At 44.5% G+C, this 1,153,433-nt stretch overlaps 3 protein-coding genes and 2 long non-coding RNA genes across 6 annotated transcripts in view; 2 read left to right on the top strand and 3 right to left on the bottom strand.

Moving 5' to 3' along the window:
* LOC137358407 (serine/threonine-protein kinase A-Raf-like) overlaps nucleotides 1-248,852 on the bottom strand; it is a 478,222-nt gene extending 229,370 nt beyond the window's left edge. Inside the window, exons 1-6 of the mRNA XM_068024352.1 lie at nucleotides 248,741-248,852; nucleotides 227,496-227,599; nucleotides 227,080-227,182; nucleotides 224,571-224,716; nucleotides 224,308-224,400; nucleotides 221,610-221,745 (exon numbers count right to left, since the gene is read on the bottom strand). Coding sequence (XP_067880453.1) covers nucleotides 221,610-221,745; nucleotides 224,308-224,400; nucleotides 224,571-224,716; nucleotides 227,080-227,182; nucleotides 227,496-227,581 — 564 coding nt within the window. The 5' untranslated portion in view covers nucleotides 227,582-227,599; nucleotides 248,741-248,852. The remainder of the gene's footprint in view (nucleotides 1-221,609; nucleotides 221,746-224,307; nucleotides 224,401-224,570; nucleotides 224,717-227,079; nucleotides 227,183-227,495; nucleotides 227,600-248,740) is intronic.
* Nucleotides 248,853-303,275: 54,423 nt separating this feature from the next.
* Nucleotides 303,276-305,118, top strand: LOC137358426 (uncharacterized). The gene is made up of 2 exons (XR_010971215.1): nucleotides 303,276-303,506; nucleotides 304,050-305,118. It is a non-coding gene; the product is annotated as an uncharacterized lncRNA (long non-coding RNA).
* Nucleotides 305,119-338,548: 33,430 nt separating this feature from the next.
* Nucleotides 338,549-1,010,819, bottom strand: LOC137358314 (serine/threonine-protein kinase A-Raf-like). Its single transcript, XM_068024252.1, has 17 exons — nucleotides 1,010,708-1,010,819; nucleotides 990,637-990,878; nucleotides 989,463-989,566; nucleotides 989,047-989,149; nucleotides 986,538-986,683; nucleotides 986,275-986,367; nucleotides 983,577-983,712; nucleotides 369,476-369,500; nucleotides 360,009-360,214; nucleotides 359,403-359,520; nucleotides 355,737-355,821; nucleotides 351,028-351,204; nucleotides 348,326-348,372; nucleotides 347,742-347,860; nucleotides 345,499-345,630; nucleotides 341,453-341,587; nucleotides 338,549-339,459 (listed from the first exon to the last, which is right to left on the bottom strand). Exons 2-17 carry the CDS (start codon nucleotides 990,847-990,849, stop codon nucleotides 339,319-339,321), a joined length of 1,980 nt encoding a protein of 659 aa, XP_067880353.1. The 5' UTR covers nucleotides 990,850-990,878; nucleotides 1,010,708-1,010,819; the 3' UTR covers nucleotides 338,549-339,318.
* A 54,423-nt stretch (nucleotides 1,010,820-1,065,242) lies between these two features.
* Nucleotides 1,065,243-1,067,085, top strand: LOC137358427 (uncharacterized). The gene is made up of 2 exons (XR_010971216.1): nucleotides 1,065,243-1,065,473; nucleotides 1,066,017-1,067,085. It is a non-coding gene; the product is annotated as an uncharacterized lncRNA (long non-coding RNA).
* A 33,433-nt stretch (nucleotides 1,067,086-1,100,518) lies between these two features.
* LOC137358230 (RAF proto-oncogene serine/threonine-protein kinase-like) lies at nucleotides 1,100,519-1,131,484 on the bottom strand. Of its 2 annotated transcripts, none has more exons than XM_068024117.1 (10): nucleotides 1,131,443-1,131,484; nucleotides 1,122,051-1,122,181; nucleotides 1,121,370-1,121,487; nucleotides 1,117,704-1,117,788; nucleotides 1,112,995-1,113,171; nucleotides 1,110,293-1,110,339; nucleotides 1,109,709-1,109,827; nucleotides 1,107,466-1,107,597; nucleotides 1,103,420-1,103,554; nucleotides 1,100,519-1,101,426 (listed from the first exon to the last, which is right to left on the bottom strand). In XM_068024117.1, exons 1-10 carry the CDS (start codon nucleotides 1,131,474-1,131,476, stop codon nucleotides 1,101,286-1,101,288), a joined length of 1,119 nt encoding a protein of 372 aa, XP_067880218.1. In that variant the 5' UTR covers nucleotides 1,131,477-1,131,484; the 3' UTR covers nucleotides 1,100,519-1,101,285. The 2 variants fall into 2 exon arrangements, with proteins under 2 accessions (XP_067880218.1, XP_067880217.1); XM_068024116.1 differs by having other exon boundaries at nucleotides 1,100,521-1,101,426; nucleotides 1,121,976-1,122,181.
* Between the last annotated feature and the right edge of the window lie 21,949 nt (nucleotides 1,131,485-1,153,433).

The raw sequence follows: 1,153,433 nt of genomic DNA, 5'->3' as shown, positions 1-1,153,433 counted from the left end.
AACACCAATACTCAGTAACACAGAGTCTCACTGTCCGATAAACACCAATACTCAGTAACACAGAGTCTCACTGTCCGATAAACACCAATACTCAGTAACACAGAGTCTCACTGTCCTATAAACACCAATACTCAGTAACACAGAGTCTCACTGTCCTATAAACACCAATACTCAGTAACACAGAGTCTCACTGTCCTATAAACACCAATACTCAGTAACACAGAGTCTCACTGTCCTGTAAACACCAATACTCAGGAACACAGAGTCTCACTGTCCTATAAACACCAATACTCAGTAACACAGAGTCTCACTGTCCGAGAAACACCAATACTCAGTAACACAGAGTCTCACTGTCCGATAAACACCAATACTCAGTAACACAGAGTCTCACTGTCCGATAAACACCAATACTCAGTAACACAGAGTCTCACTGTCCGATAAACACCAAGACTCAGTAACACAGAGTCTCACTGTCCTATAAACACCAATACTCAGTAACACAGAGTCTCACTGTCCGATAAACACCAATACTCAGTAACACAGAGTCTCACTGTCCAATAAACACCAATACTCAGTAACACAGAGTCTCACTGTCCTATAAACCCCAATACTCAGTAACACAGAGTCTCACTGTCCTGTAAACACCAATACTCAGTAACACAGAGTCTCACTGTCCGATAAACACCAATACTCAGTAACACAGAGTCTCACTGTCCTGTAAACACCAATACTCAGTAACACAGAGTCTCACTGTCCGATAAACACCAATACTCAGTAACACAGAGTCTCACTGTCCGATAAACACCAATACTCAGTAACACAGAGTCTCACTGTCCAATAAACACCAATACTCAGTAACACAGAGTCTCACTGTCCTATAAACCCCAATACTCAGTAACACAGAGTCTCACTGTCCTGTAAACACCAATACTCAGTAACAGAGAGTCTCACTGTCCTATAAACACCAATACTCAGTAACACAGAGTCTCACTGTCCTGTAAACACCAATACTCAGTAACACAGAGTCTCACTGTCCTATAAACCCCAATACTCAGTAACACAGAGTCTCACTGTCCTGTAAACACCAATACTCAGTAACACAGAGTCTCACTATCCGATAAACACCAATACTCAGTAACACAGAGTCTCACTGTCCTGTAAACACCAATACTCAGTAACAGAGTCTCACTGTCCTATAAACACCAATACTCAGTAACACAGAGTCTCACTGTCCTATAAACACCAATACTCAATAACACAGAGTCTCACTGTCCTATAAACACCAATACTCAGTAACACAGAGTCTCACTGTCCTATAAACACCAATACTCAGTAACACAGAGTCTCACTGTCCTATAAACACCAATACTCAGTAACACAGAGTCTCACTGTCCTGTAAACACCAATACTCAGTAACACAGAGTCTCACTGTCCTATAAACACCAATACTCAGTAACACAGAGTCTCACTGTCCTATAAACACCAATACTCAGTAACACAGAGTCTCACTGTCCTATAAACACCAATACTCAGTAACACAGAGTCTCACTGTCCAATAAACACCAATACTCAATAACACAGACTATCACTGTCCTATAAACACCAATACTCAGTAACACAGAGTCTCACTGTCCTATAAACACCAATACTCAGTAACACAGAGTCTCACTGTCCTATAAACACCAATACTCAGTAACACAGAGTCTCACTGTCCTGTAAACACCAATACTCAGTAACACAGAGTCTCACTGTCCTATAAACACCAATACTCAGTAACACAGAGTCTCACTGTCCGATAAACACCAATACTCAATAACACAGAGTCTCACTGTCCGATAAACACCAATACTCAGTAACACAGAGTCTCACTGTCCTGTAAACACCAATACTCAGTAACACAGAGTCTCACTGTCCTATAAACACCAATACTCAGTAACACAGAGTCTCACTGTCCGATAAACACCAATACTCAATAACACAGAGTCTCACTGTCCTATAAACACCAATACTCAGTAACACAGAGTCTCACTGTCCGATAAACACCAATACTCAGTAACACAGAGTCTCACTGTCCTATAAACCCCAATACTCAGTAACACAGAGTCTCACTGTCCTGTAAACACCAATACTCAGTAACACAGAGTCTCACTGTCCGATAAACACCAATACTCAGTAACACAGAGTCTCACTGTCCTGTAAACACCAATACTCAGTAACACAGAGTCTCACTGTCCGATAAACACCAATACTCAGTAACACAGAGTCTCACTGTCCTGTAAACACCAATACTCAGTAACAGAGTCTCACTGTCCTATAAACACCAATACTCAGTAACACAGAGTCTCACTGTCCTATAAACCCCAATACTCAATAACACAGAGTCTCACTGTCCTATAAACACCAATACTCAGTAACACAGAGTCTCACTGTCCTATAAACACCAATACTCAGTAACACAGAGTCTCACTGTCCTATAAACACCAATACTCAGTAACACAGAGTCTCACTGTCCTATAAACACCAATACTCAGTAACACAGAGTCTCACTGTCCGATAAACACCAATACTCAATAACACAGAGTCTCACTGTCCGATAAACACCAATACTCAGTAACACAGAGTCTCACTGTCCTATAAACACCAATACTCAGTAACACAGAGTCTCACTGTCCGATAAACACCAATACTCAATAACACAGAGTCTCACTGTCCGATAAACACCAATACTCAGTAACACAGAGTCTCACTGTCCTATAAACACCAATACTCAGTAACACAGAGTCTCACTGTCCTATAAACACCAATACTCAGTAACACAGAGTCTCACTGTCCGATAAACACCAATACTCAGTAACACAGAGTCTCACTGTCCTATAAACACCAATACTCAGTAACACAGAGTCTCACTGTCCTATAAACACCAATACTCAGTAACACAGAGTCTCACTGTCCTATAAACACCAATACTCAGTAACACAAAGTCTCACTGTCCTATAAACACCAATACTCAGTAACACAGAGTCTCACTGTCCTATAAACACCAATACTCAGTAACACAGACTCTCACTGTCCGATAAACACCAATACTCAGTAACACAGAGTCTCACTGTCCGATAAACACCAATACTCAGTAACACAGAGTCTCACTGTCCTATAAACACCAATACTCAGTAACACAGAGTCTCACTGTCCTGCAAACACCAATACTCAGTAACACAGAGTCTCACTGTCCTATAAACACCAATACTCAGTAACACAGAGTCTCACTGTCCTAAAAAAACCAATACTCAGTAACACAGAATCTCACTGTCCTTTCAACACCAATACTCAGTAACACAGAGTCTCACTGTCCTATAAACACCAATACTCAGTAACAGAGTCTCACTGTCCTATAAACACCAATACTCAGTAACAGAGTCTCACTGTCCTGTAAACACCAATACTCAGTAACACAGAGTCTCACTGTCCTGTAAACACCAATACTCAGTAACAGAGTCTCACTGTCCTATAAACACCAATACTCAATAACACAGAGTCTCACTGTCCTATAAACACCAATACTCAGTAACAGAGTCTCACTGTCCTGTAAACACCAATACTCAGTAACACAGAGTCTCACTGTCCTGTAAACCCCAATACTCAGTAACACAGAGTCTCACTGTCCTATAAACACCAATACTCAGTCACACAGAGTCTCACTGTCCTATAAACACCAATACTCAGTAACACAGAGTCTCACTGTCCTATAAACACCAATACTCAGTAACACAGAGTCTCACTGTCCAATAAACACCAATACTCAATAACACAGACTATCACTGTCCTATAAACACCAATACTCAGTAACACAGAGTCTCACTGTCCTATAAACACCAATACTCAGTAACACAGAGTCTCACTGTCCTGCAAACACCAATACTCAGTAACACAGAGTCTCACTGTCCTATAAACACCAATACTCAGTAACACAGAGTCTCACTGTCCTAAAAACACCAATACTCAGTAACACAGAATCTCACTGTCCTTTCAACACCAATACTCAGTAACACAGAGTCTCACTGTCCTGTAAACAGCAATACTCAGTAACACAGAGTCTCACTGTCCGATAAACACCAATACTCAGTTACACAGAGTCTCACTGTCCTATAAACACCAATACTCAGTAACACAGAGTCTCACTGTCCTGTAAACACCAATACTCAGTAACACAGAGTCTCACTGTCCGATAAACACCAATACTCAGTAACACAGAGTCTCACTGTCCTGTAAACCCCAATACTCAGTAACACAGAGTCTCACTGTCCGATAAACACCAATACTCAGTAACACAGAGTCTCACTGTCCTATAAACACCAATACTCAGTAACACAGAGTCTCACTGTCCTATAAACACCAATACTCAGTAACACAGAGTCTCACTGTCCGATAAACACCAATACTCAGTAACACAGAGTCTCACTGTCCTGTAAACCCCAATACTCACTAACACAGAGTCTCACTGTCCTGTAAACCCCAATACTCAGTAACACAGAGTCTCACTGTGCGATAAACACCAATACTCAGTAACACAGAGTCTCACTGTCCTGTAAACACCAATACTCAGTAACACAGAGTCTCACTGTCCTATAAACACCAATACTCAGTAACACAGAGTCTCACTGTCCTATAAACACCAATACTCAGTAACACAGAGTCTCACTGTCCTGTAAACACCAATACTCAGTAACACAGAGTCTCACTGTCCTGTAAACACCAATACTCAGTAACACAGAGTCTCACTGTCCTGTAAACACCAATACTCAGTAACACAGAGTCTCACTGTCCTATAAACACCAATACTCAGTAACACAGAGTCTCACTGTCCTATAAACACCAATACTCAGTAACACAGAGTCTCACTGTCCGATAAACACCAATACTCAGTAACACAGAGTCTCACTGTCCTATAAACACCAATACTCAGTAACACAGAGTCTCACTGTGCGATAAACACCAATACTCAGTAACACAGAGTCTCACTGTCCTATAAACACCAATACTCAATAACACAGAGTCTCACTGTCCTGTAAACACCAATACTCAGTAACACAGAGTCTCACTGTCCTATAAACCCCAATACTCAGTAACACAGAGTCTCACTGTCCTGTAAACACCAATACTCAGCAACACAGAGTCTCACTGTCCTATAAACACCAATACTCAGTAACACAGAGTCTCACTGTACTGTAAACACCAATACTCAGTAACACAGAGTCTCACTGTCCTATAAACACCAATACTCAGTAACACAGAGTCTCACTGTCCGATAAACCCCAATACTCAGTAACACAGAGTCTCACTGTCCCATAAACACCAATACTCAGTAACACAGAGTCTCACTGTCCTGTAAACACCAATACTCAGTAACACAGAGTCTCACTGTCCTATAAACACCAATACTCAGTAACACAGAGTCTCACTGTCCCATAAACACCAATACTCAGTAACAGAGAGTCTCACTGTCCTGCAAACACCAATACTCAGTAACACAGAGTCTCACTGTCCTATAAACACCAATACTCAGTAACACAGAGTCTCACTGTCCGATAAACACCAATACTCAGGAACACAGAGTCTCACTGTCCTGTAAACACCAATACTCAGTAACACAGAGTCTCACTGTCCCATAAACACCAATACTCAGGAACACAGAGTCTCACTGTCCTGTAAACACCAATACTCAGTAACACAGAGTCTCACTGTCCCATAAACACCAATACTCAGTAACACAGAGTCTCACTGTCCGATAAACACCAATACTCAGGAACACAGAGTCTCACTGTCCTGTAAACACCAATACTCAGTTACACAGAGTCTCACTGTCCTGTAAACACCAATACTCTGTAACACAGAGTCTCACTGTCCTGTAAACACCAATACTCAGTAACACAGAGTCTCACTGTCCTGTAAACACCAATACTCAGTAACACAGAGTCTCACTGTCCTGTAAACCCCAATACTCAGTAACACAGAGTCTCACTGTCCTGTAAACCCCAATACTCAGTAACACAGAGTCTCACTGTCCTGTAAACCCCAATACTCAGTAACACAGAGTCTCACTGTCCTATAAACACCAATACTCAGTAACACAGAGTCTCACTGTCCTATAAACACCAATACTCAGTAACACAGAGTCTCACTGTCCTATAAACACCAATACTCAATAACACAGAGTCTCACTGTCCTGTAAACACCAATACTCAGTAACACAGAGTCTCACTGTCCTGTAAACACCAATACTCAGTAACACAGAGTCTCACTGTCCTATAAACACCAATACTCAGTAACACAGAGTCTCACTGTCCCATAAACCCCAATACTCAGTAACACAGAGTCTCACTGTCCCATAAACACCAATACTCAGTAACACAGAGTCTCACTGTCCTATAAACACCAATACTCAGTAACACAGAGTCTCACTGTCCAGTAAACACCAATACTCAGTAACACAGAGTCTCACTGTCCGATAAACCCCAATACTCAGTAACACAGAGTCTCACTGTCCCATAAACACCAATACTCAGTAACACAGAGTCTCACTGTCCGATAAACCCCAATACTCAGTAACACAGAGTCTCACTGTCCTATAAACCCCAATACTCAGTAACACAGAGTCTCACTGTCCTGTAAACCCCAATACTCAGTAACACAGAGTCTCACTGTCCTGTAAACACCAATACTCAGTAACACAGAGTCTCACTGTCCTGTAAACACCAATACTCAGTAACACAGAGTCTCACTGTCCTGTAAACACCAATACTCAGTAACACAGAGTCTCACTGTCCTGTAAACACCAATACTCAGTAACACAGAGTCTCACTGTCCTATAAACACCAATACTCAGTAACACAGAGTCTCACTGTCCTATCAACCCCAATACTCAGTAACAGAGTCTCACTGTCCTATAAACCCCAATACTCAGTTACACAGAGTCTCACTGTCCTGCAAACACCAATACTCAGTAACACAGAGTCTCACTGTCCTATAAACACCAATACTCAGTAACACAGAGTCTCACTGTCCTGTAAACACCAATACTCAGTAACACAGAGTCTCACTGTCCTCTAAACACCAATACTCAGTAACAGAGTCTCACTGTCCTATAAACACCAATACTCAGTAACACAGAGTCTCACTGTCCGATAAACACCAATACTCAGTAACACAGAGTCTCACTGTCCTGTAAACCCCAATACTCACTAACACAGAGTCTCACTGTCCTGTAAACCCCAATACTCAGTAACACAGAGTCTCACTGTGCGATAAACACCAATACTCAGTAACACAGAGTCTCACTGTCCTGTAAACACCAATACTCAGTAACACAGAGTCTCACTGTCCTATAAACACCAATACTCAGTAACACAGAGTCTCACTGTCCTATAAACACCAATACTCAGTAACACAGAGTCTCACTGTCCTGTAAACACCAATACTCAGTAACACAGAGTCTCACTGTCCTGTAAACACCAATACTCAGTAACACAGAGTCTCACTGTCCTGTAAACACCAATACTCAGTAACACAGAGTCTCACTGTCCTATAAACACCAATACTCAGTAACACAGAGTCTCACTGTCCTATAAACACCAATACTCAGTAACACAGAGTCTCACTGTCCGATAAACACCAATACTCAGTAACACAGAGTCTCACTGTCCTATAAACACCAATACTCAGTAACACAGAGTCTCACTGTCCTATAAACACCAATACTGAGTAACACAGAGTCTCACTGTACTGTAAACACCAATACTCAGTAACACAGAGTCTCACTGTCCTATAAACACCAATACTCAGTAACACAGAGTCTCACTGTCCGATAAACCCCAATACTCAGTAACACAGAGTCTCACTGTCCCATAAACACCAATACTCAGTAACACAGAGTCTCACTGTCCTGTAAACACCAATACTCAGTAACACAGAGTCTCACTGTCCTATAAACACCAATACTCAGTAACACAGAGTCTCACTGTCCCATAAACACCAATACTCAGTAACAGAGAGTCTCACTGTCCTGCAAACACCAATACTCAGTAACACAGAGTCTCACTGTCCTATAAACACCAATACTCAGTAACACAGAGTCTCACTGTCCGATAAACACCAATACTCAGGAACACAGAGTCTCACTGTCCTGTAAACACCAATACTCAGTAACACAGAGTCTCACTGTCCCATAAACACCAATACTCAGGAACACAGAGTCTCACTGTCCTGTAAACACCAATACTCAGTAACACAGAGTCTCACTGTCCCATAAACACCAATACTCAGTAACACAGAGTCTCACTGTCCGATAAACACCAATACTCAGGAACACAGAGTCTCACTGTCCTGTAAACACCAATACTCAGTTACACAGAGTCTCACTGTCCTGTAAACACCAATACTCAGTAACACAGAGTCTCACTGTCCTGTAAACACCAATACTCAGTAACACAGAGTCTCACTGTCCTGTAAACCCCAATACTCAGTAACACAGAGTCTCACTGTCCTGTAAACACCAATACTCAGTAACACAGAGTCTCACTGTCCTGTAAACACCAATACTCAGTAACACAGAGTCTCACTGTCCTATAAACACCAATACTCAGTAACACAGAGTCTCACTGTCCCATAAACACCAATACTCAGGAACACAGAGTCTCACTGTCCTGTAAACACCAATACTCAGTAACACAGAGTCTCACTGTCCTGTAAACACCAATACTCAGTAACACAGAGTCTCACTGTCCTGTAAACCCCAATACTCAGTAACACAGAGTCTCACTGTCCTGTAAACCCCAATACTCAGTAACACAGAGTCTCACTGTCCTGTAAACCCCAATACTCAGTAACACAGAGTCTCACTGTCCTATAAACACCAATACTCAGTAACACAGAGTCTCACTGTCCTATAAACACCAATACTCAGTAACACAGAGTCTCACTGTCCTATAAACACCAATACTCAATAACACAGAGTCTCACTGTCCCATAAACACCAATACTCAGTAACACAGAGTCTCACTGTCCTGTAAACCCCAATACTCAGTAACACAGAGTCTCACTGTCCTATAAACACCAATACTCAGTAACACAGAGTCTCACTGTCCGATAAACCCCAATACTCAGTAACACAGAGTCTCACTGTCCCATAAACACCAATACTCAGTAACACAGAGTCTCACTGTCCTATAAACACCAATACTCAGTAACACAGAGTCTCACTGTCCAGTAAACACCAATACTCAGTAACACAGAGTCTCACTGTCCGATAAACCCCAATACTCAGTAACACAGAGTCTCACTGTCCCATAAACACCAATACTCAGTAACACAGAGTCTCACTGTCCGATAAACCCCAATACTCAGTAACACAGAGTCTCACTGTCCTATAAACCCCAATACTCAGTAACACAGAGTCTCACTGTCCTATAAACACCAATACTCAGTAACAGAGTCTCACTGTCCTGTAAACACCAATACTCAGTAACACAGAGTCTCACTGTCCTGTAAACACCAATACTCAGTAACACAGAGTCTCACTGTCCTGTAAACACCAATACTCAGTAACACAGAGTCTCACTGTCCTGTAAACACCAATACTCAGTAACACAGAGTCTCACTGTCCCATAAACACCAATACTCAGGAACACAGAGTCTCACTGTCCTGTAAACACCAATACTCAGTAACACAGAGTCTCACTGTCCCATAAACACCAATACTCAGTAACACAGAGTCTCACTGTCCGATAAACACCAATACTCAGGAACACAGAGTCTCACTGTCCTGTAAACCCCAATACTCAGTTACACAGAGTCTCACTGTCCTGTAAACACCAATACTCAGTAACACAGAGTCTCACTGTCCTGTAAACACCAATACTCAGTAACACAGAGTCTCACTGTCCTGTAAACCCCAATACTCAGTAACACAGAGTCTCACTGTCCTGTAAACACCAATACTCAGTAACACAGAGTCTCACTGTCCTGTAAACACCAATACTCAGTAACACAGAGTCTCACTGTCCTATAAACACCAATACTCAGTAACACAGAGTCTCACTGTCCTGTAAACACCAATACTCAGTAACACAGAGTCTCACTGTCCTATAAACACCAATACTCAGTAACACAGAGTCTCACTGTCCTATCAACCCCAATACTCAGTAACAGAGTCTCACTGTCCTATAAACCCCAATACTCAGTTACACAGAGTCTCACTGTCCTGCAAACACCAATACTCAGTAACACAGAGTCTCACTGTCCTATAAACACCAATACTCAGTAACACAGAGTCTCACTGTCCTGTAAACACCAATACTCAGTAACACAGAGTCTCACTGTCCGATAAACCCCAATACTCAGTAACACAGAGTCTCACTGTCCCATAAACACCAATACTCAGTAACACAGAGTCTCACTGTCCTATAAACACCAATACTCAGTAACACAGAGTCTCACTGTCCAGTAAACACCAATACTCAGTAACACAGAGTCTCACTGTCCGATAAACCCCAATACTCAGTAACACAGAGTCTCACTGTCCCATAAACACCAATACTCAGTAACACAGAGTCTCACTGTCCGATAAACCCCAATACTCAGTAACACAGAGTCTCACTGTCCTATAAACCCCAATACTCAGTAACACAGAGTCTCACTGTCCTATAAACACCAATACTCAGTAACACAGAGTCTCACTGTCCTGTAAACACCAATACTCAGTAACACAGAGTCTCACTGTCCTGTAAACACCAATACTCAGTAACACAGAGTCTCACTGTCCTGTAAACACCAATACTCAGTAACACAGAGTCTCACTGTCCTGTAAACACCAATACTCAGTAACACAGAGTCTCACTGTCCCATAAACACCAATACTCAGGAACACAGAGTCTCACTGTCCTGTAAACACCAATACTCAGTAACACAGAGTCTCACTGTCCCATAAACACCAATACTCAGTAACACAGAGTCTCACTGTCCGATAAACACCAATACTCAGGAACACAGAGTCTCACTGTCCTGTAAACACCAATACTCAGTTACACAGAGTCTCACTGTCCTGTAAACACCAATACTCAGTAACACAGAGTCTCACTGTCCTGTAAACACCAATACTCAGTAACACAGAGTCTCACTGTCCTGTAAACCCCAATACTCAGTAACACAGAGTCTCACTGTCCTGTAAACACCAATACTCAGTAACACAGAGTCTCACTGTCCTGTAAACACCAATACTCAGTAACACAGAGTCTCACTGTCCTATAAACACCAATACTCAGTAACACAGAGTCTCACTGTCCTGTAAACACCAATACTCAGTAACACAGAGTCTCACTGTCCTCTAAACACCAATACTCAGTAACACAGAGTCTCACTGTCCTATAAACACCAATACTCAGTAACACAGAGTCTCACTGTCCTGTAAACACCAATACTCAGTAACACAGAGTCTCACTGTCCTGCAAACACCAATACTCAGTAACACAGAGTCTCACTGTCCTGCAAACACCAATACTCAGTAACACAGAGTCTCACTGTCCTATAAACACCAATACTCAGTAACACAGAGTCTCACTGTCCTATAAACACCAATACTCAATAACACAGAGTCTCACTGTCCTGTAAACACCAATACTCAGTAACACAGAGTCTCACTGTCCTATAAACCCCAATACTCAGTAACACAGAGTCTCACTGTCCTGTAAACACCAATACTCAGCAACACAGAGTCTCACTGTCCTATAAACACCAATACTCAGTAACACAGAGTCTCACTGTACTGTAAACACCAATACTCAGTAACACAGAGTCTCACTGTCCTATAAACACCAATACTCAGTAACACAGAGTCTCACTGTCCGATAAACCCCAATACTCAGTAACACAGAGTCTCACTGTCCCATAAACACCAATACTCAGTAACACAGAGTCTCACTGTCCTGTAAACACCAATACTCAGTAACACAGAGTCTCACTGTCCTATAAACACCAATACTCAGTAACACAGAGTCTCACTGTCCCATAAACACCAATACTCAGTAACAGAGAGTCTCACTGTCCTGCAAACACCAATACTCAGTAACACAGAGTCTCACTGTCCTATAAACACCAATACTCAGTAACACAGAGTCTCACTGTCCGATAAACACCAATACTCAGGAACACAGAGTCTCACTGTCCTGTAAACACCAATACTCAGTAACACAGAGTCTCACTGTCCCATAAACACCAATACTCAGGAACACAGAGTCTCACTGTCCTGTAAACACCAATACTCAGTAACACAGAGTCTCACTGTCCCATAAACACCAATACTCAGTAACACAGAGTCTCACTGTCCGATAAACACCAATACTCAGGAACACAGAGTCTCACTGTCCTGTAAACACCAATACTCAGTTACACAGAGTCTCACTGTCCTGTAAACACCAATACTCAGTAACACAGAGTCTCACTGTCCTGTAAACACCAATACTCAGTAACACAGAGTCTCACTGTCCTGTAAACCCCAATACTCAGTAACACAGAGTCTCACTGTCCTGTAAACACCAATACTCAGTAACACAGAGTCTCACTGTCCTGTAAACACCAATACTCAGTAACACAGAGTCTCACTGTCCTATAAACACCAATACTCAGTAACACAGAGTCTCACTGTCCCATAAACACCAATACTCAGTAACACAGAGTCTCACTGTCCGATAAACACCAATACTCAGGAACACAGAGTCTCACTGTCCTGTAAACACCAATACTCAGTAACACAGAGTCTCACTGTCCTGTAAACACCAATACTCAGTAACACAGAGTCTCACTGTCCTGTAAACCCCAATACTCAGTAACACAGAGTCTCACTGTCCAGTAAACCCCAATACTCAGTAACACAGAGTCTCACTGTCCGATAAACACCAATACTCAGGAACACAGAGTCTCACTGTCCTATAAACACCAATACTCAGTAACACAGAGTCTCACTGTCCTATAAACACCAATACTCAGTAACACAGAGTCTCACTGTCCTATAAACACCAATACTCAATAACACAGAGTCTCACTGTCCCATAAACACCAATACTCAGTAACACAGAGTCTCACTGTCCTGTAAACCCCAATACTCAGTAACACAGAGTCTCACTGTCCTATAAACACCAATACTCAGTAACACAGAGTCTCACTGTCCGATAAACCCCAATACTCAGTAACACAGAGTCTCACTGTCCCATAAACACCAATACTCAGTAACACAGAGTCTCACTGTCCTATAAACACCAATACTCAGTAACACAGAGTCTCACTGTCCAGTAAACACCAATACTCAGTAACACAGAGTCTCACTGTCCGATAAACCCCAATACTCAGTAACACAGAGTCTCACTGTCCCATAAACACCAATACTCAGTAACACAGAGTCTCACTGTCCTGTAAACACCAATACTCAGTAACACAGAGTCTCACTGTCCCATAAACACCAATACTCAGTAACACAGAGTCTCACTGTCCCATAAACACCAATACTCAGTAACACAGAGTCTCACTGTCCTATAAACACCAATACTCAGTAACACAGAGTCTCACTATCCAGTAAACACCAATACTCAGTAACACAGAGTCTCACTGTCCGATAAACCCCAATACTCAGTAACACAGAGTCTCACTGTCCCATAAACACCAATACTCAGTAACACAGAGTCTCACTGTCCGATAAACCCCAATACTCAGTAACACAGAGTCTCACTGTCCTATAAACACCAATACTCAGTAACACAGAGTCTCACTGTCCTGTAAACACCAATACTCAGTAACACAGAGTCTCACTGTCCTGTAAACACCAATACTCAGTAACACAGAGTCTCACTGTCCTGTAAACACCAATACTCAGTAACACAGAGTCTCACTGTCCTGTAAACACCAATACTCAGTAACACAGAGTCTCACTGTCCTGTAAACACCAATACTCAGTAACACATAGTCTCACTGTCCTATAAACACCAATACTCAGTAACACAGAGTCTCACTGTCCTATAAACACCAATACTCAGTAACACAGAGTCTCACTGTCCTGTAAACACCAATACTCAGTAACACAGAGTCTCACTGTCCTGTAAACACCAATACTCAGTAACACAGAGTCTCACTGTCCTATAAACACCAATACTCAGGAACACAGAGTCTCACTGTCCTCTAAACTCCAATACTCAGTAACACAGAGTCTCACTGTCCTATAAACACCAATACTCAGTAACACAGAGTCTCACTGTCCTATAAACACCAATACTCAGTAACACAGAGTCTCACTGTCCTATAAACACCAATACTCAGTAACACAGAGTCTCACTGTCCTATAAACACCAATACTCAGTAACACAGAGTCTCACTGTCCTGTAAACACCAATACTCAGTAACACAGAGTCTCACTGTCCTATAAACACCAATACTCAGTAACACAGAGTCTCACTGTCCTATAAACACCAATACTCAGTAACACAGAGTCTCACCGTCCTGTAAACACCAATACTCAGTAACACAGAGTCTCACTGTCCTGCAAACACCAATACTCAGTAACACAGAGTCTCACTGTCCTGCAAACACCAATACTCAGTAACACAGAGTCTCACTGTCCTATAAACCCCAATACTCAGTAACACAGAGTCTCACTGTCCTATAAACCCCAATACTCAGTAACACAGAGTCTCACTGTCCTATAAACACCAATACTCAGTAACACAGAGTCTCACTGTCCTATAAACCCCAATACTCAGTAACACAGAGTCTCACTGTCCTATAAACCCCAATACTCAGTAACACAGAGTCTCACTGTCCTATAAACCCCAATACTCAGTAACACAGAGTCTCACTGTCCGATAAACACCAATACTCAGTAACACAGAGTCTCACTGTCCTGTAAACACCAATACTCAGGAACACAGAGTGTCACTGTCCTATAAACACCAATACTCAGTAACACAGAGTCTCACTGTCCTGTAAACACCAATACTCAGTAACAGAGTCTCACTGTCCTATAAACCCCAATACTCAGTAAAACAGAGTCTCACTGTCCTATAAACCCCAATACTCAGTAACACAGAGTCTCACTGTCCGATAAACACCAATACTCAGTAACACAGAGTCTCACTGTCCTATAAACCCCAATACTCAGTAACACAGAGTCTCACTGTCCTATAAACACCAATACTCAGTAACACAGAGTCTCACTGTCCGGTAAACCCCAATACTCAGTAACACAGAGTCTCACTGTCCTATAAACCCCAATACTCAGTAACACAGAGTCTCACTGTCCTATAAACCCCAATACTCAGTAACACAGAGTCTCACTGTCCGATAAACACCAATACTCAGTAACACAGAGTCTCACTGTCCTGTAAACCCCAATACTCAGTAACAGAGTCTCACTGTCCTATAAACACCAATACTCAGTAACACAGAGTCTCACTGTCCGATAAACACCAATACTCAGTAACACAGAGTCTCACTGTCCTGTAAACCCCAATACTCAGTAACACAGAGTCTCACTGTCCTGTAAACCCCAATACTCAGTAACAGAGTCTCACTGTCCTATAAACACCAATACTCAGTAACACAGAGTCTCACTGTCCTGTAAACCCCAATACTCAGTAACAGAGTCTCACTGTCCTATAAACACCAATACTCAATAACACAGAGTCTCACTGTCCTATAAACACCAATACTCAGTAACACAGAGTCTCACTGTCCGATAAACACCAATACTCAGTAACACAGAGTCTCACTGTCCTGTAAACCCCAATACTCACTAACACAGAGTCTCACTGTCCTGTAAACCCCAATACTCAGTAACACAGAGTCTCACTGTGCGATAAACACCAATACTCAGTAACACAGAGTCTCACTGTCCTGTAAACACCAATACTCAGTAACACAGAGTCTCACTGTCCTGTAAACACCAATACTCAGTAACACAGAGTCTCACTGTCCTATAAACACCAATACTCAGTAACACAGAGTCTCACTGTCCTATAAACACCAATACTCAGTAACACAGAGTCTCACTGTCCTGTAAACACCAATACTCAGTAACACAGAGTCTCACTGTCCTGGAAACACCAATACTCAGTAACACAGAGTCTCACTGTCCTATAAACCCCAATACTCAGTAACACAGAGTCTCACTGTCCTATAAACACCAATACTCAGTAACACAGAGTCTCACTGTCCTATAAACCCCAATACTCAGTAACACAGAGTCTCACTGTCCTATAAACCCCAATACTCAGTAACACAGAGTCTCACTGTCCTATAAACCCCAATACTCAGTAACACAGAGTCTCACTGTCCGATAAACACCAATACTCAGTAACACAGAGTCTCACTGTCCTGTAAACACCAATACTCAGGAACACAGAGTGTCACTGTCCTATAAACACCAATACTCAGTAACACAGAGTCTCACTGTCCTGTAAACACCAATACTCAGTAACAGAGTCTCACTGTCCTATAAACCCCAATACTCAGTAAAACAGAGTCTCACTGTCCTATAAACCCCAATACTCAGTAACACAGAGTCTCACTGTCCGATAAACACCAATACTCAGTAACACAGAGTCTCACTGTCCTATAAACACCAATACTCAGTAACACAGAGTCTCACTGTCCGGTAAACCCCAATACTCAGTAACACAGAGTCTCACTGTCCTATAAACCCCAATACTCAGTAACACAGAGTCTCACTGTCCTATAAACCCCAATACTCAGTAACACAGAGTCTCACTGTCCGATAAACACCAATACTCAGTAACACAGAGTCTCACTGTCCTGTAAACCCCAATACTCAGTAACAGAGTCTCACTGTCCTATAAACACCAATACTCAGTAACACAGAGTCTCACTGTCCTGTAAACCCCAATACTCAGTAACAGAGTCTCACTGTCCTATAAACACCAATACTCAATAACACAGAGTCTCACTGTCCTATAAACACCAATACTCAGTAACACAGAGTCTCACTGTCCTGTAAACACCAATACTCAGTAACAGAGTCTCACTGTCCTATAAACCCCAATACTCAGTAAAACAGAGTCTCACTGTCCTATAAACCCCAATACTCAGTAAAACAGAGTCTCACTGTCCTATAAACCCCAATACTCAGTAAAACAGAGTCTCACTGTCCTATAAACCCCAATACTCAGTAAAACAGAGTCTCACTGTCCTATAAACCCCAATACTCAGTAACACAGAGTCTCACTGTCCGATAAACACCAATACTCAGTAACACAGAGTCTCACTGTCCTATAAACACCAATACTCAGTAACACAGAGTCTCACTGTCCGGTAAACCCCAATACTCAGTAACACAGAGTCTCACTGTCCTATAAACCCCAATACTCAGTAACACAGAGTCTCACTGTCCTATAAACCCCAATACTCAGTAACACAGAGTCTCACTGTCCGATAAACACCAATACTCAGTAACACAGAGTCTCACTGTCCTGTAAACCCCAATACTCAGTAACAGAGTCTCACTGTCCTATAAACACCAATACTCAGTAACACAGAGTCTCACTGTCCTGTAAACCCCAATACTCAGTAACAGAGTCTCACTGTCCTATAAACACCAATACTCAATAACACAGAGTCTCACTGTCTTATAAACACCAATACTCAGTAACACAGAGTCTCACTGTCCGATAAACACCAATACTCAGTAACACAGAGTCTCACTGTCCTGTAAACCCCAATACTCACTAACACAGAGTCTCACTGTCCTGTAAACCCCAATACTCAGTAACACAGAGTCTCACTGTGCGATAAACACCAATACTCAGTAACACAGAGTCTCACTGTCCTGTAAACACCAATACTCAGTAACACAGAGTCTCACTGTCCTGTAAACACCAATACTCAGTAACACAGAGTCTCACTGTCCTATAAACACCAATACTCAGTAACACAGAGTCTCACTGTCCTATAAACACCAATACTCAGTAACACAGAGTCTCACTGTCCTGTAAACACCAATACTCAGTAACACAGAGTCTCACTGTCCTGGAAACACCAATACTCAGTAACACAGAGTCTCACTGTCCTATAAACCCCAATACTCAGTAACACAGAGTCTCACTGTCCTGTAAACACCAATACTCAGCAACACAGAGTCTCACTGTCCTATAAACACCAATACTCAGTAACACAGAGTCTCACTGTCCTGTAAACACCAATACTCAGTAACACAGAGTCTCACTGTCCTATAAACACCAATACTCAGTAACACAGAGTCTCACTGTCCGATAAACCCCAATACTCAGTAACACAGAGTCTCACTGTCCTATAAACACCAATACTCAGTAACACAGAGTCTCACTGTCCTATAAACACCAATACTCAGTAACACAGAGTCTCACTGTCCTATAAACACCAATACTCAGTAACACAGAGTCTCACTGTCCCATAAACACCAATACTCAGTAACACAGAGTCTCACTGTCCTATAAACACCAATACTCAGTAACACAGAGTCTCACTGTCCTGTAAACACCAATACTCAGTAACACAGAGTCTCACTGTCCTATAAACACCAATACTCAGTAACACAGAGTCTCACTGTCCTATCAACCCCAATACTCAGTAACAGAGTCTCACTGTCCTATAAACCCCAATACTCAGTAACACAGAGTCTCACTGTCCTATAAACCCCAATACTCAGTAACACAGAGTCTCACTGTCCTATAAACACCAATACTCAGTAACACAGAGTCTCACTGTCCTATAAACCCCAATACTCAGTAACACAGAGTCTCACTGTCCTATAAACCCCAATACTCAGTAACACAGAGTCTCACTGTCCTATAAACCCCAATACTCAGTAACACAGAGTCTCACTGTCCGATAAACACCAATACTCAGTAACACAGAGTCTCACTGTCCTGTAAACACCAATACTCAGGAACACAGAGTGTCACTGTCCTATAAACACCAATACTCAGTAACACAGAGTCTCACTGTCCTGTAAACACCAATACTCAGTAACAGAGTCTCACTGTCCTATAAACCCCAATACTCAGTAAAACAGAGTCTCACTGTCCTATAAACCCCAATACTCAGTAACACAGAGTCTCACTGTCCGATAAACACCAATACTCAGTAACACAGAGTCTCACTGTCCTATAAACCCCAATACTCAGTAACACAGAGTCTCACTGTCCTATAAACACCAATACTCAGTAACACAGAGTCTCACTGTCCGGTAAACCCCAATACTCAGTAACACAGAGTCTCACTGTCCTATAAACCCCAATACTCAGTAACACAGAGTCTCACTGTCCTATAAACCCCAATACTCAGTAACACAGAGTCTCACTGTCCGATAAACACCAATACTCAGTAACACAGAGTCTCACTGTCCTGTAAACCCCAATACTCAGTAACAGAGTCTCACTGTCCTATAAACACCAATACTCAGTAACACAGAGTCTCACTGTCCTGTAAACCCCAATACTCAGTAACAGAGTCTCACTGTCCTATAAACACCAATACTCAATAACACAGAGTCTCACTGTCCTATAAACACCAATACTCAGTAACACAGAGTCTCACTGTCCGATAAACACCAATACTCAGTAACACAGAGTCTCACTGTCCTGTAAACCCCAATACTCACTAACACAGAGTCTCACTGTCCTGTAAACCCCAATACTCAGTAACACAGAGTCTCACTGTGCGATAAACACCAATACTCAGTAACACAGAGTCTCACTGTCCTGTAAACACCAATACTCAGTAACACAGAGTCTCACTGTCCTGTAAACACCAATACTCAGTAACACAGAGTCTCACTGTCCTATAAACACCAATACTCAGTAACACAGAGTCTCACTGTCCTATAAACACCAATACTCAGTAACACAGAGTCTCACTGTCCTGTAAACACCAATACTCAGTAACACAGAGTCTCACTGTCCTGGAAACACCAATACTCAGTAACACAGAGTCTCACTGTCCTATAAACCCCAATACTCAGTAACACAGAGTCTCACTGTCCTGTAAACACCAATACTCAGCAACACAGAGTCTCACTGTCCTATAAACACCAATACTCAGTAACACAGAGTCTCACTGTCCTGTAAACACCAATACTCAGTAACACAGAGTCTCACTGTCCTATAAACACCAATACTCAGTAACACAGAGTCTCACTGTCCGATAAACCCCAATACTCAGTAACACAGAGTCTCACTGTCCTATAAACACCAATACTCAGTAACACAGAGTCTCACTGTCCTATAAACACCAATACTCAGTAACACAGAGTCTCACTGTCCTATAAACACCAATACTCAGTAACACAGAGTCTCACTGTCCCATAAACACCAATACTCAGTAACACAGAGTCTCACTGTCCTATAAACACCAATACTCAGTAACACAGAGTCTCACTGTCCTGTAAACACCAATACTCAGTAACACAGAGTCTCACTGTCCTATAAACACCAATACTCAGTAACACAGAGTCTCACTGTCCTATCAACCCCAATACTCAGTAACAGAGTCTCACTGTCCTATAAACCCCAATACTCAGTAACACAGAGTCTCACTGTCCGATAAACCCCAATACTCAGTAACACAGAGTCTCACTGTCCTATAAACACCAATACTCAGTAACACAGAGTCTCACTGTCCTGTAAACACCAATACTCAGTAACACAGAGTCTCACTGTCCTATAAACACCAATACTCAGTAACACAGAGTCTCACTGTCCTATAAACACCAATACTCAGTAACACAGAGTCTCACTGTCCTGTAAACACCAATACTCAGTAACACAGAGTCTCACTGTCCTGCAAACACCAATACTCAGTAACACAGAGTCTCACTGTCCTGCAAACACCAATACTCAGTAACACAGAGTCTCACTGTCCTATAAACCCCAATACTCAGTAACACAGAGTCTCACTGTCCTATAAACCCCAATACTCAGTAACACAGAGTCTCACTGTCCTATAAACACCAATACTCAGTAACACAGAGTCTCACTGTCCTATAAACCCCAATACTCAGTAACACAGAGTCTCACTGTCCTATAAACCCCAATACTCAGTAACACAGAGTCTCACTGTCCTATAAACCCCAATACTCAGTAACACAGAGTCTCACTGTCCGATAAACACCAATACTCAGTAACACAGAGTCTCACTGTCCTGTAAACACCAATACTCAGGAACACAGAGTGTCACTGTCCTATAAACACCAATACTCAGTAACACAGAGTCTCACTGTCCTGTAAACACCAATACTCAGTAACAGAGTCTCACTGTCCTATAAACCCCAAGACTCAGTAAAACAGAGTCTCACTGTCCTATAAACCCCAATACTCAGTAACACAGAGTCTCACTGTCCGATAAACACCAATACTCAGTAACACAGAGTCTCACTGTCCTATAAACCCCAATACTCAGTAACACAGAGTCTCACTGTCCTATAAACACCAATACTCAGTAACACAGAGTCTCACTGTCCGGTAAACCCCAATACTCAGTAACACAGAGTCTCACTGTCCTATAAACCCCAATACTCAGTAACACAGAGTCTCACTGTCCTATAAACCCCAATACTCAGTAACACAGAGTCTCACTGTCCGATAAACACCAATACTCAGTAACACAGAGTCTCACTGTCCTGTAAACCCCAATACTCAGTAACAGAGTCTCACTGTCCTATAAACACCAATACTCAGTAACACAGAGTCTCACTGTCCTGTAAACCCCAATACTCAGTAACAGAGTCTCACTGTCCTATAAACACCAATACTCAGTAACACAGAGTCTCACTGTCCTATAAACACCAATACTCAGTAACACAGAGTCTCACTGTCCGATAAACACCAATACTCAGTAACACAGAGTCTCACTGTCCTGTAAACCCCAATACTCAGTAACACAGAGTCTCACTGTCCTGTAAACACCAATACTCAGTAACACAGAGTCTCACTGTCCTATAAACACCAATACTCAGGAACACAGAGTCTCACTGTCCTCTAAACTCCAATACTCAGTAACACAGAGTCTCACTGTCCTATAAACACCAATACTCAGTAACACAGAGTCTCACTGTCCTATAAACACCAATACTCAGTAACACAGAGTCTCACTGTCCTATAAACACCAATACTCAGTAACACAGAGTCTCACTGTCCTGTAAACACCAATACTCAGTAACACAGAGTCTCACTGTCCTGCAAACACCAATACTCAGTAACACAGAGTCTCACTGTCCTATAAACACCAATACTCAGTAACACAGAGTCTCACTGTCCTGTAAACACCAATACTCAGTAACACAGAGTCTCACTGTCCTGTAAACACCAATACTCAGTAACACAGAGTCTCACTGTCCTATAAACACCAATACTCAGTAACAGAGTCTCACTGTCCTGTAAACCCCAATACTCAGTAACAGAGTCTCACTGTCCTATAAACACCAATACTCAGTAACACAGAGTCTCACTGTCCTATAAACACCAATACTCAGTAACACAGAGTCTCACTGTCCGATAAACACCAATACTCAGTAACACAGAGTCTCACTGTCCTGTAAACCCCAATACTCAGTAACAGAGTCTCACTGTCCTATAAACACCAATACTCAGTAACACAGAGTCTCACTGTCCTGTAAACCCCAATACTCAGTAACAGAGTCTCACTGTCCTATAAACACCAATACTCAGTAACACAGAGTCTCACTGTCCTATAAACCCCAATACTCAGTAACACAGAGTCTCACTGTCCTATAAACCCCAATACTCAGTAACACAGTCTCACTGTCCGATAAACACCAATACTCAGTAACACAGAGTCTCACTGTCCTATAAACACCAATACTCAGTAACACAGAGTCTCACTGTCCTATAAACCCCAATACTCAGTAACACAGTCTCACTGTCCGATAAACACCAATACTCAGTAACACAAGTTCTCACTGTCCTGCAAACACCAATACTCAGTAACACAGAGTCTCACTGTCCTATAAACCCCAATACTCAGTAACACAGTCTCACTGTCCGATAAACACCAATACTCAATAACACAGAGTCTCACTGTCCTATAAACACCAATACTCAATAACACAGAGTCTCACTGTCCTATAAACACCAATACTCAATAACACAGAGTCTCACTGTCCGATAAACACCAATACTCAATAACACAGAGTCTCACTGTCCTATAAACACCAATACTCAATAACACAGAGTCTCACTGTCCTATAAACACCAATACTCAATAACACAGAGTCTCACTGTCCTATAAACACCAATACTCAATAACACAGAGTCTCACTGTCCTATAAACACCAATACTCAATAACACAGAGTCTCACTGTCCTATAAACACCAATACTCAGTAACACAGAGTCTCACTGTCCGATAAACACCAATACTCAATAACACAGAGTCTCACTGTCCTATAAACACAAATACTCAATAACACAGAGTCTCACTGTCCTATAAACACCAATACTCAATAACACAGAGTCTCACTGTCCTGTAAACACCAATACTCAATAACACAGAGTCTCACTGTCCTATAAACACCAATACTCAATAACAGAGTCTCACTGTCTTATAAACACCAATACTCAATAACACAGAGTCTCACTGTCCTGTAAACACCAATACTCAATAACACAGAGTCTCACTGTCCTATAAACACCAATACTCAGTAACACAGAGTCTCACTGTCCTATAAACACCAATACTCAGTAACACAGAGTCTCACTGTCCTGTAAACACCAATACTCAGTAACACAGAGTCTCAGTGTCCTATAAACACCAATACTCAGTAACACAGAGTCTCAGTGTCCTATAAACACCAATACTCAGTAACACAGAGTCTCACTGTCCTATAAACACCAATACTCAGTAACTCAGAGTCTCACTGTCCTGTAAACACCAATACTCAGTAACACAGAGTCTCACTGTCCTGTAAACACCAATACTCAGTAACACAGAGTCTCACTGTCCTATAAACACCAATACTCAGTAACACAGAGTCTCACTGTCCTATAAACCCCAATACTCAGTAACTCAGAGTCTCACTGTCCTGTAAACACCAATACTCAGTAACACAGAGTCTCACTGTCCTATAAACACCAATACTCAGTAACACAGAGTCTCACTGTCCTATAAACACCAATACTAAGTAACACAGAGCCTCACTGTCCTAGAAACACCAATACTCAGTAACACAGAGTCTCACTGTCCTATAAACACCAATACTCAGTAACACAGAGTCTCACTGTCCAGAAAACCCCAATACTCAGTAACACAGAGTCTCACTGTCCTATAAACCCCAATACTCAGTAACACAGAGTCTCACTGTCCTATAAACACCAATACTCAGCAACACAGAGTCTCACTGTCCTATAAACACCAATACTAAGTAACACAGAGTCTCACTGTCCGATAAACACCAATACTCAGTAACACAGAGTCTCACTGTCCAATAAACACCAATACTCAGTAACACAGAGTCTCACTGTCCTATAAACACGAATACTCAGTAACACAGAGTCTCACTGTCCGATAAACACCAATACTCAGTAACACAGAGTCTCACTGTCCGGTAAACACCAATACTCAGTAACACAGAGTCTCACTGTCCTGTAAACCCCAATACTCAGTAACACAGAGTCTCACTGTCCTATAAACACCAATACTCAGTAACTCAGAGTCTCACTGTCCAGTAAACACCAATACTCAGTAACACAGAGTCTCACTGTCCTGTAAACCCCAATACTCAGTAACACAGAGTCTCACTGTCCTATAAACACCAATACTCAGTAACTCAGAGTCTCACTGTCCTATAAACACCAATACTCAGTAACACAGAGTCTCACTGTCCTGTAAACACCAATACTCAGTAACACAGAGTCTCACTGTCCTGTAAACACCAATACTCAGTAACACAGAGTCTCACTGTCCTATAAACACCAATACTCAGTAACACAGAGTCTCACTGTCCTATAAACACCAATACTCAGTAACTCAGAGTCTCACTGTCCTGTAAACACCAATACTCAGTAACACAGAGTCTCACTGTCCTATAAACACCAATACTCAGTAACACAGAGTCTCACTGTCCTATAAACACCAATACTCAGTAACTCAGAGTCTCACTGTCCTGTAAACACCAATACTCAGTAACACAGAGTCTCACTGTCCTATAAACCCCAATACTCAGTAACACAGAGTCTCACTGTCCGGTAAACACCAATACTCAGTAACACAGAGTCTCACTGTCCTGTAAACACCAATACTCAGTAACACAGAGTCTCACTGTCCTGTAAACACCAATACTCAGTAACACAGAGTCTCACTGTCCTATAAACACCAATACTCAGTAACTCAGAGTCTCACTGTCCTGTAAACACCAATACTCAGTAACACAGAGTCTCACTGTCCTATAAACCCCAATACTCAGTAACACAGAGTCTCACTGTCCTATAAACACCAATACTCAGTAACACAGAGTCTCACTGTCCTGTAAACACCAATACTCAGTAACACAGAGTCTCACTGTCCTATAAACACCAATACTCAGTAACACAGAGTCTCACTGTCCTGTAAACACCAATACTCAGTAACACAGAGTCTCACTGTCCTATAAACACCAATACTCAGTAACACAGAGTCTCACTGTCCTATAAACACCAATACTAAGTAACACAGAGTCTCACTGTCCTAGAAACACCAATACTCAGTAACACAGAGTCTCACTGTCCTATAAACACCAATACTCAGTAACACAGAGTCTCACTGTCCAGAAAACCCCAATACTCAGTAACACAGAGTCTCACTGTCCAGAAAACCCCAATACTCAGTAACACAGAGTCTCACTGTCCTGTAAACACCAATACTCAGTAACACAGAGTCTCACTGTCCGATAAACACCAATACTCAGTAACACAGAGTCTCACTGTCCAATAAACACCAATACTCAGTAACACAGAGTCTCACTGTCCTATAAACACCAATACTCAGTAACACAGAGTCTCACTGTCCTGTAAACACCAATACTCAGTAACACAGAGTCTCACTGTCCTGTAAACACCAATACTCAGTAACACAGAGTCTCACTGTCCTGTAAACACCAATACTCAGTAACACAGAGTCTCACTGTCCTATAAACACCAATACTCAGTAACACAGAGTCTCACTGTCCTATAAACACCAATACTCAGTAACACAGAGTCTCACTGTCCTATAAACACCAATACTCAGTAACACAGAGTCTCACTGTCCTGTAAACACCAATACTCAGTAACAGAGTCTTACTGTCCTATAAACACCAATACTCAATAACACAGAGTCTCACTGTCCTATAAACACCAATACTCAGTAACACAGAGTCTCACTGTCCGATAAACACCAATACTCAGTAACACAGAGTCTTACTGTCCTATAAACACCAATACTCAATAACATAGAGTCTCACTGTCCTATAAACCCCAATACTCAGTAACACAGAGTCTCACTGTCCTATAAACACCAATACTCAGTAACACAGAGTCTCACTGTCCTATAAACACCAATACTAAGTAACACAGAGTCTCACTGTCCGATAAACACCAATACTCAGTAACACAGAGTCTCACTGTCCAATAAACACCAATACTCAGTAACACAGAGTCTCACTGTCCGATAAACACCAATACTCAGTAACACAGAGTCTCACTGTCCGGTAAACACCAATACTCAGTAACACAGAGTCTCACTGTCCTATAAACACCAATACTCAGTAACACAGAGTCTCACTGTCCGATAAACACCAATACTCAGTAACACAGAGTCTCACTGTCCGGTAAACACCAATACTCAGTAACACAGAGTCTCACTGTCCTATAAACACCAATACTCAGTAACACAGAGTCTCACTGTCCGATAAACACCAATACTCAGTAACACAGAGTCTCACTGTCCGATAAACACCAATACTCAGTAACACAGAGTCTCACTGTCCTATAAACACCAATACTCAGTAACACAGAGTCTCACTGTCCTATAAACACCGATACTCAGTAACACAGAGTCTCACTGTCCGATAAACACCAATACTCAGTAACACAGAGTCTCACTGTCCTATAAACACCAATACTCAGTAACACAGAGTCTCACTGTCCTATAAACACCAATACTCAGTAACACAGAGTCTCACTGTCCTATAAACACCGATACTCAGTAACACAGAGTCTCACTGTCCGATAAACACCAATACTCAGTAACACAGAGTCTCACTGTCCTGTAAACACCAATACTCAGTAACACAGAGTCTCACTGTCCGGTAAACACCAATACTCAGTAACACAGAGTCTCACTGTCCTGTAAACACCAATACTCAGTAACACAGAGTCTCACTGTCCTGTAAACACCAATACTCAGTAACACAGAGTCTCACTGTCCTATAAACACCAATACTCAGGAACACAGAGTCTCACTGTCCTCTAAACTCCAATACTCAGTAACACAGAGTCTCACTGTCCTATAAACACCAATACTCAGTAACACAGAGTCTCACTGTCCTATAAACACCAATACTCAGTAACACAGAGTCTCACTGTCCTATAAACACCAATACTCAGTAACACAGAGTCTCACTGTCCTGTAAACACCAATACTCAGTAACACAGAGTCTCACTGTCCTATAAACACCAATACTCAGTAACACAGAGTCTCACTGTCCTATCAACCCCAATACTCAGTAACAGAGTCTCACTGTCCTATAAACCCCAATACTCAGTAACACAGAGTCTCACTGTCCTGCAAACACCAATACTCAGTAACACAGAGTCTCACTGTCCTATAAACACCAATACTCAGTAACACAGAGTCTCACTGTCCTGTAAACACCAATACTCAGTAACACAGAGTCTCACTGTCCTATAAACACCAATACTCAGTAACACAGAGTCTCACTGTCCTATAAACACCAATACTCAGTAACACAGAGTCTCACTGTCCTGTAAACACCAATACTCAGTAACACAGAGTCTCACTGTCCTGCAAACACCAATACTCAGTAACACAGAGTCTCACTGTCCTGCAAACACCAATACTCAGTAACACAGAGTCTCACTGTCCTATAAACCCCAATACTCAGTAACACAGAGTCTCACTGTCCTATAAACCCCAATACTCAGTAACACAGAGTCTCACTGTCCTATAAACACCAATACTCAGTAACACAGAGTCTCACTGTCCTATAAACCCCAATACTCAGTAACACAGAGTCTCACTGTCCTATAAACCCCAATACTCAGTAACACAGAGTCTCACTGTCCGATAAACACCAATACTCAGTAACACAGAGTCTCACTGTCCTGTAAACACCAATACTCAGGAACACAGAGTGTCACTGTCCTATAAACACCAATACTCAGTAACACAGAGTCTCACTGTCCTGTAAACACCAATACTCAGTAACAGAGTCTCACTGTCCTATAAACCCCAAGACTCAGTAAAACAGAGTCTCACTGTCCTATAAACCCCAATACTCAGTAACACAGAGTCTCACTGTCCGATAAACACCAATACTCAGTAACACAGAGTCTCACTGTCCTATAAACCCCAATACTCAGTAACACAGAGTCTCACTGTCCTATAAACACCAATACTCAGTAACACAGAGTCTCACTGTCCGGTAAACCCCAATACTCAGTAACACAGAGTCTCACTGTCCTATAAACCCCAATACTCAGTAACACAGAGTCTCACTGTCCTATAAACCCCAATACTCAGTAACACAGAGTCTCACTGTCCGATAAACACCAATACTCAGTAACACAGAGTCTCACTGTCCTGTAAACCCCAATACTCAGTAACAGAGTCTCACTGTCCTATAAACACCAATACTCAGTAACAGAGTCTCACTGTCCTGTAAACCCCAATACTCAGTAACAGAGTCTCACTATCCTATAAACACCAATACTCAGTAACACAGAGTCTCACTGTCCTATAAACACCAATACTCAGTAACACAGAGTCTCACTGTCCGATAAACACCAATACTCAGTAACACAGAGTCTCACTGTCCTGTAAACCCCAATACTCAGTAACAGAGTCTCACTGTCCTATAAACACCAATACTGAGTAACACAGAGTCTCACTGTCCTGTAAACCCCAATACTCAGTAACAGAGTCTCACTGTCCTATAAACACCAATACTCAGTAACACAGAGTCTCACTGTCCTATAAACCCCAATACTCAGTAACACAGAGTCTCACTGTCCTATAAACCCCAATACTCAGTAACACAGAGTCTCACTGTCCGATAAACACCAATACTCAGTAACACAGAGTCTCACTGTCCTGCAAACACCAATACTCAGTAACACAGAGTCTCACTGTCCTATAAACCCCAATACTCAGTAACACAGAGTCTCACTGTCCTATAAACACCAATACTCAGTAACACAGAGTCTCACTGTCCTATAAACACCAATACTAAGTAACACAGAGTCTCACTGTCCGATAAACACCAATACTCAGTAACACAGAGTCTCACTGTCCAATAAACACCAATACTCAGTAACACAGAGTCTCACTGTCCTATAAACACGAATACTCAGTAACACAGAGTCTCACTGTCCGATAAACACCAATACTCAGTAACACAGAGTCTCACTGTCCGGTAAACACCAATACTCAGTAACACAGAGTCTCACTGTCCTGTAAACCCCAATACTCAGTAACACAGAGTCTCACTGTCCTATAAACACCAATACTCAGTAACTCAGAGTCTCACTGTCCAGTAAACACCAATACTCAGTAACACAGAGTCTCACTGTCCTGTAAACCCCAATACTCAGTAACACAGAGTCTCACTGTCCTATAAACACCAATACTCAGTAACTCAGAGTCTCACTGTCCTATAAACACCAATACTCAGTAACACAGAGTCTCACTGTCCTGTAAACACCAATACTCAGTAACACAGAGTCTCACTGTCCTGTAAACACCAATACTCAGTAACACAGAGTCTCACTGTCCTATAAACACCAATACTCAGTAACACAGAGTCTCACTGTCCTATAAACACCAATACTCAGTAACTCAGAGTCTCACTGTCCTGTAAACACCAATACTCAGTAACACAGAGTCTCACTGTCCTATAAACACCAATACTCAGTAACACAGAGTCTCACTGTCCTATAAACACCAATACTCAGTAACTCAGAGTCTCACTGTCCTGTAAACACCAATACTCAGTAACACAGAGTCTCACTGTCCTATAAACCCCAATACTCAGTAACACAGAGTCTCACTGTCCGGTAAACACCAATACTCAGTAACACAGAGTCTCACTGTCCTGTAAACACCAATACTCAGTAACACAGAGTCTCACTGTCCTGTAAACACCAATACTCAGTAACACAGAGTCTCACTGTCCTATAAACACCAATACTCAGTAACACAGAGTCTCACTGTCCTATAAACACCAATACTCAGTAACTCAGAGTCTCACTGTCCTATAAACACCAATACTCAGTAACTCAGAGTCTCACTGTCCTGTAAACACCAATACTCAGTAACTCAGAGTCTCACTGTCCTGTAAACACCAATACTCAGTAACTCAGAGTCTCACTGTCCTGTAAACACCAATACTCAGTAACACAGAGTCTCACTGTCCTATAAACACCAATACTCAGTAACACAGAGTCTCACTGTCCTATAAACACCAATACTCAGTAACTCAGAGTCTCACTGTCCTGTAAACACCAATACTCAGTAACACAGAGTCTCACTGTCCTATAAACCCCAATACTCAGTAACACAGAGTCTCACTGTCCTATAAACACCAATACTCAGTAACACAGAGTCTCACTGTCCTGTAAACACCAATACTCAGTAACACAGAGTCTCACTGTCCTATAAACACCAATACTCAGTAACACAGAGTCTCACTGTCCTATAAACACCAATACTAAGTAACACAGAGTCTCACTGTCCTAGAAACACCAATACTCAGTAACACAGAGTCTCACTGTCCTATAAACACCAATACTCAGTAACACAGAGTCTCACTGTCCAGAACACCCCAATACTCAGTAACACAGAGTCTCACTGTCCTATAAACACCAATACTCAGTAACACAGAGTCTCACTGTCCTGTAAACACCAATACTCAGTAACACAGAGTCTCACTGTCCTATAAACACCAATACTCAGTAACACAGAGTCTCACTGTCCTATAAACACCAATACTAAGTAACACAGAGTCTCACTGTCCTAGAAACACCAATACTCAGTAACACAGAGTCTCACTGTCCTATAAACACCAATACTCAGTAACACAGAGTCTCACTGTCCGATAAACACCAATACTCAGTAACAGAGTCTCACTGTCCTGTAAACACCAATACTCAGTAACACAGAGTCTCACTGTCCTATAAACACCAATACTCAGTAACACAGAGTCTCACTGTCCGATAAACACCAATACTCAGTAACACAGAGTCTCACTGTCCGATAAACACCAATACTCAGTAACACAGAGTCTCACTGTCCTATAAACACCAATACTCAGTAACACAGAGTCTCACTGTCCTATAAACACCAATACTCAGTAACACAGAGTCTCACTGTCCGATAAACACCAATACTCAGTAACACAGAGTCTCACTGTCCGATAAACACCAATACTCAGTAACACAGAGTCTCACTGTCCTATAAACACCAAAACTCAGTAACACAGAGGCTCACTGTCCTATAAACACCAATACTCAGTAACACAGAGTCTCACTGTCCTATAAACACCAATACTCAGTAACACAGAGTCTCACTGTCCGATAAACACCAATACTCAGTAACACAGAGTCTCACTGTCCGATAAACACCAATACTCAGTAACACAGAGTCTCACTGTCCTATAAACACCAATACTCAGTAACACAGAGTCTCACTGTCCTATAAACACCGATACTCAGTAACACAGAGTCTCACTGTCCGATAAACACCAATACTCAGTAACACAGAGTCTCACTGTCCTATAAACACCAATACTCAGTAACACAGAGTCTCACTGTCCTATAAACACCAATACTCAGTAACACAGAGTCTCACTGTCCTATAAACACCGATACTCAGTAACACAGAGTCTCACTGTCCGATAAACACCAAAACTCAGTAACACAGAGTCTCACTGTCCTGTAAACACCAATACTCAGTAACACAGAGTCTCACTGTCCGATAAACACCAATACTCAGTAACACAGAGTCTCACTGTCCTATAAACACCAATACTCAGTAACACAGAGTCTCACTGTCCTATAAACACCAATACTCAGTAACACAGAGTCTCACTGTCCGATAAACACCAATACTCAGTAACACAGAGTCTCACTGTCCTATAAACACCAATACTCAGTAACACAGAGTCTCACTGTCCTATAAACACCAATACTCAGTAACACAGAGTCTCACTGTCCGATAAACACCAATACTCAGTAACACAGAGTCTCACTGTCCTATAAACACCAATACTCAGTGACACAGAGTCTCACTGTCCTATAAACACCGATACTCAGTAACACAGAGTCTCACTGTCCTATAAACACCAATACTCAGTAACACAGAGTCTCACTGTCCTATAAACCCCAATACTCAGTAACACAGAGTCTCACTGTCCGGTAAACACCAATACTAAGTAACACAGAGTCTCACTGTCCGATAAACACCAATACTCAGTAACACAGAGTCTCACTGTCCTATAAACACCAATACTCAGTAACACAGAGTCTCACTGTCCGGTAAACACCAATACTAAGTAACACAGAGTCTCACTGTCCGATAAACACCAATACTCAGTAACACAGAGTCTCACTGTCCTATAAACACCAATACTAAGTAACACAGAGTCTCACTGTCCGGTAAACACCAATACTAAGTAACACAGAGTCTCACTGTCCGATAAACACCAATACTCAGTAACACAGAGTCTCACTGTCCAATAAACACCAATACTCAGTAACAGAGTCTCACTGTCCGATAAAAACCAATACTCAGTAACACAGAGTCTCACTGTCCTATAAACACCAATACTAAGTAACACAGAGTCTCACTGTCCGATAAACACCAATACTCAGTAACACAGAGTCTCACTGTCCTATAAACACCAATACTAAGTAACACAGAGTCTCACTGTCCTATAAACACCAATACTAAGTAACACAGAGTCTCACTGTCCTATAAACACCAATACTCAGTAACACAGAGTCTCACTGTCCTATAAACACCAATACTCAGTAACAGAGTCTCACTGTCCTATAAACACCAATACTAAGTAACACAGAGTCTCACTGTCCTATAAACACCAATACTAAGTAACACAGAGTCTCACTGTCCTATAAACACGAATACTCAGTAACACAGAGTCTCACTGTCCAATAAACACCAATACTCAGTAACAGAGTCTCACTGTCCGATAAACACCAATACTCAGTAACACAGAGTCTCACTGTCCTGTAAACACCAATACTCAGTAACACAGAGTCTCACTGTCCTGTAAACACCAATACTCAGTAACACAGAGTCTCACTGTCCTGTAAACACCAATACTCAGTAACACAGAGTCTCACTGTCCTATAAACACCAATACTCAGTAACACAGAGTCTCACTGTCCTATAAACACCAATACTCAGTAACACAGAGTCTCACTGTCCTATAAACACCAATACTCAGTAACACAGAGTCTCACTGTCCTATAAACACCAATACTCAGTAACACAGAGTCTCACTGTCCTATAAACACCAATACTCAGTAACAGAGTCTCACTGTCCGATAAACACCAATACTCAGTAACACAGAGTCTCACTGTCCTATAAACACCAATACTCAGTAACACAGAGTCTCACTGTCCGATAAACACCAATACTCAGTAACACAGAGTCTCACTGTCCTGTAAACACCAATACTCAGTAACACAGAGTCTCACTGTCCAATAAACACCAATACTCAGTAACACAGAGTCTCACTGTCCGATAAACACCAATACTCAGTAACACAGAGTCTCACTGTCCAATAAACACCAATACTCAGTAACACAGAGTCTCACTGTCCAATAAACACCAATACTCAGTAACACAGAGTCTCACTGTCCGATAAACACCAATACTCAGTAACACAGAGTCTCACTGTCCAATAAACACCAATACTCAGTAACAGAGTCTCACTGTCCGATAAACACCAATACTCAGTAACACAGAGTCTCACTGTCCGATAAACACCAATACTCAGTAACACAGAGTCTCACTGTCCTATAAACACCAATACTCAGTAACACAGAGTCTCACTGTCCTATAAACACCAATACTCAGTAACACAGAGTCTCACTGTCCTATAAACACCAATACTCAGTAACACAGAGTCTCACTGTCCTATAAACACCAATACTCAGTAACACAGAGTCTCACTGTCCTGTAAACACCAATACTCAGTAACACAGAGTCTCACTGTCCTGTAAACACCAATACTCAGTAACACAGAGTCTCACTGTCCAATAAACACCAATACTCAGTAACACAGAGTCTCACTGTCCGATAAACACCAATACTCAGTAACACAGAGTCTCACTGTCCAATAAACACCAATACTCAGTAACAGAGTCTCACTGTCCGATAAACACCAATACTCAGTAACACAGAGTCTCACTGTCCAATAAACACCAATACTCAGTAACAGAGTCCCACTGTCCGATAAACACCAATACTCAGTAACACAGAGTCTCACTGTCCGATAAACACCAATACTCAGTAACACAGAGTCTCACTGTCCTATAAACACCAATACTCAGTAACACAGAGTCTCACTGTCCTGTAAACACCAATACTCAGTAACACAGAGTCTCACTGTCCTGTAAACCCCAATACTCAGTAACACAGAGTCTCACTGTCCTGTAAACCCCAATACTCAGTAACACAGAGTCTCACTGTCCTGTAAACACCAATACTCAGTAACACAGAGTCTCACTGTCCTGTAAACACCAATACTCAGTAACACAGAGTCTCACTGTCCAATAAACACCAATACTCAGTAACACAGAGTCTCACTGTCCGATAAACACCAATACTCAGTAACACAGAGTCTCACTGTCCAATAAACACCAATACTCAGTAACAGAGTCTCACTGTCCGATAAACACCAATACTCAGTAACACAGAGTCTCACTGTCCAATAAACACCAATACTCAGTAACAGAGTCCCACTGTCCGATAAACACCAATACTCAGTAACACAGAGTCTCACTGTCCGATAAACACCAATACTCAGTAACACAGAGTCTCACTGTCCTATAAACACCAATACTCAGTAACACAGAGTCTCACTGTCCTGTAAACACCAATACTCAGTAACACAGAGTCTCACTGTCCTGTAAACCCCAATACTCAGTAACACAGAGTCTCACTGTCCGATAAACACCAATACTCAGTAACACAGAGTCTCACTGTCCTATAAACACCAATACTCAGTAACACAGAGTCTCACTGTCCGATAAACACCAATACTCAGTAACACAGAGTCTCACTGTCCTATAAACACCAATACTCAGTAACACAGAGTCTCACTGTCCGATAAACACCAATACTCAGTAACACAGAGTCTCACTGTCCGATAAACACCAATACTCAGTAACCAGAGTCTCACTGTCCTATAAACACCAATACTCAGTAACACAGAGTCTCACTGTCCTATAAACACCAATACTCAATAACACAGAGTCTCACTGTCCTATAAACACCAATACTCAGTAACACAGAGTCTCACTGTCCTATAAACACCAATACTCAGTAACACAGAGTCTCACTGTCCGATAAACACCAATACTCAGTAACAGAGTCTCACTGTCCGATAAACACCAATACTCAGTAACCAGAGTCTCACTGTCCTATAAACACCAATACTCAGTAACACAGAGTCTCACTGTCCTGTAAACCCCAATACTCAGTAACACAGAGTCTCACTGTCCTGTGAACACCAATACTCAGTAACACAGAGTCTCACTGTCCTATAAACACCAATACTCAGTAACACAGAGTCTCACTGTCCTGTAAACACCAATACTCAGTAACACAGAGTCTCACTGTCCTGTAAACCCCAATACTCAGTAACACAGAGTCTCACTGTCCGATAAACACCAATACTCAGTAACACAGAGTCTCACTGTCCTATAAACACCAATACTCAGTAACACAGAGTCTCACTGTCCGATAAACACCAATACTCAGTAACACAGAGTCTCACTGTCCTATAAACACCAATACTCAGTAACACAGAGTCTCACTGTCCGATAAACACCAATACTCAGTAACACAGAGTCTCACTGTCCGATAAACACCAATACTCAGTAACCAGAGTCTCACTGTCCTATAAACACCAATACTCAGTAACACAGAGTCTCACTGTCCTATAAACACCAATACTCAATAACACAGAGTCTCACTGTCCTATAAACACCAATACTCAGTAACACAGAGTCTCACTGTCCTATAAACACCAATACTCAGTAACACAGAGTCTCACTGTCCGATAAACACCAATACTCAGTAACAGAGTCTCACTGTCCGATAAACACCAATACTCAGTAACCAGAGTCTCACTGTCCTATAAACACCAATACTCAGTAACACAGAGTCTCACTGTCCTATAAACACCAATACTCAATAACACAGAGTCTCACTGTCCGATAAACACCAATACTCAATAACACAGAGTCTCACTGTCCTATAAACACCAATACTCAGTAACACAGTCTCACTGTCCTATAAACACCAATACTCAGTAACACAGAGTCTCACTGTCCTGTAAACACCAATACTCAGTAACACAGAGTCTCACTGTCCTGTAAACCCCAATACTCAGTAACACAGAGTCTCACTGTCCGATAAACACCAATACTCAGTAACACAGAGTCTCACTGTCCTATAAACACCAATACTCAGTAACACAGAGTCTCACTGTCCGATAAACACCGATACTCAGTAACACAGAGTCTCACTGTCCTATAAACACCAATACTCAGTAACACAGAGTCTCACTGTCCTGTAAACACCAATACTCAGTAACACAGAGTCTCACTGTCCTATAAACACCAATACTCAGTAACACAGAGTCTCACTGTCCTGTAAACACCAATACTCAGTAACACACAGTCTCACTGTCCTGTAAACACCAATACTCAGTAACACAGAGTCTCACTGTCCGATAAACACCAATACTCAGTAACACAGAGTCTCACTGTCCTGTAAACACCAATACTCAGTAACACAGAGTCTCACTGTCCTATAAACACCAATACTCAGTAACACAGAGTCTCACTGTCCTATAAACACCAATACTCAGTAACACAGAGTCTCACTGTCCTGTAAACACCAATACTCAGTAACACAGAGTCTCACTGTCCTGTAAACACCAATACTCAGTAACACAGAGTCTCACTGTCCTATAAACACCAATACTCAGTAACACAGAGTCTCACTGTCCTATAAACACCAATACTCAGTAACACAGAGTCTCACTGTCCGATAAACACCAATACTCAGTAACACAGAGTCTCACTGTCCAATAAACACCAATACTCAGTAACACAGAGTCTCACTGTCCTATAAACACCAATACTCAGTAACAGAGTCTCACTGTCCGATAAACACCAATACTCAGTAACACAGAGTCTCACTGTCCTATAAACACCAATACTCAGTAACACAGAGTCTCACTGTCCTGTAAACACCAATACTCAGTAACAGAGTCTCACTGTCCTGTAAACACCAATACTCAGTAACACAGAGTCTCACTGTCCTGTAAACACCAATACTCAGTAACACAGAGTCTCACTGTCCTGTAAACCCCAATACTCAGTAACACAGAGTCTCACTGTCCGATAAACACCAATACTCAGTAACACAGAGTCTCACTGTCCTATAAACACCAATACTCAGTAACACAGAGTCTCACTGTCCGATAAACACCGATACTCAGTAACACAGAGTCTCACTGTCCTATAAACACCAATACTCAGTAACACAGAGTCTCACTGTCCTGTAAACACCAATACTCAGTAACACAGAGTCTCACTGTCCTATAAACACCAATACTCAGTAACACAGAGTCTCACTGTCCTGTAAACACCAATACTCAGTAACACACAGTCTCACTGTCCTGTAAACACCAATACTCAGTAACACAGAGTCTCACTGTCCGATAAACACCAATACTCAGTAACACAGAGTCTCACTGTCCTGTAAACACCAATACTCAGTAACACAGAGTCTCACTGTCCTATAAACACCAATACTCAGTAACACAGAGTCTCACTGTCCTATAAACACCAATACTCAGTAACACAGAGTCTCACTGTCCTGTAAACACCAATACTCAGTAACACAGAGTCTCACTGTCCTGTAAACACCAATACTCAGTAACACAGAGTCTCACTGTCCTATAAACACCAATACTCAGTAACACAGAGTCTCACTGTCCTATAAACACCAATACTCAGTAACACAGAGTCTCACTGTCCGATAAACACCAATACTCAGTAACACAGAGTCTCACTGTCCAATAAACACCAATACTCAGTAACACAGAGTCTCACTGTCCTATAAACACCAATACTCAGTAACAGAGTCTCACTGTCCGATAAACACCAATACTCAGTAACACAGAGTCTCACTGTCCTATAAACACCAATACTCAGTAACACAGAGTCTCACTGTCCTGTAAACACCAATACTCAGTAACAGAGTCTCACTGTCCTGTAAACACCAATACTCAGTAACACAGAGTCTCACTGTCCTATGAACACAAATACTCAGTAACAGAGTCTCACTGTCCGATAAACACCAATACTCAGTAACACAGAGTCTCACTGTCCTATAAACACCAATACTCAGTAACACAGAGTCTCACTGTCCTATAAACACCAATACTCAGTAACACAGAGTCTCACTGTCCTATAAACACCAATACTCAGTAACACAGAGTCTCACTGTCCGATAAACACCAATACTCAGTAACACAGAGTCTCACTGTCCGATAAACACCAATACTCAGTAACACAGAGTCTCACTGTCCTATAAACACCAATACTCAGTAACACAGAGTCTCACTGTCCTATAAACACCAATACTCAGTAACACAGAGTCTCACTGTCCTATAAACACCAATACTCAGTAACACAGAGTCTCACTGTCCTATAAACACCAATACTCAGTAACACAGAGTCTCACTGTCCTATAAACACCAATACTCAGTAACACAGAGTCTCACTGTCCAATAAACACCAATACTCAGTAACAGAGTCTCACTGTCCTATAAACACCAATACTCAGTAACACAGAGTCTCACTGTCCTATAAACACCAATACTCAGTAACACAGAGTCTCACTGTCCTATAAACACCAATACTCAGTAACACAGAGTCTCACTGTCCTATAAACACCAATACTCAGTAACAGAGTCTCACTGTCCGATAAACCCCAATACTCAGTAACACAGAGTCTCACTGTCCTGTAAACACCAATACTCAGTAACACAGAGTCTCACTGTCCAATAAACACCAATACTCAGTAACACAGAGTCTCACTGTCCGATAAACACCAATACTCAGTAACACAGAGTCTCACTGTCCTATAAACACCAATACTCAGTAACAGAGTCTCACTGTCCGATAAACACCAATACTCAGTAACACAGAGTCTCACTGTCCTGTAAACACCAATACTCAGTAACACAGAGTCTCACTGTCCGATAAACACCAATACTCAGTAACACAGAGTCTCACTGTCCGATAAACACCAATACTCAGTAACCAGAGTCTCACTGTCCTATAAACACCAATACTCAGTAACACAGAGTCTCACTGTCCTATAAACCCCAATACTCAGTAACACAGAGTCTCACTGTCCAATAAACCCCAATACTCAGTAACACAGAGTCTCACTGTCCTATAAACACCAATACTCAGTAACAGAGTCTCACTGTCCTGTAAACACCAATACACAGTAACACAGAGTCTCACTGTCCTGTAAACCCCAATACTCAGTAACACAGAGTCTCACTGTCCGATAAACACCAATACTCAGTAACACAGAGTCTCACTGTCCTATAAACACCAATACTCAGTAACACAGAGTCTCACTGTCCTGTAAACACCAATACTCAGTAACAGAGTCTCACTGTCCTGTAAACACCAATACTCAGTAACACAGAGTCTCACTGTCCTATAAACACAAATACTCAGTAACAGAGTCTCACTGTCCGATAAACACCAATACTCAGTAACACAGAGTCTCACTGTCCTATAAACACCAATACTCAGTAACACAGAGTCTCACTGTCCTATAAACACCAATACTCAGTAACACAGAGTCTCACTGTCCTATAAACACCAATACTCAGTAACACAGAGTCTCACTGTCCGATAAACACCAATACTCAGTAACACAGAGTCTCACTGTCCGATAAACACCAATACTCAGTAACACAGAGTCTCACTGTCCTATAAACACCAATACTCAGTAACACAGAGTCTCACTGTCCTATAAACACCAATACTCAGTAACACAGAGTCTCACTGTCCTATAAACACCAATACTCAGTAACACAGAGTCTCACTGTCCTATAAACACCAATACTCAGTAACACAGAGTCTCACTGTCCTATAAACACCAATACTCAGTAACACAGAGTCTCACTGTCCAATAAACACCAATACTCAGTAACACAGAGTCTCACTGTCCTATAAACACCAATACTCAGTAACACAGAGTCTCACTGTCCTATAAACACCAATACTCAGTAACACAGAGTCTCACTGTCCTATAAACACCAATACTCAGTAACACAGAGTCTCACTGTCCTATAAACACCAATACTCAGTAACAGAGTCTCACTGTCCGATAAACCCCAATACTCAGTAACACAGAGTCTCACTGTCCTGTAAACACCAATACTCAGTAACACAGAGTCTCACTGTCCAATAAACACCAATACTCAGTAACACAGAGTCTCACTGTCCGATAAACACCAATACTCAGTAACACAGAGTCTCACTGTCCTATAAACACCAATACTCAGTAACAGAGTCTCACTGTCCGATAAACACCAATACTCAGTAACACAGAGTCTCACTGTCCTGTAAACACCAATACTCAGTAACACAGAGTCTCACTGTCCGATAAACACCAATACTCAGTAACACAGAGTCTCACTGTCCGATAAACACCAATACTCAGTAACCAGAGTCTCACTGTCCTATAAACACCAATACTCAGTAACACAGAGTCTCACTGTCCTATAAACCCCAATACTCAGTAACACAGAGTCTCACTGTCCAATAAACCCCAATACTCAGTAACACAGAGTCTCACTGTCCTATAAACACCAATACTCAGTAACAGAGTCTCACTGTCCTGTAAACACCAATACACAGTAACACAGAGTCTCACTGTCCTGTAAACCCCAATACTCAGTAACACAGAGTCTCACTGTCCTATAAACACCAATACTCAGTAACACAGAGCCTCACTGTCCTATAAACCGCAATACTCAGTAACACAGAGTCTCACTGTCCTATAAACCCCAATACTCAGTAACACAGAGTCTCACTGTCCGATAAACACCAATACTCAGTAACACAGAGTCTCACTGTCCTATAAACCCCAATACTCAGTAACACAGAGTCTCACTGTCCGATAAACACCAATACTCAGTAACACAGAGTCTCACTGTCCTATAAACACCAATACTCAGTAACACAGAGTCTCACTGTCCTGTAAACACCAATACTCAGTAACTCTGAGTCTCACTGTCCTGCAAACCCCAATACTCAGTAACACAGAGTCTCACTGTCCTACAAACCCCAATACTCAGTAACACAGAGTCTCACTGTCCTATAAACACCAATACTCAGTAACACAGAGTCTCACTGTCCTGTAAACACCAATACTCAGTAACACAGAGTCTCACTGTCCTATAAACACCAATACTCAGTAACACAGAGTCTCACTGTCCTATAAACACCAATACTCAGTAACACAGAGTCTCACTGTCCTGTAAACACCAATACTCAGTAACACTGAGTCTCACTGTCCTGCAAACCCCAATACTCAGTAACACAGAGTCTCACTGTCCTACAAACCCCAATACTCAGTAACACAGAGTCTCACTGTCCTATAAACCCCAATACTCAGTAACACAGAGTCTCACTGTCCTATAAACCCCAATACTCAGTAACACAGAGTCTCACTGTCCTATAAACCCCAATACTCAGTAACACAGAGTCTCACTGTCCGATAAACACCAATACTCAGTAACACAGAGTCTCACTGTCCGATAAACACCAATACTCAGTAACACAGAGTCTCACTGTCCTGTAAACACCAATACTCAGTAACACAGAGTCTCACTGTCCTATAAACACCAATACTCAGTAACACAGAGTCTCACTGTCCTATAGACACCAATACTCAGTAACACAGAGTCTCACTGTCCTATAAACACCAATACTCAGTAACACAGAGTCTCACTGTCCTATAGACACCAATACTCAGTAACACAGAGTCTCACTGTCCAATAAACCCCAATACTCAGTAACACAGAGTCTCACAGTCCAATAAACCCCAATACTCAGTAACACAGAGTCTCACTGTCCTATAAACACCAATACTCAGTAACACAGAGTCTCACTGTCCTGTAAACACCAATACTCAGTAACACAGAGTCTCACTGTCCTATAAACACCAATACTCAGTAACACAGAGTCTCACTGTCCGATAAACACCAATACTCAGTAACACAGAGTCTCACTGTCCTATAAACCCCAATACTCAGTAACACAGAGTCTCACTGTCCTATAAACCCCAATACTCAGTAACACAGAGTCTCACTGTCCTATAAACCCCAATACTCAGTAACACAGAGTCTCACTGTCCTATAAACCCCAATACTCAGCAACACAGAGTCTCACTGTCCGATAAACACCAATACTCAGTAACACAGAGTCTCACTGTCCTGTAAACACCAATACTCAGTAACACAGAGTCTCACTGTCCGATAAACACCAATACTCAGTAACACAGAGTCTCACTGTCCTGTAAACACCAATACTCAGTAACACAGAGTCTCACTGTCCTATAAACACCAATACTCAGTAACACAGAGTCTCACTGTCCGATAAACACCAATACTCAGTAACACAGAGTCTCACTGTCCTGTAAACACCAATACTCAGTAACACAGAGTCTCACTGTCCTGTAAACACCAATACTCAGTAACACAGAGTCTCACTGTCCTGTAAACACCAATACTCAGTAACACAGAGTCTCACTGTCCTGTAAACACCAATACTCAGTAACACAGAGTCTCACTGTCCGATAAACACCAATACTCAGTAACACAGAGTCTCACTGTCCGATAAACACCAATACTCAGTAACACAGAGTCTCACTGTCCTATAAACCCCAATACTCAGTAACACAGAGTCTCACTGTCCGATAAACACCAATACTCAGTAACACAGAGTCTCACTGTCCTGTAAACACCAATACTCAGTAACACAGAGTCTCACTGTCCTATAAACACCAATACTCAGTAACACAGAGTCTCACTGTCCTATAAACCCCAATACTCAGTAACACAGAGTCTCACTGTCCGATAAACACCAATACTCAGTAACACAGAGTCTCACTGTCCTGTAAACACCAATACTCAGTAACAGAGTCTCACTGTCCTGTAAACACCAATACTCAGTAACACAGAGTCTCACTGTCCTGTAAACACCAATACTCAGTAACACAGAGTCTCACTGTCCTATAAACACCAATACTCAGTAACACAGAGTCTCACTGTCCTATAAACCCCAATACTCAGTAACACAGAGTCTCACTGTCCTATAAACCCCAATACTCAGTAACACAGAGTCTCACTGTCCTATAAACACCAATACTCAGTAACACAGAGTCTCACTGTCCTATAAACACCAATACTCAGTAACACAGAGTCTCACTGTCCTGTAAACACCAATACTCAGTAACACAGAGTCTCACTGTCCTATAAACACCAATACTCAGTAACACAGAGTCTCACTGTCCTATAAACACCAATACTCAGTAACACAGAGTCTCACTGTCCTGTAAACACCAATACTCAGTAACACAGAGTCTCACTGTCCAGTAAACCCCAATACTCAGTAAAACAGAGTCTCACTGTCCTATAAACCCCAATACTCAGTAACTCAGAGTCTCACTGTCCGATAAACACCAATACTCAGTAACACAGAGTCTCACTGTCCGATAAACACCAATACTCAGTAACACAGAGTCTCACTGTCCTATAAACCCCAATACTCAGTAACACAGAGTCTCACTGTCCGATAAACACCAATACTCAGTAACACAGAGTCTCACTGTCCGATAAACACCAATACTCAGTAACACAGAGTCTCACTGTCCTATAAACACCAATACTCAGTAACACAGAGTCTCACTGTCCTATAAACACCAATACTCAGTAACACAGAGTCTCACTGTCCTATAAACACCAATACTCAGTAACACAGAGTCTCACTGTCCTATAAACACCAATACTCAGTAACACAGAGTCTCACTGTCCTATAAACACCAATACTCAGTAACACAGAGTCTCACTGTCCAATAAACACCAATACTCAGTAACACAGAGTCTCACTGTCCTATAAACACCAATACTCAGTAACACAGAGTCTCACTGTCCTATAAACACCAATACTCAGTAACACAGAGTCTCACTGTCCTATAAACACCAATACTCAGTAACACAGAGTCTCACTGTCCTATAAACACCAATACTCAGTAACAGAGTCTCACTGTCCGATAAACCCCAATACTCAGTAACACAGAGTCTCACTGTCCTGTAAACACCAATACTCAGTAACACAGAGTCTCACTGTCCAATAAACACCAATACTCAGTAACACAGAGTCTCACTGTCCGATAAACACCAATACTCAGTAACACAGAGTCTCACTGTCCTATAAACACCAATACTCAGTAACAGAGTCTCACTGTCCGATAAACACCAATACTCAGTAACACAGAGTCTCACTGTCCTGTAAACACCAATACTCAGTAACACAGAGTCTCACTGTCCGATAAACACCAATACTCAGTAACACAGAGTCTCACTGTCCGATAAACACCAATACTCAGTAACCAGAGTCTCACTGTCCTATAAACACCAATACTCAGTAACACAGAGTCTCACTGTCCTATAAACCCCAATACTCAGTAACACAGAGTCTCACTGTCCAATAAACCCCAATACTCAGTAACACAGAGTCTCACTGTCCTATAAACACCAATACTCAGTAACAGAGTCTCACTGTCCTGTAAACACCAATACACAGTAACACAGAGTCTCACTGTCCTGTAAACCCCAATACTCAGTAACACAGAGTCTCACTGTCCTATAAACACCAATACTCAGTAACACAGAGCCTCACTGTCCTATAAACCGCAATACTCAGTAACACAGAGTCTCACTGTCCTATAAACCCCAATACTCAGTAACACAGAGTCTCACTGTCCGATAAACACCAATACTCAGTAACACAGAGTCTCACTGTCCTATAAACCCCAATACTCAGTAACACAGAGTCTCACTGTCCGATAAACACCAATACTCAGTAACACAGAGTCTCACTGTCCTATAAACACCAATACTCAGTAACACAGAGTCTCACTGTCCTGTAAACACCAATACTCAGTAACTCTGAGTCTCACTGTCCTGCAAACCCCAATACTCAGTAACACAGAGTCTCACTGTCCTACAAACCCCAATACTCAGTAACACAGAGTCTCACTGTCCTATAAACACCAATACTCAGTAACACAGAGTCTCACTGTCCTGTAAACACCAATACTCAGTAACACAGAGTCTCACTGTCCTATAAACACCAATACTCAGTAACACAGAGTCTCACTGTCCTATAAACACCAATACTCAGTAACACAGAGTCTCACTGTCCTGTAAACACCAATACTCAGTAACACTGAGTCTCACTGTCCTGCAAACCCCAATACTCAGTAACACAGAGTCTCACTGTCCTACAAACCCCAATACTCAGTAACACAGAGTCTCACTGTCCTATAAACCCCAATACTCAGTAACACAGAGTCTCACTGTCCTATAAACCCCAATACTCAGTAACACAGAGTCTCACTGTCCTATAAACCCCAATACTCAGTAACACAGAGTCTCACTGTCCGATAAACACCAATACTCAGTAACACAGAGTCTCACTGTCCGATAAACACCAATACTCAGTAACACAGAGTCTCACTGTCCTGTAAACACCAATACTCAGTAACACAGAGTCTCACTGTCCTATAAACACCAATACTCAGTAACACAGAGTCTCACTGTCCTATAGACACCAATACTCAGTAACACAGAGTCTCACTGTCCTATAAACACCAATACTCAGTAACACAGAGTCTCACTGTCCTATAGACACCAATACTCAGTAACACAGAGTCTCACTGTCCAATAAACCCCAATACTCAGTAACACAGAGTCTCACAGTCCAATAAACCCCAATACTCAGTAACACAGAGTCTCACTGTCCTATAAACACCAATACTCAGTAACACAGAGTCTCACTGTCCTGTAAACACCAATACTCAGTAACACAGAGTCTCACTGTCCTATAAACACCAATACTCAGTAACACAGAGTCTCACTGTCCGATAAACACCAATACTCAGTAACACAGAGTCTCACTGTCCTATAAACCCCAATACTCAGTAACACAGAGTCTCACTGTCCTATAAACCCCAATACTCAGTAACACAGAGTCTCACTGTCCTATAAACCCCAATACTCAGTAACACAGAGTCTCACTGTCCTATAAACCCCAATACTCAGCAACACAGAGTCTCACTGTCCGATAAACACCAATACTCAGTAACACAGAGTCTCACTGTCCTGTAAACACCAATACTCAGTAACACAGAGTCTCACTGTCCGATAAACACCAATACTCAGTAACACAGAGTCTCACTGTCCTGTAAACACCAATACTCAGTAACACAGAGTCTCACTGTCCTATAAACACCAATACTCAGTAACACAGAGTCTCACTGTCCGATAAACACCAATACTCAGTAACACAGAGTCTCACTGTCCTGTAAACACCAATACTCAGTAACACAGAGTCTCACTGTCCTGTAAACACCAATACTCAGTAACACAGAGTCTCACTGTCCTGTAAACACCAATACTCAGTAACACAGAGTCTCACTGTCCTGTAAACACCAATACTCAGTAACACAGAGTCTCACTGTCCGATAAACACCAATACTCAGTAACACAGAGTCTCACTGTCCGATAAACACCAATACTCAGTAACACAGAGTCTCACTGTCCTATAAACCCCAATACTCAGTAACACAGAGTCTCACTGTCCGATAAACACCAATACTCAGTAACACAGAGTCTCACTGTCCTGTAAACACCAATACTCAGTAACACAGAGTCTCACTGTCCTATAAACACCAATACTCAGTAACACAGAGTCTCACTGTCCTATAAACCCCAATACTCAGTAACACAGAGTCTCACTGTCCGATAAACACCAATACTCAGTAACACAGAGTCTCACTGTCCTGTAAACACCAATACTCAGTAACAGAGTCTCACTGTCCTGTAAACACCAATACTCAGTAACACAGAGTCTCACTGTCCTGTAAACACCAATACTCAGTAACACAGAGTCTCACTGTCCTATAAACACCAATACTCAGTAACACAGAGTCTCACTGTCCTATAAACCCCAATACTCAGTAACACAGAGTCTCACTGTCCTATAAACCCCAATACTCAGTAACACAGAGTCTCACTGTCCTATAAACACCAATACTCAGTAACACAGAGTCTCACTGTCCTATAAACACCAATACTCAGTAACACAGAGTCTCACTGTCCTGTAAACACCAATACTCAGTAACACAGAGTCTCACTGTCCTATAAACACCAATACTCAGTAACACAGAGTCTCACTGTCCTATAAACACCAATACTCAGTAACACAGAGTCTCACTGTCCTGTAAACACCAATACTCAGTAACACAGAGTCTCACTGTCCAGTAAACCCCAATACTCAGTAAAACAGAGTCTCACTGTCCTATAAACCCCAATACTCAGTAACTCAGAGTCTCACTGTCCGATAAACACCAATACTCAGTAACACAGAGTCTCACTGTCCGATAAACACCAATACTCAGTAACACAGAGTCTCACTGTCCTATAAACCCCAATACTCAGTAACACAGAGTCTCACTGTCCTATAAACCCCAATACTCAGCAACACAGAGTCTCACTGTCCGATAAACACCAATACTCAGTAACACAGAGTCTCACTGTCCTATAAACACCAATACTCAGTAACACAGAGTCTCACTGTCCTGTAAACACCAATACTCAGTAACACAGAGTCTCACTGTCCTATAAACACCAATACTCAGTAACACAGAGTCTCACTGTCCGATAAACACCAATACTCAGTAACACAGAGTCTCACTGTCCTGTAAACCACAATACTCAGTAACACAGAGTCTCACTGTCCTGCAAACACCAATACTCAGTAACACAGATCTCACTGTCCTATAAACACCAATACTCAGTAACACAGAGTCTCACTGTCCTATAAACCCCAATACTCAGCAACACAGAGTCTCACTGTCCGATAAACACCAATACTCAGTAACACAGAGTCTCACTGTCCGATAAACACCAATACTCAGTAACACAGAGTCTCACTGTCCTATAAACCCCAATACTCAGTAACACAGAGTCTCACTGTCCTATAAACCCCAATACTCAGTAACACAGAGTCTCACTGTCCTATAAACCCCAATACTCAGTAACACAGAGTCTCACTGTCCTATAAACCCCAATACTCAGCAACACAGAGTCTCACTGTCCTATAAACACCAATACTCAGTAACACAGAGTCTCACTGTCCTGTAAACACCAATACTCAGTAACACAGAGTCTCACTGTCCTGTAAACCCCAATACTCAGTAACACAGATCTCACTGTCCTATAAACACCAATACTCAGTAACACAGAGTCTCACTGTCCTATAAACACCAATACTCAGTAACACAGAGTCTCACTGTCCTATAAACACCAATACTCAGTAACTCAGAGTCTCAGTGTCCTATAAACCCCAATACTCAGTAACACAGAGTCTCACTGTCCTATAAACACCAATACTCAGTAACACAGAGTCTCACTGTCCTATAAACACCAATACTCAGTAACTCAGAGTCTCACTGTCCGATAAACACCAATACTCAATAACACAGAGTCTCACTCTCCTGTAAACACCAATACTCAGTAACACAGAGTCTCACTGTCCTGTAAACACCAATACTCAGTAACACAGAGTCTCACTGTCCTATAAACACCAATACTCAGTAACACAGAGTCTCACTGTCCTGTAAACACCAATACTCAGTAACAGAGTCTCACTGTCCTATAAACACCAATACTCAGTAACACAGAGTCTCACTGTCCTATAAACCCCAATACTCAGTAACACAGAGTCTCACTGTCCTATAAACTCCAATACTCAGTAACACAGAGTCTCACTGTCCTATAAACACCAATACTCAGTAACACAGAGTCTCACTGTCCGATAAACACCAATACTCAGTAACACAGAGTCTCACTGTCCTATAAACTCCAATACTCAGTAACACAGAGTCTCACTGTCCTATAAACTCCAATACTCAGTAACACAGAGTCTCACTGTCCTATAAACACCAATACTCAGTAACACAGAGTCTCACTGTCCTATAAACACCAATACTCAGTAACACAGAGTCTCACTGTCCGATAAACACCAATACTCAGTAACACAGAGTCTCACTGTCCTGTAAACACCAATACTCAGTAACACAGAGTCTCACTGTCCGATAAACACCAATACTCAGTAACACAGAGTCTCACTGTCCTGTAAACACCAATACTCAGTAACACAGAGTCTCACTGTCCTATAAACACCAATACTCAGTAACACAGAGTCTCACTGTCCTATAAACACCAATACTCAGTAACACAGAGTCACACTGTCCGATAAACACCAATACTCAGTAACACAGAGTCTCACTGTCCTATAAACACCAATACTCAGTAACACAGAGTCTCACTGTCCTATAAACACCAATACTCAGTAACACAGAGTCTCACTGTCCGATAAACACCAATACTCAGTAACACAGAGTCTCACTGTCCGATAAACACCAATACTCAGTAACACAGAGTCTCACTGTCCTGTAAACACCAATACTCAGTAACACAGAGTCTCACTGTCCGATAAACACCAATACTCAGTAACACAGAGTCTCACTGTCCTGTAAACACCAATACTCAGTAACACAGAGTCTCACTGTCCTATAAACACCAATACTCAGTAACACAGAGTCTCACTGTCCTATAAACACCAATACTCAGTAACACAGAGTCTCACTGTCCGATAAACACCAATACTCAGTAACACAGAGTCTCACTGTCCAGTAAACACCAATACTCAGTAACACAGAGTCTCACTGTCCTATAAACACCAATACTCAGTAACACAGAGTCTCACTGTCCTGTAAACACCAATACTCAGTAACACAGAGTCTCACTGTCCGATAAACACCAATACTCAGTAACACAGAGTCTCACTGTCCAATAAACACCAATACTCAGTAACACAGAGTCTCACTGTCCAATAAACACCAATACTCAGTAACACAGAGTCTCACTGTCCTATAAACACCAATACTCAGTAACACAGAGTCTCACTGTCCTATAAACACCAATACTCAGTAACACAGAGTCTCACTGTCCTATAAACACCAATACTCAGTAACACAGAGTCTCACTGTCCTGTAAACACCAATACTCAGTAACACAGAGTCTCACTGTCCTATAAACACCAATACTCAGTAACACAGAGTCTCACTGTCCTATAAACACCAATACTCAGTAACACAGAGTCTCACTGTCCTATAAACACCAATACTCAGTAACACAGAGTCTCACTGTCCTATAAACACCAATACTCAGTAACACAGAGTCTCACTGTCCTATAAACACCAATACTCAGTAACACAGAGTCTCACTGTCCTATAAACACCAATACTCAGTAACACAGAGTCTCACTGTCCTATAAACACCAATACTCAGTAACACAGAGTCTCACTGTCCTGTAAACACCAATACTCAGTAACACAGAGTCTCACTGTCCAGTAAACCCCAATACTCAGTAAAACAGAGTCTCACTGTCCTATAAACCCCAATACTCAGTAACTCAGAGTCTCACTGTTCGATAAACACCAATACTCAGTAACACAGAGTCTCACTGTCCGATAAACACCAATACTCAGTAACACAGAGTCTCACTGTCCTATGAACCCCAATACTCAGTAACACAGAGTCTCACTGTCCTATAAACACCAATACTCAGTAACACAGAGTCTCACTGTCCTATAAACACCAATACTCAGTAACACAGAGTCTCACTGTCCAGTAAACCCCAATACTCAGTAAAACAGAGTCTCACTGTCCTATAAACCCCAATACTCAGTAACTCAGAGTCTCACTGTCCGATAAACACCAATACTCAGTAACACAGAGTCTCACTGTCCGATAAACACCAATACTCAGTAACACAGAGTCTCACTGTCCTATAAACCCCAATACTCAGTAACACAGAGTCTCACTGTCCTATAAACCCCAATACTCAGCAACACAGAGTCTCACTGTCCGATAAACACCAATACTCAGTAACACAGAGTCTCACTGTCCTATAAACACCAATACTCAGTAACACAGAGTCTCACTGTCCTGTAAACACCAATACTCAGTAACACAGAGTCTCACTGTCCTATAAACACCAATACTCAGTAACACAGAGTCTCACTGTCCGATAAACACCAATACTCAGTAACACAGAGTCTCACTGTCCGATAAACACCAATACTCAGTAACACAGAGTCTCACTGTCCTATAAACACCAATACTCAGTAACACAGAGTCTCACTGTCCTGTAAACACCAATACTCAGTGACACAGAGTGTCACTGTCCTGTAAACCCCAAAACTCAGTAACACAGAGTCTCACTGTCCTGTAAACACCAATACTCAGTAACACAGAGTCTCACTGTCCTGTAAATCCCAATACTCAGTAACACAGAGTCTCACTGTCCAGTAAACCCCAATACTCAGTAACACAGAGTCTCACTGTCCTGTAAATCCCAATACTCAGTAACACAGAGTCTCACTGTCCAGTAAACCCCAATACTCAGTAACACAGAGTCTCACTGTCCGATAAACACCAATACTCAGTAACACAGAGTCTCACTGTCCTATAAACACCAATACTCAGTAACACAGAGTCTCACTGTCCTGTAAACACCAATACTCAGTGACACAGAGTGCCACTGTCCTGTAAACCCCAATACTCAGTAACACAGAGTCTCACTGTCCTGTAAACACCAATACTCAGTAACACAGAGTCTCACTGTCCTGTAAATCCCAATACTCAGTAACACAGAGTCTCACTGTCCTATAAACACCAATACTCAGTAACACAGAGTCTCACTGTCCTGTAAACACCAATACTCAGTGACACAGAGTGTCACTGTCCTGTAAACCCCAATACTCAGTAACACAGAGTCTCACTGTCCTGTAAACACCAATACTCAGTAACACAGAGTCTCACTGTCCTGTAAATCCCAATACTCAGTAACACAGAGTCTCACTGTCCAGTAAACCCCAATACTCAGTAACACAGAGTCTCACTGTCCTATAAACACCAATACTCAGTAACACAGAGTCTCACTGTCCTGCAAACCCCAATACTCAGTAACACAGAGTATCACTGTCCTAAAAACACCAATACTCAGTAACAAAGAGTCTCACTATCCAGTAAACCCCAATACTCAGTAACACAGAGTCTCACTGTCCGATAAACACCAATACTCAGTAACACAGAGTCTCACTGTCCTATAAACACCAATACTCAGTAACATAGAGTCTCACTGTCCTATAAACACCAATACTCAGTAACACAGAGTCTCACTGTCCTATAAACACCAATACTCAGTAACACAGAGTCTCACTGTCCGATAAACACCAATACTCAGTAACACAGATCTCACTGTCCTGTAAACACCAATACTCAGTAACACAGAGTCTCACTGTCCTCTAAACACCAATACTCAGTAACACAGAGTCTCACTGTCCTATAAACACCAATACTCAGTAACACAGAGTCTCACTGTCCTATAAACACCAATACTCAGTAACACAGAGTCTCACTGTCCTATAAACACCAATACTCAGTAACACAGAGTCTCACTGTCCGATAAACACCAATACTCTGTAACACAGATCTCACTGTCCGATAAACACCAATACTCAGTAACACAGATCTCACTGTCCTGTAAACACCAATACTCAGTAACACAGAGTCTCACTGTCCTCTAAACACCAATACTCAGTAACACAGAGTCTCACTGTCCGATAAACACCAATACTCAGTTACACAGAGTCTCACTGTCCTGTAAACACCAATACTCAGTAACACAGACTCTCACTGTCCTGTAAACCCCAATACTCAGTAACACAGAGTCTCACTGTCCTATAAACACCAATACTCAGTAACACAGAGTCTCACTGTCCTATAAACACCAATACTCAGTAACACAGAGTCTCACTGTCCTATAAACACCAATACTCAGTAACACAGAGTCTCACTGTCCTATAAACACCAATACTCAGTAACAGAGTCTCACTGTCCTATAAACACCAATACTCAGTAACACAGAGTCTCACTGTCCGGTAAACCCCAATACTCAGTAACACAGAGTCTCACTGTCCTATAAACACCAATACTCAGTAACACAGAGTCTCACTGTCCTATAAACACCAATACTCAGTAACACAGAGTCTCACTGTCCTGTAAACACCAATACTCAGTAACACAGAGTCTCACTGTCCTATAAACACCAATACTCAGGAACACAGAGTCTCACTGTCCTATAAACACCAATACTCAGTAACACAGAGTCTCACTGTCCTGTAAACACCAATACTCAGGAACACAGAGTCTCACTGTCCTATAAACACCAATACTCAGTAACACAGAGTCTCACTGTCCTATAAACACCAATACTCAGTAACACAGAGTCTCACTGTCCTATAAACCCCAATACTCAGTAACACAGAGTCTCACTGTCCTGTAAACACCAATACTCAGTAACACAGAGTCTCACTGTCCTCTAAACACCAATACTCAGTAACAGAGTCTCACTGTCCTATAAACACCAATACTCAATAACACAGAGTCTCACTGTCCTATAAACACCAATACTCAGTAACACAGATCTCACTGTCCTGTAAACACCAATACTCAGTAACACAGAGTCTCACTGTCCTATAAACACCAATACTCAGTAACACAGAGTCTCACTGTCCTGTAAACACCAATACTCAGTAACACAGAGTCTCACTGTCCTATAAACACCAATACTCAGTAACACAGAGTCTCACTGTCCTGTGAACACCAATACTCAGTAACACAGAGTCACACAGTCCTGTAAACACCAATACTCAGTAACACAGAGTCTCACTGTCCTATAAACACCAATACTCAGTAACACAGAGTCTCACTGTCCTGTAAACACCAATACTCAGTAACACAGAGTCTCACTGTCCTATAAACACCAATACTCAGTAACACAGAGTCACACAGTCCTATAAACACCAATACTCAGTAACACAGAGTCTCACTGTCCTATAAACCCCAATACTCAGTAACAGAGTCTCACTGTCCTGTAAACCCCAATACTCAGTAACACAGAGTCTCACTGTCCTGTTAACACCAATACTCAGTAACACAGAGTCTCACTGTCCTATAAACCCCAATACTCAGTAACACAGAGTCTCACTGTCCTGTTAACACCAATACTCAATAACACAGAGTCTCACTGTCCTGTAAACACCAATACTCAGTAACACAGAGTCTCACTGTCCTATAAACACCAATACTCAGTAACACAGAGTCTCACTGTCCTATAAACACCAATACTCAGTAACACAGAGTCTCACTGTCCTATAAACCCCAATACTCAGTAACACAGAGTCTCACTGTCCTAAAAACACCAATACTCAGTGACACAGAGTCTCACTGTCCTACAAACACCAATACTCAGTAACACAGAGTCTCACTGTCCTGTAAACACCAATACTCAGTAACAGAGTCTCACTGTCCTAAAAACACCAATACTCAGTGACACAGAGTCTCACTGTCCTACAAACACCAATACTCAGTAACACAGAGTCTCACTGTCCTGTAAACACCAATACTCAGTAACACAGAGTCTCACTGTCCTATAAACCCCAATACTCAGTAACACAGAGTCTCACTGTCCTGTAAACCCCAATACTCAGTAACACAGAGTCTCACTGTCCTGTAAACACCAATACTCAATAACACAGAGTCTCACTGTCCTGTGAACAACAAACTCAGTAACACAGAGTCTCACTGTCCTGTAAACCCCAATACTCAGTAACACAGAGTCTCACTGTCCTGTAAACACCAATACTCAGTAACACAGAGTCTCACTGTCCTGTAAACCCCAATACTCAGTAACACAGAGTCTCACTGTCCTATAAACACCAATACTCAGTAACACAGAGTCTCACTGTCCTGTAAACACCAATACTCAGTAACACAGAGTCTCACTGTCCTGTAAACACCAATACTCAGTAACACAGAGTCTCACTGTCCTGTAAACCCCAATACTCAGTAACACAGAGTCTCACTATCCTGTAAACCCCAATACTCAGTAACACAGAGTCTCACTGTCCTATAAACACCAATACTCAATAACACAGAGTCTCACTGTCCTATAAACACCAATACTCAATAACAGAGTCTCACTGTCCTGTAAACACCAATACTCAGTAACAGAGTCTCACTGTCCTAAAAACACCAATACTCAGTGACACAGAGTCTCACTGTCCTACAAACACCAATACTCAGTAACACAGAGTCTCACTGTCCTGTAAACACCAATACTCAGTAACACAGAGTCTCACTGTCCTATAAACCCCAATACTCAGTAACACAGAGTCTCACTGTCCTGTAAACCCCAATACTCAGTAACACAGAGTCTCACTGTCCTGTAAACACCAATACTCAATAACACAGAGTCTCACTGTCCTGTGAACACCAAACTCAGTAACACAGAGTCTCACTGTCCTGTAAACCCCAATACTCAGTAACACAGAGTCTCACTGTCCTGTAAACACCAATACTCAGTAACACAGAGTCTCACTGTCCTATAAACACCAATACTCAGTAACACAGAGTCTCACTGTCCTGTAAACACCAATACTCAATAACACAGAGTCTCACTGTCCTGTAAACACCAATACTCAGTAACACAGAGTCTCACTGTCCTATAAACCCCAATACTCAATAACACAGAGTCTCACTGTCCTGTAAACACCAATACTCAGTAACACAGAGTCACACTGTCCTGTAAACACCAATACTCAGTAACACAGAGTCTCACTGTCCTATAAACCCCAATACTCAATAACACAGAGTCTCACTGTCCGATAAACACCAATACTCAGTAACACAGAGTCTCACTGTCCTATAAACCCCAATACTCAATAACTCAGAGTCTCACTGTCCTGTAAACCCCAATACTCAGTAACACAGAGTCTCACTGTCCTGTAAACCCCAATACTCAATAACACAGAGTCTCACTGTCCTGTAAACACCAATACTCAGTAACACAGAGTCTCACTGTCCTATAAACCCCAATACTCAATAACACAGAGTCTCACTGTCCTGTAAACCCCAATACTCAGTAACACAGAGTCTCACTGTCCTGTAAACACCAATACTCAATAACACAGAGTCTCACTGTCCTGTGAACACCAATACTCAGTAACACAGAGTCTCACTGTCCTATAAACACCAATACTCAGTAACACAGAGTCTCACTGTCCTATAAACACCAATACTCAGTAACACAGAGTCTCACTGTCCTGTAAACACCAATACTCAATAACACAGAGTCTCACTGTCCTGTAAACACCAATACTCAGTAACACAGAGTCTCACTGCCCTATAAACCCCAATACTCAATAACACAGAGTCTCACTGTCCTGTAAACACCAATACTCAGTAACACAGAGTCTCAATGTCCTGTAAACCCCAATACTCAGTAACACAGAGTCTCACTGTCCTATAAACACCAATACTCAGTAACACAGAGTCTCACTGTCCTATAAACACCAATACTCAGTAACACAGAGTCTCACTGTCCTGTAAACAGCAATACTCAATAACACAGAGTCTCACTGTCCTATAAACATCAATACTCAGTAACACAGAGTCTCAGTGTCCTATAAACACCAATACTCAGTAACACAGAGTCTCACTGTCCTATAAACACCAATACTCAGTAACACAGAGTCTCACTGTCCTATAAACATCAATACTCAGTAACACAGAGTCTCAGTGTCCTATAAACACCAATACTCAGTAACACAGAGTCTCACTGTCCTATAAACCCCAATACTCAGTAACACAGAGTCTCACTGTCCTGTAAACCCCAATACTCAGTAACACAGAGTCTCACTGTCCTGTAAACACCAATACTCAATAACACAGAGTCTCACTGTCCTGTGAACACCAAACTCAGTAACACAGAGTCTCACTGTCCTGTAAACCCCAATACTCAGTAACACAGAGTCTCACTGTCCTGTAAACACCAATACTCAGTAACACAGAGTCTCACTGTCCTATAAACACCAATACTCAGTAACACAGAGTCTCACTGTCCTGTAAACACCAATACTCAATAACACAGAGTCTCACTGTCCTGTAAACACCAATACTCAGTAACACAGAGTCTCACTGTCCTATAAACCCCAATACTCAATAACACAGAGTCTCACTGTCCTGTAAACACCAATACTCAGTAACACAGAGTCACACTGTCCTGTAAACACCAATACTCAGTAACACAGAGTCTCACTGTCCTATAAACCCCAATACTCAATAACACAGAGTCTCACTGTCCGATAAACACCAATACTCAGTAACACAGAGTCTCACTGTCCTATAAACCCCAATACTCAATAACTCAGAGTCTCACTGTCCTGTAAACCCCAATACTCAGTAACACAGAGTCTCACTGTCCTGTAAACCCCAATACTCAATAACACAGAGTCTCACTGTCCTGTAAACACCAATACTCAGTAACACAGAGTCTCACTGTCCTATAAACCCCAATACTCAATAACACAGAGTCTCACTGTCCTGTAAACCCCAATACTCAGTAACACAGAGTCTCACTGTCCTGTAAACACCAATACTCAATAACACAGAGTCTCACTGTCCTGTGAACACCAATACTCAGTAACACAGAGTCTCACTGTCCTATAAACACCAATACTCAGTAACACAGAGTCTCACTGTCCTATAAACACCAATACTCAGTAACACAGAGTCTCACTGTCCTGTAAACACCAATACTCAATAACACAGAGTCTCACTGTCCTGTAAACACCAATACTCAGTAACACAGAGTCTCACTGCCCTATAAACCCCAATACTCAATAACACAGAGTCTCACTGTCCTGTAAACACCAATACTCAGTAACACAGAGTCTCAATGTCCTGTAAACCCCAATACTCAGTAACACAGAGTCTCACTGTCCTATAAACACCAATACTCAGTAACACAGAGTCTCACTGTCCTATAAACACCAATACTCAGTAACACAGAGTCTCACTGTCCTGTAAACAGCAATACTCAATAACACAGAGTCTCACTGTCCTATAAACATCAATACTCAGTAACACAGAGTCTCAGTGTCCTATAAACACCAATACTCAGTAACACAGAGTCTCACTGTCCTATAAACACCAATACTCAGTAACACAGAGTCTCACTGTCCTATAAACATCAATACTCAGTAACACAGAGTCTCAGTGTCCTATAAACACCAATACTCAGTAACACAGAGTCTCACTGTCCTATAAACACCAATACTCAGTAACACAGAGTCTCACTGTCCTATAAACACCAATACTCAGTAACACAGAGTCTCACTGTCCTATGAACATCAATACTCAGTAACACAGAGTCTCAGTGTCCTATAAACACCAATACTCAGTAACACAGAGTCTCACTGTCCTATAAACACCAATACTCAGTAACACAGAGTCTCACTGTCCTATAAACACCAATACTCAGTAACACAGAGTCTCACTGTCCTAAAAACACCAATACTCAGTGACACAGAGTCTCACTGTCCTATAAACACCAATACTCAGTAACACAGAGTCTCACTGTCCGATAAACCCCAATACTCAGTAACACAGAGTCTCACTGTCCTACAAACACCAATACTCAGTAACACAGAGTCTCACTGTCCTGTAAACACCAATACTCAGTAACAGAGTCTCACTGTCCTACAAACACCAATACTCAGTAACACAGAGTCTCACTGTCCTATAAACCCCAATACTCAGTAACACAGAGTCTCACTGTCCTGTGAACATCAATACTCAGTAACACAGAGTCTCACTGTCCTGTAAACCCCAATACTCAGTAACACAGAGTCTCACTGTCCTGTAAACACCAATACTCAATAACACAGAGTCTCACTGTCCTGTAAACACCAATACTCAGTAACACAGAGTCTCACTGTCCTGTAAACCCCAATACTCAGTAACACAGAGTCTCACTGTCCTGTAAACACCAATACTCAGTAACACAGAGTCTCACTGTCCTATAAACACCAATACTCAGTAACACAGAGTCTCACTGTCCTACAAACACCAATACTCAGTGACACAGAGTCTCACTGTCCTACAAACACCAATACTCAGTAACACAGAGTCTCACTGTCCTGTAAACACCAATACTCAGTAACACAGAGTCTCACTGTCCTATAAACCCCAATACTCAGTAACACAGAGTCTCACTGTCCTGTAAACACCAATACTCAGTAACACAGAGTCTCACTGTCCTGTGAACACCAATACTCAGTAACACAGAGTCTCACTGTCCTGTAAACCCCAATACTCAGTAACACAGAGTCTCACTGTCCTGTAAACCCCAATACTCAGTAACACAGAGTCTCACTGTCCTGTAAACACCAATACTCAATAACACAGAGTCTCACTGTCCTGTAAACCCCAATACTCAGTAACACAGAGTCTCACTGTCCTGTAAACACCAATACTCAATAACACAGAGTCTCACTGTCCTATAAACACCAATACTCAGTAACACAGAGTCTCACTGTCCTGTAAACACCAATACTCAATAACAGAGTCTCACTGTCCTATAAACACCAATACTCAATAACACAGAGTCTCACTGTCCTATAAACACCAATACTCAGTAACACAGAGTCTCACTGTCCTGTAAACACCAATACTCAATAACACAGAGTCTCACTGTCCTGTAAACCCCAATACTCAGTAACACAGAGTCTCACTGTCCTGTAAACCCCAATACTCAGTAACACAGAGTCTCACTGTCCTGCAAACCCCAATACTCAGTAACACAGAGTCTCACTGTCCTGTAAACCCCAATACTCAGTAACACAGAGTCTCACTGTCCTGTAAACACCAATACTCAATAACACAGAGTCTCACTGTCCTGTAAACCCCAATACTCAGTAACACAGAGTCTCACTGTCCTGTAAACACCAATACTCAATAACACAGAGTCTCACTGTCCTATAAACACCAATACTCAGTAACACAGAGTCTCACTGTCCTGTGAACACCAATACTCAGTAACACAGAGTCTCACTGTCCTGTAAACCCCAATACTCAGTAACACAGAGTCTCACTGTCCTGTAAACACCAATACTCAATAACACAGAGTCTCACTGTCCTGTAAACCCCAATACTCAGTAACACAGAGTCTCACTGTCCTGTAAACACCAATACTCAGTAACACAGAGTCTCACTGTCCTATAAACACCAATACTCAGTAACACAGAGTCTCACTGTCCTATAAACACCAATACTCAGTAACACAGAGTCTCACTGTCCTATAAACACCAATACTCAGTAACACAGAGTCTCACTGTCCTATAAACACCAATACTCAGTAACACAGAGTCTCACTGTCCTATAAACACCAATACTCAGTAACACAGAGTCTCACTGTCCTATAAACACCAATACTCAGTAACACAGAGTCTCACTGTCCTATAAACACCAATACTCAGTAACACAGAGTCTCACTGTCCTGTAAACACCAATACTCAGTAACACAGAGTCTCACTGTCCTATAAACACCAATACTCAGTAACACAGAGTCTCACTGTCCTTGAAACCCCAATACTCAGTAACAGACACTCACTGTCCTGTAAAACCCAATACTCAGTAACGCAGAGTCTCAGTGTCCTTGAAACCCCAATACTCAGTAACAGAGTCTCACTGTCCTGTAAAACCCAATACTCAGTAACACAGAGTCTCACTGTCCTGTAAACACCAATACTCAGTAACAGAGACTCACTGTCCTGTAAAACCCAATACTCAGTAACACAGAGTCTCACTGTCCTGTAAACCCCAATACTCAGTAACACAGAGTCTCACTGTCCTGTAAAACCCAATACTCAGTAACACAGAGTCTCACTGTCCTGTAAACCACAATACTCAGTAACACAGAGCCTCACTGTCCTGCAAACACCAATACTCAGTAACACAGATCTCACTGTCCTATAAACACCAATACTCAGTAACACAGAGTCTCACTGTCCTGTAAACCCCAATACTCAGTAACACAGAGTCTCACTGTCCTGCAAACCACAATACTCAGTAACACAGAGTCTCACTGTCCTGCAAACCACAATACTTAGTAACACAGAGTCTCACTGTCCTATAAACACCAATACTCAGTAACACAGAGTCTCACTGTCCTATAAACACCAATACTCAGTAACACAGAGTCTCACTGTCCTGTAAACACCAATACTCAGTAACACAGAGTCTCACTGTCCTATAAACACCAATACTCAGGAACACAGAGTCTCACTGTCCTATAAACACCAATACTCAGTAACACAGAGTCTCACTGTCCTGTAAACACCAATACTCAGGAACACAGAGTCTCACTGTCCTATAAACACCAATACTCAGTAACACAGAGTCTCACTGTCCTATAAACACCAATACTCAGTAACACAGAGTCTCACTGTCCTATAAACCCCAATACTCAGTAACACAGAGTCTCACTGTCCTGTAAACACCAATACTCAGTAACACAGAGTCTCACTGTCCTCTAAACACCAATACTCAGTAACAGAGTCTCACTGTCCTATAAACACCAATACTCAATAACACAGAGTCTCACTGTCCTATAAACACCAATACTCAGTAACACAGATCTCACTGTCCTGTAAACACCAATACTCAGTAACACAGAGTCTCACTGTCCTATAAACACCAATACTCAGTAACACAGAGTCTCACTGTCCTGTAAACACCAATACTCAGTAACACAGAGTCTCACTGTCCTATAAACACCAATACTCAGTAACACAGAGTCTCACTGTCCTGTGAACACCAATACTCAGTAACACAGAGTCACACAGTCCTGTAAACACCAATACTCAGTAACACAGAGTCTCACTGTCCTATAAACACCAATACTCAGTAACACAGAGTCTCACTGTCCTGTAAACACCAATACTCAGTAACACAGAGTCTCACTGTCCTATAAACACCAATACTCAGTAACACAGAGTCACACAGTCCTATAAACACCAATACTCAGTAACACAGAGTCTCACTGTCCTATAAACCCCAATACTCAGTAACAGAGTCTCACTGTCCTGTAAACCCCAATACTCAGTAACACAGAGTCTCACTGTCCTGTTAACACCAATACTCAGTAACACAGAGTCTCACTGTCCTATAAACCCCAATACTCAGTAACACAGAGTCTCACTGTCCTGTTAACACCAATACTCAATAACACAGAGTCTCACTGTCCTGTAAACACCAATACTCAGTAACACAGAGTCTCACTGTCCTATAAACACCAATACTCAGTAACACAGAGTCTCACTGTCCTATAAACACCAATACTCAGTAACACAGAGTCTCACTGTCCTGTAAACACCAATACTCAGTAACACAGAGTCTCACTGTCCTATAAACCCCAATACTCAATAACACAGAGTCTCACTGTCCTGTAAACACCAATACTCAGTAACACAGAGTCTCACTGTCCTGTAAACCCCAATACTCAATAACACAGAGTCTCACTGTCCTGTAAACCCCAATACACAGTAACACAGAGTCTCACTGTCCTGTAAACACCAATACTCAATAACACAGAGTCTCACTGTCCTGTGAACACCAATACTCAGTAACACAGAGTCTCACTGTCCTATAAACACCAATACTCAGTAACACAGAGTGTCACTGTCCTATAAACACCAATACTCAGTAACACAGAGTCTCACTGTCCTGTAAACACCAATACTCAATAACACAGAGTCTCACTGTCCTGTAAACACCAATACTCAGTAACACAGAGTCTCACTGTCCTATAAACACCAATACTCAGTAACACAGAGTCTCAATGTCCTGTAAACCCCAATACTCAGTAACACAGAGTCTCACTGTCCTATAAACACCAATACTCAGTAACACAGAGTCTCACTGTCCTATAAACACCAATACTCAGTAACACAGAGTCTCACTGTCCTATAAACACCAATACTCAGTAACACAGAGTCTCACTGTCCTATAAACACCAATACTCAGTAACAGAGTCTCACTGTCCTATAAACACCAATACTCAGTAACACAGAGTCTCACTGTCCGGTAAACCCCAATACTCAGTAACACAGAGTCTCACTGTCCTATAAACACCAATACTCAGTAACACAGAGTCTCACTGTCCTATAAACACCAATACTCAGTAACACAGAGTCTCACTGTCCTGTAAACACCAATACTCAGTAACACAGAGTCTCACTGTCCTATAAACACCAATACTCAGGAACACAGAGTCTCACTGTCCTGTAAACACCAATACTCAGTAACACAGAGTCTCACTGTCCTCTAAACACCAATACTCAGTAACAGAGTCTCACTGTCCTATAAACACCAATACTCAATAACACAGAGTCTCACTGTCCTATAAACACCAATACTCAGTAACACAGATCTCACTGTCCTGTAAACACCAATACTCAGTAACACAGAGTCTCACTGTCCTATAAACACCAATACTCAGTAACACAGAGTCTCACTGTCCTGTAAACACCAATACTCAGTAACACAGAGTCTCACTGTCCTATAAACACCAATACTCAGTAACACAGAGTCTCACTGTCCTGTGAACACCAATACTCAGTAACACAGAGTCACACAGTCCTGTAAACACCAATACTCAGTAACACAGAGTCTCACTGTCCTATAAACACCAATACTCAGTAACACAGAGTCTCACTGTCCTGTAAACACCAATACTCAGTAACACAGAGTCTCACTGTCCTATAAACACCAATACTCAGTAACACAGAGTCACACAGTCCTATAAACACCAATACTCAGTAACACAGAGTCTCACTGTCCTATAAACCCCAATACTCAGTAACAGAGTCTCACTGTCCTGTAAACCCCAATACTCAGTAACACAGAGTCTCACTGTCCTGTTAACACCAATACTCAGTAACACAGAGTCTCACTGTCCTATAAACCCCAATACTCAGTAACACAGAGTCTCACTGTCCTGTTAACACCAATACTCAATAACACAGAGTCTCACTGTCCTGTAAACACCAATACTCAGTAACACAGAGTCTCACTGTCCTATAAACACCAATACTCAGTAACACAGAGTCTCACTGTCCTATAAACACCAATACTCAGTAACACAGAGTCTCACTGTCCTATAAACACCAATACTCAGTAACACAGAGTCTCACTGTCCTATAAACCCCAATACTCAGTAACACAGAGTCTCACTGTCCTGTAAACACCAATACTCAGTAACAGAGTCTCACTGTCCTAAAAACACCAATACTCAGTGACACAGAGTCTCACTGTCCTACAAACACCAATACTCAGTAACACAGAGTCTCACTGTCCTGTAAACACCAATACTCAGTAACAGAGTCTCACTGTCCTAAAAACACCAATACTCAGTGACACAGAGTCTCACTGTCCTACAAACACCAATACTCAGTAACACAGAGTCTCACTGTCCTGTAAACACCAATACTCAGTAACACAGAGTCTCACTGTCCTATAAACCCCAATACTCAGTAACACAGAGTCTCACTGTCCTGTAAACCCCAATACTCAGTAACACAGAGTCTCACTGTCCTGTAAACACCAATACTCAATAACACAGAGTCTCACTGTCCTGTGAACACCAAACTCAGTAACACAGAGTCTCACTGTCCTGTAAACCCCAATACTCAGTAACACAGAGTCTCACTGTCCTGTAAACACCAATACTCAGTAACACAGAGTCTCACTGTCCTGTAAACCCCAATACTCAGTAACACAGAGTCTCACTGTCCTATAAACACCAATACTCAGTAACACAGAGTCTCACTGTCCTGTAAACACCAATACTCAGTAACACAGAGTCTCACTGTCCTGTAAACACCAATACTCAGTAACACAGAGTCTCACTGTCCTGTAAACCCCAATACTCAGTAACACAGAGTCTCACTATCCTGTAAACCCCAATACTCAGTAACACAGAGTCTCACTGTCCTATAAACACCAATACTCAATAACACAGAGTCTCACTGTCCTATAAACACCAATACTCAATAACACAGAGTCTCACTGTCCTGTAAACACCAATACTCAGTAACAGAGTCTCACTGTCCTAAAAACACCAATACTCAGTGACACAGAGTCTCACTGTCCTACAAACACCAATACTCAGTAACACAGAGTCTCACTGTCCTGTAAACACCAATACTCAGTAACACAGAGTCTCACTGTCCTATAAACCCCAATACTCAGTAACACAGAGTCTCACTGTCCTGTAAACCCCAATACTCAGTAACACAGAGTCTCACTGTCCTGTAAACACCAATACTCAATAACACAGAGTCTCACTGTCCTGTGAACACCAAACTCAGTAACACAGAGTCTCACTGTCCTGTAAACCCCAATACTCAGTAACACAGAGTCTCACTGTCCTGTAAACACCAATACTCAGTAACACAGAGTCTCACTGTCCTATAAACACCAATACTCAGTAACACAGAGTCTCACTGTCCTGTAAACACCAATACTCAATAACACAGAGTCTCACTGTCCTGTAAACACCAATACTCAGTAACACAGAGTCTCACTGTCCTATAAACCCCAATACTCAATAACACAGAGTCTCACTGTCCTGTAAACACCAATACTCAGTAACACAGAGTCACACTGTCCTGTAAACACCAATACTCAGTAACACAGAGTCTCACTGTCCTATAAACCCCAATACTCAATAACACAGAGTCTCACTGTCCGATAAACACCAATACTCAGTAACACAGAGTCTCACTGTCCTATAAACCCCAATACTCAATAACTCAGAGTCTCACTGTCCTGTAAACCCCAATACTCAGTAACACAGAGTCTCACTGTCCTGTAAACCCCAATACTCAATAACACAGAGTCTCACTGTCCTGTAAACACCAATACTCAGTAACACAGAGTCTCACTGTCCTATAAACCCCAATACTCAATAACACAGAGTCTCACTGTCCTGTAAACACCAATACTCAGTAACACAGAGTCTCACTGTCCTGTAAACCCCAATACTCAGTAACACAGAGTCTCACTGTCCTATAAACACCAATACTCAGTAACACAGAGTCTCACTGTCCTGTAAACACCAATACTCAGTAACACAGAGTCTCACTGTCCTGTAAACACCAATACTCAGTAACACAGAGTCTCACTGTCCTGTAAACCCCAATACTCAGTAACACAGAGTCTCACTATCCTGTAAACCCCAATACTCAGTAACACAGAGTCTCACTGTCCTATAAACACCAATACTCAATAACACAGAGTCTCACTGTCCTATAAACACCAATACTCAATAACACAGAGTCTCACTGTCCTGTAAACACCAATACTCAGTAACAGAGTCTCACTGTCCTAAAAACACCAATACTCAGTGACACAGAGTCTCACTGTCCTACAAACACCAATACTCAGTAACACAGAGTCTCACTGTCCTGTAAACACCAATACTCAGTAACACAGAGTCTCACTGTCCTATAAACCCCAATACTCAGTAACACAGAGTCTCACTGTCCTGTAAACCCCAATACTCAGTAACACAGAGTCTCACTGTCCTGTAAACACCAATACTCAATAACACAGAGTCTCACTGTCCTGTGAACACCAAACTCAGTAACACAGAGTCTCACTGTCCTGTAAACCCCAATACTCAGTAACACAGAGTCTCACTGTCCTGTAAACACCAATACTCAGTAACACAGAGTCTCACTGTCCTATAAACACCAATACTCAGTAACACAGAGTCTCACTGTCCTGTAAACACCAATACTCAATAACACAGAGTCTCACTGTCCTGTAAACACCAATACTCAGTAACACAGAGTCTCACTGTCCTATAAACCCCAATACTCAATAACACAGAGTCTCACTGTCCTGTAAACACCAATACTCAGTAACACAGAGTCACACTGTCCTGTAAACACCAATACTCAGTAACACAGAGTCTCACTGTCCTATAAACCCCAATACTCAATAACACAGAGTCTCACTGTCCGATAAACACCAATACTCAGTAACACAGAGTCTCACTGTCCTATAAACCCCAATACTCAATAACTCAGAGTCTCACTGTCCTGTAAACCCCAATACTCAGTAACACAGAGTCTCACTGTCCTGTAAACCCCAATACTCAATAACACAGAGTCTCACTGTCCTGTAAACACCAATACTCAGTAACACAGAGTCTCACTGTCCTATAAACCCCAATACTCAATAACACAGAGTCTCACTGTCCTGTAAACCCCAATACTCAGTAACACAGAGTCTCACTGTCCTGTAAACACCAATACTCAATAACACAGAGTCTCACTGTCCTGTGAACACCAATACTCAGTAACACAGAGTCTCACTGTCCTATAAACACCAATACTCAGTAACACAGAGTCTCACTGTCCTATAAACACCAATACTCAGTAACACAGAGTCTCACTGTCCTGTAAACACCAATACTCAATAACACAGAGTCTCACTGTCCTGTAAACACCAATACTCAGTAACACAGAGTCTCACTGCCCTATAAACCCCAATACTCAATAACACAGAGTCTCACTGTCCTGTAAACACCAATACTCAGTAACACAGAGTCTCAATGTCCTGTAAACCCCAATACTCAGTAACACAGAGTCTCACTGTCCTATAAACACCAATACTCAGTAACACAGAGTCTCACTGTCCTATAAACACCAATACTCAGTAACACAGAGTCTCACTGTCCTGTAAACACCAATACTCAATAACACAGAGTCTCACTGTCCTGTAAACACCAATACTCAGTAACACAGAGTCTCACTGTCCTATAAACACCAATACTCAGTAACACAGAGTCTCACTGTCCTATAAACATCAATACTCAGTAACACAGAGTCTCAGTGTCCTATAAACACCAATACTCAGTAACACAGAGTCTCACTGTCCTATAAACACCAATACTCAGTAACACAGAGTCTCACTGTCCTATAAACATCAATACTCAGTAACACAGAGTCTCAGTGTCCTATAAACACCAATACTGAGTAACACAGAGTCTCACTGTCCTATAAACACCAATACTCAGTAACACAGAGTCTCACTGTCCTATAAACACCAATACTCAGTAACACAGAGTCTCACTGTCCTATGAACATCAATACTCAGTAACACAGAGTCTCAGTGTCCTATAAACACCAATACTCAGTAACACAGAGTCTCACTGTCCTATAAACACCAATACTCAGTAACACAGAGTCTCACTGTCCTATAAACACCAATACTCAGTAACACAGAGTCTCACTGTCCTAAAAACACCAATACTCAGTGACACAGAGTCTCACTGTCCTATAAACACCAATACTCAGTAACACAGAGTCTCACTGTCCGATAAACCCCAATACTCAGTAACACAGAGTCTCACTGTCCTACAAACACCAATACTCAGTAACACAGAGTCTCACTGTCCTGTAAACACCAATACTCAGTAACAGAGTCTCACTGTCCTACAAACACCAATACTCAGTAACACAGAGTCTCACTGTCCTATAAACCCCAATACTCAGTAACACAGAGTCTCACTGTCCTGTGAACATCAATACTCAGTAACACAGAGTCTCACTGTCCTGTAAACCCCAATACTCAGTAACACAGAGTCTCACTGTCCTGTAAACACCAATACTCAATAACACAGAGTCTCACTGTCCTGTAAACACCAATACTCAGTAACACAGAGTCTCACTGTCCTGTAAACCCCAATACTCAGTAACACAGAGTCTCACTGTCCTGTAAACACCAATACTCAGTAACACAGAGTCTCACTGTCCTATAAACACCAATACTCAGTAACACAGAGTCTCACTGTCCTACAAACACCAATACTCAGTGACACAGAGTCTCACTGTCCTACAAACACCAATACTCAGTAACACAGAGTCTCACTGTCCTATAAACCCCAATACTCAGTAACACAGAGTCTCACTGTCCTGTAAACACCAATACTCAGTAACACAGAGTCTCACTGTCCTGTGAACACCAGTACTCAGTAACACAGAGTCTCACTGTCCTGTAAACCCCAATACTCAGTAACACAGAGTCTCACTGTCCTGTAAACCCCAATACTCAGTAACACAGAGTCTCACTGTCCTGTAAACACCAATACTCAATAACACAGAGTCTCACTGTCCTGTAAACCCCAATACTCAGTAACACAGAGTCTCACTGTCCTATAAACACCAATACTCAGTAACACAGAGTCTCACTGTCCTATAAACACCAATACTCAGTAACACAGAGTCTCACTGTCCTATAAACACCAATACTCAGTAACACAGAGTCTCACTGTCCTATAAACACCAATACTCAGTAACACAGAGTCTCACTGTCCTATAAACACCAATACTCAGTAACACAGAGTCTCACTGTCCTATAAACACCAATACTCAGTAACACAGAGTCTCACTGTCCTATAAACACCAATACTCAGTCACACAGAGTCTCACTGTCCTATAAACACCAATACTCAGTAACACAGTGTCTCACTGTCCTATAAACACCAATACTCAGTAACACAGAGTCTCACTGTCCTATAAACACCAATACTCAGTAACACAGAGTCTCACTGTCCTATAAACACCAATACTCAGTAACACAGAGTCTCACTGTCCTATAAACACCAATACTCAGTAACACAGAGTCTCACTGTCCTATAAACACCAATACTCAGTAACACAGAGTCTCACTGTCCTATAAACACCAATACTCAGTAACAGAGTCTCACTGTCCTGCAAACACCAATACTCAGTAACACAGAGTCTCACTGTCCTATAAACACCAATACTCAGTAACACAGAGTCTCACTGTCCTATTAACCCCAATACTCAGTAACACAGAGTCTCACTGTCCCATAAACACCAATACTCAGTAACACAGAGTCTCACTGTCCTGTAAACACCAATACTCAGTAACAGAGTCTCACTGTCCTGTAAACCCCAATACTCAGTAACACAGAGTCACACTGTCCAATAAACACCAATACTCAGTAACACAGAGTCTCACTGTCCTATAAACCCCAATACTCAGTAACACAGTCTCACTGTCCTATAAACCCCAATACTCAGTAACACAGAGTCTCACTGTCCTGTAAACACCAATACTCAGTAACACAGAGTCTCACTGTCCTATAAACCCCAATACTCAGTAACACAGAGTCTCACTGTCCAATAAACACCAATACTCAGTAACACAGAGTCTCACTGTCCTATAAACACCAATACTCAGTAACACAGAGTCTCACTGTCCTATAAACACCAATACTCAGTACCACAGTGTCTCACTGTCCAATAAACCCTAATACTCAGTAACACAGAGTCTCACTGTCCAATAAACACCAATACTCAGTAACACAGAGTCTCACTGTCCTGTAAACACCAATACTCAGTAACACAGAGTCTCACAGTCCTATAAACACCAATACTCAGTAACACAGAGTCTCACTGTCCTATAAACACCAATACTCAGTAACACAGAGTCTCACTGTCCTATAAACACCAATACTCAGTAACACAGAGTCTCAGTGTCCTATAAACCCCAATACTCAGTAACACAGAGTCTCACTGTCCTATAAACACCAATACTCAGTAACACAGAGTCTCACTGTCCAGTAAACCCCAATACTCAGTAACACAGAGTCTCACTGTCCTATAAACACCAATACTCAGTAACACAGAGTCTCACTGTCCTATAAACACCAATACTAAGTAACACAGAGTCTCACTGTCCTATAAACACCAATACTCAGTAACACAGAGTCTCACTGTCCTGTAAACACCAATACTCAGTAACACAGAGTCTCACTGTCCTATAAACACCAATACTCAGTAACAGAGTCTCACTGTCCTCTAAACACCAATACTCAGTAACAGAGTCTCACTGTCCTACAAAACCCCAATACTCAGTAACACAGAGTCTCACTGTCCTATAAACCCCAATACTCAGTAACACAGAGTCTCACTGTCCTATAAACACCAATACTCAGTAACACAGAGTCTCACTGTCCGTTAAACACCAATACTCAGTAACACAGAGTCTCACTGTCCTATAAACACCAATACTCAGTAACACAGAGTCACACTGTCCTATAAACACCAATACTCAGTAACAGAGTCTCACTGTCCTCTAAAAACCAATACTCAGTAACACAGAGTCTCACTGTCCTATAAACCCCAATACTCAGTAACACAGAGTCTCACTGTCCTGTAAATCCCAATACTCAGTAACACAGAGTCTCACTGTCCAGTAAACCCCAATACTCAGTAACACAGAGTCTCACTGTCCTATAAACCCCAATACTCAGTAACACAGAGTCTCACTGTCCTGTAAACACCAATACTCAGTAACACAGAGTCTCACTGTCCTGTAAACACCAATACTCAGTAACACAGAGTCTCACTGTCCTGTAAATCCCAATACTCAGTAACACAGAGTCTCACTGTCCAGTAAACCCCAATACTCAGTAACACAGAGTCTCACTGTCCTATAAACCCCAATACCCAGTAGCACAGAGTCTCACTGTCCTATAAACCCCAATACTCAGTAACACAGAGTCTCACTGTCCTGTAAACACCAATACTCAGTAACACAGAGTCTCACTGTGCTATAAACCCCAATACTCAGTAACACAGAGTCTCACTGTCCAATAAACACCAATACTCAGTAACACAGAGTCTCACTGTCCTATAAACACCAATACTCAGTAACACAGAGTCTCACTGTCCTATAAACACCAATACTCAGTACCACAGTGTCTCACTGTCCTGCAAACACCAATACTCAGTAACACAGAGTCTCACTGTCCTATAAACCCCAATACTCAGTAACACAGAGTCTCACTGTCCAATAAACCCTAATACTCAGTAACACAGAGTCTTACTGTCCAATAAACACCAATACTCAGTAACACAGAGTCTCACTGTCCAATAAACCCTAATACTCAGTAACACAGAGTCTCACTGTCCTATAAACCCCAATACTCAGTAACACAGTGTCTCACTGTCCTGTAAACACCAATACTCAGTAATACAGAGTCTCACTGTCCTATAAACACCAATACTCAGTAACACAGAGTCTCACTGTCCTATAAACACCAATACTCAGTAACACAGAGTCTCACTGTCCTGTAAACACCAATACTCAGTAACACAGAGTCTCACAGTCCTATAAACCCCAATACTCAGTAACACAGAGTCTCACTGTCCTATAAACACCAATACTCAGTAACACAGAGTCTCACTGTCCAGTAAACCCCAATACTCAGTAACACAGAGTCTCACTGTCCTATAAACACCAATACTCGGTAACACAGAGTCTCACTGTCCTATAAACACCAATACTCAGTAACACAGAGTCTCACTGTCCGATAAACACCAATACTCAGTTACACAGAGTCTCACTGTCCTATAAACACCAATACTCAGTAACACAGAGTCTCACTGTACGATAAACACCAATACTCAGTGACACAGAGTCTCACTGTCCGATAAACACCAATACTCAGTAACACAGAGTCTCACTGTCCTATAAACACCAATACTCAGTAACACAGAGTCTCACTGTCCGATAAACACCAATACTCAGTAACACAGAGTCTCACTGTCCTGTAAACACCAATACTCAGTAACACAGAGTCTCACTGTCCTGTAAACACCAATACTCAGTAACACAGAGTCTCACTGTCCGATAAACACCAATACTCAGTGACACAGAGTCTCACTGTCCTATAAACACCAATACTCAGTAACACAGAGTCTCACTGTCCTATAAACACCAATACTCAGTAACACAGAGTCTCACTGTCCTGTAAACACCAATACTCAGTAACACAGAGTCTCACTGTCCGATAAACACCAATACTCAGTGACACAGAGTCTCACTGTCCTATAAACACCAATACTCAGTAACACAGAGTCTCACTGTCCTGTAAACACCAATACTCAGTAACACAGAGTCTCACTGTCCTATAAACACCAATACTCAGTAACACAGAGTCTCACTGTCCTGTAAACACCAATACTCAGTAACACAGAGTCTCACTGTCCTATAAACACCAATACTCAGTAACACAGAGTCTCACTGTCCTGTAAACCCCAATACTCAATAACACAGAGTCTCACTGTCCTATAAACACCAATACTCAGTAACACAGAGTCTCACTGTCCTATAAACACCAATACTCAGTAACACAGAGTCTCACTGTCCTGTAAACCCCAATACTCAGTAACACAGAGTCTCACTGTCCTATAAACCCCAATACTCAGTAACACAGAGTCTCACTGTCCTATAAACACCAATACTCAGTAACACAGAGTCTCACTGTCCTATAAACACCAATACTCAGTAACACAGAGTCTCACTGTCCGATAAACCCGAATACTCAGTAACACAGAGTCTCACTGTCCTATAAACACCAATACTCAGTAACACAGAGTCTCACTGTCCTATAAACACCAATACTCAGTAACACAGAGTCTCACTGTCCGATAAACCCCAATACTCAGGAACACAGAGTCTCACTGTCCGATAAACACCAATACTCAGTAACACAGAGTCTCACTGTCCTATAAACACCAATACTCAGTAACACAGAGTCTCACTGTCCTGTAAACACCAATACTCAGTAACACAGAGTCTCACTGTCCTATAAACACCAATACTCAGTAACACAGAGTCTCACTGTCCGATAAACCCCAATACTCAGGAACACAGAGTCTCACTGTCCGATAAACACCAATACTCAGTAACACAGAGTCTCACTGTCCTATAAACACCAATACTCAGTAACACAGAGTCTCACTGTCCTGTAAACACCAATACTCAGTAACACAGAGTCTCACTGTCCTATAAACACCAATACTCAGTAACACAGAGTCTCACTGTCCGATAAACACCAATACTCAGTAACACAGAGTCTCACTGTCCTATAAACACCAATACTCAGTAACACAGAGTCTCACTGTCCTATAAACACCAATACTCAGTAACACAGAGTCTCACTGTCCTATAAACACCAATACTCAGTAACACAGAGTCTCACTGTCCGATAAACCCCAATACTCAGGAACACAGAGTCTCACTGTCCGATAAACACCAATACTCAGTAACACAGAGTCTCACTGTCCTATAAACACCAATACTCAGTAACACAGACTCTCACTGTCCTATAAACCCCAATACTCAGTAACACAGAGTCTCACTGTCCTGTAAACCCCAATACTCAGTAACACAGAGTCTCACTGTCCTATAAACACCAATACTCAGTAACACAGAGTCTCACTGTCCTGTAAACCCCAATACTCAGTAACACAGAGTCTCACTGTCCTGTAAAACCCAATACTCAGGAACACAGAGTCTCACTGTCCTATAAACACCAATACTCAGTAACACAGAGTCTCACTGTCCGATAAACCCCAATACTCAGGAACACAGAGTCTCACTGTCCTATAAACACCAATACTCAGTAACACAGAGTCTCACTGTCCTGTAATCACCAATACTCAGTAACACAGAGTCTCACTGTCCGATAAACCCCAATACTCAGGAACACAGAGTCTCACTGTCCTATAAACACCAATACTCAGTAACACAGAGTCTCACTGTCCTGTAAACCCCAATACTCAGTAACACAGAGTCTCACTGTCCTGCAAACACCAATACTCAGTAACACAGAGTCTCACTGTCCTGTAAACACCAATAGTCAGTAACACAGAGTCTCACTGTCCGATAAACACCAATACTCAGTAACACAGCGTCTCACTGTCCTATAAACACCAATACTCAGTAACACAGAGTCTCACTGTACGATAAACACCAATACTCAGTGACACAGAGTCTCACTGTCCGATAAACACCAATACTCAGTAACACAGAGTCTCACTGTCCTATAAACACCAATACTCAGTAACACAGAGTCTCACTGTCCGATAAACACCAATACTCAGTAACACAGAGTCTCACTGTCCTATAAACACCAATACTCAGTAACACAGAGTCTCACTGTACGATAAACACCAATACTCAGTAACACAGAGTCTCACTGTCCTATAAACACCAATACTCAGTAACACAGAGTCTCACTGTCCGATAAACACCAATACTCAGTAACACAGAGTCTCACTGTCCTATAAACACCAATACTCAGTAACACAGAGTCTCACTGTCCTGTACACACCAATACTCAGTAACACAGAGTCTCACTGTCCGATAAACACCAATACTCAGTGACACAGAGTCTCACAGTCCTATAAACACCAATACTCAGTAACACAGAGTCTCACTGTCCTATAAACACCAATACTCAGTAACACAGAGTCTCACTGTCCTGTAAACACCAATACTCAGTAACACAGAGTCTCACTGTCCTATAAACACCAATACTCAGTAACACAGAGTCTCACTGTCCTGTAAACCCCAATACTCAGTAACACAGAGTCTCACTGTCCGATAAACACCAATACTCAGTGACACAGAGTCTCACTGTCCGATAAACACCAATACTCAGTAACACAGAGTCTCACTGTCCTATAAACACCAATACTCAGTAACACAGAGTCTCACTGTCCTATAAACCCCAATACTCAGTAACACAGAGTCTCACTGTCCGATAAACACCAATACTCAGTAACACAGAGTCTCACTGTCCTATAAACCCCAATACTCAGTAACACAGAGTCTCACTGTCCTGTAAACACCAATACTCAGTAACACAGAGTCTCACTGTCCTGTAAACACCAATACTCAGTAATACAGAGTCTCACTGTACGATAAACACCAATACTCAGTGACACAGAGTCTCACTGTCCGATAAACACCAATACTCAGTAACACAGAGTCTCACTGTCCTATAAACACCAATACTCAGTAACACAGAGTCTCACTGTCCGATAAACACCAATACTCAGTAACACAGAGTCTCACTGTCCTATAAACACCAATACTCAGTAACACAGAGTCTCACTGTCCTGTAAACACCAATACTCAGTAACACAGAGTCTCACTGTCCGATAAACACCAATACTCAGTGACACAGAGTCTCACTGTCCTATAAACACCAATACTCAGTAACACAGAGTCTCACTGTCCTATAAACACCAATACTCAGTAACACAGAGTCTCACTGTCCTGTAAACACCAATACTCAGTAACACAGAGTCTCACTGTCCTATAAACACCAATACTCAGTAACACAGAGTCTCACTGTCCTGTAAACCCCAATACTCAATAACACAGAGTCTCACTGTCCTATAAACACCAATACTCAGTAACACAGAGTCTCACTGTCCGATAAACCCGAATACTCAGTAACACAGAGTCTCACTGTCCTATAAACACCAATACTCAGTAACACAGAGTCTCACTGTCCTATAAACACCAATACTCAGTAACACAGAGTCTCACTGTCCGATAAACCCCAATACTCAGGAACACAGAGTCTCACTGTCCGATAAACACCAATACTCAGTAACACAGAGTCTCACTGTCCTATAAACACCAATACTCAGTAACACAGAGTCTCACTGTCCTGTAAACACCAATACTCAGTAACACAGAGTCTCACTGTCCTATAAACACCAATACTCAGTAACACAGAGTCTCACTGTCCGATAAACCCCAATACTCAGGAACACAGAGTCTCACTGTCCGATAAACACCAATACTCAGTAACACAGAGTCTCACTGTCCTATAAACACCAATACTCAGTAACACAGAGTCTCACTGTCCTGTAAACACCAATACTCAGTAACACAGAGTCTCACTGTCCTATAAACACCAATACTCAGTAACACAGAGTCTCACTGTCCGATAAACACCAATACTCAGTAACACAGAGTCTCACTGTCCTATAAACACCAATACTCAGTAACACAGAGTCTCACTGTCCTATAAACACCAATACTCAGTAACACAGAGTCTCACTGTCCTATAAACACCAATACTCAGTAACACAGAGTCTCACTGTCCGATAAACCCCAATACTCAGGAACACAGAGTCTCACTGTCCGATAAACACCAATACTCAGTAACACAGAGTCTCACTGTCCTATAAACACCAATACTCAGTAACACAGACTCTCACTGTCCTATAAACCCCAATACTCAGTAACACAGAGTCTCACTGTCCTGTAAACCCCAATACTCAGTAACACAGAGTCTCACTGTCCTATAAACACCAATACTCAGTAACACAGAGTCTCACTGTCCTGTAAACCCCAATACTCAGTAACACAGAGTCTCACTGTCCTGTAAAACCCAATACTCAGGAACACAGAGTCTCACTGTCCTATAAACACCAATACTCAGTAACACAGAGTCTCACTGTCCGATAAACCCCAATACTCAGGAACACAGAGTCTCACTGTCCTATAAACACCAATACTCAGTAACACAGAGTCTCACTGTCCTGTAAACACCAATACTCAGTAACACAGAGTCTCACTGTCCTGCAAACACCAATACTCAGTAACACAGAGTCTCACTGTCCTGTAAACACCAATAGTCAGTAACACAGAGTCTCACTGTCCTGTAAACCCCAATACTCAGTAACACAGAGTCTCACTGTCCTGCAAACACCAATACTCAGTAACACAGAGTCTCACTGTCCTGTAAACACCAATAGTCAGTAACACAGAGTCTCACTGTCCGATAAACACCAATACTCAGTAACACAGCGTCTCACTGTCCTATAAACACCAATACTCAGTAACACAGAGTCTCACTGTACGATAAACACCAATACTCAGTGACACAGAGTCTCACTGTCCGATAAACACCAATACTCAGTAACACAGAGTCTCACTGTCCTATAAACACCAATACTCAGTAACACAGAGTCTCACTGTCCGATAAACACCAATACTCAGTAACACAGAGTCTCACTGTCCTATAAACACCAATACTCAGTAACACAGAGTCTCACTGTACGATAAACACCAATACTCAGTGACACAGAGTCTCACTGTCCGATAAACACCAATACTCAGTAACACAGAGTCTCACTGTCCTATAAACACCAATACTCAGTAACACAGAGTCTCACTGTCCGATAAACACCAATACTCAGTAACACAGAGTCTCACTGTCCTATAAACACCAATACTCAGTAACACAGAGTCTCACTGTCCTGTACACACCAATACTCAGTAACACAGAGTCTCACTGTCCGATAAACACCAATACTCAGTGACACAGAGTCTCACTGTCCTATAAACACCAATACTCAGTAACACAGAGTCTCACTGTCCTATAAACACCAATACTCAGTAACACAGAGTCTCACTGTCCTGTAAACACCAATACTCAGTAACACAGAGTCTCACTGTCCTATAAACACCAATACTCAGTAACACAGAGTCTCACTGTCCTGTAAACCCCAATACTCAGTAACACAGAGTCTCACTGTCCTATAAACACCAATACTCAGTGACACAGAGTCTCACTGTCCTATAAACACCAATACTCAATAACACAGAGTCTCACTGTCCTATAAACACCAATACTCAATAACACAGAGTCTCACTGTCCTAAAAACACCAATACTCAGTAACACAGAGTCTCACTGTCCTATAAATCCCAATACTCAGTAACACAGAGTCTCACTGTCCTATAAACCCCAATACTCAGTCACACAGAGTCTCACTGTCCTATAAACACCAATACTCAGTAACACAGAGTCTCACTGTCCGATAAACACCAATACTCAGTAACACAGAGTCTCACTGTCCTATAAACACCAATACTCAGTAACACAGAGTCTCACTGTCCGATAAACACCAATACTCAGTAACACAGAGTCTCACTGTCCGATAAACCCCAATACTCAGGAACACAGAGTCTCACTGTCCTGTAAATCCCAATACTCAGTAACACAGAGTCTCACTGTCCTGCAAACACCAATACTCAGTAACACAGAGTCTCACTGTCCTGCAAACACCAATACTCAGTAACACAGAGTCTCACTGTCCTGTAAACACCAATACTCAGTAACACAGAGTCTCACTGTCCGATAAACACCAATACTCAGTAACACAGAGTCTCACTGTCCTATAAACACCAATACTCAGTAACACAGAGTCTCACTGTACGATAAACACCAATACTCAGTAACACAGAGTCTCACTGTCCTATAAACACCAATACTCAGTAACACAGAGTCTCACTGTCCTGTAAACCCCAATACTCAGTAACACAGAGTCTCACTGTCCGATAAACACCAATACTCAGTAACACAGAGTCACACTGTCCTATAAACACCAATACTCAGTAACACAGAGTCTCACTGTCCTGTAAACCCCAATACTCAGTAACACAGAGTCTCACTGTCCTATAAACACCAATACTCAGTAACACAGAGTCTCACTGTCCTATAAACACCAATACTCAGTAACACAGAGTCTCACTGTCCTGTAAACACCAATACTCAGTAACACAGAGTCTCACTGTCCTGTAAACCCCAATACTCAGTAACACAGAGTCTCACTGTCCTGTAAACACCAATACTCAGTAACACAGAGTCTCACTGTCCGATAAACACCAATACTCATTAACACAGAGTCTCACTGTCCTGTAAATCCCAATACTCAGTAACACAGAGTCTCACTGTCCAGTAAACCCCAATACTCAGTAACACAGAGTCTCACTGTCCTATAAACACCAATACTCAGTAACACAGAGTCTCACTGTCCTATAAACACCAATACTCAGTAACACAGAGTCTCACTGTCCTATAAACACCAATACTCAGTAACACAGAGTCTCACTGTCCTATAAACACCAATACTCAGTAACACAGAGTCTCACTGTCCTCTAAACACCAATACTCAGTAACACAGAGTCTCACTGTCCTATAAACCCCAATACTCAGTAACACAGAGTCTCACTGTCCTATAAACACCAATACTCAGTAACACAGAGTCTCACTGTCCTATAAACACCAATACTCAGTAACACAGAGTCTCACTGTCCTGTAAACACCAATACTCAGTAACACAGAGTCTCACTGTCCTATAAACCCCAATACTCAGTAACACAGAGTCTCACTGTCCTGTAAACACCAATTCTCAGTAACACAGAGTCTCACTGTCCTGTAAACACCAATACTCAGTAACACAGAGTCTCACTGTCCGATAAACACCAATACTCAGTAACACAGAGTCTCACTGTCCTGTAAACACCAATACTCAGTAACACAGAGTCTCACTGTCCTGGAAACACCAATACTCAGTAACACAGAGTCTCACTGTCCGATAAACACCAATACCCAGTAACACAGAGTCTCACTGTCCTGTAAACACCAATACTCAATAACACAGAGTCTCACTGTCCTGTAAACCCCAATACTCAGTAACAGAGTCTCACTGTCCTGGAAACACCAAGACTCAGTAACACAGAGTCTCACTGTCCTAAAAACACCAATACTCAGTAACACAGAGTCTCACTGTCCTATAAATCCCAATACTCAGTAACACAGAGTCTCACTGTCCTATAAACACCAATACTCAGTAACACAGAGTCTCACTGTCCTATAAACACCAATACTCAGTAACACAGAGTCTCACTGTCCTATAAACACCAATACTCAGTAACACAGAGTCTCACTGTCCTATAAACACCAATACTCAGTAACACAGAGTCTCACTGTCCTATAAACCCCAATACTCAGTAACACAGAGTCTCACTGTCCTGTAAACACCAATTCTCAGTAACACAGAGTCTCACTGTCCTGTAAACACCAATACTCAGTAACACAGAGTCTCACTGTCCGATAAACACCAATACTCATTAACACAGAGTCTCACTGTCCTGTAAACACCAATACTCAGTAACACAGAGTCTCACTGTCCTGTAAACACCAATACCCAGGAACACAGAGTCTCACTGTCCTATAAACACCAATACTCAGTAACACAGAGTCTCACTGTCCTATAAACACCAATACTCAGTAACACAGAGTCTCACTGTCCTATAAACACCAATACTCAGTAACACAGAGTCTCACTGTCCGATAAACACCAATACCCAGTAACACAGAGTCTCACTGTCCGATAAACACCAATACTCAGTAACACAGAGTCTCACTGTCCGATAAACACCAAAACCCAGTAACACAGAGTCTCACTGTCCGATAAACACCAATACTCAGTAACACAGAGTCTCACTGTCCTGGAAACACCAATACTCAGTAACACAGAGTCTCACTGTCCTGTAAACACCAATACTCAGTAACACAGAGTCTCACTGTCCGATAAACACCAATACCCAGTAACACAGAGTCTCACTGTCCTATAAACACCAATACTCAGTAACACAGAGTCTCACTGTCCGATAAACACCAATACTCAGTAACACAGAGTCTCACTGTCCTGTAAACCCCAATACTCAGTAACAGAGTCTCACTGTCCTGGAAACACCAAGACTCAGTAACACAGAGTCTCACTGTCCGATAAACACCAATACCCAGTAACACAGAGTCTCACTGTCCTATAAACACCAATACTCAATAACACAGAGTCTCACTGTCCTATAAACACCAATACTCAGTAACACAGAGTCTCACTGTCCTATAAACACCAATACTCAATAACACAGAGTCTCACTGTCCTAAAAACACCAATACTCAGTAACACAGAGTCTCACTGTCCTATAAATCCCAATACTCAGTAACACAGAGTCTCACTGTCCTATAAACACCAATACTCAGTAACACAGAGTCTCACTGTCCTATAAACACCAATACTCAATAACACAGAGTCTCACTGTCCTATAAACACCAATACTCAATAACACAGAGTCTCACTGTCCTATAAACACCAATACTCAGTAACACAGAGTCTCACTGTCCTATAAACACCAATACTCAGTAACACAGAGTCTCACTGTCCTGTAAACACCAATACTCAATAACACAGAGTCTCACTGTCCTGTAAACCCCAATACTCAGTAACAGAGTCTCACTGTCCTGGAAACACCAAGACTCAGTAACACAGAGTCTCACTGTCCGATAAACACCAATACCCAGTAACACAGAGTCTCACTGTCCTATAAACACCAATACTCAATAACACAGAGTCTCACTGTCCTATAAACACCAATACTCAGTAACACAGAGTCTCACTGTCCTATAAACACCAATACTCAATAACACAGAGTCTCACTGTCCTAAAAACACCAATACTCAGTAACACAGAGTCTCACTGTCCTATAAATCCCAATACTCAGTAACACAGAGTCTCACTGTCCTATAAACACCAATACTCAGTAACACAGAGTCTCACTGTCCTATAAACACCAATACTCAATAACACAGAGTCTCACTGTCCTATAAACACCAATACTCAGTAACACAGAGTCTCACTGTCCTATAAACACCAATACTCAGTAACACAGAGTCTCACTGTCCTATAAACACCAATACTCAGTAACACAGAGTCTCACTGTCCTATAAATCCCAATACTCAGTAACACAGAGTCTCACTGTCCTATAAACACCAATACTCAGTAACTCAGAGTCTCACTGTCCTATAAACACCAATACTCAATAACACAGAGTCTCACTGTCCTATAAACACCAATACTCAATAACACAGAGTCCAACTGTCCTATAAACACCAATACTCAGTAACACAGAGTCTCACTGTCCTATAAACACCAATACTCAATAACACAGAGTCTCACTGTCCTATAAACACCAATACTCAGTAACACAGAGTCTCACTGTCCGATAAACACCAATACTCAGTAACACAGAGTCACACTGTCCTATAAACACCAATACTCAATAACACAGAGTCTCACTGTCCTATAAACACCAATACTCAGTAACACAGAGTCTCACTGTCCTATAAACACCAATACTCAGTAACACAGAGTCTCACTGTCCTATAAACACCAATACTCAGTAACACAGAGTCTCACTGTCCTATAAACACCAATACTCAGTAACACAGAGTCTCACTGTCCTCTAAACACCAATACTCAGTAACACAGAGTCTCACTGTCCTATAAACCCCAATACTCAGTAACACAGAGTCTCACTGTCCTATAAACACCAATACTCAGTAACACAGAGTCTCACTGTCCTATAAACACCAATACTCAGTAACACAGAGTCTCACTGTCCTGTAAACACCAATACTCAGTAACACAGAGTCTCACTGTCCTATAAACCCCAATACTCAGTAACACAGAGTCTCACTGTCCTGTAAACACCAATTCTCAGTAACACAGAGTCTCACTGTCCTGTAAACACCAATACTCAGTAACACAGAGTCTCACTGTCCGATAAACACCAATACTCAGTAACACAGAGTCTCACTGTCCGATAAACACCAATACTCAGTAACACAGAGTCTCACTGTCCTGTAAACACCAATACTCAGTAACACAGAGTCTCACTGTCCTGGAAACACCAATACTCAGTAACACAGAGTCTCACTGTCCTGTAAACACCAATACTCAGTAACACAGAGTCTCACTGTCCGATAAACACCAATACCCAGTAACACAGAGTCTCACTGTCCTGTAAACACCAATACTCAATAACACAGAGTCTCACTGTCCTGTAAACCCCAATACTCAGTAACAGAGTCTCACTGTCCTGGAAACACCAAGACTCAGTAACACAGAGTCTCACTGTCCTAAAAACACCAATACTCAGTAACACAGAGTCTCACTGTCCTATAAATCCCAATACTCAGTAACACAGAGTCTCACTGTCCTATAAACACCAATACTCAGTAACACAGAGTCTCACTGTCCTATAAACACCAATACTCAGTAACACAGAGTCTCACTGTCCTATAAACACCAATACTCAGTAACACAGAGTCTCACTGTCCTATAAACACCAATACTCAGTAACACAGAGTCTCACTGTCCTATAAACCCCAATACTCAGTAACACAGAGTCTCACTGTCCTGTAAACACCAATTCTCAGTAACACAGAGTCTCACTGTCCTGTAAACACCAATACTCAGTAACACAGAGTCTCACTGTCCGATAAACACCAATACTCAGGAACACAGAGTCTCACTGTCCTGTAAACACCAATACTCAGTAACACAGAGTCTCACTGTCCTGTAAACACCAATACTCAGGAACACAGAGTCTCACTGTCCTGGAAACACCAATACTCAGTAACACAGAGTCTCACTGTCCTGTAAACACCAATACTCAATAACACAGAGTCTCACTGTCCTGTAAACCCCAATACTCAGTAACAGAGTCTCACTGTCCTGGAAACACCAAGACTCAGTAACACAGAGTCTCACTGTCCGATAAACACCAATACCCAGTAACACAGAGTCTCACTGTCCTATAAACACCAATACTCAGTGACACAGAGTCTCACTGTCCTATAAACACCAATACTCAATAACACAGAGTCTCACTGTCCTATAAACACCAATACTCAATAACACAGAGTCTCACTGTCCTATAAACACCAATACTCAGTAACACAGAGTCTCACTGTCCTATAAACACCAATACTCAATAACACAGAGTCTCACTGTCCTAAAAACACCAATACTCAGTAACACAGAGTCTCACTGTCCTATAAATCCCAATACTCAGTAACACAGAGTCTCACTGTCCTATAAACACCAATACTCAGTAACACAGAGTCTCACTGTCCAATAAACACCAATACTCAATAACACAGAGTCTCACTGTCCTATAAACACCAATACTCAGTAACACAGAGTCTCACTGTCCTATAAACACCAATACTCAGTAACACAGAGTCTCACTGTCCTATAAACACCAATACTCAGTAACACAGAGTCTCACTGTCCTATAAATCCCAATACTCAGTAACAGAGTCTCACTGTCCTATAAACACCAATACTCAGTAACACAGAGTCTCACTGTCCTATAAACACCAATACTCAATAACACAGAGTCTCACTGTCCTATAAACACCAATACTCAATAACACAGAGTCTCACTGTCCTATAAACACCAATACTCAGTAACACAGAGTCTCACTGTCCTATAAACACCAATACTCAATAACACAGAGTCTCACTGTCCTATAAACACCAATACTCAGTAACACAGAGTCTCACTGTCCTATAAACACCAATACTCAATAACACAGAGTCTCACTGTCCTATAAACACCAATACTCAGTAACACAGAGTCTCACTGTCCTATAAACACCAATACTCAATAACACAGAGTCTCACTGTCCTATAAACACCAATACTCAGTAACAGAGTCTCACTGTCCTATAAACACCAATACTCAGTAACACAGAGTCTCACTGTCCTATAAACACCAATACTCAATAACACAGAGTCTCACTGTCCTATAAACACCAATACTCAGTAACACAGAGTCTCACTGTCCTATAAACACCAATACTCAATAACACAGAGTCTCACTGTCCTATAAACACCAATACTCAGTAACACAGAGTCTCACTGTCCTATAAACACCAATACTCAATAACACAGAGTCTCACTGTCCTATAAACACCAATACTCAGTAACACAGAGTCTCACTGTCCTATAAACACCAATACTCAATAACACAGAGTCTCACTGTCCTATAAACACCAATACTCAGTAAAACAGAGTCTCACTGTCCTATAAACACCAATACTCAGTAACACAGAGTCTCACTGTCCTATAAACACCAATACTCAATAACACAGAGTCTCACTGTCCTATAAACACCAATACTCAATAACACAGAGTCTCACTGTCCGATAAACACCAATACTCAGTAACACAGAGTCTCACTGTCCTATAAACACCAATACTCAGTAACACAGAGTCTCACTGTCCTATAAACACCAATACTCAATAACACAGAGTCTCACTGTCCTATAAACACCAATACTCAGTAACACAGAGTCTCACTGTCCTATAAACACCAATACTCAGTAACATAGAGTCTCACTGTCCTATAAACACCAATACTCAATAACACAGAGTCTCACTGTCCTATAAACACCAATACTCAGTAACACAGAGTCTCACTGTCCTATAAACACCAATACTCAATAACACAGAGTCTCACTGTCCTATAAACACCAATACTCAGTAACACAGAGTCTCACTGTCCTATAAACACCAATACTCAATAACACAGAGTCTCACTGTCCTATAAACACCAATACTCAGTAACACAGAGTCTCACTGTCCTATAAACACCAATACTCAATAACACAGAGTCTCACTGTCCTATAAACACCAATACTCAGTAAAACAGAGTCTCACTGTCCTATAAACACCAATACTCAGTAACACAGAGTCTCACTGTCCTATAAACACCAATACTCAATAACACAGAGTCTCACTGTCCTATAAACACCAATACTCAATAACACAGAGTCTCACTGTCCTATAAACACCAATACTCAGTAACACAGAGTCTCACTGTCCTATAAACACCAATACTCAATAACACAGAGTCTCACTGTCCTATAAACACCAATACTCAATAACACAGAGTCTCACTGTCCTATAAACACCAATACTCAGTAACACAGAGTCTCACTGTCCTATAAACACCAATACTCAGTAACACAGAGTCTCACTGTCCTATAAACACCAATACTCAATAACACAGAGTCTCACTGTCCTATAAACACCAATACTCAGTAACACAGAGTCTCACTGTCCTATAAACACCAATACTCAATAACACAGAGTCTCACTGTCCTATAAACACCAATACTCAGTAACACAGAGTCTCACTGTCCTATAAATCCCAATACTCAGTAACACAGAGTCTCACTGTCCTATAAACACCAATACTCAGTGACACAGAGTCTCACTGTCCTAAAAACACCAATACTCAGTAACACAGAGTCTCACTGTCCTATAAACACCAATACTCAGTAACACAGAGTCTCACTGTCCTATAAACACCAATACTCAGTAACACAGAGTCTCACTGTCCTATAAACACCAATACTCAATAACACAGAGTCTCACTGTCCTATAAACACCAATACTCAGTAACACAGAGTCTCACTGTCCTATAAACACCAATACTCAATAACACAGAGTCTCACTGTCCTATAAACACCAATACTCAGTAACACAGAGTCTCACTGTCCTATAAACACCAATACTCAATAACACAGAGTCTCACTGTCCTATAAACACCAATACTCAGTAACACAGAGTCTCACTGTCCTATAAACACCAATACTCAATAACACAGAGTCTCACTGTCCTATAAACACCAATACTCAGTAACACAGAGTCTCACTGTCCTATAAACACCAATACTCAATAACACAGAGTCTCACTGTCCGATAAACACCAATACTCAGTAACACAGAGTCTCACTGTCCTATAAACACCAATACTCAGTAACACAGAGTCTCACTGTCCTATAAACACCAATACTCAATAACACAGAGTCTCACTGTCCTATAAACACCAATACTCAGTAACAGAGTCTCACTGTCCTATAAACACCAATACTCAGTAACACAGAGTCTCACTGTCCTATAAACACCAATACTCAATAACACAGAGTCTCACTGTCCTATAAACACCAATACTCAGTAACACAGAGTCTCACTATCCTATAAACACCAATACTCAATAACACAGAGTCTCACTGTCCTATAAACACCAATACTCAGTAACACAGAGTCTCACTGTCCTATAAATCCCAATACTCAGTAACACAGAGTCTCACTGTCCTATAAACACCAATACTCAGTGACACAGAGTCTCACTGTCTATAAACACCAATACTCAGTAACACAGAGTCTCAATGTCCTATAAATCCCAATACTCAGTAACACAGAGTCTCACTGTCCTATAAACACCAATACTCAGTAACACAGAGTCTCACTGTCCTATAAACACCAATACTCAGTAACACAGAGTCTCACTGTCCTATAAACACCAATACTCAATAACACAGAGTCTCACTGTCCTAAAAACACCAATACTCAGTAACACAGAGTCTCACTGTCCTATAAATCCCAATACTCAGTAACACAGAGTCTCACTGTCCTATAAACCCCAATACTCAGTCACACAGAGTCTCACTGTCCTATAAATCATAATACTCAGTAACACAGAGTCTCACTGTCCTATAAACCCCAATACTCAATAACACAGAGTCTCACTGTCCTATAAACACCAATACTCAGTAACAGAGTCTCACTGTCCTATAAACACCAATACTCAATAACACAGAGTCTCACTGTCCTATAAACACCAATACTCAGTAACACAGAGTCTCACTGTCCTATAAACACCAATACTCAATAACAGAGAGTCTCACTGTCCTATAAACACCAATACTCAGTAACACAGAGTCTCACTGTCCTATAAACACCAATACTCAATAACACAGAGTCTCACTGTCCTATAAACACCAATACTCAGTAAAACAGAGTCTCACTGTCCTATAAACACCAATACTCAGTAACACAGAGTCTCACTGTCCTATAAACACCAATACTCAGTAACACAGAGTCTCACTGTCCTATAAACACCAATACTCAGTAACACAGAGTCTCACTGTCCTATAAACACCAATACTCAGTAACACAGAGTCTCACTGTCCTATAAACACCAATACTCAATAACACAGAGTCTCACTGTCCTATAAACACCAATACTCAGTAACACAGAGTCTCACTGTCCTATAAACACCAATACTCAATAACACAGAGTCTCACTGTCCTATAAACACCAATACTCAATAACACAGAGTCTCACTGTCCTATAAACACCAATACTCAGTAACACAGAGTCTCACTGTCCTATAAACACCAATACTCAGTAACACAGAGTCTCACTGTCCTATAAACACCAATACTCAATAACACAGAGTCTCACTGTCCTATAAACACCAATACTCAGTAACACAGAGTCTCACTGTCCTATAAACACCAATACTCAATAACACAGAGTCTCACTGTCCTATAAACACCAATACTCAGTAACACAGAGTCTCACTGTCCTATAAATCCCAATACTAAGTAACACAGAGTCTCACTGTCCTATAAACACCAATATTCAGTGACACAGAGTCTCACTGTCCTAAAAACACCAATACTCAGTAACACAGAGTCTCACTGTCCTATAAATCCCAATACTCAGTAACACAGAGTCTCACTGTCCTATAAACACCAATACTCAGTAACACAGAGTCTCACTGTCCTATAAACACCAATACTCAATAACACAGAGTCTCACTGTCCTATAAACACCAATACTCAGTAACACAGAGGCTCACTGTCCTATAAACACCAATACTCAGTAACTCAGAGTCTCACTGTCCTATAAATCCCAATACTCAGTAACACAGAGTCTCACTGTCCTATAAACACCAATACTCAGTAACACAGAGTCTCACTGTCCTATAAACACCAATACTCAATAACACAGAGTCTCACTGTCCTATAAACACCAATACTCAATAACACAGAGTCTCACTGTCCTATAAACACCAATACTCAGTAACACAGAGTCTCACTGTCCTATAAACACCAATACTCAATAACACAGAGTCTCACTGTCCTATAAACACCAATACTCAGTAACACAGAGTCTCACTGTCCTATAAACACCAATACTCAATAACACAGAGTCTCACTGTCCTATAAACACCAATACTCAGTAACACAGAGTCTCACTGTCCTATAAACACCAATACTCAATAACACAGAGTCTCACTGTCCTATAAACACCAATACTCAGTAACACAGAGTCTCACTGTCCTATAAACACCAATACTCAATAACACAGAGTCTCACTGTCCGATAAACACCAATACTCAGTAACACAGAGTCTCACTGTCCTATAAACACCAATACTCAGTAACACAGAGTCTCACTGTCCTATAAACACCAATACTCAATAACACAGAGTCTCACTGTCCTATAAACACCAATACTCAGTAACACAGAGTCTCACTGTCCTATAAACACCAATACTCAGTAACACAGAGTCTCACTGTCCTATAAACACCAATACTCAATAACACAGAGTCTCACTGTCCTATAAACACCAATACTCAGTAACACAGAGTCTCACTGTCCTATAAACACCAATACTCAATAACACAGAGTCTCACTGTCCTATAAACACCAATACTCAGTAACACAGAGTCTCACTGTCCTATAAATCCCAATACTCAGTAACACAGAGTCTCACTGTCCTATAAACACCAATACTCAGTGACACAGAGTCTCACTGTCTATAAACACCAATACTCAGTAACACAGAGTCTCACTGTCCTATAAATCCCAATACTCAGTAACACAGAGTCTCACTGTCCTATAAACACCAATACTCAGTAACACAGAGTCTCACTGTCCTATAAACACCAATACTCAGTAACACAGAGTCTCACTGTCCTATAAACACCAATACTCAATAACACAGAGTCTCACTGTCCTAAAAACACCAATACTCAGTAACACAGAGTCTCACTGTCCTATAAATCCCAATACTCAGTAACACAGAGTCTCACTGTCCTATAAACCCCAATACTCAGTCACACAGAGTCTCACTGTCCTATAAATCATAATACTCAGTAACACAGAGTCTCACTGTCCTATAAACCCCAATACTCAATAACACAGAGTCTCACTGTCCTATAAACACCAATACTCAGTAACAGAGTCTCACTGTCCTATAAACACCAATACTCAATAACACAGAGTCTCACTGTCCTATAAACACCAATACTCAGTAACACAGAGTCTCACTGTCCTATAAACACCAATACTCAATAACACAGAGTCTCACTGTCCTATAAACACCAATACTCAGTAACAGAGTCTCACTGTCCTATAAACACCAATACTCAATAACACAGAGTCTCACTGTCCTATAAACACCAATACTCAGTAACACAGAGTCTCACTGTCCTATAAACACCAATACTCAGTAACACAGAGTCTCACTGTCCTATAAATCCCAATACTCAGTAACACAGAGTCTCACTGTCCTATAAACACCAATACTCAATAACACAGAGTCTCACTGTCCTATAAACACCAATACTCAGTAACACAGAGGCTCACTGTCCTATAAACACCAATACTCAATAACACAGAGTCTCACTGTCCTATAAACACCAATACTCAGTAACACAGAGTCTCACTGTCCTATAAACACCAATACTCAATAACACAGAGTCTCACTGTCCTATAAACACCAATACTCAGTAACACAGAGTCTCACTGTCCTATAAACCCCAATACTCAATAACACAGAGTCTCACTGTCCTATAAACACCAATACTCAGTAACAGAGTCTCACTGTCCTATAAACACCAATACTCAATAACACAGAGTCTCACTGTCCTATAAACACCAATACTCAGTAACACAGAGTCTCACTGTCCTATAAACACCAATACTCAATAACAGAGAGTCTCACTGTCCTATAAACACCAATACTCAATAACACAGAGTCTCACTGTCCTATAAACACCAATACTCAGTAACACAGAGGCTCACTGTCCTATAAACACCAATACTCAGTAACTCAGAGTCTCACTGTCCTATAAATCCCAATACTCAGTAACACAGAGTCTCACTGTCCTATAAACACCAATACTCAGTAACACAGAGTCTCACTGTCCTATAAACACCAATACTCAATAACACAGAGTCTCACTGTCCTATAAACACCAATACTCAATAACACAGAGTCTCACTGTCCTATAAACACCAATACTCAGTAACACAGAGTCTCACTGTCCTATAAACACCAATACTCAATAACACAGAGTCTCACTGTCCTATAAACACCAATACTCAGTAACACAGAGTCTCACTGTCCTATAAACACCAATACTCAATAACACAGAGTCTCACTGTCCTATAAACACCAATACTCAGTAACACAGAGTCTCACTGTCCTATAAACACCAATACTCAATAACACAGAGTCTCACTGTCCTATAAACACCAATACTCAGTAACACAGAGTCTCACTGTCCTATAAACACCAATACTCAATAACACAGAGTCTCACTGTCCGATAAACACCAATACTCAGTAACACAGAGTCTCACTGTCCTATAAACACCAATACTCAGTAACACAGAGTCTCACTGTCCTATAAACACCAATACTCAATAACACAGAGTCTCACTGTCCTATAAACACCAATACTCAGTAACACAGAGTCTCACTGTCCTATAAACACCAATACTCAGTAACACAGAGTCTCACTGTCCTATAAACACCAATACTCAATAACACAGAGTCTCACTGTCCTATAAACACCAATACTCAGTAACACAGAGTCTCACTGTCCTATAAACACCAATACTCAATAACACAGAGTCTCACTGTCCTATAAACACCAATACTCAGTAACACAGAGTCTCACTGTCCTATAAATCCCAATACTCAGTAACACAGAGTCTCACTGTCCTATAAACACCAATACTCAGTGACACAGAGTCTCACTGTCTATAAACACCAATACTCAGTAACACAGAGTCTCACTGTCCTATAAATCCCAATACTCAGTAACACAGAGTCTCACTGTCCTATAAACACCAATACTCAGTAACACAGAGTCTCACTGTCCTATAAACACCAATACTCAGTAACACAGAGTCTCACTGTCCTATAAACACCAATACTCAATAACACAGAGTCTCACTGTCCTAAAAACACCAATACTCAGTAACACAGAGTCTCACTGTCCTATAAATCCCAATACTCAGTAACACAGAGTCTCACTGTCCTATAAACCCCAATACTCAGTCACACAGAGTCTCACTGTCCTATAAATCATAATACTCAGTAACACAGAGTCTCACTGTCCTATAAACCCCAATACTCAATAACACAGAGTCTCACTGTCCTATAAACACCAATACTCAGTAACAGAGTCTCACTGTCCTATAAACACCAATACTCAATAACACAGAGTCTCACTGTCCTATAAACACCAATACTCAGTAACACAGAGTCTCACTGTCCTATAAACACCAATACTCAATAACAGAGAGTCTCACTGTCCTATAAACACCAATACTCAGTAACACAGAGTCTCACTGTCCTATAAACACCAATACTCAATAACACAGAGTCTCACTGTCCTATAAACACCAATACTCAGTAAAACAGAGTCTCACTGTCCTATAAACACCAATACTCAGTAACACAGAGTCTCACTGTCCTATAAACACCAATACTCAATAACACAGAGTCTCACTGTCCTATAAACACCAATACTCAGTAACACAGAGTCTCACTGTCCTATAAACACCAATACTCAGTAACACAGAGTCTCACTGTCCTATAAACAACAATACTCAATAACACAGAGTCTCACTGTCCTATAAACACCAATACTCAGTAACACAGAGTCTCACTGTCCTATAAACACCAATACTCAATAACACAGAGTCTCACTGTCCTATAAACACCAATACTCAGTAACACAGAGTCTCACTGTCCTATAAATCCCAATACTCAGTAACACAGAGTCTCACTGTCCTATAAACACCAATACTCAGTGACACAGAGTCTCACTGTCCTAAAAACACCAATACTCAGTAACACAGAGTCTCACTGTCCTATAAATCCCAATACTCAGCAACACAGAGTCTCACTGTCCTATAAACACCAATACTCAGTAACACAGAGTCTCACTGTCCTATAAACACCAATACTCAATAACACAGAGTCTCACTGTCCTATAAACACCAATACTCAGTAACACAGAGTCTCACTGTCCTATAAACACCAATACTCAGTAACACAGAGTCTCACTGTCCTATAAATCCCAATACTCAGTAACACAGAGTCTCACTGTCCTATAAACACCAATACTCAGTAACACAGAGTCTCACTGTCCTATAAACACCAATACTCAATAACACAGAGTCTCACTGTCCTATAAACACCAATACTCAATAACACAGTGTCTCACTGTCCTATAAACACCAATACTCAGTAACACAGAGTCTCACTGTCCTATAAATCCCAATACTCAGTAACACAGAGTCTCACTGTCCTATAAATCCCAATACTCAGTAACACAGAGTCTCACTGTCCTATAAACACCAATACTCAGTAACACAGAGTCTCACTGTCCTATAAATCCCAATACTCAGTAACACAGAGTCTCACTGTCCTATAAACACCAATACTCAGTAACACAGAGTCTCACTGTCCTATAAACACCAATACTCAGTAACACAGAGTCTCACTGTCCTATAAACACCAATACTCAATAACACAGAGTCTCACTGTCCTATAAACACCAATACTCAGTAACACAGAGTCTCACTGTCCTATAAACACCAATACTCAGTAACACAGAATCTCACTGTCCTTTAAACACCAATACTCAGTAACAGAGTCTCACTGTCCTATAAACACCAATACTCAATAACACAGAGTCTCACTGTCCTATAAACACCAATACTCAGTAACACAGAGTCTCACTGTCCTATAAACACCAATACTCAATAACACAGAGTCTCACTGTCCTATAAACACCAATACTCAGTAACACAGAGTCTCACTGTCCTATAAACACCAATACTCAATAACACAGAGTCTCACTGTCCTATAAACACCAATACTCAGTAACACAGAGTCTCACTGTCCTATAAACACCAATACTCAATAACACAGAGTCTCACTGTCCTATAAACACCAATACTCAGTAACACAGAGTCTCACTGTCCTATAAACACCTATACTCAGTAACACAGAGTCTCACTGTCCTATAAACACCAATACTCAATAACACAGAGTCTCACTGTCCTATAAACACCAATACTCAGTAACACAGAGTCTCACTGTCCTATAAACACCAATACTCAGTAACACAGAGTCTCACTGTCCTATAAACACCAATACTCAATAACACAGAGTCTCACTGTCCTATAAACACCAATACTCAGTAACACAGAGTCTCACTGTCCTATAAACACCAATACTCAATAACACAGAGTCTCACTGTCCTATAAACACCAATACTCAGTAACACAGAGTCTCACTGTCCTATAAATCCCAATACTCAGTAACACAGAGTCTCACTGTCCTATAAACACCAATACTCAGTGACACAGAGTCTCACTGTCCTATAAACACCAATACTCAGTAACACAGAGTCTCACTGTCCTATAAATCCCAATACTCAGTAACACAGAGTCTCACTGTCCTATAAACACCAATACTCAGTAACACAGAGTCTCACTGTCCTATAAACACCAATACTCAGTAACACAGAGTCTCACTGTCCTATAAACACCAATACTCAGTAACACAGAGTCTCACTGTCCTATAAACACCAATACTCAATAACACAGAGTCTCACTGTCCTAAAAACACCAATACTCAGTAACACAGAGTCTCACTGTCCTATAAATCCCAATACTCAGTAACACAGAGTCTCACTGTCCTATAAACCCCAATACTCAGTCACACAGAGTCTCACTGTCCTATAAATTATAATACTCAGTAACACAGAGTCTCACTGTCCTATAAACACCAATACTCAGTAACACAGAGTCTCACTGTCCTATAAACACCAATACTCAGTGACACAGAGTCTCACTGTCCTAAAAACACCAATACTCAGTAACACAGAGTCTCACTGTCCTATAAATCCCAATACTCAGCAACACAGAGTCTCACTGTCCTATAAACACCAATACTCAGTAACACAGAGTCTCACTGTCCTATAAACACCAATACTCAATAACACAGAGTCTCACTGTCCTATAAACACCAATACTCAGTAACACAGAGTCTCACTGTCCTATAAACACCAATACTCAGTAACACAGAGTCTCACTGTCCTATAAATCCCAATACTCAGTAACACAGAGTCTCACTGTCCTATAAACACCAATACTCAGTAACACAGAGTCTCACTGTCCTATAAACACCAATACTCAATAACACAGAGTCTCACTGTCCTATAAACACCAATACTCAATAACACAGTGTCTCACTGTCCTATAAACACCAATACTCAGTAACACAGAGTCTCACTGTCCTATAAACACCAATACTCAATAACACAGAGTCTCACTGTCCTATAAACACCAATACTCAGTAACACAGAGTCTCACTGTCCTATAAACACCAATACTCAGTAACACAGAATCTCACTGTCCTTTAAACACCAATACTCAGTAACACAGAGTCTCACTGTCCTATAAACACCAATACTCAATAACACAGAGTCTCACTGTCCTATAAACACCAATACTCAGTAACACAGAGTCTCACTGTCCTATAAACACCAATACTCAATAACACAGAGTCTCACTGTCCTATAAACACCAATACTCAGTAACACAGAGTCTCACTGTCCTATAAACACCAATACTCAATAACACAGAGTCTCACTGTCCTATAAACACCAATACTCAGTAACACAGAGTCTCACTGTCCTATAAACACCAATACTCAATAACACAGAGTCTCACTGTCCTATAAACACCAATACTCAGTAACACAGAGTCTCACTGTCCTATAAACACCTATACTCAGTAACACAGAGTCTCACTGTCCTATAAACACCAATACTCAATAACACAGAGTCTCACTGTCCTATAAACACCAATACTCAGTAACACAGAGTCTCACTGTCCTATAAACACCAATACTCAGTAACACAGAGTCTCACTGTCCTATAAACACCAATACTCAATAACACAGAGTCTCACTGTCCTATAAACACCAATACTCAGTAACACAGAGTCTCACTGTCCTATAAACACCAATACTCAATAACACAGAGTCTCACTGTCCTATAAACACCAATACTCAGTAACACAGAGTCTCACTGTCCTATAAATCCCAATACTCAGTAACACAGAGTCTCACTGTCCTATAAACACCAATACTCAGTGACACAGAGTCTCACTGTCCTATAAACACCAATACTCAGTAACACAGAGTCTCACTGTCCTATAAATCCCAATACTCAGTAACACAGAGTCTCACTGTCCTATAAACACCAATACTCAGTAACACAGAGTCTCACTGTCCTATAAACACCAATACTCAGTAACACAGAGTCTCACTGTCCTATAAACACCAATACTCAGTAACACAGAGTCTCACTGTCCTATAAACACCAATACTCAATAACACAGAGTCTCACTGTCCTAAAAACACCAATACTCAGTAACACAGAGTCTCACTGTCCTATAAATCCCAATACTCAGTAACACAGAGTCTCACTGTCCTATAAACCCCAATACTCAGTCACACAGAGTCTCACTGTCCTATAAATTATAATACTCAGTAACACAGAGTCTCACTGTCCTATAAACACCAATACTCAGTGACACAGAGTCTCACTGTCCTATAAACACCAATACTCAGTAACACAGAGTCTCACTGTCCTATAAATCCCAATACTCAGTAACACAGAGTCTCACTGTCCTATAAACACCAATACTCAGTAACACAGAGTCTCACTGTCCTATAAACACCAATACTCAGTAACACAGAGTCTCACTGTCCTATAAATCCCAATACTCAGTAACACAGAGTCTCACTGTCCGATAAACACCAATACTCAATAACACAGAGTCTCACTGTCCTATAAACACCAATACTCAGTAACAGAGTCTCACTGTCCTATAAACACCAATACTCAGTAACACAGAGTCTCACTGTCCTATAAACACCAATACTCAGTAACACAGAGTCTCACTGTCCTATAAACACCAATACTCAATAACACAGAGTCTCACTGTCCTATAAACACCAATACTCAGTAACACAGAGTCTCACTGTCCTATAAACACCAATACTCAGTAACACAGAGTCTCACTGTCCTATAAACACCAATACTCAATAACACAGAGTCTCACTGTCCTATAAACACCAATACTCAGTAACACAGAGTCTCACTGTCCTATAAACACCAATACTCAATAACACAGAGTCTCACTGTCCTATAAACACCAATACTCAGTAAAACAGAGTCTCACTGTCCTATAAACACCAATACTCAATAACACAGAGTCTCACTGTCCTATAAACACCAATACTCAGTAACACAGAGTCTCACTGTCCTATAAACACCTATACTCAGTAACACAGAGTCTCACTGTCCTATAAACACCAATACACAATAACACAGAGTCTCACTGTCCTATAAACACCAATACTCAGTAACACAGAGTCTCACTGTCCTATAAACACCAATACTCAGTAACACAGAGTCTCACTGTCCTATAAACACCAATACTCAATAACACAGAGTCTCACTGTCCTATAAACACCAATACTCAGTAACACAGAGTCTCACTGTCCTATAAACACCAATACTCAATAACACAGAGTCTCACTGTCCTATAAACACCAATACTCAGTAACACAGAGTCTCACTGTCCTATAAATCCCAATACTCAGTAACACAGAGTCTCACTGTCCTATAAACACCAATACTCAGTGACACAGAGTCTCACTGTCCTATAAACACCAATACTCAATAACACAGAGTCTCACTGTCCTATAAACACCAATACTCAGTAACACAGAGTCTCACTGTCCTATAAACACCAATACTCAGTAACACAGAGTCTCACTGTCCTATAAACACCAATACTCAATAACACAGAGTCTCACTGTCCTATAAACACCAATACTCAGTAACACAGAGTCTCACTGTCCTATAAACACCAATACTCAATAACACAGAGTCTCACTGTCCTATAAACACCAATACTCAGTAACACAGAGTCTCACTGTCCTATAAATCCCAATACTAAGTAACACAGAGTCTCACTGTCCTATAAACACCAATACTCAGTGACACAGAGTCTCACTGTCCTAAAAACACCAATACTCAGTAACACAGAGTCTCACTGTCCTATAAATCCCAATACTCAGTAACACAGAGTCTCACTGTCCTATAAACACCAATACTCAGTAACACAGAGTCTCACTGTCCTATAAACACCAATACTCAATAACACAGAGTCTCACTGTCCTATAAACACCAATACTCAGTAACACAGAGGCTCACTGTCCTATAAACACCAATACTCAGTAACTCAGAGTCTCACTGTCCTATAAATCCCAATACTCAGTAACACAGAGTCTCACTGTCCTATAAACACCAATACTCAGTAACACAGAGTCTCACTGTCCTATAAACACCAATACTCAATAACACAGAGTCTCACTGTCCTATAAACACCAATACTCAATAACACAGAGTCTCACTGTCCTATAAACACCAATACTCAGTAACACAGAGTCTCACTGTCCTATAAACACCAATACTCAATAACACAGAGTCTCACTGTCCTATAAACACCAATACTCAGTAACACAGAGTCTCACTGTCCTATAAACACCAATACTCAATAACACAGAGTCTCACTGTCCTATAAACACCAATACTCAGTAACACAGAGTCTCACTGTCCTATAAACACCAATACTCAATAACACAGAGTCTCACTGTCCTATAAACACCAATACTCATAACACAGAGTCTCACTGTCCTATAAACACCAATACTCAATAACACAGAGTCTCACTGTCCGATAAACACCAATACTCAGTAACACAGAGTCTCACTGTCCTATAAACACCAATACTCAGTAACACAGAGTCTCACTGTCCTATAAACACCAATACTCAATAACACAGAGTCTCACTGTCCTATAAACACCAATACTCAGTAACACAGAGTCTCACTGTCCTATAAACACCAATACTCAGTAACACAGAGTCTCACTGTCCTATAAACACCAATACTCAATAACACAGAGTCTCACTGTCCTATAAACACCAATACTCAGTAACACAGAGTCTCACTGTCCTATAAACACCAATACTCAATAACACAGAGTCTCACTGTCCTACAAACACCAATACTCAGTAACACAGAGTCTCACTGTCCTATAAATCCCAATACTCAGTAACACAGAGTCTCACTGTCCTATAAACACCAATACTCAGTGACACAGAGTCTCACTGTCTATAAACACCAATACTCAGTAACACAGAGTCTCACTGTCCTATAAATCCCAATACTCAGTAACACAGAGTCTCACTGTCCTATAAACACCAATACTCAGTAACACAGAGTCTCACTGTCCTATAAACACCAATACTCAGTAACACAGAGTCTCACTGTCCTATAAACACCAATACTCAATAACACAGAGTCTCACTGTCCTAAAAACACCAATACTCAGTAACACAGAGTCTCACTGTCCTATAAATCCCAATACTCAGTAACACAGAGTCTCACTGTCCTATAAACCCCAATACTCAGTCACACAGAGTCTCACTGTCCTATAAATCATAATACTCAGTAACACAGAGTCTCACTGTCCTATAAACCCCAATACTCAATAACACAGAGTCTCACTGTCCTATAAACACCAATACTCAGTAACAGAGTCTCACTGTCCTATAAACACCAATACTCAATAACACAGAGTCTCACTGTCCTATAAACACCAATACTCAGTAACACAGAGTCTCACTGTCCTATAAACACCAATACTCAATAACAGAGAGTCTCACTGTCCTATAAACACCAATACTCAGTAACACAGAGTCTCACTGTCCTATAAACACCAATACTCAATAACACAGAGTCTCACTGTCCTATAAACACCAATTCTCAGTAACACAGAGTCTCACTGTCCTATAAACACCAATACTCAGTAACAGAGTCTCACTGTCCTATAAACACCAATACTCAGTAACACAGAGTCTCACTGTCCTATAAACACCAATACTCAGTAACAGAGTCTCACTGTCCTATAAACACCAATACTCAGTAACACAGAGTCTCACTGTCCTATAAACACCAATACTCAGTAACACAGAGTCTCACTGTCCTCTAAACACCAATACTCAGTAACACAGAGTCTCACTGTCCTATAAACACCAATACTCAGTAACACAGAGTCTCACTGTCCTATAAACACCAATACTCAGTAACACAGAGTCTCACTGTCCTATAAACACCAATACTCAGTAACACAGAGTCTCACTGTCCTATAAACACCAATACTCAGTAACACAGAGTCTCACTGTCCTGTAAACACCAATACTCAGTAACACAGAGTCTCACTGTCCTATAAACCCCAATACTCAGTAACACAGAGTCTCACTGTCCTGTAAACACCAATTCTCAGTAACACAGAGTCTCACTGTCCTGTAAACCCCAATACTCAGTAACAGAGTCTCACTGTCCTATAAACACCAATACTCAGTAACACAGAGTCTCACTGTCCTATAAACACCAATACTCAGTAACAGAGTCTCACTGTCCTATAAACACCAATACTCAGTAACACAGAGTCTCACTGTCCTATAAACACCAATACTCAGTAACACAGAGTCTCACTGTCCTCTAAACACCAATACTCAGTAACACAGAGTCTCACTGTCCTATAAACACCAATACTCAGTAACACAGAGTCTCACTGTCCTATAAACACCAATACTCAGTAACACAGAGTCTCACTGTCCTATAAACACCAATACTCAGTAACACAGAGTCTCACTGTCCTGTAAACACCAATACTCAGTAACAGAGTCTCACTGTCCTATAAACACCAATACTCAGTAACACAGAGTCTCACTGTCATGTAAACACCAATACTCAGTAACACAGAGTCTCACTGTCCTATAAACCCCAATACTCAGTAACACAGAGTCTCACTGTCCTGTAAACACCAATTCTCAGTAACACAGAGTCTCACTGTCCTGTAAACACCAATACTCAGTAACACAGAGTCTCACTGTCCGATAAACACCAATACTCAGTAACACAGAGTCTCACTGTCCTGTAAACACCAATACTCAGTAACACAGAGTCTCACTGTCCGATAAACACCAATACTCAGTAACACAGAGTCTCACTGTCCTGTAAACACCAATACTCAGTAACACAGAGTCTCACTGTCCTGGAAACACCAATACTCAGTAACACAGAGTCTCACTGTCCGATAAACACCAATACCCAGTAACACAGAGTCTCACTGTCCTGTAAACACCAATACTCAGTAACACAGAGTCTCACTGTCCTGTAAACACCAATACTCAGTAACACAGAGTCTCACTGTCCTGTAAACACCAATACTCAGTAACACAGAGTCTCACTGTCCTATAAACACCAATACTCAGTAACACAGAGTCTCACTGTCCGATAAACACCAATACTCAGTAACACAGAGTCTCACTGTCCGATAAACACCAATACTCAGTAACACAGAGTCTCACTGTCCTGTAAACCCCAATACTCAGTAACACAGAGTCTCACTGTCCAATAAACACCAATACTCAGTAACACAGAGTCTCACTGTCCTATAAACCCTAATACTCAGTAACACAGAGTCTCACTGTCCGATAAACACCAATACTCAGTAACACAGAGTCTCACTGTCCTATAAACACCAATACTCAGTAACACAGAGTCTCACTGTACGATAAACACCAATACTCAGTAACACAGAGTCTCACTGTCCTATAAACACCAATACTCAGTAACACAGAGTCTCACTGTCCTGTAAACCCCAATACTCAGTAACACAGAGTCTCACTGTCCGATAAACACCAATACTCAGTAACACAGAGTCACACTGTCCTATAAACACCAATACTCAGTAACACAGAGTCTCACTGTCCTGTAAACACCAATACTCAGTAACACAGAGTCTCACTGTCCTATAAACACCAATACTCAGTAACACAGAGTCTCACTGTCCTATAAACACCAATACTCAGTAACACAGAGTCTCACTGTCCTGTAAACACCAATACTCAGTAACACAGAGTCTCACTGTCCTGTAAACCCCAATACTCAGTAACACAGAGTCTCACTGTCCTGTAAACACCAATACTCAGTAACACAGAGTCTCACTGTCCGATAAACACCAATACTCATTAACACAGAGTCTCACTGTCCTGTAAATCCCAATACTCAGTAACACAGAGTCTCACTGTCCAGTAAACCCCAATACTCAGTAACACAGAGTCTCACTGTCCTATAAACACCAATACTCAGTAACACAGAGTCTCACTGTCCTATAAACCCCAATACTCAGTAACACAGAGTCTCACTGTCCTATAAACACCAATACTCAGTAACACAGAGTCTCACTGTCCTATAAACACCAATACTCAGTAACACAGAGTCTCACTGTCCTGTAAACACCAATACTCAGTAACACAGAGTCTCACTGTCCTATAAACCCCAATACTCAGTAACACAGAGTCTCACTGTCCTGTAAACACCAATTCTCAGTAACACAGAGTCTCACTGTCCTGTAAACACCAATACTCAGTAACACAGAGTCTCACTGTCCGATAAACACCAATACTCAGTAACACAGAGTCTCACTGTCCTGTAAACACCAATACTCAGTAACACAGAGTCTCACTGTCCTGGAAACACCAATACTCAGTAACACAGAGTCTCACTGTCCTGTAAACACCAATACTCAGTAACACAGAGTCTCACTGTCCGATAAACACCAATACCCAGTAACACAGAGTCTCACTGTCCTGTAAACACCAATACTCAATAACACAGAGTCTCACTGTCCTGTAAACCCCAATACTCAGTAACAGAGTCTCACTGTCCTGGAAACACCAAGACTCAGTAACACAGAGTCTCACTGTCCTAAAAACACCAATACTCAGTGACACAGAGTCTCACTGTCCTATAAATCCCAATACTCAGTAACACAGAGTCTCACTGTCCTATAAACACCAATACTCAGTAACACAGAGTCTCACTGTCCTATAAACACCAATACTCAGTAACACAGAGTCTCACTGTCCTATAAACACCAATACTCAGTAACACAGAGTCTCACTGTCCTATAAACACCAATACTCAGTAACACAGAGTCTCACTGTCCTATAAACCCCAATACTCAGTAACACAGAGTCTCACTGTCCTGTAAACACCAATTCTCAGTAACACAGAGTCTCACTGTCCTGTAAACACCAATACTCAGTAACACAGAGTCTCACTGTCCGATAAACACCAATACTCAGTAACACAGAGTCTCACTGTCCTGTAAACACCAATACTCAGTAACACAGAGTCTCACTGTCCTGTAAACACCAATACTCAGGAACACAGAGTCTCACTGTCCTGGAAACACCAATACTCAGTAACACAGAGTCTCACTGTCCTGTAAACACCAATACTCAGTAACACAGAGTCTCACTGTCCGATAAACACCAATACCCAGTAACACAGAGTCTCACTGTCCTGTAAACACCAATACTCAGTAACACAGAGTCTCACTGTCCTATAAACACCAATACTCAGTAACACAGAGTCTCACTGTCCTATAAACACCAATACTCAATAACACAGAGTCTCACTGTCCTATAAACACCAATACTCAATAACACAGAGTCTCACTGTCCTATAAACACCAATACTCAGTAACACAGAGTCTCACTGTCCTATAAACACCAATACTCAATAACACAGAATCTCACTGTCCTATAAACACCAATACTCAGTAACACAGAGTCTCACTGTCCTATAAACACCAATACTCAATAACACAGAGTCTCACTGTCCTATAAACACCAATACTCAGTAACACAGAGTCTCACTGTCCTATAAACACCAATACTCAATAACACAGAGTCTCACTGTCCTATAAACACCAATACTCAGTAACACAGAGTCTCACTGTCCTATAAACACCAATACTCAATAACACAGAGTCTCACTGTCCGATAAACACCAATACTCAGTAACACAGAGTCTCACTGTCCTATAAACACCAATACTCAGTAACACAGAGTCTCACTGTCCTATAAACACCAATACTCAATAACACAGAGTCTCACTGTCCTATAAACACCAATACTCAGTAACACAGAGTCTCACTGTCCTATAAACACCAATACTCAGTAACACAGAGTCTCACTGTCCTATAAACACCAATACTCAATAACACAGAGTCTCACTGTCCTATAAACACCAATACTCAGTAACACAGAGTCTCACTGTCCTATAAACACCAATACTCAATAACACAGAGTCTCACTGTCCTATAAACACCAATACTCAGTAACACAGAGTCTCACTGTCCTATAAATCCCAATACTCAGTAACACAGAGTCTCACTGTCCTATAAACACCAATACTCAGTGACACAGAGTCTCACTGTCTATAAACACCAATACTCAGTAACACAGAGTCTCACTGTCCTATAAATCCCAATACTCAGTAACACAGAGTCTCACTGTCCTATAAACACCAATACTCAGTAACACAGAGTCTCACTGTCCTATAAACACCAATACTCAGTAACACAGAGTCTCACTGTCCTATAAACACCAATACTCAATAACACAGAGTCTCACTGTCCTAAAAACACCAATACTCAGTAACACAGAGTCTCACTGTCCTATAAATCCCAATACTCAGTAACACAGAGTCTCACTGTCCTATAAACCCCAATACTCAGTCACACAGAGTCTCACTGTCCTATAAATCATAATACTCAGTAACACAGAGTCTCACTGTCCTATAAACCCCAATACTCAATAACACAGAGTCTCACTGTCCTATAAACACCAATACTCAGTAACAGAGTCTCACTGTCCTATAAACACCAATACTCAATAACACAGAGTCTCACTGTCCTATAAACACCAATACTCAGTAACACAGAGTCTCACTGTCCTATAAACACCAATACTCAATAACAGAGAGTCTCACTGTCCTATAAACACCAATACTCAGTAACACAGAGTCTCACTGTCCTATAAACACCAATACTCAATAACACAGAGTCTCACTGTCCTATAAACACCAATTCTCAGTAACAGAGTCTCACTGTCCTATAAACACCAATACTCAGTAACAGAGTCTCACTGTCCTATAAACACCAATACTCAGTAACACAGAGTCTCACTGTCCTATAAACACCAATACTCAGTAACAGAGTCTCACTGTCCTATAAACACCAATACTCAGTAACACAGAGTCTCACTGTCCTATAAACACCAATACTCAGTAACACAGAGTCTCACTGTCCTCTAAACACCAATACTCAGTAACACAGAGTCTCACTGTCCTATAAACACCAATACTCAGTAACACAGAGTCTCACTGTCCTATAAACACCAATACTCAGTAACACAGAGTCTCACTGTCCTATAAACACCAATACTCAGTAACACAGAGTCTCACTGTCCTATAAACACCAATACTCAGTAACACAGAGTCTCACTGTCCTGTAAACACCAATACTCAGTAACACAGAGTCTCACTGTCCTATAAACCCCAATACTCAGTAACACAGAGTCTCACTGTCCTGTAAACACCAATTCTCAGTAACACAGAGTCTCACTGTCCTGTAAACACCAATACTCAGTAACACAGAGTCTCACTGTCCTGTAAACCCCAATACTCAGTAACACAGAGTCTCACTGTCCTGTAAACCCCAATACTCACTAACACAGAGTCTCACTGTCCTGTAAACCCCAATACTCAGTAACACAGAGTCTCACTGTCCTGTAAACACCAATACTCAGTCACACAGAGTCTCACTGTCCGATAAACCCCAATACTCACTAACACAGAGTCTCACTGTCCGATAAACACCAATACTCACTAACACAGAGTCTCACTGTCCTGTAAACCCCAATACTCACTAACACAGAGTCTCACTGTCCTGTAAACACCAATACTCAGTAACACAGAGTCTCACTGTCCTATAAACACCAATACTCAGTAACACAGAGTCTCACTGTCCTATAAACACCAATACTCAGTAACACAGAGTCTCACTGTCCTGTAAACCCCAATACTCAGTAACACAGAGTCTCACTGTCCTATAAACACCAATACTCAGTAACACAGAGTCTCACTGTCCTATAAACACCAATACTCAGTAACACAGAGTCTCACTGTCCGATAAACACCAATACTCAGTAACAGAGTCTCACTGTCCGATAAACACCAATACTCAGTAACACAGAGTCTCACTGTCCTATAAACACCAATACTCAGTAACACAGAGTCTCACTGTCCGATAAACACCAATACTCAGTAACACAGAGTCTCACTGTCCTATAAACCCCAATACTCAGGAACACAGAGTCTCACTGTGCGATAAACACCAATACTCAGTAACACAGAGTCTCACTGTCCTATAAACCCCAATACTCAGGAACACAGAGTCTCACTGTGCGATAAACCCCAATACTCAGTAACACAGAGTCTCACTGTCCTATAAACACCAATACTCAGTAACACAGAGTCTCACTGTCCTGTAAACCCCAATACTCAGTAACACAGAGTCTCACTGTCCTGTAAACCCCAATACTCACTAACACAGAGTCTCACTGTCCTGTAAACCCCAATACTCACGAACACAGAGTCTCACTGTCCTGTAAACACCAATACTCAGTAACACAGAGTCTCACTGTCCTGTAAACACCAATACTCAGTAACACAGAGTCTCACTGTCCGATAAACACCAATACTCAGTAACACAGAGTCTCACTGTCCTGTAAACACCAATACTCAGTAACACAGAGTCTCACTGTGCGATAAACACCAATACTCACTAACACAGAGTCTCACTGTCCTGTAAACACCAATACTCAGTAACACAGAGTCTCACTGTCCGATAAACCCCAATACTCACTAACACAGAGTCTCACTGTCCGATAAACACCAATACTCAGTAACACAGACTCTCACTGTCCTGTAAACACCAATACTCAGTAACACAGAGTCTCACTGTCCAGTAAACCCCAATACTCAGTAACACAGACTCTCACTGTCCTGTAAACACCAATACTCAGTAACAGAGTCTCACTGTCCTATAAACACCAATACTCAGTAACACAGAGTCTCACTGTCCTGTAAACACCAATACTCAGTAACACAGAATCTCACTGTCCTGTAAACACCAATACTCAGTAACACAGAGTCTCACTGTCCTATAAACACCAATACTCAGTAACACAGAGTCTCACTGTCCTATAAACACCAATACTCAGTAACACAGAGTCTCACTGTCCTATAAACACCAATACTCATGAACAGAGTCTCACTGTCCTGTAAACACCAATACTCAGTAACACAGAGTCTCACTGTCCGATAAACACCAATACTCAGTAACACAGAGTCTCACTGTCCTATAAACCCCAATACTCAGTAACACAGAGTCTGACTGTCCTGTAAACACCAATACTCAGTAACACAGAGTCTCACTGTCCGATAAACACCAATACTCAGTAACACAGAGTCTCACTGTCCGATAAACCCCAATACTCACTAACACAGAGTCTCACTGTCCGATAAACACCAATACTCACTAACACAGAGTCTCACTGTCCGATAAACACCAATACTCAGTAACACAGAGTCTCACTGTCCTATAAACACCAATACTCAGTAACACAGAGTCTCACTGTCCTATAAACACCAATACTCAGTAACACAGAGTCTCACTGTCCTATAAACACCAATACTCAGTAACACAGAGTCTCACTGTCCTGTAAACCCCAATACTCAGTAACACAGAGTCTCACTGTCCTGTAAACCCCAATACTCACTAACACAGAGTCTCACTGTCCTGTAAACCCCAATACTCAGTAACACAGAGTCTCACTGTCCTGTAAACACCAATACTCAGTAACACAGAGTCTCACTGTCCGATAAACCCCAATACTCACTAACACAGAGTCTCACTGTCCGATAAACACCAATACTCACTAACACAGAGTCTCACTGTCCGATAAACACCAATACTCAGTAACACAGAGTCTCACTGTCCTATAAACACCAATACTCAGTAACACAGAGTCTCACTGTCCTATAAACACCAATACTCAGTAACACAGAGTCTCACTGTCCTATAAACACCAATACTCAGTAACACAGAGTCTCACTGTCCTGTAAACCCCAATACTCAGTAACACAGAGTCTCACTGTCCTGTAAACCCCAATACTCACTAACACAGAGTCTCACTGTCCTGTAAACACCAATACTCAGTAACACAGAGTCTCACTGTGCGATAAACACCAATACTCAGTAACACAGAGTCTCACTGTCCGATAAACACCAATACTCAGTAACACAGAGTCTCACTGTGCGATAAACCCCAATACTCAGTAACACAGAGTCTCACTGTCCTGTAAACACCAATACTCAGTAACACAGAGTCTCACTGTCCTGTAAACACCAATACTCAGTAACACAGAGTCTCACTGTGCGATAAACCCCAATACTCAGTAACACAGAGTCTCACTGTGCGATAAACCCCAATACTCAGTAACACAGAGTCTCACTGTCCTATAAACACCAATACTCAGTAACACAGAGTCTCACTGTCCTGTAAACACCAATACTCAGTAACACAGAGTCTCACTGTCCTATAAACACCAATACTCAGTAACACAGAGTCTCACTGTCCTATAAACACCAATACTCAGTAACACAGAGTCTCACTGTGCGATAAACCCCAATACTCAGTAATACAGAGTCTCACTGTGCGATAAACACCAATACTCAGTAACACAGAGTCTCACTGTCCTGTAAACACCAATACTCAGTAACACAGAGTCTCACTGTCCTGTAAACACCAATACTCAGTAACACAGAGTCTCACTGTCCTATAAACACCAATACTCAGTAACACAGAGTCTCACTGTGCGATAAACCCCAATACTCAGTAACACAGAGTCTCACTGTGCGATAAACACCAATACTCAGTAACACAGAGTCTCACTGTCCTATAAACACCAATACTCAGTAACACAGAGTCTCACTGTCCTGTAAACACCAATACTCAGTAACACAGAGTCTCACTGTCCTGTAAACACCAATACTCAGTAACACAGAGTCTCACTGTCCGATAAACACCAATACTCAGTAACACAGAGTCTCACTGTCCTGTAAACACCAATACTCAGTAACACAGAGTCTCACTGTCCTATAAACACCAATACTCAGTAACACAGAGTCTCACTGTCCTATAAACCCCAATACTCAGTAACACAGAGTCTCACTGTCCTATAAACCCCAATACTCAGTAACACAGAGTCTCACTGTCCGATAAACACCAATACTCAGTAACACAGAGTCTCACTGTCCTGTAAACACCAATACTCAGTAACACAGAGTCTCACTGTCCGATAAACACCAATACTCAGTAACACAGAGTCTCACTGTCCTGTAAACACCAATACTCAGTAACACAGAGTCTCACTGTCCTATAAACACCAATACTCAGTAACACAGAGTCTCACTGTCCTATAAACCCCAATACTCAGTAACACAGAGTCTCACTGTCCTGTAAACACCAATACTCAGTAACACAGAGTCTCACTGTCCGATAAACACCAATACTCAGTAACACAGAGTCTCACTGTCCTGTAAACCCCAATACTCACTAACACAGAGTCTCACTGTCCGATAAACACCAATACTCAGTAACACAGAGTCTCACTGTCCTATAAACACCAATACTCAGTAACACAGAGTCTCACTGTCCTGTAAACACCAATACTCAGTAACACAGAGTCTCACTGTCCTATAAACACCAATACTCAGTAACACAGAGTCTCACTGTCCTGTCAACACCAATACTCAGTAACACAGAGTCTCACTGTCCTGCAAACACCAATACTCAGTAACACAGAGTCTCACTGTCCAATAAACACCAATACTCAGTAACACAGAGTCTCACTGTCCTATAAACACCAATACTCAGTAACACAGAGTCTCACTGTCCTATAAACAACAATACTCAGTAACACAGAGTCTCACTGTCCGATAAACACCAATACTCAGTAACAGAGTCTCACTGTCCAATAAACACCAATACTCAGTAACACAGAGTCTCACTGTCCGATAAACACCAATACTCAGTAACACAGAGTCTCACTGTCCAATAAACACCAATACTCAGTAACACAGAGTCTCACTGTCCTGTAAACCCCAATACTCACTAACACAGAGTCTCACTGTCCTGTAAACACCAATACTCAGTAACACAGAGTCTCACTGTCCTATCAACACCAATACTCAGTAACACAGAGTCTCACTGTCCTGTAAACCCCAATACTCAGTAACACAGAGTCTCACTGTCCTATAAACACCAATACTCAGTAACACAGAGTCTCACTGTCCTGTAAACCCCAATACTCAGTAACACAGAGTCTCACTGTCCGGTAAACACCAATACTCAGTAACACAGAGTCTCACTGTCCTATAAACACCAATACTCAGTAACACAGAGTCTCACTGTCCTGTAAACCCCAATACTCAGTAACACAGAGTCTCACTGTCCTGTAAACCCCAATACTCAGTAACACAGAGTCTCACTGTCCTATAAACACCAATACTCAGTAACACAGAGTCTCACTGTCCGATAAACACCAATACTCAGTAACACAGAGTCTCACTGTCCTGTAAACACCAATACTCAGTAACACAGAGTCTCACTGTCCTGCAAACACCAATACTCAGTAACACAGAGTCTCACTGTCCAATAAACACCAATACTCAGTAACACAGAGTCTCACTGTCCTATAAACACCAATACTCAGTAACACAGAGTCTCACTGTCCTATAAACACCAATACTCAGTAACACAGAGTCTCACTGTCCGATAAACACCAATACTCAGTAACAGAGTCTCACTGTCCGATAAACACCAATACTCAGTAACACAGAGTCCCACTGTCCTATAAACACCAATACTCAGTAACACAGTAACTCACTGTCCTATAAACACCAATACTCAGTAACACAGAGTCTCACTGTCCTATAAACACCAATACTCAGTAACAGAGTCTCACTGTCCTATAAACACCAATACTCAGGAACACAGAGTCTCACTGTCCTATAAACACCAATACTCAGTAACACAGAGTCTCACTGTCCGATAAACACCAATACTCAGTAACACAGAGTCTCACTGTCCTGTAAACACCAATACTCAGTAACAGAGTCTCACTGTCCTATAAACACCAATACTCAGGAACACAGAGTCTCACTGTCCTATAAACACCAATACTCAGTAACACAGAGTCTCACTGTCCGATAAACACCAATACTCAGTAACACAGAGTCTCACTGTCCTGTAAACACCAATACTCAGGAACACAGAGTCTCACTGTCCTGTAAACCCCAATACTCAGGAACACAGAGTCTCACTGTCCTGTAAACCCCAATACTCACTAACACAGAGTCTCACTGTCCTATAAACACCAATACTCAGTAACACAGAGTCTCACTGTCCTATAAACACCAATACTCAGTAACACAGAGTCTCACTGTCCTGTAAACACCAATACTCAGTAACACAGAGTCTCACTGTCCGATAAACACCAATACTCAGTAACACAGAGTCTCACTGTCCTATAAACACCAATACTCAGTAACACAGAGTCTCACTGTCCTATAAACACCAATACTCAGTAACACAGAGTCTCACTGTCCTGTAAACACCAATACTCAGTAACACAGAGTCTCACTGTCCTATAAACACCAATACTCAGTAACACAGAGTCTCACTGTCCTATAAACCCCAATACTCAGTAACACAGAGTCTCACTGTCCTGTAAACACCAATACTCAGTAACACAGAGTCTCACTGTCCGATAAACACCAATACTCAGTAACACAGAGTCTCACTGTCCTGTAAACACCAATACTCAGTAACACAGAGTCTCACTGTCCTATAAACACCAATACTCAGTAACACAGAGTCTCACTGTCCTATAAACCCCAATACTCAGTAACACAGAGTCTCACTGTCCTGTAAACACCAATACTCAGTAACACAGAGTCTCACTGTCCGATAAACACCAATACTCAGTAACACAGAGTCTCACTGTCCTATAAACACCAATACTCAGTAACACAGAGTCTCACTGTCCTGTAAACACCAATATTCAGTAACACAGAGTCTCACTGTCCTATAAACACCAATACTCAGTAACACAGAGTCTCACTGTCCTATAAACCCCAATACTCAGTAACACAGAGTCTCACTGTCCTGTAAACACCAATACTCAGTAACACAGAGTCTCACTGTCCGATAAACACCAATACTCAGTAACACAGAGTCTCACTGTCCTGTAAACACCAATACTCAGTAACACAGAGTCTCACTGTCCTATAAACACCAATACTCAGTAACACAGAGTCTCACTGTCCTATAAACCCCAATACTCAGTAACACAGAGTCTCACTGTCCTGTAAACACCAATACTCAGTAACACAGAGTCTCACTGTCCGATAAACACCAATACTCAGTAACACAGAGTCTCACTGTCCTGTAAACCCCAATACTCACTAACACAGAGTCTCACTGTCCGATAAACACCAATACTCAGTAACACAGAGTCTCACTGTCCGGTAAACACCAATACTCAGTAACACAGAGTCTCACTGTCCTGTAAACACCAATACTCAGTAACACAGTGTCTCACTGTCCTATAAACACCAATACTCAGTAACACAGAGTCTCACTGTCCTGTCAACAACAATACTCAGTAACACAGAGTCTCACTGTCCTGCAAACACCAATACTCAGTAACACAGAGTCTCACTGTCCAATAAACACCAATACTCAGTAACACAGAGTCTCACTGTCCGATAAACACCAATACTCAGTAACACAGAGTCTCACTGTCCTGTAAACACCAATACTCAGTAACACAGAGTCTCACTGTCCTATAAACACCAATACTCAGTAACACAGAGTCTCACTGTCCTATAAACCCCAATACTCAGTAACACAGAGTCTCACTGTCCTGTAAACACCAATACTCAGTAACACAGAGTCTCACTGTCTGATAAACACCAATACTCAGTTACACAGAGTCTCACTGTCCTGTAAACCCCAATACTCACTAACACAGAGTCTCACTGTCCGATAAACACCAATACTCAGTAACACAGAGTCTCACTGTCCTATAAACACCAATACTCAGTAACACAGAGTCTCACTGTCCTGTAAACACCAATACTCAGTAACACAGAGTCTCACTGTCCTATAAACACCAATACTCAGTAACACAGAGTCTCACTGTCCTGTCAACACCAATACTCAGTAACACAGAGTCTCACTGTCCTGCAAACACCAATACTCAGTAACACAGAGTCTCACTGTCCAATAAACACCAATACTCAGTAACACAGAGTCTCACTGTCCTATAAACACCAATACTCAGTAACACAGAGTCTCACTGTCCTATAAACAACAATACTCAGTAACACAGAGTCTCACTGTCCGATAAACACCAATACTCAGTAACAGAGTCTCACTGTCCAATAAACACCAATACTCAGTAACACAGAGTCTCACTGTCCGATAAACACCAATACTCAGTAACACAGAGTCTCACTGTCCAATAAACACCAATACTCAGTAACACAGAGTCTCACTGTCCTGTAAACCCCAATACTCACTAACACAGAGTCTCACTGTCCTGTAAACACCAATACTCAGTAACACAGAGTCTCACTGTCCTATAAACACCAATACTCAGTAACACAGAGTCTCACTGTCCTATAAACACCAATACTCAGTAACACAGAGTCTCACTGTCCTGTAAACCCCAATACTCAGTAACACAGAGTCTCACTGTCCTATAAACACCAATACTCAGTAACACAGAGTCTCACTGTCCTGTAAACCCCAATACTCAGTAACACAGAGTCTCACTGTCCGGTAAACACCAATACTCAGTAACACAGAGTCTCACTGTCCTATAAACACCAATACTCAGTAACACAGAGTCTCACTGTCCTGTAAACACCAATACTCAGTAACACAGAGTCTCACTGTCCTGCAAACACCAATACTCAGTAACACAGAGTCTCACTGTCCAATAAACACCAATACTCAGTAACACAGAGTCTCACTGTCCTATAAACACCAATACTCAGTAACACAGAGTCTCACTGTCCTATAAACACCAATACTCACTAACACAGAGTCTCACTGTGCGATAAACCCCAATACTCAGTAACACAGAGTCTCACTGTGCGATAAACACCAATACTCAGTAACACAGAGTCTCACTGTCCTGTAAACACCAATACTCAGTAACACAGAGTCTCACTGTCCTGTAAACACCAATACTCAGTAACACAGAGTCTCACTGTCCTATAAACACCAATACTCAGTAACACAGAGTCTCACTGTGCGATAAACCCCAATACTCAGTAACACAGAGTCTCACTGTGCGATAAACACCAATACTCAGTAACACAGAGTCTCACTGTCCTGTAAACACCAATACTCAGTAACACAGAGTCTCACTGTCCGATAAACACCAATACTCAGTAACACAGAGTCTCACTGTCCTGTAAACACCAATACTCAGTAACACAGAGTCTCACTGTCCTATAAACACCAATACTCAGTAACACAGAGTCTCACTGTCCTATAAACCCCAATACTCAGTAACACAGAGTCTCACTGTCCTATAAACACCAATACTCAGTAACACAGAGTCTCACTGTCCTGTAAACACCAATACTCAGTAACACAGAGTCTCACTGCCCGATAAACACCAATACTCAGTAACACAGAGTCTCACTGTCCTGTAAACACCAATACTCAGTAACACAGAGTCTCACTGTCCTATAAACACCAATACTCAGTAACACAGAGTCTCACTGTCCTGTCAACACCAATACTCAGTAACACAGAGTCTCACTGTCCTGCAAACACCAATACTCAGTAACACAGAGTCTCACTGTCCGATAAACACCAATACTCAGTAACAGAGTCTCACTGTCCTATAAACACCAATACTCAGTAACACAGTAACTCACTGTCCTATAAACACCAATACTCAGTAACACAGACTCTCACTGTCCTGTAAACACCAATACTCAGTAACAGAGTCTCACTGTCCTATAAACACCAATACTCAGGAACACAGAGTCTCACTGTCCTATAAACACCAATACTCAGTAACACAGAGTCTCACTGTCCGATAAACACCAATACTCAGTAACACAGAGTCTCACTGTGCTGTAAACACCAATACTCAGGAACACAGAGTCTCACTGTCCTGTAAACCCCAATACTCAGGAACACAGAGTCTCACTGTCCTGTAAACCCCAATACTCACTAACACAGAGTCTCACTGTCCTATAAACACCAATACTCAGTAACACAGAGTCTCACTGTCCTATAAACACCAATACTCAGTAACACAGAGTCTCACTGTCCTGTAAACACCAATACTCAGTAACACAGAGTCTCACTGTCCGATAAACACCAATACTCAGTAACACAGAGTCTCACTGTCCTATAAACACCAATACTCAGTAACACAGAGTCTCACTGTCCTATAAACACCAATACTCAGTAACACAGAGTCTCACTGTCCTGTAAACACCAATACTCAGTAACACAGAGTCTCACTGTCCTATAAACACCAATACTCAGTAACACAGAGTCTCACTGTCCTATAAACCCCAATACTCAGTAACACAGAGTCTCACTGTCCTGTAAACACCAATACTCAGTAACACAGAGTCTCACTGTCCGATAAACACCAATACTCAGTAACACAGAGTCTCACTGTCCTGTAAACACCAATACTCAGTAACACAGAGTCTCACTGTCCTATAAACACCAATACTCAGTAACACAGAGTCTCACTGTCCTATAAACCCCAATACTCAGTAACACAGAGTCTCACTGTCCTGTAAACACCAATACTCAGTAACACAGAGTCTCACTGTCCGATAAACACCAATACTCAGTAACACAGAGTCTCACTGTCCTGTAAACCCCAATCCTAACTAACACAGAGTCTCACTGTCCGATAAACACCAATACTCAGTAACACAGAGTCTCACTGTCCTATAAACACCAATACTCAGTAACACAGAGTCTCACTGTCCTGTAAACACCAATACTCAGTAACACAGAGTCTCACTGTCCTATAAACACCAATACTCAGTAACACAGAGTCTCACTGTCCTATAAACCCCAATACTCAGTAACACAGAGTCTCACTGTCCTGTAAACACCAATACTCAGTAACACAGAGTCTCACTGTCCGATAAACACCAATACTCAGTAACACAGAGTCTCACTGTCCTGTAAACACCAATACTCAGTAACACAGAGTCTCACTGTCCTATAAACACCAATACTCAGTAACACAGAGTCTCACTGTCCTATAAACCCCAATACTCAGTAACACAGAGTCTCACTGTCCTGTAAACACCAATACTCAGTAACACAGAGTCTCACTGTCCGATAAACACCAATACTCAGTAACACAGAGTCTCACTGTCCTGTAAACCCCAATACTCACTAACACAGAGTCTCACTGTCCGATAAACACCAATACTCAGTAACACAGAGTCTCACTGTCCGGTAATCACCAATACTCAGTAACACAGAGTCTCACTGTCCTGTAAACACCAATACTCAGTAACACAGTGTCTCACTGTCCTATAAACACCAATACTCAGTAACACAGAGTCTCACTGTCCTGTCAACACCAATACTCAGTAACACAGAGTCTCACTGTCCTGCAAACACCAATACTCAGTAACACAGAGTCTCACTGTCCAATAAACACCAATACTCAGTAACACAGAGTCTCACTGTCCGATAAACACCAATACTCAGTAACACAGAGTCTCACTGTCCTGTAAACACCAATACTCAGTAACACAGAGTCTCACTGTCCTATAAACACCAATACTCAGTAACACAGAGTCTCACTGTCCTATAAACCCCAATACTCAGTAACACAGAGTCTCACTGTCCTGTAAACACCAATACTCAGTAACACAGAGTCTCACTGTCCGATAAACACCAATACTCAGTAACACAGTAACTCACTGTCCTATAAACACCAATACTCAGTAACACAGACTCTCACTGTCCTGTAAACACCAATACTCAGTAACAGAGTCTCACTGTCCGATAAACACCAATACTCAGTAACACAGAGTCCCACTGTCCTATAAACACCAATACTCAGTAACACAGTAACTCACTGTCCTATAAACACCAATACTCAGTAACACAGACTCTCACTGTCCTGTAAACACCAATACTCAGTAACAGAGTCTCACTGTCCTATAAACACCAATACTCAGGAACACAGAGTCTCACTGTCCTATAAACACCAATACTCAGTAACACAGAGTCTCACTGTCCGATAAACACCAATACTCAGTAACACAGAGTCTCACTGTGCTGTAAACACCAATACTCAGGAACACAGAGTCTCACTGTCCTGTAAACCCCAATACTCAGGAACACAGAGTCTCACTGTCCTGTAAACCCCAATACTCACTAACACAGAGTCTCACTGTCCTATAAACACCAATACTCAGTAACACAGAGTCTCACTGTCCTATAAACACCAATACTCAGTAACACAGAGTCTCACTGTCCTGTAAACACCAATACTCAGTAACACAGAGTCTCACTGTCCGATAAACACCAATACTCAGTAACACAGAGTCTCACTGTCCTATAAACACCAATACTCAGTAACACAGAGTCTCACTGTCCTATAAACACCAATACTCAGTAACACAGAGTCTCACTGTCCTGTAAACACCAATACTCAGTAACACAGAGTCTCACTGTCCTATAAACACCAATACTCAGTAACACAGAGTCTCACTGTCCTATAAACCCCAATACTCAGTAACACAGAGTCTCACTGTCCTGTAAACACCAATACTCAGTAACACAGAGTCTCACTGTCCGATAAACACCAATACTCAGTAACACAGAGTCTCACTGTCCTGTAAACACCAATACTCAGTAACACAGAGTCTCACTGTCCTATAAACACCAATACTCAGTAACACAGAGTCTCACTGTCCTATAAACCCCAATACTCAGTAACACAGAGTCTCACTGTCCTGTAAACACCAATACTCAGTAACACAGAGTCTCACTGTCCGATAAACACCAATACTCAGTAACACAGAGTCTCACTGTCCTGTAAACCCCAATCCTAACTAACACAGAGTCTCACTGTCCGATAAACACCAATACTCAGTAACACAGAGTCTCACTGTCCTATAAACACCAATACTCAGTAACACAGAGTCTCACTGTCCTGTAAACACCAATACTCAGTAACACAGAGTCTCACTGTCCTATAAACACCAATACTCAGTAACACAGAGTCTCACTGTCCTATAAACCCCAATACTCAGTAACACAGAGTCTCACTGTCCTGTAAACACCAATACTCAGTAACACAGAGTCTCACTGTCCGATAAACACCAATACTCAGTAACACAGAGTCTCACTGTCCTGTAAACACCAATACTCAGTAACACAGAGTCTCACTGTCCTATAAACACCAATACTCAGTAACACAGAGTCTCACTGTCCTATAAACCCCAATACTCAGTAACACAGAGTCTCACTGTCCTGTAAACACCAATACTCAGTAACACAGAGTCTCACTGTCCGATAAACACCAATACTCAGTAACACAGAGTCTCACTGTCCTGTAAACCCCAATACTCACTAACACAGAGTCTCACTGTCCGATAAACACCAATACTCAGTAACACAGAGTCTCACTGTCCGGTAATCACCAATACTCAGTAACACAGAGTCTCACTGTCCTGTAAACACCAATACTCAGTAACACAGTGTCTCACTGTCCTATAAACACCAATACTCAGTAACACAGAGTCTCACTGTCCTGTCAACACCAATACTCAGTAACACAGAGTCTCACTGTCCTGCAAACACCAATACTCAGTAACACAGAGTCTCACTGTCCAATAAACACCAATACTCAGTAACACAGAGTCTCACTGTCCGATAAACACCAATACTCAGTAACACAGAGTCTCACTGTCCTGTAAACACCAATACTCAGTAACACAGAGTCTCACTGTCCTATAAACACCAATACTCAGTAACACAGAGTCTCACTGTCCTATAAACCCCAATACTCAGTAACACAGAGTCTCACTGTCCTGTAAACACCAATACTCAGTAACACAGAGTCTCACTGTCCGATAAACACCAATACTCAGTAACACAGAGTCTCACTGTCCTATAAACACCAATACTCAGTAACACAGAGTCTCACTGTCCTGTCAACACCAATACTCAGTAACACAGAGTCTCACTGTCCTGCAAACACCAATACTCAGTAACACAGAGTCTCACTGTCCAATAAACACCAATACTCAGTAACACAGAGTCTCACTGTCCTATAAACACCAATACTCAGTAACACAGAGTCTCACTGTCCTATAAACAACAATACTCAGTAACACAGAGTCTCACTGTCCGATAAACACCAATACTCAGTAACAGAGTCTCACTGTCCAATAAACACCAATACTCAGTAACACAGAGTCTCACTGTCCGATAAACACCAATACTCAGTAACACAGAGTCTCACTGTCCAATAAACACCAATACTCAGTAACACAGAGTCTCACTGTCCTGTAAACCCCAATACTCACTAACACAGAGTCTCACTGTCCTGTAAACACCAATACTCAGTAACACAGAGTCTCACTGTCCTATAAACACCAATACTCAGTAACACAGAGTCTCACTGTCCTATAAACACCAATACTCAGTAACACAGAGTCTCACTGTCCTGTAAACCCCAATACTCAGTAACACAGAGTCTCACTGTCCTATAAACACCAATACTCAGTAACACAGAGTCTCACTGTCCTGTAAACCCCAATACTCAGTAACACAGAGTCTCACTGTCCGGTAAACACCAATACTCAGTAACACAGAGTCTCACTGTCCTATAAACACCAATACTCAGTAACACAGAGTCTCACTGTCCTGTAAACCCCAATACTCAGTAACACAGAGTCTCACTGTCCTGTAAACCCCAATACTCAGTAACACAGAGTCTCACTGTCCTATAAACACCAATACTCAGTAACACAGAGTCTCACTGTCCGATAAACACCAATACTCAGTAACACAGAGTCTCACTGTCCTGTAAACACCAATACTCAGTAACACAGAGTCTCACTGTCCTGCAAACACCAATACTCAGTAACACAGAGTCTCACTGTCCAATAAACACCAATACTCAGTAACACAGAGTCTCACTGTCCTATAAACACCAATACTCAGTAACACAGAGTCTCACTGTCCTATAAACACCAATACTCACTAACACAGAGTCTCACTGTCCGATAAACACCAATACTCAGTAACAGAGTCTCACTGTCCGATAAACACCAATACTCAGTAACACAGAGTCCCACTGTCCTATAAACACCAATACTCAGTAACACAGTAACTCACTGTCCTATAAACACCAATACTCAGTAACACAGACTCTCACTGTCCTGTAAACACCAATACTCAGTAACAGAGTCTCACTGTCCTATAAACACGAATACTCAGGAACACAGAGTCTCACTGTCCTATAAACACCAATACTCAGTAACACAGAGTCTCACTGTCCGATAAACACCAATACTCAGTAACACAGAGTCTCACTGTCCTGTAAACACCAATACTCAGGAACACAGAATCTCACTGTCCTGCAAACACCAATACTCATGAACAGAGTCTCACTGTCCTGTAAACACCAATACTCAGTAACACAGAGTCTCACTGTCCGATAAACACCAATACTCAGTAACACAGAGTCTCACTGTCCTATAAACCCCAATACTCAGTAACACAGAGTCTGACTGTCCTGTAAACACCAATACTCAGTAACACAGAGTCTCACTGTCCGATAAACACCAATACTCAGTAACACAGAGTCTCACTGTCCGATAAACCCCAATACTCACTAACACAGAGTCTCACTGTCCGATAAACACCAATACTCACTAACACAGAGTCTCACTGTCCGATAAACACCAATACTCACTAACACAGAGTCTCACTGTCCTATAAACACCAATACTCAGTAACACAGAGTCTCACTGTCCTATAAACACCAATACTCAGTAACACAGAGTCTCACTGTCCTATAAACACCAATACTCAGTAACACAGAGTCTCACTGTCCTATAAACACCAATACTCACTAACACAGAGTCTCACTGTCCGATAAACACCAATACTCAGTAACAGAGTCTCACTGTCCGATAAACACCAATACTCAGTAACACAGAGTCCCACTGTCCTATAAACACCAATACTCAGTAACACAGTAACTCACTGTCCTATAAACACCAATACTCAGTAACACAGACTCTCACTGTCCTGTAAACACCAATACTCAGTAACAGAGTCTCACTGTCCTATAAACACGAATACTCAGGAACACAGAGTCTCACTGTCCTATAAACACCAATACTCAGTAACACAGAGTCTCACTGTCCGATAAACACCAATACTCAGTAACACAGAGTCTCACTGTCCTGTAAACACCAATACTCAGGAACACAGAATCTCACTGTCCTGCAAACACCAATACTCATGAACAGAGTCTCACTGTCCTGTAAACACCAATACTCAGTAACACAGAGTCTCACTGTCCGATAAACACCAATACTCAGTAACACAGAGTCTCACTGTCCTATAAACCCCAATACTCAGTAACACAGAGTCTGACTGTCCTGTAAACACCAATACTCAGTAACACAGAGTCTCACTGTCCGATAAACACCAATACTCAGTAACACAGAGTCTCACTGTCCGATAAACCCCAATACTCACTAACACAGAGTCTCACTGTCCGATAAACACCAATACTCAGTAACACAGAGTCTCACTGTCCTGTAAACACCAATACTCAGTAACACAGAGTCTCACTGTCCTGCAAACACCAATACTCAGTAACACAGAGTCTCACTGTCCAATAAACACCAATACTCAGTAACACAGAGTCTCACTGTCCTATAAACACCAATACTCAGTAACACAGAGTCTCACTGTCCTATAAACACCAATACTCACTAACACAGAGTCTCACTGTCCGATAAACACCAATACTCAGTAACAGAGTCTCACTGTCCGATAAACACCAATACTCAGTAACACAGAGTCCCACTGTCCTATAAACACCAATACTCAGTAACACAGTAACTCACTGTCCTATAAACACCAATACTCAGTAACACAGACTCTCACTGTCCTGTAAACACCAATACTCAGTAACAGAGTCTCACTGTCCTATAAACACGAATACTCAGGAACACAGAGTCTCACTGTCCTATAAACACCAATACTCAGTAACACAGAGTCTCACTGTCCGATAAACACCAATACTCAGTAACACAGAGTCTCACTGTCCTGTAAACACCAATACTCAGGAACACAGAATCTCACTGTCCTGCAAACACCAATACTCATGAACAGAGTCTCACTGTCCTGTAAACACCAATACTCAGTAACACAGAGTCTCACTGTCCGATAAACACCAATACTCAGTAACACAGAGTCTCACTGTCCTATAAACCCCAATACTCAGTAACACAGAGTCTGACTGTCCTGTAAACACCAATACTCAGTAACACAGAGTCTCACTGTCCGATAAACACCAATACTCAGTAACACAGAGTCTCACTGTCCGATAAACCCCAATACTCACTAACACAGAGTCTCACTGTCCGATAAACACCAATACTCACTAACACAGAGTCTCACTGTCCGATAAACACCAATACTCACTAACACAGAGTCTCACTGTCCTATAAACACCAATACTCAGTAACACAGAGTCTCACTGTCCTATAAACACCAATACTCAGTAACACAGAGTCTCACTGTCCTATAAACACCAATACTCAGTAACACAGAGTCTCACTGTCCTGTAAACCCCAATACTCAGTAACACAGAGTCTCACTGTCCTGTAAACCCCAATGCTCACTAACACAGAGTCTCACTGTCCTGTAAACCCCAATACTCAGTAACACAGAGTCTCACTGTCCTGTAAACACCAATACTCAGTAACACAGAGTCTCACTGTCCGATAAACCCCAATACTCACTAACACAGAGTCTCACTGTCCGATAAACACCAATACTCACTAACACAGAGTCTCACTGTCCGATAAACACCAATACTCAGTAACACAGAGTCTCACTGTCCTATAAACACCAATACTCAGTAACACAGAGTCTCACTGTCCTATAAACACCAATACTCAGTAACACAGAGTCTCACTGTCCTATAAACACCAATACTCAGTAACACAGAGTCTCACTGTCCTGTAAACCCCAATACTCAGTAACACAGAGTCTCACTGTCCTGTAAACCCCAATACTCACTAACACAGAGTCTCACTGTCCTGTAAACCCCAATACTCAGTAACACAGAGTCTCACTGTGCGATAAACACCAATACTCAGTAACACAGAGTCTCACTGTCCGATAAACACCAATACTCAGTAACACAGAGTCTCACTGTGCGATAAACCCCAATACTCAGTAACACAGAGTCTCACTGTCCTGTAAACACCAATACTCAGTAACACAGAGTCTCACTGTCCTGTAAACACCAATACTCAGTAACACAGAGTCTCACTGTGCGATAAACCCCAATACTCAGTAACACAGAGTCTCACTGTGCGATAAACCCCAATACTCAGTAACACAGAGTCTCACTGTCCTATAAACACCAATACTCAGTAACACAGAGTCTCACTGTCCTGTAAACACCAATACTCAGTAACACAGAGTCTCACTGTCCTATAAACACCAATACTCAGTAACACAGAGTCTCACTGTCCTATAAACACCAATACTCAGTAACACAGAGTCTCACTGTGCGATAAACCCCAATACTCAGTAACACAGAGTCTCACTGTGCGATAAACACCAATACTCAGTAACACAGAGTCTCACTGTCCTGTAAACACCAATACTCAGTAACACAGAGTCTCACTGTCCTGTAAACACCAATACTCAGTAACACAGAGTCTCACTGTCCTATAAACACCAATACTCAGTAACACAGAGTCTCACTGTGCGATAAACCCCAATACTCAGTAACACAGAGTCTCACTGTGCGATAAACCCCAATACTCAGTAACACAGAGTCTCACTGTCCTATAAACACCAATACTCAGTAACACAGAGTCTCACTGTCCTGTAAACACCAATACTCAGTGACACAGAGTCTCACTGTCCTGTAAACACCAATACTCAGTAACACAGAGTCTCACTGTGCGATAAACACCAATACTCAGTAACACAGAGTCTCACTGTCCGATAAACACCAATACTCAGTAACACAGAGTCTCACTGTCCGATAAACCCCAATACTCAGGAACACAGAGTCTCACTGTCCGATAAACCCCAATACTCAGTAACACAGAGTCTCACTGTCCTATAAACACCAATACTCAGTAACACAGAGTCTCACTGTCCTATAAACACCAATACTCAGTAACACAGAGTCTCACTGTGCGATAAACCCCAATACTCAGTAACACAGAGTCTCACTGTGCGATAAACACCAATACTCAGTAACACAGAGTCTCACTGTCCTATAAACACCAATACTCAGTAACACAGAGTCTCACTGTCCTATAAACACCAATACTCAGTAACTCAGAGTCTCACTGTGCGATAAACCCCAATACTCAGTAACACAGAGTCTCACTGTGCGATAAACCCCAATACTCAGTAACACAGAGTCTCACTGTCCTGTAAACACCAATACTCAGTAACACAGAGTCTCACTGTCCTATAAACACCAATACTCAGTAACACAGAGTCTCACTGTCCGATAAACACCAATACTCAGTAACACAGAGTCTCACTGTGCGATAAACCCCAATACTCAGTAACACAGAGTCTCACTGTGCGATAAACACCAATACTCAGTAACACAGAGTCTCACTGTCCTGTAAACACCAATACTCAGTAACACAGAGTCTCACTGTCCTGTAAACACCAATACTCAGTAACACAGAGTCTCACTGTCCTGTAAACACCAATACTCAGTAACACAGAGTCTCACTGCCCTGTAAACACCAATACTCAGTAACACAGAGTCTCACTGTCCTATAAACACCAATACTCAGTAACACAGAGTCTCACTGTCCTATAAACACCAATACTCAGTAACACAGAGTCTCACTGTCCTGTAAACACCAATACTCAGTAACACAGAGTCTCACTGTCCGATAAACACCAATACTCAGTAACACAGAGTCTCACTGTCCTGTAAACCCCAATACTCAGTAACACAGAGTCTCACTGTCCAATAAACACCAATACTCAGTAACACAGAGTCTCACTGTCCTATAAACCCTAATACTCAGTAACACAGAGTCTAACTGTCCTGTAAACACCAATACTCAGTAACACAGAGTCTCACTGTCCGATAAACACCAATACTCAGTAACACAGAGTCTCACTGTCCTGTAAACACCAATACTCAGTAACACAGAGTCTCACTGTCCTATAAACACCAATACTCAGTAACACAGAATCTCACTGTCCTGTAAACCCCAATACTCAGTAACACAGAGTCTCACTGTCCTATAAACACCAATACTCAGTAACACAGAGTCTCACTGTCCTATAAACACCAATACTCAGTAACACAGAGTCTCACTGTCCTATAAACACCAATACTCAGTAACACAGAGACACACTGTCCTGTAAACACCAATACTCAGTAACACAGAGTCTCACTGTCCTATAAACACCAATACTCAGTAACACAGACTCTCACTGTCCTGTAAACACCAATACTCAGTAACACAGAGTCTCACTGTCCTATAAACACCAATACTCAGTAACACAGAATCTCACTGTCCTATAAACCCCAATACTCAGTAACACAGAGTCTCACTGTCCTATAAACACCAATACTCAGTAACACAGAATCTCACTGTCCTGTAAACCCCAATACTCAGTAACACAGAGTCTCACTGTCCTATAAACACCAATACTCAGGAACACAGAGTCTCACTGTCCTGTAAACCCCAATACTCAGTAACACAGAGTCTCACTGTCCTATAAACACCAATACTCAGTAACACAGAGTCTCACTGTCCTATAAACACCAATACTCAGTAACACAGAGTCTCACTGTCCTGTAAACACCAATACTCAGTAACACAGAGTCTCACTGTGCGATAAACCCCAATACTCAGTAACACAGAGTCTCACTGTGCGATAAACCCCAATACTCAGTAACACAGAGTCTCACTGTCCTATAAACACCAATACTCAGTAACACAGAGTCTCACTGTCCTGTAAACACCAATACTCAGTAACACAGAGTCTCACTGTCCTATAAACACCAATACTCAGTAACACAGAGTCTCACTGTCCTATAAACACCAATACTCAGTAACACAGAGTCTCACTGTGCGATAAACCCCAATACTCAGTAACACAGAGTCTCACTGTGCGATAAACACCAATACTCAGTAACACAGAGTCTCACTGTCCTGTAAACACCAATACTCAGTAACACAGAGTCTCACTGTCCTGTAAACACCAATACTCAGTAACACAGAGTCTCACTGTCCTATAAACACCAATACTCAGTAACACAGAGTCTCACTGTGCGATAAACCCCAATACTCAGTAACACAGAGTCTCACTGTGCGATAAACACCAATACTCAGTAACACAGAGTCTCACTGTCCGATAAACCCCAATACTCAGTAACACAGAGTCTCACTGTCCGATAAACCCCAATACTCAGTAACACAGAGTCTCACTGTCCTATAAACACCAATACTCAGTAACACAGAGTCTCACTGTCCTGTAAACACCAATACTCAGTGACACAGAGTCTCACTGTCCTGTAAACACCAATACTCAGTAACACAGAGTCTCACTGTGCGATAAACACCAATACTCAGTAACACAGAGTCTCACTGTCCGATAAACACCAATACTCAGTAACACAGAGTCTCACTGTCCGATAAACCCCAATACTCAGGAACACAGAGTCTCACTGTCCGATAAACCCCAATACTCAGTAACACAGAGTCTCACTGTCCTATAAACACCAATACTCAGTAACACAGAGTCTCACTGTCCTGTAAACACCAATACTCAGTGACACAGAGTCTCACTGTCCTATAAACACCAATACTCAGTAACACAGAGTCTCACTGTCCTATAAACACCAATACTCAGTAACACAGAGTCTCACTGTGCGATAAACCCCAATACTCAGTAACACAGAGTCTCACTGTGCGATAAACACCAATACTCAGTAACACAGAGTCTCACTGTCCTATAAACACCAATACTCAGTAACACAGAGTCTCACTGTCCTATAAACACCAATACTCAGTAACACAGAGTCTCACTGTCCTGTAAACACCAATACTCAGTAACACAGAGTCTCACTGTCCGATAAACCCCAATACTCAGTAACACAGAGTCTCACTGTCCTGTAAACACCAATACTCAGTAACACAGAGTCTCACTGTCCTATAAACACCAATACTCAGTAACACAGAGTCTCACTGTCCGATAAACACCAATACTCAGTAACACAGAGTCTCACTGTGCGATAAACCCCAATACTCAGTAACACAGAGTCTCACTGTGCGATAAACACCAATACTCAGTAACACAGAGTCTCACTGTCCTGTAAACACCAATACTCAGTAACACAGAGTCTCACTGTCCTGTAAACACCAATACTCAGTAACACAGAGTCTCACTGTCCTGTAAACACCAATACTCAGTAACACAGAGTCTCACTGCCCTGTAAACACCAATACTCAGTAACACAGAGTCTCACTGTCCTATAAACACCAATACTCAGTAACACAGAGTCTCACTGTCCTATAAACACCAATACTCAGTAACACAGAGTCTCACTGTCCTGTAAACACCAATACTCAGTAACACAGAGTCTCACTGTCCGATAAACACCAATACTCAGTAACACAGAGTCTCACTGTCCTGTAAACCCCAATACTCAGTAACACAGAGTCTCACTGTCCAATAAACACCAATACTCAGTAACACAGAGTCTCACTGTCCTATAAACCCTAATACTCAGTAACACAGAGTCTAACTGTCCTGTAAACACCAATACTCAGTAACACAGAGTCTCACTGTCCGATAAACACCAATACTCAGTAACACAGAGTCTCACTGTCCTGTAAACACCAATACTCAGTAACACAGAGTCTCACTGTCCTATAAACACCAATACTCAGTAACACAGAATCTCACTGTCCTGTAAACCCCAATACTCAGTAACACAGAGTCTCACTGTCCTATAAACACCAATACTCAGTAACACAGAGTCTCACTGTCCTATAAACACCAATACTCAGTAACACAGAGTCTCACTGTCCTATAAACACCAATACTCAGTAACACAGAGACACACTGTCCTGTAAACACCAATACTCAGTAACACAGAGTCTCACTGTCCTATAAACACCAATACTCAGTAACACAGACTCTCACTGTCCTGTAAACACCAATACTCAGTAACACAGAGTCTCACTGTCCTATAAACACCAATACTCAGTAACACAGAATCTCACTGTCCTATAAACCCCAATACTCAGTAACACAGAGTCTCACTGTCCTATAAACACCAATACTCAGTAACACAGAATCTCACTGTCCTGTAAACCCCAATACTCAGTAACACAGAGTCTCACTGTCCTATAAACACCAATACTCAGGAACACAGAGTCTCACTGTCCTGTAAACCCCAATACTCAGTAACACAGAGTCTCACTGTCCTATAAACACCAATACTCAGTAACACAGAGTCTCACTGTCCTATAAACACCAATACTCAGTAACACAGAGTCTCACTGTCCTATTAACACCAATACTCAGTAACACAGAGTCTCACTGTCCTATAAACACCAATACTCAGTAACACAGAGTCTCACTGTCCTATAAACACCAATACTCAGTAACACAGAGTCTCACTGTCCTGTAAACACCAATACTCAGTAACACAGAGTCTCACTGTCCTATAAACACCAATACTCAGTAACACAGAGTCTCACTGTCCTGTAAACACCAATACTCAGTAACACAGAGTCTCACTGTCCGAGAAACACCAATACTCAGTAACACAGAGTCTCAATGTCCTGTAAACACCAATACTCAGTAACACAGAGTCTCACTGTCCTATAAACACCAATACTCAGTAACACAGAGTCTCACTGTCCTGCAAACACCAATACTCAGTAACACAGAGTCTCACTGTCCTGTAAACACCAATACTCAGTAACACAGAGTCTCACTGTCCTATAAACACCAATACTCAGTAACACAGAGTCTCAATGTCCTATAAACACCAATACTCAGTAACACAGAGTCTCACTGTCCTGTAAACCCCAATACTCAGTAACACAGAGTCTCACTGTCCTATAAACACCAATACTCAGTAACACAGAGTCTCACTGTCCTATAAACACCAATACTCAGTAACACAGACTCTCACTGTCCTGTAAACACCAATACTCAGTAACACAGAGTCTCACTGTCCTATAAACACCAATACTCAGTAACACAGAATCTCACTGTCCTGTAAACCCCAATACTCAGTAACACAGAGTCTCACTGTCCTATAAACACCAATACTCAGTAACACAGAATCTCACTGTCCTGTAAACCCCAATACTCAGCAACACAGAGTCTCACTGTCCTATAAACACCAATACTCAGGAACACAGAGTCTCACTGTCCTGTAAACCCCAATACTCAGTAACACAGAGTCTCACTGTCCTATAAACACCAATACTCAGTAACACAGAGTCTCACTGTCCTATAAACACCAATACTCAGTAACACAGAGTCTCACTGTCCTATAAACACCAATACTCAGTAACACAGAGTCTCACTGTCCTATAAACACCAATACTCAGTAACACAGAGTCTCACTGTCCTATAAACACCACTACTCAGTAACACAGAGTCTCACTGTCCTATAAACACCAATACTCAGTAACACAGAGTCTCACTGTCCGAGAAACACCAATACTCAGTAACACAGAGTCTCAATGTCCTATAAACACCAATACTCAGTAACACAGAGTCTCAATGTCCTATAAACACCAATACTCAGTAACACAGAGTCTCACTGTCCTGTAAACCCCAATACTCAGTAACACAGAGTCTCACTGTCCTATAAACACCAATACTCAGTAACACAGAGTCTCACTGTCCTATAAACACCAATACTCAGTAACACAGAGTCTCACTGTCCTATAAACACCAATACTCAGTAACACAGAGTCTCACTGTCCTATAAACACCAATACTCAGTAACACAGAGTCTCACTGTCCAGTAAACACCAATACTCAGTAACACAGAGTCTCACTGTCCTATAAACACCAATACTCAGTAACACAGAGTCTCACTGTCCTGTAAACATCAATACTCAGTAACACAGAGTCTCACTGTCCTAGAAATCCCAATACTCAGTAACACAGAGTCTCACTGTCCGATAAACACCAATACTCAGTAACACAGAGTCTCACTGTCCTATAAACACCAATACTCAGTAACACAGAATCTCACTGTCCTGTAAACCCCAATACTCAGTAACACAGAGTCTCACTGTCCTATAAACACCAATACTCAGTAACACAGAATCTCACTGTCCTGTAAACCCCAATACTCAGTAACACAGAGTCTCACTGTCCTATAAACACCAATACTCAGCAACACAGAGTCTCACTGTCCTGTAAACCCCAATACTCAGTAACACAGAGTCTCACTGTCCTATAAACACCAATACTCAGTAACACAGAGTCTCACTGTCCTATAAACACCAATACTCAGTAACACAGAGTCTCACTGTCCTGTAAACACCAATACTCAGTAACACAGAGTCTCACTGTCCTATAAACACCAATACTCAGTAACACAGAGTCTCACTGTCCGAGAAACACCAATACTCAGTAACACAGAGTCTCACTGTCCTGTAAACACCAATACTCAGTAACACAGAGTCTCACTGTCCTATAAACACCAATACTCAGAAACACAGAGTCTCACTGTCCTGCAAACACCAATACTCAGTAACACAGAGTCTCACTGTCCTATAAACACCAATACTCAGTAACACAGAGTCTCAATGTCCTATAAACCCCAATACTCAGTAACACAGAGTCTCACTGTCCTATAAACACCAATACTCAGTAACACAGAGTCTCACTGTCCTGTAAACACCAATACTCAGTAACACAGAGTCTCACTGTCCTATAAACACCAATACTCAGTAACACAGAGTCTCACTGTCCTATAAACACCAATACTCAGTAACACAGAGTCTCACTGTCCTATAAACAAAAATACTCAGTAACACAGAGTCTCACTGTCCTATAAACACCAATACTCAGTAACACAGAGTCTCACTGTCCAGTAAACACCAATACTCAGTAACACAGAGTCTCACTGTCCTATAAACACCAATACTCAGTAACACAGAGTCTCACTGTCCTGTAAACATCAATACTCAGTAACACAGAGTCTCACTGTCCTAGAAATCCCAATACTCAGTAACACAGAGTCTCACTGTCCGATAAACACCAATACTCAGTAACACAGAGTCTCACTGTCCTATAAACACCAATACTCAGTAACACAGAATCTCACTGTCCTGTGAACACCAATACTCAGTAACACAGAGTCTCACTGTCCTATAAACACCAATACTCAGTAACACAGAATCTCACTGTCCTGTAAACACCAATACTCAGTAACACAGAGTCTCACTGTCCTATAAACACCAATACTCAGTAACACAGAGTCTCACTGTCCTATAAACACCAATACTCAGTAACACAGAGTCTCACTGTCCTATAAACACCAATACTCAGTAACACAGAGTCTCACTGTCCTATAAACACCAATACTCAGTAACACAGAGTCTCACTGTCCTATAAACACCAATACTCAGTAACACAGAGTCTCACTGTCCGAGAAACACCAATACTCAGTAACACAGAGTCTCACTGTCCTGTAAACACCAATACTCAGTAACACAGAGTCTCACTGTCCTATAAACACCAATACTCAGAAACACAGAGTCTCACTGTCCTGCAAACACCAATACTCAGTAACACAGAGTCTCACTGTCCTGTAAACACCAATACTCAGTAACACAGAGTCTCACTGTCCTATAAACACCAATACTCAGTAACACAGAGTCTCAATGTCCTATAAACACCAATACTCAGTAACACCGAGTCTCACTGTCCTGTAAACCCCAATACTCAGTAACACAGAGTCTCACTGTCCTATAAACACCAATACTCAGTAACACAGAGTCTCACTGTCCTATAAACACCAATACTCAGTAACACAGAGTCTCACTGTCCTGTAAACACCAATACTCAGTAACACAGAGTCTCACTGTCCTATAAACCCCAATACTCAGTAACAGAGTCTCACTGTCCTATAAACACCAATACTCAGTAACACAGAGTCTCACTGTCCTGTAAACACCAATACTCAGTAACACAGAGTCTCACTGTCCTCTAAACACCAATACTCAGTAACACAGAGTCTCACTGTCCTATAAACCCCAATACTCAGTAACAGAGTCTCACTGTCCTATAAACACCAATACTCAGTAACACAGAGTCTCACTGTCCTATAAACACCAATACTCAGTAACACAGAGTCTCACTGTCCTGTAAACACCAATACTCAGTAACACAGAGTCTCAATGTCCTATAAACCCCAATACTCAGTAACAGAGTCTCACTGTCCTATAAACACCAATACTCAGTAACACAGAGTCTCACTGTCCTATAAACACCAATACTCAGTAACACAGAGTCTCACTGTCCTGTAAACACCAATACTCAGGAACACAGAGTCTCACTGTCCTGTAAACACCAATACTCAGTAACACAGAGTCTCACTGTCCGATAAACACCAATACTCAGTAACACAGAGTCTCACTGTCCTGTAAACACCAATACTCAGTAACACAGAGTCTCACTGTCCTGTAAACACCAATACTCAGTAACACAGAGTCTCACTGTCCTGTAAACACCAATACTCAGTAACACAGAGTCTCACTGTCCTGTAAACACCAATACTCAGTAACACAGAGTCTCACTGTCCGATAAATACCAATACTCAGTAACACAGAGTCTCACTGTCCTGTAAACACCAATACTCAGTAACACAGAGTCTCACTGTCCTATAAACCCTAATACTCAGTAACACAGAGTCTAACTGTCCTATAAACACCAATACTCAGTAACACAGAGTCTCACTGTCCTATAAACACCAATACTCAGTAACACAGAGTCTCACTGTCCTATAAACACCAATACTCAGTAACAGAGTCTCACTGTCCTGTAAACACCAATACTCAGTAACACAGAGTCTCACTGTCCTGTAAACCCTAATACTCAGTAACACAGAGTCTAACTGTCCTATAAACACCAATACTCAGTAACACAGAGTCTCACTGTCCTGTAAACACCAATACTCAGTAACACAGAGTCTCCCTGTCCTGTAAACACCAATACTCAGTAACACAGAGTCTCACTGTCCGATAAACACCAATACTCAGTAACACAGAGTCTCACTGTCCTGTAAACACCAATACTCAGTAACACAGAATCTCACTGTCCTGTAAACCCCAATACTCAGTAACACAGAGTCTCACTGTCCTATAAACACCAATACTCAGTAACACAGAGTCTCACTGTCCTATAAACACCAATACTCAGTAACACAGAGTCTCACTGTACTATAAACACCAATACTCAGTAACACAGAGTCTCACTGTCCTATAAACACCAATACTCAGTAACACAGAGTCTCACTGTCCTATAAACACCAATACTCAGTAACACAGAGTCTCACTGTCCTATAAACACCAATACTCAGTAACACAGAGTCTCACTGTCCTATAAACACCAATACTCAGTAACAGAGTCTCACTGTCCTGTAAACACCAATACTCAGTAACACAGAGTCTCACTGTCCTATAAACACCAATACTCAGTAACACAGACTCTCACTGTCCTGTAAACACCAATACTCAGTAACACAGAGTCTCACTGTCCTATAAACACCAATACTCAGTAACACAGAATCTCACTGTCCTGTAAACCCCAATACTCAGTAACACAGAGTCTCACTGTCCTATAAACACCAATACTCAGTAACACAGAATCTCACTGTCCTGTAAACCCCAATACTCAGGAACACAGAGTCTCACTGTCCTATAAACACCAATACTCAGGAACACAGAGTCTCACTGTCCTGTAAACACCAATACTCAGTAACACAGAGTCTCACTGTCCTATAAACACCAATACTCAGTAACACAGAGTCTCACTGTCCTGTAAACATCAATACTCAGTAACACAGAGTCTCACTGTCCTAGAAATCCCAATACTCAGTAACACAGAGTCTCACTGTCCGATAAACACCAATACTCAGTAACACAGAGTCTCACTTGCCTGTAAACACCAATACTCAGTAACACAGAGTCTCACTGTCCGATAAAACCAATACTCAGTAACACAGAGTCTCACTGTCCTGGAAACACCAATACTCAGTAACACAGAGTCCAACTGTCCGATAAACACCAATACTCAGTAACACAGAGTCTCACTGTCCTGTAATCCCCAATACTCAGTAACACAGAGTCACACTGTCCTATAAAAACCAATACTCAGTAACACAGAGTCACACTGTCCTATAAACACCAATACTCAGTAACACAGAGTCTCACTGTCCTATAAACCCCAATACTCAGTAACACAGAATCTCACTGTCCTGTAAACCCCAATACTCAGTAACACAGAGTCTCACTGTCCTATAAACACCAATACTCAGTAACACAGACTCTCACTGTCCTGTAAACACCAATACTCAGTAACACAGAGTCTCACTGTCCTATAAACACCAATACTCAGTAACACAGAATCTCACTGTCCTGTAAACCCCAATACTCAGTAACACAGAGTCTCACTGTCCTATAAACACCAATACTCAGTAACACAGAATCTCACTGTCCTGTAAACCCCAATACTCAGTAACACAGAGTCTCACTGTCCTATAAACACCAATACTCAGGAACACAGAGTCTCACTGTCCTGTAAACCCCAATACTCAGTAACACAGAGTCTCACTGTCCTATAAACACCAATACTCAGTAACACAGAGTCTCACTGTCCTATAAACACCAATACTCAGTAACACAGAGTCTCACTGTCCTATAAACACCAATACTCAGTAACACAGAGTCTCACTGTCCTATAAACACCAATACTCAGTAACACAGAGTCTCACTGTCCTATAAACACCAATACTCAGTAACACAGAGTCTCACTGTCCGAGAAACACCAATACTCAGTAACACAGAGTCTCACTGTCCTGTAAACACCAATACTCAGTAACACAGTGTCTCACTGTCCTATAAACACCAATACTCAGTAACACAGAGTCTCACTGTCCTGTAAACACCAATACTCAGTAACACAGAGTCTCACTGTCCTCTAAACACCAATACTCAGTAACACAGAGTCTCACTGTCCTATAAACACCAATACTCAGTAACACAGAGTCTCACTGTCCTGTAAACCCCAATACTCAGTAACACAGAGTCTCACTGTCCTATAAACACCAATACTCAGTAACACAGAGTCTCACTGTCCTATAAACACCAATACTCAGTAACACAGAGTCTCACTGTCCTCTAAACACCAATACTCAGTAACACAGAGTCTCACTGTCCTATAAACACCAATACTCAGTAACACAGAGTCTCACTGTCCTGTAAACCCCAATACTCAGTAACACAGAGTCTCACTGTCCTATAAACACCAATACTCAGTAACACAGAGTCTCACTGTCCTATAAACACCAATACTCAGTAACACAGAGTCTCACTGTCCTCTAAACACCAATACTCAGTAACACAGAGTCTCACTGTCCTATAAACCCCAATACTCAGTAACACAGAGTCTCACTGTCCTATAAACACCAATACTCAGTAACACAGAGTCTCACTGTCCTGTAAACACCAATACTCAGTAACACAGAGTCTCACTGTCCTATAAACCCCAATACTCAGTAACACAGAGTCTCACTGTCCTGTAAACACCAATACTCAGTAACACAGAGTCTCACTGTCCTGTAAACACCAATACTCAGTAACACAGAGTCTCACTGTCCGATAAACACCAATACTCAGTAACACAGAGTCTCACTGTCCTGTAAACACCAATACTCAGTAACACAGAGTCTCACTGTCCTGTAAACACCAATACTCAGTAACAGAGTCTCACTGTCCTGTAAACACCAATACTCAGTAACACAGAGTCTCACTGTCCTGTAAACACCAATACTCAGTAACACAGAGTCTCACTGTCCGATAAATACCAATACTCAGTAACACAGAGTCTCACTGTCCTGTAAACACCAATACCCAGTAACACAGAGTCTCACTGTCCTGTAAACACCAATACTCAGTAACACAGAGTCTCACTGTCCTGTAAACACCAATACTCAGTAACACAGAGTCTCACTGTCCTGTAAACACCAATACTCAGTAACACAGAGTCTCACTGTCCTGTAAACCCCAATACTCAGTAACACAGAGTCTCACTGTCCTATAAACACCAATACTCAGTAACACAGAATCTCACTGTCCTGTAAACCCCAATACTCAGGAACACATAGTCTCACTGTCCTATAAACACCAATACTCAGGAACACAGAGTCTCACTGTCCTGTAAACACCAATACTCAGTAACACAGAGTCTCACTGTCCTATAAACACCAATACTCAGTAACACAGAGTCTCACTGTCCTGTAAACATCAATACTCAGTAACACAGAGTCTCACTGTCCTAGAAATCCCAATACTCAGTAACACAGAGTCTCACTGTCCGATAAACACCAATACTCAGTAACACAGAGTCTCACTGTCCTGTAAACACCAATACTCAGTAACACAGAGTCTCACTGTCCGATAAAACCAATACTCAGTAACACAGAGTCTCACTGTCCTGGAAACACCAATACTCAGTAACACAGAGTCTCACTGTCCGATAAACACCAATACTCAGTAACACAGAGTCTCACTGTCCTGTAATCCCCAATACTCAGTAACACAGAGTCACACTGTCCTATAAAAACCAATACTCAGTAACACAGAGTCACACTGTCCTATAAACACCAATACTCAGTAACACAGAGTCTCACTGTCCTATAAACCCCAATACTCAGTAACACAGAATCTCACTGTCCTGTAAACCCCAATACTCAGTAACACAGAGTCTCACTGTCCTATAAACACCAATACTCAGTAACACAGACTCTCACTGTCCTGTAAACACCAATACTCAGTAACACAGAGTCTCACTGTCCTATAAACACCAATACTCAGTAACACAGAATCTCACTGTCCTGTAAACCCCAATACTCAGTAACACAGAGTCTCACTGTCCTATAAACACCAATACTCAGTAACACAGAATCTCACTGTCCTGTAAACCCCAATACTCAGTAACACAGAGTCTCACTGTCCTATAAACACCAATACTCAGGAACACAGAGTCTCACTGTCCTGTAAACCCCAATACTCAGTAACACAGAGTCTCACTGTCCTATAAACACCAATACTCAGTAACACAGAGTCTCACTGTCCTATAAACACCAATACTCAGTAACACAGAGTCTCACTGTCCTATAAACACCAATACTCAGTAACACAGAGTCTCACTGTCCTATAAACACCAATACTCAGTAACACAGAGTCTCACTGTCCTATAAACACCAATACTCAGTAACACAGAGTCTCACTGTCCTATAAACACCAATACTCAGTAACACAGAGTCTCACTGTCCTATAAACACCAATACTCAGTAACACAGAGTCTCACTGTCCTATAAACACCAATACTCAGTAACACAGAGTCTCACTGTCCTATAAACACCAATACTCAGTAACACAGAGTCTCACTGTCCTGTAAACCCCAATACTCAGTAACACAGAGTCTCACTGTCCTATAAACACCAATACTCAGTAACACAGAGTCTCACTGTCCTATAAACACCAATACTCAGTAACACAGAGTCTCACTGTCCTATAAACCCCAATACTCAGTAACACAGAGTCTCACTGTCCTATAAACACCAATACTCAGTAACACAGAGTCTCACTGTCCTGTAAACACCAATACTCAGTAACACAGAGTCTCACTGTCCTATAAACCCCAATACTCAGTAACACAGAGTCTCACTGTCCTGTAAACACCAATACTCAGTAACACAGAGTCTCACTGTCCTGTAAACACCAATACTCAGTAACACAGAGTCTCACTGTCCGATAAACACCAATACTCAGTAACACAGAGTCTCACTGTCCTGTAAACACCAATACTCAGTAACACAGAGTCTCACTGTCCTGTAAACACCAATACTCAGTAACAGAGTCTCACTGTCCTGTAAACACCAATACTCAGTAACACAGAGTCTCACTGTCCTGTAAACACCAATACTCAGTAACACAGAGTCTCACTGTCCGATAAATACCAATACTCAGTAACACAGAGTCTCACTGTCCTGTAAACACCAATACCCAGTAACACAGAGTCTCACTGTCCTGTAAACACCAATACTCAGTAACACAGAGTCTCACTGTCCTGTAAACACCAATACTCAGTAACACAGAGTCTCACTGTCCTGTAAACACCAATACTCAGTAACACAGAGTCTCACTGTCCTGTAAACCCCAATACTCAGTAACACAGAGTCTCACTGTCCTATAAACACCAATACTCAGTAACACAGAATCTCACTGTCCTGTAAACCCCAATACTCAGGAACACAGAGTCTCACTGTCCTATAAACACCAATACTCAGGAACACAGAGTCTCACTGTCCTGTAAACACCAATACTCAGTAACACAGAGTCTCACTGTCCTATAAACACCAATACTCAGTAACACAGAGTCTCACTGTCCTGTAAACATCAATACTCAGTAACACAGAGTCTCACTGTCCTAGAAATCCCAATACTCAGTAACACAGAGTCTCACTGTCCGATAAACACCAATACTCAGTAACACAGAGTCTCACTGTCCTGTAAACACCAATACTCAGTAACACAGAGTCTCACTGTCCTATAAACCCCAATACTCAGTAACACAGAATCTCACTGTCCTGTAAACCCCAATACTCAGTAACACAGAGTCTCACTGTCCTATAAACACCAATACTCAGTAACACAGAGTCTCACTGTCCTGTAAACACCAATACTCAGTAACACAGAGTCTCACTGTCCTATAAACACCAATACTCAGTAACACAGAGTCTCACTGTCCTGTAAACCCCAATACTCAGTAACACAGAGTCTCACTGTCCTATAAACACCAATACTCAGTAACACAGAGTCTCACTGTCCTATAAACCCCAATACTCAGTAACACAGAGTCTCACTGTCCTATAAACACCAATACTCAGTAACACAGAGTCTCACTGTCCGATAAACACCAATACTCAGTAACACAGAGTCTCACTGTCCTGTAAACACCAATACTCAGTAACACAGAGTCTCACTGTCCGATAAAACCAATACTCAGTAACACAGAGTCTCACTGTCCTGGAAACACCAATACTCAGTAACACAGAGTCTCACTGTCCGATAAACACCAATACTCAGTAACACAGAGTCTCACTGTCCTGTAATCCCCAATACTCAGTAACACAGAGTCACACTGTCCTATAAAAACCAATACTCAGTAACACAGAGTCACACTGTCCTATAAACACCAATACTCAGTAACACAGAGTCTCACTGTCCTATAAACCCCAATACTCAGTAACACAGAATCTCACTGTCCTGTAAACCCCAATACTCAGTAACACAGAGTCTCACTGTCCTATAAACACCAATACTCAGTAACACAGACTCTCACTGTCCTGTAAACACCAATACTCAGTAACACAGAGTCTCACTGTCCTATAAACACCAATACTCAGTAACACAGAATCTCACTGTCCTGTAAACCCCAATACTCAGTAACACAGAGTCTCACTGTCCTATAAACACCAATACTCAGTAACACAGAATCTCACTGTCCTGTAAACCCCAATACTCAGTAACACAGAGTCTCACTGTCCTATAAACACCAATACTCAGGAACACAGAGTCTCACTGTCCTGTAAACCCCAATACTCAGTAACACAGAGTCTCACTGTCCTATAAACACCAATACTCAGTAACACAGAGTCTCACTGTCCTATAAACACCAATACTCAGTAACACAGAGTCTCACTGTCCTATAAACACCAATACTCAGTAACACAGAGTCTCACTGTCCTATAAACACCAATACTCAGTAACACAGAGTCTCACTGTCCTATAAACACCAATACTCAGTAACACAGAGTCTCACTGTCCTATAAACACCAATACTCAGTAACACAGAGTCTCACTGTCCTATAAACACCAATACTCAGTAACACAGAGTCTCACTGTCCTATAAACACCAATACTCAGTAACACAGAGTCTCACTGTCCTATAAACACCAATACTCAGTAACACAGAGTCTCACTGTCCTGTAAACCCCAATACTCAGTAACACAGAGTCTCACTGTCCTATAAACACCAATACTCAGTAACACAGAGTCTCACTGTCCTATAAACACCAATACTCAGTAACACAGAGTCTCACTGTCCTATAAACCCCAATACTCAGTAACACAGAGTCTCACTGTCCTATAAACACCAATACTCAGTAACACAGAGTCTCACTGTCCTGTAAACACCAATACTCAGTAACACAGAGTCTCACTGTCCTATAAACCCCAATACTCAGTAACACAGAGTCTCACTGTCCTGTAAACACCAATACTCAGTAACACAGAGTCTCACTGTCCTGTAAACACCAATACTCAGTAACACAGAGTCTCACTGTCCGATAAACACCAATACTCAGTAACACAGAGTCTCACTGTCCTGTAAACACCAATACTCAGTAACACAGAGTCTCACTGTCCTGTAAACACCAATACTCAGTAACAGAGTCTCACTGTCCTGTAAACACCAATACTCAGTAACACAGAGTCTCACTGTCCTGTAAACACCAATACTCAGTAACACAGAGTCTCACTGTCCGATAAATACCAATACTCAGTAACACAGAGTCTCACTGTCCTGTAAACACCAATACCCAGTAACACAGAGTCTCACTGTCCTGTAAACACCAATACTCAGTAACACAGAGTCTCACTGTCCTGTAAACACCAATACTCAGTAACACAGAGTCTCACTGTCCTGTAAACACCAATACTCAGTAACACAGAGTCTCACTGTCCTGTAAACCCCAATACTCAGTAACACAGAGTCTCACTGTCCTATAAACACCAATACTCAGTAACACAGAATCTCACTGTCCTGTAAACCCCAATACTCAGGAACACAGAGTCTCACTGTCCTATAAACACCAATACTCAGGAACACAGAGTCTCACTGTCCTGTAAACACCAATACTCAGTAACACAGAGTCTCACTGTCCTATAAACACCAATACTCAGTAACACAGAGTCTCACTGTCCTGTAAACATCAATACTCAGTAACACAGAGTCTCACTGTCCTAGAAATCCCAATACTCAGTAACACAGAGTCTCACTGTCCGATAAACACCAATACTCAGTAACACAGAGTCTCACTGTCCTGTAAACACCAATACTCAGTAACACAGAGTCTCACTGTCCTATAAACCCCAATACTCAGTAACACAGAATCTCACTGTCCTGTAAACCCCAATACTCAGTAACACAGAGTCTCACTGTCCTATAAACACCAATACTCAGTAACACAGAGTCTCACTGTCCTGTAAACACCAATACTCAGTAACACAGAGTCTCACTGTCCTATAAACACCAATACTCAGTAACACAGAGTCTCACTGTCCTGTAAACCCCAATACTCAGTAACACAGAGTCTCACTGTCCTATAAACACCAATACTCAGTAACACAGAGTCTCACTGTCCTATAAACCCCAATACTCAGTAACACAGAGTCTCACTGTCCTATAAACACCAATACTCAGTAACACAGAGTCTCACTGTCCTATAAACCCCAATACTCAGTAACACAGAGTCTCACTGTCCTATAAACACCAATACTCAGTAACACAGAGTCTCACTGTCCTGTAAACACCAATACTCAGTAACACAGAGTCTCACTGTCCTATAAACCCCAATACTCAGTAACACAGAGTCTCACTGTCCTGTAAACACCAATACTCAGTAACACAGAGTCTCACTGTCCTGTAAACACCAATACTCAGTAACACAGAGTCTCACTGTCCGATAAACACCAATACTCAGTAACACAGAGTCTCACTGTCCTGTAAACACCAATACTCAGTAACACAGAGTCTCACTGTCATGTAAACACCAATACTCAGTAACAGAGTCTCACTGTCCTGTAAACACCAATACTCAGTAACACAGAGTCTCACTGTCCTGTAAACACCAATACTCAGTAACACACAGTCTCACTGTCCGATAAATACCAATACTCAGTAACACAGAGTCTCACTGTCCTGTAAACACCAATACCCAGTAACACAGAGTCTCACTGTCCTGTAAACACCAATACTCAGTAACACAGAGTCTCACTGTCCGATAAACACCAATACTCAGTAACACAGAGTCACACTGTCCTATAAAAACCAATACTCAGTAACACAGAGTCACACTGTCCTATAAACACCAATACTCAGTAACACAGAGTCTCACTGTCCTATAAACCCCAATACTCAGTAACACAGAATCTCACTGTCCTGTAAACCCCAATACTCAGTAACACAGAGTCTCACTGTCCTATAAACACCAATACTCAGTAACACAGAATCTCACTGTCCAGTAAACACCAATACTCAGTAACACAGAGTCTCACTGTCCTGCAAACACCAATACTCAGAAACAGAGTCTCACTGTCCTATAAAAACCAATACTCAGTAACATAGAGTCTCACTGTCCTATTAACCCCAATACTCAGTAACACAGAGTCTCACTGTCCCATAAACACCAATACTCAGTAACACAGAGTCTCACTGTCCTGTAAACACCAATACTCAGTAACACAGAGTCTCACTGTCCTATAAACCCCAATACTCAGTAACACAGAGTCTCACTGTCCAATAAACACCAATACTCAGTAACACAGAGTCTCACTGTCCTATAAACACCAATACTCAGTAACACAGAGTCTCACTGTCCTATAAACACCAATACTCAGTACCACAGTGTCTCACTGTCCTATAAACCCCAATACTCAGTAACACAGAGTCTCACTGTCCAATAAACCCAAATACTCAGTAACACAGAGTCTCACTGTCCAATAAACACCAATACTCAGTAACACAGAGTCTCACTGTCCTATAAACACCAATACTCAGTACCACAGTGTCTCACTGTCCTATAAACACCAATACTCAGTAACACAGAGTCTCACTGTCCTGTAAACACCAATACTCAGTAACACAGAGTCTCACTGTCCTATAAACACCAATACTCAGTAACACAGAGTCTCACTGTCCTATAAACACCAATACTCAGTAACACAGAGTCTCACTGTCCTGTAAACACCAATACTCAGTAACACAGAGTCTCACTGTCCTATAAACACCAATACTCAGTAACACAGAGTCTCACTGTCCTATAAACACCAATACTCAGTAACACAGAGTCTCACTGTCCTATAAACACCAATACTCAGTAACACAGAGTCTCACTGTCCGAGAAACACCAATACTCAGTAACACAGAGTCTCACTGTCCTGTAAACCCCAATACTCAGTAACACAGAGTCTCACTGTCCTATAAACACCAATACTCAGTAACACAGACTCTCACTGTCCTGTAAACACCAATACTCAGTAACACAGAGTCTCACTGTCCTATAAACACCAATACTCAGTAACACAGAATCTCACTGTCCTGTAAACCCCAATACTCAGTAACACAGAGTCTCACTGTCCTATAAACACCAATACTCAGTAACACAGAATCTCACTGTCCTGTAAACCCCAATACTCAGTAACACAGAGTCTCACTGTCCTATAAACACCAATACTCAGGAACACAGAGTCTCACTGTCCTCTAAACCCCAATACTCAGTAACACAGAGTCTCACTGTCCTATAAACACCAATACTCAGTAACACAGAGTCTCACTGTCCTATAAACACCAATACTCAGTAACACAGAGTCTCACTGTCCTATAAACACCAATACTCAGTAACACAGAGTCTCACTGTCCTATAAACACCAATACTCAGTAACACAGAGTCTCACTGTCCTATAAACACCAATACTCAGTAACACAGAGTCTCACTGTCCGAGAAACACCAATACTCAGTAACACAGAGTCTCACTGTCCTGTAAACACCAATACTCAGTAACACAGAGTCTCACTGTCCTATAAACACCAATACTCAGTAACACAGAGTCTCACTGTCCTGTAAACACCAATACTCAGTAACACAGAGTCTCACTGTCCTCTAAACACCAATACTCAGTAACACAGAGTCTCACTGTCCTATAAACACCAATACTCAGTAACACAGAGTCTCACTGTCCTGTAAACCCCAATACTCAGTAACACAGAGTCTCACTGTCCTATAAACACCAATACTCAGTAACACAGAGTCTCACTGTCCTATAAACACCAATACTCAGTAACACAGAGTCTCACTGTCCTCTAAACACCAATACTCAGTAACACAGAGTCTCACTGTCCTATAAACACCAATACTCAGTAACACAGAGTCTCACTGTCCTGTAAACCCCAATACTCAGTAACACAGAGTCTCACTGTCCTATAAACACCAATACTCAGTAACACAGAGTCTCACTGTCCTATAAACACCAATACTCAGTAACACAGAGTCTCACTGTCCTCTAAACACCAATACTCAGTAACACAGAGTCTCACTGTCCTATAAACCCCAATACTCAGTAACACAGAGTCTCACTGTCCTATAAACACCAATACTCAGTAACACAGAGTCTCACTGTCCTGTAAACACCAATACTCAGTAACACAGAGTCTCACTGTCCTATAAACCCCAATACTCAGTAACACAGAGTCTCACTGTCCTGTAAACACCAATACTCAGTAACACAGAGTCTCACTGTCCTGTAAACACCAATACTCAGTAACACAGAGTCTCACTGTCCGATAAACACCAATACTCAGTAACACAGAGTCTCACTGTCCTGTAAACACCAATACTCAGTAACACAGAGTCTCACTGTCCTGTAAACACCAATACTCAGTAACAGAGTCTCACTGTCCTGTAAACACCAATACTCAGTAACAGAGTCTCACTGTCCTGTAAACACCAATACTCAGTAACACAGAGTCTCACTGTCCGATAAATACCAATACTCAGTAACACAGAGTCTCACTGTCCTGTAAACACCAATACCCAGTAACACAGAGTCTCACTGTCCTGTAAACACCAATACCCAGTAACACAGAGTCTCACTGTCCGATAAACACCAATACTCAGTAACACAGAGTCACACTGTCCTATAAAAACCAATACTCAGTAACACAGAGTCACACTGTCCTATAAACACCAATACTCAGTAACACAGAGTCTCACTGTCCTATAAACCCCAATACTCAGTAACACAGAATCTCACTGTCCTGTAAACCCCAATACTCAGTAACACAGAGTCTCACTGTCCTATAAACACCAATACTCAGTAACACAGAATCTCACTGTCCAGTAAACACCAATACTCAGTAACACAGAGTCTCACTGTCCTGCAAACACCAATACTCAGAAACAGAGTCTCACTGTCCTATAAAAACCAATACTCAGTAACATAGAGTCTCACTGTCCTATTAACCCCAATACTCAGTAACACAGAGTCTCACTGTCCCATAAACACCAATACTCAGTAACACAGAGTCTCACTGTCCTGTAAACACCAATACTCAGTAACACAGAGTCTCACTGTCCTATAAACCCCAATACTCAGTAACACAGAGTCTCACTGTCCAATAAACACCAATACTCAGTAACACAGAGTCTCACTGTCCTATAAACACCAATACTCAGTAACACAGAGTCTCACTGTCCTATAAACACCAATACTCAGTACCACAGTGTCTCACTGTCCTATAAACCCCAATACTCAGTAACACAGAGTCTCACTGTCCAATAAACCCAAATACTCAGTAACACAGAGTCTCACTGTCCAATAAACACCAATACTCAGTAACACAGAGTCTCACTGTCCTATAAACACCAATACTCAGTACCACAGTGTCTCACTGTCCTATAAACACCAATACTCAGTAACACAGAGTCTCACTGTCCTGTAAACACCAATACTCAGTAACACAGAGTCTCACTGTCCTATAAACACCAATACTCAGTAACACAGAGTCTCACTGTCCTATAAACACCAATACTCAGTAACACAGAGTCTCACTGTCCTGTAAACACCAATACTCAGTAACACAGAGTCTCACTGTCCTATAAACACCAATACTCAGTAACACAGAGTCTCACTGTCCTATAAACACCAATACTCAGTAACACAGAGTCTCACTGTCCTATAAACACCAATACTCAGTAACACAGAGTCTCACTGTCCGAGAAACACCAATACTCAGTAACACAGAGTCTCACTGTCCTGTAAACACCAATACTCAGTAACACAGAGTCTCACTGTCCTATAAACACCAATACTCAGTAACACAGAGTCTCACTGTCCTGCAAACACCAATACTCAGTAACACAGAGTCTCACTGTCCTGTAAACACCAATACTCAGTAACACAGAGTCTCACTGTCCTATAAACCCCAATACTCAGTAACAGAGTCTCACTGTCCTATAAACACCAATACTCAGTAACACAGAGTCTCACTGTCCTATAAACACCAATACTCAGTAACACAGAGTCTCACTGTCCTGTAAACACCAATACTCAGTAACACAGAGTCTCACTGTCCTATAAACCCCAATACTCAGTAACACAGTCTCACTGTCCTGTAAACACCAATACTCAGTAACACAGAGTCTCACTGTCCTGTAAACACCAATACTCAGTAACACAGAGTCTCACTGTCCTGTAAACACCAATACTCAGTAACACAGAGTCTCACTGTCCTGTAAACACCAATACTCAGTAACACAGAGTCTCACTGTCCTGTAAACACCAATACTCAGTAACACAGAGTCTCACTGTCCTGTAAACACCAATACTCAGTAACACAGAGTCTCACTGTCCTGTAAACACCAATACTCAGTAACACAGAGTCTCACTGTCCGATAAATACCAATACTCAGTAACACAGAGTCTCACTGTCCTGTAAACACCAATACTCAGTAACACAGAGTCTCACTGTCCTGTAAACACCAATACTCAGTAACACAGAGTCTCACTGTCCTGTAAACACCAATACTCAGTAACACAGAGTCTCACTGTCCTGTAAACACCAATACTCAGTAACACAGAGTCTCACTGTCCTGTAAACACCAATACTCAGTAACACAGAGTCTCACTGTCCTGTAAACACCAATACTCAGTAACACAGAGTCTCACTGTCCGATAAACACCAATACCCAGTAACACAGAGTCTCACTGTCCTGTAAACACCAATACTCAGTAACACAGAGTCTCACTGTCCTGTAAACACCAATACTCAGTAACACAGAGTCTCACTGTCCTATAAACACCAATACTCAGTAACACAGAGTCTCACTGTCCGATAAACACCAATACTCAGTAACACAGAGTCTCACTGTCCTATAAACACCAATACTCAGTAACACAGAGTCTCACTGTCCTGTAAACACCAATACTCAGTAACACAGAGTCTCACTGTCCGATAAACACCAATACTCAGTAACACAGAGTCTCACTGTCCTGTAAACCCCAATACTCAGTAACACAGAGTCTCACTGTCCAATAAACACCAATACTCAGTAACACAGAGTCTCACTGTCCTATAAACCCTAATACTCAGTAACACAGAGTCTCACTGTCCGATAAACACCAATACTCAGTAACAGAGTCTCACTGTCCGATAAACACCAATACTCAGTAACACAGAGTCTCACTGTCCTATAAGATCCAATACTCAGTAACACAGAGTCTCACTGTCCTATAAACACCAATACTCAGTAACACAGAGTCTCACTGTCCTATAAACACCAATACTCAGTAACACAGAGTCTCACTGTCCTATAAACACCAATACTCAGTAACACAGAGTCTCACTGTCCTATAAACACCAATACTCAGTAACACAGAGTCTCACTGTCCTATAAACACAAATACTCAGTAACACAGAGTCTCACTGTCCTATAAACACCAATACTCAGTAACACAGAGTCTCACTGTCCTATAAACACCAATACTCAGTAACACAGAGTCTCACTGTCCTATAAACACCAATACTCAGTAACACAGAGTCTCACTGTCCTATAAACACCAATACTCAGTAACACAGAGTCTCACTGTCCTATAAACACCAATACTCAGTAACAGAGAGTCTCACTGTCCTATAAACACCAATACTCAGTAACAGAGAGTCTCACTGTCCTATAAACACCAATACTCAGTAACAGAGTCTCACTGTCCTGTAAACACCAATACTCAGTAACACAGAGTCTCACTGTCCTATAAACACCAATACTCAGTAACACAGACTCTCACTGTCCTATAAACACCAATACTCAGTAACACAGAGTCTCACTGTCCTATAAACACCAATACTCAGTAACACAGAGTCACACTGTCCTATAAACACCAATACTCAGTAACACAGATCTCACTGTCCGATAAACACCAATACTCAGTAACACATAGTCTCACTGTCCTATAAACACCAATACTCAGTAACACAGAATCTCACTGTCCTGTAAACCCCAATACTCAGTAACACAGAGTCTCACTGTCCTATAAACACCAATACTCAGGAACACAGAGTCTCACTGTCCTGTAAACCCCAATACTCAGTAACACAGAGTCTCACTGTCCTATAAACACCAATACTCAGTAACACAGAGTCTCACTGTCCTATAAACACCAATACTCAGTAACACAGAGTCTCACTGTCCTATAAACACCAATACTCAGTAACACAGAGTCTCACTGTCCTATAAACACCAATACTCAGTAACACAGAGTCTCACTGTCCGAGAAACACCAATACTCAGTAACACAGAGTCTCACTGTCCTGTAAACACCAATACTCAGTAACACAGAGTCTCACTGTCCTATAAACACCAATACTCAGTAACACAGAGTCTCACTGTCCTGCAAACACCAATACTCAGTAACACAGAGTCTCACTGTCCTGTAAACACCAATACTCAGTAACACAGAGTCTCACTGTCCTATAAACACCAATACTCAGTAACACAGAGTCTCAATGTCCTATAAACACCAATACTCAGTAACACAGAGTCTCACTGTCCTGTAAACCCCAATACTCAGTAACACAGAGTCTCACTGTCCTATAAACACCAATACTCAGTAACACAGAGTCTCACTGTCCTATAAACACCAATACTCAGTAACACAGAGTCTCACTGTCCTATAAACACCAATACTCAGTAACACAGAGTCTCACTGTCCTATAAACACCAATACTCAGTAACACAGAGTCTCACTGTCCTGTAAACACCAATACTCAGTAACACAGAGTCTCACTGTCCTATAAACACCAATACTCAGTAACACAGAGTCTCACTGTCCTGTAAACATCAATACTCAGTAACACAGAGTCTCACTGTCCTAGAAATCCCAATACTCAGTAACACAGAGTCTCACTGTCCTGTAAACACCAATACTCAGTAACACAGAGTCTCACTGTCCTGTAAACACCAATACTCAGTAACACAGAGTCTCACTGTCCTGTAAACACCAATACTCAGTAACACAGAGTCTCACTGTCCTGTAAACACCAATACTCAGTAACACAGAGTCTCACTGTCCTGTAAACACCAATACTCAGTAACACAGAGTCTCACCGTCCTATAAACACCAATACTCAGTAACACAGAGTCTCACTGTCCTATAAACACCAATACTCAGTAACACAGAGTCTCACTGTCCTATAAACACCAATACTCAGAAACACAGAGTCTCACTGTCCTATAAACACCAATACTCAGTAACACAGAGTCTCACTGTCCTGTAAACACCAATACTCAGTAACACAGAGTCTCACTGTCCTGTAAACACCAATACTCAGTAACACAGAGTCTCACTGTCCTGTAAACACCAATACTCAGTAACACAGAGTCACACTGTCCTGTAATCCCCAATACTCAGTAACACAGAGTCACACTGTCCTATAAAAACCAATACTCAGTAACACAGAGTCACACTGTCCTATAAACACCAATACTCAGTAACACAGAGTCTCACTGTCCTATAAACCCCAATACTCAGTAACACAGAATCTCACTGTCCTGTAAACCCCAATACTCAGTAACACAGAGTCTCACTGTCCTATAAACACCAATACTCAGTAACACAGAATCTCACTGTCCAGTAAACACCAATACTCAGTAACACAGAGTCTCACTGTCCTGCAAACACCAATACTGAGAAACAGAGTCTCACTGTCCTATAAAAACCAATACTCAGTAACATAGAGTCTCACTGTCCTATTAACCCCAATACTCAGTAACACAGAGTCTCACTGTCCCATAAACACCAATACTCAGTAACACAGAGTCTCACTGTCCAATAAACCCTAATACTCAGTAACACAGAGTCTCACTGTCCAATAAACACCAATACTCAGTAACACAGAGTCTCACTGTCCTATAAACCCCAATACTCAGTAACACAGAGTCTCACTGTCCTGTAAACACCAATACTCAGTAACACAGAGTCTCACTGTCCTATAAACACCAATACTCAGTAACACAGAGTCTCACTGTCCTGTAAACACCAATACTCAGTAACACAGAGTCTCACTGTCCTATAAACACCAATACTCAGTAACACAGAGTCTCACTGTCCTATAAACACCAATACTCAGTAACACAGAGTCTCACTGTCCTATAAACCCCAATACTCAGTAACACAGAGTCTCACTGTCCTATAAACACCAATACTCAGTAACACAGAGTCTCACTGTCCTATAAACACCAATACTCAGTAACACAGAGTCTCACTGTCCTGTAAACACCAATACTCAGTAACACAGAGTCTCACTGTCCTATAAACACCAATACTCAGTAACACAGAGTCTCACTGTCCTGTAAACACCAATACTCAGTAACACAGAGTCTCACTGTCCTATAAACACCAATACTCAGTAACACAGAGTCTCACTGTCCTATAAACACCAATACTCAGTAACACAGAGTCTCACTGTCCTATAAACACCAATACTCAGTAACACAGAGTCTCACTGTCCTATAAACCCCAATACTCAGTAACACAGAGTCTCACTGTCCTATAAACACCAATACTCAGTAACACAGAGTCTCACTGTCCTATAAACACCAATACTCAGTAACACAGAGTCTCACTGTCCTGTAAACACCAATACTCAGTAACACAGAGTCTCACTGTCCTGTAAACACCAATACTCAGTAACACAGAGTCTCACTGTCCTATAAACACCAATACTCAGTAACACAGAGTCTCACTGTCCTGTAAACACCAATACTCAGTAACACAGAGTCTCACTGTCCTATAAACACCAATACTCAGTAACACAGAGTCTCACTGTCCTATAAACACCAATACTCAGCAACACAGAGTCTCACTGTCCTATAAACACCAATACTCAGTAACACAGAGTCTCACTGTCCTATAAACACCAATACTCAGCAACACAGAGTCTCACTGTCCTGTAAACCCCAATACTCAGTAACACAGAGTCACACTGTCCTATAAACCCCAATACGCAGTAACACAGAGTCTCACTGTCCTGTAAACACCAATACTCAGTAACACAGAGTCTCACTGTCCTATAAACCCCAATACTCAGTAACACAGAGTCTCACTGTCCAATAAACACCAATACTCAGTAACACAGAGTCTCACTGTCCTATAAACACCAATACTCAGTAACACAGAGTCTCACTGTCCTATAAACACCAATACTCAGTACCACAGTGTCTCACTGTCCTATAAACCCCAATACTCAGTAACACAGAGTCTCACTGTCCAATAAACCCTAATACTCAGTAACACAGAGTCTCACTGTCCAATAAACACCAATACTCAGTAACACAGAGTCTCACTGTCCTATAAACACCAATACTCAGTAACACAGAGTCTCACTGTCCTGTAAACACCAATACTCAGTAACACAGAGTCTCACTGTCCTGTAAACACCAATACTCAGTAACACAGAGTCTCACTGTCCTATAAACACCAATACTCAGTAACACAGAGTCTCACTGTCCTATAAACACCAATACTCAGTAACACAGAGTCTCACTGTCCTGTAAACACCAATACTCAGTAACACAGAGTCTCACTGTCCTATAAACACCAATACTCAGTAACACAGAGTCTCACTGTCCTATAAACACCAATACTCAGTAACACAGAGTCTCACTGTCCTATAAACCCCAATACTCAGTAACACAGAGTCTCACTGTCCTATAAACACCAATACTCAGTAACACAGAGTCTCACTGTCCTATAAACACCAATACTCAGTAACACAGAGTCTCACTGTCCTGTAAACACCAATACTCAGTAACACAGAGTCTCACTGTCCTATAAACACCAATACTCAGTAACACAGAGTCTCACTGTCCTGTAAACACCAATACTCAGTAACACAGAGTCTCACTGTCCTATAAACACCAATACTCAGTAACACAGAGTCTCACTGTCCTATAAACACCAATACTCAGTAACACAGAGTCTCACTGTCCTATAAACACCAATACTCAGTAACACAGAGTCTCACTGTCCTATAAACCCCAATACTCAGTAACACAGAGTCTCACTGTCCTATAAACACCAATACTCAGTAACACAGAGTCTCACTGTCCTATAAACACCAATACTCAGTAACACAGAGTCTCAATGTCCTGTAAACACCAATACTCAGTAACACAGAGTCTCACTGTCCTATAAACACCAATACTCAGTACCACAGTGTCTCACTGTCCTATAAACCCCAATACTCAGTAACACAGAGTCTCACTGTCCAATAAACACCAATACTCAGTAACACAGAGTCTCACTGTCCAATAAACACCAATACTCAGTAACACAGAGTCTCACTGTCCTATAAACCCCAATACTCAGTAACACAGAGTCTCACTGTCCTATAAACACCAATACTCAGTAACACAGAGTCTCACTGTCCTATAAACCCCAATACTCAGTAACACAGAGTCTCACTGTCCTATAAACACCAATACTCAGTAACACACAGTCTCACTGTCCTATAAACACCAATACTCAGTAACACAGAGTCTCACTGTCCTGTAAACACCAATACTCAGTAACACAGAGTCTCACTGTCCTATAAACACCAATACTCAGTAACACAGAGTCTCACTGTCCTGTAAACACCAATACTCAGTAACACAGAGTCTCACTGTCCTATAAACACCAATACTCAGTAACACAGAGTCTCACTGTCCTATAAACACCAATACTCAGTAACACAGAGTCTCACAGTCCTATAAACACCAATACTCAGTAACACAGAGTCTCACTGTCCTATAAACCCCAATACTCAGTAACACAGAGTCTCACTGTCCTATAAACACCAATACTCAGTAACACAGAGTCTCACTGTCCTATAAACACCAATACTCAGTAACACAGAGTCTCACTGTCCTGTAAACACCAATACTCAGTAACACAGAGTCTCACTGTCCTGTAAACACCAATACTCAGTAACACAGAGTCTCACTGTCCTATAAACACCAATACTCAGTAACACAGAGTCTCACTGTCCTGTAAACACCAATACTCAGTAACACAGAGTCTCACTGTCCTATAAACACCAATACTCAGTAACACAGAGTCTCACTGTCCTATAAACACCAATACTCAGCAACACAGAGTCTCACTGTCCTATAAACCCCAATACTCAGTAACACAGAGTCTCACTGTCCTATAAACACCAATACTCAGTAACACAGAGTCTCACTGTCCTATAAACCCCAATACTCAGTAACACAGAGTCTCACTGTCCTATAAACACCAATACTCAGTACCACAGTGTCTCACTGTCCTATAAACCCCAATACTCAGTAACACAGAGTCTCACTGTCCAATAAACCCTAATACTCAGTAACACAGAGTCTCACTGTCCAATAAACACCAATACTCAGTAACACAGAGTCTCACTGTCCTATAAACACCAATACTCAGTAACACAGAGTCTCACTGTCCCATTAACCCCAATACTCATTAACACAGAGTCACACTGTCCTTGAAACCCCAATACTCAGTAACAGAGTCTCACTGTCCTGTAAAAACCAATACTCAGTAACACAGAGTCTCACTGTCCTATAAACACCAATACTCAATAACACAGAGTCTCACTGTCCTATAAACACCAATACTCAGTAACACAGAGTCTCACTGTCCTGTAAACACCAATACTCAGTAACACAGAGTCTCACTGTCCTGTAAACACCAATACTCAGTAACACAGAGTCTCACTGTCCTATAAACACGAATACTCAGTAACACAGAGTCTCACTGTCCTATAAACACCAATACTCAGTAACACAGAGTCTCACTGTCCTATAAACACCAATACTCAGTAACACAGAGTCTCACTGTCCGATAAACACCAATACTCAGTAACACAGAGTCTCACTGTCCTATAAACACGAATACTCAGTAACACAGAGTCTCACTGTCCTATAAACACCAATACTCAGTAACACAGAGTCTCACTGTCCGATAAACACCAATACTCAGTAACACAGAGTCTCACTGTCCTATAAACACGAATACTCAGTAACACAGAGTCTCACTGTCCTATAAACACGAATACTCAGTAACACAGAGTCTCACTGTCCGATAAACACCAATACTCAGTAACACAGAGTCTCACTGTCCTATAAACACGAATACTCAGTAACACAGAGTCTCACTGTCCTATAAACACGAATACTCAGTAACACAGAGTCTCACTGTCCTATAAACACGAATACTCAGTAACACAGAGTCTCACTGTCCGATAAACACCAATACTCAGTAACACAGAGTCTCACTGTCCTATAAACACGAATACTCAGTAACACAGAGTCTCACTGTCCTATAAACACGAATACTCAGTAACACAGAGTCTCACTGTCCGATAAACACCAATACTCAGTAACACAGAGTCTCACTGTCCTATAAACACGAATACTCAGTAACACAGAGTCTCACTGTCCTATAAACACCAATACTCAGTAACACAGAGTCTCACTGTCCGATAAACACCAATACTCAGTAACACAGAGTCTCACTGTCCTATAAACACCAATACTCAGTAACACAGAGTCTCACTGTCCTGTAAACACGAATACTCAGTAACACAGAGTCTCACTGTCCTATAAACACGAATACTCAGTAACACAGAGTCTCACTGTCCTATAAACACCAATACTCAGTAACACAGAGTCTCACTGTCCTGTAAACACCAATACTCAGTAACACAGAGTCTCACTGTCCGATAAACACCAATACTCAGTAACACAGAGTCTCACTGTCCTGTAAACACCAATACTCAGTAACACAGAGTCTCACTGTCCTGTAAACACCAATACTCAGTAACACAGAGTCTCACTGTCCTATAAACACGAATACTCAGTAACACAGAGTCTCACTGTCCTATAAACACGAATACTCAGTAACACAGAGTCTCACTGTCCTATAAACACGAATACTCAGTAACACAGAGTCTCACTGTCCGATAAACACCAATACTCAGTAACACAGAGTCTCACTGTCCTATAAACACGAATACTCAGTAACACAGAGTCTCACTGTCCTATAAACACGAATACTCAGTAACACAGAGTCTCACTGTCCGATAAACACCAATACTCAGTAACACAGAGTCTCACTGTCCTATAAACACGAATACTCAGTAACACAGAGTCTCACTGTCCTATAAACACGAATACTCAGTAACACAGAGTCTCACTGTCCGATAAACACCAATACTCAGTAACACAGAGTCTCACTGTCCGATAAACACCAAAACTCAGTAACACAGAGTCTCACTGTCCTATAAACACCAATACTCAGTAACACAGAGTCTCACTGTCCTATAAACACCAATACTCAGTAACACAGAGTCTCACTGTCCTGTAAACACGAATACTCAGTAACACAGAGTCTCACTGTCCTATAAACCCCAATACTCAGTAACACAGAGTCTCACTGTCCTATAAACACCAATACTCAGTAACAGAGTCTCACTGTCCTATAAACACCAATACTCAGTAACACAGAGTCTCACTGTCCTATAAACCCCAATACTCAGTCACACAGAGTCTCACTGTCCTATAAACACCAATACTCAGTAACACAGAGTCTCACTGTCCTATAAACACCAATACTCAGTAACACAGAGTCTCACTGTCCGATAAACACCAATACTCAGTAACACAGAGTCTCACTGTCCTGTAAACACCAATACTCAGTAACACAGAATCTCACTGTCCTATAAACACCAATACTCAGTAACACAGAGTCTCACTGTCCTGTAAACACCAATACTCAGTAACACAGAGTCTCACTGTCCTATAAACCCCAATACTCAGTCACACAGAGTCTCACTGTCCTATAAACACCAATACTCAGTAACACAGAGTCTCACTGTCCTATAAACACCAATACTCAGTAACACAGAGTCTCACTGTCCGATAAACACCAATACTCAGTAACACAGAGTCTCACTGTCCTATAAACACCAATACTCAGTAACACAGAGTCTCACTGTCCTATAAACCCCAATACTCAGTCACACAGAGTCTCACTGTCCTATAAACACCAATACTCAGTAACACAGAGTCTCACTGTCCTATAAACCCCAATACTCAGTAACACAGAGTCTCACTGTCCTAAAAACACCAATACTCAGTAACACAGAGTCTCACTGTCCTATAAACCCCAATACTCAGTAACACAGAGTCTCACTGTCCTATAAACCCCAATACTCAGTAACACAGAGTCTCACTGTCCTATAAACCCCAATACTCAGTAACACAGAGTCTCACTGTCCTATAAACCCCAATACTCAGTAACACAGAGTCTCACTGTCCTATAAACACCAATACTCAATAACACAGAGTCTCACTGTCCTATAAACACCAATACTCAGCCACACAGAGTCTCACTGTCCTATAAACCCCAATACTCAGTAACACAGAGTCTCACTGTCCTATAAACACCAATACTCAGTAACACAGAGTCTCACTGTCCTATAAACCCCAATACTCAGTAACACAGAGTCTCACTGTCCTATAAACACCAATACTCAGTACCACAGTGTCTCACTGTCCTATAAACCCCAATACTCAGTAACACAGAGTCTCACTGTCCAATAAACCCTAATACTCAGTAACACAGAGTCTCACTGTCCAATAAACACCAATACTCAGTAACACAGAGTCTCACTGTCCTATAAACCCCAATACTCAGTAACACAGAGTCTCACTGTCCAATAAACCCTAATACTCAGTAACACAGAGTCTCACTGTCCGATAAACACCAATACTCAGTAACACAGAGTCTCACTGTCCAATAAACCCTAATACTCAGTAACACAGAGTCTCACTGTCCTATAAACACCAATACTCAGTAACACAGAGTCTCACTGTCCAATAAACCCTAATACTCAGTAACACAGAGTCTCACTGTCCAATAAACCCTAATACTCAGTAACACAGAGTCTCACTGTCCTATAAACCCCAATACTCAGTAACACAGAGTCTCACTGTCCTATAAACCTCAATACTCAGTAACACAGAGTCTCACTGTCCTATAAACACCAATACTCAGTAACACAGAGTCTCACTGTCCTATAAACACCAATACTCAGTAACACAGAGTCTCACTGTCCCATTAACCCCAATACTCAGTAACACAGAGTCACACTGTCCTTGAAACCACAATACTCAGTAACAGAGTCTCACTGTCCTATAAACCCCAATACTCAGTAACACAGAGTCTCACTGTCCTATAAACCCCAATACTCAGTAACAGAGTCTCACTGTCCTATAAACACCAATACTCAGTAACACAGAGTCTCACTGTCCTATAAACCCCAATACTCAATAACACAGAGTCTCACTGTCCTATAAACACCAATACTCAGTAACACAGAGTCTCACTGTCCTATAAACACCAATACTCAGTAACACAGAGTCTCACTGTCCTATAAACCCCAATACTCAGTAACACAGAGTCTCACTGTCCTATAAACACCAATACTCAGTAACACAGAGTCTCACTGTCCTATAAACCCCAATACTCAGTAACACAGAGTCTCACTGTCCTATAAACACCAATACTCAGTAACACAGAGTCTCACTGTCCTATAAACACGAATACTCAGTAACACAGAGTCTCACTGTCCTGTAAACACCAATACTCAGTAACACAGAGTCTCACTGTCCTGTAAACACCAATACTCAGTAACACAGAGTCTCACTGTCCGATAAACACCAATACTCAGTAACACAGAGTCTCACTGTCCTATAAACACAAATACTCAGTAACACAGAGTCTCACTGTCCTATAAACACCAATACTCAGTAACACAGAGTCTCACTGTCCGATAAACACCAATACTCAGTAACACAGAGTCTCACTGTCCTATAAACACGAATACTCAGTAACACAGAGTCTCACTGTCCTATAAACACCAATACTCAGTAACACAGAGTCTCACTGTCCTATAAACACCAATACTCAGTAACACAGAGTCTCACTGTCCTATAAACACCAATACTCAGTAACACAGAGTCTCACTGTCCTATAAACCCCAATACTCAGTCACACAGAGTCTCACTGTCCTATAAACACCAATACTCAGTAACACAGAGTCTCACTGTCCTATAAACACCAATACTCAGTAACACAGAGTCTCACTGTCCTATAAACACCAATACTCAGTAACACAGAGTCTCACTGTCCGATAAACACCAATACTCAGTAACACAGAGTCTCACTGTCCGATAAACACCAATACTCAGTAACACAGAGTCTCACTGTCCTATAAACACGAATACTCAGTAACACAGAGTCTCACTGTCCTATAAACACCAATACTCAGTAACACAGAGTCTCACTGTCCTATAAACACCAATACTCAGTCACACAGAGTCTCACTGTCCTATAAACACCAATACTCAGTAACACAGAGTCTCACTGTCCTATAAACACCAATACTCAGTAACACAGAGTCTCACTGTCCTGTAAACACCAATACTCAGTAACACAGAGTCTCACTGTCCGATAAACACCAATACTCAGTAACACAGAGTCTCACTGTCCTATAAACACGAATACTCAGTAACACAGAGTCTCACTGTCCTATAAACACCAATACTCAGTAACACAGAGTCTCACTGTCCGATAAACACCAATACTCAGTAACACAGAGTCTCACTGTCCTATAAACACGAATACTCAGTAACACAGAGTCTCACTGTCCTATAAACACCAATACTCAGTAACACAGAGTCTCACTGTCCTATAAACACCAATACTCAGTAACACAGAGTCTCACTGTCCTATAAACACCAATACTCAGTAACACAGAGTCTCACTGTCCTATAAACCCCAATACTCAGTCACACAGAGTCTCACTGTCCTATAAACACCAATACTCAGTAACACAGAGTCTCACTGTCCTATAAACACCAATACTCAGTAACACAGAGTCTCACTGTCCTATAAACACCAATACTCAGTAACACAGAGTCTCACTGTCCGATAAACACCAATACTCAGTAACACAGAGTCTCACTGTCCTATAAACACCAATACTCAGTAACACAGAGTCTCACTGTCCTATAAACACCAATACTCAGTAACACAGAGTCTCACTGTCCTATAAACCCCAATACTCAGTAACACAGAGTCTCACTGTCCTATAAACACCAATACTCAATAACACAGAGTCTCACTGTCCTATAAACCCCAATACTCAGTAACACAGAGTCTCACTGTCCTATAAACCCCAATACTCAGTAACACAGAGTCTCACTGTCCTATAAACACCAATACTCAATAACACAGAGTCTCACTGTCCTATAAACCCCAATACTCAGTAACACAGAGTCTCACTGTCCTATAAACACCAATACTCAATAACACAGAGTCTCACTGTCCTGTAAACACCAATACTCAGTAACATAGAGTCTCACTGTCCTATAAACCCCAATACTCAGTAACACAGAGTCTCACTGTCCTATAAACACCAATACTCAATAACACAGAGTCTCACTGTCCTATAAACACCAATACTCAGGAACACAGAGTCTCACTGTCCTATAAACACCAATACTCAATAACACAGAGTCTCACTGTCCTATAAACACCAATACTCAATAACACAGAGTCTCACTGTCCTATAAACCCCAATACTCAGTAACACAGAGTCTCACTGTCCTATAAACCCCAATACTCAGTAACACAGAGTCTCACTGTCCTATAAACCCCAATACTCAGTAACACAGAGTCTCACTGTCCTATAAACACCAATACTCAGTAACACAGAGTCTCACTGTCCGATAAACACCAATACTCAGTAACACAGAGTCTCACTGTCCTATAAACACCAATACTCAGTAACACAGAGTCTCACTGTCCTATAAACCCCAATACTCAGTAACACAGAGTCTCACTGTCCTATAAACCCCAATACTCAGTAACACAGAGTCTCACTGTCCTATAAACACCAATACTCAGTACCACAGTGTCTCACTGTCCTATAAACCCCAATACTCAGTAACACAGAGTCTCACTGTCCAATAAACCCTAATACTCAGTAACACAGAGTCTCACTGTCCAATAAACACCAATACTCAGTAACACAGAGTCTCACTGTCCTATAAACCCCAATACTCAGTAACACAGAGTCTCACTGTCCTATAAACACCAATACTCAGTAACACAGAGTCTCACTGTCCGATAAACACCAATACTCAGTAACACAGAGTCTCACTGTCCTATAAACACCAATACTCAGTAACACAGAGTCTCGCTGTCCTATAAACACCAATACTCAGTAACACAGAGTCTCACTGTCCTATAAACCCCAATACTCAGTAACACAGAGTCTCACTGTCCTATAAACCCCAATACTCAGTAACACAGAGTCTCACTGTCCTATAAACACCAATACTCAATAACACAGAGTCTCACTGTCCTATAAACCCCAATACTCAGTAACACAGAGTCTCACTGTCCTATAAACACCAATACTCATTAACACAGAGTCTCACTGTCCTGTAAACACCAATACTCAGTAACACAGAGTCTCACTGTCCGATAAACACCAATACTCAGTAACACAGAGTCTCACTGTCCTATAAACACGAATACTCAGTAACACAGAGTCTCACTGTCCTATAAACACCAATACTCAGTAACACAGAGTCTCACTGTCCGATAAACACCAATACTCAGTAACACAGAGTCTCACTGTCCTATAAACACGAATACTCAGTAACACAGAGTCTCACTGTCCTATAAACACCAATACTCAGTAACACAGAGTCTCACTGTCCTATAAACACCAATACTCAGTAACACAGAGTCTCACTGTCCTATAAACACCAATACTCAGTAACACAGAGTCTCACTGTCCTATAAACCCCAATACTCAGTCACACAGAGTCTCACTGTCCTATAAACCCCAATACTCAGTAACACAGAGTCTCACTGTCCTATAAACACCAATACTCAATAACACAGAGTCTCACTGTCCTATAAACACCAATACTCAGGAACACAGAGTCTCACTGTCCTATAAACACCAATACTCAATAACACAGAGTCTCACTGTCCTATAAACACCAATACTCAATAACACAGAGTCTCACTGTCCTATAAACCCCAATACTCAGTAACACAGAGTCTCACTGTCCTATAAACCCCAATACTCAGTAACACAGAGTCTCACTGTCCTATAAACCCCAATACTCAGTAACACAGAGTCTCACTGTCCTATAAACCCCAATACTCAGTAACACAGAGTCTCACTGTCCTATAAACACCAATACTCAGTAACACAGAGTCTCACTGTCCTATAAACCCCAATACTCAGTAACACAGAGTCTCACTGTCCTATAAACCCCAATACTCAGTAACACAGAGTCTCACTGTCCTATAAACACCAATACTCAGTACCACAGTGTCTCACTGTCCTATAAACCCCAATACTCAGTAACACAGAGTCTCACTGTCCAATAAACCCTAATACTCAGTAACACAGAGTCTCACTGTCCAATAAACACCAATACTCAGTAACACAGAGTCTCACTGTCCTATAAACCCCAATACTCAGTAACACAGAGTCTCACTGTCCAATAAACCCTAATACTCAGTAACACAGAGTCTCACTGTCCGATAAACACCAATACTCAGTAACACAGAGTCTCACTGTCCAATAAACCCTAATACTCAGTAACACAGAGTCTCACTGTCCTATAAACACCAATACTCAGTAACACAGAGTCTCACTGTCCAATAAACCCTAATACTCAGTAACACAGAGTCTCACTGTCCAATAAACCCTAATACTCAGTAACACAGAGTCTCACTGTCCTATAAACCCCAATACTCAGTAACACAGAGTCTCACTGTCCTGTAAACACCAATACTCAGTAACACAGAGTCTCACTGTCCTATAAACACCAATACTCAGTAACACAGAGTCTCACTGTCCTATAAACACCAATACTCAGTAACACAGAGTCTCACTGTCCTATAAACACCAATACTCAGTAACACAGAGTCTCACTGTCCTATAAACCCCAATACTCAGTAACACAGAGTCTCACTGTCCTATAAACACCAATACTCAGTAACACAGAGTCTCACTGTCCTATAAACACCAATACTCAGTAACACAGAGTCTCACTGTCCCATTAACCCCAATACTCAGTAACACAGAGTCACACTGTCCTTGAAACCCCAATACTCAGTAACAGAGTCTCACTGTCCTATAAACCCCAATACTCAGTAACACAGAGTCTCACTGTCCTATAAACCCCAATACTCAGTAACAGAGTCTCACTGTCCTATAAACACCAATACTCAGTAACACAGAGTCTCACTGTCCTATAAACCCCAATACTCAGTAACACAGAGTCTCACTGTCCTATAAACCCCAATACTCAGTAACACAGAGTCTCACTGTCCTATAAACACCAATACTCAGTAACACAGAGTCTCACTGTCCTGTAAACACCAATACTCAGTAACACAGAGTCTCACTGTCCTATAAACACCAATACTCAGTAACACAGAGTCTCACTGTCCTATAAACACCAATACTCAGTAACACAGAGTCTCACTGTCCTGTAAACACCAATACTCAGTAACACTGAGTCTCACTGTCCTATAAACACCAATACTCAGTAACACAGAGTCTCACTGTCCTATAAACACCAATACTCAGTAACACAGAGTCTCACTGTCCTATAAACCCCAATACTCAATAACACAGAGTCTCACTGTCCTATAAACACCAATACTCAGTAACACAGAGTCTCACTGTCCTATAAACACCAATACTCAGTAACACAGAGTCTCACTGTCCTATAAACCCCAATACTCAGTAACACAGAGTCTCACTGTCCTATAAACACCAATACTCAGTAACACAGAGTCTCACTGTCCTATAAACCCCAATACTCAGTAACACAGAGTCTCACTGTCCTATAAACACCAATACTCAGTAACACAGAGTCTCACTGTCCTATAAACACGAATACTCAGTAACACAGAGTCTCACTGTCCTGTAAACACCAATACTCAGTAACACAGAGTCTCACTGTCCTGTAAACACCAATACTCAGTAACACAGAGTCTCACTGTCCGATAAACACCAATACTCAGTAACACAGAGTCTCACTGTCCTATAAACACAAATACTCAGTAACACAGAGTCTCACTGTCCTATAAACACCAATACTCAGTAACACAGAGTCTCACTGTCCGATAAACACCAATACTCAGTAACACAGAGTCTCACTGTCCTATAAACACGAATACTCAGTAACACAGAGTCTCACTGTCCTATAAACACCAATACTCAGTAACACAGAGTCTCACTGTCCTATAAACACCAATACTCAGTAACACAGAGTCTCACTGTCCTATAAACCCCAATACTCAGTCACACAGAGTCTCACTGTCCTATAAACACCAATACTCAGTAACACAGAGTCTCACTGTCCTATAAACACCAATACTCAGTAACACAGAGTCTCACTGTCCTATAAACACCAATACTCAGTAACACAGAGTCTCACTGTCCGATAAACACCAATACTCAGTAACACAGAGTCTCACTGTCCGATAAACACCAATACTCAGTAACACAGTGTCTCACTGTCCTATAAACACGAATACTCAGTAACACAGAGTCTCACTGTCCTATAAACACCAATACTCAGTAACACAGAGTCTCACTGTCCTATAAACACCAATACTCAGTCACACAGAGTCTCACTGTCCTATAAACACCAATACTCAGTAACACAGAGTCTCACTGTCCTATAAACACCAATACTCAGTAACACAGAGTCTCACTGTCCTGTAAACACCAATACTCAGTAACACAGAGTCTCACTGTCCGATAAACACCAATACTCAGTAACACAGAGTCTCACTGTCCTATAAACACGAATACTCAGGAACACAGAGTCTCACTGTCCTATAAACACCAATACTCAGTAACACAGAGTCTCACTGTCCGATAAACACCAATACTCAGTAACACAGAGTCTCACTGTCCTATAAACACGAATACTCAGTAACACAGAGTCTCACTGTCCTATAAACACCAATACTCAGTAACACAGAGTCTCACTGTCCTATAAACACCAATACTCAGTAACACAGAGTCTCACTGTCCTATAAACACCAATACTCAGTAACACAGAGTCTCACTGTCCTATAAACCCCAATACTCAGTCACACAGAGTCTCACTGTCCTATAAACACCAATACTCAGTAACACAGAGTCTCACTGTCCTATAAACACCAATACTCAGTAACACAGAGTCTCACTGTCCTATAAACACCAATACTCAGTAACACAGAGTCTCACTGTCCGATAAACACCAATACTCAGTAACACAGAGTCTCACTGTCCTATAAACACCAATACTCAGTAACACAGAGTCTCACTGTCCTATAAACACCAATACTCAGTAACACAGAGTCTCACTGTCCTATAAACCCCAATACTCAGTAACACAGAGTCTCACTGTCCTATAAACACCAATACTCAATAACACAGAGTCTCACTGTCCTATAAACCCCAATACTCAGTAACACAGAGTCTCACTGTCCTATAAACCCCAATACTCAGTAACACAGAGTCTCACTGTCCTATAAACACCAATACTCAATAACACAGAGTCTCACTGTCCTATAAACCCCAATACTCAGTAACACAGAGTCTCACTGTCCTATAAACACCAATACTCAATAACACAGAGTCTCACTGTCCTGTAAACACCAATACTCAGTAACACAGAGTCTCACTGTCCTATAAACCCCAATACTCAGTAACACAGAGTCTCACTGTCCTATAAACACCAATACTCAATAACACAGAGTCTCACTGTCCTATAAACACCAATACTCAGGAACACAGAGTCTCACTGTCCTATAAACACCAATACTCAATAACACAGAGTCTCACTGTCCTATAAACACCAATACTCAGTAACACAGAGTCTCACTGTCCTATAAACACGAATACTCAGTAACACAGAGTCTCACTGTCCTGTAAACACCAATACTCAGTAACACAGAGTCTCACTGTCCTGTAAACACCAATACTCAGTAACACAGAGTCTCACTGTCCGATAAACACCAATACTCAGTAACACAGAGTCTCACTGTCCTATAAACACAAATACTCAGTAACACAGAGTCTCACTGTCCTATAAACACCAATACTCAGTAACACAGAGTCTCACTGTCCGATAAACACCAATACTCAGTAACACAGAGTCTCACTGTCCTATAAACACGAATACTCAGTAACACAGAGTCTCACTGTCCTATAAACACCAATACTCAGTAACACAGAGTCTCACTGTCCTATAAACACCAATACTCAGTAACACAGAGTCTCACTGTCCTATAAACCCCAATACTCAGTCACACAGAGTCTCACTGTCCTATAAACACCAATACTCAGTAACACAGAGTCTCACTGTCCTATAAACACCAATACTCAGTAACACAGAGTCTCACTGTCCTATAAACACCAATACTCAGTAACACAGAGTCTCACTGTCCGATAAACACCAATACTCAGTAACACAGAGTCTCACTGTCCGATAAACACCAATACTCAGTAACACAGTGTCTCACTGTCCTATAAACACGAATACTCAGTAACACAGAGTCTCACTGTCCTATAAACACCAATACTCAGTAACACAGAGTCTCACTGTCCTATAAACACCAATACTCAGTCACACAGAGTCTCACTGTCCTATAAACACCAATACTCAGTAACACAGAGTCTCACTGTCCTATAAACACCTATACTCAGTAACACAGAGTCTCACTGTCCTGTAAACACCAATACTCAGTAACACAGAGTCTCACTGTCCGATAAACACCAATACTCAGTAACACAGAGTCTCACTGTCCTATAAACACGAATACTCAGGAACACAGAGTCTCACTGTCCTATAAACACCAATACTCAGTAACACAGAGTCTCACTGTCCGATAAACACCAATACTCAGTAACACAGAGTCTCACTGTCCTATAAACACGAATACTCAGTAACACAGAGTCTCACTGTCCTATAAACACCAATACTCAGTAACACAGAGTCTCACTGTCCTATAAACACCAATACTCAGTAACACAGAGTCTCACTGTCCTATAAACACCAATACTCAGTAACACAGAGTCTCACTGTCCTATAAACCCCAATACTCAGTCACACAGAGTCTCACTGTCCTATAAACACCAATACTCAGTAACACAGAGTCTCACTGTCCTATAAACACCAATACTCAGTAACACAGAGTCTCACTGTCCTATAAACACCAATACTCAGTAACACAGAGTCTCACTGTCCGATAAACACCAATACTCAGTAACACAGAGTCTCACTGTCCTATAAACACCAATACTCAGTAACACAGAGTCTCACTGTCCTATAAACACCAATACTCAGTAACACAGAGTCTCACTGTCCTATAAACCCCAATACTCAGTAACACAGAGTCTCACTGTCCTATAAACACCAATACTCAATAACACAGAGTCTCACTGTCCTATAAACCCCAATACTCAGTAACACAGAGTCTCACTGTCCTATAAACCCCAATACTCAGTAACACAGAGTCTCACTGTCCTATAAACACCAATACTCAATAACACAGAGTCTCACTGTCCTATAAACCCCAATACTCAGTAACACAGAGTCTCACTGTCCTATAAACACCAATACTCAATAACACAGAGTCTCACTGTCCTGTAAACACCAATACTCAGTAACACAGAGTCTCACTGTCCTATAAACCCCAATACTCAGTAACACAGAGTCTCACTGTCCTATAAACACCAATACTCAATAACACAGAGTCTCACTGTCCTATAAACACCAATACTCAGGAACACAGAGTCTCACTGTCCTATAAACACCAATACTCAATAACACAGAGTCTCACTGTCCTATAAACACCAATACTCAATAACACAGAGTCTCACTGTCCTATAAACCCCAATACTCAGTAACACAGAGTCTCACTGTCCTATAAACCCCAATACTCAGTAACACAGAGTCTCACTGTCCTATAAACCCCAATACTCAGTAACACAGAGTCTCACTGTCCTATAAACCCCAATACTCAGTAACACAGAGTCTCACTGTCCTATAAACACCAATACTCAGTAACACAGAGTCTCACTGTCCTATAAACCCCAATACTCAGTAACACAGAGTCTCACTGTCCTATAAACCCCAATACTCAGTAACACAGAGTCTCACTGTCCTATAAACACCAATACTCAATAACACAGAGTCTCACTGTCCTATAAACCCCAATACTCAGTAACACAGAGTCTCACTGTCCTATAAACCCCAATACTCAGTAACACAGAGTCTCACTGTCCTATAAACACCAATACTCAATAACACAGAGTCTCACTGTCCTGTAAACACCAATACTCAGTAACACAGAGTCTCACTGTCCTATAAACCCCAATACTCAGTAACACAGAGTCTCACTGTCCTATAAACACCAATACTCAATAACACAGAGTCTCACTGTCCTATAAACCCCAATACTCAGTAACACAGAGTCTCACTGTCCTATAAACCCCAATACTCAGTAACACAGAGTCTCACTGTCCTATAAACACCAATACTCAATAACACAGAGTCTCACTGTCCTATAAACCCCAATACTCAGTAACACAGAGTCTCACTGTCCTATAAACACCAATACTCAGTAACACAGAGTCTCACTGTCCTATAAACCCCAATACTCAGTAACACAGAGTCTCACTGTCCTATAAACACCAATACTCAGTAACACTGAGTCTCACTGTCCTATAAACACCAATACTCAGTAACACAGAGTCTCACTGTCCTATAAACTCCAATACTCAGTAACACAGAGTCTCACTGTCCTATAAACACCAATACTCAGTAACACAGAGTCTCACTGTCCTATAAACCCCAATACTCAGTAACACAGAGTCTCACTGTCCTATAAACCCCAATACTCAGTAACACAGAGTCTCACTGTCCTATAAACACCAATACTCAGTAACACAGAGTCTCACTGTCCTATAAACACCAATACTCAATAACACAGAGTCTCACTGTCCTATAAACCCCAATACTCAGTAACACAGAGTCTCACTGTCCTATAAACCCCAATACTCAGTAACACAGAGTCTCACTGTCCTATAAACCCCAATACTCAGTAACACAGAGTCTCACTGTCCTATAAACACCAATACTCAATAACACTGAGTCTCACTGTCCTATAAACACCAATACTCAGTAACACAGAGTCTCACTGTCCTATAAACACCAATACTCAATAACACAGAGTCTCACTGTCCTATAAACCCCAATACTCAGTAACACAGAGTCTCACTGTCCTATAAACCCCAATACTCAGTAACACAGAGTCTCACTGTCCTATAAACCCCAATACTCAGTAACAGAGTCTCACTGTCCTATAAACACCAATACTCAATAACAGAGTCTCACTGTCCTATAAACCCCAATACTCAGTAACACAGAGTCTCACTGTCCTATAAACACCAATACTCAGTAACACAGAGTCTCACTGTCCTGTAAACCCCAATACTCAGTAACACAGAGTCTCACTGTCCTATAAACCCCAATACTCAGTAACACAGAGTCTCACTGTCCTATAAACACCAATACTCAATAACACTGAGTCTCACTGTCCTATAAACACCAATACTCAGTAACACAGAGTCTCACTGTCCTATAAACCCCAATACTCAGTAACAGAGTCTCACTGTCCTATAAACCCCAATACTCAGTAACACAGAGTCTCACTGTCCTATAAACACCAATACTCAGTAACACAGAGTCTCACTGTCCTATAAACCCCAATACTCAGTAACAGAGTCTCACTGTCCTATAAACCCCAATACTCAGTAACACAGAGTCTCACTGTCCTATAAACACCAATACTCAGTAACACAGAGTCTCACTGTCCCATAAAGACCAATACTCAATAACACTGAGTCTCACTGTCCTATAAACACCAATACTCAGTAACACAGAGTCTCACTGTCCTATAAACACCAATACTCAGTAACACAGAGTCTCACTGTCCTATAAACCCCAATACTCAGTAACACAGAGTCTCACTGTCCTATAAACCCCAATACTCAATAACACAGAGTCTCACTGTCCTATAAACACCAATACTCAGTAACACAGAGTCTCACTGTCCTATAAACACCAATACTCAGTAACACAGAGTCTCGCTGTCCTATAAACCCCAATACTCAGTAACACAGAGTCTCACTGTCCTATAAACCCCAATACTCAGTAACACAGAGTCTCACTGTCCTATAAACACCAATACTCAATAACACTGAGTCTCACTGTCCTATAAACACCAATACTCAGTAACACAGAGTCTCACTGTCCTATAAACACCAATACTCAGTAACACAGAGTCTCACTGTCCTATAAACCCCAATACTCAGTAACAGAGTCTCACTGTCCTATAAACACCAATACTCAGTAACACAGAGTCTCACTGTCCTATAAACCCCAATACTCAGTAACACAGAGTCTCACTGTCCTATAAACCCCAATACTCAGTAACAGAGTCTCACTGTCCTATAAACACCAATACTCAGTAACACAGAGTCTCACAGTCCTATAAACACCAATACTCAGTAACACAGAGTCTCACTGTCCTATAAACACCAATACTCAATAACACAGAGTCTCACTGTCCTATAAACACCAATACTCAGTAACACAGAGTCTCACTGTCCTATAAACACCAATACTCAGTAACACAGAGTCTCACTGTCCTGTAAACACCAATACTCAGTAACACAGAGTCTCACTGTCCTGTAAACACCAATACTCAGTAACACAGAGTCTCACTGTCCGATAAACACCAATACTCAGTAACACAGAGTCTCACTGTCCTATAAACACGAATACTCAGTAACACAGAGTCTCACTGTCCTATAAACACCAATACTCAGTAACACAGAGTCTCACTGTCCGATAAACACCAATACTCAGTAACACAGAGTCTCACTGTCCTATAAACACGAATACTCAGTAACACAGAGTCTCACTGTCCTATAAACACCAATACTCAGTAACACAGAGTCTCACTGTCCTATAAACACCAATACTCAGTAACACAGAGTCTCACTGTCCTATAAACACCAATACTCAGTAACACAGAGTCTCACTGTCCTATAAACCCCAATACTCAGTCACACAGAGTCTCACTGTCCTATAAACACCAATACTCAGTAACACAGAGTCTCACTGTCCTATAAACACCAATACTCAGTAACACAGAGTCTCACTGTCCGATAAACACCAATACTCAGTAACACAGATTCTCACTGTCCTATAAACCCCAATACTCAGTAACACAGAGTCTCACTGTCCTATAAACACCAATACTCAATAACACAGAGTCTCACTGTCCTATAAACCCCAATACTCAGTAACACAGAGTCTCACTGTCCTATAAACCCCAATACTCAGTAACACAGAGTCTCACTGTCCTATAAACACCAATACTCAATAACACAGAGTCTCACTGTCCTATAAACCCCAATACTCAGTAACACAGTCTCACTGTCCTATAAACACCAATACTCAATAACACAGAGTCTCACTGTCCTGTAAACACCAATACTCAGTAACACAGAGTCTCACTGTCCTATAAACCCCAATACTCAGTAACACAGAGTCTCACTGTCCTATAAACACCAATACTCAATAACACAGAGTCTCACTGTCCTATAAACACCAATACTCAGGAACACAGAGTCTCACTGTCCTATAAACACCAATACTCAATAACACAGAGTCTCACTGTCCTATAAACACCAATACTCAATAACACAGAGTCTCACTGTCCTATAAACCCCAATACTCAGTAACACAGAGTCTCACTGTCCTATAAACCCCAATACTCAGTAACACAGAGTCTCACTGTCCTATAAACCCCAATACTCAGTAACACAGAGTCTCACTGTCCTATAAACCCCAATACTCAGTAACACAGAGTCTCACTGTCCTATAAACACCAATACTCAGTAACACAGAGTCTCACTGTCCTATAAACCCCAATACTCAGTAACACAGAGTCTCACTGTCCTATAAACCCCAATACTCAGTAACACAGAGTCTCACTGTCCTATAAACACCAATACTCAATAACACAGAGTCTCACTGTCCTATAAACCCCAATACTCAGTAACACAGAGTCTCACTGTCCTATAAACCCCAATACTCAGTAACACAGAGTCTCACTGTCCTATAAACACCAATACTCAATAACACAGAGTCTCACTGTCCTGTAAACACCAATACTCAGTAACACAGAGTCTCACTGTCCTATAAACCCCAATACTCAGTAACACAGAGTCTCACTGTCCTATAAACACCAATACTCAATAACACAGAGTCTCACTGTCCTATAAACCCCAATACTCAGTAACACAGAGTCTCACTGTCCTATAAACCCCAATACTCAGTAACACAGAGTCTCACTGTCCTATAAACCCCAATACTCAGTAACACAGAGTCTCACTGTCCTATAAACCCCAATACTCAGTAACACAGAGTCTCACTGTCCTATAAACCCCAATACTCAGTAACACAGAGTCTCACTGTCCTGTAAACACCAATACTCAGTAACACAGAGTCTCACTGTCCTATAAACACCAATACTCAGTAACACAGAGTCTCACTGTCCTGTAAACACCAATACTCAGTAACACAGAGTCTCACTGTCCTATAAACACCAATACTCAGTAACACAGAGTCTCACTGTCCTATAAACACCAATACTCAGTAACACAGAGTCTCACTGTCCTATAAACACCAATACTCAGTAACACAGAGTCTCACTGTCCTATAAACCCCAATACTCAGTAACACAGAGTCTCACTGTCCTATAAACCCCAATACTCAGTAACACAGAGTCTCACTGTCCTATAAACCCCAATACTCAGTAACACAGAGTCTCACTGTCCTATAAACCCCAATACTCAGTAACACAGAGTCTCACTGTCCTATAAACCCCAATACTCAGTAACACAGAGTCTCACTGTCCTATAAACACCAATACTCAATAACACTGAGTCTCACTGTCCTATAAACACCAATACTCAGTAACACAGAGTCTCACTGTCCTATAAACACCAATACTCAATAACACAGAGTCTCACTGTCCTATAAACCCCAATACTCAGTAACACAGAGTCTCACTGTCCTATAAACCCCAATACTCAGTAACAGAGTCTCACTGTCCTATAAACACCAATACTCAATAACACAGAGTCTCACTGTCCTATAAACCCCAATACTCAGTAACACAGAGTCTCACTGTCCTATAAACCCCAATACTCAGTAACAGAGTCTCACTGCCCTATAAACACCAATACTCAATAACACAGAGTCTCACTGTCCTATAAACCCCAATACTCAGTAACACAGAGTCTCACTGCCCTATAAACACCAATACTCAATAACACAGAGTCTCACTGTCCTATAAACCCCAATACTCAGTAACACTGAGTCTCACTGTCCTATAAACACCAATACTCAGTAACACAGAGTCTCACTGTCCTATAAACCCCAATACTCAGTAACACAGAGTCTCACTGTCCTGTAAACACCAATACTCAGTAACACAGAGTCTCACTGTCCTGTAAACACCAATACTCAGTAACACAGAGTCTCACTGTCCTATAAACCCCAATACTCAGTAACACAGAGTCTCACTGTCCTATAAACACCAATACTCAATAACACTGAGTCTCACTGTCCTATAAACACCAATACTCAGTAACACAGAGTCTCACTGTCCTATAAACCCCAATACTCAGTAACACAGAGTCTCACTGTCCTATAAACACCAATACTCAGTCACACAGAGTCTCACTGTCCTATAAACCCCAATACTCAGTAACACAGAGTCTCACTGTCCTATAAACCCCAATACTCAGTAACACAGAGTCTCACTGTCCTATAAACACCAATACTCAGTAACACAGAGTCTCACTGTCCTATAAACCCCAATACTCAGTAACACAGAGTCTCACTGTCCTATAAACCCCAATACTCAGTAACACAGAGTCTCACTGTCCTATAAACCCCAATACTCAGTAACACAGAGTCTCACTGTCCTATAAACACCAATACTCAGTAACACAGAGTCTCACTGTCCTATAAACCCCAATACTCAGTAACACAGAGTCTCACTGTCCTATAAACACCAATACTCAGTAACACTGAGTCTCACTGTCCTATAAACACCAATACTCAGTAACACAGAGTCTCACTGTCCTATAAACTCCAATACTCAGTAACACAGAGTCTCACTGTCCTATAAACACCAATACTCAGTAACACAGAGTCTCACTGTCCTATAAACCCCAATACTCAGTAACACAGAGTCTCACTGTCCTATAAACCCCAATACTCAGTAACACAGAGTCTCACTGTCCTATAAACACCAATACTCAGTAACACAGAGTCTCACTGTCCTATAAACACCAATACTCAATAACACAGAGTCTCACTGTCCTATAAACCCCAATACTCAGTAACACAGAGTCTCACTGTCCTATAAACCCCAATACTCAGTAACACAGAGTCTCACTGTCCTATAAACCCCAATACTCAGTAACACAGAGTCTCACTGTCCTATAAACACCAATACTCAATAACACTGAGTCTCACTGTCCTATAAACACCAATACTCAGTAACACAGAGTCTCACTGTCCTATAAACACCAATACTCAATAACACAGAGTCTCACTGTCCTATAAACCCCAATACTCAGTAACACAGAGTCTCACTGTCCTATAAACCCCAATACTCAGTAACACAGAGTCTCACTGTCCTATAAACCCCAATACTCAGTAACAGAGTCTCACTGTCCTATAAACACCAATACTCAATAACACAGAGTCTCACTGTCCTATAAACCCCAATACTCAGTAACACAGAGTCTCACTGTCCTATAAACCCCAATACTCAGTAACACAGAGTCTCACTGTCCTATAAACACCAATACTCAATAACACTGAGTCTCACTGTCCTATAAACCCCAATACTCAGTAACACAGAGTCTCACTGTCCTATAAACACCAATACTCAGTAACACAGAGTCTCACTGTCCTATAAACCCCAATACTCAGTAACAGAGTCTCACTGTCCTATAAACCCCAATACTCAGTAACACAGAGTCTCACTGTCCTATAAACACCAATACTCAGTAACACAGAGTCTCACTGTCCTATAAACCCCAATACTCAGTAACACAGAGTCTCACTGTCCTATAAACACCAATACTCAGTAACACAGAGTCTCACTGTCCTATAAACACCAATACTCAGTAACACAGAGTCTCACTGTCCTATAAACCCCAATACTCAGTAACACAGAGTCTCACTGTCCTATAAACCCCAATACTCAGTAACAGAGTCTCACTGTCCTATAAACACCAATACTCAGTAACACAGAGTCTCACTGTCCTATAAACACCAATACTCAATAACACAGAGTCTCACTGTCCTATAAACCCCAATACTCAGTAACACAGAGTCTCACTGTCCTATAAACACCAATACTCAGTAACACAGAGTCTCACTGTCCTGTAAACACCAATACTCAGTAACACAGAGTCTCACTGTCCTATAAACACCAATACTCAGTAACACAGAGTCTCACTGTCCTATAAACACCAATACTCAGTAACACAGAGTCTCACTGTCCTGTAAACACCAATACTCAGTAACACAGAGTCTCACTGTCCTATAAACACCAATACTCAGTAACACAGAGTCTCACTGTCCTGTAAACACCAATACTCAGTAACAGAGTCTCACTGTCCTATAAACACCAATACTCAGTAACACAGAGTCTCACTGTCCTATAAACACCAATACTCAGTAACACAGAGTCTCACTGTCCTGTAAACACCAATACTCAGTAACACAGAGTCTCACTGTCCTGTAAACCCCAATACTCAGTAACACAGAGTCTCACTGTCCTATAAACACCAATACTCAGTAACACAGAGTCTCACTGTCCTGTAAACACCAATACTCAGTAACACAGAGTCTCACTGTCCTGTAAACCCCAATACTCAGTAACACAGAGTCTCACTGTCCTGTAAACCCCAATACTCAGTAACACAGAGTCTCACTGTCCTATAAACACCAATACTCAGTAACACAGAGTCTCACTGTCCTGTAAACCCCAATACTCAGTAACACAGAGTCTCACTGTCCTATCAACACCAATACTCAGTAACACAGAGTCTCACTGTCCTATAAACCCCAATACTCAGTAACACAGAGTCTCACTGTCCTATAAACCCCAATACTCAGTAACACAGAGTCTCACTGTCCTGTAAACACCAATACTCAGTAACACAGAGTCTCACTGTCCGATAAACACCAATACTCAGTAACACAGAGTCTCACTGTCCTATAAACCCCAATACTCAGTAACACAGAGTCTCACTGTCCTATAAACCCCAATACTCAGTAACACAGAGTCTCACTGTCCTGTAAACCCCAATACTCAGTAACACAGAGTCTCACTGTCCTGTAAACACCAATACTCAGTAACACAGAGTCTCACTGTCCTGTAAACACCAATACTCAGTAACACAGAGTCTCACTGTCCTATAAACACCAATACTCAGTAACACAGAGTCTCACTGTCCTATAAACCCCAATACTCAGTAACACAGAGTCTCACTGTCCTATAAACCCCAATACTCAGTAACACAGAGTCTCACTGTCCTATAAACCCCAATACTCAATAACACAGAGTCTCACTGTCCTATAAACCCCAATACTCAGTAACACAGAGTCTCACTGTCCTATAAACACCAATACTCAGTAACACAGAGTCTCACTGTCCTGTAAACACCAATACTCAGTAACACAGAGTCTCACTGTCCTATAAACCCCAATACTCAGTAACACAGAGTCTCACTGTCCTAAAAACACCAATACTCAGTAACACAGAGTCTCACTGTCCTATAAACCCCAATACTCAGTAACACAGAGTCTCACTGTCCTATAAACCCCAATACTCAGTAACACAGAGTCTCACTGTCCTATAAACCCCAATACTCAGTAACACAGAGTCTCACTGTCCTATAAACCCCAATACTCAGTAACACAGAGTCTCATTGTCCTATAAACACCAATACTCAATAACACAGAGTCTCACTGTCCTATAAACCCCAATACTCAGTAACACAGAGTCTCACTGTCCTATAAACACCAATACTCAGTAACACAGAGTCTCACTGTCCTATAAACACCAATACTCAGTAACACAGAGTCTCACTGTCCTATAAACCCCAATACTCAGTAACACAGAGTCTCACTGTCCTATAAACCCCAATACTCAGTAACACAGAGTCTCACTGTCCGATAAACACCAATACTCAATAACACAGAGTCTCACTGTCCTATAAACACCAATACTCAGTAACACAGAGTCTCACTGTCCTATAAACCCCAATACTCAGTAACACAGAGTCTCACTGTCCTATAAACCCCAATACTCAGTAACACAGAGTCTCACTGTCCTATAAACCCCAATACTCAGTAACACAGAGTCTCACTGTCCTATAAACACCAATACTCAATAACACAGAGTCTCACTGTCCTATAAACCCCAATACTCAGTAACACAGAGTCTCACTGTCCTATAAACCCCAATACTCAGTAACACAGAGTCTCACTGTCCTATAAACCCCAATACTCAGTAACACAGAGTCTCACTGTCCTATAAACACCAATACTCAGTAACACAGAGTCTCACTGTCCTATAAACACCAATACTCAGTAACACAGAGTCTCACTGTCCTGTAAACACCAATACTCAATAACACAGAGTCTCACTGTCCTATAAACCCCAATACTCAGTAACACAGAGTCTCACTGTCCTATAAACCCCAATACTCAGTAACACAGAGTCTCACTGTCCTATAAACCCCAATACTCAGTAACACAGAGTCTCACTGTCCTATAAACACCAATACTCAATAACACAGAGTCTCACTGTCCTATAAACCCCAATACTCAGTAACACAGAGTCTCACTGTCCTATAAACCTCAATACTCAGTAACACAGAGTCTCACTGTCCTGTAAACACCAATACTCAATAACACAGAGTCTCACTGTCCTATAAACCCCAATACTCAGTAACACAGAGTCTCACTGTCCTGTAAACACCAATACTCAATAACACAGAGTCTCACTGTCCTATAAACCCCAATACTCAGTAACACAGAGTCTCACTGTCCTATAAACCTCAATACTCAGTAACACAGAGTCTCACTGTCCTATAAACACCAATACTCAGTAACACAGAGTCTCACTGTCCAGAAAACCCCAATACTCAGTAACACAGAGTCTCACTGTCCTATAAACACCAATACTCAGTAACACAGAGTCTCACTGTCCAGAAAACCCCAATACTCAATAACACAGAGTCTCACTGTCCTGTAAACACCAATACTCAGTAACACAGAGTCTCACTGTCCTATAAACACCAATACTCAGTAACACAGAGTCTCACTGTCCTGTAAACCCCAATACTCAGTAACACAGAGTCTCACTGTCCTGTAAACACCAATACTCAGTAACACAGAGTCTCACTGTCCTGTAAACACCAATACTCAGTAACACAGAGTCTCACTGTCCAGAAAACCCCAATACTCAATGACACAGAGTCTCACTGTCCTGTAAACACCAATACTCAGTAACACAGAGTCTCACTGTCCTATAAACACCAATACTCAGTAACACAGAGTCTCACTGTCCTGTAAACCCCAATACTCAGTAACACAGAGTCTCACTGTCCTGTAAACACCAATACTCAGTAACACAGAGTCTCACTGTCCTGTAAACACCAATACTCAGTAACACAGAGTCTCACTGTCCGGTAAACCCCAATACTCAGTAACACAGAGTCTCACTGTCCGGTAAACCCCAATACTCAGTAACACAGAGTCTCACTGTCCTGTAAACACCAATACTCAGTAACACAGAGTTTCACTGTCCTGTAAACACCAATACTCAGTAACAGAGTCTTACTGTCCTATAAACACCAATACTCAATAACACAGAGTCTCACTGTCCTGTAAACACCAATACTCAGTAACACAGAGTCTCACTGTCCGGTAAACCCCAATACTCAGTAACACAGAGTCTCACTGTCCTATAAACCCCAATACTCAGTAACACAGAGTCTCACTGTCCTGTAAACACCAATACTCAGTAACACAGAGTCTCACTGTCCTATAAACCCCAATACTCAGTAACACAGAATCTCACTGTCCGGTAAACCCCAATACTCAGTAACACAGAATCTCACTGTCCGGTAAACCCCAATACTCAGTAACACAGAGTCTCACTGTCCTATAAACCCCAATACTCAGTAACACAGAATCTCACTGTCCGGTAAACCCCAATACTCAGTAACACAGAGTCTCACTGTCCTGTAAACACCAATACTCAGTAACACAGAATCTCACTGTCCGGTAAACCCCAATACTCAGTAACACAGAGTCTCACTGTCCTATAAACCCCAATACTCAGTAACACAGAGTCTCACTGTCCTATAAACCCCAATACTCAGTAACACAGAGTCTCACTGTCCTATAAACACCAATACTCAGTAACACAGAGTCTCACTGTCCTATAAACACCAATACTCAGTAACACAGAGTCTCACTGTCCTATAAACACCAATACTCAGTAACACAGAGTCTCACTGTCCTATAAACCCCAATACTCAGTAACACAGAGTCTCACTGTCCTATTAACACCAATACTCAGTAACACAGAGTCTCACTGTCCTATAAACACCAATACTCAGTAACACAGAGTCTCACTGTCCTGTAAACACCAATACTCAGTAACACAGAGTCTCACTGTCCAATAAACACCAATACTCAGTAACACAGAGTCTCACTGTCCTATAAACACGAATACTCAGTAACACAGAGTCTCACTGTCCTATAAACCCCAATACTCAGTACCACAGTGTCTCACTGTCCTGCAAACACCAATACTCAGTAACACAGAGTCTCACTGTCCTATAAACCCCAATACTCAGTAACACAGAGTCTCACTGTCCTATAAACACCTATACTCAGTAACACAGAGTCTCACTGTCCTATAAACCCCAATACTCAGTAACACAGAGTCTCACTGTCCTGTAAACACCAATACTCAGTAACAGAGTCTTACTGTCCTATAAACACCAATACTCAATAACACAGAGTCTCACTGTCCTGTAAACACCAATACTCAGTAACACAGAGTCTCACTGTCCGGTAAACCCCAATACTCAGTAACAGAGTCTCACTGTCCTGTAAACACCAATACTCAGTAACACAGAGTCTCACTGTCCTATAAACCCCAATACTCAGTAACACAGAATCTCACTGTCCTGTAAACCCCAATACACAGTAACACAGAGTCTCACTGTCCTATAAACCCCAATACTCAGTAACACAGAGTCTCACTGTCCTGTAAACACCAATACACAGTAACACAGAGTCTCACTGTCCTATAAACCCCAATACTCAGTAACACAGAATCTCACTGTCCGGTAAACCCCAATACTCAGTAACACAGAATCTCACTGTCCGGTAAACCCCAATACTCAGTAACACAGAGTCTCACTGTCCTATAAACCCCAATACTCAGTAACACAGAATCTCACTGTCCGGTAAACCCCAATACTCAGTAACACAGAGTCTCACTGTCCTGTAAACACCAATACTCAGTAACACAGAATCTCACTGTCCGGTAAACCCCAATACTCAGTAACACAGAGTCTCACTGTCCTATAAACCCCAATACTCAGTAACACAGAGTCTCACTGTCCTATAAACCCCAATACTCAGTAACACAGAGTCTCACTGTCCTATAAACACCAATACTCAGTAACACAGAATCTCACTGTCCTATAAACACCAATACTCAGTATCACAGAGTCTCACTGTCCTGTAAACACCAATACTCAGTAACACAGAGTCTCACTGTCCTATAAACACCAATACTCAGTAACACAGAGTCTCACTGTCCTATAAACACCAATACTCAGTAACACAGAGTCTCACTGTCCTATAAACACCAATACTCAGTAACACAGAGTCTCACTGTCCTATAAACCCCAATACTCAGTAACACAGAGTCTCACTGTCCTATTAACACCAATACTCAGTAACACAGAGTCTCACTGTCCTATAAACACCAATACTCAGTAACACAGAGTCTCACTGTCCAATAAACACCAATACTCAGTAACACAGAGTCTCACTGTCCTATAAACACGAATACTCAGTAACACAGAGTCTCACTGTCCTATAAACCCCAATACTCAGTACCACAGTGTCTCACTGTCCTGCAAACACCAATACTCAGTAACACAGAGTCTCACTGTCCTATAAACCCCAATACTCAGTAACACAGAGTCTCACTGTCCTATAAACACCTATACTCAGTAACACAGAGTCTCACTGTCCTATAAACACCAATACTCAGTAACACAGAGTCTCACTGTCCTATAAACACCAATACTCAGTAACACAGAGTCTCACTGTCCTATAAACACCAATACTCAGTAACACAGAGTCTCACTGTCCTATAAACCCCAATACTCAGTAACACAGAGTCTCACTGTCCTATTAACACCAATACTCAGTAACACAGAGTCTCACTGTCCTATAAACACCAATACTCAGTAACACAGAGTCTCACTGTCCAAGAAACACCAATACTCAGTAACACAGAGTCTCACTGTCCTATAAACACGAATACTCAGTAACACAGAGTCTCACTGTCCTATAAACCCCAATACTCAGTACCACAGTGTCTCACTGTCCTGCAAACACCAATACTCAGTAACAGAGTCTCACTGTCCTATAAACCCCAATACTCAGTAACACAGAGTTTCACTGTCCTGTAAACACCAATACTCAGTAACAGAGTCTTACTGTCCTATCAACACCAATACTCAATAACACAGAGTCTCACTGTCCTGTAAACACCAATACTCAGTAACACAGAGTCTCACTGTCCGGTAAACCCCAATACTCAGTAACACAGAGTCTCACTGTCCTATAAACCCCAATACTCAGTAACACAGAGTCTCACTGTCCTGTAAACACCAATACTCAGTAACACAGAGTCTCACTGTCCTGTAAACACCAATACTCAGTAACACAGAGTCTCACTGTCCTGTAAACACCAATACTCAGGAACACAGAGTCTCACTGTCCTATAAACACCAATACTCAGTAACACAGAGTCTCACTGTCCTATAAACACCAATACTCAGTAACACAGAGTCTCACTGTCCTATAAACACCAATACTCAGTAACACAGAGTCTCACTGTCCTATAAACACCAATACTCAGGAACACAGAGTCTCACTGTCCTATAAACACCAATACTCAGTAACACAGAGTCTCACTGTCCTATAAACACCAATACTCAGTAACACAGAGTCTCACTGTCCAATAAACACCAATACTCAGTAACACAGAGTCTCACTGTCCTATAAACACGAATACTCAGTAACACAGAGTCTCACTGTCCTATAAACCCCAATACTCAGTACCACAGTGTCTCACTGTCCTATAAACCCCAATACTCAGTAACACAGAGTCTCACTGTCCTATAAACACGAATACTCAGTAACACAGAGTCTCACTGTCCTATAAACCCCAATACTCAGTACCACAGTGTCTCACTGTCCGGTAAACCCCAATACTCAGTAACAGAGTCTCACTGTCCTGTAAACACCAATACTCAGTAACACAGAGTTTCACTGTCCTGTAAACACCAATACTCAGTAACAGAGTCTTACTGTCCTATCAACACCAATACTCAATAACACAGAGTCTCACTGTCCGATAAACACCAATACTCAGTAACACAGAGTCTCACTGTCCTATAAACACCAATACTCAGTAACACAGAGTCTCACTGTCCTATAAACACCAATACTCAGTAACACAGAGTCTCACTGTCCTATAAACACCAATACTCAGTAACACAGAGTCTCACTGTCCTGTAAACACCAATACTCAGGAACACAGAGTCTCACTGTCCTATAAACACCAATACTCAGTAACACAGAGTCACACTGTCCTATAAACACCAATACTCAGTAACACAGAGTCTCACTGTCCTGTAAACACCAATACTCAGGAACACAGAGTCTCACTGTCCTATAAACACCAATACTCAGTAACAGAGTCTCACTGTCCTATAAACACCAATACTCAGTAACACAGAGTCTCACTGTCCTATAAACACCAATACTCAGTAACACAGAGTCTCACTGTCCTATAAACACCAATACTCAGGAACACAGAGTCTCACTGTCCTATAAACACCAATACTCAGTAACACAGAGTCTCACTGTCCTATAAACACCAATACTCAGTAACACAGAGTCTCACTGTCCTATAAACACCAATACTCAGTAACAGAGTCTCACTGTCCTGTAAACACCAATACTCAGTAACACAGAGTCTCACTGTCCTATAAACACCAATACTCAGTAACACAGACTCTCACTGTCCTGTGAACACCAATACTCAGTAACACAGAGTCTCACTGTCCTATAAACACGAATACTCAGTAACACAGAATCTCACTGTCCTGTAAACCCCAATACTCAGTAACACAGAGTCTCACTGTCCTATAAACACCAATACTCAGTAACACAGAGTCTCACTGTCCTATAAACACCAATACTCAGTAACACAGAGTCTCACTGTCCTGTAAACCCCAATACTCAGTAACACAGAGTCTCACTGTCCTATAAACCCCAATACTCAGTAACACAGAGTCTCACTGTCCTATAAACCCCAATACTCAGTAACACAGAGTCTCACTGTCCTGTGAACACCAATACTCAGTAACACAGAGTCTCACTGTCCTATAAACACGAATACTCAGTAACACAGAATCTCACTGTCCTGTAAACCCCAATACTCAGTAACACAGAATCTCACTGTCCTGTAAACCCCAATACTCAGTAACACAGAGTCTCACTGTCCTATAAACACCAATACTCAGTAACACAGAGTCTCACTGTCCTGTAAACCCCAATACTCAGTAACACAGAGTCTCACTGTCCTATAAACACCAATACTCAGTAACACAGAGTCTCACTGTCCTGTAAACCCCAATACTCAGTAACACAGCATCTCACTGTCCTATAAACACCAATACTCAGTAACACAGAGTCTCACTGTCCTGTAAACCCCAATACTCAGTAACACAGAGTCTCACTGTCCTATAAACACCAATACTCAGTAACACAGAGTCTCACTGTCCTATAAACCCCAATACTCAGTAACACAGAGTCTCACTGTCCTATAAACACCAATACTCAGTAACACAGAGTCTCACTGTCCTGTAAACACCAATACTCAGTAACACAGAGTCTCACTGTCCTATAAACACCAATACTCAATAACACAGAGTCTCACTGTCCTATAAACCCCAATACTCAGTAACACAGAGTCTCACTGTCCTATAAACCCCAATACTCAGTAACACAGAGTCTCACTGTCCTATAAACACCAATACTCAGTAACACAGCGTCTCACTGTCCTATAAACACCAATACTCAGTAACACAGAGTCTCACTGTCCAATAAACACCAATACTCAGTAACACAGAGTCTCACTGTCCTATAAACACGAATACTCAGTAACACAGAGTCTCACTGTCCTATAAACACCAATACTCAGTACCACAGTGTCTCACTGTCCTGCAAACACCAATACTCAGTAACACAGAGTCTCACTGTCCTGTAAACCCCAATACTCAGTAACACAGAGTCTCACTGTCCTATAAACACCTATACTCAGTAACACAGAGTCTCACTGTCCTATAAACCCTAATACTCAGTAACACAGAGTCTCACTGTCCTATAAACCCCAATACTCAGTAACACAGAGTCTCACTGTCCTGTAAACACCAATACTCAGTAACACAGAGTCTCAGTGTCCTGTAAACACCAATACTCAGTAACACAGAGTCTCACTGTCCCGTAAACACCAATACTCAGTAACACAGAGTCTCACTGTCCGGTAAACCCCAATACTCAGTAACACAGAGTCTCACTGTCCTGTAAACACCAATACTCAGTAACACAGAGTTTCACTGTCCTGTAAACACCAATACTCAGTAACACAGAGTCTCACTGTCCGGTAAACCCCAATACTCAGTAACACAGAGTCTCACTGTCCTGTAAACACCAATACTCAGTAACACAGAGTTTCACTGTCCTGTAAACACCAATACTCAGTAACAGAGTCTTACTGTCCTATAAACACCAATACTCAATAACACAGAGTCTCACTGTCCTGTAAACACCAATACTCAGTAACACAGAGTCTCACTGTCCGGTAAACCCCAATACTCAGTAACACAGAGTCTCACTGTCCTATAAACCCCAATACTCAGTAACACAGAGTCTCACTGTCCTGTAAACACCAATACTCAGTAACACAGAGTCTCACTGTCCTATAAACCCCAATACTCAGTAACACAGAGTCTCACTGTCCGGTAAACCCCAATACTCAGTAACACAGAATCTCACTGTCCGGTAAACCCCAATACTCAGTAACACAGAGTCTCACTGTCCTATAAACCCCAATACTCAGTAACACAGAATCTCACTGTCCGGTAAACCCCAATACTCAGTAACACAGAGTCTCACTGTCCTGTAAACACCAATACTCAGTAACACAGAATCTCACTGTCCGGTAAACCCCAATACTCAGTAACACAGAGTCTCACTGTCCTATAAACCCCAATACTCAGTAACACAGAGTCTCACTGTCCTATAAACCCCAATACTCAGTAACACAGAGTCTCACTGTCCTATAAACACCAATACTCAGTAACACAGAGTCTCACTGTCCTATAAACACCAATACTCAGTATCACAGAGTCTCACTGTCCTATAAACACCAATACTCAGTAACACAGAGTCTCACTGTCCTATAAACACCAATACTCAGTAACACAGAGTCTCACTGTCCTATAAACACCAATACTCAGTAACACAGAGTCTCACTGTCCTATAAACCCCAATACTCAGTAACAGAGTCTCACTGTCCTATTAACACCAATACTCAGTAACACAGAGTCTCACTGTCCTATAAACACCAATACTCAGTAACACAGAGTCTCACTGTCCTGTAAACACCAATACTCAGTAACACAGAGTCTCACTGTCCAATAAACACCAATACTCAGTAACACAGAGTCTCACTGTCCTATAAACACGAATACTCAGTAACACAGAGTCTCACTGTCCTATAAACCCCAATACTCAGTACCACAGTGTCTCACTGTCCTGCAAACACCAATACTCAGTAACACAGAGTCTCACTGTCCTATAAACCCCAATACTCAGTAACACAGAGTCTCACTGTCCTATAAACACCTATACTCAGTAACACAGAGTCTCACTGTCCTATAAACCCCAATACTCAGTAACACAGAGTCTCACTGTCCTGTAAACACCAATACTCAGTAACAGAGTCTTACTGTCCTATAAACACCAATACTCAATAACACAGAGTCTCACTGTCCTGTAAACACCAATACTCAGTAACACAGAGTCTCACTGTCCTATAAACCCCAATACTCAGTAACACAGAATCTCACTGTCCTGTACACCCCAATACTCAGTAACACAGAGTCTCACTGTCCTGTAAACACCAATACACAGTAACACAGAGTCTCACTGTCCTATAAACCCCAATACTCAGTAACACAGAATCTCACTGTCCGGTAAACCCCAATACTCAGTAACACAGAATCTCACTGTCCGGTAAACCCCAATACTCAGTAACACAGAGTCTCACTGTCCTATAAACCCCAATACTCAGTAACACAGAATCTCACTGTCCGGTAAACCCCAATACTCAGTAACACAGAGTCTCACTGTCCTGTAAACACCAATACTCAGTAACACAGAATCTCACTGTCCGGTAAACCCCAATACTCAGTAACACAGAGTCTCACTGTCCTATAAACCCCAATACTCAGTAACACAGAGTCTCACTGTCCTATAAACACCAATACTCAGTAACACAGAGTCTCACTGTCCTATAAACACCAATACTCAGTATCACAGAGTCTCACTGTCCTGTAAACACCAATACTCAGTAACACAGAGTCTCACTGTCCTGTAAACACCAATACTCAGTAACACAGAGTCTCACTGTCCTATAAACACCAATACTCAGTAACACAGAGTCTCACTGTCCTATAAACACCAATACTCAGTAACACAGAGTCTCACTGTCCTATAAACACCAATACTCAGTAACACAGAGTCTCACTGTCCTATAAACCCCAATACTCAGTAACGCAGAGTCTCACTGTCCTATTAACACCAATACTCAGTAACACAGAGTCTCACTGTCCTATAAACACCAATACTCAGTAACACAGAGTCTCACTGTCCAATAAACACCAATACTCAGTAACACAGAGTCTCACTGTCCTATAAACACGAATACTCAGTAACACAGAGTCTCACTGTCCTATAAACCCCAATACTCAGTACCACAGTGTCTCACTGTCCTATAAACACCTATACTCAGTAACACAGAGTCTCACTGTCCTATAAACCCCAATACTCAGTAACACAGAGTCTCACTGTCCTGTAAACACCAATACTCAGTAACAGAGTCTTACTGTCCAATGAACACCAATACTCAATAACACAGAGTCTCACTGTCCTGTAAACACCAATACTCAGTAACACAGAGTCTCACTGTCCGGTAAACCCCAATACTCAGTAACAGAGTCTCACTGTCCTGTAAACACCAATACTCAGGAACACAGAGTCTCACTGTCCTGTAAACACCAATACTCAGTAACAGAGTCTTACTGTCCAATGAACACCAATACTCAATAACACAGAGTCTCACTGTCCTGTAAACACCAATACTCAGTAACACAGAGTCTCACTGTCCGGTAAACCCCAATACTCAGTAACAGAGTCTCACTGTCCTGTAAACACCAATACTCAGTAACACAGAGTTTCACTGTCCTGTAAACACCAATACTCAGTAACAGAGTCTTACTGTCCTATCAACACCAATACTCAATAACACAGAGTCTCACTGTCCTGTAAACACCAATACTCAGTAACACAGAGTCTCACTGTCCGGTAAACCCCAATACTCAGTAACACAGAGTCTCACTGTCCTATAAACCCCAATACTCAGTAACACAGAGTCTCACTGTCCTGTAAACACCAATACTCAGTAACACAGAGTCTCACTGTCCTGTAAACACCAATACTCAGTAACACAGAGTCTCACTGTCCTGTAAACACCAATACTCAGGAACACAGAGTCTCACTGTCCTATAAACACCAATACTCAGTAACACAGAGTCTCACTGTCCTATAAACACCAATACTCAGTAACACAGACTCTCACTGTCCTATAAACACCAATACTCAGTAACACAGAGTCTCACTGTCCTATAAACAGCAATACTCAGGAACACAGAGTCTCACTGTCCTATAAACACCAATACTCAGTAACACAGAGTCTCACTGTCCTATAAACACCAATACTCAGTAACACAGAGTCTCACTGTCCAATAAACACCAATACTCAGTAACACAGAGTCTCACTGTCCTATAAACACGAATACTCAGTAACACAGAGTCTCACTGTCCTATAAACCCCAATACTCAGTACCACAGTGTCTCACTGTCCTATAAACCCCAATACTCAGTAACACAGAGTCTCACTGTCCTATAAACACGAATACTCAGTAACACAGAGTCTCACTGTCCTATAAACCCCAATACTCAGTACCACAGTGTCTCACTGTCCGGTAAACCCCAATACTCAGTAACAGAGTCTCACTGTCCTGTAAACACCAATACTCAGTAACACAGAGTTTCACTGTCCTGTAAACACCAATACTCAGTAACACAGAGTCTCACTGTCCTATAAACACCAATACTCAGTAACACAGAGTCTCACTGTCCTATAAACCCCAATACTCAGTAACAGAGTCTTACTGTCCTATCAACACCAATACTCAATAACACAGAGTCTCACTGTCCGATAAACACCAATACTCAGTAACACAGAGTCTCACTGTCCTATAAACACCAATACTCAGTAACACAGAGTCTCACTGTCCTATAAACACCAATACTCAGTAACACAGAGTCTCACTGTCCTATAAACACCAATACTCAGTAACACAGAGTCTCACTGTCCTGTAAACACCAATACTCAGGAACACAGAGTCTCACTGTCCTATAAACACCAATACTCAGTAACACAGAGTCACACTGTCCTATAAACACCAATACTCAGTAACACAGAGTCTCACTGTCCTGTAAACACCAATACTCAGGAACACAGAGTCTCACTGTCCTATAAACACCAATACTCAGTAACACAGAGTCTCACTGTCCTATAAACACCAATACTCAGTAACACAGAGTCTCACTGTCCTATAAACACCAATACTCAGTAACACAGAGTCTCACTGTCCTATAAACACCAATACTCAGGAACACAGACTCTCACTGTCCTGTGAACACCAATACTCAGTAACACAGAGTCTCACTGTCCTATAAACACCAATACTCAGTAACACAGACTCTCACTGTCCTGTGAGCACCAATACTCAGTAACACAGAGTCTCACTGTCCTATAAACACGAATACTCAGTAACACAGAATCTCACTGTCCTGTAAACCCCAATACTCAGTAACACAGAGTCTCACTGTCCTATAAACACCAATACTCAGTAACACAGAGTCTCACTGTCCTATAAACACCAATACTCAGTAACACAGAGTCTCACTGTCCTGTAAACCCCAATACTCAGTAACACAGAGTCTCACTGTCCTATAAACCCCAATACTCAGTAACACAGAGTCTCACTGTCCTGTAAACACCAATACTCAGTAACACAGAGTCTCACTGTCCGATAAACACCAATACTCAGTAACACAGAGTCTCACTGTCCTATAAACCCCAATACTCAGTAACACAGAGTCTCACTGTCCTGTGAACACCAATACTCAGTAACACAGAGTCTCACTGTCCTATAAACACGAATACTCAGTAACACAGAATCTCACTGTCCTATAAACACCAATACTCAGTAACACAGAGTCTCACTGTCCTATAAACCCCAATACTCAGTAACACAGAGTCTCACTGTCCTGTGAACACCAATACTCAGTAACACAGAGTCTCACTGTCCTATAAACACGAATACTCAGTAACACAGAATCTCACTGTCCTGTAAACCCCAATACTCAGTAACACAGAATCTCACTGTCCTGTAAACCCCAATACTCAGTAACACAGAGTCTCACTGTCCTGTAAACCCCAATACTCAGTAACACAGAGTCTCACTGTCCTATAAACACCAATACTCAGTAACACAGAGTCTCACTGTCCTATAAACACCAATACTCAGTAACACAGAGTCTCACTGTCCTATAAACCCCAATACTCAGTAACACAGAGTCTCACTGTCCTATAAACACCAATACTCAGTAACACAGAGTCTCACTGTCCTGTAAACACCAATACTCAGTAATACAGAGTCTCACTGTCCTATAAACACCAATACTCAATAACACAGAGTCTCACTGTCCTATAAACACCAATACTCAGTAACACAGAGTCTCACTGTCCTATAAACCCCAATACTCAGTAACACAGAGTCTCACTGTCCTATAAACACCAATACTCAGTAACACAGAGTCTCACTGTCCTATAAACACCAATACTCAGTAACACAGAGTCTCACTGTCCAATAAACACCAATACTCAGTAACACAGAGTCTCACTGTCCTATAAACACGAATACTCAGTAACACAGAGTCTCACTGTCCTATAAACACCAATACTCAGTACCACAGTGTCTCACTGTCCTGCAAACACCAATACTCAGTAACAGAGTCTCACTGTCCTGTAAACCCCAATACTCAGTAACACAGAGTCTCACTGTCCTATAAACACCTATACTCAGTAACACAGAGTCTCACTGTCCTATAAACCCTAATACTCAGTAACACAGAGTCTCACTGTCCTATAAACCCCAATACTCAGTAACACAGAGTCTCACTGTCCTGTAAACACCAATACTCAGTAACACAGAGTCTCACTGTCCTGTAAACACCAATACTCAGTAACACAGAGTCTCACTGTCCGGTAAACCCCAATACTCAGTAACACAGAGTCTCACTGTCCTGTAAACACCAATACTCAGTAACACAGAGTTTCACTGTCCTGTAAACACCAATACTCAGTAACACAGAGTCTCACTGTCCGGTAAACCCCAATACTCAGTAACACAGAGTCTCACTGTCCTGTAAACACCAATACTCAGTAACACAGAGTTTCACTGTCCTGTAAACACCAATACTCAGTAACAGAGTCTTACTGTCCTATAAACACCAATACTCAATAACACAGAGTCTCACTGTCCTGTAAACACCAATACTCAGTAACACAGAGTCTCACTGTCCGGTAAACCCCAATACTCAGTAACACAGAGTCTCACTGTCCTATAAACCCCAATACTCAGTAACACAGAGTCTCACTGTCCTGTAAACACCAATACTCAGTAACACAGAGTTTCACTGTCCTGTAAACACCAATACTCAGTAACAGAGTCTTACTGTCCTATAAACACCAATACTCAATAACACAGAGTCTCACTGTCCTGTAAACACCAATACTCAGTAACACAGAGTCTCACTGTCCTATAAACCCCAATACTCAGTAACACAGAATCTCACTGTCCGGTAAACCCCAATACTCAGTAACACAGAATCTCACTGTCCGGTAAACCCCAATACTCAGTAACACAGAGTCTCACTGTCCTATAAACCCCAATACTCAGTAACACAGAATCTCACTGTCCGGTAAACCCCAATACTCAGTAACACAGAGTCTCACTGTCCTGTAAACACCAATACTCAGTAACACAGAATCTCACTGTCCGGTAAACCCCAATACTCAGTAACACAGAGTCTCACTGTCCTATAAACCCCAATGCTCAGTAACACAGAGTCTCACTGTCCTATAAACCCCAATACTCAGTAACACAGAGTCTCACTGTCCTATAAACCCCAATACTCAGTAACACAGAGTCTCACTGTCCTATAAACACCAATACTCAGTAACACAGAGTCTCACTGTCCTATAAACACCAATACTCAGTATCACAGAGTCTCACTGTCCTGTAAACACCAATACTCAGTAACACAGAGTCTCACTGTCCTATAAACACCAATACTCAGTAACACAGAGTCTCACTGTCCTATAAACACCAATACTCAGTAACACAGAGTCTCACTGTCCTATAAACACCAATACTCAGTAACACAGAGTCTCACTGTCCTATAAACACCAATACTCAGTAACACAGAGTCTCACTGTCCTATAAACCCCAATACTCAGTAACACAGAGTCTCACTGTCCTATTAACACCAATACTCAGTAACACAGAGTCTCACTGTCCTATAAACACCAATACTCAGTAACACAGAGTCTCACTGTCCTGTAAACACCAATACTCAGTAACACAGAGTCTCACTGTCCAATAAACACCAATACTCAGTAACACAGAGTCTCACTGTCCTATAAACACGAATACTCAGTAACACAGAGTCTCACTGTCCTATAAACCCCAATACTCAGTACCACAGTGTCTCACTGTCCTGCAAACACCAATACTCAGTAACACAGAGTCTCACTGTCCTATAAACCCCAATACTCAGTAACACAGAGTCTCACTGTCCTATAAACACCTATACTCAGTAACACAGAGTCTCACTGTCCTATAAACCCCAATACTCAGTAACACAGAGTCTCACTGTCCTGTAAACACCAATACTCAGTAACAGAGTCTTACTGTCCTATAAACACCAATACTCAATAACACAGAGTCTCACTGTCCTGTAAACACCAATACTCAGTAACACAGAGTCTCACTGTCCTATAAACCCCAATACTCAGTAACACAGAGTCTCACTGTCCTATAAACACCAATACTCAGTAACACAGAGTCTCACTGTCCTATAAACACCAATACTCAGTATCACAGAGTCTCACTGTCCTGTAAACACCAATACTCAGTAACACAGAGTCTCACTGTCCTATAAACACCAATACTCAGTAACACAGAGTCTCACTGTCCTATAAACACCAATACTCAGTAACACAGAGTCTCACTGTCCTATAAACACCAATACTCAGTAACACAGAGTCTCACTGTCCTATAAACACCAATACTCAGTAACACAGAGTCTCGCTGTCCTATAAACCCCAATACTCAGTAACACAGAGTCTCACTGCCCTATTAACACCAATACTCAGTAACACAGAGTCTCACTGTCCAATAAACACCAATACTCAGTAACACAGAGTCTCACTGTCCTATAAACACGAATACTCAGTAACACAGAGTCTCACTGTCCTATAAACCCCAATACTCAGTACCACAGTGTCTCACTGTCCTGCAAACACCAATACTCAGTAACACAGAGTCTCACTGTCCTATAAACCCCAATACTCAGTAACACAGAGTCTCACTGTCCTATAAACACCTATACTCAGTAACACAGAGTCTCACTGTCCTATAAACCCCAATACTCAGTAACAGAGTCTTACTGTCCTATCAACACCAATACTCAATAACACAGAGTCTCACTGTCCTGTAAACACCAATACTCAGTAACACAGAGTCTCACTGTCCGGTAAACCCCAATACTCAGTAACACAGAGTCTCACTGTCCTATAAACCCCAATACTCAGTAACACAGAGTCTCACTGTCCTGTAAACACCAATACTCAGTAACACAGAGTCTCACTGTCCTGTAAACACCAATACTCAGTAACACAGAGTCTCACTGTCCTGTAAACACCAATACTCAGGAACACAGAGTCTCACTGTCCTATAAACACCAATACTCAGTAACACAGAGTCTCACTGTCCTATAAACACCAATACTCAGTAACACAGAGTCTCACTGTCCTATAAACACCAATACTCAGTAACACAGAGTCTCACTGTCCTATAAACACCAATACTCAGGAACACAGAGTCTCACTGTCCTATAAACACCAATACTCATTAACACAGAGTCTCACTGTCCTATAAACACCAATACTCAGTAACACAGAGTCTCACTGTCCAATAAACACCAATACTCAGTAACACAGAGTCTCACTGTCCTATAAACACGAATACTCAGTAACACAGAGTCTCACTGTCCTATAAACCCCAATACTCAGTACCACAGTGTCTCACTGTCCTATAAACCCCAATACTCAGTAACACAGAGTCTCACTGTCCTATAAACACGAATACTCAGTAACACAGAGTCTCACTGTCCTATAAACCCCAATACTCAGTACCACAGTGTCTCACTGTCCGGTAAACCCCAATACTCAGTAACAGAGTCTCACTGTCCTGTAAACACCAATACTCAGTAACACAGAGTTTCACTGTCCTGTAAACACCAATACTCAGTAACACAGAGTCTCACTGTCCTATAAACACCAATACTCAGTAACACAGAGTCTCACTGTCCTATAAACCCCAATACTCAGTAACAGAGTCTTACTGTCCTATCAACACCAATACTCAATAACACAGAGTCTCACTGTCCGATAAACACCAATACTCAGTAACACAGAGTCTCACTGTCCTATAAACACCAATACTCAGTAACACAGAGTCTCACTGTCCTATAAACACCAATACTCAGTAACACAGAGTCTCACTGTCCTATAAACACCAATACTCAGTAACACAGAGTCTCACTGTCCTGTAAACACCAATACTCAGGAACACAGAGTCTCACTGTCCTATAAACACCAATACTCAGTAACACAGAGTCACACTGTCCTATAAACACCAATACTCAGTAACACAGAGTCTCACTGTCCTGTAAACACCAATACTCAGGAACACAGAGTCTCACTGTCCTATAAACACCAATACTCAGTAACACAGAGTCTCACTGTCCTATAAACACCAATACTCAGTAACACAGAGTCTCACTGTCCTATAAACACCAATACTCAGTAACACAGAGTCTCACTGTCCTATAAACACCAATACTCAGGAACACAGAGTCTCACTGTCCTATAAACACCAATACTCAGTAACACAGAGTCTCACTGTCCTATAAACACCAATACTCAGTAACACAGAGTCTCACTGTCCTATAAACACCAATACTCAGTAACAGAGTCTCACTGTCCTGTAAACACCAATACTCAGTAACACAGAGTCTCACTGTCCTATAAACACCAATTCTCAGTAACACAGACTCTCACTGTCCTGTGAACACCAATACTCAGTAACACAGAGTCTCACTGTCCTATAAACACGAATACTCAGTAACACAGAATCTCACTGTCCTGTAAACCCCAATACTCAGTAACACAGAGTCTCACTGTCCTATAAACACCAATACTCAGTAACACAGAGTCTCACTGTCCTATAAACACCAATACTCAGTAACACAGAGTCTCACTGTCCTGTAAACCCCAATACTCAGTAACACAGAGTCTCACTGTCCTATAAACCCCAATACTCAGTAACACAGAGTCTCACTGTCCTGTAAACACCAATACTCAGTAACACAGAGTCTCACTGTCCGATAAACACCAATACTCAGTAACACAGAGTCTCACTGTCCTATAAACCCCAATACTCAGTAACACAGAGTCTCACTGTCCTGTGAACACCAATACTCAGTAACACAGAGTCTCACTGTCCTATAAACACGAATACTCAGTAACACAGAGTCTCACTGTCCTATAAACACCAATACTCATTAACACAGAGTCTCACTGTCCTATAAACACCAATACTCAGGAACACAGAGTCTCACTGTCCTATAAACACCAATACTCATTAACACAGAGTCTCACTGTCCTATAAACACCAATACTCAGTAACACAGAGTCTCACTGTCCAATAAACACCAATACTCAGTAACACAGAGTCTCACTGTCCTATAAACACGAATACTCAGTAACACAGAGTCTCACTGTCCTATAAACCCCAATACTCAGTACCACAGTGTCTCACTGTCCTATAAACCCCAATACTCAGTAACACAGAGTCTCACTGTCCTATAAACACGAATACTCAGTAACACAGAGTCTCACTGTCCTATAAACCCCAATACTCAGTACCACAGTGTCTCACTGTCCGGTAAACCCCAATACTCAGTAACAGAGTCTCACTGTCCTGTAAACACCAATACTCAGTAACACAGAGTTTCACTGTCCTGTAAACACCAATACTCAGTAACACAGAGTCTCACTGTCCTATAAACACCAATACTCAGTAACACAGAGTCTCACTGTCCTATAAACCCCAATACTCAGTAACAGAGTCTTACTGTCCTATCAACACCAATACTCAATAACACAGAGTCTCACTGTCCGATAAACACCAATACTCAGTAACACAGAGTCTCACTGTCCTATAAACACCAATACTCAGTAACACAGAGTCTCACTGTCCTATAAACACCAATACTCAGTAACACAGAGTCTCACTGTCCTATAAACACCAATACTCAGTAACACAGAGTCTCACTGTCCTGTAAACACCAATACTCAGGAACACAGAGTCTCACTGTCCTATAAACACCAATACTCAGTAACACAGAGTCACACTGTCCTATAAACACCAATACTCAGTAACACAGAGTCTCACTGTCCTGTAAACACCAATACTCAGGAACACAGAGTCTCACTGTCCTATAAACACCAATACTCAGTAACACAGAGTCTCACTGTCCTATAAACACCAATACTCAGTAACACAGAGTCTCACTGTCCTATAAACACCAATACTCAGTAACACAGAGTCTCACTGTCCTATAAACACCAATACTCAGGAACACAGAGTCTCACTGTCCTATAAACACCAATACTCAGTAACACAGAGTCTCACTGTCCTATAAACACCAATACTCAGTAACACAGAGTCTCACTGTCCTATAAACACCAATACTCAGTAACAGAGTCTCACTGTCCTGTAAACACCAATACTCAGTAACACAGAGTCTCACTGTCCTATAAACACCAATACTCAGTAACACAGACTCTCACTGTCCTGTGAACACCAATACTCAGTAACACAGAGTCTCACTGTCCTATAAACACGAATACTCAGTAACACAGAATCTCACTGTCCTGTAAACCCCAATACTCAGTAACACAGAGTCTCACTGTCCTATAAACACCAATACTCAGTAACACAGAGTCTCACTGTCCTATAAACACCAATACTCAGTAACACAGAGTCTCACTGTCCTGTAAACCCCAATACTCAGTAACACAGAGTCTCACTGTCCTATAAACCCCAATACTCAGTAACACAGAGTCTCACTGTCCTGTAAACACCAATACTCAGTAACACAGAGTCTCACTGTCCGATAAACACCAATACTCAGTAACACAGAGTCTCACTGTCCTATAAACCCCAATACTCAGTAACACAGAGTCTCACTGTCCTGTGAACACCAATACTCAGTAACACAGAGTCTCACTGTCCTATAAACACGAATACTCAGTAACACAGAATCTCACTGTCCTATAAACACCAATACTCAGTAACACAGAGTCTCACTGTCCTATAAACCCCAATACTCAGTAACACAGAGTCTCACTGTCCTGTGAACACCAATACTCAGTAACACAGAGTCTCACTGTCCTATAAACACGAATACTCAGTAACACAGAATCTCACTGTCCTGTAAACCCCAATACTCAGTAACACAGAATCTCACTGTCCTGTAAACCCCAATACTCAGTAACACAGAGTCTCACTGTCCTGTAAACCCCAATACTCAGTAACACAGAGTCTCACTGTCCTATAAACACCAATACTCAGTAACACAGAGTCTCACTGTCCTGTAAACCCCAATACTCAGTAACACAGCATCTCACTGTCCTATAAACACCAATACTCAGTAACACAGAGTCTCACTGTCCTGTAAACCCCAATACTCAGTAACACAGAGTCTCACTGTCCTATAAACACCAATACTCAGTAACACAGAGTCTCACTGTCCTATAAACACCAATACTCAGTAACACAGAGTCTCACTGTCCTATAAACCCCAATACTCAGTAACACAGAGTCTCACTGTCCTATAAACACCAATACTCAGTAACACAGAGTCTCACTGTCCTGTAAACACCAATACTCAGTAATACAGAGTCTCACTGTCCTATAAACACCAATACTCAATAACACAGAGTCTCACTGTCCTATAAACACCAATACTCAGTAACACAGAGTCTCACTGTCCTATAAACCCCAATACTCAGTAACACAGAGTCTCACTGTCCTATAAACACCAATACTCAGTAACACAGAGTCTCACTGTCCTATAAACACCAATACTCAGTAACACAGAGTCTCACTGTCCAATAAACACCAATACTCAGTAACACAGAGTCTCACTGTCCTATAAACACGAATACTCAGTAACACAGAGTCTCACTGTCCTATAAACACCAATACTCAGTACCACAGTGTCTCACTGTCCTGCAAACACCAATACTCAGTAACAGAGTCTCACTGTCCTGTAAACCCCAATACTCAGTAACACAGAGTCTCACTGTCCTATAAACACCTATACTCAGTAACACAGAGTCTCACTGTCCTATAAACCCTAATACTCAGTAACACAGAGTCTCACTGTCCTATAAACCCCAATACTCAGTAACACAGAGTCTCACTGTCCTGTAAACACCAATACTCAGTAACACAGAGTCTCACTGTCCTGTAAACACCAATACTCAGTAACACAGAGTCTCACTGTCCGGTAAACCCCAATACTCAGTAACACAGAGTCTCACTGTCCTGTAAACACCAATACTCAGTAACACAGAGTTTCACTGTCCTGTAAACACCAATACTCAGTAACACAGAGTCTCACTGTCCGGTAAACCCCAATACTCAGTAACACAGAGTCTCACTGTCCTGTAAACACCAATACTCAGTAACACAGAGTTTCACTGTCCTGTAAACACCAATACTCAGTAACAGAGTCTTACTGTCCTATAAACACCAATACTCAATAACACAGAGTCTCACTGTCCTGTAAACACCAATACTCAGTAACACAGAGTCTCACTGTCCGGTAAACCCCAATACTCAGTAACACAGAGTCTCACTGTCCTATAAACCCCAATACTCAGTAACACAGAGTCTCACTGTCCTGTAAACACCAATACTCAGTAACACAGAGTCTCACTGTCCTATAAACCCCAATACTCAGTAACACAGAATCTCACTGTCCGGTAAACCCCAATACTCAGTAACACAGAGTCTCACTGTCCTGTAAACACCAATACTCAGTAACACAGAATCTCACTGTCCGGTAAACCCCAATACTCAGTAACACAGAGTCTCACTGTCCTATAAACCCCAATACTCAGTAACACAGAGTCTCACTGTCCTATAAACCCCAATACTCAGTAACACAGAGTCTCACTGTCCTATAAACACCAATACTCAGTAACACAGAGTCTCACTGTCCTATAAACACCAATACTCAGTATCACAGAGTCTCACTGTCCTGTAAACACCAATACTCAGTAACACAGAGTCTCACTGTCCTATAAACACCAATACTCAGTAACACAGAGTCTCACTGTCCTATAAACACCAATACTCAGTAACACAGAGTCTCACTGTCCTATAAACACCAATACTCAGTAACACAGAGTCTCACTGTCCTATAAACACCAATACTCAGTAACACAGAGTCTCACTGTCCTATAAACCCCAATACTCAGTAACACAGAGTCTCACTGTCCTATTAACACCAATACTCAGTAACACAGAGTCTCACTGTCCTATAAACACCAATACTCAGTAACACAGAGTCTCACTGTCCTGTAAACACCAATACTCAGTAACACAGAGTCTCACTGTCCAATAAACACCAATACTCAGTAACACAGAGTCTCACTGTCCTATAAACACGAATACTCAGTAACACAGAGTCTCACTGTCCTATAAACCCCAATACTCAGTACCACAGTGTCTCACTGTCCTGCAAACACCAATACTCAGTAACACAGAGTCTCACTGTCCTATAAACCCCAATACTCAGTAACACAGAGTCTCACTGTCCTATAAACACCTATACTCAGTAACACAGAGTCTCACTGTCCTATAAACCCCAATACTCAGTAACACAGAGTCTCACTGTCCTGTAAACACCAATACTCAGTAACAGAGTCTTACTGTCCTATAAACACCAATACTCAATAACACAGAGTCTCACTGTCCTGTAAACACCAATACTCAGTAACACAGAGTCTCACTGTCCGGTAAACCCCAATACTCAGTAACAGAGTCTCACTGTCCTGTAAACACCAATACTCAGTAACACAGAGTCTCACTGTCCTATAAACCCCAATACTCAGTAACACAGAATCTCACTGTCCTGTAAACCCCAATACTCAGTAACACAGAGTCTCACTGTCCTATAAACCCCAATACTCAGTAACACAGAGTCTCACTGTCCTGTAAACACCAATACACAGTAACACAGAGTCTCACTGTCCTATAAACCCCAATACTCAGTAACACAGAATCTCACTGTCCGGTAAACCCCAATACTCAGTAACACAGAATCTCACTGTCCGGTAAACCCCAATACTCAGTAACACAGAGTCTCACTGTCCTATAAACCCCAATACTCAGTAACACAGAATCTCACTGTCCGGTAAACCCCAATACTCAGTAACACAGAGTCTCACTGTCCTGTAAACACCAATACTCAGTAACACAGAATCTCACTGTCCGGTAAACCCCAATACTCAGTAACACAGAGTCTCACTGTCCTATAAACCCCAATACTCAGTAACACAGAGTCTCACTGTCCTATAAACCCCAATACTCAGTAACACAGAGTCTCACTGTCCTATAAACACCAATACTCAGTAACACAGAGTCTCACTGTCCTATAAACACCAATACTCAGTATCACAGAGTCTCACTGTCCTGTAAACACCAATACTCAGTAACACAGAGTCTCACTGTCCTATAAACACCAATACTCAGTAACACAGAGTCTCACTGTCCTATAAACACCAATACTCAGTAACACAGAGTCTCACTGTCCTATAAACACCAATACTCAGTAACACAGAGTCTCACTGTCCTATAAACACCAATACTCAGTAACACAGAGTCTCACTGTCCTATAAACCCCAATACTCAGTAACACAGAGTCTCACTGTCCTATTAACACCAATACTCAGTAACACAGAGTCTCACTGTCCTATAAACACCAATACTCAGTAACACAGAGTCTCACTGTCCAATAAACACCAATACTCAGTAACACAGAGTCTCACTGTCCTATAAACACGAATACTCAGTAACACAGAGTCTCACTGTCCTATAAACCCCAATACTCAGTACCACAGTGTCTCACTGTCCTGCAAACACCAATACTCAGTAACACAGAGTCTCACTGTCCTATAAACCCCAATACTCAGTAACACAGAGTCTCACTGTCCTATAAACACCTATACTCAGTAACACAGAGTCTCACTGTCCTATAAACCCCAATACTCAGTAACACAGAGTCTCACTGTCCTGTAAACCCCAATACTCAGTAACAGAGTCTTACTGTCCTATAAACACCAATACTCAATAACACAGAGTCTCACTGTCCTGTAAACACCAATACTCAGTAACACAGAGTCTCACTGTCCGGTAAACCCCAATACTCAGTAACAGAGTCTCACTGTCCTGTAAACACCAATACTCAGTAACACAGAGTTTCACTGTCCTGCAAACACCAATACTCAGTAACAGAGTCTTACTGTCCTATCAACACCAATACTCAATAACACAGAGTCTCACTGTCCTGTAAACACCAATACTCAGTAACACAGAGTCTCACTGTCCTGTAAACACCAATACTCAGTAACACAGAGTCTCACTGTCCTGTAAACACCAATACTCAGTAACACAGAGTCTCACTGTCCTGTAAACACCAATACTCAGGAACACAGAGTCTCACTGTCCTATAAACACCAATACTCAGTAACACAGAGTCTCACTGTCCTATAAACACCAATACTCAGTAACACAGAGTCTCACTGTCCTGTAAACACCAATACTCAGTAACACAGAGTCTCACTGTCCTGTAAACACCAATACTCAGGAACACAGAGTCTCACTGTCCTATAAACACCAATACTCAGTAACACAGAGTCTCACTGTCCTATAAACACCAATACTCAGTAACACAGAGTCTCACTGTCCTATAAACACCAATACTCAGTAACACAGAGTCTCACTGTCCTATAAACACCAATACTCAGGAACACAGAGTCTCACTGTCCTATAAACACCAATACTCAGTAACACAGAGTCTCACTGTCCTATAAACACCAATACTCAGTAACACAGAGTCTCACTGTCCAATAAACACCAATACTCAGTAACACAGAGTCTCACTGTCCTATAAACACGAATACTCAGTAACACAGAGTCTCACTGTCCTATAAACCCCAATACTCAGTACCACAGTGTCTCACTGTCCTATAAACCCCAATACTCAGTAACACAGAGTCTCACTGTCCTATAAACACGAATACTCAGTAACACAGAGTCTCACTGTCCTATAAACCCCAATACTCAGTACCACAGTGTCTCACTGTCCGGTAAACCCCAATACTCAGTAACAGAGTCTCACTGTCCTGTAAACACCAATACTCAGTAACACAGAGTTTCACTGTCCTGTAAACACCAATACTCAGTAACACAGAGTCTCACTGTCCTATAAACACCAATACTCAGTAACACAGAGTCTCACTGTCCTGTAAACCCCAATACTCAGTAACACAGTCTTACTGTCCTATCAACACCAATACTCAATAACACAGAGTCTCACTGTCCTGTAAACCCCAATACTCAGTAACACAGTCTTACTGTCCTATCAACACCAATACTCAGTAACACAGAGTCTCACTGTCCGATAAACACCAATACTCAGTAACAGAGTCTCACTGTCCTATAAACACCAATACTCAGTAACACAGAGTCTCACTGTCCTATAAACACCAATACTCAGTAACACAGAGTCTCACTGTCCTATAAACACCAATACTCAGTAACACAGAGTCTCACTGTCCTGTAAACACCAATACTCAGGAACACAGAGTCTCACTGTCCTATAAACACCAATACTCAGTAACACAGAGTCACACTGTCCTATAAACACCAATACTCAGTAACACAGAGTCTCACTGTCCTGTAAACACCAATACTCAGGAACACAGAGTCTCACTGTCCTATAAACACCAATACTCAGTAACACAGAGTCTCACTGTCCTATAAACACCAATACTCAGTAACACAGAGTCTCACTGTCCTATAAACACCAATACTCAGTAACACAGAGTCTCACTGTCCTATAAACACCAATACTCAGGAACACAGAGTCTCACTGTCCTATAAACACCAATACTCAGTAACACAGAGTCTCACTGTCCTATAAACACCAATACTCAGTAACACAGAGTCTCACTGTCCTATAAACACCAATACTCAGTAACAGAGTCTCACTGTCCTGTAAACACCAATACTCAGTAACACAGAGTCTCACTGTCCTATAAACACCAATACTCAGTAACACAGACTCTCACTGTCCTGTGAACACCAATACTCAGTAACACAGAGTCTCACTGTCCTATAAACACGAATACTCAGTAACACAGAATCTCACTGTCCTGTAAACCCCAATACTCAGTAACACAGAGTCTCACTGTCCTATAAACACCAATACTCAGTAACACAGAGTCTCACTGTCCTATAAACACCAATACTCAGTAACACAGAGTCTCACTGTCCTGTAAACCCCAATACTCAGTAACACAGAGTCTCACTGTCCTATAAACCCCAATACTCAGTAACACAGAGTCTCACTGTCCTGTAAACACCAATACTCAGTAACACAGAGTCTCACTGTCCGATAAACACCAATACTCAGTAACACAGAGTCTCACTGTCCTATAAACCCCAATACTCAGTAACACAGAGTCTCACTGTCCTGTGAACACCAATACTCAGTAACACAGAGTCTCACTGTCCTATAAACACGAATACTCAGTAACACAGAATCTCACTGTCCTATAAACACCAATACTCAGTAACACAGAGTCTCACTGTCCTATAAACCCCAATACTCAGTAACACAGAGTCTCACTGTCCTGTGAACACCAATACTCAGTAACACAGAGTCTCACTGTCCTATAAACACGAATACTCAGTAACACAGAATCTCACTGTCCTGTAAACCCCAATACTCAGTAACACAGAGTCTCACTGTCCTATAAACCCCAATACTCAGTACCACAGTGTCTCACTGTCCTATAAACCCCAATACTCAGTAACACAGAGTCTCACTGTCCTATAAACACGAATACTCAGTAACACAGAGTCTCACTGTCCTATAAACCCCAATACTCAGTACCACAGTGTCTCACTGTCCGGTAAACCCCAATACTCAGTAACAGAGTCTCACTGTCCTGTAAACACCAATACTCAGTAACACAGAGTTTCACTGTCCTGTAAACACCAATACTCAGTAACACAGAGTCTCACTGTCCTATAAACACCAATACTCAGTCACACAGAGTCTCACTGTCCTATAAACCCCAATACTCAGTAACAGAGTCTTACTGTCCTATCAACACCAATACTCAATAACACAGAGTCTCACTGTCCGATAAACACCAATACTCAGTAACACAGAGTCTCACTGTCCTATAAACACCAATACTCAGTAACACAGAGTCTCACTGTCCTATAAACACCAATACTCAGTAACACAGAGTCTCACTGTCCTATAAACACCAATACTCAGTAACACAGAGTCTCACTGTCCTGTAAACACCAATACTCAGGAACACAGAGTCACACTGTCCTATAAACACCAATACTCAGTAACACAGAGTCTCACTGTCCTGTAAACACCAATACTCAGGAACACAGAGTCTCACGGTCCTATAAACACCAATACTCAGTAACACAGAGTCTCACTGTCCTATAAACACCAATACTCAGTAACACAGAGTCTCACTGTCCTATAAACACCAATACTCAGTAACACAGAGTCTCACTGTCCTATAAACACCAATACTCAGGAACACAGAGTCTCACTGTCCTATAAACACCAATACTCAGTAACACAGAGTCTCACTGTCCTATAAACACCAATACTCAGTAACACAGAGTCTCACTGTCCTATAAACACCAATACTCAGTAACAGAGTCTCACTGTCCTGTAAACACCAATACTCAGTAACACAGAGTCTCACTGTCCTATAAACACCAATACTCAGTAACACAGACTCTCACTGTCCTGTGAACACCAATACTCAGTAACACAGAGTCTCACTGTCCTATAAACACGAATACTCAGTAACACAGAATCTCACTGTCCTGTAAACCCCAATACTCAGTAACACAGAGTCTCACTGTCCTATAAACACCAATACTCAGTAACACAGAGTCTCACTGTCCTATAAACACCAATACTCAGTAACACAGAGTCTCACTGTCCTGTAAACCCCAATACTCAGTAACACAGAGTCTCACTGTCCTATAAACCCCAATACTCAGTAACACAGAGTCTCACTGTCCTGTAAACACCAATACTCAGTAACACAGAGTCTCACTGTCCGATAAACACCAATACTCAGTAACACAGAGTCTCACTGTCCTATAAACCCCAATACTCAGTAACACAGAGTCTCACTGTCCTGTGAACACCAATACTCAGTAACACAGAGTCTCACTGTCCTATAAACACGAATACTCAGTAACACAGAATCTCACTGTCCTATAAACACCAATACTCAGTAACACAGAGTCTCACTGTCCTATAAACCCCAATACTCAGTAACACAGAGTCTCACTGTCCTGTGAACACCAATACTCAGCAACACAGAGTCTCACTGTCCTATAAACACGAATACTCAGTAACACAGAATCTCACTGTCCTGTAAACCCCAATACTCAGTAACACAGAATCTCACTGTCCTGTAAACCCCAATACTCAGTAACACAGAGTCTCACTGTCCTATAAACACCAATACTCAGTAACACAGAGTCTCACTGTCCTGTAAACCCCAATACTCAGTAACACAGAGTCTCACTGTCCTATAAACACCAATACTCAGTAACACAGAGTCTCACTGTCCTGTAAACCCCAATACTCAGTAACACAGCATCTCACTGTCCTATAAACACCAATACTCAGTAACACAGAGTCTCACTGTCCTGTAAACCCCAATACTCAGTAACACAGAGTCTCACTGTCCTATAAACACCAATACTCAGTAACACAGAGTCTCACTGTCCTATAAACACCAATACTCAGTAACACAGAGTCTCACTGTCCTATAAACCCCAATACTCAGTAACACAGAGTCTCACTGTCCTATAAACACCAATACTCAGTAACACAGAGTCTCACTGTCCTATAAACCCCAATACTCAGTAACACAGAGTCTCACTGTCCTATAAACACCAATACTCAGTAACACAGAGTCTCACTGTCCTATAAACACCAATACTCAGTAACACAGAGTCTCACTGTCCAATAAACACCAATACTCAGTAACACAGAGTCTCACTGTCCTATAAACACAAATACTCAGTAACACAGAGTCTCACTGTCCTATCAACACCAATACTCAGTACCACAGTGTCTCACTGTCCTGCAAACACCAATACTCAGTAACACAGAGTCTCACTGTCCTGTAAACCCCAATACTCAGTAACACAGAGTCTCACTGTCCTATAAACACCTATACTCAGTAACACAGAGTCTCACTGTCCTATAAACCCTAATACTCAGTAACACAGAGTCTCACTGTCCTATAAACCCCAATACTCAGTAACACAGAGTCTCACTGTCCTGTAAACACCAATACTCAGTAACACAGAGTCTCAGTGTCCTGTAAACACCAATACTCAGTAACACAGAGTCTCACTGTCCTATAAACACCAATACTCAGTAACACAGAGTCTCACTGTCCTATAAACACCAATACTCAGTAACACAGAGTCTCACTGTCCTATAAACACCAATACTCAGGAACACAGAGTCTCACTGTCCTATAAACACCAATACTCAGTAACACAGAGTCTCACTGTCCTATAAACACCAATACTCAGTAACACAGAGTCTCACTGTCCTATAAACACCAATACTCAGTAACAGAGTCTCACTGTCCTGTAAACACCAATACTCAGTAACACAGAGTCTCACTGTCCTATAAACACCAATACTCAGTAACACAGACTCTCACTGTCCTGTGAACACCAATACTCAGTAACACAGAGTCTCACTGTCCTATAAACACGAATACTCAGTAACACAGAATCTCACTGTCCTGTAAACCCCAATACTCAGTAACACAGAGTCTCACTGTCCTATAAACACCAATACTCAGTAACACAGAGTCTCACTGTCCTATAAACACCAATACTCAGTAACACAGAGTCTCACTGTCCGGTAAACCCCAATACTCAGTAACACAGAGTCTCACTGTCCTGTAAACACCAATACTCAGTAACACAGAGTCTCACTGTCCGATAAACACCAATACTCAGTAACACAGAGTCTCACTGTCCTATAAACACCAATACTCAGTAACACAGAGTCTCACTGTCCTATAAACCCCAATACTCAGTAACAGAGTCTTACTGTCCTATCAACACCAATACTCAATAACACAGAGTCTCACTGTCCGATAAACACCAATACTCAGTAACACAGAGTCTCACTGTCCTATAAACACCAATACTCAGTAACACAGAGTCTCACTGTCCTATAAACACCAATACTCAGTAACACAGAGTCTCACTGTCCTATAAACACCAATACTCAGTAACACAGAGTCTCACTGTCCTGTAAACACCAATACTCAGGAACACAGAGTCTCACTGTCCTATAAACACCAATACTCAGTAACACAGAGTCACACTGTCCTATAAACACCAATACTCAGTAACACAGAGTCTCACTGTCCTGTAAACACCAATACTCAGGAACACAGAGTCTCACTGTCCTATAAACACCAATACTCAGTAACACAGAGTCTCACTGTCCTATAAACACCAATACTCAGTAACACAGAGTCTCACTGTCCTATAAACACCAATACTCAGTAACACAGAGTCTCACTGTCCTATAAACACCAATACTCAGGAACACAGAGTCTCACTGTCCTATAAACACCAATACTCAGTAACACAGAGTCTCACTGTCCTATAAACACCAATACTCAGTAACACAGAGTCTCACTGTCCTATAAACACCAATACTCAGTAACAGAGTCTCACTGTCCTGTAAACACCAATACTCAGTAACACAGAGTCTCACTGTCCTATAAACACCAATACTCAGTAACACAGACTCTCACTGTCCTGTGAACACCAATACTCAGTAACACAGAGTCTCACTGTCCTATAAACACGAATACTCAGTAACACAGAATCTCACTGTCCTGTAAACCCCAATACTCAGTAACACAGAGTCTCACTGTCCTATAAACACCAATACTCAGTAACACAGAGTCTCACTGTCCTATAAACACCAATACTCAGTAACACAGAGTCTCACTGTCCTGTAAACCCCAATACTCAGTAACACAGAGTCTCACTGTCCTATAAACCCCAATACTCAGTAACACAGAGTCTCACTGTCCTGTAAACACCAATACTCAGTAACATAGAGTCTCACTGTCCGATAAACACCAATACTCAGTAACACAGAGTCTCACTGTCCTATAAACCCCAATACTCAGTAACACAGAGTCTCACTGTCCTGTGAACACCAATACTCAGTAACACAGAGTCTCACTGTCCTATAAACACGAATACTCAGTAACACAGAATCTCACTGTCCTATAAACACCAATACTCAGTAACACAGAGTCTCACTGTCCTATAAACCCCAATACTCAGTAACACAGAGTCTCACTGTCCTGTGAACACCAATACTCAGTAACACAGAGTCTCACTGTCCTATAAACACGAATACTCAGTAACACAGAATCTCACTGTCCTGTAAACCCCAATACTCAGTAACACAGAATCTCACTGTCCTGTAAACCCCAATACTCAGTAACACAGAGTCTCACTGTCCTATAAACACCAATACTCAGTAACACAGAGTCTCACTGTCCTGTAAACCCCAATACTCAGTAACACAGAGTCTCACTGTCCTATAAACACCAATACTCAGTAACACAGAGTCTCACTGTCCTGTAAACCCCAATACTCAGTAACACAGCATCTCACTGTCCTATAAACACCAATACTCAGTAACACAGAGTCTCACTGTCCTGTAAACCCCAATACTCAGTAACACAGAGTCTCACTGTCCTATAAACACCAATACTCAGTAACACAGAGTCTCACTGTCCTATAAACACCAATACTCAGTAACACAGAGTCTCACTGTCCTATAAACCCCAATACTCAGTAACACAGAGTCTCACTGTCCTATAAACACCAATGCTCAGTAACACAGAGTCTCACTGTCCTGTAAACACCAATACTCAGTAATACAGAGTCTCACTGTCCTATAAACACCAATACTCAATAACACAGAGTCTCACTGTCCTATAAACACCAATACTCAGTAACACAGAGTCTCACTGTCCTATAAACCCCAATACTCAGTAACACAGAGTCTCACTGTCCTATAAACACCAATACTCAGTAACACAGAGTCTCACTGTCCTATAAACACCAATACTCAGTAACACAGAGTCTCACTGTCCAATAAACACCAATACTCAGTAACACAGAGTCTCACTGTCCTATAAACACGAATACTCAGTAACACAGAGTCTCACTGTCCTATAAACACCAATACTCAGTACCACAGTGTCTCACTGTCCTGCAAACACCAATACTCAGTAACACAGAGTCTCACTGTCCTGTAAACCCCAATACTCAGTAACACAGAGTCTCACTGTCCTATAAACACCTATACTCAGTAACACAGAGTCTCACTGTCCTATAAACCCTAATACTCAGTAACACAGAGTCTCACTGTCCTATAAACCCCAATACTCAGTAACACAGAGTCTCACTGTCCTGTAAACACCAATACTCAGTAACACAGAGTCTCAGTGTCCTGTAAACACCAATACTCAGTAACACAGAGTCTCACTGTCCTATAAACCCCAATACTCAGTAACACAGAGTCTCACTGTCCGATAAACACCAATCCTCAGTAACACAGAGTCTCACTGTCCTGTAAACCCCAATACTCAGTAACACAGATTCTCACTGTCCTGTAAACACCAATAATCAGTAACACAGAGTCTCACTGTCCTGTAAACACCAATACTCAGTAACACAGAGTCTCAGTGTCCTGTAAACCCCAATACTCAGTAACACAGAGTCTCACTGTCCGATAAACACCAATACTCAGTAACACAGTCTCAATGTCCTGTAAACACCAATACTCAGTAACACAGAGTCTCACTGTCCTATAAACCCCAATACTCAGAAACACAGAGTCTCACTGTCCTGTCAACCCCAATCCAAAGTAACACAGAGTCTCACTGTCCTATAATCACCAATACTCAGTGACACAGAGTCTCACTGTCCTATAAACCCCAATACTCAGTAACACAGAGTCACACTGTCCTTGAAACCCCAATACTCAGTAACAGAGTCTCACTGTCCTATAAACCCCAATACTCAGAAACACAGAGTCTCACTGTCCTGTCAACCCCAATCCAAAGTAACACAGAGTCTCACTGTCCTATAAACACCAATACTCAGTGACACAGAGTCTCACTGTCCTATAAACCCCAATACTCAGTAACACAGAGTCACACTGTCCTTGAAACCCCAATACTCAGTAACAGAGTCTCACTGTCCTGTAAACCCCAATACTCAGTAACACAGATTCTCACTGTCCTGTAAACACCAATACTCAGTAACACAGAGTCTCACTGTCCTGTAAACACCAATACTCAGTAACACAGAGTCTCAGTGTCCTGTAAACCCCAATACTCAGTAACACAGAGTCTCACTGTCCGATAAACACCAATACTCAGTAACACAGTCTCAATGTCCTGTAAACACCAATACTCAGTAACACAGAGTCTCACTGTCCTATAAACACCAATACTCAGTAACACAGAGTCTCACTGTCCTATAAACCCCAATACTCAGAAACACAGAGTCTCACTGTCCTGTCAACCCCAATCCAAAGTAACACAGAGTCTCACTGTCCTATAAACACCAATACTCAGTGACACAGAGTCTCACTGTCCTGTAAACACCAATACTCAGTAACACAGTCTCAATGTCCTGTAAACACCAATACTCAGTAACACAGAGTCTCACTGTCCTATAAACCCCAATACTCAGAAACACAGAGTCTCACTGTCCTGTCAACCCCAATCCAAAGTAACACAGAGTCTCACTGTCCTATAAACACCAATACTCAGTGACACAGAGTCTCACTGTCCTATAAACCCCAATACTCAGTAACACAGAGTCACACTGTCCTTGAAACCCCAATACTCAGTAACAGAGTCTCACTGTCCTGTAAAACCCAATACTCAGTAACGCAGAGTCTCAGTGTCTTTGAAACCCCAATACTCAGTAACAGAGTCTCACTGTCCTGTAAACCCCAATACTCAGTAACACAGAGTCTCACTGTCCTGCAAAACCCAATACTCAGTAACAGAGTCTCACTGTCCTGTAAACCCCAATACTCAGTAACACAGAATCTCACTGTCCTATAAACACCAATACTCAGTAACAGAGTCTCACTGTCCTATAAACACCAATACTCAGTAACAGAGTCTCACTGTCCTGTAAACCCCAATACTCAGTAACACAGAATCTCACTGTCCTATAAACACCAATACTCAGTAACAGAGTCTCACTGTCCTGTAAACCCCAATACTCAGTAACACAGAGTCTCACTGTCCTGCAAAACCCAATACTCAGTAACAGAGTCTCACTGTCCTGTAAACCCCAATACTCAGTAACACAGAATCTCACTGTCCTATAAACACCAATACTCAGTAACACAGAGTCTCACTGTCCTTGAAACCCCAATACTCAGTAACAGAGTCTCACTGTCCTATAAACCCTAATACTCAGTAACACAGAGTCTCACTGTCCTATAAACCCCAATACTCAGTAACACAGAGTCTCACTGTCCTGTAAACACCAATACTCAGTAACACAGAGTCTCAGTGTCCTGTAAACACCAATACTCAGTAACACAGAGTCTCACTGTCCTATAAACACCAATACTCAGTAACACAGAGTCTCACTGTCCTATAAACACCAATACTCAGTAACACAGAGTCTCACTGTCCTATAAACACCAATACTCAGGAACACAGAGTCTCACTGTCCTATAAACACCAATACTCAGTAACACAGAGTCTCACTGTCCTATAAACACCAATACTCAGTAACACAGAGTCTCACTGTCCTATAAACACCAATACTCAGTAACAGAGTCTCACTGTCCTGTAAACACCAATACTCAGTAACACAGAGTCTCACTGTCCTATAAACACCAATACTCAGTAACACAGACTCTCACTGTCCTGTGAACACCAATACTCAGTAACACAGAGTCTCACTGTCCTATAAACACGAATACTCAGTAACACAGAATCTCACTGTCCTGTAAACCCCAATACTCAGTAACACAGAGTCTCACTGTCCTATAAACACCAATACTCAGTAACACAGAGTCTCACTGTCCTATAAACACCAATACTCAGTAACACAGAGTCTCACTGTCCTGTAAACCCCAATACTCAGTAACACAGAGTCTCACTGTCCTATAAACCCCAATACTCAGTAACACAGAGTCTCACTGTCCTGTAAACACCAATACTCAGTAACACAGAGTCTCACTGTCCGATAAACACCAATGCTCAGTAACACAGAGTCTCACTGTCCTATAAACCCCAATACTCAGTAACACAGAGTCTCACTGTCCTGTGAACACCAATACTCAGTAACACAGAGTCTCACTGTCCTATAAACACGAATACTCAGTAACACAGAATCTCACTGTCCTATAAACACCAATACTCAGTAACACAGAGTCTCACTGTCCTATAAACCCCAATACTCAGTAACACAGAGTCTCACTGTCCTGTGAACACCAATACTCAGTAACACAGAGTCTCACTGTCCTATAAACACGAATACTCAGTAACACGGAATCTCACTGTCCTGTAAACCCCAATACTCAGTAACACAGAATCTCACTGTCCTGTAAACCCCAATACTCAGTAACACAGAGTCTCACTGTCCTATAAACCCCAATACTCAGTACCACAGTGTCTCACTGTCCTATAAACCCCAATACTCAGTAACACAGAGTCTCACTGTCCTATAAACACGAATACTCAGTAACACAGAGTCTCACTGTCCTATAAACCCCAATACTCAGTACCACAGTGTCTCACTGTCCGGTAAACCCCAATACTCAGTAACAGAGTCTCACTGTCCTGTAAACACCAATACTCAGTAACACAGAGTTTCACTGTCCTGTAAACACCAATACTCAGTAACACAGAGTCTCACTGTCCTATAAACACCAATACTCAGTAACACAGAGTCTCACTGTCCTATAAACCCCAATACTCAGTAACAGAGTCTTACTGTCCTATCAACACCAATACTCAATAACACAGAGTCTCACTGTCCGATAAACACCAATACTCAGTAACACAGAGTCTCACTGTCCTATAAACACCAATACTCAGTAACACAGAGTCTCACTGTCCTATAAACACCAATACTCAGTAACACAGAGTCTCACTGTCCTATAAACACCAATACTCAGTAACACAGAGTCTCACTGTCCTGTAAACACCAATACTCAGGAACACAGAGTCTCACTGTCCTATAAACACCAATACTCAGTAACACAGAGTCACACTGTCCTATAAACACCAATACTCAGTAACACAGAGTCTCACTGTCCTGTAAACACCAATACTCAGGAACACAGAGTCTCACTGTCCTATAAACACCAATACTCAGTAACACAGAGTCTCACTGTCCTATAAACACCAATACTCAGTAACACAGAGTCTCACTGTCCTATAAACACCAATACTCAGGAACACAGAGTCTCACTGTCCTATAAACACCAATACTCAGTAACACAGAGTCTCACTGTCCTATAAACACCAATACTCAGTAACACAGAGTCTCACTGTCCTATAAACACCAATACTCAGTAACAGAGTCTCACTGTCCTGTAAACACCAATACTCAGTAACACAGAGTCTCACTGTCCTATAAACACCAATACTCAGTAACACAGACTCTCACTGTCCTGTGAACACCAATACTCAGTAACACAGAGTCTCACTGTCCTATAAACACGAATACTCAGTAACACAGAATCTCACTGTCCTGTAAACCCCAATACTCAGTAACACAGAGTCTCACTGTCCTATAAACACCAATACTCAGTAACACAGAGTCTCACTGTCCTATAAACACCAATACTCAGTAACACAGAGTCTCACTGTCCTGTAAACCCCAATACTCAGTAACACAGAGTCTCACTGTCCTATAAACCCCAATACTCAGTAACACAGAGTCTCACTGTCCTGTAAACACCAATACTCAGTAACATAGAGTCTCACTGTCCGATAAACACCAATACTCAGTAACACAGAGTCTCACTGTCCTATAAACCCCAATACTCAGTAACACAGAGTCTCACTGTCCTGTGAACACCAATACTCAGTAACACAGAGTCTCACTGTCCTATAAACACGAATACTCAGTAACACAGAATCTCACTGTCCTATAAACACCAATACTCAGTAACACAGAGTCTCACTGTCCTATAAACCCCAATACTCAGTAACACAGAGTCTCACTGTCCTGTGAACACCAATACTCAGTAACACAGAGTCTCACTGTCCTATAAACACGAATACTCAGTAACACAGAATCTCACTGTCCTGTAAACCCCAATACTCAGTAACACAGAATCTCACTGTCCTGTAAACCCCAATACTCAGTAACACAGAGTCTCACTGTCCTATAAACACCAATACTCAGTAACACAGAGTCTCACTGTCCTGTAAACCCCAATACTCAGTAACACAGAGTCTCACTGTCCTATAAACACCAATACTCAGTAACACAGAGTCTCACTGTCCTGTAAACCCCAATACTCAGTAACACAGCATCTCACTGTCCTATAAACACCAATACTCAGTAACACAGAGTCTCACTGTCCTGTAAACCCCAATACTCAGTAACACAGAGTCTCACTGTCCTATAAACACCAATACTCAGTAACACAGAGTCTCACTGTCCTATAAACACCAATACTCAGTAACACAGAGTCTCACTGTCCTATAAACCCCAATACTCAGTAACACAGAGTCTCACTGTCCTATAAACACCAATACTCAGTAACACAGAGTCTCACTGTCCTGTAAACACCAATACTCAGTAATACAGAGTCTCACTGTCCTATAAACACCAATACTCAATAACACAGAGTCTCACTGTCCTATAAACACCAATACTCAGTAACACAGAGTCTCACTGTCCTATAAACCCCAATACTCAGTAACACAGAGTCTCACTGTCCTATAAACACCAATACTCAGTAACACAGAGTCTCACTGTCCTATAAACACCAATACTCAGTAACACAGAGTCTCACTGTCCAATAAACACCAATACTCAGTAACACAGAGTCTCACTGTCCTATAAACACGAATACTCAGTAACACAGAGTCTCACTGTCCTATAAACACCAATACTCAGTACCACAGTGTCTCACTGTCCTGCAAACACCAATACTCAGTAACACAGAGTCTCACTGTCCTGTAAACCCCAATACTCAGTAACACAGAGTCTCACTGTCCTATAAACACCTATACTCAGTAACACAGAGTCTCACTGTCCTATAAACCCTAATACTCAGTAACACAGAGTCTCACTGTCCTATAAACCCCAATACTCAGTAACACAGAGTCTCACTGTCCTGTAAACACCAATACTCAGTAACACAGAGTCTCAGTGTCCTGTAAACACCAATACTCAGTAACACAGAGTCTCACTGTCCTATAAACCCCAATACTCAGTAACACAGAGTCTCACTGTCCGATAAACACCTATCCTCAGTAACACAGAGTCTCACTGTCCTGTAAACCCCAATACTCAGTAACACAGATTCTCACTGTCCTGTAAACACCAATAATCAGTAACACAGAGTCTCACTGTCCTGTAAACACCAATACTCAGTAACACAGAGTCTCAGTGTCCTGTAAACCCCAATACTCAGTAACACAGAGTCTCACTGTCCGATAAACACCAATACTCAGTAACACAGTCTCAATGTCCTGTAAACACCAATACTCAGTAACACAGTCTCAATGTCCTGTAAACACCAATACTCAGTAACACAGAGTCTCACTGTCCTATAAACCCCAATACTCAGTAACACAGAGTCTCACTGTCCTATAAACCCCAATACTCAGTAACACAGAGTCACACTGTCCTTGAAACCCCAATACTCAGTAACAGAGTCTCACTGTCCTATAAACCCCAATACTCAGAAACACAGAGTCTCACTGTCCTGTCAACCCCAATCCAAAGTAACACAGAGTCTCACTGTCCTATAAACACCAATACTCAGTGACACAGAGTCTCACTGTCCTATAAACCCCAATACTCAGTAACACAGAGTCACACTGTCCTTGAAACCCCAATACTCAGTAACAGAGTCTCACTGTCCTGTAAACCCCAATACTCAGTAACACAGATTCTCACTGTCCTGTAAACACCAATACTCAGTAACACAGAGTCTCACTGTCCTGTAAACACCAATACTCAGTAACACAGAGTCTCAGTGTCCTGTAAACCCCAATACTCAGTAACACAGAGTCTCACTGTCCGATAAACACCAATACTCAGTAACACAGTCTCAATGTCCTGTAAACACCAATACTCAGTAACACAGAGTCTCACTGTCCTATAAACACCAATACTCAGTAACACAGAGTCTCACTGTCCTATAAACCCCAATACTCAGAAACACAGAGTCTCACTGTCCTGTCAACCCCAATCCAAAGTAACACAGAGTCTCACTGTCCTATAAACACCAATACTCAGTGACACAGAGTCTCACTGTCCTGTAAACACCAATACTCAGTAACACAGTCTCAATGTCCTGTAAACACCAATACTCAGTAACACAGAGTCTCACTGTCCTATAAACCCCAATACTCAGAAACACAGAGTCTCACTGTCCTGTCAACCCCAATCCAAAGTAACACAGAGTCTCACTGTCCTATAAACACCAATACTCAGTGACACAGAGTCTCACTGTCCTATAAACCCCAATACTCAGTAACACAGAGTCACACTGTCCTTGAAACCCCAATACTCAGTAACAGAGTCTCACTGTCCTGTAAAACCCAATACTCAGTAACGCAGAGTCTCAGTGTCTTTGAAACCCCAATACTCAGTAACAGAGTCTCACTGTCCTGTAAACCCCAATACTCAGTAACACAGAGTCTCACTGTCCTGCAAAACCCAATACTCAGTAACAGAGTCTCACTGTCCTGTAAACCCCAATACTCAGTAACACAGAATCTCACTGTCCTATAAACACCAATACTCAGTAACAGAGTCTCACTGTCCTATAAACACCAATACTCAGTAACAGAGTCTCACTGTCCTGTAAACCCCAATACTCAGTAACACAGAATCTCACTGTCCTATAAACACCAATACTCAGTAACAGAGTCTCACTGTCCTGTAAACCCCAATACTCAGTAACACAGAGTCTCACTGTCCTGCAAAACCCAATACTCAGTAACAGAGTCTCACTGTCCTGTAAACCCCAATTTTCAGTAACACAGAATCTCACTGTCCTATAAACACCAATACTCAGTAACACAGAGTCTCACTGTCCTTGAAACCCCAATACTCAGTAACAGAGTCTCACTGTCCTGTAAAACCCAATACTCAGTAACACAGAGTCTCAATGTCCTGTAAACCCCAATACTCAGTAACACAGAGTCTCACTGTCCTGTTAACCCCAATACTCAGTAACACAGAGTCTCACTGTCCTGTAAACCCCAATACTCAGTAACACAGTGTCTCACTGTCCTGTGAACCCCAATATTCAGTAACACAGAGTCTCACTGTCCTATAAACACCAATACTCAGTAACACAGAGTCTCACTGTCCTGCAAACACCAATACTCAGCAACACAGAGTCTCACTGTCCTGTAAACCCCAATACTCAGTAACACAGATCTCACTGTCCTATAAACACCAATACTCAGTAACACAGAGTCTCACTGTCCTGCAAACACCAATACTCAGTAACACAGATCTCACTGTCCTATAAACACCAATACTCAGTAACACAGAGTCTCACTGTCCTGTAAACCCCAATACTCAGTAACACAGAGTCTCACTGTCCTATAAACACCAATACTCAGTAACAGAGTCTCACTGTCCTGTAAACCACAATACTCAGTAACACAGAGTCTCACTGTCCTGTAAACACCAATACTCAGTAACACAGAGTCTCACTGTCCTATAAACCCCAATACTCAGTAACACAGAGTCTCACTGTCCTGTAAACCCCAATACTCAGTAACACAGAGTCTCACTGTCCTATAAACACCAATACTCAGTAACACAGAGTCTCACTGTCCTATAAACACCAATACTCATTAACACAGAGTCTCACTGTCCTATAAACACCAATACTCAGTAACACAGAGTCTCACTGTCCTGTAAACACCAATACTCAGCAACACAGAGTGTCACTGTCCTGTAAACCCCAATACTCAGTAACACAGAGTCTCACTGTCCTATAAACCCCAGTACTCAGTAACACAGAGTCTCACTGTCTTCTAAACCCCAATACTCAGTAACACAGAGTCACACTGTCCTATAAACACCAATACTCAGTAATACAGAGTCTCACTGTCCTGTAAACCCCAATACTCAGTAACACAGAGTCACACTGTCCTATAAACACCAATACTCAGTAACACAGAGTCGCACTGTCCTATAAACCCCAGTACTCAGTAACACAGAGTCTCACTGTCTTCTAAACCCCAATACTCAGTAACACAGAGTCACACTGTCCTATAAACACCAATACTCAGTAATACAGAGTCTCACTGTCCTGTAAACCCCAATACTCAGTAACACAGAGTCACACTGTCCTGTAAACCCCAATACTCAGTAACACAGAGTCTCACTGTCCTATAAACACCAATACTCAGTAACACAGAGTCTCACTGTCCAGTAAACACCAATACTCAGTAACACTGACTCTCACTGTCCTATAAACACCAATACTCAGTAACACAGAGCCTCACTGTCCGATAAACACCCATACTCAGTAACACAGAGTCTCACTGTCCTACAAACACCAATACTCAGTAACACAGAGTCTCACTGTCCTATAAACACCAATACTCAGTAACACAGAGTCTCACTGTCCAGTAAACCCCAATACTCAGTAACACAGAGTCTCACTGTCCTGTAAACCCCAATACTCAGTAACACAGGGAGTTGCTGTCATGGAGCTCCCATATTCTATCCTGAGTGGTTGTTGTAAGGCTGTCTGAGGCTGGGCAGTGCCTCCAGCTGATTGGGTCTCTGCACGTAACGTGTGAATCCCTCACCTCTATGACACTCATGTTGACTGGTGCTGTGGTGCTGGACATGTGCACGTTGGGCGTGGAGGTTGAACGTTGGCGCTGGAGCTGCCCTTCGGCAGGTGGGCAGGGACATGGGAAAGTGAAGGCGGGTGGTGTGAGCCTGCAAGGCGAAGGAGAAGCAGGTTAGTGTCAGGCCCGTCGGTGAGAAGGCTGTAATCAATTCCACTGACCTGCAATGCACCCTGTCAGCTGAAGATCCACAGCAACGCCTGCACACCCTCTCTCCCACCTCCACCCATTCCGCCCGCTCTCCCGGTTTCCGCAAATGCTCGCACACAACTTAAGCAAGGAGTCAGGAGGGCTAAAAGGGGTCATGAAAAGTCATTGTCAAACAGGATTAAGGATAATCCCAAGGCTTTTTATACATATATAAAGAGCAAGAGGGTAACCAGGGAAAGGGTTGGCCCACTCAAGGACAGAGATGGGAATCTATGTGTGGAGCCAGAGGAAATGGGCGAGGTACTAAATGAGTACTTTGCATCAGTATTCACCAAAGAGAAGGACTTGGTGGATGATGAGCCTAGGGAAGGGAGTGTAGATAGTCTCAGTCATCTCATTATCAAAAAGGAGGAGGTGTTGGGTGTCTTGCAAAGCATTAAGGTAGATAAGTCCCCAGGGCCTGATGGGATCTACCCTAGAATACTGAGGGAGGCAAGGGAAGAAATTGCTGGGGCCTTGACAGAAATCTTTGCATCCTCATTGGCTACAGGTGAGGTCCCAGAGGACTGGAGAATAGCCAATGTTGTGCCTTTGTTTAAGAAGGGTGGCAAGGATAATCCAGGAAATTATAGGCCGGTGAGCCTTACGTCAGTGGTAGGGAAATTATTAGAGAGGATTATTCGGGACAGGATTTACTCCCATTTGGAAACAAACAAACTTATTAGCGAGAGACGGCATGGTTTTGTGAAGGGGAGGTCGTGTCTCACTAATTTGATTGAGTTTTTTGAGGAAGTGACAAAGATGATTGATGAAGGAAGGGCAGTGGATGTTGTCTATATGGACTTCAGTAAAGCCTTTGACAAGGTCCCTCATGGCAGAATGGTACAAAAGGTGAAGTCACACGGGATCAGAGGTGAGCTGGCAAGATGGATACAGAACTGGCTCTGTCACAGAAGACAGAGGGTAGCAGTGGAAGGGTGCTTTTCTGAATGGAGGGATGTGACTAGTGGTGTTCCGCAGGGATCAGTGCTGGGACCGTTGCTCTTTGTAGTATATATAAATGATTTGGAGGAAAATGTAACTGGTCTGATTATTAAGTTTGAGGACGACACAAAGGTTGGTGGAGTTGCGGATAATGATGAGGATTGTCAGAGGATACAGCAGGATATAGATCGGTTGGAGACTTGGGCGGAGAAATGGCAGATGGAGTTTAATCCGGACAAATGTGAGGTAATGCATTTTGGAAGGTCTAATGCAGGTGGGAAGTATACAGTAAATGGCAGAACCCTTAGGAGTATTGATAGGCAGAGAGATCTGGGCGTACAGGTCCACAGGTCACTGAAAGTGGCAACGCAGGTGGATAAGGTAGTGAAGAAGGCATACGGCATGCTTGCCTTCATCGGTCGGGGCATAGAGTATAAAAATTGGCAGGTTATGCTGCAGCTGTACAGAACCTTAGTTAGGCCACACTTAGAATATTGCGTGCAATTCTGGTCGCCACACTACCAGTAGGACATGGAGGCTTTGGAGAGGGTACAGAAGAGGTTTACCAGGATGTTGCCTGGTCTGGAGGGCATTAGCTATGAGGAGAGGTTGGATAAACTTGGATTGTTTTCACCTGAACGATGGAGGTGGAGGGGTGACATGATAGAGGTTTACAAAGTTATGAGCGGCATGGACAGAGTGGATAGTCAGAAGCTTTTTCCCAGGGTGGAAGAGTCAGTTACTGGGGGACATAGGTTTAAGGTGAGAGGGGCAAAGATTAGGGGGGATGTGCGAGGCAAGTTCTTTACACAGAGGGTGGTGAGTGCCTGGAACCTGCTGCCAGGGGAGGTGGTGGAAGCAGGTACGATAGCGACGTTTAAGAGGCATCTTGACAAATACATGAATAGGATGGGAATAGAGGGATACGTGCCCCGGAAGTGCAGAAGGTTTTAGTTTAGGCAGGCATCAAGATTGGCGCAGGCTTGGAGGGCCGAATGGCCTGTTCCTGTGCTGTTCTTTGTTCACACAGGTTTTTCATGAACCACTCCCCCACCCTCGCGCAGCTCCCTGTCTTCCCGGGCAGCCCCAAGATGGCTGCACGCGTCAGCTGTCGCTCTCTCCGAGCCTGGAGCACATAACCCTCGGCTCGACGCTCCCGGGTCATTATCACGTCGCGGTTCGTGGGAGCTTGCTGTGCACAAATTGGCCGCCATGTCTCCCACGTTCCAACAGAGGCCACGCTTCAAAAAAAAAACTCAGTGACTGACGGGTTTAACATCTCACCCGAAAGACAGTACCTCCGATAGTGCAGCACTCTTGTCGGTCTGGCACCGGGGGGAAAGGAGGAGCCTGGACTATTGAGTTCAAACCCGCGGCCACATGACTCAGAAGAGAGAGGTAGGCAGCTGTGCTCCATGAACTCTTCTCACCATCCAGTGTCGAACTAATCGACTGCGAGTTACAGCAAGGATATCAGACGGTTTCTCTAACAGTAAACAGACATCCAACGCGTTCTCACCTTCCGGATGACTGAGGGGTCAGGAGTTGGTCCATCTGGGCTGTGGGCATCGGTGAGAGCGAGTGCTCCTCGTAGGGACCGGGAGAAGCCGGGCTGCAAACCAACGGTAGAGAATCAGATCACACCAGGGCTAGATCAGTACTCACTATCACCACACACGCTCCCCCCCCCCTCAACCAAAACCACCTCCCTCAACCAGCGTACTCACTATCCCCCAGCCTCCGCCGCTCCACCCCACCCTGGACCCTCCCTTTCGTACTCACTATTTGCCCAGGTCCAAGCACACCGTTGGCACTTTACTGCTGCAGTGCTCGTGGAACTTGTGGCCGCAGGTCTGGCAGCGGAAGCCATGGAACAGGAACTTCAGGCAGAAGTCGCAGAACGCCAGGTTGAAGAACGTCTTCCGGACCTGCAGGAGGAGAGGAATCGCCAGCCAGGTTACTGCGCCATCCGCTTCCCGCCTTGCCGCTTCTCTGCCCGGTCTGGGGGAGGTGACGGGGGGTGTGGGGGGGGGGACACACCAGCTACCCCGCCTGCCCTGGAGCCTCACCCCGAGGTCCTTCACAACACACTGCAAACCAGCCGGGTGTCTTGAGATGAGAGCACCACTGCGTGTACCTACGTACACACACACATGCCCCATATCAGTGTTAAACTTCAGTTGCCACCTGCCAGCCCATCTGATCCAAATGCAGAAATACAAGAAGTCCTATATGCAGCTCAGAAAGTCACCATTCAGTCCCTCATTGAAAGAGTGACCCAATTCGCCCCTCTGCATTCCTGCTCCTTCCCCACTGTCCTCAAAGTAGGTTTTCCCGTTCAAATATATATCCAATTCCTTTGAAGTCTCTCTGTAAATATTTTACCGTTCTCCTTAATTCAACGTCCCCGGCAGATTCGGCCGGTTCACGGCGAGTTACAGTGGAGCAGATCACGGTGCGGGGCAGGGGGCGGGCCTCGACGTTACCGAGGGTCTGGGGCTCAACCCGACACCCTGGGCAGCACAGTGGCGCAGTGGTTAGCACCGCAGCCTCACAGCTCCAGCGACCCGGGTTCGATTCCGGGTACTGCCTGTGCGGAGTTTGCAAGTTCTCCCTGTGTCTGCGTGGGTTTTCTCCGGGTGCTCGGGTTTCCTCCCACAGCCAAAGACCTGCAGGTTGGTCGGTAAATTCGCCGTTGTAAATTGCCCCGAGTATAGGTCGGTGGTCGGGAAATATATAGGGACAGGTGGGGATGTGATGGGAATATGGAATTAGTGTAGGATTAGTATAAATGGGTGGTTGATGGTCGGCACAGACTCAGTGGGCTGAAGGGCCTGTTTCAGTGCTGTATCTCTAAAACTAAACTCTCCCAGTCTGCCTCTACACCATCACTCGTGCTCGCTGCTTTTGACTTTTCAGCCACCTTCTGTTGTCAGTTCCCCCCGCCCGAGTGTGCTCACGCTCAGCGCGTGTCCGGGGTCACACATGCAGCAGGGATTTGCTCGGATGGGTGTCGGGAATGGGGGGGGGGGGCGTGGGGAAGATGTGGAGGACGCGGCCACTGCAGCAATCCAGAGACACACTCCCATTATCCAGGTTCACACTCCAGTACCGGCTCACTGCCACCTCCTCAAAGCCAACTTGTACTGGCCAGGGACACCCACGTCCCATGAATGTGACGAGCCACATGTCGGTCCGAGCTATTTTTTTTTCTTGGCGGGGGGTGGGGGGGGGGGGGGGAGAGGGGTGGCAAGTTTACAATTTTGTACATTTCAATCAGATTCTCCCCTCAGCCTTCTCTGTTCCAAGGAGAACAACCCCAGCCTATCCAATCTTTCCTCACGGCTGCATTTTTCCAGTCCTGGCAACATCCCCGTAAATCTCCTCTGTACCCTCTCTAGTGCAATTACATCCTTTCTGTAATGAAGTGACCAGAACTACACACAGTACTCAAGCTGTGGCCTAACCAATGAGTTATACAGTTCCAGCATAACCTCCCTGCTCTTATATTCCATACCTCGGCTAATAAAGGAAAGGATTCCATATGCCTTCTTAACCACCTTATCGACCTGTCCTGCTACCTTCAGGGATCTGTGGACATTCGCTCCAAGGTCGCTCACTTCCTCGACACCTCTCAGTATTTTCCCATTAATGGTGTATTCCTTTGCCTTGCTTGACCTCCCTGAATGCATCACCTCACACTTCTCCAGGTTGAATTCCATTTGCCACTTTTATGCTCAATCGATATCTTCCTGCAGCCTCCAGCTACCCTCCTCGCTCTCGACCACACGGCCAATCTTTGCGTCGTCTGCAAACGTCTTGATCGTGCCCCCTACATTTACGCCCAAATCGTTCACATGCACCACCAAAAGCAGGGGCACCAGTACTGAGCCCTGCGGAACGCCAGTGGAAACAGCCCTCCAGTCGCTAAAACACCCGTCAACAATTACCCTTCGTTTCCTGCCACTGAGTCAATTCTGTATCCACCTTGCTGCATTTCCCAGGATCCCATGGGCTTTTATTTTTTTTTTTAAACCAGTCTGCCGTGTGGGACCGTGTCAAAAGCCTTGCTCTTGCCTCTGAGTCAGAAGGCTGCGGGTTCAACCTGCAATCCAGAGGCTCGAGCCCCATAATCCAGGCTCAACACTCCCCGGGAGTCAGTTTTGAGGGAGGGCTGCACTCTTGGAGGTTCCACCTTTCAGGAAGAGATGTTGAACCCACTGGGTATTTCGGGAATGGCCGGGTAACGCAACGGGTGGGGGAGCTGGACGCCGATCAGCTCGGGACTTACAAAGTTGTGCATTGACAAGGGGACTTCATCAAGCACCTCCACCATGAGCTCCTCGCCCACCAGGGGCGTGATGTCGGTCGACCAGTCGGTCAGCTTCTTGTGGCTGAAGGGAGAAAGAAGAGAGACAGGCGTCAGTGGTTACAAGGACAACACACGGCCCCCCCCTGCCGATTCGCCTGCCTCGCACTGCACTGTCCCGTTGTACAACCAGCACAGCACAGTCGCCTGCTCATCCATATAGCTCCCCGTGTACGGGACTCTGCAACGCCCCGCGCCGTCTGTGTCGCACTCCGGAGCCACAGTAAGCCCCGTGTACAGCCTGTGTATGCTCCCCGTGTACAGCACTGGTGTGTATAAGCCCCATTTGCCAGCTTCAATACAAACTCAAGACAGAAATGCCGCAGTCAGTAACTCACCCATCAAGGAATCTGTAGACCGCACAGCATTTCTGGGACAAACCTCGGACTTTCAGTGCCTTGTCCAAGCTGTCGTTCACTGTCATCCCCTCACGAACATTTACCTGTGAAAAGCACAGCAGGTAGTTAAGAGGATAGGAGATCAAAGTCAGACACAGTACAACTCTCAAAAACCTGGCAATGTTTAACAGGAAGTGGAGAGGGAGCTTTACTCTGTATCTAACCCCCGTGCTGTACCTGTCCTGGGGAGTGTTTGATGGGGACAGTGTAGAGGGAGCTTTACTCTGTATCTAACCCCCGTGCTGTACCTGTCCTGGGGAGTGTTTGATGGGGACAGTGTAGAGGGAGCTTTACTCTGTATCTAACCCCCGTGCTGTACCTGTCCTGGGAGTGTTTGATGGGGACAGTGTAGAGGGAGCTTTACTCTGTATCTAACCCCCGTACTGTACCTGTCCTGGGGAGTGTTTGATGGGGACAGTGTAGAGGGAGCTTTACTCTGTATCTAACCCCCGTACTGTACCTGTCCTGGGGAGTGTTTGATGGGGGACAGTGTAGAGGGAGCTTTACTCTGTATCTAACCCCCCGTGCTGTACCTGTCCTGGGGAGTGTTTGATGGGGACAGTGTAGAGGGAGCTTTACTCTGTATCTAACCCCCCGTGCTGTACCTGTCCTGGGGAGTGTCTGATGGGGACAGTGTAGAGGGGGCTTTACTCTGTATCTAATCCCCGTGCTGTACCTGTCCTGGGGAGTGTTTGATGGGGACAGTGTAGAGGGAGCTTTACTCTGTATCTAACCCCCCGTGCTGTACCTGTCCTGGGGAGTGTCTGATGGGGACAGTGTAGAGGGGGCTTTACTCTGTATCTAACCCCCGTGCTGTACCTGTCCTGGGAGTGTCTGATGGGGACAGTGTAGAGGGAGCTTTACTCTGTATCTAACCCCCGTGCTGTACCTGTCCTGGGGAGTGTTTGATGGGGGACAGTGTAGAGGGAGCTTTACTCTGTATCTAACCCCCGTGCTGTACCTGTCCTGGGAGTGTTTGATGGGGACAGTGTAGAGGGAGCTTTACTCTGTATCTAACCCCGTGCTGTACCTGTCCTGGGAGTGTTTGATGGGGACAGTGTAGAGGGAGCTTTACTCTGTAACTAACCGACCCGGGCTGGGCAGTATGACTTACCACCGTGCGTTGCTTGTTGGGCAGATAGACGCGGACAGTTCCCGTTGCTCTGGGCATCTCCCCGGGGCTGCCCGCCAGCGAGGGCCGGTGCTGGCCGTGGTGAGGGTGCTGCTCCAGGGAGCCGCCCGGGCTGGACGGCACTCCGCTGATGGTCAGGCTGGGCAGGCTGAACCCATTGCTCAGGGCAGGGGAGGATGCAGAGGCTCGTTTCATTCAGGCAGCAGAGGCTCACCTTGTAATCCCTGTGAATCAACAACAAGGCCCGGTGACTGGTTAAGCAGCAGTATCTCAATCAGCCCGGGAGGCTAACCTACAACATTTCTCATCGAGTTACAAAGCACAGAAACAGGCCCTTCGGCCCATCGTGTCTGTGCCGGCCATCAAGCATCTAACTATTCTAATCCCATTTCCCCACACTTGGCCCGTAGCCTTGTATGCTATAGCCTTTCAAGTGCTCATCTAAATACTTCTTAAATGTTGTGAGGGTTCCTGCCTCCACCACCTCTTCAGGCAGTGTGTTCCAGATTCCAACCACCCTCTGGGTGAAAACATTTTCCCTCAGATCCCCTCTAAACCTCCTGCCCCTTACCTTAAATCTATGCCCCCTAGTTATTGACCCCTCTGCTAAGGGAAAAGGTTTCTTCCTATCTAACCTATCAATGCCCCTCATAATTTTGTACACCTCAATTAAGTCCCCCCTCAGCCTTCTCTGCTCTAAGGAAAACAACCCTAGCCTATCCAGTCTCTCTTCATAGCTGGAGGGGGTTACTGAGATAGGGAGGGTTGTAGGGGCCGGAGGAGGTTACAGAGATAGGGAGGGTTGTAGGGGCCGGAGGAGGTTACAGAGATAGGGAGGGTTGTAGGGGCCGGAGGAGGTTACAGAGATAGGGAGGGTTGTAGGGGCCGGAGGAGGTTACAGAGATAGGGAGGGTTGTAGGGGCTGGGGGAGGTTACAGAGATAGGGAGGGTTGTAGGGGCTGGAGGAGGTTACAGAGATGGACGGTTGTAGGGGCTGGAGGAGGTTACAGAGATAGGGAGGGTTGTAGGGGCTGGAGGAGGTTACAGAGATAGGGAGTGTTGTAGGGGCTGGGGGAGGTTACAGAGATAGGGAGGGTTGTAGGGGCTGGGGGAGGTTACAGAGATAGGGAGGGTAGTAGGGGCTGGAGGAGGTTACAGAGATAGGGAGTGTTGTAAGGGGCTGGAGGAGGTTACAGAGATAGGGAGGGTTGTAGGGGCTGGAGGAGGTTACAGAGATAGGGAGGGTTGTAGGGGCTGGAGGAGGTTACAGAGATAGGGAAGGTTGTAGAGGCTGGAGGAGGTTACAGAGATAGGGACGGTTGTAGGGGCTGGAGGAGGTTACAGAGATAGGGAAGGTTGTAGGGGCTGGAGGAGGTTACAGAGATAGGGAGGGTTGTAGGGGCTGGAGGAGGTTACAGAGAGGGACGGTTGTAGGGGCTGGAGGAGATTACTGAGATAGGGAGGGTTGTAGGGGCTGGAGGAGATTACTGAGATAGGGAGGGTTGTAGGGGCTGGAGGAGGTTACAGAGAGGGATAGTTGTAGGGGCTGGAGGAGGTTACAGAGATAGGGAGGGTTGTAGCGGCCGGAGGAGGTACAGAGATAGGGAGGGTTGTAGGGGCCGGAGGAGGTTACAGAGATAGGGAGGGTTGAAGGGGCTGGAGCAGGTTACAGAGATAGGGAGGGTTGTAGCAACTGGAGGAGGTGACAGAGATACGGAGGGTAGTAGGGGCTGGAGGAGATTACAGAGATAGGGAGGGTTGTAGGAACTAGAGGAGGTTACAGAGATAGGGAGGGTTGTAGGAGCTGGAGGAGGTTACAGAGATAGGGAGGGTTGTAGGGGCTGGGGGAGGTTACAGAGATAGGGAGGGTTGTAGGGGCTGGGGGAGGTTACAGAGATAGGGAGGGTTGTAGGGGCTGGGGGAGGTTACAGAGATAGGGAGGGTTGTAGGGGCTGGAGGAGGTTACAGAGAGGGACGGTTGTAGGGGCTGGAGGAGGTTACAGAGATAGGGAGGGTTGTAGGGGCTGGGGGAGGTTACAGAGATAGGGAGGGTTGTAGGAGCTGAAGGGGGTTACAGAGATAGGGAGGGTTGTAGAGGCTGGGGGAGGTTACAGAGATAGGGAGGGTTGTAGGGGCTGGAGGAGGTTACAGAGATAGGGAGGGTTGTAGGGGCTGGAGGAGGTTACAGAGATAGGGATGGGAATTGAGGCCTTGGGGTTGATTTGAAAACAATGATAAACATTTTAAAATCGAAGCATTGCTCGTCAGGGAAAGAAAGTAGGTCAGTGAGCACAGGGGGACGCTGTCGCCTGTCTCTGCTCTGTCAGCTGAGTGGTCCGTCTGCGCTGTGGTTTCCGTGGGCGGCTCGACTCAGCTGTCAGGTTCTGCCCCCACATCCTCCCCGCACCAGCTCTGTCAGTGACACGTCAGGAACCTTCCTGCAGGGTCCTGTGATCATGCAATCAGCCGTCAGCTATCCAACAGCTCCTGTTGTCATGAGCAGAGCCTCCCGCGGCACAAAGGAGGCAAGGTGCTGCATTCGCCCGGCGCCTTTCACAACCTCAATACATCCCGAAGTGCGGCGCAGTCAGTGCAGTCAGCGCTGCGAACGGGACAACACGGCAGCCGATTGGCACACAGCAAGATCCCACAGTATGGCATAATAATGGCCAAAGATTCTCGGTTGAGTGTTACAAAAGCAAAACGCTGCAGATGTTGGAAATTTGAAATCGAAGCAGAAAATGCTGGAAATCCAGCTGGGTGTTTGTCGAGGGATAGATATCGGCCCCAAGACACTGAGGAGAACTTCCCACCACCCACACCCCCTCGCTGTCCTATTCATCTTCCGATAGCGGCTGTGGACTCTTTTACATCCACCTGAGGGGGCATATGGGGGGCCTCGGGTTTAACGTCTCTTCCTGAAAGACGGTCCCTCCGACAGTGCGGCACTCCCACAGGACTGACCCTCCGACAGTGCGGCGCTCCCTCAGTACTGACCCTCCGACAGTGCGGCGCTCCCTCAGTACTGACCCTCCGACAGTGCGGTGCTCCCTCAGTACTGACCCTCCGACAGGGCGGCACTCCCTCAGTACTGACCCTCCAACAGTGAGGCGCTCCCTCAGTACTGACCCTCCGACAGGGCGGCGCTCCCTCAGTACTGACCCTCCGACAGGGCGGCACTCCCTCAGTACTGACCCTCCGACAGCGCGGCGCTCCCTCAGTACTGACCCTCCGACAGGGCGGCACTCCCTCAGTACTGACCCTCCGACAGTGAGGCACTCCCTCAGTACTGACCCTCCAACAGTGCGGCGCTCCCTCAGTACTGACCCTCCGACAGTGCGGCACTCCCTCAGTACTGACCCTCCGACAGTGCGGCGCTCCCTCAGTACTGACCCTCCGACAGGGCGGCGCTCCCTCAGTACTGACCCTCCGACAGGGCGGCGCTCCCTCAGTACTGACCCTCCGACAGTGCGGCGCTCCCTCAGTACTGACCCTCCGACAGTGCAGTGCTCCCTCAGTACTGACCCTCCGACAGGGCGGCACTCCCTCAGTACTGACCCTCCAACAGTGCAGCGCTCCCTCAGTACTGACCCTCCGACAGTGCGGCGCTCCCTCAGTACTGACCCTCCGACAGGGCGGCACTCACTCAGTACTGACCCTCCGACAGTGCGGCACTCCCTCAGTACTGACCCTCCCACAGCGCGGCGCTCCCTCAGTACTGACCCTCCGACAGGGCGGCGCTCCCTCAGTACTGACCCTCCGACAGGGCGGCGCTCCCTCAGTACTGACCCTCTGACAGGGCGGCGCTCCCTCAGTACTGACCCTCCGACAGTGCGGCACTCCCTCAGTACTGACCCTCCGACAGTGCGGCACTCCCTCAGTACTGACCCTCCGACAGTGCGGCACTCCCTCAGTACTGACCCTCCGACAGTGCGGCGCTCCCTCAGTACTGACCCTCCGACAGTGTGGCGCTCCCTCAGTACTGACCCTCCGACAGTGCGGCGCTTCCTCAGCACTGACCCTCCGGCAGTGCGACACTCCCTCGGTACTGACCCTCCGACAGTGCGGCGCTCCCCCAGTACTGACCCTCCGACAGTGCGGTGCTCCCTCAGTACTGACCCTCCGACAGGGCGGCGCTCCCTCAGTACTGACCCTCCGGCAGTGCGACACTCCCTCGGTACTGACCCTCTGACAGGGCGGTGCTCCCTCAGTACTGACCCTCCAACAGTGCGGCGCTCCCTCAGTACTGACCCTCCGACAGTGCGGCTCTCCCTCAGTACTGACCCTCCGACAGTGCGGCTCTCCCTCAGTACTGACCCTCCGACAGTGCGGCTCTCCCTCAGTACTGACCCTCCGACAGTGCGGCGCTCCCTCAGTACTAACCCTCCGACAGTGCGGCGCTCCCTCAGTACTGACCCTCCGACAGTGCGGCGCTCCCTCAGTACTGACCCTCCGACAGTGCGGCGCTCCCTCAGTACTAACCCTCCGACAGTGCGGCGCTCCCTCAGTACTGACCCTCCGACAGCGCGGCGCTTCCTCAGTACTGACCCTCCGACAGTGCGGCACTCCCTCAGTACTGACCCTCCGACAGCGCGGCGCTTCCTCAGTACTGACCCTCCGACAGTGAGGCGCTCCCCCAGTACTGACCCTCCGACGGCGCGGCGCTCCCTCAGTACTGACCCTCCGACAGTGCGGTGCTCCCTCAGTACTAACCCTCCGACAGGGCGGCGCTCCCTCAGTACTGACCCTCCGACAGTGCGGCACTCCCTCAGTACTGACACTCCGACAGGGCGGCACTCCCTCAGTACTGACCCTCCGACAGTGCAGCGCTCCCTCAGTACTGACCCTCCGACAGTGCGGCGCTCCCTCAGTACTGACCCTCCGACAGTGCGGCACTCCCTCAGTACTGACCTTCCGACAGTGCGGCTCTCCCTCAGTACTGACCCTCCGACAGTGCAGCGCTCCCTCAGTATTGACCTTCCGACAGTGCGGCGCTTCCTCAGTACTGACCCTCCGACAGTGCGGCACTCCCTCAGTACTGACCCTCCGACAGGGCGGCACTCCCTCAGTACTGACCCTCCGACAGTGCGGCACTCCCTCAGTACTGACCCTCCGACAGGGCGGCACTCCCTCAGTACTGACCCTCCGACAGTGCGGCGCTCCCTCAGTACTGACCCTCCGACAGTGCGGCGCTCCCCCAGTACTGACCCTCCGACAGTGCAGCGCTCCCTCAGTATTGACCCTCCGACAGTGCGGCGCTCCCTCAGTACTGACCCTCCGACGGCGCGGCGCTCCCTCAGTACTGACACCAGGGGTCGTGTCAGGCTGGGATTACGGGGCTCAAGTCTCTGGACTGGGGGCTCGAAACCTCGACCAGCGCTCCCCGGAATTTTTTTTTGGAGCGTACGGGTGATTCGTTTAAGTGTGCTGCAGCCCTAAAGGGTATGCGCATCACGTGATCGGTTGAAAGGGCTGACCCGTCCGCAACCTGCGCAGGAACCTTCGGATCGCCACACGGCCGAGAGGCAACGCTGCCCACGAGCCTCTGACTCAGTGTGACACTGCTGGAAAGGTCTGAATGATCTTCTCAGAATCAAATGTGGGATCACTTTCAAAGTCAGCTGAAGAGACTTTTCAGAAACGGACGGGCTGCTGTTTTTTTTTCCTAACTTCTGCTTATTTCTAGGAAATATTCCAAAATACTTTTGCAAGTGAATCATCTTTTTTTGATCTAACTGGTTTGGTTCGTCCACATGCGGCAGGGGACTAATGAGTCAGCACACACTGATGTCAAAGCACGCCTGCAAGACTCAAAAGTGGGCCATCAGGCCGAGCTGTCACATGGTTCACACATAACTTTCTTCATCATCTGAAATGTCTGGACATGACCTTGAGCAATTCAGAGAGCACCAAGTGCCTCCAAAAATAGCCCTGCCACTTATTTTGAAAGTATTTCCAGAAGAATGCCTATCAGATTGGCAAGTGGTACAATCCGACCATTAAAGGCAGACAGGCGATGACAACAGAAATACCAAATCTTCGACAACATACAGGCCAATAACCCCTCGCCTGTACTCGACCCAGCACGATGTACAGTACAATAACCCCTCGCCTGTACTCTACCCAGCACGATGTACAGTACAATAACCCCTCGCCTGTACTCTAATCAGCACCATGTGCAGTACAATAACCACTCGCCTGTAATCTACTCTGCACCATGTACAGTACAATAACCCCTCGCCTGTAATCTACTCAGCACCATGTTCAGTACAATAACCCCTCGCCTGTACTCTAATCAGCACCATGTGCAGTACAATAACCACTCGCCTGTAATCTACTCTGCACCATGTACAGTACAATAACCCCTCGCCTGTACTCTACTCTGCACCATGTACAGTACAATAACCCCTCGCCTGTAATCTACTCTGCACCATGTTCAGTACAATAACCCCTCGCCTGTAATCTACTCTGCACCATGTACAGTACAATAACCCCTCGCCTGTAATCTACTCTGCACCATGTTCAGTACAATAACCCCTCGCCTGTACTCTAATCAGCACCATGTGCAGTACAATAACCACTCGCCTGTACTCTACTCTGCACCATGTACAGTACAATAACCCCTCGCCTGTACTCTAATCAGCACCATGTGCAGTACAATAACCACTCGCCTGTACTCTACTCTGCACCACGTACAGTACAAAAGCCCCTCACCTGAACTCTACTCTGCACCATGTACAGTACAATAACCCCTCACCTGAACTCTACTCAGCACCATGTACAGTACAATAACCCCTGACCTGTACTCTACTCAGCACCATGTACAGTACAATAACCCCTCGCCTGAACTCTACTCAGCACCATGTACAGTACAATAACCCCTGACCTGTACTCTACTCAGCACCATGTACAGTACAATAACCCCTGACCTGTACTCTACTCTGCACCATGTAGACTACAATAACCCCTCGCCTGAACTCTACTCAGCACCATGTACAGTACAATAACCCCTGACCTGTACTCTACTCAGCACCATGTACAGTACAATAACCCCTGACCTGTACTCTACTCAGCACCATGTACAGTACAATAACCCCTCGCCTGAACTCTACTCAGCACCATGTACAGTACAATAACCCCTGACCTGTACTCTATTCTGCACCATGAACAGTACAATAACCCCTCCCTGTACTCGACCCAGCACCATGTACAGTACAATAACCCCTCCCCGTACTCTACCCAGCACCTTGTACAGTACAATAACCCCTCCCTGTACTCTACTCTGCACCATGTACAGTACAATAACCCCTCCCTGTACTCTCCCCAGCACAATGTACAGTACAAAAACCCCTCGCATGTACTCTACTCGGCACCATGTACAGTACAATAACGCCTCGCCTATAATCTACACAGCACAATGTACAGTACAATAACCCCTCACCTGTAATCTACACAGCACAATGTACAGTACAATAACCCCTCGCCTGTAATCTACACAGCACCATGTTCAGTACAATAACCCCTCACCTGAACTCTACTCTGCACCATGTAAACTACAATAACCCCTCGCCTGTACTCTCCTCTGCACCATGTACAGTACAATAACCCCTCCACTGTAATCTACCCAGCACCATGTACAGTACAATAACCCCTCGCCTGTACTCCACCCAGCACCATGTACAGTACAATAACCCCTGACCTGTAATCTACGCTGCACCATGTACAGTACAATAACCCCTCGCCTGTAATCTACTCAGCACCATGAACAGTACAAAAACCCCTCCCCGTACTCTACTCAGCACCATGTACTGTACAATAACCCCTCGCCTGTACTCTCCTCTGCACCATGTACAGTACGATAACCCCTCCCCGTACTCTACTCTGCACCATGTACAGTACAATAACCCCTCGCCTGTACTCTCCTCTGCACCATGCACAGTACAATAACCCCTCCCCGTACTCTACTCAGCACCATGCACAGTACTATATCCCCTCACCTATAATCTACTCAGCACCATGTACAGTACAATAACCCCTCCCCATACTCTACTCAGCACCATGTACAGTACAATAACACCTCAGCTGAACTCTACTCTGCACCATGTACAGTACAATAACCCCTGACCTGTAATCTACTCAGCACCATGTACAGTACAATAACCCCTCCCTGTAATCTACTCAGCACCATGAACAGTACAAAAACCCCTCGCCTGTACTCTACTCTGCACCATGTACAGTACAATAACCCCTCCCTGTAATCTACTCAGCACCATGAACAGTACAAAAACCCCTCGCCTGTACTCTACTCTGCACCTTGTACAGTACAATAACCCCTCGCCTGTAATCTACTCAGCACCATGTACAGTACAATAACCCCTCGCCTGCAATCTACTCAGCACCATGTACAGTACAAAAACCCCTCGCCTGTACTCTACTCAGCACCATGTACAGTACAATAACCCCTCGCCTGTAATCTACTCAGCACCATGTACAGTACAATAACCCCTCGCCTGTAATCTACTCAGCACCACGTACAGTACAATAACCTCTCGCCTGTACTCTACTCAGCACCATGTACAGTACAATAACCCCCCGCCTGTACTCTACTCAGCACCATGTACAGTACAATAACCCCTCGCCTGTACTCTACTCAGCACCATGTACAGTACAATAACCCCTCGCCTGTAATCTACTCAGCACCATGTACAGTACAATAACCCCTCGCCTGTAATCTACTCAGCACCACGTACAGTACAATAACCTCTCGCCTGTACTCTACTCAGCACCATGTACAGTACAATAACCCCCCGCCTGTACTCTACTCAGCACCATGTACAGTACAATAACCACTCGCCTGTACTCTAGCCAGCACCAGGTACAGTACAATAACCCCTCGCCTGTACTCTACCCAGCACCATGTACTGGACAATAACCCCTCCCCGTACACTACTCTGCACCATGTACAGTACAATAACCCCTCGCCTGTACTCTACCCAGCACCATGTACAGTACAATAACCCCTCGCCTGTACTCTACTCAGCACCATGTACAGTACAATAACCCCTCGCCTGCAATCTACTCAGCACCATGTACAGTACAATAACCCCTCGCCTGTACTCTACTCAGCACCATGTACAGTACAATAACCCCTCGCCTGTAATCTACTCAGCACCATGTACAGTACAATAACCCCTCGCCTGTAATCTACTCAGCACCACGTACAGTACAATAACCTCTCGCCTGTACTCTACTCAGCACCATGTACAGTACAATAACCCCCCGCCTGTACTCTACTCAGCACCATGTACAGTACAATAACCCCTCGCCTGTACTCTACTCAGCACCATGTACAGTACAATAACCCCTCGCCTGTAATCTACTCAGCACCATGTACAGTACAATAACCCCTCGCCTGTAATCTACTCAGCACCACGTACAGTACAATAACCTCTCGCCTGTACTCTACTCAGCACCATGTACAGTACAATAACCCCCCGCCTGTACTCTACTCAGCACCATGTACAGTACAATAACCACTCGCCTGTACTCTAGCCAGCACCATGTACTGGACAATAACCACTCGCCTGTATTCAACTCTGCACCATGTACAGTATAATAACCACTCCCCTGGCTCTACCCAGCACCATGGACAGTACAATAACCCCTGGCCTGTACTCTACTCTGCACCATGTACAGTACAATAACCCCTCGCCTGTACTCTACTCTGCACCATGTACAGTACAATAACCCCTCGCCTATACTCTACTCAGCACCATGTGCAGTACAATAACCACTCGCCTGTATTCAACTCTGCACCATGTACAGTATAATAACCACTCCCCTGGCTCTACCCAGCACCATGGACAGTACAATAACCCCTGGCCTGTACTCTACTCTGCACCATGTACAGTACAATAACCCCTCGCCTGTACTCTACGCTGCACCATGTACAGTACAATAACCCCTCCCCGTACTCTACCCAACACCATGTACAGTACAATAACCCCTCCCCGTACTCTACCCAACACCATGTACAGTACAATAACCCCTCCCCGTACTCTACCCAGCACCATGCACAGTACAATAACCCCTCTCCTATAATCTACTCAGCACCATGTACAGTAGAATAACCGCTCGCCTATAATCTACCCAGCACCATGCACAGTACAATAACCCCTCTCCTATAATCTACTCAGCACCATATACAGTACAATAACCCCTCCCCGTACTCTACCCAGCACCATGTACAGTACAATAACCCCTCCCTGTACTCTACGCTGCACCATGTACAGTACAATAACCCCTCCCCGTACTCTACTCTGCACCATGTACAGTACAATAACCCCTCCCCGTACTCTACCCAGCACCATGTACAGTACAATAACCCCTCCCTGTACTCTACGCTGCACCACGTACAGTACAATAACCCCTCGCCTATACTCTACTCAGCACCATGTACAGTACAATAACCCCTCACCTGTAATCTACCCAGCACCATGTACAGTACAATAACCCCTCCCTGTACTCTACGCTGCACCACGTACAGTACAATAACCCCTCGCCTATACTCTACCCAGCACCATGTACAGTACAATAACCCCTCCCTGTACTCTACGCTGCACCACGTACAGTACAATAACCCCTCGCCTATACTCTACTCAGCACCATGTACAGTACAATAACCCCTCACCTGTAATCTACTCCGCACCATGTACAGTACAATAACCCCTCGCCTGTAATCTACTCAGCACCATGTACAGTACAAAAACCCCTCGCCTGTACTCTACTCAGCACCATGTACAGTACAAAAACCCCTCGCCTGTACTCTACTCAGTACCATGTACAGTACAATAACCCCTCGCCTGTACTCTACTCAGCACCATGTACAGTACAACAACCCCTCGCCTGTAATCTACTCTGCACCATGTACAGTACAAAAACCCCTCGCCTGTACTCTACTCAGTACCATGTACAGTACAATAACCCCTCCCCGTACTCTACCCAGCACCATGTACAGTACAATAACCCCTCCCCGTACTCTCCCCAGCACCATGTACAGTACAAAAACCCCTCGCATGTACTCTACTCTGCACCATGTACAGTACAAAAACCCCTCGCATGTACTCTACTCTGCACCATGTACAGTACAAAAACCCCTCGCATGTACTCTACTCGGCACCATGTACAGTACAATAACCCCTCCACTGTAATCTACTCAGCACCATGTGCAATAGAATAACTCCTCACCTGTACTCTACCCAGCACCATGTACAGTACAATAACCCCTCAGCTGCAATCTACTCAGCACCATGTACAGTATAATAACCCCTCACCTGTAATCTACTCAGCACCATGTACAGTACAATAACCCCTGGCCTGTACTCTACTCTGCACCATGTACAGTACAATAACCCCTCGCCTGTACTCTACTCAGCACCATGAACAGTACAAAAACCCCTCGCCTGTACTCTACTCAGCACCATGTACAGTACAATAACCCCTCGCCTGTAATCTACTCAGCACCATGTACAGTACAATAACCCCTGGCCTGTACTCTACTCTGCACCATGTACAGTACAATAACCCCTTGCCTGTACTCTACTCAGCACCATGTACAGTATAATAACCCCTCACCTGTAATCTACTCTGCACCAGATACAGTAGAATAACCCCTCGCCTGTACTCTACTCAGCACCATGAACAGTACAAAAACCCCTCGCCTGTACTCTACTCTGCACCATGTACAGTACAATAACCCCTTGCCTGTACTCTACTCAGCACCATGTACAGTATAATAACCCCTCACCTGTAATCTACTCTGCACCAGATACAGTAGAATAACCCCTCGCCTGTACTCTACTCAGCACCATGAACAGTACAAAAACCCCTCGCCTGTACTCTACTCAGCACCATGTACAGTACAATAACCCCTTGCCTGTACTCTACTCAGCACCATGTACAGTATAATAACCCCTCACCTGTAATCTACTCTGCACCAGATACAGTAGAATAACCCCTCGCCTGTACTCTACTCAGCACCATGTACAGTACAATAACCCCTCGCCTGTAATCTACTCAGCACCATGTACAGTACAATAACCCCTCGCCTGTACTCTAATCAGCACCATGTGCAGTACAATAACCACTCGCCTGTACTCTACTCTGCACCATGTACAGTACAATAACCCCTCCCCGTACTCTACTCTGCACCATGTACAGTACAATAACCCCTCCCTGTACTCTACGCTGCACCACGTACAGTACAATAACCCCTCCCCGTACTCTACTCTGCACCACGTACAGTACAATAACCCCTCCCTGTACTCTACTCTGCACCATGTACAGTACAATAACCCCTCCCCGTACTCTACTCTGCACCATGTACAGTACAATAACCCCTCCCTGTACTCTACTCTGCACCATGTACAGGACAATAACCCCTCCCCGTACTCTACCCAGCACCATGTACAGTACAATAACCCCTCCCTGTACTCTACGCTGCACCACGTACAGTACAATAACCCCTCGCCTATACTCTACTCAGCACCATGTACAGTACAATAACCCCTCACCTGTACTCTTCTCAGCACCATGTATATTACAATAACCCCTCCCCGTACTCTACTCAGCACCATGTACAGTACAATAACCCCTCGCCTGTACTCTTCTCAGCTCAATGTGCAGTACAATAACCCCTCGCCTGTCCTCTACTCAGCACCATGTACAGTAGAATAACCCCTCACCTGTACTCTACTCAGAACCATGCACAGTACAAAAATCCCTCACCTGTAATCTACCCTGCACCATATACAGTACAACAACCCCTCGCCTGTAATCTACTCAGCACCATGTACAGTACAACAACCCCTCGCCTGTAATCTACTCAGCACCATGTACAGTACAATAACCCCTCCCCGTACTTTACCCAGCACCATTTACAGTACAATAACCCCTCCCTGTACTCTACGCTGCACCACGTACAGTACAATAACCCCTCCCCGTACTCTACTCTGCACCATGTACAGTACAAAAACCCCTCGCCTGTACTCTACTCAGCACCATGTACAGTACAATAACCCCTCCCCGTACTCTACCCAGCACCATGTACAGTACAATAACCCCTCCCCGTACTCTACCCAGCACCATGTACAGAACAATAACCCCTCCCCGTACTCTCCCCAGCACCATGTACAGTACAAAAACCCCTCGCATGTACTCTACTCGGCACCATGTACAGTACAATAACCCCTCAGCTGCAATCTACTCAGCACCATGTACAGTACAATAACCCCTGGCCTGTACTCTACTCTGCACCATGTAAAGTACAATAACCCCTCGCCTGTACTCTAATCAGCACCATGTGCAGTACAATAACCACTCGCCTGTACTCTACTCTGCACCATGTACAGTACAATAACCCCTCGCCGGTACTCTACCCAACACCATGTGCAGTACAATAACCCCTCCCCGTACTCTACCCAGCACCATGCACAGTACAATAACCCCTCCCTGTACTCTACGCTGCACCACGTACAGTACAATAACCCCTCCCCGTACTCTACTCTGCACCATTTACAGTACAATAACCCCTCCCCGTACTCTACGCTGCACCATGTACAGTACAATAACCCCTTGCCTGTACTCTACTCTGCACCATGTACTGTACAATAACCCCTCGCCTATACTCTACTCAGCACCATGTACAGTACAATAACCCCTCACCGGTAATCTACTCAGCACCATGTACAGTACAATAACCCCTCGCCTGTACTCTACTCCGCACCATGTACAGTGCAATAACACCTCGCCTGGACTCTACTCAGCACCATGTACAGTACAATAATCCCTCACCTGTACTCTACTCCGCACCATGTACAGTGCAATAACACCTCGCCTGGACTCTACTCAGCACCATGTACAGTACAATAATCCCTCACCTGTACTCTACTCCGCACCATGTACAGTGCAATAACACCTCGCCTGGACTCTACTCAGCACCATGTACAGAACAATAACCCCTCACCTGTACTCTTCTCAGCACCATGTACAGTACAATAACCCCTCCCCATACTCTACTCAGCACCATGTACAGTACAATAACCCCTCGCCTGTACTCTAATCAGCACCATGTACAGTACAATAACCCCTCCCCATACTCTACTCAGCACCATGTACAGTACAATAACCCCTCGCCTGTACTCTTCTCAGCACCATGTACAGTACAATAACCCCTCACCTGTACTCTTCTCAGCACCATGTACATTACAATAACCCCTCCCCATACTCTACTCAGCACCATGTACAGTACAATAACCCCTCGCCTGTACTCTTCTCAGCTCAATGTGCAGTACAATAACCCCTCGCCTGTACTCTACTCAGCACCATGTACAGTAGAATAACCCCTCACCTGTACTCTACTCAGAACCATGCACAGTACAAAAATCCCTCACCTGTAATCTACCCTGCACCATATACAGTACAACCCCTCGCCTGTAATCTACTCAGCACCATGTACAGTACAATAACCCCTCCCCGTACTTTACCCAGCACCATGTACAGTACAATAACCCCTCCCCGTACTCTATCCAGCACCATGTCCAGTACAATAACCCCTCGCCTGTAATCTACTCAGCACCATGTACAGTACAATAACCCCTCGCCTGTACTCTACTCTGCACCATGTACAGTACAATAACCCCTCGCCTGTACTCTACTCAGCACCATGTACAGTACAATAACCCCTCACCTGTACTCTTCTCAGCACCATGTACATTAAAATAACCCCTCCCCGTACTCTACTCAGCACCATGTACAGTACAATAACCCCTCGCCTGTACTCTTCTCAGCTCCATGTGCAGTACAATAACCCCTCGCCTGTACTCTACTCAGCACCATGTACAGTAGAATAACCCCTCGCCTGTTCTCTACTCAGAACCATGTACAGTACAATAACCCCTCACCCGTACTCTACTCAGCACCATGTACAGTAGAATAACCCCTCGCCTGTACTCTGCGCAGCACCATGTAAAGTACAACAACCCCTCGCCTGTGTCTACCCAGCACCATGTACAGTACAATAACCCCTCCCCATACTCTACTCTGCACCATGTACAGTACAATAACCCCTCACCTGTACTCTACTCTGCACCATGTACAGTACAATAACCCCACGCCTGTACTCTACTCAGCACCACGTACAGAACAATAACCCCTCACCTCTACAACACTCATCACAGTGTACAGTACAATAACCCCTCGCCTGTACAACAATCAGCACGGTGTGCAATACAATAACCCCTCGCCTGTACAACACTCATCACAGTGTACAGTAAAATAACCCCTCGCCTCTACAACATCCAGCACGGTGTGCAGTACAATAACCCCTTGCCTGTACAACATCCAGCACAGTGTACAGTACAATAACCCCTTGCTTGTACAACAGCCAGCACAGTGTACAGTACAATAACCCCTTGCTTGTACAACACTCATCACAGTGTACAGTACAATAACCCCTCGCCTGTACAACATCCAGCACGGTGTGCAGTACAATAACCCCTTGCTTGTACAACATCCAGCACAGTGTACAGTACAATAACCCCTTGCTTGTACAACAGCCAGCACAGTGTACAGTACAATAACCCCTCGCCTGTGCAACACTCTTCACAGTGTACAGTACAATAACCCCTTGCTTGTACAGCATCCAGCACGGTGTACAGTACACTACGAACGTCCAATCTCTCTACACCTCCATCCCCCACCAGGACAGTTTTAGGGATCTCTACTTCTTCCTTGAGCAGAGGCCCAACCAGTCCCCATCCACCACCACCCTCCTCCACTTGGCTGAACTTGTTCTCACATTGAACAACATCTCCTTCAATCTCCACTTACTTCCTCCAAGTAAAAGGTGTTGCTATGGGTACCCGCATGGGCCCTAGTTATGCCTGTCTTTTTGTTGGATATGTCAAACATTCTTTGTTCCAGTCCTACTCAGGACCCTCCCCCAACTCTTTTTCCGGTACATTGATGACTGTATCGGTGTCGTTTCCTGCTCCCGCCCCAAACTGGAAAACTTTATCAACTTTGCTTCTAATTTCCACCCTTCTCTCACCTTTACATGGTCCATCTCCGAAACTTCCCTTCCCTTCCTTGACTACTGTCTCTATCTCTGGTGATAGGCTGTCTACTAATATCCATTATAAACCCACTGACTCCCACAGCTTCCTTGACTACACTTCTTCACACCCTACCTCCTGTAAGGACTCCATTCCATTATCCCAGTTTCTCCATCTCCGACACATCTGCTCTGATGATGCTACCTTCCACAACAGCTCTTCTGATATGTCTTCCTTTTTCCTCAACCGAGGATTCCCCCCCACGGTGGTTGACAGGGCCCTCAACCGTGTCCGCCCATTTCCTGCACCACTACCCTCACCCCTTCCCCTCCCTCCCAGAACCGCAACAGGGTTTCCCTTGTCCTCGCTTTCCACCCCATCAGCCTCCATATCCAAAGGATCATCCTCCGCCATTTCCGCCACCTCCAGCGTGATGCCACTACCAAACACATCTTCCCCTCCCTTCCCCATGTCAGCATTCCGAAGGGATCGGTCCCTCCGCGACACCCTGGTCCACTCCTCCATTACCCCCACCACCTCGTCCCCGTCCCAGGGCACCTTCCCCTGCAATCGCAGGAGGTGTAATACCTGCCCATTTACCTCCTCTCTGTCCTCACTATCCCAGGCCCCAAACACTCCTTTCAGGTGAAGCAGCGATTTACTTGTACTTCTTTCAATGTAGTATACTGTATCCGCTGCTCACAATGTGGTCTCCTCAACATTGGGGAGACCAAACGCAGACTGGGTGACCGTTTTGCGGAACACCTCCGCTCAGTCCGCAAGCAGGACCCCAAGGTTCCGGTTGCTTGCCATTTCAACACTCCCCCCCCTCCCTGCTCTCATGCTCACATCTCTGTCCTGGGATTGCTGCAGTGTTCCAGTGAACATCAACGCAATCTCGAGGAACAGCATCTCATTTACCGATTAGGCACACTACAGCCTGCCAGACTGAACATTGAATTCAATAATTTCAGAGAATGACGGGCCCTGCATTTTACTTTTATTTTTAGTTTTTTTTCTTTTTCCTTTTTTTATATTTTTGTGTGTTTATTTTATTTTATTTCATCTTAGTTTGTTCAGTTTGCTTACTCACTGTTTTTTTTTTCATGTTTGTACTTGCAGCTGTTCAATTTTCAGTCCATTAACACCCTATCTGTACTAATGCTTTGTGTCTTTCAACTCACCATTGACATATTGTTTGCCTTTGCTCCATGACCTTCTGGTCAGCTATTCTGTGACCTTGTCCTATCTACACCTTCTCCTTTGTTATCTCTTGCCCCACCCCCGCTTTACTTGCTTATGCCAAAGACTTGCAGGTTGACAGGTAAATTGGCCATTATAAATTGCCCCTAGTATAGGTAGGTGGTAGGGGAATTGAGGGAAGGTGGGGATGTGGTAGGAATATGAGATTAATGTAGGATTAGTATAAATGGGTGGTTGATGGTCGGCACAGACTTGGTGGGCCGAAGGGCCTGTTTCAGTGCTGTATCTCTAAATAAATAAAAAAATAACCTCTTACATTTCTAAAAATGCCAGTTCTGAAGGGTCACTGACCTGAAACGTTAACTCTGCTTCTCTCTCCACAAATGCTGCCAGATCTGCAGAGTATTTCCAGCATTTTTTATCTTCATTACAGTACAATAACCCCTCGCCTGTAAAACACCCAGCAGGGCGGACAGTACAGTAACCCCTCGTTTGTACAACACTTACAATAACCCATCGCCTGTACAACAGCCAGCACGGTGAAGAGTACAGTAACCCCTCACGGTGCCCTGCTCCTGAGACTCGAGCATAGAAATCAAGCTGACACTTCAAGTCCAGTACAGAGGGAGCGCCGCACTGTCGGAGGGTCAGTACTGAGGGAGCGCCGCACTGTCGGAGGGTCAGTACTGAGGGAGCACCGCACTGTCGGAGGGTCAGTACTGACGGAGCGCGTCACTGTCGGAGGGTCAGTACTGAGGGAGCTCCGCACTGTCGGAGGGTCAGTACTGAGGGAGCTCCGCACTGTCGGAGGGTCAGTACTGAGGGAGCGCCACACTGACGGAGGGTCAGTACTGAGGGAGCGCCGCACTGTCGGAGGGTCAGTACTGAGGGAGCGCCGCACTGTCGGAGGGTCAGTACTGAGGGAGTGCTGCACTGTCGGAGGGTCAATACTGAGGGAGCGCCGCACTGTCGGAGGGTCAGTACTGAGGGAGTGCTGCACTGTCGGAGGGTCAATACTGAGGGAGCGCCGCACTGTCGGAGGGTCAGTACTGAGGGAGCGCCGCACTGTCGGAGGGTCAGTACTGAGGGAGCGCCGCACTGTCGGAGGGTCAGTACTGAGGGAGAGCCGCACTGTCAGAGGGTTAGTACTGAGGGAGCGCCGCACTGTCGGAGGGTCAGTGCTGAGGGAGTGCCGCACTGTGGGAGGGTCAGTACTGAGGGAGCGCCGCACTGACGGAGGGTCAGTACTGAGTGAGCGGCGCACTGTCGGAGGGTCAGTACTGAGGGAGTGCCACACTGTCGGAGGGTCAGTACTGAGGGAGCGCCGCACTGACGGAGGGTCAGTGCTGAGGGAGTGCCGCACTGTGGGAGGGTCAGTACTGAGGAAGCGCCGCACTGTCGGAGGGTCAGTACTGAGGGAGGGCCACACAGTCGGAGGGTCAGTACTGAGGGAGGGCCACACTGTCGGAGGGTCAGTACTGAGGGAGGGCCACACTGTCGGAGGGTCAGTACTGAGGGAGGGCCACACTGTCGGAGGGTCAGTACTGAGGGAGTGCCTCACTGTCGGAGGGTCAGTACTGAGGGAGCGCCGCACTGTCAGAGGGTCAGTACTGAGGGAGCGCCGCACTGTCGGAGGGTCAGTACTGAGGGAGCGCCGCACTGTGGGAGGGTCAGTACTGAGGGAGCGCCGCACTGACGGAGGGTCAGTACTGAGGGAGCGCCGCACTGACGGAGGGTCAGTGCTGAGGGAGCGCCGCACTGTCGGAGGGTCAGTACTGAGGGAGCGCCGCACTGACGGAGGGTCAGTACTGAGGGAGCGCCGCACTGACGGAGGGTCAGTGCTGAGGGAGTGCCGCACTGTGGGAGGGTCAGTACTGAGGGAGCGCCGCACTGACGGAGGGTCAGTACTGAGTGAGCGGCGCACTGTCGGAGGGTCAGTACTGAGGGAGTGCCACACTGTCGGAGGGTCAGTACTGAGGGAGCGCCGCACTGACGGAGGGTCAGTACTGAGGGAGGACCACACTGTCGGAGGGTCAGTACTGAGGGAGCGCCGCACTGTCGGAGGGTCAGTACTGAGGGAGTGCCGCACTGTCGGAGGGTCAGTACTGAGGGAGTGCCGCACTGTCGGAGGGTCAGTACTGAGGGAGTGCTGCACTGACGGAGGGTCAGTACTGAGGGAGGGCCACACTGTCGGAGGGTCAGTACTGAGGGAGCGCCGCGCTGTCGGAGGGTCAGTACTGAGGGAGTGCTGCACTGTCGGAGAGGCATTAATGAGGGAGTGCTGCGAAGTTGGAGGTGCTTCCTTTCGATGAGATATTTAACCCGAGACTCACCGCTCTCTCAAGTGGATGTAAAAGATCGCACAGCCACGACTGGAAGGGGAGGGCGTGAGCAGGTCAGGAGGGCGGTGGGGGAGTTCACTGCTCTGGGGCAATATTTATCTCTCAACTAACATCACTCACAAACAAACAGTCATGTCCTCATTTTTGTTTCTGCAAGCTGGCTGCTGCATCTCCTACATTACAGCAGTGACAACACCTCAAACGGCTTTCGTAGGGTGGGTCGCGCTTCGGGAGGGACATCCTCAGGTTGCGAAAGGCGCTGCAGAAATGCAAGATTCTTTCTCACATAACCATCCGTCAACCACAAGACTGCTCACGCAATGCTCTATTCATTCATACACGTCATTAAGAAACATGGTGGAAAACACATTGTAACAATTAGCGGTGGACCCTTACCTGCAGGAAGTGCGGTGTCAGGCGGAGCGCAGGCTGTTTCGCCGGGAAACGCCACGACTTCTCCCGCTTTTCCTCCTGGACGAGCGACGTCGAACGCACCTCCGGGGGTGGGGGGGGGGGGGGGGTGGGGGGGGGGGGGTGTGTGTGTGGGGGAAAACAGCGCCTTCCTGGAATGAGAAGTGAGCTTCGTTAACTGCAGCCCAACCTGTAAGTCGACACAGGACTGCCCAGCCTTTATTACACCGGAGACCCTGTTCTCTCCCGTGTCCTGGAATCGACATTTATCCCCGGACAATATCACTGCAACTGCTAATCAGGTCATTCAGCACGTGGGAGCTCCCTCTACACTGTCCCCATCAAACACTCCCAGGACAGGTACAGCACGGGGGTTAGATACAGAGTAAAGCTCCCTCTACACTGTCCCCATCAAACACTCCCCAGGACAGGTACAGCACGGGGGTTAGATACAGAGTAAAGCTCCCCTCTACACAGTCCCCATCAAACACTCCCCAGGACAGGTACAGCACGGGGGTTAGATACAGAGTAAAGCTCCCTCTACACTGTCCCCATCAAACACTCCCCAGGACAGGTACAGTACGGGGTTAGATACAGAGTAAAGCTCCCTCTACACTGTCCCCATCAAACACTCCCCAGGACAGGTACAGTACGGGGGTTAGATACAGAGTAAAGCTCCCTCTACACTGTTCTCATCAAACACTCCCCAGGACAGGTACAGTACCGGGGTTAGATACAGAGTAAAGCTCCCTCTACACTGTCCCCCATCAAACACTCCCCAGGACAGGTACAGTACGGGTGTTAGATACAGAGTAAAGCTCCCCTCTACACAGTCCCCATCAAACACTCCCCAGGACAGGTACAGTACGGGTGTTAGATACAGAGTAAAGCTCCCCTCTACACAGTCCCCATCAAACACTCCCCAGGACAGGTACAGCACGGGGGTTAGATACAGAGTAAAGCTCCCTCTACACTGTCCCCCATCAAACACTCCCCAGGACAGGTACAGTACGGGTGTTAGATACAGAGTAAAGCTCCCTCTACACTGTCCCCCATCAAACACTCCCCAGGACAGGTACAGTACGGGTGTTAGATACAGAGTAAAGCTCCCCTCTACACAGTCCCCATCAAACACTCCCCAGGACAGGTACAGTACGGGGTTCGATACAGAGTAAAGCTCCCTCTACACTGTCCCCATCAAACACTCCCCAGGACAGGTACAGTACCGGGGTTAGATACAGAGTAAAGCTCCCTCTACACTGTCCCCCATCAAACACTCCCCAGGACAGGTACAGTACGGGTGTTAGATACAGAGTAAAGCTCCCTCTACACTGTCCCCATCAAACACTCCCCAGGACAGGTACAGTACGGGTGTTAGATACAGAGTAAAGCTCCCCTCTACACAGTCCCCATCAAACACTCCCCAGGACAGGTACAGCACGGGGGTTAGATACAGAGTAAAGCTCCCTCTACACTGTCCCCCATCAAACACTCCCCAGGACAGGTACAGTACGGGTGTTAGATACAGAGTAAAGCTCCCTCTACACTGTCCCCCATCAAACACTCCCCAGGACAGGTACAGTACGGGTGTTAGATACAGAGTAAAGCTCCCCTCTACACAGTCCCCATCAAACACTCCCCAGGACAGGTACAGTACGGGGGTTAGATACAGAGTAAAGCTCCCCTCTACACTGTCCCCATCAAACACTCCCAGGACAGGTACAGTACGGGGTTAGAAAGAAAAAAAAAGAAAAAAAAAACTGGGGATGACTGCTAATTGCGGCAACGAGTCTCAGCTGACAGTTGGAGGTTGCAGAGGTGGAGAGAGGAGCTGCGCTGAGCAAGGGAGAGCAGCTACAACTAAGCAGAGGTGAAACTTCAACAACAATCTCCATTAAAGAGAAGAAAGAGACATTTTTTGGAAACAAGGCTTTGTCTGGAGGTGGGTGCTGAACACCAGTAATTTACTTTGGACTGTTGGGGGAGGAACAAGTGGCTGGAACAACAAGGGGTGGGGCTGCCAATTCAACAGGAGTCTGTGCTGCTGCAAAAGCACACAGGGAAGCTCCCTCCCCACCCCAATTGCCAAGCCTGGGTCAGCTGAAGCTGCCCAGCTAAACAGACGGAAGGGGATAGATAGTGCCTGGGCAGCTTCAGCTGACCCAGGTGAAGACGACTCCCCCAACCACAAGACCAAGTTCAAAGACTGTTTTAAGTGTACTGTGTGCACCACCTCCAGAAAGCAAGTCATCCCTTCCAGCCTGCCTTTGCCTCTCCTCTATTACCTCAGCCTCTCCACTAACCTGTTGTTTGTTTGCTTGTTTTTAATACATATTCAATATTTTCAGTGAATCGCTGATATTTGGTGTACAAGCCCACAATTTGGGGTGGGTTTAGCTCTTAGACCCATGGCAAGCCCTTCATCACCGGTGGCGGGGCCCTCTACTCCCGATGCAGCTGCAGCTTCTGTGGCTGCCCACGTGGCCCCGTCACTCTTTAAATTGCTAACATCCAGCCATGGGGTGAAGAACTATCCCCACCCCAACATGTCTATTGAGGCCTGCGTAAAGGCAATGGCCAAGGTTGTCGGCCCCTCGGCCATTGTTGCGGCCTCAAAGATGTATGGGAAGGCTGTGTTCTTTTTGAAGAACGAGCGGGCGGTGTCCCTGGCCCTGAGTAAAGGGCTCACTGTGGGGGGGACCTTCCTGCCAGTGGACCCTCTGGGGGCCACTGCGCATCGGATAATGTTGTCCAACGTCCCACCCTTCATTCCCAGTGAGCTCCTCCTCCCCCACCTGCACCATCTGTGGGAGGTGAGGTCGGGGATCACCCCAGTCCGGCTTGGTCTGCGGGAACACAGCCTCCAACATGTCTACTCCTTCCGCCGCCAGTTATTTATGCAGCTGGCGCGGGAGGAGGACACGGATGGCCAATTTAATGTGGAGTTCCAGGGGACGGCCTACCGCGTCTTTTGGACCTCGGACGGGGCGCGGTGCCACGTCTGCAAGGGGGTGGGGCATGTTCGTAAGAACTGCCCCAATCTCCCGGCCGCCAGCTCCACCTCAGCTGTTTCGTTCCACAGCACCTCCTCACACTCCCCCCACACATCCAACAGACACCGCTCAGTCGGTTCCGGAGGCTGTGGTTTTCACAGCCTCCAGCGGGGAGGGGAGTGCCCGTCCGAGTGGAAAGAAGACACGGAGGCAAAAGAAACATCAAGAGGCGCGTCCCCTGGACACATTGAAACAACCCGAGTCTGAGCTCAGCCCAAAGCCCGTTCTCATGGAATCCACCTGTCCCAGGGCTGGGCTCAGGCCCAGGGTGACTAAAAAGGAGGGTGCGGAGGCCTCTGATGACATGGAGGTCTCTGAGCCTCTGCGCCCTAGTGGGAGAAAGAGAAGAAGGCACCCCTCCACAGAAATAACACAGGGCCCTGAGGCGCAGGGCCCATCTGTTGGAGGGGAGCTGTCTCCTGTTTCGGGTCCCCAGGTTTCCCCTACCGCCACCACCAAGGCTACAAAGTCCGGGGAGGAGCTCCCTATTCCTCAGGATGGAGGGGAGGGGAAGGCCCCGCTACATGAGGCCCCTACTGAAAGAGTAAGTGGGGTCCTGCTTGTGGTGGGGGAGCCTGAGGACGCCACCCATTCTGCCACTGCTACTGGGTCGGGTGCCCTGAGTGAAGGGGAGGGCGAGGCCCCAGAGGGTCGGCCCTCCCAGCCGGAGTCCACCACCAACCAGGAGACACCCGACCCGGTTATAACAGAGAATGCTGCCCCATCTGCTGGACCTGTGGGTGCTGGCGGAGCGGGAGATGGCCTCCTCTCTCCGCCTCCGGTCTCGGCTCCGGCTGGATTTCCGGAGTCGGGAACTTCTGTCTCCCCTGGACCACTCATTGGCCTGGGGACGGAGGTGGAGGGGGGTCCTGAACTGCTGGCGCCCACAGGCTCCAGTTTCACAGGAAAACCCAGAGAGGACTCCTCCGCCATCGATCCTGGGGGTGGGATCGTGACGGAGGCAGAACCAGCTGGCGCGGCCGGGATGTCCGCCCCACCGTGTGTGGTGGATGTGTCGGCCACTGGCTGTGACGACCCGGAGGAGGATGGGGATTCGGTGCGGGGCACGGAGGATGATCTTGATTCCATCGCCAGTGAGGTGGTGGAGTCCCTCGTGCCTCCCACCGAATCTCCTCTCATCCCCACGGCGGAACTCCGGGATTTCCTCGCGGTTTGCAGGGGCTGCCGCAATAAGGTTCAGCTGGCCCTCGACCGTTGGTCGAATCTGGCGCTGATCATCCAGTCCGTCCGTACTGCCCTTAAGATAGCGGGCAAGCGCGCAGGCGTGAAACTGGTTGAGAGGCGCCGTTTTAATGTGTTCCTCAATGAGTTGCTGGGGGAGTGGAGGGCCAGGTGCACTTCCACTCCCTCCTCACAGTGAGGTGTTGGTGACGGGTTTTAAGTACCTTTGACATGAAGATAACCATAGCCAGCCTCAACATCAACGGCAGCAGGGGGTCTCACCGCAGATTTCACAATTTCTCAGTCCTTAGGGAAGAGAGATACGCGGTGAGCTTTCTGCAGGAAACCCACACCGTTCCGGGAGACGAAGCCACCTGGCTCCTGGAGTGGCAGGGTGGGGTCTACATGAGTCACCTCACCCCTATTTCTAGTGGGGTGGCTATCTTGTTGGCCCCGACTTTTCAACCGGAGATCTTGGGGGTCAAGGAGCTAGTGCCGGGCCGCTTGCTCCACCTCGCCGTTCGCCTGGGTAGCGTGCCGCTCCACTTTGTGAACGTGTACGCGCCCAGGCCCGGCACATTGCAAGCTCACTTCTTTGAAGAAGTGTCTGCTCTCTTGAGCTCCATCGATAGCGGCGAGTGCATCATCCTCAGGGGGGATTTTAACTGCACCCTCGAGGTGGGGGATCGCTCCGGTCCCCAGCGCAGCCAAGCGTCGGTGGAGAAGTTGAGGGGACTGATCAGCTCCCTTAACTTGGTGGACATCTGGCAGAATCTCCATCCCGACTCCAGCGCCTTCACGTGGAGGTCTGGAGGAGGAGGGTCCCGAATCGACCGCCTCTACATTTCGCAGGCGTACATCTCCCGCGTCTCGGCGGCCTCCATGCGGCTGGTGCTGTGCTCGGACCACCTGGTGTGGGCGGAGTTTACTCCGCTCCGCAGGCGGGCGAGGTCCGCGTACTGGCACTTTAACAACCGGCTGCTGGAGGACAAGCGATTTCGGGACTCGTTCTGTCGATTCTGGACCGACTGGAGAAGGAAGCAGGGGGGCTTCCCCTCCTTGAAGCTATGGTGGGATGTGGGCAAGACTCACATCCGCGTCTTCTGTCAGGAGTACACGAAGGGGTCGACCAAGAGGCGGGAAGCCGAGATCGGGCGCCTTGAGAGGGAGGTGCTCGACTTGGAGTCCCGCCTCGGTAATGCCGTCGTGGACCCGGCCCTGTGGCAGGCGTACAAAGAGAAGAAGGGCGCGCTGAGGGACCTGCAGCTCATAGGGTCCCAAGGCGCGTACGTGAGGTCGAGGATCCAGATCCTGGAAGATTTGGACCGCGCCTCACCCTTCTTCTACTCGCTGGAAAAATGGCGGGGGGTCCGTAAGCAGCTCGTCGAGCTGCTGGCCGACGACGGATCCTCCATCACGGATCCGGAGGGAATGGGCCTCCTGGTCCAAACTTATTATAGTGCGTTGTTCTCTCCGGATCCGTCCAGCGAGTATGCGCGCAGAGTTTTGTGGGAGGACCTGCCGCAGGTCAGCCCAGAGGGCGCCGAAGGATTGGAGGCTCCGCTCACGTTGGTGGAGCTGACTGGCGCCCTCCACCAGCTCTCAAGGGGCAAATCCCCAGGGCTGGATGGGTTGACCGTGAAGTTCCTCAGGGCGTTCTGGGATGTCCTGGGGGACGATTACGCACGGGTCCTGGGGGAAAGCCTGGTGACCGGGGAGATGCCCCTCTCGTGGCGCAGGGCGGTCATCGTCCTGCTGCCGAAGAGGGGCGATCTCCGCCTGCTTAAAAACTGGCGTCCGGTCTCCCTCCTCAGCACGGATTATAAGATCTTTGCCCGGGCTATGTCTACCCGCCTGGGCTCCGTGCTGGCCCACATGATCCACCCCGACCAGTCCTACACAGTCCCGGGCCGGTCCATCCAGGACAACATCCACCTGGTCAGGGACCTGATCCATCTTTCCCAGAGGACTGGTCAGTCGGTCGCCTTTCTCTCCCTCGATCAGGAGAAGGCGTTCGACAGGGTGGATCACGAATACCTTTTCGGGACTCTGCGCGCTTTCGGACTCCAGCCGCATTTCGTGGCCCGGGTCCGACTTTTATACGCCGCCCCAGAGTGTCTAGTCAAAGTTAACGGGTCCTTGACGGCACCCCTTCGCTTTGGGAGAGGAGTGCGTCAGGGGTGCCCCATGTCCGGCCAATTGTATACCATCTGCGTGGAGCCCTTCCTGTGCCTGCTTCGCAGGAGGTTGACGGAATTGGCTCTGCGCGAGCCAGCCATGCGGGTCATCCTCTCGGCTTACGCCGACGACGTGCTCGTCGCGATCACAGATCCCGTTGACTTGCGGAGGATGCGCGACTGCCAGCAGACCTTTTCTGCCGCGTCCTCCACGAGGATCAATTGGGAGAAATGTTCCGGACTCCTGGTGGGTCAGTGGCGGGTGGACTCCCTGCCGGAGGAGATGATACCTTTTGCGTGGAGCACCACGCACCTCCTCTATCTGGGAGTCCACCTTAGCCCCGCTGAGGAAGCCTGGCCGGCAAACTGGCAAGAGTTGGAGGCGAAAGTCACCGCTCGGCTGGGGCGCTGGACAGGACTGCTCCGAGTGCTTTCCTACAGGGGCCGAGCGCTGGTCATAAACCAACTGTGGCCTCCATGCTGTGGTACCGGTTGGTCACTTTGGCCCCGCCCCCAGTATTTGCCACCAAGATCCAGAAGAAACTTGTCGATTTCTTCTGGGGCAAGAGGAAACACTGGGTCTCTGCCGCGGTCCTGAGTCTCCCGAAAAGGAGGGCGGCCAGTCGCTGGTGTGCGTCCGCACCCAGGCTGTGACTCTCCGCCTTCGGACCCTGCAGACATACCTGTACGTCGAGCGTCCTCCCAGATGGTGTGCGCTGGCGACGTATTTTTTCCGCCAGTGTCACTGCCTTCAAGACGACACGCAGCTCCCGGTGGAGTCCGTTAGCCGCGCCTCTCTGAGAAAGTTGCCTGTCTTTTACCGAGATCTATTCCGAGTCTGGAACATGGTCGCCTCCAGTCAGGGCGCTCCCCCACCGGCGGAGGAGAGCGCCTCGGCTGTCCGGGCGGCTGACTCCAGGGACAGTCCGGCGGGCGGAGGAGTAGCCAAAACTCCCGGGACGCCCCTCACTGCGGGTGGCGAGGGGGCTCGGGAGTGCGGAGCGAAACCCTCCTCGGGAGCCAGTCCCGCACAACCCGAGCCGCCTCTCGGAAATGCCCTCCGTGCCATTCCAATCGGCGTGGAGGGGTTTCCTGCATGGGCTGCTCCTGCACACTCTTCACTTCCTCGCCCTCGTCAGCCGGCCGGACACGCCCTGGCGGTCCGCGTTGCCATCTGGCGGCGAGGGGAAACCCCGATGGAGGTCTCTCTACGCGGGAGTCTTCCCCCTTTACATCGGGGACCTGGGGTGGAGGGTGCTGCACAGAGCAGTCCCATGCAATAGGCTTTTAAGTAGGTTCACGGACTCCCAGGCCACCTGTACTTTCTGCGGCCTGGACGAGTCCGTGTTCCACGTATATACGGAGTGTGCGAGGTTGCAGCCCCTATTTGAGTATCTGAAGGGGCTGCTCCTCAAATTCTGGCTGCACTTCAGTCCCACGGTCCTGATCTTTGGGCACCCGGTGCGGAGGGGCTTGGGCCGGGAAGAGGATCTCCTCGTCGGTCTGCTCCTGGGCCTGGCCAAGGTGGCAATTCACAGGTCCAGGTTGCGGGCCGTCGGGGGGTCCGTCCTCCCCGTTTGCCTGCCCCTCTTCCGCGGTTACGTTCGCGCCCGGGTGTCCCTGGAGAAGCAGCTTGAGGCCTTCCGCGGCCGGTGGGCACCGCAGGGACTGGAGTGCATCGTCGACGCCGAGAATGGCATTTTGAGTTTTTTGTTTATTTATCTGGTTATAATAAAGTTCTTTTAAAACTGTAAATATGTATGTAAAGGCGGGCCTGAGGAATAAAGGCCCCCTCGACGTGAAAAATATAAAAGGGGCCTGGGGGAAAAAGGCCATCTAAAAAAAAATGGAGTTCTGAGGAAAGATCACAAAGCTGAAACATTAACTGGGTTCCACTCTCCACAGACGCTGAGTATTTTCAGCATGTTCTATTTTTTTTCAGGTGCAGGCTGAATGAGATGCAGAGTAAAGCAACCCGAAAACAGTACGCCAGGCGTGAGAAGTGTGAATATTTTCAGTGGAAACTCTTAGGAGCTCTGTCCTCCCTGGGGACATCAGTAAAGGATGACAACAGAGCGAGGGGATACGTGCAAATACTGAGCGATCGCCCACGAGCACGAACCAATGTCAACTTTACACTACACTGTCGCAACAGACCACTTTACCCCAAAATCAACAGGGGGGGCGGGGGATGGAAACGACTCCTCATGATAACTGGACAGAAATCCAGCACAAATTCAAAAAAGTTGGAAGGTCCTGTGAAGAAAAGAGACCCTACTTTCTAATTATCAGGCAGGGATAGGCAGTCAAACAGCACAGCGGACGGTGAGGGTACACAGGACAGCACCCGTCACTAATGTACGCCAGTGTTATACAGTGACAGACCTGTCCCCACCAGTACTGTACCCCAGTGTTACACAGTGACAGACCTGTCCCCACCAGTACTGTACCCCAGTGTTATACAGTGACAGACCTGTCCCCACCAGTACTGTACCCAGTGTTATACAGTGACAGACCTGTCCCCACCAGTACTGTACCCCAGTGTTATACAGTGACAGACCTGTCCCCACCAGTACTGTACCCCAGTGTTATACAGTGACAGACCTGTCCCCACCAGTACTGTACCCCAGTGTTATACAGTGACAGACCTGTCCCCACCAGTACTGTACCCCAGTGTTATACAGTGACAGACCTGTCCCCACCAGTACTGTACCCCAGTGTTATACAGTGACAGACCTGTCCCCACCAGTACTGTACCCTAGTGTTATACAGTGACAGACCTGTCCCCCCCAGTACTGTACCCCAGTGTTATACAGTGACAGACCTGTCCCCACCAGTACTGTACCCTAGTGTTATACAGTGACAGACCTGTCCCCACCAGTACTGTACGCCAGTGTTATACAGTGACAGACCTGTCCCCACCAGTACTGTACCCCAGTGTTATACAGTGACAGACCTGTCCCCACCAGTACTGTACCCCAGTGTTATACAGTGACAGACCTGTCCCCACCAGTACTGTACCCCAGTGTTACACAGTGACAGACCCGTCCCCACCAGTACTGTACCCTAGTGTTATACAGTGACAGACCTGTCCCCACCAGTACTGTACCCCAGTGTTAAACAGCGACAGACCTGTCCCCACCAGTACTGTACCCTAGTGTTATACAGTGACAGACCTGTCCCCACCAGTACTGTACCCTAGTGTTATACAGTGACAGACCTGTCCCCACCAGTACTGTACCCCAGTGTTATACAGTGACAGACCTGTCCCCACCAGTACTGTACCCTAGTGTTATACAGTGACAGACCTGTCCCCACCAGTACTGTACCCCAGTGTTATACAGTGACAGACCTGTCCCCACCAGTACTGTACCCCAGTGTTACACAGTGACAGACCTGTCCCCACCAGTACTGTACCCCAGTGTTATACAGTGACAGACCTGTCCCCACCAGTACTGTACCCTAGTGTTATACAGTGACAGACCTGTCCCCACCAGTACTGTACCCCAGTGTTATACAGTGACAGACCTGTCCCCACCAGTACTGTACCCCAGTGTTATACAGTGACAGACCTGTCCCCACCAGTACTGTACCCCAGTGTTATACAGTGACAGACCTGTCCCCACCAGTACTGTACCCCCGTGTTATACAGTGACAGACCTGTCCCCACCAGTACTGTACGCCAGTGTTATACAGTGACAGACCTGTCCCCACCAGTACTGTACCCCAGTGTTATACAGTGACAGACCTGTCCCCACCAGTACTGCACCCCAGTGTTATACAGTGACAGACCCGTCCCCACCAATACTGTACCCCAGTGTTATACAGTGACAGACCTGTCCCCACCAGTACTGTACCCCAGTGTTATACAGTGACAGACCTGTCCCCACCAGTGCTGTACCTCTGTGTTATACAGTGACAGACCTGTCCCCACCAGTACTGTACCCCAGTGTTATACAGTGACAGACCTGTCCCCACCAGTACTGTACCCCAGTGTTATACAGTGACAGACCTGTCCCCACCAGTACTGTACCCCAGTGTTACACAGTGACAGACCCGTCCCCACCAGTACTGTACCCCAGTGTTAAACAGCGACAGACCTGTCCCCACCAGTACTGTACCCTAGTGTTATACAGTGACAGACCTGTCCCCACCAGTACTGTACCCTAGTGTTATACAGTGACAGACCTGTCCCCACCAGTACTGTACCCCAGTGTTATACAGTGACAGACCTGTCCCCACCAGTACTGTACCCCAGTGTTACACAGTGACAGACCTGTCCCCACCAGTACTGTACCCCAGTGTTATACAGTGACAGACCTGTCCCCACCAGTACTGTACCCTAGTGTTACACAGTGACAGACCTGTCCCCACCAGTACTGTACCCCAGTGTTATACAGTGACAGACCTGTCCCCACCAGTACTGTACCCCAGTGTTATACAGTGACAGACCTGTCCCCACCAGTACTGTACCCCAGTGTTATACAGTGACAGACCTGTCCCCACCAGTACTGTACCCCCGTGTTATACAGTGACAGACCTGTCCCCACCAGTACTGTACGCCAGTGTTATACAGTGACAGACCTGTCCCCACCAGTACTGTACCCCAGTGTTATACAGTGACAGACCTGTCCCCACCAGTACTGTACCCCAGTGTTATACAGTGACAGACCTGCACCCACCAGTACTGTACCCCAGTGTTATACAGTGACAGACCTGTCCCCACCAGTACTGTACCCTAGTGTTATACAGTGACAGACCCATCCCCACCAGTACTGTACCCTAGTGTTATACAGTGACAGACCTGTCCCCATCAGTACTGTACCCTAGTGTTATACAGTGACAGACCTGTCCCCACCAGTACTGTACCCTAGTGTTATACAGTGACAGACCCATCCCCACCAGTACTGTACCCTAGTGTTATACAGTGACAGACCTGTCCCCATCAGTACTGTACCCTAGTGTTATACAGTGACAGACCTGTCCCCACCAGTACTGTACCCCAGTGTTATACAGTGACAGACCTGTCCCCACCAGTACTGTACCCCAGTGTTATACAGTGACAGACCTGTCCCCACCAGTACTGTACCCTAGTGTTATACAGTGACAGACCTGTCCCCATCAGTACTGTACCCTAGTGTTATACAGTGACAGACCCATCCCCACCAGTACTGTACCCCAGTGTTACACAGTGACAGACCTGTCCCCACCAGTACTGTACCCTAGTGCTATACAGTGACAGACCTGTCCCCACCAGTACTGTACCTCAGTGTTATACAGTGACAGACCTGTCCCCACCAGTACTGTACCCCAGTGTTATACAGTGACAGACCTGTCCCCACCAGTACTGTACCCCAGTGTTATACAGTGACAGACCTGTCCCCACCAGTACTGTACCCCAGTGTTACACAGTGACAGACCTGTCCCCACCAGTACTGTACCCCAGTGTTACACAGTGACAGACCTGTCCCCACCAGTACTGTACCCCAGTGTTATACAGTGACAGACCTGTCTCCACCAGTACTGTACCCCAGTGTTACACAGTGACAGACCTGTCCCCACCAGTACTGTACCCCAGTGTTACACAGTGACAGACCTGTCCCCACCAGTACTGTACCCCAGTGTTATACAGTGACAGACCTGTCCCCACCAGTACTGTACCCCAGTGTTACACAGTGACAGACCTGTCCCCACCAGTACTGTACCCCAGTGTTATACAGTGACAGACCTGTCTCCACCAGTACTGTACCCCAGTGTTACACAGTGACAGACCTGTCCCCACCAGTACTGTACCCCAGTGTTATACAGTGACAGACCTGTCCCCACCAGTACTGTACCCCAGTGTGACACAGTGACAGACCTGTCCCCATCAGTACTGTACCCCAGTGTTATACAGTGACAGACCTGTCCCCACCAGTACTGTACCCCAGTGTTATACAGTGACAGACCTGTCCCCATCAGTACTGTACCCCAGTGTTACACAGTGACAGACCTGTCCCCATCAGTACTGTACCCCAGTGTTATACAGTGACAGACCTGTCCCCACCAGTACTGTACCCTAGTGTTATACAGTGACAGACCTGTCCCCACCAGTACTGTACCCCAGTGTTACACAGTGACAGACCTGTCCCCATCAGTACTGTACCCCAGTGTTATACAGTGACAGACCTGTCCCCACCAGTACTGTACCCCAGTGTTATACAGTGACAGACCTGTCCCCACCAGTACTTTACCCCAGTGTTCTTCAGTGACAGACCTGTCCCCACCAGTACTGTACCCCAGTGTTGCACAGTGACAGACCTGTCCCCACCAGGACTGTACCCCAGTGTTATACAGTGACAGACCTGTCCTCACCAGTACTGTACCCCAGCGTTATACAGTGACAGACCTGCCCCACCAGTACTGTACCACAGTGTTATACAGTGACAGACCTCTCCCCACCAGTACTGTCCCCCAGTGTTATACAGTGACAGACCTGTCCCCACCAGTACTGTACCCCAGTGTTATAGAGTAACAGACCTGTCCCCACCAGTACTGTACCCAAGTGTTACACAGTGACAGACCTGTCCCCACCAGTACGTACCCCAGTGTTCTACAGTGACAGACCTGTCCCCACCAGCACTGTACCCCAGCGTTACACAGTGACAGACCTGCCCCACCAGTACTGTACCACAGTGTTATACAGTGACAGACCTGTCCCCACCAGTACTGTACACCAGTGTTATACAGTGACAGACCTGTCCCTACCAGTCCTGTACCCCAGTGTTATACAGTGACAGACCTGTCCCCACCAGTACTGTACCCCAGTGTGATAGTGACAGACCTGTCCTCACCAGTACTGTACCCCAGTGTTATACAGTGACAGACCTGTCCCCACCAGTACTTTACCCCAGTGTTAGACAGTGACAGACCTGTCCCCACCAGTACTGTATCCCAGTGTTATACAGTGACAGACCTGTCCCCACCAGTACTGTACCCCAGTGTGATAGTGACAGACCTGTCCTCACCAGTACTGTACCCCAGTGTTATACAGTGACAGACCTGTCCCCACCAGTACTTTACCCCAGTGTTAGACAGTGACAGACCTGTCCCCACCAGTACTGTACTCCAGTGTTTTACAGTGACAGACCTGCCCCACCAGTACTGTACCGCAGTGGTATACAGTGACAGACCTGTCCCCACCAGTACTGTTCCCCAGTATTATACAGTGACAGACCTGTCCCCACCAGTACTGTACCCCAGTGTTCTTCAGTGACAGACCTGTCCCCACCAGTACTGTACCCCAGTGTTATACAGTGACAGACCTGTCCCCACCAGTACTGTACCCCAGTGTTACACAGTGACAGACCTGTCCCCACCAGGACTGTACCCCAGTGTTCTACAGTGACAGACCTGTCCTCACCAGTACTGTACCCCAGCGTTATACAGTGACAGACCTGCCCCACCAGTACTGTACCACAGTGTTATACAGTGACAGACCTCTCCCCACCAGTACTGTCCCCCAGTGTTATACAGTGACAGACCTGTCCCCACCAGTACTGTAACCCAGTGTTATACAGTGACAGACCTGTCCCCACCAGTATTGTACCCCAGTGTTATACAGTGACATACCTGTCCCCACCAGTACTGTACCCCAGTGTTGTACAGTGACAGACCTGTACCCACCAGTACTGTACCCCAGTGTTATAAAGTGGCAGACCTGTCCCCACCAGTACTGTACCCCAGTGATACACAGTGACAGACCTGTCCCCACCGGTACTTTACCCCAGTGTTATACAGTGACAGACCTGTAACCACCAGTACTGTACCCCAGTGTTATACAGTGACATACGTGACCCCATCAGTACTGTACCCCAGTGTTATACAATGACAGACTTGTCCCCACCAGTACTGTACGCCAGTGTTATACAGTGACAGACCTGTCCCCACCAGTACTGTACCACAGTGTTATACAGTGACAGACCTGTCCCCACCATTACTGTACCCCAGTGTTATACAGTGACAGACCTGTCCCCACCAGTACTGTATCCCAGTGTTATACAGTGACAGACCTGTCCCCACCAGTACTGTACCACAGTGTGATAGTGACAGACCTGTCCTCACCAGTACTGTACCCCAGTGTTATACAGTGACAGACCTGTCCCCACCAGTACTTTACCCCAGTGTTAGACAGTGACAGACCTGTCCCCACCAGTACTGTACTCCAGTGTTTTACAGTGACAGACCTGCCCCACCAGTACTGTACCGCAGTGGTATACAGTGACAGACCTGTCCCCACCAGTACTGTTCCCCAGTGTTATACAGTGACAGACCTGTCCCCACCAGTACTGTACCCCAGTGTTCTTCAGTGACAGACCTGTCCCCACCAGTACTGTACCCCAGTGTTATACAGTGACAGACCTGTCCCCACCAGTACTGTACCCCAGTGTTACACAGTGACAGACCTGTCCCCACCAGGACTGTACCCCAGTGTTCTACAGTGACAGACCTGTCCTCACCAGTACTGTACCCCAGCGTTATACAGTGACAGACCTGCCCCACCAGTACTGTACCACAGTGTTATACAGTGACAGACCTCTCCCCACCAGTACTGTCCCCCAGTGTTATACAGTGACAGACCTGTCCCCACCAGTACTGTAACCCAGTGTTATACAGTGACAGACCTGTCCCCACCAGTATTGTACCCCAGTGTTATACAGTGACATACCTGTCCCCACCAGTACTGTACCCCAGTGTTGTACAGTGACAGACCTGTACCCACCAGTACTGTACCCCAGTGTTATAAAGTGGCAGACCTGTCCCCACCAGTACTGTACCCCAGTGATACACAGTGACAGACCTGTCCCCACCGGTACTTTACCCCAGTGTTATACAGTGACAGACCTGTAACCACCAGTACTGTACCCCAGTGTTATACAGTGACATACGTGACCCCATCAGTACTGTACCCCAGTGTTATACAATGACAGACTTGTCCCCACCAGTACTGTACGCCAGTGTTATACAGTGACAGACCTGTCCCCACCAGTACTGTACCACAGTGTTATACAGTGACAGACCTGTCCCCACCATTACTGTACCCCAGTGTTATACAGTGACAGACCTGTCCCCACCAGTACTGTATCCCAGAGTTATACAGTGACAGACCTGTCCCCACCAGTACTGTACCACAGTGTGATAGTGACAGACCTGTCCTCACCAGTACTGTACCCCAGTGTTATACAGTGACAGACCTGTCCCCACCAGTACTTTACCCCAGTGTTAGACAGTGACAGACCTGTCCCCACCAGTACTGTACTCCAGTGTTTTACAGTGACAGACCTGCCCCACCAGTACTGTACCGCAGTGGTATACAGTGACAGACCTGTCCCCACCAGTACTGTTCCCCAGTGTTATACAGTGACAGACCTGTCCCCACCAGTACTGTACCCCAGTGTTCTTCAGTGACAGACCTGTCCCCACCAGTACTGTACCCCAGTGTTATACAGTGACAGACCTGTCCCCACCAGTACTGTACCCCAGTGTTACACAGTGACAGACCTGTCCCCACCAGGACTGTACCCCAGTGTTATACAGTGACAGATCTCTCCCCACCAGTACTGTCCCCCAGTGTTATACAGTGACAGACCTGTCCCCACCAGTACTGTAACCCAGTGTTATACAGTGACAGACCTGTCCCCACCAGTACTGTACCCCAGTGTTATAGTGACATACCTGTCCCCACCAGTACTGTACCCCAGTGTTATACAGTGACAGACCTGTCCCCACCAGCACCGTACCCCAGTGTTATATAGAGACAGACCTGTCCCCACCACTACTGTACACAAGTGTTATACAGTGACAGACCTGTACCCACCAGTACTGTACCCCAGTGTTATAAAGTGACAGACCTGTCCCCACCAGTACTGTACCCCAGTGTTACACAGTGACAGACCTGTCCGCACCAGGACTGTACCCCAGTGTTATACAGTGACAGACCTGTCCCCACCAGTACTGTACCCCAGTGTTATACAGTGACAGACATGTCCCCACCAGTACTGTACCCCAGCGTTATACAGTGACAGACCTGTCCTCACCATTACTGTACCCCAGTGTTATACAGTAACGGACCTGTCCCCACCGGTACTGCACTCCAGTGTTTTACAGTGACAGACCTGTCCCCACCAGTCCTGTACCCCAGTGTTTTACAATGACAGACCTGTCCCCACCAGTACTGTACCCAGTGTTTACAGTGACAGCCCCCCCCCCCAGTACTGGACCCCAGTGTTATACAGTGACAGACCTGTCCCCACCAGTACTGTACCCCAGTGTTATACAGTGACAGACCTGTCCCCACCAGTACTGTACCCCAGCGTTATACAGTGACAGACCTGTCCCCACCAGTACTGTACACCAGTGTTATACAGTGACAGACCTGTCCCCACCAGTACAGTACCCCAGTGTTATACAGTGACAGACCTGTCCCCAGCAGTACTGTACCCCAGTGTGATAGTGACAGACCTGTCCTCACCAGTACTGTCCCCCAGTGTTATACAGTGACAGACCAGTCCCCACCAGTACTGTACCCCAGTGTGATAGTGACAGACCTGTCCCCACCAGTACTTTACCCCAGTGTTAGACAGTGACAGACCTGTCCCCACCAGTACTGTACTCCAGTGTTTTACAGTGACAGACCTGCCCCACCAGTACTGTACCGCAGTGGTATACAGTGACAGACCTGTCCCCACCAGTACTGTTCCAAAGTATTATACAGTGACAGACCTGTCCCCACCAGTACTGTACCCCAGTGTTCTTCAGTGACAGACCTGTCCCCACCAGTACTGTACCCCAGTGTTACACAGTGACAGACCTGTCCCCACCAGTACTGTACCCCAGTGTTCTTCAGTGACAGACCTGTCCCCACCAGTAATGTACCCCAGTGTTATACAGTGACAGACCTGTCCCCACCAGTAATGTACCCCAGTGTTGCACAGTGACAGACCTGTCCCCACCAGGACTGTACCCCAGTGTTCTACAGTGACAGACCTGTCCTCACCAGTACTGTACCCCAGCGTTATACAGTGACAGACCTGCCCCACCAGTACTGTACCACAGTGTTATACAGTGACAGACCTCTCCCCACCAGTACTGTCCCCCAGTGTTATACAGTGACAGACCTGTCCCCACCAGTACTGTACCCCAGTGTTATAGAGTAACAGACCTGTCCCCACCAGTACTGTACCCCAGTGTTACACAGTGACAGACCTGTCCCCACCAGTACTGTACCCCAGTGTTATACAGTGACAGACCTGTCCCCACCAGTCCTGTACCCCAGTGTTCTACAGTGACAGACCTGTCCCCACCAGCACTGTACCCCAGCGTTACACAGTGACAGACCTGCCCCACCAGTACTGTACCACAGTGTTATACAGTGACAGACCTCTCCCCACCAGTACTGTCCCCCAGTGTTATACAGTGACAGACCTGTCCCCACCAGTACTGTAACCCAGTGTTCTACAGTGACAGACCTGTCCCCACCAGTACTGTACCCCAGTGTTATACAGTGACAGACCTGTCCCCACCAGCACTGTACCCCAGTGTTATATAGAGACAGACCTGTCCCCACCACTACTGTACACAAGTGTTATACAGTGACAGACCTGTACCCACCAGTGCTGTACCCCAGTGTTACACAGTGACAGACCTGTCCCCACCGGTACTTTACCCCAGTGTTATACAGTGACAGACCTGTAACCACCAGTACTGTACCCCAGTGTTATACAGTGACATACGTGACCCCATCAGTACTGTACCCCAGTGTTATACAGTGACCGACCTGTCCCCACCAGTACTGTACCACAGTGTTATACAGTGACAGACCTGTCCCCACCATTACTGTACCCCAGTGTTATACAGTGACAGACCTGTCCCCACCAGTACTGTATCCCAGTGTTATAGAGTGACAGACCTGTCCCCACCAGTACTGTACTCCAGTGTTTTACAGTGACAGACCTGTTCCCACCAGTACTGTACCCCAGTGCTTTCCAGTGACAGACCTGCCCCACCAGTACTGTACCGCAGTGGTATACAGTGACAGACCTCTCCCCACCAGTACTGTTCCCCAGTGTTATACAGTGACAGACCTGTCCCCACCAGTACTGTACCCCAGTGTTATACAGTGACAAACCTGTCCCCACCAGTACTGTACTCCAGTGTTATACAGTGACAGACCTGTCCCCACCAGTACTGTACCCCAGTGTTATACAGTAACAGACCTGTCCCCACCAGTACTGTACCCCAGTGTTACACAGTGACAGACCTGTCCCCACCAGTACTGTACTCCAGTGTTTTACAGTGACAGACCTGCCCCACCAGTACTGTACTCCAGTGTTATACAGTGACAGACCTGTCCCCACCAGTACTGTACCCCAGTGTTATACAGTGACAGACCTGTCCCCACCAGTACTGTACCCCAGTGTTACACAGTGACAGACCTGTCCCCACCAGGACTGCACCCCAGTGTTACACAGTGACAGACCTGTCCCCACCAGTACTGTACCCCAGTGATACACAGTGACAGACCTGTCCCCACCGGTACTTTACCCCAGTGTTATACAGTGACAGACCTGTAACCACCAGTACTGTACCCCAGTGTTATACAGTGACATACGTGACCCCATCAGTACTGTACCCCAGTGTTATACAATGACAGACTTGTCCCCACCAGTACTGTACGCCAGTGTTATACAGTGACAGACCTGTCCCCACCAGTACTGTACCACAGTGTTATACAGTGACAGACCTGTCCCCACCATTACTGTACCCCAGTGTTATACAGTGACAGACCTGTCCCCACCAGTACTGTACCCCAGTGTTATACAATGACAGACTTGTCCCCACCAGTACTGTACGCCAGTGTTATACAGTGACAGACCTGTCCCCACCAGTACTGTACCACAGTGTTATACAGTGACAGACCTGTCCCCACCATTACTGTACCCCAGTGTTATACAGTGACAGACCTGTCCCCACCAGTACTGTATCCCAGTGTTATACAGTGACAGACCTGTCCCCACCAGTACTGTACCACAGTGTGATAGTGACAGACCTGTCCTCACCAGTACTGTACCCCAGTGTTATACAGTGACAGACCTGTCCCCACCAGTACTTTACCCCAGTGTTAGACAGTGACAGACCTGTCCCCACCAGTACTGTACTCCAGTGTTTTACAGTGACAGACCTGCCCCACCAGTACTGTACCGCAGTGGTATACAGTGACAGACCTGTCCCCACCAGTACTGTTCCCCAGTGTTATACAGTGACAGACCTGTCCCCACCAGTACTGTACCCCAGTGTTCTTCAGTGACAGACCTGTCCCCACCAGTACTGTACCCCAGTGTTATACAGTGACAGACCTGTCCCCACCAGTACTGTACCCCAGTGTTACACAGTGACAGACCTGTCCCCACCAGGACTGTACCCCAGTGTTATACAGTGACAGATCTCTCCCCACCAGTACTGTCCCCCAGTGTTATACAGTGACAGACCTGTCCCCACCAGTACTGTAACCCAGTGTTATACAGTGACAGACCTGTCCCCACCAGTACTGTACCCCAGTGTTATACAGTGACATACCTGTCCCCACCAGTACTGTACCCCAGTGTTATACAGTGACAGACCTGTCCCCACCAGCACCGTACCCCAGTGTTATATAGAGACAGACCTGTCCCCACCACTACTGTACACAAGTGTTATACAGTGACAGACCTGTACCCACCAGTACTGTACCCCAGTGTTATAAAGTGACAGACCTGTCCCCACCAGTACTGTACCCCAGTGTTACACAGTGACAGACCTGTCCGCACCAGGACTGTACCCCAGTGTTATACAGTGACAGACCTGTCCCCACCAGTACTGTACCCCAGTGTTATACAGTGACAGACATGTCCCCACCAGTACTGTACCCCAGCGTTATACAGTGACAGACCTGTCCTCACCATTACTGTACCCCAGTGTTATACAGTAACGGACCTGTCCCCACCGGTACTGCACTCCAGTGTTTTACAGTGACAGACCTGTCCCCACCAGTCCTGTACCCCAGTGTTTTACAATGACAGACCTGTCCCCACCAGTACTGTACCCAGTGTTTACAGTGACAGCCACCCCCCCCCCAGTACTGGACCCCAGTGTTATACAGTGACAGACCTGTCCCCACCAGTACTGTACCCCAGTGTTATACAGTGACAGACCTGTCCCCACCAGTACTGTACCCCAGCGTTATACAGTGACAGACCTGTCCCCACCAGTACTGTACACCAGTGTTATACAGTGACAGACCTGTCCCCACCAGTACAGTACCCCAGTGTTATACAGTGACAGACCTGTCCCCAGCAGTACTGTACCCCAGTGTGATAGTGACAGACCTGTCCTCACCAGTACTGTCCCCCAGTGTTATACAGTGACAGACCAGTCCCCACCAGTACTGTACCCCAGTGTGATAGTGACAGACCTGTCCCCACCAGTACTTTACCCCAGTGTTAGACAGTGACAGACCTGTCCCCACCAGTACTGTACTCCAGTGTTTTACAGTGACAGACCTGCCCCACCAGTACTGTACCGCAGTGGTATACAGTGACAGACCTGTCCCCACCAGTACTGTTCCAAAGTATTATACAGTGACAGACCTGTCCCCACCAGTACTGTACCCCAGTGTTCTTCAGTGACAGACCTGTCCCCACCAGTACTGTACCCCAGTGTTACACAGTGACAGACCTGTCCCCACCAGTACTGTACCCCAGTGTTCTTCAGTGACAGACCTGTCCCCACCAGTAATGTACCCCAGTGTTATACAGTGACAGACCTGTCCCCACCAGTAATGTACCCCAGTGTTGCACAGTGACAGACCTGTCCCCACCAGGACTGTACCCCAGTGTTCTACAGTGACAGACCTGTCCTCACCAGTACTGTACCCCAGCGTTATACAGTGACAGACCTGCCCCACCAGTACTGTACCACAGTGTTATACAGTGACAGACCTCTCCCCACCAGTACTGTCCCCCAGTGTTATACAGTGACAGACCTGTCCCCACCAGTACTGTACCCCAGTGTTATAGAGTAACAGACCTGTCCCCACCAGTACTGTACCCCAGTGTTACACAGTGACAGACCTGTCCCCACCAGTACTGTACCCCAGTGTTATACAGTGACAGACCTGTCCCCACCAGTCCTGTACCCCAGTGTTCTACAGTGACAGACCTGTCCCCACCAGCACTGTACCCCAGCGTTACACAGTGACAGACCTGCCCCACCAGTACTGTACCACAGTGTTATACAGTGACAGACCTCTCCCCACCAGTACTGTCCCCCAGTGTTATACAGTGACAGACCTGTCCCCACCAGTACTGTAACCCAGTGTTCTACAGTGACAGACCTGTCCCCACCAGTACTGTACCCCAGTGTTATACAGTGACAGACCTGTCCCCACCAGCACTGTACCCCAGTGTTATATAGAGACAGACCTGTCCCCACCACTACTGTACACAAGTGTTATACAGTGACAGACCTGTACCCACCAGTGCTGTACCCCAGTGTTACACAGTGACAGACCTGTCCCCACCGGTACTTTACCCCAGTGTTATACAGTGACAGACCTGTAACCACCAGTACTGTACCCCAGTGTTATACAGTGACATACGTGACCCCATCAGTACTGTACCCCAGTGTTATACAGTGACCGACCTGTCCCCACCAGTACTGTACCACAGTGTTATACAGTGACAGACCTGTCCCCACCATTACTGTACCCCAGTGTTATACAGTGACAGACCTGTCCCCACCAGTACTGTATCCCAGTGTTATAGAGTGACAGACCTGTCCCCACCAGTACTGTACTCCAGTGTTTTACAGTGACAGACCTGTTCCCACCAGTACTGTACCCCAGTGCTTTCCAGTGACAGACCTGCCCCACCAGTACTGTACCGCAGTGGTATACAGTGACAGACCTCTCCCCACCAGTACTGTTCCCCAGTGTTATACAGTGACAGACCTGTCCCCACCAGTACTGTACCCCAGTGTTATACAGTGACAAACCTGTCCCCACCAGTACTGTACTCCAGTGTTATACAGTGACAGACCTGTCCCCACCAGTACTGTACCCCAGTGTTATACAGTAACAGACCTGTCCCCACCAGTACTGTACCCCAGTGTTACACAGTGACAGACCTGTCCCCACCAGTACTGTACTCCAGTGTTTTACAGTGACAGACCTGCCCCACCAGTACTGTACTCCAGTGTTATACCGTGACAGACCTGTCCCCACCAGTACTGTACCCCAGTGTTATACAGTGACAGACCTGTCCCCACCAGTACTGTACCCCAGTGTTACACAGTGACAGACCTGTCCCCACCAGGACTGCACCCCAGTGTTACACAGTGACAGACCTGTCCCCACCAGTACTGTACCCCAGTGATACACAGTGACAGACCTGTCCCCACCGGTACTTTACCCCAGTGTTATACAGTGACAGACCTGTAACCACCAGTACTGTACCCCAGTGTTATACAGTGACATACGTGACCCCATCAGTACTGTACCCCAGTGTTATACAATGACAGACTTGTCCCCACCAGTACTGTACGCCAGTGTTATACAGTGACAGACCTGTCCCCACCAGTACTGTACCACAGTGTTATACAGTGACAGACCTGTCCCCACCATTACTGTACCCCAGTGTTATACAGTGACAGACCTGTCCCCACCAGTACTGTATCCCAGTGTTATACAGTGACAGACCTGTCCCCACCAGTACTGTACCACAGTGTGATAGTGACAGACCTGTCCTCACCAGTACTGTACCCCAGTGTTATACAGTGACAGACCTGTCCCCACCAGTACTTTACCCCAGTGTTAGACAGTGACAGACCTGTCCCCACCAGTACTGTACTCCAGTGTTTTACAGTGACAGACCTGCCCCACCAGTACTGTACCGCAGTGGTATACAGTGACAGACCTGTCCCCACCAGTACTGTTCCCCAGTGTTATACAGTGACAGACCTGTCCCCACCAGTACTGTACCCCAGTGTTCTTCAGTGACAGACCTGTCCCCACCAGTACTGTACCCCAGTGTTATACAGTGACAGACCTGTCCCCACCAGTACTGTACCCCAGTGTTACACAGTGACAGACCTGTCCCCACCAGGACTGTACCCCAGTGTTATACAGTGACAGATCTCTCCCCACCAGTACTGTCCCCCAGTGTTATACAGTGACAGACCTGTCCCCACCAGTACTGTAACCCAGTGTTATACAGTGACAGACCTGTCCCCACCAGTACTGTACCCCAGTGTTATACAGTGACATACCTGTCCCCACCAGTACTGTACCCCAGTGTTATACAGTGACAGACCTGTCCCCACCAGCACCGTACCCCAGTGTTATATAGAGACAGACCTGTCCCCACCACTACTGTACACAAGTGTTATACAGTGACAGACCTGTACCCACCAGTACTGTACCCCAGTGTTATAAAGTGACAGACCTGTCCCCACCAGTACTGTACCCCAGTGTTACACAGTGACAGACCTGTCCGCACCAGGACTGTACCCCAGTGTTATACAGTGACAGACCTGTCCCCACCAGTACTGTACCCCAGTGTTATACAGTGACAGACATGTCCCCACCAGTACTGTACCCCAGCGTTATACAGTGACAGACCTGTCCTCACCATTACTGTACCCCAGTGTTATACAGTAACGGACCTGTCCCCACCGGTACTGCACTCCAGTGTTTTACAGTGACAGACCTGTCCCCACCAGTCCTGTACCCCAGTGTTTTACAATGACAGACCTGTCCCCACCAGTACTGTACCCAGTGTTTACAGTGACAGCCCCCCCCCCCAGTACTGGACCCCAGTGTTATACAGTGACAGACCTGTCCCCACCAGTACTGTACCCCAGTGTTATACAGTGACAGACCTGTCCCCACCAGTACTGTACCCCAGCGTTATACAGTGACAGACCTGTCCCCACCAGTACTGTACACCAGTGTTATACAGTGACAGACCTGTCCCCACCAGTACAGTACCCCAGTGTTATACAGTGACAGACCTGTCCCCAGCAGTACTGTACCCCAGTGTGATAGTGACAGACCTGTCCTCACCAGTACTGTCCCCCAGTGTTATACAGTGACAGACCAGTCCCCACCAGTACTGTACCCCAGTGTGATAGTGACAGACCTGTCCCCACCAGTACTTTACCCCAGTGTTAGACAGTGACAGACCTGTCCCCACCAGTACTGTACTCCAGTGTTTTACAGTGACAGACCTGCCCCACCAGTACTGTACCGCAGTGGTATACAGTGACAGACCTGTCCCCACCAGTACTGTTCCAAAGTATTATACAGTGACAGACCTGTCCCCACCAGTACTGTACCCCAGTGTTCTTCAGTGACAGACCTGTCCCCACCAGTACTGTACCCCAGTGTTACACAGTGACAGACCTGTCCCCACCAGTACTGTACCCCAGTGTTCTTCAGTGACAGACCTGTCCCCACCAGTAATGTACCCCAGTGTTATACAGTGACAGACCTGTCCCCACCAGTAATGTACCCCAGTGTTGCACAGTGACAGACCTGTCCCCACCAGGACTGTACCCCAGTGTTCTACAGTGACAGACCTGTCCTCACCAGTACTGTACCCCAGCGTTATACAGTGACAGACCTGCCCCACCAGTACTGTACCACAGTGTTATACAGTGACAGACCTCTCCCCACCAGTACTGTCCCCCAGTGTTATACAGTGACAGACCTGTCCCCACCAGTACTGTACCCCAGTGTTATAGAGTAACAGACCTGTCCCCACCAGTACTGTACCCCAGTGTTACACAGTGACAGACCTGTCCCCACCAGTACTGTACCCCAGTGTTATACAGTGACAGACCTGTCCCCACCAGTCCTGTACCCCAGTGTTCTACAGTGACAGACCTGTCCCCACCAGCACTGTACCCCAGCGTTACACAGTGACAGACCTGCCCCACCAGTACTGTACCACAGTGTTATACAGTGACAGACCTCTCCCCACCAGTACTGTCCCCCAGTGTTATACAGTGACAGACCTGTCCCCACCAGTACTGTAACCCAGTGTTCTACAGTGACAGACCTGTCCCCACCAGTACTGTACCCCAGTGTTATACAGTGACAGACCTGTCCCCACCAGCACTGTACCCCAGTGTTATATAGAGACAGACCTGTCCCCACCACTACTGTACACAAGTGTTATACAGTGACAGACCTGTACCCACCAGTGCTGTACCCCAGTGTTACACAGTGACAGACCTGTCCCCACCGGTACTTTACCCCAGTGTTATACAGTGACAGACCTGTAACCACCAGTACTGTACCCCAGTGTTATACAGTGACATACGTGACCCCATCAGTACTGTACCCCAGTGTTATACAGTGACCGACCTGTCCCCACCAGTACTGTACCACAGTGTTATACAGTGACAGACCTGTCCCCACCATTACTGTACCCCAGTGTTATACAGTGACAGACCTGTCCCCACCAGTACTGTATCCCAGTGTTATAGAGTGACAGACCTGTCCCCACCAGTACTGTACTCCAGTGTTTTACAGTGACAGACCTGTTCCCACCAGTACTGTACCCCAGTGCTTTCCAGTGACAGACCTGCCCCACCAGTACTGTACCGCAGTGGTATACAGTGACAGACCTCTCCCCACCAGTACTGTTCCCCAGTGTTATACAGTGACAGACCTGTCCCCACCAGTACTGTACCCCAGTGTTATACAGTGACAAACCTGTCCCCACCAGTACTGTACTCCAGTGTTATACAGTGACAGACCTGTCCCCACCAGTACTGTACCCCAGTGTTATACAGTAACAGACCTGTCCCCACCAGTACTGTACCCCAGTGTTACACAGTGACAGACCTGTCCCCACCAGTACTGTACTCCAGTGTTTTACAGTGACAGACCTGCCCCACCAGTACTGTACTCCAGTGTTATACAGTGACAGACCTGTCCCCACCAGTACTGTACCCCAGTGTTATACAGTGACAGACCTGTCCCCACCAGTACTGTACCCCAGTGTTACACAGTGACAGACCTGTCCCCACCAGGACTGCACCCCAGTGTTGTACAGTGACAGACCTGTCCCCACCAGTACTGTACCCCAGTGTTCCACAGTGACATTTCTGTCCTCACCAGTACTGTACCCCAGCGTTATACAGTGACAGACCTGCCCCACCAGTACTGTACCACAGTGTTATACAGTGACAGACCTCTCCCCACCAGTACTGTCCCCCAGTGTTATACAGTGACAGACCTGTCCCCACCAGTACTGTAACCCAGTGTTACACAGTGACAGACCTGTCCCCACCAGTACTGTACCCCAGTGTTATAGAGTGACATACCTGTCCCCACCAGTACTGTACCCCAGTGTTATACAGTGACAGACCTGTCCCCACCAGCACTGTACCCCAGTGTTATATAGAGACAGACCTGTCCCCACCACTACTGCACACAAGTGTTATACAGTGACAGACCTGTACCCACCAGTACTGTACCCCAGTGTTAGAAAGTGACAGACCTGTCCCCACCAGTACTGTACCCCAGTGTTACACAGTGACAGACCTGTCCCCACCGGTACTTTACCCCAGTGTTATACAGTGACAGACCTGTCCCCACCAGTCCTGTACCCCAGTGTTTTACAGTGACAGACCTGCCCCACCAGTAATGTACCGCAGTGGTATACAGTGACAGACCTGTCCCCACCAGTACTGTACCCCAGTGTTATACAGTGACAAACCTGTCCCCACCAGTACTGTCCCCCAGTACTACACAGTGACAGACCTGTCCCCACCAGTACTGTACTCCAGTGTTACACAGTGACAGACCTGTCCCCACCAGTACTGTACCCCAGTGTTATACAGTGACAGACCTGTCCCCACCAGTACTGTACCCAGTGTTTACAGTGACAGCCCCCCCCCCCCAGTACTGGACCCCAGTGTTATACAGTGACAGACCTGTCCCCACCAGTACTGTACCCCAGTGTTATACAGTGACAGACCTGCACCCACCAGTACTGTACCCCAGCGTTATACAGTGACAGACCTGTCCCCACCAGTACTGTACACCAGTGTTATACAGTGACAGACCTGTCCCCACCAGTACAGTACCCCAGTGTTATACAGTGACAGACCTGTCCCCAGCAGTACTGTACCCCAGTGTGATAGTGACAGACCTGTCCTCACCAGTACTGTCCCCCAGTGTTATACAGTGACAGACCAGTCCCCACCAGTACTTTACCCCAGTGTTAGACAGTGACAGACCTGTCCCCACCAGTACTGTATCCCAGTGTTATACAGTGACAGACCTGTCCCCACCAGTCCTGTACCCCAGTGTTTTACAGTGACAGACCTGCCCCACCAGTAATGTACCGCAGTGGTATACAGTGACAGAACTGTCCCCACCAGTACTGTACCCCAGTGTGATAGTGACAGACCTGTCCCCACCAGTACTTTACCCCAGTGTTAGACAGTGACAGACCTGTCCCCACCAGTACTGTACTCCAGTGTTTTACAGTGACAGACCTGCCCCACCAGTACTGTACCGCAGTGGTATACAGTGACAGACCTGTCCCCACCAGTACTGTTCCAAAGTATTATACAGTGACAGACCTGTCCCCACCAGTACTGTACCCCAGTGTTCTTCAGTGACAGACCTGTCCCCACCAGTAATGTACCCCAGTGTTATACAGTGACAGACCTGTCCCCACCAGTACTGTACCCCAGTGTTGCACAGTGACAGACCTGTCCCCACCAGGACTGTACCCAAGTGTTCTACAGTGACAGACCTGTCCTCACCAGTACTGTACCCCAGCGTTATACAGTGACAGACCTGCCCCACCAGTACTGTACCACAGTGTTATACAGTGACAGACCTCTCCCCACCAGTACTGTCCCCCAGTGTTATACAGTGACAGACCTGTCCCCACCAGTACTGTACCCCAGTGTTATAGAGTAACAGACCTGTCCCCACCAGTACTGTACCCAAGTGTTACACAGTGACAGACCTGTCCCCACCAGTACGTACCCCAGTGTTCTACAGTGACAGACCTGTCCCCACCAGCACTGTACCCCAGCGTTACACAGTGACAGACCTGCCCCACCAGTACTGTACCACAGTGTTATACAGTGACAGACCTGTCCCCACCAGTACTGTACACCAGTGTTATACAGTGACAGACCTGTCCCTACCAGTCCTGTACCCCAGTGTTATACAGTGACAGACCTGTCCCCACCAGTACTGTACCCCAGTGTTATACAGTGACAGACCTGTCCCCACCAGTACTGTACCCCAGTGTTATACAGTGACAGACCTGTCCCTACCAGTCCTGTACCCCAGTGTTTTACAGTGACAGACCTGTCCTCACCAGTACTGTACCCCACTGTTATACAGTGACAGACCTGTCCCCACCAGTACTTTACCCCAGTGTTAGACAGTGACAGACCTGTCCCCACCAGTACTGTATCCCAGTGTTATACAGTGACAGACCTGTCCCCACCAGTACTGTACCCCAGTGTGATAGTGACAGACCTGTCCTCACCAGTACTGTACCCCAGTGTTATACAGTGACAGACCTGTCCCCACCAGTACTTTACCCCAGTGTTAGACAGTGACAGACCTGTCCCCACCAGTACTGTACTCCAGTGTTTTACAGTGACAGACCTGCCCCACCAGTACTGTACCGCAGTGGTATACAGTGACAGACCTGTCCCCACCAGTACTGTTCCCCAGTATTATACAGTGACAGACCTGTCCCCACCAGTACTGTACCCCAGTGTTCTTCAGTGACAGACCTGTCCCCACCAGTACTGTACCCCAGTGTTATACAGTGACAGACCTGTCCCCACCAGTACTGTACCCCAGTGTTACACAGTGACAGACCTGTCCCCACCAGGACTGTACCCCAGTGTTCTACAGTGACAGACCTGTCCTCACCAGTACTGTACCCCAGCGTTATACAGTGACAGACCTGCCCCACCAGTACTGTACCACAGTGTTATACAGTGACAGACCTCTCCCCACCAGTACTGTCCCCCAGTGTTATACAGTGACAGACCTGTCCCCACCAGTACTGTAACCCAGTGTTATACAGTGACAGACCTGTCCCCACCAGTATTGTACCCCAGTGTTATATAGAGACAGACCTGTCCCCACCACTACTGTACACAAGTGTTATACAGTGACAGACCTGTACCCACCAGTACTGTACCCCAGTGTTATAAAGTGGCAGACCTGTCCCCACCAGTACTGTACCCCAGTGATACACAGTGACAGACCTGTCCCCACCGGTACTTTACCCCAGTGTTATACAGTGACAGACCTGTAACCACCAGTACTGTACCCCAGTGTTATACAGTGACATACGTGACCCCATCAGTACTGTACCCCAGTGTTATACAATGACAGACTTGTCCCCACCAGTACTGTACGCCAGTGTTATACAGTGACAGACCTGTCCCCACCAGTACTGTACCACAGTGTTATACAGTGACAGACCTGTCCCCACCATTACTGTACCCCAGTGTTATACAGTGACAGACCTGTCCCCACCAGTACTGTATCCCAGTGTTATACAGTGACAGACCTGTCCCCACCAGTACTGTACCACAGTGTGATAGTGACAGACCTGTCCTCACCAGTACTGTACCCCAGTGTTATACAGTGACAGACCTGTCCCCACCAGTACTTTACCCCAGTGTTAGACAGTGACAGACCTGTCCCCACCAGTACTGTACTCCAGTGTTTTACAGTGACAGACCTGCCCCACCAGTACTGTACCGCAGTGGTATACAGTGACAGACCTGTCCCCACCAGTACTGTTCCCCAGTGTTATACAGTGACAGACCTGTCCCCACCAGTACTGTACCCCAGTGTTCTTCAGTGACAGACCTGTCCCCACCAGTACTGTACCCCAGTGTTATACAGTGACAGACCTGTCCCCACCAGTACTGTACCCCAGTGTTACACAGTGACAGACCTGTCCCCACCAGGACTGTACCCCAGTGTTATACAGTGACAGATCTCTCCCCACCAGTACTGTCCCCCAGTGTTATACAGTGACAGACCTGTCCCCACCAGTACTGTAACCCAGTGTTATACAGTGACAGACCTGTCCCCACCAGTACTGTACCCCAGTGTTATACAGTGACATACCTGTCCCCACCAGTACTGTACCCCAGTGTTATACAGTGACAGACCTGTCCCCACCAGCACCGTACCCCAGTGTTATATAGAGACAGACCTGTCCCCACCACTACTGTACACAAGTGTTATACAGTGACAGACCTGTACCCACCAGTACTGTACCCCAGTGTTATAAAGTGACAGACCTGTCCCCACCAGTACTGTACCCCAGTGTTACACAGTGACAGACCTGTCCCCACCAGGACTGTACCCCAGTGTTATACAGTGACAGACCTGTCCCCACCAGTACTGTATCCCAGTGTTATACAGTGACAGACATGTCCCCACCAGTACTGTACCCCAGCGTTATACAGTGACAGACCTGTCCTCACCAGTACTGTACCCCAGTGTTATACAGTAACGGACCTGTCCCCACCGGTACTGCACTCCAGTGTTTTACAGTGACAGACCTGTCCCCACCAGTCCTGTACCCCAGTGTTTTACAATGACAGACCTGTCCCCACCAGTACTGTACCCAGTGTTTACAGTGACAGCCCCCCCCCCCAGTACTGGACCCCAGTGTTATACAGTGACAGACCTGTCCCCACCAGTACTGTACCCCAGTGTTATACAGTGACAGACCTGTCCCCACCAGTACTGTACCCCAGCGTTATACAGTGACAGACCTGTCCCCACCAGTACTGTACACCAGTGTTATACAGTGACAGACCTGTCCCCACCAGTACAGTACCCCAGTGTTATACAGTGACAGACCTGTCCCCAGCAGTACTGTACCCCAGTGTGATAGTGACAGACCTGTCCTCACCAGTACTGTCCCCCAGTGTTATACAGTGACAGACCAGTCCCCACCAGTACTGTACCCCAGTGTGATAGTGACAGACCTGTCCCCACCAGTACTTTACCCCAGTGTTAGACAGTGACAGACCTGTCCCCACCAGTACTGTACTCCAGTGTTTTACAGTGACAGACCTGCCCCACCAGTACTGTACCGCAGTGGTATACAGTGACAGACCTGTCCCCACCAGTACTGTTCCAAAGTATTATACAGTGACAGACCTGTCCCCACCAGTACTGTACCCCAGTGTTCTTCAGTGACAGACCTGTCCCCACCAGTACTGTACCCCAGTGTAACACAGTGACAGACCTGTCCCCACCAGTACTGTACCCCAGTGTTCTTCAGTGACAGACCTGTCCCCACCAGTAATGTACCCCAGTGTTATACAGTGACAGACCTGTCCCCACCAGTAATGTACCCCAGTGTTGCACAGTGACAGACCTGTCCCCACCAGGACTGTACCCCAGTGTTCTACAGTGACAGACCTGTCCTCACCAGTACTGTACCCCAGCGTTATACAGTGACAGACCTGCCCCACCAGTACTGTACCACAGTGTTATACAGTGACAGACCTCTCCCCACCAGTACTGTCCCCCAGTGTTATACAGTGACAGACCTGTCCCCACCAGTACTGTACCCCAGTGTTATAGAGTAACAGACCTGTCCCCACCAGTACTGTACCCCAGTGTTACACAGTGACAGACCTGTCCCCACCAGTACTGTACCCCAGTGTTATACAGTGACAGACCTGTCCCCACCAGTCCTGTACCCCAGTGTTCTACAGTGACAGACCTGTCCCCACCAGCACTGTACCCCAGCGTTACACAGTGACAGACCTGCCCCACCAGTACTGTACCACAGTGTTATACAGTGACAGACCTCTCCCCACCAGTACTGTCCCCCAGTGTTATACAGTGACAGACCTGTCCCCACCAGTACTGTAACCCAGTGTTCTACAGTGACAGACCTGTCCCCACCAGTACTGTACCCCAGTGTTATACAGTGACAGACCTGTCCCCACCAGCACTGTACCCCAGTGTTATATAGAGACAGACCTGTCCCCACCACTACTGTACACAAGTGTTATACAGTGACAGACCTGTACCCACCAGTGCTGTACCCCAGTGTTATAAAGTGACAGACCTGTCCCCACCAGTACTGTACCCCAGTGTTACACAGTGACAGACCTGTCCCCACCGGTACTTTACCCCAGTGTTATACAGTGACAGACCTGTAACCACCAGTACTGTACCCCAGTGTTATACAGTGACATACGTGACCCCATCAGTACTGTACCCCAGTGTTATACAATGACAGACTTGTCCCCACCAGTACTGTACGCCAGTGTTATACAGTGACAGACCTGTCCCCACCAGTACTGTACCACAGTGTTATACAGTGACAGACCTGTCCCCACCATTACTGTACCCCAGTGTTATACAGTGACAGACCTGTCCCCACCAGTACTGTATCCCAGTGTTATAGAGTGACAGACCTGTCCCCACCAGTACTGTACTCCAGTGTTTTACAGTGACAGACCTGTTCCCACCAGTACTGTACCCCAGTGCTTTCCAGTGACAGACCTGCCCCACCAGTACTGTACCGCAGTGGTATACAGTGACAGACCTCTCCCCACCAGTACTGTTCCCCAGTGTTATACAGTGACAGACCTGTCCCCACCAGTACTGTACCCCAGTGTTATACAGTGACAAACCTGTCCCCACCAGTACTGTACTCCAGTGTTATACAGTGACAGACCTGTCCCCACCAGTACTGTACCCCAGTGTTATACAGTAACAGACCTGTCCCCACCAGTACTGTACCCCAGTGTTACACAGTGACAGACCTGTCCCCACCAGTACTGTACTCCAGTGTTTTACAGTGACAGACCTGCCCCACCAGTACTGTACTCCAGTGTTATACAGTGACAGACCTGTCCCCACCAGTACTGTACCCCAGTGTTATACAGTGACAGACCTGTCCCCACCAGTACTGTACCCCAGTGTTACACAGTGACAGACCTGTCCCCACCAGGACTGCACCCCAGTGTTGTACAGTGACAGACCTGTCCCCACCAGTACTGTACCCCAGTGTTCCACAGTGACATTTCTGTCCTCACCAGTACTGTACCCCAGCGTTATACAGTGACAGACCTGCCCCACCAGTACTGTACCACAGTGTTATACAGTGACAGACCTCTCCCCACCAGTACTGTCCCCCAGTGTTATACAGTGACAGACCTGTCCCCACCAGTACTGTACCCCAGTGTAATACAGTGACAGACCTGTCCCCACCAGTACTGTACCCCAGCGTTATACAGTGACAGACCTGTCCCCACCAGTACTGTACACCAGTGTTATAGTGACAGACCTGTCCCCACCAGTACAGTACCCCAGTGTTACACAGTGACAGACCTGTCCCCAGCAGTACTGTACCCCAGTGTGATAGTGACAGACCTGTCCTCACCAGTACTGTCCCCCAGTGCTATACAGTGACAGACCAGTCCCCACCAGTACTGTACCCCAGTGTGATAGTGACAGACCTGTCCCCACCAGTACTTTACCCCAGTGTTAGACAGTGACAGACCTGTCCCCACCAGTACTGTACTCCAGTGTTTTACAGTGACAGACCTGCCCCACCAGTACTGTACCGCAGTGGTATACAGTGACAGACCTGTCCCCACCAGTACTGTTCCAAAGTATTATACAGTGACAGACCTGTCCCCACCAGTACTGTACCCCAGTGTTCTTCAGTGACAGACCTGTCCCCACCAGTACTGTACCCCAGTGTTACACAGTGACAGACCTGTCCCCACCAGTACTGTACCCCAGTGTTCTTCAGTGACAGACCTGTCCCCACCAGTAATGTACCCCAGTGTTATACAGTGACAGACCTGTCCCCACCAGTAATGTACCCCAGTGTTGCACAGTGACAGACCTGTCCCCACCAGGACTGTACCCCAGTGTTCTACAGTGACAGACCTGTCCTCACCAGTACTGTACCCCAGCGTTATACAGTGACAGACCTGCCCCACCAGTACTGTACCACAGTGTTATACAGTGACAGACCTCTCCCCACCAGTACTGTCCCCCAGTGTTATACAGTGACAGACCTGTCCCCACCAGGACTGTACCCCTGTGTTATAGAGTAACAGACCTGTCCCCACCAGTACTGTACCCCAGTGTTACACAGTGACAGACCTGTCCCCACCAGTACTGTACCCCAGTGTTATACAGTGACAGACCTGTCCCCACCAGTCCTGTACCCCAGTGTTCTACAGTGACAGACCTGTCCCCACCAGCACTGTACCCCAGCGTTACACAGTGACAGACCTGCCCCACCAGTACTGTCCCACAGTGTTATACAGTGACAGACCTCTCCCCACCAGTACTGTCCCCCAGTGTTATACAGTGACAGACCTGTCCCCACCAGTACTGTAACCCAGTGTTCTACAGTGACAGACCTGTCCCCACCAGTACTGTACCCCAGTGTTATACAGTGACAGACCTGTCCCCACCAGCACTGTACCCCAGTGTTATATAGAGACAGACCTGTCCCCACCACTACTGTACACAAGTGTTATACAGTGACAGACCTGTACCCACCAGTGCTGTACCCCAGTGTTATAAAGTGACAGACCTGTCCCCACCAGTACTGTACCCCAGTGTTACACAGTGACAGACCTGTCCCCACCGGTACTTTACCCCAGTGTTATACAGTGACAGACCTGTAACCACCAGTACTGTACCCCAGTGTTATACAGTGACATACGTGACCCCATCAGTACTGTACCCCAGTGTTATACAATGACAGACTTGTCCCCACCAGTACTGTACGCCAGTGTTATACAGTGACAGACCTGTCCCCACCAGTACTGTACCACAGTGTTATACAGTGACAGACCTGTCCCCACCATTACTGTACCCCAGTGTTATACAGTGACAGACCTGTCCCCACCAGTACTGTATCCCAGTGTTATAGAGTGACAGACCTGTCCCCACCAGTACTGTACTCCAGTGTTTTACAGTGACAGACCTGTTCCCACCAGTACTGTACCCCAGTGCTTTCCAGTGACAGACCTGCCCCACCAGTACTGTACCGCAGTGGTATACAGTGACAGACCTCTCCCCACCAGTACTGTTCCCCAGTGTTATACAGTGACAGACCTGTCCCCACCAGTACTGTACCCCAGTGTTATACAGTGACAAACCTGTCCCCACCAGTACTGTACTCCAGTGTTATACAGTGACAGACCTGTCCCCACCAGTACTGTACCCCAGTGTTATACAGTAACAGACCTGTCCCCACCAGTACTGTACCCCAGTGTTACACAGTGACAGACCTGTCCCCACCAGTACTGTACTCCAGTGTTTTACAGTGACAGACCTGCCCCACCAGTACTGTACTCCAGTGTTATACAGTGACAGACCTGTCCCCACCAGTACTGTACCCCAGTGTTATACAGTGACAGACCTGTCCCCACCAGTACTGTACCCCAGTGTTACACAGTGACAGACCTGTCCCCACCAGGACTGCACCCCAGTGTTGTACAGTGACAGACCTGTCCCCACCAGTACTGTACCCCAGTGTTCCACAGAGACATTTCTGTCCTCACCAGTACTGTACCCCAGCGTTATACAGTGACAGACCTGCCCCACCAGTACTGTACCACAGTGTTATACAGTGACAGACCTCTCCCCACCAGTACTGTCCCCCAGTGTTATACAGTGACAGACCTGTCCCCACCAGCACTGTACCCCAGTGTTATATAGAGACAGACCTGTCCCCACCACTACTGCACACAAGTGTTATACAGTGACAGACCTGTACCCACCAGTACTGTACCCCAGTGTTAGAAAGTGACAGACCTGTCCCCACCAGTACTGTACCCCAGTGTTACACAGTGACAGACCTGTCCCCACCGGTACTTTACCCCAGTGTTATACAGTGACAGACCTGTCCCCACCAGTCCTGTACCCCAGTGTTTTACAGTGACAGACCTGCCCCACCAGTAATGTACCGCAGTGGTATACAGTGACAGACCTGTCCCCACCAGTACTGTACCCCAGTGTTATACAGTGACAAACCTGTCCCCACCAGTACTGTCCCCCAGTACTACACAGTGACAGACCTGTCCCCACCAGTACTGTACTCCAGTGTTATACAGTGACAGACCTGTCCCCACCAATACTGTACCCCAGTGTGACACAGTGACAGACCTGTCCTCAACAGTACTGTACCCCAGTGTTGTACAGTGACAGACCTGTACCCACGAGTCCTGTACCCCAGTGTTATGCAGTAACAGACCTGTCCCCACCGGGACTGTACCCCAGTGTAAGACAGTGACAGACCTGTCACCACCAGTACTGTATCCCAGTGTTATACAGTGACAGACATGTCCCCACCAGTACTGTACCCCAGCGTTATACAGTGACAGACCTGTCCTCACCATTACTGTACCCCAGTGTTATACAGTAACGGACCTGTCCCCACCGGTACTGCACTCCAGTGTTTTACAGTGACAGACCTGTCCCCACCAGTCCTGTACCCCAGTGTTTTACAATGACCGACCTGTCCCGACCAGTACTGTACACCAGTGTAATAAAGTGACAGACCTCTCCCCACGAATACTGTACCCCAGTGTTACACAGTGACAGACCTGTCCCCACCGGTACTTTACCCCAGTGTTATACAGTGACATACGTGTCCCCACCAGTACTGTACGCCAGTGTTATACAGTGACAGACCTGTCCCCACCAGTACTGTACCACAGTGTTATACAGTGACAGACCTGTCCCCACCATTACTGTATCCCAGTGTTATACAGTGACAGACCTGTCCCCACCAGTACTGTATCCCAGTGTTATACAGTGACAGACCTGTCCCCACCAGTACTGTACCCCAGTGTTAAACAGTGACAGACCTGTCCCCACCAGTACTGTACTCCAGTGTTTTACAGTGACAGACCTGTCCCCACCAGTACTGTACCCCAGTGTTATACAGTGACAGACCTGTCCCCACCAGTACTGTACCCCAGTGCTTTACAGTGACAGACCTGCCCCACCAGTACTGTACCGCAGTGGTATACAGTGACAGACCTCTCCCCACCAGTACTGTTCCCCAGTGTTATACAGTGACAGACCTGTCCCCACCAGTACTGTACCCCAGTGTTATACAGTGACAAACCTGTCCCCACCAGTACTGTACTCCAGTGTTTTGCAGTGACAGACCTGTCCCCACCAGTACTGTACCCCAGTGTTATAGAGTAACAGACCTGTCCCCACCAGTACTGTACCCCAGTGTTACACAGTGACAGACCTGTCCCCACCAGTACTGTACCCCAGTGTTCTACAGTGACAGACCTGTCCTCACCAGTACTGTACCCCAGCGTTACACAGTGACAGACCTGCCCCACCAGTACTGTACCACAGTGTTATACAGTGACAGACCTCTCCCCAGTAGTACTGTCCCCCAGTGTTATACAGTGACAGACCTGTCCCCACCAGTACTGTAACCCAGTGTTATACAGTGACAGACCTGTCCCCACCAGTACTGTACCCCAGTGTTATTCAGTGACATACCTGTCCCCACCAGTACTGTACCCCAGTGTTTTTCAGTGACAGACCTGTCCCCACCAGCACTGTACCCCAGTGTTATATAGAGACAGACCTGTCCCCACCACGACTGTACACCAGTGTTATACAGTGACAGACCTGCACCACCAGTACTGTAACCCAGTGTTATACAGTGACAGACCTGACCCACCAGTACTGTACCGCAGTGGTATACAGTGACAGACCTGTCCCCACCCGTACTGTACCCCAGTGTTATACAGTGACAGACCTGTCCCCACCAGTACTGTACCCCAGTGTTATACAGTGACAGACCTGTCCCCACCAGTACTGTACCCCAGTGTTATACAGTGACATACCTGTCCCCACCAGTACTGTACCCCAGTGTTATACAGTGACATACCTGTCCCCACTAGTACTGTACCCCAGTGTTATACAGTGACATACCTGTCCCCACCAGCACTGTACCCCAGTGTTACAGAGACAGACCTGTCCCCACCAGTACTGTACCCCCGTGTTATACAGTGACAGACCTGTACCCACCAGTACTGTACCCCAGTGTTTTCCAGTGACAGACCTGTCCCCACCAGTACTGTACCCCAGTGTTACACAGTGACAGACCTGTCCCCACCGGTACTTTACCCCAGTGTTATACAGTGACAGACCTCTCCCCATCAGTACTGTCCCCCAGTGTTATACTGTGACAGACCTGTCCCCACCAGTACTGTAACCCAGTGTTATACAGTGACAGACCTGTCCCCACCAGTACTGTACCCCAGTGTTATACAGTGACAGACCTGTCCCCACCACTACTGTAACCCAGTGTTATACAGTGACAGACCTGTCCCCACCAGTACTGTACCCCAGTGTTATACAGTGACAGACCTGTCCCCACCACTACTGTACACCAGTGTTATACAGTGACAGACCTGTACCCACCAGTACTGTACCCCAGTGTTATACAGTGACAGACCTGTCCCCACCGGTACTGTACTCCAGCGTGAAACAGTGACAGACCTGCACCACCAGTACTGTAACCCAGTGTTATACAGTGATAGACCTGCCCCACCAGTACTGTACCGCAGTGGTATACAGTGACAGACCTGTCCCCACCAGTACTGTACCCCAGTGTTATACAGTGACAGACCTGTCCCCACCAGTACTGTACCCCAGCGTTATACAGTGACAGACCTGTCCTCAGCATTACTGTACCCCTGTTATACAGTGACAGACCTGTGCCCACCAGTACTGTACCCCAGTGTTATACAGTGACATACCTGTCCCCACCAGTACTGTACTCCAGTGTTATACAGTGACATACCTGTCCCCACCAGTACTGTACCCCAGTGTTATACAGTGACAGGCCTGTCCCCACCAGCACTGTACCCCAGTGTTATATAGAGACAGACCTGTCCCCACCAGTACTGTACCCCCGTGTTATGCAGTGACAGACCTGTCCCCACCAGCACTGTACCCCAGTGTTATACAGTGACAGACCTGTCCCCACAACTACTGTACACCAGTGTTATGCAGTGACAGACCTGTCCTCACCAGAACTGTAACCCAGTGTTATACAGTGACAGACCACTCCCCCACCCCCCCCAGTACTGTACCCCAGGGTTATACAGTGACATACCTGTCCCCACCAGTACTGTACCCCAGTGTTATACAGTGACATACCTGTCCCCACCAGCACTGTACCCCAGTGTTATACAGTGACAGACATGTCCCCACCAGTACTGTACCCCAGTGTTATACAGTGACATACCTGTCCCCACCAGTACTGTACTCCAGTGTTATACAGTGACATACCTGTCCCCACCAGTACTGTACCCCAGTGTTATACAGTGACAGACCTGTCCCCACCAGCACTGTACCCCAGTATTATATAGACAGACCTGTCCCCACCAGTACTGTACCCCCCGTGTTATGCAGTGACAGACCTGTCCCCACCAGCACTGTACCCCCGTGTTATGCAGTGACAGACCTGTCCCCACCAGCACTGTACCCCAGTGTTATATAGAGACAGACCTGTCCCCACCACTACTGTACACCAGTGTTATGCAGTGACAGACCTGTACCCACCAGTACTGTACCCCCGTGTTATGCAGTGACAGACCTGTCCCCACCAGCACTGTACCCCAGTGTTATATAGAGACAGACCTGTCCCCACCACTACTGTACACCAGTGTTATGCAGTGACAGACCTGTACCCACCAGTACTGTACCCCAGTGTTATACAGTGACAGACCTGTCCCCACCGGTTCTTTACCCCAGTGTTATACAGTGACAGACCTGTAACCACCAGTACTGTACCCCAGTGTTATACAGTGACAGACCTGTCCCCATCAGTACTGTACCCCAGTGTTATACAGTGACAGACCTGTCCTCACCAGTACTGTACCCCAGCGTTATACAGTGACAGACCTGTCCCCACCAGTACTGTACTCCAGCGTTATACAGTGACAGGCCTGCACCACCAGTACTGTAACCCAGTGTTATACAGTGACAGACCTGACCCACCAGTACTGTACCGCAGTGGTATACAGTGACAGACCTGTCCCCACCAGTACTGTACCCCAGTGTTATACAGTGACAGACCTGTCCCCACCAGTACTGTACCCCAGTGTTATCCAGTGACAGACCTGTCCCCACCAGTACTGTACCCCAGTGTTATACAGTGACATACCTGTCCCCACCAGTACTGTACCCCAGTGTTATACAGTGACATACCTTTCCCCACTAGTACTGTACCCCAGTGTTATACAGTGACAGACCTGTCCCCACCAGCACTGTACCCCAGTGTTACAGAGACAGACCTGTCCCCACCAGTACTGTACCCCCGTGTTATACAGTGATAGACCTGTACCCACCAGTACTGTACCCCAGTGTTTTCCAGTGACAGACCTGTCCCCACCAGTACTGTACCCCAGTGTTACACAGTGACAGACCTGTCCCCACCGGTACTTTACCCCAGTGTTATACAGTGACAGACCTCTCCCCACCAGTACTGTCCCCCAGTGTTATACAGTGACAGACCTGTCCCCACCAGTACTGTAACCCAGTGTTATACAGTGACAGACCTGTCCCCACCAGTACTGTACCCCAGTGTTATACAGTGACAGACCTGTCCCCACCACTACTGTACACCAGTGTTATACAGTGACAGACCTGTAACCACCAGTACTGTACCCCAGTGTTATATAGAGACAGACCTGTCCCCACCACTACTGTACACCAGTGTTATGCAGTGACAGACCTGTACCCACCAGTACTGTACCCCCGTGTTATGCAGTGACAGACCTGTCCCCACCAGCACTGTACCCCAGTGTTATATAGAGACAGACCTGTCCCCACCACTACTGTACACCAGTGTTATGCAGTGACAGACCTGTACCCACCAGTACTGTACCCCAGTGTTATACAGTGACAGACCTGTCCCCACCGGTTCTTTACCCCAGTGTTATACAGTGACATACCTGTCCCCACCAGTACTGTACTCCAGTGTTATACAGTGACATACCTGTCCCCACCAGTACTGTACCCCAGTGTTATACAGTGACAGACCTGTCCCCACCAGCACTGTACCCCAGTATTATATAGACAGACCTGTCCCCACCAGTACTGTACCCCCGTGTTATGCAGTGACAGACCTGTCCCCACCAGCACTGTACCCCCGTGTTATGCAGTGACAGACCTGTCCCCACCAGCACTGTACCCCAGTGTTATATAGAGACAGACCTGTCCCCACCACTACTGTACACCAGTGTTATGCAGTGACAGACCTGTACCCACCAGTACTGTACCCCCGTGTTATGCAGTGACAGACCTGTCCCCACCAGCACTGTACCCCAGTGTTATATAGAGACAGACCTGTCCCCACCACTACTGTACACCAGTGTTATGCAGTGACAGACCTGTACCCACCAGTACTGTACCCCAGTGTTATACAGTGACAGACCTGTCCCCACCGGTTCTTTACCCCAGTGTTATACAGTGACAGACCTGTAACCACCAGTACTGTACCCCAGTGTTATACAGTGACAGACCTGTCCCCATCAGTACTGTACCCCAGTGTTATACAGTGACAGACCTGTCCTCACCAGTACTGTACCCCAGCGTTATACAGTGACAGACCTGTCCCCACCAGTACTGTACTCCAGCGTTATACAGTGACAGGCCTGCACCACCAGTACTGTAACCCAGTGTTATACAGTGACAGACCTGACCCACCAGTACTGTACCGCAGTGGTATACAGTGACAGACCTGTCCCCACCAGTACTGTACCCTAGTGTTATACAGTGACAGACCTGTCCCCACCAGTACTGTACCCCAGTGTTATCCAGTGACAGACCTGTCCCCACCAGTACTGTACCCCAGTGTTATACAGTGACATACCTGTCCCCACCAGTACTGTACCCCAGTGTTATACAGTGACATACCTTTCCCCACTAGTACTGTACCCCAGTGTTATACAGTGACAGACCTGTCCCCACCAGCACTGTACCCCAGTGTTACAGAGACAGACCTGTCCCCACCAGTACTGTACCCCCGTGTTATACAGTGATAGACCTGTACCCACCAGTACTGTACCCCAGTGTTTTCCAGTGACAGACCTGTCCCCACCAGTACTGTACCCCAGTGTTACACAGTGACAGACCTGTCCCCACCGGTACTTTACCCCAGTGTTATACAGTGACAGACCTCTCCCCACCAGTACTGTCCCCCAGTGTTATACAGTGACAGACCTGTCCCCACCAGTACTGTAACCCAGTGTTATACAGTGACAGACCTGTCCCCACCAGTACTGTACCCCAGTGTTATACAGTGACAGACCTGTCCCCACCACTACTGTACACCAGTGTTATACAGTGACAGACCTGTAACCACCAGTACTGTACCCCAGTGTTATACAGTGACAGACGTGACCACATCAGTACTGTACCCCAGTGTTATACAATGACAGACTTGTCCCCACCAGTACTGTACGCCAGTGTTATACAGTGACAGACCTGTCCCCACCAGTACTGTACCACAGTGTTATAGAGTGACAGACCTGTCCCAACCAGTACTGTACGCCAGTATTATACAGTGACAGACCTGTCCCCACCAGTACTGTACCCCAGTGTTCTTCAGTGACAGACCTGTCCCCACCAGTAATGTACCCCAGTGTTATACAGTGACAGACCTGTCCCCACCAGTACTGTACCCCAGTGTTATACAGTGACAGACCTGTCCCCACCAGTACTGTACCCCAGTGTTATACAGTGACATACCTTTCCCCACTAGTACTGTACCCCAGCGTTATGCAGTAACGGACCTGTCTCCACCAGTACTGTACCCCAGCGTTATACAGTGACAGACCTGCACCACCAGTACTGTACCCCAGTGTTATACAGTGACATACCTTTCCCCACCAGTACTGTACCCCAGTGTTATACAGTGACATACCTTTCCCCACTAGTACTGTACTCCAGCGTTATACAGTGACAGACCTGCACCACCAGTACTGTACCGCAGTGGTATACAGTGACAGACCTGTCCCCACCAGTACTGTAACCCAGTGGTATACAGTGACAGACCTGTCCCCACCAGTATTGTACCCCAGTGTTATACAGTGACATACCTGTCCCCACCAGTACTGTACCCCAGCGTTATAGTGACAGACCTGTCCTCACCATTACTGTACCCCAGTGGTATACAGTGACAGACCTGTCCCCACCAGTACTGTACCCCAGTGTTATACAGTGACATACCTGTCCCCACCAGTACTGTACCCCAGTGTTATACAGTGACAGACCTGTCCCCACCAGTACTGTACCCCAGTGTTATACAGTGACAGACCTGTCCCCACCAGTACTGTACCCCAGTGTTATACAGTGACAGACCTGTCCCCACCAGTACTGTACCCCAGTGTTATACAGTGACAGACCTGTCCCCACCAGTACTGTACCCCAGTGTTATACAGTGACAGACCTGTCCCCACCAGTACTGTAACCCAGTGTTATACAGTGACAGACCTGCCCCACCAGTACTGTACCGCAGTGGTATACAGTGACAGACCTGTCCCCACCAGTACTGTAACCCAGTGGTATACAGTGACAGACCTGTCCCCACCAGTATTGTACCCCAGTGTTATACAGTGACATACCTGTCCCCACCAGTACTGTACCCCAGCGTTATAGTGACAGACCTGTCCTCACCATTACTGTACCCCAGTGGTATACAGTGACAGACCTGTGCCCACCAGTACTGTAACCCAGTGGTATACAGTGACAGACCTGTCCCCACCAGTACTGTACCCCAGTGTTATACAGTGACATACCTGTCCCCACCAGTACTGTACCCCAGTGTTATACAGTGACAGACCTGTCCCCACCAGTACTGTACCCCAGTGTTATACAGTGACAGACCTGTCCCCACCAGTACTGTACCTCAGTGTTATAGTGACAGACCTGTCCCCACCAGTACTGTACCTCAGTGTTATACAGTGACAGACCTGTCCCCACCAGCACTGTACCTCAGTGTTAGACAGTGACAGACCTGTCCCCACCAGTACTGTACCCCAGTGTTATACAGTGACATACCTGTCCCCACCAGTACTGTACTCCAGTGTTATACAGTGACATACCTGTCCCCACCAGTACTGTAGCCCAGTGTTATACAGTGACAGACCTGTCCCCACCAGTACTGTACCCCAGTGTTATACAGTGACATACCTGTCCCCACCAGTACTGTACTCCAGTGTTATACAGTGACATACCTGTCCCCACCAGTACTATACCCCAGTGTTATACAGTGACAGACCTGTCCCCACCAGCACTGTACCCCAGTGTTATATAGAGACAGCCCTGTCCCCACCAGTACTGCACCCCCGTGTTATGCAGTGACAGACCTGTACCCACCAGTACTGTCCCCCAGTGTTTTCCAGTGACAGACCTGTCCCCACCAGTACTGTACCCCAGTGTTACACAGTGACAGACCTGTCCCCACCGGTACTTTACCCCAGTGTTATACAGTGACAGACCGGTCCCCACCAGTATTGTACCCCAGTGTTACACAGTGACAGACCTGTCCCCACTGGTACTTTACCCCAGTGTTATGCAGTGACAGACCTGTCCCCACCAGTACTGTACCCCAGTGTTACACAGTGACAGACCTGTCCCCACCGGTACTTTACCCCAGTGTTATACAGTGACAGACCGGTCCCCACCAGTACTGTACCCCAGTGTTACACAGTGACAGACCTGTCCCCACTGGTACTTTACCCCAGTGTTATGCAGTGACAGACCTGTCCCCACCAGTACTGTACCCCAGTGTTATACAGTGACATACGTGACCCCATCAGTACTGTACCCCAGTGTTATACAGTGACAGACCTGTCCCCACCAGTACTGTACCCCAGTGTTATACAGTGACAGACTTGTCCCCACCAGTACTGTACGCCAGTGTTTTACACTGACAGACCTGTCCCCACCAGTCCTGTAGCCCAGTGTTATACAGTGAGACCTGTCCCCCCCAGTACTGTACCCCAGTGTTGTACAGTGACAGACCTGCCCCACTAGTACTGTACCCCAGTGTTATACAGTGACATACCTGTCCCCACCAGTACTGTACCCCAGTGTTCTTCAGTGACATACCTGTCCCCACCAGTACTGTACCCCAGTGTTCTTCAGTGACAGACCTGTCCCCACCAGTACTGTACCCCAGTGTTATACAGTGACAGACCTGTCCCCACCAGTAATGTCTCCCAGTGTTATCCAGTGACAGACCTCTCCCCACCAGTACTGTACCCCAGTGTTATACAGTGACAGACCTGTCCCCACCAGTACTGTATCCCAGTGTTAAACAGTGACAGACCTGTCCCCACCAGTACTGTATCCCAGTGTTATGCAGTGAATGACCTGTCCCCACCAGTACTGTACCCCAGTGTTATACAGTGACAGACATGTCCCCACCAGTACTGTACCCCAGTGTTATACAGTGACAGACCCGTCCCCACCAGTACTGTACCCCAGTGTTATACAGTGACATACCTGTCCCCACCAGTACTGTACCCCAGTGTTATACAGTGACAGACCTGTCCCCACCAGCACTGTACCCCAGTGTTACAGAGACAGACCTGTCCCCACCAGTGCTGTACCCCCGTGTTATACAGTGACAGACCTGTACCCACCAGTACTGTACCCCAGTGTTTTCCAGTGACAGACCTGTCCCCACCAGTACTGTACCCCAGTGTTACACAGTGACAGACCTGTCCCCACCGGTACTTTACCCCAGTGTTATACAGTGACAGACCTCTCCCCACCAGTACTGTCCCCCAGTGTTATACAGTGACAGACCTGTCCCCACCAGTACTGTAACCCAGTGTTATACAGTGACAGACCTGTCCCCACCAGTTTTGTACCCCAGTATTATACAGTGACAGACCTGTCCCCACCACTACTGTACACCAGTGTTATACAGTGACAGACCTGTACCCACCAGTACTGTACCCCAGTGTTATACAGTGACAGACCTGTCCCCACCACTACTGTACACCAGTGTTATACAGTGACAGACCTGTAACCACCAGTACTGTACCCCAGTGTTATACAGTGACAGACGTGACCACATCAGTACTGTACCCCAGTGTTATACAATGACAGACTTGTCCCCACCAGTACTGTACGCCAGTGTTATACAGTGACAGACCTGTCCCCACCAGTACTGTACCACAGTGTTATAGAGTGACAGACCTGTCCCAACCAGTACTGTACGCCAGTATTATACAGTAATCACACCGTCACACTGAAAATACTGTCCACAGTTCCCGTCTCCCGATCACACCGTCACACTGACAATACTGTCCACAGTTCCCGTCTCTATATCACACCGTCACACTGACAATACTGTCCACAGCTCCGGTCTCCGTATCACACCGTCACACTGACAATACTGTCCACAGTTCCCGTCTCTATATCACACCGTCACACTGACAATACTGTCCACAGTTCCGATCTCTATATCACACCGTCACACTGACAATACTGTCCACAGTTCCGATCTCCGTATCACACCGTCACACTGACAATACTGTCCACAGTTCCGATCTCCGTATCACACCGTCACACTGACAATACTGTCCACAGTTCCGATCTCCCAATCACACCGTCACACTGACAATACTGTCCACAGTTCCGATCTCCGTATCACACCGTCACACTGACAATACTGTCCACAGTTCCCGTCTCTATATCACACCGTCACACTGACAATACTGTCCACAGTTCCGATCTCCCTATCACACCGTCCCACTGACAATACTGTCCACAGTTCCGATCTCCGTATCACACCGTCACACTGACAATACTGTCCACAGTTCCGATCTCCCAATCACACCGTCACACTGACAATACTGTCCACAGTTCCGATCTCCGTATCACACCGTCACACTGACAATACTGTCCACAGTTCCCGTCTCTATATCACACCGTCACACTGACAATACTGTCCACAGTTCCGATCTCTATATCACACCGTCACACTGACAACACTGTCCACAGTTCCGATCTCTATATCACACCGTCACACTGACAATACTGTCCACAGTTCCGATCTCTTTCTCACACCGTCACACTGACAATACTGTCCACAGTTCCGATCTCCCTATCACACCGTCACACTGACAATACTGTCCACAGTTCCGATCTCCCTATCACACCGTCACACTGACAATACTGTCCACAGTTCCGATCTCTATATCACACCGTCACACTGACAACACTGTCCACAGTTCCGATCTCTATATCACACCGTCACACTGACAATACTGTCCACAGTTCCGATCTCTTTCTCACACCGTCACACTGACAATACTGTCCACAGTTCCGATCTCCCTATCACACCGTCACACTGACAATACTGTCCACAGTTCCGATCTCCATATCACACCGTCACACTGACAATACTGTCCACAGTTCCGATCTCCATATCACACCGTCAAACTGACAATACTGTCCACAGTTCTGATCTCCGTATCACACCGTCACACTGACAATACTGTCCACAGTTCCGATCTCCGTATCACACCGTCACACTGACAATACTGTCCACAGTTCCGATCTCTATATCACACCGTCACACTGACAATACTGTCCACAGTTCCCGTCTCCATATCACACCGTCACACTGACAATACTGTCCACAGTTCCGATCTCTTTCTCACACCGTCACACTGACAATACTGTCCACAGTTCCGGTCTATATATCACACCGTCACACTGACAATACTGTCCACAGTTCCCGTCTCTATATCACACCGTCACACTGACAATACTGTCCACAGTTCCGGTCTATATATCACACCGTCACACTGACAATACTGTCCACAGTTCCCGTCTCCATATCACACCGTCACACTGACAATACTGTCCACAGTTCCGGTCTCCATATCACACCGTCACACTGACAATACTGTCCACAGTTCCCGTCTCCATATCACACCGTCACACTGACAATACTGTCCACAGTTCCGGTCTCCATATCACACCGTCACACTGACAATACTGTCCACAGTTCCGATCTCCATATCACACCGTCACACTGACAATACTGTCCACAGTTCCCGTCTCTATATCACACCGTCACACTGACAATACTGTCCACAGTTCCCGTCTCCATATCACACTGTCACACTGACAATACTGTCCACAGTTCCGGTCTCTATATCACACCGTCACACTGACAATACTGTCCACAGTTCCGATCTCCGTATCACACCGTCACACTGACAATACTGTCCACAGTTCCCGTCTCTATATCACACCGTCACACTGACAATACTGTCCACAGTTCCGGTCTATATATCACACCGTCACACTGACAATACTGTCCACAGTTCCGATCTCTATATCACACCGTCACACTGACAATACTGTCCACAGTTCCCGTCTCTATATCACACCGTCACACTGACAATACTGTCCACAGTTCCGATCTCTATATCACACCGTCACACTGACAATACTGTCCACAGTTCCCGTCTCCCGAATTCACCGTCACACTGACAATACTGTCCACAGTTCCCGTCTCCCGATCACACCGTCACACTGACAATACTGTCCACAGTTCCGATCTCTATATCACACCGTCACACTGACAATACTGTCCACAGTTCCGATCTCTATATCACACCGTCACACTGACAATACTGTCCACAGTTCCGATCTCTATATCACACCGTCACACTGACAATACTGTCCACAGTTCCGATCTCCATATCACACCGTCACACTGACAATACTGTCCACAGTTCCCGTCTCCCGATCACACCGTCACACTGACAATACTGTCCACAGTTCCCGTCTCCCGATCACACCGTCACACTGACAATACTGTCCACAGTTCCCGTCTCCCGATCACACCGTCACACTGACAATACTGTCCACAGTTCCGATCTCTATATCACACCGTCACACTGACAATACTGTCCACAGTTCCCGTCTCCCGATCACACCGTCACACTGACAATACTGTCCACAGTTCCCGTCTCCCGATCACACCGTCACACTGACAATACTGTCCACAGTTCCCGTCTCCCGATCACACCGTCACACTGACAATACTGTCCACAGTTCCCGTCTCCCGATCACACCGTCACACTGACAATACTGTCCACAGTTCCCGTCTCCCGATCACACCGTCACACTGACAATACTGTCCACAGTTCCCGTCTCCATATCACACCGTCACACTGACAATACTGTCCACAGTTCCCGTCTCCATATCACACCGTCACACTGACAATACTGTCCACAGTTCCCGTCTCTATATCACACCGTCACACTGACAATACTGTCCACAGTTCCCGTCTCCCGATCACACCGTCACACTGACAATACTGTCCACAGTTCCCGTCTCTATATCACACCATCACACTGACAATACTGTCCACAGTTCCGATCTCCATATCACACCGTCACACTGACAATACCGTCCACAGTTCCGATCTCCATATCACACCGTCACACTGACAATACTGTCCACAGTTCCCGTCTCCCGATCACACCGTCACACTGACAATACTGTCCACAGTTCCGATCTCTATATCACACCGTCACACTGACAATACTGTCCACAGTTCCGGTCTCTATATCACACCGTCACACTGACAATACTGTCCACAGTTCCGATCTCTATATCACACCGTCACACTGACAATACTGTCCACAGTTCCCGTCTCTATATCACACCATCACACTGACAATACTGTCCACAGTTCCCGTCTCCATATCACACCGTCACACTGACAATACTGTCCACAGTTCCGATCTCCATATCACACCGTCACACTGACAATACTGTCCACAGTTCCGATCTCTATATCACACCGTCACACTGACAATACTGTCCACAGTTCCGATCTCTATATCACACCGTCACACTGACAATACTGTCCACAGTTCCCGTCTCTATATCACACCATCACACTGACAATACTGTCCACAGTTCCCGTCTCCATATCACACCGTCACACTGACAATACTGTCCACAGTTCCGATCTCCATATCACACCGTCACACTGACAATACTGTCCACAGTTCTGATCTCTATATCACACCGTCACACTGACAATACTGTCCACAGTTCCGATCTCCATATCACACCGTCACACTGACAATACCGTCCACAGTTCCGATCTCCATATCACACCGTCACACTGACAATACTGTCCACAGTTCCGATCTCTATATCACACCTTCACACTGACAATACTGTCCACAGTTCCGATCTCTATATCACACCTTCACACTGACAATACTGTCCACAGTTCCGATCTCTATATCACACCGTCACACTGACAATACTGTCCACAGTTCCGATCTCTATATCACACCTTCACACTGACAATACTGTCCACAGTTCCGATCTCTATATCACACCGTCACACTGACAATACTGTCCACAGTTCCCGTCTCTATATCACACCGTCACACTGACAATACTGTCCACAGTTCCCGTCTCTATATCACACCGTCGCACTGACAATACTGTCCACAGTTCCGATCTCTATATCACACCGTCACACTGACAATACTGTCCACAGTTCCCGTCTCCATATCACACCGTCACACTGACAATACTGTCCACAGTTCCGATCTCTATATCACACCGTCACACTGACAATACTGTCCACAGTTCCGATCTCTATATCACACCGTCACACTGACAATACTGTCCACAGTTCCGATCTCTATATCACACCGTCACACTGACAATACTGTCCACAGTTCCGATCTCCGTATCACACCGTCACACTGACAATACTGTCCACAGTTCCCGTCTCTATATCACACCGTCACACTGACAATACTGTCCACAGTTCCGATCTCCATATCACACCGTCACACTGACAATACTGTCCACAGTTCCGATCTCCATATCACACCGTCACACTGACAATACTGTCCACAGTTCCGATCTCCATATCACACCGTCACACTGACAATACTGTCCACAGTTCCCGTCTCCATATCACACCGTCACACTGACAATACTGTCCACAGTTCCCGTCTCCATATCACACCGTCACACTGACAATACTGTCCACAGTTCCCGTCTCTATATCACACCGTCACACTGACAATACTGTCCACAGTTCCGGTCTCTATATCACACCGTCACACTGACAATACTGTCCACAGTTCCGATCTCCATATCACACCGTCACACTGACAATACTGTCCACAGTTCCGGTCTCTATATCACACCGTCACACTGACAATACTGTCCACAGTTCCGGTCTCTATATCACACCGTCACACTGACAATACTGTCCACAGTTCCGGTCTCTATATCACACCGTCACACTGACAATACTGTCCACAGTTCCCGTCTCTGGCTGGTCCAGTTCAGTTTCTGGTCAATGGTAACCCCCAGGATGTTGATAGTGGGGGATTCAGTGATGGTGATGCCATTGACTGTCAAGGGGAGATCTCTTGTTGGAGATGTTCATTGCCTGGCACTTGTGTGGCGCAAATGTTACTTGCCACTTATCAGCCCAAGCCTGGATATTGTCCAAGTCTTGCTGCATTTCTACACGGACTTCTTCAGTATCTGAGGAGTCACGAATGGTGCTGAACATTGTGCAATCATCAGTGAACATCCCCACTTCTGACCTTACGATTGAAGGTAGGTCATTGATGAAGCAGCTGAAGATGGTTGGGCCTCGGACACTACTCTGAGGAACTCCTGCAGCGATGTCCTGGAGCTTAGATGATTGACCTCCAACAACCACAACCATCTTCCTTTGTGCTAGGTATGACTCCAGCCAGCAGAGGGTTTTCCCCCGATTCCCATTGACCTCAGTTTTGCTAGGGCTCCTTGATGCCATACTCGGTCAAACACTGCCTTGATGTCAAGGGCAGTCACTCTCACCTCACCTCTTGCATTCAGCTCTTTTGTCCATGTTTGAACTAAGGCTGTAATGAGGTCAGGAGCTGAGTGGCCCTGGCGGAACCCAAACTGAGCGTCACTGAGCAGGTTGTTGCTAAGCAAGTGCTGCTTGATGGCACTGTTGATGACACCTTCCATCACTTTACTGATGATTGAGAGTAGGCTGATGGGGCGGTAATCGGCCGGGTTGGACTTGTCCTGCTTTTTGTGTACAGGACATACCTGGGCAATTTTCCACATTGCAGGGTCGATGCCAGTGTTGTAGCTGTACTGGAACAGCTTGGCTAGGGGCGCGGCAAGTTCTGGAGCACAGGTCTTCAGTACTATTGCCGGAATGTTGTCAGGGCCCATAGCTTTTGCAGTATCCAGTGTCTTCAGTCGTTTCTTGATATCACGTGGAGTGAATCGAATTGGCTGAAGTCTGACATCTGTGATGCTGGGGACTTCAGGAGGAGGCTGAGATGGATCATCAACTCGGCACTTCTGGCTGAAGATTGTTGCAAATGCTTCAGCCTTATCTTTCGCACTGATGTGCTGGGCTCCCCCATCATTGAGGACGGGGATATTTGTGGAGCCACCTCCTCCAGTTAGTTGTTTAATTGTCCACCACCATTCACGACTGGATGTGGCAGGACTGCAGAGCTTAGATCTGATCCGTTGGTTATGGGATTGCTTAGCTCTGTCTATCGCATGCTGCTTACGCAGTTTGGCACGCAGATAGTCCTGTGTTGTAGCTTCATCAGGTTGACACCTCGTTTTGAGGTATGCCTGTTGCTGCTCCTGGCATGCCCTCCTGCACTCTTCATTGAACCTGGGTTGGTCTCCTGTCTTGATGGTAATGGTAGAGTGGGGGATATGCCGGGCCATGAGGTTACAGATTGTGGTTGAGTACAATTCTGCTGCTGCTGATGGCCCACAGCGCCTCATGGATGCCCAGTTTTGCATTGCTAGATCTGTTCGAAATCTATCCCATTTAGCACGGTGATAGTGCCACACAACACGATGGATGGTATCCTCGATGTGAAGGCGGGACTTCGTCTCCACAAGGACTGTGCGGTGGTCACTCCTACCAGTACTGTCATGGACAGAAGCATCTGCGGCAGGCTACCACTCGGAGAAAACAGGCAGGAGGCCATTTAGCCCACTGTGCCTGTGCCGGGTTTTTGAAAGTTTGATTCAATGAATCTCACTTCCCCCCCCACCCTGCTCTATCTTAACATTCCTGTAAATTTCTCCCCTTCCAGTATTTCTCCAATTCCCCCTTTTGAAAGTTACGATTGAATCTGCTTCCACCGCCCTTTCAGGCAGCGCGTTTCAGATCACAACAACTCACTGCGTCAAAAAAACATTCTCCTCCTGACTCCCCAAAGCCTGTCCACCATCTGCAAGGCACAAGTCAGGAGTGTGATGGAATACTCTCCACTAGTCTGGATGGGTGCAGCTCCAACAACACTCAAGAAGCTCGACACCATCCAGGACAAAGCAGCCCGCTTGATTGGCACCCCATCTACAAACATTCACTCCCTCCACCACCGACGCTCAGTGCCAGCAGTGTGTACCATCTACAAGATGCACTGCAGCAATGCACCAAAGCTCCTTCGACAGCACCTTCCAAACCCACGACCCCTACCACCAGGAAGGACAAGGGCAGCAGATACATGGGAACACCACCACCTGCAAGTTCCCCTCCAAGTCACACACCCTCCTGACTTGGAACTATATCGGCCGTTCCTTCACTGTCACTGGGTCAAAATCCTGGAACTCCCTGCCAAACAGCACTGTGGGTGTACCTACCCCACACGGGTTGCAGCGGTTCAAGAAGGCAGCTCATCACCACCTTCTCAAGGGCAATTAGGGAAGGGCCTGGCCAGCGACGCCCACGTCCCATGAATGAATATAAAAAAGGTGAATAGTATCGATGTATTTAAGGGGGAAGCTGGATAAACACACGAGGGAGAGAGGGATAGAAGGATATGGTGATGGGGGGGGGAGGTTGATGAAGTAGGGGGTGGGAGGAGGCTCGTGTGGAGTAGCAACACCAGCACAGAGCAGATGGGCCGAATGGCCTGTCTCTCTGCTGTACAGTCAATATAAGTCTCTGTGTTTGTTTTTTTTTAATGTCTCTCTCGCTCTCTGTCTCAGCCCTGAGGTTCAAGCTCCGTACTCAACAGAGCAGGAGAAAGAGCATCTGTTTGACCTGTATCAGTATTTGCACAGCAGGATTCACAGCTCAGTGCGGCCCCTGAAACTCATCTACCACGTGGCAGAGAAAGAGACTCTCTTAGCCTGGGTAAGTCGAACCCCCTACCCCCCTCCCCAACCCCCCCCACCCCGGCGTTCCCCATCCAGTCCCCTTTTGGAGTCCCAGAAATGCCGCAAACGCGGGTTAGCGGCGATGGTTAGTGCAGGCGTGGATAACCAGGAGGACTCCTCCCACGTTCCGCGTGGTGCTGGTGCGTGTTTCGCCCCCGACCCAGCCTTTGGTCTTCTCGCGGCGAGGGAAACCTCGGTCGAGGATGTGCTGCTCAGCTTTGCCGCAGAACACCTAACCCCCCCGGAATCGCTTTCTTACGCAGGCGGGTTGCCCCTGGTCTCGCTGCGCCTGGGCTTGAGAGGTGGGGGGGCCGGGTCCTGCCCCCCGCCTTGCCGTGCAGACGAGGAAGAGCTGGCTCAGATGTGATGCCCCCTGCAGTCGAGCAGCTCACCGCCGGGGCTGGTTATTTGAGGAGTTGGGGGGGTGGGGCGGATGCGGTCGGCCGTCGATGTGTTGATTTGTTGGACTCAGCCTTGTGTTTCTCTCTCTCTCTCTCTTTTCTGTCTGCCCTCCCGTCAGGTGACCAGCAAGTTTGAGCTGTACACCTGCTTCAGTCCCTTGGTGACCAAGGCAGCCGCCATCAACATCATCACCAAGCTACTGCGCTGGATCAAGAAAGAGGAGGACCAGCTCTTCATCCGCCAGCCCCCCAAGTACTCGACCACTCCGAACCCTGCCCGCGGTTCCAAGGGGGGTAAGGCTGACCGGCTGGACGGTGCTGACAATGGCTTTCTGTCGCTGCTCTAGTGAGTGCCCGCCTGCCGTGTGGAGGGAGGGAGCAGCGTGCGTGACGTCGCCAGGAGTCATGCCGGCCTGGGCCCCGCTGGGTGGCAGTGCGATGGAGAGCGCCTTGCTTGACAGCTCTTGCTATCACCGTGCCTGCCCACCCTGAGGTGGGTGTTGTGCCCGGCTGCCTCTGTGGGTGCCCAGTCATCGACCTGCCAGTTGGATGCCCCTGGCCTCGATTTCCCTCCTCCGTGAGCCCTGCGTGATTTCGGCCAGCTCCGTCTTGCCAGTCCCGGTGCGCTATCGTGCTGCGCCAGCGAGGAACCAGGTCCCTTCGTCTTGCTGCCCCGTGAGCCGGCTGCAGACCAGGTTAACCCAGCTTCACAAAACTGACGCCCCCCCCCCCCCCCCCCCCCACCCTGGCCGGGCCTACGCCGCCCACACCCCTCTGCAAAGCCGAGCACAGCAGCAATCCCACGTCCGTCCCAGCCCTGGGGCAGGGATGGAAAACCGGCTTGGCTGAGTCCAGCTCTCGGCTACTTCCAAACTCTTGTGTCCGCCCTCGCCTGTCTGCAGCGCTACCGGGTGATGGGAGGGGAGCGCGGGGGGAGGTGACCGTTGCCTGCCACAGCGGCGAGGGCATGCGAGGATGGGTATCACCTGCACATTAGTACCTGGTCCCATGTGCCCACCCCCCAACAATCGTACAGAGAGGGCGTTTGACACTCGGGCGGGGGGGGGCCCCCACCTGGAGGCAGAGGAACTTTGATGTTTCAAACACTCCTCCCTGTCTGCTCGTCTCGGCCAGGGGCTTGGATAGTCATGTAATATATAAATATATATAAAACCGATTAAAAAGAAACCTTTGGACTGTTTGTAAAGGAATTTCTGGGAGACTTTGTGAAATAAATTCTGTGTTGGTTGCGGAGCAGTTTCCCTCGAGCCATTTTGAATATTATCTTGACCCCCCCCCTCTTTGCCGCCGCCTCCAGACTCCTACGATCGGGGGCTGAGCTGCTCGTTCCACCGGGCCAAACCGCAGGCGCTCCCAGGACCATCCCGGCCTGGACTGGGCTCGCTGGCGATTTTGGTGGGGGAGGAGGGGAGGTGCCCTAATTGGCCGCGGCACCAACCGAACCGTGTGTCCCCGTCTGCCTCCTCTGGGAACCTCCTGCCTCCACGTCGCGCGATATCTCCGTTCCTTCACGTCTAGACGAGGTGTGAATGCCAGGGTCGTAAAACGGCTGCCGTCCGAGAGCAGGCCCCCCCCCCCCTGCCCTTTCGTGTGCTTCAAACCTGTCTCGTAACTTCTCCCAGTTCAGGTCACGGACCTGAAATGTGAACTGTTTTCCCCTCTCCGCAGACGCTGCCAGACCTGCTGAGCATTTCCAGCATTTTCTGTTTTTTATTTCGGGTTTCCAGAATCCACGGTATTTTGCTTTTGTTTTCGAAGATTAAGGGGGTGATCTAAATCGAGGGGTTTAAGGTGATTAAAGGAGTCGAACAGGTCGATAGAGAAACTATTTCCTGTGGTGGGGGGAGAGTCCAGAACAAGGGGGGCAGAACCTTAAAATCCGAGCCAGGCCGTTCAGGAGGTGATGTGAGGAAGCACTTCTTCACACAAAGGGGAGTGGAAATCTGGAACACTCTCTTTCACCCCCCCCAGAAAGCTTTCGAGGCCGGGGGTCAATTGGAAATTTCAAACCTGAGATTGATAGATTTTAGTTGGGTGAGGGGGTTAAGGGTTAGGGAACCAAGGCGGGGAAATGGAGTTTAAAATATAGATCAACCACGGTCTGGTTGAATTGCGGAACAGGCTGGAGGGGCTGAATGGCCTCCTCCTGTTGTTACAACTGAGCTGGGAGGAGTGCACTGTTTATTCTGGTCATAATATATATTAAAATTTTCCCATTTACTGACAGTCGATGGTAGGCGGTTTTCCCCAGAATAAAACACACTAACCAGGTGTCTTTAATGAAAAACAAAATTATCAGTTTATTAAAAAAAACAAGTCTTAACCAGTAATGACGTAACGCATAAACGCACAGATTGAAACTTTAAAGTACCCTTTTTACCTTAGCCCCTCACACTCTCATATACACCAGTTAACTTGGAAAAATAAAAGGGATTTTTGTTTAGAGCTCTGTTACAGACAAAAAAAATGCTTGGGCTGGCTACGTGCTCAGTCTTGAAGAAAACAGCAGATGAGATATGTTGTATCCTGAAAGTGGGATACATTCTGACCTCTGCGTACACGTAGACGGGTCACTGGGATCCTTTAGAATAGTTCTTTCCAGGCGGCGCTGAGAATTAATTTAGCAGGCTTTTCTACAAAGACAGGAGACAAGATGAGTTGATACAGTGGACTTCTCAGGGTCTTTTAGAGAGGTGCTGGAAAGCTGAGCTGGGTTGTGCTCTTCTCTCTTTCTGCAGGCTTTTTACAGAGATAGAACAGGCTGGGCCGAACTGGGGTTCCGTCCTTCAGTTCTACTTTTTTCAAACTCCGACCAATTCAAAGGTGAAGCTCGCAACCGAAAAATCCACCCTCTGACCTGTCACTTCTCCGCACACGTCTTCCCCCAGTTACCAGGGTTTCTGTTCTATTTTTAACTTGTCGCGTGACAGCCAGTAAATGATGTTGCCACACGAGGCAGAAACGCACGCAGTTACCACGCCTACCGGAGTAACGGACAGGGACACCCGCGGCTAAGCGCGGCTGACTTCCGCTGTCACTATCTCGTGGTCTGCCGATTCAGTTTGGTTCCTCTTTCCATCGCTGCCAGTCCCCCGCCCCGATACCGGCCTTCCATTTATTGTTGGCAGGTTTATAATCCAGACACTGCTGTCACGGGTGTCCTTAGCACGTGCATCAGACAGCTTGAGCAACTGGGGGACTTTCCGGTCACTCTTCCTTATGCCGGAACGCTCTCAGCCGCGCCTTCCTTCCTCCTCCTCCTCCTCCCACCTTGAAAGCGATGCCCCCTCGTGTCCTCCGGTTTGGAAACCTGTACATGCATTGTATATCCCCAGATGAGAGAATGAGGCAGTCGCGGAGAGAGAGTGAGCTTCTGTTTGGGCCTGTGCCTTGGGCATACCCCTTGATCCTTTCTTCTAGACCCCTGAAGATGGCAGAAACCATTTGGGTTCACAGTGTTGTTCATGCAGTCAAACGTGCCAACGGTGTTTCGCAGGAACGTAAATCAAACAGACTTTGAAACTGAGCTACATGAGGTGATCTTCAGACAGGTCGGTTTTTAGGGAGGAGAGGGAGAGGGCCGGGGAGGGAATTCCAGAGCTTAGGAGCCCCAGGCACCTGAAGGCACGGCCGCCAATGGTGGAGCGATGGGAATCGGGGGATGGTCAAGAGGCCGGAATTGAGGGAGGGCAGTGATCTCTGAGGGTTGTCGGGGCTGGAGGAGGTTACAGAGATAGGGAGGGTTGTCGGGGCTGGAGGAGGTTACAGAGAGAGGGAGGGTTGTCGGGGCTGGAGGAGGTTACAGAGATAGGGAGGGTTGTCGGGGCTGGAGGAGGTTACAGAGATAGGGAGAGGTTGTAGGGGCTGGAGGAGGTTACAGAGATAGGGAGTGTTGTAGGGGCTGGAGGAGGTTACAGAGATAGGGAGAGGTTGTAGGGGCTGGAGGAGGTTAGAGATAGGGAGGGTTGTAGGGGCCGGAGGAGGTTACAGAGATAGGGAGGGTTGTCGGGGCTGGAGGAGGTTACAGAGATAGGGAGGGTTGTCGGGGCTGGAGGAGGTTACAGAGATAGGGAGGATTGTAGGGGCTGGAGGAGGTTACAGAGATAGGGAAGGGAGGAGGCCAGGAAGGGATCTGAAGACGAGGGTGAGAATTTCAGTGATCGGGACCCGCTGCTGGTACAAACGGAGGGTGACAACCCACTGACTGTAGCGGTGAGCGGATGGAAATTGCTGCTACTCAGCCCACCCTAGATGGTGGACTGCACTGTCTGGCTGACGGGGAGAGGGGGAAGGGGGTTGGATGGGGAAGCAGGGATGAGAAAGAGCGATGATGGACAATGCAGTAAATCCCGTCAGTGCAGCAATGACAGAGAGTGTGCATGTTGGAATAGAGACTGATATATTGTGTAGAATATTATGGGCCCCCCCTCTCTCCTTTAAAACGAAGCTGTCGGTCGCCTGTTCAATATCTCCTTACGGGGGCTGGGGATCTAATTTACGTTCCTGTAACACCAGTGGTTGTGATGCATCCCACGTTTGACTCTCCGTCGCTGAAGAACAGGCATCTGGTGAAGGGTCACCGTCCCAGGATGTGTGCAGCACAGTGGGAGGAGGAAGGGTGTAGAGGGGAGGGGAGGGGAGGGGGGGGGGGTGGGGGGCGACGATGAAAGACAGGAATTCTCCACAGCCGTACAGAGCTGCTCATTCTCCTGAGCTGTCACAGCATTGCGGCCAGGTCCTCCCGTCCCATCTCGGTCATGTACTCAAACAGCCGTCCGACAGAAGCTTCAGAGAGTTTCGTCTGTGAAATACAAACCTGAGGAGCCGTCCGCACTGGCACAGATCACAACATCGGCAGCAGAGAGGAGAAAAAAAAGAAGAGAGGGAATGTGTGGAACGAGGTGAGTCCGAATGTGCACGGAACTGGAAGGAGAGGTAGAGCGAGTGTGTCTGTGTGCATGGAGCTAAAAGGAGGGGCGTAGAGGGGAACTGGAAGGAGGTACAGAGGGAGTGGGAAAGTGGTTACAGGAAGACGTTGACCCACCACCCTGCTGTAGACTCATTACCTGCCACGTGCTGAGCAGAACCTCGGCTAGATTCTTTGACGTTTGACGCCAGAGATGGAGGTAGTGCTGTTTGGTCCTGAGTTCGGAGCCTAACCATCACCAATCCTTGCCTGCAACACGAAACAGCAGCTGTTCACGGCCAAGGCAGAGATTATTAAACACTCTGTCCAATAAATACACCCACCCATTGGTCCTGAGCTCGGGTTGCCGGTGTGTAGTTAGCGCTGAATCTGTGGGTAGGAGGAGGCGGAAAACAGAAAGGGTCCAGATACCAGATCACCAGTCCGTGGACTCGGCTGGGAAATATACGCCCCACATGGTGGAATAGCCACCCACCAATCGCCATCCAGGAAAGATGCAGGGAGGATAAACCGGAGAAAGCTGTCACTTCAGGAGATGTCGTCCCTATCTCTGTAACCTCCTCCCGTCCCCACAACCCTCCCTATCTCCGTAACCTCCTCCGGTCCCCACAACCCTCCGAGATCTCTGCCCTCCCCCAATTCCGGCCTCTTGACCATCCCCCGATTCCCATCGCTCCACCATTGGCGGCCGTGCCTTCAGCTGCCTGGGGGCCCTAAGCTCTGGAATTCCCTCCCTAAACCTCTCCGCCTCTCTCTCTCCTACTTCAAGGCGCTCCTTAAAACCGACCTCTTTGACCGAGCTTTTGGTCGCCCGTCCCCGATATCTCCTGATGTGGCTTGGGGGTTAAATTGTGTCTGGTGCCTTGGGGACGTTTTAGCAGGTGAAAGATGCTGTATAAATGCAGGTTTTTGGTCGGTGGCGGTGTGCTTACCATCTGGCTGCTCCACATTCAATGCGTTTGTAAACTCGTGTCGAACTGAAAACGTCATGTCTTTAATGTAAAGAGATCGCAGCTGCCGTGGACCTTGAAAACCACAAACAAAAGTCACAGCGGAGGGAGTTCACCAGCTGTAAGACAGGAGCAGGGCTTTGTATTGTCCCTGTACTAATCTCTCACAGTCGCTCGCTCTGTCCCTCCACTCCCTCTCTCTCCCACCTCCAATCTGTCTGTATCTCTCTCCCTCTGTATCTCTCCCTTCTCCCCTCTCTCTCCTCTCTCACCCCTCTGCTCTCTCCATCTCCCTCTCTCTCCCTCTACCCCTTCTCTCTATCTGTCACTCTCCTAACCCTCAGTATTAGTTAAAAAAAAAAATAAATAGTGCTGGGGAAATTAATGGGGTTAAAGGCTGACAAATCCCCAGGGCCTGATAATCTACATCCCAGAGTACTAAAGGAAGTGGCCCTGAAAATAGTGGATGCATTGGTTGGTCATCTTCCAAAATTCTATAGACTCTGGAGCAGTTCCTACAGATTGGAGGATGGCAAATGTAACCCCACTATTTATAAAAAAAAAAGGAGGGAGAGAAAAAACAGGGAATTACAGACCAGTTAGCCTTACATCAGTCGTGGGGAAAATGTCTATCATACAGGATGTGATAGCAGAACACCTGGAAAGCATAAACGGGATTGGGAAAAGTCAGCATGGGTTTACGAAAGGGACTCGTGTTTAATAAAACTGGAGTTTTTTGAGGATGTAACCAGTCGAATAGATAAGGGAGAACCAGTGGATGTGGTGTATTTGGATTTTCAGAAGGATTTTGATAAGGTCCCACAGAAGAGGTTAGTGTGGAAAATTAAAACACGTGGGATTGGGGGTAATATACTGGCGTGGATTGAGAATTGGTTGACAGACAGGAAACAGAGTAGGAATAAACGGGTCTTTTTCCGGGTGGCAGTCAGTGACTAGTGGGGTACTGCAGGGATCAGTGCTTGGGGCCCTAGCTATTCACAATATATATTAAAGACTTGGGTGAGGGAACTAAATGTAACATTTCCAAGTTTGCAGACGACACAAAGCTGGGGGGGGGAAAGTGAGCTGTAAGGAGGATGCAAAGAGGATCCAATGTGATTTGGACAAGTTGAGTGAGTGAGCAAATCATAAGATCATAAGAACTAGGAGCGGGAGTAGGCCGTCCGGCCCCTCGAGCTTGCTCTGCCATTCAATAAGATCATGGCTGATCTTTTCGTGGACTCAGATCCACTTACCCGCGCTCTCACCGTATCCCTTAATTCCTTTTATTGTTCAAAAAGATATCTACCTTAGCTTTAAAAACGTTTACTGAAGAAGCGTCAACTACTTCACTGGGCAAGGAATTCCATAGATTAACAACCCTCTGGGTGAAGAAGTTCCTTCTTAATTCAGTCCTAAATCTGCTCCCTCTAATCTTGAGGCTATGCCCTCTTGTCCTAGCTTCACCTGCCAGTGGAAACATCCTCTCTACTTGTATCTTATCTATTCCCTTCATAATGTTATATGTTTCTATAAGATCCCCCCCTCATTCTTCTGAATTCCAATGAATATAATCCCAATCTACTCAGTCTCTCCTCATAAGCCAACCCCCTCAACTCCGGAATCAACCTGGTGAACCTCCTCTGCACCCTCTCCAGTGCCAGTACATCCTTTCTCAAGTAAGGAGACCAAAACTGCACACAGTACTCCAGGTGCGGCCTCACCAGTACCTTATACAGCTGCAACATAACCTCTCTGCTTTTAAACTCAATCCCTTCAGCAATGAAGGACAAAATTCCATTTGCCTTCCTAATTACTTGCTGTACCTGCAGACCAACCTTCCGCGATTCATGCACAAGGACACCTAGGTCCCTCTGCGTAGCAGCATGCTGCAACTTTTTACCATTCAAGTAATAATCCTTTTTCCTGTTACTCCTACCGAAATGAATGACTTCACATTTACTAACATTGTATTCCATCTGCCAGACCTTTGCCCACTCACTCAATGTATCTATGTTCCTCTGCAAAGTTTCACAGTCATCTGCACACTTTGCTCTGCCACTCATCTTGGTGTCATCTGCAAACTTTGACACCCTACACGTGGTCCCCAACTCCAAATCATCTCTATAAATTGTAAATAATTGCACTCCCAACACCGATCCCTGAGGCACACCACTAGTGACTGATTGCCAACCAGAATAGCACTCATTTATCCCCACTCTCTGCTTCCTGTTAGTCAACCAATCCTCTATCCATGCTAATATTTTACCCCTAACACCATGCATCCTTATCTTGTGCGGCACCTTGTCGAAGGCCTTTTGGAAATCTAGGTACACCACATCCACTGGGTCCCCATTGTCCACCTTGCTCATAATGTCATCATAGAATTCCAAAAGATTTGTCAAGCATGACCTGCCCTTCATGAACCCATGCTGCGTCTGCCCAACGGGACAATTTCTATCGAGATGCCCTGCTATTTCTTCCTCGATAATAGACTCAAGCATCTTCCCCACCACAGAGGTTAAGCTAACCGGTCTATAATTCCCCATCTTTTGTCTACCTCCCTTTTTAAACAGTGGCGTCACATCTGCTGTTTTCCAATCTGCTGGGACTACCCCAGAGTCCAGCGAATTTTGGAAAGTTACCGCCAGTGCACCTGCTATTTCTCCCGCCATCTCTTTTAGTACCCTGGGATGCATTCCATCAAGGCCAGGAGACTTATCAATCCTTAGCTCCATTAGCTTGCCCAACACTACCTCTTCCGTAATAATGATTGTTTCCAGGTCCTCACCTACGTTCGTCTCTTTGTCAATTACTGGCATGTTATTAATGTCCTCCACTGAGAAGACCGATACAAAATACCTGTTCAATGCCTCGGCCATTTCATCATATCCCATAACTAAATTCCCCTTCTCATCCTCCAAAGGACCAACGTTTACTTTAGCCACTCTTTTTCGTTTGATATATTTATAGAAACTTTTGCTATCTGTCTTTATATTCTGTGCTAGTTTTTTCTCATGTTCTATCTTACTTTTCTTTATTGCTCTTTTTGTAGCTTTCTGTTGACCTTTAAAGTTTTCCCAATCTTTTAGTTTCATGCTGCTTTTGGCCACTTTGTATGCTTTCTCTTTCAATTTGATAGCCTCCCTTATTTCCTTAGACACCCATGGCAGATTACCCCTTTTCTTCCAGTCCTTCCTTTTCACTGGAATATACTTTTGTTGAGCACTTTGAAAAATTGCTTTGAAAGTCCTCCACTGCTCGTCAACTGTCCCACCGGAAAATCTTTGTTTCCAGTCCACTTTAGCCAAGTCCTCCCTCATTCTATTGTAGTCCCCCTTGTTCAAGTGCAGGACCCTGGTATTGGATTTTATCTTCACACTCTCCATCTGTATTCTAAATTCAACCATACTGTGATCACTCCTTCCAAGAGGATCCCTAACCATGAGGTCATTAATTATTCCTGTCTCATTACACAGGACTAGATCTAGGATAGCTTGATGCATGGCAGATGCAGTTTAACGTGGATAAATGTGAGGCTATCCACTTTGGTTGTAAAAACAGAAAGGCAGATTATTATCTGAATGGTGATAGATTGGGAAAGGGGGAGGTGCAGCGTGACCTGGGTGTCCTTGTCCACCAGTCGCTGAAAGTAAGCATTCAGGTGCAGCAAGCAGTTAGGAAGGCGAATGGTATGTTGGCCTTCATTGCTAGAGGATTTGAGTACAGGAGCAAGGATGTCTTACTGCAGTTATACAGGGCCTTGGTGAGACCACATCTGGAGTATTGTGTGCAGTTTTGGTCTCCTTATCTGAGGAAGGATGATCTTGCCATGGAGGGAGTGCAAAGAAGATTTACTAGGCTGATTCCTGGGATGGCAGGATTGACGTATGAGGAGAGATTGGGTCGACTAGGCCGATATTCACTGGAGTCTCGAAGAATGAGAGGGGATCTCATAGAAACCTATAAAATTCTAACAGGACTAGAAAGGCTAGATGCAGGGAGGATGTTCCCGATGACTGGGGAGTCCAGAACCAGGGGGTCACAGTCTCAGGATACGGGGAATGCCATTTAGAACCGAGATGAGGAGAAATTTCTTCACTCAGAGGGTGGTGAACCTGTGGAATTCTTTACCGTAGAAGGCAGTGGAGGCCAAATCAGTAAATATATTCAAGAAGGAGATGGATATATTAATACCAAAGGGATATGGGGAGAAAGTGGGAACTGGGGACTGAATTAGACAATCAGCCACGATCTTTTTTGAATGGCGGAGCAGGGCCGAATGGCCTACTCCTGCTCCTATTTTCTATGTTTCTTTCTCCCCTCCCATCTCCCTCTTTCTATCTATCTCCCCCCTGTACACTCTCGCACCCCCCCGCAGTTGCAGCAACTCCTCACCGAGAAACCTCAGCAGCTTCCTCTCCGGGCGCATGGCATCCACGACGTCCTGCCTGCCGAGGGCCTTCAGATCCTCAGCCACCCGCTGCAGACCCTCTCGGGCGCCCTCTGCGGCCTGATAGTCCCACAGGCATCCTCTCGCCGAGCGAGCTGGCACCTGTCGCGACGAGAGCCCCACTGTTACTCGGTCAGATTCTCTCACCCACTCTCCCAGCTCGAATGCACTCAAAAGTGTGCAGGAGTCCAGGAAAACCCCTCGTACTCTCCCCGTTTGGCAGCGAGGGGAACTGGCAATGGAGGATGACCTTACTGGGGCCTGGTCGGCCTCTTGCCTCTGAGACAGAAGGTTGTGGGTTTGAGTGCCCAGAGACTCGAGCCTCGTAGGCCAGACCTGACGCTCCGCCAGGATCGGCACTGAGGGAGCGCCGCGCTGTCGGAGGGCCGGCACTGAGGGAGCGCCGCGCTGTCGGAGGGCCGGCACTGAGGGAGCGCCGCGCTGTCGGAGGGTCAGTACCGAGGCAGGCCTCCCTGCAGCCTGGGTGCTGTGTTACACACGTTGCCCACCATTTCAGTCAGGACGCTGGGTTTAAACCTTTGACTGAAAGGGGGGGGGGGGGGGAAGGGTACAGGGCCCAGGTGGCGTCTGTAGAGGTTTTGATGCCCAGCTCCCCTAATTAAAGGAGGAGGGATTCAGTGCCTCGGGGTGGGGGGGAAACACCGGTGAGTCTGCTTGGTGGGCATCTGCGGCCTGTGCAAAGGTTTCAGGGTCCAATCTGCGGGAAAGAGGAGGGACAGAGAGAATGGAACTGCTGGATGAGGGGTTACATCGTTCACTGAGGGGCAAGAGTCACATCCCAAGGGGTCACTGGTTCAAATGAGGGCGTTGGGCGTGAGAAGGCAGGTATGGGGAGAAGGTGGGTGGATGGGGAGTGAGGGATATGGGGAGAAGGTGGGTGGGTGGGGAGTGAGGGATCTGGGGAGGGGGTGGGTGGGGAGTGAGGGATCTGGGGAGGAGGTGGGGAGTGAGGGACATGGTGGGGTGGGGAGTGAGGGAGACCAGAGGGAGGGACAGAAGAGGTTAGGGTGAGCAGAGTGATGGAAGTGGGGAATTAAGGGAGAGAAGACTGGGGAGAGCAGGGAGAAGGGAGAACCCGTGTAGGAATGGCAGAGGAGGAGGGGACATGGGGAGGGAGCTGGGAAACGATAGGGAACCCTGGAGGTGGGAACTGAGGAGCAGGTGAACTCGGTTACTGTCCTGTCCCTGGGTGATGGAATGCACTAACCGTGCTGTGTCAGGCCTGGCCAGTGAAGGGCGGTGACCTCCTCCTCACTGAAATCCGACAAATCCTGGAACTCCCGCAGGGTATGCTCTGACCACAGCACGACACCTCGCATCAGAGGCTCGGACCTGCACTCACATCCACTGAGACCCCTCTCTCTGTAACCCAGTGTCTCTCTCTCTCTTTCTAACCCAGTGTCTCTCTCTCTCTCTCTGTAACCCAGTGTCTCTCTCTCTCTCTCTCTCTGTAACCCAGTGTCTGTCTCTCTCTCTCTCTTTCCAGCCCAGTGTCTGTCTCTCTCTCTCTCTCTGTAACAGTGTCTCTCTCTCTGTAACCCAGTGTCTCTCTCTCTCTCTCTCTCTGTAACCCAGTGTCTCTCTCTCTCTCTCTTTCCAGCCCAGTGTCTGTCTCTCTCTCTCTCTCTGTAACAGTGTCTCTCTCTCTGTAACCCAGTGTCTCTCTCTCTCTCTCTCTCTGTAACCCAGTGTCTCTCTCTCTCTCTCTTTCCAGCCCAGTGTCTGTCTCTCTCTCTCTCTCTGTAACAGTGTCTCTCTCTCTGTAACCCAGTCTCTCTCTCTCTCTCTCTCTCTTTCTAACCCAGTGTCTCTCTCTCTCTCTCTGTAACCCAGTGTCTCTCTCTCTCTCTCTCTCTCTCTGTAACCCAGTGTCCCTCTCTCTCTCTGTAACCCAGTGTCCCTCTCTCTCTCTCTCTAACCCAGTGTCTCTGTAACAGAGTGTCTGTCTCTCTCTCTCTGTAACCCAGTGTCTCTCTCTCTCTCTCTGTAACCCAGTGTCTCTCTCTCTCTCTCTCTCTGTAACCCAGTGTCTCTCTCTCTCTCTCTTTCTAGCCCAGTGTCTCTCTCTCTCCCTCTCTCTGTAACCCAGTGTCTCTCTCTCCCTCTCTCTGTAACCCAGTGTCTCTCTCTCTCTCTCTGTAACCCAGTGTCTCTCTCTCTCTCTCTCTCTGTAACCCAGTGCCTCTCTCTCTCTCTCTGTAACCCAGTGCCTCTCTCTCTCTCTGTAACCCAGTGCCTCTCTCTCTCTCTCTGTAACCCAGTGCCTCTCTCTCTCTCTCTCTCTCTGTAACCCAGTGTCTCTCTCTCTCTGTAACCCAGTGTCCCTCTCTCTGTGTAACCCTGTCCCTCCCTCTCTCTCTCTGTGTAGCCCAGTCTCTCTCTCTAACCCAGTGTCCCCCTCTCTCTCTCTCTGTAACCCAGTGTCTCTCTCTCTCTCTCTCTCTCTCTGTAACCCAGTGTCCCTCTCTCTCTCTGTAACCCAGTGTCCCTCTCTCTCTCTCTAACCCAGTGTCTCTGTAACAGAGTGTCTGTCTCTCTCTCTCTGTAACCCAGTGTCTCTCTCTCTCTCTCTTTCCAGCCCAGTGTCTGTCTCTTTCCAGCCCAGTGTCTCTCTCTCTCTCTGTAACCCAGTGTCTCTCTCTCTCTCTCTGTAACCCAGTGTCTCTCTCTCTCTCTCTCTCTGTAACCCAGTGTCTCTCTCTCTCTCTCTTTCTAGCCCAGTGTCTCTCTCTCTCCCTCTCTCTGTAACCCAGTGTCTCTCTCTCCCTCTCTCTGTAACCCAGTGTCTCTCTCTCTCTCTCTGTAACCCAGTGTCTCTCTCTCTCTCTCTCTCTGTAACCCAGTGCCTCTCTCTCTCTCTCTGTAACCCAGTGCCTCTCTCTCTCTCTGTAACCCAGTGCCTCTCTCTCTCTCTCTGTAACCCAGTGCCTCTCTCTCTCTCTCTCTCTCTGTAACCCAGTGTCTCTCTCTCTCTGTAACCCAGTGTCCCTCTCTCTGTGTAACCCTGTCCCTCCCTCTCTCTCTCTGTGTAGCCCAGTCTCTCTCTCTAACCCAGTGTCCCCCTCTCTCTCTCTCTGTAACCTAGTGTATGTCTCTTTCTCTGTGTAATCCAGTGTCTCTGTAACCTAGTGTATGTCTCTCTCTCTCTGTGTAACCCAGTGTCAGTCTGTCTCTCTCTGGGTAACACACAGAGAGAGACTGTGTTACCCAGTGTGTGTGTCTCTCTCTCTCTCTCTCTAGCCCAGTGTCTGTGTCTCTCTCTCCCTCTCTGTAACCCAGTGTCTCCCCCACTCTCTCTCTGTGTAATCCATTCTCTCTCTCTCTCTCTCTCTCTCTCTAACCCAGTGTCTCTCTCTCTCTGTGTGTGTAACTGTGTCTTTCTCTCTCTGCAACCCACTTTCTCTCTCTCTCTCTCTCTCTCTCTCTCTCTGTGTAACCCAGTGTCTCTGTCTCTATCTCTCTGTAATCCATTCTCTCTCTCTTTGTGTAACCCATTCTCTCTCTCTCTCTCTTACCCACTCTCTCTCTCTCTCTCTCTGGAACCCAGTGTCTCTCTCTTTGTAACCCAGTGTCTGTCTGTCTGTCTCTCTGGAACCCAGTGTCCCTCTCTTTGTAACCCAGTGTCTGTCTGTCTCTCTCGCTCTGGAACCCAGTCTCTCCCTCTGGAACCAGTGTGTGTCTCTCTCTTTCTAACCCAGTGTCTCTCTCTCTCTCTCTGTAACCCAGTGTGTCTCTCTCTCTGTAACCCAGTGTGTGTGTGTCTCTCTCTCTCTCTCTAACCCAGTGTCTCCCCCTCTCTATCTCTCTCTGTAACCCAGTGTCCCCCTCTTTCTCTCTCTGTGCAATCCAGTGTCTCTCTCTCTCTCTGTAACCCAGTGTCTGTCTCTCTCTCTCTCTCTGTAACCCAGTGTCTGTCTCTCTCTCTCTCTCTGTAACCCAGTGTCTGTCTCTCTCTCTCTCTCTGTAACCCAGTGTCTCTCTCTCTCTCTCTCTCTCTGTAACCCAGTGTCTCTCTCTCTCTCTCTCTGTAACCCAGTGTCTCTCTCTCTCTCTCTCTGTAACCCAGTGTCTCTCTCTCTCTCTCTCTCTCTGTAACCCAGTGTCTCTCTCTCTCTCTCTCTCTCTGTAACCCAGTGTCTCTCTCTCTCTCTCTCTCTCTGTAACCCAGTGTCTCTCTCTCTCTCTCTCTCTCTGTAACCCAGTGTCTCTCTCTCTCTCTCTCTCTCTCTCTGTAACCCAGTGTCTCTCTCTCTCTCTCTCTCTCTCTCTGTAACCCAGTGTCTCTCTCTCTCTCTCTCTCTCTCTCTGTAACCCAGTGTCTCTCTCTCTCTCTGTAACCCAGTGTCTCTCTCTCTCTCTCTCTCTCTGTAACCCAGTGTCTCTCTCTCTCTCTCTCTCTGTAACCCAGTGTCTCTCTCTCTCTCTCTGTAACCCAGTGTGTCTCTCTCTCTCTCTCTGTAACCCAGTGTCTCTCTCTCTGTCTCTGTAACCCAGTGTCTCTCTCTCTCTGTCTCTCTCTCTGTAACCCAGTGTCTCTCTCTCTCTGTAACCCAGTGTCTCTCTCTCTCTGTAACCCAGTGTCTCTCTCTCTCTCTCTCTCTGTAACCCAGTGTCTCTCTCTCTCTCTGTAACCCAGTGTCTCCCTCTCTGTCTCTGTAACCCAGTGTCTCCCTCTCTGTCTCTGTAACCCAGTGTCTCTCTCTCTGTCTCTGTAACCCAGTGCCTCTCTCTCTCTCTGTAACCCAGTGTCTCTCTCTCTCTCTCTCTGTAACCCAGTGTCTCTCTCTCTCTCTAACCCAGTGTCTCTCTCTCTCTGTCTCTCTCTCTCTGTAACCCAGTGTCTCTCTCTCTCTGTAACCCAGTGTCTCTCTGTCTCTCTCTCTCTGTAACCCAGTGTCTTTCTCTCTCTCTCTGTAACCCAGTGTCCCTCTCTGTCTCTGTAACCCAGTGTCTCTCTCTCTGTCTCTGTAACCCAGTGCCTCTCTCTCTCTCTGTAACCCAGTGTCTCTCTCTCTCTCTCTCTCTCTGTAACCCAGTGTCTCTCTCTCTCTGTAACCCAGTGTCCCTCTCTCTGTGTAGCCCAGTCTCTCTCTCTAACCCAGTGTCCCCCTCTCTCTCTCTGTAACCCAGTGTCTCTGTAACCTAGTGTATGTCTCTTTCTCTGTGTAATCCAGTGTCTCTGTAACCTAGTGTATGTCTCTCTCTCTGTGTGTAACCCAGTGTCAGTCTGTCTCTCTCTGGGTAACACACAGAGAGAGACTGTGTTACCCAGTGTGTGTGTCTCTCTCTCTCTCTCTAGCCCAGTGTCTGTGTCTCTCTCTCCCTCTCTGTAACCCAGTGTCTCCCCCACTCTCTCTCTGTGTAATCCATTCTCTCTCTCTCTCTCTCTCTCTCTAACCCAGTGTCTCTCTCTCTCTGTGTGTGTAACTGTGTCTTTCTCTCTCTGCAACCCACTTTCTCTCTCTCTCTCTCTCTCTCTCTCTCTGTGTAACCCAGTGTCTCTGTCTCTATCTCTCTGTAATCCATTCTCTCTCTCTTTGTGTAACCCACTCTCTCTCTCTCTCTCTGGAACCCAGTGTCTCTCTCTTTGTAACCCAGTGTCTGTCTGTCTGTCTCTCTGGAACCCAGTGTCCCTCTCTTTGTAACCCAGTGTCTGTCTGTCTCTCTCGCTCTGGAACCCAGTCTCTCCCTCTGGAACCAGTGTGTGTCTCTCTCTTTCTAACCCAGTGTCTCTCTCTCTCTGTAACCCAGTGTGTCTCTCTCTCTGTAACCCAGTGTGTGTGTGTCTCTCTCTCTCTCTCTAACCCAGTGTCTCCCCCTCTCTATCTCTCTCTGTAACCCAGTGTCCCCCTCTTTCTCTCTCTGTGCAATCCAGTGTCTCTCTCTCTCTCTCTGTAACCCAGTGTCTCTCTCTCTCTCTCTCTGTAACCCAGTGTCTCTCTCTCTCTCTCTCTGTAACCCAGTGTCTCTCTCTCTCTCTCTGTAACCCAGTGTCTCTCTCTCTCTCTCTCTCTCTGTAACCCAGTGTCTCTCTCTCTCTCTCTCTCTCTGTAACCCAGTGTCTCTCTCTCTCTCTCTGTAACCCAGTGTCTCTCTCTCTGTCTCTGTAACCCAGTGTCTCTGTAACCTAGTGTATGTCTCTCTCTCTCTCTGTAACCCAATGTCTGTCTGTCTCTCTCTGGGTAACACAGTCTCTCTCTCTGTGTTACACTGAGAGGGAGCGAGACACTGGGTAACACAGTCACTCTCTCTGTGTTACCCAGTGTGTGTCTCTCTCTCTAGCCTAGTGTCTGTCTGTCTCTCTCTCTCTCCAACCCAGTGTCTCTCTCCCTCTCTCTCTGTGTCACCCAGTCTCTCTCTCTCTCTCTGTGTAACCCAGTCTCTCTCTCTGTGTAACCCAGTCTCTCTCTCTCTCTGTGTAACCCAGTCTCTCTCTCTCTCTGTGTAACCCAGTCTCTCTCTCTCTCTCTGTGTAACCCAGTCTCTCTCTCTCTCTCTGTGTAACCCAGTCTCTCTCTCTCTCTCTCTCTCTCTGTGTAACCCAGTCTCTCTCTCTCTCTGTGTAACCCAGTCTCTCTCTCTCTCTCTCTCTCTCTGTGTAACCCAGTCTCTCTCTCTCTCTGTGTAACCCAGTCTCTCTCTCTCTCTCTGTGTAACCCAGTCTCTCTCTCTCTCTCTGTGTAACCCAGTCTCTCTCTCTCTCTCTCTCTGTGTAACCCAGTCTCTCTCTCTCTCTCTCTCTGTGTAACCCAGTCTCTCTCTCTCTCTCTCTCTCTGTGTAACCCAGTCTCTCTCTCTCTCTCTCTGTGTAACCCAGTCTCTCTCTCTCTCTCTGTGTAACCCAGTCTCTCTCTCTCTCTCTCTCTCTCTCTGTGTAACCCAGTCTCTCTCTCTCTGTGTAACCCAGTCTCTCTCTCTGTGTAACCCAGTCTCTCTCTCTCTCTGTGTAACCCAGTCTCTCTCTCTCTCTCTCTCTGTGTAACCCAGTCTCTCTCTCTCTCTATCTGTGTAACCCAGTCTCTCTCTCTCTCTCTCTCTCTCTGTGTAACCCAGTCTCTCTCTCTCTGTGTAACCCAGTCTCTCTCTCTCTCTCTCTCTGTGTAACCCAGTCTCTCTCTCTCTCTCTCTCTCTGTGTGTAACCCAGTCTCTCTCTCTCTCTCTCTGTGTAACCCAGTCTCTCTCTCTCTCTGTGTGTAACCCAGTCTCTCTCTCTCTCTCTCTCTCTCTGTGTGTAACCCAGTCTCTCTCTCTGTGTAACCCAGTCTCTCTCTCTCTCTCTCTCTCTCTCTGTGTAACCCAGTCTCTCTCTCTCTCTGTGTAACCCAGTCTCTCTCTCTCTCTCTCTCTCTGTGTAACCCAGTCTCTCTCTCTCTCTCTCTCTCTGTGTAACCCAGTCTCTCTCTCTCTCTCTGTAACCCAGTGTCTCTCTCTCTCTCTCTCTGTAACCCAGTGTCTCTCTCTCTCTCTCTCTGTAACCCAGTGTCTCTCTCTCTCTCTCTCTCTCTGTAACCCAGTGTCTCTCTCTCTCTCTCTCTCTCTGTAACCCAGTGTCTCTCTCTCTCTCTCTGTAACCCAGTGTCTCTCTCTCTGTCTCTGTAACCCAGTGTCTCTGTAACCTAGTGTATGTCTCTCTCTCTCTCTGTAACCCAATGTCTGTCTGTCTCTCTCTGGGTAACACAGTCTCTCTCTCTGTGTTACACTGAGAGGGAGCGAGACACTGGGTAACACAGTCACTCTCTCTGTGTTACCCAGTGTGTGTCTCTCTCTCTAGCCTAGTGTCTGTCTGTCTCTCTCTCTCTCCAACCCAGTGTCTCTCTCCCTCTCTCTCTGTGTCACCCAGTCTCTCTCTCTCTCTCTGTGTAACCCAGTCTCTCTCTCTGTGTAACCCAGTCTCTCTCTCTCTCTCTCTCTGTGTAACCCAGTCTCTCTCTCTCTCTGTGTAACCCAGTCTCTCTCTCTCTCTCTGTGTAACCCAGTCTCTCTCTCTCTCTCTCTCTCTGTGTAACCCAGTCTCTCTCTCTCTCTGTGTAACCCAGTCTCTCTCTCTCTCTCTCTCTCTCTGTGTAACCCAGTCTCTCTCTCTCTCTGTGTAACCCAGTCTCTCTCTCTCTCTCTGTGTAACCCAGTCTCTCTCTCTCTCTCTGTGTAACCCAGTCTCTCTCTCTCTCTCTCTCTCTCTCTGTGTAACCCAGTCTCTCTCTCTCTCTCTCTCTGTGTAACCCAGTCTCTCTCTCTCTCTCTCTCTCTCTGTGTAACCCAGTCTCTCTCTCTCTCTCTCTCTCTCTGTGTAACCCAGTCTCTCTCTCTCTCTCTCTGTGTAACCCAGTCTCTCTCTCTCTCTCTCTGTGTAACCCAGTCTCTCTCTCTCTGTGTAACCCAGTCTCTCTCTCTGTGTAACCCAGTCTCTCTCTCTCTCTCTCTCTCTCTGTGTAACCCAGTCTCTCTCTCTCTCTGTGTAACCCAGTCTCTCTCTCTCTCTCTCTCTGTGTAACCCAGTCTCTCTCTCTCTCTATCTGTGTAACCCAGTCTCTCTCTCTCTCTCTCTCTCTGTGTAACCCAGTCTCTCTCTCTCTCTCTCTCTGTGTGTAACCCAGTCTCTCTCTCTCTCTCTCTCTCTCTGTGTAACCCAGTCTCTCTCTCTCTCTGTGTGTAACCCAGTCTCTCTCTCTCTCTCTCTCTCTCTGTGTGTAACCCAGTCTCTCTCTCTCTCTCTCTCTCTGTGTGTAACCCAGTCTCTCTCTCTCTCTCTCTCTCTCTGTGTGTAACCCAGTCTCTCTCTCTCTCTCTCTGTGTAACCCAGTCTCTCTCTCTCTCTCTCTCTCTGTGTGTAACCCAGTCTCTCTCTCTCTCTCTCTCTCTCTGTGTAACCCAGTCTCTCTCTCTCTCTCTCTCTCTGTGTAACCCAGTCTCTCTCTCTCTCTCTCTCTCTGTGTAACCCAGTCTCTCTCTCTCTCTCTCTCTCTGTGTAACCCAGTCTCTCTCTCTCTCTGTGTAACCCAGTCTCTCTCTCTCTCTCTCTCTCTCTCTGTGTAACCCAGTCTCTCTCTCTCTCTCTCTCTCTCTCTGTGATCTGTGTATCAGCATCTGTTGCCCATTCTTAACTGCTCTTGATAACCGAGTGGTTTGCTAGACGACGCTAAAGGGCAGCTCGGAGTCAACCACATGGCTGTGGGTCTGGAGTCACATGTAGGCCAGACCGGGTAAGGACAGCAGATTTCCATCCCGAAAGCACATTCGTGAAGCAGACGGGTTTTTGTGAAGTTCGATGATGCTGAGACTCCCAGATCTTTATGAATTAATTGAATTTAAATCGCCGTGATGGGATTTTGAACCCGTGCCCCCAGGGCACTAGCCCTGGGCCTCTGGATTGCTAGTCCAGTGGTGTTACCACGAGGCCACCGTCTCTCCCCTCCTCTCCACCACCCACCCCCCCCCCCCCCCCCCAACGATGGACTGGTCACCGTCGCACTGGCTGCCCATATATAATAATCTATAAAATGTCTTATTCTGAGTCGTCGGAAGCTCATCTCGGGGTCAAATATGACCGAGAGATTGGGAACGGTCTGGTTCAGCCTCACACAGTTGTCAGGGAGAGGGAAGGTGTCGGGGGCGAGGGAACGGAGTTTGGAGCTGGGACCGAAAACAACGGTTTCAGTCTTCCCGATATTTAACTGGAGGGAATTTCCCCTCGTCCAGTACTGGATGTCGGAGAAGCAGTCTGATAGTGTAGAGAGAGTGGAGGTGTGGGGAGAGGTGGTGGTGAGGTCGAGCTGGGTGTCATCAGTGTGCGTGTGAAAACTAACGGTGTGCTTTCGGATGATGTCACCAAAGGGGCAGTGTGTCCTCGGGTCAGAAGGGCACAGAAATCAGCCATTCGGCCCTTCGAGTCCAGTCAGTCCCATTCCCCCGCTCTATCCCCGTAGCCCTGCAAGTTGATTTCCCTCCAGCGCCCGTCCAATCTCCTTCTGAAATCATTCACCGTCTCCAATTCCACCGCCCGCGGAGGCAGTGAGTTCCAGGTCATTACCACTCGCTGTGTAAACAAGTTCATCCTCACATCACCCACTGTATCTCTTACCCAAAACCTTCAATCTGTGCCCCCTAGTCCTTGTACCATCAGCTAATGGGAACAGCTTCTCTTTATCTACCTTATGTAAACCTGTCAGAATCTTGTAAACCTCCATCAAATCTCCCCTCAATCTCCTTTGCTCTGAGAACAACCCCAGCCTCTCCAACCGAACCTTGTAGCTAAAATCCCCCATCCCTGGACCCATTCTGGTAAATCTCCTCCGCACCCTCTCAAGGACCCTCACATCCTTCTGAAAGTGTGGTGACCAGAACTGGACGCAATACTCCAGTTGGGGCCTAACCAGAGATTGATAAAGGTTCAGCGTAACTTCCCTGCTTTTGTACTGAATACCTCGATTAAGCTTTCGGTACATCCTGCCTCTCAATTTTCACCCCATCCATTACCTCTACCATCTCTGCTTCTACTGATATTTTGTCAGCGTCCTCTTCCTTAGTAAACACCGACACAAAGTACTCATTAAGTATTCTAGCTTTGCTCTGTGCCTCTAAGCATATGTCACCCTCTTTGTCCCTAATAGGCCCCACTCCACCTCTTGCTACCCACTTACTATTTACATGCTGGTAGAAGATTTTTGGGTTTCCTTTTATGTTAACTGCCTTTCTATTCTCAGATTCTCTCTTTGCCAGTCTTATTTTCCTCTTCACTTCCCCTCTCAACTTCTTGTATTTGACCTGGTTCTCATTTGAAGAATTCACTTGACGTGCATCATACACTGTCTTTTTTTGTTTCATCATATTCTCTATCTCCCTCGTCATCCAAGGAGCCCTGGTTTTTGTTCCCTTACCTTTCGCCCTTGTTGGAATGTACCTAACCTGTACCTGAAGCATCTCCTCCTTAAAGATCACCCATTATTACAGTTTTGCCTGACAGTCTTTGGTTCCATTTTACCCTGGCTGGATCCCCTCTCATCCCATTGAAGTTAGCCCTCTTCCAATTTAGAAGTTCTACTTTACATTGTTCCTTGCTCTTCTCCATTGCTAATCCAAACCTTATGATATAATGATCACTCTTCCCCAAGTGCTCCCCCACAGACACTTGGTCCACCTCATTCCCCAGCACCAGATCCAGCAATGCCTCCCTCCTAGTTGGACCAAGAACATACTGATCAAGGAGCTCTCCTGAACACATTTCAGAAATTTCCCTCCACTTGCCCTTTACTCTAACATTATCCTAACCGACATTTGGGTAATTAAAGTCCCCCAATATCACCACTCTATATTTCTACCTCTGTGATTTCCCTGCAGATTTATTCCTCTATCCCTCTCTCACTAATTGGAGGCCTACAGAATACCCCCAGTAGTGTGATCATACCCCTTATGTATCTCAACTCAAATCAAATGGATTCTGTCTTTGCCTCCTCAAGGGCAATCCCTCTTCCCAACACGACAATGTCTTCTCTAGTGTGTATCACAGTCACATAAGATGTCATCTGCGCTTTCGATAACAGCCATTTCTGTACTGTGGCGGGGGGTGGGGGAGGGGAACCTGATTGGAGGGATCCAAACATGGAATTCCGGGATAGATGGGAACGGATTTGGGAGGCGACAACACATTGGAGGAACTTGGAAAGGAAGGGGAGGTTTGGAGATGGGGCAGTAGTTTGCAAAGTCAAAGTGGGGGGTTCAAGGGTTGGCTTTCTGAGGAGAGAGGCGATGATGATGTCCGATCTGAAGGAGAAAAGGAATACCGGAGGGGAGAGAACGATTAACAAGACAAAACAAGAGCTCCTCATAGACAGGACAATGGGGCAAGGAGGATTAGACTGGGCAGATGTCAACCCGACCTCCTCCATATATCCCGCCTTCTCCCTCTATCCCTCACCCATCCTACCTGCATTGGCCGCGGGATCCGTGGACTCCCTTGGCTCGGAGTGTCCGATGATGGGGTCTTGACCAGGTCCTTTCTGACTGACCGCCCCTGACGGTGTAAATCGGGGCTGAGGACGAGGGCTGGCGGAGGTGTTACTGTGAAATTCCATTGAGTCCTCCGATGTTTTCTCAGGGCCTGGAACACGACGGAACAACACAATTGACGTTCTGCCCCTTTTAATTCCGCCCCTCTGTGCCAAGGGTGCTGGGGGTGGGAGGGCGGGCGGTGGAGGTGTGGAAATGGGGTACAGGCTCCATGCCCAGCAGCCGGTCGGGGGGAGTGCCAGGAGCGGGCGCCGGGTGATGAGAAAATCCATGCCTTCTTGTCAGGCTCAATCAGGAACTCCTCGTTTTATCTCCAATGGGCCTCCAATCCCTGTCACTTTCATCCCCCGTCATCTACCACACCCCATCCCCCCCACCCCCCACTCCATTCCATCCCATGTAGGAAACACAACAGCCAATTGGTGCAGAGCAAGATCCCACAACAGCGATGTGATCGTGACCAGGTAATTTTTATCAAGTGATGTTGATGGAGGGGTAGCTGGGGGGGGACAGTGGATTATGGGGGCGCAACTAGTGAAAAATATCCACAAAATGGTCACGGTGATTCACTCAATCCTTCGGGACTGAATATTCTCGAAATGCATTTGTTTAAATGCCTATATAATGTTGATTAGCGGCTCCTGAAGGACTGGATGGGTACGTTCCCAGTGGATGGGAGTTTCTCTGTCTCCCTGTCTGGCTGTTGGGAATGTGTGGACCAAGTCCTGATGTATATTAATGACCGAGACCTTGGTGTACAGGGCACAATTTCAAAGTTTGCAGATGATACGAAACTTGGAAGCATTGTGAACTGTGAGGAGGATAGTGTAGAACTTCAAAAGGACATAGACAAGTTGGTGGAATGGGCAGACAGGTGGCAGATGATGTTTGATGCAGAGAAATGTGAAGTGATTCATTTTGGTAGGAAGAACATGGAGACACAATATAAAATAAAGGGTATAATTCTAAAGGGGATACAGGAGCAGAGGGACCTGGGTGTATATGTGCATAAATCATTGAAGGTGACAGGACAGGTTGAGAGAGAGGTTAATAAAACATACAGTATCCTGGGCTTTATTAACAGGGGCATTGAGTACAAGAGCAAGGAAGTTGTGTTGAACTTGTATAAGACACCAGTTCGGCCTCAGCTGGAGTATTGCGTCCAGTTCTGGGCAGCACACTTGAGGAATTTCAGTTATGAAGATAGATTGGAGAAGCTGGGACTGTTTTCCTTGGAGAAGGCTGAGAGGTGATTTGATAGAAGTATTCAAAATCAAGAGGGGTCTGGACAGAGTAGATGGACAGAAACTGTTTCCACTTGTAAAACATAGAAAATAGGAGGAGTAGGCCATTCGGCCCTTCGAGCCTGCTCCACCATTCATTATGATCATGGTTGATCATCCAACTCAGTAACCTGTTCCCGCTTTCCCCCCATACCCTTTGATCCCTTTAGACCCAAGAGCAATATCTAACTCCTTCCTGAAAACAGACAATGGTTTGGCCTCAACTGCTTTCTGTGGTAGTGAATTCTACAATTTCTCCTCATCTCAGTCCTGAAAGGTTTACCCCGTATCCTTAGACTATGACCCCTGGTTCTGGACTCCCCCACCATCGGGAACATCCTTCCTGCATCTACCCTGTCAAGTCCTGTTAGAATTTTATAGGTTTCTATGAGATCCCCCTCACTCTTCTGAACTCCAGCAAATATAATCCGAACCGACTCAATCTCTCCTCATACGTCAGTCCCGCCATCCCAGGAATCAGTCTGGTAAACCTTCGCTGCACTCTCTCTATAGCAAGAACATCCTTCCTCAGATAAGGAGACCAAAACGGCACACAATATTCCAGGTATGGCCTCACCAAGGCCCTGTATAATTGCAGCAAGACATCTCTGCTCCTGTACTCGAATCCTCTCGCTATGAAGGCCAATATACCATTTGCCTTTTTTACCGCCTGTTGCACCTGCATGCTTACCTTCAGCGACTGGTGTACGAGAACACCCAGGTCTCGCTGAATATTCCCTTCTCTCTCAGTTTAAAGCCATGCAGATAATAATCTACCTTCCTGTTTTTGCTACCAAAGTGGATAACCTCACATTTATCCACATTATACTGCATCTGCCATGCATTTGCCCACTCACTCAACTTGTCCAAATCACCCTGAAGCCTCTCTGCTTCCTCCTCACAACTTACCCTCCCACCCAGTTTTGTGTCATCTGCAAATTTGGAGATATTACATTTAGTTCCCTTATCTAAATCATTAATGTATATTGTGAATAGCTGGGGTCCTAGCACCGATCCCTGTGGTACCCCACTAGTCACTGCCTGCCATTCGGAAAAAGACCCGTTTATTCCCACTCTTTGTTTCCTGTCTGCCAACCAATTTTCTATCCATCGCAATACACTACCCCCAATCCCATGCGCTTTAATTTTACATGCTAATCTCTTATGTGGGACTTTGTCGAAAGCCTTCTGAAAGTCCAAATAAACCACATCCACTGGCTCCCCATCAACTCTACTAGTTACATCCTCGAAAAATTCTAGTAGATTTGTCAAGCATGATTTCCCTTCCGTAAATCCATGCTGACTCTGTCCGATTTTACCACTGTTCTCCAAGTGCTCTGCTATAAAATCTTTGATAATGGACTCTAGAATTCTTCCCACTACCGTGTCAGGCTGACTGGTCTAGAATTCCCTGCTTTCTCTCTACCTCCCTTTTTAAATAGTGGGGTTACATTAGCTACCCTCCAATCTGTAGGAACTGTTCCAGAGTCTATAGAATCTTGGAATGCATCCACTATTTCTAGGGCCACTTCCTTAAGTACTCTGAGATGCATACCATCAGGCCCTGGGGATTTATCAGCCTTCAATCCCATCAATTTCCCCAACACCATTTCTCTACTAATACTGATTTCCTTCAGTTCCTCTCACACTAAACCCTGTGTTCCCCAACATTTCTGGTATGTTATTTGTGTCCTCCTTTGTGAAGACAGAACCAAAGTATGCATTTAGTTGGTCAGCCATTTCTTTGTTCCCCATAATAAATTCCCCTGTTTCTGACTGTAATGGACCTACATTTGTCTTCAGCAATCTTTTTCTCTTCACATACCTATGGAAACTTTTACAGTCAGTTTTTATGTTCCCCGCAAGCTTGCTCTCGTACTCTATTTTCCCCTTCTTAATCAATCCCTTGGTCCTCCTTTGCTGAATTCTAAACTGCTCCCAATCCTCAGGTCTGTTGTTTTTTCTGGTGAATTTATATACCTCTTCCTTGGATCTAATGCTATCTCTAATTTCCCTTGTAAGCCATGGTTTGGCTACCATCCCCGTTTTACTTTTGCGCCAGACAGGAATAAACAATTGTTGTAGTTCATCCATGTGCTCTTTAAATGTTTGCCATTGTCTATCCACCGTCATCCCTTTAAGCGACCTGTTCCAACTCGTCGTGGATAGCATGCAGGGTTTTGGGGGGGGGGGGGAAGGAAAGTTGCTCTTTGGGAGAGCCAGTGCAGGTATGATGGGCTGAATGGCCTCTGTGCTGGGCTGCTCTTACCTCTGCCCTGGGCTGCTCTTACCTCTGCCCCACTGCTGGCCCAGCCTGGCCAGCTGGGGTTTGTCCGTGGAGCTCAGGCACTGCTGGAGTGCTCCCAGGCTGCTCAGCCCTCTCCCCAGCAGCACTGCATTGCTCTCGCACCGGGGTGAATATCAGTGGCACGAACCGGGTCTGGCCAGTGTGGGTCCATCTTACTCCAGTGACACTTCTCCCAGTCCAGTGTGGGTCTTCCCCGGCCCAGCGTGGGTCTATTCCAGTCCAGCGTCGGTCAATCCCAGTCCAATATGTGACCCTCCCAGTCCAGTTTGAGTTTATCCCAGTCCAGTGTGCATCTATCCCAGTCCAGCGTGTGTCCCCACCAGTCCAGTCTGAGTCAATCCCAGTCCAATGTGTGACCCTCCCAGTCCAGTTTTGATCTCTCCCAGTTCAATGTGGGTTTATCCAGGTTCAGTGTGGGTCTCTCCCAGTTCAGTTAGATCACCCCCACACTCGCTGAACATAATCCTGCAATTACAGACCTGTCTGATTTTATCATTTATTCGTCATTGCATCTTATTCAGCCCTGACTGCATTCTACCTGGTTCTGGCTGCACTGTATCTGCAATGACTGCATCCTGTCTAGGCCTGACTACTGTATCTTGTACTGACTGTACACTAGTACAACTACACTATCTAGTCCTGACTACATCGTATCAAGCTCTGACAGCACCGTACCTAGTCTACTTGATCTCTCCTCACAGAACAATCCCCTCATCCTGGAATCAGTCCAGCAAACCTTTGCTGCACTCTCTCTCGGGAAAGCACGTCCTTCCTTAAGTAGGAGACCAGAACTGTACAAGACCTTAGGTGTGGTCTCACCAAGGCTTTATATAATTGCAGTAAGAATTCCTTACTCATACTCCAATCTCTTTGTAATAAAGGCTGGCATGCCATTTACCTCCCTAATTGCTTTCTGTCCCTGCATGTTAACTTTCTGGGATTTGTGTACAAGGACCCCCAGATCACTGTGAAAACCAAGTCCCAGCCTCTCACCATTAAAAAAAAAAAATCTGCTTTTCTATTTTTCCTACCAAAGTCACACTTCTCCACACTATATTCAATCTGCCATGTTCTTGCCCACTCACTTAACCTCTTAACTCAGTCCCCTCATCTAAATCAGGTGCTCCGGTTTCCTCCCACAGCCAAATACTTGCAGGTTGATAGGTAAATTGGCCATTGTAAATTGCCCCTAGTGTAGGTAGGTGGTAGGAGAATGGTGGGGATCTGGTAGGGAATATGGGATTAATGTAGGATTAGTATAAATGGGTGGTTGTTGGTCAACACGGTTGGACCACTTTTCCCATGGAGTTTTTAATTTGTTAAGAGAATGTAGATTCGTTACACTTATGGATTAATTCTTTAAATGTTTGCCGTTGCCTATCTATGTCATACCTTTCAGTCTAGTTTCCCAATCTACCTTAGCCAGCCAGCCCCTCACACCTACACGGTTTTCTTTCTTCAGATTAAAGACTCTAGTTTTGAAATTTAACTAAATCACCGTCAAACTCAATGTAAAATTCTATCATGTTATGATCACTCTTCCCTAGAGGCGCCATTTGCTAAAAGGTTACTAATTAATCCATTTACGTTGCACAATACTCGATCCAAAATACCGTGTTCCCTCTTTGGTTCCTCGATATACTGATCCAGGGAACGATCCACAAACTCGACCTCTGCATTTTAACTGCAAACTAGTCTATATGAAGTCCTCTACGTTTATCGTTATTACCTTTGTGCTCCTCTAATTTACTGATTTATCCTCTGCCCAATACTGCAACTAGTATTGAGGGGCCAATACTCCCACCACCGTTTCTGCCCCTTGGTATTTCTTAGCTTCACCCAAACTTGTTTCTTCTGGGCTAAGATCCTTTCACTGTACTGCCTCTATCCCATCCTTTATTATCAGGACTCCCCCTCCATTAGAGATGCAGGGCAAGGCTAATATACTTAACATACACTCAGTTAGTACTTTGTTTCAGCATTCACTAAGGAAATGGAGGCTGACAAATTGTCAGTAGAAGCAGAGCGAGTACAGGCAGTGGATAGGATAAGAATTGAGAAGGGGGGAGGTACTAACAAGGTTGGCTATGCTTAGGGTTGATAAATCACCTGGTCCGGATGGCTTGCATCCCAGGTCGCGAAAGGAAGCGGGAACGGAGATAGCGGAAGGGCTTGCCACAATCTTCCCTGGATACGGGGGGGGGGGGGAAGTGCCAGAGGATTGGAGAGTGGCCGATGTGACACCCTTATTGAAGAAAGGGTGTATGGACAGTCCTAGCAACTACAGGCCGGTTAGTTTAACATCAGTGGTGGGTAAGGTTTTGGAAACAAGAATCAGGGAAAATATCAATGGATACTTGGAGAGGTTCCAGTTAATTAAGGATAGTCAGCACGGATTTGTAAAAGGTAGATCGTGCTTGACTAAGCTAATTGAATTCTTTGATGAAGCAACAGAGAAGGCTGACGAAGGGAATGCAGTGGATGCCGTTTATGTGGATTTTAAGAAAGCATTTTATAAGGTACCACATGAAAGGCTAGTTAACAAAATTGAGGCTCATGGAAGAGGCGGGTCAGTGTCCAATTCGATTAAAAAAAATGTCTTAAGGATAGAAAACAGCGAGTCGAAGTAACCGGTTGCTTTTCAGACTGGGAGGACTGCAATACTAGGACCACTGCTTTTTTTGCTACATATAAATGACTTGGATCTTGGAATACAGAGTAGAATCTCAAAATTTGCTGACGACACCAAACTTGGAAGCGAGGCCAACAGTGAGGACGATATGAACACTTTTTTTTTAATGCAGTGTGTGGAAGCTACGGGGGATCGAGCGGAGGGGAATGGGACTGACTGCACAGCTCCGTGGAGAAGAGCTGGCATGGACCCGAATGGGCGCCTTCTCGGCCGGAAATGACTCGATGACTGCATTTCCAGTTTGCCAATCCCTTCCAAAAATCACGCATCCTGGAATATTTAACTCCCAACCGAGGTCACTCTGCAACCACATCTCGGTAATGGCAAATAGGTCAAACTCATTTACGTCTTATCTGTGCTATTAATTCATCTATTTGGTTCCTGCACGCAGACATGGCACCTTCAGCTGTAACTTCCTTTTCGTGCTTTTGCCTCATGTCTCCTTTGTCCCTCATGCCTTTGTTAAGTTCTCTGTCCTGTCTCCGGGGCTGTAGTATCCTGGTTTTTCTCTCTCCCAAACTCCTTAAATTCTGAATGAATGGCACAATTCCCTATTTTTATCCTCCCCTTTTACTGTGGAAATAGACACGAAATATTAGTTTACTAAATCCAGCATCTATTAGAGTCTTGTCTGCGTCTGTCCTTAACGGGCTGCACCTCCCATAGCCTTTCTCCTGTCCTTGATGTAGATGCGATTAATTTTTATATTACTGGAAATTTCAGTTCATCGCTTGATTCCAGGCTGGCATTTGGACTCGTCTGACGTCACAGAATCCTGAAGGGATAGATCCTGACATTGACTGCCCGGTGCATCTCGAGGAAGATGGCCAGAGGTTAAGTTGGAGGCTTAACACGTTGTAAATGACCAGATTGTATTGAATTTTCAGTTTGCACAGCTTCCTCACGATGGGATGCCAACTCTCGCCATCATTTCAGCCGCTCAAATGGGCGGGCAGCTCGGAGAATCCAATCCAACAACAACAACAAAAAAAATTGCTTGGGCCGCAAGCGGAAAGGCCAAAAGTGGCCACGGCGGAAGCCCGCTCCGTCCTGAATTGTTGTCTTTAACTTACCGACGGGTTCGTCCTCACCGAGCTGTGCCGTTCACTGCTGCCAGTCGCGACGCAGAGCCGCGGAAAGCAGAGACTGCGCTGTCACTTGATTCCTCCCTGTCGGTGTAGTCACTTGCCTTCAGCCCGAGGACACGACTTACCGCCCTCCGCGATCTCTGTGCTCCTCCAACTCTGGCCACGTGTGCATCCTCGCCCACCCCCACCCCTCCCCCACGCCCTTGGTCCCACCACCGCCGGTGAGGCCTCCAGCCCACGATAAAGCCTGACTCGGGTGTAAAATTAAAACCCGACCCGACAACAGCCAACCCAAACCCGACCCGGGGCCCCACTCTGAAGATCTCCGCCTCTCTCCTCCTTTAAGAATGCGAGCTGGTTAATGGGAATGGTAGCAGGCAGAATGGGGACAGTGTAGAGGGAACTTTGCTCTGCATCTAACCCCTGTGCTGTACCTGCCCTGGGGAGTGTTTGATGGGGACAATGTAGAGGGAACTTTACTCTGTATCTAACCCCCGTGCTGTACCCGACCTGGGAGTGTTTGATGGGACAGTGTAGAGGGAGCTTTACTCTGTATCTAACCCCCGTGCTGTAACTGTCCTGGGAGTGTTTGATGGGGACAGTGTAGAGGGAGCTTTACTCTGTATCTAACCCCCGTACTGTACCTGTCCTGGGAGTGTTTGATGGGGACAGTGTAGAGGGAGCTCTACTCTGTATCTCACCCCCGTTTTTTTTTGAGCTTTACTCTGTATCTAACCCCCGTACTGTACCTGTCCTGGGGGTGTTTGATGGGGACAGTGTAGAGGGAGCTTTACTCCGTATCTAACCCCCGTACTGTACCTGTCCTGGGAGTGTTTGATGGGGACAGTGTAGAGGGAGCTCTACTCTGTATCTCACCCCCGTTTTTTTTTGAGCTTTACTCTGTATCTAACCCCCGTACTGTACCTGTCCTGGGGGTGTTTGATGGGGACAGTGCAGAGGGAGCTTTACTCTGTATCAAACCCCCGTGCTGTACCTGTCCTGGGAGTTAGAATTAGAACATTACAGCGCAGTACAGGCCCTTCGGCCCTCGATGTTGCGCCGACCTGTGAAACCATCTGACCTACACTATTCCATTTTCATCCATATGTCTATCCAATGACCACTTAAATGCCCTTAAAGTTGGCGAGTCTACTACTGTTGCAGGCAGGGCGTTCCACGTCCCTACTACTCTCTGAGTAAAGAAACTACCTCTGACATCTGTCCTATATCTATCACCCCTCAACTTAAAGCTCTGTCCCCTCGTGTTTGCCATCACCATCCGAGAAAAAAGACTCTCACTATCCACCCTATCTAACCCTCTGATTAACTTATATGTCTCTATTAAGTCACCTCGCCTCCTCCTTCTCTCCAACGAAAACAACCTCAAGTCCCTCAGCCTTTCCTCGTAAGACCTTCCCTCCATACCAGGCAACATCCTAGTAAATCTCCTCTGCACCCTTTCCTTAGCTTCCACATCCTTCCTATAATGCGGTGACCAGAACTGCACGCAATACTCCAGGTGCGGTCTCACCAGAGTTTTGTACAGCTGCAGCATGACCTCGTGGCTCCGAAACTCAATCCCCCTACTAATAAAAGCTAACCCACCATATGCCTTCTTAACAGCCCTATTAACCTGGGTAGCAACCTTCAGGGATTTATGCACCTGGACACCAAGATCTCTCTGTTCATCTACACTACCAAGAATCTTCCCATTAGCCCAGTACTCTGCATTCCTGTTACTCCTTCCAAAGTGAATCACCTCGCACTTTTCCGCATTAAACTCCATTTGCCATCTCTCAGCCCAGCTCTGCAGCCTATCTATGTCCCTCTGTACCCTACAACATCCTTCGGCACTATCCACAACTCCACCGACCTTAGTGTCATCCGCAAATTTACTAACCCACCCTTCTACACCCTCTTCCAGGTCATTTATGAAAATGACAAACAGCAGTGGCCCCAAAACAGATCCTTGCGGTCCACCACTAGTAACTAAACTCCAGGATGAACATTTGCCATCAACCACCACCCTCTGTCTTCTTTCAGCTAGCCAATTTCTGATCCAAAGCTCTAAATCACCTTCAACCCCATACCTCCGTATTTTCTGCAATAGCCTACCATGGGGAACCTTATCAAACGCCTTACTGAAATCCATATACACCACATCCACGGCTTTACCCTCATCCACCTGTTTGGTCACCTTCTCGAAAACTCAATAAGGTTTGTGAGGCACGACCTACCTTTCACAAAACCGTGCTGACTATCGCTAATGAACTTATTCTTTTGAGTGTTTGATGGGGACAGTGTAGAGGGAGCTTTACTCTGTATCTAACCCCCGTGCTGTACCTGTCCTGGGGAGTGTTTGATGGGGACAGTGGAGAGGGAGCTTTACTCTGTATCTAACCCCCGTGCTGTACCTGTCCTGGGAGTGTTTGATGGGCACAGTGTAGAGGGAGCTTTACTCTGTATCTAACCCCCGTACTGTACCTGTCCTGGGGAGTGTTTGATGGGGACAGTGTAGAGGGAGCTTTACTCTGTATCTAACCCCCGTGCTGTACCTGTCCTGGGAGTGTTTGATGGGGACAGTGTAGAGGGAGCTTTACTCTGTATCAAACCTCTGTGCTGTACCTGTCCTGGGGAGTGTTTGATGGGGGACAGTGTAGAGGGAGCTTTACTCTGTATCTAACCCCCGTGCTGTCCCTGTCCTGGGAGTGTTTGATGGGGGACAGTGTAGAGGGAGCTTTACTCTGTATCTAACCCCCGTACTGTACCTGTCCTGGGAGTGTTTGATGGGGACAGTGTAGAGGGAGCTTTACTCTGTATCTAACCCCCGTACTGTACCTGTCCTGGGAGTGTTTGATGGGGGACAGTGTAGAGGGAGCTTTACTCTGTATCTAACCCCGTGCTGTACCTGTCCTGGGAGTGTTTGATGGGGACAGTGGAGAGGGAGCTTTACTCTGTATCTAACCCCCGTACTGTACCTGTCCTGGGAGTGTTTGATGGGGACAGTGTAGAGGGAGCTTTACTCTGTATCTAACCCCGTGCTGTACCTGTCCTGGGAGTGTTTGATGGGGACAGTGTAGAGGGAGCTTTACTCTGTATCTAACCCCCGTACTGTACCTGTCCTGGGAGTGTTTGATGGGGACAGTGTAGAGGGAGCTTTACTCTGTATCTAACCCCCGTACTGTACCTGTCCTGGGGAGTGTTTGATGGGGGACAGTGTAGAGGGAGCTTTACTCTGTATCTAACCCCCGTACTGTACCTGTCCTGGGGAGTGTTTGATGGGGGACAGTGTAGAGGGAGCTTTACTCTGTATCTAACCCCCGTACTGTACCTGTCCTGGGAGTGTTTGATGGGGACAGTGTAGAGGGAGCTTTACTCTGTATCTAACCCCCGTGCTGTCCCTGTCCTGGGAGTGTTTGATGGGGGAAAGTGTAGAGGGAGCTTTACTCTGTATCTAACCCCCGTACTGTACCTGTCCTGGGAGTGTTTGATGGGGACAGTGTAGAGGGAGCTTTACTCTGTATCTAACCCCCGTACTGTACCTGTCCTGGGAGTGTTTGATGGGGACAGTGTAGAGGGAGCTTTACTCTGTATCTAACCCCCCGTGCTGTACCTGTCCTGGGTGTGTTTGATGGGGACAGTGTAGAGGGAGCTTTACTCTGTATCTAACCCCCCGTGCTGTACCTGTCCTGGGAGTGTTTGTCACTGACAGCTGATGCTCGAAGTGTGCACTACGCAAGAAAAATAGCGAGAATAAGTGAAAATGAACAGTCAAGCCAGGCAGCTGGATGCCAGCCCTGGGTCCAGCTGCCTGCCTCGAGTCACCCAGCACCTGTTGGTTAGGCTGGTACCAGTGTTTGCTGTGGAATGAGACAGGCCGCAGACATACAGGAACGTTCGTGCTGCTTCAACCATTAACTTTAAAATAGTTTTTTTTTTAATTCCCAACAATCGGGAACGAGAAAATTGTTATCCAAACTGACCCATGATAAAAAATAAACTGCCGGGGCATTTTCAAGCCAAGTCCCCATGTTTGAAGAGACATTACCTGCTGCGCGGGGATAGGGGATAGAGTCCCTGCTTCTGCTGTGGAATCAAGCGCTTTCAACACCAGGCACAGGAGAGCTGCAGAGGGCAGCCCTCAGGAGTACCCCAGGCTCGACAGATCACACCCTGAGATACTGGACCCCTGGTTCAGGAGATCCCGGGTGTACCTGGAGCCCGATGTCAGGAGATCCCGGGTGTACCTGGACCCCTGGTTCAGGAGATCCCGGGTGTACCTGGAGCCCGATGTCAGGAGATCCCGGGTGTACCTGGACCCCGATGTCAGGAGATCCCGGGTGTACCTGGACCCCGATGTCAGGAGATCCCGGGTGTACCTGGACCCCTGGTTCAGGAGATCCCGGGTGAACCTGGACCCCGATGTCAGGAGATCCCGGGTGTACCTGGAACCCTGGTTCAGGAGATCCCGGGTGAACCTGGACCCCGATGTCAGGAGATCCCGGGTGTACCTGGACCCCTGGTTCAGGAGATCCCGGGTGTACCTGGACCCCTGGTTCAGGAGATCCCGGGTGTACCTGGAACCCTATTTCAGGAGATCCCGGGTGTACCTGGACCCCGATTTCAGGAGATCCCGGGTGTGCCTGGACCCCGATGTCAGGAGATCCCGGGTGTACCTGGAGCCCGATTTCAGGAGATCCCGGGTGTGCCTGGACCCCGATTTCAGGAGATCCCGGGTGTGCCTGGACCCCGATGTCAGGAGATCCCGGGTGTACCTGGAGCCCGATTTCAGGAGATCCCGGGTGTGCCTGGACCCCGATGTCAGGAGATCCCGGGTGTACCTGGACCCCTGATTCAGGAGATCCCGGGTGTACCTGGACCCCGATTTCAGGAGATCCCGGGTGTGCCTGGACCCCGATTTCAGGAGATCCCGGGTGTGCCTGGACCCCGATTTCAGGAGATCCCGGGTGTACCTGGAGCCCGATGTCAGGAGATCCCGGGTGTACCTGGACCTGCCAGCCAGTCGATATGCAGGATGACGGGGCATTCCATTTAAGGAAACGCCAGGGCCTAAAGCAAATCCCCAGGCAGGAATTCAGTGAGCCAGAAACTGGCCACAACCACAGGCCAAGTCTCAAAGCCCAGCACACGTGGCCCCAGCGAGCACAGTCCCAGGGCTGAAACACAGCAGTGGTTTAAGAGATCCCCCACCCCACCCCCCCGGCCCCCAGCCACCAACGCCTTCACCCTTCCCACCATATCTCCAGCTACAGGCTAAGAGTTCCCACCCCGTCAAGGTACCTTCCATCGGACAGCTCGGAGGCTGGGTTTCCTCGCGAAAGGATGGCTGCGTCTTTGCCAAATCAAGGAAAATTTAAAGAAATAATTATATATAAAGGCGCTCCTGAAACCGCCTTCAGGGGCAGCGGTCTGACACGCACGCTGATGTCTGGTCCCCACGTCCATCGTCACTGATCAGAAAATTTACACGTGTGAGGTTCTGAGGCGGAAACATTTCTCAAGCGAAAGAAAATATTCTCCGGGTGAGGCTGCGCCGTACGTCGAGAGCAGTCCCCCCCACTGCGCCCCTGCCGAGGAGAGGAGGCGGCGGCAGCGGTGATGAGGCCGGCGGGTCACGGTCTTACGAAGGCATGAGCCGCGACGTGGTCAGCACAAAGGGGTTGACGTCCTCGGCCTGCACGGCCCGGTGCAGCGAGGGCTCGGAGGCACTCCGCTCGATCTTTGGGAGGGCGTGCTGTAGCATCTCGATGGAAGCCAGTATCTGCAGGGTTGGAGGAATTAGGAGGCACTCAAACACGCAGGACGGAAACAAACAAAAAAAAAAGAGAAGCGTCCCCTTTTAAACATTTACGTTAAACGCGCGCACGACCCTGGTTCAGTCTGCCCTAAGCTCTATTAAAATGCTTTGATTTATTGTCTATAGCTAAACAGCAAAACTCATGGCAATCTGGCAACAGCAGAAGCAGAACTGACAGCAGGAGAGGTGCTTTTGCCCAGCACAGGCTGAGGAGCCAGGAATTGCTACAGTGCCACCACTGGCGGGAGGGTGTAATTACAGCGTGACGTGTTTACATAGGCGCTGCCCATTATAAAGGTGGTGTGGCAGAAATCCCACACGCCGAATTGAAAACATTAATTACGTCGTTTGGAACTTTGTCCGAGACGTTTTACTAGACATTATTACAAATAACTTTTAAAGAGCAGCTAGGATGGCCACACACAATTTGCATATGAGGCGCCAAAGGCCGGCTGGGAGTCAGAGGTGATTGCCCAGTCTAACCAGAACAATGGGGGTGCTCTTTGATTCAATTACCGAGAATGGTTTTGTCAATGTTGGTCGTCAAAAGCCATCGACACCCATTGACTTTGCAAGAGCCAACAGCCCGCCACCGACCCCATCCCACCCCATGTGTGTATGAACAGCCTTGAATTTCAAACGACCTCCCAGAAGGTGCTGTTTCAAACAAAGAGGTGGCCACATGACGTGACCACCTGTGTAACTCTGAGAGTTTGTGAATTGTGCCAGAGAAAGGTGACAGTAACTGAACTCCAATAGGAAGCACCTCCCTCTCTCGCCCTCTCCAGCAAAGTCCCAGGGGAGCCTTGGCTGCAGCTATCCCTAAAATCTGCAGATCCTCACGGTCAGCAAAAGAAGATGGATAAAGCCTCTCTTCAGCCTTCCAGAACCAGAGAAGCAAGCCCGAATTGTGCACGTGGCCCAGCGAGGACTTCAAGAGTTCAATTTCAACTAAGGACCACCGGGACTACACTTCTATATATAAATTTCATTGTTATGAAGGACTCTACTCTAACCTCCCAACTCTGTGTTTTCCCCTCTGTATCTATTTGTGTGTGAGAGTGCGTGCCTCTCATATGAATTGGAGCATGAATGCGCTGCGTATTTCAGTAATTTTAACCGGTTTAGAGTGATAAGGTTAATAAATTTACATCTTTCTTGTTTAAACTCAAGAAAACCTGTCTGACTGGTTCATTTACAATTATATATTACAGCAGCAGGAGGAAATGCTCACTGAGGTGGTAAGTTAAATCACTGTGTTTAAAATATAAACCCTGTTGGGGTCGAATCAGAGGAGGAGAAAAAGGGGAGCCTCAGACCCCTTCCTCACCTGGTCACAACAGTGGACATCGGGCTTTATAATGGCAGTGCCCACAGATGTAAGACTTTTAATGTCAAATATGGATATTTACCCCCTGCTTTCCTGATGGTGTACAGGCTCTGCGGGTGCTGCCCTGATCGTATAGCTGATGTGAACCTGCTTTGAGGCGACTGGCTTAAACCGGTGCCCATCATAAAATGCCTGCCCAGGTGGGTAGCAGCTGAGCCTGACCTGGTCCTCACCCGACGTACAGCAACCTACTCAAATTACGTCGAGGCCGCGGCGCAGAAACAGGCCATTCGGCCCAACCGCTCCGTGCTGGCATTTATGCTCTGCCCGAGCCTCCCACCCCTCCTATTCCACCTCACCCTGTGAGCGTAACAGCAGAAACTGCGAGGGACGCACGCTCGCCATCGCCCGACGGGTCAAGAGGACGGGCCTTCGATCCCCGAACCAACGGCAGCTGCTCGGTGTGGGAACCCCCGACGTGGGAGGAGGGGAGGGATCTTTCTGCTCGGTGTGGGGCATATGAATTAGGAGCAGTGTCGGCCATTCGGCCCCTCGAGCCTCCCCACTGCGCAACGCGCGGCCATGTAGACTCCTAAATGCGCGTGAATGAGTCGGGCAAGCATTTACCTGTATAAACAGGGGGCGCTCATCCCGTTTCACTTTTATACAGTCCACAATCAGCCGCTTCATCGCCTTCGGACAGTTGCGGTACACCTTGCTGAGGTCAGGGGTCAGGTACCCACGGCCAACCATGAAGATAATCTGCAAGAGAGGGACTGAGTTTATGCCCCCACTCAACTCTCAGTCCTGCCACTGGCAACCTTTTAGCACCCTCCCCGTTGTCAAGGGCACAGAGGCTCCACTAACTGTGGGCTCTTGCGCCAGGCACCCGGTCCGTCACTGACACCCTCCCCGGTTTCTGGTCCGTCACCTACTCTCCTCCCCAGGATCCTGGCCCATCACTGACTCCTCCTTGGTTCCTGGTCCGTCACCCGCTCTGCTCCCCGGGCATCTGGCCTTTCACGAACGCTCTTCCTGTCATGGATTCCCTTCCCCAGGTTCCTGATCAATCACTGACTCCCTCCACTGGCTCAGGGAGCAGCCCTCTCGCCTCGGAGTCAGAAGACTGTGGGTTCCAGTCCCCACTCCACAGACTCAAGCCCCATAATCCAGGCCGACACGCCCCGTGCCAGTAGTGAGGGAGCGCGGCACTGTCGGAGGGTCAGTACTGAGGGAGAGCCGCACTGTCGGAGGGTCAGTACTGAGGGAGAGCCGCACTGTCGGAGGGTCAGTACTGAGGGAGCGCCGCACTGTCGGAGGGTCAGTACTGAGGGAGAGCCGCACTGTCGGAGGGTCAGTACTGAGGGAGAGCCGCACTGTCGGAGGGTCAGTACTGAGGGAGAGCCGCACTGTCGGAGGGTCAGTACTGAGGGAGAGCCGCACTGTCGGAGGGTCAGTACTGAGGGAGCGCCGCACTGTCGGAGGGTCAGTACTGAGGGAGCGCCGCGCTGTCGGAGGGTCAGTACTGAGGGAGCGCCGCCCTGTCGGAGGGTCAATACTGAGGGAGCTCCGCGCTGTCGGAGGGTCAGTACTGAGGGAGCGCCGCACTGTCGGAGGGTCAGTACTGAGGGAGAGCCGCACTGTCGGAGGGTCAGTACTGAGGGAGAGCCGCACTGTCGGAGGGTCAGTACTGAGGGAGAGCCGCACTGTCGGAGGGTCAGTACTGAGGGAGAGCCGCACTGTCGGAGGGTCAGTACTGAGGGAGCGCCGCACTGTCGGAGGGTCAGTACTGAGGGAGCGCCGCGCTGTCGGAGGGTCAGTACTGAGGGAGCGCCGCCCTGTCGGAGGGTCAATACTGAGGGAGCTCCGCGCTGTCGGAGGGTCAGTACTGAGGGAGCACCGCACTGTCGGAGGGTCAGTACTGAGGGAGCGCCGCAATGTCGGAGGGTCAGTACTGAGGGAGAGCCGCACTGTCGGAGGGTCAGTACTGAGGGAGCACCGCAATGTCGGAGGGTCAGTACTGAGGGAGCTCCGCACTGTCGGAGGGTCAGTACTGAGGGAGAGCCGCACTGTCGGAGGGTCAGTACTGAGGGAGAGCCGCACTGTCGGAGGGTCAGTACTGAGGGAGAGCCGCACTGTCGGAGGGTCAGTACTGAGGGAGAGCCGCACTGTCGGAGGGTCAGTACTGAGGGAGAGCCGCACTGTCGGAGGGTCAGTACTGAGGGAGCGCCGCACTGTCGGAGGGTCAGTACTGAGGGAGCGCCGCGCTGTCGGAGGGTCAGTACTGAGGGAGCGCCGCCCTGTCGGAGGGTCAATACTGAGGGAGCTCCGCGCTGTCGGAGGGTCAGTACTGAGGGAGCACCGCACTGTCGGAGGGTCAGTACTGAGGGAGCGCCGCAATGTCGGAGGGTCAGTACTGAGGGAGAGCCGCACTGTCGGAGGGTCAGTACTGAGGGAGCGCCGCACTGTCGGAGGGTCAGCACTGAGGGAGCGCCGCAATGTCGGAGGGTCAGTACTGAGGGAGCGACGCACTGTCGGAGGGACAGCACTGAGGGAGCGCCGCACTGTCGGAGGGTCAGTACTGAGGGAGCGCCGCACTGTCGGAGGGACAGCACTGAGGGAGCGCCACACTGTCGGAGGGTCAGTACTGAGGGAGCGCCGCACTGTCGGAGAGTCAGTACTGAGGGAGCGCCGCACTGTCGGAGGGACAGTACTGAGGGAGCGCCGCACTGTCGGAGGGTCAGTACTGAGGGAGCGCCGCACTGTCGGAGGGTCAGTACTGAGGGAGAACTGCACTGTCGGAGGGTCAGTACTGAGGGAGCGCCGCACTGTCGGAGGGTCAGTACCAAGGGAGCGCCGCACTGTCGGAGGGTCAGTACTGAGGGAGCTCCGCGCTGTCGGCGGGTCAGTACTGAGGGAGCGCCACACTGTCGGAGGGTCAGTACTGAGGGAGCACCGCACTGTCGGAGGGTCAGTACCGAGGGAGCGCCGCACTGTCGGAGGGTCAGTACCGAGGGAGCTCCGCGCTGTCGGAGGGTCAGTACTGAGGGACTGCCGTACTGTCGGTCAGTACTGAGGGAGCTCAGCGCTGTCGGAGGGTCAGTACTGAGGGAGTGCCGCACTGTCGGTCAGTACTGAGGGAGCTCCGCACTGTCGGAGGGTCAGTACTGAGGGAGCTCCGCGCTGTCGGAGGGTCAGTACTGAGGGAGCGCCGCACTGTCGGAGGGTCAGTACTGAGGGAGTGCCGCACTGTCGGAGGGTCAGTACTGAGGGAGTGCCGCACTGTCGGAGGTTCAGTACTGAGGGAGCGCCACACTGTCGGAGGGTCAGTACTGAGGGACTGCCGCACTGTCGGTCAGTACTGAGGGAGCTCCGCGCTGTCGGAGCGTCAGTACTGAGGGAGCTCCGCGCTGTCGGAGGGTCAGTACTGAGGGAGTGCCGCACTGTCGGAGGGTCAGTACTGAGGGAGCGCCACACTGTCGGAGGGTCAGTACTGAGGGAGTTCCGCACTGTCGGAGGGTCAGTACTGAGGGAGCGCCGCACTGTCGGAGGGTCAGTACTGAGGGAGTGCCGCACTGTCGGAGGGTCAGTGCTGAGGGAGCGCCGCACTGTCGGAGGGTCAGTACTGAGGGAGCTCCGCACTGTCGGAGGGTCAGGTCTGAGGGAGCGCCGCACTGTCGGAGGGTCAGTATTGAGGGAGCGCCGCACTGTCGGAGGGTCAGCACGGAGGGAGCGCCGCACTGTCGGAGGGTCAGCACGGAGGGAGCGCCGCACTGTCGGAGGGTCAGTACTGAGGGAGCGACGCACTGTCGGAGGGTCAGCACTGAGGGAGCGATGCACTGTCGGAGGGACAGCACTGAGGGAGCGCCACACTGTCGGAGGGTCAGTACTGAGGGAGTGCCGCACTGTCGGAGGGTCAGTACTGAGGGAGCGCCGCACTGTCGGAGGGTCAGTACGGAGGGAGCGCTGCACTGTCGGAGGGTCAGTACTGAGGGAGCTCCGCGCTGTCGGAGGGTCAGTACTGAGGGAGTGCCACACTGTCGCAGGGTCAGTACTGAGGGAGTGCTGCAATGTCAGAGGCACTGTCTTTCGGATGAGTTGTTAAACTGAGGCCACCGTCTGCCCTCTCAGGTGGGTGTAAAAGATCCCACGGCCACGAGGGAAAGGGGGGGCGTTGGCAATACTTACCCCTCAATCAACGTGACTGAAAAACAGATGACCACAATGCTGTTTGCGGGATCTTGCTGTGTGTAAGATTGACTGCCATGTTTACTACATTACAACAGTGACAACGGTTCAAAAATATCTTACTGGCTCCTGAGGTAGTGAAAAGGGTCACGCCAGGTCTTTATGGGTCACGCCAGGTCTTTCTGGGTCACGCCAGGTCTTCCTGGGTCACGCCAGGTCCTCGTGCTTCCTGGACCCATCACCAACTCTTTCTGTTCGTCCTTGGATCTTGCCTTTCAGTCCCCGCAGCCACGTTTCCAGTCCGCCACCGACTCTCCCCCGATTGCTGACCCGTCACTGACTGACTAAACCCGTTTCCCAGTCCATCGGTGACTCCTGCCCGGTTACCAGCCCGTCACTCACTGACTGACCCCCACCTCCCTGCGATCCCGAGGTCTGATCAGACTCTCGAGCCGGGCCAGTCGCTGTGTTGGCGCGAACCGTACCTGGTCTCGGTTGTTGATGTATGAGTACGGCAGCGTCCCAGTCATGATCTCATAAAGCACGATTCCATAGGCATAAACGTCTGATTGGAAACTGTACGGGTTGTTGTCCTGCATCCTGATCACTTCTGGAGCCTGCAAAAGGAAAGAATAAAGGGCAATCATTGTGTAAAAAAAAAACAGGGGACAGGCTGGGATCTGTGTGAGAGAGTAACACACATACACAAACAAAGACAAACACACACACAGACACACAAAGACAAACAAATACACACACAAAGACAAACAAATACACACACAAAGACAAACAAATACACACACACACAGACAAACAAATACACACACAAAGACAAACAAATACACACACAAAGACAAACAAATACACACACAAAGACAAACAAATACACACACACACACAGACAAACAAATACACACACACACAGACAAACAAACACACACACACACAGACAAACAAACACACACACACACACAGACAAACAAACACACACAGACACACAAAAACAAACACACACAAAGACAAACACACACACACAAAGACAAACAAACACACACAAAGACAAACAAACACACACACAAACAAACAAACACACAGACAAACAAACACACAGACAAACAAACACACACAGACAAACAAACACACACAGACAAACAAATACACACACACACAAACAAATACACACACACACAGACAAACAAATACACACACACAGACAAACAAACACACACACACAGACAAACAAACACACACACACAGACAAACAAACACACACACACAAACAAACACACAAAGGCAAACAAACACACACACAGACACACAAAAACACACACAAAGACAAACACACACACAGACACACTCACACACAAAGACAAACAAATACACACACAAAGACAAACAAACACACACACAAAGACAAACAAACACACACACAAAGACAAACAAACACACACAGACAAACAAACACACACACAAAGACAAACAAACACACACAGACAAACAAACACACACAGACAAACAAACACACACAGACAAACAAACACACACAGACAAACACACTCACAAAGACAAACAAACACCCACAAAGACACACACACACAGACACACACAAAGACAAACACACACACACACAAAGGCAAACAAACACATACACAAAGGCAAACAAACACACACACAAAGACACACAAAGAAACACACACACAAAGACACACACACACACACACACACACAAAGACAAACACACAAAGACAAACACACACACACACAGGCATACAAATGCACACGCACAAAGACAGACAAAGAAACACACACACAAAGACACACACACACACACACACACACAAACACACACACACACAAAGACAAACACACACACACACAAAGACAAACACACACAAAGACACACACACAAAGACACACAAAGACACACACACACAAAGACACACACACAAAGACAAACAAACACACACACACAAAGACAAACACACAACAAAGACAGACAAAGACAAACACACACACACACACACAAAGACAAACACACACACACAAAGACAAACACACACACACAAAGACAAACACACACACACACACACACAAAGGCGAACAAACACACACACACAAAGGCGAACAAACACACACACACACAAAGGCGAACAAACACACACACACACAAAGGCGAACAAACACACACACACACAAAGGCAAACAAACAAACACACACACAAAGGCAAACAAACACACACACACACAAAGGCAAACAAACACACACACACACAAAGGCAAACAAACACACAGACACACAAAGCCAAACACACACACACAGACACACAAAGACAAAATCACACACACAAAGACAAAATCACACACACACAAAGACAAAATCACACACACACAAAGACAAAATCACACACACACAAAGACAAAATCACACACACACAAAGACAAAATCACACACACACACACAAAGGCAAACAAATACACACTCACAAACACACACACACACACAAAGACAAACACACACACACACAGACAAACAAACACACACACAGACAAACAAACACACACACAGACAAACAAACACACACACAGACAAACACACACAAAGACAAACACACACAAAGACAAACACACACAAAGACAAACACACACACACACACAAAAACACTGTACCAGACACACAGCCTATCATGTGTGATATTCTGAACCAATCCCGGGTACAGACTGTGCTTACCATCCACAGGATAGATCCGCTCGGCTGCTCCACTTGTTGTGAGCCGCTCCATCGGGACTTCACCGTTGCCAGGCCGAAGTCCCCGATTTTCACCGTCAGTCCCTCGTGCAGGAAGATATCTGAAGGTCAGCCGTGAAGGAACTGTTTCAACTGCTTTCCCTCGACAGTAAAGCACAGGGCCGCTGGCAACCAGCAGTCCCCACCGCCCCCAGTGGTGCTGACCCATCACCCTCAACGTCCCCCCAGCCTCCCAGAGCGCTGACCCCTCACCCTCCACTGAACTCACTCCCACAGCGGTCAGCTCCTCCGACTCATGCCCACACCCCGACAACCACCGTCTCTGCCACCGGGGCTGGGGAGGAGGAGGGGGTGGCGGTTGGGGGGCGCGGGGGGGGGGGGGAACGAAGAGAAACTTGGCCCACAACAGCTCAGGGTCTGGGCAGCGGGGTCGAGGGCCCACCCTGGGGTCAGGAGCGGGAGCACTCGCCTCCCCAGGCACAGCAGCCCTAGCTCAGGGTGTTGGGAGCGCGGAGGGGCAGAGGACCCGCTCTGGAGTCAGGGCACGCACATCCCCACAAGGATACTGTTTGATTTCAAGTCTCTGTGGATGATATTTTTTGCGTGAAGATAACTGAAAGAGAAAAGGACAAGATTAAAGGAGGAGTGTCGTAGGGGAACAGGGAGTTCAGACTGCGTTCCCTACCTTGTTTCTCCGTCTTTCCAAAAGGGGTTGAATAGCAGCACCTCTGGCAGAGAGCCAGCTGTGAACTGATGGTGAGGGGGCACCAGTTCCAACGGGCTCCATCTTCCCCACACTGGAAAATCCGGAACCCCTACTTGTACACGCTGATTCCAAACCCCACCCCCCGCTCCACAACCTCCGTCAGTAATCGGTGCCCTCCTCCCTGTCCTGTGTCATCTGTCGATTGGATACTGCCGTCATCACTCAGCTCTTTGCCAATTGGGCATTTACCCCATGCCCTGCACCGACTGGCGAACTGCTGCCTGCTCACTCACTCCACGCTTATGAACTGTTCTACAACCTCGTTCTACAATCCCTCTGGCCCCCTTGTCCCTTCCCTATCTCTGTAACCTCCTCCAGCCCCCTCGTCCCTTCCCCATCTCTGTAACCTCCTCCAGCCCCTACAACCCTCCCTATCTCAGTAACCTCCTCCAGCCTCTACACCCCTCCCTATCTCAGTAACCTCCTTCAGCCTCTACACCCCTCCCTATCTCTGTAACCTCCTCCAGCCTCTACACCCCTCCCCATCTCTGTAACCGCCTCCAGCCTCTATACCACTCCCTATCTCTGTATCCTCCTCCAGCCCCTACAACCCTCCCTATCTCAGTAACCTCCTCCAGCCTCTACACCCCTCCCTATCTCAGTAACCTCCTTCAGCCTCTACACCCCTCCCTATCTCTGTAACCTCCTCCAGCCCCTACAACCCTCCCTATCTCAGTAACCTCCTTCAGCCTCTACACCCCTCCCTATCTCAGTAACCTCCTTCAGCCTCTACACCCCTCCCTATCTCTGTAACCTCCTCCAGCCCCTACAACCCTCCCTATCTCAGTAACCTCCTCCAGCCTCTACACCCCTCCCTATCTCAGTAACCTCCTTCAGCCTCTACACCCCTCCCTTTCTCTGTAACCTCCTCCAGCCCCAACAACCCTCCCTATCTCTGTAACCTCCTCCAGCCCCTACAACCCTCCCTATCTCTGTATCCTCCTCCAGCCCCTACAACCCTCCCTTTCTCTGTAACCTCCTCCAGCCCCTACAACCCTCCCTATCTCTGTAACCTCCTCCAGCCCCTACAAACCCTCCCTATCTCTGTAACCTCCTCCAGCCCCTACAACCCTCCCTATCTCTGTAACCTCCTCCAGCCCCTACAAACCCTCCCTATCTCTGTAACCTGCTCCAGCCCCTACAACCCTCCCTATCTCTGTAACCTCCTCCAGCCCCTACACCCCTCCCTATCTCTGTAACCTCCTCCAGCCCCTACAACCCTCTCTATCTCTGTAACCTCCTCCAGCCCCTACAACTCTCCCTATCTCTGTAACCTCCACCAGCCCCGACAACCCTCCCTCTCTCTGTAACCTCCTCCAGCCCCTACAACCCTCCAAGATCTCTGCGCTCCTCCAATTCCGGCCTCTTGACCATCCCCCGATTACCATCACTCCACCATTGGCGGCTGTGCCTTCAGCTGCCTGGGGCCCTAAGCTCTGGAATTCCCTCCCTAAACCACTCCGCCTCTCTCTCTCCTCCTTAAAACCGACCTCTTTGACCGAGCTTTTGGTCGCCCTGTGCTGATTGGTTACTCACTCCATGCCCTGCGCTGATTGATTACTCACTCCACGCCCTGCGCTGATTGGTTACTCACTCCATGCCCTGCACTGATTGGTTACTCACTCCATGCCCTGCGCTGATTGGTTACTCACTCCACGCCCTGCGCTGATTGGTTACTCACTCCACGCCCTGCGCTGATTGGTTACTCACTCCATGCCCTGTCATGCCATGCCCTGCGCTGATTGGTTACTCACTCCACGCCCTGTGCTGACTGGTTACTCACTCCGTGCCAATTGGTTACTCACTCCATGCCCTGCACTGATTGGTTACTCACTCCACGCCCTGCACTGATTGGTTACTCACTCCACGCCCTGCACTGATTGGTTACTCACTCCATGCCCTGCGCTGATTGGTTACTCACTCTACGCCCTGCGCTGATTGGTTACTCACTCCACGCCCTGCGCTGATTGGTTACTCACTCCACGCCCTGCGCTGATTGGTTACTCACTCCATGCCCTGCGCTGATTGGTTACTCACTCCACGCCCTGCGCTGATTGGTTATTCACTCCACGCCCTGCGCTGATTGGTTACTCACTCCATGCCCTGCGCTGATTGGTTACTCACTCCATGCCCTGTCATGCCATGCCCTGCGCTGATTGGTTACTCACTCCACGCCCTGCGCTGATTGGTTACTCACTCCATGCCCTGCGCTGATTGGTTACTCACTCCACGCCCTGTGCTGATTGGTTACTCACTCCACGCCCTGCGCTGATTGGTTACTCACTCCATGCCCTGCGCTGATTGGTTACTCACTCCATGCCCTGTCATGCCATGCCCTGCGCTGATTGGTTACACACTCCATGCCCTGCGCTGATTGGTTACTCACTCCACGCCCTGCGCTGATTGGTTACTCACTCCACGCCCTGCGCTGATTGGTTACTCACTCCACACCCTGCGCTGATTGGTTACTCACTCCACGCCCTGCGCTGATTGGTTACTCACTCCATGCCCTGTGCAGTTTGCCGAGCGATGTCAATGAGCTGGAAGGTGTCGAATTTGGTCTCAAGGACGTGCAGGTGACGGTAAAGGCTGCTGCTCTCACACCACTGAGTGACGATGGCCATTTGCGGCTTTGTCATAAAGCCCATGAACAGCAGGATATTGACGTGTCTCGTTTTCCTGCAAGGAATGGAAAGGAAAACAGCTTGGCTCATCCTGACAGGAGCAAGAAGGCACAAACCACAGCATACAGCCAACCTCTGCTCCAAGCCTTCCCACACCTTACTGCCACATTCTCTCAGCTTTCCAGTCACTGATTCCAGCCCAAGGCATTTCACAAAGATATAACGCCCCAATGATCTCCATAACGCTCTCCCTCTCAGCCCACTCTCTCTCTCCCTCTCAGCCCACTCTCTCTCTCCCTCTCCCTCCCTGACCCTCTCAGCCCACTCTCTCTCTCCCTCTCAGCCCACTCTCTCTCTCCCTCTCAGCCCACTCTCTCTCTCCCTCTCCCTCCCTGACCCTCTCAGCCCACTCTCTCTCTCCCTCTCCCTCCCTGACCCTCTCAGCCCACTCTCTCTCTCCCTCTCCCTCCCTGACCCTCTCAGCCCACTCTCTCTCTCCCTCTCAGCCCACTCTCTCTCTCCCTCCCTGACCCTCTCAGCCCACTCTCTCTCTCCCTCTCAGCCCACTCTCTCTCTCCCTCTCCCTCCCTGACCCTCTCAGCCCACTCTCTCCCTCCCTGACCCTCTCAGCCCACTCTCTCTCTCCCTCTCAGCCCACTCTCCCTCTCCCTCCCTGACCCTCTCAGCCCACTCTCTCTCTCCCTCTCTGACCCTCTCAGCCCACTCTCTCTCTCTCCCTCTCAGCCCACTCTCTCTCTCCCTCTCCCTCCCTGACCCTCTCAGCCCACTCTCTCTCTCCCTCTCAGCCCACTCTCTCTCTCCCTCTCCCTCCCTGACCCTCTCAGCCCACTCTCTCTCTCCCTCTCCCTCCCTGACCCTCTCAGCCCACTCTCCCTCTCCCTCCCTGACCCTCTCAGCCCACTCTCTCTCTCCCTCTCTGACCCTCTCAGCCCACTCTCTCTCTCCCTCTCAGCCCACTCTCCCTCTCCCTCCCTGACCCTCTCAGCCCACTCTCTCTCTCCCTCTCAGCCCACTCTCCCTCCCTGACCCTCTCAGCCCACTCTCTCTCTCCCTCTCTGACCCTCTCAGCCTACTCGCTCTCTCCCTCTCCCTCCCTGACCCTCTCAGCCCACTCTCTCTCTCCCTCTCAGCCCACTCTGTCTCTCCCGCCCTGACCCTCTCTCCCTCTCAGCCCACTCCCTCTCCCTCCCTGACCCTCCTCCCTCTCAGCCCACTCTCTCTCTCCCTCTCCCTCCCTGACCCTCTCAGCCCACTCTGTCTCTCGCTCTCCGTCCCTCACCCTCTCTCCCTCTGAGCCGACTCTCTCTCACCCTCTCCCTCCCTGACCTTCTCTCCCTCTCTGTCCCTGACCCTCTCTCCCTCTCAGCCGACTCTCTCTCTCCCTCCCTGACCCTCTCAGCCCACTCTGTCTCTCGCTCTCTGACCCTCTCAGCCCACTCTCTCTCTCCCTCTCAGCCCACTCTCTCTCTCCCTCCCTCCCTGACCCTCTCAGCCCACTCTCTCTCTCCCTCTCAGCCCACTCTCTCTCTCCCTCTCCCTCCCTGACCCTCTCAGCCCACTCTCTCTCCCTCTCCCTCCCTGACCCTCTCAGCCCACTCTCCCTCTCCCTCCCTGACCCTCTCAGCCCACTCTCTCTCTCCCTCTCCCTCCCTGACCCTCTCAGCCCACTCTCTCTCTCCCTCTCAGCCCACTCTCCCTCTCCCTCCCTGACCCTCTCAGCCCACTCTCTCTCTCCCTCTCAGCCCACTCTCCCTCTCCCTCCCTGACCCTCTCAGCCCACTCTCTCTCTCCCTCTCAGCCCACTCTCCCTCTCCCTCCCTGACCCTCTCAGCCCACTCTCTCGCTCCCTCTCTGACCCTCTCAGCCCACTCTCTCTCTCCCTCTCCCTCCCTGACCCTCTCAGCCCACTCTCTCTCTCCCTCTCCCTCCCTGACCCTCTCAGCCCACTCTCTCTCTCCCTCTCAGCCCACTCTGTCTCTCCCGCCCTGACCCTCTCTCCCTCAGCCCACTCTCCCTCTCCCTCCCTGACCCTCCTCCCTCTCAGCCCACTCTCTCTCTCCCTCTCCCTCCCTGACCTTCTCTCGCTCTCTGTCCCTGACCCTCTCTCCCTCTGAGCCCACTCTCTCTCTCCCTTTCCCTGACCCTCTCTCCCTCTCAGCCCACTCTGTCTCTCGCTCTCTGTCCCTGACCCTCCCTCCCTCTCAGCCGACTCTCTCTCTCCCTCTACCTCCCTGACCCTGTCAGCCCACTCTCTCGCTCCCTCTCTGACCCTCTCAGCCCACTCTCTCTCTCCCTCTACCTCCCTGACCCTGTCAGCCCACTCTGTCTCTCGATCTCTGTCCCTGACCCTCTCTCCCTCTGAGCCCACTCTCTCTCTCCCCTTCCCTGACCCTCTCTCCCTCTCAGCCCACTCTGTCTCTCGCTCTCTGTCCCTGACCCTCTCTCCCTCTGAGCCCACTCTCTCTCTCCCCTTCCCTGACCCTCTCTCCCTCTGAGCCCACTCTCTCTCTCCCTCCCCGTCCCCGGCCCGCTCTCCCTCCCCGTCCCCGGCCCGCTCTCCCTCCCCGTCCCCGGCCCGCTCTCCCTCCCCGTCCCCGGCCCGCTCTCCCTCCCCGTCCCCGATCCGCTCTCCCTATCCGCCCCCGACCCGCTCTCCCTATCCGCCCCCGACCCGCTCTCCCTATCCGCCCCCGACCCGCTCTCCCTATCCGCCCCCGACCCGCTCTCCCTATCCGCCCCCGACCCGCTCTCCCTATCCGCCCCCGACCCGCTCTCCCTATCCGCCCCCGACCCGCTCTCCCTATCCGCCCCCGACCCGCTCTCCCTATCCGCCCCCGACCCGCTCTCCCTATCCGCCCCCGACCCGCTCTCCCTATCCGCCCCCGACCGGCTCTCCCTATCCGCCCCCGACCGACTCTCCCTATACGCCCCCGACCGACTCTCCCTATACGCCCCCGACCGACTCTCCCTATACGCCCCCGACCGACTCTCCCTCCCCGTCCCCGACCGACTCTCCCTCCCCGTCCCCGACTCTCCCTCCCCGACTCCCCCTCTCCGTCCCTGACCCTCTCTCCCTCCCCGTCCCCGACCCTCTCCCTCCCCGCCCCTGATCCACTCAGTCCTAGTCTCTCTTTCTGTCTGTCCCTGACCCTCCTCTCCCTGTCTGTCCTGACCCTCTCTCCCTATCTGCCCCGATCCTCTTTCCCTGCCTCTCTCTCTCTCTCTCTGTCCCTGACCCTCTCTCCCTCTCTGTCTGTCCCTGACCCTCTCTCCCTATCTCTCTATATGCCCCGATCCTCTTTCCCTGTCTCTCTCTCTCTCTCTGTCCCTGACCCTCCTCTCTCTGTCTGTCCCTGACCCTCTCTCTATATCTCTCTATATGCCCCGATCCTCTTTCCCTGTCTCTCTCTCTCTCTGTCTGTCCCTGACCCTCCTCTCTCTGTCTGTCCCTGACCCTCTCTCTCCATCTCTCTATCTGCCTCGATCCTCTTTCCCTGTCTCTCTCTCTCTCTGTCTGTCCCTGACCCTCCTCTCCCTGTCTGTCCTGACCCTATCTGCCCCGATCCTCTTTCCCTGTCTCTCTCTCTCTCTCTGTCTGTCCCTGACGCTCTCTCCCTGTCTCGCCATCCGTCTCTCTCTCTCAGTCTGTCTGTCTCTCTCTCCCCCTCATCCTCTCTCCCTGTCTCTTAGTCCCTGCCTCTCTCTCTGTGTCTGTCCCTGACACTCTCTCCTCGTCTTTCTCTCTCTATCCCTCATTCTCTCCCCGTCTTAGTCCCTGTCTCTCTCTCTCCCCCCCGACCCTCTCTCCCTTTCTCTCAGTCCGTGTCTCACTTTCTCTCCCTCTCCACCTGTCCCCCACCCCTCCAGTCCGTCTGTCTCTCTCCCTCTCTGTCCCTGACTCACTCTCCTCTCTCTTTGTTCGTCTTGTCTGTCTCTCCTTCTCTCTTTTTGTCCTCTCTTTCCCCCTAACTCTCTCTCTGTCCATCTCTCTCTCTTCCTTTATTCTTTCTCTCTTTCCCTGTGTGTGTCCCTCGCTCTCTGCTTCTGTCCCTTTCCTCACCTCTCCCTCTCCCTCTCACCACTGCCCGCTCCTCGCTCTCTGACACTCGCTTGTGCGCACACACACGCACACTCACACAACAATCCTGCAGTCAGACCTGTACACAAAACATGGACAAACACTCTCTCAACAACAGCACCGACACTGTTCACACGCCACGACAATAAGCCACCACATCCCCCACCCCACAATTACGGGCGAGGCGATGAGGAAGGGTGAACTCTGAAGGAAGCTGGTGAACACCGTGTCGCTGCCGACGTGTCCAGCAACCGTTTCGCCGTGTTGCTGTTGGAAGGTTTCGCACCGGGACTGGGGCAGAATTTTGTTGAGAGCCTCCTTCCAAACGAGTCAAGGAGCTCGTTCTTTGTGGTGGCGAAGACGATGAATGCAGCATGCCGAGCGCGGAGAGACATTACTGAATCTGTCCGCTGGTGGTAGAAACACGTCACGGGGAGGGCAGTGGTTTCGGTTTCACCGACAGCGACACAGCTACACAGAATATTTACCTGAGAACAAGCACTTCATTCTTGAATGCCTGGAGCTGCTCAGGAGTTGGATAGGTCACTTTCAGAATCTTAATAGCAACATCACCTGTAACATAGGGAGAAGTTCACAAATATCAGAGGGACTGTCACGGGGGGACACGGACATGCAGCCAGAAGAGGGAACGGGGGATTATTTACTCCTGGAGGAGATAGGGAGGGAGAGAAGGGAGGAGGGGAGGTAAAGGCGGGCAGGGAGAGAGGGGCGAGAGGAGAACGAGAGGGAAAGAGCGAGGAGAGGGGGAGTGGGAAGGAAAGGGAGAGAAAGTGGGAGCAAGGAAGTGGGGGGTGGGTACAGAATATGAAAGTGATCATAAAGTGAGTCTTATACACTCACTGCAAGAGACAGGCAGACAGTCACAGAACACAGAGACAAACACACAGGAGAGAGAGTGGGGGGAGAGAGAGAGACACACACACACTGGAGATAGAGAGAGTTGGGGGAGAGAGAGAGAGACACACACACACACTGGAGATAGAGAGAGTGGGGAGAGAGAGAGAGACACACACACTGGAGATAGAGAGAGTGGGGAGAGAGAGAGAGACACACACACACACACTGGAGATAGAGAGAGTGGGGAGAGAGAGAGAGACACACACACACTGGAGATAGAGAGAGTGGGGAGAGAGAGAGAGACACACACACACACACTGGAGATAGAGAGAGTGGGGAGAGAGAGAGACACACACACACACTGGAGATAGAGAGAGTGGGGGGAGAGAGAGAGAGACACACACACACACACTGGAGATAGAGAGAGTGGGGAGAGAGAGAGAGACACACACACACACACTGGAGATAGAGAGAGTGGGGAGAGAGAGAGAGACACACACACACACTGGAGATAGAGAGAGTGGGGAGAGAGAGAGAGACACACACACACACTGGAGATAGAGAGAGTGGGGAGAGAGAGAGAGACACACACACACTGGAGATAGAGAGAGTGGGGGGAGAGAGAGAGACACACACACACACACTGGAGATAGAGAGAGTGGGGAGAGAGAGAGAGACACACACACACACTGGAGATAGAGAGAGTGGGGAGAGAGAGACACACACACACACACACACACTGGAGATGGAGAGTGTGGGGCGAGAGAGAGAGAGACACACACACACACTGGAGATAGAGAGAGTGGGGAGAGAGAGAGAGACACACACATACTGGAGATAGAGAGAGTGGGGAGAGAGAGAGACACACACACACACTGGAGATAGAGAGAGTGGGGAGAGAGAGAGAGACACACACACACACTGGAGATAGAGAGAGTGGGGAGAGAGAGAGAGACACACACACACACTGGAGATAGAGAGTGTGGGGGGAGAGAGAGAGAGACACACACACACACTGGAGATAGAGAGAGTGGGGAGAGAGAGAGAGACACACACACACTGGAGATAGAGAGAGTGGGGAGAGAGAGACACACACACACACACACACTGGAGATAGAGAGTGTGGGGCGAGAGAGAGAGAGACACACACACACACTGGAGATAGAGAGAGTGGGGAGAGAGAGAGACACACACACACACACTGGAGATAGAGAGAGTGGGGAGAGAGAGAGACACACACACACACACTGGAGATAGAGAGAGTGGGGAGAGAGAGAGAGACACACACACACACTGGAGATAGAGAGAGTGGCGAGAGAGAGAGACACACACACACACTGGAGATAGAGAGAGTGGGGGGAGAGAGAGAGAGACACACACACACACTGGAGATAGAGAGAGTGGGGGGAGAGAGAGAGAGACACACACACACACTGGAGATAGAGAGAGTGGGGAGAGAGAGAGAGACACACACACACACTGGAGATAGAGAGAGTGGGGAGAGAGAGACACACACACACACACACACTGGAGATAGAGAGTGTGGGGCGAGAGAGAGAGACACACACACACACACTGGAGATAGAGAGAGTGGGGAGAGAGAGAGACACACACACACACTGGAGATAGAGAGAGTGGGGAGAGAGAGAGAGACAGACACACAGGAGATAGAGAGAGTGGGGAGAGAGAGAGAGACACACACACACACACTGGAGATAGAGAGAGTGGGGAGAGAGAGAGAGACACACACACACACACTGGAGATAGAGAGAGTGGGGAGAGAGAGAGACACACACACACACTGGAGATAGAGAGAGTGGGGAGAGAGAGAGAGACAGACACACAGAAGATAGAGAGAGTGGGGAGAGAGAGAGAGACACACACACACACACTGGAGATAGAGAGAGTGGGGAGAGAGAGAGAGACACACACACACACACTGGAGATAGAGAGAGAGTGGGGAGAGAGAGAGACACACACACACAGGAGATAGAGAGAGTGGGGAGAGAGAGAGACACACACACACACACACTGGAGATAGAGAGAGTGGGGAGAGAGAGAGACACACACACACACTGGAGATAGAGAGAGTGGGGAGAGAGAGAGACACACACACACACTGGAGATAGAGAGAGTGGGGAGAGAGAGAGAGACAGACACACAGGAGATAGAGAGAGTGGGGAGAGAGAGAGAGACACACACACACACACTGGAGATAGAGAGAGTGGGGAGAGAGAGAGACACACACACACACACTGGAGATAGAGAGAGTGGGGAGAGAGAGAGACACATACACACACTGGAGATAGAGAGAGTGGGGAGAGAGAGAGACACACACACACACTGGAGATAGAGAGAGTGGGGAGAGAGAGAGAGACAGACACACAGGAGATAGAGAGAGTGGGGAGAGAGAGAGAGACACACACACACACACTGGAGATAGAGAGAGTGGGGAGAGAGAGAGAGACACACACACACACACTGGAGATAGAGAGAGTGGGGAGAGAGAGAGACACACACACACAGGAGATAGAGAGAGTGGGGAGAGAGAGAGACACACACACACACTGGAGATAGAGAGAGTGGGGAGAGAGAGAGAGACACACACACACACTGGAGATAGAGAGAGTGGGGAGAGAGAGAGAGAGACACACACACACGCTGGAGATAGAGAGAGTGGGGAGAGAGAGAGACACACACACACAGGAGATAGAGAGAGTGGGGAGAGAGAGAGACACACACACACACACACACTGGAGATAGAGAGAGTGGGGAGAGAGAGAGACACACACACACTGGAGATAGAGAGAGTGGAGAGACAGGCACACACACAGGAGATAGAGAGTGGAGAGACAGAGAGAGAGATAGAGACAGACACACAGGAGAGAGAGAGAGTGGAGAGAGAGGGAGACAGAGTGGTGAGAGAGACATGCAAGAGACAGGGGAGGGGGTGGGGGGGAGAGGGAGAGTGAGAGAGACAGACATACTGGAGACAGAGAGCGTGGAGAGAGAGAGGGAGAAAGGGTTGGGAGAGAGGCAAGGAGGGGAAGAGGGACAGACAGAGACAAACCAGGCAGACAGCGATGGGGAGAAGGAGCAGGCATTAAACTGAGGAAAGAGACAGCTCGAACCTGGGTGAGAAAGAGGTGCTAATATTAAATTCCCCACTGTCGAATCAGTCATTGCAAGAACCAGGAGAGGAGAGAGGTCAGCATTCTGAAAGGCAAGCAACCACGCTGCCCTGTGCTTAGCGTGCTCCTGTCCTCTCCCTGCCGCGTTCTTGCCCCTGTATTTACCATGCCACTTTGCTTTGTATACAGTCCCGAAAGACCCTGCTCCAATCCTTTTCAGTATGTTTATCTCGCTGCCTTGGATCTCCCAGTAGATGCTGGAATCTCTGTACGGCCGCGCCCTCTGGAAAACAAGCAAGACGGAGTTAATCACACACCGCAGAGTGGGCGGCCCCTCACTCACAGGGTGATCTCTCCGAAAGGACCCCCTCTCCCATAGGGAGACCCTTCACTCAAAGGCCGATTACCACTCCCCCAATTCAGTTCCGACAGACTCAAAACAGTGGTGTGAAGTTAACGGAACACCCACAGACAGCGGCTGCGCTAGCTCATGCTGATACGCCCCGGGTCGTGTTCGCCTTCGTTTTGCACCCCGGGCCGCGTTAGCCTGTGTAATGCACTCCAGCCTGTGTTGTAGCCCGTAGACGTCGGCAATCGGAGCAGGATGAGGGCATACAGCCCCTCTAGCCTGCTCCTGCACTCCCCCACTAACCCCCCCTCCCCGTCCCCTACCCCTACCCTTGCCCGGCTGTTACCCTGTCACTGACTTTCTGCCACGTTACTCTTAGCGGGTCTTAAGGAGCTTCATCTCGAATAAGGTCGCGTGCATACCTGGAGTGCTGGGTACAGTTCTGGGTCCTGGTACCCGTGCCCGCCCGTGACCCGAGCACCCGCCGCTCTGCTCACCACTTTCCTCCTGTCGTCCGACGACGACAGTTTCCTCTCCCGGTTTGGCGTCACCGGCGACTTGGGCTGCGGAGTCGCTGGTCCCTGCGGTGAGGCCGAGTAGGGCGGGCTGGGTGACTGCTTGCAGGACCCTGGGGGGGGGGGGGGGGGGGGAGAGGGAAAATCAGAGGTCACAGCGTCACGCTCCCACGAGAGGTGTCAAACACCCACCCCGCCTCAAGTACCGCCGTACAGCCACCCCGGTGAACTGCACGCCTGCCCCGACCCGCGTGTACTGTCCTTTTCTTCCCCATGTAGTACACACCCACCCATTCCGTAATCTGGGCCCCTGCGTTCTGTACCCCGGGCCCCTGTGTGTGTTATACCCTGAGCCCCTGTGTGTGTTATACCCTGGGCCCCTGTGTGTGTTATACCCTGGGCTCCTGTGTGTGTTATACCCTGAGCCCCTGTGTGTGTTAAACCCTGAGCCCCTGTGTGTGTTATACCCTGGGCCCCTGTGTGTGTTATACCCTGGGCTCCTGTGTGTGTTATACCCTGAGCCCCTGTGTGTGTTATACCCTGGTCCCTGTGTGTGTTATACTCTGGGTCCCTGTGTGTGTTAAACCCTGGGCCCCTGTGTGTGTTAAACCCTGGTCCCTGTGTGTGTTATACTCTGGGTCCCTGTGTGTGTTAAACCCTGGGTCCCTGTGTGTGTTATACTCTGGTCCCTGTGTGTGTTATACTCTGGGTCCCTGTGTGTGTTAAACCCTGGGCCCCTGTGTGTGTTAAACCCTGGTCCCTGTGTGTGTTATACTCTGGGTCCCTGTGTGTGTTAAACCCTGGGTCCCTGTGTGTGTTATACTCTGGTCCCTGTGTGTGTTATACTCTGGGTCCCTGTGTGTGTTAAACCCTGGGTCCCTGTGTGTGTTATACTCTGGTCCCTGTGTGTGTTATACTCTGGTCCCTGTGTGTGTTATACCCTGAGCCCCTGTGTGTGTTATACCCTGGTCCCTGTGTGTGTTATACTCTGGGTCCCTGTGTGTGTTAAACCCTGGGTCCCTGTGTGTGTTATACTCTGGGTCCCTGTGTGTGTTAAACCCTGGGCTCCTGTGTGTGTTATACTCTGGGTCCCTGTGTGTGTTATACTCTGGGTCCCTGTGTGTGTTAAACCCTGGGCTCCTGTGTGTGTTATACTCTGGGTCCCTGTGTGTGTTATACCCTGGGCCCCTGTGTGTGTAATACCCTGGGCCCCTGTGTGTGTAATACCCTGGGCTCCTGTGTGTGTTATACCCTGGGCTCCTGTGTGTGTTATACCCTGGTCCCTGTGTGTGTTAAACCCTGGGCTCCTGTGTGTGTTATACTCTGGGTCCCTGTGTGTGTTATACCCTGGGCACCTGTGTGTGTAATACCCAGGGCCCCTGTGTGTGTAATACCCTGGGCCCCTGTGTGTGTAATACCCTGGGCCCCTGTGTGTGTAATACCCTGGGCTCCTGTGTGTGTTATACCCTGGGCTCCTGTGTGTGTTATACCCTGGGCTCCTGTGTGTGTTATACCCTGGGCCCCTGTGTGTGTTATACCCTGAGCCCCTGTGTGTGTTATACCCTGGACCCCTGTGTGTGTTATACCCTGGGCCCCTGTGTGTGTTATACCCTGGTCCCTGTGTGTGTTAAACCCTGGGCTCCTGTGTGTGTTATACTCTGGGTCCCTGTGTGTGTTATACCCTGGGCACCTGTGTGTGTAATACCCAGGGCCCCTGTGTGTGTAATACCCTGGGCCCCTGTGTGTGTAATACCCTGGGCCCCTGTGTGTGTAATACCCTGGGCTCCTGTGTGTGTAATACCCTGGGCCCCTGTGTGTGTTATACCCTGAGCCCCTGTGTGTGTTATACCCTGGGTCCCTGTGTGTGTAATACCCTGGGTCCCTGTGTGTGTTAAACCCTGGGTCCCTGTGTGTGTTATACCCTGGGCCCCTGTGTGTGTAATACCCTGGGCCCCTGTGTGTGTTATACCCTGAGCCCCTGTGTGTGTTATACCCTGGGTCCCTGTGTGTGTAATACCCTGGGTCCCTGTGTGTGTTAAACCCTGGGTCCCTGTGTGTGTTATACCCTGGGTCCCTGTGTGTGTAATACCCTGGGTCCCTGTGTGTGTAATACCCTGGGCCCCTGTGTGTGTTATACTCTGGGTCCCTGTGTGTGTTATACCCTGGGTCCCTGTGTGTGTAATACCCTGGGCCCCTGTGTGTGTTATACTCTGGGTCCCTGTGTGTGTTAAACCCTGGGCTCCTGTGTGTGTAATACCCTGGGCCCCTGTGTGTGTTATACTCTGGGTCCCTGTGTGTGTTAAACCCTGGGCTCCTGTGTGTGTAATACCCTGGGCCCCTGTGTGTGTAATACCCTGGGTCCCTGTGTGTGTTAAACCCTGGGCTCCTGTGTGTGTTACACCCTGGGTCCCTGTGTGCGTTATACCCTGGGCCCCTGTGTGTGTTATACCCTGGGTCCCCGTGTGTGTTACACCCTGGGTCCCTGTGTGTGTTATACCCTGGGCCCCTGTGTGCGTTATACCCTGGGTCCCTGTGTGTGTTATACCCTGGGCCCCTGTGTGCGTTATACCCTGGGTCCCCGTGTGTGTTACACCCTGGGCCCCTGTGTGTGTTATACCCTGGGTCCCTGTGTGTGTTATACCCTGGGTCCCCGTGTGTGTTATACCCTGGGTCCCCGTGTGTGTTACACCCTGGGTCCCTGTGTGTGTTATACCCTGGGCCCCTGTGTTCTGTACCCTGGGCCCCTGTGTGCGTTATACCCTGGGCCCCCGTGTGTGTTATATCCTGGGTCCCTGTGTGTGTTATACCCTGGGTCCCCGTGTGTGTTATACCCTGGGTCCCTGTGTTCTGTACCCTGGGTCCCTGTGTGTGTTATACCCTGGGCCCCTGTGTGTGTTATACCCTGGGCTCCTGTGTGTGTTATACCCTGGGCTCCTGTGTGTGTTATACCCTGGGCCCCTGTGTGTGTTATACCCTGAGCCCCTGTGTGTGTTATACCCTGGACCCCTGTGTGTGTTATACCCTGGGCCCCTGTGTGTGTTATACCCTGGTCCCTGTGTGTGTTAAACCCTGGGCTCCTGTGTGTGTTATACTCTGGGTCCCTGTGTGTGTTATACCCTGGGCACCTGTGTGTGTAATACCCAGGGCCCCTGTGTGTGTAATACCCTGGGCCCCTGTGTGTGTAATACCCTGGGCCCCTGTGTGTGTAATACCCTGGGCTCCTGTGTGTGTAATACCCTGGGCCCCTGTGTGTGTTATACCCTGAGCCCCTGTGTGTGTTATACCCTGGGTCCCTGTGTGTGTAATACCCTGGGTCCCTGTGTGTGTTAAACCCTGGGTCCCTGTGTGTGTTATACCCTGGGCCCCTGTGTGTGTAATACCCTGGGCCCCTGTGTGTGTTATACCCTGAGCCCCTGTGTGTGTTATACCCTGGGTCCCTGTGTGTGTAATACCCTGGGTCCCTGTGTGTGTTAAACCCTGGGTCCCTGTGTGTGTTATACCCTGGGTCCCTGTGTGTGTAATACCCTGGGTCCCTGTGTGTGTAATACCCTGGGCCCCTGTGTGTGTTATACTCTGGGTCCCTGTGTGTGTTATACCCTGGGTCCCTGTGTGTGTAATACCCTGGGCCCCTGTGTGTGTTATACTCTGGGTCCCTGTGTGTGTTATACTCTGGGTCCCTGTGTGTGTTAAACCCTGGGCTCCTGTGTGTGTAATACCCTGGGCCCCTGTGTGTGTTATACTCTGGGTCCCTGTGTGTGTTAAACCCTGGGCTCCTGTGTGTGTAATACCCTGGGCCCCTGTGTGTGTAATACCCTGGGTCCCTGTGTGTGTTAAACCCTGGGCTCCTGTGTGTGTTACACCCTGGGTCCCTGTGTGCGTTATACCCTGGGCCCCTGTGTGTGTTATACCCTGGGTCCCCGTGTGTGTTACACCCTGGGTCCCTGTGTGTGTTATACCCTGGGCCCCTGTGTGCGTTATACCCTGGGTCCCTGTGTGTGTTATACCCTGGGCCCCTGTGTGCGTTATACCCTGGGTCCCCGTGTGTGTTACACCCTGGGCCCCTGTGTGTGTTATACCCTGGGTCCCTGTGTGTGTTATACCCTGGGTCCCCGTGTGTGTTATACCCTGGGTCCCCGTGTGTGTTACACCCTGGGTCCCTGTGTGTGTTATACCCTGGGCCCCTGTGTTCTGTACCCTGGGCCCCTGTGTGCGTTATACCCTGGGCCCCCGTGTGTGTTATATCCTGGGTCCCTGTGTGTGTTATACCCTGGGTCCCCGTGTGTGTTATACCCTGGGTCCCTGTGTTCTGTACCCTGGGTCCCTGTGTGTGTTATACCCTGGGCCCCTGTGTTCTGTACCCTGGGTCCCCGTGTGTGTTATACCCTGGGCCCCTGTGTTCTGTACCCTGGGCCCTTGTGTGTGTTATACCCTGGGCCCCTGTGTTCTGTACCCTGGGCCCCTGTGTGCGTTATACCCTGGGCCCCCGTGTGTGTTATATCCTGGGTCCCTGTGTGTGTTATACCCTGGGTCCCTGTGTGTGTTATACCCTGGGCCCCTGTGTTCTGTACCCTGGGTCCCCGTGTGTGTTATACCCTGGGCCCCTGTGTTCTGTACCCTGGGCCCTTGTGTGTGTTATACCCTGGGCCCCTGCGTTCTGTACCCCGGGTCCCTGTGTGTGTTATACCCTGGGCCCCTGTGTGTGTTACACCCTGGGCCCCTGTGTTCTGTACCCTGGGTCCCTGTGTGTGTTATACCCTGGGTCCCCGTGTGTGTTATACCCTGGGTCCCCGTGTGTGTTATACCCTGGGCCCCTGTGTTCTGTACCCTGGGCCCTTGTGTGTGTTATACCCTGGGCCCCTGTGTTCTGTACCCTGGGTCCCTGTGTGTGTTATACCCTGGGCCCCTGTGTTCTGTACCCTGGGTCCCTGTGTGTGTTATACCCTGGGTCCCCGTGTGTGTTATACCCTGGGTCCCCGTGTGTGTTATACCCTGGGCCCCTGTGTTCTGTACCCTGGGCCCTTGTGTGTGTTATACCCTGGGCCCCTGCGTTCTGTACCCCGGGTCCCTGTGTGTGTTATACCCTGGGCCCCTGTGTGTGTTACACCCTGGGCCCTTGTGTGTGTTATACCCTGGGCCCCTGCGTTCTGTACCCCGGGTCCCTCTGTGTGTTATACCCTGGGCCCCTGTGTGTGTTATACCCTGGGCCCGTGTGTGTGTTACACCCTGGGCCCCTGTGTTCTGTACCCTGGGTCCCTGTGTGTGTTATACCCTGGGCCCCTGTGTGTGTTATACCCTGGGCCCCTGTGTGTGTTACACCCTGGGCCCTTGTGTGTGTTATACCCTGGGCCCCTGTGTTCTGTACCCTGGGTCCCTGTGTGTGTTATACCCTAGGTCTCTGTGTGTGTTACACCCTGGGTCCCTGTGTGTGTTATACCCTGTGCCCCTGTGTTCTGTACCCTGGGTCCCTGTGTGTGTTATACCCTGGGCCCCTGTGTGTGTTATACCCTGGGCCCTTGTGTGTGTTATACCCTGGGCCCCTGTGTTCTGTACCCTGGGTCCCTGTGTGTGTTATACCCTGGGCCCCTGTGTGTTATACCCTGGGTCCCTGTGTGTGTTATACCCTGGGCCCCTGTGTGTGTTACACCCTGGGTCCCTGTGTGTGTTACACCCTCGGCCCATGTGTGTGTTACACCTTGGGCCCTTGTGTGTGTTATACCCTGGGTCCCTGTGTGTGTTATACCCTGGGCCCCTGTGTGCGTTATACCCTGGGCCCCTGTGTTCTGTACCCTGGGTCCCTGTGTTCTGTACCCTGGGTCCCTGTGTGTGTTATACCCTGGGTCCCTGTGTGTGTTATACCCTGGGCCCCTGTGTGTGTTACACCCTGGGTCCCCGTGTGTGTTATACCCTGGGTCCCCGTGTGTGTTATACCCTGGGTCCCCGTGTGTGTTATACCCTGGGCCCCTGTGTTCTGTACCCTGGGCCCTTGTGTGTGTTATACCCTGGGTCCCCGTGTGTGTTATACCCTGGGCCCCTGTGTTCTGTACCCTGGGTCCCTGTGTGTGTTATACCCTGGGTCCCCGTGTGTGTTATACCCTGGGCCCCTGTGTTCTGTACCCTGGGCCCTTGTGTGTGTTATACCCTGGGTCCCTGTGTGTGTTATACCCTGGGCCCTTGTGTGTGTTATACCCTGGGCCCCTGCGTTCTGTACCCCGGGTCCCTGTGTGTGTTATACCCTAGGTCCATGTGTGTGTTACACCTTGGGCCCCTGTGTGCGTTATACCCTGGGTCCCTGTGTGTGTTATACCCTGGGCCCCTGTGTGTGTTACACCCTGGGCCCTTGTGTGTGTTATACCCTGGGTCCCTGTGTGTGTTATACCCTGGGCCCTTGTGTGTGTTATACCCTGGGCCCCTGCGTTCTGTACCCCGGGTCCCTGTGTGTGTTATACCCTAGGTCCATGTGTGTGTTACACCTTGGGCCCTTGTGTGTGTTATACCCTGGGCCCCTGTGTGTGTTACACCCTGGGCCCTTGTGTGTGTTATACCCTGGGCCCCTGTGTGTGTTATACCCTGGGCCCCTGTGTGTGTTACACCCTGGGCCCTTGTGTGTGTTATACCCTGGGCCCCTGCGTTCTGTACCCCGGGTCCCTGTGTGTGTTATACCCTGGGCCCCTGTGTGTGTTATACCCTGGGCCCCTGTGTTCTGTACCCTGGGTCCCTGTGTGTGTTATACCCTGGGCCCCTGTGTGTGTTATACCCTGTGCCCCTGTGTTCTGTACCCTGGGTCCCTGTGTGTGTTATACCCTGGGCCCCTGTGTGTGTTATACCCTGGGCCCTTGTGTGTGTTATACCCTGGGCCCCTGCGTTCTGTACCCCGGGTCCCTGTGTGTGTTATACCCTGGGCCCCTGTGTGCGTTATACCCTGGGCCCCTGTGTTCTGTACCCTGGGTCCCTGTGTGTGTTATACCCTGGGCCCCTGTGTGTGTTATACCCTGGGCCCCTGTGTGTGTTACACCCTGGGCCCCTGTGTGTGTTACACCCTGGGCTCTTGTGTGTGTTATACCCTGGGCCCCTGCGTTCTGTACCCCAGGTCCCTGTGTGTGTTATACCCTGGGCCCCTGTGTGTGTTACACCCTGGGTCCCTGTGTGCGTTATACCCTGGGCCCCTGTGTTCTGTACCCTGGGTCCCTGTGTGTGTTATACCCTAGGTCCCTGTGTGTGTTACACCCTGGTCCCTGTGTGTGTTATACCCTGTGCCCCTGTGTTCTGTACCATGGGCCCCTGTGTGTGTTATACCCTGGGCCCCTGTGTGTGTTATACCCTGGGCCCCTGTGTTCTGTACCCTGGGTCCCTGTGTGTGTTATACCCTGGGTCCCTGTGTGTGTTATACCCTGGGCCCCTGTGTGTGTTATACCCTGGGCCCCTGTGTGTGTTATACCCTGGGCCCCTGTGTGTGTTACACCCTGGGCCCTTGTGTGTGTTACACCCTGGGCCCTTGTGGGTGTTATACCCTGGGCCCCTGCGTTCTGTACCCCAGGTCCCTGTGTGTGTTATACCCTGGGCCCCTGTGTGTGTTACACCCTGGGTCCCTGTGTGCGTTATACCCTGGGCCCCTGTGTTCTGTACCCTAGGTCCCTGTGTGTGTTACACCCTGGGCCCCTGTGTGTGTTACACCCTCGGCCCCTGTGTGTGTTATACCCTGGGTCCCTGTGTGTGTTATACCCTGGGCCCCTGTGTGTGTTATACCCTGGGTCCCTGTGTGTGTTATACCCTGGGCCCCTGTGTTCTGTACCCTGGGTCCCTGTGTTCTGTACGCTGGGTCCCTGTGTGTGTTATACCCTGGGTCCGTGTGTGTGTTACACCTTGGGCCCCTGTGTGTGTTATTCCCTGGGGCCCTGTGTCTGTTATACCCTGGGGCCCTGTGTGTGTTACACCCTGGGTCCCTGTGTGTGTTACACCCTGGGTCCCTGTGTGTGTTATTCCCTGGGTCCCTGTGTGTGTTACACCCTGGGTCCCTGTGTGTGTTATACCCTGGGCCCCTGTGTTCTGTACCCTGGGTCCCTGTGTGTGTTATACCCTGGGCCATTGTGTTCTGTACCCTGGGTCCCTGTGTGTGTTATACCCTGGGCCCCTGTGTTCTGTACCCTGGGTCCCTGTGTGTGTTACACCCTGGGTCCCTGTGTGTGTTATTCCCTGGGTCCCTGTGTGTGTTACACCCTGGGTCCCTGTGTGTGTTACACCCTGGGCCATTGTGTTCTGTACCCTGGGTCCCTGTGTGTTATACCCTGGGCCCCTGTGTTCTGTACCCTGGGTCCCTGTGTGTGTTACACCCTGGGTCCCTGTGTGTGTTATTCCCTGGGTCCCTGTGTGTGTTACACCCTGGGTCCCTGTGTGTGTTATACCCTGGGCCCCTGTGTTCTGGACCCCGGGTCCCTGTGTGTGTTATTCCCTGGGTCCCTGTGTGTGTTATACCCTGGGTCCCTGTGTGTGTTATACCCTGGGCCCCTGTGTTCTGTACCCTGGGTCCCTGTGTGTGTTATACCCTGGGCCATTGTGTTCTGTACCCTGGGTCCCTGTGTGTGTTATACCCTGGGCCATTGTGTTCTGTACCCTGGGTCCCTGTGTGTGTTATACCCTGGGCCATTGTGTTCTGTACCCTGGGTCCCTGTGTGTGTTATACCCTGGGCCATTGTGTTCTGTACCCTGGGTCCCTGTGTGTGTTATACCCTGGGTCCCTGTGTGTGTTATACCCTGGGCCCCTGTGTTCTGTACCCTGGGTCCCTGTGTGTGTTATACCCTGGGCCCCTGTGTTCTGTACCCTGGGTCCCTGTGTGTATTATACCCTGGGCCCCTGTGTTCTGTACCCTGGGTCCCTGTGTGTATTATACCCTGGGCCCTTGTGTTCTGTACACTGGACCCGGTGTTCTGGAACATATCGAGTTCTCCATCAGCTTCCTCTTGGGACCCGGTCCGGAGGAAACACGGTAAGTTAAACCTAGAAACATAGGCCTATCCACCATTCAAAAAAGATCATGGTTGATGGTCTAATTCAGTACCCTATTCCCGCTTTCACCCCATATCCATTTGGCATGAAGAAATATATCTATCTCCTTGAATATATTTAATGACTTGGCCTCCACTGCCTCCTGCGGTAGAGAATTCCACAGGTTCACCACCCTCTGAGTGAAGAAATTTCTCCTCATCCCGGTTCTAAATGGCATACCCCATATCCTGAAACTGTGACCCCTGGTTCTGGACTCCTCAGCCATCGGGAACATCCTCCCTGCATCGGGTCTGTCTAGTCCTGTTCGAATTTTACAGGTTTCTATCAGATGCCGTCTCAAGAAAGTGAAACAGGAAACAACGAATAAACTTACCAACGACATGAGATTTCAGTGCATCCTGCAACATAGAAACATGAAACCATCAGCCCAAGAGAAACAGCTCAGCAATGAAGAAGAAACTTGAAACAAATGTGTTCAGCACCATGACATCAAACACAGGAAGACAGTAAACACCAATACTCAGTAACACAGAGTCTCACTGTCCTATAAACCCCAATACTCAGTAACACAGAGTCTCACTGTCCTATAAACACCAATACTCAGTAACACAGAGTCTCACTGTCCTATAAACCCCAATACTCAGTAACACAGAGTCTCACTGTCCGATAAACACCAATACTCAGTAACACAGAGTCTCACTGTCCTATAAACACCAATACTCAGTAACACAGAGTCTCACTGTCCTGTAAACCCCAATACTCAGTAACACAGAGTCTCACTGTCCTATAAACCCCAATACTCAGTAACACAGAGTCTCACTGTCCTATAAACCCCAATACTCAGTAACACAGAGTCTCACTGTCCTATAAACCCCAATACTCAGTAACACAGAGTCTCACTGTCCTATAAACCCCAATACTCAGTAACACAGAGTCTCACTGTCCTATAAACCCCAATACTCAGTAACACAGAGTCTCACTGTCCTATAAACCCCAATACTCAGTAACACAGAGTCTCACTGTCCTGTAAACACCAATACTCAGTAACACAGAGTCTCACTGTCCTATAAACCCCAATACTCAGTAACACAGAGTCTCACTGTCCTATAAACCCCAATACTCAGTAACACAGAGTCTCACTGTCCTGTAAACCCCAATACTCAGTAACACAGAGTCTCACTGTCCTATAAACCCCAATACTCAGTAACACAGAGTCTCACTGTCCTATAAACCCCAATACTCAGTAACACAGAGTCTCACTGTCCGATAAACACCAATACTCAGTAACACAGAGTCTCACTGTCCTATAAACCCCAATACTCAGTAACACAGAGTCTCACTGTCCTATAAACCCCAATACTCAGTAACACAGAATCTCACTGTCCTGTAAACCCCAATACTCAGTAACACAGAGTCTCACTGTCCTATAAACACCAATACTCAGTAACACAGAATCTCACTGTCCAGTAAACACCAATACTCAGTAACACAGAGTCTCACTGTCCTGCAAACACCAATACTCAGAAACAGAGTCTCACTGTCCTATAAAAACCAATACTCAGTAACAGAGTCTCACTGTCCTATAAACCCCAATACTCAGTAACACAGAGTCTCACTGTCCTATAAACCCCAATACTCAGTAACACAGAATCTCACTGTCCTGTAAACCCCAATACTCAGTAACACAGAGTCTCACTGTCCTATAAACACCAATACTCAGTAACACAGAATCTCACTGTCCAGTAAACACCAATACTCAGTAACACAGAGTCTCACTGTCCTGTAAACACCAATACTCAGTAACACAGAGTCTCACTGTCCTGTAAACACCAATACTCAGTAACACAGAGTCTCACTGTCCTATAAACACCAATACTCAGTAACACAGAGTCTCACTGTCCGATAAACACCAATACTCAGTAACACAGAGTCTCACTGTCCTGTCAACACCAATACTCAGTAACACAGAGTCTCACTGTCCTATAAACACCAATACTCAGTAACACAGAGTCTCACTGTCCGATAAACACCAATACTCAGTAACACAGAGTCTCACTGTCCTATAAACACCAATACTCAGGAACACAGAGTCTCACTGTCCTATAAACACCAATACTCAGTAACACAGAGTCTCACTGTCCGATAAACACCAATACTCAGTAACACAGAGTCTCACTGTCCTATAAACACCAATACTCAGTAACACAGAGTCTCACTGTCCTATAAACACCAATACTCAGTAACACAGAGTCTCACTGTCCGATAAACACCAATACTCAGTAACACAGAGTCTCACTGTCCTATAAACACCAATACTCAGTAACACAGAGTCTCACTGTCCGATAAACACCAATACTCAGTAACACAGAGTCTCACTGTCCTGTAAACACCAATACTCAGGAACACAGAGTCTCACTGTCCGATAAACACCAATACTCAGTAACACAGAGTCTCACTGTCCTGCAAACACCAATACTCAGTAACACAGAGTCTCACTGTCCTGCAAACACCAATACTCAGTAACACAGAGTCTCACTGTCCTGCAAACACCAATACTCAGTAACACAGAGTCTCACTGTCCTGCAAACACCAATACTCAGTAACACAGAGTCTCACTGTCCTGTAAACACCAATACTCAGTAACACAGAGTCTCACTGTCCGATAAACACCAATACTCAGTAACACAGAGTCTCACTGTACGATAAACACCAATACTCAGTGACACAGAGTCTCACTGTCCGAAAAACACCAATACTCAGTAACACAGAGTCTCACTGTCCTATAAACACCAATACTCAGTAACACAGAGTCTCACTGTCCTATAAACACCAATACTCAGTAACACAGAGTCTCACTGTCCTATAAACACCAATACTCAGTAACACAGAGTCTCACTGTCCTATAAACACCAATACTCAGTAACACAGAGTCTCACTGTCCTATAAACACCAATACTCAGTAACACAGAGTCTCACTGTCCTGTAAACCCCAATACTCAGTAACACAGAGTCTCACTGTCCTATAAACACCAATACTCAGTAACACAGAGTCTCACTGTCCTGTAAACCCCAATACTCAGTAACACAGAGTCTCACTGTCCTATAAACACCAATACTCAGTAACACAGAGTCTCACTGTCCTATAAACACCAATACTCAGTAACACAGAGTCTCACTGTCCTGTAAACACCAATACTCAGTAACACAGAGTCTCACTGTCCTATAAACACCAATACTCAGTAACACAGAGTCTCACTGTCCAATAAACACCAATACTCAGTAACACAGAGTCTCACTGTCCAATAAACACCAATACTCAGTAACACAGAATCTCACTGTCCGATAAACACCAATACTCAGTAACACAGAGTCTCACTGTCCTGTAAACCCCAATACTCAGTAACACAGAGTCTCACTGTCCGATAAACACCAATACTCAGTAACACAGAGTCTCACTGTCCTATAAACACCAATACTCAGTAACACAGAGTCTCACTGTCCTATAAACACCAATACTCAGTAACACAGAGTCTCACTGTCCTCTAAACACCAATACTCAGTAACACAGAGTCTCACTGTCCTGTAAATCCCAATACTCAGTAACACAGAGTCTCACTTTCCTATAAACACCAATACTCAGTAACACAGAGTCTCACTGTCCTATAAACACCAATACTCAGTAACACAGAGTCTCACTGTCCTGTAAACACCAATACTCAGTAACACAGAGTCTCACTGTCCTGTAAATCCCAATACTCAGTAACACAGAGTCTCACTTTCCTATAAACACCAATACTCAGTAACACAGAGTCTCACTGTCCTATAAACACCAATACTCAGTAACACAGAGTCTCACTGTCCTGTAAACACCAATACTCAGTAACACAGAGTCTCACTTTCCTATAAACACCAATACTCAGTAACACAGAGTCTCACTGTCCTATAAACACCAATACTCAGTAACACAGAGTCTCACTGTCCTGTAAATCCCAATACTCAGTAACACAGAGTCTCACTTTCCTATAAACACCAATACTCAGTAACACAGAGTCTCACTGTCCTATAAACACCAATACTCAGTAACACAGAGTCTCACTGTCCTGTAAACACCAATACTCAGTAACACAGAGTCTCACTGTCCTATAAACACCAATACTCAGTAACACAGAGTCTCACTGTCCTGTAAACACCAATACTCAGTAACACAGAGTCTCACTGTCCTATAAACACCAATACTCAGTAACAGAGTCTCACTGTCCGATAAACACCAATACTCAGTAACACAGAGTCTCACTGTCCTATAAACACCAATACTCAGTAACACAGAGTCTCACTGTCCTGTAAATCCCAATACTCAGTAACACAGAGTCTCACTTTCCTATAAACACCAATACTCAGTAACACAGAGTCTCACTGTCCTATAAACACCAATACTCAGTAACACAGAGTCTCACTGTCCTGTAAACACCAATACTCAGTAACACAGAGTCTCACTTTCCTATAAACACCAATACTCAGTAACACAGAGTCTCACTGTCCTATAAACACCAATACTCAGTAACACAGAGTCTCACTGTCCTGTAAACACCAATACTCAGTAACACAGAGTCTCACTGTCCTATAAACACCAATACTCAGTAACACAGAGTCTCACTGTCCTATAAACACCAATACTCAGTAACACAGAGTCTCACTGTCCTGTAAACACCAATACTCAGTAACACAGAGTCTCACTGTCCTGTAAACACCAATACTCAGTAACACAGAGTCTCACTGTCCTATAAACACCAATACTCAGTAACACAGAGTCTCACTGTCCTATAAACACCAATACTCAGTAACACAGAGTCTCACTGTCCTGTAAACACCAATACTCAGTAACACAGAGTCTCACTGTCCTATAAACCCCAATACTCAGTAACACAGAGTCTCACTGTCCTGTAAACACCAATACTCATTAACACAGAGTCTCACTGTCCTGTAAACACCAATACTCAGTAACACAGAGTCTCACTGTCCTGTAAACACCAATACTCAGTAACACAGAGTCTCACTGTCCTCTAAACACCAATACTCAGTAACACAGAGTCTCACTGTCCTATAAACCCCAATACTCAGTAACACAGAGTCTCACTGTCCTATAAACACCAATACTCAGTAACACAGAGTCTCACTGTCCGATAAACACCAATACTCAGTAACACAGAGTCTCACTGTCCTGTAAACACCAATACTCAGTAACACAGAGTCTCACTGTCCTGTAAACACCAATACTCAGTAACACAGAGACTCACTGTCCTGTAAACACCAATACTCAGTAACACAGAGTCTCACTGTCCTGTAAACACCAATACTCAGTAAAACAGAGTCTCACTGTCCGATAAACACCAATACCCAGTAACACAGAGTCTCACTGTCCTGTAAACACCAATACTCAGTAACACAGAGTCTCACTGTCCTGTAAACACCAATACTCAGTAACACAGAGTCTCACTGTCCTATAAACACCAATACTCAGTAACACAGAGTCTCACTGTCCGATAAACACCAATACTCAGTAACACAGAGTCTCACTGTCCTGTAAACCCCAATACTCAGTAACACAGAGTCTCACTGTCCTGTAAACCCCAATACTCAGTAACACAGAGTCTCACTGTCCTATAAACCCCAATACTCAGTAACACAGAATCTCACTGTCCTGTAAACACCAATACTCAGTAACACAGAGTCTCACTGTCCTATAAACACCAATACTCAGTAACACAGAGTCTCACTGTCCGATAAACACCAATACTCAGTAACACAGAGTCTCACTGTCCTATAAACACCAATACTCAGTAACACAGAGTCTCACTGTCCGATAAACACCAATACTCAGTAACACAGAGTCTCACTGTCCTATAAACACCAATACTCAGTAACACAGAGTCTCACTGTCCTGTAAACACCAATACTCAGTAACACAGAGTCTCACTGTCCTGTAAACCCCAATACTCAGTAACACAGAGTCTCACTGTCCAATAAACACCAATACTCAGTAACACAGAGTCTCACTGTCCTATAAACCCTAATACTCAGTAACACAGAGTCTAACTGTCCTGTAAACACCAATACTCAGTAACACAGAGTCTCACTGTCCTGTAAACACCAATACTCAGTAACACAGAGTCTCACTGTCCTATAAACACCAATACTCAGTAACACAGAGTCTCACTGTCCTATAAACCCCAATACTCAGTAACACAGAGTCTCACTGTCTTATAAACACCAATACTCAGTAACACAGAGTCTCACTGTCCTGTAAACACCAATACTCAGTAACACAGAGTCTCACTGTCCTATAAACACCAATACTCAGTAACACAGAGTCTCACTGTCCGATAAACACCAATACTCAGTAACACAGAGTCTCACTGTCCTGTAAACACCAATACTCAGTAACACAGAGTCTCACTGTCCTATAAACACCAATACTCAGTGACACAGAGTCTCACTGTCCTGTAAACACCAATACTCAGTAACACAGAGTCTCACTGTCCTATAAACCCCAATACTCAGTGACACAGAGTCTCACTGTCCTGTAAACACCAATACTCAGTAACACAGAGTCTCACTGTCCTATAAACCCCAATACTCAGTGACACAGAGTCTCACTGTCCTATAAACACCAATACTCAGTAACACAGAGTCTCACTGTCCGATAAACACCAATACTCAGTAACACAGAGTCTCACTGTCCTATAAACACCAATACTCAGTAACACAGAGTCTCACTGTCCTATAAACACCAATACTCAGTAACACAGACTCTCACTGTCCTATAAACACCAATACTCAGTAACACAGACTCTCACTGTCCTGTAAACACCAATACTCAGTAACACAGAATCTCACTGTCCTGTAAACCCCAATACTCAGTAACACAGAGTCTCACTGTCCTATAAACACCAATACTCAGTAACACAGAGTCTCACTGTCCTACAAACACCAATACTCAGTAACACAGAGTCTCACTGTCCTATAAACACCAATACTCAGTAACACAGAGTCTCACTGTCCTATAAACACCAATACTCAGTAACACAGAGTCTCACTGTCCTATAAACACCAATACTCAGTAACACACAGTCTCACTGTCCTATAAACACCAATACTCAGTAACACAGAGTCTCACTGTCCTATAAACACCAATACTCAGTAACAGAGTCTCACTGTCCTGCAAACACCAATACTCAGTAACACAGAGTCTCACTGTCCTATAAACACCAATACTCAGTAACACAGACTCTCACTGTCCTGTAAACACCAATACTCAGTAACACAGAGTCTCACTGTCCTATAAACACCAATACTCAGTAACACAGAATCTCACTGTCCTGTAAACCCCAATACTCAGTAACACAGAGTCTCACTGTCCTATAAACACCAATACTCAGTAACACAGAATCTCACTGTCCTGTAAACCCCAATACTCAGTAACACAGAGTCTCACTGTCCTATAAACACCAATACTCAGGAACACAGAGTCTCACTGTCCTGTAAACCCCAATACTCAGTAACACAGAGTCTCACTGTCCTATAAACACCAATACTCAGTAACACAGAGTCTCACTGTCCTATAAACACCAATACTCAGTAACACAGAGTCTCACTGTCCTATAAACACCAATACTCAGTAACACAGAGTCTCACTGTCCTGTAAACCCCAATACTCAGTAACACAGAGTCTCACTGTCCTATAAACACCAATACTCAGTAACACAGAGTCTCACTGTCCTATAAACACCAATACTCAGTAACACAGAATCTCACTGTCCTGTAAACCCCAATACTCAGTAACACAGAGTCTCACTGTCCTACAAACCCCAATACTCAGTAACACAGAGTCTCACTGTCCTATAAACACCAATACTCAGTAACACAGAGTCTCACTGTCCTATAAACACCAATACTCAGTAACACAGAGTCTCACTGTCCTGTAAACCCCAATACTCAGTAACACAGAGTCTCACTGTCCTATAAACACCAATACTCAGTAACAGAGTCTCACTGTCCTATAAACACCAATACTCAGTAACACAGAGTCTCACTGTCCTATAAACACCAATACTCAGTAACACAGAGTCTCACTGTCCTATAAACACCAATACTCAGTAACACAGAGTCTCACTGTCCTATAAACACCAATACTCAGTAACACAGAGTCTCACTGTCCTGTAAACACCAATACTCAGTGACACAGAGTCTCACTGTCCTATAAACACCAATACTCAGTAACACAGAGTCTCACTGTCCTATAAACACCAATACTCAGTAACACAGAGTCTCACTGTCCTATAAACCCCAATACTCAGTAACACAGAGTCTCACTGTCCTATAAACACCAATACTCAGTAACACAGAGTCTCACTGTCCTGTAAACCCCAATACTCAGTAACACAGAGTCTCACTGTCCGATAAACACCAATACTCAGTAACACAGAGTCTCACTGTCCTATAAACACCAATACTCAGTAACACAGAGTCTCACTGTCCGATAAACACCAATACTCAGTAACACAGAGTCTCACTGTCCTATAAACACCAATACTCAGTAACACAGAGTCTCACTGTCCGATAAACACCAATACTCAGTAACACAGAGTCTCACTGTCCTATAAACACCAATACTCAGTAACACAGAGTCTCACTGTCCTGTCAACACCAATACTCAGTAACACAGAGTCTCACTGTCCTGTCAACACCAATACTCAGTAACACAGAGTCTCACTGTCCTATAAACACCAATACTCAGTAACACAGAGTCTCACTGTCCTGTAAACCCCAATACTCAGTAACACAGAGTCTCACTGTCCTATAAAATCCAATACTCAGTAACACAGAGTCTCACTGTCCTATAAACACCAATACTCAGTAACACAGAGTCTCACTGTCCTATAAACACCAATACTCAGTAACACAGAGTCTCACTGTCCTGTAAACCCCAATACTCAGTAACACAGAGTCTCACTGTCCTATAAACACCAATACTCAGTAACACAGAGTCTCACTGTCCTATAAACACCAATACTCAGTAACACAGAGTCTCACTGTCCTGTAAACCCCAATACTCAGTAACACAGAGTCTCACTGTCCTATAAACACCAATACTCAGTAACACAGAGTCTCACTGTCCTATAAACACCAATACTCAGTAACACAGAGTCTCACTGTCCTGTAAACACCAATACTCAGTAACACAGAGTCTCACTGTCCTATAAACCCCAATACTCAGTAACACAGAGTCTCACTGTCCGATAAACACCAATACTCAGTAACACAGAGTCTCACTGTCCGATAAACACCAATACTCAGTAACACAGAGTCTCACTGTCCGATAAACACCAATACTCAGTAACACAGAGTCTCACTGTCCTATAAACACCAATACTCAGTAACACAGAGTCTCACTGTCCTGTAAACACCAATACTCAGTAACACAGAGTCTCACTGTCCTATAAACACCAATACTCAGTAACACAGAGTCTCACTGTCCTGTAAACACCAATACTCAGTAACACAGAGTCTCACTGTCCTATAAACACCAATACTCAGTAACACAGAGTCTCACTGTCCTATAAACACCAATACTCAGTAACACAGAGTCTCACTGTCCTGTAAACACCAATACTCAGTAACACAGAGTCTCACTGTCCGATAAACACCAATACTCAATAACACAGAGTCTCACTGTCCGATAAACACCAATACTCAGTAACACAGAGTCTCACTGTCCGATAAACACCAATACTCAGTAACACAGAGTCTCACTGTCCGATAAATACCAATACTCAGTAACACAGAGTCTCACTGTCCTGTAAACCCCAATACTCAGTAACACAGAGTCTCACTGTCCTGTAAACCCCAATACTCAGTAACACAGAGTCTCACTGTCCTGTAAACCCCAATACTCAGTAACACAGAGTCTCACTGTCCTGTAAACCCCAATACTCAGTAACACAGAGTCTCACTGTCCTATAAACCCCAATACTCAGTAACACAGAGTCTCACTGTCCTGTAAACCCCAATACTCAGTAACACAGAGTCTCACTGTCCTATAAACACCAATACTCAGTAACACAGAGTCTCACTGTCCTATAAACCCCAATACTCAGTAACACAGAGTCTCACTGTCCTGTAAACCCCAATACTCAGTAACACAGAGTCTCACTGTCCTATAAACACCAATACTCAGTAACACAGAGTCTCACTGTCCTGTAAACCCCAATACTCAGTAACACAGAGTCTCACTGTCCTGTAAACCCCAATACTCAGTAACACAGAGTCTCACTGTCCTGTAAACCCCAATACTCAGTAACACAGAGTCTCACTGTCCTGTAAACCCCAATACTCAGTAACACAGAGTCTCACTGTCCTGTAAACCCCAATACTCAGTAACACAGAGTCTCACTGTCCTATAAACCCCAATACTCAGTAACACAGAGTCTCACTGTCCTGTAAACCCCAATACTCAGTAACACAGAGTCTCACTGTCCTGTAAATCCCAATACTCAGTAACACAGAGTCTCACTGTCCTATAAACCCCAATACTCAGTAACACAGAGTCTCACTGTCCTGTAAACCCCAATACTCAGTAACACAGAGTCTCACTGTCCGATAAACACCAATACTCAGTAACACAGAGTCTCACTGTCCTGTAAAACCCAATACTCAGTAACACAGAGTCTCACTGTCCGATAAACACCAATACTCAGTAACACAGAGTCTCACTGTCCTATAAACACCAATACTCAGTAACACAGAGTCTCACTGTCCTATAAACACCAATACTCAGTAACACAGAGTCTCAGTGTCCTGTAAACACCAATGCTCAGTAACACAGAGTCTCACTGTCCTGTAAACACCAATACTCAGTAACACAGAGTCTCACTGTCCTATAAACACCAATACTCAGTAACACAGAGTCTCACTGTCCTGTAAACACCAATACTCAGTAACACAGAGTCTCACTGTCCTGTAAATCCCAATACTCAGTAACACAGAGTCTCACTGTCCAGTAAACCCCAATACTGAGTAACACAGAGTCTCACTTTCCTATAAACACCAATACTCAGTAACACAGAGTCTCACTGTCCTGTAAACCCCAATACTCAGTAACACAGAGTCTCACTGTCCTATAAACACCAATACTCAGTAACACAGAGTCTCACTGTCCTATAAACACCAATACTCAGTAACACAGAGTCTCACTGTCCTATAAATCCCAATACTCAGTAACACAGAGTCTCACTGTCCTATAAACACCAATACTCAGTAACACAGAGTCTCACTGTCCTATAAACACCAATACTCAGTAACACAGAGTCTCACTGTCCTATAAACACCAATACTCAGTAACACAGAGTCTCACTGTCCTGTAAACCCCAATACTCAGTAACACAGAGTCTCACTGTCCTATAAACACCAATACTCAGTAACACAGAGTCTCACTGTCCTATAAACACCAATACTCAGTAACACAGAGTCTCACTGTCCTATAAACACCAATACTCAGTAACACAGAGTCTCACTGTCCGATAAACACCAATACTCAGTAACACAGAGTCTCACTGTCCGATAAACACCAATACTCAGTAACACAGAGTCTCACTGTCCTGTAAACACCAATACTCAGTAACACAGAGTCTCACTGTCCTATAAACACCAATACTCAGTAACACAGAGTCTCACTGTCCTATAAACACCAATACTCAGTAACACAGAGTCTCACTGTCCTGTAAACACCAATACTCAGTAACACAGAGTCTCACTGTCCTGTAAATCCCAATACTCAGTAACACAGAGTCTCACTGTCCTATAAACCCCAATACTCAGTAACAGAGTCTCACTGTCCTGTAAACCCCAATACTCAGTAACACAGAGTCTCACTGTCCTATAAACACCAATACTCAGTAACACAGAGTCTCACTGTCCTGTAAACACCAATACTCAGTAACACAGAGTCTCACTGTCCTGTAAATCCCAATACTCAGTAACACAGAGTCTCACTGTCCAGTAAACCCCAATACTCAGTAACACAGAGTCTCACTTTCCTATAAACACCAATACTCAGTAACACAGAGTCTCACTGTCCTGTAAACCCCAATACTCAGTAACACAGAGTCTCACTGTCCTATAAACACCAATACTCAGTAACACAGAGTCTCACTGTCCTATAAACACCAATACTCAGTAACACAGAGTCTCACTGTCCTATAAACACCAATACTCAGTAACACAGAGTCTCACTGTCCTATAAACACCAATACTCAGTAACACAGAGTCTCACTGTCCGATAAACACCAATACTCAGTAACACAGAGTCTCACTGTCCTGTAAACACCAATACTCAGTAACACAGAGTCTCACTGTCCCATAAACACCAATACTCAGTAACACAGAGTCTCACTGTCCTATAAACACCAATACTCAATAACACAGAGTCTCACTGTCCTGTAAACCCCAATACTCAGTAACACAGAGTCTCACTGTCCTATAAACACCAATACTCAGTAACACAGAGTCTCACTGTCCTATAAACACCAATACTCAGTAACACAGAGTCTCACTGTCCGATAAACACCAATACTCAGTAACACAGAGTCTCACTGTCCTATAAACACCAATACTCAGTAACACAGAGTCTCACTGTCCTATAAACCCCAATACTCAGTAACACAGAGTCTCACTGTCCTATAAACACCAATACTCAGTAACACAGAGTCTCACTGTCCGATAAACACCAATACTCAGGAACACAGAGTCTCACTGTCCTATAAACACCAATACTCAGTAACACAGAGTCTCACTGTCCTATAAACACCAATACTCAGTAACACAGAGTCTCACTGTCCTATAAACACCAATACTCAATAACACAGAGTCTCACTGTCCTGTAAACCCCAATACTCAGTAACACAGAGTGTCACTGTCCTATAAACACCAATACTCAATAACACAGAGTCTCACTGTCCGATAAACACCAATACTCAGTAACACAGAGTCTCACTGTCCTATAAACACCAATACTCAGTAACACAGAGTCTCACTGTCCGATAAACACCAATACTCAGTAACAGAGTCTCACTGACCTATAAACACCAATACTTAGTAACACAGAGTCTCACTGTCCTATAAACACCAATACTCAGTGACACAGAGTCTCACTGTCCGATAAACACCAATACTCAGTAACACAGAGTCTCACTGTCCTGTAAATCCCAATACTCAGTAACACAGAGTCTCACTGTCCTATAAACACCAATACTCAGTAACACAGAGTCTCACTGTCCTATAAACACCAATACTCAGTAACACAGAGTCTCACTGTCCTATAAACACCAATACTCAGTAATACAGAGTCTCACTGTCCTATAAACACCAATACTCAGTGACACAGAGTCTCACTGTCCGATAAACACCAATACTCAGTAACACAGAGTCTCACTGTCCTGTAAATCCCAATACTCAGTAACACAGAGTCTCACTGTCCTATAAACCCCAATACTCAGTAACACAGAGTCTCACTGTCCTGTAAACCCCAATACTCAGTAACACAGAGTCTCACTGTCCTATAAACACCAATACTCAGTAACACAGAGTCTCACTGTCCTGTAAACCCCAATACTCAGTAACACAGAGTCTCACTGTCCTATAAACACCAATACTCAGTAACACAGAGTCTCACTGTCCTATAAACACCAATACTCAGTAACACAGAGTCTCACTGTCCTATAAACACCAATACTCAGTAACACAGAGTCTCACTGTCCTGTAAACCCCAATACTCAGTAACACAGAGTCTCACTGTCCTATAAACACCAATACTCAGTAACACAGAGTCTCACTGTCCTATAAACACCAATACTCAGTAACACAGAGTCTCACTGTCCTGTAAACACCAATACTCAGTGACACAGAGTCTCACTGTCCGATAAACACCAATACTCAGTAACACAGAGTCTCACTGTCCGATAAACACCAATACTCAGTAACACAGAGTCTCACTGTCCGATAAACACCAATACTCAGTAACACAGAGTCTCACTGTCCTATAAACACCAATACTCAGTAACACAGAGTCTCACTGTCCTGTAAACACCAATACTCAGTGACACAGAGTCTCACTGTCCGATAAACACCAATACTCAGTAACACAGAGTCTCACTGTCCGATAAACACCAATACTCAGTAACACAGAGTCTCACTGTCCGATAAACACCAATACTCAGTAACACAGAGTCTCACTGTCCGATAAACACCAATACTCAGTAACACAGAGTCTCACTGTCCTGTAAACACCAATACTCAGTAACACAGAGTCTCACTGTCCTGTAAACCCCAATACTCAGTAACACAGAGTCTCACTGTCCTGTAAACACCAATACTCAATAACACAGAGTCTCACTGTCCTGTAAACCCCAATACTCAGTAACACAGAGTCTCACTGTCCTGTAAACCCCAATACTCAGTAACACAGAGTCTCACTGTCCGATAAACACCAATACTCAGTAACACAGAGTGTCACTGTCCTGTAAACACCAATACTCAGTAACACAGAGTCTCACTGTCCAAAAAACACCAATACTCAGTAACACAGAGTCTCACTGTCCTGTAAACCCCAATACTCAGTAACACAGAGTCTCACTGTCCTGTAAACCCCAATACTCAGTAACACAGAGTCTCACTGTCCGATAAACACCAATACTCAGTAACACAGAGTGTCACTGTCCTGTAAACACCAATACTCAGTAACACAGAGTCTCACTGTCCTATAAACCCCAATACTCAGTAACACAGAGTCTCACTGTCCTGTAAACCCCAATACTCAGTAACACAGAGTCTCACTGTCCTTTAAACCCCAATACTCAGTAACACAGAGTCTCACTGTCCTGTAAACCCCTATACTCAGTAACACAGAGTCTCACTGTCCTGTAAACCCCAATACTCAGTAACACAGAGTCTCACTGTCCTGTAAACCTCAATACTCAGTAACACAGAGTCTCACTGTCCTATAAACCCCAATACTCAGTAACACAGAGTCTCACTGTCCTGTAAACCCCAATACTCAGTAACACAGAGTCTCACTGTCCTATAAACACCAATACTCAGTAACACAGAGTCTCACTGTCCTGTAAACCCCAATACTCAGTAACACAGAGTCTCACTGTCCTATAAACACCAATACTCAGTAACACAGAGTCTCACTGTCCTGTAAACCCCAATACTCAGTAACACAGAGTCTCACTGTCCTATAAACACCAATACTCAGTAACACAGAGTCTCACTGTCCTGTAAACCCCAATACTCAGTAACACAGAGTCTCACTGTCCTGTAAACCCCAATACTCAGTAACACAGAGTCTCACTGTCCTGTAAACCCCAATACTCAGTAACACAGAGTCTCACTGTCCTGTCAACCCCAATACTCAGTAACACAGAGTCTCACTGTCCTGTAAACCCCAATACTCAGTAACACAGAGTCTCACTGTCCTATAAACCCCAATACTCAGTAACACAGAGTCTCACTGTCCTGTAAACCCCAATACTCAGTAACACAGAGTCTCACTGTCCTGTAAATCCCAATACTCAGTAACACAGAGTCTCACTGTCCTATAAACCCCAATACTCAGTAACACAGAGTCTCACTGTCCTGTAAACCCCAATACTCATTAACACAGAGTCTCACTGTCCGATAAACACCAATACTCAGTAACACAGAGTCTCACTGTCCTGTAAACCCCAATACTCAGTAACACAGAGTCTCACTGTCCGATAAACACCAATACTCAGTAACACAGAGTCTCACTGTCCTGTAAATCCCAATACTCAGTAACACAGAGTCTCACTGTCCAGTAAACCCCAATACTCAGTAACACAGAGTCTCACTTTCCTATAAACACCAATACTCAGTAACACAGAGTCTCACTGTCCTATAAACACCAATACTCAGTAACACAGAGTCTCACTGTCCGATAAACACCAATACTCAATAACACAGAGTCTCACTGTCCGATAAACACCAATACTCAGTAACACAGAGTCTCACTGTCCTGTAAACCCCAATACTCAGTAACACAGAGTCTCACTGTCCGATAAACACCAATACTCAGTAACACAGAGTCTCACTGTCCGATAAACACCAATACTCAGTAACACAGAGTCTCACTGTCCTATAAACACCAATACTCAGTAACACAGAGTCTCACTGTCCGATAAACACCAATACTCAGTAACACAGAGTCTCACTGTCCTGTAAACACCAATACTCAGTAACACAGAGTCTCACTGTCCTGTAAACCCCAATACTCAGTAACACAGAGTCTCACTGTCCTATAAACCCCAATACTCAATAACACAGAGTCTCACTGTCCGATAAACACCAATACTCAGTAACACAGAGTCTCACTGTCCGATAAACACCAATACTCAGTAACACAGAGTCTCACTGTCCTGTAAACACCAATACTCAGTAACACAGAGTCTCACTGTCCTGTAAACCCCAATACTCAGTAACACAGAGTCTCACTGTCCTGTAAACACCAATACTCAATAACACAGAGTCTCACTGTCCTGTAAACCCCAATACTCAGTAACACAGAGTCTCACTGTCCTGTAAACCCCAATACTCAGTAACACAGAGTCTCACTGTCCGATAAACACCAATACTCAGTAACACAGAGTGTCACTGTCCTGTAAACACCAATACTCAGTAACACAGAGTCTCACTGTCCAATAAACACCAATACTCAGTAACACAGAGTCTCACTGTCCTATAAACCCCAATACTCAGTAACACAGAGTCTCACTGTCCTGTAAACCCCAATACTCAGTAACACAGAGTCTCACTGTCCTGTAAACCCCAATACTCAGTAACACAGAGTCTCACTGTCCTGTAAACCCCAATACTCAGTAACACAGAGTCTCACTGTCCTGTAAACCCCAATACTCAGTAACACAGAGTCTCACTGTCCTGTAAACCTCAATACTCAGTAACACAGAGTCTCACTGTCCTATAAACCCCAATACTCAGTAACACAGAGTCTCACTGTCCTGTAAACCCCAATACTCAGTAACACAGAGTCTCACTGTCCTATAAACACCAATACTCAGTAACACAGAGTCTCACTGTCCTGTAAACCCCAATACTCAGTAACACAGAGTCTCACTGTCCTATAAACACCAATACTCAGTAACACAGAGTCTCACTGTCCTGTAAACCCCAATACTCAGTAACACAGAGTCTCACTGTCCTATAAACACCAATACTCAGTAACACAGAGTCTCACTGTCCTGTAAACCCCAATACTCAGTAACACAGAGTCTCACTGTCCTGTAAACCCCAATACTCAGTAACACAGAGTCTCACTGTCCTGTAAACCCCAATACTCAGTAACACAGAGTCTCACTGTCCTGTCAACCCCAATACTCAGTAACACAGAGTCTCACTGTCCTGTAAACCCCAATACTCAGTAACACAGAGTCTCACTGTCCTATAAACCCCAATACTCAGTAACACAGAGTCTCACTGTCCTGTAAACCCCAATACTCAGTAACACAGAGTCTCACTGTCCTGTAAATCCCAATACTCAGTAACACAGAGTCTCACTGTCCTATAAACCCCAATACTCAGTAACAGAGTCTCACTGTCCTGTAAACCCCAATACTCATTAACACAGAGTCTCACTGTCCGATAAACACCAATACTCAGTAACACAGAGTCTCACTGTCCTGTAAACCCCAATACTCAGTAACACAGAGTCTCACTGTCCGATAAACACCAATACTCAGTAACACAGAGTCTCACTGTCCTGTAAACCCCAATACTCAGTAACACAGAGTCTCACTGTCCGATAAACACCAATACTCAGTAACACAGAGTCTCACTGTCCTATAAACACCAATACTCAGTAACACAGAGTCTCACTGTCCTGTAAACCCCAATACTCAGTAACACAGAGTCTCACTGTCCTGTAAACAACAATACTCAGTAACAGAGTCTCACTGTCCTGTAAACACCAATACTCAGTAACACAGAGTCTCACTGTCCAATAAACACCAATACTCAGTAACACAGAGTCTCACTGTCCTATAAACACCAATACTCAGTAACACAGAGTCTCACTGTCCTATAAACCCCAATACTCAGTAACACAGAGTCACACTGTCCTATAAACCCCAATACTCAGTAACACAGAGTCTCACTGTCCTGTAAACCCCAATACTCAGTAACACAGAGTCTCACTGTCCGATAAACACCAATACTCAGTAACACAGAGTCTCACTGTCCTATAAACACCAATACTCAGTAACACAGAGTCTCACTGTCCTGTAAACCCCAATACTCAGTAACACAGAGTCTCACTGTCCTGTAAACCCCAATACTCAGTAACACAGAGTCTCACTGTCCTGTAAACCCCAATACTCAGTAACACAGAGTCTCACTGTCCTATAAACACCAATACTCAGTAACACAGAGTCTCACTGTCCTGTAAACACCAATACTCAGTAACACAGAGTCTCACTGTCCTGTAAATCCCAATACTCAGTAACACAGAGTCTCACTGTCCAGTAAACCCCAATACTCAGTAACACAGAGTCTCACTTTCCTATAAACACCAATACTCAGTAACACAGAGTCTCACTGTCCTGTAAACCCCAATACTCAGTAACACAGAGTCTCACTGTCCTATAAACACCAATACTCAGTAACACAGAGTCTCACTGTCCTATAAACACCAATACTCAGTAACACAGAGTCTCACTGTCCTATAAACACCAATACTCAGTAACACAGAGTCTCACTGTCCTATAAACACCAATACTCAGTAACACAGAGTCTCACTGTCCTATAAACACCAATACTCAGTAACACAGAGTCTCACTGTCCGATAAACACCAATACTCAATAACACAGAGTCTCACTGTCCTGTAAATCCCAATACTCAGTAACACAGAGTCTCACTGTCCTATAAACCCCAATACTCAGTAACACAGAGTCTCACTGTCCTGTAAACCCCAATACTCAGTAACACAGAGTCTCACTGTCCTATAAACACCAATACTCAGTAACACAGAGTCTCACTGTCCTGTAAACACCAATACTCAGTAACACAGAGTCTCACTGTCCTGTAAACACCAATACTCAGTAACACAGAGTCTCACTGTCCTGTAAATCCCAATACTCAGTAACACAGAGTCTCACTGTCCAGTAAACCCCAATACTCAGTAACACAGAGTCTCACTTTCCTATAAACACCAATACTCAGTAACAGAGTCTCACTGTCCTGTAAACCCCAATACTCAGTAACACAGAGTCTCACTGTCCTATAAACACCAATACTCAGTAACACAGAGTCTCACTGTCCTATAAACACCAATACTCAGTAACACAGAGTCTCACTGTCCTATAAACACCAATACTCAGTAACACAGAGTCTCACTGTCCTATAAACACCAATACTCAGTAACACAGAGTCTCACTGTCCTATAAACACCAATACTCAGTAACACAGAGTCTCACTGTCCTATAAACACCAATACTCAGTAACACAGAGTCTCACTGTCCTATAAACACCAATACTCAGTAACACAGAGTCTCACTGTCCTATAAACACCAATACTCAGTAACACAGAGTCTCACTGTCCGATAAACACCAATACTCAGTAACACAGAGTCTCACTGTCCTATAAACACCAATACTCAGTAACACAGAGTCTCACTGTCCTGTAAACACCAATACTCAGTAACAGAGTCTCACTGTCCTATAAACACCAATACTCAGTAACACAGAGTCTCACTGTCCTATAAACACCAATACTCAATAACACAGAGTCTCACTGTCCTGTAAACCCCAATACTCAGTAACACAGAGTCTCACTGTCCTATAAACACCAATACTCAGTAACACAGAGTCTCACTGTCCTATAAACACCAATACTCAGTAACACAGAGTCTCACTGTCCGATAAACACCAATACTCAATAACACAGAGTCTCACTGTCCGATAAACACCAATACTCAGTAACACAGAGTCTCACTGTCCTATAAACACCAATACTCAGTAACACAGAGTCTCACTGTCCTGTAAACCCCAATACTCAGTAACACAGAGTCTCACTGTCCTATAAACACCAATACTCAGTAACACAGAGTCTCACTGTCCTATAAACACCAATACTCAGTAACACAGAGTCTCACTGTCCTATAAACACCAATACTCAGTAACACAGAGTCTCACTGTCCTATAAACACCAATACTCAGTAACACAGAGTCTCACTGTCCTGTAAATCCCAATACTCAGTAACACAGAGTCTCACTGTCCTGTAAATCCCAATACTCAGTAACACAGAGTCTCACTGTCCTGTAAACACCAATACTCAGTAACACAGAGTCTCACTGTCCTGTAAATCCCAATACTCAGTAACACAGAGTCTCACTGTCCAGTAAACCCCAATACTCAGTAACACAGAGTCTCACTTTCCTATAAACACCAATACTCAGTAACACAGAGTCTCACTGTCCTGTAAACCCCAATACTCAGTAACACAGAGTCTCACTGTCCTATAAACACCAATACTCAGTAACACAGAGTCTCACTGTCCTATAAACACCAATACTCAGTAACACAGAGTCTCACTGTCCTATAAACACCAATACTCAGTAACACAGAGTCTCACTGTCCTATAAACACCAATACTCAGTAACACAGAGTCTCACTGTCCTATAAACACCAATACTCAGTAACACAGAGTCTCACTGTCCGATAAACACCAATACTCAGTAACACAGAGTCTCACTGTCCTATAAACACCAATACTCAGTAACACAGAGTCTCACTGTCCTATAAACACCAATACTCAGTAACACAGAGTCTCACTGTCCGATAAACACCAATACTCAGTAACACAGAGTCTCACTGTCCTATAAACACCAATACTCAATAACACAGAGTCTCACTGTCCTGTAAACCCCAATACTCAGTAACACAGAGTCTCACTGTCCTATAAACACCAATACTCAGTAACACAGAGTCTCACTGTCCTATAAACACCAATACTCAGTAACACAGAGTCTCACTGTCCGATAAACACCAATACTCAATAACACAGAGTCTCACTGTCCGATAAACACCAATACTCAGTAACACAGAGTCTCACTGTCCTGTAAACCCCAATACTCAGTAACACAGAGTCTCACTGTCCTGTAAACCCCAATACTCAGTAACACAGAGTCTCACTGTCCTGTAAACCCCAATACTCAGTAACACAGAGTCTCACTGTCCTATAAACACCAATACTCAGTAACACAGAGTCTCACTGTCCTGTAAACACCAATACTCAGTAACACAGAGTCTCACTGTCCTGTAAATCCCAATACTCAGTAACACAGAGTCTCACTGTCCAGTAAACCCCAATACTCAGTAACACAGAGTCTCACTTTCCTATAAACACCAATACTCAGTAACACAGAGTCTCACTGTCCTGTAAACCCCAATACTCAGTAACACAGAGTCTCACTGTCCTATAAACACCAATACTCAGTAACACAGAGTCTCACTGTCCTATAAACACCAATACTCAGTAACACAGAGTCTCACTGTCCTATAAACACCAATACTCAGTAACACAGAGTCTCACTGTCCTATAAACACCAATACTCAGTAACACAGAGTCTCACTGTCCGATAAACACCAATACTCAATAACACAGAGTCTCACTGTCCTATAAACACCAATACTCAGTAACACAGAGTCTCACTGTCCTGTAAACACCAATACTCAGTAACACAGAGTCTCACTGTCCTGTAAATCCCAATACTCAGTAACACAGAGTCTCACTGTCCAGTAAACCCCAATACTCAGTAACACAGAGTCTCACTTTCCTATAAACACCAATACTCAGTAACACAGAGTCTCACTGTCCTGTAAACCCCAATACTCAGTAACACAGAGTCTCACTGTCCTATAAACACCAATACTCAGTAACACAGAGTCTCACTGTCCTATAAACACCAATACTCAGTAACACAGAGTCTCACTGTCCTATAAACACCAATACTCAGTAACACAGAGTCTCACTGTCCTATAAACACCAATACTCAGTAACACAGAGTCTCACTGTCCTATAAACACCAATACTCAGTAACACAGAGTCTCACTGTCCGATAAACACCAATACTCAGTAACACAGAGTCTCACTGTCCTATAAACACCAATACTCAGTAACACAGAGTCTCACTGTCCTATAAACACCAATACTCAGTAACACAGAGTCTCACTGTCCGATAAACACCAATACTCAGTAACACAGAGTCTCACTGTCCTATAAACACCAATACTCAGTAACACAGAGTCTCACTGTCCTGTAAACACCAATACTCAGTAACACAGAGTCTCACTGTCCTATAAACACCAATACTCAGTAACACAGAGTCTCACTGTCCTATAAACACCAATACTCAATAACACAGAGTCTCACTGTCCTGTAAACCCCAATACTCAGTAACACAGAGTCTCACTGTCCTATAAACACCAATACTCAGTAACACAGAGTCTCACTGTCCTATGAACACCAATACTCAGTAACACAGAGTCTCACTGTCCGATAAACACCAATACTCAATAACACAGAGTCTCACTGTCCGATAAACACCAATACTCAGTAACACAGAGTCTCACTGTCCTATAAACACCAATACTCAGTAACACAGAGTCTCACTGTCCGATAAACACCAATACTCAGTAACACAGAGTCTCACTGTCCTGTAAATCCCAATACTCAGTAACACAGAGTCTCACTGTCCTATAAACCCCAATACTCAGTAACACAGAGTCTCACTGTCCTGTAAACCCCAATACTCAGTAACACAGAGTCTCACTGTCCTATAAACACCAATACTCAGTAACACAGAGTCTCACTGTCCTGTAAACACCAATACTCAGTAACACAGAGTCTCACTGTCCTGTAAATCCCAATACTCAGTAACACAGAGTCTCACTGTCCAGTAAACCCCAATACTCAGTAACACAGAGTCTCACTGTCCAGTAAACACCAATACTCAGTAACACAGAGTCTCACTGTCCTATAAACACCAATACCCAGTAACACAGAGTCTCACTGTCCTGTAAACACCAATACTCAGTAACACAGAGTCTCACTGTCCTGTAAACACCAATACTCAGTAACACAGAGTCTCACTGTCCTGTAAACACCAATACTCAGTAACACAGAGTCTCACTGTCCTGTAAACACCAATACTCAGTAACACAGAGTCTCACTGTCCTGTAAACACCAATACTCAGTAACACAGAGTCTCACTGTCCGATAAACACCAATACTCAGTAACACAGAGTCTCACTGTCCTGTAAACACCAATACTCAGTAACACAGAGTCTCACTGTCCTATAAACACCAATACTCAGTGACACAGAGTCTCACTGTCCTGTAAACACCAATACTCAGTAACACAGAGTCTCACTGTCCTATAAACCCCAATACTCAGTGACACAGAGTCTCACTGTCCTGTAAACACCAATACTCAGTAACACAGAGTCTCACTGTCCTATAAACCCCAATACTCAGTGACACAGAGTCTCACTGTCCTATAAACACCAATACTCAGTAACACAGAGTCTCACTGTCCTATAAACACCAATACTCAGTAACACAGAGTCTCACTGTCCTATAAACACCAATACTCAGTAACACAGAGTCTCACTGTCCTATAAACACCAATACTCAGTAACACAGAGTCTCACTGTCCTATAAACACCAATACTCAGTAACACAGAGTCTCACTGTCCTATAAACAACAATACTCAGTAACAGAGTCTCACTGTCCTGCAAACACCAATACTCAGTAACACAGAGTCTCACTGTCCGATAAACACCAATACTCAATAACACAGAGTCTCACTGTCCGATAAACACCAATACTCAGTAACACAGAGTCTCACTGTCCTGTAAACCCCAATACTCAGTAACACAGAGTCTCACTGTCCTGTAAACCCCAATACTCAGTAACACAGAGTCTCACTGTCCTGTAAACCCCAATACTCAGTAACACAGAGTCTCACTGTCCTGTAAACCCCAATACTCAGTAACACAGAGTCTCACTGTCCTATAAACACCAATACTCAGTAACACAGAGTCTCACTGTCCTGTAAACACCAATACTCAGTAACACAGAGTCTCACTGTCCTGTAAATCCCAATACTCAGTAACACAGAGTCTCACTGTCCAGTAAACCCCAATACTCAGTAACACAGAGTCTCACTTTCCTATAAACACCAATACTCAGTAACACAGAGTCTCACTGTCCTGTAAACCCCAATACTCAGTAACACAGAGTCTCACTGTCCTATAAACACCAATACTCAGTAACACAGAGTCTCACTGTCCTATAAACACCAATACTCAGTAACACAGAGTCTCACTGTCCTATAAACACCAATACTCAGTAAAACAGAGTCTCACTGTCCTATAAACACCAATACTCAGTAACACAGAGTCTCACTGTCCGATAAACACCAATACTCAATAACACAGAGTCTCACTGTCCTGTAAATCCCAATACTCAGTAACACAGAGTCTCACTGTCCTATAAACCCCAATACTCAGTAACACAGAGTCTCACTGTCCTGTAAACACCAATACTCAGTAACACAGAGTCTCACTGTCCTATAAACACCAATACTCAGTAACACAGAGTCTCACTGTCCTATAAACACCAATACTCAGTAACACAGAGTCTCACTGTCCTATAAACACCAATACTCAGTAACACAGAGTCTCACTGTCCGATAAACACCAATACTCAGTAACACAGAGTCTCACTGTCCTATAAACACCAATACTCAGTAACACAGAGTCTCACTGTCCTATAAACACCAATACTCAGTAACACAGAGTCTCACTGTCCGATAAACACCAATACTCAGTAACACAGAGTCTCACTGTCCTATAAACACCAATACTCAGTAACACAGAGTCTCACTGTCCTATAAACACCAATACTCAATAACACAGAGTCTCACTGTCCTATAAACACCAATACTCAATAACACAGAGTCTCACTGTCCTGTAAACCCCAATACTCAGTTACACAGAGTCTCACTGTCCTATAAACACCAATACTCAGTGACAGAGTCTCACTGTCCTATAAACACCAATACTCAGTTACACAGTCTCACTGTCCTGTAAACACCAATACTCAGTAACACAGAGTCTCACTGTACGATAAACACCAATACTCAGTGACAGAGTCTCACTGTCCTATAAACACCAATACTCAGTAACACAGAGTCTCACTGTCCTGTAAACACCAATACTCAGTTACACAGTCTCACTGTCCTGTAAACACCAATACTCAGTTACACAGAGTCTCACTGTCCTATAAACACCAATACTCAGTAACACAGAGTCTCACTGTACGATAAACACCAATACTCAGTAACACAGAGTCTCAGTGTCCTGTAAACACCAATACTCAGTAACACAGAGTCTCACTGTCCTATAAACACCAATACTCAGTAACACAGAGTCTCACTGTCCTGTAAACACCAATACTCAGTAACACAGAGTCTCACTGTCCAGTAAACACCAATACTCAGTAACACAGAGTCTCACTGTGCTGTAAACACCAATACTCAGTAACACAGAGTCTCAGTGTCCTGTAAACACCAATACTCAGTAACACAGAGTCTCAGTGTCCTGTAAACACCAATACTCAGTAACACAGAGTCTCACTGTCCTGTAAACACCAATACTCAGTAACACAGAGTCTCACTGTCCTGTAAACACCAATACTCAGTAACACAGAGTCTCACTGTCCTGTAAACACCAATACTCAGTAACACAGAGTCTCACTGTCCTATAAACACCAATACTCAGTAACACAGAGTCTCACTGTCCTATAAACACCAATACTCAGTAACACAGAGTCTCACTGTCCAGTAAACCCCAATACTCAGTAACACAGAGTCTCACTTTCCTATAAACACCAATACTCAGTAACACAGAGTCTCACTGTCCTATAAACACCAATACTCAGTAACACAGAGTCTCACTGTCCTATAAACACCAATACTCAGTAACACAGAGTCTCACTGTCCTGTAAACACCAATACTCAGTAACACAGAGTCTCACTGTCCTGTAAACACCAATACTCAGTAACACAGAGTCTCACTGTCCTGTAAACACCAATACTCAGTAACACAGAGTCTCACTGTCCTGTAAACACCAATACTCAGTAACACAGAGTCTCACTGTCCTATAAACACCAATACTCAGTAACACAGAGTCTCACTGTCCTATAAACACCAATACTCAGTAACACAGAGTCTCACTGTCCTATAAACACCAATACTCAGTAACACAGAGTCTCACTGTCCTGTAAACACCAATACTCAGTAACACAGAGTCTCACTGTCCTATAAACACCAATACTCAGAAACACAGAGTCACACTGTCCTGTAAACCCCAATACTCAGTAACACAGAGTCTCACTGTCCTATAAACACCAATACTCAGTAACACAGAGTCTCACTGTCCTATAAACACCAATACTCAGTAACACAGAGTCTCACTGTCCTATAAACACCAATACTCAGTAACACAGAGTCTCACTGTCCAGTAAACCACAATACTCAGTAACACAGAGTCTCACTTTCCTATAAACACCAATACTCAGTAACACAGAGTCTCACTGTCCTATAAACACCAATACTCAGTAACACAGAGTCTCACTGTCCTATAAACCCCAATACGCAGTAACAGAGTCTCACTGTCCTATAAACACCAATACTCAGTAACACAGAGTCTCACTGTCCTATAAACACCAATACTCAATAACACAGAGTCTCACTGTCCTATAAACACCAATACTCAGTAACACAGAGTCTCACTGTCCTATAAACACCAATACTCAATAACACAGACTCTCACTGTCCTATAAACACCAATACTCAGTAACACAGAGTCTCACTGTCCTATAAACACCAATACTCAGTAACACAGAGTCTCACTGTCCGATAAACACCAATACTCAGTAACACAGAGTCTCACTGTGCTGTAAACACCAATACTCAGTAACACAGAGTCTCACTGTCCTATAAACACCAATACTCAGTAACACAGAGTCTCACTGTCCGATAAACCCCAATACTCAGGAACACAGAGTCTCACTGTCCGATAAACACCAATACTCAGTAACACAGAGCCTCACTGTCCTATAAACACCAATACTCAGTAACACAGAGTCTCACTGTCCTGTAAACCCCAATACTCAGTAACAGAGTCTCACTGTCCTGCAAACACCAATACTCAGTAACACAGAGTCTCACTGTCCTGTAAACACCAATACTCAGTAACACAGAGTCTCACTGTCCGATAAACACCAATACTCAGTAACACAGAGTCTCACTGTCCTATAAACACCAATACTCAGTGACACAGAGTCTCACTGTCCGATAAACACCAATACTCAGTAACACAGAGTCTCACTGTCCGATAAACACCAATACTCAGTAACACAGAGTCTCACTGTCCTATAAACAGCAATACTCAGTAACACAGAGTCTCACTGTCCGATAAACACCAATACTCAGTAACACAGAGTCTCACTGTCCGATAAACACCAATACTCAGTAACACAGAGTCTCACTGTCCGATAAACACCAATACTCAGTAACACAGAGTCTCACTGTCCTATAAACACCAATACTCAGTAACACAGAGTCTCACTGTCCTATAAACACCAATACTCAGTAACACAGAGTCTCACTGTCCTATAAACACCAATACTCAGTAACACAGAGTCTCACTGTCCTATAAACACCAATACTCAGTAACACAGAGTCTCACTGTCCTATAAACACCAATACTCAGTAACACAGAGTCTCACTGTCCTATAAACACCAATACTCAGTAACACAGAGTCTCACTGTCCTGTAAACCCCAATACTCAGTAACACAGAGTCTCACTGTACGATAAACACCAATACTCAGTGACACAGAGTCTCACTGTCCGATAAACACCAATACTCAGTAACACAGAGTCTCACTGTCCTGTAAACACCAATACTCAGTAACACAGAGTCTCACTGTCCTATAAACACCAATACTCAGTAACACAGAGTCTCACTGTCCTATAAACACCAATACTCAGTAACACAGAGTCTCACTGTCCTGTAAACCCCAATACTCAGTAACACAGAGTCTCACTGTCCTATAAACCCCAATACTCAATAACACAGAGTCTCACTGTCCGATAAACACCAATACTCAGTAACACAGAGTCTCACTGTCCTATAAACACCAATACTCAGTAACACAGAGTCTCACTGTCCTATAAACACCAATACTCAGTAACACAGAGTCTCACTGTCCTGTAAACACCAATACTCAGTAACACAGAGTCTCACTGTCCTGTAAATCCCAATACTCAGTAACACAGAGTCTCACTGTCCTATAAACCCCAATACTCAGTAACAGAGTCTCACTGTCCTGTAAACCCCAATACTCAGTAACACAGAGTCTCACTGTCCTATAAACACCAATACTCAGTAACACAGAGTCTCACTGTCCTGTAAACACCAATACTCAGTAACACAGAGTCTCACTGTCCTGTAAATCCCAATACTCAGTAACACAGAGTCTCACTGTCCAGTAAACCCCAATACTCAGTAACACAGAGTCTCACTTTCCTATAAACACCAATACTCAGTAACACAGAGTCTCACTGTCCTGTAAACACCAATACTCAGTAACACAGAGTCTCACTGTCCGATAAACACCAATACTCAGTAACACAGAGTCTCACTGTCCTATAAACACCAATACTCAATAACACAGAGTCTCACTGTCCTATAAACACCAATACTCAGTAACACAGAGTCTCACTGTCCTATAAACACCAATACTCAGTAACACAGAGTCTCACTGTCCTATAAACACCAATACTCAGTAACACAGAGTCTCACTGTCCTGTAAACACCAATACTCAGTAACACAGAGTCTCACTGTCCTGTAAACACCAATACTCAGTAACACAGAGTCTCACTGTCCTGTAAACACCAATACTCAGTAACACAGAGTCTCACTGTCCTGTAAACACCAATACTCAGTAACACAGAGTCTCACTGTCCTATAAACACCAATACTCAGTAACACAGAGTCTCACTGTCCGATAAACACCAATACTCAGTAACACAGAGTCTCACTGTCCTATAAACACCAATACTCAGTAACACAGAGTCTCACTGTCCTGTAAACACCAATACTCAGTAACACAGAGTCTCACTGTCCGATAAACACCAATACTCAGTAACACAGAGTCTCACTGTCCTATAAACACCAATACTCAATAACACAGAGTCTCACTGTCCTATAAACACCAATACTCAGTAACACAGAGTCTCACTGTCCTATAAACACCAATACTCAGTAACACAGAGTCTCACTGTCCTATAAACACCAATACTCAGTAACACAGAGTCTCACTGTCCTATAAACACCAATACTCAGTAACACAGAGTCTCACTGTCCTGTAAACCCCAATACTCAGTAACACAGAGTCTCACTGTCCTGTGAACACCAATACTCAGTAACACAGAGTCTCACTGTCCTGTAAACCCCAATACTCAGTAACACAGAGTCTCACTGTCCTGTAAACCCCAATACTCAGTAACACAGAGTCTCACTGTCCTGTGAACACCAATACTCAGTAACACAGAGTCTCTCTGTCCTGTGAACACCAATACTCAGTAACACAGAGTCTCACTGTCCTGTAAACCCCAATACTCAGTAACACAGAGTCTCACTGTCCTGTGAACACCAATACTCAGTAACACAGAGTCTCACTGTCCTGTGAACACCAATACTCAGTAACACAGAGTCTCACTGTCCTGCAAACACCAATACTCAGTAACACAGAGTCTCACTGTCCTGTAAACCCCAATACTCAGTAACACAGAGTCTCACTGTCCTGTGAACACCAATACTCAGTAACACAGAGTCTCACTGTCCTATAAACACCAATACTCAGTAACACAGAGTCTCACTGTCCTATAAACACCAATACTCAGTAACACAGAGTCTCACTGTCCTATAAACACCAATACTCAGTAACACAGAGTCTCACTGTCCTGTAAACACCAATACTCAGTAACACAGAGTCTCACTGTCCTATAAACACCAATACTCAGAAACACAGAGTCACACTGTCCTGTAAACCCCAATACTCAGTAACACAGAGTCTCACTGTCCTATAAACACCAATACTCAGTAACACAGAGTCTCACTGTCCTATAAACACCAATACTCAGTAACACAGAGTCTCACTGTCCTATAAACACCAATACTCAGTAACACAGAGTCTCACTGTCCAGTAAACCACAATACTCAGTAACACAGAGTCTCACTTTCCTATAAACACCAATACTCAGTAACACAGAGTCTCACTGTCCTATAAACACCAATACTCAGTAACACAGAGTCTCACTGTCCTATAAACCCCAATACGCAGTAACAGAGTCTCACTGTCCTATAAACACCAATACTCAGTAACACAGAGTCTCACTGTCCTATAAACACCAATACTCAATAACACAGAGTCTCACTGTCCTATAAACACCAATACTCAGTAACACAGAGTCTCACTGTCCTATAAACACCAATACTCAATAACACAGACTCTCACTGTCCTATAAACACCAATACTCAGTAACACAGAGTCTCACTGTCCTATAAACACCAATACTCAGTAACACAGAGTCTCACTGTCCAATAAACACCAATACTCAGTAACACAGAGTCTCACTGTCCTGTAAACACCAATACTCAGTAACACAGAGTCTCACTGTCCTATAAACACCAATACTCAGTAACACAGAGTCTCACTGTCCGATAAACCCCAATACTCAGGAACACAGAGTCTCACTGTCCGATAAACACCAATACTCAGTAACACAGAGCCTCACTGTCCTATAAACACCAATACTCAGTAACACAGAGTCTCACTGTCCTGTAAACCCCAATACTCAGTAACAGAGTCTCACTGTCCTGCAAACACCAATACTCAGTAACACAGAGTCTCACTGTCCTGTAAACACCAATACTCAGTAACACAGAGTCTCACTGTCCGATAAACACCAATACTCAGTAACACAGAGTCTCACTGTCCTATAAACACCAATACTCAGTGACACAGAGTCTCACTGTCCGATAAACACCAATACTCAGTAACACAGAGTCTCACTGTCCGATAAACACCAATACTCAGTAACACAGAGTCTCACTGTCCTATAAACACCAATACTCAGTAACACAGAGTCTCACTGTCCGATAAACACCAATACTCAGTAACACAGAGTCTCACTGTCCGATAAACACCAATACTCAGTAACACAGAGTCTCACTGTCCGATAAACACCAATACTCAGTAACACAGAGTCTCACTGTCCTATAAACACCAATACTCAGTAACACAGAGTCTCACTGTCCTATAAACACCAATACTCAGTAACACAGAGTCTCACTGTCCTATAAACACCAATACTCAGTAACACAGAGTCTCACTGTCCTATAAACACCAATACTCAGTAACACAGAGTCTCACTGTCCTATAAACACCAATACTCAGTAACACAGAGTCTCACTGTCCTATAAACACCAATACTCAGTAACACAGAGTCTCACTGTCCTGTAAACCCCAATACTCAGTAACACAGAGTCTCACTGTACGATAAACACCAATACTCAGTGACACAGAGTCTCACTGTCCGATAAACACCAATACTCAGTAACACAGAGTCTCACTGTCCTGTAAACACCAATACTCAGTAACACAGAGTCTCACTGTCCTATAAACACCAATACTCAGTAACACAGAGTCTCACTGTCCTATAAACACCAATACTCAGTAACACAGAGTCTCACTGTCCTGTAAACCCCAATACTCAGTAACACAGAGTCTCACTGTCCTATAAACCCCAATACTCAATAACACAGAGTCTCACTGTCCGATAAACCCCAATACTCAGTAACACAGAGTCTCACTGTCCTGTGAACACCAATACTCAGTAACACAGAGTCTCACTGTCCGATAAACACCAATACTCAGTAACACAGAGTCTCACTGTCCTATAAACACCAATACTCAGTAACACAGAGTCTCACTGTCCTGTAAACACCAATACTCAGTAACACAGAGTCTCACTGTCCTATAAACCCCAATACTCAGTAACACAGAGTCTCACTGTACGATAAACACCAATACTCAGTAACACAGAGTCTCACTGTCCTGTAAACACCAATACTCAGTAACACAGAGTCTCACTGTCCTGTAAACACCAATACTCAGTAACACAGAGTCTCACTGTCCGATAAACACCAATACTCAGTAACACAGAGTCTCACTGTCCGATAAACACCAATACTCAGTAACACAGAGTCTCACTGTCCGATAAACACCAATACTCAGTAACACAGAGTCTCACTGTCCAGTAAACCCCAATACTCAGTAACAGAGTCTCACAGTCCGATAAACCCCAATACTCAGTAACACAGAGTCTCACTGTCCTATAAACACCAATACTCAGTAACACAGAGTCTCACTGTCCTGTAAACACCAATACTCAGTAACACAGAGTCTCACTGTACGATAAACACCAATACTCAGTAACACAGAGTCTCACTGTACGATAAACACCAATACTCAGTAACACAGAGTCTCAATGTCCTATAAACACCAATACTCAGTAACACAGAGTCTCACTGTCCGATAAACACCAATACTCAGTAACACAGAGTCTCACTGTCCTGTAAACACCAATACTCAGTAACACAGAGTCTCACTGTCCTATAAACACCAATACTCAGTAACACAGAGTCTCACTGTCCTACAAACACCAATACTCAGTAACACAGAGTCTCACTGTCCTATAAACACCAATACTCAGTAACACAGAGTCTCACTGTCCTGTAAACACCAATACTCAGTAACACAGAGTCTCACTGTCCTGTAAACACCAATACTCAGTAACACAGAGTCTCACTGTCCTATAAACACCAATACTCAGTAACACAGAGTCTCACTGTCCTATAAACCCCAATACTCAGTAACAGAGTCTCACTGTCCTGTAAACACCAATACTCAGTAACACAGAGTCTCACTGTCCAGTAAATCCCAATACTCAGTAACACAGAGTCTCACTGTCCAGTAAACCCCAATACTCAGTAACACAGAGTCTCACTGTCCTATAAACACCAATACTCAGTAACACAGAGTCTCACTGTCCTATAAACCCCAATACTCAGTAACACAGAGTCTCACTGTCCTGTAAACACCAATACTCAGTAACACAGAGTCTCACTGTCCTGTAAACACCAATACTCAGTAACACAGAGTCTCACTGTCCGATAAACACCAATACTCAGTAACACAGAGTCTCACTGTCCTATAAACACCAATACTCAGTAACACAGAGTCTCACTGTCCTGTAAACACCAATACTCAGTAACACAGAGTCTCACTGTCCTGTAAACACCAATACTCAGTAACACAGAGTCTCACTGTCCTATAAACACCAATACTCAGTAACACAGAGTCTCACTGTCCTGTAAATCCCAATACTCAGTAACACAGAGTCTCACTTTCCTATAAACACCAATACTCAGTAACACAGAGTCTCACTGTCCTATAAACACCAATACTCAGTAACACAGAGTCTCACTGTCCTGTAAACACCAATACTCAGTAACACAGAGTCTCACTGTCCTATAAACACCAATACTCAGTAACACAGAGTCTCACTGTCCTGTAAACACCAATACTCAGTAACACAGAGTCTCACTGTCCTATAAACACCAATACTCAGTAACAGAGTCTCACTGTCCGATAAACACCAATACTCAGTAACACAGAGTCTCACTGTCCTATAAACACCAATACTCAGTAACACAGAGTCTCACTGTCCTGTAAATCCCAATACTCAGTAACACAGAGTCTCACTTTCCTATAAACACCAATACTCAGTAACACAGAGTCTCACTGTCCTATAAACACCAATACTCAGTAACACAGAGTCTCACTGTCCTGTAAACACCAATACTCAGTAACACAGAGTCTCACTTTCCTATAAACACCAATACTCAGTAACACAGAGTCTCACTGTCCTATAAACACCAATACTCAGTAACACAGAGTCTCACTGTCCTGTAAACACCAATACTCAGTAACACAGAGTCTCACTGTCCTATAAACACCAATACTCAGTAACACAGAGTCTCACTGTCCTATAAACACCAATACTCAGTAACACAGAGTCTCACTGTCCTGTAAACACCAATACTCAGTAACACAGAGTCTCACTGTCCTGTAAACACCAATACTCAGTAACACAGAGTCTCACTGTCCTATAAACACCAATACTCAGTAACACAGAGTCTCACTGTCCTATAAACACCAATACTCAGTAACACAGAGTCTCACTGTCCTGTAAACACCAATACTCAGTAACACAGAGTCTCACTGTCCTATAAACCCCAATACTCAGTAACACAGAGTCTCACTGTCCTGTAAACACCAATACTCAGTAACACAGAGTCTCACTGTCCTGTAAACACCAATACTCAGTAACACAGAGTCTCACTGTCCTGTAAACACCAATACTCAGTAACACAGAGTCTCACTGTCCTCTAAACACCAATACTCAGTAACACAGAGTCTCACTGTCCTATAAACCCCAATACTCAGTAACACAGAGTCTCACTGTCCTATAAACACCAATACTCAGTAACACAGAGTCTCACTGTCCGATAAACACCAATACTCAGTAACACAGAGTCTCACTGTCCTGTAAACACCAATACTCAGTAACACAGAGTCTCACTGTCCTGTAAACACCAATACTCAGTAACACAGAGACTCACTGTCCTGTAAACACCAATACTCAGTAACACAGAGTCTCACTGTCCTGTAAACACCAATACTCAGTAAAACAGAGTCTCACTGTCCGATAAACACCAATACCCAGTAACACAGAGTCTCACTGTCCTGTAAACACCAATACTCAGTAACACAGAGTCTCACTGTCCTGTAAACACCAATACTCAGTAACACAGAGTCTCACTGTCCTATAAACACCAATACTCAGTAACACAGAGTCTCACTGTCCGATAAACACCAATACTCAGTAACACAGAGTCTCACTGTCCTGTAAACCCCAATACTCAGTAACACAGAGTCTCACTGTCCTGTAAACCCCAATACTCAGTAACACAGAGTCTCACTGTCCTATAAACCCCAATACTCAGTAACACAGAATCTCACTGTCCTGTAAACACCAATACTCAGTAACACAGAGTCTCACTGTCCTATAAACACCAATACTCAGTAACACAGAGTCTCACTGTCCGATAAACACCAATACTCAGTAACACAGAGTCTCACTGTCCTATAAACACCAATACTCAGTAACACAGAGTCTCACTGTCCGATAAACACCAATACTCAGTAACACAGAGTCTCACTGTCCTATAAACACCAATACTCAGTAACACAGAGTCTCACTGTCCTGTAAACACCAATACTCAGTAACACAGAGTCTCACTGTCCTGTAAACCCCAATACTCAGTAACACAGAGTCTCACTGTCCAATAAACACCAATACTCAGTAACACAGAGTCTCACTGTCCTATAAACCCTAATACTCAGTAACACAGAGTCTAACTGTCCTGTAAACACCAATACTCAGTAACACAGAGTCTCACTGTCCTGTAAACACCAATACTCAGTAACACAGAGTCTCACTGTCCTATAAACACCAATACTCAGTAACACAGAGTCTCACTGTCCTATAAACCCCAATACTCAGTAACACAGAGTCTCACTGTCTTATAAACACCAATACTCAGTAACACAGAGTCTCACTGTCCTGTAAACACCAATACTCAGTAACACAGAGTCTCACTGTCCTATAAACACCAATACTCAGTAACACAGAGTCTCACTGTCCGATAAACACCAATACTCAGTAACACAGAGTCTCACTGTCCGATAAACACCAATACTCAGGAACACAGAGTCTCACTGTCCTATAAACACCAATACTCAGTAACACAGAGTCTCACTGTCCTATAAACACCAATACTCAGTAACACAGAGTCTCACTGTCCTATAAACACCAATACTCAATAACACAGAGTCACACTGTCCTGTAAACCCCAATACTCAGTAACACAGAGTCTCACTGTCCTATAAACACCAATACTCAGTAACACAGAGTCTCACTGTCCTATAAACACCAATACTCAGTAACACAGAGTCTCACTGTCCTATAAACACCAATACTCAGTAACACAGAGTCTCACTGTCCAGTAAACCACAATACTCAGTAACACAGAGTCTCACTTTCCTATAAACACCAATACTCAGTAACACAGAGTCTCACTGTCCTATAAACACCAATACTCAGTAACACAGAGTCTCACTGTCCTATAAACCCCAATACTCAGTAACACAGAGTCTCACTGTCTTATAAACACCAATACTCAGTAACACAGAGTCTCACTGTCCTGTAAACCCCAATACTCAGTAACACAGAGTCTCACTGTCCTATAAACACCAATACTCAGTAACACAGAGTCTCACTGTCCTATAAACACCAATACTCAGTAACACAGAGTCTCACTGTCCTATAAACACCAATACTCAGTAACACAGAGTCTCACTGTCCTATAAACACCAATACTCAGTAACACAGAGTCTCACTGTCCGATAAACACCAATACTCAGTAACACAGAGTCTCACTGTCCTGTAAACACCAATACTCAGTAACACAGAGTCTCACTGTCCCATAAACACCAATACTCAGTAACACAGAGTCTCACTGTCCTATAAACACCAATACTCAATAACACAGAGTCTCACTGTCCTGTAAACCCCAATACTCAGTAACACAGAGTCTCACTGTCCTATAAACACCAATACTCAGTAACACAGAGTCTCACTGTCCTATAAACACCAATACTCAGTAACACAGAGTCTCACTGTCCGATAAACACCAATACTCAGTAACACAGAGTCTCACTGTCCTATAAACACCAATACTCAGTAACACAGAGTCTCACTGTCCTATAAACCCCAATACTCAGTAACACAGAGTCTCACTGTCCTATAAACACCAATACTCAGTAACACAGAGTCTCACTGTCCGATAAACACCAATACTCAGGAACACAGAGTCTCACTGTCCTATAAACACCAATACTCAGTAACACAGAGTCTCACTGTCCTATAAACACCAATACTCAGTAACACAGAGTCTCACTGTCCTATAAACACCAATACTCAATAACACAGAGTCTCACTGTCCTGTAAACCCCAATACTCAGTAACACAGAGTGTCACTGTCCTATAAACACCAATACTCAATAACACAGAGTCTCACTGTCCGATAAACACCAATACTCAGTAACACAGAGTCTCACTGTCCTATAAACACCAATACTCAGTAACACAGAGTCTCACTGTCCGATAAACACCAATACTCAGTAACAGAGTCTCACTGACCTATAAACACCAATACTTAGTAACACAGAGTCTCACTGTCCTATAAACACCAATACTCAGTGACACAGAGTCTCACTGTCCGATAAACACCAATACTCAGTAACACAGAGTCTCACTGTCCTGTAAATCCCAATACTCAGTAACACAGAGTCTCACTGTCCTATAAACACCAATACTCAGTAACACAGAGTCTCACTGTCCTATAAACACCAATACTCAGTAACACAGAGTCTCACTGTCCTATAAACACCAATACTCAGTAATACAGAGTCTCACTGTCCTATAAACACCAATACTCAGTGACACAGAGTCTCACTGTCCGATAAACACCAATACTCAGTAACACAGAGTCTCACTGTCCTGTAAATCCCAATACTCAGTAACACAGAGTCTCACTGTCCTATAAACCCCAATACTCAGTAACACAGAGTCTCACTGTCCTGTAAACCCCAATACTCAGTAACACAGAGTCTCACTGTCCTATAAACACCAATACTCAGTAACACAGAGTCTCACTGTCCTGTAAACCCCAATACTCAGTAACACAGAGTCTCACTGTCCTATAAACACCAATACTCAGTAACACAGAGTCTCACTGTCCTATAAACACCAATACTCAGTAACACAGAGTCTCACTGTCCTATAAACACCAATACTCAGTAACACAGAGTCTCACTGTCCTGTAAACCCCAATACTCAGTAACACAGAGTCTCACTGTCCTATAAACACCAATACTCAGTAACACAGAGTCTCACTGTCCTATAAACACCAATACTCAGTAACACAGAGTCTCACTGTCCTGTAAACACCAATACTCAGTGACACAGAGTCTCACTGTCCGATAAACACCAATACTCAGTAACACAGAGTCTCACTGTCCGATAAACACCAATACTCAGTAACACAGAGTCTCACTGTCCGATAAACACCAATACTCAGTAACACAGAGTCTCACTGTCCTATAAACACCAATACTCAGTAACACAGAGTCTCACTGTCCTGTAAACACCAATACTCAGTGACACAGAGTCTCACTGTCCGATAAACACCAATACTCAGTAACACAGAGTCTCACTGTCCGATAAACACCAATACTCAGTAACACAGAGTCTCACTGTCCGATAAACACCAATACTCAGTAACACAGAGTCTCACTGTCCGATAAACACCAATACTCAGTAACACAGAGTCTCACTGTCCTGTAAACACCAATACTCAGTAACACAGAGTCTCACTGTCCTGTAAACCCCAATACTCAGTAACACAGAGTCTCACTGTCCTGTAAACACCAATACTCAATAACACAGAGTCTCACTGTCCTGTAAACCCCAATACTCAGTAACACAGAGTCTCACTGTCCTGTAAACCCCAATACTCAGTAACACAGAGTCTCACTGTCCGATAAACACCAATACTCAGTAACACAGAGTGTCACTGTCCTGTAAACACCAATACTCAGTAACACAGAGTCTCACTGTCCAAAAAACACCAATACTCAGTAACACAGAGTCTCACTGTCCTGTAAACCCCAATACTCAGTAACACAGAGTCTCACTGTCCTGTAAACCCCAATACTCAGTAACACAGAGTCTCACTGTCCGATAAACACCAATACTCAGTAACACAGAGTGTCACTGTCCTGTAAACACCAATACTCAGTAACACAGAGTCTCACTGTCCTATAAACCCCAATACTCAGTAACACAGAGTCTCACTGTCCTGTAAACCCCAATACTCAGTAACACAGAGTCTCACTGTCCTTTAAACCCCAATACTCAGTAACACAGAGTCTCACTGTCCTGTAAACCCCTATACTCAGTAACACAGAGTCTCACTGTCCTGTAAACCCCAATACTCAGTAACACAGAGTCTCACTGTCCTGTAAACCTCAATACTCAGTAACACAGAGTCTCACTGTCCTATAAACCCCAATACTCAGTAACACAGAGTCTCACTGTCCTGTAAACCCCAATACTCAGTAACACAGAGTCTCACTGTCCTATAAACACCAATACTCAGTAACACAGAGTCTCACTGTCCTGTAAACCCCAATACTCAGTAACACAGAGTCTCACTGTCCTATAAACACCAATACTCAGTAACACAGAGTCTCACTGTCCTGTAAACCCCAATACTCAGTAACACAGAGTCTCACTGTCCTATAAACACCAATACTCAGTAACACAGAGTCTCACTGTCCTGTAAACCCCAATACTCAGTAACACAGAGTCTCACTGTCCTGTAAACCCCAATACTCAGTAACACAGAGTCTCACTGTCCTGTAAACCCCAATACTCAGTAACACAGAGTCTCACTGTCCTGTCAACCCCAATACTCAGTAACACAGAGTCTCACTGTCCTGTAAACCCCAATACTCAGTAACACAGAGTCTCACTGTCCTATAAACCCCAATACTCAGTAACACAGAGTCTCACTGTCCTGTAAACCCCAATACTCAGTAACACAGAGTCTCACTGTCCTGTAAATCCCAATACTCAGTAACACAGAGTCTCACTGTCCTATAAACCCCAATACTCAGTAACACAGAGTCTCACTGTCCTGTAAACCCCAATACTCATTAACACAGAGTCTCACTGTCCGATAAACACCAATACTCAGTAACACAGAGTCTCACTGTCCTGTAAACCCCAATACTCAGTAACACAGAGTCTCACTGTCCGATAAACACCAATACTCAGTAACACAGAGTCTCACTGTCCTGTAAATCCCAATACTCAGTAACACAGAGTCTCACTGTCCAGTAAACCCCAATACTCAGTAACACAGAGTCTCACTTTCCTATAAACACCAATACTCAGTAACACAGAGTCTCACTGTCCTATAAACACCAATACTCAGTAACACAGAGTCTCACTGTCCGATAAACACCAATACTCAATAACACAGAGTCTCACTGTCCGATAAACACCAATACTCAGTAACACAGAGTCTCACTGTCCTGTAAACCCCAATACTCAGTAACACAGAGTCTCACTGTCCGATAAACACCAATACTCAGTAACACAGAGTCTCACTGTCCGATAAACACCAATACTCAGTAACACAGAGTCTCACTGTCCTATAAACACCAATACTCAGTAACACAGAGTCTCACTGTCCGATAAACACCAATACTCAGTAACACAGAGTCTCACTGTCCTGTAAACACCAATACTCAGTAACACAGAGTCTCACTGTCCTGTAAACCCCAATACTCAGTAACACAGAGTCTCACTGTCCTATAAACCCCAATACTCAATAACACAGAGTCTCACTGTCCGATAAACACCAATACTCAGTAACACAGAGTCTCACTGTCCGATAAACACCAATACTCAGTAACACAGAGTCTCACTGTCCTGTAAACACCAATACTCAGTAACACAGAGTCTCACTGTCCTGTAAACCCCAATACTCAGTAACACAGAGTCTCACTGTCCTGTAAACACCAATACTCAATAACACAGAGTCTCACTGTCCTGTAAACCCCAATACTCAGTAACACAGAGTCTCACTGTCCTGTAAACCCCAATACTCAGTAACACAGAGTCTCACTGTCCGATAAACACCAATACTCAGTAACACAGAGTGTCACTGTCCTGTAAACACCAATACTCAGTAACACAGAGTCTCACTGTCCAATAAACACCAATACTCAGTAACACAGAGTCTCACTGTCCTATAAACCCCAATACTCAGTAACACAGAGTCTCACTGTCCTGTAAACCCCAATACTCAGTAACACAGAGTCTCACTGTCCTGTAAACCCCAATACTCAGTAACACAGAGTCTCACTGTCCTGTAAACCCCAATACTCAGTAACACAGAGTCTCACTGTCCTGTAAACCCCAATACTCAGTAACACAGAGTCTCACTGTCCTGTAAACCTCAATACTCAGTAACACAGAGTCTCACTGTCCTATAAACCCCAATACTCAGTAACACAGAGTCTCACTGTCCTGTAAACCCCAATACTCAGTAACACAGAGTCTCACTGTCCTATAAACACCAATACTCAGTAACACAGAGTCTCACTGTCCTGTAAACCCCAATACTCAGTAACACAGAGTCTCACTGTCCTATAAACACCAATACTCAGTAACACAGAGTCTCACTGTCCTGTAAACCCCAATACTCAGTAACACAGAGTCTCACTGTCCTATAAACACCAATACTCAGTAACACAGAGTCTCACTGTCCTGTAAACCCCAATACTCAGTAACACAGAGTCTCACTGTCCTGTAAACCCCAATACTCAGTAACACAGAGTCTCACTGTCCTGTAAACCCCAATACTCAGTAACACAGAGTCTCACTGTCCTGTCAACCCCAATACTCAGTAACACAGAGTCTCACTGTCCTGTAAACCCCAATACTCAGTAACACAGAGTCTCACTGTCCTATAAACCCCAATACTCAGTAACACAGAGTCTCACTGTCCTGTAAACCCCAATACTCAGTAACACAGAGTCTCACTGTCCTGTAAATCCCAATACTCAGTAACACAGAGTCTCACTGTCCTATAAACCCCAATACTCAGTAACAGAGTCTCACTGTCCTGTAAACCCCAATACTCATTAACACAGAGTCTCACTGTCCGATAAACACCAATACTCAGTAACACAGAGTCTCACTGTCCTGTAAACCCCAATACTCAGTAACACAGAGTCTCACTGTCCGATAAACACCAATACTCAGTAACACAGAGTCTCACTGTCCTGTAAACCCCAATACTCAGTAACACAGAGTCTCACTGTCCGATAAACACCAATACTCAGTAACACAGAGTCTCACTGTCCTATAAACACCAATACTCAGTAACACAGAGTCTCACTGTCCTGTAAACCCCAATACTCAGTAACACAGAGTCTCACTGTCCTGTAAACAACAATACTCAGTAACAGAGTCTCACTGTCCTGTAAACACCAATACTCAGTAACACAGAGTCTCACTGTCCAATAAACACCAATACTCAGTAACACAGAGTCTCACTGTCCTATAAACACCAATACTCAGTAACACAGAGTCTCACTGTCCTATAAACCCCAATACTCAGTAACACAGAGTCACACTGTCCTATAAACCCCAATACTCAGTAACACAGAGTCTCACTGTCCTGTAAACCCCAATACTCAGTAACACAGAGTCTCACTGTCCGATAAACACCAATACTCAGTAACACAGAGTCTCACTGTCCTATAAACACCAATACTCAGTAACACAGAGTCTCACTGTCCTGTAAACCCCAATACTCAGTAACACAGAGTCTCACTGTCCTGTAAACCCCAATACTCAGTAACACAGAGTCTCACTGTCCTGTAAACCCCAATACTCAGTAACACAGAGTCTCACTGTCCTATAAACACCAATACTCAGTAACACAGAGTCTCACTGTCCTGTAAACACCAATACTCAGTAACACAGAGTCTCACTGTCCTGTAAATCCCAATACTCAGTAACACAGAGTCTCACTGTCCAGTAAACCCCAATACTCAGTAACACAGAGTCTCACTTTCCTATAAACACCAATACTCAGTAACACAGAGTCTCACTGTCCTGTAAACCCCAATACTCAGTAACACAGAGTCTCACTGTCCTATAAACACCAATACTCAGTAACACAGAGTCTCACTGTCCTATAAACACCAATACTCAGTAACACAGAGTCTCACTGTCCTATAAACACCAATACTCAGTAACACAGAGTCTCACTGTCCTATAAACACCAATACTCAGTAACACAGAGTCTCACTGTCCTATAAACACCAATACTCAGTAACACAGAGTCTCACTGTCCGATAAACACCAATACTCAATAACACAGAGTCTCACTGTCCTGTAAATCCCAATACTCAGTAACACAGAGTCTCACTGTCCTATAAACCCCAATACTCAGTAACACAGAGTCTCACTGTCCTGTAAACCCCAATACTCAGTAACACAGAGTCTCACTGTCCTATAAACACCAATACTCAGTAACACAGAGTCTCACTGTCCTGTAAACACCAATACTCAGTAACACAGAGTCTCACTGTCCTGTAAACACCAATACTCAGTAACACAGAGTCTCACTGTCCTGTAAATCCCAATACTCAGTAACACAGAGTCTCACTGTCCAGTAAACCCCAATACTCAGTAACACAGAGTCTCACTTTCCTATAAACACCAATACTCAGTAACAGAGTCTCACTGTCCTGTAAACCCCAATACTCAGTAACACAGAGTCTCACTGTCCTATAAACACCAATACTCAGTAACACAGAGTCTCACTGTCCTATAAACACCAATACTCAGTAACACAGAGTCTCACTGTCCTATAAACACCAATACTCAGTAACACAGAGTCTCACTGTCCTATAAACACCAATACTCAGTAACACAGAGTCTCACTGTCCTATAAACACCAATACTCAGTAACACAGAGTCTCACTGTCCTATAAACACCAATACTCAGTAACACAGAGTCTCACTGTCCTATAAACACCAATACTCAGTAACACAGAGTCTCACTGTCCTATAAACACCAATACTCAGTAACACAGAGTCTCACTGTCCGATAAACACCAATACTCAGTAACACAGAGTCTCACTGTCCTATAAACACCAATACTCAGTAACACAGAGTCTCACTGTCCTGTAAACACCAATACTCAGTAACAGAGTCTCACTGTCCTATAAACACCAATACTCAGTAACACAGAGTCTCACTGTCCTATAAACACCAATACTCAATAACACAGAGTCTCACTGTCCTGTAAACCCCAATACTCAGTAACACAGAGTCTCACTGTCCTATAAACACCAATACTCAGTAACACAGAGTCTCACTGTCCTATAAACACCAATACTCAGTAACACAGAGTCTCACTGTCCGATAAACACCAATACTCAATAACACAGAGTCTCACTGTCCGATAAACACCAATACTCAGTAACACAGAGTCTCACTGTCCTATAAACACCAATACTCAGTAACACAGAGTCTCACTGTCCTGTAAACCCCAATACTCAGTAACACAGAGTCTCACTGTCCTATAAACACCAATACTCAGTAACACAGAGTCTCACTGTCCTATAAACACCAATACTCAGTAACACAGAGTCTCACTGTCCTATAAACACCAATACTCAGTAACACAGAGTCTCACTGTCCTATAAACACCAATACTCAGTAACACAGAGTCTCACTGTCCTGTAAATCCCAATACTCAGTAACACAGAGTCTCACTGTCCTGTAAATCCCAATACTCAGTAACACAGAGTCTCACTGTCCTGTAAACACCAATACTCAGTAACACAGAGTCTCACTGTCCTGTAAATCCCAATACTCAGTAACACAGAGTCTCACTGTCCAGTAAACCCCAATACTCAGTAACACAGAGTCTCACTTTCCTATAAACACCAATACTCAGTAACACAGAGTCTCACTGTCCTGTAAACCCCAATACTCAGTAACACAGAGTCTCACTGTCCTATAAACACCAATACTCAGTAACACAGAGTCTCACTGTCCTATAAACACCAATACTCAGTAACACAGAGTCTCACTGTCCTATAAACACCAATACTCAGTAACACAGAGTCTCACTGTCCTATAAACACCAATACTCAGTAACACAGAGTCTCACTGTCCTATAAACACCAATACTCAGTAACACAGAGTCTCACTGTCCGATAAACACCAATACTCAGTAACACAGAGTCTCACTGTCCTATAAACACCAATACTCAGTAACACAGAGTCTCACTGTCCTATAAACACCAATACTCAGTAACACAGAGTCTCACTGTCCGATAAACACCAATACTCAGTAACACAGAGTCTCACTGTCCTATAAACACCAATACTCAATAACACAGAGTCTCACTGTCCTGTAAACCCCAATACTCAGTAACACAGAGTCTCACTGTCCTATAAACACCAATACTCAGTAACACAGAGTCTCACTGTCCTATAAACACCAATACTCAGTAACACAGAGTCTCACTGTCCGATAAACACCAATACTCAATAACACAGAGTCTCACTGTCCGATAAACACCAATACTCAGTAACACAGAGTCTCACTGTCCTGTAAACCCCAATACTCAGTAACACAGAGTCTCACTGTCCTGTAAACCCCAATACTCAGTAACACAGAGTCTCACTGTCCTGTAAACCCCAATACTCAGTAACACAGAGTCTCACTGTCCTATAAACACCAATACTCAGTAACACAGAGTCTCACTGTCCTGTAAACACCAATACTCAGTAACACAGAGTCTCACTGTCCTGTAAATCCCAATACTCAGTAACACAGAGTCTCACTGTCCAGTAAACCCCAATACTCAGTAACACAGAGTCTCACTTTCCTATAAACACCAATACTCAGTAACACAGAGTCTCACTGTCCTGTAAACCCCAATACTCAGTAACACAGAGTCTCACTGTCCTATAAACACCAATACTCAGTAACACAGAGTCTCACTGTCCTATAAACACCAATACTCAGTAACACAGAGTCTCACTGTCCTATAAACACCAATACTCAGTAACACAGAGTCTCACTGTCCTATAAACACCAATACTCAGTAACACAGAGTCTCACTGTCCGATAAACACCAATACTCAATAACACAGAGTCTCACTGTCCTATAAACACCAATACTCAGTAACACAGAGTCTCACTGTCCTGTAAACACCAATACTCAGTAACACAGAGTCTCACTGTCCTGTAAATCCCAATACTCAGTAACACAGAGTCTCACTGTCCAGTAAACCCCAATACTCAGTAACACAGAGTCTCACTTTCCTATAAACACCAATACTCAGTAACACAGAGTCTCACTGTCCTGTAAACCCCAATACTCAGTAACACAGAGTCTCACTGTCCTATAAACACCAATACTCAGTAACACAGAGTCTCACTGTCCTATAAACACCAATACTCAGTAACACAGAGTCTCACTGTCCTATAAACACCAATACTCAGTAACACAGAGTCTCACTGTCCTATAAACACCAATACTCAGTAACACAGAGTCTCACTGTCCTATAAACACCAATACTCAGTAACACAGAGTCTCACTGTCCGATAAACACCAATACTCAGTAACACAGAGTCTCACTGTCCTATAAACACCAATACTCAGTAACACAGAGTCTCACTGTCCTATAAACACCAATACTCAGTAACACAGAGTCTCACTGTCCGATAAACACCAATACTCAGTAACACAGAGTCTCACTGTCCTATAAACACCAATACTCAGTAACACAGAGTCTCACTGTCCTGTAAACACCAATACTCAGTAACACAGAGTCTCACTGTCCTATAAACACCAATACTCAGTAACACAGAGTCTCACTGTCCTATAAACACCAATACTCAATAACACAGAGTCTCACTGTCCTGTAAACCCCAATACTCAGTAACACAGAGTCTCACTGTCCTATAAACACCAATACTCAGTAACACAGAGTCTCACTGTCCTATGAACACCAATACTCAGTAACACAGAGTCTCACTGTCCGATAAACACCAATACTCAATAACACAGAGTCTCACTGTCCGATAAACACCAATACTCAGTAACACAGAGTCTCACTGTCCTATAAACACCAATACTCAGTAACACAGAGTCTCACTGTCCGATAAACACCAATACTCAGTAACACAGAGTCTCACTGTCCTGTAAATCCCAATACTCAGTAACACAGAGTCTCACTGTCCTATAAACCCCAATACTCAGTAACACAGAGTCTCACTGTCCTGTAAACCCCAATACTCAGTAACACAGAGTCTCACTGTCCTATAAACACCAATACTCAGTAACACAGAGTCTCACTGTCCTGTAAACACCAATACTCAGTAACACAGAGTCTCACTGTCCTGTAAATCCCAATACTCAGTAACACAGAGTCTCACTGTCCAGTAAACCCCAATACTCAGTAACACAGAGTCTCACTGTCCAGTAAACACCAATACTCAGTAACACAGAGTCTCACTGTCCTATAAACACCAATACCCAGTAACACAGAGTCTCACTGTCCTGTAAACACCAATACTCAGTAACACAGAGTCTCACTGTCCTGTAAACACCAATACTCAGTAACACAGAGTCTCACTGTCCTGTAAACACCAATACTCAGTAACACAGAGTCTCACTGTCCTGTAAACACCAATACTCAGTAACACAGAGTCTCACTGTCCTGTAAACACCAATACTCAGTAACACAGAGTCTCACTGTCCGATAAACACCAATACTCAGTAACACAGAGTCTCACTGTCCTGTAAACACCAATACTCAGTAACACAGAGTCTCACTGTCCTATAAACACCAATACTCAGTGACACAGAGTCTCACTGTCCTGTAAACACCAATACTCAGTAACACAGAGTCTCACTGTCCTATAAACCCCAATACTCAGTGACACAGAGTCTCACTGTCCTGTAAACACCAATACTCAGTAACACAGAGTCTCACTGTCCTATAAACCCCAATACTCAGTGACACAGAGTCTCACTGTCCTATAAACACCAATACTCAGTAACACAGAGTCTCACTGTCCTATAAACACCAATACTCAGTAACACAGAGTCTCACTGTCCTATAAACACCAATACTCAGTAACACAGAGTCTCACTGTCCTATAAACACCAATACTCAGTAACACAGAGTCTCACTGTCCTATAAACACCAATACTCAGTAACACAGAGTCTCACTGTCCTATAAACACCAATACTCAGTAACAGAGTCTCACTGTCCTGCAAACACCAATACTCAGTAACACAGAGTCTCACTGTCCGATAAACACCAATACTCAATAACACAGAGTCTCACTGTCCGATAAACACCAATACTCAGTAACACAGAGTCTCACTGTCCTGTAAACCCCAATACTCAGTAACACAGAGTCTCACTGTCCTGTAAACCCCAATACTCAGTAACACAGAGTCTCACTGTCCTGTAAACCCCAATACTCAGTAACACAGAGTCTCACTGTCCTGTAAACCCCAATACTCAGTAACACAGAGTCTCACTGTCCTATAAACACCAATACTCAGTAACACAGAGTCTCACTGTCCTGTAAACACCAATACTCAGTAACACAGAGTCTCACTGTCCTGTAAATCCCAATACTCAGTAACACAGAGTCTCACTGTCCAGTAAACCCCAATACTCAGTAACACAGAGTCTCACTTTCCTATAAACACCAATACTCAGTAACACAGAGTCTCACTGTCCTGTAAACCCCAATACTCAGTAACACAGAGTCTCACTGTCCTATAAACACCAATACTCAGTAACACAGAGTCTCACTGTCCTATAAACACCAATACTCAGTAACACAGAGTCTCACTGTCCTATAAACACCAATACTCAGTAAAACAGAGTCTCACTGTCCTATAAACACCAATACTCAGTAACACAGAGTCTCACTGTCCGATAAACACCAATACTCAATAACACAGAGTCTCACTGTCCTGTAAATCCCAATACTCAGTAACACAGAGTCTCACTGTCCTATAAACCCCAATACTCAGTAACACAGAGTCTCACTGTCCTGTAAACACCAATACTCAGTAACACAGAGTCTCACTGTCCTATAAACACCAATACTCAGTAACACAGAGTCTCACTGTCCTATAAACACCAATACTCAGTAACACAGAGTCTCACTGTCCTATAAACACCAATACTCAGTAACACAGAGTCTCACTGTCCGATAAACACCAATACTCAGTAACACAGAGTCTCACTGTCCTATAAACACCAATACTCAGTAACACAGAGTCTCACTGTCCTATAAACACCAATACTCAGTAACACAGAGTCTCACTGTCCGATAAACACCAATACTCAGTAACACAGAGTCTCACTGTCCTATAAACACCAATACTCAGTAACACAGAGTCTCACTGTCCTATAAACACCAATACTCAATAACACAGAGTCTCACTGTCCTATAAACACCAATACTCAATAACACAGAGTCTCACTGTCCTGTAAACCCCAATACTCAGTTACACAGAGTCTCACTGTCCTATAAACACCAATACTCAGTGACAGAGTCTCACTGTCCTATAAACACCAATACTCAGTTACACAGTCTCACTGTCCTGTAAACACCAATACTCAGTAACACAGAGTCTCACTGTACGATAAACACCAATACTCAGTGACAGAGTCTCACTGTCCTATAAACACCAATACTCAGTAACACAGAGTCTCACTGTCCTGTAAACACCAATACTCAGTTACACAGTCTCACTGTCCTGTAAACACCAATACTCAGTTACACAGAGTCTCACTGTCCTATAAACACCAATACTCAGTAACACAGAGTCTCACTGTACGATAAACACCAATACTCAGTAACACAGAGTCTCAGTGTCCTGTAAACACCAATACTCAGTAACACAGAGTCTCACTGTCCTATAAACACCAATACTCAGTAACACAGAGTCTCACTGTCCTGTAAACACCAATACTCAGTAACACAGAGTCTCACTGTCCAGTAAACACCAATACTCAGTAACACAGAGTCTCACTGTGCTGTAAACACCAATACTCAGTAACACAGAGTCTCAGTGTCCTGTAAACACCAATACTCAGTAACACAGAGTCTCAGTGTCCTGTAAACACCAATACTCAGTAACACAGAGTCTCACTGTCCTGTAAACACCAATACTCAGTAACACAGAGTCTCACTGTCCTGTAAACACCAATACTCAGTAACACAGAGTCTCACTGTCCTGTAAACACCAATACTCAGTAACACAGAGTCTCACTGTCCTATAAACACCAATACTCAGTAACACAGAGTCTCACTGTCCTATAAACACCAATACTCAGTAACACAGAGTCTCACTGTCCAGTAAACCCCAATACTCAGTAACACAGAGTCTCACTTTCCTATAAACACCAATACTCAGTAACACAGAGTCTCACTGTCCTATAAACACCAATACTCAGTAACACAGAGTCTCACTGTCCTATAAACACCAATACTCAGTAACACAGAGTCTCACTGTCCTGTAAACACCAATACTCAGTAACACAGAGTCTCACTGTCCTGTAAACACCAATACTCAGTAACACAGAGTCTCACTGTCCTGTAAACACCAATACTCAGTAACACAGAGTCTCACTGTCCTGTAAACACCAATACTCAGTAACACAGAGTCTCACTGTCCTATAAACACCAATACTCAGTAACACAGAGTCTCACTGTCCTATAAACACCAATACTCAGTAACACAGAGTCTCACTGTCCTATAAACACCAATACTCAGTAACACAGAGTCTCACTGTCCTGTAAACACCAATACTCAGTAACACAGAGTCTCACTGTCCTATAAACACCAATACTCAGAAACACAGAGTCACACTGTCCTGTAAACCCCAATACTCAGTAACACAGAGTCTCACTGTCCTATAAACACCAATACTCAGTAACACAGAGTCTCACTGTCCTATAAACACCAATACTCAGTAACACAGAGTCTCACTGTCCTATAAACACCAATACTCAGTAACACAGAGTCTCACTGTCCAGTAAACCACAATACTCAGTAACACAGAGTCTCACTTTCCTATAAACACCAATACTCAGTAACACAGAGTCTCACTGTCCTATAAACACCAATACTCAGTAACACAGAGTCTCACTGTCCTATAAACCCCAATACGCAGTAACAGAGTCTCACTGTCCTATAAACACCAATACTCAGTAACACAGAGTCTCACTGTCCTATAAACACCAATACTCAATAACACAGAGTCTCACTGTCCTATAAACACCAATACTCAGTAACACAGAGTCTCACTGTCCTATAAACACCAATACTCAATAACACAGACTCTCACTGTCCTATAAACACCAATACTCAGTAACACAGAGTCTCACTGTCCTATAAACACCAATACTCAGTAACACAGAGTCTCACTGTCCGATAAACACCAATACTCAGTAACACAGAGTCTCACTGTGCTGTAAACACCAATACTCAGTAACACAGAGTCTCACTGTCCTATAAACACCAATACTCAGTAACACAGAGTCTCACTGTCCGATAAACCCCAATACTCAGGAACACAGAGTCTCACTGTCCGATAAACACCAATACTCAGTAACACAGAGCCTCACTGTCCTATAAACACCAATACTCAGTAACACAGAGTCTCACTGTCCTGTAAACCCCAATACTCAGTAACAGAGTCTCACTGTCCTGCAAACACCAATACTCAGTAACACAGAGTCTCACTGTCCTGTAAACACCAATACTCAGTAACACAGAGTCTCACTGTCCGATAAACACCAATACTCAGTAACACAGAGTCTCACTGTCCTATAAACACCAATACTCAGTGACACAGAGTCTCACTGTCCGATAAACACCAATACTCAGTAACACAGAGTCTCACTGTCCGATAAACACCAATACTCAGTAACACAGAGTCTCACTGTCCTATAAACAGCAATACTCAGTAACACAGAGTCTCACTGTCCGATAAACACCAATACTCAGTAACACAGAGTCTCACTGTCCGATAAACACCAATACTCAGTAACACAGAGTCTCACTGTCCGATAAACACCAATACTCAGTAACACAGAGTCTCACTGTCCTATAAACACCAATACTCAGTAACACAGAGTCTCACTGTCCTATAAACACCAATACTCAGTAACACAGAGTCTCACTGTCCTATAAACACCAATACTCAGTAACACAGAGTCTCACTGTCCTATAAACACCAATACTCAGTAACACAGAGTCTCACTGTCCTATAAACACCAATACTCAGTAACACAGAGTCTCACTGTCCTATAAACACCAATACTCAGTAACACAGAGTCTCACTGTCCTGTAAACCCCAATACTCAGTAACACAGAGTCTCACTGTACGATAAACACCAATACTCAGTGACACAGAGTCTCACTGTCCGATAAACACCAATACTCAGTAACACAGAGTCTCACTGTCCTGTAAACACCAATACTCAGTAACACAGAGTCTCACTGTCCTATAAACACCAATACTCAGTAACACAGAGTCTCACTGTCCTATAAACACCAATACTCAGTAACACAGAGTCTCACTGTCCTGTAAACCCCAATACTCAGTAACACAGAGTCTCACTGTCCTATAAACCCCAATACTCAATAACACAGAGTCTCACTGTCCGATAAACACCAATACTCAGTAACACAGAGTCTCACTGTCCTATAAACACCAATACTCAGTAACACAGAGTCTCACTGTCCGATAAACACCAATACTCAGTAACACAGAGTCTCACTGTCCTATAAACACCAATACTCAGTAACACAGAGTCTCACTGTCCTGTAAACACCAATACTCAGTAACACAGAGTCTCACTGTCCTATAAACCCCAATACTCAGTAACACAGAGTCTCACTGTACGATAAACACCAATACTCAGTAACACAGAGTCTCACTGTCCTGTAAACACCAATACTCAGTAACACAGAGTCTCACTGTCCTGTAAACACCAATACTCAGTAACACAGAGTCTCACTGTCCGATAAACACCAATACTCAGTAACACAGAGTCTCACTGTCCGATAAACACCAATACTCAGTAACACAGAGTCTCACTGTCCGATAAACACCAATACTCAGTAACACAGAGTCTCACTGTCCAGTAAACCCCAATACTCAGTAACAGAGTCTCACAGTCCGATAAACCCCAATACTCAGTAACACAGAGTCTCACTGTCCTATAAACACCAATACTCAGTAACACAGAGTCTCACTGTCCTGTAAACACCAATACTCAGTAACACAGAGTCTCACTGTACGATAAACACCAATACTCAGTAACACAGAGTCTCACTGTACGATAAACACCAATACTCAGTAACACAGAGTCTCAATGTCCTATAAACACCAATACTCAGTAACACAGAGTCTCACTGTCCGATAAACACCAATACTCAGTAACACAGAGTCTCACTGTCCTGTAAACACCAATACTCAGTAACACAGAGTCTCATTGTCCTATAAACACCAATACTCAGTAACACAGAGTCTCACTGTCCTACAAACACCAATACTCAGTAACACAGAGTCTCACTGTCCAGTAAACCCCAATACTCAGTAACACAGAGTCTCACTGTCCTATAAACACCAATACTCAGTAACACAGAGTCTCACTGTCCTATAAACACCAATACTCAGTAACACAGAGTCTCACTGTCCTGTAAACACCAATACTCAGTAACACAGAGTCTCACTGTCCTGTAAACACCAATACTCAGTAACACAGAGTCTCACTGTCCTGTAAATCCCAATACTCAGTAACACAGAGTCTCACTGTCCAGTAAACCCCAATACTCAGTAACACAGAGTCTCACTGTCCTATAAACACCAATACTCAGTAACACAGAGTCTCACTGTCCTATAAACCCCAATACTCAGTAACAGAGTCTCACTGTCCTGTAAACACCAATACTCAGTAACACAGAGTCTCACTGTCCTATAAACACCAATACTCAGTAACACAGAGTCTCACTGTCCTCTAAACACCAATACTCAGTAACACAGAGTCTCACTGTCCTATAAACCCCAATACTCAGTAACACAGAGTCTCACTGTCCTATAAACACCAATACTCAGTAACACAGAGTCTCACTGTCCTATAAACACCAATACTCAGTAACACAGAGTCTCACTGTCCTGTAAAAACCAATACTCAGAAACACAGAGTCTCACTGTCCTATAAACCCCAATACTCAGTAACACAGAGTCTCACTGTCCTGTAAACACCAATACTCAGTAACACAGAGTCTCACTGTCCTGTAAACACCAATACTCAGTAACACAGAGTCTCACTGTCCGATAAACACCAATACTCAGTAACACAGAGTCTCACTGTCCTATAAACACCAATACTCAGTAACACAGAGTCTCACTGTCCTATAAACACCAATACTCAGTAACACAGAGTCTCACTGTCCTATAAACCCCAATACTCAGTAACACAGAGTCTCACTGTCCGATAAACACCAATACTCAGTAACACAGAGTCTCACTGTCCTGTAAACACCAATACTCAGTAACACAGAGTCTCACTGTCCGATAAACACCAATACTCAGTAACACAGAGTCTCACTGTCCTATAAACACCAATACTCAATAACACAGAGTCTCACTGTCCTATAAACACCAATACTCAGTAACACAGAGTCTCACTGTCCTATAAACACCAATACTCAGTAACACAGAGTCTCACTGTCCTATAAACACCAATACTCAGTAACACAGAGTCTCACTGTCCTGTAAACACCAATACTCAGTAACACAGAGTCTCACTGTCCTGTAAACACCAATACTCAGTAACACAGAGTCTCACTGTCCTGTAAACACCAATACTCAGTAACACAGAGTCTCACTGTCCTGTAAACACCAATACTCAGTAACACAGAGTCTCACTGTCCTATAAACACCAATACTCAGTAACACAGAGTCTCACTGTCCGATAAACACCAATACTCAGTAACACAGAGTCTCACTGTCCTATAAACACCAATACTCAGTAACACAGAGTCTCACTGTCCTGTAAACACCAATACTCAGTAACACAGAGTCTCACTGTCCGATAAACACCAATACTCAGTAACACAGAGTCTCACTGTCCTATAAACACCAATACTCAATAACACAGAGTCTCACTGTCCTATAAACACCAATACTCAGTAACACAGAGTCTCACTGTCCTATAAACACCAATACTCAGTAACACAGAGTCTCACTGTCCTATAAACACCAATACTCAGTAACACAGAGTCTCACTGTCCTATAAACACCAATACTCAGTAACACAGAGTCTCACTGTCCTGTAAACCCCAATACTCAGTAACACAGAGTCTCACTGTCCTGTGAACACCAATACTCAGTAACACAGAGTCTCACTGTCCTGTAAACCCCAATACTCAGTAACACAGAGTCTCACTGTCCTGTAAACCCCAATACTCAGTAACACAGAGTCTCACTGTCCTGTGAACACCAATACTCAGTAACACAGAGTCTCTCTGTCCTGTGAACACCAATACTCAGTAACACAGAGTCTCACTGTCCTGTAAACCCCAATACTCAGTAACACAGAGTCTCACTGTCCTGTGAACACCAATACTCAGTAACACAGAGTCTCACTGTCCTGTGAACACCAATACTCAGTAACACAGAGTCTCACTGTCCTGCAAACACCAATACTCAGTAACACAGAGTCTCACTGTCCTGTAAACCCCAATACTCAGTAACACAGAGTCTCACTGTCCTGTGAACACCAATACTCAGTAACACAGAGTCTCACTGTCCTATAAACACCAATACTCAGTAACACAGAGTCTCACTGTCCTATAAACACCAATACTCAGTAACACAGAGTCTCACTGTCCTATAAACACCAATACTCAGTAACACAGAGTCTCACTGTCCTGTAAACACCAATACTCAGTAACACAGAGTCTCACTGTCCTATAAACACCAATACTCAGAAACACAGAGTCACACTGTCCTGTAAACCCCAATACTCAGTAACACAGAGTCTCACTGTCCTATAAACACCAATACTCAGTAACACAGAGTCTCACTGTCCTATAAACACCAATACTCAGTAACACAGAGTCTCACTGTCCTATAAACACCAATACTCAGTAACACAGAGTCTCACTGTCCAGTAAACCACAATACTCAGTAACACAGAGTCTCACTTTCCTATAAACACCAATACTCAGTAACACAGAGTCTCACTGTCCTATAAACACCAATACTCAGTAACACAGAGTCTCACTGTCCTATAAACCCCAATACGCAGTAACAGAGTCTCACTGTCCTATAAACACCAATACTCAGTAACACAGAGTCTCACTGTCCTATAAACACCAATACTCAATAACACAGAGTCTCACTGTCCTATAAACACCAATACTCAGTAACACAGAGTCTCACTGTCCTATAAACACCAATACTCAATAACACAGACTCTCACTGTCCTATAAACACCAATACTCAGTAACACAGAGTCTCACTGTCCTATAAACACCAATACTCAGTAACACAGAGTCTCACTGTCCAATAAACACCAATACTCAGTAACACAGAGTCTCACTGTCCTGTAAACACCAATACTCAGTAACACAGAGTCTCACTGTCCTATAAACACCAATACTCAGTAACACAGAGTCTCACTGTCCGATAAACCCCAATACTCAGGAACACAGAGTCTCACTGTCCGATAAACACCAATACTCAGTAACACAGAGCCTCACTGTCCTATAAACACCAATACTCAGTAACACAGAGTCTCACTGTCCTGTAAACCCCAATACTCAGTAACAGAGTCTCACTGTCCTGCAAACACCAATACTCAGTAACACAGAGTCTCACTGTCCTGTAAACACCAATACTCAGTAACACAGAGTCTCACTGTCCGATAAACACCAATACTCAGTAACACAGAGTCTCACTGTCCTATAAACACCAATACTCAGTGACACAGAGTCTCACTGTCCGATAAACACCAATACTCAGTAACACAGAGTCTCACTGTCCGATAAACACCAATACTCAGTAACACAGAGTCTCACTGTCCTATAAACACCAATACTCAGTAACACAGAGTCTCACTGTCCGATAAACACCAATACTCAGTAACACAGAGTCTCACTGTCCGATAAACACCAATACTCAGTAACACAGAGTCTCACTGTCCGATAAACACCAATACTCAGTAACACAGAGTCTCACTGTCCTATAAACACCAATACTCAGTAACACAGAGTCTCACTGTCCTATAAACACCAATACTCAGTAACACAGAGTCTCACTGTCCTATAAACACCAATACTCAGTAACACAGAGTCTCACTGTCCTATAAACACCAATACTCAGTAACACAGAGTCTCACTGTCCTATAAACACCAATACTCAGTAACACAGAGTCTCACTGTCCTATAAACACCAATACTCAGTAACACAGAGTCTCACTGTCCTGTAAACCCCAATACTCAGTAACACAGAGTCTCACTGTACGATAAACACCAATACTCAGTGACACAGAGTCTCACTGTCCGATAAACACCAATACTCAGTAACACAGAGTCTCACTGTCCTGTAAACACCAATACTCAGTAACACAGAGTCTCACTGTCCTATAAACACCAATACTCAGTAACACAGAGTCTCACTGTCCTATAAACACCAATACTCAGTAACACAGAGTCTCACTGTCCTGTAAACCCCAATACTCAGTAACACAGAGTCTCACTGTCCTATAAACCCCAATACTCAATAACACAGAGTCTCACTGTCCGATAAACCCCAATACTCAGTAACACAGAGTCTCACTGTCCTGTGAACACCAATACTCAGTAACACAGAGTCTCACTGTCCGATAAACACCAATACTCAGTAACACAGAGTCTCACTGTCCTATAAACACCAATACTCAGTAACACAGAGTCTCACTGTCCTGTAAACACCAATACTCAGTAACACAGAGTCTCACTGTCCTATAAACCCCAATACTCAGTAACACAGAGTCTCACTGTACGATAAACACCAATACTCAGTAACACAGAGTCTCACTGTCCTGTAAACACCAATACTCAGTAACACAGAGTCTCACTGTCCTGTAAACACCAATACTCAGTAACACAGAGTCTCACTGTCCGATAAACACCAATACTCAGTAACACAGAGTCTCACTGTCCGATAAACACCAATACTCAGTAACACAGAGTCTCACTGTCCGATAAACACCAATACTCAGTAACACAGAGTCTCACTGTCCAGTAAACCCCAATACTCAGTAACAGAGTCTCACAGTCCGATAAACCCCAATACTCAGTAACACAGAGTCTCACTGTCCTATAAACACCAATACTCAGTAACACAGAGTCTCACTGTCCTGTAAACACCAATACTCAGTAACACAGAGTCTCACTGTACGATAAACACCAATACTCAGTAACACAGAGTCTCACTGTACGATAAACACCAATACTCAGTAACACAGAGTCTCAATGTCCTATAAACACCAATACTCAGTAACACAGAGTCTCACTGTCCGATAAACACCAATACTCAGTAACACAGAGTCTCACTGTCCTGTAAACACCAATACTCAGTAACACAGAGTCTCACTGTCCTATAAACACCAATACTCAGTAACACAGAGTCTCACTGTCCTACAAACACCAATACTCAGTAACACAGAGTCTCACTGTCCTATAAACACCAATACTCAGTAACACAGAGTCTCACTGTCCTGTAAACACCAATACTCAGTAACACAGAGTCTCACTGTCCTGTAAACACCAATACTCAGTAACACAGAGTCTCACTGTCCTATAAACACCAATACTCAGTAACACAGAGTCTCACTGTCCTATAAACCCCAATACTCAGTAACAGAGTCTCACTGTCCTGTAAACACCAATACTCAGTAACACAGAGTCTCACTGTCCAGTAAATCCCAATACTCAGTAACACAGAGTCTCACTGTCCAGTAAACCCCAATACTCAGTAACACAGAGTCTCACTGTCCTATAAACACCAATACTCAGTAACACAGAGTCTCACTGTCCTATAAACCCCAATACTCAGTAACACAGAGTCTCACTGTCCTGTAAACACCAATACTCAGTAACACAGAGTCTCACTGTCCTGTAAACACCAATACTCAGTAACACAGAGTCTCACTGTCCGATAAACACCAATACTCAGTAACACAGAGTCTCACTGTCCTATAAACACCAATACTCAGTAACACAGAGTCTCACTGTCCTGTAAACACCAATACTCAGTAACACAGAGTCTCACTGTCCTGTAAACACCAATACTCAGTAACACAGAGTCTCACTGTCCTGTAAACACCAATACTCAGTAACACAGAGTCTCACTGTCCTGTAAACACCAATACTCAGTAACACAGAGTCTCACTGTCCTGTAAACACCAATACTCAGTAACACAGAGTCTCACTGTCCTACAAACACCAATACTCAGTAACACAGAGTCTCACTGTCCGATAAACACCAATACTCAGTAACACAGAGTCTCACTGTCCTATAAACCCCAATACTCAGTAACACAGAGTCTCACTGTACGATAAACACCAATACTCAGTAACACAGAGTCTCACTGTCCTGTAAACACCAATACTCAGTAACACAGAGTCTCACTGTCCTGTAAACACCAATACTCAGTAACACAGAGTCTCACTGTCCTGTAAACACCAATACTCAGTAACACAGAGTCTCACTGTCCTACAAACACCAATACTCAGTAACACAGAGTCTCACTGTCCGATAAACACCAATACTCAGTAACACAGAGTCTCACTGTCCTATAAACCCCAATACTCAGTAACACAGAGTCTCACTGTACGATAAACACCAATACTCAGTAACACAGAGTCTCACTGTCCTGTAAACCCCAATACTCAGTAACACAGAGTCTCACTGTCCGATAAACACCAATACTCAGTAACACAGAGTCTCACTGTCCTGTAAACACCAATACTCAGTAACACAGAGTCTCACTGTCCGATAAACACCAATACTCAGTAACACAGAGTCTCACTGTACGATAAACACCAATACTCAGTAACACAGAGTCTCACTGTCCTATAAACACCAATACTCAGTAACACAGAGTCTCACTGTCCTGTAAACACCAATACTCAGTAACACAGAGTCTCACTGTCCTGTAAACACCAATACTCAGTAACACAGAGTCTCACTGTACGATAAACACCAATACTCAGTAACACAGAGTCTCACTGTCCTGGAAACACCAATACTCAGTAACACAGAGTCTCACTGTACGATAAACACCAATACTCAGTGACACAGAGTCTCAATGTCCTATAAACACCAATACTCAGTAACACAGAGTCTCACTGTCCTATAAACACCAATACTCAGTAACACAGAGTCTCACTGTCCGATAAACACCAATACTCAGTAACACAGAGTCTCACTGTCCTGTAAACACCAATACTCAGTAACACAGAGTCTCACTGTCCTATAAACACCAATACTCAGTAACACAGAGTCTCACTGTCCTGTAAACACCAATACTCAGTAACACAGAGTCTCACTGTCCTGTAAACACCAATACTCAGTAACACAGAGTCACACTGTCCAATAAACCCTAATACTCAGTAACACAGAGTCTCACTGTCCTATAAACACCAATACTCAGTAACACAGAGTCTCACTGTCCTATAAACCCCAATACTCAGTAACACAGAGTCTCACTGTCCTATAAACCCTAATACTCAGTAACACAGAGTCTCACTGTCCTATAAACACCAATACTCAGTAACACAGAGTCTCACTGTCCTATAAACCCCAATACTCAGTAACACAGAGTCTCACTGTCCTGTAAACACCAATACTCAGTAACACAGAGTCTCACTGTCCTGTAAACACCAATACTCAGTAACACAGAGTCTCACTGTCCTATAAACCCCAATACTCAGTAACACAGAGTCTCACTGTCCTGTAAACACCAATACTCAGTAACACAGAGTCTCACTGTCCTGTAAACACCAATACTCAGTAACACAGAGTCTCACTGTACGATAAACACCAATACTCAGTAACACAGAGTCTCACTGTCCTGGAAACACCAATACTCAGTAACACAGAGTCTCACTGTACGATAAACACCAATACTCAGTGACACAGAGTCTCAATGTCCTATAAACACCAATACTCAGTAACACAGAGTCTCACTGTCCTATAAACACCAATACTCAGTAACACAGAGTCTCACTGTCCGATAAACACCAATACTCAGTAACACAGAGTCTCACTGTCCTGTAAACACCAATACTCAGTAACACAGAGTCTCACTGTCCTATAAACACCAATACTCAGTAACACAGAGTCTCACTGTCCTGTAAACACCAATACTCAGTAACACAGAGTCTCACTGTCCTGTAAACACCAATACTCAGTAACACAGAGTCACACTGTCCAATAAACCCTAATACTCAGTAACACAGAGTCTCACTGTCCTATAAACACCAATACTCAGTAACACAGAGTCTCACTGTCCTATAAACACCAATACTCAGTAACACAGAGTCTCACTGTCCTGTAAACACTAATACTCAGTAACACAGAGTCTCACTGTCCTGTAAACACCAATACTCAGTAACACAGAGTCTCACTGTACGATAAACACCAATACTCAGTAACACAGAGTCTCACTGTCCTATAAACCCCAATACTCAGTAACACAGAGTCTCACTGTCCTATAAACACCAATACTCAGTAACACAGAGTCTCACTGTCCTGTAAACACCAATACTCAGTAACACAGAGTCTCACTGTCCTGTAAACACCAATACTCAGTAACACAGAGTCTCACTGTCCTGTAAACACCAATACTCAGTAACACAGAGTCTCACTGTCCTGTAAACACCAATACTCAGTAACACAGAGTCTCACTGTCCTGTAAACACCAATACTCAGTAACACAGAGTCTCACTGTCCTGTAAACACCAATACTCAGTAACACAGAGTCTCACTGTCCTGTAAACACCAATACTCAGTAACACAGAGTCTCACTGTACGATAAACACCAATACTCAGTAACACAGAGTCTCAATGTCCTATAAACACCAATACTCAGTAACACAGAGTCTCACTGTCCTATAAACACCAATACTCAGTAACACAGAGTCTCACTGTCCAGTAAACCCCAATACTCAGTAACACAGAGTCTCACTGTCCTATAAACACCAATACTCAGTAACACAGAGTCTCACTGTCCTATAAACACCAATACTCAGTAACACAGAGTCTCACTGTCCTGTAAACACCAATACTCAGTAACACAGAGTCTCACTGTCCGATAAACACCAATACTCAGTAACACAGAGTCTCACTGTCCGATAAACACCAATACTCAGTAACACAGAGTCTCACTGTCCAGTAAACCCCAATACTCAGTAACAGAGTCTCACAGTCCGATAAACCCCAATACTCAGTAACACAGAGTCTCACTGTCCTATAAACACCAATACTCAGTAACACAGAGTCTCACTGTACGATAAACACCAATACTCAGTAACACAGAGTCTCACTGTACGATAAACACCAATACTCAGTAACACAGAGTCTCACTGTCCTGTAAACACCAATACTCAGTAACACAGAGTCTCACTGTCCTATAAACACCAATACTCAGTAACACAGAGTCTCACTGTCCGATAAACACCAATACTCAGTAACACAGAGTCTCACTGTCCTGTAAACACCAATACTCAGTAACACAGAGTCTCACTGTCCTATAAACACCAATACTCAGTAACACAGAGTCTCACTGTCCTGTAAACACCAATACTCAGTAACACAGAGTCTCACTGTCCTATAAACACCAATACTCAGTAACACAGAGTCTCACTGTCCGATAAACACCAATACTCAGTAACACAGAGTCACACTGTCCTATAAACACCAATACTCAATAACACAGAGTCTCACTGTCCTATAAACACCAATACTCAGTAACACAGAGTCTCACTGTCCTGTAAACACCAATACTCAGTAACACAGAGTCTCACTGTCCGATAAACACCAATACTCAGTAACACAGAGTCTCACTGTCCTATAAACACCAATACTCAGTAACACAGAGTCTCACTGTCCTATAAACACCAATACTCAGTAACACAGAGTCTCACTGTCCTATAAACACCAATACTCAGTAACACAGAGTCTCACTGTCCTGTAAACCCCAATACTCAGTAACACAGAGTCTCACTGTCCAATAAACACCAATACTCAGTAACACAGAGTCTCACTGTCCTATAAACCCTAATACTCAGTAACACAGAGTCTAACTGTCCTGTGAACACCAATACTCAGTAACACAGAGTCTCACTGTCCTATAAACCCCAATACTCAGTAACACAGAGTCTCACTGTCCTATAAACACCAATACTCAGTAACACAGAGTCTCACTGTCCGATAAACACCAATACTCAGTAACACAGAGTCTCACTGTCCTGTAAACACCAATACTCAGTAACACAGAGTCTCACTGTCCGATAAACACCAATACTCAGTAACACAGAGTCTCACTGTCCTGTAAACCCCAATACTCAGTAACACAGAGTCTCACTGTCCTGTAAACACCAATACTCAGTAACACAGAGTCTCACTGTCCTATAAACACCAATACTCAGTAACACAGAGTCTCACTGTCCAATAAACACCAATACTCAGTAACACAGAGTCTCACTGTCCTATAAACACCAATACTCAGTAACACAGAGTCTCACTGTCCTGTAAACAACAATACTCAGTAACACAGAGTCTCACTGTCCTGTGAACACCAATACTCAGTAACACAGAGTCTCACTGTCCTGTAAACCCCAATACTCAGTAACACAGAGTCTCACTGTCCTGTAAACCCCAATACTCAGTAACACAGAGTCTCACTGTCCTGTGAACACCAATACTCAGTAACACAGAGTCTCACTGTCCTGTGAACACCAATACTCAGTAACACAGAGTCTCACTGTCCTGTAAACCCCAATACTCAGTAACACAGAGTCTCACTGTCCTGTGAACACCAATACTCAGTAACACAGAGTCTCACTGTCCTGTGAACACCAATACTCAGTAACACAGAGTCTCACTGTCCTGCAAACACCAATACTCAGTAACACAGAGTCTCACTGTCCTGTAAACCCCAATACTCAGTAACACAGAGTCTCACTGTCCTGTGAACACCAATACTCAGTAACACAGAGTCTCACTGTCCTATAAACACCAATACTCAGTAACACAGAGTCTCACTGTACGATAAACACCAATACTCAGTAACACAGAGTCTCAATGTCCTATAAACACCAATACTCAGTAACACAGAGTCTCACTGTCCGATAAACACCAATACTCAGTAACACAGAGTCTCACTGTCCTGTAAACACCAATACTCAGTAACACAGAGTCTCACTGTCCTATAAACACCAATACTCAGTAACACAGAGTCTCACTGTCCTATAAACACCAATACTCAGTAACACAGAGTCTCACTGTCCTGTAAACACCAATACTCAGTAACACAGAGTCTCACTGTCCTGTAAACACCAATACTCAGTAACACAGAGTCACACTGTCCAATAAACCCTAATACTCAGTAACACAGAGTCTCACTGTCCTATAAACATCAATACTCAGTAACACAGAGTCTCACTGTCCTATAAACACCAATACTCAGTAACACAGAGTCTCACTGTCCTGTAAACACCAATACTCAGTAACACAGAGTCTCACTGTACGATAAACACCAATACTCAGTAACACAGAGTCTCACTGTCCTATAAACCCCAATACTCAGTAACACAGAGTCTCACTGTCCTATAAACACCAATACTCAGTAACACAGAGTCTCACTGTCCTGTAAACACCAATACTCAGTAACACAGAGTCTCACTGTCCTGTAAACACCAATACTCAGTAACACAGAGTCTCACTGTCCTGTAAACACCAATACTCAGTAACACAGAGTCTCACTGTCCTGTAAACACCAATACTCAGTAACACAGAGTCTCACTGTCCTGTAAACACCAATACTCAGTAACACAGAGTCTCACTGTCCTGTAAACACCAATACTCAGTAACACAGAGTCTCACTGTCCTGTAAACACCAATACTCAGTAACACAGAGTCTCACTGTACGATAAACACCAATACTCAGTAACACAGAGTCTCAATGTCCTATAAACACCAATACTCAGTAACACAGAGTCTCACTGTCCTATAAACACCAATACTCAGTAACACAGAGTCTCACTGTCCAGTAAACCCCAATACTCAGTAACACAGAGTCTCACTGTCCTATAAACACCAATACTCAGTAACACAGAGTCTCACTGTCCTATAAACACCAATACTCAGTAACACAGAGTCTCACTGTCCTGTAAACACCAATACTCAGTAACACAGAGTCTCACTGTCCTGTAAACACCAATACTCAGTAACACAGAGTCTCACTGTCCTATAAACACCAATACTCAGTAACACAGAGTCTCACTGTCCTATAAACCCCAATACTCAGTAACAGAGTCTCACTGTCCTGTAAACACCAATACTCAGTAACACAGAGTCTCACTGTCCTGTAAATCCCAATACTCAGTAACACAGAGTCTCACTGTCCAGTAAACCCCAATACTCAGTAACACAGAGTCTCACTGTCCTATAAACACCAATACTCAGTAACACAGAGTCTCACTGTCCTATAAACCCCAATACTCAGTAACAGAGTCTCACTGTCCTGTAAACACCAATACTCAGTAACACAGAGTCTCACTGTCCTATAAACACCAATACTCAGTAACACAGAGTCTCACTGTCCTCTAAACACCAATACTCAGTAACACAGAGTCTCACTGTCCTATAAACACCAATACTCAGTAACACAGAGTCTCACTGTCCAATAAACCCTAATAATCAGTAACACAGAGTCTCACTGTCCAATAAACACCAATACTCAGTAACACAGAGTCGCACTGTCCAATAAACCCTAATACTCAGTAACACAGAGTCTCACTGTCCTGTAAACCCCAATACTCAGTAACACAGAGTCTCACTGTCCAATAAACACCAATACTCAGTAACACAGAGTCTCACTGTCCTATAAACCCTAATACTCAGTAACACAGAGTCTAACTGTCCTGTGAACACCAATACTCAGTAACACAGAGTCTCACTGTCCTATAAACCCCAATACCCAGTAACACAGAGTCTCACTGTCCTATAAACACCAATACTCAGTAACACAGAGTCTCACTGTCCTATAAACCCCAATACTCAGTAACACAGAGTCTCACTGTCCAGTAAACCCCAATACTCAGTAACACAGAGTCTCACTGTCCTATAAACACCAATACTCAGTAACACAGAGTCTCACTGTCCTATAAACACCAATACTCAGTAACACAGAGTCTCACTGTCCTGTAAACACCAATACTCAGTAACACAGAGTCTCACTGTCCTGTAAACACCAATACTCAGTAACACAGAGTCTCACTGTCCTATAAACACCAATACTCAGTAACACAGAGTCTCACTGTCCTATAAACCCCAATACTCAGTAACACAGAGTCTCACTGTCCTATAAACCCCAATACTCAGTAACACAGAGTCTCACTCTCCTGTAAACACCAATACTCAGTAACACAGAGTCTCACTGTCCTGTAAACACCAATACTCAGTAACACAGAGTCTCACTGTCCGATAAACACCAATACTCAGTAACACAGAGTCTCACTGTCCTATAAACACCAATACTCAGTAACACAGAGTCTCACTGTCCTATAAACACCAATACTCAGTAACACAGAGTCTCACTGTCCTGTAAACACCAATACTCAGTAACACAGAGTCTCACTGTCCTGTAAACACCAATACTCAGTAACACAGAGTCTCACTGTCCTGTAAACACCAATACTCAGTAACACAGAGTCTCACTGTCCTGTAAACACCAATACTCAGTAACACAGAGTCTCACTGTCCTGTAAACACCAATACTCAGTAACACAGAGTCTCACTGTCCTACAAACACCAATACTCAGTAACACAGAGTCTCACTGTCCGATAAACACCAATACTCAGTAACACAGAGTCTCACTGTCCTATAAACCCCAATACTCAGTAACACAGAGTCTCACTGTACGATAAACACCAATACTCAGTAACACAGAGTCTCACTGTCCTGTAAACACCAATACTCAGTAACACAGAGTCTCACTGTCCTGTAAACACCAATACTCAGTAACACAGAGTCTCACTGTCCGATAAACACCAATACTCAGTAACACAGAGTCTCACTGTCCGATAAACACCAATACTCAGTAACACAGAGTCTCACTGTCCGATAAACACCAATACTCAGTAACACAGAGTCTCACTGTCCAGTAAACCCCAATACTCAGTAACCGAGTCTCACAGTCCGATAAACCCCAATACTCAGTAACACAGAGTCTCACTGTCCTATAAACACCAATACTCAGTAACACAGAGTCTCACTGTACGATAAACACCAATACTCAGTAACACAGAGTCTCACTGTACGATAAACACCAATACTCAGTAACACAGAGTCTCACTGTCCTGTAAACACCAATACTCAGTAACACAGAGTCTCACTGTCCTGTAAACACCAATACTCAGTAACACAGAGTCTCACTGTCCTGTAAACACCAATACTCAGTAACACAGAGTCTCACTGTACGATAAACACCAATACTCAGTAACACAGAGTCTCAATGTCCTATAAACACCAATACTCAGTAACACAGAGTCTCACTGTCCGATAAACACCAATACTCAGTAACACAGAGTCTCACTGTCCTGTAAACACCAATACTCAGTAACACAGAGTCTCACTGTCCTATAAACACCAATACTCAGTAACACAGAGTCTCACTGTCCTGTAAACACCAATACTCAGTAACACAGAGTCTCACTGTCCTATAAACACCAATACTCAGTAACACAGAGTCTCACTGTCCGATAAACACCAATACTCAGTAACACAGAGTCACACTGTCCTATAAACACCAATACTCAATAACACAGAGTCTCACTGTCCTATAAACACCAATACTCAGTAACACAGAGTCTCACTGTCCTGTAAACACCAATACTCAGTAACACAGAGTCTCACTGTCCGATAAACACCAATACTCAGTAACACAGAGTCTCACTGTCCTATAAACACCAATACTCAGTAACACAGAGTCTCACTGTCCTATAAACACCAATACTCAGTAACACAGAGTCTCACTGTCCTATAAACACCAATACTCAGTAACACAGAGTCTCACTGTCCTGTAAACCCCAATACTCAGTAACACAGAGTCTCACTGTCCAATAAACACCAATACTCAGTAACACAGAGTCTCACTGTCCTATAAACCCTAATACTCAGTAACACAGAGTCTAACTGTCCTGTGAACACCAATACTCAGTAACACAGAGTCTCACTGTCCTATAAACCCCAATACTCAGTAACACAGAGTCTCACTGTCCTATAAACACCAATACTCAGTAACACAGAGTCTCACTGTCCGATAAACACCAATACTCAGTAACACAGAGTCTCACTGTCCTGTAAACACCAATACTCAGTAACACAGAGTCTCACTGTCCGATAAACACCAATACTCAGTAACACAGAGTCTCACTGTCCTGTAAACCCCAATACTCAGTAACACAGAGTCTCACTGTCCTGTAAACACCAATACTCAGTAACACAGAGTCTCACTGTCCTATAAACACCAATACTCAGTAACACAGAGTCTCACTGTCCAATAAACACCAATACTCAGTAACACAGAGTCTCACTGTCCTATAAACACCAATACTCAGTAACACAGAGTCTCACTGTCCTGTAAACCCCAATACTCAGTAACACAGAGTCTCACTGTCCTGTGAACACCAATACTCAGTAACACAGAGTCTCACTGTCCTGTAAACCCCAATACTCAGTAACACAGAGTCTCACTGTCCTGTAAACCCCAATACTCAGTAACACAGAGTCTCACTGTCCTGTGAACACCAATACTCAGTAACACAGAGTCTCACTGTCCTGTGAACACCAATACTCAGTAACACAGAGTCTCACTGTCCTGTAAACCCCAATACTCAGTAACACAGAGTCTCACTGTCCTGTGAACACCAATACTCAGTAACACAGAGTCTCACTGTCCTGTGAACACCAATACTCAGTAACACAGAGTCTCACTGTCCTGCAAACACCAATACTCAGTAACACAGAGTCTCACTGTCCTGTAAACCCCAATACTCAGTAACACAGAGTCTCACTGTCCTGTGAACACCAATACTCAGTAACACAGAGTCTCACTGTCCTATAAACACCAATACTCAGTAACACAGAGTCTCACTGTACGATAAACACCAATACTCAGTAACACAGAGTCTCAATGTCCTATAAACACCAATACTCAGTAACACAGAGTCTCACTGTCCGATAAACACCAATACTCAGTAACACAGAGTCTCACTGTCCTGTAAACACCAATACTCAGTAACACAGAGTCTCACTGTCCTATAAACACCAATACTCAGTAACACAGAGTCTCACTGTCCTATAAACACCAATACTCAGTAACACAGAGTCTCACTGTCCTGTAAACACCAATACTCAGTAACACAGAGTCTCACTGTCCTGTAAACACCAATACTCAGTAACACAGAGTCACACTGTCCAATAAACCCTAATACTCAGTAACACAGAGTCTCACTGTCCTATAAACATCAATACTCAGTAACACAGAGTCTCACTGTCCTATAAACACCAATACTCAGTAACACAGAGTCTCACTGTCCTGTAAACACCAATACTCAGTAACACAGAGTCTCACTGTACGATAAACACCAATACTCAGTAACACAGAGTCTCACTGTCCTATAAACCCCAATACTCAGGAACACAGAGTCTCACTGTCCTATAAACACCAATACTCAGTAACACAGAGTCTCACTGTCCTGTAAACACCAATACTCAGTAACACAGAGTCTCACTGTCCTGTAAACACCAATACTCAGTAACACAGAGTCTCACTGTCCTGTAAACACCAATACTCAGTAACACAGAGTCTCACTGTCCTGTAAACACCAATACTCAGTAACACAGAGTCTCACTGTCCTGTAAACACCAATACTCAGTAACACAGAGTCTCACTGTCCTGTAAACACCAATACTCAGTAACACAGAGTCTCACTGTCCTGTAAACACCAATACTCAGTAACACAGAGTCTCACTGTACGATAAACACCAATACTCAGTAACACAGAGTCTCAATGTCCTATAAACACCAATACTCAGTAACACAGAGTCTCACTGTCCTATAAACACCAATACTCAGTAACACAGAGTCTCACTGTCCAGTAAACCCCAATACTCAGTAACACAGAGTCTCACTGTCCTATAAACACCAATACTCAGTAACACAGAGTCTCACTGTCCTATAAACACCAATACTCAGTAACACAGAGTCTCACTGTCCTGTAAACACCAATACTCAGTAACACAGAGTCTCACTGTCCTGTAAACACCAATACTCAGTAACACAGAGTCTCACTGTCCTATAAACACCAATACTCAGTAACACAGAGTCTCACTGTCCTATAAACCCCAATACTCAGTAACAGAGTCTCACTGTCCTGTAAACACCAATACTCAGTAACACAGAGTCTCACTGTCCTGTAAATCCCAATACTCAGTAACACAGAGTCTCACTGTCCAGTAAACCCCAATACTCAGTAACACAGAGTCTCACTGTCCTATAAACACCAATACTCAGTAACACAGAGTCTCACTGTCCTATAAACCCCAATACTCAGTAACAGAGTCTCACTGTCCTGTAAACACCAATACTCAGTAACACAGAGTCTCACTGTCCTATAAACACCAATACTCAGTAACACAGAGTCTCACTGTCCTCTAAACACCAATACTCAGTAACACAGAGTCTCACTGTCCTATAAACCCCAATACTCAGTAACACAGAGTCTCACTGTCCTATAAACACCAATACTCAGTAACACAGAGTCTCACTGTCCTATAAACACCAATACTCAGTAACACAGAGTCTCACTGTCCTGTAAACACCAATACTCAGTAACACAGAGTCTCACTGTCCTATAAACCCCAATACTCAGTAACACAGAGTCTCACTGTCCTGTAAACACCAATACTCAGTAACACAGAGTCTCACTGTCCTGTAAACACCAATACTCAGTAACACAGAGTCTCACTGTCCGATAAACACCAATACTCAGTAACACAGAGTCTCACTGTCCTATAAACACCAATACTCAGTAACACAGAGTCTCACTGTCCTATAAACACCAATACTCAGTAACACAGAGTCTCACTGTCCTGTAAACACCAATACTCAGTAACACAGAGTCTCACTGTCCTGTAAACACCAATACTCAGTAACACAGAGTCTCACTGTCCTGTAAACACCAATACTCAGTAACACAGAGTCTCACTGTCCTGTAAACACCAATACTCAGTAACACAGAGTCTCACTGTCCTGTAAACACCAATACTCAGTAACACAGAGTCTCACTGTCCTACAAACACCAATACTCAGTAACACAGAGTCTCACTGTCCGATAAACACCAATACTCAGTAACACAGAGTCTCACTGTCCTGTAAACACCAATACTCAGTAACACAGAGTCTCACTGTCCGATAAACACCAATACTCAGTAACACAGAGTCTCACTGTCCTATAAACACCAATACTCAATAACACAGAGTCTCACTGTCCTATAAACACCAATACTCAGTAACACAGAGTCTCACTGTCCTATAAACACCAATACTCAGTAACACAGAGTCTCACTGTCCTATAAACACCAATACTCAGTAACACAGAGTCTCACTGTCCTGTAAACACCAATACTCAGTAACACAGAGTCTCACTGTCCTGTAAACACCAATACTCAGTAACACAGAGTCTCACTGTCCTGTAAACACCAATACTCAGTAACACAGAGTCTCACTGTCCGATAAACACCAATACTCAGTAACACAGAGTCTCACTGTCCTGTAAACACCAATACTCAGTAACACAGAGTCTCACTGTCCGATAAACACCAATACTCAGTAACACAGAGTCTCACTGTCCTATAAACACCAATACTCAATAACACAGAGTCTCACTGTCCTATAAACACCAATACTCAGTAACACAGAGTCTCACTGTCCTATAAACACCAATACTCAGTAACACAGAGTCTCACTGTCCTATAAACACCAATACTCAGTAACACAGAGTCTCACTGTCCTGTAAACCCCAATACTCAGTAACACAGAGTCTCACTGTCCAATAAACACCAATACTCAGTAACACAGAGTCTCACTGTCCTATAAACCCTAATACTCAGTAACACAGAGTCTAACTGTCCTGTGAACACCAATACTCAGTAACACAGAGTCTCACTGTCCTATAAACCCCAATACTCAGTAACACAGAGTCTCACTGTCCTATAAACACCAATACTCAATAACACAGAGTCTCACTGTCCTATAAACACCAATACTCAGTAACACAGAGTCTCACTGTCCTATAAACACCAATACTCAGTAACACAGAGTCTCACTGTCCTATAAACACCAATACTCAGTAACACAGAGTCTCACTGTCCTGTAAACACCAATACTCAGTAACACAGAGTCTCACTGTCTTGTAAACACCAATACTCAGTAACACAGAGTCTCACTGTCCTATAAACACCAATACTCAGTAACACAGAGTCTCACTGTCCGATAAACACCAATACTCAGTAACACAGAGTCTCACTGTCCTGTAAACACCAATACTCAGTAACACAGAGTCTCACTGTCCGATAAACACCAATACTCAGTAACACAGAGTCTCACTGTCCTATAAACACCAATACTCAGTAACACAGAGTCTCACTGTCCTATAAACACCAATACTCAGTAACACAGAGTCTCACTGTCCTGTAAACCCCAATACTCAGTAACACAGAGTCTCACTGTCCTGTGAACACCAATACTCAGTAACACAGAGTCTCACTGTCCTGTAAACCCCAATACTCAGTAACACAGAGTCTCACTGTCCTGTAAACCCCAATACTCAGTAACACAGAGTCTCACTGTCCTGTGAACACCAATACTCAGTAACACAGAGTCTCACTGTCCTGTGAACACCAATACTCAGTAACACAGAGTCTCACTGTCCTGTAAACACCAATACTCAATAACACAGAGTCTCACTGTCCTATAAACACCAATACTCAGTAACACAGAGTCTCACTGTCCTATAAACACCAATACTCAATAACACAGAGTCTCACTGTCCTATAAACACCAATACTCAGTAACACAGAGTCTCACTGTCCTATAAACACCAATACTCAGTAACACAGAGTCTCACTGTCCTATAAACACCAATACTCAGTAACACAGAGTCTCACTGTCCTGTAAACCCCAATACTCAGTAACACAGAGTCTCACTGTCCAATAAACACCAATACTCAGTAACACAGAGTCTCACTGTCCTATAAACCCTAATACTCAGTAACACAGAGTCTAACTGTCCTGTGAACACCAATACTCAGTAACACAGAGTCTCACTGTCCTATAAACCCCAATACTCAGTAACACAGAGTCTCACTGTCCTATAAACACCAATACTCAATAACACAGAGTCTCACTGTCCTATAAACACCAATACTCAGTAACACAGAGTCTCACTGTCCTATAAACACCAATACTCAGTAACACAGAGTCTCACTGTCCTATAAACACCAATACTCAGTAACACAGAGTCTCACTGTCCTGTAAACACCAATACTCAGTAACACAGAGTCTCACTGTCCTGTAAACACCAATACTCAGTAACACAGAGTCTCACTGTCCTATAAACACCAATACTCAGTAACACAGAGTCTCACTGTCCGATAAACACCAATACTCAGTAACACAGAGTCTCACTGTCCTGTAAACACCAATACTCAGTAACACAGAGTCTCACTGTCCGATAAACACCAATACTCAGTAACACAGAGTCTCACTGTCCTATAAACACCAATACTCAGTAACACAGAGTCTCACTGTCCTATAAACACCAATACTCAGTAACACAGAGTCTCACTGTCCTGTAAACCCCAATACTCAGTAACACAGAGTCTCACTGTCCTGTGAACACCAATACTCAGTAACACAGAGTCTCACTGTCCTGTAAACCCCAATACTCAGTAACACAGAGTCTCACTGTCCTGTAAACCCCAATACTCAGTAACACAGAGTCTCACTGTCCTGTGAACACCAATACTCAGTAACACAGAGTCTCACTGTCCTGTGAACACCAATACTCAGTAACACAGAGTCTCACTGTCCTGTAAACCCCAATACTCAGTAACACAGAGTCTCACTGTCCTGTGAACACCAATACTCAGTAACACAGAGTCTCACTGCCCTGTGAACACCAATACTCAGTAACACAGAGTCTCACTGTCCTATAAACACCAATACTCAGTAACACAGAGTCTCACTGTCCGATAAACACCAATACTCAGTAACACAGAGTCTCACTGTCCTGTAAACACCAATACTCAGTAACACAGAGTCTCACTGTCCGATAAACACCAATACTCAGTAACACAGAGTCTCACTGTCCTGTAAACCCCAATACTCAGTAACACAGAGTCTCACTGTCCTGTAAACACCAATACTCAGTAACACAGAGTCTCACTGTCCTATAAACACCAATACTCAGTAACACAGAGTCTCACTGTCCAATAAACACCAATACTCAGTAACACAGAGTCTCACTGTCCTATAAACACCAATACTCAGTAACACAGAGTCTCACTGTCCTGTAAACCCCAATACTCAGTAACACAGAGTCTCACTGTCCTGTGAACACCAATACTCAGTAACACAGAGTCTCACTGTCCTGTAAACCCCAATACTCAGTAACACAGAGTCTCACTGTCCTGTAAACCCCAATACTCAGTAACACAGAGTCTCACTGTCCTGTGAACACCAATACTCAGTAACACAGAGTCTCACTGTCCTGTGAACACCAATACTCAGTAACACAGAGTCTCACTGTCCTGTAAACCCCAATACTCAGTAACACAGAGTCTCACTGTCCTGTGAACACCAATACTCAGTAACACAGAGTCTCACTGTCCTGTGAACACCAATACTCAGTAACACAGAGTCTCACTGTCCTGCAAACACCAATACTCAGTAACACAGAGTCTCACTGTCCTGTAAACCCCAATACTCAGTAACACAGAGTCTCACTGTCCTGTGAACACCAATACTCAGTAACACAGAGTCTCACTGTCCTATAAACACCAATACTCAGTAACACAGAGTCTCACTGTACGATAAACACCAATACTCAGTAACACAGAGTCTCAATGTCCTATAAACACCAATACTCAGTAGCACAGAGTCTCACTGTCCGATAAACACCAATACTCAGTAACACAGAGTCTCACTGTCCTGTAAACACCAATACTCAGTAACACAGAGTCTCACTGTCCTATAAACACCAATACTCAGTAACACAGAGTCTCACTGTCCTATAAACACCAATACTCAGTAACACAGAGTCTCACTGTCCTGTAAACACCAATACTCAGTAACACAGAGTCTCACTGTCCTGTAAACACCAATACTCAGTAACACAGAGTCACACTGTCCAATAAACCCTAATACTCAGTAACACAGAGTCTCACTGTCCTATAAACATCAATACTCAGTAACACAGAGTCTCACTGTCCTATAAACACCAATACTCAGTAACACAGAGTCTCACTGTCCTGTAAACACCAATACTCAGTAACACAGAGTCTCACTGTACGATAAACACCAATACTCAGTAACACAGAGTCTCACTGTCCTATAAACCCCAATACTCAGTAACACAGAGTCTCACTGTCCTATAAACACCAATACTCAGTAACACAGAGTCTCACTGTCCTGTAAACACCAATACTCAGTAACACAGAGTCTCACTGTCCTGTAAACACCAATACTCAGTAACACAGAGTCTCACTGTCCTGTAAACACCAATACTCAGTAACACAGAGTCTCACTGTCCTGTAAACACCAATACTCAGTAACACAGAGTCTCACTGTCCTGTAAACACCAATACTCAGTAACACAGAGTCTCACTGTCCTGTAAACACCAATACTCAGTAACACAGAGTCTCACTGTCCTGTAAACACCAATACTCAGTAACACAGAGTCTCACTGTACGATAAACACCAATACTCAGTAACACAGAGTCTCAATGTCCTATAAACACCAATACTCAGTAACACAGAGTCTCACTGTCCTATAAACACCAATACTCAGTAACACAGAGTCTCACTGTCCAGTAAACCCCAATACTCAGTAACACAGAGTCTCACTGTCCTATAAACACCAATACTCAGTAACACAGAGTCTCACTGTCCTATAAACACCAATACTCAGTAACACAGAGTCTCACTGTCCTGTAAACACCAATACTCAGTAACACAGAGTCTCACTGTCCTGTAAACACCAATACTCAGTAACACAGAGTCTCACTGTCCTATAAACACCAATACTCAGTAACACAGAGTCTCACTGTCCTATAAACCCCAATACTCAGTAACAGAGTCTCACTGTCCTGTAAACACCAATACTCAGTAACACAGAGTCTCACTGTCCTGTAAATCCCAATACTCAGTAACACAGAGTCTCACTGTCCAGTAAACCCCAATACTCAGTAACACAGAGTCTCACTGTCCTATAAACACCAATACTCAGTAACACAGAGTCTCACTGTCCTATAAACCCCAATACTCAGTAACAGAGTCTCACTGTCCTGTAAACACCAATACTCAGTAACACAGAGTCTCACTGTCCTATAAACACCAATACTCAGTAACACAGAGTCTCACTGTCCTCTAAACACCAATACTCAGTAACACAGAGTCTCACTGTCCTATAAACCCCAATACTCAGTAACACAGAGTCTCACTGTCCTATAAACACCAATACTCAGTAACACAGAGTCTCACTGTCCTATAAACACCAATACTCAGTAACACAGAGTCTCACTGTCCTGTAAACACCAATACTCAGTAACACAGAGTCTCACTGTCCTATAAACCCCAATACTCAGTAACACAGAGTCTCACTGTCCTGTAAACACCAATACTCAGTAACACAGAGTCTCACTGTCCTGTAAACACCAATACTCAGTAACACAGAGTCTCACTGTCCGATAAACACCAATACTCAGTAACACAGAGTCTCACTGTCCTATAAACACCAATACTCAGTAACACAGAGTCTCACTGTCCTATAAACACCAATACTCAGTAACACAGAGTCTCACTGTCCTGTAAACACCAATACTCAGTAACACAGAGTCTCACTGTCCTGTAAACACCAATACTCAGTAACACAGAGTCTCACTGTCCTGTAAACACCAATACTCAGTAACACAGAGTCTCACTGTCCTGTAAACACCAATACTCAGTAACACAGAGTCTCACTGTCCTGTAAACACCAATACTCAGTAACACAGAGTCTCACTGTCCTACAAACACCAATACTCAGTAACACAGAGTCTCACTGTCCGATAAACACCAATACTCAGTAACACAGAGTCTCACTGTCCTGTAAACACCAATACTCAGTAACACAGAGTCTCACTGTCCGATAAACACCAATACTCAGTAACACAGAGTCTCACTGTCCTATAAACACCAATACTCAATAACACAGAGTCTCACTGTCCTATAAACACCAATACTCAGTAACACAGAGTCTCACTGTCCTATAAACACCAATACTCAGTAACACAGAGTCTCACTGTCCTATAAACACCAATACTCAGTAACACAGAGTCTCACTGTCCTGTAAACACCAATACTCAGTAACACAGAGTCTCACTGTCCTGTAAACACCAATACTCAGTAACACAGAGTCTCACTGTCCTGTAAACACCAATACTCAGTAACACAGAGTCTCACTGTCCGATAAACACCAATACTCAGTAACACAGAGTCTCACTGTCCTGTAAACACCAATACTCAGTAACACAGAGTCTCACTGTCCGATAAACACCAATACTCAGTAACACAGAGTCTCACTGTCCTATAAACACCAATACTCAATAACACAGAGTCTCACTGTCCTATAAACACCAATACTCAGTAACACAGAGTCTCACTGTCCTATAAACACCAATACTCAGTAACACAGAGTCTCACTGTCCTATAAACACCAATACTCAGTAACACAGAGTCTCACTGTCCTGTAAACCCCAATACTCAGTAACACAGAGTCTCACTGTCCAATAAACACCAATACTCAGTAACACAGAGTCTCACTGTCCTATAAACCCTAATACTCAGTAACACAGAGTCTAACTGTCCTGTGAACACCAATACTCAGTAACACAGAGTCTCACTGTCCTATAAACCCCAATACTCAGTAACACAGAGTCTCACTGTCCTATAAACACCAATACTCAATAACACAGAGTCTCACTGTCCTATAAACACCAATACTCAGTAACACAGAGTCTCACTGTCCTATAAACACCAATACTCAGTAACACAGAGTCTCACTGTCCTATAAACACCAATACTCAGTAACACAGAGTCTCACTGTCCTGTAAACACCAATACTCAGTAACACAGAGTCTCACTGTCCTGTAAACACCAATACTCAGTAACACAGAGTCTCACTGTCCTATAAACACCAATACTCAGTAACACAGAGTCTCACTGTCCGATAAACACCAATACTCAGTAACACAGAGTCTCACTGTCCTGTAAACACCAATACTCAGTAACACAGAGTCTCACTGTCCGATAAACACCAATACTCAGTAACACAGAGTCTCACTGTCCTATAAACACCAATACTCAGTAACACAGAGTCTCACTGTCCTATAAACACCAATACTCAGTAACACAGAGTCTCACTGTCCTGTAAACCCCAATACTCAGTAACACAGAGTCTCACTGTCCTGTGAACACCAATACTCAGTAACACAGAGTCTCACTGTACGATAAACACCAATACTCAGTAACACAGAGTCTCACTGTCCTGTAAACACCAATACTCAGTAACACAGAGTCTCACTGTCCTGTAAACACCAATACTCAGTAACACAGAGTCTCACTGTCCTGTAAACACCAATACTCAGTAACACAGAGTCTCACTGTACGATAAACACCAATACTCAGTAACACAGAGTCTCAATGTCCTATAAACACCAATACTCAGTAACACAGAGTCTCACTGTCCGATAAACACCAATACTCAGTAACACAGAGTCTCACTGTCCTGTAAACACCAATACTCAGTAACACAGAGTCTCACTGTCCTATAAACACCAATACTCAGTAACACAGAGTCTCACTGTCCTATAAACACCAATACTCAGTAACACAGAGTCTCACTGTCCTGTAAACACCAATACTCAGTAACACAGAGTCTCACTGTCCTGTAAACACCAATACTCAGTAACACAGAGTCACACTGTCCAATAAACCCTAATACTCAGTAACACAGAGTCTCACTGTCCTATAAACACCAATACTCAGTAACACAGAGTCTCACTGTCCTATAAACACCAATACTCAGTAACACAGAGTCTCACTGTCCTGTAAACACTAATACTCAGTAACACAGAGTCTCACTGTCCTGTAAACACCAATACTCAGTAACACAGAGTCTCACTGTACGATAAACACCAATACTCAGTAACACAGAGTCTCACTGTCCTATAAACCCCAATACTCAGTAACACAGAGTCTCACTGTCCTATAAACACCAATACTCAGTAACACAGAGTCTCACTGTCCTGTAAACACCAATACTCAGTAACACAGAGTCTCACTGTCCTGTAAACACCAATACTCCGTAACACAGAGTCTCACTGTCCTGTAAACACCAATACTCAGTAACACAGAGTCTCACAGTCCTATAAACACCAATACTCAGTAACACAGAGTCTCACTGTCCTGTAAACACCAATACTCAGTAACACAGAGTCTCACTGTCCTGTCAACACCAATACTCAGTAACACAGAGTCTCACTGTCCTGTAAACACCAATACTCAGTAACACAGAGTCTCACTGTACGATAAACACCAATACTCAGTAACACAGAGTCTCACTGTCCTGTAAACACCAATACTCAGTAACACAGAGTCTCACTGTCCTATAAACACCAATACTCAGTAACACAGAGTCTCACTGTCCAATAAACACCAATACTCAGTAACACAGAGTCTCACTGTCCTATAAACACCAATACTCAGTAACACAGAGTCTCACTGTCCTGTAAACCCCAATACTCAGTAACACAGAGTCTCACTGTCCTGTGAACACCAATACTCAGTAACACAGAGTCTCACTGTCCTGTAAACCCCAATACTCAGTAACACAGAGTCTCACTGTCCTGTAAACCCCAATACTCAGTAACACAGAGTCTCACTGTCCTGTGAACACCAATACTCAGTAACACAGAGTCTCACTGTCCTGTGAACACCAATACTCAGTAACACAGAGTCTCACTGTCCTGTAAACCCCAATACTCAGTAACACAGAGTCTCACTGTCCTGTGAACACCAATACTCAGTAACACAGAGTCTCACTGTCCTGTGAACACCAATACTCAGTAACACAGAGTCTCACTGTCCTGCAAACACCAATACTCAGTAACACAGAGTCTCACTGTCCTGTAAACCCCAATACTCAGTAACACAGAGTCTCACTGTCCTGTGAACACCAATACTCAGTAACACAGAGTCTCACTGTCCTATAAACACCAATACTCAGTAACACAGAGTCTCACTGTACGATAAACACCAATACTCAGTAACACAGAGTCTCAATGTCCTATAAACACCAATACTCAGTAACACAGAGTCTCACTGTCCGATAAACACCAATACTCAGTAACACAGAGTCTCACTGTCCTGTAAACACCAATACTCAGTAACACAGAGTCTCACTGTCCTATAAACACCAATACTCAGTAACACAGAGTCTCACTGTCCTATAAACACCAATACTCAGTAACACAGAGTCTCACTGTCCTGTAAACACCAATACTCAGTAACACAGAGTCTCACTGTCCTGTAAACACCAATACTCAGTAACACAGAGTCACACTGTCCAATAAACCCTAATACTCAGTAACACAGAGTCTCACTGTCCTATAAACATCAATACTCAGTAACACAGAGTCTCACTGTCCTATAAACACCAATACTCAGTAACACAGAGTCTCACTGTCCTGTAAACACCAATACTCAGTAACACAGAGTCTCACTGTACGATAAACACCAATACTCAGTAACACAGAGTCTCACTGTCCTATAAACCCCAATACTCAGTAACACAGAGTCTCACTGTCCTATAAACACCAATACTCAGTAACACAGAGTCTCACTGTCCTGTAAACACCAATACTCAGTAACACAGAGTCTCACTGTCCTGTAAACACCAATACTCAGTAACACAGAGTCTCACTGTCCTGTAAACACCAATACTCAGTAACACAGAGTCTCACTGTCCTGTAAACACCAATACTCAGTAACACAGAGTCTCACTGTCCTGTAAACACCAATACTCAGTAACACAGAGTCTCACTGTCCTGTAAACACCAATTCTCAGTAACACAGAGTCTCACTGTCCTGTAAACACCAATACTCAGTAACACAGAGTCTCACTGTACGATAAACACCAATACTCAGTAACACAGAGTCTCAATGTCCTATAAACACCAATACTCAGTAACACAGAGTCTCACTGTCCTATAAACACCAATACTCAGTAACACAGAGTCTCACTGTCCAGTAAACCCCAATACTCAGTAACACAGAGTCTCACTGTCCTATAAACACCAATACTCAGTAACACAGAGTCTCACTGTCCTATAAACACCAATACTCAGTAACACAGAGTCTCACTGTCCTGTAAACACCAATACTCAGTAACACAGAGTCTCACTGTCCTGTAAACACCAATACTCAGTAACACAGAGTCTCACTGTCCTATAAACACCAATACTCAGTAACACAGAGTCTCACTGTCCTATAAACCCCAATACTCAGTAACAGAGTCTCACTGTCCTGTAAACACCAATACTCAGTAACACAGAGTCTCACTGTCCTGTAAATCCCAATACTCAGTAACACAGAGTCTCACTGTCCAGTAAACCCCAATACTCAGTAACACAGAGTCTCACTGTCCTATAAACACCAATACTCAGTAACACAGAGTCTCACTGTCCTATAAACCCCAATACTCAGTAACAGAGTCTCACTGTCCTGTAAACACCAATACTCAGTAACACAGAGTCTCACTGTCCTATAAACACCAATACTCAGTAACACAGAGTCTCACTGTCCTCTAAACACCAATACTCAGTAACACAGAGTCTCACTGTCCTATAAACCCCAATACTCAGTAACACAGAGTCTCACTGTCCTATAAACACCAATACTCAGTAACACAGAGTCTCACTGTCCTATAAACACCAATACTCAGTAACAGAGTCTCACTGTCCTGTAAACACCAATACTCAGTAACACAGAGTCTCACTGTCCTATAAACCCCAATACTCAGTAACACAGAGTCTCACTGTCCTGTAAACCCCAATACTCAGTAACACAGAGTCTCACTGTCCTGTAAACACCAATACTCAGTAACACAGAGTCTCACTGTCCTGTAAACACCAATACTCAGTAACACAGAGTCACACTGTCCAATAAACCCCAATACTCAGTAACACAGAGTCTCACTGTCCTATAAACACCAATACTCAGTAACACAGAGTCTCACTGTCCTGTAAACACCAATACTCAGTAACACAGAGTCTCACTGTCCTGTAAACACCAATACTCAGTAACACAGAGTCACACTGTCCAATAAACCCTAATACTCAGTAACACAGAGTCTCACTGTCCGATAAACACCAATACTCAGTAACACAGAGTCTCACTGTCCTGTAAACACCAATACTCAGTAACACAGAGTCTCACTGTACGATAAACACCAATACTCAGTAACACAGAGTCTCACTGTCCTATAAACCCCAATACTCAGTAACACAGAGTCTCACTGTCCTATAAACACCAATACTCAGTAACACAGAGTCTCACTGTCCTGTAAACACCAATACTCAGTAACACAGAGTCTCACTGTCCTGTAAACACCAATACTCAGTAACACAGAGTCTCACTGTCCTGTAAACACCAATACTCAGTAACACAGAGTCTCACTGTACGATAAACACCAATACTCAGTAACACAGAGTCTCAATGTCCTATAAACACCAATACTCAGTAACACAGAGTCTCACTGTCCTATAAACACCAATACTCAGTAACACAGAGTCTCACTGTCCAGTAAACCCCAATACTCAGTAACACAGAGTCTCACTGTCCTATAAACACCAATACTCAGTAACACAGAGTCTCACTGTCCTATAAACACCAATACTCAGTAACACAGAGTCTCACTGTCCTGTAAACACCAATACTCAGTAACACAGAGTCTCACTGTCCTGTAAACACCAATACTCAGTAACACAGAGTCTCACTGTCCTATAAACACCAATACTCAGTAACACAGAGTCTCACTGTCCTATAAACCCCAATACTCAGTAACAGAGTCTCACTGTCCTGTAAACACCAATACTCAGTAACACAGAGTCTCACTGTCCTGTAAATCCCAATACTCAGTAACACAGAGTCTCACTGTCCAGTAAACCCCAATACTCAGTAACACAGAGTCTCACTGTCCTATAAACACCAATACTCAGTAACACAGAGTCTCACTGTCCTATAAACCCCAATACTCAGTAACAGAGTCTCACTGTCCTGTAAACACCAATACTCAGTAACACAGAGTCTCACTGTCCTATAAACACCAATACTCAGTAACACAGAGTCTCACTGTCCTCTAAACACCAATACTCAGTAACACAGAGTCTCACTGTCCTATAAACCCCAATACTCAGTAACACAGAGTCTCACTGTCCTATAAACACCAATACTCAGTAACACAGAATCTCACTGTCCTATAAACACCAATACTCAGTAACACAGAGTCTCACTGTCCTGTAAACACCAATACTCAGTAACACAGAGTCTCACTGTCCTATAAACCCCAATACTCAGTAACACAGAGTCTCACTGTCCTGTAAACCCCAATACTCAGTAACACAGAGTCTCACTGTCCTGTGAACACCAATACTCAGTAACACAGAGTCTCACTGTCCTGTGAACACCAATACTCAGTAACACAGAGTCTCACTGTCCTGCAAACACCAATACTCAGTAACACAGAGTCTCACTGTCCTGTAAACCCCAATACTCAGTAACACAGAGTCTCACTGTCCTGTAAACACCAATACTCAGTAACACAGAGTCTCACTGTCCTGTAAACACCAATACTCAGTAACACAGAGTCACACTGTCCAATAAACCCTAATACTCAGTAACACAGAGTCTCACTGTCCTATAAACATCAATACTCAGTAACACAGAGTCTCACTGTCCTATAAACACCAATACTCAGTAACACAGAGTCTCACTGTCCTGTAAACACCAATACTCAGTAACACAGAGTCTCACTGTACGATAAACACCAATACTCAGTAACACAGAGTCTCACTGTCCTATAAACCTCAATACTCAGAAACACAGAGTCTCACTGTCCTATAAACACCAATACTCAGTAACACAGAGTCTCACTGTCCTGTAAACACCAATACTCAGTAACACAGAGTCTCACTGTCCTGTAAACACCAATACTCAGTAACACAGAGTCTCACTGTCCTGTAAACACCAATACTCAGTAACACAGAGTCTCACTGTCCTGTAAACACCAATACTCAGTAACACAGAGTCTCACTGTACGATAAACACCAATACTCAGTAACACAGAGTCTCAATGTCCTATAAACACCAATACTCAGTAACACAGAGTCTCACTGTCCTATAAACACCAATACTCAGTAACACAGAGTCTCACTGTCCAGTAAACCCCAATACTCAGTAACACAGAGTCTCACTGTCCTATAAACACCAATACTCAGTAACACAGAGTCTCACTGTCCTATAAACACCAATACTCAGTAACACAGAGTCTCACTGTCCTGTAAACACCAATACTCAGTAACACAGAGTCTCACTGTCCTGTAAACACCAATACTCAGTAACACAGAGTCTCACTGTCCTATAAACACCAATACTCAGTAACACAGAGTCTCACTGTCCTATAAACCCCAATACTCAGTAACAGAGTCTCACTGTCCTGTAAACACCAATACTCAGTAACACAGAGTCTCACTGTCCTGTAAATCCCAATACTCAGTAACACAGAGTCTCACTGTCCAGTAAACCCCAATACTCAGTAACACAGAGTCTCACTGTCCTATAAACACCAATACTCAGTAACACAGAGTCTCACTGTCCTATAAACCCCAATACTCAGTAGCACAGAGTCTCACTGTCCTATAAACACCAATACTCAGTAACACAGAGTCTCACTGTCCTATAAACACCAATACTCAGTAACACAGAGTCTCACTGTCCTGTAAACACCAATACTCAGTAACACAGAGTCTCACTGTCCTATAAACCCCAATACTCAGTAACACAGAGTCTCACTGTCCTGTAAACACCAATACTCAGTAACACAGAGTCTCACTGTCCTGTAAACACCAATACTCAGTAACACAGAGTCTCACTGTCCGATAAACACCAATACTCAGTAACACAGAGTCTCACTGTCCTATAAACACCAATACTCAGTAACACAGAGTCTCACTGTCCTATAAACACCAATACTCAGTAACACAGAGTCTCACTGTCCTGTAAACACCAATACTCAGTAACACAGAGTCTCACTGTCCTGTAAACACCAATACTCAGTAACACAGAGTCTCACTGTCCTGTAAACACCAATACTCAGTAACACAGAGTCTCACTGTCCAATAAACACCAATACTCAGTAACACAGAGTCTCACTGTCCTATAAACCCTAATACTCAGTAACACAGAGTCTAACTGTCCTGTGAACACCAATACTCAGTAACACAGAGTCTCACTGTCCTATAAACCCCAATACTCAGTAACACAGAGTCTCACTGTCCTATAAACACCAATACTCAGTAACACAGAGTCTCACTGTCCGATAAACACCAATACTCAGTAACACAGAGTCTCACTGTCCTGTAAACACCAATACTCAGTAACACAGAGTCTCACTGTCCGATAAACACCAATACTCAGTAACACAGAGTCTCACTGTCCTGTAAACCCCAATACTCAGTAACACAGAGTCTCACTGTCCTGTAAACACCAATACTCAGTAACACAGAGTCTCACTGTCCTATAAACACCAATACTCAGTAACACAGAGTCTCACTGTCCAATAAACACCAATACTCAGTAACACAGAGTCTCACTGTCCTATAAACACCAATACTCAGTAACACAGAGTCTCACTGTCCTGTAAACCCCAATACTCAGTAACACAGAGTCTCACTGTCCTGTGAACACCAATACTCAGTAACACAGAGTCTCACTGTCCTGTAAACCCCAATACTCAGTAACACAGAGTCTCACTGTCCTGTAAACCCCAATACTCAGTAACACAGAGTCTCACTGTCCTGTGAACACCAATACTCAGTAACACAGAGTCTCACTGTCCTGTGAACACCAATACTCAGTAACACAGAGTCTCACTGTCCTGTGAACACCAATACTCAGTAACACAGAGTCTCACTGTCCTGTGAACACCAATACTCAGTAACACAGAGTCTCACTGTCCTGTGAACACCAATACTCAGTAACACAGAGTCTCACTGTCCTGCAAACACCAATACTCAGTAACACAGAGTCTCACTGTCCTGTAAACCCCAATACTCAGTAACACAGAGTCTCACTGTCCTGTGAACACCAGTACTCAGTAACACAGAGTCTCACTGTCCTATAAACACCAATACTCAGTAACACAGAGTCTCACTGTCCTATAAACACCAATACTCAGTAACACAGAGTCTCACTGTCCTATAAACACCAATACTCAGTAACACAGAGTCTCACTGTCCTGTAAACACCAATACTCAGTAACACAGAGTCTCACTGTCCTATAAACACCAATACTCAGAAACACAGAGTCACACTGTCCTGTAAACCCCAATACTCAGTAACACAGAGTCTCACTGTCCTATAAACACCAATACTCAGTAACACAGAGTCTCACTGTCCTATAAACACCAATACTCAGTAACACAGAGTCTCACTGTCCGATAAAAACCAATACTCAGTAACACAGAGTCTCACTGTCCGATAAACACCAATACTCAGTAACACAGAGTCTCACTGTCCGATAAACACCAATACTCAGTGACACAGAGTCTCACTGTCCGATAAACACCAATACTCAGTAACACAGAGTCTCACTGTCCTGTAAACACCAATACTCAGTAACACAGAGTCTCACTGTCCGATAAACACCAATACTCAGTAACACAGAGTCTCACTGTCCTATAAACACCAATACTCAGTGACACAGAGTCTCACTGTCCGATAAAAACCAATACTCAGTAACACAGAGTCTCACTGTCCGATAAACAGCAATACTCAGTAACACAGAGTCTCACTGTCCGATAAACACCAATACTCAGTGACACAGAGTCTCACTGTCCGATAAACACCAATACTCAGTAACACAGAGTCTCACTGTCCTGTAAACACCAATACTCAGTAACACAGAGTCTCACTGTCCGATAAACACCAATACTCAGTAACACAGAGTCTCACTGTCCGATAAACACCAATACTCAGTAACACAGAGTCTCACTGTCCGATAAACACCAATACTCAGTGACACAGAGTCTCACTGTCCGATAAACACCAATACTCAGTAACACAGAGTCTCACTGTCCTGTAAACACCAATACTCAGTAACACAGAGTCTCACTGTCCGATAAACACCAATACTCAGTAACACAGAGTCTCACTGTCCGATAAACACCAATACTCAGTAACACAGAGTCTCACTGTCCTATAAACACCAATACTCAGTAACACAGAGTCTCACTGTCCTATAAACACCAATACTCAGTAACACAGAGTCTCACTGTCCTGTAAACACCAATACTCAGTAACACAGAGTCTCACTGTCCGATAAACACCAATACTCAGTAACACAGAGTCTCACTGTCCTATAAACACCAATACTCAGTAACACAGAGTCTCACTGTCCTATAAACACCAATACTCAGTGACACAGAGTCTCACTGTCCGATAAACACCAATACTCAGTAACACAGAGTCTCACTGTCCGATAAACACCAATACTCAGTAACACAGAGTCTCACTGTCCTGTAAACACCAATACTCAGTAACACAGAGTCTCACTGTCCGATAAACACCAATACTCAGTAACACAGAGTCTCACTGTCCTATAAACACCAATACTCAGTGACACAGAGTCTCACTGTCCGATAAACACCAATACTCAGTGACACAGAGTCTCACTGTCCGATAAACACCAATACTCAGTAACACAGAGTCTCACTGTCCTGTAAACACCAATACTCAGTAACACAGAGTCTCACAGTCCTATAAACACCAATACTCAGTAACACAGAGTCTCACTGTCCTATAAACCCCAATACTCAGTAACACAGAGTCTCACTGTCCTATAAACACCAATACTCAGTGACACAGAGTCTCACTGTCCTATAAACACCAATACTCAGTGACACAGAGTCTCACTGTCCGATAAACACCAATACTCAGTAACACAGAGTCTCACTGTCCGATAAACACCAATACTCAGTAACACAGAGTCTCACTGTCCTGTAAACACCAATACTCAGTGACACAGAGTCTCACTGTCCGATAAACACCAATACTCAGTAACACAGAGTCTCACTGTCCGATAAACACCAATACTCAGTAACACAGAGTCTCACTGTCCTGTAAACACCAATACTCAGTAACACAGAGTCTCACTGTCCGATAAACACCAATACTCAGTAACACAGAGTCTCACTGTCCTATAAACACCAATACTCAGTGACACAGAGTCTCACTGTCCGATAAACACCAATACTCAGTGACATAGAGTCTCACTGTCCGATAAACACCAATACTCAGTAACACAGAGTCTCACTGTCCTGTAAACACCAATACTCAGTAACACAGAGTCTCACTGTCCTATAAACACCAATACTCAGTAACACAGAGTCTCACTGTCCTATAAACCCCAATACTCAGTAACACAGAGTCTCACTGTCCTATAAACACCAATACTCAGTAACACAGAGTCTCACTGTCCTGTAAACACCAATACTCAGTAACACAGAGTCTCACAGTCCTATAAACACCAATACTCAGTAACACAGAGTCTCACTGTCCTGTAAACACCAATACTCAGTAACACAGAGTCTCACAGTCCTATAAACACCAATACTCAGTGACACAGAGTCTCACTGTCCGATAAACACCAATACTCAGTGACATAGAGTCTCACTGTCCGATAAACACCAATACTCAGTAACACAGAGTCTCACTGTCCTGTAAACACCAATACTCAGTAACACAGAGTCTCACAGTCCTATAAACACCAATACTCAGTAACACAGAGTCTCACTGTCCTATAAACCCCAATACTCAGTAACACAGAGTCTCACTGTCCTATAAACACCAATACTCAGTGACACAGAGTCTCACTGTCCGATAAACACCAATACTCAGTAACACAGAGTCTCACTGTCCTGTAAACACCAATACTCAGTAACACAGAGTCTCACTGTCCGATAAACACCAATACTCAGTAACACAGAGTCTCACTGTCCTATAAACACCAATACTCAGTGACACAGAGTCTCACTGTCCGATAAACACCAATACTCAGTAACACAGAGTCTCACTGTCCGATAAACACCAATACTCAGTAACACAGAGTCTCACTGTCCGATAAACACCAATACTCAGTAACACAGAGTCTCACAGTCCTATAAACACCAATACTCAGTAACACAGAGTCTCACTGTCCTATAAACCCCAATACTCAGTAACACAGAGTCTCACTGTCCTATAAACACCAATACTCAGTAACACAGAGTCTCACTGTCCAGTAAACACCAATACTCAGTAACAGAGAGTCTCACTGTCCAATAAACACCAATACTCAGTAACAGAGTCTCACTGTCCTATAAACACCAATACTCAGTAACACAGAGTCTCACTGTCCTATAAACACCAATACTCAGTAACACAGAGTCTCACTGTCCTATAAACACCAATACTCAGTAAGACAGAGTCTCACTGTCCTATAAACACCAATACTCAGTAACACAGAGTCTCACTGTCCTATAAACACCAATACTCAGTAACACAGAGTCTCACTGTACGATAAACACCAATACTCAGTGACACAGAGTCTCACTGTCCGATAAACACCAATACTCAGTAACACAGAGTCTCACTGTCCTATAAACACCAATACTCAGTAACACAGAGTCTCACTGTCCTATAAACACCAATACTCAGTAACACAGAGCCTCACTGTCCTGTAAACACCAATACTCAGTAACACAGAGTCTCACTGTCCTGTAAACACCAATACTCAGTAACACAGAGTCTCACTGTCCTATAAACACCAATACTCAGTAACACAGAGTCTCACTGTCCTATAAACACCAATACTCAGTAACACAGAGTCTCACTGTACGATAAACACCAATACTCAGTAACACAGAGTCTCACAGTCCTATAAACACCAATACTCAGTGACACAGAGTCTCACTGTCCTGTAAACACCAATACTCAGTAACACAGAGTCTCACTGTCCTATAAACACCAATACTCAGTAACACAGAGTCTCACTGTCCTATAAACACCAATACTCAGTAACACAGAGTCTCACTGTCCTGTAAACACCAATACTCAGTAACACAGAGTCTCACTGTCCTGTAAACACCAATACTCAGTAACACAGAGTCTCACTGTCCTATAAACCCCAATACTCAATAACACAGAGTCTCACAGTCCTGTAAACACCAATACTCAGTAACACAGAGTCTCACTGTCCAGTAAACCCCAATATTCAGTAACAGAGTCTCACAGTCCGATAAACCCCAATACTCAGTAACACAGAGTCTCACTGTCCTATAAACACCAATACTCAGTAACACAGAGTCTCACTGTCCTATAAACACCAATACTCAGTAACACAGAGTCTCACTGTCCTGTAAACACCAATACTCAGTAACACAGAGTCTCACTGTCCTGTAAACACCAATACTCAGTAACACAGAGTCTCACTGTACGATAAACACCAATACTCAGTAACACAGAGTCTCACGGTCCTGTAAACACCAATACTCAGTAACACAGAGTCTCACTGTCCAGTAAACCCCAATACTCAGTAACAGAGTCTCACAGTCCGATAAACCCCAATACTCAGTAACACAGAGTCTCACTGTCCTATAAACACCAATACTCAGTAACACAGAGTCTCACTGTCCTGTAAACACCAATACACAGTAACACAGAGTCTCACTGTCCTGTAAACACCAATACTCAGTAACACAGAGTCTAACTGTCCTGTAAACACCAATACTCAGTAACACAGAGTCTCACTGTACGATAAACACCAATACTCAGTAACACAGAGTCTCACTGTCCTATAAACACCAATACTCAGTAACACAGAGTCACACTGTCCTATAAACACCAATACTCAGTAACACAGAGTCTCACTGTCCTATAAACCCCAATACTCAGTAACACAGAGTCTCACTGTCCTATAAACACCAATACTCAGTAACACAGAGTCTCACTGTCCTATAAACCCCAATACTCAGTAACACAGAGTCTCACTGTCCTATAAACACCAATACTCAGTAACACAGAGTCTCACTGTCCTATAAACACCAATACTCAGTAACACAGAGTCTCACTGTCCTATAAACACCAATACTCAGTAACACAGAGTCTCACTGTCCTATAAACCCCAATACTCAGTAACACAGAGTCTCAATGTCCTATAAACACCAATACTCAGTAACACAGAGTCTCACTGTCCTATAAACACCAATACTCAGTAACACAGAGTCTCACTGTCCAGTAAACCCCAATACTCAGTAACACAGAGTCTCACTGTCCTATAAACACCAATACTCAGTAACACAGAGTCTCACTGTCCTATAAACACCAATACTCAGTAACACAGAGTCTCACTGTCCTGTAAACACCAATACTCAGTAACACAGAGTCTCACTGTCCTGTAAACACCAATACTCAGTAACACAGAGTCTCACTGTCCTATAAACACCAATACTCAGTAACACAGAGTCTCACTGTCCTATAAACCCCAATACTCAGTAACAGAGTCTCACTGTCCTGTAAACACCAATACTCAGTAACACAGAGTCTCACTGTCCTGTAAATCCCAATACTCAGTAACACAGAGTCTCACTGTCCAGTAAACCCCAATACTCAGTAACACAGAGTCTCACTGTCCTATAAACACCAATACTCAGTAACACAGAGTCTCACTGTCCTATCAACCCCAATACTCAGTAACAGAGTCTCACTGTCCTGTAAACACCAATACTCAGTAACACAGAGTCTCACTGTCCTATAAACACCAATACTCAGTAACACAGAGTCTCACTGTCCTCTAAACACCAATACTCAGTAACACAGAGTCTCACTGTCCTATAAACCCCAATACTCAGTAACACAGAGTCTCACTGTCCTATAAACACCAATACTCAGTAACACAGAGTCTCACTGTCCTATAAACACCAATACTCAGTAACACAGAGTCTCACTGTCCTGTAAACACCAATACTCAGTAACACAGAGTCTCACTGTCCTATAAACCCCAATACTCAGTAACACAGAGTCTCACTGTCCTGTAAACACCAATACTCAGTAACACAGAGTCTCACTGTCCTGTAAACACCAATACTCAGTAACACAGAGTCTCACTGTCCGATAAACACCAATACTCAGTAACACAGAGTCTCACTGTCCTATAAACACCAATACTCAGTAACACAGAGTCTCACTGTCCTGTAAACACCAATACTCAGTAACACAGAGTCTCACTGTCCTGTAAACACCAATACTCAGTAACACAGAGTCTCACTGTCCTGTAAACACCAATACTCAGTAACACAGAGTCTCACTGTCCTGTAAACACCAATACTCAGTAACACAGAGTCTCACTGTCCTGTAAACACCAATACTCAGTAACACAGAGTCTCACTGTCCTATAAACACCAATACTCAGTAACACAGAGTCTCACTGTCCGATAAACAACAATACTCAGTAACACAGAGTCTCACTGTCCGATAAACACCAATACTCAGCAACACAGAGTCTCACTGTCCTATAAACACCAATACTCAATAACACAGAGTCTCACTGTCCTATAAACACAAATACTCAGTAACACAGAGTCTCACTGTCCTATAAACACCAATACTCAGTAACACAGAGTCTCACTGTCCTATAAACACCAATACTCAGTAACACAGAGTCTCACTGTCCTGCAAACCCCAATACTCAGTAACACAGAGTCTCACTGTCCAATAAACACCAATACTCAGTAACACAGAGTCTCACTGTCCTATAAACCCTAATACTCAGTAACACAGAGTCTAACTGTCCTGTGAACACCAATACTCAGTAACACAGAGTCTCACTGTCCGATAAACACCAATACTCAGTAACACAGAGTCTCACTGTCCTGTAAACACCAATACTCAGTAACACAGAGTCTCACTGTCCGATAAACACCAATACTCAGTAACACAGACTCTCACTGTCCTGTAAACACCAATACTCAGTAACACAGAATCTCACTGTCCTGTAAACCCCAATACTCAGTAACACAGAGTCTCACTGTCCTGTGAACACCAATACTCAGTAACACAGAGTCTCACTGTCCTGCAAACACCAATACTCAGTAACACAGAGTCTCACTGTCCTATAAACACCAATACTCAGTAACACAGAGTCTCACTGTCCTGCAAACACCAATACTCAGTAACACAGAGTCTCACTGTCCTATAAACACCAATACTCAGTAACACAGAGTCTCACTGTCCTGTGAACACCAATACTCAGTAACACAGAGTCTCACTGTCCTGCAAACACCAATACTCAGTAACACAGAGTCTCACTGTCCTATAAACACCAATACTCAGTAACACAGAGTCTCACTGTCCTATAAACACCAATACTCAGTAACACAGAGTCTCACTGTCCTATAAACACCAATACTCAGTAACACAGAGTCTCACTGTCCTATAAACACCAATACTCAGTAACACAGAGTCTCACTGTCCGATAAACACCAATACTCAGTAACACAGAGTCTCACTGTCCTATAAACACCAATACTCAGTAACACAGAGTCTCACTGTCCTATAAACACCAATACTCAGTAACACAGAGTCTCACTGTCCTGTAAACCCCAATACTCAGTAACACAGAGTCTCACTGTCCGATAAACACCAATACTCAGTAACACAGAGTCTCACTGTCCTATAAACACCAATACTCAGTAACACAGAGTCTCACTGTCCTATAAACACCAATACTCAGTAACACAGAGTCTCACTGTCCGATAAACACCAATACTCAGTAACACAGAGTCTCACTGTCCTATAAACACCAATACTCAGTAACACAGAGTCTCACTGTCCTGTAAACACCAATACTCAGTAACACAGAGTCTCACTGTCCTGTAAACCCCAATACTCAGGAACACAGAGTCTCACTGTCCGATAAACACCAATACTCAGTAACACAGAGTCTCACTGTCCTATAAACACCAATACTCAGTAACACAGAGTCTCACTGTCCTATAAACACCAATACTCAGTAACACAGAGTCTCACTGTCCTATAAACACCAATACTCAGTAACAGAGTCTCACTGTCCTGTGAACACCAATACTCAGTAACACAGAGTCTCACTGTCCTATAAACACCAATACTCAGTAACACAGAGTCTCACTGTCCTATAAACACCAATACTCAGTAACAGAGTCTCACTGTCCAGCAAACACCAATACTCAGTAACACAGAGTCTCACTGTCCTATAAACACCAATACTCAGTAACACAGACTCTCACTGTCCTGTAAACACCAATACTCAGTAACACAGAGTCTCACTGTCCTATAAACACCAATACTCAGTAACACAGAATCTCACTGTCCTGTAAACCCCAATACTCAGTAACACAGAGTCTCACTGTCCTGTAAACACCAATACTCAGTAACACAGAGTCTCACTGTCCTATAAACACCAATACTCAGTAACACAGAGTCTCACTGTCCGATAAACACCAATACTCAGTAACACAGAGTCTCACTGTCCGATAAACACCAATACTCAGTAACACAGAGTCTCACTGTCCTATAAACACCAATACTCAATAACACAGAGTCTCACTGTCCTATAAACACCAATACTCAGTAACACAGAGTCTCACTGTCCTATAAACACCAATACTCAGTAACACAGAGTCTCACTGTCCTATAAACACCAATACTCAGTAACACAGAGTCTCACTGTCCTGTAAACCCCAATACTCAGTAACACAGAGTCTCACTGTCCAATAAACACCAATACTCAGTAACACAGAGTCTCACTGTCCTATAAACCCTAATACTCAGTAACACAGAGTCTAACTGTCCTGTGAACACCAATACTCAGTAACACAGAGTCTCACTGTCCGATAAACACCAATACTCAGTAACACAGACTCTCACTGTCCTGTAAACACCAATACTCAGTAACACACAGTCTCACTGTCCGATAAACACCAATACTCAGTAACACAGACTCTCACTGTCCTGTAAACACCAATACTCAGTAACACAGAATCTCACTGTCCTGTAAACCCCAATACTCAGTAACACAGAGTCTCACTGTCCTGTGAACACCAATACTCAGTAACACAGAGTCTCACTGTCCTGCAAACACCAAAACTCAGTAACACAGAGTCTCACTGTCCTATAAACACCAATACTCAGTAACACAGAGTCTCACTGTCCTGCAAACACCAATACTCAGTAACACAGAGTCTCACTGTCCTATAAACACCAATACTCAGTAACACAGAGTCTCACTGTCCTGTGAACACCAATACTCAGTAACACAGAGTCTCACTGTCCTGCAAACACCAATACTCAGTAACACAGAGTCTCACTGTCCTATAAACACCAATACTCAGTAACACAGAGTCTCACTGTCCTATAAACACCAATACTCAGTAACACAGAGTCTCACTGTCCTATAAACACCAATACTCAGTAACACAGAGTCTCACTGTCCTATAAACACCAATACTCAGTAACACAGAGTCTCACTGTCCGATAAACACCAATACTCAGTAACACAGAGTCTCACTGTCCTATAAACACCAATACTCAGTAACACAGAGTCTCACTGTCCTGTAAACACCAATACTCAGTAACACAGAGTCTCACTGTCCTGTAAACCCCAATACTCAGTAACACAGAGTCTCACTGTCCGATAAACACCAATACTCAGTAACACAGAGTCTCACTGTCCTATAAACACCAATACTCAGTAACACAGAGTCTCACTGTCCTATAAACACCAATACTCAGTAACACAGAGTCTCACTGTCCTATAAACACCAATACTCAGTAACAGAGTCTCACTGTCCTGTGAACACCAATACTCAGTAACACAGAGTCTCACTGTCCTATAAACACCAATACTCAGTAACACAGAGTCTCACTGTCCTATAAACACCAATACTCAGTAACAGAGTCTCACTGTCCTGTGAACACCAATACTCAGTAACACAGAGTCTCACTGTCCTATAAACACCAATACTCAGTAACACAGAGTCTCACTGTCCTATAAACACCAATACTCAGTAACAGAGTCTCACTGTCCTGCAAACACCAATACTCAGTAACACAGAGTCTCACTGTCCTATAAACACCAATACTCAGTAACACAGACTCTCACTGTCCTGTAAACACCAATACTCAGTAACACAGAATCTCACTGTCCTGTAAACCCCAATACTCAGTAACACAGAGTCTCACTGTCCTATAAACACCAATACTCAGTAACACAGAGTCTCACTGTCCTATAAACACCAATACTCAGTAACAGAGTCTCACTGTCCTGCAAACACCAATACTCAGTAACACAGAGTCTCACTGTCCTATAAACACCAATACTCAGTAACACAGACTCTCACTGTCCTGTAAACACCAATACTCAGTAACACAGAGTCTCACTGTCCTATAAACACCAATACTCAGTAACACAGAATCTCACTGTCCTGTAAACCCCAATACTCAGTAACACAGAGTCTCACTGTCCTATAAACCCCAATACTCAGTAACACAGAATCTCACTGTCCTGTAAACCCCAATACTCAGTAACACAGAGTCTCACTGTCCTATAAACACCAATACTCAGGAACACAGAGTCTCACTGTCCTATAAACCCCAATACTCAGTAACACAGAGTCTCACTGTCCTATAAACACCAATACTCAGTAACACAGAGTCTCACTGTCCTATAAACACCAATACTCAGTAACATAGAGTCTCACTGTCCTATTAACCCCAATACTCAGTAACACAGAGTCTCACTGTCCCATAAACACCAATACTCAGTAACACAGAGTCTCACTGTCCTGTAAACACCAATACTCAGTAACAGAGTCTCACTGTCCTGTAAACCCCAATACTCAGTAACACAGAGTCACACTGTCCAATAAACACCAATACTCAGTAACACAGAGTCTCACTGTCCTATAAACACCAATACTCAGTAACACAGAGTCTCACTGTCCTATAAACCCCAATACTCAGTAACACAGTGTCTCACTGTCCTATAAACCCCAATACTCAGTAACACAGAGTCTCACTGTCCTGTAAACACCAATACTCAGTAACACAGAGTCTCACTGTCCTATAAACCCCAATACTCAGTAACACAGAGTCTCACTGTCCAATAAACACCAATACTCAGTAACACAGAGTCTCACTGTCCTAAAAACACCAATACTCAGTAACACAGAGTCTCACTGTCCTATAAACACCAATACTCAGTACCACAGTGTCTCACTGTCCTGCAAACACCAATACTCAGTAACACAGAGTCTCACTGTCCAATAAACCCTAATACTCAGTAACACAGAGTCTCACTGTCCAATAAACACCAATACTCAGTAACACAGAGTCGCACAGTCCAATAAACCCTAATACTCAGTAACACAGAGTCTCACTGTCCTATAAACCCCAATACTCAGTAACACAGAGTCTCACTGTCCTGTAAACACCAATACTCAGTAACACAGAGTCTCACTGTCCTATAAACACCAATACTCAGTAACACAGAGTCTCACTGTCCTATAAACACCAATACTCAGTAACACAGAGTCTCACTGTCCTATAAACACCAATACTCAGTAACACAGAGTCTCACTGTCCTATAAACACCAATACTCAGTACCACAGTGTCTCACTGTCCTGCAAACACCAATACTCAGTAACACAGAGTCTCACTGTCCTATAAACCCCAATACTCAGTAACACAGAGTCTCACTGTCCAATAAACCCTAATACTCAGTAACACAGAGTCTCACTGTCCAATAAACACCAATACTCAGTAACACAGAGTTGCACTGTCCAATAAACCCTAATACTCAGTAACACAGAGTCTCACTGTCCTATAAACCCCAATACTCAGTAACACAGAGTCTCACTGTCCTGTAAACACCAATACTCAGAAACACAGAGTCTCACTGTCCTATAAACACCAATACTCAGTAACACAGAGTCTCACTGTCCTATAAACACCAATACTCAGTAACACAGAGTCTCACTGTCCTATAAACACCAATACTCAGTAACACAGAGTCTCACTGTCCCATAAACCCCAATACTCAGGAACACAGAGTCTCACTGTCCTATAAACCCCAATACTCAGTAACACAGAGTCTCACTGTCCTATAAACACCAATACTCAGTAACACAGAGTCTCACTGTCCTATAAACACCAATACTCAGTAACACAGAGTCTCACTGTCCTATAAACACCAATACTCAGTAACACAGAGTCTCACTGTCCTATAAACACCAATACTCAGTAACACAGAGTCTCACTGTCCTATAAACACCAATACTCAGTAACACAGAGTCTCACTGTCCTATAAACACCAATACTCAGTAACACAGAGTCTCACTGTCCTATAAACACCAATACTCAGTAACACAGAGTCTCACTGTCCGAGAAACACCAATACTCAGTAACACAGAGTCTCACTGTCCTGTAAACACCAATACTCAGTAACACAGAATCTCACTGTCCTATAAAAACCAATACTCAGTAACACAGAGTCTCACTGTCCTATAAACCCCAATACTCAGTAACACAGAATCTCACTGTCCTGTAAACCCCAATACTCAGTAACACAGAGTCTCACTGTCCTATAAACACCAATACTCAGTAACACAGAATCTCACTGTCCAGTAAACACCAATACTCAGTAACACAGAGTCTCACTGTCCTGCAAACACCAATACTCAGAAACAGAGTCTCACTGTCCTATAAAAACCAATACTCAGTAACATAGAGTCTCACTGTCCTATTAACCCCAATACTCAGTAACACAGAGTCTCACTGTCCCATAAACACCAATACTCAGTAACACAGAGTCTCACTGTCCTGTAAACACCAATACTCAGTAACAGAGTCTCACTGTCCTGTAAACCCCAATACTCAGTAACACAGAGTCACACTGTCCAATAAACACCAATACTCAGTAACACAGAGTCTCACTGTCCTATAAACACCAATACTCAGTAACACAGAGTCTCACTGTCCTATAAACCCCAATACTCAGTAACACAGAGTCTCACTGTCCTATAAACCCCAATACTCAGTAACACAGAGTCTCACTGTCCTGTAAACACCAATACTCAGTAACACAGAGTCTCACTGTCCTATAAACCCCAATACTCAGTAACACAGAGTCTCACTGTCCAATAAACACCAATACTCAGTAACACAGAGTCTCACTGTCCTAAAAACACCAATACTCAGTAACACAGAGTCTCACTGTCCTATAAACACCAATACTCAGTACCACAGTGTCTCACTGTCCTGCAAACACCAATACTCAGTAACACAGAGTCTCACTGTCCAATAAACCCTAATACTCAGTAACACAGAGTCTCACTGTCCAATAAACACCAATACTCAGTAACACAGAGTCGCACTGTCCAATAAACCCTAATACTCAGTAACACAGAGTCTCACTGTCCTATAAACCCCAATACTCAGTAACACAGAGTCTCACTGTCCTGTAAACACCAATACTCAGTAACACAGAGTCTCACTGTCCTATAAACACCAATACTCAGTAACACAGAGTCTCACTGTCCTATAAACACCAATACTCAGTAACACAGAGTCTCACTGTCCTATAAACACCAATACTCAGTAACACAGAGTCTCACTGTCCTATAAACACCAATACTCAGTACCACAGTGTCTCACTGTCCTGCAAACACCAATACTCAGTAACACAGAGTCTCACTGTCCTATAAACCCCAATACTCAGTAACACAGAGTCTCACTGTCCAATAAACCCTAATACTCAGTAACACAGAGTCTCACTGTCCAATAAACACCAATACTCAGTAACACAGAGTCGCACTGTCCAATAAACCCTAATACTCAGTAACACAGAGTCTCACTGTCCTATTAACCCCAATACTCAGTAACACAGAGTCTCACTGTCCTGTAAACACCAATACTCAGTAACACAGAGTCTCACTGTCCTATAAACACCAATACTCAGTAACACAGAGTCTCACTGTCCTATAAACACCAATACTCAGTAACACAGAGTCTCACTGTCCTATAAACACCAATACTCAGTAACACAGAGTCTCACTGTCCTATAAACCCCAATACTCAGTAACACAGAGTCTCACTGTCCTATAAACACCAATACTCAGTAACACAGAGTCTCACTGTCCAGTAAACCCCAATACTCAGTAACACAGAGTCTCACTGTCCTATAAACACCAATACTCAGTAACACAGAGTCTCACTGTCCTATAAACACCAATACTAAGTAACACAGAGTCTCACTGTCCTATAAACACCAATACTCAGTAACACAGAGTCTCACTGTCCTGTAAACACCAATACTCAGTAACACAGAGTCTCACTGTCCTATAAACACCAATACTCAGTAACAGAGTCTCACTGTCCTATAAACACCAATACTCAGTAACACAGAGTCTCACTGTCCTATAAACACCAATACTCAGTAACACAGAGTCTCACTGTCCTCTAAACACCAATACTCAGTAACACAGAGTCTCACTGTCCTATAAACCCCAATACTCAGTAACACAGAGTCTCACTGTCCTGTAAATCCCAATACTCAGTAACACAGAGTCTCACTGTCCAGTAAACCCCAATACTCAGTAATACAGAGTCTCACTGTCCTATAAACACCAATACTCAGTAACACAGAGTCTCACTGTCCTATAAACACCAATACTCAGTAACACAGAGTCTCACTGTCCTGTAAACACCAATACTCAGTAACACAGAGTCTCACTGTCCTATAAACCCCAATACTCAGTAACAGAGTCTCACTGTCCTATAAACACCAATACTCAGTAACACAGAGTCTCACTGTCCTCTAAACACCAATACTCAGTAACACAGAGTCTCACTGTCCTATAAACCCCAATACTCAGTAACACAGAGTCTCACTGTCCTATAAACACCAATACTCAGTAACACAGAGTCTCACTGTCCTCTAAACACCAATACTCAGTAACACAGAGTCTCACTGTCCTATAAACCCCAATACTCAGTAACACAGAGTCTCACTGTCCTATAAACACCAATACTCAGTAACACAGAGTCTCACTGTCCTATAAACACCAATACTCAGTAACACAGAGTCTCACTGTCCTATAAACCCCAATACTCAGTAACACAGAGTCTCACTGTCCTGTAAATCCCAATACTCAGTAACACAGAGTCTCACTGTCCAGTAAACCCCAATACTCAGTAACACAGAGTCTCACTGTCCTGTAAACACCAATACTCTGTAACAGAGTCTCACTGTACAGTAAACACCAATACTCAGTAACACAGAGTCTCACTGTCCTCTAAACACCAATACTCAGTAACACAGAGTCTCACTGTCCTATAAACCCCAATACTCAGTAACACAGAGTCTCACTGTCCTATAAACCCCAATACTCAGTAACACAGAGTCTCACTGTCCTGTAAACACCAATACTCAGTAACACAGAGTCTCACTGTCCTATAAACCCCAATACTCAGTAACACAGAGTCTCACTGTCCAATAAACACCAATACTCAGTAACACAGAGTCTCACTGTCCTATAAACACCAATACTCAGTAACACAGAGTCTCACTGTCCTATAAACACCAATACTCAGTACCACAGTGTCTCACTGTCCTGCAAACACCAATACTCAGTAACACAGAGTCTCACTGTCCTATAAACCCGAATACTCAGTAACACAGAGTCTCACTGTCCAATAAACACCAATACTCAGTAACACAGAGTCTCACTGTCCTATAAACACCAATACTCAGTAACACAGAGTCTCACTGTCCTATAAACACCAATACTCAGTAACACAGAGTCTCACTGTCCTATAAACACCAATACTCAGTAACACAGAGTCTCACTGTCCTATAAACACCAATACTCAGTAACACAGAGTCTCACTGTCCTATAAACACCAATACTCAGTAACACAGAGTCTCACTGTCCTATAAACACCAATACTCAGTAACACAGAGTCTCACTGTCCTATAAACACCAATACTCAGTAACACAGAGTCTCACTGTCCGAGAAACACCAATACTCAGTAACACAGAGTCTCACTGTCCTGTAAACACCAATACTCAGTAACACAGAATCTCACTGTCCTATAAAAACCAATACTCAGTAACACAGAGTCTCACTGTCCTATAAACCCCAATACTCAGTAACACAGAATCTCACTGTCCTGTAAACCCCAATACTCAGTAACACAGAGTCTCACTGTCCTATAAACACCAATACTCAGTAACACAGAATCTCACTGTCCAGTAAACACCAATACTCAGTAACACAGAGTCTCACTGTCCTGCAAACACCAATACTCAGAAACAGAGTCTCACTGTCCTATAAAAACCAATACTCAGTAACATAGAGTCTCACTGTCCTATTAACCCCAATACTCAGTAACACAGAGTCTCACTGTCCCATAAACACCAATACTCAGTAACACAGAGTCTCACTGTCCTGTAAACACCAATACTCAGTAACAGAGTCTCACTGTCCTGTAAACCCCAATACTCAGTAACACAGAGTCACACTGTCCAATAAACACCAATACTCAGTAACACAGAGTCTCACTGTCCTATAAACACCAATACTCAGTAACACAGAGTCTCACTGTCCTATAAACCCCAATACTCAGTAACACAGAGTCTCACTGTCCTATAAACCCCAATACTCAGTAACACAGAGTCTCACTGTCCTGTAAACACCAATACTCAGTAACACAGAGTCTCACTGTCCTATAAACCCCAATACTCAGTAACACAGAGTCTCACTGTCCAATAAACCCTAATACTCAGTAACACAGAGTCTCACTGTCCAATAAACACCAATACTCAGTAACACAGAGTCGCACTGTCCAATAAACCCTAATACTCAGTAACACAGAGTCTCACTGTCCTATAAACCCCAATACTCAGTAACACAGAGTCTCACTGTCCTGTAAACACCAATACTCAGTAACACAGAGTCTCACTGTCCTATAAACACCAATACTCAGTAACACAGAGTCTCACTGTCCTATAAACACCAATACTCAGTAACACAGAGTCTCACTGTCCTATAAACACCAATACTCAGTAACACAGAGTCTCACTGTCCTATAAACACCAATACTCAGTACCACAGTGTCTCACTGTCCTGCAAACACCAATACTCAGTAACACAGAGTCTCACTGTCCTATAAACCCCAATACTCAGTAACACAGAGTCTCACTGTCCAATAAACCCTAATACTCAGTAACACAGAGTCTCACTGTCCAATAAACACCAATACTCAGTAACACAGAGTCGCACTGTCCAATAAACCCTAATACTCAGTAACACAGAGTCTCACTGTCCTATAAACCCCAATACTCAGTAACACAGAGTCTCACTGTCCTGTAAACACCAATACTCAGTAACACAGAGTCTCACTGTCCTATAAACACCAATACTCAGTAACACAGAGTCTCACTGTCCTATAAACACCAATACTCAGTAACACAGAGTCTCACTGTCCTATAAACACCAATACTCAGTAACACAGAGTCTCACTGTCCTATAAACCCCAATACTCAGTAACACAGAGTCTCACTGTCCTATAAACACCAATACTCAGTAACACAGAGTCTCACTGTCCAGTAAACCCCAATACTCAGTAACACAGAGTCTCACTGTCCTATAAACACCAATACTCAGTAACACAGAGTCTCACTGTCCTATAAACACCAATACTAAGTAACACAGAGTCTCACTGTCCTATAAACACCAATACTCAGTAACACAGAGTCTCACTGTCCTGTAAACACCAATACTCAGTAACACAGAGTCTCACTGTCCTATAAACACCAATACTCAGTAACAGAGTCTCACTGTCCTATAAACACCAATACTCAGTAACACAGAGTCTCACTGTCCTATAAACACCAATACTCAGTAACACAGAGTCTCACTGTCCTCTAAACACCAATACTCAGTAACACAGAGTCTCACTGTCCTATAAACCCCAATACTCAGTAACACAGAGTCTCACTGTCCTGTAAATCCCAATACTCAGTAACACAGAGTCTCACTGTCCAGTAAACCCCAATACTCAGTAATACAGAGTCTCACTGTCCTATAAACACCAATACTCAGTAACACAGAGTCTCACTGTCCTATAAACACCAATACTCAGTAACACAGAGTCTCACTGTCCTGTAAACACCAATACTCAGTAACACAGAGTCTCACTGTCCTATAAACCCCAATACTCAGTAACAGAGTCTCACTGTCCTATAAACACCAATACTCAGTAACACAGAGTCTCACTGTCCTCTAAACACCAATACTCAGTAACACAGAGTCTCACTGTCCTATAAACCCCAATACTCAGTAACACAGAGTCTCACTGTCCTATAAACACCAATACTCAGTAACACAGAGTCTCACTGTCCTATAAACACCAATACTCAGTAACACAGAGTCTCACTGTCCTATAAACACCAATACTCAGTAACACAGAGTCTCACTGTCCTATAAACACCAATACTCAGTAACAGAGTCTCACTGTCCTGTGAACACCAATACTCAGTAACACAGAGTCTCACTGTCCTATAAACACCAATACTCAGTAACACAGAGTCTCACTGTCCTATAAACACCAATACTCAGTAACAGAGTCTCACTGTCCTGTGAACACCAATACTCAGTAACACAGAGTCTCACTGTCCTATAAACACCAATACTCAGTAACACAGAGTCTCACTGTCCTATAAACACCAATACTCAGTAACAGAGTCTCACTGTCCTGCAAACACCAATACTCAGTAACACAGAGTCTCACTGTCCTATAAACACCAATACTCAGTAACACAGACTCTCACTGTCCTGTAAACACCAATACTCAGTAACACAGAATCTCACTGTCCTGTAAACCCCAATACTCAGTAACACAGAGTCTCACTGTCCTATAAACACCAATACTCAGTAACACAGAGTCTCACTGTCCTATAAACACCAATACTCAGTAACAGAGTCTCACTGTCCTGCAAACACCAATACTCAGTAACACAGAGTCTCACTGTCCTATAAACACCAATACTCAGTAACACAGACTCTCACTGTCCTGTAAACACCAATACTCAGTAACACAGAGTCTCACTGTCCTATAAACACCAATACTCAGTAACACAGAATCTCACTGTCCTGTAAACCCCAATACTCAGTAACACAGAGTCTCACTGTCCTATAAACACCAATACTCAGTAACACAGAATCTCACTGTCCTGTAAACCCCAATACTCAGTAACACAGAGTCTCACTGTCCTATAAACACCAATACTCAGGAACACAGAGTCTCACTGTCCTATAAACCCCAATACTCAGTAACACAGAGTCTCACTGTCCTATAAACACCAATACTCAGTAACACAGAGTCTCACTGTCCTATAAACACCAATACTCAGTAACACAGAGTCTCACTGTCCTATAAACACCAATACTCAGTAACACAGAGTCTCACTGTCCTATAAACACCAATACTCAGTAACACAGAGTCTCACTGTCCTATAAACACCAATACTCAGTAACACAGAGTCTCACTGTCCTATAAACACCAATACTCAGTAACACAGAGTCTCACTGTCCTATAAACACCAATACTCAGTAACACAGAGTCTCACTGTCCGAGAAACACCAATACTCAGTAACACAGAGTCTCACTGTCCTGTAAACACCAATACTCAGTAACACAGAATCTCACTGTCCTATAAAAACCAATACTCAGTAACACAGAGTCTCACTGTCCTATAAACCCCAATACTCAGTAACACAGAATCTCACTGTCCTGTAAACCCCAATACTCAGTAACACAGAGTCTCACTGTCCTATAAACACCAATACTCAGTAACACAGAATCTCACTGTCCAGTAAACACCAATACTCAGTAACACAGAGTCTCACTGTCCTGCAAACACCAATACTCAGAAACAGAGTCTCACTGTCCTATAAACCCCAATACTCAGTAACACAGAGTCTCACTGTCCTATAAACCCCAATACTCAGTAACACAGAGTCTCACTGTCCTGTAAACACCAATACTCAGTAACACAGAGTCTCACTGTCCTATAAACACCAATACTCAGTAACACAGAGTCTCACTGTCCTCTAAACACCAATACTCAGTAACACAGAGTCTCACTGTCCTATAAACCCCAATACTCAGTAACACAGAGTCTCACTGTCCTGTAAATCCCAATACTCAGTAACACAGAGTCTCACTGTCCAGTAAACCCCAATACTCAGTAATACAGAGTCTCACTGTCCTATAAACACCAATACTCAGTAACACAGAGTCTCACTGTCCTATAAACACCAATACTCAGTAACACAGAGTCTCACTGTCCTGTAAACACCAATACTCAGTAACACAGAGTCTCACTGTCCTATAAACCCCAATACTCAGTAACAGAGTCTCACTGTCCTATAAACACCAATACTCAGTAACACAGAGTCTCACTGTCCTCTAAACACCAATACTCAGTAACACAGAGTCTCACTGTCCTATAAACCCCAATACTCAGTAACACAGAGTCTCACTGTCCTATAAACACCAATACTCAGTAACACAGAGTCTCACTGTCCTATAAACACCAATACTCAGTAACACAGAGTCTCACTGTCCTATAAACACCAATACTCAGTAACACAGAGTCTCACTGTCCTATAAACACCAATACTCAGTAACAGAGTCTCACTGTCCTGTGAACACCAATACTCAGTAACACAGAGTCTCACTGTCCTATAAACACCAATACTCAGTAACACAGAGTCTCACTGTCCTATAAACACCAATACTCAGTAACAGAGTCTCACTGTCCTGTGAACACCAATACTCAGTAACACAGAGTCTCACTGTCCTATAAACACCAATACTCAGTAACACAGAGTCTCACTGTCCTATAAACACCAATACTCAGTAACAGAGTCTCACTGTCCTGCAAACACCAATACTCAGTAACACAGAGTCTCACTGTCCTATAAACACCAATACTCAGTAACACAGACTCTCACTGTCCTGTAAACACCAATACTCAGTAACACAGAATCTCACTGTCCTGTAAACCCCAATACTCAGTAACACAGAGTCTCACTGTCCTATAAACACCAATACTCAGTAACACAGAGTCTCACTGTCCTATAAACACCAATACTCAGTAACAGAGTCTCACTGTCCTGCAAACACCAATACTCAGTAACACAGAGTCTCACTGTCCTATAAACACCAATACTCAGTAACACAGACTCTCACTGTCCTGTAAACACCAATACTCAGTAACACAGAGTCTCACTGTCCTATAAACACCAATACTCAGTAACACAGAATCTCACTGTCCTGTAAACCCCAATACTCAGTAACACAGAGTCTCACTGTCCTATAAACACCAATACTCAGTAACACAGAATCTCACTGTCCTGTAAACCCCAATACTCAGTAACACAGAGTCTCACTGTCCTATAAACACCAATACTCAGGAACACAGAGTCTCACTGTCCTATAAACCCCAATACTCAGTAACACAGAGTCTCACTGTCCTATAAACACCAATACTCAGTAACACAGAGTCTCACTGTCCTATAAACACCAATACTCAGTAACACAGAGTCTCACTGTCCTATAAACACCAATACTCAGTAACACAGAGTCTCACTGTCCTATAAACACCAATACTCAGTAACACAGAGTCTCACTGTCCTATAAACACCAATACTCAGTAACACAGAGTCTCACTGTCCTATAAACACCAATACTCAGTAACACAGAGTCTCACTGTCCTATAAACACCAATACTCAGTAACACAGAGTCTCACTGTCCGAGAAACACCAATACTCAGTAACACAGAGTCTCACTGTCCTGTAAACACCAATACTCAGTAACACAGAATCTCACTGTCCTATAAAAACCAATACTCAGTAACACAGAGTCTCACTGTCCTATAAACCCCAATACTCAGTAACACAGAATCTCACTGTCCTGTAAACCCCAATACTCAGTAACACAGAGTCTCACTGTCCTATAAACACCAATACTCAGTAACACAGAATCTCACTGTCCAGTAAACACCAATACTCAGTAACACAGAGTCTCACTGTCCTGCAAACACCAATACTCAGAAACAGAGTCTCACTGTCCTATAAAAACCAATACTCAGTAACATAGAGTCTCACTGTCCTATTAACCCCAATACTCAGTAACACAGAGTCTCACTGTCCCATAAACACCAATACTCAGTAACACAGAGTCTCACTGTCCTGTAAACACCAATACTCAGTAACAGAGTCTCACTGTCCGGTAAACCCCAATACTCAGTAACACAGAGTCACACTGTCCAATAAACACCAATACTCAGTAACACAGAGTCTCACTGTCCTATAAACACCAATACTCAGTAACACAGAGTCTCACTGTCCTATAAACCCCAATACTCAGTAACACAGAGTCTCACTGTCCTATAAACCCCAATACTCAGTAACACAGAGTCTCACTGTCCTGTAAACACCAATACTCAGTAACACAGAGTCTCACTGTCCTATAAACCCCAATACACAGTAACACAGAGTCTCACTGTCCAATAAACACCAATACTCAGTAACACAGAGTCTCACTGTCCTAAAAACACCAATACTCAGTAACACAGAGTCTCACTGTCCTATAAACACCAATACTCAGTACCACAGTGTCTCACTGTCCTGCAAACACCAATACTCAGTAACACAGAGTCTCACTGTCCAATAAACCCTAATAATCAGTAACACAGAGTCTCACTGTCCAATAAACACCAATACTCAGTAACACAGAGTCGCACTGTCCAATAAACCCTAATACTCAGTAACACAGAGTCTCACTGTCCTATAAACCCCAATACTCAGTAACACAGAGTCTCACTGTCCTGTAAACACCAATACTCAGTAACACAGAGTCTCACTGTCCTATAAACTCCAATACTCAGTAACACAGAGTCTCACTGTCCTATAAACACCAATACTCAGTAACACAGAGTCTCACTGTCCTATAAACCCCAATACTCAGTAACACAGAGTCTCACTGTCCTATAAACACCAATACTCAGTAACACAGAGTCTCACTGTCCTCTAAACACCAATACTCAGTAACACAGAGTCTCACTGTCCTATAAACCCCAATACTCAGTAACACAGAGTCTCACTGTCCTATAAACACCAATACTCAGTAACACAGAGTCTCACTGTCCTATAAACACCAATACTCAGTAACACAGAGTCTCACTGTCCTATAAACCCCAATACTCAGTAACACAGAGTCTCACTGTCCTGTAAATCCCAATACTCAGTAACACAGAGTCTCACTGTCCAGTAAACCCCAATACTCAGTAACACAGAGTCTCACTGTCCTGTAAACACCAATACTCTGTAACACAGAGTCTCACTGTACTGTAAACACCAATACTCAGTAACACAGAGTCTCACTGTCCTCTAAACACCAATACTCAGTAACACAGAGTCTCACTGTCCTATAAACCCCAATACTCAGTAACACAGAGTCTCACTGTCCTATAAACCCCAATACTCAGTAACACAGAGTCTCACTGTCCTGTAAACACCAATACTCAGTAACACAGAGTCTCACTGTCCTATAAACCCCAATACTCAGTAACACAGAGTCTCACTGTCCAATAAACACCAATACTCAGTAACACAGAGTCTCACTGTCCTATAAACACCAATACTCAGTAACACAGAGTCTCACTGTCCTATAAACACCAATACTCAGTACCACAGTGTCTCACTGTCCTGCAAACACCAATACTCAGTAACACAGAGTCTCACTGTCCTATAAACCCGAATACTCAGTAACACAGAGTCTCACTGTCCAATAAACCCCAATACTCAGTAACACAGAGTCTCACTGTCCAATAAACACCAATACTCAGTAACACAGAGTCTCACTGTCCTATAAACACCAATACTCAGTAACACAGAGTCTCACTGTCCTATAAACACCAATACTCAGTAACACAGAGTCTCACTGTCCTATAAACCCCAATACTCAGTAACACAGAGTCTCACTGTCCTATAAACACCAATACTCAGTAACACAGAGTCTCACTGTCCAGTAAACCCCAATACTCAGTAACACAGAGTCTCACTGTCCTATAAACACCAATACTCAGTAACACAGAGTCTCACTGTCCTATAAACACCAATACTAAGTAACACAGAGTCTCACTGTCCTATAAACACCAATACTCAGTAACACAGAGTCTCACTGTCCTGTAAACACCAATACTCAGTAACACAGAGTCTCACTGTCCTATAAACACCAATACTCAGTAACAGAGTCTCACTGTCCTATAAACACCAATACTCAGTAACACAGAGTCTCACTGTCCTATAAACACCAATACTCAGTAACACAGAGTCTCACTGTCCTCTAAACACCAATACTCAGTAACACAGAGTCTCACTGTCCTATAAACCCCAATACTCAGTAACACAGAGTCTCACTGTCCTGTAAATCCCAATACTCAGTAACACAGAGTCTCACTGTCCAGTAAACCCCAATACTCAGTAACACAGAGTCTCACTGTCCTGTAAACACCAATACTCAGTAACACAGAGTCTCACTGTCCGATAAACACCAATACTCAGTAACACAGAGTCTCACTGTCCTGTAAACCCCAATACTCAGTAACACAGAGTCTCACTGTCCGATAAACACCAATACTCAGTAACACAGAGTCTCACTGTCCTATAAACACCAATACTCAGTAACACAGACTGTCACTGTCCTGTAAACACCAATACTCAGTAACACAGAATCTCACTGTCCTGTAAACCCCAATACTCAGTAACACAGAGTCTCACTGTCCGATAAACACCAATACTCAGTAACACAGAATCTCACTGTCCTGTAAACCCCAATACTCAGTAACACAGAGTCTCACTGTCCTATAAACACCAATACTCAGTAACACAGAGTCTCACTGTCCTATAAACACCAATACTCAGTAACACAGAGTCTCACTGTCCTATAAACACCAATACTCAGTAACACAGAGTCTCACTGTCCTATAAACACCAATACTCAGTAACACAGAGTCTCACTGTCCTATAAACACCAATACTCAGTAACAGAGTCTCACTGTCCTATAAACACCAATACTCAGTAACACAGAGTCACACTGTCCTATAAACACCAATACTCAGTAACACAGAGTCTCACTGTCCTATAAACACCAATACTCAGTAACACAGAGTCTCACTGTCCTATAAACACCAATACTCAGTAACAGAGTCTCACTGTCCTATAAACACCAATACTCAGTAACAGAGTCTCACTGTCCTATAAACACCAATACTCAGTAACACAGAGTCTCACTGTCCTGTAAACACCAATACTCAGTAACACAGAGTCTCACTGTCCTATAAACACCAATACTCAGTAACACAGAGTCTCACTGTCCTATAAACACCAATACTCAGTAACACAGAATCTCACTGTCCTGTAAACCCCAATACTCAGTAACACAGAGTCTCACTGTCCTATAAACACCAATACTCAGTAACACAGAGTCTCACTGTCCTGCAAACACCAATACTCAGTAACACAGAGTCTCACTGTCCTGTAAACACCAATACTCAGTAACACAGAGCCTCACTGTCCTATAAACACCAATACTCAGTAACACAGAGTCTCACTGTCCTATAAACACCAATACTCAGTAACACAGAGTCTCACTGTCCTGTAAACATCAATACTCAGTAACACAGAGTCTCACTGTCCTAGAAATCCCAATACTCAGTAACACAGAGTCTCACTGTCCTGTAAACATCAATACTCAGTAACACAGAGTCTCACTGTCCTAGAAATCCCAATACTCAGTAACACAGAGTCTCACAGTCCGATAAACACCAATACTCAGTAACACCGAGTCTCACTGTCCTATAAACACCAATACTCAGTAACACAGAGTCTCACTGTCCTATAAACACCAATACTCAGTAACACAGAGTCTCACTGTCCTGTAAACACCAATACTCAGTAACACAGAGTCTCACTGTCCTATAAACACCAATACTCAGTAACAGAGTCTCACTGTCCTATAAACACCAATACTCAGTAACACAGAGTCTCACTGTCCTGTAAACCCCAATACTCAGTAACACAGAGTCTCACTGTCCGATAAACACCAATACTCAGTAACACAGAATCTCACTGTCCTGTAAACCCCAATACTCAGTAACACAGAGTCTCACTGTCCTATAAACACCAATACTCAGTAACACAGAGTCTCACTGTCCTATAAACACCAATACTCAGTAACACAGAGTCTCACTGTCCTATAAACACCAATACTCAGTGACACAGAGTCTCACTGTCCGATAAACACCAATACTCAGTAACACAGAGTCTCACTGTCCTATAAACACCAATACTCAGTAACACAGAGTCTCACTGTCCTGTAAATCCCAATACTCAGTAACACAGAGTCTCACTGTCCAGTAAACCCCAATACTCAGTAACACAGAGTCTCACTGTCCTATAAACACCAATACTCAGTAACACAGAGTCTCACTGTCCTATAAACACCAATACTCAGTAACACAGAGTCTCACTGTCCTGGAAACACCAATACTCAGTAACACAGAGTCTCACTGTCCTATAAACCCCAATACTCAGTAACAGAGTCTCACTGTCCTATAAACACCAATACTCAGTAACACAGAGTCTCACTGTCCTATAAACACCAATACTCAGTAACACAGAGTCTCACTGTCCTCTAAACACCAATACTCAGTAACAGAGTCTCACTGTCCTGTAAACACCAATACTCAGTAACACAGAGTCTCACTGTCCTATAAACCCCAATACTCAGTAACACAGAGTCTCACTGTCCTGTAAACACCAATACTCAGTAACACAGAGTCTCACTGTCCTATAAACACCAATACTCAGTAACACAGAGTCTCACTGTCCTATAAACACCAATACTAAGTAACACAGAGTCTCACTGTCCTATAAACACCAATACTCAGTAACACAGAGTCTCACTGTCCTGTAAACACCAATACTCAGTAACACAGAGTCTCACTGTCCTATAAACACCAATACTCAGTAACAGAGTCTCACTGTCCTATAAACACCAATACTCAGTAACACAGAGTCTCACTGTCCTATAAACACCAATACTCAGTAACACAGAGTCTCACTGTCCTCTAAACACCAATACTCAGTAACACAGAGTCTCACTGTCCTATAAACCCCAATACTCAGTAACACAGAGTCTCACTGTCCTGTAAATCCCAATACTCAGTAACACAGAGTCTCACTGTCCAGTAAACCCCAATACTCAGTAACACAGAGTCTCACTGTCCTATAAACACCAATACTCAGTAACACAGAGTCTCACTGTCCTATAAACACCAATACTAAGTAACACAGAGTCTCACTGTCCTATAAACACCAATACTCAGTAACACAGAGTCTCACTGTCCTGTAAACACCAATACTCAGTAACACAGAGTCTCACTGTCCTATAAACACCAATACTCAGTAACAGAGTCTCACTGTCCTATAAACACCAATACTCAGTAACACAGAGTCTCACTGTCCTATAAACACCAATACTCAGTAACACAGAGTCTCACTGTCCTCTAAACACCAATACTCAGTAACACAGAGTCTCACTGTCCTATAAACCCCAATACTCAGTAACACAGAGTCTCACTGTCCTGTAAATCCCAATACTCAGTAACACAGAGTCTCACTGTCCAGTAAACCCCAATACTCAGTAACACAGAGTCTCACTGTCCTGTAAACACCAATACTCAGTAACACAGAGTCTCACTGTCCGATAAACACCAATACTCAGTAACACAGAGTCTCACTGTCCTGTAAACCCCAATACTCAGTAACACAGAGTCTCACTGTCCGATAAACACCAATACTCAGTAACACAGAGTCTCACTGTCCTATAAACACCAATACTCAGTAACACAGACTGTCACTGTCCTGTAAACACCAATACTCAGTAACACAGAATCTCACTGTCCTGTAAACCCCAATACTCAGTAACACAGAGTCTCACTGTCCGATAAACACCAATACTCAGTAACACAGAATCTCACTGTCCTGTAAACCCCAATACTCAGTAACACAGAGTCTCACTGTCCTATAAACACCAATACTCAGTAACACAGAGTCTCACTGTCCTATAAACACCAATACTCAGTAACACAGAGTCTCACTGTCCTATAAACACCAATACTCAGTAACACAGAGTCTCACTGTCCTATAAACACCAATACTCAGTAACACAGAGTCTCACTGTCCTATAAACACCAATACTCAGTAACAGAGTCTCACTGTCCTATAAACACCAATACTCAGTAACACAGAGTCACACTGTCCTATAAACACCAATACTCAGTAACACAGAGTCTCACTGTCCTATAAACACCAATACTCAGTAACACAGAGTCTCACTGTCCTATAAACACCAATACTCAGTAACAGAGTCTCACTGTCCTATAAACACCAATACTCAGTAACAGAGTCTCACTGTCCTATAAACACCAATACTCAGTAACACAGAGTCTCACTGTCCTGTAAACACCAATACTCAGTAACACAGAGTCTCACTGTCCTCTAAACACCAATACTCAGTAACACAGAGTCTCACTGTCCTATAAACCCCAATACTCAGTAACACAGAGTCTCACTGTCCTGTAAATCCCAATACTCAGTAACACAGAGTCTCACTGTCCAGTAAACCCCAATACTCAGTAACACAGAGTCTCACTGTCCTGTAAACACCAATACTCAGTAACACAGAGTCTCACTGTCCGATAAACACCAATACTCAGTAACACAGAGTCTCACTGTCCTGTAAACCCCAATACTCAGTAACACAGAGTCTCACTGTCCGATAAACACCAATACTCAGTAACACAGAGTCTCACTGTCCTATAAACACCAATACTCAGTAACACAGACTGTCACTGTCCTGTAAACACCAATACTCAGTAACACAGAATCTCACTGTCCTGTAAACCCCAATACTCAGTAACACAGAGTCTCACTGTCCGATAAACACCAATACTCAGTAACACAGAATCTCACTGTCCTGTAAACCCCAATACTCAGTAACACAGAGTCTCACTGTCCTATAAACACCAATACTCAGTAACACAGAGTCTCACTGTCCTATAAACACCAATACTCAGTAACACAGAGTCTCACTGTCCTATAAACACCAATACTCAGTAACACAGAGTCTCACTGTCCTATAAACACCAATACTCAGTAACACAGAGTCTCACTGTCCTATAAACACCAATACTCAGTAACAGAGTCTCACTGTCCTATAAACACCAATACTCAGTAACACAGAGTCACACTGTCCTATAAACACCAATACTCAGTAACACAGAGTCTCACTGTCCTATAAACACCAATACTCAGTAACACAGAGTCTCACTGTCCTATAAACACCAATACTCAGTAACAGAGTCTCACTGTCCTATAAACACCAATACTCAGTAACAGAGTCTCACTGTCCTATAAACACCAATACTCAGTAACACAGAGTCTCACTGTCCTGTAAACACCAATACTCAGTAACACAGAGTCTCACTGTCCTATAAACACCAATACTCAGTAACACAGAGTCTCACTGTCCTATAAACACCAATACTCAGTAACACAGAATCTCACTGTCCTGTAAACCCCAATACTCAGTAACACAGAGTCTCACTGTCCTATAAACACCAATACTCAGTAACACAGAGTCTCACTGTCCTGCAAACACCAATACTCAGTAACACAGAGTCTCACTGTCCTGTAAACACCAATACTCAGTAACACAGAGCCTCACTGTCCTATAAACACCAATACTCAGTAACACAGAGTCTCACTGTCCTATAAACACCAATACTCAGTAACACAGAGTCTCACTGTCCTGTAAACATCAATACTCAGTAACACAGAGTCTCACTGTCCTAGAAATCCCAATACTCAGTAACACAGAGTCTCACTGTCCTGTAAACATCAATACTCAGTAACACAGAGTCTCACTGTCCTAGAAATCCCAATACTCAGTAACACAGAGTCTCACAGTCCGATAAACACCAATACTCAGTAACACCGAGTCTCACTGTCCTATAAACACCAATACTCAGTAACACAGAGTCTCACTGTCCTATAAACACCAATACTCAGTAACACAGAGTCTCACTGTCCTGTAAACACCAATACTCAGTAACACAGAGTCTCACTGTCCTATAAACACCAATACTCAGTAACAGAGTCTCACTGTCCTATAAACACCAATACTCAGTAACACAGAGTCTCACTGTCCTGTAAACCCCAATACTCAGTAACACAGAGTCTCACTGTCCGATAAACACCAATACTCAGTAACACAGAATCTCACTGTCCTGTAAACCCCAATACTCAGTAACACAGAGTCTCACTGTCCTATAAACACCAATACTCAGTAACACAGAGTCTCACTGTCCTATAAACACCAATACTCAGTAACACAGAGTCTCACTGTCCTATAAACACCAATACTCAGTGACACAGAGTCTCACTGTCCGATAAACACCAATACTCAGTAACACAGAGTCTCACTGTCCTATAAACACCAATACTCAGTAACACAGAGTCTCACTGTCCTGTAAATCCCAATACTCAGTAACACAGAGTCTCACTGTCCAGTAAACCCCAATACTCAGTAACACAGAGTCTCACTGTCCTATAAACACCAATACTCAGTAACACAGAGTCTCACTGTCCTATAAACACCAATACTCAGTAACACAGAGTCTCACTGTCCTGGAAACACCAATACTCAGTAACACAGAGTCTCACTGTCCTATAAACCCCAATACTCAGTAACAGAGTCTCACTGTCCTATAAACACCAATACTCAGTAACACAGAGTCTCACTGTCCTATAAACACCAATACTCAGTAACACAGAGTCTCACTGTCCTCTAAACACCAATACTCAGTAACAGAGTCTCACTGTCCTGTAAACACCAATACTCAGTAACACAGAGTCTCACTGTCCTATAAACCCCAATACTCAGTAACACAGAGTCTCACTGTCCTGTAAACACCAATACTCAGTAACACAGAGTCTCACTGTCCTATAAACACCAATACTCAGTAACACAGAGTCTCACTGTCCTATAAACACCAATACTAAGTAACACAGAGTCTCACTGTCCTATAAACACCAATACTCAGTAACACAGAGTCTCACTGTCCTGTAAACACCAATACTCAGTAACACAGAGTCTCACTGTCCTATAAACACCAATACTCAGTAACAGAGTCTCACTGTCCTATAAACACCAATACTCAGTAACACAGAGTCTCACTGTCCTATAAACACCAATACTCAGTAACACAGAGTCTCACTGTCCTCTAAACACCAATACTCAGTAACACAGAGTCTCACTGTCCTATAAACCCCAATACTCAGTAACACAGAGTCTCACTGTCCTGTAAATCCCAATACTCAGTAACACAGAGTCTCACTGTCCAGTAAACCCCAATACTCAGTAACACAGAGTCTCACTGTCCTATAAACACCAATACTCAGTAACACAGAGTCTCACTGTCCTATAAACACCAATACTAAGTAACACAGAGTCTCACTGTCCTATAAACACCAATACTCAGTAACACAGAGTCTCACTGTCCTGCAAACACCAATACTCAGTAACACAGAGTCTCACTGTCCTATAAACACCAATACTCAGTAACAGAGTCTCACTGTCCTATAAACACCAATACTCAGTAACACAGAGTCTCACTGTCCTATAAACACCAATACTCAGTAACACAGAGTCTCACTGTCCTCTAAACACCAATACTCAGTAACACAGAGTCTCACTGTCCTATAAACCCCAATACTCAGTAACACAGAGTCTCACTGTCCTGTAAATCCCAATACTCAGTAACACAGAGTCTCACTGTCCAGTAAACCCCAATACTCAGTAACACAGAGTCTCACTGTCCTGTAAACACCAATACTCAGTAACACAGAGTCTCACTGTCCGATAAACACCAATACTCAGTAACACAGAGTCTCACTGTCCTGTAAACCCCAATACTCAGTAACACAGAGTCTCACTGTCCGATAAACACCAATACTCAGTAACACAGAGTCTCACTGTCCTATAAACACCAATACTCAGTAACACAGACTGTCACTGTCCTGTAAACACCAATACTCAGTAACACAGAATCTCACTGTCCTGTAAACCCCAATACTCAGTAACACAGAGTCTCACTGTCCGATAAACACCAATACTCAGTAACACAGAATCTCACTGTCCTGTAAACCCCAATACTCAGTAACACAGAGTCTCACTGTCCTATAAACACCAATACTCAGTAACACAGAGTCTCACTGTCCTATAAACACCAATACTCAGTAACACAGAGTCTCACTGTCCTATAAACACCAATACTCAGTAACACAGAGTCTCACTGTCCTATAAACACCAATACTCAGTAACACAGAGTCTCACTGTCCTATAAACACCAATACTCAGTAACAGAGTCTCACTGTCCTATAAACACCAATACTCAGTAACACAGAGTCACACTGTCCTATAAACACCAATACTCAGTAACACAGAGTCTCACTGTCCTATAAACACCAATACTCAGTAACACAGAGTCTCACTGTCCTATAAACACCAATACTCAGTAACAGAGTCTCACTGTCCTATAAACACCAATACTCAGTAACAGAGTCTCACTGTCCTATAAACACCAATACTCAGTAACACAGAGTCTCACTGTCCTGTAAACACCAATACTCAGTAACACAGAGTCTCACTGTCCTATAAACACCAATACTCAGTAACACAGAGTCTCACTGTCCTGCAAACACCAATACTCAGTAACACAGAGTCTCACTGTCCTGTAAACACCAATACTCAGTAACACAGAGCCTCACTGTCCTATAAACACCAATACTCAGTAACACCGAGTCTCACTGTCCTATAAACACCAATACTCAGTAACACAGAGTCTCACTGTCCTATAAACACCAATACTCAGTAACACAGAGTCTCACTGTCCTGTAAACACCAATACTCAGTAACACAGAGTCTCACTGTCCTATAAACACCAATACTCAGTAACAGAGTCTCACTGTCCTATAAACACCAATACTCAGTAACACAGAGTCTCACTGTCCTGTAAACCCCAATACTCAGTAACACAGAGTCTCACTGTCCGATAAACACCAATACTCAGTAACACAGAATCTCACTGTCCTGTAAACCCCAATACTCAGTAACACAGAGTCTCACTGTCCTATAAACACCAATACTCAGTAACACAGAGTCTCACTGTCCTATAAACACCAATACTCAGTAACACAGAGTCTCACTGTCCTATAAACACCAATACTCAGTGACACAGAGTCTCACTGTCCGATAAACACCAATACTCAGTAACACAGAGTCTCACTGTCCTATAAACACCAATACTCAGTAACACAGAGTCTCACTGTCCTGTAAATCCCAATACTCAGTAACACAGAGTCTCACTGTCCAGTAAACCCCAATACTCAGTAACACAGAGTCTCACTGTCCTATAAACACCAATACTCAGTAACACAGAGTCTCACTGTCCTATAAACACCAATACTCAGTAACACAGAGTCTCACTGTCCTGGAAACACCAATACTCAGTAACACAGAGTCTCACTGTCCTATAAACCCCAATACTCAGTAACAGAGTCTCACTGTCCTATAAACACCAATACTCAGTAACACAGAGTCTCACTGTCCTATAAACACCAATACTCAGTAACACAGAGTCTCACTGTCCTCTAAACACCAATACTCAGTAACAGAGTCTCACTGTCCTGTAAACACCAATACTCAGTAACACAGAGTCTCACTGTCCTATAAACCCCAATACTCAGTAACACAGAGTCTCACTGTCCTGTAAACACCAATACTCAGTAACACAGAGTCTCACTGTCCTATAAACACCAATACTCAGTAACACAGAGTCTCACTGTCCTATAAACACCAATACTCAGTAACACAGAGTCTCACTGTCCTATAAACACCAATACTCAGTAACACAGAGTCTCACTGTCCTATAAACACCAATACTCAGTAACACAGAGTCTCACTGTCCTATAAACACCAATACTCAGTAACAGAGTCTCACTGTCCTGTAAACACCAATACTCAGTAACACAGAGTCTCACTGTCCTGTAAACCCCAATACTCAGTAACACAGAGTCTCACTGTCCTGTAAACACCAATACTCAGTAACACAGAGTCTCACTGTCCTGTAAACCCCAATACTCAGTAACACAGAGTCTCACTGTCCGATAAACACCAATACTCAGTAACACAGAGTCTCACTGTCCTGTAAACCCCAATACTCAGTAACACAGAGTCTCACTGTCCTGTAAACACCAATACTCAGTAACACAGAGTCTCACTGTCCTGTAAACACCAATACTCAGTAACACAGAGTCTCACTGTACTGTAAACACCAATACTCAGTAACACAGAGTCTCACTGTCCTATAAACACCAATACTCAGTAACACAGAGTCTCACTGTCCTGTAAACATCAATACTCAGTAACACAGAGTCTCACTGTCCTAGAAATCCCAATACTCAGTAACACAGAGTCTCACTGTCCGATAAACACCAATACTCAGTAACACAGAGTCTCACTGTCCTATAAACACCAATACTCAGTAACACAGAGTCTCACTGTCCTGTAAACACCAATACTCAGTAACACAGAGTCTCACTGTCCTGTAAACACCAATGCTCAGTAACACAGAGTCTCACTGTCCTGTAAACACCAATACTCAGTAACACAGAGTCTCACTGTCCTGTAATCCCCAATACTCAGTAACACAGAGTCACACTGTCCAATAAAAACCAATACTCAGTAACACAGAGTCACACTGTCCTATAAACACCAATACTCAGTAACACAGAGTCTCACTGTCCTATAAACCCCAATACTCAGTAACACAGAATCTCACTGTCCTGTAAACCCCAATACTCAGTAACACAGAGTCTCACTGTCCTCTAAACAGCAATACTCAGTAACACAGAATCTCACTGTCCAGTAAACACCAATACTCAGTAACACAGAGTCTCACTGTCCTGCAAACACCAATACTCAGAAACAGAGTCTCACTGTCCTATAAAAACCAATACTCAGTAACATAGAGTCTCACTGTCCTATTAACCCCAATACTCAGTAACACAGAGTCTCACTGTCCCATAAACACCAATACTCAGTAACACAGAGTCTCACTGTCGTGTAAACACCAATACTCAGTAACAGAGTCTCACTGTCCTGTAAACCCCAATACTCAGTAACACAGAGTCTCACTGTCCTATAAACCCCAATACTCAGTAACACAGAGTCTCACTGTCCTGCAAACACCAATACTCAGAAACAGAGTCTCACTGTCCTATAAAAACCAATACTCAGTAACAGAGTCTCACTGTCCTGTAAACCCCAATACTCAGTAACACAGAGTCTCACTGTCCTATAAACCCCAATACTCAGTAACACAGAGTCTCACTGTCCTGTAAACACCAATACTCAGTAACACAGAGTCTCACTGTCCTATAAACCCCAATACTCAGTAACACAGAGTCTCACTGTCCAATAAACACCAATACTCAGTAACACAGAGTCTCACTGTCCTATAAACACCAATACTCAGTAACACAGAGTCTCACTGTCCTATAAACACCAATACTCAGTACCACAGTGTCTCACTGTCCTGCAAACACCAATACTCAGTAACACAGAGTCTCACTGTCCAATAAACCCTAATACTCAGTAACACAGAGTCTCACTGTCCAATAAACACCAATACTCAGTAACACAGAGTCTCACTGTCCAATAAACCCTAATACTCAGGAACACAGAGTCTCACTGTCCAATAAACCCTAATACTCAGTAACACAGAGTCTCACTGTCCTATAAACACCAATACTCAGTAACACAGAGTCTCACTGTCCCATTAACCCCAATACTCAGTAACACAGAGTCACACTGTCCTTGATACCCCAATACTCAGTAACAGAGTCTCACTGTCCTGTAAAACCCAATACTCAGTAACACAGAGTCTCAGTGTCCTTGAAACCCCAATACTCAGTAACAGAGTCTCACTGTCCTGGAAACACCAATACTCAGTAACACAGAGTCTCACTGTCCGATAAACACCAATACTCAGTAACACAGAGTCTCACTGTCCTATAAACACCAATACTCAGTAACACAGAGTCTCACTGTCCTATAAACACCAATACTCAGTAACACAGAGTCTCACTGTCCCATTAACCCCAATACTCAGTAACACAGAGTCACACTGTCCTTGATACCCCAATACTCAGTAACAGAGTCTCACTGTCCTGTAAAACCCAATACTCAGTAACACAGAGTCTCAGTGTCCTTGAAACCCCAATACTCAGTAAGAGAGTCTCACTGTCCTGGAAACACCAATACTCAGTAACACAGAGTCTCACTGTCCTATAAACACCAATACCCAGTAACACAGAGTCTCACTGTCCTATAAACACCAAAACTCAGTGACACAGAGTCTCACTGTCCTATAAACACCAATACTCAATAACACAGAGTCTCACTGTCCTATAAACACCAATACTCAATAACACAGAGTCTCACTGTCCTATAAACACCAATACTCAGTAACACAGAGTCTCACTGTCCTATAAACACCAATACTCAGTAACACAGAGTCTCACTGTCCTATAAACACCAATACTCAGTAACACAGAGTCTCACTGTCCTATAAACACCAATACTCAGTAACACAGAGTCTCACTGTCCTATAAACACCAATACTCAGTAACACAGAGTCTCACTGTCCTATAAACACCAATACTCAGTAACAGAGTCTCACTGTCCTGTAAACACCAATACTCAGTAACACAGAGTCTCACTGTCCTGTAAACACCAATACTCAATAACACAGAGTCTCAGTGTCCTATAAACACCAATACTCAGTAAGAGTCTCACTGTCCTATAAACACCAATACTCAGTAACACAGAGTCTCACTGTCCTATAAACACCAATACTCAGTAACACAGAGTCTCACTGTCCTGTAAACACCAATACTCAGTAACACAGAGTCTCACTGTCCGATAAACACCAATACTCAGTAACACAGAGTCTCACTGTCCTATAAACACCAATACTCAGTAACACAGAGTCTCACTGTCCTATAAACACCAATACTCAGTAACACAGAGTCTCACTGTCCTATAAACACCAATACTCAGTAACACAGAGTCTCACTGTCCTGTAAACACCAATACTCAGTAACACAGAGTCTCACTGTCCAGTAAACCCCAATACTCAGTAACACAGAGTCTCACTGTCCTGTAAACCCCAATACTCAGTAACACAGAGTCTCACTGTCCAATAAACACCAATACTCAGTAACACAGAGTCTCACTGTCCGATAAACACCAATACTCAGTAACACAGAGTCTCACTGTCCTGTAAACACCAATACTCAGTAACACAGAGTCTCACTGTACTGTAAACACCAATACTCAGTAACACAGAGTCTCACTGTCCGATAAACACCAATACCCAGTAACACAGAGTCTCACTGTCCTGTAAACACCAATACTCAGTAACACAGAGTCTCACTGTCCTGTAAACACCAATACTCAGTAACACAGAGTCTCACTGTCCAGTAAACCCCAATACTCAGTAACACAGAGTCTCACTGTCCTGTAAACCCCAATACTCAGTAACACAGAGTCTCACTGTCCAATAAACACCAATACTCAGTAACACAGAGTCTCACTGTCCTATAAACCCTAATACTCAGTAACACAGAGTCTAACTGTCCTGTAAACACCAATACTCAATAACACAGAGTCTCACTGTCCTGTAAACACCAATACTCAATAACACAGAGTCTCACTGTCCTATAAACACCAATACTCAGTAACACAGAGTCTCACTGTCCTATAAACACCAATACTCAGTAACACAGAGTCTCACTGTCCTATAAACACCAATACTCAGTAACAGAGTCTCACTGTCCTGTAAACACCAAATATCAGTAACACAGAGTCTCACAGTCCTATAAACACCAATACTCAGTAACACAGAGTCTCACTGTCCTGTAAACACCAATACTCAGTAACACAGAGTCTCACTGTCCTATAAACACCAATACTCAGCAACACAGAGTCTCAATGTAGTATAAACACCAATACTCAGTAACACAGAGTCTCACTGTCCTGTAAACCCCAATACTCAGTAACACAGAGTCTCACTGTCCTATAAACACCAATACTCAGTAACACAGAGTCTCACTGTCCTATAAACACCAATACTCAGTAACACAGAGTCTCACTGTCCTATAAACACCAATACTCAGTAACACAGAGTCTCACTGTCCTATAAACACCAATACTCAGTAACACAGAGTCTCACTGTCCTGTAAACACCAATACTCAGTAACACAGAGTCTCACTGTCCTGTAATCCCCAATACTCAGTAACACAGAGTCACACTGTCCAATAAAAACCAATACTCAGTAACACAGAGTCACACTGTCCTATAAACACCAATACTCAGTAACACAGAGTCTCACTGTCCTATAAACCCCAATACTCAGTAACACAGAATCTCACTGTCCTGTAAACCCCAATACTCAGTAACACAGAGTCTCACTGTCCTATAAACAGCAATACTCAGTAACACAGAATCTCACTGTCCAGTAAACACCAATGCTCAGTAACACAGAGTCTCACTGTCCTGCAAACACCAATACTCAGAAACAGAGTCTCACTGTCCTATAAAAACCAATACTCAGTAACATAGAGTCTCACTGTCCTATTAACCCCAATACTCAGTAACACAGAGTCTCACTGTCCCATAAACACCAATACTCAGTAACAGAGTCTCACTGTCCTGTAAACCCCAATACTCAGTAACACAGAGTCTCACTGTCCTATAAACCCCAATACTCAGTAACACAGAGTCTCACTGTCCTGCAAACACCAATACTCAGAAACAGAGTCTCACTGTCCTATAAAAACCAATACTCAGTAACACAGAGTCTCACTGTCCCATAAACACCAATACTCAGTAACACAGAGTCTCACTGTCCTGTAAACACCAATACTCAGTAACAGAGTCTCACTGTCCTGTAAACCCCAATACTCAGTAACACAGAGTCTCACTGTCCTATTAACCCCAATACTCAGTAACACAGAGTCTCACTGTCCCATAAACACCAATACTCAGTAACACAGAGTCTCACTGTCCTGTAAACACCAATACTCAGTAACAGAGTCTCACTGTCCTGTAAACCCCAATACTCAGTAACACAGAGTCTCACTGTCCTATAAACCCCAATACTCAGTAACACAGAGTCTCACTGTCCTGTAAACACCAATACTCAGTAACACAGAGTCTCACTGTCCTATAAACCCCAATACTCAGTAACACAGAGTCTCACTGTCCAATAAACACCAATACTCAGTAACACAGAGTCTCACTGTCCTATAAACACCAATACTCAGTAACACAGAGTCTCACTGTCCTATAAACACCAATACTCAGTACCACAGTGTCTCACTGTCCTGCAAACACCAATACTCAGTAACACAGAGTCTCACTGTCCAATAAACCCTAATACTCAGTAGCACAGAGTCTCACTGCCCAATAAACACCAATACTCAGTAACACAGAGTCTCACTGTCCAATAAACCCTAATACTCAGGAACACAGAGTCTCACTGTCCAATAAACCCTAATACTCAGTAACACAGAGTCTCACTGTCCTATAAACCCCAATACTCAGTAACACAGAGTCTCACTGTCCGATAAACACCAATACTCAGTAACACAGAGTCTCACTGTCCTATAAACACCAATACTCAGTAACACAGAGTCTCACTGTCCTGTAAACACCAATACTCAGTAACACAGAGTCTCACTGTCCTATAAACACCAATACTCAGTAACACAGAGTCTCACTGTCCCATTAACCCCAATACTCAGTAACACAGAGTCACACTGTCCTTGATACCCCAATACTCAGTAACAGAGTCTCACTGTCCTGTAAAACCCAATACTCAGTAACACAGAGTCTCAGTGTCCTTGAAACCCCAATACTCAGTAACAGAGTCTCACTGTCCTGGAAACACCAATACTCAGTAACACAGAGTCTCACTGTCCTATAAACACCAATACCCAGTAACACAGAGTCTCACTGTCCTATAAACACCAAAACTCAGTGACACAGAGTCTCACTGTCCTATAAACACCAATACTCAATAACACAGAGTCTCACTGTCCTATAAACACCAATACTCAATAACACAGAGTCTCACTGTCCTATAAACACCAATACTCAGTAACACAGAGTCTCACTGTCCTATAAACACCAATACTCAATAACACAGAGTCTCACTGTCCTATAAACACCAATACTCAGTAACACAGAGTCTCACTGTCCTAAAAACACCAATACTCAGTAACACAGAGTCTCACTGTCCTATAAACCCCAATACTCAATAACACAGAGTCTCACTGTCCTATAAACACCAATAATCAATAACACAGAGTCTCACTGTCCTAAAAACACCAATACTCAGTAACACAGAGTCTCACTGTCCTATAAATCCCAATACTCAGTAACACAGAGTCTCACTGTCCTATAAACCCCAATACTCAGTCACACAGAGTCTCACTGTCCTATAAACACCAATACTCAGTAACACAGAGTCTCACTGTCCGATAAACACCAATACTCAGTAACACAGAGTCTCACTGTCCGATAAACCCCAATACTCAGGAACACAGAGTCTCACTGTCCGATAAACACCAATACTCAGTAACACAGAGTCTCACTGTCCTATAAACACCAATACTCAGTAACACAGAGTCTCACTGTCCTGTAAACCCCAATACTCAGTAACACAGAGTCTCACTGTCCTGCAAACACCAATACTCAGTAACACAGAGTCTCACTGTCCTGCAAACACCAATACTCAGTAACACAGAGTCTCACTGTCCTGTAAACACCAATACTCAGTAACACAGAGTCTCACTGTCCGATAAACACCAATACTCAGTAACACAGAGTCTCACTGTCCTATAAACACCAATACTCAGTAACACAGAGTCTCACTGTACGATAAACACCAATACTCAGTAACACAGAGTCTCACTGTCCTGTAAACACCAATACTCAGTAACACAGAGTCTCACTGTCCTATAAACACCAATACTCAGTAACACAGAGTCTCACTGTCCTATAAACACCAATACTCAGTAACACAGAGTCACACTGTCCTATAAACACCAATACTCAGTAACACAGAGTCTCACTGTCCTATAAACACCAATACTCAGTAACACAGAGTCACACTGTCCTATAAACACCAATACTCAGTAACACAGAGTCTCACTGTCCTATAAACACCAATACTCAGTAACACAGAGTCTCACTGTCCTGTAAACACCAATACTCAGTAACACAGAGTCTCAGTGTCCTGTAAACCCCAATACTCAGTAACACAGAGTCTCACTGTCCTGTAAACACCAATACTCAGTAACACAGAGTCTCACTGTCCGATAAACACCAATACTCATTAACACAGAGTCTCACTGTCCAGTAAACCCCAATACTCAGTAACACAGAGTCTCACTGTCCTATAAACACCAATACTCAGTAACACAGAGTCTCACTGTCCGATAAACACCAATACTCAGTAACACAGAGTCACACTGTCCTAAAAACACCAATACTCAGTAACAGAGTCTCACTGTCCTGTAAACACCAATACTCAGTAACACAGAGTCTCAGTGTCCTGTAAACCCCAATACTCAGTAACACAGAGTCTCACTGTCCTGTAAACACCAATACTCAGTAACACAGAGTCTCACTGTCCGATAAACACCAATACTCATTAACACAGAGTCTCACTGTCCTGTAAATCCCAATACTCAGTAACACAGAGTCTCACTGTCCTATAAACACCAATACTCAGTAACACAGAGTCTCACTGTCCTATAAACACCAATACTCAGTAACACAGAGTCTCACTGTCCTCTAAACACCAATACTCAGTAACACAGAGTCTCACTGTCCTATAAACCCCAATACTCAGTAACACAGAGTCTCACTGTCCTATAAACACCAATACTCAGTAACACAGAGTCTCACTGTCCTATAAACACCAATACTCAGTAACACAGAGTCTCACTGTCCTGTAAACACCAATACTCAGTAACACAGAGTCTCACTGTCCTATAAACCCCAATACTCAGTAACACAGAGTCTCACTGTCCTGTAAACACCAATACTCAGTAACACAGAGTCTCACTGTCCTGGAAACACCAATACTCAGTAACACAGAGTCTCACTGTCCTGTAAACACCAATACTCAGTAACACAGAGTCTCACTGTCCGATAAACACCAATACCCAGTAACAGAGTCTCACTGTCCTGTAAACACCAATACTCAGTAACACAGAGTCTCACTGTCCTGTAAACACCAATACTCAGTAACACAGAGTCTCACTGTCCTGTAAACACCAATACTCAGTAACACAGAGTCTCACTGTCCTATAAACACCAATACCCAGTAACACAGAGTCTCACTGTCCTATAAACACCAATACTCAATAACACAGAGTCTCACTGTCCTGTAAACACCAATACTCAATAACACAGAGTCTCACTGTCCTGTAAACCCCAATACTCAGTAACAGAGTCTCACTGTCCTGGAAACACCAAGACTCAGTAACACAGAGTCTCACTGTCCGATAAACACCAATACCCAGTAACACAGAGTCTCACTGTCCTATAAACACCAATACTCAGTGACACAGAGTCTCACTGTCCTATAAACACCAATACTCAATAACACAGAGTCTCACTGTCCTATAAACACCAATACTCAATAACACAGAGTCTCACTGTCCTATATACACCAATACTCAGTAACACAGAGTCTCACTGTCCTATAAACACCAATACTCAATAACACAGAGTCTCACTGTCCTAAAAACACCAATACTCAGTAACACAGAGTCTCACTGTCCTATAAATCCCAATACTCAGTAACACAGAGTCTCACTGTCCTATAAACACCAATACTCAGTAACACAGAGTCTCACTGTCCTGTAAACACCAATACTCAGTAACACAGAGTCTCACTGTCCTGTAAACATCAATACTCAGTAACACAGAGTCTCACTGTCCTAGAAATCCCAATACTCAGTAACACAGAGTCTCACTGTCCTGTAAACATCAATACTCAGTAACACAGAGTCTCACTGTCCTAGAAATCCCAATACTCAGTAACACAGAGTCTCACTGTCCGATAAACACCAATACTCAGTAACACAGAGTCTCACTGTCCTATAAACACCAATACTCAGTAACACAGAGTCTCACTGTCCTATAAACACCAATACTCAGTAACACAGAGTCTCACTGTCCTGTAAACACCAATACTCAGTAACACAGAGTCTCACTGTCCTATAAACACCAATACTCAGTAACAGAGTCTCACTGTCCTATAAACACCAATACTCAGTAACACAGAGTCTCACTGTCCTGTAAACCCCAATACTCAGTAACACAGAGTCTCACTGTCCGATAAACACCAATACTCAGTAACACAGAATCTCACTGTCCTGTAAACCCCAATACTCAGTAACACAGAGTCTCACTGTCCTATAAACACCAATACTCAGTAACACAGAGTCTCACTGTCCTATAAACACCAATACTCAGTAACACAGAGTCTCACTGTCCTATAAACACCAATACTCAGTAACACAGAGTCTCACTGTCCTATAAACACCAATACTCAGTAACACAGAGTCTCACTGTCCTATAAACACCAATACTCAGTAACACAGAGTCTCACTGTCCTATAAACACCAATACTCAGTAACACAGAGTCTCACTGTCCTATAAACACCAATACTCAGTAACAGAGTCTCACTGTCCTATAAACACCAATACTCAGTAACACAGACTCTCACTGTCCTGTAAACACCAATACTCAGTAACACAGAGTCTCACTGTCCTATAAACACCAATACTCAGTAACACAGAGTCTCACTGTCCTATAAACACCAATACTCAGTAACACAGAGTCTCACTGTCCTGTAAACCCCAATACTCAGTAACACAGAGTCTCACTGTCCTATAAACACCAATACTCAGTAACACAGAGTCTCACTGTCCTATAAACACCAATACTCAGTAACACAGAGTCTCACTGTCCTATAAACACCAATACTCAGTAACACAGAGTCTCACTGTCCTATAAACACCAATACTCAGTAACACAGAGTCTCACTGTCCTGTAAACCCCAATACTCAGTAACACAGAGTCTCACTGTCCTGTAAACACCAATACTCAGAAACACAGAGTCACACTGTCCTGTAATCCCCAATACTCAGTAACACAGAGTCACACTGTCCTATAAAAACCAATACTCAGTAACACAGAGTCACACTGTCCTATAAACACCAATACTCAGTAACACAGAGTCTCACTGTCCTATAAACCCCAATACTCAGTAACACAGAATCTCACTGTCCTATAAAAACCAATACTCAGTTACACAGAATCTCACTGTCCAGTAAACACCAATACTCAGTAACACAGAGTCTCACTGTCCTGCAAACACCAATACTCAGAAACAGAGTCTCACTGTCCTATAAAAACCAATACTCAGTAACATAGAGTCTCACTGTCCTATTAACCCCAATACTCAGTAACACAGAATCTCACTGTCCAGTAAACACCAATACTCAGTAACACAGAGTCTCACTGTCCTATAAAAACCAATACTCAGTAACATAGAGTCTCACTGTCCCATAAACACCAATACTCAGTAACACAGAGTCTCACTGTCCTATAAACACCAATACTCAGTAACACAGACTCTCACTGTCCCATAAACACCAATACTCAGTAACACAGAGTCTCACTGTCCTGTAAACACCAATACTCAGTAACAGAGTCTCACTGTCCTGTAAACCCCAATACTCAGTAACACAGAGTCTCACTGTCCTATAAACCCCAATACTCAGTAACACAGAGTCTCACTGTCCTGTAAACACCAATACTCAGTAACACAGAGTCTCACTGTCCTATAAACCCCAATACTCAGTAACACAGAGTCTCACTGTCCAATAAACACCAATACTCAGTAACACAGAGTCTCACTGTCCTATAAACACCAATACTCAGTAACACAGAATCTCACTGTCCTATAAACACCAATACTCAGTACCACAGTGTCTCACTGTCCTGCAAACACCAATACTCAGTAACACAGAGTCTCACTGTCCAATAAACACTAATACTCAGTAACACAGAGTCTCACTGTCCAATAAACACCAATACTCAGTAACACAGAGTCTCACTGTCCAATAAACCCTAATACTCAGGAACACAGAGTCTCACTGTCCAATAAACCCTAATACTCAGTAACACAGAGTCTCACTGTCCTATAAACCCCAATACTCAGTAACACAGAGTCTCACTGTCCTGTAAACACCAATACTCAGTAACACAGAGTCTCACTGTCCTATAAACACCAATACTCAGTAACACAGAGTCTCACTGTCCTATAAACACCAATACTCAGTAACACAGAGTCACACTGTCCTATAAACACCAATACTCAGTAACACAGAGTCTCACTGTCCTATAAACACCAATACTCAGTAACACAGAGTCACACTGTCCTATAAACACCAATACTCAGTAACACAGAGTCTCACTGTCCTATAAACACCAATACTCAGTAACACAGAGTCTCACTGTCCTGTAAACACCAATACTCAGTAACACAGAGTCTCAGTGTCCTGTAAACCCCAATACTCAGTAACACAGAGTCTCACTGTCCTGTAAACACCAATACTCAGTAACACAGAGTCTCACTGTCCGATAAACACCAATACTCATTAACACAGAGTCTCACTGTCCAGTAAACCCCAATACTCAGTAACACAGAGTCTCACTGTCCTATAAACACCAATACTCAGTAACACAGAGTCTCACTGTCCGATAAACACCAATACTCAGTAACACAGAGTCACACTGTCCTAAAAACACCAATACTCAGTAACACAGAGTCTCACTGTCCTGTAAACACCAATACTCAGTAACACAGAGTCTCAGTGTCCTGTAAACCCCAATACTCAGTAACACAGAGTCTCACTGTCCTGTAAACACCAATACTCAGTAACACAGAGTCTCACTGTCCGATAAACACCAATACTCATTAACACAGAGTCTCACTGTCCTGTAAATCCCAATACTCAGTAACACAGAGTCTCACTGTCCTATAAACACCAATACTCAGTAACACAGAGTCTCACTGTCCGATAAACACCAATACCCAGTAACAGAGTCTCACTGTCCTGTAAACACCAATACTCAGTAACACAGAGTCTCACTGTCCTGTAAACACCAATACTCAGTAACACAGAGTCTCACTGTCCTGTAAACACCAATACTCAGTAACACAGAGTCTCACTGTCCTATAAACACCAATACCCAGTAACACAGAGTCTCACTGTCCTATAAACACCAATACTCAATAACACAGAGTCTCACTGTCCTGTAAACACCAATACTCAATAACACAGAGTCTCACTGTCCTGTAAACCCCAATACTCAGTAACAGAGTCTCACTGTCCTGGAAACACCAAGACTCAGTAACACAGAGTCTCACTGTCCGATAAACACCAATACCCAGTAACACAGAGTCTCACTGTCCTATAAACACCAATACTCAGTGACACAGAGTCTCACTGTCCTATAAACACCAATACTCAATAACACAGAGTCTCACTGTCCTATAAACACCAATACTCAATAACACAGAGTCTCACTGTCCTATATACACCAATACTCAGTAACACAGAGTCTCACTGTCCTATAAACACCAATACTCAATAACACAGAGTCTCACTGTCCTAAAAACACCAATACTCAGTAACACAGAGTCTCACTGTCCTATAAATCCCAATACTCAGTAACACAGAGTCTCACTGTCCTATAAACACCAATACTCAGTAACACAGAGTCTCACTGTCCTGTAAACACCAATACTCAGTAACACAGAGTCTCACTGTCCTGTAAACATCAATACTCAGTAACACAGAGTCTCACTGTCCTAGAAATCCCAATACTCAGTAACACAGAGTCTCACTGTCCTGTAAACATCAATACTCAGTAACACAGAGTCTCACTGTCCTAGAAATCCCAATACTCAGTAACACAGAGTCTCACTGTCCGATAAACACCAATACTCAGTAACACAGAGTCTCACTGTCCTATAAACACCAATACTCAGTAACACAGAGTCTCACTGTCCTATAAACACCAATACTCAGTAACACAGAGTCTCACTGTCCTGTAAACACCAATACTCAGTAACACAGAGTCTCACTGTCCTATAAACACCAATACTCAGTAACAGAGTCTCACTGTCCTATAAACACCAATACTCAGTAACACAGAGTCTCACTGTCCTGTAAACCCCAATACTCAGTAACACAGAGTCTCACTGTCCGATAAACACCAATACTCAGTAACACAGAATCTCACTGTCCTGTAAACCCCAATACTCAGTAACACAGAGTCTCACTGTCCTATAAACACCAATACTCAGTAACACAGAGTCTCACTGTCCTATAAACACCAATACTCAGTAACACAGAGTCTCACTGTCCTATAAACACCAATACTCAGTAACACAGAGTCTCACTGTCCTATAAACACCAATACTCAGTAACACAGAGTCTCACTGTCCTATAAACACCAATACTCAGTAACACAGAGTCTCACTGTCCTATAAACACCAATACTCAGTAACACAGAGTCTCACTGTCCTATAAACACCAATACTCAGTAACAGAGTCTCACTGTCCTATAAACACCAATACTCAGTAACACAGACTCTCACTGTCCTGTAAACACCAATACTCAGTAACACAGAGTCTCACTGTCCTATAAACACCAATACTCAGTAACACAGAGTCTCACTGTCCTATAAACACCAATACTCAGTAACACAGAGTCTCACTGTCCTGTAAACCCCAATACTCAGTAACACAGAGTCTCACTGTCCTATAAACACCAATACTCAGTAACACAGAGTCTCACTGTCCTATAAACACCAATACTCAGTAACACAGAGTCTCACTGTCCTATAAACACCAATACTCAGTAACACAGAGTCTCACTGTCCTATAAACACCAATACTCAGTAACACAGAGTCTCACTGTCCTGTAAACCCCAATACTCAGTAACACAGAGTCTCACTGTCCTGTAAACACCAATACTCAGAAACACAGAGTCACACTGTCCTGTAATCCCCAATACTCAGTAACACAGAGTCACACTGTCCTATAAAAACCAATACTCAGTAACACAGAGTCACACTGTCCTATAAACACCAATACTCAGTAACACAGAGTCTCACTGTCCTATAAACCCCAATACTCAGTAACACAGAATCTCACTGTCCTATAAAAACCAATACTCAGTTACACAGAATCTCACTGTCCAGTAAACACCAATACTCAGTAACACAGAGTCTCACTGTCCTGCAAACACCAATACTCAGAAACAGAGTCTCACTGTCCTATAAAAACCAATACTCAGTAACATAGAGTCTCACTGTCCTATTAACCCCAATACTCAGTAACACAGAATCTCACTGTCCAGTAAACACCAATACTCAGTAACACAGAGTCTCACTGTCCTATAAAAACCAATACTCAGTAACATAGAGTCTCACTGTCCCATAAACACCAATACTCAGTAACACAGAGTCTCACTGTCCTATAAACACCAATACTCAGTAACACAGACTCTCACTGTCCCATAAACACCAATACTCAGTAACACAGAGTCTCACTGTCCTGTAAACACCAATACTCAGTAACAGAGTCTCACTGTCCTGTAAACCCCAATACTCAGTAACACAGAGTCTCACTGTCCTATAAACCCCAATACTCAGTAACACAGAGTCTCACTGTCCTGTAAACACCAATACTCAGTAACACAGAGTCTCACTGTCCTATAAACCCCAATACTCAGTAACACAGAGTCTCACTGTCCAATAAACACCAATACTCAGTAACACAGAGTCTCACTGTCCTATAAACACCAATACTCAGTAACACAGAGTCTCACTGTCCTATAAACACCAATACTCAGTACCACAGTGTCTCACTGTCCTGCAAACACCAATACTCAGTAACACAGAGTCTCACTGTCCAATAAACACTAATACTCAGTAACACAGAGTCTCACTGTCCAATAAACACCAATACTCAGTAACACAGAGTCTCACTGTCCAATAAACCCTAATACTCAGGAACACAGAGTCTCACTGTCCAATAAACCCTAATACTCAGTAACACAGAGTCTCACTGTCCTATAAACCCCAATACTCAGTAACACAGAGTCTCACTGTCCTGTAAACACCAATACTCAGTAACACAGAGTCTCACTGTCCTATAAACACCAATACTCAGTAACACAGAGTCTCACTGTCCTATAAACACCAATACTCAGTAACACAGAGTCTCACTGTCCTATAAACACCAATACTCAGTAACACAGAGTCTCACTGTCCCATTAACCCCAATACTCAGTAACACAGAGTCACACTGTCCTTGATACCCCAATACTCAGTAACAGAGTCTCACTGTCCTGTAAAACCCAATACTCAGTAACACAGAGTCTCACTGTCCTTGAAACCCCAATACTCAGTAACACAGAGTCTCACTGTCCTATAAACACCAATACCCAGTAACACAGAGTCTCACTGTCCTATAAACACCAAAACTCAGTGACACAGAGTCTCACTGTCCTATAAACACCAATACTCAATAACACAGAGTCTCACTGTCCTATAAACACCAATACTCAGTAACACAGAGTCTCACTGTCCTGTAAACCCCAATACTCAGTAACACAGAGTCTCACTGTCCTGCAAACACCAATACTCAGTAACACAGAGTCTCACTGTCCTGCAAACACCAATACTCAGTAACACAGAGTCTCACTGTCCTGTAAACACCAATACTCAGTAACACAGAGTCTCACTGTCCCATAAACACCAATACTCAGTAACACAGAGTCTCACTGTCCTATAAACACCAATACTCAGTAACACAGAGTCTCACTGTCCTATAAACACCAATACTCAGTAACACAGAGTCTCACTGTCCTGTAAACACCAATACTCAGTAACACAGAGTCTCACTGTCCTGTAAACCCCAATACTCAGTAACACAGAGTCTCACTGTACGATAAACACCAATACTCAGTGACACAGAGTCTCACTGTCCGATAAACACCAATACTCAGTAACACAGAGTCTCACTGTCCTATAAACACCAATACTCAGTAACACAGAGTCTCACTGTCCTGTAAATCCCAATACTCAGTAACACAGAGTCTCACTGTCCAGTAAACCCCAATACTCAGTAACACAGAGTCTCACTGTCCTATAAACACCAATACTCAGTAACACAGAGTCTCACTGTCCTATAAACACCAATACTCAGTAACACAGAGTCTCACTGTCCTATAAACACCAATACTCAGTGACACAGAGTCTCACTGTCCGATAAACACCAATACTCAGTAACACAGAGTCTCACTGTCCTATAAACACCAATACTCAGTAACACAGAGTCTCACTGTCCTGTAAATCCCAATACTCAGTAACACAGAGTCTCACTGTCCAGTAAACCCCAATACTCAGTAACACAGAGTCTCACTGTCCTGTAAACCCCAATACTCAGTAACACAGAGTCTCACTGTCCAATAAACACCAATACTCAGTAACACAGAGTCTCACTGTCCGATAAACACCAATACTCAGTAACACAGAGTCTCACTGTCCTGTAAACACCAATACTCAGTAACACAGAGTCTCACTGTACTGTAAACACCAATACTCAGTAACACAGAGTCTCACTGTCCGATAAACACCAATACCCAGTAACACAGAGTCTCACTGTCCTGTAAACACCAATACTCAGTAACACAGAGTCTCACTGTCCTGTAAACACCAATACTCAATAACACAGAGTCTCACTGTCCTGTAAACACCAATACTCAGTAACACAGAGTCTCACTGTCCAGTAAACCCCAATACTCAGTAACACAGAGTCTCACTGTCCTGTAAACCCCAATACTCAGTAACACAGAGTCTCACTGTCCAATAAACACCAATACTCAGTAACACAGAGTCTCACTGTCCTATAAACCCTAATACTCAGTAACACAGAGTCTAACTGTTCTGTAAACACCAATACTCAGTAACACAGAGTCTCACTGTCCTGTAAACACCAATACTCAGTAACACAGAGTCTCACTGTCCTATAAACCCCAATACTCAGTAACACAGAGTCTCACTGTCCTGTAAACACCAATACTCAATAACACAGAGTCTCACTGTCCTATAAACACCAATACTCAGTAACACAGAGTCTCACTGTCCTATAAACACCAATACTCAGTAACACAGAGTCTCACTGTCCTATAAACACCAATACTCAGTAACAGAGTCTCACTGTCCTGTAAACACCAAATATCAGTAACACAGAGTCTCACAGTCCTATAAACACCAATACTCAGTAACACAGAGTCTCACTGTCCTGTAAACACCAATACTCAGTAACACAGAGTCTCACTGTCCTATAAACACCAATACTCAGTAACACAGAGTCTCAATGTAGTATAAACACCAATACTCAGTAACACAGAGTCTCACTGTCCTGTAAACCCCAATACTCAGTAACACAGAGTCTCACTGTCCTATAAACACCAATAGTCAGTAACACAGAGTCTCACTGTCCTATAAACACCAATACTCAGTAACACAGAGTCTCACTGTCCTATAAACACCAATACTCAGTAACACAGAGTCTCACTGTCCTATAAACACCAATACTCAGTAACACAGAGTCTCACTGTCCTGTAAACACCATTACTCAGTAACACAGAGTCTCACTGTCCTATAAACACCAATACTCAGTAACACAGAGTCTCACTGTCCTGTAAACATCAATACTCAGTAACACAGAGTCTCACTGTCCTAGAAATCCCAATACTCAGTAACAGAGTCTCACTGTCCTGTAAACACCAATACTCAGTAACACAGAGTCTCACTGTCCTGTAAACACCAATGCTCAGTAACACAGAGTCTCACTGTCCTGTAAACACCAATACTCAGTAACACAGAGTCTCACTGTCCTGTAATCCCCAATACTCAGTAACACAGAGTCACACTGTCCAATAAAAACCAATACTCAGTAACACAGAGTCACACTGTCCTATAAACACCAATACTCAGTAACACAGAGTCTCACTGTCCTATAAACCCCAATACTCAGTAACACAGAATCTCACTGTCCTGTAAACCCCAATACTCAGTAACACAGAGTCTCACTGTCCTATAAACAGCAATACTCAGTAACACAGAATCTCACTGTCCAGTAAACACCAATACTCAGTAACACAGAGTCTCACTGTCCTGCAAACACCAATACTCAGAAACAGAGTCTCACTGTCCTATAAAAACCAATACTCAGTAACATAGAGTCTCACTGTCCTATTAACCCCAATACTCAGTAACACAGAGTCTCACTGTCCCATAAACACCAATACTCAGTAACAGAGTCTCACTGTCCTGTAAACCCCAATACTCAGTAACACAGAGTCTCACTGTCCTATAAACCCAATACTCAGTAACACAGAGTCTCACTGTCCTGCAAACACCAATACTCAGAAACAGAGTCTCACTGTCCTATAAAAACCAATACTCAGTAACACAGAGTCTCACTGTCCCATAAACACCAATACTCAGTAACACAGAGTCTCACTGTCCTGTAAACACCAATACTCAGTAACAGAGTCTCACTGTCCTGTAAACCCCAATACTCAGTAACACAGAGTCTCACTGTCCTATTAACCCCAATACTCAGTAACACAGAGTCTCACTGTCCCATAAACACCAATACTCAGTAACACAGAGTCTCACTGTCCTGTAAACACCAATACTCAGTAACAGAGTCTCACTGTCCTGTAAACCCCAATACTCAGTAACACAGAGTCTCACTGTCCTATAAACCCCAATACTCAGTAACACAGAGTCTCACTGTCCTGTAAACACCAATACTCAGTAACACAGAGTCTCACTGTCCTATAAACACCAATACTCAGTAACACAGAGTCTCACTGTCCAATAAACACCAATACTCAGTAACACAGAGTCTCACTGTCCAATAAACCCTAATACTCAGTAACACAGAGTCTCACTGTCCTATAAACCCCAATACTCAGTAACACAGAGTCTCACTGTCCGATAAACACCAATACTCAGTAACACAGAGTCTCACTGTCCTATAAACACCAATACTCAGTAACACAGAGTCTCACTGTCCTGTAAACACCAATACTCAGTCACACAGAGTCTCACTGTCCTATAAACACCAATACTCAGTAACACAGAGTCTCACTGTCCCATTAACCCCAATACTCAGTAACACAGAGTCACACTGTCCTTGATACCCCAATACTCAGTAACAGAGTCTCACTGTCCTGTAAAACCCAATACTCAGTAACACAGAGTCTCACTATCCTATAAACACCAATACCCAGTAACACAGAGTCTCACTGTCCTATGAAGACCAAAACTCAGTGACACAGAGTCTCACTGTCCTATAAACACCAATACTCAATAACACAGAGTCTCACTGTCCTATAAACACCAATACTCAATAACACAGAGTCTCACTGTCCTATAAACACCAATACTCAGTAACACAGAGTCTCACTGTCCTATAAATCCCAATACTCAGTAACACAGAGTCTCACTGTCCTATAAATCCCAATACTCAGTAACACAGAGTCTCACTGTCCTATAAACACCAATACTCAGTAACACAGAGTCTCACTGTCCTATAAACACCAATACTCAGTAACACAGAGTCTCACTGTCCTGTAAACACCAATACTCAGTAACACAGAGTCTCACTGTCCTGCAAACACCAATACTCAGTAACACAGAGTCTCACTGTCCTGTAAACACCAATACTCAGTAACACAGAGTCTCACTGTCCGATAAACACCAATACTCAGTAACACAGAGTCTCACTGTCCTATAAACACCAATACTCAGTAACACAGAGTCTCACTGTACGATAAACACCAATACTCAGTGACACAGAGTCTCACTGTCCGATAAACACCAATACTCAGTAACACAGAGTCTCACTGTCCTATAAACACCAATACTCAGTAACACAGAGTCTCACTGTCCGATAAACACCAATACTCAGTAACACAGAGTCTCACTGTCCGATAAACACCAATACTCAGTAACACAGAGTCTCACTGTCCAGTAAACCCCAATACTCAGTAACTCAGAGTCTCACTGTCCTATAAACACCAATACTCAGTAACACAGAGTCTCACTGTCCTATAAACACCAATACTCAGTAGCACAGAGTCTCACTGTCCTGTAAACACCAATACTCAGTAACACAGAGTCTCACTGTCCTATAAACACCAATACTCAGTAACACAGAGTCTCACTGTCCTGTAAACCCCAATACTCAGTAACACAGAGTCTCACTGTCCTGCAAACACCAATACTCAGTAACACAGAGTCTCACTGTCCTGTAAACACCAATACTCTGTAACACAGAGTCTCACTGTCCTATAAACACCAATACTCAGTAACACAGAGTCTCACTGTCCTGTAAACACCAATACTCAGTAACACAGAGTCTCACTGTCCTATAAACACCAATACTCAGTAACACAGAGTCTCACTGTCCTATAAACACCAATACTCAGTAACACAGAGTCTCACTGTCCTATAAACACCAATACTCAGTAACACAGAGTCTCACTGTCCTATAAACCCCAATACTCAGTAACACAGAGTCTCACTGTCCTGTAAATCCCAATACTCAGGACCACAGAGTCTCACTGTCCAGTAAACCCCAATACTCAGTAACACAGAGTCTCACTGTCCTATAAACACCAATACTCAGTAACACAGAGTCTCACTGTCCTATAAACACCAATACTCAGTAACACAGAGTCTCACTGTCCTGTAAACACCAATACTCAGTAACACAGAGTCTCACTGTCCTATAAACCCCAATACTCAGTAACACAGAGTCTCACTGTCCTATAAACACCAATACTCAGTAACAGAGTCTCACTGTCCTATAAACACCAATACCCAGTAACACAGAGTCTCACTGTCCTATAAACACCAATACTCAATAACACAGAGTCTCACTGTCCTGTAAACACCAATACTCAGTAACAGAGTCTCACTGTCCTGGAAACACCAATACTCAGTAACACAGAGTCTCACTGTCCTATAAACACCAATACCCAGTAACACAGAGTCTCACTGTCCTATAAACACCAATACTCAGTAACACAGAGTCTCACTGTCCTATAAACACCAATACTCAATAACACAGAGTCTCACTGTCCTGTAAACACCAATACTCAATAACACAGAGTCTCACTGTCCTGTAAACCCCAATACTCAGTAACAGAGTCTCACTGTCCTGGAAACACCAAGACTCAGTAACACAGAGTCTCACTGTCCGATAAACACCAATACCCAGTAACACAGAGTCTCACTGTCCTATAAACACCAATACTCAGTAACACAGAGTCTCACTGTCCTATAAACACCAATACTCAGTGACACAGAGTCTCACTGTCCTATAAACACCAATACTCAATAACACAGAGTCTCACTGTCCTATAAACACCAATACTCAATAACACAGAGTCTCACTGTCCTATAAACACCAATACTCAGTAACACAGAGTCTCACTGTCCTATAAACACCAATACTCAATAACACAGAGTCTCACTGTCCTATAAACACCAATACTCAGTAACACAGAGTCTCACTGTCCTATAAATCCCAATACTCAGTAACACAGAGTCTCACTGTCCTATAAACACCAATACTCAGTAACACAGAGTCTCACTGTCCGATAAACACCAATACTCAGTAACACAGAGTCTCACTGTCCTATAAACACCAATACTCAATAACACAGAGTCTCACTGTCCTATAAACACCAATACTCAGTAACACAGAGTCTCACTGTCCTATAAACACCGATACTCAATAACACAGAGTCTCACTGTCCTATAAACACCAATACTCAGTAAAACAGAGTCTCACTGTCCTATAAACACCAATACTCAGTAACACAGAGTCTCACTGTCCTATAAACACCAATACTCAGTGACACAGAGTCTCACTGTCCTATAAACACCAATACTCAATAACACAGAGTCTCACTGTCCTATAAACACCAATACTCAATAACACAGAGTCTCACTGTCCTATAAACACCAATACTCAGTAACACAGAGTCTCACTGTCCTGTAAACACCAATACTCAGTAACACAGAGTCTCACTGTCCTATAAATCCCAATACTCAGTAACACAGAGTCTCACTGTCCTATAAACACCAATACTCAGTAACACAGAGTCTCACTGTCCGATAAACACCAATACTCAGTAACACAGAGTCTCACTGTCCTATAAACACCAATACTCAATAACACAGAGTCTCACTGTCCTATAAACACCAATACTCAGTAACACAGAGTCTCACTGTCCTATAAACACCAATACTCAATAACACAGAGTCTCACTGTCCTATAAACACCAATACTCAGTAAAACAGAGTCTCACTGTCCTATAAACACCAATACTCAGTAACACAGAGTCTCACTGTCCTATAAACACCAATACTCAATAACACAGAGTCTCACTGTCCTATAAACACCAATACTCAATAACACAGAGTCTCACTGTCCTATAAACACCAATACTCAATAACACAGAGTCTCACTGTCCTAAAAACACCAATACTCAGTAACACAGAGTCTCACTGTCCTATAAATCCCAATACTCAGTAACACAGAGTCTCACTGTCCTATAAACCCCAATACTCAGTCACACAGAGTCTCACTGTCCTATAAACACCAATACTCAGTAACACAGAGTCTCACTGTCCGATAAACACCAATACTCAGTAACACAGAGTCTCACTGTCCGATAAACCCCAATACTCAGGAACACAGAGTCTCACTGTCCGATAAACACCAATACTCAGTAACACAGAGTCTCACTGTCCTATAAACACCAATACTCAGTAACAGAGTCTCACTGTCCTGTAAACCCCAATACTCAGTAACACAGAGTCTCACTGTCCTGCAAACACCAATACTCAGTAACACAGAGTCTCACTGTCCTGCAAACACCAATACTCAGTAACACAGAGTCTCACTGTCCTATAAACACCAATACTCAGTAACACAGAGTCTCACTGTCCTCTAAACACCAATACTCAGTAACACAGAGTCTCACTGTCCTATAAACCCCAATACTCAGTAACACAGAGTCTCACTGTCCTATAAACACCAATACTCAGTAACACAGAGTCTCACTGTCCTATAAACACCAATACTCAGTAACACAGAGTCTCACTGTCCTGTAAACACCAATACTCAGTAACACAGAGTCTCACTGTCCTATAAATCCCAATACTCAGTAACACAGAGTCTCACTGTCCTATAAACCCCAATACTCAGTCACACAGAGTCTCACTGTCCTATAAACACCAATACTCAGTAACACAGAGTCTCACTGTCCGATAAACACCAATACTCAGTAACACAGAGTCTCACTGTCCGATAAACCCCAATACTCAGGAACACAGAGTCTCACTGTCCGATAAACACCAATACTCAGTAACACAGAGTCTCACTGTCCTATAAACACCAATACTCAGTAACAGAGTCTCACTGTCCTGTAAACCCCAATACTCAGTAACACAGAGTCTCACTGTCCTGCAAACACCAATACTCAGTAACACAGAGTCTCACTGTCCTGCAAACACCAATACTCAGTAACACAGAGTCTCACTGTCCTATAAACACCAATACTCAGTAACACAGAGTCTCACTGTCCTCTAAACACCAATACTCAGTAACACAGAGTCTCACTGTCCTATAAACCCCAATACTCAGTAACACAGAGTCTCACTGTCCTATAAACACCAATACTCAGTAACACAGAGTCTCACTGTCCTATAAACACCAATACTCAGTAACACAGAGTCTCACTGTCCTGTAAACACCAATACTCAGTAACACAGAGTCTCACTGTCCTATAAACCCCAATACTCAGTAACACAGAGTCTCACTGTCCTGTAAACACCAATACTCAGTAACACAGAGTCTCACTGTCCTGGAAACACCAATACTCAGTAACACAGAGTCTCACTGTCCTGTAAACACCAATACTCAGTAACACAGAGTCTCACTGTCCGATAAACACCAATACCCAGTAACACAGAGTCTCACTGTCCTGTAAACACCAATACTCAGTAACACAGAGTCTCACTGTCCTGTAAACATCAATACTCAGTAACACAGAGTCTCACTGTCCTGTAAACACCAATACTCAGTAACACAGAGTCTCACTGTCCTATAAACACCAATACCCAGTAACACAGAGTCTCACTGTCCTATAAACACCAATACTCAATAACACAGAGTCTCACTGTCCTGTAAACACCAATACTCAATAACACAGAGTCTCACTGTCCTGTAAACCCCAATACTCAGTAACAGAGTCTCACTGTCCTGGAAACACCAAGACTCAGTAACACAGAGTCTCACTGTCCTATAAATCCCAATACTCAGTAACACAGAGTCTCACTGTCCTATAAACACCAATACTCAGTAACACAGAGTCTCACTGTCCTATAAACACCAATACTCAGTAACACAGAGTCTCACTGTCCTATAAATCCCAATACTCAGTAACACAGAGTCTCACTGTCCTATAAACACCAATACTCAGTAACACAGAGTCTCACTGTCCGAAAACACCAATACTCAGTAACACAGAGTCTCACTGTCCTAAAAACACCAATACCCAGTAACACAGAGTCTCACTGTCCTATAAACACCAATACTCAGTAACACAGAGTCTCACTGTCCTATAAATCCCAATACTCAGTAACACAGAGTCTCACTGTCCGAAAACACCAATACTCAGTAACACAGAGTCTCACTGTCCGATAAACACCAATACCCAGTAACACAGAGTCTCACTGTCCTATAAACACCAATACTCAGTAACACAGAGTCTCACTGTCCTATAAATCCCAATACTCAGTAACACAGAGTCTCACTGTCCTATAAACACCAATACTCAGTAACACAGAGTCTCACTGTCCTATAAACACCAATACTCAGTAACACAGAGTCTCACTGTCCTATAAATCCCAATACTCAGTGACACAGAGTCTCACTGTCCTATAAACACCAATACTCAATAACACAGAGTCTCACTGTCCTATAAACACCAATACTCAATAACACAGAGTCTCACTGTCCTATATACACCAATACTCAGTAACACAGAGTCTCACTGTCCTATAAACACCAATACTCAGTAACACAGAGTCTCACTGTCCTATAAACACCAATACTCAGTAACACAGAGTCTCACTGTCCTATAAACACCAATACTCAGTAACACAGAGTCTCACTGTCCTATAAACACCAATACTCAGTAACACAGAGTCTCACTGTCCTATAAATCCCAATACTCAGTGACACAGAGTCTCACTGTCCTATAAACACCAATACTCAATAACACAGAGTCTCACTGTCCTATAAACACCAATACTCAATAACACAGAGTCTCACTGTCCTATATACACCAATACTCAGTAACACAGAGTCTCACTGTCCTATAAACACCAATACTCAGTAACACAGAGTCTCACTGTCCTATAAACACCAATACTCAGTAACACAGAGTCTCACTGTCCTATAAATCCCAATACTCAGTGACACAGAGTCTCACTGTCCTATAAACACCAATACTCAATAACACAGAGTCTCACTGTCCTATAAACACCAATACTCAATAACACAGAGTCTCACTGTCCTATATACACCAATACTCAGTAACACAGAGTCTCACTGTCCTATAAACACCAATACTCAATAACACAGAGTCTCACTGTCCTAAAAACACCAATACTCAGTAACACAGAGTCTCACTGTCCTATAAATCCCAATACTCAGTAACACAGAGTCTCACTGTCCTATAAACACCAATACTCAGTAACACAGAGTCTCACTGTCCTATAAACACCAATACTCAGTAACACAGAGTCTCACTGTCCTGTAAACACCAATACTCAATAACACAGAGTCTCACTGTCCTATAAACACCAATACTCAGTAACACAGAGTCTCACTGTCCTATAAACACCAATACTCAGTAACACAGAGTCTCACTGTCCTGTAAACCCCAATACTCAGTAACAGAGTCTCACTGTCCTGGAAACACCAAGACTCAGTAACACAGAGTCTCACTGTCCGATAAACACCAATACTCAGTAACACAGAGTCTCACTGTCCTATAAATCCCAATACTCAGTAACACAGAGTCTCACTGTCCTATAAACACCAATACTCAGTAACACAGAGTCTCACTGTCCTATAAACACCAATACTCAGTAACACAGAGTCTCACTGTCCTGTAAACACCAATACTCAATAACACAGAGTCTCACTGTCCTATAAACACCAATACTCAGTAACACAGAGTCTCACTGTCCTATAAACACCAATACTCAGTAACACAGAGTCTCACTGTCCTGTAAACCCCAATACTCAGTAACAGAGTCTCACTGTCCTGGAAACACCAAGACTCAGTAACACAGAGTCTCACTGTCCGATAAACACCAATACTCAGTAACACAGAGTCTCACTGTCCTATAAACACCAATACTCAGTGACACAGAGTCTCACTGTCCTATAAACACCAATACTCAATAACACAGAGTCTCACTGTCCTATAAACACCAATACTCAATAACACAGAGTCTCACTGTCCTATAAACACCAATACTCAGTAACACAGAGTCTCACTGTCCTATAAACACCAATACTCAGTAACACAGAGTCTCACTGTCCTATAAACACCAATACTCAGTAACACAGAGTCTCACTGTCCGATAAACACCAATACTCAGTAACACAGAGTCTCACTGTCCGATAAACCCCAATACTCAGGAACACAGAGTCTCACTGTCCGATAAACACCAATACTCAGTAACACAGAGTCTCACTGTCCTATAAACACCAATACTCAGTAACACAGAGTCTCACTGTCCTGTAAACCCCAATACTCAGTAACACAGAGTCTCACTGTCCTGCAAACACCAATACTCAGTAACACAGAGTCTCACTGTCCTATAAACACCAATACTCAGTAACACAGAGTCTCACTGTCCTGTAAACCCCAATACTCAGTAACACAGAGTCTCACTGTCCTGCAAACACCAATACTCAGTAACACAGAGTCTCACTGTCCTGCAAACACCAATACTCAGTAACACAGAGTCTCACTGTCCTGTAAACACCAATACTCAGTAACACAGAGTCTCACTGTCCGATAAACACCAATACTCAGTAACACAGAGTCTCACTGTCCTGTAAACCCCAATACTCAGTAACACAGAGTCTCACTGTCCTGCAAACACCAATACTCAGTAACACAGAGTCTCACTGTCCTGCAAACACCAATACTCAGTAACACAGATTCTCACTGTCCTGTAAACACCAATACTCAGTAACACAGAGTCTCACTGTCCTATAAACCCCAATACTCAGGAACACAGAGTCTCACTGTCCGATAAACACCAATACTCAGTAACACAGAGTCTCACTGTCCTATAAACACCAATACTCAGTAACACAGAGTCTCACTGTCCTGTAAACCCCAATACTCAGTAACACAGAGTCTCACTGTCCTATAAACACCAATACTCAGTAACACAGAGTCTCACTGTCCGATAAACCCCAATACTCAGGAACACAGAGTCTCACTGTCCGATAAACACCAATACTCAGTAACACAGAGTCTCACTGTCCGATAAACACCAATACTCAGTAACACAGAGTCTCACTGTCCTGTAAACCCCAATACTCAGTAACACAGAGTCTCACTGTCCTGCAAACCCCAATACTCAGTAACACAGAGTCTCACTGTCCTGCAAACACCAATACTCAGTAACACAGAGTCTCACTGTCCTGCAAACACCAATACTCAGTAACACAGAGTCTCACTGTCCTGTAAACACCAATACTCAGTAACACAGAGTCTCACTGTCCTATAAACCCCAATACTCAGTAACAGAGTCTCACTGTCCTATAAACACCAATACTCAGTAACACAGAGTCTCACTGTCCTATAAACACCAATACTCAGTAACACAGAGTCTCACTGTCCTCTAAACACCAATACTCAGTAACACAGAGTCTCACTGTCCTATAAACACCAATACTCAGTAACACAGAGTCTCACTGTCCTGTAAACACCAATACTCAGTAACACAGAGTCTCACTGTCCTCTAAACACCAATTCTCAGTAACACAGAGTCTCACTGTCCTATAAACCCCAATACTCAGTAACACAGAGTCTCACTGTCATGTAAACACCAATACCCAGTAACACAGAGTCTCACTGTCCTATAAACACCAATACTCAGTAACACAGACTCTCACTGTCATGTAAACACCAATACTCAGTAACACAGAGTCTCACTGTCCTATAAACACCAATACTCAGTAACAGAGTCTCACTGTACGATAAACACCAATACTCAGTAACACAGAGTCTCACTGTCCTATAAACACCAATACTCAGTAACACAGAGTCTCACTGTCCTATAAACACCAATACTCAGTAACAGAGTCTCACTGTACGATAAACACCAATACTCAGTAACACAGAGTCTCACTGTCCTATAAACACCAATACTCAGTAACACAGAGTCTCACTGTCCTGTAAACACCAATACTCAGTAACATAGAGTCTCACTGTCCTGTAAACACCAATACTCAGTAACACAGAATCTCACTGTCCGATAAACACCAATACTCAGTAACACAGAGTCTCACTGTCCTATAAACACCAATACTCAGTAACACAGACTCTCACTGTCCTGTAAACACCAATACTCAGTAACACAGAGTCTCACTGTCCTATAAACACCAATACTCAGTAACAGAGTCTCACTGTACGATAAACACCAATACTCAGTAACACAGACTCTCACTGTCCTGTAAACACCAATACTCAGTAACACAGACTCTCACTGTCCTATAAACACCAATACTCAGTAACACAGAGTCTCACTGTCCTATAAACACCAATACTCAGTAACAGAGTCTCACTGTACGATAAACACCAATACTCAGTAACACAGAGTCTCACTGTCCTATAAACACCAATACTCAGTAACACAGAGTCTCACTGTCCTATAAACACCAATACTCAGTAACACAGACTCTCACTGTCCTGTAAACACCAATACTCAGTAACACAGAGTCTCACTGTCCTATAAACACCAATACTCAGTAACAGAGTCTCACTGTACGATAAACACCAATACTCAGTAACACAGAGTCTCACTGTCCTATAAACACCAATACTCAGTAACACAGAGTCTCACTGTCCTATAAACACCAATACTCAGTAACACAGAGTCTCACTGTCCTATAAACACCAATACTCAGTAACACAGAGTCTCACTGTCCTGTAAACACCAATACTCAGTAACACAGAGTCTCACTGTCCTATAAACACCAATACTCAGTAACACAGACTCTCACTGTCCTGGAAACACCAATACTCAGTAACACAGAGTCTCACTGTCCTATAAACACCAATACTCAGTAACACAGACTCTCACTGTCCTATAAACCCTAATACTCAGTAACACAGAGTCTAACTGTCCTGTAAACACCAATACTCAGTAACACAGAGTCTCACTGTCCTATAAACACCAATACTCAGTAACACAGACTCTCACTGTCCTGTAAACACCAATACTCAGTAACACAGAGTCTCACTGTCCTATAAACACCAATACTCAGTAACACAGACTCTCACTGTCCTGTAAACACCAATACTCAGTAACACAGAGTCTCACTGTCCTATAAACACCAATACTCAGTAACACAGACTCTCACTGTCCTGTAAACACCAATACTCAGTAACACAGAATCTCACTGTCCTGTAAACCCCAATACTCAGTAACACAGAGTCTCACTGTCCGATAAACACCAATACTCAGTAACACAGAGTCTCAATGTCCGATAAACACCAATACTCAGTAACACAGAGTCTCACTGTCCGATAAACACCAATACTCAGTAACACAGAGTCTCACTGTCCTATAAACACCAATACTCAGTAACACAGAGTCTCACTGTCCGATAAACACCAATACTCAGTAACACAGAGTCTCAATGTCCGATAAACACCAATACTCAGTAACACAGAGTCTCACTGTCCGATAAACACCAATACTCAGTAACACAGAGTCTCAATGTCCTATAAACACCAATACTCAGTAACACAGAGTCACACTGTCCTATAAACACCAATACTCAGTAACACAGAGTCTCACTGTCCTGTAAACACCAATACTCAGTAACACAGAGTCTCACTGTCCTGTAAACCCCAATACTCAGTAACACAGAGTCTCACTGTCCAATAAACACCAATACTCAGTAACACAGAGTCTCACTGTCCTATAAACCCTAATACTCAGTAACACAGAGTCTAACTGTCCTGTAAACACCAATACTCAGTAACACAGAGTCTCACTGTCCGATAAACACCAATACTCAGTAACACAGAGTCTCACTGTCCTATAAACACCAATACTCAGTAACACAGACTCTCAGTGTCCTGTAAACACCAATACTCAGTAACACAGAGTCTCACTGTCCTATAAACACCAATACTCAGTAACAGAGTCTCACTGTATGATAAACACCAATACTCAGTAACACAGAGTCTCACTGTCCTGTAAACACCAATACTCAGTAACACAGAGTCTCACTGTCCTATAAACACCAATACTCAGTAACACAGAGTCTCACTGTCCTATAAACACCAATACTCACTAACAGAGTCTCACTGTACGATAAACACCAATACTCAGTAACACAGAGTCTCACTGTCCTATAAACACCAATACTCAGTAACACAGAGTCTCACTGTCCGATAAACACCAATACTCAGTAACACAGAGTCTCACTGTCCTATAAACACCAATACTCAGTAACACAGACTCTCACTGTCCTGTAAACACCAATACTCAGTAACACAGAGTCTCACTGTCCTATAAACACCAATACTCAGTAACAGAGTCTCACTGTACGATAAACACCAATACTCAGTAACACAGACTCTCACTGTCCTGTAAACACCAATACTCAGTAACACAGACTCTCACTGTCCTATAAACACCAATACTCAGTAACACAGAGTCTCACTGTCCTATAAACACCAATACTCAGTAACAGAGTCTCACTGTACGATAAACACCAATACTCAGTAACACAGAGTCTCACTGTCCTATAAACACCAATACTCAGTAACACAGAGTCTCACTGTCCTATAAACAGCAATACTCAGTAACACAGACTCTCACTGTCCTGTAAACACCAATACTCAGTAACACAGAGTCTCACTGTCCTATAAACACCAATACTCAGTAACAGAGTCTCACTGTACGATAAACACCAATACTCAGTAACACAGAGTCTCACTGTCCTGTAAACCCCAATACTCAGTAACACAGAGTCTCACTGTCCAATAAACACCAATACTCAGTAACACAGAGTCTCACTGTCCTATAAACCCTAATACTCAGTAACACAGAGTCTAACTGTCCTGTAAACACCAATACTCAGTAACACAGAGTCTCACTGTCCTATAAACACCAATACTCAGTAACACAGACTCTCACTGTCCTGTAAACACCAATACTCAGTAACACAGAGTCTCACTGTCCTATAAACACCAATACTCAGTAACACAGACTCTCACTGTCCTGTAAACACCAATACTCAGTAACACAGAGTCTCACTGTCCTATAAACACCAATACTCAGTAACACAGACTCTCACTTTCCTGTAAACACCAATACTCAGTAACACAGAATCTCACTGTCCTGTAAACCCCAATACTCAGTAACACAGAGTCTCACTGTCCGATAAACACCAATACTCAGTAACACAGAATCTCACTGTCCTGTAAACCCCAATACTCAGTAACACAGAGTCTCACTGTCCTATAAACACCAATACTCAGTAACACAGAGTCTCACTGTCCTATAAACACCAATACTCAGTAACACAGAGTCTCACTGTCCTATAAACACCAATACTCAGTAACACAGAGTCTCACTGTCCTATAAACACCAATACTCAGTAACACAGACTCTCACTGTCCTATAAACCCCAATACTCAGTAACACAGAGTCTCACTGTCCTATAAACACCAATACTCAGTAACACAGAGTCTCACTGTCCTATAAACACCAATACTCAGTAACACAGAGTCTCACTGTCCTATAAACACCAATACTCAGTAACACAGAGTCTCACTGTCCTATAAACACCAATACTCAGTAACACAGAGTCTCACTGTCCTATAAACACCAATACTCAGTAACACAGAGTCTCACTGTCCTATAAACACCAATACTCAGTAACAGAGTCTCACTGTCCTGTAAACACCAATACTCAGTAACACAGAGTCTCACTGTCCTATAAACACCAATACTCAGTAACACAGAGTCTCACTGTCCTGTAAACACCAATACTCAGTAACACAGAGTCTCACTGTCCTGTAAACACCAATACTCAGTAACACAGAGTCTCACTGTCCTATAAACACCAATACTCAGTAACAGAGTCTCACTGTCCTATAAACACCAATACTCAGTAACACAGAGTCTCACTGTCCTATAAACACCAATACTCAGTAACACAGAGTCTCACTGTCCTATAAACACCAATACTCAGTAACACAGAGTCTCACTGTCCTATAAACACCAATACTCAGTAACACAGAGTCTCACTGTCCTATAAACACCAATACTCAGTAACAGAGTCTCACTGTCCTGTAAACACCAATACTCAGTAACACAGACTCTCACTGTCCTGTAAACACCAATACTCAGTAACACAGAGTCTCACTGTCCTATAAACACCAATACTCAGTAACACAGAATCTCACTGTCCTGTAAACCCCAATACTCAGTAACACAGAGTCTCACTGTCCTATAAACACCAATACTCAGTAACACAGAATCTCACTGTCCTGTAAACCCCAATACTCAGTAACACAGAGTCTCACTGTCCTATAAACACCAATACGCAGGAACACAGAGTCTCACTGTCCTGTAAACCCCAATACTCAGTAACACAGAGTCTCACTGTCCTATAAACACCAATACTCAGTAACACAGAGTCTCACTGTCCTATAAACACCAATACTCAGTAACACAGAGTCTCACTGTCCTATAAACACCAATACTCAGTAACACAGAGTCTCACTGTCCTATAAACACCAATACTCAGTAACACAGAGTCTCACTGTCCGAGAAACACCAATACTCAGTAACACAGAGTCTCACTGTCCTATAAACACCAATACTCAGTAACACAGAGTCTCACTGTCCTGTAAACACCAATACTCAGTAACACAGAGTCTCACTGTCCTATAAACACCAATACTCAGTAACACAGAGTCTCACTGTCCTATAAACACCAATACTCAGTAACACAGAGTCTCACTGTCCTATAAACACCAATACTCAGTAACACAGAGTCTCACTGTCCTATAAACACCAATACTCAGTAACAGAGTCTCACTGTCCTGTAAACACCAATACTCAGTAACACAGACTCTCACTGTCCTGTAAACACCAATACTCAGTAACACAGAGTCTCACTGTCCTATAAACACCAATACTCAGTAACACAGAATCTCACTGTCCTGTAAACCCCAATACTCAGTAACACAGAGTCTCACTGTCCTATAAACACCAATACTCAGTAACACAGAATCTCACTGTCCTGTAAACCCCAATACTCAGTAACACAGAGTCTCACTGTCCTATAAACACCAATACGCAGGAACACAGAGTCTCACTGTCCTGTAAACCCCAATACTCAGTAACACAGAGTCTCACTGTCCTATAAACACCAATACTCAGTAACACAGAGTCTCACTGTCCTATAAACACCAATACTCAGTAACACAGAGTCTCACTGTCCTATAAACACCAATACTCAGTAACACAGAGTCTCACTGTCCTATAAACACCAATACTCAGTAACACAGAGTCTCACTGTCCGAGAAACACCAATACTCAGTAACACAGAGTCTCACTGTCCTATAAACACCAATACTCAGTAACACAGAGTCTCACTGTCCTGTAAACACCAATACTCAGTAACACAGAGTCTCACTGTCCTATAAACACCAATACTCAGTAACACAGAGTCTCACTGTCCTGCAAACACCAATACTCAGTAACACAGAGTCTCACTGTCCTGCAAACACCAATACTCAGTAACACAGAGTCTCACTGTCCTGCAAACACCAATACTCAGTAACACAGAGTCTCACTGTCCTGTAAACACCAATACTCAGTAACACAGAGTCTCACTGTCCGATAAACACCAATACTCAGTAACACAGAGTCTCACTGTCCTGTAAACCCCAATACTCAGTAACACAGAGTCTCACTGTCCTGCAAACACCAATACTCAGTAACACAGAGTCTCACTGTCCTGCAAACACCAATACTCAGTAACACAGATTCTCACTGTCCTGTAAACACCAATACTCAGTAACACAGAGTCTCACTGTCCTATAAACCCCAATACTCAGGAACACAGAGTCTCACTGTCCGATAAACACCAATACTCAGTAACACAGAGTCTCACTGTCCTATAAACACCAATACTCAGTAACACAGAGTCTCACTGTCCTGTAAACCCCAATACTCAGTAACACAGAGTCTCACTGTCCTATAAACACCAATACTCAGTAACACAGAGTCTCACTGTCCGATAAACCCCAATACTCAGGAACACAGAGTCTCACTGTCCGATAAACACCAATACTCAGTAACACAGAGTCTCACTGTCCGATAAACACCAATACTCAGTAACACAGAGTCTCACTGTCCTGTAAACCCCAATACTCAGTAACACAGAGTCTCACTGTCCTGCAAACCCCAATACTCAGTAACACAGAGTCTCACTGTCCTGCAAACACCAATACTCAGTAACACAGAGTCTCACTGTCCTATAAACACCAATACTCAGTAACACAGAGTCTCACTGTCCTGTAAACACCAATACTCAGTAACACAGAGTCTCACTGTCCTATAAACCCCAATACTCAGTAACAGAGTCTCACTGTCCTATAAACACCAATACTCAGTAACACAGAGTCTCACTGTCCTATAAACACCAATACTCAGTAACACAGAGTCTCACTGTCCTCTAAACACCAATACTCAGTAACACAGAGTCTCACTGTCCTATAAACACCAATACTCAGTAACACAGAGTCTCACTGTCCTGTAAACACCAATACTCAGTAACAGAGTCTCACTGTCCTATAAACACCAATACTCAGTAACACAGAGTCTCACTGTCCTGTAAACACCAATACTCAGTAACACAGAGTCTCACTGTCCTATAAACCCCAATACTCAGTAACACAGAGTCTCACTGTCCTGTAAACACCAATTCTCAGTAACACAGAGTCTCACTGTCCTGTAAACACCAATACTCAGTAACACAGAGTCTCACTGTCCGATAAACACCAATACTCAGTAACACAGAGTCTCACTGTCCTATAAACACCAATACTCAGTAACACAGAGTCTCAATGTCCGATAAACACCAATACTCAGTAACACAGAGTCTCACTGTCCGATAAACACCAATACTCAGTAACACAGAGTCTCAATGTCCTATAAACACCAATACTCAGTAACACAGAGTCTCACTGTCCTATAAACACCAATACTCAGTAACACAGAGTCTCACTGTCCTGTAAACACCAATACTCAGTAACACAGAGTCTCACTGTCCTGTAAACCCCAATACTCAGTAACACAGAGTCTCACTGTCCAATAAACACCAATACTCAGTAACACAGAGTCTCACTGTCCTATAAACCCTAATACTCAGTAACACAGAGTCTAACTGTCCTGTAAACACCAATACTCAGTAACACAGAGTCTCACTGTCCGATAAACACCAATACTCAGTAACACAGAGTCTCACTGTCCTATAAACACCAATACTCAGTAACACAGACTCTCACTGTCATGTAAACACCAATACTCAGTAACACAGAGTCTCACTGTCCTATAAACACCAATACTCAGTAACAGAGTCTCACTGTACGATAAACACCAATACTCAGTAACACAGAGTCTCACTGTCCTATAAACACCAATACTCAGTAACACAGAGTCTCACTGTCCTATAAACACCAATACTCAGTAACAGAGTCTCACTGTACGATAAACACCAATACTCAGTAACACAGAGTCTCACTGTCCTATAAACACCAATACTCAGTAACACAGAGTCTCACTGTCCTGTAAACACCAATACTCAGTAACATAGAGTCTCACTGTCCTGTAAACACCAATACTCAGTAACACAGAATCTCACTGTCCGATAAACACCAATACTCAGTAACACAGAGTCTCACTGTCCTATAAACACCAATACTCAGTAACACAGACTCTCACTGTCCTGTAAACACCAATACTCAGTAACACAGAGTCTCACTGTCCTATAAACACCAATACTCAGTAACAGAGTCTCACTGTACGATAAACACCAATACTCAGTAACACAGACTCTCACTGTCCTGTAAACACCAATACTCAGTAACACAGACTCTCACTGTCCTATAAACACCAATACTCAGTAACACAGAGTCTCACTGTCCTATAAACACCAATACTCAGTAACAGAGTCTCACTGTACGATAAACACCAATACTCAGTAACACAGAGTCTCACTGTCCTATAAACACCAATACTCAGTAACACAGAGTCTCACTGTCCTATAAACACCAATACTCAGTAACACAGACTCTCACTGTCCTGTAAACACCAATACTCAGTAACACAGAGTCTCACTGTCCTATAAACACCAATACTCAGTAACAGAGTCTCACTGTACGATAAACACCAATACTCAGTAACACAGAGTCTCACTGTCCTATAAACACCAATACTCAGTAACACAGAGTCTCACTGTCCTATAAACACCAATACTCAGTAACACAGAGTCTCACTGTCCTATAAACACCAATACTCAGTAACACAGAGTCTCACTGTCCTGTAAACACCAATACTCAGTAACACAGAGTCTCACTGTCCTATAAACACCAATACTCAGTAACACAGACTCTCACTGTCCTGTAAACACCAATACTCAGTAACACAGAGTCTCACTGTCCTATAAACACCAATACTCAGTAACACAGACTCTCACTGTCCTATAAACCCTAATACTCAGTAACACAGAGTCTAACTGTCCTGTAAACACCAATACTCAGTAACACAGAGTCTCACTGTCCTATAAACACCAATACTCAGTAACACAGACTCTCACTGTCCTGTAAACACCAATACTCAGTAACACAGAGTCTCACTGTCCTATAAACACCAATACTCAGTAACACAGACTCTCACTGTCCTGTAAACACCAATACTCAGTAACACAGAGTCTCACTGTCCTATAAACACCAATACTCAGTAACACAGACTCTCACTGTCCTGTAAACACCAATACTCAGTAACACAGAATCTCACTGTCCTGTAAACCCCAATACTCAGTAACACAGAGTCTCACTGTCCGATAAACACCAATACTCAGTAACACAGAGTCTCAATGTCCGATAAACACCAATACTCAGTAACACAGAGTCTCACTGTCCGATAAACACCAATACTCAGTAACACAGAGTCTCACTGTCCTATAAACACCAATACTCAGTAACACAGAGTCTCACTGTCCGATAAACACCAATACTCAGTAACACAGAGTCTCAATGTCCGATAAACACCAATACTCAGTAACACAGAGTCTCACTGTCCGATAAACACCAATACTCAGTAACAGAGTCTCAATGTCCTATAAACACCAATACTCAGTAACACAGAGTCACACTGTCCTATAAACACCAATACTCAGTAACACAGAGTCTCACTGTCCTGTAAACACCAATACTCAGTAACACAGAGTCTCACTGTCCTGTAAACCCCAATACTCAGTAACACAGAGTCTCACTGTCCAATAAACACCAATACTCAGTAACACAGAGTCTCACTGTCCTATAAACCCTAATACTCAGTAACACAGAGTCTAACTGTCCTGTAAACACCAATACTCAGTAACACAGAGTCTCACTGTCCGATAAACACCAATACTCAGTAACACAGAGTCTCACTGTCCTATAAACACCAATACTCAGTAACACAGACTCTCAGTGTCCTGTAAACACCAATACTCAGTAACACAGAGTCTCACTGTCCTATAAACACCAATACTCAGTAACAGAGTCTCACTGTATGATAAACACCAATACTCAGTAACACAGAGTCTCACTGTCCTATAAACACCAATACTCAGTAACACAGAGTCTCACTGTCCTATAAACACCAATACTCACTAACAGAGTCTCACTGTACGATAAACACCAATACTCAGTAACACAGAGTCTCACTGTCCTATAAACACCAATACTCAGTAACACAGAGTCTCACTGTCCGATAAACACCAATACTCAGTAACACAGAGTCTCACTGTCCTATAAACACCAATACTCAGTAACACAGACTCTCACTGTCCTGTAAACACCAATACTCAGTAACACAGAGTCTCACTGTCCTATAAACACCAATACTCAGTAACAGAGTCTCACTGTACGATAAACACCAATACTCAGTAACACAGACTCTCACTGTCCTGTAAACACCAATACTCAGTAACACAGACTCTCACTGTCCTATAAACACCAATACTCAGTAACACAGAGTCTCACTGTCCTATAAACACCAATACTCAGTAACAGAGTCTCACTGTACGATAAACACCAATACTCAGTAACACAGAGTCTCACTGTCCTATAAACACCAATACTCAGTAACACAGAGTCTCACTGTCCTATAAACAGCAATACTCAGTAACACAGACTCTCACTGTCCTGTAAACACCAATACTCAGTAACACAGAGTCTCACTGTCCTATAAACACCAATACTCAGTAACAGAGTCTCACTGTACGATAAACACCAATACTCAGTAACACAGAGTCTCACTGTCCTGTAAACCCCAATACTCAGTAACACAGAGTCTCACTGTCCAATAAACACCAATACTCAGTAACACAGAGTCTCACTGTCCTATAAACCCTAATACTCAGTAACACAGAGTCTAACTGTCCTGTAAACACCAATACTCAGTAACACAGAGTCTCACTGTCCTATAAACACCAATACTCAGTAACACAGACTCTCACTGTCCTGTAAACACCAATACTCAGTAACACAGAGTCTCACTGTCCTATAAACACCAATACTCAGTAACACAGACTCTCACTGTCCTGTAAACACCAATACTCAGTAACACAGAGTCTCACTGTCCTATAAACACCAATACTCAGTAACACAGACTCTCACTTTCCTGTAAACACCAATACTCAGTAACACAGAATCTCACTGTCCTGTAAACCCCAATACTCAGTAACACAGAGTCTCACTGTCCGATAAACACCAATACTCAGTAACACAGAATCTCACTGTCCTGTAAACCCCAATACTCAGTAACACAGAGTCTCACTGTCCTATAAACACCAATACTCAGTAACACAGAGTCTCACTGTCCTATAAACACCAATACTCAGTAACACAGAGTCTCACTGTCCTATAAACACCAATACTCAGTAACACAGAGTCTCACTGTCCTATAAACACCAATACTCAGTAACACAGACTCTCACTGTCCTATAAACCCCAATACTCAGTAACACAGAGTCTCACTGTCCTATAAACACCAATACTCAGTAACACAGAGTCTCACTGTCCTATAAACACCAATACTCAGTAACACAGAGTCTCACTGTCCTATAAACACCAATACTCAGTAACACAGAGTCTCACTGTCCTATAAACACCAATACTCAGTAACACAGAGTCTCACTGTCCTATAAACACCAATACTCAGTAACACAGAGTCTCACTGTCCTATAAACACCAATACTCAGTAACAGAGTCTCACTGTCCTGTAAACACCAATACTCAGTAACACAGAGTCTCACTGTCCTATAAACACCAATACTCAGTAACACAGAGTCTCACTGTCCTGTAAACACCAATACTCAGTAACACAGAGTCTCACTGTCCTGTAAACACCAATACTCAGTAACACAGAGTCTCACTGTCCTATAAACACCAATACTCAGTAACAGAGTCTCACTGTCCTATAAACACCAATACTCAGTAACACAGAGTCTCACTGTCCTATAAACACCAATACTCAGTAACACAGAGTCTCACTGTCCTATAAACACCAATACTCAGTAACACAGAGTCTCACTGTCCTATAAACACCAATACTCAGTAACACAGAGTCTCACTGTCCTATAAACACCAATACTCAGTAACAGAGTCTCACTGTCCTGTAAACACCAATACTCAGTAACACAGACTCTCACTGTCCTGTAAACACCAATACTCAGTAACACAGAGTCTCACTGTCCTATAAACACCAATACTCAGTAACACAGAATCTCACTGTCCTGTAAACCCCAATACTCAGTAACACAGAGTCTCACTGTCCTATAAACACCAATACTCAGTAACACAGAATCTCACTGTCCTGTAAACCCCAATACTCAGTAACACAGAGTCTCACTGTCCTATAAACACCAATACGCAGGAACACAGAGTCTCACTGTCCTGTAAACCCCAATACTCAGTAACACAGAGTCTCACTGTCCTATAAACACCAATACTCAGTAACACAGAGTCTCACTGTCCTATAAACACCAATACTCAGTAACACAGAGTCTCACTGTCCTATAAACACCAATACTCAGTAACACAGAGTCTCACTGTCCTATAAACACCAATACTCAGTAACACAGAGTCTCACTGTCCGAGAAACACCAATACTCAGTAACACAGAGTCTCACTGTCCTATAAACACCAATACTCAGTAACACAGAGTCTCACTGTCCTGTAAACACCAATACTCAGTAACACAGAGTCTCACTGTCCTATAAACACCAATACTCAGTAACACAGAGTCTCACTGTCCTGTAAACATCAATACTCAGTAACACAGAGTCTCACTGTCCTAGAAATCCCAATACTCAGTAACACAGAGTCTCACTGTCCGATAAACACCAATACTCAGTAACACAGAGTCTCACTGTCCTGTAAACCCCAATACTCAGTAACACAGAGTCTCACTGTCCTATAAACACCAATACTCAGTAACACAGAATCTCACTGTCCAGTAAACACCAATACTCAGTAACACAGAGTCTCACTGTCCTGCAAACACCAATACTCAGAAACAGAGTCTCACTGTCCTATAAAAACCAATACTCAGTAACACAGAGTCTCACTGTCCCATAAACACCAATACTCAGTAACACAGAGTCTCACTGTCCCATAAACACCAATACTCAGTAACACAGAGTCTCACTGTCCTGTAAACACCAATACTCAGTAACAGAGTCTCACTGTCCTGTAAACCCCAATACTCAGTAACACAGAGTCTCACTGTCCTATAAACCCCAATACTCAGTAACACAGAGTCTCACTGTCCTGTAAACACCAATACTCAGTAACACAGAGTCTCACTGTCCTATAAACCCCAATACTCAGTAACACAGAGTCTCACTGTCCAATAAACACCAATACTCAGTAACACAGAGTCTCACTGTCCTATAAACACCAATACTCAGTAACACAGAGTCTCACTGTCCTGTAAACACCAATACTCAGTAACACAGAGTCTCACTGTCCTATAAACCCCAATACTCAGTAACACAGAGTCTCACTGTCCAATAAACCCTAATACTCAGTAACACAGAGTCTCACTGTCCAATAAACACCAATACTCAGTAACACAGAGTCTCACTGTCCAATAAACCCTAATACTCAGTAACACAGAGTCTCACTGTCCAATAAACCCTAATACTCAGTAACACAGAGTCTCACTGTCCTATAAACCCCAATACTCAGTAACACAGAGTCTCACTGTCTTATAAATACCAATACTCAGTAACACAGAGTCTCACTGTCCTATAAACACCAATACTCAGTAACACAGAGTCTCACTGTCCTATAAACCCCAATACTCAGTAACACAGAGTCTCACTGTCCTATAAACACCAATACTCAGTAACACAGACTCTCACTGTCCTGTAAACACCAATACTCAGTAACACAGAGTCTCACTGTCCTATAAACACCAATACTCAGTAACAGAGTCTCACTGTACGATAAACACCAATACTCAGTAACACAGAGTCTCACTGTCCTATAAACACCAATACTCAGTAACACAGAGTCTCACTGTCCTATAAACACCAATACTCAGTAACAGAGTCTCACTGTACGATAAACACCAATACTCAGTAACACAGAGTCTCACTGTCCTATAAACACCAATACTCAGTAACACAGAGTCTCACTGTCCGATAAACACCAATACTCAGTAACACAGAGTCTCACTGTCCTATAAACACCAATACTCAGTAACACAGAGTCTCACTGTCCTGTAAACATCAATACTCAGTAACACAGAGTCTCACTGTCCTAGAAATCCCAATACTCAGTAACACAGAGTCTCACTGTCCGATAAACACCAATACTCAGTAACACAGAGTCTCACTGTCCTGTAAACCCCAATACTCAGTAACACAGAGTCTCACTGTCCTATAAACACCAATACTCAGTAACACAGAATCTCACTGTCCAGTAAACACCAATACTCAGTAACACAGAGTCTCACTGTCCTGCAAACACCAATACTCAGAAACAGAGTCTCACTGTCCTATAAAAACCAATACTCAGTAACACAGAGTCTCACTGTCCCATAAACACCAATACTCAGTAACACAGAGTCTCACTGTCCCATAAACACCAATACTCAGTAACACAGAGTCTCACTGTCCTGTAAACACCAATACTCAGTAACAGAGTCTCACTGTCCTGTAAACCCCAATACTCAGTAACACAGAGTCTCACTGTCCTATAAACCCCAATACTCAGTAACACAGAGTCTCACTGTCCTGTAAACACCAATACTCAGTAACACAGAGTCTCACTGTCCTATAAACCCCAATACTCAGTAACACAGAGTCTCACTGTCCAATAAACACCAATACTCAGTAACACAGAGTCTCACTGTCCTATAAACACCAATACTCAGTAACACAGAGTCTCACTGTCCTGTAAACACCAATACTCAGTAACACAGAGTCTCACTGTCCTATAAACCCCAATACTCAGTAACACAGAGTCTCACTGTCCAATAAACCCTAATACTCAGTAACACAGAGTCTCACTGTCCAATAAACACCAATACTCATTAACACAGAGTCTCACTGTCCAATAAACCCTAATACTCAGTAACACAGAGTCTCACTGTCCAATAAACCCTAATACTCAGTAACACAGAGTCTCACTGTCCTATAAACCCCAATACTCAGTAACACAGAGTCTCACTGTCCTATAAATACCAATACTCAGTAACACAGAGTCTCACTGTCCTATAAACACCAATACTCAGTAACACAGAGTCTCACTGTCCTATAAACCCCAATACTCAGTAACACAGAGTCTCACTGTCCTATAAACACCAATACTCAGTAACACAGACTCTCACTGTCCTGTAAACACCAATACTCAGTAACACAGAGTCTCACTGTCCTATAAACACCAATACTCAGTAACAGAGTCTCACTGTACGATAAACACCAATACTCAGTAACACAGAGTCTCACTGTCCTATAAACACCAATACTCAGTAACACAGAGTCTCACTGTCCTATAAACACCAATACTCAGTAACAGAGTCTCACTGTACGATAAACACCAATACTCAGTAACACAGAGTCTCACTGTCCTATAAACACCAATACTCAGTAACACAGAGTCTCACTGTCCGATAAACACCAATACTCAGTAACACAGAGTCTCACTGTCCTATAAACACCAATACTCAGTAACACAGACTCTCACTGTCCTGTAAACACCAATACTCAGTAACACAGAGTCTCACTGTCCTATAAACACCAATACTCAGTAACAGAGTCTCACTGTACGATAAACACCAATACTCAGTAACACAGACTCTCACTGTCCTGTAAACACCAATACTCAGTAACACAGACTCTCACTGTCCTATAAACACCAATACTCAGTAACAGAGTCTCACTGTCCTATAAACACCAATACTCAGTAACAGAGTCTCACTGTACGATAAACACCAATACTCAGTAACACAGAGTCTCACTGTCCTATAAACACCAATACTCAGTAACACAGAGTCTCACTGTCCTATAAACACCAATACTCAGTAACACAGACTCTCACTGTCCTGTAAACACCAATACTCAGTAACACAGAGTCTCACTGTCCTATAAACACCAATACTCAGTAACAGAGTCTCACTGTACGATAAACACCAATACTAAGTAACACAGAGTCTCACTGTCCTGTAAACCCCAATACTCAGTAACACAGAGTCTCACTGTCCAATAAACACCAATACTCAGTAACACAGAGTCTCACTGTCCTATAAACCCTAATACTCTAACACAGAGTCTAACTGTCCTGTAAACACCAATACTCAGTAACACAGAGTCTCACTGTCCGATAAACACCAATACTCAGTAACACAGAGTCTCACTGTCCTATAAACACCAATACTCAGTAACACAGACTCTCACTGTCCTGTAAACACCAATACTCAGTAACACAGACTCTCACTGTCCTATAAACACCAATACTCAGTAACACAGAGTCTCACTGTCCTATAAACACCAATACTCAGTAACACAGAGTCTCACTGTCCTATAAACACCAATACTCAGTAACAGAGTCTCACTGTCCTGTAAACACCAATACTCAGTAACACAGACTCTCACTGTCCTGTAAACACCAATACTCAGTAACACAGAGTCTCACTGTCCTATAAACACCAATACTCAGTAACACAGAATCTCACTGTCCTGTAAACCCCAATACTCAGTAACACAGAATCTCACTGTCCTGTAAACCCCAATACTCAGTAACACAGAGTCTCACTGTCCTATAAACACCAATACGCAGGAACACAGAGTCTCACTGTCCTGTAAACACCAATACTCAGTAACACAGAGTCTCACTGTCCTATAAACACCAATACTCAGTAACACAGAGTCTCACTGTCCTATAAACACCAATACTCAGTAACACAGAGTCTCACTGTCCTATAAACACCAATACTCAGTAACACAGAGTCTCACTGTCCTATAAACACCAATACTCAGTAACACAGAGTCTCACTGTCCTGTAAACACCAATACTCAGTAACACAGAGTCTCACTGTCCTATAAACACCAATACTCAGTAACACAGAGTCTCACTGTCCTGTAAACATCAATACTCAGTAACACAGAGTCTCACTGTCCTAGAAATCCCAATACTCAGTAACACAGAGTCTCACTGTCCGATAAACACCAATACTCAGTAACACAGAGTCTCACTGTCCTGTAAACCCCAATACTCAGTAACAGAGTCTCACTGTCCTATAAACACCAATACTCAGTAACACAGAATCTCACTGTCCAGTAAACACCAATACTCAGTAACACAGAGTCTCACTGTCCTGCAAACACCAATACTCAGAAACAGAGTCTCACTGTCCTATAAAAACCAATACTCAGTAACACAGAGTCTCACTGTCCCATAAACACCAATACTCAGTAACACAGAGTCTCACTGTCCCATAAACACCAATACTCAGTAACACAGAGTCTCACTGTCCTGTAAACACCAATACTCAGTAACAGAGTCTCACTGTCCTGTATACCCCAATACTCAGTAACACAGAGTCTCACTGTCCTATAAACCCCAATACTCAGTAACACAGAGTCTCACTGTCCTGTAAACACCAATACTCAGTAACACAGAGTCTCACTGTCCTATAAACCCCAATACTCAGTAACACAGAGTCTCACTGTCCAATAAACACCAATACTCAGTAACACAGAGTCTCACTGTCCTATAAACACCAATACTCAGTAACACAGAGTCTCACTGTCCTGTAAACACCAATACTCAGTAACACAGAGTCTCACTGTCCTATAAACCCCAATACTCAGTAACACAGAGTCTCACTGTCCAATAAACCCTAATACTCAGTAACACAGAGTCTCACTGTCCAATAAACACCAATACTCAGTAACACAGAGTCTCACTGTCCAATAAACCCTAATACTCAGTAACACAGAGTCTCACTGTCCAATAAACCCTAATACTCAGTAACACAGAGTCTCACTGTCCTGTAAACCCCAATACTCAGTAACACAGAGTCTCACTGTCCTATAAATACCAATACTCAGTAACACAGAGTCTCACTGTCCTATAAACACCAATACTCAGTAACACAGAGTCTCACTGTCCTATAAACCCCAATACTCAGTAACACAGAGTCTCACTGTCCTATAAACACCAATACTCAGTAACACAGAGTCTCACTGTCCTATAAACACCAATACTCAGTAACACAGAGTCTCACTGTCCCATTAACCCCAATACTCAGTAACACAGAGTCACACTGTCCTTGATACCCCAATACTCAGTAACAGAGTCTCACTGTCCTGTAAAACCCAATACTCAGTAACACAGAGTCTCACTGTCCTATAAACACCAATACCCAGTAACACAGAGTCTCACTGTCCTATAAACACCAATACTCAATAACACAGAGTCTCACTGTCCTGTAAACACCAATACTCAATAACACAGAGTCTCACTGTCCTGTAAACACCAATACTCAGTAACAGAGTCTCACTGTCCTGGAAACACCAAGACTCAGTAACACAGAGTCTCACTGTCCTATAAACACCAATACCCAGTAACACAGAGTCTCACTGTCCTATAAACACCAATACTCAGTGACACAGAGTCTCACTGTCCTATAAACACCAATACTCAATAACACAGAGTCTCACTGTCCTATAAACACCAATACTCAGTAACACAGAGTCTCACTGTCCTATAAACACCAATACTCAATAACACAGAGTCTCACTGTCCTATAAACACCAATACTCAGTAACACAGAGTCTCACTGTCCTATAAATCCCAATACTCAGTAACACAGAGTCTCACTGTCCTGTAAACCACAATACTCAGTAACAGAGTCTCACTGTCCTATAAACACCAAGACTCAGTAACACAGAGTCTCACTGTCCTATAAACACCAATACCCAGTAACACAGAGTCTCACTGTCCTATAAACACCAATACTCAGTGACACAGAGTCTCACTGTCCTATAAACACCAATACTCAATAACACAGAGTCTCACTGTCCTATAAACACCAATACTCAGTAACACAGAGTCTCACTGTCCTATAAACACCAATACTCAATAACACAGAGTCTCACTGTCCTATAAACACCAATACTCAGTAACACAGAGTCTCACTGTCCTATAAATCCCAATACTCAGTAACACAGAGTCTCACTGTCCTATAAACACCAATACTCAGTAACACAGAGTCTCACTGTCCTATAAATCCCAATACTCAGTAACACAGAGTCTCAATGTCCTATAAACACCAATACTCAGTAACACAGAGTCTCACTGTCCTATAAACACCAATACTCAGTAACACAGAGTCTCACTGTCCTGTAAACCCCAATACTCAGTAACACAGAGTCTCACTGTCCTGCAAACACCAATACTCAGTAACACAGAGTCTCACTGTCCTGCAAACACCAATACTCAGTAACACAGAGTCTCACTGTCCTGTAAACACCAATACTCAGTAACACAGAGTCTCACTGTCCGATAAACACCAATACTCAGTAACACAGAGTCTCACTGTCCTATAAACACCAATACTCAGTAACACAGAGTCTCACTGTACGATAAACACCAATACTCAGTAACACAGAGTCTCACTGTCCTATAAACACCAATACTCAGTAACACAGAGTCTCACTGTCCGATAAACACCAATACTCAGTAACACAGAGTCTCACTGTACGATAAACACCAATACTCAGTAACACAGAGTCTCACTGTCCTGTAAACACCAATACTCAGTAACACAGAGTCTCACTGTCCGATAAACACCAATACTCAGTAACACAGAGTCTCACTGTCCTGTAAACACCAATACTCAGTAACACAGAGTCTCACTGTCCTGTAAACACCAATACTCAGTAACACAGAGTCTCACTGTCCTGTAAACACCAATACTCAGTAACACAGAGTCTCACTGTCCGATAAACACCAATACTCAGTAACACAGAGTCTCACTGTCCTATAAACACCAATACTCAGTAACACAGAGTCTCACTGTCCGATAAACACCAATACTCAGTAACACAGAGTCTCACTGTCCTATGGACACCAATACTTAGTAACACAGAGTCTCACTGTCCTGTAAACACCAATACTCAGTAACACAGAGTCTCACTGTCCTGTAAACACCAATACTCAGTAACACAGAGTCTCACTGTCCTATAAACACCAATACTCAGTAACACAGAGTCTCACTGTCCTGTAAACCCCAATACTCAGTAACACAGAGTCTCACTGTCCTATAAACACCAATACTCAGTAACACAGAGTCTCACTGTCCTATAAACACCAATACTCAGTAACAGAGTCTCACTGTCCTGTAAACACCAATACTCAGTAACACAGACTCTCACTGTCCTGTAAACCCCAATACTCAGTAACACAGAGTCTCACTGTCCTATAAACACCAATACTCAGTAACACAGACTCTCACTGTCCTGTAAACACCAATACTCAGTAACACAGAGTCTCACTGTCCTATAAACACCAATACTCAGTAACAGAGTCTCACTGTACGATAAACACCAATACTCAGTAACACAGAGTCTCACTGTCCTGTAAACCCCAATACTCAGTAACACAGAGTCTCACTGTCCAATAAACACCAATACTCAGTAACACAGAGTCTCACTGTCCTATAAACCCTAATACTCAGTAACACAGAGTCTAACTGTCCTGTAAACACCAATACTCAGTAACACAGAGTCTCACTGTCCGATAAACACCAATACTCAGTAACACAGAGTCTCACTGTCCTATAAACACCAATACTCAGTAACACAGACTCTCACTGTCCTGTAAACACCAATACTCAGTAACACAGAGTCTCACTGTCCTATAAACACCAATACTCAGTAACACAGACTCTCACTGTCCTGTAAACACCAATACTCAGTAACACAGAATCTCACTGTCCTGTAAACCCCAATACTCAGTAACACAGAGTCTCACTGTCCGATAAACACCAATACTCAGTAACACAGAATCTCACTGTCCTGTAAACCCCAATACTCAGTAACACAGAGTCTCACTGTCCTATAAACACCAATACTCAGTAACACAGAGTCTCACTGTCCTATAAACACCAATACTCAGTAACACAGAGTCTCACTGTCCTATAAACACCAATACTCAGTAACACAGAGTCTCACTGTCCTATAAACACCAATACTCAGTAACACAGACTCTCACTGTCCTATAAACCCCAATACTCAGTAACACAGAGTCTCACTGTCCTATAAACACCAATACTCAGTAACACAGAGTCTCACTGTCCTATAAACACCAATACTCAGTAACACAGAGTCTCACTGTCCTATAAACACCAATACTCAGTAACACAGAGTCTCACTGTCCTATAAACACCAATACTCAGTAACACAGAGTCTCACTGTCCTATAAACACCAATACTCAGTAACACAGAGTCTCACTGTCCTATAAACACCAATACTCAGTAACAGAGTCTCACTGTCCTGTAAACACCAATACTCAGTAACACAGAGTCTCACTGTCCTATAAACACCAATACTCAGTAACACAGAGTCTCACTGTCCTGTAAACACCAATACTCAGTAACACAGTGTCTCACTGTCCTGTAAACACCAATACTCAGTAACACAGAGTCTCACTGTCCTATAAACACCAATACTCAGTAACAGAGTCTCACTGTCCTATAAACACCAATACTCAGTAACACAGAGTCTCACTGTCCTATAAACACCAATACTCAGTAACACAGAGTCTCACTGTCCTATAAACACCAATACTCAGTAACACAGAGTCTCACTGTCCTATAAAAACCAATACGCAGGAACACAGAGTCTCACTGTCCTGTAAACACCAATACTCAGTAACACAGAGTCTCACTGTCCTATAAACACCAATACTCAGTAACACAGAGTCTCACTGTCCTATAAACACCAATACTCAGTAACACAGAGTCTCACTGTCCTATAAACACCAATACTCAGTAACACAGAGTCTCACTGTCCTATAAACACCAATACTCAGTAACACAGAGTCTCACTGTCCGAGAAACACCAATACTCAGTAACACAGAGTCTCACTGTCCTATAAACACCAATACTCAGTAACACAGAGTCTCACTGTCCTGTAAACACCAATACTCAGTAACACAGAGTCTCACTGTCCTATAAACACCAATACTCAGTAACACAGAGTCTCACTGTCCTGTAAACATCAATACTCAGTAACACAGAGTCTCACTGTCCTAGAAATCCCAATACTCAGTAACACAGAGTCTCACTGTCCGATAAACACCAATACTCAGTAACACAGAGTCTCACTGTCCTGTAAACCCCAATACTCAGTAACAGAGTCTCACTGTCCTATAAACACCAATACTCAGTAACACAGAATCTCACTGTCCAGTAAACACCAATACTCAGTAACACAGAGTCTCACTGTCCTGCAAACACCAATACTCAGAAACAGAGTCTCACTGTCCTATAAAAACCAATACTCAGTAACACAGAGTCTCACTGTCCCATAAACACCAATACTCAGTAACACAGAGTCTCACTGTCCCATAAACACCAATACTCAGTAACACAGAGTCTCACTGTCCTGTAAACACCAATACTCAGTAACAGAGTCTCACTGTCCTGTATACCCCAATACTCAGTAACACAGAGTCTCACTGTCCTATAAACCCCAATACTCAGTAACACAGAGTCTCACTGTCCTGTAAACACCAATACTCAGTAACACAGAGTCTCACTGTCCTATAAACCCCAATACTCAGTAACACAGAGTCTCACTGTCCAATAAACACCAATACTCAGTAACACAGAGTCTCACTGTCCTATAAACACCAATACTCAGTAACACAGAGTCTCACTGTCCTGTAAACACCAATACTCAGTAACACAGAGTCTCACTGTCCTATAAACCCCAATACTCAGTAACACAGAGTCTCACTGTCCAATAAACCCTAATACTCAGTAACACAGAGTCTCACTGTCCAATAAACACCAATACTCAGTAACACAGAGTCTCACTGTCCAATAAACCCTAATACTCAGTAACACAGAGTCTCACTGTCCAATAAACCCTAATACTCAGTAACACAGAGTCTCACTGTCCTTTAAACCCCAATACTCAGTAACACAGAGTCTCACTGTCCTATAAATACCAATACTCAGTAACACAGAGTCTCACTGTCCTATAAACACCAATACTCAGTAACACAGAGTCTCACTGTCCTATAAACCCCAATACTCAGTAACACAGAGTCTCACTGTCCTATAAACACCAATACTCAGTAACACAGAGTCTCACTGTCCTATAAACACCAATACTCAGTAACACAGAGTCTCACTGTCCCATTAACCCCAATACTCAGTAACACAGAGTCACACTGTCCTTGATACCCCAATACTCAGTAACAGAGTCTCACTGTCCTGTAAAACCCAATACTCAGTAACACAGAGTCTCACTGTCCTATAAACACCAATACCCAGTAACACAGAGTCTCACTGTCCTATAAACACCAATACTCAATAACACAGAGTCTCACTGTCCTGTAAACACCAATACTCAATAACACAGAGTCTCACTGTCCTGTAAACACCAATACTCAGTAACAGAGTCTCACTGTCCTGGAAACACCAAGACTCAGTAACACAGAGTCTCACTGTCCTATAAACACCAATACCCAGTAACACAGAGTCTCACTGTCCTATAAACACCAATACTCAGTGACACAGAGTCTCACTGTCCTATAAACACCAATACTCAATAACACAGAGTCTCACTGTCCTATAAACACCAATACTCAGTAACACAGAGTCTCACTGTCCTATAAACACCAATACTCAATAACACAGAGTCTCACTGTCCTATAAACACCAATACTCAGTAACACAGAGTCTCACTGTCCTATAAATCCCAATACTCAGTAACACAGAGTCTCACTGTCCTGTAAACCCCAATACTCAGTAACAGAGTCTCACTGTCCTATAAACACCAAGACTCAGTAACACAGAGTCTCACTGTCCTATAAACACCAATACCCAGTAACACAGAGTCTCACTGTCCTATAAACACCAATACTCAGTGACACAGAGTCTCACTGTCCTATAAACACCAATACTCAATAACACAGAGTCTCACTGTCCTATAAACGCCAATACTCAGTAACACAGAGTCTCACTGTCCTATAAACACCAATACTCAATAACACAGAGTCTCACTGTCCTATAAACACCAATACTCAGTAACACAGAGTCTCACTGTCCTATAAACACCAATACTCAGTAACACAGAGTCTCACTGTCCTATAAATCCCAATACTCAGTAACACAGAGTCTCACTGTCCTATAAACACCAATACTCAATAACACAGAGTCTCACTGTCCTATAAATCCCAATACTCAGTAACACAGAGTCTCACTGTCCTATAAACGCCAATACTCAGTAACACAGAGTCTCACTGTCCTATAAACACCAATACTCAATAACACAGAGTCTCACTGTCCTATAAATCCCAATACTCAGTAACACAGAGTCTCACTGTCCTATAAACACCAATACTCAGTAACACAGAGTCTCACTGTCCTATAAATCCCAATACTCAGTAACACAGAGTCTCACTGTCCTATAAACACCAATACTCAATAACACAGAGTCTCACTGTCCTATAAACACCAATACTCAGTAACACAGAGTCTCACTGTCCTATAAATCCCAATACTCAGTAACACAGAGTCTCACTGTCCTATAAACACCAATACTCAGTAACACAGAGTCTCACTGTCCTATAAACCCCAATACTCAGTCACACAGAGTCTCACTGTCCGATAAACACCAATACTCAGTAACACAGAGTCTCACTGTCCTATAAACACCAATACTCAGTAACACAGAGTCTCACTGTCCTGTAAACCCCAATACTCAGTAACACAGAGTCTCACTGTCCTGCAAACACCAATACTCAGTAACACAGAGTCTCACTGTCCTGCAAACACCAATACTCAGTAACACAGAGTCTCACTGTCCTGTAAACACCAATACTCAGTAACACAGAGTCTCACTGTCCGATAAACACCAATACTCAGTAACACAGAGTCTCACTGTCCTATAAACACCAATACTCAGTAACACAGAGTCTCACTGTACGATAAACACCAATACTCAGTAACACAGAGTCTCACTGTCCTATAAACACCAATACTCAGTAACACAGAGTCTCACTGTCCGATAAACACCAATACTCAGTAACACAGAGTCACACTGTCCTATAAACACCAATACTCAGTAACACAGAGTCTCACTGTCCTATAAACACCAATACTCAGTAACACAGAGTCTCACTGTCCTGTAAACACCAATACTCAGTAACAGAGAGTCTCACTGTCCGATAAACACCAATACTCATTAACACAGAGTCTCACTGTCCGTTAAACACCAATACTCATTAACACAGAGTCTCACTGTCCTGTAAATCCCAATACTCAGTAACACAGAGTCTCACTGTCCTGTAAACACCAATTCTCAGTAACACAGAGTCTCACTGTCCTGTAAACACCAATACTCAGTAACACAGAGTCTCACTGTCCGATAAACACCAATACTCAGTAACACAGAGTCTCACTGTCCTGTAAACACCAATACTCAGTAACACAGAGTCTCACTGTCCTGTAAACACCAATACTCAGTAACACAGAGTCTCACTGTCCTGTAAACACCAATACTCAGTAACACAGAGTCTCACTGTCCTGTAAACACCAATACTCAGTAACACAGAGTCTCACTGTCCTATAAACACCAATACTCAGTAACACAGAGTCTCACTGTCCGATAAACACCAATACTCAGTAACACAGAGTCTCACTGTCCTATGGACACCAATACTTAGTAACACAGAGTCTCACTGTCCTGTAAACACCAATACTCAGTAACACAGAGTCTCACTGTCCTGTAAACACCAATACTCAGTAACACAGAGTCTCACTGTCCTATAAACACCAATACTCAGTAACACAGAGTCTCACTGTCCTGTAAACCCCAATACTCAGTAACACAGAGTCTCACTGTCCTATAAACACCAATACTCAGTAACACAGAGTCTCACTGTCCTATAAACACCAATACTCAGTAACAGAGTCTCACTGTCCTGTAAACACCAATACTCAGTAACACAGACTCTCACTGTCCTGTAAACCCCAATACTCAGTAACACAGAGTCTCACTGTCCTATAAACACCAATACTCAGTAACACAGACTCTCACTGTCCTGTAAACACCAATACTCAGTAACACAGAGTCTCACTGTCCTATAAACACCAATACTCAGTAACACAGAATCTCACTGTCCTGTAAACCCCAATACTCAGTAACACAGAGTCTCACTGTCCTATAAACACCAATACTCAGTAACACAGAATCTCACTGTCCTGTAAACCCCAATACTCAGTAACACAGAGTCTCACTGTCCTATAAACACCAATACTCAGGAACACAGAGTCTCACTGTCCTGTAAACCCCAATACTCAGTAACACAGAGTCTCACTGTCCTATAAACACCAATACTCAGTAACACAGAGTCTCACTGTCCTATAAATACCAATACTCAGTAACACAGAGTCTCACTGTCCTATAAACACCAATACTCAGTAACACAGAGTCTCACTGTCCTATAAACCCCAATACTCAGTAACACAGAGTCTCACTGTCCTATAAACACCAATACTCAGTAACACAGAGTCTCACTGTCCTATAAACACCAATACTCAGTAACACAGAGTCTCACTGTCCCATTAACCCCAATACTCAGTAACACAGAGTCACACTGTCCTTGATACCCCAATACTCAGTAACAAAGTCTCACTGTCCTGTAAAACCCAATACTCAGTAACACAGAGTCTCACTGTCCTATAAACACCAATACCCAGTAACACAGAGTCTCACTGTCCTATAAACACCAATACTCAGTGACACAGAGTCTCACTGTCCTATAAACACCAATACTCAGTAACACAGAGTCTCACTGTCCTATAAACACCAATACTCAGTGACACAGAGTCTCACTGTCCTATAAACACCAATACTCAATAACACAGAGTCTCACTGTCCTATAAACACCAATACTCAGTAACACAGAGTCTCACTGTCCTATAAACACCAATACTCAATAACACAGAGTCTCACTGTCCTATAAACACCAATACTCAGTAACACAGAGTCTCACTGTCCTATAAATCCCAATACTCAGTAACACAGAGTCTCACTGTCCTATAAACACCAATACTCAGTAACACAGAGTCTCACTGTCCTATAAATCCCAATACTCAGTAACACAGAGTCTCACTGTCCTATAAACACCAATACTCAATAACACAGAGTCTCACTGTCCTATAAACACCAATACTCAGTAACACAGAGTCTCACTGTCCTATAAATCCCAATACTCAGTAACACAGAGTCTCACTGTCCTATAAACACCAATACTCAGTAACACAGAGTCTCACTGTCCTATAAACCCCAATACTCAGTCACACAGAGTCTCACTGTCCGATAAACACCAATACTCAGTAACACAGAGTCTCACTGTCCTATAAACACCAATACTCAGTAACACAGAGTCTCACTGTCCTGTAAACCCCAATACTCAGTAACACAGAGTCTCACTGTCCTGCAAACACCAATACTCAGTAACACAGAGTCTCACTGTCCTGCAAACACCAATACTCAGTAACACAGAGTCTCACTGTCCTGTAAACACCAATACTCAGTAACACAGAGTCTCACTGTCCGATAAACACCAATACTCAGTAACACAGAGTCTCACTGTCCTATAAACACCAATACTCAGTAACACAGAGTCTCACTGTACGATAAACACCAATACTCAGTAACACAGAGTCTCACTGTCCTATAAACACCAATACTCAGTAACACAGAGTCTCACTGTCCGATAAACACCAATACTCAGTAACACAGAGTCACACTGTCCTATAAACACCAATACTCAGTAACACAGAGTCTCACTGTCCTATAAACACCAATACTCAGTAACACAGAGTCTCACTGTCCTGTAAACACCAATACTCAGTAACAGAGAGTCTCACTGTCCGATAAACACCAATACTCATTAACACAGAGTCTCACTGTCCTGTAAATCCCAATACTCAGTAACACAGAGTCTCACTGTCCTGTAAACACCAATTCTCAGTAACACAGAGTCTCACTGTCCTGTAAACACCAATACTCAGTAACACAGAGTCTCACTGTCCGATAAACACCAATACTCAGTAACACAGAGTCTCACTGTCCTGTAAACACCAATACTCAGTAACACAGAGTCTCACTGTCCTGTAAACACCAATACTCAGTAACACAGAGTCTCACTGTCCTGTAAACACCAATACTCAGTAACACAGAGTCTCACTGTCCTGTAAACACCAATACTCAGTAACACAGAGTCTCACTGTCCTATAAACACCAATACTCAGTAACACAGAGTCTCACTGTCCGATAAACACCAATACTCAGTAACACAGAGTCTCACTGTCCTATGGACACCAATACTTAGTAACACAGAGTCTCACTGTCCTGTAAACACCAATACTCAGTAACACAGAGTCTCACTGTCCTGTAAACACCAATACTCAGTAACACAGAGTCTCACTGTCCTGTAAACACCAATACTCAGTAACACAGAGTCTCACTGACCTGTAAACACCAATACTCAGTAACACAGAGTCTCACTGTCCTATAAACACCAATACTCAGTAACACAGAGTCTCACTGTCCTGTAAACCCCAATACTCAGTAACACAGAGTCTCACTGTCCGATAAACACCAATACTCAGTAACACAGAGTCTCACTGTCCTGTAAACACCAATACTCAGTAACACAGAGTCTCACTGTCCTATAAACACCAATACTCAGTAACACAGAGTCTCACTTTCCAATAAACACCAATACTCAGTAACACAGAGTCTCACTGTCCTATAAACACCAATACTCAGTAACACAGAGTCTCACTGTCCTGTAAACACCAATACTCAGTAACACAGAGTCTCACTGTCCTATAAACACCAATACTCAGTAACACAGACTCTCACTGTCCTGTAAACACCAATACTCAGTAACACAGAATCTCACTGTCCTGTAAACCCCAATACTCAGTAACACAGAGTCTCACTGTCCGATAAACACCAATACTCAGTAACACAGAATCTCACTGTCCTATAAACACCAATACTCAGTAACACAGAGTCTCACTGTCCTATAAACACCAATACTCAGTAACACAGAGTCTCACTGTCCGAGAAACACCAATACTCAGTAACACAGAGTCTCACTGTCCTATAAACACCAATACTCAGTAACACAGAGTCTCACTGTCCTATAAACACCAATACTCAGTAACACAGAGTCTCACTGTCCGAGAAACACCAATACTCAGTAACACAGAGTCTCACTGTCCTATAAACAACAATACTCAGTAACACAGAGTCTCACTGTCCTATAAACACCAATACTCAATAACACAGAGTCTCACTGTCCTATAAACACCAATACTCAGTAACACAGAGTCTCACTGTCCTGTAAACATCAATACTCAGTAACACAGAGTCTCACTGTCCTAGAAATCCCAATACTCAGTAACACAGAGTCTCACTGTCCGATAAACACCAATACTCAGTAACACAGAGTCTCACTGTCCGATAAACACCAATACTCCGTAACACAGAGTCTCACTGTCCTGTAAACACCAATACTCAGTAACACAGAGTCTCACTGTCCTGTAAACACCAATACTCAGTAACACAGAGTCACACTGTCCTGTAATCCCCAATACTCAGTAACACAGAGTCACACTGTCCTATAAAAACCAATACTCAGTAACACAGAGTCACACTGTCCTATAAACACCAATACTCAGTAACACAGAGTCTCACTGTCCTATAAACCCCAATACTCAGTAACACAGAATCTCACTGTCCAATAAACACCAATACTCAGTAACACAGAGTCTCACTGTCCTAGAAACACCAATACTCAGTAACACAGAATCTCACTGTCCAGTAAACACCAATACTCAGTAACACAGAGTCTCACTGTCCTGCAAACACCAATACTCAGAAACAGAGTCTCACTGTCCTATAAAAACCAATACTCAGTAACATAGAGTCTCACTGTCCTATTAACCCCAGTACTCAGTAACACAGAGTCTCACTGTCCCATAAACACCAATACTCAGTAACACAGAGTCTCACTGTCCTGTAAACACCAATACTCAGTAACAGAGTCTCACTGTCCTGTAAACCCCAATACTCAGTAACACAGAGTCTCACTGTCCTATAAACCCCAATACTCAGTAACACAGAGTCTCACTGTCCTGTAAACACCAATACTCAGTAACACAGAGTCTCACTGTCCTATAAACCCCAATACTCAGTAACACAGAGTCTCACTGTCCAATAAACACCAATACTCAGTAACACAGAGTCTCACTGTCCTATAAACACCAATACTCAGTAACACAGAGTCTCACTGTCCTGTAAACACCAATACTCAGTAACACAGAGTCTCACTGTCCTATAAACACCAATACTCAGTAACACAGAGTCTCACTGTCCTGTAAACACCAATACTCAGTAACACAGAGTCTCACTGTCCAATAAACCCTAATACTCAGTAACACAGAGTCTCACTGTCCAATAAACACCAATACTCAGTAACACAGAGTCTCACTGTCCAATAAACCCTAATACTCAGTAACACAGAGTCTCACTGTCCAATAAACACCAATACTCAGTAACACAGAGTCTCACAGTCCGAAAACACCAATACTCAGTAACACAGAGTCTCACTGTCCTATAAACACCAATACTCAGTAACACAGAGTCTCACTGTCCTATAAACCCCAATACTCAGTAACACAGAGTCTCACTGTCCTATAAACACCAATACTCAGTAACACAGAGTCTCACTGTCCCATTAACCCCAATACTCAGTAACACAGAGTCACACTGTCCTTGAAACCCCAATACTCAGTAACAGAGTCTCACTGTCCTGTAAAACCCAATACTCAGTAACACAGAGTCTCAGTGTCCTTGAAACCCCAATACTCAGTAACAGAGTCTCACTGTCCTGGAAACACCAATACTCAGTAACACAGAGTCTCACTGTCCTATAAACCCCAATACTCAGTGACACAGAGTCTCACTGTCCTGTAAACACCAATACTCAATAACACAGAGTCTCACTGTCCTATAAACACCAATACTCAATAACACAGAGTCTCACTGTCCTATAAACACCAATACTCAGTAACACAGAGTCTCACTGTCCTATAAACACCAATACTCAGTAACACAGAGTCTCACTGTCCTATAAACACCAATACTCAATAACACAGAGTCTCACTGTCCTATAAACACCAATACTCAGTAACACAGAGTCTCACTGTCCTATAAATCCCAATACTCAGTAACACAGAGTCTCACTGTCCTATAAACCCCAATACTCAGTAACACAGAGTCTCACTGTCCTATAAACACCAATACTCAGTAACACAGAGTCTCACTGTCCTATAAACACCAATACTCAGTAACACAGAGTCTCACTGTCCTATAAACACCAATACTCAGTAACACAGAGTCTCACTGTCCGAGAAACACCAATACTCAGTAACACAGAGTCTCACTGTCCGAGAAACACCAATACTCAGTAACACAGAGTCTCACTGTCCTATAAACACCAATACTCAGTAACACAGAGTCTCACTGTCCTATAAACCCCAATACTCAGTAACACAGAGTCTCACTGTCCTATAAACACCAATACTCAATAACACAGAGTCTCACTGTCCGATAAACACCAATACTCAGTAACACAGAGTCTCACTGTCCTATAAACACCAATACTCAGTAACACAGAGTCTCACTGTCCGATAAACACCAATACTCAGTAACACAGAGTCTCACTGTCCTGTAAACACCAATACTCAGTAACACAGAGTCTCACTGTCCGGTAAACCCCAATACTCAGTAACACAGAGTCTCACTGTCCTATAAACCCCAATACTCAGTAACACAGAGTCTCACTGTCCGATAAACACCAATACTCAGTAACACAGAGTCTCACTGTCCTATAAACACCAATACTCAGTAACACAGAGTCTCACTGTCCTATAAACACCAATACTCAGTAACACAGAGTCTCACTGTCCTATAAACCCCAATACTCAGTAACACAGAGTCTCACTGTCCTATAAACACCAATACTCAATAACACAGAGTCTCACTGTCCTATAAACCCCAATACTCAGTAACACAGAGTCTCACTGTCCTATAAACCCCAATACTCAGTAACACAGAGTCTCACTGTCCTATAAACACCAATACTCAATAACACAGAGTCTCACTGTCCTATAAACCCCAATACTCAGTAACACAGAGTCTCACTGTCCTATAAACCTCAATACTCAGTAACACAGAGTCTCACTGTCCTATAAACACCAATACTCAATAACACAGAGTCTCACTGTCCTGTAAACACCAATACTCAGTAACACAGAGTCTCACTGTCCTATAAACACCAATACTCAGTAACACAGAGTCTCACTGTCCTATAAACACCAATACTCAGTAACACAGAGTCTCACTGTCCTATAAACACCAATACTCAGTAACACAGAGTCTCACTGTCCCATTAACCCCAATACTCAGTAACACAGAGTCACACTGTCCTTGAAACCCCAATACTCAGTAACAGAGTCTCACTGTCCTGTAAAACCCAATACTCAGTAACAGAGTCTCACTGTCCTGTAAAACCCAATACTCAGTAACACAGAGTCTCAATGTCCTATAAACACCAATACTCAATAACACAGAGTCTCACTGTCCTATAAACACCAATACTCAATAACACAGAGTCTCACTGTCCTATAAACACCAATACTCAGTAACACAGAGTCTCACTGTCCTATAAACACCAATACTCAGTAACACAGAGTCTCACTGTCCTGTAAACACCAATACTCAGTAACACAGAGTCTCACTGTCCTGTAAACACCAATACTCAGTAACACAGAGTCTCACTGTCCGATAAACACCAATACTCAGTAACACAGAGTCTCACTGTCCTGTAAACACCAATACTCAGTAACACAGAGTCTCACTGTCCGATAAACACCAATACTCAGTAACACAGAGTCTCACTGTCCTATAAACACCAATACTCAATAACACAGAGTCTCACTGCCCTATAAACACCAATACTCAGTAACACAGAGTCTCACTGTCCTGTAAACACCAATACTCAGTAACACAGAGTCTCACTGTCCAATAAACCCTAATACTCAGTAACACAGAGTCTCACTGTCCAATAAACACCAATACTCAGTAACACAGAGTCTCACTGTCCTTGAAACCCCAATACTCAGTAACAGAGTCTCACTGTCATGTAAAACCCAATACTCAGTAACACAGAGTCTCAGTGTCCTTGAAACCCCAATACTCAGTAACAGAGTCTCACTGTCCTGGAAACACCAATACTCAGTAACACAGAGTCTCACTGTCCTATAAACACCAATACTCAGTAACACAGAGTCTCACTGTCCTATAAACACCAATACTCAGTAACACAGAATCTCACTGTCCTGTAAACCCCAATACTCAGTAACACAGAGTCTCACTGTCCTATAAACACCAATACTCAGTAACACAGAATCTCACTGTCCTGTAAACCCCAATACTCAGTAACACAGAGTCTCACTGTCCTATAAACACCAATACTCAGGAACACAGAGTCTCACTGTCCTGTAAACCCCAATACTCAGTAACACAGAGTCTCACTGTCCTATAAACACCAATACTCAGTAACACAGAGTCTCACTGTCCTATAAACACCAATACTCAGTAACACAGAGTCTCACTGTCCTATAAACACCAATACTCAGTAACACAGAGTCTCACTGTCCTATAAACACCAATACTCAGTAACACAGAGTCTCACTGTCCTATAAACACCAATACTCAGTAACACAGAGTCTCACTGTCCGAGAAACACCAATACTCAGTAACACAGAGTCTCACTGTCCGAGAAACACCAATACTCAGTAACACAGAGTCTCACTGTCCTATAAACACCAATACTCAGTAACACAGAGTCTCACTGTCCTATAAACACCAATACTCAGTAACACAGAGTCTCACTGTCCGAGAAACACCAATACTCAGTAACACAGAGTCTCACTGTCCGATAAACACCAATACTCAGTAACACAGAGTCTCACTGTCCTGTAAACACCAATACTCAGTAACACAGAGTCTCACTGTCCTGTAAACACCAATACTCAGTAACACAGAGTCACACTGTCCTGTAATCCCCAATACTCAGTAACACAGAGTCACACTGTCCTATAAAAACCAATACTCAGTAACACAGAGTCACACTGTCCTATAAACACCAATACTCAGTAACACAGAGTCTCACTGTCCTATAAACCCCAATACTCAGTAACACAGAATCTCACTGTCCAATAAACACCAATACTCAGTAACACAGAGTCTCACTGTCCTAGAAACACCAATACTCAGTAACACAGAATCTCACTGTCCAGTAAACACCAATACTCAGTAACACAGAGTCTCACTGTCCTGCAAACACCAATACTCAGAAACAGAGTCTCACTGTCCTATAAAAACCAATACTCAGGAACATAGAGTCTCACTGTCCTATTAACCCCAATACTCAGTAACACAGAGTCTCACTGTCCCATAAACACCAATACTCAGTAACACAGAGTCTCACTGTCCTGTAAACACCAATACTCAGTAACAGAGTCTCACTGTCCTGTAAACCCCAATACTCAGTAACACAGAGTCTCACTGTCCTATAAACCCCAATACTCAGTAACACAGAGTCTCACTGTCCTGTAAACACCAATACTCAGTAACACAGAGTCTCACTGTCCTATAAACCCCAATACTCAGTAACACGGAGTCTCACTGTCCAATAAACACCAATACTCAGTAACACAGAGTCTCACTGTCCTATAAACACCAATACTCAGTAACACAGAGTCTCACTGTCCTGTAAACACCAATACTCAGTAACACAGAGTCTCACTGTCCTATAAACACCAATACTCAGTAACACAGAGTCTCACTGTCCTGTAAACACCAATACTCAGTAACACAGAGTCTCACTGTCCTATAAACCCCAATACTCAGTAACACAGAGTCTCACTGTCCAATAAACACCAATACTCAGTAACACAGAGTCTCACTGTCCTATAAACACCAATACTCAGTAACACAGAGTCTCACTGTCCTGTAAACACCAATACTCAGTCACACAGAGTCTCACTGTCCTATAAACCCCAATACTCAGTAACACAGAGTCTCACTGTCCAATAAACCCTAATACTCAGTAACACAGAGTCTCACTGTCCAATAAACCCTAATACTCAGTAACACAGAGTCTCACTGTCCAATAAACACCAATACTCAGTAACACAGAGTCTCACTGTCCAATAAACCCTAATACTCAGTAACACAGAGTCTCACTGTCCAATAAACACCAATACTCAGTAACACAGAGTCTCACTGTCCGAAAACACCAATACTCAGTAACACAGAGTCTCACTGTCCTATAAACACCAATACTCAGTAACACAGAGTCTCACTGTCCTATAAACCCCAATACTCAGTAACACAGAGTCTCACTGTCCTATAAACACCAATACTCAGTAACACAGAGTCTCACTGTCCCATTAACCCCAATACTCAGTAACACAGAGTCACACTGTCCTTGAAACCCCAATACTCAGTAACAGAGTCTCACTGTCCTGTAAAACCCAATACTCAGTAACACAGAGTCTCAGTGTCCTTGAAACCCCAATACTCAGTAACAGAGTCTCACTGTCCTGGAAACACCAATACTCAGTAACACAGAGTCTCACTGTCCTATAAACCCCAATACTCAGTGACACAGAGTCTCACTGTCCTGTAAACACCAATACTCAATAACACAGAGTCTCACTGTCCTATAAACACCAATACTCAATAACACAGAGTCTCACTGTCCTATAAACACCAATACTCAGTAACACAGAGTCTCACTGTCCTATAAACACCAATACTCAGTAACACAGAGTCTCACTGTCCTATAAACACCAATACTCAATAACACAGAGTCTCACTGTCCTATAAACACCAATACTCAGTAACACAGAGTCTCACTGTCCTATAAATCCCAATACTCAGTAACACAGAGTCTCACTGTCCTATAAACCCCAATACTCAGTAACACAGAGTCTCACTGTCCTATAAACACCAATACTCAGTAACACAGATTCTCACTGTCCTATAAACACCAATACTCAGTAACACAGAGTCTCACTGTCCTATAAACACCAATACTCAGTAACACAGAGTCTCACTGTCCGAGAAACACCAATACTCAGTAACACAGAGTCTCACTGTCCGAGAAACACCAATACTCAGTAACACAGAGTCTCACTGTCCTATAAACACCAATACTCAGTAACACAGAGTCTCACTGTCCTATAAACACCAATACTCAGTAACACAGAGTCTCACTGTCCGAGAAACACCAATACTCAGTAACACAGAGTCTCACTGTCCGAGAAACACCAATACTCAGTAACACAGAGTCTCACTGTCCTATAAACACCAATACTCAGTAACACAGAGTCTCACTGTCCTATAAACACCAATACTCAGTAACACAGAGTCTCACTGTCCGAGAAACACCAATACTCAGTAACACAGAGTCTCACTGTCCTATAAACACCAATACTCAGTAACACAGAGTCTCACTGTCCTATAAACACCAATACTCAGTAACACAGAGTCTCACTGTCCGAGAAACACCAATACTCAGTAACACAGAGTCTCACTGTCCGATAAACACCAATACTCAGTAACACAGAGTCTCACTGTCCTGTAAACACCAATACTCAGTAACACAGAGTCTCACTGTCCTGTAAACACCAATACTCAGTAACACAGAGTCACACTGTCCTGTAATCCCCAATACTCAGTAACACAGAGTCACACTGTCCTATAAAAACCAATACTCAGTAACACAGAGTCACACTGTCCTATAAACACCAATACTCAGTAACACAGAGTCTCACTGTCCTATAAACCCCAATACTCAGTAACACAGAATCTCACTGTCCAATAAACACCAATACTCAGTAACACAGAGTCTCACTGTCCTAGAAACACCAATACTCAGTAACACAGAATCTCACTGTCCAGTAAACACCAATACTCAGTAACACAGAGTCTCACTGTCCTGCAAACACCAATACTCAGAAACAGAGTCTCACTGTCCTATAAAAACCAATACTCAGGAACATAGAGTCTCACTGTCCTATTAACCCCAATACTCAGTAACACAGAGTCTCACTGTCCCATAAACACCAATACTCAGTAACACAGAGTCTCACTGTCCTGTAAACACCAATACTCAGTAACAGAGTCTCACTGTCCTGTAAACCCCAATACTCAGTAACACAGAGTCTCACTGTCCTATAAACCCCAATACTCAGTAACACAGAGTCTCACTGTCCTGTAAACACCAATACTCAGTAACACAGAGTCTCACTGTCCTATAAACCCCAATACTCAGTAACACGGAGTCTCACTGTCCAATAAACACCAATACTCAGTAACACAGAGTCTCACTGTCCTATAAACACCAATACTCAGTAACACAGAGTCTCACTGTCCTGTAAACACCAATACTCAGTAACACAGAGTCTCACTGTCCTATAAACACCAATACTCAGTAACACAGAGTCTCACTGTCCTGTAAACACCAATACTCAGTAACACAGAGTCTCACTGTCCTATAAACCCCAATACTCAGTAACACAGAGTCTCACTGTCCAATAAACACCAATACTCAGTAACACAGAGTCTCACTGTCCTATAAACACCAATACTCAGTAACACAGAGTCTCACTGTCCTGTAAACACCAATACTCAGTCACACAGAGTCTCACTGTCCTATAAACCCCAATACTCAGTAACACAGAGTCTCACTGTCCAATAAACCCTAATACTCAGTAACACAGAGTCTCACTGTCCAATAAACCCTAATACTCAGTAACACAGAGTCTCACTGTCCAATAAACACCAATACTCAGTAACACAGAGTCTCACTGTCCAATAAACCCTAATACTCAGTAACACAGAGTCTCACTGTCCAATAAACACCAATACTCAGTAACACAGAGTCTCACTGTCCGAAAACACCAATACTCAGTAACACAGAGTCTCACTGTCCTATAAACACCAATACTCAGTAACACAGAGTCTCACTGTCCTATAAACCCCAATACTCAGTAACACAGAGTCTCACTGTCCTATAAACACCAATACTCAGTAACACAGAGTCTCACTGTCCCATTAACCCCAATACTCAGTAACACAGAGTCACACTGTCCTTGAAACCCCAATACTCAGTAACAGAGTCTCACTGTCCTGTAAAACCCAATACTCAGTAACACAGAGTCTCAGTGTCCTTGAAACCCCAATACTCAGTAACAGAGTCTCACTGTCCTGGAAACACCAATACTCAGTAACACAGAGTCTCACTGTCCTATAAACCCCAATACTCAGTGACACAGAGTCTCACTGTCCTGTAAACACCAATACTCAATAACACAGAGTCTCACTGTCCTATAAACACCAATACTCAATAACACAGAGTCTCACTGTCCTATAAACACCAATACTCAGTAACACAGAGTCTCACTGTCCTATAAACACCAATACTCAGTAACACAGAGTCTCACTGTCCTATAAACACCAATACTCAATAACACAGAGTCTCACTGTCCTATAAACACCAATACTCAGTAACACAGAGTCTCACTGTCCTATAAATCCCAATACTCAGTAACACAGAGTCTCACTGTCCTATAAACCCCAATACTCAGTAACACAGAGTCTCACTGTCCTATAAACACCAATACTCAGTAACACAGATTCTCACTGTCCTATAAACACCAATACTCAGTAACACAGAGTCTCACTGTCCTATAAACACCAATACTCAGTAACACAGAGTCTCACTGTCCGAGAAACACCAATACTCAGTAACACAGAGTCTCACTGTCCGAGAAACACCAATACTCAGTAACACAGAGTCTCACTGTCCTATAAACACCAATACTCAGTAACACAGAGTCTCACTGTCCTATAAACACCAATACTCAGTAACACAGAGTCTCACTGTCCGATAAACACCAATACTCAGTAACACAGAGTCTCACTGTCCTGTAAACACCAATACTCAGTAACACAGAGTCTCACTGTCCGGTAAACCCCAATACTCAGTAACAGAGTCTCACTGTCATGTAAAACCCAATACTCAGTAACACAGAGTCTCAGTGTCCTTGAAACCCCAATACTCAGTAACAGAGTCTCACTGTCCGATAAACACCAATACTCAATAACACAGAGTCTCACTGTCCTATAAACACCAATACTCAATAACACAGAGTCTCACTGTCCTATAAACACCAATACTCAATAACACAGAGTCTCACTGTCCTATAAACACCAATACTCAATAACACAGAGTCTCACTGTCCTATAAACACCAATACTCAGTAACACAGAGTCTCACTGTCCTATAAACACCAATACTCAGTAACACAGAGTCTCACTGTCCTGTAAACACCAATACTCAGTAACACAGAGTCTCACTGTCCTGTAAACACCAATACTCAGTAACACAGAGTCTCACTGTCCGATAAACACCAATACTCAGTAACAGAGTCTCACTGTCCTGTAAAACCCAATACTCAGTAACACAGAGTCTCAATGTCCTATAAACACCAATACTCAGTAACACAGAGTCTCACTGTCCTATAAACACCAATACTCAATAACACAGAGTCTCACTGTCCTATAAACACCAATACTCAGTAACACAGAGTCTCACTGTCCTATAAACACCAATACTCAGTAACACAGAGTCTCACTGTCCTGTAAACACCAATACTCAGTAACACAGAGTCTCACTGTCCTGTAAACACCAATACTCAGTAACACAGAGTCTCACTGTCCTATAAACACCAATACTCAGTAACACAGAGTCTCACTGTCCCATTAACCCCAATACTCAGTAACACAGAGTCACACTGTCCTTGAAACCCCAATACTCAGTAACAGAGTCTCACTGTCCTGTAAAACCCAATACTCAGTAACACAGAGTCTCAGTGTCCTTGAAACCCCAATACTCAGTAACAGAGTCTCACTGTCCTGGAAACACCAATACTCAGTAACACAGAGTCTCACTGTCCTATAAACCCCAATACTCAGTGACACAGAGTCTCACTGTCCTATAAACACCAATACTCAATAACACAGAGTCTCACTGTCCTATAAACACCAATACTCAATAACACAGAGTCTCACTGTCCTATAAACACCAATACTCAGTAACACAGAGTCTCACTGTCCTATAAACACCAATACTCAATAACACAGAGTCTCACTGTCCTATAAACACCAATACTCAGTAACACAGAGTCTCACTGTCCTATAAATCCCAATACTCAGTAACACAGAGTCTCACTGTCCTATAAACCCCAATACTCAGTAACACAGAGTCTCACTGTCCTATAAACACCAATACTCAGTAACACAGAGTCTCACTATCCGATAAACACCAATACTCAGTAACACAGAGTCTCACTGTCCGATAAACACCAATACTCAGTAACACAGAGTCTCACTGTCCTATAAACCCCAATACTCAGTAACACAGAGTCTCACTGTCCTATAAACCCCAATACTCAGTAACACAGAGTCTCACTGTCCTGTAAACACCAATACTCAGTAACACAGAGTCTCACTGTCCTGTAAACACCAATACTCAGTAACACAGAGTCTCACTGTCCTGTAAACACCAATACTCAGTAACACAGAGTCTCACTGTCCTGTAAACACCAATACTCAGTAACACAGAGTCTCACTGTCCTATAAACACCAATACTCAATAACACAGAGTCTCACTGTCCGATAAACACCAATACTCAGTAACACAGAGTCTCACTGTCCTGTAAACACCAATACTCAGTAACACAGAGTCTCACTGTCCGGTAAACCCCAATACTCAGTAACACAGAGTCTCACTGTCCTATAAACCCCAATACTCAGTAACACAGAGTCTCACTGTCCGATAAACACCAATACTCAGTAACACAGAGTCTCACTGTCCTATAAACACCAATACTCAGTAACACAGAGTCTCACTGTCCTGTAAACACCAATACTCAGTAACACAGAGTCTCACTGTCCTATAAACCCCAATACTCAGTAACACAGAGTCTCACTGTCCTATAAACCCCAATACTCAGTAACACAGAGTCTCACTGTCCTATAAACACCAATACTCAATAACACAGAGTCTCACTGTCCTATAAACCCCAATACTCAGTAACACAGAGTCTCACTGTCCTATAAACCCCAATACTCAGTAACACAGAGTCTCACTGTCCTATAAACCTCAATACTCAGTAACACAGAGTCTCACTGTCCTATAAACCCCAATACTCAGTAACACAGAGTCTCACTGTCCTATAAACACCAATACTCAGTAACACAGAGTCTCACTGTCCTATAAACACCAATACTCAGTAACACAGAGTCTCACTGTCCCATTAACCCCAATACTCAGTAACACAGAGTCACACTGTCCTTGAAACCCCAATACTCAGTAACACAGAGTCTCACTGTCCTGGAAAACCCAATACTCAGTAACACAGAGTCTCACTGTCCCGTTAACCCCAATACTCAGTAACACAGAGTCACACTGTCCTTGAAACCCCAATACTCAGTAACAGAGTCTCACTGTCCTGTAAAACCCAATACTCAGTAACAGAGTCTCACTGTCCTGTAAAACCCAATACTCAGTAACACAGAGTCTCAATGTCCTATAAACACCAATACTCAATAACACAGAGTCTCACTGTCCTATAAACACCAATACTCAATAACACAGAGTCTCACTGTCCTATAAACACCAATACTCAGTAACACAGAGTCTCACTGTCCTATAAACACCAATACTCAGTAACACAGAGTCTCACTGTCCTGTAAACACCAATACTCAGTAACACAGAGTCTCACTGTCCTATAAACACCAATACTCAGTAACACAGAGTCTCACTGTCCGATAAACACCAATACTCAGTAACACAGAGTCTCACTGTCCTGTAAACACCAATACTCAGTAACACAGAGTCTCACTGTCCTATAAACACCAATACTCAGTAACACAGAGTCTCACTGTCCTGTAAACACCAATACTCAGTAACACAGAGTCTCACTGTCCTGTAAACACCAATACTCAGTAACACAGAGTCTCACTGTCCAATAAACACCAATACTCAGTAACACAGAGTCTCACTGTCCTGTAAACACCAATACTCAGTAACACAGAGTCTCACTGTCCTATAAACACCAATACTCAATAACACAGAGTCTCACTGTCCGATAAACACCAATACTCAGTAACACAGAGTCTCACTGTCCTGTAAACACCAATACTCAGTAACACAGAGTCTCACTGTCCGGTAAACCCCAATACTCAGTAACACAGAGTCTCACTGTCCTATAAACCCCAATACTCAGTAACACAGAGTCTCACTGTCCGATAAACACCAATACTCAGTAACACAGAGTCTCACTGTCCTATAAACACCAATACTCAGTAACACAGAGTCTCACTGTCCTGTAAACACCAATACTCAGTAACACAGAGTCTCACTGTCCTATAAACCCCAATACTCAGTAACACAGAGTCTCACTGTCCTATAAACCCCAATATTCAGTAACACAGAGTCTCACTGTCCTATAAACACCAATACTCAATAACACAGAGTCTCACTGTCCTATAAACCCCAATACTCAGTAACACAGAGTCTCACTGTCCTATAAACCCCAATACTCAGTAACACAGAGTCTCACTGTCCTATAAACACCAATACTCAATAACACAGAGTCTCACTGTCCTATAAACCCCAATACTCAGTAACACAGAGTCTCACTGTCCTATAAACCTCAATACTCAGTAACACAGAGTCTCACTGTCCTATAAACACCAATACTCAATAACACAGAGTCTCACTGTCCTGTAAACACCAATACTCAGTAACACAGAGTCTCACTGTCCTATAAACACCAATACTCAGTAACACAGAGTCTCACTGTCCTATAAACACCAATACTCAGTAACACAGAGTCTCACTGTCCTATAAACACCAATACTCAGTAACACAGAGTCTCACTGTCCCATTAACCCCAATACTCAGTAACACAGAGTCACACTGTCCTTGAAACCCCAATACTCAGTAACACAGAGTCTCACTGTCCTGTAAAACCCAATACTCAGTAACACAGAGTCTCACTGTCCCATTAACCCCAATACTCAGTAACACAGAGTCACACTGTCCTTGAAACCCCAATACTCAGTAACAGAGTCTCACTGTCCTGTAAAACCCAATACTCAGTAACAGAGTCTCACTGTCCTGTAAAACCCAATACTCAGTAACACAGAGTCTCAATGTCCTATAAACACCAATACTCAATAACACAGAGTCTCACTGTCCTATAAACACCAATACTCAATAACACAGAGTCTCACTGTCCTATAAACACCAATACTCAGTAACACAGAGTCTCACTGTCCTATAAACACCAATACTCAGTAACACAGAGTCTCACTGTCCTGTAAACACCAATACTCAGTAACACAGAGTCTCACTGTCCTGTAAACACCAATACTCAGTAACACAGAGTCTCACTGTCCTATAAACACCAATACTCAGTAACACAGAGTCTCACTGTCCGATAAACACCAATACTCAGTAACACAGAGTCTCACTGTCCTGTAAACACCAATACTCAGTAACACAGAGTCTCACTGTCCTATAAACACCAATACTCAGTAACACAGAGTCTCACTGTCCTATAAACACCAATACTCAGTAACACAGAGTCTCACTGTCCTATAAACACCAATACTCAGTAACACAGAGTCTCAATGTCCTGTAAACACCAATACTCAGTAACACAGAGTCTCACTGTCCTGTAAACACCAATACTCAGTAACACAGAGTCTCACTGTCCTATAAACACCAATACTCAGTAACACAGAGTCTCACTGTCCGATAAACACCAATACTCAGTAACACAGAGTCTCACTGTCCTGTAAACACCAATACTCAGTAACACAGAGTCTCACTGTCCTGTAAACACCAATACTCAGTAACACAGAGTCTCACTGTCCTATAAACACCAATACTCAGTAACACAGAGTCTCACTGTCCGATAAACACCAATACTCAGTAACACAGAGTCTCACTGTCCTATAAACACCAATACTCAATAACACAGAGTCTCACTGTCCTATAAACACCAATACTCAGTAACACAGAGTCTCAGTGTCCTATAAACACCAATACTCAGTAACACAGAGTCTCACTGTCCTATAAACACCAATACTCAGTAACACAGAGTCTCACTGTCCTGTAAACCCCAATACTCAGTAACACAGAGTCTCACTGTCCAATAAACACCAATACTCAGTAACACAGAGTCTCACTGTCCTATAAACACCAATACTCAGTAACACAGAGTCTCACTGTCCTATAAACACCAATACTCAGTAACACAGAGTCTCACTGTCCTGTAAACACCAATACTCAGTAACACAGAGTCTCACTGTCCAATGAACACCAATACTCAGTAACACAGAGTCTCACTGTCCTATAAACACCAATACTCAGTAACACAGAGTCTCACTGTCCAATAAACACCAATACTCAGTAACACAGAGTCTCACTGTCCTATAAACACCAATACTCAGTAACACAGAGTCTCACTGTCCAATAAACACCAATACTCAGTAACACAGAGTCTCACTGTCCTATAAACACCAATACTCAGTAACACAGAATCTCACTGTCCTATAAACACCAATACTCAGTAACACAGAGTCTCACTGTCCTATAAACACCACTACTCAGTAACACAGAGTCTCACTGTCCTATAAACACCAATACTCAGTAACACAGAGTCTCACTGTCCTATAAACACCAATACTCAGTAACACAGAGTCTCACTGTCCTGTAAACACCAATACTCACAAACACAGAATCTCACTGTCCTATAAACACCAATACTCAGTAACACAGAGTCTCACTGTCCTATAAACACCAATACTCAGTAACACAGAGTCTCACTGTCCGATAAACACCAATACTCAGTAACACAGAGTCTCACTGTCCTATAAACACCAATACTCAGTAACACAGAGTCTCACTGTCCTGTAAACACCAATACTCAGTAACACAGAGTCTCACTGTCCTATAAACACCAATACTCAGTAACACAGAGTCTCACTGTCCGATAAACACCAATACTCAGTAACACAGAGTCTCACTGTCCTATAAACACCAATACTCAGTAACACAGAGTCTCACTGTCCTATAAACACCAATACTCAGTAACACAGAGTCTCACTGTCCTATAAACACCAATACTCAGTAACACAGAGTCTCACTGTCCTATAAACACCAATACTCAGTAACACAGAATCTCACTGTCCTGTAAACACCAATACTCAGTAACACAGAGTCTCACTGTCCTATAAACACCAATACTCAGTAACACAGAGTCTCACTGTCCTATAAACCCCAATACTCAGTACCACAGAGTCACACTGTCCTATAAACACCAATACTCAGTAACACAGAGTCTCACTGTCCGATAAACACCAATACTCAGTAACACAGAGTCTCACTGTCCTGTAAACACCAATACTCAGTAACACAGAGTCTCACTGTCCTGTAAACACCAATACTCAGTAACACAGAGTCTCACTGTCCTATAAACACCAATACTCAGTAACAGAGTCTCACTGTCCTATAAACCCCAATACTCAGTAACACAGAGTCTCACTGTCCTATAAACACCAATACTCAGTAACACAGAGTCTCACTGTCCTATAAACACCAATACTCAGTAACACAGAGTCTCACTGTCCTATAAACCCCAATACTCAGTACCACAGAGTCACACTGTCCTATAAACACCAATACTCAGTAACACAGAGTCTCACTGTCCGATAAACACCAATACTCAGTAACACAGAGTCTCACTGTCCTGTAAACACCAATACTCAGTAACACAGAGTCACACTGTCCTATAAACCCCAATACTCAGTAACACAGAGTCACACTGTCCTATAAACACCAATACTCAGTAACACAGAGTCTCACTGTCCTATAAACACCAATACTCAATAACACAGAGTCTCACTGTCCTATAAACACCAATACTCAGTAACACAGAGTCTCACTGTCCGATAAACACCAATACTCAGTAACACAGAGTCTCACTGTCCTGTAAACACCAATACTCAGTAACACAGAGTCTCACTGTCCTGTAAACACCAATACTCAGTAACACAGAGTCTCACTGTCCTATAAACACCAATACTCAGTAACACAGAGTCTCACTGTCCGATAAACACCAATACTCAGTAACACAGAGTCTCACTGTCCTGTAAACACCAATACTCAGTAACACAGAGTCTCACTGTCCTATAAACACCAATACTCAGTAACACAGAGTCTCACTGTCCTATAAACACCAATACTCAGTAACACAGAGTCTCACTGTCCTATAAACACCAATACTCAGTAACACAGAGTCTCACTGTCCTGTAAACACCAATACTCAGTAACACAGAGTCTCACTGTCCTGTAAACACCAATACTCAGTAACACAGAGTCTCACTGTCCTATAAACACCAATACTCAGTAACACAGAGTCTCACTGTCCGATAAACACCAATACTCAGTAACACAGAGTCTCACTGTCCTGTAAACACCAATACTCAGTAACACAGAGTCTCACTGTCCTGTAAACACCAATACTCAGTAACACAGAGTCTCACTGTCCTATAAACACCAATACTCAGTAACACAGAGTCTCACTGTCCGATAAACACCAATACTCAGTAACACAGAGTCTCACTGTCCTATAAACACCAATACTCAATAACACAGAGTCTCACTGTCCTATAAACACCAATACTCAGTAACACAGAGTCTCAATGTCCTATAAACACCAATACTCAGTAACACAGAGTCTCACTGTCCTATAAACACCAATACTCAGTAACACAGAGTCTCACTGTCCTGTAAACCCCAATACTCAGTAACACAGAGTCTCACTGTCCAATAAACACCAATACTCAGTAACACAGAGTCTCACTGTCCTATAAACACCAATACTCAGTAACACAGAGTCTCACTGTCCTATAAACACCAATACTCAGTAACACAGAGTCTCACTGTCCTGTAAACACCAATACTCAGTAACACAGAGTCTCACTGTCCAATGAACACCAATACTCAGTAACACAGAGTCTCACTGTCCTATAAACACCAATACTCAGTAACACAGAGTCTCACTGTCCAATAAACACCAATACTCAGTAACACAGAGTCTCACTGTCCTATAAACACCAATACTCAGTAACACAGAGTCTCACTGTCCAATAAACACCAATACTCAGTAACACAGAGTCTCACTGTCCTATAAACACCAATACTCAGTAACACAGAATCTCACTGTCCTATAAACACCAATACTCAGTAACACAGAGTCTCACTGTCCTATAAACACCACTACTCAGTAACACAGAGTCTCACTGTCCTATAAACACCAATACTCAGTAACACAGAGTCTCACTGTCCTATAAACACCAATACTCAGTAACACAGAGTCTCACTGTCCTGTAAACACCAATACTCACAAACACAGAATCTCACTGTCCTATAAACACCAATACTCAGTAACACAGAGTCTCACTGTCCTATAAACACCAATACTCAGTAACACAGAGTCTCACTGTCCGATAAACACCAATACTCAGTAACACAGAGTCTCACTGTCCTATAAACACCAATACTCAGTAACACAGAGTCTCACTGTCCTGTAAACACCAATACTCAGTAACACAGAGTCTCACTGTCCTATAAACACCAATACTCAGTAACACAGAGTCTCACTGTCCGATAAACACCAATACTCAGTAACACAGAGTCTCACTGTCCTATAAACACCAATACTCAGTAACACAGAGTCTCACTGTCCTATAAACACCAATACTCAGTAACACAGAGTCTCACTGTCCTATAAACACCAATACTCAGTAACACAGAGTCTCACTGTCCTATAAACACCAATACTCAGTAACACAGAATCTCACTGTCCTGTAAACACCAATACTCAGTAACACAGAGTCTCACTGTCCTATAAACACCAATACTCAGTAACACAGAGTCTCACTGTCCTATAAACCCCAATACTCAGTACCACAGAGTCACACTGTCCTATAAACACCAATACTCAGTAACACAGAGTCTCACTGTCCGATAAACACCAATACTCAGTAACACAGAGTCTCACTGTCCTGTAAACACCAATACTCAGTAACACAGAGTCTCACTGTCCTGTAAACACCAATACTCAGTAACACAGAGTCTCACTGTCCTATAAACACCAATACTCAGTAACACAGAGTCTCACTGTCCTATAAACCCCAATACTCAGTAACACAGAGTCTCACTGTCCTATAAACACCAATACTCAGTAACACAGAGTCTCACTGTCCTATAAACACCAATACTCAGTAACACAGAGTCTCACTGTCCTATAAACCCCAATACTCAGTACCACAGAGTCACACTGTCCTATAAACACCAATACTCAGTAACACAGAGTCTCACTGTCCGATAAACACCAATACTCAGTAACACAGAGTCTCACTGTCCTGTAAACACCAATACTCAGTAACACAGAGTCACACTGTCCTATAAACCCCAATACTCAGTAACACAGAGTCACACTGTCCTATAAACACCAATACTCAGTAACACAGAGTCTCACTGTCCTATAAACACCAATACTCAGTAACACAGAGTCTCACTGTCCTATAAACACCAATACTCAGTAACACAGAATCTCACTGTCCTATAAACACCAATACTCAGTAACACAGAGTCTCACTGTCCTATAAACACCAATACTCAGTAACACAGAGTCTCACTGTCCAGTAAACACCAATACTCAGTAACACAGAATCTCACTGTCCTATAAACACCAATACTCAGTAACACAGAGTCTCACTGTCCTGTAAACACCAATACTCAGTAACACAGAATCTCACTGTCCTATAAACACCAATACTCAGTAACACAGAATCTCACTGTCCTATAAACACCAATACTCAGTAACACAGAGTCTCACTGTCCTATAAACACCAATACTCAGTAACACAGAGTCTCACTGTCCTATAAACACCAATACTCAGTAACACAGAGTCTCACTGTCCTAGAAACACCAATACTCAGTAACAAAGAGTCTCACTGTCCTATAAACACCAATACTCAGTAACACAGAGTCTCACTGTCCTATAAACACCAATACTCAGTAACACAGAGTCTCACTGTCCTAGAAACACCAATACTCAGTAACAAAGAGTCTCACTGTCCTATAAACACCAATACTCAGTAACACAGAGTCTCACTGTCCTATAAACAAAAATACTCAGTAACACAGAGTCTCACTGTCCTGTAAACACCAATACTCAGTAACACAGAGTCTCACTGTCCTGTCAACACCAATACTCAGTAACACAGAGTCTCACTGTCCTATAAACACCAATACTCAGTAACACAGAGTCTCACTGTCCTGGAAACACCAATACTCAGTAACACAGAGTCTCACTGTCCTATAAACCCCAATACTCAGGAACACAGAGTCTCACTGTCCGATAAACACCAATACTCAGTAACACAGAGTCTCACTGTCCTGTAAACACCAATACTCAGTCACACAGAGTCTCACTGTCCTATAAACCCCAATACTCAGTAACACAGAGTCTCACTGTCCTGCAAACACCAATACTCAGTAACACAGAGTCTCACTGTCCTGTAAACCCCAATACTCAGTAACACAGAGTCTCACTGTCCTGCAAACACCAATACTCAGTAACACAGAGTCTCACTGTCCGATAAACACTAATACTCAGTAACACAGACTCTCACTGTCCTGTAAACACCAATACTCAGTAACACAGAGTCTCACTGTCCAGTAAACCCCAATACTCAGTAACACAGAGTCTCACTGTCCTGTAAACACCAATACTCAGTAACAGAGTCTCACTGTCCTATAAACACCAATACTCAGGAACACAGAGTCTCACTGTCCTATAAACACCAATACTCAGTAACACAGAGTCTCACTGTCCGATAAACACCAATACTCAGTAACACAGAGTCTCACTGTCCTGTAAACACCAATACTCAGTAACAGAGTCTCACTGTCCTATAAACACCAATACTCAGTAACACAGACTCTCACTGTCCTGTAAACACCAATACTCAGTAACACAGAGTCTCACTGTCCAGTAAACCCCAATACTCAGTAACACAGAGTCTCACTGTCCTGTAAACACCAATACTCAGTAACAGAGTCTCACTCTCCTATAAACACCAATACTCAGGAACACAGAGTCTCACTGTCCTATAAACACCAATACTCAGTAACACAGAGTCTCACTGTCCGATAAACACCAATACTCAGTAACACAGAGTCTCACTGTCCTGTAAACACCAATACTCAGTAACAGAGTCTCACTGTCCGATAAACACCAATACTCAGTAACACAGAGTCTCACTGTCCAGTAAACCCCAATACTCAGTAACACAGAGTCTCACTGTCCTGTAAACACCAATACTCAGTAACAGAGTCTCACTGTCCTATAAACACCAATACTCAGGAACACAGAGTCTCACTGTCCAGTAAACCCCAATACTCAGTAACACAGAGTCTCACTGTCCTATAAACACCAATACTCAGTAACACAGACTCTCACTGTCCTGTAAACACCAATACTCAGTAACAGAGTCTCACTGTCCTATAAACACCAATACTCAGGAACACAGAGTCTCACTGTCCTATAAACACCAATACTCAGTAACACAGAGTCTCACTGTCCGATAAACACCAATACTCAGTAACACAGAGTCTCACTGTCCTGTAAACACCAATACTCAGGAACACAGAGTCTCACTGTCCTGTAAACCCCAATACTCAGGAACACAGAGTCTCACTGTCCTGTAAACCCCAATACTCACTAACACAGAGTCTCACTGTCCGATAAACACCAATACTCAGTAACACAGAGTCTCACTGTCCTATAAACACCAATACTCAGTAACACAGAGTCTCACTGTCCTGTAAACCCCAATACTCAGGAACACAGAGTCTCACTGTCCTGTAAACCCCAATACTCACTAACACAGAGTCTCACTGTCCGATAAACACCAATACTCAGTAACACAGAGTCTCACTGTCCGATAAACACCAATACTCAGTAACACAGAGTCTCACTGTCCGATAAACACCAATACTCAGTAACACAGAGTCACACTGTCCGATAAACACCAATACTCAGTAACACAGAGTCTCACTGTCCTATAAACCCCAATACTCAGTAACACAGAGTCTCACTGTCCTGTAAACACCAATACTCAGTAACACAGAGTCTCACTGTCCTATAAACACCAATACTCAGTAACACAGAGTCTCACTGTCCTATAAACACCAATACTCAGTAACACAGAGTCTCACTGTCCTGTAAACACCAATACTCAGTAACACAGAGTCTCACTGTCCGATAAACACCAATACTCAGTAACACAGAGTCTCACTGTCCTATAAACACCAATACTCAGTAACACAGAGTCTCACTGTCCTATAAACACCAATACTCAGTAACACAGAGTCTCACTGTCCTGTAAACACCAATACTCAGTAACACAGAGTCTCACTGTCCTATAAACACCAATACTCAGTAACACAGAGTCTCACTGTCCTGTAAAACCCAATACTCAGTAACACAGAGTCTCACTGTCCCATTAACCCCAATACTCAGTAACACAGAGTCACACTGTCCTTGAAACCCCAATACTCAGTAACAGAGTCTCACTGTCCTGTAAAACCCAATACTCAGTAACAGAGTCTCACTGTCCTGTAAAAGCCAATACTCAGTAACACAGAGTCTCAATGTCCTATAAACACCAATACTCAATAACACAGAGTCTCACTGTCCTATAAACACCAATACTCAATAACACAGAGTCTCACTGTCCTATAAACACCAATACTCAGTAACACAGAGTCTCACTGTCCTATAAACACCAATACTCAGTAACACAGAGTCTCACTGTCCCATTAACCCCAATACTCAGTAACACAGAGTCTCACTGTCCTATAAACACCAATACTCAGTAACACAGAGTCTCACTGTCCTGTAAAACCCAATACTCAGTAACACAGAGTCTCACTGTCCCATTAACCCCAATACTCAGTAACACAGAGTCACACTGTCCTTGAAACCCCAATACTCAGTAACAGAGTCTCACTGTCCTGTAAAACCCAATACTCAGTAACAGAGTCTCACTGTCCTGTAAAACCCAATACTCAGTAACACAGAGTCTCAATGTCCTATAAACACCAATACTCAATAACACAGAGTCTCACTGTCCTATAAACACCAATACTCAATAACACAGAGTCTCACTGTCCTATAAACACCAATACTCAGTAACACAGAGTCTCACTGTCCTATAAACACCAATACTCAGTAACACAGAGTCTCACTGTCCTGTAAACACCAATACTCAGTAACACAGAGTCTCACTGTCCTGTAAACACCAATACTCAGTAACACAGAGTCTCACTGTCCTATAAACACCAATACTCAGTAACACAGAGTCTCACTGTCCGATAAACACCAATACTCAGTAACACAGAGTCTCACTGTCCTGTAAACACCAATACTCAGTAACACAGAGTCTCACTGTCCTATAAACACCAATACTCAGTAACACAGAGTCTCACTGTCCTATAAACACCAATACTCAGTAACACAGAGTCTCACTGTCCTATAAACACCAATACTCAGTAACACAGAGTCTCACTGTCCTGTAAACACCAATACTCAGTAACACAGAGTCTCACTGTCCTGTAAACACCAATACTCAGTAACACAGAGTCTCACTGTCCTATAAACACCAATACTCAGTAACACAGAGTCTCACTGTCCGATAAACACCAATACTCAGTAACACAGAGTCTCACTGTCCTGTAAACACCAATACTCAGTAACACAGTCTCACTGTCCTGTAAACACCAATACTCAGTAACACAGAGTCTCACTGTCCTATAAACACCAATACTCAGTAACACAGAGTCTCACTGTCCTATAAACACCAATACTCAGTAACACAGAGTCTCACTGTCCTATAAACACCAATACTCAGTAACACAGAGTCTCACTGTCCTGTAAAACCCAATACTCAGTAACACAGAGTCTCACTGTCCCATTAACCCCAATACTCAGTAACACAGAGTCACACTGTCCTTGAAACCCCAATACTCAGTAACAGAGTCTCACTGTCCTGTAAAACCCAATACTCAGTAACAGAGTCTCACTGTCCTGTAAAACCCAATACTCAGTAACACAGAGTCTCACTGTCCTGGAAACCCCAATACTCAGTAACAGAGTCTCACTGTCCTGTAAAACCCAATACTCAGTAACAGAGTCTCACTGTCCTGTAAAACCCAATACTCAGTAACAGAGTCACACTGTCCTTGAAACCCCAATACTCAGTAACAGAGTCTCACTGTCCTGTAAAACCCAATACTCAGTAACACAGAGTCTCACTGTCCTGGAAACCCCAATACTCAGTAACAGAGTCTCACTGTCCTGTAAAACCCAATACTCAGTAACAGAGTCACACTGTCCTTGAAACCCCAATACTCAGTAACAGAGTCTCACTGTCCTGTAAAACCCAATACTCAGTAACAGAGTCTCACTGTCCTGTAAAACCCAATACTCAGTAACACAGAGTCTCACTGTCCTGTAAAACCCAATACTCAGTAACAGAGTCTCACTGTCCTGTAAAACCCAATACTCAGTAACACAGAGTCTCAATGTCCTATAAACACCAATACTCAATAACACAGAGTCTCACTGTCCTATAAACACCAATACTCAGTAACACAGAGTCTCACTGTCCTATAAACACCAATACTCAGTAACACAGAGTCTCACTGTCCTGTAAACACCAATACTCAGTAACACAGAGTCTCACTGTCCTGTAAACACCAATACTCAGTAACACAGAGTCTCACTGTCCTATAAACACCAATACTCAGTAACACAGAGTCTCACTGTCCGATAAACACCAATACTCAGTAACACAGAGTCTCACTGTCCTGTAAACACCAATACTCAGTAACACAGAGTCTCACTGTCCTATAAACACCAATACTCAGTAACACAGAGTCTCACTGTCCTATAAACACCAATACTCAGTAACACAGAGTCTCACTGTCCTATAAACACCAATACTCAGTAACACAGAGTCTCACTGTCCTGTAAACACCAATACTCAGTAACACAGAGTCTCACTGTCCTGTAAACACCAATACTCAGTAACACAGAGTCTCACTGTCCTATAAACACCAATACTCAGTAACACAGAGTCTCACTGTCCGATAAACACCAATACTCAGTAACACAGAGTCTCACTGTCCTGTAAACACCAATACTCAGTAACACAGTCTCACTGTCCTGTAAACACCAATACTCAGTAACACAGAGTCTCACTGTCCTATAAACACCAATACTCAGTAACACAGAGTCTCACTGTCCGATAAACACCAATACTCAGTAACACAGAGTCTCACTGTCCTATAAACACCAATACTCAATAACACAGAGTCTCACTGTCCTATAAACACCAATACTCAGTAACACAGAGTCTCAATGTCCTATAAACACCAATACTCAGTAACACAGAGTCTCACTGTCCTATAAACACCAATACTCAGTAACACAGAGTCTCACTGTCCTGTAAACCCCAATACTCAGTAACACAGAGTCTCACTGTCCAATAAACACCAATACTCAGTAACACAGAGTCTCACTGTCCTATAAACACCAATACTCAGTAACACAGAGTCTCACTGTCCTATAAACACCAATACTCAGTAACACAGAGTCTCACTGTCCTGTAAACACCAATACTCAGTAACAGAGTCTCACTGTCCAATAAACACCAATACTCAGTAACACAGAGTCTCACTGTCCTATAAACACCAATACTCAGTAACACAGAGTCTCACTGTCCTATAAACACCAATACTCAGTAACACAGAGTCTCACTGTCCTATAAACACCAATACTCAGTAACACAGAATCTCACTGTCCTGGAAACACCAATACTCAGTAACACAGAGTCTCACTGTCCTATAAACACCAATACTCAGTAACACAGAGTCTCACTGTCCTATAAACACCAATACTCAGTAACACAGAATCTCACTGTCCTGGAAACACCAATACTCAGTAACACAGAGTCTCACTGTCCTATAAACACCAATACTCAGTAACACAGAGTCTCACTGTCCTATAAACACCAATACTCAGTAACACAGAGTCTCACTGTCCTATAAACACCAATACTCAGTAACACAGAGTCTCACTGTCCTATAAACACCAATACTCAGTAACACAGAGTCTCACTGTCCTGTAAACACCAATACTCAGTAACACAGAGTCTCACTGTCCTATAAACACCAATACTCAGTAACACAGAGTCTCACTGTCCTGTAAAACCCAATACTCAGTAACACAGAGTCTCACTGTCCTGTAAAACCCAATACTCAGTAACACAGAGTCACACTGTCCTTGAAACCCCAATACTCAGTAACAGAGTCTCACTGTCCTGTAAAACCCAATACTCAGTAACAGAGTCTCACTGTCCTGTAAAAGCCAATACTCAGTAACACAGAGTCTCAATGTCCTATAAACACCAATACTCAATAACACAGAGTCTCACTGTCCTATAAACACCAATACTCAATAACACAGAGTCTCACTGTCCTATAAACACCAATACTCAGTAACACAGAGTCTCACTGTCCTATAAACACCAATACTCAGTAACACAGAGTCTCACTGTCCCATTAACCCCAATACTCAGTAACACAGAGTCTCACTGTCCTATAAACACCAATACTCAGTAACACAGAGTCTCACTGTCCTGTAAAACCCAATACTCAGTAACACAGAGTCTCACTGTCCCATTAACCCCAATACTCAGTAACACAGAGTCACACTGTCCTTGAAACCCCAATACTCAGTAACAGAGTCTCACTGTCCTGTAAAACCCAATACTCAGTAACAGAGTCTCACTGTCCTGTAAAACCCAATACTCAGTAACACAGAGTCTCAATGTCCTATAAACACCAATACTCAATAACACAGAGTCTCACTGTCCTATAAACACCAATACTCAATAACACAGAGTCTCACTGTCCTATAAACACCAATACTCAGTAACACAGAGTCTCACTGTCCTATAAACACCAATACTCAGTAACACAGAGTCTCACTGTCCTGTAAACACCAATACTCAGTAACACAGAGTCTCACTGTCCTGTAAACACCAATACTCAGTAACACAGAGTCTCACTGTCCTATAAACACCAATACTCAGTAACACAGAGTCTCACTGTCCGATAAACACCAATACTCAGTAACACAGAGTCTCACTGTCCTGTAAACACCAATACTCAGTAACACAGTCTCACTGTCCTATAAACACCAATACTCAGTAACACAGAGTCTCACTGTCCTGTAAACACCAATACTCAGTAACACAGAGTCTCACTGTCCTGTAAACACCAATACTCAGTAACACAGAGTCTCACTGTCCTATAAACACCAATACTCAGTAACACAGAGTCTCACTGTCCTATAAACACCAATACTCAGTAACACAGAGTCTCACTGTCCGATAAACACCAATACTCAGTAACACAGAGTCTCACTGTCCTATAAACACCAATACTCAATAACAGAGTCTCACTGTCCTATAAACACCAATACTCAGTAACACAGAGTCTCAATGTCCTATAAACACCAATACTCAGTAACACAGAGTCTCACTGTCCTATAAACACCAATACTCAGTAACACAGAGTCTCACTGTCCTGTAAACCCCAATACTCAGTAACACAGAGTCTCACTGTCCAATAAACACCAATACTCAGTAACACAGAGTCTCACTGTCCTATAAACACCAATACTCAGTAACACAGAGTCTCACTGTCCTATAAACACCAATACTCAGTAACACAGAGTCTCACTGTCCTGTAAACACCAATACTCAGTAACACAGAGTCTCACTGTCCAATAAACACCAATACTCAGTAACACAGAGTCTCACTGTCCTATAAACACCAATACTCAGTAACACAGAGTCTCACTGTCCTATAAACACCAATACTCAGTAACACAGAGTCTCACTGTCCTATAAACACCAATACTCAGTAACACAGAATCTCACTGTCCTGGAAACACCAATACTCAGTAACACAGAGTCTCACTGTCCTATAAACACCAATACTCAGTAACACAGAGTCTCACTGTCCTATAAACACCAATACTCAGTAACACAGAATCTCACTGTCCTGGAAACACCAATACTCAGTAACACAGAGTCTCACTGTCCTATAAACACCAATACTCAGTAACACAGAGTCTCACTGTCCTATAAACACCAATACTCAGTAACACAGAGTCTCACTGTCCTATAAACACCAATACTCAGTAACACAGAGTCTCACTGTCCTATAAACACCAATACTCAGTAACACAGAGTCTCACTGTCCTGTAAACACCAATACTCAGTAACACAGAGTCTCACTGTCCTGTAAACACCAATACTCAGTAACACAGAGTCTCACTGTCCTATAAACACCAATACTCAGTAACACAGAGTCTCACTGTCCGATAAACACCAATACTCAGTAACACAGAGTCTCACTGTCCTGTAAACACCAATACTCAGTAACACAGAGTCTCACTGTCCTGTAAACACCAATACTCAGTAACACAGAGTCTCACTGTCCTATAAACACCAATACTCAGTAACACAGAGTCTCACTGTCCGATAAACACCAATACTCAGTAACACAAAGTCTCACTGTCCTATAAACACCAATACTCAATAACACAGAGTCTCACTGTCCTATAAACACCAATACTCAGTAACACAGAGTCTCAATGTCCTATAAACACCAATACTCAGTAACACAGAGTCTCACTGTCCTACAAACACCAATACTCAGTAACACAGAGTCTCACTGTCCTGTAAACCCCAATACTCAGTAACACAGAGTCTCACTGTCCAATAAACACCAATACTCAGTAACACAGAGTCTCACTGTCCTATAAACACCAATACTCAGTAACACAGAGTCTCACTGTCCTATAAACACCAATACTCAGTAACACAGAGTCTCACTGTCCTGTAAACACCAATACTCAGTAACACAGAGTCTCACTGTCCAATAAACACCAATACTCAGTAACACAGAGTCTCACTGTCCTATAAACACCAATACTCAGTAACACAGAGTCTCACTGTCCTATAAACACCAATACTCAGTAACACAGAGTCTCACTGTCCGATAAACACCAATACTCAGTAACACAGAGTCTCACTGTCCTATAAACACCAATACTCAGTAACACAGAGTCTCACTGTCCTGTAAACACCAATACTCAGTAACACAGAGTCTCACTGTCCTATAAACACCAATACTCAGTAACACAGAGTCTCACTGTCCGATAAACACCAATACTCAGTAACACAGAGTCTCACTGTCCTATAAACACCAATACTCAGTAACACAGAGTCTCACTGTCCTATAAACACCAATACTCAGTAACACAGAGTCTCACTGTCCTATAAACACCAATACTCAGTAACACAGAGTCTCACTGTCCTATAAACACCAATACTCAGTAACACAGAATCTCACTGTCCTGGAAACACCAATACTCAGTAACACAGAGTCTCACTGTCCTATAAACACCAATACTCAGTAACACAGAGTCTCACTGTCCTATAAACCCCAATACTCAGTACCACAGAGTCACACTGTCCTATAAACACCAATACTCAGTAACACAGAGTCTCACTGTCCGATAAACACCAATACTCAGTAACACAGAGTCTCACTGTCCTGTAAACACCAATACTCAGTAACACAGAGTCTCACTGTCCTGTAAACACCAATACTCAGTAACACAGAGTCTCACTGTCCTATAAACACCAATACTCAGTAACACAGAGTCTCACTGTCCTATAAACCCCAATACTCAGTAACACAGAGTCTCACTGTCCTATAAACACCAATACTCAGTAACACAGAGTCTCACTGTCCTATAAACACCAATACTCAGTAACACAGAGTCTCACTGTCCTATAAACCCCAATACTCAGTACCACAGAGTCACACTGTCCTATAAACACCAATACTCAGTAACACAGAGTCTCACTGTCCGATAAACACCAATACTCAGTAACACAGAGTCTCACTGTCCTGTAAACACCAATACTCAGTAACACAGAGTCACACTGTCCTATAAACCCCAATACTCAGTAACACAGAGTCACACTGTCCTATAAACACCAATACTCAGTAACACAGAGTCTCACTGTCCTATAAACACCAATACTCAGTAACACAGAGTCTCACTGTCCTATAAACACCAATACTCAGTAACACAGAATCTCACTGTCCTATAAACACCAATACTCAGTAACACAGAGTCTCACTGTCCTATAAACACCAATACTCAGTAACACAGAGTCTCACTGTCCAGTAAACACCAATACTCAGTAACACAGAATCTCACTGTCCAATAACACCAATACTCAGTAACACAGAGTCTCACTGTCCTGTAAACACCAATACTCAGTAACACAGAGTCTCACTGTCCTATAAACACCAATACTCAGTAACAGAGTCTCACTGTCCTGTAAACACCAATACTCAGTAACACAGAATCTCACTGTCCTATAAACACCAATACTCAGTAACACAGAGTCTCACTGTCCTGTAAACACCAATACTCAGTAACACAGAGTCTCACTGTCCTATAAACACCAATACTCAGTAACACAGAGTCTCACTGTCCTGTAAACCCCAATACTCAGTAACACAGAATCTCACTGTCCTATAAACACCAATACTCAGTAACACAGAGTCTCACTGTCCTATAAACACCAATACTCAGTAACACAGAGTCTCACTGTCCTATAAACACCAATACTCAGTAACACAGAGTCTCACTGTCCTATAAACACCAATACTCAGTAACACAGAGTCTCACTGTCCTATAAACACCAATACTCAGTAACACAGAGTCTCACTGTCCTATAAACACCAATACTCAGTAACACAGAGTCTCACTGTCCTATAAACCCCAATACTCAGTAACACAGAGTCTCACTGTCCTATAAACACCAATACTCAGTAACACAGAGTCTCACTGTCCTATAAACACCAATACTCAGTAACACAGAGTCTCACTGTCCTATAAACACCAATACTCAGTAACACAGAGTCTCACTGTCCTATAAACACCAATACTCAGTAACACAGAGTCTCACTGTCCTATAAACACCAATACTCAGTAACACAGAGTCTCACTGTCCTATAAACACCAATACTCAGTAACACAGAGTCTCACTGTCCTATAAACACCAATACTCAGTAACACAGAGTCTCACTGTCCTATAAACACCAATACTCAGTAACACAGAGTCTCACTGTCCTAGGAAACACCAATACTCAGTAACACAGAGTCTCACTGTCCTATAAACACCAATACTCAGTAACACAGAGTCTCACTGTCCTATAAACACCAATACTCAGTAACACAGAGTCTCACTGTCCTATAAACACCAATACTCAGTAACACAGAGTCTCACTGTCCTATAAACACCAATACTCAGTAACACAGAGTCTCACTGTCCTAGTAAACACCAATACTCAGTAACACAGAGTCTCACACTGTCCTAGTAAACACCAATACTCAGTAACACAGAGTCTCACTGTCCTATAAACACCAATACTCAGTAACACAGAGTCTCACTGTCCGATAAACACCAATACTCAGTAACACAGAGTCTCACTGTCCTAGTAAACACCAATACTCAGTAACACAGAGTCTCACTGTCCTGTAAACACCAATACTCAGTAACACAGAGTCTCACTGTCCTATAAACACCAATACTCAGTAACACAGAGTCTCACTGTCCGATAAACACCAATACTCAGTAACACAGAGTCTCACTGTCCTATAAACACCAATACTCAGTAACACAGAGTCTCACTGTCCTATAAACACCAATACTCAGTAACACAGAGTCTCACTGTCCTATAAACACCAATACTCAGTAACACAGAGTCTCACTGTCCTATAAACACCAATACTCAGTAACACAGAGTCTCACTGTCCTGATAAACCCCAATACTCACTCAGTAACACAGAGTCTCACTGTCCAATAAACACCAAGACTCAGTAACAGCAGAGTCTCACTGTCCTATAAACACCAATACTCAGTAACACAGAGTCTCACTGTCCTATAAACACCAATACTCAGTAACACAGAGTCTCACTGTCCTGTAAACACCAATACTCAGTAACACAGAGTCTCACTGTCCTATAAACACCAATACTCAGTAACACAGAGTCTCACTGTCCTATAAACACCAATACTCAGTAACACAGAGTCTCACTGTCCTATAAACACCAATACTCAGTAACACAGAGTCTCACTGTCCGATAAACACCAATACTCAGTAACACAGAGTCTCACTGTCCTATAAACACCAATACTCAGTAACACAGAGTCTCACTGTCCTGTAAACACCAATACTCAGTAACACAGAGTCTCACTGTCCTATAAACACCAATACTCAGTAACACAGAGTCTCACTGTCCGATAAACACCAATACTCAGTAACACAGAGTCTCACTGTCCTATAAACACCAATACTCAGTAACACAGAGTCTCACTGTCCTATAAACACCAATACTCAGTAACACAGAGTCTCACTGTCCTATAAACACCAATACTCAGTAACACAGAGTCTCACTGTCCTATAAACACCAATACTCAGTAACACAGAGTCTCACTGTCCTAGAAACACCAATACTCAGTAACACAGAGTCTCACTGTCCTATAAACACCAATACTCAGTAACACAGAGTCTCACTGTCCTATAAACACCAATACTCAGTACCACAGAGTCTCACTGTCCTATAAACACCAATACTCAGTAACACAGAGTCTCACTGTCCGATAAACACCAATACTCAGTAACACAGAGTCTCACTGTCCTGTAAACACCAATACTCAGTAACACAGAGTCTCACTGTCCTGTAAACACCAATACTCAGTAACACAGAGTCTCACTGTCCTATAAACACCAATACTCAGTAACACAGAGTCTCACTGTCCTATAAACACCAATACTCAGTAACACAGAGTCTCACTGTCCTATAAACACCAATACTCCAGTAACACAGAGTCTCACTGTCCCTATAAACACCAATACTCAGTAACACAGAGTCTCACTGTCCAGTAAAACACCAATACTCAGTAACACAGAGTCTCACTGTCCTAATAACACCAATACTCAGTAACACAGAGTCTCACTGTCCTGTAAACACCAATACTCAGTAACACAGAGTCTCACTGTCCTGTAAACACCAATACTCAGTAACACAGAGTCCTCAATACTCAGTAACACAGAGTCTCACTGTCCTATAAACACCAATACTCAGTAACAGAGTCTCACTGTCCTGTAAACACCAATACTCAGTAACACAGAATCTCACTGTCCTATAAACACCAATACTCAGTAACACAGAGTCTCACTGTCCTGTAAACACCAATACTCAGTAACACAGAGTCTCACTGTCCTATAAACACCAATACTCAGTAACACAGAGTCTCACTGTCCTGTAAACACCAATACTCAGTAACACAGAGTCTCACTGTCCTATAAACACCAATACTCAGTAACAGAGTCTCACTGTCCTGTAAACACCAATACTCAGTAACACAGAATCTCACTGTCCTATAAACACCAATACTCAGTAACACAGAGTCTCACTGTCCTGTAAACACCAATACTCAGTAACACAGAGTCTCACTGTCCTATAAACACCAATACTCAGTAACACAGAGTCTCACTGTCCTGTAAACCCCAATACTCAGTAACACAGAATCTCACTGTCCTATAAACACCAATACTCAGTAACACAGAGTCTCACTGTCCTATAAACACCAATACTCAGTAACACAGAGTCTCACTGTCCTATAAACACCAATACTCAGTAACACAGAGTCTCACTGTCCTATAAACACCAATACTCAGTAACACAGAGTCTCACTGTCCTATAAACACCAATACTCAGTAACACAGAGTCTCACTGTCCTATAAACACCAATACTCAGTAACACAGAGTCTCACTGTCCTATAAACCCCAATACTCAGTAACACAGAGTCTCACTGTCCTATAAACACCAATACTCAGTAACACAGAGTCTCACTGTCCTATAAACACCAATACTCAGTAACACAGAGTCTCACTGTCCTATAAACACCAATACTCAGTAACACAGAGTCTCACTGTCCTATAAACACCAATACTCAGTAACACAGAATCTCACTGTCCTGGAAACACCAATACTCAGTAACACAGAGTCTCACTGTCCTATAAACACCAATACTCAGTAACACAGAGTCTCACTGTCCTATAAACACCAATACTCAGTAACACAGAATCTCACTGCCCTGGAAACACCAATACTCAGTAACACAGAGTCTCACTGTCCTATAAACACCAATACTCAGTAACACAGAGTCTCACTGTCCTATAAACACCAATACTCAGTAACACAGAGTCTCACTGTCCTATAAACACCAATACTCAGTAACACAGAGTCTCACTGTCCTATAAACACCAATACTCAGTAACACAGAGTCTCACTGTCCTGTAAACACCAATACTCAGTAACACAGAGTCTCACTGTCCTGTAAACACCAATACTCAGTAACACAGAGTCTCACTGTCCTATAAACACCAATACTCAGTAACACAGAGTCTCACTGTCCGATAAACACCAATACTCAGTAACACAGTGTCTCACTGTCCTGTAAACACCAATACTCAGTAACACAGAGTCTCACTGTCCTGTAAACACCAATACTCAGTAACACAGAGTCTCACTGTCCTATAAACACCAATACTCAGTAACACAGAGTCTCACTGTCCGATAAACACCAATACTCAGTAACACAGAGTCTCACTGTCCTATAAACACCAATACTCAATAACACAGAGTCTCACTGTCCTATAAACACCAATACTCAGTAACACAGAGTCTCAATGTCCTATAAACACCAATACTCAGTAACACAGAGTCTCACTGTCCTATAAACACCAATACTCAGTAACACAGAGTCTCACTGTCCTGTAAACCCCAATACTCAGTAACACAGAGTCTCACTGTCCAATAAACACCAAGACTCAGTAACAGAGAGTCTCACTGTCCTATAAACACCAATACTCAGTAACACAGAGTCTCACTGTCCTATAAACACCAATACTCAGTAACACAGAGTCTCACTGTCCTGTAAACACCAATACTCAGTAACACAGAGTCTCACTGTCCAATAAACACCAATACTCAGTAACACAGAGTCTCACTGTCCTATAAACACCAATACTCAGTAACACAGAGTCTCACTGTCCTATAAACACCAATACTCAGTAACACAGAGTCTCACTGTCCGATAAACACCAATACTCAGTAACACAGAGTCTCACTGTCCTATAAACACCAATACTCAGTAACACAGAGTCTCACTGTCCTGTAAACACCAATACTCAGTAACACAGAGTCTCACTGTCCTATAAACACCAATACTCAGTAACACAGAGTCTCACTGTCCGATAAACACCAATACTCAGTAACACAGAGTCTCACTGTCCTATAAACACCAATACTCAGTAACACAGAGTCTCACTGTCCTATAAACACCAATACTCAGTAACACAGAGTCTCACTGTCCTATAAACACCAATACTCAGTAACACAGAGTCTCACTGTCCTATAAACACCAATACTCAGTAACACAGAATCTCACTGTCCTGGAAACACCAATACTCAGTAACACAGAGTCTCACTGTCCTATAAACACCAATACTCAGTAACACAGAGTCTCACTGTCCTATAAACCCCAATACTCAGTACCACAGAGTCACACTGTCCTATAAACACCAATACTCAGTAACACAGAGTCTCACTGTCCGATAAACACCAATACTCAGTAACACAGAGTCTCACTGTCCTGTAAACACCAATACTCAGTAACACAGAGTCTCACTGTCCTGTAAACACCAATACTCAGTAACACAGAGTCTCACTGTCCTATAAACACCAATACTCAGTAACACAGAGTCTCACTGTCCTATAAACCCCAATACTCAGTAACACAGAGTCTCACTGTCCTATAAACACCAATACTCAGTAACACAGAGTCTCACTGTCCTATAAACACCAATACTCAGTAACACAGAGTCTCACTGTCCTATAAACCCCAATACTCAGTACCACAGAGTCACACTGTCCTATAAACACCAATACTCAGTAACACAGAGTCTCACTGTCCGATAAACACCAATACTCAGTAACACAGAGTCTCACTGTCCTGTAAACACCAATACTCAGTAACACAGAGTCACACTGTCCTATAAACCCCAATACTCAGTAACACAGAGTCACACTGTCCTATAAACACCAATACTCAGTAACACAGAGTCTCACTGTCCTATAAACACCAATACTCAGTAACACAGAGTCTCACTGTCCTATAAACACCAATACTCAGTAACACAGAGTCTCACTGTCCGATAAACACCAATACTCAGTAACACAGAGTCTCACTGTCCTATAAACACCAATACTCAATAACACAGAGTCTCACTGTCCTATAAACACCAATACTCAGTAACACAGAGTCTCAATGTCCTATAAACACCAATACTCAGTAACACAGAGTCTCACTGTCCTATAAACACCAATACTCAGTAACACAGAGTCTCACTGTCCTGTAAACCCCAATACTCAGTAACACAGAGTCTCACTGTCCATTAAAACCAAGACTCAGTAACAGAGAGTCTCACTGTCCTATAAACACCAATACTCAGTAACACAGAGTCTCACTGTCCTATAAACACCAATACTCAGTAACACAGAGTCTCACTGTCCTGTAAACACCAATACTCAGTAACACAGAGTCTCACTGTCCAATAAACACCAATACTCAGTAACACAGAGTCTCACTGTCCTATAAACACCAATACTCAGTAACACAGAGTCTCACTGTCCTATAAACACCAATACTCAGTAACACAGAGTCTCACTGTCCTATAAACACCAATACTCAGTAACAGAGTCTCACTGTCCTGTAAACACCAATACTCAGTAACAGAGTCTCACTGTCCTATAAACACCAATACTCAGTAACACAGAGTCTCACTGTCCTGTAAACACCAATACTCAGTAACACAGAGTCTCACTGTCCTATACACACCAATACTCAGTAACACAGAGTCTCACTGTCCTGTAAACCCCAATACTCAGTAACACAGAATCTCACTGTCCTATAAACACCAATACTCAGTAACACAGAGTCTCACTGTCCTATAAACACCAATACTCAGTAACACAGAGTCTCACTGTCCTATAAACACCAATACTCAGTAACACAGAGTCTCACTGTCCGATAAACACCAATACTCAGTAACACAGAGTCTCAATGTCCTATAAACACCAATACTCAGTAACACAGAGTCTCACTGTCCTGTAAACACCAATACTCAGTAACACAGAGTCTCACTGTCCTATAAACCCCAATACTCAGTAACACAGAGTCTCACTGTCCTATAAACACCAATACTCAGTAACACAGAGTCTCACTGTCCTATAAACACCAATACTCAGTAACACAGAGTCTCACTGTCCTATAAACCCCAATACTCAGTACCACAGAGTCACACTGTCCTATAAACACCAATACTCAGTAACACAGAGTCTCACTGTCCGATAAACACCAATACTCAGTAACACAGAGTCTCACTGTCCTGTAAACACCAATACTCAGTAACACAGAGTCACACTGTCCTATAAACCCCAATACTCAGTAACACAGAGTCACACTGTCCTATAAACACCAATACTCAGTAACACAGAGTCTCACTGTCCTATAAACACCAATACTCAGTAACACAGAGTCTCACTGTCCTATAAACACCAATACTCAGTAACACAGAATCTCACTGTCCTATAAACACCAATACTCAGTAACACAGAGTCTCACTGTCCTATAAACACCAATACTCAGTAACACAGAGTCTCACTGTCCAGTAAACACCAATACTCAGTAACACAGAGTCTCACTGTCCTGTAAACACCAATACTCAGTAACACAGAGTCTCACTGTCCTATAAACACCAATACTCAGTAACACAGAGTCTCACTGTCCAGTAAACACCAATACTCAGTAACACAGAATCTCACTGTCCAATAACACCAATACTCAGTAACACAGAGTCTCACTGTCCTATAAACCCCAATACTCAGTAACACAGAGTCTCACTGTCCTGTAAACACCAATACTCAGTAACACAGAGTCTCACTGTCCTATAAACACCAATACTCAGTAACACAGAGTCTCACTGTCCAGTAAACACCAATACTCAGTAACACAGAATCTCACTGTCCAATAACACCAATACTCAGTAACACAGAGTCTCACTGTCCTATAAACCCCAATACTCAGTAACACAGAGTCTCACTGTCCTGTAAACACCAATACTCAGTAACACAGAGTCTCACTGTCCTATAAACACCAATACTCAGTAACACAGAGTCTCACTGTCCTGTAAACACCAATACTCAGTAACACAGAATCTCACTGTCCTATAAACACCAATACTCAGTAACACAGAGTCTCACTGTCCTGTAAACACCAATACTCAGTAACACAGAGTCTCACTGTCCTGTAAACACCAATACTCAGTAACACAGAATCTCACTGTCCTATAAACACCAATACTCAGTAACACAGAGTCTCACTGTCCTGTAAACACCAATACTCAGTAACACAGAGTCTCACTGTCCTGTAAACACCAATACTCAGTAACACAGAATCTCACTGTCCTATAAACACCAATACTCAGTAACACAGAGTCTCACTGTCCTGTAAACACCAATACTCAGTAACACAGAGTCTCACTGTCCTATAAACACCAATACTCAGTAACACAGAGTCTCACTGTCCTGTAAACACCAATACTCAGTAACACAGAGTCTCACTGTCCTATAAACACCAATACTCAGTAACACAGAGTCTCACTGTCCTGTAAACCCCAATACTCAGTAACACAGAATCTCACTGTCCTATAAACACCAATACTCAGTAACACAGAGTCTCACTGTCCTATAAACACCAATACTCAGTAACACAGAGTCTCACTGTCCTATAAACACCAATACTCAGTAACACAGAGTCTCACTGTCCTATAAACACCAATACTCAGTAACACAGAGTCTCACTGTCCTATAAACACCAATACTCAGTAACACAGAGTCTCACTGTCCTATAAACCCCAATACTCAGTAACACAGAGTCTCACTGTCCTATAAACCCCAATACTCAGTAACACAGAGTCTCACTGTCCTATAAACACCAATACTCAGTAACACAGAGTCTCACTGTCCTATAAACACCAATACTCAGTAACACAGAGTCTCACTGTCCTATAAACACCAATACTCAGTAACACAGAGTCTCACTGTCCTATAAACACCAATACTCAGTAACACAGAATCTCACTGTCCTGGAAACACCAATACTCAGTAACACAGAGTCTCACTGTCCTATAAACACCAATACTCAGTAACACAGAGTCTCACTGTCCTATAAACACCAATACTCAGTAACACAGAATCTCACTGTCCTGGAAACACCAATACTCAGTAACACAGAGTCTCACTGTCCTATAAACACCAATACTCAGTAACACAGAGTCTCACTGTCCTATAAACACCAATACTCAGTAACACAGAGTCTCACTGTCCTATAAACACCAATACTCAGTAACACAGAGTCTCACTGTCCTATAAACACCAATACTCAGTAACACAGAGTCTCACTGTCCTGTAAACACCAATACTCAGTAACACAGAGTCTCACTGTCCTGTAAACACCAATACTCAGTAACACAGAGTCTCACTGTCCTATAAACACCAATACTCAGTAACACAGAGTCTCACTGTCCGATAAACACCAATACTCAGTAACACAGAGTCTCACTGTCCTGTAAACACCAATACTCAGTAACACAGAGTCTCACTGTCCTGTAAACACCAATACTCAGTAACACAGAGTCTCACTGTCCTATAAACACCAATACTCAGTAACACAGAGTCTCACTGTCCGATAAACACCAATACTCAGTAACACAGAGTCTCACTGTCCTATAAACACCAATACTCAATAACACAGAGTCTCACTGTCCTATAAACACCAATACTCAGTAACACAGAGTCTCAATGTCCTATAAACACCAATACTCAGTAACACAGAGTCTCACTGTCCTATAAACACCAATACTCAGTAACACAGAGTCTCACTGTCCTGTAAACCCCAATACTCAGTAACACAGAGTCTCACTGTCCAATAAACACCAAGACTCAGTAACAGAGAGTCTCACTGTCCTATAAACACCAATACTCAGTAACACAGAGTCTCACTGTCCTATAAACACCAATACTCAGTAACACAGAGTCTCACTGTCCTGTAAACACCAATACTCAGTAACACAGAGTCTCACTGTCCAATAAACACCAATACTCAGTAACACAGAGTCTCACTGTCCTATAAACACCAATACTCAGTAACACAGAGTCTCACTGTCCTATAAACACCAATACTCAGTAACACAGAGTCTCACTGTCCGATAAACACCAATACTCAGTAACACAGAGTCTCACTGTCCTATAAACACCAATACTCAGTAACACAGAGTCTCACTGTCCTGTAAACACCAATACTCAGTAACACAGAGTCTCACTGTCCTATAAACACCAATACTCAGTAACACAGAGTCTCACTGTCCGATAAACACCAATACTCAGTAACACAGAGTCTCACTGTCCTATAAACACCAATACTCAGTAACACAGAGTCTCACTGTCCTATAAACACCAATACTCAGTAACACAGAGTCTCACTGTCCTATAAACACCAATACTCAGTAACACAGAGTCTCACTGTCCTATAAACACCAATACTCAGTAACACAGAATCTCACTGTCCTGGAAACACCAATACTCAGTAACACAGAGTCTCACTGTCCTATAAACACCAATACTCAGTAACACAGAGTCTCACTGTCCTATAAACCCCAATACTCAGTACCACAGAGTCACACTGTCCTATAAACACCAATACTCAGTAACACAGAGTCTCACTGTCCGATAAACACCAATACTCAGTAACACAGAGTCTCACTGTCCTGTAAACACCAATACTCAGTAACACAGAGTCTCACTGTCCTGTAAACACCAATACTCAGTAACACAGAGTCTCACTGTCCTATAAACACCAATACTCAGTAACACAGAGTCTCACTGTCCTATAAACCCCAATACTCAGTAACACAGAGTCTCACTGTCCTATAAACACCAATACTCAGTAACACAGAGTCTCACTGTCCTATAAACCCCAATACTCAGTAACACAGAGTCTCACTGTCCTATAAACACCAATACTCAGTAACACAGAGTCTCACTGTCCTATAAACACCAATACTCAGTAACACAGAGTCTCACTGTCCTATAAACCCCAATACTCAGTACCACAGAGTCACACTGTCCTATAAACACCAATACTCAGTAACACAGAGTCTCACTGTCCGATAAACACCAATACTCAGTAACACAGAGTCTCACTGTCCTGTAAACACCAATACTCAGTAACACAGAGTCACACTGTCCTATAAACCCCAATACTCAGTAACACAGAGTCACACTGTCCTATAAACACCAATACTCAGTAACACAGAGTCTCACTGTCCTATAAACACCAATACTCAGTAACACAGAGTCTCACTGTCCTATAAACACCAATACTCAGTAACACAGAATCTCACTGTCCTATAAACACCAATACTCAGTAACACAGAGTCTCACTGTCCTATAAACCCCAATACTCAGTAACACAGAGTCTCACTGTCCTATAAACCCCAATACTCAGTACCAAAGAGTCACACTGTCCTATAAACACCAATACTCAGTAACACAGAGTCTCACTGTCCGATAAACACCAATACTCAGTAACACAGAGTCTCACTGTCCTGTAAACACCAATACTCAGTAACACAGAGTCTCACTGTCCTGTAAACACCAATACTCAGTAACACAGAGTCTCACTGTCCTATAAACACCAATACTCAGTAACACAGAGTCTCACTGTCCTATAAACCCCAATACTCAGTAACACAGAGTCTCACTGTCCTATAAACACCAATACTCAGTAACACAGAGTCTCACTGTCCTATAAACACCAATACTCAGTAACACAGAGTCTCACTGTCCTATAAACCCCAATACTCAGTACCACAGAGTCACACTGTCCTATAAACACCAATACTCAGTAACACAGAGTCTCACTGTCCGATAAACACCAATACTCAGTAACACAGAGTCTCACTGTCCTGTAAACACCAATACTCAGTAACACAGAGTCACACTGTCCTATAAACCCCAATACTCAGTAACACAGAGTCACACTGTCCTATAAACACCAATACTCAGTAACACAGAGTCTCACTGTCCTATAAACACCAATACTCAGTAACACAGAGTCTCACTGTCCTATAAACACCAATACTCAGTAACACAGAATCTCACTGTCCTATAAACACCAATACTCAGTAACACAGAGTCTCACTGTCCTATAAACACCAATACTCAGTAACACAGAGTCTCACTGTCCAGTAAACACCAATACTCAGTAACACAGAGTCTCACTGTCCTATAAACACCAATACTCAGTAACAGAGTCTCACTGTCCTGTAAACACCAATACTCAGTAACACAGAGTCTCACTGTCCTATAAACACCAATACTCAGTAACAGAGTCTCACTGTCCTATAAACACCAATACTCAGTAACACAGAGTCTCACTGTCCTGTAAACACCAATACTCAGTAACACAGAGTCTCACTGTCCTATACACACCAATACTCAGTAACACAGAGTCTCACTGTCCTGTAAACCCCAATACTCAGTAACACAGAATCTCACTGTCCTATAAACACCAATACTCAGTAACACAGAGTCTCACTGTCCTATAAACACCAATACTCAGTAACACAGAGTCTCACTGTCCTATAAACACCAATACTCAGTAACACAGAGTCTCACTGTCCTATAAACCCCAATACTCAGTAACACAGAGTCTCACTGTCCTATAAACCCCAATACTCAGTAACACAGAGTCTCACTGTCCTATAAACACCAATACTCAGTAACACAGAGTCTCACTGTCCTATAAACACCAATACTCAGTAACACAGAGTCTCACTGTCCTAGAAACACCAATACTCAGTAACAAAGAGTCTCACTGTCCTATAAACACCAATACTCAGTAACAGAGTCTCACTGTCCTATAAACACCAATACTCAGTAACACAGAGTCTCACTGTCCTAGAAACACCAATACTCAGTAACAAAGAGTCTCACTGTCCTATAAACACCAATACTCAGTAACACAGAGTCTCACTGTCCTATAAACAAAAATACTCAGTAACACAGAGTCTCACTGTCCTGTAAACACCAATACTCAGTAACACAGAGTCTCACTGTCCTGTCAACACCAATACTCAGTCACACAGAGTCTCACTGTCCTATAAACACCAATACTCAGTAACACAGAGTCTCACTGTCCTGGAAACACCAATACTCAGTAACACAGAGTCTCACTGTCCTATAAACACCAATACTCAGTAACACAGAGTCTCACTGTCCGATAAACACCAATACTCAGTAACACAGAGTCTCACTGTCCTGTAAACACCAATACTCAGTAACACAGAGTCTCACTGTCCTGTAAACACCAATACTCAGTAACACAGAGTCTCACTGTCCTGTAAACCCCAATACTCAGTAACACAGAGTCTCACTGTCCTATAAACCCCAGTACTCAGTAACACAGAGTCTCACTGTCCTATAAACACCAATACTCAGTAACACAGAGTCTCACTGTCCTATAAACACCAATACTCAGTAACACAGAGTCTCACTGTCCTGTAAACCCCAATACTCAGTAACACAGAGTCTCACTGTCCTATAAACACCAATACTCAGTAACACAGAGTCTCACTGTCCTATAAACACCAATACTCAGTAACACAGAGTCTCACTGTCCTATAAACACCAATACTCAGTAACACAGAGTCTCACTGTCCTATAAACACCAATACTCAGTAACACAGAGTCTCACTGTCCTAGAAACACCAATACTCAGTAACAAAGAGTCTCACTGTCCTATAAACACCAATACTCAGTCACACAGAGTCTCACTGTCCTATAAACAAAAATACTCAGTAACACAGAGTCTCACTGTCCTGTCAACACCAATACTCAGTAACACAGAGTCTCACTGTCCTATAAACACCAATACTCAGTAACACAGAGTCTCACTGTCCTGTAAACACCAATACTCAGTAACACAGAGTCTCACTGTCCTATAAACACCAATACTCAGTAACACAGAGTCTCACTGTCCGATAAACACCAATACTCAGTAACACAGAGTCTCACTGTCCTGTAAACACCAATACTCAGTCACACAGAGTCTCACTGTCCTATAAACACCAATACTCAGTAACACAGAGTCTCACTGTCCTGTAAACCCCAATACTCAGTAACACAGAGTCTCACTGTCCTATAAACCCCAATACTCAGGAACACAGAGTCTCACTGTCCGATAAACACCAATACTCAGTAACACAGAGTCTCACTGTCCTGTAAACACCAATACTCAGTCACACAGAGTCTCACTGTCCTATAAACCCCAATACTCAGTAACACAGAGTCTCACTGTCCTGCAAACACCAATACTCAGTAACACAGAGTCTCACTGTCCTGTAAACCCCAATACTCAGTAACACAGAGTCTCACTGTCCTGCAAACACCAATACTCAGTAACACAGAGTCTCACTGTCCGATAAACACCAATACTCAGTAACACAGACTCTCACTGTCCTGTAAACACCAATACTCAGTAACACAGAGTCTCACTGTCCAGTAAACCCCAATACTCAGTAACACAGAGTCTCACTGTCCTGTAAACACCAATACTCAGTAACAGAGTCTCACTGTCCTATAAACACCAATACTCAGGAACACAGAGTCTCACTGTCCTATAAACACCAATACTCAGTAACACAGAGTCTCACTGTCCGATAAACACCAATACTCAGTAACACAGAGTCTCACTGTCCTGTAAACACCAATACTCAGTAACAGAGTCTCACTGTCCGATAAACACCAATACTCAGTAACACAGAGTCTCACTGTCCAGTAAACCCCAATACTCAGTAACACAGAGTCTCACTGTCCTGTAAACACCAATACTCAGTAACAGAGTCTCACTGTCCTATAAACACCAATACTCAGGAACACAGAGTCTCACTGTCCAGTAAACCCCAATACTCAGTAACACAGAGTCTCACTGTCCTATAAACACCAATACTCAGTAACACAGACTCTCACTGTCCTGTAAACACCAATACTCAGTAACAGAGTCTCACTGTCCTATAAACACCAATACTCAGGAACACAGAGTCTCACTGTCCTATAAACACCAATACTCAGTAACACAGAGTCTCACTGTCCGATAAACACCAATACTCAGTAACACAGAGTCTCACTGTCCTGTAAACACCAATACTCAGGAACACAGAGTCTCACTGTCCTGTAAACCCCAATACTCAGGAACACAGAGTCTCACTGTCCTGTAAACCCCAATACTCACTAACACAGAGTCTCACTGTCCGATAAACACCAATACTCAGTAACACAGAGTCTCACTGTCCTATAAACACCAATACTCAGTAACACAGAGTCTCACTGTCCTGTAAACCCCAATACTCAGGAACACAGAGTCTCACTGTCCTGTAAACCCCAATACTCACTAACACAGAGTCTCACTGTCCGATAAACACCAATACTCAGTAACACAGAGTCTCACTGTCCGATAAACACCAATACTCAGTAACACAGAGTCTCACTGTCCGATAAACACCAATACTCAGTAACACAGAGTCACACTGTCCGATAAACACCAATACTCAGTAACACAGAGTCTCACTGTCCTATAAACCCCAATACTCAGTAACACAGAGTCTCACTGTCCTGTAAACACCAATACTCAGTAACACAGAGTCTCACTGTCCTATAAACACCAATACTCAGTAACACAGAGTCTCACTGTCCGATAAACACCAATACTCAGTAACACAGAGTCTCACTGTCCTATAAACACCAATACTCAGTAACACAGAGTCTCACTGTCCTGTAAACACCAATACTCAGTAACACAGAGTCTCACTGTCCTATAAACACCAATACTCAGTAACACAGAGTCTCACTGTCCGATAAACACCAATACTCAGTAACACAGAGTCTCACTGTCCTATAAACACCAATACTCAATAACACAGAGTCTCACTGTCCTATAAACACCAATGCTCAGTAACACAGAGTCTCAATGTCCTATAAACACCAATACTCAGTAACACAGAGTCTCACTGTCCTATAAACACCAATACTCAGTAACACAGAGTCTCACTGTCCTGTAAACCCCAATACTCAGTAACACAGAGTCTCACTGTCCAATAAACACCAAGACTCAGTAACAGAGAGTCTCACTGTCCTATAAACACCAATACTCAGTAACACAGAGTCTCACTGTCCTATAAACACCAATACTCAGTAACACAGAGTCTCACTGTCCTGTAAACACCAATACTCAGTAACACAGAGTCTCACTGTCCAATAAACACCAATACTCAGTAACACAGAGTCTCACTGTCCTATAAACACCAATACTCAGTAACACAGAGTCTCACTGTCCTATAAACACCAATACTCAGTAACACAGAGTCTCACTGTCCGATAAACACCAATACTCAGTAACACAGAGTCTCACTGTCCTATAAACACCAATACTCAGTAACACAGAGTCTCACTGTCCTGTAAACACCAATACTCAGTAACACAGAGTCTCACTGTCCTATAAACACCAATACTCAGTAACACAGAGTCTCACTGTCCGATAAACACCAATACTCAGTAACACAGAGTCTCACTGTCCTATAAACACCAATACTCAGTAACACAGAGTCTCACTGTCCTATAAACACCAATACTCAGTAACACAGAGTCTCACTGTCCTATAAACACCAATACTCAGTAACACAGAGTCTCACTGTCCTATAAACACCAATACTCAGTAACACAGAATCTCACTGTCCTGGAAACACCAATACTCAGTAACACAGAGTCTCACTGTCCTATAAACACCAATACTCAGTAACACAGAGTCTCACTGTCCTATAAACCCCAATACTCAGTACCACAGAGTCACACTGTCCTATAAACACCAATACTCAGTAACACAGAGTCTCACTGTCCGATAAACACCAATACTCAGTAACACAGAGTCTCACTGTCCTGTAAACACCAATACTCAGTAACACAGAGTCTCACTGTCCTGTAAACACCAATACTCAGTAACACAGAGTCTCACTGTCCTATAAACACCAATACTCAGTAACACAGAGTCTCACTGTCCTATAAACCCCAATACTCAGTAACACAGAGTCTCACTGTCCTATAAACACCAATACTCAGTAACACAGAGTCTCACTGTCCTATAAACCCCAATACTCAGTAACACAGAGTCTCACTGTCCTATAAACACCAATACTCAGTAACACAGAGTCTCACTGTCCTATAAACACCAATACTCAGTAACACAGAGTCTCACTGTCCTATAAACCCCAATACTCAGTACCACAGAGTCACACTGTCCTATAAACACCAATACTCAGTAACACAGAGTCTCACTGTCCGATAAACACCAATACTCAGTAACACAGAGTCTCACTGTCCTGTAAACACCAATACTCAGTAACACAGAGTCACACTGTCCTATAAACCCCAATACTCAGTAACACAGAGTCACACTGTCCTATAAACACCAATACTCAGTAACACAGAGTCTCACTGTCCTATAAACACCAATACTCAGTAACACAGAGTCTCACTGTATTATAAACACCAATACTCAGTAACACAGAATCTCACTGTCCTATAAACACCAATACTCAGTAACACAGAGTCTCACTGTCCTATAAACCCCAATACTCAGTAACACAGAGTCTCACTGTCCTATAAACCCCAATACTCAGTACCACAGAGTCACACTGTCCTATAAACACCAATACTCAGTAACACAGAGTCTCACTGTCCGATAAACACCAATACTCAGTAACACAGAGTCTCACTGTCCTGTAAACACCAATACTCAGTAACACAGAGTCTCACTGTCCTGTAAACACCAATACTCAGTAACACAGAGTCTCACTGTCCTATAAACACCAATACTCAGTAACACAGAGTCTCACTGTCCTATAAACCCCAATACTCAGTAACACAGAGTCTCACTGTCCTATAAACACCAATACTCAGTAACACAGAGTCTCACTGTCCTATAAACACCAATACTCAGTAACACAGAGTCTCACTGTCCTATAAACCCCAATACTCAGTACCACAGAGTCACACTGTCCTATAAACACCAATACTCAGTAACACAGAGTCTCACTGTCCGATAAACACCAATACTCAGTAACACAGAGTCTCACTGTCCTGTAAACACCAATACTCAGTAACACAGAGTCACACTGTCCTATAAACCCCAATACTCAGTAACACAGAGTCACACTGTCCTATAAACACCAATACTCAGTAACACAGAGTCTCACTGTCCTATAAACACCAATACTCAGTAACACAGAGTCTCACTGTCCTATAAACACCAATACTCAGTAACACAGAATCTCACTGTCCTATAAACACCAATACTCAGTAACACAGAGTCTCACTGTCCTATAAACACCAATACTCAGTAACACAGAGTCTCACTGTCCAGTAAACACCAATACTCAGTAACACAGAATCTCACTGTCCAATAACACCAATACTCAGTAACACAGAGTCTCACTGTCCTGTAAACACCAATACTCAGTAACACAGAGTCTCACTGTCCTATAAACACCAATACTCAGTAACACAGAGTCTCACTGTCCTATAAACACCAATACTCAGTAACACAGAGTCTCACTGTCCTATAAACCCCAATACTCAGTAACACAGAGTCTCACTGTCCTATAAACCCCAATACTCAGTAACACAGAGTCTCACTGTCCTATAAACACCAATACTCAGTAACACAGAGTCTCACTGTCCTATAAACACCAATACTCAGTAACACAGAGTCTCACTGTCCTAGAAACACCAATACTCAGTAACAAAGAGTCTCACTGTCCTATAAACACCAATACTCAGTAACAGAGTCTCACTGTCCTATAAACACCAATACTCAGTAACACAGAGTCTCACTGTCCTAGAAACACCAATACTCAGTAACAAAGAGTCTCACTGTCCTATAAACACCAATACTCAGTAACACAGAGTCTCACTGCCCTATAAACAAAAATACTCAGTAACACAGAGTCTCACTGTCCTGTAAACACCAATACTCAGTAACACAGAGTCTCACTGTCCTGTCAACACCAATACTCAGTCACACAGAGTCTCACTGTCCTATAAACACCAATACTCAGTAACACAGAGTCTCACTGTCCTGGAAACACCAATACTCAGTAACACAGAGTCTCACTGTCCTATAAACACCAATACTCAGTAACACAGAGTCTCACTGTCCGATAAACACCAATACTCAGTAACACAGAGTCTCACTGTCCTGTAAACACCAATACTCAGTAACACAGAGTCTCACTGTCCTGTAAACACCAATACTCAGTAACACAGAGTCTCACTGTCCTGTAAACCCCAATACTCAGTAACACAGAGTCTCACTGTCCTGTAAACCCCAGTACTCAGTAACACAGAGTCTCACTGTCCTATAAACACCAATACTCAGTAACACAGAGTCTCACTGTCCTATAAACACCAATACTCAGTAACACAGAGTCTCACTGTCCTGTAAACCCCAATACTCAGTAACACAGAGTCTCACTGTCCTATAAACACCAATACTCAGTAACACAGAGTCTCACTGTCCTATAAACACCAATACTCAGTAACACAGAGTCTCACTGTCCTGCAAACACCAATACTCAGTAACACAGAGTCTCACTGTCCTGTAAACCCCAATACTCAGTAACACAGAGTCTCACTGTCCTGTAAACACCAATACTCAGTCACACAGAGTCTCACTGTCCTATAAACCCCAATACTCAGTAACACAGAGTCTCACTGTCCTGCAAACACCAATACTCAGTAACACAGAGTCTCACTGTCCTGTAAACCCCAATACTCAGTAACACAGAGTCTCACTGTCCTGCAAACACCAATACTCAGTAACACAGAGTCTCACTGTCCGATAAACACCAATACTCAGTAACACAGACTCTCACTGTCCTGTAAACACCAATACTCAGTAACACAGAGTCTCACTGTCCAGTAAACCCCAATACTCAGTAACACAGAGTCTCACTGTCCTGTAAACACCAATACTCAGTAACAGAGTCTCACTGTCCTATAAACACCAATACTCAGGAACACAGAGTCTCACTGTCCTATAAACACCAATACTCAGTAACACAGAGTCTCACTGTCCGATAAACACCAATACTCAGTAACACAGAGTCTCACTGTCCTGTAAACACCAATACTCAGTAACAGAGTCTCACTGTCCGATAAACACCAATACTCAGTAACACAGAGTCTCACTGTCCAGTAAACCCCAATACTCAGTAACACAGAGTCTCACTGTCCTGTAAACACCAATACTCAGTAACAGAGTCTCACTGTCCTATAAACACCAATACTCAGGAACACAGAGTCTCACTGTCCAGTAAACCCCAATACTCAGTAACACAGACTCTCACTGTCCTGTAAACACCAATACTCAGTAACAGAGTCTCACTGTCCTATAAACACCAATACTCAGGAACACAGAGTCTCACTGTCCTATAAACACCAATACTCAGTAACACAGAGTCTCACTGTCCGATAAACACCAATACTCAGTAACACAGAGTCTCACTGTCCTGTAAACACCAATACTCAGGAACACAGAGTCTCACTGTCCTGTAAACCCCAATACTCAGGAACACAGAGTCTCACTGTCCTGTAAACCCCAATACTCACTAACACAGAGTCTCACTGTCCGATAAACACCAATACTCAGTAACACAGAGTCTCACTGTCCTATAAACACCAATACTCAGTAACACAGAGTCTCACTGTCCTGTAAACCCCAATACTCAGGAACACAGAGTCTCACTGTCCTGTAAACCCCAATACTCACTAACACAGAGTCTCACTGTCCGATAAACACCAATACTCAGTAACACAGAGGCTCACTGTCCGATAAACACCAATACTCAGTAACACAGAGTCTCACTGTCCGATAAACACCAATACTCAGTAACACAGAGTCACACTGTCCGATAAACACCAATACTCAGTAACACAGAGTCTCACTGTCCTATAAACCCCAATACTCAGTAACACAGAGTCTCACTGTCCTGTAAACACCAATACTCAGTAACACAGAGTCTCACTGTCCTATAAACACCAATACTCAGTAACACAGAGTCTCACTGTCCTATAAACACCAATACTCAGTAACACAGAGTCTCACTGTCCTGTAAACACCAATACTCAGTAACACAGAGTCTCACTGTCCGATAAACACCAATACTCAGTAACACAGAGTCTCACTGTCCTATAAACACCAATACTCAGTAACACAGAGTCTCATTGTCCTATAAACACCAATACTCAGTAACACAGAGTCTCACTGTCCTGTAAACACCAATACTCAGTAACACAGAGTCTCACTGTCCTATAAACACCAATACTCAGTAACACAGAGTCTCACTGTCCTATAAACCCCAATACTCAGTAACACAGAGTCTCACTGTCCTATAAACACCAATACTCAGTAACACAGAGTCTCACTGTCCGATAAACACCAATACTCAGTAACACAGAGTCTCACTGTCCTGTAAACACCAATACTCAGTAACACAGAGTCTCACTGTCCTATAAACACCAATACTCAGTAACACAGAGTCTCACTGTCCTATAAACCCCAATACTCAGTAACACAGAGTCTCACTGTCCTGTAAACACCAATACTCAGTAACACAGAGTCTCACTGTCCGATAAACACCAATACTCAGTAACACAGAGTCTCACTGTCCTGTAAACCCCAATACTCACTAACACAGAGTCTCACTGTCCGATAAACACCAATACTCAGTAACACAGAGTCTCACTGTCCTATAAACACCAATACTCAGTAACACAGAGTCTCACTGTCCTGTAAACACCAATACTCAGTAACACAGAGTCTCACTGTCCTATAAACACCAATACTCAGTAACACAGAGTCTCACTGTCCTGTCAACACCAATACTCAGTAACACAGAGTCTCACTGTCCTGCAAACACCAATACTCAGTAACACAGAGTCTCACTGTCCAATAAACACCAATACTCAGTAACACAGAGTCTCACTGTCCTATAAACACCAATACTCAGTAACACAGAGTCTCACTGTCCTATAAACAACAATACTCAGTAACACAGAGTCTCACTGTCCGATAAACACCAATACTCAGTAACACAGAGTCTCACTGTCCAATAAACACCAATACTCAGTAACACAGAGTCTCACTGTCCGATAAACACCAATACTCAGTAACATAGAGTCTCACTGTCCAATAAACACCAATACTCAGTAACACAGAGTCTCACTGTCCTGTAAACCCCAATACTCACTAACACAGAGTCTCACTGTCCTGTAAACACCAATACTCAGTAACACAGAGTCTCACTGTCCTATAAACACCAATACTCAGTAACACAGAGTCTCACTGTCCTATAAACACCAATACTCAGTAACACAGAGTCTCACTGTCCTGTAAACCCCAATACTCAGTAACACAGAGTCTCACTGTCCTATAAACACCAATACTCAGTAACACAGAGTCTCACTGTCCTGTAAACCCCAATACTCAGTAACACAGAGTCTCACTGTCCGGTAAACACCAATACTCAGTAACACAGAGTCTCACTGTCCTATAAACACCAATACTCAGTAACACAGAGTCTCACTGTCCTGTAAACCCCAATACTCAGTAACACAGAGTCTCACTGTCCTGTAAACCCCAATACTCAGTAACACAGAGTCTCACTGTCCTATAAACACCAATACTCAGTAACACAGAGTCTCACTGTCCGATAAACACCAATACTCAGTAACACAGAGTCTCACTGTCCTGTAAACACCAATACTCAGTAACACAGAGTCTCACTGTCCTGCAAACACCAATACTCAGTAACACAGAGTCTCACTGTCCAATAAACACCAATACTCAGTAACACAGAGTCTCACTGTCCTATAAACACCAATACTCAGTAACACAGAGTCTCACTGTCCTATAAACACCAATACTCAGTAACACAGAGTCTCACTGTCCGATAAACACCAATACTCAGTAACAGAGTCTCACTGTCCGATAAACACCAATACTCAGTAACACAGAGTCTCACTGTCCTGTAAACACCAATACTCAGTAACACAGAGTCTCACTGTCCTGCAAAAACCAATACTCAGTAACACAGAGTCTCACTGTCCTATAAACACCAATACTCAGTAACACAGAGTCTCACTGTCCGATAAACACCAATACTCAGTAACACAGAGTCTCACTGTCCGATAAACACCAATACTCAGTAACACAGAGTCTCACTGTCCTATAAACACCAATACTCAGTAACACAGAGTCTCACTGTCCGATAAACACCAATACTCAGTAACACAGAGTCTCACTGTCCTATAAACCCCAATACTCAGGAACACAGAGTCTCACTGTGCGATAAACACCAATACTCAGTAACACAGAGTCTCACTGTCCTATAAACCCCAATACTCAGGAACACAGAGTCTCACTGTGCGATAAACCCCAATACTCAGTAACACAGAGTCTCACTGTCCTATAAACACCAATACTCAGTAACACAGAGTCTCACTGTCCTGTAAACCCCAATACTCAGTAACACAGAGTCTCACTGTCCTGTAAACCCCAATACTCACTAACACAGAGTCTCACTGTCCTGTAAACCCCAATACTCACTAACACAGAGTCTCACTGTCCTGTAAACACCAATACTCAGTAACACAGAGTCTCACTGTCCTGTAAACACCAATACTCAGTAACACAGAGTCTCACTGTGCGATAAACACCAATACTCACTAACACAGAGTCTCACTGTCCTGTAAACACCAATACTCAGTAACACAGAGTCTCACTGTCCGATAAACCCCAATACTCACTAACACAGAGTCTCACTGTCCGATAAACACCAATACTCAGTAACACAGAGTCTCACTGTCCTGTAAACACCAATACTCAGTAACACAGACTCTCACTGTCCTGTAAACACCAATACTCAGTAACACAGAGTCTCGCTGTCCAGTAAACCCCAATACTCAGTAACACAGACTCTCACTGTCCTGTAAACACCAATACTCAGTAACAGAGTCTCACTGTCCTATAAACACCAATACTCAGTAACACAGAGTCTCACTGTCCTGTAAACACCAATACTCAGTAACACAGAATCTCACTGTCCTGTAAACCCCAATACTCAGTAACACAGAGTCTCACTGTCCTATAAACACCAATACTCAGTAACACAGAGTCTCACTGTCCTATAAACACCAATACTCAGTAACACAGAGTCTCACTGTCCTATAAACACCAATACTCATGAACAGAGTCTCACTGTCCTGTAAACACCAATACTCAGTAACACAGAGTCTCACTGTCCGATAAACACCAATACTCAGTAACACAGAGTCTCACTGTCCTATAAACCCCAATACTCAGTAACACAGAGTCTGACTGTCCTGTAAACACCAATACTCAGTAACACAGAGTCTCACTGTCCGATAAACACCAATACTCAGTAACACAGAGTCTCACTGTCCGATAAACCCCAATACTCACTAACACAGAGTCTCACTGTCCGATAAACACCAATACTCAGTAACACAGAGTCTCACTGTCCTGTAAACACCAATACTCAGTAACACAGAGTCTCAATGTCCGATAAACCCCAATACTCACTAACACAGAGTCTCACTGTCCGATAAACACCAATACTCACTAACACAGAGTCTCACTGTCCGATAAACACCAATACTCAGTAACACAGAGTCTCACTGTCCTGTAAACCCCAATACTCACTAACACAGAGTCTCACTGTCCTGTAAACCCCAATACTCAGTAACACAGAGTCTCACTGTGCGATAAACACCAATACTCAGTAACACAGAGTCTCACTGTCCGATAAACACCAATACTCAGTAACACAGAGTCTCACTGTCCTATAAACACCAATACTCAGTAACACAGAGTCTCACTGTCCTATAAACACCAATACTCAGTAACACAGAGTCTCACTGTGCGATAAACACCAATACTCAGTAACACAGAGTCTCACTGTCCTGTAAACCCCAATACTCAGTAACACAGAGTCTCACTGTGCGATAAACCCCAATACTCAGTAACACAGAGTCTCACTGTCCTGTAAACACCAATACTCAGTAACAGAGTCTCACTGTCCTGTAAACACCAATACTCAGTAACACAGAGTCTCACTGTGCGATAAACCCCAATACTCAGTAACACAGAGTCTCACTGTCCTATAAACACCAATACTCAGTAACACAGAGTCTCACTGTCCTGTAAACACCAATACTCAGTAACACAGAGTCTCACTGTCCTATAAACACCAATACTCAGTAACACAGAGTCTCACTGTCCTATAAACACCAATACTCAGTAACACAGAGTCTCACTGTGCGATAAACACCAATACTCAGTAACACAGAGTCTCACTGTCCTGTAAACACCAATACTCAGTAACACAGAGTCTCACTGTCCTATAAACACCAATACTCAGTAACACAGAGTCTCACTGTCCTGCAAACACCAATACTCAGTAACACAGAGTCTCACTGTCCGATAAACACCAATACTCAGTAACACAGACTCTCACTGTCCTGTAAACACCAATACTCAGTAACACAGAGTCTCACTGTCCAGTAAACCCCAATACTCAGTAACACAGAGTCTCACTGTCCTGTAAACACCAATACTCAGTAACAGAGTCTCACCGTCCTATAAACACCAATACTCAGGAACACAGAGTCTCACTGTCCTATAAACACCAATACTCAGTAACACAGAGTCTCACTGTCCGATAAACACCAATACTCAGTAACACAGAGTCTCACTGTCCTGTAAACACCAATACTCAGTAACAGAGTCTCACTGTCCGATAAACACCAATACTCAGTAACACAGAGTCTCACTGTCCTGTAAACACCAATACTCAGTAACACAGAGTCTCACTGTCCTGCAAACACCAATACTCAGTAACACAGAGTCTCACTGTCCAATAAACACCAATACTCAGTAACACAGAGTCTCACTGTCCTATAAACACCAATACTCAGTAACACAGAGTCTCACTGTCCTATAAACACCAATACTCAGTAACACAGAGTCTCACTGTCCGATAAACACCAATACTCAGTAACAGAGTCTCACTGTCCGATAAACACCAATACTCAGTAACACAGAGTCTCACTGTCCTGTAAACACCAATACTCAGTAACACAGAGTCTCACTGTCCTGCAAAAACCAATACTCAGTAACACAGAGTCTCACTGTCCTATAAACACCAATACTCAGTAACACAGAGTCTCACTGTCCGATAAACACCAATACTCAGTAACACAGAGTCTCACTGTCCGATAAACACCAATACTCAGTAACACAGAGTCTCACTGTCCTATAAACACCAATACTCAGTAACACAGAGTCTCACTGTCCGATAAACACCAATACTCAGTAACACAGAGTCTCACTGTCCTATAAACCCCAATACTCAGGAACACAGAGTCTCACTGTGCGATAAACACCAATACTCAGTAACACAGAGTCTCACTGTCCTATAAACCCCAATACTCAGGAACACAGAGTCTCACTGTGCGATAAACCCCAATACTCAGTAACACAGAGTCTCACTGTCCTATAAACACCAATACTCAGTAACACAGAGTCTCACTGTCCTGTAAACCCCAATACTCAGTAACACAGAGTCTCACTGTCCTGTAAACCCCAATACTCACTAACACAGAGTCTCACTGTCCTGTAAACCCCAATACTCACTAACACAGAGTCTCACTGTCCTGTAAACACCAATACTCAGTAACACAGAGTCTCACTGTCCTGTAAACACCAATACTCAGTAACACAGAGTCTCACTGTGCGATAAACACCAATACTCACTAACACAGAGTCTCACTGTCCTGTAAACACCAATACTCAGTAACACAGAGTCTCACTGTCCGATAAACCCCAATACTCACTAACACAGAGTCTCACTGTCCGATAAACACCAATACTCAGTAACACAGAGTCTCACTGTCCTGTAAACACCAATACTCAGTAACACAGACTCTCACTGTCCTGTAAACACCAATACTCAGTAACACAGAGTCTCGCTGTCCAGTAAACCCCAATACTCAGTAACACAGACTCTCACTGTCCTGTAAACACCAATACTCAGTAACAGAGTCTCACTGTCCTATAAACACCAATACTCAGTAACACAGAGTCTCACTGTCCTGTAAACACCAATACTCAGTAACACAGAATCTCACTGTCCTGTAAACCCCAATACTCAGTAACACAGAGTCTCACTGTCCTATAAACACCAATACTCAGTAACACAGAGTCTCACTGTCCTATAAACACCAATACTCAGTAACACAGAGTCTCACTGTCCTATAAACACCAATACTCATGAACAGAGTCTCACTGTCCTGTAAACACCAATACTCAGTAACACAGAGTCTCACTGTCCGATAAACACCAATACTCAGTAACACAGAGTCTCACTGTCCGATAAACCCCAATACTCAGTAACACAGAGTCTCACTGTCCTATAAACCCCAATACTCAGTAACACAGAGTCTGACTGTCCTGTAAACACCAATACTCAGTAACACAGAGTCTCACTGTCCGATAAACACCAATACTCAGTAACACAGAGTCTCACTGTCCGATAAACCCCAATACTCACTAACACAGAGTCTCACTGTCCGATAAACACCAATACTCAGTAACACAGAGTCTCACTGTCCTGTAAACACCAATACTCAGTAACACAGAGTCTCAATGTCCGATAAACCCCAATACTCACTAACACAGAGTCTCACTGTCCGATAAACACCAATACTCACTAACACAGAGTCTCACTGTCCGATAAACACCAATACTCAGTAACACAGAGTCTCACTGTCCTGTAAACCCCAATACTCACTAACACAGAGTCTCACTGTCCTGTAAACCCCAATACTCAGTAACACAGAGTCTCACTGTGCGATAAACACCAATACTCAGTAACACAGAGTCTCACTGTCCGATAAACACCAATACTCAGTAACACAGAGTCTCACTGTCCTATAAACACCAATACTCAGTAACACAGAGTCTCACTGTCCTATAAACACCAATACTCAGTAACACAGAGTCTCACTGTGCGATAAACACCAATACTCAGTAACAGAGTCTCACTGTCCTGTAAACCCCAATACTCAGTAACACAGAGTCTCACTGTGCGATAAACCCCAATACTCAGTAACACAGAGTCTCACTGTCCTGTAAACACCAATACTCAGTAACAGAGTCTCACTGTCCTGTAAACACCAATACTCAGTAACACAGAGTCTCACTGTGCGATAAACCCCAATACTCAGTAACACAGAGTCTCACTGTCCTATAAACACCAATACTCAGTAACACAGAGTCTCACTGTCCTGTAAACACCAATACTCAGTAACACAGAGTCTCACTGTCCTATAAACACCAATACTCAGTAACACAGAGTCTCACTGTCCTATAAACACCAATACTCAGTAACACAGAGTCTCACTGTGCGATAAACACCAATACTCAGTAACACAGAGTCTCACTGTCCTGTAAACACCAATACTCAGTAACACAGAGTCTCACTGTCCTATAAACACCAATACTCAGTAACACAGAGTCTCACTGTCCTGCAAACACCAATACTCAGTAACACAGAGTCTCACTGTCCGATAAACACCAATACTCAGTAACACAGACTCTCACTGTCCTGTAAACACCAATACTCAGTAACACAGAGTCTCACTGTCCAGTAAACCCCAATACTCAGTAACACAGAGTCTCACTGTCCTGTAAACACCAATACTCAGTAACAGAGTCTCACCGTCCTATAAACACCAATACTCAGGAACACAGAGTCTCACTGTCCTATAAACACCAATACTCAGTAACACAGAGTCTCACTGTCCGATAAACACCAATACTCAGTAACACAGAGTCTCACTGTCCTGTAAACACCAATACTCAGTAACAGAGTCTCACTGTCCGATAAACACCAATACTCAGTAACACAGAGTCTCACTGTCCAGTAAACCCCAATACTCAGTAACACAGAGTCTCACTGTCCTGTAAACACCAATACTCAGTAACAGAGTCTCACTGTCCTATAAACACCAATACTCAGGAACACAGAGTCTCACTGTCCAGTAAACCCCAATACTCAGTAACACAGAGTCTCACTGTCCTATAAACACCAATACTCAGTAACACAGACTCTCACTGTCCTGTAAACACCAATACTCAGTAACAGAGTCTCACTGTCCTATAAACACCAATACTCAGGAACACAGAGTCTCACTGTCCTATAAACACCAATACTCAGTAACACAGAGTCTCACTGTCCGATAAACACCAATACTCAGTAACACAGAGTCTCACTGTCCTGTAAACACCAATACTCAGGAACACAGAGTCTCACTGTCCTGTAAACCCCAATACTCAGGAACACAGAGTCTCACTGTCCTGTAAACCCCAATACTCACTAACACAGAGTCTCACTGTCCGATAAACACCAATACTCAGTAACACAGAGTCTCACTGTCCTATAAACACCAATACTCAGTAACACAGAGTCTCACTGTCCTGTAAACCCCAATACTCAGGAACACAGAGTCTCACTGTCCTGTAAACCCCAATACTCACTAACACAGAGTCTCACTGTCCGATAAACACCAATACTCAGTAACACAGAGTCTCACTGTCCGATAAACACCAATACTCAGTAACACAGAGTCTCACTGTCCGATAAACACCAATACTCAGTAACACAGAGTCACACTGTCCGATAAACACCAATACTCAGTAACACAGAGTCTCACTGTCCTATAAACCCCAATACTCAGTAACACAGAGTCTCACTGTCCTGTAAACACCAATACTCAGTAACACAGAGTCTCACTGTCCTATAAACACCAATACTCAGTAACACAGAGTCTCACTGTCCTATAAACACCAATACTCAGTAACACAGAGTCTCACTGTCCTGTAAACACCAATACTCAGTAACACAGAGTCTCACTGTCCGATAAACACCAATACTCAGTAACACAGAGTCTCACTGTCCTATAAACACCAATACTCAGTAACACAGAGTCTCATTGTCCTATAAACACCAATACTCAGTAACACAGAGTCTCACTGTCCTGTAAACACCAATACTCAGTAACACAGAGTCTCACTGTCCTATAAACACCAATACTCAGTAACACAGAGTCTCACTGTCCTATAAACCCCAATACTCAGTAACACAGAGTCTCACTGTCCTATAAACACCAATACTCAGTAACACAGAGTCTCACTGTCCGATAAACACCAATACTCAGTAACACAGAGTCTCACTGTCCTGTAAACACCAATACTCAGTAACACAGAGTCTCACTGTCCTATAAACACCAATACTCAGTAACACAGAGTCTCACTGTCCTATAAACCCCAATACTCAGTAACACAGAGTCTCACTGTCCTGTAAACACCAATACTCAGTAACACAGAGTCTCACTGTCCGATAAACACCAATACTCAGTAACACAGAGTCTCACTGTCCTGTAAACCCCAATACTCACTAACACAGAGTCTCACTGTCCGATAAACACCAATACTCAGTAACACAGAGTCTCACTGTCCTATAAACACCAATACTCAGTAACACAGAGTCTCACTGTCCTGTAAACACCAATACTCAGTAACACAGAGTCTCACTGTCCTATAAACACCAATACTCAGTAACACAGAGTCTCACTGTCCTGTCAACACCAATACTCAGTAACACAGAGTCTCACTGTCCTGCAAACACCAATACTCAGTAACACAGAGTCTCACTGTCCAATAAACACCAATACTCAGTAACACAGAGTCTCACTGTCCTATAAACACCAATACTCAGTAACACAGAGTCTCACTGTCCTATAAACAACAATACTCAGTAACACAGAGTCTCACTGTCCGATAAACACCAATACTCAGTAACACAGAGTCTCACTGTCCAATAAACACCAATACTCAGTAACACAGAGTCTCACTGTCCGATAAACACCAATACTCAGTAACACAGAGTCTCACTGTCCAATAAACACCAATACTCAGTAACACAGAGTCTCACTGTCCTGAAAACCCCAATACTCACTAACACAGAGTCTCACTGTCCTGTAAACACCAATACTCAGTAACACAGAGTCTCACTGTCCTATAAACACCAATACTCAGTAACACAGAGTCTCACTGTCCTATAAACACCAATACTCAGTAACACAGAGTCTCACTGTCCTGTAAACCCCAATACTCAGTAACACAGAGTCTCACTGTCCTATAAACACCAATACTCAGTAACACAGAGTCTCACTGTCCTGTAAACCCCAATACTCAGTAACACAGAGTCTCACTGTCCGGTAAACACCAATACTCAGTAACACAGAGTCTCACTGTCCTATAAACACCAATACTCAGTAACACAGAGTCTCACTGTCCTGTAAACCCCAATACTCAGTAACACAGAGTCTCACTGTCCTGTAAACCCCAATACTCAGTAACACAGAGTCTCACTGTCCTATAAACACCAATACTCAGTAACACAGAGTCTCACTGTCCGATAAACACCAATACTCAGTAACACAGAGTCTCACTGTCCTGTAAACACCAATACTCAGTAACACAGAGTCTCACTGTCCTGCAAACACCAATACTCAGTAACACAGAGTCTCACTGTCCAATAAACACCAATACTCAGTAACACAGAGTCTCACTGTCCTATAAACACCAATACTCAGTAACACAGAGTCTCACTGTCCTATAAACACCAATACTCAGTAACACAGAGTCTCACTGTCCGATAAACACCAATACTCAGTAACAGAGTCTCACTGTCCGATAAACACCAATACTCAGTAACACAGAGTCTCACTGTCCTGTAAACACCAATACTCAGTAACACAGAGTCTCACTGTCCTGTAAACACCAATACTCAGTAACACAGAGTCTCACTGTCCTATAAACACCAATACTCAGTAACACAGAGTCTCACTGTCCGATAAACACCAATACTCAGTAACACAGAGTCTCACTGTCCGATAAACACCAATACTCAGTAACACAGAGTCTCACTGTCCTATAAACACCAATACTCAGTAACACAGAGTCTCACTGTCCGATAAACACCAATACTCAGTAACACAGAGTCTCACTGTCCTATAAACCCCAATACTCAGGAACACAGAGTCTCACTGTGCGATAAACACCAATACTCAGTAACACAGAGTCTCACTGTCCTATAAACCCCAATACTCAGGAACACAGAGTCTCACTGTGCGATAAACCCCAATACTCAGTAACACAGAGTCTCACTGTCCTATAAACACCAATACTCAGTAACACAGAGTCTCACTGTCCTGTAAACCCCAATACTCAGTAACACAGAGTCTCACTGTCCTGTAAACCCCAATACTCACTAACACAGAGTCTCACTGTCCTGTAAACCCCAATACTCACTAACACAGAGTCTCACTGTCCTGTAAACACCAATACTCAGTAACACAGAGTCTCACTGTCCTGTAAACACCAATACTCAGTAACACAGAGTCTCACTGTGCGATAAACACCAATACTCACTAACACAGAGTCTCACTGTCCTGTAAACACCAATACTCAGTAACACAGAGTCTCACTGTCCGATAAACCCCAATACTCACTAACACAGAGTCTCACTGTCCGATAAACACCAATACTCAGTAACACAGAGTCTCACTGTCCTGTAAACACCAATACTCAGTAACACAGACTCTCACTGTCCTGTAAACACCAATACTCAGTAACACAGAGTCTCGCTGTCCAGTAAACCCCAATACTCAGTAACACAGACTCTCACTGTCCTGTAAACACCAATACTCAGTAACAGAGTCTCACTGTCCTATAAACACCAATACTCAGTAACACAGAGTCTCACTGTCCTGTAAACACCAATACTCAGTAACACAGAGTCTCACTGTCCTATAAACACCAATACTCAGTAACACAGAGTCTCACTGTCCTATAAACACCAATACTCATGAACAGAGTCTCACTGTCCTGTAAACACCAATACTCAGTAACACAGAGTCTCACTGTCCTATAAACCCCAATACTCAGTAACACAGAGTCTGACTGTCCTGTAAACACCAATACTCAGTAACACAGAGTCTCACTGTCCGATAAACACCAATACTCAGTAACACAGAGTCTCACTGTCCGATAAACCCCAATACTCACTAACACAGAGTCTCACTGTCCGATAAACACCAATACTCAGTAACACAGAGTCTCACTGTCCTGTAAACACCAATACTCAGTAACACAGAGTCTCAATGTCCGATAAACCCCAATACTCACTAACACAGAGTCTCACTGTCCGATAAACACCAATACTCACTAACACAGAGTCTCACTGTCCGATAAACACCAATACTCAGTAACACAGAGTCTCACTGTCCTGTAAACCCCAATACTCACTAACACAGAGTCTCACTGTCCTGTAAACCCCAATACTCAGTAACACAGAGTCTCACTGTGCGATAAACACCAATACTCAGTAACACAGAGTCTCACTGTCCGATAAACACCAATACTCAGTAACACAGAGTCTCACTGTCCTATAAACACCAATACTCAGTAACACAGAGTCTCACTGTCCTATAAACACCAATACTCAGTAACACAGAGTCTCACTGTGCGATAAACACCAATACTCAGTAACACAGAGTCTCACTGTCCTGTAAACCCCAATACTCAGTAACACAGAGTCTCACTGTGCGATAAACCCCAATACTCAGTAACACAGAGTCTCACTGTCCGATCAACACCAATACTCAGTAACACAGAGTCTCACTGTCCTGTAAACACCAATACTCAGTAACACAGAGTCTCACTGTCCTGTAAACACCAATACTCAGTAACACAGAGTCTCACTGTCCTGTAAACACCAATACTCAGTAACACAGAGTCTCACTGTCCTATAAACACCAATACTCAGTAACACAGAGTCTCACTGTGCGATAAACCCCAATACTCAGTAACACAGAGTCTCACTGTCCGATCAACACCAATACTCAGTAACACAGAGTCTCACTGTCCGATAAACCCCAATACTCAGGAACACAGAGTCTCACTGTCCGATAAACCCCAATACTCAGTAACACAGAGTCTCACTGTCCTATAAACACCAATACTCAGTAACACAGAGTCTCACTGTCCTGTAAACACCAATACTCAGTGACACAGAGTCTCACTGTCCTGTAAACACCAATACTCAGTAACACAGAGTCTCACTGTGCGATAAACACCAATACTCAGTAACACAGAGTCTCACTGTCCTGTAAACACCAATACTCAGTAACACAGAGTCTCACTGTGCGATAAACACCAATACTCAGTAACACAGAGTCTCACTGTCCTATAAACACCAATACTCAGTAACACAGAGTCTCACTGTCCTGTAAACACCAATACTCAGTGACACAGAGTCTCACTGTCCTATAAACACCAATACTCAGTAACACAGAGTCTCACTGTGCGATAAACCCCAATACTCAGTAACACAGAGTCTCACTGTGCGATAAACACCAATACTCAGTAACACAGAGTCTCACTGTCCTATAAACACCAATACTCAGTAACACAGAGTCTCACTGTGCGATAAACACCAATACTCACTAACACAGAGTCTCACTGTCCTGTAAACACCAATACTCAGTAACACAGAGTCTCACTGTCCTATAAACACCAATACTCAGTAACACAGAGTCTCACTGTGCGATAAACACCAATACTCAGTAACACAGAGTCTCACTGTCCGATAAACCCCAATACTCAGTAACACAGAGTCTCACTGTCCTATAAACACCAATACTCAGTAACACAGAGTCTCACTGTCCTGTAAACACCAATACTCAGTGACACAGAGTCTCACTGTCCTATAAACACCAATACTCAGTAACACAGAGTCTCACTGTCCTATAAACACCAATACTCAGTAACACAGAGTCTCACTGTCCTATAAACACCAATACTCAGTAACACAGAGTCTCACTGTGCGATAAACCCCAATACTCAGTAACACAGAGTCTCACTGTGCGATAAACACCAATACTCAGTAACACAGAGTCTCACTGTCCTATAAACACCAATACTCAGTAACACAGAGTCTCACTGTGCGATAAACACCAATACTCACTAACACAGAGTCTCACTGTCCTGTAAACACCAATACTCAGTAACACAGAGTCTCACTGTCCTATAAACACCAATACTCAGTAACACAGAGTCTCACTGTGCGATAAACACCAATACTCAGTAACACAGAGTCTCACTGTCCGATAAACCCCAATACTCAGTAACACAGAGTCTCACTGTCCTATAAACACCAATACTCAGTAACACAGAGTCTCACTGTCCTGTAAACACCAATACTCAGTGACACAGAGTCTCACTGTCCTATAAACACCAATACTCAGTAACACAGAGTCTCACTGTGCGATAAACCCCAATACTCAGTAACACAGAGTCTCACTGTCCTATAAACACCAATACTCAGTAACACAGAGTCTCACTGTCCTGTAAACACCAATACTCAGTAACACAGAGTCTCACTGTCCTATAAACACCAATACTCAGTAACACAGAGTCTCACTGTCCTATAAACACCAATACTCAGTAACACAGAGTCTCACTGTGCGATAAACCCCAATACTCAGTAACACAGAGTCTCACTGTGCGATAAACCCCAATACTCAGTAACACAGAGTCTCACTGTGCGATAAACACCAATACTCAGTAACACAGAGTCTCACTGTCCTGTAAACACCAATACTCAGTAACACAGAGTCTCACTGTCCTATAAACACCAATACTCAGTAACACAGAGTCTCACTGTGCGATAAACCCCAATACTCAGTAACACAGAGTCTCACTGTGCGATAAACACCAATACTCAGTAACACAGAGTCTCACTGTCCTGTAAACACCAATACTCAGTAACACAGAGTCTCACTGTCCTGTAAACACCAATACTCAGTAACACAGAGTCTCACTGTCCTGTAAACACCAATACTCAGTAACACAGAGTCTCACTGTCCTGTAAACACCAATACTCAGTAACACAGAGTCTCACTGTCCTGTAAACACCAATACTCAGTAACACAGAGTCTCACTGTCCTGTAAACACCAATACTCAGTAACACAGAGTCTCACTGTCCTGTAAACACCAATACTCAGTAACACAGAGTCTCACTGTCCTATAAACACCAATACTCAGTAACACAGAGTCTCACTGTCCTATAAACACCAATACTCAGTAACACAGAGTCTCACTGTGCGATAAACCCCAATACTCAGTAACACAGAGTCTCACTGTGCGATAAACACCAATACTCAGTAACACAGAGTCTCACTGTGCGATAAACACCAATACTCAGTAACACAGAGTCTCACTGTCCTGTAAACACCAATACTCAGTAACACAGAGTCTCACTGTCCTATAAACACCAATACTCAGTAACACAGAGTCTCACTGTGCGATAAACCCCAATACTCAGTAACACAGAGTCTCACTGTGCGATAAACACCAATACTCAGTAACACAGAGTCTCACTGTCCTGTAAACACCAATACTCAGTAACACAGAGTCTCACTGTCCTGTAAACACCAATACTCAGTAACACAGAGTCTCACTGTCCTGTAAACACCAATACTCAGTAACACAGAGTCTCACTGTCCTGTAAACACCAATACTCAGTAACACAGAGTCTCACTGTCCTGTAAACACCAATACTCAGTAACACAGAGTCTCACTGTCCTGTAAACACCAATACTCAGTAACACAGAGTCTCACTGTCCTGTAAACACCAATACTCAGTAACACAGAGTCTCACTGTCCTGTAAACACCAATACTCAGTAACACAGAGTCTCATTGTCCTATAAACACCAATACTCAGTAACACAGAGTCTCACTGTCCTATAAACACCAATACTCAGTAACACAGAATCTCACTGTCCTGTAAACACCAATACTCAGTAACACAGAGTCTCACTGTCCGATAAACACCAATACTCAGTAACACAGAGTCTCACTGTCCTGTAAACCCCAATACTCAGTAACACAGAGTCTCACTGTCCAATAAACACCAATACTCAGTAACACAGAGTCTCACTGTCCTATAAACCCTAATACTCAGTAACACAGAGTCTAACTGTCCTGTAAACACCAATACTCAGTAACACAGAGTCTCACTGTCCGATAAACACCAATACTCAGTAACACAGAGTCTCACTGTCCTGTAAACACCAATACTCAGTAACACAGAGTCTCACTGTCCTATAAACACCAATACTCAGTAACACAGAATCTCACTGTCCTGTAAACCCCAATACTCAGTAACACAGAGTCTCACTGTCCTATAAACACCAATACTCAGTAACACAGAGTCTCACTGTCCTATAAACACCAATACTCAGTAACACAGAGTCTCACTGTCCTATAAACACCAATACTCAGTAACACAGAGTCTCACTGTCCTGTAAACACCAATACTCAGTAACACAGAGTCTCACTGTCCTATAAACACCAATACTCAGTAACACAGACTCTCACTGTCCTGTAAACACCAATACTCAGTAACACAGAGTCTCACTGTCCTATAAACACCAATACTCAGTAACACAGAGCCTCACTGTCCTATAAACACCAATACTCAGTAACACAGAGTCTCACTGTCCTATAAACACCAATACTCAGTAACACAGAGTCTCACTGTCCTGTAAACCCCAATACTCAGTAACACAGAGTCTCACTGTCCTATAAACACCAATACTCAGTAACACAGAGTCTCACTGTCCTGTAAACCCCAATACTCAGTAACACAGAGTCTCACTGTCCTATAAACACCAATACTCAGTAACACAGAGCCTCACTGTCCTATAAACACCAATACTCAGTAACACAGAGCCTCACTGTCCTAGAAACACCAATACTCAGTAACACAGAGTCTCACTGTCCTATAAACACCAATACTCAGTAACACAGAGTCTCACTGTCCTATAAACACCAATACTCAGTAACACAGAGTCTCACTGTCCTGTAAACACCAATACTCAGTAACACAGAGTCTCACTGTCCTATAAACACCAATACTCAGTAACACAGAGTCTCACTGTCCTGTAAACACCAATACTCAGTAACACAGAGTCTCACTGTCCGAGAAACACCAATACTCAGTAACACAGAGTCTCAATGTCCTGTAAACACCAATACTCAGTAACACAGAGTCTCACTGTCCTATAAACACCAATACTCAGTAACACAGAGTCTCACTGTCCTGCAAACACCAATACTCAGTAACACAGAGTCTCACTGTCCTGTAAACACCAATACTCAGTAACACAGAGTCTCACTGTCCTATAAACACCAATACTCAGTAACACAGAGTCTCACTGTCCTATAAACACCAATACTCAGTAACACAGACTCTCACTGTCCTGTAAACACCAATACTCAGTAACACAGAGTCTCACTGTCCTATAAACACCAATACTCAGTAACACAGAATCTCACTGTCCTGTAAACCCCAATACTCAGTAACACAGAGTCTCACTGTCCTATAAACACCAATACTCAGTAACACAGAATCTCACTGTCCTGTAAACCCCAATACTCAGCAACACAGAGTCTCACTGTCCTATAAACACCAATACTCAGGAACACAGAGTCTCACTGTCCTGTAAACCCCAATACTCAGTAACACAGAGTCTCACTGTCCTATAAACACCAATACTCAGTAACACAGAGTCTCACTGTCCTATAAACACCAATACTCAGTAACACAGAGTCTCACTGTCCTATAAACACCAATACTCAGTAACACAGAGTCTCACTGTCCTATAAACACCAATACTCAGTAACACAGAGTCTCACTGTCCTATAAACACCAATACTCAGTAACACAGAGTCTCACTGTCCTATAAACACCAATACTCAGTAACACAGAGTCTCACTGTCCGAGAAACACCAATACTCAGTAACACAGAGTCTCAATGTCCTGTAAACACCAATACTCAGTAACACAGAGTCTCACTGTCCTATAAACACCAATACTCAGTAACACAGAGTCTCACTGTGCGATAAACCCCAATACTCAGTAACACAGAGTCTCACTGTGCGATAAACACCAATACTCAGTAACACAGAGTCTCACTGTCCTGTAAACACCAATACTCAGTAACACAGAGTCTCACTGTCCTGTAAACACCAATACTCAGTAACACAGAGTCTCACTGTCCTGTAAACACCAATACTCAGTAACACAGAGTCTCACTGTCCTGTAAACACCAATACTCAGTAACACAGAGTCTCACTGTCCTGTAAACACCAATACTCAGTAACACAGAGTCTCACTGTCCTGTAAACACCAATACTCAGTAACACAGAGTCTCACTGTCCTGTAAACACCAATACTCAGTAACACAGAGTCTCACTGTCCTGTAAACACCAATACTCAGTAACACAGAGTCTCATTGTCCTATAAACACCAATACTCAGTAACACAGAGTCTCACTGTCCTATAAACACCAATACTCAGTAACACAGAATCTCACTGTCCTGTAAACACCAATACTCAGTAACACAGAGTCTCACTGTCCGATAAACACCAATACTCAGTAACACAGAGTCTCACTGTCCTGTAAACCCCAATACTCAGTAACACAGAGTCTCACTGTCCAATAAACACCAATACTCAGTAACACAGAGTCTCACTGTCCTATAAACCCTAATACTCAGTAACACAGAGTCTAACTGTCCTGTAAACACCAATACTCAGTAACACAGAGTCTCACTGTCCGATAAACACCAATACTCAGTAACACAGAGTCTCACTGTCCTGTAAACACCAATACTCAGTAACACAGAGTCTCACTGTCCTATAAACACCAATACTCAGTAACACAGAATCTCACTGTCCTGTAAACCCCAATACTCAGTAACACAGACTCTCACTGTCCTATAAACACCAATACTCAGTAACACAGAGTCTCACTGTCCTATAAACACCAATACTCAGTAACACAGAGTCTCACTGTCCTATAAACACCAATACTCAGTAACACAGAGTCTCACTGTCCTGTAAACACCAATACTCAGTAACACAGAGTCTCACTGTCCTATAAACACCAATACTCAGTAACACAAACTCTCACTGTCCTGTAAACACCAATACTCAGTAACACAGAGTCTCACTGTCCTATAAACACCAATACTCAGTAACACAGAATCTCACTGTCCTATAAACCCCAATACTCAGTAACACAGAGTCTCACTGTCCTATAAACACCAATACTCAGTAACACAGAATCTCACTGTCCTGTAAACCCCAATACTCAGTAACACAGAGTCTCACTGTCCTATAAACACCAATACTCAGGAACACAGAGTCTCACTGTCCTGTAAACCCCAATACTCAGTAACACAGAGTCTCACTGTCCTATAAACACCAATACTCAGTAACACAGAGCCTCACTGTCCTATAAACACCAATACTCAGTAACACAGAGTCTCACTGTCCTATAAACACCAATACTCAGTAACACAGAGTCTCACTGTCCTATAAACACCAATACTCAGTAACACAGAGTCTCACTGTCCTGTAAACACCAATACTCAGTAACACAGAGTCTCACTGTCCTATAAACACCAATACTCAGTAACACAGAGTCTCACTGTCCTGTAAACACCAATACTCAGTAACACAGAGTCTCACTGTCCGAGAAACACCAATACTCAGTAACACAGAGTCTCAATGTCCTGTAAACACCAATACTCAGTAACACAGAGTCTCACTGTCCTATAAACACCAATACTCAGTAACACAGAGTCTCACTGTCCTGCAAACACCAATACTCAGTAACAGAGTCTCACTGTCCTGTAAACACCAATACTCAGTAACACAGAGTCTCACTGTCCTATAAACACCAATACTCAGTAACACAGAGTCTCACTGTCCTATAAACACCAATACTCAGTAACACAGAGTCTCACTGTCCTGTAAACCCCAATACTCAGTAACACAGAGTCTCACTGTCCTATAAACACCAATACTCAGTAACACAGAGTCTCACTGTCCTATAAACACCAATACTCAGTAACACAGACTCTCACTGTCCTGTAAACACCAATACTCAGTAACACAGAGTCTCACTGTCCTATAAACACCAATACTCAGTAACACAGAATCTCACTGTCCTGTAAACCCCAATACTCAGTAACACAGAGTCTCACTGTCCTCTAAACACCAATACTCAGTAACACAGAATCTCACTGTCCTGTAAACCCCAATACTCAGCAACACAGAGTCTCACTGTCCTATAAACACCAATACTCAGGAACACAGAGTCTCACTGTCCTGTAAACCCCAATACTCAGTAACACAGAGTCTCACTGTCCTATAAACACCAATACTCAATAACACAGAGTCTCACTGTAATATAAACACCAATACTCAGTAACACAGAGTCTCACTGTCCTATAAACACCAATACTCAGTAACACAGAGTCTCACTGTCCTATAAACACCAATACTCAGTAACACAGAGTCTCACTGTCCTATAAACACCAATACTCAGTAACACAGAGTCTCACTGTCCTATAAACACCAATACTCAGTAACACAGAGTCTCACTGTCCGAGAAACACCAATACTCAGGAACACAGAGTCTCAATGTCCTGTAAACACCAATACTCAGTAACACAGAGTCTCACTGTCCTATAAACACCAATACTCAGTAACACAGAGTCTCACTGTCCTATAAACACCAATACTCAGTAACACAGAGTCTCACTGTCCTGCAAACACCAATACTCAGTAACACAGAGTCTCACTGTCCTGTAAACACCAATACTCAGTAACACAGAGTCTCACTGTCCTATAAACACCAATACTCAGTAACACAGAGTCTCACTGTCCTATAAACACCAATACTCAGTAACACAGAGTCTCACTGTCCTGTAAACCCCAATACTCAGTAACACAGAGTCTCAATGTCCTATAAACACCAATACTCAGTAACACAGAGTCTCACTGTCCTATAAACACCAATACTCAGTAACACAGAGTCTCACTGTCCTATAAACACCAATACTCAGTAACACAGAGTCTCACTGTCCTATAAACACCAATACTCAGTAACACAGAGTCTCACTGTCCAGTAAACACCAATACTCAGTAACACAGAGTCTCACTGTCCTATAAACACCAATACTCAGTAACACAGAGTCTCACTGTCCTATAAACACCAATACTCAGTAACACAGAGTCTCACTGTCCTATAAACACCAATACTCAGTAACACAGAGTCTCACTGTCCTATAAACACCAATACTCAGTAACACAGAGTCTCACTGTCCTATAAACACCAATACTCAGTAACACAGAGTCTCACTGTCCTATAAACACCAATACTCAGTAACACAGAGTCTCACTGTCCTATAAACACCAATACTCAGTAACACAGAGTCTCACTGTCCGAGAAACACCAATACTCAGTAACACAGAGTCTCAATGTCCTGTAAACACCAATACTCAGTAACACAGAGTCTCACTGTCCTATAAACACCAATACTCAGTAACACAGAGTCTCACTGTGCGATAAACCCCAATACTCAGTAACACAGAGTCTCACTGTGCGATAAACACCAATACTCAGTAACACAGAGTCTCACTGTCCTGTAAACACCAATACTCAGTAACACAGAGTCTCACTGTCCTGTAAACACCAATACTCAGTAACACAGAGTCTCACTGTCCTGTAAACACCAATACTCAGTAACACAGAGTCTCACTGTCCTGTAAACACCAATACTCAGTAACACAGAGTCTCACTGTCCTGTAAACACCAATACTCAGTAACACAGAGTCTCACTGTCCTGTAAACACCAATACTCAGTAACACAGAGTCTCACTGTCCTGTAAACACCAATACTCAGTAACACAGAGTCTCACTGTCCTGTAAACACCAATACTCAGTAACACAGAGTCTCATTGTCCTATAAACACCAATACTCAGTAACACAGAGTCTCACTGTCCTATAAACACCAATACTCAGTAACACAGAATCTCACTGTCCTGTAAACACCAATACTCAGTAACACAGAGTCTCACTGTCCGATAAACACCAATACTCAGTAACACAGAGTCTCACTGTCCTGTAAACCCCAATACTCAGTAACACAGAGTCTCACTGTCCAATAAACACCAATACTCAGTAACACACAGTCTCACTGTCCTATAAACCCTAATACTCAGTAACACAGAGTCTAACTGTCCTGTAAACACCAATACTCAGTAACACAGAGTCTCACTGTCCGATAAACACCAATACTCAGTAACACAGAGTCTCACTGTCCTGTAAACACCAATACTCAGTAACACAGAGTCTCACTGTCCTATAAACACCAATACTCAGTAACACAGAATCTCACTGTCCTGTAAACCCCAATACTCAGTAACACAGACTCTCACTGTCCTATAAACACCAATACTCAGTAACACAGAGTCTCACTGTCCTATAAACACCAATACTCAGTAACACAGAGTCTCACTGTCCTATAAACACCAATACTCAGTAACACAGAGTCTCACTGTCCTGTAAACACCAATACTCAGTAACACAGAGTCTCACTGTCCTATAAACACCAATACTCAGTAACACAAACTCTCACTGTCCTGTAAACACCAATACTCAGTAACACAGAGTCTCACTGTCCTATAAACACCAATACTCAGTAACACAGAATCTCACTGTCCTATAAACCCCAATACTCAGTAACACAGAGTCTCACTGTCCTATAAACACCAATACTCAGTAACACAGAATCTCACTGTCCTGTAAACCCCAATACTCAGTAACACAGAGTCTCACTGTCCTATAAACACCAATACTCAGGAACACAGAGTCTCACTGTCCTGTAAACCCCAATACTCAGTAACACAGAGTCTCACTGTCCTATAAACACCAATACTCAGTAACACAGAGCCTCACTGTCCTATAAACACCAATACTCAGTAACACAGAGTCTCACTGTCCTATAAACACCAATACTCAGTAACACAGAGTCTCACTGTCCTATAAACACCAATACTCAGTAACACAGAGTCTCACTGTCCTGTAAACACCAATACTCAGTAACACAGAGTCTCACTGTCCTATAAACACCAATACTCAGTAACACAGAGTCTCACTGTCCTGTAAACACCAATACTCAGTAACACAGAGTCTCACTGTCCGAGAAACACCAATACTCAGTAACACAGAGTCTCAATGTCCTGTAAACACCAATACTCAGTAACACAGAGTCTCACTGTCCTATAAACACCAATACTCAGTAACACAGAGTCTCACTGTCCTGCAAACACCAATACTCAGTAACAGAGTCTCACTGTCCTGTAAACACCAATACTCAGTAACACAGAGTCTCACTGTCCTATAAACACCAATACTCAGTAACACAGAGTCTCACTGTCCTATAAACACCAATACTCAGTAACACAGAGTCTCACTGTCCTGTAAACCCCAATACTCAGTAACACAGAGTCTCACTGTCCTATAAACACCAATACTCAGTAACACAGAGTCTCACTGTCCTATAAACACCAATACTCAGTAACACAGACTCTCACTGTCCTGTAAACACCAATACTCAGTAACACAGAGTCTCACTGTCCTATAAACACCAATACTCAGTAACACAGAATCTCACTGTCCTGTAAACCCCAATACTCAGTAACACAGAGTCTCACTGTCCTCTAAACACCAATACTCAGTAACACAGAATCTCACTGTCCTGTAAACCCCAATACTCAGCAACACAGAGTCTCACTGTCCTATAAACACCAATACTCAGGAACACAGAGTCTCACTGTCCTGTAAACCCCAATACTCAGTAACACAGAGTCTCACTGTCCTATAAACACCAATACTCAATAACACAGAGTCTCACTGTAATATAAACACCAATACTCAGTAACACAGAGTCTCACTGTCCTATAAACACCAATACTCAGTAACACAGAGTCTCACTGTCCTATAAACACCAATACTCAGTAACACAGAGTCTCACTGTCCTATAAACACCAATACTCAGTAACACAGAGTCTCACTGTCCTATAAACACCAATACTCAGTAACACAGAGTCTCACTGTCCGAGAAACACCAATACTCAGGAACACAGAGTCTCAATGTCCTGTAAACACCAATACTCAGTAACACAGAGTCTCACTGTCCTATAAACACCAATACTCAGTAACACAGAGTCTCACTGTCCTATAAACACCAATACTCAGTAACACAGAGTCTCACTGTCCTGCAAACACCAATACTCAGTAACACAGAGTCTCACTGTCCTGTAAACACCAATACTCAGTAACACAGAGTCTCACTGTCCTATAAACACCAATACTCAGTAACACAGAGTCTCAATGTCCTATAAACACCAATACTCAGTAACACAGAGTCTCACTGTCCTGTAAACCCCAATACTCAGTAACACAGAGTCTCAATGTCCTATAAACACCAATACTCAGTAACACAGAGTCTCACTGTCCTATAAACACCAATACTCAGTAACACAGAGTCTCACTGTCCTATAAACACCAATACTCAGTAACACAGAGTCTCACTGTCCTATAAACACCAATACTCAGTAACACAGAGTCTCACTGTCCAGTAAACACCAATACTCAGTAACACAGAGTCTCACTGTCCTATAAACACCAATACTCAGTAACACAGAGTCTCACTGTCCTATAAACACCAATACTCAGTAACACAGAGTCTCACTGTCCTATAAACACCAATACTCAGTAACACAGAGTCTCACTGTCCTATAAACACCAATACTCAGTAACACAGAGTCTCACTGTCCTATAAACACCAATACTCAGTAACACAGAATCTCACTGTCCTGTAAACCCCAATACTCAGTAACACAGAGTCTCACTGTCCTATAAACACCAATACTCAGTAACACAGAATCTCACTGTCCTGTAAACCCCAATACTCAGTAACACAGAGTCTCACTGTCCTATAAACACCAATACTCAGGAACACAGAGTCTCACTGTCCTGTAAACCCCAATACTCAGTAACACAGAGTCTCACTGTCCTATAAACACCAATACTCAGTAACACAGAGTCTCACTGTCCTATAAACACCAATACTCAGTAACACAGAGTCTCACTGTCCTATAAACACCAATACTCAGTAACACAGAGTCTCACTGTCCTATAAACACCAATACTCAGTAACACAGAGTCTCACTGTCCTATAAACACCAATACTCAGTAACACAGAGTCTCACTGTCCTATAAACACCAATACTCAGTAACACAGAATCTCACTGTCCTGTAAACACCAATACTCAGTAACACAGAGTCTCACTGTCCGATAAACACCAATACTCAGTAACACAGAGTCTCACTGTCCTGTAAACCCCAATACTCAGTAACACAGAGTCTCACTGTCCAATAAACACCAATACTCAGTAACACAGAGTCTCACTGTCCTATAAACACCAATACTCAGTAACACAGAGTCTCACTGTCCTGTAAACACCAATACTCAGTAACACAGAGTCTCACTGTCCTATAAACACCAATACTCAGTAACACAGACTCTCACTGTCCTGTAAACACCAATACTCAGTAACACAGAGTCTCACTGTCCTATAAACACCAATACTCAGTAACACAGAATCTCACTGTCCTATAAACCCCAATACTCAGTAACACAGAGTCTCACTGTCCTATAAACACCAATACTCAGTAACACAGAATCTCACTGTCCTGTAAACCCCAATACTCAGTAACACAGAGTCTCACTGTCCTATAAACACCAATACTCAGGAACACAGAGTCTCACTGTCCTGTAAACCCCAATACTCAGTAACACAGAGTCTCACTGTCCTATAAACACCAATACTCAGTAACACAGAGCCTCACTGTCCTATAAACACCAATACTCAGTAACACAGAGTCTCACTGTCCTATAAACACCAATACTCAGTAACACAGAGTCTCACTGTCCTATAAACAGCAATACTCAGTAACACAGAGTCTCACTGTCCTGTAAACACCAATACTCAGTAACACAGAGTCTCACTGTCCTATAAACACCAATACTCAGTAACACAGAGTCTCACTGTCCTGTAAACACCAATACTCAGTAACACAGAGTCTCACTGTCCGAGAAACACCAATACTCAGTAACACAGAGTCTCAATGTCCTGTAAACACCAATACTCAGTAACACAGAGTCTCACTGTCCTATAAACACCAATACTCAGTAACACAGAGTCTCACTGTCCTGCAAACACCAATACTCAGTAACACAGAGTCTCACTGTCCTGTAAACACCAATACTCAGTAACACAGAGTCTCACTGTCCTATAAACACCAATACTCAGTAACACAGAGTCTCAATGTCCTATAAACACCAATACTCAGTAACACAGAGTCTCACTGTCCTGTAAACCCCAATACTCAGTAACACAGAGTCTCACTGTCCTATAAACACCAATACTCAGTAACACAGAGTCTCACTGTCCTATAAACACCAATACTCAGTAACACAGACTCTCACTGTCCTGTAAACACCAATACTCAGTAACACAGAGTCTCACTGTCCTATAAACACCAATACTCAGTAACACAGAATCTCACTGTCCTGTAAACCCCAATACTCAGTAACACAGAGTCTCACTGTCCTATAAACACCAATACTCAGTAACACAGAATCTCACTGTCCTGTAAACCCCAATACTCAGCAACACAGAGTCTCACTGTCCTATAAACACCAATACTCAGGAACACAGAGTCTCACTGTCCTGTAAACCCCAATACTCAGTAACACAGAGTCTCACTGTCCTATAAACACCAATACTCAGTAACACAGAGTCTCACTGTCCTATAAACACCAATACTCAGTAACACAGAGTCTCACTGTCCTATAAACACCAATACTCAGTAACACAGAGTCTCACTGTCCTATAAACACCAATACTCAGTAACACAGAGTCTCACTGTCCTATAAACACCAATACTCAGTAACACAGAGTCTCACTGTCCTATAAACACCAATACTCAGTAACACAGAGTCTCACTGTCCGAGAAACACCAATACTCAGTAACACAGAGTCTCAATGTCCTGTAAACACCAATACTCAGTAACACAGAGTCTCACTGTCCTATAAACACCAATACTCAGTAACACAGAGTCTCACTGTGCGATAAACCCCAATACTCAGTAACACAGAGTCTCACTGTGCGATAAACACCAATACTCAGTAACACAGAGTCTCACTGTCCTGTAAACACCAATACTCAGTAACACAGAGTCTCACTGTCCTGTAAACACCAATACTCAGTAACACAGAGTCTCACTGTCCTGTAAACACCAATACTCAGTAACACAGAGTCTCACTGTCCTGTAAACACCAATACTCAGTAACACAGAGTCTCACTGTCCTGTAAACACCAATACTCAGTAACACAGAGTCTCACTGTCCTGTAAACACCAATACTCAGTAACACAGAGTCTCACTGTCCTGTAAACACCAATACTCAGTAACACAGAGTCTCACTGTCCTGTAAACACCAATACTCAGTAACACAGAGTCTCATTGTCCTATAAACACCAATACTCAGTAACACAGAGTCTCACTGTCCTATAAACACCAATACTCAGTAACACAGAATCTCACTGTCCTGTAAACACCAATACTCAGTAACACAGAGTCTCACTGTCCGATAAACACCAATACTCAGTAACACAGAGTCTCACTGTCCTGTAAACCCCAATACTCAGTAACACAGAGTCTCACTGTCCAATAAACACCAATACTCAGTAACACAGAGTCTCACTGTCCTATAAACCCTAATACTCAGTAACACAGAGTCTAACTGTCCTGTAAACACCAATACTCAGTAACACAGAGTCTCACTGTCCGATAAACACCAATACTCAGTAACACAGAGTCTCACTGTCCTGTAAACACCAATACTCAGTAACACAGAGTCTCACTGTCCTATAAACACCAATACTCAGTAACACAGAATCTCACTGTCCTGTAAACCCCAATACTCAGTAACACAGACTCTCACTGTCCTATAAACACCAATACTCAGTAACACAGAGTCTCACTGTCCTATAAACACCAATACTCAGTAACACAGAGTCTCACTGTCCTATAAACACCAATACTCAGTAACACAGAGTCTCACTGTCCTGTAAACACCAATACTCAGTAACACAGAGTCTCACTGTCCTATAAACACCAATACTCAGTAACACAGACTCTCACTGTCCTGTAAACACCAATACTCAGTAACACAGAGTCTCACTGTCCTATAAACACCAATACTCAGTAACACAGAATCTCACTGTCCTATAAACACCAATACTCAGTAACACAGAGTCTCACTGTCCTATAAACACCAATACTCAGTAACACAGAATCTCACTGTCCTGTAAACCCCAATACTCAGTAACACAGAGTCTCACTGTCCTATAAACACCAATACTCAGGAACACAGAGTCTCACTGTCCTGTAAACCCCAATACTCAGTAACACAGAGTCTCACTGTCCTATAAACACCAATACTCAGTAACACAGAGCCTCACTGTCCTATAAACACCAATACTCAGTAACACAGAGTCTCACTGTCCTATAAACACCAATACTCAGTAACACAGAGTCTCACTGTCCTATAAACACCAATACTCAGTAACACAGAGTCTCACTGTCCTGTAAACACCAATACTCAGTAACACAGAGTCTCACTGTCCTATAAACACCAATACTCAGTAACACAGAGTCTCACTGTCCTGTAAACACCAATACTCAGTAACACAGAGTCTCACTGTCCGAGAAACACCAATACTCAGTAACACAGAGTCTCAATGTCCTGTAAACACCAATACTCAGTAACACAGAGTCTCACTGTCCTATAAACACCAATACTCAGTAACACAGAGTCTCACTGTCCTGCAAACACCAATACTCAGTAACACAGAGTCTCACTGTCCTGTAAACACCAATACTCAGTAACACAGAGTCTCACTGTCCTATAAACACCAATACTCAGTAACACAGAGTCTCAATGTCCTATAAACACCAATACTCAGTAACACAGAGTCTCACTGTCCTGTAAACCCCAATACTCAGTAACACAGAGTCTCACTGTCCTATAAACACCAATACTCAGTAACACAGAGTCTCACTGTCCTATAAACACCAATACTCAGTAACACAGACTCTCACTGTCCTGTAAACACCAATACTCAGTAACACAGAGTCTCACTGTCCTATAAACACCAATACTCAGTAACACAGAATCTCACTGTCCTGTAAACCCCAATACTCAGTAACACAGAGTCTCACTGTCCTATAAACACCAATACTCAGTAACACAGAATCTCACTGTCCTGTAAACCCCAATACTCAGCAACACAGAGTCTCACTGTCCTATAAACACCAATACTCAGGAACACAGAGTCTCACTGTCCTGTAAACCCCAATACTCAGTAACACAGAGTCTCACTGTCCTATAAACACCAATACTCAGTAACACAGAGTCTCACTGTCCTATAAACACCAATACTCAGTAACACAGAGTCTCACTGTCCTATAAACACCAATACTCAGTAACACAGAGTCTCACTGTCCTATAAACACCAATACTCAGTAACACAGAGTCTCACTGTCCTATAAACACCAATACTCAGTAACACAGAGTCTCACTGTCCTATAAACACCAATACTCAGTAACACAGAGTCTCACTGTCCGAGAAACACCAATACTCAGTAACACAGAGTCTCAATGTCCTGTAAACACCAATACTCAGTAACACAGAGTCTCACTGTCCTATAAACACCAATACTCAGTAACACAGAGTCTCACTGTCCTATAAACACCAATACTCAGTAACACAGAGTCTCACTGTCCTGCAAACACCAATACTCAGTAACACAGAGTCTCACTGTCCTGTAAACACCAATACTCAGTAACACAGAGTCTCACTGTCCTATAAACACCAATACTCAGTAACACAGAATCTCACTGTCCTGTAAACACCAATACTCAGTAACACAGAGTCTCACTGTCCGATAAACACCAATACTCAGTAACACAGAGTCTCACTGTCCTGTAAACCCCAATACTCAGTAACACAGAGTCTCACTGTCCAATAAACACCAATACTCAGTAACACAGAGTCTCACTGTCCTATAAACCCTAATACTCAGTAACACAGAGTCTAACTGTCCTGTAAACACCAATACTCAGTAACACAGAGTCTCACTGTCCGATAAACACCAATACTCAGTAACACAGAGTCTCACTGTCCTGTAAACACCAATACTCAGTAACACAGAGTCTCAATGTCCTATAAACACCAATACTCAGTAACACAGAATCTCACTGTCCTGTAAACCCCAATACTCAGTAACACAGAGTCTCACTGTCCTATAAACACCAATACTCAGTAACACAGAGTCTCACTGTCCTATAAACACCAATACTCAGTAACACAGAGTCTCACTGTCCTATAAACACCAATACTCAGTAACACAGAGTCTCACTGTCCTGTAAACACCAATACTCAGTAACACAGAGTCTCACTGTCCTATAAACACCAATACTCAGTAACACAGACTCTCACTGTCCTGTAAACACCAATACTCAGTAACACAGAGTCTCACTGTCCTATAAACACCAATACTCAGTAACACAGAATCTCACTGTCCTATAAACCCCAATACTCAGTAACACAGAGTCTCACTGTCCTATAAACACCAATACTCAGTAACACAGAATCTCACTGTCCTGTAAACCCCAATACTCAGTAACACAGAGTCTCACTGTCCTATAAACACCAATACTCAGGAACACAGAGTCTCACTGTCCTGTAAACCCCAATACTCAGTAACACAGAGTCTCACTGTCCTATAAACACCAATACTCAGTAACACAGAGCCTCACTGTCCTATAAACACCAATACTCAGTAACACAGAGTCTCACTGTCCTATAAACACCAATACTCAGTAACACAGAGTCTCACTGTCCTATAAACACCAATACTCAGTAACACAGAGTCTCACTGTCCTGTAAACACCAATACTCAGTAACACAGAGTCTCACTGTCCTGTAAACACCAATACTCAGTAACACAGAGTCTCACTGTCCGAGAAACACCAATACTCAGTAACACAGAGTCTCAATGTCCTGTAAACACCAATACTCAGTAACACAGAGTCTCACTGTCCTATAAACACCAATACTCAGTAACACAGAGTCTCACTGTCCTGCAAACACCAATACTCAGTAACACAGAGTCTCACTGTCCTGTAAACACCAATACTCAGTAACACAGAGTCTCACTGTCCTATAAACACCAATACTCAGTAACACAGAGTCTCAATGTCCTATAAACACCAATACTCAGTAACACAGAGTCTCACTGTCCTGTAAACCCCAATACTCAGTAACACAGAGTCTCACTGTCCTATAAACACCAATACTCAGTAACACAGAGTCTCACTGTCCTATAAACACCAATACTCAGTAACACAGACTCTCACTGTCCTGTAAACACCAATACTCAGTAACACAGAGTCTCACTGTCCTATAAACACCAATACTCAGTAACACAGAATCTCACTGTCCTGTAAACCCCAATACTCAGTAACACAGAGTCTCACTGTCCTATAAACACCAATACTCAGTAACACAGAATCTCACTGTCCTGTAAACCCCAATACTCAGCAACACAGAGTCTCACTGTCCTATAAACACCAATACTCAGGAACACAGAGTCTCACTGTCCTGTAAACCCCAATACTCAGTAACACAGAGTCTCACTGTCCTGTAAACACCAATACTCAGTAACACAGAGTCTCACTGTCCTATAAACACCAATACTCAGTAACACAGAGTCTCAATGTCCTATAAACACCAATACTCAGTAACACAGAGTCTCACTGTCCTGTAAACCCCAATACTCAGTAACACAGAGTCTCACTGTCCTATAAACACCAATACTCAGTAACACAGAGTCTCACTGTCCTATAAACACCAATACTCAGTAACACAGAGTCTCACTGTCCTATAAACACCAATACTCAGTAACACAGAGTCTCACTGTCCAGTAAACACCAATACTCAGTAACACAGAGTCTCACTGTCCTATAAACACCAATACTCAGTAACACAGAGTCTCACTGTCCTATAAACACCAATACTCAGTAACACAGAGTCTCACTGTCCTATAAACACCAATACTCAGTAACACAGAGTCTCACTGTCCTATAAACACCAATACTCAGTAACACAGAGTCTCACTGTCCTATAAACACCAATACTCAGTAACACAGAATCTCACTGTCCTGTAAACCCCAATACTCAGTAACACAGAGTCTCACTGTCCTATAAACACCAATACTCAGTAACACAGAATCTCACTGTCCTGTAAACCCCAATACTCAGTAACACAGAGTCTCACTGTCCTATAAACACCAATACTCAGGAACACAGAGTCTCACTGTCCTGTAAACCCCAATACTCAGTAACACAGAGTCTCACTGTCCTATAAACACCAATACTCAGTAACACAGAGTCTCACTGTCCTATAAACACCAATACTCAGTAACACAGAGTCTCACTGTCCTATAAACACCAATACTCAGTAACACAGAGTCTCACTGTCCTATAAACACCAATACTCAGTAACACAGAGTCTCACTGTCCTATAAACACCAATACTCAGTAACACAGAGTCTCACTGTCCTATAAACACCAATACTCAGTAACACAGAATCTCACTGTCCTGTAAACACCAATACTCAGTAACACAGAGTCTCACTGTCCGATAAACACCAATACTCAGTAACACAGAGTCTCACTGTCCTGTAAACCCCAATACTCAGTAACACAGAGTCTCACTGTCCAATAAACACCAATACTCAGTAACACAGAGTCTCACTGTCCTATAAACCCTAATACTCAGTAACACAGAGTCTAACTGTCCTGTAAACACCAATACTCAGTAACACAGAGTCTCACTGTCCGATAAACACCAATACTCAGTAACACAGAGTCTCACTGTCCTGTAAACACCAATACTCAGTAACACAGAGTCTCACTGTCCTATAAACACCAATACTCAGTAACACAGAATCTCACTGTCCTGTAAACCCCAATACTCAGTAACACAGAGTCTCACTGTCCTATAAACACCAATACTCAGTAACACAGAGTCTCACTGTCCTATAAACACCAATACTCAGTAACACAGAGTCTCACTGTCCTATAAACAACAATACTCAGTAACACAGAGTCTCACTGTCCTGTAAACACCAATACTCAGTAACACAGAGTCTCACTGTCCTATAAACACCAATACTCAGTAACACAGACTCTCACTGTCCTGTAAACACCAATACTCAGTAACACAGAGTCTCACTGTCCTATAAACACCAATACTCAGTAACACAGAATCTCACTGTCCTATAAACCCCAATACTCAGTAACACAGAGTCTCACTGTCCTATAAACACCAATACTCAGTAACACAGAATCTCACTGTCCTGTAAACCCCAATACTCAGTAACACAGAGTCTCACTGTCCTATAAACACCAATACTCAGGAACACAGAGTCTCACTGTCCTGTAAACCCCAATACTCAGTAACACAGAGTCTCACTGTCCTATAAACACCAATACTCAGTAACACAGAGCCTCACTGTCCTATAAACACCAATACTCAGTAACACAGAGTCTCACTGTCCTATAAACACCAATACTCAGTAACACAGAGTCTCACTGTCCTATAAACACCAATACTCAGTAACACAGAGTCTCACTGTCCTGTAAACACCAATACTCAGTAACACAGAGTCTCACTGTCCTATAAACACCAATACTCAGTAACACAGAGTCTCACTGTCCTGTAAACACCAATACTCAGTAACACAGAGTCTCACTGTCCGAGAAACACCAATACTCAGTAACACAGAGTCTCAATGTCCTGTAAACACCAATACTCAGTAACACAGAGTCTCACTGTCCTATAAACACCAATACTCAGTAACACAGAGTCTCACTGTCCTGCAAACACCAATACTCAGTAACACAGAGTCTCACTGTCCTGTAAACACCAATACTCAGTAACACAGAGTCTCACTGTCCTATAAACACCAATACTCAGTAACACAGAGTCTCAATGTCCTATAAACACCAATACTCAGTAACACAGAGTCTCACTGTCCTGTAAACCCCAATACTCAGTAACACAGAGTCTCACTGTCCTATAAACACCAATACTCAGTAACACAGAGTCTCACTGTCCTATAAACACCAATACTCAGTAACACAGACTCTCACTGTCCTGTAAACACCAATACTCAGTAACACAGAGTCTCACTGTCCTATAAACACCAATACTCAGTAACACAGAATCTCACTGTCCTGTAAACCCCAATACTCAGTAACACAGAGTCTCACTGTCCTATAAACACCAATACTCAGTAACACAGAATCTCACTGTCCTGTAAACCCCAATACTCAGCAACACAGAGTCTCACTGTCCTATAAACACCAATACTCAGGAACACAGAGTCTCACTGTCCTGTAAACCCCAATACTCAGTAACACAGAGTCTCACTGTCCTATAAACACCAATACTCAGTAACACAGAGTCTCACTGTCCTATAAACACCAATACTCAGTAACACAGAGTCTCACTGTCCTATAAACACCAATACTCAGTAACACAGAGTCTCACTGTCCTATAAACACCAATACTCAGTAACACAGAGTCTCACTGTCCTATAAACACCAATACTCAGTAACACAGAGTCTCACTGTCCTATAAACACCAATACTCAGTAACACAGAGTCTCACTGTCCGAGAAACACCAATACTCAGTAACACAGAGTCTCACTGTCCTGTAAACACCAATACTCAGTAACACAGAGTCTCACTGTCCTATAAACCCCAATACTCAGTAACAGAGTCTCACTGTCCTATAAACACCAATACTCAGTAACACAGAGTCTCACTGCCCTATAAACACCAATACTCAGTAACACAGAGTCTCACTGTCCTATAAACCCTAATACTCAGTAACACAGAGTCTAACTGTCCTGTAAACACCAATACTCAGTAACAGAGTCTCACTGTCCGATAAACACCAATACTCAGTAACACAGAGTCTCACTGTCCTGTAAACACCAATACTCAGTAACACAGAATCTCACTGTCCTGTAAACCCCAATACTCAGTAACACAGAGTCTCACTGGCCTATAAACACCAATACTCAGTAACACAGAGTCTCACTGTCCTATAAACACCAATACTCAGTAACACAGAGTCTCACTGTCCTATAAACACCAATACTCAGTAACACAGAGTCTCACTGTCCTATAAACACCAATACTCAGTAACACAGAGTCTCACTGTCCTATAAACACCAATACTCAGTAACACAGAGTCTCACTGTCCTATAAACACCAATACTCAGTAACACAGAGTCTCACTGTCCTATAAACACCAATACTCAGTAACAGAGTCTCACTGTCCTGTAAACACCAATACTCAGTAACACAGAGTCTCACTGTCCTATAAACACCAATACTCAGTAACACAGACTCTCACTGTCCTGTAAACACCAATACTCAGTAACACAGAGTCTCACTGTCCTATAAACACCAATACTCAGTAACACAGAATCTCACTGTCCTGTAAACCCCAATACTCAGTAACACAGAGTCTCACTGTCCTATAAACACCAATACTCAGTAACACAGAATCTCACTGTCCTGTAAACCCCAATACTCAGGAACACAGAGTCTCACTGTCCTATAAACACCAATACTCAGGAACACAGAGTCTCACTGTCCTGTAAACACCAATACTCAGTAACACAGAGTCTCACTGTCCTATAAACACCAATACTCAGTAACACAGAGTCTCACTGTCCTGTAAACATCAATACTCAGTAACACAGAGTCTCACTGTCCTGTAAACATCAATACTCAGTAACACAGAGTCTCACTGTCCTAGAAATCCCAATACTCAGTAACACAGAGTCTCACTGTCCGATAAACACCAATACTCAGTAACACAGAGTCTCACTGTCCTGTAAACACCAATACTCAGTAACACAGAGTCTCACTGTCCGATAAAACCAATACTCAGTAACACAGAGTCTCACTGTCCTGGAAACACCAATACTCAGTAACACAGAGTCTCACTGTCCGATAAACACCAATACTCAGTAACACAGAGTCTCACTGTCCTGTAATCCCCAATACTCAGTAACACAGAGTCACACTGTCCTATAAAAACCAATACTCAGTAACACAGAGTCACACTGTCCTATAAACACCAATACTCAGTAACACAGAGTCTCACTGTCCTATAAACCCCAATACTCAGTAACACAGAATCTCACTGTCCTGTAAACCCCAATACTCAGTAACACAGAGTCTCACTGTCCTATAAACACCAATACTCAGTAACACAGACTCTCTCTGTCCTGTAAACCCCAATACTCAGTAACACAGAGTCTCACTGTCCTATAAACACCAATACTCAGTAACACAGAATCTCACTGTCCTGTAAACCCCAATACTCAGTAACACAGAGTCTCACTGTCCTATAAACACCAATACTCAGTAACACAGAATCTCACTGTCCTGTAAACCCCAATACTCAGTAACACAGAGTCTCACTGTCCTATAAACACCAATACTCAGGAACACAGAGTCTCACTGTCCTGTAAACCCCAATACTCAGTAACAGAGTCTCACTGTCCTATAAACACCAATACTCAGTAACACAGAGTCTCACTGTCCTATAAACACCAATACTCAGTAACACAGAGTCTCACTGTCCTATAAACACCAATACTCAGTAACACAGAGTCTCACTGTCCTATAAACACCAATACTCAGTAACACAGAGTCTCACTGTCCTATAAACACCAATACTCAGTAACACAGAGTCTCACTGTCCGAGAAACACCAATACTCAGTAACACAGAGTCTCACTGTCCTGTAAACACCAATACTCAGTAACACAGAGTCTCACTGTCCTGTAAACACCAATACTCAGTAACACAGAGTCTCACTGTCCTATAAACACCAATACTCAGTAACACAGATTCTCACTGTCCTGTAAACACCAATACTCAGTAACACAGAGTCTCACTGTCCTATAAACCAAAATACTCAGTAACAGAGTCTCACTGTCCTATAAACACCAATACTCAGTAACACAGAGTCTCACTGTCCTATAAACACCAATACTCAGTAACACAGAGTCTCACTGTCCTCTAAACACCAATACTCAGTAACACAGAGTCTCACTGTCCTATAAACCCCAATACTCAGTAACACAGAGTCTCACTGTCCTATAAACACCAATACTCAGTAACACAGAGTCTCACTGTCCTGTAAACACCAATACTCAGTAACACAGAGTCTCACTGTCCTATAAACCCCAATACTCAGTAACACAGAGTCTCACTGTCCTGTAAACACCAATACTCAGTAACACAGAGTCTCACTGTCCTGTAAACACCAATACTCAGTAACACAGAGTCTCACTGTCCGATAAACACCAATACTCAGTAACACAGAGTCTCACTGTCCTGTAAACACCAATACTCAGTAACACAGAGTCTCACTGTCCTGTAAACACCAATACTCAGTAACACAGAGTCTCACTGTCCTGTAAACACCAATACTCAGTAACACAGAGTCTCACTGTCCTGTAAACACCAATACTCAGTAACACAGAGTCTCACTGTCCGATAAATACCAATACTCAGTAACACAGAGTCTCACTGTCCTGTAAACACCAATACTCAGTAACACAGAGTCTCACTGTCCTGTAAACACCAATACTCAGTAACACAGAGTCTCACTGACCTGTAAACACCAATACTCAGTAACACAGAGTCTCACTGTCCTATAAACACCAATACTCAGGAACACAGAGTCTCACTGTCCTGTAAACCCCAATACTCAGTAACAGAGTCTCACTGTCCTATAAACACCAATACTCAGTAACACAGAGTCTCACTGTCCTATAAACACCAATACTCAGTAACACAGAGTCTCACTGTCCTATAAACACCAATACTCAGTAACACAGAGTCTCACTGTCCTATAAACACCAATACTCAGTAACACAGAGTCTCACTGTCCTATAAACACCAATACTCAGTAACACAGAGTCTCACTGTCCGAGAAACACCAATACTCAGTAACACAGAGTCTCACTGTCCTGTAAACACCAATACTCAGTAACACAGAGTCTCACTGTCCTGTAAACACCAATACTCAGTAACACAGAGTCTCACTGTCCTATAAACACCAATACTCAGTAACACAGATTCTCACTGTCCTGTAAACACCAATACTCAGTAACACAGAGTCTCACTGTCCTATAAACCAAAATACTCAGTAACAGAGTCTCACTGTCCTATAAACACCAATACTCAGTAACACAGAGTCTCACTGTCCTATAAACACCAATACTCAGTAACACAGAGTCTCACTGTCCTCTAAACACCAATACTCAGTAACACAGAGTCTCACTGTCCTATAAACCCCAATACTCAGTAACACAGAGTCTCACTGTCCTATAAACACCAATACTCAGTAACACAGAGTCTCACTGTCCTGTAAACACCAATACTCAGTAACACAGAGTCTCACTGTCCTATAAACCCCAATACTCAGTAACACAGAGTCTCACTGTCCTGTAAACACCAATACTCAGTAACACAGAGTCTCACTGTCCTGTAAACACCAATACTCAGTAACACAGAGTCTCACTGTCCGATAAACACCAATACTCAGTAACACAGAGTCTCACTGTCCTGTAAACACCAATACTCAGTAACACAGAGTCTCACTGTCCTGTAAACACCAATACTCAGTAACACAGAGTCTCACTGTCCTGTAAACACCAATACTCAGTAACACAGAGTCTCACTGTCCTGTAAACACCAATACTCAGTAACACAGAGTCTCACTGTCCGATAAATACCAATACTCAGTAACACAGAGTCTCACTGTCCTGTAAACACCAATACTCAGTAACACAGAGTCTCACTGTCCTGTAAACACCAATACTCAGTAACACAGAGTCTCACTGACCTGTAAACACCAATACTCAGTAACACAGAGTCTCACTGTCCTGTAAACACCAATACTCAGTAACACAGAGTCTCACTGTCCTGTAAACACCAATACTCAGTAACACAGAGCCTCACTGTCCTATAAACACCAATACTCAGTAACACAGAGTCTCACTGTCCTATAAACACCAATACTCAGTAACACAGAGTCTCACTGTCCTATAAACACCAATACTCAGTAACACAGAGTCTCAATGTCCTGTAAACACCAATACTCAGTAACACAGAGTCTCACTGTCCTATAAACACCAATACTCAGTAACACAGAGTCTCACTGTCCTGTAAACACCAATACTCAGTAACACAGAGTCTCACTGTCCGAGAAACACCAATACTCAGTAACACAGAGTCTCAATGTCCTGTAAACACCAATACTCAGTAACACAGAGTCTCACTGTCCTATAAACACCAATACTCAGTAACACAGAGTCTCACTGTCCTGCAAACACCAATACTCAGTAACACAGAGTCTCACTGTCCTGTAAACACCAATACTCAGTAACACAGAGTCTCACTGTCCTATAAACACCAATACTCAGTAACACAGAGTCTCAATGTCCTATAAACACCAATACTCAGTAACACAGAGTCTCACTGTCCTGTAAACCCCAATACTCAGTAACACAGAGTCTCACTGTCCTATAAACACCAATACTCAGTAACACAGAGTCTCACTGTCCTATAAACACCAATACTCAGTAACACAGACTCTCACTGTCCTGTAAACACCAATACTCAGTAACACAGAGTCTCACTGTCCTATAAACACCAATACTCAGTAACACAGAATCTCACTGTCCTGTAAACCCCAATACTCAGTAACACAGAGTCTCACTGTCCTATAAACACCAATACTCAGTAACACAGAATCTCACTGTCCTGTAAACCCAAATACTCAGCAACACAGAGTCTCACTGTCCTATAAACACCAATACTCAGGAACACAGAGTCTCACTGTCCTGTAAACCCCAATACTCAGTAACACAGAGTCTCACTGTCCTATAAACACCAATACTCAGTAACACAGAGTCTCACTGTCCTATAAACACCAATACTCAGTAACACAGAGTCTCACTGTCCTATAAACACCAATACTCAGTAACACAGAGTCTCACTGTCCTATAAACACCAATACTCAGTAACACAGAGTCTCACTGTCCTATAAACACCAATACTCAGTAACACAGAGTCTCACTGTCCTATAAACACCAATACTCAGTAACACAGAGTCTCACTGTCCGAGAAACACCAATACTCAGTAACACAGAGTCTCAATGTCCTGTAAACACCAATACTCAGTAACACAGAGTCTCACTGTCCTATAAACACCAATACTCAGTAACACAGAGTCTCACTGTCCTATAAACACCAATACTCAGTAACACAGAGTCTCACTGTCCTGTAAACACCAATACTCAGTAACACAGAGTCTCACTGTCCTATAAACACCAATACTCAGTAACACAGAGTCTCAATGTCCTATAAACACCAATACTCAGTAACACAGAGTCTCACTGTCCTGTAAACCCCAATACTCAGTAACACAGAGTCTCACTGTCCTATAAACACCAATACTCAGTAACACAGAGTCTCACTGTCCTATAAACACCAATACTCAGTAACACAGAGTCTCACTGTCCTATAAACACCAATACTCAGTAACACAGAGTCTCACTGTCCTATAAACACCAATACTCAGTAACACAGAGTCTCACTGTCCAGTAAACACCAATACTCAGTAACACAGAGTCTCACTGTCCTATAAACACCAATACTCAGTAACACAGAGTCTCACTGTCCTGTAAACATCAATACTCAGTAACACAGAGTCTCACTGTCCTAGAAATCCCAATACTCAGTAACACAGAGTCTCACTGTCCGATAAACACCAATACTCAGTAACACAGAGTCTCAATGTCCTATAAACACCAATACTCAGTAACACAGAATCTCACTGTCCTGTAAACCCCAATACTCAGTAACACAGAGTCTCACTGTCCTGTAAACACCAATACTCAGTAACACAGAGTCTCACTGTCCTATAAACCCCAATACTCAGTAACAGAGTCTCACTGTCCTATAAACACCAATACTCAGTAACACAGAGTCTCACTGCCCTATAAACACCAATACTCAGTAACACAGAGTCTCACTGTCCTGTAAACACCAATACTCAGTAACACAGAGTCTCACTGTCCTGTAAACACCAATACTCAGTAACACAGAGTCTCACTGTCCGATAAACACCAATACTCAGTAACACAGAGTCTCACTGTCCTGTAAACACCAATACTCAGTAACACAGAGTCTCACTGTCCTGTAAACACCAATACTCAGTAACACAGAGTCTCACTGTCCTATAAACCCTAATACTCAGTAACACAGAGTCTAACTGTCCTGTAAACACCAATACTCAGTAACAGAGTCTCACTGTCCGATAAACACCAATACTCAGTAACACAGAGTCTCACTGTCCTGTAAACACCAATACTCAGTAACACAGAATCTCACTGTCCTGTAAACCCCAATACTCAGTAACACAGAGTCTCACTGTCCTATAAACACCAATACTCAGTAACACAGAGTCTCACTGTCCTATAAACACCAATACTCAGTAACACAGAGTCTCACTGTCCTATAAACACCAATACTCAGTAACACAGAGTCTCACTGTCCTATAAACACCAATACTCAGTAACACAGAGTCTCACTGTCCTATAAACACCAATACTCAGTAACACAGAGTCTCACTGTCCTATAAACACCAATACTCAGTAACACAGAGTCTCACTGTCCTATAAACACCAATACTCAGTAACAGAGTCTCACTGTCCTGTAAACACCAATACTCAGTAACACAGAGTCTCACTGTCCTATAAACACCAATACTCAGTAACACAGACTCTCACTGTCCTGTAAACACCAATACTCAGTAACACAGAGTCTCACTGTCCTATAAACACCAATACTCAGTAACACAGAATCTCACTGTCCTGTAAACCCCAATACTCAGTAACACAGAGTCTCACTGTCCTATAAACACCAATACTCAGTAACACAGAATCTCACTGTCCTGTAAACCCCAATACTCAGGAACACAGAGTCTCACTGTCCTATAAACACCAATACTCAGGAACACAGAGTCTCACTGTCCTGTAAACACCAATACTCAGTAACACAGAGTCTCACTGTCCTATAAACACCAATACTCAGTAACACAGAGTCTCACTGTCCTGTAAACATCAATACTCAGTAACACAGAGTCTCACTGTCCTGTAAACATCAATACTCAGTAACACAGAGTCTCACTGTCCTAGAAATCCCAATACTCAGTAACACAGAGTCTCACTGTCCGATAAACACCAATACTCAGTAACACAGAGTCTCACTGTCCTGTAAACACCAATACTCAGTAACACAGAGTCTCACTGTCCGATAAAACCAATACTCAGTAACACAGAGTCTCACTGTCCTGGAAACACCAATACTCAGTAACACAGAGTCTCACTGTCCGATAAACACCAATACTCAGTAACACAGAGTCTCACTGTCCTGTAATCCCCAATACTCAGTAACACAGAGTCACACTGTCCTATAAAAACCAATACTCAGTAACACAGAGTCACACTGTCCTATAAACACCAATACTCAGTAACACAGAGTCTCACTGTCCTATAAACCCCAATACTCAGTAACACAGAATCTCACTGTCCTGTAAACCCCAATACTCAGTAACACAGAGTCTCACTGTCCTATAAACACCAATACTCAGGAACACAGAGTCTCACTGTCCTGTAAACCCCAATACTCAGTAACACAGAGTCTCACTGTCCTATAAACCCCAATACTCAGTAACACAGAATCTCACTGTCCTGTAAACCCCAATACTCAGTAACACAGAGTCTCACTGTCCTATAAACACCAATACTCAGGAACACAGAGTCTCACTGTCCTATAAACACCAATACTCAGGAACACAGAGTCTCACTGTCCTATAAACCCCAATACTCAGTAACACAGAATCTCACTGTCCTGTAAACCCCAATACTCAGTAACACAGAGTCTCACTGTCCTATAAACACCAATACTCAGTAACACAGAGTCTCACTGTCCTATAAACACCAATACTCAGGAACACAGAGTCTCACTGTCCTGTAAACCCCAATACTCAGTAACAGAGTCTCACTGTCCTATAAACACCAATACTCAGTAACACAGAGTCTCACTGTCCTATAAACACCAATACTCAGTAACACAGAGTCTCACTGTCCTATAAACACCAATACTCAGTAACACAGAGTCTCACTGTCCTATAAACACCAATACTCAGTAACACAGAGTCTCACTGTCCTATAAACACCAATACTCAGTAACACAGAGTCTCACTGTCCGAGAAACACCAATACTCAGTAACACAGAGTCTCACTGTCCTGTAAACACCAATACTCAGTAACACAGAGTCTCACTGTCCTATAAACCAAAATACTCAGTAACAGAGTCTCACTGTCCTATAAACACCAATACTCAGTAACACAGAGTCTCACTGTCCTATAAACACCAATACTCAGTAACACAGAGTCTCACTGTCCTCTAAACACCAATACTCAGTAACACAGAGTCTCACTGTCCTATAAACCCCAATACTCAGTAACACAGAGTCTCACTGTCCTATAAACACCAATACTCAGTAACACAGAGTCTCACTGTCCTGTAAACACCAATACTCAGTAACACAGAGTCTCACTGTCCTATAAACCCCAATACTCAGTAACACAGAGTCTCACTGTCCTGTAAACACCAATACTCAGTAACACAGAGTCTCACTGTCCTGTAAACACCAATACTCAGTAACACAGAGTCTCACTGTCCGATAAACACCAATACTCAGTAACACAGAGTCTCACTGTCCTGTAAACACCAATACTCAGTAACACAGAGTCCCACTGTCCTGTAAACACCAATACTCAGTAACACAGAGTCTCACTGTCCTGTAAACACCAATACTCAGTAACACAGAGTCTCACTGTCCTGTAAACACCAATACTCAGTAACACAGAGTCTCACTGTCCGATAAATACCAATACTCAGTAACACAGAGTCTCACTGTCCTGTAAACACCAATACTCAGTAACACAGAGTCTCACTGTCCTGTAAACACCAATACTCAGTAACACAGAGTCTCACTGTCCTGTAAACACCAATACTCAGTAACACAGAGTCTCACTGTCCTGTAAACACCAATACTCAGTAACACAGAGTCTCACTGTCCTGTAAACACCAATACTCAGTAACACAGAGTCTCACTGTCCTGTAAACACCAATACTCAGTAACACAGAGTCTCACTGTCCGATAAACACCAATACCCAGTAACACAGAGTCTCACTGTCCTGTAAACACCAATACTCAGTAACACAGAGTCTCACTGTCCTGTAAACACCAATACTCAGTAACACAGAGTCTCACTGTCCTGTAAACACCAATACTCAGTAACACAGAGTCTCACTGTCCTATAAACACCAATACTCAGTAACACAGAGTCTCACTGTCCGATAAACACCAATACTCAGTAACACAGAGTCTCACTGTCCTATAAACACCAATACTCAGTAACACAGAGTCTCACTGTCCTATAAACACCAATACTCAGTAACACAGAGTCTCACTGTCCTGTAAACACCAATACTCAGTAACACAGAGTCTCACTGTCCGATAAACACCAATACTCAGTAACACAGAGTCTCACTGTCCAATAAACACCAATACTCAGTAACACAGAGTCTCACTGTCCTATAAACCCTAATACTCAGTAACACAGAGTCTAACTGTCCTGTAAACACCAATACTCAGTAACACAGAGTCTCACTGTCCGATAAACACCAATACTCAGTAACACAGAGTCTCACTGTCCTGTAAACACCAATACTCAGTAACACAGAATCTCACTGTCCTGTAAACCCCAATACTCAGTAACACAGAGTCTCACTGTCCTATAAACACCAATACTCAGTAACACAGAGTCTCACTGTCCTATAAACACCAATACTCAGTAACACAGAGTCTCACTGTCCTATAAACACCAATACTCAGTAACACAGAGTCTCACTGTCCTATAAACACCAATACTCAGTAACACAGAGTCTCACTGTCCTATAAACACCAATACTCAGTAACACAGAGTCTCACTGTCCTATAAACACCAATACTCAGTAACACAGAGTCTCACTGTCCTATAAACACCAATACTCAGTAACAGAGTCTCACTGTCCTGTAAACACCAATACTCAGTAACACAGAGTCTCACTGTCCTATAAACACCAATACTCAGTAACACAGACTCTCACTGTCCTGTAAACACCAATACTCAGTAACACAGAGTCTCACTGTCCTATAAACACCAATACTCAGTAACACAGAATCTCACTGTCCTGTAAACCCCAATACTCAGTAACACAGAGTCTCACTGTCCTATAAACACCAATACTCAGGAACACAGAGTCTCACTGTCCTGTAAACCCCAATACTCAGTAACACAGAGTCTCACTGTCCTATAAACACCAATACTCAGTAACACAGAGTCTCACTGTCCTATAAACACCAATACTCAGTAACACAGAGTCTCACTGTCCTATAAACACCAATACTCAGTAACACAGAGTCTCACTGTCCTATAAACACCAATACTCAGTAACACAGAGTCTCACTGTCCGATAAACACCAATACTCAGTAACACAGAGTCTCACTGTCCGAGAAACACCAATACTCAGTAACACAGAGTCTCACTGTCCTGTAAACACCAATACTCAGTAACACAGAGTCTCACTGTCCTATAAACACCAATACTCAGTAACACAGAGTCTCACTGTCCTGCAAACACCAATACTCAGTAACACAGAGTCTCACTGTCCTGTAAACACCAATACTCAGTAACAGAGTCTCACTGTCCTATAAACACCAATACTCAGTAACACAGAGTCTCACTGTCCTATAAACACCAATACTCAGTAACACAGAGTCTCACTGTCCTGTAAACACCAATACTCAGTAACACAGAGTCTCACTGTCCTGTAAACACCAATACTCAGTAACACAGAGTCACACTGTCCTGTAATCCCCAATACTCAGTAACACAGAGTCACACTGTCCTATAAAAACCAATACTCAGTAACACAGAGTCACACTGTCCTATAAACACCAATACTCAGTAACACAGAGTCTCACTGTCCTATAAACCCCAATACTCAGTAACACAGAATCTCACTGTCCTGTAAACCCCAATACTCAGTAACACAGAGTCTCACTGTCCTATAAACACCAATACTCAGTAACACAGAATCTCACTGTCCAGTAAACACCAATACTCAGTAACACAGAGTCTCACTGTCCTGCAAACACCAATACTCAGAAACAGAGTCTCACTGTCCTATAAAAACCAATACTCAGTAACATAGAGTCTCACTGTCCTATTAACCCCAATACTCAGTAACACAGAGTCTCACTGTCCCATAAACACCAATACTCAGTAACACAGAGTCTCACTGTCCTGTAAACACCAATACTCAGTAACAGAGTCTCACTGTCCTGTAAACCCCAATACTCAGTAACACAGAGTCTCACTGTCCTATAAACCCCAATACTCAGTAACACAGAGTCTCACTGTCCTGTAAACACCAATACTCAGTAACACAGAGTCTCACTGTCCTATAAACCCCAATACTCAGTAACACAGAGTCTCACTGTCCAATAAACACCAATACTCAGTAACACAGAGTCTCACTGTCCTATAAACACCAATACTCAGTAACACAGAGTCTCACTGTCCTATAAACACCAATACTCAGTACCACAGTGTCTCACTGTCCTATAAACCCCAATACTCAGTAACACAGAGTCTCACTGTCCAATAAACCCAAATACTCAGTAACACAGAGTCTCACTGTCCAATAAACACCAATACTCAGTAACACAGAGTCTCACTGTCCTATAAACACCAATACTCATTACCACAGTGTCTCACTGTCCTATAAACACCAATACTCAGTAACACAGAGTCTCACTGTCCTGTAAACACCAATACTCAGTAACACAGAGTCTCACTGTCCTATAAACACCAATACTCAGTAACACAGAGTCTCACTGTCCTATAAACACCAATACTCAGTAACACAGAGTCTCACTGTCCTGTAAACACCAATACTCAGTAACACAGAGTCTCACTGTCCTATAAACACCAATACTCAGTAACACAGAGTCTCACTGTCCTATAAACACCAATACTCAGTAACACAGAGTCTCACTGTCCTATAAACACCAATACTCAGTAACACAGAGTCTCACTGTCCGAGAAACACCAATACTCAGTAACACAGAGTCTCACTGTCCTGTAAACACCAATACTCAGTAACACAGAGTCTCACTGTCCTATAAACACCAATACTCAGTAACACAGAGTCTCACTGTCCGGTAAACACCAATACTCAGTAACACAGAGTCTCACTGTCCTGTAAACACCAATACTCAGTAACACAGAGTCTCACTGTCCTATAAACACCAATACTCAGTAACACAGAGTCTCAATGTCCTATAAACACCAATACTCAGTAACACAGAGTCTCACTGTCCTGTAAACACCAATACTCAGTAACACAGAGTCTCACTGTCCTATAAACACCAATACTCAGTAACACAGAGTCTCACTGTCCTATAAACACCAATACTCAGTAACACAGAGTCTCACTGTCCTATAAACACCAATACTCAGTAACACAGAGTCTCACTGTCCTGTAAACACCAATACTCAGTAACACAGAGTCTCACTGTCCTATAAACCCCAATACTCAGTAACAGAGTCTCACTGTCCTATAAACACCAATACTCAGTAACACAGAGTCTCACTGTCCTATAAACACCAATACTCAGTAACACAGAGTCTCACTGTCCGATAAACACCAATACTCAGTAACACAGAGTCTCACTGTCCTATAAACACCAATACTCAGTAACACAGAGTCTCACTGTCCTATAAACCCCAATACTCAGTAACAGAGTCTCACTGTCCTATAAACCCCAATACTCAGTAACAGAGTCTCACTGTCCTATAAACACCAATACTCAGTAACACAGAGTCTCACTGTCCTATAAACACCAATACTCAGTAACACAGAGTCTCACTGTCCTATAAACACCAATACTCAGTAACACAGAGTCTCACTGTCCTATAAACACCAATACTCAGTAACACAGAGTCTCACTGTCCTATAAACACCAATACTCAGTAACACAGAGTCTCACTGTCCTATAAACACCAATACTCAGTAACACAGAGTCTCACTGTCCTATAAACACCAATACTCAGTAACACAGAGTCTCACTGTCCTATAAACACCAATACTCAGTAACACAGAGTCTCACTGTCCTATAAACACCAATACTCAGTAACACAGAGTCTCACTGTCCTGTAAACACCAATACTCAGTAACACAGAGTCTCACTGTCCGATAAACACCAATACTCAGTAACACAGAGTCTCACTGTCCGATAAACACCAATACTCAGTAACACAGAGTCTCACTGTCCGATAAACACCAATACTCAGTAACACAGAGTCACACTGTCCGATAAACACCAATACTCAGTAACACAGAGTCTCACTGTCCTATAAACCCCAATACTCAGTAACACAGAGTCTCACTGTCCTGTAAACACCAATACTCAGTAACACAGAGTCTCACTGTCCTATAAACACCAATACTCAGTAACACAGAGTCTCACTGTCCTATAAACACCAATACTCAGTAACACAGAGTCTCACTGTCCTGTAAACACCAATACTCAGTAACACAGAGTCTCACTGTCCGATAAACACCAATACTCAGTAACACAGAGTCTCACTGTCCTGTAAACACCAATACTCAGTAACACAGAGTCTCACTGTCCTATAAACACCAATACTCAGTAACACAGAGTCTCACTGTCCGATAAACACCAATACTCAGTAACACAGAGTCTCACTGTCCGAGAAACACCAATACTCAGTAACACAGAGTCTCACTGTCCTATAAACCCCAATACTCAGTAACACAGAGTCTCACTGTCCTATAAACACCAATACTCAGTAACACAGAGTCTCACTGTCCGATAAACATCAATACTCAGTAACACAGAGTCTCACTGTCCTATAAACCCCAATACTCAGTAACACAGAGTCTCACTGTCCTGTAAACACCAATACTCAGTAACAGAGTCTCACTGTCCGATAAACACCAATACTCAGTAACACAGAGTCTCACTGTCCTGTAAACCCCAATACTCACTAACACAGAGTCTCACTGTCCGATAAACACCAATACTCAGTAACACAGAGTCTCACTGTCCTATAAACACCAATACTCAGTAACACAGAGTCTCACTGTCCTATAAACACCAATACTCAGTAACACAGAGTCTCACTGTCCTATAAACACCAATACTCAGTAACACAGAGTCTCACTGTCCTGTAAACCCCAATACTCAGTAACACAGAGTCTCACTGTCCTATAAACACCAATACTCAGTAACACAGAGTCTCACTGACCTGTAAACCCCAATACTCAGTAACACAGAGTCTCACTGTCCGGTAAACACCAATACTCAGTAACACAGAGTCTCACTGTCCTATAAACACCAATACTCAGTAACACAGAGTCTCACTGTCCTGTAAACCCCAATACTCAGTAACACAGAGTCTCACTGTCCTGTAAACCCCAATACTCAGTAACACAGAGTCTCACTGTCCTATAAACACCAATACTCAGTAACACAGAGTCTCACTGTCCGATAAACACCAATACTCAGTAACACAGAGTCTCACTGTCCTGTAAACACCAATACTCAGTAACACAGAGTCTCACTGTCCTGCAAACACCAATACTCAGTAACACAGAGTCTCACTGTCCAATAAACACCAATACTCAGTAACACAGAGTCTCACTGTCCTATAAACACCAATACTCAGTAACACAGAGTCTCACTGTCCTATAAACACCAATACTCAGTAACACAGAGTCTCACTGTCCGATAAACACCAATACTCAGTAACAGAGTCTCACTGTCCGATAAACACCAATACTCAGTAACACAGAGTCTCACTGTCCTGTAAACACCAATACTCAGTAACACAGAGTCTCACTGTCCTGTAAACACCAATACTCAGTAACACAGAGTCTCACTGTCCTATAAACACCAATACTCAGTAACACAGAGTCTCACTGTCCGATAAACACCAATACACAGTAACACAGAGTCTCACTGTCCGATAAACACCAATACTCAGTAACACAGAGTCTCACTGTCCTATAAACACCAATACTCAGTAACACAGAGTCTCACTGTCCGATAAACACCAATACTCAGTAACACAGAGTCTCACTGTCCTATAAATCCCAATACTCAGGAACACAGAGTCTCACTGTGCGATAAACACCAATACTCAGTAACACAGAGTCTCACTGTCCTATAAACCCCAATACTCAGGAACACAGAGTCTCACTGTGCGATAAACCCCAATACTCAGTAACACAGAGTCTCACTGTCCTATAAACACCAATACTCAGTAACACAGAGTCTCACTGTCCTGTAAACCCCAATACTCAGTAACACAGAGTCTCACTGTCCTGTAAACCCCAATACTCACTAACACAGAGTCTCACTGTCCTGTAAACCCCAATACTCACTAACACAGAGTCTCACTGTGCGATAAACACCAATACTCACTAACACAGAGTCTCACTGTCCTGTAAACACCAATACTCAGTAACACAGAGTCTCACTGTCCGATAAACCCCAATACTCACTAACACAGAGTCTCACTGTCCGATAAACACCAATACTCAGTAACACAGAGTCTCACTGTCCTGTAAACACCAATACTCAGTAACACAGACTCTCACTGTCCTGTAAACACCAATACTCAGTAACACAGAGTCTCACTGTCCAGTAAACCCCAATACTCAGTAACACAGACTCTCACTGTCCTGTAAACACCAATACTCAGTAACAGAGTCTCACTGTCCTATAAACACCAATACTCAGTAACACAGAGTCTCACTGTCCTGTAAACACCAATACTCAGTAACACAGAATCTCACTGTCCTGTAAACCCCAATACTCAGTAACACAGAGTCTCACTGTCCTATAAACACCAATACTCAGTAACACAGAGTCTCACTGTCCTATAAACACCAATACTCAGTAACACAGAGTCTCACTGTCCTATAAACACCAATACTCATGAACAGAGTCTCACTGTCCTGTAAACACCAATACTCAGTAACACAGAGTCTCACTGTCCGATAAACACCAATACTCAGTAACACAGAGTCTCACTGTCCTATAAACCCCAATACTCAGTAACACAGAGTCTGACTGTCCTGTAAACACCAATACTCAGTAACACAGAGTCTCACTGTCCGAGAAACACCAATACTCAGTAACACAGAGTCTCACTGTCCGATAAACCCCAATACTCACTAACACAGAGTCTCACTGTCCGATAAACACCAATACTCAGTAACACAGAGTCTCACTGTCCTGTAAACACCAATACTCAGTAACACAGAGTCTCACTGTCCGATAAACCCCAATACTCACTAACACAGAGTCTCACTGTCCGATAAACACCAATACTCACCAACACAGAGTCTCACTGTCCTATAAACCCCAATACTCAGTAACACAGAGTCTCACTGTCCTGTAAACCCCAATACTCACTAACACAGAGTCTCACTGTCCTGTAAACCCCAATACTCAGTAACACAGAGTCTCACTGTGCGATAAACACCAATACTCAGTAACACAGAGTCTCACTGTGCGATAAACACCAATACTCAGTAACACAGAGTCTCACTGTCCGATAAACACCAATACTCAGTAACACAGAGTCTCACTGTCCGATAAACACCAATACTCAGTAACACAGAGTCTCACTGTCCGATAAACCCCAATACTCAGTAACACAGAGTCTCACTGTCCTATAAACACCAATACTCAGTAACACAGAGTCTCACTGTCCTGTAAACACCAATACTCAGTGACACAGAGTCTCACTGTCCTAGAAACACCAAGACTCAGTAACACAGAGTCTCACTGTCCTATAAACACCAATACTCAGTAACACAGAGTCTCACTGTGCGATAAACCCCAATACTCAGTAACACAGAGTCTCACTGTCCTATAAACCCCAATACTCAGTAACACAGAGTCTCACTGTCCTGTAAACACCAATACTCAGTAACACAGAGTCTCACTGTCCTATAAACACCAATACTCAGTAACACAGAGTCTCACTGTCCTGTAAACACCAATACTCAGTAACACAGAGTCTCACTGTCCTATAAACACCAATACTCAGTAACACAGAGTCTCACTGTGCGATAAACACCAATACTCAGTAACACAGAGTCTCACTGTCCTATAAACACCAATACTCAGTAACACAGAGTCTCACTGTGCGATAAACCCCAATACTCAGTAACACAGAGTCTCACTGTCCTGTAAACACCAATACTCAGTAACACAGAGTCTCACTGTCCTATAAACACCAATACTCAGTAACACAGAGTCTCACTGTCCTATAAACACCAATACTCAGTAACACAGAGTCTCACTGTGCGATAAACCCCAATACTCAGTAACACAGAGTCTCACTGTGCGATAAACCCCAATACTCAGTAACACAGAGTCTCACTGTGCGATAAACACCAATACTCAGTAACACAGAGTCTCACTGTCCTGTAAACACCAATACTCAGTAACACAGAGTCTCACTGTCCTATAAACACCAATACTCAGTAACACAGAGTCTCACTGTGCGATAAACCCCAATACTCAGTAACACAGAGTCTCACTGTCCTATAAACACCAATACTCAGTAACACAGAGTCTCACTGTCCTGTAAACACCAATACTCAGTAACACAGAGTCTCACTGTCCTGTAAACACCAATACTCAGTAACACAGAGTCTCACTGTGCGATAAACACCAATACTCAGTAACACAGAGTCTCACTGTCCTGTAAACACCAATACTCAGTAACACAGAGTCTCACTGTCCTGTAAACACCAATACTCAGTAACACAGAGTCTCACTGTCCTGTAAACACCAATACTCAGTAACACAGAGTCTCACTGTCCTGTAAACACCAATACTCAGTAACACAGAGTCTCACTGTCCTGTAAACACCAATACTCAGTAACACAGAGTCTCACTGTCCTGTAAACACCAATACTCAGTAACACAGAGTCTCACTGTCCTGTAAACACCAATACTCAGTAACACAGAGTCTCACTGTCCTATAAACACCAATACTCAGTAACACAGAGTCTCACTGTCCTATAAACACCAATACTCAGTAACACAGAGTCTCACTGTCCTATAAACACCAATACTCAGTAACACAGAGTCTCACTGTCCGATAAACACCAATACTCAGTAACACAGAGTCTCACTGTCCTGTAAACACCAATACTCAGTAACACAGAGTCTCACTGTCCTGCAAACACCAATACTCAGTAACACAGAGTCTCACTGTCCAATAAACACCAATACTCAGTAACACAGAGTCTCACTGTCCTATAAACACCAATACTCAGTAACACAGAGTCTCACTGTCCTATAAACACCAATACTCAGTAACACAGAGTCTCACTGTCCGATAAACACCAATACTCAGTAACAGAGTCTCACTGTCCGATAAACACCAATACTCAGTAACACAGAGTCTCACTGTCCTGTAAACACCAATACTCAGTAACACAGAGTCTCACTGTCCTGTAAACACCAATACTCAGTAACACAGAGTCTCACTGTCCTATAAACACCAATACTCAGTAACACAGAGTCTCACTGTCCTGTAAACACCAATACTCAGTAACACAGAGTCTCACTGTCCTATAAACACCAATACTCAGTAACACAGAGTCTCACTGTCCTATAAACACCAATACTCAGTAACACAGAGTCTCACTGTCCGATAAACACCAATACACAGTAACACAGAGTCTCACTGTCCGATAAACACCAATACTCAGTAACACAGAGTCTCACTGTCCTATAAACACCAATACTCAGTAACACAGAGTCTCACTGTCCGATAAACACCAATACTCAGTAACACAGAGTCTCACTGTCCTATAAATCCCAATACTCAGGAACACAGAGTCTCACTGTGCGATAAACACCAATACTCAGTAACACAGAGTCTCACTGTCCTATAAACCCCAATACTCAGGAACACAGAGTCTCACTGTGCGATAAACCCCAATACTCAGTAACACAGAGTCTCACTGTCCTATAAACACCAATACTCAGTAACACAGAGTCTCACTGTCCTGTAAACCCCAATACTCAGTAACACAGAGTCTCACTGTCCTGTAAACCCCAATACTCACTAACACAGAGTCTCACTGTCCTGTAAACCCCAATACTCACTAACACAGAGTCTCACTGTGCGATAAACACCAATACTCACTAACACAGAGTCTCACTGTCCTGTAAACACCAATACTCAGTAACACAGAGTCTCACTGTCCGATAAACCCCAATACTCACTAACACAGAGTCTCACTGTCCGATAAACACCAATACTCAGTAACACAGAGTCTCACTGTCCTGTAAACACCAATACTCAGTAACACAGACTCTCACTGTCCTGTAAACACCAATACTCAGTAACACAGAGTCTCACTGTCCAGTAAACCCCAATACTCAGTAACACAGACTCTCACTGTCCTGTAAACACCAATACTCAGTAACAGAGTCTCACTGTCCTATAAACACCAATACTCAGTAACACAGAGTCTCACTGTCCTGTAAACACCAATACTCAGTAACACAGAATCTCACTGTCCTGTAAACCCCAATACTCAGTAACACAGAGTCTCACTGTCCTATAAACACCAATACTCAGTAACACAGAGTCTCACTGTCCTATAAACACCAATACTCAGTAACACAGAGTCTCACTGTCCTATAAACACCAATACTCATGAACAGAGTCTCACTGTCCTGTAAACACCAATACTCAGTAACACAGAGTCTCACTGTCCGATAAACACCAATACTCAGTAACACAGAGTCTCACTGTCCTATAAACACCAATACTCAGTAACACAGAGTCTCACTGTCCGATAAACACCAATACTCAGTAACAGAGTCTCACTGTCCGATAAACACCAATACTCAGTAACACAGAGTCTCACTGTCCTGTAAACACCAATACTCAGTAACACAGAGTCTCACTGTCCTGTAAACACCAATACTCAGTAACACAGAGTCTCACTGTCCTATAAACACCAATACTCAGTAACACAGAGTCTCACTGTCCGATAAACACCAATACACAGTAACACAGAGTCTCACTGTCCGATAAACACCAATACTCAGTAACACAGAGTCTCACTGTCCTATAAACACCAATACTCAGTAACACAGAGTCTCACTGTCCGATAAACACCAATACTCAGTAACACAGAGTCTCACTGTCCTATAAATCCCAATACTCAGGAACACAGAGTCTCACTGTGCGATAAACACCAATACTCAGTAACACAGAGTCTCACTGTCCTATAAACCCCAATACTCAGGAACACAGAGTCTCACTGTGCGATAAACCCCAATACTCAGTAACACAGAGTCTCACTGTCCTATAAACACCAATACTCAGTAACACAGAGTCTCACTGTCCTGTAAACCCCAATACTCAGTAACACAGAGTCTCACTGTCCTGTAAACCCCAATACTCACTAACACAGAGTCTCACTGTCCTGTAAACCCCAATACTCACTAACACAGAGTCTCACTGTGCGATAAACACCAATACTCACTAACACAGAGTCTCACTGTCCTGTAAACACCAATACTCAGTAACACAGAGTCTCACTGTCCGATAAACCCCAATACTCACTAACACAGAGTCTCACTGTCCGATAAACACCAATACTCAGTAACACAGAGTCTCACTGTCCTGTAAACACCAATACTCAGTAACACAGACTCTCACTGTCCTGTAAACACCAATACTCAGTAACACAGAGTCTCACTGTCCAGTAAACCCCAATACTCAGTAACACAGACTCTCACTGTCCTGTAAACACCAATACTCAGTAACAGAGTCTCACTGTCCTATAAACACCAATACTCAGTAACACAGAGTCTCACTGTCCTGTAAACACCAATACTCAGTAACACAGAATCTCACTGTCCTGTAAACCCCAATACTCAGTAACACAGAGTCTCACTGTCCTACAAACACCAATACTCAATAACACAGAGTCTCACTGTCCTATAAACCCCAATACTCAGTAACACAGAGTCTCACTGTCCAATAAACCCTAATACTCAGTAACACAGAGTCTCACTGTCCAATAAACACCAATACTCAGTAACACAGAGTCTCACTGTCCAATAAACCCTAATACTCAGTAACACAGAGTCTCACTGTCCTATAAACACCAATACTCAGTAACACAGAGTCTCACTGTCCAGTAAACACCAATACTCAGTAACACAGAGTCTCACTGTCCTGCAAACACCAATACTCAGAAACAGAGTCTCACTGTCCTATAAAAACCAATACTCAGTAACATAGAGTCTCACTGTCCTATTAACCCCAATACTCAGTAACACAGAGTCTCACTGTCCCATAAACACCAATACTCAGTAACACAGAGTCTCACTGTCCTATAAACACCAATACTCAGTAACACAGAGTCTCACTGTCCTATAAACACCAATACTCAGTAACACAGAGTCTCACTGTCCTATAAACACCAATACTCAGTAACACAGAGTCTCACTGTCCTATAAACCCCAATACTCAGTAACACAGAGTCTCACTGTCCTATAAACACCAATACTCAGTAACACAGAGTCTCACTGTCCTGTAAACACCAATACTCAGTAACACAGAGTCTCACTGTCCTGTAAACACCAATACTCAGTAACACAGAGTCTCACTGTCCTATAAACACCAATACTCAGTAACACAGAGTCTCACTGTCCTGTAAACACCAATACTCAGTAACACAGAGTCTCACTGTCCTATAAACACCAATACTCAGTAACACAGAGTCTCACTGTCCTATAAACACCAATACTCAGCAACACAGAGTCTTACTGTCCTATAAACCCCAATACTCAGTAACACAGAGTCTCACTGTCCAATAAACACCAATACTCAGTAACACAGAGTCTCACTGTCCTGTAAACACCAATACTCAGTAACACAGAGTCTCACTGTCCCATTAACCCCAATACTCAGTAACACAGAGTCACACTGTCCTTGAAACCCCAATACTCAGTAACAGAGTCTCACTGTCCTGTAAAACCCAATACTCAGTAACACAGAGTCTCAGTGTCCTTGAAACCCCAATACTCAGTAACACAGAGTCTCACTGTCCTATAAACACCAATACTCAGTAACACAGAGTCTCACTGTCCTATAAACACCAATACTCAGTAACACAGAGTCTCACTGTCCTATAAACACCAATACTCAGTAACACAGAGTCTCACTGTCCTATAAACCCCAATACTCAGTAACACAGAGTCTCACTGTCCTATAAACACCAATACTCAGTAACACAGAGTCTCACTGTCCTATAAACACCAATACTCAGTAACACAGAGTCTCACTGTCCTGTAAACACCAATTCTCAGTAACACAGAGTCTCACTGTCCTGTAAACACCAATACTCAGTAACACAGAGTCTCACTGTCCTATAAACACCAATACTCAGTAACACAGAGTCTCACTGTCCTGTAAACACCAATACTCAGTAACACAGAGTCTCACTGTCCTATAAACACCAATACTCAGTAACACAGAGTCTCACTGTCCTATAAACACCAATACTCAGCAACACAGAGTCTCACTGTCCTATAAACACCAATACTCAGTAACACAGAGTCTCACTGTCCTATAAACAACAATACTCAGCAACACAGAGTCTCACTGTCCTGTAAACCCCAATACTCAGTAACACAGAGTCACACTGTCCTATAAACCCAAATACTCAGTAACACAGAGTCTCACTGTCCTGTAAACACCAATACTCAGTAACACAGAGTCTCACTGTCCTATAAACCCCAATACTCAGTAACACAGAGTCTCACTGTCCAATAAACACCAATACTCAGTAACACAGAGTCTCACTGTCCTATAAACACCAATACTCAGTAACACAGAGTCTCACTGTCCTATAAACACCAATAGTCAGTACCACAGTGTCTCACTGTCCTATAAACCCCAATACTCAGTAACACAGAGTCTCACTGTCCAATAAACCCTAATACTCAGTAACACAGAGTCTCACTGTCCAATAAACACCAATACTCAGTAACACAGAGTCTCACTGTCCTATAAACACCAATACTCAGTAACACAGAGTCACACTGTCCCATTAACCCCAATACTCAGTAACAGAGTCTCACTGTCCTGTAAAACCCAATACTCAGTAACAGAGTCTCACTGTCCTGTAAAACCCAATACTCAGTAACACAGAGTCTCAGTGTCCTTGAAACCCCAATACTCAGTAACACAGAGTCTCACTGTCCTATAAACACCAATACTCAGTAACACAGAGTCTCACTGTCCTATAAACACCAATACTCAGTAACACAGAGTCTCACTGTCCTATAAACACCAATACTCAGTAACACAGAGTCTCACTGTCCTATAAACCCCAATACTCAGTAACACAGAGTCTCACTGTCCTATAAACACCAATACTCAGTAACACAGAGTCTCACTGTCCTATAAACACCAATACTCAGTAACACAGAGTCTCACTGTCCTGTAAACACCAATACTCAGTAACACAGAGTCTCACTGTCCTGTAAACACCAATACTCAGTAACACAGAGTCTCACTGTCCTATAAACACCAATACTCAGTAACACAGAGTCTCACTGTCCTGTAAACACCAATACTCAGTAACACAGAGTCTCACTGTCCTATAAACACCAATACTCAGTAACACAGAGTCTCACTGTCCTATAAACACCAATACTCAGCAACACAGAGTCTCACTGTCCTATAAACACCAATACTCAGTAACACAGAGTCTCACTGTCCTATAAACACCAATACTCAGCAACACAGAGTCTCACTGTCCTGTAAACCCCAATACTCAGTAACACAGAGTCACACTGTCCTATAAACCCCAATACTCAGTAACACAGAGTCTCACTGTCCTGTAAACACCAATACTCAGTAACACAGAGTCTCACTGTCCTATAAACCCCAATACTCAGTAACACAGAGTCTCACTGTCCAATAAACACCAATACTCAGTAACACAGAGTCTCACTGTCCTATAAACACCAATACTCAGTAACACAGAGTCTCACTGTCCTATAAACACCAATACTCAGTACCACAGTGTCTCACTGTCCTATAAACCCCAATACTCAGTAACACAGAGTCTCACTGTCCAATAAACCCTAATACTCAGTAACACAGAGTCTCACTGTCCAATAAACACCAATACTCAGTAACACAGAGTCTCACTGTCCTATAAACACCAATACTCAGTACCACAGTGTCTCACTGTCCTATAAACACCAATACTCAGTACCACAGTGTCTCACTGTCCTATAAACACCAATACTCAGTAACACAGAGTCTCACTGTCCTATAAACACCAATACTCAGTAACACAGAGTCTCACTGTCCTATAAACACCAATACTCAGTAACACAGAGTCTCACTGTCCTGTAAACACCAATACTCAGTAACACAGAGTCTCACTGTCCTATAAACACCAATACTCAGTAACACAGAGTCTCGCTGTCCTATAAACACCAATACTCAGTAACACAGAGTCTCACTGTCCTATAAACCCCAATACTCAGTAACACAGAGTCTCACTGTCCTATAAACACCAATACTCAGTAACACAGAGTCTCACTGTCCTATAAACACCAATACTCAGTAACACAGAGTCTCACTGTCCTGTAAACACCAATACTCAGTAACACAGAGTCTCACTGTCCTATAAACACCAATACTCAGTAACACAGAGTCTCACTGTCCTGTAAACACCAATACTCAGTAACACAGAGTCTCACTGTCCTATAAACACCAATACTCAGTAACACAGAGTCTCACTGTCCTATAAACACCAATACTCAGTAACACAGAGTCTCACTGTCCTATAAACACCAATACTCAGTAACACAGAGTCTCACTGTCCTATAAACCCCAATACTCAGTAACACAGAGTCTCACTGTCCTATAAACACCAATACTCAGTAACACAGAGTCTCACTGTCCTATAAACACCAATACTCAGTAACACAGAGTCTCACTGTCCTGTAAACACCAATACTCAGTAACACAGAGTCTCACTGTCCTGTAAACACCAATACTCAGTAACACAGAGTCTCACTGTCCTATAAACACCAATACTCAGTAACACAGAGTCTCACTGTCCTGTAAACACCAATACTCAGTAACACAGAGTCTCACTGTCCTATAAACACCAATACTCAGTAACACAGAGTCTCACTGTCCTATAAACACCAATACTCAGCAACACAGAGTCTCACTGTCCTATAAACCCCAATACTCAGTAACACAGAGTCTCACTGTCCTATAAACACCAATACTCAGTAACACAGAGTCTCACTGTCCTATAAACCCCAATACTCAGTAACACAGAGTCTCACTGTCCTATAAACACCAATACTCAGTACCACAGTGTCTCACTGTCCTATAAACCCCAATACTCAGTAACACAGAGTCTCACTGTCCAATAAACCCTAATACTCAGTAACACAGAGTCTCACTGTCCAATAAACACCAATACTCAGTAACACAGAGTCTCACTGTCCTATAAACCCCAATACTCAGTAACACAGAGTCTCACTGTCCAATAAACCCTAATACTCAGTAACACAGAGTCTCACTGTCCAATAAACACCAATACTCAGTAACACAGAGTCTCACTGTCCAATAAACCCTAATACTCAGTAACACAGAGTCTCACTGTCCAGTAAACACCAATACTCAGTAACACAGAGTCTCACTGTCCTGCAAACACCAATACTCAGAAACAGAGTCTCACTGTCCTATAAAAACCAATACTCAGTAACATAGAGTCTCACTGTCCTATTAACCCCAATACTCAGTAACACAGAGTCTCACTGTCCCATAAACACCAATACTCAGTAACACAGAGTCTCACTGTCCTGTAAACACCAATACTCAGTAACAGAGTCTCACTGTCCTGTAAACCCCAATACTCAGTAACACAGAGTCTCACTGTCCTATAAACCCCAATACTCAGTAACACAGAGTCTCACTGTCCTGTAAACACCAATACTCAGTAACACAGAGTCTCACTGTCCTAGAAACACCAATACTCAGTAACACAGAGTCTCACTGTCCGATAAACACCAATACTCAGTAACACAGAGTCTCACTGTCCTATAAACACCAATACTCAGTAACACAGAGTCTCACTGTCCTGTAAACACCAATACTCAGTAACACAGAGTCTCACTGTCCTGTAAACACCAATACTCAGTAACACAGAGTCTCACTGTCCTAGAAACACCAATACTCAGTAACACAGAGTCTCACTGTCCGATAAACACCAATACTCAGTAACACAGAGTCTCACTGTCCTATAAACACCAATACTCAGTAACACAGAGTCTCACTGTCCTGTAAACACCAATACTCAGTAACACAGAGTCTCACTGTCCTAGAAACACCAATACTCAGTAACACAGAGTCTCACTGTCCTATAAACCCCAATACTCAGTAACACAGAGTCTCACTGTCGAATAAACACCAATACTCAGTAACACAGAGTCTCACTGTCCTATAAACACCAATACTCAGTAACACAGAGTCTCACTGTCCTATAAACACCAATACTCAGTACCACAGTGTCTCACTGTCCTATAAACCCCAATACTCAGTAACACAGAGTCTCACTGTCCAATAAACCCTAATACTCAGTAACACAGAGTCTCACTGTCCAATAAACACCAATACTCAGTAACAGAGTCTCACTGTCCTGTAAACACCAATACTCAGTAACACAGAGTCTCACTGTCCTATAAACACCAATACTCAGTAACACAGAGTCTCACTGTCCTATAAACACCAATACTCAGTAACACAGAGTCTCACTGTCCTATAAACACCAATACTCAGTAACACAGAGTCTCACTGTCCTATAAACCCCAATACTCAGTAACACAGAGTCTCACTGTCCAATAAACCCTAATACTCAGTAACACAGAGTCTCACTGTCCAATAAACACCAATACTCAGTAACACAGAGTCTCACTGTCCAATAAACCCTAATACTCAGTAACACAGAGTCTCACTGTCCTATAAACACCAATACTCAGTAACACAGAGTCTCACTGTCCAATAAACCCTAATACTCAGTAACACAGAGTCTCACTGTCCTATAAACCCTAATACTCAGTAACACAGAGTCTCACTGTCCTATAAACCCCAATACTCAGTAACACAGAGTCTCACTGTCCTGTAAACACCAATACTCAGTAACACAGAGTCTCACTGTCCCATTAACCCCAATACTCAGTAACACAGAGTCACACTGTCCTTGAAACCCCAATACTCAGTAACAGAGTCTCACTGTCCTGTAAAACCCAATACTCAGTAACACAGAGTCTCAGTGTCCTTGAAACCCCAATACTCAGTAACAGAGTCTCACTGTCCTGGAAACACCAATACTCAGTAACACAGAGTCTCACTGTCCTATAAACCCCAATACTCAGTGACACAGAGTCTCACTGTCCTATAAACACCAATACTCAATAACACAGAGTCTCACTGTCCTATAAACACCAATACTCAATAACACAGTGTCTCACTGTCCTATCAACACCAATACTCAGTAACACAGAGTCTCACTGTCCTATAAACACCAATACTCAGTAACACAGAGTCTCACTGTCCTATAAACACCAATACTCAATAACACAGAGTCTCACTGTCCTATAAACACCAATACTCAGTAACACAGAGTCTCACTGTCCTATAAATCCCAATACTCAGTAACACAGAGTCTCACTGTCCTATAAACCCCAATACTCAGTCACACAGAGTCTCACTGTCCTATAAACACCAATACTCAGTAACACAGAGTCTCACTATCCGATAAACACCAATACTCAGTAACACAGAGTCTCACTGTCCGATAAACACCAATACTCAGTAACACAGAGTCTCACTGTCCTATAAACCCCAATACTCAGTAACACAGAGTCTCACTGTCCTATAAACACCAATACTCAGTACCACAGAGTCTCACTGTCCTATAAACACCAATACTCAATAACACAGAGTCTCACTGTCCGATAAACACCAATACTCAGTAACACAGAGTCTCACTGTCCGATAAACACCAATACTCAGTAACACAGAGTCTCACTGTCCTATAAACACCAATACTCAGTAACACAGAGTCTCACTGTCCTATAAACACCAATACTCAGTAACACAGAGTCTCACTGTCCTATAAACACCAATACTCAGTAACACAGAGTCTCACTGTCCTATAAACACCAATACTCAGTAACACAGAGTCTCACTGTCCTATAAACACCAATACTCAGTAACACAGAGTCTCACTGTCCTATAAACACCAATACTCAGTAACACAGAGTCTCACTGTCCTATAAACACCAAAACTCAATAACACAGAGTCTCACAGTCCTATAAACACCAATACTCAGTAACACAGAGTCTCACTGTCCTATAAACACCAATACTCAATAACACAGAGTCTCACTGTCCTATAAACACCAATACTCAGTAACACAGAGTCTCACTGTCCTGTAAACACCAATACTCAGTAACACAGAGTCTCACTGTCCTGTAAACACCAATACTCAGTAACACAGAGTCTCACTGTCCGATAAACACCAATACTCAGTAACACAGAGTCTCACTGTCCTATAAACACCAATACTCAGTAACACAGAGTCTCACTGTCCTATAAACACCAATACTCAGTAACACAGAGTCTCACTGTCCTATAAACACCAATACTCAGTAACACAGAGTCTCACTGTCCGATAAACACCAATACTCAGTAACACAGAGTCTCACTGTCCTATAAACACGAATACTCAGTAACACAGAGTCTCACTGTCCTATAAACACGAATACTCAGTAACACAGAGTCTCACTGTCCGATAAACACCAATACTCAGTAACACAGAGTCTCACTGTCCTATAAACACGAATACTCAGTAACACAGAGTCTCACTGTCCTATAAACACGAATACTCAGTAACACAGAGTCTCACTGTCCTATAAACACGAACACTCAGTAACACAGAGTCTCACTGTCCTATAAACACCAATACTCAGTAACACAGAGTCTCACTGTCCTATAAACACCAATACTCAGTAACACAGAGTCTCACTGTCCTATAAACCCCAATACTCAGTAACACAGAGTCTCACTGTCCTATAAACACCAATACTCAGTGACACAGAGTCTCACTGTCCGATAAACACCAATACTCAGTAACACAGAGTCTCACTGTCCTATAAACACCAATACTCAGTAACACAGAGTCTCACTGTCCTATAAACACCAATACTCAGTAACACAGAGTCTCACTGTCCTATAAACACCAATACTCAGTAACACAGAGTCTCACTGTCCTATAAACCCCAATACTCAGTAACACAGAGTCTCACTGTCCTATAAACACCAATACTCAGTAACACAGAGTCTCACTGTCCTATAAACACCAATACTCAGTAACACAGAGTCTCACTGTCCTGTAAACACCAATACTCAGTAACACAGAGTCTCACTGTCCTGTAAACACCAATACTCAGTAACACAGAGTCTCACTGTCCTATAAACACCAATACTCAGTAACACAGAGTCTCACTGTCCTGTAAACACCAATACTCAGTAACACAGAGTCTCACTGTCCTATAAACACCAATACTCAGTAACACAGAGTCTCACTGTCCTATAAACACCAATACTCAGCAACACAGAGTCTCACTGTCCTATAAACCCCAATACTCAGTAACACAGAGTCTCACTGTCCTATAAACACCAATACTCAGTAACACAGAGTCTCACTGTCCTATAAACACCAATACTCAGTAACACAGAGTCTCACTGTCCTATAAACACCAATACTCAGTACCACAGTGTCTCACTGTCCTATAAACCCCAATACTCAGTAACACAGAGTCTCACTGTCCAATAAACCCTAATACTCAGTAACACAGAGTCTCACTGTCCAATAAACACCAATACTCAGTAACACAGAGTCTCACTGTCCTATAAACCCCAATACTCAGTAACACAGAGTCTCACTGTCCAATAAACCCTAATACTCAGTAACACAGAGTCTCACTGTCCAATAAACACCAATACTCAGTAACACAGAGTCTCACTGTCCAATAAACCCCAATACTCAGTAACACAGAGTCTCACTGTCCTATAAACACCAATACTCAGTAACACAGAGTCTCACTGTCCAATAAACCCTAATACTCAGTAACACAGAGTCTCACTGTCCTATAAACCCTAATACTCAGTAACACAGAGTCTCACTGTCCTATAAACCCCAATACTCAGTAACACAGAGTCTCACTGTCCTGTAAACACCAATACTCAGTAACACAGAGTCTCACTGTCCCATTAACCCCAATACTCAGTAACACAGAGTCACACTGTCCTTGAAACCCCAATACTCAGTAACAGAGTCTCACTGTCCTGTAAAACCCAATACTCAGTAACACAGAGTCTCAGTGTCCTTGAAACCCCAATACTCAGTAACAGAGTCTCACTGTCCTGGAAACACCAATACTCAGTAACACAGAGTCTCACTGTCCTATAAACCCCAATACTCAGTGACACAGAGTCTCACTGTCCTATAAACACCAATACTCAATAACACAGAGTCTCACTGTCCTATAAACACCAATACTCAATAACACAGAGTCTCACTGTCCTATAAACCCCAATACTCAGTAACACAGAGTCTCACTGTCCTGTAAACACCAATACTCAGTAACACAGAGTCTCACTGTCCCATTAACCCCAATACTCAGTAACACAGAGTCACACTGTCCTTGAAACCCCAATACTCAGTAACAGAGTCTCACTGTCCTGTAAAACCCAATACTCAGTAACACAGAGTCTCAGTGTCCTTGAAACCCCAATACTCAGTAACAGAGTCTCACTGTCCTGGAAACACCAATACTCAGTAACACAGAGTCTCACTGTCCTATAAACCCCAATACTCAGTGACACAGAGTCTCACTGTCCTATAAACACCAATACTCAATAACACAGAGTCTCACTGTCCTATAAACACCAATACTCAATAACACAGAGTCTCACTGTCCTATCAACACCAATACTCAGTAACACAGAGTCTCACTGTCCTATAAACACCAATACTCAGTAACACAGAGTCTCACTGTCCTATAAACACCAATACTCAATAACACAGAGTCTCACTGTCCTATAAACACCAATACTCAGTAACACAGAGTCTCACTGTCCTATAAATCCCAATACTCAGTAACACAGAGTCTCACTGTCCTATAAACCCCAATACTCAGTACCACAGAGTCTCACTGTCCTATAAACACCAATACTCAATAACACAGAGTCTCACTGTCCGATAAACACCAATACTCAGTAACACAGAGTCTCACTGTCCGATAAACACCAATACTCAGTAACACAGAGTCTCACTGTCCTATAAACACCAATACTCAGTAACACAGAGTCTCACTGTCCTATAAACACCAATACTCAGTAACACAGAGTCTCACTGTCCTATAAACACCAATACTCAGTAACACAGAGTCTCACTGTCCTATAAACACCAATACTCAGTAACACAGAGTCTCACTGTCCTATAAACACCAATACTCAATAACACAGAGTCTCACTGTCCGATAAACACCAATACTCAGTAACACAGAGTCTCACTGTCCGATAAACACCAATACTCAGTAACACAGAGTCTCACTGTCCTATAAACACCAATACTCAGTAACACAGAGTCTCACTGTCCTATAAACACCAATACTCAGTAACACAGAGTCTCACTGTCCTATAAACACCAATACTCAGTAACACAGAGTCTCACTGTCCTATAAACACCAATACTCAGTAACACAGAGTCTCACTGTCCTATAAACACCAATACTCAGTAACACAGAGTCTCACTGTCCTATAAACACCAATACTCAGTAACACAGAGTCTCACTGTCCTATAAACACCAATACTCAGTAACACAGAGTCTCACTGTCCTATAAACACCAATACTCAGTAACACAGAGTCTCACTGTCCGATAAACACCAATACTCAGTAACACAGAGTCTCACTGTCCTATAAACACCAATACTCAGTAACACAGAGTCTCACTGTCCGATAAACACCAATACTCAGTAACACAGAGTCTCACTGTCCTATAAACACCAATACTCAGTAACACAGAGTCTCACTGTCCCATTAACCCCAATACTCATTAACAGAGTCACACTGTCCTTGAAACCCCAATACTCAGTAACAGAGTCTCACTGTCCTGTAAAAACCAATACTCAATAACACAGAGTCTCACTGTCCTATAAACACCAATACTCAATAACACAGAGTCTCACAGTCCTATAAACACCAATACTCAGTAACACAGAGTCTCACTGTCCTATAAACACCAATACTCAATAACACAGAGTCTCACTGTCCTATAAACACGAATACTCAGTAACACAGAGTCTCACTGTCCTATAAACACCAATACTCAGTAACACAGAGTCTCACTGTCCAATAAACACCAATACTCAGTAACACAGAGTCTCACTGTCCAATAAACCCTAATACTCAGTAACACAGAGTCTCACTGTCCTATAAACACCAATACTCAGTAACACAGAGTCTCACTGTCCAATAAACCCTAATACTCAGTAACACAGAGTCTCACTGTCCTATAAACCCTAATACTCAGTAACACAGAGTCTCACTGTCCTATAAACCCCAATACTCAGTAACACAGAGTCTCACTGTCCTGTAAACACCAATACTCAGTAACACAGAGTCTCACTGTCCCATTAACCCCAATACTCAGTAACACAGAGTCACACTGTCCTTGAAACCCCAATACTCAGTAACAGAGTCTCACTGTCCTGTAAAACCCAATACTCAGTAACACAGAGTCTCAGTGTCCTTGAAACCCCAATACTCAGTAACAGAGTCTCACTGTCCTGGAAACACCAATACTCAGTAACACAGAGTCTCACTGTCCTATAAACCCCAATACTCAGTGACACAGAGTCTCACTGTCCTATAAACACCAATACTCAATAACACAGAGTCTCACTGTCCTATAAACACCAATACTCAATAACACAGTGTCTCACTGTCCTATCAACACCAATACTCAGTAACACAGAGTCTCACTGTCCTATAAACACCAATACTCAGTAACACAGAGTCTCACTGTCCTATAAACACCAATACTCAATAACACAGAGTCTCACTGTCCTATAAACACCAATACTCAGTAACACAGAGTCTCACTGTCCTATAAATCCCAATACTCAGTAACACAGAGTCTCACTGTCCTATAAACCCCAATACTCAGTCACACAGAGTCTCACTGTCCTATAAACACCAATACTCAGTAACACAGAGTCTCACTATCCGATAAACACCAATACTCAGTAACACAGAGTCTCACTGTCCGATAAACACCAATACTCAGTAACACAGAGTCTCACTGTCCTATAAACCCCAATACTCAGTAACACAGAGTCTCACTGTCCTATAAACACCAATACTCAGTACCACAGAGTCTCACTGTCCTATAAACACCAATACTCAATAACACAGAGTCTCACTGTCCGATAAACACCAATACTCAGTAACACAGAGTCTCACTGTCCGATAAACACCAATACTCAGTAACACAGAGTCTCACTGTCCTATAAACACCAATACTCAGTAACACAGAGTCTCACTGTCCTATAAACACCAATACTCAGTAACACAGAGTCTCACTGTCCTATAAACACCAATACTCAGTAACACAGAGTCTCACTGTCCTATAAACACCAATACTCAGTAACACAGAGTCTCACTGTCCTATAAACACCAATACTCAGTAACACAGAGTCTCACTGTCCTATAAACACCAAAACTCAATAACACAGAGTCTCACAGTCCTATAAACACCAATACTCAGTAACACAGAGTCTCACTGTCCTATAAACACCAATACTCAATAACACAGAGTCTCACTGTCCTATAAACACCAATACTCAGTAACACAGAGTCTCACTGTCCTGTAAACACCAATACTCAGTAACACAGAGTCTCACTGTCCTGTAAACACCAATACTCAGTAACACAGAGTCTCACTGTCCGATAAACACCAATACTCAGTAACACAGAGTCTCACTGTCCTATAAACACCAATACTCAGTAACACAGAGTCTCACTGTCCTATAAACACCAATACTCAGTAACACAGAGTCTCACTGTCCTATAAACACCAATACTCAGTAACACAGAGTCTCACTGTCCGATAAACACCAATACTCAGTAACACAGAGTCTCACTGTCCTATAAACACGAATACTCAGTAACACAGAGTCTCACTGTCCTATAAACACCAATACTCAGTAACACAGAGTCTCACTGTCCTATAAACCCCAATACTCAGTAACACAGAGTCTCACTGTCCTATAAACACCAATACTCAGTACCACAGAGTCTCACTGTCCTATAAACACCAATACTCAATAACACAGAGTCTCACTGTCCGATAAACACCAATACTCAGTAACACAGAGTCTCACTGTCCGATAAACACCAATACTCAGTAACACAGAGTCTCACTGTCCTATAAACACCAATACTCAGTAACACAGAGTCTCACTGTCCTATAAACACCAATACTCAGTAACACAGAGTCTCACTGTCCTATAAACACCAATACTCAGTAACACAGAGTCTCACTGTCCTATAAACACCAATACTCAGTAACACAGAGTCTCACTGTCCTATAAACACCAATACTCAGTAACACAGAGTCTCACTGTCCTATAAACACCAAAACTCAATAACACAGAGTCTCACAGTCCTATAAACACCAATACTCAGTAACACAGAGTCTCACTGTCCTATAAACACCAATACTCAATAACACAGAGTCTCACTGTCCTATAAACACCAATACTCAGTAACACAGAGTCTCACTGTCCTGTAAACACCAATACTCAGTAACACAGAGTCTCACTGTCCTGTAAACACCAATACTCAGTAACACAGAGTCTCACTGTCCTATAAACACCAATACTCAGTAACACAGAGTCGCACTGTCCTATAAACACCAATACTCAGTAACACAGAGTCTCACTGTCCTATAAACACCAATACTCAGTAACACAGAGTCTCACTGTCCGATAAACACCAATACTCAGTAACACAGAGTCTCACTGTCCTATAAACACGAATACTCAGTAACACAGAGTCTCACTGTCCTATAAACACGAATACTCAGTAACACAGAGTCTCACTGTCCGATAAACACCAATACTCAGTAACACAGAGTCTCACTGTCCTATAAACACGAATACTCAGTAACACAGAGTCTCACTGTCCTATAAACACGAATACTCAGTAACACAGAGTCTCACTGTCCTATAAACACGAATACTCAGTAACACAGAGTCTCACTGTCCTATAAACACCAATACTCAGTAACACAGAGTCTCACTGTCCCATAAACACCAATACTCAGTAACACAGAGTCTCACTGTCCTATAAACCCCAATACTCAGTAACACAGAGTCTCACTGTCCTATAAACACCAATACTCAGTGACACAGAGTCTCACTGTCCGATAAACACCAATACTCAGTAACACAGAGTCTCACTGTCCTATAAACACCAATACTCAGTAACACAGAGTCTCACTGTCCTATAAACACCAATACTCAGTAACACAGAGTCTCACTGTCCTATAAACACCAATACTCAGTAACACAGAGTCTCACTGTCCTATAAACCCCAATACTCAGTAACACAGAGTCTCACTGTCCTATAAACACCAATACTCAGTAACACAGAGTCTCACTGTCCTATAAACACCAATACTCAGTAACACAGAGTCTCACTGTCCTGTAAACACCAATACTCAGTAACACAGAGTCTCACTGTCCTGTAAACACCAATACTCAGTAACACAGAGTCTCACTGTCCTATAAACACCAATACTCAGTAACACAGAGTCTCACTGTCCTGTAAACACCAATACTCAGTAACACAGAGTCTCACTGTCCTATAAACACCAATACTCAGTAACACAGAGTCTCACTGTCCTATAAACACCAATACTCAGCAACACAGAGTCTCACTGTCCTATAAACCCCAATACTCAGTAACACAGAGTCTCACTGTCCTATAAACACCAATACTCAGTAACACAGAGTCTCACTGTCCTATAAACACCAATACTCAGTAACACAGAGTCTCACTGTCCTATAAACACCAATACTCAGTACCACAGTGTCTCACTGTCCTATAAACCCCAATACTCAGTAACACAGAGTCTCACTGTCCAATAAACCCTAATACTCAGTAACACAGAGTCTCACTGTCCAATAAACACCAATACTCAGTAACACAGAGTCTCACTGTCCCATTAACCCCAATACTCAGTAACACAGAGTCACACTGTCCTTGAAACCCCAATACTCAGTAACAGAGTCTCACTGTCCTGTAAAACCCAATACTCAGTAACACAGAGTCTCAGTGTCCTTGAAACCCCAATACTCAGTAACAGAGTCTCACTGTCCTGGAAACACCAATACTCAGTAACACAGAGTCTCACTGTCCTATAAACCCCAATACTCAGTGACACAGAGTCTCACTGTCCTATAAACACCAATACTCAATAACACAGAGTCTCACTGTCCTATAAACACCAATACTCAATAACACAGAGTCTCACTGTCCTATCAACACCAATACTCAGTAACACAGAGTCTCACTGTCCTATAAACACCAATACTCAGTAACACAGAGTCTCACTGTCCTATAAACACCAATACTCAATAACACAGAGTCTCACTGTCCTATAAACACCAATACTCAGTAACACAGAGTCTCACTGTCCTATAAATCCCAATACTCAGTAACACAGAGTCTCACTGTCCTATAAACCCCAATACTCAGTACCACAGAGTCTCACTGTCCTATAAACACCAATACTCAATAACACAGAGTCTCACTGTCCGATAAACACCAATACTCAGTAACACAGAGTCTCACTGTCCGATAAACACCAATACTCAGTAACACAGAGTCTCACTGTCCTATAAACACCAATACTCAGTAACACAGAGTCTCACTGTCCTATAAACACCAATACTCAGTAACACAGAGTCTCACTGTCCTATAAACACCAATACTCAGTAACACAGAGTCTCACTGTCCTATAAACACCAATACTCAGTAACACAGAGTCTCACTGTCCTATAAACACCAATACTCAATAACACAGAGTCTCACTGTCCGATAAACACCAATACTCAGTAACACAGAGTCTCACTGTCCGATAAACACCAATACTCAGTAACACAGAGTCTCACTGTCCTATAAACACCAATACTCAGTAACACAGAGTCTCACTGTCCTATAAACACCAATACTCAGTAACACAGAGTCTCACTGTCCTATAAACACCAATACTCAGTAACACAGAGTCTCACTGTCCTATAAACACCAATACTCAGTAACACAGAGTCTCACTGTCCTATAAACACCAATACTCAGTAACACAGAGTCTCACTGTCCTATAAACACCAATACTCAGTAACACAGAGTCTCACTGTCCTATAAACACCAATACTCAGTAACACAGAGTCTCACTGTCCTATAAACACCAATACTCAGTAACACAGAGTCTCACTGTCCGATAAACACCAATACTCAGTAACACAGAGTCTCACTGTCCTATAAACACCAATACTCAGTAACACAGAGTCTCACTGTCCGATAAACACCAATACTCAGTAACACAGAGTCTCACTGTCCTATAAACACCAATACTCAGTAACACAGAGTCTCACTGTCCCATTAACCCCAATACTCATTAACAGAGTCACACTGTCCTTGAAACCCCAATACTCAGTAACAGAGTCTCACTGTCCTGTAAAAACCAATACTCAGTAACACAGAGTCTCACTGTCCTATAAACACCAATACTCAATAACACAGAGTCTCACTGTCCTATAAACACCAATACTCAATAACACAGAGTCTCACAGTCCTATAAACACCAATACTCAGTAACACAGAGTCTCACTGTCCTATAAACACCAATACTCAATAACACAGAGTCTCACTGTCCTATAAACACCAATACTCAGTAACACAGAGTCTCACTGTCCTGTAAACACCAATACTCAGTAACACAGAGTCTCACTGTCCTGTAAACACCAATACTCAGTAACACAGAGTCTCACTGTCCGATAAACACCAAAACTCAGTAACACAGAGTCTCACTGTCCTATAAACACGAATACTCAGTAACACAGAGTCTCACTGTCCTATAAACACCAATACTCAGTAACACAGAGTCTCACTGTCCTATAAACACGAATACTCAGTAACACAGAGTCTCACTGTCCTATAAACACGAATACTCAGTAACACAGAGTCTCACTGTCCGATAAACACCAATACTCAGTAACACAGAGTCTCACTGTCCTATAAACACGAATACTCAGTAACACAGAGTCTCACTGTCCTATAAACACCAATACTCAGTAACACAGAGTCTCACTGTCCGATAAACACCAATACTCAGTAACACAGAGTCTCACTGTCCTATAAACACGAATACTCAGTAACACAGAGTCTCACTGTCCTATAAACACGAATACTCAGTAACACAGAGTCTCACTGTCCGATAAACACCAATACTCAGTAACACAGAGTCTCACTGTCCTATAAACACGAATACTCAGTAACACAGAGTCTCACTGTCCTATAAACACGAATACTCAGTAACACAGTCTCACTGTCCTATAAACACGAATACTCAGTAACACAGAGTCTCACTGTCCGATAAACACCAATACTCAGTAACACAGAGTCTCACTGTCCTATAAACACGAATACTCAGTAACACAGAGTCTCACTGTCCTATAAACACGAATACTCAGTAACACAGAGTCTCACTGTCCGATAAACACCAATACTCAGTAACACAGAGTCTCACTGTCCTATAAACACGAATACTCAGTAACACAGAGTCTCACTGTCCTATAAACACGAATACTCAGTAACACAGAGTCTCACTGTCCGATAAACACCAATACTCTAACACAGAGTCTCACTGTCCTATAAACACCAATACTCAGTAACACAGAGTCTCACTGTCCTGTAAACACCAATACTCAGTAACACAGAGTCTCACTGTCCGATAAACACCAATACTCAGTAACACAGAGTCTCACTGTCCTATAAACACGAATACTCAGTAACACAGAGTCTCACTGTCCTATAAACACGAATACTCAGTAACACAGAGTCTCACTGTCCTATAAACACGAATACTCAGTAACACAGAGTCTCACTGTCCGATAAACACCAATACTCAGTAACACAGAGTCTCACTGTCCTATAAACACGAATACTCAGTAACACAGAGTCTCACTGTCCTATAAACACGAATACTCAGTAACACAGAGTCTCACTGTCCGATAAACACCAATACTCAGTAACACAGAGTCTCACTGTCCTATAAACACGAATACTCAGTAACAGAGTCTCACTGTCCTATAAACACGAATACTCAGTAACACAGAGTCTCACTGTCCGATAAACACCAATACTCAGTAACACAGAGTCTCACTGTCCGATAAACACCAATACTCAGTAACACAGAGTCTCACTGTCCTATAAACACCAATACTCAGTAACACAGAGTCTCACTGTCCTATAAACACCAATACTCAGTAACACAGAGTCTCACTGTCCTGTAAACACGAATACTCAGTAACACAGAGTCTCACTGTCCTATAAACCCCAATACTCAGTAACACAGAGTCTCACTGTCCTATAAACACCAATACTCAGTAACAGAGTCTCACTGTCCTATAAACACCAATACTCAGTAACACAGAGTCTCACTGTCCTATAAACCCCAATACTCAGTCACACAGAGTCTCACTGTCCTATAAACACCAATACTCAGTAACACAGAGTGTCACTGTCCTATAAACACCAATACTCAGTAACACAGAGTCTCACTGTCCGATAAACACCAATACTCAGTAACACAGAATCTCACTGTCCTATAAACACCAATACTCAGTAACACAGAGTCTCACTGTCCTGTAAACACCAATACTCAGTAACACAGAGTCTCACTGTCCTATAAACCCCAATACTCAGTCACACAGAGTCTCACTGTCCTATAAACACCAATACTCAGTAACACAGAGTCTCACTGTCCTATAAACACCAATACTCAGTAACACAGAGTCTCACTGTCCGATAAACACCAATACTCAGTAACACAGAGTCTCACTGTCCTATAAACACGAATACTCAGTAACACAGAGTCTCACTGTCCTAAAAACACCAATACTCAGTAACACAGAGTCTCACTGTCCTATAAACACCAATACTCAGTAACACAGAGTCTCACTGTCCTATAAACCCCAATACTCAGTAACACAGAGTCTCACTGTCCTATAAACCCCAATACTCAGTAACACAGAGTCTCACTGTCCTATAAACCCCAATACTCAGTAACACAGAGTCTCACTGTCCTATAAACCCCAATACTCAGTAACACAGAGTCTCACTGTCCTATAAACACCAATACTCAGTAACACAGAGTCTCACTGTCCTATAAACACCAATAATCAGTACCACAGTGTCTCACTGTCCTATAAACCCCAATACTCAGTAACACAGAGTCTCACTGTCCAATAAACCCTAATACTCAGTAACACAGAGTCTCACTGTCCAATAAACACCAATACTCAGTAACACAGAGTCTCACTGTCCTATAAACCCCAATACTCAGTAACACAGAGTCTCACTGTCCAATAAACCCTAATACTCAGTAACACAGAGTCTCACTGTCCAATAAACACCAATACTCAGTAACACAGAGTCTCACTGTCCAATAAACCCTAATACTCAGTAACACAGAGTCTCACTGTCCTATAAACACCAATACTCAGTAACACAGAGTCTCACTGTCCAATAAACCCTAATACTCAGTAACACAGAGTCTCACTGTCCAATAAACCCTAATACTCAGTAACACAGAGTCTCACTGTCCTATAAACCCCAATACTCAGTAACACAGAGTCTCACTGTCCTGTAAACACCAATACTCAGTAACACAGAGTCTCACTGTCCTATAAACACCAATACTCAGTAACACAGAGTCTCACTGTCCTATAAACACCAATACTCAGTAACACAGAGTCTCACTGTCCTATAAACACCAATACTCAGTAACACAGAGTCTCACTGTCCTATAAACCCCAATACTCAGTAACACAGAGTCTCACTGTCCCATTAACCCCAATACTCAGTAACACAGAGTCACACTGTCCTTGAAACCCCAATACTCAGTAACAGAGTCTCACTGTCCTGTAAAACCCAATACTCAGTAACACAGAGTCTCAGTGTCCTTGAAACCCCAATACTCAGTAACAGAGTCTCACTGTCCTGGAAACACCAATACTCAGTAACACAGAGTCTCACTGTCCTATAAACCCCAATACTCAGTGACACAGAGTCTCACTGTCCTATAAACACCAATACTCAATAACACAGAGTCTCACTGTCCTATAAACACCTATACTCAATAACACAGAGTCTCACTGTCCTATCAACACCAATACTCAGTAACACAGAGTCTCACTGTCCTATAAACACCAATACTCAGTAACACAGAGTCTCACTGTCCTATAAACACCAATACTCAATAACACAGAGTCTCACTGTCCTATAAACACCAATACTCAGTAACACAGAGTCTCACTGTCCTATAAATCCCAATACTCAGTAACACAGAGTCTCACTGTCCTATAAACCCCAATACTCAGTCACACAGAGTCTCACTGTCCTATAAACACCAATACTCAGTAACACAGAGTCTCACTATCCGATAAACACCAATACTCAGTAACACAGAGTCTCACTGTCCGATAAACACCAATACTCAGTAACACAGAGTCTCACTGTCCTATAAACCCCAATACTCAGTAACACAGAGTCTCACTGTCCTATAAACACCAATACTCAATAACACAGAGTCTCACTGTCCGAAAAACACCAATACTCAGTAACACAGAGTCTCACTGTCCTATAAACACCAATACTCAGTAACACAGAGTCTCACTGTCCTATAAACACCAATACTCAGTAACACAGAGTCTCACTGTCCCATTAACCCCAATACTCAGTAACACAGAGTCACACTGTCCTTGAAACCCCAATACTCAGTAACAGAGTCTCACTGTCCTGTAAAACCCAATACTCAGTAACACAGAGTCTCACTGTCCTATAAACCCCAATACTCAGTAACACAGAGTCTCAGTGTCCTTGAAACCCCAATACTCAGTAACAGAGTCTCACTGTCCTGGAAACACCAATACTCAGTAACACAGAGTCTCACTGTCCTATAAACCCCAATACTCAGTGACACAGAGTCTCACTGTCCTATAAACACCAATACTCAATAACACAGAGTCTCACTGTCCTATAAACACCAATACTCAATAACACAGAGTCTCACAGTCCTATAAACACCAATACTCAGTAACACAGAGTCTCACTGTCCTATAAACACCAATACTCAATAACACAGAGTCTCACTGTCCTATAAACACCAATACTCAGTAACACAGAGTCTCACTGTCCTGTAAACACCAATACTCAGTAACACAGAGTCTCACTGTCCTATAAACACGAATACTCAGTAACACAGAGTCTCACTGTCCTATAAACACCAATACTCAGTAACACAGAGTCTCACTGTCCTATAAACCCCAATACTCAGTAACACAGAGTCTCACTGTCCTATAAACACCAATACTCAGTAACACAGAGTCTCACTGTCCGATAAACACCAATACTCAGTAACACAGAGTCTCACTGTCCTATAAACACGAATACTCAGTAACACAGAGTCTCACTGTCCTATAAACACCAATACTCAGTAACACAGAGTCTCACTGTCCTATAAACACCAATACTCAGTAACACAGAGTCTCACTGTCCTATAAACCCCAATACTCAGTCACACAGAGTCTCACTGTCCTATAAACACCAATACTCAGTAACACAGAGTCTCACTGTCCTATAAACACCAATACTCAGTAACACAGAGTCTCACTGTCCGATAAACACCAATACTCAGTAACACAGAGTCTCACTGTCCTATAAACACCAATACTCAGTAACACAGAGTCTCACTGTCCTATAAACACCAATACTCAATAACACAGAGTCTCACTGTCCGATAAACACCAATACTCAGTAACACAGAGTCTCACTGTCCTGTAAACACGAATACTCAGTAACACAGAGTCTCACTGTCCTATAAACACCAATACTCAGTAACACAGAGTCTCACTGTCCTATAAACACCAATACTCAATAACACAGAGTCTCACTGTCCTATAAACCCCAATACTCAGTAACACAGAGTCTCACTGTCCTATAAACCCCAATACTCAGTAACAGAGTCTCACTGTCCTATAAACACCAATACTCAATAACACAGAGTCTCACTGTCCTATAAACCCCAATACTCAGTAACACAGAGTCTCACTGTCCTATAAACACCAATACTCAATAACACAGAGTCTCACTGTCCTATAAACACCAATACTCAGTAACTCAGAGTCTCACTGTCCTATAAACCCCAATACTCAGTAACACAGAGTCTCACTGTCCTATAAACACCAATACTCAATAACACAGAGTCTCACTGTCCTGTAAACACCAATACTCAGTAACACAGAGTCTCACTGTCCTATAAACACCAATACTCAATAACACAGAGTCTCACTGTCCTATAAACCCCAATACTCAGTAACACAGAGTCTCACTGTCCTATAAACACCAATACTCAATAACACAGAGTCTCACTGTCCTATAAACCCCAATACTCAATAACACAGAGTCTCACTGTCCTATAAACACCAATACTCAGTAACACAGAGTCTCACTGTCCTATAAACACCAATACTCAATAACACAGAGTCTCACTGTCCTATAAACCCCAATACTCAGTAACACAGAGTCTCACTGTCCTATAAACCCCAATACTCAGTAACACAGAGTCTCACTGTCCTATAAACACCAATACTCAATAACACAGAGTCTCACTGTCCTGTAAACACCAATACTCAGTAACACAGAGTCTCACTGTCCTATAAACCCCAATACTCAGTAACACAGAGTCTCACTGTCCTATAAACACCAATACTCAATAACACAGAGTCTCACTGTCCTATAAACACCAATACTCAGGAACACAGAGTCTCACTGTCCTATAAACACCAATACTCAATAACACAGAGTCTCACTGTCCTATAAACACCAATACTCAATAACACAGAGTCTCACTGTCCTATAAACCCCAATACTCAGTAACACAGAGTCTCACTGTCCTATAAACCCCAATACTCAGTAACACAGAGTCTCACTGTCCTATAAACCCCAATACTCAGTAACACAGAGTCTCACTGTCCTATAAACCCCAATACTCAGTAACAGAGTCTCACTGTCCTATAAACACCAATACTCAGTAACACAGAGTCTCACTGTCCTATAAACCCCAATACTCAGTAACACAGAGTCTCACTGTCCTATAAACCCCAATACTCAATAACACAGAGTCTCACTGTCCTATAAACACCAATACTCAATAACACAGAGTCTCACTGTCCTATAAACCCCAATACTCAGTAACACAGAGTCTCACTGTCCTATAAACCCCAATACTCAGTAACACAGAGTCTCACTGTCCTATAAACACCAATACTCAATAACACAGAGTCTCACTGTCCTATAAACCCCAATACTCAGTAACACAGAGTCTCACTGTCCTGTAAACACCAATACTCAGTAACACAGAGTCTCACTGTCCTGTAAACACCAATACTCAGTAACACAGAGTCTCACTGTCCTATAAACCCCAATACTCAGTAACACAGAGTCTCACTGTCCTATAAACCCCAATACTCAGTAACACAGAGTCTCACTGTCCTATAAACACCAATACTCAATAACAGAGTCTCACTGTCCTATAAACCCCAATACTCAGTAACACAGAGTCTCACTGTCCTATAAACCCCAATACTCAGTAACACAGAGTCTCACTGTCCTGTAAACACCAATACTCAATAACACAGAGTCTCACTGTCCTATAAACCCCAATACTCAGTAACACAGAGTCTCACTGTCCTATAAACACCAATACTCAATAACACAGAGTCTCACTGTCCTATAAACCCCAATACTCAGTAACACAGAGTCTCACTGTCCTATAAACCCCAATACTCAGTAACACAGAGTCTCACTGTCCTATAAACACCAATACTCAATAACACTGAGTCTCACTGTCCTATAAACCCCAATACTCAGTAACACAGAGTCTCACTGTCCTATAAACCCCAATACTCAGTAACACAGAGTCTCACTGTCCTGTAAACACCAATACTCAGTAACACAGAGTCTCACTGTCCTATAAACACCAATACTCAGTAACACAGAGTCTCACTGTCCTGTAAACACCAATACTCAGTAACACAGAGTCTCACTGTCCTATAAACACCAATACTCAGTAACACAGAGTCTCACTGTCCTATAAACACCAATACTCAGTAACACAGAGTCTCACTGTCCTATAAACACCAATACTCAGTAACACAGAGTCTCACTGTCCTATAAACCCCAATACTCAGTAACACAGAGTCTCACTGTCCTATAAACCCCAATACTCAGTAACACAGAGTCTCACTGTCCTATAAACCCCAATACTCAGTAACACAGAGTCTCACTGTCCTATAAACCCCAATACTCAGTAACACAGAGTCTCACTGTCCTATAAACCCCAATACTCAGTAACACAGAGTCTCACTGTCCTATAAACACCAATACTCAATAACACTGAGTCTCACTGTCCTATAAACACCAATACTCAGTAACACAGAGTCTCACTGTCCTATAAACACCAATACTCAATAACACAGAGTCTCACTGTCCTATAAACCCCAATACTCAGTAACACAGAGTCTCACTGTCCTATAAACCCCAATACTCAGTAACAGAGTCTCACTGTCCTATAAACACCAATACTCAGTAACACAGAGTCTCACTGTCCTGTAAACACCAATACTCAGTAACACAGAGTCTCACTGTCATGTAAACACCAATACTCAGTAACACAGAGTCTCACTGTCCTATAAACCCCAATACTCAGTAACACAGAGTCTCACTGTCCTATAGACCCCAATACTCAGTAACAGAGTCTCACTGTCCTATAAACACCAATACTCAGTAACACAGAGTCTCACTGTCCTATAAACCCCAATACTCAGTAACACAGAGTCTCACTGTCCTATAAACCCCAATACTCAGTAACAGAGTCTCACTGTCCTATAAACACCAATACTCAATAACACAGAGTCTCACTGTCCTATAAACCCCAATACTCAGTAACACAGAGTCTCACTGTCCTATAGACCCCAATACTCAGTAACAGAGTCTCACTGTCCTATAAACACCAATACTCAGTAACACAGAGTCTCACTGTCCTATAAACCCCAATACTCAGTAACACAGAGTCTCACTGTCCTATAAACCCCAATACTCAGTAACAGAGTCTCACTGTCCTATAAACACCAATACTCAATAACACAGAGTCTCACTGTCCTATAAACCCCAATACTCAGTAACAGAGTCTCACTGTCCTATAAACCCCAATACTCAGTAACAGAGTCTCACTGTCCTATAAACACCAATACTCAATAACACAGAGTCTCACTGTCCTATAAACCCCAATACTCAGTAACACAGAGTCTCACTGTCCTATAAACCCCAATACTCAGTAACAGAGTCTCACTGTCCTATAAACACCAATACTCAGTAACACAGAGTCTCACTGTCCGATAAACACCAATACTCAGTAACACAGAGTCTCACTGTCCTATAAACACGAATACTCAGTAACACAGAGTCTCACTGTCCTGTAAACACCAATACTCAGTAACACAGAGTCTCACTGTCCTGTAAACACCAATACTCAGTAACACAGAGTCTCACTGTCCGATAAACACCAATACTCAGTAACACAGAGTCTCACTGTCCTATAAACACGAATACTCAGTAACACAGAGTCTCACTGTCCTATAAACACCAATACTCAGTAACACAGAGTCTCACTGTCCGATAAACACCAATACTCAGTAACACAGAGTCTCACTGTCCTATAAACCCCAATACACAGTAACACAGAGTCTCACTGTCCTATAAACACCAATACTCAGTAACACAGAGTCTCACTGTCCTATAAACACCAATACTCAGTAACACAGAGTCTCACTGTCCTATAAACACCAATACTCAGTAACACAGAGTCTCACTGTCCTATAAACCCCAATACTCAGTCACACAGAGTCTCACTGTCCTATAAACACCAATACTCAGTAACACAGAGTCTCACTGTCCTATAAACACCAATACTCAGTAACACAGAGTCTCACTGTCCGATAAACACCAATACTCAGTAACACAGAGTCTCACTGTCCTATAAACCCCAATACTCAGTAACACAGAGTCTCACTGTCCTATAAACACCAATACTCAATAACACAGAGTCTCACTGTCCTATAAACCCCAATACTCAGTAACACAGAGTCTCACTGTCCTATAAACCCCAATACTCAGTAACACAGAGTCTCACTGTCCTATAAACACCAATACTCAATAACACAGAGTCTCACTGTCCTGTAAACACCAATACTCAGTAACACAGAGTCTCACTGTCCTATAAACCCCAATACTCAGTAACACAGAGTCTCACTGTCCTATAAACACCAATACTCAATAACACAGAGTCTCACTGTCCTATAAACACCAATACTCAGGAACACAGAGTCTCACTGTCCTATAAACACCAATACTCAATAACACAGAGTCTCACTGTCCTATAAACACCAATACTCAATAACACAGAGTCTCACTGTCCTATAAACCCCAATACTCAGTAACACAGAGTCTCACTGTCCTATAAACCCCAATACTCAGTAACACAGAGTCTCACTGTCCTATAAACCCCAATACTCAGTAACACAGAGTCTCACTGTCCTATAAACCCCAATACTCAGTAACACAGAGTCTCACTGTCCTATAAACACCAATACTCAGTAACACAGAGTCTCACTGTCCTATAAACCCCAATACTCAGTAACACAGAGTCTCACTGTCCTATAAACCCCAATACTCAGTAACACAGAGTCTCACTGTCCTATAAACACCAATACTCAATAACACAGAGTCTCACTGTCCTATAAACCCCAATACTCAGTAACACAGAGTCTCACTGTCCTATAAACCCCAATACTCAGTAACACAGAGTCTCACTGTCCTATCAACACCAATACTCAATAACACAGAGTCTCACTGTCCTGTAAACACCAATACTCAGTAACACAGAGTCTCACTGTCCTATAAACCCCAATACTCAGTAACACAGAGTCTCACTGTCCTATAAACACCAATACTCAATAACACAGAGTCTCACTGTCCTATAAACCCCAATACTCAGTAACACAGAGTCTCACTGTCCTATAAACCCCAATACTCAGTAACACAGAGTCTCACTGTCCTATAAACACCAATACTCAATAACACAGAGTCTCACTGTCCTATAAACCCCAATACTCAGTAACACAGAGTCTCACTGTCCTGTAAACACCAATACTCAGTAACACAGAGTCTCACTGTCCTATAAACCCCAATACTCAGTAACACAGAGTCTCACTGTCCTATAAACCCCAATACTCAGTAACACAGAGTCTCACTGTCCTATAAACACCAATACTCAATAACACAGAGTCTCACTGTCCTATAAACCCCAATACTCAGTAACACAGAGTCTCACTGTCCTATAAACCCCAATACTCAGTAACACAGAGTCTCACTGTCCTATAAACACCAATACTCAATAACACAGAGTCTCACTGTCCTATAAACCCCAATACTCAGTAACACAGAGTCTCACTGTCCTATAAACCCCAATACTCAGTAACACAGAGTCTCACTGTCCTATAAACACCAATACTCAATAACACTGAGTCTCACTGTCCTATAAACCCCAATACTCAGTAACACAGAGTCTCACTGTCCTATAAACCCCAATACTCAGTAACACAGAGTCTCACTGTCCTGTAAACACCAATACTCAGTAACACAGAGTCTCACTGTCCTATAAACACCAATACTCAGTAACACAGAGTCTCACTGTCCTGTAAACACCAATACTCAGTAACACAGAGTCTCACTGTCCTATAAACACCAATACTCAGTAACACAGAGTCTCACTGTCCTATAAACACCAATACTCAGTAACACAGAGTCTCACTGTCCTATAAACACCAATACTCAGTAACACAGAGTCTCACTGTCCTATAAACCCCAATACTCAGTAACACAGAGTCTCACTGTCCTATAAACCCCAATACTCAGTAACACAGAGTCTCACTGTCCTATAAACCCCAATACTCAGTAACACAGAGTCTCACTGTCCTATAAACCCCAATACTCAGTAACACAGAGTCTCACTGTCCTATAAACCCCAATACTCAGTAACACAGAGTCTCACTGTCCTATAAACACCAATACTCAATAACACAGAGTCTCACTGTCCTATAAACACCAATACTCAGTAACACAGAGTCTCACTGTCCTATAAATCCCAATACTCAGTAACACAGAGTCTCACTGTCCTATAAACCCCAATACTCAGTAACACAGAGTCTCACTGTCCTATAAACCCCAATACTCAGTAACACAGAGTCTCACTGTCCTATCAACACCAATACTCAATAACACAGAGTCTCACTGTCCTGTAAACACCAATACTCAGTAACACAGAGTCTCACTGTCCTATAAACCCCAATACTCAGTAACACAGAGTCTCACTGTCCTATAAACACCAATACTCAATAACACAGAGTCTCACTGTCCTATAAACCCCAATACTCAGTAACACAGAGTCTCACTGTCCTATAAACCCCAATACTCAGTAACACAGAGTCTCACTGTCCTGTAAACACCAATACTCAATAACACAGAGTCTCACTGTCCTATAAACCCCAATACTCAGTAACACAGAGTCTCACTGTCCTATAAACCCCAATACTCAGTAACACAGAGTCTCACTGTCCTATAAACCCCAATACTCAGTAACACAGAGTCTCACTGTCCTATAAACACCAATACTCAATAACACAGAGTCTCACTGTCCTATAAACCCCAATACTCAGTAACACAGAGTCTCACTGTCCTATAAACACCAATACTCAGTAACACAGAGTCTCACTGTCCTATAAACACCAATACTCAATAACACAGAGTCTCACTGTCCTATAAACCCCAATACTCAGTAACACAGAGTCTCACTGTCCTATAAACACCAATACTCAATAACACAGAGTCTCACTGTCCTATAAACCCCAATACTCAGTAACACAGAGTCTCACTGTCCTATAAACCCCAATACTCAGTAACACAGAGTCTCACTGTCCTGTAAACACCAATACTCAATAACACAGAGTCTCACTGTCCTATAAACCCCAATACTCAGTAACACAGAGTCTCACTGTCCTATAAACCCCAATACTCAGTAACACAGAGTCTCACTGTCCTATAAACCCCAATACTCAGTAACACAGAGTCTCACTGTCCTATAAACACCAATACTCAATAACACAGAGTCTCACTGTCCTATAAACCCCAATACTCAGTAACACAGAGTCTCACTGTCCTATAAACACCAATACTCAATAACACAGAGTCTCACTGTCCTATAAACACCAATACTCAGTAACACAGAGTCTCACTGTCCTATAAACACCAATACTCAATAACACAGAGTCTCACTGTCCTATAAACCCCAATACTCAGTAACACAGAGTCTCACTGTCCTGTAAACACCAATACTCAGTAACACAGAGTCTCACTGTCCTATAAACCCCAATACTCAGTAACACAGAGTCTCACTGTCCTATAAACCCCAATACTCAGTAACACAGAGTCTCACTGTCCTATAAACACCAATACTCAATAACACAGAGTCTCACTGTCCTATAAACCCCAATACTCAGTAACACAGAGTCTCACTGTCCTATAAACCCCAATACTCAGTAACACAGAGTCTCACTGTCCTATAAACACCAATACTCAATAACACAGAGTCTCACTGTCCTATAAACCCCAATACTCAGTAACACAGAGTCTCACTGTCCTATAAACCCCAATACTCAGTAACACAGAGTCTCACTGTCCTGTAAACACCAATACTCAGTAACACAGAGTCTCACTGTCCTATAAACACCAATACTCAGTAACACAGAGTCTCACTGTCCTGTAAACACCAATACTCAGTAACACAGAGTCTCACTGTCCTATAAACACCAATACTCAGTAACACAGAGTCTCACTGTCCTGTAAACACCAATACTCAGTAACACAGAGTCTCACTGTCCTATAAACACCAATACTCAGTAACACAGAGTCTCACTGTCCTATAAACACCAATACTCAGTAACACAGAGTCTCACTGTCCTATAAACACCAATACTCAGTAACACAGAGTCTCACTGTCCTATAAACCCCAATACTCAGTAACACAGAGTCTCACTGTCCTATAAACCCCAATACTCAGTAACACAGAGTCTCACTGTCCTATAAACCCCAATACTCAGTAACACAGAGTCTCACTGTCCTATAAACCCCAATACTCAGTAACACAGAGTCTCACTGTCCTATAAACACCAATACTCAATAACACTGAGTCTCACTGTCCTTTAAACCCCAATACTCAGTAACACAGAGTCTCACTGTCCTATAAACACCAATACTCAGTAACACAGAGTCTCACTGTCCTATAAACACCAATACTCAATAACACAGAGTCTCACTGTCCTATAAACCCCAATACTCAGTAACACAGAGTCTCACTGTCCTATAAACCCCAATACTCAGTAACACAGAGTCTCACTGTCCTATAAACACCAATACTCAGTAACACAGAGTCTCACTGTCCTATAAACACCAATACTCAATAACACAGAGTCTCACTGTCCTATAAACCCCAATACTCAGTAACACAGAGTCTCACTGTCCTATAAACCCCAATACTCAGTAACACAGAGTCTCACTGTCCTATAAACCCCAATACTCAGTAACACAGAGTCTCACTGTCCTATAAACACCAATACTCAATAACACTGAGTCTCACTGTCCTATAAACACCAATACTCAGTAACACAGAGTCTCACTGTCCTATAAACACCAATACTCAGTAACACAGAGTCTCACTGTCCTATAAACCCCAATACTCAGTAACACAGAGTCTCACTGTCCTATAAACACCAATACTCAATAACACTGAGTCTCACTGTCCTATAAACACCAATACTCAGTAACACAGAGTCTCACTGTCCGATAAACACCAATACTCAGTAACACAGAGTCTCACTGTCCTATAAACCCCAATACTCAGTAACACAGAGTCTCACTGTCCTGTAAACACCAATACTCAGTAACACAGAGTCTCACTGTCCTATAAACACCAATACTCAGTAACACAGAGTCTCACTGTCCTATAAACCCCAATACTCAGTAACACAGAGTCTCACTGTCCTATAAACACCAATACTCAATAACACTGAGTCTCACTGTCCTATAAACACCAATACTCAGTAACACAGAGTCTCACTGTCCTATAAACCCCAATACTCAGTAACAGAGTCTCACTGTCCTATAAACCCCAATACTCAGTAACACAGAGTCTCACTGTCCTATAAACACCAATACTCAGTAACACAGAGTCTCACTGTCCTATAAACCCCAATACTCAGTAACAGAGTCTCACTGTCCTATAAACCCCAATACTCAGTAACACAGAGTCTCACTGTCCTATAAACACCAATACTCAGTAACACAGAGTCTCACTGTCCTATAAACCCCAATACTCAGTAACACAGAGTCTCACTGTCCTATAAACACCAATACTCAGTAACACAGAGTCTCACTGTCCTATAAACACCAATACTCAGTAACACAGAGTCTCACTGTCCTATAAACCCCAATACTCAGTAACACAGAGTCTCACTGTCCTATAAACCCCAATACTCAGTAACAGAGTCTCACTGTCCTATAAACACCAATACTCAGTAACACAGAGTCTCACTGTCCTATAAACACCAATACTCAATAACACAGAGTCTCACTGTCCTATAAACCCCAATACTCAGTAACAGAGTCTCACTGTCCTATAAACACCAATACTCAGTAACACAGAGTCTCACTGTCCTATAAACACCAATACTCAGTAACACAGAGTCTCACTGTCCTGTAAACACCAATACTCAGTAACACAGAGTCTCACTGTCCGATAAACACCAATACTCAGTAACACAGAGTCTCACTGTCCTATAAACACCAATACTCAGTAACACAGAGTCTCACTGTCCTGTAAACCCCAATACTCAGTAACAGAGTCTCACTGTCCTATAAACACCAATACTCAGTAACACAGAGTCTCACTGTCCTGTAAACACCAATACTCAGTAACACAGAGTCTCACTGTCCTGTAAACCCCAATACTCAGTAACACAGAGTCTCACTGTCCTGTAAACCCCAATACTCAGTAACACAGAGTCTCACTGTCCTATAAACACCAATACTCAGTAACACAGAGTCTCACTGTCCTGTAAACCCCAATACTCAGTAACACAGAGTCTCACTGTCCTATCAACACCAATACTCAGTAACACAGAGTCTCACTGTCCTATAAACCCCAATACTCAGTAACACAGAGTCTCACTGTCCTATAAACCCCAATACTCAGTAACAGAGTCTCACTGTCCTATAAACCCCAATACTCAGTAACACAGAGTCTCACTGTCCTATAAACACCAATACTCAATAACACAGAGTCTCACTGTCCTATAAACCCCAATACTCAGTAACACAGAGTCTCACTGTCCTATAAACACCAATACTCAGTAACACAGAGTCTCACTGTCCTGTAAACACCAATACTCAGTAACACAGAGTCTCACTGTCCTATAAACCCCAATACTCAGTAACACAGAGTCTCACTGTCCTAAAAACACCAATACTCAGTAACACAGAGTCTCACTGTCCTATAAACCCCAATACTCAGTAACACAGAGTCTCACTGTCCTATAAACCCCAATACTCAGTAACACAGAGTCTCACTGTCCTATAAACCCCAATACTCAGTAACACAGAGTCTCACTGTCCTATAAACCCCAATACTCAGTAACACAGAGTCTCACTGTCCTAGAAACACCAATACTCAATAACACAGAGTCTCACTGTCCTATAAACCCCAATACTCAGTAACACAGAGTCTCACTGTCCTATAAACACCAATACTCAGTAACACAGAGTCTCACTGTCCTATAAACACCAATACTCAGTAACACAGAGTCTCACTGTCCTATAAACCCCAATACTCAGTAACACAGAGTCTCACTGTCCTATAAACCCCAATACTCAGTAACACAGAGTCTCACTGTCCTATAAACCCCAATACTCAGTAACACAGAGTCTCACTGTCCTATAAACCCCAATACTCAGTAACACAGAGTCTCACTGTCCGATAAACACCAATACTCAGTAACACAGAGTCTCACTGTCCTATAAACACCAATACTCAATAACACAGAGTCTCACTGTCCTATAAACCCCAATACTCAGTAACACAGAGTCTCACTGTCCTATAAACCTCAATACTCAGTAACACAGAGTCTCACTGTCCTATAAACCCCAATACTCAGTAACACAGAGTCTCACTGTCCTATAAACCCCAATACTCAGTAACACAGAGTCTCACTGTCCTATAAACACCAATACTCAGTAACACAGAGTCTCACTGTCCTGTAAACACCAATACTCAATAACACAGAGTCTCACTGTCCTATAAACCCCAATACTCAGTAACACAGAGTCTCACTGTCCTATAAACCCCAATACTCAGTAACACAGAGTCTCACTGTCCTATAAACACCAATACTCAATAACACAGAGTCTCACTGTCCTATAAACCCCAATACTCAGTAACACAGAGTCTCACTGTCCTGTAAACACCAATACTCAATAACACAGAGTCTCACTGTCCTATAAACCCCAATACTCAGTAACACAGAGTCTCACTGTCCTATAAACCTCAATACTCAGTAACACAGAGTCTCACTGTCCTGTAAACACCAATACTCAATAACACAGAGTCTCACTGTCCTATAAACCCCAATACTCAGTAACACAGAGTCTCACTGTCCTATAAACCTCAATACTCAGTAACACAGAGTCTCACTGTCCTGTAAACACCAATACTCAGTAACACAGAGTCTCACTGTCCTATAAACACCAATACTCAGTAACACAGAGTCTCACTGTCCTGTAAACCCCAATACTCAGTAACACAGAGTCTCACTGTCCTGTAAACACCAATACTCAATAACACAGAGTCTCACTGTCCTGTAAACACCAATACTCAGTAACACAGAGTCTCACTGTCCTATAAACACCAATACTCAGTAACACAGAGTCTCACTGTCCTGTAAACCCCAATACTCAGTAACACAGAGTCTCACTGTCCTGTAAACACCAATACTCAGTAACACAGAGTCTCACTGTCCTGTAAACACCAATACTCAGGAACACAGAGTCTCACTGTCCAGAAAACCCCAATACTCAATGACACAGAGTCTCACTGTCCTGTAAACACCAATACTCAGTAACACAGAGTCTCACTGTCCTATAAACACCAATACTCAGTAACACAGAGTCTCACTGTCCTGTAAACCCCAATACTCAGTAACACAGAGTCTCACTGTCCTGTAAACACCAATACTCAGTAACACAGAGTCTCACTGTCCTGTAAACACCAATACTCAGTAACACAGAGTCTCACTGTCCGGTAAACCCCAATACTCAGTAACACAGAGTCTCACTGTCCGGTAAACCCCAATACTCAGTAACACAGAGTCTCACTGTCCTGTAAACACCAATACTCAGTAACACAGAGTTTCACTGTCCTGTAAACACCAATACTCAGTAACAGAGTCTTACTGTCCTATAAACACCAATACTCAATAACACAGAGTCTCACTGTCCTGTAAACACCAATACTCAGTAACACAGAGTCTCACTGTCCGGTAAACCCCAATACTCAGTAACACAGAGTCTCACTGTCCTATAAACCCCAATACTCAGTAACACAGAGTCTCACTGTCCTGTAAACACCAATACTCAGTAACACAGAGTCTCACTGTCCTATAAACCCCAATACTCAGTAACACAGAATCTCACTGTCCGGTAAACCCCAATACTCAGTAACACAGAATCTCACTGTCCGGTAAACCCCAATACTCAGTAACACAGAGTCTCACTGTCCTATAAACCCCAATACTCAGTAACACAGAATCTCACTGTCCGGTAAACCCCAATACTCAGTAACACAGAGTCTCACTGTCCTGTAAACACCAATACTCAGTAACACAGAATCTCACTGTCCGGTAAACCCCAATACTCAGTAACACAGAGTCTCACTGTCCTATAAACCCCAATACTCAGTAACACAGAGTCTCACTGTCCTATAAACCCCAATACTCAGTAACACAGAGTCTCACTGTCCTATAAACACCAATACTCAGTAACACAGAGTCTCACTGTCCTATAAACACCAATACTCAGTATCACAGAGTCTCACTGTCCTGTAAACACCAATACTCAGTAACACAGAGTCTCACTGTCCTATAAACACCAATACTCAGTAACACAGAGTCTCACTGTCCTATAAACACCAATACTCAGTAACACAGAGTCTCACTGTCCTATAAACACCAATACTCAGTAACACAGAGTCTCACTGTCCTATAAACACCAATACTCAGTAACACAGAGTCTCACTGTCCTATAAACCCCAATACTCAGTAACACAGAGTCTCACTGTCCTATTAACACCAATACTCAGTAACACAGAGTCTCACTGTCCTATAAACACCAATACTCAGTAACACAGAGTCTCACTGTCCTGTAAACACCAATACTCAGTAACACAGAGTCTCACTGTCCAATAAACACCAATACTCAGTAACACAGAGTCTCACTGTCCTATAAACACGAATACTCAGTAACACAGAGTCTCACTGTCCTATAAACCCCAATACTCAGTACCACAGTGTCTCACTGTCCTGCAAACACCAATACTCAGTAACACAGAGTCTCACTGTCCTATAAACCCCAATACTCAGTAACACAGAGTCTCACTGTCCTATAAACACCTATACTCAGTAACACAGAGTCTCACTGTCCTATAAACCCCAATACTCAGTAACACAGAGTCTCACTGTCCTGTAAACACCAATACTCAGTAACAGAGTCTTACTGTCCTATAAACACCAATACTCAATAACACAGAGTCTCACTGTCCTGTAAACACCAATACTCAGTAACACAGAGTCTCACTGTCCGGTAAACCCCAATACTCAGTAACAGAGTCTCACTGTCCTGTAAACACCAATACTCAGTAACACAGAGTCTCACTGTCCTATAAACCCCAATACTCAGTAACACAGAATCTCACTGTCCTGTAAACCCCAATACTCAGTAACACAGAGTCTCACTGTCCTATAAACCCCAATACTCAGTAACACAGAGTCTCACTGTCCTGTAAACACCAATACACAGTAACACAGAGTCTCACTGTCCTATAAACCCCAATACTCAGTAACACAGAATCTCACTGTCCGGTAAACCCCAATACTCAGTAACACAGAATCTCACTGTCCGGTAAACCCCAATACTCAGTAACACAGAGTCTCACTGTCCTATAAACCCCAATACTCAGTAACACAGAATCTCACTGTCCGGTAAACCCCAATACTCAGTAACACAGAGTCTCACTGTCCTGTAAACACCAATACTCAGTAACACAGAATCTCACTGTCCGGTAAACCCCAATACTCAGTAACACAGAGTCTCACTGTCCTATAAACCCCAATACTCAGTAACACAGAGTCTCACTGTCCTATAAACCCCAATACTCAGTAACACAGAGTCTCACTGTCCTATAAACACCAATACTCAGTAACACAGAGTCTCACTGTCCTATAAACACCAATACTCAGTATCACAGAGTCTCACTGTCCTGTAAACACCAATACTCAGTAACACAGAGTCTCACTGTCCTATAAACACCAATACTCAGTAACACAGAGTCTCACTGTCCTATAAACACCAATACTCAGTAACACAGAGTCTCACTGTCCTATAAACACCAATACTCAGTAACACAGAGTCTCACTGTCCTATAAACCCCAATACTCAGTAACACAGAGTCTCACTGTCCTATTAACACCAATACTCAGTAACACAGAGTCTCACTGTCCTATAAACACCAATACTCAGTAACACAGAGTCTCACTGTCCAATAAACACCAATACTCAGTAACACAGAGTCTCACTGTCCTATAAACACGAATACTCAGTAACACAGAGTCTCACTGTCCTATAAACCCCAATACTCAGTACCACAGTGTCTCACTGTCCTGCAAACACCAATACTCAGTAACACAGAGTCTCACTGTCCTATAAACCCCAATACTCAGTAACACAGAGTCTCACAGTCCTATAAACACCTATACTCAGTAACACAGAGTCTCACTGTCCTATAAACACCAATACTCAGTAACACAGAGTCTCACTGTCCTGTAAACCCCAATACTCAGTAACACAGAGTCTCACTGTCCTATAAACACCAATACTCAGTAACACAGAGTCTCACTGTCCTATAAACACCAATACTCAGTAACACAGAGTCTCACTGTCCTATAAACCCCAATACTCAGTAACACAGAGTCTCACTGTCCTATTAACACCAATACTCAGTAACACAGAGTCTCACTGTCCTATAAACACCAATACTCAGTAACACAGAGTCTCACTGTCCAATAAACACCAATACTCAGTAACACAGAGTCTCACTGTCCTATAAACACGAATACTCAGTAACACAGAGTCTCACTGTCCTATAAACCCCAATACTCAGTACCACAGTGTCTCACTGTCCTGCAAACACCAATACTCAGTAACACAGAGTCTCACTGTCCTATAAACCCCAATACTCAGTAACACAGAGTCTCACTGTCCTATAAACACCTATACTCAGTAACACAGAGTCTCACTGTCCTATAAACCCCAATACTCAGTAACACAGAGTCTCACTGTCCTGTAAACACCAATACTCAGTAACAGAGTCTTACTGTCCTATAAACACCAATACTCAATAACACAGAGTCTCACTTTCCTGTAAACACCAATACTCAGTAACACAGAGTCTCACTGTCCGGTAAACCCCAATACTCAGTAACAGAGTCTCACTGTCCTGTAAACACCAATACTCAGTAACACAGAGTTTCACTGTCCTGTAAACACCAATACTCAGTAACAGAGTCTTACTGTCCTATCAACACCAATACTCAATAACACAGAGTCTCACTGTCCTGTAAACACCAATACTCAGTAACACAGAGTCTCACTGTCCGGTAAACCCCAATACTCAGTAACACAGAGTCTCACTGTCCTATAAACCCCAATACTCAGTAACACAGAGTCTCACTGTCCTGTAAACACCAATACTCAGTAACACAGAGTCTCACTGTCCTGTAAACACCAATACTCAGTAACACAGAGTCTCACTGTCCTGTAAACACCAATACTCAGGAACACAGAGTCTCAGTGTCCTATAAACACCAATACTCAGTAACAGAGTCTCACTGTCCTATAAACACCAATACTCAGTAACACAGAGTCTCACTGTCCTATAAACACCAATACTCAGTAACACAGAGTCTCACTGTCCTATAAACACCAATACTCAGGAACACAGAGTCTCACTGTCCTATAAACACCAATACTCAGTAACACAGAGTCTCACTGTCCTATAAACACCAATACTCAGTAACACAGAGTCTCACTGTCCAATAAACACCAATACTCAGTAACACAGAGTCTCACTGTCCTATAAACACGAATACTCAGTAACACAGAGTCTCACTGTCCTATAAACCCCAATACTCAGTACCACAGTGTCTCACTGTCCTATAAACCCCAATACTCAGTAACACAGAGTCTCACTGTCCTATAAACACGAATACTCAGTAACACAGAGTCTCACTGTCCTATAAACCCCAATACTCAGTACCACAGTGTCTCACTGTCCGGTAAACCCCAATACTCAGTAACAGAGTCTCACTGTCCTGTAAACACCAATACTCAGTAACACAGAGTTTCACTGTCCTGTAAACACCAATACTCAGTAACAGAGTCTTACTGTCCTATCAACACCAATACTCAATAACACAGAGTCTCACTGTCCGATAAACACCAATACTCAGTAACACAGAGTCTCACTGTCCTATAAACACCAATACTCAGTAACACAGAGTCTCACTGTCCTATAAACACCAATACTCAGTAACACAGAGTCTCACTGTCCTATAAACACCAATACTCAGTAACACAGAGTCTCACTGTCCTGTAAACACCAATACTCAGGAACACAGAGTCTCACTGTCCTATAAACACCAATACTCAGTAACACAGAGTCACACTGTCCTATAAACACCAATACTCAGTAACACAGAGTCTCACTGTCCTGTAAACACCAATACTCAGGAACACAGAGTCTCACTGTCCTATAAACACCAATACTCAGTAACACAGAGTCTCACTGTCCTATAAACACCAATACTCAGTAACACAGAGTCTCACTGTCCTATAAACACCAATACTCAGTAACACAGAGTCTCACTGTCCTATAAACACCAATACTCAGTAACACAGAGTCTCACTGTCCTATAAACACCAATACTCAGTAACAGAGTCTCACTGTCCTGTAAACACCAATACTCAGTAACACAGAGTTTCACTGTCCTGTAAACACCAATACTCAGTAACAGAGTCTTACTGTCCTATCAACACCAATACTCAATAACACAGAGTCTCACTGTCCTGTAAACACCAATACTCAGTAACACAGAGTCTCACTGTCCGGTAAACCCCAATACTCAGTAACACAGAGTCTCACTGTCCTATAAACCCCAATACTCAGTAACACAGAGTCTCACTGTCCTGTAAACACCAATACTCAGTAACACAGAGTCTCACTGTCCTGTAAACACTAATACTCAGTAACACAGAGTCTCACTGTCCTGTAAACACCAATACTCAGGAACACAGAGTCTCAGTGTCCTATAAACACCAATACTCAGTAACACAGAGTCTCACTGTCCTATAAACACCAATACTCAGTAACACAGAGTCTCACTGTCCTATAAACACCAATACTCAGTAACACAGAGTCTCACTGTCCTATAAACACCAATACTCAGGAACACAGAGTCTCACTGTCCTATAAACACATATACTCAGTAACACAGAGTCTCACTGTCCTATAAACACCAATACTCAGTAACACAGAGTCTCACTGTCCTATAAACACGAATACTCAGTAACACAGAGTCTCACTGTCCTATAAACCCCAATACTCAGTACCACAGTGTCTCACTGTCCTATAAACCCCAATACTCAGTAACACAGAGTCTCACTGTCCTATAAACACGAATACTCAGTAACACAGAGTCTCACTGTCCTATAAACCCCAATACTCAGTACCACAGTGTCTCACTGTCCGGTAAACCCCAATACTCAGTAACAGAGTCTCACTGTCCTGTAAACACCAATACTCAGTAACACAGAGTTTCACTGTCCTGTAAACACCAATACTCAGTAACAGAGTCTTACTGTCCTATCAACACCAATACTCAATAACACAGAGTCTCACTGTCCGATAAACACCAATACTCAGTAACACAGAGTCTCACTGTCCTATAAACACCAATACTCAGTAACACAGAGTCTCACTGTCCTATAAACACCAATACTCAGTAACACAGAGTCTCACTGTCCTATAAACACCAATACTCAGTAACACAGAGTCTCACTGTCCTGTAAACACCAATACTCAGGAACACAGAGTCTCACTGTCCTATAAACACCAATACTCAGTAACACAGAGTCACACTGTCCTATAAACACCAATACTCAGTAACACAGAGTCTCACTGTCCTGTAAACACCAATACTCAGGAACACAGAGTCTCACTGTCCTATAAACACCAATACTCAGTAACACAGAGTCTCACTGTCCTATAAACACCAATACTCAGTAACACAGAGTCTCACTGTCCTATAAACACCAATACTCAGTAACACAGAGTCTCACTGTCCTATAAACACCAATACTCAGGAACACAGAGTCTCACTGTCCTATAAACACCAATACTCAGTAACACAGAGTCTCACTGTCCTATAAACACCAATACTCAGTAACACAGAGTCTCACTGTCCTATAAACACCAATACTCAGTAACAGAGTCTCACTGTCCTGTAAACACCAATACTCAGTAACACAGAGTCTCACTGTCCTATAAACACCAATACTCAGTAACACAGACTCTCACTGTCCTGTGAACACCAATACTCAGTAACACAGAGTCTCACTGTCCTATAAACACGAATACTCAGTAACACAGAATCTCACTGTCCTGTAAACCCCAATACTCAGTAACACAGAGTCTCACTGTCCTATAAACACCAATACTCAGTAACACAGAGTCTCACTGTCCTATAAACACCAATACTCAGTAACACAGAGTCTCACTGTCCTGTAAACCCCAATACTCAGTAACACAGAGTCTCACTGTCCTATAAACCCCAATACTCAGTAACACAGAGTCTCACTGTCCTATAAACCCCAATACTCAGTAACACAGAGTCTCACTGTCCTGTGAACACCAATACTCAGTAACACAGAGTCTCACTGTCCTATAAACACGAATACTCAGTAACACAGAATCTCACTGTCCTGTAAACCCCAATACTCAGTAACACAGAATCTCACTGTCCTGTAAACCCCAATACTCAGTAACACAGAGTCTCACTGTCCTATAAACACCAATACTCAGTAACACAGAGTCTCACTGTCCTGTAAACCCCAATACTCAGTAACACAGAGTCTCACTGTCCTATAAACACCTATACTCAGTAACACAGAGTCTCACTGTCCTATAAACCCCAATACTCAGTAACACAGAGTCTCACTGTCCTATAAACACCTATACTCAGTAACACAGAGTCTCACTGTCCTATAAACACCAATACTCAGTAACACAGAGTCTCACTGTCCGGTAAACCCCAATACTCAGTAACAGAGTCTCACTGTCCTATAAACACCAATACTCAGTAACACAGAGTCTCACTGTCCTGTAAACACCAATACTCAGTAACACAGAGTCTCACTGTCCGGTAAACCCCAATACTCAGTAACAGAGTCTCACTGTCCTATAAACACCAATACTCAGTAACACAGAGTCTCACTGTCCTATAAACACCTATACTCAGTAACACAGAGTCTCACTGTCCTATAAACCCCAATACTCAGTAACACAGAGTCTCACTGTCCTGTAAACACCAATACTCAGTAACAGAGTCTTACTGTCCTATAAACACCAATACTCAATAACACAGAGTCTCACTGTCCTGTAAACACCAATACTCAGTAACACAGAGTCTCACTGTCCGGTAAACCCCAATACTCAGTAACAGAGTCTCACTGTCCTATAAACACCAATACTCAATAACACAGAGTCTCACTGTCCTGTAAACACCAATACTCAGTAACACAGAGTCTCACTGTCCGGTAAACCCCAATACTCAGTAACAGAGTCTCACTGTCCTATAAACACCAATACTCAGTAACACAGAGTCTCACTGTCCTATAAACACCTATACTCAGTAACACAGAGTCTCACTGTCCTATAAACCCCAATACTCAGTAACACAGAGTCTCACTGTCCTGTAAACACCAATACTCAGTAACAGAGTCTTACTGTCCTATAAACACCAATACTCAATAACACAGAGTCTCACTGTCCTGTAAACACCAATACTCAGTAACACAGAGTCTCACTGTCCGGTAAACCCCAATACTCAGTAACAGAGTCTCACTGTCCTATAAACACCAATACTCAGTAACACAGAGTCTCACTGTCCTGTAAACACCAATACTCAGTAACACAGAGTCTCACTGTCCTATAAACCCCAATACTCAGTAACACAGAATCTCACTGTCCTGTAAACCCCAATACTCAGTAACACAGAGTCTCACTGTCCTATAAACCCCAATACTCAGTAACACAGAGTCTCACTGTCCTGTAAACACCAATACACAGTAACACAGAGTCTCACTGTCCTATAAACCCCAATACTCAGTAACACAGAATCTCACTGTCCGGTAAACCCCAATACTCAGTAACACAGAATCTCACTGTCCGGTAAACCCCAATACTCAGTAACACAGAGTCTCACTGTCCTATAAACCCCAATACTCAGTAACACAGAATCTCACTGTCCGGTAAACCCCAATACTCAGTAACACAGAGTCTCACTGTCCTGTAAACACCAATACTCAGTAACACAGAATCTCACTGTCCGGTAAACCCCAATACTCAGTAACACAGAGTCTCACTGTCCTATAAACCCCAATACTCAGTAACACAGAGTCTCACTGTCCTATAAACCCCAATACTCAGTAACACAGAGTCTCACTGTCCTATAAACACCAATACTCAGTAACACAGAGTCTCACTGTCCTATAAACACCAATACTCAGTATTACAGAGTCTCACTGTCCTGTAAACACCAATACTCAGTAACACAGAGTCTCACTGTCCTATAAACACCAATACTCAGTAACACAGAGTCTCACTGTCCTATAAACACCAATACTCAGTAACACAGAGTCTCACTGTCCAATAAACACCAATACTCAGTAACACAGAGTCTCACTGTCCTATAAACACGAATACTCAGTAACACAGAGTCTCACTGTCCTATAAACCCCAATACTCAGTACCACAGTGTCTCACTGTCCTGCAAACACCAATACTCAGTAACACAGAGTCTCACTGTCCTATAAACCCCAATACTCAGTAACACAGAGTCTCACTGTCCTGTAAACACCAATACTCAGTAACACAGAGTCTCACTGTCCTATAAACCCCAATACTCAGTTACACAGAGTCTCACTGTCCTGTAAACACCAATACTCAGTAACACAGAGTCTCACTGTACTGTAAACACCAATACTCAGTAACACAGAGTCTCACTGTCCTATAAACACCAATACTCAGTAACACAGAGTCTCACTGTCCTGTAAACACCAATACTCAGTAACACAGAGTCTCACTGTCCTGTAAACCCCAATACTCAGTAACACAGAGTCTCACTGTCCTGTAAACACCAATACTCAGTAACACAGAGTCTCACTGTCCGGTAAACCCCAATACTCAGTAACACAGAGTCTCACTGTCCTATAAACCCCAATACTCAGTAACACAGAGTCTCACTGTCCTGTAAACACCAATATTCAGTAACACAGAGTCTCACTGTCCGATAAACACCAATACTCAGTAACACAGAGTCTCACTGTCCTATAAACCCCAATACTCAGTAACACAGAGTCTCACTGTCCTATAAACACCAATACTCAGTAACACAGAATCTCACTGTCCTGTAAACACCAATATTCAGTAACACAGAGTCTCTCTGTCCTATAAACACCAATACTCAGTAACACAGAGTCTCACTGTCCTATAAACACGAATACTCAGTAACACAGTCTCACTGTCCTATAAACACCAATACTCAGTAACACAGAATCTCACTGTCCTGTAAACACCAATACTCAGTAACACAGAGTCTCACTGTCCTATAAACACCAATACTCAGTAACACAGAGTCTCACTGTCCTATAAACACCAATACTCAGTAACACAGAGTCTCACTGTCCTGTAAACACCAATACTCAGTAACACAGAGTCTCACTGTCCTATGAACACCAATACTCAGTAACACAGAGTCTCACTGTCCTGTAAACACCAATACTCAGTAACACAGAGTCTCACTGTCCTATAAACACCAATACTCAATAACACAGAGTCTCACTGTCCTATAAACACCAATACTCAGTAACACAGAGTCTCACTGTCCTATGAACCCCAATACTCAGTAACACAGAGTCTCACTGTCCTGTAAACACCAATACTCAGTAACACAGAGTCTCACTGTCCTATAAACACCAATACTCAATAACACAGAGTCTCACTGTCCTATAAACACCAATACTCAGTAACACAGAGTCTCACTGTCCTATAAACACCAATACTCAGTAACACAGAGTCTCACTGTCCTATAAACACCAATACTCAGTAACACAGAGTCTCACTGTCCTATAAACACCAATACTCAGTAACACAGAGTCTCACTGTCCTATGAACCCCAATACTCAGTAATACAGAGTCTCACTGTCCTGTAAACACCAATACTCAGTAACACAGAGTCTCACTGTCCTGTAAACACCAATACTCAGTAACAGAGTCTTACTGTCCTATAAACACCAATACTCAATAACACAGAGTCTCACTGTCCTATAAACACCAATACTCAGTAACACAGAGTCTCACTGTCCTATAAACACCAATACTCAGTAACACAGAGTCTCACTGTCCTATAAACACCAATACTCAGTAACACAGAGTCTCACTGTCCTATAAACACCAATACTCAGTAACACAGAGTCTCACTGTCCTGTAAACACCAATACTCAGTAACACAGAGTCTCACTGTCCTTTCAACCCCAATACTCAGTAACACAGAGTCTCACTGTCCTGTAAACACCAATACTCAGTAACACAGAGTCCCACTGTCCTACAAACACCAATACTCAGTAACACAGAGTCTCACTGTCCTGTAAACACCAATACTCAGTAACACAGAGTCTCACTGTCCTATAAACACCAATACTCAGTAACACAGAGTCTCACTGTCCTATAAACACCAATACTCAGTAACACAGAGTCTCACTGTCCTATAAACACCAATACTCAGTAACACAGAGTCTCACTGTCCTATAAACACCAATACTCAGTAACACAGAGTCTCACTGTCCTATAAACCCCAATACTCAGTAACACAGAGTCTCACTGTCCTATAAACACCAATACTCAGTAACACAGAGTCTCACTGTCCTATGAACACCAATACTCAGTAACACAGAGTCTCACTGTCCGGTAAACACCAATACTCAGTAACACAGAGTCTCACTGTCCTCTAAACACCAATACTCAGTAACACAGAGTCTCACTGTCCTATAAACACCAATACTCAGTAACACAGAGTCTCACTGTCCAATAAACACCAATACTCAGTAACACAGAGTCTCACTGTCCTATAAACACGAATACTCAGTAACAGAGTCTCACTGTCCTATAAACACCAATACTCAGTACCACAGTGTCTCACTGTCCTGCAAACACCAACACTCAGTAACACAGAGTCTCACTGTCCTATAAACCCCAATACTCAGTAACACAGAGTCTCACTGTCCTCTAAACACCTATACTCAGTAACACAGAGTCTCACTGTCCTATAAAACCTAATACTCAGTAACACAGAGTCTCACTGTCCGAGAAACCCCAATACTCAGTAACACAGAGTCTCACTGTCCTGTAAACCCCAATACTCAGTAACACAGAGTCACACTGTCCTTGAAACCCCAATACTCAGTAACAGAGACTCACTGTCCTGTAAAACCCAATACTCAGTAACGCAGAGTCTCAGTGTCCTTGAAACCCCAATACTCAGTAACAGAGTCTCACTGTCCTGTAAACCCCAATACTCAGTAACACAGAGTCTCACTGTCCTGCAAAACCCAATACTCAGTAACAGAGTCTCACTGTCCTGTAAACCCCAATAATCAGTAACACAGAATCTCACTGTCCGAAAACAACCAATACTCAGTAACACAGAGTCTCACTGTCCTTGAAACTCCAATACTCAGTAACAGAGTCTCCCGCTCAGTCCGCAAGCAGGACCCTGAGCTTCCGGTTGCTTGCCATTTCAACACTCCCCCCTGCTCTCATGCTCACATCTCTGTCCTGGGATTGCTGCAGTGTTCCAGTGAACATCAACGCAAGCTCGAGGAACAGCATCTCATCTACCGATTAGGCACATTACAGCCTGCCGGTCTGAACATTGAGTTCAATAATTTCAGAGCATGACAGCCCCCCACTTTACTTTCATTTTTAGTTATTTTTTCTTCCCTTTTTTTTTTTTTTTTGGCATTCCTTTTTACATTTTTTACAATCTTTTTTTGTATTTATTTCAGTTCATCTTAGTTTGTTCAGTTTGCTCACCCACTGTTTTTTTCAGGTTGTTTTTCTTCAGGTTTGCACTTGCTGATGTTCAATATTCAGTATATTCACACCTAATCTGTACTAATGCTTTGTCTTTCAACACACCATTAACATATTGTTTGCCTTTGCTCCATGACCTTTTGGTCAGCTATGTGGCCTGGTCCAATCTGCACCTTCTCCTTTGTTATCTCTTGCCCAACCCCCACCTCACTTGTTTATAATCTGTGACTTTTCTAATATTTGTCAGTTCCGAAGAAGGGTCACTGACCCGAAACGTTAACTCTGCTTCTCTTTCCACAGATGCTGCCAGACCTGCTGAGTGAATCCAGCATTTCTTGTTTTTGTAACAGAGTCTCACTGTCCTGTAAACCCCAATACTCAGTAACACAGAGTCTCACTGTCCTGTAAAACCCAATACTCAGTAACACAGAGTCTCACTGTCCTGTAAACCACAATACTCAGTAACATAGAGTCTCAATGTCCTGTAAACCACAATACTCAGTAACACAGAGTCTCACTGTCCTGCAAACACCAATACTCAGTAACACAGATCTCACTGTCCTATAAACACCAATACTCAGTAACACAGAGTCTCACTGTCCTGCAAACCACAATACTCAGTAACACAGAGTCTCACTGTCCTATAAACACCAATACTCAGTAACACAGAGCCTCACTGTCCTGTAAACACCAATACTCAGTAACACAGAGTCTCACTGTCCTATAAACACCAATACTCAGTAACACAGAGTCTCACTGTCCTATAAACACCAATACTCAGTAACACAGAGTCTCACTGTCCTATAAACACCAATACTCAGTAACACAGAGTCTCACTGTCCTATAAACACCAATACTCAGTAACACAGAGTCTCACTGTCCTGTAAACACCAATACTCAGTAACACAGAGTCTCACTGTCCTGTAAACACCAATACTCAGTAACACAGAGTCTCACTGTCCTATAAACACCAATACTCAGTAACACAGAGTCTCACTGTCCTGCAAATCCCAATACTCAGTAACACAGAGTCTCACTGTCCTGTAAACCCCAATACTCAGTAACACAGAGTCTCACTGTCCTATAAACACCAATACTCAGTTACACAGAGTCTCACTGTCCTATAAACACCAATACTCAGTAACACAGAGTCTCACTGTCCTATAAACACCAATACTCAGTTACACAGAGTCTCACTGTCCTATAAACACCAATACTCAGTAACACAGAGTCTCACTGTCCTATAAACACCAATACTCAGTAACACAGAGTCTCACTGTCCTACAAACACCAATACTCAGTAACACAGAGTCTCACTGTCCTATAAACACCAATACTCAGTAACACAGAGTCTCACTGTCCTATAAACCCCAATACTCAGAAACACAGAGTCTCACTGTCCGATAAACACCAATACTCAGTAACACAGAGTCTCACTGTCCTATAAACCCCAATACTCAGTAACACAGAGTCTCACTGTCCTATAAACCCCAATACTCAGAAACACAGAGTCTCACTGTCCGATAAACACCAATACTCAGTAACACAGAGTCTCACTGTCCGATAAACACCAATACTCAGTAACACAGAGTCTCACTGTCCTGTAAACACCAATACTCAGTAACACAGAGTCTCACTGTCCTATAAACACCAATACTCAGTAACACAGAGTCTCACTGTCCTATAAACACCAATACTCAGTAACACAGAGTCTCACTGTCCTATAAACACCAATACTCAGTAACACAGAGTCTCACTGTCCTATAAACACCAATACTCAGTAACACAGAGTCTCACTGTCCTATAAACACCAATACTCAGTAACACAGAGTCTCACTGTCCTATAAACACCAATACTCAGTAACACAGAGTCTCACTGTCCTGTAAACACCAATACTCAGTAACACAGAGTCTCACTGTCCTATAAACACCAATACTCAGTAACACAGAGTCTCAGTGTCCTGTAAACACCAATACTCAGTAACACAGAGTCTCACTGTCCTATAAACACCAATACTCAGTAACACAGAGTCTCACTGTCCGATAAACACCAATACTCAGTAACACAGAGTCTCACTGTCCTGTAAACACCAATACTCAGTAACACAGAGTCTCACTGTCCGATAAACACCAATACTCAGTAACACAGAGTCTCACTGTCCTATAAACACCAATACTCAGTAACACAGAGTCTCACTGTCCTGCAAATCCCAATACTCAGTAACACAGAGTCTCACTGTCCTACAAACACCAATACTCAGTAACACAGAGTCTCACTGTCCTATAAACACCAATACTCAGTAACACAGAGTCTCACTGTCCTGTAAACCCCAACACTCAGTAACACAGAGTCTCACTGTCCTATAAACTCCAATACTCAGTTACACAGAGTCTCACTGTCCTATAAACACCAATACTCAGTAACACAGAGTCTCACTGTCCTGTAAACACCAATCCTCAGTAACAGAGTCTCACTGTCCTGTAAACACCAATACTCAGTAACACAGAGTCTCACTGTCCTGTAAACACCAATACTCAGTAACTCAGAGTCTCACTGTCCTGTAAACACCAATACTCAGTAACACAGAGTCTCACTGTCCTATGAACCCCAATACTCAGTAACACAGAGTCTCACTGTCCTATAAACACCAATACTCAGTAACACAGAGTCTCACTGTCCTGTAAACACCAATACTCAGTAACACAGAGTCTCACTGTCCTATGAACCCCAATACTCAGTAACACAGAGTCTCACTGTCCTATAAACACCAATACTCAGTAACACAGAGTCTCACTGTCCTATGAACCCCAATACTCAGTAACACAGAGTCTCACTGTCCTGTAAACACCAATACTCAGTAACACAGAGTCTCACTGTCCTATAAACACCAATACTCAGTTACACAGAGTCTCACTGTCCTATAAACACCAATACTCAGTAACACAGAGTCTCACTGTCCTGTAAACCCCAATACTCAGTAACACAGAGTCTCACTGTCCTATAAACACCAATACTCAGTAACACAGAGTCTCACTGTCCTGTAAACACCAATACTCAGTAACACAGAGTCTCACTGACCTGTAAACACCAATACTCAGTAACAGAGTCTTACTGTCCTATAAACACCAATACTCAGTAACACAGAGTCTCACTGTCCTGTAAACACCAATACTCAGTAACACAGAGTCTCACTGTCCTATAAACACCAATACTCAGTAACACAGAGTCTCACTGTCCTATAAACACCAATACTCAGTAACACAGAGTCTCACTGTCCAATAAACACCAATACTCAGTAACACAGAGTCTCACTGTCCTATAAACACGAATACTCAGTAACAGAGTCTCACTGTCCTATAAACACCAACACTCAGTAACACAGAGTCTCACTGTCCTATAAACCCCAATACTCAGTAACACAGAGTCTCACTGTCCTCTAAACACCTATACTCAGTAACACAGAGTCTCACTGTCCTATAAAACCTAATACTCAGTAACACAGAGTCTCACTGTCCGAGAAACCCCAATACTCAGTAACACAGAGTCTCACTGTCCTGTAAACCCCAATACTCAGTAACACAGAGTCACACTGTCCTTGAAACCCCAATACTCAGTAACAGAGACTCACTGTCCTGTAAAACCCAATACTCAGTAACGCAGAGTCTCAGTGTCCTTGAAACCCCAATACTCAGTAACAGAGTCTCACTGTCCTGTAAACCCCAATACTCAGTAACACAGAGTCTCACTGTCCTGCAAAACCCAATACTCAGTAACAGAGTCTCACTGTCCTGTAAACCCCAATAATCAGTAACACAGAATCTCACTGTCCGAAAACCACCAATACTCAGTAACACAGAGTCTCACTGTCCTTGAAACTCCAATACTCAGTAACAGAGTCTCACTGTCCTGTAAACCCCAATACTCAGTAACACAGAGTCTCACTGTCCTGTAAAACCCAATACTCAGTAACACAGAGTCTCACTGTCCTGTAAACCACAATACTCAGTAACATAGAGTCTCAATGTCCTGTAAACCACAATACTCAGTAACACAGAGTCTCACTGTCCTGCAAACACCAATACTCAGTAACACAGATCTCACTGTCCTATAAACACCAATACTCAGTAACACAGAGTCTCACTGTCCTGCAAACCACAATACTCAGTAACACAGAGTCTCACTGTCCTATAAACACCAATACTCAGTAACACAGAGCCTCACTGTCCTGTAAACACCAATACTCAGTAACACAGAGTCTCACTGTCCTATAAACACCAATACTCAGTAACACAGAGTCTCACTGTCCTATAAACACCAATACTCAGTAACACAGAGTCTCACTGTCCTATAAACACCAATACTCAGTAACACAGAGTCTCACTGTCCTAAAAACACCAATACTCAGTAACACAGAGTCTCACTGTCCTGTAAACACCAATACTCAGTAACACAGAGTCTCACTGTCCTGTAAACACCAATACTCAGTAACACAGAGTCTCACTGTCCTATAAACACCAATACTCAGTAACACAGAGTCTCACTGTCCTGCAAATCCCAATACTCAGTAACACAGAGTCTCACTGTCCTGTAAACCCCAATACTCAGTAACACAGAGTCTCACTGTCCTATAAACACCAATACTCAGTTACACAGAGTCTCACTGTCCTATAAACACCAATACTCAGTAACACAGAGTCTCACTGTCCTATAAACACCAATACTCAGTTACACAGAGTCTCACTGTCCTATAAACACCAATACTCAGTAACACAGAGTCTCACTGTCCTATAAACACCAATACTCAGTAACACAGAGTCTCACTGTCCTACAAACACCAATACTCAGTAACACAGAGTCTCACTGTCCTATAAACACCAATACTCAGTAACACAGAGTCTCACTGTCCTATAAACCCCAATACTCAGAAACACAGAGTCTCACTGTCCGATAAACACCAATACTCAGTAACACAGAGTCTCACTGTCCTATAAACCCCAATACTCAGTAACACAGAGTCTCACTGTCCTATAAACCCCAATACTCAGAAACACAGAGTCTCACTGTCCGATAAACACCAATACTCAGTAACACAGAGTCTCACTGTCCGATAAACACCAATACTCAGTAACACAGAGTCTCACTGTCCTGTAAACACCAATACTCAGTAACACAGAGTCTCACTGTCCTATAAACACCAATACTCAGTAACACAGAGTCTCACTGTCCTATAAACACCAATACTCAGTAACACAGAGTCTCACTGTCCTATAAACACCAATACTCAGTAACACAGAGTCTCACTGTCCTATAAACACCAATACTCAGTAACACAGAGTCTCACTGTCCTATAAACACCAATACTCAGTAACACAGAGTCTCACTGTCCTATAAACACCAATACTCAGTAACACAGAGTCTCACTGTCCTGTAAACACCAATACTCAGTAACACAGAGTCTCACTGTCCTATAAACACCAATACTCAGTAACACAGAGTCTCAGTGTCCTGTAAACACCAATACTCAGTAACACAGAGTCTCACTGTCCTATAAACACCAATACTCAGTAACACAGAGTCTCACTGTCCGATAAACACCAATACTCAGTAACACAGAGTCTCACTGTCCTGTAAACACCAATACTCAGTAACACAGAGTCTCACTGTCCGATAAACACCAATACTCAGTAACACAGAGTCTCACTGTCCTATAAACACCAATACTCAGTAACACAGAGTCTCACTGTCCTGCAAATCCCAATACTCAGTAACACAGAGTCTCACTGTCCTACAAACACCAATACTCAGTAACACAGAGTCTCACTGTCCTATAAACACCAATACTCAGTAACACAGAGTCTCACTGTCCTGTAAACCCCAACACTCAGTAACACAGAGTCTCACTGTCCTATAAACTCCAATACTCAGTTACACAGAGTCTCACTGTCCTATAAACACCAATACTCAGTAACACAGAGTCTCACTGTCCTGTAAACACCAATCCTCAGTAACAGAGTCTCACTGTCCTGTAAACACCAATACTCAGTAACACAGAGTCTCACTGTCCTGTAAACACCAATACTCAGTAACTCAGAGTCTCACTGTCCTGTAAACACCAATACTCAGTAACACAGAGTCTCACTGTCCTATGAACCCCAATACTCAGTAACACAGAGTCTCACTGTCCTATAAACACCAATACTCAGTAACACAGAGTCTCACTGTCCTGTAAACACCAATACTCAGTAACACAGAGTCTCACTGTCCTATGAACCCCAATACTCAGTAACACAGAGTCTCACTGTCCTATAAACACCAATACTCAGTAACACAGAGTCTCACTGTCCTATGAACCCCAATACTCAGTAACACAGAGTCTCACTGTCCTGTAAACACCAATACTCAGTAACACAGAGTCTCACTGTCCTATAAACACCAATACTCAGTTACACAGAGTCTCACTGTCCTATAAACACCAATACTCAGTAACACAGAGTCTCACTGTCCTGTAAACCCCAATACTCAGTAACACAGAGTCTCACTGTCCTATAAACACCAATACTCAGTAACACAGAGTCTCACTGTCCTGTAAACACCAATACTCAGTAACACAGAGTCTCACTGACCTGTAAACACCAATACTCAGTAACAGAGTCTTACTGTCCTATAAACACCAATACTCAGTAACACAGAGTCTCACTGTCCTATAAACACCAATACTCAGTAACACAGAGTCTCACTTTCCAGTAAACACCAATACTCAGTAACACAGAGTCTCACTGTCCTGTAAACCCCAATACTCAGTAACACAGAGTCTCACTGTCCTATAAACCCCAATACTCAGTTACACAGAGTCTCACTGTCCTATAAACACCAATACTCAGTAACACAGAGTCTCACTGTCCTACAAACACCAATACTCAGTAACACAGAGTCTCACTGTCCTATAAACACCAATACTCAGTAACACAGAGTCTCACTGTCCTATAAACACCAATACTCAGAAACACAGAGTCTCAGTGTCCGATAAACACCAATACTCAGTAACACAGAGTCTCACTGTCCTATAAACCCCAATACTCAGAAACACAGAGTCTCACTGTCCGATAAACACCAATACTCAGTAACACAGAGTCTCACTGTCCTATAAACCCCAATACTCAGTAACACAGAGTCTCCCTGTCCTATAAACACCAATACTCAGTAACACAGAGTCTCACTGTCCTGTAAACCCCAATACTCAGTAACACAGAATCTCACTGTCCTATAAACACCAATACTCAGTAACACAGAGTCTCACTGTCCTATAAACACCAATACTCAGTAACACAGAGTCTCACTGTCCTATAAACACCAATACTCAGTAACACAGAGTCTCACTGTCCTATAAACACCAATACTCAGTAACACAGAGTCTCACTGTCCTATAAACACCAATACTCAGTAACACAGAGTCTCACTGTCCGGTAAACCCCAATACTCAGTAACACAGAGTCTCACTGTCCTATAAACACCAATACTCAATAACACAGAGTCTCACTGTCCTGTAAACACCAATACTCAGTAACACAGAGTCTCACTGTCCTATAAACACCAATACTCAGTAACACAGAGTCTCACTGTCCTATAAACCCCAATACTCAGTAACACAGAGTCTCACTGTCCTATAAACCCCAATACTCAGTAACACAGAGTCTCACTGTCCGGTAAACCCCAATACTCAGTAACACAGAGTCTCACTGTCCTATAAACCCCAATACTCAGTAACACAGAGTCTCACTGTCCGGTAAACCCCAATACTCAGTAACACAGAGTCTCACTGTCCTATAAACACCAATACTCAGTAACACAGAGTCTCACTGTCCAATAAACACCAATACTCAGTAACACAGAGTCTCACTGTCCTGTAAACACCAATACTCAGTAACACAGAGTCTCAGTGTCCTATAAACACCAATACTCAGTAACACAGAGTCTCACTTTCCTATAAACACCAATACTCAGTAACACAGAGTCTCACTGTCCTATAAACCCCAATACTCAGTAACACAGAGTCTCACTGTCCTATAAACCCCAATACTCAGTAACACAGAGTCTCACTGTCCGGTAAACCCCAATACTCAGTAACACAGAGTCTCACTGTCCTATAAACACCAATACTCAGTAACACAGAGTCTCACTGTCCTATAAACACCAATACTCAGTAACACAGAGTCTCACTGTCCTGTAAACCCCAATACTCAGTAACACAGAGTCTCACTGTCCTATAAACCCCAATACTCAGTAACACAGAGTCTCACTGTCCTATAAACCCCAATACTCAGTAACACAGAGTCTCACTGTCCTATAAACCCCAATACTCAGTAACACAGAGTCTCACTGTCCTGTAAACCCCAATACTCAGTAACACAGAGTCTCACTGTCCTATAAACCCCAATACTCAGTAACACAGAGTCTCACTGTCCGGTAAACCCCAATACTCAGTAACACAGAGTCTCACTGTCCTATAAACCCCAATACTCAGTAACACAGAGTCTCACTGTCCGGTAAACCCCAATACTCAGTAACATAGAGTCTCACTGTCCTATAAACACCAATACTCAATAACACAGAGTCTCACTGTCCTGTAAACACCAATACTCAGTAACACAGAGTCTCACTGTCCTATAAACACCAATACTCAGTAACACAGAGTCTCACTGTCCTGTAAACACCAATACTCAGTAACACAGAGTCTCACTGTCCAATAAACACCAATACTCAGTAACACAGAGTCTCACTGTCCTATAAACACCAATACTCAGTAACACAGAGTCTCACTGTCCTGTAAACACCAATACTCAGTAACACAGAGTCTCACTGTCCTATGAACCCCAATACTCAGTAACACAGAGTCTCACTGTCCTGTAAACACCAATACTCAGTAACACAGAGTCTCACTGTCCTGTAAACACCAATACTCAGTAACAGAGTCTTACTGTCCTATAAACACCAATACTCAATAACACAGAGTCTCACTGTCCCATAAACACCAATACTCAGTAACACAGAGTCTCACTGTCCTATAAACACCAATACTCAGTAACACAGAGTCTCACTGTCCTATGAACCCCAATACTCAGTAACACAGAGTCTCACTGTCCTGTAAACACCAATACTCAGTAACAGAGTCTTACTGTCCTATAAACACCAATACTCAATAACACAGAGTCTCACTGTCCTATAAACACCAATACACAGTAACACAGAGTCTCACTGTCCGATAAACACCAATACTCAGTAACACAGAGTCTCACTGTCCTGTAAACACCAATACTCAGTAACAGAGTCTTACTGTCCTATAAACACCAATACTCAGTAACACAGAGTCTCACTGTCCTATAAACACCAATACTCAGTAACACAGAGTCTCACTGTCCTATAAACACCAATACTCAGTAACACAGAGTCTCACTGTCCTGTAAACACCAATACTCAGTAACACAGAGTCTCACTGTCCTATAAACACCAATACTCAGTAACACAGAGTCTCACTGTCCTACAAACACCAATACTCAGTAACACAGAGTCTCACTGTCCTGTAAACCCCAATACTCAGTAACACAGAGTCTCACTGTCCTATAAACACCAATACTCAGTAACACAGAGTCTCACTGTCCTGTAAACACCAATACTCAGTAACACAGAGTCTCACTGACCTGTAAACACCAATACTCAGTAACAGAGTCTTACTGTCCTATAAACACCAATACTCAGTAACACAGAGTCTCACTGTCCTATAAACACCAATACTCAGTAACACAGAGTCTCACTGTCCTGTAAACCCCAATACTCAGTAACACAGAGTCTCACTGTCCTATAAACACCAATACTCAGTAACACAGAGTCTCACTGTCCTATAAACCCCAATACTCAGTAACACAGAGTCTCACTGTCCGGTAAACCCCAATACTCAGTAACACAGAGTCTCACTGTCCTATAAACACCAATACTCAGTAACACAGAGTCTCACTGTCCTATAAACACCAATACTCAGTAACACAGAGTCTCACTGTCCTGTAAACCCCAATACTCAGTAACACAGAGTCTCACTGTCCTATAAACCCCAATACTCAGTAACACAGAGTCTCACTGTCCTGCAAACACCAATACTCAGTAACACAGAGTCTCACTGTCCTGTAAACCCCAATACTCAGTAACACAGAGTCTCACTGTCCTATAAACCCCAATACTCAGTAACACAGAGTCTCACTGTCCGGTAAACCCCAATACTCAGTAACACAGAGTCTCACTGTCCTATAAACCCCAACACTCAGTAACACAGAGTCTCACTGTCCGGTAAACCCCAATACTCAGTAACATAGAGTCTCACTGTCCTATAAACACCAATACTCAATAACACAGAGTCTCACTGTCCTGTAAACACCAATACTCAGTAACACAGAGTCTCACTGTCCTGTAAACACCAATACTCAGTAACACAGAGTCTCACTGTCCTGTAAACACCAATACTCAGTAACACAGAGTCTCACTGTCCTATAAACACCAATACTCAGTAACACAGAGTCTCACTGTCCTGTAAACACCAATACTCAGTAACACAGAGTCTCACTGTCCAATAAACACCAATACTCAGTAACACAGAGTCTCACTGTCCTATAAACACCAATACTCAGTAACACAGAGTCTCACTGTCCTGTAAACACCAATACTCAGTAACACAGAGTCTCACTGTCCAATAAACACCAATACTCAGTAACACAGAGTCTCACTGTCCTATAAACACCAATACTCAGTAACACAGAGTCTCACTGTCCTGTAAACACCAATACTCAGTAACACAGAGTCTCACTGTCCTATGAACCCCAATACTCAGTAACACAGAGTCTCACTGTCCTGTAAACACCAATACTCAGTAACACAGAGTCTCACTGTCCTGTAAACACCAATACTCAGTAACAGAGTCTTACTGTCCTATAAACACCAATACTCAATAACACAGAGTCTCACTGTCCCATAAACACCAATACTCAGTAACACAGAGTCTCACTGTCCTATAAACACCAATACTCAGTAACACAGAGTCTCACTGTCCTATGAACCCCAATACTCAGTAACACAGAGTCTCACTGTCCTGTAAACACCAATACTCAGTAACAGAGTCTTACTGTCCTATAAACACCAATACTCAATAACACAGAGTCTCACTGTCCTATAAACACCAATACTCAGTAACACAGAGTCTCACTGTCCGATAAACACCAATACTCAGTAACACAGAGTCTCACTGTCCTGTAAACACCAATACTCAGTAACAGAGTCTTACTGTCCTATAAACACCAATACTCAATAACACAGAGTCTCACTGTCCTATAAACACCAATACTCAGTAACAGAGTCTCACTGTCCCATAAACACCAATACTCAGTAACACAGAGTCTCACTGTCCTATAAACACCAATACTCAGTAACACAGAGTCTCACTGTCCTGTAAACACCAATACTCAGTAACAGAGTCTTACTGTCCTATAAACACCAATACTCAGTAACACAGAGTCTCACTGTCCTGTAAACACCAATACTCAGTAACAGAGTCTTACTGTCCTATAAACACCAATACTCAATAACACAGAGTCTCACTGTCCCATAAACACCAATACTCAGTAACACAGAGTCTCACTGTCCTATAAACACCAATACTCAGTAACACAGAGTCTCACTGTCCTGTAAACACCAATACTCAGTAACAGAGTCTTACTGTCCTATAAACACCAATACTCAATAACACAGAGTCTCACTGTCCTATAAACACCAATACTCAGTAACAGAGTCTCACTGTCCCATAAACACCAATACTCAGTAACACAGAGTCTCACTGTCCTATAAACACCAATACTCAGTAACACAGAGTCTCACTGTCCTGTAAACACCAATACTCAGTAACAGAGTCTTACTGTCCTATAAACACCAATACTCAGTAACACAGAGTCTCACTGTCCTGTAAACACCAATACTCAGTAACAGAGTCTTACTGTCCTATAAACACCAATACTCAATAACACAGAGTCTCACTGTCCCATAAACACCAATACTCAGTAACACAGAGTCTCACTGTCCTATAAACACCAATACTCAGTAACACAGAGTCTCACTGTCCTGTAAACACCAATACTCAGTAACACAGAGTCTCACTGTCCTATAAACACCAATACTCAGTAACACAGAGTCTCACTGTCCTACAAACACCAATACTCAGTAACACAGAGTCTCACTGTCCTGTAAACCCCAATACTCAGTAACACAGAGTCTCACTGTCCTATAAACACCAATACTCAGTAACACAGAGTCTCACTGTCCTGTAAACACCAATACTCAGTAACACAGAGTCTCACTGACCTGTAAACACCAATACTCAGTAACAGAGTCTTACTGTCCTATAAACACCAATACTCAGTAACACAGAGTCTCACTGTCCTATAAACACCAATACTCAGTAACACAGAGTCTCACTGTCCTGTAAACCCCAATACTCAGTAACACAGAGTCTCACTGTCCTATAAACACCAATACTCAGTAACACAGAGTCTCACTGTCCTGCAAACACCAATACTCAGTAACACAGACTCTCACTGTATATAAACCCCAGTACGCAGTAACACAGAGTCTCACTGTCCTGGAAACACCAATACTCAGAAACACAGAGTCTCACTGTCCTATAAACACCAATACACAGTAACACAGAGTCTCACTGTCCTATAAACACCAATACTCAGTAACACAGAGTCTCACTGTCCTGCAAACCCCAATACTCAGTAACACAGAGTCTCACTGTCCTAGAAACACCAATACTCAGTAACACAGAGTCTCACTGTCCTATAAACACCAATACTCAGTAACACAGAGTCTCACTTTCCAGTAAACACCAATACTCAGTAACACAGAGTCTCACTGTCCTGTAAACCCCAATACTCAGTAACAGAGTCTCACTGTCCTGTAAACACCAATACTCAGTAACACAGAGTCTCACTGTCCTATAAACACCAATACTCAGTAACACAGAGTCTCACTGTCCGATAAACACCAATACTCAGTAACACAGAGTCTCACTGTCCTATAAACACCAATACTCAGTAACACAGAGTCACACTGTCCTGTAAACACCAATACTCAGTAACACAGAGTCTCACTGTCCTATAAACCCCAATACTCAGTAACACAGAGTCTCACTGTCCTATAAACACCAATACTCAGTAACACAGAGTCTCACTGTCCTATAAACACCAATACTCAGTAACACAGAGTCTCACTGTCCTATAAACACCAATACTCAGTAACACAGAGTCTCACTGTCCTATAAACACCAATACTCAGTAACACAGAGTCTCACTGTCCTGTAAACCCCAATACTCAGTAACACAGAGTCTCACTGTCCTATAAACACCAATACTCAGTAACACAGAGTCTCACTGTCCTGCAAACACCAATACTCAGTAACACAGACTCTCACTGTATATAAACCCCAGTACGCAGTAACACAGAGTCTCACTGTCCTGGAAACACCAATACTCAGTAACACAGAGTCTCACTGTCCTATAAACACCAATACACAGTAACACAGAGTCTCACTGTCCTATAAACACCAATACTCAGTAACACAGAGTCTCACTGTCCTGCAAACCCCAAAACTCAGTAACACAGAGTCTCACTGTCCTAGAAACACCAATACTCAGTAACACAGAGTCTCACTGTCCTATAAACACCAATACTCAGTAACACAGAGTCTCACTTTCCAGTAAACACCAATACTCAGTAACACAGAGTCTCACTGTCCTGTAAACCCCAATACTCAGTAACACAGAGTCTCACTGTCCTATAAACCCCAATACTCAGTTACACAGAGTCTCACTGTCCTATAAACACCAATACTCAGTAACACAGAGTCTCACTGTCCTACAAACACCAATACTCAGTAACACAGAGTCTCACTGTCCTATAAACACCAATACTCAGTAACACAGAGTCTCACTGTCCTATAAACACCAATACTCAGAAACACAGAGTCTCAGTGTCCGATAAACACCAATACTCAGTAACACAGAGTCTCACTGTCCTATAAACCCCAATACTCAGAAACACAGAGTCTCACTGTCCGATAAACACCAATACTCAGTAACACAGAGTCTCACTGTCCTATAAACCCCAATACTCAGTAACACAGAGTCTCACTGTCCTATAAACACCAATACTCAGTAACACAGAGTCTCACTGTCCTATAAACACCAATACTCAGTAACACAGAGTCTCACTGTCCTATAAACACCAATACTCAGTAACACAGAGTCTCACTGTCCTATAAACACCAATACTCAGTAACACAGAGTCTCACTGTCCTGTAAACCCCAACACTCAGTAACACAGAGTCTCACTGTCCTATAAACACCAATACTCAGTAACACAGAGTCTCACTGTCCTGTAAACACCAATACTCAGTAACAGAGTCTCACTGTCCTGTAAACACCAATACTCAGTAACACAGAGTCTCACTGTCCTGTAAACACCAATACTCAGTAACACAGAGTCTCACTGTCCTATAAACACCAATACTCAGTAACACAGAGTCTCACTGTCCTATAAACACCAATACTCAGTAACTCAGAGTCTCACTGTCCTGTAAACACCAATACTCAGTAACACAGAGTCTCACTGTCCTATGAACCCCAATACTCAGTAACACAGAGTCTCACTGTCCTATAAACACCAATACTCAGTAACACAGAGTCTCACTGTCCTATAAACACCAATACTCAGTAACACAGAGTCTCACTGTCCTGTAAACCCCAATACTCAGTAACACAGAGTCTCACTGTCCTATAAACACCAATACTCAGTAACACAGAGTCTCACTGTCCTGTAAACACCAATGCTCAGTAACACAGAGTCTCACTGACCTGTAAACACCAATACTCAGTAACAGAGTCTTACTGTCCTATAAACACCAATACTCAATAACACAGAGTCTCACTGTCCTGTAAACACCAATACTCAGTAACACAGAGTCTCACTGTCCTATAAACACCAATACTCAATAACACAGAGTCTCACTGTCCTATAAACCCCAATACTCAGTAACACAGAGTCTCACTGTCCTATAAACACCAATACTCAGTAACACAGAGTCTCACTGTCCTGTAAACACCAATACTCAATAACACAGAGTCTCACTGTCCTGTAAACACCAATACTCAGTAACACAGAGTCACACTGTCCTATAAACACCAATACTCAGTAACACGGAGTCTCACTGTCCTATAAACCCCAATACTCAGTAACACAGAGTCTCACTGTCCTATAAACACCAATACTCAGTAACACAGAGTCTCACTGTCCTATAAACACCAATACTCAGTAACACAGAGTCTCACTGTCCTATAAACCCCAATACTCAGTAACACAGAGTCTCACTGTCCTATAAACCCCAATACTCAGTAACACAGAGTCTCACTGTCCGGTAAACCCCAATACTCAGTAACACAGAGTCTCACTGTCCTATAAACACCAATACTCAATAACACAGAGTCTCACTGTCCTGTAAACACCAATACTCAGTAACACAGAGTCTCACTGTCCTATAAACACCAATACTCAGTAACACAGAGTCTCACTGTCCTATAAACCCCAATACTCAGTAACACAGAGTCTCACTGTCCTATAAACCCCAATACTCAGTAACACAGAGTCTCACTGTCCTGTAAACACCAATACTCAGTAACAGAGTCTTACTGTCCTATAAACACCAATACTCAATAACACAGAGTCTCACTGTCCCATAAACACCAATACTCAGTAACACAGAGTCTCACTGTCCTGCAAACACCAATACTCAGTAACACAGACTCTCACTGCATATAAACCCCAGTACGCAGTAACACAGAGTCTCACTGTCCTGGAAACACCAATACTCAGTAACACAGAGTCTCACTGTCCTATAAACACCAATACACAGTAACACAGAGTCTCACTGTCCTATAAACACCAATACTCAGTAACACAGAGTCTCACTGTCCTGCAAACCCCAATACTCAGTAACACAGAGTCTCACTGTCCGAGAAACACCAATACTCAGTAACACAGAGTCTCACTGTCCTATAAACAACAATACTCAGTAACACAGAGTCTCACTTTCCAGTAAACACCAATACTCAGTAACACAGAGTCTCACTGTCCTGTAAACCCCAATACTCAGTAACACAGAGTCTCACTGTCCTATAAACCCCAATACTCAGTAACACAGAGTCTCACTGTCCTATAAACACCAATACTCAGTAACACAGAGTCTCACTGTCCTACAAACACCAATACTCAGTAACACAGAGTCTCACTGTCCGATAAACACCAATACTCAGTAACACAGAGTCTCACTGTCCTATAAACACCAATACTCAGTAACACAGAGTCACACTGTCCTGTAAACACCAATACTCAGTAACACAGAGTCTCACTGTCCTATAAACCCCAATACTCAGTAACACAGAGTCTCACTGTCCTATAAACACCAATACTCAGTAACACAGAGTCTCACTGTCCTATAAACACCAATACTCAGTAACACAGAGTCTCACTGTCCTATAAACACCAATACTCAGTAACACAGAGTCTCACTGTCCTGCAAACCCCAATACTCAGTAACACAGAGTCTCACTGTCCTAGAAACACCAATACTCAGTAACACAGAGTCTCACTGTCCTATAAACACCAATACTCAGTAACACAGAGTCTCACTTTCCAGTAAACACCAATACTCAGTAACACAGAGTCTCACTGTCCTACAAACACCAATACTCAGTAACACAGAGTCTCACTTTCCAGTAAACACCAATACTCAGTAACACAGAGTCTCACTGTCCTGTAAACCCCAATACTCAGTAACACAGAGTCTCACTGTCCTATAAACCCCAATGCTCAGTTACACAGAGTCTCACTGTCCGATAAACACCAATACTCAGTAACAGAGTCTTCCTGTCCTATAAACACCAATACTCAATAACACAGAGTCTCACTGTCCTATAAACACCAATACTCAGTAACAGAGTCTCACTGTCCCATAAACACCAATACTCAGTAACACAGAGTCTCACTGTCCTGTAAACACCAATACTCAGTAACAGAGTCTTACTGTCCTATAAACACCAATACTCAGTAACACAGAGTCTCACTGTCCTGTAAACACCAATACTCAGTAACAGAGTCTTACTGTCCTATAAACACCAATACTCAATAACACAGAGTCTCACTGTCCCATAAACACCAATACTCAGTAACACAGAGTCTCACTGTCCTATAAACACCAATACTCAGTAACACAGAGTCTCACTGTCCTGTAAACACCAATACTCAGTAACACAGAGTCTCACTGTCCTGGAAACACCAATACTCAGTAACACAGAGTCTCACTGTCCTGTAAACACCAATACTCAGTAACACAGAGTCTCACTGTCCTGTAAACCCCAATACTCAGTAACACAGAGTCTCACTGTCCTATAAACACCAATACTCAGTAACACAGAGTCTCACTGTCCTATAAACCCCAATACTCAGTAACACAGAGTCTCACTGTCCTATAAACACCAATACTCAGTAACACAGAGTCTCACTGTCCTATAAACACCAATACTCAGTAACACAGAGTCTCACTGTCCTGTAAACCCCAATACTCAGTAACACAGAGTCTCACTGTCCTATAAACACCAATACTCAGTAACACAGAGTCTCACTGTCCTGTAAACACCAATACTCAGTAACACAGAGTCTCACTGTCCTGTAAACACCAATACTCAGTAACACAGAGTCTCACTGTCCTGGAAACACCAATACTCAGTAACACAGAGTCTCACTGTCCTGTAAACACCAATACTCAGTAACACAGAGTCTCACTGTCCTGTAAACCCCAATACTCAGTAACACAGAGTCTCACTGTCCTATAAACACCAATACTCAGTAACACAGAGTCTCACTGTCCTATAAACCCCAATACTCAGTAACACAGAGTCTCACTGTCCTATAAACACCAATACTCAGTAACACAGAGTCTCACTGTCCTATAAACACCAATACTCAGTAACACAGAGTCTCACTGTCCTGTAAACCGCAATACTCAGTAACACAGAGTCTCACTGTCCTATAAACACCAATACTCAGTAACACAGAGTCTCACAGTCCTGGAAACACCAATACTCAGTAAGACAGAGTCTCACTGTCCTGTAAACCCCAATACTCAGTAACACAGAGTCTCACTGTCCTATAAACACCAATACTCAGTAACACAGAGTCTCACTGTGCTGGAAACACCAATACTCAGTAACACAGAGTCTCACTGTCCTGTAAACCCCAATACTCAGTAACACAGAGTCTCACTGTCCTATTAACCCCAATACTCAGTAACACAGAGTCTCACTGTCCGGTAAACCCCAATACTCAGTAACACAGAGTCTCACTGTCCTATAAACACCAATACTCAGTAACACAGAGTCTCACTGTCCAATAAACACCAATACTCAGTAACACAGAGTCTCACTGTCCTGTAAACACCAATACTCAGTAACACAGAGTCTCAGTGTCCTATAAACACCAATACTCAGTAACACAGAGTCTCACTTTCCTATAAACACCAATACTCAGTAACACAGAGTCTCACTGTCCTATAAACCCCAATACTCAGTAACACAGAGTCTCACTGTCCTATAAACCCCAATACTCAGTAACACAGAGTCTCACTGTCCGGTAAACCCCAATACTCAGTAACACAGAGTCTCACTGTCCTATAAACCCCAATACTCAGTAACACAGAGTCTCACTGTCCTATAAACACCAATACTCAGTAACACAGAGTCTCACTGTCCTATAAACACCAATACTCAGTAACACAGAGTCTCACTGTCCTGTAAACCCCAATACTCAGTAACACAGAGTCTCACTGTCCTATAAACCCCAATACTCAGTAACACAGAGTCTCACTGTCCTGTAAACCCCAATACTCAGTAACACAGAGTCTCACTGTCCTATAAACCCCAATACTCAGTAACACAGAGTCTCACTGTCCTATAAACCCCAATACTCAGTAACACAGAGTCTCACTGTCCTGTAAACCCCAATACTCAGTAACACAGAGTCTCACTGTCCTATAAACCCCAATACTCAGTAACACAGAGTCTCACTGTCCGGTAAACCCCAATACTCAGTAACACAGAGTCTCACTGTCCTATAAACCCCAATACTCAGTAACACAGAGTCTCACTGCCCGGTAAACCCCAATACTCAGTAACACAGAGTCTCACTGTCCTATAAACACCAATACTCAATAACACAGAGTCTCACTGTCCTGTAAACACCAATACTCAGTAACAGAGTCTCACTGTCCTGTAAACACCAATACTCAGTAACACAGAGTCTCACTGTCCTGTAAACACCAATACTCAGTAACACAGAGTCTCACTGTCCTATAAACACCAATACTCAGTAACACAGAGTCTCACTGTCCTGTAAACACCAATACTCAGTAACACAGAGTCTCACTGTCCAATAAACACCAATACTCAGTAACACAGAGTCTCACTGTCCTATAAACACCAATACTCAGTAACACAGAGTCTCACTGTCCTGTAAACACCAATACTCAGTAACACAGAGTCTCACTGTCCAATAAACACCAATACTCAGTAACACAGAGTCTCACTGTCCTATAAACACCAATACTCAGTAACACAGAGTCTCACTGTCCTATAAACACCAATACTCAGTAACGCAGAGTCTCACTGTCCGATAAACACCAATACTCAGTCACACAGAGTCTCACTGTCCTGTAAACCCCAATACTCAGTAACACAGAGTCTCACTGTCCTATGAACCCCAATACTCAGTAACACAGAGTCTCACTGTCCTGTAAACACCAATACTCAGTAACACAGAGTCTCACTCTCCTGTAAACCCCAATACTAAGTAACACAGAGTCTCACTGTCCTATAAACACCAATACTCAGTAACACAGAGTCTCACTGTCCTGCAAACACCAATACTCAGTAACACAGACTCTCAATGTATATAAACCCCAGTACGCAGTAACACAGAGTCTCACTGTCCTGGAAACACCAATACTCAGTAACACAGAGTCTCACTGTCCTATAAACACCAATACACAGTAACACAGAGTCTCACTGTCCTATAAACACCAATACTCAGTAACACAGAGTCTCACTGTCCTGCAAACCCCAATACTCAGTAACACAGAGTCTCATTGTCCTAGAAACACCAATACTCAGTAACACAGAGTCTCACTGTCCTATAAACACCAATACTCAGTAACACAGAGTCTCACTTTCCAGTAAACACCAATACTCAGTAACACAGAGTCTCACTGTCCTGTAAACCCCAATACTCAGTAACACAGAGTCTCACTGTCCTATAAACCCCAATACTCAGTTACACAGAGTCTCACTGTCCTATAAACACCAATACTCAGTAACACAGAGTCTCACTGTCCTACAAACACCAATACTCAGTAACACAGAGTCTCACTTTCCAGTAAACACCAATACTCAGTAACACAGAGTCTCACTGTCCTGTAAACCCCAATACTCAGTAACACAGAGTCTCACTGTCCTATAAACCCCAATACTCAGTTACACAGAGTCTCACTGTCCGATAAACACCAATACTCAGTAACAGAGTCTTACTGTCCTATAAACACCAATACTCAATAACACAGAGTCTCACTGTCCTATAAACACCAATACTCAGTAACAGAGTCTCACTGTCCCATAAACACCAATACTCAGTAACACAGAGTCTCACTGTCCTGTAAACACCAATACTCAGTAACAGAGTCTTACTGTCCTATAAACACCAATACTCAGTAACACAGAGTCTCACTGTCCTGTAAACACCAATACTCAGTAACAGAGTCTTACTGTCCTATAAACACCAATACTCAATAACACAGAGTCTCACTGTCCCATAAACACCAATACTCAGTAACACAGAGTCTCACTGTCCTATAAACACCAATACTCAGTAACACAGAGTCTCACTGTCCTGTAAACACCAATACTCAGTAACACAGAGTCTCACTGTCCTGGAAACACCAATACTCAGTAACACAGAGTCTCACTGTCCTGTAAACACCAATACTCAGTAACACAGAGTCTCACTCTCCTGTAAACCCCAATACTCAGTAACACAGAGTCTCACTGTCCTATAAACCCCAATACTCAGTAACACAGAGTCTCACTGTCCTATAAACACCAATACTCAGTAACACAGAGTCTCACTGTCCTATAAACACCAATACTCAGTAACACAGAGTCTCACTGTCCTGTAAACCCCAATACTCAGTAACACAGAGTCTCACTGTCCTATAAACACCAATACTCAGTAACACAGAGTCTCACTGTCCTGTAAACACCAATACTCAGTAACACAGAGTCTCACTGTCCTGTAAACACCAATACTCAGTAACACAGAGTCTCACTGTCCTGGAAACACCAATACTCAGTAACACAGAGTCTCACTGTCCTGTAAACACCAATACTCAGTAACACAGAGTCTCACTGTCCTGTAAACCCCAATACTCAGTAACACAGAGTCTCACTGTCCTATAAACACCAATACTCAGTAACACAGAGTCTCACTGTCCTATAAACCCCAATACTCAGTAACACAGAGTCTCACTGTCCTATAAACACCAATACTCAGTAACACAGAGTCTCACTGTCCTATAAACACCAATACTCAGTAACACAGAGTCTCACTGTCCTGTAAACCGCAATACTCAGTAACACAGAGTCTCACTGTCCTATAAACACCAATACTCAGTAACACAGAGTCTCACTGTCCTGGAAACACCAATACTCAGTAAGACAGAGTCTCACTGTCCTGTAAACCCCAATACTCAGTAACACAGAGTCTCACTGTCCTATAAACACCAATACTCAGTAACACAGAGTCTCACTGTCCTGGAAACACCAATACTCAGTAACACAGAGTCTCACTGTCCTGTAAACACCAATACTCAGTAACACAGAGTCTATCTGTCCTATAAACACCAATACTCAGTAACACAGAGTCTCACTGTCCTATAAACACCAATACTCAGTAACACAGTGTCTCACTGTCCTATAAACACCAATACTCAGTAACACAGAGTCTCACTGTCCTATAAACACCAATACTCAGTAACACAGAGTCTCACTGTCCTATAAACACCAATACTCAGTAACACAGAGTCTCACTGTCCTATAAACACCAATACTCAGTAACACAGAGTCTCACTGTCCTGTAAACACCAATACTCAGTAACACAGAGTCTCACTGTCCTGTAAACCCCAATACTCAGTAACACAGAGTCTCACTGTCCTATAAACACCAATACTCAGTAACACAGAGTCTCACTGTCCTATAAACACCAATACTCAGTAACACAGAGTCTCACTGTCCTATAAACACCAATACTCAGTAACACAGAGTCTCACTGTCCTATAAACACCAATACTCAGTAACACAGAGTCTCACTGTCCTGTAAACCCCAATACTCAGTAACACAGAGTCTCACTGTCCTATAAACACCAATACTCAGTAACACAGAGTCTCACTGTCCTATAAACACCAATACTCAGTAACACAGAGTCTCACTGTCCTATAAACACCAATACTCAGTAACACAGAGTCTCACTGTCCTGTAAACCCCAATACTCAGTAACACAGAGTCTCACTGTCCTATAAACACCAATACTCAGTAACACAGAGTCTCACTGTCCTGCAAACACCAATACTCAGTAACACAGACTCTCACTGTATATAAACCCCAGTACGCAGTAACACAGAGTCTCACTGTCCTGGAAACACCAATACTCAGTAACACAGAGTCTCACTGTCCTATAAACACCAATACACAGTAACACAGAGTCTCACTGTCCTATAAACACCAATACTCAGTAACACAGAGTCTCACTGTCCTGCAAACCCCAATACTCAGTAACACAGAGTCTCACTGTCCTAGAAACACCAATACTCAGTAACACAGAGTCTCACTGTCCTATAAACACCAATACTCAGTAACACAGAGTCTGACTTTCCAGTAAACACCAATACTCAGTAACACAGAGTCTCACTGTCCTGTAAACCCCAATACTCAGTAACACAGAGTCTCACTGTCCTATAAACCCCAATACTCAGTAACACAGAGTCTCACTGTCCTATAAACCCCAATACTCAGTAACACAGAGTCTCACTGTCCGATAAACACCAATACTCAGTAATACAGAGTCTCACTGTCCTGTAAACCCCAATACTCAGTAACACAGAATCTCATTGTCCTATAAACACCAATACTCAGTAACACAGAGTCTCACTGTCCTATAAACACCAATACTCAGTAACACAGAGTCTCACTGTCCTATAAACACCAATACTCAGTAACACAGAGTCTCACTGTCCTATAAACACCAATACTCAGTAACACAGAGTCTCACTGTCCTGTAAACACCAATACTCAGTAACACAGAGTCTCACTGTCCTATAAACACCAATACTCAGTAACACATAGTCTCACTGTCCTGTAAACACCAATACTCAGTAACACAGAGTCTCACTGTCCTGGAAACACCAATACTCAGTAACACAGAGTCTCACTGTCCTGTAAACACCAATACTCAGTAACACAGAGTCTCACTGTCCTGTAAACCCCAATACTCAGTAACACAGAGTCTCACTGTCCTATAAACACCAATACTCAGTAACACAGAGTCTCACTGTCCTATAAACCCCAATACTCAGTAACACAGAGTCTCACTGTCCTATAAACACCAATACTCAGTAACACAGAGTCTCACTGTCCTATAAACACCAATACTCAGTAACACAGAGTCTCACTGTCCTGTAAACCCCAATACTCAGTAACACAGAGTCTCACTGTCCTATAAACACCAATACTCAGTAACACAGAGTCTCACTGTCCTGTAAACACCAATACTCAGTAACACAGAGTCTCACTGTCCTGTAAACACCAATACTCAGTAACACAGAGTCTCACTGTCCTGGAAACACCAATACTCAGTAACACAGAGTCTCACTGTCCTGTAAACACCAATACTCAGTAACACAGAGTCTCACTGTCCTGTAAACCCCAATACTCAGTAACACAGAGTCTCACTGTCCTATAAACACCAATACTCAGTAACACAGAGTCTCACTGTCCTATAAACCCCAATACTCAGTAACACAGAGTCTCACTGTCCTATAAACACCAATACTCAGTAACACAGAGTCTCACTGTCCTATAAACACCAATACTCAGTAACACAGAGTCTCACTGTCCTGTAAACCGCAATACTCAGTAACACAGAGTCTCACTGTCCTATAAACACCAATACTCAGTAACACAGAGTCTCACTGTCCTGGAAACACCAATACTCAGTAAGACAGAGTCTCACTGTCCTGTAAACCCCAATACTCAGTAACACAGAGTCTCACTGTCCTATAAACACCAATACTCAGTAACACAGAGTCTCACTGTCCTGGAAACACCAATACTCAGTAACACAGAGTCTCACTGTCCTGTAAACACCAATACTCAGTAACACAGAGTCTCACTGTCCTATAAACACCAATACTCAGTAACACAGAGTCTCACTGTCCTATAAACACCAATACTCAGTAACACAGAGTCTCACTGTCCTATAAACACCAATACTCAGTAACACAGAGTCTCACTGTCCTATAAACACCAATACTCAGTAACACAGAGTCTCACTGTCCTATAAACACCAATACTCAGTAACACAGAGTCTCACTGTCCTATAAACACCAATACTCAGTAACACAGAGTCTCACTGTCCTGTAAACACCAATACTCAGTAACACAGAGTCTCACTGTCCTGTAAACCCCAATACTCAGTAACACAGAGTCTCACTGTCCTATAAACACCAATACTCAGTAACACAGAGTCTCACTGTCCTATAAACACCAATACTCAGTAACACAGAGTCTCACTGTCCTATAAACACCAATACTCAGTAACACAGAGTCTCACTGTCCTATAAACACCAATACTCAGTAACACAGAGTCTCACTGTCCTGTAAACCCCAATACTCAGTAACACAGAGTCTCACTGTCCTATAAACACCAATACTCAGTAACACAGAGTCTCACTGTCCTATAAACACCAATACTCAGTAACACAGAGTCTCACTGTCCTATAAACACCAATACTCAGTAACACAGAGTCTCACTGTCCTATAAACACCAATACTCAGTAACACAGAGTCTCACTGTCCTGCAAACCCCAATACTCAGTAACACAGAGTCTCACTGTCCTGCAAACACCAATACTCAGTAACACAGACTCTCACTGTATATAAACCCCAGTACGCAGTAACACAGAGTCTCACTGTCCTGGAAACACCAATACTCAGTAACACAGAGTCTCACTGTCCTGTAAACCCCAATACTCAGTAACACAGAGTCTCACTGTCCTATAAACCCCAATACTCAGTAACACAGAGTCTCACTGTCCTATAAACCCCAATACTCAGTAACACAGAGTCTCACTGTCCGATAAACACCAATACTCAGTAACACAGAGTCTCACTGTCCTGTAAACCCCAATACTCAGTAACACAGAATCTCATTGTCCTATAAACACCAATACTCAGTAACACAGAGTCTCACTGTCCTATAAACACCAATACTTAGTAACACAGAGTCTCACTGTCCTATAAACACCAATACTCAGTAACACAGAGTCTCACTGTCCTGTAAACACCAATACTCAGTAACACAGAGTCTCACTGTCCTATAAACACCAATACTCAGTAACACAGAGTCTCACTGTCCTGTAAACACCAATACTCAGTAACACAGAGTCTCACTGTCCTATAAACCCCAATACTCAGTAACACAGAGTCTCACTGTCCGGTAAACCCCAATACACAGTAACACAGAGTCTCACTGTCCTATAAACACCAATACTCAGTAACACAGAGTCTCACTGTCCTATAAACCCCAATACTCAGTAACACAGAGTCTCACTGTCCTATAAACCCCAATACTCAGTAACACAGAGTCTCACTGTCCGGTAAACCCCAATACTCAGTAACACAGAGTCTCACTGTCCTATAAACACCAATACTCAGTAACACAGAGTCTCACTGTCCTATAAACACCAATACTCAGTAACACAGAGTCTCACTGTCCTGCAAACACCAATACTCAGTAACACAGACTCTCACTGTATATAAACCCCAGTACGCAGTAACACAGAGTCTCACTGTCCTGGAAACACCAATACTCAGTAACACAGAGTCTCACTGTCCGATAAACACCAATACTCAGTAACACAGAGTCTCACTGTCCTGTAAACCCCAATACTCAGTAACACAGAATCTCACTGTCCTGGAAACACCAATACTCAGTAACACAGAGTCTCACTGTCCTGTAAACACCAATACTCAGTAACACAGAGTCTCACTGTCCTGGAAACACCAATACTCAGTAACACAGAGTCTCACTGTCCTGGAAACACCAATACTCAGTAACACAGAGTCTCACTGTCCTGTAAACACCAATACTCAGTAACACAGAGTCTCACTGTCCTATAAACACCAATACTCAGTAACACAGAGTCTCACTGTCCTATAAACACCAATACTCAGTAACACAGAGTCTCACTGTCCTATAAACACCAATACTCAGTAACACAGAGTCTCACTGTCCTATAAACACCAATACTCAGTAACACAGAGTCTCACTGTCCTATAAACACCAATACTCAGTAACACAGAGTCTCACTGTCCGATAAACACCAATACTCAGGAACACAGAGTCTCACTGTCCTGTAAACACCAATACTCAGTTACACAGAGTCTCACTGTCCTGTAAACACCAATACTCAGTAACACAGAGTCTCACTGTCCTGTAAACACCAATACTCAGTAACACAGAGTCTCACTGTCCTGTAAACCCCAATACTCAGTAACACAGAGTCTCACTGTCCTGTAAACACCAATACTCAGTAACACAGAGTCTCACTGTCCTGTAAACACCAATACTCAGTAACACAGAGTCTCACTGTCCTATAAACACCAATACTCAGTAACACAGAGTCTCACTGTCCCATAAACACCAATACTCAGTAACACAGAGTCTCACTGTCCGATAAACACCAATACTCAGGAACACAGAGTCTCACTGTCCTATAAACACCAATACTCAGTAACACAGAGTCTCACTGTCCTGTAAACACCAATACTCAGTAACACAGAGTCTCACTGTCCTGTAAACACCAATACTCAGTAACACAGAGTCTCACTGTCCTATAAACACCAATACTCAGTAACACAGAGTCTCACTGTCCTATAAACACCAATACTCAGTAACACAGAGTCTCACTGTCCTGTAAACACCAATACTCAGTAACACAGAGTCTCACTGTCCTGTAAACACCAATACTCAGTAACACAGAGTCTCACTGTCCTATAAACACCAATACTCAGTAACACAGAGTCTCACTGTCCTATAAACACCAATACTCAGTAACACAGAGTCTCACTGTCCGATAAACACCAATACTCAGGAACACAGAGTCTCACTGTCCTGTAAACACCAATACTCAGTAACACAGAGTCTCACTGTCCCATAAACACCAATACTCAGGAACACAGAGTCTCACTGTCCTGTAAACACCAATACTCAGTAACACAGAGTCTCACTGTCCCATAAACACCAATACTCAGTAACACAGAGTCTCACTGTCCGATAAACACCAATACTCAGGAACACAGAGTCTCACTGTCCTGTAAACACCAATACTCAGTTACACAGAGTCTCACTGTCCTGTAAACACCAATACTCAGTAACACAGAGTCTCACTGTCCTGTAAACACCAATACTCAGTAACACAGAGTCTCACTGTCCTGTAAACCCCAATACTCAGTAACACAGAGTCTCACTGTCCTGTAAACACCAATACTCAGTAACACAGAGTCTCACTGTCCTGTAAACACCAATACTCAGTAACACAGAGTCTAACTGTCCTATAAACACCAATACTCAGTAACACAGAGTCTCACTGTCCCATAAACACCAATACTCAGTAACACAGAGTCTCACTGTCCGATAAACACCAATACTCAGGAACACAGAGTCTCACTGTCCTGTAAACACCAATACTCAGTAACACAGAGTCTCACTGTCCTGTAAACACCAATACTCAGTAACACAGAGTCACACTGTCCTGTAAACCCCAATACTCAGTAACACAGAGTCTCACTGTCCTGTAAACCCCAATACTCAGTAACACAGAGTCTCACTGTCCGATAAACACCAATACTCAGGAACACAGAGTCTCACTGTCCTGTAAACACCAATACTCAGTAACACAGAGTCTCACTGTCCTATAAACACCAATACTCAGTAACACAGAGTCTCACTGTCCTATAAACACCAATACTCAGTAACACAGAGTCTCACTGTCCCATAAACACCAATACTCAATAACACAGAGTCTCACTGTCCCATAAACACCAATACTCAGTAACACAGAGTCTCACTGTCCTGTAAACCCCAATACTCAGTAACACAGAGTCTCACTGTCCTATAAACACCAATACTCAGTAACACAGAGTCTCACTGTCCGATAAACCCCAATACTCAGTAACACAGAGTCTCACTGTCCCATAAACACCAATACTCAGTAACACAGAGTCTCACTGTCCTATAAACACCAATACTCAGTAACACAGAGTCTCACTGTCCAGTAAACACCAATACTCAGTAACACAGAGTCTCACTGTCCGATAAACCCCAATACTCAGTAACACAGAGTCTCACTGTCCCATAAACACCAATACTCAGTAACACAGAGTCTCACTGTCCGATAAACCCCAATACTCAGTAACACAGAGTCTCACTGTCCTATAAACCCCAATACTCAGTAACACAGAGTCTCACTGTCCTATAAACACCAATACTCAGTAACACAGAGTCTCACTGTCCTGTAAACACCAATACTCAGTAACACAGAGTCTCACTGTCCTGTAAACACCAATACTCAGTAACACAGAGTCTCACTGTCCTGTAAACACCAATACTCAGTAACACAGAGTCTCACTGTCCTGTAAACACCAATACTCAGTAACACAGAGTCTCACTGTCCTGTAAACACCAATACTCAGTAACACAGAGTCTCACTGTCCTGTAAACACCAATACTCAGTAACACAGAGTCTCACTGTCCTATAAACACCAATACTCAGTAACACAGAGTCTCACTGTCCTATAAACACCAATACTCAGTAACACAGAGTCTCACTGTCCTGTAAACACCAATACTCAGTAACACAGAGTCTCACTGTCCTGTAAACACCAATACTCAGTAACACAGAGTCTCACTGTCCTATAAACACCAATACTCAGGAACACAGAGTCTCACTGTCCTCTAAACTCCAATACTCAGTAACACAGAGTCTCACTGTCCGATAAACACCAATACTCAGGAACACAGAGTCTCACTGTCCTGTAAACACCAATACTCAGTAACACAGAGTCTCACTGTCCTGTAAACACCAATACTCAGTAACACAGAGTCTCACTGTCCTGTAAACCCCAATACTCAGTAACAGAGAGTCTCACTGTCCTGTAAACCCCAATACTCAGTAACACAGAGTCTCACTGTCCTGTAAACCCCAATACTCAGTAACACAGAGTCTCACTGTCCTATAAACACCAATACTCAGTAACACAGAGTCTCACTGTCCTATAAACACCAATACTCAGTAACACAGAGTCTCACTGTCCTATAAACACCAATACTCAATAACACAGAGTCTCACTGTCCCATAAACACCAATACTCAGTAACACAGAGTCTCACTGTCCTGTAAACCCCAATACTCAGTAACACAGAGTCTCACTGTCCTATAAACACCAATACTCAGTAACACAGAGTCTCACTGTCCGATAAACACCAATACTCAGTAACACAGAGTCTCACTGTCCCATAAACACCAATACTCAGTAACACAGAGTCTCACTGTCCTATAAACACCAATACTCAGTAACACAGAGTCTCACTGTCCAGTAAACACCAATACTCAGTAACACAGAGTCTCACTGTCCCATAAACCCCAATACTCAGTAACACAGAGTCTCACTGTCCCATAAACACCAATACTCAGTAACACAGAGTCTCACTGTCCTATAAACCCCAATACTCAGTAACACAGAGTCTCACTGTCCTATAAACACCAATACTCAGTAACACAGAGTCTCACTGTCCTGTAAACACCAATACTCAGTAACACAGAGTCTCACTGTCCTATAAACACCAATACTCAGTAACACAGAGTCTCACAGTCCTGTAAACACCAATACTCAGTAACACAGAGTCTCACTGTCCTGTAAACACCAATACTCAGTAACACAGAGTCTCACTGTCCCGTAAACACCAATACTCAGGAACACAGAGTCTCACTGTCCTGTAAACACCAATACTCAGTAACACAGAGTCTCACTGTCCCATAAACACCAATACTCAGTAACACAGAGTCTCACTGTCCGATAAACACCAATACTCAGGAACACAGAGTCTCACTGTCCTGTAAACACCAATACTCAGTTACACAGAGTCTCACTGTCCTGTAAACACCAATACTCAGTAACACAGAGTCTCACTGTCCTGTAAACACCAATACTCAGTAACACAGAGTCTCACTGTCCTGTAAACCCCAATACTCAGTAACACAGAGTCTCACTGTCCTGTAAACACCAATACTCAGTAACACAGAGTCTCACTGTCCTGTAAACACCAATACTCAGTAACACAGAGTCTCACTGTCCTATAAACACCAATACTCAGTAACACAGAGTCTCACTGTCCCATAAACACCAATACTCAGTAACACAGAGTCTCACTGTCCGATAAACACCAATACTCAGGAACACAGAGTCTCACTGTCCTATAAACACCAATACTCAGTAACACAGAGTCTCACTGTCCTGTAAACACCAATACTCAGTAACACAGAGTCTCACTGTCCTGTAAACACCAATACTCAGTAACACAGAGTCTCACTGTCCTATAAACACCAATACTCAGGAACACAGAGTCTCACTGACCTCTAAACTCCAATACTCAGTAACACAGAGTCTCACTGTCCTATAAACACCAATACTCAGTAACACAGAGTCTCACTGTCCTATAAACACCAATACTCAGTAACACAGAGTCTCACTGTCCTATAAACACCAATACTCAGTAACACAGAGTCTCACTGTCCGATAAACCCCAATACTCAGTAACAGAGTCTCACTGTCCCATAAACACCAATACTCAGTAACACAGAGTCTCACTGTCCTGTAAACACCAATACTCAGTAACACAGAGTCTCACTGTCCTATAAACACCAATACTCAGTAACAGAGAGTCTCACTGTCATATAAACACCAATACTCAGTAACAGAGAGTCTCACTGTCCTGCAAACACCAATACTCAGTAACACAGAGTCTCACTGTCCTATAAACACCAATACTCAGTAACACAGAGTCTCACTGTCCGATAAACACCAATACTCAGGAACACAGAGTCTCACTGTCCTGTAAACACCAATACTCAGTAACACAGAGTCTCACTGTCCCATAAACACCAATACTCAGGAACACAGAGTCTCACTGTCCTGTAAACACCAATACTCAGTAACACAGAGTCTCACTGTCCCATAAACACCAATACTCAGTAACACAGAGTCTCACTGTCCGATAAACACCAATACTCAGGAACACAGAGTCTCACTGTCCTGTAAACACCAATACTCAGTTACACAGAGTCTCACTGTCCTGTAAACACCAATACTCAGTAACACAGAGTCTCACTGTCCTGTAAACACCAATACTCAGTAACACAGAGTCTCACTGTCCTGTAAACCCCAATACTCAGTAACACAGAGTCTCACTGTCCTGTAAACACCAATACTCAGTAACACAGAGTCTCACTGTCCTGTAAACACCAATACTCAGTAACACAGAGTCTAACTGTCCTATAAACACCAATACTCAGTAACACAGAGTCTCACTGTCCCATAAACACCAATACTCAGTAACACAGAGTCTCACTGTCCGATAAACACCAATACTCAGGAACACAGAGTCTCACTGTCCTGTAAACACCAATACTCAGTAACACAGAGTCTCACTGTCCTGTAAACACCAATACTCAGTAACACAGAGTCACACTGTCCTGTAAACCCCAATACTCAGTAACACAGAGTCTCACTGTCCTGTAAACCCCAATACTCAGTAACACAGAGTCTCACTGTCCGATAAACACCAATACTCAGGAACACAGAGTCTCACTGTCCTGTAAACACCAATACTCAGTAACACAGAGTCTCACTGTCCTATAAACACCAATACTCAGTAACACAGAGTCTCACTGTCCTATAAACACCAATACTCAGTAACACAGAGTCTCACTGTCCCATAAACACCAATACTCAATAACACAGAGTCTCACTGTCCCATAAACACCAATACTCAGTAACACAGAGTCTCACTGTCCTGTAAACCCCAATACTCAGTAACACAGAGTCTCACTGTCCTATAAACACCAATACTCAGTAACACAGAATCTCACTGTCCGATAAACCCCAATACTCAGTAACACAGAGTCTCACTGTCCCATAAACACCAATACTCAGTAACACAGAGTCTCACTGTCCTATAAACACCAATACTCAGTAACACAGAGTCTCACTGTCCAGTAAACACCAATACTCAGTAACACAGAGTCTCACTGTCCGATAAACCCCAATACTCAGTAACACAGAGTCTCACTGTCCCATAAACACCAATACTCAGTAACACAGAGTCTCACTGTCCGATAAACCCCAATACTCAGTAACACAGAGTCTCACTGTCCTATAAACCCCAATACTCAGTAACACAGAGTCTCAATGTCCTATAAACACCAATACTCAGTAACACAGAGTCTCACTGTCCTGTAAACACCAATACTCAGTAACACAGAGTCTCACTGTCCTGTAAACACCAATACTCAGTAACACAGAGTCTCACTGTCCTGTAAACACCAATACTCAGTAACACAGAGTCTCACTGTCCTGTAAACACCAATACTCAGTAACACAGAGTCTCACTGTCCTGTAAACACCAATACTCAGTAACACAGAGTCTCACTGTCCTATAAACACCAATACTCAGTAACACAGAGTCTCACTGTCCTATAAACACCAATACTCAGTAACACAGAGTCTCACTGTCCTGTAAACACCAATACTCAGTAACACAGAGTCTCACTGTCCTGTAAACACCAATACTCAGTAACACAGAGTCTCACTGTCCTATAAACACCAATACTCAGGAACACAGAGTCTCACTGTCCTCTAAACTCCAATACTCAGTAACACAGAGTCTCACTGTCCTATAAACACCAATACTCAGTAACACAGAGTCTCACTGTCCTATAAACACCAATACTCAGTAACACAGAGTCTCACTGTCCTATAAACACCAATACTCAGTAACACAGAGTCTCACTGTCCTGTAAACACCAATACTCAGTAACACAGAGTCTCACTGTCATATAAACACCAATACTCAGTAACACAGAGTCTCACTGTCCTATCAACCCCAATACTCAGTAACAGAGTCTCACTGTCCTATAAACCCCAATACTCAGTAACACAGAGTCTCACTGTCCTGCAAACACCAATACTCAGTAACACAGAGTCTCACTGTCCTATAAACACCAATACTCAGTAACACAGAGTCTCACTGTCCTGTAAACACCAATACTCAGTAACACAGAGTCTCACTGTCCTATAAACACCAATACTCAGTAACACAGAGTCTCACTGTCCTATAAACACCAATACTCAGTAACACAGAGTCTCACTGTCCTGTAAACCCCAATACTCAGTAACACAGAGTCTCACTGTCCTATAAACACCAATACTCAGTAACACAGAGTCTCACTGTCCGATAAACACCAATACTCAGTAACACAGAGTCTCACTGTCCGATAAACACCAATACTCAGTAACACAGAGTCTCACTGTCCTATAAACACCAATACTCAGTAACACAGAGTCTCACTGTCCGATAAACACCAATACTCAGTAACACAGAGTCTCACTGTCCGATAAACACCAATACTCAGTAACACAGAGTCTCACTGTCCTGTAAACACCAATACTCAGTAACACAGAGTCTCACTGTCCGATAAACACCAATACTCAGTAACACAGAGTCTCACTGTCCGATAAACACCAATACTCAGTAACACAGAGTCTCACTGTCCGAGAAACACCAATACTCAGTAACACAGAGTCTCACTGTCCGATAAACACCAATACTCAGTAACACAGAGTCTCACTGTCCGATAAACACCAATACTCAGTAACACAGAGTCTCACTGTCCTATAAACACCAATACTCAGTAACACAGAGTCTCACTGTCCGATAAACACCAATACTCAGTAACAGAGTCTCACTGTCCGATAAACACCAATACTCAGTAACACAGAGTCTCACTGTCCGATAAACACCAATACTCAGTAACACAGAGTCTCACTGTCCTATAAACACCAATACTCAGTAACACAGAGTCTCACTGTCCGATAAACACCAATACTCAGTAACACAGAGTCTCACTGTCCTATAAACACCAATACTCAGTAACACAGAGTCTCACTGTCCAATAAACACCAATACTCAGTAACACAGAGTCTCACTGTCCTATAAACACCAATACTCAGTAACACAGAGTCTCACTGTCCTGTAAACACCAATACTCAGTAACACAGAGTCTCACTGTCCTGTAAACACCAATACTCAGTAACACAGAGTCTCACTGTCCTATAAACACCAATACTCAGTAACACAGAGTCTCACTGTCCTATAAACATCAATACTCAGTAACAGAGTCTCACTGTCCTATAAACACCAATACTCAGTAACACAGACTCTCACTGTCCTATAAACACCAATACTCAGTAACACAGAGTCTCACTGTCCTATAAACACCAATACTCAGTAACACAGAGTCTCACTGTCCAATAAACACCAATACTCAGTAACACAGAGTCTCACTGTCCTATAAACACCAATACTCAGTAACACAGAGTCTCACTGTCCTGTAAACACCAATACTCAGTAACACAGAGTCTCACTGTCCTGTAAACACCAATACTCAGTAACACAGAGTCTCACTGTCCTGTAAACACCAATACTCAGTAACACAGAGTCTCACTGTCCTGTAAACACCAATACTCAGTAACACAGAGTCTCACTGTCCTATAAACACCAATACTCAGTAACACAGAGTCTCACTGTCCGATAAACACCAATACTCAGTAACAGAGTCTCACTGTCCGATAAACACCAATACTCAGTAACACAGAGTCTCACTGTCCGATAAACACCAATACTCAGTAACAGAGTCTCACTGTCCAATAAACACCAATACTCAGTAACACAGAGTCTCACTGTCCTATAAACACCAATACTCAGTAACACAGAGTCTCACTGTCCGATAAACACCAATACTCAGTAACACAGAGTCTCACTGTCCTATAAACACCAATACTCAGTAACACAGAGTCTCACTGTCCTATAAACACCAATACTCAGTTACACAGTGTCTCACTGTCCTATAAACACCAATACTCAGTAACACAGAGTCACACTGTCCTATAAACACCAATACTCAGTAACACAGAGTCTCACTGTCCTATAAACCCCAATACTCAGTAACACAGAGTCTCACTGTCCTATAAACACCAATACTCAGTAACACAGAGTCTCACTGTCCAATAAACACCAATACTCAGTAATGGAGTCTCACTGTCCAATAAACACCAATACTCAGTAACACAGAGTCTCACTGTCCTATAAACACCAATACTCAGTACCACAGAGTCTCACTGTCCTATAAACACCAATACTCAGTACCACAGAGTCTCACTGTCCAATAAACACCAATACTCAGTAACACAGAGTCTCACTGTCCTATAAACACCAATACTCAGTAACACAGAGTCTCACTGTCCTATAAACACCAATACTCAGTAACACAGAGTCTCACTGTCCGATAAACACCAATACTCAGTAACACAGAGTCTCACTGTCCTATAAACACCAATACTCAGTAACACAGAGTCTCACTGTCCTATAAACACCAATACTCAGTACCACAGTGTCTCACTGTCCTATAAACACCAATACTCAGTAACACAGAGTCTCACTGTCCTATAAACACCAATACTCAGTAACACAGAGTCTCACTGTCCGATAAACACCAATACTCAGTAACAGAGTCTCACTGTCCAATAAACACCAATACTCAGTAACACAGAGTCTCACTGTCCAATAAACACCAATACTCAGTAACACAGAGTCTCACTGTCCTATAAACACCAATACTCAGTAACACAGAGTCTCACTGTCCTGTAAACACCAATACTCAGTAACACAGAGTCTCACTGTCCTGTAAACACCAATACTCAGTAACACAGAGTCTCACTGTCCTATAAACACCAATACTCAGTAACACAGAGTCTCACTGTCCTGTAAACACCAATACTCAGTAACACAGAGTCTCACTGTCCGATAAACACCAATACTCAGTAACACAGAGTCTCACTGTCCGATAAACACCAATACTCAGTAACACAGAGTCTCACTGTCCTATAAACACCAATACTCAGTAACACAGAGTCTCACTGTCCTATAAACACCAATACTCAGTAACACAGAGTCTCACTGTCCTATAAACCCCAATACTCAGTAACACAGAGTCTCACTGTCCTATAAACACCAATACTCAGTAACACAGAGTCTCACTGTCCTATAAACACCAATACTCAGTAACACAGAGTCTCACTGTCCTATAAACACCAATACTCAGTAACACAGAGTCTCACTGTCCGATAAACACCAATACTCAGTAACACAGAGTCTCACTGTCCGATAAACACCAATACTCAGTAACACAGAGTCTCACTGTCCGATAAACACCAATACTCAGTAACACAGAGTCTCACTGTCCTATAAACACCAATACTCAGTAACACAGAGTCTCACTGTCCGATAAACACCAATACTCAGTAACACAGAGTCTCACTGTCCTATAAACACCAATACTCAGTAACACAGAGTCTCACTGTCCTATAAACCCCAATACTCAGTAACACAGAGTCTCACTGTCCTATAAACACCAATACTCAGTAACACAGAGTCTCACTGTCCTATAAACACCAATACTCAGTAACACAGAGTCTCACTGTCCGATAAACACCAATACTCAGTAACACAGAGTCTCACTGTCCTGTAAACACCAATACTCAGTAACACAGAGTCTCACTGTCCGATAAACACCAATACTCAGTAACACAGAGTCTCACTGTCCGATAAACACCAATACTCAGTAACACAGAGTCTCACTGTCCTATAAACACCAATACTCAGTAACACAGAGTCTCACTGTCCTATAAACACCAATACTCAGTAACACAGAGTCTCACTGTCCTATAAACACCAATACTCAGTAACACAGAGTCTCACTGTCCGATAAACACCAATACTCAGTAACACAGAGTCTCACTGTCCTATAAACACCAATACTCAGTAACACAGAGTCTCACTGTCCTATAAACACCAATACTCAGTAACACAGAGTCTCACTGTCCTATAAACACCAATACTCAGTAACAGAGTCTCACTGTCCAATAAACACCAATACTCAGTAACACAAAGTCTCACTGTCCGATAAACACCAATACTCAGTAACACAGAGTCTCACTGTCCGATAAACACCAATACTCAGTAACACAGAGTCTCACTGTCCTATAAACACCAATACTCAGTAACACAGAGTCTCACTGTCCTATAAACACCAATACTCAGTAACACAGAGTCTCACTGTCCTATAAACACCAATACTCAGTAACACAGAGTCTCACTGTCCTATAAACACCAATACTCAGTAACACAGAGTCTCACTGTCCTATAAACACCAATACTCAGTAACACAGAGTCTCACTGTCCGATAAACACCAATACTCAGTAACACAGAGTCTCACTGTCCTATAAACACCAATACTCAGTAACACAGAGTCTCACTGTCCTATAAACACCAATACTCAGTAACACAGAGTCTCACTGTCCTATAAACACCAATACTCAGTAACAGAGTCTCACTGTCCAATAAACACCAATACTCAGTAACACAAAGTCTCACTGTCCGATAAACACCAATACTCAATAACACAGAGTCTCACTGTCCGATAAACACCAATACTCAGTAACACAGAGTCTCACTGTCCTGTAAACACCAATACTCAGTAACACAGAGTCTCACTGTCCGATAAACACCAATACTCAGTAACACAGAGTCTCACTGTCCGATAAACACCAATACTCAGTAACACAGAGTCTCACTGTCCGATAAACACCAATACTCAGTAACACAGAGTCTCACTGTCCGATAAACACCAATACTCAGTAACACAGAGTCTCACTGTCCTATAAACACCAATACTCAGTAACACAGAGTCTCACTGTCCTATAAACACCAATACTCAGTAACACAGAGTCTCACTGTCCGATAAACACCAATACTCAGTAACACAGAGTCTCACTGTCCTATAAACACCAATACTCAGTAACACAGAGTCTCACTGTCCTATAAACACCAATACTCAGTAACACAGAGTCTCACTGTCCTGTAAACACCAATACTCAGTAACACAGAGTCTCACTGTCCTATAAACACCAATACTCAGTAACACAGATCTCACTGTCCGATAAACACCAATACTCAGTAACACAGAGTCTCACTGTCCTATAAACCCCAATACTCAGTAACACAGAGTCTCACTGTCCTGTAAACACCAATACTCTGTAACACAGAGTCTCACTGTCCTATAAACACCAATACTCAGTAACACAGAGTCTCACTGTCCTATAAACACCAATACTCAGTAACACAGAGTCTCACTGTCCGATAAACACCAATACTCAGCAACACAGAGTCTCACTGTCCGATAAACACCAATACTCAGTAACACAGAGTCTCAGTGTCCTATAAACACCAATACTCAGTAACACAGAGTCTCACTGTCCTATAAACACCAATACTCAGTAACACAGAGTCTCACTGTCCTGTAAACACCAATACTCAGTAACACAGAGTCTCACTGTCCTATAAACACCAATAATCAGTAACACAGAGTCTCACTGTCCTATAAACACCAATACTCAGTAACACAGAGTCTCAGTGTCCTATAAACACCAATACTCAGTAACACAGAGTCTCACTGTCCTATAAACACCAATACTCAGTAACACAGAGACTCACTGTCCTATAAACCCCAATACTCAGTAACACAGAGTCTCACTGTCCTATAAACCCCAATACTCAGTAACAGAGTCTCAGTGTCCTATAAACACCAATACTCAGTAACACAGAGTCTCACTGTCCGATAAACACCAATACTCAGTAACACAGAGTCTCAGTGTCCTATAAACACCAATACTCAGTAACACAGAGTCTCACTGTCCTGTAAACACCAATACTCAGTAACACAGAGTCTCACTGTCCGATAAACACCAATACTCAGTAACACAGAGTCTCACTGTCCTATAAACACCAATACTCAGTAACACAGAGTCTCACTGTCCTGTAAACACCAATACTCAGTAACAGAGTCTCACTGTCCGATAAACACCAATACTCAGTAACACAGAGTCTCACTGTCCTATAAACACCAATACTCAGTAACACAGAGTCTCACTGTCCGATAAACACCAATACTCAGTAACACAGAGTCTCACTGTCCGATAAACACCAATACTCAGTAACACAGAGTCTCACTGTCCTATAAACACCAATACTCAGTAACACAGAGTCTCACTGTCCGATAAACACCAATACTCAGTAACACAGAGTCTCACTGTCCGATAAACACCAATACTCAGTAACACAGAGTCTCACTGTCCTGTAAACACCAATACTCAGTAACACAGAGTCTCACTGTCCTATAAACCCCAATACTCAGTAACACAGAGTCTCACTGTCCTATAAACCCCAATACTCAGTAACACAGAGTCTCAGTGTCCTATAAACACCAATACTCAGTAACACAGAGTCTCACTGTCCGATAAACACCAATACTCAGTAACACAGAGTCTCAGTGTCCTATAAACACCAATACTCAGTAACACAGAGTCTCACTGTCCTATAAACACCAATACTCAGTAACACAGAGTCTCACTGTCCTGTAAACACCAATACTCAGTAACACAGAGTCTCACTGTCCTGTAAACACCAATACTCAGTAACACAGAGTCTCACTGTCCTGTAAACACCAATACTCAGTAACACAGAGTCTCACTGTCCTGTAAACACCAATACTCAGTAACACAGAGTCTCACTGTCCTATAAACACCAATACTCAGTAACACAGAGTCTCACTGTCCTATAAACACCAATACTCAGTAACACAGAGTCTCACTGTCCGATAAACACCAATACTCAGTAACACAGAGTCTCACTGTCCTATAAACACCAATACTCAGTAACACAGAGTCTCACTGTCCGATAAACACCAATACTCAGTAACACAGAGTCTCACTGTCCGATAAACACCAATACTCAGTAACAGAGTCTCACTGTCCTATCAACACCAATACTCAGTAACACAGAGTCTCACTGTCCTATAAACCCCAATACTCAGTAACTCAGAGTCTCACTGTCCGATAAACACCAATACTCAGTAACACAGAGTCTCACTGTCCGATAAACACCAATACTCAGTAACACAGAGTCTCACTGTCCTGTAAACACCAATACTCAGTAACACAGAGTCTCACTGTCCGATAAACACCAATACTCAGTAACACAGACTCTCACTGTCCTATAAACACCAATACTCAGTAACACAGAGTCTCACTGTCCTATAAACACCAATACTCAGTAACACAGAGTCTCACTGTCCTATAAACACCAATACTCAGTAACACAGAGTCTCACTGTCCTATAAACACCAATACTCAGTAACACAGAGTCTCACTGTCCTATAAACACCAATACTCAGTAACACAGAGTCTCACTGTCCTATAAACACCAATACTCAGTAACACAGAGTCTCACTGTCCGATAAACACCAATACTCAGTAACACAGAGTCTCACTGTCCGATAAACACCAATACTCAGTAACACAGAGTCTCACTGTCCGATAAACACCAATACTCAGTAACACAGAGTCTCACTGTCCTATAAACACCAATACTCAGTAACACAGAGTCTCACTGTCCTATAAACACCAATACTCAGTAACACAGAGTCTCACTGTCCGATAAACACCAATACTCAGTAACACAGAGTCTCACTGTCCTGTAAACACCAATATTCAGTAACACAGAGTCTCACTGTCCGATAAACACCAATACTCAGTAACGCAGAGTCTCACTGTCCTATAAACACCAATACTCAGTAACACAGAGTCTCACTGTCCTGTAAACACCAATACTCAGTAACACAGAGTCTCACTGTCCTATAAACACCAATACTCAGTAACACAGAGTCTCACTGTCCGATAAACACCAATACTCAGTAACACAGAGTCTCACTGTCCTACAAACACCAATACTCAGTAACACAGAGTCTCACTGTCCTATAAACACCAACACTCAGTAACACAGAGTCTCACTGTCCTATAAACACCAATACTCAGTAACACAGAGTCTCACTGTCCTATAAACACCAATACTCAGTAACACAGAGTCTCACTGTCCTACAAACACCAATACTCAGTAACACAGAGTCTCACTGTCCTGTAAACACCAATACTCAGTAACACAGAGTCTCACTGTCCGATAAACACCAATACTCAGTAACACAGAGTCTCACTGTCCTATAAACACCAATACTCAGTAACACAGAGTCTCACTGTCCTGTAAACACCAATACTCAGTAACACAGAGCCTCACTGTCCGATAAACACCAATACTCAGTACACAGAGTCTCACTGTCCGATAAACACCAATACTCAGTAACACAGAGTCTCACTGTCCTGTAAACACCAATACTCAGTAACACAGAGTCTCACTGTCCTATAAACACCAATACTCAGTAACAGAGTCTCACTGTCCGATAAACACCAATACTCAGTAACACAGAGTCTCACTGTCCTATAAACACCAATACTCAGTAACACAGAGTCTCACTGTCCTGTAAACACCAATACTCAGTAACACAGAGTCTCACTGTCCGATAAACACCAATACTCAGTAACACAGAGTCTCACTGTCCTATAAACACCAATACTCAGTAACACAGAGTCTCACTGTCCTATAAACACCAATACTCAGTAACACAGAGCCTCACTGTCCGATAAACACCAATACTCAGTAACAGAGTCTCACTGTCCGATAAACACCAATACTCAGTAACACAGAGTCTCACTGTCCTGTAAACACCAATACTCAGTAACACAGAGTCTCACTGTCCGATAAACACCAATACTCAGTAACTCAGAGTCTCACTGTCCGATAAACACCAATACTCAGTAACACAGAGTCTCACTGTCCTATAAACACCAATACTCAGTAACACAGAGTCTCACTGTCCGATAAACACCAATACTCAGTAACACAGAGTCTCACTGTCCTATAAACACCAATACTCAGTAACACAGAGTCTCACTGTCCAATAAACACCAATACTCAGTAACACAGAGTCTCACTGTCCAATAAACACCAATACTCAGTAACACAGAGTCTCACTGTCCGATAAACACCAATACTCAGTAACACAGAGTCTCACTGTCCAATAAACACCAATACTCAGTAACACAGAGTCTCACTGTCCGATAAACACCAATACTCAGTAACACAGAGTCTCACTGTCCTATAAACACCAATACTCAGTAACACAGAGTCTCACTGTCCGATAAACACCAATACTCAGTAACAGAGTCTCACTGTCCTATAAACACCAATACTCAGTAACACAGAGTCTCACTGTCCTGTAAACACCAATACTCAGTAACACAGAGTCTCACTGTCCTATAAACACCAATACTCAGTAACACAGAGTCTCACTGTCCGATAAACACCAATACTCAGTAACACAGAGTCTCACTGTCCTGTAAACACCAATACTCAGTAACACAGAGTCTCACTGTCCGATAAACACCAATACTCAGTAACAGAGTCTCACTGTCCTATAAACACCAATACTCAGTAACACAGAGTCTCACTGTCCTGTAAACACCAATACTCAGTAACACAGAGTCTCACTGTCCTATAAACACCAATACTCAGTAACACAGAGTCTCACTGTCCGATAAACACCAATACTCAGTAACACAGAGTCTCACTGTCCTGTAAACACCAATACTCAGTAACACAGAGTCTCACTGTCCTGTAAACACCAATACTCAGTAACACAGAGTCTCACTGTCCTATAAACACCAATACTCAGTAACACAGAGTCTCACTGTCCGATAAACACCAATACTCAGTAACACAGAGTCTCACTGTCCTGTAAACACCAATACTCAGTAACACAGAGTCTCACTGTCCGATAAACCCCAATACTCAGTAACACAGAGTCTCACTGTCCAATAAACACCAATACTCAGTAACACAGAGTCTCACTGTCCGATAAACCCCAATACTCAGTAACACAGAGTCTCACTGTCCAATAAACACCAATACTCAGTAACACAGAGTCTCACTGTCCAATAAACACCAATACTCAGTAACACAGAGTCTCACTGTCCGATAAACACCAATACTCAGTAACACAGAGTCTCACTGTCCGATAAACACCAATACTCAGTAACACAGAGTCTCACTGTCCTGTAAACACCAATACTCAGTAACACAGAGTCTCACTGTCCTATAAACACCAATACTCAGTAACACAGAGTCTCACTGTCCTATAAACACCAATACTCAGTAACACAGAGTCTCACTGTCCGATAAACACCAATACTCAGTAACACAGAGTCTCACTGTCCTATAAACACCAATACTCAGTAACACAGAGTCTCACTGTCCGATAAACACCAATACTCAGTAACACAGAGTCTCACTGTCCGATAAACACCAATACTCAGTAACAGAGTCTCACTGTCCTATCAACACCAATACTCAGTAACACAGAGTCTCACTGTCCTATAAACCCCAATACTCAGTAACTCAGAGTCTCACTGTCCGATAAACACCAATACTCAGTAACACAGAGTCTCACTGTCCGATAAACACCAATACTCAGTAACACAGAGTCTCACTGTCCTGTAAACACCAATACTCAGTAACACAGAGTCTCACTGTCCGATAAACACCAATACTCAGTAACACAGACTCTCACTGTCCTATAAACACCAATACTCAGTAACACAGAGTCTCACTGTCCTATAAACACCAATACTCAGTAACACAGAGTCTCACTGTCCTATAAACACCAATACTCAGTAACACAGAGTCTCACTGTCCTATAAACACCAATACTCAGTAACACAGAGTCTCACTGTCCTATAAACACCAATACTCAGTAACACAGAGTCTCACTGTCCTATAAACACCAATACTCAGTAACACAGAGTCTCACTGTCCGATAAACACCAATACTCAGTAACACAGAGTCTCACTGTCCGATAAACACCAATACTCAGTAACACAGAGTCTCACTGTCCGATAAACACCAATACTCAGTAACACAGAGTCTCACTGTCCTATAAACACCAATACTCAGTAACACAGAGTCTCACTGTCCTATAAACACCAATACTCAGTAACACAGAGTCTCACTGTCCGATAAACACCAATACTCAGTAACACAGAGTCTCACTGTCCTGTAAACACCAATATTCAGTAACACAGAGTCTCACTGTCCGATAAACACCAATACTCAGTAACGCAGAGTCTCACTGTCCTATAAACACCAATACTCAGTAACACAGAGTCTCACTGTCCTGTAAACACCAATACTCAGTAACACAGAGTCTCACTGTCCTATAAACACCAATACTCAGTAACACAGAGTCTCACTGTCCGATAAACACCAATACTCAGTAACACAGAGTCTCACTGTCCTACAAACACCAATACTCAGTAACACAGAGTCTCACTGTCCTATAAACACCAACACTCAGTAACACAGAGTCTCACTGTCCTATAAACACCAATACTCAGTAACACAGAGTCTCACTGTCCTATAAACACCAATACTCAGTAACACAGAGTCTCACTGTCCTACAAACACCAATACTCAGTAACACAGAGTCTCACTGTCCTGTAAACACCAATACTCAGTAACACAGAGTCTCACTGTCCGATAAACACCAATACTCAGTAACACAGAGTCTCACTGTCCTATAAACACCAATACTCAGTAACACAGAGTCTCACTGTCCTGTAAACACCAATACTCAGTAACACAGAGCCTCACTGTCCGATAAACACCAATACTCAGTAACAGAGTCTCACTGTCCGATAAACACCAATACTCAGTAACACAGAGTCTCACTGTCCTGTAAACACCAATACTCAGTAACACAGAGTCTCACTGTCCGATAAACACCAATACTCAGTAACTCAGAGTCTCACTGTCCGATAAACACCAATACTCAGTAACACAGAGTCTCACTGTCCTATAAACACCAATACTCAGTAACACAGAGTCTCACTGTCCGATAAACACCAATACTCAGTAACACAGAGTCTCACTGTCCTATAAACACCAATACTCAGTAACACAGAGTCTCACTGTCCAATAAACACCAATACTCAGTAACACAGAGTCTCACTGTCCAATAAACACCAATACTCAGTAACACAGAGTCTCACTGTCCGATAAACACCAATACTCAGTAACACAGAGTCTCACTGTCCAATAAACACCAATACTCAGTAACACAGAGTCTCACTGTCCGATAAACACCAATACTCAGTAACACAGAGTCTCACTGTCCTATAAACACCAATACTCAGTAACACAGAGTCTCACTGTCCGATAAACACCAATACTCAGTAACAGAGTCTCACTGTCCTATAAACACCAATACTCAGTAACACAGAGTCTCACTGTCCTGTAAACACCAATACTCAGTAACACAGAGTCTCACTGTCCTATAAACACCAATACTCAGTAACACAGAGTCTCACTGTCCGATAAACACCAATACTCAGTAACACAGAGTCTCACTGTCCTGTAAACACCAATACTCAGTAACACAGAGTCTCACTGTCCGATAAACACCAATACTCAGTAACAGAGTCTCACTGTCCTATAAACACCAATACTCAGTAACACAGAGTCTCACTGTCCTGTAAACACCAATACTCAGTAACACAGAGTCTCACTGTCCTATAAACACCAATACTCAGTAACACAGAGTCTCACTGTCCGATAAACACCAATACTCAGTAACACAGAGTCTCACTGTCCTGTAAACACCAATACTCAGTAACACAGAGTCTCACTGTCCTGTAAACACCAATACTCAGTAACACAGAGTCTCACTGTCCTATAAACACCAATACTCAGTAACACAGAGTCTCACTGTCCGATAAACACCAATACTCAGTAACACAGAGTCTCACTGTCCTGTAAACACCAATACTCAGTAACACAGAGTCTCACTGTCCGATAAACCCCAATACTCAGTAACACAGAGTCTCACTGTCCAATAAACACCAATACTCAGTAACACAGCGTCTCACTGTCCGATAAACCCCAATACTCAGTAACACAGAGTCTCACTGTCCAATAAACACCAATACTCAGTAACACAGAGTCTCACTGTCCAATAAACACCAATACTCAGTAACACAGAGTCTCACTGTCCGATAAACACCAATACTCAGTAACACAGAGTCTCACTGTCCGATAAACACCAATACTCAGTAACACAGAGTCTCACTGTCCTGTAAACACCAATACTCAGTAACACAGAGTCTCACTGTCCGATAAACACCAATACTCAGTAACACAGAGTCTCACTGTCCTATAAACACCAATACTCAGTAACACAGAGTCTCACTGTCCTATAAACACCAATACTCAGTAACACAGAGTCTCACTGTCCGATAAACACCAATACTCAGTAACAGAGTCTCACTGTCCGATAAACACCAATACTCAGTAACACAGAGTCTCACTGTCCTGTAAACACCAATACTCAGTAACACAGAGTCTCACTGTCCTATAAACCCCAATACTCAGTAACACAGAGTCTCACTGTCCGATAAACACCAATACTCAGTAACACAGAGTCTCACTGTCCTATAAACACCAATACTCAGTAACACAGAGTCTCACTGTCCTGTAAACACCAATACTCAGTAACACAGAGTCTCACTGTCCTATAAACACCAATACTCAGTAACACAGAGTCTCACTGTCCGATAAACACCAATACTCAGTAACACAGAGTCTCACTGTCCTGTAAACACCAATACTCAGTAACACAGAGTCTCACTGTCCGATAAACACCAATACTCAGTAACAGAGTCTCACTGTCCTATAAACACCAATACTCAGTAACACAGAGTCTCACTGTCCTGTAAACACCAATACTCAGTAACACAGAGTCTCACTGTCCTATAAACACCAATACTCAGTAACACAGAGTCTCACTGTCCGATAAACACCAATACTCAGTAACACAGAGTCTCACTGTCCTGTAAACACCAATACTCAGTAACACAGAGTCTCACTGTCCTGTAAACACCAATACTCAGTAACACAGAGTCTCACTGTCCTATAAACACCAATACTCAGTAACACAGAGTCTCACTGTCCGATAAACACCAATACTCAGTAACACAGAGTCTCACTGTCCTGTAAACACCAATACTCAGTAACACAGAGTCTCACTGTCCGATAAACCCCAATACTCAGTAACACAGAGTCTCACTGTCCAATAAACACCAATACTCAGTAACACAGCGTCTCACTGTCCGATAAACCCCAATACTCAGTAACACAGAGTCTCACTGTCCAATAAACACCAATACTCAGTAACACAGAGTCTCACTGTCCAATAAACACCAATACTCAGTAACACAGAGTCTCACTGTCCGATAAACACCAATACTCAGTAACACAGAGTCTCACTGTCCGATAAACACCAATACTCAGTAACACAGAGTCTCACTGTCCTGTAAACACCAATACTCAGTAACACAGAGTCTCACTGTCCGATAAACACCAATACTCAGTAACACAGAGTCTCACTGTCCTATAAACACCAATACTCAGTAACACAGAGTCTCACTGTCCTATAAACACCAATACTCAGTAACACAGAGTCTCACTGTCCGATAAACACCAATACTCAGTAACAGAGTCTCACTGTCCGATAAACACCAATACTCAGTAACACAGAGTCTCACTGTCCTGTAAACACCAATACTCAGTAACACAGAGTCTCACTGTCCTATAAACCCCAATACTCAGTAACACAGAGTCTCACTGTCCGATAAACACCAATACTCAGTAACACAGAGTCTCACTGTCCTATAAACACCAATACTCAGTAACACAGAGTCTCACTGTCCTATAAACACCAATACTCAGTAACACAGAGTCTCACTGTCCTGTAAACACCAATACTCAGTAACACAGAGTCTCACTGTCCTATAAACACCAATACTCAGTAACACAGAGTCTCACTGTCCTATAAACACCAACACTCAGTAACACAGAGTCTCACTGTCCTGTAAACACCAATACTCAGTAACACAGAGTCTCACTGTCCTGTAAACACCAATACTCAGTAACACAGAGTCTCACTGTCCTATAAACACCAATACTCAGTAACACAGAGTCTCACTGTCCTGTAAACACCAATACTCAGTAACACAGAGTCTCACTGTCCTATAAACACCAATACTCAGTAACACAGAGTCTCACTGTCCGATAAACATCAATACTCAGTAACACAGAGTCTCACTGTCCTACAAACACCAATACTCAGTAACACAGAGTCTCACTGTCCTATAAACACCAACACTCAGTAACACAGAGTCTCACTGTCCTATAAACACCAATACTCAGTAACACAGAGTCTCACTGTCCTATAAACACCAATACTCAGTAACACAGAGTCTCACTGTCCTACAAACACCAATACTCAGTAACACAGAGTCTCACTGTCCTGTAAACACCAATACTCAGTAACACAGAGTCTCACTGTCCGATAAACACCAATACTCAGTAACACAGAGTCTCACTGTCCTATAAACACCAATACTCAGTAACACAGAGTCTCACTGTCCTGTAAACACCAATACTCAGTAACACAGAGTCTCACTGTCCGATAAACACCAATACTCAGTAACAGAGTCTCACTGTCCGATAAACACCAATACTCAGTAACACAGAGTCTCACTGTCCTGTAAACACCAATACTCAGTAACACAGAGTCTCACTGTCCGATAAACACCAATACTCAGTAACAGAGTCTCACTGTCCGATAAACACCAATACTCAGTAACAGAGTCTCACTGTCCTGTAAACACCAATACTCAGTAACACAGAGTCTCACTGTCCGATAAACACCAATACTCAGTAACAGAGTCTCACTGTCCGATAAACACCAATACTCAGTAACACAGAGTCTCACTGTCCTGTAAACACCAATACTCAGTAACACAGAGTCTCACTGTCCGATAAACACCAATACTCAGTAACACAGAGTCTCACTGTCCTATAAACACCAATACTCAGTAACACAGAGTCTCACTGTCCAATAAACACCAATACTCAGTAACACAGAGTCTCACTGTCCAATAAACACCAATACTCAGTAACACAGAGTCTCACTGTCCGATAAACACCAATACTCAGTAACACAGAGTCTCACTGTCCAATAAACACCAATACTCAGTAACACAGAGTCTCACTGTCCGATAAACACCAATACTCAGTAACACAGAGTCTCACTGTCCTGTAAACACCAATACTCAGTAACACAGAGTCTCACTGTCCTATAAACACCAATACTCAGTAACACAGAGTCTCACTGTCCTATAAACACCAATACTCAGTAACACAGAGTCTCACTGTCCTATAAACACCAATACTCAGTAACACAGAGTCTCACTGTCCTATAAACACCAATACTCAGTAACACAGAGTCTCACTGTCCGATAAACACCAATACTCAGTAACAGAGTCTCACTGTCCTATAAACACCAATACTCAGTAACACAGAGTCTCACTGTCCTGTAAACACCAATACTCAGTAACACAGAGTCTCACTGTCCTATAAACACCAATACTCAGTAACACAGAGTCTCACTGTCCGATAAACACCAATACTCAGTAACACAGAGTCTCACTGTCCTGTAAACACCAATACTCAGTAACACAGAGTCTCACTGTCCGATAAACACCAATACTCAGTAACAGAGTCTCACTGTCCTATAAACACCAATACTCAGTAACACAGAGTCTCACTGTCCTGTAAACACCAATACTCAGTAACACAGAGTCTCACTGTCCTATAAACACCAATACTCAGTAACACAGAGTCTCACTGTCCGATAAACACCAATACTCAGTAACACAGAGTCTCACTGTCCTGTAAACACCAATACTCAGTAACACAGAGTCTCACTGTCCTGTAAACACCAATACTCAGTAACACAGAGTCTCACTGTCCTATAAACACCAATACTCAGTAACACAGAGTCTCACTGTCCGATAAACACCAATACTCAGTAACACAGAGTCTCACTGTCCTGTAAACACCAATACTCAGTAACACAGAGTCTCACTGTCCGATAAACCCCAATACTCAGTAACACAGAGTCTCACTGTCCAATAAACACCAATACTCAGTAACACAGAGTCTCACTGTCCGATAAACCCCAATACTCAGTAACACAGAGTCTCACTGTCCAATAAACACCAATACTCGGTAACACAGAGTCTCACTGTCCAATAAACACCAATACTCAGTAACACAGAGTCTCACTGTCCGATAAACACCAATACTCAGTAACACAGAGTCTCACTGTCCGATAAACACCAATACTCAGTAACACAGAGTCTCAGTGTCCTGTAAACACCAATACTCAGTAACACAGAGTCTCACTGTCCGATAAACACCAATACTCAGTAACACAGAGTCTCACTGTCCTATAAACACCAATACTCAGTAACACAGAGTCTCACAGTCCTATAAACACCAATACTCAGTAACACAGAGTCTCACTGTCCGATAAACACCAATACTCAGTAACAGAGTCTCACTGTCCGATAAACACCAATACTCAGTAACACAGAGTCTCACTGTCCTGTAAACACCAATACTCAGTAACACAGAGTCTCACTGTCCTATAAACCCCAATACTCAGTAACACAGAGTCTCACTGTCCGATAAACACCAATACTCAGTAACACAGAGTCTCACTGTCCTATAAACACCAATACTCAGTAACACAGAGTCTCACTGTCCTATAAACACCAATACTCAGTAACACAGAGTCTCACTGTCCTATAAACACCAATACTCAGTAACAGAGTCTCACTGTCCTATAAACACCAATACTCAGTAACACAGAGTCTCACTGTCCTACAAACACCAATACTCAGTAACACAGAGTCTCACTGTCCGATAAACACCAACACTCAGTAACACAGAGTCTCACTGTCCTGTAAACACCAATACTCAGTAACACAGAGTCTCACTGTCCTGTAAACACCAATACTCAGTAACACAGAGTCTCACTGTCCTATAAACACCAATACTCAGTAACACAGAGTCTCACTGTCCTGTAAACACCAATACTCAGTAACACAGAGTCTCACTGTCCTATAAACACCAATACTCAGTAACACAGAGTCTCACTGTCCGATAAACACCAATACTCAGTAACACAGAGTCTCACTGTCCTACAAACACCAATACTCAGTAACACAGAGTCTCACTGTCCTATAAACACCAACACTCAGTAACACAGAGTCTCACTGTCCTATAAACACCAATACTCAGTAACACAGAGTCTCACTGTCCTATAAACACCAATACTCAGTAACACAGAGTCTCACTGTCCTACAAACACCAATACTCAGTAACACAGAGTCTCACTGTCCTGTAAACACCAATACTCAGTAACACAGAGTCTCACTGTCCGATAAACACCAATACTCAGTAACACAGAGTCTCACTGTCCTATAAACACCAATACTCAGTAACACAGAGTCTCACTGTCCGATAAACACCAATACTCAGTAACACAGAGTCTCAGTGTCCGATAAACACCAATACTCAGTAACACAGAGTCTCACTGTCCTATAAACACCAATACTCAGTAACACAGAGTCTCACTGTCCTATAAACACCAATACTCAGTAACACAGAGTCTCACTGTCCGATAAACACCAATACTCAGTAACACAGAGTCTCACTGTCCTATAAACCCCAATACTCAGTAACACAGAGTCTCACTGTCCTACAAACACCAATACTCAGTAACACAGAGTCTCACTGTCCGATAAACACCAATACTCAGTAACAGAGTCTCACTGTCCTATAAACACCAATACTCAGTAACACAGAGTCTCACTGTCCTATAAACCCCAATACTCAGTAACACAGAGTCTCACTGTCCTACAAACACCAATACTCAGTAACACAGAGTCTCACTGTCCTATAAACCCCAATACTCAGTAACACAGAGTCTCACTGTCCTACAAACACCAATACTCAGTAACACAGAGTCTCACTGTCCTATAAACACCAATACTCAGTAACACAGAGTCTCACTGTCCTATAAACCCCAATACTCAGTAACACAGAGTCTCACTGTCCTACAAACACCAATACTCAGTAACACAGAGTCTCACTGTCCTGTAAACACCAATACTCAGTAACACAGAGTCTCACTGTCCGATAAACACCAATACTCAGTAACACAGAGTCTCACTGTCCTATAAACACCAATACTCAGTAACACAGAGTCTCACTGTCCGATAAACACCAATACTCAGTAACACAGAGTCTCACTGTCCTATAAACACCAATACTCAGTAACACAGAGTCTCACTGTCCTGTAAACACCAATACTCAGTAACACAGAGTCTCACTGTCCTATAAACACCAATACTCAGTAACAGAGTCTCACTGTCCTATAAACACCAATACTCAGTAACACAGAGTCTCACTGTCCTATAAACACCAATACTCAGTAACACAGAGTCTCACTGTCCTATAAACACCAATACTCAGTAACACAGAGTCTCACTGTCCGATAAACACCAATACTCAGTAACACAGAGTCTCACTGTCCGATAAACACCAATACTCAGTAACACAGAGTCTCACTGTCCTATAAACACCAATACTCAGTAACACAGAGTCTCACTGTCCTATAAACACCAATACTCAGTAACACAGAGTCTCACTGTCCGATAAACACCAATACTCAGTAACACAGAGTCTCACTGTCCGATAAACACCAATACTCAGTAACACAGAGTCTCACTGTCCGATAAACACCAATACTCAGTAACACAGAGTCTCACTGTCCTATAAACACCAATACTCAGTAACACAGAGTCTCACTGTCCTATAAACACCAATACTCAGTAACACAGAGTCTCACTGTCCTATAAACACCAATACTCAGTAACACAGAGTCACACTGTCCTATAAACACCAATACTCAGTAACACAGAGTCTCACTGTCCTATAAACACCAATACTCAGTAACACAGAGTCTCACTGTCCTATAAACACCAATACTCAGTAACACAGAGTCTCACTGTCCGATAAACACCAATACTCAGTAACACAGAGTCTCACTGTCCGATAAACACCAATACTCAGTAACACAGAGTCTCACTGTCCTATAAACACCAATACTCAGTAACACAGAGTCTCACTGTGCTATAAACACCAATACTCAGTAACACAGAGTCTCACTGTCCGATAAACACCAATACTCAGTAACACAGAGTCTCACTGTCCTACAAACACCAATACTCAGTAACACAGAGTCTCACTGACCGATAAACACCAATACTCAGTAACACAGAGTCTCACTGTCCAATAAACACCAATACTCAGTAACACAGAGTCTCACTGTCCGATAAACACCAATACTCAGTAACACAGAGTCTCACTGTCCGATAAACACCAATACTCAGTAACACAGAGTCTCACTGTCCTATAAACACCAATACTCAGTAACACAGAGTCTCACTGTCCTATAAACACCAATACTCAGTAACACAGAGTCTCACTGTCCTGTAAACACCAATACTCAGTAACACAGAGTCTCACTGTCCTATAAACACCAATACTCAGTAACACAGAGTCTCACTGTCCGAGAAACACCAATACTCAGTAACACAGAGTCTCACTGTCCGATAAACACCAATACTCAGTAACACAGAGTCTCACTGTCCGATAAACACCAATACTCAGTAACACAGAGTCTCACTGTCCGATAAACACCAATACTCAGTAACACAGAGTCTCACTGTCCGATAAACACCAATACTCAGTAACACAGAGTCTCACTGTCCTATAAACACCAATACTCAGTAACACAGAGTCTCACTGTCCGATAAACACCAATACTCAGTAACACAGAGTCTCACTGTCCAATAAACACCAATACTCAGTAACACAGAGTCTCACTGTCCTATAAACCCCAATACTCAGTAACAAAGAGTCTCACTGTCCTGTAAACACCAATACTCAGTAACACAGAGTCTCACTGTCCGATAAACACCAATACTCAGTAACACAGAGTCTCACTGTCCTGTAAACACCAATACTCAGTAACACAGAGTCTCACTGTCCTGTAAACACCAATACTCAGTAACACAGAGTCTCACTGTCCTATAAACCCCAATACTCAGTAACACAGAGTCTCACTGTCCGATAAACACCAATACTCAATAACACAGAGTCTCACTGTCCGATAAACACCAATACTCAGTAACACAGAGTCTCACTGTCCTGTAAACACCAATACTCAGTAACACAGAGTCTCACTGTCCTATAAACACCAATACTCAGTAACACAGAGTCTCACTGTCCTATAAACACCAATACTCAGTAACACAGAGTCTCACTGTCCGATAAACACCAATACTCAATAACACAGAGTCTCACTGTCCGATAAACACCAATACTCAGTAACCCAGAGTCTCACTGTCCTATAAACACCAATACTCAGTAACACAGAGTCTCACTGTCCTATAAACCCCAATACTCAGTAACACAGAGTCTCACTGTCCTGTAAACACCAATACTCAGTAACACAGAGTCTCACTGTCCGATAAACACCAATACTCAGTAACACAGAGTCTCAATGTCCTGTAAACACCAATACTCAGTAACACAGAGTCTCACTGTCCGATAAACACCAATACTCAGTAACACAGAGTCTCACTGTCCTGTAAACACCAATACTCAGTAACACAGAGTCTCACTGTCCTGTAAACACCAATACTCAGTAACAGAGTCTCACTGTCCTATAAACACCAATACTCAGTAACACAGAGTCTCACTGTCCTATAAACACCAATACTCAGTAACACAGAGTCTCACTGTCCTATAAACACCAATACTCAGTAACACAGAGTCTCACTGTCCTATAAACACCAATACTCAGTAACACAGAGTCTCACTGTCCTGTAAACACCAATACTCAGTAACACAGAGTCTCACTGTCCTGTAAACACCAATACTCAGTAACACAGAGTCTCACTGTCCGATAAACACCAATACTCAGTAACACAGAGTCTCACTGTCCTATAAACACCAATACTCAGTAACACAGAGTCTCACTGTCCTGTAAACCCCAATACTCAGTAACACAGAGTCTCACTGTCCTATAAACACCAATACTCAGTAACACAGAGTCTCACTGTCCTATAAACACCAATACTCAGTAACAGAGTCTCACTGTCCTGTAAACCCCAATACTCAGTAACACAGAGTCTCACTGTCCTGTAAACACCAATACTCAGTAACACAGAGTCTCACTGTCCTGTAAACACCAATACTCAGTAACAGAGTCTCACTGTCCGATAAACACCAATACTCAGTAACACAGAGTCTCACTGTCCTATAAACACCAATACTCAGTAACACAGAGTCTCACTGTCCTGTAAACACCAATACTCAGTAACACAGAGTCTCACTGTCCTATAAACACCAATACTCAGTAACACAGAGTCTCACTGTCCTATAAACACCAATACTCAGTAACACAGAGTCTCACTGTCCTGTAAACCCCAATACTCAGTAACACAGAGTCTCACTGTCCTGTAAACCTCAATACTCAGTAACACAGAGTCTCACTGTCCTGTAAATACCAATACTCAGTAACACAGAGTCTCACTGTCCTGTAAACACCAATACTCAGTAACACAGAGTCTCACTGTCCGATAAACACCAATACTCAGTAACACAGAGTCTCACTGTCCTATAAACACCAATACTCAGTAACACAGAGTCTCACTGTCCTATAAACACCAATACTCAGTAACACAGAGTCTCACTGTCCTATAAACCCCAATACTCAGTAACACAGAGTCTCACTGTCCGATAAACACCAATACTCAGTAACACAGAGTCTCACTGTCCTGTAAACACAAATACTCAGTAACACAGAGTCTCACTGTCCGATAAACACCAATACTCAGTAACACAGAGTCTCACTGTCCTATAAACACCAATACTCAGTAACACAGAGTCTCACTGTCCTATAAACACCAATACTCAGTAACACAGAGTCTCACTGTCCTATAAACCCCAATACTCAGTAACACAGAGTCTCACTGTCCGATAAACACCAATACTCAGTAACACAGAGTCTCACTGTCCTATAAACACCAATACTCAGTAACACAGAGTCTCACTGTCCTATAAACACCAATACTCAGTAACACAGAGTCTCACTGTCCTATAAACCCCAATACTCAGTAACACAGAGTCTCACTGTCCTATAAACCCCAATACTCAGTAACACAGAGTCTCACTGTCCTGTAAACACCAATACTCAGTAACAGAGTCTCACTGTCCTATAAACACCAATACTCAGTAACAGAGTCTCACTGTCCTGTAAACACCAATACTCAGTAATTTAGAATCTCACTGTCCTGTAAACCCCAATACTCAGTAACACAGAGTCTCACTGTCCTATAAACACCAATACTCAGTAACACAGACTCTCACTGTCCTATAAACACCAATACTCAGTAACACAGAGTCTCACTGTCCTATAAACACCAATACTCAGTAACACAGAGTCTCACTGTCCTATAAACACCAAAACTCAGTAACACAGAGTCTCACTGTCCTATAAACACCAATACTCAGTAACACAGAGTCTCACTGTCCGATAAACACCAATACTCAGTAACACAGAGTCTCACTGTCCGATAAACACCAATACTCAGTAACACAGAGTCTCACTGTCCGATAAACACCAATACTCAGTAACACAGAGTCTCACTGTCCTATAAACACCAATACTCAGTAACACAGAGTCTCACTGTCCTATAAACACCAATACTCAGTAACACAGAGTCTCACTGTCCTATAAACACCAATACTCAGTAACACAGAGTCACACTGTCCTATAAACACCAATACTCAGTAACACAGAGTCTCACTGTCCTATAAACACCAATACTCAGTAACACAGAGTCTCACTGTCCTATAAACACCAATACTCAGTAACACAGAGTCTCACTGTCCGATAAACACCAATACTCAGTAACACAGAGTCTCACTGTCCGATAAACACCAATACTCAGTAACACAGAGTCTCACTGTCCTATAAACACCAATACTCAGTAACACAGAGTCTCACTGTGCTATAAACACCAATACTCAGTAACACAGAGTCTCACTGTCCGATAAACACCAATACTCAGTAACACAGAGTCTCACTGTCCTACAAACACCAATACTCAGTAACACAGAGTCTCACTGTCCGATAAACACCAATACTCAGTAACACAGAGTCTCACTGTCCAATAAACACCAATACTCAGTAACACAGAGTCTCACTGTCCGATAAACACCAATACTCAGTAACACAGAGTCTCACTGTCCGATAAACACCAATACTCAGTAACACAGAGTCTCACTGTCCTATAAACACCAATACTCAGTAACACAGAGTCTCACTGTCCTATAAACACCAATACTCAGTAACACAGAGTCTCACTGTCCTATAAACACCAATACTCAGTAACACAGAGTCTCACTGTCCTGTAAACACCAATACTCAGGAACACAGAGTCTCACTGTCCTATAAACACCAATACTCAGTAACACAGAGTCTCACTGTCCGAGAAACACCAATACTCAGTAACACAGAGTCTCACTGTCCGATAAACACCAATACTCAGTAACACAGAGTCTCACTGTCCGATAAACACCAATACTCAGTAACACAGAGTCTCACTGTCCGATAAACACCAAGACTCAGTAACACAGAGTCTCACTGTCCTATAAACACCAATACTCAGTAACACAGAGTCTCACTGTCCGATAAACACCAATACTCAGTAACACAGAGTCTCACTGTCCAATAAACACCAATACTCAGTAACACAGAGTCTCACTGTCCTATAAACCCCAATACTCAGTAACACAGAGTCTCACTGTCCTGTAAACACCAATACTCAGTAACACAGAGTCTCACTGTCCGATAAACACCAATACTCAGTAACACAGAGTCTCACTGTCCTGTAAACACCAATACTCAGTAACACAGAGTCTCACTGTCCGATAAACACCAATACTCAGTAACACAGAGTCTCACTGTCCGATAAACACCAATACTCAGTAACACAGAGTCTCACTGTCCAATAAACACCAATACTCAGTAACACAGAGTCTCACTGTCCTATAAACCCCAATACTCAGTAACACAGAGTCTCACTGTCCTGTAAACACCAATACTCAGTAACAGAGAGTCTCACTGTCCTATAAACACCAATACTCAGTAACACAGAGTCTCACTGTCCTGTAAACACCAATACTCAGTAACACAGAGTCTCACTGTCCTATAAACCCCAATACTCAGTAACACAGAGTCTCACTGTCCTGTAAACACCAATACTCAGTAACACAGAGTCTCACTATCCGATAAACACCAATACTCAGTAACACAGAGTCTCACTGTCCTGTAAACACCAATACTCAGTAACAGAGTCTCACTGTCCTATAAACACCAATACTCAGTAACACAGAGTCTCACTGTCCTATAAACACCAATACTCAATAACACAGAGTCTCACTGTCCTATAAACACCAATACTCAGTAACACAGAGTCTCACTGTCCTATAAACACCAATACTCAGTAACACAGAGTCTCACTGTCCTATAAACACCAATACTCAGTAACACAGAGTCTCACTGTCCTGTAAACACCAATACTCAGTAACACAGAGTCTCACTGTCCTATAAACACCAATACTCAGTAACACAGAGTCTCACTGTCCTATAAACACCAATACTCAGTAACACAGAGTCTCACTGTCCTATAAACACCAATACTCAGTAACACAGAGTCTCACTGTCCAATAAACACCAATACTCAATAACACAGACTATCACTGTCCTATAAACACCAATACTCAGTAACACAGAGTCTCACTGTCCTATAAACACCAATACTCAGTAACACAGAGTCTCACTGTCCTATAAACACCAATACTCAGTAACACAGAGTCTCACTGTCCTGTAAACACCAATACTCAGTAACACAGAGTCTCACTGTCCTATAAACACCAATACTCAGTAACACAGAGTCTCACTGTCCGATAAACACCAATACTCAATAACACAGAGTCTCACTGTCCGATAAACACCAATACTCAGTAACACAGAGTCTCACTGTCCTGTAAACACCAATACTCAGTAACACAGAGTCTCACTGTCCTATAAACACCAATACTCAGTAACACAGAGTCTCACTGTCCGATAAACACCAATACTCAATAACACAGAGTCTCACTGTCCTATAAACACCAATACTCAGTAACACAGAGTCTCACTGTCCGATAAACACCAATACTCAGTAACACAGAGTCTCACTGTCCTATAAACCCCAATACTCAGTAACACAGAGTCTCACTGTCCTGTAAACACCAATACTCAGTAACACAGAGTCTCACTGTCCGATAAACACCAATACTCAGTAACACAGAGTCTCACTGTCCTGTAAACACCAATACTCAGTAACACAGAGTCTCACTGTCCGATAAACACCAATACTCAGTAACACAGAGTCTCACTGTCCTGTAAACACCAATACTCAGTAACAGAGTCTCACTGTCCTATAAACACCAATACTCAGTAACACAGAGTCTCACTGTCCTATAAACCCCAATACTCAATAACACAGAGTCTCACTGTCCTATAAACACCAATACTCAGTAACACAGAGTCTCACTGTCCTATAAACACCAATACTCAGTAACACAGAGTCTCACTGTCCTATAAACACCAATACTCAGTAACACAGAGTCTCACTGTCCTATAAACACCAATACTCAGTAACACAGAGTCTCACTGTCCGATAAACACCAATACTCAATAACACAGAGTCTCACTGTCCGATAAACACCAATACTCAGTAACACAGAGTCTCACTGTCCTATAAACACCAATACTCAGTAACACAGAGTCTCACTGTCCGATAAACACCAATACTCAATAACACAGAGTCTCACTGTCCGATAAACACCAATACTCAGTAACACAGAGTCTCACTGTCCTATAAACACCAATACTCAGTAACACAGAGTCTCACTGTCCTATAAACACCAATACTCAGTAACACAGAGTCTCACTGTCCGATAAACACCAATACTCAGTAACACAGAGTCTCACTGTCCTATAAACACCAATACTCAGTAACACAGAGTCTCACTGTCCTATAAACACCAATACTCAGTAACACAGAGTCTCACTGTCCTATAAACACCAATACTCAGTAACACAAAGTCTCACTGTCCTATAAACACCAATACTCAGTAACACAGAGTCTCACTGTCCTATAAACACCAATACTCAGTAACACAGACTCTCACTGTCCGATAAACACCAATACTCAGTAACACAGAGTCTCACTGTCCGATAAACACCAATACTCAGTAACACAGAGTCTCACTGTCCTATAAACACCAATACTCAGTAACACAGAGTCTCACTGTCCTGCAAACACCAATACTCAGTAACACAGAGTCTCACTGTCCTATAAACACCAATACTCAGTAACACAGAGTCTCACTGTCCTAAAAAAACCAATACTCAGTAACACAGAATCTCACTGTCCTTTCAACACCAATACTCAGTAACACAGAGTCTCACTGTCCTATAAACACCAATACTCAGTAACAGAGTCTCACTGTCCTATAAACACCAATACTCAGTAACAGAGTCTCACTGTCCTGTAAACACCAATACTCAGTAACACAGAGTCTCACTGTCCTGTAAACACCAATACTCAGTAACAGAGTCTCACTGTCCTATAAACACCAATACTCAATAACACAGAGTCTCACTGTCCTATAAACACCAATACTCAGTAACAGAGTCTCACTGTCCTGTAAACACCAATACTCAGTAACACAGAGTCTCACTGTCCTGTAAACCCCAATACTCAGTAACACAGAGTCTCACTGTCCTATAAACACCAATACTCAGTCACACAGAGTCTCACTGTCCTATAAACACCAATACTCAGTAACACAGAGTCTCACTGTCCTATAAACACCAATACTCAGTAACACAGAGTCTCACTGTCCAATAAACACCAATACTCAATAACACAGACTATCACTGTCCTATAAACACCAATACTCAGTAACACAGAGTCTCACTGTCCTATAAACACCAATACTCAGTAACACAGAGTCTCACTGTCCTGCAAACACCAATACTCAGTAACACAGAGTCTCACTGTCCTATAAACACCAATACTCAGTAACACAGAGTCTCACTGTCCTAAAAACACCAATACTCAGTAACACAGAATCTCACTGTCCTTTCAACACCAATACTCAGTAACACAGAGTCTCACTGTCCTGTAAACAGCAATACTCAGTAACACAGAGTCTCACTGTCCGATAAACACCAATACTCAGTTACACAGAGTCTCACTGTCCTATAAACACCAATACTCAGTAACACAGAGTCTCACTGTCCTGTAAACACCAATACTCAGTAACACAGAGTCTCACTGTCCGATAAACACCAATACTCAGTAACACAGAGTCTCACTGTCCTGTAAACCCCAATACTCAGTAACACAGAGTCTCACTGTCCGATAAACACCAATACTCAGTAACACAGAGTCTCACTGTCCTATAAACACCAATACTCAGTAACACAGAGTCTCACTGTCCTATAAACACCAATACTCAGTAACACAGAGTCTCACTGTCCGATAAACACCAATACTCAGTAACACAGAGTCTCACTGTCCTGTAAACCCCAATACTCACTAACACAGAGTCTCACTGTCCTGTAAACCCCAATACTCAGTAACACAGAGTCTCACTGTGCGATAAACACCAATACTCAGTAACACAGAGTCTCACTGTCCTGTAAACACCAATACTCAGTAACACAGAGTCTCACTGTCCTATAAACACCAATACTCAGTAACACAGAGTCTCACTGTCCTATAAACACCAATACTCAGTAACACAGAGTCTCACTGTCCTGTAAACACCAATACTCAGTAACACAGAGTCTCACTGTCCTGTAAACACCAATACTCAGTAACACAGAGTCTCACTGTCCTGTAAACACCAATACTCAGTAACACAGAGTCTCACTGTCCTATAAACACCAATACTCAGTAACACAGAGTCTCACTGTCCTATAAACACCAATACTCAGTAACACAGAGTCTCACTGTCCGATAAACACCAATACTCAGTAACACAGAGTCTCACTGTCCTATAAACACCAATACTCAGTAACACAGAGTCTCACTGTGCGATAAACACCAATACTCAGTAACACAGAGTCTCACTGTCCTATAAACACCAATACTCAATAACACAGAGTCTCACTGTCCTGTAAACACCAATACTCAGTAACACAGAGTCTCACTGTCCTATAAACCCCAATACTCAGTAACACAGAGTCTCACTGTCCTGTAAACACCAATACTCAGCAACACAGAGTCTCACTGTCCTATAAACACCAATACTCAGTAACACAGAGTCTCACTGTACTGTAAACACCAATACTCAGTAACACAGAGTCTCACTGTCCTATAAACACCAATACTCAGTAACACAGAGTCTCACTGTCCGATAAACCCCAATACTCAGTAACACAGAGTCTCACTGTCCCATAAACACCAATACTCAGTAACACAGAGTCTCACTGTCCTGTAAACACCAATACTCAGTAACACAGAGTCTCACTGTCCTATAAACACCAATACTCAGTAACACAGAGTCTCACTGTCCCATAAACACCAATACTCAGTAACAGAGAGTCTCACTGTCCTGCAAACACCAATACTCAGTAACACAGAGTCTCACTGTCCTATAAACACCAATACTCAGTAACACAGAGTCTCACTGTCCGATAAACACCAATACTCAGGAACACAGAGTCTCACTGTCCTGTAAACACCAATACTCAGTAACACAGAGTCTCACTGTCCCATAAACACCAATACTCAGGAACACAGAGTCTCACTGTCCTGTAAACACCAATACTCAGTAACACAGAGTCTCACTGTCCCATAAACACCAATACTCAGTAACACAGAGTCTCACTGTCCGATAAACACCAATACTCAGGAACACAGAGTCTCACTGTCCTGTAAACACCAATACTCAGTTACACAGAGTCTCACTGTCCTGTAAACACCAATACTCTGTAACACAGAGTCTCACTGTCCTGTAAACACCAATACTCAGTAACACAGAGTCTCACTGTCCTGTAAACACCAATACTCAGTAACACAGAGTCTCACTGTCCTGTAAACCCCAATACTCAGTAACACAGAGTCTCACTGTCCTGTAAACCCCAATACTCAGTAACACAGAGTCTCACTGTCCTGTAAACCCCAATACTCAGTAACACAGAGTCTCACTGTCCTATAAACACCAATACTCAGTAACACAGAGTCTCACTGTCCTATAAACACCAATACTCAGTAACACAGAGTCTCACTGTCCTATAAACACCAATACTCAATAACACAGAGTCTCACTGTCCTGTAAACACCAATACTCAGTAACACAGAGTCTCACTGTCCTGTAAACACCAATACTCAGTAACACAGAGTCTCACTGTCCTATAAACACCAATACTCAGTAACACAGAGTCTCACTGTCCCATAAACCCCAATACTCAGTAACACAGAGTCTCACTGTCCCATAAACACCAATACTCAGTAACACAGAGTCTCACTGTCCTATAAACACCAATACTCAGTAACACAGAGTCTCACTGTCCAGTAAACACCAATACTCAGTAACACAGAGTCTCACTGTCCGATAAACCCCAATACTCAGTAACACAGAGTCTCACTGTCCCATAAACACCAATACTCAGTAACACAGAGTCTCACTGTCCGATAAACCCCAATACTCAGTAACACAGAGTCTCACTGTCCTATAAACCCCAATACTCAGTAACACAGAGTCTCACTGTCCTGTAAACCCCAATACTCAGTAACACAGAGTCTCACTGTCCTGTAAACACCAATACTCAGTAACACAGAGTCTCACTGTCCTGTAAACACCAATACTCAGTAACACAGAGTCTCACTGTCCTGTAAACACCAATACTCAGTAACACAGAGTCTCACTGTCCTGTAAACACCAATACTCAGTAACACAGAGTCTCACTGTCCTATAAACACCAATACTCAGTAACACAGAGTCTCACTGTCCTATCAACCCCAATACTCAGTAACAGAGTCTCACTGTCCTATAAACCCCAATACTCAGTTACACAGAGTCTCACTGTCCTGCAAACACCAATACTCAGTAACACAGAGTCTCACTGTCCTATAAACACCAATACTCAGTAACACAGAGTCTCACTGTCCTGTAAACACCAATACTCAGTAACACAGAGTCTCACTGTCCTCTAAACACCAATACTCAGTAACAGAGTCTCACTGTCCTATAAACACCAATACTCAGTAACACAGAGTCTCACTGTCCGATAAACACCAATACTCAGTAACACAGAGTCTCACTGTCCTGTAAACCCCAATACTCACTAACACAGAGTCTCACTGTCCTGTAAACCCCAATACTCAGTAACACAGAGTCTCACTGTGCGATAAACACCAATACTCAGTAACACAGAGTCTCACTGTCCTGTAAACACCAATACTCAGTAACACAGAGTCTCACTGTCCTATAAACACCAATACTCAGTAACACAGAGTCTCACTGTCCTATAAACACCAATACTCAGTAACACAGAGTCTCACTGTCCTGTAAACACCAATACTCAGTAACACAGAGTCTCACTGTCCTGTAAACACCAATACTCAGTAACACAGAGTCTCACTGTCCTGTAAACACCAATACTCAGTAACACAGAGTCTCACTGTCCTATAAACACCAATACTCAGTAACACAGAGTCTCACTGTCCTATAAACACCAATACTCAGTAACACAGAGTCTCACTGTCCGATAAACACCAATACTCAGTAACACAGAGTCTCACTGTCCTATAAACACCAATACTCAGTAACACAGAGTCTCACTGTCCTATAAACACCAATACTGAGTAACACAGAGTCTCACTGTACTGTAAACACCAATACTCAGTAACACAGAGTCTCACTGTCCTATAAACACCAATACTCAGTAACACAGAGTCTCACTGTCCGATAAACCCCAATACTCAGTAACACAGAGTCTCACTGTCCCATAAACACCAATACTCAGTAACACAGAGTCTCACTGTCCTGTAAACACCAATACTCAGTAACACAGAGTCTCACTGTCCTATAAACACCAATACTCAGTAACACAGAGTCTCACTGTCCCATAAACACCAATACTCAGTAACAGAGAGTCTCACTGTCCTGCAAACACCAATACTCAGTAACACAGAGTCTCACTGTCCTATAAACACCAATACTCAGTAACACAGAGTCTCACTGTCCGATAAACACCAATACTCAGGAACACAGAGTCTCACTGTCCTGTAAACACCAATACTCAGTAACACAGAGTCTCACTGTCCCATAAACACCAATACTCAGGAACACAGAGTCTCACTGTCCTGTAAACACCAATACTCAGTAACACAGAGTCTCACTGTCCCATAAACACCAATACTCAGTAACACAGAGTCTCACTGTCCGATAAACACCAATACTCAGGAACACAGAGTCTCACTGTCCTGTAAACACCAATACTCAGTTACACAGAGTCTCACTGTCCTGTAAACACCAATACTCAGTAACACAGAGTCTCACTGTCCTGTAAACACCAATACTCAGTAACACAGAGTCTCACTGTCCTGTAAACCCCAATACTCAGTAACACAGAGTCTCACTGTCCTGTAAACACCAATACTCAGTAACACAGAGTCTCACTGTCCTGTAAACACCAATACTCAGTAACACAGAGTCTCACTGTCCTATAAACACCAATACTCAGTAACACAGAGTCTCACTGTCCCATAAACACCAATACTCAGGAACACAGAGTCTCACTGTCCTGTAAACACCAATACTCAGTAACACAGAGTCTCACTGTCCTGTAAACACCAATACTCAGTAACACAGAGTCTCACTGTCCTGTAAACCCCAATACTCAGTAACACAGAGTCTCACTGTCCTGTAAACCCCAATACTCAGTAACACAGAGTCTCACTGTCCTGTAAACCCCAATACTCAGTAACACAGAGTCTCACTGTCCTATAAACACCAATACTCAGTAACACAGAGTCTCACTGTCCTATAAACACCAATACTCAGTAACACAGAGTCTCACTGTCCTATAAACACCAATACTCAATAACACAGAGTCTCACTGTCCCATAAACACCAATACTCAGTAACACAGAGTCTCACTGTCCTGTAAACCCCAATACTCAGTAACACAGAGTCTCACTGTCCTATAAACACCAATACTCAGTAACACAGAGTCTCACTGTCCGATAAACCCCAATACTCAGTAACACAGAGTCTCACTGTCCCATAAACACCAATACTCAGTAACACAGAGTCTCACTGTCCTATAAACACCAATACTCAGTAACACAGAGTCTCACTGTCCAGTAAACACCAATACTCAGTAACACAGAGTCTCACTGTCCGATAAACCCCAATACTCAGTAACACAGAGTCTCACTGTCCCATAAACACCAATACTCAGTAACACAGAGTCTCACTGTCCGATAAACCCCAATACTCAGTAACACAGAGTCTCACTGTCCTATAAACCCCAATACTCAGTAACACAGAGTCTCACTGTCCTATAAACACCAATACTCAGTAACAGAGTCTCACTGTCCTGTAAACACCAATACTCAGTAACACAGAGTCTCACTGTCCTGTAAACACCAATACTCAGTAACACAGAGTCTCACTGTCCTGTAAACACCAATACTCAGTAACACAGAGTCTCACTGTCCTGTAAACACCAATACTCAGTAACACAGAGTCTCACTGTCCCATAAACACCAATACTCAGGAACACAGAGTCTCACTGTCCTGTAAACACCAATACTCAGTAACACAGAGTCTCACTGTCCCATAAACACCAATACTCAGTAACACAGAGTCTCACTGTCCGATAAACACCAATACTCAGGAACACAGAGTCTCACTGTCCTGTAAACCCCAATACTCAGTTACACAGAGTCTCACTGTCCTGTAAACACCAATACTCAGTAACACAGAGTCTCACTGTCCTGTAAACACCAATACTCAGTAACACAGAGTCTCACTGTCCTGTAAACCCCAATACTCAGTAACACAGAGTCTCACTGTCCTGTAAACACCAATACTCAGTAACACAGAGTCTCACTGTCCTGTAAACACCAATACTCAGTAACACAGAGTCTCACTGTCCTATAAACACCAATACTCAGTAACACAGAGTCTCACTGTCCTGTAAACACCAATACTCAGTAACACAGAGTCTCACTGTCCTATAAACACCAATACTCAGTAACACAGAGTCTCACTGTCCTATCAACCCCAATACTCAGTAACAGAGTCTCACTGTCCTATAAACCCCAATACTCAGTTACACAGAGTCTCACTGTCCTGCAAACACCAATACTCAGTAACACAGAGTCTCACTGTCCTATAAACACCAATACTCAGTAACACAGAGTCTCACTGTCCTGTAAACACCAATACTCAGTAACACAGAGTCTCACTGTCCGATAAACCCCAATACTCAGTAACACAGAGTCTCACTGTCCCATAAACACCAATACTCAGTAACACAGAGTCTCACTGTCCTATAAACACCAATACTCAGTAACACAGAGTCTCACTGTCCAGTAAACACCAATACTCAGTAACACAGAGTCTCACTGTCCGATAAACCCCAATACTCAGTAACACAGAGTCTCACTGTCCCATAAACACCAATACTCAGTAACACAGAGTCTCACTGTCCGATAAACCCCAATACTCAGTAACACAGAGTCTCACTGTCCTATAAACCCCAATACTCAGTAACACAGAGTCTCACTGTCCTATAAACACCAATACTCAGTAACACAGAGTCTCACTGTCCTGTAAACACCAATACTCAGTAACACAGAGTCTCACTGTCCTGTAAACACCAATACTCAGTAACACAGAGTCTCACTGTCCTGTAAACACCAATACTCAGTAACACAGAGTCTCACTGTCCTGTAAACACCAATACTCAGTAACACAGAGTCTCACTGTCCCATAAACACCAATACTCAGGAACACAGAGTCTCACTGTCCTGTAAACACCAATACTCAGTAACACAGAGTCTCACTGTCCCATAAACACCAATACTCAGTAACACAGAGTCTCACTGTCCGATAAACACCAATACTCAGGAACACAGAGTCTCACTGTCCTGTAAACACCAATACTCAGTTACACAGAGTCTCACTGTCCTGTAAACACCAATACTCAGTAACACAGAGTCTCACTGTCCTGTAAACACCAATACTCAGTAACACAGAGTCTCACTGTCCTGTAAACCCCAATACTCAGTAACACAGAGTCTCACTGTCCTGTAAACACCAATACTCAGTAACACAGAGTCTCACTGTCCTGTAAACACCAATACTCAGTAACACAGAGTCTCACTGTCCTATAAACACCAATACTCAGTAACACAGAGTCTCACTGTCCTGTAAACACCAATACTCAGTAACACAGAGTCTCACTGTCCTCTAAACACCAATACTCAGTAACACAGAGTCTCACTGTCCTATAAACACCAATACTCAGTAACACAGAGTCTCACTGTCCTGTAAACACCAATACTCAGTAACACAGAGTCTCACTGTCCTGCAAACACCAATACTCAGTAACACAGAGTCTCACTGTCCTGCAAACACCAATACTCAGTAACACAGAGTCTCACTGTCCTATAAACACCAATACTCAGTAACACAGAGTCTCACTGTCCTATAAACACCAATACTCAATAACACAGAGTCTCACTGTCCTGTAAACACCAATACTCAGTAACACAGAGTCTCACTGTCCTATAAACCCCAATACTCAGTAACACAGAGTCTCACTGTCCTGTAAACACCAATACTCAGCAACACAGAGTCTCACTGTCCTATAAACACCAATACTCAGTAACACAGAGTCTCACTGTACTGTAAACACCAATACTCAGTAACACAGAGTCTCACTGTCCTATAAACACCAATACTCAGTAACACAGAGTCTCACTGTCCGATAAACCCCAATACTCAGTAACACAGAGTCTCACTGTCCCATAAACACCAATACTCAGTAACACAGAGTCTCACTGTCCTGTAAACACCAATACTCAGTAACACAGAGTCTCACTGTCCTATAAACACCAATACTCAGTAACACAGAGTCTCACTGTCCCATAAACACCAATACTCAGTAACAGAGAGTCTCACTGTCCTGCAAACACCAATACTCAGTAACACAGAGTCTCACTGTCCTATAAACACCAATACTCAGTAACACAGAGTCTCACTGTCCGATAAACACCAATACTCAGGAACACAGAGTCTCACTGTCCTGTAAACACCAATACTCAGTAACACAGAGTCTCACTGTCCCATAAACACCAATACTCAGGAACACAGAGTCTCACTGTCCTGTAAACACCAATACTCAGTAACACAGAGTCTCACTGTCCCATAAACACCAATACTCAGTAACACAGAGTCTCACTGTCCGATAAACACCAATACTCAGGAACACAGAGTCTCACTGTCCTGTAAACACCAATACTCAGTTACACAGAGTCTCACTGTCCTGTAAACACCAATACTCAGTAACACAGAGTCTCACTGTCCTGTAAACACCAATACTCAGTAACACAGAGTCTCACTGTCCTGTAAACCCCAATACTCAGTAACACAGAGTCTCACTGTCCTGTAAACACCAATACTCAGTAACACAGAGTCTCACTGTCCTGTAAACACCAATACTCAGTAACACAGAGTCTCACTGTCCTATAAACACCAATACTCAGTAACACAGAGTCTCACTGTCCCATAAACACCAATACTCAGTAACACAGAGTCTCACTGTCCGATAAACACCAATACTCAGGAACACAGAGTCTCACTGTCCTGTAAACACCAATACTCAGTAACACAGAGTCTCACTGTCCTGTAAACACCAATACTCAGTAACACAGAGTCTCACTGTCCTGTAAACCCCAATACTCAGTAACACAGAGTCTCACTGTCCAGTAAACCCCAATACTCAGTAACACAGAGTCTCACTGTCCGATAAACACCAATACTCAGGAACACAGAGTCTCACTGTCCTATAAACACCAATACTCAGTAACACAGAGTCTCACTGTCCTATAAACACCAATACTCAGTAACACAGAGTCTCACTGTCCTATAAACACCAATACTCAATAACACAGAGTCTCACTGTCCCATAAACACCAATACTCAGTAACACAGAGTCTCACTGTCCTGTAAACCCCAATACTCAGTAACACAGAGTCTCACTGTCCTATAAACACCAATACTCAGTAACACAGAGTCTCACTGTCCGATAAACCCCAATACTCAGTAACACAGAGTCTCACTGTCCCATAAACACCAATACTCAGTAACACAGAGTCTCACTGTCCTATAAACACCAATACTCAGTAACACAGAGTCTCACTGTCCAGTAAACACCAATACTCAGTAACACAGAGTCTCACTGTCCGATAAACCCCAATACTCAGTAACACAGAGTCTCACTGTCCCATAAACACCAATACTCAGTAACACAGAGTCTCACTGTCCTGTAAACACCAATACTCAGTAACACAGAGTCTCACTGTCCCATAAACACCAATACTCAGTAACACAGAGTCTCACTGTCCCATAAACACCAATACTCAGTAACACAGAGTCTCACTGTCCTATAAACACCAATACTCAGTAACACAGAGTCTCACTATCCAGTAAACACCAATACTCAGTAACACAGAGTCTCACTGTCCGATAAACCCCAATACTCAGTAACACAGAGTCTCACTGTCCCATAAACACCAATACTCAGTAACACAGAGTCTCACTGTCCGATAAACCCCAATACTCAGTAACACAGAGTCTCACTGTCCTATAAACACCAATACTCAGTAACACAGAGTCTCACTGTCCTGTAAACACCAATACTCAGTAACACAGAGTCTCACTGTCCTGTAAACACCAATACTCAGTAACACAGAGTCTCACTGTCCTGTAAACACCAATACTCAGTAACACAGAGTCTCACTGTCCTGTAAACACCAATACTCAGTAACACAGAGTCTCACTGTCCTGTAAACACCAATACTCAGTAACACATAGTCTCACTGTCCTATAAACACCAATACTCAGTAACACAGAGTCTCACTGTCCTATAAACACCAATACTCAGTAACACAGAGTCTCACTGTCCTGTAAACACCAATACTCAGTAACACAGAGTCTCACTGTCCTGTAAACACCAATACTCAGTAACACAGAGTCTCACTGTCCTATAAACACCAATACTCAGGAACACAGAGTCTCACTGTCCTCTAAACTCCAATACTCAGTAACACAGAGTCTCACTGTCCTATAAACACCAATACTCAGTAACACAGAGTCTCACTGTCCTATAAACACCAATACTCAGTAACACAGAGTCTCACTGTCCTATAAACACCAATACTCAGTAACACAGAGTCTCACTGTCCTATAAACACCAATACTCAGTAACACAGAGTCTCACTGTCCTGTAAACACCAATACTCAGTAACACAGAGTCTCACTGTCCTATAAACACCAATACTCAGTAACACAGAGTCTCACTGTCCTATAAACACCAATACTCAGTAACACAGAGTCTCACCGTCCTGTAAACACCAATACTCAGTAACACAGAGTCTCACTGTCCTGCAAACACCAATACTCAGTAACACAGAGTCTCACTGTCCTGCAAACACCAATACTCAGTAACACAGAGTCTCACTGTCCTATAAACCCCAATACTCAGTAACACAGAGTCTCACTGTCCTATAAACCCCAATACTCAGTAACACAGAGTCTCACTGTCCTATAAACACCAATACTCAGTAACACAGAGTCTCACTGTCCTATAAACCCCAATACTCAGTAACACAGAGTCTCACTGTCCTATAAACCCCAATACTCAGTAACACAGAGTCTCACTGTCCTATAAACCCCAATACTCAGTAACACAGAGTCTCACTGTCCGATAAACACCAATACTCAGTAACACAGAGTCTCACTGTCCTGTAAACACCAATACTCAGGAACACAGAGTGTCACTGTCCTATAAACACCAATACTCAGTAACACAGAGTCTCACTGTCCTGTAAACACCAATACTCAGTAACAGAGTCTCACTGTCCTATAAACCCCAATACTCAGTAAAACAGAGTCTCACTGTCCTATAAACCCCAATACTCAGTAACACAGAGTCTCACTGTCCGATAAACACCAATACTCAGTAACACAGAGTCTCACTGTCCTATAAACCCCAATACTCAGTAACACAGAGTCTCACTGTCCTATAAACACCAATACTCAGTAACACAGAGTCTCACTGTCCGGTAAACCCCAATACTCAGTAACACAGAGTCTCACTGTCCTATAAACCCCAATACTCAGTAACACAGAGTCTCACTGTCCTATAAACCCCAATACTCAGTAACACAGAGTCTCACTGTCCGATAAACACCAATACTCAGTAACACAGAGTCTCACTGTCCTGTAAACCCCAATACTCAGTAACAGAGTCTCACTGTCCTATAAACACCAATACTCAGTAACACAGAGTCTCACTGTCCGATAAACACCAATACTCAGTAACACAGAGTCTCACTGTCCTGTAAACCCCAATACTCAGTAACACAGAGTCTCACTGTCCTGTAAACCCCAATACTCAGTAACAGAGTCTCACTGTCCTATAAACACCAATACTCAGTAACACAGAGTCTCACTGTCCTGTAAACCCCAATACTCAGTAACAGAGTCTCACTGTCCTATAAACACCAATACTCAATAACACAGAGTCTCACTGTCCTATAAACACCAATACTCAGTAACACAGAGTCTCACTGTCCGATAAACACCAATACTCAGTAACACAGAGTCTCACTGTCCTGTAAACCCCAATACTCACTAACACAGAGTCTCACTGTCCTGTAAACCCCAATACTCAGTAACACAGAGTCTCACTGTGCGATAAACACCAATACTCAGTAACACAGAGTCTCACTGTCCTGTAAACACCAATACTCAGTAACACAGAGTCTCACTGTCCTGTAAACACCAATACTCAGTAACACAGAGTCTCACTGTCCTATAAACACCAATACTCAGTAACACAGAGTCTCACTGTCCTATAAACACCAATACTCAGTAACACAGAGTCTCACTGTCCTGTAAACACCAATACTCAGTAACACAGAGTCTCACTGTCCTGGAAACACCAATACTCAGTAACACAGAGTCTCACTGTCCTATAAACCCCAATACTCAGTAACACAGAGTCTCACTGTCCTATAAACACCAATACTCAGTAACACAGAGTCTCACTGTCCTATAAACCCCAATACTCAGTAACACAGAGTCTCACTGTCCTATAAACCCCAATACTCAGTAACACAGAGTCTCACTGTCCTATAAACCCCAATACTCAGTAACACAGAGTCTCACTGTCCGATAAACACCAATACTCAGTAACACAGAGTCTCACTGTCCTGTAAACACCAATACTCAGGAACACAGAGTGTCACTGTCCTATAAACACCAATACTCAGTAACACAGAGTCTCACTGTCCTGTAAACACCAATACTCAGTAACAGAGTCTCACTGTCCTATAAACCCCAATACTCAGTAAAACAGAGTCTCACTGTCCTATAAACCCCAATACTCAGTAACACAGAGTCTCACTGTCCGATAAACACCAATACTCAGTAACACAGAGTCTCACTGTCCTATAAACACCAATACTCAGTAACACAGAGTCTCACTGTCCGGTAAACCCCAATACTCAGTAACACAGAGTCTCACTGTCCTATAAACCCCAATACTCAGTAACACAGAGTCTCACTGTCCTATAAACCCCAATACTCAGTAACACAGAGTCTCACTGTCCGATAAACACCAATACTCAGTAACACAGAGTCTCACTGTCCTGTAAACCCCAATACTCAGTAACAGAGTCTCACTGTCCTATAAACACCAATACTCAGTAACACAGAGTCTCACTGTCCTGTAAACCCCAATACTCAGTAACAGAGTCTCACTGTCCTATAAACACCAATACTCAATAACACAGAGTCTCACTGTCCTATAAACACCAATACTCAGTAACACAGAGTCTCACTGTCCTGTAAACACCAATACTCAGTAACAGAGTCTCACTGTCCTATAAACCCCAATACTCAGTAAAACAGAGTCTCACTGTCCTATAAACCCCAATACTCAGTAAAACAGAGTCTCACTGTCCTATAAACCCCAATACTCAGTAAAACAGAGTCTCACTGTCCTATAAACCCCAATACTCAGTAAAACAGAGTCTCACTGTCCTATAAACCCCAATACTCAGTAACACAGAGTCTCACTGTCCGATAAACACCAATACTCAGTAACACAGAGTCTCACTGTCCTATAAACACCAATACTCAGTAACACAGAGTCTCACTGTCCGGTAAACCCCAATACTCAGTAACACAGAGTCTCACTGTCCTATAAACCCCAATACTCAGTAACACAGAGTCTCACTGTCCTATAAACCCCAATACTCAGTAACACAGAGTCTCACTGTCCGATAAACACCAATACTCAGTAACACAGAGTCTCACTGTCCTGTAAACCCCAATACTCAGTAACAGAGTCTCACTGTCCTATAAACACCAATACTCAGTAACACAGAGTCTCACTGTCCTGTAAACCCCAATACTCAGTAACAGAGTCTCACTGTCCTATAAACACCAATACTCAATAACACAGAGTCTCACTGTCTTATAAACACCAATACTCAGTAACACAGAGTCTCACTGTCCGATAAACACCAATACTCAGTAACACAGAGTCTCACTGTCCTGTAAACCCCAATACTCACTAACACAGAGTCTCACTGTCCTGTAAACCCCAATACTCAGTAACACAGAGTCTCACTGTGCGATAAACACCAATACTCAGTAACACAGAGTCTCACTGTCCTGTAAACACCAATACTCAGTAACACAGAGTCTCACTGTCCTGTAAACACCAATACTCAGTAACACAGAGTCTCACTGTCCTATAAACACCAATACTCAGTAACACAGAGTCTCACTGTCCTATAAACACCAATACTCAGTAACACAGAGTCTCACTGTCCTGTAAACACCAATACTCAGTAACACAGAGTCTCACTGTCCTGGAAACACCAATACTCAGTAACACAGAGTCTCACTGTCCTATAAACCCCAATACTCAGTAACACAGAGTCTCACTGTCCTGTAAACACCAATACTCAGCAACACAGAGTCTCACTGTCCTATAAACACCAATACTCAGTAACACAGAGTCTCACTGTCCTGTAAACACCAATACTCAGTAACACAGAGTCTCACTGTCCTATAAACACCAATACTCAGTAACACAGAGTCTCACTGTCCGATAAACCCCAATACTCAGTAACACAGAGTCTCACTGTCCTATAAACACCAATACTCAGTAACACAGAGTCTCACTGTCCTATAAACACCAATACTCAGTAACACAGAGTCTCACTGTCCTATAAACACCAATACTCAGTAACACAGAGTCTCACTGTCCCATAAACACCAATACTCAGTAACACAGAGTCTCACTGTCCTATAAACACCAATACTCAGTAACACAGAGTCTCACTGTCCTGTAAACACCAATACTCAGTAACACAGAGTCTCACTGTCCTATAAACACCAATACTCAGTAACACAGAGTCTCACTGTCCTATCAACCCCAATACTCAGTAACAGAGTCTCACTGTCCTATAAACCCCAATACTCAGTAACACAGAGTCTCACTGTCCTATAAACCCCAATACTCAGTAACACAGAGTCTCACTGTCCTATAAACACCAATACTCAGTAACACAGAGTCTCACTGTCCTATAAACCCCAATACTCAGTAACACAGAGTCTCACTGTCCTATAAACCCCAATACTCAGTAACACAGAGTCTCACTGTCCTATAAACCCCAATACTCAGTAACACAGAGTCTCACTGTCCGATAAACACCAATACTCAGTAACACAGAGTCTCACTGTCCTGTAAACACCAATACTCAGGAACACAGAGTGTCACTGTCCTATAAACACCAATACTCAGTAACACAGAGTCTCACTGTCCTGTAAACACCAATACTCAGTAACAGAGTCTCACTGTCCTATAAACCCCAATACTCAGTAAAACAGAGTCTCACTGTCCTATAAACCCCAATACTCAGTAACACAGAGTCTCACTGTCCGATAAACACCAATACTCAGTAACACAGAGTCTCACTGTCCTATAAACCCCAATACTCAGTAACACAGAGTCTCACTGTCCTATAAACACCAATACTCAGTAACACAGAGTCTCACTGTCCGGTAAACCCCAATACTCAGTAACACAGAGTCTCACTGTCCTATAAACCCCAATACTCAGTAACACAGAGTCTCACTGTCCTATAAACCCCAATACTCAGTAACACAGAGTCTCACTGTCCGATAAACACCAATACTCAGTAACACAGAGTCTCACTGTCCTGTAAACCCCAATACTCAGTAACAGAGTCTCACTGTCCTATAAACACCAATACTCAGTAACACAGAGTCTCACTGTCCTGTAAACCCCAATACTCAGTAACAGAGTCTCACTGTCCTATAAACACCAATACTCAATAACACAGAGTCTCACTGTCCTATAAACACCAATACTCAGTAACACAGAGTCTCACTGTCCGATAAACACCAATACTCAGTAACACAGAGTCTCACTGTCCTGTAAACCCCAATACTCACTAACACAGAGTCTCACTGTCCTGTAAACCCCAATACTCAGTAACACAGAGTCTCACTGTGCGATAAACACCAATACTCAGTAACACAGAGTCTCACTGTCCTGTAAACACCAATACTCAGTAACACAGAGTCTCACTGTCCTGTAAACACCAATACTCAGTAACACAGAGTCTCACTGTCCTATAAACACCAATACTCAGTAACACAGAGTCTCACTGTCCTATAAACACCAATACTCAGTAACACAGAGTCTCACTGTCCTGTAAACACCAATACTCAGTAACACAGAGTCTCACTGTCCTGGAAACACCAATACTCAGTAACACAGAGTCTCACTGTCCTATAAACCCCAATACTCAGTAACACAGAGTCTCACTGTCCTGTAAACACCAATACTCAGCAACACAGAGTCTCACTGTCCTATAAACACCAATACTCAGTAACACAGAGTCTCACTGTCCTGTAAACACCAATACTCAGTAACACAGAGTCTCACTGTCCTATAAACACCAATACTCAGTAACACAGAGTCTCACTGTCCGATAAACCCCAATACTCAGTAACACAGAGTCTCACTGTCCTATAAACACCAATACTCAGTAACACAGAGTCTCACTGTCCTATAAACACCAATACTCAGTAACACAGAGTCTCACTGTCCTATAAACACCAATACTCAGTAACACAGAGTCTCACTGTCCCATAAACACCAATACTCAGTAACACAGAGTCTCACTGTCCTATAAACACCAATACTCAGTAACACAGAGTCTCACTGTCCTGTAAACACCAATACTCAGTAACACAGAGTCTCACTGTCCTATAAACACCAATACTCAGTAACACAGAGTCTCACTGTCCTATCAACCCCAATACTCAGTAACAGAGTCTCACTGTCCTATAAACCCCAATACTCAGTAACACAGAGTCTCACTGTCCGATAAACCCCAATACTCAGTAACACAGAGTCTCACTGTCCTATAAACACCAATACTCAGTAACACAGAGTCTCACTGTCCTGTAAACACCAATACTCAGTAACACAGAGTCTCACTGTCCTATAAACACCAATACTCAGTAACACAGAGTCTCACTGTCCTATAAACACCAATACTCAGTAACACAGAGTCTCACTGTCCTGTAAACACCAATACTCAGTAACACAGAGTCTCACTGTCCTGCAAACACCAATACTCAGTAACACAGAGTCTCACTGTCCTGCAAACACCAATACTCAGTAACACAGAGTCTCACTGTCCTATAAACCCCAATACTCAGTAACACAGAGTCTCACTGTCCTATAAACCCCAATACTCAGTAACACAGAGTCTCACTGTCCTATAAACACCAATACTCAGTAACACAGAGTCTCACTGTCCTATAAACCCCAATACTCAGTAACACAGAGTCTCACTGTCCTATAAACCCCAATACTCAGTAACACAGAGTCTCACTGTCCTATAAACCCCAATACTCAGTAACACAGAGTCTCACTGTCCGATAAACACCAATACTCAGTAACACAGAGTCTCACTGTCCTGTAAACACCAATACTCAGGAACACAGAGTGTCACTGTCCTATAAACACCAATACTCAGTAACACAGAGTCTCACTGTCCTGTAAACACCAATACTCAGTAACAGAGTCTCACTGTCCTATAAACCCCAAGACTCAGTAAAACAGAGTCTCACTGTCCTATAAACCCCAATACTCAGTAACACAGAGTCTCACTGTCCGATAAACACCAATACTCAGTAACACAGAGTCTCACTGTCCTATAAACCCCAATACTCAGTAACACAGAGTCTCACTGTCCTATAAACACCAATACTCAGTAACACAGAGTCTCACTGTCCGGTAAACCCCAATACTCAGTAACACAGAGTCTCACTGTCCTATAAACCCCAATACTCAGTAACACAGAGTCTCACTGTCCTATAAACCCCAATACTCAGTAACACAGAGTCTCACTGTCCGATAAACACCAATACTCAGTAACACAGAGTCTCACTGTCCTGTAAACCCCAATACTCAGTAACAGAGTCTCACTGTCCTATAAACACCAATACTCAGTAACACAGAGTCTCACTGTCCTGTAAACCCCAATACTCAGTAACAGAGTCTCACTGTCCTATAAACACCAATACTCAGTAACACAGAGTCTCACTGTCCTATAAACACCAATACTCAGTAACACAGAGTCTCACTGTCCGATAAACACCAATACTCAGTAACACAGAGTCTCACTGTCCTGTAAACCCCAATACTCAGTAACACAGAGTCTCACTGTCCTGTAAACACCAATACTCAGTAACACAGAGTCTCACTGTCCTATAAACACCAATACTCAGGAACACAGAGTCTCACTGTCCTCTAAACTCCAATACTCAGTAACACAGAGTCTCACTGTCCTATAAACACCAATACTCAGTAACACAGAGTCTCACTGTCCTATAAACACCAATACTCAGTAACACAGAGTCTCACTGTCCTATAAACACCAATACTCAGTAACACAGAGTCTCACTGTCCTGTAAACACCAATACTCAGTAACACAGAGTCTCACTGTCCTGCAAACACCAATACTCAGTAACACAGAGTCTCACTGTCCTATAAACACCAATACTCAGTAACACAGAGTCTCACTGTCCTGTAAACACCAATACTCAGTAACACAGAGTCTCACTGTCCTGTAAACACCAATACTCAGTAACACAGAGTCTCACTGTCCTATAAACACCAATACTCAGTAACAGAGTCTCACTGTCCTGTAAACCCCAATACTCAGTAACAGAGTCTCACTGTCCTATAAACACCAATACTCAGTAACACAGAGTCTCACTGTCCTATAAACACCAATACTCAGTAACACAGAGTCTCACTGTCCGATAAACACCAATACTCAGTAACACAGAGTCTCACTGTCCTGTAAACCCCAATACTCAGTAACAGAGTCTCACTGTCCTATAAACACCAATACTCAGTAACACAGAGTCTCACTGTCCTGTAAACCCCAATACTCAGTAACAGAGTCTCACTGTCCTATAAACACCAATACTCAGTAACACAGAGTCTCACTGTCCTATAAACCCCAATACTCAGTAACACAGAGTCTCACTGTCCTATAAACCCCAATACTCAGTAACACAGTCTCACTGTCCGATAAACACCAATACTCAGTAACACAGAGTCTCACTGTCCTATAAACACCAATACTCAGTAACACAGAGTCTCACTGTCCTATAAACCCCAATACTCAGTAACACAGTCTCACTGTCCGATAAACACCAATACTCAGTAACACAAGTTCTCACTGTCCTGCAAACACCAATACTCAGTAACACAGAGTCTCACTGTCCTATAAACCCCAATACTCAGTAACACAGTCTCACTGTCCGATAAACACCAATACTCAATAACACAGAGTCTCACTGTCCTATAAACACCAATACTCAATAACACAGAGTCTCACTGTCCTATAAACACCAATACTCAATAACACAGAGTCTCACTGTCCGATAAACACCAATACTCAATAACACAGAGTCTCACTGTCCTATAAACACCAATACTCAATAACACAGAGTCTCACTGTCCTATAAACACCAATACTCAATAACACAGAGTCTCACTGTCCTATAAACACCAATACTCAATAACACAGAGTCTCACTGTCCTATAAACACCAATACTCAATAACACAGAGTCTCACTGTCCTATAAACACCAATACTCAGTAACACAGAGTCTCACTGTCCGATAAACACCAATACTCAATAACACAGAGTCTCACTGTCCTATAAACACAAATACTCAATAACACAGAGTCTCACTGTCCTATAAACACCAATACTCAATAACACAGAGTCTCACTGTCCTGTAAACACCAATACTCAATAACACAGAGTCTCACTGTCCTATAAACACCAATACTCAATAACAGAGTCTCACTGTCTTATAAACACCAATACTCAATAACACAGAGTCTCACTGTCCTGTAAACACCAATACTCAATAACACAGAGTCTCACTGTCCTATAAACACCAATACTCAGTAACACAGAGTCTCACTGTCCTATAAACACCAATACTCAGTAACACAGAGTCTCACTGTCCTGTAAACACCAATACTCAGTAACACAGAGTCTCAGTGTCCTATAAACACCAATACTCAGTAACACAGAGTCTCAGTGTCCTATAAACACCAATACTCAGTAACACAGAGTCTCACTGTCCTATAAACACCAATACTCAGTAACTCAGAGTCTCACTGTCCTGTAAACACCAATACTCAGTAACACAGAGTCTCACTGTCCTGTAAACACCAATACTCAGTAACACAGAGTCTCACTGTCCTATAAACACCAATACTCAGTAACACAGAGTCTCACTGTCCTATAAACCCCAATACTCAGTAACTCAGAGTCTCACTGTCCTGTAAACACCAATACTCAGTAACACAGAGTCTCACTGTCCTATAAACACCAATACTCAGTAACACAGAGTCTCACTGTCCTATAAACACCAATACTAAGTAACACAGAGCCTCACTGTCCTAGAAACACCAATACTCAGTAACACAGAGTCTCACTGTCCTATAAACACCAATACTCAGTAACACAGAGTCTCACTGTCCAGAAAACCCCAATACTCAGTAACACAGAGTCTCACTGTCCTATAAACCCCAATACTCAGTAACACAGAGTCTCACTGTCCTATAAACACCAATACTCAGCAACACAGAGTCTCACTGTCCTATAAACACCAATACTAAGTAACACAGAGTCTCACTGTCCGATAAACACCAATACTCAGTAACACAGAGTCTCACTGTCCAATAAACACCAATACTCAGTAACACAGAGTCTCACTGTCCTATAAACACGAATACTCAGTAACACAGAGTCTCACTGTCCGATAAACACCAATACTCAGTAACACAGAGTCTCACTGTCCGGTAAACACCAATACTCAGTAACACAGAGTCTCACTGTCCTGTAAACCCCAATACTCAGTAACACAGAGTCTCACTGTCCTATAAACACCAATACTCAGTAACTCAGAGTCTCACTGTCCAGTAAACACCAATACTCAGTAACACAGAGTCTCACTGTCCTGTAAACCCCAATACTCAGTAACACAGAGTCTCACTGTCCTATAAACACCAATACTCAGTAACTCAGAGTCTCACTGTCCTATAAACACCAATACTCAGTAACACAGAGTCTCACTGTCCTGTAAACACCAATACTCAGTAACACAGAGTCTCACTGTCCTGTAAACACCAATACTCAGTAACACAGAGTCTCACTGTCCTATAAACACCAATACTCAGTAACACAGAGTCTCACTGTCCTATAAACACCAATACTCAGTAACTCAGAGTCTCACTGTCCTGTAAACACCAATACTCAGTAACACAGAGTCTCACTGTCCTATAAACACCAATACTCAGTAACACAGAGTCTCACTGTCCTATAAACACCAATACTCAGTAACTCAGAGTCTCACTGTCCTGTAAACACCAATACTCAGTAACACAGAGTCTCACTGTCCTATAAACCCCAATACTCAGTAACACAGAGTCTCACTGTCCGGTAAACACCAATACTCAGTAACACAGAGTCTCACTGTCCTGTAAACACCAATACTCAGTAACACAGAGTCTCACTGTCCTGTAAACACCAATACTCAGTAACACAGAGTCTCACTGTCCTATAAACACCAATACTCAGTAACTCAGAGTCTCACTGTCCTGTAAACACCAATACTCAGTAACACAGAGTCTCACTGTCCTATAAACCCCAATACTCAGTAACACAGAGTCTCACTGTCCTATAAACACCAATACTCAGTAACACAGAGTCTCACTGTCCTGTAAACACCAATACTCAGTAACACAGAGTCTCACTGTCCTATAAACACCAATACTCAGTAACACAGAGTCTCACTGTCCTGTAAACACCAATACTCAGTAACACAGAGTCTCACTGTCCTATAAACACCAATACTCAGTAACACAGAGTCTCACTGTCCTATAAACACCAATACTAAGTAACACAGAGTCTCACTGTCCTAGAAACACCAATACTCAGTAACACAGAGTCTCACTGTCCTATAAACACCAATACTCAGTAACACAGAGTCTCACTGTCCAGAAAACCCCAATACTCAGTAACACAGAGTCTCACTGTCCAGAAAACCCCAATACTCAGTAACACAGAGTCTCACTGTCCTGTAAACACCAATACTCAGTAACACAGAGTCTCACTGTCCGATAAACACCAATACTCAGTAACACAGAGTCTCACTGTCCAATAAACACCAATACTCAGTAACACAGAGTCTCACTGTCCTATAAACACCAATACTCAGTAACACAGAGTCTCACTGTCCTGTAAACACCAATACTCAGTAACACAGAGTCTCACTGTCCTGTAAACACCAATACTCAGTAACACAGAGTCTCACTGTCCTGTAAACACCAATACTCAGTAACACAGAGTCTCACTGTCCTATAAACACCAATACTCAGTAACACAGAGTCTCACTGTCCTATAAACACCAATACTCAGTAACACAGAGTCTCACTGTCCTATAAACACCAATACTCAGTAACACAGAGTCTCACTGTCCTGTAAACACCAATACTCAGTAACAGAGTCTTACTGTCCTATAAACACCAATACTCAATAACACAGAGTCTCACTGTCCTATAAACACCAATACTCAGTAACACAGAGTCTCACTGTCCGATAAACACCAATACTCAGTAACACAGAGTCTTACTGTCCTATAAACACCAATACTCAATAACATAGAGTCTCACTGTCCTATAAACCCCAATACTCAGTAACACAGAGTCTCACTGTCCTATAAACACCAATACTCAGTAACACAGAGTCTCACTGTCCTATAAACACCAATACTAAGTAACACAGAGTCTCACTGTCCGATAAACACCAATACTCAGTAACACAGAGTCTCACTGTCCAATAAACACCAATACTCAGTAACACAGAGTCTCACTGTCCGATAAACACCAATACTCAGTAACACAGAGTCTCACTGTCCGGTAAACACCAATACTCAGTAACACAGAGTCTCACTGTCCTATAAACACCAATACTCAGTAACACAGAGTCTCACTGTCCGATAAACACCAATACTCAGTAACACAGAGTCTCACTGTCCGGTAAACACCAATACTCAGTAACACAGAGTCTCACTGTCCTATAAACACCAATACTCAGTAACACAGAGTCTCACTGTCCGATAAACACCAATACTCAGTAACACAGAGTCTCACTGTCCGATAAACACCAATACTCAGTAACACAGAGTCTCACTGTCCTATAAACACCAATACTCAGTAACACAGAGTCTCACTGTCCTATAAACACCGATACTCAGTAACACAGAGTCTCACTGTCCGATAAACACCAATACTCAGTAACACAGAGTCTCACTGTCCTATAAACACCAATACTCAGTAACACAGAGTCTCACTGTCCTATAAACACCAATACTCAGTAACACAGAGTCTCACTGTCCTATAAACACCGATACTCAGTAACACAGAGTCTCACTGTCCGATAAACACCAATACTCAGTAACACAGAGTCTCACTGTCCTGTAAACACCAATACTCAGTAACACAGAGTCTCACTGTCCGGTAAACACCAATACTCAGTAACACAGAGTCTCACTGTCCTGTAAACACCAATACTCAGTAACACAGAGTCTCACTGTCCTGTAAACACCAATACTCAGTAACACAGAGTCTCACTGTCCTATAAACACCAATACTCAGGAACACAGAGTCTCACTGTCCTCTAAACTCCAATACTCAGTAACACAGAGTCTCACTGTCCTATAAACACCAATACTCAGTAACACAGAGTCTCACTGTCCTATAAACACCAATACTCAGTAACACAGAGTCTCACTGTCCTATAAACACCAATACTCAGTAACACAGAGTCTCACTGTCCTGTAAACACCAATACTCAGTAACACAGAGTCTCACTGTCCTATAAACACCAATACTCAGTAACACAGAGTCTCACTGTCCTATCAACCCCAATACTCAGTAACAGAGTCTCACTGTCCTATAAACCCCAATACTCAGTAACACAGAGTCTCACTGTCCTGCAAACACCAATACTCAGTAACACAGAGTCTCACTGTCCTATAAACACCAATACTCAGTAACACAGAGTCTCACTGTCCTGTAAACACCAATACTCAGTAACACAGAGTCTCACTGTCCTATAAACACCAATACTCAGTAACACAGAGTCTCACTGTCCTATAAACACCAATACTCAGTAACACAGAGTCTCACTGTCCTGTAAACACCAATACTCAGTAACACAGAGTCTCACTGTCCTGCAAACACCAATACTCAGTAACACAGAGTCTCACTGTCCTGCAAACACCAATACTCAGTAACACAGAGTCTCACTGTCCTATAAACCCCAATACTCAGTAACACAGAGTCTCACTGTCCTATAAACCCCAATACTCAGTAACACAGAGTCTCACTGTCCTATAAACACCAATACTCAGTAACACAGAGTCTCACTGTCCTATAAACCCCAATACTCAGTAACACAGAGTCTCACTGTCCTATAAACCCCAATACTCAGTAACACAGAGTCTCACTGTCCGATAAACACCAATACTCAGTAACACAGAGTCTCACTGTCCTGTAAACACCAATACTCAGGAACACAGAGTGTCACTGTCCTATAAACACCAATACTCAGTAACACAGAGTCTCACTGTCCTGTAAACACCAATACTCAGTAACAGAGTCTCACTGTCCTATAAACCCCAAGACTCAGTAAAACAGAGTCTCACTGTCCTATAAACCCCAATACTCAGTAACACAGAGTCTCACTGTCCGATAAACACCAATACTCAGTAACACAGAGTCTCACTGTCCTATAAACCCCAATACTCAGTAACACAGAGTCTCACTGTCCTATAAACACCAATACTCAGTAACACAGAGTCTCACTGTCCGGTAAACCCCAATACTCAGTAACACAGAGTCTCACTGTCCTATAAACCCCAATACTCAGTAACACAGAGTCTCACTGTCCTATAAACCCCAATACTCAGTAACACAGAGTCTCACTGTCCGATAAACACCAATACTCAGTAACACAGAGTCTCACTGTCCTGTAAACCCCAATACTCAGTAACAGAGTCTCACTGTCCTATAAACACCAATACTCAGTAACAGAGTCTCACTGTCCTGTAAACCCCAATACTCAGTAACAGAGTCTCACTATCCTATAAACACCAATACTCAGTAACACAGAGTCTCACTGTCCTATAAACACCAATACTCAGTAACACAGAGTCTCACTGTCCGATAAACACCAATACTCAGTAACACAGAGTCTCACTGTCCTGTAAACCCCAATACTCAGTAACAGAGTCTCACTGTCCTATAAACACCAATACTGAGTAACACAGAGTCTCACTGTCCTGTAAACCCCAATACTCAGTAACAGAGTCTCACTGTCCTATAAACACCAATACTCAGTAACACAGAGTCTCACTGTCCTATAAACCCCAATACTCAGTAACACAGAGTCTCACTGTCCTATAAACCCCAATACTCAGTAACACAGAGTCTCACTGTCCGATAAACACCAATACTCAGTAACACAGAGTCTCACTGTCCTGCAAACACCAATACTCAGTAACACAGAGTCTCACTGTCCTATAAACCCCAATACTCAGTAACACAGAGTCTCACTGTCCTATAAACACCAATACTCAGTAACACAGAGTCTCACTGTCCTATAAACACCAATACTAAGTAACACAGAGTCTCACTGTCCGATAAACACCAATACTCAGTAACACAGAGTCTCACTGTCCAATAAACACCAATACTCAGTAACACAGAGTCTCACTGTCCTATAAACACGAATACTCAGTAACACAGAGTCTCACTGTCCGATAAACACCAATACTCAGTAACACAGAGTCTCACTGTCCGGTAAACACCAATACTCAGTAACACAGAGTCTCACTGTCCTGTAAACCCCAATACTCAGTAACACAGAGTCTCACTGTCCTATAAACACCAATACTCAGTAACTCAGAGTCTCACTGTCCAGTAAACACCAATACTCAGTAACACAGAGTCTCACTGTCCTGTAAACCCCAATACTCAGTAACACAGAGTCTCACTGTCCTATAAACACCAATACTCAGTAACTCAGAGTCTCACTGTCCTATAAACACCAATACTCAGTAACACAGAGTCTCACTGTCCTGTAAACACCAATACTCAGTAACACAGAGTCTCACTGTCCTGTAAACACCAATACTCAGTAACACAGAGTCTCACTGTCCTATAAACACCAATACTCAGTAACACAGAGTCTCACTGTCCTATAAACACCAATACTCAGTAACTCAGAGTCTCACTGTCCTGTAAACACCAATACTCAGTAACACAGAGTCTCACTGTCCTATAAACACCAATACTCAGTAACACAGAGTCTCACTGTCCTATAAACACCAATACTCAGTAACTCAGAGTCTCACTGTCCTGTAAACACCAATACTCAGTAACACAGAGTCTCACTGTCCTATAAACCCCAATACTCAGTAACACAGAGTCTCACTGTCCGGTAAACACCAATACTCAGTAACACAGAGTCTCACTGTCCTGTAAACACCAATACTCAGTAACACAGAGTCTCACTGTCCTGTAAACACCAATACTCAGTAACACAGAGTCTCACTGTCCTATAAACACCAATACTCAGTAACACAGAGTCTCACTGTCCTATAAACACCAATACTCAGTAACTCAGAGTCTCACTGTCCTATAAACACCAATACTCAGTAACTCAGAGTCTCACTGTCCTGTAAACACCAATACTCAGTAACTCAGAGTCTCACTGTCCTGTAAACACCAATACTCAGTAACTCAGAGTCTCACTGTCCTGTAAACACCAATACTCAGTAACACAGAGTCTCACTGTCCTATAAACACCAATACTCAGTAACACAGAGTCTCACTGTCCTATAAACACCAATACTCAGTAACTCAGAGTCTCACTGTCCTGTAAACACCAATACTCAGTAACACAGAGTCTCACTGTCCTATAAACCCCAATACTCAGTAACACAGAGTCTCACTGTCCTATAAACACCAATACTCAGTAACACAGAGTCTCACTGTCCTGTAAACACCAATACTCAGTAACACAGAGTCTCACTGTCCTATAAACACCAATACTCAGTAACACAGAGTCTCACTGTCCTATAAACACCAATACTAAGTAACACAGAGTCTCACTGTCCTAGAAACACCAATACTCAGTAACACAGAGTCTCACTGTCCTATAAACACCAATACTCAGTAACACAGAGTCTCACTGTCCAGAACACCCCAATACTCAGTAACACAGAGTCTCACTGTCCTATAAACACCAATACTCAGTAACACAGAGTCTCACTGTCCTGTAAACACCAATACTCAGTAACACAGAGTCTCACTGTCCTATAAACACCAATACTCAGTAACACAGAGTCTCACTGTCCTATAAACACCAATACTAAGTAACACAGAGTCTCACTGTCCTAGAAACACCAATACTCAGTAACACAGAGTCTCACTGTCCTATAAACACCAATACTCAGTAACACAGAGTCTCACTGTCCGATAAACACCAATACTCAGTAACAGAGTCTCACTGTCCTGTAAACACCAATACTCAGTAACACAGAGTCTCACTGTCCTATAAACACCAATACTCAGTAACACAGAGTCTCACTGTCCGATAAACACCAATACTCAGTAACACAGAGTCTCACTGTCCGATAAACACCAATACTCAGTAACACAGAGTCTCACTGTCCTATAAACACCAATACTCAGTAACACAGAGTCTCACTGTCCTATAAACACCAATACTCAGTAACACAGAGTCTCACTGTCCGATAAACACCAATACTCAGTAACACAGAGTCTCACTGTCCGATAAACACCAATACTCAGTAACACAGAGTCTCACTGTCCTATAAACACCAAAACTCAGTAACACAGAGGCTCACTGTCCTATAAACACCAATACTCAGTAACACAGAGTCTCACTGTCCTATAAACACCAATACTCAGTAACACAGAGTCTCACTGTCCGATAAACACCAATACTCAGTAACACAGAGTCTCACTGTCCGATAAACACCAATACTCAGTAACACAGAGTCTCACTGTCCTATAAACACCAATACTCAGTAACACAGAGTCTCACTGTCCTATAAACACCGATACTCAGTAACACAGAGTCTCACTGTCCGATAAACACCAATACTCAGTAACACAGAGTCTCACTGTCCTATAAACACCAATACTCAGTAACACAGAGTCTCACTGTCCTATAAACACCAATACTCAGTAACACAGAGTCTCACTGTCCTATAAACACCGATACTCAGTAACACAGAGTCTCACTGTCCGATAAACACCAAAACTCAGTAACACAGAGTCTCACTGTCCTGTAAACACCAATACTCAGTAACACAGAGTCTCACTGTCCGATAAACACCAATACTCAGTAACACAGAGTCTCACTGTCCTATAAACACCAATACTCAGTAACACAGAGTCTCACTGTCCTATAAACACCAATACTCAGTAACACAGAGTCTCACTGTCCGATAAACACCAATACTCAGTAACACAGAGTCTCACTGTCCTATAAACACCAATACTCAGTAACACAGAGTCTCACTGTCCTATAAACACCAATACTCAGTAACACAGAGTCTCACTGTCCGATAAACACCAATACTCAGTAACACAGAGTCTCACTGTCCTATAAACACCAATACTCAGTGACACAGAGTCTCACTGTCCTATAAACACCGATACTCAGTAACACAGAGTCTCACTGTCCTATAAACACCAATACTCAGTAACACAGAGTCTCACTGTCCTATAAACCCCAATACTCAGTAACACAGAGTCTCACTGTCCGGTAAACACCAATACTAAGTAACACAGAGTCTCACTGTCCGATAAACACCAATACTCAGTAACACAGAGTCTCACTGTCCTATAAACACCAATACTCAGTAACACAGAGTCTCACTGTCCGGTAAACACCAATACTAAGTAACACAGAGTCTCACTGTCCGATAAACACCAATACTCAGTAACACAGAGTCTCACTGTCCTATAAACACCAATACTAAGTAACACAGAGTCTCACTGTCCGGTAAACACCAATACTAAGTAACACAGAGTCTCACTGTCCGATAAACACCAATACTCAGTAACACAGAGTCTCACTGTCCAATAAACACCAATACTCAGTAACAGAGTCTCACTGTCCGATAAAAACCAATACTCAGTAACACAGAGTCTCACTGTCCTATAAACACCAATACTAAGTAACACAGAGTCTCACTGTCCGATAAACACCAATACTCAGTAACACAGAGTCTCACTGTCCTATAAACACCAATACTAAGTAACACAGAGTCTCACTGTCCTATAAACACCAATACTAAGTAACACAGAGTCTCACTGTCCTATAAACACCAATACTCAGTAACACAGAGTCTCACTGTCCTATAAACACCAATACTCAGTAACAGAGTCTCACTGTCCTATAAACACCAATACTAAGTAACACAGAGTCTCACTGTCCTATAAACACCAATACTAAGTAACACAGAGTCTCACTGTCCTATAAACACGAATACTCAGTAACACAGAGTCTCACTGTCCAATAAACACCAATACTCAGTAACAGAGTCTCACTGTCCGATAAACACCAATACTCAGTAACACAGAGTCTCACTGTCCTGTAAACACCAATACTCAGTAACACAGAGTCTCACTGTCCTGTAAACACCAATACTCAGTAACACAGAGTCTCACTGTCCTGTAAACACCAATACTCAGTAACACAGAGTCTCACTGTCCTATAAACACCAATACTCAGTAACACAGAGTCTCACTGTCCTATAAACACCAATACTCAGTAACACAGAGTCTCACTGTCCTATAAACACCAATACTCAGTAACACAGAGTCTCACTGTCCTATAAACACCAATACTCAGTAACACAGAGTCTCACTGTCCTATAAACACCAATACTCAGTAACAGAGTCTCACTGTCCGATAAACACCAATACTCAGTAACACAGAGTCTCACTGTCCTATAAACACCAATACTCAGTAACACAGAGTCTCACTGTCCGATAAACACCAATACTCAGTAACACAGAGTCTCACTGTCCTGTAAACACCAATACTCAGTAACACAGAGTCTCACTGTCCAATAAACACCAATACTCAGTAACACAGAGTCTCACTGTCCGATAAACACCAATACTCAGTAACACAGAGTCTCACTGTCCAATAAACACCAATACTCAGTAACACAGAGTCTCACTGTCCAATAAACACCAATACTCAGTAACACAGAGTCTCACTGTCCGATAAACACCAATACTCAGTAACACAGAGTCTCACTGTCCAATAAACACCAATACTCAGTAACAGAGTCTCACTGTCCGATAAACACCAATACTCAGTAACACAGAGTCTCACTGTCCGATAAACACCAATACTCAGTAACACAGAGTCTCACTGTCCTATAAACACCAATACTCAGTAACACAGAGTCTCACTGTCCTATAAACACCAATACTCAGTAACACAGAGTCTCACTGTCCTATAAACACCAATACTCAGTAACACAGAGTCTCACTGTCCTATAAACACCAATACTCAGTAACACAGAGTCTCACTGTCCTGTAAACACCAATACTCAGTAACACAGAGTCTCACTGTCCTGTAAACACCAATACTCAGTAACACAGAGTCTCACTGTCCAATAAACACCAATACTCAGTAACACAGAGTCTCACTGTCCGATAAACACCAATACTCAGTAACACAGAGTCTCACTGTCCAATAAACACCAATACTCAGTAACAGAGTCTCACTGTCCGATAAACACCAATACTCAGTAACACAGAGTCTCACTGTCCAATAAACACCAATACTCAGTAACAGAGTCCCACTGTCCGATAAACACCAATACTCAGTAACACAGAGTCTCACTGTCCGATAAACACCAATACTCAGTAACACAGAGTCTCACTGTCCTATAAACACCAATACTCAGTAACACAGAGTCTCACTGTCCTGTAAACACCAATACTCAGTAACACAGAGTCTCACTGTCCTGTAAACCCCAATACTCAGTAACACAGAGTCTCACTGTCCTGTAAACCCCAATACTCAGTAACACAGAGTCTCACTGTCCTGTAAACACCAATACTCAGTAACACAGAGTCTCACTGTCCTGTAAACACCAATACTCAGTAACACAGAGTCTCACTGTCCAATAAACACCAATACTCAGTAACACAGAGTCTCACTGTCCGATAAACACCAATACTCAGTAACACAGAGTCTCACTGTCCAATAAACACCAATACTCAGTAACAGAGTCTCACTGTCCGATAAACACCAATACTCAGTAACACAGAGTCTCACTGTCCAATAAACACCAATACTCAGTAACAGAGTCCCACTGTCCGATAAACACCAATACTCAGTAACACAGAGTCTCACTGTCCGATAAACACCAATACTCAGTAACACAGAGTCTCACTGTCCTATAAACACCAATACTCAGTAACACAGAGTCTCACTGTCCTGTAAACACCAATACTCAGTAACACAGAGTCTCACTGTCCTGTAAACCCCAATACTCAGTAACACAGAGTCTCACTGTCCGATAAACACCAATACTCAGTAACACAGAGTCTCACTGTCCTATAAACACCAATACTCAGTAACACAGAGTCTCACTGTCCGATAAACACCAATACTCAGTAACACAGAGTCTCACTGTCCTATAAACACCAATACTCAGTAACACAGAGTCTCACTGTCCGATAAACACCAATACTCAGTAACACAGAGTCTCACTGTCCGATAAACACCAATACTCAGTAACCAGAGTCTCACTGTCCTATAAACACCAATACTCAGTAACACAGAGTCTCACTGTCCTATAAACACCAATACTCAATAACACAGAGTCTCACTGTCCTATAAACACCAATACTCAGTAACACAGAGTCTCACTGTCCTATAAACACCAATACTCAGTAACACAGAGTCTCACTGTCCGATAAACACCAATACTCAGTAACAGAGTCTCACTGTCCGATAAACACCAATACTCAGTAACCAGAGTCTCACTGTCCTATAAACACCAATACTCAGTAACACAGAGTCTCACTGTCCTGTAAACCCCAATACTCAGTAACACAGAGTCTCACTGTCCTGTGAACACCAATACTCAGTAACACAGAGTCTCACTGTCCTATAAACACCAATACTCAGTAACACAGAGTCTCACTGTCCTGTAAACACCAATACTCAGTAACACAGAGTCTCACTGTCCTGTAAACCCCAATACTCAGTAACACAGAGTCTCACTGTCCGATAAACACCAATACTCAGTAACACAGAGTCTCACTGTCCTATAAACACCAATACTCAGTAACACAGAGTCTCACTGTCCGATAAACACCAATACTCAGTAACACAGAGTCTCACTGTCCTATAAACACCAATACTCAGTAACACAGAGTCTCACTGTCCGATAAACACCAATACTCAGTAACACAGAGTCTCACTGTCCGATAAACACCAATACTCAGTAACCAGAGTCTCACTGTCCTATAAACACCAATACTCAGTAACACAGAGTCTCACTGTCCTATAAACACCAATACTCAATAACACAGAGTCTCACTGTCCTATAAACACCAATACTCAGTAACACAGAGTCTCACTGTCCTATAAACACCAATACTCAGTAACACAGAGTCTCACTGTCCGATAAACACCAATACTCAGTAACAGAGTCTCACTGTCCGATAAACACCAATACTCAGTAACCAGAGTCTCACTGTCCTATAAACACCAATACTCAGTAACACAGAGTCTCACTGTCCTATAAACACCAATACTCAATAACACAGAGTCTCACTGTCCGATAAACACCAATACTCAATAACACAGAGTCTCACTGTCCTATAAACACCAATACTCAGTAACACAGTCTCACTGTCCTATAAACACCAATACTCAGTAACACAGAGTCTCACTGTCCTGTAAACACCAATACTCAGTAACACAGAGTCTCACTGTCCTGTAAACCCCAATACTCAGTAACACAGAGTCTCACTGTCCGATAAACACCAATACTCAGTAACACAGAGTCTCACTGTCCTATAAACACCAATACTCAGTAACACAGAGTCTCACTGTCCGATAAACACCGATACTCAGTAACACAGAGTCTCACTGTCCTATAAACACCAATACTCAGTAACACAGAGTCTCACTGTCCTGTAAACACCAATACTCAGTAACACAGAGTCTCACTGTCCTATAAACACCAATACTCAGTAACACAGAGTCTCACTGTCCTGTAAACACCAATACTCAGTAACACACAGTCTCACTGTCCTGTAAACACCAATACTCAGTAACACAGAGTCTCACTGTCCGATAAACACCAATACTCAGTAACACAGAGTCTCACTGTCCTGTAAACACCAATACTCAGTAACACAGAGTCTCACTGTCCTATAAACACCAATACTCAGTAACACAGAGTCTCACTGTCCTATAAACACCAATACTCAGTAACACAGAGTCTCACTGTCCTGTAAACACCAATACTCAGTAACACAGAGTCTCACTGTCCTGTAAACACCAATACTCAGTAACACAGAGTCTCACTGTCCTATAAACACCAATACTCAGTAACACAGAGTCTCACTGTCCTATAAACACCAATACTCAGTAACACAGAGTCTCACTGTCCGATAAACACCAATACTCAGTAACACAGAGTCTCACTGTCCAATAAACACCAATACTCAGTAACACAGAGTCTCACTGTCCTATAAACACCAATACTCAGTAACAGAGTCTCACTGTCCGATAAACACCAATACTCAGTAACACAGAGTCTCACTGTCCTATAAACACCAATACTCAGTAACACAGAGTCTCACTGTCCTGTAAACACCAATACTCAGTAACAGAGTCTCACTGTCCTGTAAACACCAATACTCAGTAACACAGAGTCTCACTGTCCTGTAAACACCAATACTCAGTAACACAGAGTCTCACTGTCCTGTAAACCCCAATACTCAGTAACACAGAGTCTCACTGTCCGATAAACACCAATACTCAGTAACACAGAGTCTCACTGTCCTATAAACACCAATACTCAGTAACACAGAGTCTCACTGTCCGATAAACACCGATACTCAGTAACACAGAGTCTCACTGTCCTATAAACACCAATACTCAGTAACACAGAGTCTCACTGTCCTGTAAACACCAATACTCAGTAACACAGAGTCTCACTGTCCTATAAACACCAATACTCAGTAACACAGAGTCTCACTGTCCTGTAAACACCAATACTCAGTAACACACAGTCTCACTGTCCTGTAAACACCAATACTCAGTAACACAGAGTCTCACTGTCCGATAAACACCAATACTCAGTAACACAGAGTCTCACTGTCCTGTAAACACCAATACTCAGTAACACAGAGTCTCACTGTCCTATAAACACCAATACTCAGTAACACAGAGTCTCACTGTCCTATAAACACCAATACTCAGTAACACAGAGTCTCACTGTCCTGTAAACACCAATACTCAGTAACACAGAGTCTCACTGTCCTGTAAACACCAATACTCAGTAACACAGAGTCTCACTGTCCTATAAACACCAATACTCAGTAACACAGAGTCTCACTGTCCTATAAACACCAATACTCAGTAACACAGAGTCTCACTGTCCGATAAACACCAATACTCAGTAACACAGAGTCTCACTGTCCAATAAACACCAATACTCAGTAACACAGAGTCTCACTGTCCTATAAACACCAATACTCAGTAACAGAGTCTCACTGTCCGATAAACACCAATACTCAGTAACACAGAGTCTCACTGTCCTATAAACACCAATACTCAGTAACACAGAGTCTCACTGTCCTGTAAACACCAATACTCAGTAACAGAGTCTCACTGTCCTGTAAACACCAATACTCAGTAACACAGAGTCTCACTGTCCTATGAACACAAATACTCAGTAACAGAGTCTCACTGTCCGATAAACACCAATACTCAGTAACACAGAGTCTCACTGTCCTATAAACACCAATACTCAGTAACACAGAGTCTCACTGTCCTATAAACACCAATACTCAGTAACACAGAGTCTCACTGTCCTATAAACACCAATACTCAGTAACACAGAGTCTCACTGTCCGATAAACACCAATACTCAGTAACACAGAGTCTCACTGTCCGATAAACACCAATACTCAGTAACACAGAGTCTCACTGTCCTATAAACACCAATACTCAGTAACACAGAGTCTCACTGTCCTATAAACACCAATACTCAGTAACACAGAGTCTCACTGTCCTATAAACACCAATACTCAGTAACACAGAGTCTCACTGTCCTATAAACACCAATACTCAGTAACACAGAGTCTCACTGTCCTATAAACACCAATACTCAGTAACACAGAGTCTCACTGTCCAATAAACACCAATACTCAGTAACAGAGTCTCACTGTCCTATAAACACCAATACTCAGTAACACAGAGTCTCACTGTCCTATAAACACCAATACTCAGTAACACAGAGTCTCACTGTCCTATAAACACCAATACTCAGTAACACAGAGTCTCACTGTCCTATAAACACCAATACTCAGTAACAGAGTCTCACTGTCCGATAAACCCCAATACTCAGTAACACAGAGTCTCACTGTCCTGTAAACACCAATACTCAGTAACACAGAGTCTCACTGTCCAATAAACACCAATACTCAGTAACACAGAGTCTCACTGTCCGATAAACACCAATACTCAGTAACACAGAGTCTCACTGTCCTATAAACACCAATACTCAGTAACAGAGTCTCACTGTCCGATAAACACCAATACTCAGTAACACAGAGTCTCACTGTCCTGTAAACACCAATACTCAGTAACACAGAGTCTCACTGTCCGATAAACACCAATACTCAGTAACACAGAGTCTCACTGTCCGATAAACACCAATACTCAGTAACCAGAGTCTCACTGTCCTATAAACACCAATACTCAGTAACACAGAGTCTCACTGTCCTATAAACCCCAATACTCAGTAACACAGAGTCTCACTGTCCAATAAACCCCAATACTCAGTAACACAGAGTCTCACTGTCCTATAAACACCAATACTCAGTAACAGAGTCTCACTGTCCTGTAAACACCAATACACAGTAACACAGAGTCTCACTGTCCTGTAAACCCCAATACTCAGTAACACAGAGTCTCACTGTCCGATAAACACCAATACTCAGTAACACAGAGTCTCACTGTCCTATAAACACCAATACTCAGTAACACAGAGTCTCACTGTCCTGTAAACACCAATACTCAGTAACAGAGTCTCACTGTCCTGTAAACACCAATACTCAGTAACACAGAGTCTCACTGTCCTATAAACACAAATACTCAGTAACAGAGTCTCACTGTCCGATAAACACCAATACTCAGTAACACAGAGTCTCACTGTCCTATAAACACCAATACTCAGTAACACAGAGTCTCACTGTCCTATAAACACCAATACTCAGTAACACAGAGTCTCACTGTCCTATAAACACCAATACTCAGTAACACAGAGTCTCACTGTCCGATAAACACCAATACTCAGTAACACAGAGTCTCACTGTCCGATAAACACCAATACTCAGTAACACAGAGTCTCACTGTCCTATAAACACCAATACTCAGTAACACAGAGTCTCACTGTCCTATAAACACCAATACTCAGTAACACAGAGTCTCACTGTCCTATAAACACCAATACTCAGTAACACAGAGTCTCACTGTCCTATAAACACCAATACTCAGTAACACAGAGTCTCACTGTCCTATAAACACCAATACTCAGTAACACAGAGTCTCACTGTCCAATAAACACCAATACTCAGTAACACAGAGTCTCACTGTCCTATAAACACCAATACTCAGTAACACAGAGTCTCACTGTCCTATAAACACCAATACTCAGTAACACAGAGTCTCACTGTCCTATAAACACCAATACTCAGTAACACAGAGTCTCACTGTCCTATAAACACCAATACTCAGTAACAGAGTCTCACTGTCCGATAAACCCCAATACTCAGTAACACAGAGTCTCACTGTCCTGTAAACACCAATACTCAGTAACACAGAGTCTCACTGTCCAATAAACACCAATACTCAGTAACACAGAGTCTCACTGTCCGATAAACACCAATACTCAGTAACACAGAGTCTCACTGTCCTATAAACACCAATACTCAGTAACAGAGTCTCACTGTCCGATAAACACCAATACTCAGTAACACAGAGTCTCACTGTCCTGTAAACACCAATACTCAGTAACACAGAGTCTCACTGTCCGATAAACACCAATACTCAGTAACACAGAGTCTCACTGTCCGATAAACACCAATACTCAGTAACCAGAGTCTCACTGTCCTATAAACACCAATACTCAGTAACACAGAGTCTCACTGTCCTATAAACCCCAATACTCAGTAACACAGAGTCTCACTGTCCAATAAACCCCAATACTCAGTAACACAGAGTCTCACTGTCCTATAAACACCAATACTCAGTAACAGAGTCTCACTGTCCTGTAAACACCAATACACAGTAACACAGAGTCTCACTGTCCTGTAAACCCCAATACTCAGTAACACAGAGTCTCACTGTCCTATAAACACCAATACTCAGTAACACAGAGCCTCACTGTCCTATAAACCGCAATACTCAGTAACACAGAGTCTCACTGTCCTATAAACCCCAATACTCAGTAACACAGAGTCTCACTGTCCGATAAACACCAATACTCAGTAACACAGAGTCTCACTGTCCTATAAACCCCAATACTCAGTAACACAGAGTCTCACTGTCCGATAAACACCAATACTCAGTAACACAGAGTCTCACTGTCCTATAAACACCAATACTCAGTAACACAGAGTCTCACTGTCCTGTAAACACCAATACTCAGTAACTCTGAGTCTCACTGTCCTGCAAACCCCAATACTCAGTAACACAGAGTCTCACTGTCCTACAAACCCCAATACTCAGTAACACAGAGTCTCACTGTCCTATAAACACCAATACTCAGTAACACAGAGTCTCACTGTCCTGTAAACACCAATACTCAGTAACACAGAGTCTCACTGTCCTATAAACACCAATACTCAGTAACACAGAGTCTCACTGTCCTATAAACACCAATACTCAGTAACACAGAGTCTCACTGTCCTGTAAACACCAATACTCAGTAACACTGAGTCTCACTGTCCTGCAAACCCCAATACTCAGTAACACAGAGTCTCACTGTCCTACAAACCCCAATACTCAGTAACACAGAGTCTCACTGTCCTATAAACCCCAATACTCAGTAACACAGAGTCTCACTGTCCTATAAACCCCAATACTCAGTAACACAGAGTCTCACTGTCCTATAAACCCCAATACTCAGTAACACAGAGTCTCACTGTCCGATAAACACCAATACTCAGTAACACAGAGTCTCACTGTCCGATAAACACCAATACTCAGTAACACAGAGTCTCACTGTCCTGTAAACACCAATACTCAGTAACACAGAGTCTCACTGTCCTATAAACACCAATACTCAGTAACACAGAGTCTCACTGTCCTATAGACACCAATACTCAGTAACACAGAGTCTCACTGTCCTATAAACACCAATACTCAGTAACACAGAGTCTCACTGTCCTATAGACACCAATACTCAGTAACACAGAGTCTCACTGTCCAATAAACCCCAATACTCAGTAACACAGAGTCTCACAGTCCAATAAACCCCAATACTCAGTAACACAGAGTCTCACTGTCCTATAAACACCAATACTCAGTAACACAGAGTCTCACTGTCCTGTAAACACCAATACTCAGTAACACAGAGTCTCACTGTCCTATAAACACCAATACTCAGTAACACAGAGTCTCACTGTCCGATAAACACCAATACTCAGTAACACAGAGTCTCACTGTCCTATAAACCCCAATACTCAGTAACACAGAGTCTCACTGTCCTATAAACCCCAATACTCAGTAACACAGAGTCTCACTGTCCTATAAACCCCAATACTCAGTAACACAGAGTCTCACTGTCCTATAAACCCCAATACTCAGCAACACAGAGTCTCACTGTCCGATAAACACCAATACTCAGTAACACAGAGTCTCACTGTCCTGTAAACACCAATACTCAGTAACACAGAGTCTCACTGTCCGATAAACACCAATACTCAGTAACACAGAGTCTCACTGTCCTGTAAACACCAATACTCAGTAACACAGAGTCTCACTGTCCTATAAACACCAATACTCAGTAACACAGAGTCTCACTGTCCGATAAACACCAATACTCAGTAACACAGAGTCTCACTGTCCTGTAAACACCAATACTCAGTAACACAGAGTCTCACTGTCCTGTAAACACCAATACTCAGTAACACAGAGTCTCACTGTCCTGTAAACACCAATACTCAGTAACACAGAGTCTCACTGTCCTGTAAACACCAATACTCAGTAACACAGAGTCTCACTGTCCGATAAACACCAATACTCAGTAACACAGAGTCTCACTGTCCGATAAACACCAATACTCAGTAACACAGAGTCTCACTGTCCTATAAACCCCAATACTCAGTAACACAGAGTCTCACTGTCCGATAAACACCAATACTCAGTAACACAGAGTCTCACTGTCCTGTAAACACCAATACTCAGTAACACAGAGTCTCACTGTCCTATAAACACCAATACTCAGTAACACAGAGTCTCACTGTCCTATAAACCCCAATACTCAGTAACACAGAGTCTCACTGTCCGATAAACACCAATACTCAGTAACACAGAGTCTCACTGTCCTGTAAACACCAATACTCAGTAACAGAGTCTCACTGTCCTGTAAACACCAATACTCAGTAACACAGAGTCTCACTGTCCTGTAAACACCAATACTCAGTAACACAGAGTCTCACTGTCCTATAAACACCAATACTCAGTAACACAGAGTCTCACTGTCCTATAAACCCCAATACTCAGTAACACAGAGTCTCACTGTCCTATAAACCCCAATACTCAGTAACACAGAGTCTCACTGTCCTATAAACACCAATACTCAGTAACACAGAGTCTCACTGTCCTATAAACACCAATACTCAGTAACACAGAGTCTCACTGTCCTGTAAACACCAATACTCAGTAACACAGAGTCTCACTGTCCTATAAACACCAATACTCAGTAACACAGAGTCTCACTGTCCTATAAACACCAATACTCAGTAACACAGAGTCTCACTGTCCTGTAAACACCAATACTCAGTAACACAGAGTCTCACTGTCCAGTAAACCCCAATACTCAGTAAAACAGAGTCTCACTGTCCTATAAACCCCAATACTCAGTAACTCAGAGTCTCACTGTCCGATAAACACCAATACTCAGTAACACAGAGTCTCACTGTCCGATAAACACCAATACTCAGTAACACAGAGTCTCACTGTCCTATAAACCCCAATACTCAGTAACACAGAGTCTCACTGTCCGATAAACACCAATACTCAGTAACACAGAGTCTCACTGTCCGATAAACACCAATACTCAGTAACACAGAGTCTCACTGTCCTATAAACACCAATACTCAGTAACACAGAGTCTCACTGTCCTATAAACACCAATACTCAGTAACACAGAGTCTCACTGTCCTATAAACACCAATACTCAGTAACACAGAGTCTCACTGTCCTATAAACACCAATACTCAGTAACACAGAGTCTCACTGTCCTATAAACACCAATACTCAGTAACACAGAGTCTCACTGTCCAATAAACACCAATACTCAGTAACACAGAGTCTCACTGTCCTATAAACACCAATACTCAGTAACACAGAGTCTCACTGTCCTATAAACACCAATACTCAGTAACACAGAGTCTCACTGTCCTATAAACACCAATACTCAGTAACACAGAGTCTCACTGTCCTATAAACACCAATACTCAGTAACAGAGTCTCACTGTCCGATAAACCCCAATACTCAGTAACACAGAGTCTCACTGTCCTGTAAACACCAATACTCAGTAACACAGAGTCTCACTGTCCAATAAACACCAATACTCAGTAACACAGAGTCTCACTGTCCGATAAACACCAATACTCAGTAACACAGAGTCTCACTGTCCTATAAACACCAATACTCAGTAACAGAGTCTCACTGTCCGATAAACACCAATACTCAGTAACACAGAGTCTCACTGTCCTGTAAACACCAATACTCAGTAACACAGAGTCTCACTGTCCGATAAACACCAATACTCAGTAACACAGAGTCTCACTGTCCGATAAACACCAATACTCAGTAACCAGAGTCTCACTGTCCTATAAACACCAATACTCAGTAACACAGAGTCTCACTGTCCTATAAACCCCAATACTCAGTAACACAGAGTCTCACTGTCCAATAAACCCCAATACTCAGTAACACAGAGTCTCACTGTCCTATAAACACCAATACTCAGTAACAGAGTCTCACTGTCCTGTAAACACCAATACACAGTAACACAGAGTCTCACTGTCCTGTAAACCCCAATACTCAGTAACACAGAGTCTCACTGTCCTATAAACACCAATACTCAGTAACACAGAGCCTCACTGTCCTATAAACCGCAATACTCAGTAACACAGAGTCTCACTGTCCTATAAACCCCAATACTCAGTAACACAGAGTCTCACTGTCCGATAAACACCAATACTCAGTAACACAGAGTCTCACTGTCCTATAAACCCCAATACTCAGTAACACAGAGTCTCACTGTCCGATAAACACCAATACTCAGTAACACAGAGTCTCACTGTCCTATAAACACCAATACTCAGTAACACAGAGTCTCACTGTCCTGTAAACACCAATACTCAGTAACTCTGAGTCTCACTGTCCTGCAAACCCCAATACTCAGTAACACAGAGTCTCACTGTCCTACAAACCCCAATACTCAGTAACACAGAGTCTCACTGTCCTATAAACACCAATACTCAGTAACACAGAGTCTCACTGTCCTGTAAACACCAATACTCAGTAACACAGAGTCTCACTGTCCTATAAACACCAATACTCAGTAACACAGAGTCTCACTGTCCTATAAACACCAATACTCAGTAACACAGAGTCTCACTGTCCTGTAAACACCAATACTCAGTAACACTGAGTCTCACTGTCCTGCAAACCCCAATACTCAGTAACACAGAGTCTCACTGTCCTACAAACCCCAATACTCAGTAACACAGAGTCTCACTGTCCTATAAACCCCAATACTCAGTAACACAGAGTCTCACTGTCCTATAAACCCCAATACTCAGTAACACAGAGTCTCACTGTCCTATAAACCCCAATACTCAGTAACACAGAGTCTCACTGTCCGATAAACACCAATACTCAGTAACACAGAGTCTCACTGTCCGATAAACACCAATACTCAGTAACACAGAGTCTCACTGTCCTGTAAACACCAATACTCAGTAACACAGAGTCTCACTGTCCTATAAACACCAATACTCAGTAACACAGAGTCTCACTGTCCTATAGACACCAATACTCAGTAACACAGAGTCTCACTGTCCTATAAACACCAATACTCAGTAACACAGAGTCTCACTGTCCTATAGACACCAATACTCAGTAACACAGAGTCTCACTGTCCAATAAACCCCAATACTCAGTAACACAGAGTCTCACAGTCCAATAAACCCCAATACTCAGTAACACAGAGTCTCACTGTCCTATAAACACCAATACTCAGTAACACAGAGTCTCACTGTCCTGTAAACACCAATACTCAGTAACACAGAGTCTCACTGTCCTATAAACACCAATACTCAGTAACACAGAGTCTCACTGTCCGATAAACACCAATACTCAGTAACACAGAGTCTCACTGTCCTATAAACCCCAATACTCAGTAACACAGAGTCTCACTGTCCTATAAACCCCAATACTCAGTAACACAGAGTCTCACTGTCCTATAAACCCCAATACTCAGTAACACAGAGTCTCACTGTCCTATAAACCCCAATACTCAGCAACACAGAGTCTCACTGTCCGATAAACACCAATACTCAGTAACACAGAGTCTCACTGTCCTGTAAACACCAATACTCAGTAACACAGAGTCTCACTGTCCGATAAACACCAATACTCAGTAACACAGAGTCTCACTGTCCTGTAAACACCAATACTCAGTAACACAGAGTCTCACTGTCCTATAAACACCAATACTCAGTAACACAGAGTCTCACTGTCCGATAAACACCAATACTCAGTAACACAGAGTCTCACTGTCCTGTAAACACCAATACTCAGTAACACAGAGTCTCACTGTCCTGTAAACACCAATACTCAGTAACACAGAGTCTCACTGTCCTGTAAACACCAATACTCAGTAACACAGAGTCTCACTGTCCTGTAAACACCAATACTCAGTAACACAGAGTCTCACTGTCCGATAAACACCAATACTCAGTAACACAGAGTCTCACTGTCCGATAAACACCAATACTCAGTAACACAGAGTCTCACTGTCCTATAAACCCCAATACTCAGTAACACAGAGTCTCACTGTCCGATAAACACCAATACTCAGTAACACAGAGTCTCACTGTCCTGTAAACACCAATACTCAGTAACACAGAGTCTCACTGTCCTATAAACACCAATACTCAGTAACACAGAGTCTCACTGTCCTATAAACCCCAATACTCAGTAACACAGAGTCTCACTGTCCGATAAACACCAATACTCAGTAACACAGAGTCTCACTGTCCTGTAAACACCAATACTCAGTAACAGAGTCTCACTGTCCTGTAAACACCAATACTCAGTAACACAGAGTCTCACTGTCCTGTAAACACCAATACTCAGTAACACAGAGTCTCACTGTCCTATAAACACCAATACTCAGTAACACAGAGTCTCACTGTCCTATAAACCCCAATACTCAGTAACACAGAGTCTCACTGTCCTATAAACCCCAATACTCAGTAACACAGAGTCTCACTGTCCTATAAACACCAATACTCAGTAACACAGAGTCTCACTGTCCTATAAACACCAATACTCAGTAACACAGAGTCTCACTGTCCTGTAAACACCAATACTCAGTAACACAGAGTCTCACTGTCCTATAAACACCAATACTCAGTAACACAGAGTCTCACTGTCCTATAAACACCAATACTCAGTAACACAGAGTCTCACTGTCCTGTAAACACCAATACTCAGTAACACAGAGTCTCACTGTCCAGTAAACCCCAATACTCAGTAAAACAGAGTCTCACTGTCCTATAAACCCCAATACTCAGTAACTCAGAGTCTCACTGTCCGATAAACACCAATACTCAGTAACACAGAGTCTCACTGTCCGATAAACACCAATACTCAGTAACACAGAGTCTCACTGTCCTATAAACCCCAATACTCAGTAACACAGAGTCTCACTGTCCTATAAACCCCAATACTCAGCAACACAGAGTCTCACTGTCCGATAAACACCAATACTCAGTAACACAGAGTCTCACTGTCCTATAAACACCAATACTCAGTAACACAGAGTCTCACTGTCCTGTAAACACCAATACTCAGTAACACAGAGTCTCACTGTCCTATAAACACCAATACTCAGTAACACAGAGTCTCACTGTCCGATAAACACCAATACTCAGTAACACAGAGTCTCACTGTCCTGTAAACCACAATACTCAGTAACACAGAGTCTCACTGTCCTGCAAACACCAATACTCAGTAACACAGATCTCACTGTCCTATAAACACCAATACTCAGTAACACAGAGTCTCACTGTCCTATAAACCCCAATACTCAGCAACACAGAGTCTCACTGTCCGATAAACACCAATACTCAGTAACACAGAGTCTCACTGTCCGATAAACACCAATACTCAGTAACACAGAGTCTCACTGTCCTATAAACCCCAATACTCAGTAACACAGAGTCTCACTGTCCTATAAACCCCAATACTCAGTAACACAGAGTCTCACTGTCCTATAAACCCCAATACTCAGTAACACAGAGTCTCACTGTCCTATAAACCCCAATACTCAGCAACACAGAGTCTCACTGTCCTATAAACACCAATACTCAGTAACACAGAGTCTCACTGTCCTGTAAACACCAATACTCAGTAACACAGAGTCTCACTGTCCTGTAAACCCCAATACTCAGTAACACAGATCTCACTGTCCTATAAACACCAATACTCAGTAACACAGAGTCTCACTGTCCTATAAACACCAATACTCAGTAACACAGAGTCTCACTGTCCTATAAACACCAATACTCAGTAACTCAGAGTCTCAGTGTCCTATAAACCCCAATACTCAGTAACACAGAGTCTCACTGTCCTATAAACACCAATACTCAGTAACACAGAGTCTCACTGTCCTATAAACACCAATACTCAGTAACTCAGAGTCTCACTGTCCGATAAACACCAATACTCAATAACACAGAGTCTCACTCTCCTGTAAACACCAATACTCAGTAACACAGAGTCTCACTGTCCTGTAAACACCAATACTCAGTAACACAGAGTCTCACTGTCCTATAAACACCAATACTCAGTAACACAGAGTCTCACTGTCCTGTAAACACCAATACTCAGTAACAGAGTCTCACTGTCCTATAAACACCAATACTCAGTAACACAGAGTCTCACTGTCCTATAAACCCCAATACTCAGTAACACAGAGTCTCACTGTCCTATAAACTCCAATACTCAGTAACACAGAGTCTCACTGTCCTATAAACACCAATACTCAGTAACACAGAGTCTCACTGTCCGATAAACACCAATACTCAGTAACACAGAGTCTCACTGTCCTATAAACTCCAATACTCAGTAACACAGAGTCTCACTGTCCTATAAACTCCAATACTCAGTAACACAGAGTCTCACTGTCCTATAAACACCAATACTCAGTAACACAGAGTCTCACTGTCCTATAAACACCAATACTCAGTAACACAGAGTCTCACTGTCCGATAAACACCAATACTCAGTAACACAGAGTCTCACTGTCCTGTAAACACCAATACTCAGTAACACAGAGTCTCACTGTCCGATAAACACCAATACTCAGTAACACAGAGTCTCACTGTCCTGTAAACACCAATACTCAGTAACACAGAGTCTCACTGTCCTATAAACACCAATACTCAGTAACACAGAGTCTCACTGTCCTATAAACACCAATACTCAGTAACACAGAGTCACACTGTCCGATAAACACCAATACTCAGTAACACAGAGTCTCACTGTCCTATAAACACCAATACTCAGTAACACAGAGTCTCACTGTCCTATAAACACCAATACTCAGTAACACAGAGTCTCACTGTCCGATAAACACCAATACTCAGTAACACAGAGTCTCACTGTCCGATAAACACCAATACTCAGTAACACAGAGTCTCACTGTCCTGTAAACACCAATACTCAGTAACACAGAGTCTCACTGTCCGATAAACACCAATACTCAGTAACACAGAGTCTCACTGTCCTGTAAACACCAATACTCAGTAACACAGAGTCTCACTGTCCTATAAACACCAATACTCAGTAACACAGAGTCTCACTGTCCTATAAACACCAATACTCAGTAACACAGAGTCTCACTGTCCGATAAACACCAATACTCAGTAACACAGAGTCTCACTGTCCAGTAAACACCAATACTCAGTAACACAGAGTCTCACTGTCCTATAAACACCAATACTCAGTAACACAGAGTCTCACTGTCCTGTAAACACCAATACTCAGTAACACAGAGTCTCACTGTCCGATAAACACCAATACTCAGTAACACAGAGTCTCACTGTCCAATAAACACCAATACTCAGTAACACAGAGTCTCACTGTCCAATAAACACCAATACTCAGTAACACAGAGTCTCACTGTCCTATAAACACCAATACTCAGTAACACAGAGTCTCACTGTCCTATAAACACCAATACTCAGTAACACAGAGTCTCACTGTCCTATAAACACCAATACTCAGTAACACAGAGTCTCACTGTCCTGTAAACACCAATACTCAGTAACACAGAGTCTCACTGTCCTATAAACACCAATACTCAGTAACACAGAGTCTCACTGTCCTATAAACACCAATACTCAGTAACACAGAGTCTCACTGTCCTATAAACACCAATACTCAGTAACACAGAGTCTCACTGTCCTATAAACACCAATACTCAGTAACACAGAGTCTCACTGTCCTATAAACACCAATACTCAGTAACACAGAGTCTCACTGTCCTATAAACACCAATACTCAGTAACACAGAGTCTCACTGTCCTATAAACACCAATACTCAGTAACACAGAGTCTCACTGTCCTGTAAACACCAATACTCAGTAACACAGAGTCTCACTGTCCAGTAAACCCCAATACTCAGTAAAACAGAGTCTCACTGTCCTATAAACCCCAATACTCAGTAACTCAGAGTCTCACTGTTCGATAAACACCAATACTCAGTAACACAGAGTCTCACTGTCCGATAAACACCAATACTCAGTAACACAGAGTCTCACTGTCCTATGAACCCCAATACTCAGTAACACAGAGTCTCACTGTCCTATAAACACCAATACTCAGTAACACAGAGTCTCACTGTCCTATAAACACCAATACTCAGTAACACAGAGTCTCACTGTCCAGTAAACCCCAATACTCAGTAAAACAGAGTCTCACTGTCCTATAAACCCCAATACTCAGTAACTCAGAGTCTCACTGTCCGATAAACACCAATACTCAGTAACACAGAGTCTCACTGTCCGATAAACACCAATACTCAGTAACACAGAGTCTCACTGTCCTATAAACCCCAATACTCAGTAACACAGAGTCTCACTGTCCTATAAACCCCAATACTCAGCAACACAGAGTCTCACTGTCCGATAAACACCAATACTCAGTAACACAGAGTCTCACTGTCCTATAAACACCAATACTCAGTAACACAGAGTCTCACTGTCCTGTAAACACCAATACTCAGTAACACAGAGTCTCACTGTCCTATAAACACCAATACTCAGTAACACAGAGTCTCACTGTCCGATAAACACCAATACTCAGTAACACAGAGTCTCACTGTCCGATAAACACCAATACTCAGTAACACAGAGTCTCACTGTCCTATAAACACCAATACTCAGTAACACAGAGTCTCACTGTCCTGTAAACACCAATACTCAGTGACACAGAGTGTCACTGTCCTGTAAACCCCAAAACTCAGTAACACAGAGTCTCACTGTCCTGTAAACACCAATACTCAGTAACACAGAGTCTCACTGTCCTGTAAATCCCAATACTCAGTAACACAGAGTCTCACTGTCCAGTAAACCCCAATACTCAGTAACACAGAGTCTCACTGTCCTGTAAATCCCAATACTCAGTAACACAGAGTCTCACTGTCCAGTAAACCCCAATACTCAGTAACACAGAGTCTCACTGTCCGATAAACACCAATACTCAGTAACACAGAGTCTCACTGTCCTATAAACACCAATACTCAGTAACACAGAGTCTCACTGTCCTGTAAACACCAATACTCAGTGACACAGAGTGCCACTGTCCTGTAAACCCCAATACTCAGTAACACAGAGTCTCACTGTCCTGTAAACACCAATACTCAGTAACACAGAGTCTCACTGTCCTGTAAATCCCAATACTCAGTAACACAGAGTCTCACTGTCCTATAAACACCAATACTCAGTAACACAGAGTCTCACTGTCCTGTAAACACCAATACTCAGTGACACAGAGTGTCACTGTCCTGTAAACCCCAATACTCAGTAACACAGAGTCTCACTGTCCTGTAAACACCAATACTCAGTAACACAGAGTCTCACTGTCCTGTAAATCCCAATACTCAGTAACACAGAGTCTCACTGTCCAGTAAACCCCAATACTCAGTAACACAGAGTCTCACTGTCCTATAAACACCAATACTCAGTAACACAGAGTCTCACTGTCCTGCAAACCCCAATACTCAGTAACACAGAGTATCACTGTCCTAAAAACACCAATACTCAGTAACAAAGAGTCTCACTATCCAGTAAACCCCAATACTCAGTAACACAGAGTCTCACTGTCCGATAAACACCAATACTCAGTAACACAGAGTCTCACTGTCCTATAAACACCAATACTCAGTAACATAGAGTCTCACTGTCCTATAAACACCAATACTCAGTAACACAGAGTCTCACTGTCCTATAAACACCAATACTCAGTAACACAGAGTCTCACTGTCCGATAAACACCAATACTCAGTAACACAGATCTCACTGTCCTGTAAACACCAATACTCAGTAACACAGAGTCTCACTGTCCTCTAAACACCAATACTCAGTAACACAGAGTCTCACTGTCCTATAAACACCAATACTCAGTAACACAGAGTCTCACTGTCCTATAAACACCAATACTCAGTAACACAGAGTCTCACTGTCCTATAAACACCAATACTCAGTAACACAGAGTCTCACTGTCCGATAAACACCAATACTCTGTAACACAGATCTCACTGTCCGATAAACACCAATACTCAGTAACACAGATCTCACTGTCCTGTAAACACCAATACTCAGTAACACAGAGTCTCACTGTCCTCTAAACACCAATACTCAGTAACACAGAGTCTCACTGTCCGATAAACACCAATACTCAGTTACACAGAGTCTCACTGTCCTGTAAACACCAATACTCAGTAACACAGACTCTCACTGTCCTGTAAACCCCAATACTCAGTAACACAGAGTCTCACTGTCCTATAAACACCAATACTCAGTAACACAGAGTCTCACTGTCCTATAAACACCAATACTCAGTAACACAGAGTCTCACTGTCCTATAAACACCAATACTCAGTAACACAGAGTCTCACTGTCCTATAAACACCAATACTCAGTAACAGAGTCTCACTGTCCTATAAACACCAATACTCAGTAACACAGAGTCTCACTGTCCGGTAAACCCCAATACTCAGTAACACAGAGTCTCACTGTCCTATAAACACCAATACTCAGTAACACAGAGTCTCACTGTCCTATAAACACCAATACTCAGTAACACAGAGTCTCACTGTCCTGTAAACACCAATACTCAGTAACACAGAGTCTCACTGTCCTATAAACACCAATACTCAGGAACACAGAGTCTCACTGTCCTATAAACACCAATACTCAGTAACACAGAGTCTCACTGTCCTGTAAACACCAATACTCAGGAACACAGAGTCTCACTGTCCTATAAACACCAATACTCAGTAACACAGAGTCTCACTGTCCTATAAACACCAATACTCAGTAACACAGAGTCTCACTGTCCTATAAACCCCAATACTCAGTAACACAGAGTCTCACTGTCCTGTAAACACCAATACTCAGTAACACAGAGTCTCACTGTCCTCTAAACACCAATACTCAGTAACAGAGTCTCACTGTCCTATAAACACCAATACTCAATAACACAGAGTCTCACTGTCCTATAAACACCAATACTCAGTAACACAGATCTCACTGTCCTGTAAACACCAATACTCAGTAACACAGAGTCTCACTGTCCTATAAACACCAATACTCAGTAACACAGAGTCTCACTGTCCTGTAAACACCAATACTCAGTAACACAGAGTCTCACTGTCCTATAAACACCAATACTCAGTAACACAGAGTCTCACTGTCCTGTGAACACCAATACTCAGTAACACAGAGTCACACAGTCCTGTAAACACCAATACTCAGTAACACAGAGTCTCACTGTCCTATAAACACCAATACTCAGTAACACAGAGTCTCACTGTCCTGTAAACACCAATACTCAGTAACACAGAGTCTCACTGTCCTATAAACACCAATACTCAGTAACACAGAGTCACACAGTCCTATAAACACCAATACTCAGTAACACAGAGTCTCACTGTCCTATAAACCCCAATACTCAGTAACAGAGTCTCACTGTCCTGTAAACCCCAATACTCAGTAACACAGAGTCTCACTGTCCTGTTAACACCAATACTCAGTAACACAGAGTCTCACTGTCCTATAAACCCCAATACTCAGTAACACAGAGTCTCACTGTCCTGTTAACACCAATACTCAATAACACAGAGTCTCACTGTCCTGTAAACACCAATACTCAGTAACACAGAGTCTCACTGTCCTATAAACACCAATACTCAGTAACACAGAGTCTCACTGTCCTATAAACACCAATACTCAGTAACACAGAGTCTCACTGTCCTATAAACCCCAATACTCAGTAACACAGAGTCTCACTGTCCTAAAAACACCAATACTCAGTGACACAGAGTCTCACTGTCCTACAAACACCAATACTCAGTAACACAGAGTCTCACTGTCCTGTAAACACCAATACTCAGTAACAGAGTCTCACTGTCCTAAAAACACCAATACTCAGTGACACAGAGTCTCACTGTCCTACAAACACCAATACTCAGTAACACAGAGTCTCACTGTCCTGTAAACACCAATACTCAGTAACACAGAGTCTCACTGTCCTATAAACCCCAATACTCAGTAACACAGAGTCTCACTGTCCTGTAAACCCCAATACTCAGTAACACAGAGTCTCACTGTCCTGTAAACACCAATACTCAATAACACAGAGTCTCACTGTCCTGTGAACAACAAACTCAGTAACACAGAGTCTCACTGTCCTGTAAACCCCAATACTCAGTAACACAGAGTCTCACTGTCCTGTAAACACCAATACTCAGTAACACAGAGTCTCACTGTCCTGTAAACCCCAATACTCAGTAACACAGAGTCTCACTGTCCTATAAACACCAATACTCAGTAACACAGAGTCTCACTGTCCTGTAAACACCAATACTCAGTAACACAGAGTCTCACTGTCCTGTAAACACCAATACTCAGTAACACAGAGTCTCACTGTCCTGTAAACCCCAATACTCAGTAACACAGAGTCTCACTATCCTGTAAACCCCAATACTCAGTAACACAGAGTCTCACTGTCCTATAAACACCAATACTCAATAACACAGAGTCTCACTGTCCTATAAACACCAATACTCAATAACAGAGTCTCACTGTCCTGTAAACACCAATACTCAGTAACAGAGTCTCACTGTCCTAAAAACACCAATACTCAGTGACACAGAGTCTCACTGTCCTACAAACACCAATACTCAGTAACACAGAGTCTCACTGTCCTGTAAACACCAATACTCAGTAACACAGAGTCTCACTGTCCTATAAACCCCAATACTCAGTAACACAGAGTCTCACTGTCCTGTAAACCCCAATACTCAGTAACACAGAGTCTCACTGTCCTGTAAACACCAATACTCAATAACACAGAGTCTCACTGTCCTGTGAACACCAAACTCAGTAACACAGAGTCTCACTGTCCTGTAAACCCCAATACTCAGTAACACAGAGTCTCACTGTCCTGTAAACACCAATACTCAGTAACACAGAGTCTCACTGTCCTATAAACACCAATACTCAGTAACACAGAGTCTCACTGTCCTGTAAACACCAATACTCAATAACACAGAGTCTCACTGTCCTGTAAACACCAATACTCAGTAACACAGAGTCTCACTGTCCTATAAACCCCAATACTCAATAACACAGAGTCTCACTGTCCTGTAAACACCAATACTCAGTAACACAGAGTCACACTGTCCTGTAAACACCAATACTCAGTAACACAGAGTCTCACTGTCCTATAAACCCCAATACTCAATAACACAGAGTCTCACTGTCCGATAAACACCAATACTCAGTAACACAGAGTCTCACTGTCCTATAAACCCCAATACTCAATAACTCAGAGTCTCACTGTCCTGTAAACCCCAATACTCAGTAACACAGAGTCTCACTGTCCTGTAAACCCCAATACTCAATAACACAGAGTCTCACTGTCCTGTAAACACCAATACTCAGTAACACAGAGTCTCACTGTCCTATAAACCCCAATACTCAATAACACAGAGTCTCACTGTCCTGTAAACCCCAATACTCAGTAACACAGAGTCTCACTGTCCTGTAAACACCAATACTCAATAACACAGAGTCTCACTGTCCTGTGAACACCAATACTCAGTAACACAGAGTCTCACTGTCCTATAAACACCAATACTCAGTAACACAGAGTCTCACTGTCCTATAAACACCAATACTCAGTAACACAGAGTCTCACTGTCCTGTAAACACCAATACTCAATAACACAGAGTCTCACTGTCCTGTAAACACCAATACTCAGTAACACAGAGTCTCACTGCCCTATAAACCCCAATACTCAATAACACAGAGTCTCACTGTCCTGTAAACACCAATACTCAGTAACACAGAGTCTCAATGTCCTGTAAACCCCAATACTCAGTAACACAGAGTCTCACTGTCCTATAAACACCAATACTCAGTAACACAGAGTCTCACTGTCCTATAAACACCAATACTCAGTAACACAGAGTCTCACTGTCCTGTAAACAGCAATACTCAATAACACAGAGTCTCACTGTCCTATAAACATCAATACTCAGTAACACAGAGTCTCAGTGTCCTATAAACACCAATACTCAGTAACACAGAGTCTCACTGTCCTATAAACACCAATACTCAGTAACACAGAGTCTCACTGTCCTATAAACATCAATACTCAGTAACACAGAGTCTCAGTGTCCTATAAACACCAATACTCAGTAACACAGAGTCTCACTGTCCTATAAACCCCAATACTCAGTAACACAGAGTCTCACTGTCCTGTAAACCCCAATACTCAGTAACACAGAGTCTCACTGTCCTGTAAACACCAATACTCAATAACACAGAGTCTCACTGTCCTGTGAACACCAAACTCAGTAACACAGAGTCTCACTGTCCTGTAAACCCCAATACTCAGTAACACAGAGTCTCACTGTCCTGTAAACACCAATACTCAGTAACACAGAGTCTCACTGTCCTATAAACACCAATACTCAGTAACACAGAGTCTCACTGTCCTGTAAACACCAATACTCAATAACACAGAGTCTCACTGTCCTGTAAACACCAATACTCAGTAACACAGAGTCTCACTGTCCTATAAACCCCAATACTCAATAACACAGAGTCTCACTGTCCTGTAAACACCAATACTCAGTAACACAGAGTCACACTGTCCTGTAAACACCAATACTCAGTAACACAGAGTCTCACTGTCCTATAAACCCCAATACTCAATAACACAGAGTCTCACTGTCCGATAAACACCAATACTCAGTAACACAGAGTCTCACTGTCCTATAAACCCCAATACTCAATAACTCAGAGTCTCACTGTCCTGTAAACCCCAATACTCAGTAACACAGAGTCTCACTGTCCTGTAAACCCCAATACTCAATAACACAGAGTCTCACTGTCCTGTAAACACCAATACTCAGTAACACAGAGTCTCACTGTCCTATAAACCCCAATACTCAATAACACAGAGTCTCACTGTCCTGTAAACCCCAATACTCAGTAACACAGAGTCTCACTGTCCTGTAAACACCAATACTCAATAACACAGAGTCTCACTGTCCTGTGAACACCAATACTCAGTAACACAGAGTCTCACTGTCCTATAAACACCAATACTCAGTAACACAGAGTCTCACTGTCCTATAAACACCAATACTCAGTAACACAGAGTCTCACTGTCCTGTAAACACCAATACTCAATAACACAGAGTCTCACTGTCCTGTAAACACCAATACTCAGTAACACAGAGTCTCACTGCCCTATAAACCCCAATACTCAATAACACAGAGTCTCACTGTCCTGTAAACACCAATACTCAGTAACACAGAGTCTCAATGTCCTGTAAACCCCAATACTCAGTAACACAGAGTCTCACTGTCCTATAAACACCAATACTCAGTAACACAGAGTCTCACTGTCCTATAAACACCAATACTCAGTAACACAGAGTCTCACTGTCCTGTAAACAGCAATACTCAATAACACAGAGTCTCACTGTCCTATAAACATCAATACTCAGTAACACAGAGTCTCAGTGTCCTATAAACACCAATACTCAGTAACACAGAGTCTCACTGTCCTATAAACACCAATACTCAGTAACACAGAGTCTCACTGTCCTATAAACATCAATACTCAGTAACACAGAGTCTCAGTGTCCTATAAACACCAATACTCAGTAACACAGAGTCTCACTGTCCTATAAACACCAATACTCAGTAACACAGAGTCTCACTGTCCTATAAACACCAATACTCAGTAACACAGAGTCTCACTGTCCTATGAACATCAATACTCAGTAACACAGAGTCTCAGTGTCCTATAAACACCAATACTCAGTAACACAGAGTCTCACTGTCCTATAAACACCAATACTCAGTAACACAGAGTCTCACTGTCCTATAAACACCAATACTCAGTAACACAGAGTCTCACTGTCCTAAAAACACCAATACTCAGTGACACAGAGTCTCACTGTCCTATAAACACCAATACTCAGTAACACAGAGTCTCACTGTCCGATAAACCCCAATACTCAGTAACACAGAGTCTCACTGTCCTACAAACACCAATACTCAGTAACACAGAGTCTCACTGTCCTGTAAACACCAATACTCAGTAACAGAGTCTCACTGTCCTACAAACACCAATACTCAGTAACACAGAGTCTCACTGTCCTATAAACCCCAATACTCAGTAACACAGAGTCTCACTGTCCTGTGAACATCAATACTCAGTAACACAGAGTCTCACTGTCCTGTAAACCCCAATACTCAGTAACACAGAGTCTCACTGTCCTGTAAACACCAATACTCAATAACACAGAGTCTCACTGTCCTGTAAACACCAATACTCAGTAACACAGAGTCTCACTGTCCTGTAAACCCCAATACTCAGTAACACAGAGTCTCACTGTCCTGTAAACACCAATACTCAGTAACACAGAGTCTCACTGTCCTATAAACACCAATACTCAGTAACACAGAGTCTCACTGTCCTACAAACACCAATACTCAGTGACACAGAGTCTCACTGTCCTACAAACACCAATACTCAGTAACACAGAGTCTCACTGTCCTGTAAACACCAATACTCAGTAACACAGAGTCTCACTGTCCTATAAACCCCAATACTCAGTAACACAGAGTCTCACTGTCCTGTAAACACCAATACTCAGTAACACAGAGTCTCACTGTCCTGTGAACACCAATACTCAGTAACACAGAGTCTCACTGTCCTGTAAACCCCAATACTCAGTAACACAGAGTCTCACTGTCCTGTAAACCCCAATACTCAGTAACACAGAGTCTCACTGTCCTGTAAACACCAATACTCAATAACACAGAGTCTCACTGTCCTGTAAACCCCAATACTCAGTAACACAGAGTCTCACTGTCCTGTAAACACCAATACTCAATAACACAGAGTCTCACTGTCCTATAAACACCAATACTCAGTAACACAGAGTCTCACTGTCCTGTAAACACCAATACTCAATAACAGAGTCTCACTGTCCTATAAACACCAATACTCAATAACACAGAGTCTCACTGTCCTATAAACACCAATACTCAGTAACACAGAGTCTCACTGTCCTGTAAACACCAATACTCAATAACACAGAGTCTCACTGTCCTGTAAACCCCAATACTCAGTAACACAGAGTCTCACTGTCCTGTAAACCCCAATACTCAGTAACACAGAGTCTCACTGTCCTGCAAACCCCAATACTCAGTAACACAGAGTCTCACTGTCCTGTAAACCCCAATACTCAGTAACACAGAGTCTCACTGTCCTGTAAACACCAATACTCAATAACACAGAGTCTCACTGTCCTGTAAACCCCAATACTCAGTAACACAGAGTCTCACTGTCCTGTAAACACCAATACTCAATAACACAGAGTCTCACTGTCCTATAAACACCAATACTCAGTAACACAGAGTCTCACTGTCCTGTGAACACCAATACTCAGTAACACAGAGTCTCACTGTCCTGTAAACCCCAATACTCAGTAACACAGAGTCTCACTGTCCTGTAAACACCAATACTCAATAACACAGAGTCTCACTGTCCTGTAAACCCCAATACTCAGTAACACAGAGTCTCACTGTCCTGTAAACACCAATACTCAGTAACACAGAGTCTCACTGTCCTATAAACACCAATACTCAGTAACACAGAGTCTCACTGTCCTATAAACACCAATACTCAGTAACACAGAGTCTCACTGTCCTATAAACACCAATACTCAGTAACACAGAGTCTCACTGTCCTATAAACACCAATACTCAGTAACACAGAGTCTCACTGTCCTATAAACACCAATACTCAGTAACACAGAGTCTCACTGTCCTATAAACACCAATACTCAGTAACACAGAGTCTCACTGTCCTATAAACACCAATACTCAGTAACACAGAGTCTCACTGTCCTGTAAACACCAATACTCAGTAACACAGAGTCTCACTGTCCTATAAACACCAATACTCAGTAACACAGAGTCTCACTGTCCTTGAAACCCCAATACTCAGTAACAGACACTCACTGTCCTGTAAAACCCAATACTCAGTAACGCAGAGTCTCAGTGTCCTTGAAACCCCAATACTCAGTAACAGAGTCTCACTGTCCTGTAAAACCCAATACTCAGTAACACAGAGTCTCACTGTCCTGTAAACACCAATACTCAGTAACAGAGACTCACTGTCCTGTAAAACCCAATACTCAGTAACACAGAGTCTCACTGTCCTGTAAACCCCAATACTCAGTAACACAGAGTCTCACTGTCCTGTAAAACCCAATACTCAGTAACACAGAGTCTCACTGTCCTGTAAACCACAATACTCAGTAACACAGAGCCTCACTGTCCTGCAAACACCAATACTCAGTAACACAGATCTCACTGTCCTATAAACACCAATACTCAGTAACACAGAGTCTCACTGTCCTGTAAACCCCAATACTCAGTAACACAGAGTCTCACTGTCCTGCAAACCACAATACTCAGTAACACAGAGTCTCACTGTCCTGCAAACCACAATACTTAGTAACACAGAGTCTCACTGTCCTATAAACACCAATACTCAGTAACACAGAGTCTCACTGTCCTATAAACACCAATACTCAGTAACACAGAGTCTCACTGTCCTGTAAACACCAATACTCAGTAACACAGAGTCTCACTGTCCTATAAACACCAATACTCAGGAACACAGAGTCTCACTGTCCTATAAACACCAATACTCAGTAACACAGAGTCTCACTGTCCTGTAAACACCAATACTCAGGAACACAGAGTCTCACTGTCCTATAAACACCAATACTCAGTAACACAGAGTCTCACTGTCCTATAAACACCAATACTCAGTAACACAGAGTCTCACTGTCCTATAAACCCCAATACTCAGTAACACAGAGTCTCACTGTCCTGTAAACACCAATACTCAGTAACACAGAGTCTCACTGTCCTCTAAACACCAATACTCAGTAACAGAGTCTCACTGTCCTATAAACACCAATACTCAATAACACAGAGTCTCACTGTCCTATAAACACCAATACTCAGTAACACAGATCTCACTGTCCTGTAAACACCAATACTCAGTAACACAGAGTCTCACTGTCCTATAAACACCAATACTCAGTAACACAGAGTCTCACTGTCCTGTAAACACCAATACTCAGTAACACAGAGTCTCACTGTCCTATAAACACCAATACTCAGTAACACAGAGTCTCACTGTCCTGTGAACACCAATACTCAGTAACACAGAGTCACACAGTCCTGTAAACACCAATACTCAGTAACACAGAGTCTCACTGTCCTATAAACACCAATACTCAGTAACACAGAGTCTCACTGTCCTGTAAACACCAATACTCAGTAACACAGAGTCTCACTGTCCTATAAACACCAATACTCAGTAACACAGAGTCACACAGTCCTATAAACACCAATACTCAGTAACACAGAGTCTCACTGTCCTATAAACCCCAATACTCAGTAACAGAGTCTCACTGTCCTGTAAACCCCAATACTCAGTAACACAGAGTCTCACTGTCCTGTTAACACCAATACTCAGTAACACAGAGTCTCACTGTCCTATAAACCCCAATACTCAGTAACACAGAGTCTCACTGTCCTGTTAACACCAATACTCAATAACACAGAGTCTCACTGTCCTGTAAACACCAATACTCAGTAACACAGAGTCTCACTGTCCTATAAACACCAATACTCAGTAACACAGAGTCTCACTGTCCTATAAACACCAATACTCAGTAACACAGAGTCTCACTGTCCTGTAAACACCAATACTCAGTAACACAGAGTCTCACTGTCCTATAAACCCCAATACTCAATAACACAGAGTCTCACTGTCCTGTAAACACCAATACTCAGTAACACAGAGTCTCACTGTCCTGTAAACCCCAATACTCAATAACACAGAGTCTCACTGTCCTGTAAACCCCAATACACAGTAACACAGAGTCTCACTGTCCTGTAAACACCAATACTCAATAACACAGAGTCTCACTGTCCTGTGAACACCAATACTCAGTAACACAGAGTCTCACTGTCCTATAAACACCAATACTCAGTAACACAGAGTGTCACTGTCCTATAAACACCAATACTCAGTAACACAGAGTCTCACTGTCCTGTAAACACCAATACTCAATAACACAGAGTCTCACTGTCCTGTAAACACCAATACTCAGTAACACAGAGTCTCACTGTCCTATAAACACCAATACTCAGTAACACAGAGTCTCAATGTCCTGTAAACCCCAATACTCAGTAACACAGAGTCTCACTGTCCTATAAACACCAATACTCAGTAACACAGAGTCTCACTGTCCTATAAACACCAATACTCAGTAACACAGAGTCTCACTGTCCTATAAACACCAATACTCAGTAACACAGAGTCTCACTGTCCTATAAACACCAATACTCAGTAACAGAGTCTCACTGTCCTATAAACACCAATACTCAGTAACACAGAGTCTCACTGTCCGGTAAACCCCAATACTCAGTAACACAGAGTCTCACTGTCCTATAAACACCAATACTCAGTAACACAGAGTCTCACTGTCCTATAAACACCAATACTCAGTAACACAGAGTCTCACTGTCCTGTAAACACCAATACTCAGTAACACAGAGTCTCACTGTCCTATAAACACCAATACTCAGGAACACAGAGTCTCACTGTCCTGTAAACACCAATACTCAGTAACACAGAGTCTCACTGTCCTCTAAACACCAATACTCAGTAACAGAGTCTCACTGTCCTATAAACACCAATACTCAATAACACAGAGTCTCACTGTCCTATAAACACCAATACTCAGTAACACAGATCTCACTGTCCTGTAAACACCAATACTCAGTAACACAGAGTCTCACTGTCCTATAAACACCAATACTCAGTAACACAGAGTCTCACTGTCCTGTAAACACCAATACTCAGTAACACAGAGTCTCACTGTCCTATAAACACCAATACTCAGTAACACAGAGTCTCACTGTCCTGTGAACACCAATACTCAGTAACACAGAGTCACACAGTCCTGTAAACACCAATACTCAGTAACACAGAGTCTCACTGTCCTATAAACACCAATACTCAGTAACACAGAGTCTCACTGTCCTGTAAACACCAATACTCAGTAACACAGAGTCTCACTGTCCTATAAACACCAATACTCAGTAACACAGAGTCACACAGTCCTATAAACACCAATACTCAGTAACACAGAGTCTCACTGTCCTATAAACCCCAATACTCAGTAACAGAGTCTCACTGTCCTGTAAACCCCAATACTCAGTAACACAGAGTCTCACTGTCCTGTTAACACCAATACTCAGTAACACAGAGTCTCACTGTCCTATAAACCCCAATACTCAGTAACACAGAGTCTCACTGTCCTGTTAACACCAATACTCAATAACACAGAGTCTCACTGTCCTGTAAACACCAATACTCAGTAACACAGAGTCTCACTGTCCTATAAACACCAATACTCAGTAACACAGAGTCTCACTGTCCTATAAACACCAATACTCAGTAACACAGAGTCTCACTGTCCTATAAACACCAATACTCAGTAACACAGAGTCTCACTGTCCTATAAACCCCAATACTCAGTAACACAGAGTCTCACTGTCCTGTAAACACCAATACTCAGTAACAGAGTCTCACTGTCCTAAAAACACCAATACTCAGTGACACAGAGTCTCACTGTCCTACAAACACCAATACTCAGTAACACAGAGTCTCACTGTCCTGTAAACACCAATACTCAGTAACAGAGTCTCACTGTCCTAAAAACACCAATACTCAGTGACACAGAGTCTCACTGTCCTACAAACACCAATACTCAGTAACACAGAGTCTCACTGTCCTGTAAACACCAATACTCAGTAACACAGAGTCTCACTGTCCTATAAACCCCAATACTCAGTAACACAGAGTCTCACTGTCCTGTAAACCCCAATACTCAGTAACACAGAGTCTCACTGTCCTGTAAACACCAATACTCAATAACACAGAGTCTCACTGTCCTGTGAACACCAAACTCAGTAACACAGAGTCTCACTGTCCTGTAAACCCCAATACTCAGTAACACAGAGTCTCACTGTCCTGTAAACACCAATACTCAGTAACACAGAGTCTCACTGTCCTGTAAACCCCAATACTCAGTAACACAGAGTCTCACTGTCCTATAAACACCAATACTCAGTAACACAGAGTCTCACTGTCCTGTAAACACCAATACTCAGTAACACAGAGTCTCACTGTCCTGTAAACACCAATACTCAGTAACACAGAGTCTCACTGTCCTGTAAACCCCAATACTCAGTAACACAGAGTCTCACTATCCTGTAAACCCCAATACTCAGTAACACAGAGTCTCACTGTCCTATAAACACCAATACTCAATAACACAGAGTCTCACTGTCCTATAAACACCAATACTCAATAACACAGAGTCTCACTGTCCTGTAAACACCAATACTCAGTAACAGAGTCTCACTGTCCTAAAAACACCAATACTCAGTGACACAGAGTCTCACTGTCCTACAAACACCAATACTCAGTAACACAGAGTCTCACTGTCCTGTAAACACCAATACTCAGTAACACAGAGTCTCACTGTCCTATAAACCCCAATACTCAGTAACACAGAGTCTCACTGTCCTGTAAACCCCAATACTCAGTAACACAGAGTCTCACTGTCCTGTAAACACCAATACTCAATAACACAGAGTCTCACTGTCCTGTGAACACCAAACTCAGTAACACAGAGTCTCACTGTCCTGTAAACCCCAATACTCAGTAACACAGAGTCTCACTGTCCTGTAAACACCAATACTCAGTAACACAGAGTCTCACTGTCCTATAAACACCAATACTCAGTAACACAGAGTCTCACTGTCCTGTAAACACCAATACTCAATAACACAGAGTCTCACTGTCCTGTAAACACCAATACTCAGTAACACAGAGTCTCACTGTCCTATAAACCCCAATACTCAATAACACAGAGTCTCACTGTCCTGTAAACACCAATACTCAGTAACACAGAGTCACACTGTCCTGTAAACACCAATACTCAGTAACACAGAGTCTCACTGTCCTATAAACCCCAATACTCAATAACACAGAGTCTCACTGTCCGATAAACACCAATACTCAGTAACACAGAGTCTCACTGTCCTATAAACCCCAATACTCAATAACTCAGAGTCTCACTGTCCTGTAAACCCCAATACTCAGTAACACAGAGTCTCACTGTCCTGTAAACCCCAATACTCAATAACACAGAGTCTCACTGTCCTGTAAACACCAATACTCAGTAACACAGAGTCTCACTGTCCTATAAACCCCAATACTCAATAACACAGAGTCTCACTGTCCTGTAAACACCAATACTCAGTAACACAGAGTCTCACTGTCCTGTAAACCCCAATACTCAGTAACACAGAGTCTCACTGTCCTATAAACACCAATACTCAGTAACACAGAGTCTCACTGTCCTGTAAACACCAATACTCAGTAACACAGAGTCTCACTGTCCTGTAAACACCAATACTCAGTAACACAGAGTCTCACTGTCCTGTAAACCCCAATACTCAGTAACACAGAGTCTCACTATCCTGTAAACCCCAATACTCAGTAACACAGAGTCTCACTGTCCTATAAACACCAATACTCAATAACACAGAGTCTCACTGTCCTATAAACACCAATACTCAATAACACAGAGTCTCACTGTCCTGTAAACACCAATACTCAGTAACAGAGTCTCACTGTCCTAAAAACACCAATACTCAGTGACACAGAGTCTCACTGTCCTACAAACACCAATACTCAGTAACACAGAGTCTCACTGTCCTGTAAACACCAATACTCAGTAACACAGAGTCTCACTGTCCTATAAACCCCAATACTCAGTAACACAGAGTCTCACTGTCCTGTAAACCCCAATACTCAGTAACACAGAGTCTCACTGTCCTGTAAACACCAATACTCAATAACACAGAGTCTCACTGTCCTGTGAACACCAAACTCAGTAACACAGAGTCTCACTGTCCTGTAAACCCCAATACTCAGTAACACAGAGTCTCACTGTCCTGTAAACACCAATACTCAGTAACACAGAGTCTCACTGTCCTATAAACACCAATACTCAGTAACACAGAGTCTCACTGTCCTGTAAACACCAATACTCAATAACACAGAGTCTCACTGTCCTGTAAACACCAATACTCAGTAACACAGAGTCTCACTGTCCTATAAACCCCAATACTCAATAACACAGAGTCTCACTGTCCTGTAAACACCAATACTCAGTAACACAGAGTCACACTGTCCTGTAAACACCAATACTCAGTAACACAGAGTCTCACTGTCCTATAAACCCCAATACTCAATAACACAGAGTCTCACTGTCCGATAAACACCAATACTCAGTAACACAGAGTCTCACTGTCCTATAAACCCCAATACTCAATAACTCAGAGTCTCACTGTCCTGTAAACCCCAATACTCAGTAACACAGAGTCTCACTGTCCTGTAAACCCCAATACTCAATAACACAGAGTCTCACTGTCCTGTAAACACCAATACTCAGTAACACAGAGTCTCACTGTCCTATAAACCCCAATACTCAATAACACAGAGTCTCACTGTCCTGTAAACCCCAATACTCAGTAACACAGAGTCTCACTGTCCTGTAAACACCAATACTCAATAACACAGAGTCTCACTGTCCTGTGAACACCAATACTCAGTAACACAGAGTCTCACTGTCCTATAAACACCAATACTCAGTAACACAGAGTCTCACTGTCCTATAAACACCAATACTCAGTAACACAGAGTCTCACTGTCCTGTAAACACCAATACTCAATAACACAGAGTCTCACTGTCCTGTAAACACCAATACTCAGTAACACAGAGTCTCACTGCCCTATAAACCCCAATACTCAATAACACAGAGTCTCACTGTCCTGTAAACACCAATACTCAGTAACACAGAGTCTCAATGTCCTGTAAACCCCAATACTCAGTAACACAGAGTCTCACTGTCCTATAAACACCAATACTCAGTAACACAGAGTCTCACTGTCCTATAAACACCAATACTCAGTAACACAGAGTCTCACTGTCCTGTAAACACCAATACTCAATAACACAGAGTCTCACTGTCCTGTAAACACCAATACTCAGTAACACAGAGTCTCACTGTCCTATAAACACCAATACTCAGTAACACAGAGTCTCACTGTCCTATAAACATCAATACTCAGTAACACAGAGTCTCAGTGTCCTATAAACACCAATACTCAGTAACACAGAGTCTCACTGTCCTATAAACACCAATACTCAGTAACACAGAGTCTCACTGTCCTATAAACATCAATACTCAGTAACACAGAGTCTCAGTGTCCTATAAACACCAATACTGAGTAACACAGAGTCTCACTGTCCTATAAACACCAATACTCAGTAACACAGAGTCTCACTGTCCTATAAACACCAATACTCAGTAACACAGAGTCTCACTGTCCTATGAACATCAATACTCAGTAACACAGAGTCTCAGTGTCCTATAAACACCAATACTCAGTAACACAGAGTCTCACTGTCCTATAAACACCAATACTCAGTAACACAGAGTCTCACTGTCCTATAAACACCAATACTCAGTAACACAGAGTCTCACTGTCCTAAAAACACCAATACTCAGTGACACAGAGTCTCACTGTCCTATAAACACCAATACTCAGTAACACAGAGTCTCACTGTCCGATAAACCCCAATACTCAGTAACACAGAGTCTCACTGTCCTACAAACACCAATACTCAGTAACACAGAGTCTCACTGTCCTGTAAACACCAATACTCAGTAACAGAGTCTCACTGTCCTACAAACACCAATACTCAGTAACACAGAGTCTCACTGTCCTATAAACCCCAATACTCAGTAACACAGAGTCTCACTGTCCTGTGAACATCAATACTCAGTAACACAGAGTCTCACTGTCCTGTAAACCCCAATACTCAGTAACACAGAGTCTCACTGTCCTGTAAACACCAATACTCAATAACACAGAGTCTCACTGTCCTGTAAACACCAATACTCAGTAACACAGAGTCTCACTGTCCTGTAAACCCCAATACTCAGTAACACAGAGTCTCACTGTCCTGTAAACACCAATACTCAGTAACACAGAGTCTCACTGTCCTATAAACACCAATACTCAGTAACACAGAGTCTCACTGTCCTACAAACACCAATACTCAGTGACACAGAGTCTCACTGTCCTACAAACACCAATACTCAGTAACACAGAGTCTCACTGTCCTATAAACCCCAATACTCAGTAACACAGAGTCTCACTGTCCTGTAAACACCAATACTCAGTAACACAGAGTCTCACTGTCCTGTGAACACCAGTACTCAGTAACACAGAGTCTCACTGTCCTGTAAACCCCAATACTCAGTAACACAGAGTCTCACTGTCCTGTAAACCCCAATACTCAGTAACACAGAGTCTCACTGTCCTGTAAACACCAATACTCAATAACACAGAGTCTCACTGTCCTGTAAACCCCAATACTCAGTAACACAGAGTCTCACTGTCCTATAAACACCAATACTCAGTAACACAGAGTCTCACTGTCCTATAAACACCAATACTCAGTAACACAGAGTCTCACTGTCCTATAAACACCAATACTCAGTAACACAGAGTCTCACTGTCCTATAAACACCAATACTCAGTAACACAGAGTCTCACTGTCCTATAAACACCAATACTCAGTAACACAGAGTCTCACTGTCCTATAAACACCAATACTCAGTAACACAGAGTCTCACTGTCCTATAAACACCAATACTCAGTCACACAGAGTCTCACTGTCCTATAAACACCAATACTCAGTAACACAGTGTCTCACTGTCCTATAAACACCAATACTCAGTAACACAGAGTCTCACTGTCCTATAAACACCAATACTCAGTAACACAGAGTCTCACTGTCCTATAAACACCAATACTCAGTAACACAGAGTCTCACTGTCCTATAAACACCAATACTCAGTAACACAGAGTCTCACTGTCCTATAAACACCAATACTCAGTAACACAGAGTCTCACTGTCCTATAAACACCAATACTCAGTAACAGAGTCTCACTGTCCTGCAAACACCAATACTCAGTAACACAGAGTCTCACTGTCCTATAAACACCAATACTCAGTAACACAGAGTCTCACTGTCCTATTAACCCCAATACTCAGTAACACAGAGTCTCACTGTCCCATAAACACCAATACTCAGTAACACAGAGTCTCACTGTCCTGTAAACACCAATACTCAGTAACAGAGTCTCACTGTCCTGTAAACCCCAATACTCAGTAACACAGAGTCACACTGTCCAATAAACACCAATACTCAGTAACACAGAGTCTCACTGTCCTATAAACCCCAATACTCAGTAACACAGTCTCACTGTCCTATAAACCCCAATACTCAGTAACACAGAGTCTCACTGTCCTGTAAACACCAATACTCAGTAACACAGAGTCTCACTGTCCTATAAACCCCAATACTCAGTAACACAGAGTCTCACTGTCCAATAAACACCAATACTCAGTAACACAGAGTCTCACTGTCCTATAAACACCAATACTCAGTAACACAGAGTCTCACTGTCCTATAAACACCAATACTCAGTACCACAGTGTCTCACTGTCCAATAAACCCTAATACTCAGTAACACAGAGTCTCACTGTCCAATAAACACCAATACTCAGTAACACAGAGTCTCACTGTCCTGTAAACACCAATACTCAGTAACACAGAGTCTCACAGTCCTATAAACACCAATACTCAGTAACACAGAGTCTCACTGTCCTATAAACACCAATACTCAGTAACACAGAGTCTCACTGTCCTATAAACACCAATACTCAGTAACACAGAGTCTCAGTGTCCTATAAACCCCAATACTCAGTAACACAGAGTCTCACTGTCCTATAAACACCAATACTCAGTAACACAGAGTCTCACTGTCCAGTAAACCCCAATACTCAGTAACACAGAGTCTCACTGTCCTATAAACACCAATACTCAGTAACACAGAGTCTCACTGTCCTATAAACACCAATACTAAGTAACACAGAGTCTCACTGTCCTATAAACACCAATACTCAGTAACACAGAGTCTCACTGTCCTGTAAACACCAATACTCAGTAACACAGAGTCTCACTGTCCTATAAACACCAATACTCAGTAACAGAGTCTCACTGTCCTCTAAACACCAATACTCAGTAACAGAGTCTCACTGTCCTACAAAACCCCAATACTCAGTAACACAGAGTCTCACTGTCCTATAAACCCCAATACTCAGTAACACAGAGTCTCACTGTCCTATAAACACCAATACTCAGTAACACAGAGTCTCACTGTCCGTTAAACACCAATACTCAGTAACACAGAGTCTCACTGTCCTATAAACACCAATACTCAGTAACACAGAGTCACACTGTCCTATAAACACCAATACTCAGTAACAGAGTCTCACTGTCCTCTAAAAACCAATACTCAGTAACACAGAGTCTCACTGTCCTATAAACCCCAATACTCAGTAACACAGAGTCTCACTGTCCTGTAAATCCCAATACTCAGTAACACAGAGTCTCACTGTCCAGTAAACCCCAATACTCAGTAACACAGAGTCTCACTGTCCTATAAACCCCAATACTCAGTAACACAGAGTCTCACTGTCCTGTAAACACCAATACTCAGTAACACAGAGTCTCACTGTCCTGTAAACACCAATACTCAGTAACACAGAGTCTCACTGTCCTGTAAATCCCAATACTCAGTAACACAGAGTCTCACTGTCCAGTAAACCCCAATACTCAGTAACACAGAGTCTCACTGTCCTATAAACCCCAATACCCAGTAGCACAGAGTCTCACTGTCCTATAAACCCCAATACTCAGTAACACAGAGTCTCACTGTCCTGTAAACACCAATACTCAGTAACACAGAGTCTCACTGTGCTATAAACCCCAATACTCAGTAACACAGAGTCTCACTGTCCAATAAACACCAATACTCAGTAACACAGAGTCTCACTGTCCTATAAACACCAATACTCAGTAACACAGAGTCTCACTGTCCTATAAACACCAATACTCAGTACCACAGTGTCTCACTGTCCTGCAAACACCAATACTCAGTAACACAGAGTCTCACTGTCCTATAAACCCCAATACTCAGTAACACAGAGTCTCACTGTCCAATAAACCCTAATACTCAGTAACACAGAGTCTTACTGTCCAATAAACACCAATACTCAGTAACACAGAGTCTCACTGTCCAATAAACCCTAATACTCAGTAACACAGAGTCTCACTGTCCTATAAACCCCAATACTCAGTAACACAGTGTCTCACTGTCCTGTAAACACCAATACTCAGTAATACAGAGTCTCACTGTCCTATAAACACCAATACTCAGTAACACAGAGTCTCACTGTCCTATAAACACCAATACTCAGTAACACAGAGTCTCACTGTCCTGTAAACACCAATACTCAGTAACACAGAGTCTCACAGTCCTATAAACCCCAATACTCAGTAACACAGAGTCTCACTGTCCTATAAACACCAATACTCAGTAACACAGAGTCTCACTGTCCAGTAAACCCCAATACTCAGTAACACAGAGTCTCACTGTCCTATAAACACCAATACTCGGTAACACAGAGTCTCACTGTCCTATAAACACCAATACTCAGTAACACAGAGTCTCACTGTCCGATAAACACCAATACTCAGTTACACAGAGTCTCACTGTCCTATAAACACCAATACTCAGTAACACAGAGTCTCACTGTACGATAAACACCAATACTCAGTGACACAGAGTCTCACTGTCCGATAAACACCAATACTCAGTAACACAGAGTCTCACTGTCCTATAAACACCAATACTCAGTAACACAGAGTCTCACTGTCCGATAAACACCAATACTCAGTAACACAGAGTCTCACTGTCCTGTAAACACCAATACTCAGTAACACAGAGTCTCACTGTCCTGTAAACACCAATACTCAGTAACACAGAGTCTCACTGTCCGATAAACACCAATACTCAGTGACACAGAGTCTCACTGTCCTATAAACACCAATACTCAGTAACACAGAGTCTCACTGTCCTATAAACACCAATACTCAGTAACACAGAGTCTCACTGTCCTGTAAACACCAATACTCAGTAACACAGAGTCTCACTGTCCGATAAACACCAATACTCAGTGACACAGAGTCTCACTGTCCTATAAACACCAATACTCAGTAACACAGAGTCTCACTGTCCTGTAAACACCAATACTCAGTAACACAGAGTCTCACTGTCCTATAAACACCAATACTCAGTAACACAGAGTCTCACTGTCCTGTAAACACCAATACTCAGTAACACAGAGTCTCACTGTCCTATAAACACCAATACTCAGTAACACAGAGTCTCACTGTCCTGTAAACCCCAATACTCAATAACACAGAGTCTCACTGTCCTATAAACACCAATACTCAGTAACACAGAGTCTCACTGTCCTATAAACACCAATACTCAGTAACACAGAGTCTCACTGTCCTGTAAACCCCAATACTCAGTAACACAGAGTCTCACTGTCCTATAAACCCCAATACTCAGTAACACAGAGTCTCACTGTCCTATAAACACCAATACTCAGTAACACAGAGTCTCACTGTCCTATAAACACCAATACTCAGTAACACAGAGTCTCACTGTCCGATAAACCCGAATACTCAGTAACACAGAGTCTCACTGTCCTATAAACACCAATACTCAGTAACACAGAGTCTCACTGTCCTATAAACACCAATACTCAGTAACACAGAGTCTCACTGTCCGATAAACCCCAATACTCAGGAACACAGAGTCTCACTGTCCGATAAACACCAATACTCAGTAACACAGAGTCTCACTGTCCTATAAACACCAATACTCAGTAACACAGAGTCTCACTGTCCTGTAAACACCAATACTCAGTAACACAGAGTCTCACTGTCCTATAAACACCAATACTCAGTAACACAGAGTCTCACTGTCCGATAAACCCCAATACTCAGGAACACAGAGTCTCACTGTCCGATAAACACCAATACTCAGTAACACAGAGTCTCACTGTCCTATAAACACCAATACTCAGTAACACAGAGTCTCACTGTCCTGTAAACACCAATACTCAGTAACACAGAGTCTCACTGTCCTATAAACACCAATACTCAGTAACACAGAGTCTCACTGTCCGATAAACACCAATACTCAGTAACACAGAGTCTCACTGTCCTATAAACACCAATACTCAGTAACACAGAGTCTCACTGTCCTATAAACACCAATACTCAGTAACACAGAGTCTCACTGTCCTATAAACACCAATACTCAGTAACACAGAGTCTCACTGTCCGATAAACCCCAATACTCAGGAACACAGAGTCTCACTGTCCGATAAACACCAATACTCAGTAACACAGAGTCTCACTGTCCTATAAACACCAATACTCAGTAACACAGACTCTCACTGTCCTATAAACCCCAATACTCAGTAACACAGAGTCTCACTGTCCTGTAAACCCCAATACTCAGTAACACAGAGTCTCACTGTCCTATAAACACCAATACTCAGTAACACAGAGTCTCACTGTCCTGTAAACCCCAATACTCAGTAACACAGAGTCTCACTGTCCTGTAAAACCCAATACTCAGGAACACAGAGTCTCACTGTCCTATAAACACCAATACTCAGTAACACAGAGTCTCACTGTCCGATAAACCCCAATACTCAGGAACACAGAGTCTCACTGTCCTATAAACACCAATACTCAGTAACACAGAGTCTCACTGTCCTGTAATCACCAATACTCAGTAACACAGAGTCTCACTGTCCGATAAACCCCAATACTCAGGAACACAGAGTCTCACTGTCCTATAAACACCAATACTCAGTAACACAGAGTCTCACTGTCCTGTAAACCCCAATACTCAGTAACACAGAGTCTCACTGTCCTGCAAACACCAATACTCAGTAACACAGAGTCTCACTGTCCTGTAAACACCAATAGTCAGTAACACAGAGTCTCACTGTCCGATAAACACCAATACTCAGTAACACAGCGTCTCACTGTCCTATAAACACCAATACTCAGTAACACAGAGTCTCACTGTACGATAAACACCAATACTCAGTGACACAGAGTCTCACTGTCCGATAAACACCAATACTCAGTAACACAGAGTCTCACTGTCCTATAAACACCAATACTCAGTAACACAGAGTCTCACTGTCCGATAAACACCAATACTCAGTAACACAGAGTCTCACTGTCCTATAAACACCAATACTCAGTAACACAGAGTCTCACTGTACGATAAACACCAATACTCAGTAACACAGAGTCTCACTGTCCTATAAACACCAATACTCAGTAACACAGAGTCTCACTGTCCGATAAACACCAATACTCAGTAACACAGAGTCTCACTGTCCTATAAACACCAATACTCAGTAACACAGAGTCTCACTGTCCTGTACACACCAATACTCAGTAACACAGAGTCTCACTGTCCGATAAACACCAATACTCAGTGACACAGAGTCTCACAGTCCTATAAACACCAATACTCAGTAACACAGAGTCTCACTGTCCTATAAACACCAATACTCAGTAACACAGAGTCTCACTGTCCTGTAAACACCAATACTCAGTAACACAGAGTCTCACTGTCCTATAAACACCAATACTCAGTAACACAGAGTCTCACTGTCCTGTAAACCCCAATACTCAGTAACACAGAGTCTCACTGTCCGATAAACACCAATACTCAGTGACACAGAGTCTCACTGTCCGATAAACACCAATACTCAGTAACACAGAGTCTCACTGTCCTATAAACACCAATACTCAGTAACACAGAGTCTCACTGTCCTATAAACCCCAATACTCAGTAACACAGAGTCTCACTGTCCGATAAACACCAATACTCAGTAACACAGAGTCTCACTGTCCTATAAACCCCAATACTCAGTAACACAGAGTCTCACTGTCCTGTAAACACCAATACTCAGTAACACAGAGTCTCACTGTCCTGTAAACACCAATACTCAGTAATACAGAGTCTCACTGTACGATAAACACCAATACTCAGTGACACAGAGTCTCACTGTCCGATAAACACCAATACTCAGTAACACAGAGTCTCACTGTCCTATAAACACCAATACTCAGTAACACAGAGTCTCACTGTCCGATAAACACCAATACTCAGTAACACAGAGTCTCACTGTCCTATAAACACCAATACTCAGTAACACAGAGTCTCACTGTCCTGTAAACACCAATACTCAGTAACACAGAGTCTCACTGTCCGATAAACACCAATACTCAGTGACACAGAGTCTCACTGTCCTATAAACACCAATACTCAGTAACACAGAGTCTCACTGTCCTATAAACACCAATACTCAGTAACACAGAGTCTCACTGTCCTGTAAACACCAATACTCAGTAACACAGAGTCTCACTGTCCTATAAACACCAATACTCAGTAACACAGAGTCTCACTGTCCTGTAAACCCCAATACTCAATAACACAGAGTCTCACTGTCCTATAAACACCAATACTCAGTAACACAGAGTCTCACTGTCCGATAAACCCGAATACTCAGTAACACAGAGTCTCACTGTCCTATAAACACCAATACTCAGTAACACAGAGTCTCACTGTCCTATAAACACCAATACTCAGTAACACAGAGTCTCACTGTCCGATAAACCCCAATACTCAGGAACACAGAGTCTCACTGTCCGATAAACACCAATACTCAGTAACACAGAGTCTCACTGTCCTATAAACACCAATACTCAGTAACACAGAGTCTCACTGTCCTGTAAACACCAATACTCAGTAACACAGAGTCTCACTGTCCTATAAACACCAATACTCAGTAACACAGAGTCTCACTGTCCGATAAACCCCAATACTCAGGAACACAGAGTCTCACTGTCCGATAAACACCAATACTCAGTAACACAGAGTCTCACTGTCCTATAAACACCAATACTCAGTAACACAGAGTCTCACTGTCCTGTAAACACCAATACTCAGTAACACAGAGTCTCACTGTCCTATAAACACCAATACTCAGTAACACAGAGTCTCACTGTCCGATAAACACCAATACTCAGTAACACAGAGTCTCACTGTCCTATAAACACCAATACTCAGTAACACAGAGTCTCACTGTCCTATAAACACCAATACTCAGTAACACAGAGTCTCACTGTCCTATAAACACCAATACTCAGTAACACAGAGTCTCACTGTCCGATAAACCCCAATACTCAGGAACACAGAGTCTCACTGTCCGATAAACACCAATACTCAGTAACACAGAGTCTCACTGTCCTATAAACACCAATACTCAGTAACACAGACTCTCACTGTCCTATAAACCCCAATACTCAGTAACACAGAGTCTCACTGTCCTGTAAACCCCAATACTCAGTAACACAGAGTCTCACTGTCCTATAAACACCAATACTCAGTAACACAGAGTCTCACTGTCCTGTAAACCCCAATACTCAGTAACACAGAGTCTCACTGTCCTGTAAAACCCAATACTCAGGAACACAGAGTCTCACTGTCCTATAAACACCAATACTCAGTAACACAGAGTCTCACTGTCCGATAAACCCCAATACTCAGGAACACAGAGTCTCACTGTCCTATAAACACCAATACTCAGTAACACAGAGTCTCACTGTCCTGTAAACACCAATACTCAGTAACACAGAGTCTCACTGTCCTGCAAACACCAATACTCAGTAACACAGAGTCTCACTGTCCTGTAAACACCAATAGTCAGTAACACAGAGTCTCACTGTCCTGTAAACCCCAATACTCAGTAACACAGAGTCTCACTGTCCTGCAAACACCAATACTCAGTAACACAGAGTCTCACTGTCCTGTAAACACCAATAGTCAGTAACACAGAGTCTCACTGTCCGATAAACACCAATACTCAGTAACACAGCGTCTCACTGTCCTATAAACACCAATACTCAGTAACACAGAGTCTCACTGTACGATAAACACCAATACTCAGTGACACAGAGTCTCACTGTCCGATAAACACCAATACTCAGTAACACAGAGTCTCACTGTCCTATAAACACCAATACTCAGTAACACAGAGTCTCACTGTCCGATAAACACCAATACTCAGTAACACAGAGTCTCACTGTCCTATAAACACCAATACTCAGTAACACAGAGTCTCACTGTACGATAAACACCAATACTCAGTGACACAGAGTCTCACTGTCCGATAAACACCAATACTCAGTAACACAGAGTCTCACTGTCCTATAAACACCAATACTCAGTAACACAGAGTCTCACTGTCCGATAAACACCAATACTCAGTAACACAGAGTCTCACTGTCCTATAAACACCAATACTCAGTAACACAGAGTCTCACTGTCCTGTACACACCAATACTCAGTAACACAGAGTCTCACTGTCCGATAAACACCAATACTCAGTGACACAGAGTCTCACTGTCCTATAAACACCAATACTCAGTAACACAGAGTCTCACTGTCCTATAAACACCAATACTCAGTAACACAGAGTCTCACTGTCCTGTAAACACCAATACTCAGTAACACAGAGTCTCACTGTCCTATAAACACCAATACTCAGTAACACAGAGTCTCACTGTCCTGTAAACCCCAATACTCAGTAACACAGAGTCTCACTGTCCTATAAACACCAATACTCAGTGACACAGAGTCTCACTGTCCTATAAACACCAATACTCAATAACACAGAGTCTCACTGTCCTATAAACACCAATACTCAATAACACAGAGTCTCACTGTCCTAAAAACACCAATACTCAGTAACACAGAGTCTCACTGTCCTATAAATCCCAATACTCAGTAACACAGAGTCTCACTGTCCTATAAACCCCAATACTCAGTCACACAGAGTCTCACTGTCCTATAAACACCAATACTCAGTAACACAGAGTCTCACTGTCCGATAAACACCAATACTCAGTAACACAGAGTCTCACTGTCCTATAAACACCAATACTCAGTAACACAGAGTCTCACTGTCCGATAAACACCAATACTCAGTAACACAGAGTCTCACTGTCCGATAAACCCCAATACTCAGGAACACAGAGTCTCACTGTCCTGTAAATCCCAATACTCAGTAACACAGAGTCTCACTGTCCTGCAAACACCAATACTCAGTAACACAGAGTCTCACTGTCCTGCAAACACCAATACTCAGTAACACAGAGTCTCACTGTCCTGTAAACACCAATACTCAGTAACACAGAGTCTCACTGTCCGATAAACACCAATACTCAGTAACACAGAGTCTCACTGTCCTATAAACACCAATACTCAGTAACACAGAGTCTCACTGTACGATAAACACCAATACTCAGTAACACAGAGTCTCACTGTCCTATAAACACCAATACTCAGTAACACAGAGTCTCACTGTCCTGTAAACCCCAATACTCAGTAACACAGAGTCTCACTGTCCGATAAACACCAATACTCAGTAACACAGAGTCACACTGTCCTATAAACACCAATACTCAGTAACACAGAGTCTCACTGTCCTGTAAACCCCAATACTCAGTAACACAGAGTCTCACTGTCCTATAAACACCAATACTCAGTAACACAGAGTCTCACTGTCCTATAAACACCAATACTCAGTAACACAGAGTCTCACTGTCCTGTAAACACCAATACTCAGTAACACAGAGTCTCACTGTCCTGTAAACCCCAATACTCAGTAACACAGAGTCTCACTGTCCTGTAAACACCAATACTCAGTAACACAGAGTCTCACTGTCCGATAAACACCAATACTCATTAACACAGAGTCTCACTGTCCTGTAAATCCCAATACTCAGTAACACAGAGTCTCACTGTCCAGTAAACCCCAATACTCAGTAACACAGAGTCTCACTGTCCTATAAACACCAATACTCAGTAACACAGAGTCTCACTGTCCTATAAACACCAATACTCAGTAACACAGAGTCTCACTGTCCTATAAACACCAATACTCAGTAACACAGAGTCTCACTGTCCTATAAACACCAATACTCAGTAACACAGAGTCTCACTGTCCTCTAAACACCAATACTCAGTAACACAGAGTCTCACTGTCCTATAAACCCCAATACTCAGTAACACAGAGTCTCACTGTCCTATAAACACCAATACTCAGTAACACAGAGTCTCACTGTCCTATAAACACCAATACTCAGTAACACAGAGTCTCACTGTCCTGTAAACACCAATACTCAGTAACACAGAGTCTCACTGTCCTATAAACCCCAATACTCAGTAACACAGAGTCTCACTGTCCTGTAAACACCAATTCTCAGTAACACAGAGTCTCACTGTCCTGTAAACACCAATACTCAGTAACACAGAGTCTCACTGTCCGATAAACACCAATACTCAGTAACACAGAGTCTCACTGTCCTGTAAACACCAATACTCAGTAACACAGAGTCTCACTGTCCTGGAAACACCAATACTCAGTAACACAGAGTCTCACTGTCCGATAAACACCAATACCCAGTAACACAGAGTCTCACTGTCCTGTAAACACCAATACTCAATAACACAGAGTCTCACTGTCCTGTAAACCCCAATACTCAGTAACAGAGTCTCACTGTCCTGGAAACACCAAGACTCAGTAACACAGAGTCTCACTGTCCTAAAAACACCAATACTCAGTAACACAGAGTCTCACTGTCCTATAAATCCCAATACTCAGTAACACAGAGTCTCACTGTCCTATAAACACCAATACTCAGTAACACAGAGTCTCACTGTCCTATAAACACCAATACTCAGTAACACAGAGTCTCACTGTCCTATAAACACCAATACTCAGTAACACAGAGTCTCACTGTCCTATAAACACCAATACTCAGTAACACAGAGTCTCACTGTCCTATAAACCCCAATACTCAGTAACACAGAGTCTCACTGTCCTGTAAACACCAATTCTCAGTAACACAGAGTCTCACTGTCCTGTAAACACCAATACTCAGTAACACAGAGTCTCACTGTCCGATAAACACCAATACTCATTAACACAGAGTCTCACTGTCCTGTAAACACCAATACTCAGTAACACAGAGTCTCACTGTCCTGTAAACACCAATACCCAGGAACACAGAGTCTCACTGTCCTATAAACACCAATACTCAGTAACACAGAGTCTCACTGTCCTATAAACACCAATACTCAGTAACACAGAGTCTCACTGTCCTATAAACACCAATACTCAGTAACACAGAGTCTCACTGTCCGATAAACACCAATACCCAGTAACACAGAGTCTCACTGTCCGATAAACACCAATACTCAGTAACACAGAGTCTCACTGTCCGATAAACACCAAAACCCAGTAACACAGAGTCTCACTGTCCGATAAACACCAATACTCAGTAACACAGAGTCTCACTGTCCTGGAAACACCAATACTCAGTAACACAGAGTCTCACTGTCCTGTAAACACCAATACTCAGTAACACAGAGTCTCACTGTCCGATAAACACCAATACCCAGTAACACAGAGTCTCACTGTCCTATAAACACCAATACTCAGTAACACAGAGTCTCACTGTCCGATAAACACCAATACTCAGTAACACAGAGTCTCACTGTCCTGTAAACCCCAATACTCAGTAACAGAGTCTCACTGTCCTGGAAACACCAAGACTCAGTAACACAGAGTCTCACTGTCCGATAAACACCAATACCCAGTAACACAGAGTCTCACTGTCCTATAAACACCAATACTCAATAACACAGAGTCTCACTGTCCTATAAACACCAATACTCAGTAACACAGAGTCTCACTGTCCTATAAACACCAATACTCAATAACACAGAGTCTCACTGTCCTAAAAACACCAATACTCAGTAACACAGAGTCTCACTGTCCTATAAATCCCAATACTCAGTAACACAGAGTCTCACTGTCCTATAAACACCAATACTCAGTAACACAGAGTCTCACTGTCCTATAAACACCAATACTCAATAACACAGAGTCTCACTGTCCTATAAACACCAATACTCAATAACACAGAGTCTCACTGTCCTATAAACACCAATACTCAGTAACACAGAGTCTCACTGTCCTATAAACACCAATACTCAGTAACACAGAGTCTCACTGTCCTGTAAACACCAATACTCAATAACACAGAGTCTCACTGTCCTGTAAACCCCAATACTCAGTAACAGAGTCTCACTGTCCTGGAAACACCAAGACTCAGTAACACAGAGTCTCACTGTCCGATAAACACCAATACCCAGTAACACAGAGTCTCACTGTCCTATAAACACCAATACTCAATAACACAGAGTCTCACTGTCCTATAAACACCAATACTCAGTAACACAGAGTCTCACTGTCCTATAAACACCAATACTCAATAACACAGAGTCTCACTGTCCTAAAAACACCAATACTCAGTAACACAGAGTCTCACTGTCCTATAAATCCCAATACTCAGTAACACAGAGTCTCACTGTCCTATAAACACCAATACTCAGTAACACAGAGTCTCACTGTCCTATAAACACCAATACTCAATAACACAGAGTCTCACTGTCCTATAAACACCAATACTCAGTAACACAGAGTCTCACTGTCCTATAAACACCAATACTCAGTAACACAGAGTCTCACTGTCCTATAAACACCAATACTCAGTAACACAGAGTCTCACTGTCCTATAAATCCCAATACTCAGTAACACAGAGTCTCACTGTCCTATAAACACCAATACTCAGTAACTCAGAGTCTCACTGTCCTATAAACACCAATACTCAATAACACAGAGTCTCACTGTCCTATAAACACCAATACTCAATAACACAGAGTCCAACTGTCCTATAAACACCAATACTCAGTAACACAGAGTCTCACTGTCCTATAAACACCAATACTCAATAACACAGAGTCTCACTGTCCTATAAACACCAATACTCAGTAACACAGAGTCTCACTGTCCGATAAACACCAATACTCAGTAACACAGAGTCACACTGTCCTATAAACACCAATACTCAATAACACAGAGTCTCACTGTCCTATAAACACCAATACTCAGTAACACAGAGTCTCACTGTCCTATAAACACCAATACTCAGTAACACAGAGTCTCACTGTCCTATAAACACCAATACTCAGTAACACAGAGTCTCACTGTCCTATAAACACCAATACTCAGTAACACAGAGTCTCACTGTCCTCTAAACACCAATACTCAGTAACACAGAGTCTCACTGTCCTATAAACCCCAATACTCAGTAACACAGAGTCTCACTGTCCTATAAACACCAATACTCAGTAACACAGAGTCTCACTGTCCTATAAACACCAATACTCAGTAACACAGAGTCTCACTGTCCTGTAAACACCAATACTCAGTAACACAGAGTCTCACTGTCCTATAAACCCCAATACTCAGTAACACAGAGTCTCACTGTCCTGTAAACACCAATTCTCAGTAACACAGAGTCTCACTGTCCTGTAAACACCAATACTCAGTAACACAGAGTCTCACTGTCCGATAAACACCAATACTCAGTAACACAGAGTCTCACTGTCCGATAAACACCAATACTCAGTAACACAGAGTCTCACTGTCCTGTAAACACCAATACTCAGTAACACAGAGTCTCACTGTCCTGGAAACACCAATACTCAGTAACACAGAGTCTCACTGTCCTGTAAACACCAATACTCAGTAACACAGAGTCTCACTGTCCGATAAACACCAATACCCAGTAACACAGAGTCTCACTGTCCTGTAAACACCAATACTCAATAACACAGAGTCTCACTGTCCTGTAAACCCCAATACTCAGTAACAGAGTCTCACTGTCCTGGAAACACCAAGACTCAGTAACACAGAGTCTCACTGTCCTAAAAACACCAATACTCAGTAACACAGAGTCTCACTGTCCTATAAATCCCAATACTCAGTAACACAGAGTCTCACTGTCCTATAAACACCAATACTCAGTAACACAGAGTCTCACTGTCCTATAAACACCAATACTCAGTAACACAGAGTCTCACTGTCCTATAAACACCAATACTCAGTAACACAGAGTCTCACTGTCCTATAAACACCAATACTCAGTAACACAGAGTCTCACTGTCCTATAAACCCCAATACTCAGTAACACAGAGTCTCACTGTCCTGTAAACACCAATTCTCAGTAACACAGAGTCTCACTGTCCTGTAAACACCAATACTCAGTAACACAGAGTCTCACTGTCCGATAAACACCAATACTCAGGAACACAGAGTCTCACTGTCCTGTAAACACCAATACTCAGTAACACAGAGTCTCACTGTCCTGTAAACACCAATACTCAGGAACACAGAGTCTCACTGTCCTGGAAACACCAATACTCAGTAACACAGAGTCTCACTGTCCTGTAAACACCAATACTCAATAACACAGAGTCTCACTGTCCTGTAAACCCCAATACTCAGTAACAGAGTCTCACTGTCCTGGAAACACCAAGACTCAGTAACACAGAGTCTCACTGTCCGATAAACACCAATACCCAGTAACACAGAGTCTCACTGTCCTATAAACACCAATACTCAGTGACACAGAGTCTCACTGTCCTATAAACACCAATACTCAATAACACAGAGTCTCACTGTCCTATAAACACCAATACTCAATAACACAGAGTCTCACTGTCCTATAAACACCAATACTCAGTAACACAGAGTCTCACTGTCCTATAAACACCAATACTCAATAACACAGAGTCTCACTGTCCTAAAAACACCAATACTCAGTAACACAGAGTCTCACTGTCCTATAAATCCCAATACTCAGTAACACAGAGTCTCACTGTCCTATAAACACCAATACTCAGTAACACAGAGTCTCACTGTCCAATAAACACCAATACTCAATAACACAGAGTCTCACTGTCCTATAAACACCAATACTCAGTAACACAGAGTCTCACTGTCCTATAAACACCAATACTCAGTAACACAGAGTCTCACTGTCCTATAAACACCAATACTCAGTAACACAGAGTCTCACTGTCCTATAAATCCCAATACTCAGTAACAGAGTCTCACTGTCCTATAAACACCAATACTCAGTAACACAGAGTCTCACTGTCCTATAAACACCAATACTCAATAACACAGAGTCTCACTGTCCTATAAACACCAATACTCAATAACACAGAGTCTCACTGTCCTATAAACACCAATACTCAGTAACACAGAGTCTCACTGTCCTATAAACACCAATACTCAATAACACAGAGTCTCACTGTCCTATAAACACCAATACTCAGTAACACAGAGTCTCACTGTCCTATAAACACCAATACTCAATAACACAGAGTCTCACTGTCCTATAAACACCAATACTCAGTAACACAGAGTCTCACTGTCCTATAAACACCAATACTCAATAACACAGAGTCTCACTGTCCTATAAACACCAATACTCAGTAACAGAGTCTCACTGTCCTATAAACACCAATACTCAGTAACACAGAGTCTCACTGTCCTATAAACACCAATACTCAATAACACAGAGTCTCACTGTCCTATAAACACCAATACTCAGTAACACAGAGTCTCACTGTCCTATAAACACCAATACTCAATAACACAGAGTCTCACTGTCCTATAAACACCAATACTCAGTAACACAGAGTCTCACTGTCCTATAAACACCAATACTCAATAACACAGAGTCTCACTGTCCTATAAACACCAATACTCAGTAACACAGAGTCTCACTGTCCTATAAACACCAATACTCAATAACACAGAGTCTCACTGTCCTATAAACACCAATACTCAGTAAAACAGAGTCTCACTGTCCTATAAACACCAATACTCAGTAACACAGAGTCTCACTGTCCTATAAACACCAATACTCAATAACACAGAGTCTCACTGTCCTATAAACACCAATACTCAATAACACAGAGTCTCACTGTCCGATAAACACCAATACTCAGTAACACAGAGTCTCACTGTCCTATAAACACCAATACTCAGTAACACAGAGTCTCACTGTCCTATAAACACCAATACTCAATAACACAGAGTCTCACTGTCCTATAAACACCAATACTCAGTAACACAGAGTCTCACTGTCCTATAAACACCAATACTCAGTAACATAGAGTCTCACTGTCCTATAAACACCAATACTCAATAACACAGAGTCTCACTGTCCTATAAACACCAATACTCAGTAACACAGAGTCTCACTGTCCTATAAACACCAATACTCAATAACACAGAGTCTCACTGTCCTATAAACACCAATACTCAGTAACACAGAGTCTCACTGTCCTATAAACACCAATACTCAATAACACAGAGTCTCACTGTCCTATAAACACCAATACTCAGTAACACAGAGTCTCACTGTCCTATAAACACCAATACTCAATAACACAGAGTCTCACTGTCCTATAAACACCAATACTCAGTAAAACAGAGTCTCACTGTCCTATAAACACCAATACTCAGTAACACAGAGTCTCACTGTCCTATAAACACCAATACTCAATAACACAGAGTCTCACTGTCCTATAAACACCAATACTCAATAACACAGAGTCTCACTGTCCTATAAACACCAATACTCAGTAACACAGAGTCTCACTGTCCTATAAACACCAATACTCAATAACACAGAGTCTCACTGTCCTATAAACACCAATACTCAATAACACAGAGTCTCACTGTCCTATAAACACCAATACTCAGTAACACAGAGTCTCACTGTCCTATAAACACCAATACTCAGTAACACAGAGTCTCACTGTCCTATAAACACCAATACTCAATAACACAGAGTCTCACTGTCCTATAAACACCAATACTCAGTAACACAGAGTCTCACTGTCCTATAAACACCAATACTCAATAACACAGAGTCTCACTGTCCTATAAACACCAATACTCAGTAACACAGAGTCTCACTGTCCTATAAATCCCAATACTCAGTAACACAGAGTCTCACTGTCCTATAAACACCAATACTCAGTGACACAGAGTCTCACTGTCCTAAAAACACCAATACTCAGTAACACAGAGTCTCACTGTCCTATAAACACCAATACTCAGTAACACAGAGTCTCACTGTCCTATAAACACCAATACTCAGTAACACAGAGTCTCACTGTCCTATAAACACCAATACTCAATAACACAGAGTCTCACTGTCCTATAAACACCAATACTCAGTAACACAGAGTCTCACTGTCCTATAAACACCAATACTCAATAACACAGAGTCTCACTGTCCTATAAACACCAATACTCAGTAACACAGAGTCTCACTGTCCTATAAACACCAATACTCAATAACACAGAGTCTCACTGTCCTATAAACACCAATACTCAGTAACACAGAGTCTCACTGTCCTATAAACACCAATACTCAATAACACAGAGTCTCACTGTCCTATAAACACCAATACTCAGTAACACAGAGTCTCACTGTCCTATAAACACCAATACTCAATAACACAGAGTCTCACTGTCCGATAAACACCAATACTCAGTAACACAGAGTCTCACTGTCCTATAAACACCAATACTCAGTAACACAGAGTCTCACTGTCCTATAAACACCAATACTCAATAACACAGAGTCTCACTGTCCTATAAACACCAATACTCAGTAACAGAGTCTCACTGTCCTATAAACACCAATACTCAGTAACACAGAGTCTCACTGTCCTATAAACACCAATACTCAATAACACAGAGTCTCACTGTCCTATAAACACCAATACTCAGTAACACAGAGTCTCACTATCCTATAAACACCAATACTCAATAACACAGAGTCTCACTGTCCTATAAACACCAATACTCAGTAACACAGAGTCTCACTGTCCTATAAATCCCAATACTCAGTAACACAGAGTCTCACTGTCCTATAAACACCAATACTCAGTGACACAGAGTCTCACTGTCTATAAACACCAATACTCAGTAACACAGAGTCTCAATGTCCTATAAATCCCAATACTCAGTAACACAGAGTCTCACTGTCCTATAAACACCAATACTCAGTAACACAGAGTCTCACTGTCCTATAAACACCAATACTCAGTAACACAGAGTCTCACTGTCCTATAAACACCAATACTCAATAACACAGAGTCTCACTGTCCTAAAAACACCAATACTCAGTAACACAGAGTCTCACTGTCCTATAAATCCCAATACTCAGTAACACAGAGTCTCACTGTCCTATAAACCCCAATACTCAGTCACACAGAGTCTCACTGTCCTATAAATCATAATACTCAGTAACACAGAGTCTCACTGTCCTATAAACCCCAATACTCAATAACACAGAGTCTCACTGTCCTATAAACACCAATACTCAGTAACAGAGTCTCACTGTCCTATAAACACCAATACTCAATAACACAGAGTCTCACTGTCCTATAAACACCAATACTCAGTAACACAGAGTCTCACTGTCCTATAAACACCAATACTCAATAACAGAGAGTCTCACTGTCCTATAAACACCAATACTCAGTAACACAGAGTCTCACTGTCCTATAAACACCAATACTCAATAACACAGAGTCTCACTGTCCTATAAACACCAATACTCAGTAAAACAGAGTCTCACTGTCCTATAAACACCAATACTCAGTAACACAGAGTCTCACTGTCCTATAAACACCAATACTCAGTAACACAGAGTCTCACTGTCCTATAAACACCAATACTCAGTAACACAGAGTCTCACTGTCCTATAAACACCAATACTCAGTAACACAGAGTCTCACTGTCCTATAAACACCAATACTCAATAACACAGAGTCTCACTGTCCTATAAACACCAATACTCAGTAACACAGAGTCTCACTGTCCTATAAACACCAATACTCAATAACACAGAGTCTCACTGTCCTATAAACACCAATACTCAATAACACAGAGTCTCACTGTCCTATAAACACCAATACTCAGTAACACAGAGTCTCACTGTCCTATAAACACCAATACTCAGTAACACAGAGTCTCACTGTCCTATAAACACCAATACTCAATAACACAGAGTCTCACTGTCCTATAAACACCAATACTCAGTAACACAGAGTCTCACTGTCCTATAAACACCAATACTCAATAACACAGAGTCTCACTGTCCTATAAACACCAATACTCAGTAACACAGAGTCTCACTGTCCTATAAATCCCAATACTAAGTAACACAGAGTCTCACTGTCCTATAAACACCAATATTCAGTGACACAGAGTCTCACTGTCCTAAAAACACCAATACTCAGTAACACAGAGTCTCACTGTCCTATAAATCCCAATACTCAGTAACACAGAGTCTCACTGTCCTATAAACACCAATACTCAGTAACACAGAGTCTCACTGTCCTATAAACACCAATACTCAATAACACAGAGTCTCACTGTCCTATAAACACCAATACTCAGTAACACAGAGGCTCACTGTCCTATAAACACCAATACTCAGTAACTCAGAGTCTCACTGTCCTATAAATCCCAATACTCAGTAACACAGAGTCTCACTGTCCTATAAACACCAATACTCAGTAACACAGAGTCTCACTGTCCTATAAACACCAATACTCAATAACACAGAGTCTCACTGTCCTATAAACACCAATACTCAATAACACAGAGTCTCACTGTCCTATAAACACCAATACTCAGTAACACAGAGTCTCACTGTCCTATAAACACCAATACTCAATAACACAGAGTCTCACTGTCCTATAAACACCAATACTCAGTAACACAGAGTCTCACTGTCCTATAAACACCAATACTCAATAACACAGAGTCTCACTGTCCTATAAACACCAATACTCAGTAACACAGAGTCTCACTGTCCTATAAACACCAATACTCAATAACACAGAGTCTCACTGTCCTATAAACACCAATACTCAGTAACACAGAGTCTCACTGTCCTATAAACACCAATACTCAATAACACAGAGTCTCACTGTCCGATAAACACCAATACTCAGTAACACAGAGTCTCACTGTCCTATAAACACCAATACTCAGTAACACAGAGTCTCACTGTCCTATAAACACCAATACTCAATAACACAGAGTCTCACTGTCCTATAAACACCAATACTCAGTAACACAGAGTCTCACTGTCCTATAAACACCAATACTCAGTAACACAGAGTCTCACTGTCCTATAAACACCAATACTCAATAACACAGAGTCTCACTGTCCTATAAACACCAATACTCAGTAACACAGAGTCTCACTGTCCTATAAACACCAATACTCAATAACACAGAGTCTCACTGTCCTATAAACACCAATACTCAGTAACACAGAGTCTCACTGTCCTATAAATCCCAATACTCAGTAACACAGAGTCTCACTGTCCTATAAACACCAATACTCAGTGACACAGAGTCTCACTGTCTATAAACACCAATACTCAGTAACACAGAGTCTCACTGTCCTATAAATCCCAATACTCAGTAACACAGAGTCTCACTGTCCTATAAACACCAATACTCAGTAACACAGAGTCTCACTGTCCTATAAACACCAATACTCAGTAACACAGAGTCTCACTGTCCTATAAACACCAATACTCAATAACACAGAGTCTCACTGTCCTAAAAACACCAATACTCAGTAACACAGAGTCTCACTGTCCTATAAATCCCAATACTCAGTAACACAGAGTCTCACTGTCCTATAAACCCCAATACTCAGTCACACAGAGTCTCACTGTCCTATAAATCATAATACTCAGTAACACAGAGTCTCACTGTCCTATAAACCCCAATACTCAATAACACAGAGTCTCACTGTCCTATAAACACCAATACTCAGTAACAGAGTCTCACTGTCCTATAAACACCAATACTCAATAACACAGAGTCTCACTGTCCTATAAACACCAATACTCAGTAACACAGAGTCTCACTGTCCTATAAACACCAATACTCAATAACACAGAGTCTCACTGTCCTATAAACACCAATACTCAGTAACAGAGTCTCACTGTCCTATAAACACCAATACTCAATAACACAGAGTCTCACTGTCCTATAAACACCAATACTCAGTAACACAGAGTCTCACTGTCCTATAAACACCAATACTCAGTAACACAGAGTCTCACTGTCCTATAAATCCCAATACTCAGTAACACAGAGTCTCACTGTCCTATAAACACCAATACTCAATAACACAGAGTCTCACTGTCCTATAAACACCAATACTCAGTAACACAGAGGCTCACTGTCCTATAAACACCAATACTCAATAACACAGAGTCTCACTGTCCTATAAACACCAATACTCAGTAACACAGAGTCTCACTGTCCTATAAACACCAATACTCAATAACACAGAGTCTCACTGTCCTATAAACACCAATACTCAGTAACACAGAGTCTCACTGTCCTATAAACCCCAATACTCAATAACACAGAGTCTCACTGTCCTATAAACACCAATACTCAGTAACAGAGTCTCACTGTCCTATAAACACCAATACTCAATAACACAGAGTCTCACTGTCCTATAAACACCAATACTCAGTAACACAGAGTCTCACTGTCCTATAAACACCAATACTCAATAACAGAGAGTCTCACTGTCCTATAAACACCAATACTCAATAACACAGAGTCTCACTGTCCTATAAACACCAATACTCAGTAACACAGAGGCTCACTGTCCTATAAACACCAATACTCAGTAACTCAGAGTCTCACTGTCCTATAAATCCCAATACTCAGTAACACAGAGTCTCACTGTCCTATAAACACCAATACTCAGTAACACAGAGTCTCACTGTCCTATAAACACCAATACTCAATAACACAGAGTCTCACTGTCCTATAAACACCAATACTCAATAACACAGAGTCTCACTGTCCTATAAACACCAATACTCAGTAACACAGAGTCTCACTGTCCTATAAACACCAATACTCAATAACACAGAGTCTCACTGTCCTATAAACACCAATACTCAGTAACACAGAGTCTCACTGTCCTATAAACACCAATACTCAATAACACAGAGTCTCACTGTCCTATAAACACCAATACTCAGTAACACAGAGTCTCACTGTCCTATAAACACCAATACTCAATAACACAGAGTCTCACTGTCCTATAAACACCAATACTCAGTAACACAGAGTCTCACTGTCCTATAAACACCAATACTCAATAACACAGAGTCTCACTGTCCGATAAACACCAATACTCAGTAACACAGAGTCTCACTGTCCTATAAACACCAATACTCAGTAACACAGAGTCTCACTGTCCTATAAACACCAATACTCAATAACACAGAGTCTCACTGTCCTATAAACACCAATACTCAGTAACACAGAGTCTCACTGTCCTATAAACACCAATACTCAGTAACACAGAGTCTCACTGTCCTATAAACACCAATACTCAATAACACAGAGTCTCACTGTCCTATAAACACCAATACTCAGTAACACAGAGTCTCACTGTCCTATAAACACCAATACTCAATAACACAGAGTCTCACTGTCCTATAAACACCAATACTCAGTAACACAGAGTCTCACTGTCCTATAAATCCCAATACTCAGTAACACAGAGTCTCACTGTCCTATAAACACCAATACTCAGTGACACAGAGTCTCACTGTCTATAAACACCAATACTCAGTAACACAGAGTCTCACTGTCCTATAAATCCCAATACTCAGTAACACAGAGTCTCACTGTCCTATAAACACCAATACTCAGTAACACAGAGTCTCACTGTCCTATAAACACCAATACTCAGTAACACAGAGTCTCACTGTCCTATAAACACCAATACTCAATAACACAGAGTCTCACTGTCCTAAAAACACCAATACTCAGTAACACAGAGTCTCACTGTCCTATAAATCCCAATACTCAGTAACACAGAGTCTCACTGTCCTATAAACCCCAATACTCAGTCACACAGAGTCTCACTGTCCTATAAATCATAATACTCAGTAACACAGAGTCTCACTGTCCTATAAACCCCAATACTCAATAACACAGAGTCTCACTGTCCTATAAACACCAATACTCAGTAACAGAGTCTCACTGTCCTATAAACACCAATACTCAATAACACAGAGTCTCACTGTCCTATAAACACCAATACTCAGTAACACAGAGTCTCACTGTCCTATAAACACCAATACTCAATAACAGAGAGTCTCACTGTCCTATAAACACCAATACTCAGTAACACAGAGTCTCACTGTCCTATAAACACCAATACTCAATAACACAGAGTCTCACTGTCCTATAAACACCAATACTCAGTAAAACAGAGTCTCACTGTCCTATAAACACCAATACTCAGTAACACAGAGTCTCACTGTCCTATAAACACCAATACTCAATAACACAGAGTCTCACTGTCCTATAAACACCAATACTCAGTAACACAGAGTCTCACTGTCCTATAAACACCAATACTCAGTAACACAGAGTCTCACTGTCCTATAAACAACAATACTCAATAACACAGAGTCTCACTGTCCTATAAACACCAATACTCAGTAACACAGAGTCTCACTGTCCTATAAACACCAATACTCAATAACACAGAGTCTCACTGTCCTATAAACACCAATACTCAGTAACACAGAGTCTCACTGTCCTATAAATCCCAATACTCAGTAACACAGAGTCTCACTGTCCTATAAACACCAATACTCAGTGACACAGAGTCTCACTGTCCTAAAAACACCAATACTCAGTAACACAGAGTCTCACTGTCCTATAAATCCCAATACTCAGCAACACAGAGTCTCACTGTCCTATAAACACCAATACTCAGTAACACAGAGTCTCACTGTCCTATAAACACCAATACTCAATAACACAGAGTCTCACTGTCCTATAAACACCAATACTCAGTAACACAGAGTCTCACTGTCCTATAAACACCAATACTCAGTAACACAGAGTCTCACTGTCCTATAAATCCCAATACTCAGTAACACAGAGTCTCACTGTCCTATAAACACCAATACTCAGTAACACAGAGTCTCACTGTCCTATAAACACCAATACTCAATAACACAGAGTCTCACTGTCCTATAAACACCAATACTCAATAACACAGTGTCTCACTGTCCTATAAACACCAATACTCAGTAACACAGAGTCTCACTGTCCTATAAATCCCAATACTCAGTAACACAGAGTCTCACTGTCCTATAAATCCCAATACTCAGTAACACAGAGTCTCACTGTCCTATAAACACCAATACTCAGTAACACAGAGTCTCACTGTCCTATAAATCCCAATACTCAGTAACACAGAGTCTCACTGTCCTATAAACACCAATACTCAGTAACACAGAGTCTCACTGTCCTATAAACACCAATACTCAGTAACACAGAGTCTCACTGTCCTATAAACACCAATACTCAATAACACAGAGTCTCACTGTCCTATAAACACCAATACTCAGTAACACAGAGTCTCACTGTCCTATAAACACCAATACTCAGTAACACAGAATCTCACTGTCCTTTAAACACCAATACTCAGTAACAGAGTCTCACTGTCCTATAAACACCAATACTCAATAACACAGAGTCTCACTGTCCTATAAACACCAATACTCAGTAACACAGAGTCTCACTGTCCTATAAACACCAATACTCAATAACACAGAGTCTCACTGTCCTATAAACACCAATACTCAGTAACACAGAGTCTCACTGTCCTATAAACACCAATACTCAATAACACAGAGTCTCACTGTCCTATAAACACCAATACTCAGTAACACAGAGTCTCACTGTCCTATAAACACCAATACTCAATAACACAGAGTCTCACTGTCCTATAAACACCAATACTCAGTAACACAGAGTCTCACTGTCCTATAAACACCTATACTCAGTAACACAGAGTCTCACTGTCCTATAAACACCAATACTCAATAACACAGAGTCTCACTGTCCTATAAACACCAATACTCAGTAACACAGAGTCTCACTGTCCTATAAACACCAATACTCAGTAACACAGAGTCTCACTGTCCTATAAACACCAATACTCAATAACACAGAGTCTCACTGTCCTATAAACACCAATACTCAGTAACACAGAGTCTCACTGTCCTATAAACACCAATACTCAATAACACAGAGTCTCACTGTCCTATAAACACCAATACTCAGTAACACAGAGTCTCACTGTCCTATAAATCCCAATACTCAGTAACACAGAGTCTCACTGTCCTATAAACACCAATACTCAGTGACACAGAGTCTCACTGTCCTATAAACACCAATACTCAGTAACACAGAGTCTCACTGTCCTATAAATCCCAATACTCAGTAACACAGAGTCTCACTGTCCTATAAACACCAATACTCAGTAACACAGAGTCTCACTGTCCTATAAACACCAATACTCAGTAACACAGAGTCTCACTGTCCTATAAACACCAATACTCAGTAACACAGAGTCTCACTGTCCTATAAACACCAATACTCAATAACACAGAGTCTCACTGTCCTAAAAACACCAATACTCAGTAACACAGAGTCTCACTGTCCTATAAATCCCAATACTCAGTAACACAGAGTCTCACTGTCCTATAAACCCCAATACTCAGTCACACAGAGTCTCACTGTCCTATAAATTATAATACTCAGTAACACAGAGTCTCACTGTCCTATAAACACCAATACTCAGTAACACAGAGTCTCACTGTCCTATAAACACCAATACTCAGTGACACAGAGTCTCACTGTCCTAAAAACACCAATACTCAGTAACACAGAGTCTCACTGTCCTATAAATCCCAATACTCAGCAACACAGAGTCTCACTGTCCTATAAACACCAATACTCAGTAACACAGAGTCTCACTGTCCTATAAACACCAATACTCAATAACACAGAGTCTCACTGTCCTATAAACACCAATACTCAGTAACACAGAGTCTCACTGTCCTATAAACACCAATACTCAGTAACACAGAGTCTCACTGTCCTATAAATCCCAATACTCAGTAACACAGAGTCTCACTGTCCTATAAACACCAATACTCAGTAACACAGAGTCTCACTGTCCTATAAACACCAATACTCAATAACACAGAGTCTCACTGTCCTATAAACACCAATACTCAATAACACAGTGTCTCACTGTCCTATAAACACCAATACTCAGTAACACAGAGTCTCACTGTCCTATAAACACCAATACTCAATAACACAGAGTCTCACTGTCCTATAAACACCAATACTCAGTAACACAGAGTCTCACTGTCCTATAAACACCAATACTCAGTAACACAGAATCTCACTGTCCTTTAAACACCAATACTCAGTAACACAGAGTCTCACTGTCCTATAAACACCAATACTCAATAACACAGAGTCTCACTGTCCTATAAACACCAATACTCAGTAACACAGAGTCTCACTGTCCTATAAACACCAATACTCAATAACACAGAGTCTCACTGTCCTATAAACACCAATACTCAGTAACACAGAGTCTCACTGTCCTATAAACACCAATACTCAATAACACAGAGTCTCACTGTCCTATAAACACCAATACTCAGTAACACAGAGTCTCACTGTCCTATAAACACCAATACTCAATAACACAGAGTCTCACTGTCCTATAAACACCAATACTCAGTAACACAGAGTCTCACTGTCCTATAAACACCTATACTCAGTAACACAGAGTCTCACTGTCCTATAAACACCAATACTCAATAACACAGAGTCTCACTGTCCTATAAACACCAATACTCAGTAACACAGAGTCTCACTGTCCTATAAACACCAATACTCAGTAACACAGAGTCTCACTGTCCTATAAACACCAATACTCAATAACACAGAGTCTCACTGTCCTATAAACACCAATACTCAGTAACACAGAGTCTCACTGTCCTATAAACACCAATACTCAATAACACAGAGTCTCACTGTCCTATAAACACCAATACTCAGTAACACAGAGTCTCACTGTCCTATAAATCCCAATACTCAGTAACACAGAGTCTCACTGTCCTATAAACACCAATACTCAGTGACACAGAGTCTCACTGTCCTATAAACACCAATACTCAGTAACACAGAGTCTCACTGTCCTATAAATCCCAATACTCAGTAACACAGAGTCTCACTGTCCTATAAACACCAATACTCAGTAACACAGAGTCTCACTGTCCTATAAACACCAATACTCAGTAACACAGAGTCTCACTGTCCTATAAACACCAATACTCAGTAACACAGAGTCTCACTGTCCTATAAACACCAATACTCAATAACACAGAGTCTCACTGTCCTAAAAACACCAATACTCAGTAACACAGAGTCTCACTGTCCTATAAATCCCAATACTCAGTAACACAGAGTCTCACTGTCCTATAAACCCCAATACTCAGTCACACAGAGTCTCACTGTCCTATAAATTATAATACTCAGTAACACAGAGTCTCACTGTCCTATAAACACCAATACTCAGTGACACAGAGTCTCACTGTCCTATAAACACCAATACTCAGTAACACAGAGTCTCACTGTCCTATAAATCCCAATACTCAGTAACACAGAGTCTCACTGTCCTATAAACACCAATACTCAGTAACACAGAGTCTCACTGTCCTATAAACACCAATACTCAGTAACACAGAGTCTCACTGTCCTATAAATCCCAATACTCAGTAACACAGAGTCTCACTGTCCGATAAACACCAATACTCAATAACACAGAGTCTCACTGTCCTATAAACACCAATACTCAGTAACAGAGTCTCACTGTCCTATAAACACCAATACTCAGTAACACAGAGTCTCACTGTCCTATAAACACCAATACTCAGTAACACAGAGTCTCACTGTCCTATAAACACCAATACTCAATAACACAGAGTCTCACTGTCCTATAAACACCAATACTCAGTAACACAGAGTCTCACTGTCCTATAAACACCAATACTCAGTAACACAGAGTCTCACTGTCCTATAAACACCAATACTCAATAACACAGAGTCTCACTGTCCTATAAACACCAATACTCAGTAACACAGAGTCTCACTGTCCTATAAACACCAATACTCAATAACACAGAGTCTCACTGTCCTATAAACACCAATACTCAGTAAAACAGAGTCTCACTGTCCTATAAACACCAATACTCAATAACACAGAGTCTCACTGTCCTATAAACACCAATACTCAGTAACACAGAGTCTCACTGTCCTATAAACACCTATACTCAGTAACACAGAGTCTCACTGTCCTATAAACACCAATACACAATAACACAGAGTCTCACTGTCCTATAAACACCAATACTCAGTAACACAGAGTCTCACTGTCCTATAAACACCAATACTCAGTAACACAGAGTCTCACTGTCCTATAAACACCAATACTCAATAACACAGAGTCTCACTGTCCTATAAACACCAATACTCAGTAACACAGAGTCTCACTGTCCTATAAACACCAATACTCAATAACACAGAGTCTCACTGTCCTATAAACACCAATACTCAGTAACACAGAGTCTCACTGTCCTATAAATCCCAATACTCAGTAACACAGAGTCTCACTGTCCTATAAACACCAATACTCAGTGACACAGAGTCTCACTGTCCTATAAACACCAATACTCAATAACACAGAGTCTCACTGTCCTATAAACACCAATACTCAGTAACACAGAGTCTCACTGTCCTATAAACACCAATACTCAGTAACACAGAGTCTCACTGTCCTATAAACACCAATACTCAATAACACAGAGTCTCACTGTCCTATAAACACCAATACTCAGTAACACAGAGTCTCACTGTCCTATAAACACCAATACTCAATAACACAGAGTCTCACTGTCCTATAAACACCAATACTCAGTAACACAGAGTCTCACTGTCCTATAAATCCCAATACTAAGTAACACAGAGTCTCACTGTCCTATAAACACCAATACTCAGTGACACAGAGTCTCACTGTCCTAAAAACACCAATACTCAGTAACACAGAGTCTCACTGTCCTATAAATCCCAATACTCAGTAACACAGAGTCTCACTGTCCTATAAACACCAATACTCAGTAACACAGAGTCTCACTGTCCTATAAACACCAATACTCAATAACACAGAGTCTCACTGTCCTATAAACACCAATACTCAGTAACACAGAGGCTCACTGTCCTATAAACACCAATACTCAGTAACTCAGAGTCTCACTGTCCTATAAATCCCAATACTCAGTAACACAGAGTCTCACTGTCCTATAAACACCAATACTCAGTAACACAGAGTCTCACTGTCCTATAAACACCAATACTCAATAACACAGAGTCTCACTGTCCTATAAACACCAATACTCAATAACACAGAGTCTCACTGTCCTATAAACACCAATACTCAGTAACACAGAGTCTCACTGTCCTATAAACACCAATACTCAATAACACAGAGTCTCACTGTCCTATAAACACCAATACTCAGTAACACAGAGTCTCACTGTCCTATAAACACCAATACTCAATAACACAGAGTCTCACTGTCCTATAAACACCAATACTCAGTAACACAGAGTCTCACTGTCCTATAAACACCAATACTCAATAACACAGAGTCTCACTGTCCTATAAACACCAATACTCATAACACAGAGTCTCACTGTCCTATAAACACCAATACTCAATAACACAGAGTCTCACTGTCCGATAAACACCAATACTCAGTAACACAGAGTCTCACTGTCCTATAAACACCAATACTCAGTAACACAGAGTCTCACTGTCCTATAAACACCAATACTCAATAACACAGAGTCTCACTGTCCTATAAACACCAATACTCAGTAACACAGAGTCTCACTGTCCTATAAACACCAATACTCAGTAACACAGAGTCTCACTGTCCTATAAACACCAATACTCAATAACACAGAGTCTCACTGTCCTATAAACACCAATACTCAGTAACACAGAGTCTCACTGTCCTATAAACACCAATACTCAATAACACAGAGTCTCACTGTCCTACAAACACCAATACTCAGTAACACAGAGTCTCACTGTCCTATAAATCCCAATACTCAGTAACACAGAGTCTCACTGTCCTATAAACACCAATACTCAGTGACACAGAGTCTCACTGTCTATAAACACCAATACTCAGTAACACAGAGTCTCACTGTCCTATAAATCCCAATACTCAGTAACACAGAGTCTCACTGTCCTATAAACACCAATACTCAGTAACACAGAGTCTCACTGTCCTATAAACACCAATACTCAGTAACACAGAGTCTCACTGTCCTATAAACACCAATACTCAATAACACAGAGTCTCACTGTCCTAAAAACACCAATACTCAGTAACACAGAGTCTCACTGTCCTATAAATCCCAATACTCAGTAACACAGAGTCTCACTGTCCTATAAACCCCAATACTCAGTCACACAGAGTCTCACTGTCCTATAAATCATAATACTCAGTAACACAGAGTCTCACTGTCCTATAAACCCCAATACTCAATAACACAGAGTCTCACTGTCCTATAAACACCAATACTCAGTAACAGAGTCTCACTGTCCTATAAACACCAATACTCAATAACACAGAGTCTCACTGTCCTATAAACACCAATACTCAGTAACACAGAGTCTCACTGTCCTATAAACACCAATACTCAATAACAGAGAGTCTCACTGTCCTATAAACACCAATACTCAGTAACACAGAGTCTCACTGTCCTATAAACACCAATACTCAATAACACAGAGTCTCACTGTCCTATAAACACCAATTCTCAGTAACACAGAGTCTCACTGTCCTATAAACACCAATACTCAGTAACAGAGTCTCACTGTCCTATAAACACCAATACTCAGTAACACAGAGTCTCACTGTCCTATAAACACCAATACTCAGTAACAGAGTCTCACTGTCCTATAAACACCAATACTCAGTAACACAGAGTCTCACTGTCCTATAAACACCAATACTCAGTAACACAGAGTCTCACTGTCCTCTAAACACCAATACTCAGTAACACAGAGTCTCACTGTCCTATAAACACCAATACTCAGTAACACAGAGTCTCACTGTCCTATAAACACCAATACTCAGTAACACAGAGTCTCACTGTCCTATAAACACCAATACTCAGTAACACAGAGTCTCACTGTCCTATAAACACCAATACTCAGTAACACAGAGTCTCACTGTCCTGTAAACACCAATACTCAGTAACACAGAGTCTCACTGTCCTATAAACCCCAATACTCAGTAACACAGAGTCTCACTGTCCTGTAAACACCAATTCTCAGTAACACAGAGTCTCACTGTCCTGTAAACCCCAATACTCAGTAACAGAGTCTCACTGTCCTATAAACACCAATACTCAGTAACACAGAGTCTCACTGTCCTATAAACACCAATACTCAGTAACAGAGTCTCACTGTCCTATAAACACCAATACTCAGTAACACAGAGTCTCACTGTCCTATAAACACCAATACTCAGTAACACAGAGTCTCACTGTCCTCTAAACACCAATACTCAGTAACACAGAGTCTCACTGTCCTATAAACACCAATACTCAGTAACACAGAGTCTCACTGTCCTATAAACACCAATACTCAGTAACACAGAGTCTCACTGTCCTATAAACACCAATACTCAGTAACACAGAGTCTCACTGTCCTGTAAACACCAATACTCAGTAACAGAGTCTCACTGTCCTATAAACACCAATACTCAGTAACACAGAGTCTCACTGTCATGTAAACACCAATACTCAGTAACACAGAGTCTCACTGTCCTATAAACCCCAATACTCAGTAACACAGAGTCTCACTGTCCTGTAAACACCAATTCTCAGTAACACAGAGTCTCACTGTCCTGTAAACACCAATACTCAGTAACACAGAGTCTCACTGTCCGATAAACACCAATACTCAGTAACACAGAGTCTCACTGTCCTGTAAACACCAATACTCAGTAACACAGAGTCTCACTGTCCGATAAACACCAATACTCAGTAACACAGAGTCTCACTGTCCTGTAAACACCAATACTCAGTAACACAGAGTCTCACTGTCCTGGAAACACCAATACTCAGTAACACAGAGTCTCACTGTCCGATAAACACCAATACCCAGTAACACAGAGTCTCACTGTCCTGTAAACACCAATACTCAGTAACACAGAGTCTCACTGTCCTGTAAACACCAATACTCAGTAACACAGAGTCTCACTGTCCTGTAAACACCAATACTCAGTAACACAGAGTCTCACTGTCCTATAAACACCAATACTCAGTAACACAGAGTCTCACTGTCCGATAAACACCAATACTCAGTAACACAGAGTCTCACTGTCCGATAAACACCAATACTCAGTAACACAGAGTCTCACTGTCCTGTAAACCCCAATACTCAGTAACACAGAGTCTCACTGTCCAATAAACACCAATACTCAGTAACACAGAGTCTCACTGTCCTATAAACCCTAATACTCAGTAACACAGAGTCTCACTGTCCGATAAACACCAATACTCAGTAACACAGAGTCTCACTGTCCTATAAACACCAATACTCAGTAACACAGAGTCTCACTGTACGATAAACACCAATACTCAGTAACACAGAGTCTCACTGTCCTATAAACACCAATACTCAGTAACACAGAGTCTCACTGTCCTGTAAACCCCAATACTCAGTAACACAGAGTCTCACTGTCCGATAAACACCAATACTCAGTAACACAGAGTCACACTGTCCTATAAACACCAATACTCAGTAACACAGAGTCTCACTGTCCTGTAAACACCAATACTCAGTAACACAGAGTCTCACTGTCCTATAAACACCAATACTCAGTAACACAGAGTCTCACTGTCCTATAAACACCAATACTCAGTAACACAGAGTCTCACTGTCCTGTAAACACCAATACTCAGTAACACAGAGTCTCACTGTCCTGTAAACCCCAATACTCAGTAACACAGAGTCTCACTGTCCTGTAAACACCAATACTCAGTAACACAGAGTCTCACTGTCCGATAAACACCAATACTCATTAACACAGAGTCTCACTGTCCTGTAAATCCCAATACTCAGTAACACAGAGTCTCACTGTCCAGTAAACCCCAATACTCAGTAACACAGAGTCTCACTGTCCTATAAACACCAATACTCAGTAACACAGAGTCTCACTGTCCTATAAACCCCAATACTCAGTAACACAGAGTCTCACTGTCCTATAAACACCAATACTCAGTAACACAGAGTCTCACTGTCCTATAAACACCAATACTCAGTAACACAGAGTCTCACTGTCCTGTAAACACCAATACTCAGTAACACAGAGTCTCACTGTCCTATAAACCCCAATACTCAGTAACACAGAGTCTCACTGTCCTGTAAACACCAATTCTCAGTAACACAGAGTCTCACTGTCCTGTAAACACCAATACTCAGTAACACAGAGTCTCACTGTCCGATAAACACCAATACTCAGTAACACAGAGTCTCACTGTCCTGTAAACACCAATACTCAGTAACACAGAGTCTCACTGTCCTGGAAACACCAATACTCAGTAACACAGAGTCTCACTGTCCTGTAAACACCAATACTCAGTAACACAGAGTCTCACTGTCCGATAAACACCAATACCCAGTAACACAGAGTCTCACTGTCCTGTAAACACCAATACTCAATAACACAGAGTCTCACTGTCCTGTAAACCCCAATACTCAGTAACAGAGTCTCACTGTCCTGGAAACACCAAGACTCAGTAACACAGAGTCTCACTGTCCTAAAAACACCAATACTCAGTGACACAGAGTCTCACTGTCCTATAAATCCCAATACTCAGTAACACAGAGTCTCACTGTCCTATAAACACCAATACTCAGTAACACAGAGTCTCACTGTCCTATAAACACCAATACTCAGTAACACAGAGTCTCACTGTCCTATAAACACCAATACTCAGTAACACAGAGTCTCACTGTCCTATAAACACCAATACTCAGTAACACAGAGTCTCACTGTCCTATAAACCCCAATACTCAGTAACACAGAGTCTCACTGTCCTGTAAACACCAATTCTCAGTAACACAGAGTCTCACTGTCCTGTAAACACCAATACTCAGTAACACAGAGTCTCACTGTCCGATAAACACCAATACTCAGTAACACAGAGTCTCACTGTCCTGTAAACACCAATACTCAGTAACACAGAGTCTCACTGTCCTGTAAACACCAATACTCAGGAACACAGAGTCTCACTGTCCTGGAAACACCAATACTCAGTAACACAGAGTCTCACTGTCCTGTAAACACCAATACTCAGTAACACAGAGTCTCACTGTCCGATAAACACCAATACCCAGTAACACAGAGTCTCACTGTCCTGTAAACACCAATACTCAGTAACACAGAGTCTCACTGTCCTATAAACACCAATACTCAGTAACACAGAGTCTCACTGTCCTATAAACACCAATACTCAATAACACAGAGTCTCACTGTCCTATAAACACCAATACTCAATAACACAGAGTCTCACTGTCCTATAAACACCAATACTCAGTAACACAGAGTCTCACTGTCCTATAAACACCAATACTCAATAACACAGAATCTCACTGTCCTATAAACACCAATACTCAGTAACACAGAGTCTCACTGTCCTATAAACACCAATACTCAATAACACAGAGTCTCACTGTCCTATAAACACCAATACTCAGTAACACAGAGTCTCACTGTCCTATAAACACCAATACTCAATAACACAGAGTCTCACTGTCCTATAAACACCAATACTCAGTAACACAGAGTCTCACTGTCCTATAAACACCAATACTCAATAACACAGAGTCTCACTGTCCGATAAACACCAATACTCAGTAACACAGAGTCTCACTGTCCTATAAACACCAATACTCAGTAACACAGAGTCTCACTGTCCTATAAACACCAATACTCAATAACACAGAGTCTCACTGTCCTATAAACACCAATACTCAGTAACACAGAGTCTCACTGTCCTATAAACACCAATACTCAGTAACACAGAGTCTCACTGTCCTATAAACACCAATACTCAATAACACAGAGTCTCACTGTCCTATAAACACCAATACTCAGTAACACAGAGTCTCACTGTCCTATAAACACCAATACTCAATAACACAGAGTCTCACTGTCCTATAAACACCAATACTCAGTAACACAGAGTCTCACTGTCCTATAAATCCCAATACTCAGTAACACAGAGTCTCACTGTCCTATAAACACCAATACTCAGTGACACAGAGTCTCACTGTCTATAAACACCAATACTCAGTAACACAGAGTCTCACTGTCCTATAAATCCCAATACTCAGTAACACAGAGTCTCACTGTCCTATAAACACCAATACTCAGTAACACAGAGTCTCACTGTCCTATAAACACCAATACTCAGTAACACAGAGTCTCACTGTCCTATAAACACCAATACTCAATAACACAGAGTCTCACTGTCCTAAAAACACCAATACTCAGTAACACAGAGTCTCACTGTCCTATAAATCCCAATACTCAGTAACACAGAGTCTCACTGTCCTATAAACCCCAATACTCAGTCACACAGAGTCTCACTGTCCTATAAATCATAATACTCAGTAACACAGAGTCTCACTGTCCTATAAACCCCAATACTCAATAACACAGAGTCTCACTGTCCTATAAACACCAATACTCAGTAACAGAGTCTCACTGTCCTATAAACACCAATACTCAATAACACAGAGTCTCACTGTCCTATAAACACCAATACTCAGTAACACAGAGTCTCACTGTCCTATAAACACCAATACTCAATAACAGAGAGTCTCACTGTCCTATAAACACCAATACTCAGTAACACAGAGTCTCACTGTCCTATAAACACCAATACTCAATAACACAGAGTCTCACTGTCCTATAAACACCAATTCTCAGTAACAGAGTCTCACTGTCCTATAAACACCAATACTCAGTAACAGAGTCTCACTGTCCTATAAACACCAATACTCAGTAACACAGAGTCTCACTGTCCTATAAACACCAATACTCAGTAACAGAGTCTCACTGTCCTATAAACACCAATACTCAGTAACACAGAGTCTCACTGTCCTATAAACACCAATACTCAGTAACACAGAGTCTCACTGTCCTCTAAACACCAATACTCAGTAACACAGAGTCTCACTGTCCTATAAACACCAATACTCAGTAACACAGAGTCTCACTGTCCTATAAACACCAATACTCAGTAACACAGAGTCTCACTGTCCTATAAACACCAATACTCAGTAACACAGAGTCTCACTGTCCTATAAACACCAATACTCAGTAACACAGAGTCTCACTGTCCTGTAAACACCAATACTCAGTAACACAGAGTCTCACTGTCCTATAAACCCCAATACTCAGTAACACAGAGTCTCACTGTCCTGTAAACACCAATTCTCAGTAACACAGAGTCTCACTGTCCTGTAAACACCAATACTCAGTAACACAGAGTCTCACTGTCCTGTAAACCCCAATACTCAGTAACACAGAGTCTCACTGTCCTGTAAACCCCAATACTCACTAACACAGAGTCTCACTGTCCTGTAAACCCCAATACTCAGTAACACAGAGTCTCACTGTCCTGTAAACACCAATACTCAGTCACACAGAGTCTCACTGTCCGATAAACCCCAATACTCACTAACACAGAGTCTCACTGTCCGATAAACACCAATACTCACTAACACAGAGTCTCACTGTCCTGTAAACCCCAATACTCACTAACACAGAGTCTCACTGTCCTGTAAACACCAATACTCAGTAACACAGAGTCTCACTGTCCTATAAACACCAATACTCAGTAACACAGAGTCTCACTGTCCTATAAACACCAATACTCAGTAACACAGAGTCTCACTGTCCTGTAAACCCCAATACTCAGTAACACAGAGTCTCACTGTCCTATAAACACCAATACTCAGTAACACAGAGTCTCACTGTCCTATAAACACCAATACTCAGTAACACAGAGTCTCACTGTCCGATAAACACCAATACTCAGTAACAGAGTCTCACTGTCCGATAAACACCAATACTCAGTAACACAGAGTCTCACTGTCCTATAAACACCAATACTCAGTAACACAGAGTCTCACTGTCCGATAAACACCAATACTCAGTAACACAGAGTCTCACTGTCCTATAAACCCCAATACTCAGGAACACAGAGTCTCACTGTGCGATAAACACCAATACTCAGTAACACAGAGTCTCACTGTCCTATAAACCCCAATACTCAGGAACACAGAGTCTCACTGTGCGATAAACCCCAATACTCAGTAACACAGAGTCTCACTGTCCTATAAACACCAATACTCAGTAACACAGAGTCTCACTGTCCTGTAAACCCCAATACTCAGTAACACAGAGTCTCACTGTCCTGTAAACCCCAATACTCACTAACACAGAGTCTCACTGTCCTGTAAACCCCAATACTCACGAACACAGAGTCTCACTGTCCTGTAAACACCAATACTCAGTAACACAGAGTCTCACTGTCCTGTAAACACCAATACTCAGTAACACAGAGTCTCACTGTCCGATAAACACCAATACTCAGTAACACAGAGTCTCACTGTCCTGTAAACACCAATACTCAGTAACACAGAGTCTCACTGTGCGATAAACACCAATACTCACTAACACAGAGTCTCACTGTCCTGTAAACACCAATACTCAGTAACACAGAGTCTCACTGTCCGATAAACCCCAATACTCACTAACACAGAGTCTCACTGTCCGATAAACACCAATACTCAGTAACACAGACTCTCACTGTCCTGTAAACACCAATACTCAGTAACACAGAGTCTCACTGTCCAGTAAACCCCAATACTCAGTAACACAGACTCTCACTGTCCTGTAAACACCAATACTCAGTAACAGAGTCTCACTGTCCTATAAACACCAATACTCAGTAACACAGAGTCTCACTGTCCTGTAAACACCAATACTCAGTAACACAGAATCTCACTGTCCTGTAAACACCAATACTCAGTAACACAGAGTCTCACTGTCCTATAAACACCAATACTCAGTAACACAGAGTCTCACTGTCCTATAAACACCAATACTCAGTAACACAGAGTCTCACTGTCCTATAAACACCAATACTCATGAACAGAGTCTCACTGTCCTGTAAACACCAATACTCAGTAACACAGAGTCTCACTGTCCGATAAACACCAATACTCAGTAACACAGAGTCTCACTGTCCTATAAACCCCAATACTCAGTAACACAGAGTCTGACTGTCCTGTAAACACCAATACTCAGTAACACAGAGTCTCACTGTCCGATAAACACCAATACTCAGTAACACAGAGTCTCACTGTCCGATAAACCCCAATACTCACTAACACAGAGTCTCACTGTCCGATAAACACCAATACTCACTAACACAGAGTCTCACTGTCCGATAAACACCAATACTCAGTAACACAGAGTCTCACTGTCCTATAAACACCAATACTCAGTAACACAGAGTCTCACTGTCCTATAAACACCAATACTCAGTAACACAGAGTCTCACTGTCCTATAAACACCAATACTCAGTAACACAGAGTCTCACTGTCCTGTAAACCCCAATACTCAGTAACACAGAGTCTCACTGTCCTGTAAACCCCAATACTCACTAACACAGAGTCTCACTGTCCTGTAAACCCCAATACTCAGTAACACAGAGTCTCACTGTCCTGTAAACACCAATACTCAGTAACACAGAGTCTCACTGTCCGATAAACCCCAATACTCACTAACACAGAGTCTCACTGTCCGATAAACACCAATACTCACTAACACAGAGTCTCACTGTCCGATAAACACCAATACTCAGTAACACAGAGTCTCACTGTCCTATAAACACCAATACTCAGTAACACAGAGTCTCACTGTCCTATAAACACCAATACTCAGTAACACAGAGTCTCACTGTCCTATAAACACCAATACTCAGTAACACAGAGTCTCACTGTCCTGTAAACCCCAATACTCAGTAACACAGAGTCTCACTGTCCTGTAAACCCCAATACTCACTAACACAGAGTCTCACTGTCCTGTAAACACCAATACTCAGTAACACAGAGTCTCACTGTGCGATAAACACCAATACTCAGTAACACAGAGTCTCACTGTCCGATAAACACCAATACTCAGTAACACAGAGTCTCACTGTGCGATAAACCCCAATACTCAGTAACACAGAGTCTCACTGTCCTGTAAACACCAATACTCAGTAACACAGAGTCTCACTGTCCTGTAAACACCAATACTCAGTAACACAGAGTCTCACTGTGCGATAAACCCCAATACTCAGTAACACAGAGTCTCACTGTGCGATAAACCCCAATACTCAGTAACACAGAGTCTCACTGTCCTATAAACACCAATACTCAGTAACACAGAGTCTCACTGTCCTGTAAACACCAATACTCAGTAACACAGAGTCTCACTGTCCTATAAACACCAATACTCAGTAACACAGAGTCTCACTGTCCTATAAACACCAATACTCAGTAACACAGAGTCTCACTGTGCGATAAACCCCAATACTCAGTAATACAGAGTCTCACTGTGCGATAAACACCAATACTCAGTAACACAGAGTCTCACTGTCCTGTAAACACCAATACTCAGTAACACAGAGTCTCACTGTCCTGTAAACACCAATACTCAGTAACACAGAGTCTCACTGTCCTATAAACACCAATACTCAGTAACACAGAGTCTCACTGTGCGATAAACCCCAATACTCAGTAACACAGAGTCTCACTGTGCGATAAACACCAATACTCAGTAACACAGAGTCTCACTGTCCTATAAACACCAATACTCAGTAACACAGAGTCTCACTGTCCTGTAAACACCAATACTCAGTAACACAGAGTCTCACTGTCCTGTAAACACCAATACTCAGTAACACAGAGTCTCACTGTCCGATAAACACCAATACTCAGTAACACAGAGTCTCACTGTCCTGTAAACACCAATACTCAGTAACACAGAGTCTCACTGTCCTATAAACACCAATACTCAGTAACACAGAGTCTCACTGTCCTATAAACCCCAATACTCAGTAACACAGAGTCTCACTGTCCTATAAACCCCAATACTCAGTAACACAGAGTCTCACTGTCCGATAAACACCAATACTCAGTAACACAGAGTCTCACTGTCCTGTAAACACCAATACTCAGTAACACAGAGTCTCACTGTCCGATAAACACCAATACTCAGTAACACAGAGTCTCACTGTCCTGTAAACACCAATACTCAGTAACACAGAGTCTCACTGTCCTATAAACACCAATACTCAGTAACACAGAGTCTCACTGTCCTATAAACCCCAATACTCAGTAACACAGAGTCTCACTGTCCTGTAAACACCAATACTCAGTAACACAGAGTCTCACTGTCCGATAAACACCAATACTCAGTAACACAGAGTCTCACTGTCCTGTAAACCCCAATACTCACTAACACAGAGTCTCACTGTCCGATAAACACCAATACTCAGTAACACAGAGTCTCACTGTCCTATAAACACCAATACTCAGTAACACAGAGTCTCACTGTCCTGTAAACACCAATACTCAGTAACACAGAGTCTCACTGTCCTATAAACACCAATACTCAGTAACACAGAGTCTCACTGTCCTGTCAACACCAATACTCAGTAACACAGAGTCTCACTGTCCTGCAAACACCAATACTCAGTAACACAGAGTCTCACTGTCCAATAAACACCAATACTCAGTAACACAGAGTCTCACTGTCCTATAAACACCAATACTCAGTAACACAGAGTCTCACTGTCCTATAAACAACAATACTCAGTAACACAGAGTCTCACTGTCCGATAAACACCAATACTCAGTAACAGAGTCTCACTGTCCAATAAACACCAATACTCAGTAACACAGAGTCTCACTGTCCGATAAACACCAATACTCAGTAACACAGAGTCTCACTGTCCAATAAACACCAATACTCAGTAACACAGAGTCTCACTGTCCTGTAAACCCCAATACTCACTAACACAGAGTCTCACTGTCCTGTAAACACCAATACTCAGTAACACAGAGTCTCACTGTCCTATCAACACCAATACTCAGTAACACAGAGTCTCACTGTCCTGTAAACCCCAATACTCAGTAACACAGAGTCTCACTGTCCTATAAACACCAATACTCAGTAACACAGAGTCTCACTGTCCTGTAAACCCCAATACTCAGTAACACAGAGTCTCACTGTCCGGTAAACACCAATACTCAGTAACACAGAGTCTCACTGTCCTATAAACACCAATACTCAGTAACACAGAGTCTCACTGTCCTGTAAACCCCAATACTCAGTAACACAGAGTCTCACTGTCCTGTAAACCCCAATACTCAGTAACACAGAGTCTCACTGTCCTATAAACACCAATACTCAGTAACACAGAGTCTCACTGTCCGATAAACACCAATACTCAGTAACACAGAGTCTCACTGTCCTGTAAACACCAATACTCAGTAACACAGAGTCTCACTGTCCTGCAAACACCAATACTCAGTAACACAGAGTCTCACTGTCCAATAAACACCAATACTCAGTAACACAGAGTCTCACTGTCCTATAAACACCAATACTCAGTAACACAGAGTCTCACTGTCCTATAAACACCAATACTCAGTAACACAGAGTCTCACTGTCCGATAAACACCAATACTCAGTAACAGAGTCTCACTGTCCGATAAACACCAATACTCAGTAACACAGAGTCCCACTGTCCTATAAACACCAATACTCAGTAACACAGTAACTCACTGTCCTATAAACACCAATACTCAGTAACACAGAGTCTCACTGTCCTATAAACACCAATACTCAGTAACAGAGTCTCACTGTCCTATAAACACCAATACTCAGGAACACAGAGTCTCACTGTCCTATAAACACCAATACTCAGTAACACAGAGTCTCACTGTCCGATAAACACCAATACTCAGTAACACAGAGTCTCACTGTCCTGTAAACACCAATACTCAGTAACAGAGTCTCACTGTCCTATAAACACCAATACTCAGGAACACAGAGTCTCACTGTCCTATAAACACCAATACTCAGTAACACAGAGTCTCACTGTCCGATAAACACCAATACTCAGTAACACAGAGTCTCACTGTCCTGTAAACACCAATACTCAGGAACACAGAGTCTCACTGTCCTGTAAACCCCAATACTCAGGAACACAGAGTCTCACTGTCCTGTAAACCCCAATACTCACTAACACAGAGTCTCACTGTCCTATAAACACCAATACTCAGTAACACAGAGTCTCACTGTCCTATAAACACCAATACTCAGTAACACAGAGTCTCACTGTCCTGTAAACACCAATACTCAGTAACACAGAGTCTCACTGTCCGATAAACACCAATACTCAGTAACACAGAGTCTCACTGTCCTATAAACACCAATACTCAGTAACACAGAGTCTCACTGTCCTATAAACACCAATACTCAGTAACACAGAGTCTCACTGTCCTGTAAACACCAATACTCAGTAACACAGAGTCTCACTGTCCTATAAACACCAATACTCAGTAACACAGAGTCTCACTGTCCTATAAACCCCAATACTCAGTAACACAGAGTCTCACTGTCCTGTAAACACCAATACTCAGTAACACAGAGTCTCACTGTCCGATAAACACCAATACTCAGTAACACAGAGTCTCACTGTCCTGTAAACACCAATACTCAGTAACACAGAGTCTCACTGTCCTATAAACACCAATACTCAGTAACACAGAGTCTCACTGTCCTATAAACCCCAATACTCAGTAACACAGAGTCTCACTGTCCTGTAAACACCAATACTCAGTAACACAGAGTCTCACTGTCCGATAAACACCAATACTCAGTAACACAGAGTCTCACTGTCCTATAAACACCAATACTCAGTAACACAGAGTCTCACTGTCCTGTAAACACCAATATTCAGTAACACAGAGTCTCACTGTCCTATAAACACCAATACTCAGTAACACAGAGTCTCACTGTCCTATAAACCCCAATACTCAGTAACACAGAGTCTCACTGTCCTGTAAACACCAATACTCAGTAACACAGAGTCTCACTGTCCGATAAACACCAATACTCAGTAACACAGAGTCTCACTGTCCTGTAAACACCAATACTCAGTAACACAGAGTCTCACTGTCCTATAAACACCAATACTCAGTAACACAGAGTCTCACTGTCCTATAAACCCCAATACTCAGTAACACAGAGTCTCACTGTCCTGTAAACACCAATACTCAGTAACACAGAGTCTCACTGTCCGATAAACACCAATACTCAGTAACACAGAGTCTCACTGTCCTGTAAACCCCAATACTCACTAACACAGAGTCTCACTGTCCGATAAACACCAATACTCAGTAACACAGAGTCTCACTGTCCGGTAAACACCAATACTCAGTAACACAGAGTCTCACTGTCCTGTAAACACCAATACTCAGTAACACAGTGTCTCACTGTCCTATAAACACCAATACTCAGTAACACAGAGTCTCACTGTCCTGTCAACAACAATACTCAGTAACACAGAGTCTCACTGTCCTGCAAACACCAATACTCAGTAACACAGAGTCTCACTGTCCAATAAACACCAATACTCAGTAACACAGAGTCTCACTGTCCGATAAACACCAATACTCAGTAACACAGAGTCTCACTGTCCTGTAAACACCAATACTCAGTAACACAGAGTCTCACTGTCCTATAAACACCAATACTCAGTAACACAGAGTCTCACTGTCCTATAAACCCCAATACTCAGTAACACAGAGTCTCACTGTCCTGTAAACACCAATACTCAGTAACACAGAGTCTCACTGTCTGATAAACACCAATACTCAGTTACACAGAGTCTCACTGTCCTGTAAACCCCAATACTCACTAACACAGAGTCTCACTGTCCGATAAACACCAATACTCAGTAACACAGAGTCTCACTGTCCTATAAACACCAATACTCAGTAACACAGAGTCTCACTGTCCTGTAAACACCAATACTCAGTAACACAGAGTCTCACTGTCCTATAAACACCAATACTCAGTAACACAGAGTCTCACTGTCCTGTCAACACCAATACTCAGTAACACAGAGTCTCACTGTCCTGCAAACACCAATACTCAGTAACACAGAGTCTCACTGTCCAATAAACACCAATACTCAGTAACACAGAGTCTCACTGTCCTATAAACACCAATACTCAGTAACACAGAGTCTCACTGTCCTATAAACAACAATACTCAGTAACACAGAGTCTCACTGTCCGATAAACACCAATACTCAGTAACAGAGTCTCACTGTCCAATAAACACCAATACTCAGTAACACAGAGTCTCACTGTCCGATAAACACCAATACTCAGTAACACAGAGTCTCACTGTCCAATAAACACCAATACTCAGTAACACAGAGTCTCACTGTCCTGTAAACCCCAATACTCACTAACACAGAGTCTCACTGTCCTGTAAACACCAATACTCAGTAACACAGAGTCTCACTGTCCTATAAACACCAATACTCAGTAACACAGAGTCTCACTGTCCTATAAACACCAATACTCAGTAACACAGAGTCTCACTGTCCTGTAAACCCCAATACTCAGTAACACAGAGTCTCACTGTCCTATAAACACCAATACTCAGTAACACAGAGTCTCACTGTCCTGTAAACCCCAATACTCAGTAACACAGAGTCTCACTGTCCGGTAAACACCAATACTCAGTAACACAGAGTCTCACTGTCCTATAAACACCAATACTCAGTAACACAGAGTCTCACTGTCCTGTAAACACCAATACTCAGTAACACAGAGTCTCACTGTCCTGCAAACACCAATACTCAGTAACACAGAGTCTCACTGTCCAATAAACACCAATACTCAGTAACACAGAGTCTCACTGTCCTATAAACACCAATACTCAGTAACACAGAGTCTCACTGTCCTATAAACACCAATACTCACTAACACAGAGTCTCACTGTGCGATAAACCCCAATACTCAGTAACACAGAGTCTCACTGTGCGATAAACACCAATACTCAGTAACACAGAGTCTCACTGTCCTGTAAACACCAATACTCAGTAACACAGAGTCTCACTGTCCTGTAAACACCAATACTCAGTAACACAGAGTCTCACTGTCCTATAAACACCAATACTCAGTAACACAGAGTCTCACTGTGCGATAAACCCCAATACTCAGTAACACAGAGTCTCACTGTGCGATAAACACCAATACTCAGTAACACAGAGTCTCACTGTCCTGTAAACACCAATACTCAGTAACACAGAGTCTCACTGTCCGATAAACACCAATACTCAGTAACACAGAGTCTCACTGTCCTGTAAACACCAATACTCAGTAACACAGAGTCTCACTGTCCTATAAACACCAATACTCAGTAACACAGAGTCTCACTGTCCTATAAACCCCAATACTCAGTAACACAGAGTCTCACTGTCCTATAAACACCAATACTCAGTAACACAGAGTCTCACTGTCCTGTAAACACCAATACTCAGTAACACAGAGTCTCACTGCCCGATAAACACCAATACTCAGTAACACAGAGTCTCACTGTCCTGTAAACACCAATACTCAGTAACACAGAGTCTCACTGTCCTATAAACACCAATACTCAGTAACACAGAGTCTCACTGTCCTGTCAACACCAATACTCAGTAACACAGAGTCTCACTGTCCTGCAAACACCAATACTCAGTAACACAGAGTCTCACTGTCCGATAAACACCAATACTCAGTAACAGAGTCTCACTGTCCTATAAACACCAATACTCAGTAACACAGTAACTCACTGTCCTATAAACACCAATACTCAGTAACACAGACTCTCACTGTCCTGTAAACACCAATACTCAGTAACAGAGTCTCACTGTCCTATAAACACCAATACTCAGGAACACAGAGTCTCACTGTCCTATAAACACCAATACTCAGTAACACAGAGTCTCACTGTCCGATAAACACCAATACTCAGTAACACAGAGTCTCACTGTGCTGTAAACACCAATACTCAGGAACACAGAGTCTCACTGTCCTGTAAACCCCAATACTCAGGAACACAGAGTCTCACTGTCCTGTAAACCCCAATACTCACTAACACAGAGTCTCACTGTCCTATAAACACCAATACTCAGTAACACAGAGTCTCACTGTCCTATAAACACCAATACTCAGTAACACAGAGTCTCACTGTCCTGTAAACACCAATACTCAGTAACACAGAGTCTCACTGTCCGATAAACACCAATACTCAGTAACACAGAGTCTCACTGTCCTATAAACACCAATACTCAGTAACACAGAGTCTCACTGTCCTATAAACACCAATACTCAGTAACACAGAGTCTCACTGTCCTGTAAACACCAATACTCAGTAACACAGAGTCTCACTGTCCTATAAACACCAATACTCAGTAACACAGAGTCTCACTGTCCTATAAACCCCAATACTCAGTAACACAGAGTCTCACTGTCCTGTAAACACCAATACTCAGTAACACAGAGTCTCACTGTCCGATAAACACCAATACTCAGTAACACAGAGTCTCACTGTCCTGTAAACACCAATACTCAGTAACACAGAGTCTCACTGTCCTATAAACACCAATACTCAGTAACACAGAGTCTCACTGTCCTATAAACCCCAATACTCAGTAACACAGAGTCTCACTGTCCTGTAAACACCAATACTCAGTAACACAGAGTCTCACTGTCCGATAAACACCAATACTCAGTAACACAGAGTCTCACTGTCCTGTAAACCCCAATCCTAACTAACACAGAGTCTCACTGTCCGATAAACACCAATACTCAGTAACACAGAGTCTCACTGTCCTATAAACACCAATACTCAGTAACACAGAGTCTCACTGTCCTGTAAACACCAATACTCAGTAACACAGAGTCTCACTGTCCTATAAACACCAATACTCAGTAACACAGAGTCTCACTGTCCTATAAACCCCAATACTCAGTAACACAGAGTCTCACTGTCCTGTAAACACCAATACTCAGTAACACAGAGTCTCACTGTCCGATAAACACCAATACTCAGTAACACAGAGTCTCACTGTCCTGTAAACACCAATACTCAGTAACACAGAGTCTCACTGTCCTATAAACACCAATACTCAGTAACACAGAGTCTCACTGTCCTATAAACCCCAATACTCAGTAACACAGAGTCTCACTGTCCTGTAAACACCAATACTCAGTAACACAGAGTCTCACTGTCCGATAAACACCAATACTCAGTAACACAGAGTCTCACTGTCCTGTAAACCCCAATACTCACTAACACAGAGTCTCACTGTCCGATAAACACCAATACTCAGTAACACAGAGTCTCACTGTCCGGTAATCACCAATACTCAGTAACACAGAGTCTCACTGTCCTGTAAACACCAATACTCAGTAACACAGTGTCTCACTGTCCTATAAACACCAATACTCAGTAACACAGAGTCTCACTGTCCTGTCAACACCAATACTCAGTAACACAGAGTCTCACTGTCCTGCAAACACCAATACTCAGTAACACAGAGTCTCACTGTCCAATAAACACCAATACTCAGTAACACAGAGTCTCACTGTCCGATAAACACCAATACTCAGTAACACAGAGTCTCACTGTCCTGTAAACACCAATACTCAGTAACACAGAGTCTCACTGTCCTATAAACACCAATACTCAGTAACACAGAGTCTCACTGTCCTATAAACCCCAATACTCAGTAACACAGAGTCTCACTGTCCTGTAAACACCAATACTCAGTAACACAGAGTCTCACTGTCCGATAAACACCAATACTCAGTAACACAGTAACTCACTGTCCTATAAACACCAATACTCAGTAACACAGACTCTCACTGTCCTGTAAACACCAATACTCAGTAACAGAGTCTCACTGTCCGATAAACACCAATACTCAGTAACACAGAGTCCCACTGTCCTATAAACACCAATACTCAGTAACACAGTAACTCACTGTCCTATAAACACCAATACTCAGTAACACAGACTCTCACTGTCCTGTAAACACCAATACTCAGTAACAGAGTCTCACTGTCCTATAAACACCAATACTCAGGAACACAGAGTCTCACTGTCCTATAAACACCAATACTCAGTAACACAGAGTCTCACTGTCCGATAAACACCAATACTCAGTAACACAGAGTCTCACTGTGCTGTAAACACCAATACTCAGGAACACAGAGTCTCACTGTCCTGTAAACCCCAATACTCAGGAACACAGAGTCTCACTGTCCTGTAAACCCCAATACTCACTAACACAGAGTCTCACTGTCCTATAAACACCAATACTCAGTAACACAGAGTCTCACTGTCCTATAAACACCAATACTCAGTAACACAGAGTCTCACTGTCCTGTAAACACCAATACTCAGTAACACAGAGTCTCACTGTCCGATAAACACCAATACTCAGTAACACAGAGTCTCACTGTCCTATAAACACCAATACTCAGTAACACAGAGTCTCACTGTCCTATAAACACCAATACTCAGTAACACAGAGTCTCACTGTCCTGTAAACACCAATACTCAGTAACACAGAGTCTCACTGTCCTATAAACACCAATACTCAGTAACACAGAGTCTCACTGTCCTATAAACCCCAATACTCAGTAACACAGAGTCTCACTGTCCTGTAAACACCAATACTCAGTAACACAGAGTCTCACTGTCCGATAAACACCAATACTCAGTAACACAGAGTCTCACTGTCCTGTAAACACCAATACTCAGTAACACAGAGTCTCACTGTCCTATAAACACCAATACTCAGTAACACAGAGTCTCACTGTCCTATAAACCCCAATACTCAGTAACACAGAGTCTCACTGTCCTGTAAACACCAATACTCAGTAACACAGAGTCTCACTGTCCGATAAACACCAATACTCAGTAACACAGAGTCTCACTGTCCTGTAAACCCCAATCCTAACTAACACAGAGTCTCACTGTCCGATAAACACCAATACTCAGTAACACAGAGTCTCACTGTCCTATAAACACCAATACTCAGTAACACAGAGTCTCACTGTCCTGTAAACACCAATACTCAGTAACACAGAGTCTCACTGTCCTATAAACACCAATACTCAGTAACACAGAGTCTCACTGTCCTATAAACCCCAATACTCAGTAACACAGAGTCTCACTGTCCTGTAAACACCAATACTCAGTAACACAGAGTCTCACTGTCCGATAAACACCAATACTCAGTAACACAGAGTCTCACTGTCCTGTAAACACCAATACTCAGTAACACAGAGTCTCACTGTCCTATAAACACCAATACTCAGTAACACAGAGTCTCACTGTCCTATAAACCCCAATACTCAGTAACACAGAGTCTCACTGTCCTGTAAACACCAATACTCAGTAACACAGAGTCTCACTGTCCGATAAACACCAATACTCAGTAACACAGAGTCTCACTGTCCTGTAAACCCCAATACTCACTAACACAGAGTCTCACTGTCCGATAAACACCAATACTCAGTAACACAGAGTCTCACTGTCCGGTAATCACCAATACTCAGTAACACAGAGTCTCACTGTCCTGTAAACACCAATACTCAGTAACACAGTGTCTCACTGTCCTATAAACACCAATACTCAGTAACACAGAGTCTCACTGTCCTGTCAACACCAATACTCAGTAACACAGAGTCTCACTGTCCTGCAAACACCAATACTCAGTAACACAGAGTCTCACTGTCCAATAAACACCAATACTCAGTAACACAGAGTCTCACTGTCCGATAAACACCAATACTCAGTAACACAGAGTCTCACTGTCCTGTAAACACCAATACTCAGTAACACAGAGTCTCACTGTCCTATAAACACCAATACTCAGTAACACAGAGTCTCACTGTCCTATAAACCCCAATACTCAGTAACACAGAGTCTCACTGTCCTGTAAACACCAATACTCAGTAACACAGAGTCTCACTGTCCGATAAACACCAATACTCAGTAACACAGAGTCTCACTGTCCTATAAACACCAATACTCAGTAACACAGAGTCTCACTGTCCTGTCAACACCAATACTCAGTAACACAGAGTCTCACTGTCCTGCAAACACCAATACTCAGTAACACAGAGTCTCACTGTCCAATAAACACCAATACTCAGTAACACAGAGTCTCACTGTCCTATAAACACCAATACTCAGTAACACAGAGTCTCACTGTCCTATAAACAACAATACTCAGTAACACAGAGTCTCACTGTCCGATAAACACCAATACTCAGTAACAGAGTCTCACTGTCCAATAAACACCAATACTCAGTAACACAGAGTCTCACTGTCCGATAAACACCAATACTCAGTAACACAGAGTCTCACTGTCCAATAAACACCAATACTCAGTAACACAGAGTCTCACTGTCCTGTAAACCCCAATACTCACTAACACAGAGTCTCACTGTCCTGTAAACACCAATACTCAGTAACACAGAGTCTCACTGTCCTATAAACACCAATACTCAGTAACACAGAGTCTCACTGTCCTATAAACACCAATACTCAGTAACACAGAGTCTCACTGTCCTGTAAACCCCAATACTCAGTAACACAGAGTCTCACTGTCCTATAAACACCAATACTCAGTAACACAGAGTCTCACTGTCCTGTAAACCCCAATACTCAGTAACACAGAGTCTCACTGTCCGGTAAACACCAATACTCAGTAACACAGAGTCTCACTGTCCTATAAACACCAATACTCAGTAACACAGAGTCTCACTGTCCTGTAAACCCCAATACTCAGTAACACAGAGTCTCACTGTCCTGTAAACCCCAATACTCAGTAACACAGAGTCTCACTGTCCTATAAACACCAATACTCAGTAACACAGAGTCTCACTGTCCGATAAACACCAATACTCAGTAACACAGAGTCTCACTGTCCTGTAAACACCAATACTCAGTAACACAGAGTCTCACTGTCCTGCAAACACCAATACTCAGTAACACAGAGTCTCACTGTCCAATAAACACCAATACTCAGTAACACAGAGTCTCACTGTCCTATAAACACCAATACTCAGTAACACAGAGTCTCACTGTCCTATAAACACCAATACTCACTAACACAGAGTCTCACTGTCCGATAAACACCAATACTCAGTAACAGAGTCTCACTGTCCGATAAACACCAATACTCAGTAACACAGAGTCCCACTGTCCTATAAACACCAATACTCAGTAACACAGTAACTCACTGTCCTATAAACACCAATACTCAGTAACACAGACTCTCACTGTCCTGTAAACACCAATACTCAGTAACAGAGTCTCACTGTCCTATAAACACGAATACTCAGGAACACAGAGTCTCACTGTCCTATAAACACCAATACTCAGTAACACAGAGTCTCACTGTCCGATAAACACCAATACTCAGTAACACAGAGTCTCACTGTCCTGTAAACACCAATACTCAGGAACACAGAATCTCACTGTCCTGCAAACACCAATACTCATGAACAGAGTCTCACTGTCCTGTAAACACCAATACTCAGTAACACAGAGTCTCACTGTCCGATAAACACCAATACTCAGTAACACAGAGTCTCACTGTCCTATAAACCCCAATACTCAGTAACACAGAGTCTGACTGTCCTGTAAACACCAATACTCAGTAACACAGAGTCTCACTGTCCGATAAACACCAATACTCAGTAACACAGAGTCTCACTGTCCGATAAACCCCAATACTCACTAACACAGAGTCTCACTGTCCGATAAACACCAATACTCACTAACACAGAGTCTCACTGTCCGATAAACACCAATACTCACTAACACAGAGTCTCACTGTCCTATAAACACCAATACTCAGTAACACAGAGTCTCACTGTCCTATAAACACCAATACTCAGTAACACAGAGTCTCACTGTCCTATAAACACCAATACTCAGTAACACAGAGTCTCACTGTCCTATAAACACCAATACTCACTAACACAGAGTCTCACTGTCCGATAAACACCAATACTCAGTAACAGAGTCTCACTGTCCGATAAACACCAATACTCAGTAACACAGAGTCCCACTGTCCTATAAACACCAATACTCAGTAACACAGTAACTCACTGTCCTATAAACACCAATACTCAGTAACACAGACTCTCACTGTCCTGTAAACACCAATACTCAGTAACAGAGTCTCACTGTCCTATAAACACGAATACTCAGGAACACAGAGTCTCACTGTCCTATAAACACCAATACTCAGTAACACAGAGTCTCACTGTCCGATAAACACCAATACTCAGTAACACAGAGTCTCACTGTCCTGTAAACACCAATACTCAGGAACACAGAATCTCACTGTCCTGCAAACACCAATACTCATGAACAGAGTCTCACTGTCCTGTAAACACCAATACTCAGTAACACAGAGTCTCACTGTCCGATAAACACCAATACTCAGTAACACAGAGTCTCACTGTCCTATAAACCCCAATACTCAGTAACACAGAGTCTGACTGTCCTGTAAACACCAATACTCAGTAACACAGAGTCTCACTGTCCGATAAACACCAATACTCAGTAACACAGAGTCTCACTGTCCGATAAACCCCAATACTCACTAACACAGAGTCTCACTGTCCGATAAACACCAATACTCAGTAACACAGAGTCTCACTGTCCTGTAAACACCAATACTCAGTAACACAGAGTCTCACTGTCCTGCAAACACCAATACTCAGTAACACAGAGTCTCACTGTCCAATAAACACCAATACTCAGTAACACAGAGTCTCACTGTCCTATAAACACCAATACTCAGTAACACAGAGTCTCACTGTCCTATAAACACCAATACTCACTAACACAGAGTCTCACTGTCCGATAAACACCAATACTCAGTAACAGAGTCTCACTGTCCGATAAACACCAATACTCAGTAACACAGAGTCCCACTGTCCTATAAACACCAATACTCAGTAACACAGTAACTCACTGTCCTATAAACACCAATACTCAGTAACACAGACTCTCACTGTCCTGTAAACACCAATACTCAGTAACAGAGTCTCACTGTCCTATAAACACGAATACTCAGGAACACAGAGTCTCACTGTCCTATAAACACCAATACTCAGTAACACAGAGTCTCACTGTCCGATAAACACCAATACTCAGTAACACAGAGTCTCACTGTCCTGTAAACACCAATACTCAGGAACACAGAATCTCACTGTCCTGCAAACACCAATACTCATGAACAGAGTCTCACTGTCCTGTAAACACCAATACTCAGTAACACAGAGTCTCACTGTCCGATAAACACCAATACTCAGTAACACAGAGTCTCACTGTCCTATAAACCCCAATACTCAGTAACACAGAGTCTGACTGTCCTGTAAACACCAATACTCAGTAACACAGAGTCTCACTGTCCGATAAACACCAATACTCAGTAACACAGAGTCTCACTGTCCGATAAACCCCAATACTCACTAACACAGAGTCTCACTGTCCGATAAACACCAATACTCACTAACACAGAGTCTCACTGTCCGATAAACACCAATACTCACTAACACAGAGTCTCACTGTCCTATAAACACCAATACTCAGTAACACAGAGTCTCACTGTCCTATAAACACCAATACTCAGTAACACAGAGTCTCACTGTCCTATAAACACCAATACTCAGTAACACAGAGTCTCACTGTCCTGTAAACCCCAATACTCAGTAACACAGAGTCTCACTGTCCTGTAAACCCCAATGCTCACTAACACAGAGTCTCACTGTCCTGTAAACCCCAATACTCAGTAACACAGAGTCTCACTGTCCTGTAAACACCAATACTCAGTAACACAGAGTCTCACTGTCCGATAAACCCCAATACTCACTAACACAGAGTCTCACTGTCCGATAAACACCAATACTCACTAACACAGAGTCTCACTGTCCGATAAACACCAATACTCAGTAACACAGAGTCTCACTGTCCTATAAACACCAATACTCAGTAACACAGAGTCTCACTGTCCTATAAACACCAATACTCAGTAACACAGAGTCTCACTGTCCTATAAACACCAATACTCAGTAACACAGAGTCTCACTGTCCTGTAAACCCCAATACTCAGTAACACAGAGTCTCACTGTCCTGTAAACCCCAATACTCACTAACACAGAGTCTCACTGTCCTGTAAACCCCAATACTCAGTAACACAGAGTCTCACTGTGCGATAAACACCAATACTCAGTAACACAGAGTCTCACTGTCCGATAAACACCAATACTCAGTAACACAGAGTCTCACTGTGCGATAAACCCCAATACTCAGTAACACAGAGTCTCACTGTCCTGTAAACACCAATACTCAGTAACACAGAGTCTCACTGTCCTGTAAACACCAATACTCAGTAACACAGAGTCTCACTGTGCGATAAACCCCAATACTCAGTAACACAGAGTCTCACTGTGCGATAAACCCCAATACTCAGTAACACAGAGTCTCACTGTCCTATAAACACCAATACTCAGTAACACAGAGTCTCACTGTCCTGTAAACACCAATACTCAGTAACACAGAGTCTCACTGTCCTATAAACACCAATACTCAGTAACACAGAGTCTCACTGTCCTATAAACACCAATACTCAGTAACACAGAGTCTCACTGTGCGATAAACCCCAATACTCAGTAACACAGAGTCTCACTGTGCGATAAACACCAATACTCAGTAACACAGAGTCTCACTGTCCTGTAAACACCAATACTCAGTAACACAGAGTCTCACTGTCCTGTAAACACCAATACTCAGTAACACAGAGTCTCACTGTCCTATAAACACCAATACTCAGTAACACAGAGTCTCACTGTGCGATAAACCCCAATACTCAGTAACACAGAGTCTCACTGTGCGATAAACCCCAATACTCAGTAACACAGAGTCTCACTGTCCTATAAACACCAATACTCAGTAACACAGAGTCTCACTGTCCTGTAAACACCAATACTCAGTGACACAGAGTCTCACTGTCCTGTAAACACCAATACTCAGTAACACAGAGTCTCACTGTGCGATAAACACCAATACTCAGTAACACAGAGTCTCACTGTCCGATAAACACCAATACTCAGTAACACAGAGTCTCACTGTCCGATAAACCCCAATACTCAGGAACACAGAGTCTCACTGTCCGATAAACCCCAATACTCAGTAACACAGAGTCTCACTGTCCTATAAACACCAATACTCAGTAACACAGAGTCTCACTGTCCTATAAACACCAATACTCAGTAACACAGAGTCTCACTGTGCGATAAACCCCAATACTCAGTAACACAGAGTCTCACTGTGCGATAAACACCAATACTCAGTAACACAGAGTCTCACTGTCCTATAAACACCAATACTCAGTAACACAGAGTCTCACTGTCCTATAAACACCAATACTCAGTAACTCAGAGTCTCACTGTGCGATAAACCCCAATACTCAGTAACACAGAGTCTCACTGTGCGATAAACCCCAATACTCAGTAACACAGAGTCTCACTGTCCTGTAAACACCAATACTCAGTAACACAGAGTCTCACTGTCCTATAAACACCAATACTCAGTAACACAGAGTCTCACTGTCCGATAAACACCAATACTCAGTAACACAGAGTCTCACTGTGCGATAAACCCCAATACTCAGTAACACAGAGTCTCACTGTGCGATAAACACCAATACTCAGTAACACAGAGTCTCACTGTCCTGTAAACACCAATACTCAGTAACACAGAGTCTCACTGTCCTGTAAACACCAATACTCAGTAACACAGAGTCTCACTGTCCTGTAAACACCAATACTCAGTAACACAGAGTCTCACTGCCCTGTAAACACCAATACTCAGTAACACAGAGTCTCACTGTCCTATAAACACCAATACTCAGTAACACAGAGTCTCACTGTCCTATAAACACCAATACTCAGTAACACAGAGTCTCACTGTCCTGTAAACACCAATACTCAGTAACACAGAGTCTCACTGTCCGATAAACACCAATACTCAGTAACACAGAGTCTCACTGTCCTGTAAACCCCAATACTCAGTAACACAGAGTCTCACTGTCCAATAAACACCAATACTCAGTAACACAGAGTCTCACTGTCCTATAAACCCTAATACTCAGTAACACAGAGTCTAACTGTCCTGTAAACACCAATACTCAGTAACACAGAGTCTCACTGTCCGATAAACACCAATACTCAGTAACACAGAGTCTCACTGTCCTGTAAACACCAATACTCAGTAACACAGAGTCTCACTGTCCTATAAACACCAATACTCAGTAACACAGAATCTCACTGTCCTGTAAACCCCAATACTCAGTAACACAGAGTCTCACTGTCCTATAAACACCAATACTCAGTAACACAGAGTCTCACTGTCCTATAAACACCAATACTCAGTAACACAGAGTCTCACTGTCCTATAAACACCAATACTCAGTAACACAGAGACACACTGTCCTGTAAACACCAATACTCAGTAACACAGAGTCTCACTGTCCTATAAACACCAATACTCAGTAACACAGACTCTCACTGTCCTGTAAACACCAATACTCAGTAACACAGAGTCTCACTGTCCTATAAACACCAATACTCAGTAACACAGAATCTCACTGTCCTATAAACCCCAATACTCAGTAACACAGAGTCTCACTGTCCTATAAACACCAATACTCAGTAACACAGAATCTCACTGTCCTGTAAACCCCAATACTCAGTAACACAGAGTCTCACTGTCCTATAAACACCAATACTCAGGAACACAGAGTCTCACTGTCCTGTAAACCCCAATACTCAGTAACACAGAGTCTCACTGTCCTATAAACACCAATACTCAGTAACACAGAGTCTCACTGTCCTATAAACACCAATACTCAGTAACACAGAGTCTCACTGTCCTGTAAACACCAATACTCAGTAACACAGAGTCTCACTGTGCGATAAACCCCAATACTCAGTAACACAGAGTCTCACTGTGCGATAAACCCCAATACTCAGTAACACAGAGTCTCACTGTCCTATAAACACCAATACTCAGTAACACAGAGTCTCACTGTCCTGTAAACACCAATACTCAGTAACACAGAGTCTCACTGTCCTATAAACACCAATACTCAGTAACACAGAGTCTCACTGTCCTATAAACACCAATACTCAGTAACACAGAGTCTCACTGTGCGATAAACCCCAATACTCAGTAACACAGAGTCTCACTGTGCGATAAACACCAATACTCAGTAACACAGAGTCTCACTGTCCTGTAAACACCAATACTCAGTAACACAGAGTCTCACTGTCCTGTAAACACCAATACTCAGTAACACAGAGTCTCACTGTCCTATAAACACCAATACTCAGTAACACAGAGTCTCACTGTGCGATAAACCCCAATACTCAGTAACACAGAGTCTCACTGTGCGATAAACACCAATACTCAGTAACACAGAGTCTCACTGTCCGATAAACCCCAATACTCAGTAACACAGAGTCTCACTGTCCGATAAACCCCAATACTCAGTAACACAGAGTCTCACTGTCCTATAAACACCAATACTCAGTAACACAGAGTCTCACTGTCCTGTAAACACCAATACTCAGTGACACAGAGTCTCACTGTCCTGTAAACACCAATACTCAGTAACACAGAGTCTCACTGTGCGATAAACACCAATACTCAGTAACACAGAGTCTCACTGTCCGATAAACACCAATACTCAGTAACACAGAGTCTCACTGTCCGATAAACCCCAATACTCAGGAACACAGAGTCTCACTGTCCGATAAACCCCAATACTCAGTAACACAGAGTCTCACTGTCCTATAAACACCAATACTCAGTAACACAGAGTCTCACTGTCCTGTAAACACCAATACTCAGTGACACAGAGTCTCACTGTCCTATAAACACCAATACTCAGTAACACAGAGTCTCACTGTCCTATAAACACCAATACTCAGTAACACAGAGTCTCACTGTGCGATAAACCCCAATACTCAGTAACACAGAGTCTCACTGTGCGATAAACACCAATACTCAGTAACACAGAGTCTCACTGTCCTATAAACACCAATACTCAGTAACACAGAGTCTCACTGTCCTATAAACACCAATACTCAGTAACACAGAGTCTCACTGTCCTGTAAACACCAATACTCAGTAACACAGAGTCTCACTGTCCGATAAACCCCAATACTCAGTAACACAGAGTCTCACTGTCCTGTAAACACCAATACTCAGTAACACAGAGTCTCACTGTCCTATAAACACCAATACTCAGTAACACAGAGTCTCACTGTCCGATAAACACCAATACTCAGTAACACAGAGTCTCACTGTGCGATAAACCCCAATACTCAGTAACACAGAGTCTCACTGTGCGATAAACACCAATACTCAGTAACACAGAGTCTCACTGTCCTGTAAACACCAATACTCAGTAACACAGAGTCTCACTGTCCTGTAAACACCAATACTCAGTAACACAGAGTCTCACTGTCCTGTAAACACCAATACTCAGTAACACAGAGTCTCACTGCCCTGTAAACACCAATACTCAGTAACACAGAGTCTCACTGTCCTATAAACACCAATACTCAGTAACACAGAGTCTCACTGTCCTATAAACACCAATACTCAGTAACACAGAGTCTCACTGTCCTGTAAACACCAATACTCAGTAACACAGAGTCTCACTGTCCGATAAACACCAATACTCAGTAACACAGAGTCTCACTGTCCTGTAAACCCCAATACTCAGTAACACAGAGTCTCACTGTCCAATAAACACCAATACTCAGTAACACAGAGTCTCACTGTCCTATAAACCCTAATACTCAGTAACACAGAGTCTAACTGTCCTGTAAACACCAATACTCAGTAACACAGAGTCTCACTGTCCGATAAACACCAATACTCAGTAACACAGAGTCTCACTGTCCTGTAAACACCAATACTCAGTAACACAGAGTCTCACTGTCCTATAAACACCAATACTCAGTAACACAGAATCTCACTGTCCTGTAAACCCCAATACTCAGTAACACAGAGTCTCACTGTCCTATAAACACCAATACTCAGTAACACAGAGTCTCACTGTCCTATAAACACCAATACTCAGTAACACAGAGTCTCACTGTCCTATAAACACCAATACTCAGTAACACAGAGACACACTGTCCTGTAAACACCAATACTCAGTAACACAGAGTCTCACTGTCCTATAAACACCAATACTCAGTAACACAGACTCTCACTGTCCTGTAAACACCAATACTCAGTAACACAGAGTCTCACTGTCCTATAAACACCAATACTCAGTAACACAGAATCTCACTGTCCTATAAACCCCAATACTCAGTAACACAGAGTCTCACTGTCCTATAAACACCAATACTCAGTAACACAGAATCTCACTGTCCTGTAAACCCCAATACTCAGTAACACAGAGTCTCACTGTCCTATAAACACCAATACTCAGGAACACAGAGTCTCACTGTCCTGTAAACCCCAATACTCAGTAACACAGAGTCTCACTGTCCTATAAACACCAATACTCAGTAACACAGAGTCTCACTGTCCTATAAACACCAATACTCAGTAACACAGAGTCTCACTGTCCTATTAACACCAATACTCAGTAACACAGAGTCTCACTGTCCTATAAACACCAATACTCAGTAACACAGAGTCTCACTGTCCTATAAACACCAATACTCAGTAACACAGAGTCTCACTGTCCTGTAAACACCAATACTCAGTAACACAGAGTCTCACTGTCCTATAAACACCAATACTCAGTAACACAGAGTCTCACTGTCCTGTAAACACCAATACTCAGTAACACAGAGTCTCACTGTCCGAGAAACACCAATACTCAGTAACACAGAGTCTCAATGTCCTGTAAACACCAATACTCAGTAACACAGAGTCTCACTGTCCTATAAACACCAATACTCAGTAACACAGAGTCTCACTGTCCTGCAAACACCAATACTCAGTAACACAGAGTCTCACTGTCCTGTAAACACCAATACTCAGTAACACAGAGTCTCACTGTCCTATAAACACCAATACTCAGTAACACAGAGTCTCAATGTCCTATAAACACCAATACTCAGTAACACAGAGTCTCACTGTCCTGTAAACCCCAATACTCAGTAACACAGAGTCTCACTGTCCTATAAACACCAATACTCAGTAACACAGAGTCTCACTGTCCTATAAACACCAATACTCAGTAACACAGACTCTCACTGTCCTGTAAACACCAATACTCAGTAACACAGAGTCTCACTGTCCTATAAACACCAATACTCAGTAACACAGAATCTCACTGTCCTGTAAACCCCAATACTCAGTAACACAGAGTCTCACTGTCCTATAAACACCAATACTCAGTAACACAGAATCTCACTGTCCTGTAAACCCCAATACTCAGCAACACAGAGTCTCACTGTCCTATAAACACCAATACTCAGGAACACAGAGTCTCACTGTCCTGTAAACCCCAATACTCAGTAACACAGAGTCTCACTGTCCTATAAACACCAATACTCAGTAACACAGAGTCTCACTGTCCTATAAACACCAATACTCAGTAACACAGAGTCTCACTGTCCTATAAACACCAATACTCAGTAACACAGAGTCTCACTGTCCTATAAACACCAATACTCAGTAACACAGAGTCTCACTGTCCTATAAACACCACTACTCAGTAACACAGAGTCTCACTGTCCTATAAACACCAATACTCAGTAACACAGAGTCTCACTGTCCGAGAAACACCAATACTCAGTAACACAGAGTCTCAATGTCCTATAAACACCAATACTCAGTAACACAGAGTCTCAATGTCCTATAAACACCAATACTCAGTAACACAGAGTCTCACTGTCCTGTAAACCCCAATACTCAGTAACACAGAGTCTCACTGTCCTATAAACACCAATACTCAGTAACACAGAGTCTCACTGTCCTATAAACACCAATACTCAGTAACACAGAGTCTCACTGTCCTATAAACACCAATACTCAGTAACACAGAGTCTCACTGTCCTATAAACACCAATACTCAGTAACACAGAGTCTCACTGTCCAGTAAACACCAATACTCAGTAACACAGAGTCTCACTGTCCTATAAACACCAATACTCAGTAACACAGAGTCTCACTGTCCTGTAAACATCAATACTCAGTAACACAGAGTCTCACTGTCCTAGAAATCCCAATACTCAGTAACACAGAGTCTCACTGTCCGATAAACACCAATACTCAGTAACACAGAGTCTCACTGTCCTATAAACACCAATACTCAGTAACACAGAATCTCACTGTCCTGTAAACCCCAATACTCAGTAACACAGAGTCTCACTGTCCTATAAACACCAATACTCAGTAACACAGAATCTCACTGTCCTGTAAACCCCAATACTCAGTAACACAGAGTCTCACTGTCCTATAAACACCAATACTCAGCAACACAGAGTCTCACTGTCCTGTAAACCCCAATACTCAGTAACACAGAGTCTCACTGTCCTATAAACACCAATACTCAGTAACACAGAGTCTCACTGTCCTATAAACACCAATACTCAGTAACACAGAGTCTCACTGTCCTGTAAACACCAATACTCAGTAACACAGAGTCTCACTGTCCTATAAACACCAATACTCAGTAACACAGAGTCTCACTGTCCGAGAAACACCAATACTCAGTAACACAGAGTCTCACTGTCCTGTAAACACCAATACTCAGTAACACAGAGTCTCACTGTCCTATAAACACCAATACTCAGAAACACAGAGTCTCACTGTCCTGCAAACACCAATACTCAGTAACACAGAGTCTCACTGTCCTATAAACACCAATACTCAGTAACACAGAGTCTCAATGTCCTATAAACCCCAATACTCAGTAACACAGAGTCTCACTGTCCTATAAACACCAATACTCAGTAACACAGAGTCTCACTGTCCTGTAAACACCAATACTCAGTAACACAGAGTCTCACTGTCCTATAAACACCAATACTCAGTAACACAGAGTCTCACTGTCCTATAAACACCAATACTCAGTAACACAGAGTCTCACTGTCCTATAAACAAAAATACTCAGTAACACAGAGTCTCACTGTCCTATAAACACCAATACTCAGTAACACAGAGTCTCACTGTCCAGTAAACACCAATACTCAGTAACACAGAGTCTCACTGTCCTATAAACACCAATACTCAGTAACACAGAGTCTCACTGTCCTGTAAACATCAATACTCAGTAACACAGAGTCTCACTGTCCTAGAAATCCCAATACTCAGTAACACAGAGTCTCACTGTCCGATAAACACCAATACTCAGTAACACAGAGTCTCACTGTCCTATAAACACCAATACTCAGTAACACAGAATCTCACTGTCCTGTGAACACCAATACTCAGTAACACAGAGTCTCACTGTCCTATAAACACCAATACTCAGTAACACAGAATCTCACTGTCCTGTAAACACCAATACTCAGTAACACAGAGTCTCACTGTCCTATAAACACCAATACTCAGTAACACAGAGTCTCACTGTCCTATAAACACCAATACTCAGTAACACAGAGTCTCACTGTCCTATAAACACCAATACTCAGTAACACAGAGTCTCACTGTCCTATAAACACCAATACTCAGTAACACAGAGTCTCACTGTCCTATAAACACCAATACTCAGTAACACAGAGTCTCACTGTCCGAGAAACACCAATACTCAGTAACACAGAGTCTCACTGTCCTGTAAACACCAATACTCAGTAACACAGAGTCTCACTGTCCTATAAACACCAATACTCAGAAACACAGAGTCTCACTGTCCTGCAAACACCAATACTCAGTAACACAGAGTCTCACTGTCCTGTAAACACCAATACTCAGTAACACAGAGTCTCACTGTCCTATAAACACCAATACTCAGTAACACAGAGTCTCAATGTCCTATAAACACCAATACTCAGTAACACCGAGTCTCACTGTCCTGTAAACCCCAATACTCAGTAACACAGAGTCTCACTGTCCTATAAACACCAATACTCAGTAACACAGAGTCTCACTGTCCTATAAACACCAATACTCAGTAACACAGAGTCTCACTGTCCTGTAAACACCAATACTCAGTAACACAGAGTCTCACTGTCCTATAAACCCCAATACTCAGTAACAGAGTCTCACTGTCCTATAAACACCAATACTCAGTAACACAGAGTCTCACTGTCCTGTAAACACCAATACTCAGTAACACAGAGTCTCACTGTCCTCTAAACACCAATACTCAGTAACACAGAGTCTCACTGTCCTATAAACCCCAATACTCAGTAACAGAGTCTCACTGTCCTATAAACACCAATACTCAGTAACACAGAGTCTCACTGTCCTATAAACACCAATACTCAGTAACACAGAGTCTCACTGTCCTGTAAACACCAATACTCAGTAACACAGAGTCTCAATGTCCTATAAACCCCAATACTCAGTAACAGAGTCTCACTGTCCTATAAACACCAATACTCAGTAACACAGAGTCTCACTGTCCTATAAACACCAATACTCAGTAACACAGAGTCTCACTGTCCTGTAAACACCAATACTCAGGAACACAGAGTCTCACTGTCCTGTAAACACCAATACTCAGTAACACAGAGTCTCACTGTCCGATAAACACCAATACTCAGTAACACAGAGTCTCACTGTCCTGTAAACACCAATACTCAGTAACACAGAGTCTCACTGTCCTGTAAACACCAATACTCAGTAACACAGAGTCTCACTGTCCTGTAAACACCAATACTCAGTAACACAGAGTCTCACTGTCCTGTAAACACCAATACTCAGTAACACAGAGTCTCACTGTCCGATAAATACCAATACTCAGTAACACAGAGTCTCACTGTCCTGTAAACACCAATACTCAGTAACACAGAGTCTCACTGTCCTATAAACCCTAATACTCAGTAACACAGAGTCTAACTGTCCTATAAACACCAATACTCAGTAACACAGAGTCTCACTGTCCTATAAACACCAATACTCAGTAACACAGAGTCTCACTGTCCTATAAACACCAATACTCAGTAACAGAGTCTCACTGTCCTGTAAACACCAATACTCAGTAACACAGAGTCTCACTGTCCTGTAAACCCTAATACTCAGTAACACAGAGTCTAACTGTCCTATAAACACCAATACTCAGTAACACAGAGTCTCACTGTCCTGTAAACACCAATACTCAGTAACACAGAGTCTCCCTGTCCTGTAAACACCAATACTCAGTAACACAGAGTCTCACTGTCCGATAAACACCAATACTCAGTAACACAGAGTCTCACTGTCCTGTAAACACCAATACTCAGTAACACAGAATCTCACTGTCCTGTAAACCCCAATACTCAGTAACACAGAGTCTCACTGTCCTATAAACACCAATACTCAGTAACACAGAGTCTCACTGTCCTATAAACACCAATACTCAGTAACACAGAGTCTCACTGTACTATAAACACCAATACTCAGTAACACAGAGTCTCACTGTCCTATAAACACCAATACTCAGTAACACAGAGTCTCACTGTCCTATAAACACCAATACTCAGTAACACAGAGTCTCACTGTCCTATAAACACCAATACTCAGTAACACAGAGTCTCACTGTCCTATAAACACCAATACTCAGTAACAGAGTCTCACTGTCCTGTAAACACCAATACTCAGTAACACAGAGTCTCACTGTCCTATAAACACCAATACTCAGTAACACAGACTCTCACTGTCCTGTAAACACCAATACTCAGTAACACAGAGTCTCACTGTCCTATAAACACCAATACTCAGTAACACAGAATCTCACTGTCCTGTAAACCCCAATACTCAGTAACACAGAGTCTCACTGTCCTATAAACACCAATACTCAGTAACACAGAATCTCACTGTCCTGTAAACCCCAATACTCAGGAACACAGAGTCTCACTGTCCTATAAACACCAATACTCAGGAACACAGAGTCTCACTGTCCTGTAAACACCAATACTCAGTAACACAGAGTCTCACTGTCCTATAAACACCAATACTCAGTAACACAGAGTCTCACTGTCCTGTAAACATCAATACTCAGTAACACAGAGTCTCACTGTCCTAGAAATCCCAATACTCAGTAACACAGAGTCTCACTGTCCGATAAACACCAATACTCAGTAACACAGAGTCTCACTTGCCTGTAAACACCAATACTCAGTAACACAGAGTCTCACTGTCCGATAAAACCAATACTCAGTAACACAGAGTCTCACTGTCCTGGAAACACCAATACTCAGTAACACAGAGTCCAACTGTCCGATAAACACCAATACTCAGTAACACAGAGTCTCACTGTCCTGTAATCCCCAATACTCAGTAACACAGAGTCACACTGTCCTATAAAAACCAATACTCAGTAACACAGAGTCACACTGTCCTATAAACACCAATACTCAGTAACACAGAGTCTCACTGTCCTATAAACCCCAATACTCAGTAACACAGAATCTCACTGTCCTGTAAACCCCAATACTCAGTAACACAGAGTCTCACTGTCCTATAAACACCAATACTCAGTAACACAGACTCTCACTGTCCTGTAAACACCAATACTCAGTAACACAGAGTCTCACTGTCCTATAAACACCAATACTCAGTAACACAGAATCTCACTGTCCTGTAAACCCCAATACTCAGTAACACAGAGTCTCACTGTCCTATAAACACCAATACTCAGTAACACAGAATCTCACTGTCCTGTAAACCCCAATACTCAGTAACACAGAGTCTCACTGTCCTATAAACACCAATACTCAGGAACACAGAGTCTCACTGTCCTGTAAACCCCAATACTCAGTAACACAGAGTCTCACTGTCCTATAAACACCAATACTCAGTAACACAGAGTCTCACTGTCCTATAAACACCAATACTCAGTAACACAGAGTCTCACTGTCCTATAAACACCAATACTCAGTAACACAGAGTCTCACTGTCCTATAAACACCAATACTCAGTAACACAGAGTCTCACTGTCCTATAAACACCAATACTCAGTAACACAGAGTCTCACTGTCCGAGAAACACCAATACTCAGTAACACAGAGTCTCACTGTCCTGTAAACACCAATACTCAGTAACACAGTGTCTCACTGTCCTATAAACACCAATACTCAGTAACACAGAGTCTCACTGTCCTGTAAACACCAATACTCAGTAACACAGAGTCTCACTGTCCTCTAAACACCAATACTCAGTAACACAGAGTCTCACTGTCCTATAAACACCAATACTCAGTAACACAGAGTCTCACTGTCCTGTAAACCCCAATACTCAGTAACACAGAGTCTCACTGTCCTATAAACACCAATACTCAGTAACACAGAGTCTCACTGTCCTATAAACACCAATACTCAGTAACACAGAGTCTCACTGTCCTCTAAACACCAATACTCAGTAACACAGAGTCTCACTGTCCTATAAACACCAATACTCAGTAACACAGAGTCTCACTGTCCTGTAAACCCCAATACTCAGTAACACAGAGTCTCACTGTCCTATAAACACCAATACTCAGTAACACAGAGTCTCACTGTCCTATAAACACCAATACTCAGTAACACAGAGTCTCACTGTCCTCTAAACACCAATACTCAGTAACACAGAGTCTCACTGTCCTATAAACCCCAATACTCAGTAACACAGAGTCTCACTGTCCTATAAACACCAATACTCAGTAACACAGAGTCTCACTGTCCTGTAAACACCAATACTCAGTAACACAGAGTCTCACTGTCCTATAAACCCCAATACTCAGTAACACAGAGTCTCACTGTCCTGTAAACACCAATACTCAGTAACACAGAGTCTCACTGTCCTGTAAACACCAATACTCAGTAACACAGAGTCTCACTGTCCGATAAACACCAATACTCAGTAACACAGAGTCTCACTGTCCTGTAAACACCAATACTCAGTAACACAGAGTCTCACTGTCCTGTAAACACCAATACTCAGTAACAGAGTCTCACTGTCCTGTAAACACCAATACTCAGTAACACAGAGTCTCACTGTCCTGTAAACACCAATACTCAGTAACACAGAGTCTCACTGTCCGATAAATACCAATACTCAGTAACACAGAGTCTCACTGTCCTGTAAACACCAATACCCAGTAACACAGAGTCTCACTGTCCTGTAAACACCAATACTCAGTAACACAGAGTCTCACTGTCCTGTAAACACCAATACTCAGTAACACAGAGTCTCACTGTCCTGTAAACACCAATACTCAGTAACACAGAGTCTCACTGTCCTGTAAACCCCAATACTCAGTAACACAGAGTCTCACTGTCCTATAAACACCAATACTCAGTAACACAGAATCTCACTGTCCTGTAAACCCCAATACTCAGGAACACATAGTCTCACTGTCCTATAAACACCAATACTCAGGAACACAGAGTCTCACTGTCCTGTAAACACCAATACTCAGTAACACAGAGTCTCACTGTCCTATAAACACCAATACTCAGTAACACAGAGTCTCACTGTCCTGTAAACATCAATACTCAGTAACACAGAGTCTCACTGTCCTAGAAATCCCAATACTCAGTAACACAGAGTCTCACTGTCCGATAAACACCAATACTCAGTAACACAGAGTCTCACTGTCCTGTAAACACCAATACTCAGTAACACAGAGTCTCACTGTCCGATAAAACCAATACTCAGTAACACAGAGTCTCACTGTCCTGGAAACACCAATACTCAGTAACACAGAGTCTCACTGTCCGATAAACACCAATACTCAGTAACACAGAGTCTCACTGTCCTGTAATCCCCAATACTCAGTAACACAGAGTCACACTGTCCTATAAAAACCAATACTCAGTAACACAGAGTCACACTGTCCTATAAACACCAATACTCAGTAACACAGAGTCTCACTGTCCTATAAACCCCAATACTCAGTAACACAGAATCTCACTGTCCTGTAAACCCCAATACTCAGTAACACAGAGTCTCACTGTCCTATAAACACCAATACTCAGTAACACAGACTCTCACTGTCCTGTAAACACCAATACTCAGTAACACAGAGTCTCACTGTCCTATAAACACCAATACTCAGTAACACAGAATCTCACTGTCCTGTAAACCCCAATACTCAGTAACACAGAGTCTCACTGTCCTATAAACACCAATACTCAGTAACACAGAATCTCACTGTCCTGTAAACCCCAATACTCAGTAACACAGAGTCTCACTGTCCTATAAACACCAATACTCAGGAACACAGAGTCTCACTGTCCTGTAAACCCCAATACTCAGTAACACAGAGTCTCACTGTCCTATAAACACCAATACTCAGTAACACAGAGTCTCACTGTCCTATAAACACCAATACTCAGTAACACAGAGTCTCACTGTCCTATAAACACCAATACTCAGTAACACAGAGTCTCACTGTCCTATAAACACCAATACTCAGTAACACAGAGTCTCACTGTCCTATAAACACCAATACTCAGTAACACAGAGTCTCACTGTCCTATAAACACCAATACTCAGTAACACAGAGTCTCACTGTCCTATAAACACCAATACTCAGTAACACAGAGTCTCACTGTCCTATAAACACCAATACTCAGTAACACAGAGTCTCACTGTCCTATAAACACCAATACTCAGTAACACAGAGTCTCACTGTCCTGTAAACCCCAATACTCAGTAACACAGAGTCTCACTGTCCTATAAACACCAATACTCAGTAACACAGAGTCTCACTGTCCTATAAACACCAATACTCAGTAACACAGAGTCTCACTGTCCTATAAACCCCAATACTCAGTAACACAGAGTCTCACTGTCCTATAAACACCAATACTCAGTAACACAGAGTCTCACTGTCCTGTAAACACCAATACTCAGTAACACAGAGTCTCACTGTCCTATAAACCCCAATACTCAGTAACACAGAGTCTCACTGTCCTGTAAACACCAATACTCAGTAACACAGAGTCTCACTGTCCTGTAAACACCAATACTCAGTAACACAGAGTCTCACTGTCCGATAAACACCAATACTCAGTAACACAGAGTCTCACTGTCCTGTAAACACCAATACTCAGTAACACAGAGTCTCACTGTCCTGTAAACACCAATACTCAGTAACAGAGTCTCACTGTCCTGTAAACACCAATACTCAGTAACACAGAGTCTCACTGTCCTGTAAACACCAATACTCAGTAACACAGAGTCTCACTGTCCGATAAATACCAATACTCAGTAACACAGAGTCTCACTGTCCTGTAAACACCAATACCCAGTAACACAGAGTCTCACTGTCCTGTAAACACCAATACTCAGTAACACAGAGTCTCACTGTCCTGTAAACACCAATACTCAGTAACACAGAGTCTCACTGTCCTGTAAACACCAATACTCAGTAACACAGAGTCTCACTGTCCTGTAAACCCCAATACTCAGTAACACAGAGTCTCACTGTCCTATAAACACCAATACTCAGTAACACAGAATCTCACTGTCCTGTAAACCCCAATACTCAGGAACACAGAGTCTCACTGTCCTATAAACACCAATACTCAGGAACACAGAGTCTCACTGTCCTGTAAACACCAATACTCAGTAACACAGAGTCTCACTGTCCTATAAACACCAATACTCAGTAACACAGAGTCTCACTGTCCTGTAAACATCAATACTCAGTAACACAGAGTCTCACTGTCCTAGAAATCCCAATACTCAGTAACACAGAGTCTCACTGTCCGATAAACACCAATACTCAGTAACACAGAGTCTCACTGTCCTGTAAACACCAATACTCAGTAACACAGAGTCTCACTGTCCTATAAACCCCAATACTCAGTAACACAGAATCTCACTGTCCTGTAAACCCCAATACTCAGTAACACAGAGTCTCACTGTCCTATAAACACCAATACTCAGTAACACAGAGTCTCACTGTCCTGTAAACACCAATACTCAGTAACACAGAGTCTCACTGTCCTATAAACACCAATACTCAGTAACACAGAGTCTCACTGTCCTGTAAACCCCAATACTCAGTAACACAGAGTCTCACTGTCCTATAAACACCAATACTCAGTAACACAGAGTCTCACTGTCCTATAAACCCCAATACTCAGTAACACAGAGTCTCACTGTCCTATAAACACCAATACTCAGTAACACAGAGTCTCACTGTCCGATAAACACCAATACTCAGTAACACAGAGTCTCACTGTCCTGTAAACACCAATACTCAGTAACACAGAGTCTCACTGTCCGATAAAACCAATACTCAGTAACACAGAGTCTCACTGTCCTGGAAACACCAATACTCAGTAACACAGAGTCTCACTGTCCGATAAACACCAATACTCAGTAACACAGAGTCTCACTGTCCTGTAATCCCCAATACTCAGTAACACAGAGTCACACTGTCCTATAAAAACCAATACTCAGTAACACAGAGTCACACTGTCCTATAAACACCAATACTCAGTAACACAGAGTCTCACTGTCCTATAAACCCCAATACTCAGTAACACAGAATCTCACTGTCCTGTAAACCCCAATACTCAGTAACACAGAGTCTCACTGTCCTATAAACACCAATACTCAGTAACACAGACTCTCACTGTCCTGTAAACACCAATACTCAGTAACACAGAGTCTCACTGTCCTATAAACACCAATACTCAGTAACACAGAATCTCACTGTCCTGTAAACCCCAATACTCAGTAACACAGAGTCTCACTGTCCTATAAACACCAATACTCAGTAACACAGAATCTCACTGTCCTGTAAACCCCAATACTCAGTAACACAGAGTCTCACTGTCCTATAAACACCAATACTCAGGAACACAGAGTCTCACTGTCCTGTAAACCCCAATACTCAGTAACACAGAGTCTCACTGTCCTATAAACACCAATACTCAGTAACACAGAGTCTCACTGTCCTATAAACACCAATACTCAGTAACACAGAGTCTCACTGTCCTATAAACACCAATACTCAGTAACACAGAGTCTCACTGTCCTATAAACACCAATACTCAGTAACACAGAGTCTCACTGTCCTATAAACACCAATACTCAGTAACACAGAGTCTCACTGTCCTATAAACACCAATACTCAGTAACACAGAGTCTCACTGTCCTATAAACACCAATACTCAGTAACACAGAGTCTCACTGTCCTATAAACACCAATACTCAGTAACACAGAGTCTCACTGTCCTATAAACACCAATACTCAGTAACACAGAGTCTCACTGTCCTGTAAACCCCAATACTCAGTAACACAGAGTCTCACTGTCCTATAAACACCAATACTCAGTAACACAGAGTCTCACTGTCCTATAAACACCAATACTCAGTAACACAGAGTCTCACTGTCCTATAAACCCCAATACTCAGTAACACAGAGTCTCACTGTCCTATAAACACCAATACTCAGTAACACAGAGTCTCACTGTCCTGTAAACACCAATACTCAGTAACACAGAGTCTCACTGTCCTATAAACCCCAATACTCAGTAACACAGAGTCTCACTGTCCTGTAAACACCAATACTCAGTAACACAGAGTCTCACTGTCCTGTAAACACCAATACTCAGTAACACAGAGTCTCACTGTCCGATAAACACCAATACTCAGTAACACAGAGTCTCACTGTCCTGTAAACACCAATACTCAGTAACACAGAGTCTCACTGTCCTGTAAACACCAATACTCAGTAACAGAGTCTCACTGTCCTGTAAACACCAATACTCAGTAACACAGAGTCTCACTGTCCTGTAAACACCAATACTCAGTAACACAGAGTCTCACTGTCCGATAAATACCAATACTCAGTAACACAGAGTCTCACTGTCCTGTAAACACCAATACCCAGTAACACAGAGTCTCACTGTCCTGTAAACACCAATACTCAGTAACACAGAGTCTCACTGTCCTGTAAACACCAATACTCAGTAACACAGAGTCTCACTGTCCTGTAAACACCAATACTCAGTAACACAGAGTCTCACTGTCCTGTAAACCCCAATACTCAGTAACACAGAGTCTCACTGTCCTATAAACACCAATACTCAGTAACACAGAATCTCACTGTCCTGTAAACCCCAATACTCAGGAACACAGAGTCTCACTGTCCTATAAACACCAATACTCAGGAACACAGAGTCTCACTGTCCTGTAAACACCAATACTCAGTAACACAGAGTCTCACTGTCCTATAAACACCAATACTCAGTAACACAGAGTCTCACTGTCCTGTAAACATCAATACTCAGTAACACAGAGTCTCACTGTCCTAGAAATCCCAATACTCAGTAACACAGAGTCTCACTGTCCGATAAACACCAATACTCAGTAACACAGAGTCTCACTGTCCTGTAAACACCAATACTCAGTAACACAGAGTCTCACTGTCCTATAAACCCCAATACTCAGTAACACAGAATCTCACTGTCCTGTAAACCCCAATACTCAGTAACACAGAGTCTCACTGTCCTATAAACACCAATACTCAGTAACACAGAGTCTCACTGTCCTGTAAACACCAATACTCAGTAACACAGAGTCTCACTGTCCTATAAACACCAATACTCAGTAACACAGAGTCTCACTGTCCTGTAAACCCCAATACTCAGTAACACAGAGTCTCACTGTCCTATAAACACCAATACTCAGTAACACAGAGTCTCACTGTCCTATAAACCCCAATACTCAGTAACACAGAGTCTCACTGTCCTATAAACACCAATACTCAGTAACACAGAGTCTCACTGTCCTATAAACCCCAATACTCAGTAACACAGAGTCTCACTGTCCTATAAACACCAATACTCAGTAACACAGAGTCTCACTGTCCTGTAAACACCAATACTCAGTAACACAGAGTCTCACTGTCCTATAAACCCCAATACTCAGTAACACAGAGTCTCACTGTCCTGTAAACACCAATACTCAGTAACACAGAGTCTCACTGTCCTGTAAACACCAATACTCAGTAACACAGAGTCTCACTGTCCGATAAACACCAATACTCAGTAACACAGAGTCTCACTGTCCTGTAAACACCAATACTCAGTAACACAGAGTCTCACTGTCATGTAAACACCAATACTCAGTAACAGAGTCTCACTGTCCTGTAAACACCAATACTCAGTAACACAGAGTCTCACTGTCCTGTAAACACCAATACTCAGTAACACACAGTCTCACTGTCCGATAAATACCAATACTCAGTAACACAGAGTCTCACTGTCCTGTAAACACCAATACCCAGTAACACAGAGTCTCACTGTCCTGTAAACACCAATACTCAGTAACACAGAGTCTCACTGTCCGATAAACACCAATACTCAGTAACACAGAGTCACACTGTCCTATAAAAACCAATACTCAGTAACACAGAGTCACACTGTCCTATAAACACCAATACTCAGTAACACAGAGTCTCACTGTCCTATAAACCCCAATACTCAGTAACACAGAATCTCACTGTCCTGTAAACCCCAATACTCAGTAACACAGAGTCTCACTGTCCTATAAACACCAATACTCAGTAACACAGAATCTCACTGTCCAGTAAACACCAATACTCAGTAACACAGAGTCTCACTGTCCTGCAAACACCAATACTCAGAAACAGAGTCTCACTGTCCTATAAAAACCAATACTCAGTAACATAGAGTCTCACTGTCCTATTAACCCCAATACTCAGTAACACAGAGTCTCACTGTCCCATAAACACCAATACTCAGTAACACAGAGTCTCACTGTCCTGTAAACACCAATACTCAGTAACACAGAGTCTCACTGTCCTATAAACCCCAATACTCAGTAACACAGAGTCTCACTGTCCAATAAACACCAATACTCAGTAACACAGAGTCTCACTGTCCTATAAACACCAATACTCAGTAACACAGAGTCTCACTGTCCTATAAACACCAATACTCAGTACCACAGTGTCTCACTGTCCTATAAACCCCAATACTCAGTAACACAGAGTCTCACTGTCCAATAAACCCAAATACTCAGTAACACAGAGTCTCACTGTCCAATAAACACCAATACTCAGTAACACAGAGTCTCACTGTCCTATAAACACCAATACTCAGTACCACAGTGTCTCACTGTCCTATAAACACCAATACTCAGTAACACAGAGTCTCACTGTCCTGTAAACACCAATACTCAGTAACACAGAGTCTCACTGTCCTATAAACACCAATACTCAGTAACACAGAGTCTCACTGTCCTATAAACACCAATACTCAGTAACACAGAGTCTCACTGTCCTGTAAACACCAATACTCAGTAACACAGAGTCTCACTGTCCTATAAACACCAATACTCAGTAACACAGAGTCTCACTGTCCTATAAACACCAATACTCAGTAACACAGAGTCTCACTGTCCTATAAACACCAATACTCAGTAACACAGAGTCTCACTGTCCGAGAAACACCAATACTCAGTAACACAGAGTCTCACTGTCCTGTAAACCCCAATACTCAGTAACACAGAGTCTCACTGTCCTATAAACACCAATACTCAGTAACACAGACTCTCACTGTCCTGTAAACACCAATACTCAGTAACACAGAGTCTCACTGTCCTATAAACACCAATACTCAGTAACACAGAATCTCACTGTCCTGTAAACCCCAATACTCAGTAACACAGAGTCTCACTGTCCTATAAACACCAATACTCAGTAACACAGAATCTCACTGTCCTGTAAACCCCAATACTCAGTAACACAGAGTCTCACTGTCCTATAAACACCAATACTCAGGAACACAGAGTCTCACTGTCCTCTAAACCCCAATACTCAGTAACACAGAGTCTCACTGTCCTATAAACACCAATACTCAGTAACACAGAGTCTCACTGTCCTATAAACACCAATACTCAGTAACACAGAGTCTCACTGTCCTATAAACACCAATACTCAGTAACACAGAGTCTCACTGTCCTATAAACACCAATACTCAGTAACACAGAGTCTCACTGTCCTATAAACACCAATACTCAGTAACACAGAGTCTCACTGTCCGAGAAACACCAATACTCAGTAACACAGAGTCTCACTGTCCTGTAAACACCAATACTCAGTAACACAGAGTCTCACTGTCCTATAAACACCAATACTCAGTAACACAGAGTCTCACTGTCCTGTAAACACCAATACTCAGTAACACAGAGTCTCACTGTCCTCTAAACACCAATACTCAGTAACACAGAGTCTCACTGTCCTATAAACACCAATACTCAGTAACACAGAGTCTCACTGTCCTGTAAACCCCAATACTCAGTAACACAGAGTCTCACTGTCCTATAAACACCAATACTCAGTAACACAGAGTCTCACTGTCCTATAAACACCAATACTCAGTAACACAGAGTCTCACTGTCCTCTAAACACCAATACTCAGTAACACAGAGTCTCACTGTCCTATAAACACCAATACTCAGTAACACAGAGTCTCACTGTCCTGTAAACCCCAATACTCAGTAACACAGAGTCTCACTGTCCTATAAACACCAATACTCAGTAACACAGAGTCTCACTGTCCTATAAACACCAATACTCAGTAACACAGAGTCTCACTGTCCTCTAAACACCAATACTCAGTAACACAGAGTCTCACTGTCCTATAAACCCCAATACTCAGTAACACAGAGTCTCACTGTCCTATAAACACCAATACTCAGTAACACAGAGTCTCACTGTCCTGTAAACACCAATACTCAGTAACACAGAGTCTCACTGTCCTATAAACCCCAATACTCAGTAACACAGAGTCTCACTGTCCTGTAAACACCAATACTCAGTAACACAGAGTCTCACTGTCCTGTAAACACCAATACTCAGTAACACAGAGTCTCACTGTCCGATAAACACCAATACTCAGTAACACAGAGTCTCACTGTCCTGTAAACACCAATACTCAGTAACACAGAGTCTCACTGTCCTGTAAACACCAATACTCAGTAACAGAGTCTCACTGTCCTGTAAACACCAATACTCAGTAACAGAGTCTCACTGTCCTGTAAACACCAATACTCAGTAACACAGAGTCTCACTGTCCGATAAATACCAATACTCAGTAACACAGAGTCTCACTGTCCTGTAAACACCAATACCCAGTAACACAGAGTCTCACTGTCCTGTAAACACCAATACCCAGTAACACAGAGTCTCACTGTCCGATAAACACCAATACTCAGTAACACAGAGTCACACTGTCCTATAAAAACCAATACTCAGTAACACAGAGTCACACTGTCCTATAAACACCAATACTCAGTAACACAGAGTCTCACTGTCCTATAAACCCCAATACTCAGTAACACAGAATCTCACTGTCCTGTAAACCCCAATACTCAGTAACACAGAGTCTCACTGTCCTATAAACACCAATACTCAGTAACACAGAATCTCACTGTCCAGTAAACACCAATACTCAGTAACACAGAGTCTCACTGTCCTGCAAACACCAATACTCAGAAACAGAGTCTCACTGTCCTATAAAAACCAATACTCAGTAACATAGAGTCTCACTGTCCTATTAACCCCAATACTCAGTAACACAGAGTCTCACTGTCCCATAAACACCAATACTCAGTAACACAGAGTCTCACTGTCCTGTAAACACCAATACTCAGTAACACAGAGTCTCACTGTCCTATAAACCCCAATACTCAGTAACACAGAGTCTCACTGTCCAATAAACACCAATACTCAGTAACACAGAGTCTCACTGTCCTATAAACACCAATACTCAGTAACACAGAGTCTCACTGTCCTATAAACACCAATACTCAGTACCACAGTGTCTCACTGTCCTATAAACCCCAATACTCAGTAACACAGAGTCTCACTGTCCAATAAACCCAAATACTCAGTAACACAGAGTCTCACTGTCCAATAAACACCAATACTCAGTAACACAGAGTCTCACTGTCCTATAAACACCAATACTCAGTACCACAGTGTCTCACTGTCCTATAAACACCAATACTCAGTAACACAGAGTCTCACTGTCCTGTAAACACCAATACTCAGTAACACAGAGTCTCACTGTCCTATAAACACCAATACTCAGTAACACAGAGTCTCACTGTCCTATAAACACCAATACTCAGTAACACAGAGTCTCACTGTCCTGTAAACACCAATACTCAGTAACACAGAGTCTCACTGTCCTATAAACACCAATACTCAGTAACACAGAGTCTCACTGTCCTATAAACACCAATACTCAGTAACACAGAGTCTCACTGTCCTATAAACACCAATACTCAGTAACACAGAGTCTCACTGTCCGAGAAACACCAATACTCAGTAACACAGAGTCTCACTGTCCTGTAAACACCAATACTCAGTAACACAGAGTCTCACTGTCCTATAAACACCAATACTCAGTAACACAGAGTCTCACTGTCCTGCAAACACCAATACTCAGTAACACAGAGTCTCACTGTCCTGTAAACACCAATACTCAGTAACACAGAGTCTCACTGTCCTATAAACCCCAATACTCAGTAACAGAGTCTCACTGTCCTATAAACACCAATACTCAGTAACACAGAGTCTCACTGTCCTATAAACACCAATACTCAGTAACACAGAGTCTCACTGTCCTGTAAACACCAATACTCAGTAACACAGAGTCTCACTGTCCTATAAACCCCAATACTCAGTAACACAGTCTCACTGTCCTGTAAACACCAATACTCAGTAACACAGAGTCTCACTGTCCTGTAAACACCAATACTCAGTAACACAGAGTCTCACTGTCCTGTAAACACCAATACTCAGTAACACAGAGTCTCACTGTCCTGTAAACACCAATACTCAGTAACACAGAGTCTCACTGTCCTGTAAACACCAATACTCAGTAACACAGAGTCTCACTGTCCTGTAAACACCAATACTCAGTAACACAGAGTCTCACTGTCCTGTAAACACCAATACTCAGTAACACAGAGTCTCACTGTCCGATAAATACCAATACTCAGTAACACAGAGTCTCACTGTCCTGTAAACACCAATACTCAGTAACACAGAGTCTCACTGTCCTGTAAACACCAATACTCAGTAACACAGAGTCTCACTGTCCTGTAAACACCAATACTCAGTAACACAGAGTCTCACTGTCCTGTAAACACCAATACTCAGTAACACAGAGTCTCACTGTCCTGTAAACACCAATACTCAGTAACACAGAGTCTCACTGTCCTGTAAACACCAATACTCAGTAACACAGAGTCTCACTGTCCGATAAACACCAATACCCAGTAACACAGAGTCTCACTGTCCTGTAAACACCAATACTCAGTAACACAGAGTCTCACTGTCCTGTAAACACCAATACTCAGTAACACAGAGTCTCACTGTCCTATAAACACCAATACTCAGTAACACAGAGTCTCACTGTCCGATAAACACCAATACTCAGTAACACAGAGTCTCACTGTCCTATAAACACCAATACTCAGTAACACAGAGTCTCACTGTCCTGTAAACACCAATACTCAGTAACACAGAGTCTCACTGTCCGATAAACACCAATACTCAGTAACACAGAGTCTCACTGTCCTGTAAACCCCAATACTCAGTAACACAGAGTCTCACTGTCCAATAAACACCAATACTCAGTAACACAGAGTCTCACTGTCCTATAAACCCTAATACTCAGTAACACAGAGTCTCACTGTCCGATAAACACCAATACTCAGTAACAGAGTCTCACTGTCCGATAAACACCAATACTCAGTAACACAGAGTCTCACTGTCCTATAAGATCCAATACTCAGTAACACAGAGTCTCACTGTCCTATAAACACCAATACTCAGTAACACAGAGTCTCACTGTCCTATAAACACCAATACTCAGTAACACAGAGTCTCACTGTCCTATAAACACCAATACTCAGTAACACAGAGTCTCACTGTCCTATAAACACCAATACTCAGTAACACAGAGTCTCACTGTCCTATAAACACAAATACTCAGTAACACAGAGTCTCACTGTCCTATAAACACCAATACTCAGTAACACAGAGTCTCACTGTCCTATAAACACCAATACTCAGTAACACAGAGTCTCACTGTCCTATAAACACCAATACTCAGTAACACAGAGTCTCACTGTCCTATAAACACCAATACTCAGTAACACAGAGTCTCACTGTCCTATAAACACCAATACTCAGTAACAGAGAGTCTCACTGTCCTATAAACACCAATACTCAGTAACAGAGAGTCTCACTGTCCTATAAACACCAATACTCAGTAACAGAGTCTCACTGTCCTGTAAACACCAATACTCAGTAACACAGAGTCTCACTGTCCTATAAACACCAATACTCAGTAACACAGACTCTCACTGTCCTATAAACACCAATACTCAGTAACACAGAGTCTCACTGTCCTATAAACACCAATACTCAGTAACACAGAGTCACACTGTCCTATAAACACCAATACTCAGTAACACAGATCTCACTGTCCGATAAACACCAATACTCAGTAACACATAGTCTCACTGTCCTATAAACACCAATACTCAGTAACACAGAATCTCACTGTCCTGTAAACCCCAATACTCAGTAACACAGAGTCTCACTGTCCTATAAACACCAATACTCAGGAACACAGAGTCTCACTGTCCTGTAAACCCCAATACTCAGTAACACAGAGTCTCACTGTCCTATAAACACCAATACTCAGTAACACAGAGTCTCACTGTCCTATAAACACCAATACTCAGTAACACAGAGTCTCACTGTCCTATAAACACCAATACTCAGTAACACAGAGTCTCACTGTCCTATAAACACCAATACTCAGTAACACAGAGTCTCACTGTCCGAGAAACACCAATACTCAGTAACACAGAGTCTCACTGTCCTGTAAACACCAATACTCAGTAACACAGAGTCTCACTGTCCTATAAACACCAATACTCAGTAACACAGAGTCTCACTGTCCTGCAAACACCAATACTCAGTAACACAGAGTCTCACTGTCCTGTAAACACCAATACTCAGTAACACAGAGTCTCACTGTCCTATAAACACCAATACTCAGTAACACAGAGTCTCAATGTCCTATAAACACCAATACTCAGTAACACAGAGTCTCACTGTCCTGTAAACCCCAATACTCAGTAACACAGAGTCTCACTGTCCTATAAACACCAATACTCAGTAACACAGAGTCTCACTGTCCTATAAACACCAATACTCAGTAACACAGAGTCTCACTGTCCTATAAACACCAATACTCAGTAACACAGAGTCTCACTGTCCTATAAACACCAATACTCAGTAACACAGAGTCTCACTGTCCTGTAAACACCAATACTCAGTAACACAGAGTCTCACTGTCCTATAAACACCAATACTCAGTAACACAGAGTCTCACTGTCCTGTAAACATCAATACTCAGTAACACAGAGTCTCACTGTCCTAGAAATCCCAATACTCAGTAACACAGAGTCTCACTGTCCTGTAAACACCAATACTCAGTAACACAGAGTCTCACTGTCCTGTAAACACCAATACTCAGTAACACAGAGTCTCACTGTCCTGTAAACACCAATACTCAGTAACACAGAGTCTCACTGTCCTGTAAACACCAATACTCAGTAACACAGAGTCTCACTGTCCTGTAAACACCAATACTCAGTAACACAGAGTCTCACCGTCCTATAAACACCAATACTCAGTAACACAGAGTCTCACTGTCCTATAAACACCAATACTCAGTAACACAGAGTCTCACTGTCCTATAAACACCAATACTCAGAAACACAGAGTCTCACTGTCCTATAAACACCAATACTCAGTAACACAGAGTCTCACTGTCCTGTAAACACCAATACTCAGTAACACAGAGTCTCACTGTCCTGTAAACACCAATACTCAGTAACACAGAGTCTCACTGTCCTGTAAACACCAATACTCAGTAACACAGAGTCACACTGTCCTGTAATCCCCAATACTCAGTAACACAGAGTCACACTGTCCTATAAAAACCAATACTCAGTAACACAGAGTCACACTGTCCTATAAACACCAATACTCAGTAACACAGAGTCTCACTGTCCTATAAACCCCAATACTCAGTAACACAGAATCTCACTGTCCTGTAAACCCCAATACTCAGTAACACAGAGTCTCACTGTCCTATAAACACCAATACTCAGTAACACAGAATCTCACTGTCCAGTAAACACCAATACTCAGTAACACAGAGTCTCACTGTCCTGCAAACACCAATACTGAGAAACAGAGTCTCACTGTCCTATAAAAACCAATACTCAGTAACATAGAGTCTCACTGTCCTATTAACCCCAATACTCAGTAACACAGAGTCTCACTGTCCCATAAACACCAATACTCAGTAACACAGAGTCTCACTGTCCAATAAACCCTAATACTCAGTAACACAGAGTCTCACTGTCCAATAAACACCAATACTCAGTAACACAGAGTCTCACTGTCCTATAAACCCCAATACTCAGTAACACAGAGTCTCACTGTCCTGTAAACACCAATACTCAGTAACACAGAGTCTCACTGTCCTATAAACACCAATACTCAGTAACACAGAGTCTCACTGTCCTGTAAACACCAATACTCAGTAACACAGAGTCTCACTGTCCTATAAACACCAATACTCAGTAACACAGAGTCTCACTGTCCTATAAACACCAATACTCAGTAACACAGAGTCTCACTGTCCTATAAACCCCAATACTCAGTAACACAGAGTCTCACTGTCCTATAAACACCAATACTCAGTAACACAGAGTCTCACTGTCCTATAAACACCAATACTCAGTAACACAGAGTCTCACTGTCCTGTAAACACCAATACTCAGTAACACAGAGTCTCACTGTCCTATAAACACCAATACTCAGTAACACAGAGTCTCACTGTCCTGTAAACACCAATACTCAGTAACACAGAGTCTCACTGTCCTATAAACACCAATACTCAGTAACACAGAGTCTCACTGTCCTATAAACACCAATACTCAGTAACACAGAGTCTCACTGTCCTATAAACACCAATACTCAGTAACACAGAGTCTCACTGTCCTATAAACCCCAATACTCAGTAACACAGAGTCTCACTGTCCTATAAACACCAATACTCAGTAACACAGAGTCTCACTGTCCTATAAACACCAATACTCAGTAACACAGAGTCTCACTGTCCTGTAAACACCAATACTCAGTAACACAGAGTCTCACTGTCCTGTAAACACCAATACTCAGTAACACAGAGTCTCACTGTCCTATAAACACCAATACTCAGTAACACAGAGTCTCACTGTCCTGTAAACACCAATACTCAGTAACACAGAGTCTCACTGTCCTATAAACACCAATACTCAGTAACACAGAGTCTCACTGTCCTATAAACACCAATACTCAGCAACACAGAGTCTCACTGTCCTATAAACACCAATACTCAGTAACACAGAGTCTCACTGTCCTATAAACACCAATACTCAGCAACACAGAGTCTCACTGTCCTGTAAACCCCAATACTCAGTAACACAGAGTCACACTGTCCTATAAACCCCAATACGCAGTAACACAGAGTCTCACTGTCCTGTAAACACCAATACTCAGTAACACAGAGTCTCACTGTCCTATAAACCCCAATACTCAGTAACACAGAGTCTCACTGTCCAATAAACACCAATACTCAGTAACACAGAGTCTCACTGTCCTATAAACACCAATACTCAGTAACACAGAGTCTCACTGTCCTATAAACACCAATACTCAGTACCACAGTGTCTCACTGTCCTATAAACCCCAATACTCAGTAACACAGAGTCTCACTGTCCAATAAACCCTAATACTCAGTAACACAGAGTCTCACTGTCCAATAAACACCAATACTCAGTAACACAGAGTCTCACTGTCCTATAAACACCAATACTCAGTAACACAGAGTCTCACTGTCCTGTAAACACCAATACTCAGTAACACAGAGTCTCACTGTCCTGTAAACACCAATACTCAGTAACACAGAGTCTCACTGTCCTATAAACACCAATACTCAGTAACACAGAGTCTCACTGTCCTATAAACACCAATACTCAGTAACACAGAGTCTCACTGTCCTGTAAACACCAATACTCAGTAACACAGAGTCTCACTGTCCTATAAACACCAATACTCAGTAACACAGAGTCTCACTGTCCTATAAACACCAATACTCAGTAACACAGAGTCTCACTGTCCTATAAACCCCAATACTCAGTAACACAGAGTCTCACTGTCCTATAAACACCAATACTCAGTAACACAGAGTCTCACTGTCCTATAAACACCAATACTCAGTAACACAGAGTCTCACTGTCCTGTAAACACCAATACTCAGTAACACAGAGTCTCACTGTCCTATAAACACCAATACTCAGTAACACAGAGTCTCACTGTCCTGTAAACACCAATACTCAGTAACACAGAGTCTCACTGTCCTATAAACACCAATACTCAGTAACACAGAGTCTCACTGTCCTATAAACACCAATACTCAGTAACACAGAGTCTCACTGTCCTATAAACACCAATACTCAGTAACACAGAGTCTCACTGTCCTATAAACCCCAATACTCAGTAACACAGAGTCTCACTGTCCTATAAACACCAATACTCAGTAACACAGAGTCTCACTGTCCTATAAACACCAATACTCAGTAACACAGAGTCTCAATGTCCTGTAAACACCAATACTCAGTAACACAGAGTCTCACTGTCCTATAAACACCAATACTCAGTACCACAGTGTCTCACTGTCCTATAAACCCCAATACTCAGTAACACAGAGTCTCACTGTCCAATAAACACCAATACTCAGTAACACAGAGTCTCACTGTCCAATAAACACCAATACTCAGTAACACAGAGTCTCACTGTCCTATAAACCCCAATACTCAGTAACACAGAGTCTCACTGTCCTATAAACACCAATACTCAGTAACACAGAGTCTCACTGTCCTATAAACCCCAATACTCAGTAACACAGAGTCTCACTGTCCTATAAACACCAATACTCAGTAACACACAGTCTCACTGTCCTATAAACACCAATACTCAGTAACACAGAGTCTCACTGTCCTGTAAACACCAATACTCAGTAACACAGAGTCTCACTGTCCTATAAACACCAATACTCAGTAACACAGAGTCTCACTGTCCTGTAAACACCAATACTCAGTAACACAGAGTCTCACTGTCCTATAAACACCAATACTCAGTAACACAGAGTCTCACTGTCCTATAAACACCAATACTCAGTAACACAGAGTCTCACAGTCCTATAAACACCAATACTCAGTAACACAGAGTCTCACTGTCCTATAAACCCCAATACTCAGTAACACAGAGTCTCACTGTCCTATAAACACCAATACTCAGTAACACAGAGTCTCACTGTCCTATAAACACCAATACTCAGTAACACAGAGTCTCACTGTCCTGTAAACACCAATACTCAGTAACACAGAGTCTCACTGTCCTGTAAACACCAATACTCAGTAACACAGAGTCTCACTGTCCTATAAACACCAATACTCAGTAACACAGAGTCTCACTGTCCTGTAAACACCAATACTCAGTAACACAGAGTCTCACTGTCCTATAAACACCAATACTCAGTAACACAGAGTCTCACTGTCCTATAAACACCAATACTCAGCAACACAGAGTCTCACTGTCCTATAAACCCCAATACTCAGTAACACAGAGTCTCACTGTCCTATAAACACCAATACTCAGTAACACAGAGTCTCACTGTCCTATAAACCCCAATACTCAGTAACACAGAGTCTCACTGTCCTATAAACACCAATACTCAGTACCACAGTGTCTCACTGTCCTATAAACCCCAATACTCAGTAACACAGAGTCTCACTGTCCAATAAACCCTAATACTCAGTAACACAGAGTCTCACTGTCCAATAAACACCAATACTCAGTAACACAGAGTCTCACTGTCCTATAAACACCAATACTCAGTAACACAGAGTCTCACTGTCCCATTAACCCCAATACTCATTAACACAGAGTCACACTGTCCTTGAAACCCCAATACTCAGTAACAGAGTCTCACTGTCCTGTAAAAACCAATACTCAGTAACACAGAGTCTCACTGTCCTATAAACACCAATACTCAATAACACAGAGTCTCACTGTCCTATAAACACCAATACTCAGTAACACAGAGTCTCACTGTCCTGTAAACACCAATACTCAGTAACACAGAGTCTCACTGTCCTGTAAACACCAATACTCAGTAACACAGAGTCTCACTGTCCTATAAACACGAATACTCAGTAACACAGAGTCTCACTGTCCTATAAACACCAATACTCAGTAACACAGAGTCTCACTGTCCTATAAACACCAATACTCAGTAACACAGAGTCTCACTGTCCGATAAACACCAATACTCAGTAACACAGAGTCTCACTGTCCTATAAACACGAATACTCAGTAACACAGAGTCTCACTGTCCTATAAACACCAATACTCAGTAACACAGAGTCTCACTGTCCGATAAACACCAATACTCAGTAACACAGAGTCTCACTGTCCTATAAACACGAATACTCAGTAACACAGAGTCTCACTGTCCTATAAACACGAATACTCAGTAACACAGAGTCTCACTGTCCGATAAACACCAATACTCAGTAACACAGAGTCTCACTGTCCTATAAACACGAATACTCAGTAACACAGAGTCTCACTGTCCTATAAACACGAATACTCAGTAACACAGAGTCTCACTGTCCTATAAACACGAATACTCAGTAACACAGAGTCTCACTGTCCGATAAACACCAATACTCAGTAACACAGAGTCTCACTGTCCTATAAACACGAATACTCAGTAACACAGAGTCTCACTGTCCTATAAACACGAATACTCAGTAACACAGAGTCTCACTGTCCGATAAACACCAATACTCAGTAACACAGAGTCTCACTGTCCTATAAACACGAATACTCAGTAACACAGAGTCTCACTGTCCTATAAACACCAATACTCAGTAACACAGAGTCTCACTGTCCGATAAACACCAATACTCAGTAACACAGAGTCTCACTGTCCTATAAACACCAATACTCAGTAACACAGAGTCTCACTGTCCTGTAAACACGAATACTCAGTAACACAGAGTCTCACTGTCCTATAAACACGAATACTCAGTAACACAGAGTCTCACTGTCCTATAAACACCAATACTCAGTAACACAGAGTCTCACTGTCCTGTAAACACCAATACTCAGTAACACAGAGTCTCACTGTCCGATAAACACCAATACTCAGTAACACAGAGTCTCACTGTCCTGTAAACACCAATACTCAGTAACACAGAGTCTCACTGTCCTGTAAACACCAATACTCAGTAACACAGAGTCTCACTGTCCTATAAACACGAATACTCAGTAACACAGAGTCTCACTGTCCTATAAACACGAATACTCAGTAACACAGAGTCTCACTGTCCTATAAACACGAATACTCAGTAACACAGAGTCTCACTGTCCGATAAACACCAATACTCAGTAACACAGAGTCTCACTGTCCTATAAACACGAATACTCAGTAACACAGAGTCTCACTGTCCTATAAACACGAATACTCAGTAACACAGAGTCTCACTGTCCGATAAACACCAATACTCAGTAACACAGAGTCTCACTGTCCTATAAACACGAATACTCAGTAACACAGAGTCTCACTGTCCTATAAACACGAATACTCAGTAACACAGAGTCTCACTGTCCGATAAACACCAATACTCAGTAACACAGAGTCTCACTGTCCGATAAACACCAAAACTCAGTAACACAGAGTCTCACTGTCCTATAAACACCAATACTCAGTAACACAGAGTCTCACTGTCCTATAAACACCAATACTCAGTAACACAGAGTCTCACTGTCCTGTAAACACGAATACTCAGTAACACAGAGTCTCACTGTCCTATAAACCCCAATACTCAGTAACACAGAGTCTCACTGTCCTATAAACACCAATACTCAGTAACAGAGTCTCACTGTCCTATAAACACCAATACTCAGTAACACAGAGTCTCACTGTCCTATAAACCCCAATACTCAGTCACACAGAGTCTCACTGTCCTATAAACACCAATACTCAGTAACACAGAGTCTCACTGTCCTATAAACACCAATACTCAGTAACACAGAGTCTCACTGTCCGATAAACACCAATACTCAGTAACACAGAGTCTCACTGTCCTGTAAACACCAATACTCAGTAACACAGAATCTCACTGTCCTATAAACACCAATACTCAGTAACACAGAGTCTCACTGTCCTGTAAACACCAATACTCAGTAACACAGAGTCTCACTGTCCTATAAACCCCAATACTCAGTCACACAGAGTCTCACTGTCCTATAAACACCAATACTCAGTAACACAGAGTCTCACTGTCCTATAAACACCAATACTCAGTAACACAGAGTCTCACTGTCCGATAAACACCAATACTCAGTAACACAGAGTCTCACTGTCCTATAAACACCAATACTCAGTAACACAGAGTCTCACTGTCCTATAAACCCCAATACTCAGTCACACAGAGTCTCACTGTCCTATAAACACCAATACTCAGTAACACAGAGTCTCACTGTCCTATAAACCCCAATACTCAGTAACACAGAGTCTCACTGTCCTAAAAACACCAATACTCAGTAACACAGAGTCTCACTGTCCTATAAACCCCAATACTCAGTAACACAGAGTCTCACTGTCCTATAAACCCCAATACTCAGTAACACAGAGTCTCACTGTCCTATAAACCCCAATACTCAGTAACACAGAGTCTCACTGTCCTATAAACCCCAATACTCAGTAACACAGAGTCTCACTGTCCTATAAACACCAATACTCAATAACACAGAGTCTCACTGTCCTATAAACACCAATACTCAGCCACACAGAGTCTCACTGTCCTATAAACCCCAATACTCAGTAACACAGAGTCTCACTGTCCTATAAACACCAATACTCAGTAACACAGAGTCTCACTGTCCTATAAACCCCAATACTCAGTAACACAGAGTCTCACTGTCCTATAAACACCAATACTCAGTACCACAGTGTCTCACTGTCCTATAAACCCCAATACTCAGTAACACAGAGTCTCACTGTCCAATAAACCCTAATACTCAGTAACACAGAGTCTCACTGTCCAATAAACACCAATACTCAGTAACACAGAGTCTCACTGTCCTATAAACCCCAATACTCAGTAACACAGAGTCTCACTGTCCAATAAACCCTAATACTCAGTAACACAGAGTCTCACTGTCCGATAAACACCAATACTCAGTAACACAGAGTCTCACTGTCCAATAAACCCTAATACTCAGTAACACAGAGTCTCACTGTCCTATAAACACCAATACTCAGTAACACAGAGTCTCACTGTCCAATAAACCCTAATACTCAGTAACACAGAGTCTCACTGTCCAATAAACCCTAATACTCAGTAACACAGAGTCTCACTGTCCTATAAACCCCAATACTCAGTAACACAGAGTCTCACTGTCCTATAAACCTCAATACTCAGTAACACAGAGTCTCACTGTCCTATAAACACCAATACTCAGTAACACAGAGTCTCACTGTCCTATAAACACCAATACTCAGTAACACAGAGTCTCACTGTCCCATTAACCCCAATACTCAGTAACACAGAGTCACACTGTCCTTGAAACCACAATACTCAGTAACAGAGTCTCACTGTCCTATAAACCCCAATACTCAGTAACACAGAGTCTCACTGTCCTATAAACCCCAATACTCAGTAACAGAGTCTCACTGTCCTATAAACACCAATACTCAGTAACACAGAGTCTCACTGTCCTATAAACCCCAATACTCAATAACACAGAGTCTCACTGTCCTATAAACACCAATACTCAGTAACACAGAGTCTCACTGTCCTATAAACACCAATACTCAGTAACACAGAGTCTCACTGTCCTATAAACCCCAATACTCAGTAACACAGAGTCTCACTGTCCTATAAACACCAATACTCAGTAACACAGAGTCTCACTGTCCTATAAACCCCAATACTCAGTAACACAGAGTCTCACTGTCCTATAAACACCAATACTCAGTAACACAGAGTCTCACTGTCCTATAAACACGAATACTCAGTAACACAGAGTCTCACTGTCCTGTAAACACCAATACTCAGTAACACAGAGTCTCACTGTCCTGTAAACACCAATACTCAGTAACACAGAGTCTCACTGTCCGATAAACACCAATACTCAGTAACACAGAGTCTCACTGTCCTATAAACACAAATACTCAGTAACACAGAGTCTCACTGTCCTATAAACACCAATACTCAGTAACACAGAGTCTCACTGTCCGATAAACACCAATACTCAGTAACACAGAGTCTCACTGTCCTATAAACACGAATACTCAGTAACACAGAGTCTCACTGTCCTATAAACACCAATACTCAGTAACACAGAGTCTCACTGTCCTATAAACACCAATACTCAGTAACACAGAGTCTCACTGTCCTATAAACACCAATACTCAGTAACACAGAGTCTCACTGTCCTATAAACCCCAATACTCAGTCACACAGAGTCTCACTGTCCTATAAACACCAATACTCAGTAACACAGAGTCTCACTGTCCTATAAACACCAATACTCAGTAACACAGAGTCTCACTGTCCTATAAACACCAATACTCAGTAACACAGAGTCTCACTGTCCGATAAACACCAATACTCAGTAACACAGAGTCTCACTGTCCGATAAACACCAATACTCAGTAACACAGAGTCTCACTGTCCTATAAACACGAATACTCAGTAACACAGAGTCTCACTGTCCTATAAACACCAATACTCAGTAACACAGAGTCTCACTGTCCTATAAACACCAATACTCAGTCACACAGAGTCTCACTGTCCTATAAACACCAATACTCAGTAACACAGAGTCTCACTGTCCTATAAACACCAATACTCAGTAACACAGAGTCTCACTGTCCTGTAAACACCAATACTCAGTAACACAGAGTCTCACTGTCCGATAAACACCAATACTCAGTAACACAGAGTCTCACTGTCCTATAAACACGAATACTCAGTAACACAGAGTCTCACTGTCCTATAAACACCAATACTCAGTAACACAGAGTCTCACTGTCCGATAAACACCAATACTCAGTAACACAGAGTCTCACTGTCCTATAAACACGAATACTCAGTAACACAGAGTCTCACTGTCCTATAAACACCAATACTCAGTAACACAGAGTCTCACTGTCCTATAAACACCAATACTCAGTAACACAGAGTCTCACTGTCCTATAAACACCAATACTCAGTAACACAGAGTCTCACTGTCCTATAAACCCCAATACTCAGTCACACAGAGTCTCACTGTCCTATAAACACCAATACTCAGTAACACAGAGTCTCACTGTCCTATAAACACCAATACTCAGTAACACAGAGTCTCACTGTCCTATAAACACCAATACTCAGTAACACAGAGTCTCACTGTCCGATAAACACCAATACTCAGTAACACAGAGTCTCACTGTCCTATAAACACCAATACTCAGTAACACAGAGTCTCACTGTCCTATAAACACCAATACTCAGTAACACAGAGTCTCACTGTCCTATAAACCCCAATACTCAGTAACACAGAGTCTCACTGTCCTATAAACACCAATACTCAATAACACAGAGTCTCACTGTCCTATAAACCCCAATACTCAGTAACACAGAGTCTCACTGTCCTATAAACCCCAATACTCAGTAACACAGAGTCTCACTGTCCTATAAACACCAATACTCAATAACACAGAGTCTCACTGTCCTATAAACCCCAATACTCAGTAACACAGAGTCTCACTGTCCTATAAACACCAATACTCAATAACACAGAGTCTCACTGTCCTGTAAACACCAATACTCAGTAACATAGAGTCTCACTGTCCTATAAACCCCAATACTCAGTAACACAGAGTCTCACTGTCCTATAAACACCAATACTCAATAACACAGAGTCTCACTGTCCTATAAACACCAATACTCAGGAACACAGAGTCTCACTGTCCTATAAACACCAATACTCAATAACACAGAGTCTCACTGTCCTATAAACACCAATACTCAATAACACAGAGTCTCACTGTCCTATAAACCCCAATACTCAGTAACACAGAGTCTCACTGTCCTATAAACCCCAATACTCAGTAACACAGAGTCTCACTGTCCTATAAACCCCAATACTCAGTAACACAGAGTCTCACTGTCCTATAAACACCAATACTCAGTAACACAGAGTCTCACTGTCCGATAAACACCAATACTCAGTAACACAGAGTCTCACTGTCCTATAAACACCAATACTCAGTAACACAGAGTCTCACTGTCCTATAAACCCCAATACTCAGTAACACAGAGTCTCACTGTCCTATAAACCCCAATACTCAGTAACACAGAGTCTCACTGTCCTATAAACACCAATACTCAGTACCACAGTGTCTCACTGTCCTATAAACCCCAATACTCAGTAACACAGAGTCTCACTGTCCAATAAACCCTAATACTCAGTAACACAGAGTCTCACTGTCCAATAAACACCAATACTCAGTAACACAGAGTCTCACTGTCCTATAAACCCCAATACTCAGTAACACAGAGTCTCACTGTCCTATAAACACCAATACTCAGTAACACAGAGTCTCACTGTCCGATAAACACCAATACTCAGTAACACAGAGTCTCACTGTCCTATAAACACCAATACTCAGTAACACAGAGTCTCGCTGTCCTATAAACACCAATACTCAGTAACACAGAGTCTCACTGTCCTATAAACCCCAATACTCAGTAACACAGAGTCTCACTGTCCTATAAACCCCAATACTCAGTAACACAGAGTCTCACTGTCCTATAAACACCAATACTCAATAACACAGAGTCTCACTGTCCTATAAACCCCAATACTCAGTAACACAGAGTCTCACTGTCCTATAAACACCAATACTCATTAACACAGAGTCTCACTGTCCTGTAAACACCAATACTCAGTAACACAGAGTCTCACTGTCCGATAAACACCAATACTCAGTAACACAGAGTCTCACTGTCCTATAAACACGAATACTCAGTAACACAGAGTCTCACTGTCCTATAAACACCAATACTCAGTAACACAGAGTCTCACTGTCCGATAAACACCAATACTCAGTAACACAGAGTCTCACTGTCCTATAAACACGAATACTCAGTAACACAGAGTCTCACTGTCCTATAAACACCAATACTCAGTAACACAGAGTCTCACTGTCCTATAAACACCAATACTCAGTAACACAGAGTCTCACTGTCCTATAAACACCAATACTCAGTAACACAGAGTCTCACTGTCCTATAAACCCCAATACTCAGTCACACAGAGTCTCACTGTCCTATAAACCCCAATACTCAGTAACACAGAGTCTCACTGTCCTATAAACACCAATACTCAATAACACAGAGTCTCACTGTCCTATAAACACCAATACTCAGGAACACAGAGTCTCACTGTCCTATAAACACCAATACTCAATAACACAGAGTCTCACTGTCCTATAAACACCAATACTCAATAACACAGAGTCTCACTGTCCTATAAACCCCAATACTCAGTAACACAGAGTCTCACTGTCCTATAAACCCCAATACTCAGTAACACAGAGTCTCACTGTCCTATAAACCCCAATACTCAGTAACACAGAGTCTCACTGTCCTATAAACCCCAATACTCAGTAACACAGAGTCTCACTGTCCTATAAACACCAATACTCAGTAACACAGAGTCTCACTGTCCTATAAACCCCAATACTCAGTAACACAGAGTCTCACTGTCCTATAAACCCCAATACTCAGTAACACAGAGTCTCACTGTCCTATAAACACCAATACTCAGTACCACAGTGTCTCACTGTCCTATAAACCCCAATACTCAGTAACACAGAGTCTCACTGTCCAATAAACCCTAATACTCAGTAACACAGAGTCTCACTGTCCAATAAACACCAATACTCAGTAACACAGAGTCTCACTGTCCTATAAACCCCAATACTCAGTAACACAGAGTCTCACTGTCCAATAAACCCTAATACTCAGTAACACAGAGTCTCACTGTCCGATAAACACCAATACTCAGTAACACAGAGTCTCACTGTCCAATAAACCCTAATACTCAGTAACACAGAGTCTCACTGTCCTATAAACACCAATACTCAGTAACACAGAGTCTCACTGTCCAATAAACCCTAATACTCAGTAACACAGAGTCTCACTGTCCAATAAACCCTAATACTCAGTAACACAGAGTCTCACTGTCCTATAAACCCCAATACTCAGTAACACAGAGTCTCACTGTCCTGTAAACACCAATACTCAGTAACACAGAGTCTCACTGTCCTATAAACACCAATACTCAGTAACACAGAGTCTCACTGTCCTATAAACACCAATACTCAGTAACACAGAGTCTCACTGTCCTATAAACACCAATACTCAGTAACACAGAGTCTCACTGTCCTATAAACCCCAATACTCAGTAACACAGAGTCTCACTGTCCTATAAACACCAATACTCAGTAACACAGAGTCTCACTGTCCTATAAACACCAATACTCAGTAACACAGAGTCTCACTGTCCCATTAACCCCAATACTCAGTAACACAGAGTCACACTGTCCTTGAAACCCCAATACTCAGTAACAGAGTCTCACTGTCCTATAAACCCCAATACTCAGTAACACAGAGTCTCACTGTCCTATAAACCCCAATACTCAGTAACAGAGTCTCACTGTCCTATAAACACCAATACTCAGTAACACAGAGTCTCACTGTCCTATAAACCCCAATACTCAGTAACACAGAGTCTCACTGTCCTATAAACCCCAATACTCAGTAACACAGAGTCTCACTGTCCTATAAACACCAATACTCAGTAACACAGAGTCTCACTGTCCTGTAAACACCAATACTCAGTAACACAGAGTCTCACTGTCCTATAAACACCAATACTCAGTAACACAGAGTCTCACTGTCCTATAAACACCAATACTCAGTAACACAGAGTCTCACTGTCCTGTAAACACCAATACTCAGTAACACTGAGTCTCACTGTCCTATAAACACCAATACTCAGTAACACAGAGTCTCACTGTCCTATAAACACCAATACTCAGTAACACAGAGTCTCACTGTCCTATAAACCCCAATACTCAATAACACAGAGTCTCACTGTCCTATAAACACCAATACTCAGTAACACAGAGTCTCACTGTCCTATAAACACCAATACTCAGTAACACAGAGTCTCACTGTCCTATAAACCCCAATACTCAGTAACACAGAGTCTCACTGTCCTATAAACACCAATACTCAGTAACACAGAGTCTCACTGTCCTATAAACCCCAATACTCAGTAACACAGAGTCTCACTGTCCTATAAACACCAATACTCAGTAACACAGAGTCTCACTGTCCTATAAACACGAATACTCAGTAACACAGAGTCTCACTGTCCTGTAAACACCAATACTCAGTAACACAGAGTCTCACTGTCCTGTAAACACCAATACTCAGTAACACAGAGTCTCACTGTCCGATAAACACCAATACTCAGTAACACAGAGTCTCACTGTCCTATAAACACAAATACTCAGTAACACAGAGTCTCACTGTCCTATAAACACCAATACTCAGTAACACAGAGTCTCACTGTCCGATAAACACCAATACTCAGTAACACAGAGTCTCACTGTCCTATAAACACGAATACTCAGTAACACAGAGTCTCACTGTCCTATAAACACCAATACTCAGTAACACAGAGTCTCACTGTCCTATAAACACCAATACTCAGTAACACAGAGTCTCACTGTCCTATAAACCCCAATACTCAGTCACACAGAGTCTCACTGTCCTATAAACACCAATACTCAGTAACACAGAGTCTCACTGTCCTATAAACACCAATACTCAGTAACACAGAGTCTCACTGTCCTATAAACACCAATACTCAGTAACACAGAGTCTCACTGTCCGATAAACACCAATACTCAGTAACACAGAGTCTCACTGTCCGATAAACACCAATACTCAGTAACACAGTGTCTCACTGTCCTATAAACACGAATACTCAGTAACACAGAGTCTCACTGTCCTATAAACACCAATACTCAGTAACACAGAGTCTCACTGTCCTATAAACACCAATACTCAGTCACACAGAGTCTCACTGTCCTATAAACACCAATACTCAGTAACACAGAGTCTCACTGTCCTATAAACACCAATACTCAGTAACACAGAGTCTCACTGTCCTGTAAACACCAATACTCAGTAACACAGAGTCTCACTGTCCGATAAACACCAATACTCAGTAACACAGAGTCTCACTGTCCTATAAACACGAATACTCAGGAACACAGAGTCTCACTGTCCTATAAACACCAATACTCAGTAACACAGAGTCTCACTGTCCGATAAACACCAATACTCAGTAACACAGAGTCTCACTGTCCTATAAACACGAATACTCAGTAACACAGAGTCTCACTGTCCTATAAACACCAATACTCAGTAACACAGAGTCTCACTGTCCTATAAACACCAATACTCAGTAACACAGAGTCTCACTGTCCTATAAACACCAATACTCAGTAACACAGAGTCTCACTGTCCTATAAACCCCAATACTCAGTCACACAGAGTCTCACTGTCCTATAAACACCAATACTCAGTAACACAGAGTCTCACTGTCCTATAAACACCAATACTCAGTAACACAGAGTCTCACTGTCCTATAAACACCAATACTCAGTAACACAGAGTCTCACTGTCCGATAAACACCAATACTCAGTAACACAGAGTCTCACTGTCCTATAAACACCAATACTCAGTAACACAGAGTCTCACTGTCCTATAAACACCAATACTCAGTAACACAGAGTCTCACTGTCCTATAAACCCCAATACTCAGTAACACAGAGTCTCACTGTCCTATAAACACCAATACTCAATAACACAGAGTCTCACTGTCCTATAAACCCCAATACTCAGTAACACAGAGTCTCACTGTCCTATAAACCCCAATACTCAGTAACACAGAGTCTCACTGTCCTATAAACACCAATACTCAATAACACAGAGTCTCACTGTCCTATAAACCCCAATACTCAGTAACACAGAGTCTCACTGTCCTATAAACACCAATACTCAATAACACAGAGTCTCACTGTCCTGTAAACACCAATACTCAGTAACACAGAGTCTCACTGTCCTATAAACCCCAATACTCAGTAACACAGAGTCTCACTGTCCTATAAACACCAATACTCAATAACACAGAGTCTCACTGTCCTATAAACACCAATACTCAGGAACACAGAGTCTCACTGTCCTATAAACACCAATACTCAATAACACAGAGTCTCACTGTCCTATAAACACCAATACTCAGTAACACAGAGTCTCACTGTCCTATAAACACGAATACTCAGTAACACAGAGTCTCACTGTCCTGTAAACACCAATACTCAGTAACACAGAGTCTCACTGTCCTGTAAACACCAATACTCAGTAACACAGAGTCTCACTGTCCGATAAACACCAATACTCAGTAACACAGAGTCTCACTGTCCTATAAACACAAATACTCAGTAACACAGAGTCTCACTGTCCTATAAACACCAATACTCAGTAACACAGAGTCTCACTGTCCGATAAACACCAATACTCAGTAACACAGAGTCTCACTGTCCTATAAACACGAATACTCAGTAACACAGAGTCTCACTGTCCTATAAACACCAATACTCAGTAACACAGAGTCTCACTGTCCTATAAACACCAATACTCAGTAACACAGAGTCTCACTGTCCTATAAACCCCAATACTCAGTCACACAGAGTCTCACTGTCCTATAAACACCAATACTCAGTAACACAGAGTCTCACTGTCCTATAAACACCAATACTCAGTAACACAGAGTCTCACTGTCCTATAAACACCAATACTCAGTAACACAGAGTCTCACTGTCCGATAAACACCAATACTCAGTAACACAGAGTCTCACTGTCCGATAAACACCAATACTCAGTAACACAGTGTCTCACTGTCCTATAAACACGAATACTCAGTAACACAGAGTCTCACTGTCCTATAAACACCAATACTCAGTAACACAGAGTCTCACTGTCCTATAAACACCAATACTCAGTCACACAGAGTCTCACTGTCCTATAAACACCAATACTCAGTAACACAGAGTCTCACTGTCCTATAAACACCTATACTCAGTAACACAGAGTCTCACTGTCCTGTAAACACCAATACTCAGTAACACAGAGTCTCACTGTCCGATAAACACCAATACTCAGTAACACAGAGTCTCACTGTCCTATAAACACGAATACTCAGGAACACAGAGTCTCACTGTCCTATAAACACCAATACTCAGTAACACAGAGTCTCACTGTCCGATAAACACCAATACTCAGTAACACAGAGTCTCACTGTCCTATAAACACGAATACTCAGTAACACAGAGTCTCACTGTCCTATAAACACCAATACTCAGTAACACAGAGTCTCACTGTCCTATAAACACCAATACTCAGTAACACAGAGTCTCACTGTCCTATAAACACCAATACTCAGTAACACAGAGTCTCACTGTCCTATAAACCCCAATACTCAGTCACACAGAGTCTCACTGTCCTATAAACACCAATACTCAGTAACACAGAGTCTCACTGTCCTATAAACACCAATACTCAGTAACACAGAGTCTCACTGTCCTATAAACACCAATACTCAGTAACACAGAGTCTCACTGTCCGATAAACACCAATACTCAGTAACACAGAGTCTCACTGTCCTATAAACACCAATACTCAGTAACACAGAGTCTCACTGTCCTATAAACACCAATACTCAGTAACACAGAGTCTCACTGTCCTATAAACCCCAATACTCAGTAACACAGAGTCTCACTGTCCTATAAACACCAATACTCAATAACACAGAGTCTCACTGTCCTATAAACCCCAATACTCAGTAACACAGAGTCTCACTGTCCTATAAACCCCAATACTCAGTAACACAGAGTCTCACTGTCCTATAAACACCAATACTCAATAACACAGAGTCTCACTGTCCTATAAACCCCAATACTCAGTAACACAGAGTCTCACTGTCCTATAAACACCAATACTCAATAACACAGAGTCTCACTGTCCTGTAAACACCAATACTCAGTAACACAGAGTCTCACTGTCCTATAAACCCCAATACTCAGTAACACAGAGTCTCACTGTCCTATAAACACCAATACTCAATAACACAGAGTCTCACTGTCCTATAAACACCAATACTCAGGAACACAGAGTCTCACTGTCCTATAAACACCAATACTCAATAACACAGAGTCTCACTGTCCTATAAACACCAATACTCAATAACACAGAGTCTCACTGTCCTATAAACCCCAATACTCAGTAACACAGAGTCTCACTGTCCTATAAACCCCAATACTCAGTAACACAGAGTCTCACTGTCCTATAAACCCCAATACTCAGTAACACAGAGTCTCACTGTCCTATAAACCCCAATACTCAGTAACACAGAGTCTCACTGTCCTATAAACACCAATACTCAGTAACACAGAGTCTCACTGTCCTATAAACCCCAATACTCAGTAACACAGAGTCTCACTGTCCTATAAACCCCAATACTCAGTAACACAGAGTCTCACTGTCCTATAAACACCAATACTCAATAACACAGAGTCTCACTGTCCTATAAACCCCAATACTCAGTAACACAGAGTCTCACTGTCCTATAAACCCCAATACTCAGTAACACAGAGTCTCACTGTCCTATAAACACCAATACTCAATAACACAGAGTCTCACTGTCCTGTAAACACCAATACTCAGTAACACAGAGTCTCACTGTCCTATAAACCCCAATACTCAGTAACACAGAGTCTCACTGTCCTATAAACACCAATACTCAATAACACAGAGTCTCACTGTCCTATAAACCCCAATACTCAGTAACACAGAGTCTCACTGTCCTATAAACCCCAATACTCAGTAACACAGAGTCTCACTGTCCTATAAACACCAATACTCAATAACACAGAGTCTCACTGTCCTATAAACCCCAATACTCAGTAACACAGAGTCTCACTGTCCTATAAACACCAATACTCAGTAACACAGAGTCTCACTGTCCTATAAACCCCAATACTCAGTAACACAGAGTCTCACTGTCCTATAAACACCAATACTCAGTAACACTGAGTCTCACTGTCCTATAAACACCAATACTCAGTAACACAGAGTCTCACTGTCCTATAAACTCCAATACTCAGTAACACAGAGTCTCACTGTCCTATAAACACCAATACTCAGTAACACAGAGTCTCACTGTCCTATAAACCCCAATACTCAGTAACACAGAGTCTCACTGTCCTATAAACCCCAATACTCAGTAACACAGAGTCTCACTGTCCTATAAACACCAATACTCAGTAACACAGAGTCTCACTGTCCTATAAACACCAATACTCAATAACACAGAGTCTCACTGTCCTATAAACCCCAATACTCAGTAACACAGAGTCTCACTGTCCTATAAACCCCAATACTCAGTAACACAGAGTCTCACTGTCCTATAAACCCCAATACTCAGTAACACAGAGTCTCACTGTCCTATAAACACCAATACTCAATAACACTGAGTCTCACTGTCCTATAAACACCAATACTCAGTAACACAGAGTCTCACTGTCCTATAAACACCAATACTCAATAACACAGAGTCTCACTGTCCTATAAACCCCAATACTCAGTAACACAGAGTCTCACTGTCCTATAAACCCCAATACTCAGTAACACAGAGTCTCACTGTCCTATAAACCCCAATACTCAGTAACAGAGTCTCACTGTCCTATAAACACCAATACTCAATAACAGAGTCTCACTGTCCTATAAACCCCAATACTCAGTAACACAGAGTCTCACTGTCCTATAAACACCAATACTCAGTAACACAGAGTCTCACTGTCCTGTAAACCCCAATACTCAGTAACACAGAGTCTCACTGTCCTATAAACCCCAATACTCAGTAACACAGAGTCTCACTGTCCTATAAACACCAATACTCAATAACACTGAGTCTCACTGTCCTATAAACACCAATACTCAGTAACACAGAGTCTCACTGTCCTATAAACCCCAATACTCAGTAACAGAGTCTCACTGTCCTATAAACCCCAATACTCAGTAACACAGAGTCTCACTGTCCTATAAACACCAATACTCAGTAACACAGAGTCTCACTGTCCTATAAACCCCAATACTCAGTAACAGAGTCTCACTGTCCTATAAACCCCAATACTCAGTAACACAGAGTCTCACTGTCCTATAAACACCAATACTCAGTAACACAGAGTCTCACTGTCCCATAAAGACCAATACTCAATAACACTGAGTCTCACTGTCCTATAAACACCAATACTCAGTAACACAGAGTCTCACTGTCCTATAAACACCAATACTCAGTAACACAGAGTCTCACTGTCCTATAAACCCCAATACTCAGTAACACAGAGTCTCACTGTCCTATAAACCCCAATACTCAATAACACAGAGTCTCACTGTCCTATAAACACCAATACTCAGTAACACAGAGTCTCACTGTCCTATAAACACCAATACTCAGTAACACAGAGTCTCGCTGTCCTATAAACCCCAATACTCAGTAACACAGAGTCTCACTGTCCTATAAACCCCAATACTCAGTAACACAGAGTCTCACTGTCCTATAAACACCAATACTCAATAACACTGAGTCTCACTGTCCTATAAACACCAATACTCAGTAACACAGAGTCTCACTGTCCTATAAACACCAATACTCAGTAACACAGAGTCTCACTGTCCTATAAACCCCAATACTCAGTAACAGAGTCTCACTGTCCTATAAACACCAATACTCAGTAACACAGAGTCTCACTGTCCTATAAACCCCAATACTCAGTAACACAGAGTCTCACTGTCCTATAAACCCCAATACTCAGTAACAGAGTCTCACTGTCCTATAAACACCAATACTCAGTAACACAGAGTCTCACAGTCCTATAAACACCAATACTCAGTAACACAGAGTCTCACTGTCCTATAAACACCAATACTCAATAACACAGAGTCTCACTGTCCTATAAACACCAATACTCAGTAACACAGAGTCTCACTGTCCTATAAACACCAATACTCAGTAACACAGAGTCTCACTGTCCTGTAAACACCAATACTCAGTAACACAGAGTCTCACTGTCCTGTAAACACCAATACTCAGTAACACAGAGTCTCACTGTCCGATAAACACCAATACTCAGTAACACAGAGTCTCACTGTCCTATAAACACGAATACTCAGTAACACAGAGTCTCACTGTCCTATAAACACCAATACTCAGTAACACAGAGTCTCACTGTCCGATAAACACCAATACTCAGTAACACAGAGTCTCACTGTCCTATAAACACGAATACTCAGTAACACAGAGTCTCACTGTCCTATAAACACCAATACTCAGTAACACAGAGTCTCACTGTCCTATAAACACCAATACTCAGTAACACAGAGTCTCACTGTCCTATAAACACCAATACTCAGTAACACAGAGTCTCACTGTCCTATAAACCCCAATACTCAGTCACACAGAGTCTCACTGTCCTATAAACACCAATACTCAGTAACACAGAGTCTCACTGTCCTATAAACACCAATACTCAGTAACACAGAGTCTCACTGTCCGATAAACACCAATACTCAGTAACACAGATTCTCACTGTCCTATAAACCCCAATACTCAGTAACACAGAGTCTCACTGTCCTATAAACACCAATACTCAATAACACAGAGTCTCACTGTCCTATAAACCCCAATACTCAGTAACACAGAGTCTCACTGTCCTATAAACCCCAATACTCAGTAACACAGAGTCTCACTGTCCTATAAACACCAATACTCAATAACACAGAGTCTCACTGTCCTATAAACCCCAATACTCAGTAACACAGTCTCACTGTCCTATAAACACCAATACTCAATAACACAGAGTCTCACTGTCCTGTAAACACCAATACTCAGTAACACAGAGTCTCACTGTCCTATAAACCCCAATACTCAGTAACACAGAGTCTCACTGTCCTATAAACACCAATACTCAATAACACAGAGTCTCACTGTCCTATAAACACCAATACTCAGGAACACAGAGTCTCACTGTCCTATAAACACCAATACTCAATAACACAGAGTCTCACTGTCCTATAAACACCAATACTCAATAACACAGAGTCTCACTGTCCTATAAACCCCAATACTCAGTAACACAGAGTCTCACTGTCCTATAAACCCCAATACTCAGTAACACAGAGTCTCACTGTCCTATAAACCCCAATACTCAGTAACACAGAGTCTCACTGTCCTATAAACCCCAATACTCAGTAACACAGAGTCTCACTGTCCTATAAACACCAATACTCAGTAACACAGAGTCTCACTGTCCTATAAACCCCAATACTCAGTAACACAGAGTCTCACTGTCCTATAAACCCCAATACTCAGTAACACAGAGTCTCACTGTCCTATAAACACCAATACTCAATAACACAGAGTCTCACTGTCCTATAAACCCCAATACTCAGTAACACAGAGTCTCACTGTCCTATAAACCCCAATACTCAGTAACACAGAGTCTCACTGTCCTATAAACACCAATACTCAATAACACAGAGTCTCACTGTCCTGTAAACACCAATACTCAGTAACACAGAGTCTCACTGTCCTATAAACCCCAATACTCAGTAACACAGAGTCTCACTGTCCTATAAACACCAATACTCAATAACACAGAGTCTCACTGTCCTATAAACCCCAATACTCAGTAACACAGAGTCTCACTGTCCTATAAACCCCAATACTCAGTAACACAGAGTCTCACTGTCCTATAAACCCCAATACTCAGTAACACAGAGTCTCACTGTCCTATAAACCCCAATACTCAGTAACACAGAGTCTCACTGTCCTATAAACCCCAATACTCAGTAACACAGAGTCTCACTGTCCTGTAAACACCAATACTCAGTAACACAGAGTCTCACTGTCCTATAAACACCAATACTCAGTAACACAGAGTCTCACTGTCCTGTAAACACCAATACTCAGTAACACAGAGTCTCACTGTCCTATAAACACCAATACTCAGTAACACAGAGTCTCACTGTCCTATAAACACCAATACTCAGTAACACAGAGTCTCACTGTCCTATAAACACCAATACTCAGTAACACAGAGTCTCACTGTCCTATAAACCCCAATACTCAGTAACACAGAGTCTCACTGTCCTATAAACCCCAATACTCAGTAACACAGAGTCTCACTGTCCTATAAACCCCAATACTCAGTAACACAGAGTCTCACTGTCCTATAAACCCCAATACTCAGTAACACAGAGTCTCACTGTCCTATAAACCCCAATACTCAGTAACACAGAGTCTCACTGTCCTATAAACACCAATACTCAATAACACTGAGTCTCACTGTCCTATAAACACCAATACTCAGTAACACAGAGTCTCACTGTCCTATAAACACCAATACTCAATAACACAGAGTCTCACTGTCCTATAAACCCCAATACTCAGTAACACAGAGTCTCACTGTCCTATAAACCCCAATACTCAGTAACAGAGTCTCACTGTCCTATAAACACCAATACTCAATAACACAGAGTCTCACTGTCCTATAAACCCCAATACTCAGTAACACAGAGTCTCACTGTCCTATAAACCCCAATACTCAGTAACAGAGTCTCACTGCCCTATAAACACCAATACTCAATAACACAGAGTCTCACTGTCCTATAAACCCCAATACTCAGTAACACAGAGTCTCACTGCCCTATAAACACCAATACTCAATAACACAGAGTCTCACTGTCCTATAAACCCCAATACTCAGTAACACTGAGTCTCACTGTCCTATAAACACCAATACTCAGTAACACAGAGTCTCACTGTCCTATAAACCCCAATACTCAGTAACACAGAGTCTCACTGTCCTGTAAACACCAATACTCAGTAACACAGAGTCTCACTGTCCTGTAAACACCAATACTCAGTAACACAGAGTCTCACTGTCCTATAAACCCCAATACTCAGTAACACAGAGTCTCACTGTCCTATAAACACCAATACTCAATAACACTGAGTCTCACTGTCCTATAAACACCAATACTCAGTAACACAGAGTCTCACTGTCCTATAAACCCCAATACTCAGTAACACAGAGTCTCACTGTCCTATAAACACCAATACTCAGTCACACAGAGTCTCACTGTCCTATAAACCCCAATACTCAGTAACACAGAGTCTCACTGTCCTATAAACCCCAATACTCAGTAACACAGAGTCTCACTGTCCTATAAACACCAATACTCAGTAACACAGAGTCTCACTGTCCTATAAACCCCAATACTCAGTAACACAGAGTCTCACTGTCCTATAAACCCCAATACTCAGTAACACAGAGTCTCACTGTCCTATAAACCCCAATACTCAGTAACACAGAGTCTCACTGTCCTATAAACACCAATACTCAGTAACACAGAGTCTCACTGTCCTATAAACCCCAATACTCAGTAACACAGAGTCTCACTGTCCTATAAACACCAATACTCAGTAACACTGAGTCTCACTGTCCTATAAACACCAATACTCAGTAACACAGAGTCTCACTGTCCTATAAACTCCAATACTCAGTAACACAGAGTCTCACTGTCCTATAAACACCAATACTCAGTAACACAGAGTCTCACTGTCCTATAAACCCCAATACTCAGTAACACAGAGTCTCACTGTCCTATAAACCCCAATACTCAGTAACACAGAGTCTCACTGTCCTATAAACACCAATACTCAGTAACACAGAGTCTCACTGTCCTATAAACACCAATACTCAATAACACAGAGTCTCACTGTCCTATAAACCCCAATACTCAGTAACACAGAGTCTCACTGTCCTATAAACCCCAATACTCAGTAACACAGAGTCTCACTGTCCTATAAACCCCAATACTCAGTAACACAGAGTCTCACTGTCCTATAAACACCAATACTCAATAACACTGAGTCTCACTGTCCTATAAACACCAATACTCAGTAACACAGAGTCTCACTGTCCTATAAACACCAATACTCAATAACACAGAGTCTCACTGTCCTATAAACCCCAATACTCAGTAACACAGAGTCTCACTGTCCTATAAACCCCAATACTCAGTAACACAGAGTCTCACTGTCCTATAAACCCCAATACTCAGTAACAGAGTCTCACTGTCCTATAAACACCAATACTCAATAACACAGAGTCTCACTGTCCTATAAACCCCAATACTCAGTAACACAGAGTCTCACTGTCCTATAAACCCCAATACTCAGTAACACAGAGTCTCACTGTCCTATAAACACCAATACTCAATAACACTGAGTCTCACTGTCCTATAAACCCCAATACTCAGTAACACAGAGTCTCACTGTCCTATAAACACCAATACTCAGTAACACAGAGTCTCACTGTCCTATAAACCCCAATACTCAGTAACAGAGTCTCACTGTCCTATAAACCCCAATACTCAGTAACACAGAGTCTCACTGTCCTATAAACACCAATACTCAGTAACACAGAGTCTCACTGTCCTATAAACCCCAATACTCAGTAACACAGAGTCTCACTGTCCTATAAACACCAATACTCAGTAACACAGAGTCTCACTGTCCTATAAACACCAATACTCAGTAACACAGAGTCTCACTGTCCTATAAACCCCAATACTCAGTAACACAGAGTCTCACTGTCCTATAAACCCCAATACTCAGTAACAGAGTCTCACTGTCCTATAAACACCAATACTCAGTAACACAGAGTCTCACTGTCCTATAAACACCAATACTCAATAACACAGAGTCTCACTGTCCTATAAACCCCAATACTCAGTAACACAGAGTCTCACTGTCCTATAAACACCAATACTCAGTAACACAGAGTCTCACTGTCCTGTAAACACCAATACTCAGTAACACAGAGTCTCACTGTCCTATAAACACCAATACTCAGTAACACAGAGTCTCACTGTCCTATAAACACCAATACTCAGTAACACAGAGTCTCACTGTCCTGTAAACACCAATACTCAGTAACACAGAGTCTCACTGTCCTATAAACACCAATACTCAGTAACACAGAGTCTCACTGTCCTGTAAACACCAATACTCAGTAACAGAGTCTCACTGTCCTATAAACACCAATACTCAGTAACACAGAGTCTCACTGTCCTATAAACACCAATACTCAGTAACACAGAGTCTCACTGTCCTGTAAACACCAATACTCAGTAACACAGAGTCTCACTGTCCTGTAAACCCCAATACTCAGTAACACAGAGTCTCACTGTCCTATAAACACCAATACTCAGTAACACAGAGTCTCACTGTCCTGTAAACACCAATACTCAGTAACACAGAGTCTCACTGTCCTGTAAACCCCAATACTCAGTAACACAGAGTCTCACTGTCCTGTAAACCCCAATACTCAGTAACACAGAGTCTCACTGTCCTATAAACACCAATACTCAGTAACACAGAGTCTCACTGTCCTGTAAACCCCAATACTCAGTAACACAGAGTCTCACTGTCCTATCAACACCAATACTCAGTAACACAGAGTCTCACTGTCCTATAAACCCCAATACTCAGTAACACAGAGTCTCACTGTCCTATAAACCCCAATACTCAGTAACACAGAGTCTCACTGTCCTGTAAACACCAATACTCAGTAACACAGAGTCTCACTGTCCGATAAACACCAATACTCAGTAACACAGAGTCTCACTGTCCTATAAACCCCAATACTCAGTAACACAGAGTCTCACTGTCCTATAAACCCCAATACTCAGTAACACAGAGTCTCACTGTCCTGTAAACCCCAATACTCAGTAACACAGAGTCTCACTGTCCTGTAAACACCAATACTCAGTAACACAGAGTCTCACTGTCCTGTAAACACCAATACTCAGTAACACAGAGTCTCACTGTCCTATAAACACCAATACTCAGTAACACAGAGTCTCACTGTCCTATAAACCCCAATACTCAGTAACACAGAGTCTCACTGTCCTATAAACCCCAATACTCAGTAACACAGAGTCTCACTGTCCTATAAACCCCAATACTCAATAACACAGAGTCTCACTGTCCTATAAACCCCAATACTCAGTAACACAGAGTCTCACTGTCCTATAAACACCAATACTCAGTAACACAGAGTCTCACTGTCCTGTAAACACCAATACTCAGTAACACAGAGTCTCACTGTCCTATAAACCCCAATACTCAGTAACACAGAGTCTCACTGTCCTAAAAACACCAATACTCAGTAACACAGAGTCTCACTGTCCTATAAACCCCAATACTCAGTAACACAGAGTCTCACTGTCCTATAAACCCCAATACTCAGTAACACAGAGTCTCACTGTCCTATAAACCCCAATACTCAGTAACACAGAGTCTCACTGTCCTATAAACCCCAATACTCAGTAACACAGAGTCTCATTGTCCTATAAACACCAATACTCAATAACACAGAGTCTCACTGTCCTATAAACCCCAATACTCAGTAACACAGAGTCTCACTGTCCTATAAACACCAATACTCAGTAACACAGAGTCTCACTGTCCTATAAACACCAATACTCAGTAACACAGAGTCTCACTGTCCTATAAACCCCAATACTCAGTAACACAGAGTCTCACTGTCCTATAAACCCCAATACTCAGTAACACAGAGTCTCACTGTCCGATAAACACCAATACTCAATAACACAGAGTCTCACTGTCCTATAAACACCAATACTCAGTAACACAGAGTCTCACTGTCCTATAAACCCCAATACTCAGTAACACAGAGTCTCACTGTCCTATAAACCCCAATACTCAGTAACACAGAGTCTCACTGTCCTATAAACCCCAATACTCAGTAACACAGAGTCTCACTGTCCTATAAACACCAATACTCAATAACACAGAGTCTCACTGTCCTATAAACCCCAATACTCAGTAACACAGAGTCTCACTGTCCTATAAACCCCAATACTCAGTAACACAGAGTCTCACTGTCCTATAAACCCCAATACTCAGTAACACAGAGTCTCACTGTCCTATAAACACCAATACTCAGTAACACAGAGTCTCACTGTCCTATAAACACCAATACTCAGTAACACAGAGTCTCACTGTCCTGTAAACACCAATACTCAATAACACAGAGTCTCACTGTCCTATAAACCCCAATACTCAGTAACACAGAGTCTCACTGTCCTATAAACCCCAATACTCAGTAACACAGAGTCTCACTGTCCTATAAACCCCAATACTCAGTAACACAGAGTCTCACTGTCCTATAAACACCAATACTCAATAACACAGAGTCTCACTGTCCTATAAACCCCAATACTCAGTAACACAGAGTCTCACTGTCCTATAAACCTCAATACTCAGTAACACAGAGTCTCACTGTCCTGTAAACACCAATACTCAATAACACAGAGTCTCACTGTCCTATAAACCCCAATACTCAGTAACACAGAGTCTCACTGTCCTGTAAACACCAATACTCAATAACACAGAGTCTCACTGTCCTATAAACCCCAATACTCAGTAACACAGAGTCTCACTGTCCTATAAACCTCAATACTCAGTAACACAGAGTCTCACTGTCCTATAAACACCAATACTCAGTAACACAGAGTCTCACTGTCCAGAAAACCCCAATACTCAGTAACACAGAGTCTCACTGTCCTATAAACACCAATACTCAGTAACACAGAGTCTCACTGTCCAGAAAACCCCAATACTCAATAACACAGAGTCTCACTGTCCTGTAAACACCAATACTCAGTAACACAGAGTCTCACTGTCCTATAAACACCAATACTCAGTAACACAGAGTCTCACTGTCCTGTAAACCCCAATACTCAGTAACACAGAGTCTCACTGTCCTGTAAACACCAATACTCAGTAACACAGAGTCTCACTGTCCTGTAAACACCAATACTCAGTAACACAGAGTCTCACTGTCCAGAAAACCCCAATACTCAATGACACAGAGTCTCACTGTCCTGTAAACACCAATACTCAGTAACACAGAGTCTCACTGTCCTATAAACACCAATACTCAGTAACACAGAGTCTCACTGTCCTGTAAACCCCAATACTCAGTAACACAGAGTCTCACTGTCCTGTAAACACCAATACTCAGTAACACAGAGTCTCACTGTCCTGTAAACACCAATACTCAGTAACACAGAGTCTCACTGTCCGGTAAACCCCAATACTCAGTAACACAGAGTCTCACTGTCCGGTAAACCCCAATACTCAGTAACACAGAGTCTCACTGTCCTGTAAACACCAATACTCAGTAACACAGAGTTTCACTGTCCTGTAAACACCAATACTCAGTAACAGAGTCTTACTGTCCTATAAACACCAATACTCAATAACACAGAGTCTCACTGTCCTGTAAACACCAATACTCAGTAACACAGAGTCTCACTGTCCGGTAAACCCCAATACTCAGTAACACAGAGTCTCACTGTCCTATAAACCCCAATACTCAGTAACACAGAGTCTCACTGTCCTGTAAACACCAATACTCAGTAACACAGAGTCTCACTGTCCTATAAACCCCAATACTCAGTAACACAGAATCTCACTGTCCGGTAAACCCCAATACTCAGTAACACAGAATCTCACTGTCCGGTAAACCCCAATACTCAGTAACACAGAGTCTCACTGTCCTATAAACCCCAATACTCAGTAACACAGAATCTCACTGTCCGGTAAACCCCAATACTCAGTAACACAGAGTCTCACTGTCCTGTAAACACCAATACTCAGTAACACAGAATCTCACTGTCCGGTAAACCCCAATACTCAGTAACACAGAGTCTCACTGTCCTATAAACCCCAATACTCAGTAACACAGAGTCTCACTGTCCTATAAACCCCAATACTCAGTAACACAGAGTCTCACTGTCCTATAAACACCAATACTCAGTAACACAGAGTCTCACTGTCCTATAAACACCAATACTCAGTAACACAGAGTCTCACTGTCCTATAAACACCAATACTCAGTAACACAGAGTCTCACTGTCCTATAAACCCCAATACTCAGTAACACAGAGTCTCACTGTCCTATTAACACCAATACTCAGTAACACAGAGTCTCACTGTCCTATAAACACCAATACTCAGTAACACAGAGTCTCACTGTCCTGTAAACACCAATACTCAGTAACACAGAGTCTCACTGTCCAATAAACACCAATACTCAGTAACACAGAGTCTCACTGTCCTATAAACACGAATACTCAGTAACACAGAGTCTCACTGTCCTATAAACCCCAATACTCAGTACCACAGTGTCTCACTGTCCTGCAAACACCAATACTCAGTAACACAGAGTCTCACTGTCCTATAAACCCCAATACTCAGTAACACAGAGTCTCACTGTCCTATAAACACCTATACTCAGTAACACAGAGTCTCACTGTCCTATAAACCCCAATACTCAGTAACACAGAGTCTCACTGTCCTGTAAACACCAATACTCAGTAACAGAGTCTTACTGTCCTATAAACACCAATACTCAATAACACAGAGTCTCACTGTCCTGTAAACACCAATACTCAGTAACACAGAGTCTCACTGTCCGGTAAACCCCAATACTCAGTAACAGAGTCTCACTGTCCTGTAAACACCAATACTCAGTAACACAGAGTCTCACTGTCCTATAAACCCCAATACTCAGTAACACAGAATCTCACTGTCCTGTAAACCCCAATACACAGTAACACAGAGTCTCACTGTCCTATAAACCCCAATACTCAGTAACACAGAGTCTCACTGTCCTGTAAACACCAATACACAGTAACACAGAGTCTCACTGTCCTATAAACCCCAATACTCAGTAACACAGAATCTCACTGTCCGGTAAACCCCAATACTCAGTAACACAGAATCTCACTGTCCGGTAAACCCCAATACTCAGTAACACAGAGTCTCACTGTCCTATAAACCCCAATACTCAGTAACACAGAATCTCACTGTCCGGTAAACCCCAATACTCAGTAACACAGAGTCTCACTGTCCTGTAAACACCAATACTCAGTAACACAGAATCTCACTGTCCGGTAAACCCCAATACTCAGTAACACAGAGTCTCACTGTCCTATAAACCCCAATACTCAGTAACACAGAGTCTCACTGTCCTATAAACCCCAATACTCAGTAACACAGAGTCTCACTGTCCTATAAACACCAATACTCAGTAACACAGAATCTCACTGTCCTATAAACACCAATACTCAGTATCACAGAGTCTCACTGTCCTGTAAACACCAATACTCAGTAACACAGAGTCTCACTGTCCTATAAACACCAATACTCAGTAACACAGAGTCTCACTGTCCTATAAACACCAATACTCAGTAACACAGAGTCTCACTGTCCTATAAACACCAATACTCAGTAACACAGAGTCTCACTGTCCTATAAACCCCAATACTCAGTAACACAGAGTCTCACTGTCCTATTAACACCAATACTCAGTAACACAGAGTCTCACTGTCCTATAAACACCAATACTCAGTAACACAGAGTCTCACTGTCCAATAAACACCAATACTCAGTAACACAGAGTCTCACTGTCCTATAAACACGAATACTCAGTAACACAGAGTCTCACTGTCCTATAAACCCCAATACTCAGTACCACAGTGTCTCACTGTCCTGCAAACACCAATACTCAGTAACACAGAGTCTCACTGTCCTATAAACCCCAATACTCAGTAACACAGAGTCTCACTGTCCTATAAACACCTATACTCAGTAACACAGAGTCTCACTGTCCTATAAACACCAATACTCAGTAACACAGAGTCTCACTGTCCTATAAACACCAATACTCAGTAACACAGAGTCTCACTGTCCTATAAACACCAATACTCAGTAACACAGAGTCTCACTGTCCTATAAACCCCAATACTCAGTAACACAGAGTCTCACTGTCCTATTAACACCAATACTCAGTAACACAGAGTCTCACTGTCCTATAAACACCAATACTCAGTAACACAGAGTCTCACTGTCCAAGAAACACCAATACTCAGTAACACAGAGTCTCACTGTCCTATAAACACGAATACTCAGTAACACAGAGTCTCACTGTCCTATAAACCCCAATACTCAGTACCACAGTGTCTCACTGTCCTGCAAACACCAATACTCAGTAACAGAGTCTCACTGTCCTATAAACCCCAATACTCAGTAACACAGAGTTTCACTGTCCTGTAAACACCAATACTCAGTAACAGAGTCTTACTGTCCTATCAACACCAATACTCAATAACACAGAGTCTCACTGTCCTGTAAACACCAATACTCAGTAACACAGAGTCTCACTGTCCGGTAAACCCCAATACTCAGTAACACAGAGTCTCACTGTCCTATAAACCCCAATACTCAGTAACACAGAGTCTCACTGTCCTGTAAACACCAATACTCAGTAACACAGAGTCTCACTGTCCTGTAAACACCAATACTCAGTAACACAGAGTCTCACTGTCCTGTAAACACCAATACTCAGGAACACAGAGTCTCACTGTCCTATAAACACCAATACTCAGTAACACAGAGTCTCACTGTCCTATAAACACCAATACTCAGTAACACAGAGTCTCACTGTCCTATAAACACCAATACTCAGTAACACAGAGTCTCACTGTCCTATAAACACCAATACTCAGGAACACAGAGTCTCACTGTCCTATAAACACCAATACTCAGTAACACAGAGTCTCACTGTCCTATAAACACCAATACTCAGTAACACAGAGTCTCACTGTCCAATAAACACCAATACTCAGTAACACAGAGTCTCACTGTCCTATAAACACGAATACTCAGTAACACAGAGTCTCACTGTCCTATAAACCCCAATACTCAGTACCACAGTGTCTCACTGTCCTATAAACCCCAATACTCAGTAACACAGAGTCTCACTGTCCTATAAACACGAATACTCAGTAACACAGAGTCTCACTGTCCTATAAACCCCAATACTCAGTACCACAGTGTCTCACTGTCCGGTAAACCCCAATACTCAGTAACAGAGTCTCACTGTCCTGTAAACACCAATACTCAGTAACACAGAGTTTCACTGTCCTGTAAACACCAATACTCAGTAACAGAGTCTTACTGTCCTATCAACACCAATACTCAATAACACAGAGTCTCACTGTCCGATAAACACCAATACTCAGTAACACAGAGTCTCACTGTCCTATAAACACCAATACTCAGTAACACAGAGTCTCACTGTCCTATAAACACCAATACTCAGTAACACAGAGTCTCACTGTCCTATAAACACCAATACTCAGTAACACAGAGTCTCACTGTCCTGTAAACACCAATACTCAGGAACACAGAGTCTCACTGTCCTATAAACACCAATACTCAGTAACACAGAGTCACACTGTCCTATAAACACCAATACTCAGTAACACAGAGTCTCACTGTCCTGTAAACACCAATACTCAGGAACACAGAGTCTCACTGTCCTATAAACACCAATACTCAGTAACAGAGTCTCACTGTCCTATAAACACCAATACTCAGTAACACAGAGTCTCACTGTCCTATAAACACCAATACTCAGTAACACAGAGTCTCACTGTCCTATAAACACCAATACTCAGGAACACAGAGTCTCACTGTCCTATAAACACCAATACTCAGTAACACAGAGTCTCACTGTCCTATAAACACCAATACTCAGTAACACAGAGTCTCACTGTCCTATAAACACCAATACTCAGTAACAGAGTCTCACTGTCCTGTAAACACCAATACTCAGTAACACAGAGTCTCACTGTCCTATAAACACCAATACTCAGTAACACAGACTCTCACTGTCCTGTGAACACCAATACTCAGTAACACAGAGTCTCACTGTCCTATAAACACGAATACTCAGTAACACAGAATCTCACTGTCCTGTAAACCCCAATACTCAGTAACACAGAGTCTCACTGTCCTATAAACACCAATACTCAGTAACACAGAGTCTCACTGTCCTATAAACACCAATACTCAGTAACACAGAGTCTCACTGTCCTGTAAACCCCAATACTCAGTAACACAGAGTCTCACTGTCCTATAAACCCCAATACTCAGTAACACAGAGTCTCACTGTCCTATAAACCCCAATACTCAGTAACACAGAGTCTCACTGTCCTGTGAACACCAATACTCAGTAACACAGAGTCTCACTGTCCTATAAACACGAATACTCAGTAACACAGAATCTCACTGTCCTGTAAACCCCAATACTCAGTAACACAGAATCTCACTGTCCTGTAAACCCCAATACTCAGTAACACAGAGTCTCACTGTCCTATAAACACCAATACTCAGTAACACAGAGTCTCACTGTCCTGTAAACCCCAATACTCAGTAACACAGAGTCTCACTGTCCTATAAACACCAATACTCAGTAACACAGAGTCTCACTGTCCTGTAAACCCCAATACTCAGTAACACAGCATCTCACTGTCCTATAAACACCAATACTCAGTAACACAGAGTCTCACTGTCCTGTAAACCCCAATACTCAGTAACACAGAGTCTCACTGTCCTATAAACACCAATACTCAGTAACACAGAGTCTCACTGTCCTATAAACCCCAATACTCAGTAACACAGAGTCTCACTGTCCTATAAACACCAATACTCAGTAACACAGAGTCTCACTGTCCTGTAAACACCAATACTCAGTAACACAGAGTCTCACTGTCCTATAAACACCAATACTCAATAACACAGAGTCTCACTGTCCTATAAACCCCAATACTCAGTAACACAGAGTCTCACTGTCCTATAAACCCCAATACTCAGTAACACAGAGTCTCACTGTCCTATAAACACCAATACTCAGTAACACAGCGTCTCACTGTCCTATAAACACCAATACTCAGTAACACAGAGTCTCACTGTCCAATAAACACCAATACTCAGTAACACAGAGTCTCACTGTCCTATAAACACGAATACTCAGTAACACAGAGTCTCACTGTCCTATAAACACCAATACTCAGTACCACAGTGTCTCACTGTCCTGCAAACACCAATACTCAGTAACACAGAGTCTCACTGTCCTGTAAACCCCAATACTCAGTAACACAGAGTCTCACTGTCCTATAAACACCTATACTCAGTAACACAGAGTCTCACTGTCCTATAAACCCTAATACTCAGTAACACAGAGTCTCACTGTCCTATAAACCCCAATACTCAGTAACACAGAGTCTCACTGTCCTGTAAACACCAATACTCAGTAACACAGAGTCTCAGTGTCCTGTAAACACCAATACTCAGTAACACAGAGTCTCACTGTCCCGTAAACACCAATACTCAGTAACACAGAGTCTCACTGTCCGGTAAACCCCAATACTCAGTAACACAGAGTCTCACTGTCCTGTAAACACCAATACTCAGTAACACAGAGTTTCACTGTCCTGTAAACACCAATACTCAGTAACACAGAGTCTCACTGTCCGGTAAACCCCAATACTCAGTAACACAGAGTCTCACTGTCCTGTAAACACCAATACTCAGTAACACAGAGTTTCACTGTCCTGTAAACACCAATACTCAGTAACAGAGTCTTACTGTCCTATAAACACCAATACTCAATAACACAGAGTCTCACTGTCCTGTAAACACCAATACTCAGTAACACAGAGTCTCACTGTCCGGTAAACCCCAATACTCAGTAACACAGAGTCTCACTGTCCTATAAACCCCAATACTCAGTAACACAGAGTCTCACTGTCCTGTAAACACCAATACTCAGTAACACAGAGTCTCACTGTCCTATAAACCCCAATACTCAGTAACACAGAGTCTCACTGTCCGGTAAACCCCAATACTCAGTAACACAGAATCTCACTGTCCGGTAAACCCCAATACTCAGTAACACAGAGTCTCACTGTCCTATAAACCCCAATACTCAGTAACACAGAATCTCACTGTCCGGTAAACCCCAATACTCAGTAACACAGAGTCTCACTGTCCTGTAAACACCAATACTCAGTAACACAGAATCTCACTGTCCGGTAAACCCCAATACTCAGTAACACAGAGTCTCACTGTCCTATAAACCCCAATACTCAGTAACACAGAGTCTCACTGTCCTATAAACCCCAATACTCAGTAACACAGAGTCTCACTGTCCTATAAACACCAATACTCAGTAACACAGAGTCTCACTGTCCTATAAACACCAATACTCAGTATCACAGAGTCTCACTGTCCTATAAACACCAATACTCAGTAACACAGAGTCTCACTGTCCTATAAACACCAATACTCAGTAACACAGAGTCTCACTGTCCTATAAACACCAATACTCAGTAACACAGAGTCTCACTGTCCTATAAACCCCAATACTCAGTAACAGAGTCTCACTGTCCTATTAACACCAATACTCAGTAACACAGAGTCTCACTGTCCTATAAACACCAATACTCAGTAACACAGAGTCTCACTGTCCTGTAAACACCAATACTCAGTAACACAGAGTCTCACTGTCCAATAAACACCAATACTCAGTAACACAGAGTCTCACTGTCCTATAAACACGAATACTCAGTAACACAGAGTCTCACTGTCCTATAAACCCCAATACTCAGTACCACAGTGTCTCACTGTCCTGCAAACACCAATACTCAGTAACACAGAGTCTCACTGTCCTATAAACCCCAATACTCAGTAACACAGAGTCTCACTGTCCTATAAACACCTATACTCAGTAACACAGAGTCTCACTGTCCTATAAACCCCAATACTCAGTAACACAGAGTCTCACTGTCCTGTAAACACCAATACTCAGTAACAGAGTCTTACTGTCCTATAAACACCAATACTCAATAACACAGAGTCTCACTGTCCTGTAAACACCAATACTCAGTAACACAGAGTCTCACTGTCCTATAAACCCCAATACTCAGTAACACAGAATCTCACTGTCCTGTACACCCCAATACTCAGTAACACAGAGTCTCACTGTCCTGTAAACACCAATACACAGTAACACAGAGTCTCACTGTCCTATAAACCCCAATACTCAGTAACACAGAATCTCACTGTCCGGTAAACCCCAATACTCAGTAACACAGAATCTCACTGTCCGGTAAACCCCAATACTCAGTAACACAGAGTCTCACTGTCCTATAAACCCCAATACTCAGTAACACAGAATCTCACTGTCCGGTAAACCCCAATACTCAGTAACACAGAGTCTCACTGTCCTGTAAACACCAATACTCAGTAACACAGAATCTCACTGTCCGGTAAACCCCAATACTCAGTAACACAGAGTCTCACTGTCCTATAAACCCCAATACTCAGTAACACAGAGTCTCACTGTCCTATAAACACCAATACTCAGTAACACAGAGTCTCACTGTCCTATAAACACCAATACTCAGTATCACAGAGTCTCACTGTCCTGTAAACACCAATACTCAGTAACACAGAGTCTCACTGTCCTGTAAACACCAATACTCAGTAACACAGAGTCTCACTGTCCTATAAACACCAATACTCAGTAACACAGAGTCTCACTGTCCTATAAACACCAATACTCAGTAACACAGAGTCTCACTGTCCTATAAACACCAATACTCAGTAACACAGAGTCTCACTGTCCTATAAACCCCAATACTCAGTAACGCAGAGTCTCACTGTCCTATTAACACCAATACTCAGTAACACAGAGTCTCACTGTCCTATAAACACCAATACTCAGTAACACAGAGTCTCACTGTCCAATAAACACCAATACTCAGTAACACAGAGTCTCACTGTCCTATAAACACGAATACTCAGTAACACAGAGTCTCACTGTCCTATAAACCCCAATACTCAGTACCACAGTGTCTCACTGTCCTATAAACACCTATACTCAGTAACACAGAGTCTCACTGTCCTATAAACCCCAATACTCAGTAACACAGAGTCTCACTGTCCTGTAAACACCAATACTCAGTAACAGAGTCTTACTGTCCAATGAACACCAATACTCAATAACACAGAGTCTCACTGTCCTGTAAACACCAATACTCAGTAACACAGAGTCTCACTGTCCGGTAAACCCCAATACTCAGTAACAGAGTCTCACTGTCCTGTAAACACCAATACTCAGGAACACAGAGTCTCACTGTCCTGTAAACACCAATACTCAGTAACAGAGTCTTACTGTCCAATGAACACCAATACTCAATAACACAGAGTCTCACTGTCCTGTAAACACCAATACTCAGTAACACAGAGTCTCACTGTCCGGTAAACCCCAATACTCAGTAACAGAGTCTCACTGTCCTGTAAACACCAATACTCAGTAACACAGAGTTTCACTGTCCTGTAAACACCAATACTCAGTAACAGAGTCTTACTGTCCTATCAACACCAATACTCAATAACACAGAGTCTCACTGTCCTGTAAACACCAATACTCAGTAACACAGAGTCTCACTGTCCGGTAAACCCCAATACTCAGTAACACAGAGTCTCACTGTCCTATAAACCCCAATACTCAGTAACACAGAGTCTCACTGTCCTGTAAACACCAATACTCAGTAACACAGAGTCTCACTGTCCTGTAAACACCAATACTCAGTAACACAGAGTCTCACTGTCCTGTAAACACCAATACTCAGGAACACAGAGTCTCACTGTCCTATAAACACCAATACTCAGTAACACAGAGTCTCACTGTCCTATAAACACCAATACTCAGTAACACAGACTCTCACTGTCCTATAAACACCAATACTCAGTAACACAGAGTCTCACTGTCCTATAAACAGCAATACTCAGGAACACAGAGTCTCACTGTCCTATAAACACCAATACTCAGTAACACAGAGTCTCACTGTCCTATAAACACCAATACTCAGTAACACAGAGTCTCACTGTCCAATAAACACCAATACTCAGTAACACAGAGTCTCACTGTCCTATAAACACGAATACTCAGTAACACAGAGTCTCACTGTCCTATAAACCCCAATACTCAGTACCACAGTGTCTCACTGTCCTATAAACCCCAATACTCAGTAACACAGAGTCTCACTGTCCTATAAACACGAATACTCAGTAACACAGAGTCTCACTGTCCTATAAACCCCAATACTCAGTACCACAGTGTCTCACTGTCCGGTAAACCCCAATACTCAGTAACAGAGTCTCACTGTCCTGTAAACACCAATACTCAGTAACACAGAGTTTCACTGTCCTGTAAACACCAATACTCAGTAACACAGAGTCTCACTGTCCTATAAACACCAATACTCAGTAACACAGAGTCTCACTGTCCTATAAACCCCAATACTCAGTAACAGAGTCTTACTGTCCTATCAACACCAATACTCAATAACACAGAGTCTCACTGTCCGATAAACACCAATACTCAGTAACACAGAGTCTCACTGTCCTATAAACACCAATACTCAGTAACACAGAGTCTCACTGTCCTATAAACACCAATACTCAGTAACACAGAGTCTCACTGTCCTATAAACACCAATACTCAGTAACACAGAGTCTCACTGTCCTGTAAACACCAATACTCAGGAACACAGAGTCTCACTGTCCTATAAACACCAATACTCAGTAACACAGAGTCACACTGTCCTATAAACACCAATACTCAGTAACACAGAGTCTCACTGTCCTGTAAACACCAATACTCAGGAACACAGAGTCTCACTGTCCTATAAACACCAATACTCAGTAACACAGAGTCTCACTGTCCTATAAACACCAATACTCAGTAACACAGAGTCTCACTGTCCTATAAACACCAATACTCAGTAACACAGAGTCTCACTGTCCTATAAACACCAATACTCAGGAACACAGACTCTCACTGTCCTGTGAACACCAATACTCAGTAACACAGAGTCTCACTGTCCTATAAACACCAATACTCAGTAACACAGACTCTCACTGTCCTGTGAGCACCAATACTCAGTAACACAGAGTCTCACTGTCCTATAAACACGAATACTCAGTAACACAGAATCTCACTGTCCTGTAAACCCCAATACTCAGTAACACAGAGTCTCACTGTCCTATAAACACCAATACTCAGTAACACAGAGTCTCACTGTCCTATAAACACCAATACTCAGTAACACAGAGTCTCACTGTCCTGTAAACCCCAATACTCAGTAACACAGAGTCTCACTGTCCTATAAACCCCAATACTCAGTAACACAGAGTCTCACTGTCCTGTAAACACCAATACTCAGTAACACAGAGTCTCACTGTCCGATAAACACCAATACTCAGTAACACAGAGTCTCACTGTCCTATAAACCCCAATACTCAGTAACACAGAGTCTCACTGTCCTGTGAACACCAATACTCAGTAACACAGAGTCTCACTGTCCTATAAACACGAATACTCAGTAACACAGAATCTCACTGTCCTATAAACACCAATACTCAGTAACACAGAGTCTCACTGTCCTATAAACCCCAATACTCAGTAACACAGAGTCTCACTGTCCTGTGAACACCAATACTCAGTAACACAGAGTCTCACTGTCCTATAAACACGAATACTCAGTAACACAGAATCTCACTGTCCTGTAAACCCCAATACTCAGTAACACAGAATCTCACTGTCCTGTAAACCCCAATACTCAGTAACACAGAGTCTCACTGTCCTGTAAACCCCAATACTCAGTAACACAGAGTCTCACTGTCCTATAAACACCAATACTCAGTAACACAGAGTCTCACTGTCCTATAAACACCAATACTCAGTAACACAGAGTCTCACTGTCCTATAAACCCCAATACTCAGTAACACAGAGTCTCACTGTCCTATAAACACCAATACTCAGTAACACAGAGTCTCACTGTCCTGTAAACACCAATACTCAGTAATACAGAGTCTCACTGTCCTATAAACACCAATACTCAATAACACAGAGTCTCACTGTCCTATAAACACCAATACTCAGTAACACAGAGTCTCACTGTCCTATAAACCCCAATACTCAGTAACACAGAGTCTCACTGTCCTATAAACACCAATACTCAGTAACACAGAGTCTCACTGTCCTATAAACACCAATACTCAGTAACACAGAGTCTCACTGTCCAATAAACACCAATACTCAGTAACACAGAGTCTCACTGTCCTATAAACACGAATACTCAGTAACACAGAGTCTCACTGTCCTATAAACACCAATACTCAGTACCACAGTGTCTCACTGTCCTGCAAACACCAATACTCAGTAACAGAGTCTCACTGTCCTGTAAACCCCAATACTCAGTAACACAGAGTCTCACTGTCCTATAAACACCTATACTCAGTAACACAGAGTCTCACTGTCCTATAAACCCTAATACTCAGTAACACAGAGTCTCACTGTCCTATAAACCCCAATACTCAGTAACACAGAGTCTCACTGTCCTGTAAACACCAATACTCAGTAACACAGAGTCTCACTGTCCTGTAAACACCAATACTCAGTAACACAGAGTCTCACTGTCCGGTAAACCCCAATACTCAGTAACACAGAGTCTCACTGTCCTGTAAACACCAATACTCAGTAACACAGAGTTTCACTGTCCTGTAAACACCAATACTCAGTAACACAGAGTCTCACTGTCCGGTAAACCCCAATACTCAGTAACACAGAGTCTCACTGTCCTGTAAACACCAATACTCAGTAACACAGAGTTTCACTGTCCTGTAAACACCAATACTCAGTAACAGAGTCTTACTGTCCTATAAACACCAATACTCAATAACACAGAGTCTCACTGTCCTGTAAACACCAATACTCAGTAACACAGAGTCTCACTGTCCGGTAAACCCCAATACTCAGTAACACAGAGTCTCACTGTCCTATAAACCCCAATACTCAGTAACACAGAGTCTCACTGTCCTGTAAACACCAATACTCAGTAACACAGAGTTTCACTGTCCTGTAAACACCAATACTCAGTAACAGAGTCTTACTGTCCTATAAACACCAATACTCAATAACACAGAGTCTCACTGTCCTGTAAACACCAATACTCAGTAACACAGAGTCTCACTGTCCTATAAACCCCAATACTCAGTAACACAGAATCTCACTGTCCGGTAAACCCCAATACTCAGTAACACAGAATCTCACTGTCCGGTAAACCCCAATACTCAGTAACACAGAGTCTCACTGTCCTATAAACCCCAATACTCAGTAACACAGAATCTCACTGTCCGGTAAACCCCAATACTCAGTAACACAGAGTCTCACTGTCCTGTAAACACCAATACTCAGTAACACAGAATCTCACTGTCCGGTAAACCCCAATACTCAGTAACACAGAGTCTCACTGTCCTATAAACCCCAATGCTCAGTAACACAGAGTCTCACTGTCCTATAAACCCCAATACTCAGTAACACAGAGTCTCACTGTCCTATAAACCCCAATACTCAGTAACACAGAGTCTCACTGTCCTATAAACACCAATACTCAGTAACACAGAGTCTCACTGTCCTATAAACACCAATACTCAGTATCACAGAGTCTCACTGTCCTGTAAACACCAATACTCAGTAACACAGAGTCTCACTGTCCTATAAACACCAATACTCAGTAACACAGAGTCTCACTGTCCTATAAACACCAATACTCAGTAACACAGAGTCTCACTGTCCTATAAACACCAATACTCAGTAACACAGAGTCTCACTGTCCTATAAACACCAATACTCAGTAACACAGAGTCTCACTGTCCTATAAACCCCAATACTCAGTAACACAGAGTCTCACTGTCCTATTAACACCAATACTCAGTAACACAGAGTCTCACTGTCCTATAAACACCAATACTCAGTAACACAGAGTCTCACTGTCCTGTAAACACCAATACTCAGTAACACAGAGTCTCACTGTCCAATAAACACCAATACTCAGTAACACAGAGTCTCACTGTCCTATAAACACGAATACTCAGTAACACAGAGTCTCACTGTCCTATAAACCCCAATACTCAGTACCACAGTGTCTCACTGTCCTGCAAACACCAATACTCAGTAACACAGAGTCTCACTGTCCTATAAACCCCAATACTCAGTAACACAGAGTCTCACTGTCCTATAAACACCTATACTCAGTAACACAGAGTCTCACTGTCCTATAAACCCCAATACTCAGTAACACAGAGTCTCACTGTCCTGTAAACACCAATACTCAGTAACAGAGTCTTACTGTCCTATAAACACCAATACTCAATAACACAGAGTCTCACTGTCCTGTAAACACCAATACTCAGTAACACAGAGTCTCACTGTCCTATAAACCCCAATACTCAGTAACACAGAGTCTCACTGTCCTATAAACACCAATACTCAGTAACACAGAGTCTCACTGTCCTATAAACACCAATACTCAGTATCACAGAGTCTCACTGTCCTGTAAACACCAATACTCAGTAACACAGAGTCTCACTGTCCTATAAACACCAATACTCAGTAACACAGAGTCTCACTGTCCTATAAACACCAATACTCAGTAACACAGAGTCTCACTGTCCTATAAACACCAATACTCAGTAACACAGAGTCTCACTGTCCTATAAACACCAATACTCAGTAACACAGAGTCTCGCTGTCCTATAAACCCCAATACTCAGTAACACAGAGTCTCACTGCCCTATTAACACCAATACTCAGTAACACAGAGTCTCACTGTCCAATAAACACCAATACTCAGTAACACAGAGTCTCACTGTCCTATAAACACGAATACTCAGTAACACAGAGTCTCACTGTCCTATAAACCCCAATACTCAGTACCACAGTGTCTCACTGTCCTGCAAACACCAATACTCAGTAACACAGAGTCTCACTGTCCTATAAACCCCAATACTCAGTAACACAGAGTCTCACTGTCCTATAAACACCTATACTCAGTAACACAGAGTCTCACTGTCCTATAAACCCCAATACTCAGTAACAGAGTCTTACTGTCCTATCAACACCAATACTCAATAACACAGAGTCTCACTGTCCTGTAAACACCAATACTCAGTAACACAGAGTCTCACTGTCCGGTAAACCCCAATACTCAGTAACACAGAGTCTCACTGTCCTATAAACCCCAATACTCAGTAACACAGAGTCTCACTGTCCTGTAAACACCAATACTCAGTAACACAGAGTCTCACTGTCCTGTAAACACCAATACTCAGTAACACAGAGTCTCACTGTCCTGTAAACACCAATACTCAGGAACACAGAGTCTCACTGTCCTATAAACACCAATACTCAGTAACACAGAGTCTCACTGTCCTATAAACACCAATACTCAGTAACACAGAGTCTCACTGTCCTATAAACACCAATACTCAGTAACACAGAGTCTCACTGTCCTATAAACACCAATACTCAGGAACACAGAGTCTCACTGTCCTATAAACACCAATACTCATTAACACAGAGTCTCACTGTCCTATAAACACCAATACTCAGTAACACAGAGTCTCACTGTCCAATAAACACCAATACTCAGTAACACAGAGTCTCACTGTCCTATAAACACGAATACTCAGTAACACAGAGTCTCACTGTCCTATAAACCCCAATACTCAGTACCACAGTGTCTCACTGTCCTATAAACCCCAATACTCAGTAACACAGAGTCTCACTGTCCTATAAACACGAATACTCAGTAACACAGAGTCTCACTGTCCTATAAACCCCAATACTCAGTACCACAGTGTCTCACTGTCCGGTAAACCCCAATACTCAGTAACAGAGTCTCACTGTCCTGTAAACACCAATACTCAGTAACACAGAGTTTCACTGTCCTGTAAACACCAATACTCAGTAACACAGAGTCTCACTGTCCTATAAACACCAATACTCAGTAACACAGAGTCTCACTGTCCTATAAACCCCAATACTCAGTAACAGAGTCTTACTGTCCTATCAACACCAATACTCAATAACACAGAGTCTCACTGTCCGATAAACACCAATACTCAGTAACACAGAGTCTCACTGTCCTATAAACACCAATACTCAGTAACACAGAGTCTCACTGTCCTATAAACACCAATACTCAGTAACACAGAGTCTCACTGTCCTATAAACACCAATACTCAGTAACACAGAGTCTCACTGTCCTGTAAACACCAATACTCAGGAACACAGAGTCTCACTGTCCTATAAACACCAATACTCAGTAACACAGAGTCACACTGTCCTATAAACACCAATACTCAGTAACACAGAGTCTCACTGTCCTGTAAACACCAATACTCAGGAACACAGAGTCTCACTGTCCTATAAACACCAATACTCAGTAACACAGAGTCTCACTGTCCTATAAACACCAATACTCAGTAACACAGAGTCTCACTGTCCTATAAACACCAATACTCAGTAACACAGAGTCTCACTGTCCTATAAACACCAATACTCAGGAACACAGAGTCTCACTGTCCTATAAACACCAATACTCAGTAACACAGAGTCTCACTGTCCTATAAACACCAATACTCAGTAACACAGAGTCTCACTGTCCTATAAACACCAATACTCAGTAACAGAGTCTCACTGTCCTGTAAACACCAATACTCAGTAACACAGAGTCTCACTGTCCTATAAACACCAATTCTCAGTAACACAGACTCTCACTGTCCTGTGAACACCAATACTCAGTAACACAGAGTCTCACTGTCCTATAAACACGAATACTCAGTAACACAGAATCTCACTGTCCTGTAAACCCCAATACTCAGTAACACAGAGTCTCACTGTCCTATAAACACCAATACTCAGTAACACAGAGTCTCACTGTCCTATAAACACCAATACTCAGTAACACAGAGTCTCACTGTCCTGTAAACCCCAATACTCAGTAACACAGAGTCTCACTGTCCTATAAACCCCAATACTCAGTAACACAGAGTCTCACTGTCCTGTAAACACCAATACTCAGTAACACAGAGTCTCACTGTCCGATAAACACCAATACTCAGTAACACAGAGTCTCACTGTCCTATAAACCCCAATACTCAGTAACACAGAGTCTCACTGTCCTGTGAACACCAATACTCAGTAACACAGAGTCTCACTGTCCTATAAACACGAATACTCAGTAACACAGAGTCTCACTGTCCTATAAACACCAATACTCATTAACACAGAGTCTCACTGTCCTATAAACACCAATACTCAGGAACACAGAGTCTCACTGTCCTATAAACACCAATACTCATTAACACAGAGTCTCACTGTCCTATAAACACCAATACTCAGTAACACAGAGTCTCACTGTCCAATAAACACCAATACTCAGTAACACAGAGTCTCACTGTCCTATAAACACGAATACTCAGTAACACAGAGTCTCACTGTCCTATAAACCCCAATACTCAGTACCACAGTGTCTCACTGTCCTATAAACCCCAATACTCAGTAACACAGAGTCTCACTGTCCTATAAACACGAATACTCAGTAACACAGAGTCTCACTGTCCTATAAACCCCAATACTCAGTACCACAGTGTCTCACTGTCCGGTAAACCCCAATACTCAGTAACAGAGTCTCACTGTCCTGTAAACACCAATACTCAGTAACACAGAGTTTCACTGTCCTGTAAACACCAATACTCAGTAACACAGAGTCTCACTGTCCTATAAACACCAATACTCAGTAACACAGAGTCTCACTGTCCTATAAACCCCAATACTCAGTAACAGAGTCTTACTGTCCTATCAACACCAATACTCAATAACACAGAGTCTCACTGTCCGATAAACACCAATACTCAGTAACACAGAGTCTCACTGTCCTATAAACACCAATACTCAGTAACACAGAGTCTCACTGTCCTATAAACACCAATACTCAGTAACACAGAGTCTCACTGTCCTATAAACACCAATACTCAGTAACACAGAGTCTCACTGTCCTGTAAACACCAATACTCAGGAACACAGAGTCTCACTGTCCTATAAACACCAATACTCAGTAACACAGAGTCACACTGTCCTATAAACACCAATACTCAGTAACACAGAGTCTCACTGTCCTGTAAACACCAATACTCAGGAACACAGAGTCTCACTGTCCTATAAACACCAATACTCAGTAACACAGAGTCTCACTGTCCTATAAACACCAATACTCAGTAACACAGAGTCTCACTGTCCTATAAACACCAATACTCAGTAACACAGAGTCTCACTGTCCTATAAACACCAATACTCAGGAACACAGAGTCTCACTGTCCTATAAACACCAATACTCAGTAACACAGAGTCTCACTGTCCTATAAACACCAATACTCAGTAACACAGAGTCTCACTGTCCTATAAACACCAATACTCAGTAACAGAGTCTCACTGTCCTGTAAACACCAATACTCAGTAACACAGAGTCTCACTGTCCTATAAACACCAATACTCAGTAACACAGACTCTCACTGTCCTGTGAACACCAATACTCAGTAACACAGAGTCTCACTGTCCTATAAACACGAATACTCAGTAACACAGAATCTCACTGTCCTGTAAACCCCAATACTCAGTAACACAGAGTCTCACTGTCCTATAAACACCAATACTCAGTAACACAGAGTCTCACTGTCCTATAAACACCAATACTCAGTAACACAGAGTCTCACTGTCCTGTAAACCCCAATACTCAGTAACACAGAGTCTCACTGTCCTATAAACCCCAATACTCAGTAACACAGAGTCTCACTGTCCTGTAAACACCAATACTCAGTAACACAGAGTCTCACTGTCCGATAAACACCAATACTCAGTAACACAGAGTCTCACTGTCCTATAAACCCCAATACTCAGTAACACAGAGTCTCACTGTCCTGTGAACACCAATACTCAGTAACACAGAGTCTCACTGTCCTATAAACACGAATACTCAGTAACACAGAATCTCACTGTCCTATAAACACCAATACTCAGTAACACAGAGTCTCACTGTCCTATAAACCCCAATACTCAGTAACACAGAGTCTCACTGTCCTGTGAACACCAATACTCAGTAACACAGAGTCTCACTGTCCTATAAACACGAATACTCAGTAACACAGAATCTCACTGTCCTGTAAACCCCAATACTCAGTAACACAGAATCTCACTGTCCTGTAAACCCCAATACTCAGTAACACAGAGTCTCACTGTCCTGTAAACCCCAATACTCAGTAACACAGAGTCTCACTGTCCTATAAACACCAATACTCAGTAACACAGAGTCTCACTGTCCTGTAAACCCCAATACTCAGTAACACAGCATCTCACTGTCCTATAAACACCAATACTCAGTAACACAGAGTCTCACTGTCCTGTAAACCCCAATACTCAGTAACACAGAGTCTCACTGTCCTATAAACACCAATACTCAGTAACACAGAGTCTCACTGTCCTATAAACACCAATACTCAGTAACACAGAGTCTCACTGTCCTATAAACCCCAATACTCAGTAACACAGAGTCTCACTGTCCTATAAACACCAATACTCAGTAACACAGAGTCTCACTGTCCTGTAAACACCAATACTCAGTAATACAGAGTCTCACTGTCCTATAAACACCAATACTCAATAACACAGAGTCTCACTGTCCTATAAACACCAATACTCAGTAACACAGAGTCTCACTGTCCTATAAACCCCAATACTCAGTAACACAGAGTCTCACTGTCCTATAAACACCAATACTCAGTAACACAGAGTCTCACTGTCCTATAAACACCAATACTCAGTAACACAGAGTCTCACTGTCCAATAAACACCAATACTCAGTAACACAGAGTCTCACTGTCCTATAAACACGAATACTCAGTAACACAGAGTCTCACTGTCCTATAAACACCAATACTCAGTACCACAGTGTCTCACTGTCCTGCAAACACCAATACTCAGTAACAGAGTCTCACTGTCCTGTAAACCCCAATACTCAGTAACACAGAGTCTCACTGTCCTATAAACACCTATACTCAGTAACACAGAGTCTCACTGTCCTATAAACCCTAATACTCAGTAACACAGAGTCTCACTGTCCTATAAACCCCAATACTCAGTAACACAGAGTCTCACTGTCCTGTAAACACCAATACTCAGTAACACAGAGTCTCACTGTCCTGTAAACACCAATACTCAGTAACACAGAGTCTCACTGTCCGGTAAACCCCAATACTCAGTAACACAGAGTCTCACTGTCCTGTAAACACCAATACTCAGTAACACAGAGTTTCACTGTCCTGTAAACACCAATACTCAGTAACACAGAGTCTCACTGTCCGGTAAACCCCAATACTCAGTAACACAGAGTCTCACTGTCCTGTAAACACCAATACTCAGTAACACAGAGTTTCACTGTCCTGTAAACACCAATACTCAGTAACAGAGTCTTACTGTCCTATAAACACCAATACTCAATAACACAGAGTCTCACTGTCCTGTAAACACCAATACTCAGTAACACAGAGTCTCACTGTCCGGTAAACCCCAATACTCAGTAACACAGAGTCTCACTGTCCTATAAACCCCAATACTCAGTAACACAGAGTCTCACTGTCCTGTAAACACCAATACTCAGTAACACAGAGTCTCACTGTCCTATAAACCCCAATACTCAGTAACACAGAATCTCACTGTCCGGTAAACCCCAATACTCAGTAACACAGAGTCTCACTGTCCTGTAAACACCAATACTCAGTAACACAGAATCTCACTGTCCGGTAAACCCCAATACTCAGTAACACAGAGTCTCACTGTCCTATAAACCCCAATACTCAGTAACACAGAGTCTCACTGTCCTATAAACCCCAATACTCAGTAACACAGAGTCTCACTGTCCTATAAACACCAATACTCAGTAACACAGAGTCTCACTGTCCTATAAACACCAATACTCAGTATCACAGAGTCTCACTGTCCTGTAAACACCAATACTCAGTAACACAGAGTCTCACTGTCCTATAAACACCAATACTCAGTAACACAGAGTCTCACTGTCCTATAAACACCAATACTCAGTAACACAGAGTCTCACTGTCCTATAAACACCAATACTCAGTAACACAGAGTCTCACTGTCCTATAAACACCAATACTCAGTAACACAGAGTCTCACTGTCCTATAAACCCCAATACTCAGTAACACAGAGTCTCACTGTCCTATTAACACCAATACTCAGTAACACAGAGTCTCACTGTCCTATAAACACCAATACTCAGTAACACAGAGTCTCACTGTCCTGTAAACACCAATACTCAGTAACACAGAGTCTCACTGTCCAATAAACACCAATACTCAGTAACACAGAGTCTCACTGTCCTATAAACACGAATACTCAGTAACACAGAGTCTCACTGTCCTATAAACCCCAATACTCAGTACCACAGTGTCTCACTGTCCTGCAAACACCAATACTCAGTAACACAGAGTCTCACTGTCCTATAAACCCCAATACTCAGTAACACAGAGTCTCACTGTCCTATAAACACCTATACTCAGTAACACAGAGTCTCACTGTCCTATAAACCCCAATACTCAGTAACACAGAGTCTCACTGTCCTGTAAACACCAATACTCAGTAACAGAGTCTTACTGTCCTATAAACACCAATACTCAATAACACAGAGTCTCACTGTCCTGTAAACACCAATACTCAGTAACACAGAGTCTCACTGTCCGGTAAACCCCAATACTCAGTAACAGAGTCTCACTGTCCTGTAAACACCAATACTCAGTAACACAGAGTCTCACTGTCCTATAAACCCCAATACTCAGTAACACAGAATCTCACTGTCCTGTAAACCCCAATACTCAGTAACACAGAGTCTCACTGTCCTATAAACCCCAATACTCAGTAACACAGAGTCTCACTGTCCTGTAAACACCAATACACAGTAACACAGAGTCTCACTGTCCTATAAACCCCAATACTCAGTAACACAGAATCTCACTGTCCGGTAAACCCCAATACTCAGTAACACAGAATCTCACTGTCCGGTAAACCCCAATACTCAGTAACACAGAGTCTCACTGTCCTATAAACCCCAATACTCAGTAACACAGAATCTCACTGTCCGGTAAACCCCAATACTCAGTAACACAGAGTCTCACTGTCCTGTAAACACCAATACTCAGTAACACAGAATCTCACTGTCCGGTAAACCCCAATACTCAGTAACACAGAGTCTCACTGTCCTATAAACCCCAATACTCAGTAACACAGAGTCTCACTGTCCTATAAACCCCAATACTCAGTAACACAGAGTCTCACTGTCCTATAAACACCAATACTCAGTAACACAGAGTCTCACTGTCCTATAAACACCAATACTCAGTATCACAGAGTCTCACTGTCCTGTAAACACCAATACTCAGTAACACAGAGTCTCACTGTCCTATAAACACCAATACTCAGTAACACAGAGTCTCACTGTCCTATAAACACCAATACTCAGTAACACAGAGTCTCACTGTCCTATAAACACCAATACTCAGTAACACAGAGTCTCACTGTCCTATAAACACCAATACTCAGTAACACAGAGTCTCACTGTCCTATAAACCCCAATACTCAGTAACACAGAGTCTCACTGTCCTATTAACACCAATACTCAGTAACACAGAGTCTCACTGTCCTATAAACACCAATACTCAGTAACACAGAGTCTCACTGTCCAATAAACACCAATACTCAGTAACACAGAGTCTCACTGTCCTATAAACACGAATACTCAGTAACACAGAGTCTCACTGTCCTATAAACCCCAATACTCAGTACCACAGTGTCTCACTGTCCTGCAAACACCAATACTCAGTAACACAGAGTCTCACTGTCCTATAAACCCCAATACTCAGTAACACAGAGTCTCACTGTCCTATAAACACCTATACTCAGTAACACAGAGTCTCACTGTCCTATAAACCCCAATACTCAGTAACACAGAGTCTCACTGTCCTGTAAACCCCAATACTCAGTAACAGAGTCTTACTGTCCTATAAACACCAATACTCAATAACACAGAGTCTCACTGTCCTGTAAACACCAATACTCAGTAACACAGAGTCTCACTGTCCGGTAAACCCCAATACTCAGTAACAGAGTCTCACTGTCCTGTAAACACCAATACTCAGTAACACAGAGTTTCACTGTCCTGCAAACACCAATACTCAGTAACAGAGTCTTACTGTCCTATCAACACCAATACTCAATAACACAGAGTCTCACTGTCCTGTAAACACCAATACTCAGTAACACAGAGTCTCACTGTCCTGTAAACACCAATACTCAGTAACACAGAGTCTCACTGTCCTGTAAACACCAATACTCAGTAACACAGAGTCTCACTGTCCTGTAAACACCAATACTCAGGAACACAGAGTCTCACTGTCCTATAAACACCAATACTCAGTAACACAGAGTCTCACTGTCCTATAAACACCAATACTCAGTAACACAGAGTCTCACTGTCCTGTAAACACCAATACTCAGTAACACAGAGTCTCACTGTCCTGTAAACACCAATACTCAGGAACACAGAGTCTCACTGTCCTATAAACACCAATACTCAGTAACACAGAGTCTCACTGTCCTATAAACACCAATACTCAGTAACACAGAGTCTCACTGTCCTATAAACACCAATACTCAGTAACACAGAGTCTCACTGTCCTATAAACACCAATACTCAGGAACACAGAGTCTCACTGTCCTATAAACACCAATACTCAGTAACACAGAGTCTCACTGTCCTATAAACACCAATACTCAGTAACACAGAGTCTCACTGTCCAATAAACACCAATACTCAGTAACACAGAGTCTCACTGTCCTATAAACACGAATACTCAGTAACACAGAGTCTCACTGTCCTATAAACCCCAATACTCAGTACCACAGTGTCTCACTGTCCTATAAACCCCAATACTCAGTAACACAGAGTCTCACTGTCCTATAAACACGAATACTCAGTAACACAGAGTCTCACTGTCCTATAAACCCCAATACTCAGTACCACAGTGTCTCACTGTCCGGTAAACCCCAATACTCAGTAACAGAGTCTCACTGTCCTGTAAACACCAATACTCAGTAACACAGAGTTTCACTGTCCTGTAAACACCAATACTCAGTAACACAGAGTCTCACTGTCCTATAAACACCAATACTCAGTAACACAGAGTCTCACTGTCCTGTAAACCCCAATACTCAGTAACACAGTCTTACTGTCCTATCAACACCAATACTCAATAACACAGAGTCTCACTGTCCTGTAAACCCCAATACTCAGTAACACAGTCTTACTGTCCTATCAACACCAATACTCAGTAACACAGAGTCTCACTGTCCGATAAACACCAATACTCAGTAACAGAGTCTCACTGTCCTATAAACACCAATACTCAGTAACACAGAGTCTCACTGTCCTATAAACACCAATACTCAGTAACACAGAGTCTCACTGTCCTATAAACACCAATACTCAGTAACACAGAGTCTCACTGTCCTGTAAACACCAATACTCAGGAACACAGAGTCTCACTGTCCTATAAACACCAATACTCAGTAACACAGAGTCACACTGTCCTATAAACACCAATACTCAGTAACACAGAGTCTCACTGTCCTGTAAACACCAATACTCAGGAACACAGAGTCTCACTGTCCTATAAACACCAATACTCAGTAACACAGAGTCTCACTGTCCTATAAACACCAATACTCAGTAACACAGAGTCTCACTGTCCTATAAACACCAATACTCAGTAACACAGAGTCTCACTGTCCTATAAACACCAATACTCAGGAACACAGAGTCTCACTGTCCTATAAACACCAATACTCAGTAACACAGAGTCTCACTGTCCTATAAACACCAATACTCAGTAACACAGAGTCTCACTGTCCTATAAACACCAATACTCAGTAACAGAGTCTCACTGTCCTGTAAACACCAATACTCAGTAACACAGAGTCTCACTGTCCTATAAACACCAATACTCAGTAACACAGACTCTCACTGTCCTGTGAACACCAATACTCAGTAACACAGAGTCTCACTGTCCTATAAACACGAATACTCAGTAACACAGAATCTCACTGTCCTGTAAACCCCAATACTCAGTAACACAGAGTCTCACTGTCCTATAAACACCAATACTCAGTAACACAGAGTCTCACTGTCCTATAAACACCAATACTCAGTAACACAGAGTCTCACTGTCCTGTAAACCCCAATACTCAGTAACACAGAGTCTCACTGTCCTATAAACCCCAATACTCAGTAACACAGAGTCTCACTGTCCTGTAAACACCAATACTCAGTAACACAGAGTCTCACTGTCCGATAAACACCAATACTCAGTAACACAGAGTCTCACTGTCCTATAAACCCCAATACTCAGTAACACAGAGTCTCACTGTCCTGTGAACACCAATACTCAGTAACACAGAGTCTCACTGTCCTATAAACACGAATACTCAGTAACACAGAATCTCACTGTCCTATAAACACCAATACTCAGTAACACAGAGTCTCACTGTCCTATAAACCCCAATACTCAGTAACACAGAGTCTCACTGTCCTGTGAACACCAATACTCAGTAACACAGAGTCTCACTGTCCTATAAACACGAATACTCAGTAACACAGAATCTCACTGTCCTGTAAACCCCAATACTCAGTAACACAGAGTCTCACTGTCCTATAAACCCCAATACTCAGTACCACAGTGTCTCACTGTCCTATAAACCCCAATACTCAGTAACACAGAGTCTCACTGTCCTATAAACACGAATACTCAGTAACACAGAGTCTCACTGTCCTATAAACCCCAATACTCAGTACCACAGTGTCTCACTGTCCGGTAAACCCCAATACTCAGTAACAGAGTCTCACTGTCCTGTAAACACCAATACTCAGTAACACAGAGTTTCACTGTCCTGTAAACACCAATACTCAGTAACACAGAGTCTCACTGTCCTATAAACACCAATACTCAGTCACACAGAGTCTCACTGTCCTATAAACCCCAATACTCAGTAACAGAGTCTTACTGTCCTATCAACACCAATACTCAATAACACAGAGTCTCACTGTCCGATAAACACCAATACTCAGTAACACAGAGTCTCACTGTCCTATAAACACCAATACTCAGTAACACAGAGTCTCACTGTCCTATAAACACCAATACTCAGTAACACAGAGTCTCACTGTCCTATAAACACCAATACTCAGTAACACAGAGTCTCACTGTCCTGTAAACACCAATACTCAGGAACACAGAGTCACACTGTCCTATAAACACCAATACTCAGTAACACAGAGTCTCACTGTCCTGTAAACACCAATACTCAGGAACACAGAGTCTCACGGTCCTATAAACACCAATACTCAGTAACACAGAGTCTCACTGTCCTATAAACACCAATACTCAGTAACACAGAGTCTCACTGTCCTATAAACACCAATACTCAGTAACACAGAGTCTCACTGTCCTATAAACACCAATACTCAGGAACACAGAGTCTCACTGTCCTATAAACACCAATACTCAGTAACACAGAGTCTCACTGTCCTATAAACACCAATACTCAGTAACACAGAGTCTCACTGTCCTATAAACACCAATACTCAGTAACAGAGTCTCACTGTCCTGTAAACACCAATACTCAGTAACACAGAGTCTCACTGTCCTATAAACACCAATACTCAGTAACACAGACTCTCACTGTCCTGTGAACACCAATACTCAGTAACACAGAGTCTCACTGTCCTATAAACACGAATACTCAGTAACACAGAATCTCACTGTCCTGTAAACCCCAATACTCAGTAACACAGAGTCTCACTGTCCTATAAACACCAATACTCAGTAACACAGAGTCTCACTGTCCTATAAACACCAATACTCAGTAACACAGAGTCTCACTGTCCTGTAAACCCCAATACTCAGTAACACAGAGTCTCACTGTCCTATAAACCCCAATACTCAGTAACACAGAGTCTCACTGTCCTGTAAACACCAATACTCAGTAACACAGAGTCTCACTGTCCGATAAACACCAATACTCAGTAACACAGAGTCTCACTGTCCTATAAACCCCAATACTCAGTAACACAGAGTCTCACTGTCCTGTGAACACCAATACTCAGTAACACAGAGTCTCACTGTCCTATAAACACGAATACTCAGTAACACAGAATCTCACTGTCCTATAAACACCAATACTCAGTAACACAGAGTCTCACTGTCCTATAAACCCCAATACTCAGTAACACAGAGTCTCACTGTCCTGTGAACACCAATACTCAGCAACACAGAGTCTCACTGTCCTATAAACACGAATACTCAGTAACACAGAATCTCACTGTCCTGTAAACCCCAATACTCAGTAACACAGAATCTCACTGTCCTGTAAACCCCAATACTCAGTAACACAGAGTCTCACTGTCCTATAAACACCAATACTCAGTAACACAGAGTCTCACTGTCCTGTAAACCCCAATACTCAGTAACACAGAGTCTCACTGTCCTATAAACACCAATACTCAGTAACACAGAGTCTCACTGTCCTGTAAACCCCAATACTCAGTAACACAGCATCTCACTGTCCTATAAACACCAATACTCAGTAACACAGAGTCTCACTGTCCTGTAAACCCCAATACTCAGTAACACAGAGTCTCACTGTCCTATAAACACCAATACTCAGTAACACAGAGTCTCACTGTCCTATAAACACCAATACTCAGTAACACAGAGTCTCACTGTCCTATAAACCCCAATACTCAGTAACACAGAGTCTCACTGTCCTATAAACACCAATACTCAGTAACACAGAGTCTCACTGTCCTATAAACCCCAATACTCAGTAACACAGAGTCTCACTGTCCTATAAACACCAATACTCAGTAACACAGAGTCTCACTGTCCTATAAACACCAATACTCAGTAACACAGAGTCTCACTGTCCAATAAACACCAATACTCAGTAACACAGAGTCTCACTGTCCTATAAACACAAATACTCAGTAACACAGAGTCTCACTGTCCTATCAACACCAATACTCAGTACCACAGTGTCTCACTGTCCTGCAAACACCAATACTCAGTAACACAGAGTCTCACTGTCCTGTAAACCCCAATACTCAGTAACACAGAGTCTCACTGTCCTATAAACACCTATACTCAGTAACACAGAGTCTCACTGTCCTATAAACCCTAATACTCAGTAACACAGAGTCTCACTGTCCTATAAACCCCAATACTCAGTAACACAGAGTCTCACTGTCCTGTAAACACCAATACTCAGTAACACAGAGTCTCAGTGTCCTGTAAACACCAATACTCAGTAACACAGAGTCTCACTGTCCTATAAACACCAATACTCAGTAACACAGAGTCTCACTGTCCTATAAACACCAATACTCAGTAACACAGAGTCTCACTGTCCTATAAACACCAATACTCAGGAACACAGAGTCTCACTGTCCTATAAACACCAATACTCAGTAACACAGAGTCTCACTGTCCTATAAACACCAATACTCAGTAACACAGAGTCTCACTGTCCTATAAACACCAATACTCAGTAACAGAGTCTCACTGTCCTGTAAACACCAATACTCAGTAACACAGAGTCTCACTGTCCTATAAACACCAATACTCAGTAACACAGACTCTCACTGTCCTGTGAACACCAATACTCAGTAACACAGAGTCTCACTGTCCTATAAACACGAATACTCAGTAACACAGAATCTCACTGTCCTGTAAACCCCAATACTCAGTAACACAGAGTCTCACTGTCCTATAAACACCAATACTCAGTAACACAGAGTCTCACTGTCCTATAAACACCAATACTCAGTAACACAGAGTCTCACTGTCCGGTAAACCCCAATACTCAGTAACACAGAGTCTCACTGTCCTGTAAACACCAATACTCAGTAACACAGAGTCTCACTGTCCGATAAACACCAATACTCAGTAACACAGAGTCTCACTGTCCTATAAACACCAATACTCAGTAACACAGAGTCTCACTGTCCTATAAACCCCAATACTCAGTAACAGAGTCTTACTGTCCTATCAACACCAATACTCAATAACACAGAGTCTCACTGTCCGATAAACACCAATACTCAGTAACACAGAGTCTCACTGTCCTATAAACACCAATACTCAGTAACACAGAGTCTCACTGTCCTATAAACACCAATACTCAGTAACACAGAGTCTCACTGTCCTATAAACACCAATACTCAGTAACACAGAGTCTCACTGTCCTGTAAACACCAATACTCAGGAACACAGAGTCTCACTGTCCTATAAACACCAATACTCAGTAACACAGAGTCACACTGTCCTATAAACACCAATACTCAGTAACACAGAGTCTCACTGTCCTGTAAACACCAATACTCAGGAACACAGAGTCTCACTGTCCTATAAACACCAATACTCAGTAACACAGAGTCTCACTGTCCTATAAACACCAATACTCAGTAACACAGAGTCTCACTGTCCTATAAACACCAATACTCAGTAACACAGAGTCTCACTGTCCTATAAACACCAATACTCAGGAACACAGAGTCTCACTGTCCTATAAACACCAATACTCAGTAACACAGAGTCTCACTGTCCTATAAACACCAATACTCAGTAACACAGAGTCTCACTGTCCTATAAACACCAATACTCAGTAACAGAGTCTCACTGTCCTGTAAACACCAATACTCAGTAACACAGAGTCTCACTGTCCTATAAACACCAATACTCAGTAACACAGACTCTCACTGTCCTGTGAACACCAATACTCAGTAACACAGAGTCTCACTGTCCTATAAACACGAATACTCAGTAACACAGAATCTCACTGTCCTGTAAACCCCAATACTCAGTAACACAGAGTCTCACTGTCCTATAAACACCAATACTCAGTAACACAGAGTCTCACTGTCCTATAAACACCAATACTCAGTAACACAGAGTCTCACTGTCCTGTAAACCCCAATACTCAGTAACACAGAGTCTCACTGTCCTATAAACCCCAATACTCAGTAACACAGAGTCTCACTGTCCTGTAAACACCAATACTCAGTAACATAGAGTCTCACTGTCCGATAAACACCAATACTCAGTAACACAGAGTCTCACTGTCCTATAAACCCCAATACTCAGTAACACAGAGTCTCACTGTCCTGTGAACACCAATACTCAGTAACACAGAGTCTCACTGTCCTATAAACACGAATACTCAGTAACACAGAATCTCACTGTCCTATAAACACCAATACTCAGTAACACAGAGTCTCACTGTCCTATAAACCCCAATACTCAGTAACACAGAGTCTCACTGTCCTGTGAACACCAATACTCAGTAACACAGAGTCTCACTGTCCTATAAACACGAATACTCAGTAACACAGAATCTCACTGTCCTGTAAACCCCAATACTCAGTAACACAGAATCTCACTGTCCTGTAAACCCCAATACTCAGTAACACAGAGTCTCACTGTCCTATAAACACCAATACTCAGTAACACAGAGTCTCACTGTCCTGTAAACCCCAATACTCAGTAACACAGAGTCTCACTGTCCTATAAACACCAATACTCAGTAACACAGAGTCTCACTGTCCTGTAAACCCCAATACTCAGTAACACAGCATCTCACTGTCCTATAAACACCAATACTCAGTAACACAGAGTCTCACTGTCCTGTAAACCCCAATACTCAGTAACACAGAGTCTCACTGTCCTATAAACACCAATACTCAGTAACACAGAGTCTCACTGTCCTATAAACACCAATACTCAGTAACACAGAGTCTCACTGTCCTATAAACCCCAATACTCAGTAACACAGAGTCTCACTGTCCTATAAACACCAATGCTCAGTAACACAGAGTCTCACTGTCCTGTAAACACCAATACTCAGTAATACAGAGTCTCACTGTCCTATAAACACCAATACTCAATAACACAGAGTCTCACTGTCCTATAAACACCAATACTCAGTAACACAGAGTCTCACTGTCCTATAAACCCCAATACTCAGTAACACAGAGTCTCACTGTCCTATAAACACCAATACTCAGTAACACAGAGTCTCACTGTCCTATAAACACCAATACTCAGTAACACAGAGTCTCACTGTCCAATAAACACCAATACTCAGTAACACAGAGTCTCACTGTCCTATAAACACGAATACTCAGTAACACAGAGTCTCACTGTCCTATAAACACCAATACTCAGTACCACAGTGTCTCACTGTCCTGCAAACACCAATACTCAGTAACACAGAGTCTCACTGTCCTGTAAACCCCAATACTCAGTAACACAGAGTCTCACTGTCCTATAAACACCTATACTCAGTAACACAGAGTCTCACTGTCCTATAAACCCTAATACTCAGTAACACAGAGTCTCACTGTCCTATAAACCCCAATACTCAGTAACACAGAGTCTCACTGTCCTGTAAACACCAATACTCAGTAACACAGAGTCTCAGTGTCCTGTAAACACCAATACTCAGTAACACAGAGTCTCACTGTCCTATAAACCCCAATACTCAGTAACACAGAGTCTCACTGTCCGATAAACACCAATCCTCAGTAACACAGAGTCTCACTGTCCTGTAAACCCCAATACTCAGTAACACAGATTCTCACTGTCCTGTAAACACCAATAATCAGTAACACAGAGTCTCACTGTCCTGTAAACACCAATACTCAGTAACACAGAGTCTCAGTGTCCTGTAAACCCCAATACTCAGTAACACAGAGTCTCACTGTCCGATAAACACCAATACTCAGTAACACAGTCTCAATGTCCTGTAAACACCAATACTCAGTAACACAGAGTCTCACTGTCCTATAAACCCCAATACTCAGAAACACAGAGTCTCACTGTCCTGTCAACCCCAATCCAAAGTAACACAGAGTCTCACTGTCCTATAATCACCAATACTCAGTGACACAGAGTCTCACTGTCCTATAAACCCCAATACTCAGTAACACAGAGTCACACTGTCCTTGAAACCCCAATACTCAGTAACAGAGTCTCACTGTCCTATAAACCCCAATACTCAGAAACACAGAGTCTCACTGTCCTGTCAACCCCAATCCAAAGTAACACAGAGTCTCACTGTCCTATAAACACCAATACTCAGTGACACAGAGTCTCACTGTCCTATAAACCCCAATACTCAGTAACACAGAGTCACACTGTCCTTGAAACCCCAATACTCAGTAACAGAGTCTCACTGTCCTGTAAACCCCAATACTCAGTAACACAGATTCTCACTGTCCTGTAAACACCAATACTCAGTAACACAGAGTCTCACTGTCCTGTAAACACCAATACTCAGTAACACAGAGTCTCAGTGTCCTGTAAACCCCAATACTCAGTAACACAGAGTCTCACTGTCCGATAAACACCAATACTCAGTAACACAGTCTCAATGTCCTGTAAACACCAATACTCAGTAACACAGAGTCTCACTGTCCTATAAACACCAATACTCAGTAACACAGAGTCTCACTGTCCTATAAACCCCAATACTCAGAAACACAGAGTCTCACTGTCCTGTCAACCCCAATCCAAAGTAACACAGAGTCTCACTGTCCTATAAACACCAATACTCAGTGACACAGAGTCTCACTGTCCTGTAAACACCAATACTCAGTAACACAGTCTCAATGTCCTGTAAACACCAATACTCAGTAACACAGAGTCTCACTGTCCTATAAACCCCAATACTCAGAAACACAGAGTCTCACTGTCCTGTCAACCCCAATCCAAAGTAACACAGAGTCTCACTGTCCTATAAACACCAATACTCAGTGACACAGAGTCTCACTGTCCTATAAACCCCAATACTCAGTAACACAGAGTCACACTGTCCTTGAAACCCCAATACTCAGTAACAGAGTCTCACTGTCCTGTAAAACCCAATACTCAGTAACGCAGAGTCTCAGTGTCTTTGAAACCCCAATACTCAGTAACAGAGTCTCACTGTCCTGTAAACCCCAATACTCAGTAACACAGAGTCTCACTGTCCTGCAAAACCCAATACTCAGTAACAGAGTCTCACTGTCCTGTAAACCCCAATACTCAGTAACACAGAATCTCACTGTCCTATAAACACCAATACTCAGTAACAGAGTCTCACTGTCCTATAAACACCAATACTCAGTAACAGAGTCTCACTGTCCTGTAAACCCCAATACTCAGTAACACAGAATCTCACTGTCCTATAAACACCAATACTCAGTAACAGAGTCTCACTGTCCTGTAAACCCCAATACTCAGTAACACAGAGTCTCACTGTCCTGCAAAACCCAATACTCAGTAACAGAGTCTCACTGTCCTGTAAACCCCAATACTCAGTAACACAGAATCTCACTGTCCTATAAACACCAATACTCAGTAACACAGAGTCTCACTGTCCTTGAAACCCCAATACTCAGTAACAGAGTCTCACTGTCCTATAAACCCTAATACTCAGTAACACAGAGTCTCACTGTCCTATAAACCCCAATACTCAGTAACACAGAGTCTCACTGTCCTGTAAACACCAATACTCAGTAACACAGAGTCTCAGTGTCCTGTAAACACCAATACTCAGTAACACAGAGTCTCACTGTCCTATAAACACCAATACTCAGTAACACAGAGTCTCACTGTCCTATAAACACCAATACTCAGTAACACAGAGTCTCACTGTCCTATAAACACCAATACTCAGGAACACAGAGTCTCACTGTCCTATAAACACCAATACTCAGTAACACAGAGTCTCACTGTCCTATAAACACCAATACTCAGTAACACAGAGTCTCACTGTCCTATAAACACCAATACTCAGTAACAGAGTCTCACTGTCCTGTAAACACCAATACTCAGTAACACAGAGTCTCACTGTCCTATAAACACCAATACTCAGTAACACAGACTCTCACTGTCCTGTGAACACCAATACTCAGTAACACAGAGTCTCACTGTCCTATAAACACGAATACTCAGTAACACAGAATCTCACTGTCCTGTAAACCCCAATACTCAGTAACACAGAGTCTCACTGTCCTATAAACACCAATACTCAGTAACACAGAGTCTCACTGTCCTATAAACACCAATACTCAGTAACACAGAGTCTCACTGTCCTGTAAACCCCAATACTCAGTAACACAGAGTCTCACTGTCCTATAAACCCCAATACTCAGTAACACAGAGTCTCACTGTCCTGTAAACACCAATACTCAGTAACACAGAGTCTCACTGTCCGATAAACACCAATGCTCAGTAACACAGAGTCTCACTGTCCTATAAACCCCAATACTCAGTAACACAGAGTCTCACTGTCCTGTGAACACCAATACTCAGTAACACAGAGTCTCACTGTCCTATAAACACGAATACTCAGTAACACAGAATCTCACTGTCCTATAAACACCAATACTCAGTAACACAGAGTCTCACTGTCCTATAAACCCCAATACTCAGTAACACAGAGTCTCACTGTCCTGTGAACACCAATACTCAGTAACACAGAGTCTCACTGTCCTATAAACACGAATACTCAGTAACACGGAATCTCACTGTCCTGTAAACCCCAATACTCAGTAACACAGAATCTCACTGTCCTGTAAACCCCAATACTCAGTAACACAGAGTCTCACTGTCCTATAAACCCCAATACTCAGTACCACAGTGTCTCACTGTCCTATAAACCCCAATACTCAGTAACACAGAGTCTCACTGTCCTATAAACACGAATACTCAGTAACACAGAGTCTCACTGTCCTATAAACCCCAATACTCAGTACCACAGTGTCTCACTGTCCGGTAAACCCCAATACTCAGTAACAGAGTCTCACTGTCCTGTAAACACCAATACTCAGTAACACAGAGTTTCACTGTCCTGTAAACACCAATACTCAGTAACACAGAGTCTCACTGTCCTATAAACACCAATACTCAGTAACACAGAGTCTCACTGTCCTATAAACCCCAATACTCAGTAACAGAGTCTTACTGTCCTATCAACACCAATACTCAATAACACAGAGTCTCACTGTCCGATAAACACCAATACTCAGTAACACAGAGTCTCACTGTCCTATAAACACCAATACTCAGTAACACAGAGTCTCACTGTCCTATAAACACCAATACTCAGTAACACAGAGTCTCACTGTCCTATAAACACCAATACTCAGTAACACAGAGTCTCACTGTCCTGTAAACACCAATACTCAGGAACACAGAGTCTCACTGTCCTATAAACACCAATACTCAGTAACACAGAGTCACACTGTCCTATAAACACCAATACTCAGTAACACAGAGTCTCACTGTCCTGTAAACACCAATACTCAGGAACACAGAGTCTCACTGTCCTATAAACACCAATACTCAGTAACACAGAGTCTCACTGTCCTATAAACACCAATACTCAGTAACACAGAGTCTCACTGTCCTATAAACACCAATACTCAGGAACACAGAGTCTCACTGTCCTATAAACACCAATACTCAGTAACACAGAGTCTCACTGTCCTATAAACACCAATACTCAGTAACACAGAGTCTCACTGTCCTATAAACACCAATACTCAGTAACAGAGTCTCACTGTCCTGTAAACACCAATACTCAGTAACACAGAGTCTCACTGTCCTATAAACACCAATACTCAGTAACACAGACTCTCACTGTCCTGTGAACACCAATACTCAGTAACACAGAGTCTCACTGTCCTATAAACACGAATACTCAGTAACACAGAATCTCACTGTCCTGTAAACCCCAATACTCAGTAACACAGAGTCTCACTGTCCTATAAACACCAATACTCAGTAACACAGAGTCTCACTGTCCTATAAACACCAATACTCAGTAACACAGAGTCTCACTGTCCTGTAAACCCCAATACTCAGTAACACAGAGTCTCACTGTCCTATAAACCCCAATACTCAGTAACACAGAGTCTCACTGTCCTGTAAACACCAATACTCAGTAACATAGAGTCTCACTGTCCGATAAACACCAATACTCAGTAACACAGAGTCTCACTGTCCTATAAACCCCAATACTCAGTAACACAGAGTCTCACTGTCCTGTGAACACCAATACTCAGTAACACAGAGTCTCACTGTCCTATAAACACGAATACTCAGTAACACAGAATCTCACTGTCCTATAAACACCAATACTCAGTAACACAGAGTCTCACTGTCCTATAAACCCCAATACTCAGTAACACAGAGTCTCACTGTCCTGTGAACACCAATACTCAGTAACACAGAGTCTCACTGTCCTATAAACACGAATACTCAGTAACACAGAATCTCACTGTCCTGTAAACCCCAATACTCAGTAACACAGAATCTCACTGTCCTGTAAACCCCAATACTCAGTAACACAGAGTCTCACTGTCCTATAAACACCAATACTCAGTAACACAGAGTCTCACTGTCCTGTAAACCCCAATACTCAGTAACACAGAGTCTCACTGTCCTATAAACACCAATACTCAGTAACACAGAGTCTCACTGTCCTGTAAACCCCAATACTCAGTAACACAGCATCTCACTGTCCTATAAACACCAATACTCAGTAACACAGAGTCTCACTGTCCTGTAAACCCCAATACTCAGTAACACAGAGTCTCACTGTCCTATAAACACCAATACTCAGTAACACAGAGTCTCACTGTCCTATAAACACCAATACTCAGTAACACAGAGTCTCACTGTCCTATAAACCCCAATACTCAGTAACACAGAGTCTCACTGTCCTATAAACACCAATACTCAGTAACACAGAGTCTCACTGTCCTGTAAACACCAATACTCAGTAATACAGAGTCTCACTGTCCTATAAACACCAATACTCAATAACACAGAGTCTCACTGTCCTATAAACACCAATACTCAGTAACACAGAGTCTCACTGTCCTATAAACCCCAATACTCAGTAACACAGAGTCTCACTGTCCTATAAACACCAATACTCAGTAACACAGAGTCTCACTGTCCTATAAACACCAATACTCAGTAACACAGAGTCTCACTGTCCAATAAACACCAATACTCAGTAACACAGAGTCTCACTGTCCTATAAACACGAATACTCAGTAACACAGAGTCTCACTGTCCTATAAACACCAATACTCAGTACCACAGTGTCTCACTGTCCTGCAAACACCAATACTCAGTAACACAGAGTCTCACTGTCCTGTAAACCCCAATACTCAGTAACACAGAGTCTCACTGTCCTATAAACACCTATACTCAGTAACACAGAGTCTCACTGTCCTATAAACCCTAATACTCAGTAACACAGAGTCTCACTGTCCTATAAACCCCAATACTCAGTAACACAGAGTCTCACTGTCCTGTAAACACCAATACTCAGTAACACAGAGTCTCAGTGTCCTGTAAACACCAATACTCAGTAACACAGAGTCTCACTGTCCTATAAACCCCAATACTCAGTAACACAGAGTCTCACTGTCCGATAAACACCTATCCTCAGTAACACAGAGTCTCACTGTCCTGTAAACCCCAATACTCAGTAACACAGATTCTCACTGTCCTGTAAACACCAATAATCAGTAACACAGAGTCTCACTGTCCTGTAAACACCAATACTCAGTAACACAGAGTCTCAGTGTCCTGTAAACCCCAATACTCAGTAACACAGAGTCTCACTGTCCGATAAACACCAATACTCAGTAACACAGTCTCAATGTCCTGTAAACACCAATACTCAGTAACACAGTCTCAATGTCCTGTAAACACCAATACTCAGTAACACAGAGTCTCACTGTCCTATAAACCCCAATACTCAGTAACACAGAGTCTCACTGTCCTATAAACCCCAATACTCAGTAACACAGAGTCACACTGTCCTTGAAACCCCAATACTCAGTAACAGAGTCTCACTGTCCTATAAACCCCAATACTCAGAAACACAGAGTCTCACTGTCCTGTCAACCCCAATCCAAAGTAACACAGAGTCTCACTGTCCTATAAACACCAATACTCAGTGACACAGAGTCTCACTGTCCTATAAACCCCAATACTCAGTAACACAGAGTCACACTGTCCTTGAAACCCCAATACTCAGTAACAGAGTCTCACTGTCCTGTAAACCCCAATACTCAGTAACACAGATTCTCACTGTCCTGTAAACACCAATACTCAGTAACACAGAGTCTCACTGTCCTGTAAACACCAATACTCAGTAACACAGAGTCTCAGTGTCCTGTAAACCCCAATACTCAGTAACACAGAGTCTCACTGTCCGATAAACACCAATACTCAGTAACACAGTCTCAATGTCCTGTAAACACCAATACTCAGTAACACAGAGTCTCACTGTCCTATAAACACCAATACTCAGTAACACAGAGTCTCACTGTCCTATAAACCCCAATACTCAGAAACACAGAGTCTCACTGTCCTGTCAACCCCAATCCAAAGTAACACAGAGTCTCACTGTCCTATAAACACCAATACTCAGTGACACAGAGTCTCACTGTCCTGTAAACACCAATACTCAGTAACACAGTCTCAATGTCCTGTAAACACCAATACTCAGTAACACAGAGTCTCACTGTCCTATAAACCCCAATACTCAGAAACACAGAGTCTCACTGTCCTGTCAACCCCAATCCAAAGTAACACAGAGTCTCACTGTCCTATAAACACCAATACTCAGTGACACAGAGTCTCACTGTCCTATAAACCCCAATACTCAGTAACACAGAGTCACACTGTCCTTGAAACCCCAATACTCAGTAACAGAGTCTCACTGTCCTGTAAAACCCAATACTCAGTAACGCAGAGTCTCAGTGTCTTTGAAACCCCAATACTCAGTAACAGAGTCTCACTGTCCTGTAAACCCCAATACTCAGTAACACAGAGTCTCACTGTCCTGCAAAACCCAATACTCAGTAACAGAGTCTCACTGTCCTGTAAACCCCAATACTCAGTAACACAGAATCTCACTGTCCTATAAACACCAATACTCAGTAACAGAGTCTCACTGTCCTATAAACACCAATACTCAGTAACAGAGTCTCACTGTCCTGTAAACCCCAATACTCAGTAACACAGAATCTCACTGTCCTATAAACACCAATACTCAGTAACAGAGTCTCACTGTCCTGTAAACCCCAATACTCAGTAACACAGAGTCTCACTGTCCTGCAAAACCCAATACTCAGTAACAGAGTCTCACTGTCCTGTAAACCCCAATTTTCAGTAACACAGAATCTCACTGTCCTATAAACACCAATACTCAGTAACACAGAGTCTCACTGTCCTTGAAACCCCAATACTCAGTAACAGAGTCTCACTGTCCTGTAAAACCCAATACTCAGTAACACAGAGTCTCAATGTCCTGTAAACCCCAATACTCAGTAACACAGAGTCTCACTGTCCTGTTAACCCCAATACTCAGTAACACAGAGTCTCACTGTCCTGTAAACCCCAATACTCAGTAACACAGTGTCTCACTGTCCTGTGAACCCCAATATTCAGTAACACAGAGTCTCACTGTCCTATAAACACCAATACTCAGTAACACAGAGTCTCACTGTCCTGCAAACACCAATACTCAGCAACACAGAGTCTCACTGTCCTGTAAACCCCAATACTCAGTAACACAGATCTCACTGTCCTATAAACACCAATACTCAGTAACACAGAGTCTCACTGTCCTGCAAACACCAATACTCAGTAACACAGATCTCACTGTCCTATAAACACCAATACTCAGTAACACAGAGTCTCACTGTCCTGTAAACCCCAATACTCAGTAACACAGAGTCTCACTGTCCTATAAACACCAATACTCAGTAACAGAGTCTCACTGTCCTGTAAACCACAATACTCAGTAACACAGAGTCTCACTGTCCTGTAAACACCAATACTCAGTAACACAGAGTCTCACTGTCCTATAAACCCCAATACTCAGTAACACAGAGTCTCACTGTCCTGTAAACCCCAATACTCAGTAACACAGAGTCTCACTGTCCTATAAACACCAATACTCAGTAACACAGAGTCTCACTGTCCTATAAACACCAATACTCATTAACACAGAGTCTCACTGTCCTATAAACACCAATACTCAGTAACACAGAGTCTCACTGTCCTGTAAACACCAATACTCAGCAACACAGAGTGTCACTGTCCTGTAAACCCCAATACTCAGTAACACAGAGTCTCACTGTCCTATAAACCCCAGTACTCAGTAACACAGAGTCTCACTGTCTTCTAAACCCCAATACTCAGTAACACAGAGTCACACTGTCCTATAAACACCAATACTCAGTAATACAGAGTCTCACTGTCCTGTAAACCCCAATACTCAGTAACACAGAGTCACACTGTCCTATAAACACCAATACTCAGTAACACAGAGTCGCACTGTCCTATAAACCCCAGTACTCAGTAACACAGAGTCTCACTGTCTTCTAAACCCCAATACTCAGTAACACAGAGTCACACTGTCCTATAAACACCAATACTCAGTAATACAGAGTCTCACTGTCCTGTAAACCCCAATACTCAGTAACACAGAGTCACACTGTCCTGTAAACCCCAATACTCAGTAACACAGAGTCTCACTGTCCTATAAACACCAATACTCAGTAACACAGAGTCTCACTGTCCAGTAAACACCAATACTCAGTAACACTGACTCTCACTGTCCTATAAACACCAATACTCAGTAACACAGAGCCTCACTGTCCGATAAACACCCATACTCAGTAACACAGAGTCTCACTGTCCTACAAACACCAATACTCAGTAACACAGAGTCTCACTGTCCTATAAACACCAATACTCAGTAACACAGAGTCTCACTGTCCAGTAAACCCCAATACTCAGTAACACAGAGTCTCACTGTCCTGTAAACCCCAATACTCAGTAACACAGGGAGTTGCTGTCATGGAGCTCCCATATTCTATCCTGAGTGGTTGTTGTAAGGCTGTCTGAGGCTGGGCAGTGCCTCCAGCTGATTGGGTCTCTGCACGTAACGTGTGAATCCCTCACCTCTATGACACTCATGTTGACTGGTGCTGTGGTGCTGGACATGTGCACGTTGGGCGTGGAGGTTGAACGTTGGCGCTGGAGCTGCCCTTCGGCAGGTGGGCAGGGACATGGGAAAGTGAAGGCGGGTGGTGTGAGCCTGCAAGGCGAAGGAGAAGCAGGTTAGTGTCAGGCCCGTCGGTGAGAAGGCTGTAATCAATTCCACTGACCTGCAATGCACCCTGTCAGCTGAAGATCCACAGCAACGCCTGCACACCCTCTCTCCCACCTCCACCCATTCCGCCCGCTCTCCCGGTTTCCGCAAATGCTCGCACACAACTTAAGCAAGGAGTCAGGAGGGCTAAAAGGGGTCATGAAAAGTCATTGTCAAACAGGATTAAGGATAATCCCAAGGCTTTTTATACATATATAAAGAGCAAGAGGGTAACCAGGGAAAGGGTTGGCCCACTCAAGGACAGAGATGGGAATCTATGTGTGGAGCCAGAGGAAATGGGCGAGGTACTAAATGAGTACTTTGCATCAGTATTCACCAAAGAGAAGGACTTGGTGGATGATGAGCCTAGGGAAGGGAGTGTAGATAGTCTCAGTCATCTCATTATCAAAAAGGAGGAGGTGTTGGGTGTCTTGCAAAGCATTAAGGTAGATAAGTCCCCAGGGCCTGATGGGATCTACCCTAGAATACTGAGGGAGGCAAGGGAAGAAATTGCTGGGGCCTTGACAGAAATCTTTGCATCCTCATTGGCTACAGGTGAGGTCCCAGAGGACTGGAGAATAGCCAATGTTGTGCCTTTGTTTAAGAAGGGTGGCAAGGATAATCCAGGAAATTATAGGCCGGTGAGCCTTACGTCAGTGGTAGGGAAATTATTAGAGAGGATTATTCGGGACAGGATTTACTCCCATTTGGAAACAAACAAACTTATTAGCGAGAGACGGCATGGTTTTGTGAAGGGGAGGTCGTGTCTCACTAATTTGATTGAGTTTTTTGAGGAAGTGACAAAGATGATTGATGAAGGAAGGGCAGTGGATGTTGTCTATATGGACTTCAGTAAAGCCTTTGACAAGGTCCCTCATGGCAGAATGGTACAAAAGGTGAAGTCACACGGGATCAGAGGTGAGCTGGCAAGATGGATACAGAACTGGCTCTGTCACAGAAGACAGAGGGTAGCAGTGGAAGGGTGCTTTTCTGAATGGAGGGATGTGACTAGTGGTGTTCCGCAGGGATCAGTGCTGGGACCGTTGCTCTTTGTAGTATATATAAATGATTTGGAGGAAAATGTAACTGGTCTGATTATTAAGTTTGAGGACGACACAAAGGTTGGTGGAGTTGCGGATAATGATGAGGATTGTCAGAGGATACAGCAGGATATAGATCGGTTGGAGACTTGGGCGGAGAAATGGCAGATGGAGTTTAATCCGGACAAATGTGAGGTAATGCATTTTGGAAGGTCTAATGCAGGTGGGAAGTATACAGTAAATGGCAGAACCCTTAGGAGTATTGATAGGCAGAGAGATCTGGGCGTACAGGTCCACAGGTCACTGAAAGTGGCAACGCAGGTGGATAAGGTAGTGAAGAAGGCATACGGCATGCTTGCCTTCATCGGTCGGGGCATAGAGTATAAAAATTGGCAGGTTATGCTGCAGCTGTACAGAACCTTAGTTAGGCCACACTTAGAATATTGCGTGCAATTCTGGTCGCCACACTACCAGTAGGACATGGAGGCTTTGGAGAGGGTACAGAAGAGGTTTACCAGGATGTTGCCTGGTCTGGAGGGCATTAGCTATGAGGAGAGGTTGGATAAACTTGGATTGTTTTCACCTGAACGATGGAGGTGGAGGGGTGACATGATAGAGGTTTACAAAGTTATGAGCGGCATGGACAGAGTGGATAGTCAGAAGCTTTTTCCCAGGGTGGAAGAGTCAGTTACTGGGGGACATAGGTTTAAGGTGAGAGGGGCAAAGATTAGGGGGGATGTGCGAGGCAAGTTCTTTACACAGAGGGTGGTGAGTGCCTGGAACCTGCTGCCAGGGGAGGTGGTGGAAGCAGGTACGATAGCGACGTTTAAGAGGCATCTTGACAAATACATGAATAGGATGGGAATAGAGGGATACGTGCCCCGGAAGTGCAGAAGGTTTTAGTTTAGGCAGGCATCAAGATTGGCGCAGGCTTGGAGGGCCGAATGGCCTGTTCCTGTGCTGTTCTTTGTTCACACAGGTTTTTCATGAACCACTCCCCCACCCTCGCGCAGCTCCCTGTCTTCCCGGGCAGCCCCAAGATGGCTGCACGCGTCAGCTGTCGCTCTCTCCGAGCCTGGAGCACATAACCCTCGGCTCGACGCTCCCGGGTCATTATCACGTCGCGGTTCGTGGGAGCTTGCTGTGCACAAATTGGCCGCCATGTCTCCCACGTTCCAACAGAGGCCACGCTTCAAAAAAAAAACTCAGTGACTGACGGGTTTAACATCTCACCCGAAAGACAGTACCTCCGATAGTGCAGCACTCTTGTCGGTCTGGCACCGGGGGGAAAGGAGGAGCCTGGACTATTGAGTTCAAACCCGCGGCCACATGACTCAGAAGAGAGAGGTAGGCAGCTGTGCTCCATGAACTCTTCTCACCATCCAGTGTCGAACTAATCGACTGCGAGTTACAGCAAGGATATCAGACGGTTTCTCTAACAGTAAACAGACATCCAACGCGTTCTCACCTTCCGGATGACTGAGGGGTCAGGAGTTGGTCCATCTGGGCTGTGGGCATCGGTGAGAGCGAGTGCTCCTCGTAGGGACCGGGAGAAGCCGGGCTGCAAACCAACGGTAGAGAATCAGATCACACCAGGGCTAGATCAGTACTCACTATCACCACACACGCTCCCCCCCCCCTCAACCAAAACCACCTCCCTCAACCAGCGTACTCACTATCCCCCAGCCTCCGCCGCTCCACCCCACCCTGGACCCTCCCTTTCGTACTCACTATTTGCCCAGGTCCAAGCACACCGTTGGCACTTTACTGCTGCAGTGCTCGTGGAACTTGTGGCCGCAGGTCTGGCAGCGGAAGCCATGGAACAGGAACTTCAGGCAGAAGTCGCAGAACGCCAGGTTGAAGAACGTCTTCCGGACCTGCAGGAGGAGAGGAATCGCCAGCCAGGTTACTGCGCCATCCGCTTCCCGCCTTGCCGCTTCTCTGCCCGGTCTGGGGGAGGTGACGGGGGGTGTGGGGGGGGGGACACACCAGCTACCCCGCCTGCCCTGGAGCCTCACCCCGAGGTCCTTCACAACACACTGCAAACCAGCCGGGTGTCTTGAGATGAGAGCACCACTGCGTGTACCTACGTACACACACACATGCCCCATATCAGTGTTAAACTTCAGTTGCCACCTGCCAGCCCATCTGATCCAAATGCAGAAATACAAGAAGTCCTATATGCAGCTCAGAAAGTCACCATTCAGTCCCTCATTGAAAGAGTGACCCAATTCGCCCCTCTGCATTCCTGCTCCTTCCCCACTGTCCTCAAAGTAGGTTTTCCCGTTCAAATATATATCCAATTCCTTTGAAGTCTCTCTGTAAATATTTTACCGTTCTCCTTAATTCAACGTCCCCGGCAGATTCGGCCGGTTCACGGCGAGTTACAGTGGAGCAGATCACGGTGCGGGGCAGGGGGCGGGCCTCGACGTTACCGAGGGTCTGGGGCTCAACCCGACACCCTGGGCAGCACAGTGGCGCAGTGGTTAGCACCGCAGCCTCACAGCTCCAGCGACCCGGGTTCGATTCCGGGTACTGCCTGTGCGGAGTTTGCAAGTTCTCCCTGTGTCTGCGTGGGTTTTCTCCGGGTGCTCGGGTTTCCTCCCACAGCCAAAGACCTGCAGGTTGGTCGGTAAATTCGCCGTTGTAAATTGCCCCGAGTATAGGTCGGTGGTCGGGAAATATATAGGGACAGGTGGGGATGTGATGGGAATATGGAATTAGTGTAGGATTAGTATAAATGGGTGGTTGATGGTCGGCACAGACTCAGTGGGCTGAAGGGCCTGTTTCAGTGCTGTATCTCTAAAACTAAACTCTCCCAGTCTGCCTCTACACCATCACTCGTGCTCGCTGCTTTTGACTTTTCAGCCACCTTCTGTTGTCAGTTCCCCCCGCCCGAGTGTGCTCACGCTCAGCGCGTGTCCGGGGTCACACATGCAGCAGGGATTTGCTCGGATGGGTGTCGGGAATGGGGGGGGGGGGCGTGGGGAAGATGTGGAGGACGCGGCCACTGCAGCAATCCAGAGACACACTCCCATTATCCAGGTTCACACTCCAGTACCGGCTCACTGCCACCTCCTCAAAGCCAACTTGTACTGGCCAGGGACACCCACGTCCCATGAATGTGACGAGCCACATGTCGGTCCGAGCTATTTTTTTTTCTTGGCGGGGGGTGGGGGGGGGGGGGGGAGAGGGGTGGCAAGTTTACAATTTTGTACATTTCAATCAGATTCTCCCCTCAGCCTTCTCTGTTCCAAGGAGAACAACCCCAGCCTATCCAATCTTTCCTCACGGCTGCATTTTTCCAGTCCTGGCAACATCCCCGTAAATCTCCTCTGTACCCTCTCTAGTGCAATTACATCCTTTCTGTAATGAAGTGACCAGAACTACACACAGTACTCAAGCTGTGGCCTAACCAATGAGTTATACAGTTCCAGCATAACCTCCCTGCTCTTATATTCCATACCTCGGCTAATAAAGGAAAGGATTCCATATGCCTTCTTAACCACCTTATCGACCTGTCCTGCTACCTTCAGGGATCTGTGGACATTCGCTCCAAGGTCGCTCACTTCCTCGACACCTCTCAGTATTTTCCCATTAATGGTGTATTCCTTTGCCTTGCTTGACCTCCCTGAATGCATCACCTCACACTTCTCCAGGTTGAATTCCATTTGCCACTTTTATGCTCAATCGATATCTTCCTGCAGCCTCCAGCTACCCTCCTCGCTCTCGACCACACGGCCAATCTTTGCGTCGTCTGCAAACGTCTTGATCGTGCCCCCTACATTTACGCCCAAATCGTTCACATGCACCACCAAAAGCAGGGGCACCAGTACTGAGCCCTGCGGAACGCCAGTGGAAACAGCCCTCCAGTCGCTAAAACACCCGTCAACAATTACCCTTCGTTTCCTGCCACTGAGTCAATTCTGTATCCACCTTGCTGCATTTCCCAGGATCCCATGGGCTTTTATTTTTTTTTTTAAACCAGTCTGCCGTGTGGGACCGTGTCAAAAGCCTTGCTCTTGCCTCTGAGTCAGAAGGCTGCGGGTTCAACCTGCAATCCAGAGGCTCGAGCCCCATAATCCAGGCTCAACACTCCCCGGGAGTCAGTTTTGAGGGAGGGCTGCACTCTTGGAGGTTCCACCTTTCAGGAAGAGATGTTGAACCCACTGGGTATTTCGGGAATGGCCGGGTAACGCAACGGGTGGGGGAGCTGGACGCCGATCAGCTCGGGACTTACAAAGTTGTGCATTGACAAGGGGACTTCATCAAGCACCTCCACCATGAGCTCCTCGCCCACCAGGGGCGTGATGTCGGTCGACCAGTCGGTCAGCTTCTTGTGGCTGAAGGGAGAAAGAAGAGAGACAGGCGTCAGTGGTTACAAGGACAACACACGGCCCCCCCCTGCCGATTCGCCTGCCTCGCACTGCACTGTCCCGTTGTACAACCAGCACAGCACAGTCGCCTGCTCATCCATATAGCTCCCCGTGTACGGGACTCTGCAACGCCCCGCGCCGTCTGTGTCGCACTCCGGAGCCACAGTAAGCCCCGTGTACAGCCTGTGTATGCTCCCCGTGTACAGCACTGGTGTGTATAAGCCCCATTTGCCAGCTTCAATACAAACTCAAGACAGAAATGCCGCAGTCAGTAACTCACCCATCAAGGAATCTGTAGACCGCACAGCATTTCTGGGACAAACCTCGGACTTTCAGTGCCTTGTCCAAGCTGTCGTTCACTGTCATCCCCTCACGAACATTTACCTGTGAAAAGCACAGCAGGTAGTTAAGAGGATAGGAGATCAAAGTCAGACACAGTACAACTCTCAAAAACCTGGCAATGTTTAACAGGAAGTGGAGAGGGAGCTTTACTCTGTATCTAACCCCCGTGCTGTACCTGTCCTGGGGAGTGTTTGATGGGGACAGTGTAGAGGGAGCTTTACTCTGTATCTAACCCCCGTGCTGTACCTGTCCTGGGGAGTGTTTGATGGGGACAGTGTAGAGGGAGCTTTACTCTGTATCTAACCCCCGTGCTGTACCTGTCCTGGGAGTGTTTGATGGGGACAGTGTAGAGGGAGCTTTACTCTGTATCTAACCCCCGTACTGTACCTGTCCTGGGGAGTGTTTGATGGGGACAGTGTAGAGGGAGCTTTACTCTGTATCTAACCCCCGTACTGTACCTGTCCTGGGGAGTGTTTGATGGGGGACAGTGTAGAGGGAGCTTTACTCTGTATCTAACCCCCCGTGCTGTACCTGTCCTGGGGAGTGTTTGATGGGGACAGTGTAGAGGGAGCTTTACTCTGTATCTAACCCCCCGTGCTGTACCTGTCCTGGGGAGTGTCTGATGGGGACAGTGTAGAGGGGGCTTTACTCTGTATCTAATCCCCGTGCTGTACCTGTCCTGGGGAGTGTTTGATGGGGACAGTGTAGAGGGAGCTTTACTCTGTATCTAACCCCCCGTGCTGTACCTGTCCTGGGGAGTGTCTGATGGGGACAGTGTAGAGGGGGCTTTACTCTGTATCTAACCCCCGTGCTGTACCTGTCCTGGGAGTGTCTGATGGGGACAGTGTAGAGGGAGCTTTACTCTGTATCTAACCCCCGTGCTGTACCTGTCCTGGGGAGTGTTTGATGGGGGACAGTGTAGAGGGAGCTTTACTCTGTATCTAACCCCCGTGCTGTACCTGTCCTGGGAGTGTTTGATGGGGACAGTGTAGAGGGAGCTTTACTCTGTATCTAACCCCGTGCTGTACCTGTCCTGGGAGTGTTTGATGGGGACAGTGTAGAGGGAGCTTTACTCTGTAACTAACCGACCCGGGCTGGGCAGTATGACTTACCACCGTGCGTTGCTTGTTGGGCAGATAGACGCGGACAGTTCCCGTTGCTCTGGGCATCTCCCCGGGGCTGCCCGCCAGCGAGGGCCGGTGCTGGCCGTGGTGAGGGTGCTGCTCCAGGGAGCCGCCCGGGCTGGACGGCACTCCGCTGATGGTCAGGCTGGGCAGGCTGAACCCATTGCTCAGGGCAGGGGAGGATGCAGAGGCTCGTTTCATTCAGGCAGCAGAGGCTCACCTTGTAATCCCTGTGAATCAACAACAAGGCCCGGTGACTGGTTAAGCAGCAGTATCTCAATCAGCCCGGGAGGCTAACCTACAACATTTCTCATCGAGTTACAAAGCACAGAAACAGGCCCTTCGGCCCATCGTGTCTGTGCCGGCCATCAAGCATCTAACTATTCTAATCCCATTTCCCCACACTTGGCCCGTAGCCTTGTATGCTATAGCCTTTCAAGTGCTCATCTAAATACTTCTTAAATGTTGTGAGGGTTCCTGCCTCCACCACCTCTTCAGGCAGTGTGTTCCAGATTCCAACCACCCTCTGGGTGAAAACATTTTCCCTCAGATCCCCTCTAAACCTCCTGCCCCTTACCTTAAATCTATGCCCCCTAGTTATTGACCCCTCTGCTAAGGGAAAAGGTTTCTTCCTATCTAACCTATCAATGCCCCTCATAATTTTGTACACCTCAATTAAGTCCCCCCTCAGCCTTCTCTGCTCTAAGGAAAACAACCCTAGCCTATCCAGTCTCTCTTCATAGCTGGAGGGGGTTACTGAGATAGGGAGGGTTGTAGGGGCCGGAGGAGGTTACAGAGATAGGGAGGGTTGTAGGGGCCGGAGGAGGTTACAGAGATAGGGAGGGTTGTAGGGGCCGGAGGAGGTTACAGAGATAGGGAGGGTTGTAGGGGCCGGAGGAGGTTACAGAGATAGGGAGGGTTGTAGGGGCTGGGGGAGGTTACAGAGATAGGGAGGGTTGTAGGGGCTGGAGGAGGTTACAGAGATGGACGGTTGTAGGGGCTGGAGGAGGTTACAGAGATAGGGAGGGTTGTAGGGGCTGGAGGAGGTTACAGAGATAGGGAGTGTTGTAGGGGCTGGGGGAGGTTACAGAGATAGGGAGGGTTGTAGGGGCTGGGGGAGGTTACAGAGATAGGGAGGGTAGTAGGGGCTGGAGGAGGTTACAGAGATAGGGAGTGTTGTAAGGGGCTGGAGGAGGTTACAGAGATAGGGAGGGTTGTAGGGGCTGGAGGAGGTTACAGAGATAGGGAGGGTTGTAGGGGCTGGAGGAGGTTACAGAGATAGGGAAGGTTGTAGAGGCTGGAGGAGGTTACAGAGATAGGGACGGTTGTAGGGGCTGGAGGAGGTTACAGAGATAGGGAAGGTTGTAGGGGCTGGAGGAGGTTACAGAGATAGGGAGGGTTGTAGGGGCTGGAGGAGGTTACAGAGAGGGACGGTTGTAGGGGCTGGAGGAGATTACTGAGATAGGGAGGGTTGTAGGGGCTGGAGGAGATTACTGAGATAGGGAGGGTTGTAGGGGCTGGAGGAGGTTACAGAGAGGGATAGTTGTAGGGGCTGGAGGAGGTTACAGAGATAGGGAGGGTTGTAGCGGCCGGAGGAGGTACAGAGATAGGGAGGGTTGTAGGGGCCGGAGGAGGTTACAGAGATAGGGAGGGTTGAAGGGGCTGGAGCAGGTTACAGAGATAGGGAGGGTTGTAGCAACTGGAGGAGGTGACAGAGATACGGAGGGTAGTAGGGGCTGGAGGAGATTACAGAGATAGGGAGGGTTGTAGGAACTAGAGGAGGTTACAGAGATAGGGAGGGTTGTAGGAGCTGGAGGAGGTTACAGAGATAGGGAGGGTTGTAGGGGCTGGGGGAGGTTACAGAGATAGGGAGGGTTGTAGGGGCTGGGGGAGGTTACAGAGATAGGGAGGGTTGTAGGGGCTGGGGGAGGTTACAGAGATAGGGAGGGTTGTAGGGGCTGGAGGAGGTTACAGAGAGGGACGGTTGTAGGGGCTGGAGGAGGTTACAGAGATAGGGAGGGTTGTAGGGGCTGGGGGAGGTTACAGAGATAGGGAGGGTTGTAGGAGCTGAAGGGGGTTACAGAGATAGGGAGGGTTGTAGAGGCTGGGGGAGGTTACAGAGATAGGGAGGGTTGTAGGGGCTGGAGGAGGTTACAGAGATAGGGAGGGTTGTAGGGGCTGGAGGAGGTTACAGAGATAGGGATGGGAATTGAGGCCTTGGGGTTGATTTGAAAACAATGATAAACATTTTAAAATCGAAGCATTGCTCGTCAGGGAAAGAAAGTAGGTCAGTGAGCACAGGGGGACGCTGTCGCCTGTCTCTGCTCTGTCAGCTGAGTGGTCCGTCTGCGCTGTGGTTTCCGTGGGCGGCTCGACTCAGCTGTCAGGTTCTGCCCCCACATCCTCCCCGCACCAGCTCTGTCAGTGACACGTCAGGAACCTTCCTGCAGGGTCCTGTGATCATGCAATCAGCCGTCAGCTATCCAACAGCTCCTGTTGTCATGAGCAGAGCCTCCCGCGGCACAAAGGAGGCAAGGTGCTGCATTCGCCCGGCGCCTTTCACAACCTCAATACATCCCGAAGTGCGGCGCAGTCAGTGCAGTCAGCGCTGCGAACGGGACAACACGGCAGCCGATTGGCACACAGCAAGATCCCACAGTATGGCATAATAATGGCCAAAGATTCTCGGTTGAGTGTTACAAAAGCAAAACGCTGCAGATGTTGGAAATTTGAAATCGAAGCAGAAAATGCTGGAAATCCAGCTGGGTGTTTGTCGAGGGATAGATATCGGCCCCAAGACACTGAGGAGAACTTCCCACCACCCACACCCCCTCGCTGTCCTATTCATCTTCCGATAGCGGCTGTGGACTCTTTTACATCCACCTGAGGGGGCATATGGGGGGCCTCGGGTTTAACGTCTCTTCCTGAAAGACGGTCCCTCCGACAGTGCGGCACTCCCACAGGACTGACCCTCCGACAGTGCGGCGCTCCCTCAGTACTGACCCTCCGACAGTGCGGCGCTCCCTCAGTACTGACCCTCCGACAGTGCGGTGCTCCCTCAGTACTGACCCTCCGACAGGGCGGCACTCCCTCAGTACTGACCCTCCAACAGTGAGGCGCTCCCTCAGTACTGACCCTCCGACAGGGCGGCGCTCCCTCAGTACTGACCCTCCGACAGGGCGGCACTCCCTCAGTACTGACCCTCCGACAGCGCGGCGCTCCCTCAGTACTGACCCTCCGACAGGGCGGCACTCCCTCAGTACTGACCCTCCGACAGTGAGGCACTCCCTCAGTACTGACCCTCCAACAGTGCGGCGCTCCCTCAGTACTGACCCTCCGACAGTGCGGCACTCCCTCAGTACTGACCCTCCGACAGTGCGGCGCTCCCTCAGTACTGACCCTCCGACAGGGCGGCGCTCCCTCAGTACTGACCCTCCGACAGGGCGGCGCTCCCTCAGTACTGACCCTCCGACAGTGCGGCGCTCCCTCAGTACTGACCCTCCGACAGTGCAGTGCTCCCTCAGTACTGACCCTCCGACAGGGCGGCACTCCCTCAGTACTGACCCTCCAACAGTGCAGCGCTCCCTCAGTACTGACCCTCCGACAGTGCGGCGCTCCCTCAGTACTGACCCTCCGACAGGGCGGCACTCACTCAGTACTGACCCTCCGACAGTGCGGCACTCCCTCAGTACTGACCCTCCCACAGCGCGGCGCTCCCTCAGTACTGACCCTCCGACAGGGCGGCGCTCCCTCAGTACTGACCCTCCGACAGGGCGGCGCTCCCTCAGTACTGACCCTCTGACAGGGCGGCGCTCCCTCAGTACTGACCCTCCGACAGTGCGGCACTCCCTCAGTACTGACCCTCCGACAGTGCGGCACTCCCTCAGTACTGACCCTCCGACAGTGCGGCACTCCCTCAGTACTGACCCTCCGACAGTGCGGCGCTCCCTCAGTACTGACCCTCCGACAGTGTGGCGCTCCCTCAGTACTGACCCTCCGACAGTGCGGCGCTTCCTCAGCACTGACCCTCCGGCAGTGCGACACTCCCTCGGTACTGACCCTCCGACAGTGCGGCGCTCCCCCAGTACTGACCCTCCGACAGTGCGGTGCTCCCTCAGTACTGACCCTCCGACAGGGCGGCGCTCCCTCAGTACTGACCCTCCGGCAGTGCGACACTCCCTCGGTACTGACCCTCTGACAGGGCGGTGCTCCCTCAGTACTGACCCTCCAACAGTGCGGCGCTCCCTCAGTACTGACCCTCCGACAGTGCGGCTCTCCCTCAGTACTGACCCTCCGACAGTGCGGCTCTCCCTCAGTACTGACCCTCCGACAGTGCGGCTCTCCCTCAGTACTGACCCTCCGACAGTGCGGCGCTCCCTCAGTACTAACCCTCCGACAGTGCGGCGCTCCCTCAGTACTGACCCTCCGACAGTGCGGCGCTCCCTCAGTACTGACCCTCCGACAGTGCGGCGCTCCCTCAGTACTAACCCTCCGACAGTGCGGCGCTCCCTCAGTACTGACCCTCCGACAGCGCGGCGCTTCCTCAGTACTGACCCTCCGACAGTGCGGCACTCCCTCAGTACTGACCCTCCGACAGCGCGGCGCTTCCTCAGTACTGACCCTCCGACAGTGAGGCGCTCCCCCAGTACTGACCCTCCGACGGCGCGGCGCTCCCTCAGTACTGACCCTCCGACAGTGCGGTGCTCCCTCAGTACTAACCCTCCGACAGGGCGGCGCTCCCTCAGTACTGACCCTCCGACAGTGCGGCACTCCCTCAGTACTGACACTCCGACAGGGCGGCACTCCCTCAGTACTGACCCTCCGACAGTGCAGCGCTCCCTCAGTACTGACCCTCCGACAGTGCGGCGCTCCCTCAGTACTGACCCTCCGACAGTGCGGCACTCCCTCAGTACTGACCTTCCGACAGTGCGGCTCTCCCTCAGTACTGACCCTCCGACAGTGCAGCGCTCCCTCAGTATTGACCTTCCGACAGTGCGGCGCTTCCTCAGTACTGACCCTCCGACAGTGCGGCACTCCCTCAGTACTGACCCTCCGACAGGGCGGCACTCCCTCAGTACTGACCCTCCGACAGTGCGGCACTCCCTCAGTACTGACCCTCCGACAGGGCGGCACTCCCTCAGTACTGACCCTCCGACAGTGCGGCGCTCCCTCAGTACTGACCCTCCGACAGTGCGGCGCTCCCCCAGTACTGACCCTCCGACAGTGCAGCGCTCCCTCAGTATTGACCCTCCGACAGTGCGGCGCTCCCTCAGTACTGACCCTCCGACGGCGCGGCGCTCCCTCAGTACTGACACCAGGGGTCGTGTCAGGCTGGGATTACGGGGCTCAAGTCTCTGGACTGGGGGCTCGAAACCTCGACCAGCGCTCCCCGGAATTTTTTTTTGGAGCGTACGGGTGATTCGTTTAAGTGTGCTGCAGCCCTAAAGGGTATGCGCATCACGTGATCGGTTGAAAGGGCTGACCCGTCCGCAACCTGCGCAGGAACCTTCGGATCGCCACACGGCCGAGAGGCAACGCTGCCCACGAGCCTCTGACTCAGTGTGACACTGCTGGAAAGGTCTGAATGATCTTCTCAGAATCAAATGTGGGATCACTTTCAAAGTCAGCTGAAGAGACTTTTCAGAAACGGACGGGCTGCTGTTTTTTTTTCCTAACTTCTGCTTATTTCTAGGAAATATTCCAAAATACTTTTGCAAGTGAATCATCTTTTTTTGATCTAACTGGTTTGGTTCGTCCACATGCGGCAGGGGACTAATGAGTCAGCACACACTGATGTCAAAGCACGCCTGCAAGACTCAAAAGTGGGCCATCAGGCCGAGCTGTCACATGGTTCACACATAACTTTCTTCATCATCTGAAATGTCTGGACATGACCTTGAGCAATTCAGAGAGCACCAAGTGCCTCCAAAAATAGCCCTGCCACTTATTTTGAAAGTATTTCCAGAAGAATGCCTATCAGATTGGCAAGTGGTACAATCCGACCATTAAAGGCAGACAGGCGATGACAACAGAAATACCAAATCTTCGACAACATACAGGCCAATAACCCCTCGCCTGTACTCGACCCAGCACGATGTACAGTACAATAACCCCTCGCCTGTACTCTACCCAGCACGATGTACAGTACAATAACCCCTCGCCTGTACTCTAATCAGCACCATGTGCAGTACAATAACCACTCGCCTGTAATCTACTCTGCACCATGTACAGTACAATAACCCCTCGCCTGTAATCTACTCAGCACCATGTTCAGTACAATAACCCCTCGCCTGTACTCTAATCAGCACCATGTGCAGTACAATAACCACTCGCCTGTAATCTACTCTGCACCATGTACAGTACAATAACCCCTCGCCTGTACTCTACTCTGCACCATGTACAGTACAATAACCCCTCGCCTGTAATCTACTCTGCACCATGTTCAGTACAATAACCCCTCGCCTGTAATCTACTCTGCACCATGTACAGTACAATAACCCCTCGCCTGTAATCTACTCTGCACCATGTTCAGTACAATAACCCCTCGCCTGTACTCTAATCAGCACCATGTGCAGTACAATAACCACTCGCCTGTACTCTACTCTGCACCATGTACAGTACAATAACCCCTCGCCTGTACTCTAATCAGCACCATGTGCAGTACAATAACCACTCGCCTGTACTCTACTCTGCACCACGTACAGTACAAAAGCCCCTCACCTGAACTCTACTCTGCACCATGTACAGTACAATAACCCCTCACCTGAACTCTACTCAGCACCATGTACAGTACAATAACCCCTGACCTGTACTCTACTCAGCACCATGTACAGTACAATAACCCCTCGCCTGAACTCTACTCAGCACCATGTACAGTACAATAACCCCTGACCTGTACTCTACTCAGCACCATGTACAGTACAATAACCCCTGACCTGTACTCTACTCTGCACCATGTAGACTACAATAACCCCTCGCCTGAACTCTACTCAGCACCATGTACAGTACAATAACCCCTGACCTGTACTCTACTCAGCACCATGTACAGTACAATAACCCCTGACCTGTACTCTACTCAGCACCATGTACAGTACAATAACCCCTCGCCTGAACTCTACTCAGCACCATGTACAGTACAATAACCCCTGACCTGTACTCTATTCTGCACCATGAACAGTACAATAACCCCTCCCTGTACTCGACCCAGCACCATGTACAGTACAATAACCCCTCCCCGTACTCTACCCAGCACCTTGTACAGTACAATAACCCCTCCCTGTACTCTACTCTGCACCATGTACAGTACAATAACCCCTCCCTGTACTCTCCCCAGCACAATGTACAGTACAAAAACCCCTCGCATGTACTCTACTCGGCACCATGTACAGTACAATAACGCCTCGCCTATAATCTACACAGCACAATGTACAGTACAATAACCCCTCACCTGTAATCTACACAGCACAATGTACAGTACAATAACCCCTCGCCTGTAATCTACACAGCACCATGTTCAGTACAATAACCCCTCACCTGAACTCTACTCTGCACCATGTAAACTACAATAACCCCTCGCCTGTACTCTCCTCTGCACCATGTACAGTACAATAACCCCTCCACTGTAATCTACCCAGCACCATGTACAGTACAATAACCCCTCGCCTGTACTCCACCCAGCACCATGTACAGTACAATAACCCCTGACCTGTAATCTACGCTGCACCATGTACAGTACAATAACCCCTCGCCTGTAATCTACTCAGCACCATGAACAGTACAAAAACCCCTCCCCGTACTCTACTCAGCACCATGTACTGTACAATAACCCCTCGCCTGTACTCTCCTCTGCACCATGTACAGTACGATAACCCCTCCCCGTACTCTACTCTGCACCATGTACAGTACAATAACCCCTCGCCTGTACTCTCCTCTGCACCATGCACAGTACAATAACCCCTCCCCGTACTCTACTCAGCACCATGCACAGTACTATATCCCCTCACCTATAATCTACTCAGCACCATGTACAGTACAATAACCCCTCCCCATACTCTACTCAGCACCATGTACAGTACAATAACACCTCAGCTGAACTCTACTCTGCACCATGTACAGTACAATAACCCCTGACCTGTAATCTACTCAGCACCATGTACAGTACAATAACCCCTCCCTGTAATCTACTCAGCACCATGAACAGTACAAAAACCCCTCGCCTGTACTCTACTCTGCACCATGTACAGTACAATAACCCCTCCCTGTAATCTACTCAGCACCATGAACAGTACAAAAACCCCTCGCCTGTACTCTACTCTGCACCTTGTACAGTACAATAACCCCTCGCCTGTAATCTACTCAGCACCATGTACAGTACAATAACCCCTCGCCTGCAATCTACTCAGCACCATGTACAGTACAAAAACCCCTCGCCTGTACTCTACTCAGCACCATGTACAGTACAATAACCCCTCGCCTGTAATCTACTCAGCACCATGTACAGTACAATAACCCCTCGCCTGTAATCTACTCAGCACCACGTACAGTACAATAACCTCTCGCCTGTACTCTACTCAGCACCATGTACAGTACAATAACCCCCCGCCTGTACTCTACTCAGCACCATGTACAGTACAATAACCCCTCGCCTGTACTCTACTCAGCACCATGTACAGTACAATAACCCCTCGCCTGTAATCTACTCAGCACCATGTACAGTACAATAACCCCTCGCCTGTAATCTACTCAGCACCACGTACAGTACAATAACCTCTCGCCTGTACTCTACTCAGCACCATGTACAGTACAATAACCCCCCGCCTGTACTCTACTCAGCACCATGTACAGTACAATAACCACTCGCCTGTACTCTAGCCAGCACCAGGTACAGTACAATAACCCCTCGCCTGTACTCTACCCAGCACCATGTACTGGACAATAACCCCTCCCCGTACACTACTCTGCACCATGTACAGTACAATAACCCCTCGCCTGTACTCTACCCAGCACCATGTACAGTACAATAACCCCTCGCCTGTACTCTACTCAGCACCATGTACAGTACAATAACCCCTCGCCTGCAATCTACTCAGCACCATGTACAGTACAATAACCCCTCGCCTGTACTCTACTCAGCACCATGTACAGTACAATAACCCCTCGCCTGTAATCTACTCAGCACCATGTACAGTACAATAACCCCTCGCCTGTAATCTACTCAGCACCACGTACAGTACAATAACCTCTCGCCTGTACTCTACTCAGCACCATGTACAGTACAATAACCCCCCGCCTGTACTCTACTCAGCACCATGTACAGTACAATAACCCCTCGCCTGTACTCTACTCAGCACCATGTACAGTACAATAACCCCTCGCCTGTAATCTACTCAGCACCATGTACAGTACAATAACCCCTCGCCTGTAATCTACTCAGCACCACGTACAGTACAATAACCTCTCGCCTGTACTCTACTCAGCACCATGTACAGTACAATAACCCCCCGCCTGTACTCTACTCAGCACCATGTACAGTACAATAACCACTCGCCTGTACTCTAGCCAGCACCATGTACTGGACAATAACCACTCGCCTGTATTCAACTCTGCACCATGTACAGTATAATAACCACTCCCCTGGCTCTACCCAGCACCATGGACAGTACAATAACCCCTGGCCTGTACTCTACTCTGCACCATGTACAGTACAATAACCCCTCGCCTGTACTCTACTCTGCACCATGTACAGTACAATAACCCCTCGCCTATACTCTACTCAGCACCATGTGCAGTACAATAACCACTCGCCTGTATTCAACTCTGCACCATGTACAGTATAATAACCACTCCCCTGGCTCTACCCAGCACCATGGACAGTACAATAACCCCTGGCCTGTACTCTACTCTGCACCATGTACAGTACAATAACCCCTCGCCTGTACTCTACGCTGCACCATGTACAGTACAATAACCCCTCCCCGTACTCTACCCAACACCATGTACAGTACAATAACCCCTCCCCGTACTCTACCCAACACCATGTACAGTACAATAACCCCTCCCCGTACTCTACCCAGCACCATGCACAGTACAATAACCCCTCTCCTATAATCTACTCAGCACCATGTACAGTAGAATAACCGCTCGCCTATAATCTACCCAGCACCATGCACAGTACAATAACCCCTCTCCTATAATCTACTCAGCACCATATACAGTACAATAACCCCTCCCCGTACTCTACCCAGCACCATGTACAGTACAATAACCCCTCCCTGTACTCTACGCTGCACCATGTACAGTACAATAACCCCTCCCCGTACTCTACTCTGCACCATGTACAGTACAATAACCCCTCCCCGTACTCTACCCAGCACCATGTACAGTACAATAACCCCTCCCTGTACTCTACGCTGCACCACGTACAGTACAATAACCCCTCGCCTATACTCTACTCAGCACCATGTACAGTACAATAACCCCTCACCTGTAATCTACCCAGCACCATGTACAGTACAATAACCCCTCCCTGTACTCTACGCTGCACCACGTACAGTACAATAACCCCTCGCCTATACTCTACCCAGCACCATGTACAGTACAATAACCCCTCCCTGTACTCTACGCTGCACCACGTACAGTACAATAACCCCTCGCCTATACTCTACTCAGCACCATGTACAGTACAATAACCCCTCACCTGTAATCTACTCCGCACCATGTACAGTACAATAACCCCTCGCCTGTAATCTACTCAGCACCATGTACAGTACAAAAACCCCTCGCCTGTACTCTACTCAGCACCATGTACAGTACAAAAACCCCTCGCCTGTACTCTACTCAGTACCATGTACAGTACAATAACCCCTCGCCTGTACTCTACTCAGCACCATGTACAGTACAACAACCCCTCGCCTGTAATCTACTCTGCACCATGTACAGTACAAAAACCCCTCGCCTGTACTCTACTCAGTACCATGTACAGTACAATAACCCCTCCCCGTACTCTACCCAGCACCATGTACAGTACAATAACCCCTCCCCGTACTCTCCCCAGCACCATGTACAGTACAAAAACCCCTCGCATGTACTCTACTCTGCACCATGTACAGTACAAAAACCCCTCGCATGTACTCTACTCTGCACCATGTACAGTACAAAAACCCCTCGCATGTACTCTACTCGGCACCATGTACAGTACAATAACCCCTCCACTGTAATCTACTCAGCACCATGTGCAATAGAATAACTCCTCACCTGTACTCTACCCAGCACCATGTACAGTACAATAACCCCTCAGCTGCAATCTACTCAGCACCATGTACAGTATAATAACCCCTCACCTGTAATCTACTCAGCACCATGTACAGTACAATAACCCCTGGCCTGTACTCTACTCTGCACCATGTACAGTACAATAACCCCTCGCCTGTACTCTACTCAGCACCATGAACAGTACAAAAACCCCTCGCCTGTACTCTACTCAGCACCATGTACAGTACAATAACCCCTCGCCTGTAATCTACTCAGCACCATGTACAGTACAATAACCCCTGGCCTGTACTCTACTCTGCACCATGTACAGTACAATAACCCCTTGCCTGTACTCTACTCAGCACCATGTACAGTATAATAACCCCTCACCTGTAATCTACTCTGCACCAGATACAGTAGAATAACCCCTCGCCTGTACTCTACTCAGCACCATGAACAGTACAAAAACCCCTCGCCTGTACTCTACTCTGCACCATGTACAGTACAATAACCCCTTGCCTGTACTCTACTCAGCACCATGTACAGTATAATAACCCCTCACCTGTAATCTACTCTGCACCAGATACAGTAGAATAACCCCTCGCCTGTACTCTACTCAGCACCATGAACAGTACAAAAACCCCTCGCCTGTACTCTACTCAGCACCATGTACAGTACAATAACCCCTTGCCTGTACTCTACTCAGCACCATGTACAGTATAATAACCCCTCACCTGTAATCTACTCTGCACCAGATACAGTAGAATAACCCCTCGCCTGTACTCTACTCAGCACCATGTACAGTACAATAACCCCTCGCCTGTAATCTACTCAGCACCATGTACAGTACAATAACCCCTCGCCTGTACTCTAATCAGCACCATGTGCAGTACAATAACCACTCGCCTGTACTCTACTCTGCACCATGTACAGTACAATAACCCCTCCCCGTACTCTACTCTGCACCATGTACAGTACAATAACCCCTCCCTGTACTCTACGCTGCACCACGTACAGTACAATAACCCCTCCCCGTACTCTACTCTGCACCACGTACAGTACAATAACCCCTCCCTGTACTCTACTCTGCACCATGTACAGTACAATAACCCCTCCCCGTACTCTACTCTGCACCATGTACAGTACAATAACCCCTCCCTGTACTCTACTCTGCACCATGTACAGGACAATAACCCCTCCCCGTACTCTACCCAGCACCATGTACAGTACAATAACCCCTCCCTGTACTCTACGCTGCACCACGTACAGTACAATAACCCCTCGCCTATACTCTACTCAGCACCATGTACAGTACAATAACCCCTCACCTGTACTCTTCTCAGCACCATGTATATTACAATAACCCCTCCCCGTACTCTACTCAGCACCATGTACAGTACAATAACCCCTCGCCTGTACTCTTCTCAGCTCAATGTGCAGTACAATAACCCCTCGCCTGTCCTCTACTCAGCACCATGTACAGTAGAATAACCCCTCACCTGTACTCTACTCAGAACCATGCACAGTACAAAAATCCCTCACCTGTAATCTACCCTGCACCATATACAGTACAACAACCCCTCGCCTGTAATCTACTCAGCACCATGTACAGTACAACAACCCCTCGCCTGTAATCTACTCAGCACCATGTACAGTACAATAACCCCTCCCCGTACTTTACCCAGCACCATTTACAGTACAATAACCCCTCCCTGTACTCTACGCTGCACCACGTACAGTACAATAACCCCTCCCCGTACTCTACTCTGCACCATGTACAGTACAAAAACCCCTCGCCTGTACTCTACTCAGCACCATGTACAGTACAATAACCCCTCCCCGTACTCTACCCAGCACCATGTACAGTACAATAACCCCTCCCCGTACTCTACCCAGCACCATGTACAGAACAATAACCCCTCCCCGTACTCTCCCCAGCACCATGTACAGTACAAAAACCCCTCGCATGTACTCTACTCGGCACCATGTACAGTACAATAACCCCTCAGCTGCAATCTACTCAGCACCATGTACAGTACAATAACCCCTGGCCTGTACTCTACTCTGCACCATGTAAAGTACAATAACCCCTCGCCTGTACTCTAATCAGCACCATGTGCAGTACAATAACCACTCGCCTGTACTCTACTCTGCACCATGTACAGTACAATAACCCCTCGCCGGTACTCTACCCAACACCATGTGCAGTACAATAACCCCTCCCCGTACTCTACCCAGCACCATGCACAGTACAATAACCCCTCCCTGTACTCTACGCTGCACCACGTACAGTACAATAACCCCTCCCCGTACTCTACTCTGCACCATTTACAGTACAATAACCCCTCCCCGTACTCTACGCTGCACCATGTACAGTACAATAACCCCTTGCCTGTACTCTACTCTGCACCATGTACTGTACAATAACCCCTCGCCTATACTCTACTCAGCACCATGTACAGTACAATAACCCCTCACCGGTAATCTACTCAGCACCATGTACAGTACAATAACCCCTCGCCTGTACTCTACTCCGCACCATGTACAGTGCAATAACACCTCGCCTGGACTCTACTCAGCACCATGTACAGTACAATAATCCCTCACCTGTACTCTACTCCGCACCATGTACAGTGCAATAACACCTCGCCTGGACTCTACTCAGCACCATGTACAGTACAATAATCCCTCACCTGTACTCTACTCCGCACCATGTACAGTGCAATAACACCTCGCCTGGACTCTACTCAGCACCATGTACAGAACAATAACCCCTCACCTGTACTCTTCTCAGCACCATGTACAGTACAATAACCCCTCCCCATACTCTACTCAGCACCATGTACAGTACAATAACCCCTCGCCTGTACTCTAATCAGCACCATGTACAGTACAATAACCCCTCCCCATACTCTACTCAGCACCATGTACAGTACAATAACCCCTCGCCTGTACTCTTCTCAGCACCATGTACAGTACAATAACCCCTCACCTGTACTCTTCTCAGCACCATGTACATTACAATAACCCCTCCCCATACTCTACTCAGCACCATGTACAGTACAATAACCCCTCGCCTGTACTCTTCTCAGCTCAATGTGCAGTACAATAACCCCTCGCCTGTACTCTACTCAGCACCATGTACAGTAGAATAACCCCTCACCTGTACTCTACTCAGAACCATGCACAGTACAAAAATCCCTCACCTGTAATCTACCCTGCACCATATACAGTACAACCCCTCGCCTGTAATCTACTCAGCACCATGTACAGTACAATAACCCCTCCCCGTACTTTACCCAGCACCATGTACAGTACAATAACCCCTCCCCGTACTCTATCCAGCACCATGTCCAGTACAATAACCCCTCGCCTGTAATCTACTCAGCACCATGTACAGTACAATAACCCCTCGCCTGTACTCTACTCTGCACCATGTACAGTACAATAACCCCTCGCCTGTACTCTACTCAGCACCATGTACAGTACAATAACCCCTCACCTGTACTCTTCTCAGCACCATGTACATTAAAATAACCCCTCCCCGTACTCTACTCAGCACCATGTACAGTACAATAACCCCTCGCCTGTACTCTTCTCAGCTCCATGTGCAGTACAATAACCCCTCGCCTGTACTCTACTCAGCACCATGTACAGTAGAATAACCCCTCGCCTGTTCTCTACTCAGAACCATGTACAGTACAATAACCCCTCACCCGTACTCTACTCAGCACCATGTACAGTAGAATAACCCCTCGCCTGTACTCTGCGCAGCACCATGTAAAGTACAACAACCCCTCGCCTGTGTCTACCCAGCACCATGTACAGTACAATAACCCCTCCCCATACTCTACTCTGCACCATGTACAGTACAATAACCCCTCACCTGTACTCTACTCTGCACCATGTACAGTACAATAACCCCACGCCTGTACTCTACTCAGCACCACGTACAGAACAATAACCCCTCACCTCTACAACACTCATCACAGTGTACAGTACAATAACCCCTCGCCTGTACAACAATCAGCACGGTGTGCAATACAATAACCCCTCGCCTGTACAACACTCATCACAGTGTACAGTAAAATAACCCCTCGCCTCTACAACATCCAGCACGGTGTGCAGTACAATAACCCCTTGCCTGTACAACATCCAGCACAGTGTACAGTACAATAACCCCTTGCTTGTACAACAGCCAGCACAGTGTACAGTACAATAACCCCTTGCTTGTACAACACTCATCACAGTGTACAGTACAATAACCCCTCGCCTGTACAACATCCAGCACGGTGTGCAGTACAATAACCCCTTGCTTGTACAACATCCAGCACAGTGTACAGTACAATAACCCCTTGCTTGTACAACAGCCAGCACAGTGTACAGTACAATAACCCCTCGCCTGTGCAACACTCTTCACAGTGTACAGTACAATAACCCCTTGCTTGTACAGCATCCAGCACGGTGTACAGTACACTACGAACGTCCAATCTCTCTACACCTCCATCCCCCACCAGGACAGTTTTAGGGATCTCTACTTCTTCCTTGAGCAGAGGCCCAACCAGTCCCCATCCACCACCACCCTCCTCCACTTGGCTGAACTTGTTCTCACATTGAACAACATCTCCTTCAATCTCCACTTACTTCCTCCAAGTAAAAGGTGTTGCTATGGGTACCCGCATGGGCCCTAGTTATGCCTGTCTTTTTGTTGGATATGTCAAACATTCTTTGTTCCAGTCCTACTCAGGACCCTCCCCCAACTCTTTTTCCGGTACATTGATGACTGTATCGGTGTCGTTTCCTGCTCCCGCCCCAAACTGGAAAACTTTATCAACTTTGCTTCTAATTTCCACCCTTCTCTCACCTTTACATGGTCCATCTCCGAAACTTCCCTTCCCTTCCTTGACTACTGTCTCTATCTCTGGTGATAGGCTGTCTACTAATATCCATTATAAACCCACTGACTCCCACAGCTTCCTTGACTACACTTCTTCACACCCTACCTCCTGTAAGGACTCCATTCCATTATCCCAGTTTCTCCATCTCCGACACATCTGCTCTGATGATGCTACCTTCCACAACAGCTCTTCTGATATGTCTTCCTTTTTCCTCAACCGAGGATTCCCCCCCACGGTGGTTGACAGGGCCCTCAACCGTGTCCGCCCATTTCCTGCACCACTACCCTCACCCCTTCCCCTCCCTCCCAGAACCGCAACAGGGTTTCCCTTGTCCTCGCTTTCCACCCCATCAGCCTCCATATCCAAAGGATCATCCTCCGCCATTTCCGCCACCTCCAGCGTGATGCCACTACCAAACACATCTTCCCCTCCCTTCCCCATGTCAGCATTCCGAAGGGATCGGTCCCTCCGCGACACCCTGGTCCACTCCTCCATTACCCCCACCACCTCGTCCCCGTCCCAGGGCACCTTCCCCTGCAATCGCAGGAGGTGTAATACCTGCCCATTTACCTCCTCTCTGTCCTCACTATCCCAGGCCCCAAACACTCCTTTCAGGTGAAGCAGCGATTTACTTGTACTTCTTTCAATGTAGTATACTGTATCCGCTGCTCACAATGTGGTCTCCTCAACATTGGGGAGACCAAACGCAGACTGGGTGACCGTTTTGCGGAACACCTCCGCTCAGTCCGCAAGCAGGACCCCAAGGTTCCGGTTGCTTGCCATTTCAACACTCCCCCCCCTCCCTGCTCTCATGCTCACATCTCTGTCCTGGGATTGCTGCAGTGTTCCAGTGAACATCAACGCAATCTCGAGGAACAGCATCTCATTTACCGATTAGGCACACTACAGCCTGCCAGACTGAACATTGAATTCAATAATTTCAGAGAATGACGGGCCCTGCATTTTACTTTTATTTTTAGTTTTTTTTCTTTTTCCTTTTTTTATATTTTTGTGTGTTTATTTTATTTTATTTCATCTTAGTTTGTTCAGTTTGCTTACTCACTGTTTTTTTTTTCATGTTTGTACTTGCAGCTGTTCAATTTTCAGTCCATTAACACCCTATCTGTACTAATGCTTTGTGTCTTTCAACTCACCATTGACATATTGTTTGCCTTTGCTCCATGACCTTCTGGTCAGCTATTCTGTGACCTTGTCCTATCTACACCTTCTCCTTTGTTATCTCTTGCCCCACCCCCGCTTTACTTGCTTATGCCAAAGACTTGCAGGTTGACAGGTAAATTGGCCATTATAAATTGCCCCTAGTATAGGTAGGTGGTAGGGGAATTGAGGGAAGGTGGGGATGTGGTAGGAATATGAGATTAATGTAGGATTAGTATAAATGGGTGGTTGATGGTCGGCACAGACTTGGTGGGCCGAAGGGCCTGTTTCAGTGCTGTATCTCTAAATAAATAAAAAAATAACCTCTTACATTTCTAAAAATGCCAGTTCTGAAGGGTCACTGACCTGAAACGTTAACTCTGCTTCTCTCTCCACAAATGCTGCCAGATCTGCAGAGTATTTCCAGCATTTTTTATCTTCATTACAGTACAATAACCCCTCGCCTGTAAAACACCCAGCAGGGCGGACAGTACAGTAACCCCTCGTTTGTACAACACTTACAATAACCCATCGCCTGTACAACAGCCAGCACGGTGAAGAGTACAGTAACCCCTCACGGTGCCCTGCTCCTGAGACTCGAGCATAGAAATCAAGCTGACACTTCAAGTCCAGTACAGAGGGAGCGCCGCACTGTCGGAGGGTCAGTACTGAGGGAGCGCCGCACTGTCGGAGGGTCAGTACTGAGGGAGCACCGCACTGTCGGAGGGTCAGTACTGACGGAGCGCGTCACTGTCGGAGGGTCAGTACTGAGGGAGCTCCGCACTGTCGGAGGGTCAGTACTGAGGGAGCTCCGCACTGTCGGAGGGTCAGTACTGAGGGAGCGCCACACTGACGGAGGGTCAGTACTGAGGGAGCGCCGCACTGTCGGAGGGTCAGTACTGAGGGAGCGCCGCACTGTCGGAGGGTCAGTACTGAGGGAGTGCTGCACTGTCGGAGGGTCAATACTGAGGGAGCGCCGCACTGTCGGAGGGTCAGTACTGAGGGAGTGCTGCACTGTCGGAGGGTCAATACTGAGGGAGCGCCGCACTGTCGGAGGGTCAGTACTGAGGGAGCGCCGCACTGTCGGAGGGTCAGTACTGAGGGAGCGCCGCACTGTCGGAGGGTCAGTACTGAGGGAGAGCCGCACTGTCAGAGGGTTAGTACTGAGGGAGCGCCGCACTGTCGGAGGGTCAGTGCTGAGGGAGTGCCGCACTGTGGGAGGGTCAGTACTGAGGGAGCGCCGCACTGACGGAGGGTCAGTACTGAGTGAGCGGCGCACTGTCGGAGGGTCAGTACTGAGGGAGTGCCACACTGTCGGAGGGTCAGTACTGAGGGAGCGCCGCACTGACGGAGGGTCAGTGCTGAGGGAGTGCCGCACTGTGGGAGGGTCAGTACTGAGGAAGCGCCGCACTGTCGGAGGGTCAGTACTGAGGGAGGGCCACACAGTCGGAGGGTCAGTACTGAGGGAGGGCCACACTGTCGGAGGGTCAGTACTGAGGGAGGGCCACACTGTCGGAGGGTCAGTACTGAGGGAGGGCCACACTGTCGGAGGGTCAGTACTGAGGGAGTGCCTCACTGTCGGAGGGTCAGTACTGAGGGAGCGCCGCACTGTCAGAGGGTCAGTACTGAGGGAGCGCCGCACTGTCGGAGGGTCAGTACTGAGGGAGCGCCGCACTGTGGGAGGGTCAGTACTGAGGGAGCGCCGCACTGACGGAGGGTCAGTACTGAGGGAGCGCCGCACTGACGGAGGGTCAGTGCTGAGGGAGCGCCGCACTGTCGGAGGGTCAGTACTGAGGGAGCGCCGCACTGACGGAGGGTCAGTACTGAGGGAGCGCCGCACTGACGGAGGGTCAGTGCTGAGGGAGTGCCGCACTGTGGGAGGGTCAGTACTGAGGGAGCGCCGCACTGACGGAGGGTCAGTACTGAGTGAGCGGCGCACTGTCGGAGGGTCAGTACTGAGGGAGTGCCACACTGTCGGAGGGTCAGTACTGAGGGAGCGCCGCACTGACGGAGGGTCAGTACTGAGGGAGGACCACACTGTCGGAGGGTCAGTACTGAGGGAGCGCCGCACTGTCGGAGGGTCAGTACTGAGGGAGTGCCGCACTGTCGGAGGGTCAGTACTGAGGGAGTGCCGCACTGTCGGAGGGTCAGTACTGAGGGAGTGCTGCACTGACGGAGGGTCAGTACTGAGGGAGGGCCACACTGTCGGAGGGTCAGTACTGAGGGAGCGCCGCGCTGTCGGAGGGTCAGTACTGAGGGAGTGCTGCACTGTCGGAGAGGCATTAATGAGGGAGTGCTGCGAAGTTGGAGGTGCTTCCTTTCGATGAGATATTTAACCCGAGACTCACCGCTCTCTCAAGTGGATGTAAAAGATCGCACAGCCACGACTGGAAGGGGAGGGCGTGAGCAGGTCAGGAGGGCGGTGGGGGAGTTCACTGCTCTGGGGCAATATTTATCTCTCAACTAACATCACTCACAAACAAACAGTCATGTCCTCATTTTTGTTTCTGCAAGCTGGCTGCTGCATCTCCTACATTACAGCAGTGACAACACCTCAAACGGCTTTCGTAGGGTGGGTCGCGCTTCGGGAGGGACATCCTCAGGTTGCGAAAGGCGCTGCAGAAATGCAAGATTCTTTCTCACATAACCATCCGTCAACCACAAGACTGCTCACGCAATGCTCTATTCATTCATACACGTCATTAAGAAACATGGTGGAAAACACATTGTAACAATTAGCGGTGGACCCTTACCTGCAGGAAGTGCGGTGTCAGGCGGAGCGCAGGCTGTTTCGCCGGGAAACGCCACGACTTCTCCCGCTTTTCCTCCTGGACGAGCGACGTCGAACGCACCTCCGGGGGTGGGGGGGGGGGGGGGGTGGGGGGGGGGGGGTGTGTGTGTGGGGGAAAACAGCGCCTTCCTGGAATGAGAAGTGAGCTTCGTTAACTGCAGCCCAACCTGTAAGTCGACACAGGACTGCCCAGCCTTTATTACACCGGAGACCCTGTTCTCTCCCGTGTCCTGGAATCGACATTTATCCCCGGACAATATCACTGCAACTGCTAATCAGGTCATTCAGCACGTGGGAGCTCCCTCTACACTGTCCCCATCAAACACTCCCAGGACAGGTACAGCACGGGGGTTAGATACAGAGTAAAGCTCCCTCTACACTGTCCCCATCAAACACTCCCCAGGACAGGTACAGCACGGGGGTTAGATACAGAGTAAAGCTCCCCTCTACACAGTCCCCATCAAACACTCCCCAGGACAGGTACAGCACGGGGGTTAGATACAGAGTAAAGCTCCCTCTACACTGTCCCCATCAAACACTCCCCAGGACAGGTACAGTACGGGGTTAGATACAGAGTAAAGCTCCCTCTACACTGTCCCCATCAAACACTCCCCAGGACAGGTACAGTACGGGGGTTAGATACAGAGTAAAGCTCCCTCTACACTGTTCTCATCAAACACTCCCCAGGACAGGTACAGTACCGGGGTTAGATACAGAGTAAAGCTCCCTCTACACTGTCCCCCATCAAACACTCCCCAGGACAGGTACAGTACGGGTGTTAGATACAGAGTAAAGCTCCCCTCTACACAGTCCCCATCAAACACTCCCCAGGACAGGTACAGTACGGGTGTTAGATACAGAGTAAAGCTCCCCTCTACACAGTCCCCATCAAACACTCCCCAGGACAGGTACAGCACGGGGGTTAGATACAGAGTAAAGCTCCCTCTACACTGTCCCCCATCAAACACTCCCCAGGACAGGTACAGTACGGGTGTTAGATACAGAGTAAAGCTCCCTCTACACTGTCCCCCATCAAACACTCCCCAGGACAGGTACAGTACGGGTGTTAGATACAGAGTAAAGCTCCCCTCTACACAGTCCCCATCAAACACTCCCCAGGACAGGTACAGTACGGGGTTCGATACAGAGTAAAGCTCCCTCTACACTGTCCCCATCAAACACTCCCCAGGACAGGTACAGTACCGGGGTTAGATACAGAGTAAAGCTCCCTCTACACTGTCCCCCATCAAACACTCCCCAGGACAGGTACAGTACGGGTGTTAGATACAGAGTAAAGCTCCCTCTACACTGTCCCCATCAAACACTCCCCAGGACAGGTACAGTACGGGTGTTAGATACAGAGTAAAGCTCCCCTCTACACAGTCCCCATCAAACACTCCCCAGGACAGGTACAGCACGGGGGTTAGATACAGAGTAAAGCTCCCTCTACACTGTCCCCCATCAAACACTCCCCAGGACAGGTACAGTACGGGTGTTAGATACAGAGTAAAGCTCCCTCTACACTGTCCCCCATCAAACACTCCCCAGGACAGGTACAGTACGGGTGTTAGATACAGAGTAAAGCTCCCCTCTACACAGTCCCCATCAAACACTCCCCAGGACAGGTACAGTACGGGGGTTAGATACAGAGTAAAGCTCCCCTCTACACTGTCCCCATCAAACACTCCCAGGACAGGTACAGTACGGGGTTAGAAAGAAAAAAAAAGAAAAAAAAAACTGGGGATGACTGCTAATTGCGGCAACGAGTCTCAGCTGACAGTTGGAGGTTGCAGAGGTGGAGAGAGGAGCTGCGCTGAGCAAGGGAGAGCAGCTACAACTAAGCAGAGGTGAAACTTCAACAACAATCTCCATTAAAGAGAAGAAAGAGACATTTTTTGGAAACAAGGCTTTGTCTGGAGGTGGGTGCTGAACACCAGTAATTTACTTTGGACTGTTGGGGGAGGAACAAGTGGCTGGAACAACAAGGGGTGGGGCTGCCAATTCAACAGGAGTCTGTGCTGCTGCAAAAGCACACAGGGAAGCTCCCTCCCCACCCCAATTGCCAAGCCTGGGTCAGCTGAAGCTGCCCAGCTAAACAGACGGAAGGGGATAGATAGTGCCTGGGCAGCTTCAGCTGACCCAGGTGAAGACGACTCCCCCAACCACAAGACCAAGTTCAAAGACTGTTTTAAGTGTACTGTGTGCACCACCTCCAGAAAGCAAGTCATCCCTTCCAGCCTGCCTTTGCCTCTCCTCTATTACCTCAGCCTCTCCACTAACCTGTTGTTTGTTTGCTTGTTTTTAATACATATTCAATATTTTCAGTGAATCGCTGATATTTGGTGTACAAGCCCACAATTTGGGGTGGGTTTAGCTCTTAGACCCATGGCAAGCCCTTCATCACCGGTGGCGGGGCCCTCTACTCCCGATGCAGCTGCAGCTTCTGTGGCTGCCCACGTGGCCCCGTCACTCTTTAAATTGCTAACATCCAGCCATGGGGTGAAGAACTATCCCCACCCCAACATGTCTATTGAGGCCTGCGTAAAGGCAATGGCCAAGGTTGTCGGCCCCTCGGCCATTGTTGCGGCCTCAAAGATGTATGGGAAGGCTGTGTTCTTTTTGAAGAACGAGCGGGCGGTGTCCCTGGCCCTGAGTAAAGGGCTCACTGTGGGGGGGACCTTCCTGCCAGTGGACCCTCTGGGGGCCACTGCGCATCGGATAATGTTGTCCAACGTCCCACCCTTCATTCCCAGTGAGCTCCTCCTCCCCCACCTGCACCATCTGTGGGAGGTGAGGTCGGGGATCACCCCAGTCCGGCTTGGTCTGCGGGAACACAGCCTCCAACATGTCTACTCCTTCCGCCGCCAGTTATTTATGCAGCTGGCGCGGGAGGAGGACACGGATGGCCAATTTAATGTGGAGTTCCAGGGGACGGCCTACCGCGTCTTTTGGACCTCGGACGGGGCGCGGTGCCACGTCTGCAAGGGGGTGGGGCATGTTCGTAAGAACTGCCCCAATCTCCCGGCCGCCAGCTCCACCTCAGCTGTTTCGTTCCACAGCACCTCCTCACACTCCCCCCACACATCCAACAGACACCGCTCAGTCGGTTCCGGAGGCTGTGGTTTTCACAGCCTCCAGCGGGGAGGGGAGTGCCCGTCCGAGTGGAAAGAAGACACGGAGGCAAAAGAAACATCAAGAGGCGCGTCCCCTGGACACATTGAAACAACCCGAGTCTGAGCTCAGCCCAAAGCCCGTTCTCATGGAATCCACCTGTCCCAGGGCTGGGCTCAGGCCCAGGGTGACTAAAAAGGAGGGTGCGGAGGCCTCTGATGACATGGAGGTCTCTGAGCCTCTGCGCCCTAGTGGGAGAAAGAGAAGAAGGCACCCCTCCACAGAAATAACACAGGGCCCTGAGGCGCAGGGCCCATCTGTTGGAGGGGAGCTGTCTCCTGTTTCGGGTCCCCAGGTTTCCCCTACCGCCACCACCAAGGCTACAAAGTCCGGGGAGGAGCTCCCTATTCCTCAGGATGGAGGGGAGGGGAAGGCCCCGCTACATGAGGCCCCTACTGAAAGAGTAAGTGGGGTCCTGCTTGTGGTGGGGGAGCCTGAGGACGCCACCCATTCTGCCACTGCTACTGGGTCGGGTGCCCTGAGTGAAGGGGAGGGCGAGGCCCCAGAGGGTCGGCCCTCCCAGCCGGAGTCCACCACCAACCAGGAGACACCCGACCCGGTTATAACAGAGAATGCTGCCCCATCTGCTGGACCTGTGGGTGCTGGCGGAGCGGGAGATGGCCTCCTCTCTCCGCCTCCGGTCTCGGCTCCGGCTGGATTTCCGGAGTCGGGAACTTCTGTCTCCCCTGGACCACTCATTGGCCTGGGGACGGAGGTGGAGGGGGGTCCTGAACTGCTGGCGCCCACAGGCTCCAGTTTCACAGGAAAACCCAGAGAGGACTCCTCCGCCATCGATCCTGGGGGTGGGATCGTGACGGAGGCAGAACCAGCTGGCGCGGCCGGGATGTCCGCCCCACCGTGTGTGGTGGATGTGTCGGCCACTGGCTGTGACGACCCGGAGGAGGATGGGGATTCGGTGCGGGGCACGGAGGATGATCTTGATTCCATCGCCAGTGAGGTGGTGGAGTCCCTCGTGCCTCCCACCGAATCTCCTCTCATCCCCACGGCGGAACTCCGGGATTTCCTCGCGGTTTGCAGGGGCTGCCGCAATAAGGTTCAGCTGGCCCTCGACCGTTGGTCGAATCTGGCGCTGATCATCCAGTCCGTCCGTACTGCCCTTAAGATAGCGGGCAAGCGCGCAGGCGTGAAACTGGTTGAGAGGCGCCGTTTTAATGTGTTCCTCAATGAGTTGCTGGGGGAGTGGAGGGCCAGGTGCACTTCCACTCCCTCCTCACAGTGAGGTGTTGGTGACGGGTTTTAAGTACCTTTGACATGAAGATAACCATAGCCAGCCTCAACATCAACGGCAGCAGGGGGTCTCACCGCAGATTTCACAATTTCTCAGTCCTTAGGGAAGAGAGATACGCGGTGAGCTTTCTGCAGGAAACCCACACCGTTCCGGGAGACGAAGCCACCTGGCTCCTGGAGTGGCAGGGTGGGGTCTACATGAGTCACCTCACCCCTATTTCTAGTGGGGTGGCTATCTTGTTGGCCCCGACTTTTCAACCGGAGATCTTGGGGGTCAAGGAGCTAGTGCCGGGCCGCTTGCTCCACCTCGCCGTTCGCCTGGGTAGCGTGCCGCTCCACTTTGTGAACGTGTACGCGCCCAGGCCCGGCACATTGCAAGCTCACTTCTTTGAAGAAGTGTCTGCTCTCTTGAGCTCCATCGATAGCGGCGAGTGCATCATCCTCAGGGGGGATTTTAACTGCACCCTCGAGGTGGGGGATCGCTCCGGTCCCCAGCGCAGCCAAGCGTCGGTGGAGAAGTTGAGGGGACTGATCAGCTCCCTTAACTTGGTGGACATCTGGCAGAATCTCCATCCCGACTCCAGCGCCTTCACGTGGAGGTCTGGAGGAGGAGGGTCCCGAATCGACCGCCTCTACATTTCGCAGGCGTACATCTCCCGCGTCTCGGCGGCCTCCATGCGGCTGGTGCTGTGCTCGGACCACCTGGTGTGGGCGGAGTTTACTCCGCTCCGCAGGCGGGCGAGGTCCGCGTACTGGCACTTTAACAACCGGCTGCTGGAGGACAAGCGATTTCGGGACTCGTTCTGTCGATTCTGGACCGACTGGAGAAGGAAGCAGGGGGGCTTCCCCTCCTTGAAGCTATGGTGGGATGTGGGCAAGACTCACATCCGCGTCTTCTGTCAGGAGTACACGAAGGGGTCGACCAAGAGGCGGGAAGCCGAGATCGGGCGCCTTGAGAGGGAGGTGCTCGACTTGGAGTCCCGCCTCGGTAATGCCGTCGTGGACCCGGCCCTGTGGCAGGCGTACAAAGAGAAGAAGGGCGCGCTGAGGGACCTGCAGCTCATAGGGTCCCAAGGCGCGTACGTGAGGTCGAGGATCCAGATCCTGGAAGATTTGGACCGCGCCTCACCCTTCTTCTACTCGCTGGAAAAATGGCGGGGGGTCCGTAAGCAGCTCGTCGAGCTGCTGGCCGACGACGGATCCTCCATCACGGATCCGGAGGGAATGGGCCTCCTGGTCCAAACTTATTATAGTGCGTTGTTCTCTCCGGATCCGTCCAGCGAGTATGCGCGCAGAGTTTTGTGGGAGGACCTGCCGCAGGTCAGCCCAGAGGGCGCCGAAGGATTGGAGGCTCCGCTCACGTTGGTGGAGCTGACTGGCGCCCTCCACCAGCTCTCAAGGGGCAAATCCCCAGGGCTGGATGGGTTGACCGTGAAGTTCCTCAGGGCGTTCTGGGATGTCCTGGGGGACGATTACGCACGGGTCCTGGGGGAAAGCCTGGTGACCGGGGAGATGCCCCTCTCGTGGCGCAGGGCGGTCATCGTCCTGCTGCCGAAGAGGGGCGATCTCCGCCTGCTTAAAAACTGGCGTCCGGTCTCCCTCCTCAGCACGGATTATAAGATCTTTGCCCGGGCTATGTCTACCCGCCTGGGCTCCGTGCTGGCCCACATGATCCACCCCGACCAGTCCTACACAGTCCCGGGCCGGTCCATCCAGGACAACATCCACCTGGTCAGGGACCTGATCCATCTTTCCCAGAGGACTGGTCAGTCGGTCGCCTTTCTCTCCCTCGATCAGGAGAAGGCGTTCGACAGGGTGGATCACGAATACCTTTTCGGGACTCTGCGCGCTTTCGGACTCCAGCCGCATTTCGTGGCCCGGGTCCGACTTTTATACGCCGCCCCAGAGTGTCTAGTCAAAGTTAACGGGTCCTTGACGGCACCCCTTCGCTTTGGGAGAGGAGTGCGTCAGGGGTGCCCCATGTCCGGCCAATTGTATACCATCTGCGTGGAGCCCTTCCTGTGCCTGCTTCGCAGGAGGTTGACGGAATTGGCTCTGCGCGAGCCAGCCATGCGGGTCATCCTCTCGGCTTACGCCGACGACGTGCTCGTCGCGATCACAGATCCCGTTGACTTGCGGAGGATGCGCGACTGCCAGCAGACCTTTTCTGCCGCGTCCTCCACGAGGATCAATTGGGAGAAATGTTCCGGACTCCTGGTGGGTCAGTGGCGGGTGGACTCCCTGCCGGAGGAGATGATACCTTTTGCGTGGAGCACCACGCACCTCCTCTATCTGGGAGTCCACCTTAGCCCCGCTGAGGAAGCCTGGCCGGCAAACTGGCAAGAGTTGGAGGCGAAAGTCACCGCTCGGCTGGGGCGCTGGACAGGACTGCTCCGAGTGCTTTCCTACAGGGGCCGAGCGCTGGTCATAAACCAACTGTGGCCTCCATGCTGTGGTACCGGTTGGTCACTTTGGCCCCGCCCCCAGTATTTGCCACCAAGATCCAGAAGAAACTTGTCGATTTCTTCTGGGGCAAGAGGAAACACTGGGTCTCTGCCGCGGTCCTGAGTCTCCCGAAAAGGAGGGCGGCCAGTCGCTGGTGTGCGTCCGCACCCAGGCTGTGACTCTCCGCCTTCGGACCCTGCAGACATACCTGTACGTCGAGCGTCCTCCCAGATGGTGTGCGCTGGCGACGTATTTTTTCCGCCAGTGTCACTGCCTTCAAGACGACACGCAGCTCCCGGTGGAGTCCGTTAGCCGCGCCTCTCTGAGAAAGTTGCCTGTCTTTTACCGAGATCTATTCCGAGTCTGGAACATGGTCGCCTCCAGTCAGGGCGCTCCCCCACCGGCGGAGGAGAGCGCCTCGGCTGTCCGGGCGGCTGACTCCAGGGACAGTCCGGCGGGCGGAGGAGTAGCCAAAACTCCCGGGACGCCCCTCACTGCGGGTGGCGAGGGGGCTCGGGAGTGCGGAGCGAAACCCTCCTCGGGAGCCAGTCCCGCACAACCCGAGCCGCCTCTCGGAAATGCCCTCCGTGCCATTCCAATCGGCGTGGAGGGGTTTCCTGCATGGGCTGCTCCTGCACACTCTTCACTTCCTCGCCCTCGTCAGCCGGCCGGACACGCCCTGGCGGTCCGCGTTGCCATCTGGCGGCGAGGGGAAACCCCGATGGAGGTCTCTCTACGCGGGAGTCTTCCCCCTTTACATCGGGGACCTGGGGTGGAGGGTGCTGCACAGAGCAGTCCCATGCAATAGGCTTTTAAGTAGGTTCACGGACTCCCAGGCCACCTGTACTTTCTGCGGCCTGGACGAGTCCGTGTTCCACGTATATACGGAGTGTGCGAGGTTGCAGCCCCTATTTGAGTATCTGAAGGGGCTGCTCCTCAAATTCTGGCTGCACTTCAGTCCCACGGTCCTGATCTTTGGGCACCCGGTGCGGAGGGGCTTGGGCCGGGAAGAGGATCTCCTCGTCGGTCTGCTCCTGGGCCTGGCCAAGGTGGCAATTCACAGGTCCAGGTTGCGGGCCGTCGGGGGGTCCGTCCTCCCCGTTTGCCTGCCCCTCTTCCGCGGTTACGTTCGCGCCCGGGTGTCCCTGGAGAAGCAGCTTGAGGCCTTCCGCGGCCGGTGGGCACCGCAGGGACTGGAGTGCATCGTCGACGCCGAGAATGGCATTTTGAGTTTTTTGTTTATTTATCTGGTTATAATAAAGTTCTTTTAAAACTGTAAATATGTATGTAAAGGCGGGCCTGAGGAATAAAGGCCCCCTCGACGTGAAAAATATAAAAGGGGCCTGGGGGAAAAAGGCCATCTAAAAAAAAATGGAGTTCTGAGGAAAGATCACAAAGCTGAAACATTAACTGGGTTCCACTCTCCACAGACGCTGAGTATTTTCAGCATGTTCTATTTTTTTTCAGGTGCAGGCTGAATGAGATGCAGAGTAAAGCAACCCGAAAACAGTACGCCAGGCGTGAGAAGTGTGAATATTTTCAGTGGAAACTCTTAGGAGCTCTGTCCTCCCTGGGGACATCAGTAAAGGATGACAACAGAGCGAGGGGATACGTGCAAATACTGAGCGATCGCCCACGAGCACGAACCAATGTCAACTTTACACTACACTGTCGCAACAGACCACTTTACCCCAAAATCAACAGGGGGGGCGGGGGATGGAAACGACTCCTCATGATAACTGGACAGAAATCCAGCACAAATTCAAAAAAGTTGGAAGGTCCTGTGAAGAAAAGAGACCCTACTTTCTAATTATCAGGCAGGGATAGGCAGTCAAACAGCACAGCGGACGGTGAGGGTACACAGGACAGCACCCGTCACTAATGTACGCCAGTGTTATACAGTGACAGACCTGTCCCCACCAGTACTGTACCCCAGTGTTACACAGTGACAGACCTGTCCCCACCAGTACTGTACCCCAGTGTTATACAGTGACAGACCTGTCCCCACCAGTACTGTACCCAGTGTTATACAGTGACAGACCTGTCCCCACCAGTACTGTACCCCAGTGTTATACAGTGACAGACCTGTCCCCACCAGTACTGTACCCCAGTGTTATACAGTGACAGACCTGTCCCCACCAGTACTGTACCCCAGTGTTATACAGTGACAGACCTGTCCCCACCAGTACTGTACCCCAGTGTTATACAGTGACAGACCTGTCCCCACCAGTACTGTACCCCAGTGTTATACAGTGACAGACCTGTCCCCACCAGTACTGTACCCTAGTGTTATACAGTGACAGACCTGTCCCCCCCAGTACTGTACCCCAGTGTTATACAGTGACAGACCTGTCCCCACCAGTACTGTACCCTAGTGTTATACAGTGACAGACCTGTCCCCACCAGTACTGTACGCCAGTGTTATACAGTGACAGACCTGTCCCCACCAGTACTGTACCCCAGTGTTATACAGTGACAGACCTGTCCCCACCAGTACTGTACCCCAGTGTTATACAGTGACAGACCTGTCCCCACCAGTACTGTACCCCAGTGTTACACAGTGACAGACCCGTCCCCACCAGTACTGTACCCTAGTGTTATACAGTGACAGACCTGTCCCCACCAGTACTGTACCCCAGTGTTAAACAGCGACAGACCTGTCCCCACCAGTACTGTACCCTAGTGTTATACAGTGACAGACCTGTCCCCACCAGTACTGTACCCTAGTGTTATACAGTGACAGACCTGTCCCCACCAGTACTGTACCCCAGTGTTATACAGTGACAGACCTGTCCCCACCAGTACTGTACCCTAGTGTTATACAGTGACAGACCTGTCCCCACCAGTACTGTACCCCAGTGTTATACAGTGACAGACCTGTCCCCACCAGTACTGTACCCCAGTGTTACACAGTGACAGACCTGTCCCCACCAGTACTGTACCCCAGTGTTATACAGTGACAGACCTGTCCCCACCAGTACTGTACCCTAGTGTTATACAGTGACAGACCTGTCCCCACCAGTACTGTACCCCAGTGTTATACAGTGACAGACCTGTCCCCACCAGTACTGTACCCCAGTGTTATACAGTGACAGACCTGTCCCCACCAGTACTGTACCCCAGTGTTATACAGTGACAGACCTGTCCCCACCAGTACTGTACCCCCGTGTTATACAGTGACAGACCTGTCCCCACCAGTACTGTACGCCAGTGTTATACAGTGACAGACCTGTCCCCACCAGTACTGTACCCCAGTGTTATACAGTGACAGACCTGTCCCCACCAGTACTGCACCCCAGTGTTATACAGTGACAGACCCGTCCCCACCAATACTGTACCCCAGTGTTATACAGTGACAGACCTGTCCCCACCAGTACTGTACCCCAGTGTTATACAGTGACAGACCTGTCCCCACCAGTGCTGTACCTCTGTGTTATACAGTGACAGACCTGTCCCCACCAGTACTGTACCCCAGTGTTATACAGTGACAGACCTGTCCCCACCAGTACTGTACCCCAGTGTTATACAGTGACAGACCTGTCCCCACCAGTACTGTACCCCAGTGTTACACAGTGACAGACCCGTCCCCACCAGTACTGTACCCCAGTGTTAAACAGCGACAGACCTGTCCCCACCAGTACTGTACCCTAGTGTTATACAGTGACAGACCTGTCCCCACCAGTACTGTACCCTAGTGTTATACAGTGACAGACCTGTCCCCACCAGTACTGTACCCCAGTGTTATACAGTGACAGACCTGTCCCCACCAGTACTGTACCCCAGTGTTACACAGTGACAGACCTGTCCCCACCAGTACTGTACCCCAGTGTTATACAGTGACAGACCTGTCCCCACCAGTACTGTACCCTAGTGTTACACAGTGACAGACCTGTCCCCACCAGTACTGTACCCCAGTGTTATACAGTGACAGACCTGTCCCCACCAGTACTGTACCCCAGTGTTATACAGTGACAGACCTGTCCCCACCAGTACTGTACCCCAGTGTTATACAGTGACAGACCTGTCCCCACCAGTACTGTACCCCCGTGTTATACAGTGACAGACCTGTCCCCACCAGTACTGTACGCCAGTGTTATACAGTGACAGACCTGTCCCCACCAGTACTGTACCCCAGTGTTATACAGTGACAGACCTGTCCCCACCAGTACTGTACCCCAGTGTTATACAGTGACAGACCTGCACCCACCAGTACTGTACCCCAGTGTTATACAGTGACAGACCTGTCCCCACCAGTACTGTACCCTAGTGTTATACAGTGACAGACCCATCCCCACCAGTACTGTACCCTAGTGTTATACAGTGACAGACCTGTCCCCATCAGTACTGTACCCTAGTGTTATACAGTGACAGACCTGTCCCCACCAGTACTGTACCCTAGTGTTATACAGTGACAGACCCATCCCCACCAGTACTGTACCCTAGTGTTATACAGTGACAGACCTGTCCCCATCAGTACTGTACCCTAGTGTTATACAGTGACAGACCTGTCCCCACCAGTACTGTACCCCAGTGTTATACAGTGACAGACCTGTCCCCACCAGTACTGTACCCCAGTGTTATACAGTGACAGACCTGTCCCCACCAGTACTGTACCCTAGTGTTATACAGTGACAGACCTGTCCCCATCAGTACTGTACCCTAGTGTTATACAGTGACAGACCCATCCCCACCAGTACTGTACCCCAGTGTTACACAGTGACAGACCTGTCCCCACCAGTACTGTACCCTAGTGCTATACAGTGACAGACCTGTCCCCACCAGTACTGTACCTCAGTGTTATACAGTGACAGACCTGTCCCCACCAGTACTGTACCCCAGTGTTATACAGTGACAGACCTGTCCCCACCAGTACTGTACCCCAGTGTTATACAGTGACAGACCTGTCCCCACCAGTACTGTACCCCAGTGTTACACAGTGACAGACCTGTCCCCACCAGTACTGTACCCCAGTGTTACACAGTGACAGACCTGTCCCCACCAGTACTGTACCCCAGTGTTATACAGTGACAGACCTGTCTCCACCAGTACTGTACCCCAGTGTTACACAGTGACAGACCTGTCCCCACCAGTACTGTACCCCAGTGTTACACAGTGACAGACCTGTCCCCACCAGTACTGTACCCCAGTGTTATACAGTGACAGACCTGTCCCCACCAGTACTGTACCCCAGTGTTACACAGTGACAGACCTGTCCCCACCAGTACTGTACCCCAGTGTTATACAGTGACAGACCTGTCTCCACCAGTACTGTACCCCAGTGTTACACAGTGACAGACCTGTCCCCACCAGTACTGTACCCCAGTGTTATACAGTGACAGACCTGTCCCCACCAGTACTGTACCCCAGTGTGACACAGTGACAGACCTGTCCCCATCAGTACTGTACCCCAGTGTTATACAGTGACAGACCTGTCCCCACCAGTACTGTACCCCAGTGTTATACAGTGACAGACCTGTCCCCATCAGTACTGTACCCCAGTGTTACACAGTGACAGACCTGTCCCCATCAGTACTGTACCCCAGTGTTATACAGTGACAGACCTGTCCCCACCAGTACTGTACCCTAGTGTTATACAGTGACAGACCTGTCCCCACCAGTACTGTACCCCAGTGTTACACAGTGACAGACCTGTCCCCATCAGTACTGTACCCCAGTGTTATACAGTGACAGACCTGTCCCCACCAGTACTGTACCCCAGTGTTATACAGTGACAGACCTGTCCCCACCAGTACTTTACCCCAGTGTTCTTCAGTGACAGACCTGTCCCCACCAGTACTGTACCCCAGTGTTGCACAGTGACAGACCTGTCCCCACCAGGACTGTACCCCAGTGTTATACAGTGACAGACCTGTCCTCACCAGTACTGTACCCCAGCGTTATACAGTGACAGACCTGCCCCACCAGTACTGTACCACAGTGTTATACAGTGACAGACCTCTCCCCACCAGTACTGTCCCCCAGTGTTATACAGTGACAGACCTGTCCCCACCAGTACTGTACCCCAGTGTTATAGAGTAACAGACCTGTCCCCACCAGTACTGTACCCAAGTGTTACACAGTGACAGACCTGTCCCCACCAGTACGTACCCCAGTGTTCTACAGTGACAGACCTGTCCCCACCAGCACTGTACCCCAGCGTTACACAGTGACAGACCTGCCCCACCAGTACTGTACCACAGTGTTATACAGTGACAGACCTGTCCCCACCAGTACTGTACACCAGTGTTATACAGTGACAGACCTGTCCCTACCAGTCCTGTACCCCAGTGTTATACAGTGACAGACCTGTCCCCACCAGTACTGTACCCCAGTGTGATAGTGACAGACCTGTCCTCACCAGTACTGTACCCCAGTGTTATACAGTGACAGACCTGTCCCCACCAGTACTTTACCCCAGTGTTAGACAGTGACAGACCTGTCCCCACCAGTACTGTATCCCAGTGTTATACAGTGACAGACCTGTCCCCACCAGTACTGTACCCCAGTGTGATAGTGACAGACCTGTCCTCACCAGTACTGTACCCCAGTGTTATACAGTGACAGACCTGTCCCCACCAGTACTTTACCCCAGTGTTAGACAGTGACAGACCTGTCCCCACCAGTACTGTACTCCAGTGTTTTACAGTGACAGACCTGCCCCACCAGTACTGTACCGCAGTGGTATACAGTGACAGACCTGTCCCCACCAGTACTGTTCCCCAGTATTATACAGTGACAGACCTGTCCCCACCAGTACTGTACCCCAGTGTTCTTCAGTGACAGACCTGTCCCCACCAGTACTGTACCCCAGTGTTATACAGTGACAGACCTGTCCCCACCAGTACTGTACCCCAGTGTTACACAGTGACAGACCTGTCCCCACCAGGACTGTACCCCAGTGTTCTACAGTGACAGACCTGTCCTCACCAGTACTGTACCCCAGCGTTATACAGTGACAGACCTGCCCCACCAGTACTGTACCACAGTGTTATACAGTGACAGACCTCTCCCCACCAGTACTGTCCCCCAGTGTTATACAGTGACAGACCTGTCCCCACCAGTACTGTAACCCAGTGTTATACAGTGACAGACCTGTCCCCACCAGTATTGTACCCCAGTGTTATACAGTGACATACCTGTCCCCACCAGTACTGTACCCCAGTGTTGTACAGTGACAGACCTGTACCCACCAGTACTGTACCCCAGTGTTATAAAGTGGCAGACCTGTCCCCACCAGTACTGTACCCCAGTGATACACAGTGACAGACCTGTCCCCACCGGTACTTTACCCCAGTGTTATACAGTGACAGACCTGTAACCACCAGTACTGTACCCCAGTGTTATACAGTGACATACGTGACCCCATCAGTACTGTACCCCAGTGTTATACAATGACAGACTTGTCCCCACCAGTACTGTACGCCAGTGTTATACAGTGACAGACCTGTCCCCACCAGTACTGTACCACAGTGTTATACAGTGACAGACCTGTCCCCACCATTACTGTACCCCAGTGTTATACAGTGACAGACCTGTCCCCACCAGTACTGTATCCCAGTGTTATACAGTGACAGACCTGTCCCCACCAGTACTGTACCACAGTGTGATAGTGACAGACCTGTCCTCACCAGTACTGTACCCCAGTGTTATACAGTGACAGACCTGTCCCCACCAGTACTTTACCCCAGTGTTAGACAGTGACAGACCTGTCCCCACCAGTACTGTACTCCAGTGTTTTACAGTGACAGACCTGCCCCACCAGTACTGTACCGCAGTGGTATACAGTGACAGACCTGTCCCCACCAGTACTGTTCCCCAGTGTTATACAGTGACAGACCTGTCCCCACCAGTACTGTACCCCAGTGTTCTTCAGTGACAGACCTGTCCCCACCAGTACTGTACCCCAGTGTTATACAGTGACAGACCTGTCCCCACCAGTACTGTACCCCAGTGTTACACAGTGACAGACCTGTCCCCACCAGGACTGTACCCCAGTGTTCTACAGTGACAGACCTGTCCTCACCAGTACTGTACCCCAGCGTTATACAGTGACAGACCTGCCCCACCAGTACTGTACCACAGTGTTATACAGTGACAGACCTCTCCCCACCAGTACTGTCCCCCAGTGTTATACAGTGACAGACCTGTCCCCACCAGTACTGTAACCCAGTGTTATACAGTGACAGACCTGTCCCCACCAGTATTGTACCCCAGTGTTATACAGTGACATACCTGTCCCCACCAGTACTGTACCCCAGTGTTGTACAGTGACAGACCTGTACCCACCAGTACTGTACCCCAGTGTTATAAAGTGGCAGACCTGTCCCCACCAGTACTGTACCCCAGTGATACACAGTGACAGACCTGTCCCCACCGGTACTTTACCCCAGTGTTATACAGTGACAGACCTGTAACCACCAGTACTGTACCCCAGTGTTATACAGTGACATACGTGACCCCATCAGTACTGTACCCCAGTGTTATACAATGACAGACTTGTCCCCACCAGTACTGTACGCCAGTGTTATACAGTGACAGACCTGTCCCCACCAGTACTGTACCACAGTGTTATACAGTGACAGACCTGTCCCCACCATTACTGTACCCCAGTGTTATACAGTGACAGACCTGTCCCCACCAGTACTGTATCCCAGAGTTATACAGTGACAGACCTGTCCCCACCAGTACTGTACCACAGTGTGATAGTGACAGACCTGTCCTCACCAGTACTGTACCCCAGTGTTATACAGTGACAGACCTGTCCCCACCAGTACTTTACCCCAGTGTTAGACAGTGACAGACCTGTCCCCACCAGTACTGTACTCCAGTGTTTTACAGTGACAGACCTGCCCCACCAGTACTGTACCGCAGTGGTATACAGTGACAGACCTGTCCCCACCAGTACTGTTCCCCAGTGTTATACAGTGACAGACCTGTCCCCACCAGTACTGTACCCCAGTGTTCTTCAGTGACAGACCTGTCCCCACCAGTACTGTACCCCAGTGTTATACAGTGACAGACCTGTCCCCACCAGTACTGTACCCCAGTGTTACACAGTGACAGACCTGTCCCCACCAGGACTGTACCCCAGTGTTATACAGTGACAGATCTCTCCCCACCAGTACTGTCCCCCAGTGTTATACAGTGACAGACCTGTCCCCACCAGTACTGTAACCCAGTGTTATACAGTGACAGACCTGTCCCCACCAGTACTGTACCCCAGTGTTATAGTGACATACCTGTCCCCACCAGTACTGTACCCCAGTGTTATACAGTGACAGACCTGTCCCCACCAGCACCGTACCCCAGTGTTATATAGAGACAGACCTGTCCCCACCACTACTGTACACAAGTGTTATACAGTGACAGACCTGTACCCACCAGTACTGTACCCCAGTGTTATAAAGTGACAGACCTGTCCCCACCAGTACTGTACCCCAGTGTTACACAGTGACAGACCTGTCCGCACCAGGACTGTACCCCAGTGTTATACAGTGACAGACCTGTCCCCACCAGTACTGTACCCCAGTGTTATACAGTGACAGACATGTCCCCACCAGTACTGTACCCCAGCGTTATACAGTGACAGACCTGTCCTCACCATTACTGTACCCCAGTGTTATACAGTAACGGACCTGTCCCCACCGGTACTGCACTCCAGTGTTTTACAGTGACAGACCTGTCCCCACCAGTCCTGTACCCCAGTGTTTTACAATGACAGACCTGTCCCCACCAGTACTGTACCCAGTGTTTACAGTGACAGCCCCCCCCCCCAGTACTGGACCCCAGTGTTATACAGTGACAGACCTGTCCCCACCAGTACTGTACCCCAGTGTTATACAGTGACAGACCTGTCCCCACCAGTACTGTACCCCAGCGTTATACAGTGACAGACCTGTCCCCACCAGTACTGTACACCAGTGTTATACAGTGACAGACCTGTCCCCACCAGTACAGTACCCCAGTGTTATACAGTGACAGACCTGTCCCCAGCAGTACTGTACCCCAGTGTGATAGTGACAGACCTGTCCTCACCAGTACTGTCCCCCAGTGTTATACAGTGACAGACCAGTCCCCACCAGTACTGTACCCCAGTGTGATAGTGACAGACCTGTCCCCACCAGTACTTTACCCCAGTGTTAGACAGTGACAGACCTGTCCCCACCAGTACTGTACTCCAGTGTTTTACAGTGACAGACCTGCCCCACCAGTACTGTACCGCAGTGGTATACAGTGACAGACCTGTCCCCACCAGTACTGTTCCAAAGTATTATACAGTGACAGACCTGTCCCCACCAGTACTGTACCCCAGTGTTCTTCAGTGACAGACCTGTCCCCACCAGTACTGTACCCCAGTGTTACACAGTGACAGACCTGTCCCCACCAGTACTGTACCCCAGTGTTCTTCAGTGACAGACCTGTCCCCACCAGTAATGTACCCCAGTGTTATACAGTGACAGACCTGTCCCCACCAGTAATGTACCCCAGTGTTGCACAGTGACAGACCTGTCCCCACCAGGACTGTACCCCAGTGTTCTACAGTGACAGACCTGTCCTCACCAGTACTGTACCCCAGCGTTATACAGTGACAGACCTGCCCCACCAGTACTGTACCACAGTGTTATACAGTGACAGACCTCTCCCCACCAGTACTGTCCCCCAGTGTTATACAGTGACAGACCTGTCCCCACCAGTACTGTACCCCAGTGTTATAGAGTAACAGACCTGTCCCCACCAGTACTGTACCCCAGTGTTACACAGTGACAGACCTGTCCCCACCAGTACTGTACCCCAGTGTTATACAGTGACAGACCTGTCCCCACCAGTCCTGTACCCCAGTGTTCTACAGTGACAGACCTGTCCCCACCAGCACTGTACCCCAGCGTTACACAGTGACAGACCTGCCCCACCAGTACTGTACCACAGTGTTATACAGTGACAGACCTCTCCCCACCAGTACTGTCCCCCAGTGTTATACAGTGACAGACCTGTCCCCACCAGTACTGTAACCCAGTGTTCTACAGTGACAGACCTGTCCCCACCAGTACTGTACCCCAGTGTTATACAGTGACAGACCTGTCCCCACCAGCACTGTACCCCAGTGTTATATAGAGACAGACCTGTCCCCACCACTACTGTACACAAGTGTTATACAGTGACAGACCTGTACCCACCAGTGCTGTACCCCAGTGTTACACAGTGACAGACCTGTCCCCACCGGTACTTTACCCCAGTGTTATACAGTGACAGACCTGTAACCACCAGTACTGTACCCCAGTGTTATACAGTGACATACGTGACCCCATCAGTACTGTACCCCAGTGTTATACAGTGACCGACCTGTCCCCACCAGTACTGTACCACAGTGTTATACAGTGACAGACCTGTCCCCACCATTACTGTACCCCAGTGTTATACAGTGACAGACCTGTCCCCACCAGTACTGTATCCCAGTGTTATAGAGTGACAGACCTGTCCCCACCAGTACTGTACTCCAGTGTTTTACAGTGACAGACCTGTTCCCACCAGTACTGTACCCCAGTGCTTTCCAGTGACAGACCTGCCCCACCAGTACTGTACCGCAGTGGTATACAGTGACAGACCTCTCCCCACCAGTACTGTTCCCCAGTGTTATACAGTGACAGACCTGTCCCCACCAGTACTGTACCCCAGTGTTATACAGTGACAAACCTGTCCCCACCAGTACTGTACTCCAGTGTTATACAGTGACAGACCTGTCCCCACCAGTACTGTACCCCAGTGTTATACAGTAACAGACCTGTCCCCACCAGTACTGTACCCCAGTGTTACACAGTGACAGACCTGTCCCCACCAGTACTGTACTCCAGTGTTTTACAGTGACAGACCTGCCCCACCAGTACTGTACTCCAGTGTTATACAGTGACAGACCTGTCCCCACCAGTACTGTACCCCAGTGTTATACAGTGACAGACCTGTCCCCACCAGTACTGTACCCCAGTGTTACACAGTGACAGACCTGTCCCCACCAGGACTGCACCCCAGTGTTACACAGTGACAGACCTGTCCCCACCAGTACTGTACCCCAGTGATACACAGTGACAGACCTGTCCCCACCGGTACTTTACCCCAGTGTTATACAGTGACAGACCTGTAACCACCAGTACTGTACCCCAGTGTTATACAGTGACATACGTGACCCCATCAGTACTGTACCCCAGTGTTATACAATGACAGACTTGTCCCCACCAGTACTGTACGCCAGTGTTATACAGTGACAGACCTGTCCCCACCAGTACTGTACCACAGTGTTATACAGTGACAGACCTGTCCCCACCATTACTGTACCCCAGTGTTATACAGTGACAGACCTGTCCCCACCAGTACTGTACCCCAGTGTTATACAATGACAGACTTGTCCCCACCAGTACTGTACGCCAGTGTTATACAGTGACAGACCTGTCCCCACCAGTACTGTACCACAGTGTTATACAGTGACAGACCTGTCCCCACCATTACTGTACCCCAGTGTTATACAGTGACAGACCTGTCCCCACCAGTACTGTATCCCAGTGTTATACAGTGACAGACCTGTCCCCACCAGTACTGTACCACAGTGTGATAGTGACAGACCTGTCCTCACCAGTACTGTACCCCAGTGTTATACAGTGACAGACCTGTCCCCACCAGTACTTTACCCCAGTGTTAGACAGTGACAGACCTGTCCCCACCAGTACTGTACTCCAGTGTTTTACAGTGACAGACCTGCCCCACCAGTACTGTACCGCAGTGGTATACAGTGACAGACCTGTCCCCACCAGTACTGTTCCCCAGTGTTATACAGTGACAGACCTGTCCCCACCAGTACTGTACCCCAGTGTTCTTCAGTGACAGACCTGTCCCCACCAGTACTGTACCCCAGTGTTATACAGTGACAGACCTGTCCCCACCAGTACTGTACCCCAGTGTTACACAGTGACAGACCTGTCCCCACCAGGACTGTACCCCAGTGTTATACAGTGACAGATCTCTCCCCACCAGTACTGTCCCCCAGTGTTATACAGTGACAGACCTGTCCCCACCAGTACTGTAACCCAGTGTTATACAGTGACAGACCTGTCCCCACCAGTACTGTACCCCAGTGTTATACAGTGACATACCTGTCCCCACCAGTACTGTACCCCAGTGTTATACAGTGACAGACCTGTCCCCACCAGCACCGTACCCCAGTGTTATATAGAGACAGACCTGTCCCCACCACTACTGTACACAAGTGTTATACAGTGACAGACCTGTACCCACCAGTACTGTACCCCAGTGTTATAAAGTGACAGACCTGTCCCCACCAGTACTGTACCCCAGTGTTACACAGTGACAGACCTGTCCGCACCAGGACTGTACCCCAGTGTTATACAGTGACAGACCTGTCCCCACCAGTACTGTACCCCAGTGTTATACAGTGACAGACATGTCCCCACCAGTACTGTACCCCAGCGTTATACAGTGACAGACCTGTCCTCACCATTACTGTACCCCAGTGTTATACAGTAACGGACCTGTCCCCACCGGTACTGCACTCCAGTGTTTTACAGTGACAGACCTGTCCCCACCAGTCCTGTACCCCAGTGTTTTACAATGACAGACCTGTCCCCACCAGTACTGTACCCAGTGTTTACAGTGACAGCCACCCCCCCCCCAGTACTGGACCCCAGTGTTATACAGTGACAGACCTGTCCCCACCAGTACTGTACCCCAGTGTTATACAGTGACAGACCTGTCCCCACCAGTACTGTACCCCAGCGTTATACAGTGACAGACCTGTCCCCACCAGTACTGTACACCAGTGTTATACAGTGACAGACCTGTCCCCACCAGTACAGTACCCCAGTGTTATACAGTGACAGACCTGTCCCCAGCAGTACTGTACCCCAGTGTGATAGTGACAGACCTGTCCTCACCAGTACTGTCCCCCAGTGTTATACAGTGACAGACCAGTCCCCACCAGTACTGTACCCCAGTGTGATAGTGACAGACCTGTCCCCACCAGTACTTTACCCCAGTGTTAGACAGTGACAGACCTGTCCCCACCAGTACTGTACTCCAGTGTTTTACAGTGACAGACCTGCCCCACCAGTACTGTACCGCAGTGGTATACAGTGACAGACCTGTCCCCACCAGTACTGTTCCAAAGTATTATACAGTGACAGACCTGTCCCCACCAGTACTGTACCCCAGTGTTCTTCAGTGACAGACCTGTCCCCACCAGTACTGTACCCCAGTGTTACACAGTGACAGACCTGTCCCCACCAGTACTGTACCCCAGTGTTCTTCAGTGACAGACCTGTCCCCACCAGTAATGTACCCCAGTGTTATACAGTGACAGACCTGTCCCCACCAGTAATGTACCCCAGTGTTGCACAGTGACAGACCTGTCCCCACCAGGACTGTACCCCAGTGTTCTACAGTGACAGACCTGTCCTCACCAGTACTGTACCCCAGCGTTATACAGTGACAGACCTGCCCCACCAGTACTGTACCACAGTGTTATACAGTGACAGACCTCTCCCCACCAGTACTGTCCCCCAGTGTTATACAGTGACAGACCTGTCCCCACCAGTACTGTACCCCAGTGTTATAGAGTAACAGACCTGTCCCCACCAGTACTGTACCCCAGTGTTACACAGTGACAGACCTGTCCCCACCAGTACTGTACCCCAGTGTTATACAGTGACAGACCTGTCCCCACCAGTCCTGTACCCCAGTGTTCTACAGTGACAGACCTGTCCCCACCAGCACTGTACCCCAGCGTTACACAGTGACAGACCTGCCCCACCAGTACTGTACCACAGTGTTATACAGTGACAGACCTCTCCCCACCAGTACTGTCCCCCAGTGTTATACAGTGACAGACCTGTCCCCACCAGTACTGTAACCCAGTGTTCTACAGTGACAGACCTGTCCCCACCAGTACTGTACCCCAGTGTTATACAGTGACAGACCTGTCCCCACCAGCACTGTACCCCAGTGTTATATAGAGACAGACCTGTCCCCACCACTACTGTACACAAGTGTTATACAGTGACAGACCTGTACCCACCAGTGCTGTACCCCAGTGTTACACAGTGACAGACCTGTCCCCACCGGTACTTTACCCCAGTGTTATACAGTGACAGACCTGTAACCACCAGTACTGTACCCCAGTGTTATACAGTGACATACGTGACCCCATCAGTACTGTACCCCAGTGTTATACAGTGACCGACCTGTCCCCACCAGTACTGTACCACAGTGTTATACAGTGACAGACCTGTCCCCACCATTACTGTACCCCAGTGTTATACAGTGACAGACCTGTCCCCACCAGTACTGTATCCCAGTGTTATAGAGTGACAGACCTGTCCCCACCAGTACTGTACTCCAGTGTTTTACAGTGACAGACCTGTTCCCACCAGTACTGTACCCCAGTGCTTTCCAGTGACAGACCTGCCCCACCAGTACTGTACCGCAGTGGTATACAGTGACAGACCTCTCCCCACCAGTACTGTTCCCCAGTGTTATACAGTGACAGACCTGTCCCCACCAGTACTGTACCCCAGTGTTATACAGTGACAAACCTGTCCCCACCAGTACTGTACTCCAGTGTTATACAGTGACAGACCTGTCCCCACCAGTACTGTACCCCAGTGTTATACAGTAACAGACCTGTCCCCACCAGTACTGTACCCCAGTGTTACACAGTGACAGACCTGTCCCCACCAGTACTGTACTCCAGTGTTTTACAGTGACAGACCTGCCCCACCAGTACTGTACTCCAGTGTTATACCGTGACAGACCTGTCCCCACCAGTACTGTACCCCAGTGTTATACAGTGACAGACCTGTCCCCACCAGTACTGTACCCCAGTGTTACACAGTGACAGACCTGTCCCCACCAGGACTGCACCCCAGTGTTACACAGTGACAGACCTGTCCCCACCAGTACTGTACCCCAGTGATACACAGTGACAGACCTGTCCCCACCGGTACTTTACCCCAGTGTTATACAGTGACAGACCTGTAACCACCAGTACTGTACCCCAGTGTTATACAGTGACATACGTGACCCCATCAGTACTGTACCCCAGTGTTATACAATGACAGACTTGTCCCCACCAGTACTGTACGCCAGTGTTATACAGTGACAGACCTGTCCCCACCAGTACTGTACCACAGTGTTATACAGTGACAGACCTGTCCCCACCATTACTGTACCCCAGTGTTATACAGTGACAGACCTGTCCCCACCAGTACTGTATCCCAGTGTTATACAGTGACAGACCTGTCCCCACCAGTACTGTACCACAGTGTGATAGTGACAGACCTGTCCTCACCAGTACTGTACCCCAGTGTTATACAGTGACAGACCTGTCCCCACCAGTACTTTACCCCAGTGTTAGACAGTGACAGACCTGTCCCCACCAGTACTGTACTCCAGTGTTTTACAGTGACAGACCTGCCCCACCAGTACTGTACCGCAGTGGTATACAGTGACAGACCTGTCCCCACCAGTACTGTTCCCCAGTGTTATACAGTGACAGACCTGTCCCCACCAGTACTGTACCCCAGTGTTCTTCAGTGACAGACCTGTCCCCACCAGTACTGTACCCCAGTGTTATACAGTGACAGACCTGTCCCCACCAGTACTGTACCCCAGTGTTACACAGTGACAGACCTGTCCCCACCAGGACTGTACCCCAGTGTTATACAGTGACAGATCTCTCCCCACCAGTACTGTCCCCCAGTGTTATACAGTGACAGACCTGTCCCCACCAGTACTGTAACCCAGTGTTATACAGTGACAGACCTGTCCCCACCAGTACTGTACCCCAGTGTTATACAGTGACATACCTGTCCCCACCAGTACTGTACCCCAGTGTTATACAGTGACAGACCTGTCCCCACCAGCACCGTACCCCAGTGTTATATAGAGACAGACCTGTCCCCACCACTACTGTACACAAGTGTTATACAGTGACAGACCTGTACCCACCAGTACTGTACCCCAGTGTTATAAAGTGACAGACCTGTCCCCACCAGTACTGTACCCCAGTGTTACACAGTGACAGACCTGTCCGCACCAGGACTGTACCCCAGTGTTATACAGTGACAGACCTGTCCCCACCAGTACTGTACCCCAGTGTTATACAGTGACAGACATGTCCCCACCAGTACTGTACCCCAGCGTTATACAGTGACAGACCTGTCCTCACCATTACTGTACCCCAGTGTTATACAGTAACGGACCTGTCCCCACCGGTACTGCACTCCAGTGTTTTACAGTGACAGACCTGTCCCCACCAGTCCTGTACCCCAGTGTTTTACAATGACAGACCTGTCCCCACCAGTACTGTACCCAGTGTTTACAGTGACAGCCCCCCCCCCCAGTACTGGACCCCAGTGTTATACAGTGACAGACCTGTCCCCACCAGTACTGTACCCCAGTGTTATACAGTGACAGACCTGTCCCCACCAGTACTGTACCCCAGCGTTATACAGTGACAGACCTGTCCCCACCAGTACTGTACACCAGTGTTATACAGTGACAGACCTGTCCCCACCAGTACAGTACCCCAGTGTTATACAGTGACAGACCTGTCCCCAGCAGTACTGTACCCCAGTGTGATAGTGACAGACCTGTCCTCACCAGTACTGTCCCCCAGTGTTATACAGTGACAGACCAGTCCCCACCAGTACTGTACCCCAGTGTGATAGTGACAGACCTGTCCCCACCAGTACTTTACCCCAGTGTTAGACAGTGACAGACCTGTCCCCACCAGTACTGTACTCCAGTGTTTTACAGTGACAGACCTGCCCCACCAGTACTGTACCGCAGTGGTATACAGTGACAGACCTGTCCCCACCAGTACTGTTCCAAAGTATTATACAGTGACAGACCTGTCCCCACCAGTACTGTACCCCAGTGTTCTTCAGTGACAGACCTGTCCCCACCAGTACTGTACCCCAGTGTTACACAGTGACAGACCTGTCCCCACCAGTACTGTACCCCAGTGTTCTTCAGTGACAGACCTGTCCCCACCAGTAATGTACCCCAGTGTTATACAGTGACAGACCTGTCCCCACCAGTAATGTACCCCAGTGTTGCACAGTGACAGACCTGTCCCCACCAGGACTGTACCCCAGTGTTCTACAGTGACAGACCTGTCCTCACCAGTACTGTACCCCAGCGTTATACAGTGACAGACCTGCCCCACCAGTACTGTACCACAGTGTTATACAGTGACAGACCTCTCCCCACCAGTACTGTCCCCCAGTGTTATACAGTGACAGACCTGTCCCCACCAGTACTGTACCCCAGTGTTATAGAGTAACAGACCTGTCCCCACCAGTACTGTACCCCAGTGTTACACAGTGACAGACCTGTCCCCACCAGTACTGTACCCCAGTGTTATACAGTGACAGACCTGTCCCCACCAGTCCTGTACCCCAGTGTTCTACAGTGACAGACCTGTCCCCACCAGCACTGTACCCCAGCGTTACACAGTGACAGACCTGCCCCACCAGTACTGTACCACAGTGTTATACAGTGACAGACCTCTCCCCACCAGTACTGTCCCCCAGTGTTATACAGTGACAGACCTGTCCCCACCAGTACTGTAACCCAGTGTTCTACAGTGACAGACCTGTCCCCACCAGTACTGTACCCCAGTGTTATACAGTGACAGACCTGTCCCCACCAGCACTGTACCCCAGTGTTATATAGAGACAGACCTGTCCCCACCACTACTGTACACAAGTGTTATACAGTGACAGACCTGTACCCACCAGTGCTGTACCCCAGTGTTACACAGTGACAGACCTGTCCCCACCGGTACTTTACCCCAGTGTTATACAGTGACAGACCTGTAACCACCAGTACTGTACCCCAGTGTTATACAGTGACATACGTGACCCCATCAGTACTGTACCCCAGTGTTATACAGTGACCGACCTGTCCCCACCAGTACTGTACCACAGTGTTATACAGTGACAGACCTGTCCCCACCATTACTGTACCCCAGTGTTATACAGTGACAGACCTGTCCCCACCAGTACTGTATCCCAGTGTTATAGAGTGACAGACCTGTCCCCACCAGTACTGTACTCCAGTGTTTTACAGTGACAGACCTGTTCCCACCAGTACTGTACCCCAGTGCTTTCCAGTGACAGACCTGCCCCACCAGTACTGTACCGCAGTGGTATACAGTGACAGACCTCTCCCCACCAGTACTGTTCCCCAGTGTTATACAGTGACAGACCTGTCCCCACCAGTACTGTACCCCAGTGTTATACAGTGACAAACCTGTCCCCACCAGTACTGTACTCCAGTGTTATACAGTGACAGACCTGTCCCCACCAGTACTGTACCCCAGTGTTATACAGTAACAGACCTGTCCCCACCAGTACTGTACCCCAGTGTTACACAGTGACAGACCTGTCCCCACCAGTACTGTACTCCAGTGTTTTACAGTGACAGACCTGCCCCACCAGTACTGTACTCCAGTGTTATACAGTGACAGACCTGTCCCCACCAGTACTGTACCCCAGTGTTATACAGTGACAGACCTGTCCCCACCAGTACTGTACCCCAGTGTTACACAGTGACAGACCTGTCCCCACCAGGACTGCACCCCAGTGTTGTACAGTGACAGACCTGTCCCCACCAGTACTGTACCCCAGTGTTCCACAGTGACATTTCTGTCCTCACCAGTACTGTACCCCAGCGTTATACAGTGACAGACCTGCCCCACCAGTACTGTACCACAGTGTTATACAGTGACAGACCTCTCCCCACCAGTACTGTCCCCCAGTGTTATACAGTGACAGACCTGTCCCCACCAGTACTGTAACCCAGTGTTACACAGTGACAGACCTGTCCCCACCAGTACTGTACCCCAGTGTTATAGAGTGACATACCTGTCCCCACCAGTACTGTACCCCAGTGTTATACAGTGACAGACCTGTCCCCACCAGCACTGTACCCCAGTGTTATATAGAGACAGACCTGTCCCCACCACTACTGCACACAAGTGTTATACAGTGACAGACCTGTACCCACCAGTACTGTACCCCAGTGTTAGAAAGTGACAGACCTGTCCCCACCAGTACTGTACCCCAGTGTTACACAGTGACAGACCTGTCCCCACCGGTACTTTACCCCAGTGTTATACAGTGACAGACCTGTCCCCACCAGTCCTGTACCCCAGTGTTTTACAGTGACAGACCTGCCCCACCAGTAATGTACCGCAGTGGTATACAGTGACAGACCTGTCCCCACCAGTACTGTACCCCAGTGTTATACAGTGACAAACCTGTCCCCACCAGTACTGTCCCCCAGTACTACACAGTGACAGACCTGTCCCCACCAGTACTGTACTCCAGTGTTACACAGTGACAGACCTGTCCCCACCAGTACTGTACCCCAGTGTTATACAGTGACAGACCTGTCCCCACCAGTACTGTACCCAGTGTTTACAGTGACAGCCCCCCCCCCCCAGTACTGGACCCCAGTGTTATACAGTGACAGACCTGTCCCCACCAGTACTGTACCCCAGTGTTATACAGTGACAGACCTGCACCCACCAGTACTGTACCCCAGCGTTATACAGTGACAGACCTGTCCCCACCAGTACTGTACACCAGTGTTATACAGTGACAGACCTGTCCCCACCAGTACAGTACCCCAGTGTTATACAGTGACAGACCTGTCCCCAGCAGTACTGTACCCCAGTGTGATAGTGACAGACCTGTCCTCACCAGTACTGTCCCCCAGTGTTATACAGTGACAGACCAGTCCCCACCAGTACTTTACCCCAGTGTTAGACAGTGACAGACCTGTCCCCACCAGTACTGTATCCCAGTGTTATACAGTGACAGACCTGTCCCCACCAGTCCTGTACCCCAGTGTTTTACAGTGACAGACCTGCCCCACCAGTAATGTACCGCAGTGGTATACAGTGACAGAACTGTCCCCACCAGTACTGTACCCCAGTGTGATAGTGACAGACCTGTCCCCACCAGTACTTTACCCCAGTGTTAGACAGTGACAGACCTGTCCCCACCAGTACTGTACTCCAGTGTTTTACAGTGACAGACCTGCCCCACCAGTACTGTACCGCAGTGGTATACAGTGACAGACCTGTCCCCACCAGTACTGTTCCAAAGTATTATACAGTGACAGACCTGTCCCCACCAGTACTGTACCCCAGTGTTCTTCAGTGACAGACCTGTCCCCACCAGTAATGTACCCCAGTGTTATACAGTGACAGACCTGTCCCCACCAGTACTGTACCCCAGTGTTGCACAGTGACAGACCTGTCCCCACCAGGACTGTACCCAAGTGTTCTACAGTGACAGACCTGTCCTCACCAGTACTGTACCCCAGCGTTATACAGTGACAGACCTGCCCCACCAGTACTGTACCACAGTGTTATACAGTGACAGACCTCTCCCCACCAGTACTGTCCCCCAGTGTTATACAGTGACAGACCTGTCCCCACCAGTACTGTACCCCAGTGTTATAGAGTAACAGACCTGTCCCCACCAGTACTGTACCCAAGTGTTACACAGTGACAGACCTGTCCCCACCAGTACGTACCCCAGTGTTCTACAGTGACAGACCTGTCCCCACCAGCACTGTACCCCAGCGTTACACAGTGACAGACCTGCCCCACCAGTACTGTACCACAGTGTTATACAGTGACAGACCTGTCCCCACCAGTACTGTACACCAGTGTTATACAGTGACAGACCTGTCCCTACCAGTCCTGTACCCCAGTGTTATACAGTGACAGACCTGTCCCCACCAGTACTGTACCCCAGTGTTATACAGTGACAGACCTGTCCCCACCAGTACTGTACCCCAGTGTTATACAGTGACAGACCTGTCCCTACCAGTCCTGTACCCCAGTGTTTTACAGTGACAGACCTGTCCTCACCAGTACTGTACCCCACTGTTATACAGTGACAGACCTGTCCCCACCAGTACTTTACCCCAGTGTTAGACAGTGACAGACCTGTCCCCACCAGTACTGTATCCCAGTGTTATACAGTGACAGACCTGTCCCCACCAGTACTGTACCCCAGTGTGATAGTGACAGACCTGTCCTCACCAGTACTGTACCCCAGTGTTATACAGTGACAGACCTGTCCCCACCAGTACTTTACCCCAGTGTTAGACAGTGACAGACCTGTCCCCACCAGTACTGTACTCCAGTGTTTTACAGTGACAGACCTGCCCCACCAGTACTGTACCGCAGTGGTATACAGTGACAGACCTGTCCCCACCAGTACTGTTCCCCAGTATTATACAGTGACAGACCTGTCCCCACCAGTACTGTACCCCAGTGTTCTTCAGTGACAGACCTGTCCCCACCAGTACTGTACCCCAGTGTTATACAGTGACAGACCTGTCCCCACCAGTACTGTACCCCAGTGTTACACAGTGACAGACCTGTCCCCACCAGGACTGTACCCCAGTGTTCTACAGTGACAGACCTGTCCTCACCAGTACTGTACCCCAGCGTTATACAGTGACAGACCTGCCCCACCAGTACTGTACCACAGTGTTATACAGTGACAGACCTCTCCCCACCAGTACTGTCCCCCAGTGTTATACAGTGACAGACCTGTCCCCACCAGTACTGTAACCCAGTGTTATACAGTGACAGACCTGTCCCCACCAGTATTGTACCCCAGTGTTATATAGAGACAGACCTGTCCCCACCACTACTGTACACAAGTGTTATACAGTGACAGACCTGTACCCACCAGTACTGTACCCCAGTGTTATAAAGTGGCAGACCTGTCCCCACCAGTACTGTACCCCAGTGATACACAGTGACAGACCTGTCCCCACCGGTACTTTACCCCAGTGTTATACAGTGACAGACCTGTAACCACCAGTACTGTACCCCAGTGTTATACAGTGACATACGTGACCCCATCAGTACTGTACCCCAGTGTTATACAATGACAGACTTGTCCCCACCAGTACTGTACGCCAGTGTTATACAGTGACAGACCTGTCCCCACCAGTACTGTACCACAGTGTTATACAGTGACAGACCTGTCCCCACCATTACTGTACCCCAGTGTTATACAGTGACAGACCTGTCCCCACCAGTACTGTATCCCAGTGTTATACAGTGACAGACCTGTCCCCACCAGTACTGTACCACAGTGTGATAGTGACAGACCTGTCCTCACCAGTACTGTACCCCAGTGTTATACAGTGACAGACCTGTCCCCACCAGTACTTTACCCCAGTGTTAGACAGTGACAGACCTGTCCCCACCAGTACTGTACTCCAGTGTTTTACAGTGACAGACCTGCCCCACCAGTACTGTACCGCAGTGGTATACAGTGACAGACCTGTCCCCACCAGTACTGTTCCCCAGTGTTATACAGTGACAGACCTGTCCCCACCAGTACTGTACCCCAGTGTTCTTCAGTGACAGACCTGTCCCCACCAGTACTGTACCCCAGTGTTATACAGTGACAGACCTGTCCCCACCAGTACTGTACCCCAGTGTTACACAGTGACAGACCTGTCCCCACCAGGACTGTACCCCAGTGTTATACAGTGACAGATCTCTCCCCACCAGTACTGTCCCCCAGTGTTATACAGTGACAGACCTGTCCCCACCAGTACTGTAACCCAGTGTTATACAGTGACAGACCTGTCCCCACCAGTACTGTACCCCAGTGTTATACAGTGACATACCTGTCCCCACCAGTACTGTACCCCAGTGTTATACAGTGACAGACCTGTCCCCACCAGCACCGTACCCCAGTGTTATATAGAGACAGACCTGTCCCCACCACTACTGTACACAAGTGTTATACAGTGACAGACCTGTACCCACCAGTACTGTACCCCAGTGTTATAAAGTGACAGACCTGTCCCCACCAGTACTGTACCCCAGTGTTACACAGTGACAGACCTGTCCCCACCAGGACTGTACCCCAGTGTTATACAGTGACAGACCTGTCCCCACCAGTACTGTATCCCAGTGTTATACAGTGACAGACATGTCCCCACCAGTACTGTACCCCAGCGTTATACAGTGACAGACCTGTCCTCACCAGTACTGTACCCCAGTGTTATACAGTAACGGACCTGTCCCCACCGGTACTGCACTCCAGTGTTTTACAGTGACAGACCTGTCCCCACCAGTCCTGTACCCCAGTGTTTTACAATGACAGACCTGTCCCCACCAGTACTGTACCCAGTGTTTACAGTGACAGCCCCCCCCCCCAGTACTGGACCCCAGTGTTATACAGTGACAGACCTGTCCCCACCAGTACTGTACCCCAGTGTTATACAGTGACAGACCTGTCCCCACCAGTACTGTACCCCAGCGTTATACAGTGACAGACCTGTCCCCACCAGTACTGTACACCAGTGTTATACAGTGACAGACCTGTCCCCACCAGTACAGTACCCCAGTGTTATACAGTGACAGACCTGTCCCCAGCAGTACTGTACCCCAGTGTGATAGTGACAGACCTGTCCTCACCAGTACTGTCCCCCAGTGTTATACAGTGACAGACCAGTCCCCACCAGTACTGTACCCCAGTGTGATAGTGACAGACCTGTCCCCACCAGTACTTTACCCCAGTGTTAGACAGTGACAGACCTGTCCCCACCAGTACTGTACTCCAGTGTTTTACAGTGACAGACCTGCCCCACCAGTACTGTACCGCAGTGGTATACAGTGACAGACCTGTCCCCACCAGTACTGTTCCAAAGTATTATACAGTGACAGACCTGTCCCCACCAGTACTGTACCCCAGTGTTCTTCAGTGACAGACCTGTCCCCACCAGTACTGTACCCCAGTGTAACACAGTGACAGACCTGTCCCCACCAGTACTGTACCCCAGTGTTCTTCAGTGACAGACCTGTCCCCACCAGTAATGTACCCCAGTGTTATACAGTGACAGACCTGTCCCCACCAGTAATGTACCCCAGTGTTGCACAGTGACAGACCTGTCCCCACCAGGACTGTACCCCAGTGTTCTACAGTGACAGACCTGTCCTCACCAGTACTGTACCCCAGCGTTATACAGTGACAGACCTGCCCCACCAGTACTGTACCACAGTGTTATACAGTGACAGACCTCTCCCCACCAGTACTGTCCCCCAGTGTTATACAGTGACAGACCTGTCCCCACCAGTACTGTACCCCAGTGTTATAGAGTAACAGACCTGTCCCCACCAGTACTGTACCCCAGTGTTACACAGTGACAGACCTGTCCCCACCAGTACTGTACCCCAGTGTTATACAGTGACAGACCTGTCCCCACCAGTCCTGTACCCCAGTGTTCTACAGTGACAGACCTGTCCCCACCAGCACTGTACCCCAGCGTTACACAGTGACAGACCTGCCCCACCAGTACTGTACCACAGTGTTATACAGTGACAGACCTCTCCCCACCAGTACTGTCCCCCAGTGTTATACAGTGACAGACCTGTCCCCACCAGTACTGTAACCCAGTGTTCTACAGTGACAGACCTGTCCCCACCAGTACTGTACCCCAGTGTTATACAGTGACAGACCTGTCCCCACCAGCACTGTACCCCAGTGTTATATAGAGACAGACCTGTCCCCACCACTACTGTACACAAGTGTTATACAGTGACAGACCTGTACCCACCAGTGCTGTACCCCAGTGTTATAAAGTGACAGACCTGTCCCCACCAGTACTGTACCCCAGTGTTACACAGTGACAGACCTGTCCCCACCGGTACTTTACCCCAGTGTTATACAGTGACAGACCTGTAACCACCAGTACTGTACCCCAGTGTTATACAGTGACATACGTGACCCCATCAGTACTGTACCCCAGTGTTATACAATGACAGACTTGTCCCCACCAGTACTGTACGCCAGTGTTATACAGTGACAGACCTGTCCCCACCAGTACTGTACCACAGTGTTATACAGTGACAGACCTGTCCCCACCATTACTGTACCCCAGTGTTATACAGTGACAGACCTGTCCCCACCAGTACTGTATCCCAGTGTTATAGAGTGACAGACCTGTCCCCACCAGTACTGTACTCCAGTGTTTTACAGTGACAGACCTGTTCCCACCAGTACTGTACCCCAGTGCTTTCCAGTGACAGACCTGCCCCACCAGTACTGTACCGCAGTGGTATACAGTGACAGACCTCTCCCCACCAGTACTGTTCCCCAGTGTTATACAGTGACAGACCTGTCCCCACCAGTACTGTACCCCAGTGTTATACAGTGACAAACCTGTCCCCACCAGTACTGTACTCCAGTGTTATACAGTGACAGACCTGTCCCCACCAGTACTGTACCCCAGTGTTATACAGTAACAGACCTGTCCCCACCAGTACTGTACCCCAGTGTTACACAGTGACAGACCTGTCCCCACCAGTACTGTACTCCAGTGTTTTACAGTGACAGACCTGCCCCACCAGTACTGTACTCCAGTGTTATACAGTGACAGACCTGTCCCCACCAGTACTGTACCCCAGTGTTATACAGTGACAGACCTGTCCCCACCAGTACTGTACCCCAGTGTTACACAGTGACAGACCTGTCCCCACCAGGACTGCACCCCAGTGTTGTACAGTGACAGACCTGTCCCCACCAGTACTGTACCCCAGTGTTCCACAGTGACATTTCTGTCCTCACCAGTACTGTACCCCAGCGTTATACAGTGACAGACCTGCCCCACCAGTACTGTACCACAGTGTTATACAGTGACAGACCTCTCCCCACCAGTACTGTCCCCCAGTGTTATACAGTGACAGACCTGTCCCCACCAGTACTGTACCCCAGTGTAATACAGTGACAGACCTGTCCCCACCAGTACTGTACCCCAGCGTTATACAGTGACAGACCTGTCCCCACCAGTACTGTACACCAGTGTTATAGTGACAGACCTGTCCCCACCAGTACAGTACCCCAGTGTTACACAGTGACAGACCTGTCCCCAGCAGTACTGTACCCCAGTGTGATAGTGACAGACCTGTCCTCACCAGTACTGTCCCCCAGTGCTATACAGTGACAGACCAGTCCCCACCAGTACTGTACCCCAGTGTGATAGTGACAGACCTGTCCCCACCAGTACTTTACCCCAGTGTTAGACAGTGACAGACCTGTCCCCACCAGTACTGTACTCCAGTGTTTTACAGTGACAGACCTGCCCCACCAGTACTGTACCGCAGTGGTATACAGTGACAGACCTGTCCCCACCAGTACTGTTCCAAAGTATTATACAGTGACAGACCTGTCCCCACCAGTACTGTACCCCAGTGTTCTTCAGTGACAGACCTGTCCCCACCAGTACTGTACCCCAGTGTTACACAGTGACAGACCTGTCCCCACCAGTACTGTACCCCAGTGTTCTTCAGTGACAGACCTGTCCCCACCAGTAATGTACCCCAGTGTTATACAGTGACAGACCTGTCCCCACCAGTAATGTACCCCAGTGTTGCACAGTGACAGACCTGTCCCCACCAGGACTGTACCCCAGTGTTCTACAGTGACAGACCTGTCCTCACCAGTACTGTACCCCAGCGTTATACAGTGACAGACCTGCCCCACCAGTACTGTACCACAGTGTTATACAGTGACAGACCTCTCCCCACCAGTACTGTCCCCCAGTGTTATACAGTGACAGACCTGTCCCCACCAGGACTGTACCCCTGTGTTATAGAGTAACAGACCTGTCCCCACCAGTACTGTACCCCAGTGTTACACAGTGACAGACCTGTCCCCACCAGTACTGTACCCCAGTGTTATACAGTGACAGACCTGTCCCCACCAGTCCTGTACCCCAGTGTTCTACAGTGACAGACCTGTCCCCACCAGCACTGTACCCCAGCGTTACACAGTGACAGACCTGCCCCACCAGTACTGTCCCACAGTGTTATACAGTGACAGACCTCTCCCCACCAGTACTGTCCCCCAGTGTTATACAGTGACAGACCTGTCCCCACCAGTACTGTAACCCAGTGTTCTACAGTGACAGACCTGTCCCCACCAGTACTGTACCCCAGTGTTATACAGTGACAGACCTGTCCCCACCAGCACTGTACCCCAGTGTTATATAGAGACAGACCTGTCCCCACCACTACTGTACACAAGTGTTATACAGTGACAGACCTGTACCCACCAGTGCTGTACCCCAGTGTTATAAAGTGACAGACCTGTCCCCACCAGTACTGTACCCCAGTGTTACACAGTGACAGACCTGTCCCCACCGGTACTTTACCCCAGTGTTATACAGTGACAGACCTGTAACCACCAGTACTGTACCCCAGTGTTATACAGTGACATACGTGACCCCATCAGTACTGTACCCCAGTGTTATACAATGACAGACTTGTCCCCACCAGTACTGTACGCCAGTGTTATACAGTGACAGACCTGTCCCCACCAGTACTGTACCACAGTGTTATACAGTGACAGACCTGTCCCCACCATTACTGTACCCCAGTGTTATACAGTGACAGACCTGTCCCCACCAGTACTGTATCCCAGTGTTATAGAGTGACAGACCTGTCCCCACCAGTACTGTACTCCAGTGTTTTACAGTGACAGACCTGTTCCCACCAGTACTGTACCCCAGTGCTTTCCAGTGACAGACCTGCCCCACCAGTACTGTACCGCAGTGGTATACAGTGACAGACCTCTCCCCACCAGTACTGTTCCCCAGTGTTATACAGTGACAGACCTGTCCCCACCAGTACTGTACCCCAGTGTTATACAGTGACAAACCTGTCCCCACCAGTACTGTACTCCAGTGTTATACAGTGACAGACCTGTCCCCACCAGTACTGTACCCCAGTGTTATACAGTAACAGACCTGTCCCCACCAGTACTGTACCCCAGTGTTACACAGTGACAGACCTGTCCCCACCAGTACTGTACTCCAGTGTTTTACAGTGACAGACCTGCCCCACCAGTACTGTACTCCAGTGTTATACAGTGACAGACCTGTCCCCACCAGTACTGTACCCCAGTGTTATACAGTGACAGACCTGTCCCCACCAGTACTGTACCCCAGTGTTACACAGTGACAGACCTGTCCCCACCAGGACTGCACCCCAGTGTTGTACAGTGACAGACCTGTCCCCACCAGTACTGTACCCCAGTGTTCCACAGAGACATTTCTGTCCTCACCAGTACTGTACCCCAGCGTTATACAGTGACAGACCTGCCCCACCAGTACTGTACCACAGTGTTATACAGTGACAGACCTCTCCCCACCAGTACTGTCCCCCAGTGTTATACAGTGACAGACCTGTCCCCACCAGCACTGTACCCCAGTGTTATATAGAGACAGACCTGTCCCCACCACTACTGCACACAAGTGTTATACAGTGACAGACCTGTACCCACCAGTACTGTACCCCAGTGTTAGAAAGTGACAGACCTGTCCCCACCAGTACTGTACCCCAGTGTTACACAGTGACAGACCTGTCCCCACCGGTACTTTACCCCAGTGTTATACAGTGACAGACCTGTCCCCACCAGTCCTGTACCCCAGTGTTTTACAGTGACAGACCTGCCCCACCAGTAATGTACCGCAGTGGTATACAGTGACAGACCTGTCCCCACCAGTACTGTACCCCAGTGTTATACAGTGACAAACCTGTCCCCACCAGTACTGTCCCCCAGTACTACACAGTGACAGACCTGTCCCCACCAGTACTGTACTCCAGTGTTATACAGTGACAGACCTGTCCCCACCAATACTGTACCCCAGTGTGACACAGTGACAGACCTGTCCTCAACAGTACTGTACCCCAGTGTTGTACAGTGACAGACCTGTACCCACGAGTCCTGTACCCCAGTGTTATGCAGTAACAGACCTGTCCCCACCGGGACTGTACCCCAGTGTAAGACAGTGACAGACCTGTCACCACCAGTACTGTATCCCAGTGTTATACAGTGACAGACATGTCCCCACCAGTACTGTACCCCAGCGTTATACAGTGACAGACCTGTCCTCACCATTACTGTACCCCAGTGTTATACAGTAACGGACCTGTCCCCACCGGTACTGCACTCCAGTGTTTTACAGTGACAGACCTGTCCCCACCAGTCCTGTACCCCAGTGTTTTACAATGACCGACCTGTCCCGACCAGTACTGTACACCAGTGTAATAAAGTGACAGACCTCTCCCCACGAATACTGTACCCCAGTGTTACACAGTGACAGACCTGTCCCCACCGGTACTTTACCCCAGTGTTATACAGTGACATACGTGTCCCCACCAGTACTGTACGCCAGTGTTATACAGTGACAGACCTGTCCCCACCAGTACTGTACCACAGTGTTATACAGTGACAGACCTGTCCCCACCATTACTGTATCCCAGTGTTATACAGTGACAGACCTGTCCCCACCAGTACTGTATCCCAGTGTTATACAGTGACAGACCTGTCCCCACCAGTACTGTACCCCAGTGTTAAACAGTGACAGACCTGTCCCCACCAGTACTGTACTCCAGTGTTTTACAGTGACAGACCTGTCCCCACCAGTACTGTACCCCAGTGTTATACAGTGACAGACCTGTCCCCACCAGTACTGTACCCCAGTGCTTTACAGTGACAGACCTGCCCCACCAGTACTGTACCGCAGTGGTATACAGTGACAGACCTCTCCCCACCAGTACTGTTCCCCAGTGTTATACAGTGACAGACCTGTCCCCACCAGTACTGTACCCCAGTGTTATACAGTGACAAACCTGTCCCCACCAGTACTGTACTCCAGTGTTTTGCAGTGACAGACCTGTCCCCACCAGTACTGTACCCCAGTGTTATAGAGTAACAGACCTGTCCCCACCAGTACTGTACCCCAGTGTTACACAGTGACAGACCTGTCCCCACCAGTACTGTACCCCAGTGTTCTACAGTGACAGACCTGTCCTCACCAGTACTGTACCCCAGCGTTACACAGTGACAGACCTGCCCCACCAGTACTGTACCACAGTGTTATACAGTGACAGACCTCTCCCCAGTAGTACTGTCCCCCAGTGTTATACAGTGACAGACCTGTCCCCACCAGTACTGTAACCCAGTGTTATACAGTGACAGACCTGTCCCCACCAGTACTGTACCCCAGTGTTATTCAGTGACATACCTGTCCCCACCAGTACTGTACCCCAGTGTTTTTCAGTGACAGACCTGTCCCCACCAGCACTGTACCCCAGTGTTATATAGAGACAGACCTGTCCCCACCACGACTGTACACCAGTGTTATACAGTGACAGACCTGCACCACCAGTACTGTAACCCAGTGTTATACAGTGACAGACCTGACCCACCAGTACTGTACCGCAGTGGTATACAGTGACAGACCTGTCCCCACCCGTACTGTACCCCAGTGTTATACAGTGACAGACCTGTCCCCACCAGTACTGTACCCCAGTGTTATACAGTGACAGACCTGTCCCCACCAGTACTGTACCCCAGTGTTATACAGTGACATACCTGTCCCCACCAGTACTGTACCCCAGTGTTATACAGTGACATACCTGTCCCCACTAGTACTGTACCCCAGTGTTATACAGTGACATACCTGTCCCCACCAGCACTGTACCCCAGTGTTACAGAGACAGACCTGTCCCCACCAGTACTGTACCCCCGTGTTATACAGTGACAGACCTGTACCCACCAGTACTGTACCCCAGTGTTTTCCAGTGACAGACCTGTCCCCACCAGTACTGTACCCCAGTGTTACACAGTGACAGACCTGTCCCCACCGGTACTTTACCCCAGTGTTATACAGTGACAGACCTCTCCCCATCAGTACTGTCCCCCAGTGTTATACTGTGACAGACCTGTCCCCACCAGTACTGTAACCCAGTGTTATACAGTGACAGACCTGTCCCCACCAGTACTGTACCCCAGTGTTATACAGTGACAGACCTGTCCCCACCACTACTGTAACCCAGTGTTATACAGTGACAGACCTGTCCCCACCAGTACTGTACCCCAGTGTTATACAGTGACAGACCTGTCCCCACCACTACTGTACACCAGTGTTATACAGTGACAGACCTGTACCCACCAGTACTGTACCCCAGTGTTATACAGTGACAGACCTGTCCCCACCGGTACTGTACTCCAGCGTGAAACAGTGACAGACCTGCACCACCAGTACTGTAACCCAGTGTTATACAGTGATAGACCTGCCCCACCAGTACTGTACCGCAGTGGTATACAGTGACAGACCTGTCCCCACCAGTACTGTACCCCAGTGTTATACAGTGACAGACCTGTCCCCACCAGTACTGTACCCCAGCGTTATACAGTGACAGACCTGTCCTCAGCATTACTGTACCCCTGTTATACAGTGACAGACCTGTGCCCACCAGTACTGTACCCCAGTGTTATACAGTGACATACCTGTCCCCACCAGTACTGTACTCCAGTGTTATACAGTGACATACCTGTCCCCACCAGTACTGTACCCCAGTGTTATACAGTGACAGGCCTGTCCCCACCAGCACTGTACCCCAGTGTTATATAGAGACAGACCTGTCCCCACCAGTACTGTACCCCCGTGTTATGCAGTGACAGACCTGTCCCCACCAGCACTGTACCCCAGTGTTATACAGTGACAGACCTGTCCCCACAACTACTGTACACCAGTGTTATGCAGTGACAGACCTGTCCTCACCAGAACTGTAACCCAGTGTTATACAGTGACAGACCACTCCCCCACCCCCCCCAGTACTGTACCCCAGGGTTATACAGTGACATACCTGTCCCCACCAGTACTGTACCCCAGTGTTATACAGTGACATACCTGTCCCCACCAGCACTGTACCCCAGTGTTATACAGTGACAGACATGTCCCCACCAGTACTGTACCCCAGTGTTATACAGTGACATACCTGTCCCCACCAGTACTGTACTCCAGTGTTATACAGTGACATACCTGTCCCCACCAGTACTGTACCCCAGTGTTATACAGTGACAGACCTGTCCCCACCAGCACTGTACCCCAGTATTATATAGACAGACCTGTCCCCACCAGTACTGTACCCCCCGTGTTATGCAGTGACAGACCTGTCCCCACCAGCACTGTACCCCCGTGTTATGCAGTGACAGACCTGTCCCCACCAGCACTGTACCCCAGTGTTATATAGAGACAGACCTGTCCCCACCACTACTGTACACCAGTGTTATGCAGTGACAGACCTGTACCCACCAGTACTGTACCCCCGTGTTATGCAGTGACAGACCTGTCCCCACCAGCACTGTACCCCAGTGTTATATAGAGACAGACCTGTCCCCACCACTACTGTACACCAGTGTTATGCAGTGACAGACCTGTACCCACCAGTACTGTACCCCAGTGTTATACAGTGACAGACCTGTCCCCACCGGTTCTTTACCCCAGTGTTATACAGTGACAGACCTGTAACCACCAGTACTGTACCCCAGTGTTATACAGTGACAGACCTGTCCCCATCAGTACTGTACCCCAGTGTTATACAGTGACAGACCTGTCCTCACCAGTACTGTACCCCAGCGTTATACAGTGACAGACCTGTCCCCACCAGTACTGTACTCCAGCGTTATACAGTGACAGGCCTGCACCACCAGTACTGTAACCCAGTGTTATACAGTGACAGACCTGACCCACCAGTACTGTACCGCAGTGGTATACAGTGACAGACCTGTCCCCACCAGTACTGTACCCCAGTGTTATACAGTGACAGACCTGTCCCCACCAGTACTGTACCCCAGTGTTATCCAGTGACAGACCTGTCCCCACCAGTACTGTACCCCAGTGTTATACAGTGACATACCTGTCCCCACCAGTACTGTACCCCAGTGTTATACAGTGACATACCTTTCCCCACTAGTACTGTACCCCAGTGTTATACAGTGACAGACCTGTCCCCACCAGCACTGTACCCCAGTGTTACAGAGACAGACCTGTCCCCACCAGTACTGTACCCCCGTGTTATACAGTGATAGACCTGTACCCACCAGTACTGTACCCCAGTGTTTTCCAGTGACAGACCTGTCCCCACCAGTACTGTACCCCAGTGTTACACAGTGACAGACCTGTCCCCACCGGTACTTTACCCCAGTGTTATACAGTGACAGACCTCTCCCCACCAGTACTGTCCCCCAGTGTTATACAGTGACAGACCTGTCCCCACCAGTACTGTAACCCAGTGTTATACAGTGACAGACCTGTCCCCACCAGTACTGTACCCCAGTGTTATACAGTGACAGACCTGTCCCCACCACTACTGTACACCAGTGTTATACAGTGACAGACCTGTAACCACCAGTACTGTACCCCAGTGTTATATAGAGACAGACCTGTCCCCACCACTACTGTACACCAGTGTTATGCAGTGACAGACCTGTACCCACCAGTACTGTACCCCCGTGTTATGCAGTGACAGACCTGTCCCCACCAGCACTGTACCCCAGTGTTATATAGAGACAGACCTGTCCCCACCACTACTGTACACCAGTGTTATGCAGTGACAGACCTGTACCCACCAGTACTGTACCCCAGTGTTATACAGTGACAGACCTGTCCCCACCGGTTCTTTACCCCAGTGTTATACAGTGACATACCTGTCCCCACCAGTACTGTACTCCAGTGTTATACAGTGACATACCTGTCCCCACCAGTACTGTACCCCAGTGTTATACAGTGACAGACCTGTCCCCACCAGCACTGTACCCCAGTATTATATAGACAGACCTGTCCCCACCAGTACTGTACCCCCGTGTTATGCAGTGACAGACCTGTCCCCACCAGCACTGTACCCCCGTGTTATGCAGTGACAGACCTGTCCCCACCAGCACTGTACCCCAGTGTTATATAGAGACAGACCTGTCCCCACCACTACTGTACACCAGTGTTATGCAGTGACAGACCTGTACCCACCAGTACTGTACCCCCGTGTTATGCAGTGACAGACCTGTCCCCACCAGCACTGTACCCCAGTGTTATATAGAGACAGACCTGTCCCCACCACTACTGTACACCAGTGTTATGCAGTGACAGACCTGTACCCACCAGTACTGTACCCCAGTGTTATACAGTGACAGACCTGTCCCCACCGGTTCTTTACCCCAGTGTTATACAGTGACAGACCTGTAACCACCAGTACTGTACCCCAGTGTTATACAGTGACAGACCTGTCCCCATCAGTACTGTACCCCAGTGTTATACAGTGACAGACCTGTCCTCACCAGTACTGTACCCCAGCGTTATACAGTGACAGACCTGTCCCCACCAGTACTGTACTCCAGCGTTATACAGTGACAGGCCTGCACCACCAGTACTGTAACCCAGTGTTATACAGTGACAGACCTGACCCACCAGTACTGTACCGCAGTGGTATACAGTGACAGACCTGTCCCCACCAGTACTGTACCCTAGTGTTATACAGTGACAGACCTGTCCCCACCAGTACTGTACCCCAGTGTTATCCAGTGACAGACCTGTCCCCACCAGTACTGTACCCCAGTGTTATACAGTGACATACCTGTCCCCACCAGTACTGTACCCCAGTGTTATACAGTGACATACCTTTCCCCACTAGTACTGTACCCCAGTGTTATACAGTGACAGACCTGTCCCCACCAGCACTGTACCCCAGTGTTACAGAGACAGACCTGTCCCCACCAGTACTGTACCCCCGTGTTATACAGTGATAGACCTGTACCCACCAGTACTGTACCCCAGTGTTTTCCAGTGACAGACCTGTCCCCACCAGTACTGTACCCCAGTGTTACACAGTGACAGACCTGTCCCCACCGGTACTTTACCCCAGTGTTATACAGTGACAGACCTCTCCCCACCAGTACTGTCCCCCAGTGTTATACAGTGACAGACCTGTCCCCACCAGTACTGTAACCCAGTGTTATACAGTGACAGACCTGTCCCCACCAGTACTGTACCCCAGTGTTATACAGTGACAGACCTGTCCCCACCACTACTGTACACCAGTGTTATACAGTGACAGACCTGTAACCACCAGTACTGTACCCCAGTGTTATACAGTGACAGACGTGACCACATCAGTACTGTACCCCAGTGTTATACAATGACAGACTTGTCCCCACCAGTACTGTACGCCAGTGTTATACAGTGACAGACCTGTCCCCACCAGTACTGTACCACAGTGTTATAGAGTGACAGACCTGTCCCAACCAGTACTGTACGCCAGTATTATACAGTGACAGACCTGTCCCCACCAGTACTGTACCCCAGTGTTCTTCAGTGACAGACCTGTCCCCACCAGTAATGTACCCCAGTGTTATACAGTGACAGACCTGTCCCCACCAGTACTGTACCCCAGTGTTATACAGTGACAGACCTGTCCCCACCAGTACTGTACCCCAGTGTTATACAGTGACATACCTTTCCCCACTAGTACTGTACCCCAGCGTTATGCAGTAACGGACCTGTCTCCACCAGTACTGTACCCCAGCGTTATACAGTGACAGACCTGCACCACCAGTACTGTACCCCAGTGTTATACAGTGACATACCTTTCCCCACCAGTACTGTACCCCAGTGTTATACAGTGACATACCTTTCCCCACTAGTACTGTACTCCAGCGTTATACAGTGACAGACCTGCACCACCAGTACTGTACCGCAGTGGTATACAGTGACAGACCTGTCCCCACCAGTACTGTAACCCAGTGGTATACAGTGACAGACCTGTCCCCACCAGTATTGTACCCCAGTGTTATACAGTGACATACCTGTCCCCACCAGTACTGTACCCCAGCGTTATAGTGACAGACCTGTCCTCACCATTACTGTACCCCAGTGGTATACAGTGACAGACCTGTCCCCACCAGTACTGTACCCCAGTGTTATACAGTGACATACCTGTCCCCACCAGTACTGTACCCCAGTGTTATACAGTGACAGACCTGTCCCCACCAGTACTGTACCCCAGTGTTATACAGTGACAGACCTGTCCCCACCAGTACTGTACCCCAGTGTTATACAGTGACAGACCTGTCCCCACCAGTACTGTACCCCAGTGTTATACAGTGACAGACCTGTCCCCACCAGTACTGTACCCCAGTGTTATACAGTGACAGACCTGTCCCCACCAGTACTGTAACCCAGTGTTATACAGTGACAGACCTGCCCCACCAGTACTGTACCGCAGTGGTATACAGTGACAGACCTGTCCCCACCAGTACTGTAACCCAGTGGTATACAGTGACAGACCTGTCCCCACCAGTATTGTACCCCAGTGTTATACAGTGACATACCTGTCCCCACCAGTACTGTACCCCAGCGTTATAGTGACAGACCTGTCCTCACCATTACTGTACCCCAGTGGTATACAGTGACAGACCTGTGCCCACCAGTACTGTAACCCAGTGGTATACAGTGACAGACCTGTCCCCACCAGTACTGTACCCCAGTGTTATACAGTGACATACCTGTCCCCACCAGTACTGTACCCCAGTGTTATACAGTGACAGACCTGTCCCCACCAGTACTGTACCCCAGTGTTATACAGTGACAGACCTGTCCCCACCAGTACTGTACCTCAGTGTTATAGTGACAGACCTGTCCCCACCAGTACTGTACCTCAGTGTTATACAGTGACAGACCTGTCCCCACCAGCACTGTACCTCAGTGTTAGACAGTGACAGACCTGTCCCCACCAGTACTGTACCCCAGTGTTATACAGTGACATACCTGTCCCCACCAGTACTGTACTCCAGTGTTATACAGTGACATACCTGTCCCCACCAGTACTGTAGCCCAGTGTTATACAGTGACAGACCTGTCCCCACCAGTACTGTACCCCAGTGTTATACAGTGACATACCTGTCCCCACCAGTACTGTACTCCAGTGTTATACAGTGACATACCTGTCCCCACCAGTACTATACCCCAGTGTTATACAGTGACAGACCTGTCCCCACCAGCACTGTACCCCAGTGTTATATAGAGACAGCCCTGTCCCCACCAGTACTGCACCCCCGTGTTATGCAGTGACAGACCTGTACCCACCAGTACTGTCCCCCAGTGTTTTCCAGTGACAGACCTGTCCCCACCAGTACTGTACCCCAGTGTTACACAGTGACAGACCTGTCCCCACCGGTACTTTACCCCAGTGTTATACAGTGACAGACCGGTCCCCACCAGTATTGTACCCCAGTGTTACACAGTGACAGACCTGTCCCCACTGGTACTTTACCCCAGTGTTATGCAGTGACAGACCTGTCCCCACCAGTACTGTACCCCAGTGTTACACAGTGACAGACCTGTCCCCACCGGTACTTTACCCCAGTGTTATACAGTGACAGACCGGTCCCCACCAGTACTGTACCCCAGTGTTACACAGTGACAGACCTGTCCCCACTGGTACTTTACCCCAGTGTTATGCAGTGACAGACCTGTCCCCACCAGTACTGTACCCCAGTGTTATACAGTGACATACGTGACCCCATCAGTACTGTACCCCAGTGTTATACAGTGACAGACCTGTCCCCACCAGTACTGTACCCCAGTGTTATACAGTGACAGACTTGTCCCCACCAGTACTGTACGCCAGTGTTTTACACTGACAGACCTGTCCCCACCAGTCCTGTAGCCCAGTGTTATACAGTGAGACCTGTCCCCCCCAGTACTGTACCCCAGTGTTGTACAGTGACAGACCTGCCCCACTAGTACTGTACCCCAGTGTTATACAGTGACATACCTGTCCCCACCAGTACTGTACCCCAGTGTTCTTCAGTGACATACCTGTCCCCACCAGTACTGTACCCCAGTGTTCTTCAGTGACAGACCTGTCCCCACCAGTACTGTACCCCAGTGTTATACAGTGACAGACCTGTCCCCACCAGTAATGTCTCCCAGTGTTATCCAGTGACAGACCTCTCCCCACCAGTACTGTACCCCAGTGTTATACAGTGACAGACCTGTCCCCACCAGTACTGTATCCCAGTGTTAAACAGTGACAGACCTGTCCCCACCAGTACTGTATCCCAGTGTTATGCAGTGAATGACCTGTCCCCACCAGTACTGTACCCCAGTGTTATACAGTGACAGACATGTCCCCACCAGTACTGTACCCCAGTGTTATACAGTGACAGACCCGTCCCCACCAGTACTGTACCCCAGTGTTATACAGTGACATACCTGTCCCCACCAGTACTGTACCCCAGTGTTATACAGTGACAGACCTGTCCCCACCAGCACTGTACCCCAGTGTTACAGAGACAGACCTGTCCCCACCAGTGCTGTACCCCCGTGTTATACAGTGACAGACCTGTACCCACCAGTACTGTACCCCAGTGTTTTCCAGTGACAGACCTGTCCCCACCAGTACTGTACCCCAGTGTTACACAGTGACAGACCTGTCCCCACCGGTACTTTACCCCAGTGTTATACAGTGACAGACCTCTCCCCACCAGTACTGTCCCCCAGTGTTATACAGTGACAGACCTGTCCCCACCAGTACTGTAACCCAGTGTTATACAGTGACAGACCTGTCCCCACCAGTTTTGTACCCCAGTATTATACAGTGACAGACCTGTCCCCACCACTACTGTACACCAGTGTTATACAGTGACAGACCTGTACCCACCAGTACTGTACCCCAGTGTTATACAGTGACAGACCTGTCCCCACCACTACTGTACACCAGTGTTATACAGTGACAGACCTGTAACCACCAGTACTGTACCCCAGTGTTATACAGTGACAGACGTGACCACATCAGTACTGTACCCCAGTGTTATACAATGACAGACTTGTCCCCACCAGTACTGTACGCCAGTGTTATACAGTGACAGACCTGTCCCCACCAGTACTGTACCACAGTGTTATAGAGTGACAGACCTGTCCCAACCAGTACTGTACGCCAGTATTATACAGTAATCACACCGTCACACTGAAAATACTGTCCACAGTTCCCGTCTCCCGATCACACCGTCACACTGACAATACTGTCCACAGTTCCCGTCTCTATATCACACCGTCACACTGACAATACTGTCCACAGCTCCGGTCTCCGTATCACACCGTCACACTGACAATACTGTCCACAGTTCCCGTCTCTATATCACACCGTCACACTGACAATACTGTCCACAGTTCCGATCTCTATATCACACCGTCACACTGACAATACTGTCCACAGTTCCGATCTCCGTATCACACCGTCACACTGACAATACTGTCCACAGTTCCGATCTCCGTATCACACCGTCACACTGACAATACTGTCCACAGTTCCGATCTCCCAATCACACCGTCACACTGACAATACTGTCCACAGTTCCGATCTCCGTATCACACCGTCACACTGACAATACTGTCCACAGTTCCCGTCTCTATATCACACCGTCACACTGACAATACTGTCCACAGTTCCGATCTCCCTATCACACCGTCCCACTGACAATACTGTCCACAGTTCCGATCTCCGTATCACACCGTCACACTGACAATACTGTCCACAGTTCCGATCTCCCAATCACACCGTCACACTGACAATACTGTCCACAGTTCCGATCTCCGTATCACACCGTCACACTGACAATACTGTCCACAGTTCCCGTCTCTATATCACACCGTCACACTGACAATACTGTCCACAGTTCCGATCTCTATATCACACCGTCACACTGACAACACTGTCCACAGTTCCGATCTCTATATCACACCGTCACACTGACAATACTGTCCACAGTTCCGATCTCTTTCTCACACCGTCACACTGACAATACTGTCCACAGTTCCGATCTCCCTATCACACCGTCACACTGACAATACTGTCCACAGTTCCGATCTCCCTATCACACCGTCACACTGACAATACTGTCCACAGTTCCGATCTCTATATCACACCGTCACACTGACAACACTGTCCACAGTTCCGATCTCTATATCACACCGTCACACTGACAATACTGTCCACAGTTCCGATCTCTTTCTCACACCGTCACACTGACAATACTGTCCACAGTTCCGATCTCCCTATCACACCGTCACACTGACAATACTGTCCACAGTTCCGATCTCCATATCACACCGTCACACTGACAATACTGTCCACAGTTCCGATCTCCATATCACACCGTCAAACTGACAATACTGTCCACAGTTCTGATCTCCGTATCACACCGTCACACTGACAATACTGTCCACAGTTCCGATCTCCGTATCACACCGTCACACTGACAATACTGTCCACAGTTCCGATCTCTATATCACACCGTCACACTGACAATACTGTCCACAGTTCCCGTCTCCATATCACACCGTCACACTGACAATACTGTCCACAGTTCCGATCTCTTTCTCACACCGTCACACTGACAATACTGTCCACAGTTCCGGTCTATATATCACACCGTCACACTGACAATACTGTCCACAGTTCCCGTCTCTATATCACACCGTCACACTGACAATACTGTCCACAGTTCCGGTCTATATATCACACCGTCACACTGACAATACTGTCCACAGTTCCCGTCTCCATATCACACCGTCACACTGACAATACTGTCCACAGTTCCGGTCTCCATATCACACCGTCACACTGACAATACTGTCCACAGTTCCCGTCTCCATATCACACCGTCACACTGACAATACTGTCCACAGTTCCGGTCTCCATATCACACCGTCACACTGACAATACTGTCCACAGTTCCGATCTCCATATCACACCGTCACACTGACAATACTGTCCACAGTTCCCGTCTCTATATCACACCGTCACACTGACAATACTGTCCACAGTTCCCGTCTCCATATCACACTGTCACACTGACAATACTGTCCACAGTTCCGGTCTCTATATCACACCGTCACACTGACAATACTGTCCACAGTTCCGATCTCCGTATCACACCGTCACACTGACAATACTGTCCACAGTTCCCGTCTCTATATCACACCGTCACACTGACAATACTGTCCACAGTTCCGGTCTATATATCACACCGTCACACTGACAATACTGTCCACAGTTCCGATCTCTATATCACACCGTCACACTGACAATACTGTCCACAGTTCCCGTCTCTATATCACACCGTCACACTGACAATACTGTCCACAGTTCCGATCTCTATATCACACCGTCACACTGACAATACTGTCCACAGTTCCCGTCTCCCGAATTCACCGTCACACTGACAATACTGTCCACAGTTCCCGTCTCCCGATCACACCGTCACACTGACAATACTGTCCACAGTTCCGATCTCTATATCACACCGTCACACTGACAATACTGTCCACAGTTCCGATCTCTATATCACACCGTCACACTGACAATACTGTCCACAGTTCCGATCTCTATATCACACCGTCACACTGACAATACTGTCCACAGTTCCGATCTCCATATCACACCGTCACACTGACAATACTGTCCACAGTTCCCGTCTCCCGATCACACCGTCACACTGACAATACTGTCCACAGTTCCCGTCTCCCGATCACACCGTCACACTGACAATACTGTCCACAGTTCCCGTCTCCCGATCACACCGTCACACTGACAATACTGTCCACAGTTCCGATCTCTATATCACACCGTCACACTGACAATACTGTCCACAGTTCCCGTCTCCCGATCACACCGTCACACTGACAATACTGTCCACAGTTCCCGTCTCCCGATCACACCGTCACACTGACAATACTGTCCACAGTTCCCGTCTCCCGATCACACCGTCACACTGACAATACTGTCCACAGTTCCCGTCTCCCGATCACACCGTCACACTGACAATACTGTCCACAGTTCCCGTCTCCCGATCACACCGTCACACTGACAATACTGTCCACAGTTCCCGTCTCCATATCACACCGTCACACTGACAATACTGTCCACAGTTCCCGTCTCCATATCACACCGTCACACTGACAATACTGTCCACAGTTCCCGTCTCTATATCACACCGTCACACTGACAATACTGTCCACAGTTCCCGTCTCCCGATCACACCGTCACACTGACAATACTGTCCACAGTTCCCGTCTCTATATCACACCATCACACTGACAATACTGTCCACAGTTCCGATCTCCATATCACACCGTCACACTGACAATACCGTCCACAGTTCCGATCTCCATATCACACCGTCACACTGACAATACTGTCCACAGTTCCCGTCTCCCGATCACACCGTCACACTGACAATACTGTCCACAGTTCCGATCTCTATATCACACCGTCACACTGACAATACTGTCCACAGTTCCGGTCTCTATATCACACCGTCACACTGACAATACTGTCCACAGTTCCGATCTCTATATCACACCGTCACACTGACAATACTGTCCACAGTTCCCGTCTCTATATCACACCATCACACTGACAATACTGTCCACAGTTCCCGTCTCCATATCACACCGTCACACTGACAATACTGTCCACAGTTCCGATCTCCATATCACACCGTCACACTGACAATACTGTCCACAGTTCCGATCTCTATATCACACCGTCACACTGACAATACTGTCCACAGTTCCGATCTCTATATCACACCGTCACACTGACAATACTGTCCACAGTTCCCGTCTCTATATCACACCATCACACTGACAATACTGTCCACAGTTCCCGTCTCCATATCACACCGTCACACTGACAATACTGTCCACAGTTCCGATCTCCATATCACACCGTCACACTGACAATACTGTCCACAGTTCTGATCTCTATATCACACCGTCACACTGACAATACTGTCCACAGTTCCGATCTCCATATCACACCGTCACACTGACAATACCGTCCACAGTTCCGATCTCCATATCACACCGTCACACTGACAATACTGTCCACAGTTCCGATCTCTATATCACACCTTCACACTGACAATACTGTCCACAGTTCCGATCTCTATATCACACCTTCACACTGACAATACTGTCCACAGTTCCGATCTCTATATCACACCGTCACACTGACAATACTGTCCACAGTTCCGATCTCTATATCACACCTTCACACTGACAATACTGTCCACAGTTCCGATCTCTATATCACACCGTCACACTGACAATACTGTCCACAGTTCCCGTCTCTATATCACACCGTCACACTGACAATACTGTCCACAGTTCCCGTCTCTATATCACACCGTCGCACTGACAATACTGTCCACAGTTCCGATCTCTATATCACACCGTCACACTGACAATACTGTCCACAGTTCCCGTCTCCATATCACACCGTCACACTGACAATACTGTCCACAGTTCCGATCTCTATATCACACCGTCACACTGACAATACTGTCCACAGTTCCGATCTCTATATCACACCGTCACACTGACAATACTGTCCACAGTTCCGATCTCTATATCACACCGTCACACTGACAATACTGTCCACAGTTCCGATCTCCGTATCACACCGTCACACTGACAATACTGTCCACAGTTCCCGTCTCTATATCACACCGTCACACTGACAATACTGTCCACAGTTCCGATCTCCATATCACACCGTCACACTGACAATACTGTCCACAGTTCCGATCTCCATATCACACCGTCACACTGACAATACTGTCCACAGTTCCGATCTCCATATCACACCGTCACACTGACAATACTGTCCACAGTTCCCGTCTCCATATCACACCGTCACACTGACAATACTGTCCACAGTTCCCGTCTCCATATCACACCGTCACACTGACAATACTGTCCACAGTTCCCGTCTCTATATCACACCGTCACACTGACAATACTGTCCACAGTTCCGGTCTCTATATCACACCGTCACACTGACAATACTGTCCACAGTTCCGATCTCCATATCACACCGTCACACTGACAATACTGTCCACAGTTCCGGTCTCTATATCACACCGTCACACTGACAATACTGTCCACAGTTCCGGTCTCTATATCACACCGTCACACTGACAATACTGTCCACAGTTCCGGTCTCTATATCACACCGTCACACTGACAATACTGTCCACAGTTCCCGTCTCTGGCTGGTCCAGTTCAGTTTCTGGTCAATGGTAACCCCCAGGATGTTGATAGTGGGGGATTCAGTGATGGTGATGCCATTGACTGTCAAGGGGAGATCTCTTGTTGGAGATGTTCATTGCCTGGCACTTGTGTGGCGCAAATGTTACTTGCCACTTATCAGCCCAAGCCTGGATATTGTCCAAGTCTTGCTGCATTTCTACACGGACTTCTTCAGTATCTGAGGAGTCACGAATGGTGCTGAACATTGTGCAATCATCAGTGAACATCCCCACTTCTGACCTTACGATTGAAGGTAGGTCATTGATGAAGCAGCTGAAGATGGTTGGGCCTCGGACACTACTCTGAGGAACTCCTGCAGCGATGTCCTGGAGCTTAGATGATTGACCTCCAACAACCACAACCATCTTCCTTTGTGCTAGGTATGACTCCAGCCAGCAGAGGGTTTTCCCCCGATTCCCATTGACCTCAGTTTTGCTAGGGCTCCTTGATGCCATACTCGGTCAAACACTGCCTTGATGTCAAGGGCAGTCACTCTCACCTCACCTCTTGCATTCAGCTCTTTTGTCCATGTTTGAACTAAGGCTGTAATGAGGTCAGGAGCTGAGTGGCCCTGGCGGAACCCAAACTGAGCGTCACTGAGCAGGTTGTTGCTAAGCAAGTGCTGCTTGATGGCACTGTTGATGACACCTTCCATCACTTTACTGATGATTGAGAGTAGGCTGATGGGGCGGTAATCGGCCGGGTTGGACTTGTCCTGCTTTTTGTGTACAGGACATACCTGGGCAATTTTCCACATTGCAGGGTCGATGCCAGTGTTGTAGCTGTACTGGAACAGCTTGGCTAGGGGCGCGGCAAGTTCTGGAGCACAGGTCTTCAGTACTATTGCCGGAATGTTGTCAGGGCCCATAGCTTTTGCAGTATCCAGTGTCTTCAGTCGTTTCTTGATATCACGTGGAGTGAATCGAATTGGCTGAAGTCTGACATCTGTGATGCTGGGGACTTCAGGAGGAGGCTGAGATGGATCATCAACTCGGCACTTCTGGCTGAAGATTGTTGCAAATGCTTCAGCCTTATCTTTCGCACTGATGTGCTGGGCTCCCCCATCATTGAGGACGGGGATATTTGTGGAGCCACCTCCTCCAGTTAGTTGTTTAATTGTCCACCACCATTCACGACTGGATGTGGCAGGACTGCAGAGCTTAGATCTGATCCGTTGGTTATGGGATTGCTTAGCTCTGTCTATCGCATGCTGCTTACGCAGTTTGGCACGCAGATAGTCCTGTGTTGTAGCTTCATCAGGTTGACACCTCGTTTTGAGGTATGCCTGTTGCTGCTCCTGGCATGCCCTCCTGCACTCTTCATTGAACCTGGGTTGGTCTCCTGTCTTGATGGTAATGGTAGAGTGGGGGATATGCCGGGCCATGAGGTTACAGATTGTGGTTGAGTACAATTCTGCTGCTGCTGATGGCCCACAGCGCCTCATGGATGCCCAGTTTTGCATTGCTAGATCTGTTCGAAATCTATCCCATTTAGCACGGTGATAGTGCCACACAACACGATGGATGGTATCCTCGATGTGAAGGCGGGACTTCGTCTCCACAAGGACTGTGCGGTGGTCACTCCTACCAGTACTGTCATGGACAGAAGCATCTGCGGCAGGCTACCACTCGGAGAAAACAGGCAGGAGGCCATTTAGCCCACTGTGCCTGTGCCGGGTTTTTGAAAGTTTGATTCAATGAATCTCACTTCCCCCCCCACCCTGCTCTATCTTAACATTCCTGTAAATTTCTCCCCTTCCAGTATTTCTCCAATTCCCCCTTTTGAAAGTTACGATTGAATCTGCTTCCACCGCCCTTTCAGGCAGCGCGTTTCAGATCACAACAACTCACTGCGTCAAAAAAACATTCTCCTCCTGACTCCCCAAAGCCTGTCCACCATCTGCAAGGCACAAGTCAGGAGTGTGATGGAATACTCTCCACTAGTCTGGATGGGTGCAGCTCCAACAACACTCAAGAAGCTCGACACCATCCAGGACAAAGCAGCCCGCTTGATTGGCACCCCATCTACAAACATTCACTCCCTCCACCACCGACGCTCAGTGCCAGCAGTGTGTACCATCTACAAGATGCACTGCAGCAATGCACCAAAGCTCCTTCGACAGCACCTTCCAAACCCACGACCCCTACCACCAGGAAGGACAAGGGCAGCAGATACATGGGAACACCACCACCTGCAAGTTCCCCTCCAAGTCACACACCCTCCTGACTTGGAACTATATCGGCCGTTCCTTCACTGTCACTGGGTCAAAATCCTGGAACTCCCTGCCAAACAGCACTGTGGGTGTACCTACCCCACACGGGTTGCAGCGGTTCAAGAAGGCAGCTCATCACCACCTTCTCAAGGGCAATTAGGGAAGGGCCTGGCCAGCGACGCCCACGTCCCATGAATGAATATAAAAAAGGTGAATAGTATCGATGTATTTAAGGGGGAAGCTGGATAAACACACGAGGGAGAGAGGGATAGAAGGATATGGTGATGGGGGGGGGAGGTTGATGAAGTAGGGGGTGGGAGGAGGCTCGTGTGGAGTAGCAACACCAGCACAGAGCAGATGGGCCGAATGGCCTGTCTCTCTGCTGTACAGTCAATATAAGTCTCTGTGTTTGTTTTTTTTTAATGTCTCTCTCGCTCTCTGTCTCAGCCCTGAGGTTCAAGCTCCGTACTCAACAGAGCAGGAGAAAGAGCATCTGTTTGACCTGTATCAGTATTTGCACAGCAGGATTCACAGCTCAGTGCGGCCCCTGAAACTCATCTACCACGTGGCAGAGAAAGAGACTCTCTTAGCCTGGGTAAGTCGAACCCCCTACCCCCCTCCCCAACCCCCCCCACCCCGGCGTTCCCCATCCAGTCCCCTTTTGGAGTCCCAGAAATGCCGCAAACGCGGGTTAGCGGCGATGGTTAGTGCAGGCGTGGATAACCAGGAGGACTCCTCCCACGTTCCGCGTGGTGCTGGTGCGTGTTTCGCCCCCGACCCAGCCTTTGGTCTTCTCGCGGCGAGGGAAACCTCGGTCGAGGATGTGCTGCTCAGCTTTGCCGCAGAACACCTAACCCCCCCGGAATCGCTTTCTTACGCAGGCGGGTTGCCCCTGGTCTCGCTGCGCCTGGGCTTGAGAGGTGGGGGGGCCGGGTCCTGCCCCCCGCCTTGCCGTGCAGACGAGGAAGAGCTGGCTCAGATGTGATGCCCCCTGCAGTCGAGCAGCTCACCGCCGGGGCTGGTTATTTGAGGAGTTGGGGGGGTGGGGCGGATGCGGTCGGCCGTCGATGTGTTGATTTGTTGGACTCAGCCTTGTGTTTCTCTCTCTCTCTCTCTTTTCTGTCTGCCCTCCCGTCAGGTGACCAGCAAGTTTGAGCTGTACACCTGCTTCAGTCCCTTGGTGACCAAGGCAGCCGCCATCAACATCATCACCAAGCTACTGCGCTGGATCAAGAAAGAGGAGGACCAGCTCTTCATCCGCCAGCCCCCCAAGTACTCGACCACTCCGAACCCTGCCCGCGGTTCCAAGGGGGGTAAGGCTGACCGGCTGGACGGTGCTGACAATGGCTTTCTGTCGCTGCTCTAGTGAGTGCCCGCCTGCCGTGTGGAGGGAGGGAGCAGCGTGCGTGACGTCGCCAGGAGTCATGCCGGCCTGGGCCCCGCTGGGTGGCAGTGCGATGGAGAGCGCCTTGCTTGACAGCTCTTGCTATCACCGTGCCTGCCCACCCTGAGGTGGGTGTTGTGCCCGGCTGCCTCTGTGGGTGCCCAGTCATCGACCTGCCAGTTGGATGCCCCTGGCCTCGATTTCCCTCCTCCGTGAGCCCTGCGTGATTTCGGCCAGCTCCGTCTTGCCAGTCCCGGTGCGCTATCGTGCTGCGCCAGCGAGGAACCAGGTCCCTTCGTCTTGCTGCCCCGTGAGCCGGCTGCAGACCAGGTTAACCCAGCTTCACAAAACTGACGCCCCCCCCCCCCCCCCCCCCCACCCTGGCCGGGCCTACGCCGCCCACACCCCTCTGCAAAGCCGAGCACAGCAGCAATCCCACGTCCGTCCCAGCCCTGGGGCAGGGATGGAAAACCGGCTTGGCTGAGTCCAGCTCTCGGCTACTTCCAAACTCTTGTGTCCGCCCTCGCCTGTCTGCAGCGCTACCGGGTGATGGGAGGGGAGCGCGGGGGGAGGTGACCGTTGCCTGCCACAGCGGCGAGGGCATGCGAGGATGGGTATCACCTGCACATTAGTACCTGGTCCCATGTGCCCACCCCCCAACAATCGTACAGAGAGGGCGTTTGACACTCGGGCGGGGGGGGGCCCCCACCTGGAGGCAGAGGAACTTTGATGTTTCAAACACTCCTCCCTGTCTGCTCGTCTCGGCCAGGGGCTTGGATAGTCATGTAATATATAAATATATATAAAACCGATTAAAAAGAAACCTTTGGACTGTTTGTAAAGGAATTTCTGGGAGACTTTGTGAAATAAATTCTGTGTTGGTTGCGGAGCAGTTTCCCTCGAGCCATTTTGAATATTATCTTGACCCCCCCCCTCTTTGCCGCCGCCTCCAGACTCCTACGATCGGGGGCTGAGCTGCTCGTTCCACCGGGCCAAACCGCAGGCGCTCCCAGGACCATCCCGGCCTGGACTGGGCTCGCTGGCGATTTTGGTGGGGGAGGAGGGGAGGTGCCCTAATTGGCCGCGGCACCAACCGAACCGTGTGTCCCCGTCTGCCTCCTCTGGGAACCTCCTGCCTCCACGTCGCGCGATATCTCCGTTCCTTCACGTCTAGACGAGGTGTGAATGCCAGGGTCGTAAAACGGCTGCCGTCCGAGAGCAGGCCCCCCCCCCCCTGCCCTTTCGTGTGCTTCAAACCTGTCTCGTAACTTCTCCCAGTTCAGGTCACGGACCTGAAATGTGAACTGTTTTCCCCTCTCCGCAGACGCTGCCAGACCTGCTGAGCATTTCCAGCATTTTCTGTTTTTTATTTCGGGTTTCCAGAATCCACGGTATTTTGCTTTTGTTTTCGAAGATTAAGGGGGTGATCTAAATCGAGGGGTTTAAGGTGATTAAAGGAGTCGAACAGGTCGATAGAGAAACTATTTCCTGTGGTGGGGGGAGAGTCCAGAACAAGGGGGGCAGAACCTTAAAATCCGAGCCAGGCCGTTCAGGAGGTGATGTGAGGAAGCACTTCTTCACACAAAGGGGAGTGGAAATCTGGAACACTCTCTTTCACCCCCCCCAGAAAGCTTTCGAGGCCGGGGGTCAATTGGAAATTTCAAACCTGAGATTGATAGATTTTAGTTGGGTGAGGGGGTTAAGGGTTAGGGAACCAAGGCGGGGAAATGGAGTTTAAAATATAGATCAACCACGGTCTGGTTGAATTGCGGAACAGGCTGGAGGGGCTGAATGGCCTCCTCCTGTTGTTACAACTGAGCTGGGAGGAGTGCACTGTTTATTCTGGTCATAATATATATTAAAATTTTCCCATTTACTGACAGTCGATGGTAGGCGGTTTTCCCCAGAATAAAACACACTAACCAGGTGTCTTTAATGAAAAACAAAATTATCAGTTTATTAAAAAAAACAAGTCTTAACCAGTAATGACGTAACGCATAAACGCACAGATTGAAACTTTAAAGTACCCTTTTTACCTTAGCCCCTCACACTCTCATATACACCAGTTAACTTGGAAAAATAAAAGGGATTTTTGTTTAGAGCTCTGTTACAGACAAAAAAAATGCTTGGGCTGGCTACGTGCTCAGTCTTGAAGAAAACAGCAGATGAGATATGTTGTATCCTGAAAGTGGGATACATTCTGACCTCTGCGTACACGTAGACGGGTCACTGGGATCCTTTAGAATAGTTCTTTCCAGGCGGCGCTGAGAATTAATTTAGCAGGCTTTTCTACAAAGACAGGAGACAAGATGAGTTGATACAGTGGACTTCTCAGGGTCTTTTAGAGAGGTGCTGGAAAGCTGAGCTGGGTTGTGCTCTTCTCTCTTTCTGCAGGCTTTTTACAGAGATAGAACAGGCTGGGCCGAACTGGGGTTCCGTCCTTCAGTTCTACTTTTTTCAAACTCCGACCAATTCAAAGGTGAAGCTCGCAACCGAAAAATCCACCCTCTGACCTGTCACTTCTCCGCACACGTCTTCCCCCAGTTACCAGGGTTTCTGTTCTATTTTTAACTTGTCGCGTGACAGCCAGTAAATGATGTTGCCACACGAGGCAGAAACGCACGCAGTTACCACGCCTACCGGAGTAACGGACAGGGACACCCGCGGCTAAGCGCGGCTGACTTCCGCTGTCACTATCTCGTGGTCTGCCGATTCAGTTTGGTTCCTCTTTCCATCGCTGCCAGTCCCCCGCCCCGATACCGGCCTTCCATTTATTGTTGGCAGGTTTATAATCCAGACACTGCTGTCACGGGTGTCCTTAGCACGTGCATCAGACAGCTTGAGCAACTGGGGGACTTTCCGGTCACTCTTCCTTATGCCGGAACGCTCTCAGCCGCGCCTTCCTTCCTCCTCCTCCTCCTCCCACCTTGAAAGCGATGCCCCCTCGTGTCCTCCGGTTTGGAAACCTGTACATGCATTGTATATCCCCAGATGAGAGAATGAGGCAGTCGCGGAGAGAGAGTGAGCTTCTGTTTGGGCCTGTGCCTTGGGCATACCCCTTGATCCTTTCTTCTAGACCCCTGAAGATGGCAGAAACCATTTGGGTTCACAGTGTTGTTCATGCAGTCAAACGTGCCAACGGTGTTTCGCAGGAACGTAAATCAAACAGACTTTGAAACTGAGCTACATGAGGTGATCTTCAGACAGGTCGGTTTTTAGGGAGGAGAGGGAGAGGGCCGGGGAGGGAATTCCAGAGCTTAGGAGCCCCAGGCACCTGAAGGCACGGCCGCCAATGGTGGAGCGATGGGAATCGGGGGATGGTCAAGAGGCCGGAATTGAGGGAGGGCAGTGATCTCTGAGGGTTGTCGGGGCTGGAGGAGGTTACAGAGATAGGGAGGGTTGTCGGGGCTGGAGGAGGTTACAGAGAGAGGGAGGGTTGTCGGGGCTGGAGGAGGTTACAGAGATAGGGAGGGTTGTCGGGGCTGGAGGAGGTTACAGAGATAGGGAGAGGTTGTAGGGGCTGGAGGAGGTTACAGAGATAGGGAGTGTTGTAGGGGCTGGAGGAGGTTACAGAGATAGGGAGAGGTTGTAGGGGCTGGAGGAGGTTAGAGATAGGGAGGGTTGTAGGGGCCGGAGGAGGTTACAGAGATAGGGAGGGTTGTCGGGGCTGGAGGAGGTTACAGAGATAGGGAGGGTTGTCGGGGCTGGAGGAGGTTACAGAGATAGGGAGGATTGTAGGGGCTGGAGGAGGTTACAGAGATAGGGAAGGGAGGAGGCCAGGAAGGGATCTGAAGACGAGGGTGAGAATTTCAGTGATCGGGACCCGCTGCTGGTACAAACGGAGGGTGACAACCCACTGACTGTAGCGGTGAGCGGATGGAAATTGCTGCTACTCAGCCCACCCTAGATGGTGGACTGCACTGTCTGGCTGACGGGGAGAGGGGGAAGGGGGTTGGATGGGGAAGCAGGGATGAGAAAGAGCGATGATGGACAATGCAGTAAATCCCGTCAGTGCAGCAATGACAGAGAGTGTGCATGTTGGAATAGAGACTGATATATTGTGTAGAATATTATGGGCCCCCCCTCTCTCCTTTAAAACGAAGCTGTCGGTCGCCTGTTCAATATCTCCTTACGGGGGCTGGGGATCTAATTTACGTTCCTGTAACACCAGTGGTTGTGATGCATCCCACGTTTGACTCTCCGTCGCTGAAGAACAGGCATCTGGTGAAGGGTCACCGTCCCAGGATGTGTGCAGCACAGTGGGAGGAGGAAGGGTGTAGAGGGGAGGGGAGGGGAGGGGGGGGGGGTGGGGGGCGACGATGAAAGACAGGAATTCTCCACAGCCGTACAGAGCTGCTCATTCTCCTGAGCTGTCACAGCATTGCGGCCAGGTCCTCCCGTCCCATCTCGGTCATGTACTCAAACAGCCGTCCGACAGAAGCTTCAGAGAGTTTCGTCTGTGAAATACAAACCTGAGGAGCCGTCCGCACTGGCACAGATCACAACATCGGCAGCAGAGAGGAGAAAAAAAAGAAGAGAGGGAATGTGTGGAACGAGGTGAGTCCGAATGTGCACGGAACTGGAAGGAGAGGTAGAGCGAGTGTGTCTGTGTGCATGGAGCTAAAAGGAGGGGCGTAGAGGGGAACTGGAAGGAGGTACAGAGGGAGTGGGAAAGTGGTTACAGGAAGACGTTGACCCACCACCCTGCTGTAGACTCATTACCTGCCACGTGCTGAGCAGAACCTCGGCTAGATTCTTTGACGTTTGACGCCAGAGATGGAGGTAGTGCTGTTTGGTCCTGAGTTCGGAGCCTAACCATCACCAATCCTTGCCTGCAACACGAAACAGCAGCTGTTCACGGCCAAGGCAGAGATTATTAAACACTCTGTCCAATAAATACACCCACCCATTGGTCCTGAGCTCGGGTTGCCGGTGTGTAGTTAGCGCTGAATCTGTGGGTAGGAGGAGGCGGAAAACAGAAAGGGTCCAGATACCAGATCACCAGTCCGTGGACTCGGCTGGGAAATATACGCCCCACATGGTGGAATAGCCACCCACCAATCGCCATCCAGGAAAGATGCAGGGAGGATAAACCGGAGAAAGCTGTCACTTCAGGAGATGTCGTCCCTATCTCTGTAACCTCCTCCCGTCCCCACAACCCTCCCTATCTCCGTAACCTCCTCCGGTCCCCACAACCCTCCGAGATCTCTGCCCTCCCCCAATTCCGGCCTCTTGACCATCCCCCGATTCCCATCGCTCCACCATTGGCGGCCGTGCCTTCAGCTGCCTGGGGGCCCTAAGCTCTGGAATTCCCTCCCTAAACCTCTCCGCCTCTCTCTCTCCTACTTCAAGGCGCTCCTTAAAACCGACCTCTTTGACCGAGCTTTTGGTCGCCCGTCCCCGATATCTCCTGATGTGGCTTGGGGGTTAAATTGTGTCTGGTGCCTTGGGGACGTTTTAGCAGGTGAAAGATGCTGTATAAATGCAGGTTTTTGGTCGGTGGCGGTGTGCTTACCATCTGGCTGCTCCACATTCAATGCGTTTGTAAACTCGTGTCGAACTGAAAACGTCATGTCTTTAATGTAAAGAGATCGCAGCTGCCGTGGACCTTGAAAACCACAAACAAAAGTCACAGCGGAGGGAGTTCACCAGCTGTAAGACAGGAGCAGGGCTTTGTATTGTCCCTGTACTAATCTCTCACAGTCGCTCGCTCTGTCCCTCCACTCCCTCTCTCTCCCACCTCCAATCTGTCTGTATCTCTCTCCCTCTGTATCTCTCCCTTCTCCCCTCTCTCTCCTCTCTCACCCCTCTGCTCTCTCCATCTCCCTCTCTCTCCCTCTACCCCTTCTCTCTATCTGTCACTCTCCTAACCCTCAGTATTAGTTAAAAAAAAAAATAAATAGTGCTGGGGAAATTAATGGGGTTAAAGGCTGACAAATCCCCAGGGCCTGATAATCTACATCCCAGAGTACTAAAGGAAGTGGCCCTGAAAATAGTGGATGCATTGGTTGGTCATCTTCCAAAATTCTATAGACTCTGGAGCAGTTCCTACAGATTGGAGGATGGCAAATGTAACCCCACTATTTATAAAAAAAAAAGGAGGGAGAGAAAAAACAGGGAATTACAGACCAGTTAGCCTTACATCAGTCGTGGGGAAAATGTCTATCATACAGGATGTGATAGCAGAACACCTGGAAAGCATAAACGGGATTGGGAAAAGTCAGCATGGGTTTACGAAAGGGACTCGTGTTTAATAAAACTGGAGTTTTTTGAGGATGTAACCAGTCGAATAGATAAGGGAGAACCAGTGGATGTGGTGTATTTGGATTTTCAGAAGGATTTTGATAAGGTCCCACAGAAGAGGTTAGTGTGGAAAATTAAAACACGTGGGATTGGGGGTAATATACTGGCGTGGATTGAGAATTGGTTGACAGACAGGAAACAGAGTAGGAATAAACGGGTCTTTTTCCGGGTGGCAGTCAGTGACTAGTGGGGTACTGCAGGGATCAGTGCTTGGGGCCCTAGCTATTCACAATATATATTAAAGACTTGGGTGAGGGAACTAAATGTAACATTTCCAAGTTTGCAGACGACACAAAGCTGGGGGGGGGAAAGTGAGCTGTAAGGAGGATGCAAAGAGGATCCAATGTGATTTGGACAAGTTGAGTGAGTGAGCAAATCATAAGATCATAAGAACTAGGAGCGGGAGTAGGCCGTCCGGCCCCTCGAGCTTGCTCTGCCATTCAATAAGATCATGGCTGATCTTTTCGTGGACTCAGATCCACTTACCCGCGCTCTCACCGTATCCCTTAATTCCTTTTATTGTTCAAAAAGATATCTACCTTAGCTTTAAAAACGTTTACTGAAGAAGCGTCAACTACTTCACTGGGCAAGGAATTCCATAGATTAACAACCCTCTGGGTGAAGAAGTTCCTTCTTAATTCAGTCCTAAATCTGCTCCCTCTAATCTTGAGGCTATGCCCTCTTGTCCTAGCTTCACCTGCCAGTGGAAACATCCTCTCTACTTGTATCTTATCTATTCCCTTCATAATGTTATATGTTTCTATAAGATCCCCCCCTCATTCTTCTGAATTCCAATGAATATAATCCCAATCTACTCAGTCTCTCCTCATAAGCCAACCCCCTCAACTCCGGAATCAACCTGGTGAACCTCCTCTGCACCCTCTCCAGTGCCAGTACATCCTTTCTCAAGTAAGGAGACCAAAACTGCACACAGTACTCCAGGTGCGGCCTCACCAGTACCTTATACAGCTGCAACATAACCTCTCTGCTTTTAAACTCAATCCCTTCAGCAATGAAGGACAAAATTCCATTTGCCTTCCTAATTACTTGCTGTACCTGCAGACCAACCTTCCGCGATTCATGCACAAGGACACCTAGGTCCCTCTGCGTAGCAGCATGCTGCAACTTTTTACCATTCAAGTAATAATCCTTTTTCCTGTTACTCCTACCGAAATGAATGACTTCACATTTACTAACATTGTATTCCATCTGCCAGACCTTTGCCCACTCACTCAATGTATCTATGTTCCTCTGCAAAGTTTCACAGTCATCTGCACACTTTGCTCTGCCACTCATCTTGGTGTCATCTGCAAACTTTGACACCCTACACGTGGTCCCCAACTCCAAATCATCTCTATAAATTGTAAATAATTGCACTCCCAACACCGATCCCTGAGGCACACCACTAGTGACTGATTGCCAACCAGAATAGCACTCATTTATCCCCACTCTCTGCTTCCTGTTAGTCAACCAATCCTCTATCCATGCTAATATTTTACCCCTAACACCATGCATCCTTATCTTGTGCGGCACCTTGTCGAAGGCCTTTTGGAAATCTAGGTACACCACATCCACTGGGTCCCCATTGTCCACCTTGCTCATAATGTCATCATAGAATTCCAAAAGATTTGTCAAGCATGACCTGCCCTTCATGAACCCATGCTGCGTCTGCCCAACGGGACAATTTCTATCGAGATGCCCTGCTATTTCTTCCTCGATAATAGACTCAAGCATCTTCCCCACCACAGAGGTTAAGCTAACCGGTCTATAATTCCCCATCTTTTGTCTACCTCCCTTTTTAAACAGTGGCGTCACATCTGCTGTTTTCCAATCTGCTGGGACTACCCCAGAGTCCAGCGAATTTTGGAAAGTTACCGCCAGTGCACCTGCTATTTCTCCCGCCATCTCTTTTAGTACCCTGGGATGCATTCCATCAAGGCCAGGAGACTTATCAATCCTTAGCTCCATTAGCTTGCCCAACACTACCTCTTCCGTAATAATGATTGTTTCCAGGTCCTCACCTACGTTCGTCTCTTTGTCAATTACTGGCATGTTATTAATGTCCTCCACTGAGAAGACCGATACAAAATACCTGTTCAATGCCTCGGCCATTTCATCATATCCCATAACTAAATTCCCCTTCTCATCCTCCAAAGGACCAACGTTTACTTTAGCCACTCTTTTTCGTTTGATATATTTATAGAAACTTTTGCTATCTGTCTTTATATTCTGTGCTAGTTTTTTCTCATGTTCTATCTTACTTTTCTTTATTGCTCTTTTTGTAGCTTTCTGTTGACCTTTAAAGTTTTCCCAATCTTTTAGTTTCATGCTGCTTTTGGCCACTTTGTATGCTTTCTCTTTCAATTTGATAGCCTCCCTTATTTCCTTAGACACCCATGGCAGATTACCCCTTTTCTTCCAGTCCTTCCTTTTCACTGGAATATACTTTTGTTGAGCACTTTGAAAAATTGCTTTGAAAGTCCTCCACTGCTCGTCAACTGTCCCACCGGAAAATCTTTGTTTCCAGTCCACTTTAGCCAAGTCCTCCCTCATTCTATTGTAGTCCCCCTTGTTCAAGTGCAGGACCCTGGTATTGGATTTTATCTTCACACTCTCCATCTGTATTCTAAATTCAACCATACTGTGATCACTCCTTCCAAGAGGATCCCTAACCATGAGGTCATTAATTATTCCTGTCTCATTACACAGGACTAGATCTAGGATAGCTTGATGCATGGCAGATGCAGTTTAACGTGGATAAATGTGAGGCTATCCACTTTGGTTGTAAAAACAGAAAGGCAGATTATTATCTGAATGGTGATAGATTGGGAAAGGGGGAGGTGCAGCGTGACCTGGGTGTCCTTGTCCACCAGTCGCTGAAAGTAAGCATTCAGGTGCAGCAAGCAGTTAGGAAGGCGAATGGTATGTTGGCCTTCATTGCTAGAGGATTTGAGTACAGGAGCAAGGATGTCTTACTGCAGTTATACAGGGCCTTGGTGAGACCACATCTGGAGTATTGTGTGCAGTTTTGGTCTCCTTATCTGAGGAAGGATGATCTTGCCATGGAGGGAGTGCAAAGAAGATTTACTAGGCTGATTCCTGGGATGGCAGGATTGACGTATGAGGAGAGATTGGGTCGACTAGGCCGATATTCACTGGAGTCTCGAAGAATGAGAGGGGATCTCATAGAAACCTATAAAATTCTAACAGGACTAGAAAGGCTAGATGCAGGGAGGATGTTCCCGATGACTGGGGAGTCCAGAACCAGGGGGTCACAGTCTCAGGATACGGGGAATGCCATTTAGAACCGAGATGAGGAGAAATTTCTTCACTCAGAGGGTGGTGAACCTGTGGAATTCTTTACCGTAGAAGGCAGTGGAGGCCAAATCAGTAAATATATTCAAGAAGGAGATGGATATATTAATACCAAAGGGATATGGGGAGAAAGTGGGAACTGGGGACTGAATTAGACAATCAGCCACGATCTTTTTTGAATGGCGGAGCAGGGCCGAATGGCCTACTCCTGCTCCTATTTTCTATGTTTCTTTCTCCCCTCCCATCTCCCTCTTTCTATCTATCTCCCCCCTGTACACTCTCGCACCCCCCCGCAGTTGCAGCAACTCCTCACCGAGAAACCTCAGCAGCTTCCTCTCCGGGCGCATGGCATCCACGACGTCCTGCCTGCCGAGGGCCTTCAGATCCTCAGCCACCCGCTGCAGACCCTCTCGGGCGCCCTCTGCGGCCTGATAGTCCCACAGGCATCCTCTCGCCGAGCGAGCTGGCACCTGTCGCGACGAGAGCCCCACTGTTACTCGGTCAGATTCTCTCACCCACTCTCCCAGCTCGAATGCACTCAAAAGTGTGCAGGAGTCCAGGAAAACCCCTCGTACTCTCCCCGTTTGGCAGCGAGGGGAACTGGCAATGGAGGATGACCTTACTGGGGCCTGGTCGGCCTCTTGCCTCTGAGACAGAAGGTTGTGGGTTTGAGTGCCCAGAGACTCGAGCCTCGTAGGCCAGACCTGACGCTCCGCCAGGATCGGCACTGAGGGAGCGCCGCGCTGTCGGAGGGCCGGCACTGAGGGAGCGCCGCGCTGTCGGAGGGCCGGCACTGAGGGAGCGCCGCGCTGTCGGAGGGTCAGTACCGAGGCAGGCCTCCCTGCAGCCTGGGTGCTGTGTTACACACGTTGCCCACCATTTCAGTCAGGACGCTGGGTTTAAACCTTTGACTGAAAGGGGGGGGGGGGGGGAAGGGTACAGGGCCCAGGTGGCGTCTGTAGAGGTTTTGATGCCCAGCTCCCCTAATTAAAGGAGGAGGGATTCAGTGCCTCGGGGTGGGGGGGAAACACCGGTGAGTCTGCTTGGTGGGCATCTGCGGCCTGTGCAAAGGTTTCAGGGTCCAATCTGCGGGAAAGAGGAGGGACAGAGAGAATGGAACTGCTGGATGAGGGGTTACATCGTTCACTGAGGGGCAAGAGTCACATCCCAAGGGGTCACTGGTTCAAATGAGGGCGTTGGGCGTGAGAAGGCAGGTATGGGGAGAAGGTGGGTGGATGGGGAGTGAGGGATATGGGGAGAAGGTGGGTGGGTGGGGAGTGAGGGATCTGGGGAGGGGGTGGGTGGGGAGTGAGGGATCTGGGGAGGAGGTGGGGAGTGAGGGACATGGTGGGGTGGGGAGTGAGGGAGACCAGAGGGAGGGACAGAAGAGGTTAGGGTGAGCAGAGTGATGGAAGTGGGGAATTAAGGGAGAGAAGACTGGGGAGAGCAGGGAGAAGGGAGAACCCGTGTAGGAATGGCAGAGGAGGAGGGGACATGGGGAGGGAGCTGGGAAACGATAGGGAACCCTGGAGGTGGGAACTGAGGAGCAGGTGAACTCGGTTACTGTCCTGTCCCTGGGTGATGGAATGCACTAACCGTGCTGTGTCAGGCCTGGCCAGTGAAGGGCGGTGACCTCCTCCTCACTGAAATCCGACAAATCCTGGAACTCCCGCAGGGTATGCTCTGACCACAGCACGACACCTCGCATCAGAGGCTCGGACCTGCACTCACATCCACTGAGACCCCTCTCTCTGTAACCCAGTGTCTCTCTCTCTCTTTCTAACCCAGTGTCTCTCTCTCTCTCTCTGTAACCCAGTGTCTCTCTCTCTCTCTCTCTCTGTAACCCAGTGTCTGTCTCTCTCTCTCTCTTTCCAGCCCAGTGTCTGTCTCTCTCTCTCTCTCTGTAACAGTGTCTCTCTCTCTGTAACCCAGTGTCTCTCTCTCTCTCTCTCTCTGTAACCCAGTGTCTCTCTCTCTCTCTCTTTCCAGCCCAGTGTCTGTCTCTCTCTCTCTCTCTGTAACAGTGTCTCTCTCTCTGTAACCCAGTGTCTCTCTCTCTCTCTCTCTCTGTAACCCAGTGTCTCTCTCTCTCTCTCTTTCCAGCCCAGTGTCTGTCTCTCTCTCTCTCTCTGTAACAGTGTCTCTCTCTCTGTAACCCAGTCTCTCTCTCTCTCTCTCTCTCTTTCTAACCCAGTGTCTCTCTCTCTCTCTCTGTAACCCAGTGTCTCTCTCTCTCTCTCTCTCTCTCTGTAACCCAGTGTCCCTCTCTCTCTCTGTAACCCAGTGTCCCTCTCTCTCTCTCTCTAACCCAGTGTCTCTGTAACAGAGTGTCTGTCTCTCTCTCTCTGTAACCCAGTGTCTCTCTCTCTCTCTCTGTAACCCAGTGTCTCTCTCTCTCTCTCTCTCTGTAACCCAGTGTCTCTCTCTCTCTCTCTTTCTAGCCCAGTGTCTCTCTCTCTCCCTCTCTCTGTAACCCAGTGTCTCTCTCTCCCTCTCTCTGTAACCCAGTGTCTCTCTCTCTCTCTCTGTAACCCAGTGTCTCTCTCTCTCTCTCTCTCTGTAACCCAGTGCCTCTCTCTCTCTCTCTGTAACCCAGTGCCTCTCTCTCTCTCTGTAACCCAGTGCCTCTCTCTCTCTCTCTGTAACCCAGTGCCTCTCTCTCTCTCTCTCTCTCTGTAACCCAGTGTCTCTCTCTCTCTGTAACCCAGTGTCCCTCTCTCTGTGTAACCCTGTCCCTCCCTCTCTCTCTCTGTGTAGCCCAGTCTCTCTCTCTAACCCAGTGTCCCCCTCTCTCTCTCTCTGTAACCCAGTGTCTCTCTCTCTCTCTCTCTCTCTCTGTAACCCAGTGTCCCTCTCTCTCTCTGTAACCCAGTGTCCCTCTCTCTCTCTCTAACCCAGTGTCTCTGTAACAGAGTGTCTGTCTCTCTCTCTCTGTAACCCAGTGTCTCTCTCTCTCTCTCTTTCCAGCCCAGTGTCTGTCTCTTTCCAGCCCAGTGTCTCTCTCTCTCTCTGTAACCCAGTGTCTCTCTCTCTCTCTCTGTAACCCAGTGTCTCTCTCTCTCTCTCTCTCTGTAACCCAGTGTCTCTCTCTCTCTCTCTTTCTAGCCCAGTGTCTCTCTCTCTCCCTCTCTCTGTAACCCAGTGTCTCTCTCTCCCTCTCTCTGTAACCCAGTGTCTCTCTCTCTCTCTCTGTAACCCAGTGTCTCTCTCTCTCTCTCTCTCTGTAACCCAGTGCCTCTCTCTCTCTCTCTGTAACCCAGTGCCTCTCTCTCTCTCTGTAACCCAGTGCCTCTCTCTCTCTCTCTGTAACCCAGTGCCTCTCTCTCTCTCTCTCTCTCTGTAACCCAGTGTCTCTCTCTCTCTGTAACCCAGTGTCCCTCTCTCTGTGTAACCCTGTCCCTCCCTCTCTCTCTCTGTGTAGCCCAGTCTCTCTCTCTAACCCAGTGTCCCCCTCTCTCTCTCTCTGTAACCTAGTGTATGTCTCTTTCTCTGTGTAATCCAGTGTCTCTGTAACCTAGTGTATGTCTCTCTCTCTCTGTGTAACCCAGTGTCAGTCTGTCTCTCTCTGGGTAACACACAGAGAGAGACTGTGTTACCCAGTGTGTGTGTCTCTCTCTCTCTCTCTCTAGCCCAGTGTCTGTGTCTCTCTCTCCCTCTCTGTAACCCAGTGTCTCCCCCACTCTCTCTCTGTGTAATCCATTCTCTCTCTCTCTCTCTCTCTCTCTCTAACCCAGTGTCTCTCTCTCTCTGTGTGTGTAACTGTGTCTTTCTCTCTCTGCAACCCACTTTCTCTCTCTCTCTCTCTCTCTCTCTCTCTCTGTGTAACCCAGTGTCTCTGTCTCTATCTCTCTGTAATCCATTCTCTCTCTCTTTGTGTAACCCATTCTCTCTCTCTCTCTCTTACCCACTCTCTCTCTCTCTCTCTCTGGAACCCAGTGTCTCTCTCTTTGTAACCCAGTGTCTGTCTGTCTGTCTCTCTGGAACCCAGTGTCCCTCTCTTTGTAACCCAGTGTCTGTCTGTCTCTCTCGCTCTGGAACCCAGTCTCTCCCTCTGGAACCAGTGTGTGTCTCTCTCTTTCTAACCCAGTGTCTCTCTCTCTCTCTCTGTAACCCAGTGTGTCTCTCTCTCTGTAACCCAGTGTGTGTGTGTCTCTCTCTCTCTCTCTAACCCAGTGTCTCCCCCTCTCTATCTCTCTCTGTAACCCAGTGTCCCCCTCTTTCTCTCTCTGTGCAATCCAGTGTCTCTCTCTCTCTCTGTAACCCAGTGTCTGTCTCTCTCTCTCTCTCTGTAACCCAGTGTCTGTCTCTCTCTCTCTCTCTGTAACCCAGTGTCTGTCTCTCTCTCTCTCTCTGTAACCCAGTGTCTCTCTCTCTCTCTCTCTCTCTGTAACCCAGTGTCTCTCTCTCTCTCTCTCTGTAACCCAGTGTCTCTCTCTCTCTCTCTCTGTAACCCAGTGTCTCTCTCTCTCTCTCTCTCTCTGTAACCCAGTGTCTCTCTCTCTCTCTCTCTCTCTGTAACCCAGTGTCTCTCTCTCTCTCTCTCTCTCTGTAACCCAGTGTCTCTCTCTCTCTCTCTCTCTCTGTAACCCAGTGTCTCTCTCTCTCTCTCTCTCTCTCTCTGTAACCCAGTGTCTCTCTCTCTCTCTCTCTCTCTCTCTGTAACCCAGTGTCTCTCTCTCTCTCTCTCTCTCTCTCTGTAACCCAGTGTCTCTCTCTCTCTCTGTAACCCAGTGTCTCTCTCTCTCTCTCTCTCTCTGTAACCCAGTGTCTCTCTCTCTCTCTCTCTCTGTAACCCAGTGTCTCTCTCTCTCTCTCTGTAACCCAGTGTGTCTCTCTCTCTCTCTCTGTAACCCAGTGTCTCTCTCTCTGTCTCTGTAACCCAGTGTCTCTCTCTCTCTGTCTCTCTCTCTGTAACCCAGTGTCTCTCTCTCTCTGTAACCCAGTGTCTCTCTCTCTCTGTAACCCAGTGTCTCTCTCTCTCTCTCTCTCTGTAACCCAGTGTCTCTCTCTCTCTCTGTAACCCAGTGTCTCCCTCTCTGTCTCTGTAACCCAGTGTCTCCCTCTCTGTCTCTGTAACCCAGTGTCTCTCTCTCTGTCTCTGTAACCCAGTGCCTCTCTCTCTCTCTGTAACCCAGTGTCTCTCTCTCTCTCTCTCTGTAACCCAGTGTCTCTCTCTCTCTCTAACCCAGTGTCTCTCTCTCTCTGTCTCTCTCTCTCTGTAACCCAGTGTCTCTCTCTCTCTGTAACCCAGTGTCTCTCTGTCTCTCTCTCTCTGTAACCCAGTGTCTTTCTCTCTCTCTCTGTAACCCAGTGTCCCTCTCTGTCTCTGTAACCCAGTGTCTCTCTCTCTGTCTCTGTAACCCAGTGCCTCTCTCTCTCTCTGTAACCCAGTGTCTCTCTCTCTCTCTCTCTCTCTGTAACCCAGTGTCTCTCTCTCTCTGTAACCCAGTGTCCCTCTCTCTGTGTAGCCCAGTCTCTCTCTCTAACCCAGTGTCCCCCTCTCTCTCTCTGTAACCCAGTGTCTCTGTAACCTAGTGTATGTCTCTTTCTCTGTGTAATCCAGTGTCTCTGTAACCTAGTGTATGTCTCTCTCTCTGTGTGTAACCCAGTGTCAGTCTGTCTCTCTCTGGGTAACACACAGAGAGAGACTGTGTTACCCAGTGTGTGTGTCTCTCTCTCTCTCTCTAGCCCAGTGTCTGTGTCTCTCTCTCCCTCTCTGTAACCCAGTGTCTCCCCCACTCTCTCTCTGTGTAATCCATTCTCTCTCTCTCTCTCTCTCTCTCTAACCCAGTGTCTCTCTCTCTCTGTGTGTGTAACTGTGTCTTTCTCTCTCTGCAACCCACTTTCTCTCTCTCTCTCTCTCTCTCTCTCTCTGTGTAACCCAGTGTCTCTGTCTCTATCTCTCTGTAATCCATTCTCTCTCTCTTTGTGTAACCCACTCTCTCTCTCTCTCTCTGGAACCCAGTGTCTCTCTCTTTGTAACCCAGTGTCTGTCTGTCTGTCTCTCTGGAACCCAGTGTCCCTCTCTTTGTAACCCAGTGTCTGTCTGTCTCTCTCGCTCTGGAACCCAGTCTCTCCCTCTGGAACCAGTGTGTGTCTCTCTCTTTCTAACCCAGTGTCTCTCTCTCTCTGTAACCCAGTGTGTCTCTCTCTCTGTAACCCAGTGTGTGTGTGTCTCTCTCTCTCTCTCTAACCCAGTGTCTCCCCCTCTCTATCTCTCTCTGTAACCCAGTGTCCCCCTCTTTCTCTCTCTGTGCAATCCAGTGTCTCTCTCTCTCTCTCTGTAACCCAGTGTCTCTCTCTCTCTCTCTCTGTAACCCAGTGTCTCTCTCTCTCTCTCTCTGTAACCCAGTGTCTCTCTCTCTCTCTCTGTAACCCAGTGTCTCTCTCTCTCTCTCTCTCTCTGTAACCCAGTGTCTCTCTCTCTCTCTCTCTCTCTGTAACCCAGTGTCTCTCTCTCTCTCTCTGTAACCCAGTGTCTCTCTCTCTGTCTCTGTAACCCAGTGTCTCTGTAACCTAGTGTATGTCTCTCTCTCTCTCTGTAACCCAATGTCTGTCTGTCTCTCTCTGGGTAACACAGTCTCTCTCTCTGTGTTACACTGAGAGGGAGCGAGACACTGGGTAACACAGTCACTCTCTCTGTGTTACCCAGTGTGTGTCTCTCTCTCTAGCCTAGTGTCTGTCTGTCTCTCTCTCTCTCCAACCCAGTGTCTCTCTCCCTCTCTCTCTGTGTCACCCAGTCTCTCTCTCTCTCTCTGTGTAACCCAGTCTCTCTCTCTGTGTAACCCAGTCTCTCTCTCTCTCTGTGTAACCCAGTCTCTCTCTCTCTCTGTGTAACCCAGTCTCTCTCTCTCTCTCTGTGTAACCCAGTCTCTCTCTCTCTCTCTGTGTAACCCAGTCTCTCTCTCTCTCTCTCTCTCTCTGTGTAACCCAGTCTCTCTCTCTCTCTGTGTAACCCAGTCTCTCTCTCTCTCTCTCTCTCTCTGTGTAACCCAGTCTCTCTCTCTCTCTGTGTAACCCAGTCTCTCTCTCTCTCTCTGTGTAACCCAGTCTCTCTCTCTCTCTCTGTGTAACCCAGTCTCTCTCTCTCTCTCTCTCTGTGTAACCCAGTCTCTCTCTCTCTCTCTCTCTGTGTAACCCAGTCTCTCTCTCTCTCTCTCTCTCTGTGTAACCCAGTCTCTCTCTCTCTCTCTCTGTGTAACCCAGTCTCTCTCTCTCTCTCTGTGTAACCCAGTCTCTCTCTCTCTCTCTCTCTCTCTCTGTGTAACCCAGTCTCTCTCTCTCTGTGTAACCCAGTCTCTCTCTCTGTGTAACCCAGTCTCTCTCTCTCTCTGTGTAACCCAGTCTCTCTCTCTCTCTCTCTCTGTGTAACCCAGTCTCTCTCTCTCTCTATCTGTGTAACCCAGTCTCTCTCTCTCTCTCTCTCTCTCTGTGTAACCCAGTCTCTCTCTCTCTGTGTAACCCAGTCTCTCTCTCTCTCTCTCTCTGTGTAACCCAGTCTCTCTCTCTCTCTCTCTCTCTGTGTGTAACCCAGTCTCTCTCTCTCTCTCTCTGTGTAACCCAGTCTCTCTCTCTCTCTGTGTGTAACCCAGTCTCTCTCTCTCTCTCTCTCTCTCTGTGTGTAACCCAGTCTCTCTCTCTGTGTAACCCAGTCTCTCTCTCTCTCTCTCTCTCTCTCTGTGTAACCCAGTCTCTCTCTCTCTCTGTGTAACCCAGTCTCTCTCTCTCTCTCTCTCTCTGTGTAACCCAGTCTCTCTCTCTCTCTCTCTCTCTGTGTAACCCAGTCTCTCTCTCTCTCTCTGTAACCCAGTGTCTCTCTCTCTCTCTCTCTGTAACCCAGTGTCTCTCTCTCTCTCTCTCTGTAACCCAGTGTCTCTCTCTCTCTCTCTCTCTCTGTAACCCAGTGTCTCTCTCTCTCTCTCTCTCTCTGTAACCCAGTGTCTCTCTCTCTCTCTCTGTAACCCAGTGTCTCTCTCTCTGTCTCTGTAACCCAGTGTCTCTGTAACCTAGTGTATGTCTCTCTCTCTCTCTGTAACCCAATGTCTGTCTGTCTCTCTCTGGGTAACACAGTCTCTCTCTCTGTGTTACACTGAGAGGGAGCGAGACACTGGGTAACACAGTCACTCTCTCTGTGTTACCCAGTGTGTGTCTCTCTCTCTAGCCTAGTGTCTGTCTGTCTCTCTCTCTCTCCAACCCAGTGTCTCTCTCCCTCTCTCTCTGTGTCACCCAGTCTCTCTCTCTCTCTCTGTGTAACCCAGTCTCTCTCTCTGTGTAACCCAGTCTCTCTCTCTCTCTCTCTCTGTGTAACCCAGTCTCTCTCTCTCTCTGTGTAACCCAGTCTCTCTCTCTCTCTCTGTGTAACCCAGTCTCTCTCTCTCTCTCTCTCTCTGTGTAACCCAGTCTCTCTCTCTCTCTGTGTAACCCAGTCTCTCTCTCTCTCTCTCTCTCTCTGTGTAACCCAGTCTCTCTCTCTCTCTGTGTAACCCAGTCTCTCTCTCTCTCTCTGTGTAACCCAGTCTCTCTCTCTCTCTCTGTGTAACCCAGTCTCTCTCTCTCTCTCTCTCTCTCTCTGTGTAACCCAGTCTCTCTCTCTCTCTCTCTCTGTGTAACCCAGTCTCTCTCTCTCTCTCTCTCTCTCTGTGTAACCCAGTCTCTCTCTCTCTCTCTCTCTCTCTGTGTAACCCAGTCTCTCTCTCTCTCTCTCTGTGTAACCCAGTCTCTCTCTCTCTCTCTCTGTGTAACCCAGTCTCTCTCTCTCTGTGTAACCCAGTCTCTCTCTCTGTGTAACCCAGTCTCTCTCTCTCTCTCTCTCTCTCTGTGTAACCCAGTCTCTCTCTCTCTCTGTGTAACCCAGTCTCTCTCTCTCTCTCTCTCTGTGTAACCCAGTCTCTCTCTCTCTCTATCTGTGTAACCCAGTCTCTCTCTCTCTCTCTCTCTCTGTGTAACCCAGTCTCTCTCTCTCTCTCTCTCTGTGTGTAACCCAGTCTCTCTCTCTCTCTCTCTCTCTCTGTGTAACCCAGTCTCTCTCTCTCTCTGTGTGTAACCCAGTCTCTCTCTCTCTCTCTCTCTCTCTGTGTGTAACCCAGTCTCTCTCTCTCTCTCTCTCTCTGTGTGTAACCCAGTCTCTCTCTCTCTCTCTCTCTCTCTGTGTGTAACCCAGTCTCTCTCTCTCTCTCTCTGTGTAACCCAGTCTCTCTCTCTCTCTCTCTCTCTGTGTGTAACCCAGTCTCTCTCTCTCTCTCTCTCTCTCTGTGTAACCCAGTCTCTCTCTCTCTCTCTCTCTCTGTGTAACCCAGTCTCTCTCTCTCTCTCTCTCTCTGTGTAACCCAGTCTCTCTCTCTCTCTCTCTCTCTGTGTAACCCAGTCTCTCTCTCTCTCTGTGTAACCCAGTCTCTCTCTCTCTCTCTCTCTCTCTCTGTGTAACCCAGTCTCTCTCTCTCTCTCTCTCTCTCTCTGTGATCTGTGTATCAGCATCTGTTGCCCATTCTTAACTGCTCTTGATAACCGAGTGGTTTGCTAGACGACGCTAAAGGGCAGCTCGGAGTCAACCACATGGCTGTGGGTCTGGAGTCACATGTAGGCCAGACCGGGTAAGGACAGCAGATTTCCATCCCGAAAGCACATTCGTGAAGCAGACGGGTTTTTGTGAAGTTCGATGATGCTGAGACTCCCAGATCTTTATGAATTAATTGAATTTAAATCGCCGTGATGGGATTTTGAACCCGTGCCCCCAGGGCACTAGCCCTGGGCCTCTGGATTGCTAGTCCAGTGGTGTTACCACGAGGCCACCGTCTCTCCCCTCCTCTCCACCACCCACCCCCCCCCCCCCCCCCCAACGATGGACTGGTCACCGTCGCACTGGCTGCCCATATATAATAATCTATAAAATGTCTTATTCTGAGTCGTCGGAAGCTCATCTCGGGGTCAAATATGACCGAGAGATTGGGAACGGTCTGGTTCAGCCTCACACAGTTGTCAGGGAGAGGGAAGGTGTCGGGGGCGAGGGAACGGAGTTTGGAGCTGGGACCGAAAACAACGGTTTCAGTCTTCCCGATATTTAACTGGAGGGAATTTCCCCTCGTCCAGTACTGGATGTCGGAGAAGCAGTCTGATAGTGTAGAGAGAGTGGAGGTGTGGGGAGAGGTGGTGGTGAGGTCGAGCTGGGTGTCATCAGTGTGCGTGTGAAAACTAACGGTGTGCTTTCGGATGATGTCACCAAAGGGGCAGTGTGTCCTCGGGTCAGAAGGGCACAGAAATCAGCCATTCGGCCCTTCGAGTCCAGTCAGTCCCATTCCCCCGCTCTATCCCCGTAGCCCTGCAAGTTGATTTCCCTCCAGCGCCCGTCCAATCTCCTTCTGAAATCATTCACCGTCTCCAATTCCACCGCCCGCGGAGGCAGTGAGTTCCAGGTCATTACCACTCGCTGTGTAAACAAGTTCATCCTCACATCACCCACTGTATCTCTTACCCAAAACCTTCAATCTGTGCCCCCTAGTCCTTGTACCATCAGCTAATGGGAACAGCTTCTCTTTATCTACCTTATGTAAACCTGTCAGAATCTTGTAAACCTCCATCAAATCTCCCCTCAATCTCCTTTGCTCTGAGAACAACCCCAGCCTCTCCAACCGAACCTTGTAGCTAAAATCCCCCATCCCTGGACCCATTCTGGTAAATCTCCTCCGCACCCTCTCAAGGACCCTCACATCCTTCTGAAAGTGTGGTGACCAGAACTGGACGCAATACTCCAGTTGGGGCCTAACCAGAGATTGATAAAGGTTCAGCGTAACTTCCCTGCTTTTGTACTGAATACCTCGATTAAGCTTTCGGTACATCCTGCCTCTCAATTTTCACCCCATCCATTACCTCTACCATCTCTGCTTCTACTGATATTTTGTCAGCGTCCTCTTCCTTAGTAAACACCGACACAAAGTACTCATTAAGTATTCTAGCTTTGCTCTGTGCCTCTAAGCATATGTCACCCTCTTTGTCCCTAATAGGCCCCACTCCACCTCTTGCTACCCACTTACTATTTACATGCTGGTAGAAGATTTTTGGGTTTCCTTTTATGTTAACTGCCTTTCTATTCTCAGATTCTCTCTTTGCCAGTCTTATTTTCCTCTTCACTTCCCCTCTCAACTTCTTGTATTTGACCTGGTTCTCATTTGAAGAATTCACTTGACGTGCATCATACACTGTCTTTTTTTGTTTCATCATATTCTCTATCTCCCTCGTCATCCAAGGAGCCCTGGTTTTTGTTCCCTTACCTTTCGCCCTTGTTGGAATGTACCTAACCTGTACCTGAAGCATCTCCTCCTTAAAGATCACCCATTATTACAGTTTTGCCTGACAGTCTTTGGTTCCATTTTACCCTGGCTGGATCCCCTCTCATCCCATTGAAGTTAGCCCTCTTCCAATTTAGAAGTTCTACTTTACATTGTTCCTTGCTCTTCTCCATTGCTAATCCAAACCTTATGATATAATGATCACTCTTCCCCAAGTGCTCCCCCACAGACACTTGGTCCACCTCATTCCCCAGCACCAGATCCAGCAATGCCTCCCTCCTAGTTGGACCAAGAACATACTGATCAAGGAGCTCTCCTGAACACATTTCAGAAATTTCCCTCCACTTGCCCTTTACTCTAACATTATCCTAACCGACATTTGGGTAATTAAAGTCCCCCAATATCACCACTCTATATTTCTACCTCTGTGATTTCCCTGCAGATTTATTCCTCTATCCCTCTCTCACTAATTGGAGGCCTACAGAATACCCCCAGTAGTGTGATCATACCCCTTATGTATCTCAACTCAAATCAAATGGATTCTGTCTTTGCCTCCTCAAGGGCAATCCCTCTTCCCAACACGACAATGTCTTCTCTAGTGTGTATCACAGTCACATAAGATGTCATCTGCGCTTTCGATAACAGCCATTTCTGTACTGTGGCGGGGGGTGGGGGAGGGGAACCTGATTGGAGGGATCCAAACATGGAATTCCGGGATAGATGGGAACGGATTTGGGAGGCGACAACACATTGGAGGAACTTGGAAAGGAAGGGGAGGTTTGGAGATGGGGCAGTAGTTTGCAAAGTCAAAGTGGGGGGTTCAAGGGTTGGCTTTCTGAGGAGAGAGGCGATGATGATGTCCGATCTGAAGGAGAAAAGGAATACCGGAGGGGAGAGAACGATTAACAAGACAAAACAAGAGCTCCTCATAGACAGGACAATGGGGCAAGGAGGATTAGACTGGGCAGATGTCAACCCGACCTCCTCCATATATCCCGCCTTCTCCCTCTATCCCTCACCCATCCTACCTGCATTGGCCGCGGGATCCGTGGACTCCCTTGGCTCGGAGTGTCCGATGATGGGGTCTTGACCAGGTCCTTTCTGACTGACCGCCCCTGACGGTGTAAATCGGGGCTGAGGACGAGGGCTGGCGGAGGTGTTACTGTGAAATTCCATTGAGTCCTCCGATGTTTTCTCAGGGCCTGGAACACGACGGAACAACACAATTGACGTTCTGCCCCTTTTAATTCCGCCCCTCTGTGCCAAGGGTGCTGGGGGTGGGAGGGCGGGCGGTGGAGGTGTGGAAATGGGGTACAGGCTCCATGCCCAGCAGCCGGTCGGGGGGAGTGCCAGGAGCGGGCGCCGGGTGATGAGAAAATCCATGCCTTCTTGTCAGGCTCAATCAGGAACTCCTCGTTTTATCTCCAATGGGCCTCCAATCCCTGTCACTTTCATCCCCCGTCATCTACCACACCCCATCCCCCCCACCCCCCACTCCATTCCATCCCATGTAGGAAACACAACAGCCAATTGGTGCAGAGCAAGATCCCACAACAGCGATGTGATCGTGACCAGGTAATTTTTATCAAGTGATGTTGATGGAGGGGTAGCTGGGGGGGGACAGTGGATTATGGGGGCGCAACTAGTGAAAAATATCCACAAAATGGTCACGGTGATTCACTCAATCCTTCGGGACTGAATATTCTCGAAATGCATTTGTTTAAATGCCTATATAATGTTGATTAGCGGCTCCTGAAGGACTGGATGGGTACGTTCCCAGTGGATGGGAGTTTCTCTGTCTCCCTGTCTGGCTGTTGGGAATGTGTGGACCAAGTCCTGATGTATATTAATGACCGAGACCTTGGTGTACAGGGCACAATTTCAAAGTTTGCAGATGATACGAAACTTGGAAGCATTGTGAACTGTGAGGAGGATAGTGTAGAACTTCAAAAGGACATAGACAAGTTGGTGGAATGGGCAGACAGGTGGCAGATGATGTTTGATGCAGAGAAATGTGAAGTGATTCATTTTGGTAGGAAGAACATGGAGACACAATATAAAATAAAGGGTATAATTCTAAAGGGGATACAGGAGCAGAGGGACCTGGGTGTATATGTGCATAAATCATTGAAGGTGACAGGACAGGTTGAGAGAGAGGTTAATAAAACATACAGTATCCTGGGCTTTATTAACAGGGGCATTGAGTACAAGAGCAAGGAAGTTGTGTTGAACTTGTATAAGACACCAGTTCGGCCTCAGCTGGAGTATTGCGTCCAGTTCTGGGCAGCACACTTGAGGAATTTCAGTTATGAAGATAGATTGGAGAAGCTGGGACTGTTTTCCTTGGAGAAGGCTGAGAGGTGATTTGATAGAAGTATTCAAAATCAAGAGGGGTCTGGACAGAGTAGATGGACAGAAACTGTTTCCACTTGTAAAACATAGAAAATAGGAGGAGTAGGCCATTCGGCCCTTCGAGCCTGCTCCACCATTCATTATGATCATGGTTGATCATCCAACTCAGTAACCTGTTCCCGCTTTCCCCCCATACCCTTTGATCCCTTTAGACCCAAGAGCAATATCTAACTCCTTCCTGAAAACAGACAATGGTTTGGCCTCAACTGCTTTCTGTGGTAGTGAATTCTACAATTTCTCCTCATCTCAGTCCTGAAAGGTTTACCCCGTATCCTTAGACTATGACCCCTGGTTCTGGACTCCCCCACCATCGGGAACATCCTTCCTGCATCTACCCTGTCAAGTCCTGTTAGAATTTTATAGGTTTCTATGAGATCCCCCTCACTCTTCTGAACTCCAGCAAATATAATCCGAACCGACTCAATCTCTCCTCATACGTCAGTCCCGCCATCCCAGGAATCAGTCTGGTAAACCTTCGCTGCACTCTCTCTATAGCAAGAACATCCTTCCTCAGATAAGGAGACCAAAACGGCACACAATATTCCAGGTATGGCCTCACCAAGGCCCTGTATAATTGCAGCAAGACATCTCTGCTCCTGTACTCGAATCCTCTCGCTATGAAGGCCAATATACCATTTGCCTTTTTTACCGCCTGTTGCACCTGCATGCTTACCTTCAGCGACTGGTGTACGAGAACACCCAGGTCTCGCTGAATATTCCCTTCTCTCTCAGTTTAAAGCCATGCAGATAATAATCTACCTTCCTGTTTTTGCTACCAAAGTGGATAACCTCACATTTATCCACATTATACTGCATCTGCCATGCATTTGCCCACTCACTCAACTTGTCCAAATCACCCTGAAGCCTCTCTGCTTCCTCCTCACAACTTACCCTCCCACCCAGTTTTGTGTCATCTGCAAATTTGGAGATATTACATTTAGTTCCCTTATCTAAATCATTAATGTATATTGTGAATAGCTGGGGTCCTAGCACCGATCCCTGTGGTACCCCACTAGTCACTGCCTGCCATTCGGAAAAAGACCCGTTTATTCCCACTCTTTGTTTCCTGTCTGCCAACCAATTTTCTATCCATCGCAATACACTACCCCCAATCCCATGCGCTTTAATTTTACATGCTAATCTCTTATGTGGGACTTTGTCGAAAGCCTTCTGAAAGTCCAAATAAACCACATCCACTGGCTCCCCATCAACTCTACTAGTTACATCCTCGAAAAATTCTAGTAGATTTGTCAAGCATGATTTCCCTTCCGTAAATCCATGCTGACTCTGTCCGATTTTACCACTGTTCTCCAAGTGCTCTGCTATAAAATCTTTGATAATGGACTCTAGAATTCTTCCCACTACCGTGTCAGGCTGACTGGTCTAGAATTCCCTGCTTTCTCTCTACCTCCCTTTTTAAATAGTGGGGTTACATTAGCTACCCTCCAATCTGTAGGAACTGTTCCAGAGTCTATAGAATCTTGGAATGCATCCACTATTTCTAGGGCCACTTCCTTAAGTACTCTGAGATGCATACCATCAGGCCCTGGGGATTTATCAGCCTTCAATCCCATCAATTTCCCCAACACCATTTCTCTACTAATACTGATTTCCTTCAGTTCCTCTCACACTAAACCCTGTGTTCCCCAACATTTCTGGTATGTTATTTGTGTCCTCCTTTGTGAAGACAGAACCAAAGTATGCATTTAGTTGGTCAGCCATTTCTTTGTTCCCCATAATAAATTCCCCTGTTTCTGACTGTAATGGACCTACATTTGTCTTCAGCAATCTTTTTCTCTTCACATACCTATGGAAACTTTTACAGTCAGTTTTTATGTTCCCCGCAAGCTTGCTCTCGTACTCTATTTTCCCCTTCTTAATCAATCCCTTGGTCCTCCTTTGCTGAATTCTAAACTGCTCCCAATCCTCAGGTCTGTTGTTTTTTCTGGTGAATTTATATACCTCTTCCTTGGATCTAATGCTATCTCTAATTTCCCTTGTAAGCCATGGTTTGGCTACCATCCCCGTTTTACTTTTGCGCCAGACAGGAATAAACAATTGTTGTAGTTCATCCATGTGCTCTTTAAATGTTTGCCATTGTCTATCCACCGTCATCCCTTTAAGCGACCTGTTCCAACTCGTCGTGGATAGCATGCAGGGTTTTGGGGGGGGGGGGGAAGGAAAGTTGCTCTTTGGGAGAGCCAGTGCAGGTATGATGGGCTGAATGGCCTCTGTGCTGGGCTGCTCTTACCTCTGCCCTGGGCTGCTCTTACCTCTGCCCCACTGCTGGCCCAGCCTGGCCAGCTGGGGTTTGTCCGTGGAGCTCAGGCACTGCTGGAGTGCTCCCAGGCTGCTCAGCCCTCTCCCCAGCAGCACTGCATTGCTCTCGCACCGGGGTGAATATCAGTGGCACGAACCGGGTCTGGCCAGTGTGGGTCCATCTTACTCCAGTGACACTTCTCCCAGTCCAGTGTGGGTCTTCCCCGGCCCAGCGTGGGTCTATTCCAGTCCAGCGTCGGTCAATCCCAGTCCAATATGTGACCCTCCCAGTCCAGTTTGAGTTTATCCCAGTCCAGTGTGCATCTATCCCAGTCCAGCGTGTGTCCCCACCAGTCCAGTCTGAGTCAATCCCAGTCCAATGTGTGACCCTCCCAGTCCAGTTTTGATCTCTCCCAGTTCAATGTGGGTTTATCCAGGTTCAGTGTGGGTCTCTCCCAGTTCAGTTAGATCACCCCCACACTCGCTGAACATAATCCTGCAATTACAGACCTGTCTGATTTTATCATTTATTCGTCATTGCATCTTATTCAGCCCTGACTGCATTCTACCTGGTTCTGGCTGCACTGTATCTGCAATGACTGCATCCTGTCTAGGCCTGACTACTGTATCTTGTACTGACTGTACACTAGTACAACTACACTATCTAGTCCTGACTACATCGTATCAAGCTCTGACAGCACCGTACCTAGTCTACTTGATCTCTCCTCACAGAACAATCCCCTCATCCTGGAATCAGTCCAGCAAACCTTTGCTGCACTCTCTCTCGGGAAAGCACGTCCTTCCTTAAGTAGGAGACCAGAACTGTACAAGACCTTAGGTGTGGTCTCACCAAGGCTTTATATAATTGCAGTAAGAATTCCTTACTCATACTCCAATCTCTTTGTAATAAAGGCTGGCATGCCATTTACCTCCCTAATTGCTTTCTGTCCCTGCATGTTAACTTTCTGGGATTTGTGTACAAGGACCCCCAGATCACTGTGAAAACCAAGTCCCAGCCTCTCACCATTAAAAAAAAAAAATCTGCTTTTCTATTTTTCCTACCAAAGTCACACTTCTCCACACTATATTCAATCTGCCATGTTCTTGCCCACTCACTTAACCTCTTAACTCAGTCCCCTCATCTAAATCAGGTGCTCCGGTTTCCTCCCACAGCCAAATACTTGCAGGTTGATAGGTAAATTGGCCATTGTAAATTGCCCCTAGTGTAGGTAGGTGGTAGGAGAATGGTGGGGATCTGGTAGGGAATATGGGATTAATGTAGGATTAGTATAAATGGGTGGTTGTTGGTCAACACGGTTGGACCACTTTTCCCATGGAGTTTTTAATTTGTTAAGAGAATGTAGATTCGTTACACTTATGGATTAATTCTTTAAATGTTTGCCGTTGCCTATCTATGTCATACCTTTCAGTCTAGTTTCCCAATCTACCTTAGCCAGCCAGCCCCTCACACCTACACGGTTTTCTTTCTTCAGATTAAAGACTCTAGTTTTGAAATTTAACTAAATCACCGTCAAACTCAATGTAAAATTCTATCATGTTATGATCACTCTTCCCTAGAGGCGCCATTTGCTAAAAGGTTACTAATTAATCCATTTACGTTGCACAATACTCGATCCAAAATACCGTGTTCCCTCTTTGGTTCCTCGATATACTGATCCAGGGAACGATCCACAAACTCGACCTCTGCATTTTAACTGCAAACTAGTCTATATGAAGTCCTCTACGTTTATCGTTATTACCTTTGTGCTCCTCTAATTTACTGATTTATCCTCTGCCCAATACTGCAACTAGTATTGAGGGGCCAATACTCCCACCACCGTTTCTGCCCCTTGGTATTTCTTAGCTTCACCCAAACTTGTTTCTTCTGGGCTAAGATCCTTTCACTGTACTGCCTCTATCCCATCCTTTATTATCAGGACTCCCCCTCCATTAGAGATGCAGGGCAAGGCTAATATACTTAACATACACTCAGTTAGTACTTTGTTTCAGCATTCACTAAGGAAATGGAGGCTGACAAATTGTCAGTAGAAGCAGAGCGAGTACAGGCAGTGGATAGGATAAGAATTGAGAAGGGGGGAGGTACTAACAAGGTTGGCTATGCTTAGGGTTGATAAATCACCTGGTCCGGATGGCTTGCATCCCAGGTCGCGAAAGGAAGCGGGAACGGAGATAGCGGAAGGGCTTGCCACAATCTTCCCTGGATACGGGGGGGGGGGGGAAGTGCCAGAGGATTGGAGAGTGGCCGATGTGACACCCTTATTGAAGAAAGGGTGTATGGACAGTCCTAGCAACTACAGGCCGGTTAGTTTAACATCAGTGGTGGGTAAGGTTTTGGAAACAAGAATCAGGGAAAATATCAATGGATACTTGGAGAGGTTCCAGTTAATTAAGGATAGTCAGCACGGATTTGTAAAAGGTAGATCGTGCTTGACTAAGCTAATTGAATTCTTTGATGAAGCAACAGAGAAGGCTGACGAAGGGAATGCAGTGGATGCCGTTTATGTGGATTTTAAGAAAGCATTTTATAAGGTACCACATGAAAGGCTAGTTAACAAAATTGAGGCTCATGGAAGAGGCGGGTCAGTGTCCAATTCGATTAAAAAAAATGTCTTAAGGATAGAAAACAGCGAGTCGAAGTAACCGGTTGCTTTTCAGACTGGGAGGACTGCAATACTAGGACCACTGCTTTTTTTGCTACATATAAATGACTTGGATCTTGGAATACAGAGTAGAATCTCAAAATTTGCTGACGACACCAAACTTGGAAGCGAGGCCAACAGTGAGGACGATATGAACACTTTTTTTTTAATGCAGTGTGTGGAAGCTACGGGGGATCGAGCGGAGGGGAATGGGACTGACTGCACAGCTCCGTGGAGAAGAGCTGGCATGGACCCGAATGGGCGCCTTCTCGGCCGGAAATGACTCGATGACTGCATTTCCAGTTTGCCAATCCCTTCCAAAAATCACGCATCCTGGAATATTTAACTCCCAACCGAGGTCACTCTGCAACCACATCTCGGTAATGGCAAATAGGTCAAACTCATTTACGTCTTATCTGTGCTATTAATTCATCTATTTGGTTCCTGCACGCAGACATGGCACCTTCAGCTGTAACTTCCTTTTCGTGCTTTTGCCTCATGTCTCCTTTGTCCCTCATGCCTTTGTTAAGTTCTCTGTCCTGTCTCCGGGGCTGTAGTATCCTGGTTTTTCTCTCTCCCAAACTCCTTAAATTCTGAATGAATGGCACAATTCCCTATTTTTATCCTCCCCTTTTACTGTGGAAATAGACACGAAATATTAGTTTACTAAATCCAGCATCTATTAGAGTCTTGTCTGCGTCTGTCCTTAACGGGCTGCACCTCCCATAGCCTTTCTCCTGTCCTTGATGTAGATGCGATTAATTTTTATATTACTGGAAATTTCAGTTCATCGCTTGATTCCAGGCTGGCATTTGGACTCGTCTGACGTCACAGAATCCTGAAGGGATAGATCCTGACATTGACTGCCCGGTGCATCTCGAGGAAGATGGCCAGAGGTTAAGTTGGAGGCTTAACACGTTGTAAATGACCAGATTGTATTGAATTTTCAGTTTGCACAGCTTCCTCACGATGGGATGCCAACTCTCGCCATCATTTCAGCCGCTCAAATGGGCGGGCAGCTCGGAGAATCCAATCCAACAACAACAACAAAAAAAATTGCTTGGGCCGCAAGCGGAAAGGCCAAAAGTGGCCACGGCGGAAGCCCGCTCCGTCCTGAATTGTTGTCTTTAACTTACCGACGGGTTCGTCCTCACCGAGCTGTGCCGTTCACTGCTGCCAGTCGCGACGCAGAGCCGCGGAAAGCAGAGACTGCGCTGTCACTTGATTCCTCCCTGTCGGTGTAGTCACTTGCCTTCAGCCCGAGGACACGACTTACCGCCCTCCGCGATCTCTGTGCTCCTCCAACTCTGGCCACGTGTGCATCCTCGCCCACCCCCACCCCTCCCCCACGCCCTTGGTCCCACCACCGCCGGTGAGGCCTCCAGCCCACGATAAAGCCTGACTCGGGTGTAAAATTAAAACCCGACCCGACAACAGCCAACCCAAACCCGACCCGGGGCCCCACTCTGAAGATCTCCGCCTCTCTCCTCCTTTAAGAATGCGAGCTGGTTAATGGGAATGGTAGCAGGCAGAATGGGGACAGTGTAGAGGGAACTTTGCTCTGCATCTAACCCCTGTGCTGTACCTGCCCTGGGGAGTGTTTGATGGGGACAATGTAGAGGGAACTTTACTCTGTATCTAACCCCCGTGCTGTACCCGACCTGGGAGTGTTTGATGGGACAGTGTAGAGGGAGCTTTACTCTGTATCTAACCCCCGTGCTGTAACTGTCCTGGGAGTGTTTGATGGGGACAGTGTAGAGGGAGCTTTACTCTGTATCTAACCCCCGTACTGTACCTGTCCTGGGAGTGTTTGATGGGGACAGTGTAGAGGGAGCTCTACTCTGTATCTCACCCCCGTTTTTTTTTGAGCTTTACTCTGTATCTAACCCCCGTACTGTACCTGTCCTGGGGGTGTTTGATGGGGACAGTGTAGAGGGAGCTTTACTCCGTATCTAACCCCCGTACTGTACCTGTCCTGGGAGTGTTTGATGGGGACAGTGTAGAGGGAGCTCTACTCTGTATCTCACCCCCGTTTTTTTTTGAGCTTTACTCTGTATCTAACCCCCGTACTGTACCTGTCCTGGGGGTGTTTGATGGGGACAGTGCAGAGGGAGCTTTACTCTGTATCAAACCCCCGTGCTGTACCTGTCCTGGGAGTTAGAATTAGAACATTACAGCGCAGTACAGGCCCTTCGGCCCTCGATGTTGCGCCGACCTGTGAAACCATCTGACCTACACTATTCCATTTTCATCCATATGTCTATCCAATGACCACTTAAATGCCCTTAAAGTTGGCGAGTCTACTACTGTTGCAGGCAGGGCGTTCCACGTCCCTACTACTCTCTGAGTAAAGAAACTACCTCTGACATCTGTCCTATATCTATCACCCCTCAACTTAAAGCTCTGTCCCCTCGTGTTTGCCATCACCATCCGAGAAAAAAGACTCTCACTATCCACCCTATCTAACCCTCTGATTAACTTATATGTCTCTATTAAGTCACCTCGCCTCCTCCTTCTCTCCAACGAAAACAACCTCAAGTCCCTCAGCCTTTCCTCGTAAGACCTTCCCTCCATACCAGGCAACATCCTAGTAAATCTCCTCTGCACCCTTTCCTTAGCTTCCACATCCTTCCTATAATGCGGTGACCAGAACTGCACGCAATACTCCAGGTGCGGTCTCACCAGAGTTTTGTACAGCTGCAGCATGACCTCGTGGCTCCGAAACTCAATCCCCCTACTAATAAAAGCTAACCCACCATATGCCTTCTTAACAGCCCTATTAACCTGGGTAGCAACCTTCAGGGATTTATGCACCTGGACACCAAGATCTCTCTGTTCATCTACACTACCAAGAATCTTCCCATTAGCCCAGTACTCTGCATTCCTGTTACTCCTTCCAAAGTGAATCACCTCGCACTTTTCCGCATTAAACTCCATTTGCCATCTCTCAGCCCAGCTCTGCAGCCTATCTATGTCCCTCTGTACCCTACAACATCCTTCGGCACTATCCACAACTCCACCGACCTTAGTGTCATCCGCAAATTTACTAACCCACCCTTCTACACCCTCTTCCAGGTCATTTATGAAAATGACAAACAGCAGTGGCCCCAAAACAGATCCTTGCGGTCCACCACTAGTAACTAAACTCCAGGATGAACATTTGCCATCAACCACCACCCTCTGTCTTCTTTCAGCTAGCCAATTTCTGATCCAAAGCTCTAAATCACCTTCAACCCCATACCTCCGTATTTTCTGCAATAGCCTACCATGGGGAACCTTATCAAACGCCTTACTGAAATCCATATACACCACATCCACGGCTTTACCCTCATCCACCTGTTTGGTCACCTTCTCGAAAACTCAATAAGGTTTGTGAGGCACGACCTACCTTTCACAAAACCGTGCTGACTATCGCTAATGAACTTATTCTTTTGAGTGTTTGATGGGGACAGTGTAGAGGGAGCTTTACTCTGTATCTAACCCCCGTGCTGTACCTGTCCTGGGGAGTGTTTGATGGGGACAGTGGAGAGGGAGCTTTACTCTGTATCTAACCCCCGTGCTGTACCTGTCCTGGGAGTGTTTGATGGGCACAGTGTAGAGGGAGCTTTACTCTGTATCTAACCCCCGTACTGTACCTGTCCTGGGGAGTGTTTGATGGGGACAGTGTAGAGGGAGCTTTACTCTGTATCTAACCCCCGTGCTGTACCTGTCCTGGGAGTGTTTGATGGGGACAGTGTAGAGGGAGCTTTACTCTGTATCAAACCTCTGTGCTGTACCTGTCCTGGGGAGTGTTTGATGGGGGACAGTGTAGAGGGAGCTTTACTCTGTATCTAACCCCCGTGCTGTCCCTGTCCTGGGAGTGTTTGATGGGGGACAGTGTAGAGGGAGCTTTACTCTGTATCTAACCCCCGTACTGTACCTGTCCTGGGAGTGTTTGATGGGGACAGTGTAGAGGGAGCTTTACTCTGTATCTAACCCCCGTACTGTACCTGTCCTGGGAGTGTTTGATGGGGGACAGTGTAGAGGGAGCTTTACTCTGTATCTAACCCCGTGCTGTACCTGTCCTGGGAGTGTTTGATGGGGACAGTGGAGAGGGAGCTTTACTCTGTATCTAACCCCCGTACTGTACCTGTCCTGGGAGTGTTTGATGGGGACAGTGTAGAGGGAGCTTTACTCTGTATCTAACCCCGTGCTGTACCTGTCCTGGGAGTGTTTGATGGGGACAGTGTAGAGGGAGCTTTACTCTGTATCTAACCCCCGTACTGTACCTGTCCTGGGAGTGTTTGATGGGGACAGTGTAGAGGGAGCTTTACTCTGTATCTAACCCCCGTACTGTACCTGTCCTGGGGAGTGTTTGATGGGGGACAGTGTAGAGGGAGCTTTACTCTGTATCTAACCCCCGTACTGTACCTGTCCTGGGGAGTGTTTGATGGGGGACAGTGTAGAGGGAGCTTTACTCTGTATCTAACCCCCGTACTGTACCTGTCCTGGGAGTGTTTGATGGGGACAGTGTAGAGGGAGCTTTACTCTGTATCTAACCCCCGTGCTGTCCCTGTCCTGGGAGTGTTTGATGGGGGAAAGTGTAGAGGGAGCTTTACTCTGTATCTAACCCCCGTACTGTACCTGTCCTGGGAGTGTTTGATGGGGACAGTGTAGAGGGAGCTTTACTCTGTATCTAACCCCCGTACTGTACCTGTCCTGGGAGTGTTTGATGGGGACAGTGTAGAGGGAGCTTTACTCTGTATCTAACCCCCCGTGCTGTACCTGTCCTGGGTGTGTTTGATGGGGACAGTGTAGAGGGAGCTTTACTCTGTATCTAACCCCCCGTGCTGTACCTGTCCTGGGAGTGTTTGTCACTGACAGCTGATGCTCGAAGTGTGCACTACGCAAGAAAAATAGCGAGAATAAGTGAAAATGAACAGTCAAGCCAGGCAGCTGGATGCCAGCCCTGGGTCCAGCTGCCTGCCTCGAGTCACCCAGCACCTGTTGGTTAGGCTGGTACCAGTGTTTGCTGTGGAATGAGACAGGCCGCAGACATACAGGAACGTTCGTGCTGCTTCAACCATTAACTTTAAAATAGTTTTTTTTTTAATTCCCAACAATCGGGAACGAGAAAATTGTTATCCAAACTGACCCATGATAAAAAATAAACTGCCGGGGCATTTTCAAGCCAAGTCCCCATGTTTGAAGAGACATTACCTGCTGCGCGGGGATAGGGGATAGAGTCCCTGCTTCTGCTGTGGAATCAAGCGCTTTCAACACCAGGCACAGGAGAGCTGCAGAGGGCAGCCCTCAGGAGTACCCCAGGCTCGACAGATCACACCCTGAGATACTGGACCCCTGGTTCAGGAGATCCCGGGTGTACCTGGAGCCCGATGTCAGGAGATCCCGGGTGTACCTGGACCCCTGGTTCAGGAGATCCCGGGTGTACCTGGAGCCCGATGTCAGGAGATCCCGGGTGTACCTGGACCCCGATGTCAGGAGATCCCGGGTGTACCTGGACCCCGATGTCAGGAGATCCCGGGTGTACCTGGACCCCTGGTTCAGGAGATCCCGGGTGAACCTGGACCCCGATGTCAGGAGATCCCGGGTGTACCTGGAACCCTGGTTCAGGAGATCCCGGGTGAACCTGGACCCCGATGTCAGGAGATCCCGGGTGTACCTGGACCCCTGGTTCAGGAGATCCCGGGTGTACCTGGACCCCTGGTTCAGGAGATCCCGGGTGTACCTGGAACCCTATTTCAGGAGATCCCGGGTGTACCTGGACCCCGATTTCAGGAGATCCCGGGTGTGCCTGGACCCCGATGTCAGGAGATCCCGGGTGTACCTGGAGCCCGATTTCAGGAGATCCCGGGTGTGCCTGGACCCCGATTTCAGGAGATCCCGGGTGTGCCTGGACCCCGATGTCAGGAGATCCCGGGTGTACCTGGAGCCCGATTTCAGGAGATCCCGGGTGTGCCTGGACCCCGATGTCAGGAGATCCCGGGTGTACCTGGACCCCTGATTCAGGAGATCCCGGGTGTACCTGGACCCCGATTTCAGGAGATCCCGGGTGTGCCTGGACCCCGATTTCAGGAGATCCCGGGTGTGCCTGGACCCCGATTTCAGGAGATCCCGGGTGTACCTGGAGCCCGATGTCAGGAGATCCCGGGTGTACCTGGACCTGCCAGCCAGTCGATATGCAGGATGACGGGGCATTCCATTTAAGGAAACGCCAGGGCCTAAAGCAAATCCCCAGGCAGGAATTCAGTGAGCCAGAAACTGGCCACAACCACAGGCCAAGTCTCAAAGCCCAGCACACGTGGCCCCAGCGAGCACAGTCCCAGGGCTGAAACACAGCAGTGGTTTAAGAGATCCCCCACCCCACCCCCCCGGCCCCCAGCCACCAACGCCTTCACCCTTCCCACCATATCTCCAGCTACAGGCTAAGAGTTCCCACCCCGTCAAGGTACCTTCCATCGGACAGCTCGGAGGCTGGGTTTCCTCGCGAAAGGATGGCTGCGTCTTTGCCAAATCAAGGAAAATTTAAAGAAATAATTATATATAAAGGCGCTCCTGAAACCGCCTTCAGGGGCAGCGGTCTGACACGCACGCTGATGTCTGGTCCCCACGTCCATCGTCACTGATCAGAAAATTTACACGTGTGAGGTTCTGAGGCGGAAACATTTCTCAAGCGAAAGAAAATATTCTCCGGGTGAGGCTGCGCCGTACGTCGAGAGCAGTCCCCCCCACTGCGCCCCTGCCGAGGAGAGGAGGCGGCGGCAGCGGTGATGAGGCCGGCGGGTCACGGTCTTACGAAGGCATGAGCCGCGACGTGGTCAGCACAAAGGGGTTGACGTCCTCGGCCTGCACGGCCCGGTGCAGCGAGGGCTCGGAGGCACTCCGCTCGATCTTTGGGAGGGCGTGCTGTAGCATCTCGATGGAAGCCAGTATCTGCAGGGTTGGAGGAATTAGGAGGCACTCAAACACGCAGGACGGAAACAAACAAAAAAAAAAGAGAAGCGTCCCCTTTTAAACATTTACGTTAAACGCGCGCACGACCCTGGTTCAGTCTGCCCTAAGCTCTATTAAAATGCTTTGATTTATTGTCTATAGCTAAACAGCAAAACTCATGGCAATCTGGCAACAGCAGAAGCAGAACTGACAGCAGGAGAGGTGCTTTTGCCCAGCACAGGCTGAGGAGCCAGGAATTGCTACAGTGCCACCACTGGCGGGAGGGTGTAATTACAGCGTGACGTGTTTACATAGGCGCTGCCCATTATAAAGGTGGTGTGGCAGAAATCCCACACGCCGAATTGAAAACATTAATTACGTCGTTTGGAACTTTGTCCGAGACGTTTTACTAGACATTATTACAAATAACTTTTAAAGAGCAGCTAGGATGGCCACACACAATTTGCATATGAGGCGCCAAAGGCCGGCTGGGAGTCAGAGGTGATTGCCCAGTCTAACCAGAACAATGGGGGTGCTCTTTGATTCAATTACCGAGAATGGTTTTGTCAATGTTGGTCGTCAAAAGCCATCGACACCCATTGACTTTGCAAGAGCCAACAGCCCGCCACCGACCCCATCCCACCCCATGTGTGTATGAACAGCCTTGAATTTCAAACGACCTCCCAGAAGGTGCTGTTTCAAACAAAGAGGTGGCCACATGACGTGACCACCTGTGTAACTCTGAGAGTTTGTGAATTGTGCCAGAGAAAGGTGACAGTAACTGAACTCCAATAGGAAGCACCTCCCTCTCTCGCCCTCTCCAGCAAAGTCCCAGGGGAGCCTTGGCTGCAGCTATCCCTAAAATCTGCAGATCCTCACGGTCAGCAAAAGAAGATGGATAAAGCCTCTCTTCAGCCTTCCAGAACCAGAGAAGCAAGCCCGAATTGTGCACGTGGCCCAGCGAGGACTTCAAGAGTTCAATTTCAACTAAGGACCACCGGGACTACACTTCTATATATAAATTTCATTGTTATGAAGGACTCTACTCTAACCTCCCAACTCTGTGTTTTCCCCTCTGTATCTATTTGTGTGTGAGAGTGCGTGCCTCTCATATGAATTGGAGCATGAATGCGCTGCGTATTTCAGTAATTTTAACCGGTTTAGAGTGATAAGGTTAATAAATTTACATCTTTCTTGTTTAAACTCAAGAAAACCTGTCTGACTGGTTCATTTACAATTATATATTACAGCAGCAGGAGGAAATGCTCACTGAGGTGGTAAGTTAAATCACTGTGTTTAAAATATAAACCCTGTTGGGGTCGAATCAGAGGAGGAGAAAAAGGGGAGCCTCAGACCCCTTCCTCACCTGGTCACAACAGTGGACATCGGGCTTTATAATGGCAGTGCCCACAGATGTAAGACTTTTAATGTCAAATATGGATATTTACCCCCTGCTTTCCTGATGGTGTACAGGCTCTGCGGGTGCTGCCCTGATCGTATAGCTGATGTGAACCTGCTTTGAGGCGACTGGCTTAAACCGGTGCCCATCATAAAATGCCTGCCCAGGTGGGTAGCAGCTGAGCCTGACCTGGTCCTCACCCGACGTACAGCAACCTACTCAAATTACGTCGAGGCCGCGGCGCAGAAACAGGCCATTCGGCCCAACCGCTCCGTGCTGGCATTTATGCTCTGCCCGAGCCTCCCACCCCTCCTATTCCACCTCACCCTGTGAGCGTAACAGCAGAAACTGCGAGGGACGCACGCTCGCCATCGCCCGACGGGTCAAGAGGACGGGCCTTCGATCCCCGAACCAACGGCAGCTGCTCGGTGTGGGAACCCCCGACGTGGGAGGAGGGGAGGGATCTTTCTGCTCGGTGTGGGGCATATGAATTAGGAGCAGTGTCGGCCATTCGGCCCCTCGAGCCTCCCCACTGCGCAACGCGCGGCCATGTAGACTCCTAAATGCGCGTGAATGAGTCGGGCAAGCATTTACCTGTATAAACAGGGGGCGCTCATCCCGTTTCACTTTTATACAGTCCACAATCAGCCGCTTCATCGCCTTCGGACAGTTGCGGTACACCTTGCTGAGGTCAGGGGTCAGGTACCCACGGCCAACCATGAAGATAATCTGCAAGAGAGGGACTGAGTTTATGCCCCCACTCAACTCTCAGTCCTGCCACTGGCAACCTTTTAGCACCCTCCCCGTTGTCAAGGGCACAGAGGCTCCACTAACTGTGGGCTCTTGCGCCAGGCACCCGGTCCGTCACTGACACCCTCCCCGGTTTCTGGTCCGTCACCTACTCTCCTCCCCAGGATCCTGGCCCATCACTGACTCCTCCTTGGTTCCTGGTCCGTCACCCGCTCTGCTCCCCGGGCATCTGGCCTTTCACGAACGCTCTTCCTGTCATGGATTCCCTTCCCCAGGTTCCTGATCAATCACTGACTCCCTCCACTGGCTCAGGGAGCAGCCCTCTCGCCTCGGAGTCAGAAGACTGTGGGTTCCAGTCCCCACTCCACAGACTCAAGCCCCATAATCCAGGCCGACACGCCCCGTGCCAGTAGTGAGGGAGCGCGGCACTGTCGGAGGGTCAGTACTGAGGGAGAGCCGCACTGTCGGAGGGTCAGTACTGAGGGAGAGCCGCACTGTCGGAGGGTCAGTACTGAGGGAGCGCCGCACTGTCGGAGGGTCAGTACTGAGGGAGAGCCGCACTGTCGGAGGGTCAGTACTGAGGGAGAGCCGCACTGTCGGAGGGTCAGTACTGAGGGAGAGCCGCACTGTCGGAGGGTCAGTACTGAGGGAGAGCCGCACTGTCGGAGGGTCAGTACTGAGGGAGCGCCGCACTGTCGGAGGGTCAGTACTGAGGGAGCGCCGCGCTGTCGGAGGGTCAGTACTGAGGGAGCGCCGCCCTGTCGGAGGGTCAATACTGAGGGAGCTCCGCGCTGTCGGAGGGTCAGTACTGAGGGAGCGCCGCACTGTCGGAGGGTCAGTACTGAGGGAGAGCCGCACTGTCGGAGGGTCAGTACTGAGGGAGAGCCGCACTGTCGGAGGGTCAGTACTGAGGGAGAGCCGCACTGTCGGAGGGTCAGTACTGAGGGAGAGCCGCACTGTCGGAGGGTCAGTACTGAGGGAGCGCCGCACTGTCGGAGGGTCAGTACTGAGGGAGCGCCGCGCTGTCGGAGGGTCAGTACTGAGGGAGCGCCGCCCTGTCGGAGGGTCAATACTGAGGGAGCTCCGCGCTGTCGGAGGGTCAGTACTGAGGGAGCACCGCACTGTCGGAGGGTCAGTACTGAGGGAGCGCCGCAATGTCGGAGGGTCAGTACTGAGGGAGAGCCGCACTGTCGGAGGGTCAGTACTGAGGGAGCACCGCAATGTCGGAGGGTCAGTACTGAGGGAGCTCCGCACTGTCGGAGGGTCAGTACTGAGGGAGAGCCGCACTGTCGGAGGGTCAGTACTGAGGGAGAGCCGCACTGTCGGAGGGTCAGTACTGAGGGAGAGCCGCACTGTCGGAGGGTCAGTACTGAGGGAGAGCCGCACTGTCGGAGGGTCAGTACTGAGGGAGAGCCGCACTGTCGGAGGGTCAGTACTGAGGGAGCGCCGCACTGTCGGAGGGTCAGTACTGAGGGAGCGCCGCGCTGTCGGAGGGTCAGTACTGAGGGAGCGCCGCCCTGTCGGAGGGTCAATACTGAGGGAGCTCCGCGCTGTCGGAGGGTCAGTACTGAGGGAGCACCGCACTGTCGGAGGGTCAGTACTGAGGGAGCGCCGCAATGTCGGAGGGTCAGTACTGAGGGAGAGCCGCACTGTCGGAGGGTCAGTACTGAGGGAGCGCCGCACTGTCGGAGGGTCAGCACTGAGGGAGCGCCGCAATGTCGGAGGGTCAGTACTGAGGGAGCGACGCACTGTCGGAGGGACAGCACTGAGGGAGCGCCGCACTGTCGGAGGGTCAGTACTGAGGGAGCGCCGCACTGTCGGAGGGACAGCACTGAGGGAGCGCCACACTGTCGGAGGGTCAGTACTGAGGGAGCGCCGCACTGTCGGAGAGTCAGTACTGAGGGAGCGCCGCACTGTCGGAGGGACAGTACTGAGGGAGCGCCGCACTGTCGGAGGGTCAGTACTGAGGGAGCGCCGCACTGTCGGAGGGTCAGTACTGAGGGAGAACTGCACTGTCGGAGGGTCAGTACTGAGGGAGCGCCGCACTGTCGGAGGGTCAGTACCAAGGGAGCGCCGCACTGTCGGAGGGTCAGTACTGAGGGAGCTCCGCGCTGTCGGCGGGTCAGTACTGAGGGAGCGCCACACTGTCGGAGGGTCAGTACTGAGGGAGCACCGCACTGTCGGAGGGTCAGTACCGAGGGAGCGCCGCACTGTCGGAGGGTCAGTACCGAGGGAGCTCCGCGCTGTCGGAGGGTCAGTACTGAGGGACTGCCGTACTGTCGGTCAGTACTGAGGGAGCTCAGCGCTGTCGGAGGGTCAGTACTGAGGGAGTGCCGCACTGTCGGTCAGTACTGAGGGAGCTCCGCACTGTCGGAGGGTCAGTACTGAGGGAGCTCCGCGCTGTCGGAGGGTCAGTACTGAGGGAGCGCCGCACTGTCGGAGGGTCAGTACTGAGGGAGTGCCGCACTGTCGGAGGGTCAGTACTGAGGGAGTGCCGCACTGTCGGAGGTTCAGTACTGAGGGAGCGCCACACTGTCGGAGGGTCAGTACTGAGGGACTGCCGCACTGTCGGTCAGTACTGAGGGAGCTCCGCGCTGTCGGAGCGTCAGTACTGAGGGAGCTCCGCGCTGTCGGAGGGTCAGTACTGAGGGAGTGCCGCACTGTCGGAGGGTCAGTACTGAGGGAGCGCCACACTGTCGGAGGGTCAGTACTGAGGGAGTTCCGCACTGTCGGAGGGTCAGTACTGAGGGAGCGCCGCACTGTCGGAGGGTCAGTACTGAGGGAGTGCCGCACTGTCGGAGGGTCAGTGCTGAGGGAGCGCCGCACTGTCGGAGGGTCAGTACTGAGGGAGCTCCGCACTGTCGGAGGGTCAGGTCTGAGGGAGCGCCGCACTGTCGGAGGGTCAGTATTGAGGGAGCGCCGCACTGTCGGAGGGTCAGCACGGAGGGAGCGCCGCACTGTCGGAGGGTCAGCACGGAGGGAGCGCCGCACTGTCGGAGGGTCAGTACTGAGGGAGCGACGCACTGTCGGAGGGTCAGCACTGAGGGAGCGATGCACTGTCGGAGGGACAGCACTGAGGGAGCGCCACACTGTCGGAGGGTCAGTACTGAGGGAGTGCCGCACTGTCGGAGGGTCAGTACTGAGGGAGCGCCGCACTGTCGGAGGGTCAGTACGGAGGGAGCGCTGCACTGTCGGAGGGTCAGTACTGAGGGAGCTCCGCGCTGTCGGAGGGTCAGTACTGAGGGAGTGCCACACTGTCGCAGGGTCAGTACTGAGGGAGTGCTGCAATGTCAGAGGCACTGTCTTTCGGATGAGTTGTTAAACTGAGGCCACCGTCTGCCCTCTCAGGTGGGTGTAAAAGATCCCACGGCCACGAGGGAAAGGGGGGGCGTTGGCAATACTTACCCCTCAATCAACGTGACTGAAAAACAGATGACCACAATGCTGTTTGCGGGATCTTGCTGTGTGTAAGATTGACTGCCATGTTTACTACATTACAACAGTGACAACGGTTCAAAAATATCTTACTGGCTCCTGAGGTAGTGAAAAGGGTCACGCCAGGTCTTTATGGGTCACGCCAGGTCTTTCTGGGTCACGCCAGGTCTTCCTGGGTCACGCCAGGTCCTCGTGCTTCCTGGACCCATCACCAACTCTTTCTGTTCGTCCTTGGATCTTGCCTTTCAGTCCCCGCAGCCACGTTTCCAGTCCGCCACCGACTCTCCCCCGATTGCTGACCCGTCACTGACTGACTAAACCCGTTTCCCAGTCCATCGGTGACTCCTGCCCGGTTACCAGCCCGTCACTCACTGACTGACCCCCACCTCCCTGCGATCCCGAGGTCTGATCAGACTCTCGAGCCGGGCCAGTCGCTGTGTTGGCGCGAACCGTACCTGGTCTCGGTTGTTGATGTATGAGTACGGCAGCGTCCCAGTCATGATCTCATAAAGCACGATTCCATAGGCATAAACGTCTGATTGGAAACTGTACGGGTTGTTGTCCTGCATCCTGATCACTTCTGGAGCCTGCAAAAGGAAAGAATAAAGGGCAATCATTGTGTAAAAAAAAAACAGGGGACAGGCTGGGATCTGTGTGAGAGAGTAACACACATACACAAACAAAGACAAACACACACACAGACACACAAAGACAAACAAATACACACACAAAGACAAACAAATACACACACAAAGACAAACAAATACACACACACACAGACAAACAAATACACACACAAAGACAAACAAATACACACACAAAGACAAACAAATACACACACAAAGACAAACAAATACACACACACACACAGACAAACAAATACACACACACACAGACAAACAAACACACACACACACAGACAAACAAACACACACACACACACAGACAAACAAACACACACAGACACACAAAAACAAACACACACAAAGACAAACACACACACACAAAGACAAACAAACACACACAAAGACAAACAAACACACACACAAACAAACAAACACACAGACAAACAAACACACAGACAAACAAACACACACAGACAAACAAACACACACAGACAAACAAATACACACACACACAAACAAATACACACACACACAGACAAACAAATACACACACACAGACAAACAAACACACACACACAGACAAACAAACACACACACACAGACAAACAAACACACACACACAAACAAACACACAAAGGCAAACAAACACACACACAGACACACAAAAACACACACAAAGACAAACACACACACAGACACACTCACACACAAAGACAAACAAATACACACACAAAGACAAACAAACACACACACAAAGACAAACAAACACACACACAAAGACAAACAAACACACACAGACAAACAAACACACACACAAAGACAAACAAACACACACAGACAAACAAACACACACAGACAAACAAACACACACAGACAAACAAACACACACAGACAAACACACTCACAAAGACAAACAAACACCCACAAAGACACACACACACAGACACACACAAAGACAAACACACACACACACAAAGGCAAACAAACACATACACAAAGGCAAACAAACACACACACAAAGACACACAAAGAAACACACACACAAAGACACACACACACACACACACACACAAAGACAAACACACAAAGACAAACACACACACACACAGGCATACAAATGCACACGCACAAAGACAGACAAAGAAACACACACACAAAGACACACACACACACACACACACACAAACACACACACACACAAAGACAAACACACACACACACAAAGACAAACACACACAAAGACACACACACAAAGACACACAAAGACACACACACACAAAGACACACACACAAAGACAAACAAACACACACACACAAAGACAAACACACAACAAAGACAGACAAAGACAAACACACACACACACACACAAAGACAAACACACACACACAAAGACAAACACACACACACAAAGACAAACACACACACACACACACACAAAGGCGAACAAACACACACACACAAAGGCGAACAAACACACACACACACAAAGGCGAACAAACACACACACACACAAAGGCGAACAAACACACACACACACAAAGGCAAACAAACAAACACACACACAAAGGCAAACAAACACACACACACACAAAGGCAAACAAACACACACACACACAAAGGCAAACAAACACACAGACACACAAAGCCAAACACACACACACAGACACACAAAGACAAAATCACACACACAAAGACAAAATCACACACACACAAAGACAAAATCACACACACACAAAGACAAAATCACACACACACAAAGACAAAATCACACACACACAAAGACAAAATCACACACACACACACAAAGGCAAACAAATACACACTCACAAACACACACACACACACAAAGACAAACACACACACACACAGACAAACAAACACACACACAGACAAACAAACACACACACAGACAAACAAACACACACACAGACAAACACACACAAAGACAAACACACACAAAGACAAACACACACAAAGACAAACACACACACACACACAAAAACACTGTACCAGACACACAGCCTATCATGTGTGATATTCTGAACCAATCCCGGGTACAGACTGTGCTTACCATCCACAGGATAGATCCGCTCGGCTGCTCCACTTGTTGTGAGCCGCTCCATCGGGACTTCACCGTTGCCAGGCCGAAGTCCCCGATTTTCACCGTCAGTCCCTCGTGCAGGAAGATATCTGAAGGTCAGCCGTGAAGGAACTGTTTCAACTGCTTTCCCTCGACAGTAAAGCACAGGGCCGCTGGCAACCAGCAGTCCCCACCGCCCCCAGTGGTGCTGACCCATCACCCTCAACGTCCCCCCAGCCTCCCAGAGCGCTGACCCCTCACCCTCCACTGAACTCACTCCCACAGCGGTCAGCTCCTCCGACTCATGCCCACACCCCGACAACCACCGTCTCTGCCACCGGGGCTGGGGAGGAGGAGGGGGTGGCGGTTGGGGGGCGCGGGGGGGGGGGGGAACGAAGAGAAACTTGGCCCACAACAGCTCAGGGTCTGGGCAGCGGGGTCGAGGGCCCACCCTGGGGTCAGGAGCGGGAGCACTCGCCTCCCCAGGCACAGCAGCCCTAGCTCAGGGTGTTGGGAGCGCGGAGGGGCAGAGGACCCGCTCTGGAGTCAGGGCACGCACATCCCCACAAGGATACTGTTTGATTTCAAGTCTCTGTGGATGATATTTTTTGCGTGAAGATAACTGAAAGAGAAAAGGACAAGATTAAAGGAGGAGTGTCGTAGGGGAACAGGGAGTTCAGACTGCGTTCCCTACCTTGTTTCTCCGTCTTTCCAAAAGGGGTTGAATAGCAGCACCTCTGGCAGAGAGCCAGCTGTGAACTGATGGTGAGGGGGCACCAGTTCCAACGGGCTCCATCTTCCCCACACTGGAAAATCCGGAACCCCTACTTGTACACGCTGATTCCAAACCCCACCCCCCGCTCCACAACCTCCGTCAGTAATCGGTGCCCTCCTCCCTGTCCTGTGTCATCTGTCGATTGGATACTGCCGTCATCACTCAGCTCTTTGCCAATTGGGCATTTACCCCATGCCCTGCACCGACTGGCGAACTGCTGCCTGCTCACTCACTCCACGCTTATGAACTGTTCTACAACCTCGTTCTACAATCCCTCTGGCCCCCTTGTCCCTTCCCTATCTCTGTAACCTCCTCCAGCCCCCTCGTCCCTTCCCCATCTCTGTAACCTCCTCCAGCCCCTACAACCCTCCCTATCTCAGTAACCTCCTCCAGCCTCTACACCCCTCCCTATCTCAGTAACCTCCTTCAGCCTCTACACCCCTCCCTATCTCTGTAACCTCCTCCAGCCTCTACACCCCTCCCCATCTCTGTAACCGCCTCCAGCCTCTATACCACTCCCTATCTCTGTATCCTCCTCCAGCCCCTACAACCCTCCCTATCTCAGTAACCTCCTCCAGCCTCTACACCCCTCCCTATCTCAGTAACCTCCTTCAGCCTCTACACCCCTCCCTATCTCTGTAACCTCCTCCAGCCCCTACAACCCTCCCTATCTCAGTAACCTCCTTCAGCCTCTACACCCCTCCCTATCTCAGTAACCTCCTTCAGCCTCTACACCCCTCCCTATCTCTGTAACCTCCTCCAGCCCCTACAACCCTCCCTATCTCAGTAACCTCCTCCAGCCTCTACACCCCTCCCTATCTCAGTAACCTCCTTCAGCCTCTACACCCCTCCCTTTCTCTGTAACCTCCTCCAGCCCCAACAACCCTCCCTATCTCTGTAACCTCCTCCAGCCCCTACAACCCTCCCTATCTCTGTATCCTCCTCCAGCCCCTACAACCCTCCCTTTCTCTGTAACCTCCTCCAGCCCCTACAACCCTCCCTATCTCTGTAACCTCCTCCAGCCCCTACAAACCCTCCCTATCTCTGTAACCTCCTCCAGCCCCTACAACCCTCCCTATCTCTGTAACCTCCTCCAGCCCCTACAAACCCTCCCTATCTCTGTAACCTGCTCCAGCCCCTACAACCCTCCCTATCTCTGTAACCTCCTCCAGCCCCTACACCCCTCCCTATCTCTGTAACCTCCTCCAGCCCCTACAACCCTCTCTATCTCTGTAACCTCCTCCAGCCCCTACAACTCTCCCTATCTCTGTAACCTCCACCAGCCCCGACAACCCTCCCTCTCTCTGTAACCTCCTCCAGCCCCTACAACCCTCCAAGATCTCTGCGCTCCTCCAATTCCGGCCTCTTGACCATCCCCCGATTACCATCACTCCACCATTGGCGGCTGTGCCTTCAGCTGCCTGGGGCCCTAAGCTCTGGAATTCCCTCCCTAAACCACTCCGCCTCTCTCTCTCCTCCTTAAAACCGACCTCTTTGACCGAGCTTTTGGTCGCCCTGTGCTGATTGGTTACTCACTCCATGCCCTGCGCTGATTGATTACTCACTCCACGCCCTGCGCTGATTGGTTACTCACTCCATGCCCTGCACTGATTGGTTACTCACTCCATGCCCTGCGCTGATTGGTTACTCACTCCACGCCCTGCGCTGATTGGTTACTCACTCCACGCCCTGCGCTGATTGGTTACTCACTCCATGCCCTGTCATGCCATGCCCTGCGCTGATTGGTTACTCACTCCACGCCCTGTGCTGACTGGTTACTCACTCCGTGCCAATTGGTTACTCACTCCATGCCCTGCACTGATTGGTTACTCACTCCACGCCCTGCACTGATTGGTTACTCACTCCACGCCCTGCACTGATTGGTTACTCACTCCATGCCCTGCGCTGATTGGTTACTCACTCTACGCCCTGCGCTGATTGGTTACTCACTCCACGCCCTGCGCTGATTGGTTACTCACTCCACGCCCTGCGCTGATTGGTTACTCACTCCATGCCCTGCGCTGATTGGTTACTCACTCCACGCCCTGCGCTGATTGGTTATTCACTCCACGCCCTGCGCTGATTGGTTACTCACTCCATGCCCTGCGCTGATTGGTTACTCACTCCATGCCCTGTCATGCCATGCCCTGCGCTGATTGGTTACTCACTCCACGCCCTGCGCTGATTGGTTACTCACTCCATGCCCTGCGCTGATTGGTTACTCACTCCACGCCCTGTGCTGATTGGTTACTCACTCCACGCCCTGCGCTGATTGGTTACTCACTCCATGCCCTGCGCTGATTGGTTACTCACTCCATGCCCTGTCATGCCATGCCCTGCGCTGATTGGTTACACACTCCATGCCCTGCGCTGATTGGTTACTCACTCCACGCCCTGCGCTGATTGGTTACTCACTCCACGCCCTGCGCTGATTGGTTACTCACTCCACACCCTGCGCTGATTGGTTACTCACTCCACGCCCTGCGCTGATTGGTTACTCACTCCATGCCCTGTGCAGTTTGCCGAGCGATGTCAATGAGCTGGAAGGTGTCGAATTTGGTCTCAAGGACGTGCAGGTGACGGTAAAGGCTGCTGCTCTCACACCACTGAGTGACGATGGCCATTTGCGGCTTTGTCATAAAGCCCATGAACAGCAGGATATTGACGTGTCTCGTTTTCCTGCAAGGAATGGAAAGGAAAACAGCTTGGCTCATCCTGACAGGAGCAAGAAGGCACAAACCACAGCATACAGCCAACCTCTGCTCCAAGCCTTCCCACACCTTACTGCCACATTCTCTCAGCTTTCCAGTCACTGATTCCAGCCCAAGGCATTTCACAAAGATATAACGCCCCAATGATCTCCATAACGCTCTCCCTCTCAGCCCACTCTCTCTCTCCCTCTCAGCCCACTCTCTCTCTCCCTCTCCCTCCCTGACCCTCTCAGCCCACTCTCTCTCTCCCTCTCAGCCCACTCTCTCTCTCCCTCTCAGCCCACTCTCTCTCTCCCTCTCCCTCCCTGACCCTCTCAGCCCACTCTCTCTCTCCCTCTCCCTCCCTGACCCTCTCAGCCCACTCTCTCTCTCCCTCTCCCTCCCTGACCCTCTCAGCCCACTCTCTCTCTCCCTCTCAGCCCACTCTCTCTCTCCCTCCCTGACCCTCTCAGCCCACTCTCTCTCTCCCTCTCAGCCCACTCTCTCTCTCCCTCTCCCTCCCTGACCCTCTCAGCCCACTCTCTCCCTCCCTGACCCTCTCAGCCCACTCTCTCTCTCCCTCTCAGCCCACTCTCCCTCTCCCTCCCTGACCCTCTCAGCCCACTCTCTCTCTCCCTCTCTGACCCTCTCAGCCCACTCTCTCTCTCTCCCTCTCAGCCCACTCTCTCTCTCCCTCTCCCTCCCTGACCCTCTCAGCCCACTCTCTCTCTCCCTCTCAGCCCACTCTCTCTCTCCCTCTCCCTCCCTGACCCTCTCAGCCCACTCTCTCTCTCCCTCTCCCTCCCTGACCCTCTCAGCCCACTCTCCCTCTCCCTCCCTGACCCTCTCAGCCCACTCTCTCTCTCCCTCTCTGACCCTCTCAGCCCACTCTCTCTCTCCCTCTCAGCCCACTCTCCCTCTCCCTCCCTGACCCTCTCAGCCCACTCTCTCTCTCCCTCTCAGCCCACTCTCCCTCCCTGACCCTCTCAGCCCACTCTCTCTCTCCCTCTCTGACCCTCTCAGCCTACTCGCTCTCTCCCTCTCCCTCCCTGACCCTCTCAGCCCACTCTCTCTCTCCCTCTCAGCCCACTCTGTCTCTCCCGCCCTGACCCTCTCTCCCTCTCAGCCCACTCCCTCTCCCTCCCTGACCCTCCTCCCTCTCAGCCCACTCTCTCTCTCCCTCTCCCTCCCTGACCCTCTCAGCCCACTCTGTCTCTCGCTCTCCGTCCCTCACCCTCTCTCCCTCTGAGCCGACTCTCTCTCACCCTCTCCCTCCCTGACCTTCTCTCCCTCTCTGTCCCTGACCCTCTCTCCCTCTCAGCCGACTCTCTCTCTCCCTCCCTGACCCTCTCAGCCCACTCTGTCTCTCGCTCTCTGACCCTCTCAGCCCACTCTCTCTCTCCCTCTCAGCCCACTCTCTCTCTCCCTCCCTCCCTGACCCTCTCAGCCCACTCTCTCTCTCCCTCTCAGCCCACTCTCTCTCTCCCTCTCCCTCCCTGACCCTCTCAGCCCACTCTCTCTCCCTCTCCCTCCCTGACCCTCTCAGCCCACTCTCCCTCTCCCTCCCTGACCCTCTCAGCCCACTCTCTCTCTCCCTCTCCCTCCCTGACCCTCTCAGCCCACTCTCTCTCTCCCTCTCAGCCCACTCTCCCTCTCCCTCCCTGACCCTCTCAGCCCACTCTCTCTCTCCCTCTCAGCCCACTCTCCCTCTCCCTCCCTGACCCTCTCAGCCCACTCTCTCTCTCCCTCTCAGCCCACTCTCCCTCTCCCTCCCTGACCCTCTCAGCCCACTCTCTCGCTCCCTCTCTGACCCTCTCAGCCCACTCTCTCTCTCCCTCTCCCTCCCTGACCCTCTCAGCCCACTCTCTCTCTCCCTCTCCCTCCCTGACCCTCTCAGCCCACTCTCTCTCTCCCTCTCAGCCCACTCTGTCTCTCCCGCCCTGACCCTCTCTCCCTCAGCCCACTCTCCCTCTCCCTCCCTGACCCTCCTCCCTCTCAGCCCACTCTCTCTCTCCCTCTCCCTCCCTGACCTTCTCTCGCTCTCTGTCCCTGACCCTCTCTCCCTCTGAGCCCACTCTCTCTCTCCCTTTCCCTGACCCTCTCTCCCTCTCAGCCCACTCTGTCTCTCGCTCTCTGTCCCTGACCCTCCCTCCCTCTCAGCCGACTCTCTCTCTCCCTCTACCTCCCTGACCCTGTCAGCCCACTCTCTCGCTCCCTCTCTGACCCTCTCAGCCCACTCTCTCTCTCCCTCTACCTCCCTGACCCTGTCAGCCCACTCTGTCTCTCGATCTCTGTCCCTGACCCTCTCTCCCTCTGAGCCCACTCTCTCTCTCCCCTTCCCTGACCCTCTCTCCCTCTCAGCCCACTCTGTCTCTCGCTCTCTGTCCCTGACCCTCTCTCCCTCTGAGCCCACTCTCTCTCTCCCCTTCCCTGACCCTCTCTCCCTCTGAGCCCACTCTCTCTCTCCCTCCCCGTCCCCGGCCCGCTCTCCCTCCCCGTCCCCGGCCCGCTCTCCCTCCCCGTCCCCGGCCCGCTCTCCCTCCCCGTCCCCGGCCCGCTCTCCCTCCCCGTCCCCGATCCGCTCTCCCTATCCGCCCCCGACCCGCTCTCCCTATCCGCCCCCGACCCGCTCTCCCTATCCGCCCCCGACCCGCTCTCCCTATCCGCCCCCGACCCGCTCTCCCTATCCGCCCCCGACCCGCTCTCCCTATCCGCCCCCGACCCGCTCTCCCTATCCGCCCCCGACCCGCTCTCCCTATCCGCCCCCGACCCGCTCTCCCTATCCGCCCCCGACCCGCTCTCCCTATCCGCCCCCGACCCGCTCTCCCTATCCGCCCCCGACCGGCTCTCCCTATCCGCCCCCGACCGACTCTCCCTATACGCCCCCGACCGACTCTCCCTATACGCCCCCGACCGACTCTCCCTATACGCCCCCGACCGACTCTCCCTCCCCGTCCCCGACCGACTCTCCCTCCCCGTCCCCGACTCTCCCTCCCCGACTCCCCCTCTCCGTCCCTGACCCTCTCTCCCTCCCCGTCCCCGACCCTCTCCCTCCCCGCCCCTGATCCACTCAGTCCTAGTCTCTCTTTCTGTCTGTCCCTGACCCTCCTCTCCCTGTCTGTCCTGACCCTCTCTCCCTATCTGCCCCGATCCTCTTTCCCTGCCTCTCTCTCTCTCTCTCTGTCCCTGACCCTCTCTCCCTCTCTGTCTGTCCCTGACCCTCTCTCCCTATCTCTCTATATGCCCCGATCCTCTTTCCCTGTCTCTCTCTCTCTCTCTGTCCCTGACCCTCCTCTCTCTGTCTGTCCCTGACCCTCTCTCTATATCTCTCTATATGCCCCGATCCTCTTTCCCTGTCTCTCTCTCTCTCTGTCTGTCCCTGACCCTCCTCTCTCTGTCTGTCCCTGACCCTCTCTCTCCATCTCTCTATCTGCCTCGATCCTCTTTCCCTGTCTCTCTCTCTCTCTGTCTGTCCCTGACCCTCCTCTCCCTGTCTGTCCTGACCCTATCTGCCCCGATCCTCTTTCCCTGTCTCTCTCTCTCTCTCTGTCTGTCCCTGACGCTCTCTCCCTGTCTCGCCATCCGTCTCTCTCTCTCAGTCTGTCTGTCTCTCTCTCCCCCTCATCCTCTCTCCCTGTCTCTTAGTCCCTGCCTCTCTCTCTGTGTCTGTCCCTGACACTCTCTCCTCGTCTTTCTCTCTCTATCCCTCATTCTCTCCCCGTCTTAGTCCCTGTCTCTCTCTCTCCCCCCCGACCCTCTCTCCCTTTCTCTCAGTCCGTGTCTCACTTTCTCTCCCTCTCCACCTGTCCCCCACCCCTCCAGTCCGTCTGTCTCTCTCCCTCTCTGTCCCTGACTCACTCTCCTCTCTCTTTGTTCGTCTTGTCTGTCTCTCCTTCTCTCTTTTTGTCCTCTCTTTCCCCCTAACTCTCTCTCTGTCCATCTCTCTCTCTTCCTTTATTCTTTCTCTCTTTCCCTGTGTGTGTCCCTCGCTCTCTGCTTCTGTCCCTTTCCTCACCTCTCCCTCTCCCTCTCACCACTGCCCGCTCCTCGCTCTCTGACACTCGCTTGTGCGCACACACACGCACACTCACACAACAATCCTGCAGTCAGACCTGTACACAAAACATGGACAAACACTCTCTCAACAACAGCACCGACACTGTTCACACGCCACGACAATAAGCCACCACATCCCCCACCCCACAATTACGGGCGAGGCGATGAGGAAGGGTGAACTCTGAAGGAAGCTGGTGAACACCGTGTCGCTGCCGACGTGTCCAGCAACCGTTTCGCCGTGTTGCTGTTGGAAGGTTTCGCACCGGGACTGGGGCAGAATTTTGTTGAGAGCCTCCTTCCAAACGAGTCAAGGAGCTCGTTCTTTGTGGTGGCGAAGACGATGAATGCAGCATGCCGAGCGCGGAGAGACATTACTGAATCTGTCCGCTGGTGGTAGAAACACGTCACGGGGAGGGCAGTGGTTTCGGTTTCACCGACAGCGACACAGCTACACAGAATATTTACCTGAGAACAAGCACTTCATTCTTGAATGCCTGGAGCTGCTCAGGAGTTGGATAGGTCACTTTCAGAATCTTAATAGCAACATCACCTGTAACATAGGGAGAAGTTCACAAATATCAGAGGGACTGTCACGGGGGGACACGGACATGCAGCCAGAAGAGGGAACGGGGGATTATTTACTCCTGGAGGAGATAGGGAGGGAGAGAAGGGAGGAGGGGAGGTAAAGGCGGGCAGGGAGAGAGGGGCGAGAGGAGAACGAGAGGGAAAGAGCGAGGAGAGGGGGAGTGGGAAGGAAAGGGAGAGAAAGTGGGAGCAAGGAAGTGGGGGGTGGGTACAGAATATGAAAGTGATCATAAAGTGAGTCTTATACACTCACTGCAAGAGACAGGCAGACAGTCACAGAACACAGAGACAAACACACAGGAGAGAGAGTGGGGGGAGAGAGAGAGACACACACACACTGGAGATAGAGAGAGTTGGGGGAGAGAGAGAGAGACACACACACACACTGGAGATAGAGAGAGTGGGGAGAGAGAGAGAGACACACACACTGGAGATAGAGAGAGTGGGGAGAGAGAGAGAGACACACACACACACACTGGAGATAGAGAGAGTGGGGAGAGAGAGAGAGACACACACACACTGGAGATAGAGAGAGTGGGGAGAGAGAGAGAGACACACACACACACACTGGAGATAGAGAGAGTGGGGAGAGAGAGAGACACACACACACACTGGAGATAGAGAGAGTGGGGGGAGAGAGAGAGAGACACACACACACACACTGGAGATAGAGAGAGTGGGGAGAGAGAGAGAGACACACACACACACACTGGAGATAGAGAGAGTGGGGAGAGAGAGAGAGACACACACACACACTGGAGATAGAGAGAGTGGGGAGAGAGAGAGAGACACACACACACACTGGAGATAGAGAGAGTGGGGAGAGAGAGAGAGACACACACACACTGGAGATAGAGAGAGTGGGGGGAGAGAGAGAGACACACACACACACACTGGAGATAGAGAGAGTGGGGAGAGAGAGAGAGACACACACACACACTGGAGATAGAGAGAGTGGGGAGAGAGAGACACACACACACACACACACACTGGAGATGGAGAGTGTGGGGCGAGAGAGAGAGAGACACACACACACACTGGAGATAGAGAGAGTGGGGAGAGAGAGAGAGACACACACATACTGGAGATAGAGAGAGTGGGGAGAGAGAGAGACACACACACACACTGGAGATAGAGAGAGTGGGGAGAGAGAGAGAGACACACACACACACTGGAGATAGAGAGAGTGGGGAGAGAGAGAGAGACACACACACACACTGGAGATAGAGAGTGTGGGGGGAGAGAGAGAGAGACACACACACACACTGGAGATAGAGAGAGTGGGGAGAGAGAGAGAGACACACACACACTGGAGATAGAGAGAGTGGGGAGAGAGAGACACACACACACACACACACTGGAGATAGAGAGTGTGGGGCGAGAGAGAGAGAGACACACACACACACTGGAGATAGAGAGAGTGGGGAGAGAGAGAGACACACACACACACACTGGAGATAGAGAGAGTGGGGAGAGAGAGAGACACACACACACACACTGGAGATAGAGAGAGTGGGGAGAGAGAGAGAGACACACACACACACTGGAGATAGAGAGAGTGGCGAGAGAGAGAGACACACACACACACTGGAGATAGAGAGAGTGGGGGGAGAGAGAGAGAGACACACACACACACTGGAGATAGAGAGAGTGGGGGGAGAGAGAGAGAGACACACACACACACTGGAGATAGAGAGAGTGGGGAGAGAGAGAGAGACACACACACACACTGGAGATAGAGAGAGTGGGGAGAGAGAGACACACACACACACACACACTGGAGATAGAGAGTGTGGGGCGAGAGAGAGAGACACACACACACACACTGGAGATAGAGAGAGTGGGGAGAGAGAGAGACACACACACACACTGGAGATAGAGAGAGTGGGGAGAGAGAGAGAGACAGACACACAGGAGATAGAGAGAGTGGGGAGAGAGAGAGAGACACACACACACACACTGGAGATAGAGAGAGTGGGGAGAGAGAGAGAGACACACACACACACACTGGAGATAGAGAGAGTGGGGAGAGAGAGAGACACACACACACACTGGAGATAGAGAGAGTGGGGAGAGAGAGAGAGACAGACACACAGAAGATAGAGAGAGTGGGGAGAGAGAGAGAGACACACACACACACACTGGAGATAGAGAGAGTGGGGAGAGAGAGAGAGACACACACACACACACTGGAGATAGAGAGAGAGTGGGGAGAGAGAGAGACACACACACACAGGAGATAGAGAGAGTGGGGAGAGAGAGAGACACACACACACACACACTGGAGATAGAGAGAGTGGGGAGAGAGAGAGACACACACACACACTGGAGATAGAGAGAGTGGGGAGAGAGAGAGACACACACACACACTGGAGATAGAGAGAGTGGGGAGAGAGAGAGAGACAGACACACAGGAGATAGAGAGAGTGGGGAGAGAGAGAGAGACACACACACACACACTGGAGATAGAGAGAGTGGGGAGAGAGAGAGACACACACACACACACTGGAGATAGAGAGAGTGGGGAGAGAGAGAGACACATACACACACTGGAGATAGAGAGAGTGGGGAGAGAGAGAGACACACACACACACTGGAGATAGAGAGAGTGGGGAGAGAGAGAGAGACAGACACACAGGAGATAGAGAGAGTGGGGAGAGAGAGAGAGACACACACACACACACTGGAGATAGAGAGAGTGGGGAGAGAGAGAGAGACACACACACACACACTGGAGATAGAGAGAGTGGGGAGAGAGAGAGACACACACACACAGGAGATAGAGAGAGTGGGGAGAGAGAGAGACACACACACACACTGGAGATAGAGAGAGTGGGGAGAGAGAGAGAGACACACACACACACTGGAGATAGAGAGAGTGGGGAGAGAGAGAGAGAGACACACACACACGCTGGAGATAGAGAGAGTGGGGAGAGAGAGAGACACACACACACAGGAGATAGAGAGAGTGGGGAGAGAGAGAGACACACACACACACACACACTGGAGATAGAGAGAGTGGGGAGAGAGAGAGACACACACACACTGGAGATAGAGAGAGTGGAGAGACAGGCACACACACAGGAGATAGAGAGTGGAGAGACAGAGAGAGAGATAGAGACAGACACACAGGAGAGAGAGAGAGTGGAGAGAGAGGGAGACAGAGTGGTGAGAGAGACATGCAAGAGACAGGGGAGGGGGTGGGGGGGAGAGGGAGAGTGAGAGAGACAGACATACTGGAGACAGAGAGCGTGGAGAGAGAGAGGGAGAAAGGGTTGGGAGAGAGGCAAGGAGGGGAAGAGGGACAGACAGAGACAAACCAGGCAGACAGCGATGGGGAGAAGGAGCAGGCATTAAACTGAGGAAAGAGACAGCTCGAACCTGGGTGAGAAAGAGGTGCTAATATTAAATTCCCCACTGTCGAATCAGTCATTGCAAGAACCAGGAGAGGAGAGAGGTCAGCATTCTGAAAGGCAAGCAACCACGCTGCCCTGTGCTTAGCGTGCTCCTGTCCTCTCCCTGCCGCGTTCTTGCCCCTGTATTTACCATGCCACTTTGCTTTGTATACAGTCCCGAAAGACCCTGCTCCAATCCTTTTCAGTATGTTTATCTCGCTGCCTTGGATCTCCCAGTAGATGCTGGAATCTCTGTACGGCCGCGCCCTCTGGAAAACAAGCAAGACGGAGTTAATCACACACCGCAGAGTGGGCGGCCCCTCACTCACAGGGTGATCTCTCCGAAAGGACCCCCTCTCCCATAGGGAGACCCTTCACTCAAAGGCCGATTACCACTCCCCCAATTCAGTTCCGACAGACTCAAAACAGTGGTGTGAAGTTAACGGAACACCCACAGACAGCGGCTGCGCTAGCTCATGCTGATACGCCCCGGGTCGTGTTCGCCTTCGTTTTGCACCCCGGGCCGCGTTAGCCTGTGTAATGCACTCCAGCCTGTGTTGTAGCCCGTAGACGTCGGCAATCGGAGCAGGATGAGGGCATACAGCCCCTCTAGCCTGCTCCTGCACTCCCCCACTAACCCCCCCTCCCCGTCCCCTACCCCTACCCTTGCCCGGCTGTTACCCTGTCACTGACTTTCTGCCACGTTACTCTTAGCGGGTCTTAAGGAGCTTCATCTCGAATAAGGTCGCGTGCATACCTGGAGTGCTGGGTACAGTTCTGGGTCCTGGTACCCGTGCCCGCCCGTGACCCGAGCACCCGCCGCTCTGCTCACCACTTTCCTCCTGTCGTCCGACGACGACAGTTTCCTCTCCCGGTTTGGCGTCACCGGCGACTTGGGCTGCGGAGTCGCTGGTCCCTGCGGTGAGGCCGAGTAGGGCGGGCTGGGTGACTGCTTGCAGGACCCTGGGGGGGGGGGGGGGGGGGGAGAGGGAAAATCAGAGGTCACAGCGTCACGCTCCCACGAGAGGTGTCAAACACCCACCCCGCCTCAAGTACCGCCGTACAGCCACCCCGGTGAACTGCACGCCTGCCCCGACCCGCGTGTACTGTCCTTTTCTTCCCCATGTAGTACACACCCACCCATTCCGTAATCTGGGCCCCTGCGTTCTGTACCCCGGGCCCCTGTGTGTGTTATACCCTGAGCCCCTGTGTGTGTTATACCCTGGGCCCCTGTGTGTGTTATACCCTGGGCTCCTGTGTGTGTTATACCCTGAGCCCCTGTGTGTGTTAAACCCTGAGCCCCTGTGTGTGTTATACCCTGGGCCCCTGTGTGTGTTATACCCTGGGCTCCTGTGTGTGTTATACCCTGAGCCCCTGTGTGTGTTATACCCTGGTCCCTGTGTGTGTTATACTCTGGGTCCCTGTGTGTGTTAAACCCTGGGCCCCTGTGTGTGTTAAACCCTGGTCCCTGTGTGTGTTATACTCTGGGTCCCTGTGTGTGTTAAACCCTGGGTCCCTGTGTGTGTTATACTCTGGTCCCTGTGTGTGTTATACTCTGGGTCCCTGTGTGTGTTAAACCCTGGGCCCCTGTGTGTGTTAAACCCTGGTCCCTGTGTGTGTTATACTCTGGGTCCCTGTGTGTGTTAAACCCTGGGTCCCTGTGTGTGTTATACTCTGGTCCCTGTGTGTGTTATACTCTGGGTCCCTGTGTGTGTTAAACCCTGGGTCCCTGTGTGTGTTATACTCTGGTCCCTGTGTGTGTTATACTCTGGTCCCTGTGTGTGTTATACCCTGAGCCCCTGTGTGTGTTATACCCTGGTCCCTGTGTGTGTTATACTCTGGGTCCCTGTGTGTGTTAAACCCTGGGTCCCTGTGTGTGTTATACTCTGGGTCCCTGTGTGTGTTAAACCCTGGGCTCCTGTGTGTGTTATACTCTGGGTCCCTGTGTGTGTTATACTCTGGGTCCCTGTGTGTGTTAAACCCTGGGCTCCTGTGTGTGTTATACTCTGGGTCCCTGTGTGTGTTATACCCTGGGCCCCTGTGTGTGTAATACCCTGGGCCCCTGTGTGTGTAATACCCTGGGCTCCTGTGTGTGTTATACCCTGGGCTCCTGTGTGTGTTATACCCTGGTCCCTGTGTGTGTTAAACCCTGGGCTCCTGTGTGTGTTATACTCTGGGTCCCTGTGTGTGTTATACCCTGGGCACCTGTGTGTGTAATACCCAGGGCCCCTGTGTGTGTAATACCCTGGGCCCCTGTGTGTGTAATACCCTGGGCCCCTGTGTGTGTAATACCCTGGGCTCCTGTGTGTGTTATACCCTGGGCTCCTGTGTGTGTTATACCCTGGGCTCCTGTGTGTGTTATACCCTGGGCCCCTGTGTGTGTTATACCCTGAGCCCCTGTGTGTGTTATACCCTGGACCCCTGTGTGTGTTATACCCTGGGCCCCTGTGTGTGTTATACCCTGGTCCCTGTGTGTGTTAAACCCTGGGCTCCTGTGTGTGTTATACTCTGGGTCCCTGTGTGTGTTATACCCTGGGCACCTGTGTGTGTAATACCCAGGGCCCCTGTGTGTGTAATACCCTGGGCCCCTGTGTGTGTAATACCCTGGGCCCCTGTGTGTGTAATACCCTGGGCTCCTGTGTGTGTAATACCCTGGGCCCCTGTGTGTGTTATACCCTGAGCCCCTGTGTGTGTTATACCCTGGGTCCCTGTGTGTGTAATACCCTGGGTCCCTGTGTGTGTTAAACCCTGGGTCCCTGTGTGTGTTATACCCTGGGCCCCTGTGTGTGTAATACCCTGGGCCCCTGTGTGTGTTATACCCTGAGCCCCTGTGTGTGTTATACCCTGGGTCCCTGTGTGTGTAATACCCTGGGTCCCTGTGTGTGTTAAACCCTGGGTCCCTGTGTGTGTTATACCCTGGGTCCCTGTGTGTGTAATACCCTGGGTCCCTGTGTGTGTAATACCCTGGGCCCCTGTGTGTGTTATACTCTGGGTCCCTGTGTGTGTTATACCCTGGGTCCCTGTGTGTGTAATACCCTGGGCCCCTGTGTGTGTTATACTCTGGGTCCCTGTGTGTGTTAAACCCTGGGCTCCTGTGTGTGTAATACCCTGGGCCCCTGTGTGTGTTATACTCTGGGTCCCTGTGTGTGTTAAACCCTGGGCTCCTGTGTGTGTAATACCCTGGGCCCCTGTGTGTGTAATACCCTGGGTCCCTGTGTGTGTTAAACCCTGGGCTCCTGTGTGTGTTACACCCTGGGTCCCTGTGTGCGTTATACCCTGGGCCCCTGTGTGTGTTATACCCTGGGTCCCCGTGTGTGTTACACCCTGGGTCCCTGTGTGTGTTATACCCTGGGCCCCTGTGTGCGTTATACCCTGGGTCCCTGTGTGTGTTATACCCTGGGCCCCTGTGTGCGTTATACCCTGGGTCCCCGTGTGTGTTACACCCTGGGCCCCTGTGTGTGTTATACCCTGGGTCCCTGTGTGTGTTATACCCTGGGTCCCCGTGTGTGTTATACCCTGGGTCCCCGTGTGTGTTACACCCTGGGTCCCTGTGTGTGTTATACCCTGGGCCCCTGTGTTCTGTACCCTGGGCCCCTGTGTGCGTTATACCCTGGGCCCCCGTGTGTGTTATATCCTGGGTCCCTGTGTGTGTTATACCCTGGGTCCCCGTGTGTGTTATACCCTGGGTCCCTGTGTTCTGTACCCTGGGTCCCTGTGTGTGTTATACCCTGGGCCCCTGTGTGTGTTATACCCTGGGCTCCTGTGTGTGTTATACCCTGGGCTCCTGTGTGTGTTATACCCTGGGCCCCTGTGTGTGTTATACCCTGAGCCCCTGTGTGTGTTATACCCTGGACCCCTGTGTGTGTTATACCCTGGGCCCCTGTGTGTGTTATACCCTGGTCCCTGTGTGTGTTAAACCCTGGGCTCCTGTGTGTGTTATACTCTGGGTCCCTGTGTGTGTTATACCCTGGGCACCTGTGTGTGTAATACCCAGGGCCCCTGTGTGTGTAATACCCTGGGCCCCTGTGTGTGTAATACCCTGGGCCCCTGTGTGTGTAATACCCTGGGCTCCTGTGTGTGTAATACCCTGGGCCCCTGTGTGTGTTATACCCTGAGCCCCTGTGTGTGTTATACCCTGGGTCCCTGTGTGTGTAATACCCTGGGTCCCTGTGTGTGTTAAACCCTGGGTCCCTGTGTGTGTTATACCCTGGGCCCCTGTGTGTGTAATACCCTGGGCCCCTGTGTGTGTTATACCCTGAGCCCCTGTGTGTGTTATACCCTGGGTCCCTGTGTGTGTAATACCCTGGGTCCCTGTGTGTGTTAAACCCTGGGTCCCTGTGTGTGTTATACCCTGGGTCCCTGTGTGTGTAATACCCTGGGTCCCTGTGTGTGTAATACCCTGGGCCCCTGTGTGTGTTATACTCTGGGTCCCTGTGTGTGTTATACCCTGGGTCCCTGTGTGTGTAATACCCTGGGCCCCTGTGTGTGTTATACTCTGGGTCCCTGTGTGTGTTATACTCTGGGTCCCTGTGTGTGTTAAACCCTGGGCTCCTGTGTGTGTAATACCCTGGGCCCCTGTGTGTGTTATACTCTGGGTCCCTGTGTGTGTTAAACCCTGGGCTCCTGTGTGTGTAATACCCTGGGCCCCTGTGTGTGTAATACCCTGGGTCCCTGTGTGTGTTAAACCCTGGGCTCCTGTGTGTGTTACACCCTGGGTCCCTGTGTGCGTTATACCCTGGGCCCCTGTGTGTGTTATACCCTGGGTCCCCGTGTGTGTTACACCCTGGGTCCCTGTGTGTGTTATACCCTGGGCCCCTGTGTGCGTTATACCCTGGGTCCCTGTGTGTGTTATACCCTGGGCCCCTGTGTGCGTTATACCCTGGGTCCCCGTGTGTGTTACACCCTGGGCCCCTGTGTGTGTTATACCCTGGGTCCCTGTGTGTGTTATACCCTGGGTCCCCGTGTGTGTTATACCCTGGGTCCCCGTGTGTGTTACACCCTGGGTCCCTGTGTGTGTTATACCCTGGGCCCCTGTGTTCTGTACCCTGGGCCCCTGTGTGCGTTATACCCTGGGCCCCCGTGTGTGTTATATCCTGGGTCCCTGTGTGTGTTATACCCTGGGTCCCCGTGTGTGTTATACCCTGGGTCCCTGTGTTCTGTACCCTGGGTCCCTGTGTGTGTTATACCCTGGGCCCCTGTGTTCTGTACCCTGGGTCCCCGTGTGTGTTATACCCTGGGCCCCTGTGTTCTGTACCCTGGGCCCTTGTGTGTGTTATACCCTGGGCCCCTGTGTTCTGTACCCTGGGCCCCTGTGTGCGTTATACCCTGGGCCCCCGTGTGTGTTATATCCTGGGTCCCTGTGTGTGTTATACCCTGGGTCCCTGTGTGTGTTATACCCTGGGCCCCTGTGTTCTGTACCCTGGGTCCCCGTGTGTGTTATACCCTGGGCCCCTGTGTTCTGTACCCTGGGCCCTTGTGTGTGTTATACCCTGGGCCCCTGCGTTCTGTACCCCGGGTCCCTGTGTGTGTTATACCCTGGGCCCCTGTGTGTGTTACACCCTGGGCCCCTGTGTTCTGTACCCTGGGTCCCTGTGTGTGTTATACCCTGGGTCCCCGTGTGTGTTATACCCTGGGTCCCCGTGTGTGTTATACCCTGGGCCCCTGTGTTCTGTACCCTGGGCCCTTGTGTGTGTTATACCCTGGGCCCCTGTGTTCTGTACCCTGGGTCCCTGTGTGTGTTATACCCTGGGCCCCTGTGTTCTGTACCCTGGGTCCCTGTGTGTGTTATACCCTGGGTCCCCGTGTGTGTTATACCCTGGGTCCCCGTGTGTGTTATACCCTGGGCCCCTGTGTTCTGTACCCTGGGCCCTTGTGTGTGTTATACCCTGGGCCCCTGCGTTCTGTACCCCGGGTCCCTGTGTGTGTTATACCCTGGGCCCCTGTGTGTGTTACACCCTGGGCCCTTGTGTGTGTTATACCCTGGGCCCCTGCGTTCTGTACCCCGGGTCCCTCTGTGTGTTATACCCTGGGCCCCTGTGTGTGTTATACCCTGGGCCCGTGTGTGTGTTACACCCTGGGCCCCTGTGTTCTGTACCCTGGGTCCCTGTGTGTGTTATACCCTGGGCCCCTGTGTGTGTTATACCCTGGGCCCCTGTGTGTGTTACACCCTGGGCCCTTGTGTGTGTTATACCCTGGGCCCCTGTGTTCTGTACCCTGGGTCCCTGTGTGTGTTATACCCTAGGTCTCTGTGTGTGTTACACCCTGGGTCCCTGTGTGTGTTATACCCTGTGCCCCTGTGTTCTGTACCCTGGGTCCCTGTGTGTGTTATACCCTGGGCCCCTGTGTGTGTTATACCCTGGGCCCTTGTGTGTGTTATACCCTGGGCCCCTGTGTTCTGTACCCTGGGTCCCTGTGTGTGTTATACCCTGGGCCCCTGTGTGTTATACCCTGGGTCCCTGTGTGTGTTATACCCTGGGCCCCTGTGTGTGTTACACCCTGGGTCCCTGTGTGTGTTACACCCTCGGCCCATGTGTGTGTTACACCTTGGGCCCTTGTGTGTGTTATACCCTGGGTCCCTGTGTGTGTTATACCCTGGGCCCCTGTGTGCGTTATACCCTGGGCCCCTGTGTTCTGTACCCTGGGTCCCTGTGTTCTGTACCCTGGGTCCCTGTGTGTGTTATACCCTGGGTCCCTGTGTGTGTTATACCCTGGGCCCCTGTGTGTGTTACACCCTGGGTCCCCGTGTGTGTTATACCCTGGGTCCCCGTGTGTGTTATACCCTGGGTCCCCGTGTGTGTTATACCCTGGGCCCCTGTGTTCTGTACCCTGGGCCCTTGTGTGTGTTATACCCTGGGTCCCCGTGTGTGTTATACCCTGGGCCCCTGTGTTCTGTACCCTGGGTCCCTGTGTGTGTTATACCCTGGGTCCCCGTGTGTGTTATACCCTGGGCCCCTGTGTTCTGTACCCTGGGCCCTTGTGTGTGTTATACCCTGGGTCCCTGTGTGTGTTATACCCTGGGCCCTTGTGTGTGTTATACCCTGGGCCCCTGCGTTCTGTACCCCGGGTCCCTGTGTGTGTTATACCCTAGGTCCATGTGTGTGTTACACCTTGGGCCCCTGTGTGCGTTATACCCTGGGTCCCTGTGTGTGTTATACCCTGGGCCCCTGTGTGTGTTACACCCTGGGCCCTTGTGTGTGTTATACCCTGGGTCCCTGTGTGTGTTATACCCTGGGCCCTTGTGTGTGTTATACCCTGGGCCCCTGCGTTCTGTACCCCGGGTCCCTGTGTGTGTTATACCCTAGGTCCATGTGTGTGTTACACCTTGGGCCCTTGTGTGTGTTATACCCTGGGCCCCTGTGTGTGTTACACCCTGGGCCCTTGTGTGTGTTATACCCTGGGCCCCTGTGTGTGTTATACCCTGGGCCCCTGTGTGTGTTACACCCTGGGCCCTTGTGTGTGTTATACCCTGGGCCCCTGCGTTCTGTACCCCGGGTCCCTGTGTGTGTTATACCCTGGGCCCCTGTGTGTGTTATACCCTGGGCCCCTGTGTTCTGTACCCTGGGTCCCTGTGTGTGTTATACCCTGGGCCCCTGTGTGTGTTATACCCTGTGCCCCTGTGTTCTGTACCCTGGGTCCCTGTGTGTGTTATACCCTGGGCCCCTGTGTGTGTTATACCCTGGGCCCTTGTGTGTGTTATACCCTGGGCCCCTGCGTTCTGTACCCCGGGTCCCTGTGTGTGTTATACCCTGGGCCCCTGTGTGCGTTATACCCTGGGCCCCTGTGTTCTGTACCCTGGGTCCCTGTGTGTGTTATACCCTGGGCCCCTGTGTGTGTTATACCCTGGGCCCCTGTGTGTGTTACACCCTGGGCCCCTGTGTGTGTTACACCCTGGGCTCTTGTGTGTGTTATACCCTGGGCCCCTGCGTTCTGTACCCCAGGTCCCTGTGTGTGTTATACCCTGGGCCCCTGTGTGTGTTACACCCTGGGTCCCTGTGTGCGTTATACCCTGGGCCCCTGTGTTCTGTACCCTGGGTCCCTGTGTGTGTTATACCCTAGGTCCCTGTGTGTGTTACACCCTGGTCCCTGTGTGTGTTATACCCTGTGCCCCTGTGTTCTGTACCATGGGCCCCTGTGTGTGTTATACCCTGGGCCCCTGTGTGTGTTATACCCTGGGCCCCTGTGTTCTGTACCCTGGGTCCCTGTGTGTGTTATACCCTGGGTCCCTGTGTGTGTTATACCCTGGGCCCCTGTGTGTGTTATACCCTGGGCCCCTGTGTGTGTTATACCCTGGGCCCCTGTGTGTGTTACACCCTGGGCCCTTGTGTGTGTTACACCCTGGGCCCTTGTGGGTGTTATACCCTGGGCCCCTGCGTTCTGTACCCCAGGTCCCTGTGTGTGTTATACCCTGGGCCCCTGTGTGTGTTACACCCTGGGTCCCTGTGTGCGTTATACCCTGGGCCCCTGTGTTCTGTACCCTAGGTCCCTGTGTGTGTTACACCCTGGGCCCCTGTGTGTGTTACACCCTCGGCCCCTGTGTGTGTTATACCCTGGGTCCCTGTGTGTGTTATACCCTGGGCCCCTGTGTGTGTTATACCCTGGGTCCCTGTGTGTGTTATACCCTGGGCCCCTGTGTTCTGTACCCTGGGTCCCTGTGTTCTGTACGCTGGGTCCCTGTGTGTGTTATACCCTGGGTCCGTGTGTGTGTTACACCTTGGGCCCCTGTGTGTGTTATTCCCTGGGGCCCTGTGTCTGTTATACCCTGGGGCCCTGTGTGTGTTACACCCTGGGTCCCTGTGTGTGTTACACCCTGGGTCCCTGTGTGTGTTATTCCCTGGGTCCCTGTGTGTGTTACACCCTGGGTCCCTGTGTGTGTTATACCCTGGGCCCCTGTGTTCTGTACCCTGGGTCCCTGTGTGTGTTATACCCTGGGCCATTGTGTTCTGTACCCTGGGTCCCTGTGTGTGTTATACCCTGGGCCCCTGTGTTCTGTACCCTGGGTCCCTGTGTGTGTTACACCCTGGGTCCCTGTGTGTGTTATTCCCTGGGTCCCTGTGTGTGTTACACCCTGGGTCCCTGTGTGTGTTACACCCTGGGCCATTGTGTTCTGTACCCTGGGTCCCTGTGTGTTATACCCTGGGCCCCTGTGTTCTGTACCCTGGGTCCCTGTGTGTGTTACACCCTGGGTCCCTGTGTGTGTTATTCCCTGGGTCCCTGTGTGTGTTACACCCTGGGTCCCTGTGTGTGTTATACCCTGGGCCCCTGTGTTCTGGACCCCGGGTCCCTGTGTGTGTTATTCCCTGGGTCCCTGTGTGTGTTATACCCTGGGTCCCTGTGTGTGTTATACCCTGGGCCCCTGTGTTCTGTACCCTGGGTCCCTGTGTGTGTTATACCCTGGGCCATTGTGTTCTGTACCCTGGGTCCCTGTGTGTGTTATACCCTGGGCCATTGTGTTCTGTACCCTGGGTCCCTGTGTGTGTTATACCCTGGGCCATTGTGTTCTGTACCCTGGGTCCCTGTGTGTGTTATACCCTGGGCCATTGTGTTCTGTACCCTGGGTCCCTGTGTGTGTTATACCCTGGGTCCCTGTGTGTGTTATACCCTGGGCCCCTGTGTTCTGTACCCTGGGTCCCTGTGTGTGTTATACCCTGGGCCCCTGTGTTCTGTACCCTGGGTCCCTGTGTGTATTATACCCTGGGCCCCTGTGTTCTGTACCCTGGGTCCCTGTGTGTATTATACCCTGGGCCCTTGTGTTCTGTACACTGGACCCGGTGTTCTGGAACATATCGAGTTCTCCATCAGCTTCCTCTTGGGACCCGGTCCGGAGGAAACACGGTAAGTTAAACCTAGAAACATAGGCCTATCCACCATTCAAAAAAGATCATGGTTGATGGTCTAATTCAGTACCCTATTCCCGCTTTCACCCCATATCCATTTGGCATGAAGAAATATATCTATCTCCTTGAATATATTTAATGACTTGGCCTCCACTGCCTCCTGCGGTAGAGAATTCCACAGGTTCACCACCCTCTGAGTGAAGAAATTTCTCCTCATCCCGGTTCTAAATGGCATACCCCATATCCTGAAACTGTGACCCCTGGTTCTGGACTCCTCAGCCATCGGGAACATCCTCCCTGCATCGGGTCTGTCTAGTCCTGTTCGAATTTTACAGGTTTCTATCAGATGCCGTCTCAAGAAAGTGAAACAGGAAACAACGAATAAACTTACCAACGACATGAGATTTCAGTGCATCCTGCAACATAGAAACATGAAACCATCAGCCCAAGAGAAACAGCTCAGCAATGAAGAAGAAACTTGAAACAAATGTGTTCAGCACCATGACATCAAACACAGGAAGACAGTAAACACCAATACTCAGTAACACAGAGTCTCACTGTCCTATAAACCCCAATACTCAGTAACACAGAGTCTCACTGTCCTATAAACACCAATACTCAGTAACACAGAGTCTCACTGTCCTATAAACCCCAATACTCAGTAACACAGAGTCTCACTGTCCGATAAACACCAATACTCAGTAACACAGAGTCTCACTGTCCTATAAACACCAATACTCAGTAACACAGAGTCTCACTGTCCTGTAAACCCCAATACTCAGTAACACAGAGTCTCACTGTCCTATAAACCCCAATACTCAGTAACACAGAGTCTCACTGTCCTATAAACCCCAATACTCAGTAACACAGAGTCTCACTGTCCTATAAACCCCAATACTCAGTAACACAGAGTCTCACTGTCCTATAAACCCCAATACTCAGTAACACAGAGTCTCACTGTCCTATAAACCCCAATACTCAGTAACACAGAGTCTCACTGTCCTATAAACCCCAATACTCAGTAACACAGAGTCTCACTGTCCTGTAAACACCAATACTCAGTAACACAGAGTCTCACTGTCCTATAAACCCCAATACTCAGTAACACAGAGTCTCACTGTCCTATAAACCCCAATACTCAGTAACACAGAGTCTCACTGTCCTGTAAACCCCAATACTCAGTAACACAGAGTCTCACTGTCCTATAAACCCCAATACTCAGTAACACAGAGTCTCACTGTCCTATAAACCCCAATACTCAGTAACACAGAGTCTCACTGTCCGATAAACACCAATACTCAGTAACACAGAGTCTCACTGTCCTATAAACCCCAATACTCAGTAACACAGAGTCTCACTGTCCTATAAACCCCAATACTCAGTAACACAGAATCTCACTGTCCTGTAAACCCCAATACTCAGTAACACAGAGTCTCACTGTCCTATAAACACCAATACTCAGTAACACAGAATCTCACTGTCCAGTAAACACCAATACTCAGTAACACAGAGTCTCACTGTCCTGCAAACACCAATACTCAGAAACAGAGTCTCACTGTCCTATAAAAACCAATACTCAGTAACAGAGTCTCACTGTCCTATAAACCCCAATACTCAGTAACACAGAGTCTCACTGTCCTATAAACCCCAATACTCAGTAACACAGAATCTCACTGTCCTGTAAACCCCAATACTCAGTAACACAGAGTCTCACTGTCCTATAAACACCAATACTCAGTAACACAGAATCTCACTGTCCAGTAAACACCAATACTCAGTAACACAGAGTCTCACTGTCCTGTAAACACCAATACTCAGTAACACAGAGTCTCACTGTCCTGTAAACACCAATACTCAGTAACACAGAGTCTCACTGTCCTATAAACACCAATACTCAGTAACACAGAGTCTCACTGTCCGATAAACACCAATACTCAGTAACACAGAGTCTCACTGTCCTGTCAACACCAATACTCAGTAACACAGAGTCTCACTGTCCTATAAACACCAATACTCAGTAACACAGAGTCTCACTGTCCGATAAACACCAATACTCAGTAACACAGAGTCTCACTGTCCTATAAACACCAATACTCAGGAACACAGAGTCTCACTGTCCTATAAACACCAATACTCAGTAACACAGAGTCTCACTGTCCGATAAACACCAATACTCAGTAACACAGAGTCTCACTGTCCTATAAACACCAATACTCAGTAACACAGAGTCTCACTGTCCTATAAACACCAATACTCAGTAACACAGAGTCTCACTGTCCGATAAACACCAATACTCAGTAACACAGAGTCTCACTGTCCTATAAACACCAATACTCAGTAACACAGAGTCTCACTGTCCGATAAACACCAATACTCAGTAACACAGAGTCTCACTGTCCTGTAAACACCAATACTCAGGAACACAGAGTCTCACTGTCCGATAAACACCAATACTCAGTAACACAGAGTCTCACTGTCCTGCAAACACCAATACTCAGTAACACAGAGTCTCACTGTCCTGCAAACACCAATACTCAGTAACACAGAGTCTCACTGTCCTGCAAACACCAATACTCAGTAACACAGAGTCTCACTGTCCTGCAAACACCAATACTCAGTAACACAGAGTCTCACTGTCCTGTAAACACCAATACTCAGTAACACAGAGTCTCACTGTCCGATAAACACCAATACTCAGTAACACAGAGTCTCACTGTACGATAAACACCAATACTCAGTGACACAGAGTCTCACTGTCCGAAAAACACCAATACTCAGTAACACAGAGTCTCACTGTCCTATAAACACCAATACTCAGTAACACAGAGTCTCACTGTCCTATAAACACCAATACTCAGTAACACAGAGTCTCACTGTCCTATAAACACCAATACTCAGTAACACAGAGTCTCACTGTCCTATAAACACCAATACTCAGTAACACAGAGTCTCACTGTCCTATAAACACCAATACTCAGTAACACAGAGTCTCACTGTCCTGTAAACCCCAATACTCAGTAACACAGAGTCTCACTGTCCTATAAACACCAATACTCAGTAACACAGAGTCTCACTGTCCTGTAAACCCCAATACTCAGTAACACAGAGTCTCACTGTCCTATAAACACCAATACTCAGTAACACAGAGTCTCACTGTCCTATAAACACCAATACTCAGTAACACAGAGTCTCACTGTCCTGTAAACACCAATACTCAGTAACACAGAGTCTCACTGTCCTATAAACACCAATACTCAGTAACACAGAGTCTCACTGTCCAATAAACACCAATACTCAGTAACACAGAGTCTCACTGTCCAATAAACACCAATACTCAGTAACACAGAATCTCACTGTCCGATAAACACCAATACTCAGTAACACAGAGTCTCACTGTCCTGTAAACCCCAATACTCAGTAACACAGAGTCTCACTGTCCGATAAACACCAATACTCAGTAACACAGAGTCTCACTGTCCTATAAACACCAATACTCAGTAACACAGAGTCTCACTGTCCTATAAACACCAATACTCAGTAACACAGAGTCTCACTGTCCTCTAAACACCAATACTCAGTAACACAGAGTCTCACTGTCCTGTAAATCCCAATACTCAGTAACACAGAGTCTCACTTTCCTATAAACACCAATACTCAGTAACACAGAGTCTCACTGTCCTATAAACACCAATACTCAGTAACACAGAGTCTCACTGTCCTGTAAACACCAATACTCAGTAACACAGAGTCTCACTGTCCTGTAAATCCCAATACTCAGTAACACAGAGTCTCACTTTCCTATAAACACCAATACTCAGTAACACAGAGTCTCACTGTCCTATAAACACCAATACTCAGTAACACAGAGTCTCACTGTCCTGTAAACACCAATACTCAGTAACACAGAGTCTCACTTTCCTATAAACACCAATACTCAGTAACACAGAGTCTCACTGTCCTATAAACACCAATACTCAGTAACACAGAGTCTCACTGTCCTGTAAATCCCAATACTCAGTAACACAGAGTCTCACTTTCCTATAAACACCAATACTCAGTAACACAGAGTCTCACTGTCCTATAAACACCAATACTCAGTAACACAGAGTCTCACTGTCCTGTAAACACCAATACTCAGTAACACAGAGTCTCACTGTCCTATAAACACCAATACTCAGTAACACAGAGTCTCACTGTCCTGTAAACACCAATACTCAGTAACACAGAGTCTCACTGTCCTATAAACACCAATACTCAGTAACAGAGTCTCACTGTCCGATAAACACCAATACTCAGTAACACAGAGTCTCACTGTCCTATAAACACCAATACTCAGTAACACAGAGTCTCACTGTCCTGTAAATCCCAATACTCAGTAACACAGAGTCTCACTTTCCTATAAACACCAATACTCAGTAACACAGAGTCTCACTGTCCTATAAACACCAATACTCAGTAACACAGAGTCTCACTGTCCTGTAAACACCAATACTCAGTAACACAGAGTCTCACTTTCCTATAAACACCAATACTCAGTAACACAGAGTCTCACTGTCCTATAAACACCAATACTCAGTAACACAGAGTCTCACTGTCCTGTAAACACCAATACTCAGTAACACAGAGTCTCACTGTCCTATAAACACCAATACTCAGTAACACAGAGTCTCACTGTCCTATAAACACCAATACTCAGTAACACAGAGTCTCACTGTCCTGTAAACACCAATACTCAGTAACACAGAGTCTCACTGTCCTGTAAACACCAATACTCAGTAACACAGAGTCTCACTGTCCTATAAACACCAATACTCAGTAACACAGAGTCTCACTGTCCTATAAACACCAATACTCAGTAACACAGAGTCTCACTGTCCTGTAAACACCAATACTCAGTAACACAGAGTCTCACTGTCCTATAAACCCCAATACTCAGTAACACAGAGTCTCACTGTCCTGTAAACACCAATACTCATTAACACAGAGTCTCACTGTCCTGTAAACACCAATACTCAGTAACACAGAGTCTCACTGTCCTGTAAACACCAATACTCAGTAACACAGAGTCTCACTGTCCTCTAAACACCAATACTCAGTAACACAGAGTCTCACTGTCCTATAAACCCCAATACTCAGTAACACAGAGTCTCACTGTCCTATAAACACCAATACTCAGTAACACAGAGTCTCACTGTCCGATAAACACCAATACTCAGTAACACAGAGTCTCACTGTCCTGTAAACACCAATACTCAGTAACACAGAGTCTCACTGTCCTGTAAACACCAATACTCAGTAACACAGAGACTCACTGTCCTGTAAACACCAATACTCAGTAACACAGAGTCTCACTGTCCTGTAAACACCAATACTCAGTAAAACAGAGTCTCACTGTCCGATAAACACCAATACCCAGTAACACAGAGTCTCACTGTCCTGTAAACACCAATACTCAGTAACACAGAGTCTCACTGTCCTGTAAACACCAATACTCAGTAACACAGAGTCTCACTGTCCTATAAACACCAATACTCAGTAACACAGAGTCTCACTGTCCGATAAACACCAATACTCAGTAACACAGAGTCTCACTGTCCTGTAAACCCCAATACTCAGTAACACAGAGTCTCACTGTCCTGTAAACCCCAATACTCAGTAACACAGAGTCTCACTGTCCTATAAACCCCAATACTCAGTAACACAGAATCTCACTGTCCTGTAAACACCAATACTCAGTAACACAGAGTCTCACTGTCCTATAAACACCAATACTCAGTAACACAGAGTCTCACTGTCCGATAAACACCAATACTCAGTAACACAGAGTCTCACTGTCCTATAAACACCAATACTCAGTAACACAGAGTCTCACTGTCCGATAAACACCAATACTCAGTAACACAGAGTCTCACTGTCCTATAAACACCAATACTCAGTAACACAGAGTCTCACTGTCCTGTAAACACCAATACTCAGTAACACAGAGTCTCACTGTCCTGTAAACCCCAATACTCAGTAACACAGAGTCTCACTGTCCAATAAACACCAATACTCAGTAACACAGAGTCTCACTGTCCTATAAACCCTAATACTCAGTAACACAGAGTCTAACTGTCCTGTAAACACCAATACTCAGTAACACAGAGTCTCACTGTCCTGTAAACACCAATACTCAGTAACACAGAGTCTCACTGTCCTATAAACACCAATACTCAGTAACACAGAGTCTCACTGTCCTATAAACCCCAATACTCAGTAACACAGAGTCTCACTGTCTTATAAACACCAATACTCAGTAACACAGAGTCTCACTGTCCTGTAAACACCAATACTCAGTAACACAGAGTCTCACTGTCCTATAAACACCAATACTCAGTAACACAGAGTCTCACTGTCCGATAAACACCAATACTCAGTAACACAGAGTCTCACTGTCCTGTAAACACCAATACTCAGTAACACAGAGTCTCACTGTCCTATAAACACCAATACTCAGTGACACAGAGTCTCACTGTCCTGTAAACACCAATACTCAGTAACACAGAGTCTCACTGTCCTATAAACCCCAATACTCAGTGACACAGAGTCTCACTGTCCTGTAAACACCAATACTCAGTAACACAGAGTCTCACTGTCCTATAAACCCCAATACTCAGTGACACAGAGTCTCACTGTCCTATAAACACCAATACTCAGTAACACAGAGTCTCACTGTCCGATAAACACCAATACTCAGTAACACAGAGTCTCACTGTCCTATAAACACCAATACTCAGTAACACAGAGTCTCACTGTCCTATAAACACCAATACTCAGTAACACAGACTCTCACTGTCCTATAAACACCAATACTCAGTAACACAGACTCTCACTGTCCTGTAAACACCAATACTCAGTAACACAGAATCTCACTGTCCTGTAAACCCCAATACTCAGTAACACAGAGTCTCACTGTCCTATAAACACCAATACTCAGTAACACAGAGTCTCACTGTCCTACAAACACCAATACTCAGTAACACAGAGTCTCACTGTCCTATAAACACCAATACTCAGTAACACAGAGTCTCACTGTCCTATAAACACCAATACTCAGTAACACAGAGTCTCACTGTCCTATAAACACCAATACTCAGTAACACACAGTCTCACTGTCCTATAAACACCAATACTCAGTAACACAGAGTCTCACTGTCCTATAAACACCAATACTCAGTAACAGAGTCTCACTGTCCTGCAAACACCAATACTCAGTAACACAGAGTCTCACTGTCCTATAAACACCAATACTCAGTAACACAGACTCTCACTGTCCTGTAAACACCAATACTCAGTAACACAGAGTCTCACTGTCCTATAAACACCAATACTCAGTAACACAGAATCTCACTGTCCTGTAAACCCCAATACTCAGTAACACAGAGTCTCACTGTCCTATAAACACCAATACTCAGTAACACAGAATCTCACTGTCCTGTAAACCCCAATACTCAGTAACACAGAGTCTCACTGTCCTATAAACACCAATACTCAGGAACACAGAGTCTCACTGTCCTGTAAACCCCAATACTCAGTAACACAGAGTCTCACTGTCCTATAAACACCAATACTCAGTAACACAGAGTCTCACTGTCCTATAAACACCAATACTCAGTAACACAGAGTCTCACTGTCCTATAAACACCAATACTCAGTAACACAGAGTCTCACTGTCCTGTAAACCCCAATACTCAGTAACACAGAGTCTCACTGTCCTATAAACACCAATACTCAGTAACACAGAGTCTCACTGTCCTATAAACACCAATACTCAGTAACACAGAATCTCACTGTCCTGTAAACCCCAATACTCAGTAACACAGAGTCTCACTGTCCTACAAACCCCAATACTCAGTAACACAGAGTCTCACTGTCCTATAAACACCAATACTCAGTAACACAGAGTCTCACTGTCCTATAAACACCAATACTCAGTAACACAGAGTCTCACTGTCCTGTAAACCCCAATACTCAGTAACACAGAGTCTCACTGTCCTATAAACACCAATACTCAGTAACAGAGTCTCACTGTCCTATAAACACCAATACTCAGTAACACAGAGTCTCACTGTCCTATAAACACCAATACTCAGTAACACAGAGTCTCACTGTCCTATAAACACCAATACTCAGTAACACAGAGTCTCACTGTCCTATAAACACCAATACTCAGTAACACAGAGTCTCACTGTCCTGTAAACACCAATACTCAGTGACACAGAGTCTCACTGTCCTATAAACACCAATACTCAGTAACACAGAGTCTCACTGTCCTATAAACACCAATACTCAGTAACACAGAGTCTCACTGTCCTATAAACCCCAATACTCAGTAACACAGAGTCTCACTGTCCTATAAACACCAATACTCAGTAACACAGAGTCTCACTGTCCTGTAAACCCCAATACTCAGTAACACAGAGTCTCACTGTCCGATAAACACCAATACTCAGTAACACAGAGTCTCACTGTCCTATAAACACCAATACTCAGTAACACAGAGTCTCACTGTCCGATAAACACCAATACTCAGTAACACAGAGTCTCACTGTCCTATAAACACCAATACTCAGTAACACAGAGTCTCACTGTCCGATAAACACCAATACTCAGTAACACAGAGTCTCACTGTCCTATAAACACCAATACTCAGTAACACAGAGTCTCACTGTCCTGTCAACACCAATACTCAGTAACACAGAGTCTCACTGTCCTGTCAACACCAATACTCAGTAACACAGAGTCTCACTGTCCTATAAACACCAATACTCAGTAACACAGAGTCTCACTGTCCTGTAAACCCCAATACTCAGTAACACAGAGTCTCACTGTCCTATAAAATCCAATACTCAGTAACACAGAGTCTCACTGTCCTATAAACACCAATACTCAGTAACACAGAGTCTCACTGTCCTATAAACACCAATACTCAGTAACACAGAGTCTCACTGTCCTGTAAACCCCAATACTCAGTAACACAGAGTCTCACTGTCCTATAAACACCAATACTCAGTAACACAGAGTCTCACTGTCCTATAAACACCAATACTCAGTAACACAGAGTCTCACTGTCCTGTAAACCCCAATACTCAGTAACACAGAGTCTCACTGTCCTATAAACACCAATACTCAGTAACACAGAGTCTCACTGTCCTATAAACACCAATACTCAGTAACACAGAGTCTCACTGTCCTGTAAACACCAATACTCAGTAACACAGAGTCTCACTGTCCTATAAACCCCAATACTCAGTAACACAGAGTCTCACTGTCCGATAAACACCAATACTCAGTAACACAGAGTCTCACTGTCCGATAAACACCAATACTCAGTAACACAGAGTCTCACTGTCCGATAAACACCAATACTCAGTAACACAGAGTCTCACTGTCCTATAAACACCAATACTCAGTAACACAGAGTCTCACTGTCCTGTAAACACCAATACTCAGTAACACAGAGTCTCACTGTCCTATAAACACCAATACTCAGTAACACAGAGTCTCACTGTCCTGTAAACACCAATACTCAGTAACACAGAGTCTCACTGTCCTATAAACACCAATACTCAGTAACACAGAGTCTCACTGTCCTATAAACACCAATACTCAGTAACACAGAGTCTCACTGTCCTGTAAACACCAATACTCAGTAACACAGAGTCTCACTGTCCGATAAACACCAATACTCAATAACACAGAGTCTCACTGTCCGATAAACACCAATACTCAGTAACACAGAGTCTCACTGTCCGATAAACACCAATACTCAGTAACACAGAGTCTCACTGTCCGATAAATACCAATACTCAGTAACACAGAGTCTCACTGTCCTGTAAACCCCAATACTCAGTAACACAGAGTCTCACTGTCCTGTAAACCCCAATACTCAGTAACACAGAGTCTCACTGTCCTGTAAACCCCAATACTCAGTAACACAGAGTCTCACTGTCCTGTAAACCCCAATACTCAGTAACACAGAGTCTCACTGTCCTATAAACCCCAATACTCAGTAACACAGAGTCTCACTGTCCTGTAAACCCCAATACTCAGTAACACAGAGTCTCACTGTCCTATAAACACCAATACTCAGTAACACAGAGTCTCACTGTCCTATAAACCCCAATACTCAGTAACACAGAGTCTCACTGTCCTGTAAACCCCAATACTCAGTAACACAGAGTCTCACTGTCCTATAAACACCAATACTCAGTAACACAGAGTCTCACTGTCCTGTAAACCCCAATACTCAGTAACACAGAGTCTCACTGTCCTGTAAACCCCAATACTCAGTAACACAGAGTCTCACTGTCCTGTAAACCCCAATACTCAGTAACACAGAGTCTCACTGTCCTGTAAACCCCAATACTCAGTAACACAGAGTCTCACTGTCCTGTAAACCCCAATACTCAGTAACACAGAGTCTCACTGTCCTATAAACCCCAATACTCAGTAACACAGAGTCTCACTGTCCTGTAAACCCCAATACTCAGTAACACAGAGTCTCACTGTCCTGTAAATCCCAATACTCAGTAACACAGAGTCTCACTGTCCTATAAACCCCAATACTCAGTAACACAGAGTCTCACTGTCCTGTAAACCCCAATACTCAGTAACACAGAGTCTCACTGTCCGATAAACACCAATACTCAGTAACACAGAGTCTCACTGTCCTGTAAAACCCAATACTCAGTAACACAGAGTCTCACTGTCCGATAAACACCAATACTCAGTAACACAGAGTCTCACTGTCCTATAAACACCAATACTCAGTAACACAGAGTCTCACTGTCCTATAAACACCAATACTCAGTAACACAGAGTCTCAGTGTCCTGTAAACACCAATGCTCAGTAACACAGAGTCTCACTGTCCTGTAAACACCAATACTCAGTAACACAGAGTCTCACTGTCCTATAAACACCAATACTCAGTAACACAGAGTCTCACTGTCCTGTAAACACCAATACTCAGTAACACAGAGTCTCACTGTCCTGTAAATCCCAATACTCAGTAACACAGAGTCTCACTGTCCAGTAAACCCCAATACTGAGTAACACAGAGTCTCACTTTCCTATAAACACCAATACTCAGTAACACAGAGTCTCACTGTCCTGTAAACCCCAATACTCAGTAACACAGAGTCTCACTGTCCTATAAACACCAATACTCAGTAACACAGAGTCTCACTGTCCTATAAACACCAATACTCAGTAACACAGAGTCTCACTGTCCTATAAATCCCAATACTCAGTAACACAGAGTCTCACTGTCCTATAAACACCAATACTCAGTAACACAGAGTCTCACTGTCCTATAAACACCAATACTCAGTAACACAGAGTCTCACTGTCCTATAAACACCAATACTCAGTAACACAGAGTCTCACTGTCCTGTAAACCCCAATACTCAGTAACACAGAGTCTCACTGTCCTATAAACACCAATACTCAGTAACACAGAGTCTCACTGTCCTATAAACACCAATACTCAGTAACACAGAGTCTCACTGTCCTATAAACACCAATACTCAGTAACACAGAGTCTCACTGTCCGATAAACACCAATACTCAGTAACACAGAGTCTCACTGTCCGATAAACACCAATACTCAGTAACACAGAGTCTCACTGTCCTGTAAACACCAATACTCAGTAACACAGAGTCTCACTGTCCTATAAACACCAATACTCAGTAACACAGAGTCTCACTGTCCTATAAACACCAATACTCAGTAACACAGAGTCTCACTGTCCTGTAAACACCAATACTCAGTAACACAGAGTCTCACTGTCCTGTAAATCCCAATACTCAGTAACACAGAGTCTCACTGTCCTATAAACCCCAATACTCAGTAACAGAGTCTCACTGTCCTGTAAACCCCAATACTCAGTAACACAGAGTCTCACTGTCCTATAAACACCAATACTCAGTAACACAGAGTCTCACTGTCCTGTAAACACCAATACTCAGTAACACAGAGTCTCACTGTCCTGTAAATCCCAATACTCAGTAACACAGAGTCTCACTGTCCAGTAAACCCCAATACTCAGTAACACAGAGTCTCACTTTCCTATAAACACCAATACTCAGTAACACAGAGTCTCACTGTCCTGTAAACCCCAATACTCAGTAACACAGAGTCTCACTGTCCTATAAACACCAATACTCAGTAACACAGAGTCTCACTGTCCTATAAACACCAATACTCAGTAACACAGAGTCTCACTGTCCTATAAACACCAATACTCAGTAACACAGAGTCTCACTGTCCTATAAACACCAATACTCAGTAACACAGAGTCTCACTGTCCGATAAACACCAATACTCAGTAACACAGAGTCTCACTGTCCTGTAAACACCAATACTCAGTAACACAGAGTCTCACTGTCCCATAAACACCAATACTCAGTAACACAGAGTCTCACTGTCCTATAAACACCAATACTCAATAACACAGAGTCTCACTGTCCTGTAAACCCCAATACTCAGTAACACAGAGTCTCACTGTCCTATAAACACCAATACTCAGTAACACAGAGTCTCACTGTCCTATAAACACCAATACTCAGTAACACAGAGTCTCACTGTCCGATAAACACCAATACTCAGTAACACAGAGTCTCACTGTCCTATAAACACCAATACTCAGTAACACAGAGTCTCACTGTCCTATAAACCCCAATACTCAGTAACACAGAGTCTCACTGTCCTATAAACACCAATACTCAGTAACACAGAGTCTCACTGTCCGATAAACACCAATACTCAGGAACACAGAGTCTCACTGTCCTATAAACACCAATACTCAGTAACACAGAGTCTCACTGTCCTATAAACACCAATACTCAGTAACACAGAGTCTCACTGTCCTATAAACACCAATACTCAATAACACAGAGTCTCACTGTCCTGTAAACCCCAATACTCAGTAACACAGAGTGTCACTGTCCTATAAACACCAATACTCAATAACACAGAGTCTCACTGTCCGATAAACACCAATACTCAGTAACACAGAGTCTCACTGTCCTATAAACACCAATACTCAGTAACACAGAGTCTCACTGTCCGATAAACACCAATACTCAGTAACAGAGTCTCACTGACCTATAAACACCAATACTTAGTAACACAGAGTCTCACTGTCCTATAAACACCAATACTCAGTGACACAGAGTCTCACTGTCCGATAAACACCAATACTCAGTAACACAGAGTCTCACTGTCCTGTAAATCCCAATACTCAGTAACACAGAGTCTCACTGTCCTATAAACACCAATACTCAGTAACACAGAGTCTCACTGTCCTATAAACACCAATACTCAGTAACACAGAGTCTCACTGTCCTATAAACACCAATACTCAGTAATACAGAGTCTCACTGTCCTATAAACACCAATACTCAGTGACACAGAGTCTCACTGTCCGATAAACACCAATACTCAGTAACACAGAGTCTCACTGTCCTGTAAATCCCAATACTCAGTAACACAGAGTCTCACTGTCCTATAAACCCCAATACTCAGTAACACAGAGTCTCACTGTCCTGTAAACCCCAATACTCAGTAACACAGAGTCTCACTGTCCTATAAACACCAATACTCAGTAACACAGAGTCTCACTGTCCTGTAAACCCCAATACTCAGTAACACAGAGTCTCACTGTCCTATAAACACCAATACTCAGTAACACAGAGTCTCACTGTCCTATAAACACCAATACTCAGTAACACAGAGTCTCACTGTCCTATAAACACCAATACTCAGTAACACAGAGTCTCACTGTCCTGTAAACCCCAATACTCAGTAACACAGAGTCTCACTGTCCTATAAACACCAATACTCAGTAACACAGAGTCTCACTGTCCTATAAACACCAATACTCAGTAACACAGAGTCTCACTGTCCTGTAAACACCAATACTCAGTGACACAGAGTCTCACTGTCCGATAAACACCAATACTCAGTAACACAGAGTCTCACTGTCCGATAAACACCAATACTCAGTAACACAGAGTCTCACTGTCCGATAAACACCAATACTCAGTAACACAGAGTCTCACTGTCCTATAAACACCAATACTCAGTAACACAGAGTCTCACTGTCCTGTAAACACCAATACTCAGTGACACAGAGTCTCACTGTCCGATAAACACCAATACTCAGTAACACAGAGTCTCACTGTCCGATAAACACCAATACTCAGTAACACAGAGTCTCACTGTCCGATAAACACCAATACTCAGTAACACAGAGTCTCACTGTCCGATAAACACCAATACTCAGTAACACAGAGTCTCACTGTCCTGTAAACACCAATACTCAGTAACACAGAGTCTCACTGTCCTGTAAACCCCAATACTCAGTAACACAGAGTCTCACTGTCCTGTAAACACCAATACTCAATAACACAGAGTCTCACTGTCCTGTAAACCCCAATACTCAGTAACACAGAGTCTCACTGTCCTGTAAACCCCAATACTCAGTAACACAGAGTCTCACTGTCCGATAAACACCAATACTCAGTAACACAGAGTGTCACTGTCCTGTAAACACCAATACTCAGTAACACAGAGTCTCACTGTCCAAAAAACACCAATACTCAGTAACACAGAGTCTCACTGTCCTGTAAACCCCAATACTCAGTAACACAGAGTCTCACTGTCCTGTAAACCCCAATACTCAGTAACACAGAGTCTCACTGTCCGATAAACACCAATACTCAGTAACACAGAGTGTCACTGTCCTGTAAACACCAATACTCAGTAACACAGAGTCTCACTGTCCTATAAACCCCAATACTCAGTAACACAGAGTCTCACTGTCCTGTAAACCCCAATACTCAGTAACACAGAGTCTCACTGTCCTTTAAACCCCAATACTCAGTAACACAGAGTCTCACTGTCCTGTAAACCCCTATACTCAGTAACACAGAGTCTCACTGTCCTGTAAACCCCAATACTCAGTAACACAGAGTCTCACTGTCCTGTAAACCTCAATACTCAGTAACACAGAGTCTCACTGTCCTATAAACCCCAATACTCAGTAACACAGAGTCTCACTGTCCTGTAAACCCCAATACTCAGTAACACAGAGTCTCACTGTCCTATAAACACCAATACTCAGTAACACAGAGTCTCACTGTCCTGTAAACCCCAATACTCAGTAACACAGAGTCTCACTGTCCTATAAACACCAATACTCAGTAACACAGAGTCTCACTGTCCTGTAAACCCCAATACTCAGTAACACAGAGTCTCACTGTCCTATAAACACCAATACTCAGTAACACAGAGTCTCACTGTCCTGTAAACCCCAATACTCAGTAACACAGAGTCTCACTGTCCTGTAAACCCCAATACTCAGTAACACAGAGTCTCACTGTCCTGTAAACCCCAATACTCAGTAACACAGAGTCTCACTGTCCTGTCAACCCCAATACTCAGTAACACAGAGTCTCACTGTCCTGTAAACCCCAATACTCAGTAACACAGAGTCTCACTGTCCTATAAACCCCAATACTCAGTAACACAGAGTCTCACTGTCCTGTAAACCCCAATACTCAGTAACACAGAGTCTCACTGTCCTGTAAATCCCAATACTCAGTAACACAGAGTCTCACTGTCCTATAAACCCCAATACTCAGTAACACAGAGTCTCACTGTCCTGTAAACCCCAATACTCATTAACACAGAGTCTCACTGTCCGATAAACACCAATACTCAGTAACACAGAGTCTCACTGTCCTGTAAACCCCAATACTCAGTAACACAGAGTCTCACTGTCCGATAAACACCAATACTCAGTAACACAGAGTCTCACTGTCCTGTAAATCCCAATACTCAGTAACACAGAGTCTCACTGTCCAGTAAACCCCAATACTCAGTAACACAGAGTCTCACTTTCCTATAAACACCAATACTCAGTAACACAGAGTCTCACTGTCCTATAAACACCAATACTCAGTAACACAGAGTCTCACTGTCCGATAAACACCAATACTCAATAACACAGAGTCTCACTGTCCGATAAACACCAATACTCAGTAACACAGAGTCTCACTGTCCTGTAAACCCCAATACTCAGTAACACAGAGTCTCACTGTCCGATAAACACCAATACTCAGTAACACAGAGTCTCACTGTCCGATAAACACCAATACTCAGTAACACAGAGTCTCACTGTCCTATAAACACCAATACTCAGTAACACAGAGTCTCACTGTCCGATAAACACCAATACTCAGTAACACAGAGTCTCACTGTCCTGTAAACACCAATACTCAGTAACACAGAGTCTCACTGTCCTGTAAACCCCAATACTCAGTAACACAGAGTCTCACTGTCCTATAAACCCCAATACTCAATAACACAGAGTCTCACTGTCCGATAAACACCAATACTCAGTAACACAGAGTCTCACTGTCCGATAAACACCAATACTCAGTAACACAGAGTCTCACTGTCCTGTAAACACCAATACTCAGTAACACAGAGTCTCACTGTCCTGTAAACCCCAATACTCAGTAACACAGAGTCTCACTGTCCTGTAAACACCAATACTCAATAACACAGAGTCTCACTGTCCTGTAAACCCCAATACTCAGTAACACAGAGTCTCACTGTCCTGTAAACCCCAATACTCAGTAACACAGAGTCTCACTGTCCGATAAACACCAATACTCAGTAACACAGAGTGTCACTGTCCTGTAAACACCAATACTCAGTAACACAGAGTCTCACTGTCCAATAAACACCAATACTCAGTAACACAGAGTCTCACTGTCCTATAAACCCCAATACTCAGTAACACAGAGTCTCACTGTCCTGTAAACCCCAATACTCAGTAACACAGAGTCTCACTGTCCTGTAAACCCCAATACTCAGTAACACAGAGTCTCACTGTCCTGTAAACCCCAATACTCAGTAACACAGAGTCTCACTGTCCTGTAAACCCCAATACTCAGTAACACAGAGTCTCACTGTCCTGTAAACCTCAATACTCAGTAACACAGAGTCTCACTGTCCTATAAACCCCAATACTCAGTAACACAGAGTCTCACTGTCCTGTAAACCCCAATACTCAGTAACACAGAGTCTCACTGTCCTATAAACACCAATACTCAGTAACACAGAGTCTCACTGTCCTGTAAACCCCAATACTCAGTAACACAGAGTCTCACTGTCCTATAAACACCAATACTCAGTAACACAGAGTCTCACTGTCCTGTAAACCCCAATACTCAGTAACACAGAGTCTCACTGTCCTATAAACACCAATACTCAGTAACACAGAGTCTCACTGTCCTGTAAACCCCAATACTCAGTAACACAGAGTCTCACTGTCCTGTAAACCCCAATACTCAGTAACACAGAGTCTCACTGTCCTGTAAACCCCAATACTCAGTAACACAGAGTCTCACTGTCCTGTCAACCCCAATACTCAGTAACACAGAGTCTCACTGTCCTGTAAACCCCAATACTCAGTAACACAGAGTCTCACTGTCCTATAAACCCCAATACTCAGTAACACAGAGTCTCACTGTCCTGTAAACCCCAATACTCAGTAACACAGAGTCTCACTGTCCTGTAAATCCCAATACTCAGTAACACAGAGTCTCACTGTCCTATAAACCCCAATACTCAGTAACAGAGTCTCACTGTCCTGTAAACCCCAATACTCATTAACACAGAGTCTCACTGTCCGATAAACACCAATACTCAGTAACACAGAGTCTCACTGTCCTGTAAACCCCAATACTCAGTAACACAGAGTCTCACTGTCCGATAAACACCAATACTCAGTAACACAGAGTCTCACTGTCCTGTAAACCCCAATACTCAGTAACACAGAGTCTCACTGTCCGATAAACACCAATACTCAGTAACACAGAGTCTCACTGTCCTATAAACACCAATACTCAGTAACACAGAGTCTCACTGTCCTGTAAACCCCAATACTCAGTAACACAGAGTCTCACTGTCCTGTAAACAACAATACTCAGTAACAGAGTCTCACTGTCCTGTAAACACCAATACTCAGTAACACAGAGTCTCACTGTCCAATAAACACCAATACTCAGTAACACAGAGTCTCACTGTCCTATAAACACCAATACTCAGTAACACAGAGTCTCACTGTCCTATAAACCCCAATACTCAGTAACACAGAGTCACACTGTCCTATAAACCCCAATACTCAGTAACACAGAGTCTCACTGTCCTGTAAACCCCAATACTCAGTAACACAGAGTCTCACTGTCCGATAAACACCAATACTCAGTAACACAGAGTCTCACTGTCCTATAAACACCAATACTCAGTAACACAGAGTCTCACTGTCCTGTAAACCCCAATACTCAGTAACACAGAGTCTCACTGTCCTGTAAACCCCAATACTCAGTAACACAGAGTCTCACTGTCCTGTAAACCCCAATACTCAGTAACACAGAGTCTCACTGTCCTATAAACACCAATACTCAGTAACACAGAGTCTCACTGTCCTGTAAACACCAATACTCAGTAACACAGAGTCTCACTGTCCTGTAAATCCCAATACTCAGTAACACAGAGTCTCACTGTCCAGTAAACCCCAATACTCAGTAACACAGAGTCTCACTTTCCTATAAACACCAATACTCAGTAACACAGAGTCTCACTGTCCTGTAAACCCCAATACTCAGTAACACAGAGTCTCACTGTCCTATAAACACCAATACTCAGTAACACAGAGTCTCACTGTCCTATAAACACCAATACTCAGTAACACAGAGTCTCACTGTCCTATAAACACCAATACTCAGTAACACAGAGTCTCACTGTCCTATAAACACCAATACTCAGTAACACAGAGTCTCACTGTCCTATAAACACCAATACTCAGTAACACAGAGTCTCACTGTCCGATAAACACCAATACTCAATAACACAGAGTCTCACTGTCCTGTAAATCCCAATACTCAGTAACACAGAGTCTCACTGTCCTATAAACCCCAATACTCAGTAACACAGAGTCTCACTGTCCTGTAAACCCCAATACTCAGTAACACAGAGTCTCACTGTCCTATAAACACCAATACTCAGTAACACAGAGTCTCACTGTCCTGTAAACACCAATACTCAGTAACACAGAGTCTCACTGTCCTGTAAACACCAATACTCAGTAACACAGAGTCTCACTGTCCTGTAAATCCCAATACTCAGTAACACAGAGTCTCACTGTCCAGTAAACCCCAATACTCAGTAACACAGAGTCTCACTTTCCTATAAACACCAATACTCAGTAACAGAGTCTCACTGTCCTGTAAACCCCAATACTCAGTAACACAGAGTCTCACTGTCCTATAAACACCAATACTCAGTAACACAGAGTCTCACTGTCCTATAAACACCAATACTCAGTAACACAGAGTCTCACTGTCCTATAAACACCAATACTCAGTAACACAGAGTCTCACTGTCCTATAAACACCAATACTCAGTAACACAGAGTCTCACTGTCCTATAAACACCAATACTCAGTAACACAGAGTCTCACTGTCCTATAAACACCAATACTCAGTAACACAGAGTCTCACTGTCCTATAAACACCAATACTCAGTAACACAGAGTCTCACTGTCCTATAAACACCAATACTCAGTAACACAGAGTCTCACTGTCCGATAAACACCAATACTCAGTAACACAGAGTCTCACTGTCCTATAAACACCAATACTCAGTAACACAGAGTCTCACTGTCCTGTAAACACCAATACTCAGTAACAGAGTCTCACTGTCCTATAAACACCAATACTCAGTAACACAGAGTCTCACTGTCCTATAAACACCAATACTCAATAACACAGAGTCTCACTGTCCTGTAAACCCCAATACTCAGTAACACAGAGTCTCACTGTCCTATAAACACCAATACTCAGTAACACAGAGTCTCACTGTCCTATAAACACCAATACTCAGTAACACAGAGTCTCACTGTCCGATAAACACCAATACTCAATAACACAGAGTCTCACTGTCCGATAAACACCAATACTCAGTAACACAGAGTCTCACTGTCCTATAAACACCAATACTCAGTAACACAGAGTCTCACTGTCCTGTAAACCCCAATACTCAGTAACACAGAGTCTCACTGTCCTATAAACACCAATACTCAGTAACACAGAGTCTCACTGTCCTATAAACACCAATACTCAGTAACACAGAGTCTCACTGTCCTATAAACACCAATACTCAGTAACACAGAGTCTCACTGTCCTATAAACACCAATACTCAGTAACACAGAGTCTCACTGTCCTGTAAATCCCAATACTCAGTAACACAGAGTCTCACTGTCCTGTAAATCCCAATACTCAGTAACACAGAGTCTCACTGTCCTGTAAACACCAATACTCAGTAACACAGAGTCTCACTGTCCTGTAAATCCCAATACTCAGTAACACAGAGTCTCACTGTCCAGTAAACCCCAATACTCAGTAACACAGAGTCTCACTTTCCTATAAACACCAATACTCAGTAACACAGAGTCTCACTGTCCTGTAAACCCCAATACTCAGTAACACAGAGTCTCACTGTCCTATAAACACCAATACTCAGTAACACAGAGTCTCACTGTCCTATAAACACCAATACTCAGTAACACAGAGTCTCACTGTCCTATAAACACCAATACTCAGTAACACAGAGTCTCACTGTCCTATAAACACCAATACTCAGTAACACAGAGTCTCACTGTCCTATAAACACCAATACTCAGTAACACAGAGTCTCACTGTCCGATAAACACCAATACTCAGTAACACAGAGTCTCACTGTCCTATAAACACCAATACTCAGTAACACAGAGTCTCACTGTCCTATAAACACCAATACTCAGTAACACAGAGTCTCACTGTCCGATAAACACCAATACTCAGTAACACAGAGTCTCACTGTCCTATAAACACCAATACTCAATAACACAGAGTCTCACTGTCCTGTAAACCCCAATACTCAGTAACACAGAGTCTCACTGTCCTATAAACACCAATACTCAGTAACACAGAGTCTCACTGTCCTATAAACACCAATACTCAGTAACACAGAGTCTCACTGTCCGATAAACACCAATACTCAATAACACAGAGTCTCACTGTCCGATAAACACCAATACTCAGTAACACAGAGTCTCACTGTCCTGTAAACCCCAATACTCAGTAACACAGAGTCTCACTGTCCTGTAAACCCCAATACTCAGTAACACAGAGTCTCACTGTCCTGTAAACCCCAATACTCAGTAACACAGAGTCTCACTGTCCTATAAACACCAATACTCAGTAACACAGAGTCTCACTGTCCTGTAAACACCAATACTCAGTAACACAGAGTCTCACTGTCCTGTAAATCCCAATACTCAGTAACACAGAGTCTCACTGTCCAGTAAACCCCAATACTCAGTAACACAGAGTCTCACTTTCCTATAAACACCAATACTCAGTAACACAGAGTCTCACTGTCCTGTAAACCCCAATACTCAGTAACACAGAGTCTCACTGTCCTATAAACACCAATACTCAGTAACACAGAGTCTCACTGTCCTATAAACACCAATACTCAGTAACACAGAGTCTCACTGTCCTATAAACACCAATACTCAGTAACACAGAGTCTCACTGTCCTATAAACACCAATACTCAGTAACACAGAGTCTCACTGTCCGATAAACACCAATACTCAATAACACAGAGTCTCACTGTCCTATAAACACCAATACTCAGTAACACAGAGTCTCACTGTCCTGTAAACACCAATACTCAGTAACACAGAGTCTCACTGTCCTGTAAATCCCAATACTCAGTAACACAGAGTCTCACTGTCCAGTAAACCCCAATACTCAGTAACACAGAGTCTCACTTTCCTATAAACACCAATACTCAGTAACACAGAGTCTCACTGTCCTGTAAACCCCAATACTCAGTAACACAGAGTCTCACTGTCCTATAAACACCAATACTCAGTAACACAGAGTCTCACTGTCCTATAAACACCAATACTCAGTAACACAGAGTCTCACTGTCCTATAAACACCAATACTCAGTAACACAGAGTCTCACTGTCCTATAAACACCAATACTCAGTAACACAGAGTCTCACTGTCCTATAAACACCAATACTCAGTAACACAGAGTCTCACTGTCCGATAAACACCAATACTCAGTAACACAGAGTCTCACTGTCCTATAAACACCAATACTCAGTAACACAGAGTCTCACTGTCCTATAAACACCAATACTCAGTAACACAGAGTCTCACTGTCCGATAAACACCAATACTCAGTAACACAGAGTCTCACTGTCCT

The sequence above is a fragment of the Heterodontus francisci genome, chromosome 49 (assembly GCF_036365525.1).
Source record: "Heterodontus francisci isolate sHetFra1 chromosome 49, sHetFra1.hap1, whole genome shotgun sequence".
In the NCBI taxonomy this organism is placed as follows: Eukaryota; Metazoa; Chordata; class Chondrichthyes; order Heterodontiformes; family Heterodontidae; genus Heterodontus; species Heterodontus francisci.
This window is presented reverse-complemented; position numbering and strand designations above follow the sequence as displayed.

Excerpts from the sequence above, each read along its gene's own strand:
- LOC137358314 (XM_068024252.1), bottom strand. The coding sequence starts at position 990,849 with ATGAAACGAGCCTCTGCATCCTCCCCTGCCCTGAGCAATGGGTTCAGC. Across the intron at positions 986,684-989,046 it reads CCTTGTCAATGCACAACTTT|GTCCGGAAGACGTTCTTCAA; the intron begins GTAAGTCCCGAG and ends CTCCTCCTGCAG. Across the intron at positions 983,713-986,274 it reads ACCCCTCAGTCATCCGGAAG|GCTCACACCACCCGCCTTCA; the intron begins GTGAGAACGCGT and ends TTCGCCTTGCAG.
- LOC137358230 (XM_068024116.1), bottom strand. The coding sequence starts at position 1,131,476 with ATGTTGCAGGATGCACTGAAATCTCATGTCGTTG. Across the intron at positions 1,107,598-1,109,708 it reads GCGGATCTATCCTGTGGATG|GCTCCAGAAGTGATCAGGAT; the intron begins GTAAGCACAGTC and ends TTCCTTTTGCAG. Across the intron at positions 1,101,427-1,103,419 it reads AGCGCCCCCTGTTTATACAG|ATACTGGCTTCCATCGAGAT; the intron begins GTAAATGCTTGC and ends CCAACCCTGCAG.